General features: G+C 38.4%; 5 protein-coding genes and 2 non-coding genes across 21 annotated transcripts in view; 4 read left to right on the top strand and 3 right to left on the bottom strand.

Moving 5' to 3' along the window:
- Window positions 1–6,346, top strand: part of MECOM (MDS1 and EVI1 complex locus) — a 606,212-nt gene extending 599,866 nt beyond the window's left edge. For 6 of the 12 annotated variants that reach the window (XM_061168278.1, XM_061168277.1, XM_061168279.1 and 3 more), the window contains 3 exons: window positions 236–419; window positions 4,804–4,932; window positions 5,159–6,346. In XM_061168278.1, coding sequence (XP_061024261.1) covers window positions 236–419; window positions 4,804–4,932; window positions 5,159–5,212 — 367 coding nt within the window. In that variant the 3' untranslated portion in view covers window positions 5,213–6,346. Of the gene's footprint in view, window positions 1–235; window positions 420–4,803 lie in introns of all 12 variants that reach the window. The other 6 variants (XM_061168283.1, XM_061168281.1, XM_061168282.1 and 3 more) reach the window with 2 other exon arrangements.
- A 265,789-nt stretch (window positions 6,347–272,135) lies between these two features.
- LOC133074058 (EGF-like and EMI domain-containing protein 1) lies at window positions 272,136–820,890 on the bottom strand. The gene is made up of 15 exons (XM_061168016.1): window positions 820,802–820,890; window positions 746,943–747,077; window positions 743,662–743,771; window positions 742,020–742,124; window positions 414,170–414,292; window positions 351,054–351,176; window positions 297,573–297,692; window positions 295,509–295,631; window positions 291,880–292,017; window positions 286,842–286,964; window positions 284,097–284,282; window positions 282,093–282,224; window positions 278,055–278,183; window positions 276,481–276,609; window positions 272,136–272,284 (listed from the first exon to the last, which is right to left on the bottom strand). Exons 1-15 carry the CDS (start codon window positions 820,888–820,890, stop codon window positions 272,136–272,138), a joined length of 1,914 nt encoding a protein of 637 aa, XP_061023999.1.
- Window positions 389,226–389,298, top strand: TRNAC-ACA (transfer RNA cysteine (anticodon ACA)). The gene has a single exon. It is a non-coding gene; the product is annotated as a tRNA-Cys (tRNA).
- An 89,981-nt stretch (window positions 820,891–910,871) lies between the features above and the next one.
- LOC133074345 (U6 spliceosomal RNA) lies at window positions 910,872–910,978 on the bottom strand. The gene has a single exon (XR_009697179.1). It is a non-coding gene; the product is annotated as a U6 spliceosomal RNA (small nuclear RNA).
- Window positions 910,979–945,979: 35,001 nt separating this feature from the next.
- Window positions 945,980–1,025,641, top strand: GOLIM4 (golgi integral membrane protein 4). 4 transcript variants are annotated; one of them, XM_061168273.1, is made up of 16 exons: window positions 945,981–946,807; window positions 989,588–989,662; window positions 990,878–990,927; window positions 992,733–992,786; window positions 994,612–994,762; window positions 998,929–999,011; window positions 999,540–999,623; window positions 1,002,737–1,002,895; window positions 1,006,726–1,007,055; window positions 1,009,100–1,009,353; window positions 1,009,812–1,009,891; window positions 1,011,940–1,012,049; window positions 1,014,717–1,014,884; window positions 1,016,090–1,016,158; window positions 1,023,533–1,023,613; window positions 1,023,920–1,025,641. In XM_061168273.1, exons 1-16 carry the CDS (start codon window positions 946,621–946,623, stop codon window positions 1,024,067–1,024,069), a joined length of 2,085 nt encoding a protein of 694 aa, XP_061024256.1. In that variant the 5' UTR covers window positions 945,981–946,620; the 3' UTR covers window positions 1,024,070–1,025,641. The 4 variants fall into 4 exon arrangements, with proteins under 4 accessions (XP_061024258.1, XP_061024256.1, XP_061024257.1 ...); XM_061168272.1 differs by having other exon boundaries at window positions 945,982–946,807; window positions 1,009,812–1,009,894; XM_061168275.1 differs by lacking the exon at window positions 999,540–999,623 and having other exon boundaries at window positions 945,980–946,807.
- LOC133074222 (ferritin heavy chain-like) lies at window positions 995,605–996,537 on the top strand. The gene has a single exon (XM_061168271.1). It carries the CDS (start codon window positions 995,835–995,837, stop codon window positions 996,378–996,380), a length of 546 nt encoding a protein of 181 aa, XP_061024254.1. The 5' UTR covers window positions 995,605–995,834; the 3' UTR covers window positions 996,381–996,537.
- Window positions 1,025,642–1,125,509: 99,868 nt separating the features above from the next.
- Window positions 1,125,510–1,152,228, bottom strand: LOC133074057 (uncharacterized). The gene is made up of 7 exons (XM_061168015.1): window positions 1,152,154–1,152,228; window positions 1,144,968–1,145,138; window positions 1,142,031–1,142,124; window positions 1,136,093–1,136,211; window positions 1,133,631–1,133,773; window positions 1,127,891–1,128,088; window positions 1,125,510–1,125,555 (listed from the first exon to the last, which is right to left on the bottom strand). Exons 1-7 carry the CDS (start codon window positions 1,152,226–1,152,228, stop codon window positions 1,125,510–1,125,512), a joined length of 846 nt encoding a protein of 281 aa, XP_061023998.1.
- Window positions 1,152,229–1,153,433: the final 1,205 nt, after the last annotated feature.

Below are 1,153,433 nucleotides of genomic sequence, written 5' to 3'. Positions count from 1 at the left end.
TTCTTTATCTCAAATATTTTCTTGCTTTAGCCATGAAAAATCTTATAAGAAATATAGGTATAAGATAGAATATTTGTAGGTTTTTTGAAGAATCCAAGAATCGATGGAGGCTACTTTCTACTGCAAATATAATATGATGTTTGACAAGTGTATGGAATCAAATGAAAAGTGATTTGGTTGGATATCAAACTGAAAAAAAAAAAACCCTCTGTGCTTTCCCATTGGTTCATTTTAGGTATAAAGAGGAAGAATATAAAACTGGACTTTCTGCTCTAGATCACATAAGGCACTTCACAGATAGCCTCAAAATGAGGAAAATGGAAGATAATCAATATACAGAAGCTGAGGTGTCTTCTTTCAGTGCTTCCCATGTGCCAGAGGAACTTAAACAACCGTTACACAGAAAGTCCAAGTCACAGGTACATACTTTCCTGCAGTATAGCATCCTGGTGACATTGTGCCTTTGACACCAAAGTCAGATACTCTTTGCAATGTTTAAGAATCTGAGCAGGTTCAGATGCTTTACTCAAAAGGTTCCTATCTCTGCCTATGACTGAATCCAAAATAGTCAGCCACTACAGCAAGTAATATGACTGGATTCTGCACAGAAATTTCTGTGACAAACCCTGACCTCCTTTCCTTTGCAATCACCTTACTTTTGTATAGATGGTCCATAAACATTTGATTGCACCTATTTGGAGTAGGAAATGGCAACCCACTCCAGTATTCTTGCCTGGAGAATTCCATGGACAGTACATGAAGTTGCAAAGAGTTGGACACACCTAGCAACTAACACTTTCACTTCATTTGTATATGACTTCAGAATTATTTTCTAATTGCTTTATGTCTATAATTTTTGTCAAACTAATTATATTTCGATATTTTTGGAAAGTGAATTCTATCCCCTGTTTTTGTTTCTTACTGTACATAGTTAGTAGCTTCCCTTGTAGCTCAGTTGGTAAAGAATCTGCCTGTAATGCAGGAGACCCGGGTTTGATTCCTGGGTTGGGAGGATCCCCTGGAGAAGGAAATGGCAACCCACTCCAGTATTCTTGCCTGGAGAAGCCCATAGACAGAGGAGCCTGGCAAGGCTATAGTCCATGGGTTTGCAAGAGTTGGACATGACTTAGTGACTAAACCACCGTACATAATTAATATACAAGTCAACTAATGAAAGAATTTAGAAATAAACTAAATTTAGAAGGGTCAGAGTTGAAATGAATTGCCAAAAGTCTATTGCCAAAATAGTACCTTAATGGCAAACCTGGAAATTAATCCTGTCAATTTTGAATGAATGAATGAATGGTACCCAAGTTTGATGGGGTTTACAGCAATCTATCAGCCCTATGGTAATCAAAATAAATCCATCTAAGGATCTATAAATATCATTGAAAAGAGCCTCAGTTCTTCTTCCACAAAAAAAGGAATCAATTCTTTCTGCTTGACATCTACACTCAACCAGTTTGTTTATTCAGGTCCTTTTTTAAAAAAGAAAAAACAAAAAACTTTCTGCCGTTACCATATTTGTTGGTCACTTTGGTCTAATTGTTTGATCCTGCGTTCATTTTGGAGGTGGCCCTACATACCAAACCGTGTGACTATATTCATTACTACATTTGGAAATTTTCTATTTGGCTGAGATGTTTTGGGCCATCTTAATAACAAATGTGGTCATATCTCAACTAAAGTGGGAAAAACGTTATCCCACTGGGATAGTACCAATTTTAAAATATTAGTAAATTCAATAAAACATCTTAAGATGTCATGTATGGTAACAGACAAAACAAATGTTCTTTCTGAATTGAAGTGAAAGCAGCCAGCCTCATCTCTGACTAGCCTCACTTCCATGGATTTGAGAACATCACTTCACAACTATGGATACCATTTCCTCACTGTAAAGTGGGGTGATTGGAGAAGATGTCTAAGATCCCTTCCTGCTTTATCATTCAATGGTGATAAAAATTAATTTTTCAATTTCTAACATTAAAAGTAAACCAGCCAGTTTAGACATCTCATTTTCACTTGGAGACAGTCATAAGAAGTGGCTAATGTTTTTTGGTTTTTTTAACTCTTAGTTTCCCATTTTTCCTTCCTTATTGATCAGAGAAACTGGGGAACCAACTTTTCTTTCTTTCTTTTTTTTGAAAAAAATTATTTTCATTATTCCAGCCCAAGTTATAAGACATTACAAGGCACAATACTGAAAATTCCTGAAACTGTCACAAGTGATAGGAAGCAAAGGGTTCTGGGAACCTAGAGATATTGGAAGTGATATATTTCAATACCAGCATTTTGATATATAAAGTCCCTGCCCAATTGGACTAACAATTACCCTCACGAGAAATATTAGAATGTTGCAATTATAACTTGTATTTTTTATTAACTTGTATTTTTATTGTTACTTTATAATGTTTTATATATATATATATGTATATATATTTATATCAGTTTGAAAATGGTCAGGCCTTTTTGCAAACTGACTTTGTTTCATGAGACTTTATTCTTTTATTCCATTGTCGCTGTCAGTTTTATGCTCAGCACTGATCCTTGTGCATGAAAATGTTTATTTCCTTTGATTACCAAAAGACAGATATTCCATATTTACCACTTTCTAGAATCTGAATAGATTCAGATGCTTTACTCAAAACTCATACATTTACTCTGTGATTTTTATAGTGATTGAATCCAAAATAGTTGACCAATACAGCAGTGGCTGCCCTTTGCATGGAATTTTCCCTGAAAAACCTATCCTACAAAAGGTAGTTTCAGGAGGCATGTATGCATGCACACCAAGTTGCTTCAGTTGTGTCCAACTCTTTGCGACCCTATGGACAATAGCCCACCAGGCTCTTCTGTCTATGGGATTCTCCAGGCAAGAATACTGGAGAATTGCCATTCCCTTCTCCAGGGGATCTTCCCAACTCAGGGATCGAACCTGTGTCTCTTACGTCTCTTGCAATGGCAGGTGGGTTCTTGACCACTAGTGCCTCCTGTGATACCTGTAGTTTCAGGATGCGTGCATGTGTGCTGTGTCTCTTCAGTCGTGTCCAACTCTGTGTGACCTTGTGGACTGTAGCCCGCCAGGCTCCTCTGTCCATGGAATTATCCAGGCAAGAACACTGGAGTGGGTTGCCATGCCCTCCTCCAGGGGTAGTTTCAGGATAACAGGTATTATTTGTATCAGGCACACTAAGCTAAACACTTTATGTAAGCTAGTGCTTGTGGTTCCTCCATTGCCATTGGAAGTAAGTTGTTATTACCCACATTTTATATGAAGGAAGTAACCTTGAAAGATTAAGCATCTTGCCCAAGGTCACACAGATAGTTGAAAAGAGGCAGGATAGAAGCCAGGATTAACACTCAGGATTTCAAAATTTTCTCTCTGCTCCCTTTTCTTTTTCTGAATACCAGAATGAGTTTTGTTAAAACCATGTCAGACTAATCTTTTATCTTGATCTGTAAATGTGAGTACATAATTGGAATAAAGTTAAGTGCTCACATCACCCATACTTTAAACCTGCAAAGGAGAAGGACTCTGTATTATTTATCCTTAACTCCCTAGGACCTAGCACAGTGCCTGGCATAGAGTAGATGCTTAAGAAATATTTTTTAAACATCTGCTGAGATTTTGTAGAGGTCCGAAAGGCAAATTGCATGCAGAAAAGTCAAATGTGTACATTTAGAGCGGTGACCCAGCAAATCAAAATCAGCCTGAGAGGGCAGATTTTCTAACCGTGTGCCATGATTACGGAAGAAACCACAGACCGGCCACATGTCTCAGCATGACTCCCAGAGGTGAAATTCTGCTTCACAACAGAGGCATTTTGTCTTTGTTTACCGACAGTGGAATGTCTTTGGCAGGACTTTAATGATTCCACTTCAGCAGCATTTTGACAAGCAAGTTAGCAATGGATGAGACCAACAATAGCAAATCAACAGTGAAAAGTTCACTCCCAAGTCAAGACCAAACATTTCATTTGAATATTTTACTTGGCAGCAAATGGGGAGATTCTCTGAACAGTTATTTAGAATTTGACATGATAATAGGTAAGAGAGAGCACTTCCTCACAGAGCACCCCTGTAACATCTTCTGCTTGGCAGACCCTGGAGCCCAGGGGTGAGAACTTTGTTGGGTCTTGTGATTTGTTTGAGTTTTTGGTAGAACCTACTTGATTTACCTCAATTTTCAAGGTCTTTGAGTGTCAGCATTGAATATTTCAAGCTTGGAGAGGAAGTGGAGAGAGGACACTGGATTTGGGCAGATAAACTTTTATTGATGCCTTCTTCAGTGTCTAGTTAAGTGACTTTGGGCAAGTCTTTTCACCTTCAGGGCCCAGTCATCCAGAGAAGTAGTCTGCGGCATGCTTCCTCTAGATGCTTCCACAGTGCTGTCAAGGCAGAGTTGTCTCTTATTTGTATTTTCTGTTTCAGTTATAAGCATTCAGTAATATTTTGGGTGAGTCAAACACGTATATCAACAGTGGAAGAATGGTTATTATATTTATGGCTGGGGAGGGGGATGACTCCTGTTTCTTAATAGAGACATGATTGTCATTCTAGGTAGGATCATTAACTTTTTGTTCTGCAGATTGTGTCACTTTTGTGGCCCTGAGGCACTGAAGGCCAGCAGTAACTCCATGCCACTGTAACCCACGAGACATGTCCCGCACTTTCCCCAACACACCCATGAGGGATGCTCCTTCTCAGGGTCCCGTCTCTTCCTAATGTTCACCCAAGATAGCCTTCAAATGAAAAGCAATATTTTTCAAATGCCACTTACGGATTCTCTCCTTTCTACCCCAGGCATACGCTATGATGTTGTCATTGTCCGACAAGGAGTCCCTGCATTCTTCATCCCACAGTTCTTCCAACGTGTGGCATAGTATGGCCAGGGCTGCAGCGGAATCCAGTGCCATCCAGTCCATAAGCCACGTATGACATTCTCAAGGTTGACCGGAGTGGGACCAAGTCCAACAGTAGCATGGCTCTTTCACGTAGGACTATTTAAAAGACTGCTGAGCAGAATGCCTTAGAAACCTGAAGGGTCACTCATGTAAAGTCTGGGGACCTTAAACGGAATGATTAAAAAAGAAAAGAAAGAAAGAGAAAGAAAGAAAGAAAAGGAAACTATTTATTCTCGATATTTTGTTTTGCACAGCCAAGGCAGCTGCTGACTTCTGGAGGATCAATGCGACTTAAAGTGATTCAGTAAAAATGAAAACCTTGCTGGGCAGAAGGCGTCTTCCCATTTACCTTGCCCTCGGGAGTGGGTGAGTAAGAGGAACAGTTGAGATGGCGGCATGAACACTCCATAGAAACTGAATTCTTTTTTTTTGTACCTGACACATGATTGGGAACAGTTGCTTTTAATTACAGATTTAATTTTCTTGCTTTGTTAAAGTTTTTATGTAATTTAACCCTTTGAAGACAGAAGTAGTTGAATGAAATGCACACTTGATTATTATAGAAACCGACAACAGGGAGTTTCCCGTTAACTTTTGCCTTCTTTAAGTACATTGTTTAAAACTAGGGAACAAGGGTATGTGTATATTGTAAACTATGGATGTTCAAATGCTCAGAGAGGTTAAGTCAGTGAAGTAACCTGTTCATCACCAGTACCGCTGTACCACTACACTAATAGGTTTGCCAAATCCTTGTAATAACATCTTAATTTTAGACAATCATGTCACTGTTTTTTAATGTTTAATTTTTTGTGTGTGTTGCGTGTATCATGTATTTATTTGTTGGCAAACTATTGTTTGTTGATTAAAATAGCACTGTTCCATTCAGCCACTACTTTCTGACGTCCGAGGCACACCCCGTTTTGAATTGCAAGGACCAAGGTGACTCGACCTGTGTGTGGGAGTGCCAAATGGTGTTTGGCTTTTCTTAACATTCCTTTTTTTGTTGTTTTGTTTTCCTTCTTAATGAGCTAAATACGAATAGATGCAACTTAGTTTTTGTAATACTGAAATTGATTCAATTGTATAAACGATTATAATTTCTTTCATGAAAGCATGATTCTTCTGATTAAAAACTGTACCCCATATTTTATGCTGGTTGTCTGCAAGCTTGTGCGATGTTATGTTCATGTTAATCCTATTTGTAAACTGAAGTGTTCCAGACCTTATGTTAAAAGAGAGACGTAAATAACAGACTGTATTCAGTTATTTTGCCCTTTATTGAGGAACCAGATTTGTTTTCTTTTTGTTTGTAATCTCATTTTGAAATAATCGGCAAGTTGAGGTACTTTCTTCCAATGCTTTGTACAATATAAACTGTTATGCCTTTCAGTGCATTACTATGGGAGGAGCAACTAAAAAATAAAGACTTACAAAAATGGTTATTTTTCCCACAGTGTTGTATTTTCCCTTCTCATGCAATTTTCGTTTCCCTTTGGGATCCAGTGATTTAAAGATACGCCGTCTGGGACTTTGACGCCCTAACAGATACGTGGAATGTAGAGCATGTGTGTATAGACATTTGAGATGAAATGAAAGATAGCCCTTGGCCCATGGGGAATTGGACTCTCTTCCACTCATTGCTCTGAACTTTCTCCATGTGGTGCAAAGTCAGGGCTCAGGTGCAACAGTACAGGGTCCTTAGGATCACCCCACGTCTGCAGCACCCATTTTAGTTAGGACAGAGCAACCTAGTTTTTTTCTTCTTCTTTATTTTACGTAGTACCATGCCAAAAGGTGTTCTGTGCTTATTTTTGTTTTTAATTACCCAAATCCTGTTAACTGATTCACAGGAGGATGGGGACCCTTTAAATTTTCGATGATCATTTTAAGTCTTTGTTCACATGCAAAGTATCATTTTTTTCATGATTAGAATCAGAGGGTAGATATGATTTTGAGTTTTCTTTCTTTACTCCCACCAAAAAATTCACTGCATATTGCTACAAATTCTTCAAAATAATCACTTAGCAGTTTCTCCATTTTCCATGGGTTTGACCTCCTACAATTTCTTTAACCATTTCACTTCTGTTGAAAATTTATGTTTTCTGCTTTTCACTAGTGTAAGCAATGGTATTTTAATTTTCATGGGGGTAATTGTTTCTATGTGTTCCTATATGTATGCACAGGTTTGAACCGTGATGAGTGGTAGTTCCATATTATAAATTCTCTAGTGGAGGAGCCATTGTGAATATTTTTTGAACCTTAAATATAACGCCAGTTGTTTGAGAATGTGGCTTTTCAACCAGGCCAGCTGTAGAGGTTTTAACAAGGTCTGCAGATTAAACAAGTATGACATATAGAAGTAGATCCAGACTAATTTCCCTGTTTGTTTATTTATTCATTCTTAGCCAAATTGCCAGATATGGAGAAACTTCCTACATCCTTTCCAAATGTCAGTAGTATAAGAATTAAATACGGGGGGTGGGGGGGATAAATATTGCTTTTTAAATAGAAAGTGGGCACGGGAAGTATTCAGAAAATATACTAAAACTATAAATCTGGGCTACACAGAAAGAGAAGAAGAATCTAGTGTTTGAGACATAAGAACAACACATTCAAGAAAGTGGAGACTGGGAATGTGTTACGCATTTCTCTTTGTTTTAAAGAAAATACCTATAAATTCTGAAGCTGTTTGAATATTCTCAACACTACTGAATTCTTGTTAGATTCTGAGCATGACATTTCAGTTGTTTGCTAATGTTTAGCCCCTCCAAATTCCAAAGAGGTTTCCAAGCCTCACATTTCAGCTTTCTTTTATATTCATCTCGCCAGCAGTCCTGCACCACACGGCCCTGTGGGGAGACCATGAGATGTGGTGGAGACATTGTTGGATTTGGAAGGTGAAGACCTGAGTTTGAGTTCTGGTTCCATTCCTTTAGTGGCTTTGAGGTCTTAGGCAAGTCATATAGCTTTCAAAATCTCATCTGTGAAACCAGAGTAATAATACCTGCTTCTCCTGCTACTGTACTGGGTTTCTGTGGATGTTGAAAATCAAAATATATTTTTAGAAATATTTGGGAAAAGTTGAATACATGCAGGCTCTTCATAATTTTTATGGTGGTAGTTAAGAGAATAGAATGTGCATCTGTGTGTGTGTTTATACACATACACAAACACTATACTAAGAAAAAGTTTTTAGAATATAACAGAAATCTAGAGTATACAAAAGTGGATACGGACCTTCTTTGGAAAAACCGTATTGAAATATAGTTGATTTGCAATGTTGTGTTAGTTTCAAGTGTATAGCAAAGAGATTCAGTTATACATATATATATATGTATATGTGTGTGTGTGTGTGTATAATATTATTTACATTTTAAGTCACGTCCAACTCTTGTGACCCCATGGAGTATAACCTGCCAGACTCCTCTGTCCATGGGATTTCACAGCAAAAATACTGGAATGGGTTGCCATTGCCTTCTCCAAGTCATCTTCCTGATTCAGGGATGGAACCCATATCTCCTGCATTGGCAGGCATATTCTTTAACCACTGAACCACTAAGGAAGCCCATATATATTTCTATAAATAAATAAATAAATAAATATATATATATATATATACATGTTCCTTTCCAGATTCTTTTCCCTTTCAGGTTATTATAAAATATTGAGTATACTTTTCTGTGCTATACAATAGGTCCTTGTTGGTTAGCTACTTTATATATAGTAGTGTGTGTCTGTTAATCCCAAACTCCTTATCATGTTTCTTGAATAATATGTAGCTTTGAAAAATAAAGAAAACTCAGCCCTTTGAGAACATGAGCCATCCAGTCTAATTGCTGTGTGCTCTCCAAAAATTCAAGGACAGTTAAGAAAACACATTCAAAGAATAAGCACGCACATACTTTTATTTTCAGATAATGACCATCAACCAATCATTATTTTTTTATACAGAATAAATAAAATGAGCTATTCATTTTTAAAACTGACTGTTACGCCAGTGTCATGCTATGAATGTGTACATCCATTAGCTCCATTAATCATCACAGTAGGCCTGCCTGCAGGAAGTATTATTCCTGGTTCACAGACGAGGAAACTGGAGCTTAGAGAGTTTTAGAGCCTATTCCACTGCCACCCTGCTGGGAACTGGCTGGCGGAGAATCCATAGGTGCCAGGCTCTTTAGCCCGCACTTAGTCAAGTATCTCAGACCTCCTGGTTCAGGAGCAACTGAAGAAGTCCAAAAAGGTCTGTTCCAAACCAAGGCTATGTGCCAAGAGAGGCACATGTCTAGCAAGGCTATGTCTCCAAACCAAGAGAGTAAGGTTCTTGGAGATTCAAATATGCCCCAGAGACATTTAGGCATCTGAGTCTTGACTGTGAAGAGTTGGCAAGGTAAGTGTCAAACAGTGGTTCCCAGGCTTTTTCTACTCAGGTTATTTCAAGTCAGAACCATAACACTTGACCTCTTAAAAGATCTTAAATGCTTCCTTAATAGGAGGAAGGTCTGAGTCATTTTGTTTGCATATTTTTAACAGGTATCTTGAATGTCTTCCTTATACCTTTTCAAACAAAAATTTACTCCAAACTTAGCATTTGAAATTATTAACATGACACGAGTTAAGCCCTTTCTAAAATAGTTAGCAGACTCATTGTGAGAGAAAGCAAAAGTGAAGGCAAGTAGAGTTGATAGTGTACTTATTTCATGTTCTCCAGGTTCAAAGAATTATTAATGGAAGGATTATAGGGAGAAGTGGGATGACTGAAAAAAAAAAAACAAACAAACTAATAGTCTGGGTCCAGAAGACCCAAACAGAGTTTAGAGAGCCAACCAGCTCTTCCCTCAAAAGACTTTGGTTAGTATCTAATCGTTCATTATGGTCTGCATAACTCATTTATGAGTACAAGAGACTCTTCTTGGTGCAACATTTAGAAAATGATTAAAATATTTATAAAAAGGAATGTAGAATGGAAACCATAAAAAAATCCAGAAAATAAAAAGTGCTGGCAAGAGTGGAGAAACGGGAAACTTTGTGCACTGTTGTTGAGAATGTCAGAGAAGGCAATGGCACCCCACTCCAGTACTCTTGCCTGGAAAATCCCATGGACGGAGGAGCCTGGTGGGCTGCAGTCCATGGGGTCGCGAAGAGTCGGAAACGACTGAGCCACTTCACTTTCACTTTTCACTTTCATGCATTGGAGAAGGAAATGGCAACCCACTCCAGTATTCTTGCCTGGAGAATCTCAGGGATGGGGGAGCCTGGTGGGCTGCCGTCTATGGAATCGCATGAATTGTACACAACTGAAGTGACTTAGCAGCAGCAGCAGCAGTTGAGAATGTGAAATGGTACAGCTACTATGGAAAATGGCATGGTAATTTTTTTTAAATATTAAAAAGAGAACTACCATATGATCTAGCAATTCCATTCCTGGGTATACATCCAAAAGGAAAGCAGAATTTCAAAGAAATTCAGTACATTAATGTTCAGAGCAGCATTATTCACAATAGCCAAGAAGTAGAAGAAACTCAATGTCAATTGATGAATGAGTTAGACAAACAAAACATGTAGTATACAAACCATGGATGTGGAGGAAATGGCAACCCATTCCAATATTCTTGCCTGGAAAATCCCATGGACAGAGGAGCTTAGCAAACTACAGTCCATGGGGATGCAAAGAGTTGGACTGGACTAAGCAACTGACCATGCATGCACAAACAATGGAATAGTAGCCTTAAAATTCAGAAAGAAAATTCTGATACATGCTCCAACATGGTTAAACTTTGAGGACATTATATTAAGTGAACTAAGCTAGTAACAAGAAGACTAATACTGTGATCCCACTCATATGAGGTACCTGGAATTAGTCAAATTCATAGAGCTAAAACTAGAATAGTAGTTGCCAGTGACTGGGAGCTCTGAGGAATGGGGATTGCTTGTTTAATGAGTATAGAATTTCAATTTTGCAAGATGAAAAGAGTTCTGGAGGGGACTTCCCTGCGGTCCAGTGGTTAAGACTCTGTATTTCCAGTTCAGGGGGTGCAGGTTTGATCCCTGATCAGGAAACTAAGATACTAGCCACCTGCCACATGGCCTAAAAAGAGAGGAAAAAAGGGGGGGAGGTCCTGGACATTTGTTGCACAACAGTGTGAATGCACTCACCACTACTGAATTGTACACTTAATATGATTAAGATGATAAATTTTGTGTTATATATGTTTTTACCTAAAGAAACCTGAGCACTGAAGAATTGATGCTTTTGAACTGTGGTGTTGGAGAAGACTCTTGAGAGTCCCTTGGACTGCAAGGAGATCCAACCAGTCCATCCTAAAGGAGATCAGTCCTGGGTGATCATTGGAAGGAGTGATGTTGAAGCTGAAACTCAAATACTTTGGCCACCTGATGCAAAGAGCTGACTCATTTGAAAAGACCCTGATGCCAGGAAAGACTGAGGGCGGGAGGAGAAGGGGACAACAGAGGATGAGATGGTTGGATAGCATCGCCGACTCAATGGACATGGGTTTAGGTAGACTCCGGGAGTCGGTGATGGACAGGGAGGCCTGGCACGCTGCGGTTCATGGGGTCGCAAAGAGTCGGGCATGACTGAGTGACTCAACTGAACTGAACTGAAAGTAAAAGAAAAAAGAAATAATGCAATACCTCTCTATATGGTTCCTTAAGGTGAAAGAACCTAATTCTATTCAACTCAAACAAATGAATTACCAGGGGCATATTAGGGAGCACATAACAATTGAAGGGAAAGCTAGGGACCCAGGCCTAGAACATAACCCAGAACTAGTGGGTAGCCAAGCTGCAAGCCACAGGCAGCCTCTTAGGCTGCTGTCATCAAGATGAATTATCAACTACCATTATGTTCAACTTTTTCTTTTTTTGACCAATTTGGGTCTAGATTAAAATTCTAGAGAGAAAGCATGAAAATGGCTCTACTTAAAATCCTACTTGATTAAGATCACCATTAAACTCATCCAAAAGTATGGGACAGAAAAGGCTAGTCCCCATATAGCCAGAAGAGAACCCTCCCAAACAAGTGAGAATCAATTATGGATGTCGAAACCAACAAGTATCCACACCATCTGAATGACAGGAGAACTAACAAACATGTAAAGGCTAATATTTTCAGTGTAGGACAGAGTTTGGAAATGTCAAGGGTAATCAGAAGTGTAACATGATAGTACATGCAAAACTAGAACGGTTCCAAAAAACAGAGGGCTTACAATCCTCAAAGGGATAACTGCTTCAGTGAATTCTTGAAGTAAGGATTGTTGTAATATTTTTTTAAGTGCTTCAACTGTGACTCCTACTGATGACTGTAGTGCCAAAACTGGCAATAAAACTGTAGCCCAAGTTGTCACGTGTTACCCAGAATAAAATTGAATTATTCCTAAAAGTATTTTTGCTTACTTCTTTAGGGCACATGCAATAATCATGGTGAGTAAGCAACTAAAGCATTTGTCTGAATCAAAAGCATTCAGAAAGCCGATGTCCAGAAAGGAAAGCTGAAACCACTCTAAATATTTAAAGCAGAGAGGGACCGAAGGCAAAGGGTTTCATACAAAAGCACTGGAGGGGCTGAAGGGAAGAATGTAAACCAGAGACCAGGAAGTGGCTGGTGACCCTCACTATGGAGCTGTGAAACCAGGGCTCTGCAGGTAGGATCACTCTTTCTGCTGTCTTCTCATCTCCCACCAGTGCCTTCCATTCATATATCTGGAAACCAACTTGGGAAGAGAGTCTGGGGAGTGAAGTTTTCAAGCACCCTTTCCCAGTGATACAGATAAATACTGGGAAAGGTGCTGAGTATCAACAGACCGTGTCAGGCATAAGGCCAAACTACACGTACTAGTTTAAGTGGGAAAATCCTCCAATATTTCCCACTATTTTTAGAATGCATATCAAGACATCATCATGGCTTCCAGGGCCCTCCACGACCAAGTTTTTACCTACCACTCTAGTCTGTTCCACTTGCCTATCTGTCTCACATGTATTCTCTCCTTTCAGTCACCAAATTCATCTCCACTTCCAAGGACTTCACACATTGTGCTCTGTAAACTGAAGAATTCCTTTTGCCTTCTCAATGCAGAACCCCTCTCCCTCAACTTCCCCCTGCTGCCATGTTCTTGACTGGCTAAATTAATTTACTCTTCAGTTTTTCACTTAGCTCTTGTTTCTTCAGAGAAACTTGCCTGATAACTCCTCACTCTTCTTCACCAGTAAATGTTGTAGTATGTTGTATGTAGAATGCTGTAGTCTCTCATCAAATCACTTACTACATGTTCAGTATGCCCATTACAATTTGTAATTATATATATGTTGGGAGGTCCCTGGTGGTCCAGTGGTTAAGAATATGCCTTCCAATGCAGGGAATATGCAGTTCCAACCCTTGGTCAGGAAACTAAGATCCCACATGCTATGGGTCATCTAAGCCCGTGATCTCTAGAGCCCACAAGACGCAACTAGAGAAACCTGAGAGGAAATCAACTCTGAGTGTTCATTGGAAGGACTGATGCTGAAGCTGAAGTTCCAATACGCTGGCCACCTGATGCGAAGAGCTGACTCATTAGAAAAGACCCTGATGCTGAGAAAGATTGAGGGCAAAAGGAAAGGGGATGACAGAGGATGAGATGGTTGATTGGCATCACTGACTCAGTGGACATGAGTCTGAGCAAACTCAGGGAGATAGTGAGGGACAGGGAAGCCTGTCATGCTGCTCTTCATGGGGTCCAAAGAGCCAGACACAACTTAGTAATTGAACAACAGTGAGCTAATTTGCTTCAGTCGTATCTGACTCTTTGAGACCCTGTGGACTGTAGCCCACCAGGCTCCCCTGTCCATGGCATTTTCCAGGGAAGAATACTGGAGTGAGTTGCCATTTCCTTCTCCAGAGGTTCTTCCCAACCCAGGGATTGAACCGGTGTCTCTTAAGTCTCCCTCATTGGCAAGCGGGTTCTTTACCCCTAGCACCACCTGGGAAGTCCAACTGTATATATATTTGTAGATAATTTAAGATCCTTGTTCCTAGATTCTTAGGCTCCATGAGTGCCCTAACTATGTCTGTCTTGATCAGTGTTTTGTTCCCAGTGACTAGTACAGAGTATGGCACACTGTGGGTTTTCTGTAAGTTTTATTAAACCAATGGATAGACTCCAAACCATTCTCAGTGGTTACCTCCAAGAGAGGAGTGGAGAAAGTAACTTTTTACAATGTGCACTTTTATTTTATTGCTTTCAGTGAGAATGAATTACTCTTGTGTTAAAAAAAGAAAAAAACACATGTATTTCTTTTTATGAGCATACCTCCTGAGCAAGAAACTCCCAATTCTAAGAATTCATCATAAGATATTAATTAACATTACACACTTATATTTGCCTCCATAGACATTCACTAAACATTAATAACAGAAAATCTTATCAATATTGAAGTCAAACAAAAGAGATCCAGTGAAGTAAACTGTGCTATGTCTGCATGACCATGATTAAATACATGGACAGATAATGCCAAAATATTATTAAGTGAAAAGTCTTGTTACAAATGACTGGAGGTTATACACTGTAACGTTTTACTGGTTAGTAGGGTTATGGGTGAATTTGTTTTCTTCTTTGTGCTTATCTACATTTTTACATTATCTAAAAATAAACATGCATTACTTTTTAAATGAGAAAAATATTATAAAAACAAACAAAAAGCTTCTCCCAAATTATTAAACAGGACAAAGGTGACTCAGATCATAAAGAATCTGCTTGCAATGCAAGAGACCTGGGTTTGATCCCTGGGTCAGTAAGTTTCCATGGAGAAGGGAATGGCAACCCACTCCAGTGTTCTCGCCTGGAGAATTCCAAGGACACAGGGGCCTGGCGGGATACAGTCCATAGGGTTGCAAAGAGTCAGACACGACTGAGTGACTAACACAGCAAAGAGAAAAAAAGAAGACATTTTGTCTGAGGGAGTGATGTATGTTCTTTCATAGCATCAACTGTGAGAGTTGGATAAGACTGAACTGTTCACTATGTAAGTGACAAGAGTAACAAAGAACTATGACGGTTTTTGTCCAAGGCCCAAGGTCACAGAGATGATGTGGTGTTGAAACTCAATTTTCCGCTTTCTGGCCACTTTCTTGTGAACCATTCTCAGGATGAGGAGTGGGTAGAGTTTGTGGGTGTGTGTTCAATCGTGCCCAACTCTTTGTGACCCTGCAGACTGTAGCCCACCTTCTCTCTCCATGTGATTTTTCCCCACAAGAACACCAAAGTGGGTTGCCATTTCCTCCTCCAGGGGATCTTCCCAACCCAAAGATCAAACCCATGTCTCTCATGTCTCCTGCATTGGCAGGCAGATTCTTTACCACTGAGCCATGTGGAAAGTCCTGGAATGTGAGGTGAGGGTGGAATCCAGTTCTAGTGTCCCCTAAGGGAGCTGGGGTCAAGGGTTTCTAAGTGAGTTCACGGGTTAGAGTACCTCTGAATGTCCCTAAACCAACACCAATGCCGTAAGTGTTAGACCATATTTGAACTTGTTTTTATGTTCAACACAAAGAAAAGGAAACATGTTTTTAAGGCAACACACTTATTGCACATATTATAAGAATAGTTATGGTAGCCATTTCCCTCATGTAGATTCAGGTTGATTTTACTTCAATTTGGAGTTCTAACTGCTCATCAGAAATGGGGCTCCTTTAATAACTAGCTGAATGGTATTGAGCTCATATAAGCAAGACGTGATGAAAGGTATTTTGTGTAAGCCATCTCAGAAGGAAAAACTGTCTTTTTTCCTTCCTTTCCTTGCAGAAATAATAACTGCATTATTTCTTCAGGATAAAATTGTGGCTTCTTCCAATCATCTCCATAGGCAGCAGCATCTCTAAAACTGGATAAATAAATCAGGAGAACAAAGAATCAGAGATTCCCCCCAAAGAAGCAGAGTTAACAAGTCTAGCAGGAGGCCAGTTAGTGTCGTAACTTTGTCAAAAAGTAACTCCTCACCACCAGCATTGAAGTCATCCCTGTCTGTTACAGTCACATTCCCCTCACTTAAAATAATAATGCATTATTCTAAGAGGAGTGACATGTTATGTGGTTTCAGTCAGCATTACTTTGAATTTGTGAATCTGATCTTTTCTTCTGTGGCCACAAGGGGAGGACGTATTTTTTGAAGAGGTCAGAGTAGGATGACATGTTCAGTAAGGGGACAGATTTGAAGTGCTCTCTGAGTGAGTGATATGAGAGTTGAACCATAAAGAAGGCTGAGTGCCAAAGAATCAATGCTTTCAAATTGTGGTGCTAGCGCAGACTTTTAGAGTCCCTTGGACAGCAAGGAGATCAAAGCAGTCAATCCTAAAGGAAATCAACATTGAAAATTCATTGGAAGGACTGTTGCTGAAGCTCCAATACCTTGGCCAACTGATGTGAAGGACCAACTCATTGGAAAAGACCCTGATGCTGGGAAAGATTGAGGGCTGGAGGAAAGGGAGTGACAGAGGATGAGATGGTTGGATGGCATCATTGACTCAGTGGCCATGAGTTTGAACAAACTCTAGGAGATTGTGAAGGACAGGGAAGCCTGGCATGCTGCAGTCCATGGGGTCACAAAGAGTCAGACATGACTGAGTGACTAAACAACTGAAATGGATAAAACTTGGGCTTATAAAGCAGGAGATGGTAGCCACAATCTGGATCTGGCTCTGTTGACCTGGAACAAGAAAAAGTGTTGTAAGATGGAGAAATAAATGCAAATTTTGCCTGCTGGTTTGTTTTGATTTACTTTGCGTTGTTTCTGTCGAGCACCACTTCTTTCATCAAAATCTATTTGCTGGCAAAAGTAAAGATAAAGGTCTTCAGGTGTAAAAAATAATAGAAGGATAAGTTGGAAATCTAAGTGAAGAATTTTTGATAAGCAAATCTCTGTGACAGTGTAAACTGGAAAATTCAATTAGCTCTGTGGCTTTGTAAACCTCTTTTGAACAAAATACATGGTCTAAAAGAGAAAGATTTAAATTGTTAAGCTCTGAATTTCTTCAGTATGGTCTTTACAGAGAAACATACCCATTTTAGTTCTACCAATTTAGTGTCTATTGTTATTTAAACTAACAAATGGGTGATATTTTCTTTACTGTTCTCTCATGTACTTAAAAATCATTAATTTCCTCTCCACATTCTTCCATTAAGTCCAAAAAATTTGTAAATTGTCAAAAAAGTAGTTGCCATCCATTTCACTTATAAACAAAAACAAAAACAACAAAATAATTAAAGAAAGTGGAGTTTCTCTCTTTAATATGTTCACATTTGAAACAGATTTGGAAGATCTCCTGGAGAAAGGAATGGCTATCCACTCCAGTATTCTTGCCTGGAGAATTCCATGGACAGAGGGCCTGGCAGGCTATAGTCTGTGGGGTTGAAAAGAGTCAGATTGAGTGACTAGTATACTTTTAAGATTATCACGTAAGCTTGGTTGGCTACCACAGTACTTGGAAAAGCAACAACAATATGGGGAGGGCATGAGGATGGAGTCAGAGACCTGGAATTTTATCATTTTTATCAAAAATTAGTTGTGTGACCTCATGCAAAAACAGCTACTCTCAATTTTAACAATTTAGATATCACCAGAATTTTCACTATATCTGTATACCACCTGAATCGTTGGTTGCTTAACATTTCTTTTTCTTGATTTATTTTTTACACATTGATAATTTTACCTGAAAAGAGTGCTTACACAGAAACTTGCTTTCCATTAAGTATCACTTAGTCATAAAAATAAATATAATGAAAAACTACAGCGATATTAGATTTTAGGGAGATGCTTGTGGTCAACGTTTCATCTCTCTGGGTATGTCAAAAAGCAGATGTTCTGGTTATGGAGGTCCACATGATTAGTTTTGTCTAAGAGACTGGAAGGAGAAGTGACATAGCACTCTGATAATTTGTCACCACGCAGTTCTCTTCATTTCCTTCCTTTGATGTGACAAGGAAGAAAGCTTCAGATCCCAGACGATGCGCTTATAAGATGGTCAAGCCACAGCCCTGGTCTCCAAGTGGTGATGGCCTAGATTTGCTTCTGTCCCAAACACTAACCCACTGGGATATGAACTATGAATAAGAAATACACTTTTGTTCAGTTCAGGCACTGAAACTTTGAGTGTGTTTTCACTTGCAGCAAAAGCTGACCTATTCTGGTTAATACAACACTAATTGCCCACTTAAGACTGTGGTCTCTTTGCCTATTTGTGCTTTATGAGAAAAGGGGAATATTTGGAAGTGTTAGAATGGTGTTAGATAAATTTATCATGAATTTGAGACTTTCTTCTTGATTATGATGAAAAAGTTGAGAATCAAAAGAAAACAATGTTTTAAAATATACTGGGAAAAATATGAAAACTCTTTGATCCTTTGTTCCTCTATCAAGAAAATGATAGAAAATAATTAGCTCTATAATGATGAAAGAAAAACATGTGAAGATGGCAGTTGCTTGGCATACAATCAAAACATCATCAGTTCAGTTCAGTCGCTCAGTCATGTCCGACTCTTTGCGACCCCATGAATTGCAGCACGCCAGGCCTCCCTGTCCATCACAAACTCCCAGAGTTTACTCAAACTCATGCCCATCAAGTTGGTGATGCCATCCAGCCATCTCATCCTCTGTCGTCCCCTCCTCCTCCTGCCCCCAATCCCTCCCAGCATCAGGGTCTTTTCCAATGAGTCAACTCTTCACATGAGGTGGCCAAAGTATTGGAGTTTCAGCTTCAACATTAGTCCTTCCAATGAACACCCAGGACTTATCTCCTTCAGGATGGACTGGTTGGATCTCCTTGCAGTCCAAGGGACTCTCAAGAGTCTTCTCCAACACCACAGTTCAAAAGCATCGATTTTAGTAGGTCTTATTTTAAAGCTGTACAATATTATGCAATTAGCACAGGGTATTTTGAAGGGCAATATTCCATTAAACTGTTCTTGGCTTTGGAGGATATATGAAACAAAATGGTACTTGGTTAGGGCAAGCCTATTTGAACTTAAGACATCCCCATGGAGAGCTGACTTTTGGAAAAAAGTGGAGTCAAGGGAGATCAGCTAACTCAATGAACCAGCAGCAGCAGAAGAGGTGAATGAATGCTTCATTTGGGTCAGGTTGTAGAGGGAGAGCCAATAAGGACTTACTGATGGTTTGGCCTGTAGGGTATTCAAATAGTATCCAAACAATAATTATTATTTATTGAATCCTTAGTATGCATCCAGCACTGAGAATGATGCTTTTATTTCTTTTAATTAACAACTCTACGCATGAGTTAACACGATTCCTATTTTATCATCTGGAAAACTGAAGCTAAAGAAATCAAGAAACTTATCCAAGATTGCAAAGCAGGTTAATCCAAGAACTGTGAACAAACGCAGCTGTATCTGTCTCCAAAGGCTATGAACTCAATCACTGTTTTGTCCTGGTGGCAAAGATGCTATTTACCTTCCCACTGATTAATCAACAATTACACTTTTCTACAACCGCTATATCCTGCTTCTTGTCTTTTGAATATTTGGAATCTGATCATGAAGACAACCTGAGGTATACCTATGTGCTTAGAATTTTGCCTGTGTAAACAGAACAGTTTGCAGGGGAATGCTAGTGTTAAGGGTTGCATGAACAGTCCAGCTATGCAGAATAGGGTGGATGCCACTTAACTTTGACCGATTACTCACATATGTCTTGAGCATGAAAACTATTCGTTGGTTTCCTACAATTATCCACGGAACAGTGCAAGGTTCTGGGTCACTTCACGGTAGGTGGTTGCTTTCCAAACAGTCATTTCTGTATGTACATGGGTTCCTGTGAGTGTGAAGGGGTGGAAGGGGAATGCAGAGGGGCAAGTGAAAAGATGGATGGATTAAAAGTTGAAGATGGATGGATTAAAAATTGACCAGTGGGATGTGGCACCATCAAGTTGGCTCTAAAGAGAATCTCAATAAAATATGTTGTAGCAAGAGAAACCACAGTGCAAAAAGTTCATGGGTTGAACCAGATACACCCAGATAAATATTGCAACTTTGCTATTAACTAATGCAGAACCATGGAGGAACAGATAAAACTACCCTATAGTGGGGAAGAAGGTTGCAAATACTGTTGCAAATGAAGCTTTTGGTGTATAATTCATGTGTTATTATAATCCTTCCTGTTTTGTTTTTCATTTTTATTAAGTTATTTCATTCATTTTTTGGAAAGTAATATCTGCTCTTGGTAAAATTTTAAAAATTGTAAAAGGAGACACAGTAAAAATAAATTTTCTTTCTTCCTTGTATCCCAGCAACCTGGTTCCCCTTCACCAATGCAGATCCTGTTATATGATTCTTAAATATCTTTCCAGAAGACACACATATTATTCCTTTATTTCTACCACAGATGGTAGAATGATATATGTATGTTTTTACTTTATTTTTCTTAGAAATAATTGCATCTAAATTCAAATAAAATTGTCTTCTTATTTTTCTCCTTCTCCCCTCTTGCCTCCTCTTCTCCTTTTACAAGTACGAAATATTCCACTGTACCATAATTTGACTGCCCATTCCCCTACCAATGAACATTTAGGAACATTTCCAGTATTTCATTACTGGAAACAACACTTTAATGAATATCCTGGTAAATAATCATAGAATTGCAATTTCAAAAAATATGGGCATTAGATTAATCCCTAAAAATTTGTAACCAATTAATATTCTCATCATCACTGTTGTGTTTATTTCTGCTTATATCAAAGTAACAAATAATCCAATATCTTGATTTTTGCCCATCTAAAATAATTAAAACATAGTGTATTTCTTTCACTATGAGTGAAGTTGTGTGAATTTTTCCATATGTTTAAAGACCATTAGTTTTTTTTATTTCTTATGTAAGATGTTTGTTTAGTTATCTGTTCTTATCCTCTGCCTGCATTTCTCTAGATTTATTGGTTTTGTACTTCAAGGAGCTCTTAAGTAAACAGCCTTTCATTTGTGATATCTAATTATAATTTTTGACTTTTGCAGAGATTGGTTTTGCAGCGAAATTCATCAATCTTTTCTTTTTTGGTTTACTGTTATGTAGAGAGAAATTCCTCACTTTGATTATCTTTAAACTTTATTTTGTTTCAGCTAAAGTTTGTTTTGTTGTATTATATGAGGTAGGGATTATACTTAGTTTCCTAAACATCATTTAAAAGCTGGCTTAAAACTCAAGATTCAGAAAACTAAGATCATGGCTTCCAGTCCCATCACGCATGGCAAATAGATGGGGAAATAATGGAAACAGGGACACACTTTATTTTCATGGGCTCCAAAATCACTAAAGATGGTGACTGCAGCCATGAAATTAAAAGACGCTTAATCCTTTGGAAAAAAAGCTATGACCAACCTAGACAGCCAGGCTTCAATAGTACATGAACTGTGAACTTCCAGATGTTCAAGCTGGGTTTAGAAAAGGCAGAGGAACCAGAGATCAGACTGTCACCATCAGCTGAATCATCAAAAAGCAGGAGAGTTCCAGAAAAACATCTACTTCTGCTTTATTGACTATGCCAAAGCTTTTGACTGTATGGATCACAACAAACTGTGGGAAATTCTTCAAGAGATGGGCATACCAGACCACCTTACATGACTCCTGAGAAATCTGTATGCAGGATAAGAAGCAACAGTTAGAACTGGACATGTAACAACAGACTGGTTTCAAATCGGGATAGTATGTCAAGGCTGTATTGTCGTCCTGCTTATTTAACTTATATGCAGAGTACACCATAAGAAATGCCAGGCTGGATGAAGCACAAGCTGGAATCAAGATTGTTGGGAGAAATATCAATAACCTCAGATATGCAGATGACACCACCCTTATGGCAGAAAGTGAAGAAAAACTAAAGAGCCTCTTGATGAAAGTCAAAGAGAGTGAAACAGTTGGCTTAAAACTCAGCAATCATAAAACTAAGATCATGGCATCTGGTCCCATCACTTCATGGCAAATAGATGGGGAAACAATGGAAATAGTGACAGACTTTATTTTGGGGGGCTCCAAAATCACTGCAGATGGTGATTGCAGGCATGAAATTAAAAGACGCTTGCCCCTTGGAAGAAAAGCTATGACCAACCTAGACAGCATATTAAAAAGCAGAGACATTACTTTGCCAATAAAAGTCCGTATAATAAAGGTCAGATCTATGGTTTTTCCAGTAGTCATGTATGGATGTGAGAACTGGACTATAAAAAAGGCTGAGTGCCAAAAAATTGATGCTTTTGAACTGTGGTGTTGAGAAAGACTCTTGAGACTCCCTTGGACTGCAAGGAGATCCAACCAGTCCATCCTAAAGGAAATCAGTCCTGAATATTCCTTGGAAGGACTGATGTTGAAGTTGAAACTCCAATGGCCACCTGATGCAAAGAACTGACTGACTGGAAAAGATCCTGATGCTAGGAATGATTGAAGGTGGGAAGAGAAGGGGATGACAGAGGATGACATGGTTGGATGGGATCACTGACTCGATGGACATGAGTTTGAGTAAGCTCTGCAAGTTGGTGATGGATAGGGAAGCCTGGCGTGCTGCAGTCCACTGGGTCACAAAGGGACATGCATGAGCGACAGAACTGGTCTGAACTGAACTGAAACATCATTTAATGATAATAGAATTTTTCATAACAGATTTGAAATGTCACCTTTTCATATACTAGATTTCTATATGAATTTGATTTTATTTGAGGAGATTTCACTTTTTCCTCTAATCACCCTACCTATTGAGAAGCTAATAACACACTCTTTTAATCAATATAACTTTTCAGAAGGTGTTATGGTAGGGTCAAGCTGTTCTGTATAATCATGTAGGTTGTAACTTCTTTTCAGGACCATTTTTTCATAAACTATAAATATAATTATGCCTACACTCCTCCCCCCCACCATGTCAGAATTTTTCAGTATACAGCCTACACAGTAATGGGTAAGTGTCATTCAATGGTTTAACTTTTTCAGAATTTTCTGTCCATTACTGGCTAGTTAACTTTTAAAGGAATTTTAGAATTAAAATTAATTTTAGCTTTAAAAAGTCCTACTGACTTGTTTTTTCTTTTCAACTGGGACCCATTGAGTTCACAAATTAATTTAGGGAGAATTAACATTTACTCATGGCTCAGCCAGTAAAGAATCTGCCTGCAATGTGGGAGACCTGGGTTCTATCCCTGGGTTGGGAAGATCTCCTGGAGAAGGGAATGGCTACCCACTCCAGTATTCTGGCCTGGAGAATTCCATGGGGTCACAAAGAGTCAGACACGACAGAGTGGGTTTCACTTTCACTTTCACAGCATACCAAACAATAAAATTAATTCCAGCTAAATTGTGTGTGCTCAGTTGTGTCTGACTCTTTGTGACACCATGGACTGTAGCCCTTCAGGATCCTCTGTCTATGAGATTTCCCAGGCAAGAATACTGGAGTGGGTAGTCATTCCCTTCTCCAGGGAATCTTCCTAACTCAGGGATCAAACCTGGGTCTCCTAGGTTACAGGCAGATTCTTTACCAACTGAGCTAGCAGGGATGTCTGCTGAATTGTGTATCTAAAAGTAAAGCTAAACAAGAAAAAATTGACATAACATACAGTAAGGATATCTTTGTGAATTTGATGTAAAATTTCTTTCTTAAATGGGATGCAAAAATTCTAACCAAGAGGATAATTGGTTAAAACATTTTGTCTTCTGAATATGTAATGAATTCATACTAATCAACACATAATGAACTCCTCCTAATCAATAAGATAAAGGTCATTAATCTCAGTAGAAAAATAGGCTAGAAATCTGACAGTTCACAAAAGATGTTATCTACATATTCAACTTCATTAAAAAGCAAGGAACGCCAATTAAAAAAGCCTTCCTGAGACACTCCTTCCAACACTGTAGACTTATTAAATTTAAAAGACTGACAATACAAAGTGTTGGTAAGAGAGCAACAGTAATTCTCACACATTGCTGGTGGGAGCATAAATGGATAAAACCACTTTGGAAAATTGTTTAAACATTACATATGAAAACTGAATATACGCTATGCCAAAGAACCAGCTACTCAACAGAAATATGTACACATCTGCACCATAATTCATGTACAAATGTGTTCACAGCAACATCATTTGTAATAGCCCCCAAACTGTAAATTATTCAAGTATTCATCAGCAGTAGCATAAATAAATATACCAATGACTCTGGTATTTGTATACCGGAAAATACTTGTTGTTGTTCAGTCACTAAGTCATGTCCGACTCCTTGTGACCTATGGACTGCAGCGCCCCAGGCTTCCCTTTCCTTCACTATCTCCTAGAGTTAGCTCAACTCATGTCCATTGAGTTGATGTTAGCATTAAAAAGGAAAGACTGCAGCTACATGAAGCAACATGGATGAATTTTGCTAAACACAATTTCAAATAAAAGAAGTTAAAAGCAAAAGAATACATACTGTGTTACTTCATTTATATTAAAGTTAAAAAAACCTAGATAGTACTATTCTGTGAATTAAGTAGTCAGGATGAGTTAATGATGTGGTAAGTATAAAAACGAACTTCTGGATGCTAATATATCCTGGCTCTTAACCTGGGTGATGGTTTCACGGGAGTGTTCATTTTATGATAATTCATTCAGGTAACACTTACAATCTTTGCCCCTTTCTAATTGTGCATTAAAATACATACATATATATATATGTGTATATATATACACACACACATACTTATATCTACATGCATCTACATGCAGATGTATGGTTTTACCTTAGTCAGCTTATTATTTATCATCAAACTTTTAAAATCAAATTATTAAATACCTCATAATATTTTTTAAAGTCCTCTGGCCTACTGTCTGATTCCTATTTCCTGCTTTCACAGGCATGTAATTTCAAGCGTTTTAGGTATTTAAATATTCATCTATAAATAACATTTTTATACTGCTGTAAGAATTGATTGGATTCTGTGCTTATACATAAAATGCTTATATTTATAATTTACTATATTTGTATGCAATAAATTTTATTTATCCATTGATTTCAGTTTTAGATACTACCCTCAGATTCCTGCTATGGTTAATAAGAATTTAACTATCTTACATAATCTCTCCATAAAGTGAAAAAAGAAAGTGAAGTCGCTTAGTCGTGTCCAACTCTTTGTGACCCCATGGACTGTAGCCCACCAGGCTCCTCCGTCCCTGGGATTCTTCAGGCAGGAATACTGGAGTGGGTTGCCATTCCCTTTCTCCAGGGGATCTTCCTGACCTAGGGATCGAACCCGGGTCTCCTGCATTGCAGGCAGAGGCTTTTTAACCTCTGAGCCACCAGGGAACCCCCATCTCTCCATACTCCTTCCTCTTATCTTCCCAGCATAGTTATATAAATAGCCCAAAATTGTGTTTACAGATTATGCTAATGAATATATTTTGCATTGATTATATAAATATCATTCATAGCTGACCCATGCATTACATTTTATTTTGTATTAACTCTTATTTTCCTGGAGGTGAGACTTGCCCTAAAATCTCTAAATTATATCTGAACTTTTGAAATCTGTTCTGAGTGTTCTTGCCATTGACATTTCTAATTTAATATATTCATCTTAAACATTTTCTCTAACTTGTTTTCTGTAATTTATTAAACTCTGACTCCTTCAACTATTGTCTGTATGCTGAAGACTCCTCAAATGGTTCTATTTATGGCAACTCATTACTATCCTCTGCAGAACTTCCCTCCAAGATGTTTCCTCTGTGTTCTGGTTCACAGCATCACCTAACAGAAACACCTGCTACCACCTGACTGGTCACATGGGTTCTTTCATCAAGGCCTGTCAGTTCTTCCTCACTAAGTTCTCTTATATCTGTTTCAAGCCTTCTTGCTCTTTTTTTCTCATTGGCTGTAATTATTATATTTTGTTTTATTTTCATCGGAGTATAATTGCTTTACAATGTTGTGTTAGTTTCTACTGTATAACAAAGTCAATCAGCCATGTGTATGCATATACTCCTTCCCTCTTGGACCTCACTCCTACTACCCCTCCATCCCATCTATCTGTTTCATCAAAGAGCACTGACCCTGAGCTTCCAGGGCATTATAGCAGGTTCCCACTAGCTATCTATTTTACACATGGTAGTGTATATATGTCAATCCTAATCTCCCAATTCATCTAACTTTCCCCTTTCCCCACTGTGTCCACATGTATATTCTCTACATCTGTGTCTCTATTCCTCCCCTGGAAATAGGTTCTTCTGTACCATTTTTCTAGATTCCACATATATGTATTAACATGCAATATTTGTTTTTCTCTTTCTGACCTATTTCACTCTGTATGACAAACTCTAGGTCTGTGCACATCTCTACAAATGACTTAGCTTTGTTCCTTTTTGTGACCGAGTAATATTTCATTGGGGCTTCCCAGGTGGTGCTAGTGGTAAAGAACCTGCCTGCCAACGCAGGAGATGTAAGAGACGTGGGTTTGATCCCTGGATTGGGAACATCCCCTGGAGGAGGGCATGGCAATCCACTCCAGTTTTCTTGCCTGGAGAATCTCATGGACAGAAGAGACCGGGGGGCTACAGCCCATAGGGTCACAAAAGAGCCAGACTTGACTGGAGCAATTGAACACAAACACACAATATTCCATTGTATTTTAGCTCACATCATCTCTTGTCTCTGGCCTGGCTGATCAAGTAGACTTCTGCCTGATTTTCTGGTTCCAGTCTGTTCATATTCCTGTCAACCCTTCATACCATCAGAAACTTTATTTTTCAAATCATGAGCCTGATAATATATTTTAAAGATATTTATAATGCGAAGCTAAAAAAGGAATGAGATAACATGGAAAAATTCTTATGATAGCGTGATAAAGGAAAATGCCCAAACCAGAACAGTGTATAATGTAATAAAAATTTTGTAAAAGCATATATACTGAAAGGAAATGCATCAAAATGTTAATTTGTATGGCAGGCATGGTAGGACCTGTGGATCTCCCTGCCCTGAATTGAGGGAAAAAATACAAACTTTTGTTGACTACCATGAAGCCACCCATGGACATGAATACAGAATTCTACCCAAGGAAGTCTCAGGATACTCCATGGACTCCAAGAGCATAAGCATAAATGGTGCATAGTTTAGTGAGGCAGACAAGAGAGGGAAACACATTCTGGATAAAAGAAATAGCAGTGTAAGATCCCAGAGTCATGAGAAAGAATGCTGGATTTCAAGGAACTGCAGAGGACTGTCTGGATTGGGATGCATATGGGGAGGGAGTAGCAGATGAGACTGGAGAATCCAGATGACTCAACCCCTAAAACTATGTTATGACTTTGAATTTACACTACAGGTGACCATGAGGAGCCATGGAAGAGTTCAGCCATAATATGAATAAATTTAGAACATAGAAAGCTCACCCTAGGAGAAAAGACTGCAATGGGCAAGACTAGAAACTGAGAGAATAATTGGTTCAATAGTTCTCAAACTGTGGCAACTGCTATCCTAGTAAAATCATTTTTAATTTGTAATCTAAGTGTGGTATTGTGATTTATAATAAGGAATATATATTTGATCTTCATCTCTAATTCTGGCACAAAACCTTCAAAACTCTTGGAGTTTCCCCAAGTGATGAGAGCCAATAACTGTATGTTATGTTCATGAGGAACCTAAGTTTGGACTGCACCTGAGGATGTAGGCTGGTTGCCAGTGGAGTCAACCATGTGATTAAAGGTTGGAAATTTTAGCCCCACCCCTGTCTTCTGAGGATGGGAGAAGGGCTGGACATTTAAGCAATTAGTACTGGCCAATGATTTAATCATTCATGCCTAAGGAATGTAGTTTCCATAAAACCCTGTAAGGACATGGTTTGGAAACTTCCAAATTGGTGAATACAACACATGGGGATTTGAGAAAAATGGCTAGCTGGAAGAGGGCATAGAAACTCATCATATTTTGTCCTATGCATCTGTTCCATCTGACTCTTCCTGTGTTCTTTCCTTTCATAATAAACCAATGATCCAGCAAGTAAGATGCTTCCCGAAGTCCTGAGAGTGGTTCTAGCAAATTGATGAAACCTGACCAGGTAGTGATTGGAATCTCAAACCTATAATCAGTTGGTGTGAAACCTAAGTAAACAACCTGAACTTGCAATTGGCATCTGAAGTGGGGGTGGGGAGCACTCTTGTGAGGCTAAGTTTTTAAACTGAAACTTGACCTGGAGTGGTCAGAATTAAGTTGAACTGTAGGACACCCAGCTAGTTTGGATTGGTGTTGGCTGCTTGAATTGTAGGGAAACCTCCCCCGACCCCCAAACACACACCTTGGAATTGCTGTCAGAATCCATACTAGGTAATACAGACAATCCATATATCAATACATATTAATGTGTATATGCATAAATATAGATGAATCAAAAGTTTCAATAAATAGTACTTGTTTTTAGCTCCAGTATTTTCTATTCTATTTCATTTTTTAACAAAAAATGTTGGTCATGATCCATCACAAGTATTTCATACCCACTAATGGACCTCATCCTATAAGATGATAAAAGCTGAATCTAGGGAGTATTCTAATTAATTTATGGAAGAAATGGAGGATGTGTATTAAAAACTAAACATGTCTTAAGAACTATCTGGAAGAATGAAGAGGAGGGACTGGCAGTCAATTGAGATTTAAGAAGACGTGTCAATAGCAGTTGGTGAAGGATTAGATATGAGACAGAAAGGAAATCATACTCAAGAACAAGTTCCAGGGAATTCCCTGGCAGTCCAGTGGTTAGGACTCAGTGATTTAATTGCCCAGCCTGCTTTCAATCCATGGTCAGGGAACTAACATCCTGCAAGCCATGTGGTACCACCCAAAAAGAAAAAATGAGTTTAAGATTTTTGTTTGCAGAACTAGATAGAGGTAGGGCCATTTGTAGAAATGAAGAATGCAATAGGAAGGATGCATGTGAAAGGGAGTGGAGAGTAAGTAACTAGTTTAATTTTGGCCATTTTGAACCTTAGGTGCATGTGAAACATTAAGATGGTATTGATTAATGGAAAAAATTATCTGGATATAGGAAAATGGGTCTCAGCTGACACCCGTTGAAGTAAATTACAGATTTGGAAGTAAAAAAAAAAACTGAAAACCTATAAATTATAGGGGAAAATGTAGAAAGAGAAGGAAATAAGCTCAAGGACAGAATTCTAGGAAATATTACCATTTGGATGTTTGATGATGGGCAAATAATAAAGGACAGAGAGGAAGGAGGAGAACTGGGAGTCGGCTCTGGAGGCTGAGGGAGGACAGTCTGGAGAAGGATCGGTCAATAGTGTCACATGAAGAGAAGGGGAAAAAGATCATTGAAAACTTTAACAATAACTGTTGTTGAAGAAGTGAAAGTGTTAGTCGCTTAGTTGTGTCCAACTCTCTGTGAACCAGTGTACTGTAGTCCAGGTGTGTTGATGATCCTGTTCGTGATGCCCATTGTCTTGTTGTTCACACTGTTCACTGAACCCGTGGTAGGCAAGGCACAAGCTAAGAGGTTGGAAGAAAACTTGAGGAACTGTAGGAACTGCAAACACATTTATTCTCTCCTGGCTGGTGCAGCAGCCAGAGCAGCAGACACAACATAACACAACATAACTGCACACAGTCCCCAGGGCTTTTCCAGGAGAAGCTTATATAGACTTAAAGAACAAAAGTAGCCTGTGGCCAAGCGAGTACCTCGAGACGTGCATGTGCGCTGCCATAAGCGAGCTCAGCTGCTACATAACCGTGCAAAGTCATTGTTTACAGAACATGGGGCTAGAGGGCGTGAGAAATGGGGTGAGAGAGCCTGACCGGTACCATGTTGTTAATTTCCCCACACCACAGAATTCTCCAGGCAAGAATACTGGCGTGGGTTGCCATTCCTTTCTCCAGGGGACCTTCCTGACCCAGGGACTGAACCTGGGCCTCCTGCATTACAGCTGGATTCCTTACCATCTGAGCCACCAGGAAAGCCCTACGTGTTGCTAGAGAATGGTAAATATAGGAAACCAGCTTATAGTAGCTCAAGACAGGACACTCTTTATAGTAACAGGGTCCAGGAGAGAGTATCAATGGAGGCAGACATACTGTATGTCTAATATCTAAAAGCTGCGAACCAATAGCACGAACTGCTGAGATGTTCTACCCATTCTAACTTGACAAATGTACCTGATAACCATCTGGAAGGCCAGGCTCGAATGTTGAGCTCTCTGATTCTTTAGAGTTCTGCCCTGGATTGTGGTAGTTTGGGACAGGTCAATGTCAGCCTACAGGAGCGCGTTTTTGCTCCCACCCCATAGCCTCCATACAGTGAGGAACCCTGCACCCATAACATGTGTATGGCCACCCAGCCCACAAGTCCAAATTCCACCCACACTTCTTTCCTTGCCAGCCTTCCCCTTATATCTATCCCTTGACCCTAGGAGTGTGCCCAGCAACAGGGTGGTCTGCCTTCTAGAGAGCTGACCAGAGAAGCACTTCCCCAAAGAATGGGTGAGCAAAGGCATATTTACTTGTCAAGGGGAAGAAACTAACCTTGGGGGAATAGTTGAGAGCCTGAAAAGAGTGAGTGACTGACAGTCAAGTCCTTATAGGAGATGAGAGGGGTCAGGAAGGGCAAGGGCAAGGACAAAGGACAAGGCAAGGACAAAGGAGGGCTCCAGCCTCCGCGGGAAGAGAGGAAAATTATGGATCCAGGGTAATTTGTAGAGGGAGAGGGAGTTTGAACGCACTCATGCTTTATGTTTTCATTTTCTTGGCCAACTGGGAACCCATCTCCATGGAAAGAAAGTGGTTGAGGTTGAGTTGGGGAGAGGAACCCTGATGAATATGGTTGCTTTTCCTAGGGAAAAAAGAAAATCTCCCTGCAGTAGCAGTGAGAGGGGCACAGAGAGGAATGGAAGACTACCAAGTGGCCGTCAAGACCAAGCTAAGTTTGGAAAAAAAAAAAAATCCAGGTTGCTATAATACAAATTGCATGACTGTGGGATTTTTCTTGGCTGTGAAGGAGCCAGAGACATAATGTTCACTATGAGGTAAAGGCAGGATCTAGCTCAGAGGTGGTTTGGTGAACATTTAATGGGTTATTATATGATTATTTCTGAGATTTTTTTTTCTTAATATCAGGTCACAGAAAATGGAAACGGAAAGGATCTCCTTCCTCTCCCCAAAGCAAAATGGCTTGTTATAAGGGACTCCAAGAATGCATGCCTCATTTACAAAGTCCAGCTTTAAGGAAGAGGTCTCCACTTCCCTTAGGAATTATTTCATAGCCTTACAGTTATTGTAGCCAGGAAGCTGACTTTTTTTCTTCCTCTTGATATTTAGTCCAAATTATATTCTTCTTGATTTCAACCTATTATTGTTAGTCATTTCCTCATGGTTAACTTAGGAATCTCTATCCCTTCCTGGTATTTGCACCTTCCAAATATTATGTCGACTTATCACCTGACCTGGTGATAACTGTTTAAAAATATACATTTTTGGTTTATATATAGGATGATGGTTTTACATCCTATAAACACACTGTATCTGGATGTCTAGGGACTCGAGAAAATACACTTTTGTGTGAGTGAAAATATGTAGGCCATATATACCTGATATATGTAATTACAATCTTCATAATCATTCATTTCAGATTTGCCAACTTGCACATGTGGAAATGTTCAATTTGTAATGTGATTATAACACAAAAACAAAGCATGTTTGATACCTGTGGCTTGGTCGTTTCATGGTAAGTGCAGAAAATTCAAAAAACCGTGTTACATTTCATACTCCCAGCCAAGTCAAACTCTGAAAGTAGCTCTATAATTCTTGGGGAATCTCTTTAAGCAGACTTGTGTCAAGGCCAATTAGAATCCAAACAGCCTTTTTCTAATTGGGGTGAGGTATGCAGCTGAATAATTCTGTCATTAAGCAAACCCCCTTTAAAGGTTACAACTCCAAGGCAAACCTCAGCCCCAGGGCTGAATAAACACAGGAGGGCGGGAGTGTAGCATTCCACGACTGGCACCTTCACCCCAGAAGCCCTGAAGAGGGGCGTCTGGGATTTCTTTTTATGCTATTGCCATCCACTTCTCCCTCCACCCCTGGCTTTTCTCATATGGGGCAAAGATAGAACAGAATTAAGTGGGCGAATGTAAGTTTTCCATTAACTTTCACCTTGTCAAGAAGCCATATTGTTTTTTTTTTTGTTATGACCAACCTAGACAGTATATTAAAAAGCAGAGACATTACTTTGTCAACAAAAGTCTGTCTAGTCAAGGCTATGGTTTTTCCAGTGGTCATGTATGGATGTGAGAGTTGGACTATAAAGAAAGTTGAGCACCGAAGAATTGATGCTTTTGAACTGTGGTGTTGGAGAAGACTCTTGAGAGTCCCTTGGACTGCAAGGAGATCCAACCAGTCCATCCTAAAGGAGATCAGTCCTGGGTGTTCATTGGTAGGACTGATGTTGAAGCTGAAACTCCAATCCTTTGGCCACCTGATGTGAAGAGCTGACTCATTGGAAAAGACCCTGATGCTGGGAAAGATTGAGGGCAGGAGGAGAAGGGGATGACAGAGGATGAGATGGTTGGATCGCATCACCAACTCAATGGACATAGATTTGGGTGGACTCCGGGAGTTGGTGATGGACGGGGAGGCCTGGCATGCTGTGGTTCATGGGGTTGCAAAGAGTCGGACATGACTGAGCAACTGAACTGTTTTGTTTTGTTTTTTCCTTTGGGGAGATAAGAGCATTCATTTGAGAATTTTATAAAATTGTTTCAATTATTGGGTAAGACCATATCTGCTCTGGCATTCTTGGCTTATTCAAATTTGAGCTCTTCTTTTTTGAACTTATTTCTTCCTACTGCTCCTCATGTCCCCAGTCACTGGCAATCACCATTCACTACTACCCTTAATAGAATACTCTATATTTCATCTTTATCTAATTTATCATCTATCTATTTATCTCTATCTTCGTTCACATGATTGCCCCTGACAGGATTACTCAACCATTCATAATATTTTGCACAGGCTTGAGAAGTTTGCTTATCAGGTTCAGACCTTGACTCCACCAGTTACAGATGGTGCAATATTGGGTAAGGCATTCAACTTTTCTAAGTCTCACTTTCCTCAACTGTAATGGGTTGACTTTATTATTTTTTAATTAACTATTTAATTTTATTTTTGGCTGCTCTGGGTCTTCGTTGCTGCACTTGGGCTTTCTCTAGTTGCTGTGAGTAGGTGCTACTCTCTAGTTGAGGTGCATAGGCTTCTCACTGCAGTGCAGTGGCTTCTCTAGTAGAAGAGCATGGGCTCTAGGGCACGTGGACTGTAGTTGAGGCTCATTGGCTTAGCTGACTTGCAGTATGTGGAGTCTTCCTGGACCAGGGATCGAACCCACGTCCCCTGGGTTTAATGTAAACTTAAAGTTTAATATAAACTTTGCAGGTTTTGGAGGGGGCAGGAATAAGATTAAAGTATACTAAGCACCTAATAATAATAAGTAATACCTCATCCTGTGGTGTAGATTGGGATCTTTAAGAAAGACTTTAAACTGGAGATTTGTTTGTAGGAAATTTATTAGGGAGTGTTAGTGGAAACAATACCTTTGGTAGTGAAGGAGGTATGACTGGAGAGGGGAGAGAGAGGTGGCACTATGATGCAGTTACAGTGAAGATCTCAACCCACTTTGTGGAATTCTTTGAAGCTGAGATGGCCTTTAGAGTTATCCCAAATTATGTCAAGGTGCTGGTCCTCTCTATTGAGCATCAACCAGTCATTGGAGGAGGGCTTATCCTGGGAAGGGAACATGGTCTTGGATAAGGTGACTCCTTTCACCTGAGGGCAATTTCCAGTAGCTGACAGACTGAATGATTAATATCGAAGCAGGAAAGCATACCACAGCATCCATTGAGATAGGATGGCTTAGCTCCACTCTTGGCATATTTCAGATCCACTTTCTAGGAGAAGTTCCTTCGTTGATTCTGATGGGCATATTTACCTGGAGAAACTTAAAAGAAAAGTGTTAGCAAGACAGCTAACAAGATAGCAGTTAACCATAGCTGCTACTGCTGTAGCTGCTATTGAGGCTGCAACAGATATTCATTGTCTCCCATCTCTATCACAGATTTTAAATTTCCCTTGGTTAGTTCATACGCTGGTCGAGGTGACTGACCTTCTGGGGATAACCCAGACTCTCATCTCTCAGAGGTCTGATCTCAGGGTCACCATGCCTTTCTCAGTCTGTGCTGTTTCGCTTCTCCATTTACCATCAGTATTGGTGGGGAAGTATCAAGAATCACTGAGGTAAATCACATGAGTACCAAACACACTCTTCCTCACCTCCTTTGTGTAATGGCAAATCTCCCTTCCTTGATAATCAAGGCTAACCATCCCTGCTAGCATAGTCATCTCTTTCCTTGCTGTAGGTTTCTTAACAAAGTGACCAGAAAGCAGCCATGGCTTAAAGTTTAATATAATGTTCCCCACTGAAAGCATTTCCTTCTGGGAATCAGCATCTCTAAACAGGCAATTATGGAAAGTACAGATTCCTCAAGTCAATGGGAATTATGGTAGTGGCACCATTCATTTCTACTTCTTGGGTCCTGGACTCAGGTACTCTGTGGATTGAATGTGTAATTTCTTAGCTGGCCCCTTCACTACACTCTTCCATTATTCTGTCAGGCCAGTTAAGTGGTGCAGCATGAGATACGCCCAACGGGTTCAATGGTCCTGTGCCCAGCACCACAATTCCTTTGCTGGAGAGATTCCTTAGTCTTATGCAGTGTTGTATTGTTAGTATTCCTGTGTTAGAAGTGAAGGTCTGCACACCCTCCGCTAATGGTGCTAGCTGAAGCCCTCAAGCAAAAAAGGGCAAATCTATAATAAGAATACATGTGGAATATAGGTAGAAGTGGTCCAATATTATCATCAGCTTCTCCAAAATTGTTCTCCTTGAAGAAGTACCATATAGAGGACTCAGTGTTATTCTTCAGTGATGACTGTTTCGGGCATTTGGCAGTGGTGGGAGCTAGAGCAGCTTCAGTGAAGGAGATCTAGCTTGTGCTTTAGGTCCAGTGCAGAATTTCCACTCCTCCCATGAGGTTATTCTATTCCTGCATTGTGCAAGAATGGGGGCTTCCAATGACAGGAAGGGTGATGTCAACTACTGAGTCATTTTTTCTATTTTGTTATTTAAGGCCTCTTCTCTGGCAACTGCTGTCATGTGAGAGACATTATGTGATACAAAGATCTTCATATTTCATGACCACTCATATTAATCCATCCATATGGATCAGGAAGATCCCCTAGAGAAGGAAATGGTAATCCACTCCAGTATTCTTGCCAGGATAATCCTATGGACAGAGGAGCCTGGTGGGTTACAGTGCATGGGGTCACAATGGCTGAGCAACGGAGCACACGCACATTCCTTTTTCCTAAACTTCACTACCCCTCACCTGCCAATCTTTTCTCTATCAGGATTCAGAATAGCCAATCCAATTAATTACAAGGTTGTATACATTCTAAACCGAACTAATCATTTTATACAATGTGGATGGCCTGGGGAACAGAATAACTGAATTTAAAGCCAAAAGCTCTTCTTGTTAGGAAAATTTCCTATCACTGATTTTTTTTTCAGTACTACCTATGAGTAAGCAGTAGTGTGGCTGTCACTCATTTTTGGCCTGCATAAAGTTGAGTTAATCCATCCAAGAATGTACCTGATAGGAAGCACTGACATATCCAAGACCACTGCATATCAAAGATCTTTAGTGACTGGCTCATCTCTGAATCTCCTTTGGGTTTATTTCTAACCTGGAATGCATGTGTCTCACCAAGATCTCCAATATACTTGCCACTTCTGGATCATTCTGTCTAATTAACATGACATCATCAAGATATTGGACCAACCTGATTTTCTGCAGAATATCTATGTGGTGTAGGTTTTTGGATGATCCTTTGGCAGAGAGTGAAAGAACCCCCAGGACAAGATAAGACATATATGCCATTGTCTGTCTCAAGTGATTGTGAACTGTTCCTTAGAAAAGAATGCACTTAACCCAATCAGTGGTCATATTCGGTCACCTGAGTCTTTATTAACCTGCTCTAATAAAGTTACCATACCAAGCACAGCAGCTACAAGAGGGGCTAGTACTTGGTTGAGATTTCAATAGTCCATTATTAACCTCCAGGATCCATGCTTTGCCCAGTTTACAGACCTGAGCTTCCCCCATTCACTTGCAAAACGTCTAAAGCAAGTATTTCAATAAATATTAGATACTCTCTTACCTGCCTCACCAACATTGGTACTTACTATAATAACTGTTCTTACCTCGCTTCTATTATTATTTTGGCTCCTTTTACCCATGTTGTTATCAGGAAGCACAGGTCCATGGTCACACCAGAGAGCATTTTAATAACTGCAGAAGTACTACAAATTGAGTGTCACTGGTGCTCTCTTTATCATCTTTGATGGAATCTTCAATGTTTACTGGTGATCTAGCACCAAAAATCTATTTGTGAGCCTGAGTAGGTAGATAATATCTCCTCTCTCTCTCTTTCTCCTGAATTTGACTATTTTTACCACCTCCTATTACTCGTCTCCAAGCCACCACTATATCCTATTATGGTCCATAGTGCCCTTTATCTGGCCCAGCTCCCTCTCTACAGTCCTCTTTGGATCTGCCTCTCCTGGTTCACTCCTCTGTAGCATAAATGTCACCTTAACAGACAAGTCATATGTGTCCATCTTATCCTAAAGACCACTTCCAAGTATTCTCTATCACCTTATGCTGTTACATTTCCTTTTATAGCACTATCACTAACATTATATTAGACATGTATCTATTTATTTTCTATATGTTTATCTTCTATACTAGACTGTACTCTGTGTAAGGACACAGTTTGTTTTATTTCATTCTTTATCTTTAGTGCCTAAAATTGTACCAGATATACAGTAGGCATGAATACATATTTATCAAATGAATGAATGACTTCTTAGTGTTATCAGATATTGCATTGATGATCTCTGTTGGACATATATGTGAGTTCTGAGTGAACCAATGACAGAAGCCACAGACCTCTATTAAGTTCAGAATTGTCTTCTCTGAGTTAAATTTGGCTTGGATTTTTAAGATGAAAGGCAACATTTTGTTTTCCAAGTGGACCAATTTCCTTTTGCATTGACATCCATTTTGGAGCCTCTATTGTGCTGTGAACTTTGTTCTTACAGAGCCTATTGTTTGCCTTGCACCAACATAGAATCCCTTGGAATTAAAACAAAAGGGATTAAAAGAGATACCATATCAATTCTTTTTCCAAGGTTTCTTTTCTACTCTTGGAATCTAGATTCTCACGTATCCCCATGACCAATCTGATCCGGGGACTATTAGGAATCTTGTTCTCTCCATAATCTCTCTGCTATCTTGCTGGGTGTTAGAGGAAGCAAAGAGGGGCAAGGTCACTAAAATTAACTTATTCTTTGTAAATCTTTTGGATAGAATTTTTAGTATGTGATGCATAAGAATCTTAACCTTTTGTTACTTTGAAATTTTTTAGTTATCCAAGTTCAAATAATATTTGCATAATTTATTTAGACATAAATCTCCAAAATGGCAAATCTACCAAAGAAGCTACATCTACCTGTGTTTCAATATTTATTTTAAGTCTTTTTCTTACATTTCTATGCAATATCTAGAGGATTCCCTAGGAGATTAATGGATAGGAGAGAAAACACTAATGTTTTATAGGTCAACTTCAGAAATATTTGAGTTTTAAAATATCGACCAAGTCTGGGTGAACACCTCATTATTTTAACTTTTTTTTTTCTATTTTTGTGTATCTTATTAACAATGCTATTCTACTAGAATATAAACTCCCTAAGGGCATGGATTACTTTCTATTTTTTTCACCCTGCTTCTAAAATACCTGGAATAGTTCCTAGCATATGTTAGGTACTTGAAATAAGAATTTCTTGAAAGAATTAAAATCTGGTATTTTTCCTGCTTGTCTGAAATTTCTTTATTCCAATGTTTATTTACACCAAACATAACCCACATAAAATTTTTATTGCTTTCCTTCTGCATGGAGAAATAACAGCACTTTTTAAAGTATACTTTTGATTTCATAAGTTTTCACAAAGTGTCTTGCTTTTTCTAGTTATGTTTATAGGTTTTTAAGATGTGTCAAATTTTCATCATCTCTGGAAATGTAAGGATATAATAATTTCACATCTTCAGAATACCTGGTATTAGACCGAGATCTCTCTAATGATTCATTTTCTCCACAATATTTATTGAGTTATATTTTATGTAAAGCATGGACCTCATTGGACATTAGGAGGTGTCCCCATTGATTTTATACTCTGGTGGGAAAGACACACATTGAACTAAAGAGTTCAACTGGGTTGAAATTTATAAGAAAGATAACTGTGTGCCGTGGGAGCAAACATTTATGGGGGTGACCTCTCTGAAGACATGATACTTAATTTGAGATGAAAAGGCTCAGTTGAAGTTAGCTAACCTAAAGATGATAGAACCAAATGTTCCTGGCACAGGATGTCTCAAGTTCAAAAGTATTGAGGTGATAGGAAACTTGGTAAGTTTTCATTTTTGAAAGTGAAATGTATGGTCTGAGCACTGAGAGCAAGGAGCAAAGTATATGATGAGGCCAGAGAGGTTGGCAAGACCCTGATTATGTGGATTCTTAAAGGATATTTGATTTTGAACTTAAGAGTCTGATAAGTCTTGTTTTAAACATGATGACATGGTTAGAACTGGTTGGAAAAGTTGCTCTAGCTGCAGTGTGGAAATGAGTTTAGAATCATCTTGGAATGCAAATTGGACATTTGAAATATTTCAAATAAGAGACAATGGTGACTTTGACTGTGGTGATGTTAATAGTGGACATAATAGTGGACTAAGGTAAAGAATCTGCCTGCAGTGCAGGAGACCCAAGTTTGATCCTTGGGTCAGGAAGATACCCTGGAGAAGGCAATGGCAACCCACTCCAGTATTCTTACTTGGGAAATCCCATTGACAGGGGAGCCTGGCAGTTTACAGTACAGTCCATGGGGTCCCAAAGAGTCGGACAAGACTGAGCAACTAACACATTCACTTTCAAGGTGATTTTAATGCCAAGGATGATTGTTTAGTCTCTGCTCCCCTTCCAGAAGGAGAGAACTCACTATCGTGTTCTAGATGACTAGAACAGTTCTAGTGACTGTCTCTCCCTTATACTCTTCTAAAAGAATCTGCCCCTTGTCCCAGCACTGAATCATGTGAGGGAAACTGGACTCGAGGAACCAACAAAACCCTGTTGGAAGAATTTGAACCATAAAACCTAGAAATGGCAGAAAGATGCTGTTGGGTTCTAGAATGCTAAGGAACTATGGTGATGATAATAGAGTTGTTGCTATGCCAAATCAGAGCCACATGCAAGTTGAAACTGTGGAGGCAGAGAAACCAGGAATTTCTGAGGATCAATTCATTCTGCAGAGAGAAGAATATAGCAGATTTAAGAGAAAAAACGAGAAAGATGAGTCTGTGTGATTCCCAAGAGAAAGAGTCAGGGAGAGGAGAACTGACACTGTCTTGGTTTCTAGAAAGCTTGACCTCACTGCCTGTAGTTGCATTCTGTAAGTGTATCCTTATTCCTTTTTTTTTTTTTTTTTTTCCTCTCAATAATCTATTTAAAAACTATTCTAGGGTAATATTTTGTTAGAAGTTTCCCAAGTGGCTCTGTAGTAAAGAATCTGCCTGCCAATACATGAGACACAGGAAATGCAGGTTTGATCTCTGGGTCAGGAAGATTGCCCTGGAGGAGGAAATGGCAAACCCACTCTGGCATTCTTGCCTGAAAAATCCCATGGACAGGGGAGCCTTGTGGGTTACAGTCCACAAGGTTGAAAAGAGTCAAACATGATTGAGTGACTGAGAACAAGATTTTTAAATTGCAGTCATTTGATACTTGTCTCAGATATTTTCATAAAGAAGAGTCTCATTTTTAACAGAACCATTGGATACAGTTTTCTTCTATACATAGAGCTTCATCTTTCTTCCTGTAACATGGAGTTCTTGGGAACCAAGCTGAATAAGTCTAATTCCTCCTGCTATACCCCTGTCCATTGAAGATCATGAGGGTGCCTCATCTGAAAGATTTCTCGACATAAAACATCCATAGTTACTTTCATTGTTCTTAACATGATTCGATTTTCAGACCTCTCTCCTATTCTGCTTATTTAACTTATATGCAGAGTACATCATGAGAAATGCTGGGCTGGATAAAGCACAAGCTGGAATCAAGATTGCTGGGAAAAATATCAGTAACCTCAGATATGCAGATGATACCACCCTTATGGCAGAAAGTGAAGAACAACTAAGAGCCTCTTGATGAATGTAAAAGAGAAGAGTGAAAAAGTTGGCTTAAAGCTCAACATTCAGAAAATGAAGATCATGGCATCCGGTCCCATCACTTTCTGGGAAATAGATGGGGAAACAGTGGAAACAGTGTCAGACTTTACTTTTTGGGCTCCAAAATCACTCCAGATGGTGACTGAAGCCATGAAATAAAAAGACGCTTACTCCTTGGAAGGAAAGTTATGACCAACCTAGACAGCATGTTAAATAGCAGAGACATTACTTTGTCAGCAAACATCCATCTAGTCAAGGCTATGGTTTTTCCAATAGTCATGTGTGGATATGAGAGTTGGACTATAAAGAAAGCTGAGCACCGAAGAATTGATGCTTTTGAACTGTGGTGTTGAAGAAGACTCTTGAGAATCTCTTGGGCTGCAAGGAGATCCAACCAGTCCATCCTAAAGGAGATCAGTCCTGTGTGTTCATTGGAAGGACTGATGTTGAAGCTGAAACTCCAATCCTTTGGCCACCTGATGCGAAGAGCTGACTTATTTGAAAAGACCCTGATGTTGGGAAAGATTGAAGGCGGGAGACGAAGGGGACGACAGAGGATGAGGTGGTTGGATGGCATCACCGACTTGATGGACATGAGTTTGAGTAAACTCCGGGAGTTGGTGACGGACAGGGAGGCCTGGCATGCTGCAGTTCATGGGTTGCAAAGAGTCAGACACGACTGAGCGACTGAACTGAACTGAACTATCCTGTCATGCTTATCTGAATACCTTATGATCTGTCAATCATTTTAGAATAAGGAGCCCAGAATTAAACGAAATGCTTTGTGCATCATTTATTTGACAAGCTCAGAGTAGCATTAGACTATCGCAATCCACTGTAACTTTGCAGTTAACTAAAAGCTCCTTTCAGAAAATGTCTGTGTTTGAGATTTTTTAAACATAAATAAACATCTAGAAAAACTACCAAAAAAACCCAATTCCTTTGGATTAAGGCACTGTCAAGTGATCACCTGAAAAAGCTATCTACAATATTAAATTGTCACCAGCTACTCAAACCTTAGCTTATATTCTTTCCAATGGGTCAGTTGATAGCTCCCTATTGAAATGAACTGTAAAACACAGTTTGAGAGAGAAAAGTGGAGTTCTGAGCCAGAATCCAGGCAGCACTTCATGGAAGTTGGGTGGGGACTAAGCTTCTAAGTCAATGAGAACACTAGGTGGATTGGGTGGATATGAAAGAGGGATCAACCTAAGTAAGGACAACAAATGAGAGGTGGAAAGATTTATAAGCATTTCAGTTCTAGGTAGCAGTCCTCTGCTAACAAGGCACTCTCCAAGGCTTTCTTGAGATAGCTGCTTTTTTAAAAGTCTGGAGACAAGTGAGTAAAGGGTATGCGATTTCTGCACTTCGGTCATGGAGGATTGCCCATAACCAGTGAGAATGATAAATGTAACAAAGCTGTTTACAGTGCCAGTGACTGGATGGACCTATATTGGTCTCTATAGCCAGGCATCACAAACTGGTATACGACCCTCAATGTATCAGATTAGGTGACAGGTTAATATCTGAGTCCACAGATCCTTATGGAGGAGAGTCAATGACTGATTGTTAAAATTCATTTTCTTTGTATGTGTGTGTGTGGGGGGGTGGGAAACAGGCAAGTTTTGTGAGAAGGCTTTTTCCATAGTTACAGATGACTCCAGGGGCAAAGCCAGGAATAGACACCGTTTTTCATACATACTTCAATTTCCAGCCATGCTGAGCCCTCCCAACTGCAAACTGATCTGCTGTGTGCTGGCCATCTGTCCGTGTGCACTCAGGGACATGCAAGCATGTCACACTTTCTGCAACAAGGTATTAGAGTGTCCACAGCAATAGTAGGGCTACCAGTCTGTGCCTGAAGCTAAAGAAGGCAGGGTTTCTCACTATCTTTCTGGGTCAGATATGCTTATGTGGAGAAGTGCTTTGTCAGAATAAGCGATGAAAGTAAAACTTCTTATACCTTCTCAGATCTGTCTTGGAGACACTCTCTGTAGCTGAAGGTTTCATTTAGCTTTCATAAGGTTACAATGCTTAATCTCAGTAGGGTTATCAGTTCTGTCATGTATTATAAACCCTCCAATCAAGGCAGTGGGAAACAGTGTCTCTATTTAATACCCGGAGAAATGGTGGAAGTCAGCGATTGATACCAACACAATGATGGGAAAAAGTGTCCAGAGGTGCTACTCACATAATCTCATTTTACAACATCTTGAAAATTCAATAGAAAGGACTCTACTAACAATACCATTACACACCACTGATTATTGTTCTCAAATGTTCCTAAAGCTCTGAAAGCATAACCTAACAATAAAAATGTGCTATAAATACATCCCAACAATGTACTTAACTCTATTTTCCCTTTTAAAAACAAAAGCATGCAGTGTTAGTCACAAGTCATATAATTTCACTTAAGTAATTTCTTGACTAAAAGTGTATTATCATTTCTTAAACATTGTATAAATATAAATAAATAAGCTATTCCTTGGCACTGGAAAGTGTTTCCTAATAATTTAGAAAAAAGTGGGGAATGTTGCACCTTGGGTTAACTACTTAACATGTGATCTTTTCTGCAAGACACATCTTGTTTATCATGAGCTCTATGTTATTTGCAAAGGCATTTGGGAAAAAAAAAATAAAAATTTCCTTGCAAAGAAAACACAAAACTTAAGTTGTCAAATTTCCTGCTATAAATGTGTCAGTGATTCTTGTTTTTATCTTTTGCCATTAAGACTTTTTGAACAAGTGTGTTTGTCAAAAGGGTTAAAATTGTAGGAAGTTACTGGAATATCCTGTCTAAAAAACAAACAAACAGCTGAGAAACATACATCCAAAGTATGCTCCAGTTCTTGAAAAAAGATTTTAAACTAGTTTAGAAAAATATATTTCTTGCTTCCTGTTTGTGCTTATACCATGGAATGAGGGAACACAAATCTACATTATTGAGAAAAAAAGGTCAGTATTATTTCCCTAAGAATATTACATTATTTTATTCTGTAATAGAAGGAACTAATAAATAAACATTTCTTTTACAAATAAGTATTTTTGAATTGATAACTTACTGAAATATGTAACGCTGCTGATTTTTCACTTTAACAAGTTTCAGTTTAAATTATTTTAATACTATTGACAGCACAGAACAGAAAAGTTAAAACTATACTTAAGATGATTTTCAAAACCATTGGAGGAGTCTGTATGCTTTAAAAAATTCATATTCATATCCACACTCATTTTTAAAGTGTCAAGGAATTCCTTAAAATTTGTTGACTTTAAAGTGTAATGCAAAAAAAAATAAAATAAAATAAATAAAGTGCAATGCAAATTAAAATTTATCAGTAATTTTAAAAAGGAACCTACATATATTATTTTAATAAGTCTTGAGATATTTAATAGTATTATATTGTATTAATTTGTCAGGAATTATTAAATATGGTATATTATTAAAATATTACTGGAATATTAAAAATTTAAAGATATACTGGAATATCTTTTTCATAGTTTGACTATCAAGACAATCTTCCAAAACCTGTTTTCTACTAAAAATCTGCAATATTGCTACCTTAAAATTCTTTTGAAAATGATTATTTTAGGCTATATTCTTAAATGGCCATTTTATGTATTCAATCAGATTTGTTTACCATTTTATAAACAACATTTATTGGGGAATACAAGAAGCACCAGAAGAGAAAGTTTTCACTCCCTCAAACATAGTAAAATGATCAAACGTTTGGAATAGAGGCAAATTATAAAAATGTGTCTTTAGAGACGCTTTGCCCTAAGGAACCAAGCATTTGCGTTTGATGATTCTTCCATAAACCTGAGTTTATTTTAAAAAATTGATCCTTTTAATGTAAGAAAGTTGTTGGAGAAAGAATTCCACTTACGAGTTTTTCCACTAGACACTATAAAACGCCATCATAGCACCTTGCATTTTTGAACTTGCAGAGTTGAACTGCGGAGTTCAACTGCAGATGCCAGATCTTATTTTGAAAAATGGTGTTGTTTCTATAGGATGCAAATGATCTGGATGAAAATGCAAATCAAATAGAACCTACTTGGTCCTAGATGTTCTATTTGAGTTGAGCAGTGAGATGCCAAAGCTTCAGTGGAACATAAGGAAAAGAGAAGGAAGAAGGGAAAAGGCAAAAGTAAGAGGAGAAAACAAAGAAAGCTAGGTTTGATTTGAAGACAGATTCCATTACAGACCTCTCAGTGCTTCCAACCAAATGACGTTGCAGTTCCTACAAATACAAGGATGGCTGGTCTTTGTAAGGCAAGGTACCCTGTACATGATCACCCTCATTGCAATAATCTGATAGTTAGTTGATTAATTTAAAATTTTTTCCTTTAGATAGCAAGTGTTTAATCCTTTTTCTTTGCTAAAAAAATTGACTGCCATATATCAAAAAGAATACTTCTCTGAACTAGGTGTTTGGATATTTTTTAAAAGATATTAGAATAAAATGTTTTTAATTTGAAAAATATGGATAGGAAAGCTTTTGAGAGCTCAATCATTCTTGGTGACTCCTAATTTGATAAACACTAGAGACTTTTCTGTTTCCAGATACAATTGTCGTAGTGAAAAATTATTCTTTATTGTTTTCCATTATGTTTGTAGTTTCTGTACCTACATAAACTCTCATTTTACATTGAAGTCGCTCAGTCATGTCCGACTCTTTGTGACCCCATGGACTGTAATCCTACCAGGCTTCTCCGTCCATGGGATTTTCCAGGCAAGAATACTGGAGTGGGGTGCCATTTCCTTCTCCAGGAGATCTTCCCAACCCAGGGATTGAACCCAGGTCTCCCGCATTGTAAGCAGACGCTTTACCATTTGAGCCACCATTTTACACTGGTTTATAGTAAAACTCTAATGAATGATGCGTTCATTTTGTTGAACAACAAAGTCAGTCTGGAAAGTAAAAGCACTTATGGAGAACCTTTTTACATAAATGGGGAGCTCATGTGGAACTCAGTCTTACAGATTCTTCATCTTTCTAAGGACAACGGTTCAAAACCAGAGTTAAAATCAGCAGAAAAAGAGAGTTGCAAAGTAAGAAACTAAATAATTCATGGATAAGCATGGAAATAATGTTTCAAAACTGGAATCAGGAGCAGCTGCTGGGGGAAATTTTTTTTTAAGAATCACAGTCAACAACAGTCATATTATTTCAGGTTAGCTCACACCATTGTGTGCATTTACAATGCAATGTTTGTATGCTTCCATTGGTTTGGGAAAGAAAATTTAGAAGTCTTAAAACACATAAACAGCAAATATAAAGAATCCTTTCTAGTTCTTGCAGACAGTATGACTCAGTAGTAAGAAACACCGTTCTACTTGTGGAATCTACATGAAAGCATGATTCGATACTTTTAAAAATAAATCCAAACTGTGAGCCTTAAGCTGGAGAGTCCCTCATTCATAAAATAGTGCAAGATTAAGACAAGTTATTGTTTTCGGTTATTTCCCTTTGTTTATTTCACAAATGCCCCTCACTACTTACATAGATTTAGGATTAAGTTCAGTGGAGGTACTTGATAAATGAATAATCACTCATTATCCAGGTAGGTTATTTATCATTCTAAAACTGAACAATAGCATAGAAGCAAATTATTTATTTTTCCTAACCTCTAAATTAGAAATGTGAATGCAGTAACAGAAAAAGGAAAGTAATCCAAATTGTTTGAGAATAAATATACAAGTAAAATAGGATATTCTTCAAAATCTCATTTGGAAAAGTGGTAACTGATAATTATTTAAATGGGAACATTCCTCCTCAATTCATTTAAATTGATTTTTACTCCAGCTCCCTTTTCATCGTAAGAACTATTGTTGTAGCTCCCTGGGCTGACATAAAGATAATGCTAACTAATATATTTATGGGATTTGGATATTAGATGAATCTAAATTACCCTGATGTCTCAAATAAAATAATGAACTATATTATTCATTATTTAGGAAATAACTCAATAATATCATAACCATATATTCTGAAAATTAACTTTTATATTAATATTTTAAGTTATTTATCCTAAATATTTTCCTTGAGTAATGGTGATGTTGACCCTGTAATTATTAGGGAAAAAGCATATTGCTCACCTTTAGTATTCAGGAAATAACTGGCTTCTTATTTCATATAACTCAGTGAAAATTTCCAAATTTGTAAGTCAATTTTTCTTCCTGCCAGAGTGTATGTTTAACCTTGTTAAGCCTGAGGCTTTAAACAGTATATTTTGAGTGTTTTTAAGGATACTGAACCGTCTAAAATAATTTATATTATAGAATGCTAAATGAAACCTTTATAAATACTAGTTATCTCTAAGCAAGATTTAGATTTCTTAACTCACATCATTAATTAACAATCAAATATTGGCTTTATTTTGTTCTGGCTCTGTGATCATGCAGAATTTGAGTCAGAAATAACTCTTTAAATGCACACCTAAAGCTGCAGTTTTCTTTCTTTTCCTTTTAATTACTAAAGGTGTTGTTTCCTGCTTTTTCTTGTTATTAGTTCTGATACCCAAAAGGAACCTCTGTGCAGTGCATTCAAGTCAAAAGCTGCACATCTGCTCTGCTCTGTGACTTCCCTTAATCAGGTGTCCCATAACAGTAGCAAAAACCACTACAATATTGTAAAGTAATTAGCCTCCAACTAATAAAAATAAATGACAAAAAAAAAAAAAAACTAACAGAAAAAAATAAAATAAAATAAAACAATGCCAACCCCCTCTGCCCCATGCAAGTTGTAGTCCACATTAAAGCCATCATATACCACGTGGCTTGGCAGTCGGAATGTGGTGAGCTGGGGGATATGGAATTTGATCCTGATTTCATTGAGCGCTTTGCTTTTCCATTTTGCCCATCTTGTTATTGACTGCATCTTAGCCTGTTTGGATAAAATGAGGGTAACACAAATGCACTACCTTTCCATCTATCTCTTCTTTTAAAAAAAAAAAAAAACAGGTCCAGATTGTCTGAAGTCCTAGCAATTTTCCCTCAGCTCTCTCTCTGGCAGTTTATTAAGAAAATGTGAGCTGAGTGGGCTCTAGAGACGCTGGTTCTCATATGTTTACTCCGTGAGAAAACTCACTTCCACTTGCACAGAGGTCAGGAAGAGCAAGGAGGTTTCGTCCCCTTAAGGAGCTTTCAGGTTTCTGCAGCCGCTGTCCAGGGCCCTCCGTGGTGAGGCCTCCGGCAGGCTCAGAGAGAAAGTACGCTGTGATCAAAATGGAGATGTCAACTCTTGGTTTTGCAAAAGTAAAAAGTCCACCATCCAGATAAAGCTGCAAAGATCACAAATGACCAGCCATGCATTGCCAAAAATCAGAAAGTGATTTTGAGTTATTATATGTTAACTTCAACTTAATCTCTGCCTTGTTCTGAGAAAAAGAAATTTGTAAAAATACATATATAAATGTTTTAAATGAATGTTAATTTTTCTATTAGCACTTAAAAAAAAAAAAAAAAAGGTTGTCAACTTGGTGATGACCTTAGCCTGGACTCAGTTCTGCAGTGAGCATGTTTTGAGGCTACAGGTGTCTATAGACAGAAGAGTGAGGGTAGGGTGGCATACTATAAAAATGGTTACTCCATCAAAACTTAGGTTTCAAAAAGGGCATCTATTGGTCTAAAACAAATGTGAAAGCTTTTTAAGAATGCATCTAACTATTCTAAAGCTAATTAGGATCGGCCACTTTATTCTGTGATATTGAAGACTTTCTTGACTTTATTTTTTTTCTAGTTAGGATTCAAATGGGGCAACAATCGACTGTCTTGGTGTCGGAAATAGACTTACTTTTCTTCCCTAAGGTAAGGAAGAAATAATTCAAATATTCTGATTATATTTAATGGTTAGATAGCTTTCCATTCCAGGTCTGATTAGCCTTAAACTGTTGTATTTCTTTTTTCTTAAGGTGTAGCTAATGAATAGTCATTATAAGTTTTAAAAATTATTATATCTGTTTTCCACTTGTGTTCTGAAGCAAAAAAAATAAAGGCTATTCTTTCCCACTAGGGAAGATGTAAGTTTTGAAGTGTATTTTTATAAAATCTCACAAGTCTATGGCCATTATTTCTCATCAATAGCATATGTATAGATACAACAACCCACAAATGTGTCTGATTATTGGGCAATCAATTTCACTCTTACCAACTAAAGTAGTTTGACTTTACTATTTACATGATTCTTAAAATATGCAGGCCACTGACCACACAAATAAACATGTACTTTTGGATCGGTAGAAAGTCTGGTGTTTATGAACAGGGTTCTTTGTATTTTTAACAATATCTGGCACATTTAAGCAAAACTCTGTACTGAAACATGGAGCCTGTATAATTGTGTGCCTCATGATCTGTGCTGGGCAGGGGCCCCAACCTCTGCTCTTTAAGCAGACAGGAGTACAAAAATCTGTTGTTGCAGTTTGACGTTTTCTTTGCATGATTAGGTCAGTTGGTAAATCTCCACTTTGCAGTTCTTAGAAGCCCAGATTTCCTGTTACAAAGCAATGTGGTTCTGATTACAGCCTTATTGAAGTCCAGACATAGTACCTATGCTCCGCGAGCAGCTCTACTTCTCATTTTCCGTGTTAACACCAGCAGCTTATTGACCCTTCCTTCCTCTTCTTTGCTTGCAATGGTTGGGGAGATCAGAAATCCAAAGGGTCATCTTTAGGGAGGTGAATGCAGAGTGAGTATTATTCATATTATCAGTTCTGATAAAAATGCTCTTTTAAGTTGGAAGAGAAAATCAAAATGAATCAAACACAAAGAGAAACTGATTTTCTAGTACAGAGCTCTGGTTTCATCTGCTTTAATTCTGTCACCACCAAGTTCATTTGGTGAGACCATTATTATTATATTTCAAAGGAATATTGTCAAAGACTTCTAGGTGTACCATAAAAAGTCCTAGTCCTACCTAATATTACATGGTGAATCTGGTCCATGGCACCATCTTTTTATTATAAAGATGAATTATACAGCTTCTTATGTAAATCAATGTAAGCTTCTTTATATGCCTATATTAACCTGAAAGCTCACTGATAAAGCTTCCTAACTTGTCTCCTTCTTTTCATTCGTACTCTTCTATAACCCATTTCTCACAGAGGAGTCTGAATTTTGTTTAAAAAATGAATACAGGTAAGATCTTTTCTTTCTCCTGTTAAAATCCTCCAATAACTTTTTGCTACATGTTGATCAACATCCAAACTCCTTTTTGTGACACCAAAACGTCGCCATAATCTAGGCTGTATCATGTTCCTGACCTCGGTTATTACCACTTTCTCTTTGTGCACTGTATTTTATTCACAATGACTTCTTGGTTCTAACTTGAAGACTTTCAATTGGTTGTTCCCTCTTTTTGAAATACTCTTTTTCCATCTCATCACAGTACTGATTTCTCAGCCATCCTTTGGATCTCAACTTACTCATCATGTCACCAACGCAAACAACTCTTCTCAGAGCCACCTTATCTAAAGAACCGCTACAATGGAGAACAGTTTGCAGATTCCTTTAAAAACTAAAAATTAAACTATCAATCCCATTACTGGGCGTATACCCTGAGAAAACCATCATTCAAAGAGACACATATACCCCAATGTTCATTGCAGCACTATTTACAGTAGCTAGAATATGGAAGCAACCTAGATGTCTATTGAGAGATGAATGGATAAAGAAGCTGTGGTGCATTTATACAATGGAATATTATTCAGCCATAAAAAAGAATGAATGTGAGTCAGTTTTAATGAGACGGATGAACCTAGAGCCTGTTCTACAGAATAAAGTGAGTCAGAAAAAGAAGAGAAAATACCATAAATTAATGCATTTGTATGAAATCTAGAGAAATGGCACTAATGAACCTATTTTCAGGGCAAGAATACAGAGGTATATGTAGAGAATGGGCTTGTGGACCCAACAAGGGGAGAAGAAGGGACGAATTGAGAGAGTAGCATTGACATATATAGAAACTACCATGTGTAAAATGGATAGCAAGTGGGAAGCTGCTGAATAACACAGGGAGCCCAGATTGGCATCCTGGGGTGACCTAGAGGGGTGGGATATGGGGTTGGGGTGTGTGGGGTGGGAAGGAGGGTGGGGACAGACATATATATGCACTTACGACTGTTGTACACTAGAAACCAACACAACATGGTAACACAGTCATCCTCCAATTAAAAAAAAATTAACTAAAAAAAAAAGAATCCTCCTAGGGTTTCTCCTTTAACTACCTTATTTCTTTCAGAATACTCATTATTCTCTAGTATTTTCTAGTTATGTCGTTGGCTTGTGTGTTTATTTTTTGTCTCCCTGTACAGTAATATGTGCTTCCTGAAAAGGGGGACTTTATCTTACTTTTGGTGGGTCATTGCCTGGTCTGGAATAGTCACTGGATGTTTTTTTTTGTTGGGTGGATGGTTGAATGACCAAATCATTGACTTTATTAATAGTTAAGCCCACTAGCCAGAAAAAGTGCAGGACTGGTCTTAATCTACTACAGCTACGTGAGGGCCCATTAATTTTCATTCCCTAGATTCTACAGTTACCTTAATTCTTGCCAGAGCCCTACATTCATTTAGTTTCTATTAGTACCTAGAGAGAGAATCCAACACAGGCTAGGTACTTCATGAATGTTAGTGCAATTGGAATCTGATATTTTATTTTAATTAAGTTGAGCAACCTCATACTTGCTGTATAACATATTAACTCTACTAAGAAAGCCAAGTTTCAAAAAACTGAGTGATAACATTCCCCCTTTTTTAATGTCAGTGAAGTACCTTGTCATGATCTCCAACAAATAAAGGCTAAGCAAGCTGAGAGATAAAAAGACTAGTTGGAGTTTTTATGGGAACATTTTTCAAAGAGGTTTTGTATTGCTATATTACTGTGCCTGCTCACATAGAATTTCTTTAAGGAAGTAGCCTTACATCCCCTTTTCCAGAAAAGATTAATGTTAGGTGACTCACCCTCACTTGGTGAGCTGATAGGAAAGGAAGTACCCATGTTTCTAATCCCCAACCCCACCCACAGCCCTTCCCATCTCCTATGTCTCTGCCTTGCTGCCCATTCACTGTTTGAATGTCTTTGCTCTGTTTGGTTCCCTTCAGATTTGTTTTAAAGTTCAAACTTATTTTCTTGTTTTTAACATATTGTTTAAAAGCGTGCATAAACAAAAAGCCTGGGCATGGAAAGAGAACAGTGTCCAGGGAATAGGAAAGAAAAGGGATAGGAAGAGACTGGTAAGAATCAGCAGATCCTCTGAAGTTCAAAAAACCTCTTTACCAAAGAGGGTAATGGTAATGGTCAGGGCATGGTGAAGTAATTCCTTTTCAAAGGTAGCCAGAAGGGAGACTGGAAATGACTAGTGCATTTACTCATCATTGATGGCAAAGCTGTCTGCATTGTGTAGCCCAAACTTCAATGTCCTGCTGTTAAGTCATCCCATGAACCACAAAGTGGAGGGTATTTAAAAGCACTGGCTAGTGACACAGTTTGATTGGCAGCTAGAGACATTTTCAGATGTGATGGATAAAACAGAGGCACTTACTTTCTTTTCTGATTTTACATCGCCATGATACATTCTTTAGATTTTTGTAAGAAGGAGAAAATACATTTTTAAGAGGGGTGGAGTTGTCACTGACCAACGAGGGTGACAACAAAACCTGTTGTGATTTTGTAAATGGAAACCATAAAGTACAACAAGTGGGCAGTTATCTCAGGGTGACTCAGACCACTGGTGGTAAGTTGAGGATGGGGACTCTGACTGGGCCCACTGGGCTTTGCCTTGTACCCACCCTCACAGCCCAACTCTCAATTTCTGCAAGTAAAGGCAGGGAGAAAATTATAAAACTTTGAAAGGCATCTCAGACTTTCTTGTGTTTCTTTATTTTTTTTAATCTGGAAGAGTTCAGGGCAGGGGTAGAAGGAAAATGAGCTTCAAATGGTTGAGGAAATGTGTTGAAGAAAAAAGTGAGCAATTAGGAAAAAAGGCCTCCTTCATGTTAAAAAAAAAAAAAAAGCAAAGTTGTGGTTCCTAAAGAGTGTAGGGGTGACCCTCCTTCTTCCACTACACCATTCAGCCTCACAGGCAATTTACTGAGCCTCTTCGAGCCTGTGTGCTGTCTTAAATTGAGGCTAATACTTATCTTGCAGCTTGTCATGAGGTCTAATCTAGTACTAGGTTCATAACAGATAGTCAGTAGTTGATAATTTTAGAAATCAAAAGATAATTTGAACTGGGAGGAAAATGAAGAATTGCCAGTGGTTTATAGTAGGAAACCTGGTATTCCTTTCCCAATCTGCAGTAAGTGGAAACTTATCCTCTTATCAGAGATCTTCAGCTACATAGAAGCCAAATTCAGTAAAATCCCTTTCAAAAGATATTCCAGTATCTTAATTGTAGGTTGAATATGGGTTTCAAAATAAATGAGAACGTGATCATTTAGAACATCCAGAAAAAAATGAAATAGCTTGCATGTCAGGTCACTGACATGTTCATGGGTGAAAGGGGTAAGGAAGATTGTGTGTTTACAAATTTCATAAGTAACATATAATTGATGAAAAACAAACACAAATGCAGACTCTATAAGAATGTCTATAGAAAAAAGACAGAAATCTGAGCCCATTACCCAAAGATAATTGTTATTTGGTGTATATCATCCAGACATTCTTCTCTGTAGTCATTCACGATTACTTCTTATGTGAAATCATACCCTGCTGTTTTCAATCTTATTTTAATTTAAAGTATACCAATGGTATTCAATATTAATAAATATATATTTGCAATATTTTTGATGATTTTCATAATAGTCTGTTTGTATGGCTATACCTTAATTTATTTAATCAATTCTCCTTCTAAGACAGTTTAAGTTTTTATTTTCCCAATTCTTTTTACTATTACACCCTATGCTTGTATTTGCTTGAATGTTTCTATAGACTCAATTCCTTTCAGCCGAATTTCTAGGTTAGAGAAAATGCAATTTTTTTTTTTTTCCTTTTTAGTTTTTGATATATATTTCCAAAACTGCCCTCAGGAAAGTTGTTCCAACAAATGCCCCAGTGTTCATTAGCAGTTGTTCTCTCTTGCTAACACTGGACATTACAATTCTTTTAAACCTATGCTTATCTAATAATAAAAAGGTACTCCATTTTAATTTACTTCCTTTGTTTACTGTTAAGCATGGATCATTGTTTACTGACTAGCCGAGAGTCTGCTTTTTGTGAATTGCCCATTCCTGTCCTTTGTCTATTCTTCTACTGGCTCTTAATCTTTTTCCAAGACTGATTCTTAACAGCATCTTGTATATTGGGGCTATTGTTGGTCATTTTGCAAATTCTTAATTTTTAAATTTATTTTGTGAATTCACAGTATTCAAAATTCCAAGTAAAAAGTGGCAAAGTTTGTATGTGCAGAAAAAGACAGGGCACATACAGAAAAAAAGACAGACTTTGTGCAAACATCCACCGTCTCCCTAGATATTATTTAAAATAGTAACTAAATTACAACATGAGGAAACAGGATTACACATAAAAATACAGTTCCTCATAGCTAATGTTTTAAAGGGATGGCCATGTTCTAGAACAGGATGCTGGGATCTCCTTCTGAGGGACTTTGTAAATGAGTTACGTACCTTTCTGTCAGGCTTGAATAATCCGAAGGGATGGGCTGGATGACTGCTCAAGAGGTCCCTTTGCCCAGAGTGATTATTGTCTTCTATTTCCACACTTGAACTTGAGGTTCAGAAAAGCCCTAACTCAAGGTTCTTTTCAGTAAGTTTCAGCAAATGCTATTTATATTGTCCTTCCTAAAGGGTTTTAAAAAATTAAGAAATTCTAAACTGCATTTCTAAGCTTAAGAACAAATAGAAATAGGTCTGTCTTTCGATTCTTCCTAAGAGCAGAGCGCATACACAGAAAGTGTGACCGTGAGTCATCTTCGTAAGCTTTAATTTCTTACTGCTCTCTTGTGGCCATTTAAATGAACTGTCCAGATGCCTTTTTTGAAAAACAGATCTTATAATATTAACAGGAAAACTTTTTTCAACCAGAGTCATCACATTTAGTTTGTGTAGAAAATTTAGTGTCTCTGACATTTGAACATCAAGGCTAACAAAATAATTTTTTAATTTTTTTATGAGGTACTTACAGCAATGGGGTTGAATTGGAAAAAGCCTGTTTCTTCTGGTGTTTTTAGTAAAACCAACCACATTGTTATTCATCTATGAAGTCATCAAAAGGCTGAAGTTTGAAATAGTTCTGGCCATTCTGATGGTAAAATAATGCAGTTCCCAGCTTATTCCCTTATTGGGATTTTGGGAATATCAGTAGGGTCTAAGATTAGTCACCATAATATAAAACAGTTTCTTTTTAGGGAAATCCAATTCAAATACTGCGTATGCACTATAGCACAAAAAAGATAAAACTTAGAAATAAAATCATTCTGGTACATTTGTGTCATGTTAAACTGCCCATAAGTAGATGGGACCTAGGAACTGAGGTCTCAGCAGTCTTAGAAGTTAGAATAGATTGAAGTGCTTTATTCTCCCAAGCCTCAGTGTCAGTCATGCAAATTATAATGTTGTCTAACAAATCTCTTATTCATTTGACTTCAATTCCTATAAACACAGCTATTCAAAATGTGAAGTGAAAATGTTAGTTGCTCAGTCATGTCCAATTCTTTGTGACCCCATGGACTATAACCTACCAGGCTCCTAGGTCCATGGATTCTTCAGGCAAGAATACTGGAGTGGATTGCCATTCCCTTCTCCAGAGGATCTTCCCTACCCAGGGATCAAACCGGGGTCTCCTTGATGACAGGCAGATTCTTTGCTGTCTGAGCTACAGGGAAGTCCTTTAATTAGCATATATATGGGTTGGGTTTTTTTTTCTGATCATGGAGCTAATTCTTCCATAAAATGAGGTCAATGCATTCCAGGCATTAAAGTGTAGAGACAGAATTGAGCTCAGATTGTCCGGGGTTAAGTTACTTTATAAGATCTATATTGGGACATCATCTCTATGCAGTCCTGGGGGTACAACAGTAACCACCATTACCCAAGGCATGGCTTCAAGGAGTTTACAGTCTAATCTTTGAGACAGACATAAGTCCTGAAGGAATGTGGAGCTACAACCATGATAAATACTAGGAAGAAAAGGAATATGAGAAGTTTATCTGGCCAGGAAGGTTGGATGAGGCTTTTCTGATGATGTAATATTACTGCCAAGATGTCAAGATGCAAAGGAGCTGATGAGGCAAAGAGGAGAGAAAGACTAGAAGGACCAGTGTGCAAAGATCCTACTGTGAAAGGGAACAATGAAATGAAACAGTGGTCAGTGAGTTGGTAATAATAGAGCAAGAGAAACTGTGAGAAGATTTAAAGCTGTGGAGACGTGGTTTTGCAGGCTCGGTCAGGGAGTCAGTTTATCTTTATTATAAAAGTATAAGAAAGACATAAGGGTTCTTGAAGCAGATAAGGATAAGATCTCCTTGTGTCTGAAAAGATCATTCTTCTTGATATGTGGGGTCAGAGTGATGAGAAGAGGGCACTTTGAGAGCTATTGCACTACTCCAGGTAAAAGATAACAGTAGTGAAAGGATATGGGAGACATACTTTTCAGGGCTTAGTAAATACATTGAATACTGGAATTGAAGGTGACAAAAGTATTCTGGATTATTCCTTGATTTCTAGCTTCCATAACACATTGACTGCTGGTTGTATTTACTAAGAGGAATACCAGAAAGTGACAAGTTTGGGGGAGAAAGATTGGGTTTAAGTTGTATGTGAGATATATAAATGAAGATATTAAAAGGAAAGATTGATATGTCAGATAAGAATTCAAGGGAAGAGTCTGTCATGAAACACTATATTTGCATGAACTTGGTATTCTAATGTGTGACTTATATGAATTTCTGAGGGCTAGAAAAATGATACAAATAATCTACCTTGTAAAAAAAAATAGGAGACTTTAAACAAAAGAGGGAGAGAGAGCGGGAGAGTGAGAGGGAAACAGTCTGCAAAGGAGAGTGAAAAAAATTATTGGAGAGGACGTGAGAACATGGTACCACAGAGGTCAGTGGAAGATTGGGATTAAAGAAGATAAAAATGATTACCACACTGAGCAGCTTAGGTAGGAGTAACAGCTGACAGTTGAAGCATTTACTATGTGTCAGACATTTTCTCAGGGCTTTGCATGTATTAATTCCTTGAATCCTCCTACCTGTACTATGATGCAGATACTATCATCATCCTTGTTTTGTGAGTGAAGAAAGAGAACCATGGAGAGGTTAAGGTTAAGTAACTTGCCTTGAGGTGACACAATGAGTAAATAAAGGTGTTAGGGTTCAAAACAAGGCAGTCTGACTGTAGACTCTATGTTTTGTTCATCACTGCCGTTGTTCTGCCTCTTAAAGAGAGAGAAAAATGTGTTTGACTGGAGTGACATAGAAAGTCCGTCATGATCTTATCACAGACTTTGAATGGAAGGACAGGGCCAGGCCAACAGCCACACTCAGTGAGAGGTCCTGGGGAGAGGAAGAAGTGAATGCTGCATTTAGACACAGCTAGAAGAGCAGCCATCCAGAATCATGGTGCTGAGAAATCTAGTGTTAATCATCTAAAGATAGTGTCATGCAATTGGACTTTTTGAGGTCAGGCAACTATGGAAGAGTCCAAAGATTCAGATCATCTCTAGTTGGATATCAGGAAGGGATTCTGAAATGCATCAAGCTCTTAAGTTCTGTTTTTGAGTGAGGCAAAATCGTTGGGTTGACTCTGATATTAAATCTCTAAGTTTAAAAACTATTTTATTCATCTAATTAGCAGTCCTATTCCCAAATTCACACTATTTCCAGTGCTTTACAGGCAGTGGGGAAGTGATAGGATTCTGGGGAAATTCACTCTGAAGTTAGAGGACATGAGTGTTTACCCTGCTCTCTACTGGCTGTGACTTTGGACAAATCCAAATTTCCTGGTTCTTCTGCTGCAAAAGAGGAAAAAAACAGTCTCCTCTCAATATTTCTGGTAGGATTAAGAATCAAAATACTTTGTTAACTACACTATTCTATACAAACGTTAGGAGCTAATAAGCTGTTGTTGGAAAAAAGGGAAGGAAGGAGAGAAGGAGTGAATGACCTGGTCTGAGAGTTTCATTAGATGAGAAGATATAAAATTCTATTAAAAATGTGGCCACATAGTAGATGTTCAATGACTTTTTTTGGTGGATTAATTGATTTTTCCCTCCTCCATATGAGAAGGGCCAGAAACTGCAGCATACATCTAGTGAGGTCAGATAAGGATCACCCTGACCTTTGCCCCTGACCACGATTTACATGACCATGTTGGCAACAGAGGGGGAGTTTCACATAAGCGGTAGTGATAGAACAGGCATTTCACATAAATATTTGTTGATTGATTGATTGAACTGGGCATATCATCAACACTGCAGTGCAAAACATTTGGACAAGTGATCTTGAGAGATTTGAGAGGAATAGGCTTGCCAGCACTTGGGCAGGCAGACATTTCCTGAATAGTCACACTGCAACGCCCCTGATGAATTGCCCACCAGTGCCAATTAAGTGTAGTTGTAGTTAAACCTTCAGGGTGGTAGAAAATGATCTTTAGGACAGCTTCAGATTCACTGGGGAGTAGCCAGTTCTACAATGCTATAGTTTCACTCATAATTTGAGCAAGAGGTGATGGAAGATGAAAGACAGCTGATTGATATCTGCACGAACTATAGATTCCTCCTCAGGGGCAAGTCTGAGAATGTTTAAATTTTTAGAAAGAATGAGACTCTTGGTTCTTTCAGACGTTACACAATGTCCTCTGAGACTTCTTCTTCAGGTTTTAAAAAATATTACTTTTTTAAAGTATTGACTTTTCCAATGAACAAAACAAATGCACAAGCACAGCAAAAACAGTGAACACAGCAAATGAACCAAAGAGAAGAATAATGCAGTTAAGAAAGACTGCCTTTCTGTGTTAGGATTTGCAGGACCTCAGAGTGTTAATGTGAAATTTATAAAACTATCCAGGATTTTCTTCATCACATCTCCGGAGTAGTCATCATTTCATGGTCTCTTCATTCTAGAACATACCCAGCTTTCTCTGACCTTGCTCCATTATCTCCAAGTGCAAAACCACGGGGATGCTTAGCAGGATCCGGCAGTAGGACAGTCGAGGTAAAATGTGGGTTTTCTATGCAGTTGTTGACAGAAGTAACTTAGAAAATGGCAGTCGCTTTTTTCTTTCTCTTAGATATGCATATGCTGTGTTAGCAAGGGCCCTTGAGAGAGTCACTTTTTGGAGCTTTGTGTCTTACTCCATGAAAATTCCAATTGGCAATTTGGACATAGATTGTCCACTAAATTAATTTAAACCTGGAAGTCTGAAATTAATAGCAGGATGCTGCAATATAGCACCAGGTGAATGTAGGACTAGAAGTTATATTTGAAATAGAACAATGTCATCAGTTTTAGAAATAACATTTTAAAAGATTAGTATCTTACTAGTCTATAGGCAGTCAGGGCCCTAAATGTTCTTGCAAAAAATTCATAATTGCACCTTGTTAGCTCCAAAATGACAGCATCTGCACTTCTTGTAAATAAGTAACGGATGCTTACCGGTCCAGATTCTGGTGGCTCTGACAGTAAAGAATCTGCCTGCAATGCAGGAGACCCAGGTACGATCCCTGGATCGGCAAGATCCCCTAGAGAAGGGAATGGGTACCCACTTCAGTATTCTTGCCTGGAGACCTCTGTGGAGAGAGGAGCCTGGTGGGCTATAGCCCATGGGGTCACAAAGAGTCGGAGACAACTGAAGGACTAACACGTTACTTTCACGTGGAACTTTTATCTGTTTAAACCCACTGGTGAAATTGCTGCTTCTTCCTAGCTGCAGGAGTTAAATGTAGATCCTTCAAACCCACAGGCTTTCAGAAGACAGCCCCATGCTCCTCTTTTAGCAACAACACCCTGCCTTTTCTTAGCCTACAGAATTTTCCTTCTGCCCTCTCCTAGTGTGGCAGTATTTAATTTAGCTTGCTACTGTTTGACTCATACCTGATAATTCTGTATACTTTGTATAAAATTTCCATGAATTTATGTGAAAGAGAAAGCCACACTTCAATTTTTAAAGCCAGACAACTAAATGATGTACCATATGTTTATCCCACTGTCATGGTCAGTTTATATCAGTTCAGTTCACTTCAGTTCAGTCACTCAGTCGGGTCTGACTTTGCGACCCCATGAATTGCAGCACGCCAGGCCTCCCTGTCCTTCACCAACTCCCGGAGTTTACTCAAACTCATGTCCATCGAGTTGGTGATGTCATCCAGCCATCTCATCCTCTGTTGTCCCCTTCTCCTCTTGCCCCCAATCCCTCCCAGCATTGGGGTCTTTTCCAATGAGTCAACTCTTTGCATGAGGTGGCCAAAGGATTGGAGTTTCAGCTTCAGCATCAGTCCTTCCAGTGAATACCCAGGACTGATCTCCTTTAGTATGGACTGGTTGGATCTCCTTGCAGTCCAAGGGACTCTCAAGATCTTCTCCAACACCACAGTTCAAAAGCATCAATTTTTCGGTGCTCAACTTTCTTCACAGTCCAACTCTCACAGCCATACATGACCACTGGAAAAACCATAGCCTTGACTAGACAGACCTTCATTGGCAAAGTAATATCTCTGCTTTTTATTATGCTATCTAGGGTGGTCATAAGTTTCCTTCCAAGGAGTAAGTGTCTTTTAATTTCATGGTTGCAATCACCATCTGCAGTGATTTTGGAGCCCCCCAAAATAAAGTCTGACACTGCTTCCATTGTTTCCCCATCTATTTGCCATGAATTGATGGGACCAGATGCCATGATCATAGTTTTCTGAATGTTGAACTTTAAGCCAACTTTTTCACTCTCCTCTTTCACATTCATCAAGAGGCTTTTTAGTTCCTCTTCAATTTCTGCCATAAAGGTGGTGTCATCTGCATATCTGAGGTTACTGATATTTGTCCCAGCAAGTTTGATTCCAGCTTGTGCTTCTTCCAGCCCAGCGTTTCTCATGATGTACTCTGCCTATAAGTTAAATAAGCAGGGTGACAATATACAGCCTTGACATATTCCTTTTCCTATTTGGAACCAGTCTGTTGTTCCATGTCCAGTTCTAACTGTTGATTCCTGACCTGCATACAGGCTTTTCAAGAGATGGGTCAGGTGGTCTGGTATTCCCATCTCTTGAAAAATTTTCCACAGTTTATTGTGATCCACACAGTCAAAGGCTCTGGCATAGTCAATAAAGCAGAAATAGATGTTTTTCTGGAACTCTCTTGCTTTTTCGATGATCCAGAGGACATTGACAATTTGACCTCTGGTTCTTCTGCCTTTTCTAAAACCAGCTTGAACATCTGGAAGTTAACGGTTCACATATTGCTGAAGCCTGGCTTGGAGAATTTTGAGCATTACTTTACTAGCATGTGAGATGAGTGCAATTGTGTGGTAGTTTGAGCATTCTTTGGGACTGGAATGAAAACTGAGCTTTTCCAGTCCTGTGGCCACTGCTGAGTTTTCCAAATTTGCTGACATATTGAGTGCAGCACTTTCACAGCATCATCTTTCAGGATTTGAAATAGTTCAACTGGAATTCCATCACCACCACTAGCTTTGTTCGTAGTGATGCTTTCTAAGGCCCACCTGACTTCACATTCCTGAATGTCTGGCTCTAGGTGAGTGATCACACCATCGTGATTATCTAGGTCGTGAAGATCTTTTTTGTACAGTTCTTCTGTGTATTCTTGCCACCTCTTCTTGATTTCTTCTGTTTCTGTTAGGTCCATACCGTTTCTGTTTTATTGAGCCCATCTTTGCATGAAATGTTCCCTTGGTATCTCTAATTTTCTTGAAGAGATCTCTAGTCTCTCCCATTCTGCTGTTTTCCTCTATTTCTTTGCATTGATCGCTGAGGAAGGCTTTCTTATCTTTCCAGGCTATTCTTTGTAACTCTGCATTCAAATGGGAATATCTTTACTTTTCTCCTTTGTTTTTCGCTTCTCTTCTTTTCATAGCTATTTGTAAGGTCTCCTCAGACAACCATTTTGCCTTTTTGCATTTCTTTTCCGTGGGGATGGTCTTGATCCCTATCTCCTGTATAATGTCACGAACCTCCATCCATAGTTCATCAGGCACTCTGTCTATCAGATCTAGTCCCTTAAATTGGTTTCTCACTTCCACTGTATAGTCATAAGGGATTTGATTTAGGTCACACCTGAATGGTCTAGTGGTTTTCCCTACTTTCTTCAATTTAAGTCTGAATTTGGCAATAAGGAGTTCATGATCTGAGCCACATTCAGCTCCCGGTCTTGTTTTTGCTGACTGTATAGAGCTTCTCCATCTTTGACTGCAAAAAATATAATCAATCTGATTTTGGTGTTGGCCATCTGGTAATGTCCATGTGTAGAGTCTTCTCTTGTGTGGTTGGAAGAGGGTGTTTGCTATGACCAGTGTGTTCTCTTGGCAAAACTCTATTAGCCTTTGCCTTGCTTCATTCCGTACTCCAAGGCCAAATTTGCCTGTTACTCCAGGTGTTTCTTGACTTCCTTTCCAGTCCCCTGTAATGAAAAGGACGTCTTTTTTGGGTTCTAAAAGGTCTTGTTGGTCTTCATAGAACCGTTCAACTTCAGCCTCTTCAGCATTACTGGTTGGGGCATAGGCTTGGATTACCATGATACTGAATGGTTTGCTTTGGAAACGAATATGAGATCATTCTGTCATTTTTGAGATTGCATCCAAGTACTGCATTTCAGACTCTTTTGTTGACCATGATGGCTACTCCATTTCTTCTAAGGGATTACTGCCCACAGTAGTAGATATAATGGTCATCTGATTTAAATTCACCCATTCCAGTCCATTTTAGATAGCTGATTCCTAGAATGTTGACATTCACTCTTGCCATCTCCTCTTTGACGACTTCTAATTTGCCTTGATTCATGGACCTTGATTCCAGGTTCCTATGCAATACTGCTCTTTACAGCATCGGACCTTGCTTCTATCACCAGTCACATCCACAACTGGGTATTGTTTTTGCTTTGGCTCCATCCCTTCATTCTTTCGGGAGTTATTTCTCCACTGATTTCCAGTAGCATATTGCACACCTGCCGACCTGGGGAGCTCCTCTTTCAGTATCCTAGCAAAAGGTAAGGAGCAGTGGCTGCACTTTGCTGGAGTAGCCGTGAAGAGATACCCCAGTCCAATGTAATAGAAACCCAAGTAAGATGGTAGGTGTTGCAATAGGGCATCAGAGGGCAGACAGACTGACACCATAATCACAGAAGACTAGCCAATCTGATCACAGGACCACAGCCTTGTCTAACTCAGTGAGACTAAGCCATGCCATGTTGGGCCACCCAAGAGCCGGGTCATGGTGGAGAGGTCTGACAGAATGTGGTCCACTGGAGAAGGGAATGGCAAACCACTTCAGTATTCTTGCCTTGAGAACCCCATAAACAATTTTACATAGTCGGTGTCATTTCTTTGTCACTCCTGAAAATATCAGAATGCAAAATGGTAAGAAAGTGGTAAGAATGATGTTATAATAGAGATGACAGTGAATTTGCTTCAACTTAAAAAGAAGACAACTTGTAAGCATTGGTATTTTGATATTAGTAATCACCAGTGACACACTTCATAATTGATTGTCACCATGGTAATCTTGTTTCCTAAGACAAGTGCCCCGAAGAGAGTCCAGACTTCCCTGGTGGTCCAGTGGTTAAGAAATTGCCTGTCAAAGCATGGGGTGTGGGTTTGATCCCTGGTCTTGGAAGAGTCTACATGCCACAGAGCAACTAAGCCCATGAGTCGTAACTACGGAGCCCAAGCTCTAGAGCCTATAAACCTCAACCATTGAAACTGAAGTACCCTAGAGTCCATGATCAGTAACAAGAGAAGCCGCCAAAATGAGAAGCCCACTCACCACAACTGGAGAGTAGCCCCCTCTTGCCACAACTAGAGAAAGTCCGTGCAGCACTTAATTAAAACCCAGCACAGTCAAAAATTAAATAAATAAAGAATTTTAAAAAAAAGAATAAAGAGCCAGACCAGCTAATGGTTTCATGTCTCTGTGCTTACATCCTCCTCATACCGCTCATCTAGAAAGCCTCAAAGAACTGGATTGAGGGGCTAAGGCTAGAGCTCTGAGCATGTGGACTGTACAAGAAGTCAGACAAGGGAAGGAGACCAAAGTCAGGCAGACCTTCACATTTCCGTATCTGTCCTGACATCATTCATTCTACTTTCAACATGCTACTAGATCATTTTTCTAAACAAAAATGTGTTTCAGTAGATAACATTAATCTGTTCATTCTAAGTGTAATTGTGTTAAGAACTTTTACTTTCCACTAATAATTTTTGTGGTACTTTTATTCTCATCCCAAACTATTCATAAATCCAAATATTAAGTGAATATTTAATAAATACTGATTGAGCATTTATTACATTCTAAACTCTAATCTGCAGATACAACAATGAGCCGAATAACTTTTGTTATCACAGAGTTTTTACATTCTTATTGGGGAGATAGGTAATCAATCAAACACAATTATAACAAAGGTTTATAAGTGCTATAGAGGACAAGCACCAGGGGCAAATACCAAAAGGTACATAATCCCACCTGCAAGAGAGAGTCCCCTGACTTCCTGGAAGGCATGAGAACTCAGTTGCTGTTTCAGGAGTGACTAGGACTTAGTCAGGCAAAAGGATCAAGTTTAAGGAAGTGAGTTCCAGTCAAATGGAATGGCATGTGCAAAGGCTTCAAGACAAGGGAGAGACGGTGCATGTAAGGAAGCAATTACCTACATCTGGGGTTAAGGATGAGCAGGGGCAAGAATAGGTAGAAATTAGAAAATGTAAGCTCTCTAAGCCATATTAAGAATTTGGACTTCAAAAGTGAATGGAAGCATTGAAAAGTTGCATATATGGTAAGATTAGATTTGCAGTTTAGAAAGAGCACTTGGATATTAATGTAGAGGATACAGGCATCCCTTGCTACCCACATGATCTTTAATGCAGCTTACTGTGTCTCAGTTCAGGAGAAGACTCACATTAATTTTTACATAAATCCCTCAGCCTCCAAATTTTGTTAATCACTATGCCAAGTAGAGTTAGGACTTAATGTCCTTCTCTTTCCAAATTCTTGCTATCCAAACTGAGGAATCAAATAGATGAAGGAAATGAAGAATATTTGTAAATTTAAGTATGCTAAAATAGAGAATGGAGACTTAATCAAAGTGAAAAATTGACAGTGACCTGAGGATTTAAAAGATGTTTAGAATAGACCGTCAATAGGCCACTGTGATAGATTCGCTATAGAAAGGAGTTCAAGCAGGGTGGAGGCAGAGAGTGGAGAATTATATGAAACTGGGGAAATTGTGTGGTATTTCTACTGCTGTGATAGAAAACAAAGGAAGAGGAGTCATTTTTTGGTAAAATGAAGAATGGGGGATCATGGAATGTAAAAGATTACAATATTATATAGATTTTATTTTGGACACATTGAATTTAAGTTGTCAGTGGGAGATCAAAGTGGAACTGTCCAGTAAGCAGATGTTTGAGTCAGAAGCTAAGGAAAGGGATTAGGGCTGAAGATACAGACTTTCTAGCTTCTGGCTTTTCCATGGTGTGGCAGAGACTGCTAGGTGTTCACTAAAATCCACCTTCCCCTTCTCTCTGAGGATGTGCCCAACCAAAGTCCACATTTCCCAGCTCTCCCTGTGAACTCATGTGGTCATCTGACCACACTCTCACCAGTGCAGTATGAGTAGATGTGATGTGTGTAATCTCCATGTTGTTGGTTTGAAGAGTAGTCCCTACTCCTGAACTTCATCTCTTTCCACCTCCCTCAGGTCCCTGAACTTAACAGAAAACCAGCTTCAAACAGCAGACAGTGATGACGCAGATGATAAAGGGGTGCAGAACATCAAGACAAAAGAAGCTGAGTTGCTGACCGACAGCATGGAGCAAGGCTGCTTCCATCTTGAATCATGTGCACTTTGGTTCTTAGGTGAGAAAGACCTAAACCTCATTCTTTAGGCCACTCTTCTTTTCATAGTACCTTAGTCTCCATCCTAAAGAATAGAGCTTGCATACATTAGATATACCTAGAGTATATTAGATATACTGGGGAAAAGTACATGGAATAAGAACAAAATGATTGGACCTTAAATCAACCCTGAATATTTGTTGGAAGGATTGATGCTGAAGCTGAAGCTCCAGTATTTTGGCCACCTGATGTGAAGAGCCAATTCACTGAAAAAGACCCTGATGCTAGAAAGATTGACAGCAAAAGGAGAAGGAGGTGGCAGAGGATGAAATGGCTAGATAGCATCACTGACTCAGTGGATATGAATTTGAGCAAACTCCAGGACTTAGTGAATGACAGCGAAGCCTGGTGTGCTGCAGCATGAGCAACTGAACGGTAACGTTACAGAATGGCAACATTGAAAAAGTAGGCAAACAAGAATCTTGAAAAAGGAAACGAGAAGGTGTAATCTGAAATATAGGAGGAAATCAAGGGATGTGTTTCTTCATGTAAGTTTGGGGAAAATTGTTTCAAGAAGAAAATAGTCACTAGTGCCAAATGATACTAATATATCAACAAAATAAGAACCAGGGGGGAAAGGATAGGGAATTAAGTCTCAAGGAGGCCATTGATGGCTCCATAAGAACAGGTGTGGAGGAGTGGTGGTGTGAAGAGATCCAGAGAGGTAAGAAAATGGAGTTTACACAGATTGCATTTTAAAGAAATTCGGTGTAGCAGAAAGAAGAGAGATGAAATCAGAATTATGGATGCAAATAGGATCAGCAACTAATTTTCTGAGTACTCATGAGGGGCCAGGTCATGTTTCAAACACTTGATATACGTTTTCTCATTCAGTCCTAACAACAACCCTTAATAGGATTCTACTATGTGCATTTTATGGAAAACCGAGATTTTGTTTGGAAAACAAAGATTCCAAATAACTAAATTTTGAGCTACCCTTAATCACCTTGTGCTATAGTACCTGGTCAGGTAGCTTAGGGAGGTTACATATGCTTGTTTTTTCTATATGCATAATGTGGAAACTTCCTACTTTATTTTTGCTGAATATAAGCTGAAAGTTATGGTGAGACCCAACAAAATATTTAACATCAAGGCAAAGCAAATCTGTTGCTCCACCCCAAGCAAGGCCCAGAACCTTTCCTATTTGCCTCAGTCTCTGAGCCTAATTAGTTAAGGAAGGATGCTTCCAGATGTTCTACTTTGATAATAATCACCACATCTATTATCACAACATGAATGATAGAATTGATTTGTCGGTCCACTTGGAACTGTTTGCCCTGGATTGTAGCATTATTCAGCTTGTTGTTTATTTGAAATAAGTACCTAGGGATCTAGAAATACAGTTAAGAAAACATAGAAGAAAGGATTTCTCAGGAGGGGTGAGGGCCCCGTTGCTGTTGTGGAGACTATAAATTTATTGTGGTATTAGTCTGCACAGTTACATGATTTATTCCAAATGATATTCAGCCACTGAGATAAATATGATGAGAAGGGAGGTGGTTGGAGTTCTCTAGGTTTGGACTTCTGCCAGTAGAAGATGGAAAAATAATGAACCAAGTGGTAAGGATATTAAAAACAGAGTTGCTGAAATGATGGACCATGAGACTTAAGCTGTGTAAAGAAGAAAGTTGTGATAGAGTTGATTGAGAGACTAAAGCAAGATCAATGGTTTTGAAAGGAGGTCCATGAAAGCAGGTATCTCTGACTTCCTGGTTCGCTCTAGGACTTCCAGTGTCTAGAATAACATAAGACATCAAGAGGGCTCTCAATACTATTTGTTAAGTGGCATAAAATTGAGATGAAAGATAGAAGTATTGGAGATAATTAAGCAGCAAAGGATAAGTTTTGACTCAAATCCCTGAAGAGTCTGAATTTGCAATTTAAGAGCTAGACCAGTTTCAGGTAAAGATTAAGGTACCAGTTTTACAACTGGGTGGTGGATGCCTGATGGCCACTGTGTAGAAAAGTCCCTGGAAATGAGGTCAACATCCTGAGAGCTGAGGGTTTATTTGAGTTGAATACATGTCTTTCCAGGCACTCAGAATGATAACAGAGCCTGTGGAAGGGAGGAGAATTGTAAACCCAGGTGCCAAGGTAATCAGTAAGTGAAAGGGAATGATTAGATCTGAAGACAGCACACCGTGAAGGACAGAGGATGGTATACAAGTCAAAGACAAAAATTCCAGCTAGCGTCACTCAGTGATAATAATGGTTAATGTGTTCCATTCACCTGGCTAAAGGGGCTGACAATGGGTACTTTATAGCCCGATTTACTTGTTTTCATGGTCTAAAATGAAATATTGATTGCTTGTCTGGAAAATTATTTCATTCTGTGCCACATGACTTGAATCTTCCTTCTTCTTTTTTTTTTTTTTTTTTGCATGCCAAAATTGGATGAATCTATAATGGTAAGTTTATTTGACAGTAATGATCAATCAATCAAAAAAAATTCAAGCCAGTTTCTGAAAATGTATATTGTCTAGTCTTTGAGTTTCTAATATTTGTCAAATAATGTACTCACAAATTCTTATTATTCACTATTCTTTCTAGATAATTTTCTACTTGTTTTTTATTTTCTTTGTAATGGTATGCATAATTTGGAGCTGTAATGTCAGATATCCTGAGTCAGCCAGTCTTTCATTTCTTACTATTGTGTATTGTTTACTGGTTGATAGAGTTTGAAGTTAACTTTATCCAGATTTGACAATTCAGATATTTCAATGATCAGTTTTAATGTGATGGCATTGTTTATAGTGCTAAATATTTGGTTGCATGTCTTGCAACTGAAACTTAGCTCTTTTATGATGTCTAGAAAAAAAGATCATAGGTTTTTTCATTTGCACACTTGAAAGAGAATGTGGAAAACTGAGATAATCATGCCAATAACTTAAGTATATAAATGACTTGGCTATTTCTTTCAAAAGTGTTTCTTCCTCTGTGTTATCTGGATATTTGTTTGTTGTTTCAGTTGCTTAATGTGTCTGACTCTTTGCAACGCCATGGACTGCAGCAAGTCAAGCTTCCCTGTCCTTTGCTATCTCCCAGAGTTTGCTCAAACTCATGTCTACTGAGTTGATGATGCCATTTCCTCATTCCTCTCTTACCATAGAGGGACAGTGTCTAAATCAGAAACCAAAGAAGTTTCTAATACTTTGGTTAAAGAATGAGTGAGGGACTTCCCTGGTGGTCCAGTGATTAAGAATCTGCCTTCTAATTCAGGAGATGCAAGTTTGATCCCTGGTTGGGGAACTAAGATCCCACATGCCACGGGGCATCAAAGTCCATGTGCTGCAATGAAGAGCTGACACAGCCAATAAATAAATAGATATTTTTAAAATGGGTGGAAATGTTCTGATATCTGTGCTATAATGTGTAGAACCTTTCATAGTCAGAAAATATTAATATCCTTTACCTTGATTCTCATTAGCTAAAATTTAAGGAACAGAATCCCATCAGTGAATAGACCATTTCAGAAAGTGTTTGCATGTTGAATTCTTGATTCCCTTGTCTTTGCGAAGCTAAAAGTCACCCGACACTGATAGCCTGTTCCACTATTCTCTAGTATTCTTTTCTTTTCACTATTTTAACTATGCTAGTCAAGTGAGTTTCCACGGCCCCGTCCTCAAAAAGTTGTGCAGGGCATGATGGCTTGTTTTGCTTGGCAAAATTCTCTAGAATGTGATTCATTGTCTGCAGGTGATTCATGGTTAGGAAATTAATTCTGAACCTGCCAGTGATTGCGGTTGATTAAAGTCCAGAAGTCCCTGCCGTCTATTCACTAGCACTCTTTGTCAACTGAAATATTTCTATAATAAAAAAGAGCCGAAAGTAGATGTGCTTGATGCATGGAATTTACATGCATGTTTGCATCTTTTGAAAGAGCTACTCAAGACTACAGAATTTTAACACTTGGCATGAAAATCACTCTTAAAGTGTCTGACTGAATGAATCACATTTTACAAATAAATATCTGTCAAAGGTGCAATTACTTCAGATCCAGTCATTAAGCAATAAAATAAAGCAGTAAATAGGATACATCTGCTGCAAAGTGCTATAGAAATGTGAGTTTCCTTCTCAAGTTACTTGTCTTTTAATATTTTGGCCTAATTGGTGGAATGATTCACTAGAAACATCATTCAATCTAATCATTGTACCCAAAAATAGAAGGAAAGAAGGTTTCTTATACTAGTCAATAGGACAAGGGGGGGAAAAAAACAATACCCACTTACCCAAGAAAACATGAAAAATAGGAATGGGACATAAAGCATTGGTTTTGTATGCCATTAACAGGAATGTTTTGAGATGAAGGATCACACATCCTTTGAAAAGCAGTAACAGCATCTCAAGTTATTACCTAGTTTCTGACCATTACAAAACACCTAGTTGTGCCGATGCACATAAAAGTAAGTTTAAGGAGATGTAACCTTTGTGAAGCAACTGAAATTCTTTGTGAGTGTTTTTTCTTAAATAAAGTAAATAAACAAAGGTGATATTAGTGTCACAATTTCTCTATCACTTTAAGTTGATCAGTTGTAGAGTTTATATTAATAGGAAGGCCAGGCAACACATTAGGTAATTATCATCCACTGATATATAGGTGAGTTAAGTCAGTTCAGTTGCTCAGTCATGTCTGACTCTTTGTGATCCCATGGACTGCAGCACACCAGGCTTCCCCGTCCATCACCAACTCCCAGAGCTTGCTCAAACTCATGTCCATTGAGTCAGTGATGCCATCCAACCACCTCATCCTCTGTCATTCCCTTCTCCTCCTGCCTTCAATCCTTCCCAGAATCAGGGTCTTTCCAAATAAGTCAGTTCTTTGTATCAGGTGGCCAAAGGATTGGAATTTCAGCTTCAGTATCAATCCTTCCAATGAATATTCAGGACTGATTTCCTTTAGGATGGATTGGCTGGATCTTCTTGCAGTCCAAGGGACTCTCAAAAGTCTTCTCCAACACCACAGTTCAAAAGCATCAATTCTTCGGTGCTCAGCTTTCTTTATAGTCCAACTCTCACATCCATACATGACTACTGGGAAAATCATAGCTTTGACTAGATGGACCTTTGTTGGCAAAGTAATATCTCTGCTTTTTAATATGCTGTCTAGGTTGATCATAACTTTTCTTTCAAGGAGCAAGTGTGTTTTAATTTCGTGGCTGCTGTCACCATCTGCAGTGATTTTGGAGCCGCCTAAAATAAAGTCTCTCACTGTTTCCATTGTTTCCCCATCTGTTTGCCATGAAGTGATATCAGGGACTGGATGCCATGATCTTAGTTTTTTAAATGTTGAGCGTTAAGCCAACTTTTTCACTTTGCTCTTTCACTTTCATCAAGAGGCTCTTTAGTTCTTCACTTTCTGCCATAAGGGTGATGTCATCTGCATATCTGAGGTTGTTGACATTTCTCCCAGCAATCTTGATTCCAGCTTGTGCTTCCTCCAGCCCAGCGTTTCTCATGATGTACTCTGCATAGAAGTTAAATAAGCTGGGTGACAATATATAGCCTTGAAGTACTCCTTTCCCAATTTGGAACCAGTCTGTTGTTCCATGTCCAGTTCTAACTGTTGCTTCTTGACCTGCATACAGATTTCTTAGGAGGCAGGTCAGGTGGTCTGGTATGCCCATCTCTTAATAACCACAATTATCTCAAATATAAATTAATAATTATTTTCATTTCTGTCTTACTGTTAAGAGTATGAGGTCTTTGAAAGCAGATACCCCTGGATGCCAGATACCAGGATCTGGCATCTAGTGATCTGTCAACAGTAAGAACTAAACAAGTATGTACTTAAGTAAAAAATTTCAAGGACTCTGTTTTAATGACTGTAGTTTTTCCACAGTTTTGTTGGCCTCCCTTCTATATGAGTAACTATAAAAAGGACCATAAGAAGTAGGAAATCTGTGAAAATTCAGTTTGGTAAAATATTAAAAATAAATTTTTGTTAGGATTTAATTATAAAGAGTACATTTTGTTGTTGAAACATTAGAAAAAATAAAACAGAAGAAGTTAAATATCACATAATCCTTTCTTTCTGGTAGCTAATGTTGTTGCCAAGACATTTTGTGATTTTTCTACATTTTTCATTGCATATATTCTCAAGCCTGGACTTAAAGAGGCTTCCTTTGCTTCTGTTTTCTCCCTTTACCTCTGTCATACCACAAAGAGAGCATGCTCAGACTAGTACATTGTTCCAAGGAGGATGAAAAACATGGAGCAGAGCTGTTCCAGGCAATCCACACACAAATTGTGATGTTCAAATGCATGAGTGATAATAACTGATGGTTGTTTGGGTGATTTGTTATTCAGCAATAGCTAAGAGATGCAATGTGCATATATATATGTATATGAGTACATACATGTATGTGTATGTATATGATACATAAGAGTGTTAGTCACTCAGTTGTGTCTGACTCTTTGCTACCCCATGGACTGTACCTTGCAGGCTCCTCTGTCCATGGAATTCTCCAGGCAAAGAATACTGGAGTGGGTTGCCATTCCTTTCTCTGGGGGACCTTCCTGACCCAGGAATCAAACCCAGGCCTCCCACATTGCAGGTAGATTCTTTATCATCTGAGCCACCAGGGAAGCCCGTATGTACACATATATACATATATTTAATAAAGTTAAAAGCATAATGTCTTTTATATTTTCATTAAAGTATATTCATTGAGTGAATATAGAATAACCACAATTATCTCAAATATAAATTAATAATTATTTTCATTTCTGTCTTACTGTTAAGAGTATGAGGTCTTTGAAAGCAGATACCCCTGGATGCCAGATACCAGGATCTGGCATCTAGTGATCTGTCAACAGTAAGAACTAAACAAGTATGTACTTAAGTAAAAAATTTCAAGGACTCTGTTTTAATGACTGTAGTTTTTCCATTGTATGTTGTTGCTCTGTCACAGTCATATCTGACTCTTTGCGACTCCATGGAATGCATGGAGGCTTCCCTGTCCTTCGCCATCTCCTGGAGCTTGTTCAAACTCATCGCCATTGAGTTGGTGATGCTATCCAACCAGTTCATCCTCTGTCATCCCCTTCTCCTCCCGTCTTCAATCTTTCCCAGCTTGAGGGTCTTTTCCAATGAGTCGGCTCTTCGCGTCAGATGGCCAAAGTACTGGAGATTCAGCTTCAGCATCAGTCCCTCCAATGAATATTCAGGATTGACTTCCTTTAGCATTGACTGGTTTAATCTCCTTGCAGTCCAAGGGACTCTCAAGAGTCTTCTCCAATACCATAATTCAAAAGCATCAATTCTTTGGTGCTCAGCCTTCTTTATTAGCCTTTCCATTGTATATATGCACATATTGTGATATTTCTAACCAGTCCCGTATTTCTGTTTTTCTTGAAATTCTTTTCTGGGCACATTTGTGATTATTTCTGTAGGAAAAAATCTTAGAGGTAAAGTTTGGCGGCCAAAGTATATAGAAAAGACAGCTATTTAGATAAAATTCTTTTTTTATCTTAACAATTTCAATTTGGCAAAAGGCTTCATTTTGTTTCTTTTTCTTCTAAGTTATTTGATTCATAATGGGCCTTTTCAGATTAAGGTGAAGAAAAATAGTGGTCTCAGATTATGCCTGGTGCAAGGGAAGGTTAGAAGTGGGTATTTTTCCCCCTTAAAAAAGGTAACTTATAACCACTCCCTTTTCTCTTTTCGGCTGCCATATTCTTTTCTTCTTTTTAGGCTTTCTTTCATGTCTGGTCAATAAAGGATTATTGAGGTTCTACTATGTGTGGGGCTCACCTTTCATCAATCTCTTCTCTAAAGGCACTGCTCCTCTTCTTTTATTTCACACCCAAGGAAATGAATGTGTGGAATAACAGAGTTCAGAGATGTTTAAAACCAGGTTGAAAATTTCAAAGGTAGGACTAATGAAAGCAATGAGTAGCAGCCTTAGCTGCTCTGGGCACACTCGGATTGTCTAGCTTGAGGGGATTTTTGTTGCCTTTCAGTTTGGACAGGTTTTAGAACAGAGACCTAGCAGCTGACAGGAGAGGCAGAGACCTTATTGGCAGTAAGTGAGGGTGGGCACAGTACTACAGAGGGATTTACAACTACACCATTATACTGTGTGTAGCCTTTCAAACGAGCTCTAATTGTGTCTGAGCCTTTTCCTTCCTCTTCTCTAGGGATCGTTGTACAATGCAGACTTAATGGTGAATAGACAGTTTCTCATGGTACCTGTTTAGAGTATAATAGACTTGTCAATCCATGGTAACATTATTCCCACATTCTGCTCAGCACTATAGTTATTACAAAACCTAAAAGATGGTAGGCTAACCTTTTTTTTTTTTTTCCCAGTACAGATACTAGATTTTAACCATGTCCAGTCTATTTTAATTGTATGTTTCTATAGGTAAAAAAAAAAAACCTTTTTTTTTTGTTGTTGTTGTATTCTAAACTACATCAATTTCTATTTTATTTTATTTTTTTTAAATAAATATATATGTATTTTTTTAAAATTTATTTATTTTTATTAGTTGGAGGCTAATTACTTCACAACATTTCAGTGGGTTTTGTCATACATTGATATGAATCAGCCATAGAGTTACATGTATTCCCCATCCCGATCCCCCCTCCCACCTCCCATCAATTTCTATTTTAATGCTGATATGTTCACTTCAGGGCTGTAGCTAAGGAAATAAAATCAGAGAATTTAGTTCTACCTTGAAATGGGTATATGGTTAGTAAATGTCAGAAAAAAGAAGAGGGAGTGGGTTTCTTTTGGTTTCAAATAACTGTAATTTTGGCCCACTCCTGATATCAGGATTGTCTTGGACTAATTTGGATATAGCTCCTTTTAATAGAGTTGAAACATTTTCTCCAGGATCAGAATTTGATTGAGTACTTAGAATAAGAGCCAAAAGGATTTTGAACTTTGCTCCACCCCCAATACACACCCACAAAGGCCATGGCTTGTCATTCTTGTATGAAGTTGTGCTTGTAAGCAACCTATTTCAAACCAAAATTACAGTTGGAAGTACCATATTTCAGTAAAGATTTTCCCATTTATCCACAAACTTTAATTTAATAAAAAAAAAAAAAAAAAGCCACTGGATTTTGAAACAAATTAGAAGGGGAAAATGAAAAGTAATACTTTTTATTTATATTGGAGAGATCAGAGACATGATTCAGAGCCTACTCGCCTCCCCTCCCCCACCCAAAAGACCAGATTTATACATATATTCAAAATGATATGAATAATTGGGCAATTATTTAGATATTTGGCCTGAAATATTCAGACATACTACATAAAATTATTTGGGTACTTTTGAGCTTGAATTATTGAGGTAATTGGACCAATTCACTATTTCACTTTGCCTCTGTAAGTATAGTGGTACCTTAATTACAGTCTAATTTACAGAGTTTCTGTTCCTCCACAGACACTTTAAGAATACTGAATTTCAAATAAGGAGACCTGAACTTGATTCCCTTTCATTCTTCTTAGCCCTGTAACCTTGGACAAGCCACTCTTCTTTGGGGGGTCTGTTTCTTGAACTAGAACAAGACTATGATGTGTACCCTACACATTTCATGAAATTGAGTAAAGTTAAATAGCATAACAGGAAGAGTTACCTTTTATTGGTCATACATGAGTTCATTTAATTTTTACAATAATCACAACCATGTAGAAGAATTGATGTTTAGAAAAATTAAGACCATTGCCAAAATCAAATAGCTAGAATTGCCCAGAGAGCCCAGACTCAAACCCCCCAGACTTGGATTCTAATGTACATGTTATATAGTCCCTTTAGGGAGACAAATTCCTGCACATACATAAAAGATTATTTTTCATATGATTCCAGTGAGCGCAGTGAACCAGATAAACTGCAATGAGTTGAGCAAACTTCCATATTGGTGGATATTTAATAAAATGTATGGGTTTTTCACCTTTTTTCAGTCAGAATTCTAGGACACTTGAACAAATGGCTCTTAACAGTGTCACTATTGGGGCTGTAGCCATATGTTCATGAAGGACATGTGAAACCTGTTAGCTTTGGCACCATCATCAATAATAGCTTTGCCATTTCCCTTAGCTTGGGAACCAATCCCTGGGGTTGGATTTGCTAACACCAGCAAGAGGTCCCTTATCTAATCAGAGCTAGACCTATCCATATTTCAGGGCATTTGACAAGGAATGATGTAATGGTCTTAGTTGAAAATGAGATATGCATTTGACATTTGAATATCACACAGCAATATGATTGTCAACTGAATTGCCTTAGTTTAAAATAGGGTAATGGTTTTACTCTAGAGCTTTATTCCCTGGTCCCATATTAGTTACCTATGCACATGTATATATGTGTTGATGCACTTATCTATGAAATAATAATATGCCTGTGAAAACAACCAGGTTGTGTCTGCTTTAAATATGGAGATGTCACTATTTTTCCACCCTCAAAAATTTCCCACATACTGATGAAAAAGTAAGAAATCTTCCTGCTTAGATTCCAGTGGTGAGAATTTCCCCATATGTTCACCATCTCTTTACCCTTTAGATATTTTGAAGGTAACAAAACAGTACATTCCATCCTCAGTAAATTTCCATCAAATTTTCTTATCACAGATAAGGATTTTAGGTTAATTAACCAGAATCTTACACCAAATGTTTGCAGAGTAGGCTAATTACCATTTGCATAGCTTAAAAAGAAGGAGTATTTGAAATGAATAAAGGAAATATTTACCTTTCTAGAAATAATAGATAAGGTAAAATATATAGCATAACTCCATGAGACATAGAAATGCTACATATAGGCTAATTTTACATTAAACTATCGCTAGAAAAACTGCAAACGGAGGTCAGTCTTTGACATATCTAAAAATACAACCATGTGGATCAAATTTTCCAGTCACAGCTTCATCTCTGTTGATTTTCTTTCATTTGCAAAGGTTTAGCTGTTTCTGCAGAGGAACTGATTAGACTGTCCACTTTAGTGCTGAGCAATGTATTTCTGAAAATGAGCTTCAGCCTACAACAATGCAGTCTATTTGCTGTGTGTTTTTTTAATCTGTCCAAGACCAGCTCTTAGCCCTTACATTTCAGATTTGACAATTTGCCTTCGGCATAAACTCTTTCTTCGTGGCAGCTCCTTGAATTTTCACATTAACGGTTTTCCAGTTGAGAACTGTATCTATATAGCCATGTCATTGGAACATACACTTTTAAACCTCTTCTAATGATTAACATACATTTCTATGTATTGCTCTCACCAAGTTTTGACTTCGATCTTAGTATAAGAGAATAATATCCACATTCACCTCAACTTATAAACTAATGCTTCAGAACAATTGAGCTAGAAGAGGAAACAATCCTTGGAATATTTTTACGAAATTGTCATCTTAACAAGGACTCTCTTTTTCCCTAGGACCTCAATCACATCTGAAAGGATTTTGTTTTCTAGGCCACATGATTGGTTTAGCAACTTAATACTGTTATTGCTAAGACATTATTGTCAAAAGGCTTTGAATAAAATATGTTTTGTTCTATATCATTAAACAATGAAATGCCCCAAGTAACTACATTTTCTAGATAATTGAAGTTTATTCCATTAAACTTGTTTGCTAGGGCTATTTTGTGATCTGATGGACTGTAGCCTGCCAGGCTCCTCACTCCATGGGATTTTTCCTGGCAAGAATCCTGAAGTGGGTTACCATTTTCTCCAAGGGTTCTTCCTGACCCAGAGATGGAACTTGTGTCTCCTGCATTGGCAAGTGGATTCTTTACCACTGAGCCACCAGGGAAGCCCCATTTCATTAAGAACCCAGCGTTTTATGTTTAAAATTTGTTCATGATTTAGTAGAGTTTTCCTTAGAAGTATTTAATTAACCTGAAGGTCAAATATAATAGATGCTAACTATGGTGTCTCCCTGGCTTATGATTTCTTTGCCTATAGGACCACTTCTCTGGTAACTCAGCTGGTAAAGAATCCACCTGCAATGCAGGAGACCCCAGTTCAATTCTTGGGTCAGGAAGATCCACTGAAGAAGGGATAGGCTACCCACTCCCTAGTGGCTCAGCTGATAAAGAATCAACCTGCAATGTGGGAGACCTGGGTTTGATCCCTGGGTTGGGAAGATATCCTGGAGGAGGGAACGACTACCCACTCCAGTATTCTGGTCTGGAGAATTCCGGTTCACAGGGTCTCAAAGAATCAGACAGGACTGAGTGCCTTTCACTTTCACTTTCAGGGCTAATGACCCTAATATTGAGGTTAGTCCCACAAGGACCATTTTGATTTACTTCAGCTCTTTCTCATGGACAGAACTGATTGACTCATCGTTAGATACCTGACCTAAACAGAGTAAGAGGGTGTTTATCCATGATTTTCAAATGAAACTAAGTTATATTCCCTGGAATTTAAGTGATGGGAGCTCCAGGAAGTAATGCTGAAATACTACCAGAAGCCATTGTCCACAACATGGAGAGAGGATGACACTGGGGAGGCCAAAGTGAATAGAAAGACAAATGAGGCAAAGAGGGGATCCTGGGGAAGACTGATTGCTTTGTTCACTTATCTCTGAAGCATAGTTGTACCTCTGTTCTTCCTCAGGTGAGAAAATTAGCCTTCCAATAAAGTTTCCTTATTGTGTAACCTGGTTCCATTTGAATTTCTGGCACTTGAAACCAAACAATCCTGATCATGCCATCACATATTTGTGTTGTCTTCAGCTGATTCAGGCAAACTTCTGAACTTGATATAGAATAGATCAGGTGATTTTTATGGAAACCTCAGTCAATGCAGTTTTATGAAGCCAAGGAACATTTTGCAGAAAATGTTTCCTTAAAAGTGGCAATGGCATTGATTTTCGTAAACATAGCATACGGAACACACCCTCATATTTTCTTGATGATATGGAGCTTGTATACGAAAACAAATTTAAATTGTTGCACTCTCATAATTCAGTAAGACACTGAAGAGCTTTCTGAAATAGGAGAAGCTGTTGGTACCCACATTAATGGCCTGAGACAGCTGTGGTTTGTAAGATATTGTGTCTGATTTACAAGAAATCTCTGTCATTCCTTCACTGACAATGCTGACTCTTGTCTCCTGACACTAGAAAGAAATGATTTGAGAAATAACATGGCTGTTAAAAGGAGAGAGATCTGGGTTAGTCAGGATGTGTATGCTTGTTTACTAACTGTTTGACTTTGGGTAGATTATGTCAATGCCTGACCTTATCTCTCTTATGACAAAATTGGCTTAATGGTAGATTTTTTTCTAAAGAATAAATTAGATAATACATGTAAAACACAAATTAGGAGCTTGATAAACGTTAAGTCACTTCTGGTAACCACTTCCTCTCAATTTACTACTTCTAAATTGTCCTAGACTAGTAAAAAGAATCTGGAAATATGATTGCTCAAGTTTTGATAGTAATTAAAGGTGACCCAGTTTTAAAAATAACTTTAAAGATTATTTAAAAGCTTACTCAATTAAAAACTGCTTGACCAAATTAAGTTTCTCAACAAAGGTCCCATCATATGCTTAGACAAATGCTTACCCACCCTCCACTAAAGGAAGGGTATATGTTTATTCCTCCCTTAGGCTTCCCTGGTAGCTCAGCTGGTAAACAATCTGCCTGCAATGCAGGAGACGCTGGTTCAATTCCTGGGTCAGGAAGATCTGCTGGAGAAGGGATAGGCTACCCACTCCAGCATTCTTGGGCTTCCCTGGTGTCTCAGCTGGTTAAGAATCCTCCTGTGATATGGGAGACATGAGTTCAATACGTTGGTCAGGAAGATCCTGGAGAAAGGAATAGTTACCCACTCCAGTATTCTGGCCTGGAGAATTCCATAGACTGTATAGTCCATGGGGTCACAAAGAATCAGACATGACTGAGTGACTTTCACTCACTCACCCTTGGCCAACTATGGTCATTAAAAAGTTCTAGTCACATTGAAGTGCACACTGGAATTAGTTCCACCCATCATTGCCATGTAGGTGGGAGAATGTGTATTTCTGAGTAATGACCATTCAAATATTTGAAAGATACTGTCTTGTCCCTGGGCTTCCTAGTGGCACTAGTGGTAAAGAACCCGCTTGCCAATGCAGGAGATGAAAGAGAGAGATTCAGTTTTTGACCCCTGGGTTGGGAAGTTCCCTAGAGAAGGAAACGGCAACCCACTCCAGTACTCTTGCCTGGGATATTCCACGGACAGAGGAGCCTGACAGGCTACAGTCCATAGGGTCCCAAAGAGTCAGATAAAACTGATGCGGCATAGCAGGCATGCATGTCTTGTCCCTAAATATTTTTCATCCATGTTAAAGATGGCTACCCATTTTACTTCATCTTCCTTAGTCAACTTTTCAGTATTACCCAATTTTTCTCCTTGAATTATTGTGCAGAGGTGTTATCTGAGTCATTTGGAATAGAATCAGATTTCTTTTAGAGTAGCCCTAGACTTCAAACAGAGAGATGTTTGTATTCTGAATTAGATTATTGTCAGTGAACTGAAAGCCTTCCCTTGTAGCTCAGTGGTAAAGAATTCGTCTGCCAGTGCAGGAGACTGGAGTTTTATCTCTGGGTTGGGAAGATCCCCTGGAGAAGGCAATGGCAACCCACTCCAATATTCTTGCCTGGGAAATCTCATAGAAGAGGAGCCTGACAGGCTACAGGCAATTGGGTCACAAAAGAGTCAGACATGACTTGGTGGTTAAACCATAAAGTAAACCTAAACTATAGCCTCGTTCTTCCCAAGAATCAGGAAAATTTGTTTACTATCGATCAAAACTAAATCTGGTCTCTTTTTACTTTATATATATATAGTATATGCATATATATATATATATATGCAGAATTATAAAACTGTTTCTCTTACCCATTTTTGAAACTAGATATTTGCATCTTTCTATAATTTTTCAAGATTACCACGTGGTTCTGTCATTTCAGTCATAAGTGATTTTAATACAATGAACTGGACTTATTTAGGAAATGTAGAATACTATATATTTTTATGATCATGATTGTCATTTCGATCTAACCATAATCAATTCAATTCTTGTCCTATATTTTTCAGCTTGGAAAAATGTCTACCTTCAGAGAATTGCTTTCTCTATGTCCTTTATAAATATTGCTTCAAGTAGAGATCCAATATTTTCCTGATTGCTTTTCTCTCAATATCCCTGAAAACTGGAAAACTCTATTTGATACTTCTGTGTTTGTGTGTGTGTGTGTGTGTGTGTGTGTGTGTGTGTGTGTGAAGGGGTAAAGGGTCAAGTTATTTGGAACTTTAACCCAAATGACCTGTGTGAAAGTTTAAGCCAGCTGCAAAATTTAAAGGAAACAGTCTCCAAAAGAGACTACCCTCAAATTTGATAATTTGCAAGAAGGTCCTCAAAATGCACTTAAAAGTGATTGTATTCATGCTTACAGTTTATTACCGGAAAAGGATACAAATTTAAACCAACCAAAGGAAGGAAAGCATGAGGTAGAGTCCAGGAAAAGTACCAAACGTGGAACTTCCATTGTCTTCTTCTTATGGTGTCATGAATGTGTTACTTCCCAGGCATTGATGTTTGACAATACACAGTGGCTTGATGACATGTGGAGTATTGTCAACCAGGGGAGCTCACTAGATTCCAAAGCTGCTGGTGCCTTATTTTGGACTTTCCTGACTCCATAACTGTGAGAAATATATGCTTATCCAGTGTATAACCATCTAGTGTGTGGTATTGTTATATCAACTCAAGCTGACTAATATACTTATCATTTTTCTCCACAAAAGATGACACTAATGATAATGATAATAATGATAATGTTGTTGTTGTTTAGTTATTAAGCTGACTCTTCTTTGACCTCATTGACTGTAGCCTGCCAGGCTCATCTGCCCATGGGATATCCCAGGCAAGAGTACTGGAGTGGATTGCCATTTCCTTCTCTAGAGGACCTTCCTGATCCGAGGATTGAACTCTCGGTCTCCTGCATTGACACGTGTTTTTCTACCCTGGAGCTACCTGGGAAGCCCATTACACATAATAGGTGTTCAAATAAACCTTTTTGGAGTAAGTAAATACACAACTTCTCATTTTTTGCCAGAACTTTACTTTCTTATGTTTAGCTTTCCTCATGTGTGCTTTTATCATTTTTCATATGTGCTTAGAAACTCTGAACTTATTTTACATAAAACCAAATTTCTGTCTTCTCTTGTGAAATCAGAACCCAAGACAGAGTTCTGAATAATAACATTTGTTGAAGTTCATAAATGTCCATCCCCTCCAGACTGAACAACACCCCAAGTTCATCACATTGTGTTTTCTGCTTTCTATGCCCTTTATGGTAGTCATCTCTTCTGATAAAAATGGGTTAGTGAACCTGCTTATATGACAAGATTTTTGACCTATCTTGAGGTTTCAAATATTGCCTTATTGGGGTCATTACCAATACTAGAATAGTAAAATGAATAATTTAGAATCATAAAATGATAAAATGCCTTGAAAAAAAGGACATAAAATTATACATAAGAATAAACTCAATTATATTGACAGTATCTGAGTGTATTAGGTTTGATCATATTGAGACACGTCACGTTTTTGGATGCAAGTATTATAAAAATGTAACTTTCTCCAAATAAATGTACTAATTTAAAGCAATTCCAATAGAATAGATTCTAAAGTACCTACAGAAGAATAAAGAAGTGAAAATAAGCAAACAAAAAAAAATGAAAGAATAACTAATGAGGAGAGCTTTCAGAATTAGATATCACGTTATCAAAGATATAATAATAGTGTGGTATAGTCTAAGGACAGATAAATTAATGGAAGGGAATAGAAAACTGAGAAAGTGACTCAAGACACATTCATCACTTTACTCAACCAAGTTGTTGGTACTTAGAGAATATCATGTGATGAAAATTTGAAATTCATGCCATATTTGAACACAAATGCATTACTTTGAATATATAAGTCAAGTAAGAGGAATAAATAAATAGGCCTGGATAACAAAACCTAACAAAATCCCATGTGACTACTGTCATAAAGAATTGATTTTAATTAGTGAGAAAGAATGGCTTAATGGGAAAAAGGATGGCATACTTTGTTGATTAACTGGAAAATTTTACCTCACAATTTTTTAAAAACTGCAGATGGATTAAAATGTTAAAGAGTATATAAAGAGCTTTAAAGTTATAAAATAATCATGTATAGATGAAAATAAATATGATTTTGGGACTTCCCTGGTGGTCTAGTGGTTAAGAATTCTCCTGCCAATTCAGGGGACACGGGTTTGACCCTTAGCCTGGGAAGATTTCTCATGCCTCTGGGCAACTAAGCGAGTGCGATGAAGCTTCTGAGCCTGCAGGCTCTAGAGCCTGTGCTCTGCAATAAGAGAAGCCGCTGCAATGAGAAGCCCAAACACTGCAACTAGAGAGTAGCCCCTGCTTGCTGCAACTAGAGAAGGCCCACAGGCAGCAACTAAGACAGGCAAAAATAAGTAATAATAAATAAAATTTTTTAAAAATCTGATTCTTGGTAGATATGCAAAGTAAGTAATAAAAATATAAATGTTAATGTATTCAAGTACATAAAAATTTAAAAATGTGTTCATAAAATATCATAAATACATGGTAAAGTAGTAAAAATTTAAAATAAATAAAAATAAAGAACTGTTCTTATTTATGAAGACATTTATTTAAAGAATTGATCAAAGAAAATAACTGGTTGTTCACCACACAAGTTATGAACACTATAAGGAAACGTCTACATCACAAAAATCAAAGAAATGCATATTAAAATAATAAATAATTTTTCAGACCTAACACTGGCAAAGGTGAAAAAAATGCTCATATTCAGTATTGGCAAGTGAAGTGAAAGTCGCTCAGTTGTGTCTGACTCTGTGACCCCATGGACTATACAGTCAGTCCATGGAATTCTCCAGTCTAGAATACTGGAGTGGGTAGCCCTTCCCTTCTCCAGGGGTCTTCCCAACCCAGGTCTCCCACATTGCAGGCAGATTCTTTACCAGCTGAGCCACAAGGGAAGCAAAAGTGGTGGAAAACAAGGATAGTTACAAATTAATTTTACTAATGTCAGATAACAGCTTTTTAGAGAGCAATATAGGGTTTTCCCAGGTGGTGCTCGTGATAAAAGAATCCTGTTGCAATGCAGGAGACCTAGGTTCGAAACCCAGATCAGGAAGATCCCCTGGAGAAGGAAATGGTGACCTACTCTAGTATTCTTGCCTGAAAAATTCCATGGACAAGAGGAGTCTGGCGTGCTACAGTCCCTGGGGTCATAAACAACCACACACAAATGAATAACTGAGCACATGGATATGCTATAACAAAAACCTTAAAAATATTCACACATTTGAGCCTGCAAGTTCACTTGTAGGAATGTACTCTGAGAAAACAATTTGATATATTAAAAAAGATTTATACTCATTTTTGTTCTTCGTAAAGTTGCTTATGCTGCCATTAAATATTAGGAATAGAAGTATGGTTAAATAAATTATGATCAGGGAAGGAATTCGATATAGCCATTAGAAAGTGAATTGAAATACTATAACTAAAGTTTTATATATATATAGTTACACATTTAGAAAAATAGAAGAGTTGCTAGAAGAAAATACATAAAATATTAACAGCAATATGTAGAATTTATTTTTTCTACTTTACCATATTTTCACATTTTAAATTTCCTTTTTATTCAGATATTTTAATATATTCTATACAAAAAACAGAACAAAATATAACAATTAAATGAAATTACCCTATAGCCTTACCTAATTTCATTCATTTCTCTGGAAGAAATTATGTAGTCCTGTGCATATATCTCTATGAACTTTTTAAATATTAGAAATATATTATTATTGTGATCAGAGGTAAAGACTATTTTAATGAGTGTTGATCCAGACAGAAGAGAGTAATATGTATCTTATATCCATAGGTTTAAGTATTAAAGGCGGTAACTATGACAAACCATATATAGGGAAACCATATAATTGACTGAAACCTTTTAATGGTATTAGAGAAGATATTTTGTACTATAAGCAGATAGATGACTAACCTTGACTATTCCCACCTCACCACTCCTTAACATACACCCTGGTTGTCATTAAACACTCTTTGAACCTAATAAAACCTTCAAGCAGAGGAAGAGAGTACAAACATTTCCAACAATGACAATACACTTTATCAGGAAGAAATATAGTCCCAATCTTAGGGCTTGTGCCTTAAACTCAACAAACTTTTTACATAAATTAGTGCTCATTTTCCTCCCAGTTGTATTGAGATATAATTGACATATAGCACTGTATAAATTTAAGGTATACAGCAAAATGGTTTGATTTACCTACATCATGAAGTGATTATCACAAGTTTAGTGAACATCCATCATCTCATATAGATAGAAAAATAAAGAAATGGGGAAAATAATTTTCTTGTAATGAGAACTCTTAATGGTTTATTCTCTGAACAACTTTCATATATAACAAACACGTCTTAATTGTATTTGTCATGTTGTACATTACATTCTTACTTATCTTACAACTGGAAGTTTGTACCCTTTGACTGCCTCCACTCAATTCATCCCACCCAAACTCTACCTCTACTAACCATAAATTTAATTTCTTTGTGAGTTTGTTTTTGAAGTATAATTGACCTACAGCACTGTTAGTTTCTATTATACAATATAGTGATCAGATAATCTCTCTACATTTCAAAATGATCACCACAATAAGTTTAGTTACAATATGTCACCATACGAAGATATTACTTAATTATCGACTATATTTTGAACACTGTACATTTCATACCCATGACTTATTTATTTTGCAACTGTAAGTTTGTACCTCTTAATCTCCCTCCTCCAAACCCCCTCCCCTCTGATAATTATGTTTGTTCTTTGTATCTATTATTCTGTTTTCTCTTTTGTTATGTTGGTTCATTGGTTTTGATTTTTAGGTCCCCATTTAAATGAAATCATATAGATTGTCTTTCTTTGACTTATTTCACTCAGAATAATACCCTTTAGATGCATCCATGTGGCAGTAAATCATAAGATTTCACTCTTTTTATGGCTGAGTAATATTTCATTGTATATGTATATATCACAGATGTTTATTTTCCTTGAGATTCTTTATACTTATATTGGTAGGCAGATTACTTGGATCAAATTTTTTGAAATAACATTATTTCTTCAAATACTTTTTTTTCTATTCCTTTCTCTCATATCTCCCGAAATCTAATTACACATGTACTAGACTGCTTGATATTGTCTCATAGGTCACTGATGTTTTTTTCTATGTTGAATAGTGAAAGACTATTTCAGTTTGCTTTTCTGGCAATTCCCTTATCTCTTTCATTTCTAGGACTGTTTTTGCTGACTGATTTTCTTCTGGTGAGATTGTATTTTCCTGCTTACTTGCATGTCTGTTCATTTTTTTTTTTTCAATGTATGCTGGATGTTGTAAATTCTCCCTTGTTGGTAGTTTGGCCATATTGTACTCCTTTAAATAGAGTTAAATTTTGTTTTGGTGTACAGTTAGGTTACTTAAAATTTATTAGGTCATGCTGAGACTTGCTTTTAAGCTTTTCTAGAATGGAAGCCAGGACTTCGCTGGTGGTCTAGTGGCTAAGACCCTAGGCAGGGGCCTGGGTTCCATCTCTGGTCAGGGAACTAGAGGATCCTTTGGTATAGGGCTGATTCAGTCCATCACCTGTGCATGACCCTGCCAAGGATTCTAACCTTTTACTCTAATCTAATGTTTGTTCCACTCTGGCTGATAGGAACTCAAAACTACTCTCAGACTGATGTGAGCATCAGGAATTGTTCTACCTGCTCCTTTCTGGTGGCTGTTTCTCTGAACTTGGACCATTTTCTCTCAGCTGGCTCAAATTCGTACTCAGCCAAAAATGGAAGCTTTCCTCTGCAGATCTTTGGACTTTTTTTCTGTGCAGGGAGGAGTCTTTCCCTGAAATACCCTCCTTTCTGGTACTTTACTTTTAAATTGTGGCTTTCCCAGAGGCTCAGATCGTGAAGAATCTGCCTGCAATGCAGGAGATGCAGGAGCTGCGGGTTTGATCCCTAGGTTGGAAAGATCCCCTGGAGAAGGGAATGGCTACCCACTCCAGTGTTCTTGCCTGGAGAATTCCACGGACAGAGGAACCTGGCGGGCTACAGTCCATGGGGTCACAAAGACTAAGACACGACTGAGTGACTGACACTTTCATTTTAGTTTCAGAGGTCTCCCTCAATTGTTTTCTGAACTTAGAGAGACTGTAAGTCATTTTTAAATTTTTTCCCCTGATTTGCAGCCTGAAAACTGCCCCTGGACATTTGGCTGGTATGACTGTATGCTTCACTTTATTTGTTTCTCTTCTCCCAGAGATTATAGTCCTGTGGTTGTGCTGTCTGAAAAGTGTTGAAACTTTATATATGTATAGTTGACTCTTGAACAACATGGGTTTGAACTGCAAGTGTCTACTTACGTGTGTGTGCGCTCCGTAGCTCGGTTATGTCCAACTCTGTGACTCCAGGGACTGTAGCCCACCAGGCTCCTCTGTCCATCGGATTTTCCAGGCAAGAACACTGGAGTGGGTTTCCATTTCCTACTCCAGGGGATCTTCCCGACCCAGGGATCAATCCCTCATCTCTTGCTCCTCCTGCATTGTCAGGCAGATTCTTTACGGCTATAAAGCCCCTTACACATGAATTTTTTTTTTTCCAATAAATACTACTGTACTATACAACCACTGACAGTTGAATCTGCAGATACAGTCATGGATATGGAGTAGTGGTGGTGATTTAGTTGCTAAGTTGTATCTGACTCTATGGATATGGAAGGCTATACATTTATATGTGGATTTTTGACTGGGCGTGGAGTTGAGACCAGTGACTCTTAGGCTATTCAAGCATCAACTGTGTATAGTCCTCCCAACATCCTGGTTTTCTAGTTGTCTAACACAAGAGGGTAAATCTAGGTCTGTTGCTTCATCTTGTATACAAGACTAAGTCAATATATATTTTTATGATGGAAAATTAAGCTTTTGAAAAGAGGTATTCATCTACTAAAATGAACTAAGCTAAGAAAATTACTTAACTTGATCGAAGCCTTAGTTTTCTTGCACATAAAATATTAATGCTTCCCTACTTTATGATTGGATTGCAATTAGGATCCAGTGTGACAGAAGAAATTCTTTGTAAACTGTAAAGCCCTATGCAAATAACAACGTTGAGAATGGTGGTTTGGATGGGGTGATGGAAATGTTGCTGACTGTTTCATTTCCATAACTATGCAAAGACTAAGACTATGTTTTAGAAATATTTACTTACAAAAAAAATCATGTGAATAATAATAACAACATATGTGGGTCTTATACATGCACAAACAGCATTCTTATCCAAATGGATTTTAAACAAAGAGAGAGTGTATTTGCTTTTTACTTGGGAAGGCCAAGTGGGCCAAGTATAGCCAAATTTTGCATTTCAATGTTCTCAGTCTCTCTTTCTGTCTCCAGCTCTCTTACCTCTGCTCTGCTACCGTCTCAGACTTTCTCCAGGTGGCAGCAAGATGGTCGTTGGCAAGTCGATCTCATATTCCAACAGCTTGGCAAAATGAGTAGACAGAACGAATCTTTCAACAATTGTTCTGGCAGAAAATTTCTGAATCTTATTTGGGTAATTTTCCCTTTTTCTGAATCAATCACTGTGACCAGGAGAAAGTGATGTTCTAATTGACTGGGTCTCTTAAATCAGGGACATTTTATTAGAGCCTGAGGATTCAAAACTCAACAGAATACGATCTTTCAGATTTAGTGTTTATAAGGTACAATAAGTCACAAAGGAGAGTACTATGAGTTTTACTCAATTAGTGACCAGGGAGAAGGCCACAATATGTTTTACATGTTTTAATATTTTCTTTAGCATCCTTGCTTGCCACTATAATACCCTGTGCCACTTTTGCAATGTAGATAAATAGGAAAACAGGCAATAAGAAACAAGGAAGCTTTGCCCAAAGAATCTACATAGCAATGGAAAAATGCTAAATCAACACACTACATAAATTACATGAATACAAGAGAAAAACAATACTGGCATTGTTTTCTCTCCTGTTCTTAGATAATATAATTAAGTATTTTTTAAATACTATCTACATTGTTGCTTTTTTCATTTGTGCCTTATCTCCAATACTAGACAGTTAACTACTTGAAGGCATGAAAAATCCTTCATTTTTACCTTTGCAGTTTCACAAGTCCCAGGACAATTGTTGTTGTTGAGTTACTGAGTCATGTCCGACTCTTTTGCGACCCCATGGAAAGTAGCCCACCAGCCTCCTCCACCTGGGGGATTTCCCAGGCAAAAATACTGAAGTAGGTTTCCATTGCCTTCTCCAAGGGATCTTCCTGACCCAGGGATCACACCTGCATCTCCTACCTTAGCAGGTGGATTCTTTACTACTGAGTCACTTGGGAAGTCCCCCAGGACAATACCTTACACATATTAGGATGTCAATGAGTTGTTGAATGAATGAATAGCTAATGATTTATGGTGTGTGAGGTATTATTCTAATTACTTTACATATATATACTCATGATATCTGATAAGATAGGTTGCACTTATTCCTTATTTTATTAATTGAGGAAATTAATGCACGGAGAGATTGTTAGCTGCCCAAGAGCTTGTAATTAAGAACCAGGTTTCGAACCCAGGCAATTTGATTCCAGCCTGCTCTATCTGTTGCCTTAAAAAAAGATACAGAAATAATACTTTAGTAAAGAATAGAAGACAAAAAAGAAAAATCACTGTTGTATGTTGTAATAGTCAACAGCCATTGGCCACATATGAAGGAAAGAGAAAACATATACTTAGCTTAGAAATTGTCAAAGCACAAGGATTTTACCCATTAGTTAGATGAGTCAAATGATGATGAAAGTAAAATCTTCAATGGTGCACTAAGGCAATCACCTGAGTGATTGTTAGTAATATATGAAGGCTGAGAAGTGATTCTTTCTTTGTTCTTAGGTAGCCATGTAGAAATTAAAAAAAAAATCAGTAACAGATTGCTTCAACTCTTAGTGAAGCAAAGGAACCACATTCTGAATTCATTAGACAACAATTACTTGATTCATACGATAAAGCTATTCCTCATCTATTGAAGAGGAAATTGAAGGTTTTAAAAATAGCAAGAATAATAGCAGTAGCAGCTGGTAAGTGCAGGACCACCAATAAAGCAACCTACGACTCTTGCTTGCAACTACCTCTGAAGTTATTTTTATTTATTTATTTATTTTTGGCTGTGTTGAGTCTTTGTTGCTACTTGAGCCTATCTCTAGTTGAGGCAAGTGGGGATTACTCTCTAGCTGCAGTGGGGTGCAGGCTTGTTGTGATGGCTTCTCTTGTTTGGGGGCACCGGCTCTAGGGTGTGCGAGCTTCAGTAGTTGCAGCACGTGGGCTCAATAGTTGTGGCTTCTGGGCTTAGTTGCTTTGCGGCATGTGGGATCTTCCTGGACCAGGGATCAGACTCATGTCTCCTGCATTGATAGGTGGACTGATAGGTGGCTCCCACTGAGCCACCGGAGAGGACCCTGGACTTATTTTTATTGCTTGTCTCTTTGGTCTATGATTATTGTTTTTGTGTTAACTCTTATGTTGGAATAACTTGGGTTAAATCTAGCTGATAACCATGGAAAAATTATAATTTGACTAGTTTCTCTGTGTTACCCTTTTTCTCTCTTTTTCTCTGAGTACTGTCCTAGTTAACACTTGTCTCTAAGTCACTGAAATATAAACTTAAGCTGAAATATTAATAAAATTATTTTACTTGTGTTAAAGAGCTTCCCTGATGGCTGAGTGGTAAAGGATCTGCCTGCCAATGCAGGAAACACAGGTTCGATCCCTGGGTAGGGAAGATCCCCTGGAGAAGCAAGTGGCAAGAATACTGGAGTGGGCTGGCGGGCTACAGTTCACAGAGTTGTAAAAGAGTCAGATATGACTTAGCAACTAAACAACAATAACTTATGTTTAAGGAAGTTTAGAGGTAGGACAATCATCTTTTTGCTCTGGTGCCATAGTATTAGCTTTTCAGACTGATTCTTCTCTTGGTCACAGGATGGCTGCCAGGAGCAAATGCCATCCTTATTCATGGAAAATGGGTAAAAGAGTCTGGCTACCTGTGAGAATATCTTGAGAGATGGAAAGAACATATTACAGAAAAATAAATTACTACAGGCCATGAAGTCTTTGATTCAATAATGAATACAACCACAGTTAAATTCATTAACCATAAATTGCAAAGCTACCTAATTAAAAAATTTAATGAAAAACCTGCTGACACAAGATTTTAGAAATCTGAAGCACTGGATTAAGTATTAGACTTTTGTTGGGGGGTGGGGAGAGATAATCTTAGAGAAAAAAATGTACATATCTATAGTTAATCCTTTTATAGTAATCATAAAAGAGCTTCAGCCTATTTTGAGTGAAAAAGCAGTTTTCCTATGATACTCAAGTTTACTTTAAAACTTACATTTTAACGAGTGGCTTGAATTCTTGAGACATTATTGAGACAAATTGAGTTGTTCAGTTTGTTGTAGAGAATTGTGTTTGTTCCGTCAGCATTGTAAACACTTTGTTCTTCAAGGTTAATTTTGCTTACCATCCTTGTGACGCATACATGATGACCACACTGTTCCTAACGATAAATCAGAAGGTAAGAGTTGAATATTTTCTTATTGAGTCAGAAACATATTTTGAAAGCATTTCTTTTCATGTAATGGAATGCTCAACTAACAATTAAAATAAGTGACTAACAGATTTATTTAAAAACACAACGAAAAGTCTTATTTTCCTGTACCTAGAGCTCTTCAGCATGTCACTTATATTTTATTAGTTGCACACACATACACCACACAATCTTATTAGTATGAGGCTAAAACATTGTTTTTTTATTAATCTGCTGTACTCTGGTTTGTGAAATCTTGCGTAAATGAGATTGCCTTCAACTTTTAGAGTTGGGTTAAATGCTATCAATAATGTAAGGTAGACATTCAGGATCTCATCATCTATTTTAGAAAAAAATATCCATCCATGAGCAATAGATAATTTAAAACTGAGTAGTTAATCCCAAATTCTGTGCTGGAGATTTCAGTGTACAGGATATGTTCAAACAAACCATTAGGCTCAGTATAAGGTAGAGTCTCCTTGTCTCTGAAACTCCCGCCAATCTAGCAGTTTTGATGAAGGCTCTAAATGGAAATAACTAGTTATGTGTATTTGGCATTAGCATGTAGGTTCATAAACAGAAGAAAGGACTTTGAGAGTTGTATGTTTAACCAGAGTTAATATAAAATAGCAAAGATTAGATTAAAATCTAAAAATTCAAGGGAGAGATTCTGTCAACTCAATCTAAAGACACTCACTGAATAAAAGGACTGTGAACTTTATAAAATAAATACTATAAAATATAAACATGAAATAAATAAATAGTTTATTTCTAGATTCCTGATAATTTTGGTCTCATATCAGTTTATGTCTGTGATGTCATTTTTTTAAAGAAAAATAGGGAAATTTCATACTTCCAGGAGGGAAAAATCCTTTAGCTTAAAGTCAAATACTTCAGACAGTCAATCAACAGTGTCAGAAGTTATGGGAAATCAATGATAAATAAAACATATAATCTTTGTTTTCAAAAGTTTGTAATCTAGTGAGGGAGAAAATAATGAGGTATTTAAATTCACAGAAAAGTAGTATTAATAGAAAAGTAAATCACATCTTCTTACAAAAATGTTTACTAATTCCAATGTGGTTTTAAAAATCTAAGGTAATTCTTCTGAGATGTATTTTACTTGCTTAATTTTAGACATGGGCTATACCAGGATATTCTTGAACCTGGGAAGTATTTTACTAGATCAGTCAGTCAGTTCAGTCGCTCAGTCGTGTCTGACTCTGTGACCCCATGGACTGCAGCACGCCAGGCCTCCCCGTCCATGACCAACTCCTGGAGTTTACTCAAACTCATGTCCATTGAGTCAGTGATGCCATCCAACCATCTCATCCTCTGTCGTCCCCGTCTCCTCATTTTACTAGATAGTTATTTTCTAATATTTATTTCCTCTCTTGAGTCTAAGAATCCCACACCCAGGAGTTAGGACAACCTTAGAACATTTTCTGTTGAGATTCTATAGGAAATTCTTCAGAAACTTTTACATATACTTGGCTCTCAAGATCCTATTCACTTAACCCTGTTTCTATTTTAAGTGCCAGTGAAGTTGCTCCGTCCTATCCAACTCCTTGCAACCCCATGGACTATAGCCTACCAGGCTCCTCCGTCCATGGGATTTTCCAGGCAAGAGTACTGGAGTGGGGTGCCATTTCCTTCTCCAAGAGATCTTCCCAACCCAGGGATTGAATCTGGGTCTCCCGCATTGTAGGAAGACATTTTACCATCTGAGCCACCAGGGAAGTCCAATTCTAAGTGAAGGTCAAATATAATTTGAGCTTTTAATTAGGGTTTGCCCTGTCTTTGAATTTTCTTTTAAATGTGAAGTGGTCTTAAAAGAGCTGCAAAGAGTATCTATCCTTGTTATACCCTGTCACAGTCCCCCTAGACATTTGAGTTGGCTTACAAACCAAAGAAATGGAAAAAAAGGAAAATAAGAGAGGTGAGCAAGCACAGATACAGTAAGTGCTTTGAAGAGGATGAAAAAGCCTGTTTTTGCTTTACTTTGTTTTTCTGATGAGAGAAAGAGAAGAAAAATCATTTACTCTTCTGCCCAGATCACATTAAGTCATGCGTTTGCGGTGGAGGAGGTGAAAATAAAATAAAGAATTCCTGAGTCTCCATCCTGTGCTGTAACTGCTAGACTGCCGCTCCCTGCTTAGTTTTCAGAAATGTATTTCATCCATCCTAACCTTGTTTGATACGTAAAATGAGTTTAATAAACTTAAAAGTCGTATAAAAATAAATTATGATTTATCAGTCAAAAGAATTTCCTGGCTAAGGGTGCACTGCCTTACCTTAGGAACATGCCCCAAACCACAGCGTTTCTCTAGCGGTGCCTTTTAAAAATTCCTGACCTCCCACCACCTATGTTCTCACAGATTTTCCCTGTTTTAGCAGTACTCCATTCCATCAAATAGCTTTCAGTGGCATTATTTATTTGGGTAAAAACAACAGGAGCGTCGATGAGGGACTCATCAATTACAACTCAGACAGAAAAATGACTAGAATTATCTGGTTCTGGAGTTACTTTCTTTTTCACTTCATAAAACATCCCCAACATTCATCACACGTCAACTTCCTGATTGCATTTCAACCTGACCATTGTGTTTGTCAGTTCGAATAGCTTTTACAGCCCTGTCTCTGTTTGTCTGAAGCTGCTGATGGTGCCTTGGATTCTACCCCTTGGTCTTCTGGCTTCAGCCTGAGAAGCTGGCTTCATTGGCAGTTCCTCCTGCTCTCCCTGGCTGCCATGACACCCTGTGCCCTAAAGTCAGAGCCCTGGAAGAAGAATGTTCTGAGGGGGAAAAGTTGGGGCCCAAGGGCTAAGTGGTAGGTTTGGGGTGAATTGGGAATGTGCTTCTAGGCTGGTCGGAGCACCTTAATTGGGGGAATCTGACAAAAGCAGACAACAGCACTGATCTGTGAGTGACTTCAGTAATCTGAGTGGCAACTTAGGGCCTCTGACCTCAATCCTCTCCTCTCTTTAAAAACAGCAGCAATAACAGATAAGATAATGTCCACCTCATGTGCCTCACTGAGTTTGCCCCAGTACAGTGGCTTAGGGCTGGTGGCCTTGAGTTCAGTTACATAGCCTTGTTCTCCCTACCCTACCCTAAACCAGCCTCCACAAAGGTAGCTGATATCCATGGACAGCTATGATAGGAAGGCTCTTGTCTACTGCCCCCACACCACATTTCCTGTTTAAAACAAAAACTCGCTTTTTACCATTTCCCTCTTTCTTTGATCTGTGAATGTTTTTGTGATAGTTTGGATCCTGGTGGTGTAGAAAGAGTTATCCCAAGGTGTTTCTCTTGCAGGAAAAGATTTAAGACATCTGTGGATGACGCGCTAAGGCAGTCCTTGGCAACCTCTCTTCCATTTCCGGGTTGGCTCATTGTTTACCTAATTGCCAGTAATAATATTTCATTGTGTAAAGAATGTTGGCACCAGGGGCCCAGGTTCCAGTTTATTGATGGCTCAGAGTTTATGAATTGATGCCCTCAGCAGGTTGCTGCCCTGATGAATGGCAATTACTGTGACTCCCACAGAGGCAATTGGAGCCAGAGCATTTACTCCTTTCAAATAATTGCCCCCAAGAAGCTGAACAGGTAATTGTAACATCTGAAAACCATGCTTTTGGCTCAGAATCAAAGAGTATTAATCTCCATAACAGAGGTGTTTTGGAATGACCCAAAAGAGTTGTTAAAGAATGGTCTCCAGAGTGTTTAATTTTAAGATGAATTGGAGCAACCTTAGCAAGAACCCCAGTGCCCCCACCCATGAAAATTAACATGTTGTAAAGACTCCCAAGTAACAGATATGGGTGCCCACCTTTTTTTAAGTTGTAATACCTTATGGTGATTGGTCGATTTTAGGCTTTACCTAAATTACTTTTCCTTAAAATGCTTTAAGCACTCTGTTCCAGCCAAACTAATCTGCTTATTAACCCCCAAAATGTTACGTGTTCATTCTAGTCACTGAATATTTGTTCAGACCATTCTTTAATACCATTTGATAAATGTTTGCAATGAAAAAATGACAAAAAGAGTAAGTTGTTTGAAATACAATTTAATTTTGCCCCGTGATTTGGGTGCGTTTAGTTAATTACTAAAAGCTCTTTTGTTCAGTTAGTGCTAAAATCTTGGGGCCACCCACATGTCTTCTACGGTGTCAAAAGGCTATCAAAGTTAGACCTTCTACTCTATTCATTTTGGTGCCATAGGAGAAATGGTAAATACTTACATAGTATAGCTTCTTTGCTTCAACTTAACTTTGAGAAAAATACTGCACCCAATGGGAAAGAAATATAAAGAGAATAACCTATGATGGTTTTTGGAGGACAAAAAGTAAAGAGTAACAAAAAAAGAAGGTAAGTACAGAGACACACCTACAACTCTGAGGTCTTTTGTGTGGAGAGAGAGCCAGAAATAATTACAAGATGTCACTGAGAAAAGGAGGGAAATTATAAAAAAGAAGAAAAGGATCTTTCAAAATAAATAAAGATGTAGAAAGATCATAAACTAGTTTTGAAGTCTGGAATACTTGATGTTTAAACATATCTTCTCAAATTGTTGGCACTGTGTCCAGTGGGTTGAAGAGAAAACAGCCAGGTATGCTCTCTTTAAAGGCCATCCGAGCATTATCATTCAAAGTGGCAGGGGGTTAAAAAGTGTGTTCATATCACCATATTCCAGACTGATTAATAATGCCAAGAAGAATGATTAGAAGACTTCAGACTGAATTACAAGTCAGTTCAGAAAAACTCAATGATTAGAATGAAAAATATAAAAAAGTGATTGTGAGAATAAATATAGGGTAAAATTATGAACATGGATAAAATTAAATGTGAAGTAATTCTATAAACACATATGCACGCATGCACAACTGGAAGGACCCAAAGATACCCAAATAAAGTTACAGTCACCCATGGGCCGGGAAGATCCCCTGGAGAAATAAATGGCAACCCACTCCAGTATTCTTGCCTGGTAAATTCCACGGACAGAGGAGCCTGGCAGGCTACAGTCCATGGGGTTGTAAAGGGTCGGCCACAACTGAGCTACTAAAAACACACACACAGGCATGCAATCCTAGACATAAATTAAGGAACTTAATTTACCGTGAGGTTTCAAGACTTCACTTCTTATATAATCATGATCTTGTTCTGCCAATTAGATGATTGGAACTGAGAATTTTGTAGGTTCAGAACTAGACATGAATTTTAGAGAGCATGTGTTCCAGACACCTACCTTAAGGCAGGTAAGTATCTAAACCAAGGATGACAAATGAGTTTTAACTTAGAGGCTAATTCCAGTCCATTTGTAGTTGATTGGCTAGAGCAATGTGTTAAGGTGGATTCTGAGGTCCAACAGGAAGGAGTACTAAGTCTGATGAGTACAATAGGGTCTGATTTGCTCAGGATCAGGAATAAGAATCAGGCATGTATAAGAGTAGAGGCTTGTAGACTTTTGGATAGCAGCCATCCTGACTGGCGTGTAATGGTACCTCATTGTGATTTTGATTTGCATTTCTCTAATAATGAGTGATGTTGAGCATCTTTTCATGTGTTTGTTAGCCATCTGTATGTCTTCTTTGGAGAAATGTCTGTTTAGTTCTTTGGCCCATTTTTTGATTGGGTCATTTATTTTTCTGGAATTGAGCTGCAGGAGTTGCTTGTATATTTTTGAGATTAATCCTTTGTCTGTTTCTTCATTTGCTATTATTTTCTCCCAATCTGAGGGCTGTCTTTTCACCTTACTTATAGTTTCCTTTGTAGTGCAAAAGCTTTTAAGTTTCATTAGGTCCCATTTGTTTAGTTTTGCTTTTATTTCCAATATTCTGGGAGGTGGGTCATAGAGGATCTTGCTTTGATTTATGTCGGAGAGTGTTTTGCCTATGTTCTCCTCTAGGAGTTTTATAGTTTCTGGTCTTACATTTAGATCTTTAATCCATTTTGAGTTTATTTTTGTGTATGGTGTTAGAAATTGTTCTAGTTTCATTCTTTTACAAGTGGTTGACCAGTTTTCCCAGCACCACTTGTTAAAGAGGTTGTCTTTTTTCCATTGTATATCCTTGCCTCCTTTGTCAAAGATAAGGTGTCCATAGGTTCATGGATTTATCTCTGGGCTTTCTATTGATCTATATTGTTCCATTGATCTATATTTCTGTCTTTGTGCCAGTACCATACTGTCTTGATGACTGTGGCTTTGTAGTAGAGTCTGAAGTCAGGCAGGTTGATTCCTCCAGCTCCATTCTTCTTTCTCAAGATTACTTTGGCTATTCGAGGTTTTTTGTATTTCCATACAAATTGTGAACTTCTTTGGTCTAGTTCTGTGAAAAATACCGTTGGTAGCTTGATAGGGATTGCATTGAATCTATAGACTGCTTTGGGTAGAATAGCCATTTTGACCCAGCAATCCCACTTCTGAGCATACACACTGAGGAAACCAGATCTGAAAGAGACACGTGCACCCCAATGTTCATCGCAGCACTGTTTATAATAGCCAGGACATGGAAGCAACCTAGATGCCCATCAGCAGATGAATGGATAAGGAAGCTGTGGTACATATACACCATGGAATATTACTCAGCCATTAAAAAGAATTCATTTGAATCAGTCCTAATGAGATGGATGAAGCTGGAGCCCATTATACAGAGTGAAGTAAGCCAGAAAGATAAAGAACATTACAGCATACTGACACATGTATATGGAATTTAGAAAGGTGATAACGATAACCCTATATGCAGAACAGAAAAAGAGACACAGAAATACAGAACAGACTTTTGAACTCTGTGGGAGAATGTGAGGGTGGGATATTTCAAAAGAACAGCATGTATGCTATCTATGGTGAAACAGATCACCAGCCCAGGTGGGATGCACGAGACAAGTGCTCCGGCCTGGTGCACTGGGAAGACCCAGAGGAATCGGGTGGAGAGGGAGGTGGGAGGGGGGATCGGGATTGGGAATACATGTAAATCCATGGCTGATTCATATCAATGTATGACAAAACCCACTGGAAAAAAAAAATAAAAATAATTAAAAAAAAAAAAAAAAAAGAGTAGAGGCTGACTGGAATGTCATGCATTAGTCCTTCTCAGTCTAAACCGTTTAGGTCTGAGGAAGGTAGCATACAATATGTGTGTGCACGCTAAGTCGCTTCAGTTGTATGCGATCTTTGTGACCCTATGGATGGTAGCCCACTGGGCTTCTCTGTCCATGGGATTCTCCAAGCAAGAATACTGGAGTGGGTTGCCTTGCCCTCCTCCATCTTCCCATCCTCTTCCTCTTCCCATCCCTCCTCTTCCCATCTCAGGGATCAAACCTGCATCTCTCCTGTCTCCTGCATTTGCAGGTGGTTCTTTGCCACTAAGCTACCTGGGAAGCCCCAATATACATTACAGATACTCAGTCAATAGGTATTCTAGGGTATAATTACATGGTGCAGATATATTTAACTTGCATTTTCTTTGACCAAAATTGTCTTTTATGTCCTGAGAAAATCTAAAAGTTTTCTTGCCACAAAATCTTTGCCCTTCATTCCTTTAAGATTAAGGAGTTTTAGAAAAAAAAAAAAAGACGGGGAAGGTACAGAAGCAAGAGACATGTACTTAAAAAATTTTTTTTAAATTTATTTTCTTCAAGTATAGTTTTGGGTTTCCCTGGTGGCTCAGACAGTAAAGAATCTGCCAGTAATGCAGGAGACCTGGGTTTCATCTCTGGGTTAGGATGATCCCCTAGAGGAGAAAATGGCAACCCACTTCAGTATTCTTGCCTGGAAAATCCCATAGACAGAGGACCCTGGCGGGCTACAGTCCATGGGTTTGCAAAGAATCAGACATGACTGAGAGATTAACACTTTCGCATTTTCTTTCATAGTTTATTTACAATGTTTTGCTAATTTCTTCTGTATAGTAAAGATTCAGTTATATATATTCTTTTAACATTCCTTCCCATTATGGTTTATCACTGGCATAGTGGATATAGTTCCTTGTGCTAAACAGTAGGACCTTGTTGTTTATCCATCCCCTGTGTAATAGTTTGCATCTGCTAATCCCCAATTCCCAATCCATCCCTCCTCTACCTGCTCTCTCCCTGGGCAACCACACATCTGTTTTTTAAGAGATACCTGTTCTTTAAGTGAACGACAAGTCATGTCAGTGGCTATTCTTTATCCCATGCTCTTGTTATTCAGATGGCTACATAGCCTAAGACCTCAGTCTGGTTCATCATTTTTTCCATAACTAATTCTACAAAGTGCTCAGGAAAGCCATGCGACCATAAATGGTAATTATAATCAATTATCTTAATTGTACACTATTTATACCTTATACCAACTATTTATACCTAATGAACCAACAAGAATTATTAATACTAAAGACGTGTCTGATTTATTTTGTGGTATTCTTTGTATAATCAAAACAAGGAACTCTGTTGGTTCTAACTCATTTTTCATAAAGGCTTACCTTTTTGACGTAGTCTTCTGCCATCATTCAAAAGAATTAGAGGACATTGAAATCTTCCATAGATCCTCTTGACTCTGAATTATTCTCACTCTCTTCCAATGGCCTGCTCACTCTTTCTGTCCTTTCTTGGCTCTTTCCCTTCTGCCTCCACCCTAATGTATTTGTTTATAAATTCAGAAAACATTCACTGATAATTCCCATTAACCAATTGACTAATATGTGCCCAGACAACTACAGTAGGCACTTTTGTGTGCTTTCTTTACCTCTTCAAGGCAGTCAAAAGAGCTCAACATTACTACCCTCATTGCATGGTTGTGTAACTTTTGGATCAGAGATGTCAAGTTACGTGTTCAACATCATGCAGCTAGGAATCCAGATTAGCATTAGAGTTTAGCCATCCTCTTTCCAGTGATCCCCTTTCACTTGCAAATCAGTGCTTAATTGTGGCATCTAGCATGGCACACAAGACATTTCCAAACTTTTTTGGAACTTAAAAATTAGAAACATACTTAAATCATTATCTACCTATTGTGTGCCCTATATCTACCAAATCAGGTGGTTTTATTCTATCCCCTGAAGCACTGCCAATAGCCTGGTCCTGCGCTTGTGACTTCACAGTTGAGATCAAATCCTTTTTACTAACACCTTAGACTGTGTTGTTTTCTTTCTTGTATGTAATCTGCAAGCAGACCTTTTCTCTGCTCAAAGACCTGTATGCTACTTCACCTGGTTTATCGATATCACATAGGCAAATATGTAATTTATAGTTCATTCCACATTTGTTGGGCTTCCCCAATGACTCAGTAGACAAAGAATCCACCTCCAATGCAGGAGACACAGGAGATGCAGGTTCAGTCCCTGAGTTGAGAAGATCCCCTGGAGGAAGAAATGGCAATCCACTCCAGTATTCTAACCTGGAGAACCCTCATGGACAGAGGAGCCTGGCGGGCTATAGTCCATGGAGTCGAAACAGTCAGACATGTCTGAGCAAGAGCACCCGTGTTTCACAGTCTTTTCCACACTCTTAAAATTTTGCATCTATTTGGTCTGGTCAAGGTTGCTATCATTTCTGTGTGCTGTCTGTCTTCCCAATTGGATTATCATCTCTTCATGGCCAAGGATGCACTTTTTACTTTTCAAATCTCACATAAAAACAGAGACATGAACTGAGCACCCAGCATGCATTCAATAAACACCAGATGATTTATTTGGTTATGAATGAATGAAACTATCCACAGAGAATGCGGTTCAAAACTGTTAAATGAATATTTCAAATTTATCCCAAGTTGTTAGCTATGGAAAAAATTAACCATCAGCTTAAGAAAGACACAACCAAAATATTCTTGGCACACCCTATTTCTGTTAAAGATATTTCTTCAGTCAAAAACACTAATGTTGGATGAGTAGTGTGGTATGCATCTAACTTTGAAGAGCTACTGTAGGAAAATAAGAAAGAAAAAAAAAACCTTTCAATTTTAAAGCAACGTTCTCAAACTTCTGTTGAAATGATTCATACTTCATTACCTACCAAGATTGGGTCATATGTTTTTTTACTACAATTATTTCTACAAATGTGAAGAAATATATTTCATGTTTCCCCACTGAAATTCAACTTCGCTTATTAATGTAGAATTATCACCAGATTAAGACTCAGAATCTAAAACTGTTAGGTAATTTATACAAATTCTGTTATTAAAATCTGCCTATGGAATCACTTTGGCAGAAGTTAACTCAACCAGTTAAGACAATAACTTATGGGAGAGCTGTCAGAAAAGATGAGAACCCAAATTACATACATGCACCATAAATATATAGTATGTAAGCTAACACTGGAACTGGTAAGTTTCATGAGTCTATTATCTAAGAAAATTAAAGGAAGAACACTGCATTCTTTATCTGACTTACACTTGGTCTAACAATGATTGTTGCTGCTGATAGACTAAGAATATGTGCTATTCCCCCAGAGAATGATAACCTCTTCCTTTCCATCCTAGCAATCTGCTAAATCTCTTCTGAGGTTAGAGAAAAATTCATAAACTATATATTTAGCTTTTGGTATTTCCTATCGTTGTTTATAGTTTCATGCATATTTTCTGTCTTCCCAATTCAACTGAAGCTTTTCTTACAGTGAAAACTGGCATTTTTCTTTGTCTTCTCATCCACCCTGTCCCAGTGTTTTGAACAAGGCTTAAGAATTTTTGAAGAAAACTAATGAAGGATGAGACATAGCAAGTGAACTCATCTTTTAAAATGTATTTCTAATGAAAATAATGACTTTTAAAAAAAAACTATTAACTTAGTCAAATATGTCAAACTGTTGTCTATCTAGAAATGTGACTCAGCATAAGATTAAATCATAGTATAATGACACAAATTCTAGATCATACTAGCGGTACATCCCACAGAACATACACTGCTTAGCTGTTCATACACATCCAACTTTTGTATGTGCATGCATACTCAGTTGCTCAGTTGTGTCCAACTCATTGTGACCCCGTGGACTGTAGCCTGCCAGGCTCCTCTGTCCATGAGATCTCCCAGGGAAGAATATTGGAGTGGTTGCTGTTTCCTTCTTCAACTGTTGTTTGTATGTTTGGATTAAAAATGTTCAGTGAGTTAGGATTTTTCTGTCTTTGAAGAATATGTCTTTTGTTGATTAAGTTGGGCTTCAAGACCTGAGAACTCTACATATGTGCTCGAAATTTTTGGTGAAATACTGTTCCCATGCCAATACCACCTCATCGATCAAATCTGAGTTCCTCCCAAAACAGCTACCTTTAGCCAAAGCCATCCTGCTGAACCACGGGCTGGGGTTCCTGGCACTGTCCTTACACTTTCTCCCTTTGACTTTGCAATTTTGGGGCAACTGCCTTTGCCCTCAAACCCTTTGTTCTAGAAGATGCATATTAGTGGGAATATATTCTTTCTCATGTAATACGGTGGCAACACACAGTCAAATTAATTAAATAAGCAAAAGAAATATAGGTAGTTAATGGTGATTTAAGGCATGTTTCAACATTACCACAGCAAACATTTCCTAACACACAAAGAAATAAAATAAACTGTTTCAAGAAGGTATGTGTATGCTAAGTTATTTCAATCGTGTCCAACTCTTTTCGATCCCATGGACTATAGCCTGCCAGGCTTCTCGATCCATGGGATTCTCCAGATAAGAATACTGGAATGGGTTGCCATGCCCTCCTCCAGGGGATCTTCTCGACCCAGGAATTGAACCCATGTCTCTTATGTCTACCTGCATTGGCAGGTGGAATCTTTACCATTAGCGCCACCTGGGAAGACCTGATAATAAGCATATACACACAATTCAACTTCCACATCGCAAGCTTAGTACCAAACAAAGCATTTCTTTGTGAGAAATACTTTTTAGACATTCTAATAAAAGAGTATATCATACATACAAAATTTATGAACATGGCTGTGTATCATGATGGAGGAGAATTCATTAAGGAAATGACACAGTATCAGAGAATAAGTAGATTTTTTTCAAGGGGAAAAGGAATAGGTTTTAGGCATAGGGATCCACATGAGCAAAATGAACATTCAGAGAAAATTCAAAAGTCAAAAGCATTAATTCTATTTTTAATTTGCAATTGATTCTCTTTTTAATAATTAATAATTAATTCTATTAATTACACTGTATAAATCAAGGATGAAGAACTGACAGAAAGCAAGGTAGTCCCCACTATTGACATCTAGCAGAAAAAAATAACTTAAATGACTCAATTATTAAAAATGTAAACAGGATGAGTGAGTCGTCATCTAGGAAATGTGAAGATTATTGTGGGGCTACAGAGACGGGAGTGGTGGTGGTGGTTTAGTCATTAAGTTGTGTCTGACTCTTTCCAAACCCATGGACTATAGCCTGCTGGGCTCCTCTGTTCATGGGATTTTCCAGGCAAGAATGCTGGAGTAGGTTGCCAGTATTTCCATTTCCTTCTCCAGGGGATCATCCCTACCCAGGGATAGAACATGTGTCTCTTGCTTGGCAGGTAGAATCTGAACAGAAAAACTGATACAGAAAATTTTCCAGATCAAATGGATTTTGAGCTAGTCCCTAAAAGATGAGGAAGAATGTGAGAGATGGATGCAGGAGGACAGGGCCTTTCTGGGAGATGAGCAAGAATGAGGGTAAATAGAAGCAGGCAAAGAATGCTTGTAGACTTATTCAGGTGACAAGAAAGTGGGGCTCTTTGGTTACCAGCTGGGGAAAGAAGGCATAGTAACAGCAAAAGCTGAGATGGTCATTTGGAAAGGAGTGGCAGAGTAGTTTGAATCATGGATCGAGGACCTTCAACAATGAGGAGTGTTGTGATTTGATCTGTGTCTTTAATTCAATGGAGAAGCCACGCTTAGCAGTGTCAGGAAGTGATCCATAAAGAAGAGTTAATTGGCATTTGTGCTAAATATAAGACAAGACTGAGGATAGAACTTAGAAAAGTCTTTCATACATGGAGGGGGAAGAAATAGAGAAACTGGAAAAGATTCAAGAAAAGATTGCAAGGAGATGGGAAGTATATCTTTTGCATCAAATGTTCATTCTTTGAAAACACATTCACAGTAAATTTGTGTCACTTGTGGACCTCAGCAAAGACTTGACATGTATCCCAAGCACTTCTTTGAAGGGTGGGGGTAATGTAGGACTCTCAATTCCCTACCTTTATCTCTCCTTCACCATTCATCCAACCCAAAGTTCATGTATTCTATGACTCTGTGCTTTTACCCTCTAAAACATCCCCAGATGTAATTTAATAATTAAAACCACAAGAGGTAATTCTGTACTACAGCTTCTAAATAGAATCTGGGCTTCCCCGGTGGCTCAGTGGTAAAGAATCCAACTGCAATGCAGGAATCATAAGAGACACAGATTTGATCCTTGGGTGGGGAAGATCCTCCTGAAGAGGGCATGGCAACCTACTCCAGTATTCTTGCCTGGAAAATCCCATGGACAGAGAGGAGTCTGATGGGCTACAGCCCACAGGGTTGCAAAGAGTTGGACATGACTGAATCAACTTAGCACACACAGAATATGCTCTGTGATGGTCAAAATGAGGGGCAGAAAATGACTAAAATGGAATAGTCCTAAGAGAGATTATTTTAGACCCACACAGATATTAATCTAAAACATATTCTTCAGGGTAGTTTAATACCAAGCTAATTAGTTTAGCACACTGTCATGCAAAATCATTTCTAGACATGTGCCAATTTATTGGCATAGAATTGTTGATAATACCTTTTTTAAAAAAAATTGCTGTGGGCTTTACCATTTTAAATGGTAGCTGATACTGGTAATTAATGTTTCCTTTTGCTCTCTCAGTGTTTCTTTATTATTAATTATTAATCAATTGTTAATCTTAATTGTTAATCCTATCCTTTTTTGAAAATAATTAAACTGTTTTTTTATTGAATTTTTCTTTGCATGTTTGCTTTCTATTTCATTAATTCTGCTGTCACATTATGATTTCTTTTCTTCTACCTTCTTTGGGTTTCATATTTTGCTGCAATCATTTTGAGATGATATTTAGACAGTTTATTTTTAATCTTTCTTTTTTTTCTAATATATACACTAGAGATTATATATTTCTAAGCATAACTTTAGCTGATGTGTTTCATAAGTATTGATATTATGTGTTTATTAACATTCAGTTGATATTTTTTCTAATTTTCATTGTGATTTCTTTGACTCACAGATTATATAGAAGTGTGTTACTAATTTTCAAACATTTGGGTATTTGAAAATATTTTGAATGATTGGTTTGTAGCTTCAGCCTAAGGTGGTCAGATAACATATTTTTAATAATTTCAGTCTTCACATTGACTAATATTTGCTTTATGGTTCAGCATATGTCCAACGTTTCAAGGGCTTTTGTAAAGAATATACATTCTGCTGATGTTAAGTGTGGTATTTTATGATAGGATTTAAGTTAAATTTTTTAACCAAGTCAGCTTTTTTGTATCCTCACTGATTTCTGTTTGTTTTTATCAGTTTTCAAGTGAAGTATATTAAAGTAATTGTGTACTTTAAAAATATTTCCTTCCATTTCTAACGGCTGAGTAATATTCCATGGTGTATATGTACCACAGCTTCCTTATCCATTCATCTGCTGCTATTACTCAGCCGTTAAAAAGAATTCATTTGAATCAGTCCTAATGAGATGGATGAAACTGGAGCCCATTATACAGAGTGAAGTAAGCCAGAAAGATAAAGAACATTACAGCATACTAACACATATATATGGAATTTAGAAAGATGGTAACGATAACCCTACATGCAAAGCAGAAAAAGAGACACAGAAATACAGAACAGACTTTTGAACTCTGTGGGAGAAGGTGAGGGTGGGATGTTTCAAAAGAACAGCATGTATACTATCTATGGTGAAACAGATCACCAGCCCAGGTGGGATGCATGAGACAAGTGCTCGGGCCTGGTGCACTGGGAAGACCCAGAGGAATCGGGCGGAGAGGGAGGTGGGAGGGGGGATCGGGATGGGGAATACGTGTAAATCTATGGCTGATTCATATCAATGTACGACAAAACCCACTGAAATGTGAAGTAATTAGCCTCCAACTAATAAAAAAAAATTTCCTTCCATTTCTACCAATTTTGCTTTTGCTAAGTAGAAATTTAGAATTTTGAACATTAAGAAAATCTTATTTTAGATCTAGTAATAATTTCTGCATTAAAGTCTACTTTGTCTGATACTAGTATAGCTATAATAGATTTCTTCAGTTTATGGTTTGCAAGATGCAACTTTCCCATAATTTAATTTTTTAAGTATTTTATATTTAAAGTGTGCCTCATAAATAACATATGATTTTGTTGTTGCTTTTCTTAAAAATCCAACTTGATAGTATCTATATTTTACTATAATATTTATCCACTGAACTTTAATGTTATTTCTTATATATTGATTTTAAATCTACCATCTGAGTACTGTTTTCTATTTGCTCCTACATTTTTACTTTCCTTTTCCTCTTTTTTTCTGTCATTAACTCCTATTTTATTAGCTTGTTAATTATGGATTTTTCTATTCTTTTGTTGGTTATCCTAGACATTAAAAATTGTTCTTGATTTTTATAATTTAATTTATATTTTCACATTTCTCAAGCAATGCAAGGACGTGTGAATACTTTTACTTCATTTATCACTATCATGACTTTTGTGTGTTGTTAATGTTGTCAAATATTTTAATTCTACATATGTGTTTAGTTTGATAGGGCATAATCCTTATTGTTTTAACCACTGGATATTTATTTAGATTGAGCCTCAGATTTACTCTTTCCAAGGCTTATTCCTTACTCCTTCCCACATTTCCAAGCTTTCCTCTAGGATCATTTTCCCTTTGCTGAAGTAACTCCCTCTAATATTCCCATAAGTGTGAATCTGTTGAGGATACATTATCTTAGGTTTTGGTTATCATAAAATGTCATTATTTTACATTTTAAAAAAAATATATTCACAAGTTATAAAATTCTCAGTGGTGAGATTGTTTTTATCACTTTTAAAAGATCATTCCTTTGGTTTCTGACCTTCATCATCAGATATCATTCTTATTGTTGCTAATTTGTAGGAACTATGCCTATTTTCTTTGGATCATTTTAAGATATTCTCTTTATTTTGGTTTGAAGTTTCACTGGAATGGCCTAAGTGGTGTTTTCTCTATATGTATCCCATTTGGAGCTCACAATACTTTTGACTCTGCTTAATGACATTTTCCTCAGATTTTTATAATTCTCTCTCTTTTTTTCTTTGTTTCAACTATGGTCTGCTTCCACTAGCACTTACTCAACATCCCTGATCTGATATTTTATATGTTATTTTTGGGTTGTGTACTTTTGCAATTTTGTGTGTGTGTGTCTTTTTTTCTCCTCAAGCTTCAGTGTAGATATAATTTTTTTTTTTTTCTGATGTGTCTTCCAGTTCATCATCTCCTCCTTAGCTATATCTAGGTTGATAATAACCACATCTGTTATGTTTCTAGTTCAGTTATTATATTTTATTTCTATAATTTACATTTTATTATTTTTTGACTTTCAATGCTATGTTAAAATCTTATTCTCTTTTTTCTGAAATATATTAATTATGTTTATTTTATAAATCTGTGTCTATTAACTACTTCATCTGGATTTCTCTGAAGATTTTTCCCTGTTTTTTTGTCGAGTTTTGTTTTGTTTTGTTTGTTTGCTTTGGGGTCGTATAACTTTTTTTTTTTCTCTTCTTTTCTGGCTCTGCTAGATGGCTTGCAGGATCTTAGTTCCCTAACCAGGGACTGAACCCATGCCCTCAGCAGTGAAAGTCTGGAGTCTTAGCCATTGGACCTCCCAAGAACTCCCTGGGGTCATATAATCTTGTAGGTAGTTAAGACAGGGATATCTAATTTTAAACTATCAATTGAACTTCATGCCATGATAAGTTGCTTCCATTGCATCCAACTCCTTGCAACCCTATGGATGTAGCCCACCAGGCTCCTCTGTCTGTGGGATTCTCCAGTCAAGAATGCTGGAGTGGGTTGCCATGCCCTCCTCCAGGGGATCTTCCCAGCCCATGGATTGAACCTGCATCTCTTTTTGTCTCCTGCATTCACAGGTGGGTTCTTTACCACAAGCACCACCTGGGAAGCTCAAGGTAACTTTAGTTTTTGCTAAATTCAGTCTAATTTCAGTTTTGCCCCTATACTTAGAGTGTGACTCTTTGGGGTTTCTCCACTGAAAGCTTGGGGTCTTTGGGAGGACTCCTTGTTGGTGAGATCAAAACTTCATTTTTTTTGCTACCCAGCTCTTTCAAAAGATTTGTTCACCCTCTCGGCCTTTTAGCTTTTGCTTGTGCATCACTATATAGTGGGAAAAAATGGTCCAGGACATCAGGCTCAACTTTCTACCTCTCTGAACATCTTTTATTTTGGAAATTTTGATTTTTGTTATTCTTATTGCCTTAATAGTTCCCAATTTCTAAGCACAAAAATTATCTATCTATCTATCCAAAGAGAAAGAGAGATAGAGATGATTATGTCTATATATGTGTCTATGCATTGTCCATTTCTTCTTATTTTTGATGGGACAGTTTATCTGCAAGAAGCTAGTTCACCATTACCAGAAGATGAAACTGCCTGATATTAACTCTTAAACATATACCATTTGTTTAGTTGAAAAAATTCTCTAAATGTAGTTTATAAGAAATCCTGATATATAACCCTGAACTTGACATTGTGTTCACAGAATTGGCTGCTAAAAACAGAAATCAGAAAAGAAAGCAAAAGGTTGGGGGAGAAGAAAAAGTGTTTTGCCAGAGAAATTGCAGGCAAAGAAAGAGAGGGGGATAAAAAAAAATGAGGAGATACCAAGGCAGAGTTGGGAAAACAGATTATCATGGATCTCCAGATAGGTTTCATTCTGTGACTCCTTTTCTGTGTTTCTGATTTTTTGCATCATGTTTCTTTCTTGTGTCTGTCACCTCTTGTTGCCTCAATCAACCTGTCTGGGAAGTTCATGGCCAAACCAGTCTCTGGATGCAACCCACTGTCCTTTATTCAAACTCTTTGTTGGACTACAGATCTAAGGCATATTCTGCCAGCACTTCTTGTATGTACTCCAGCTGGGAATGGGACTGACTGAGCTCTCCTTTATTCCCTCCTCCACCTCTGACCCTCTTTCAGGCCTTTCTTGGTGTTCCTGGCCATCTGCCTGACATCCAGAGTTGCCTGCATTCTGACAAGACAGAGTGGCTCACCTAGCTTCGGAACAAAATCAGAGGTGCCAGCACAAAGTAGACCAGATACACCATCCAAAATACCCCTCCATCATTATTCCAAACCCTAGACTAAGCCAAGACTTGTTCCAAAAATACATCACTAAATTTTGGCCTGAGTGTCACTTCCCCACTTGGCAAGCGTGGGCTAGAGAAATTGGAACAGAGATTCCTTGTTAGCCTCCCCTATATTTTCTCTTTGGGGATATGCATCTTTTACTTTTTCTATCTCTAATATGACACCGTTGCCCCAGCTTTTGCAATTATTCATAACATATCAGAATGAAGTGAAAACTTTACATTTTGTCTCCCATCTTCTCCAAAAAGAATTTCATCCAAATCTTTCTTTTCCTATAAACAAATACTTTTGAGTGGATAAATTATCAACTAAGTGGATATTTGTTGTATATTTGTAATTTCATATTGTGGTTTTCTGAATTCCCCAACTACATCTGTTTTCGCTTTTAATTGGCCAAGTGCAATTGTACCCATCTATTGAGGTCGTCTCAAATCTTGAAGACTCTACTCACCATCCTAGTCCTCTTGATGTCTTTTGTGGATTTAGTAATTAAAGCAGTAATTTTTTTAACCACTCATTGTGATTAATCAAATACTTCTTTTATAGCTACCAAAACCATTTGTTGTAAAGATAGCTTGCTTCCAGAAATGGGTGGAAAGTGTCTTTGGAACAGGAAAAATTCCTATCATTATAATACTGACATTGGCCTCACATTTACAGTTTATTAAAGATTGTCATCCTTCTAATATTTTCTTCCTTAATATTTAAATGCCAGAGTAGAGCCAAGTAGTGGCCTTATTTCAATTTTTAAAATGATGAAACTGAAATACAAAGAGAATAAGTGATTTCTTCAAGGTCCTGTCCTTGCTAAATGAAAAAGCCAGGATAGAATTAAACATTGCTACTCCAAATTGGTGGCTCTTCTACTGTAGCATACTGTTTTCCACTTTAAAAATTCCTTTCAGCCTCCAACAAAGCCTTTCACAAGAACAAAGGCTCAACAAAGAATGAATGGATAAATGAATAGTCATATACTTTTTTCAACTTAGTATTTATATAGCTATTTAGGCATAGTTAGTTCAGTCACTCAGTCGTGTCTGACTCTTTGCGACCCCATGAATCCAAGCACGCCAGGCCTCCCTGTCCATCACCAACTCCCGGAGTTTACTCAAACTCATGTCCATTGAGTTGGTGATGCCATCCAGCCATCTCATCCTCTGCTGTCCACTTCTCCTCCTGTCCCCAATCCCTCCCAGCATCAGGGTCTTTTCCAGTGAGTCAACTCTTTGCATGAGGTGGCCAAAGTATTGGAGCTTCAGCTTCAGCATCAGTCCTTCCAATGAACACCCAAGACTGATCTCCTTTAGGATGGACTGGTTGGATCTCCTTGCAGTCCAAGGGACTCTCAAGAGTCTTCTCCAACACCACAGTTCAAAAGCATCAATTTTTCAGTGCTCAACTTTCTTCACAGTCCAACACTCACATCCATACATGACCACTGGAAAAACCATAGCCTTGGCCAGATGGACCTCTGTTGGCAAAGTAGTGTCTCTGCTTTTTAATATGCTGTCTAGGTTGGTCATAACTTTCCTTCCAAGGAGTAAGCGTCTTTTAATTTCATGGCTGCAATCACCATCTGCAGTGATTTTGGAGCCCAAGAAAAGAAAGTCTGACACTGCTTCCACTGTTTCTCCATCTATTTCCCATGAAGTGATAGGACCAGATGCCATGGTCTTAGTTTTCTGAATGTTGAGCTTTAAGCCAACTTTTTCACTCTCCTCTTTCACTTTCATCAAGAGGCTTTTTAGTTCTTCTTCACTTTCTGCCATATGGGTGGTGTCATCTGCATATCTGAGGTTATTGATATTTCTCCCGGCAATCTTGATTCCAACTTGTGCTTCTTCCAGCCCAGCGTTTCTCATGATGTACTCTGCCTATAAGTTAAACAAGCAGGGTGACAATATACAGCCTTGATGTACTCCTTTTCCTATTTGGAACCAGTCTGTTGTTCCATGTCCAGTTCTAACTGTTGCTTCCTGACCTGCATACAGTTTGCTCAAGAGGTGGGTCAGGTGGTCTGGTATTCCCATCTCTTGAAGAATTTTCCACAGTTTATTGTGATCCACACAGTCAAAGGCTCTGGCATAGTCAATAAAGCAGAAATAGATGTTTTCTGGAACTCTCTTGCTTTTTCGATGATCCAGTGGATATTGGCAATTTGATCTCTGGTTCCTCTGCCTTTTCTAAACCCAGCTTGAACATCTGGAAGTTCATGGTTCACGTATTGCTAAAGCCTGACTTGGAGAATTTTGAGCATTACTTTACTAGTGTGTGAGATGAGTGCAATTGTGCAGTAGGTAGTTTGAGCATTCTTTGACATTGCCTTTCTTTGGGATTGGAATGAAAACTGACCTTTTCCAGTCCTGTGGCCACTGCTGAGTTTTCCAAATTTTCTGGCATATTGAGTGCAGCACTTTCACAGCATCATCTTTCAGGATTTGAAATAGCTCAACTGGAATTCCATCACTTCCACTAGCTTTGTTCGCAGTGATGCTTTCTAAGGCCCACCTGACTTCACATTCCAGGATGTCTGGCTCTAGGTGAGTGATCACAGCATTGTGATAATCTGGGTCGTGAAGATCTATTTTGTATAGTTCTTCTGTGTATTCTTGCCACCTCTTCTTAATTTCTTCTGCTTCTGTTAGGCATAGATCTAGCTAATATTTGCTTCAAGGAAAAGAATTCTACTAATAGAATAGAAAACATGTGTATTATGAGTATAAATATGAGTATTAATCTATGTAAGAGATGACCAACAACAACTAAAAATCTCAGTGCAAAAGATGGATTCCATGGCATTATATCACTATTTCTGTTATAAATCAAGCTGTTCCTAGACTTGGGTAAATGAGTTCATTTAAAAACATGCCACCTTCTGATCTTGTGCTTCAACTTATTCTTATCTTATACCTTCCACTAACAGCCCTGCCTTATGCCTGAGCATACATGTAGACATTCAGAAAATATGTGGATAACATAGTCAAACTGATAGCCTCATCATCTTTCCTGACCCAGCTCTCTCAGAGAGGCTGTGAGGAATTTTGACTAAATTCATATTGCAGGGGGAAAAAAAAGTTGTTTTTGCAGACTGAGACCAGATCTTCCAGGAACTGGCTTCTCCAGTTCCTGGAAGGTTTTGAAAATGTTAGACTATCTGTATAATGCCTTTCTGACATGTCGGTAGAGACTGCAAAATATTATCACCACCACTAATTTACTTTTCTGACTGAGAAAAGAAAATGTACTTTAAAAAAAGAGAGAGAGAGAAATTGTAATGATAGGTTTTTGAACGTTATCAGTGTTACTATATATCAGCTTTTGTGTTAGAATAGCCTATTTGGAGCCAGGCATGATTCAAAAGCTTTATAATACAAAACGGTGGGGTTTAACACAATGTAGTCTAGACAGAAATTGTGACAATACAGTCAAATCATTGTTGTGAATTTAAAAAACAAAATAATATAAAGGATGCAAGATTACTTTTAATTACTTCTTGGTGCCAGACCCTTCCCCCTCAAACTAAGCTACTTTTAACTGTTATTTCTTCTGTCCCAGATTTTTTTTTTCTCAAGTAACTACCCTGGCCATAGGCAGTGATTAAAATACTAGGATTGAAGCTGCAGTTTCACTTGTGCCCAAATTCAGATTGGCCATCAAGTCTTTAGCTCAGCTCTGCACTGCCAATTTTTCAGTATACCTGTGTTGGGGAATTCAGGGCCACCACTCTGCCAAGACCAGAGCCAATTGTTTCCCAAGTTGGCAGACCCAAGTACTGCTGCGAGTCAGGACAGTGTCCTAGCAACCAAGTGACTCACCTCTTAAATTATCTCTTTATTCTTTTACCCTAAATTGGGAGAAAGCTCATAATTTCCTTCCAATATATTTTCCTGCCACACTTTGGTTTCTCTTTTAATTATATGCAGAGAAAGAGGTTTTCATTGTGGTCATGGCTTTCTTTTCTTACCATCACGAGTCTTTTAAATTAGAATACATTCTTCATGAATATATACATATGCACACACACACGTATAAATTAAAACTTCATCTGTTGCTTCCTTTAATCTCTATATTTTAAAAATATACATTTTTTTTTTCTGTTAGTTTAGGACCAGTTCCAACTTCCAATCCCCAATTTAGATTACATGCTCTGAAACCTACTCCAAACATTTACTGAGTTTGAAGGTCACAGTGCTATTGATTGATTTCTAGTTATAATGTATGTTGTCCTAACATGAGTTGTGCTTTTTTTTTCCCTATAATTTTGGGCTGAATCCAAAAATGCAAGGATCAAAGCATCTGGACTTGCTGCTTTCATGTTTGGCATATAAAGGGGCTGGCAGTCACCAATGTGGTCTTGGCTGGGCCCTACTTGTTTTCATTCTCTGATGTGAAACAGTTGGGAATCACAGACCCTCCAACAGCTAGAGTGGACTCAATAAAAATTGGCTTAATAATCTGCCAAGCATTTGGAAGTGCCAGTCTCCACAGTTTTTCAGCAGTTATTGGCCATGACATGTTGCTTTCTTTTATTTTTTTAAGGAAAGAATTTGCTGTGAAATTAGTTTTGTGATCAAAATTTGCAATAGGTAAACTATTCATCTTAGTAACCGACTTTATCATCTGATTTTATTGAATTCATTATTTTACATATTTTGTTTTTCTTACATGACCGGTTCCTTTTAGCTACTTGTTTGTTTATCTTGAAAATCAAATGTGAAATATAACACATAATGAAGAAAGCTTAAATATATGATAATTCTATCCAAAGTTCACTAATTTTAAAGAGTTATTGAGTCATCTTAAAGTTTTCAGTTACTTAGATGTAAAGCATTCCACATGAAATAATTGCAATTTGATTCCAGTAAAATAATACTGAATACATTTATAAAGCTCTATCATATATATGAACACATCCATTTTGCCAGATATCCTGGAGTGTGGAGTCAAGTGGGCTTTAGGAAGAATTACTACCAACAAAGCTAGTTGCAGTGATGGGATTCCAGCTGAGCTATTTCAAATCCTAAAAGATGATGACGTTAAAGTGCTGCACTCAATATATCTGCAAATTTGGAAAACTCAGCAATGGCCATGGAACTGAGAAATTTGAGTTTTCACTCCAAACTCAAAGAAGGGCAATGCCAAAGAATGTTCTGACTACCATACGATTGCACTCATCTCATGTGCTAGCAGGGTAAGTCTCAAAATCCTTCAAGCCAGGCTCCAAGAACTTCCAGATGTGCAAGATGGATTTAGAAAAGGCAGAGGAACCAGAGACCAAATTGCCAATATTTGTTGGATCATAGAGAAAGCAAGGGAATTCCAGAAAAATATCTACTTCTGCTTCATTGACTATGCAAAAGTCTTTGACTGTGGATAACAGCAAACTGTGGAAAATTCTTAAAGAGATGAGAATATCATACCATCTTATCTCTCTCCTGTGAAACCTGTATGATGTCAAGAAGCAACAGTTAGAACTAGATATGGAACAACAGACTGGTTCCAAATTGGGAAAGAGTACTTCAAGGCTGTATATTGTCAGCCTGCTTATTTAACTTATATGCAGAGTACATCATGTGAAATGCTGGGCTGGATGAATCACAAGCTGGAATCAAGGTTGCCAGGAGAAATATCAACAACCTCAGATATGCAGATGATACCACTCTAATGGTAGAATGTGAAGAGGAACTAAAGAGCCTCTTGATGAGGGTGAAAGAGGATAGTGAAAAAGCTGGGTTAAAACTCAACATTTTAAGTTGAGTGATCTCGAAAAACTAAGATCATGGCATCTGGTTCTATCATTTCATGCCAAATAGAAGGGGAAAATGTGGAAGCAGTACAGATTTTATTTTCTTGGGCTCAGAAATCACTGCAGATGGTGACTGCAGCAATGAAATTAAAAGTTGTTTACTGCTTGGAAGGAAAGTTATGACAAACCTAGACAGATTTTTTAAAAAGTAGAAATATCACTTTGCTGACAAATGTTCATATAGTCAAAGCTACGATTTTTCCAGTAGTCATATATGGATGTGAGAATTGGACCATAATTAAGGTTGACTGCTGAAGAATTGAAGCTTTCAAATTGTAGTGCTAGAGAAGACTCTAGAGAGTCCCTTCAACAGCAAGGAGATGACATCAGTCAATACAAAAGGAAATCAACCCTAAATTCAACCCTAAATATTCATTGGAAGGACTGATGCTGAAGCTCCAATACTCTGGCCACTTGATGTGAAGAGTTGACTCAGTGAAGAGTGTGATGCTGGGAAAGATTGAAGGCAAAAGGAGAAGGGGGTGGCAGAGGATGAGATGGTTAAGATAACATCACCGACTCAATGGATATGAGTTTGAACAAACTCCAGGAGATAATGAAGGACAGGGAAACCGGGTGTGCTGCAATCCATGGTGTCACAAAGAGTTGGACCCAACTCAGCAACTGAACAACAACAACATTTTGATTAAGGTGAGGAATTTTTCAAATGGATTTTTTTTTTTTTTTGCATTAAAATCCAGGGAAACGTTGTTCTTTATATTGAATTTTATTGGTGCAATTATTATTTAAGATGGAATTGTTAGCTAAGGCTTGTAAATATTTTCATTATTTAGAAATTCCATTGGCTTTCAATATAATTTTTAACTAAATCAACATTTTTACATTTCTCTACAGCCTTGTTTTCTACCAAAACATAGTTGTAGCTAACATACATTTTCTATGGATTGTTAAGGTATTCCAAGAGAAGGCTATAACAGAGTAAATTTAATAGCATTGTGGATGGGGTAGGGAGCCAAGTTGGGAGAGTATATTAATTTTTTTGTAGTTAAAATAGAGCTCTAATTTGAATTTGAACTTATATTTAGTATTTGCAATTGGACAAAAGGAAGCAATAATAAGCTTAAAAATTGGAAAGGAAAAAAACACCACTATTTACCTAGAAAATTCAAGGAAATGAATTAAAAACTTCACAAGCAAGAAATGCACTTGATAGGTTTTTAAGGGAAATGTTAAGCTTCTGAAATCAAGTATAAAACAATGGCAAACTAAGAATTAAAATGGACACCACTTTGACAGCAATAATAACAATGAAAAGTGAAAAATAGAAGAATAAATGAACAGAAAATGCATATGATCTATAAGAAGAAAATCATAAGATGTTACTGAGGAAATAAAATAAGATTAAAATAAATGAAAATGTGCGTAACATTTTTGGATAGCAAGATGCAACATCTCAGAGATTTTTGCTTAATTAACCTATATATTTAATGCTCAATTCATAAGAAGAGAATCTTTTTCAGAAGCAGACATGTTGTTTTTAAAGTTTGTGTGGAAAAATAGACAAGCAAGAAGAGAAAGAACAATATTGAAACATGAAAATAATGAGGAGCTAAGCCCCATGTAGAACCATATTAAAAAGGTATAGTAATTAAAGCTGTGTCATACTGACCCATCCCCCATGGAAAAGAAATGCAAAAAGGCAAAATGGTTGTCTGAGGAGGCCTTACAAATAGCTGTGAAATGAAGAGAAGTGAAAAGCAAAGGAGAAACGGAAAGATATTCCCATTTGAATGCAGAGTTCCAAAGAATAGCCAGGAGAGATAAGAAAGCCTTCCTCAGCTATCAATGCAAAGAAATAGAGGAGAACAACAGAATGGGAAAGACTAGAGATCTCTTCAAGAAAATTAGAGATACCAAGGGAACATTTCATGCAAAAATGGGCTCAATAAAGGACAGAAGTGGTTTGGACCTAACAGAAGCAGAAGAAATTAAGAAGTGGCAAGAAAACACAGAAGAACTGTACAAAAAAGATCTTCACGACCCAGATTATCACGATGCTGTGATCACTCACCTAGAGCCAGACATTCAGGAATGTGAAGTCAGGTGGGCCTTAGAAAGCATCACTGCGAACAAAGCTAGTGGAAGTGATGGAATTCCAGTTGAGCTATTTCAAATCCTGAAAGATGATGCTGTGAAAGTGCTGCACTCAATATGCCAGAAAATTTGGAAAACTCAGCAGTGGCCACAGGACTGGAAAAGGTCAGTTTTCATTCCAATCCCAAAGAAAGGCAATGTCAAAGAATGCTCAAACTACCTACTGCACAATTGCACTCATCTCACACACTAGTAAAGTAATGCTCAAAATTCTCCAAGTCAGGCTTTAGCAATACGTGAACCGTGAACTTCCAGATGTTCAAGCTGGATTTAGAAAAGGCAGAGGAACCAGAGATCAAATTGCCAATATCCACTGGATCATCGAAAAAGCAAGAGAGTTCCAGAAAACATCTATTTCTGCTTTATTGACTATGCCAGAGCCTTTGACTGTGTGGATCACAATAAAGTGGAAAATTCTTCAAGAGATGGGAATACCAGACCACCTGACCCACCTCTTGAGCAAACTGTATGCAGGTCAGGAAGCAACAGTTAGAACTGGACATGGAACAACAGACTGGTTCCAAATAGGAAAAGGAGTACATCAAGGCTGTATATTGTCACCCTGCTTGTTTAACTTATAGGCAGAGTACATCATGAGAAATGCTGGGCTGGAAGAAGCACAAGCTGGAATCAAGATTGCCAGGAGAAATATCAATAACCTCAGATATGCAGATGACACCACCCATATGGCAGAAAGTGAAGAGGAACTAAAAAGCCTCTTGATGAAAGTGAAAGAGGAGAGTGAAAAAGTTGGCTTAAAGCTCAACATTCAGAAAACTAAGACCATGGCATCTGGTCCTATCACTTCATGGGAAATAGATGGAGAAACAGTGGAAGCAGTGTCAGACTTTATTTTTTTAAGGCTCCAAAATCACTGCAGATGGTGATTGCAGCCATGAAATTAAAAGACGCTTACTCCTTGGAAGGAAAGTTATGACCAGCCTAGATAGCATATTAAAAAGTAGAGACATTACTTTGCCAACAGAGGTCCATCTGGCCAAAGCTATGGTTTTTCCAGTGGTCATGTATGGATGTGAGAGTTGGACTGTGAAGAAAGTTGAGCACTGAAAAATTGATGCTTTTGAACTGTGGTGTTGGAGAAGACTCTTGAGAGTCCCTTGGACTGCAAGGAGATCCAACCAGTCCATCCTAAAGGAGATCAGTCTTGGGTGTTCATTGGAAGGACTGATGCTGAAGCTGAAGCTCCAATACTTTGGCCACCTCATGCAAAGAGTTGACTCGTTGGAAAAGACCTTGATGCTGGAGGGATTGGGGGCAGGAGGAGAAGGGGACGACAGAGGATGAGATGGCTGGGTGGCATCACCAACTCAATGGGCATGAGTTTGAGCAAACTCAGGGAGTTTGTGATGGACACGTAGGCCTGGCGTGTTGCAATTCATGGGATCACAAAGAGTCAGACACGACTGACCGACTGAACTGAACTGAACTGATACTGACATAGGACTAGACAGATTGATTAATGGAATAGATCAAAATGGCCATAAATAGACTCAGATATGGATAGGCATCTAGTACATGATAAAAGTGGCACTACAAATTAGTAAGGAGAAAGGGTTTATTCAATAGTTACAACTGAGTAATAGAACAACTGAGTAAACATCTGGAAGAAACTGATGCTGAACTCTACTTCATAAGCTAAATCAAAATGAATTATAAACTGGATCAAATTGTGAAATTCATAGAAGGATGTTTCTATAATCTAAATGAAGAAGGCCTTTTCAGTTATGTAAATTAAATTCAATTGCCTTAATAAATTCAATGAGGTGTAAACAAATCTGCATGGATAAAAAACATAAAACATTAAATATAAATTGAAAGCTAGGAATGTATTAATTATATAAGAATAAAGAAATAATTTTTCTAGTATTTAAAATTTCCTTTGAATAGTTCAGTAAAAATGAACACAAACAAATTGGAATGAGGAATCACAAAGTCTGTGGAAAAGGGAAATAAATGAAAATATATGAAGTTTTTCACCTTTGTTTATAACAATATAAATTTAAATTAAAACTACATATGGATTTTTTTTTTACTTTTCAATTTGGAACACAAAACCTAAAATTTTATATTACATTAATAAGAATGTGGAGAAACCTGCTTTTTCATAAACTAATGTCAGTTTACTGCAATGATTTCTATGACAAGCAATTTGACAGCACCTAAACTTCCTAAACATGCACATTTTTGACCAAGCAACTCTGCTTCTAGAAATTTACTGCACAGATATGTGCGCTCATGCACAGAATGGCATGTATTTGGATATTCATTGCAAAATTGTCTTTAACAGGAGCATGAGAACAACCTAATTGGAATTTAATAGCAGATGAGAAATCACATTACATCCACAAAGTAGAATATTATACTGTTGCTAAAAGGATGAAGCATAAATTAGAAATTCAATTTTCTAACGAAGAAAAGCAGTCTGGTGCTACCACAATGACACCATTTTACCAACAAAGATCCAGGCTGCTTCTTTCTTTCTCTCACTAATTCTCACCGTGTGGCTTACCACCTACTTATTACAAGATGGTTGTTCCCTTTCCAACATCTTACTGATATTTCAGGCAGAGAGAAGTGAAACTGTACATTCTGCAGCCTTCCTAAGAAAATTTCTCCAAGCCCCAACTATCGATTTCTGTTTTCCTCTCTTTGGCCAGAACCATATTGAATAACTGTTCAAATGGTAAGGTATCTTGGAAATATGGTATTTTAGCAAGGCACATTTTCCCCCAGAACAGAATGAGCTTCCATTATAAGGAAGGAAGGATTAGGGGTTGGGTAAGGAAGAATGTGTATGTGTGTGTGTGTGTGTGTGTGTGTGTGCGTGTGTGTGTGTGCATGCACATGCTTGCCTACATGCCCATGCTTATATATGTGATGGGTATCTCTATGAGGAAGAATAAGAAACAGGTGGCTTTAGTTTCCTCTTAGGAGGGAAACAGGATTATAAATCAGAGTAAAGATATGCTTTTTTACTGTATAGTCTTTTCTAGCTGGCATTTTACACCTCATGCCTATATTGTTTATTACAAAAATATTAAATAAAAATTATTTTTCTCTTCAAAATGCTTTTTAGTGAAACTCTTAAACTTTTCCAATTTACATAATATTCTTAATCAAATGCTCTAGTTTTAAAAGGGTAATTTCTACCATACATTTGTACCATTAAAAAATTTTTTTAACCCTTTCACAGGGAAAGATTTGGGATAAGTTTCAGTTTTGTCACTTCCGGGTAGTAAAACTTAGAGAAAATTACTTGTAATTTCTTTAAGCTTCTTTTTTTTCTGGTGTACAACATGGGGATAAGATTATTATTGGAGCATTAAACTATATAATATATGTAGTGCATTTAACTTAGTACCAGGCACAGAGGAGATGTTTCGTCAATGGCACCTACTATTTCTATTACCATTAAAATAATTACTATTCCCGAGGACATTCGTATAAGACTCTGTACATTCTCTCTAAATAGCATTAAAATAGATAATAATATAAAGATTAGCCTGTTTAGAAATAATACAGTGACAGGCGATCTCTAACAGGAAACAATAGTGTATATTAGGTCTTACACCACAGTCTGAAAGCATCCTAATTTCTACAAGCTTCATATCATGTGATATAAGCACTTAAAGCACTAAACTTGATTTTGTAAAACAGATATGTATTCTCTAGGTTAAATCCTATTAATGTTAGGTCTGTACACTGTAAGTGAACAATCAGTCTTGAATACATTTCTGCCAAATTTAAAGGAAATTGAAACTTCTGACTCAACTATAAATTTGTAACACTCACTTTAAGATCTTCCCTGGTAGTTCAGTGGTAAAGAACCTGGCTGCCAATGCTGGAGATGTGGGTTTGATCCCAACATTAGGAAGAACCCCTCAAGGAAGAAATGGCAACCCACACCAATATTCTTTCCTAGGAAACACCATGGACAGAGGAGCCTGGTGGGCTACGGTCCAAGGGGTAGCAAAAGAGTTGGACATGACTTAGAGACTAAACAACAAACAACAACAACTTTCTTTGGCTATTGGTTGCTAAAACTGACTTCCCCCAAAAGTCCAAATGAGTCGAAATATAGAAAGGAGGTAGTTAATATAAGTGAGAGACATATTTGAAAAGTGAACTTAAAGGCATAAGAAGGTATTTGCACTTCAACATTCATAATATGCCCAAATTCTAAATAACACTATTGGTATATGTTCCACAGCTCAAGTGCAATATATTATAACTGGAAAAAAAATATCTGTACATGTCTCCTTTGGATGGTTAATGATTTTTTTATAGATAAAAGACTAAAGCCATTTGGAAAGCAGTTGGCTTTCTTCTGTGATCTATTAACACTTCCCACAAAGAAACAAAGATTTTCTATCACCTAAAAAGACATTTTGCCCAGAGGGGTAAGAGAAGAAAATCAGCTGGACAGGTAGATGTTGGCTGGTCTGTGAAGCTCCAACACTTTTCATCATATCAGCTACATGGGACACCCATCAGATTTCTTCCTCAAGAGAAAATAGACAAAATATTCCACGTCCTAGTTCTCAAGGAGTGCCTACAAACAGCTTTTTAAGTAAATCTTTGAAAGCAGAGTTCCATTCTACTGTTATAGCATGCTTAGCACAAATTTAACAACGTGGACTATTTCAAAGTCTTAGTGTTTTTATTTTTTAATCAAATATATATACAATGTGAAGAGTGTCTAATATTAACACTATGTCTGTATGAAGTTTCAGAAATCTTTGTAAATCAACAATATATTCAAAATTCCCACTTTCTTTATAATTTGGATATGACTTTTTCAATATACAAGCAAGGTTACTGAAATAGATTGGATTTACCCCAAGGCTCTTAAAATTCTAGAGTAACAAACCTAAAAAATAACCAAGTTTTAGTTGTTTAGAAAGGTTGTCTTTAACTCTTGACCAAACTATGCAAGTTTTGCAGTTTTCCAAACCATTAACTGTGTCAGTAACACAGATATAGGGCAGAACGCTGAAAGTAAAAAGAGCTGAATATGTTTCTTTGTGCTCCCTTATCCTGTGTCCTTCACCAGAACGGCTGGGTCTTATACATTTCAGTCTTTAAGATGTTCACTTAACTTCCCCCCTTCCTTGATTCCAAAGCTGCCGGGGAGGGTTCTAAAGAGGAAAGGGACTCTGAGAACTCTAGCATGGCACCAGGCCATGAGAAGGAAGCAACTAAAAAATCATTGTAAACTTGCTATATTTGCATACTAATACTGCTGTTTCTATAGTAAACATTTTGGTATTCATTAAATGTTTTTTTTTCCCTTTTTTAGGTAAAAATCTTAGGGCTAGAAGCATTCCTTTCATCGTCTCTTCAAAGCACCAGGAAACTTTTCAGATTTTCACAATTTGCACATATAATCTTTAAAACTATGAGAGGTACCTCTATAAGGGAGCATATGTGAAAAATGCAGAGGGGGCTGGGAGCAAAAAGGAAAGAAAACAATGTTGGGTTATACAACTCTTGTATCCTTAAAGACAGCTTGGAGACATGGAAACCATATGTGAACTTTTCGCTAATAAAATAAAATGCCAAAATGTGGTGGCTAAAGCTATTGCACCCAAAATGTAATTGGACATATGCTCCTTTACTTGCTTATAATCAAAACATTAAAAAAAAAAAAACTGTTTTGAACTCAAGCTAGGTGTAAGTATTGGACTAACTTAATTCATATAATTATCTCACATGGAAAGAATGCATTTGTGCCATGGTGTTATTATTACATTAGGAAAAGTAAACAATGTATAAGCTGGAATAGATAATACTTAAGCAAAACCAAAAAGTTGCTATTGCCTACGCAGAATAAAAGGAAAAAACATATTAATTTTACTCTAAGCTGAAGCTATTTTCCAATGAATGTGCTAGTTGGCTAGTGCGCTTGCTGTAGATTGATCATGTTCTCTCAGATGAATGTCAGTCTGTTTAGGTAATCAATGCAAATTTCTTTCTTCAGTCAAAAATAACAGCTTTTAAGAGTCTGGTGAAATGGCCGGTATGTCAGACTTGGTTGCTAAGCTCAGTTTATGTAGCACATGGATCTAGATTTCTCGTGTGAATTCATTCAAGAATATCAAAGTGGTATTGGACTTTCCCTACCTGAAGGCCCTTTTTAATTTGTTGATCTGGTCTATTTATTTTTATTTACTTATTTGTTGGTTGGTTGGTTTATTAAGCATTTAGAGTAAAGCAAAGTTATTTTAAAAATTAAGAATCCTGAAATGGGTCACATACACAGACATTAGTGAAGAAATATAGAAGAATAAATCAGAATTTTAAAAATTTAAGCAATCATGAGGGGTTTTAAGAAATTTGACTGAATTAGGAGAAAAGAACAATTGACATGCTTTGATTATCTCAGAAAACAGTTGAGTAGGAACTCCACAGGAGACCAAATGACAGAATTAAGTAGGAAAATTTAAAAAAATCAAGTTTTCTTCCTCAAAACAATGTAGTATAAGACACTAAACAGGCACATACAAAATGTGTAGAGTATACTTGTAAAGCAGCTTTTCAACTCATGTAAGATTGTGATACAAGCTGAGTAACAATGATGGGACCTGTCACCAGACAGATGTCTTACCTCATGTGGTATATGGTGTGTATCTACATACATGCTTAGCAAAGAATTCATAAGCCCTCTATCTGTATATAATCAATAATTTACTGAAAATTTGTTTCACACTTAGAATACAAAGAATTATCACAGGGTAAAGTTTGTCAGCAAAAATATTTGTGTATAACATAAATTTGCTGGTAGACTGATGAAGGACCATCAGTGGGGAGGACACATACAAGATGCGTGACTGTGGAAGCAGAATCCACATGGCTGGGAAAATAAGGTAAAAACTGGAAAGAAGGACATCAGTGGAGCTAGAGAAAAGTGTCCATGGTAGGAGATAATGTGGGAAATCAAGAACACTTTAAGGAGCTCAAAAGAAAAAAAAAATTACTTTAACTTGAATGGAAATACGAAGATTAGGCTGGTTGATTCAATACTTTAAATTCTATAAATTTAAAGGTTTTTAGTTTGGATTTTTGGGTTTTCCTTTTTTTTGCATGCTTGGAGTTATGAAGAATAATCTGGATGGGGCTTCTGGAAGCTATGAAGTAGGCCTTGTGGTTAATTCTGTGGTTTTATATTCAAGATGAACTAGAGCTGGGGCTTTCCATAAAGCGTTAAGGCACAGTGTGTTAACAGTAATGGAAGAAGGAACTCTGCCTTCCAGTGTGTAGCCATTGAGTTAGAATGTTGTCTTCATGGCATCTGTGGCTGTTCAGTTGCTAAGTCACGTCTGACTCTTTGCAGTCCTGTGGACTGCAGCATGCCAGGCTTCCCTGTCTTTCACAATCTCTTGGAGTTTGCTCAAACTCATATCCATTGATTCAGTGATGTCATCCAACCAACTCATCTTCTGTCGTTCCTTTCTCCTCTCCCATCCCTTATCTTTCCCAGCATCAGTGTCTTTTCCAATGAGATGGTGTCTACAGCAGAGAAATTCAGCTGATGAAATGACAATCAGTGGATTAGCTAAGAAAATAAGAATTAAAAAAAAATTAGAGAAAAGAATCATAAGATTATATCAATTAATAGAAAGCTAAAAATGATAAAATAAAAATGAAAAAATGGCTTCATTTAATTTTCTCTTTCTAAGGAAATAAATTAATATATTAATAAATTTATTAATTTATAAATAAATTAACAATGAAGGAGAAAGAGGTTCCTCTCCAAAGTTGAAACTGACTCTAGAGAATCTCTAATCACCCCTGAGCTTACCCTCAGTGGTGAGGAGGTCCTAGAACTTCCTAAATCAGTAACCAGTGTAGCTGCCGACTCTAAAGCTCCAGTAGCAATTCTCAACACTTATTTTAAAAATCTTAAGCACAGTTTACTAATTCTTGTTAAAAGTTCCAAAAGCAAATCTTGAATACATATGACATATATTGAAATATCTGGAGAAGGGAACGGCAACCTATTCCAGTGTTTTTGCCTAGGGAATCCCAGGGACAGAGGCACCTGTTGGGATACGGTCCATGGGGTTGCAAAGAGTTGGACACGACTGAGCAACTAAAACACAACACATATTGAAATATAAACATAATCTATAAGTATATGTTGGATTCTCCCATTTATTAAATGTTAATTATATGCCAGGAAGTATGTCAAGTGACTTAGTTATACCATAGTGGTTAAAAATATAGGCTTTGGCGTCCAATTGCATAGATTAAAATTCTAACTTTGTCATTACCAACTTTGTTAGCTTCAGCTAAGAGTGTTTTCTCTTAGTTTTCTTATCCTTACAATTCAAATAGTAATATTTGCTTTACACCTTATAGGATTATTATAAAAATTATTAAATAGAATGCTACAAACAAAATGCTTAGAACAGTGCCCAGCATATAATAAGTACTCAATATGTATTAATACTCACAGTTCCACAAAGGATATAAAATTTGAAGCTAATGAAAAAAAAATTGAAGCTAATGAATTTTAAGAATTTTGTCTAAGGTCATCTATCTAGTTAGTAGTGGAGCTGGGATTTTAACCCAGGTATGTCTGGCTAGTCTGTCTTCATTACTTAGTACTCACAACTTAGCCATCTGTCTTACCTTTCATTTAACTGGCCCACCAGGCCTCAGTTCACAGCAAAGGGCCAGCCCCACAGAGCTCCATTTCCCTCCTGCCCAGACTGTCAAACGTTCCTTAGTCTCCCCTGACCTCTGCAGAATTCAGTGAACCTAATCTGTAGATTCAAAAACTTAACTCATTAAAAACAGAGTTCCAATGTCTCCAGAAGAACCAGAATGGCTCTTCATTTTGTTTGTTTGCTTAGGATCATGTAACCTTCCAAGGAAAACATTTACAGTTTTGGAGAGGGGTTGATTTTCAGTGTTAAAAAAAAAATGACATGATAACTGGACAGAGTTGGCTCCAGAGGGGGCAACAGCACATAAAATCATGAGACACTTCAACCATCCTGTTAAAGTTAGAAAAATCCATTACCAAGTTGTAGAAAGAAAACAACTTGCGGAAATATCATCGCGGGCCGACCGTTTCCAATCACTGGTACTCCATTCATTATATGCTCGAGTGGTTCCAGGAACAACAGAAGACCGTGCACTGTTACAATGCCAAGGACAAGAAAGGCAACTCAGCCTGTCGGGCTGACTTCCCCTCACAGCAATCCCGAACATTTCAGGCTTCGCTTCCCTTGCCCAGATGACTTAGTCACTGGGAGAGAGAAACCCCGGCCAAGTACTCCTTTCTGCAAGAAGACTCACTGCTCTCATGGACCACTGGCGGATCCCCACAGTCCTAGGCTGAGCACACACCAGCTCTATTTGGAAGGGACAGGGATGGCTTTTCATTCATTTATATTCTAGCTTCCTTTATTTCCTTATTTTACCTCTACTCACTACTTTGTAATGACCTATAGGAGAAAAGAATCTAAAAAAATAGTAGATACATGTAAATATATAACTGATTCACTTTGTTGTACACCTGAAACTGACACAGCATTGTAAATCAACTATGTGTCAATAAAAAAAAATTTTTTAAGAGTTTTCAAAAGTTCAACATTGTCATTGCACAGTACCTCTAGTTCTTATACTAACCTACAAAACTGTTTCATTGTCTAGAGGAGGAAAATGATGCTCATAATATTAAGTTTAAAAGGATACACACTAGCAAGAGATAGAAATGGTGCTTGGACCCAGGTCTGCTGAATTCCAAGGTCCATGACTTTTCATATGGCAGAGTTGAGGGTAGTTTGGACGGATGAAAAATCCAGGCAACAGTACAGAACCTGCAGTAGAATATAGGGAAATGGTGTTTTGTTTGAGCAAATCAAAAAAATGATGCTAGTGAAAGAAATGAAAAATTTCTGTGAAGAGAGCATCTGGATAAGACAGGGTGGAAAAAAGCTTATGTAGTAAATATTTTCTCACAAAACAATGGGTAGGTCAAGGGAAGATAGAATTCTAGCTTACCTGGAGGTCCCACATATCAGCTTTACGTAGACATGTCAATGGTGAAAATGAATAAAGTATGCAACCATACTGAGGCATTACTTTTAATTTCCATTTGACACATTATTCTTTATGTTTTACTCAAATTTTTATACTGAAATAATTAAATTTTTGCTGAGCTTAAACACACACATCCCAAACATGCTCTGTGAATTTATTTAGCCATATGTTTATGAGTTAAATCTTCCTAATGAGATCTTAAACTTGGCAAAAAATCTCTAAATATTAAGTCTAGATATTGTTTTGATATGAACACCCTGATATTATTATTAATAAGACTATGTTAAGGCTAAAGGCTATATGTTAAAGACACAATTCTCCAAAAATAAAAGTTTCTCAATTTTGAGAAGGTGTTATTTGATACATGAATTTGAGCAAACTCTGGGAGACTGTAGAGGACAGAGGAACCAAGTGTGCTGCAGTCCATGGGGTCGCAAAGAATTGGACACAACTTGGCGACTGAAAACAACAACCACATTACTTGGTTCACCTATCTGGTAATAATTGCTTAAATATGATAAATACCCTTATGAAAAGAATTAGTAACTACTGTTTATCACGCAGAGATGCCTTGAAGTTTCTCCCACTGTAGTAGAGCTCAGAGCTATTATTAGAAACCTACATACTTATCACATGTTCTGGATTGAACTGTGATTAACTTATCCCTTAGTTTTTCTTTTTTTTCTCTAAAAATTTTGCATTTAGAATAATAAAATTGGTTTCACTGATTCACTCTCCATTTTCCATTCTCTTTAAGGTTTTGTTCTAGTATGTCTAGCCCAAGAAAGAATTTATGCAAGACTTGAGTTAGGAAACAGCTGGTACTGAACGTGTTTCTTCTCTTCTTTAAGCCCTCTCCCTTCCTTATCCAAACAGAGAAAAGACAGATCTGTTTTCTCCTACTCAAAAGGAGGAGAGTGAACTCCAAATCCTCCAAAAAAGAGACAGAATGCTGTTCTACCTCACTGTTCACTCCTACTTCAAACTTTAACTTTTGGACTCACATCATTTTTAGAATGTTAAACCATTTTTCAGCGACATTATCCTCCCAAGAGGTAGGTGAGGATTAGTTCCAGTTGAAGCAACATTCAAACACACAACTTTTGGAAAAACAAAGCAAAACAAACAGGCTGGACATCATTTTTCTCTTTCTTTTTACACAATGAAGATTATAACATTGAAAACCATTAAGTCTGCGGCATCTCAGGCTGTACTCCCTGGACCCTCTTATTGGCCAAAGAGAAGTTTGGGAAGACAAGAGCAGTTGAGAAGTTGCCAGTTAAGAAGTCAGTTTGGAAGCCACTTTAAACCAAAGTTGTGTAATCAGAACTGTTGGTCTTAAGTACTTGTTTGAGTAATATATTAAATAGCATTAATATGGACAGTAAAACTCTTGCATTATTTTCTTCCCTGGGGGCTTATAATGCAAAACTTCATTGACTAGAGCCAGTTTGGTAAATGGAGCAGAAAATGCCTGTAGAACTGATGTAATGTTATGAAGAAAGCGGAGCATAAGATGGCATATAAACTCTTAATGGCATTGTTTCCTAGATTCTCCATGTGCAGCAAAGTGGAGATTGTAGCTGTTTTAAAGGAATGGCTGATTACAATTAAAGCACCAGCGTGTACGTTTCCTGGCACACGCATGACTATGGGGCACCGATTAGACTTCATTTCATCAAGCTTTAATTTCATGTTCAGCCCCTTAAAAGTTCCATATCTCTTAAATATGCTGCCAGCAACCTGTTATCTGGTATAATGAAAAGCAGTGTAACCACTCACCAAATAAAATCCCATATAAAACCTAAACCTCAGCTTCACTTTTCAGGCACGGGTTTCATTGCTGCTTCTACCCACTCTTTCTCTCTGCCAGAGCCTCTAATGAGCAGCAACTCAAGTCAAACCTTGCCAAGTGTGAGCAGGTGGGGTTGATGGGATGTGAAATGTAGTTTGCCTGTAACCAGACTGCCATTCGCTGGCAGGACCACATGGGCATTAAGGAAAGAGCAAAAGAATTTAAGCAGGATGCTTATCAATAAGATTGAAAATAAATAATCCTGCTTAATAATCCTACATTATTCATTTGCACAGTACTCAATGTATTTAAATTAATATTTAAAGATATACTTCCTGAAAGAGTTTCTTTGTACTTTGTTAAATGTAAAATAAGTACATTTCTAGAGGGAGGAGCACATTTCTGGCTCTCTTCACAAAGTCCAGAAAAGCAGAAGCTGTTTGGATGATATGACCATTCATTCATTCTTTCGTTCATGCACTTACTTTAAAACAAAAACCAAGAAATTCCAAACTAATTAATCTTAGCTATTTCTCAAACAAATCAGTAAATATAGCTGTGGTTTATGAAACAAAAGCAAGATTATTTTACTGTTACTTTGATTTGATTATCTAATAAATTTTTTAACAGAAAGATATTATATTTTCATGGCTAATACTACGTTTGGTTTCAATTATGCTCTATGTATTTTATGAGAAGGAAGAAATATGCTAAAGAAACTCAAGGGTGAATGTGAGAATCAAAACAGATGACGTGATGTGGAAGGCATTTTCAAAGTGGTGAAACATTTCACAGACTTACAAGCTTATTATTATCTTTTCAGGTAAAATGGTGTAAGGGAGAGAATAGACAAAAGTGAAGAGTCAAGTATAATCTATGCAACTAGCCAATGTGTGGACCTGTGTAGGTAATTTACCACCTTAAAGACTTAGTTTCTCCTTATTTAAATAGTCCTTCTAATAAGTGCCTTATCCATCTGACACCCAAGCTTTCTGTAAGAGTCAAATGTATTTAAAAGCAATTTTTTGAACTGTAAAGCAGAATAAATAATTTTCAAATTTATGAAATGTGTTCTTCTTGATGATAGTCACTATTTCGGAGGACTAAAACCTCAGCTAAATTTCAAAAATAGGGAAATTTCAGAAACCTCTTTCATATAAATGCAGGAATTCAAGCACTTCTAAAATTTCATTTTTAAGTGTGATTAGTATAAATAAAAACCTCTGTTCAATTAGATGTCTTTGAACTAGAAGTAAATCACAAATGCAATTTACAAATTTTTTATTGACTTACTGTGTTGATAATAAATTATTTTTAAATTTACATTTTTTCCTTTTAATAAGTGTAAAAAAATAGCAAAATATATGCATTATACAATGTAATAACAAATATGTTATGAGACATAACAACACATGTACCCAATAACCATGAGCCTAAAAACTAGAACATAAGAATGTGTATATTAGACAGTCCTGGCAGGAAACAGATGAGATACAATGGTTTAAGTGAAAAGAACTAATCCTGGACCAGCAATGACTAGGAGTTCCCATATCTTCTCCAATTTTTGTGCTGTCAAATTCTAAGTTTCTGCCAACCGAGTGAGTAAAATGGTATCTATCTCATTGCATCTTAATTTTTATTCCCCTTAGTATAAATAAGATTGGACTTTTTCCATAATTTTGCTTGACGAAATGTTTCCTCTTTTGTGAAACTAGTTTTCATATCTTTTGCTCAGTTTTATGTAGAATAATTGTAAATATGATTGACTTATGAGTTTTTAAAAAATATTTGCTACAATAGTCTTTTGGTGGTTGTGTGTATATTGCAAATATCTTCCCAGAACTTGTGGCTTTATTTTCACTTTCCTTTAAGATCCAAAAGTTGTTAATTTAATGTAATCATAGTCATTAAACTTCTGTGGTTAATGCTTTTTCTTTGCATCATTTAGGGAAGTTTTCTTTATTCTAATTTTGGAGGGACCTCTCTTACAGTTTCTTTTTTTTTTTTTTCACTTTTTACTTTATATTGAAGGATCCCTAGTGAACAATGTAGTAGTTGCAAGCGAACAGCAGAAGGACTCAGCCATATTTATACAAGGCAATCATTCTCCCCTAAAATCCCCTCCCATCCAGGCTGCCACATAGTATGAAGAGTTCCTATGCTGTACATAGGATCTTGTTAGATATCCATTTTAAATATAACAGTATGTACATGTCAATCTCACATTTCCTTTAATTTTACCTTCATATAGACATCTTTAATTCCTTTAGCAATTATTTTTAATATGGTGAGAGGAAGGGGCAAATTTAATTTTTTAAATATGACTTTTCTTTATAAAACCACAATTATTGAATAGTCTTTCAGCTCCCCAGCTATCTGAGATGCCATCCCTGTATTTATCAAGGTCTATTCTGTGCATGGGGCTTCGCAGGTAACTCAGGTAAAGAATCCACCTGTCAATGCAGGAGATGCAGGAAATGTGGGTTTGATTGGGTTGGAAATATCCCCTGCAGGAGGAAATGACAATCCATTCCAGTATTCCTGCCTGGAAAATCTCATGGACAGAGGAGCCCGGCATGCCACATGGGGTCACAAATAGTTGGACACGACTGAGCAACAGTACTCTGTGCCTTAGCCTGGATTCTGTCCCTGAACCAGCATTCTGTCCTATGGGTCAACATATCTATCTGTGTGCCAATCCCACACTTTCTTATTTACTCTGACTTTATCTTAATTCTTAATATCTGGTAGAAAAAATCATCCCTCTTTATTTTTCTCCTCCATTAATGTCTTAATAAATCTTGGTTCTTTTCTCTTCTGTAAATATTAGAATCTGATTTTAAAATAAATATAAAACTCTGCTAGAATTTTAATTAGAATGGCATTAAAGCTACAGATTAATTTGGAGACATTTGATATCTCTATAAAAATGACTATATCTACATAGAAAATATCTCTTCATTGATTTAGGTCTCGGTAAAATTATTTGGATAAAGTATTAAAATATTATTAAGTCCTGCACACCTTTTGTTTGATTTCCCCTGATAGATTATATATTTTATTGCGATTACAAATGATATCCATGGAAATATTTATTTTCTAATCTGTGTTACTGTTTCATAATGATGCAAGTGATTATTGCATTTTAATTTAGTATTCTAACTTGCACTATATGCTCATATTATCCTCAACAACTCAGATCCTTTTGGTGTTATTCCTTTTTGATGTCTTTAATTTTTTTAAATTTTCTTACTGAGGACAAATTAGGGTGGTTGAGGATTGCCTAAGAGTCTAATATAAATGCAATCAATTTTGTAACTATTTTAAGTGTGCTTAAGAAGAATGTATATGTTATAATTTAGGAACTATTGTAATAAATATTTCTACTACATCAAACTTTCTAAAACTCCTTTGTGTCTATATTAATTCTTTTCAGCTTTGACCAATCAATAATTAAAGATATATTAAAATTCCCATTATTGAAATAGATTTATCACTTTACTTGGAAGCCTACTCATTTTTTTTTCTATGTATTTTGAAGTCATTTTATTAGGTTCATTCAATCAGTATCTTTCTAATATGAACTGAATAACTAGTATTAGCTAATGATCCTCTCTATAACTGGTAGAGCTATTAAAAATCTTTTATTACATTTACTTGGAAAAACCATTTAAATCACTTTTAAATGTCCAATTCAATGGCTTTAGACATTCACAATGTTTTGCTACCATCACAACTATCCATTTCCAGAATTTTTTTAAATCAATCCAAGCAAGCTGTGTACCCACCAAATAGTAACTCCCAACCCCTCATCCAGAAAAACATCTACTTCTGTTTTGTTGACTACACTAAAGCCTTTGACTGTGTGTATCACAACAAGCTGTGGGAAATTCTTAAAGAGATGGGAAATTCAGGCCACCTTACCTGCCTCCTGAGAAACCTTATGCAGGTCAAGAAGCAACAGTTAGAACCAGAGAAGGAACAATGGACTGATTCAAAATTGGGAAAGGAGCATGTCAAGGCTATATATTGTCACCCTGCTTATTTAACTTCTATGCATGTGTGTGTGTGTGTGTGTGTGTGTGTGTGTGTGTGTGGTCGCTCAGTGCGACCAGACCGCATGGACTGTATCCTGAAAGGCTTCTCTGTCCGTGGGATACTTCAGGTATTCTTATCCCAGAGTGCATCGCCATTCCCTTCTCCAGGGGATCTTCCCAACCCAGGGATCGAACCTGGGTCTTCTGCATTGCAGGCAGATTCTTTACCCTCTGAGCCATCAGGGAAGCCCTTTATACAGAGTACATGAGGCCAAATGCCAGGCTGGATGAAGCACAAGCTGGAATCAAGATTATGGGGAGAAATAGCAATAACCTCAGATATAGATGCCACCACCCTAATGGCAGAAAGTGAAGAGGAACTAAAGAGCCTCTTGATGGAGGTGAAGGAGAAGAGTGAAAAAACTGGCTTAAAACTCAACATTCAAAAAACTAAGATCATGGCATCAAGTCCTATCACTTCATGGCAAAATGATGCGGAAACAATGGAAACAGTGAGAGACTTTGTTTTCTTTGGGGGCTCCAAAAATCACTGCAGATGGTGACTGCAGTCACGAAATTAAAAGATGCTTGCTCTTTGGAAGAAAAGTTATGACCAACCTATTAAAAGCATATTAAAAAGCAGAGACATTACTTTGTCGACAAAGGTCTGTCTACTCAAAGCTATGGTTTTTCCAGTAGTCATGTATGGATGTGAAAGTTGTATCATAAAGAAGGCTGAGGGCTGAAAAATTGATGCTTTCAAAATGTGGTGCTGGAGAAGACTCCTGAGAGTCCCTTGGACAGCAAGATCAAACAAGTCAATCCTAAAGGAGTTCAACCCTAACTATTCATTGGAAGGACTGATGCTGAAGCTTAAGCTCCATTACTTTGGCCACCTGATGCGAAGAGCTGACTCACTGGAAAAGACCCTGATGCTGGGAAAGACTGAAGGAAGGAGGAGATGGGGGCAACAGAGGATGAGATGGTTGAATGACATCAACTCAATGGACATGAGTTTGAGCAAGCTCTGGGAGATAGTGAAGGACAGGGAAGCCTGGGGTGCTGCAGTCCATGGAGTCACAGAGTCAGACACAACTGAGCAACTGAACAACAACAAATCCCTTAATATGCCCAACCCCTGGTAACCTCTATTCTACTTTTTGTTTCTATGAATGTGTCTCTTCTATCAGTTCAGTGCAGTCACTCAGTTGTGGCTGACTCTTTGTGACCCCATGGATTGCAGCACACCAGGCTTCCCTATCCATCATTAACTCCCAGAGCTTGCTCAAACTCACATCCATCGAGTTGGTGATGCCATCCAACCATCTCAGCCTCTGTCATCCCCTTCTCCTCCTGCCTTCAATCTTTCCCAGCATCAGGGTCTTTTCCAAGGAGTCAGTTCTTTGCATCAGGTGGCCGAAGTATTGGAGCTTCAGCTTCAGCATCAGTCCTTCCAATGAATATTCAAGGTTGATTTCCTTTAGGATTGACTGCTTGGATCTCCTTGCAGTCCAAGGGACTCTCAATATATAAAGTCTATTCTGTGATGATATTTTCCCACAAGTAGAATTATACAATATTTGCTCTTTTTGGCTGGCTTATTTTAGTTAGCTTAATTTTTTCAAGGTTTATCCATGTTACACCATGTAATCTAGTACAACTTTTTGTTTTAAAGTCTATTTTTACTGATATCACATTACTTGGCAGCATTCTCTTAGCTAGCATTTGCCTGGTATATAATTTCAAATCTTTTGCTATCACCTTTTCTATCTTTGTGCATTAAGATTATCTCTTATAATCTACATATAGCTTTATTTCCTTAGCCCAATCTAAAGAATCTTCTTCCTGACAAATCAAAATTATGATTATTGACACTGGCTGGTAAAATTTTTATATTCAGATTTTTATCCTTTTTTTCCTTTCTTAAAGGCTTTTAAAAATTGATTGATTGAGGTTGAAATTTCTGTGATTATTTTTATTTTTTTTATTGTGTTTCTGTTTTTCTGCACTACATTGGACCTCACAACCCTTATTTTATCATATTTAACTTAAAATCTAAAGCTGAACGACGTATTAATTCCTACTTTTCAACAAGAAATGTCTTAAAGAATGTATCAAATGGTCTGTGTTGCTTCTTTAGGGACATTAGTCTAAGACTCCACTATAGACCAATAACACACATTATATTATCATTTGTTTTGGAGTGATATGGAATGTATGTTTGTGTACCCCCTTACATTTATATGTTAATATCCTATGCCCCAAAGTGATGGAAATAAGATGTGGGGCCTTTGGAGGTACTTAGTTCAGAAAAGTTGGGCCCTCATGAATGGGATTAGGGCCTTTTAAAAAAGGCCCCAGAGAGCTCTCCTGCCCCCTCTTCTGCCATGTGAGGCATAGTGAGAAGATACTTATCTATCAATTAGGGAGTGGGCCCTCACTGGCACTAAATCTGCTAGCACACTGACCCTGGACTTGCCACCTTCCACTCTGCAAAATAAATGCTTCTGTTTAAACCACCCAGTCTATAGAAGTTTGTTAAGCATCCTGAACAGAATAAGACAAGAAGTATGAACACTGTGAACTAGAAAACGTAATATGTAGTACCATTGATTTGAATTCTTAGAAACATGGCCTCAAGTTCTGGCTCACAATTACTTGACCTTGAGCAAGTTCCTTATAGCCTGTAAGTCAAAATTATTTCTATAAGTAAGACAAATGTAGTAATATCCACCATGAAACACTAATTTATTTATTTGTTCATTTATTTATTGGATAAATTTATGTTTGAGCTAATATGTGACTGTTCTGTACTAAATGTTGGGTGTGAAGTAATAGACAGAATGTATTTATTTCCTGTCCTCTTAAAATTTACAGTCTTGGAAATACAGAATTTTGAAAAACTTTATAAAAATATCTGAGACAAATTCTCAGAAGAAATTGACATGCAATAAGAGGCTATTTTAATGATATTGCATATGAAATGTATGGAATGTAGTAAACACTTAATAAATGATGGGAGTAATATTATGAATGATAATATTCCATAATTTTAGAGTGATTATTTATCATAAATAATAAGTGAACACTATGCTATATAATGAAATAGTTACATTGTTAAAGGCATTACATTTTTCTTAATGATGTCAAAATATTTGATTTGTGATTTTCAAAAGTAGAACTCAGTGCATCATGAAATTGGTTAAAAATACTTTTACCAATATCCAGTATCTTTTTTTATTAGTTTCATCACTATGTAGAATTCCATTCATATGACATTCATCCTGCGTTTTTCAAGGGAGCAGTTCAATATCTCAACTCTATTCACAAATTTCCATAATTTCTTACATTTTTTAAAAAAATTCAGCATTATCATTTGCTCATTCAATCATTCAGTAAACTATTATTACTGAACATTTACTATGCACCACACGTGGCTATACCAGGGGTCATGTCATGACATTTTGCAGTGGAATTTGAGAACTGGGTATTTAGCGGGTGGAGGTAGCCCAGAAATAAGAATGTGAGATATTTGACACAATTTACCAGATTTTGAATCATACCACTTTGTTTTATAAAGACAGAATAGGAATCAATCAATTTTTTATTCACTACACATTTGTCACTGCGACTCATGCTCCCCTGGTGACTCAGACATAAAGAATCCACCTGCAACGAGGGATACCTGGGTTCGATTCCTGGGTTGGGAAGATCCCCTGGAGGAGGTCATAGCAACCCACTCCAGTATTCTTGCCTGAAGAATCCCCATGGACAGAGGAGCCTAGCAGTCTATGTTTTAGCAAAGAGTCGGACACGGCTAAGCGACTAGGCACAGCACAGCAGCACACGTTGATCAATTGTCTGCTGTGTGTTAGGCCACTGTCCAAGATTCTGGGGATGCAACAATTAACCTTATCTCCCTGCTCTGAATTTACTAACAGTTAATTGGGAATTATGGATGAGTATAATCCAAAGTGATACTAGGAAGATCCATATAACAGAAATAGAGCATAGTATTTAGAATAATTTAGTACCAGGATTCTAAAATAATTCTTAGATCAGGAGAAGCAAATCTTATTAGGTTCCACACTGCTTTTTTCTAACTGTTTTTTTTCTGCTTTAAAAAGCAGTTACTATAAAATGTTCTGTTAAAAAAATATCAAGATGAAACTGTTGAAACCATGTCATAGAAATCCGTTTTTGCAAGAGATTTGAGAAATAATCTTTATGCTTATGATCTGAGGAGAGAAACAAAGGATATCTGGAAAATTGACATTTCTTGGTACATTCAATATTTATATCCAATGCAACCAGTGTAATTTTAAACTTATCTATGATTTCAGTTCACCTACTTTTTAAAAAAAGTGATAAATCACCAATGTTGCAGGCCAAGGGAAGGGATTTTTTGTGGATGGCAAATTAAAAAAACAAACAAAAAAAATTTAAAGTATTAAGCACTAAGTCTAGTTTAGCTGTGATTGTATTTTTCAGGAATTAAAATTCTCTAGAATATTTGATACTTGAAATTTATCGAATTCATCCTTAAAATGATAATGATTGGCTGATCAAATAATAACTGGATGAGCCCAGTAGTGCAAAAATTACTGAGAAAACTGAATAACCTAACCCCAAAGGGTATTGTGGATATTTGGGGATATTCTTGTGGATATTTGTCAGTGAAAAAAAAAAAAAGAAAATATTAGTCTATCAATTGTGTCTGACTCTTTGCAACCTCATGGACTGTAGCCCACCAGGCTCCTCTGTCCATTAAATTCTCCAGGTAAGAATATTGCAGTGGGTAGCCAACTGATAATTATTTCTGCATATGTGGCAGAACTTTTTGCTACACTGGATTTGCTTTGGGTGTATTCATATATAAACTGTGTTATTTTTTGACTTATCAGAAAAGATTGACATAATAGCACAAAAAGTTTTTAAATTGGGAAGAAATGGCAAGATTGATGATACATACAATGGCTATAAAATATTTTCACCTTTTTATTTCTGTCTTCACTGAATCTGCTTATATTTTCTTCTTGTTTATTATACTCTTCACTAAAAATGGGGGATTTTATGAAGTCAGAAAAAGCTAAACCTTTTATAGCAGTTTTATTTTTCTCTAAGTGAAGTACTTATCATCGATGGAATTGATAGCTACGTAAATCTTAACCAAAGCAAGGTACATCAGGAAAAATAACTCTAAAAATAGAATGCTTTCTGTTCAATTTTCTTCAAATGTTATTTGAAAACTCCAGTATAGTCAGAATCTCGGGACTGAGAATAATATAATATAGTTTTATTTTAACGGGATAGATGAGATAAGTGGGATAAATAATAAATGATATGACAAATGGGATAAATGATAAATGGGAATAGTAAAATACAGTTCCAACGGTGCTCCAAATAATTTTCGTTTAATGCAAGGAACACCTTTCCTCATAACAAAACAGCAATAACAATAACAAAACATTTAATTGTAAATTTTAATTAAAATGTTCATAGCTGTACAGGAAGAAGTGTAAACATTACAGATTCCTGAGCCTGGAGTGAGGGAAATATAAGAATATAGATGTGAATTTTGGGACTTTCTAGGTGAGTGTGAGTGATAACACCATCATGATTATCTGGGTTGTGAAGATCTTTTTTGTACAGTTCACCTAGAGCCAGACATCTTGGAATGTGAAGTCAAGTGGGCCTTAGGAAGCATCATTACAGACAAAGCTAGTGGAGGTGATGGAATTCCAATTGAGCTATTTCAAATCCTGAAAGATGATGCTGTGAAAGTGCTGCACTCAATATGTCAGCAAATTTGGAAAACTCAGCAGTGGCCACAGGACTATAAAAACTCAGTTTTCCTTTCCATCCTAAAGAAAGGCAATCCCAAAGGATGCTCAAACTACTGCACAATTGCACTCACCTCACACGCTAGTAAAGTAATGCTCAAAATTCTCCAAGCCAGGCTTTAGCAATACGTGAACCGTGAACTTCCAGATGTTCAAGCTGGGTTTAGAAAAGGCAGAGGAACCAGAGATCAAATTGCCAACATCTGTTGGATCATTGAAAAGGAAAGAGAGTTCCAGAAAAACATCTCTTTCTGCTTTATTGACTATGCCAAAGCCTTTGACTGTGTGGATCACAATAAACTGTGGAAAATTCTGAAGGAGATGGAAATATCAGGCCACCTGACTTGCCTCTTCAGAAACATGTATGTAGGTCAGGAAGCAACAGTTAGAACTGGACATGGAACAACAGACTGGTTCCAAATAGGAAAAGGAGTATGTCAAGGCTGTATATTGTCACCCTGCTTTTTTAACTTATATGCAGAGTGAAAAGTGAAAGTGAAAGTGAAGTCACTCAGTTGTGTCCAACTCTTTGCGACCCCATAGACTGTAGCCTACCAGGCTCTGCAGTCCATGGAATTTTCCAGGCAAGAGTACTGGAGTGGGTTGCCATTTCCTTTCCAGGGGATCTTCCCAACCCAGGGATTGAACCTGGGTCTCCCACATTGCAGGCAGACACTTTACCGTCTGAGCCACAAGGGAAGCCTGTATGCAGAGTACATCATGAGAAATGCTGGGCTAGAGGAAACACAAGCTGGAAACAAGATTGCTGGGAGAAATATCAATAACAGATGACACCACCCTTATGGCAGAAAGTGAAGAAGAACTAAAGAGCCTCGATAAAAGTGAAAGAGGAGAGTGAAAAAGTTGGCTTAAAGTTCAACATTCAGAAAACTAAGATAATGGCATCCAGTCCCATCACTTCATGGGAAATAGATGGGGAAACAGTGGAAACAGTGGCTGACTTTATTTTTCTGGGCTCCAATATCACTGCAGATGGTGATTGCAGCCATGAAATTAAAAGACGCTTACTCCTCGGAAGGAAAGTTATGACCAACCTAGACAGCATAATAAAAAGCAGAGACTACTTTGCCAACAAAGGTTCATCTAGTCAAGGCTATGGTTTTTCCAATAGTCATGTATGGGTGTGAGAGTTGGACTATAAAGAAGGCTGAGCACCGAAGAATTGATGCTTTTGAACTGTGGTGTTGGAGAAGACTCTTGAGAGTCCCTTGGACTGCAAGGAGATCCAACCAGTTCATCCTAAAGGAGATCAGTCCTGGGTGTTCATTGGAAGGACTGATGCTGAAGCTGAAACTCCAATACTTTGGCCACCTCGATGAGAAGAACTGACTCACTGGAAAAGACCCTGATGCTGGGAAAGATTGAGGGCAGGAGAAGAAGGGGCCGACAAAGGATGAGATGGTTGGATGCATCACCGACTTGATGGACATGGGTTTGGGTGGACTCTGGCAGTTGGTGACGGACAGGGAGGCCTCGCATGCTGCAGTTCATGGGGTCTCAAAGAGTTGGACATGACTGAGTGACTGAGCTGAACTGAATTGGGACTGTCTAGTTGGTGGATTAATATTTGGACTAATCTTTTACCTTGGAGTGAAAGATGTACAGAGACTACTATTTGTTTATCCAACTATTTATCTTTCTTCTCTGGGCACAGCAAAACTACAGTTCCCAGCCACCCTTGCACCCTCCCAGCCATTTTCAGAATTGGCCTATTTAATCTGACAAAGGAGCCAGTGTTCTCTTTGCATCTGTTCCTTGCCATCTGTAGGCTGAATCTGAAGGACCCTAAGCACCCAGAGAAGGGCAAAGTCATGGGAAAAGGAGTTTCTCCTTGGGAAAAGGACAGCCAGAAGAGTCACTCAACCCAAAACACTACATTAGGTCATTTTAAGCCCAAGAATAAACTTTTATTAATCCTAAGTCACTAAAATTTGGATTTCTCAGCCTATCATGACTAATTCAAAAAGATTCCAAGAATGAGAAGTAGAGAGCTTACTATCAACGTTCTAGAATCTGCATTATTTGTGTGCACATGAAGCATGAGCTGGAGGGGTATCAAAATGTTTACCTGCTCTTGCTGATAATGTCAGAATTCCATCACACTGTAGAAATTCTTCTAGGATTTTTTTTTAATGCAAATATTCAGGGAGTGGAAATGTACTTTCATGAGGCCGTTTTCCTATATAACAGGAAAAATGGGAGCAACCTGAGTGAAAGAAGAATGCTAAGGAAACAGGAAAAGAGCAGGAAAAGCCAGGTAATAGCAAACACTGCCTGCACGTATTCCTTTTCACAGGTAATAGAAAACATAAGATCTTTCCTGTAATCCTTAGTTCCAAGAATAGCAGGAGATGGGCTTAAAGTGATGCGATCATTTCTAATAAAGCAGATTATATCACTTGATTCCTCAAAATCTTCTGTATCTCCCTTGTAGTATTTTTCACATTCTGACTTGTTTTGCATTCAACTTATAGTCAGGTATTGCGTAGGGACATTAAGATATAAAAATGAAAATCAACCACAGTATCTAACTTCATGGAGCTTACATTCTGGTCATGGAGAGAAACATGACACATGTAATAAGATATGTGTGTAAGTCATAACTATAGCTGCATAATTAAAGTGATCTGCGCACTATGTTGGAAGGAGCTGTGTCACATGAGATGGAAATAGAAGACCATGGGATAAAGCAAAATTTTACCTGAAAGGTTAGTGATGTGGGCAGGTAAGAGGAGAGACAAAAAGAGAAGACTCTAGGTGAGTAAAGAAAGGATATGGAAAATATCCAGGATATTTGTAAGTATGCAAAAAACTCTGAGATGGGAAAGAAAGCGGTAAAGAGAAGGCCAAAGAGAGAGTGAATTAGCAAGATGAGGATAAGACAAGAAGATAGAAAGGAGTTGGATCACGCAAAGCATTGTGGGCCATTTCAAGAATTTTGAGTTTTATCCTAAGAGCAATGGGAGATCATTGAAGACGTTTAAGGAGGGGAGTTGTGTGAACTGTCATGTTTTTGAAAGATCACTTATACGCCATGAAGAATGCATTTAAGGGGAAAGAGTATTCAGAAAGATCTGTTTGGAAGTCACATTTGAATTCCAAGCAAGAGATGATGGTGGTTTGTACTAGGATGGTAGCCAGGGAGACTGTGACAGTTGGCCCTAGAACTTAACTACAACATTGGCTTCTTTCTAGGTCTCCAACCTGATGGACTTTGTACTTAATCTGTAGTATTGCTTCCTTTCTGCATCTCCAACCTGCTGGCGCATCATACAGATTTTGCAGTTGCTAGCCTCCATAATGATGTGAATCAATTTCTTAAAATAAATTTTTTGTATGTCTATATCTACATATCTTATTGGTTCTGTTTCGCTGGAGAACTTTGTCTAGTGCAGGAACTAATACTCATTGAATGCTTTCGAAAAAGAGTTTTTGTTGTCTCAAGTATCTGACTGTATTTTAAAATATTATTACCAATTAGCCACAATCTGGCTATACTCTTATAGATTTATTTAGATGAATAGTTCAGTGTCCACCAAGATATTAAACTAGAAATAACTAACAGAAAAAATATATGGATTAAGTACAAATATTTATTTTAAAAAAACCACTTCTACACATCACATGAGTCAAAAATAAATCATAAGTGAAACTGGAAAGCATTTTGAACTAAGTAAAAATGAAAAAACAAATCAAAATTTGTAGGATTCAGCTAAACCTAACATTAGAGGGAAAACTATAGTTTAAAATCTACTATAAAGAGAATAAAAAACTTCAAAATCAATTGTTCAAGTGCCTACTTTGAAAATATAATAAGAAGTAAATTAAATTCAAATTTAACAGAATAAATTATCATTATAGGTAAGAATAAAAATAAATGAAATAGAAAACAAAATACAATAGCAGTTAGATCAAAGTCTGGATTTTTTGAAAACTTGATAAATATTTTATAGAACTGATAAAATTAGAATGATCAAGGGAAAAGGAAAAGGATACCTGAATTACTAACATAATTGAAACTGGTGACATCATTAACAGAATAAAAAAGGATAAATGGGTAATGAATATTATGAACAACTTTGGGGTCATGAATTTGACAACTTCAATGAAATGGACAAAGCCTTTTAAAACACAAATTGCCAAAACTCATTCAAAAAGAAATGAAATATATGGATAGTTCCATATCTATGAAAGAAATGCTGCTGCTAAGTCGCTTCAGTCGTGTCTGATTCTGTGTGACCCCATAGACGGCAGCCCACCAGGCTCCCCCGTCCCTGGGATTCTCCAGGCAAGAACACTGGAGTGAGTTGCTATTTCCTTCTCCAATGCATGAAAATGAAAAGTGAAAGTGAAGTCGCTCAGTCATGTCCCACTCTTAGTGACCCCATGGACTGCAGCCCACCAGGCTCCTCCGTCCATGGGATTTTCCAGGCGAGAGTACTGGAATGGGGTGCCATTGCCTTCTCCGATGAAAGAAATAGAATTTCTTATTAAAAACATATATGCTCAAAAAAAAAAAAAAAAAAAAAAAAAAAATTCCACACCCAGATAGCTTCACTAGTAAATTTATGCCCAAAATAAGACTTTTCAATAAAATTTCTCACCAATAATCTTTATAAACACCAACACAAAGATGTTTAACAAAGTTTTAGGAAATAAAGTTTAATAATTTTAAAATTGCCAATATATCATGATAAGGTTTATTGCAGTAATGCAAGTTTGGTTTACCATTTGAACAGCTATCAGTGCAATTCATTATATCAACAGAAAAAAAGAGAAAAATCATATGATCGACAAAATAGGTGAAGAAAAAAGCATTCAATAAAAATCCCACAGCCATTCATGATTACAATTACCCAAATTAGGAATAGATAAAAATTTATCAACCTGATAAAGAAATCTAAGAAAAATCTACATCAACATCATACATCTTGAAGGAAGGTTTCAACCTATTTTCACCTAAGATTCAGAACAATCTCTATGTAACATTGTACTAAAAGTTCCAGGCAGTTAAGTTAGGCAAAAAAGAGAAAGACAGAAAGACAGAAAATTTGAAAGAAAAATCCAAAATGCTTTTTGGCATATTCATAAACCTAGAAATGCATAAGGAATCCACAAAATTGCTACTTGAGCTAGTAAGAAAGTTTAGCAATGCTTACATCGGATATAAGTTCAGTTCAGTCCCTCAGTCACGTCTGACTCTTTGTGATCCGATGGACTGCAGCACCCCAGGCCTCCCTGTCCATCACCAACTGCCAGAGCCTACTCAAACTCATGTCCATTGCATCAGTGATGCCACCCAACTATCTCATCCTCTGTCATCCCCTTCTCCTCCTGCCCTCAATCTTTCCCAGCATCAGGGTCTTTTCCAAAGAGTCAGTTCTTTGCATCAGGTGGCCAAAGTATTAGAGTTACAGCTTCAGCATCAGTCCTTCTAATGAATATTCAGGACTGATCTCCTTTAGGATGAACTGGTTGGATCTCCTTGCAGTCCAATGGATTCTCAAGAGTCTTCAACACCACAATTCAAAAGCAGCACTTCTTCAGCACCTGGCTTTCTTTATAGTCCAACTCTCACATCCATAATGACTACTAGAAAAACCGTAGCTTTGACTAGACAGACCTTTGTTGGTAAAGTAATGTCTCTGCTTTTTAATATGCGTACCAAACAAAAATCAAATTATATTTCTATATACATTCTAAGAAACAAATAAAAATTGAAATTAAATAATATTTACAATAGCATCTAAGATATTAAGTTCTTAGTAGTAAACAATAACATGTGAGTAAAACATAGTCTGTATTTTAAAAACTATAAAATATTTCTCATACAATGGAGTATTACTGAACCATAAAAAGAACAAAATAATGCCATTTGCAGCAACATGGATGGCCTTGGCAATTGTCATACTGAGTGAAGTCAGACACAGAGAGACAAATAAATATATGATATCACTTATATGTGGAATCTAAAAAAAAGAGTACAAACAAACTTATTTACAAAACCAAAGTAGAGTCACAGATGTAGAAAACACCTAAAACTAACACAACATTGTAAATCAAGTATACTTCAATAAAAATTTAAAAATTCATTTCAGCAATATTCATAATAGCCAAGTTATAAAAACAAATGTCCGTTGATTGATGACTGGATTAAAAAATGTGTCATATACATAGAATAGAATACTATTCAGTCTTGAAAAAGTAGGAAATTCTGCCATTTTCAAAAGCATGGATGAACCTGGAGGATATTATGCTAAGTGCGGTAAGGCAGACACAGAAAAGCAAATACTGTATAATTCCATTTCTGTATAGAATGTAAAATAGTCAAGAACACAGAAGCAGAGAGTTGAATTTTGTCACCAGGGGCTGTGGGAAGGGATATGAGGAAAGAATTGTCAGAGGGTACAAAGTTTCAGCTATATAAGATAAACAAGTTCTGATGATCAATTATACAGTGCCCAAAGCTACTGCAAATACTGATCTTAGTCTGTTTGTACTGTTATAACAAAATACTACAGATTCAGTAACAAAAACATACACTTCTCTGTTTTGGATGCTTTGTCCAACATCGAGTCTTCAGCCTGGTGGCATTCTTTTGAGGACACTCTTCCTGGTTTATAAACAGTGACTTTTGCTATGTCCTCACATAGTAGAAGTGGCTAAGGAGCTCTTTTATAAGAGCACTAATCTTATTAATGAAGGCTATACCCTCAAGACCTAACTATCTTCCAAAGGCCCCACCTCCTAATACTATCTCATTGAGCATTCAGATTTTAACATGAATTTTGGAGAGGAACAAACATTCAGACCATAGCCTTATTTAAAATTGTCCAAGAAGATGGATTTTATGTTGAATTTTTAGCACACCATACAAAATAATAATAATTCAGGGCCAAGATGAAACTTCAGGAGTGATGAATATGCCTATGGCCTAGACGGTGATGGTGATTTATCCTTATTCTTATACTCATTAAGTGATGTGCCTTAAACATGTTCAACTTTTGCATCTCAACTATACTTTGATGAAATGGTTATACATACACACACATGCATGCACATACACACTAGGATCTTTTCCTACTTTGTCAGACATACTGCCCTGTTAAAAATACAGTCATCTTTACTTTAAAGGTGCCTTGCCTTACATTTAGATCTTTAATCCATTTTGAGTTTATTTTTGTGTATGGTGTTAGAAATTGTTCTAGTTTCATTCTTTTACAAGTGGTTGACCAGTTTTCCCAGCACCACTTGTTAAAGAGGTTGTCTTTTTTCCATTGGATATCCTTGCCTCCTTTGTCAAAAATAAGGTGTCCATAGGTTCGTGGATTTATCTCTGGGCTTTCTATTCTGTTCCATTGATCTATATTTCTGTCTTTGTGCCAGTACCATACTGTCTTGATGACTGTGGCTTTGTAGTAGAGTCTGAAGTCAGGCAAGTTGATTCCTCCAGTTCCATTCTTCTTTCTCAAGATTACTTTGGCTATTCGAGGTTTTTTGTATTTCCATACAAATTGTGAAATTCTTTGGTCTAGTTCTGTGAAAAATACCGTTGGTAGCTTGATAGGGATTGCATTGAATCTATAGACTGCTTTAGGTAGAATAGCCATTTTGACAATATTAATTCTTCCAATCCATGAACACGGTATGTTTCTCCATCTGTAAAACTATAAAACTCCTAGAGGAGAACATAGGCAAAGCACTCTCCGACATAAATCACAGCAAGATCCTCTATGACCCACCTCCCAGAATATTGGAAATAAAAGCAAAACTAAACAAATGGGACCTAATGAAACTTAAAAGCTTTTGCACTACAAAGGAAACTATAAGTAAGGTGAAAAGACAGCCCTCAGATTGGGAGAAAATAATAGCAAATGAAGAAACAGACAAAGGATTAATCTCAAAAATATACAAGCAACTCCTGCAGCTCAATTCCAGAAAAATAAATGACCCAATCAAAAAATGGGGCAAAGAACTAAACAGACATTTCTCCAAAGAAGACATACAGATGGCTAACAAACACATGAAAAGATGCTCAACATCACTCATTATTAGAGAAATGCAAATCAAAACCACAATGAGGTACCATTACACACCAGTCAGGATGGCTGCTATCCAAAAGTCTACAAGCAATAAATGCTGGAGAGGGTGTGGAGAAAAGGGAACCCTCTTACACTGTTGGTGGGAATGCAAACTAGTACAGCCACTATGGAAAACAGTGTGGAGATTTCTTAAAAAACTGGAAATAGAACTGCCATATGACCCAGCAATCCCACTTCTGGGCATACACACTGAGGAAACCAGATCTGAAAGAGACACGTGCACCCCAATGTTCATCGCAGCACTGTTTATAATAGCCAGGACATGGAAGCAACCTAGATGCCCATCAGCAGATGAATGGATAAGGAAGCTGTGGTACATATACACCATGGAATATTACTCAGCCATTAAAAAGAATTCATTTGAACCAGTCCTAATGAGATGGATGAAGCTGGAGCCCATTATACAGAGTGAAGTAAGCCAGAAAGATAAAGAACATTACAGCATACTGACACATGTATATGGAATTTAGAAAGGTGATAACGATAACCCTATATGCAGAACAGAAAAAGAGACACAGAAATACAGAACAGACTTTTGAACTCTGTGGGAGAATGTGAGGGTGGGATATTTCAAAAGAACAGCATGTATACTATCTATGGTGAAACAGATCACCAGCCCAGGTGGGATGCATGAGACAAGTGCTCTGGCCTGGTGCACTGGGAAGACCCAGAGGAATCGGGTGGAGAGGGAGGTGGGAGGGGGGATCGGGATTGGGAATACATGTAAATCCATGGCTGATTCATGTCAATGTATGACAAAACCCACTGGAAAAAAAAAAAAACTAAGGAAAAAAAAAAGAAAAATAAAGGTGCCTTGCCTTCTGATCAAAATTTTCACCTCTGAATTAATCAAAATTTTTAAATCATTTTATGTTTAAGTAACAAAAGGAATGGCAAAGCACTTTATGGAAGACATCCTGCTTTCTCTGAAGCTGTGCTCTTTGCATTGGTAGAGAAAATGAGATGATGCTCTTCTTCCACTCAAGTAGGGGCAGCGGTGTTCTCTGTGAAGCAAACCTTTCAACAATTGCCTGTGGTTCAGTTCAGTTCAGTTCAGTCACTCAGTGGTGTCCGAATCGTTGCGACGCCATGGACCACAGCAAGACAGGCCTCCCTGTCCATCACCAACTGCTGGAGTTTACCAAAACTCATGTACATCAAGTCAGTGATGCTATCCAACCATCTCATCCTCTGTCGTCCCCTTTTCCTCCTGCCTTCAATCTTTCACAGCATCAGGGTCTTTTCCAATGAGTCAGCTCTTCATATCAGGTGACCGAAGTATTGGAATTTCAGCTTCAACATAGTCCTTCCAATGAACACTCAGGACTGATCTCCTTTAGGATGAACTGGTTGGATCTCCTTGCAGTCCAAGGGACTCTCAAGAGTCTTTTCCAACATACAGTTCAAAAGCATCAATTCTTCAGCACCTAGCCTTCTTTATAGTCCAACTCTCACATCCATACATGACCACTGGAAAAATCATTGCCTTGAAGAGAAGGACCTTTGTTGGCAAAGTAATGTCTCTGCTTTTTAATATACTGTCTAGGTTGGTCATAACTTTCCATCCAAGGAGTATTCGTCTTTAATTTAATGGCTGCAGTTACCATCTGCAGTGATTTTGGAGCCCCTCAAAATAAAGTCAGCCACTGTTCCCACTTTTCCCCATCTATTTCTCATGAAGTGATGGGACCAGATGCCATGATCTTAGTTTTCTGAATGTTGAGCTTTAAGCCAACTTTTTCACTCTCCTCTTTCACTTTCATCAAGAGGCTTTTTAGTTCCTCTTCACTTTCTGCCATAAGGGTGGTGTCATCTGCATATCTGAGGTTATTGATATTTCTCCCAGCAATCTTGATTCCAACTTGTGCTTCTTCCAGCCTGGCGCTTCTCATGATGTACTCTGCATAGAAGTTAGATAAGAAGGGTGACAATATACAGCCTTGATGTACTCCTTTCCCAATTTGGAACCAGTCGTTGTTCTATGTCCAGTTCTAACTGTTGTTTCCTGACCTGCATATCGGTTTCTCAAGAGGCAGGTCAGGTGGTCTGGTATGCCCATCTCTTGAAGAATTTTCCACAGTTTGTTGTGATCCACACAGTCAAAGGCTCTGGCATAGTCAATAAAGCAGAAATAGATGTTTTTCTGGAACTCTCTTGCTTTTTTGATGATCCAGAGGGCGTTGGCAATTTGATCTCTGGTTCCTCCGCCTTTTCTAAACCCAGCTTGAACATCTGGAAGTTCACGGTTCACGTATTGCTGAAGCCTGGCTTGGAGAATTTTGAACATTACTTTATTAGCGTGTGAGATGAGTGCAATTGCCTGGTAGTTTGAGCATTCTTTGGGATTGCCTGTCTTTGGGATTGGAATGAAAACTGACCTTTTCCAGTCCTGTGGCCACTGCTGAATTTTCCAAATTTGCTGGCATATTGAGTGCAGCACTTTCACAGCATCATCTTTCAGGATTTGAAATAACTCAACTGGAATTCCATCACTTCCACTAGCTTTTTTTTTTTTTTTTTTCATTTATTTTTATTAGTTGGAGGCTGATTACTTTACAATATTGTAGTGGGTTTTGTCATACATTGACATGAATCAGCCATGGATTTACATGTATTCCCCATCCCAATCCCCCCTCCCACCTCCCTCTCTACCCAATCCCTCTGGGTCTTCCCAATGCACCAGGCCCGAGCACTTGTCTCATGCATCCAACCTGGGCTGGTGAATTATCTATAGTGAAACCTCCACTAGCTTTGTTCGTAGTGATGCTTTCTAAGGCCCACCTGACTTCACATTCCAGGATGTCTGGCTCTAGGTGAGTGATCACACCATTGTGACTATCTGGGTTGTGAAGGTCTTTTTTGTATAGTTCTTCTGTGTATTCTTGCCACCTCTTCTTAATATTTTCTGCTTCTGTTAGGTCCATACCATTTCTGTCATTTATCAAACCTATCTTTGCATGAAATGTTCCCTTGGTATCTCTAATTATCTTGAAGAGATCTCTAGTCTTTCCCATTTTGTTGTTTTCCTCAATTTCTTTGCATTGATCACTGAGGAATGCTTTCTTATCTCTCCTTGCTATTCTTTGGAACTCTGCATTCAAATGGGAATATCTTTCCTTTTCTCCTTTGTTTTTCGCTTCCCTTCTTTTCACAGCTATTTGTAAGGTCTCCTCAGACAACCATTTTGCCTTTTTGCATTTCTTTTCCGTGGGGATGGTCTTGATCCCTGTCTCCTGTACAATGTCACGAACCTCCGTCCATAGTTCATCAGGCACTCTGTCTGTCAGATTTAGTCCCTTAAATCTATTTGTCACTTCCACTCTATAGTCATAAGGGATTTGATTTAGGTCATACCTGAATGGTCTAGTGGTTTTCCCTACTTTCTTCAACTTCAGTCTTAATGTGGCAATAAGAAGTTCATGATCTGAGCCACAGTCAGCTACCGGTCTTGTTTTTGCTGACTATATAGAGGTTCTCCATCTTTGACTGCAAAGAATATAATCAATCTGATTTTGGTGTTGATCATCTGGTGATGTCCATGTGTAGAGTTTTCTCTTGTGTTGTTGAAGAGGGTGTTTGCTATGACCAGTGCATTCTCTTGGCAAAACTCTACTAGCCTTTGCCCTGCTTCATTCTGTACTCCAAGGCCAAATTTGCCTGTTACTCCAGGTGTTTCTTGACTTCCTACTTTTGCATTCCAGTACCCTATAATGAAAAGGACATCTTTTTTGGGTATAGTTCTAAAAGGTCTTGTAGGTCTTCATAAAACCATTCAACTTCAGCTTCTTCAGTGTTACTGGTTGGGGCATAGACATGGATTACCATGATATTGAATGGTTTGCCTTGGAAACGAACAGAGATCATTCTGTCATTTTTGAGATTGCATCCAAGTACTGCATTTCAGACTCTTCTTTTGACTGTGATGGCTACTCCATTTCTTCTAAGGGATTCCTGCCCACAGTAGTAGATATAATGGTCATCTGAGTTAAACTCACCCATTCCAGTCCATTTTAGTTCCTTGATTCCTAGAAAGGCGACATTCACTCTTGCCATCTCCTCTTTGACCACTTCCAATTTGCCTTGATTCATGGACCTAACATTCCAGGTTCCTATGCAATATTGACATCTGACAGAATGTGGCCCACTGGAGAAGGGAATGGCAAACCACTTCAGTATTCTTGTCTTGAGAACCCCATGAACAGTATGAAAAGGCAAAAAAGATAGGATACTGAAAGAGGCACTCCCCAGGTCAGTAGGTGTCCAATATGCTACTGGAGATCAGTGGAGAAATAACTCCAGGAGGAATGAAGGGATGGAGCCAAACCAAAAACAATACCCAGTTGTGGATGTGACTGGTGATAGAAGCAAGGGGAACAGAATACAGAACAAAAATCTCTACTTACTGAGGAATCATATGCCAATTGACTCATCCTCCAAACTGGGTCTTGTGTCCTTATTTATCTCTTCTCAATATGTGGGTGGCATTGCCAGACTCTTGTCTTTGTTAGTAAAATGCACTATCAGCTCTTATTTTTCCCATCATGTTTATAAGAATTCAGGGAAATAAAAAATACTATTCATCAGAGAAAGTCAGCAATGTTACTTCTGATGTTACAGTCCATGCATTAGCTAGCAGACCAGAAGTGTGGGGGGACTCCAGGTCACAGTGCCCACTCCAGCATTTTGTGAATTAGGCAGACTTAGGTTTACCCTCTGATCTGAAATCTGCTCCTTCATGCTTCAAATGAGAGTTCTAACATCTTCATTACAGTGTCTTGTTAGGATTCAGAGAGAGAAAGAATGTAAAGCACTGACCGCAATTCCTGGTACTTTGTTCAATATACAGTAACTTTGATTATTATTATGGACTGACTAGGAATGAGGACTATTGACTTCTAATGCCCATGGAATACTCCAGCAAGGGCCAATTCTTAACATTTCTGCCTGTTTCCTTCTCTCTAAATTGAGGAATAATCCCTTCCTTGTCTATTTGATGGGATCATTAAAAGGATCCAACATAAAGGAACTCTGGCAATTGCAACTCTGGGGAACCAAATGCTTGAGTCAGAAGTAGCCAGGTACACATTTCATTTTGATTTCATTGCAATGGGCTGATCAAGTATGTGTTTGTGGTAGGATGAAGAGGGAGAGTCAGGAAAAAAAGGAAAATCTAGAATAAACTTGCTTTTCAATTGGGTGAGAGGAAACGTTTCGGAGAAGAAAAATTTATAGTTCCATAATTGGTTGAAAATTGGGTGGGGTCAATAAGGTGGGAAACATGCTTCTAATAAAATCAGAATTGAAAATCATGGATTATCATGAAAGAGTAAACAAAGAAGGAGAATATTGGACTCCAGGAAATTATTGCTTAAGACTGCTAAGAAGTGAAACTCTGCTTAGTTCCTTTTTTGGCCTTTAAACACACATAACACACACACACACACACACACACACACACACACACACACACACTTGATTCCATGTGATTAAGCAGCTTTGTCCCTGTCATTTTCAACATGCCACTGCTTTCCAGAACTTGGGGAGGTTCTGTGGAATAGGGCTCCCTGGTTCTCAAGTGTCCCTCCTTGCATAACTCTGGTTTTTGAAGAGGTGCACCAGAGGCAAAGTGCATACTGTGTCATTTCCAGGATTTATGGGGAACCAAATGCTTGAGTCAGAAGTTGCCAAGGATACATTTCATTTCGATTTAAAGGACAGTTAGTGCCTAAAATTGAAGAGAATACAAGTGATTATTAATAAAATAGGTACTAGGAATTAGCCATTGAGAAGCACAGCTCTTTTACATTCAGTCAATGATGCTCATTTGTAATTAGATACCAAAGTGAAAGTTGCTCAGTCATGTCCGTTTCTTTGCAACCCCATGGATTATACTGTCCATGGATTTCTCCAGGCCAGAATACTGGGGTGGGTAGCCATTCCCTTCTCCAGGGGATCTTCCCAACCTAGGGATCAAGCCCAGGTCTCCTGCGTTGCAGGCGGATTCTTTACCAACTGAATACCTAGGGAAGCCCTAGGTACCAAAAGCAGGCTCCTAATATCGATAAAATGAGAATTAGTTTTCTGAATGATGGCATTCTGTGACTGAGCCTTGGATCTTCATTTATGATGAAAAGGCAAATGGGGGCATTTTGATATGTTGCTGGAAAGATCATTTTCACTAGCTGTTCTGTAAAGCTCTGTTCATTCCCCTGACTTCAATGCCACAGTAACTTGGCAAGAGGCTACAATAGCTCACAAACGGATGCTTATAGAGGCATTTAAATTATCCAGACTTCGTTGCAGCTTGGAGAAAATGAAGGGGCACATGGTTACTGTAAATGTGGACCTTTCCATTGAATGGTGATATATAAGACTGATGACTAATAAACATACCCTACATGGGAAAGAGTTGAGTGATGACATCTTTCTTCTTTCACCCTTTTAACAAGCCACGATGGCTGGGATTTTACTTAAAGAATATATGGGAAACAGACTAAGCCCCAAGGCAGATCACCCTGGCAGCTGTAGAAAGAGAAGGCTTTACTTTCCCATGTATGTTATCTGCATTTTTCTATCATTTTAACATCTGCCAGTGAGATCAGCATGGTCCCTTGCACGCTGCACACTGCATGCCCAAGTTTGGTGAACAACTGTGGCTTCCGGCCTTAAGAGACAAAAGAGGCTATTAGGCCGCAGCCTTTGAGGCCCTGCCACCAGCCCTATCCATATGCTTAACTTTTTGAACAAATAAATTCACCAAGGTTCCCTGCAATCTTGGGCACAATTTTTTGTTCAGCCACCCTTTTCCCTGTGTCTCCAACAAGGAAGATGCTTGTAGTTCCTTAATCTTCATGGGATTCATCACGATCAAGTGAGAGGTTGATTGCAATTTTGCAAAACAAAGTGAAATGCAAAATATCATATTATTGGCTAATACCACTTTGAAACAAACATATTTACTTTATCTTCTCCATGAGATTTATTATGTCCAGTTACTTACTTTTTGCCTGCAGAAATATATTTCTGAGTGTACAACTAGCTTAGTTTGTCATTAGACTCTATCTATCACTGAGCATGATCCTACACTTCTGTAATATCTACTCTGTTTTCTCCTGTGTTGTTGAAATTTTCCAAAAATATCCTTAGACCTGCCTCATTCTTTAATAAGATATAATTATAAGAAAAGAACCTACTGTAGCACACAGGGAACTCTATTCAATACTCTGCAATGGCCTATAGGGGAGTAGCTGATTCCTTTGTTGCACAATTGATACTAATTCAACATTATAAATCAACTATATGCCCATAAAAATTTTTTTTAAGATATATTAATCCCTCATTGGTTAAATTATTTTCAAATATTTTCTCCCATCCATAGGTTCCCTTTTAATTCTGTTGATGGTTTCTTTTGATATGCAAGAGCTTTTTAGTTTGATGTAGTCCAACATCTTTAATTTTGGTTTTGTTGCCTTTGCTTTTCGTGCCAAATATAAAAAAACATCTTTCTCTTCTAGAAATCTTATGGTTTCAGGTCTCTAATCCACTTTGAGTTGATTTCTGTCTGTGGGGGTAAGATAGGGGTCCAATTTCATTCTTCTGCGTGTCTGGCTAGTGTTCCCAACACCATTTAACGGAGAGTCAATTGTTTCCTTTTTGTATATTCTTAGCTGCTTTGTTATTGACCGTAAATATGTAGGATTATTTTTGGGCTCACTATTCTGTTCCATTGATATATATGTCTAATTCTATGCCAATACCATATTGTTTAATCATTATAGCTTTGTAATACGCTTGAAATCAGGAAGTGTGGTACTTCCAGCTTTGTTTTTCTTTCTCTAGATTGTTTTGACAATTCATTATTTTTTGTGCTTCCATACACATTTTAGAATTGTTTGTTCTCTCTCTTTGAGTGCCACTGGAATTTTAATAGAGATTTAACTGAATCTGGATTATTTTGGGTAGAATGAACATTTGAACAATATTAATTCTTCTAGTCTATGAGCACAGAATATATTTTATTTGTGTCTTCTTCCATTTATTTTATCAATGTCTTGTAGTCTTCACTGTACATATCATTTTATACTCTTAGTTGAATTTATTCTAAGGTGTTTTATTTTCTTTGATGTAATTATAAATGGATCATTTTCTTGATTTTGATTTCTGATAGTTCATTTTTAAGGTATAGAATCACAACTTATTTTTTATATATTGATTTTGTATTTTGCAACATTACAAATTCATTTATTAGTTCTAACAGATTTTGGTGGTCATTTTTCCATAAAAATTAATTAACTTGCTTAGTCCTATTTCTATTCTTGCACCATAGCTAGATGAATTTAAGCACACAGGTCAGTTACTCCAGTTTTTCAGATTCTTACCACATCTTGTTCTTATGCTCCTGGAATTAGTTTTTTGAGAATGAAGAAGAGCATATATGTGCCAAGGATCTGGTCATTCTAAAGCCACATTATTTTTAGGGGAAGGAAGGGGAACATGTCCTTGCTTAGATATATAGTTCTGTTATTTCAACATGAATATAAACTATAAACTTCCTAGATATCTAGATTACCTCAAACTCTATGAGCCTTCTTATTTGACTTTTTATTATGCACTACTTAAAGCAGTTTCCAGGGTCCAGCCTCCTGAGAATTGAATAGAAGATGTTGAGGTCAGCTTGACTTGACATGATTACCAGGTCAATGTGACCATTTTCAGGACTAAGTGCTAATACTGTAGTCCGTTCAAAGAATAATGCTGTCCCATTGGTCCTTCCTTTATTATATTTGTTGCTAAGACAAATGCGCATTTAGAATCAAGATTGCATGCCTAAGATGATGTGGAAGAGGAAGTTATAAAGTTAAAAGTTCTTGCTCCCTACTCTCCACTTCTCACCCCCATCCTGCCCAACTACATAAACATTAAAATACTATCTAGACATACTTCACTGTGAGCCTTAGGAATGTATGTTTCTATTGGCAACCAAGCTCCTAAACATCACTGCACACCAACTAGGAAAGAATCGGGACTGATGAAAACACAAAGGTAAGATTTGTTCTAGATGATTTATTCTTCTGTAATTTCTTCCAAGAACCCCCCCATCCCCAACACACACACCCCTATTTCTCTTAAATAAATAATAAACTTTGGAAGTCCTTTAACCTTTTTTTCTTATAGACATCATTCTAAAGGAAAATAGAGCCCCATGTATTTTGGACGTTTATATAAGTTCCAAAAAAGGAGTCACTCTGGTGCAGTTTCAACCCTCACTACAGCAGGTTTCTTTATGGTGAATATGACAAAGGGCAGGCTGTGCTGCAAAAATGCCAGCCATCTCTGTGTTCGCAAACCTTCTATCACTCTTCTTGATTTGACATGAAATATTAAACACCAGTTACCAGCAAAAGGTTATTGAACACAGATGTCCACTATCACTTTCAAATTGCTAAAGTCATTTTAGGTTTATATATTTTCTTTGCTTAAGCATTCGCATGCAACGCAAATGTTCTGTGACAGTAATGATTTCACAATATACCCTTTCAATTAGGAAAGCACATCGTATATGTGTTTTCATTTTTAAAATGCCTATTTGTTTTATTCAAAAGTTCTGTGTCCCTCGCTAAAAATGGGAACTTGGATTGAGAAATAAATAGAAAGAAAGAGCTCCACCTACTGATTCATTTTAAAAACTTTTTTTTCTCTCTGAATTGAAAATACTCGGCATGACAGGGATCTGGTGAGCAATCAATTCAAACTGTTTGGTTTACAAAAAAAAGAGAAAAAGATACAAGAGTTGCCCCCATGAAGAGAAGCGGATTAGAATGGAGCTCTGTCTCTGAAACTGAAAAAGCTCCCCCCACCCCTGCCTTTGCTGTGCCCCTCAGAAGCCTTAATTAATAAGTCTGCTTCAGGGTTAGCACTCCCCAGAGATATGGGTTAACTGTAGCATTCACTTTTGCTGGATTTAACAGAATCCTCACGAGTCACACATTTTGCTGCTTTACAATAATCACATTCATGCCCCGGGCTGCCTCTTCTTTCTGAAGGACGTGGTGGGCCCTCTTTGAAAGGATTTACAGGGCCATCTCTCCCACCAGTGAAACTGGGATTGTTCAGCACCTACCGTGCTCCTCCCTGGCCCCACTACTGCCCAGACTCTAGTGACTTCATGGGGATGGTGAAGAAAAACATCCCCTGAGAACCTGGGGGTATTTTAAGGAAGCCAAGAGTAATTATTGAGGAAGAACTGCTGTGCCAGCCTCCTGGGAGCAAGGGTTGTGAGCAGCAGCTGGCATGATGACTCTCTGTGACTTCCACCAGCTCCCACCCTGCTACCTCTGTTGTTGAGAAGCTTCCAGGACCATATCTAATTCCTTCCTTAGAGCTTCTTTTGAGAAGGGCGTCTTTCCATGTCTCCCATTCTGTGCCAACCCAGGCAGCTTCCTCGGGATACAGACAGAGGTGACTTACTGGGGAAATTTCCTGGCTGCCTGGGAGTGTGATGATGTTCTTGATTTTAGGTACCCATCGCTTCCAGCTTGGGCCCTGCTTCCTGTATTACAGAATTTCTCTTCAGATGAACAAACACCAGACTGTATTCATCTCATACATTCGAGCAGTGGGTATAGAAAATATTACCAATGGGCGACAAGATGATATCTGGGAACACACAATGGAGTCATTTAGATTAAAGTCTCCTTCCTTTGAATCTGTCTGCTCAGTCATGCATTCCTATAAACATGATTAACTAACCATCAGACCCAGGAATTCAAAGTCTGAGTAGAAAATGTCTATTCTTCCCCAAATGAATCACACATCACCTATCACAGCAGAGTTGCCAAACTCTATGGTTTTCTCGTCAAACATAAATTCAAGAGCTGACCACAGCCAGGGAAAGGAATTTCTTATAAATCAAATAACTACATACATTAGAGGGAGATGCAGAGGACCCACTGCCACATTTCAGTCAATCAAAAATATATGTAATGAGAATCTCCCATGTTCAAGGTGCTGCGCTTGGTGTTATGGGGTGTTGTATTTAATGAAATATGACCCAGTTCTAACTCTTAAGCAAGGAAATGCCTACTTCACGTTGCTGCTGTGAGGTTTATACGCAATTACCAAGCACAATGCCCAGCACATTGTCAGTGACAGGTAATGACCACTATTATCATTACTAGCATTGTAATATAATATTTAGGTAATATTTAAAACCTAACTGGAAGAGATGTCACACGATGGATGAGTTACCAAATGGTTGACCTAGACACTAATGTTCTGAGTTCAGAAGAAGGGGGAATTCCTAGAGTCTGAAGTAGGTGAGATGGTTTTATGCAGATGCTTTTAGCCCTAATTACAATTTACTATTTTGGGAAGCTCATTAAGGTCTAGGCATCAGGTTGAGTAACTAACAATTTCATCTGTTTTTAACTTTCACAATCAAATGATGTAGATACAATCACCCCCATTTTACAGATGAGAAAATGAGGCTCAGAAAGGCTAAGCAAGATACTTTGTGTCACAAAGCCCTTGAGATTAATGCTCACGGTTTTAGCACTTAATCAAGTGGTCTGCATCATAGAACTATAGACTATTAGAGCTGGAAGCAGAGACCATGTTGTATTAACTGCTCACTTGACAGGGTTAAAGAAGCAGAGGTCCAGAGAAGGAAATTAATTTCTTCACACAATTAACTAGTGAAATCACTGAAATTAGAAACCAAGGCACTGGTTTCAAGTTGGTACTACTTCCAGTATTTTTCCCAAGTATTTTCCAATATTTATTTTAAGTCAATAGCACTTTAAAAATACAAATATAATAAAAATAAATGGAAATTAATTAATTAATTAATTTAAAAAATACAAATATAAAAGATTATACTAAGAGAAATCTTTGTGCTTCAAGCTAATTTTATATAAACTCGTCTCTGCTGAGAAGATATTTCATGATTTCCTGTTAGAAGTTATTCTCCACCTCACATCCCACCCAACTCCATTCTTTATGTTTACAAACACACACACAAACTGAAAATACATACAATCTCTTTTTATTTAGATGGTAAAATGCAGGCTAAATTTATATCACAGTATTTGGAACTTCTATTTAATATCAGCTTTAACTGGATCTTTAGCTCCTCAAATTTATCTTTTAGTAGGATTTGGAGCTAATTTGTTTCTTTAGAATTGTATAATTTAGGAAAATATGGCAAAAATATACCATAGTAGATGGTACGGTCCAAAAATTTAGCCAATGTTAAAATCCAAAAGCTCAAAGGAATGGTTTTAGGAGGTGGGGCGTTTGGAAGGTAAACAGGTCATGAGTGTGGAGCCCCCAAGAACAGAAGTAGAGCCCCACTGAGCTCTCTAGCTCCTTTCACCACACGAGGACCTAGAGAGAAGGCGATGGTTATGAATCAGGAAGCGTGTTCTCATCAGAAGGCGATCACGCTGATTCCTTGATTTGGACTTTCAAATTTCCAAAACTCTGAAAAATGAATTTCTGTTGTTATTAGCCACCAGTGTTTTGTTATAGCAGCCTGTATGGACTAAGAGGGTGAATATTAATAATTGATTACAAAACTTTATTATTTGGCTCATGAGTGTTCTAAGATCAGTCAGAGTATCCATCAATCAGATTGTCAAGTGAGAAAAGTTTTGCTCTCCCTGATCACAAACTCTTCTTCTTGGTCTGATATGATCATGCTGCTCTGTGTCCCTCTTTTGTTTTCTTTTACAGTGCCCTACCAATTGCTAGAGCTGACGCAAGCACAAAATTAAAAGAAGCATACAACATAGCACTACAGTAGGCAGGATTTTTTTTTTTTTTTTAACAGAAGAGCTATAACAACAATTTGTAATTGATCTTTTAGTTTCCTAATTCAATCAGGTACCATGAACTTCCAGATGTTCAAGCTGGATTTAGAAAAGGCAGAGGAAACAGAGATCAAATTGCCAACATCCATTGGATCATCAAAAAGCAAGAGAGTTCCAGAAAAACATCTATTTATGCTTTATTGACTATGCCAAACCCCTTGACTGTGTGGATCACAAAAAAACTGGAAAATCCTTACAGAGATGAGAATACCAGACCACCTGTCCTGCCTCCTGAGAAATCTGTATGCAGGTATAGAAGAAACAGTTAGAACCAGACATGGAACAACAGACTGGGTCCAAATTGGGAAAGGAGTACTTCAAGGCTGTATACTGTCACTCTGCTTATTTAACTTATATGCAGAGTACATCATGAGAAATGCTGGGCTGGAAGAAGCACAAGCTGGAATCAAGATTGCCTGGAGAAATATCAATAACCTCAGATATACAGATGACACCACACTTACAGCAGAAAGTGAAGAACTAAAGAGCCTCTTGATGAAAGTGAAAGAGGAGAGTGAAAAAGGTGGCTTAAAACTTAACATTCAGAAAATTAAGATCATGGCATCTGGTCCCATCACTTCATGGCAAATAGATGGGGAAACAGTGGAAACAGTGACAGACTTTATTTTGGGGGGCTCCAAAATCACTGCAGATGGTGACTGCAGCCATGAATTAAAAGATGCTTGCTCCTTGGAAGAAAAGTTATGACCAACCTAGACAGCATATTAAAAAGCAGACACATTACTTTGCCAACAAAGGCCCATCTAGTCAAAGCTATGGTTTTTCCACTAGTCATTTATGGATGTGAGAGTTGGACTATAAAGAAAATTGAGCACCAAAGAATTGATGCTTTTGAACTGTGGTGTTGGAAAAAACTCTTGAGAGTCCCTTGGACTGCAAGGAGATCCAATCAGTCCATCCTAAATGAAATCAGTCCTGATTATTCATTGGAAGGACTGATGCTGAAGCTGAAACTCCAATAGCTTGGCCATCTGATGTGAAGAACTGACTCATTGGAAAAGACCCTGATGCTGGCAAAGATTGAATGCAGGAAGAGAAGAGGACGACAGAGGATGAGATGGTTGGATGGCATCACTGACTCAATGGATATGAGTTTGAGTAAGCTCCAGGAGCTGGTGGTGGACAGGGAAGCTTGGTGCGCTGCAGTCCATGGGGTTGCAAAGAGTGGGACACAACTGAGCAACTGAACTGAATTCAATCCTATTTTTCCTTCTGAGAGTTCAATTATCATCACAAAGCAAATAGCCATGTAATTATCATCATGACCACAAAATAAAATATTGTCAGTTCCCAGGAGGCTTCTTTGTGCCCACTATCTCCCTCCCCCTCAAAATTACCAATGCTTTGAATGCTAGTCTAATGATTTCCTTGCTTTTCTTAATACCATCAAAGTCTGTATTGTTAAGCACTTCAGGTTTTCCTGTTTTTAAAGTTTATTTAAATTGAGTTATATATATATATATATATATACACATATATATATATACTATGTGCATTAATATTTATTTGTTAAAGGACATTTTCCAGATTTGTCTATTTTAAATGATGCTATTATGAATAATTTTGTGCATATTTGGTATTACCTTGAGTGTACATTAAAGAGTAACATTATGGAGTCATGAAATATGGTTGGTCTTCCCTGGTGGTTCAGATAGTAAAGAATCTTCCTGCTTTGTGGGAAACCTGGGTTTGAATCCCTGGGTCAGGAAGATCCCCTGTAGAAGGGAATGGCAACCCACTCCAGTATTCTTGCCTGAAGAATTCCATGGATAGTGGAGCCTGGTAAGCTACAGTCCATGGGGTCACAAAGAGTTCAGACACAACTGAGCAGCTAACACTTTCACTTTCAAAATATGATCAGCTTTAGAAGATGCATTTTTCCAAAGTAGTTGTAGTACTTTATTACAAAGTACCAGTGTGTGAGAATTCCCATTGCCCCCTAATATTTATTATTATCAACACTTTAAAATTTGGACATTCTTTAGGTGCTCTTAATGTGCATTTTCATGGTTTCTATATGACTTTGACTATCTTTTCAGATACTCCATATGTTTACTAGATATTTGCTAACACAGTGTGTTTGTGTATACTGCCTTTTTAGCTCTCTTGGTCTTTTTTTTCTATTGGGTTGTCTGCTTGTCTCTTACTCCTAGGTAGGAGTACTTTATATAATCTGGAAAAAAAGTTTTATATCAGTAATATGTGTTGAAAGCATATTTCTTCTCTTGGTGATTTGTTTTTAACAATCTTGTATATTTTGATGAACAGAAATATTCAGTTTTAATATATAGCCTCATTTATCTATCCTTTCTTAATGGTTAGTGCTTTTGTTTCTCATTTAAGTTTTTACTTAAAACAAGAATATGAATATATTACACAAATTGTCTTTTAGATGCTTTATTGTTTTACCTTTAATATTTAAGCCAATAATACATATGGATTTGATGCTTGTGTATACTATGAAATAAGGTCAAGTTTTTTTAAAATTTTTCTATGCATAGTCAGTTTTCCCAGTATCATTTATTGAAAACACCATACATCTCAACTCTTATAGTACCAATGTAGTTATAAATCACATGTCCATATACACATCTGTCTGTTGATGGGAATCTTGATTCTGTTCATTATACCTTTATAAGCCAATATCATGATCTCTTAATTACTGTAAATTTTTAAGTTTGACACTCAGTAGAGCAATACCAACCACTAATGGTTACTTACAAAAGAGATTAGTCTGCAGAAAATATACAAGAGGAACATCAGAGGAAGAATGAAAATTAAGAGATGCTGGCACATCCAGGGCTGAGTCCTTGGACCACTTCTCTTTTCTTCCCTCACTCATTGCCTAGGTCATCTCATCCATTCTCATGGCTTGAAATACCATCTATATCCTGATGGCTCAAAACACTATGTCCCCAACCTAACCTTCCCCACGAATTTTGGACTCAAGTCTGGAAAAGCCTACATGACATTTCCCCCTAAAAATCTAGTAGCTATCTCAAACTTAACTGACCCCTGATGCTTGCCCCTCCCTAATAAAATTCTAGCTCTTTCTGTTGTCCTTCTCATCTCAAAGAGCAATTTGATTCTTTCATAATTTTTTTCTCCTCTCTTTCTTACACATCCATTCTCCACATCCATTGCATCATCCATTCTGTTTCTCCACATCCATTGCATCAGAAAATTTTCTTTGTTCTGCATGAAATTATATCAAAAATTAGCACCTACCAGCTCTACTCTTGGTTTCCCAGGTGGTACTAGTGGTAAAGAACCTCCTGCCAATGCAGGAGACTTTAAGAGACATGAGTTTAGTCCTTGAGTTGGGAAGATCCTGGAGGAGAATGGCGACTCATTCCAGTATTCTTGCCTGGAGAATCTCATGGAGAGAGGAGCCTGTCAGGCCACAGTCCGTAGGGTCACAAAGAGTCAGACACGACTGAAGCAGTTTAGCATGCCTTCTCCTCTTGACATCCTGGACACCATCTTCTCTTGCCTGGATTAAGGTAATAGCTCCTCACTAGTCTCTCTTCTCTTCTACTCCTAGTTCTCCATAAATTATATCTACCCAGGAAAACATAATTATTTTCCTATTAGTCCTCTTTTCAAAAGCAGTTCAATGGATTTCCAAATCACTCAGAGTAAAAACAAAAATACTATGTTGAACAGACTCCTAAATGATCTGGTTCCTTGATAACTCTGTGATTTTATCTCTTCATATTCTGCCCTTCATTCTCTCTGTTCCAGCTACCTTGTCCTCGAACATGCCAGGCAAGCTGCCTGCTTAGAGTTTTCACATTAGCGATTCCTTCTTCCTGGAACATTATTGGTTGTCTCCCTGCAGATAGCAACATGTCTAAATTTCTCATTTCTTTTAGTTCTTAACTCTGTCATCATCATTTCAATATTTTAAAAAGTTATTTAAAAAAAAAAAAAGATGATCCCTGGACACCTTATCTAGGAATTTCAAAGTTTAACATTTCATGTTGCATTTCCATGTTGTTTTTCTCCTTAACAATTATTACTACCCAACATACTACCTAAAATACATACTTTCCTTGTTTATATTATTTATTTTGTGGCTCTTTGAAGTGATGTGACTTGAGGCTTAAGTGGAGAAATTAGTCTTAAAAGAAGTAAGAGGAGTATATCCACTGTAACAGGTCAGAAGAAGAATGGGATAAATGCCCACATAAGTGGGTTTATAAGTCTGGTTGGTTGAGGAGTCTATATATAATTAACTCCATTGACAGTACACCTGACTACCTACATATTATCTTCAAAAGGTTTGACTGGGCTGAGCAGATTTCTTGAAACTATGTTTTGAAGAAATCTTTCATTGATCAGTTTCTGTGCTTTGTAATCATATTCGAACACTTCAACTATTGAACATGATTGAAAGTTGGGAAGATGGAAGACGGCATGGGGACAAGAAGAGAGAAATACGCACTCCAAGTCCAATGTTTTCACACTCATTTGAGCTTAAAAATGCTTATCAATTTAAGAAGTAGCTAAAAGTTACATCTCTAGATTTAGCTAAGATTGTGTCAACCCAAATGTAGGAAACTCTGAATATGATTGGCCCTATAAAAGAGTCAGCAGATAGATAATTCCAGGATCACTTTCAGTAAGTAGCAGGTTCAGGCTTACAAGAAAATTTTAGTGCCATTCTTACCCTACCACTCTTGTGGTCATCCAGTGAGTAAGGTGACTTCCTGGATGAACAGACACTTAGAGTTCAAAAATTGTGTTTGTTATGGGTTGAACTATATTCCCGGAACTGTATTCCAATGTATTACTGGAGGTACCTGTGAAAGTGATCTAATTTGAGAATGGATCCTGTACAGACATCTATTAACCAGAATGTAGATGGTAAAGAGTCTGCCTGTAGTGCGGTAGACCCAGGTTCGACCCCTGGGTCAGGAAGATTCCCTGGAGAAGGAAATGGCAACCCACTCCAGTATCCTTGCCTGGAAAACTCCATGTATGAAGGAGCCTGACAGGCTACAGTCCATGGGGTCGCAGAGTCAGACATGACTGAGTGACTTCACTTTAATTTGAGATGATTAAGTTAAGATGAAGTCATTAGGGTGGACCCTAATCTAATAAGTGCTACATTGCTTCAGTTGGATCTGGCTCTTTGCACACTATGGACTGTAGCCCACCAAGCTCCTCTGTCCCTGGGGATTCTCCAGGCAAGAATACTGGAGTGGACTGTCATGCCCTACTCCAAGGGATCTTCTTGAACCAGGGCTCTAACTCGTGTCTTTTATGTCTCCTGCATTGGCAGGTGGGTTCTTTACCACTAGCACCACCTGGGAAGCCAATCCAATATGACTAGTGTACTTATAAACCAAAAATTTGGACAGGAGCAGACACGCACAAGGAGAATGCTATGTGGATATGATAACAGAGATCTAGGAGATGCGTCTACAAGGTAAGGATGCTGAAGATGGTCAGTAAATCATCAGAAGCCAAACAGGAGGTTTGGAACAGATTCTTCTTCACAGTCCTCAGAAAGAACCAAACCTGCTGACATCTCGATCTCAGATTTCTATCTACCAGAAGTGAAGTCGCTCAGTCGTGTCCGACTCTTTGCGACCCCATGGACTGTAGCCTACCAGGCTCCTCCATCAATGGGATTTTCCAGGCAACCGTACTGGAGTGGGTTGTCATTTCCTTCTCCAGGGGATCTTCCTGACCCTGGGATTGAACGCAGGTCTCCTGCATTGTGGGTAGATGCTTTACCGTCTGAGCCACCAGGGAAGAAGTATGAAACAATTTTATTGTTTAAGCCACATAGTTTGTAGTACTTTCTTATAGCAGCCCTAGGAAAGTAATGTGGTCCCTATTCTTTTTAGAACAACTTTTATAAATAGAGTTCAACTTGTGACCACATAAATTTTAATCTAGTAAAATTTTTAAGGTTTGAAAAGTCACCACTTAAAAAAAAATAAACTTTCTAGGGGACTCCCTTGGTGGTCCAGTGGTTAAGACTCCCACTTCCAAAAAAAAAAAAAAAAAAAGACTCCCACTTCCAAGGAAGGGGGCATGGATTTGATTCCTGGTCAGGGCTTCCCTTGTGGCTCAGCTGATAAAGAATCTGCCTGCAATGCAGGAGACCTGGGTTTGATCCCTGGGTTGGGAAGATCCCCTGGAGAAGGGAACGGCTACCCACTCCAGTATTCTGGCCTGGAGAATTCCATGGATTGTAAAGTCCATGGGGTCACAAAGAGTCAGACATAACTGAGTTACTTTAACTTTCCTTCCTTTGTCACAAGTAATGAACTGATATACATACACTATTATTAACTAAAGCACACACTTTACTCAGATTTCCTAGTTCTTACCAAGCGTCTTTTCCCATCCAGGATACCATGTGAAATTTTTTTATCATATTTCCTTGTGTTCCTCTTGGTTGTGTCAATTTCTGACTTTCCTTGTTTTTTATGACTTTAATCATTTGAGTATTACTGGTCAGCTATTTTGTGTATACTGACTGATATTTTTCTCCTGGTTAGGCTGTGATGTTGACTTTTAGGGAGGAAGACCACAGAAGTAAGGTGTCATTTTCATCACATAACAAGGGTACAGACTACCAATGTGACATATCCCTGTTGATGTTCACCCTGAGGGAATATTGGTCAGATTTCTTCATTGTTAATTTAACTCCTGCCCCCGGCCTTTTGCATTATATTCTTTGGGAAGAAGTCACTATGAAAAGCCTATACTTAAGTAACAGCAAGTTACATCCCACTTCCTTTGGGGTAGAGTATCTACATAATTTTTTCTAAACTCTTCTGCACAAGAGATTTGCCTCTTCTTCTCAGACTGGATTGTAGTTAACTGTAATACTATTTCAATACCCTGAAAATCAAGAGACTCTTCAAAGAGGATAATTAAAAATTTTTACTATACAATATAACTTCCCTTTAAAACAAAGAAAACAAAACAGTGTTAGCATTTGATGTATAATAAAGCAAAAATTCTGATCCAGATAATTAGAAATAATACACACTTTTTAAAGGTTTCCTTTGATCATACAGTCTCAATTTCTCTCCACTAGAGCATGTATTCTCAATTATCAAGAGTTTGAAAGTTCATTCTCAATTACAAAGAAAATTTACTATTAATAGTAGAATACAAGATGGCTTTGCCTCTTTTATCACCACATCGAGGGTTTCACATCTTTGCTCATGACCCAACACGGCCCTTTCATTTGTTTATCCTCCTCCTAAAGTAGAATAGGGAATAGAGTGAGAGGGGGAAAAAATATACTTCCTCCAAAATGGCAAACTCTGTCACTAACCATGGGCATGCCTCAATTCAGATGTACTAGACATCTGAATTAGTAATGTGGTATTTTGGAAAAGCTCTTGCTTCAAAAATTCTGAGTAGAGTGAAGTAAGTCAGAAAATGAAAAACAAATATCCTACGTTAACACATATATATGAATGCTAGAAATGTGTAGTGGTGAATCTATTTGCAGTGCAGCAAAAAAGACTCAGACATAAAGAACAGACTCGTGGAGACAATGGGGGAAGGAGAGGGTGAAGCAATTGAGAGAGTAGCAATGAAACATATACATTACCATATTTAGAATAGATAGCTGGTGAGAAGCTGCTATATAACACAGGGAGCCCAGCTAGGTGCCCTGTGATGACCTACAGCAGTGGGACAGAGGGAGGGGAGGGAAGCTCAAGAGCAGGGTGATACATGTGTAATTATGACTGATTTGCATTGTTGTACCAACACAGAAACCAATACAACATGGTAAACCAATTTTCCTCCAATTAAAAAATAAATTAAAAAAAACTCTTACAAAACCACTACAATATTGTAATTAGCCTCCAACTAATACAAATAAATGAAAGAAAAAATAAAAGTTAAAAAAAAAAAACAAAACTCTGAGCATATTTAGTGCCTTAATTTTGTTAATTCAACAAATATTGATGAAGGACCAGCCATGTACAAGGCAGTTATGTTCGGTTCTAAGAAGCCAACACTGAGAGAGCATAGATAAGGTCTCTGTTTTGGTGTAGTGTTAAACTTGGTGGAGAAAACAGGTACTGAGTAAGGATTAAAAATGTACTAAGTTACATGCAAAATCACTGCAGATGGTGATTGCAGCCATAAAATTAAAAGATGCTTACTCCTTGAAAGAAAAGTTATGACCAACCTAGATAGCATATTAAAAAGCAGAGACATTGCTTTGCCAACAAAGGTCCATCTGGTTAAGGCTATGGCTTTTCCGGTGGTCATGTATGGATGTGAGAGTTGGACTGTGAAGAAAGCTGAGCGCCAAAAAATTGATGCTTTTGAACTGTGGTGTTGGAGAAGACTCTTGAGAGTCCCTTGGACTGCAAGGAGATCCAACCAGTTCATCCTAAAGGAGATCAGTCCTGGGTGTTCATTGGAAGGACTGATGTTGAAGCTGAAACTCCAAACTTTGGCCACCTCATGTGAAGAGCTGACTCATTGGAAAAGACCCTGATGCTGGGAGGGATTGGGGGCAGGAGGAGAAGGGGACGACAGAGGATGAGATGGCTGGGTGGCATCACCGACTTGATGGACATGGGTTTGAGTAAACTCTGGGAGTTGGTGATAGACAGGGAGACCTGGCGTGCTGTGATTCAAGGGGTCGCAAAAATTCGGACACAACTGAACGACTGAACTGAAGTTACATGAAGAAATTTAGGGTACTATGAGGGTGCAAACTGTGATCAGGGAATGGGGTGGTGGATTGATGAGTTCAGTGCAGTGAAACAGAAGGTTTCTTTGAGAAAACCATGTTAAAGTTAAATTCTGCACAATGCATGCAATTTAGGTAAACAAGGAAAGTCATGTTGGGGAGAATTATCATATTAACTAATACAGTCCTGTTTTGATTGAAAGTTAAGTTTCTCCTTGCTTTATAAGACAGAAATTTTGGAGATCTCAAAGAAGGCTACACTAGTGTTTATAATATTTCTGAGAAGCCAGTTGAAAACTCCTAACCCTGGAAATTTACCATAAATAATTAGAGATGACTCAGATTGGTAATTCTTTGAAAACCCTCATGGAAATAGCAATGCTTCAATACTTCCATAATCAATATAGTGGTTTATAATAGCCAATTTCTCATGCAAATGATAGAACTATGTGGTTTTCAAGATGTGTGCTACAAAAGGGGAAAATAAAATAACTGAAGAAGCAATTTTCCTAAATGTGGTGACAGCCTAGTCATTAAAGAGCATTTTACTTCATTGTTATGAATATGTGACTCATTCCAATGGTTTACTGGAAATATATATATGTACCATTTATAAGAAAACATCTGCTACAACAAGATGATTAGCTGCTAAGTATATAGCAATTTTGTTTTTTTAAAGATTTCTTTCCAAAGTGCCCCCATCTACCTTTCGTTTAATTCAGGTGCATGCCTAATGACATCAGTAGTGACTTCCAGAATTTTCCTGGTTGGCAGGAGCAAATTCTGGAAGGGGCTCATAAGATAAAGCTTTTGCTTCTCTCAGAACTTCAGCATTTCTTTGAGATTACTCCATCCCATTTTCAACGAGTTCTATGCCCCGTCTCTGGCCTTCCCAGGACATATCTTCAAGGTTAATGTTTAAGTGTTAATTAAGCCTAGCCATCCTTTAAGAGATAAGTAAGTAAACAAGTTGGCCATGATAACAAGGTTTCTAAGACTGGACAAAAAGGAATGTTAATGCATCTTTCATGATGGAAACAATACGTTTATAATCTTAGACTGAAAGTAACTATGGTTACAAAGCCTTGCACTGCTTACCTTCACTTGATGCCTTTCACTGGGAATCCACCTCTGTCATCAGGAGAGAGTCTCCTCGGCTAATGGCCCCCGGTGTGTCATCATGAGAATACAGAGATTAAACCTTGTGAATAGGGAGTGTAAATTTCTTTATCAGCGTCAGAAGTATCTTTTCAATAAGGAAGACTTGGTCAACAAAAGAGAGAGAAGTGTTCTCAGTTCAAACCAACTTTCTAAATTAAAAAAAAAAAAGCACTGGTTTTCTATTATACCTGAAGTGTTTTGTTGTCAATGATTACCTGCCAAGTGCTTCAAGTCTTTATAGCCATAGTCTTGATGTTGACTAAGTGCTTCAAAAAGAATTTCTGCAGATACTTAGGGTGAAGGGGTCAAGAAGAAGATATTATCAGGGTAGAATTTAGAATACTAGATTTAAGAGGAATTACTGCAGGCATCTTCACAAAGATTGTTAAGAAGGTAAGAAGTTGTTCAAACATAACATTAGAAATAAAGAAGGGCTCAAAGTTATGTCTATAATGCATTCTACAGAAATGATATAAAATATATCAAGATGAAAAGAAGCATATGATAATGTAAACAGTGATTATCTTAGGGGTGAGATTATAGGTGATTTGACACAATAAACATTATTAATTAAACAGAAATAAACTGTTATGTTTTGTATAATAATCTATAATCTATTTTAAACATCAGCTACAGCTTTGGCAATTATAGAAATGACTCACTGTTAATCTGGAACACATTCAGAAGAGGTTAGTAAAGGATATCAGGAGCAGTTAAAGCACTGATGCTTTTTCCCTTGGAGAAAAAAAAAAAGAATAAAGTAACATTAAAGGTGGCTTCAACTCTTTGAAAAACTGTCAAGTAGAGGAGTAACAAGACATTTTCCAAAGACTAGAAGTTCTATGGAGTTTAGCGCCTGTCTTAATTTAAGAAAGACATTTCTAATAACCAGGGAACAGATTGATATTCAAGAATTACTGAAGGCATTTAAGAAGAGATAGGGTGGATATCAGACATGATTATAAAAATGATTGCTTCACCGAGTGAGAACTCAGACTGTGGGGTTTTTAAGATATTTTCAACTCTTGGATTCTATTATTTTAAACATTGCTAACATGTTTGCCCAATACTCTAGACCTCAGATCTTGATTTTTCTTTCCCTCACTTTTCCCCACCCCAATCCCACTTCCCTCCCATATTGACAGAAAATGCTGACTTGTGCTAGGAGTCACAGGGGCATATTGCCCTTGAGAACAATGATAAGAGAGCAGTAAATTCCTTGTTATAAAGTCTCCATTTTAAAAATAGAAGTGGCAGTATATAGTGACTTGTCTAATTCACTGTAATGTGTTTTGCACCATAATGTTAGGGCAGGGTCCCTTGGCTTGGGGTTTACAGGGACTTAAGACAGATCAGAAAGAATAAGATTGGGCTCAGATTTCTGTCACTCATCTGATCACACATTTGGACATGACCCATTTTATCCATCCCTTTCTCTATGTCATCAACTTCCACACCGTCTTACTCAAAAATGGCACAAGACATTCTCTTGCCAAACTTCCCAGACATCCCAGTCCCTTAGCTCCCAGGATGCCCATTGTGTGATCCCCACTGAGTGTGATATCTTCACTTATTGTTGGCCTCAAATAGGAAGCAAATACAAATACCCTTGCAACACTATACATTTAAGAAAGAGTCAAATAGTATTAGAAATTCCAAACCAGTAACCAACTATCTCCCAGTAACACTATTTATTTAGGAACTAGTCAAATAGTATTAGAAATTCTAAACCAGTAACCATCTATCTTCCAGTAAACATAATAGAACATATATACATGTATATTTACAATTCTGGGAGATTTTGACTTTTACCTTCACTTGATTCCTAAGATTCAAAGTGAAGTTTCTGCAGAGTTCTCCATGCATGAAATATTAAGGAGAAGAATGCACCTCAAGAGTGCATTCTTGAGAGTGACAAACACTAAAAACTCCTGATCATTTACAATGTCTTGCTTTACATAATGTACATTACAAAGAATTTTTATCAATCTTTACTTTTTAAAATTGATTTCATTGAAGTATAGCTGATTTACAATGTTGTATTAATTTCAACAGCACAGCAAAGTGATTCAGTTGTGCATACACATATGGATGTTTGTCTGTTTTTGTTTTTGTTTAGTCACCCCGTCTTGTCTGACTCTGCGAACTCAGGGACTGTATCCTGCCAGGCTCCTCTGTCCTTGGGATTTTTAGGCAAGAATACTGGACCGGGTTGCCAGTTCCTCCTCCAGGGTATCTTCCCGACCCAGGAATCAAACCCATGTCTCCTGCAAGTCTCTTGCATTGCAGGCAGATTCTTTATTGCTGAGTTACTGGGGAAACCACATGTGTATGTATACACATCCTTTTTCATATTCTTTGCCATTATGGTTTATCACAGGAGAGTGAATATAGCTTTCTGTTGCTATACAGTAGTACCTTATTGTTAAAGATTTTTTCTTTGTTAATCATTAAAATCCATGGAATGAGTTATATTTCAAATGGGTCTATTAGTAGGAAAAAAGCATTCATCAAAACAGAAGTCTGAAAATGGAGACAGACAATGTTGGCCAAGAAAGAAGAAAGAACAGGTGTTTTATCTTATCCCACACTCATTCAGAGTGGAATATGGAAGACCAACACTCTTGTTTTTGTGGATATGTGCTAAAGAAAACAAAGAACTCCAGCCAAGTTGCACAGTGAGTTTCGTGAATATGTGGAGAAATGTTTACTTGCCTTGAATTGAGGATGGAATTCTAGTCCCCTTAGACAGTGAGCCAGATTTTAGAAAGCCAACATAAGCCCACTTGTATTGTCTAATCATTCTCTCTTCTGGGAAAATTCTAATTTAGCTAAAACCAGGATTTGGATTTGGCCTAGCTATAAATTAAAAGAATACTACATGGTTATGCAGCTCTGCTCAAGAGTTTATTTGCTCTTACATTAAAAAATAACTCAAGTTACTCTCAAAGGATTCATTAAAAACCTGATTTCTCCACTTTATAGCTATTTTGCCTGGCAGATGGGATCTGGTTTTTTCCTTATGTTGCATTTTTTGAACTAAGTCTTTATGGTGAGATAGCAGTATTCTCTCCCGCCAACAAAAAAGCCACATGAATATTTCAATAAAATTGCATTATTTGGCATCTACTGTCCACATATGTTCATTTGGCTATTGCTTGTCCAAGCCAATTATAGTCACAAGGGGAATGAGTGTTTGAAATTTAAACAAGGAGCTCTAAATTTTGTAAGAGAGAAGAGGCCCCCTGACAGGTAGATCAGTCTCTAATTCATTTTTAATGCAGTTGACAATTCCATAAATCATTGTTTCCCTCCTAGTACATGCCAGCTTCTGTGCTGTAGAAGCCTGAAAAGAAAACTTCTTTATACTTTTGGATGGGTGGGGGGTAGATTAGGACTAAGTTAGAATCTTTGAATGAGACTTTGAGGAATAACTTCACCATGCAGAGAATAAAGAGTATTTCAAGCAGAGAGAAAGGCATAAGGTGTGATGAGTTCAAGGGTAGAGCTAGGATACAGATACATAAGTTGGAAGGGGATGGTAGAGGTGATGGATTTCTTGGTGCAAAAAGCCATCATCAAAAGTTTGAAAATAAGAAATGTTAAGTTCTATCCCTATCAATCTTAAGAAATGGAGGATTACATTCCCACAATTGTGAAAAGAAAACCTGATTCCTCTTTCCAGCAAAGAATGCCTGTAAGGTCTGAAGTTAAGTGGACAGATAAACAGGGCCAAGAGATATTAGGAAATACAGTTGTCACTTAAGAGCCAAAATGAGCGTCCCTGGTGGCTCAGTGGTAAAGAATCTTCCTGCTAAGGCGGGAGACTTGGGTTTGATCCCTGGTTTGGGAAGACCTTCTGGAGAAGGAAATGGCAACCCACTCCAGTATTCTTCCCTGGCAGATCCCATGGACAGAAGAGCCTGGAGGGCTACAGTTTATGGGGTCACAATGAGTCAGACACAACTTAGCAACTAAACAACAAGAAGAAACAAAATATGCAGTGCTTAAGTTAAATCACCCTAGGGATTTTTTTTTCTCCTTCTATTTTTAAGAATCTGGTTGAGAATTGGGAGAGAACAAGGTACAGTTAAATTAGTGTGATTGTTCTTTGTTGAAAGTTAAGGTCACTCAGAGATACCATTTGCTTAATCATTGCCTATACACATGTCAAAAAAAAATCACACACACACATATTTTTACATGCCAAAAATGACAGTGGTTGAAAATGTGACTAAATCGTGTGTCTTGACTGGAATCTGGAGTATGAATCTACTCTCACAGATTTTATTACTTTATCAACATTTTCAGCTATAGATTTCATCCTATTTGGTAGTGCTTTAGAATCACATGCATAATATAGACAAGAGTTTGGCCCCCAGAATCAGGCAAGCCTGAGCTCTTCTACTTATGAGCCCTATGACCTCAACAAGTGGTTAGATTCCTTTAGTTCTCAACTTTCTGAACTGTTATTAATTAAAAGAGAAATCAGATGCAAACTCATATCTACCAAATAACTATTGTGAAGATTAAGTAAAATGTTTGAAAATGCTTACTGTGGTGTCTGGTGTATATTAAGAACTTGATAAATGTCATTAACCAATTATATAATTATTATTATTATCCAAAGAAAAACACCCACAATCAGTTTGAGAAGAAACATCTGTAGAAACCATTTTATCTATACACTGAGCCAGTTGATTCACTGCATTTTTCTTGATTAAATAATAAGTAAAAGGTTAACAATAACATACATATAATACTTCAGTGTTTAAGAATATTCCCTCATGAACAAATAATTTGGCACTAACTCTGTGAGTTGGAAAAGATAAAATATTCTTATTGTTTACAAAGAAGAGAAAAAAAAAAGAAATCAGGATATAATATCCAAGAGAAAAAAAAATCTATAAAAGTCACAACAAAACAAAGAGATTAAGGGGGAAGAAAAGCCTCTTAAAATGATTAATTTGTCATAACAAACACTTTCAGACAATCAGAGTGGAGAAAACACAGTGTCAGTCAATGGATTGACATTGTGAAATTGACTGATAGGGATCTAACAAATGTCAGACTTATTTAACTTTTTTTATTGCTAGTTATTGATTTCTCAAGTTTAAATGACTCTTTCCAAAATTAATATTTCATTTATGTTTATGACTCTTAACACATACATTATTGCAGAGAAAATATATCATAAAAACATTCATTTAAAATAAGCACCATTTTCATAATACATAAGTTTGTTTTTAAAAAGCACATTACTGAGGAAAGTTTTATGTTCTCTATTTTTAAAAATCATATATTTATAGGTTGAAATACAGTCACCATCTTTATCTATTATTTAAATTATTGATCAACAAACCATAAGATAGACTTTGGAACAATGGCGCTCAAATTATACAATGGTGGGCTGAAAATTTGAAAAACAGTTCCACTGGTTAATTGAATATAGTCAATCTTTCTTCCAGTTCACATTTGATTAAATTTTTTAACTTAGATTTTTTATTATATTCACCAATAAAAGTTTTCCTTTAAAAAACTGATAACTGATTCTGACATGGAAATTATCATAAAATATGTATTAATAGAAGTCCTTAGAAAGGTGACTGTGCCTTATTGTATGGTTAATAAATATGGTCATATATATTCATGTCTGTGATTTTTGTATCACACTTCCCAGGTGGTGCTAGTGGTAAAGAACTTGCCTGTCAATGCAGGAGATGTAAGAGACACAGGTTTGATTCCCTGGGTTGGGAAGATACCCTGGAGGAGGGCAAGACAACTCACTCCAGTTTTCTTGCCTGGAGAATCCCATGAACAGAGGAAACTGGAGGGCTACAGTCTGTAGGATCGCAAAGAGTTGGATATGACTGAAGCAACTTAGCACACACATATCTATAATAAAGTTATGATTTCTCCAAGAAATATTGATTCCAAGCCATGTAATATGATCAAATATCTTAATAATTTATATTCTGTCATGATCATCATGATATTCACATGTTTCCTGATCAAATTTGATGACAATTGCTTTAGAAGTATATACATATTCATTTTAATTTAATTACTCTAAATTTACTTGAATATATCTTTGTTGAGTAGGTATAATATAGATGGTACAACTGGCTAGTTAAAAATATGTGGAGTAGATCCATTGTTATCACCAGGGTTTCCATTTCAAGTGCTCTCACACTAATGGAAAGAAGATACTTTTCCTTATGGCTACAAATGGAGGTATTACTAATAGTGGTTCTCAGAGTTTTCTTTGGTACTTACATAAACTTAAAAGAATTACATATTTAAACTTAAATGTCTGTGTGATTTGAATATAGGAATTGGGCTTTTCACTTAATAAATCGATAGCTATGGAAAATTATACTTGTTATTTGTAGGCTAAACTGTTTTTTGCATGAAATGTTCCCTTGGTATCTCTAACTTTTTTTGAAGAGATCTCTAGTCTTTCCCATTCTGTTGTTTTCCCCTATTTCTTTGCATTGATCACTGAGGAAGGCTTTCATTTCTCTCCTTGCTATTCTTTGGAACTCTGCATTCAAATGGGTATATCTTTCCTTCTCTCCTTTGCCTTTTGCTTCTCTTCTTTTTTCAGCTATTTGTAAGGACTCCACAGACAACCATTTTGCCTTTTTGCATTTCTTTTTCTTGGGGATGGTCTTGATCCCTGCCTCCTGTACAATGTCACAAACCTCCATCCATAGTTCTTCAGCACTCTTTCAGATCTAAGCCCTTGATTCTATTTGTCACTTCCACTGTATAATCAAAAGGGATTTGACTTAGGTCATACCCAAATGGTCTACTGATTTTCCCTACATTTTCAATTTATGCCTGAATTTGGCAATAAGGAGTTCATGATCTGAGCCACAGTCAGCTCCCGGTCTTGTTTTTGCTGACTGTGTAGAGCTTCTTCATCTTCAGCCACAAAGAATATAATCGATCTGATATCAGTATTGACCATCTGGTGATGTCCATGTGTAGAGTTATCTCTTGTGTTGTTGGAAGAGGGTGTTTGCTATGACTAGTGCATTCTCTTGGCAAAACTCTGTTAGCTTTGGCCCTGCTTCATTTTGTACTCCAAGGCCAAACTTGCCTGTAACTCCAGGTATCTCTTGACTTCCTATTTTTGCATTCCAGTCCTCTATGATGACAAGGATATCTTTTTGGGGTGTTAGTTCTAGAAGGTCTTGTAGGTCTTCATAGAACTGTTCAACTTCAGCTTCCTTGGCATTAGTGGTTGGGGCATAGGCTTGGATTACTGTCATAACTGAATGGTTTGCCTTGGAAACAAACAGAGATCATTCTATCATTTTTGAGACTGCACCCAAGTACTGCATTTTGGACTCTTTTGCTGACTATGAGGAATACTCCATTTCTTCTAAGGGATTCTTGCCCATAGTAGTAGATATAATGGTCATCTGATTTAAATCCACCCATTCCAGTCCATTTTAGTTCAGTGATTCCTAAAATGTCAATGTTCACTCTTGCCATCATCTCCTGTTTGACCACTTCCAATTTACCTTGATTCATGGACCTAACACTCCTAGTACTGCTCTTTACAGCATCAGACTTCACTTCCATCACTAGTCACATCCACAACTGGGCGTTGTTTTCTCTTTGGCTTTGTCTCTTCATTCTTTCTGGAGTTATTTCTCCACTCTTCTCCAGTAGCATATTGGGCACCTACCATCCTGGGGAGTGCATCTTTCAGTGTCCTATCTTTTTGCCTTTCAGTGTCCTATCTTTTTGCTATGGTTTTTCCAGTAATCATGTATGGATGTGAGAGTTGGACTATAAAGAAAGCTGAGCACCAGAGAATTGATGCTTTTGAACTGTGGTGTTGGAGAAGACTCTTGAGAGTCCCTTGGACTGCAAGGAGATCCAACCAGTCCATCCTAAAGGAGATCAGTCCTGGGTGTTCATTGGAAGGATTGATGCTGAAGCTGAAACTCCAATAGGTTGGCCACCTGATGCGAAGAACTGACTCATTGGAAAAGACCCTGATGCTGTGAAAGATTGAAGGCAAGAGGAGAAGGGGACAACAGAGGATGAGATGGTTGGATGGCCTCATCGACTCAGTGGACATGAGTTTGAGCAAGCTCTGGGAGTTGGTGATGGACAGGGAAGCCTGGCTTGCTGCAGTCCATGGAGTATCAAAGAGTCAGACTTGACTGAGCAACTGAAGTGAACTGAACTGAAACTGTTTTACAACACATAGAATATTTGAATAATATATGCCAAAGAAGATATAAAGATGTTTAAAATTCAGAAGGCAATGAAATCACTATAGGACCCCAAACTTCTCTTAGGCTTCAGTTCTTTATATCTGTATAAAAGTACTCTTCCCAGATAGAGTAAAGCATAACTACTAAGTGGTGCCACTGAAAGTTTGGAAGGTCTATGACACGAAAGCCAGAACTCAAAGGGATTTCTGTAAAGCAAAGGTCAGTGACCCTCCTAAGCCAGAAGAATTTTTCATATGTCTTGGAAAAGGCAGAATCAAAAGGCAAAAGATGAAAGACTGAAGATAAGAGATGAAAAAGTTTTCATTCTGTGATTCTTGGTTTCATTCCTGAAAAAAAATAAAAAAGACTAGAGGAGCCCCTTTAAGGTCTTTTCCAATTCTGTGCTTCTATGATTCCAAGTATATAGAATTCTCTGTTCTGTAAGTGTCCCTCACTTGTTTTGTTTGGTTACCTAACACACAATATAGCTAGGTTACTGTATCTCAAATAACCAATGGAGAATGTAGTTTAGCCTGATACAATATGAATCATTACTCATAGGGGATTGCAATTTATTAATTATTAATTTATATATGTCACACAGAATTGGAAGTGTTTAAAAGTAAGGAAGATGATATTTCTGAATACTACAGCTTATACATTTACTTTTAATAATTTGGAATTTTTAATGGAGTTTTAACAGAAAATGTCTAAAATATATAATCCAAAAGGAAATTCTCCACAAACTTGAACCACTATCAACATAAATAGGGGTGTGTGTGAGTGTGTCTGTGTGTGTGCATGTGTGTAGAACTAGGGATAATTTATGTTAAACATTTAATAAGTGATATAACAATCATTAGTAAATAGTAGATCATAATAAATCTAGTATCACCAGATTCCACATACTCCAATTATGTGACAACAACTTTGCAACCATTTAGCAATTCTCAAAAAGAAATTACATTCATTCCAGTGTGCTATTAAACATTCTTGCTTTGGAATTTTTAATGCGTTTAAATAATCCCCATGGGTTGTTCAAAATATGGTATATAAAACTACTATAAAATGCCCAGATGTTAGCAAAACTTCAGTCTTTCATTTTTCTAACACACATTTCTGTATGCCTTTTATAATATTTCATTTAAAAAGAATATATTTGTATACCTATGGCTGATTCATGTTGAGGTTTGACAGAAAACAGAAAATTCTGTAAAGCAATTATCCTTCAGTTAAAAAAAAAAATTTAAAGAAAACAACAAGAACATAATCTATTTCACAACTTCCTAATTTTCCTTAATGTTTAAAAAAATATTTACTCAATTTCTCATATTAGACAAAAAGAAAAGCAGATCTCTTGAGAGTTTCAACATTTTACTTTGCCTTTCAAAGTTCCATTTTGAGAAAAACTTACTGACTCAGGGCAAATTTGTGGGAAACTATAAATTAATATAGGTCTTGCTTAGAATCCTCTCCGGCAATTACTAGAAGCACCGTAAAAAGGTGTGATCAGGATATCCAGTCCAAGTATGTTTTTGAGGACTCAAGTATATGTTTACTCCCATTTTTCACAAAAAAATGTTTCTTGGGACACTTGTTTTTCAAAATTCTCCTAAAAAAAAACCTATCTAGTTAAATAATTTGGAATTCTTTGCATACTGTGTCTTCCTATTTGAAATTCACAAATCCATATTAGCATCCCAAACAAGTATTTCAGTGAAGTGTATTATTTAATCCATGTTTAACCCAGAGTTTTCAAGTCGTTAGTGTTCTGACTATAACACTCCCATAGTTCTCTTCTTATTAAACACTATTCTTTTCTAATTTCATGGAATACTTATTGCTTGAGACAACAAGGCTTTGAGAGCCTCCGTACTATGGCCTTGATACTGTGACTGACTCAAGGCCAGAGTGGAGTCCTGGGTGGAGATATGGAAGAAAAGAGTACAAACAGGAAATCCATGAGGGTTTTTGTAAACAGAATTACAAGTTGGATCAATAGTTCACAGAGCAATGAGTGTGCTTATTTTTGGATTTTTCTTCAGTACGTTTAGAAACATGAAAAAATGGATAAGCCACAACTGTGATACACCTAGCAAACAATGACTGCTTTTCTTATTGCATGATCTTTAAGAAAAGCATAATTGCTTAAACGAGAAAAATGTCTTTGTTTTCAGAAACATCTAGCAAATAGGAAGAAACTATTATAGAAAGCATATTTTCAAAGAATCAAAGCATTCACAAACATATGAAAAACTTCACAAGTGCAGGCAATATATGATTAAGCATTCAAGTAGACAATTTATACTGAGGACTCTACATATTATTCAACTGGAATCAAGAAGTTCTTCCTATTAAAAAAGAAATAATCCTTGGTGATTGTAGCATAACAATGTGAATGTTCTTAATACCACTGAACTAGATACTTAAAAATTGGTAAGATGGTAAATTTTACGTTATATGTCTTTTACGACAACTGAAAAAAGAAATAATCTAATCTTATTTTCAGACATCATTAAAATGGCAAGATTTTTTTTTAATACTTGAGAGAATTACACCTTATTATAAAATCAGATTCTTAAAAATGTCTGAAAACTCTCCTCTCTCACTGGGAAACACCTATCTTGACCAAAAGAGAAGGCAATAGTGGATGGTGAAAGAACATGTTGGTTTCAGAAAAAGAAAAACTATTTTCTTTTTTCCCTCTCTACTTCCACTACCTAAATCTCCATGCCATTAGAGCTACAAGAATAGAGTTGAAAGTGGACTTCCTTTATACATTAGAAAAAAATAATAGGTTTTTCTATAAATGTAATATGGTATTTCACAAGTTTTTAAAAAATATTTCATTTCTAGTAGTGGCATTAAGAGTAAATCTTGTGTGTGGATTTTTTAAAGTTAGGTAGGATACATTTGATTTATCAAAGTGTGTGTTAATATAGGAGCATTAACAAATTTTTGAGAAATAGACTTAGGAAAGGATTAATGAACTCTAAAACTCACTGCAAAGCTAAGAATGTTTAAAAACATTACTCTCCTTAGCTAATATCTTATACTAGACTGTAAGTTTATGACAGCAGGGAACACATCCATCTTGTTCACCACTATTTTTTCATGCTTTCATGCTTTCCAGTGTTGTAAACAATAAATATTAATATCTCTCAGTGTATTAATAAATTCAGACAAAAGTTAAAAATACAGAAAATTGCTTTTTAGGTAATAGTTAAAAAGCAACACTAATAAAGGCCATTTTTCAATCAATAAATGATTTCAAATTTTACCAATGGCTTATATATCTAATCAGTTACAGGTTCCATTATTCATCAAATGTATGCTAAACTTAGCTACCAAATTCATCCAAGTCTTATGTATGGAATTTTATTTACAAACAAATGTTCTCCATTTCAAGAGACCAATATTGTCAACACTTAAGCACTTACCATCCAATTCTTCACATCAATCTTTTTATCTTCTGGACCACTGTTGAACTTTTCTCATGAGGTCTGAGCAATAAAGTTATATTTCATAGATATTCTTAGTCTTTTCAAGTAGAGGCATTATGAAACTTTACATATTTTTAAGATATCCAGTGGAAGAATATAAATCAAAATGTTAATATTTGACATTTGAATTAATTTTCATCAAAATTTAAGCCATTTGCACATAAATATCAAAATAAGAATTATTAAATAGTGTTTTCTATAATTCTGACAAAACTTTTAGAGATGAAAGAGTGTGTCAGTATTTGTAAAAGTATAGAAAAGATATATCTACTGCTTTTAAACAGATTTCCTAGACCTTAATTATTGTTTTTTGTGTTTTTAATTTAGGAAAACTAAAACATAAGCAGAGAAAGTAGGACATAGTTTCCTCATGATTAGCAAAAGAGTCAAAATTTTGGAATCACTTTGAAATCTATTTTAAAAACTCAGCTACTTTGATTTTTTTTCTGTTATAGAACCATGAAAAGTTATTTCAACTGAACTGAATACATAACTCCTAGAGTGTAGACAGTTGCTATTATTTGTTCACTTCATCAAAATGCTTTGTTAAATTCTTGCTACGTCTGTATTACCAGGTCTTGGAGAAACCAAGGTGAAAGAGGCCCAGGAGAAGCCAAACCCTCTTTGCTATTTCTAACAAAGGAAATGCCATTCTTGCCACTAACTCTTGGAATGATTTCCAAGTTCTCTAAAAATAATTTAACCTGTGTCAAATAGCTGTCTCATCTGGAAAACTCAATAAATGAATGTAGAAGTTAGAAAGAGCAAGGGGAAAGTTAGGTGTTAAACTGAAATGGTATATCCCAGGCTTTTTAGATTAAAACTCCAAATTAGCCAGCACACTTCCATACATCTGCTCACTTTTCTTTAAACTTGAGCTATATTATTGCAGAAAAGCATAGTAATCCCCACTCTGCTCTTGTATTTCAAATGAGAGACTGAAACATAACAACATAGGCACCTTTGAAAAGGGGTATTATGGGTGGATGAATTTCTTTTGGGGTCAGCATTTCCACATTCAAAGAGCAGATTATATAGGGAGGAAAAGTAGAAGGAATAATAAAAAGTATTTCTACCCAATGACAATGATTCTAATTTGACATTGAACTTTAGTTTAAAAAAGACATGTCTATTAAATCATGCTTCACTTTAAACAATAGTTGAATTTAAAACTTTTGTGCAAATTATTTCTTGGTAGCCACATTATACTTCACTATACTTCAGTAGCTGTTGACAAGTAGAAAGCTCAGGTAAACCCTTACAGAAGTAAAAAGTATGCTATATTTATTCAGAAATGTGGGTCATTGTATACTATCTTCTTGATTTAAAGCATTTTAACATGCCAGTGATTTAAAAATGAGTTTTTAAATTCTGTTACATGATTTTACAAGGAAATTCTATCTTATACTTTTCCATCTGTTAAATTAAGATTAACGTTTATTATATGCTGGTCCATGAATGAAATGTCATTGCCTAAATGATTTTTAGACATCTGTTAGTGTCCTCAAAGAGAAAAAACTGGAATATTTTTAGAACAGATGACTTACCACATGACTATTAACTTTTGTAGGGTCCTACTTAAGATTTTTCAAGGTGACTAAAAGTAAAATGGAAACCTTCTGGATTTTAAATATTTTTCGATTTTCTTTTTTGATATGAAAGGGAAATCTATAAAAATTTTGTAAAGAAAAGGGGCTATGGTAACTTGCATTGATTCCTGTTGAATGGTAGAGCTATGAAAGTCAAACTCAGTTTGTCTAAAGGGTCACATGACTGTGTGACTAGTGATTCATGCAATGACTCTGCTTTCCTACTCTTCTAATCAGCTTTAGAGCTTGGGGTGGAAAAGGAGATGAAAAGAGATCGTATATGGACTATCTGCCATTTGCCAAGAATTGTGCTTGCCATTTTGTATATGGCTTCTCATTTATAAAGACTTAAGCAATACAGAGGGCTTCCCTTGTGACTCAGCTGGTAAAGAATCTGTCTGCAATGCGGGAGACCTGAGTTCAGTCCCTGGGTTGGGAAGATCCTCTGGAGAAGGGAAAGGCTACCCATTCCAGTATTCTGGCCTGGAGAATTCCATGGACTGTATAGTCCATGGGGTCACAAAGGGTCAGACTGAGAGACTTTCACTTTATCTTTCAAGTAATACATAAGAAAAAACTCAACCTAAAGAAATCTCTTATTTTTCTTTTTTCCTGCCAAATTGTTTTCTGTCTTACTAAGTGATAAAATCTCTAATAAAGAAGAGAAACCTGGTATCTTGCTTTTCTCCCCTATTTGCAGTCACTGTTTTTTTAAGTCTTGAAATGAAGGGAGTTCAGTGGTAGATGGCAGTGTGAGAAAGAAGGCTGCTTATACTCTTTGCAGGTAAGACGAGGATAGCTGAGAGGAATTTTAAACATAAAAGGTAAGGAAAATGGTCAAATATTCAGAATAAGGCATAGTTTTCAATTGACTGGATAAAAATAGTTAAAATGACTTTAATCATAAACATAAAACTTTAATTTCAAATACTATAGATGGAAACTAAAAAAGGATAAGTTGCTTGTAGCTCTTTTAAGACCAAAGCAAATTTAGAAGCAATCCTTGAGGATGTTATCTAATCATATTTTCATATTATTTAATAACAGTAAATTTGACATGGCTGTCTATTGTAGATATATTTCTGTCAACTGTGCTGAGATATAGGAAGATAAATATTAAGTAAAGATCAGAAACTAGTGAATTGATAACACCATTTTTCATAAATCCCTGTCAAATCTTTCTTAAGATTTTATTTAAAAGTTTTAAATATTTTATTTAAAATTTTATTTAAGAGCTTTAAATACTATTTTGTGTACATATTGTTTTAAGTCAAATATATAGTCATGTAATTTCAGTATTCTCTGTTTATCCTATTAGATAACATGAGTGACAACATTTCTAATCAAGAAAATGATTGTTATTTAAAGTGAATTAAGCACTCATCTGAAATTTTAAACACTTATACACCAGCTGAGAGCAAGAATATAATCATATTTATTGATGTGTCTCTCTGGGGCTCATCACATGGCTCATGCTTACACATGTTATAGAACCAACCTAAATGATGAACAGTTTGGGTCAAGATTACAGTGTGGATTAAAAGCTTACTTCCAATCAGGTCCTGCTCCATGGGAAATCTGTGGAGCAGGCTAAGCACTTGCCTTGATCAGTTGTACTCACTTTTCCTTTCTGTCTGCTGACCAGTGATGAGGAGAACACCACTAAACATTTTGATGATTCATTGTTAAGTCTGCACGTCATACTTTTACCCTGATCTTTATGTGGCTAAAGTCTTAATAGCCTCCCACACCAAAAGTCATGTTTGAAATACAATACATTAACAATCTGAAGCTGACTTAGCTGTGAAGCAGGATACCGAGAATAAATAGATGAAATTCTAGACATTTCTAAAGAGGATCCAGCTACTTAATGGTCACTGAGGTCTTCAGTGAATAGGTGTGAATATTTCAGTGCAGTCCAACCTGAACTGAAAAGCAGTTCTTACTTCCAAATTTAAATACCTCCTGTGCATATAAAAAAAGAGTTTCATTTATTAGTCCAAAATGTTACTATGATTTGGGACCTTGAAAAAACATTCTCTTTTTCTTGGGCATGTTCTTCAGTGAAAGGAAGTTGGGAAGGGTAGGCTAGAGAATGGAACTTGTGCTTGGAGGCCATAAAGTTGAGACGTCCTGTCTTTCACCTCACAACAGGCGAGGCTGGGCCGAAGATGGTTGAGTAAGTACATTTCTCTGCCAAAGTTAAGATGATGAACCATGGGTGAACCTCAGCAAAATTCTATTCATCCACTGAAAAGCTGTTAGCATTTGGTTACTGAGGATCATCCAAACCATTTTCCTCACAGGTTGGACCCATTCTCTTTGGCGGGCAATCGCAGCGCCCATTAAGAGGGTCACAGTGAGCTGTGTGGACACACTGGCACTTCAGAGAGCAGTTGGGTCCGTACTGGCCTGACCTGCATTCTGTGAGGGGAAAAAACAAAAATAAAACCAATTCAAATATGAGTTTCAATCAGTCTTTTTACTACTATTTCTTGGAATTCAATAAGATAATGATAGGCTTGTAAAGAATTCTGGTTAACCATTGATATCTTTTTCCCATGCTAAGAATGTTATATAAGAAAGTAAGGACTTTAATGGGAAACAGGAGGAGGCTGAAGAGTGCTAAGAAAGTCAGTGGCAAAATCAAACAGATGAGAAGACGGGACAGCAACTGATATTTTCAAAATGCCTTCTCAAAATTAGATTATTCGATACAGCTTATAGTAGCGCTTTGTGAGGGACAGGAGGAAAATGGATTCGTTGTCTTGAGGTCAGAAAAAGGCAACACTTACCCAGAGAACACAATATATGAAATTTGCCTTTAGGTTGAAAACACAATTACTTGTGCTTATGTTGCTGAAAATGAAATGACTTTAAATTCAACTCTTTCATCTCTTAACATATGTTGAAAGGATTATAGATCTCACAGAGGATCCTGCTCTATGTACTAAAGGGTTATAACTATCTTTAACTTGAATTGCATTGTGATCACAATCAGTAGAGAAATGAAGAAAAGGAATTAAAAAGTGTTAGCTTTATCAAAATAACAACACATGGACTAAAAAAAAGTCCCCCTTCCAAAATCACACCCCAACCTGTGTATTTTGTCTTAGTCTGATATCCAGCAGAGACTTAGCAGAGAATTAACAGGTTCTGTTTCTGAAGGATTGTGAGCTTGGGAAGAAAGCCAAGCCCAACCCATGGAAACAGAAAATGGTTTCACATTTCTTAGGCAGTCAGGCAAGACTGGGAAATAACTCAATTTACCAACGTTTAAGGACCAGAGAAACTTAACTTTGCAATAATAACATTCATCTAGCTCTATGCCATTTTTCAAAATGGGTTCCTAATATATCTTAATTGGCTGTAACAAACACCTGTGAGGTAGGAAAGGTAGTGAGGTAAGCTCTCTCATTCTGGAAAGAGATGAACTAAGGTTTGAATGTCTTAAGGGAACTTCTCAAATGTTAGACCCCTGGAAAACGACAGAGGTGAATTTCTAAATTCTCAAGTGCTCGTTCCTTATTCTGCACTACCATGTAGAAAGACACCAGGTATTAAGCACATGGAAAAGAAAGCCCAAATCAGAAAGTGGAAAGCTGGAAGGTAGAAAAAATTAGAGATAGCAATATAAATATAAAGATACAGACACCTAGAGTAGATTCTGAGTCTGTGAGCGAAATTTTGTTAAACATGTCTTCCGGGTCTCAAAATTCTTTTTGCTGGGTTAGAGATTCACCCTAAATATTCCACAAGCAGTGCATGTTTATTTTAATTTTCTTTCTTGGATAATGAAGATAGATTTAGGCATGAGAGGCATAGCTCTCATCTTAATTAACTGGTTGCATTTAAAATACGAGATAAAGGAAAACATATGTCAATTTTACAATTAATCTTTTGACAGAGTTTCAACATGAGCAAACAAATTCAATCTCTTCCTAAATCAAGGAACAACAGGTAGGCAGAAGGAACTCGGGAGGTGATGCAAATACTACTCTGAAATTAATCTTTTTTTTTTTTAAATGATCAAACTTTATGAACAAACAAAACTGTGTCATTTTGAATTTAACCTAACACACCCACCGCTGCCCAGTGTGTGGAAGGATTACTTAGTTTGGTCTTAAGACCTAGTTTTCTTAGTTTGAAAAAGAGTTATGAGTCAGGATCTCTCCTGAGCAGTTCAGAATCTGATTTTAATTTACAAAAATACCACATTTTCATGTTAATAATGATGTGTATTTAAGACATCTGTTTGAATGTCTGCAAATGTTAATTTACCAAGGGGGTGGGGAAGTAATCCAATAAAAAGCTGCTACATTCTTTTATGAATTAATATTATGGCTGTTTAATAGGTTCTTTACCAGAGTTCAAATTAAAATGAGGTCTTTTATCTTTATAGTGCCTGCATAGACACAGCTGTTCACAGTTAATATCACAGATGAACTGTGCCTAATTGAAAATAAAAATGCAAATAAAAGAGCCCACAGTACGTCTGTGTAGGCCATAGGTACCCCAAAGAGCTCACAACGAGAGAGGCCTTGAGGTGCCCACCTAGAATTAACAAGTTAATACAAAGCATCCACTGTCACGTGGCAATTTAGTTGTGGATGAAAGAGATTATGTGACAGCAAATTCAGTCCATAGAAACTCCATACAGTAAGGTTTTAATTTTCAGCTTGTCCATCAGCTCTCCTGGTTTAGTGGCTAGTTTTAAGTCATTGCTAAATGTTGTTGGATAGAACTTTCTGAAATGATGAAAATGTTCTATACCAAGTTATTCGATACTGTAGCCACTAGTCATATGGCCACTAAGCACTTAAAATGTCACGTGTGACTGTGGAGGTGAATTTTAAATTAAATTAAATTAAACAGCAATCACTCTGGTTAGTGGACAAGGCAGATAGACAACTGAAAGCAGTTCCTATCCCTTTCTTTTCCTTGAGAGGCAGTATCTAGTGGGGATGTTAAAAGTCTAACTCTAGATCCAGACTGCTTGTTTCAAATCCCTAAGCTCCCATTTACCACCTATTAACCTTGGGCAACTTACTTAACCTTCAGCTCCCAGCTTCCTCACCTAAAAAACAGGCATGGTGATAATAGTAAAGGCATCTAGTATAAATGAAAATGCCTGGCTGATAATATGCATTCAATATACATTAATGATTTTCTTGAGGATTTAGATGAAACCACAAATGCTAAAAGCACTGCCTTTTGTGAGCATTTCATTGGAGACTGTGTCCTGTGGCTTCATCATGATGTCATGTAGGTGTTTATTCTGATGAATTTAGTTTAGATGTGACCAAGTTCAGGTGCTTCTGTCTATCATGACTCCATTCAGAAAATGGAGAAAGGAAGCGAGAATGAATTTTAAAAAAATTTTGCTGAGGCTATCATGTGCTAGACCTAATTCTAAATGTTTTTGATAAAAGATAAGTAAACATGGATTCGACTCTCAAGAAACTTGTAATGCAGTGAAACACAAGGATTAAAGATACAAATGAAGCAGATTTTCAGGGAAGAAATGTCAATATCAGTAAGCTCCTGAGTTTGAAGATCCAAAGGATTCCTAGTGAATACTCAAAACCTCTTGGCCTTTGTAATCCTGCACAGAAGGGAAGAAGGAGGGGTTGAAAGGAATACAAGACTCTTAATGAGCCACTGGAGGTTCCTTACTCTGGACTAGATACAGATGTTTACACATATAGTATCGTCTTCCAATAGCATCACCCAAGGCCTGAAGCCAGAGTACCTGGGTTCAAATCTTGGCTCTGCCACTTTGTACTTTCTGTGCCTCCGCTTCCTCATCTGTCAAATGGGAATAAGAACATCAGTGATTTCATGGGGTTGTGATACGGATGAAATAAATATGAGCAAAGTTTAGGGCAGGGCATGGCATTCAAAGCAAGTCATTTTTATTGCTATTTCTCAGCAGTAAGGTGGGGTGGGGGAGATGGATGTTAGGTGACTAGCACTCTCCTGTAGTGTAGAAGGTTGTTGTATTTATTATGTGTTCAGTCACTAAGTCGTGTCTGACTCTGCGACCCCATGAACTATAGCCCACCAGTCTCCTCTGTCAACGGGGTTTTCCAGGCAAGAACCTTAGAGTAGGTTGCCATTTCCTCATTCGGGGATCTTCCCAACCCAGGGATTAAACCTGTGTCTCCTATATTAGCAGACAAATTCTTTACCGCTGAGCCACCAGAGAAGTCTGACCTGGAAGGTTACTGAGGCTTTTACATCATGATTGAAATTCTAGATTACAGAATCACAGATTAGTGCTGGAAATGATGTTAGAAATACATAGCTTCAAACCTCCTTTTTTTTTTTTTTGTGCATTTCTTTTTCTTGGGGATGGTCTTGATCCCTGCCTCCTATACAATGTCATGAACCTCCATCCATAGTTCTTCAGGCACTCTATCAGATCTAATATCTTGAATCTATTTGTCATTTGCACTGTATAATCATAAGGTATTTGATTTAGGTCATACCTGAATGGTCTAGTGGTTTTCCCTACTTTCTTCCATTTAAGTCTGAAGTTGGCAATAAGGAGTACATGATCTGAGGCACAGTCAGCTCCTGGTCTTATTTTTGCTGACTGTATAGAGCTTCTAAATCCTTGGCTGCAAAGAATATAATCAAGCTGATTTTGGTATTGACCATCTGGTGATGTCCATGTGTAGAGTCTTCTCTTGTGTTGTTGGAAGAAGGTGTTCACTAGGACAAGTGCGTTCTTTTGGCAAAACTCTATTAGCCTTTGCCCTGCTTTATTCTGTACTCCAAGGCCAAATTTGCCTGCTACTGCAGGTATTTCTTGACTTTCTACTTTTGCATTCCAGTCCCCTATGATGAAAAGGACATCTTTTTGGGGTGTTAGTTCTAGTAGGTCTTATACGTCTTCATAGAACCGTTCAGCTTCAGCTACTTCAGCTTTACTGGTTGGGGCATAGACTAGGATTACTGTGATACTGACTGGTTTGCCTTGGAAATGAACAGAAATCATTCTGTCATTTTTGAGATTGCATCAAAATACTGCATTTTGGACTCTTTCATTGACTATGATTGATACTCCATTTCTTCTTGGGGATTCGTGTCCACAGTAGTAGTAATAATGATCATCTGAGTTAAATTCACCCATCCAGTACATTTTAGTTCACTGATTCCTAAAATGCCTTACAAATAGCTGTGTAAAGAGAGAAGCAAAAGGCAAAGGAGAAAAGGAAAGATATACCCATCTGAATGCAGAGTTCCAAAGAATAGCAAGGAGAAATAAGAAAGCCTTCCTCAGTGATCAGTGCAAAGAAATAGAGGAAAACAACAAAATGGGAAAGTCTAGAGATCTCTTCAAGAAAATTAGAGATACCAAGGGAACATTTCATGCAAAGATGGGCACAATAGAGGACAGAAATTGTATGGACTTAACAGAAGCGGAAGACACAAACAGGTGGCAAGAATACACAGAAGAACTATACAAAAAAGATCTTCTCAACCTAGATAATCATGATGGTGTGATCGCTCACCTAGAGCCAGACATCCTGGGATGTGAAGTCAAATTGGCCTTAGGAAGCATCACTATGTACAAAGCTAGGAGGTGATGGAATTCCAGCTGAACTATTTCAAATCCTAAAAGATGATGCTGTTAAAGTGCTGCACTCAATATGCCAGCAAATTTAGAAAAGCCAGCAGTGGCCACAGGACTGGAAAAGGTTAGTTTTCATTCCAATCCCAAAGAAAGGCAATGCCAAAGAATGCTCGAACTACTGCACAATTGCACTCATCTCACACACTAGTAAAGTAATGCTCAAAATTCTCCACGCCAGGCTTCAAGAGTGTGTAAACCGTGAACATCCAAATATTCAAGCTGATTTAGAAAAGTAGAGGAACCAGAGAACAAATTGCCAGCATCCACTGGATCATTGAAACAGCAAGAGAGTTCCAGAAAAACATCTATTTCTGCTTTATTGACTAAGCCAAAGCCTTTGACTGTGTAGATCATGACAAACTGGAAATTTCTTAAAGAGAAGGGAATATCAGATTACCTGACCTGCCTTTTGAGAAACCTATATTCAGGTTAGGAAGCAACAGTTAGAACTGGACATGGAACAACAGACTGGTTCCAAATTGGAAAAGGAGTACATTAAGGCTGTATATTGTCACCCTGCTTATTTAACTTATATGCAGAGTGCATCATGAGAAACAGTGGGCTGCATGAAGCACAAGCTGGAATCAAGATTGTCAGGAGAATATCAGAAACCTCAGTAATGCAGATGACACCACCCTTATGGCAGAAAGTGAAGAAGAACTAAAGAGCCTCTTGATGAAAGTGAAAGAGGAGAGTGAAAAAGTTGGCTTAAAGCTCAACATTCAGAAAACTAAGATCATGGCATCTGGTCCCACCACTTCATGGCAAACAGATGGAGAAACAGTGGAAACAGTGATAGACTTTATTTTCGGGGGCTCCAAAATCACTGCAGATGGTGACTGCAGCCAAGAAATAAAAAGATGTTTGCTCCTTGGAAGAAAAGTTAATACCAACCTAGACAACATATTAAGAAGCAGAGACATTATTTTGCCAACAAAGGTCCGTCTAGTGAAAGCTATGGTTTTTCCAGTTGTCATGTAAGGATCTGAGAGTTGGAGTATAAAGAAAGCTGAGTGCCAAAGAATTGATGCTTTTGAATTGTGATTTTGGAGTAGACTCATGAGAGTCTGTTGGACATCCTAAAGAAAATCAATCCTGAATATTCATTGGAAGGATTGATGCTGAAGTGGAAACTCCAATACTTTGGCCACCTGATGTGAAGAAATGACTCATTTGAAAAGACCCTGATGTTGAGAAAGATTGAAGGCAGGAGGTGAAGGAGTCGACAGAGGATGAGATGGTTGGATGGCATCACTGACTCTATGGACGTGAGTTTGAGTAAGCTCTGGATGTTGATAACAGACAGGGAGGCCTGGTGTGCTGCAGTGTTGGATATGACTGTGTGATTGAACTGAAGTGAACTGAACCCTCCTTTTAGCCAGAAGAAGAAGGTAAATTCTGAGATTAAATGCTCTATTTTGGGTCATATCTGTGGCACAGTCAGTCCTTCAGGACTATTGTGAATTTAATATAAAACCTATTCATCTTGTATGCATCCATTAAGTTTAATAGCAAGTGAGAAGTCAATAGTTCATCGAATCTATTTTCTCTTTTTTTAAGATAGTTCCTGAATATTGCAATTTTATTTAAGGTTATTCTTCCTGTAAGTAAAATAAAACAAAAAGTGTAAGTTTCAATTCCCAAAGAATAGTTGAGAACTTTGTTTTTAAGAATACCATCTAGACCTTACCTTGATTGCCTTAAATCTAGTATTTTCTTGAATCACTTTGTGATCACAATGTTTAACTGTATCACTTTGACGTACTTAAAAGGTATGCTCTGTCTGTTGTGGTGCTGGTTTTGGGTGTCAATATATGTCATAATGTAACAACTACATACCCTGATTAATCATAGTAAGGCAAGTTAACAAGCAGTGGTGAGGCAATGTTCTTTGAGTAATGCTCTTAGTATGAAAATGTCTATATATTTCCACATAACCCATGAGTCAGAGAGACATCCAAAGGTGCTTTGGTTCATACCAGCATCACATCTCCCTCCAGTTTTCCCAGGTGGGCAGAGGCATTTTCCAGTTACTGGGTGGCAGGAGCTTTCTCTCTCACAATCACAAAGTTGATGGCAATTGTCTTCAAACATTCCAGCTGAACATTCTATCCAGGAAAGAGAAATGCTGAAAAATTAACTCCTTGAGCGCTCACTGATGCACCTAAGTTGAGATTTAAGATACAGTTTCTGGCAAAGCATAGTGGGAAGATAGAATGAGATTGGTTGGAAGAAGAGAGGAAAGTTCTGGAATGCAGCTTCATTTTATACATAGGTTCATACTTGCACCTTAAAACTGACTTACTTCAATACTGGTTTGCACCTGTTAGAATGTATGTAAGCTTTTTGAAGACAGAAATTTAAGGAATGAGACTGAGTCAGCCAGCCAAGTACATTATTTTAAGTGTTGCTGTTTTGTTGCTAAGTTGTGTCTGACTCTTTTGTGACCCCATGGACTGTAGCCTGCCAGGCTCCTCTGTCCATGGGATTTCCCATCAAGAATACTGAATGTGTTGCCATTTGCTTCTACAGGGGATCTTCCCGACCCAGGGGTGGAACCTGTGTCTTCTGCATTGGCAGGCAGATTCTTTACCACTGAGCCACCAGGGAACCATTCCTTTAGTATTCCTTATAATGCTATTTATTTATTTACTATTTCTCCAGAAGATGGTAAGCTTCACTATATTCCCAGTCTTTAAATAGCAAGCACATAATATGTGTACATTTTTTCAAATTGTTACATAATAAATGAATAAGTGAATAAAGGATGGACAAGAGATACTATATGTACAGTTCTAGTGACCTATGAGAATAGGATATGGAACTAATATATAGTTCCTTTTTTAAGGCAAGAACTTTGATTCACATAAAGTCAAATGACCACTATCATTATATTATCTTTGTAATTATTGGGGTTGCTGTAACTATATGCACAAGAGCAAACATAACATAAACTAAAATGAAACTTGGGATTATTTATTGAAAACTATGTGGTTCTGTATTGTTTTTAATTGACCAGGGCTTAATTATATTTGACCATGGCTTAATTTGGACCAGGGCTTAAGAATATTTTATTTCAAACTGAGTAGCCCACTTTCTCACCTATATATCTTCATCCACATTCATGGCTGTTATTCTGCTGATGAATGCCTAGTTCACATCTTTAATATTTTCATAAAGCCCTTGAATCTGTTTCAGTACCACTGAACCCAACGCATGTCATCCTTTTCAAAGTATTTAATGAAATATTTCTCATTCAAAGCAGAATCCTTTTCCATTGAAGACTAACTGCTTTAGTGGTGTTTTGAGATCCTAAATAGTTTCATTTAGGGGAGAGTAAAAATTTGGACCAATCAGCAATAAGATCAGGACTCATTTTACTGCTTGTAAGAGTGAATTCTTGTCACTTTAGTGTCCACATCAGAAGCTCAGGTGATTATTCCATGTTTGAGATTCAAGTTTACATGTTTCCCACCAGATGGAAAGATCTCACAGTCACTCAGAATTCCCACATTCAATGCTTAGAAACACCCTGGCTATACCTTGTTCACACTGGTTGCCATGGAAACCTGCGGGGCAAAGGCACTGTCCACTGGCTACATCACAATTGGTTCCATTTTTGCAGTCACAGATGTGAGCACAATCCAAACCATAAAATCCAGGAAGGCATGCTAGAAAATGGAAATGTCAAAACACTGTTTTGGCTTTAAGAATAAATAAGGGAAAAATTAAAGGATATACTCTAGGTAATCTCTTTCCCGGGACAAAAGAAAGAGAAAAGAGGCCCAGAACTGGAAAGCAAGGAAAAATTACATGGAGAAGCACAGTGACAGTACGTTAGTCATGCAGATTTGTGAATATATCAGTGCCATTCTCAACCACTAGTCTAGAAAAGCCCACATGAAAATGTAAGATATCTTCAAGTAGATAAAGTTGATTTGCTGTAATGCGTTATAGTCTGACAAAGACTTCATCAAAACCCTCTAATAGCCTAAACACCTAAAATAGCAATGTTTTCTAACTTCAGATCCAGGCTAACTTTAGCGAGAATTTAAAATTTTTTAAATAAATAAGAGACTATCTGTGGAAGGTGATTCATATAGCTCTTGGTATTTGAAGTCCTGGGGATAGATAATGGAAAGGGATAGAAAGAAAACAGGGGAGAAAAAAGAGGAAGAAAGTAAATAAAAGAGAATATGATGTATATGTATGGAGTAAGTTAACATCTTGTGAAGAAATCATGTTTTAAAGTCAGTGAAATTTAATCTTTAAAAAATTTCTTTAGATAGCCCATAGAAGTACAATGTAGAACTGTTTCTTAGCAAGTCCAATATAATCTGTTTTTCCTCCATGGTTGGAGATATTTTTGTGGCTGAACATCAGAAGTAATTGGTTTAGATACCATGTGGTCCAAACAAATGCATTCCTTGGAATGCTAAAATTGTCCTCTGCCCAGGGAGATGCTCACCCTGAAGGAGGTATGTGAGAGCTAATTTTGACAGCAAGCAAAGATTCTCATTTATTACTTGGGTTTTGTCTATGGCTATAGACAAAATTACTTACCAGTGGGAACAGAAGGGGTATGCAATTTCCTTTCCCTTCAATTATCCCCTCTCTCTTTCTCTCCCTCTCACTCTTGCTCTTTACACTTTCTTCCTCTCTTTGTGTCCCCCAACCCCCCTTCCCAGGCACCTAGAGTTGGATTTGCCTAGTCTTCAAGTGTGTGACACTTCAGCATAAATGGAGTTACTCAGGACATATTCAACATTAGGAAAAAACTCACATCAGAGAGCAGAAAAAGAAGGTAAAACCAAAGAGATGAGGAATGAATTATTTTGTATGATATACAGTCTTCCATCTTCTAATCTCATTTTAACTCTTAAAAAATGAATAATAAAGGAAGATATAGTGCAAGTTTTCTTCTATTCGATCTTATATAATTGTTGTTGACAATACATAAAAAAATCAAATCTCCTCTGTCCATGGGTATTCTCCAGGAGAGAATACTGGAGTGGGTTGCCATACCCTCCTCCAGGGGATCCTCCCAACCCAGAGATCCCCAGGTCTCCCGCAATGCAGGCAGATTCTTTAATTCTTTACCGACTAAGCCACCAGAGACGCCCAGGAATACTGGAGTGGGTAGCCTATCTCCTCTCCAAGGGATATTCCTGACCCAGGAATCAAACTGGAGTTTCCTGCATTGCAGGCAGATTTTTTTTTACTAGTTGAGCTACCAGGGAAGCCTCCTTTATCTCCCCTATTTTAATTATATAAAAAAACTGAGCTCATAAATGTTGGTTTGCTCAACTTTTCCTTTTGTCTAAATAATATCATTCTTTCATGTCCATTGGCTTAGAACTTTAGAGTTATCTTTGATTCCTACATCTTCCTCATCTGTATGTCTAAGTCAATTGCCAAAAAACAGTCAATTGTTCTTCCAACATACTTTTCTGTTCATCCATTTACATTTTGATCCCAGAATAGATTTTTGAAATCCCAGATCATCACGATAGCTTCCTGTGTGGACACAGTCAATGGCTACTTTTCCTAATAGTTAATAATGTATCCACTTTATAGATTTCTTTCACCAGAGGGATGTCCCCTGTCTGCTCAAAATCTTCCTTGGTACCCTACTGTAAGCAGGATGAAATTTGTGGGCCTTGAATAGAAACTTTTTTCCCCTCTTCTGTATCCCTTATTCCAATATTGAAAACAAAACAAACAAAAACTACATGATGTTTACTTTCATACACCCTAACCCAAGAAATATCAGAGTGCTGGCAATAATTCTAAACCTACAAAGGCTTACTAGAATTTGTTTCTGTGAAATATGTTTTCTAGAGCCTAAAGACAGGTTGAAACAAGTGGAAACAATTTTAAATATTGTTAATATCACTGTGCTGTGTTTAGTCGCTCAGCTGTGTCTGAGTCTTTGTGACCCCACAGACTGTAGTCTGCCAGGCTCCTCTGTCTATGGGGATTCTCCAGGCAAGAATATTGGAATGGGTTGCCATTTCCTTCTCCAGGGGATCTTCCCAAGCCAGGGATCCAATCCAGGTCTCCTGCATTGAAGGTGGATTCTTTACCATCTGAGCTACCAACTACAGAGGCTTTAAAAAAGACTTGATTTGTAAGTAATTAATGTTCATCAGCTTTTACAACATGCATGCATGCGTGCATGCTAAGTAGCTTCAGCATGTCCAACTCTTTGCAACCCTATGGACTGTAACCCACTAGTCTCCTCTGTCCGTGGGATTCTCCAGGCAAGAATACTGAAGTGGGTTGCCATGCCCTCCTCCAGGGGATCATCCCGACCCAGGAATCAAACCTACATCTATTATGTCTCCTGCATTGGCAGGTGGGTAATTGCCCACTAGTGCCATCTGTGAAGCCTTTTACAACATGCCTCAGTGCTAAATGCTTCCAAGTATCTTCTTATTTAATCCTAATGATGACCTTTTAAGGCGAGTTTATTATTATCTTCATTTTATATATGCTAAAAAGCTGAAACTTATAAAAATTTTGTTTATACATATTTTATATGGCAGAGGCAGGCCATATACAACTATTCTAGAGACTAAGCTCTCACATCTTAATCTCTTAGCTATATTGTCCATCAGGGTTCTCTGATGTCAAAGACAAATTATGGCAGAACTCTCCCTTTTCCTAGTTTAGTTGAAAATATAGAGTCCAAATGAAGAAATGATATAAAGAAATATCAGTATATTCAAAAAGACCAACAGCTGACTCCACTGCATGTGTCTGCCTGTGTCTACTGTAGATAATCATAGAACCACAGACATTTTTTTTAAACAGCTATTCCAAAATGAATAAAGAAGTTCAATTACTTCATCATCATGATAGTTCTCAACACCTAGAACTTAAATTAGAGCTATGAAATATATTGCAAGAATAAACATTAAAATATTAACAGTTTATCTAGTTTGATATAATGTGAATGCATTATTTTATGATTTAAAAATATTTTTTAAAACTTATCAGCCTCATAACATGCCCACTCATTTTCTCTGCTTACCATGTTCACAGTCTCTTCCGTAGTAACCAGGGAGGCATTCACATCTTCCAGAAAACCTACTGCAAACTCCACTGTTCTGACACGTGCAATTAAAACGGCAGCCTGGACCATAATAACCAGGAAAACATTCTGAAAAAGAAATCACCAAAGAAATGACTCTAGTTAAGACAACTGAACCTGTAATGAATTTGAAGACAGAAATAGACAGTACAATTAATGAAAAAGACAAATCATTAGCCAATGTGATCAAAATAAAAGAGGAAAAGTACAAATACACACACTTTTTAAAAAAATGTGCAATGATCATCAAAAGGAATCAATATAAAAAGTATAAGACAAATAAATACATAAACCTAAGTGAAACAGAAAAGTTACAGAAGACAATTTACCAACATTTTCCTAATTTGAAGCAGAAAACCTTAGGCTAGTTATAACAGAAAAACAATAGAGAAAATAGAAAACAGCTCCAATTAAAACAAACAAAAAAAATCACCACTCCTGAGCTTCACAGGTAAATCCTATAAACCTCTACAGTTCAGATCATCACCTTATTACTTATATATATTCTATAGTATTGAAAAGGAAGGAAAATTCCAAATAGATTTTATTATGTGAGTATAACATCACTTCCAAAACCCCCCAAAAATGCATAAAAAACTATACTTCAATTTTACTTATGATATTGATGCCAAATTCATAAAAAGTACACAGAAGCCAATAGCATTTTATAAAGTAACATATCACAACTAATATTTATTCTAAGAATATAGTTATGCAATATTAAAAATTATTTGATAAATCCATCATACTTATCAGCTTAAAGAAAAAAATCATATTACTAATTTAACAAATGCAGAAGAAACGTTTGAATTACAAAGTCATTTAAAATTCAGTAAAATGATGACTAAATTAAAAAATTAATAGCTGTGTCATAATATGAATATTAAAATCCAGTGTTTTACTTTATTGGGGAACAAAAAGCTTACACAAATGGAAAGATAGACCATGTTTGTTCTTGGATAAGATGAGTTAACATCAGAAATATGCTAATTCTCCCTAAAATAATAATTTTCTCAGAGGACAATAAAACAGTGGAAAAAAAACTGATTTTTTTTTTCCTGCATCTGGATGATTTGGTTATAAATTTCATTTGGAAGACAAATTAACAAGAATAGCACCAGGAAATCCCCAAAAAAGGAAAGTAATGAAGGATGGCTAGCTCTGCCAATATCAAATACATATAATAAAGATTTCCTAATAAAAACACTATTGCATTTTCACATAAACAGATCAACAGAATGGAACATCAAGAACTATATCTAACTGCATATTAATGTTTAGTTGTCAATGAAGCCTGCATCTCAAATCAGTGGGAGAGATAGACTTGTGTGATAACTGAACAGCCACATAAGGGGGAAATGAATCTATTCCTCACATGATACACTAAGAAAAATATTTTTAATTGATCAGAAAATTGAATGTCAAAAATGGTGTCATACAAGTCCTAAAAGAAAACATGGCTGAATTCTTCTAAAACCTGAGAATGGGGAGTCCATCCCTAATTAAGATTCAACATTTTACAAAATAGAGAAAAGATAATTTTATAACAAAAAAAGAAAACAAAATCCTCTTGAATAATGCAGAATCTATAATTCAAAGATGCTCTTAATAAAACACATCACCTGGGATTCATACTCTTGCATTGTCAATCCTCTCGTGGAATGTGGGCTGAATCCATAACTGGCTGTACCCAAGAGAATGTGGTAAAAATGATGATAGATCATTTCTATGTCTTAGGAAGACCTGACAACTTCTGCTTTAAGATGTCAGCTGTTATGTAAGAAGCCCAATAATCTTGTTGGAGAAAAAGCCTTGCAGTGATGAGAGTGGCCAAGACTGTGGAACACATAGACTCTGAGCTCACTTCCTCCCCTGGGCACATTGAAATGACAACTATTTACAGTATAAGTAGACAATTTATAGAAAAAGAAATGCAAAATTCCTTAGCCATTAGAGAGGATGCTAAACATTATTCATAATAATAAAAATGAAAATGCCACTAATATAATAGTTCTCACCAAACTGCATAATATACTCCTTTGATAACCATATATTGTTTATGAGGAAGAAATATGGTATAATCTCACATGAAAGATAATTTGTCCATATGTTGCAAAGTTACATTTGTAATTATCCCATGACTCAGTAATTCTTGTATATGTTTGAAATGTTCCATAATAAAAGGTGTAAATGATAGAATCAGAACTTAAAATATCCCACATCCCCAAATGCTTGAGAGTTATCTAACTTAAAATCAAAAATAAAATCAAGAGCATGTCTATTCTACACAAAATGCTATTATTCTGCTTTTGGAGTCCTGATTATCACAATGTTGATAGGAGCTATCTCCCTTGAATTAAGGGAGGAGATCCATGGTTTTAAAAATTCCATGAAAATTGGTCTTCCTTGAATGTTGGTTTTAGATGGGCTGTCATTTCAGGGTCATCATCCTCACTTTCAGATAGGAAACTATTGGGGAGATGTTGTGCATGTCCTTATGGCCCAGAGCAAGGTATCAGCAGAGCAGGACTTAGCATAAGGGCCCATGCAATCCCACTGCAAGATGGTTTCACTTGTGCTGTGATGCCGAGTTTCATGACAGGCAAATGAGTGGTGAAAGGTGGTGGGTAATTACACCCATCATGAGAGTACGTCAGGGTCCCAGGTCTAAGGAGCCAGAGATCCCATAGTTGGAATCAACTCAGTATAAATTCTCTGTGGATTATTTTTCACACAGGGAGCCCCAGTGTTAGGCCCCAAGAACAGTGTTCTCATCCATGCTGTGTCTCACTACCCTTTCTCAATGTTCTGAAAAACACAACACTATCTTCTCAAAAGAGTGTGCTCTAATTAGGTGCATGCTTTCCAGTGCTGTACAAAATAATCCACTGTGGTTTGAAAAGCAAACATTAGAACAACTATCGGTATTTATTTCTATCCACTCATTATCAATTTTTCTAATGTGGAGCAGCACATGATTATCACTTCTAAATAAAAGTACATTTATGGTGGTACATGATTAAATTTCTCCTGATGATGTGCAGCTTCAAGACCTCTGGTCCCAGAGTACTCCTCTTCACGCTCTGAAGCTGGGCCCACTCCTGATGTGAGCTGGGTCTGCCCAGGGCCCCGCATCCTGTGCCCTGCCCACCTCAGAAATTGGCTGGAGGGGGAGTGGGATTTAGGTCTCACAGGAGCTCTTTCACAGTACTACTATTTCAATTACTTAAGAGTTTTAAGGGTTTTCATGTGGTATTCCGGTAACAAGGTAACAAAATCAATCGGTATTAACATAACACTATTTTTATTAGAAATGCAATCATAAACTATAAACAACTTGCATAAATGTATTGGAAAATAGCCCCTTCACAGGTTTCTACCATATTTTATCAATGAATGGCAGTATGCGGTAGATTTTATTGAATAAAAGAAGGTAGTAATCAACTTACCTTTTTCACAATAATCTCCTGTCCATCCAAGGGGACAGGTACAGCTTCCATCTACAGGATTGCAAAGGCCACCATTTTTACAGGTGCATTTTAGTTCACAATTTGGGCCATATTTTGTTGGAGGACATACTGCAGTAAAAATTCAAAAAATCAAACTAAGTAAAAATGTCATGCAAGTAAATATTTTTCTCTGCTTCAGGTAGACTAATCAAATCCATATAGCAAAATCATTTTTGAAAATACTCAAATTAAAACAAACAACTGCTCAGATATATCCTTCAGGTAGTAAGCACATCAATGTCATTCATTCAAATTTTCATTCACTCCATAAATATTTATTGAGCTCATAACTATATGCCTGGTATACTTTAGGAACTGGAGATGTTCTATGAAAAACAGAGATCAATCTTAGATTAGTGATGGGAGATTTTATGTATTTAATCCCATAGTTGATAAAGATGCATTAGTCATTTGCTGCTTAATGTCTCTGTGCTGAAATGTGAAAAGCACTTCAATACAAAGTGGTAGGTGACACAAAAAAATGTACTGGCAAGAGGAGTTAAGATACACATGAGTGAAGCTAACCAGACGTAAGGAAAATTGAGCCTTCATTGTCAGAGGGAAAATAATTGAATGATGGGAAGCGCCACCAGTGGGAGAGTAACCATTACTCACATTTATTTCGTTTTGCCATGAAGAACATGGGCCCAACATAGCCAATGAATATGCTTTTTTTTAATTTTTTCAGGAAAACTCAAAATCCATATTTTATATGAAATCATCTAATATTTGAAAGTTGGCAACTAATTAAAATTGTTTTATAGCACTGTGGAAGCCAAAACTATGTCAGCCAATTCAAACACATTTGTGGCTAGATTTGGCCAAAGGCCTACCATTTATATCCTCTAGTTTATAGTAGCTTTACATAATGATATTTTCCACATGAATTATCTCATTTAATGCTTTAACATATTTCTCTGATGTGGGTAACAGTATTCTTATTTTACACTTGAGAAAACTGCAGCTGAGAAACTTAAAGTCTTGCTCACGCTTAAGCAGCCAAAAGATAAGACCCAACATTCAAATCTAGAACTTCTGACTCTCTTGCTATTTTAGCTAGCAGAAGAGATGTTAGAGGGCTAAAAAAGTTTTAACTTGCTCTAACTGCATGCGTGCTCAGTTGTGTCTGACTTTTTGTGACCCATGGATGGTAGCCTGCCAGGCTCATCTGTCCATGGAATTTTCCAGGCAAGAATACTGGAGCAAGTTGCCATTTCTTATTCCAGGGGACTGACCTGACCCAGGGATCAAAGCCATGTCTCTGTGTCTCCTGCATTGGCAGGCGGACTTTTTTTAACCACTGTGCCACCTGGGAAAACCAACTTGCTCTTGTGTTTGGCTAATAAACAACAGAGCGCATACTTTGATTTGTATGACATTCTCTTTCTCGCCTTTATTTAAATGAATAGGTGCACTTAACTTCAGTATCAAATGCTGCTGCTGCTGCTAAGTCGCTTCAGTCATGTCCGACTCTGTGCGACCCCATAGACGGCAGCCCACCAGGCTCCACCATCCCTGGGATTCTCCAGGCAAGAACACCGGAGTGGGTTGCCATTTCCTTCTCCAATGCATGAAAGTGAAAAGTGAAAGTGAAGTCGCTCAGTCGTGTCCGACTCTTCGAGACCCCAGGGACTGCAGCCCACCAGGCTCCTCCGTCCATGGGATTTTCCAGGCAAGAGTACTGGATGGGTTGCCATTGCCTTCTCCGCAGTATCAAATGAGAGAAGCATTTTAATTTTATTAAAAAAAAAACAGATATGGTTGTACAATTAATGTTTGAAACATCATCGTATGTATTTTTGGTTTTTGCCTTTAAGGCAATTAAGCAGAATCAAGACACCATGTCTTATACTACTAAGATTAACTTTATTTGTGTCCCTTTCACCCTTCCAAAACAATTTCATCACCCAGGAGGCCTATTCATCTTCCAATCTGAATGCTGAAATGTACTCCTGAAACTGGTGAATCAGTTAAAAGATGGGACTTTAAGATAGGACTTTGGACAAAAAAAACAATCAGAAAAGTGAGGAGTGCTTAGAAATGTTTCTTTCCATTGTTCTAAGTCCTAAACAATATTCACACAGAATTGTGTGAATAACTTTAGAAAAGTTATTGTAATTACACAATGAATATTTCAAGCAGTATATCAAGGTATATTATGGAGAAAAGTGTTCCATCCCTCAGCTCTATCTTTCAGTCTCCCTTCTAAAAAACATCACTGGTACTTGCTTTTTCCCATATAGGCTTCACTTCAAAGAGACTTACCCTGACCACTTGATTCAAAATTTCAATCCACCTAATACTTTCAAGGGGCTTCTCTGGTGGCTCAGTGGTAAAGAATCTGCCTGCAATGATCCCAGGCTTGGGAAGATCCCCTGGAGAAGGGAATGGCAACTCACTCCAGTGTTCTTGCCTGCAGAATCTCGTGGACAGAGGAGCCTGGTGGGCTATACAGTTCATGGGGTTGCAAAAGAGCCAGTCAGATACTACTTAGTGAGTAAACAAAACTCTCAAGCCGTACATCATGTTCTTTTTTCTCTTATCATAGATCTTACTCCCTGTTAACATACATAAAAATCACTTATTAACTATAAAAGTTAACAGTGATATTGATGTCATTGTTAATGCAAGTTCATGTGACCAACACACAGGAAGGTCAAACAAACTGAAGCATCAGAGTTTGGACCAAAGAAAGGTTTATTGCAGGGCCCGCAAGGTGGCCCATGCTCTAAAAAGCCCCAGCTCCTCACAGGGTTGCAGCAAAGTATTTTTAAAAGCCAGGTGAGGAGAGGGGTTCCAGGGTCTGTGATCAGCTGGTGCACAACTCTATGACTGGCTGATTGTGAGGGAGGAGGGTGTTGTCAGAGGGATTAACATGATCAGTTCTTAGACTCCAGCAGGCCTGGAGCTGAGTGCTCAAGGTCAGTAGGTAGTTTGTTGTCTCCATTTGTTGGAGAAAGGGAGTTTTTCTTTTTTTTTTTTTTAACATCTGCAAAACAGCTCAGGAAATGGGCACCAAATACTGTTATCTAGGTATTTCAGAGAGGAGCTAAAGCAGAGAATATAGGGGAAGGCCTTCCCTGGGAAGGCCCCTTGGGGTCCTGCTCAGTTACACCATAACTACCGCTTTACTTTTGCTCAAAAGTGCTTGCTGTCTGTACCTATTTATTTACTTTGATTTTATTCTAGTCTTTTTTTTTTTTTTTTGAAGGTAAGGTAGGTGTTATTTTTCTCTTGCTATTTTCAAAATTTGTGTTTTTTTTCAGTTTTCAGAAGTTTGACGTTGTTATGTCTTTTGTGGATTTCTTTTGGTTTATCCTGTTTGGCATTCACACAGATTTTTTTTATTCTGTAGGTTTAAACTTTTTGTCATGTTTAGGACATGTTCAGTCATTGTTCTTTTGACTCCTCCAGTCCTGCTTACTTTCTCCTCTCCTCTGGGACTCTGATGACATGAAAGTCTGAGTTTTATTTATTTATTTATTTGTTTTTTCCCTTCTACAGATTCCCCAAGGCTCTGTTGCTGTTATTTGGTTGTTGTCATTTCCTTATCTGCTGTCGAAATTGGGTCATTTCTATGATCTATCTCTGAGTTCACTAATGTGTTCCTCTGTCCTTTCCAAACTGAGATTTTTACAGTTTTGGTTTTTGTATTTTCCAGTTCTAAAATTTCCACTTGGTTCTTCTTTATGTCTCTTATTCTTTGTTGAACGTTTCTATCAGAAAAAAAAAAAAAATTTTTTTTTTTTGTTGGTCAGTGAATCATTTTTATGATGGCTTCTTTAAAATTCTTATCAAATAATTTTGATGTCAGTGTCATCCAAGAGTTGGTGCCTTTCGATTATTTTTTCTTATTCAAGTTGAAATTTTCCTGGTTGTTGTTATAATGAATAATTTTTTAATGAACCTGACATTTTGAGACTCTGGATCTCCTTTAAATCTTCTGTTTGAGCAAGTTTCCTATGATACTCCACTGACAAGGAAAGAGGTTCATCTGTTAAGAGGCTGAAGCCCAAGTTCCCCACACAGCCACCAAGGGGAGCAAGGGTAAATGTGCCTCATGCCTGCTGGGCCATGGCAAGAGTTGAGGCCTCCACTAGGCTGACATCCTACCTGAAAGACTCTTTATGGCTTTATGGGTAGAAGTGTCTCTTTATGGCTTCCTACTCACTCTTCCCTGACTTGCCTGGAGTGGCCTCATTGCTGCTTGGTGTTTGTGAAAGTCCTGACTGCCCACTAGACCCCCTCTGACTCCATCTTAGCTTGGAAGGGTGTGGTTTCCTCATCGCCTGATGGGTGCAAGCTGCCGCTTTCCACACGGTTTCCACTGTCACTGCCAAGGTGGCAAAGCATCTGCCCCCCAGGACTTCTCTCACCCCATCCCGGTGCAGTTGAGGGGTGCCTTATATACCCCAGTGGAGCTTAAAGGATAGAGCTTATGCTCTTTATGTTACAATCTCGGCATTTTTTATCATGTAAAATATCTACATATTTATCATATTCCATGTCATCATAATTGCCTCATTTGTTTTAAACTTAGCCTTAATTAAAATAGATTTAACACCCACTAAATGTCTTTTTTGGAGAAGGCAATGGCACCCCACTCCAGTACTCTTCCCTGGGAAATCCCATGGATGGAGGAACCTGGTAGGCTACAGTCCATGGGGTCACGAAGAGTCGGACACGACCGAGCGACTTCATTTTCACTTTTCACTTTCATGCATTGGAGAAGGAAATGGCAACCCACTCCAGTGTTCTTCCCTGGAGAATCCCAGGGACAGGAGCCTGGTGGGCTGCCATCTATGGGGTCGCACAGAGTCGGAGATGACTGAAGTGACTTAGCAGCAGCAGCAAACGTCCTTTTTACCAGAGATTTTCTATGTATTACTTGGTTGCTCAAATTTATCTTCTAGTAGTTTCTTCAAAATATTTTATGGTTACTATATTGCCAGCAATTTTTGATGATTAAAAATTATAGTTTATTTCCCATCATGTTATTCTTGAATTAAAGTTTGTGTATAAAATACTTGAATCACATATTTTCCCTAGAACTTTGTAGGTTTTGATAGCCATAAACTAGCCATAAATATTGCTGTGAGGTATCAGGCCGACTTTTTTTTCCCTATCTCTTCATATTAGATCTCATATTTTTTCTTATATCCTCAATAGAATTTCCTCTCACATATGATCAAGCCTAACTAGTATTTCTAGGGATAGAATGGATTCATTCAATCTGTAGCAACAGATCTTCTTTCATTGCAGAGGGGGAAGAAAATCTTGATTATATTTGAATATTTTCTTTTCTATTTATATATCTATTTTCTTCTATTTCATTGTTTTCACTTTCCTCAGGTATATTCTCCATGGACATGGCTATCACATCAGCAGATTTCATTCTCTCATTACCTGAGTTCAATGTGGTCTACATTTATATGATGTGAGGTTTAATTTTCATTTCTACTTCTTTCTGAGCTCTGCCAGCTTACTTTTTCATTTCCCTTTGTTGTCTTTTCATTTATTCCATGAACCCACGTATCTCTGCATTGTACTCACAATTTATAGGGAACACTTTTTCATTATGTCCTTCGGATGCTTGGAATAAATTCAGTTAATATTTTCATGGGCTCCATAACAAAACTCTTCTGCTCCATGTTCATCTGCATTTTGTTTTCCGATTCTTTTTCTCCTTCTTATAGAAATTTCACTAAAAAAATCTTTGAATGGTTTCATATTTTGATTCTAAGATGAGGGAAGGTTTTCATGTTCATCAGTTTTTTAAAAAAAATCAGATTAGCTTTTGTGCACCTGCAATTTTTATGGGGGGATGGGCATAGTATGGACTGGGGCTTCCCAGGTGGCACTAGTGGAAAAGAAGCCACTTCAAATTTCAGGAGATGTGGGTTGTTTCCCTGAGTTGAGAAAATCCCCTGGAGAATGAAATGGCAAGCCACTCCAGTATTCTTGCCTGGAGAATCCCATGGACAGAGGAGCCTGGTGGGCTACAGTCCATGGAGTGGCAGAGTCGAATACGACCGAAGCAACTTAGCATGCATGCGGTTTGGATTAGAGGCTAGAAAAATGATTTTGGTTATTAGGATGCCTCCTTAGCCCAGAATATGACACAAAGTCATGGGATGTGGGTCATGTACTTGTGCGGTGAGTTTAGCCTCCCTTTAGCTGCAAGATTGCTTACAGTTCCCTCTTCTCTAGTGAAGACTTGAAATGATAATATATCTGTGCACTTCCTCATTTTATTCAATCTTCCTGCACCTTTGTGACATCCACTTGGGTTCAAGAAAGCTCCTGCAGCCTGCCCACACACCCAACTTTTGTATTTCAACAAAGGATCTTTAGATTTGCTCCTCTGTGTCTGTCATTGAGAAACAGCTCTTCTGTTGGCTGCAACTGAGAGCTGTAGGGGCCCGGCATCCTCTATGTATGTATTTTCATGGAACACTTCTGTTATTATGATAATATTATCTAGGACAAAGAAAGTTTGACAGTTTTAAACCAAGATCATGTCTTTTCTCCTTCTCTCATTTTTCGTACAGCTTTCAATGGCCCTCTTGAAAACTGATGAGGACACAAAACTCTTCAGTTGCTGTCATCGGACACCTCCAACACACAATTCGAGGTAGTTTTACAAAAGCTAGTTATTTAAAAATTTGCTCCTCGTTAAGAATATGCATAAATTATTCTGTGTTTGTGTTCATTTTTTTGTTTACTCCCCCAGTAAACTATTTCCTTTATAACCCTACAGGAGTGTGTACTTCCACATGATTAAAGCCATATTTTAAAGCATCGTAAACAATTCCCACTTAATTCTAAGCCCTGGCACTGCATCTGCCTTTAGAATTTAGCTTAATTAGTGCCTGGATGAACAAGGTGACCCTGCAGGCATTGTTACCTTGCTGACACCTGGCTCCCATCTGGCCAGGTGGACACTGGCACCTTCCAGTCACCGGGTCACAATGTCCTGAGACACAAGAACACCGCTGGACACAGTCCTGCCCATAGTAACCTTCGGGACAAGCTGTAGAAAGGAGAAAAACAAAGCAGTGCAAAAGGAAACCAGATTTTCCTTAATAAAGCATTTCGCCAGTCAAGATTTGTAAGAACGTGTAGATACGTAACCTTTTCTTTTAATCAAATAGGTTTCCCCGACTTGCCCTCGGTTTTCAATTTAAAAGGTTACTATGGGGGAAAAAAAAGACTTGTTCAAATTGTTGCTTACTTAGTGCAATTTCGGAGAAGGCAATGGCACCCCACTCCAGTACTCTTGCCTGGAAAATCCCATTGACGGAGGAGCCTGGTAGGCTGCAGTCCATGGGGTCGCGAAGAGTCGGACACGACTGAGCGACTTCACTTTCACTTTCCACTTTCATGCATTGGAGAAGGAAATGGCAACCCACTCCAGTGTTCTTGCCTGGAGAATCCGAGGGACGGGGTCGCACAGAGTCGGACACGACTGAAGTGACTTAGCAGCAGCAGCAGTGCAATTTTAGTTGATATCAGGAATTCCATCCAAATATCTACTGTCAGACATTTATGTATGTATGTGATATGAATGACACCTAACAGGCTCAGTCTTGCTTCGCTGCGTGGCTGTCTTAGGCTGTGTGTGTATGTTCTAATCTTGAGTACAAAAGTGAAAATGAAGTTCACTCAGTTATTTCCAACTCTTTGCAACCCCATGGACTATACAGTCCATGGAATTCTCCAGACCAGAATACTGGAGTGGGTAGATCGTTCCAACCCAGGGGTTGAACCCAGGTCTCCTGCATAGAAGGCAGATTCTTTACCAGCTGAGTCACAAGGGAAGCCCAAGAATACTGGAGTGGGTAGCCTATCCCTTCTCCAGCGGATCTTCCCAACCCAGAAATTGAACTGGGGTCTCCTGCATTGCTGGTGATTCTTTACCAACTGAGCTATGAGGGATGCTTCCTCTTAAAGTGCACTCGGAAAATTTAGCTTACACTTCTGTGCCTTATGCTCACATCCCCAAATATTTATTTATGTATTGATTAATTTCTAAATTTATTGTGCATTTATCAAAACAAATATGTTAAATTACCTTCAATAGATTATATCTATTAAATTAATTGCATTAATTAACAAAATTAAAAATCAATCTATTCATAAATTAACACATTTATTAATTTTCTTGCTTGTTTGTTTTGCTGCAATCTCATTCTACCAGTTCATTGAGATGCTTACCAAAATAGAGATAAAACAAAGATAAAATAAATATCTGTGAGGTTCAATCAAAGGGAAAATACTATAATAGTGAATACATTGTGTGCTGAGTTGCCCATGACTGAGTTGCCCAGTCATGACCGACTCTTTGAGACCCCATGGACTGTATCCTGCCAGGCTCCTCTGTCCATGGGGATTCTACAGGCAAGTAAACTGCAAGTAGGTTGCCATGCCCTCCTCCAGGGCATCTTTCCAACCCAGGGATCAGACCCAGGTCTCTCACATTGCAGGTGGATTCTTTACTATCTTAGTCACCAGGGAAGTGTGTGTACATAAACAAATATCATAATTCTTTGAACTTGTAAGAGGTGACAGAAATCTTGGCTCTGACCTCGATAGCTGTCAAAGCAGAGAAGGAAAATTGCTCAAGTACAAGATCGTGGCTTTCTGCAGACAAAACTCCTCCCAACATTCAAGGAAACCATGACTTTTGAAGATTCTCTGGCCTAAGGAAATTTCTCCAACAATTTTCTTTGAAGAACAAACACAAAGGAGCCAGTTAGAACCTTCACTGGGAGATGTTTATGAGCTGGCTTTCACTCAAAGATAACTTGGCCATTGAGGCCTCGGAGGCAGTATCCATTAGGTTTCAATTTTCTGCCACTTGGAGCCAGGACTTTGTCTTATTCATCTTTTATTCTCAGAACAGCAGGATACTGAAGCAGAGTAATTACGGTTACTCTTATACGAAGAAAACAGAGCAACTACCTGCCTGAGGAAGATAAGCATTCTGGATGTCTTTACCATACAACCATAACTCTGCCTGATCACAAACTTCATTATCATTCTTCCAAATAAAAGAATCTCAAGTTCATAATTACAGTCCTTCAATCTTTAAGATCTTTATTCTTATGTGGCAGCCTGGATAGGAGGGAGTTTGGGGGAGAATGGATGCCTATATATGTATGGCTGAATCCCTTTGCTGTCCAACTGAAATTATCACAACACTGTTAATAGGCGATACTCCAGTATACAATGAAAAGTTGAAAAAAAAAGTCTTTACTCTTTTGTTAAGTAAAAGATAAAGAATGCATGTGAAGTTGTTTCAGTCATATCTGACTCTTTGTGACCCTATGGACTGTAGCCCGTAGGCTACCAGGCTTTTCTGTCCATGGGATTCTCCAGGCAAGAACTGGATTGGGTTGCCATTCCCTCCTCTAGGGGATCTTCCTGACCCAGGGATCAAACCCAGGTCTCCTGCATTGCAGGCAGATTCTTTACCACTGAGCCACTTGGGACATCCACCAGGGAAGATACAGAATAGTGCACAAAAAAATATAATAATAGTGGACAGATCAATAAAAGATCACCAAGCAAACATCCTCCTCAACAGAACTAGGTTAAGGAATACCAGGACATTGCCAGGATCACCTCCCCACCATGCCCCCTCCAACTCATTGCCTCCTCCATCCTCCCTAAAGACCATCATCATCTTGTGAACTGTCTAAATAGTTGGAAACTAACAGATTTGATAAAAGCAAAATGTGTTTGCTAAGGATATTCCCACAATGTCTAAGCCAGTGCTCTGTATGGCGTCTTTAATTCATATCTGGTCCCTTAAATTTTATGTCAGTAGTTACTTGTATGATGTTGCTGTTCATTGCTCAATCATGTCTGACTCTTGGCAGCCTTACAGACTGCAGCATGCCAGGCTTCCCTGTCCTTCACCATCTCCCAGAGTTTGTATGATAGGTAGTTATTTAAGATCTTTGGATTTTCAGGAAATGATTACTTTTAGGTAAGGGGAAACTACTTAATTTTGAGCTAGAAAATTGCTGAGGATAAATGAAATTGTGGAAATTTGGACAATGAATCTGACATTGTGTACATAGGAATCTCCAGTCTGCTCTGATCTTGCCAAACACATTTTCTTATCCTGACTTGAGTCCAGCGTTGCTGGGGCAAGAGAGGTTGTGACCAGAAGGCTTCCTGGCTGCCTTCATTGCCTTCAGCTCTCAATCAAATTCCTGCCAGAAGTACTCTTCAACCTAGAATTTACTCCTGTTACTGCAGTAAATCATTATGTAAAATAAATGCAAAAATATGTACTCTGTGCAGTTCTTTAAAACTCTGCTTTAGCATATCAAATTCATAGTAGATAGAGCGACTTACTTTGACTGCAGTCAGCCCCGATGAAGCCAGGAAGGCAGTCACAGGTGCCAATCATGGTGTCACAGCTGCCACCGTTCAGGCACTTACACTTCCTTCGGCAATAAGGACCATAAGTGCCTTTTGGACATCCTGATGAAAGAGAACAAAACCATATGTGGTATTGTAACTTGAAGCTATCAGTGCTCAACTTCATGCCCATAGTCATGTGGTTAACTCAACATTCCAATTACTGTTCTTTGGTATTCTTATCACCTTCAAGATACTGATTCAAGGGATGGACTTACCTGAGGATACAAATGGATATGGATAGATGCCTTAGAAGTACAGATGGGGACATAGAGTTCCTGAGGCTGTTCATTAATAAGATATAAGAAACTTAACCTTGAACTTCCTTGAAAATCTACCCACATTTAGAGTATGCTCAGAAAAAAAGACAATTCACCAAAGAAGGTTGTTTTATTCCTACCTAGAAAAAGTCATTCTTTCAGTTAATGTCCAAGTATAGTTTGTCTGATCTGGAATGATCTGGGTTTGATACCATAAGAATTCAAAATGGCAGAAATCATGGAGGAAGCATCTTCATTTTCTATTAGTGTCTCAGTTTTCTACTCATATCCATGGATCTTGGCTGACCATGATGATACTTGTGTAAGAGGTAGATAAATGGCCAGACTTCAAGACAGAAGGAAACTGAACAGGGCAAAGAGTGACCTGAAAACCATATTATCTCTGCAATGATTGAAAGACTGGGGGTATTTAGCCAGGAGAAAATAGACCTCAGAGTATAACTATCTTCACATGTGAAAAGGAAGTCTTATGGAAAAAGAAGAAGGGAGATATTATCTCAATAAGGAAATACTCTTTGAAAGAGCTGTCCAGGATTGGAATAAGCTTTTACCATGAGGCAGTGAGTTACCCATCTCTGTAGGAGTTTAAGTAGAAATAGGATAAGTAACTAGCAGAGAAAATGTAGCAGGAATTCAAGCACTTAACTGACTTTGAAGCACTCCCAAATATGTTGCTGTCCTGCTCTATGAAACGTCTGGTACTTTAAAGTCTTAAAATCACAGAAGTCTTAGTTTCAAGAGACCTCAGGTCCATCTGGCTAAATAATTATTTGAAGATCAGGAAGTAGAGTATAGTTACTTAAAAATGTTATTGCACAAAATTATGTTACCTGGTAAAGACAAGTTTCCTTTTTCCTTTCATATTTCTAAAATAGAAAGATGTAGAACATTTTGAAAAGACTGAGATTTGAACCCTGTATCTTCCACTTGCTAATGTTATTGAGAAGTCCTTCCTTTGAGCTCCTAGCTCGTTGCTCCCAACGAGGATGATAACAGAATCACAGGCTTGTTGTGTAAACAAGTAGGGCACCTAGCATATCACCAATCTCAGACAGCTCCCAAGTTAATAGTAGCCATTATTTTCTTTCACAGTGGCAAGATCATTGGTGGGCCTATGGCAAAACCCTTTCCCTATCTGCTTAACCTGAGTGCAAAGGTTTCATATTTGCCAGAGGTCCTTCCTCTTGCACAACGTTTTCACTTGGAAGCACAGTTCTAAAAATGACTAAACTAGAGACTGAATGACACTGGCTTCCTTCCATGTTATCCTGTATTTCTATGTAAGAATCGATGGTAAAGAACATTTTTGAGTGTTGCACATGTAGCAGGTTTTAGACACCAAAGAATGGTTTTTATTGAGACTCAGATTGTTTATAATCCCTATCTATATCCTGTCCTAGAATCCACTGTCTCATCTTCAGCCCTGGCTTCTCCCTCCCTCTTTCAGTTCCCTTCTCCCCTTCTCTTTCAGTTTTAAAACATTAATAAAATCCTTCAAGATGGAGAATGAACGGCAAACAGCTAAGATCATTCTTATTAAAGGTTACTTCTCTGTTGCAGCTGTCGTGTTACTTTTTTCCTTTCTATGAAGAATGACGAAGGCACTTCACAGTCTCTTCTATTGTTTCTTCCTTCCAAGGGATGCCAGTTCTCATAGTTAATGGATACTTCTTTGGTATACAGCATTCTTTAGTCCTCCTAGGAAGTTATTTTTCTCCCTTACTAAAATTCAATAGAGTGTATCTAAAAACAGAACTGGTGGTGTAAAGAGTCTCCATCTCCTCTTATTCACCAAAATATAAAATGCTTTCATGTCTATCTGGGTCAGTCTTACAGAATGTAATTTTTAATAGCTTTTATCATTATTATATGATGCTTAAAACAAATGTTTGGTTGCTTGATAGTGGAGAAAAAACACAAAGAAAGATAAAGGTATAGTTGGAAACAGTGAAGTGTGGTGGGTACTGCTGGCATGATGCTTCTAAAAAGTAGGTTAAATTAAGAATTCACTAATATAAAAAATTCTGCAATCCCATGAGTAGGAAGTGAAAAGTGACAAGGGTTTTTGTTCAAATAGGGAAAAGAAAACACCCCATAAAGTGAAATTTACATATTCATTAATGTAGAAAACTTTGAACTGTATATATAATAATGGGTATAAAAGAATGAGCATCAGTTAAAAGGAAAGAAGAGTTAGATGCTGTTATCTGATGAATTTATATAACTGATATATGTAAAGATCTATATTTTAAGATCACTTTCATTTGAATTGAAGTGACTTGGAAAACAATTTCTCTCTGACATATACTCATTACAAACTGTCTGAATGGTGGTTTTGCGTTTGAAAACATCATCTCTTGCTGTTTCTTCTTGGTATACAGAAAGAAAATAAGCCTTCAACTTAATTATCCTTTCAAAATCAGGACACTGAATATGATGAAATTGACCCTCTAATGAGCATAACATCTGTTGAAAGACAGTATATGCACTAACCTCTTAATCCTGCAACTCATTAAATTTATATTAAGAGTATGATATGTGTTTACAAAAGTACCCGTAACTTTTTTTCCCCAAGAATAAGTTATTTTACTGACAGCTCTACTTTCTCACATAATTCTGTGACTATGTGAAAGTCTAACTTCTAGAATCATGCACACATCTCTTGCTCAGATGTTCACTAAATTTAACAAGGAAACATGTGCCCAGGAGATAATGATTTCATTTGGCTTGTTGGGGTGTTTGGTCTCCCCTCTCTCATTTCCTAAAATTCCACTTTGATCATTTCTTGGCCTTTGTTCTATTCTTCCCAATTATTTTTCCCAGGAAATTTTGTTTCTTGAACAAGGGATATTTGGTTATTTTCCATTGTGTGTGTGTGTGTGTGTGTGTGTGTGCACGTGTGCTCAGGCGTGTCTGACTTTCTGAGACCGCATGGACTGTAGTCCACCAGGCTCCTATGTCCATGGGATTCAGCAGACAAGAACATTGTAGCGAATTGCCATTTCTTCTTCCAGGGGGTCTTCCCAACCCAGGGGTCAAACCCGCGTCTCTTGCATCTCCTGCCCTGGCAGGAGATTTCTATACCACTATGCCACCTGTAAGCCATTATTTTCCATTAGAAGATGATTATTAATATTTTCCCCTATCCTTGCACCACCCCCTCTACACGAAGGAGATTAACTAAGAAGAAGCTTGGAAATGAATTCACTGTTCTGATTTGCTTAAATATTAAAGGTTAGTGTATACCATGATGAAGTGAGTGACATTTGGGAAGTTTAATTAGGAAGTTAGAACAAGCAAGTTTGTGACTGTATCTTGAGACACTTAGCTCCAAAGCAAATGAAAAGCATGAATCTGTTTGTCAGTCTGTTTTCCTAGTAGTATTTGACCAGTTTATTCACATATGCACCAGCCATTTTTACACAGTTTTCTTTTATTCTTAAAAACAGATACTAAGATTTGGCCTCTGAATAGTCATTGCTATGAGCAAGACCATTCAAGACGAGCTTCCACTCATGTCTTGACATCTTCCTCTTGGCACAGGTGAGCTATCCTGTGGCCCATGTTTCTCAAAGCATCCTAGATCAAGTGTTATGGGTCTTCTTATGGATACTGTCAACAGAGTGGTCTATGGTTCTAGAGGATTCCAATGCCTTCAGTTCGCTCAGAGAGACTTCTAATAAATCATACTGCAGGTGGAGAAACAAAAGATTTCCAGGATCTGTAATCACTTAACAATTTCATGTTGGTCATAAAATACAGAGCAAGATGAGCTTACATCTATCAAGAAGTTTGTTTGTTTTCCTCCCTGCTTGCTATCCATAGACTGGGACTAAACCACCCAGTATAAATTAAGGAAAAGTGCTGAGATTCCTACTCCAAGTTTGTCTGCTTCCTCTGACCTCTACTGAGAGAAAAATGTTGATTCTCCACTCCAAACCTGGGAAGATGAAAGCCCAGTTGTTTTTGGCTGCTGGAATGTTTGCTTTTGAGCCAGCTACACCTTTTTCGGATATTTTCTTGAACCCCTCTTTTGTCGTCCTGTAATTACAGCGCATGTTGCCAAGGAACCTTTGCAGCAACTTCCAACCACGTGTTGCCTGGAACTGAGCCCATCGGACCAGTCAGGGAGCGGCTTCTGGCCTCAACCTGGCTTTTTCAGGGCAGAGCTCTCTTCTTTCAACCCAAGATAGCTGGCTTTCTGAAATGGAAGTACGACCAGCTTTATGTAACTTAATTTTGATTTATTCAGATGAAATATCCTTGATATCAAGAAGAAATTCTTCCTGAGAAATGTGACAGCATCAGATGTGAGAAAATCACTCCTTTCTTCCATTGCTTGAGATTTGCCATGACCGAAAAAATAATTAAAATTTTATTAATTTAATGCTTTAGTTTTTCATTGTAAGTTTGAATAATGCAATGGTTATGGGTTCTATGGGTGTATTAAACCATATGTACGTGCGTAATTGTGTTTTTAGTTGGTAATGTTTAAAATTAGGACAAATGTGAGAATTGATATTCAAAATATATATTCTATGGCTTGTGGAAAATGGGAACCAATAGCTTGACCATGAGTCTATGTTTTATGACTGGTGTTTTTTGGGGGAGATCCAAAACTCATCCATATACTTGCAGAATTAGGAAAGGAAAGTAGGGGGGGAACAAAAACCTGTTATAGGAACGACTGGGGAGAAAAGAGAGTAGCAAGGGCCAAGTTGGGGGGAAAATGAAACTAAAGCCAAATCATTTTATCCTTAAACCTATAAAAAGTACATTATAAATAATTACGAGCTTAAAAATTAAGTAGCTGACTGAACATTTTAACATGTTCCTTGGGAGTTTTTATCATGTGTTTTCCTATAACCATTTCTATGTTAAAATGTCCTAACAAATGAATATAAGGTGTTTGGTCAAGGGACTATTCTTTTTTATTATACAACAATGAGCCAACTGGCATTTTGTCATTTAAGCAAGTCATTGTGTTCATTCCAGAATAACAATTTATTTAACTTGATTGTTCCTAAAAGCAGATTGTGGAACTAACTTTCTGAATCACTCTGAATATGTTGCCATTTGCTATTTATCGATTTGTAATAATTGGTTCATATTTTCTTCTTTCTTTCTCTTTAATTCTTATCTTTTTCTTGGGGATATTTTGAATAGGAAAGACAAATGGGAGAATGAGTTACACAGGAAAGTATGTTTTCAACCATTCTAATAAAAACTCCCATAGGATTTACAATGAATTAGAACCTTGAATTAACATTTGCCCTTTAGCAGTCCGAGTGATGACCCACACCAGCAGTGTCTCTTCAATAAATTACAACTAACGCACAGAACACACTTACGGAGATGACAGCGGTTTCCATGGTAGCCAGGCAGACAGGTACATCTCCCTGTGACTGGGTGACACTCCTCATTCTCAGCTGAACACTGACATACCTGTTTACAGTCCTTCCCGTATGTGCCTGGTGGACAAACTAAGGGAAAGAGGAAATGTAAACCCAATGAATTAAATTTGTCTGTGTATATATAGCTCTAAAAGTGAAAGCAGGGAAAAATTTATTAAATAAGACCATTGCCTACAGAAGTGTGCTACCCATTGGGATTTAGGTTTCATTAAATTTACTTGGGGATTACTTCAGTGTTTGATTTTGTTTTGTTCAGTCAATTTGTGACCAACTGTCAAGGGCCGGCTGCAATTTTCTTGTCACTAAAGAAACTCATAGGGTGATGTCAGGTAAAATCAACTAAAATAATAATATAATTCATGAGGGACCACATATCTGGATAAAGATTTTTTTTTTTTTTTGGTGCAGCCAGTTTAAATTCTCAAGGTTGTTTCTCTCTGTGCATTAGTATGTACTGTATTTGTGTCACTTGTCAGCTACTCTGCTGGTTTTGAGTTTTTTTTCTTTTTTTACAGCCCAAGCAGTAAAAGATTTCCTTCCCAACTTCTAAATAATATCATGCCATTTTTTTTAGGAAAAGAGAAAGGTTTTCTAGATATTTCTCAATTTCTCAGCTTACAAGTTGGAGTCAAGCAGACATTTTGAACTTCATGGTTGTATCTGATGACAATTCAAACAAATTCAGTGAAAAACAAAAATCATATAATTTAGATTGGTGCACCTAAAGTTGCATAACAATTTCTGGATCAACCTTTTATCACCTCAGGGGTGGGGCATCATGAAAGAACAAACCTTTTAGAAAACCCTAGCACTGGAGAAGTTATTAGCTGCCTTGTTCATGGTATCCCTCTGTTTCACTGGCTGCTCTGTGTGCCTGTGGAGTTATTTGTTTTCTCTGCATCCACGATCCTTAAGATCATTTCATTTTCCAGTTTTCTTTTTAAGTAGAAATGACAGCAATGGTAGACAAACTAGATACTCTAACTTTAAGGGCCCTTGGTTGCTTGCTTAGTATTTAAAACATAGACTAATGAAATATGGGTGATTAATTGAAAAAAGAGAATTTTTTCCTCTCTTCTTGACTGGGATATGTACAAGTAAGAGAATTAGGTGGAATCTGACTCAGCATGTGAACAACTGTTTATATAGTCTGCTTTGATCTAAACATCCTTTTTCTCTAAGAATCACTGACTAGTCATATATATATGTATCAGTAAGGCACTTATCCTGAACTTGCTAGGTATGCCAAAGAGCACATCTGGTTTTGCTGGTTGAGAAGTTGATTAACTTTACTTCTTAATGAGTGGTGAAGCAAGAACTGGTCATGGCATTTCAGAGGTGACTGGAAGTGGATCTTTGTGATATTCTTACTTTCTTTACATCGCTGTCAGTGAATACATAAAAGCATCAGCCCCATTTCACTGTAATGTGATGAAAGATACTCCCTAATGAAATGCTCAGAATCAGAAAAATCAAATGTGTGTCTTTAAAGCCTTCTGATAAATTCAGAAGCCATGAGCTGCAGTTCTACAAATTCTTCCCATCACTGGGAAGACCTGTTTTTGCCATGGCATTGCTGAGCATAAAGCTTGACAGGGCCACAGCAAATGTGGCCACAAAATTCTGTGCTCTGAAGAGAATAACAACATTAAGGAGTCAAAGTGGCCATGCTGAACACAGAAGTGTTTGTGTAATAAGTTCCAATTTCCCCATCTATTTAGTCATTTCCTGTCTTGAGGTATGGGGCCCACTGGCTTGGGGCTTTGAGAGAAGCAATATTCTGAATGATTTGCTTTGATAGAGAGGGGTCTCATGATTACTGTGCTGGTCTGCAAGATCCATTGAAGGTTGTGTGGTCTAGAGGAAGTGGCATAAACTTTGGGTCAGGGAGGCTCAGCACCACCATGGACGTTATCTCTGGCTTTAAACATTGTTTAAGACCACAGTTCACTTCAGTTCAGTTGCTCAGTTGTGTCCGACTCTGCGACCCCATGGACTGTAGCACACCAGGCTTCCCTGTCTATCACCAATGCCTGGAACTTACTCAAACTCATGTCCTTTGAGTCAGTGATGCCACCCAAACATCTCATCCTTTGTCGTCCCCTTCTCCTCCTGCCTTCCATCTTTCCCAGCATCTAGGTCTTTTCCAATGAGTCAGTTCTTTGCATCAGGTGGCCAAGCTATTAGAGTTTCAGCTTCAGCATCAGCCCTTCCAATGAATATTCAGGACTGATTTCCTTTAGGATGGACTGGTTGGATCTCCTTGCAGTCCAAGGGGCTCTCAAGAGTCTTCTCCAACACCACAGTTCAAAAGCATCAATTCTTTGGTGCTTACCTTTCTTTGTAGTCCAACTCTCACATCCACAAATGACTACTGGAAAAACCACAGCTTTGACTAGATGAACCTTTGTTTGCAAAGTAATGCCTCTGCTTTTTAATTTGCTGTCTAGGTTGGTCATAGCTTTTCTTCCAAGGAGTAAGTGTCTTTTAATTTCATGACTGCAGTCACTATCTGCAGTGATTGTGGAGCTCCAAAAAACAAAGTCTCTCACTGTTTCCATTGTTTCCTCATCTATTTGCCATGGAGTAATGGGACCGGATGCCAGTTTTAAGCCAACTTTTTCACTCTCCTCTTTCATCAAGAGGCTCTTTAGTTTTTCTTCACTTTCTGACATAAGGGTGGTGTCATCTGCATATCTGAGGTTATTGATATTTTCCCTGGCAATCTTGATTCCAGTTTGTGCTTCATCCAGCCTGGCATTTCACATGATGTACTCTGCGCATAAGTTAAATAAGTAGGGTGATAATATGCAGCCTTGACATTCTCCTTTCCTGATTTGGAACCAGTCTGTTGTTCCATGTCCAGTTCTAGCTGTTGCTTCTTGACCTGCATACAGGTTTCTCAGGAGGCAGGTAATATGGTCTGGTATTCTCATCTCTTGAAGAATTTTCCACACTTTGTTGTGATCCACATAGTCAAAGGCTTTGGCATAGTCAATAAGACCCTCAATTTCCTCTTCAGTACAGTGGGGTCAATGAGAGCAATCTCACAGATTGTCATGAGGGATAACCAAGTAGACATTGCAATATAGGGGAATCTCTTTGTATTTCAGTAAAATCTGTTTCCTTTCCATTGAAACCCTTATACTTAAAATCAGGATCAACTATTTAACAGAGATGCTATATATGGGCAAAACCCATAGACACATTCAGAATAATATGGGAAAAGTATCTAATATTTAAAGACCAATGTTTTTCTAAACAAATGTTCTATATTAATGCATATATATGGTATTGATGAACCTATTTTCAGGGATGGAATGGAGATGCAGATATAGAAAACAGACTTGTGGATACAGTTGGAGAAGGAGAGAGTGGGATGAATGAAGGAAGTAGCACCTACATATATACATTGCCACAGGTTAAACAGGTAGCTGGTAAGAAGTTACCGTGTAATGCAGGGAGCCCAGCCTGACGCTCTGCGATAATGACCTAGAGGGGTGGGAGGAAGGGAGGGGAGGGAGGCTCAAGAAGGAGGTGCTATATATCCCCAGGAGGTGATACTGGTTCTCATAAACCAGTATAATCAGGACTGGTTTGTATTGTTGTATGGCAGAAACCAACACAATATTGTAAAGCAATGTTCTTCCAATTAAAAAATCAAAAAGAAAGATTGATATTTTTCTAAAGAATATTGAAATCACATGGCATGAAGTCTCTGAAATACATGTAAATAAAATTTATCCACATCCTCCTTAATTGTTCTGCATTTTGAAGCTTCACAAAAATGTTCACAAATGTTAATCACTTCTCCATCCCAAGAAGAGTTCAAGCAAATACTTAGCTTTGATTCTTGAACTCCAGTGGGATCAAAATTGCAGAAGATATAAATAATTACTCAGGGAAAATTGATCTCTTGAAGTTCTCAAAGTCAGTTCTTAAATGGATGTTTAAGTGTCTTTGAAAGAATTTACATTTTGGGATCAAACTCACGTCTCTTACATCTCCTGCATTGGCAGGCAGGTTCTTTACCACTAGCACCACCTGGGAAACCCCATATTGAAAACCAATAAAGTGCAAATGGAAATAAAAGCAGCAAAAACATTTTGAATGTTATTAAAGAGAACTTTTGAGAAGTACTATAGTATTTCTTAGATTATATATGCATCACGAAAAACATCTATCAATTGTCATCTGGCTGAACGACTTTGACGAGGACTTCTGAGGAAATCAAAGTTAAAGCAAAACCTGCTCCTTGTCCTCTGAAGGAGAAGGTGGTGTATTAGTTTGTTGCCTCATGATCCCTGATAGAATGCATTATGAGGCATGCTTTCACTCCATCTTACGAAACTGAACTCACAGAATTCTGGAACATTCTCATTCAGCCAAGAGATATTTCCTGGATACCAGTAGGCATCCAAGTTGTGCTAGGTTCACAACAGTGAGCAAAATCAAACATGGTACTTGTACCCTTCAAACTTGCAATAGAAGAAAGAGGAAAACAATAAAATAATCACTCAAATAAATGTCTAATTTTAAAATGTTGTAAGGGGGTAGGGTGTTATGAGAAAGAATGACATCAGGGACCCTAATTTAGACTGGCAGAGAGGGGACGGGATGTGTTTTGTTTCAAATGTTCTCTGTGAGGAGATTACCATTTCACAGATCTGAAACACTAGAAAGAGTATATGTAGTGGGAAGGGAAAGGTGAGGGAAAAGAAGAACAGGGAGGAGAAAAAATTTCCAAAGGGAAAGATCCAAGTATGTATGAGTTACTGATGTGTGAATGCCAATCAGTTGTGTCCAACTCTTTGTGACCCCACGTACTATACAGTCCATTAAATCTCCCAGCCAGAATACTGCAGTGGGTAGCCTTTCCCTTCTCCAGGGGATCTTCCCAACACAGGGATCGAACCCAGGTCTCCTGTATTACAGGCAGATTCTTTACCAGCTGAGCCACAAGGGAAGCCCATGAGTTACTGATATAATTCCCAAATAGTGTGTGGGCAATGGTACCTGTGTGTGTATGTTAGACAATGGTAAGCCTTATATTGTTATAAATGTTTCTCTGTTGGTTTCCTATGCCTGTTGTAACAAACTGTCACAAATTTAGTGGCTTTTAAAAACAAACTTATTCTCTCACAGTTCTGCACATTAGAAGTCTAAATCAGGATGTTGGCAGGGCTGTACTTTTTCTGAACACTTAAAGATAGGATCTATTTCTTTGCCTCTTCTAGTTCCTAGAACCCACCTATATTCCTTCGCTTGTGGCCACTTTCTCAAATCTTCTAAGTCAGCAGCTTAGCTGCTTATTTTTATTGTTTCCCTCTTTAATATATATATATATATATATATATATATGTATATATATATGTATGTATGTATGTATGTATTTATTTGGCTCTGCTGGGTCTTAGTTGCAGCATGCCAGATCTTTAGTTGCAGCCTGTGGGATGTAGTTCCCTGACCAGGGATCGAACGCAGTCCCCTGCATTGGGAGCACAGAGAATTAGCTGCTACACCCTCAGGGAAGTCCTGTTTCCCTCTTATAAGAACCTTTTTGATTATATTAGGTCTATCAGGTAATCCAGAAAAATCTCTCCATCTCCAATCCTTAACTTAATCACTTCTGCAAAGTCCCATTTGCCATGTAAGATAACATGTTAACAGATTGTAGAAACTAGGACATCTTTGAGAGCCTATCACAATCTCTATATTCCCAAGTATTTTAAGTAGCTTCTGATTTATCCTTAGAGATCATGTTATTAAATAGTTATGTTACTAATAATAGCTTGATGCACAAGTTGTTATAGAAATCAACACAATACAAATTTTTAAAGAACTATGTAATATAAAAATATGGAAAAACTATCATCAGTTATTTAAAAAAAATTTTTACTTACTGGAACCAAAGGACATGTTGTAATGAATGTCACCTTCAGAATGACTTGGGAGTCTTGAGAGAAGGTCAGCCCAGCAAGAACCTGGGAAGCAGCTTGAGGGCCCAGATACACCTACAGTAAGACTCAAGAAGAGACTTCTCAAGGGCTAAAACTGAGAGAAGTGAAAGACTAAATGCATGTCACAGTGGAGGTCTCCACATCATGAAATGCTTGTGTTCTTAGGGCTTCATGTATAATACTGTTTTTCTGTTTTAAGAAAATAACTTTAGGGGTTCTCGTATCTGTAGAACAGTGTTTGCTTTTATTAATATGTGTAAGATTTCCTTTAAGCAGGTGCTACTGTACACCTCGTAAGATAAGCAGACATTAAACCACTTGCACAAATGGTAAGATTACTAAGTGAAAAAATCGGAACAAAACTAAGATGGCCTTAGGATGAGCTCTGAGCTTTTTTTCCATTCTCTCAGGGATTTTTCTTAGGAAGTGAGAAGGGTGCTAATTTTATATAACATTGAAGAGATTACAAAGTTGGAAAATAGACCAAGTTGTGCTTTAACTTAGTAGGTATGGAAATCAGCCTGGAGAGTTTTATATTGACAATTTCTTATTCACCTTGTTTACTAGTTAGCCATTCAGGCCCCTGGAAGAACTGGTCAGACCAGTTTGAAGTAGTATAATCCATGCTGCTTTCTAGTTTAAATCTTTCTGAACCACAAAACCTCTGTGGGTGGCTTCTCTAGATTTAAGTTGTTTTTCTATATTAAAGCTGAAGTTCCAAAAATTTGTCCACCTGTTGCAAAGGGCCAACTCATTGGAAAAGACCCTGGTGCTAGGAAAGATTGAAGGGAAAAGGAGAAGGGGGGCGACAGAGGATGAGATGGTTGGATGGCATTACTGACTCAATGGACATGAGTTTGAGCAAACTCCGGGTGATAGTGAAGGACAGGGAAGCCTGGAGTGCTGCAGTCCATGGGTCGCAAAGAGGCGGACACAACTTAGTGACTGAACCACATAATTAAAGCGAGATTTCACCTTTCGAATTAATCAGTGAATGTACTCCAAAATAAGACTGAATTGACAGTTACTATCTTTTGATTTATGTAGAATTTATATCACTTTTATCATGGATATATGACTTGAATAGAGATAAATACCCAGTGAAGATTTTGAAAGGGGTAATATTGCATTTTTGATTTATTGCATTCTCAGGCATTTGAATGACTTTTAGTAAAAACTGAGGAGTCATTTTGCTAAATTCAAGTTGAAACAAAGTCAATTAGACAAGTTGATTAACCCTGAAAACCTCATGAACAGTGCTTCTCACCTAATTTTACGATGGGTAAACTTTCTAATAGTGCTTTTTGCTTCTAGGAAATAAGGGTTATCTTCTTCAAAGTGACTCCTGAGAGGTCATTCATATCTTTACTTTTTCCACTAAAATTTAAAGATGAATGAGACCTTAACTAGAGAATGTAATGAATTTGTCTTTATTTAATTTTCTTGTCTACTGCCTTATATATTCACAATTATTTTCCATGAGTGATATATCTGGCTGGCAAATGTTTTCTGAGATGGCACACAGAATTCAAACCATACACAGAAGAAAATGCACTGAATTGACTTTTTGTCTGGAAATTTATGACTGTCTTAGCATTTGTCATGGCACAAAGTAATTTCTCATGGGAAGACCCTGTCCAGCCTAGCAAGGAGATACATTGTGTAGTCCCAAGATCACTGTGACAGTTACAAACTCCAAGGCCATCTACACCAGCACAGAGTTCCTGACAAGCTAAATAAGCATAAGCAGAAAGATGATTTAGACTGTCAAAACAAGTACCTACCCTCTCACTGGTTAAGAAAAAAAAAAAAAGAAGTGTATAGCTTTCATGATGGTCAGAGAGGTATATGCAAATTTCATCTTATACTTCGCTTCTTGCAATTTGGGATTGACCTTAAGTGGTTTATGACAGCATATTTTGCTCAAGTCCTTATCAAAGGCCTGGTGATAGATCAGCTGTCACCCACCCGTTTCTCAGAATGTCTTTGTATTAAACTAATGGTCCAGCAGAACAGCCAGGCTGACAGGCAGGTTATTTATTTGCAATCTGGTAAAAGAACTGACAACTTCATTGTTTTAATTGTTCATTTTTCATGGCTTGATGCATTAGCTCACTCAGATCTTTGTGCCTCAGTCAGAGGGTAAATATATGGGGATGAGGGCATCAGAATGGTTGAGTCCATCTTAAAGTTCAAGAAGCTGCAGAGAGACCCACGGTGCCAGTTGTGATTACTAGCATCCCACAAGTATCTGGGGATTTTTTTTTTTTTTTTTTTTTTTGGTCTTATCTATGTTCTGCATCTCTTTCCTCTCTTTCAGGAAGACCTATGATGTCAGCTACTGATCTGATTGTTTCTTGAAACAATGTTCCTGGTTCTCACAGCCTATTAAGGGAGAAAGACTGGAGTGGCCTAGAGTCTCCATGTCTCAGTCAGGGTGGGGACCCGCCAGACAGAGGCCCAGAGACCTCAGATATCAAGATATTATCGAGAGCAGATATAGCTCAGTCAGAGACTCTCCAAATTACCCGCAAGTTTGTTTTTTTTTTAATTGCTAAATATACACAGCCTGGCCTTGGGAGATTTAATTCTAACTCATGATTCTTTGGTATGGACTGAAGAGATATATTTTTAAAATCCCATGATGAACTCCTGGTTGAGAGCTATTGATCTAGAGTATAGAACAACATGCTCAATTTACAGACAAGACATCCAAATAGAGTGAGTCTTTTGCCCAAGGTCATAGCCAATTAACGGCAGAGCTAAAACTTGAACCCAGGGGTCCTGACCCTTGGATCAATGACCTTGTCATTCTCTGCATCAGATACCATTCTCTGAGCTACTGAGACACTTCAAGAAGGTTCTCCCAAGACCTTCTGCACATCCTAAGGTGTCAGGGCATAAGATGGAGGTGACCATGTGCAACTAAAGGCTTATCTCAAATGCTGGCCCTCAGAGAGAAGAAGACATGTTCGTGGTCCAGTAGTAAACATACAAGGGGTGACTGTTAAGAAATTGGTACCCAAATCATATTACTAATTTATTGCTTTTCCTTCATATTAAAATTGAAAGCGTCTCCAGGGAAGAGGCAATGTTTTATTATTTTTAATATGCTTGATGCCTCTCATATAACCTAGAACACAGAAGTTGCTCAATAAATATTTGTTGAAGGAAACAAAAAAGAAGGAAGGGATACTTCTCTAGTCCTATATGCATGACTGTGTGCAAGGCTGATCCTACACAAAAACAGAACACTGGCTCCCTAGCTGGTATGTGTATACATTCATTTCCTTATTAAATATTTATTCAACATTTACATTATGCACAAGGTCCTGTGCTTGGCACTGATGATATAAAATTGAATAAGCCTAGTATCTGTTTTGGAGAATCCAAGAGAACTGATTCAAGAAGACATGTGAAAAATTGACATAGAACATTCTGACAAGTGCTACATACAGACATGTAAGAAAGGCTAAGGAATCTAAAAGAAATGAATAGTTAATCCTATCAGGTGGGAATCAAGGTGTCCTCAGAAAGACAGCATTAGAACTGGGTCTAGAAGAGTAGAAATTCATCTGTCAGAAGGAAGAGAATGAATGAGTAAAGTCTTTTATTGAAAGTGATAGACACATTACTTCATGGTTACAGGGCAGGGTTTAGGAGCAAGAATGATGTTGAAGAGTTGTGCTGGTCCTTAGAAGTGAGGCATTTTTAATATCACACTGAAGCCTTGATCTGGTGCTTGCAAATTGCCATAGAAACATCATGGTCAGACTGATGACAGTGTGCATATTGGAGTGGAGGATGGGAGCCCATTGTGGTGGCCATTGTAGGCTCTTAGAGAGAGATAAAAACCTGAACTGGAGATCTGGATAAGGATGGAGATAAGGGGTTGTTCCAAGAGACTTTCTTTGAGGTGGAATAAATAGGACCAGATGACAAATTGTATAAGAGATCAGAGGAAATGCACTTGGTTCCTAAGTAGTTCTCTCATTGTTTGTTGTTATACGTTTGCTTGTCTTTGCCATATGGCATCTCTCTTCCAAAATGGCTCAATACACTTATATTTGAGTTGCAAACAGGCTAGAAAATTTTAAGATATTGATTGCAGAAGTTCATGGCAAATAAGCAAATCTGAATCAGTAAGCAGCCATCCTTACATTTTCCGATAACAGGCCTTTTCAGTTTACCTTGCCAATTAAAGCACTAGTTGGAGAGGAAAGGCTGAGAGGGCAAGGTCATTGTAAGAGCTACAGAGTGTGGATAACCCCGTGGCTCAGAACTGGAAAATAGCATGTGGAACAGAAAAGGGAAGTGAGGCTAAGACCTGGGGCTCACATAGGTGATGAAAGCAAGTTCCACCTGGCTCATTTTAAGACTTGTTTTCTGAGTATATGCTCATACACGACATAATCATTAAGGAAATGTTCAGTGTTTTAGTGTTGAAGTCAAAGTGACAATGTTCCTTTTTGCAATGGAACCTTCTATGCCATGGTCAGCATGGTATCTCACTGGGGCCTTCATGACGGTTGTCGCCTTTTTGTGGAACCTGGTGATTGCCATCCTCCACATGTGTGGACAGTACTGATAAATGTCTGTTAATAATATTTCCTCCTTGTCAGTGCTCCAGATTAAAGTCAAACAATACATAAATTTCGAGAACTTTGCCATTTCAATTTAATGTAGATGGATCATATTAATACCCACAGGAGAAATAGACATCTGTATGTGTGTGCTAAGTCACTTCAGTCATGTCTTTGCAACCCTCTGGATTGTAGCCCATCAGGCTCCTCTGTCCATGGGATTGTCTAGACAAGAATACTGGAGTGGGTTGCCATATCCTTCTCTAGAGGATCCTCCCGACTCAGGGATGGAACCAAGTCTCTTACATCTCTTGCATTGGCAGGTGGTTCTTTAGGACCAGCACTATCTGAGAAGGCCCAGGAGAAATATATCCGTTCTGAAAACCAAGGGTTAATTTATGCAAGCCTATTTTTCAATCTTATGTTTTATTCAGCTACTAAAAGGTGAATTAAGTAGCATGGTTAAAATTGTGATTAGGAGACTTTTACCCCCAGCAGATGTTCAGAATATAAGAATTCAAGCAGAGAGAAGGGAACAGTTTATAGAAATAAAAGAAGGTAAGAATGACCAGAGAGTAGGTTATGGGCAATTAATGAATTGGAGAACTGAAGAAAGGCTCCCGACTAAAGAGCTGACATTCTCTGAGTACCTATAGTGCATCAGATCTGTTCTAAACTCTCTCCCTGTATTATTTCATTTTATAACCTGAAAAACTCTGCAAGGGAATGGCTATTATTTTTATTTTACAGCAAAACTAAGGAAACTAATGTGAAGTTATTTGCTCAAAGCATGCACAGTCTGAGTTAGCATTGGTGACTCAGTATCACTTTCTTAGGCATGACTTTATACTTCTTCCCAGGAGTTATTGCACTAATGGCAGGGGGTGGGGGGTGGGGGTAGGAACAGTACCCTATTGGTTTATGGGCCCTTAAGAAAGGACTGGAGGGCTTCCCTTGCAGCTCAGCTGGTAAAGAATCTGCCTGCAGTGCAGGAGACCTGGGTATGATCCCTGGGTTGGGAAGCAAACTTCTCTCCTGGGAAGCAAAATGCTACCCACTCCAGTATTCTGGCCTGGAGAATTCCATGAACTGTATAGTCCATAGTGTCACAAAGAATTGGACACGACTGAGCAAATTTCACTTTCACTTTTCAAGAAAGGACTTGAGATCCATGTTCTCACCTCATTTCACAGAACCAGGGTAATATAGAGAGAGGAGACCTGGATGGAGATTTGTGAGTTATCAATTCTTACCCATGTTACCCTGGGAAAGTCACCTCTCTGAGGATCATGTTGTTTTTTTGTCATTTCCATAACTCTATTTAGTTTTATTTTTCAGAAAACTTTTATTATGAAAATGTTCAGAAAAACATCTACAGTGATGGAAATCTGATACATTCTACTTTAGTATGGGTGTACAATAAGTTAGCTATGCTATATTCACAACCATAGAAACTGATAAATAAGATTAGATTCCATAATTTTCTGCTTCGCTATGAAATAATTACATATTAAGCTTGAGAGGCTATGAAACCAATGACTGCTTTCCCCAAGATCCATAAAACTTAAGGGATAGGAGTAGAATCTAGAAAGAAGGACACCCAGGTCCAATCTTCTGTTTTAGTGGGTAGCAACAATCATACTAGATGCAAGAATTCTACCTTGAAGAGGGAAACATTCAGTATTATCTGCTTAGAATTCACAGATTGGATCATGTGCAGTATGGAGGTTAGACAAAGGGGGCAGACCAGGTATAGGAGATGCTTACATACTTGGCAAGGAACCCTAAAATCCCCAAAAGCCAAGTGTTTCTGCTTCTACTCCAGTGTGTTAATACTCCCTTCAGTACATACTCACGATAAGTTTATAGAACCCAGGAACAGCATAGTTAATAGTAATTATTTTCTTTTTTGCAGATTTGCTACCAGAAGAAGGCAATTGTTTTTTGACTATTATCCTAGAGTGTTAATTTTTGGTATTCATGCAAAATGAATCTTTAATGAAAATTTTCTTTGTATCAGTATTAAGGTCAATGAAAGTCAACAAGTGATAGCCACATATACTAATGAAACTTCTGTATTAGAGATCAGCTCAAATTCTCACCTGGCAAACAGATGTCTATCTTGAATATTATCCCCCCTTTATCAGTACAGAGAAATAAAGCATCAAAGACAGAAACACAAAAGAACCTGTCAGTGTTATTTTGCACAATGCAATAAGATCAAATAACTGTAGCAGCGTTAAGTAGATTCTTGTCAGTTCAAATCATAAAAATCATTGCTTTTAGGCCATGGCTTTTGAAAACAAATGCCTTTTCTTAATGCTGATATTTTAAAGCCATATAAATATTTGCTCATAAATAAGCACTAAAGCTACATTCATTTCACTGGCAAATATTAATTCAATGCCTACTATGTAGCAGGCATTGAATTTATTTACGAAAAACTCAAAATTGACTAGATCTCGGAGTTTTCTTCATAGCAAAGTCATCACCTTGTGCAAATTCCTTAAGAACAAGATACTTGAAAGAAATTGGCCCCTAACTTTTACAAATTATTCCTCTCAACTTCAGCTGCTTTACCTGCCAGCTTTCTAAAACAAACTCCAATTCAGTTAGTAATAAAATATTGCAACTCTTATGAAGCTCTTTCCCTTTCTAAAGGCAGTTTACTTGGCCCAAAGTAAGGGACTGAAATGAACTACTTCATGTAGTTTTGCCTTACACATTGTCCTGAATAAGTCACATTCTTTCTTAATAATTTGAAAGCATTTTCATTTGTGCCCTGGGAATGGCTAGAAGAGCTTTTAATATTATTAAGTCTAGATCAAATCAATCCAGTCCAAATAGGGCATAGAACTAATGCTTCTTTAACCACTCCTACTTCTTACCAATTATTCACAACTATATTGGTGGCCTTGTTAGGAAATCCTTGACATCAATGATCAGAGGTTCCAGATGCAGGCCACTTTCATACATTTTGCTGACAACCTTTGAACCAAGCTGCCAAGTCAAATCTTACCATAGTCTTAAAACCAAATGGTGATTCATTGTTTGCTTACAGAGAGACAGATTACCATTGTTAACTTGACCTCAGCCTTTAACTCCAAGTCAAAAATGCTGGAAGACATGGGCATCTTAACTAGAGCAAGACATAAATCAAATTACCTTCAACACCACAAAGAAATGAATGGCTGGCATCTCATGAACTGTAAAGTGCAGTGGGTTTTCCATGGAAGATGAAGTTGATGACAAAAGATCCCATTACTTAATTGAGTTTAATAAAATATGGAGGAACAAACTTTGCCATGATTTCAAATAGTTTGATGAATAAGTAGGGTCATACTGAGAGCTTGCTAACTGCATAGTTCTTGGGACTGAAGTTTTTCTAAGAGTTGGAGTGAGAAAAAAGACAAACTATCCAGAGATGTGTATAATGCCTTCACTATTATTATCATTATTATTATTTTTTTTTTTTTTTTGCTATAACCAAATCAAATTATATTCTTAATCAGCATACTTGCAGGATTTTTAGATATGGGTAGAGGAGAGGGAATGAAAAGGCTGTTATGAGGAGACAGGGGAAAATATATTTGTTCCAGAGAAGACAAATTTTGGTAAGTGAGAGAGGTGTAGTGAGGTTATGGGAGAGCTAAGGCCAGGCCAAACATGATCATCAAGGAAGAATTTTACGAGCATGTTAAATCTCATCATGTCATGAGTTAAACTGCAATTTTATACAATGTTGGTTGAACTGAATTGAGGCAATGGATCCACAATTGAGGAAAAGAAAGACTTGGAAGTTTAAATAATAACAAATCATTATTGTTTTTGGTATATGACTCCAGTTCTACTTTTTCCAGGGAGTTTTAACTAAGTAAAAACTAAACTGTGTCTATGATTTTAAAAAATACTTATAAAATTCAACCTTCAAGGTTAGCTTGAAACCAAAATAAATGAAAATTGAATGTTGAAAAATACCAAATATTGGCAAGAGATAATATTGATCCTAATATTTTAGAAAGTTATAGTTCTTATTTGTCTTCCCTGGTAGCTCAGATGGTAAAGAATCTGCATGCAGTGCAGGAGACCTGAGTTTGATTCCTGGGTTGGGAAGACCCCCTGGAGAAGGGAAAGGCTACCCAGTCCAGTTTTCTTGCCTGGAGAATTCCATGGACAGAGGAGTCTGGTGGGCTACGGCCGACGGGGTCACAAAGAGTTGGACACAACTGAGTGACTAACACTCACTCATTCATAGTTCTTATTTATTTTCTGCTTCAGATCTGGGAGGAGACAGAACTCTACCTGTCCAGAAATGTGTGACAATCAGTATTATTAGTCTTGATATCTCCATAAAAGCACTGATTTTTTTCCAAACAAAATCTTTTTGAAAATTGCTCTAGAAAAACTGCACTTTTCCACACAAACAGCAAATAAGCTTCAGCAGTTCATCCCAAAATGCTCTGTAAATTTAGCATTTCCAACAAAAGGTGATCTATCCCAGAAACACAAGAGATATTTCTCATTTTGATAGTCTGCCAGTGTGTAAGCTCTTGTGACAGCTGAAGATTTTAAACATTGGCACAAGCCAGTTACTTAGAAACATATGAGCATCTTTGCTTTTTTTTTTTTTTGGTCTCTGGAGAATGCAACTTAATAGAAAGAGACACCCATGTGCACCTAAGGATACCAGCAAGACACATGCATACCTAAGGATACTAATGCCTGCATGTACCTCTTTCTGTGTGACCTCATCAACCTACTGTCCAAATTGCTAGTTGAAGAAGAGTTAAATTATTCTGGTTATTTTGCCTACACTCACTGGTCTTTTTTTTTCTCCTTTTTGAATTAATTGAGCTGATGACCTGTGTTCATACAATGGAGTTGAGCTTATGTCATCATTGATTGGAAATAATACAGTGTCTTTCCCAAAATATTAATAGCAACTTAAGGATAATGTTTTTAACGTAGTTACAAATCAACACTAGAATGGAGTGTAAGAAATGGCCACATTTGGGTATATGCTCATTAACCAGAATTTGAATTATTTTAAACTACGGGAATCTGTTGGACAAAAAATGGTGCACGCACACTCGCCCCAAGTGTAAAGTGTGGGATAGAACTGTTCAGTCCACTTCCATTGTGGCCTTTGGCTCCAAACCAACCAGGGAGAGAGAAGAATATCCCAGAGATGGACTGATAGTATCACACACCTGGGGACAATTCAACCCCCAGAAGTCCATCTGGACACGTTGAAAATGGAAAGATACAAATCAACCTTTTCTCTCTTCCCTCCTTCTTTTCTTCCTTCTTTACTTCCCTTCCTTTCTTTTTAAAAATATAGGTCTGGTTTTCGTGCACTATTCCAGTGCTGGTCAAATGAAGCAACTATGTTTTTAGGCTTCTGGACAAAAACTTTTCAACTACTGGAAAACTTTTTAATATTTTTAAAATAGATTCCCCAATCATACTGAAAAGCATTTGACCCTCTGTCAAATTATTCATTACTTGCCTAACACAGAGCATGGAGAATTTTATGCACATTATCTGTTATAGAGAATATAACAACAATTTAAAAATATTCAGTCCAAAGGTTATTTTACACAGTTGATAAGAAATTACTGCTTAGCTGGAGCTTTATAATCTCAAATCACATTTTCAACATAGAAAGTTACAGCACAAGGCAAAAATAAATTCAAGTTTATCTACACAAATCTCTTTCTTTTCTGGTTTGTATAAATGAATTTTTATTAAATTATTATTTTTTACAATAACATTCATACTCAGGAATTCACTCCATATACATAACTCATTTCTCACAAACAAAAACCATATCTATGTATGTAGCGAGCTCATTTTTCCTTATTCATATGTATTTTTCTTTTCTAGCAAAGCCATATTTTCCAAGCTCATAAATTGGCAGCCAATAATTACAATTCCTCCTCATTTCATCTTCCTTATTTAAAATATATTAATTACTAAAAATGGAACTTACATAGAACAGCCTAAAAATCCAGAGACCTCAAAATGAGAAATTATTGAGATAAGTCACATAGATTCCTATCTGGTTAGAGCAGGGGGCAGGAAGGAGAGGGTTTATTTTCTCAATTAGCACTGACTAGAGTCCAGCAAAATTCCCATACCCAGGAAGGCTAGAATGTGGTTTAAAGCCTTCTATTATAAGGCTGAGGATATGGGTACCCAAAACCAAACTGAACACACACACACACACACACACACACACACACACATACAAAAAAGTGAAATAAATAATGATGCCCCTGTACATCTATTGGTTCTTTGCCATTATATTTTTTTTACATCTGGAATTTCACGTTTACACAGACCTAGAGAAGCTCCATAGAAGCTGGCATAGAAACCACATAGGACATTCTCTATGCTTGAAAACACATCTCCTGCTCTCTATTCCAAACTATCCTCTTAAGAAAAGTTCTCCTTTGAGTCTCTGACTGTTCTTCATTTATATATACTCTCCACACCCTAGAAGACATAGTCAACTAATACCGAAGTTCAGATATCTCCCTTCCAGTGTAGATTACTCAGATAAAGCTAAACACAGCTAGGCGGAGGGTGGAAGGAGGAAACAGGTACCATGTAGGGGCGATATGGCGGGTTTGAAGGAGGAGGAGGGAGGTGAACGAGCCTTGCCTGCTTTGCAATTTTCCCAGGTGGGCTTGTCCCTTCATGAGATATTTTTTGGGTCAGTTAGGACACATATAGCTACCATGAAAGGAACTGGCTTCTGTCAGAGCAAAATGAACAAAACTGGTACAACAAACTTCTGTTGTAATTATTTTTAACCTACTACTTGGGTGTATATTTAACCTAGTAACAAAAATATTTGTTAGGGAAAAACTACTTGGCATTTCAATTCTTGGCATTTTGTTCTTTGCTAAAAACCAAGAGGAAAGGGTGGGTGCTATAATTTAGAATGGAGAGAAAAAGAATGGGTAAATTGTGATAGGCGGTCTCTAAGGAGAAAGGGAGAAACAGGCTTAGCAGGTGAAGTAAGATTCACTTTAAGATTCAAGATTCATTATTAAAGTTCTTTATGCTGGAAATCATAATAGTGATGAAGCAAAAAGAACACTGTTAAAGTTTCATTCTCATTTGAATGTTAAAAATAATAATATCCACCCACTTTCTTTTTTATCATTTAAAAAAATTATAATTTTAAGTTATATAAAGTATGTGGAAAATTTTAAATATTTATTTAGACCTAGCACTGGTTTTAGTACCACTGGTTTATGGAAGTCAGGTCGGTTTGTCCAATGATCTTTTTTTTTTTTTCTGGAACCATTAACAACTGGTCATCCTACTTCCATCTTCTGATCTTTTCTATTTTAAATTTAATTTATTCATTGACGTTAGTTATCATGGACCTAGACCAAGGTGTCATTTTTTCTTTAATAAATTGGCAAAGATTATAAAGTTTGACATACCCAGTGTTTGCTAGGGTTAGGGCTAAAAGGTACTTTCACACATAGTATGAGTTTAAATCACTGAAGAACACCTTGTTGTTGTTTTTTTTCCGGAGCTTGACATGTGCTTGTGCTAAGTTGCTTCAGTCATCTGCGACTCTTTGAGACTCCATGGACTGTAGTCCACCAGGCTCCTCTGATCATGGGATTCTCCAGGCAAGAATACTGGAGTGGGTTGCCATGCCCTCCTCCAGGGGATCTTCCCTACTCAGGGATCGAACTTATGTTTCTTATGTCTCCTGCATTCGCAGGCAGGTTCTCTACCATCTGAGAAGCCTGGAGATTGACACACTTTGCAATAATTATTAAAGTTTTAAATAAATACGATATTGTAAAGTAATTAGCCTCCAACTAATAAAAATAAATGGAAAAAATAAAAATAAATAAATAAATAAGACTTGCTATTATGTAGCTAAGAAATTTAACTCACAGAAAAACTCTCACATCCATGCAAAGACATAAATGAAAGAATGTTCACTGCAGCATTTTTAAATACCAAAATCCTGAAAACAATCTAAATATCCTTCTATAGAGGATTTGTTAAACAAATCATTTCAGGGGCATACAATAGAGTATTCTGAAATCATGCTGAAGAAAAGGTATATCCGTGTGAGCTGACGGAAAAGATGCATACAATACATAGTTTAGCAACTAAAACAGACAAGCAAGAATAAAATTAATATTTGGTGCAACATCATTTATGTTTAAAAATAATTGCACAGTGGGTTGGGAGGGGAGAATTTTAAATTGGCAGGGAGCTTTCACTATACATACTTCTGTGCCATTATTTTTTTTTAAATATTTTTACTTGTCATATATTTAAATATATTCTTATGTTATTATTTTCCCCTCAAGCTCATTATTTTTCCTTCAAGCTTATTGTTTTATATATGTATGTATATAATACACATAAAGCTTGTTGTTTTATGTGCATATAACATATTTGTAATGTATAATATATATATACATATATAAAAAACAATGAGCTTGAGGAGAAAATGATAATGTAAAAATATTTACTTTGGGTTTTTTGAGCCCCATCCCAGATGCACAAGGAAGGAGGGAGCTATGGCCCTCTAGTGGAGAATTTTAGCTAAGAACTTCTGTTCACTTAATTCCACATTCTGAAGAAAAGGCAACACGTGAATTTATTTATGGGTAGACTCAACCAGAATTTTTTATCAGGTAATATCAAAAAATATATATAAAATTCAGTGGACTTGAATTTAATGCTTGCTTTAAAAGTCTTAGAAGCATCCTAATAAAATTTGAATTGATGATGCATTTTCAATGTGCGGCACAGCAGTATCCACACAGTTGCATTTCATGGGAAAGGTCTCAGCACTTCTGTTTATTGTGAAAGCATATTTGCTAGCATAGATGTTTCAATTACAGAAAAAGGTTGACTTCTAATAATTACAAAGAGCTTTATTGCTAATTAAAAACCAGTCATTGCTTATGCCAGTCTCTGAACCAGGATCTATGTGGGTAGCTGTTCCCTCAAAACTGAATCACTGTATGTGAATGATGAAGGTGCTTATTTTCACGGACTAATCTAAAACATTTCTAACAAGAGAAAGTATTTCAAACTCTGTATGGCTACGTCAACCGCCAAGTTCCTTCGGTCCAGTTGAAGGCATGCATAGTTTCCTGTCAACTTGTGCTCTGAAGCAGAACAGTCTCTCCAACCCCACCACTGGGCTTGCTCCATATTAAGTACTGGCTACCTTGGAAAGGTACCGTCTCTCAGTGTAAAACTCCCCAAAGGGCAATTCAAATCACATTTAGAATTTCCTATTTACATTGCAACAGCCATGGCCGAAGCTTGAATGTCACAGTACAAATCGGGCACCAAATGCTGAGTGTGTTCAGCAGCGGATTTGGTTTCAGAACTCAGTTCACATGAGCACGCTTTCATCAAGCGAAAGGGGGAGGGGGTGTCAGGGGATAAGTTCATGGTATGAACTCTGGTCTTAATTCTATCATTTTGAACAAGTAAACTAGTGTTTTTGCCCTTGCAAAGAACGTCTTTATCAGACTACTTTGCATAGGAACCTTGCCTTTTAAATGAAATGCTTATGCAGAAATGTTATCAAGCAAGAACAGGCCACTGATATTTCCAGTTAAATTTCCCATGTGAAAAAGGGAAATTTGGTTAGAACAGCCTAGCAAATAGGCCCAACTTTCCTGAAGAGACATATTTTTCTCCACAAGTAATGAAGGTTGCTAATTGTTTTTTTTTTCTTAAGCTGTGACTATCCTGAGGGGAAATACATTGAGATATTATTTTGAACTTCTAATTTCTTTTTTTTTTTTTTACTATATGAATTTAAAGGGGTAGATTTTCCAACATAGATAATCTGATGCAATTTTAAACGAACTTTGTTTTGTGTGGTCTTTTTTTATGATTATAAAAAATGAGCTGCAAGAAGAAAATGTTATTCCAACTGGACACAGTCACACACATGCATACCATCTCAATCTTCAGATTCCAAGTCCACCCAACTGAGGTGAACTTGAAAGAACGCTTCCAGACAAAGCTGGAAGGTAAACCTGGCGGTGAGCAGTACCGTTTCATGTCACTATTTAATGACTGGCTAGTTGACTTCACATCTATCCAATGTTCCCTACTTCAGACATGAGCATTTATTTGCAGGAAAAGAGGATATGCCTAGCAATTTATTACCATCTAACTTCAAAATTATTAATTCTGACCTGTCTCTTCTGAAGTTTGTTTAAAAATAAAACAAACCTAAAGGCAATATGTATTACCATAGATTTCTAGGCTCAAAAAAAGAGTACTCATACTTGGCCTTTGCATGGTTGTGGAAAAAATAACATAAGCATCCTTGACTAAGGCTGCCTTTGAACAATCCTGAATTGCAGACATAAATGGCTGCCTTCATTTGAAATGGATGCAACCCTTTGGGGGGCTGGGACTATGGATGTTCCATCACATGAAGCACACAAACTCAGAAATACAGACTTACAGAAATACAGAATATACAGAATATATACAGAAATACAGAAAAAGCAGAACAGACTTGCCAGTCTAGGGAGTATTCTTACTCAGGTAGAAGAAAATAAGACATTGTTTGTTGTTCACAATCCACTGGGGCAGAGACTATTTTTCTTTCAAAAATTTAAATCGATTTGGACACTTTGAACTAGTCACTTATGCTGAGTTTTGATAATATATTAGCATATTAGATTGAAACATCTACTTTCCTGAAGCACTAGGATAAACCTTCCCGGAGATCTAAAATTCATCCCATAAATTCATTTCATTTTGCATATCGAAACAAACAGGAAAAGAGAAAACTAGCCCCCTCCCCTTTCTTAAAATATACCAGCTTCAAAGAAGATAGAAGCTGAATACTTCAGAAGTCATATATGTTAAAATGATTATTTCTTTAAAAAGCCTTACTGTCGCCTTATGTATTATTCAATGCCATTTTGTTTCAATACACATTGCCATCTAGCTAACAGAGATCCTATAACTTCCCTGCCACACACCATAGGGCTACAAAAAAATAAGGGACTTGGGATTGAATAGATCTGACCTCTAGTCTAGCTCTGCAGAGATGACAGTGAGGATGACAATACGTTGTCCTGCCAGGTATCAGAGATAATGCTTAACAACAGCCGTCCCAGGGTCTGGCATAGGGTTGTTAACAACAGCAATAAGCAACTTTACCCCTGAGTGACCAATGCATAAGCTATAAAGCATCCAGGTCAAACACAACAGCCCAGAGCTGCCAGAAGGAAAAGTGTAAAGCCACAGTTAGAACTCAGCTGCTGCTTATCCAAATCCTAAACCTTAGTTGTTCATCCAAGCGCAAGGAGTAATCCATTTCAACCTTTGCAAGTCTTAGTTGATCTTTAATCGAATTGTTCCCATAGGAAGAAAGATTTAGCCAAGTTCCTCATTATGTAGAAACTGGTGCATGTAAGCATTTGAAAATTTAATGTGAGTGCTGCTTTTATAACAAGCCAGGTCACGTCACTCGTCTGAGCAAAGCCTTTCAGTGGATCCCTCATTTTATTCAACTAAAAGCCAAAGTCTTTCAATGGTCCACAAGGTCTGATAGAGCAATCCCTTCCCTCTACTTTTCTGATTTCTTCTCTATTGTTTTTTTTTTTTTTTTTCCCATTTGCCTCTCCATTCTTGATACACTAGTTTCTTACTGTTTCTTAACTCTCTCAACGAACTCAAATCTTGCCTTCCCCCTGAGGTCTCTCTTGACCACTCTTTACCACTCTGAACCGTCTTGCTTACCCAGCACTCCTAATCTGCTTTACTTGTTTTATTTTGTCTTTTTCCAGTAGTACTTTCACCTTATCCTGCAACAAAATGCCCTTAAAATAAGTGCATTTGTTTATTGTTTATTGTCTATTTCTCCTTGCTAGGATGTAAGGTCTAAGGGGGCAATGCTCTTTTTATTTTTGTTCACGGGTATATCTCAGGAGGCTAGATCAGTGCTTGGCCCATAGAAACACAGACATAGGACATTACCAACAATTCACAAGACTCTTGACAGGCAGTGTATCAAAAAATGCCAAACCTCACCAGTAATCAGAGAAATGCAAATAAAAATAATATCTCCTTTAAAAGTCTGACACAAGTTAGACATTAAAGTAACACAGCTGCAGCTCTCACATAACTAGTACCCCTACAGTGGAGAGCAGTTTGACATTATTAAACAAAGTTGCATATAGAATATCCTGTGACCCAACAAATCCACACTTAGTACAAACCCTAAAGAAACATCAGTGTATGTCTCAAGGAGACACACACTGAGGTGTTCTTGAAGCACTGATGGTAATGGCAAAAAATCAGAAACAATGTCTATGTCCTCTTTAGGAAAATGAAGAATGCAACTGTAGCATGTTCACCCAACAGTAGCCTTTTCAGTACTTAAAAGAAATGGACTCAGTCAACATACAACAAATACAAACTAACTTCCAAAAGAATGTTCAGTGGCAAAACAAGTTGCAGGGGGAGAAACCCCCTATGATGGTCTTTGTTAATCAAGACATTAGAAACTTACAGAATAATATTACATTTTGTTAACTGAATGCATTATTAACTCCTTAACTCTGTAGAAGGCTCCCCTTTTATAAATCCTTTCTGCATATCCTACCACACTCGCTCCCTCACCTGTCTTTGACTCTGCTCCAAGTTTGGATGAAGTTCAGTGATTCTGCTCCAGGTACATAGAATAGCAAGCTGTGGCTCTGAAATGTTTTGGGGTTGGTTTTACATAAGTCGAATTGTTTTAGTTGACTAGAGGGAGGGCTGCCCTAAATCCCCAAAATTGCACACAATGTTTGCATTAAATAATCTAGGTCATTAGAGTTCAGCCATGACTTTTCTAAAAGGCTGCTTTCATAGACTTTATCTTGTTCCATGTGACATATCTCCAGCAATAGACCATTTTAGTTGGTCTATTGCGGCTATCTGCAGATATCTCTCTCAATTTTGGAGGAAATAGAAACACACTACGGTTCCCAAATGCTAGATTATCAGAAAGAGACCAAGATTTTTAGATACAATCTAAATATGTGAGGCTTTAAATATATAAACAGTTAGCTCATGTACTTTCTAGAATGCCAACAACTTCATTTGCTATTTGAAACAGGGCAAAACAACATATCAGCTTTTAAATGCCCAATAAATGCTTTTTCTTTCTTTTGAAACATTCCAATTTTTCATCAAATGCTTTACTTGGGATGAAAATGACCAAGAAACTTCCTGGCTCCCAGCATAAATTCTTCTCCTTTTAAATGTGAATATGTCTCTTTTAAGACATAGATGTATAGAACAGACTTTTGGACTCTATGGGAGAAGGCGAGGGTGGGATGATCTGAGAGAACAGCATCAAAACATGTATATTATCAAGCGTGAAACAGATCACCAGTCCAGGTTCGATACATGAGACAGGGTGCTCAGGGCTGGTGCACTGGGATGACCCGGAGGGATGGGATGGGGAGGGAGGTGGGAGGGGGGTTCAGGATGGGGAACACATGTGAATCCATGGCTGATTCATGTCAGTGTATGGCGAAAACCACTACAATAGTAAAGTAATTAGCCTCCAACTAATAAAAATAATTGGAAAAAAAATAAATGTGAATATGTCTCTTTCATAGTCAACATGGTCAGAAAGAAATCAGGTTAGTCTTAGACAAAATTTTTGAGAAGTGATTTGTCTGTATTCTTCAACTGCATCTAAAAACCTTTTCTCATTAGTAATAGTGATTCTTATCTGACTTTCTCTAAATTAGCTGTTAGCCAGCCTGGTTTCAGGGGTTATTAACTTGAACCCATGAGTTAATCTCAGGGGTTTCATAATCTCTATAAAATTATTAGTAAAAATGAATGTGCATATATATTTTTTCAGAGAAGAGTTTCTACAGCTTTTGACAGACTGTCTTAGGATGATGAACAACCAAAATAGTTGAAAAATAATGTTTTAAGAATTGTACCTTGCTTCTAGCAGTAGCTTTCAGAGAGTGCAAAAGATTTCTTGCCTCAATCTCCAAGAGATCTGATTCAGTTGATCTAAGAGCCAGGAATCTGCATTATTATAAAAAGTACTTCAACGTATCATGATGAAAATGGATCTTGACGGAAAAAAAATGATACTAAAAACCTACAGAGTAAAATTTAGCTTCCTCAGTGATTCCTTCATGGTCTCTGTCTCTAACCAATCTTTCTAGTCCTACCTTATTTCTCCATTACTCACACTGTCCTACAAACATAATAACCATTCTTCCACTCATTTATTCCTGCATGAAAAAATAAACTGTTGGATTCATTATAGGGACCCTGTGCTGTATTTCAAAGATCTGATGGCTGACAAACACTCCAGTCACAAGAAATGACCAGCATTTCTTCACATTGTATCTCTTCCTCCTTCACTAGGTATGTGCCTATTCATCTTGTGAAACCCAGTGTAAATATTAACTACTTGTGCAACCATTCTAGATCCTTTGGGACAGAGTTGTTTGTTTGTTTGTTTTCTCAGTGAGTCCCGAGCATTTTTTTAACACATATTGTGAGATGTGATTGTTTTGCTTTCTGATCTATGTGCCTCTCCTGGTCAGGAACCATGTAGAACCTCTAACATACTCATATTTCCCTCCAGTTCCAGTGAAACATTCCCAAACATCATGTTTTCCTCCCTCCCAAGATGTGCATTTTAGTGAGGTACCCTTGAAACCCAAAATTCCTTTAAAGAAACAAAGGAGTCCATGCCAGAATCCTAGGCATGATGGTACAGTACTGGGCCAGAGGCTTCAGTGAGGAAATCATTAAATTCAGCAGTACACCTGAAGAACTAGCTCCCCAAGAGAGTCTATTTTTACACAGAACGGTAGGGATATATCCAGGCATTGGCCTCCAGCAACAAGAATGATCTTCAGCTCAGAGTGAATATTGTAACCAACCTACTCCAGAATGATCTCTCCTATCAGACAATCTAAAAGATACTGTCAGTGGTGGAGTCACTGGAATTTTACTATTTTTGGAAAGAAACTAGAGAGAAAAACAGAGTCTATCTAAAGTTGGAACCTACAACAGTAGTGAAATAAATAAGGCAGCATTCTCTGAATCTTGGATCTAGTGACCACAGTGAGGATCAGGCCAGAAGAGAGCATTCCTGGTAAAGCAAATTCACTTGATAATACCGGAACCAATGTCTAAACTTCTATTAATTCAGCAGCTATTCATAAAGGATTTCTTTCAGCGCTAGGAATAACGTATGTGTGTACACACGTGTATATGATGGTAGTTGGTGGTTTAGTAGCTTAGTCATGTCCGAGTCTCTTGTGACTCCATGGACTGAAACCCACCAGGCTCCTCTGTCCATGGGATTCTCCATGCAAGAATACTGGTGTGGGTTGCCATTTCCTTCTCCAGAGGATCTTCCTGACCCAAGGTAAAGCCTGCTCTCCTGCATTGCAGGCAGACTCTTTACTGCTGAACCGTAAGACCTGATTTTTTCTCTCCAAATGAGTACCTAAATTTATTGATGAGCTTTATATACTTGAAGCACTTTATATATTTCTAAGAATAAGTCACCCTCCAAATAATTTGTATATCTTCATTATTTTTATTCTATGTATGCTGTGAAATTTATAACATTTTAAAATGTTGTAAAAGCATACTTCAAATTAGTAGAAATATCATTTATTTATATTTTCTTCCAAAGCATGTAATTTTTAAATTTAGGCATCTTTCAGATTAATCATCTTTTTTCACTTTGAAGCTACTTCCTTGCTGCATAGAATATTTCCCTCATGTGTTGAGACACTGGATTTCTGGATTTCCAGGCTTCATATGTATGCATTTACACTTATAAAGATGAAAAGACATGGACACAGATCACTTAAGTACAAGACATGAGGGTGGTCTCAAATGTGTGTTGAAATTGACATCCACAGTTTTCCTTACCTGTGCATCTCAGAGATCACAATCTGAAAGGTCAGTAGACTGAATAAAAAAGCTAAATATGGTTCCACTTTTTAAACTAGACATGCACTCAAAGTGGAGCATACTTAAAAAATGGAATATTTCACATAAAAATTATGATTTTTGGTCCTTCTTGAAACTGTCAGAAATCCTGGCAGCCCAGGGCCAACCTTCCAAATGGCCACAGTCAGTGGAGTTGAGAAGCTGCTCTGACAGCTCAGGGAATCTTCATGCCATCCTAATATCCCTTAGTATTTCTTAGAGCCTGGGGTACTTTCATGTTTTTAATTCCCCAATCTTAAAACTGTATTTTTAATGTCTGAAAAAGTGGATATTTACAATATTCACTCAGACTGCTGCTCCAGTATCTCCAATAATCCCCAAAGACTGAAAGATTTGTGCCTGATTGACTACAGCATCTTCATCAGATAAAGAGTTGATACACCAGCCGTACAGCATCTTCGTTGGGTAAAGAATTGACATACCAGCTGATGAGAATGAGGACCTCACGGAGATGCTCTGCATCTTCCTTTCCAGGGGAGCCTTGGGGTGCTGGGCAAACACATTCATAGGAAGTCCTGGGACCCTTCTCTTCCATTTTCCTTCAGAATTTTTCAGAGGACCAAGGGCAGGCTGTCCTAAAGTTAGCTCTATCTAGGGAAACGTGTTAATCTACTGCAGGACAGGTACCATTCTCTATGGCAGTGGTTCTCAAACCTTAGCAAGCTTCAGAATCACCTGGAGAGGTTGTTAAAAATGCAGAGTTCTGGGCTCCACCTCTGGAGTTTCTGATTTGGTATAGGATGGAACTGAAGAATCTGAATTTCCACCAAGTTCTCCAGGGACACTGATGCTACTGTTTTGGGGACCTCAGTCTGAGATGCATTTGCCTACAGATATCTACAGAAAATTTTTCAGATGGTTTCTGGATGCTGTAAATGCCAGATTTGTGCAGAAAAGGTCAATAAACAGCATTCTGGGGCATATCTTAACAAACGTCTTGATGGCATTCACTAGGGAGAAGCTGAATCCTTGGCAAATTTTGAAGAATTATTAGAATCATACCCATTCTGCCATCTCTATGTTATTATCCCCCTATTTTCTACTACCCATGGTCATCTATGGACTATATGGTATTATGACAGAACAAACAAACAAGAGACTGTACTTGGATTATTATAATTTCTCTTTTGCAAGTAAGAGACCATTTCTTTGGATGTTTTTTAAAATTGAAAGGAATCGTTGAAACCACACGATGGCAGTGTAATCACATGAGTGACTGTCTCAAGGTGCCTGAATTGAGTTTTTGAACCCAAGTCTACATTAATTAAATAATTCTGAAAGCTAAGCATCTGCGATTTTGGCTTAACAGCTATTGGCCCATAAAGTGTAAGTGACAAGTTGTAGTCGGATACCTCTACAAAAACCCTCAGTCAGAGCTTTCAGTATTTTTACAATGCCTCAGACAGAATACAGCTTTTTCCCCCTCTGCTGTTTCAGTGTGGCAACAGCTTCACAAGAACAAGCAACAGATCATTTTATGCATGAGCTATGTAACAAATTCAATCCAAAATAACTCCTGCTTCAGTTTAGCAAATTACTGTGTGATAGCAAATTCGTTTCTAGACTTTAATCATTTTTGAAAAGTGAATTTATTTTTTCTCTAGCATTGCTTAATTTTAGATATTTGCATGCCTATAAACTTCTTCCAAGCAAGTAAAATGGAACTTTTTCTAGATTTGTTTACTAAAGCATCTACTCAGAGCTTTGCTTTCTATGGTGATATGTTAAGATGGCATTAAGTCTTTGGTGCATTTTAATTTGGCTGGTTGGGTAGTAATCTGTACTTTATAATCTACAACCTAAGTTCCATTGTTTCAATTTCTGTCCTGTCGCAAAATATTCTGTACTGTCAGTAGAAATGGTAGGTCTCTGGTACGGGGAGGTGAGAAGAGGAAAGGCTGATTTAATATTAAATATAAAAATGTTCCTTTATTTGCATCTTGATACAGTGCTCAGGTCAGCTGAGCAATTAAAATATTTAAATAAGGCCATTGCAAATATCAGTAGATATGCGTGTCAGCAGATGGGAAAAAAGACCCTACAAACTTCCCAAGCACACAGGGTTCAGTTCTAGTTTGATGACAGAGGTCTGTCTTTGCCAAAGATGATAGGACTTAAAAAACAGCAGCAACCAGACAGAAATGGGAAAGAAGGAAACAATACCTTTTCACGAACTGTCCTTATCCATCCTCCTGAACACATGCAGACTTTCCCGACCAACCATGGACACCCTGATTCTGGTTTTGGATGCTGCCCTTACAGTGTGGATCAAAGGTTCCCTCAGGGCATTCCAAATTAGATAAAATACTCTCTGGGAAATACACTGTGAAAGAGATTTCCCCAGATGCAAGGATCTGAAGGGGAAGGTGTATTAACCTACAAAAAGAGGAAACCCAAGGTCTAAAATCATCTCCCCAAATGCAGACAGAAGTCATTAAAATATTATTTTGAGGATGGAGCTATTGCTCTGATGTGGGTACCACGTGCCGCACTTTATTGCCACATGTGTCAGGTGGAATGGGAGCTCAGAGAGCCCACCAGGGCTGTTGTGCTTCACAGTATAGCAACGGCATCCACAGTTTCAGAGGTTACAACTCCCCAGGGCCTCACTGCAACTGATGGTCTGCAGTGTTCAGAATTTCTTATTTGCCCTACGTCATCTGGGTTTTTAACCTGCTCTCCTGGTTGAGCTATTCCATATTCAGCTAGCTTGTCTTGCATTGGTGTCCAATTTATTCTCTTCCAGAATCTCAAATCAAGATCATCCACTTAAAGTAGGATAGATATTAAGATTTGAAAAATTACACTCTGCAAAACAATCGGCCTCATGCATACATTCAGCCATACAGAGCCAAGCTTGTATGTGGTAAGTATTATTATCCCCACTCTGGATAGAAATTGAAGCTTAAGAAAAGTAACTTGTCTATGGATTACACAGTTATTAACTGGCAGGGCTGGGATTCTTATGCAGGCTGGTTCAGTAACTCTGAAGTCTGTGTTCTTAATCATTAACAGAGGTGGAAAGATTTATCAGTCATTACACTTCCTACTTTCAAAACAGCTATTTCTTCTCCCCACTTCACTCCTCCACTGTGATGGTTAAAGAGGAACAAATTATCTATTTTTTGGTACAAGCATTTATTATAGGTGGTTTATAAAAAGCAAACTCTTTCTCCATGTGAATGCTACATATTTTTAATTCTGACATATATGTTAACATTTAAAGAACATTCCATGTAATATTTATATGCATAATACATATTGGCAATATGATGTTGGACAGTTATAATTTTATCAAAGTGAAATTATTAGGAGTACTATATGAGCTATCATTCTTTTTGACAATTCAATCAGGCTTCAAAATTTCAAAAGAAGTTTAACTTGCCTCATTGATTGACTTATTCATTATTTATACCCTATTTCAAAAAAAGGATTTAAAATAACTTGCACAAAAAGGAAAGACCCATAAAATAGAATCATTAAAGCAAGGATGAAAGAAAAAGGACCATGCAATAAAAAGGACAAAATTTTTAAAGAAAATTATTGCAATCAGACATACTTTATCCATGAGTTTTTAGATAGTAAAAACAAATAAGCAAATAAAAATATAGTTCTCTGATTAAAAAATACTATTTTAAAAATAAAAGACAGATATCTTTTTAATTTTAAAATTATGTTTTGGCTTATGTGTTTGGTGTGAGGTAGGAGTGAAGAATCTTTTTTTAAAAACTTCCTATATGAATATTCAAAGGGTTTGTCTGGTGGCTCAGACAATAAAGAATCTGCCTGCAATGCAGGAGACTCAGGTTCGATCCCTGGGTCAGAAAGATCCCCTGGAGAAGGGAATGGTTACCTACTCCAGTACAAATATTCAAGGGACCCAATGCTATTTACTGAAAAGGCCAGTACATGCCAACTGCACTGTGGGGTGATTTTTATCATCATCAATTAATTCTGTATGACAGGGTTATTTTTCTGGACTTATTATGTTCCATTGGTCTACCAGTTCAGTTCAGTTCAGTTGCTCAGTCGTGTCCAACTCTTTGCAACCCCATGGACTGCAGCATGCCAGGCTTCTCTGTCCATCACCAATTCCTAGAGTTTACTCAAACTCATGTCCATTGAGATGGTGATGCCATCCAAACATCTCATCTGTCGTCCCCTTCTCCTCCTGCCTTCAATCTTTCCCAGCATCAGGGTCTTTTCCAATGAGTCAGTTCTTCACAGCAGGTGGCCAAAATATTGGAGTTGCAGCTTCAGCATCAGTCCTTTCAATGAATATTCAGGATTGATTTCCTTTAGGATGGACTGGTTGGATCTCCTTGCAGTCCAAGGGACTCTCAAGATAATACCACAGTTCAGAAGAATCAATTCTTTGGCGCTCAGTTTTCTTTAGAGTCCTACTCTCACATCCATACATGACTACTGGAAAAACCATAGCCTTGACTAGATAGATCTTTGTTGGCAAAGTAATGTCTCTGCTTTTTAATATGCTGTCTAGATTGGTTATAACTTTTCTTCCAAGGAGCAAGCATCTTTTAATTTCATGGCTGCAGTCACCATCTGCAGTGACTTTGGAGCCCAGAAAAATAAAGTCTGGCACTGTTTCCACTGTTTCCCCATCTATTTGCCATGAAGTGATGGGACTGGATACCATGATCTTAGTTGTCTGAACGTTGAGTTTTAAGCCAACTTTTTCACTCTTCTATTTCACTTTCATCAAGAGGCTCTTTAGTTCTTTGCTTTCTGCCATAGGGGTGGTATCATCTACATATCTGAGGTTATTGATATTTCTCCTGGCAATCTTGATTCCAGCTTGTGCTTCATTCATTGGTCTATTCATCTATATCTAAACCAATACTATTTTATCTTAATTACTGTACCTATAACTAGTAATGAAAGTTCTCTAGTTCTATTCCTATTCTTCAAGATTGTCTTGGTTCTTCTTAGATCTTTACTTTCCCAAATGAATTTTAGATCCAGCTTCTCAATTCCAAAAATAACTGGAGGGATTTTTATTCTGATTGAGTTAACACTATCAATCACTTTGGGTTGAATCTTCCAGTCCATGGCCAGAGTATATGCATCCATTATTTAGTTCTTTTAAAATTTATTTCAATGATATTTTGTAGTTTTAAGTTAGAGGCATTATATAGCTTGCACATACTTTATTTTTTACATTTGATACTCTCTAATACAATTATAAACTGATTCTTTTAAAATATTCATTTTCTATTTGTTTGTTTTTTGGATACAGAAATACAATTAGTCTCTTCATTGATAAAATATCCAGGTGACCTTCATAAAGTTACTTATTAGTTCCAACAGTATGCAGTTTCTTTCATGAGGTGTCCTAAGCACATAATCATATCATGAAGGAATAATGGCAGTTTTAAGTCTTTCTTTCCAGTACATCTTTTTCTTGCCTTATTACAATGGATGAGACCTCAAGTGCAATACTGTAAAGAAGAGGGGACAGCAGCATCTTTGTCTTGTATTTCTAATCTTAAGAGGATAGTTTTAGCCTTTTACCACAAAGTATGCTTGCTGTATTTATTTTTATAGATTTTTTAAAAAAGTCAGTCTTAAGAAGTTCTTTTTCTCATTTTCTAAGACTGTGTCTGTGAATATATGTATGAATATGTGTATATGTTACATTATAATGAGTGATGAATTTTTACATGCTTTTCTGCATCTATTAACATATATAATTGTGTCCTATTTCTCCCTAATACAATGGTGCACTATAGAGATGATTATCAATTGTAAAACTACCTTTGAATACTTTTTACAAACCCTCTTGAGCAAGAAATATTATTTTTTATATATTGCTAGATGGACTGTAGATTTAAATTTGAAAGATAAGACAGCAAAGCTTTTAGGAGAAATATAAGCAAATATATGCAAGAGCTTGAGTAGGCGAAGTATTATTAAACAAGTCTCCAAAAGTTAAACACAAAGAAAAAAGAAAAAGGTGATGAAAATTTCAACCATGTTAAAATTAAGAACCTCTGCTCATTGAAGTAAATAAGTATTAACAGAGTGAAACTGTATGCAACCACAAAGTGGGAGAAGATATTTGTAATATATGTGATTATGAAGGACTGTACAGAATATAGAAAGAACTTCTACAGACCAATAATAAATGTAGGTAACCAACTTAAAAACCAGCCATAACAGAGAATGCTGCTGCTGCTGCTAAGTCGCTTCAGTCGTGTCCGACTCTGTACGACCCCATAGACGGCAGCCCACCAGTCCCTGGGATTCTCCAGGCAAGAACACTGGAGTGGGTTGCCATTTCCTTATCCAATAACAGCCCACCAGTCCCTGGGATTCTCCAGGCAAGAACACTGGAGTGGGTTGCCATTTCCTTATCCAATAACAGCCCACCAGTCCCTGGGATTCTCCAGGCAAGAACACTGGAGTGGGTTGCCATTTCCTTATCCAATAACAGAGAATAGGGATTCACAAAAGAAAAACTCCAAATCACAATATGTATATTAAAAAAGAATAAATATCATTAATTATCAGGGGGGTTTAAATTAAAATCATAATGAGATACCATTAAACACACCCCTAGAATTGCTAAAATGAAAAATACACACAATATCAAGTGTTATCAAGGGTGGAGCAAGTAGGGTATTGCTTATAAAAGAATAGTTTGGCAAGCACTTTGGAAAACTTTTTCTTGGTATCTGTCTGATGTAGGAATTCCACTCCTAGGTATTTATACTCGATATAGACTGATAAAATATATGAAAGGAATGTTCAAAGCAATACTATTCCTTTTAGCCAAAAATGGAAAACTATTCCGATAACCACTGCAGTAGCCAGCCTCTAAGATGGTCTGCAGTGTTCCTGCCTCCTGGGGTCCACATTCTTTTGTAGTCCACTCTCACACGGAAACCATCTGTGTAACCATAGCGTTTGGCAGAAGTGATGGTTTGTCACTTCTGAGATTCAGTTACCAAAGACCGCAGCTTCTCTCCTGGATTTTCCTGTCCCCTCCTCCTTCCCTATCACTCTCTTGGGAAAGCCAGCCACCGTATCAGAAGAAATGCTATGAAGAGATCTATATGATGAGGAACTGAAGCCTTTTGCCAGTGGACACATAAGTGAACTTGGGAGCAGTTTGCCTTAGTCAATTCTTCAAAGACTGAACTTGGCTGACAGCTTAAACAAAATCTCCTAAGAGACTCTGAGTCAAAATCCCCCAGTGGCATCACTCCCAGGCTCCTGATTCTCAGAAGCAGTGTAAGATAATGTTTGTTCTTTTAAGGTGCAAGTTTGTTGCCAATTAGGAATAATTTATATGCAGAAATAGATAACTAATATATCCATCATCAATAATAAAACCAAAAATTATGGATCACTTATCAAATGAAACACTGAAAAGCAATAAGAATGAGCAAACTACAACTATATCCAACATTACAGATGAATCTCACAAATATGTTTATAAAAGAAACCAGATACTCAAAAGAGTATATACATCATTATTTAATTTGCATAAAGATCAAAAGCCAGCTGGCAAAGTGAATCTATAGTAATAGAAGTCAGTATACTTATTCTTCTATGAGGCATAAGGGGGCTTCTATGAATTTTGACAATATTATATTTCATAATCTGAATATTGGTGACATGGATGTATTCATTTTGAAAAATGTATCACCCTGAAAGCTTATGATTCATTCACTTTTCTATATGTATGTTATAATTACACAGGTTAGTTGGGTTAAAGGAGGATGTATCATGTAAATTTCTGGATGAGGGTCTTTGAACAACATACTGAACAGCTGTCTGATGCTAGTTTCTTAAAAGTACAGAATCACTTTACGTGTTTTCATTTCTTATACTGATTCTTGATAAAAAATCAAGCACAAAATAGTGAATCATTGCAACATGAAGAAAATTCTCTAGGGAATTGAATTAATAAGGTCCCAGTATATAGTTTTCTAATAATTAAATTTAATTCTGGGATAAAGTTAGCAGTGTTTCTCAACCTTTAATATTCATAAGAAATATCTAAGGGATTGACTTAGAAATGGAGATACTTTGTCTCTATTCCCAGAGAGTCTGATTCAGCAGGACTGAGAAAGAGCCGTTAATTTGTATTTTTAACAGATGTTCCAGTGAAACACTTTGTAAAATCCAAAATAAAACTGTACAGGTGTTTTTGCAAACCTTGGTACATACATTTCTAAATTCCAAACAGAAACCATGGTTGGTTTTAACCACACACACAGTATTTGATACTTTTTTCTAACTTCTCTCAAAATGAAGGTAGACAAAATTAAAGCTTGAATGTAAAAGCTTGCATTTTAAATCCCTTTGGAGAATAAAGATGATATGAACTAAAAAGAATCACATATGCTTTGCTGATTCTAACATATAACTTCTTTTGCACAGGGATGACATGTATAAAATACACATATGTGATGTACAATAAAATGTCACTCTCATATGAACACCACCTCTCATATATACACTTAAACTGTAGCCCAAATGACAACTGAATCCTCAGATAAAAACGCCTACAAAAATGTTTATAAAGCAAACAAAGCAATTTCTAGCAAGATCACAGGGTTTCTTAGAAGTTTCTCTCTTCCTAGTTTGTGTCCCTTACTACAGTTCACAAATCTGCACTTCATTGTGGATGTGACTGTAGCTGAGAGAACATGTGATTCTGACTTGGAGGGAAGAAAAACAACAGCTCTCAGAGGACAGATATCCAAATAACCTGTTTTTATGCAAATATAACAAACAAAGCAAGGCAAGAAGTATCCTGAATATATAAGATATGTAGGCAGAATTATTTATAAACTGTATTATTGTGAAACTGCCCAAGAGGCATCAGCAAGTCTTTAAAGGTCCCTTATGATCACTGTTATAAGTACTGCTGGAAATAACATACAGCAGTAATAAACGACGGGTAGCTACAGAAGCAGGCATACCATTTACTTTACCAAACGGGGCTTATTTTTCCTCTGTAGTCTCCTCTTAATAATATGAGCCCCAAAGTGAGGTCTGTGTCTAGATTTACGAAGTAAGTGAAAAGAGGGAGGTCCCGGGTGCTCATGCACACCAGTAACTCTGTAATCAAGCAACAGCTTACTGGGAGGGGGATATGGCTACCTCTGTGCTTTGCACATTAGCTAGGCCTGTTGGTGCTCATTAAATTCTTAATGGGGATGATGATACTGCAGCTGAAAGATTATAAATGCAGCTACCCTAGGTGCAAAATTATGGGCCAGATTTCAAGCCCCCATTTCTGAGCCCTATGGATTTTTGATTAGAACTATCATATGAAGGGATGTATAAACAGGATTATTAACATCTTCCCTCTATACAGAGTTACTATTTGCCCTGTTGAAGCAGGCAACACCTGACCTTCTGGGCAGTGAACTTTAGGGAAATCAGTAGTCAAGGTAGTGTTTCAAAGGGCCAAAGACTAGCAAGGATGCTAGCAAGCTGGCAGAAGTGGAATAGGAGATGCGTGTGTGTGTGTGTGTGTGTGTGTATACTTACAGATACATATAAAAACACATATATGTGCAAATATACATATATATAAGGCCATTAATGCACACACACATATATATATATAAACACACACTTATATACATACATGAAAGAAAGAAGATGAAACACTTTCAGAACAAAATCAAAATTCCATTAGAGAAGTTATATCTGTATTAAACCAAACAGAGCAGAAATGTATTAACCAGTGCGAAACAGCAATATGGAGCTACCTAGTTATTTTTCTCAAATACTAACTTCACTGAAGGCTAGAGAGAATTCAGCACCTCACATCTCACTTTTGACTGATGGAGATTATCATGCATAAAAGAGTGGGTGAGATGCAGTATATGAGGGGTTCTCAACATTGCCCCTCATAATCTGAGAAAGGAATGGTGGCCGACCGATCACAAAAATCATCCCCAATTCTCCTCCCATCCCTGAACCCCTGCCCTTGGCAATGTGACTTTCAGTTTCTCCCTTCGAGAGGTGAAGTTTTCTTCCCCATCCCTTGGACCTTGGCTGGCCTTGTTATTTGCTTTGGCCCGTGGACTACAGCAGAAGTGATGGTGTGCGAGTTGTGAGATGGGACCTAAGAGGCCAGCTTGCACCAGCCAGAAATGGCTGCCCTGCCAGCAACCCACTGACTCATAAAAGAGTCCAGCTGAGTCTGGCGTTGTCTGAGAGCATGACTGCCCAGTCTATCCTTGGACTCTAAAGAAATAATGAATAGTTACTGTTTTCTGTCATTGAATTATAAGGCAATGTATCATACAGCAGTAAGTACATAATCTTGCCTAGCATTATCATGAAGAAATTCCCTCTCTAAAGAAAAACTGTTTTTTGCATCCCTTTTTTGATCCTAGATTATACCCACTATTATCATGTTTGCTATCTCATGTGAGGTACAGTTCAAAGTAACTCATACAATTACTACAATTAATGGCTTAAAAAACCCCGATTTCTGGTAAAGTGCTTTACCTAAATGGGAGGTCTGGCTCTAACCAGAGAGACACTATTCTCTTGTCATTGACCCTTTGCATTAGAAATGGTAGTTTAAAGGAGCTTCAGCCAGTAGAGAAAAGCAGTGGGAAGATTAAAAGTGATCCTGGAATGGGGTAACTGGGGACCCAGATGAAAAGGGAGTTGCATCATGAATAGGCAAACTCTCTAGCAACCTTTTCATCCTCATTTGGCACTTTGAACTGAAATCAACCTCAAAAGCTCAGGATGAAATGAATTCAGAAAATGACTAGTATCTTTAAATCATCGCGAACAGGTACCAAGTGGGATGTTGGTATCAGGGTGCTCCTCTGTAAGTGAACAGAGACAAACATCCTAATATTCTTTCTTCCTAAAAATCAAACTCTAATTACTGAGCAGACTGTTCCCAGGCAAAGACATCTGAAACTAAACCCAGTATCCAATCTATTACATATTTAAATTCAAATGATAAAAGAAACCATAAAAATTTAAACATGGGCTCTCTAAAAACACTGGTGATCACAACATATTGAAAGAGCTACAACTTGGAAGAGATTGTAAAATAACATCAAGGCAAAAAAAAATAAAATAAAATAAACATTTCTATTCCCTTGACTCTTGCAGATTTCCTGCTTTGGCCCAAGGATAGCTGCCACATAAAACCCTCCTCATGAAGACAGAAGCAACAGGGGACAGGTCACAGTTATTACTACTTTTAACCACCATCACATGTGTTTCATGGCCCAGTCTGCAAATACCAGCATCACTAGCTGCAAAGAAACACAAAATTTAAATGAGAGTGAATTTCACACTTGAGGCAACAGGCAGTTTTACATTTGGATATGACATTCAGAGCTATGTAAAAATACTACTTTGCATACAGATTATTGAATGCTTTGCCTTGGAAACCAGTTCATGTCTGTATGCCAAGAATAAGGGAAAACTGGTGGTGCTGACTGGCAGAGTCTCTCATTTAAGTTATAGAAGTCCAAGAAGGAATATAATTTTCCCAAAGTATTTTTTTTATGAAGAAAGGAAACCAGGAAGCTTTGGGGATGGACTTACAGGCATACACAATGAGAGAAATGCAATCTTTGAAAGTCGGAGAAGCTATCATTTCCTCCAAATTGGTGGTGAAAATGACTATAGAAATATATACAATCATGCTAAATAACATAGCACAGTTCATCAGATCATCTTTTTTAAAAAAAATTTAAAGTTCTTGGAAAGCAATATCTGGATACTTCAAAAATTAACTATCATGATACGAGTTACTAATTATTGAAGATCTAAATGTGAAGGCCGTGTAGCTGATTTTTTATAATAACCTTGGTCCACTCAGCATCCCACATCAAAGGTATTATTGTTATTCCAATTTGAAAAATAGGGGAAATGAAAAAAAAAAAAACTGATTCATCAGGAGTCATATTCTAAATATATGAATGATTTAAATAAATATTTTTGATTAGAACAATTTTAATGCTTTTTTTTTTTTTTTGCTGTCTTTCACTTCTTTCATTTTTTGCTGGCTCTATGAAGACATCAAAGTTGTAACAACACAGATTCCTCTAAGAACTTTCTTCTCTTCTCCGTCTCCCTTTTCTATTCATGTCTCAGAATTCCTCCATTCTCCATTTAGATATCTATTTTTCATTGATCATCTTTTTCTCAAACTCTTGCTCTATTAAATTCTATGGTTCCACTCCATGAAAATAAGATGCAGATTTTAGACCGTGAGGAAGCCGTCATCATAACTAGCATATCTGTGATGGTCCTCCAGTTAGCATTCTAAGTCACACAAGCTTCCAGAGGTAACCAGTTTTTGAAGAGGCCCCTCTGTACCAAACTTCTAGACTAGTATGCATATGGCCATCATTTTGTCATTTCAGTTCAGTTCAGTTCAGTCGCTCAGTCGTCTCCGACTCCTTGTGACCCCATGAATTGCAGCACGCCAGGCCTCCCTGTCCATCACCAACTCCCGGAGTTTACTCAAACTCATGCCCATCGAATCGGTGATGCCATCCAGCCATCTCATCCTCCGTTGTCCCCTTCTCCTCCTGCCCCCAATCCCTCCCAGCATCAGGGTCTTTTTCCAATGAGTCAACTCTTCGCATGAGGTGGCCAAAGTATTGGAGTTTCAGTTTCAATATCAGTCCTTCCAATGAACACCCAGGACTGATCTCCTTTAGGATGGACTGGTTGGATCTCCTTGCAGTCCAAGGGACTCTCAAGAGTCTTCTCCAACACCACAGTTCAAAAGCATCAATTTTTCGGCGCTCAGCTTTCCTCACAGTCCAACTCTCATATCCATACATGACCACTGGAAAAAACCATAGCCTTGACTAGATGGACCTTTGTTGGCAAAGTAATGTCTCTGCTTTTTAATTGTAAAAGACCCTTGTTTAACATCTGTGTGTACATGTTTTTAACAAATAATAACTTTAGATTGATGAAGAAAGCAGAGAGTCTTACACTATGTGTCCTTTTCAGAGCAGATGCATTTTAATTCAGATAACTAAAAACCACTCCAACTCTTTGACCTCAAAGCTGACACATAATTAATCTTTAATAAGTTATTAATATTCTTTGCAAAGTTTTAAAAGGCCTTGCTAGAGACTAATAAAATTATTAAAATTTAAAAAATTAGTCCTGAACAGATGAGTAGGATATTTTACTATCTTGTCAGGTGGATAATGTATTTGAATACTAAGTATGTGGAATGTGTTACTTTACACAGGCTGGCCTTTGCAAACATTTGCACTCTTAAAACTATTTGTCCTCTAGTCTTTTCATATATTTTCAACCAGAATAGTCTTATTTTTCATTTTCAAAAAGCTAAAATAGGAGAGAAAAGAGAACATAAGATTTAAGACAGTTGAATTTTAAGACTTCATATTAGATACCACAAAGAACACATATTTCAAGATTGATAGCAATAATAATTTAAGATGCTAAATATAACTAGAATTCACATCTTCACCATTTCAACAGAACTGTAGTATTAAGGTAGACACCATTGTTTCTCCTTAGAAAATTTTCCAATTTTGAACAAGATGATAGAGATGAAAATCTTTTGTAAGGCATAAAGTGCTAAACAACTTTTATGATGATATGATTATTAAAATACATCAGACTGCTGGACCACATAGTTTAAATTATACACATTCTCTGCAAAAATGCACACTTCTATGTATACTATATATGGGTATGGCTAGCACTATCCCTTTGCATTCTCTTAAGTTTAAATGTAAATTTAGCAACACAGAGTTGAAATATACAATGGAGATATTTCACAATTCTATAATATAAGGAAACATAATTTGCTAGTAATAGCCAACACACTTTATCCTTGTGGGAATACAAAGGCAATTTCAGTGATACTACAGAACTTCCTCTTCAAGAACTACAAAGTTTCAGACTGAGCTTGCAAAACAGAAGTTATGTGGAGCCTCTGAGGAAGGTAGGCTTGTCCAGGAAGCCTGAGCTCCTTGCTGCTGTGCTGAAGTAAGACACATTCCGTGGTCTGCAAGCTTCCTTCCCTTTCTTCTCTACACTCAGTTCACTGATTAATGATGGCACAAGAATCCAGTGAGATCAACAGTATCTTAAAATAGAACAATTTTTTTTCCCTAGTTTTTGGGCCTATCATTTTCAATACAGAAAAAAAAAAAAAATCAGACATCTCCCAGCCTGTGCATCACTATTGTTTCTGAAGCCAAAAGGCAGTTTTTTATTCCAACTTGGAAAGAGCTATTATGATCCATCAGGCATTTACAATTGAGTCACTTCAAACTGTGAAAATTAATACACAGATTTCATTTGATTTTTCCCTCTATGTTCTATCTCCTTTTGGGCCCAGAAGATGGAAATTATTCATAATATAGTAACAGACACTTGCCTTCAACGTGTACCTAGACAATAGACTATGTTAGAAAGTTACAATATAATTATATATTGTTGTGCTATCAGTTTATAAGATACTCCCTAATTTTAGAGATGTTAAAATGTGAAAAAATTGTGTCTCAGTATATATAAATATTGTATGTGTTTGTGTGCGTGTGTGTAAGGAAGGTAGAGGGAGAAGTTAAAACTTGACAATAGAAAAATTCAATGAGTTTTAAAAGTTACATATTTTTCCAAATATATGTCAGCACAATCATTTAAATATACTCTTTGCATGCTTCACATGAGAGCAAATTTCTGGGTATTTGATTTCATTTCAACATTAATCATTCTCAGGGATTCTGAATCTTTTCCATCATGACTACAGTGGACCTGACCTTCAGGAGTGAGAGGGACCAAGAATGAATAAGAGCCATCAACAGAAAATGATGTATGCTGATGGTCAGAAGGGATAATGTATCCTTGAAGAGGCAAGACAATTTTAAACATTTTGTTGACAGAGAACAAAATGGGCTAAACATTTTGTTTCCATCATTGTCAAGCTTCCTGTGATGCTATTTTAATTTACTCATTTACCATTCAATTTTAATCCTAAATTAAATTGATATTTCATGGTTTTTTTTTTTTTTTTTCAAAAATTACCAAATCCTAAATCACAAATTCTCAGGTTGCCTTCTATTTTTTTTTTCCTTTTCCTTTTCAAACGTATATGAGTTAGTGATTATCCTTTTCTTCTTGAAAGTCATCTTTCTCTGGAATTATATCTAGGTCATTCTACTTCTTTTCCATCTTTTTCCATCTTTTTAAAACCAGAGTCACAAACACAGGCCCTTTCCCCAGAAAAAAGTGGGTAGAATCCCTGTGGGTTAACTCCCACAGAGCTGTGGGCCCAAGAGCAATAGGAGAGGGCTTGCCCTCCAATAAAGCGGTGTGAACTGATCAAATGTAACTGTTTGTTCCCATACAGGAAGATGTGTCCAGAGTTCCTACATCTGATTTTTTAAAATATTGAATCACATATTTCAAAATGGAATTTGCCTGCCATTCAAAATACATCTGCAAGTCAAATTCAGCTCTAAGGCTTCCAGTTCGCAACATCTGCTCTAAGTAATTCTTTATCTCACTTGTCGGTTTCCTTTTCTCTAGATCCCCTGAATGTAGGGGATTTAGCAAGTTTCTCTCATAGTCTTCTTGGCTTTCTTGTTTAGAGTCTTCTCCTTAGTTATCTCACCTAAATCATCTATGTTGATGGTTCTCACCTCTACCTGCTAGCTCTGATTTCTCCTTTGAGTTTTTAAGATCTGACTTTCCAACAAGTAACTGTTCATGAATGTCTCGTTCAGCATATCTCAAACTATATACACCAAATAATTTTCAAACTTCAAATTTTCATTTTCCATATCTATTCAATAAAACTTGCTACTTGAGTTCCAGTCTTAACACCCTCACTAACTAATCCTGTGGCCTTAGCCAAATGACTTTCTCTGTGCCTTCACTTACCTAGAAAAGGGGTTAGTAAATAGTCCCTGCCTCACAACGTTATCATGAGAATTAAAAAAATATTGACAAGACAGCAGGCTACAAAGTGGACATTTTTTATTGTTTTCTCAGATTTGCAGAAGAGATCTCAAGTCACTGTATGTTCATGCTAAGTCAGTTCAGTTGTGTCCGACTCTTTGTGACTCTGTGGGCTGTAACCAGCCAGATGGCTCTGTCCATGGGATTTTCTGTCTGTGTGCTAGACAACTTATTCAGGTCTTAAAGAAGTGTGAATCTAGTTTTGTTACTTGTACTTGTTTGGTCACTTTGAGGGTATATAACAAGTGCTACAGATTAATTTTTAAAGGTTGGTAGAAATTTCCTTTAAGGAGAGAGGGTTTTAGCTTATAATTTACTGAGTGTAGCTATGTGCTAAATGGCCTTCCAAAGGTATGATATGTATTAACCTATTTAATCCTCATAAGAATCTAGTGAGTTGGGTCTTTTATTAGTCCCACTTTATGGATGGGAAAACTAAGGCAAAATAAGTACATATCTATTGCACGTGGAGAAGATAAAAGGTCAGGACTTACAAGATTTTTGCTTATGAAGGATATAATGGCATCTGGACACAGTCATACTTCAAACCTAATTAGAACATAAAGTATTCTTCATGTCATACTGGCCCTTATATTTAAACACTAAAAAATTATAGCACTAGAGTGAATACACGTTCAACAAGTAAAACTAAATATTCAGTCATAGTAGATAAAAAATTCCAAAACACAGTGGACCATAAACAAAACTAATAACACACAAAGGGTCTGTGTATCTATATATATGAAAGGTGTGTGTACTGGAAAGTAGAACTTTTTGATGACTCACTGTGTAGAAATAAGAATTTATTTTGTGCTCTGCCAGATATTCAGTTTAGGGCTCTGGAAGCAAGCAGAAAGAGTAATCATGGATTACAGTAGGCAACTAGTCAGCTATATTTACCAACACACAAAGAGAATTTTAAACACTGTTTAGAGTGGGCAGATCTACAAAAACACAAAACACTGAGACCACTCAGCAAGTGCAAAATGCAAAGAAAATTCTTTGGGTCATTATTTATGTTAGATGATGAATAGGACTTATAATCTGCTTCTGATTTACAGCTTCTGTCGGCAGGCTCAGTCCAGTTGGACAGGCAGATACACCGGCTGGTATCAAGGTCCTGCTGAGAACTATCATTACTGATGTGGTAGAGCAGGCAGCTTAGGTTGTGGAAATAAGTTGGACAAGCTGCATACAGACAAACAAAAAACATCCTCCCTCCATTGTTAAATTGAGCATAGGCTCCTATGGCACTTGACATTTCAACAATGCTCTTGGCTATGTCTGTCAACCTACATATATGAGGTCAAAAAGAAAAAAATAAAGGACAACCTTAATGAAACTTCCTGACTTCTTAACTTTTTCATCATTTTCCTCTATTTTCTTTAAATTTTTACAAGCAGGCAGCTACACTATTTAACATCAATAACTATAGTCTCAGCTTATATCTAGCATTTGCATGAACGTTATTGTTTATCTAGTCCTCAGTTACTAATTACATAACTCCTGACAAGTGACTTAATTCTTCCTAGAGTTAGCTTCCTCATTCATAAAATGGGGATGTTGCTTCCCAGGTAGATCAGTGGTAAAGAATCTCCCTGCTAATGTAGAAGACACAGGAGACGCAGGTTTGATCCCTGGGTTGGGAAGATTGCCTGGAGTAGGAAATGGCAACTGGCTCCAGTATTCTTGCCTGGAAAATTTCATAGCCAGAGGAGCCTCGCAGGCTACAGTCCATGGGTCACAGGGAGTCAGACATGTCTGAGCATACACATACACACACACACACACACACACATTGACGAAAAATACATATACAGTGAATACACAAATGGCACTCGACTAGCATGAGCTTTTAGCAATTTATTATCACTTGTTTATTTATTATCATTTATTTATTATCACTTATTTATTTATCAATTTATTATACAGCATATACCTATAGCTATTGTATAGTGTTACTTACTACATATTGCATTATATATTATTACATAGATATCACATATTGTATACTATCTAGTTAAACTCCTTTTGTTTATAAAAACTAAAAGCCACAGACATTTATTCACTATTCTAATGTGGCTCTGTTATATTCAGAAGAAATGACTGCATACATTGGAGGTGAGTACAGAAAAGCATAAATCAAGGGTCTTGAGAAGAACCAAAGAACCACAAAAAACTTCATCGGTGTTTGGTGTTGTTATTCATTAAAATCTTTGAAAAAATCTTCTTCTGAAAAGTTCTTTCAGAAATGGAGCACCAACAAAGCTATGGTGCTGGGCAAAAGCTTTCCTTCTCCTTGCACCCCTGCTGTTATCTTTAAAGTTCTAACAATTCAATCTGGTTTATTTAGGCTAGTGAATATTTTTTTCAGTTCCATAAACTTTGTTTCTCATGTCTTTTTTTGACTCGATGGATTATTTCTATGAAACTTTAATTCCAAACTGTTCTACTAAGTTTCAAGAATGTTCTTTAATTGAGTCTAGAAAATTTTTAATGAGCATCCCTTGTAAACCAAGAGCTGGGGAATACAAATAATGAATGATCATTTTAATCATGTATAAACAGACAATTACAATACGCTGTGATGGGCAATGCTATATAGGGCAATGAAGGGATTTAGTGGTTTGTTTGTTTACATATACTGAAAAATAAAAATCCCTGAAATACTTTATCAGGCAACAAAAATGAAGGAAGAAAAAAAATTATTTGGGGGAAGAACAATGAATAACAGCATTATGTTTTAAAAGCACAGGTGCTTGGGGGAATGATAAAGGTATGTGGGATACAGGTGAGAACAGCCACATTAGGATGGGCTTAAAACTCTTTATGGAATTTTGTAAGGCACCAGTAATTTGTTGAAGGTTATAAAGTTACAAGAGGTTGAATGTTTTTAAAAAGATCTAACTGAGACATTATGGAAGTTGATAAAAGCAGGGGAAAGAGCAGCCCTGGGACCCACCACTCTTCACCGTAAAGCTCTTCTCTCACTGCACTGTGACTCTCTTCCGTTCCCATAGACGATGCGGAGATGAACGCATTGGTAATGACATACCCATCAGCCCTCAGCCACATCCCTATTTTAAAACTGAATTTGCACAATAGCTTTTTGAAAGGCCTGTCACTGCTTTAGTGTCGCCTCTGGTCCCACCTCTCTGTGGGAGCTGACATTTTGCTGATACTTCATCAGGCTGGACCGCCTGCCGAGAAGCAGATTGGTAAAGGATATGCATCTCACTGCTGGGAAGGATGGGAGATGTATTATTTAAATACAATTTATTTTATAGCAACTTTAAAAATCAAATTGAGGATTCCTTCGGAGAGGTTGGAAGTATATTATCGCACCTCACCTCTTTGGGCCTGGTGATGCTTAACACTCAAAACTGTTCTAATAGTTTTTTGTTTGTTTTATCTTATTTTACTTTACAAGTGTTCTTTTTTCTACCTTAGATAATCATCTTTTTCTTATATAACAGTATGTCAAAAAGGAGATGCTAGCCCTAGTTTAGGGTAGGTATGTTACAGGAAGTTGGAAACAGCTTAGAGGTTGTTGGAGGGGCCACTTGTTTCCTCATGATCTGAGTTAATACTCCAGTTACATGAACTGAGAGAAAAAGGATAAGGGGTATGAATCTACACATAAAGCAATGCAATGATTTTTGCTCTATTTTTTGAATCTCAAATCCATTAAGCTAAATAATATTTGTTCCAAAAATAAAATAGACTAGCTTGATAGCAAAATTTTTGTTGGTTGAAGCTATTTGTTGGTTAATTTAATTCAACCCAAATGTCAACTTAGTCACCTGCTTAGAAACAGGAAAAATCAACACCTGAAAAGTTACGAATTCTTAATATTAAAACAGAAAGTAAAGATTAAGAAATCATTCAGATTTCTAGGGTTTTCCTGATAGCTCAGTTGGTAAAGAATCCACCTGCAATGCAGGAGACCGCAGCTCGATTCCTGGGTTGGGAAGGTTCACTGGAGAAGGGAGAAGCTATCCACTCCAGTATTCTTGGGCTTCCCTTGTGGTTCAGCTGGTAAAGAATCTGCATGCAATGCAGGAGACCTGGGTTCGATCCCTGGGTTAGGAAGATCCCCTGGAGAAGGGAAAGGTTACCTACCCACCCCAGTATTCTTGCCTGGAGAACTCCATGGACTGTATAGTCCATGGGTCGCAAAGAGTCGGACACGACTGAGCAACTTTCACTTTCATTTTCAGACGTCTAAGAGTTTTCAGACTACAATTATTTGCCAGCCACTGGTACACTGGAGCTGTTAATACCAGCTTGGAAAGCCAATGGTTAATTTGCAACCTGTTAAATTTTGGGGAATTTTCTGAGACAGTTGACATCACATTGGTTGCTTAAAATCACCTTGGTGGGAATATTACACAGGAAATTGTCAAATGAACCAAAACAGGGTTTTTATATTTTAGAGAATCAGTAGTTAAAATATTTATCAATTTGTTTACAGAAGGTTCACACCTGTCTTTATTAGGGTTTTCATGGCACTTAATGATTTTGACCATCATCATCTCATGATGAATCATCATTTCATGATATTTGATCATATTTGATAAAACTTGTTTGATCATATAACATTTAAAAGTTGTATTTGGAATTGGTATCTCCCTGCCTGGGGCTTTCCAGATGGCACAGTGATGCCAATGCAGGAGATGAAAGAGATGCAGGTCGATCCCTGGTTTGGGAAGATCCCTTGGAGTAGGAAATGGCAACCCACAAAAGTATTCTTGCCTAAAAAATTCCACGGACAGAGGAGTTGGGGGGCTACAGTCCATGGAGCTGCAAAGAGTTGGACACAACCAGGACGGCGCACACACACACACGCATACACATCTTCCTTTCAGTATCTTCTCCCTTATCCTCTTCTAATTTTCTCTTCTTCATAGTGAAGGGGTCTGTTTTGTAAACACTCATAAGAAATCATGGCAGAATTTAGAGAAGTAATAACAATGACCGAGGGAAAGAAAATGGGATTTCTGAAAAAAGGGAAGTGAAGTGTTCAGAGGAAACATTTACTAATTTTTTTTAAAGCATTTTAGTGGTATTGTCAAGTTATGCTCAATACCCACCTCATCTGAAACAGGAGAAAACAATCTTAAAGAGCAACAAGATCAATTGGACTGAAGAACACACATCTTCACTATATGGGGACAGGAAATGGCAACCCACTCCAGTGTCCTTGCCTGGAGAATCCCAGGGACCAGGGAGCCTGGTGGGCTGCCATCTATGGGGTCGCACAGAGTCGGACACGACTGAAGTGATTTAGCAGCAGCAGCAGCAGCAGCAAGACCACCAGATGATACTTTAAGAATAGACAACTATCTTACGTGTTTAGTGTGTGACTGGTCTGAAAATGATACATTTTCTCCCTTGTAAAGGAGAAAAATAGTTAAGAAGTACATATGGGAAAGACAGAAATGTAAAAAGGAGAAAAATATTCACTAATAGTCCTTAGAGATGGCCATTATTAACATCTGCTGTCCTTTCTACTACAATTTCCCACACACATACATGTGTACAGGTTTTTACAAATTTGGAGCATTCTCTATATACAACTTTTAATGTATATTTAATGTCAATTCTCCCAACGTTACACATTCATCCAAAGCATGACTCTTAATGGCCTCAGAATAGTCCACTGATGTGTTATAGGATTTGTTTACTCATTCTTGCTCTGCGTGGCTACTTAGGTTACTTTTATTTTGTACTTTAGCTAGTAGAAATAATACTGGGATAAAGAAAAAGCTGGGATCACTTCTGAGATTATTTGGTAACAGGCCTGATATATGAGACTAAACCTTCATAGAGATGGTATGCTCTCATCAAGAGGGTGTGACTGTCTATTCAACCATAACTGTCACTAACCCTGATACTGGCTAGCAAGAAGAAAGAAAATGTATTGTCTACCATAATTCAGATAGTTTTCTCACACAGTGAAAGCAACTCTTTTAAAAAGGAATTATTTTGCCCAAGTATTTGTATTTATAACTTCTAATAATTGGAATTTATAAAAAGTCAATATCTTTAGAAATGCTTTTTGTCTCTCCTACCTTTAAAACATATTACCTTGTATAGCCTACAAGTATTTTTACAGTTCATTATGCAGAATAACTAAGTTTTAAAATTCCGTAAGCACCATTTTCAGAGTATTTATAAAAATGTATATGTGTTTTTTCAAACATAAACCCCTTTTTAAAATGCCACACACATTTCTTGTGGAGTACATGAAGCATTTTTAATGAATCTTATGCTTTGTTTCCATTCATTTTCCTAAATATCCTATTAGGATTATTATATAATTTGTGTTTCTATCTGTGTCTGTAAAATCAGATAATAGCATATAACATTAAAATTGAACTGGTCTAGAAGTTGGGGAATATTTTTGCCTATCCAAATCAATTTATTATCTCATATATCAGATTGCCAATAAAGTTAGAATTGTCACCTAAAAATCTCTTGGGACTTTCATAATATATTCTCCTTGGTTTTGAAATCTTTGACTGGAAGATAGTTGCAACATAACAATTAAAATTAATATTTTAAAGAATGAACAGTTTATCTCTCTCTCTCCTTGTTTCTAAGTAGTCTATTTATATCACCTAACAATTGAAACAGATATATCACTATCTGTTTAATAATTATTTCATTAAAATTGAGTTAGACAAGAGAAAATGTCACTTCACTTTGGAAATAGCAAGCTACTACCTTTTGAATATGTAAATTATTACCTTTAAGCTTTTTTAAAGGAAACAAGTAGGTTAGGGATAGCCAACTGCTGCACTAGCAAAATTTATACCTTTTGAAAGGCTGTCAACAGTGCCAGAATGACAGTCCTAAAGTACAAATGATCTAGCTATATCTAGAAAAATCATCAGGCAACAACCTTGTTCTATCACTCTTGCTTGAGGGTTATCCTTGGGGGCAGTCATGCATTTTCCCAAATGATCAGATGATTAGCTAAGTGCTAAATACTACCCTAATGTTACACTTTATATTTACATTTAAGTTTCCGGTTTTATTTGCTTGTTTGTTTATAGAAAATTCTAAGCACTAGCAGCTAATTCAGATCAATGTTCACATCTCATAACATCATAGACAATCCAAACACTAGACTTTTGTTAACCTTGATCAGAAACATTTGAAATAGTAACATAAAAATACCGTCGTTACCATCCAGCCCACAGCTTTTCTCAAGTTTTCAAGTAACTGTTTCATGGTGGATGAAGTAGAAAAGGCAATACAGGCAGGGTTAACAGAGGTTATGTAAGAATTACAAGCAGAAAAGGAGATAGCAAAGTAGTAGTTCTACACACTCTTTGAAGCAGATTCAGTTTGACTAATCACTTTTTATCAGTCTCTAATCTGTTCCCACTCTGACAAGAATGAGAAATACAGTCTAGCAGATTTTTAAAGTGCCTTTCAGTATAACTTTAAATAGTATGCTATGATAGATGGGTTCCAAATATCTCCTAGCTTGCAGGTCTTTTGCAATGAGATTTTGCTGCTCCTCTCATCAGGAGGCAGAATCTCTTTCTCCTCCCCTTGAATCTGGCTGTCCTTATGACTTACTTTAACTAACAGAAAGGGACAGAAGTAACTATGTGTGGCTTCCAAGGGTAGGCTTTTGAAGACATTGTAGTTTCTGCTTTTCCACTTTTGGATGCTCTTTCTTAGATTGCTGTCTTAAGGCTGTGATGCTTTGAGGAAGCCCAAGCTAATCTCCAGCCGTCATGTACAGATGTGAAAGTTGGACCACAAAGAAGACTGAGGGCTAAAGAATTGATGCCTTTGAACTGTGCTGTTGGAGAAGACTCTTGAGAGTCACTTGGACAGCAAGGAGATCAAACCAGTCAATCTTAAAGGGAATCAACCCTGAATCCTCAATGGAAGGACTTATGCTGAAGCTGAAGCTCCAATACTTGGGCCACCTGATGCAAAGAGGCGACTTTTTGGAAAAGACCCTAATGCTAGGAAAGATTGAGGGCAGGAGAAGGGGGCGACAGAGGATGAGATAGTTGAATGGCATCACTGACTCAATGGACATGAACTTGGGCAAACTCCAAGAGATAGTGAGGGAGAAGAAGGCCTGGCAGGCTGTAGTCCACGGGCTCGCAAAGAGTCAGACATGATTTAGCAACTGAACAACGACAAAGGTAACCTTGTGTAAATGCTATGTATAGGAAAGGCTGGATATCCCTGCTCCCAGCTGATCTACTAGCTAGAAGCAGCCACTAGTGACTGCAGGTGAGACAAGAGGGAGAATCATCCTATCAGTCCAAACAATCAAAGTTGTTGTTGGCAGGATTTGGTACCAAATATTGAGGTTTTTCAATACAATAGATAATTAAAACATACACTCTTACACTGTAGCTCACAGAGCAGTTTTGAAAAAGCATTTATAAAGCTAGCAACTTTAATAACTTTGCTGGTCATCTAGTCTAGGTTAATAACGTACATAGGGTACAGGCTTTTCCCATGTAACCAGGAAGACAGTCACAGTTTCCAGTTTCTTTGTTGCACTGACCTCCATTCTCACAGGGTCCACAGAAGAATTGGCATGCTGGTCCCCAGAGGCCATCAGGGCAGGCTTGTAAAATAAAATGAGAAAGAAAGAAAGGAGCTATTTATTACCACCTTGTAATAAATCTCAAGGTGGTCCCAGATTTCTGCTGTTGCCTAAATGAGTAGGAAAATGTGTGTGTGTGTGTGTGTGTGTGTGTGTGTGTGTGTGTGTGTGACTGAGCTGCAAAGAAAGAAGCATTCAGAGTGGCTCCTAAGGATTTATCACACTTCCAAAATATTCCATGAAGAAATCAACATGAGGCCATATCTTGTCACTTTGGAAACACACATACAGAGGCTGGCTTTTTGCTGAAAACATGGTTTCTCAGACTGTAACAATGGAAGCAATTTTGATGTATATTTTTGGAGGCAGTTGCACAGAACATGATCTGAAATGAGATGTAATTTATAAAGGAAGCTTGGAAGGTGGAGTGCCTGGGATTTGTTCCACCTGAACCCTCTTTTCCCAGTCTTTGCTTATTTTCTAAGCCAGAATAATCATTCCAGAGGTTTGTAATTTCTGTGTTTTATAAGACTGTGCAATGTATAAGGGGGAGACAGAGAGACTTGTGCTGCTTTGTTGAATGTTCTTGAACTAGAAAAGGATGGCTGATACTGCAGGGACCACTGAGGGCTCAGTTAGAGGTTTCAGTCTCCACTGAAACCACTGGAATTTGAAACCTGGTGGAAAGCATGCTTTTAACATAGGGAAAACAGTGAGACTTTCTTAAACATGCGATAATTATAGAAAGTTACATAAAACCAAATTTGGCTATCAAGTATCTTCAAGTCTTGGGCAGAGCTTCTGAATAACAGAATTATTAATTATTTTAGGATGTTCATACCATTCTTGACTATTATCTATTGATCACTTCTTCTGTGCCAAGCATTTTACATAAATTAGCTGACATTTTCATAAAAATCCCTATATGACATAGCAACTTTATCTCCACTTACATAAGAAACTAAAACTTGGAGAGGTTAAGTGACTTATTCTGGGTCATGGTTAATAAGTAGCAATGTCAGTATTGGAATCAGAACTGGCTTTGAAATTGGTGCTCTCAGTCACTACACCCAACTTCTGTGATGATACTACTAGTACTCAGCACTTTCCATGTCAATTAACCGGCTCTTAGGGTTCCATCAGAGTTCAAAATTTCATCAATATGGAACTAGTCTAAGAAAAATCGGTTCTTTTAATGATGACACAAAGGCTTAACAGGCCTCCTTAGAGAAACTCAAGAGACTTGCTGGGCCAGAGTCCTCCATAGTCAAGTCTGTTTGCACCTGGGGTCCAAAATACCCCAGGCTACAAACTAATCAAAGCAAGGCAAAGATGCTGATTTTTTTTTTTTTCCTCTCTCTCTTTTTTGCTATTTCACAGATTAGTGTAGAAACCAGCTCTACTGCTCTTAAAAGTCATCACTGATGGGCTAAATAAGGCCCGGTGCTGATTATGGAGAGCACTGTTCATTAGTGCCATTGAAACAATTTTAGTCTTTAATTAACCATTCATCTGCAATCTAGACACAGGTCTGGAGTCAAGATTTTTAAAGATATGCCTGGCTCTAGGAGCACTTGGGCTACTTCACTCTTTGAAAAAAGAGAAAGAAGAACAACAGGCCTGATTTTCATCATGAACAACACTTGGAGAGGTTTTCTTGCCTTCATTTTAGCTGCCAATCATGGTGATCCTGTTCACCCGCTCCAGTCTGAGTCATAATTTCATTTTGTGGTTAGACAAAAATATCAGAATTGGACAAAGTTATCTGATTAAAAAATAATATGTTTTCCTGAGACTATGGTGACCTCTCTATTTTGCTGATTTACATATACTTTCAACTCATTTTCCTTCACAGTGGGAATCTCAAAAGCATTTTCCAATATAGTATATTCAGCAGTTGCTTTGAGAAAATGTTATCAGGATAAATTAAATTTACCCAGGTGTGTATATATGATATTGTCTCCCATGTGTTGACTTCTAGGGTACAACTTCTCTAGTAGGGAAATGAATGAGGGGCTGACTCATAAAATCAGTTGAAGCAGAAGGAGGTTTAGGTATTGGAATGGGACCCACTCTTATACCATGTTCAATGCATTTGTATAATGTCAGCCTTCTGTTCCCTCAGGTTCTCTTCCTCATTACCTAGAAAGTCACAATCCAGCTGCATAAAAAGCCCTAATCTCTACAAAATCTTGTTTACATACTCTAGTTCCACAACCAGGTCCACAGCCACAGGTCAACCCGGAAGACCCTTATTCCCTTTCAGTCAGCTTGGACAAACCCTGCAGACCCTGTGAAGATGATAATGTAAGAGCAACGTGTAATATACAAGAGTCAAGGACAACCTTCCACCCCAGGCCCAGCCTCTGTAAGTGAACCCAATAGTATGACGGTTTCCATTCAAATCTATCATCGCCTCCTGATTTTAAACAAGATTGTTCTGGATCACTTCACAGGCAAAAAGTACACTTGCCATTAGTTGTGATAACCGTACTTATATGTTCAGACCTGCTATGTGCTAAAAGGAAATAAACACTGTGATAATTTCCCCTAAGTAAAATAGTAAGAACTGCTTAATTCATAATGTATAATATGAGAAAAAGAGAATAAAGAATAAAGAGAAAAAGAATAAAAATTATTGAATCATGTTTATATATTTATTTAAGAAAATATAGTAATTATTGAGCAACCTCTATATGTCCTGATTGTTTTAGTAGTCTGGGGATACTTTGGTAAAAAATAAATAAATAGCTACCCTTCCCTTGTTGGGACTCAGCTTCCAGCAGGAAGTGTGCAGGCAATAAACATTAGACATAATAATAATTAGAAAATATGGTATGTTAGATGATGGTAAGCACTTTGGAAAAATACAAAAGTTCAAGGAGACTTGCAGGTTGCAATTTTGAGTAGCATGGTACTGACAAGATTCACTAAAAAAGTAACACAATCCAATTTGAGAAAATGAGACAGCCATGCAGATGCCTTAGGAGAAGCATTCCTAATAATAATCATGTTTAAAATTTTCAAAATGCTTCTATGGTTTCCACTGCATTTGTTTGAGCTGTCCAGCTTTAGATGTAAAGAAAATGATTCTTTCACTCTGAAAGTTAGCAGCCCTTACTTGATTAACTCAGCTCAAAGAAGTGGTTGGCCAGCTCTCATCTTCTTAGGATAAGATTCTCTGCAATGTGATCTTTCATCCCTTGCTCAAGCCAGCAAAGGGACAGCTAACATCACAGGCTAAGAAGACAAGGTTAAATGGCTTTATTGCCCCCCCGTCTCAGTTTCCTCACCTGCAAATAGGGGATTGATAAAGTTTACTGATTTCCCAAGGACCTGGGTGGGGTGGAATAACTAATTAATGATCGGAGGGTGCTAAACCAAAGCTGAGCATTGTTATTAGAGAAGAAAGAAAATTTATCATCCGATTGTACCTCTCTGGCATCTGTTGCCTTGGTAACCAGATTTGCAGGTGCAACTGCCATTTCTGGCACTGCATTCCAGGGTGTTCTCCTCCACGCACTGACATTCTGAAGAGCAGCCAGCTCCGTAGACCCCCTTGGGACAGTCTGCAAGCAGATTGAGGCAAAGCGGTCACCTGAAATCCATGCTTTGTTCCTTTTACATTGTGAGTGCACAGGCATGTAGTTCTGTGGGGCCTGATTATGGGAAAAACAAGGGGATCATCCTGGCTGCCAAAAAAATAGGGAAACAAATGTCTTTCAAATCAAGCAATTCATGTGCTTTTTGGCAACTGGATGTGAACAGTGAAGCCTGAACTACTTAAAAGGCTTTAGTGCTTCTGGGAGAGAAATTGCTTCTCAACGTGCTCCATTGGTGCCTGTAGTTTATATTCTCCAAAGGCTGCTGACGCCTGCCAGGCCCCATATCCATCCTTTCGCAGCTTGGCAATGATAGACAAGCATTGACGGGAAGGCTCACCATTGTTTTCATTCCCTTTCATTATATGGTAATCTGCAATAATTCTACATCATGTAGATGACCCAAAACCTTCATCCTGACAGCACCATTATCTTGGCCACATCTTTGGCAAATGGTGCCTCCCTTTTCTTCATCATTTTCCCTGTGCTGTTGAGTTTTAGGTATGCTAGTCAGCACAGGAATTCTAATTTGAGAAAGTCCCACCTTTGCATTCAGGGAAACGTACCATTATCTTAGTTATCTTTTTGAGGAGTTATAGTGCTTCAATTTCCTTTCCAAAATATAACTGACAATTTTTTTCTCCCACATTAGAGGAGTCTAAGGGACTCAAATAAAAGATCTTTCAAGTGCCCTCCAGGCTCAAATTGTATTATATACCTGTATAGGCTTTGCTGTGGAAAACTGCTTGGTAAGAACAAAAAAACCACTTGACTTTCTGATAGATGGAAATTATGAGCATCTGCTAATTTGTGCTATTATTAGCAGAGGTAATCTGAAGTGGTGGTTACAATACACAATGGAGGGTGGCCTTTGTCTCAGTTACCAGGGACAGACAGAGTTACCCCTTAAAGCAGAACAGAATTATTAACAGGGCCCGTTTTCACTATTAATAGTATCCTATTTGGATGATACCTCCTCATCCTCCTGCATCTTCTAAGTGTTGAGTTTTTTCCTAGACCCACCAACCCCTAGCAGCTTTCAGAGCTATTGTCTTCCTTGATGTGGACTTTTTGCTCACTCTCCAGTGCTCATTTTCCTAGATTGGTTTCCAGGCCCTACTCTTTCTGGTTCAGCTCGCAGAACAGGGGTTCAGTGGACAACTCATACCATGGAATACTGAAATGTGACAACTGAGTATATTAAGAACATAGTACTGGGGAAGGAAAAAAAGGAAAAAACGGAAGAAGAAATCTTTTGTTGGCAATCTAGCATTTTCTCAGGGTTTGCCATGCATTGAAACATATCCTCCAAAAATGCACACGTTTAAGTACTTCCCTCTAGTACCTCAGAATGTGACCTCATTTGGAAATTATGTCTTTGCTGATATAATTAGTTAAGGTGAGGTCATATTTGAAATTGTGCTGCTGCTGACATAATTCATTAAGATGAGGTCATACTGAAGTGGGCTGGACTTATAGTCTGATATGACTCCTGCCCTTATCAATAGGAGAAATTTGGACAGGGGGCACTCACAGAGGGAGAATGCCATGAGAATACTGGAGTTCGGGACAGGAAGCTAGGGGAGAGAGGCCTGGTGCGGTTCCTCCCCTGGTGCCTGCAGAGGAATGTGGCCCGCCAGCACCTTGATCCCAGACTTCCAGCCTCCAGAACTATGAGGCAATACATTTCTGTCGTTTAAAACACTCAATTCGTGGTACTTCACTGTGACAGGACTAGAAAACTAATGTAGGATTGCAAATTCAAGCCTCTTAGGGCCAGGCAAATGGCATTAATAAATGAAGCCTCAAGTCTGAGCAGTAAGAGTCCTGAAGACCTGGAATGTGTATGTTTTTTCATAAGAGGATCACATTCCAAATGCTAACCACCATTGCCACCACCACCATCTGCTTTTTAAATTTTTGAGCAGATGAGTTATGATTTGAATGTTTTTCACCAAAATATCTGATATTAGCTTATGAAAAATTCAAGAATTATTACTTTAAAATGTGGTGAATCCTCTTACCTTGGAACAATAACGGAATGATGCTATCTTTGTTTCTAGGTGTGTTCTAGGAGGTATCCAATGCTTTGGGATACATGGTCAGCACCTGCACTGTTCTCATTTACCCATGTCTTCTCCTCTTTGGTTCTCTGTTCCTTGTCCATACCTTTTCTCATGCTGTTGCTGTTCACTGCTATCATATCTGACTCTTTGTGACCTCATGGACTGTAGCACACCAGGCTCCTCTGTCCTCCACTATCTCCTGGAGTTTGCTCAAATTCATATCCATTGAGTCAGTGATGCTATTTAACCATCTCATCCTCTGCTGCCCTCTTCTCCTCCTGCCCTCAATCTTTCCCAGCATTAGGGTCTTTTCCAATGAGTCGGCTCTTCCCATTGGGTGGTCGAAATTTTGGAGCTTTGGACCCAGACTTGTTTTTCAATGAAGCCTTCACTGGCTCTCTTATTGGAGAATTCACTGCTTGTTCTGTTTTTAAGGGGTATGCCTTTTCTAAAATAGATAAATTCCATGGACATTCAACTAAAAATACAATGTAGGACTCTAAAAGGTCTCTGATATTTTACATAGGTCATGGTATTACTGAGGTTCACTCAGGAAGGATTTTCAAAGGTGGGACTATGGAATAGGTGGGAGAGTGAGGTGCACACGGTTTCAGGTTCACAAGGACTTGCACAGTTTCAAGGTGGGATGTTAAGGTGGGCACCCAGAGCTGTCCCAGTAGGAGACAGCTTAGAAGTTACTGATGAGCTGAAACACTTCCTGGTGATTGTGTTTTCTTGCATCTTTGGCAGTATGTGATTGCTGGTCACAAATGCAAACTGAACAGCATGATTTAGACATTTTAGGGAATTTTCTTTTGCACTAGAACTCAGTGTATTGGATTTTTGATGTTTAATTTCCATAAAGTGTGGAATGTCCACTTAAACGAACTATTAACATCTTCCTCTCAATAAGTAAGGTAAACACTAACTAGGAAAAAGACTTCAGAATATTTTTTTTTCACTCATCAAAATATAGATTCTATAATGTAAGGAGGCTAAATAAAGACTAAAACAAAAATTGTGATATGTATATAATATGAATGTATAAAATACACTATGCTTTTTACTTTCTTCCTTTGTCTGATGTAAATACAGAACAAAGATGTGCTGCTCACCATTTTGTTCCACAAGAGTTAAGTCCTAACCCATTGAAGCTGCTTATGAACAGTAAACCCTGAGAAATTCAGGATGAAAAACACGATGAGGCACTCTGTGCTTTGGAAAAACATGCCCTTAGATGCATATCTTAGGTTAGATGCATATCTTAGGTTAGATGCATATCTTAGGAAGAATTTCAAAAAGCCAGATTCTTTTATCAACATGTTTATATATACATATATATATATACACACACACACAGTCAGACATGACTTAGCAACTGAGCAACAACATACATTTTTTTTAGTAGAGTCTTATTTTTTTTTAAATTACCTTAAAATATTTACAGAGAGATGGATTTATATAACTTGGTGATAACACTAAAAATATACAGGGTATTTCATATTATTGCACTTCCTCCTTAATGATATATAAGGCATTTTACTTTACATAAATAAATACTAATGTATAATATCACACAACAGGTGTGGTACCAATTAAGTCAACCCTAAAATTAAATGAGATGAGTATGGGCAGCTAGTGTGCACATGTGCACTCAGCACTTGTCATGTCTGATTCTTTGTGACCCAGTGGACTATAGTCCACCAGGTTCCTTTGTCCATGGGATTCTCCAGGCAAGAATATTGGAGTAGATTGCCATGCCCTCCTCCAGAGAATCTCCCCAACTCGGGGATGGAACTCGTGTCTCCTGCATCTTCTGCATTGCAGGTAGATTCTTTACCCACTGAGCCACCTGGCAAGCTCAAGGGAGGATACAAATATAGATAAATAAATTGGCTTCTCCCTTACTTCCTTGGAGCAGTTTCCTCAGAACTGAGTGGCTGTCTCCTGGGCTCTAGTCTTCAGCAAGACCTTGATTAAAACTTAAGTTCACAACTCTGATGCTGAATGTTTCTTTAAGTTGACATTAAATATTTTCAGTAATTTTCTGAGTTTTCTTGCTTCACACACAGAGAAAATTTAGTGCCTCAGACTTACTCAAATGACAAAACCTCCCATAGCGCCCTGGCTCGCACACACAGGCTCCATATACCCTGTGGCAATGGCCATTGTTGGCACAGTTACATTTCCTCTTGCAGTTCTTCCCAAAGAATCCTTTTGGGCATCCTGGAGGGTAGAAGGACAAACAAAGTGAATATTTGCCCACATGCAAACCTCACTAGAGCTACTGTTATGTAAGATAAGGAGACTGCAAAGGTAAGATGTTTCTAATCTGATTAATCAAGAGACTAAAGAGATCTTTTAAAAACTACTGCTATGATTTTATATCATTTGCCCCAAATTCTACAATGACTTGCCATTGCTGTCAGGTTAAAAACTCCAAATGTAACAAGAAATGAGCCCCTGCGCTGGCTGACCTTATGTTGCACTAGTATCTCCCTGACTTCGGCTCTATCAGCAGATCCCTCTCAGGCACCCCTAAATCACCCCATTTTTTCTCCCTTGTGAGTCGGGTCACACGTGGCCCCCTGAGTCTGCAGCACTCTTCCTTCTCTCTTGCCTGGCTCGATGTTTCCTCATTTTGAACGCTTCTGCTTAAGGGTCACTTCTCTACAAGTTGTTCCTGGCTCACACAGTCTGCATGGCCCTCATGGTTCAACCTCCAAGCACACGGCAAGATTTAACCTGAAATACCTACCAACATGTGTAACCTATATCTGCTTTGAACAAGACTATAAGTTCCATGAGGAAGGGCCAGGGTCTGTTTCATTTTTGTTTTCTTAACATATCATAATGCCTGGCACAGTGTCTTGCAACACTTAATACATATATTTGAATAAATGAATAAAAATTGGGGGATAAATAACTAGGGTGTGAGCATGAGCCTTCCTGCACCTCTCAGAGAGCAAACTAAACTTGGTTTTTCTATCTCCCCAGTTCTACAATCTGTGAAATCTAATAAACTCTCCATGATTTCTAGCAATCCCTGAAGACTTACATCTTCATGACTCTCTGCCTTCAGCTCCTGGGACTGTACAAGCAGTTTCTTTTTGTGTGTTTTATCAGCCCATGTAGAAAATGTGGTTTCTTGATTGGTTTCTATGAAAAATTCACACACAGCACTCATTGGATGGGTATTTCGTAAGTTTTTCGTGCATCATTTCTCCTCTCTCTCTCCTCTCCTTTCTTTTTCTGGTTTTTATCTCACATCCTCCCTGATTTGTCCAAAGAGCTTCATTTTCTTCTTTCTTTTAGTATGCAGAGCAAATCAATTCACCCCAGCCCCTGTGTGCAAACCTGCACACACAAACTCAACGTTTTGCTCAGTGGATGAGACAAGGCTTTATCTGTATCAGGATTCATCCTGCTTGGATCACAGCTGGAGATTTAAGTACCACTTATTTTGTTCTGTTATGCATTTATCAGTCAAAGCAATTGTGTGCTCTTGTGTATATATATGTATATATATATACACACACACACAGACACACACAGCCCTTTATGTCTTCAGAAAAGCCCACCTTGAAAAATACAGACTTAGCTTTTATTCTATTTCTTATTAGAAACCTCAAGAACTTAAAGAGTTGTCTCACAGGACCAGACATTCCTACCGTCTCCACAGGTTTTCCCATGAACCCCTGGGGGGCACTTGCATCGCCCAGTCAGAGGGTCACAGGTGCCTCCATTCTGACAATCACAGATGTCATCATACTCTCTCACACTGGTCTCTGGGGAACGAGCTATGAAGAAAACAGTGAAGGTGAATATGCAGTGTAATACCGTCATTGTGACACAAATAGAGAGGGAAAAAAGATTGTCTATTAGAATTGATTCTCAGTAATTAAAATCTCTGTAACTTGCAGACGCAGGAGTCGTCTCTGGCCTGTTCATCATTCCTGGGGGAATTACTGGTACAGGTAGTTAAAATGATGCTGACTAAAGAACTGCTAACAAGGTTTACATGCAAAATTTACCTTGCTCCTTAAACTCTTACCCTCACATTTTTCAGAACTACATAAACATTTTTGTTGTATAGATGTCACTAACCCTAATGAGAAACAAATTGCATCTTCCATTTTGAAAAATAGGAAGAAAATGTAGGAAAGAAGAGCCATGTGTTTTTAACCAGAAATGAATGTAACTAAGACTATCTTGAGGATTCCAAGGTATTCTGCACCATCCAAGACTGACGAAGACAAGCAATTGTTTTCTTTGGTTTGCTGTTTTGGGGGGAAGTGCTTAGTATTCCATTAAAAATAAACACGGTGTGGAAAATGCCTATGATTTTAAGCTTGAGTAAGTACAGCTGTTGAGATCATTTCAGTAGCCATTTAAATTGACATTTTATCATCACTGGCTAAATACTATAAAACTACATTTTTATTACCTCCTCTATCTACGCCCCCTACACCATTCCAGATGCTAATATGGAAACTTGATTTCTAACTCACTTTTTTCTTTGCTTTCAAGCCTCTGGTTACTATGACAAGGAAAGGAACAGGAAAGGGGAAAAAAAGGAGTAATAAAGAAGTAAACTGGCAACAGACATGGTTGAGACCTGCATTACTAATTTACATGTAGTAAGTCTTTGAATTTTTATAGCAACTAAAGACTACACATTTTAAATATATATACATCTGGAAAATGAAGCTAAGGAAGTTTAAGTAGTTTGCACAGTATCTGGGTTACAGCAAGGCATCTACATCAGCATACCAACACTATCACTTGCTTCAGTTCAGTTCAGTCACTCAGTCGTGTCTGACTCTGTGACCCCATGAATTGCAGCACACCAGGCCTCCCTGTCCATCACAAACTCCCAGATTTTACTCAAACACATGTCCATCGAGTCGGTGATGCCATCCAGCCATCTCATCCTGTGTCGTCCCCTTCTCCTTCTACCCCCAATCCCTCCCAGCATCAGGGTCTTCTCTCCCACAAAAAGAATATGGTATCACAGAGTGTGTGCATGTATGTGAGTGCTCAGTCATGTCTGACTCTGCAACCCCAGGGCTAGGCTCCTCTCTCCAAGGAATTTTTCAGGCAAGAATACTGGAGTGGGTTGCCCTTTCCTAATCCAGGGGATCATGGATTTGCTAAACACTTCATTAACATCAAAGACAGCATTTATCTAGAGAAGAAAACTTGAAACCAAACATGTCCCAAACCATAGCTGGATGATTTGGAAAAAGTCATGAATCTTCCCTTCCATGTAATATATAGTCCATTCATTTGTTATGTGAAAATACTTTAGTCTTCTCTTTCTACTGGATAGATCCCTCACAATAAAAAAGAAGACTGTCAATATGAAATCTCTTTAAAAGAAATGGAGTCCTAAAGTGTGCTGTTAAAATTAATATGTAGTAATTTTTCAGTTGTTTCCTTTGTAACTACTTGGAGAAATCCCTAAAACATCCAAGTAGACGTTTTCATTATAGACCACTAAAGATACTGGATTAGAAGATCTAACCAATGGGAAAACTAACTTTCCAGATCCCCGAAGAATTTTTTGTATGTCTCTTGCTGCATAAGAAGAGCTGGTACTCTTAGAAATATTAGTGATGAATGATTGGTCATTTCCATTTTTATAGTTTACAGGGATTTTTAAGAAAATATCGTCACTTTCCCTTTTTGTTAAAGATTTAGTGATCATGATTTTTTTCTTTCCAATTTGGATTGCTCTGTTTTAATTTTTATAGAAAAAAAGTGAAAGAAGATATAAATTTCTGCTTTCAGGGCCAGACTACCCTTTACGGGACCATGTGAACACTTAAAGAATCTCAAGTTTTTCCAAAACCAAAGAAGGGGTTGTGTTATTTTCATTTTATCAGGAAGTTCATTTTCAACATTTGTATATTAATTTTGTCAGACATGTTTTATTCTCATGGATTTGCAATAGATTTCTACTTTTATTTCTCATGCTAACATGTTATGGATCAAGGGTGTGGAAGACACATATTTACCAACAAAATTTACAATAAGGGGTATTAACATTTACTTCCTAATAGTCATGCAACAAGATTGATTTGTGTGTGTGTGCTTAGTCGCTCAGTGGTATCGACTCTTTTCAATCTTATAAACTGTATGTAGCCTGCCAGTCTCTGTCCATGGGATTTCCCAGGCAAGAAAATTGGAGTGGGTTGCCATTCTTTTCTCCAGGGGATCTTCCCAACTCAGGAATCAAATCTGTGTCTCCTGCAGTGGCAGGCAGATTCTTCACCACTGAGCCACCTGGGAAGTCCCAAATTTATTTGATCCATTTTATATAGTTGACTATACCAAGTGGCCGATCAGTACGGCTGGAGTCTCAATACAAAGCTTCATTCATTCATGCACTGGAGCCTCCAATTTGGAAACATGTAAATAAGCTCCCAAGCTAGCAAGGGAAATAGAAGAGGAGCATAGCTACCTTGAATCTGATGGACACAGACAGACAGACAAATAGACAAAGAGGAGAGAGAGAGGCTTTAAACCCACTAGAAATATAAATGGCTGTTAGACTAGGGTCATCAAATAAAGCTTCATGCCATAAATGGCAATGGACAAAGATGGCAGTTTAGCAAAAGGCGCAAAGCTGACAAGTACAAAGCATTAAGTAGTGAGTAGTTTAGTTTGCTGGAAATAATAAGCTGGTCAGATCTGTGGATAAAAAGAGAGAAGGATTTATGAGGGCCTGATAATAGATGGTTGTCAGTGACTAGATTAGAAGCGTAAGCTTTATGTATCAGGAAATGGGACACTTCTGAAGCTGTTTGGGCAGCAGGGAGACAAGATCAGAGTGGTGCTTGAGGAAAGTCCTCAGCAGTCTAACTAGTAATTCTGGGGAAACCACTTCACTATGTTATAATCCAGGTTTTGCTTTTATATTTCATAATAGAAACAATATTTGTGCTCTTTCTTCCCATATTCAGGGGCTTCAAAAGAAAAATCTGCTCATACCATCTTCCAAGTCATTCACAAAGAAAACTCTTTTATTAAAAATTTATAAGAGAAATTTAAAAAGAGAAAAAGGAAATAAAGGTAGTCAATAAATTTGAGTTTTATTACGTGGCAGTTAGCACCTGCAAATATACCTCCCTTTAAAATATAAAGGAAAACATTTATTGGAGGTATTATTGTACAAATCACTGACATTATCTCATGAGAGGCTTATATAAAAATCTTAAAATTGTCATTGCCTATACTTACATAAGTTTTAAAGAAAAAGATAAGAAAACACAAACAAAAAGAGGCAACAGCCAAGCAGTTCCATTAACTATACTTCATAACACAAATCATTTTACTCTTTTTTTTCTTCACGGGGAGTATCTTGCCAGGGCCTAATGATTTATTTAAACGGAGGGATTTTTACAGGCTGAGGATATTAGGCTCCTTTATTAACTTTCATGTTCAACGGATAAACAAGAGATAGCACATCAAGTTTCCCAGGGAACACAAAATTTCCCATTTTAATCACATGTTCAGTTTGAAACCTCAGTGCTTCATAGACATTCTTTGTGCACAACAAATAAATTGGTTTCCCATCCATATCAACCATTAATCTTGTTAAAACATTTTGGGGAGAACACATGTAAAGAACTCATCACCAGTATTTCACCAGCAGTAAAAGGAGAATTCATCGCCCTCCACCAATGCTCCAAAGTATTACTTACTTTCATTACAAAGAATGCCTCCCCAGCCATCGGGACAGGAACACCCACTCTTTCCTTCCTGGCATCGGCCTCCATTCATGCAGTCCTCACAGCTCAAACTGCAGTCCTGTCCAAAGGTGTGATCTAAACAAACTGGAATGAGATGCCATTTTAGTGAACCCTACGTGTACTATCTACATCACTGAAAATGGAGATGAAACCCTTTATTTAGCCCAACAAATAAACATGCTCCTTGAGCACATTTTCTAAAGAGTACAGAAAAAAATAATAAAGCAAAGAGATACCTTTTAAAACAGACCTTGGAATGTAATCCCTAAAAAATATTTAGGATCTTTAAGAAAGTAAAAAAAAAAAAAAAAAATGAAAAGAAATTACCATTGATTTCTGAACACAGAAATAATGTTCCCGGCACTTTAGTGTGTGTGTGTGTGTGTGTGTGTGTGTGTGTGTGTTTTCTTCTAGGCTTTTTTATACAATTTTTTTTTTCTTTTTTTTCCAAGTAAGCGTTTTTACTGAGATTTAATATACAGGTAAAGAAATGCACAAAACTCAAATGTACCCTTCAGACTTTTCCCCCATATTGTCAACAACCCCATGTAAAAGCCTCCCAGATGAAGATAAAGATTATCACCAGCATCACAAAGGTCATCAAAGGTGATTTGATGACTTTTAATCATTAGCCTTACAAATTAAGCACCATTGTGATTTATACTGCCATGGAATATTTCCCCTTATTTTTGAACTTTATATGAATAAATCATAAGTATGTACTCTTTGATATCAAGATTCTTTCATTCAATATAATGTTTATGAAACTCGGCCATATTGTGGGTTCACTAGTTTTTAAGTTTTGCCCATTTCACAATGGGGTCTTTCAGATGTCCCAGTTGAAAGCCTGTCACGTTTAGCGAGGTTTCTCCACCTTGGCAGATTCTGAATTTCAGTCTGCCTCCTAGCACCACAAAACTGCTGGTAACTGTGGTTAGCTCCTCACCCTCTTAGCAGCTATCTGTAGATTTCCTGGCTTCTCTGTCTGCACTGCCCATGCGTTAGCAAATGGCTCAAGGCGTAATGTAGCACAGACTGTCCATCTCACTTGTCTGAATGTCTCTTCTCTCTAGACCTTGGCCCTCAAGTCCTAACTGCCCTGGTAGCCCTGAACTATTTCAGTTGTGACTTTGAGTAGCCCAAGTATCAGAAGCTTGATTAAGAAACATTAAAGCACTTCTATCTTTATGTAGATGCAATTACTGATGTTATGTTTGACCATCACTTATAAACAAATCTTCATTTTACTGGAAGCATTCTAAGGCAATCATTAAGCTTTGATGCTCTTAAAATACGAGGAATACAGGAAGAACAAAAAGAGCAGTTCTGTCTTACAAAGAAAAGAAAAAGCAGCAGCAGGCTGGCTGCAAACTGTTACTTTTGAAAGAAGTTATGCTAATTTATTTTGATCAGAAGTGATTTGATGCTTGAGTTCTGTTGAGTGGATATATAAGAAAAACTGTGCACATTTGTAAAGATATTTTTTCTTGGTCCATTTGAGCATATTGAACCATTGGTTCTCTGCATTTTAAAATTTAAAAAGGATCTAGACTTTCAGGCTATTTGAAGTAAATTTTAACTATACAAAAATGACTTCTAGTTGAGTTTAAACTGTTAGAATTAAAAGGCCCCAATTCTTGTCTCCATGATGCTAATTCAAATATATTTTTCAACTCCATTTCACTGTATCAAATTTCCATCACCCCGCACCACCTTGTCCATTCATATATACATAGCAACACTTTATTGGCAAAAGGAAGAAAGATAACAGATGATGGATTTGATAGGGAGCTGTGAAGAAGTAATTTTGGTCCCATGTATCTTGTCAATATCACATTAAAACACTTTTATTTGGCATTAAATATTGATAACAAAATTGTCTATAAAAGAAATTCTGTGAATTATCTAAAAATAGAGGGAAGAGGTGATTATAATGAAACATGTTCATTTACCCACCAACACTGTGCAAATCAGTCAGTTCTCCTGGAATATCTTGTCCCTCTTCCTCATTGTCTTCATCTTCATGGGAGAGAGGCAGAGAGGTGGCCACATAAGGAAGCAGTTGAGGTGGGCTCTTGAATAGAAGACCCGGAAACCTCACAATGTCTAATTCTTCTTCTTCCTCTAGTTCATCATCTAAAGCTAAGACCACACAGAGAAATGCTTGGATTCCACATGCTGGTTAAAAGAAGGGAGAACTGAGCAAGGGTTGATGAGAGAAATGAGAAGAGTTTGAACTAGATAGCCAAGGCAGGGGGCTGCTGAAAGGTAAAAGTCTTTGAGAAGACCATTTCAAACAGTCTATTGTAAATGAAGGTGAGACACAGCAAGCACAGAGTGGAAACGGCCACAGGGAGAATAAAAGGGGAAAAGAAAAGATCTTAGTCTGTGAAGAGAGAAAGGGGAGGACAGGTTGATTTCAAGATTATATATTCTCTGTGCTCCTGAAGAACAAGACAAGGGCTGAAGTCGTTTAGAAGAGGTTTGAAAGAATCCTTCACAGAGACTTACAGATGCAAGTTTTCCCATCGCTTCCAATTCGGTAGCCTTCCTCACAAGAACACTCATAGGTTCCAACAGAATTGATGCACAGTTGGTCACAGATGATACTGACATCCAGACACTCATCCACATCTAGGAAAATTCAAACAATGTCTGCTCTTCGGTGTGGAGATAAAATAGACATTATGAACTCATGGGCATATTTGTCACCTCCATTAACCAATGACAAAGTACAGCTACGCAGAACGTGTGTGTGTCTGCGTGCGCTGTGTGCTCAGAAGTGTCTGACTCTTTGCGACCCCACAGACTGTAGCCCTCCAGGCTCCTCTGTCCGTGGGATTTCCCAGGCAAGAATACTGGAGTGGGTTGCCATCTCCTACTCCAGGGAATCTCCCTGACCCCAAATTCTTCCTCAAGAATATCCTGCCAATTATTTTCCTTTTATTCATTTCCAAGTTTACCATCGTTTATCTATATGCATAGACAATGTCTTTCTGCGATCTCGTTCATAAGATTTTGATGAAGAATTTCAAACTTACATAGTCTCAGGCTGTGTATCATTTAGCAGAATGTTCATTCACTCTTGAATTATTCAACATCTATGGCAAAGCATTTACTCAATGCATAATTTTGTACATGATTTGTGGAGAATTTTAGAGATGGAAGAATCCTAGGTTTAGATCTCATACAACTTACTGGTGTTAAATTCACCTCCAAGCCCAGGCTTTGGTCAATGGGTTCATGATTCTAAAAGGTCATTTAGGAAACTGAGTTTCTAGGCTGGCCTCAGATTGTAGACACCTTTTCCATTTGGATGTGTGTACCCAAGTATATATATTCTCGCCATATAATCATCTCTTGGCTCACTCTGTTTAACAGCAGATGGTACATGAAATTCAATTTTTTTTTTTGGCCCTGTTAATTGGATGGGAGGTGTAAGTAGTAATATGTTCTACTGTGTTTAGAATATATAGATATCATAGTTGTATGTTCTTTGTTGTTATCGACACTGCAGGGCTGGGGAGTTTGGCATCTACGTGAAGAAACATACATAGCATCCTCAACAGAATTTAAGAATTTGCTTCTTTAATTCAAGAAACACTATTTTCTCTGGGGCATTAGAGTCTTCTTATGGAATTTGACTGTTATTGAAATAGATAACAATATTCTCATCTTTGATTTAAAGAAAAATATGGTTCAAAATAATGGTAATAATGACCACAAATAAAAATTTAAAGATTATATATTTAGGGTAAACTTGGTAAAGTAATTTTTAGCAATGACTTATATGAGCCCTTCACAAAAATGTGAATTTACTAAGTTCAAACTCCTCTATGATAGGGGCCTTCCTGATGGCTCGGATGCTAAAAAATTTGCCTGCAATGCTGGAGACTTGGGTTCAATGCCAGGGTCACGAAGATTCCCTGGAGAAGGGAGTGGCAACCTACCCCAGTATTCCTGCCTGGAGAATTCCATGGACAGAGGAGCCTGGTGGGCTACATACATGGGGTTGCAAAGAGTCAGATACCACTGAGTGACTAACACTTTCACTTCACTTTCACTTTCATGATATTATAAAAATTTATCTGTCAGCTAGAAATCCTCTAAAAGGTAAGCAACAAATCAGTTAGAAAATTATAAAATAACTCATCTTGAAGCGTGCATTAGCTAGATTAACATCAGATATATAAAGGAATCTGATACTATGGCTCAAGAACTGGCAATCCTTTTGCTACTCTTGTCTAATTAAAATGACTTTCAATAATCAACTCAGTTTCCAGTCAAGATTACCAAAAGCAACTCCTATAGCATTATGCTATGGCTTGCTGGAATCTTTCACTTGCCTATGTGTATTAAGTTAGGTAAAAGGGATTATGAACCAATGAATATAATAATAATAATAATAGCTACTTTTAGCTGAGTGATTTCTTGATGTCAATCACAGTAGCAGGCCCTTTACATTGATTAGGTTTCTTAATTTATCCAGTAACCCCATAACTGTCTTCACTTTACTGATGAGGATTTGAGGCTCAGAGCACTTAGTGTCACCAAAGTTCATACAATAGTATGTGGCTGGACCACAGAGATCCAAGTTTCTTTAAGGTGAAAGCCTTTCTCACCCTAACCCTCTGCCTCAGATATTCCTCCACTGATTGCCCCATCACATCACGGATTTCATGTTAGAGCTCAGGAATTTACCATCACATCCACAACCATCAGAACTGATCTGAAAGCCTTCCCGACAACTGCATTCATAGCCTCCTGAATAGTTGATGCAGAACTGGGCACAGCAGGCTTCTCCAGTGTCACACTCATCAAGGTCTAAAGGGGCGAAAGGACATTTTTGTTATTTAAGAGATAGGAATTTAATCCACCTATAGAGATGCTGATAAGCCCCACTTCTAAATTAAAATAATTTTACTAATTATTTTCTATTTCTCAGGCTACAGACACTGAATAAATGATAACACAAAAAGAATGAGGCTTGCATTTGGATCAATGTTTCTGACATGCTTCTCCTATGCCTAGCATTTATTTGAAAAGCATGTAAATAATCTCCAAATGCATTTAAAAGCACAGGGAAAGAGCTCTCTGCTATTTTTCCTGTTTAAACAGCAATCTGGCTGAATACACACAGAACCTGAAGAACAACAATTAAAAAAAAAAAAAACAGCTTGAGAAGCAGAGCTAAAATATTCCATTGAGTGAATAATGGCTACAAAAAGGAAGCAGTCTTAGGCCCCTATGCGTGTGTTCTTCTAAGAGCTTTGGATGAAAGAATGCTCCCAAGGAAAAGAATTCACAGGACTGGGAAGACAAGTGGTTAAAGGCAATTCAAAGAGAGCACAGACAAGCATCTTAAACATTATGTGTTAAATTACAGAATATTTCAGGGCATTTGCTTGAACTTTTCGATGATACATTGATGGGGATGAGTTTTTACTATAATCGGTGACACTATTACCCTGGAGTGTCCTATCAGATAGACAGTTTTCTAAATTATGATCTTTAAGTCTCCTTCGGCACTGTCCTTCTAGAATTCTACAATCTGCCATGTATCTTCCCTTATTTGCCCTAGGGAAAATAAAAATTAATCAGAATAGGTCAAACTGAAACCTTTCAGCAAAGGATAATCTATTTATCCTAAGTTTTGAGATAATCATTTGTAATATATTTGGCTAAGGGGTAGAACAGACTCATCACCCACTGCTAGACATCTGGAAATTGTGTGGTCAGGGTTTGTGGCTATAGGCCTTCAATTCTACCCGCTTTGTTGAGCTGTTAAGTTGGGTGGCCTGTCAGTGCTGAGTTTACAAAAATCCCTTTGCTCCATAACTACATGAACATATATAAAAGATCAGTGTCTCAATTAACCTTGGAAAGGGTATCAATGTAAGAAAAGGCAGACAAGAGAAAGGAAAGAAAATGCAATCAATTAACCATGGTTAGGGGTCACCATAAAATATCTAAATGGAGGTCATTTGGACACAAAACATTCTTTCTCCTACAAAATGTCACAAGCAGTGCTACTCACAAAGTTCTAGCTTATATTTTTTTCCCTTACATTAAAACTTCCATTGTCTTTTGGATTACATAGCATGGATATAGAAGGCAAAAAATTTAAAACTTCAGTTTTTTATCTAAAACATTGCTTTTAAAATCTTTTTTATCTATTTTTTTTAATTAGAGGATAATTACTTTACAATATTGGATGGTTTTTGCCATACATCAACCTGAATTCACATTAGGTACACATATGTCCCCTCCTTCTTGAACCCCTCTCCCACCTCCCTCCCCACCCTATCCCTCTAGTTTATCAAAGACCATGGGCTTTGCATTCCCTGTTTCATAAACTGAATTTCCACTGGCTATCTATTTTACATATGGTAATGTATTAATGTATATGTTTCAATGCTATTCTCTCAAATATTCCCACCCTCTCCTTCCCCGACTGTGTTCAAAAGTCTATTCTTTATCTCTGTGTCTCCTTTGCTGTGCTGCATGTAGGAACATCATACCACCTTTCTAGATTCCATATATATGCATTAATATACAATATTTATCTTTCTCTTTCTAACTTACTTCACTCTGTGTAATAGGCTCTAGTTCATCCACCTCATTAGAACTGACTCAAATACACTCCGTTTTTATAGCTGAGTAATATTCCATTGTGTTATATGTACCACAACTTCCTTATCCATTCATCTGTTGATGGACATCTAGGTTGCTTCTAGGTCCTAGCTATTGTAAATAGTTGCTGCAATGAACACTGGGGTTAAAATATTACTTTTTAAGTTTTGTGGGGAGGAGTGGTTTCTTATTTCAAGATTTTTTAAAAAAGTCTTCTCATATACCACCAGAACCTCTAAATACATACATCTCATGATTCCTTATTCTATCTAGTAAGAAGCACAATCACATCACATTAATTGGAAAAATGACTTCTTCAATCTATCATTTTATGATCCATTTTGGATTCTTCTTCTTTTACCATTCCTCTGGGGCTATTTTTTGTCTCATGTATAGAACTCATTAGAAATCCCATGCATCCTTTCTTAAAATGCCCTGTCCCTTCAAACCTGTATCACTGTTTTCCTAAATTTCTTGATTCCTTCTCAGCTCTTTTTTTGGTAAGATCTTATTTTTAATTCCTCTGCCTCTCTGATGATCATATTTTTCCTACATTGGCCAATATACCAAATATTACAACACTGCAGAGAAATTCCCCTGTAAATTTAAAAATTTTAAATTTAGCCCTGATCAAAAATACAGAATCAATTATAGCAAGTAAAACAATTAAACATTTCAACTATGACTTCAGAAAAGCATCAAAAGTAAACCTTGAAAGAACCTGATCTTCTGTATCTGTCTTCCACACATAGTCACTGGATAAAGCACCAAAGAGTAGAATAATTTTTTTTCTGATAACTACCAATTGTTAAATTTAGTGAACTTATTGCTGGTGAGACACTTGTGTTTTTTGTGTAGCTGTCTTTCAAACTGTGTTAACACATCACAACACATCACTAGGTTTTATCCTTAATAAATGCTTGCATTTGGACAAGACTGACCATTTGCAGACTAGATGACTTATCTTCACATTTATTTATATGTTCTCATGTAAGAAGAAGTTGATTCTAAAATAAGCTAAAAAGAAAATTATTTCTCTCATGCATGAATGTTTTTACAAAGCATTCATGCCCATAATCTGTTCTCAGGCAAGTAGGCAGACTATGTATATGCACACTCCAAACAAATCATTGCCTTTACTCTAGAGAATATTTGGTTTTTAGGAATGAGTGTTATTTATTGAAAATGAAATAAACTTGAGCCATCAACTAAACAACGTCGTCATGTTGACTGCTGAAATCTCATAAATATGCAATTTTCTATATTTTGACCCTGGCAGATGCAATTTTTTCTGGCTGTAAATATGAACTTTACCAAACTGTACTTTTCAAAGAATCAGGAAAGATATCAAATTATAAGCTGCAAACAAAAGACTTAACAAAATTCCAGTTTCCCTTACCGAATAGTCAAAAGGAAAGGATAAGAAGGAAGGGAGGGAGGGAAGAAGGGAGGAGGGAAAAAAGAAAAGAAATTCTTAATTTTTTCCAGACATCCAAATGTTAGCAAGGTAGAAATCTGTAAGCATATTTTTCATTACATAAGAAGGTGCAAGGCAAGCAACTGGCTTCATTAAGCTAACCACTGTAGATTCTGAGAAAAATGCAGAAGGTAATGTTGGATTAAGAAATAACAAGCAAAGATATTGTTTTGGTTTAAAAATTTATGAAACCCAAATACTTTAAAATCCCTTAAAGTTCACTGTCACATTAGTGCCAAACTAAAAAAATCCCAACAACTTAGGTTTTTGAAATTCACCTCTTCACTTATGGTACTTCAGTTTATTTTGAACCACACTGAGTAGCATGAGATGGTCAAAGTTTGTTTGTTTGTTTGTTTGTTTGTTTTTTTTGGGTACTCCTATCATAATTTTTAAGAAAGGTGATATAAAATATCACAAAAGAAAACATGCAAATAGGGTATCCTAATTCTCAAATGATGACAAGTTGTTTTAAAGGCTTGTAGGTGCTCTTAGACCCAGGGCACATAGTAGTTTAGTTTGATGTTCATGTTCAGTAGTTCAGTTGTGTCTGACTCTTTGCGACCCCATGGACTGTAGCCCGTCAGGCTCCTCTATCCATGGAATTTTCTAGGCAAGAATAGCGAAGTGAGTTGACATTTCCTTTTCCAGGGCATCTTCCTAACTCAGGGATCAAACCCGAGTCTCCTGCGCCTCCGGCATTGGCAAGAGGATTCTTTACCACTGTATGACCTGGGAAGCCCCAACGTATTGCTGAGTGACTACTATGTGCGGATACCTGGCCAGGCTGAGGTCTGTAAGATTTGTAGGAAACTTCACCTTGGGAAGTCTGTTATGTAAATAAAGGAAAACATGCTCTTTCATTCAAGAGCTTTTTAAAAAATGCATCAGTATACCAGGAAAGTCTGAGGCCTAATAGCTGCTTCTAACAATAGGGAGGCTGAGAAAGAGGGATAGAGTGATGTTGGGGAAATTTCTTGCAGGAGTAGGAACACTAGAGATGCTCACTCTCCCAATTTTTGGTAGATATTCCTTTTTCTCAGAAGTTCTAGATTAAACATTTCACTATGAAGCAAGCTGGGGTGGAATTTATTCTCATTGTCTCCTGTGATATGATTTAATAATATGTTGAAAAAGTTATCCTTTCCAATGGCTTTGAGCTGGGTTTTCCAAAGAATAATATCTTCTAAAGTTTGCTTTTGGAATGTAGCTACCTGCCATGTCAAAGTTGAACATGTACCCAAATTAACACCAAGTTGAGAACCAGTGAACATGATTAGCTTATGCTTGAGGTGGAAAGAATTAGGATGGCAGCATTTGGTTTTTGAATTACAAATTACATTAGATGGTTAGATAAGCCTTGGAATATTTTCCAGAAATAAAACTGTTAAGTCACATATATCACTAATAAGTTTTAAATCTCCTTTAACTTCAAAGTAAGTTTCTTGAAACACTATGATATCTTAGTAAATAAATATTTCTTTTACATTATCCAGTAGCCAAAGACACTGTTCATTTTACTTGTAGTTTGAGATTTGTGGCTACATTACAGCACCAAGTATTAGAGAAGAAAGGGCTAGATGAATCCAGGGCAACCTCTGAAGGAAGATAGCATCCACCATACATTACCTATGCATGTTTTCTCATCTGAATCGAGCCGGTATCCATGGTTACAGGAGCATCGGGGCCCACCTACTGCATGTTCACAGTGATGGGAACAACCACCATTGTTCTTTTCACAGCTACTGACAATTTCCAATTCAACCCCTTTCCAAAACAAGCAAAGGAAGGATTATTAGCATAACAACAGAGAAATATGAATACATGGCAATAATGGGTACACTCTCTCTCTGTTGGGAAGAGGACAAACTTTATTGGAAATTTGTCAACACTCTGAGCATATAAAAGTTTGAGAACTACTAAGCATTGTACATATCTGACACTGAAGTGAAGTGTGAGTTGTTCAATCATGTTCAACTCTTCGTGACCCCATGGACTGAGCCCTCTAAGGCTCTGCTGTCCACGGAATTCTCCAGGCAAGAATACTGGGTAGCCATTCCCTTCTTCAGGGGATCTTCCCAACCCAGGGGTTGAACCTGGTCTCCTGCATTGCAGGTGGATTATTTACCATCTAAGCCACCAGGGAAGCCCTGTACATATTTATATCATATCAAAATAATAATAAACCTATAAATAATATTAAAATGACAAGGTAATACAGAAAGGTAATGAGTCCACCAGTGGTTATTGAACACATCTTAAAGGATACTTCCCTATGGCAATTTTTGGTATTTTCAGAGTGTAAATATATATGTGTGTGTGTGTGTGTGTGTATTGAATCAATGATCAGAAAGCAAATAGTTTGCCAGTTGACATATCTGTTCTCAAACTAATGGTATGTTAATATGTGCCCCTTTCCTAGGCTGTGAGCACTGTTAAAAATGTATGGAACAAAATAATGGAACAAAAGTATGAACACAAAACCGGTGAGTTAGCTGATTATATGTAACTCGCATCATGTTTATAGCTATGATGTATACACAAGTCATTTTGTATATAAACATCCTATTAATGCAAACACCAATTTTGCTGATTGTGGTACATGCCACTAATTTGGGGCATTAGAGGGGACATCCACCTCAATATACAGATGCCAATTTTCCTGAGCACACAGGTATTATAATCAATCATTTTCTAAGTGAGAAAGTGAAAAATAAAAGCATGCTTTGAATCATTGTGAAAAATACAGAATTAGATACTCTGCTATTTTCACCATTGGTCTCTATTGTTCTTCATTGTGTTGCTTGGACACACCCCTAATGAGAGTGACTACCTTGGTTCATTTCCTTTCATTTTTACCTCCTGAATCCTTTGAAAGAAGAAAGATGAGCAAGAACAGAACAAAGGCACTCAGGATTGTGGCATTCTTTGAGAACCTATACTACCATTCACACTGCTGAGGTATCTGCTATTTTTCTTGTATGGTTACAGTACAGAAATCATACTCCTGGATCCCAGCATCCTGTCTAGGGTAGGCAGCAGCCTTACATATCCCAGAGCAGCCAGGACATATCCCTGCCTTTGTGCTCATCGCTCTGTGCCTTCATCATCTTGTATCACCCAGCTCATAACAGATGTTCAAAAATAGGTTTTGAATGACTGAATAAACAAAAGAAGGATTATTGTTGTTGAAAATAAGAATGCCTTTGGGTTTAGAAACAGCTAGTTTAGGACTGAGCTAAATGAGAAAGCTAAAGGAAAGATTGAAATAATTAAGGGAACTGATATTTTTCACAATATATTAACATATACTCTTTAGGGAGACATATTTCAAATTTTGGCTCTGATTCTTGTTTTTCTCCTGTGATCAATGCGGCTCTAAGATTGCTGGAGATAATTTACTTTAAATATAAATGGCATTATTATAACCTCACAAAAACTATATGAGGCTAAAACAAGTTCATACTCATCTATAACTTACCACCAGAAGTAAATGTTTTTGATATGGATGATACAGTTAAACTATCATACTTAAAAATATGCTTTAAAAAGTTTAAAAACTGATCCCTGTGGTTTCTCATAGCAAACAATCATTATTTGCTCAATATATTAAATATGCATTAAATGTATATGGAATTTAAGTTCATTATATATTTCCTGGTAGTTGTAGAAAGTTTTATTTAACCATGCTGGATCTGGAATTTTTAAATTTCTAACCACAAGATAGTTCATTCACAGAGCACATTGAGGATTCAACATTTATGCTATTCAGTATTTTGAGAACTTCTGAAAAGAAATGACATGGTACAAAATATCATTGTCTTAGGAAAAACTTAAAACAACATTTGCCTAAAATAGGCTGCTATATGAAGAACACATAATTTATTGTTAAATATGACCACGTTCTGAAAACACTTACTCCACCTACAAGTTTTGAAACATTCATTTTCACCAAGAAAGTTTAGTATGTCAGTTAGTAAATATTGAGGTCTGGTGAGAGCCACACAAAGAACTTAGCCAAATATTCACATAAGGGAAATAAATGTAAATATACATTCAACCAAATGAATTCAACTCTAGGGCAAATTGCTTTCCCAAGTAAATTCTACGAAAGCTTGAACCTCACGACTCATTAGCAATAATGGCCCCTTCTTTCATGATAACTGAGAATGCACCAGTCTGATTGCAGGAGTTTTTATTTCAGGCATCTGTAAAATGTCCTCATCTCCTAAACCTCTGACCACATTAAAAAGCCAAAATATTAATAGTATAGAAAAACCCCTCGACATTTCTCTCTGCCTGAAAGAACTCCTTGGGGCACCAAGAGAAAGACTCACTTTGGAAAAAGTTATATCCTAATTAGTTAATTCTTCCCTTCCATTTTATTTAGTTTGCTCTTTAAAAGATAAATATCACTGCAGCAAAACTGCCCTGTCTTTAAGCAGTAGAAACAAACCAACAGAGCTTATGGCCATATTGGCAACCCAGGCATTAAATAAATGTAGAGCTTTATGCAGTGGAGGAGAATGAAGAAGTTAGTGACCTTAAGACTGTCTCTTCATGAGAGAGCTTAGATAAGAACACTAGCTGATTTATTCTGCTTGTCACTATCTTTATTCTTCTTCATGATCAAAGCTGATCAAGAGATGTATGATGTATACAAACACATAACAAAGTTAAAAGTATAATATATTTGGAGCTTAGAGACACTAGTTCAAGTCCTAGTTCAGTCACTGACTAATTTTGTATCATTGAACTTTGGGCTTTGGCCCTGATAGGAGAGAACTGGGAACGGCACCGTTGGAGCTGAGATCAGAAACCACACGTGGTACTACCATCTAGGGCTGCCCCTCACCCTGCTGGTTTTTCGTTCTTGCTGGCTCCTTTCCCCTGAGTTTTGCACTGGAGTTATTAGTGTCCAATAAATACTGCAGGACAGAGGTGGTGATGGATGACAGACTCCTCACAAAGGAGACCATGGGTCCAAGAGAGCCCCAGTCCAGAAGACCTGAGACTTAGTCCTTGTGGTCTACAAAGAGGATCATGATGCTGACCACATTCTGTGGACTCTGGGCTCCTATTTAATTGAATTAAAATGAGGGGGTTGGCCTTCTAAGCTCCCACTCCCACCCTATTTCAGTGGAAAACATTCTAAGGAGCTCTTACTTTGGCAAGTTATTCAGCACAATCCTTTTATTACTTTTGCTTAATACTTGTAAAATGCCACACATTCCTGGGCTGTGATCACTGTCACTTACTGTAACACTGTTTTCCATCAGCTCCCAGCTCAAAACCAGGTTGGCAGGCACAAGTGAAAGATCCCACTGTGTTCACACAACGATGGCTGCAGGGAGCAAGCCTTTCAGCACACTCGTTTATATCTGCAGAAAGAGATACACAGGAGCTGTGTCTTTGAAGGTGGAATTAAGACTTCTTTACAAACTATAAACATGAATGAAAGCATCCCCTCCCCTTCAACCCCTAACAACAATGCCAACAAACATAACAGTAAAATATCATACAGGCTCCATATTTGCAAATAAACCAACGTAAAATGACAAGAACTCTGCGGCAGGTCTCACTCATGTTCTTAAACACTTTTTTCTATTAGAACCTACTTCTTATTGTTGTTTAGTCGCTCAGTTGTGTCCAACTCTTTGTGATCTCATGGACTATAGTCTGCCAGGCTCCTCTGTCCATGGGATTTGCCAGGCAGGAATACTGGAGTAGGTAGCCATTTCCTTCTCTAAGGGATCTTCTCAACCCAGGGAATGAACCCACATTGCCTGCACTGGCAAGTGGATATTCTGTACCGCTGAGCCACCTGGGAAGCCCCATGAGAAACCACTGCTATCTATTAATTTGAAGAAAGAGAAAACAAACAAAAATAGACCTTTTCTATCCCCTAACAATACAGATAGAACACTTTAATTTGTCATTGTGAATATATATCACATTCTTAACCAAAATTGGTATCTCTCTGACTTAAGACAGTACAAGTGGCCCCACACAATGCAGATTTGGAGTCTTCTTAAGTAGCAATCCATAGTACATGTTCCACATATGATTGTCACAGTGCCATTTAAAACCTGGTGCCCTCTCTTTCTCGACACCAATAAACAAGTCTATTCAGTATAACATTATTTTGTGGCCCAGGTAGTTTATGCTCCCCTTACTCCACCCCTGCCTTAAATGGATAGGTTTCATCATCATTTTCCCAAATAGAACTTCCTCCTTATATTGTCCTGCATGTCACTCCCATCAGAACTCTTAATTTAAGAGAAATGCTCATCTTTCTAAGGTATTACAAAACTCTAAGTAGGCAGTAACTTTGGGGACAGTCTTTTTAGGAATAACGCACCAGATATCAAAATAAAAATTTGAAAAAGATATTCTATAAATTATGGCTATATATATTTCTCAATTTTCCACAGGTATTTAATAAGATCCTAGTTTGTGCCACATACAGAGCAAGGTAGGTTCTACGTAAACAGAGGACCAAGGCAGAAATGTTCTCTGTCAGAAAAGTATGTTTAACAATCCACAGAAAGTTTTATCTTATTTTTGGCTTCAAGGAAAAAAAAAAAACAAAACTAACTTAACACTAATCTTTATGTATAATTCTTTTTCAATTTCTCAAAGCATTTATCAGTCACATTAGTCAGGAAACATTTTGTATTTTCTTAATTAACCCCAATAAACTGTTTTTCATTTCATGGAAATGTCGTGATAAAAATGAAGGATTCTGTGATTTCTCAGAAGTTCTTAAAACAAAGACAGTCCCACAGGAATGACTTCATTTATCAGTTCTGGTCATGAAGTAATTTATCACTTTCATCTTTGAATTGAAGTATGTCTGTTTTGCTATGTCTAGGAAATGGAAATATGTAACCTTGTATTTCTAGAGTTTCTTTCTCTTTGGTTTTAATTATTCCAAACTTCTGAGAACACTCATTTGCACATACTTGATTTTCAAAGGTTAGCCCCACCTTCCGTAGCCTATAATAAAAAACTCCCTGTGCAATTATGGAAGGTTTTGAAATATTAATTTTGAAATTCACTTCAGAATGAAAAACAGAAAACAAAAAGAATTAATTCTGAAAGTACACCAGATTATTTTTTGTAACTAAAAATTGCACTGAGCTTTTGTATTGAATAGTATCATAAAAAATACCTTTCAGAATGATCAAATAAGAATATAAGTGTTTCTTTTTAAGCATAAATGAAAACACCTTTCTCCTAGCTGTTCTGACTATTCAAAACTGAATTACCACAAAATTGCAAACAATTACCCAATTAATCCATCAGCTTCAACTTCTTACCTGCACAGGCCTTTTTGTCTTCAGACAGTTGGTACCCTGGGTGACAGGCACACCTGGCCATGCCATTCTCGCTCTGACAGATGTGGGCACATCCATTCCCACCCGTGCAGGGGTCCATCTCTAGAAGCAATTAAGCAGTGATAGTTTGCAATTCATTAACTGTAGAAAAATGTGCAGAGCAGAAGTGTAGAGAAAGATACAAGAGAACTGGACCAGAGGGCTTCTCACGTTAGGGTGATAAGCCCTTTGGAAAGTCTTTCCCACTTTCAGATGACACTCATCCAACAAAAGGTTCCCCATTTTCTGATCTGAACTCCAAAATCTGAACAAATCTAAACGTGAATCAAGGTCAAAGAACTGGCTAATTTTACTCTTTTTAAAAGTTTATCTGCTGTGCTCTTGTTCCCAAAGTTAAGTAGAGTGAGCAGGAAATCCTCCACACACCTTTGCATTTTTTTCTCCTTCTCTCCCCACTTATTTTACTCATTTGCACAGCAGTTATCCTCATATAAACCTTTCACCTCCTCTCTATTTCCTCTGCCTTGGAATAAGCAACCACGGTGTGAAGAAAAGGCCAACTGGAGTAAAATGGAAGAGTCTTAGCTACAGCTACCATGGAGATGGAATAAAGACGTTCACATCCCAGTGAAATTAGTCAGTGACCTCCTTCTGACCTCCTCCTCTTACTTGCTCTTTTCTTAGTCTCAGTCATATTCTTTGGAAGTCCAAAGTAATGTAAAGCCACACATCCTATCCAGATTACCTCCACACAGAGCTTATTTGTTGAATTCACGAGTTAAGTGATCCTGGTCTAAATATGAGAAACAGCCTTGTCTACATTATAAGCTGCTGGGGTGGGAATTTCTACTCTTGCATGCTCCCCTTTCCTTTTTTAAAATAATGCACAGAATATAAAAAAAAAACAATGAATAAAGCTACCTTGTCCCCACATTTACCCAGTTTCATGCAACCACTATCATACAGAAATGCTTACATGCTTTCATTACTTTCTTGCAAACCATTTCAGACTTTATGAAAATATAAGTGATACAAACATCTTCTATCTATCTATCACAGATACAACACACATTATTCTGCTTCTTGCTTTTATGTAGGGGGAGATTGAATTAAATCTGTAGATCAATTTGGGGGAATATTGTCATTTGAACAATATTGGGTTATCTGATCCATGAACACGAGATGGCTTTCCATTTATTTTAGGATCTAACTTATTTTACCAATGTTTTATAGTTTTCATTACATAATTTTTGCACTTCTTTTGTTAAATATGTTCCTATGTATTTTATCATATTCAATGCTATGGTAACTAGAATCATTTGTTAATTTTACTTCCAGATATTTTAGTTGCAAGTGTATAGAAATCCAATTGATATTTTACATTTTGATCTTTTATCATGTAACTTAGCTGGATTTCCTTATTATTCTAATAGCTTTTATTTTTCAAGGTGTGTTCCTTAAAAATTTCTGTTTCAAGATCCTGTCATTGCAAAGAAAGATATTTTACTTCTTTCCTAATCTGGATGCCTTCTATTTTCATGCTTTTTTGCTTTGGCTATAATGTCCAGTACAATGCTGAATAGAAGTGGTATGAACAGATATCCTTGCCTCATTCCTGATTAGAGGGGGGAAGCTTTCAGCATTTCACTATTAAGTAAATATTAGCTGTGTGTTTCTCATAGATTCCATTTATTGGTTGGGGAAGTTCTCTTCTATTTCTAGTTTGGTGAATTCTTTTATCATGAAAGGGAATTAAATTTTGTCAAGTTTTCTTTTTTTTTTTTACCTGCATCTATTGAGATGATAAGGTTGGTTTTAATATGGTATATTTTAAAATACATAATTCTTAGATGTTGAACCCATCTTGATTTCCTGAGATAAATCTGACTTGATCATAGTGTATAGTTCCTTTTATGTGTTGTTGGATTTGGTTTACTAGTATTTTGCCGAGGATTTTTACATCTACAAGCAAACAAGATTTTAGTCTGGTCTTTCTTTGTGAAATTTGTGATTTTGGTATCAGAGTAATACTGGCTTCATGGAATGAGCTTGGGATTATTCTCTCCTCTTATATATTTTGGGACAACACTTTTCAACTGATGAAAACAACTCAGAATCCTATACCGAGCAAAATTACCCTGCAGGAATGAAGGAGAAACCAAGACATTCCCACATGATGGAAAACTAAGAGAATTTATCTCTAGCAGACTATTCTAAAATTATGTCATTTTTTTTCTAAATAGAAAGGAAATGATTTTTAAAGAAAGGAATAGTGGAGCACCAAGAAAAAAAGAAAGAACAACAGCATAAGAAAGAAAGAGTAAGAATAGGAAAAATATGTATATATGCATATATATACAAAATATTATATATGCATTATATATATGATATATAGAGAAACATATATAAATACAATAAACTTTACTTCCCCTCATGAATCTCCTAAATTATACTTAATAACTGAATAAAACATAACATTGTCTAACATGGTTCTAAATGTACATAGAGAGAATAGTTAAACAATTATATAGGAATGGAAAAGAGCAGAGAGAAAGTAGTTAAGGTGTCATACTTCACTTGAACTGGTAAAAATGATACTACTGGTAAATAGTTATACACAATATAATACCTGACAACCAGGAAAAAACTAGTTAAAGATACACATTCAAAACTGTTATGAATATAGGGAAGTGGAATTCTAAAAAAGTGTTATAGTAGTGTATAGGAAGAAATGAAAATACTCGGAAAAATTTAATAAAACAGAAATAATAAACAGAAAAAAAAATGTCAAACAAGTTGTGTCGTTACATGACTACATTCATGTAAATGACTTACTACGCCAATTAAAAGGCCCAGTTTTGACAAATGACTTAGAAAACATGACCTAACTATATGTTGTCTACATGAAACTCACTCTGAAAATAATGACATAGGCTGGTAAAAAGTAAAAGGATGGGAAAATGCATATCATACAAACACTGATCAAAGGAAAGCAGGAATGGCACCATTAATATCAGATAAAGTAGATTTCAGCACAAAGAAAATTACCAGAGACAGACACATTATATCATAATAAAAAAAGAATACTAGAAAGGGCCAATTCACCAAGAAGACATAAAAATCCTAAATGTAGGGATTCCTGGGTGGCACAGTGGTAAAGAATCTGCCTGCCAATGCAGGGGATGCAAGAGACAAAGGTTCGATCCCTGAATTGGGAAGATCCCCTGGAGGAAGAAATGCCAAACCATTCCAGTATTCTTGCCTCAAAGGTTCCATGGACAGGGGGGCCTGGTTGGCTACAGTCCACGGGGTCCCAAAATGTTAGACATGACTGTGCATGCATGTATAGGCACACATATGCACCAAACAATAATACCGCAAAATGTGGAGAGCAAAAGCTGATAGAAATGAAGGAAAAATTGACAAATTCACAATTTTGGTTGTAGTCTTTATCTCTACGCTTTCACGTATTAAGAACAGAACAACCAGAAAGAAAATCATCAAGAAAAGCCACTACCAACCCATAAGACCTAGTTGACACTTATAAAACACTACATTCAACAACAGCAGGATATACATTCTTGTCAAGTGCCTCCAGAACACTAAACAAAAGATATTTTATTTGTGATCCATAGGCTGTAAAAAATCTCAATGGAAAATAAAAATCGTCAAGTTGAATAAAAATAAAAATTCAATACCAAAAATTTGAGGACACAGTTAAAACAATGCTGAGAGGGAGAGAGAGGGAGAGATTTGTGGTACTAAATTCACTGGAAATGATCTCAAATCAATAATCTAAGCTTCCACTTCAAGAACTCAGAATAAGAAGAGCAAAATAAATCCAAATCAAGTAGAATGAAGAAATTGTAAAAATGAGGCCAGAAAGCAAAAAAATTAAAAACAAAAATATAGATAATATTATTGAAACAAAGAGTTGGTTCTTAGATCAACAAAATTGACAATGGTGACTGACAAAGAAAGTAAAAAATACAAATTACCACTGTTCGGAATGAAATAGGATATTACTATAAACCCTGAAGACATCAAAAGTATAGTAAGACACTACTACAAACAACTCTGCTGAATTTGACAACTTGGATGAAATGGGCTAATTCCTTAAAAGAAATGCAAACAATCACAATTCAATCACATGAAACAGAGAATGTATAAAGCTCTATAAATCTGAAAAAAATTAATTCATAATTTAAACATTCCCCAAAGAGAAATTTTCCAGCCTAGATAATTTCACTGAATAATCCTACCAAACTTTTAAGGAAGAATTAACATCAATTCTAAAATTTCTTCTAGAAAATAGAAGAAATACTTTTTAACTTATCTATTTTATGAAGCTAGTATTATTCTGACACCAAAGCCCAGCAAAGACTTTCTATTTATAAAAAAGAAAAAGAAAATACTATAGACCAATATCACTCAACAATACAGATGCAAAAAATCCTTCACAAAATTTTAGCAAATAGAATCCAGCAATATATACACACAAATTACACAGACCAAGGAGGGTTTATTGCAGCATAAACAGCTGGTGCAAATATTTAAAATCAATGTAATTCTTCATATTTACAGAATAAAGAAATTCACATGATCATATTAATTAATGTAAAAAATTTGACATAATTCAATAGGGAAAACCACTAGACCATTCAGGTATGACTAAATCAAATCCCTTATACAGTGGAAGTGAGAAATAGGTTTAAGGGACTAGATCTGATAGACAGAGTGCCTGATGAACTATGGATGGAGGTTCGTGACACTGTACAGGAGATAGGGATTAAGACCATCCCCATGGAAAAGAAATGCAAAAAAGCAAAATGACTGTCTGAAGAGGCCTTACAAATAGCTGTGAAAAGAAGAGAAGCGAAAAGCAAAGGGGGAAAGGAAAGATACTCCCATCTGAAGACAGAGTTGCAAAGAGTAGAAAGGAGAGATTTTAAAAAAGTCTTCCTCAGTGATCAATGCAAAGAAATAGAGGAAAAAAACAGAATGGGAAAGACTAGAGATCTCTTCAAGAAAATTAGAGATACCAAGGGAACATTTCATGCAAAGTTGGGCTCTATAAAGGACAGAAATGGTATGGACCTAACAGAAGCAGAAGATATTAAGAAGAGGTGGCAAAAATACACAGAAGAACTGTACAAAAAAGATCTTCACGACCCAGATAATCACAATGGGGTGATCACTCACCTAGAGCCAGACATCCTGGAATGGGAAGTCAAGTGGGCCTTAGAAAGCATCACTACGAACAAAGCTAGTGGAGGTGATGGAATTCCAGTTGAGCTATTTAAAATCTTGAAAGATGATGCTGTGAAAGTGCTGCTCTCAATATGCCAGCAAATATGGAAAACTCAGCAGTAGCCACAGGACTGGAAAAGGTCAGTTTTCATTCCAATTCCAAAGAAAGGCAATGCCAAAGAATGCTCAAACTACCACACAATTGCACTTATCTCACATGCTAGTAAAGAAATGCTCAAAATTCTCCAAGCCAGGCTTCAGCAATATGTGAACCGTGAACTTTCAGATGTTCAAGGTGGTTTTAGAAATGGCAGAGGAACCAGAGATCAAATTGCCAACATCTGCTCAGTTCAGTTCAGTCTCTCAGTCCTGTCTGACTCTTTTCGACCTCATGAATTGCAGCACACCAGGTCTCCCTGTCCATCACCAACTCCCGGGGTTTACTCAAAACTCATGTCCATTGAGTCGGTGATGCCATCCAGCCTTCTCATCCTCTGTCATCCCCTTCTCCTCCTGCCCCCAGTCCCTCCCAGCATCAGGGTCTTTTCCAATGAGTCAACTCTTCACATCAGGTGGCCAAAGTACTGGAGTTTCAGCTTCAGCATTAGGATGGGCTGGTTGGATCTCCTAGAAGTCCAAGGGACTCTCAAGAGTCTTCTCCAACACCACAGTTCAAAAGCATCAATTCTTCAATGCTCAGTTTTCTTCACAGTTCAACTCTCACATCCATACATGACCACTGGAAAAACCATAGCCTTGGCTAGACGGACCTTTGTTGGCAAAGTAATGTCTCTGCTTTTTAATATGCTATCTAGGTTGGTCATAACTTTCCTTCCAAGGAGTAAGCGTCTTTTAATTTCATGGCTGCAATCACCACATGCAGTGATTTTGGAGTCCCAAAAACAAAGTCTGACACTGTTTCCACTGTTTCCCCATCTATTTCCCATGAAGTGATGGGACTAGATGCCATGATTGTAGTTTTCTGAATGTTGAGCTTTAAGCCAACCTTTTCACTCTCCTCTTTCACTTTCATCAAGAGGCTTTTTTTCTGGAACTCTCTTGCTTTTTCAATGATCCAGCGGATGTTGGCAATTTGATCTCTGGTTCCTCTGCCTTTTCTAAAACCAGCTGAACATCTGGAAGTTCACGGTTCACGTATTGCTGAAGCCTGGCTTGGAGAATTTTAAGCATTGCTTTACTAGCATGTGGGATGAGTGCAATTGTGAGGTAGTTTCCATCCACTGGATCATCGAAAAAGCAAGAGAGTTACAGAAAAAAAAATCTATTTCTGCTTTATTGACTATGTCAAAGCCTTTGACTATGTGGAACACAGTAAATTGTGGAAAATTCTGAAAGAGATCGGAATACCAGACCATCTGACCTGTCTCTTGAGAAACCTGCATGCAGGTTAGGAAGCAACAGTTAGAACTGGACATGGAACAACAGACTGGTTCCAAATAGGAAAAGGAGTACCTCAAGGCTGTATATTGTCACCCTACTTATTTAGCTTATATACAGAGTATAGCATATGAAACGCTGGGCTGGAAGAAGCACAAGTTGGAATCAAGATTGCCGGGAGAAATATCAGTAACCTCAGATATGCAGATGACACCACCCTTATGGCAGAAAGAGAAGAGGAACTAAAAAGCCTCTTGATGAAAGCGAAGGAGGAGAGTGAAAAGGTTGGCTTAAAGCTCAACATTCAGAAAACTTCAATCATGGAATCTGGTCCCATCACTTCATGGGAAATAGATGGGGAAAAAGTGGAAACAGTGTCAGACTTAATTTTTTTGGGCTCCAAAATCACTGCAGATGGTGATTGCAGCCATGAAATTAAAAGACACTTACTCCTTGCAAGAAAAGTTATGACCAACCTAGACAGCATATTTAAAAGCACAGATATTACTTTGTCAACAAAAGTCCGACTAGCCAAGGCTATGGTTTTTCCAGTGGTCATGTATGGATGTGAGAGTTGGACTGTGAAGAAAGCTGAGTGCCGAAGAATTGATGCTTTTGAACTGTGGTGTTGGAGAAGGCTCTTGAGAGTCCCTTGGTCTGCAAGGAGATCCAACCAGTCCATCCCAAATGAGATCAGTCCTGGGTGTTCATTGGAAGGACTGATGTTGAAGCTGAAACTCCAGTACTTTGGCCATCTCATGCGAAGAGTTGACTCATTGGAAAAGACTCTGATTTGGGAAGGATTGGGGACAGGAGGAGAACGGGACGACAGAGGATGAGATAGCTGGATGGCATCACCCACTCGATGGACACAGGTTTGGGTAGACTCTGGGATTTGGTGATGGACAGGGAGGCCTGGCATGCTGCGATTCATGGAGTCGCAAGGAGTCAGACACGACTGAGCAACTGAACTGAACTGAACACAATATTCATGACAAAAAGAAAATGGGAGCAGTGAGAACTTTCTCAACCTAATAAAAAGCATATACAAGAAACCAATAAGCAAATACAAGAAACCTATAACTAACATTATGCTTAATGATACTGAATTATTCCCCCCAGACATTAGGAACAACACAGAAACGCTTACTCTCATTGCCAGATGCAACATAGTGCTACCATAGCTCACGGAATCAGGCAAGAAGAGGAAATAAAAGGATCATAGATCAGATAGAAAGAAATAAACTATTCCTATTTGCATATTACATGATTTTAAAATCATGTTTGAAAATCCTAAGGAATCTACAAACTCTCAGAACTAAAAAGTGAGTTCAGCAAGGTAGCAGCATACAAGGTACACAGATAATGATAAATTGCTTTTAGATATACTATTAATGAACACATGTACAGTGAAATTATAAAGGGAAAACATCTGCAATTACCCAGTCACAGGACACATTCTATATCTTTGAATAGATTATATACAATTCTTTGAAGGCAAGGACCTGACTTATATACCTTGGTATCCTCATACATTGAGAATCTATATAGAAGGCATTGCATAAACTGTGGTTTGTTGGAAAGAGGATACAGTTATCAGAAATTTGGTTTCAAGTATAGGTCTGTCAGTTGCTGGAAAATTGGAGGACACAACAGATACACGATGGTAGACTCTAGATGCATTCAAGGAAATAGGACCATGCTCTTGCCCTCCTGGACTATTCATTCTGCTGGGTGAGGTAGAGAGTGCATGAGTAAATCAGTAAGAAAAATCATCACAGATTATTGCGAGTGCTGTGAAGGAAATAAATAGGATGCTGTGAGAGACAGTAGCTTAAGAGGAGAGCCTTGACTGGAAAAGAGAATTTGGGGCAGAGGTCTCAAACACTGAGGTAGGGAAGGCATAGCATGTTATTGTCATTGTTCAGTCCTTAAGTAGTGTTCAACTCTTCATGACCCCATGGACTGCAGTGCGCCAGGCTTCCCTGTCCTTCACTATGTCTTGGAGTTGGCTCAAACTCATGTCCAATGAGTAGGTGATGCTATTCAACCATTTCATCCTCTGTCACCCCCTTCTCCTCCTAATCTCAGTCTTGCCCAGCGTCAGGATCTTTTCCAATGAGTTGGCTCTTCACATCAGGTGACCAAAGTATTGGAGTTTCAGCTTCTGCATCAGTCCTTCCAATGAATATTCAGGGTGGATTTCCTTTAGGACTGACTGGTTTGATGATCTCCTTGCAGTTCAAGGGACTTTCAAGAGTCTTCTCCAGAACCACAATTCAGAAGCACCAATTCTTCAGTGCTCAGCCATCTTTATAGTCCAGGTCTCACATTCATACATGACTATTGGAAAACCAAAGCTGTGACTATACAGACCTTTGTTGGCAAAGTTATTTCTCTGCTTTTAATACACTGTCTAGGTTTGTCACAGCTGCCATAAGGAAGCCTGTGGCTGCACATGCAGTTCACAGTAAAGATTCAGGAATTAACTAAGGTCAGCAGTAAGGCACTGAAGAGTTTAAGTGGATAAGTGGCAGGGTCAATAGTAAAATTTCCAGGTCTTCTGAATCTTGCTTCAATAATCATTTTCTCTTTATTGAGATAGTTAAAATATGTGTATTTTATTAAGAAAATACATTACAAAATGGTAGCCGTGAAGCCACATAGGATAAAATCTTTCACTGACTTTGCAATTTTAAAATCTCTCAGTATCTTGCATTCTTATGCACAGTTAAGGCATTTCAAATTCCAAAGAAATTGCTGTTTCCTTTTTACTTTCTGTGTAACTTGAAGAACATAAATAAGAAGGTAATTTGGATGTATGAGTTGGCATGGATTTCACTAAATATGTTAGTTTAAGAGCAGTTTAAAATAATACATTGCAATTTATCTTGAACAGCTCAAATTCTGGCTGGAAATCATTTTAAGGGTTTGATTATTAGTCAAAACTTTGGAAGATGCTTAAGTAAAAAAAAAAAAAAAAGCAATTATCTTATTTTATGTATTCCAGTACAGTTTAAAACCTTATTTAGATTTTTAACAAATATGAAATTAAAATATGATTTAAAAATCGGTTATGATTATAATATTGATTTCAAATGAACCTTTGTCATATACCTCTACTTTCCAAAGACTGTATGGGATAAACAGCCACAGAGAAATTCCTGACTTATTTGTAAAAATTAAACTCATAACTATCTTGCAAAATACATGAGCCAATTTACACCTCAAACTTTTTAAGAAAAGCTTCTTACAGAAAATATACAAATGTACACTGAAGAAGCTAAATGTTACTTAATTATAATCAGTGACGCAGATTTCAAGCTCAATACCAGAAATTTTTTTCTCTCTTAAAGATGTTCTATTACACTTCTACAAGTTCTCAGTCACCAGTTTTTCAACAATTAAGGACAGAAGAATTAAAGACGCCAAGGAAAAGCTCTGGCTACTTTTGTTCTTATTTTTAAGACCTCTCAATACTCTCAGGTAACACCTTCTCTAAATGACATCCTCAAAAGCACATGTTAGTAACGTTCATGTTAGTAACCTCCCCATAAGCCACAAAGCATTTGCTACAGGTATTCACTAGTCAGAGTCTTTTGATTTCCTCTCTCTAGAGTCTCATTTCTTGAGTTTCAAAGATGCCTGAAAACCAATGATTCTATTTGTAAGGTGAAGATGTCTGTGTTTAACAAAGTACCCATGTGGTTAAACAATGCACATTTTCATATATGCAGGTATATTGGCATTTTACCAGGGAGTATGTTCTAGTCCAAGAAGTATATTCCTAATGAAAATTAATTGGATATATATGTTAATAAAATCTCCACTCTATAATCCCAATAGCATCCCTAACTGTTGGTGTTTTAAATATGTGATTCTCTATATGTGAAATAATTCTATGTGGAGGATTTCTGTAACCTTGACACTGTTCTCTGGAGTAATTCCTACTCTTCTTTCCAAATTGACGTTAGATATCATTTTCTCTTAAAAACGTTTTTTTTTAGCCCTTCTGTCTGGTTTACTTCTGTTTACTGGAGTTCCTAGAGTATGTTTTGCACAGCTGTGAACTCTTCATGCATTTGCCTCCCCTACCAGACCATGATATTCCCATGATATTCTGGAGGGCAGGGACCTTTGACTTTTGTATCAAAGAACTCTTCAGTTCCAACTCCAGTTCCTGGTCTATAATGGGAAGTTGGAAATGTCCCTTCCAGGAAGGAAACGCCTGGCATAGCAACATGTGAGAGAATGGCGAAGAAGATAAGCAGATTTTTTATCTGGTGAAATACCACATTATTATCCCAAGCCTGAAAGAAAAAAAAAAATCCTCAAAGCAAAAATGAGATAAAACAATCATTTGGTCCATGCCCTGGAAAAAGAGACCGAAAACCCCCCAAACCTTTAGATTTTCTTTTTAAGTCTTGTTCATTACTAATATTATTCAATTCCTACACTCACTCTATCTGTTAAAGTCCCTCAGAGAGTCAAGATTTATTTCTAGCACAGCATTACAGATCCCTTTCATCTAGTCCTAGATAAAATGCAAGAAATCTATTCAGTTCATGGCGAGAAGTGCAGCTGCTATTGGAGCTTCTACATGCTTAATGAACTGCATGTTCACTTGAAAGGCTAATCCCATCCAACTAGAGTTCAGGCCATTATGGGGCTTACAAGGGCGCTCAGACATGAAATGCTGGCTAAGACTCTAACTGAGCTTCATAATAGACAGCATCCTGGTTTATGGGACAGGGATATTGTATTCATCAAAGGGCAATATAAGACTTTGTATTGACTGACCGGAGAAACTAGTCACATCATCCGAGGCTGCTATAGTTTAGTCTAGCTGTCAATTTGGCAGTTCCTGGGTTGCAAATTGCGGATACTATTGCTTAACATTCATGTCTCTTCACATCCCAGCAGTGGCAGCTCACCATTGACGTCCGTGTTTCCTAACTGCAGTCCAGCCCAGCTGGAGAGCCAATTTCTAACGCAATTGCAGCCTGTTCTGACAAGAGGTCTGGTAGTCAAATGCCACATTCTCTGAGGCACTTTGGAGACTATCACTTTATGGAGCACTGGTGGATGCAATGAGAAAACCAATGGGCAGGAAACAACCACTTTTTAAAGTTAATTATATTATTAAAAATTCTGTTCCTCCACAGAATTACTATAATTATTGTCTATAATATTCATGTTGACATTTAACAAGTCAAACTTTCTAAATGGCATATGAAAAAGATCAAAGAGGCATGAATTTGTAACCTGACTCTGCTAGGGCCACTAGTACTGTGACCTTGGGACAGTCATTTGACTTCTAGGAGCTTTAAGCCCTGTATATGTAAAAACAAGCATAATAATGACTATTTCATGATATTGTTGCTAAATATGAAGTGAAATAAGGTATGTAAAACAACTAATACAGTATCTGGAGTAATGCTCAAATGTTAGGCATTATAAGTGATAATAGAGTAAGAAGAGGAAGGAAATGGACAAAGGAATAATAAGCTACCATCAGAAAGAGAGTTTGGAATTTGATATATTTGAAGTAAAACAACTGTGAGTGATATGAAATCCAGAGTGTGCTCAGGCTTGTGAATAGCTACCACTGACTGGAGTAAAGGAAATAAAAAAAAAATCTTAATGTAGGGAGTTAAAAGAATCATGACAAGTAATAAAATCAAGAATGATTTACCAAATTCCTAGTAAGTAAAAGATCTTAGGAGAGAAAGATAAATAAGAACTTCTACTATGTGGGGAGATGAACAAGTATGTTAAAATGGGGAAGGATGTAGAAAGAGAAGATCAATTATTAGCGAAAGAATCAGACCAGGTAAGAACAGGGTCTCAAAATCTAAGGAAAGAGACTTTCAAAAAGGAAGTCAAGTGTAAGCTGGGTCAGCTGCTGAAGGGTAACAGTCAAAAGAAAGTTATGAGTGCTTCACTTGTACTAAGTACTGTTTTAGGCACTTCACTTGTATCCATTCAATACAGCATGAATGTAAGTACAATAACTTGAAAGTCAGATAAGGAAAAGTCTTTACTGAATGGTATCAGAAAACAAGGAGATGACCTGAAGGGATAATAACTCTGAACTATGCTACATTTGGAAATCTTCAACAAATAATAATAATTACTATAATTGTGGATTAATAATTGTTAAAGTTAATATATGCTTAATATATTCCAGGAACTATGATAAGTGCTTTATGTGCACTCATTCCTTTAATCTTCATAAGAACTCAAAGAAGTAAGTACAATTTAAATACCCATTTTATAGACAAAGAAACTGAGGCAGAAATTGTATTCAAGTTCTCAAAGCTAAAAAGTTACAGAAGTGGGATTTGAAGGGGAAAAGGGGGCTTCAAGCTCAGGAGGCTGGATTCAGAAACTTGTTTCTTAACTCCTACACTATACTGGAGGAGAAGAGGTCTGGAGTATCTTGTGATAGCTATACAGATGAGATGCTTACAAAGACAAGGTCATAAAGGGTGGTGTACCCAGAAGATAAGTGATGAGATGACAGATTTAAAGATGGATAATAGTGATAAATATAGAGAACAGCCACAGGGGGAATGGAACTTTTGTTCCTGGGAGATGGGAGAAATGGCATTAAAAAAAATTTTTGAGAATCTACAGAAATTGATTCTTAAAATTCAGTAAGCAAGGACTGGGAACTGGAAAAGTGAGACCCGGGAAGACTACACTGAACAGAGTACATGAGGTTTGAGAGCAAGACTTGGTGTCATCAAAACCTGAATTTCAGTCTTGACTCTATCAAGAAACTGTTATGTCACCCTGCAGCTGAAAATGTACTCCTCTCTGCGTTAGGGCTCTAGCAATAACTTCTGTGAGCCAGGAAACTTACTAAGCCTTACACGCATTCCTTATTTAACCTTTATTCATAACGTTATGACATATATATGATTATTATGCCCAGATCACAGATGAAGAAATACTAATGAGTTTAAATTAACAGCTCATCTTCACAATGAATGAGAGACCTGGGATTTTCAGCCAGATCTAGCTGATCCCATAGTCCTTTAAACCACTAGGTCACACTGATTCTTTCCAGATGTTATCGAAGAGAAAAAATAGGTTTGAGAACCTAATCCACAATGATGGTGTATAAATATAGGAAGGCAGGAAGTTGAGAGCAAAGACAGCTGTGGAAATTGGGGATCAGTTATTTGAACTCGAATATGTGTGTAGCACCCACCCCAAGGACCCAGTTGGAGTGCTGGCTAGAAAGAACTTAACCCCAGAGTTGTGAGCAATTTTTTAAGTGGGGACACTTTTGGGTGGGTGGTTGAGGTATGAGATGTATATGAGTGATTTGAAGAGAATTCAATTACATTGGATCATTTTAAAAGTGAGAAGACAATGAAAATAGATCTTCATTAATTTGCTTTTCCTAAATGTAGACATTATTTCACAAGAATTTTCCTCTTAAAGATGCAGGAAGGATTTGGGAATACTGGTTTACAATTTGGGATACACATTTTTCAAGGAAAGTCAAATGTTCAAATATATATACAGATGCCAGCCTTTTCATTTAATTTTTGGTTTGGAAAATGTTAAAATACAAAAAGTTCAAATCGTTTCCAAAGTGCTGCTGTAACTTAATATCTGCCATCAATAATTTCCATGTATAAAGGCATTTCCAGACATACTAATATTGCAAACAGGCACACTTGGAAATTCTATTAAAGCAATGGTAGATATAATTCCTTGATGTATTTGCAAAACGTAAAATAGGTCAACTAAGACCGTTTAAACTCAATGCTCCAATAATCATTTATTCAGCTTCTAGATGATCTCTGTAATTCAAAGGATTCAGGCAAACATTTCTTTAGAGCAAATATCATAAAAATAGGAAGTACAGGACACTTTCCAGATCTGGACTAATCAATCATCAAGCCCTTACTGAAAGCCTATAATATATGCATGGTACTTGTGTCTTAAAGATTTTGCCAGATTTGAATTCATATGAATTACCTTTTAGACGTAAACATATTTTATAACTCTACGATCAGAACAGAATTATTAGACTTGTTTTCCAACAAGATACACAGAGGTGATGTGATTTGCTAGAAATCAAAAAAAGGATTTGAATTTAGTGCTTTATTGCTTCCAGTTTTCAGTCTATGTGTGTCAGGCTGAGCTACCTTAAAATTTAGGTTTGCATGAAAATGTGATGCCATGAAATGTGCAAATAACATCTGAACCCTACAATTTTAATCAGTGGAACTTAAGGAAATTATCATATTGGGAGCAAAGATTTATCTTTAAGAATATTTTTTGCTTATCTTCTTTAAAATAAAAAGTGCAAATCTATTTATTCCACATCAGGATTATTGGAGTGCAATTATAAAAACAAGGATATGCTATGCATAATACAGTCAGCTGGAAAAATCTTGGGTTCCAGAGTGCCAGTTCCTAGGTTCAAATCCTGTTTCTGCCACTTTCATGCTATGAAATCTTGGGCCAAATACCCAACCTCTACTGTGCTCCATTCTGTTTTTTGTAAAGTGCCTAATTTATACAGTTGTTGTTTAAATTAGATAATCCACATAAATGTTCTTTGCAGTGGTGTCTGACTCAAAAGTAATTCTAAGTAATTATTATAAAGCAATCATTAAATATTATATGTAAAAATTAAACTTTAAACTTTTGTAATTAAATATGTTACATAAAATAATGTATTAAATATTTTAATAAGGCAAAATATATAAAGGAAGACACTGTACAATCTTATGTCATTTATTTATGCAAATAAAATGCTTGAAAAGATATATACCAATACATAAAAACTGTTACTTTTGTATGGTGGTATAGATGGTTTCTACTATTTTTCTTTTGTGTTATTTTATTATCCATTTTTTCCAGATTTCCTTCAATGAACATGTATTGCTTTTATAATAGAAAGTGTAAAGCAATAAAAATAAAATAAATTGCATGGCATATATTGATCCATTACAGTTAAGAGGACTTCAGGAGAAGTTGCTGCTTTCAGTATGTCAATAGATCCTGAGGCAAGAGATGTTAAAGACATCAAAAAGACCACAGGGAGAGGAGAGGTGTGAAGGGGACTTAGTGTATTTAATATAAAGTAATAGAATTCGAGGTTGATGACAGTAGGACCAAAAAGTCAATGTCTGCTGAAAACAAAAAATGTGCAATTTCAACCTCAAGATCACTATCACTGAAGTAGAAAATAATTGTTTCTAATGATCTGGAAATAAACTGGCCTCACCTTGAGTTAAATATGTAAAGCCCTGATTAAATTCATTAACCTCTTTATGTTTTCTTTGGGGTTATTTTCATTTTCAGTCAGTTTTAGGTGTTATTTCAGGGTCTGAGACTATCTACACCCTTTTGTGTAAGACACAAAACTGGAAGGACCTTTGATCATTTCAAATGGTGTTTCTATACCTTCAGTTTTGGTTTCCCTAATGTACCTTCTTTAACTTTGATTTTTTTTTTCTTTGGTACTCCTTTTATGATGCCAAATTGTTTGGTAAAATCACTAAACATATAAGATTTCATTATATATATATATATACACACACATATACATATGCACATATATATTATATATATATATATATATATACATATATAAATATGTATATATACATAATATCTCCCCGGTGGCTCAGCAGTAAAGAATCCACCTGCAAGAGCCATAGGAGATGTGGTTTTGGTCACTGGGTCAGGAAGATCCCCTGGAGGAGGGCATGCAACCCACTCCAGTATTCTTGCCTGAAGAATGCATGAACAGAGGAATCTGGCGGGCTATAATCCATAGGGTCTCAAAGAGTTGGACAGGAATGAAGCGACTTAGCATGCACGCATACATAATATTATATTCTTGTTGCTTTCTCTTTATTGCCTTGGACAGTGACGTGTTATCAGCAAAATCACAGTCCTGTGTCCTTGAGCACTGCAAGTGTCCTTCTGACTGACATATGACTATTTGTGGGTTCTTGATAAAAATTTAGCTGAACTGTGAATCATCCCATAGGCTTTAACATTTTCTAAAGTCAACTCCTTTGGCATAATCACATGATTTTGAGCTTTTATTAAAAATGGTACAATGTGATTAAATCCAAGAATTCCAACCACATTACTTCGTAACTGGAAACAGAAGAATGTTTAAATAATCCCAATAGTTTTTTGTAGGAAAAAAAATATGTGTGACAGCAAAGTCCCAAACATTAACTTGAAATAAAGTAATTAAACTATGCTGAGACAGTCTAAGTCAGTGCTTGGAAAAAGGCCCCACTTCCCTGTCCCCTATTATTGGGTATTCCATGAGTTCAAGGAAAAGAGGTCCTACTACCAAATTTCAGTTTACTGCTGAACTAGCTTTTCAATCAAATTAATAGTCACCTTCCTAGGGACAGAAATATCACTCTCATGCTCACTGCCAAACAACAAAAAAAGAAAAGATTCATAAATGTTTGTTGAACAAATAAAGAAGAGTCTTCCCATCTTTTGCTGGATTAGGATTAGATGACTGTAGGCGGAGAATCTGCTTATGTCAACAAAGAACTTAATTATTCACAGTAATTGCTAATGTCAGCTGCTGGAAGGCAGTATTTTCAGAGGACTAGTGGAATTTCCTACTAAGTGTGTCAGAAGAAAATGACTCTGTATCCTGATTTTATCCCAAGTATAACAAAACAACTGTCCTGGGAAGTTTGTCTACACATATATCAAGTTTTAGTTCACCCACATAATTTTAAAAGCAAGAAACCTTAATATGTTCATTTTCTTCTTCCCACTTCTATCCAAAATCGCCAATTGTTACTTATTCATTGCTGGCAAACTGTTGATTTTATAGATGCTGAACATTAGCAGCATAAGACCATGAACTTGGCACTTGTAAATTCAGACCCATCTCTGTTGGTGCCCAGCAAAATGGCCTCTGCCGCTTTCCTTTGATTACACTGAACTACTCAGCAGAATAATTCACAACTTAAAATGTGCACAGTTGCTGAAATAAAACATGCGCAATTTCAACTACAAAGATCACTTTTTGTCAATGGTGTTAAAATAAGGTAGAAAACTTCACTGGTGGTCCAGTGGCTAAGACTCTGTGCTCCCAATGCAGGGGGCCTGGGTTTCATCTCTAATCAGGGAACTAGATCCCACATATTGCACCTAAGAGTTCACATGCCACAAATAAAGATCCCACATGCCACAACAAAGATCAAAGATCTCACGTCCCACAACTAAGACCTGGCATAGCCAAATAAATAATTAAATATATATATATGTAATTGGTAGGGTCTTTTCTTTCAATGTATAAGGGGTATCTTTGCCTTACCCTACCACCTTGTGGGAAAATTCTGAAAGAGATGGGAATACCAGACCACCTGACCCACCTCTTGAGAAAACTATGCAGGTCAGGAAGCAACAGTTAAAACTGGACATGGACCAACAGACTGGTTCCAAATAGGAAAAGGAGTACGTCAAGGCTGTATATTGTCACCCTGCTTATTTAACTTAAATGCAGAGTACATCATGAGAAACGCAGGGAAGGAAGAAGCACAAGCTGGAATCAAGATTGCTGGGAAAAATATCAATAACCTCAGATATGCAGATGACATCACCCTTATGGCAGAAAGTGGAGAGGAACTAAAAAGCCTCTTGAAAGTGAAGGAAGAGAGTGAAAAAGTTGGCTTAAGGCTCAGCATTCGGAAAACTAAGATCATGGCATCTGGTCCCATCAGTTCATGGCAAATAGATGGGGAAACAGTGGAAGCAGTGTCAGACTTTATTTTTGGGGGCTCCAAAATCACTGCAGATGGTGATTGCAGCCACGAAATTAAAAGATGCTTAATCCTTGGAAGGAAAGTTATGACCAACCTAGACAGCATATTACAAAGCAGAGACATTACTTTGCCAACAAAGGTCCATCTAGTCAAGGCTATGGCTTTTCCAGTGGTCATGTATGGATGTGAGTTGGACTATAAAGAAAGCTGAGCACCGAAAAATTGATGCTTTTGAATTGTGGTGTTGGAGAAGAATCTTGAGAGTCCCTTGGACTGCAAAGAGATCCAACCAGTCCCTCTTGAAGGAGATCAGTCCTGGGTGTTCATTGCAAGGACTGATGCTGAAGCTGAAACTCCAGTACTTTGGCCACCTCATGTGAAGAGTTGACTCACTGGAAAATACCCTGATGCTGGGAGGGATTGGGGGCAGGAGGAGGAGGGGACGACAGAGGATGAGATGGTTGGATGGCGTCACCGACTCGATGGACATGAGTTTGAGTAAACTCTGGGAGTTAGTGATGGACAGGGAGGCCTGGCGTGCTGTGATTCATGGGGTCGCAAAGAGTCGGACACGACTGAGCAACTGAACTGAACTGAAGTGAACTGAACTGACCTGCCTTGTAGTATTATAAAATTGATCCCAATTGCCCTCTAGTCTTAAGAAAATAAAATCTAGAGTTCATTAAACGCTGTCATTCTTTTCTATAATTTAAAGTGGTCTAAGAAATATTTCTAAAGAAGCCCTAGAGTATATAGACTGAAGGGAGCGCATATCTTTGATAGTAAGATGCCTGTGACAGAGACACAGTGATACAGCACTAAATCCCCAGTTAGGTTAACAAGAAAAGCTTGGTCTTCAGGTTGGAGATATGTTGACTAGGAGACTTACTGTCGTTTAGTCAGTCAGTCAGTCACATCCAACTGTTTTTGCAACCCCATGGACTGCAGCCAGACAGGCTCCTCTGTCTATGGCAAGAATACTGGAGTCTGTCGCCATTTCCTTCTCCAGAGGATTTTCCCAACCTAGGGATCAAACCCATGTCCTCTGCTTGGCAGGCAGATTCTTTGCCACTGAGCCACCTGGGAAGCCCACCCACAAATTCATACGTGTGATAAGACTGCATGGAACTAAATACACAAAAAGAAAAAAAAGTTCAAGCAGCTGAGCACAAATATTTTAATTCTGTAAAGTGAAATTTTCTGTAAGAGTTATCTACAGTTCAAAGCTCATTTCAATGAAGTATCAAATCCATCACCCTTTTAAGAGACATAAAATTATTAAAAAAGGTATCACCAGAACCTACCTAAACATTTCAGCTAAGGGTCAAGAGAAAGTTAAGTGTGTTGTCACACAGAAATCCAAAGAGAATAATCAGAAGGAAACAAGTTCAATATAGTCATACAAATGTTGCTAAAAGAACTAGAGTGGAAGCCCAGGATGGTGAGCAAGAGGGAGAAAGAAAGAAAACATGGTTCAAAGAGATCTTAGGAAAAAACCCAGGACAAATACTGGCTTTGGTATTATCTCAGTCAGTTCAGCTGCTCAGGCGTGTCTGACTCTTTGAGACCCTATGAACCGCAGCACGCCAGGCCTCCCTGTCTATCACCAACTCCCGGAGTCCGCCCAAACCCATGTCCATTGAGTCAGTGATGCCATCCAACCATCTCATTCTCTGTCGTCCCCTTCTCCTCCTGCCTGCAATCTTTCCCAGCATTAGGGTCTTTTCAAGTGAGTCAGCTCTTTGCATCAGGTGGCCAAAGTATTGGAGTTTCAGCTTCAACATTAGTTTTTCCAATGAACATTCAGGACTGATCTCCTTTAAGATGGACTGGTTGGATCTCCTTGCAATCCAAGGGACTCTCAAGAGTCTTCTCCAACACCACAGTTCAAAAGCATCAATTCTTCTGCACTCAGCTTTCTTCACAGTCCAACTCTCACATCCATAACAATGACCACTGGAAAAACCAAAGTCTTGACTAGATGGACATATGCTGACGAAGTAATGTCTCTGCTTTGTAATATGCTGTCTAGGTTGGTCATAACTTTCCTTTCAAGGAGTAAGTGTCTTTTAATTTCATGGCTGCAATCACCATCTGCAGTGATTTTGGAGCCCAAAAAAATAAAGTCTGACACTGTTTCCACTGTCTCCCCATCTATTTGCCATGAAGTGATGGGACCTGATGCCATGATCTTAGTTTCTGAAAGTTGAGCTTTAAGCCAACTTTTTCACTCTTCTCTTTCACTTTCTTTTCTTTTTTTTTTTTTCCCTTCATTAGGTTTCTTTTTTTTTTTTTTTTAATTTTTTATTATTATTATTATTATTATTTTTTTCCAGTGGGTTTTGTCATACATTGATATGAATCAGCCATGGATTTACATGTATTCCCAATCCCGATCCCCCCTCCCACCTCCCTCTCCACCCGATTCCTCTGGGTCTTCCCAGTGCACCAGGCCGGAGCACTTGTCTCGTGCATCCCTCCTGGGCTGGTGATCTGTTTCACCATAGATAGTATACATGCTGTTCTTTTGAAATATCCCACCCTCACATTCCCCCACAAAGTTCAAAAGTCTGTTCTGTATTTCTGTGTCTCTTTTTCTGTTCTGCATATAGGGTTATCGTTATCACCTTTCTAAATTCCATATACATGTGTCAGTATGCTGTAATGTTCTTTATCTTTCTGGCTTACTTCACTCTGTATAATGGGCTCCAGCTTCATCCATCTCATTAGGACTGGTTCAAATGAATTCTTTTTAATGGCTGAGTAATATTCCATGGTGTATATGTACCACAGCTTCCTTATCCATTCATCTGCTGATGGGCATCTAGGTTGCTTCCATGTCCTGGCTATTATAAACAGTGCTGCGATGAACATTGGGGTGCACGTGTCTCTTTCAGATCTGGTTTCCTCAGTGTGTATGCCCAGAAGTGGGATTGCTGGGTCATATGGCAGTTCTATGTCCAGTTTTTTAAGAAATCTCCACACTGTTTTCCATAGCGGCTGTACTAGTTTGCATTCCCACCAACAGTGTAAGAGGGTTCCCTTTTCTCCACACCCTCTCCAGCATTTATTGCTTGTAGACTTTTGGATAGCAGCCATCCTGGCTGGCGTGTAATGGTACCTCATTGTGGTTTTGATTTGCATTTCTCTAATAATGAGTGATGTTGAGCATCTTTTCATGTGTTTGTTAGCCATCTGTATGTCTTCTTTGGAGAAGTGTCTGTTTAGTTCTTTGGCCCATTTTTTGATTGGGTCATTTATTTTTCTGGAATTGAGCTGCAGGAGTTGCTTGTATATTTTTGAGATTAATCCTTTGTCTGTTTCTTCATTTGCTATTATTTTCTCCCAATCTGAGGGCTGTCTTTTCACCTTACTTATAGTTTCCTTTGTAGTGCAAAAGCTTTTAAGTTTCATTAGGTCCCATTTGTTTAGTTTTGCTTTTATTTCCAATATTCTGGGAGGTGGGTCATAGAGGATCTTGCTTTGATTAATGTCGGAGAGTGTTTTGCCTATGTTCTCCTCTAGGAGTTTTATAGTTTCTGGTCTTACATTTAGATCTTTAATCCATTTTGAGTTTATTTTTGTGTATGGTGTTAGAAAGTGTTCTAGTTTCATTCTTTTACAAGTGGTTGACCAGTTTTCCCAGCACCACTTGTTAAAGAGGTTGTCTTTTTTCCATTGTATATCCTTGCCTCCTTTGTCAAAGATAAGGTGTCCATAGGTTCGTGGATTTATCTCTGGGCTTTCTATTCTGTTCCATTGATCTATATTTCTGTCTTTGTGCCAGTACCATACTGTCTTGATGACTGTGGCTTTGTAGTAGAGTCTGAAGTCAGGCAGGTTGATTCCTCCAGTTCCATTCTTCTTTCTCAAGATTACTTTGGCTATTCGAGGTTTTTTGTATTTCCATACAAATTGTGAAATTCTTTGGTCTAGTTCTGTGAAAAATACCGTTGGTAGCTTGATAGGGATTGCATTGAATCTATAGACTGCTTTGGGTAAAATAGCCATTTTGACAATATTAATTCTTCCAATCCATGAACACGGTATGTTTCTCCATCTGTTTGTGTCCTCTTTGATTTCTTTCATCAGTGTTTTATAGTTTTCTATGTATAGGTCTTTTGTTTCTTTAGGTAGATATACTCCTAAGTATTTTATTCTTTTTGTTGCAATGGTGAATGGTATTGTTTCCTTAATTTCTCTGTCTGTTTTTTCATTGTTAGTATATAGGAATGCAAGGGATTTCTGTGTGTTAATTTTATATCCTGCAACTTTACTATATTCATTGATTAGCTCTAGTAATTTTCTGGTAGAATCTTTAGGGTTTTCTATGTAGAGGATCATGTCATCTGCAAACAGTGAGAGTTTTACTTCTTCTTTTCCTATCTGGATTCCTTTTACTTCTTTTTCTGCTCTGATTGCTGTGGCCAGCACTTCCAACACTATGTTGAATAGTAGTGGTGAGAGTGGGCACCCTTGTCTTGTTCCTGATTTCAGGGGAAATGCCTTCAATTTTTCACCATTGAGGGTGATGCTTGCTGTGGGTTTGTCATATATAGCTTTTATTATGTTGAGGTATGTTCCTTCTATTCCTGCTTTTTGGAGAGTTTTAATCATAAATGAGTGTTGAATTTTGTCAAAGGCTTTCTCTGCATCTATTGAGATAATCATATGGTTTTTATCTTTCAATTTGTTAATGTGGTGTATTACATTGATTGATTTGCGGATATTAAAGAATCCTTGCATTCCTGGGATAAAGCCCACTTGGTCATGGTGTATGATTTTTTTAATATGTTGTTGGATTCTGTTTGCTAGAATTTTGTTAAGGATTTTTGCATCTATGTTCATCAGTGATATTGGCCTGTAGTTTTCTTTTTTTGTGGCATCTTTGTCTGGTTTTGGAATTAGGGTGATGGTGGCCTCATAGAATGAGTTTGGAAGTTTACCTTCTTCTGCAATTTTCTGGAAGAGTTTGAGTAAGATAGGTGTTAGCTCTTCTCTAAATTTTTGGTAGAATTCAGCTGTGAAGCCATCTGGTCCTGGGCTTTTGTTTGCTGGAAGATTTTTGATGACAGTTTCGATTTCCTTGCTTGTGATGGGTCTGTTAAGATCTTCTATTTCTTCCTGGTTCAGTTTTGGAAAGTTATACTTTTCTAAGAATTTGTCCATTTCATCCAAGTTGTCCATTTTATTGGCATAGAGCTGCTGGTAGTAGTCTCTTATGATCCTTTGTATTTCAGTGTTGTCTGTTGTGATCTCTCCATTTTCATTTCTAATTTTGTTAATTTGGTTTTTCTCTCTTTGTTTCTTAATGAGTCTTGCTAATGGTTTGTCAATTTTGTTTATTTTTTCAAAAAACCAGCTTTTAGCTTTGTTGATTTTTGCTATGGTCTCTTTAGTTTCTTTTGCATTTATTTCTGCCCTGATTTTTAAGATTTCTTTCCTTCTGCTAACTCTGGGGTTCTTCATTTCTTCCTTCTCTAATTGCTTTAGGTGTAGAGTTAGGTTATTTAATTGGTTTTTTTCCTGTTTCTTGATGTAAGCCTGTAATGCTATGAACCTTCCCCTTAGCACTGCTTTTACAGTGTCCCATAGGTTTTGGGTTGTTGTGTTTTCATTTTCATTCATTTCTATACATATTTTGATTTCTTTTTTGATTTCTTCTATGATTTGTTGGTTATTCAGAAGCGTGTTATTTAGCCTCCATATGTTTGAAGTTTTAACAATTTTTTCCCTGTAATTGAGATATAATCTTACTGCACTGTGGTCAGAAAAGATGACTGGAATGATTTCAATTTTTTTGAATTTTCCAAGACCAGATTTATGGCCCAGGATGTGATCTATTCTGGAGAATGTTCCGTGTGCACTTGAGAAAAAGGTGAAGTTGATTGTTTTGGGGTGAAATGTCCTATAGATATCAATTAGGTCTAGCTGGTCCATTGTGTCATTTAAGGTTTGTGTTTCCTTGTTAATTTTCTGTTTCGTTGATCTATCCATAGTTGAGAGTGGGGTATTAAAGTCTCCCACTATTATTGTGTTACTATTAATTTCCTCTTTCATACTTGTTAGCGTTTGCCGTACATATTGTGGTGCTCCTATGTTGGGTGCATATATATTTATAATTGTTATATCTTCTTTTTTGATTGATCCTTTGATCATTATGTAGTGTCCTTCTTTGTCTCTTTTCACTTCCTTTATTTGAAAGTCTATTTTATCTGATATGAGTATTGCGACTCCTGCTTTCTTTTGGTCTCCGTTTGCATGAAATATTTTTTTCCAGCCCTTCACTTTTAGTCTGTATGTGTCTCTTGTTTTGAGGTGGGTCTCTTGTAGACAGCATATATAGGGGTCTTGTTTTTGTATCCATTCAGCCAATCTTTGTCTTTTGGTTGGGGCATTCAACCCATTTACATTTAGGGTAATTATTGATAGGTGTGGTCCCGTTGCCATTTACTTTGTTGTTTTGGGTTCACATTTATAAAACCTTTCTGCATTTCCTGTCTAGAGAAGATCCTTTAGCATTTGTTGAAGAGCTGGTTTGGTGGTGCTGAATTCTCTCAGCTTTTGCTTATCTGTAAAGCTTTTGAATTCTCCTTCATATCTGAATGAGATCCTTGCTGGATACAGTAATCTAGGTTGTAGGTTATTCTCTTTCATTACTTTCAGTACGTCCTGCCATTCCCTTCTGGCCTGGAGGGTTTCTATTGATAGATCAGCTGTTATCCTTATGGGAATCCCTTTGTGTGTTATTTGTTGTTTTTCCCTTGCTGCTTTTAATATTTGTTCTTTGTGTTTGATCTTTGTTAATTTGATTAATATGTGTCTTGGGGTGTTTCGCCTTGGGTTTATCCTGTTTGGGACTCTCTGGGTTTCTTGGATTTGGGTGGCTATTTCCTTCCCCATTTTAGGGAAGTTTTCAGCTATTATCTCCTCGAGTATTTTCTCATGGCCCTTCTTTTTGTCTTCTTCTTCTGGAACTCCTATGATTCGAATGTTGGGGCGTTTCACAGTGTCCCAGAGGTCCCTGAGGTTGTCCTCATTTCTTTTGATCCTTTTTTCTTTTTTCCTCTCTGCTTCATTTATTTCCACCATTTTATCTTCTACCTCACTTATCCTATCTTCTGCCTCCGTTATTCTACTCTTGGTTCCCTCCAAAGTGTTTTTGATCTCATTCATTGCATTATTCATTTGTAATTGACTCTTTTTTATTTCTTCTAGGTCTTTATTAAACAGTTCTTGAATCTTTTCAATCTTTGTTTCCAGGCTATTTATCTGTAACTCCATTTTGTTTTCAAGATTTTGGATCATTTTTATTATCATTATTCTAAATTCTTTTTCAGGTAGATTCCCTATCTCCTCCTCTTTTGTTTGACTTGGTGGGCATTTTTCATGTTCCTTTACCTGTTGGGTATTTCTTTGCCTTTTCATCTTGTTTAGATTGCTGTGTCTGGAGTGGGCTTTCTGTATTCTGGAGGTCTGTGGTTCCTTTTTGTTGTGGAGGATTAACCCAGTGGGTGGGGTTAGACGAATGGCTTGTCAAGATTTCCTGGTTAGGGAAGCTTGCATCAGTGTTCTGGTGCGTGGAACTTGATTTCTACTCTTTGGAGAGCAATGGAGTGCCCAGTAATGAGTTTTGAGATGGGTCTATGTGTTAGGTGTGACCTTGGGCAGCCTGTATGTTGATGTTCAGGGCTATGTTCCTGCGTTGCTGGAGAATTTGCGTGGTCTGTCTTGCTCTGAAACTTATTGGCTCTTGTGTGGTGGTTGGTTTCAGTGTAGGTATGGAGGCTTTTGGACAGTCACTTATTACTTAAAGTTCCTTGTAGTCAGGAGTTTTCTGGTGTTCTCAGGTTTTGGGCTTAAGTCTCCTGCCTCTGGATTTCAGTTTTATTCTTCCTGTAGTCTCAGGACTTCTCCAACTATACAGCCCTGATAAGAAAACTTCTAGGTTAATGGCTAAAAGATTCTCCCCCGTTAGGGACACCCAGAGAGGTTCACAGAGTCACATGAAGAAGAGGAGAGGGAGGAGGGAGATAGAGATGAACAGGAGGAGAAAAAGGGGGACTCAAGAGGAGAGAGACAGATCTACACAGCTGTCTGTTCCCAGAGTGTTCTCCGTAGCCCAGTCACCTACAAAGATTCCCAGAATTGGATTGGGAAGAGAAGGGGAAAGGAGGAAATAGAGGTGTTCTGAGGTAGAAAACAGAGAGTCAAGATTGGGAGAGAATAATCTTCGGTTTAAAAATAGGGCTTCTCTTCTTTTTTTTTTTTTGTAAGGTTATAGTGTATTGAAAATGAAAATTAAGGAGTAGTAGAGGAGTACTAGAGGACTTTAAAAGAAATAAGATAAAAAGAAAAATAGAAAATAGAAGAGAGAAAGGAAAGAAAAAAAAGAAAGAAAAAGAAAAAAAAAAGAAAAAAAAGAAAAAAAAAAAAGGAAAAAAAAATTTTTTTTTTTCCCCCTAATTAAAAAATCGTAAAAGTCTATGGAAATGAAAGTTAAGGAGTAATGGGGGAGTAATAGGGGATTTTAAAGGAAAATAAAAGAGAAAAAATAAAAAAGAAAAAAAGAAAAAAAAAAATAAAAAAAAGAGAAAAAAGTAAAATTATATCTAGGAGTTTCTCTGGAGCTGTTGCGGTCAGTGTGGGTTCGGCTCAGTTTCAGATAGCTCCTCGTTCCAGCTTACGCTTCTCGATATCTACAGGCTCCTCTGGTGTAGACAATGTTTCCTAGAGGGATTTTAATCTGTTGCACCAGTCCCTTCTGAAGCGGTTCCCTTTGTTTATTTGGCTTCTGTTTGCTGGTCTCTTCAGAGCCTCATTTCCGCCCTGACACAGGCGGGCGGAGGTGGACTCTTATTCAGGCAGCTAGTTCCGTCGCTCTGCGGGGAGGGGCTTGCGCCGCGGGGATGGGCTGGGGCTGCCAGGAGGGGCTGATGCTGCTCTCTCCTCTGCGCTGCTCAGGCTCCCGGCTGTTCTATATGGAGCGCGCCCCGCGCTGCGCGAGGTTCCAACCCTCGGGTGTTCCACAAAAGCGCGGAGGGGAAAGCTGCGCCTGCTGTCTGTGCCTTCCCCGTCAGAGCGGTCCAGGCAGCCAGGGGCTCGGTGGGTGCACTCTCCCCAGGTGTGGCGCTCCCCCTCCCTTCCGCGGACCCAGTCTCAGTTTCCGCTGGCGCCAGTCGGGTGCGCGCGCCTTCTGCCCTCCGCGTCCCCAGCCCCAGTCCCCGCCCGCGCCGGTCGGGTGCCTGCGCCCTGTGTCTCGCCGCGACCTTCCCCTCCCCCCTGCCTCCTGCCTCCAGCGGGGCTGGGCCGGTCCGCAGCCTGCGAGCTCCTCTCTGGACCCTCTCGGTCTCTTTGTTCTGCGAACGGCCGGCAGTGTGTTCGGGCCGGCTAATTTACTCTCTCTCCTTTGGTCTCCCACAGTTCAAGTTGGCAACTCACAGAAGCTCCCTCCGATTGTCCTCAGGGCACTCAGGCCCGGACCCTACCCCAAGCAATGCCGCCTAAGAGCTCCCGGGACGGATCTCCGTCCTTAGCTCTTTTGTTTCACTTTTTATCTTTTATATTTTGTCCTACCTCCTTTCGAAGACAATGGGCTGCTTTTCTGGGCGCCTGATGACCTCCGCTAGCGATCAGAAGTTGTTTTGCGAAGTTTGCTCTGCGTTCAGTTATTCTTTTGATGAATTTGTAGGACAAAGTGGTCTCCCCGTCCTACTCCTCCGCCATCTTGGCTCCTCCCCCCTTCTCTTTCACTTTCATCAAGAGGCTCTTTAGTTCTCCTTCACTTTCTACCATAAGAGTGGTGTCATCTGCATATCTGAGGTTACTGATATTTTTCCCGTCAATCTTGATTCTAGCTTGTGCTTCTTCCAGCCCAGCATTTCTCATGATGTACTCTGCATATAAGTTAAATAAGCAGGGTGACAATATACAGCCTTGATGTACTCCTTTCCTGATTTGGAACCAATCTGTTGTTCCATGTCCAGTTCTAACTGTTGCTTCCTGACCTGCATACAGGTTTCTCAATAGGCAGGTCAGGTGGTCTGGTATTCCTATGTTTTTCAGAATTTTCCACAGTTTACTGTGATTATCTAGGTAACCTTTATTTTTTGTTATAGGTGACTCTAATAATAGTCTTGTTGCAAAACCAGTCCTACTAGTGGCAAGTTAAAAAAAAGTCCCTCTTTGACTTATTGGGTTTAGGTGGTAACCCATATCCTCCCACACCAAAGATATCAGTTCTGGCAAGAACCTGATCTAGGAGACCAGAAGGGGAGAAAACATTGAGATAGTTAAGAAAAAAAAAAAAAAACAAAACACCTAATTTGAAAAAAAAGAAAGCTAGAACCATTTAGGGAATAAGCAGTGATTCCAGAACTTCAAGACAGAAGGATCTTCGGAAAAAACACCCAGTCTGGAAGATAAGGGCTTCCCTGGTGGTTCAGCTGGTAAAGAATCTGCCTGCAATGCAGGAGACCTGGATTTCATCCCTGGGTTGGGAAGATCCCCTGGAGAAAGGAAAGGCTACCCATTCCAGCATTCTGGCCTGGAGAATTCCATGGACTGTATAGTCCATGGAGTTGCAGTCAGACAGGACAGAGTAAATTTCACTTCTCACTTTTGGAAGAGTATGCAGTCTTAAAGCTGCATTTTCATAAATGGAAACATGCCATTTATATTTAGATGTTATGCTAGAGGTTAATAAAAATATGAAAAGTTGAAAGGACGGTTTATTTACATTTCCCTTAGGACTGAGAAAACATATATTGCTCATATTAAAAAATATTTATCATTTTTGAGTACAATTGGAAAATGGATAAAAATTTTGGGAGGAGGGCTAAAGCCTCCCCTTGACCCTCCCTGCCTCCTGAACTGAAAAAAATTGAAGCTAGCATCCAGAGTCTCTTCAGGGAATTTTAATTAAATAAATATATTAATAAAAGCAAGAAATGTTTTTTATCAAAAACATTACTGTGGATACATACAGTTTTTTCAATGGAGTCTGCAGACCATTTCTTCTTGATGTATAAGTAACAAAATATGCAGCAGAGAATAAAAGCCCTCACCCATCTTGCTTAGTTTGTACATCTCCACATTTTCTAGATATCTTTGTTTGTGATTCTTCTAAACTCAGTGGGATACTTAACATCACTTTAAATTCTTGAATGCTGTCACATTTCATCACCGTGAACCATATTGCTGTCTCTGGCTGCCCTGCCTTAAACGTGAGTGAATGTGAAGCTAAGGACACAAAGGGTTTCAGAGACAAAAAAAGGCAACAGCTGTTTATGGAAAGCAACGTGTGAAGTCGATTGTAGGGGGAAAATGATTGTTTCAAACACACAATCTTGCAAAATGGTACAGAAGGCTGGAAAAAGTTTTACTGCTCTCAACACGTTGCTCCTTTGCAGCAGGTAATATGTATTCACTGTGACTTCCTCTCATAGTATCTGCCATCTCATTTCAGCTGGTGGTGTGAAAGGCTCCAGGGCCAGTAGTGTTCATCAGTGATCTGAATACACCACAGCTCATAGCCCCCATTGTTAACAGAGCAAGAGCTGACAGCTTGAATGCTGGAAAAGGCAAGAAACAAAGTAAAACAGATGTCAAAATATCCTTTGCTTGTCTGGGCATAACTAGCACGCTGAGGAATCAATTGCTAAAGAAAATCCATTTCTGTCTATTTCCTACCTACTCCTGAGGTTCTTTGGCTAATACATTTTGATATGATCCCCCTCCCCCAAAGAAAACCATCACATATATATTAGTCCCAAACTCATGAGAAACCATACAATCATTATCTACAACATTTTCATTCTAATAAGATGTATTTCTTCCTTAGTGACAGAGTTTCTCGCATTTGGAGGACAATATCTTTTCAGGGAGTCAGAGTAATGAGAAGAAAATTTCCAGCTGCTGCTATAATTCATAGTACATGCATGTCCACTGGAAATATGAAAAAATGCTCTACAAAGGGCTTTTATACTGCCTTACTGGAAATGATTTTTTTTTAATGATGAAAATAAGTTTCTAATTTTATTTTATCTTCACCTAGCTCATAGTAGGGTGTCTTGCACACAGTGGTCATTTAACAGACCCTGCAAAATTATATCCAAGGACCTGGCAGTTGAAAAACTATGTTGGGGACTGGGAAGGAGTGTAAAGTCATCAGTTTTCTAAAACTGATTATGAATTAAAGAAGATACTAGAGAACTACTCAAGGAAATCAATTAACATTCTTCTGCTTTCAACTTCACTGCATCTGTGAGTTCCATGAGGGCAGTAACCACAATGTCAGTTTCTTCCCAACACTAATGCCACTGCTCAGAACAATGTATGGGTTATGTTCAGTCATATCCAGCTCTGTTGAGTGTTAAAAGCCTGGGTGGCTTCAAAAGGGTCCCATACTTGGCTGAATGCTTTGCCATCATCATCTTAAAATTCTTAATACTTTTTGAACAAGGTATCCCACTTTTCAGTTTTGTACTCACCCTTGCCTATTATGTAGGCAGTCCTTCACTCAGTACATGTGTGGAATTAATAAAAATAAATGAACAAAAACAATGACTACATAGCTTTTCCATCCTGTGAGTTCCAAAATTTTCATTTAAGTTTGGAGGCCCTCAAATTTAGTCTCTAGAACTTCCCTGAAAGTAAACCCAGCTTTAAAATTCAAAGTTTCATGAATGGCATCCCTTTAGAAAAATAAAAGGAAAGTATAGCACACATCTATATGTTATTTCAGTGTATTTCAACATAACACTGTTAAAAATACCTGCCTGAAAGAAAAGTGAAAGTGTTAGTCACTCAGTCATGTCTGACTCTGCAATCCCATGGACTGTAGCCTGCCAGGCTCCTCTGTCCATGGAATTCTCCAGGCAAGGATACTGGAGTGGGTTGCAATTCCTTTCTCCAGGGGATCTTCCCAACCCAAGGATCAAACCCTTGTCTCCTGCATTGCAGGCAGATTCTTGACTGTCTGAGCCACCAGGGAAGTTCCAAAATATCTGCTTACCACATTGTAAAGTGTTCTAGATGTGAGGGCCAAGGAGTTGACACAGAAAGGAAATGATGATCTTATCATCCAACACTTGATGAATATTTAAGTTGTATCATGTGTAACAGAAAACAGAAAAATGCAAGAAATTTGAAAAGAAACATGCAGTTAAATGACTGTTCAAAAACTGACTGTAAAGGAAAAGCAGAGGGAAAAAATAGAAGAACACAAGAGTGTGACATTTTCTTAATGCATTTAATATTTGTCAAATGGCAAAATGCATAGACCAAAGGTCAGAAGTGAAGAAATACAGATATGTTAATAGAAGCTAAAAAAAGTAGACATTTCAGCATTTAAGATAATCATAATCATCTACTCTTGTGTCAACAACTTTTTCCCTCTGGTAGTTTGGTTCAACTAAGTAGTAAGCCATACTAAAAAACTATAATAATTTAGGCAATATGTTTCTGATATTGGTATAAATAAGTTGATTGATTCAAAATCATATCTGATAGACAAAACTTGGTACATAAAAGAACTTAATGTATTTAATATTTCACAAAGACAGCCTAAAATCATTAAAGAAAAGAAAGATCATTCAAAAATGATGCTGGGATAATATTGAACTATCTGGAAAACATATATAATTTAAGTCCTTGCTTTACATCATACACCAAAGTAAATTCCAAATGGATTAAACATTCAAATCTAACAAAATGAAACTACAAAATCACTAGATAAAATTATCTATATTTATTTTTAAGCTAGATAGAAGACTCTTAAAACTTAAATGGAAGAAACAAATGCAAAAACAAAACATAAACATTTTGTGCTATATAAAATTTAACCATGACTATACTGAAATACAAAATATTTACAACATATGTGACCAAAAACACCAAATCAATGATATATTACCTCCATAGAAAGATGGAAGAAAGAAATATGCAAGACATTTTAAAAATGTATATTAATACACAGAAAATAATATATTAATAAATTACAATAATAATGGGATGCCATTTTAAATTACTATAATGGATACCATAGTGTGTTGCCCAGATTCCATTTTGGGACTGAAATTCTCATTACTTCAGCTCCTAGGGGTATTGGCAACAGACAGATTTCATCTGTATCCCTTTCGAGAAGGGTCAATAGATGAAGAGAGACACCCTGCCCAAGGTCACACGTCCTGCTCTAGCCGCCTTCCCCTAATGACTAGCCCAGTGTTAGAGTACAAAGTCCTGCTGCCTTGTGCAAAGCTGGGGCCAATCTGAAAAGCTACTCTAGCTCTGACATTTCCAGAAAATTGCCTGAGGCTGGTTGTAATTGCATCTCAATTCATTCCTCCACTTACACAATTCTGCTTCCCTCATCTCTCACATGCGTTGTCCCCAAGCGCTCTCTTCAATAAATGCCCTATATGCACATCTCAAAGTCTTGTTTCCCAGAGTTCTCTACCTATGATACTTGGTAAAAGAAGGAGGGTGAGAAAAATCTAGACCTGCAATGAGAAGGATGTTAAGCATCAATTTCAACCTCAAGACCAGCTTCAGTGGCAGGGACTATAGCTCATTTCCCTAACTTTACTCTTGCCAATTTTCCTGAAAAAGACAGCAACCATAAGCCTAGAGGACTAGTCATTATACAAAGCTAGTAGATCTGAGTGGTACAAGGCGTGGTGTGCAGTAGCAGCTCCGGCAACGTCACTCACTTCAACCACAATCATCCCTCAACTGCTGGACATGGCAGCACACAGCTCACAACCAAGTTCTTCTCCAGAAGAGGAGCCCTCAGCTGAAGGGCAACTCCTCATTTAAGGTCATGCCCCTCCCAGGTCAGGCTGCAGGTTGTTATAGGCTACTGAGTCCCAGTTGCTTTGCCTCAAGACTGGACAATTTTGAAGGGACACCCCAGCTCTCAAATTCTCTTGACAGGTCAGTAGAACCCTTGTTGAAGTTGCATCGTACTTCAATTTCTCCCTCTGTCCTATCCTGCTAACCTTACCCCTCACGTGTTGTTCCTAGTAAATTTTTTGCACAAAAATCTTGGAGTCTGTTTTTAGGGAGCCCAAGCAACGACACCAATCACACCTGGGAAACGATGAAATAAAATATATCGTATAGGTCTTATCTGGGCATAGTGAAAAAGGGCAGGTTTTCCTAAAATATGACTGATAGAAAATTAACTTGGTTTCTGGAGGACAAGTCAACAATAAACATCATTTCTGAGGTCATCATTTTTGGTGTCTTGATTCATACTAAGGAAAATAATTCTGGAGATATTCAAAGATTTGGCATAAATGTGATTAGTAGTTACTGTGTTCACTACAGCAGCAGAGAGAGAAAACACAAAAAAAGTCTACAAACAGGTAAATCATTAAAGAAATTATTTAACAGAAAAAGGAATATCAGTCATTAAAAAGATTTTATCAGATATATAATAAGATGGAAGAGGGTACATATTAAATTTTAAGAGTTGCTGAAAGTTATATAAAGTATGATTGCATTTCTGTTGGGCAAGAAAAAGAAGTGTATGTTAACTCACATTCAAGAATCTTCCACTTTGTCATTTTTCTGCGTTGTAGAAAAAGGTTGAATTTAGCAAACTGAGGACAATTGTCTCTTCAAGGCTTACACGGCTCTCTTAAGAAACTGGTTTCCAAATCTATAGTAAAAAATTGGGAATTCTGTATCATCTTAATAGTCCCTTTTGAAGATTGATGATTACGCTTGTCTAACTGTTCTCTTCAAAATTTCCTCTTTAAGATCAATGCTTTTAGGCTCTTAAAATTGTGCATTTTTGCACAATATCATGGAGGTGATTATCCACTAATGTCCCAAACTTTAAATATATATTGAATTAATGTGGTCACAGACCCTTCCTGAATAAAACGATATGAAAGGTCAGAAGTTTTTCTCCGAACAGTTGCTTGGTTATACCGGCTAGAAAACCTCAGTGTTTAGCATATATCCTCTGCAAAGAATTTCTTCTGCACTAGCTCTGAGGCCCTGAGAAGGTTCTCACAGTCATGTAGCAGATATGTCAGTGCCGATGAAGCATGGTATTGTTAGAATTAGGGAATGCAGAGAGCTGGAACCCTCTGAAGAATCATTCCCTCGGAGTTCTGGCTTTCCCTTATGTTACACTTATTAAGACAGAATCTCACCTGCTGAGAAAGGAGGACGGGCAGTACTAGTTCAAAAGCTCTTAAGACTACCTAGATAATTGATTGATACTAGGGAAGTAGATAGATGATAGATAGGGATGATAGATTATAGGTAGATAGATAGACAGCAAAAGTGCTGAAGTACATGGAATCTCCATTAGATTTGTTTCTAGTCTATTCCAATTAGCTTTCTAGGACTCAATACCCAAATTTCCAGCAGTATAACAAAAATGTTGACAATGGTAAATTCTGAATAATGATATTGATTTTTTACTCTTTTTCATTTTTTTCTTATACATATGTATTCTAAGTTGTGATACACATATATTGCTTTTATGCTCAGAAAAATTATGAAAACATATTTATAACAAGTATAACAGATAATGATTATATTTGCTCTATAAAGCACTATATATACATATATATATATATAGGACAAAATTCACAAAAAATTAAAATTAGAAAAAGTACCATAGAAAAAACTGATAAAAGACACAAATTACACATATACTTTTAGAATCTGAACTAAATGAAGGGAGCAAAAAACACACATGATTTACTTATCAAATTAGTGAACACTAAAAAGGACAATAAAATGTGATGCTAGTAAGAATAAGACAGGAACTATCATAGTGGTAATGGATCAAGAAATCATTAAAATTTTGAAAACATTTTGACAAGAGATTTCAAGAATTTTTTAAAATATGCTTTCTTTTAACTTCTTTTACCTTAATCCTCCTGCTTTAAATCTTGCCTAGAAAACAGTAATAATTAAAAATATCCAGATAATATATGCAAATATACAGTAATGTCAGTACTACTTAGAAAAGAAAAAAATTCCATGATATGTATATTTATGTAAATATCAAAAGGTGTTTGCCTTAAAGTCAGTTACAAATAGTTTCCGCTTATTATACATTAAGGTTGCCTGTGTGTATGTGTGTGTATGTGCGGTCTTATAGGCGTAGATAGCAAAAAGTGACATGGTCTCAATAAAGAAGAGAAAAAACTGAAATGAAAGAAGTCCAAATAACAAGAACTGTTTCCGAGTGAGAGGGTTTCTGATTCCCTTTATTCTCTCCCTATTCATATTTTTTTACTTCCAAAAATTTTTTACCCAAGGTATGTACTGCTGCTGCTGCTGCTAAGTCACGTCAGTCGTGTCCGACTCTGTGCGACCCCATAGACGGCAGCCCACCAGGCTCCCCCGTCCCTGGGATCCTCCAGGCAAGAACACTGGAGTGGGTTGCCATTTCCTTCTCCAGTGCATGAAAGTGGAAAGTGAAGGTGAAGTCGCTCAGTCGTGTCCGACTCCTGGAGACCCCATGGACTGCAGCCCACCAGGCTCCTCCGTCCATGGGATTTTCCAGGCAAGAGTACTGGAGTGGGGTGCCATTGCCTTCTCCGACCCAAGGTATGTAATCCTTAGGAAGTCATAAAAGAAAAATAAAACAATAAAAAAAAAAATCTGAGGTTCCCACAGAGTCTTTCATTAAATGTATATTATTCAACTAAAGATGGTATTATATGGTATTGAGCTCAACAGAATATTATTCAAAATATCTGTATTTAAATCCTTGCTCTAACCGTTTCTAGCAGTGTGAATTAAGTCTTGTCTATTTACTGATTGCTTGATAATAGGAGATTTATTTAATTCCTCCAAGCTTCAGTTTTCACATCTTTAAAATGATTATAATGTGTATTTCACAGCATCATTGGGGGGATTAAATAACTTTAAAAGGGATGCATCAAGCCATGTGCCTGACACCCTTTAGGAGTTCCATTAATGTTTGTTGAAGGTAAAACAGTTGGGTGGTTCCATCACTGAAAATCATATTTTTTAAAGTGTAGAAACAGCCTCACTTCACAGTTCTGGGTCACAATCTCCTACCCAGACAAAAGAATATCCTAAAAATAATCTAAGCCTCTGGATACTAACCAATTTAACAGAGCAATGGCAGTGTGACTATTAGTTCTGGCTTCAAATCATTTTTCTCCTTTTTACTTACTCTTATTCTTTATTTTCTTTTAACCTCTCTGTTTGTTTGCTTGCTTGATTTATGGAGTTGTTCAACTTAAATTATAGTCGCAGGATTTGTCTGATTCTTTATGTTTTAATTAATGGTGAACTTTCATCATTCCACATTTAAAGCAGTATTGCTCTATGCATTAAATTCATAAAAGAAAAATTTTTCCCAAAAAGGAGGAATAAGGAAATAAAAAAGGATGGATATCTGTATTCATTTTGGACATTTTAGACATGGTAGTTCCAAAGGACTGCGAAGCAGAAATTAATCCCACTGCCTGTGGAGTTCTGAGGATGTGCAGGGCAGCAGATCTCATTTAGAATCCTCCTTTGCCATCTATTAAGAAGTGAGCATGGCAGAGTTGGCCATGGGGAGGCTTTTTGATTCTCAATTCCTCTGAACATTGTCAGTGTTTAATCAATAGCTAGTCCAGGCATCATTAAACATGTGCTCTCAGTTCAAGGTCCTCTGATCGGGATGGTTGAGGGAATTGCTCAGTGTTGCTGTAAAGTGCAAAAAAGGGGGCCTACATTCAGGTTAGCCTACTTGAAAGAGACAGTTTTAAACAGTATTGCATTAAATGAGACCTGTTTTAATGGGTCACGTGGAAGATCAATTATTCTTGTTCTCATAATTCTTGCTTCCAAGGTAGGATGTATCCTACTGAATTTGAGATTCAGCACTTATTAATTTATGCTTTCTACAAGGAGAGGGGTTAGCAAATATGCCAGTCATTGGAATGAAGGAAGCCTATTCTTCCACATCTTATATTTTCTATTTCGATGATTCCATACAAATTTAAATTCCTTGTACTGTGTTTAATCAACTGTTTGAAAAACCAAGACAGTCTATTTTGACACTCACAGTGCGGCTTCAAGGACTAATACACAATTTTTTCTTTCTGGTTTTAATCCATTGTTCTGATACTTTTGTGATATGGCACTTAGTAAAACTATCACTAGCCTCATGGAAATACTAAGAGATGAAATAGTGTAGTTCTTATACTACAGGGTCTCTTAAAAGTTATAATGAGAAATACATAATATTGTTGAATTATTTTCTTTTGGAAATAAGGCCAGGTTGAAACTAAACTGTTTTCAAACTTAAGAAATTTTAAAAATGTGAGTTGCAGGAATCAGAGCATTCCCTCTAGACAAAGAGGACTAATTAGTCAGTTTGATAAAGTAATAAAATTTGCATTCTTTTCCCTTGAATTCAGGAGAAACTTGAAATTGTAAATATTTTTCCAACATACAACAGAGAAAATATTAGAGGCAGAAAAATCAATCCAACCATTCTACTGCAATTACTAAAAGTTTGAGCCATATACTATATTCACTTCTCAAATAAATGAATGTGAGCACCGAGATTATGGCAAAGTAACAGGCAAAAGCACTCTTATTGCTATTGGTTCATAATCTGTGAATTTCATTTGGTAGGGATCAACATAGTAAAGGCTTCTAGTACATGTGAAACCATACAATACAAAACCTTCAAATCAAAATTTAAACAATGTCAGACAATAACAAACCTTGGAATCCCTTTCTTTTTACTCTGTTACAAGTCATTGGGTTTGTTATTAAATAATACATCAACACTTTAGAATTTGATGCAAATCTTATGTTCTTAGAATGAATATACAAATGGCTAAACTGATTTTGATAAAACTAATTTTAAAACTCTGAAAAATCAAATTATAAATTTGTATATGGTTTATATGACTTTTTTTGTAAAATAAAATTCATATAGTTAATACCCTGTGTTAACCTATATTATCAGGGAAAAGAATCTGAGAAAGAATAGATATATGTATATGTATAACTAAATCCCTTTGCAGTACACCTGAAATTAATACAACATTGTAAATCAACTGTGTGTGTGTGTGTTAGTTGCTTAGTCATGTCTGACTCTCACAACTCCATGGACTATAGCCCACCAGGGTCCTCTGTCCATGGGATTTTCCAGGCAAGAATACTGGAGTGGGTTGCCATTTCCTCCTCCAGGGGATCTTCCTAGCCCAGGGATTGAACCCAGGTCTCCTGCATTGTAGGCAGATTCTTTACTGTATGAGCCACCATACAGTAAGGAAACCCATCAAATAAAAACTCCAACATAAAATAAAAGTGGAAAAACAAAGGCTTTAAAAAGTCTTTAAAAAAGAGTCATCAGAATAATTTTTTGTCTTGATAGGTTTCTTTTAAAAATTCATATGGCTCAATACACATAGGTAAAAATCCTGTAGCTTCTGAGTTTCTTAAATGTGACAGTCCAAAGGGCCAGGATCGCTCACCAGCCATAAGGCAATAAGCTTGACTTGTTCTCCTTGATTTATATATGGCTAACCCATTTTCCACATAGCATTACATTATGAACCCTCTAAGTTTTAATTGGTGTCTTTTCTTTCCTTAAAATGCTTTAACAATAAGTCCAATCATCCAAACACCTTCCTTTTGAACAGATGTTTGTTTTCAGAACTGGATTCAATTGATCAGCTCTGTCTAAAAGGCATGTCCCATATCTACCCCTTACAAGCTAAGTGTCCTTCCTCAAGTTGATTAAACATTCTAAACCTCATTCTTTACATTGCTAAAAGAGTAATAACAAGAGTACCCTCTTCACAGTGTTTTACAAAGTGTAAATGAAACAGTGAATATAAACATAACACTGTGCCCCAATAGATAACACACACTCTATGAATATTAGCCATTGTTATCATGTAAAAACAGGCCCACGTTCACACCGCTTGTTAGGTGCAAAGCTGGGATTCTAACTTAGAGCTGTTTGGTGCCAAGGCTTATGATCTTCCCACTATGCACTCTGTATATCAGATGTCTTAAGGGAGATTTGGATGAATGTTGGCTCCCATTCAGTTCACAATCAAAATCCTCTAACACAGGCCTGTAGAGCAGCATCCCTACATTTTCAGTTGAAGTGAGAGCCATAAGATTTAGACACCAGACCCTGGGGAGGCAAGGTTGACATTCTGTTGTGAACTCTTAAGAGTTTGACTTGTGTTCTTGCCCAGACAGAAGGCCAGCCCACCACAGCCCAGACCAACCAGTGTGGGAGTCTACAGAAGGAGCCAATTTTTATTTTCATGAGGGAACACAGAGAATCTTCTTAAATTCCCAAACTTGGGATGAAATAGGACTAAATTACCATATCACATAGCCCAGAAGAGAGAAGCTTAGCAAAGGTTACATGGCAGATGTACTCAACTTCTTTTCCCCTTCAAAAAGTATAAAGCATACTGCAGCCTACTTCCTCATGGGGCTTAATGATTTCAGACCAGTCCTCCACAGGGCTGTAAACCAAAGGCTGTGATTCCAAGGCTGTATTAACCTCTGTGAACCTGGGTTTCATTATCTTTAAAATGAGAGTAATAATATCTGCCTCTTAAGGTTGTTGTGAGGTTTAGAGATAAAATTTTAAAAATCATGGTCATTAGTATTACTAATGGACACAGCCCAAATTACTTCCAAATTGTAATTACTTAGATTATAATTTGATGTCTCAATGAATTAATGTGTCTGAAGAAAAACTAGGCTTGCTCAGTCTCTGGATGAATGTCAACCCAGAGGACTAAGCTTGAGGAGACTTGCCTTTCCCTGAGGATGCCCCACATCCCAGTAGCCTTAATCCACTCAACCAGCAAGCCCGCAGGGGCAGAAGTCATGTGATTTTGATTGTTAGTTAGGTCAATGGTTATATTCTTGTCTTATGACTACTAAAGAGATGATCTCTGAAAAGTTTTCTGTGTCAGAGTTCGATTCCTTTCCTGTCTATCTCCTTCTTTGGCTCAAACTTGAACCATACTCTGTGCCTAAGCTTATAGGCACACCTCCACTTGCCTTCAGAACTCAAATTCTCAGAATATGTATGTATTTCCTGAAGATTCCATACATAGTGTGACTTCCAAATAGTGCCCCAGCCCTTTCCCTTAGGTTTTGTGTCTTATTCCTTGTCCTATGAAAAGGATATGATTGGAAATGACACCCTGGATTCTTACCAGAGCTATGCCCCTGACTCCCATGTATAATCATACACATATGCTGCCTTTATGAACTGGCTGCTCTGCATCAAGGTCTAGGTCTACAAAGCCCTAGGTACTCTGCCCACTCTTGTGTGAAGGCCAGTCTTTGATCTCCTCACATGCTCTGTCATTGACAGCAAGACCTGGGATTTCAGAGAACCAATAGGCAGACCATCCCACTGAATGGCAGGTTCATATCCTTGCTAAATCTGGGATTTAAAATTCTGTCCATGATGCTTTTACAAGAAGCCTGGTGATAAATCTAGGCTTGGATTTAGTTAGCTTTAGTCCATTTATATTCAATTTACTTCCACAGATAATTTGTGGCTGTGTATGGTCTAAACATACCTATAATAGAACCACCAAAGCTATGGTTTAAAAGGAAGGGGAAAGGTACAAAAAATAACCACTGCAGCAAACTAAGAACCATGTTATGAAATGGGGTAGAGAAAGCTACATTAGGAATAGGCTGAAAAGTCTCTGCAATTAACCCTTCAGTCACATGCTAGTGGGAGAGATAGACAATAAGCCTTTATAATCCACTGTGAGAGGCTCTATTAGAGAGTTGTCCTTGACTCTGTGAGGTGTATGATGTAATATTTCACAAATGCTGTCTTGAAGTCATGGCTCAAAACCCTCTTCCCCTTCACAGACTAAGCCCCCACCCCAACTACTTCCCTTATCAAACATTCCAGAGTTAAGATATACACACAGTCAATTGCTAGATGTCCCTAGACTCACAGACTTCCTGGGGGTTAGTGGAGTTATTCAAAATACCTAAACCCCAGGAAGACTGTGAGTTTAGCCTGACCACCTGCCCCACTTGCCACATAGAGGGCTTCCCTGGTGGCTCAGATGGTAAAGAAATTGCCAGCAATGCAGGAGATGAAGTGAAGTGATGAAGATGAAGTGAAGTGATGAAGATGAAGTGAAGTGATGAAGATGAAGTGAAGTGATGAAGATGAAGTGAAGTTGCTCAGTCGTGTATGACTCTTTGCAATCCCATTGACTATAGCCTACCAGGCACCTCCATCCATGGAATTTTCCAGGCAACAGTACTGGAGTGAGTTGCCATTTCCTTCTCAAGGGGATCATCCTAACCCAGTGATTGAACCCAGGACCCCCGCATTGCAGGCAGACGATTTACCATCTGCGCCACCAGGGAGTTTCTATTTGGAGCTGTAAATAATAAAGGTTCTTCTTGTCTGAGTGTCTTTATATTGTGTCCCACCATTGAAGGTATCTATAAGTCTTATAAAACAGGTGACAAATGTGGATTCTAAGTATGAGAACAGATCTGGAAGATTCTAACCTTTGCCTTGAAAGACAGAAGTTAGGTGAGGAGAGTTAGAGACAAAGTAAATGAGAAAGGGGAAAGTGTTGACTTGCACTCAAACTCGGCAAAAAGTACGGGCAGAAACAGGGAGTGTCTGACAGATGGAACACTAGACCAAGATGTAGGAATGTGGAAACTTCTGGCACACTTTACATACTACAAATTTTCAGGGTGTCTGAGCCTGGAGTATGAAACGCAGAGTCACAATATGGCAAGTAAGACAGAAGTAACAAAGAGTCAGACCCTGAAGCACGTTGTAAACCATAGTAAAAAATTTGCGTTAATTCTAAAAGCTATAGAGAAACAAAGGTTTTAAGGATGGTAAAATAATTTTTAAGTTATAGTTTCAAAAGATATCTCTGGCATTAGTTTAGATAATTGATTGCAGGGGTCAGTTATGAAGAATGATATCAGGAAAGAAGCAATTACAGTAAACCTTTCTGTAAGAAATAATGAGGACAAGAATGAAAGTAGTCACAGTGAAGCCAGCTCTTTGGGGGGTGTTGAGGAGAAACTACCCATTGGTTTTACTGGAGAGCTTGATGTGAGGAGGAAGAGAGAGGAGGAGTCATGAGTAACTTCAGATACACTAGACTGCCCTGGAAAAAGGGTAACCTGAGCTGTCCGTAGTACTCAGAGAAGAAGAAATTTGGGAGGTGGAGGGTAAAAGAAGATACATTTAATTTTAGGTCCACTAAGTTTCCAATGCTTGAGACTCCCTCAATGAGAGCCTCAGATCCTCAATAAGGGCTTCAAGCAGTAGCTGGATCTCTGGGTTCAGAGAACAAGGAGAGTGATCTGATTTAGTAATATTGATGTGGACCTCATCCATATATAGCTAATTAGAGTTGGTAAAGTTTTGCCAGTGGATATGATCACAGAGGAGGGAGTAAAGAAATGGACAAAATGTTGGAGTTCAACAGAGGGGAAAGACTGTATGAGAAAGATTAGGGAGTCATCACAAAGATGGAAGAGAACCAAGAGAAAGCTGTTTCCTACAATACAAGGAGGAGAGAAAGTCAGGAAGAAAGGAAGGAGCAGTCATTACTTTCAGGATGTTACACAGAATGCTTGAAAAGTATTTCTTGAAATTATCAGTGGACAATGTATAAACAAGCCTGGCAAAAGCAGTTTTAGGGAGGAGATTTGTTTTAGGATAAAGAACCTTGATCTTAATATGCCCTTCTTTCTCTTCTATCATCAACATCTTTCTCTCTATCTTAAAATAAAACTTCTCTCTAAAGCTAGTTTTGCCAGGGTTATCCATACATTATCCACTGAGAGTTTCAAGGAACACTTTTCAGTTGTTTTACTTAAACCTTGAATGTAGCAACCTCTCCTTCCTTCCTGACATTCTCTCCTCTGTGGATTACAAGACACAACTCTCTCCCAGCTCCCTTCCACTTCTGTGATGACTCCATAAGCTCTTTCATATAAAGAAGGCTGAGTGCCCAAGAACTGATGCTCTCAGACTGTGGTGCTGGAGAAGACTCTGACCCGTAGACAGCAAGGAGATCGAACCAGTCAGTCCTAAAGGAAATCAACCCTGAATGGTCATTGGAGGGACTGATAGTAAAAATGAAGCTCCAATATTTTAGCCACCTGATGTGAAGAGCTGACTCATTGGAAAGAACACTGATGATGGGAAAGATTGAGGGTAGGAAGAGAAGGAGGCAACAGAGGATGAGATGATTGGATGGCATCACTGACTCAACAGACAAGTTTGAGCAAACTCCAAGAGACAGTGAGAGGGAAGCCTGGCGTGCTGCTGTTCATGGGGTCACAAAGAGTTGGACACAACTTAGTGACTGAACAACAGTAGTCTTTTCCTCCCATCCACCTCCAAAATTTTGAGCAAGGTTCTAAGGTGAGGCAGGATGGGGTTAGCTTGAAATAACATCAGAGTGCTTTCCTTCTCAGTTGAAGAGCAAAGCAGACAGTGTTGAGAGTTACTAATAATATCAAAAGTTCTAGATGGGAGTAAAAGTTGGGTGGGCTCTTAGCTGAAAATTTCTGTTTTCTCTGCAAAATGAAAGGAATGCATACCTTAAGAGATTTTGAAATTACTGAATTTTTAAAAAAAAAATCCCTCTATGATTATTGTTGTTAAAAATGCAAACCTGGTTTAAACCATGTGGCTCTTGTCAGTCACTAGAACGCTCTACTAGGTTACTAGATTTGGATTTAAGTGTTACACTCATATCTGGTATTTGCAAGCACTTAATCCTTCTGCTTCTTTTAGATGGAGGCAGTCCTATTTTCTGTTTCATATCATTTTGCACTTTGGACCCTGTGAAAATGCATAAGCTGCCTAAAGCTTACTGCCTCCAGTGCTTTTGGAAACAGGGAGATATAAATCTTCAACCTAGTGATAAATGAGAATATTTTACCATACAATGAAAATATAGTTTTGAATATTGCTTTAAAACTCCAAAATGCAAAAAAGAAAGAAAGAAAAGTGCAACAGGGAGTTGTTGAAGGAATGGGGGTGGGGTGGAAGTGTGGTCCAAGAGGTAGAGGATATATGTATGCACATGGTTGACTTACTTCATTGTATAGCAGACACTAACACGACATTGTAAAGCAATCATATTCCAGTAAAAAAAAAGAAGAAAAAAGAATCAATGTATGTTTGCTAAAAGGTTAGCAACCAAGATGCCCAAAGGAAGCCATCTGATCACCAAAGTATGCTTATAATGATAACTATAGTGTCTGACTCTTCATAATTTTATTTAGTCTGGTGGCTCACCCGGTGAAGAATCCACCTGCAAAGTGGGAGACCTGAGTTTGATCCCTGGGTCAGAAAGATCCGCTGGAGAAGGGAACAACTACCCACTCCAGTATCTGGCCTGGAGAGTTCCATGGGCTGTATAGTCCATGGGATTGCAAAAAGTCGGACATGACTGAGTGACTTTCACACAGCCAACTGCAAGTATAGAACTAATAGCAATATCGATAGAATTTTCACTGATTATTTGCTCTGTGTCAGGCACTGCACTAAGGATTTTACCTGTGCTGTAATTTTTCCTCACCAATCCCTACATGTGGAGAAATGGAATAACTGAACAGTTAAGTGAAAGTCCAAAGTCACACATGTCTTATATGGGATAACTAGGTGGTAAAGTTACTATTGCTATCCTGAAACATTGATACCTTTCCCCCCACGAAATGCTGTTTTCAGATTAGCATTATTTTTCTCAAAATCCTAAACTCTGTTCTCTATTTTCATAAACAATTTAGAGAGAAGTTGCTGTACTTTTAGTTGCACACAATACAGAATCTCCCATTTTTCACATCTTTGTGTTTTGAATGGATGCTCTGATTGTGGGAAAATAATAAAAATAGATAAATAATGATTATAAACTGCTGATTCAAGCCATCGTTTACTGAACTTTGACTATGTGCCAGGTGCTGTTTTAATCTCTTCATATTTTCATTCATCCCATACCCTTGCATGTATGGGTATCCTGTAATGCACTATGAAATTATTTAGGGAACATAAGAAAACAAAACTATTTAGTGCTTAAAAGTAGGGTTTTGTTGTTTTATTTGATACAATATATGTTATGAAAATCTTACTGTTAAAAGTATTTTACAAATATAACTATAAAAAATTCCTATAGATGCTTAAGAAGGAAGATCTGTGAATATACTTTCCAAATAGGGAGAAAGAAGAAAAGAAAAGGCAACCGGAAAGCATGAAGACCACTGTGCTAACATTTTATCACATTGTCTTGTTTTAATTTTGGATACAGAAGGTAGATTTTATCATACTGCCCAGTTCAAGGAAAATTCTTATCACTCCCCATTCCTTGGAAGGGCCGCTCTTGTTTCATTTTTAACCCCAGAATACACTATTAGTCTCCCCCATTCCCCATCCTAGTGTATTTAATACATCCCTCTTTATAAGGTTTATGTCCTTGTACAATGTATAATGTTGATTTTTGTGAGTTATTATACTGGTCTTATTAGGTATAGACATAGATAGACGAGGAAAGAGATAAAAATGATATGGACTCTAAAGATAAGAGGTTAAAAAACCAGGCCAAGATCGTGCTAAGCTGCCTCAGTCATGTCTGACTCTTTTTGACAATATGGAGTAGAGCCCACAGATCATGCAAGTGTTATATGATGCAGTAGAATTCAGACCTCAGTCTGTCTCTACCTAAAACTGCCAGTCTTACCTTCCCAAGTCTGAAGACTATAGAAAAACTGTAGAAAAGGAAAGATTTCTAAATGCATTCCTAAAATCCACTGAATTTGGGAAAAGGTTTTGAATTGGGTTAATCATCAACAAAATGGATAAACACTTGGAAAGTTCATGATTTTTTTTTAAGGCCACAGATGGTGACAAGAAGGGCAGAAGAGACATGTTCCCTAAATTCAACTTTGGAGAATTAAATTTATCACCTAGCACACAAAAGTGATTAATATTGTGAGGGCGATGAATTTGATAATGACTGAGAAATGCCATCCACCTGACAAACTAAACAATTTTTTTTTTTAACCTGACATAGCCCTGTTCAAGACATCAGCTGTCATACGAAATGAATTCTGTTTCTAATTTGTCTTCATAAATAATGCAATTAATTGAAAGGTAGTTTCAATGAAAGTCTTTAACTTCTTTCATCTCCAATTTGAGGGAAATCTCTTTGCATTCCCTAGAAAGAATCTTCCACTCCTTTTATCAAATACAACCTAGACATCATGGATCAGAACACTGAGATCAAAAACAAAAGAATCTATTATGTGAAGACCACCACATCTAATTGTGTTTTCAAGCCTTTTCTAAGGTTGCTGCTGCTGCTGCTAAGTCGCTTTAGTCGTGCCCGACTCTGAGACCCCATAGACGGCAGCCCACCAGGCTCTTCTGTCCATGGGATTCTCCAGGCAAGAACACTGGAGTGGGTTGCCATTTCCTTCTCCAAACGCATGCATGCGTGCTAAGTCGCTTTAGTCATGTCCGACTCTGTGCGACCCTATGGACAGTAGCCCACCAGGCCCCTCTGTCAATGGGATTCTCTAGGCAAGAATACTAAAGTTAGTATTATCTTAAAATGTGAAACATAAAAATCCGATGAAAGAAAATTCATTCAAGCTCAAAATTTTACTAAGAATATCTGTTTAATCAAGCTTCCAGGATGTATATCTACCCTCTTCGTGACACCTAACTTCTGTTTATTTAGAATTAAGATATGACCTCTAATTCTACTATGTTTCACATTTCAACACACAGAAATACCTTTGGTTTACAGCCTCCAGGTAACCTTACTTCTTTTCCCCCAACTCATTTTGTGAGAACAAAAAGGAACCATTGAACAAAAACAGTTCCTGACCATTTCCAGCAAGTGGAAATAAAGAATTTTTGTATTAAAGACTAAAATAATTAAAATGTTGTTTATCTGAGGTTTCTCTGTGCAGACACCAGTGATTCCATTTGCTTATGTGTGAGTACACATGTTAATAGACCCATGTGCTGAAGGCATGAAAGAGAGGTAAGAGAACTATGCAAGCATTAAAACTTTCAATCATTTAATTATTTCACCCCTCTGAGAAGGCTAATTTCAACAAATATAGCAGAAGAAGGACATGATTATGAATGGAGATTTGAGCTGAGCATTTTGAACAAGGTTGTTACAGAAAATAGAAAGACAAAGACTTTGTGAGGTACAACAAATTATAGCCAAAATTTTACAAGTTACTTTAAATGCAAATTACACAGCTAAATACAGAAAATTTGGGTAATTAAATTATTTTGGTACCTAGCCCCTGACTGCTAAAAAATATCCACTGGCAATAAAAGGAGTTTAGTCTACATTATCCTTACATATTTTTAGTCATATCTACTAAAGTCTGCCTGTCAACAATGAGAAAATCTGCAAAGCTATCAAATATAATGTATTTTTTGTCCAGGGTCCAAAAGCTAGAAATACTGCAAGTTTGAATTTTTTCCCCAACAAGCAAATCCATCTGAGTAAAGTCCTTATATTTTTTTACATTTTATTATGATAATAGCCTGGAGAAGTTTGAAACGCAACCCACTCCAGTATTCTTGCCTGGAGAATCCCAGGGACTGAGGAGCCTGGTAGGCTGCCATCTATGGGGTCGCACAGAGTCAGACACGACTGAAGTGACTTAGCAGCAGCAGCTTGATAATAGCTAACATTTAACTAATACTTGCCAGATATTTTATAAGTATCGACTTTTGTCTAAAGGTAGAATTAAATGGAGATAGACTAGAGAAGGGGGAATAAAGGAGAAAAGAGAAGTATATTAGTCTGCTTGGGCTTCTGTAACAAATACCCAAGCCTGGGTGGCCTAATTAATTTTCTCACAGTTTTGGAGGCTGGAAAGTTCAAGGTCAAGGTTCTAGTATGGTTTGGTTTCTGGTAAGTGCTCTCTTCCTGGCTTCAGATGGCTGCTATTCAGTCAGATCCTGGTATGGTGGGGAGCCCAATCTCTCTGGTGTGTCTTCTTATTCAAGCACCAATCCCATCATGAGATCTTCCATGTGCATGAGCTCATCTAAACCTAATTTCTTCCCAAAGGCTCTACCTCAAAACACCATCACGCTGAAACTTGGGGCTTTAAAACATGCATTTGAGAAACATAGTTCAGTCCATACTGATGAAAGAAGATAATCAAAAGTCAGACGAGGTAACAAGAATGTAAGTACAGAGAAGCAGCATTCAAAGGTGAAAATTGTGCTGTCAAGAAGTCAAGAGGAAGATTTAGAAAAATGAGTGGTTAACAGTGTCAGAGGCCATTGAAATAGGCATGGAAAAGACTCCTGTGAAAGCTGATGATTAGAAGGTCATGAGTGTCTTTCATTTGGTCTGAAGCCCAACTGCACACATATAAAACTATATGGTATAATGTGTCATTAAGGCAACGCTAAATTATATGGTATTAGAAGAAAAAGAAGGAATGCTTTTGGCTGGGGTCACCTGAGAAGGCTTAACAGGCCAATCGACACTGAACATGGAACTTGGTAAGCAGAGTTCTGACAGGTGAAGACGGGGGCTCGAGTCTAGGTTGAGTAAGGTAAGGTGTGGAAGCAGAAAAGGGCATAACTTACTTGCAGAACTGAGCGTAGTCAGGTTTACTGCAGCATATGATAGAAATATAAGAGAAAAGTGATAAATTTGTACTTACTGGGTGATAATATAAGGTGGATTTCTTTCATCAATAGCTGTCATGAAAATACATTATTTTAACCCTGAGCTCCACTAAAACAGAATGTAAGAATTTCATTTCATAGCACTTTTATATTTTTTCTTAGTCTTTTAAAATATTTATCAGAAATTATTTTAAAGCATTTAATAATAAGTGAAGTTAGCCAGATTTTCCTGAAAGTTAATATCCTTTATTTTCAGAGTAAAATTTACTTCATTTCTTTGGATTGCTGACCTTTTATCTCTAAAGTAGACTAGGCTGGATTAGTCCTTGAATTCCTCCAAAATATGATTCTATGATGTAGAAAATAGTATTTTCAAAAAAAGACCAGAATATAATTAATGTTTTTATTAAGAACATTTAAGTTAAACTGGATATAAAATTCTCATTCTATATTTTTATTAAACTGGGTATAAAATTCTCACACACTGTTCGTATGTGGGACTTCCTAAAGTCTAAGTTCTTTAAATACTTTTCAAATAAAGTATTTATATTTTAAATATAAATATATTTATATTTATAAAATATAAATAAAATATCTATAAAATAATTATTCCACAGAATCCAATGGAATTTAACAAATACAGGTTAACAGATGATTTGTAATAAGTTAGTAGTTTTGGGAACTCCATATTATTAAAATACTTTAGAGAGGCAGTAACTTTGTCATTTTGTCCAATTTCTACATTTATCACATGAGGAATACAGGATGAAGAGCAATTAAGTGACTTGCTAAAGGACACACGACAACTTGGAGTCCACTGTGCCACTGTTTCTAGTCCACAGATGAGAGTCAGTGGTGGACTAATATGAATATTTCTGTTTTTCAGGTGGTTGCTAAATCTAGTTTCTATTTTTTAAGCTGTTGGTTTCCAAGTAAAGGGAAATTTAAAAGTATATGAATTATTTGGTAATATCTGTGTTAATGGAGAATACTGATAGCAAAGCAAATCTGATTGCAAATACTGATAGCAAAGCCAAATTTTATTTTGACTGCTTTCCCATGCTGGGTCTGGACCCTTCATCAACCAGGTGTAACTGTGCTGTGCAAGGTCACGGACCTAGACTTCTGGGCCAGAATTCCATTATAAAGGAAGTTATAAGGAGAAGTGGTCATTGACAAGCTTTGCCTCACATTGACAGAGCTGTGTGACTGTCAATGTTATATCATTATACAACAGTATCATGGAATCCTCCTACATATACACCTTTTAAAGAAGCACCGTCTTAAGGCAAAAGTATACGGGAGATATTCTGAAGTAGTATATATGTCTTTAAAAATCTGATGAAAATAATAAGCCCTTACCACCAGAAAAATGACATGCACTGTAAAAATTTGCAAACAAATTCAGGTACTCAAACTGAGGGTCACTGAGGCCAAGATTCCAGTTTTATTGGGATCATATTTTACCAGCAGTCCAGGCAGTACTACATGGGGAGCCAAGTGGCCTGTACACTGTAGCTGGATATCATGGACCGCCTCTCTTAACACCACTTTGTATAACTTTATCTGGCAGAGGCTGACCAGGAACTGCTGGCCATATGTCACCACAAGTGCACAGCCCTTAGAGACAGCATGCTTTCTTGAAATGAAGTCATCTTAAACTCTGCAAGGGTTTGGAGTACCAAAGAAATTTGCTATAGCTGTGATTAAGAGAAAGTGCAAAAAACACCAGAGGCTCAAAAGCTCACACTAACCTAAGCCTCTGACTGATGGGCAGAACGGGGTAAAGGAAGAGAAAGAAGGTAGGGAGGAGGGGAGAAATGAAGACACCTAATTTCCGGTACTCTAAGTAGCGGAATCATAAAATTCCATAACCTCACCTTCTCCTCTGTGACTCTGCCACAGGTCATGATGAATTTCTGTCTACAACAATATCCTGGTAAGCATCAGCTACCATTCTCAGTTTTCTGCCAGGTAAAAAAAATCCCAAAGGGGATGTGAGCTAATTTGATCTCCTTGTGTTTTAAAATATCTGATCCTTCCTACAATATTACTCAAAATAGGAAACAATGTAAGACTCAGTTCTCTGTAGAACATTCTTTCTTTCAAAACAAATAAGAAAACAAACAGTTCTTATCCTCCAGCTCATGTTATGAGTATTTAACTACAAAGTGCTTAAATTCTTCTTGAGTTCATTTTAACAAGAATGCTGTAGTTGTGTCAACTGAGATTTTTAGGACCATTCTTTGAAACCAAAATTTCAATATATTCATAGGAGAGAGGCATGAAAATTTCCTTAAAGGTCACTTTCTGGGCTCTCAATCCAGTCCTTCTGTAGAATGATACCCAATGGGTGAAAAGCTTTAAAATGATGCAATCATGAAATCCATATTTCTCATTAACTTAGTTTTTAATTTGTACACTGTGTTGAAATTCTGCACAAAAAAGGATCAGTCTGTGGAGCTGCAAATACCCTATTGCTACTGCTCTGTCACTTCCATCACGTCCAACTCTGTGCGACCCCAGGGTCTGTAGCCCACCAGCGCCTCTGTCCATGGGATTTTCCAGGCAAGAATACTGGAGTGGGTTGCCATGCCCTCCTCCAGAGATGAGGACTACCCTCTTGCCATAGTATCCATGTATTTGTACAATAGAAATTGACTTTTAAGCAATAGAAACAGAAAAGATAAACCATAATATTCTTATCCAAGTCTACTTTTGACCTGATTTCACTGAAACAAAAATTGAAAACTCCCAGAGCACTGATGGTAAGGAACAAGAGCTTAATGATTTTACTAAGAAATAATAACTGCTAGAGTTTAGAAAATTAATTACACCTGAAAAGGTACTTTAGTTGGGTACTAGAGTGTTTTTTTTTTGGCTTAGTGCAAAAATCAGATATCACAGATTTACATAATGCATTACTTTGCTAAGTATTTTTATAGCAGACACAAAAATTCACCAAGTCAACCTTTACCTATAAATGCCACATCTGCATGTATTGGCAATCCTGTTCCGAAACATTTTGTGCCTGAGAGAAGTTAGAGCGGCAGTTTAAGGATGCAACAGCTGATGTCCTTACAGGTTGGGGCTGGAGATGGAGATGGGAAAGGGATCCTATTGCAACCAGCAGTCAAGTTGCAAAGAAGAAGGTAGTTCAGGGACTAAGTAAATATACGTGAGCTGCTGTCCCACTAGGGTGCTTGCTGTAGACACAGTTATCACGATACTGAGTTCCCTGGCTTCTATGATATGGCTTCTACCTACATGATCACTCAACTTTGGAAAAGTCCTTTTTTGCTCCCCAAACCTCTATTCTCTCATATCAAAACCAGATCTATGACTAGGATATCTTTACCTGTTTCCTCTGGCTTTCTCTCATTTCCTATAAAATACGTTACAAAAAAGAGAGAGTATATACTATGAAGTTAAGCAAAACTGGCTGTTTTCTCTTTGAAACTTCAAAATTATATGATATTCATGAAATGCTAATAATTTTGAGTAAATGGGCAAGCTAACAAGCCCTATACCAATTAAACCAGCAATTAAATGCTGTTGTATAACATGCTACTCTTTCAATGTAATAGATATTTTTAAAGGGACCTGGAGATGAAATCAAAATGTGCTTGATGCCATCTGAGGATCATCATTCAATAAAAAAACACTTCAGTTAAAAACAATTTATAAATCATACAGGAAGCACGGTGTTTTAAAAGTTATTCCACTTTTTTCCTGTGTACAAAGTCATTTTAGCAAATTTATAAATTTGAGAAACATACCAAGACTTAAAATAATAATTCTACCACCCCAAACTGATATCTAAGAACATTCGGATACATGATAAGTATACAGTAACCTCAGATTTAATGTGTGTAGTTTTAACTATTCTTGAGCAACCATAAGCTCCCTGGTACATAATCTGTTATAATTTTTGCTATTATAACCACAAGTCCAATTCTGAATCTGGTTTGAAATGAGTGGACATTGCAGCTAGTGACTGTTATAGCCTCCTCTCTTCATTGAGAGTCTGTGCTGAACTGGTATAAAAGCAACAACTAACAAATTCATACTTTACTACATGTGGCAGAAAAGATGCACTATGGAAATAGCCATATGTTTGGAAATTCAAGTTTTGCTTGTGAATGTTAATTTCTCTATTTCCTTCCCCATCTTTTTAGTCTTTTAATAGCAAGATATCTTTTCTTTTTATTCTAAGAGAGAGAATTGTACTTGAACACTGTCAGCTTCTATAGGTATTTTTACAACAGAAAAACCTTTTCTTCCTGCCCCTACAAGAGCAGGTCGATTTTCATTGAAAACGACTTCAAGCTGGTTCTAATATTTACTCACTTATGCAGGTGCGTTCATCAGCATGGAGTCTGTATCCCGTATCACATTCACAGTGGAAGGTGCCCAGAGTGTTAATACAGCGCTGCTGGCAGCCTCCATTCAACACCGCACATTCATCGACATCTAGAGGAGGAAGACAGATGGCCAGGATTACAATGTCATTCCAATGTCAGCTTCATAGAAGTGGTACAATATTTGTTTGATACACAGTATGTGTTTTACTGCGCAAAGGCACCATCTCTGTTGCCACAAATCTTTGCCTGTTTGATCCATTTTACTCCACAGTATAAACAAGAAAATGTAGACAGAAACTTTATTGAGCTTTTTAAAGCCTAGCCACGATGAGCATAGGGACTGTTTCACAATTTTCTATTCTTCACATCCTGATTAATTAGACAGATCCGAGATATAGATATGTCCTTAGGGAAGGAAACCTGGAGGGGAGAATTACAATGAGCTACTTACTCTATCTGGAGCAGCACAGGCGAGTAGATAAACACATATTATTGGTCTGATGCTGCTGAAAAAAGTCAGTAATAAAGTTAAGACCCTGACTCTCCTTCTTATGTGCTACGGTGGACATTAGGGCAGAGCTAGATAAATTCAAATAAAGCCATGATTTGTAAGTTCTTAAAACCACATCAATACATTTGCTCCATTGACTCAGCTTCTTCCTTATCACTCAAGGTTTCATTTTTTGAAATACTTAGTATGATTATGCATGAAGTGATATTAATTTAAAATAAATACAAAGAGGTCAAGACTCATGGGCACCGATGTATTTGGATCAGTCAAATTTATGATAAATGAAGATAGTATTTGTCTTCCTTTGGAAAGGAACATCAATTTCTCTCTCAGAACCTATGTCAGTACTTACATATCTAAAATCACAGGAAGACAACCACAAACATAGGTCAAGTTTTTCAGATAATCAGTGACATAAGAGCGTCTGAATTTTCTTGTTTGGAGAATCTTTTTTGTGACATGTCAAAGTAAAAATCAGGCAGTGGTCAAGATTTAATACGTGCGTGTCTCATGCAGATAATGTCCCTGAGTCCCCTGTCTCCAGTTCCATTCCAGCAAAGAATATGGAGTATGAATACTCTTCACTAAAATATGTAATCATAATAGATAATTAGCTTTACATTGAGTGAGACTTAATTCCACAGGGCGAGACCTTTATTCAAGACATCAATATTGGGGAGGAACACTATTGCAGTGTCTTATCATAGGACCTTGAAATCCTAATGGATATTTTGTATTGTGGTAAAAATTAGGGCATTTGTACTGAGGGAAGAAAAAGAATTTCCTCTACTTGGCATTTTTTTATGAAAAAGAAGAAAAATATAAATCACAAAATGAGTCCCACATTTAAACATTACTAGTTTAGTGTATTTTCCTTCTAAAATTAGATATTCTGGGTTTATTTCTGATTTTTTTTTTAAAGGAATCTTATTTTAGCGATAAGAACTTGTCATTTTCATAGTATTAGAATTTTTATTAAATTTTGAGTCTGTGATCATCAAAACACTGTTTTTCCATATAAACCAACATCAAATCAGAATTCTCCATTTGTTACTCATACTTTGTGCAGGGCTTTAATATTTATGCTAGCTAAATCTTTATTCTTTCTAGCTTTAGGGTATTATTCCACAAGGCTGAGATATAATTTTGAATCTTAGTTCTGTCAGCTGCTGAATTAGATCTCCTTCCTCTGATTTTAAACATACAAATAAAACTCTTAATTCTCAAGAGTCATATGTCCTCCCAATGTAACGATCAACACTTCAGCACTTGCAATCATCAAAAATTTTCATAATATATCATATATATCTATATATTTATATATGCATGTGTGTATGTGTGCTCAGTAGTGTCCAGCTGTTTGCAACCTCATGGGCTGTAGCCTGCCAGGCTCCTCTGTCCATGGGATTCTACAGGCAAGAAAACTGAAGCCGGTTGCCATTTCCTTCTCCACATACATAAGTATTATAAATTAAAATGTCTTAAAAAGTGTGCACAGATAAAATGATGACTGCTGAGGGAAGGAAGGCATGTAGATTGGGTGAGGTACAGGATAAGCGTGTTGGACAAGAAAGTTTATCCACATCTATAATGTTCTGTTTTTTTCTTTTTCACAAGAAAGGTTTTCAGGTATTACGTGCATATTAAAAAGGAATTTTAAAGAAAGAAGCATGATAAGGCCACCTCACTTCCTGCTCAAGCTTCAGTAATTTTCTGCCAAAAGGAACCAAGTAAGTGTACAATAAAAAAAAATCACTGGGCTCACCCCAAAGATTAGAGTGGACATTGATTTTAAAAATGACTCATCTTTCTCTATGTTTTAGTGTGTTCATATTCTGAATCTGCCCCCAGAACTATAATTCCATAGTTCCATAATATATTAGAATATACATAGCATTCAAAGAAAAGCAAATCAAACTTCCTCTGGACATTGGGTCAGAGAGCCTTGGGAAAAGTATATTAGTGTCAAAGCTTATTAGCCTGTCAACCTTGCCTCTTTGAGACTCAGGTTTCTCATCTGTAAGATGGAAGAACAATGACTACCACACGTCTGGATAGGAAATAGGAGTCCAGAATGGCGGTGGCTAAAAGACAAGGAAGGGGAAGGCCTGCAAAAACAGAACAAAGGAAGGTCTGAGGACTGGAGTGAGGACCTCAGGTAGAACAAAGAGCATTCCTGGCTAGCCCAATTTACATAGGGCAGGCCCGGGGGTGGGGGCGGGGGGAGGAAAAAACATAAAAAGAGGAGCCAAAGGGCCAGGGGTCTCTCTCTCTCTCCCAAGTGCATGCTCATTCTCTCTCTCTCTCTCCTCTTCGCATCTTTTGGGTCGACATGCCTTCACACCTCAAGGATGTATTTTCCTATATTTTCTAAATAAAACTGATATGTCCGAGAGCTATAACATGGTCTGTCCGAGAGCCGAGAACTATAACACGGACTGTTTGAGAGCTGTGACGCACCAAGGGCTTTAATGTCCGTCACTTCAAATTTTTGTTGTGATAAGACAGACCGAAGAGATTACAAGACAGACCGAAGAGATTACACTCCCCTGACACTATGGTTTATGTTTTTCTTTCTTATTCATATATATGATTTTGGAATAGATTGCTCATACTTGAGATTGTATGTAGGAATCAGTCAATTGTATTCCACTAACTTGAACCAACAAGACAAAACCATAAAGTGAAGGACTTCCCTGATGGTCCAGTGGCTAAGACTCTGTTCTCAATGCAGGGGCCTAGAGAATTAGATCCCACATGCCACAAATAAGAGTTCCCATGCCACAACTAAAGATCCCACATGCGCCAATGAAGATTGAAGGTCCCTTGTGCCACAACTCACTGGCACAGATAAATAAATAAAATATTTTTAAAAATCCATAAAATGAGAGCACATGATAGAGGTCCTGAGCAACATGGGAATTCAGGGAAGGGAAAATGCATTTGGATTGCAGTGATAAGGGGATGGTTGAGATATAAACTGAGAATTGAGTTCATGGAGAAAAGTATCAGTAATACCTGAAGAATTCCATGGACAGAGGAGCCTTGTAGGCGACAGTCCATGGAATTGCAAAGAGTTGGACATGACTGAGAGATTGAGCATGCACACACGATCCAAAGGTGCAGTTGTTTAAACATTCAGGGTCTGAGATTTAGTATTCAGACTTGTCAGGTTGGAGAAGAAGGTTGGCAAAAGAAAGCAAAGTTGAAAAACAAATCTAGACTCTTTTTTTAATTAATTGAGATAGCAACATGTTCCTTTTCTTGATTTGCAATACAATACACTTGTGGGCAGGTGGAGACATAATAGGCTGTGTTCACACAGTAGCTAAGCAGACTTATTAAAAGTTAAAAAAATCAATCATTTATAAAGTGGTACCAAATGCAGAGCAATTGGCTTGACTTTCTTCCTTTTTGTCCTTTCACAATACACTGAATTTACGAATTGCTTGGGCATTGCGTGACCTACAGTTTGCAAATCTGGGCGCATTAGAATAATTTGGTGAGCATTTAGAACTATCCATGCCTTGGTCTTGCCTTTAAGAAATCTAACTTAACTGGTCTGGGGTAAGACTTGAGAGTCAAACATTTTGGATAAAATCAGCTATAAGGATATATTGTACAACACAGGGAATATAACCTATATTTCATAATTACAAATGGAGTGTTATCTTTAAAAATTATGAATATTGAATATCTGTAACTTATGTAATATTGTATATCAAGTAAACTTCAGTATAGAAGATTATAAAAAAAAACCTATAGCAAATGTAATAAGTTACTTATCATTAAAAAAAAAAAAAAAAAAAAACCTTCAGTGATTCTTATGTAGAGCCAGAGTTGAGATCCCCTGATGTTGTTTCTGCTTTAGTTGCCTAGTGATCTTGTTAGAATGCAAAGAGCCAAGGGGCTGGATTTTTGCATTTCTAATAGATTCAAGTCTATTCTGAAGCTGCTGGTCTGGGGGCCATACTCTGAGTAATGAGTCTGCAGACAGTCCTCTGTTCAACTGTAAATGTCATATGGATCATAGATGTCATGATTTGACTCAACTTCTCAGCTGCTTGACTAAAGCATACCAATTCAGTTCAAATAAACAAATCAATACTCTGACCAAAATAGTGTGTATATAAGCGAAGTCGCTCAGTCGTGTCTGACTCTTCGCGACCCTGTGGACTGTAGCCTACCAGGCTCCTCCGTCCATGGGATTCTCCTGGCAAGAATACTGGAGTGGGTTACCATTTCCTTCTCCAGGGGATCTCCCTGACCCAGAGATCGAACCCGGGTCTCCCGCATTGAGGGCAGACGCTTTAACCTCTGAGCCACCAGAGAAGCCCACACAAATGTATACATATATACACTGTTGTTGTTTAGTTGCTAAGTTGTGTCTTACTTTTTATGACCCCATAAACTGTAGCCCACCAGGCTCCTCTGTCCATGGGATTCTCCAGGCAAGAATATGAAGTAGGTTGCCATTTCCTCCTCCAGGGGATCTTTCTGACCCAGGGATTGAACCCATGTCTCTCGCATCTGCTGCATTGCACACAGATTCTTGACCACTGAGCCACCGGGGAAGCCTTATATACATATACACATACATTAAATTATATGCTAAAATCATCTGAAAATAAACCACTAATATTTCCCACAATATTCTCTCAGTAATAGTTAATAGCTTTAAGACAACTTTAGCATTATCTCTTATGAGGAATGACTTTCTTCTGTAAAACACGAGGGATATTTTAGTTCTTTTCTGATGAAGTACCTCTGATATAGGATAAAACTGGGTTAAATTGCCAAGATATTAGACACTCATGCTGAAGCTGTCACAAGTGATTTTCTTTTCTATCAAGATTCTGCCCAACAGAGTTAAAAACTAGAAATGTCAATATTACATTAAAATGTTATTATCAAGTATACTCCATGTGAAGAAACCATTTCTCCAAAATTTCTCTCAGTTATATCTTCATGTTAGATGCTTACAGAAAGCCCTGCCCTTAGAAATGGAGCTCCAGGACACTGCTGGGAATAATGATAAAATGATTAGAATTTTTTCAGCATTATCATTGAGATATGGACCAAGGATGATGATTTTTATACTGTAAAAAATGTCAGAAAGAATCAACTCTGTCTGCTATTTTTCCTTTTTAGTGTCCTTTCTCTTAATACTTCTGCTGTATTTATCCCCCAAATTATTTCCCCAGATGGTCACAGAATATAATAGCTTAAAATAATTCACATCATTATCCAATGTATTTTGCACATAAAAGCTCCCTGAAACAACAATGATCCATTTTTTTTCCTAAACAATTCAGGATTATTTCATATTGTTTTTTTAGAGTGTGCAGCCAGAGTAAGAGAAATTATTCTTCCATTTGCTTTTTAATGTACTGTTCTCAGAAATCTTTTGATTGGAAATAAGTGTTCCTGGGTTGCTTTATATTAAAGATTGCATTATAGAAGTGTTAGGTTTAGAGGGAATATTAAAGGATGTGTTGAAGACTCCACTAGATTTCACATGTGGTTTTATTTTTCACTATGTTTTACTATTCTACTTTTGCTCTGATATGCAATACTGCTGACTTCTCACCTGCATTTTAATTTTGTAGTTCCTGATGGAATGAACTTCTTAAGGTCAAGGATCCTGTTATATTAAGCATATTCTGGCATAGAGTTTATACTACATAAATGATAAGTGAATGAATGAATGTGTGGTTTGAGAGCCCTCCACATCATTTAGTCTTCTTATTCACTCATATTCATTAATGGATTTTCTTAGGAATGGGCTCTGTTCCACTTGCCTTCTCTTCACCCCTGTAATAGACTATTGGTTTGTTTTTGACCCTTCACAAGTTTCTTTAAAAAAAATCCAAGGCACAGAATAATTTTTGTTTGTTAATGAACAAACTTAAACTGTGTCTATAGTGAATATTGACTGCTTGACTGCTTAGGATTCATCCATTTTTCCTCTTCACTAATACTCAATAGCTATGAGGTTTTCCTTTGGGGAGATTTATCCCTGTCATTTTACAGAAACCATGTAGATTACATGGGACTGATGAATACCATTCCTCTCTCAAATTTGAGGTGGATTTTCCTTGGCATAAATTTACCTCCATAGGTCACAGTGATTGGACCAGGTAATGTCTTTATTAGCATATGACTGTCTCAGGAATGAATGAATTCCTTCAGATGTGATCCAGTCACCATGAAGCTCAACATATAGGTCTGGAACCTGAAACATAGAGACCCTGTTGCTCTGGAAATTGTAATGTGTATATATGAGCCATATTACAGTAGCCATTTTACTCCCATGAATGAAGCTACATTAAAGATAAAGCCAACAAACAGGACAGAACTGAAGGACTAATAGGAGTATAGGAGTTGGAATCCTAATTGAACTATGCCTGAAGCCTTCCCACCTCCGGTGTTCTCAGTTAAGTGATTCAATACCCTCCCTTTTATTGTTTAGGCATTTAAAATCACATGATCCTATTGCTTGTAAAATAAGTCATCCTAACTGATGCATGCATATGTAAAGTGGGTTTGCAGGAGGAAGTCACCAAATGCAGCCCAAACTCAGCACACACTTTCCAAAAAGATTTATTGTCCTCCAATCAGTAAAATGTTTTAATCTATGTTTCATCAAAGATTGGAAAAAGTGATGTAGTTCTTCCTCTTAACACTACTGGAGCAATTATACTCTGTTAAGATTCTAATGAATTTGGGGATTTGTCACAATTTTGGTTCAATTTTATTACAAATATTAAGAGTTTATCAAACTGCCTGTGCAAGGCTGTGATATATCTGGTAGTGTCTACAAGGTTGAAGATGCCATCTTGCATGGTTTCCTCACAATTGCTCTGAGAGATTTTTCTGATTTGGTCTGTTGAGAATAAGGATTAACGCAAAAAAAAAAAAAAAAAAAGAGAGAGAGAGAGAGAGATTATGCTAAAGATGTGGCTAGGGCCTGATTATTGAGGATCTTTTCAGCCATACTAAGGAATCAGGGGTCTACTTTAAAGACCATGGGCACCAGCAGGGCAAAGGATAGGCAAGTGGGAGAGTGAAGGCAGGGAGATCAAGTAACAACAATTGCCAAAATCCAGCTAAAAGATGATGAGGACTTGATCTAAGCTAGTAGCAGTGGAAATAGAGAAACATGGGCAGATATAAAAGAGAAGAGAAAATCAAAATGATTTGTTTATTAGTGTAGCAACCCACTCTAGTATTCTTGCCTGGAGGATCCTGTGGACAGAGGAACCTGGCAGGCTACAGTGTATGGTGTTGCAAAGAGTTAAACACAACTGAAGCGACTTAGCATGCATGCATGATGAAGAGCAAAGACTCGAGGTGAAGTGACTTGAACAACTGGATGGATATTTGTGGCATTCATCACATTCATTAAAATAGCATAGAAGGAGGAACATTCGATACTAAAAGAATATAGCTGCTGAGTCATATGTGTGATTATTTGTTTTATATCTGTGTTCCCTGTTCAAGACTAATTTCCATGAGAGTGAAATTCTGCTGGTTTTCCTCACAATGCTTATCCCAGTGTTTGGCACTATAGAAGATGTTATAAAAATACCTGTTAAAAAAGTAAATGAAAAGGTACCGAGTATTGAGCATCTCCATATAGAGAGTAACTCAGAGCACAAGAGTAGGGATAATATCAATAAGCAAAAGTAAGTAGATAAAGAAGATAAAGGAGGTTCATAGAGGACTCTGAGAAGTATCCACATTTAGGACAGAACACACAAATCTGACCAAGATGGCCATCCAGAGAAGTAGGAGGAAAGAAAGTCTGGCTGAGGGAGAGGGGTTTCAAGAAGGAAAATGTGGACAACACAGGGATTTCAAGTAGGAACTGGAAAGTGCCCACTGGATTTAACAACAAGAATTTCACTGATCAAAGTGATGAGGATGAGGATACCAATAAAAATAATCCACCTGACAATTACCGAACACGAACAATGTACCAGGCACTGCTCTAAACTGTCCACATTAACACACTTAATACTTAAGACAGCCCTAAGAAATAAATACTAATATTACTCCTACCTACAGAGGAGGAAGCTGAGACTTAGAAGGCTGTTTTAATAGAGTACTAGATTGATCCCTGGAGAAGGCAATGGCACCCCACTCCAGTACTCTTGTCTGGAAAATCCCATGGAGGGGTGGGCTGCAGTCCATGCGGTTGCTAAGAGTCAGACACGACTGAGCGACTTCACTTTCACTTTTCACTTTCATGCATTGGAGAAGGAAATGGCAAACCACTCCAGTGTTCTTGCCTGGAGAATCCCAGGGAAGGGGAAGCCTGGTGGGCTGCCGTCTATGGGGTTGCACAGAATCGGACAAGACTGAAGCGACTTAGCAGCAGCAGCAGCAGGTTGATCCCAGGTTGCAATGTGCTGGGTTGAAGAAAAAGTGGGAGACAAAGAAAGGGAGACAGAAAGTTAAGACACAGATTGCAATAATTTTGACTATTAAGAAAAGGAGGCTGTATTTGGACTGCAGAGCATAGTAGAGGGAGAGAGCTTTTAAGGTGGACCAGATTTGCAGTAGTTTAAATATTGATGAGGAGGAACTAATAGAGAGGGCTGACTTAAAGATATGACAGGGATTTCTCAAATTATTGAGAATCTCAAATCATATTAGTGCAGTCCATGAGAAAGTATATCCTGGGAGAAGCAATCCACCCTGGGCACTGAACGTCCTTACATATTTTATGTCAGATCATTCTTTACCCGAGCCATTTTTCAGGGCTCTGTTTGCACAGAGAGAAAAGCTAACATCTCCCCTGAGAAAACAAAGCGGCTTGTTTCCACTAACTCTAAAAGTGGTGGATTCCCCAAGCTCAGTGTTCCCCTTGTTTAATGCAGCCAGCTGATGTGTAGGCATCCATAATGAGCCCTTTGTGCCACTGCTCTGGGATCTGGGGGGACACGGGGAATTGACATAGACATATAAAGCTCTGGCTACTGGCTCTGCCAGGAGTAATAAAGCCCTTTGTTTCTGACCCTGGAGCCCCATGTCTTGTGCCACCATCTATGAAACAGTTACAGGCTAACTGGTTAGTGTATAGTAGGGTATTATAGAATCTGAGACCCTGCACACTTCGTAATAGTACACAGAAATGAAATCACACGCACACAATCACCTGTTACTCTGGGTTACAGTGAGCAAGTCCATCTGAGCAGCAGCAGAGATGTTACTGTTTTCTCCTTGTTTCTTCTTATGCCTATTGATTGCTTGTAGTCTTGAAATGATTAGTAAAGCACAGTACAGGATAGATCCCTTATCTTCTGGGCCTGATTTGATAAGCTGATCCTTTGTGTTAGCTCAGGAAGGAAGAAGGAAAAGATATCATGTGTGTGGGCCCTCATGAGATTTTAATGAGCAGTGAGAGCACAAATACCTAATCCAGGGAAACTGTTAACAATTTTACTATATTGTTAGCTCCTTGAGGACAGAAATGGTATATGTTATGCTTGTTGCTATATTTCTAGTATTTAAGGCAGTGTTTGTCATATAGTATGCACAATAAATATTTGCTGAAAAGGAGGGAAAAAACTGGACTTCCCTTGTGGTCCAGTGGTTAAGATTCTATGCTTCCACTGCAGGGGTCACTGGTTCAATCCCTGGTCAGGAAATGAAGATTCCACAGATGAAAGTGAGTAAATGAACAGATAAGTAATGGGTAGATAAAACTGCAGAGGAAGAAGGCTCAGCAAAGAGACTGAGAAAGGAGAATCAAGAAGGTGGAAAGGAGCAGACAGTGTGGAATCCTGGTACCCAAGGAGGAATGTCTTTTTAAAAGGGAATGAACAACAAAATCAATGCTGCTGAAAATCAAATCAAATGAAGACTGAAAACAATCTGGTAGATTTGTAAATTATAAAGTCTTTCTGCCACATAATAAAATGTGGATAGCAAGTTCGCCTTTGGGGATGGATATTTTTTACAAAAGGTTTTCCAGAGTCCAGAATAATCTATTCTTTCTTCTTATTGAAAACAGAGCTTCCAAGGCCAGGATTTCTTGGATATATTATATTGCTGCTTCATCTATAACAAAACCAATATCATCCCTGAAGACCACGGTGTGACAAGCCTCTGGTATATAGTGATACAATATTGTTATCATAGCTTCTCTGTGAGGGGCTGTAAAAAATGAAAATAAAGCACATACACAGAGCCTACTGAAAACATGAACTTGACATACACTTAATGATATGCAAAATCATTTCTGTACTTTATAATGTCAAGCACAAATGGCAAAGAAAGGTGAGTGAGCCAGTAAAACAAAGCTAAACAAAAATTCATCTATCAATAGATCATTTTGCTTAGTTACCTTTCTCTATAACACTTCAACCCACAGTCCAAATACATTGATTCTCTTCCAGTTTTCAAGAAAGAGCCAAACTCACTATAGGCTGAGACCTAAGGATATTATTTCCAGAAATGGATAAGGCATTCATCCTGGGCACTCAGTTAGAAAAAACAGAAACATTTAGCCAAACTCCAGATTCACTCTCTATAATGAAAGGTATGATCCTCTGAGAGATTTTCATCTTTTGGTCAGTGACTGGTTCTGCTTCTCCTTTTTTCCTTGGAGGTCTAACATAACTCTAGCATTTAGATGCTATTTAAGTTTCCTAAATGAATGGTGAAGGGAGACACATCTAGAGAGTTAGAACAGGGGCCGTGGGAGAAAGGAGGGCTAATGCAGGGCTTGGAAATCAAAGGTGGGTAATGAAAAATGGTTGGTTGACTGCCTGCTTGATTGAGATAACTGGGTTGGTCTAGAAATTGTTCAAAGACCTTGGAATATCTAACTCTAAGGGTCACAAATGGAGAGTGGGGGGCACCTGGCTCTGAATACTGTAGAAATCACTGCTTGAGAGGTGCATCTTTTCCTAAGTGTTGGGATACAGGACAGAATACACACTGGGGTTCCATTAATAGAGTATTGACTGATTGATTGATCAACTGATAGATACACAGAGAAATGATAGATTTTCTCTCCCAGTAACTATATGAGTGAATGGGAAAACTTTTCTGGGAAAGTGAATGTGAGGCTGGATTCTCCTCCTAGAGTGGATTTTTATTACCTTTATCCTCACATATCAGACTCAAGGAAAGAGTAAGATCTCTTAATGGTAGTGAGTGAAGGAGACAAAAGTTGAGGCAGCCAGCACAGAAACTAGGAGAGTGCCTGCCGTGGGGCCTTAAATAGCTCTAGATCCCAGGGCAGCTGATAGACTGGAAAGAGGATTCATAAGCTGGGAATTAAGACTCAGAAAAGAGCTCACCTCTCTCCCTTCCATTATCTCTGATTAAACCCTATCCCCTTTTAGTCGACTTCATTTCTACACCCCAAGCCCAAAGGTCAAACTAGCTAAAGGGAACTGGCTATGTTTTAATATACAGAAACCTCACGATCCATGAATGGGAGTCTGATAGAAACTGTGCTGAGCTGACATTATGACTTTGGAGGGTTCTAGTCGTGATTTTAGTCAACAAAGAGTCCAAAATGCAGTACTTGGATGCAATCTCAAAAATGACAGAATGATCTCTGTTCATTTCCAAGGCAAACCATTCAATATCACGGTAATCCAAGTCCATGCCCCAACCAGTAACGCTGAAGAAGCTGAAGTTGAACATTTCTATGAAGACCTTCAAGACCTTCTAGAACTAACACCCAAAAAAGATGTCCTTTTCATTATAGGGGACTGGAATGCAAAAGTAGGAAGTCAAGAAACACCTAGAGTAACAGGCAAATTTGGCCTTGGAGTACAGAACGAAGCAGGGCAAAGGCTAATAGAGTTCTGCCAAGAGAATGCACTAGTCATAGCAAACACCCTCTTCCAACAACACAAGAGAAGACTCTACACATGGACATCACCAGATGGTCGACACCGAAATTGGATTGATTATATTCCTTGCAGCCAAAGATGGAGAAGCTCTATATAGTCAGCAAAAACAAGACTGGGAGCTGACTGTGGATCAGATCATGAACTCCTTATTTCCAAATTCAGACTGAAACTGAAGAAAGCAGAGAAAACCACTAGACCATTCAGGTATGACCTAAATCAAATCCATTATGACTATACAGTGGAAGTGAGAAACAGATTTAAGGGACTAGATCTGACAGACAGAGTGCCTGATGAACTATGGATGGAGGTTGGTGACATTGTACAGGAGACAGGAATCAAGACCATCCCCAAGAAAAAGAAATGCAAAAAAAGAAAAATGGCTGTCTGAGGAGGCCTTACAAATAGCTGTGAAAAGAAGGAAAGTGAAAAGCAAAGGGGAAAAGGAAAGATATACCCATTAGAATGCAGAGTTCCAAAGAGCAGCAAGGAGAGATAAGAAAGCCATCCTCAGCAATCATTGCAAAAAAATAGAGGAAAACAACAGAATGGGAAAGACTAGAGATCTCTTCAAGAAAATTAGAGATACCAAGGGAACATTTCATGCAAAGATGGGCTCAATAAAGGACAGAAATAGTAGGGACCTAACAGAAGCAGAAGATATTAAGAAGAGGTGGCAAGAATACACAGAAGAGCTATACAAAAAAGATCTTCATGATCCAGATAATCACGATGGTGTGATCACTCACCTAGAGCCAGACATCCTGGAATACGAAGTCAAGTGGGCCTTAGAAAGCATCACTATAAACAAAGCTAGTGGATGTGATGGAATTCCAATTGAGCTATTTATATCTTGAAAGATGATGCTGTGAAAGTGCTGCACTCAATATGCCAGCAGATATGGAAAACTCAGCAGTGGCCACAGGACTGGAAAAGGTCCGTTTTCATTCCAATCCTGAAGAAAGGCAATGTCAAAGAATGCTCAAACTACCGCACAATTGCACTCATCTCACACATTAGTAAAATAATACTCAAAATTCTCCAAGCCAAGCTTCAGCAGTACGTGAACCATGAACTTCCAGATGTTCAAGCTGGTTTTAGAAAAGGCAGAGGAACCAGAGATCAAATTGCCAACATCTGCTGGATCATCGAAAAAGCAAGAGAGTTCCAGAAAATCATCTATTTCTGCTTTATTGACTATGACAAAGCCTTTGACTGTGTGGATCACAATAAACTGTGGAAAATTCTGAAAGAGATGGGAATACCAGACTACCTGACCTGCCTCTTGAGAAACCTATATGCAGGTCAAGAAGCAACAGTTAGAACTGGACATGGAACAACAGACTGGTTCCAAATAGGAAAAGGAGTACCTCAAGGCTGTATCTTGTCACCCTGCTTATTTAACTTATATGCAGAGTACATCATGAGAAATGCTGGGTTGGATGGAGCACAAGCTGGAATCAAGATTGCCATGAGAAATATCAATAACCTCAGATATGCAGATGACACCACTCTTATGGCAGAAAGTGAAGGAGAACTACAGAGCCTTTTGATGAAAGTGAAAGAGGAGAGTGAAAAAGTTGGCTTAAAGCTCAACATTCAGAAAAGTAAGATCATGGCATCCGGGCCCATCACTTCATGGCAAATAGATGGGGAAACAGTGGAAACAGTGGCTGACTTTATTTTTCTGAGCTCCAAAATCACTGCGGATGGTGATTGCAGCCATGAGATTAAAAGACGCTTACTCCTTGGAAGTAAAGTTATGACCAACCTAGACAGCATATTAAAATGCAGAGACATTACTTTGCCAACAAAAGTCTGTCTAGTCAAGGCTATGGTTTTTCCAGTAGTCATGTATAAATATGACAGTTGGACTATAAGGAAAGCTGAGGTCAGAAGAATTGATGCTTTTGAACTGTGGTGTTAGAGAAGACTCTTGAGAGTCCCTTGGACTACAAGGAGATCCAACCAGTCCATCCAAAAGGAGATCAATCCTGGATGTTCATTAGAGGGACTGATGCTGAAGCTGAAACTCCGATATTTTGGCCACCTGACGCGAAGAGCAGACTCATTGGAAAAGACCCTGATACTGGGAAAGATTGAGGGCAGGAGGAGAAGGGGACGACAGAGGATGAGATGGTTGAATGGCCTCACTGACTTAATAGACATGGAGTTGGTGATGGACAGGGAGGCCTGGTGTGCTGCAGTTCATGGGGTCGCAAAGAGTTGGACACTACTGAGCAACTGAACTGAGTCATGATTTTATCTCAATGCAACATTTTTCTTTTCTTTCCCCTGAAACAGAGCTTCTTTCTTGTGGACTGGGGTAACATGAAGGCTGTTGGTCCCCATCTGTCCCCATGACCACCATCAAACTACAGGACCGGAACAGGACCCCAGCTGGGACAACCTGAGAATTTCACCTTCTGAGCCACATGGTTGGGCTTCCCAGTGGCTCAGTGGTAAAGAAGCTTCCTCCCAAGCAGGAGATGCAGGTTTTGTCCCTAGGTTGGGAAGATCCCCTAGAGATGGAAATGGTGCCCACTCCAGTATTTTTGCCTGGGAAATCCCGTGGACAGAGGAGCCTGGCAGGCTACAGCGCATGGGTTCACAAAGAGTCACAAGTGACTTAAGGACTAAATAACAGCAGGAGCAACTGCATGGTTAGATTAAGGAAGGGCATGTGACCCAGATGAAATAGTCACCAATGAGTTTTGCACAGGCAACAGAGGAAAGAAGCACTACTTTTTCTGTATGATGCTTGAGTTTCTCTTTATATTACAAAATCTCGAGTTAGCATTATATTTTCATGAATGTAAATTGTGTGCCACTTCTGTTACCTTTATTTCTTTTCTAGGAAAATTTTTGAATTAAAATGCTAGAAATAACTTATTTACCTAATTGTAGAATTAAAAAGAACCTTAAAAGATAAACAAGTCCCAACTCTTACACCATAGGAATCCCTTCAACATTTTTAACAAATGGCCATTCATACTCCGATTACAAAGTTTCAGTTGCAGAGAACACACTGTTTTATCCTTTTTCTTACTTCCTATTCTTTCTTTCTTCTCCTTCCTGTGGTCCTCTTGTATTTATGTAACCTTGTGTGTCTGTGTGTGTTCCTTGCTCAGTAGTGTCTGACTCTTTGCTACCCCATGGACTGTAACTCTCCAGGCTCCTTTGTTTAAGGAATTCTCCAGGCCAGAAACTGGAGTAGGCTGCCATTCCCTTTCCCAGGGGGTTTTCCCAAGCCAAGGATCAAACCCAGGTCTCCTGCATGGCAGGCAGTTTCTTTTTTTTTTTTTTATTTTTTATTAGTTGGAGGCTAATTACTTCACAACATTTCAGTGGGTTTTGTCATACATTGACATGAATCAGCAATAGATTTACACGTATTCCCCATCCCGATCCCCCCCTCCCACCTCCCTCTCTACCCGATTCCTCTGGGTCTTCCCAGTGCACCAGGCCCAAGCACTTGTTATGCATCCCACCTGGGCTGGTGATCTGTTTCACCATAGATAATATACATGCTGTTCTTTTGAAACATCCCACCCTCACCTTCTCCCACAGAGTTCAAAAGTCTGTTCTGTACTTCTGTGTCTCTCTTTCTGTTTTGCATATAGGGTTATCATTACCATCTTTCTAAATTCCATATATATGTGTTAGTATGCTGTAATGTTCTTTATCTTTCTGGCTTACTTCACTCTGTATAATGGGCTCCAGTTTCATCCATCTCATTAGAACTGATTCAAATAAATTCTTTTTAACGGCTGAGTAATATTCCATGGTGTATATGTACCACAGCTTCCTTATCCATTCATCTGGCAGGCAGTTTCTTTACCGTCTAAGCCACCAAGGAAGCCCTTATGTAATATTACCACATACGAAATATTTGGAAGATAAAAATCAATAATTATGTAGCTTTTCATCAAAGTTATTTTAAAACAAAAAATTATAAACACAATTGTACAAATAAAATAATGTGACATTTTGCTACTTTACTTTTAGTAAAATTGGTCCCCTTCTTTAATTTGTACTATATTGAGAGTAAACATTTTATATTTGCTTATAGGTTATTATTCTTTTGGAAAAATATGCATTTACGTTTTACACCCATTATTAAAATTACATTGTCTGGTTCTTTCTCTGTCCCTTTCCTTTTCTGATGTTTACCTAAACAAGTACCATTTATCATAAGGTATTACACACTAAAAATATAATCTTTTTTTTTCAGTGTTTTTCTCCTTTGCAAACAGCTTTCAACCAAACTTCCAAGAAAGATCAATTTAATTTAAAGTGCACCTCTAGACTATCCAGGATTTAAGCATTTAATTAGAAATCCATTAAAATAATTGTATTTCCTTTTAATGTAGTCACTTAACCTGTAGTTAAAAGTGATTTCTATTATTATAAAATAGCTCATATATAATCTGATGTTATATTGCTTAAATTTATCTCAGAAACATTAGCGCTTGTAAATTAAGTAGAAATGTGCTGGATTCAAACCCTGAAGTTCCTAGTCACAAAAATTGGTGATGTTATTTAAAAGTCCCAAATGGAGAAAAACAATATTCCCTTCCCTTATTTCTTTATTTAATCAAAGCCAAGTAAACTGGGACTGGGAAAGCATAATTTAGTGATTTTCCTTTTTAAAATTAAAAATCATCTGAAAAGATTTCTTTCCCGCAGAATTGACTTCTTAGGGAATACTTACTGATAACTTAAAACATATATGTTTATCTGTTTTTGGTTGTTCTGGGTCTTCCTTGCTCTGTGCAGGCTTTCTCTAGCAGCAAGCAGGGCTCCTCTTTGTTACGGTGACCGGGTTTCTCATTGTGGTGGCTTCTCTAGCTGTGCAGCACAGGCTCTGGAGCAAAGACTCAGTAGTGGTGGTGCATGGAATTAGCTGCCCAGCAGCATGTGGAATCTTCCTGGACCAGGGATCAAACCTTGTGTCCCCTACATTGGCAGGTGGATTCTTAACCACTGAACCACCAGGGAAGTCCTACTGATGACTTAATATATTGTGAGCAAATTTAAATGAGTAAAGTCAAACATAAAGATAAACTCAACATTCAGAAAACTAAGATCATGGCCTCTGGTCCCATCACTTCATGGCAAATAGATGGGGAAACAATGGAAACAGTGACAGATTTTATTTTGGGGGGCTCCAAAATCACTGCAGATGGTGACTATGGCCATGAAATTAAATAGCGCTTGCTCCTTGGAAGGGAAGTTATCACCAACCTAGGCAGCATATTATAAAGCAGAGACATTACTTTGCCAACAAAGGTCCGTCTAGTCAAGGCTATGGTTTTTCTGGTACTCACGTATGGTTGTGAGAGACTATGGAGAAAGCTGAGCACCAAAGAATTGATGCTTTTGAACTGTGGTGTTGGAGAAGACTCTTGCAAGTCCCTTAGACTGCAAGGAGATCCAACCAGTCCATTCTAAAGGAAATCAGTCCTAAATATTTATTGGAAGGACTGATGCTGAAGCTGAAACTCCAGTACTTTGGCTACCTAATGCGAAGAACTGACTCATTGGAAAAGACCCTGATGCTGGGGAAGATGGAAGATGGGAGGAGAAGGGGACGACAGAGGATGGGATGGTTGGATGGCATCACCGACTCAATGGACATGAGTTTGAGTAACCTCTGGGAGTTGGTGATGGAAAAGGAAGCCTGTGTTTTGCAGTCCATGGAGTCGCAGAGTCGAACACGATTGCATAACTAAACTGAAACTGAAAATATAAAGATAAAACATTCTGTGGCCCCAACTGGTCTTTATCTAGACCAAAGCTTTGAATCTTTATACTTTTTGAATGTTTCAACACCCTAGGACCTAGATTATTTCCCACTCTGACTCCAAACTTTCATTTACTTTTTGATATATTCCTAGTGACTCTTTTCCTCTCATTTCTCTGTGACTCCAGGCCCTCATCCAGCAATTCTTCATTCTCTAGAGACTTCCCATACTCCTCTCCACCCAGCCAGGATTTCACACTGTCCCCACTGGCTCTCCAGAATCCTTTCCCAGATCTTATCCCACACCTACTATGCCAGTTCTGAACGACAACCACCATCCAGGAGGGACCAACTTATCCATTAGACACAGTGCCTAGAACCCATAATGCTTTCCGATGACCACATAAATTTTTTACTAGTGTAACCTTTTAGGTTGAAAAAGTATTTTAAGGTAGAATATTTATATCACTGTAATCATAAAATATACATTTTTCTAAGAGTGAAAGGGTCCATTAAGGGAAAAATGCCTTAGGTCCACAAAAATCATAATATGGCTATATCATCTATTTACTCTGCTTTTCCTCCAAAGACAACAACGAAGGACAGCATTGATGAAGGAACTCTCATAAACAATTTGGCTTATGCTGATGCTTCATTGAATTCTAAGCTTTTAATATGACCCACACACAGGCACTTGTGCATGCACACACACGGGCGTGTGATAACTGTAATGGCAAAGGGCGTTGGGCTCAGAAGGGTCCAATATTTAGGGTTTAATGTTCCGTGTTCACCATCTGGAAATATCTAATATTATTAATGTTGGTGTTTGTGTTTTGTAAGTGAAGGCATATGAGACAATAAGGCAGAATCCAGCGACCTGGAACCTCAGCTCATGTCTTTTCATCTCTATGAACTCGCTTTCTCTTTGGAATACTTCTACCAGGCTGCCCTTCCCGCCTCCACCCCACTCCCCCATACCTAGTGACCAGTGCTCCTCTCTGCTCCCCTCCCCACTCAGTAAAGGCCTGACCATGGGTTGGGAGAGGGTTAAGGGTTTGGTGAACAGTTTCCATGACCCTTTGGTGCATTTTAGCAGCAGCTGGTCACAGTTCAGGCTGACAGCCGCAGAGCACACCTGTAGGGTGACTTTGCAGGGTTGAGCCTCTCACTCAGCTCTGATCCAATACTAAGCACGTCCAAGCACAGACACGAGGTTTGCCCATCCACATTGGGTAGGGCTGTAAGCAAGCAGGATGGAGAGGTTGGCTTTCTGGCCCCCAGCCAGGCCACTGTGTGAGTTCCCAGGCGCACACATGCTGAGCTACACAGAAGGACAATAGGCTTGTGTGAGTATCTGCATTTCCCCAAGTATCTCGTGCCCAGAAGCACAACAGAAAGTAAAAAACATCCTAATAGGATGAGACATTATTTTTTAAAAAATAAAAGCCTTACATTTCAGTACCTATAATATTTTTTTCTTACTTTTTGAACAAAAAATACACATTCTCATTTTTGCTCTGGACCCTGGGACTTATGTAGGTCGCCCTGCACACATTTCTCAGGTTCCAAGAGCTGCACCTTTTTGATCTTATTGTGAAACCTGAGCTAGTTGATGAGAATCTCTTTGACTTTTGTCTTTCTGTCACAAAATGCCTCCTGTTTCCACTTCTCTTTCTCTTCTTTTTATGGGTTCTAAAATCAGTTTCTCTACATGATGCCTTCAACTGGATTCCATTTCCATCCTTTAGGCTTCATAACATCAACTGTTCTGTTGAGCTTACCTCTTCCTCTCTCCCTTGTCATCAGTTGTTTTCCCCTGTGTTTTCAATTTTCTAACCTCTCTCTTAACCATTCTGCTGCTTCTCCAACTCTAAAAGCTAGTTGAAGTTGGCTCCAATTACTGTCTCTACTTCATTGACATCCTCTGGCAGTTTAGCTATCACTCATCATATTGCTAAAACTGCCTAATCAAAGGTTACCTGAGATGGCTTTACAACCATGGACATAGTAATTTGTTGCCTTTCTTTTGTATTTTATGTAGATTTTAAAACATGATGTAGAGCTATATATTCTGACATGGAAAGATTTCTATTGTATATGAAAAAGCAAGAATTGTACATAAAAGAAAACTCCATTTTTGTTTTTGCTTTTTTAAAAGGAATATGAAGATACCTAGGAGGCTATACATCAAACAAGCAGTGTTAACAATTTATCATTATATGTTAATATTAGTCAATATCAACTTTGTCAAAGGAAAAAAAATCCTTCAAGGAAAAGCACTGTGTTGATGCTAGAATAAGCAGCCTCAGAGTGTCCCAGGCATATCTTGGGGCAACATATAGATGTGACAACCTATGTCAGATGGCTAGTGCCTGGGATGGGACCTCTAGGCACCCCCTTGGAGCCCTCCAGGCCTGGGTGTCAGCTTTGCAAGCTCAAAAGGGCTATTTGGGTTTCCACACCCAGAAGATATTTGTCTGTGGGGAAATGATTAAATTCAGAATGAGCATATGGGTAAATCAGAATTCAAATATTCTGAATTAGAATGATATCACCTGCCTTGCAGTATGCCTGAAAATGAGGACCTAGTACTCTGGACTTTTCTATAGATGTCAATAGTACTGACCACCTCCAGGCTTGGTTCTCACTCCTCCCTTGGATTTGTTGTCCTGGCACTTCAATGCTTCTCTCTCACTTTCCTGAAGACTTCTTCCCAGTTCTGGGTATTTTCTATTCTCCATCCTATTGCTCACCAAAAGGAAGTTTAACAGAATGTCCAGTAAAGATCTGAACACATCTGAAGTTGGAATATTCCATTTTCTGACCTACAAGTAATGCATGCTTTTCAGAGTAGAAACTGTAATTCTCCATTGGGATTAATACTGCTTTTTTCCTAAAAGAGATTTCTTCAGAGTCTGTACTCTTTTATTTAAGAAGTCCTTCAGGAATCTCAAAATCAATAAGGTAATTCAAATGCAGATACTTCTGACTGAGACATGAAATGTTCAGTTTAGCCATGTAAATTAGATGCATTGGCAGAACTGTACTTCTGCTATCACATCAAAAAAATTGTAGGTTAAGTACTTTGGCCAAAATCTGACAGCACTGATATTTAAATATCAAAGCCAGGATTCAAACCCCCCAGTTTCTGATGCTGAATCCATTCTGATGCTCTTTCTCCTTCATACTATGCTGCCTACAACTATTCTCATGTGCTCTAAAATAAACGACCCCTAGCCCTTAGTATAATATCTTGGGCATAATAGATAGCCTGAGAGAGATTTATTAGTAAGTGAATGATAATATACATGAATATAAACAAACATACTCACATTGAAAAAACGATACCTTGTTTAACATAAAAGAGATCTAATAAGACAACTTGTTTATCAAATTGTCTTCAATCCAAAAGAGTCACCAATGCCAATGATACAGTTGATAATGTTAGGAATATTCCAACAAATGTCACAGTATGGACTTAGATTTAAGTCATTCATTTTAGAGAGTGGATCTGATTTTAAAAGGGAGAACTCTATTAGCACCTGGTGTGACAGTACAAGAAAAAACATTTCCAGGTTTATCATTTAAGACTTTCTGACTGTGGGCAAAAGACATAGATGAGATTCTCACTGAGAATTGAACCAGGAAGAGAAACCTGTAGGGGCTGAAGTACATTAGTAAAGAAAACATGCGTTCTGGCCCCCATGCTCTTTCTTCCCCCAGTGTTCTGAACATGATTTCTGTGGATTCACAAAGGCAGCACAAATGAAAGAGATGGAAAAGTACAGGCTAGTTACATTCAAAGGGAAGCAAAAGCTGTCTGGATTCAGGCTGATAAGGCTGAATTTGTCTAGGGATGGATTCTCTTGAAATTCGCACTTGATGCTCAAGAGGCTGTACCAGGAATTATCAGCGGTAAGAAGGCACTCTAATTTAGCTTATGAAGCAGTTATTGCTCTGGTTGAATGGACATTGATTAGAAATTGGAAGAATGTGCTCCAGTAGGTCAGGTTTTTATAATGCATGTCTCAAAACTGGGAAGTTTAACCCCAAATACAAACTTTATTTAAAGCTAGGCTTTAATTTTTAAGATTGCACCTGTTTTTGAAGAACCTGGTATTTATTATTACACATTACACAATGTCAGAGAGGAACTTACAGTCTCAGAAAAAAAAGAAAAGAAAAGTACAGAAGAGGCTGCTTCAGAGAAAAGAAATATATGAAAAAGAAAGATTTAAAAGCATTTCTAAAATAAAATAGGTCTATTTTATAATTAGTATTAAAATCTAAATAACAATGCAATATTTAAAGTTTTGCAAAATTTAACCATCAAAAATGGAAAAAAGTATATTGCGCTGATCTTAGAAGGAAATAAAAATTATCCACCTATTTAATAAAACAAACTCACTGTAATAAAACAGATAAAAATAGCTTCAACAAATGATTATCTCCATGCTTTAAACTGGTTAAAAAACTGCTAAAGCAACCCTATGGAATACTATGCAACAATTTTTAAAAAATCAAAAGTTATATTTAAATGGGAATAGAGATACAGTCACAGAGAACAGATCTGTGGCCACTGCAGGGGTAAGGAGTGGCTGGGGCCAACAGAGAGAATCACTGACTTGTATCAACACCGTGTGGAAAGCAGATCGCTCGTGGGAGGTGCTGGACAACCCCGGGAGCTCAGCTCTGCGCTCTGTGATGACCTAGAGGGGTGGGATGGGCAGGGCGGGAGAGAGGCTCAGGAGAGAGGAGATATATGTATACTTACAGCTGATTCACACTGTTGTACAGAAGAAACCAACAATATATTGTAAAGCAATTATCCTCCAATTAAAAATAAATTAAAAAAATAAATGGGCTGGCATGAAAATATGCTGATGTCATAAAGTTAAGTAAGAGAAAGAAGAGAGAGGTAAAGTTCCTGAACAATATATATGGCATGATATGAAGGTGTTACATATGCATATACATTTATGCAAATGTTTATAATCTATGAATATACATAGATATTTTCATGCAGATGCATATACATGTATGTTTTTGCAATGCTTAGAAGACCACTAAGGATGCACATAGCACTGTTTCCAGTGATAAAGTGGTGTCATCTAAAGAGAAAAGCAAGCACAGAGTTACCAAACAGAACTGCACTTTCTCTTTATTTATACATGTTATAATCAGAATGAATCACTCCCATATTTTAAAAATTACATGCATTTTGTCTCCAAAACTGATAACAGAAATCAGCAATGGCACCTGGCTACTAATCTCTATTTATCAGAGAGTGAATGCATTACATATTCTATATTTAATATCATCACTACCACTAAACCTTGCCTAGGGTTTCTTTAAACTTCCTCGGTAACTTAAGATGGCTCACTTAACAAGCCAAATCACACATTTCAAAATTTCTGAACTTAAAATTTCTGAAAGAGCATCAATATGTATGCTATATTTAAGATTCTTCAAACTTTTGATATAATTCTAGAACAAATGCTCTTCTTTCAAGGTGCTCTTCTTTCACACATAACTGCTACAAATGCATGACAGAAATAAATCACAGCTGACCACTATAAGGGACATGCGATTTTAGCGGATGTCTAGCTATTGTTGTATGAAGGTTTTACCTACAAATTCTATAGAAAATATAAGGACCAGAAAAGAACCATTACATGAAATTCGAAACCGATTACTGTTCTTTCAGTTTGTCTTTTACATCTGAATCACATTTGATAGTTGGTGTGGAACATTCTTTTAGCTATTCCACAGATAATAATTACCCTTCCTTCTATTCTTAATCTTTTATGCAAACCATATGGCACATTTAGAAATTTTGCCAGCTTTAATTAAAAGTGTCCATTCAAATTAAACAAGGTCAAAAGAGACACTATATTAAGATCTACCGAATATGTTGAGGGGAACTACATGTAGGGAACAATAAAACAAACTCATTGTCAGTTAAATCTATCTGCAGTCTTCATGCTGATTTTTAATACACAAAAGCTGAGAAATCAAAGCACATCACTGGTTGGTCTTCTAAATATGCAAAGAAAGCTAAAATGTCAGGGAAGCAAAGAGGTAGGAAAAGAAAGCGGCATCTGCTCAGTGATTTCTTGTGCCAGGGTTGTGAGAGTTCACTTTAGTCACTCAGTTGTGTCTGACTCTTTGCAACCCCATAGACTGCAGCACACCAGGCCTCCCTGTCCATTACCAACTCCCAGAATTTACTTAAACTCATGTCCATTCAGTTGGTGATGCCATCCAACCATCTCATCCTCTGTCATTCCCTTCTCCTCCTGCCCCTAATCCCTCCTAGCATCAGGGTCTTTTCAAATGAGTCAGTTCTTCGCATCAGGTGACCAAATTATTGGAATTTCAGCTTCAACATCAGTCCTCCCAATGAATATTCAGGACTGATTTCCTTTAGAATGGACTGGTTGAATCTCCGTGCAGTCCAAGGGACTTTCAAGAGTCTTCTCCAACACCACAGTTCAAAAACATCAATTCTTCAGCACTCAGCTTTCTTTATAGTCCAACTCTCACAACCATACATGACTACTGGAAAAACTATAGCTTTGACTAGACAGACCTTTGTTGGAAGAGTAATATCTCTGCTTTTTCATATGCTGTCTAGGTTGGTCATAACTTTTCTTCCAAGGAGCAAGCGTCTTTTAATTTCATGGCTGCAGTCACCATCTGCAGTGATTTTGGAGCCCAGAAAAATAAAGTCAGCCACTGTTTCCAGTTTCCACTCTTTCCCCATCTATTTGCCATGAAGTGATGGGACCGGATGCCAAGATCTTAGTTTTCTGAATGTTGAACTTTAAGCCAACTTTTTAATTCTCCTCCTTCACGTTCATCAAAAGGCTCTTTAGTTCTTCACTTTCTGCCATAAGAGTGGTGTCATCTGCATATCTGTGGTTATTGATATTTCTCCAGACAATCTTAATTCCAGCTTGTGCTTCATCCAGTCCAGCATTTTTCATGATGTACTCCGCATATAAGTTAAATAAGCAGGGTGACAATGTACAGCCTTGACGTAGTCCTTTCCTGATTTGGAACCAGTCTGTTGTTCCATGTCCAGTTCTAACTGTTGCTTCCTGACCTGCATACAGATTTCTTAAGAGGCAGGTCAGGTGGTCTGACTTCTTGTGCCAGGGTTGTGAGAGTGCCTCAGCTCAAAACAGCCTGATGGAGATGCAGTGAACATGTCCAGCTCCACTCATGCTGGTGACTAGTGTATTGGATGCTAGGATACGCCACCCAGATCACTCTTTATGAGTGAAGGACTTACACATTAGTGGCCAGGAGTGCTGCAAATATCTAGCCTTCAGCTGCCACCCCTCTTCAGGAACTTCCTCTAATGAAGACAGCCTGTTTATCCAAGAGTACATCTCTTTGTGGGGGCAGCCTAAATCCAATGACTAGTGCTTGCAGAGTAGAAAACCCAGGCCTTGAAGTCAGCACAATTCTGAAGGGTCATCCTAGTTTCAGAACTTCCCATGAGTTCCGCTAAAATTTTTGTGTGACTGCATCACATAACATACCATTTTCTTCTTTCTGCCCCTTCCTGTTACCATTCCATGATTTCCACATTTATTGATCTTTAGGGTAGCTTCTAATAGAATTCATGCACATTAATTTCCATCTCAGAGTCTGTTTCCCGGGGACCTATCTTGTGACAGTTTAGTTAAAAATCAGGCAAGAAATAAAATTTGGAAAAAAAAACAATTCACTAGAAGAAACATTTCAAAAATATGGTAAAATATGAATGTTGGAAATCATTTTTATACTAATTCTGAACATGTAACATTTTATCATTAATTTTTAAGAAGGAATCTTTGGGGAAAAATTATTGAATTTCTTCTGTGAGTATGGCTCTCACAAGGTGAAAGCAAAATATGTTTATAATAAAGAGAGACAAAAGTGCAATTTTATTGCTATTAAATGCAAATAAAATTATTGATACTTGAAAATAAATGCCATTGTCATCACTGGTGGAAGTCTGTGTTTAGGATCCTGGACAACTGTCAGTATTATAACTGAAAATGATAAAACACAGCCAAAGAAGGACAAATTTTCAACAAAGAAATACACAAAACACTATCTAGAAAAAAAGTATTTTTAATACACAGTGTTAAGAAACACTCCAAACTGTAGATTTTACTTTGAAATACCTTTTTGGAAATAATAATGGCAGATAAATTTCTGGTTAAATGAATCAATAGAAAGATACTTGATAGTAATCATACTGTAAGAAATTTTGTGGAAGACACTTATTCCTCACTATCAAGAAACTTAAAAAGTAGTTTATCAAAACTTCCCTAAGAAAAGACTTTTTTGAAGAATAAATCCAAAAAAATTATGAGCTGTAAATTCACTTTTAACTAAAGACATAATTTTAAAAACTGATTTTAAAGCCATATAAGGGAAAGATATATTTCCTCCATTTTTAGTTATTAATTACATTCCAAGGAGAAAGGATTACACTTTCTTCCTTAATGGAATTGCCATTATTTTGACTTACTAAAAAATATCTAAGTGCTTTATGTGAATCATCCACTATAAAAGTTTAACTATAATTGTAATCAACTCTGAACATGATACATTCAAGATCCCCTCAAAAAATGCTTGAAATAAAAGTAATAACTTTGGTAAAAGTATAAAAATTATATAACAAGGATATTAAAGATTTATTTTAAAAATATATTATTTGAAGGTAAATTTTAATACTTAGTGTCATTTTCTTTCCTTTATTAAAAATCTAATAATAGGGCTTGACAAATTTAATTATTCAGCAATATATTTTGAGCCCAGAAAAATACCTTAGATTACTTTTAAATATTCTTACATCAAAATGTATGTCTAATATTCTCATGAATATCTTCACAGAAAGTGAATGCACATCTTTCTAATTTAAATCACATATTATCAGAATGTCATCTCAAAAGTAATATGCTGAATCTTTCTATCATCAATTTTTGAAAGCTTTTCTTTTGATTAGAAGCAACTTGAATATTAAAAAGCTATCGTTTACTCTTTCATACCAAACTTACAATGTTCAATACCTTAAACGTAATTATTTTTTAATTAACATGGGCAAATACAGGAGTAAGGTAGCAACTGGTCTTAAAAACATTTCTAAACACAGGAAGGGAGAAGCAAATTAGTTTGCAATACAGTGAATAGACTTTAGCATGCTCATTAGCATCTTATACAAATCTCTTAGAATACTTTATTAAAAACCCTGACAACATCCCTAAGGGATGGAGATAATGAGTCATTTTCTATACTCATTTTCTGAAATGGTAAGGAACAGCAGAGGGAGTTAATTCACTTTCCTCCTCCTCTGCTATTCTCTCACACATAATATGAAAGACACAGACAACTCCAGTTGACAAATTATTGGATGGTTCTCTTTCAGATGTTTTTGGTAGTATTCAGTCTAAAATTTACTTACCCTTTTAAACTGACAACTTAAAAAAATGCACAGCACAAGAGTTGTGAGTTAATTTTTACTGGGACCAAAATGAGGACTCTAGCCCAAAAGACAACATTTCAGATAGCTCTGACAAACTGCCCCAAAGAGGTAGGGAAGAAGGTCAGTATATATGTAATTTTGGTGAAAGAGGAATACATGCAATCAAGCACATATATATATATATATATTTTTTTTTTTGTAGAAGGTTTCTGCTCGTCTCATGAAGGTTACTACTAGTCACAAGGAACAGTTGTCACCATGAAGGGTTTTAGTGCTTTTCTAGATACAAGGAGATGCAAGAATTGGGCTCATAAAACAGGCTCCTGAAGATACCTAACTTTCTGAAGACCTGTTTTGCCAGTTTTTCCCAGAACACAAAGTGCTTCATTTCTACTCTCAACCCTGAAATCCTTTCAGGGGATGTTGAAAGTCAGCAGCTGCAGCAGCATATAATTTAATCCTTTGTAGAGGTAGATGGCAAGTGTTAATGGCAAGTGCCAATTTGTAGCTGACAAAAACTATGTCAGTTAATGAGAGAATAAGGTGAAGAAAACCAACATTAATGGCTGGATTCCAGGATGAAATCTAAAGAAACTACTCATGAGAAGTTGTCTAGAGGTTATTCACTATCTTGTACCTTTAAGTGGTCTCTATGGAAAGTGAAAGTGTTAGTCACTGGGTCCTGTCCAACTCTTTGCGACCCCATAGGTTGTAGCCAATCAGGCTCCTCTGTCCAAAGCATACTCCAGGCAAAAATACTGGAGTGGGTTGCCATTCCCTTCTCCAGGGGATCCTCCTGATTCAGGGATAGAACCTGGGTCTCCTGGATTGCTGGCAGCTTCTTTACTGCCTGGGCCACCAGGGAAGCCCCATACATATGTGCATTTTGATAATAAAAGGAGACATATGAATAACATAGGCTTTTGGTACAGCACAAAAGTTGTATAACCTGAAATTCATCTAGTACATGTGTCACTGTGTATTAGCCAGCTGTGAGCTTCCCTGGTAGCTCAGTTGGTAAAGAATCCACCTGCAATGCAGGAGACCTTGGTTTAACCCCTGGTCCAGGAAGATCTCCTGGAGGAGGGCATGGCAACCCACTCCAGTATTCTTGCCTGGAGAATCCCATGGACAGAGGAGCCTGGTGGACTACAGTCCATAGGGTCACAAAGAATCAGAAAAGACTGAAGCAACTTAAATCCTAAAAGAATTTAAATAAAGGGCCTGTTATAGGAAAAGTGCCATCACCAGAGATACCTACAAAAAAATACGGGCTTGGGTGGTAGAGATAAGTCAGCAGAGCCTGGAGACCAAAGTCCATTCTGTATCCTATTGTCTCTGCATGGTCCAGCCAACATTTTTTAGCAAACACTTGCTTTTCCATCTTCATGTCTATTGCCTTCATCCTCTCTGAAGTCTCCAACCCCTACCTCCTTTTCCCTTTCTCAGATGGCATAGAGCCTTAATTGCCTAATTTGTCCATGGGCCTCATATTCTTATGGAACTCCTTGTATGTACATAATTAAATTTGATTTTTTCTTTTTGTCTCACATCATTTTAATTCTTAGACCAGCCAGAAGAACCTAAAAAGGTAAAGAAAGAATTTTTTCTCTCCCTACACTTACCTCATGCATAAATTTTTAAAAATACATTTACTAGTAGTAGTGTTAGTCACTCAGTTGTATCCAACTCTTTGTGATTGCATGGACTGTAACCTGCCAAGGTCCTCGGTCCATGGGATTTTCCAGGCAAGAATACTGGAGTGGGTTGCCATTCCTTTCTCCAGAGGATAATCCTGACACAGGGATTGAACCCAGGTCTCCCTGTGTTACAGGCAGATTCTTTACCGTCTGAGTTACAGGGAAGTCCAAAAATATGTTTATGATTCTAAAAGTAACAATGACCGTTGTTGACAAGGTGGGTATTACAGAAAAGAATTTTTGAAAATGTTAGGTGGTTAGAATAGGAAAAAGGAGTCCAAAATGGCAGTGGCTAAAAGACAAAAAGAAAAGCCAGTGAAAATGGAACAAAAGAAAATCCATGGACCCACGAGTGAGAACTTTTGGTGAAACAAACACACCTCCTTCTTGGCCAGGCCAGTTTGCATAGAGCAGGCTCAAGGTGGGGGTGGAGACAAATGCATAAAAGGAGGAAGCCAAGAGGATTGAGGTTGAGGCTTCTACTTTGGGGTTGGCCTGTCCTCGTGCCTTGAGGGTTTACTATCCTTTTTTTTTTTTTGCCAAATAAAACTGAGCTGTAACAAAGCTGTAACACTGGTCCACCATAGCAAATCTTTGCTGCAATGAGACAGAACTGAGGAACTTACACACTCCCCTGACAAAAAGGAAATTAAATATCCTATAAAGCCACTATAAGGATAGTGTATATTAACTTGTTAGTGTATTTATTTCTAGCCTCACATATCTAACTTGTATCTATATTTCTATCTGTATGAATTTCTTTGTCAGCTCCCATATATCTATCTTTTTGTTTTTTCATAATGTTCATAGGGTTCTCAAGGCAAGAATGCTGAAGTAGTTACCATTCCCTTCTCCAGTGGACCATGTTTCGTCAGAAATCTCCACCATGGCCCAACTGTTTTGGATAGCCCTACACAGCGTGGCTCATAGTTACATTGAGTTAGACAAGGTTGTGATCCATGTGATCAGTTTGGTTAGTTTTCTGTAATTGTGGTTTTCATTCTGTCTGCTCTCTGATGTATAAGGATAAGAGGCTTATGCAAACTTCCTGATGGGAGGGACTGGCTTGGGGGAATCTGGGTCTTGCTCTGGGGCAGGGCCATGCTCAGTAAATCTTTAGTTCAATTTTCTACTGATGGGAAGGGCTGTCCCTTCTCTGTAGGGGAAATGGTGGTAATGGTGACCTCCTTCAGAAGGACTTCTGGCAACATGCCATGGTCCCAGGACTGTTGGATTCAGTGCTCCTGACTGTCAACCCATGCCTGCACCAGAGACTCCTGGACACTCACAGGCAAGTCTGGCTCAGTCTCTTGTTGGGTCACTGTTCCTTTCTCCTGGGACCTGGTGCACACAAGGTTTTATTTGTACCCTCCAAGAGTCTGTTTCCCCAGTCTTGTGGAAGTTCTGTAATTAAATCCCTCTGGCCTTCAAAGTCAAACTCTCTGGGGGTTCTCAGTCCTTTTGACAGGTCACCAGGTTGGGAAATCTGTTGTGGGCCCTAGAAGTTTTGCAACAGTGTGAGAACTTCTTTGGTATAATTGTTCTCCAGTCTGAGGGTCTGCTAAGCAGCTCTATGGTGGGGCTAATGGTGACCTCCTCCAAGAGAACTTATGCCACATGCTGCACCTCCCAGGTCTGCTGCAGCCAGAGTTCCTGTCCCCACGGCAGGCCACTGCTGACCCATGCATCTGCAGGAGACAGTCAATCACAGGTACCTGACCTACCTCCTGAGAAATCTGTATGCAGGTCAAGAAGCAACAGTTAGAATCAGAGATGGAACAACTGACTGGTTCAAAACTGGAAAAGGAGTACCTCAAGGCTATATATTGTCACCCTGCTTATTTAACTTATATGCAGAGTATATCATGCAAAATGCCAGGCTGGATGAAGCACAAGCCAGAATCAAGATTTCCAGGAGAAATAACAATAATCTCAGATATTCAGATGACACCACCCTTATGGAAGAAAGCAAAGAGGAACTAAAGAGCCTCTTAATGAAAGTGAAAGAGGAGAGTGAAAAAGCTGGCTTAAAACTCAGCTTTCAAAAATCTAAGATCATGGCGTCTGGTCCCATCATTTCACGACAAAAAATAGATGGGGACACAATGGAAACAGTGACAGACTTTATTTTCTTGGGCTGCAAAATGACTGCAGATGGTGACTACAGCCATGAAATTAAAAGATACTTGCTCCTTGGAAGAAAAGCTATGACCAACCTAAACAGCATATTAAAAAGCAGAGATATTACTTTGCTGACAAAGGTCCATATAGTCATAGCTATGGTTTTTCCAGTAGTCATGTATGGATGTGAGAGTTGGACCATAAAATGGCTGAACACTGAAGAACTGATGCTTTTGAACTGTCGGGATGGAGAAGACTCTTGAGAATTCCTTGGACCACAAGGAGATAAAATCAGTCCATTCTAAAGGAAATCAGTCCTAAATATTCATTGGAAGGACTAAAGCTGAAGCTGAAACTCCAATGCTTTGGCCATCTGATGTGAAGAACTGACTCATTTGAAGAAACCTTGATGCTGGGAAAGATTGAAGGTGGGAGGAGAAGGGGATGACAGAGGATGAGATGGTTGGATGGCATCAGCGACTCAATGGACATGAGTTTGAGCCAGCTCCAGGAGATGGTGAAGGTGTGCTGCAGTCCCTGGGGTCGCAAAGAGTTGGACATGACTGAGTGACTAAACAACAACAACAATATATCTATCTACAAAACAGGAGGGGAGGGGGCAGGGCACAACATTTAAAAGAACTTCATGGCCTTATTATAGCCCATTGTAGTACATTAGCATGTTAAATGACACACCCAGCGGTGCCCTGACAGATTTGAGGCCAACCATAAAAGGTCAAAAAGTGCACTGTGGCCCTATTCCTAGAAATCTCTGCCCCTTCCCTAAAATAATTGGAGTAATCCTCTTACTCATTAGCCTGTGAAATTACCCAGCCCATTAGAACTAACCACACCATATTTCAGAGCTCTTTCACCTTCAGACATGGCCCATGCTCTGTCTGTGGAGTGTGTTTCTCTTTAAATAAATCCACTTCTTACATATCACTTCATTTCCAGATTTTTTCACAATGAGGCAAGAACCTCAAATTCACTGAGAACAGCTACATCTGTGTCTACTGTAATTTCTGCTTTATTTTTCAACCTCTGTGAACATGTACCTATAAGACAGTGAATCTTAGGGTGAACCCCAAGTCATGCTTCCATTTCTTTGCATCTTCAAGGCATTCTTGCAGGAAATTTTCTCTCTACCACCTTCCCCCTCTTTTTCTTCTAAGCAAAGTTCTCCCATCTCACGCCAATCAACTGGACTTCAACCTGGCAAAACCCCATCACTAGCTAATCAGAGTTTCTCAAGTCCATTTCATTCTTGCTTGAGGTTCTAGTTATATCTGCTCTATTTTCTTTCCAAAATAGGTTTCAAATTCTTCTGCATAAATCTGTATTTTGCTTTTTTTGACTGAACAGTCTCATAATCATTTCTCAAACCCGGGTCTCCCGCATTGCAGGCAGACGCTTTACCCTCTGGGCCACCAGAGAAGCCATTCACTGTATATCCACACCACAAAAGATAATGCATGTCAGTTTTACTTTCTTTGCTAAACCAAATATAACGTGTACTAATCTCCAAAAGACAGGAAATTCTTTCTGGGTCCTTTGGTTGGGGAAAAGTCTCCTCTTCCTTAGACTTACACAAGTGCCAGGAAATGGTCCTGCTCTTTAGTCCAGAACGATCACTCCCACACGGGGTTCTCAAAGGCCCCTGCAGGCAGCATTTCTCTGTTACCCCTGTGCCAAGCATGGGAATAGGATGGACCCTTTTGCTTAGTCTCCACACTAAGAGGCCACTTTCTGGTGACACTGTTAAGCGCCTGGCACTCTGCAGCCGTGGGGCATGATGCTGCCTCCCATGGGAGACACCAACGTGCCCATGTCCCCAACGTGCTAAGCCCCAAGTGCTTAGCAATTTCTTCCCTCTTCTTCCTCAGGCTGCCTCTGCCTCTTCTTCCTTTTTATATTGCCCTGTATTCTCTCCACATTCTAGAGTCCAGTAACATTGCCTTCAGGTTTCTAGTCTTTCAAAAGGCAAGCATGGGAACCACTTTATGAGGTGAATGTGTCCAAACTCTGGGACCAGGGTATCTACCTGACCCCCCCTGAAGCCGGGGGAAAGCAGACAAGATAAAGGAATGGATGGAGAAGTCCTTTATTACTTTCTTGACTTCTGAGGCCATGGGAACAAGAAATGCAGTCCTGAAATTACTGTTGCAGTGTATTATTTTCACTTCCCCTCATTTTAGTTTAGAAAAGTTTCCATAAAATTAATAAGATTTTGTGCATAAACATAAAAATACCTCTAGAAAGCTGGGTTATTCAAAATGACTAATTCTTGGAGACATTAAGATTATCTTGGTATCACTGTAGAATTTGTATAAACAGTGGTATAATAGCTGATTTCTTTAATCTAAAGATATATCCCAATCACTCAGAATAGAATTCAAAGATCACAAATAGTTCATTTGACTAATAGTCCTTAAGTCATTCAGCACACTCCCATTTGCATGTTGTCTAAGATTCAATGAAAAATTCATAGAAGAATTGATTGCACTGATGATTTTGGTTATGTTGGGCCCTCATAAACCTAGACATAATAATGCTAATAAAAATAGCCTCCTTGTATTATGTGCTTTACAATACTTTAAAATACAGCCTGTTTAGTTACAAGTATTCTTGGAAGAAGAATTAGCTGATAAGATATTGGCATATAAGGGAACTGGGTCAATTTAACGTGATTGGCTCAGATATTTTATAGCATAGTAGCACTTTGTTCCCCCAAGTTCCAGGAACTAAATATATACTACACAACTGAAATATAGAAAGTGTGGTGGTAGACTGTGGTGCAATAAGCAATGCCCATTCATTTTATATTCTTCCTCTTAAATTCCTCTTAAATCCATGTAGGGTTATCTACCTACTTACTCTTGGAATCGCATACCTATGCATGTGGTATACTTTGATCTGTTCTCATAATTCAAAGGCTCCAGCACCTTCACATTCCTTTTTCATCAAACTACTGTTTCTGTTTTTTAAGGTAACTTCCTATACTTATTACAGGATTTTGTTTTCTGATATTTAATTGGTCTTTAAAACTACAGTAGTATTTTTATGAGCTTGGTTGTTTTAGACAGAGCTCAAGTTATAAAGTTGCATTTGTTTTTAGTACTATGCCCTTCTTATTTTTAAAGTTGAATTATTTTTATGGCTATGAATGCTTTTAGGAATATATGCTACAGTGGAAAGACCTAGGCACTATGCTTTTTGATTCTCTTAATAAAATTATGAGGTAACTAGGACATTTTACACCCACTCCAGTATTCTTGCCTGGAAAATCCCATGGGCAGAGGAGCCTCGTGGGCTCCTCTAGGGTTGCAGTCCATAGGGTTGCAGAGAGTTGGACATGACTGAAATGACTTAACACAGGGCATTTTATGGGCTTTCCAGCTGGTGTTAGTGGTAAAGAACCACCTGCCCATGCAGAAGACCTATAAGAGATGTGGGTTCAATCACTGAATTGGGAAGATCCCCTGAAGAAGGGCATGGCAACCCACTTCAGTATTCTTGCCTAGAGAATCCCATGGACAGAGGAACCTGGCGGGCTGCAGTCCATGGGATCACAAAGAGTCAGACACGACTGAAGTGACTTAGCATACAGGCCATTTTACAGATGAAATGAGGTGTGGGGCGCTTGAATGTCTCATCCATTAGCATGTGGTGAGCACATGGTAAACAGCCACCCTGGTTTGCTGATTCATACTTGAGTGCTCTAGACACAATATCAGAGTATACATTTCCAACGACTATCTGCATAAATTACTGTATTAATTATGGTCTGCTTTATAATATGGCTTCTCTTATTGCTCTAAATTAGTATTTCAAGCTTTAATGATTATTTGTGTGTTCACAACTCATCTGCCTGGCTGCTCTTATTTGTGACTCCTTGGATAGCTAGAGTACAGGAGAAGCCTCTCCCTTACCCTCCTGATCCCCACTCTGTCCAAACACAAACAGTGAATTACGTGCACCGCACAGCTCAGGCTCTGAGGTCTTAAGGAGAATGCCCCAATTCACACGTGAAAACCCCATCATCGCACACTGACCCCGGTGTATCAGTAGTCCTGATGTTTGCGTGAAAGGAATTACAGATTTTTCTACCTGTGAGAAGAGAAAATACATCTGGATAAAGTGGACTTGTGAATTAGTGAATCATCTCGTCCCCCACTTAGAACTACCTAGGATGGATCATTACAGATCGATCGGCAACTATAAAGTATATATTGACTGAACACCTCTCATGACTCAGGCACACTTTTAGGCACTAGAACACAGATACAAACACAGCACAGACAGCCTCTGCTACGTCAGCACAAGCGAAAAACACCCTCCTGAGAAGTTTCACTGGAAAGGCACCATTTAGGGCAGTGGTTCTCCAACTTTAGGATATCTGATGTGCCCAGAGGAATTGCTAAAATAGTTGCTGTTTTAACTCCCCAGTTTCTGTTTTTTTTAGGTCTGGGTGGGGCCTGAGAATATGCATTTCTAGCAAGTTTCCAAGAGATGCTGAGGCTGTTGGTAATTCAAGGCCACGAAGCTTTTATCAGGCTTCCCTGGTGGCTCAGTCAGTAAAGAAATCTCCCTGCCATGCGGGAGACTGGGGTTTGATCCCTGGGTTGGAAAGATCCCATGGAGAACACAATGGCAACCCACTCCAGTATTCTTGCCTGGAGAATCACATGGACAGAGGAGCCTGGTGGGCCACAGTCCATGGGGTTGCAAAGAGTCAGAAACGACGGAGCACTCACACAAGCTTTTATTGTCTGTAAAAACGGATCTTTGTAATAGTGCCTAACCCATGGGTATGTCTTGAGGATAAAAGTTGTCAATAGCACGGTGCCTGACACCTAGTGAGAAGTCAACAAATGTTAGCTTTTATTATTATTTTCATTATTATTAAGGGGTTTCAGGAGGATTTACCCAAATTCTCTCTCTCCTACTTCAGAATGTCTGAAATCCCTTTAGCCAAAGACAAACTGATAAAAATTAAATAAAATTCTCTGGGAGAGTTTACTTCCAGTAATACTAGGAATTAAATCAGAGGAATCATTGCCTTTCCTTATTCTGCCTTTGATAAGGTAGAGATCACTGAGGCTCTAGTGGGTGTTGCTAAAGGTGAAAGTATTATCCTGCAGAAAACCAGAAGCAACAAAAACAAAAAAAGCTTAAAGTAACAAAGGGAACTTAGAAAACTTCCTGAAGTCTGTTCTATTCCCACTTAACACAAATTTCCATCCAATAGAGTTCAATCTACATTCTGTTTGTCTCTGTAACATTCATTATTATTATTATTATTATAGCAAAATCATTAAAGAATAAAATGTTGGACTTCTTTTTTCAGTTGAAGGTCTGTGGCTTCAAAACTCAAGCTGTGTCCAGTTATGTTACATGACAGGCCCCCTGAACTTCCCCTCAGCAGGACATGACACATTGAAAATAAGGTTATTAAATAAGAAATACAAAAAATAATGATTGATCTCCCATGGAAAACAGCTGCTTCTTGTCAACAACTAACCAAGGGCTCTCTCTCTGGGTTTTGCAGAAATCTTAACACCGCTGGAAGTTGAAAAATGCCAACGGAGGCATATACAGTCCAAAAGGAATACATGAAGTGCTTTTTATTAAGGTAATTTCTTTTAAATTTAAAGTATATTAAAATCTCTTAACAGCAATTAAACCCAAGAAAGGTGATGTCTACCCTAGGTTAATGTAAAAATGAGATGTTCTTATAGGTGGGCTCTTTGCTACATATATGACAATATGGGAAATAAATCTAAATCCCAAATTATTTAAACATTAGGTGATACAACCAAACTTATAGAATGTCCATGTGCAAAGTGACTATTTTTTTAGTTTCTTGCTAAGAATGTGATGCCCCGCTCAAGTGTATGAAGAATATACTTGATTCTTTAGATTTTAACTCCTGGGGGAGATTTAATTATATTTCCAAAGGGGAATATTAAGTTAGCTTTCTGCAAGCCTCTGGTCACAACATTTTCACCAACCAATCAATATATAAAACTGTTTTTTATATGTGTTTCTGTTTTAAGACATCATATTTAATATGTATTTTTGGACTATTTTGAACACCAAAACCATCAGCTAAAAGCACCAATACAAGAAAAAAATGTGCCATTAAACAGACGGCAAAAAAAAAAAAAAAAAAACCACACACACATTTTACAAGTTTACAGGTTGAAAGCTAAAGCAAGAAGGCAGAAAGTTATTTTGTTTGACTTCAGGTGGGAACATATGCATTGGGTGACTCAAATTTTTAGCTCCTCTGTGTATGTCCTTGAATGACTGGGAAAGCACTGGGAGTATTGATTTGGGTGTTACAAATAAATTTTAGTTAGTTGGTGAACTCGAAAATAATGAAGATTGACTGTATATTCTCCACTATTTTGAAGATCTTGCTCCATTTTTTTTCTAGATTCTCCTGTGACAAATCATCTGTCATTTTAGGCTATTTGTCATTTCTATCTTGCTGTTTTTTAGAATTTTCTCTTTATTCATGATGTTTTGAAGTTTCACTAAAACATAGAGAGGTATGAATTTAAATTACTTCCACAATACTTAAGTGTTCATCTCCAAACTGGAGATAACTATATATGTGTATATGTCTAGTTCTGGAAAAAAACACCTTTCAACCATTATCTCCTTAAAAATTACTTCTCTGCCATTTTCCCCTTGTTTCTTATTTATGGAACTTCCCTGCTGGCTCAGATGGTAAAGCATCTGCCTACAACATAGGAGGCCCCAGGTTCAATCCCTGGGCTGGGAAGATCTCCTGGAGAAGGAAATGGCAACCCACTCCAGTATTCTTGCCTGGAAAAATCCCACGGACGGAGGAACCTGGTAGGCTATAGTCCATGGGATCACAAAGAGTCAGACACGACTGAATGACTTCATTTCACTTCACTTCTTATTTATGAGACCCCTAATATACATATATTATAACTCCTCAATATAAATCTATATATCTTAACTCTTCTTTCATGTTTTTATCTCTTCGTATCATTTGACTATATGCTAAGTGAAATTTCCAGAACTAATTCAATTCTTAAGACACACAAATACCACACACACAGGCACATCCACAATTTTTATGAATTTTAGTTTATGACCCTTTTTCAGATTCACATCTGCCATTTTTCGTTGCACTGTTCCTTTTAAGTATTCCTTTTTTTTTTTTTTTTCTATTTGATGATCTTGAACATACTTATTTAAAACTCATTTATGACTGGTTTGTTATTTTTTGTTGATTAAAGGGGATCTTCCTGACCCAGGAATTGAACCCAGGTCTCCTGCATTGCAGGCAGATTCTTTACCAACTGAGCTATGAAGGAAGCCCAAAGAAACTAAATTCCTTGACTAACTGTTGAGCTTTCTTAGCTCTTTCCCTTGTTTTTTGTTTTCCCTATGGGATTTAGAATTTTGGTTGATAACTTTAATTTGTGTGAAAGCATTTTACTTCCTTTGCTGGAAGGAAAGGAAAGTGGCAGATGTGAATCTGAAAAAGGGGTCATAAACTAAAATTCTAAAACTTGTAGAGATTCTTCTCTCGGATTTGGGGTTACCTGCACCTAGACTGAAGAAGGCAATGGCAACCCATTCTAGTACTCTCGCCTGGAAAATCCCATGGACAGAGGAGCCTGGTAGGCTGCAGTCCATGGGGTCGCTAAGAGTCGGACACGACTGAGCGACTTCACTTTCATGAAGTGGAGAAAGAAATGGCAACCCACTCCAGTGTTCTTGCCTGGAGAATCCCAGGGACGGGGGAGCCTGGTGGGCTGCCGTCTATGGGGTCGCACAGAGTTGGACACGACTGAAGCGACTTAGCAGCAGCAGCAGCACCTAGACTCTCGAGAACAGGTGTTACATTAGCGCACATGCATCCGTGGGGATCAGTGTGAAAGAACCGGCCTGCTGATGCAGGAGATGCAGGAGACTTGGGTTCAGTCCCTGAGTCAAGAAGATGCCCTGGAGAAGGAAACAGTAACCCACTCCAGTATCCTTGCCTAGGAAACCCTATGGACAGAGGAGCCTGGTGGACTAAAGTCTGTGGGATCTCAAAGAGTCAGGCATGACTTAGCAACTAAACAATAACATTCCTGGAATGGGGCTACCATAGATACAGTTTCTGGACAAGCAGATGGTCTAGTTTTGATTACTCCACATCTGAGGTATGCAAATTAGAACAAGGAGCTAGAGTCAGCCTCCTTCCAAAGGTAGGGAAATCCTTTCCTGGCTCTTGGTTTCCTGCCAGGAGAGTGACCTTGGTATCCTATTTTGTAGGTTGAATTGTATTTCTCCCTAACGCCCCAGTACCCCAGAATGTGATCTTACTTGGCAATAGGGTTGCTGCAGATGTGATTAGTTGAGATCATACTGGAGAAGGACTGGCCTCTAACCCGATACTTGCAAACTTTCCAAAAGGAATGCCATGTGATGATGAAGGCAGAGATGAGTATGATGCTTCTTTTGTACAAGCTGACATACACTGTATATTGCCAACAAGGTATGACAATTAGGAGAGAGGCCTCCTCTAATGCCTGCAGCATGGCTCTGCTGACATTTTAAATCTCAAAGTGCTACCATCAGAACTTAACACAATAAATTTGTTGTTTAAACCACTCAGCTGGTGGTAATTTTGTAAGGTATCCCTAACAAACTAATAACATCACTATTTGTTTTTTTCAGTCTCTAAGTCCAGTTCCTATTATCTTGCCTGTTTCCAGACTTGGAACTTGCAAAGTCTGAAGTTAGCCAACTCCATCCACACCCATTTACACATGTGTGAATTGGTGTCTTTTGTCTTTAATGTGGAAAAGTTTGTCTTATTTTCTTTAAGTTTGTCTATTCTTAATTTTAAAAAATATTGTCTACTTAGCAATACTAAGTCTCTGTATTAGACGTTGACTTTAGAATTAGAAGATTAATTATTAGAAGATGACATTTAATATGAAAATTCACCAAAAAATCTTTTCTGTAAATGTCTATTTTCTAAGTATTCTGTGAGAAACATATATCCTTTGTATAATAGGGAAGGATACTTTAAGAAAAAGAGATATAACAAAGTATATCTTTATCCACAGATTTAAGACTATTTCACAAAGGAAAAGTAAATTTTAGGAAGGAAAGAAATGAGAGGGAGCTTGAAGAAATAAAGAAAAAAAGGTACTATTCCTCTTCAGAGCAAAAGTCAAGAGGCCTCTCTATACAGAGTCAAAGGAGCAGGTAAGGTGAAAAAAGTCAATAATCAAAATCTATTCTTATTTCTGTCTGTCTTTAACTAACAGTAAAATTTTTCTAATCTGCTATTCTAGGTCCATTGGTTCCCTTACCTGCTCTCACTGGCAAGCTTTCACCCACATGTCTGGAGAAAGAAATATACAACATTAAATCTGGCTCCCTAAGAGATGGCATGGGTGGCACCAAATCTCTCAGGTCTTCTGGGACGCTAGGAATTATGACACGCTTTGCAACCCAGAGACAAACATTCATATGCATTTGTGCTATTTTCACTGATCAACAGCTTGAGAAGGATTCATTAATAAAATCTTTCAATGATCCCAGATTCAGAATGTCTGTAAACAGCAGTCGTGACCCAGAAACAAATCAAAGCAGCCTAGAAAATTTTAAATAGACTTGAACTTAGTTTGGAACCTGCATTTAAAAACGTTCATAAACCTGGGATCTAGGTCACACTCATAAAAAATAGACTATAATTACATAAAGTAAAGCAATGGAACATCTTCTCACTAAATTCTTATTATATTTATTAAAGGAAGCATTTGCTGGATATTAGCTTTCACATTTTCAACTTACATTTTTCATTAGAGGGATTATAAATATCTTTGCACATTAAGTGCAGAGATGCAGGTGGCACTGTGGAAAGAGAGGCAGATTTAGAGAAACAAAAAAGACTGACTCTACCATTTACTGATCACAAGCAAATCTTTTAATCTTTCTAAGCCCCATTTTCCTCCCAACTGGTAATGGCAATAATAATGCCTTCTACCTAGATAGCAGATTATATGAATTACAAAGTGTTACTCAACAATGTGTTTATCTACACTACTATAGATATTCAGGGCAAAAAAAAAAATCTGAAAACAAAAATGAAACTTGTCATAGACTAGTGATCCTTTTGAAGAGTAAAAGCACGCCACAGCACTGTTATTTCCACTTGGGAAAGGGTGTACATGTGCCTGGTAGGAATATCCTGGAGACTGGGGTGAGTAGGCTGGGCTCAGAAAGCCTGGCCCTGATCTTTCTGCTTCATGTTCTGACCTGAGCACGGCCCACTCAGAGTCTGAATGTGTTAGTTCACGTGGAGGGGCTGGGAGAGCAAGGACGCAGAGGTTCAAATGAATTCCTATTAATGGCTATACGAGCAGCTGAAAAACCAAGCCTGTTCTTCACAGTGAATTGGGTGCCTGGAGAGTAGATGTACTCAGGAAACCAAATCATAGATGAGAAGCTGCCAGTGTCCATCTGAACAAAGACAGTCAACTGCCTTTAACACTTAGTGCCCTCAAGCTCAAAAACCCAGTGAATTGCCATCCTCTACTATATATTATTTCTCCTTTTTAAAGTGGGATGGCTAGAAAAGTAGGCTCTTCTTCGGGGAGCATCAGAAACATCAATTAGCCAACATTTATTTTCCGTGATCCAACAACGTGCTGGGCCCTGGGTAGATAAAAGGATGTGTGAGAAAAGATCTGTATTCAAGGACCTTTGAGTCTAGAAAGACAAACATGGGAACCACTAGCTATAATAAAGATAAGGTGAAGTGAATTTGTGTAAATGTTGTGTGAGTGTTTGGTGAGTGGTTTAAAAAGAAGGAAAAAGATGCTGACATTTTTTGGGGCACTCAGATTGGAAGGACAATAGGCATTTCCCACATATTATCCCATTCAATTTAATACTTCCAACAATTCCAGGAGTTACAGGTGTAACCTACATATCAACTACGTCACACTGTTCTCTAAAATCTATAGAAGGTTGACTCCAATAGTCTTTTTGCTCTAGCAAGCCCTCAGATGACAGGGTCAGTGGAAAACCTGGGAAATTATAGGCTCGTTCATGGGAGGCTGAAAATTCTTGCCACACAGAGCTTAGAGAGAGTAGTATGAATGTCCTTGCTACTCTTGTGCTACTCTTAATTTATTATATGCTATAAATCACATATATTTATCTTATGGCATGTAATGATTTTTTTTATGTTTGAATACTTATGAATTTTAATTATGTAGGTATACCTCCCTTTATTCTCCAAGTTTTCCTAGTTTTGGCAATAAATGTAATGATTATCTTACTATAACCCCAACTCTCACCTGGCCCACTGTCTATGGTAGCTACTTACAGGGCCCCTCCTGGGATCATTGCAACTGTCCTTGAAGTCCCATCCAGTCATTAGCCATAGGATTCTCTCTATTGGTATTTAAGTGGAGTACACAATTGCCAACCAGTGCACCAAAACTCAGCCAGGATGAGAAGAGATTTTGATCCTCAAGAAACTTCCAGTGGCTCCCTGTGGAATCTTAACCCACCATCTAACTGTGTGTATGTTAGTCACTCAGTCATGTCTGACTCTTTTTCAACCCATGGACTGTAGCCCACCAGGCTCCTCTGTCCATGGAATTCTCCAGGCAAGAATACTGGAATGGGTTGCCATTCTCTCATTAAAAGACAGTAAAAAGGGAGGCCTTTAATGCCATTAAATGTCCAAAATTAATTTATTATAATTATATTTCATATTGCCTGTCTGCCAGAGAGAGGGAAAATATGGATTATATTTCCTGAACCAAGATTTGGTGCACATTAACTAAAAATATATTTTTCATATAAAATTTATTTAAATAATAAATGTTACAAATAAATAAACATTTAGTAATGCCCTTGATGCTGAAGCTGAAGCTTCAGTACTTTGGTCACCTGATACAAAGAGTCAATTCATTGGAAAAGACCCTGATGCTGGGAAAGATTGAGGGCAGGAGGAGAAAGGGGTGACAGAGGATGAAATGGTTGGATGACATCACCAACTCAGCAGACATGAGTTTGAGTAAACTTAGATAGTGAAGGATGGGGAAGCCTGGTGTGCTGCTGTCCATGAGGTCACAAAGAGCTGGTTACAACTAAGCAACTGAACAACAAATGCCCTTAATAAATTGCTTTCATTAAAGTGAATGAGCTCATTAAATCAGGATATTCATAGAAAATTTGGGTAATGTCTTCATTTGTGTAAAAAAAAAAGAATGCTTGAAGTAGTTCCAAATTACAAATCATCTGATGGATATTCCAAAATGATTTTAAATTATTTTCCTCTAGCTTTAGAAAAAGAGTAATGATCTTGATATAAAAATAAATCCCCAAATCATCCTGAAAGGGTGTCATTAACCTGAAAGAGAGTGTTTCTAACTCCCTTCATATTGAAAATAGCAAATTAAAATTAGCACTAACTGAGCAACAAAATTTTAAAAAGGGATATTGCAGATTTGGTCATAGAGAACGCCATGAGCATAAGTGGGAGTGAGTCATATACAGTCTAATTTGAAAAGTCCAGGTGCTGCTTGGCATATAGAGATATTGTATAAGCTAGTGTTTGAAATTTTAAGTTACAATAATAGCCCAGACGCAATATCCAAAAAAGCAAACAGATACATCAAAGTGAAAAAAAAATGTTAGGTAATTGTTACCTTTCATAGTAAGGCAGGGTAGCACTTTCTAAAGTAAGAGAAGTAATACTTCCAAGGAAACTAGATTGTCTCTGCAGGGCAGGTAAAACTGCCATCGACAGAATTGTACCCAAGAGCCCAGGATGTTAATTTATCTCATTTCATCCTCTTGTCTCATCCAGGATAAGGTAGTCATTAGGGATGAAACAATGAGGACAGCCAATGAAAGCCGGAAGAGAAATGATTTCAAATATGATATGTTTGTAACTTTGTCCTACATCTGGTCTAATAATTCTTTGGGAATTTAAAATTATTTTGGATAAATGATCAGAACTCTAAAATAAATAGATTCAAGAGTTAGACATTTGTGATTTAAAAACTAAGATTTATGAACAAAAGTAAATTATTGTTTATTCTAATTCTATAATTCCAAATCTTAATACCTGATCCAAAATGACTTCAATGGCTCAAGCAACATACTAATAGCTGAATATGTGGCTGAGCTTAATGCCAAAAGTACACAAAAATGGTGAATAATGTCTAAGTTGTACAATAAAGAATGAATATTAGCTAAAGTTCCACTAATATGTGTAGCAGAGAAGGATAACTGGTAGTAGGTGTATTAAGTCTCTTTCTGTATTTTTGTTGTTAAATCCTCTATGAGTCCTAATCATCTAGTAATTATGGTTTGGATTTCCTTTCATTGTAGTTAATAATAATAATAAAAATTTGCTTCTGTGTTTTGAATTTAATAATGTATATTTTCTCAGTTTTTCTCTGAATATTTTTACTGGATGTAAAACAGTGAAATTTAAGGAAACTTAATAGTGCCATTTTGAAAAGGCTTTATTTTCATTAAAAATATTATAAGCTCAAGGTAAAAAATAATAAATAGTATAGAGGAGAAACAATTGAAAATAAAACTTCTTCCTTTTCTACTGTCCTCACCTCCTCTCTCAGATCATGAAGCCACATTCCTAATAATTTGCTGCAAATTAATTCACATGTTTCCAATACCTAAACACACACATACACTTGCATACATATACACAAGGATTAATACAAGGCAGAATACATTTCATCGCAACAAAGATAACTGTTATTCTTTTTGATGATTATCTCATGTTTTAATCTGCTAATATCTTTTACTAAGGTAGGAAAGTCTTGCTAAGTGAATATTTGGTAAACAGGTCTGAGACCCAAAGGATAGCCTCCCCAGATAGAGTAGTCAATAAAAAGGCAATTGCATGTGTTGAATTTGCTCATTGTTGGTCCTTTCTGTGAATATTACGTGGGGCAAAAACTCTGGTCTTTTTATTTTATAACATATAGTTAACTGGGTAAACACTGAGTGAGCATGGTGTCATTTGTAATACATTTATGTTTTAACAAGCTATGGGATCTTTTTCCTTTAATCAACTATTTCTTCTCATGCAGAATCACTTAGTTGGCATTTTCAATGAACTACATATTTGAGGAGATGAATACACATCTTTACTTTGAAAATCAGAACAAAATTCAATTTTGTTTGTTAAATTACTCTAAATAGCAATTTAACTGGATTTTTAAAAAATAATTGAGCCTCCTGTCCCTTCAGCTAGTCTTTTAATATTAAACAACCCCACTAACATTTGGCAGATAATCATGCCTAAAGTAGAGCTTCAAATTGGGCTGTTAATGAGAATGCTGGTGGATTCGAGCTTTTTGCAAAATCTATTATGGATTGTTTTAAAACTTTATTAAGGGTCTATCAGATGGGTCCATAAAATACAGGGATGTTTCAATATAGAATGTGACTTTTATTAGTCCTCTCATGATAAATGACATCAGTTTGATTCGAGATGGCAACAAAAAATATATAGCCTGTTCTAGGGAACTCTATTTCCCAGATCTGGAGATTTGTGATTAGTAGGCAAAGAATTTAAATCACATAGCAGACGGTGTAAGACAAAGCAAGATTTACCTTACCAAACATTTCCATAGAAAGTCAAATCTCTCCAGCCTGGCAGATATGATATTCCTCCAAATATTTCTTGCAAGCATATCCAAGGATTACACATACTCTTTCATCATGCTTAAGATTAAGAATGAGATGACCATTTATGGACTTCCCAGGTGGTTCAGTGGGTAAAGAATCCACCTGCAAATGCAGGAGACGCAGGAGACAGGGGTTCAATCCCTGAGTCAGGAAGATCCTCTGGAGGAGGGCATGGCAACCCACTCCAGCATTCTTGCCTGGAGAATCTCATGGACAGAAGATCCTGGAGGGCTTCAGTTCATAGTGTCACAAACAACTGGACATGACTGAAGTGACTGAGCATGTATACAACATCCATTTATAGATAGTTAATAGGCAAGCTTGCTCAAAAATAAAAATACTAGAAAATGTTTTCACATTATCTTTAAGACATCTGAGAAAAATGAAACTTAATGCCCTACTATTTTTAGAATACGTTCAAGCCAATTTTAAAGCTGAAACTCCAATGCTTTGGCCACCTGATGTGAAGAACTGACTCATTTGAAAAGACCCTGATTCTGGGAAAGATTGAAGACGGGAGGAAAAGGGGATGACAGAGGATGAGATGGTTGGATGGCATCACCGACTCAATGGACATGAGTTTGAGTAAATTCCGGGAGTTGGTGATGGACAGGGAGGCCTAGCCTGCTGCAGTCCATGGGATTGCAAAGAGTCGGACATGACTGAGCAACTGAACTGAACTGAACTGAAGAATAAGTTTTACAACATTGTTTGTCAAAAAACCACTTCCTTAACAAAAAGTTGTATGGAAGTCTATAAAGTCTAGTTAAGAACAGCAAGTTATCCAAAGATAAACCACAAGCCAGTATCCCAATTGATTTGCAGACATTTGATTAAGATAAGGCAAAATGAAGTAAATGATAATCTTGACAGCTGATCATCAACACTGGCAAAAAGACAAGTGTGAGAGCAGTGCAGAGGAGCCTTTTTTATTAATGCAACAGTTAACTGTAACCTTTCCACTTCTACTCTTCCTCCAGGGAGTTACACCCAAGAAAGTGTCATCTGGAAAATACCAGCTAGCAAGGCTCTGGAGACTTTTCTCAGGTTGACACTGCTGGGATGGATTTCCTTCAATCCAAGGACAGATCTTATCTCTTCATGCTATTTTCTTAAGGCAGGTAAATATGTAAAATCAGAAAATAACATAATGATTTGAACTATATTTTATGCAGCATGATAATAATTAGCCAAGCCAAAATCAGAGTTGTTTGTCAAGCAAGGAGACTGTATTAGTCACCTTTTGGGGGTAATAAAAAAACAAGCAAAATCTCAGGCATGTATCCAGACCTTTTCTTCTTTTAGTGGTCTATAGGTTGGCCGTGGTTCCACTCAGCTCTGGGACCTTACCCTGGGACCCAGATGAAAGAATAGCCTCTGCTTTGTAAATAAAAATCATCTATACCAGTTTTCTAGATTCTATTTACATGCTGGGAGGAATTGGGAGATTCAGATAGATACATATACACTATGGATACTGTGTACAAAATAAATGGGAAGAGCTGACTCATTGGAAAAGACCCTGACGCTTGGAAAGATGGAGGGCAAGAGGAGAAGTGGGTGGCAGAGGATGAAATGGTTCGATGACATCATGGACTCAATAGAGATGAGTCTGAGCAAACTCCAGGAGATAGTGAAGGACAGGAAAGCCTGGTGTGCTGCCCTTCATGGGGTCACAAAGAGTCAGGCACAACTTAGCGACTGAACAATAGCAACAACAAAATAGACAATGAAGGGGAACATACTGTTTAGCTCAGGAAGCCCTACTTAACACTCCAGTGACCTGGGAAGGAAGTCCAAGAGGGAGGGAATATATGTACATGTATGGCCGACTCATTCTGCCATACAGTAGAAACTAACACAACATTGTAAAGCAACTATATGAAATAAAATTAATTTAAAAAAAAAGAGTATCCTCTGTGTGGGACTCAGTTTCTATAGGGCAGAGGGCAATGATGCAAGAGGCCTTGCTGAACTGCACAGTCACATTAAAACCCTGCTCAGAACCGGCATTGTATCATTTCCACTCAAACACAATTGGCACCAGCAAGTCACATGATCAAGCTGTCAATGAGCAGGGGAAGTATCTTTGCCTTCAGGGGAGTGACATGTATTTATAGCACCTGTATGGTGTAGGATGAGCATAGTTGGGAACTGTGCTGGTTGTTGATTCATTACTCCCCAGCTCCAAATGTACTTTTTGTCCTCTCCGTGAAAATGGATCTGGGCCTTTTAAATGGTTTTCTTTCCTGAGCAGACAGGATGTTAAGCTTGGCCAGTAGAGGGCGCTGGAGAGACACTGTAAAGAAGGGTTTACTCCTTCCTGGGGGCAGCTCCCTCTGGAGATGCAGCCTCTCCACCGCCTGGCGTCCTTAGCACACGTCTTCACCAGCATCTGGCTTTTGCAGGGTGCAGGCTCTCCTATCGCTCGGTTTTGTGCTGAAGGCTGTTTGCCCAGCATCACACTCCCGCAGCGCAGGCAACTCCTCCAGCACCAGGCCGCTGCATTCGTCCACAACTCTGCCAACGCAGGCAGCTTCTTCGGCTCCAGCTCCTGCCCTGACCGGCGGTCAGCGGTCCCCAACACCCAGCACTTCCCCTGACACACACTTTGGGTGACAGTGTAGAGACACCTCTTCACGAACAGTTTCCTCTAGCAGTTTTTTCTTTCTTCAGGCAAGTTCCAAAGGTCATATTTCCAGCAGGTTCTACAGCAGTGGCCTCTCTGCCATCCAGGGAGCCAGGAACGCACCCTCTCCAATGTCTGGATCTCAGTCTTGGGGAGTCTCTTCCACAGGTATTCTACTTTTTAGCTCTGGGGTAGTAGTTGTAATCCTTTATTCTTTAAAGTTCTCTATTATTTCTCAGTGACCAAATTCTTTGTACTCCAACCTTCTGTTAATAATTTTTTGTATTAACCTTCTCATGTTAAATTGCTGTGTGGGGTCTTTCTCTCCTAATTGGACCCTTTCTTACTGACCAGGTCCTCTTCACGCTGATCTCCTGTTATGGTTAACAATTCTTTGTATTAAACTCCTCATGTTCAAATTTCTGTTTTCTGTCTCTTGTAATTGGACCTGGACTGATATAGGAACCATATTATAATCTGTCACAGAAATCTAACAAATGGGATTGAAGTGACGTGAAAGTGTTTTACAGATGAGGAAATGGAAGCCCATAGAAGGGAAGGTATATATTCTGAGTAGGGGGATGTGAAGTGGTCACTAAAGTGGTTTCCTAATGTCCACATCAGCGATCTTCAATTATTCATGTGGGCAACAAGGGAAAATCTCTACTGATACTGGAGAGCACCACTTGTGAAAATGAATGGAAACGTACATAGCTATAGCTAAAGAAAAAAATGCTGACCGGAGGGCTGTCTGCAATGCTGTGTATGTTACACTGACGACGTGTAGCTATCCTAGAGATCCATTTTTCTGCTAATTTAAGAACTATGACCCATATTTGTTATACATTTCCTGTTATAAATAAGATGATAAAATTTACACTCATATTATGCCTGTGTTTTTGTTTCTTAAGAACTTTTTTTTAATTTGAGCTAACATTCTTGTTTGTTTGCTAACTTGTTTGTATATAAAGAGTCTTTAAAAAAAATGTTGTTGCTCACTCTTTGCAAACCATCTGGCAATTCCAACTCCAATGACAAAGGAAAACAGTGACTAAACTAAAAGGAACAAAAGTAAAGGCAGGTCAGCTCTTCAAAGACAGCACTTATTTGCAACCAGATTTGAGCAGTGCTAAATAGTGTGCCCCAACAACATAATTAATAATAACATTCAGAGGTAGTTTTCATCTTTAATCTTATTTCTCATTAATTTGAAATTGGCTTAACTTAGGATTTAATGAAGAAAATTAGGAATCAGCATAAAGAAATACTAGGTCCATAATGAAGATGATAAGCAGGCTCTGCCAGATGGCAATATCAAAACACATGGCAGGTCATACACAGAAATCAAGCACTGATTTTCAAATAAGATATGGGGGGGGGGGAAGGACTGAAAATTTCTTACTATAGTATACATTTTTATACAGATATGCTAATAAATCTGGTTTATATGTGATATCTCTGTTCAATATTTTTTCTATTATATTGCAAGTGGCATTTCTGCTATCAATAATTTATTCTATATTACTTAACACCTTATTTACAAAGAGTTTGGTACTCCATTTCAGTGATCTTCCTACCATTTCCATGTACACTTGTCTTTCCATTTCATCCTATATATTTTGGCCAGAATAACTTTCAGAAATCACAGTTTCATACCCTTATTGTTCTATTCAAATATCTCCCATTGAAAAACATACTTCTTCCCACGTACCTATAGAATAGTTCTTGAACTGAAGCCATTTGCTCTTTAGCTGAAGGAGTCATTCTTGAGTTCCCTGAATATACTCTGCCCCATCCAACAGTTCTATATCTGGAAGAACAATTAATCTATATCATGAAAGTGAAAGTGTTAGTCACTCAGTTGTGACCCACTCTTTGCCACTTATGCACTGAATCCCATGGACTCCTCAGTCCATGGGATTCTCCAGGCAAGAACACTGGAGTGGGTTGCCGTTCCTTTCTTCAGGGCATTTCCCAACCTAGGTATCAATCCTAGGTCTTCTGCATTGCAGGCAGATTCTTTACCATCCGAGCCACCAGGAAAACCCAATCTATATCACGGAATTAAACAATTTCTCAAAATGCATTCTATAAAATACTACATCCTTGAGATATAAGTATTTTACTTTTAAAGACTTCCAAACATGTTTTCCCAACATGTTTGGGAAACCTGGGTTAAACAAAGTTAAATGATTCCTCCTTTGCCTGATTTTCCCTAAGGGAGTATTGGTATCAGTGTTCCTCAAACTTATTTGACCATGGACCTCTTTTCATGAAGCCAATTGTTTGATGTGTATCTATCCATATGCATACCCATAAAAGTACATATATTTCTAAGTCTTATCTAAAAGAAAAATAAATACATTAAAAGCTTCAGAAAAATTACACACAGACTTACCATATAACCTGTAGTCCCATTCCTATGTATATACCCAAGAGAAATGAAAATATGTACATGCAAAAGCTTGCACATCAATATTGATAGTAGTAGTATTCATAATAGCCCAAAGGTGGAGACAACTCATATGTCCATCAAATGACAAATGGATTTTAAAAATGTGGTAAAAATGAACAGAATATTATTCCATAAAATAGAATATCATTTAGCCTCAAAAAGGACATTCTGACACATAATTTGTATGAAAGAAGGCAGTCACAAAAAGCCACATATTATATGATTACATTCACATAAAAGTCCAGAATTAAGAAATCTATAGAGACAGAAAGTAGGTTTGTGGGTGCTTAGGTTTAGAGGGGAATAAAGGAGAGATAGGAACGTGATACTAAATGCTACAGGTTTTCTTTTTAAGGTGATAGGAATGTTCTAATATCAACTGTGGTAATAACTGTATATATTTTTCAATGTATTAGACACTATGAATGGTACATTTCCAAAAGATTAATTAGAAGGTATCTGAATTACATTTCAATAAAATTGGCTTTTAAGAAAAGTTTATTATACTGTATAAAGTGCTATACAAATGTAATATATCACTATTATCACCTTTTATCTTTCTATGTGAAACAAATGTCATCATTGTTAACAATAATAAGAAAAAAGAGAAGTTTTTAAAATATTGAGAAGAGCAGGTATCACACCATTTGGTAACCCTTCCTATGGCCTATTTTAATTAGCAACTGAAGTGACTCAGCAGTTAGCAGCAGCAACAATTATTTAACAAGTGAACTGAAAGAAAAGCTAACAAAAGGCTTTCTTCTCAGGGTGGTCTATGATGACAGAATCACTTGCCCTGAGACCCTGTTAGAAATGCAGATTATTAGGCTGATCTCACAGCTGCTGAAAGAGAATCTGCATTTTAGCAAGATCTAAAGTGATTCCTGGTGGCTCAGATGGTAAAGAATTTGCCAGCAATGAAGGAGACCTGGGTTCAATCCCTGGGTCAGAAAGATCTGCTGGAGAAGGGAACGGCTACCCACTCCAGTATTCTTGCCTGGAGAATCCCATCAACAGAGGAACCTGGCGAGCCATAGTCTGTGAAGTTGCAGAGTTGGACACGACTGAGCAACTAAGCACGCAGAGTGATTCCTATACGCTTTTCAGGTCTTACTGAACTGTAGTATCTTCTCATCCTTGAGAACACTAAACTTTTACATAGCTATTTTGCTTTCTCATGCCTTAAGGCTTTTAATAGGGATTAAATCAGCTCACTTTTAATAAGGACAACGTCTAATGAATTCTAATTAACCTAATTTTCTCATTAAAACATTGGTTTTAATGTTTTCAGTACTCAGTCAAGCCTCCAAAATGTGATGATTATTTAAAACAGTAGAAATCATAAAAAAACAAATAGACGACTTGTTCAGGTCTTTTGGTCCCTTGAATTTTACAGTCATGCCATCTTTTATGATCACTGATTTAAATGCAAAAGATGATAGTTACCTTGTTCAAATATACTTAACAAATTGTTTTTAAACCAGCTTATCTTCTCGTAAGTGAAAAGCAATTTATAATCACCTTTTTTTCCTTGTTTGTCAACATTTTTTGATTAATTAGCAAGGGTCATTTTGGTCATGCTCAAAATATATTAAATATACATGAAGCAGAGAAAAGATTTTTTTTTTTTTAGAACTCTGCTGAAGAGTTTGTGCTATTGCTGGGAAGACTATAAGACTTAAAGCGCCCCATATCTGTAAGCTTGTTAGAGAAATTTATAACTAAGAAGCAGGTACTTAATTACAGCATGATGGTGGTGGATGTCTAGTCACTCAGTCATGTCTGAATCTGTGACTTTTTGGACTGTAGTCCGCCAGACTCTTCGGTCCATGAGATTTCCCAGACAGGAATAGTGGAGTGGGTTGCCATTTCCATCTCCAGGAGATCTTCCTGACCCTGGGATTGACTCTGTATTCATACATTCTCCTGCATTGCAAGTGGGTGCTTCACTGCTGGACCACCAGGGAAGCCCTAATTACAGAATAAATATACATATAAAATGCACTCCTTTCAAGGATTACTCTCATTTCTCCTCCTTCCTGCTCCTGACCTTTTATACCCATACAGACAGGGGAGCCGTAGGAAGCTGGATTCTGTGGTTCTCCATCCCAACCCAGAAATGGGGGTCAGCAGGACCCAGTGACAAATTTGAACCACCCAAGGCTAATTCCTTTCCCCATCACAGGCGTGTGCTAGGGAAGTGAAGGTCTCCTATCACAAGCAGGACCACTCAGCATTGGCAGATTGTCTACTATTGGAGAGTTATCAATAGGTTTTAGAAAAATCTAGCTGCCTTTCTCAGTCCGCAAGACAGACTGCACATAACAATTTATGAAAAATTATCCTGAGTATTCAGAAAAACAATCACAGAACCATAAGCTTTCATATATAATGCCAGAGGTTCACCAAACCCCTTTTAACAAAGGTAATACTGAGAACTAGAAAAATTCTCAGATATGATTCTTTTAAATATATCTACTACCTGTGGGGAATGGTAAAATACATGAATGTTGATGTTTGTAATAGTATGGCACACTGCCTATTTACAGTATTTCCTATTCTTAGGCATGTACTGTTACCAGTGAAACACCTGTATAGAAGATATAAAGTAAAAACGCAAATAAATATGCATCTTTCATGTGCTTGGTTTTTACTGGTGATGCATGTGGAATTACCATCAAGTGTATCCACAATAAATGAAATGAGTGACGTCTTTTTATATTGATATTACCTGTATTCAAGGAAGTGTATACTAGGTCTATGAATAAATGAAGAACTAGATTAATAATAATAACAAGCTTAATTTGAATTTATGAATTAAAGTATACATTTTTTTTCAGAAATGAGTGGTTTCAATTCTCTCTATGAGGTCCTAGAGTGAGGAAATTCTGACCTTTAGAAGGTCACTGAAAATAGACACATGAAAGCCAATAGCAAACTAGCTATCAATTTTAACTGGCTTATTTCCTGATTAAAAATTAAACACACATATATTCAGGGTTCCCCTTAATGATTCCTTCCATTATTTAGAAATTGATGCTTCCATGTTTTAGAAATCAATGAAGAATTTCTTTGAGCAAGAAAATCTTAAGAATTAGTTATCCATTACTATTTATGACAGTAACAGAAAATAATATGGGTCTTGAAAGGTAGGAACCAAACCTCCACATTTCACAGGTCTAAAAAGACCACTGTTTAGAATACAGGATCATATTCATCTTTTGGAGGGTGTGATTCCATATTGCAAAAAATATGTAGAGAGAGGGAAAACAAAAATCTGAATTCAGGCAGGGTGCTTCAGTTGGGGATTTTTTTCTTAGAAAAAAAATGAAAAACGTAACAATATATTTTTTTCAGAAAGATCAGCTCATTTTAAAGAGGATCAAATAGAGAAACTCAAAATAATTGTGAATGAAAGTAAAAGCTTTTATTCTTAAGAATAATACATTTATATTATGTTTCCTGATAAACAGTAAAATTTAAGGAACATGAGCCAAACTCTGGAAGGCCCTTGCTGCCCACCATTCCCAGACACTCCCATACAGACATTTGACCTGATTGGCTGTTCTGTTTCATCATTTTTGCAAGTGTCAGGAGCTATTGAGACAGTAGGTTTGCCATAGGTTTTTTGTCCTGGCATATTACCAACAAGAAGTCCCTGTAAGCAATGTCTTGCTTATCAGCCTCATACTTTGGGGACTTCTTTTCTTCCAGTGTCCCTCCTTTGGCATCACCTATAGGAAAGAAAATGTTAGTTGTTCAGTCATGTCCACCTCTGTGACACCATGGACTGTAGCTCACCAGGCTCTTCCATCCACGTGATTTTCCAGGCAGGAATATTTAGAGTGGGTTGCCATTTCCTTCTCTAGGGGATCTTCCTGACTCAGGGATCAAACCCAGGTATCCCACATTGCAGGCAGACTCTTTACCATCTGAGCCACCAGGGAAGCCCCACCTATTATAAGAACCACGCCATAGATCTGTGCCTCTAATGAAATTTGGGTAGTGGGCCAGCTCATCTTGGAGAATCTATATCAGTTACGGTTTCTTCTAGCTTGTTTCACTTCCAAAGACACTTTTGACTGTAATAGGTATTAGCTGAAAGCTGAGGTGTTGAAATGATTACTCTGAATTACTAGGGGAGAAATGATGGGCTTTAGTTAAAAGATTAACTTCAAAAGAGATAAAGTGGATTTCCATTTTCATAGCAGAGTTTCAGATTTGAATTATATGTGCTTTCTCTCTAGATGAAGAGACGCAGATACTTAAGAAAACATCCAGAGCTTCTACAAAGAATGATCGTGGTGTGGCAGAGGCAGTTTTGCTGTTCAAATCTCAGATGCCTCCCAGTGTCAAACAAGAAGGAAGAGAGACAGCAGGACAAGTAGTACGAAGTAGTACTCTGATAGGATTTTTTTTTAAGGTAATTAAAGAAGTGGAAGGAATGTGGTTCAGTCCCAGGACTGAATGATTCGTGCCTGTCCCTGTTCCCTGATCCACTGGAGAAGGGATAGGCTACCCACTCCAGTATTCTTGGGCTTCCCTTGTAACTCAGCTGGTAAAGAATCAGCCTGCAATGTGGGAGACCTGGGTTCAATCCCAGGGTTGGAAAGATCCCCTGGAGAAGGGAAATGGTATCCACTCCAGTATTCTGGCCTCAGGAATCCCATGGACTAAGTCCATGGGGTCACAAAGAGTTGGACCTGACTGAGCGACTTTCACTTTCACTGTTCCCTGTGGCATTTTGATTCAACAGTGGGTTATCTCATTCTCTGGCTAATTCCCATAGCATTTCCTTGTGCCGGCACATAGTTACTCCTGCTATGATTCAACAGTGGGTTATCTCATTCTCTGGCTAATTCCCATAGCATTTTCCTTGTGCCTGCACATAGCTACTCCTGCTATCTTATACTCATCTCCTTTATTGAGCTGGAAGCTCCTTGGTGAGAGAAAGATAACCGCCTCATACATATTTTTATATTCAGCAACATATAGCATAGGAGGAAATTTTTTTAAAATGAGGGAAGAAAAAATGAAAAAAAAAAATTGAGCACCTATTATGTATTAGGCTAATGCAAGGTGTTAGTATATAAAAAGATACGTTAACAAATGGGTACTCCCTGCTTGACTTTTGAATTAATTGTGATTTAATCCAAAATAGGTAGAGGTAGACAAAATAGCAACTTGATTTTTGTTAAAGTGGAACCTGGAGAAAAGGATTTAGAAGTTTCCTAAAGATGTATGCAGAATTAGGCAAATGCTCAGAGCTGGTTACAAGTGTAACTGGAAAACTTATGTCTTCCTGACCTGGGGGTCCTGACCTACTTAAACATGCATCAGAGAAGACCAGCATGGCCATTTCCTGAAGGTCTTTTGCAGATCCTAAAGAGGAGACAGGAAGGTAGACTGAATTCTATATTCCTTTCTCCAAACTCCCTGGAGAGGGAAGTAACTCCTTCCCTGGGAAGAAGGGAATGAGTGATCTCAGAACTGATAACATCCCTCTTCTTATGGTCATGAAGTAAGGGAAAGGAGCCTTATCACCAACCGAGTTGTTTGCCTACAACATCTCATTTAATCTCTCAGTTCACATCAGGTTAAATATTGTTATTCTGGTTTGATAGATGAAGAAGGGACAGCCTGTGGATATTAAGTAACTTCCCCTAAATCTCATAGTTAGTGAATGTCAGATTAAATATTCAAACCCAAAGTGTGTGTTTTGTTCAACATGGTCCACAGTGTATGGGCCAGACACATAGTTTGTTAGATGGATGAATGGATGAAAAGAAAGATATTTGTATAGTTTTATGTTTCAAATATGATAAATCCCAAGAATTTTAAGTGATTCATAGTTTTTTTCAACATAATGAATTCCATTTTATAAATGTGTTGATAAATTCAAAACAGACAAATTTTTAATATATGAGGATACGCTGTATGGGAATTTTCTCAAATTGTTCTTCATTTTATATTTATATCTCTCCCCATCCCCCCGCCACCAGACTTGTCAGCGCAAGGAGGTCAGGGAGCTAGTATTACTATTTTTGTGCTGTGCTGTGCTTAAGTCGCTCAGTCATGTCTGACTCTTTGCAGTCCCATGGACTGTAGCCCACCAGGCTCCTCTGTCCATGGCGATTCTCCAGGCTAGAATACTGGAGCAGCTTGCCATGCCCTCCTCCATGGGATCTTCCCAACCCAGGGATAGAACCCAGGTCTCCCTCATTGCAGGCGGATTCTTTACCATCTGTGTATCTGTATATGCTCCCTAATACCAGCAGAGGTTCAAGAGGACCTTTATAAATGACTATTAAAAGAAGCAACACAGAAAAGTAAATAAATCCTTAATAATGATTTCTTCAAGTGAATTTTATGAACTCAAAAACTAAGATGTGTGTATTATGTATGTAGATAGATGGATAGATACATACAGGGATGGAAAGATAGATAGGCGGTAATTTTTCTTCAAGTGCCAACAGCTTCCAGTATTTGGTACAATGTTTTTAGTAAATTGAGGAGGGCACAGAAATGCTCTGTAAGTGTGTGAAGAATTAATATGGGGGGGGGGGGACGGTTCTGATTTGTTAAGTCTTTCTGAGCTAAGAAGAAAATAAAATTTAGGCTTAAACTTCAGCAGGAGGAATATAGATTACACATAAGAAAAGCTTTCTTGATAGACAGGCTTATCAAAACTGTGAAAAGGACGTGCAGAACCTCCCTGATTGGAGATGTCTAATATCAGGATAAACAAGCAGATTGTTTAGATTTGGTGCTGCTTGGAGGTAAGGAGCAGACCTGGGTGAGTTCTCAGAGCATATAGCGTAATTACTCATGCGTGCGTCCTTAGTCACTCAGTCGTGTCCGACTCTTTGTGACCCTTTGGACTATAGCCCACCAGGCTCCTCTCCAGGCAAGAATCCTGGAGTGGGTTGCCATTTCCTTCTCCAGGGGATCTTCCCAACCCAGGGATCAAAGCTGCATCTCCTGCATTTCCAGTGTCTCCTCCATTGCAGGCAGATTCTTTACCCACTGAGTCAGCAGGGGCCATATCTCTATGCTTAATGATACTGAAACACTATGGTGAAAGAAACCAAGTTTTGCATTAATTTAGTACTGTTTAGATTATCCCCACACAAGGCTGAACAGTCACTAGTTACCCAGTAAATGCTTATTGACCATAATTGGAAGAATGGCAATTGGAAAAAGGAGAGCTTGATTTTGGTCTTAGCTCTGTAAATAAACCATCTGGGAATTGGAGGAAATCAGTTTCTTCAGGTTTTAATTTCTTTCCTCTGTAGATTGTAGCCTCTATGAGCTGAGGGTTTCTGGGCCTCTGTAGCAATTAGACTCCATGGTTCTGATTAATCTGCTCTGTATGCAGTTCATACTGTCTATCAATCTCACAGAGGGGAAATACGAAAGCTTGGTTTCCAGTATCACTTCGTCTATCAATTAGCATTTTGAGAGTGTTCAAATCATTTAATTTCCTTGGGATTCCACCTATAAAAACTTTTGTTTTAGTCAAAAATTCTATAGTTCCATATATAATAACAGCTTGCTGAGATACATTGTTTATTCATACTATTTCTAATGTTTTTCAGAAAAAAGTTGGCTAAAATATTATCAAATTACTTTAAAATATTTTGACTGTCAATTCATTAAACAATATACCTTTAGGTTCATTTATTTCTTCCAAATGGAAAGCTATATCCAAACAGTCCACTCAGTATTCATTATCTTTGTCAGTTCACTGATTACAATGTACAGCAATGTTAGTTACCATTAATTTAGAAAAAGTCCGCGACTCCATGGTACTACCATGCTGAGTCACACTAGTTATGTTGCCATGCCAATAATTTAGATATTTCACATGGATAAATGTCAGGATTTTCAAGCTAAGATTTTGATTTGCCCTCTAAAAGTAAAAATGTGATTTGCCCTTTCAAATGAAACAGATCTGTTATCAGCAAATATTTACACTGACCTATTAATAACCAAATGGTTTAACTAGTCAGACTCTAAATGACAAACCCAGCATGATTAAAAGTTGTACATAAGGAAACAAATAAGAGGTATACTGACTATGTCTGTATGCATTTCTGACTGGTTCAACATGTACTCTTTCATCTATTCATTCATTCAGTAAGCATTTATGGAATTCTGGTAGGCACTAGACACCTATGATGTGGTTATGAAAAAGTGATAAGACATGGCTCTTACCTAGGAGATAGTCCTGATCTTGTAAGTAATTCTAGATAGTCTAAATGTTTAAACAAACACAGTGCTCTGTGAGAAGTTTTATATGAGAAGCATAGGCAGCATGAAAGAAAAGAGAGTCTAACTTGTAGCCTGGAAATAAGAAGCAATAGTTTTAGATTCCCACACAAGGACCATAGAAATTAGCATCAGACACAGAATATAGAATAGCTATGTGCAAAATATCAAAAGGATACAGGTATAAAAATTGAACATACAACATAAAGGAACTTACTTATTTGAGAAAAATGAGGCTTCTAAAGATATAAAGTTAACTTGTTGATATTTGAAACTCAATAAGACTGAGCATATGTAGTAAAGAGAGAAAAGAAAATAGAACATATGAAAGCAGTATGTGAGATAGAATAAGGTCCAGCATATGTACAATCAGAGTAACAGAAGAAGACATTTAGCAGTATCCTGGCCTCAACCCAATAGATGCCAATAGTACTCCCTCCCCTCAGTTGTGAAAATCAATGTCTTCAGACATTGCCAAATGTCTCTGGGGGACAAAATTCCTCCATTTGAGAACCACTGTCATAAAAGCAAATGAGAAACACAAACTACTGGCCTATTTCACTCATGGTTATAGATGCAAATATGATAAAATTATAGCAAATTGGATTTAATAGCAAATAAATGACAAAATTGATTTTTTCCTGAAATGCAAAGATGGTCACATTTTTGAAAAGCCTTAAATATCTTACCCGACATTAACAAGTTAAAGAAGAAAAATTTATGTCCTTCATATATATAAAAATTATATATATATATTCTCACAGTATTCAGTGGCATGCAGTTATTTGTACATTTAATTTACACATTATAATAATCTACCTGCAGGATGAGTTAGAAACTGTGTTTTAGGTTCACTGCTATGCTTGAAAGAAGGGGATACTCATGTACCTGAGCTAATCAGAAGACTTCTCCACAAGTTTATAGCTCTTTAGAGAAAAGGTTAAGGAATAAGATTAGCCGTTTAAAATGCTTCAATTCCATTGAAAGGGTAGACTCTAGATGTATTTTAATGCTACAATAAATGTCTGCTAAAATTCTGATCTGTATTTTAAAAAGCAATTCAAATAGTTAAATACAATTTATATAAATGCAAACAGTCTCTTTAAATGATTGTTTAACTCTGTATCTTCAGCATTCAACACAATAGCCTTTGAAACCAACCAACCTTTACTGTTAACATCAAGTAAATACATATGAATGACTCATTAGTGCCCTCACATAAATGAAATGCCCATTTGCAATGGTTTTAGGATAGATTTAATTTCAAAACAACCTCTATTATTTTTATTAAATTATGTATATAAACAAATCTGAGATCATTGCATGTTCAAAAATCCACCATAATGAATCATTAACATCACTATATATATCAAATGGTCATTCAAAGAAATGAATAAGAAAAGATGCTAGGAAGTATGGGACTGAGAGAGGCAGTTCTTTATTGGCAAGTTGCTCCATCCCACACCATCAACCCCAGTGCTACACCTCAGTAAATAGGAAGCCAGTGTTAATTCAGTGTCAAACTCTTAATTCTCACAAATAACCCACGTTACTCTTATATACTGTGCAGAAATGAACATCAGTTATATGAAAGCATGGAAATCACTTCTCTAAATGTTATGTATATGAAGAGTGACTAATTTCAATTAAAACATGAGATATAATTGCATATAAATAAATTAGTGGATATAAAGTTTAACATGCCTTACCAGACTAATAGTTGCTATAAAAATAACAACAATAATTGTCAAATGTAACAGCTAATTGCTCTACTGGCATTTCAAATGTATCATAATAATGATCATGTTGATAATAATAATACTCAGCCAAAAAGAAACAAAGAGTTCACTGCTTGTCAGGAAGTGGAGAGGGTTGTGAAAATAATATTCTCATCAGGCAGATCATGCTAACTTCAGTGGGCATTAGCCTACCTATCATTTGGACCATGAGGTGCTTGAACCCTCTGGTTCTCTGATATTGAATCCATACTGACAACATCATATCAGCCTCATCAGAAATAAAGATGATCTCACTTGAATGAAAGAGGACCTGGTTGAATTTAGGACGTGCCTTTATAAATGCACACCCTTACAGGCAGAGGACCATGTCTGGAATGAAACTTGTCTCAGAAAGTTCCAGATGTAGTCACCCTCAAACATATGGTTGTCTACTTGCAGCCCATCCTGTTGCTATGTGCCAGAGATGGTCCAGAAGAGAGTGAGCTGCACTGCTTCCTGAGAATCTGAGAAATTCTCCAACCTACTCACACCCACAACTTGTCTTGTCTTGGCAGTCCCAACAAACCCACAGTCCCAGTCCCAGACACCTTCAGTGGGATGACTTGTTTCTCTTGTTTTCGCCCATTAACTTACTCATACATGTCCCATTAGGAACTGACATTGTCAGGGGAAAAACTGAGTTTGCTTTTGTAAGGTCAATGGGGAAACAAAATAAATGCATTTCTATGTGATCTAAAGAAAAAGGCTGAATACATTAAATGCTCAAGCATTTAAATGGTAAAAATAGATAGGGAAAAAGTCAGAAAGGACAGTTAAAAAGCATGGTACAAGAGATTATTATATTTTGGGTATCTCTTCTTTTTGAGAAGAAGACATGGAAGTGATCTCTGGTCCCAATTACTTTCCCAATCTGGGAAACAATGTGGTCATAAATTAGGGTACAATTCATAGTTATCATTTGAATACCTACTATAGCCACTCACTATGCTAAGTGCTTTAGATGCATTATCTTATTTAATTCCCTCAGCAACTTTTGTGGTTTTAGGAGCTACCATTATCCTAAATTTTACAGATGAGGAAAGAGTCTTAGCAAGATTAAATAACATGCCCAAGGTTACAGAAATTCTAAGTGACAGAGTTGAAACTAAAATCCAGGTCTCTTTGAATCCAACGCACTTAACCTCATTCTATAATGTCTTAAAACACTATTCTGTAAAGTTTTCGGCTTATGTTTCAATCTTTGCCTCTAATCAGTGAGCTCCTTCAGGGCAGAATTTATTTCTCATTAATTTTTATATCCCTAGAGCATGGAATAATGCCTGATACGGAGCAGCAACTCAATGACTGTCAAATGAACAAAATGATGAATTAATAAATAAAGGAAGGAGGGAATTAATTTTAAAAGGAGTCAGAAAATGGAAGTTTGTGGGGAAAAAGCTAATTCTATATCAAAAATACTGGTCCTGTGGTTGCTTTTGCGTCTCTTTATTTCCATTGTAACAACACACGAGTATTTTATGATAAGCACCATTTTCACTTTAGAATTAAACAAAATGCTTTCACAAATATGTACTTTACCCAGGGATTTAAATGAATGATTGAAATTCCATAATCAGAACATGACACAACCAAACCAGCGTATAATCATATGTTTCTTATAATAAGCTACTTGAAGTGTTCTTAGGGTTACAATTTTGTAATCTAGACATGAGAGGAAGATCTGTGCTCTTGACAACATTCAGCACAGGCATTTCAACTGGCTCTGGATCAAAGACATCCCCCTCTTTTGCATTACATAGATGTTCTCTCTTATCAGGAAGCAGACAGTCCCAACTGTTACCTCTACATCCTCTGCCATCTTCCTCCAGCTTCTGGCCAGCTTGACACTTGCAGTAATAACTGCCAATTGTATTACAGCACTGGTCCTGACAGCCACCATTGTCAGCGCTACATTCATTTATATCTGCAATTGAATATGCAAACAGAAATTAGCTTCCTATAGCTAGACACACAAAGAGACTTCAGTGGCTTTCCACTGAATACAACATCACAGCATGACATCACTGTTTGACCTCAGATGAGATAAAATTATAATACCTTATTTTAATTAACACACTCCAGTTTTAGCTAACACACTCCAGTTTTGGTGTAAAGAAAAAGACAGGTCATAATCTTTGGTATTTGATGTACTTTTGAACAGTGTCCTAAGGGCTTGTCCAAGTTTAGGGAATTTGGAGGCTTATGGTGTAGAACAAGGAATTTCACATCCGAGTCATCATTTCAGGATGAGACTGAGAAGAGGAACTAGCAAGTTAGAACACAAGGTCACTTATTTATCCACTAAATGTTTGGTTGCAGTCTTCTCAGATAAATAATTACTGAAGTACAAGCTGGAATCAAGATTGCTGGGAGAAGTATCAATAACCACAGATATGCAGATGACATCACCCTTATGGCAGAAAGTGAAGAAGAACTAAGGAGCCTCTTGATGAAAGTGAAAGAAGAGAGTGAAAAAGTTGGCTTAAAGCTCAACATTCAGAAAACTAAGATCATGGCATCCGGGCCCATCATTTCATGGCAAATAGATGGGGAAAGAGTGGACACAGTGGCTGACTTTATTTTTCTGGGCTCCAGAATCACTGGAGATGGTGATTGCAGCCATGAAATTAAAAGACGCTTACTTCTTGGAAGGAAAGTTATGACCAACCTAGATAGCATATTAAAAAGCAGGGACATTACTTTGCCAACAAAGGTCCGTCTAGTCAAGGCTATGGTTTTTCCAGTGGTCATGTGTGGATGTGAGAGTTGGACTGTAAAGAAAGCTGAGCACCAAAAAATTGATGCTTTTGAACTGTGGTGTTGGAGAAAACTCTTGCGAGTCCCTTGGACTTCTAGGAGATCCAACCATTCCATCCTAAAGGAGATCAGTCCTGGGTGTTCATTGGAAGGACTGATGCTGAAGCTGAAACTCCAATACTTTGGCCACCTGATGTGAAGAGCTGACTCATTTGAAAAGACCCTGATGCTGGGAAAGACTGAGGGCAGGAAAAGAAGGGGATGACAGAGGAAGAGATGGTTGGATGGCATCACTGACTCAATGGACATGAGTTTGGGTAGGCTCCAGGAGTTGGTGATGGACAGGGAGACCTGGCGTGCTCTGGCTCATGGGGTCGCAAAGAGTCAGACACGACTGAGCAACTGACCTGAACTGAACTGAACCACTACATCTTTGGCATGCACTAGACAGTGTAGGGGAAGGTAAAAGGGTAATTTCTTGACTTCCAATGGCTCAAATCCAGCTGGGGTGCAGGACTAAACAGAAGTGTGATGTAGTTGTATCCATGTGCTGGGTATGTCCACAGCCTACTTCTTAACTTGTGGTCAGAAAGCATCCTTACAGATAGGGCTTGATTTTATGTACACCCCAACCAGCTTCCAGTTGATAAGCATTCCAAATTATCTGTAGGTTTGACAGTGAGTGGCCTGTTCTGATCAAAGTAGCCGCTTCTGTACGCTGACTTGCTGACAATGGTATTTGTTTTATGAGGTAATTGTGGCTGCAAGAGAGAGACGGGGGTGGGCAATGAGTTAAGTCAGGACCACCCAAAGTAGCTGACAAAGTAGAAGCACTGCCAAAAGGGAGATGAGTCTCCATAATGGTAGAATCAAGATTGCAGAGCACTGATAACTAAAAAAAAAATGATGCAGAGTGGGGTTTGGTGCACCTTAACTGGATAAAACTGATTTGCCTGAGGCCTGGCTCTGCAGCTGTAGAAATACACTTTATTAGTTTTTAGGTAAATTTTCATTGAAGTGTGCCATACACATACAACAGTAAACATGTCTTAAGTTTTGTTAGGGGAAGCACACTGACTGAAACCGCCCACCCTGGCCAGGTCCCTACTAACCATTTGCATGAGTTGTTTTACAACAGGAGATCCTCGTAAGGAACATGGAACTAATAAGCCACCACCAACCGGAAGAGTTTGGGAAAAGGTCAAAAGGAGACACCACGTGTCCGACCACCTCCCAGAATCCTTCTTGCTGCTATCCATCTTGGCTGAGTGATGTGTGCACCACATCACTCAGGAAGGATTCTGTGTCAGAATGATTGGCTAAAGACAACCGGGAAACTAATCCCATCACCATAAAACCTGTAAGCCAGTGGCAGAGCAGTCCTCCTGGGTTCCCCTACCCTTCTGCTCTCCACCAGGTGCCCCTTCCCAATAAAATCTCTTGCTTTGTCAGCACATGTGTCTCCTCAGACAATTCATTTCTGAGTGTAAGACAAGAGCCCACTTTCGGGCCCTGGAAGGGGTCCCCCTTCCTGCAACAGTTTGATAAGTCTTCAAACATAAAATATAGCAATGCAACCCCAAGAAACAAACCATTGCTAACACCCAGAGAGTTCTGCCTAGCCGAAGGTAACAACCACCCTAATCTTTAACACTATAGGTTAGTTTTGTCTTTCTGAGTTCTACATAACTGATCATACTGTGCATATTTTTGAGTCTGTCTTCTTTTGTCCAGTATTCTGCTTGAGATTATGAAACTGTACTTGTAGTCTGTTCATTTTTATTCCTGTATATCATTCACATATATGAGTATACCATATTTTTTATTTACCCATTTCATAGTTAATGGGAATTTACCTATTTTCTTATTTTGGGTTATTGTAAAGAGTGTTTCTATGAACATCCTCACACATGCCTTTGATAGACCTACATATACATTTCTGTTGGATAATATATCTAGGATTGGAATTGCTGGGTGAAAAGCTGTGTTAGATCCTGCTTTAGTAGTAGAGCCAAATAGTCTTCTAAAGAGGTGATTCTAATTTACACTCCCATCAGTGGTGTGTTGGAGACCAGATGCTACTCATCCTTTCTAGTGCTTGTGATATTCTGTTTTGTTTTGTTTCTCATTTTAGCTCTTCTGGAGAGTATACAATAGCATCACATTGTGATTTTAATTTGCATTTTCCAGATGATTAATTAGGTTAAGCACCTTTTCATGTTATTGGCCATTTGGATAAAATCTTGTTTAAGTGCTTATTCAAATATTTTGTCCATTTGTTCAATTCTTAAAATACTGATTCTTTAACTAGTAGATCACATAGAATGATAAAGAGAAATTGTAGCAGTGTTTATCCTTGTCTGGCTTCTGAAATTATAAAGATACATTTTAACATTTCACTGTAAGGAATACTGTGTACTGTAGGGTGTTTTTTTTTAATAGATTACTTTTATCAGATTAGGAAAGTTCCTTTCTATTCTAGTTCTTGAGTATTTGTATCATAAACAGGCAATTTTCCCACTTTTTTCTATTATCTGAAAAATTTTAAGGTTTTTTTTTTTACTTAAATGTTTGGAAGAATTCAGTTATAATGCTGTCTGGGCCTGGGATTGGGTTTGTGTATGTGTGTATGTGTGTGTAGACTTTTAATTATTGATTCCACTTTTAAAATAAATAAGAATAAGAATATTTTCATTTAAACATGTTAGACAAATTATGTTTGAAGGAATTTGTCCATTTCATATAAATGTTCAAATTTACTACTGTTAATTTATTCATAACATTCTCATACCATCTTTTTAACACCTGTTCAATTTGTAGCAAGGTCATTTTCCTATATTGAAATAAATAATGTGTGTCTTCTCTTTTCATCTTCATCAGATTTTTGTCTATCTATCTATCTAGTTGAAAAGCCTGAACGAATAATTTGGCCAACCCAATATCTTCATATTTTCCAAGGACAAACTTTTGGCTGGATTGATTTCTTTCAGTGCTTTGCTTCTAAGTTCTTGATTATGAAATTAAGTTAACTGAGTTTTGGCATTTTCTTCTTTAAAAATATTTCTGACAACCTATAAGTATAAAACAAACCACCTTTAAACTAAGTGATTTAAAGAGGCAATTTACTATTATTGTTCACACTTTTGGGGATTGAAGAGTCACCTGGCTGGTCCTTATTTGGGTTTTCACATATGCTAGCAGTCAGGTGACAGCTTGGGTTAGATTTGCACACAGGTTTATTCATTCAGATATTGGGATTTGGGCTGAGAGGGCTGGGAACATGGGCTTCCCAGTGGCTCTAGTGGTAAAGAACTCCCTGCAATGCAGGGGATGCTGGTTTGATCCCTGGATCTGGAGGATCCCTTGGAGGAGAGCATGGAAACCCATTCCAGTACTCTTTCCTGGAGAATCCCATGGACAGAGGAGCCTGGCAGGCTACAGTTCACAGAATCGCCAAGAGTTGGACGCATCTGAAGCAACTGAGCATGCACACGATTGGAACATATGAGAGACTGCTCAGGCATCTCTCTTTATTTCCACATGCCTAACTTTGAATTTCTCATTGCCTGGTGGTCTCAGGATAGAGACATTTTACCAATACATGGTGGTTATCATTACCCAGAGAGACAATTCTAAGACATCCAAACAGAGGCTGTAAGGCTTCTAATGACCTAGCTTTGAAAGTCACATAGCGTCCCTTCTTAGACATCTATTGGATAATGCAGGCACAGGTGAGCTGAGATTCCAGGAGATGGAAGACTTTCTTCTCACAATATGGGCTTTGTAGGTGTGTCCAGCGAAAAAAGAAATTGATGGTACCCTTCTTGGAGACAGTGTATCACCCTGATATGTTCATTTAAGGCTATACATTTTCCTAAAAATAAGGATTATCTGCCCACAGGCTTTGTTGTGTTATGACTTAATTATCATTCAACTCAACATACTTCCTAATCTAAATCAACATTTTTGTTTGGGTCATTTTAGGTATATTTGGGGGATTTTCAAACATTTGAGGAACTTCCAATCATCTTGTTATTATGAAATGATAGATTAATTCTCCTGTGTACAGAGAATATGTTCTTCATGACTTCAGTTCTTCAATATTTGTTAAGTCTTGATTTATATTCCAGCATATGGCCAATTTTGGTTTAAAAAAATCTATATTTACTTGAAAATAAAGTATATCGTACAGTTGCCAGGTGCTATGTTTTCTGTACGTATATATGAACATATAATTATGTGTGTGTGTGTTAGTTGCTCAGTCATGTCTGACTCTTTGCGACCCCATAGACTATACCTCACTGGGCTCCTTTGTTTATGAATTTTCCAGGCAAGAATAGTGGAGGGAGTTGCCACTCCCTTCTGCAGGGGGTCTTCCCATACCAGGGATCGAACCCAGGTCTCCCGCACCGCAGGCAGATTCAGATATTTCAAATAAGTATGATACTTATATATTTAGGAAAAATGTATAATCAGATCAAGTTTATTAATCATGCACCTCATACCTTTGTAGCCTTATGAATTTTTAATGTTTGTTAATATATCAGTTAGTGAGAGGCATAGTGAATTCTCCCTGATTTTACCTTTGTCCTTTTCTGACTGCAATTTTTGGTTTATTTATTTTGAAGCCCTATTATGAGTGGCAAACAAGTTTAGAACTGCCACATCTTCCAACAGATTAAAGCTTTGCTATTATAAAATGTTCCTCTTTAGCTCCAGCTACATTTTTTTATTAAAATTGAGGTATTAGAAAATATGGTCCTGTCTAAGGCATGCCTAAGACAATTTGTTCATGCCAAAAAATTCTTTGATATTTGGTCTTGTACAAAAACTCCATTAGACATCTTGTCCATAAGACATCTGATTCACACCAAAAGGTCCCAGATACTTGGTCTTGTCCAAAAACATTTTATTTTCTAAATTTTACTTTTAAATTTTTGTGTATTTGCTAAATTGAGAAATTATATTCATGTATCTTTGCATGTGTTATTCTAAATAACTAATATCTTTAAACTATATCATTGACCTTTAATGTAATTACTTACATATTTGGATTAAATTTACCATTTATTTTCTTATTTTTCTAAATTTCCATATATTGTATAATACTTTTACTCTCTATATTCTTTTAAACTTATTATCAAAAAAATAAACTTATTATTTTTAGTGTTTTACATGCACTCTTTATTAGGTTGTCAGTTAAATATTACTTTATTATCCTTTTAGCCGTTACTGTGGATATTACAATATCTATTATTAAAGTCTAATATAAATTAGTATTTTAATCACTTCCCTGACAATCCTAGAAACTTATACTTTAACATCTTTATGCTTTTCCATCTTTTTATATTATTTTTATTATGTGTTTGAATTTCAGATATTTAGAAGGCATAAGGATTTATTGTTGTTATTTTACATAGTCAATAGTAATTTAGATTTATCCACATATTTGCCTTTTCTGATATTTATCATTACTTCTTTTACTTCTATGCTTCTTTTTGGAATAATGTTCCCTCTGTCTGAAAACTGCTTTCAGTGTTTCTCTTCATATGTATTTGCTGGCAATGCTATTTTTTCAGATTTTGTTAGGAAATGACATTTTTTCACTTAATTTTTAAATAAACTTAAAAAAATTAGAACATTTTCAGATTTACAGGAAAATTGCAAAGATAGTTCCCATATACCCCATTTATTTCATATTCCATTAGTATACATATCTATATTAGTATGGCTCACTTGTTTTAATTAATGAGCCAATATTGGTACATTATTAAATAAAATCCATACTTCATTTAGTCTTTCTTAGTTTTTAACCTAATTTCCTTTTTCAATCTGAGGATCCCTTCCAGGGTAACATATTACATGTAATTGTCATGTTCCCTTAGGTTCTTGTTGGTTTTAACAGTTTCTCAGATTTTCCTTGCCTTTGATGACCTTGACAGTTCTGAGGAGTACTGCCAGGTAGCTTACAGAATGTCTCTCATTTTGGGTTTTTATGATGTTTATCTTATTGTTTGATGGGGATGATGTGTTTTGAGGAGGAAGACCACAGTGGTGAAGTGCCATTTTCATGATCGCATCAAGAGTACACATTATCAATACCTGACGTAGCCCTGTTGATGTCAACCTTGATACCCAAGCTGACTGTGTTTGTCAGATTTTTCCACTGTAAGTTTCCTCTCATCCTTCTTCCTTTCTGTACCGGTATTCGCTGGAATGAGGTCATTAAGCACAGCTGACATTTAAGGAGTGCAGTTATCCTTCCTCCTCCTTCAGGGTGAGGTATATAGGTAAGTTATTTGAAACTCTTCTGTGCAGATTTGCCTATTCCTCCCATTTATCACATTTTAATTTTTGAAAAGTATCTTCAGTGAAATAGAATCATAGATTGACAGTCATTGTCTTTAAGCATTTTGAAAGTGACATTTCATTATCATTTAAATTTCCTTTTGCATGTAATGCGACTGTTTTTCTCTGCCTACTTTTAAGATTTTCTTTTTGTCCTGTTTCTGATGTTTTACTATGATACACTTTAATGTGTGGTGGTTCATTTTTTTATAACTTTCCTCCTTGAAATTTAAGGCACATCACAATTCTATAGTTTGATGTCTTTAAGTTTTACAGAAATTATTCTCACAATTTTGCCCATTTTCTCTCTCTTCTTTTTAGCACTGCATAACACTTCTCTGTGAGACTTTTGATTTTTATGTCACTTTTCTTACGATATTTTGTGTTTTGTTCTACTGTGTTTTTTCTTTATTTGCTTCCATCTAGATATGTTCTACTGACCTGTCATTTAGTCATTAACTCTATAAACAACTGTTCATAATATACCTTTAGTTCCAGCTACTGCATTCTCCATTAAAGTTATTATCTTTTTCATTTCTAAAATATATAGTTAATTATTTTGTAGATTCTACTTCTTAGGTGAAATTTTTCATTTCATCCACAATTTGCTCATTTTTACAAATCCACTCTTTTTTGACTTGCTTTATGATATTGAAGCTGGATCCTGTAAATATTTTTACTTTACTAGATGGTACAATGATAAGCCTTAGTGAAGGGTACTGTAGGAATGCTATAAGAGGGAGAGACACGAGTTTGACTCCAGTGATTTCTGTTTCAAGGCATGTACACTGCAGCTGCCAGAAGGCTACTTCCCTCTCATTGGGAAACTTATCCATCAGCAAGCAGCTATTTTTCCAGTGGTCCATATCCTTCAGCAAGTCTCACCAGTGCTTCATCAGCTTTCCATTGAATCTCACTGCCATTCCAGTGGGGAGGTTTCTGCCTGCCATCCCTGGTCAGCAGCATCTCACCAAACTTTCATACCACCCATTGGGCAACAACTACAACCTCTCAAATTAGATGTAAATTTCAACCTGATGTGAAAACCGGGAGACTGTTTCTACGTTTGTTCCTTTCTTGGGCATTCTCCTTCAGTCCTGGACATAGTGACTTTTCCCTACATCTGCTAGTCCTATATCTTTTAACATTCTTTTAACCATCCTTAATACTTTATCTCCAATTAATAAGTTGTATAGTATGTTTTCTTTTTTCCTGATTACTTCTTTGCTGTAGATTCACAGTCTTACTCAACTCTGGGATACCTTATCTCCAGAATTTTGAGCTCTCAAACTTTGGATTCCATGATAGGTCTGAATTCCAATTTACATCTTCCCAACCTAGTGAGGCTGATGACTCTTCTTTCTGCCTTTCTTCCTATTAGTGGAAATTTTCTTCTCATCTTTTGGAATTTCCTACTATGTCACTAATGAATCAGTCCTTCAAGGGGAAACCTCATCTCACTGACCTTCCTGGCTGCCATGATATTCTCCAATGTCTTCAGATGAGTCATTTTTTTTTTATATTACATACCACTTTTCTACTTGTTCTCAGCTAGAGAATTGACCTGTTACCATATAGACCATTGTAGCCAGTAAAAGAATACCTGTTTACACCATTTCTTGATCCCCCTTGCTTTTCCTTGCATCAAACCAAAGAAAACTCCATTAACTGAGGCATTATGTGCTTGTTTATTTTTCTCACAACATGAATCAGTCAATAAGCCAGGAATTCATGATTAACAAAGAATACAAGACTCTAAAAATAAGTCCAGAGCCTTGCAAAATATCATAGAGAGAAAGAACAGTGAAAGCTGATTTCCTAAAAATTATCTGGGTACAAGTTTACATATTATTCTCTAAACTTAGTTTGCTGGAAAAATAAAAGGAGATATGTTGGGATAGGTCAAGTATCAAGAATCCTGTGATTTCACATTTAAAAATTTGTCCAAAAATATATTCCAATGGAATTCAGTTCTGTAAGCATCTTTCCATACTTAATATCACACAGACCTCATAATGAACTGACGAGATCATTAAAATTGTGCTTATTCAAAAAAGCTATGGTCATTAAAAAGAAAACTGAAAGTCATATATATTTTTAACAAAGCATTTATTACGACTGAAATGTTCATCAATATGGAAATAAGTAAATTACATGTATCACTTCAGTGCAGTCATTACAAGTCATACTTGTGATGGGTATAAATCAACATGGAGAACTATTATATTGAAATAGATTACAAATTGTTTCTGTGTTTTAGTTACAACTATAAAAGCTACATATTCTTATGAAGAAAGCTTGGAAAGATTAAAAATTAAAAATTAAATAATCTGACATAACAATAGTAGAGTTATATCTTTTAAATTTTAGTTTTGGATGTAATATTATTTGTGCCATCATTACTTTAAAAAATAGGTGTGAGATGTCTGATGGGCAATAAAAAAGAATAAAACAATAGATTATATAATTTTTGGTGACCATTCAAAGGGAAATGCTTTCTGTTTTTTTGGAGGGATAGATTTTTGCTGTCATTAAATTCTTATGGAAAATCTGTTTGAACATAAGGACCATTGGATAAGACAATGAACATTTTCAACAGAGGTTTTTCCAAAATGTTAACATTTTGGGGGCTTCCCTGATAGCTCGGTTGGTGAAGAATCCACCTGCAGTGCAGGAGACCCCAATTTGATTCCTGGGTCAGGAAGATCCCCTGGAGAAAGGATAGGGTACCCACTCCAATATTTTTGGGCTTCCCTTGTGGCTCAGCTGGTAAAGAATCCAACTGCATGGCAGGAGATCTGGGTTTGATCCCTGGGTTGGGAAGATCTCCTGGAGAAGGGAAAGACTACCCACTCCAGTATTCTGCCCTGGAGAATTCCATGGACTGTATAGTCCCTGGGGTTGCAAAGAGTCAGACATGACTGAGCAACATTTTCTACAACAATTTTGACTAATATTGACCTGTACTGAAAGATAAGGCCTAACCTGTGAGTGAATGTTAGTCATTCAGTTGCATCCAACTCTTTGCAACCCCATGGACTGTAGCCTACCAGGCTCCTCTGTCTATGGAGTTCTTCAGGCAAAAATACTGGAGTGGGTTGCCATTACCTTCTCTAGGGGATCTTCCCGATCCAAGGATCGAGTCAGGGTCTCCCACATTGCAGGCAGATTCTTTACCAACTGAGTTAGCAGGGAAGCCCAAGACCTAACCTAGAATAGCATATTATGACAAAATTACTTCAATTGAAAGCTGAATCAATATGGTCCAAATCGCCTCTGCCAGATTTTTACCTGAAATAAATCTAGAATTTTTAAAAGAAAAGTAGTGCTGGTTTGCATACCCCAAAGAGGGCTTTGAAAAATAATCTATGCTTTTGGACCACATTTATATTTTCTATGTGTTTTCTAGTCCATCACAGTCTTTCCCACAACCTATCCCTTCTCACTTGTTTATCTCATTCACTTATTTTATTTAACTGGCTTTGAAGGCATCTGACTTGACCCTTCCTGGTCTGAAGATGTGGCTTCAAATCCTTAAAGATTCACAGATCTCTGTCAGGGAAGGCCTGGATAGGAATGGACAGGAGGACAAGGAGAAGGAACGCTGTAGCATAACTTCTCTAATTCATTAAGTGGATTGACTTGCTTGTACTACTTTTATATTGGGTAGCTCTCAACTTAAAATCTGTTTAAATAAATTGGTTGTTTGGCTACTAAAAAATTTGAAAATTCTTTTCCTAGACTGTGACATCTGATCATGGGAGAGTTGAAGACAAGGCTTTTTACTCCTAAAGAACATAAATAAATGTATCTCTAGGAGATAATATGAGAGAAAACTGTCAGTAAAGATACCCAGTCTTGACTGTGATATATTAAAATAATAAATATCATGGAAGAATCCCTTTCCACATATGTCTATTTACAAATGTCAAACTGAATTTACCATTCAGAAAACTCATAATCAGATTGATAAGATAGAGTTTACACATGAGCAAGAGTTAAAGAAATAAAAGACAATTAGAAATTTGGTTGGTAAAAATAATTAGTATGTAAAAATAACATTAAAAGGGCTTAAAATACCTTCTTCTCAGGAAGAATTTTAGTAGCACAAAAAACAGCTAATGATATTTTACAAATATGTTTTATTTTTTGGAACTAAAATAATAGCAGTATTAAAAAAAATAAAAGAAAGAAGCTGATAGCCCTACATAAACTTTAAAGTCTATCATTCTGAGACCAAAATTAAAAGACAAACAAGAAATGAAGACAACATTGACACATAAAAGGCAAAAGGGCAGAAATCATTAATATATTAAAAAGCTAGTATAAATCAAAAGGAAAAGGTGAACTATTCCAAACAGGAATATGGTACAATGAAATAAACTGAAAAAAATCAGAAATACAGACGTCTAATAAATGTCAAATGTTTTTGAACTCTATTTATTAATAATCAAATAAATTAAAATTAAAATAAAATTAATACTGTTCCTTCTCTATTAGATTTACAAAGATTAAAATAAATGCTAATGTGTAAAATTATAAGGGTGTGATAAAGGAATACACCATACATTCTTTGCTAGTAAGAGCACAAACTGAGAAATAGTTTCTGAGATTCAAGGGTCCACAAAAATCTGTGTATGCATGCATATAGTTTTCCACCCAGCAATTCTTTCCAGAATATATCTTAAGGAGACAGTCAAAAGCACCTATAATGATTCCTTATTTTTCAATGCCAGAGTAGGAAAAATAAAAATTAAATATGAACAGTAATAAGTATATTATGACACATATGAATCAAGGACCACTATACAACAATCATGTTCCAGGAGAATATCTATCTCTGTAAATGTTATGACACACAAGGAGTGTGTATATTTACATATACATATATAATGGCCATCCCACATATCTACTTATCTGTCAATACATTTTTTAAAATGCAAGGACATACTCAAGTATGCTAAAGTGCTTATCTTTGATTGAGGTGATTGCAGATGGTTTTTGCTTTGTTTTATTGCTATATACTTTAGTGTTTCCCAACTTTTTTGCAAAGAACATACTTTCAGAAAAACAGCACAATAAATGCTATATATATATACATATATATATATATATATATATAAATTTTTTTTTTTTTAAGTTAAGGCTGAAAGGTTCCTACCACCTTCCTTTCCTTTTTTATATACTCTCTGCCATGGTGCACAATTATATCATTTTTAGTGTTTTCACTTGAGTTTTAGAATATGTAGTGTGCTATTAAAAAGAAGATGAATGAGCCTTACAATTTTGCTTGTTAAGCTGCTTTGTAAAGAGCTCAACGTGCTCAATGATATAGAATGTTGGCATTCTATTTAATCCATTTCCTGTGGCCAAGGCTGTAGCAACCAATGAGTTGGATGGTCCCTACTTGAGAAGGCAACAAAGCATGTGAATGCTTCTGATTTCTGGAGTAATCTTCACATTCAAATGATAAAGATAATGTTTTAGAATATGCTCTGTGGAAGTTATACAAGAGATCACTATCCTCCTGAAAAGTAGATCCATGTTTAGGTACTGAAGAGTTGATAAAAGGAGAGGGTGTCACACTGTTTATACCAAGAACTTCCTACCAGGGCTAAAGTAGAAACCCTTTCAGTTCAGTTCAGTTCAGTCACTCAGTCGTGTCCGACTCTTTGCAACCCCATGGATCGCAGCACACCAGGCCTCCCTGTCCATCATCAACTCCCGGAGTTTACTCAAACCCATGTCCATCAAGTCGGTGATGCCATCCAACCATCTCATCCTCTGTCATCCCCTTCTCCTCCTGCCCCCAATCCCTCCCAGCATCAGGGCCTTTTCCAATGAGTCAGCTCTTCACATGAGGTGGCCAAAGTATTGGAGTTTCAGCTTCAGCATCAGTCCTTCCAATGAACACCCAGGACTGATCTCATTTAGGATGGACTGGTTGGATCTCCTTGCAGTCTAAGGGACTCTCAAGAGTCTTCTCCAACACCACAGGTGAAAAGCATCAATTTTTCGGCGCTCAGCTTTCTTCACAGTCCGACTCTCACATCCATACATGACCACTGGGAAAACCATAGCCTTGACTAGAGATGGACATTTGTTGGCAAAGTAATGTCTCTGCTTTTTAATATGCTGTCTAGGTTGGTCATAACTTTCCTTCCAAGGAGTAAGCGTCTTTTAATTTTATGGCTGCAATCACCTTCTGCAGTGATTTAGGAGCCCAAAAAATTAAAGTCTGACACTGTTTCCACTGTCTTCCCATCTATTTCCCATGAAGTGATGGGACCAGATGCCATGATCTTAGTTTTCTGAATGTTAAGCTTTAAGCCAACTTTTTCACTCTCCTCTTTCACTTTCATCAAGAGGCTTTTTAGTTCCTCTTCACTTTCTGCCACAAGGGTGGCGTCATCTGCATATCTGAGATTACTGATATTTCTCCTGGCAATTTTAATTCCAGCTTGTGCTTCCTCCAGCCCAGCGTTTCTCATGATGTATTCTTCATATAAGTTAAATAAGCAGGGTGACAATACACAGCCTTGACGTACTCCTTTTCCTATTGGGAACCCTTCAAGGACAAGCAAATATAACTAGCAGGTGAGTTCTCTGGGCAGGCCACACTTTAAAAAGCAATGGCTCTTATTATCAAGCTTAAGTCTGGATCTGCCAGGGCACAGGTGAGCACAAAAGTAAACTCCTTTATGAGATATTTGAGGCTAACCTTACAGTTTTTGGGCTCTGATGTCTCAGATGGTAAAGAATCTGCCAGCAATAAGATAGACTTGGGTTCAATCCCCAGGTGAGGAAGATCCCCTGGAGAAGGAAATGACAACCCACTCCAGTGTTCTTGCCTGGAGAATTTCATGGACAGAGGACCCTAGAAGGCTACAGTCCATAGGGTTCAAAGAATCACACATGACTGAGCGATTAACACTTTCACTTTCTATTCATAGTTCTTAATTTTGTTATCTGTACAGTAAGCGGGAAAGGTATTTTATTAAGATAAGACTATTTTGAGGATCGACTGATATGAAACATTTAAAATAACACAGTTTCTAGCTTAAAATAAGCTCTTTAAATAGTAGCTTTTATTATTAACTAAACATTAGCTATTATTATTTATTTATACTTGAAAAGTTAAGTGTGATTTACAGAAAGCACTCGATTATTCTTGGTTAATTTGTATTGAACATGAATTCAGTCTTAATGTGGATGGAATTATAAATTTATAGTAACATATATCATATTTCTTGCTCTACAGACAGAAATCTTAAAAACAATTTTGCTCTTCTTCCTATAACACTACTTTCATAAAATCCTGTTGTATTTATATAAAATTTGAGGGTTTTGCTTTTTTTTAATTGCCTAAATAATCCAACCAAAAGATAAGCTTCATTACTAGTATCTGTTCACTGGTCAGTTACATATTGACATTAGTAAATAAAAAAATATAAACACGCATTTCCAACTGTATTATTTTTTCACCTTTCTTTAAAAAGTAAAAGAAAGCAGGATGCACATTTGGTGACCTCAAATACTCAGAAAAAATATATATGAAAATATAAAATTTTTACCAACTGAAAAACCAGTGTTCATAAGTAAAAACTTGAAAGTCATTGGATTTGAAGATGGTTCTGAAAACCAAGTCAATACTTAAGGACTTAAAATTGCAGTTTTATAAAATACTCACTGCATGATAGATTTCAGACTGTTTCATGTGTCCAATGTCATTCAAGGTTGCAAATAAATTTGGCCTTTCAAAAGCAAGATGAATGACAAAAATTCTCTGACATATAGTATGTCTTCCAGGTTAGGCATGACAAAAGTTCAATGATATCATCAAGGCTATCAATCCATCTGTAATGACATACTGCAGTCTCTTCAAGAATTAAATATGATGTTTGCAAGAGCAGTATTGCATTTCTGGTTGTAGGAAAAAAATAGAATTGCAAACACACAAAAAGATCTGTTAAATTACATATACAAATAAGCTATTAATTTCTATATTTAAACAAATTTGTGAATCTGGCTTTTTTATATTTGGCCATTCTCCTAAAACATGCTTCTGTTTTGAAAACCATGTGATCTATTTAGTCAATAGTTATTGGGTTTTAGTGATTGCTTATATTGCTTTCAAGAACTAGCAAGTGCTGAACAGAGTCGGCCACAGAACAAAGAGGCAGAATCAGAAGTGTTTCAATTTTTACTCACATCTTTCTCTAAACCAAATGTATTTGGTCCAATTTATCATGCACATTTTTGTTCTTACAGGACCCTTTTATGAAAATTACCCAAAAAGTCAGACATATCTTACATATCATAGTCATTTTCAAATCAATAGACCTGCTGGAGTGAAGACCTAAGCTCCTTACTACAATTAGCTTTTCCAGCAAATTAGTCAATTTCTCTTTAGGTCCCAGACTTAATGTAATTCTGTATAGGTTAAGATATGACAGCAATCAACATTTCTGGAAAATTCATACATGCCCAGAAATAATTGGGAAATGCATTTAAACAATGTAGTGGGTCTTTATGATCTCATTTTGAGATTACAGAATTATGAATGAATTATATTAACAATATGTGTGTTCTGAATAATTTTGACATTGCCAATGGAATAACTAGTATGTACGATTTTAATTCTAGGACTTTCCTTAAAATAGTGCATCTGTGGCTCAAGTTCAAGACTTCAGCACCTTGTTCTATTCTTAGTCACTAAGGAGCAAACTGAGAACCTCAAACAAAAGTCTTGACCTTCACGAGTCTCCTAAGGCCCAGCGAAGCTCCTTCTTCTGCTATTCATTATTAGCAGTGGAAAGAAAGGAGGAATGTGGGAATTTGTTAGACTACCACAGAGGAGGATCAGTCCTACAGTCCAGTGACCTCACTCCTTACGTGACCCCTAGACAAAAAGGAAGAAACAATCACAGCTAGAAGGCAACATGCACTGAACTTCATTCAGCCTCTGAGGCTCTAAGTTTGAATCCAGGTTCTAACTCTTCTGTGAGAAACCATGCAATTCACTTCACATTTGTGAGCTGTCTCTTATTCATTTGAAAAAGAATATGATGACAATTCATAAAAATGTTGACAAATATAACTATGATAACATCTACAAAAATGCTTTGTAAATTTTGAAGCCCAATATAAATGCACTCATGTACTATATATAATTGCTTTGTTTTTCTTTCATATTTCTACTAAAAAACTTTTTTAAAAGATTCATCAGAAATTTGTATAGCAAGAGGAATTGTGAAAAAATTAATTTGATTTTTCTATTGAAATATAGTTTATTTATTTTGTTGTTATTTAGTTGTTAAGTCCTGTCCAACTCTATCTGACTCCATGGACTGTAGCCTGCTAGGCTCCTCTGTCCATAGGATTTCCCAGGCAAGAAAACTGGAATGGGTTGCCTGCTCTGAGGACTCTTTGCAACCCCATGGACTATAGCCTGCCAGGCTCCTCTGTCCAGGGGGTTTCCCAGGCAAGAATACTTCAGTGGGTTGCTATTTCTTCTCCAGGTGAGTTTCCTGACCCGGGGATCAAACCCACATCTCTTGCATCTCCTGCATTGGCAGGTAGTGCCACATGGGAAGCCTTTTGATTTACAATATTATGCCATTTTCAGATGTACAACATAGTGATTCTTCTTTTTGCAAAGTATATTCCATTATAGGTTATTATAAGATTTTGGGCATAATCCTCGGTGCTATCTAGTAAATCTCTGTTGCTTATCTAGTCTATGTATAGTAGTTTGTATTTGCTAATCTCAAACTTTTAATTTGTCCCCCTCTCTTCCTCTTCCCCATTTAGTCACCATAAATTTGTATTCTCTGTCTGTGAGTCAGTTTCTATTGTGTATATAAATTTGTTTGTATTACTTTTCAGATTCCACTTATAAGTGATATCATATAGTGTTTGTCTTTCTTTGCCTGACTTATTTCACTAAGCTTAACATTCTCTAGGTCCGTCCATGAGGCTGCAAATGGAAAATTAGATTTTATAGGAAAAACTTACATTAAACAATGGCTACTTTAAATAAATGAAACCAGAGACATTGAAAAAAGGCCATTATATTATAGCACATCTTACATTTCTAGAGATATATTTATTTTTCAAGAATTGTTCAAAATGTGAAAAAATATTAAAATCAGTGTTCTGCTGATGTTAAATAACAATCCTAAAATTCCTACCTTCTTATTGCAGTCCTCGTGTGTGCTTAGTCGCTCAGTCGTGTCCGACTCTTGATAACCCCACGCACTGTAGCCCACCAGACTCCTCTGTCCTTGGAATTTTCCAAGCAAGAACACTGGAGCAGGTTGCCATTTTCTTCTCCAGTGGATCCCCAGGGATTGAACCCAGGTCTCCTATGTCTTCTGCATTACAGGTGGATTCTTTACCTGCTAAGCCATCAGGGAAGCCCAATTATAGTCCTGTCTGTTAATAATTAGGTATGTTTGAAATATTTGGGTGTATTTACAAAGCAGTTTTAACTAAAAATTTTCTATTGAAACAACAATAACATTGCTTCCCTGCAGGCTCAGACAGGTAAGGAGTCTGTCTACAATGTGGGAGACCAAGGTTCAATCCCTGGTTGGGAAGATCCCCGGAGAAGGAAATGGCCACCCACTCCAGTATTCTTGCCTGGAACATCCCATGGACAGAGGAGTCTGGTGGGCTACGGCCCGTGGGGTCATAAAAGAGTTGGACACGACTCAGTGACTAAACCACCACCACCACCAAGGGCAGTTGCCTTTAATCCAAATTCCCTGTGTAATTTATGTATAACTTTTATCAAGTGGCTGCAAAAAAACAGCTTCACAGTGCGATATGTTGGAAAGCTGAAAGTTTGTACAAAACACAGTCTTCCTGAACTGTTAGCTCTTATCCAGGAAGACAAAAAGTTATGACAAGTCTACAACACAGCTAACAAAAATCAGATGAGGAACTAAAACGAATTTGCTCTTTTGGTCTATATTTCCCTTACTCTATCAACAACACAAATTAGTCACAGTTAATCATTATAATTGCCAATTATATATTGTTTCACATAACTAACATTTGTTTATTTACATCATATTCTTATATTCTGGGCTACATCTAAACTTCACAAACCAGGGAAGTAGAGTAGGCCTTATTTTTAATGACGATACTATACAACTTTCTAAATTAAGGTAGCCATCGTTGAGAAACTTCTATCCCAGTAGAGTATTAAGAAATCACATGAGCCTCTGTCACCTAAAATAAAATGAGATAGTCTAAATCTATCTTTTAGCCAAATTCTCAAATCCTCTTTCATTCATGCATCATTATAGGACACAGGAGAAACAGATGTCACATTAGGGCTAATAATGTTTGTTTCTCTATAACACTGATCCATCCTCCAGTGTGTCAAGAAGACAAATTTTAAATGGAACTATTTATTTATTTATGAAGTACACGTCCCTCTATGACCTAGAAAATTTCCCAATCCCAGGTATGACAAATGCTGATAATTTCTGCATTGCAAACAAAACCGCTGACTTATATCCTAGAAATAAGGCAACTGATAGTCTATGAGTTTTAGTTACACCTTTTTCCTAATAATTTATTGAGCTATCTTTGGCAAATACAAATTGTACATATTTAATGTATATAATTTGATGTTTTGATGTATATACATACATTGTGCAAAGATCAATCACCACAGTCAACATAAAAAACATATTCGTTACTTCTATATAACTGCCATTGTGTGTGTGTGTGTGTGTGTGAAGATTTACTATATAAGGAACTCATACAACTCAATGGCAAAAAAACCCCAAATATATCAATTAAAAAAATGGGCAAAGGAACTAAATAGAAATTTCTCAAAAGAAAGCACAGAAATAACAAACAAGTGTTGAAAATGTACTCAACATCACTAATGATCAGGTAAATGAAAACAAAAATCACAATGACATGTCACCTCACACTTGTTAGAACAGCAAATATCAAAAACAAAACAAGTAACAAGTGTTGGTGAGGATGTGGTGAGAAAGTCACCCTGCTGCACTACTAGGGGGAGTGTAAATAGGTCTAACCATCATGAAAAACAACACTGAGGTTCTTCAAAAAATTAAAAAAATAGAATTATCAGATGATCCAGTAACCCTACTTCTGGATGTATATCTGAAGGTTGTGAAATATGAATCCTGAGATATCTGCAGTTCTAAGTTCTTTGCAGCGTTTTTCACAATAGCCAAGACATGAAAGCCACCTAAATAAATGTTCATCAACGGTCCCCTGGCTTTTTTGGCACCAGGGACAGGTTTCCTGAAAGACAGTTTTTCCATGGCTCAGGAGTTGGGGACACCAGTCTAATAGATAAAGAAAATATGGTATATATGCAGAATGGAACACTATTCAGCCTTAAAAATAAGGGAACCCTGCCATTTGCAACACATGGATGAATCCGGAGAACATCATGCTAAGTGAAATTAGCCAGGGAAAGAAAGACAAACACTACATAACCTCACTTTAATGTGAGATTGAAAATAATGAAACCATGGAAGCAGAGTAGAGAGGTGGTCACCTGGAGAAGAGAGGAGTGGGAAATGAGGCGATACTGGTCAAAGTAAAAAGTTTTAGTTATATAAGATGAATGGTTTTTGGAGATCTAACACAGCATGATGATGAAGGCTAACAATACTCTATTGTACAATCATTTCCTCACTCAGTATTTACTCAACAGCTTCTTCATGCTGGGCCTGGAGAATCCAAGGATCAAACCCATTCATTTTTCTTTTTTTTTTTTAAGATAAGCCTCACTTCCATACTAAGTAAGCTTACTGGCTAGTCTGGGAGATGTGATTCAACAAGTTGCTTTAAATAAACTAAAGGCAAGATTGAAATTTAAGCTCACTAAAATCTAAGTTTTCTGGCTCCAAAGCAGTTTCAGTTTTTTCTACTTCAAGCTGCCTATTCAGAAATTATTGCCTCATTTAAAAAAAAAAAAAAATCACTGTTTCCCCCTCTATCTAAATTGCCATGTCATTTTACTATAGTTAGAAATTATCACTTAGATGATATAACATATATCTACCAATCATTGGACAGTCAGCTTTTACAATGATGACAGTTGGTATGTTTATAATCCCATTAAACATTTCTTATTCTTCTATCATTTAATTTTCAGTCATAAAAGGAAAAGTTCACTATGCAAAAACATTTTCTGTTCTCTCAGAAATAATGATTTGTAAAGAGAGATTTTTGCAGCACGTTCATGTAACATGAAGGCTTTACTTAAACCTGAGTGTGACTGCTGCATGCTCAGTCATGTCTGACTCTGCAACCCACAGACTGTGTCCCGCCCGGCTCCTCAGTCCATGGAATTTTCCAGGCAATACTGGAGTGAGCTGCCATGCCCTCCTCCAGGGGATCTTCCTGACCCCAGGGATTGAACCCATGTCTCTTGCATCTTCTGCTCTGGCAGGCAGATTCTTTACCACTGTGCCACCTGGGAATCCCCTTAATCCTGAAGGAATGTGCATAAATCTTCTTGAACTTTACTTTCTGGCTAAGGAGTAAGAGAGGCTCTGCAGTCAGAGGGGTTCCAGATTCTGGCTCTAATACTTGTCCACTGTATGACTGTTCCCGAGAGCATTGCTGCATAACAAAAACGTCAAACTCTGGTAGTTTAAAAACAGCAGTTATTTTATTGTCTCATTTTCAGTGGGTCACAGATTTGGGCCAGGCTTGGCGAGGTCGTTCTGGCTTCACCCATGCAGCTGTAGTCAGATAGCAGCTGGAGGGAGTGGACGAGGGGAATGGAGCTGCTGGGACTAGCCAGGCACACCTCACTCTCTGTAATCTCAACATTGCCCAGGAGGCCTCTCACTCAGGCTACTTTGGACTTCCTCAAAGCATGCTGGTTTCGGACAGCCAGACTGGCAGCATTTCAGCTCAGGGCTCCATGGCAAGTGTTCCAGTGATCAAGGTGGGTGCTGTATCTACAGGACCTAGCCTTGGAAGTCACTCACTGTCACTTCTGTCACATTCTGTTAGTTTCATCAGAGTCCCAAACCCGTCCAGATTCAAGCAGAGGAATTAGACTCCTCTTTTCATATGGAGATGGCAAAGTTCAACAAGAACATGTGGAAAAGGAGGCATTGCTGGAAAATAAAATCTTTGGAAAATATAGCATCTATGGAAAATAAAATCTGCCTCAGTGAGCTTGGGAAAGTTAGCTAACTTTTCTGTGCCTCAGTTTCCTTATCTATAAAATAAGTATAATATATGGCCCTTCACAATATTCTTGAGGTTTAAAGGAGTTAAGTTAGTTTAGGCGCTCACAACAGTGCAAGATGTCATTTTCATATATTTTATTTTTAATTTAAAATTTAGATTTTATCATCATTAGTATCTTCAGGTTTCAATTTAAGTATCACTTCTTCTGTGGAGCTTTCCTACTATTCACAGTGACTTTTCATTCTCTCTTCAAACTTACTATGACTTCAGATTGCTTCTTTTCTAATCTACTTTTTCAGAATGTATTGTAATTCTATGTTCACAGGCCAAGATCCTGCAGTGTACGCTGAACTTCTCGGGAGCAGGAAACAAAATGGTTGCTCAGAAACACAGGTTTGTTTATCAGGGATTGACTTAGACCAAATTATGGGCTCAAACAGCCGCAATGAAAATGTAGATTTTAAAAGATGGTGAAAAGAACGTAGGGTAACACAATATAAAGAAGGTAGGATGTACACAGGTAATGAGTGTCTGACTTCCACTTGGGTTTACCCTCCCATCAAAGCTTTAAAGGTTACAATTGCCTTAATAAGGGGCTTTAGGAGATGGTGCAATTTACAGTTGAGAAAACAGAGGAGTGAGTTGAAAGCTTTGGGCTCCAACATCTAGAAATTAGATGAAATTGGTTGTAATAGACTAGCTAAAATTCAACTAGCTTTCTTATCGCTGTAATTTAAAGTGTCTATAATTAAAAACATTTGCTGAAAGAAAACATTTGAGAATGAACATAAGCCTATAAGCGATATAAATCTGCAGCATTCTATTCATTTTAGAAGAGAAATCAACATTAATGTCAAACAAATACAGCAAAAATGTCTGTCCTGAGGTATCATATAGAAATCTACAAGATCTTGAGTAATGAGGAAGACTGCCAGTGCCTTTACCAACAAGAATGTACTTGTAAGCCATAGAATAGTCATGCAAAATCATGCAGGACTTGGTCTCCTGAACCAAGAGTAATCATTTAAATCCAATAAAATAAAAAACTCATAATACATTAAAATTTCAAAAAGCCATTTGTGAATAATACTGCTCTAGAATTTTCATTTTTTTCCTACAGAGCTCAGAAATGTTTAAAAATGAATCTTGCAGTTGAACCCTAGGAATGTCAGATCTCAGAAACAACAGACAAAGAAACTCTAATTAGCTGTGATGAACGTTGATTATAGAGCACGGATATAACAATGATTACAAAAGAAAAAAAAAGAGGTGATGCATCAGGCCCACATATCAAGTGTGGTTGTGTAATTAGTGAAATTTAATCACAGTAGGCAAATGTGATGTTTTAGTATCTGTACCATTTTGCGGATTTGCAGGCAGAACTGTTCTTGGAAAATACAAAAGGAATAAAAGCATCTCTTTTTTATATACTGTATCTTTAAACCATTTAATACATGAAGGTCCTTTTTTCTTGTTCTTTTTCCACCTCCTCCCCCACAGAAAACCTATTTCTTTTTCAGTAAACACTCAGTGCTATTGCCTTATGAGGCTGTTCTTTACAGAATGTCTCTAGCTCATTAGGGTTAATAGGAGATACACATATGCTCATAGAGAAAAAATAGGCTCTGTTTTATCTGATATATTTGAATTTAAAGATATGGCACCTCATTTGAGTTTCTAAAGAAAACAGAATATAGCATCCATGCCTAAAGATGAAGCCAGGAATATAACTTACACTCTCAGGTTCTGTGACATCAGCCAAAGCTTTGCTGGTTCATGAAGTGAAGGTGTCAGTCACTCAGTTGTGTCTGACTCTTTGCGACCCCATGGTCTATGGCACACCAGATCCACTGTCCACAGAAGAGGACAAGATTCTTGTCCAGGCAAGATTACTGGAGTGGGTTGCCATTTCCTCCTCCAGGGGATCTTCGTGATCCAGGAATCGAACCCAAGTCTCCTATACTGCAGGCAGATTCTTTACTGTCTGAGCCACCAGGAAGCCTGCTGGTTCATGAATGAATCCAAAAAATGTAAGAAGTCCCTTGGCCAGCTGAACTCCCACAGAAGATTCAGTAACCTGTTAAGAGGTCACAGGGTTTATCTTGAATGAGGGTCTGTCTTGCAGCTTGCCGTCTTTTGATTTCCTGAGTAAGTGATGGATGAAAAGAGGTCACCCAGGCAGTACCAAACCAAAAGCAAAAAAAAAAAAAAAAAATTTCAAAACCCTCACAGAAACCTTGGCTGGCCCACATTATTCCCAGCAAGAGATTTCTGCTTTGCACTGATTACTTACAAAACCTTTTCCCCAAGCAAATCTTTTTTTTTTTTTCACTAATGGTGTTCTATAATTAGGTGTTTTTGCTGGAATTAGGAGCAAACATGAAAAAAGCTGTGCTTGAAATACATTTGTATAAGGTATCTGAGTTATCACTGGTGATGTTGGATTAAACTATATAATTTATTATTACAACAATGTATCTGTGCTTTCCCTCGATACTCTACTGAACTACAATAAAATAAGAGAAATAATATGAGTCATTAGAAGGTTACACAGACACACACACATCTTATACATTAGTACTTTGTGTAGTTTCTTTAACATGTACATATTATCATTTTTCTAGACTCAATCTGATACAATGCAAATTTATTCACTGATATGGTAATTCTGCTTAAGATATTCAAGAATCCATCATCCTGCAACTTTAACAGTAGGAAAGTTTCTCTTTGATGACAAAACTGAACCAAGCAAAATAGAACCTATTCCCAACAGCCTCCTGGGGAAACCTGGTTGGAGTGGGAGGCAATTGAAACTAAGTAAGCCAAGTCAGTCACTTGGAGATCACTGGACCAGCATATGGTAGAGGGAGAGTGGGGTGAAAGGAGAGTTATCAAGGAGAAGGTGCCAAGAAAAAGCTGCTGGTTATGGAGGACACTGGTCAGCTCAGGGACTCGGAGAAAACTGGTTCATCAGACAAGCAGCTGCAAGTACTATTCACAGAGGAGGAAACAATAAAGTTCCAGAAATAACATTAAGAATGAATGAACTCTTCATACATCAGTTACAGTTTAAAAAAAAAAAGAATGAATTCTGACAACACTTACACCAAAGTGAAAAATCTTCAAGCCACCTGTTTTGACTTCTTAAAATCATAGGTACCAGGATGGGCCCTAGATAAAGGGCTTAATGGAACACAAACTTCTATGAAGAATTTAACTGTCATAGCAAATGCATGCTTTTGTTGGCTGATAAATCAACACAGGGATAAAGAAGCTTTGCAATTTAAGAGCTGACGTAAATTGCTGTGCTGTGATGGCAACTGAAATGTGTAAGAGTCTTTTCTAATAATCTGCAATTACCCACTTTACTGGTATCCTCTGGATGTTTAAATATGAGGGTGAGAATGAAAGCTCTGTTTTTTCATAATGCCTTCCAGCATTCTCACCTTCAGCTACAGGAATATGGCATCAGATAAAAGAGAAATGGCACAAAACCTTCTACGCCACCTTTAGAACCATTAAATGTGAAGAACAGCTTCTCAGTAATTCGAGAGCTTTTCATGAACCATCGTTTCAGCGCCTTGACAGTGTGAGAGGGCTGAAGAGGACAGCTTGCTGGGGAGGAATGCTCCCAAGCAGGAAGAACATGAGGTCACCAGGAGAATGGATTGGACAGAGTTTCTGTACTCAGCTTAGAAGACAACCAAGGGCAAAAATAACACCATGGCCATTTCTAAGGTAAGAGAAAATGAGACTCTGTTTTCTGAAAGAATCTGCTATTTAGAGAGTGAAGGATAAGCGAGTACTTGGATTGAAAAGCAAGGTCAAGCTAATAAAAGCAGTAAGTGGAAATTGTCACTCAGCTTAAAAAATAGCACCTAGATTTCAAGCCAAATTAAGGGTAAATTCTAAAGCTACCCCTGGCAAAGCCAAACTCTAAAGAAAGAAAGAAAGAAAATCAGATTCCCTATGACCCCTCTCTAGCTAGCTTTAGTTCTCTTCCACAGTTCCAGCATAATAAGGCTTTAAGAATAAATGGTATTCAAAGCACTGTTTGCATAAGGATTCACACTTGCATTATCGTAATCCTGGCAGGCTGCTATGATCCAGATATTCCAAGAGGGAAAGTGAAATCCACTGACGTTAAGTGCCTGTGGTCACCTAGCTGGTAAGCAGAGATGTTAGGATGGAAGCCCAGTAGGTCTTCAAACACTCAGTGTAATGACATTTTAAATGCAGTCAGATTTTTGTGCTCTGTAAGTATATATTCTTTCAATGTTATCCAAATTGATCTTCTTTTTTATCTTTATCAACATCTGTCTGATTTCTCTGACCCTGTGATTCTTGGTTAATTGTCCCCCATTCAGTGTAAGGCAAAATACTTCTCTGATCCTGTTGTTTCAAGCCAAGGTTACAGTGAACTGCTAAGAGATTTTCTGGGTATTTTGGCCAAAAGTAACAGTGCAGAGGCAAAGACAATAGGAACCACAACGATGAAAACAAATCTTCCAAATGAGGAAAATAAAACATTAAACTGCCGCAGTAACAGGACTGCCGAGAAGTCAGGGGATTGGAGTCGGGACAAACAGAGGTTAGAGCCTAGCCCTGAAGACCAGAAAAAAAATATCTGGAATGTTCAAATTTGAAAGAAAACAGTGAATTTCAAAGAAGAAAAGCATGCATATAGTAAGACCTAATTTCCATTTACCATAACCATATGTCCCTAAAGGAGCACCAGGGAGAAGCAGCAATTTGGCAAACATATCTTTTGTGTTTAAGCATCATTTTGATTTGTGATGGATACATGTCTTTCAAATATTACATTTTTCATAAGTAGAAATGATCAGGAAAATAAACTCTCTAAGCTGTTTATGAGCTAAATTCTATTTTGACATCTAAAATAGAGAAGAATTTCAATAAAAGATCTTAGATAAAAGGAAAAAAAAATAGACACTGGGTTTAGTTCATTTTATTTAAGGACCAGAGTCTCTCAAAAACAGAATCAACTACAATTTGGCACATCATAGATCCCAATTTAAATTACTTTTATAAAAAGGAACAAATGACCTAGACTAAACACTTACAAACAGGCACACACACCACTAGTGTAGCAGACCAAGGATGGGAGAACAGACTTGCTTTTTTCTGGAGCCTGGGAAGTAAGAAGTGACTCTCACCTTTCCCCTACAACCCCATCTCCCAAATGACAAACCTGCTATTGATCATGACATACAGTCTGGTGCTAAAATCCCAGTAATTACTGCTGGTGGTTGAAGAGTTCTGTTTGGGTGAAGGGAGGGCGCTAGATTGAGATCATTATCCAACAACTTGCAATTCTTTCAACTGCTGGTCAACCTGTATGTCTTTGAAATGAAGCATCTAAAGCATTTTAATTGCAGAGAAACTCTTGGTATAAAAATCACCTCCTGATAGGTAGGCAAATTAATTCACTTTCTCAGACACACTGTAACTATCCTTCCCTTCCATCTCCTCCCTCCACTCTGCTCCCTTCCGATCCTATGAATCCCCTTCCAGCTGGGGACAGTGATAACCATAAAACTTGACTCATGAAAATATTAATGAACTTTCTATTTTCCCTTCATGCTTTTAGTTTGTTGTTGATAACTGTCTCCCTCCTGCTTTTAGAAAGAGAAACCAAGGAATCTCCCAGTTTACCTCTTTTATGGGCTCTCTTGAAACATCTGTCCCTTGAAAAGTAGACTTATTCACAAAATTTATCATCATGAAATTGAAACATGTGCTGGAACCTCCAATACAAGATATGCCCAAACATATAATAGTCAATTCCCCAGGTTTGGGGACCACTTGGGTGAGGAATTGATTTTTTAGGATCTGTACCCTCTGCCACATGAATTCCTCCCCACCATCACCAATTTCACTATAGACACACTCATGTTCATTGTGCTTCACTCTTGTATTGTAATAAATTGCTCATGTATTTAAAAAATTAGAAATAACGTTGCTTCTTTCTCTGGTTGCTTTTCATTTTTTTCTACTTCCTCTTTCAGCCTTCATTCTCTATACTCATTACATCTCTTTATATCTCCAGAAACTTCATCAAATTCTTTTTAAGCTGACAGCTGTTTCTATAATTTTCTATAAAAATACATTCTTAAGTCACCAAGAGCCTTCTGATTGTGAGCCCAACGGCCTCCTCCACTGTAATTTGCCTTGAGCCTGACCAGGTAAAAAGGATTCTGAGATGATGCCAGGTTTTCCCTATGATACAAACACTGTCCCTTTGTCTCCATCTTTGCAATCTGTCATTTCCATTTTACTCTTGGTTTCCAAACTAATTGCCCTTAAAAGGCATTTGCATACTATCATTCTCTTGCTCTGATACTATCAATTACTCACCCTCTATCACTACATCAGAACTATACTGCTTCGTTGCCTCACATGATCCTCCATCAGTTTGTGGACAGAAGTTGAGGGCCCAATTTAAACAAGATTAACCTGACACCTTGTAGGCTGCAGTCATTCCCTGTGAAGAATGAGAATATATAGGATATGAGAAGGGACGTAATATTCTTTATTTGATTTCAGTTGTATTTATATTTAACGTCAAGTTTCAGGTTATAATGTATTAGAACTTTAATCCTTACAAAAGAAAATAAATTGCTTGAAGGGAAAAAAAACGTTGTGACAGTTGAAGTATTCATAATCTCATTCTGATAAAAAATATTTCTTATAGTTTTCCCCAATCACCTTTTTTTTTTGAAATGCATTGATGGCATTGATCAGATGCAAAGCTCCAAACTACTGGTACCTATGTCTACTGTTATCACATATAACATAGGGAAATGGCTACCATTATGAACTCAATTTATTTGTTAATACTTCATTAGTTTCATGTTAATATTTCTTTCTTGAAGCCTAACCCACAGAGAATTTCATTACCACTACCATTCAGGTGTCAAATCCCTTTCTAAAACACAACAAAGGAAAATCTTTTATAAAAGTGGATCTTTAGTTTTGCAGACAAAAGAGACCATAAAAAAGAAGATTAAATCTTCATCATCTTAACTCACAAAGCAAATGCATAGGGAAATAGCATTACTCACCATTCAAATTGCCTAATTAGTCTTGGGAGTTTTTTTAGTCTGTCCAAAGTAAGGGAATTCTACACTCAGTTATAATGCTAAATGCCCAAAAAGTAGATTTAAGTAAATCTTTCATTGAAAGAAATAAATCACTTCTGTGCTGAGGAAGCTCTATTAAGATACCATCTGAAAGATCTATTGAGCCCTGAAGTGAAATACATACATTTTTAAGAGGATAAACATAGGAAAAATGTCTCTCGTGCTCTATGGTGAATATATCCACCCAAATGTTCAAGAGCTCCCTGATTTATCCTCAAGTAACAACCTTGAGTCTTTAACCATTGTTCATGATAGTCGAATAAGAACATGCACAGGGTTTCAATATAAGATATCTGCTAGTAGAATTTCTTTTGAGAGTCAAACATTGTTAAAGCCTCATTTACTTTCACAAACATCATATGCTCACCACGTGGCACCATTCTTGTTAACACCGAAGTAGTAATTTGAGCTGAACAGCTTGGGACCTCTGCTTATAATAATAATAGTATGTGATGTCAAGTCCTCAGGGTCTCAGATGTCAAAGGTGACCATGAACATAAATGCAAATTCCCAAAATCTGCTCTGCTGGGAAAATTATTCTTAGCAAGCCCAAAGAAGCCAATAGAAATACAAATGCTTGGTTTCCAGCTTCTAATAAGTTCAGGAATTGTCTTTCCAAATTTACTGCATCACCTTCATCTGGTTCTAATGTACACACATGTCTAGTGAATTAGTTCCCCTTGGGGGAAAATTTTGTTGTCTCAAGAGCTTGAGATTTTCAATGAAGTGCCAATGATTTTATACAAATTGTTGAAAGTTTTATATTACAACTGTTCTCTTCCTTTCATATGAGCCGACTGTTTACTTTTTGAGTACCTTCAAACCTTCTAGCATTTCAGAATAATGTTTAAAACATGGCATTATTAAGAAACTTTAAGATTGCAGCTGTGAAAACAGACCTATGTCATTATAATCAGTGAGAAAGTCCCTTAAGTGGGATTTCAGAATATAAAAGGAGCCCGTGCAGAGAATTGGCAGGGTAAAAGCCAAGGAGAGAAAAGAGGGAAAGAAAGGGGGTGGGGGGGGAGGAATCCATCAACCAAAGAGAGGGGGCTGTTTCTATTCCTGACAGCCCATTTTTAAAAAATGTAAGTAATTCAGTATTTGAGTAGAAGACTTCTTTCATGAGGGAGGAGGTATAGTTACTCACTGCATCGGCTTGCATAATCATTTTATATATTACATCTATTCAAGCACTGATTTCTTTCTTTTCTAGATGGCTATTTACTTATCTGTTTTTCTTATAGACTGTGAGCTATTCAAGTGTCTTAACCATATTATATGTATCTTACAAACTAGGACCTAGTACATTGCAGATACTCAAAATCTGTGGTTAAATAAATGATAAAGACTAGAAATAGTACAGAAAACACATTTTTGGTCAGACAGTGATGCAGAAATGGGAAAATATTTAGGGAAGGAAAACTATTCCATATTAGCACTGTATTAATGGAAAGAAATATCCAATATACATTAACATGCTATAAAGTAAGATGACCACAAAAAATAAGTAAATTATGCAACATTCATTTGGGAATCCCTCATCTCTCAGGATAGGCAATAGTCCCAAAGTGAGTGTTTTTCCTCCTGGCCCTGATCTCCCAGCTTTGCAGGTACAGAAAGGTAGACAATCGTATATTATTCATGTGATACGGTTTTGTAGCATGGTGTCCTGGTAAGTGAAGATAAAACACTCGGAAGTCCTCCTATAAGAATAGCTCAGGTAAACCCAAACTGGATAAGAGGGAAGAAATTCCAAAAAGGGGCTCAAAGGGACTGATGGACTGGCGACAGTGGTATCCTATTTCAGCTTGGCCCCAGGCAATGCCTCTCAAGTCTCTTACCCTGTCTTTTCTTGTAAAATTTGCCAGCTCTCTTCCTGTCTGTAAGGAATTTTCATCTCTCTCCTGAAGGTCTATAACCAGTATCTGCAACTCTTAACCTTCTTCCATGCTAAACAAAATACCTTCCCTTTAGTCTCTATTAAAACATTGTCCTTTCTTTCTTATCCTTTTAATGCAAACTCCTTTATCTCCATACCAACACTTCCATACCAACCTCTGGCTTCTCTATCCCCTGGACTCTAGCTTCCAGATTCATCCCTCTACAGAAGCTGCTATCCTGAAGACTTCCAATGACTTCCCAGTTGTCAGTCTATGGACACCTTTAGTCCTCATTGTATTGAAAGTTTGATATTGTTGATCTCTCCTTCAACCACTGTTCAAAAGAGTTGGCAATAATAGGTTAGTTACAGACTAATATAAGTAAAGTACTTAGTACAACTTTTTGCACATAGTATGGACTCCTTAAAAATATTTACTAACGTCTGTTCAGTTCAGTTCAGTCGCTCAGTCGTGTCCGACTCTTTGCGACCCCATGAACCACAGCACACCAGGCCTCCCTGTCCATCACCAGCTCCCAGAGTTTACTCAAACTCATGCCCATCGAGTCGGTGATGCCATCCAACCATCTCATCCTCTGTCGTCCCCTTCTCCTCCTGCCCCCTAACCCTCCCAGCATCAGGGTCTTTTCCAAAGAGTCAACTCTTCGCATGAGGTGGCCAAAGTACTAGAGTTTCAGCTTCAGCATCAGTCCTTCCAATGAACACCCAGGACTGATCTCCTTTAGGATGGACTGGTTGGATCTCCTTGCAGTCCAAGGGACTCTCAAGAGTCTTCTCCAACACCACAGTTCAAAAGCATCAATTTTTCGGCGCTCAGCTTTCTTCACAATCCAACTCTCACATCCACACATGACCACTGGAAAAACCATAGCTTTGACTAGACAGACCTTTGTTGGCAAAGTAATGTCTCTGCTTTTTAATATGCTATCTAGGTTGGTCATAACTTTCCTTCCAAGGAGTAAGCGTCTTTTAATCTCATGGCTGCAATCACCTTCTGCAGTGATTTTGGAGCCCCCAAAAATAAAGTCTGACACTGCTTCCGCTGTTTCCCCATCTATTTCCCATGAGGTGATGGGGCCAGGTGCCATAATCTTAGTTTTCTGAATGTTGAGCTTTAAGCCAACTTTTTCACTCTCCTTCACTTTCATCAAGAGGCTTTTTAGTTCCTCTCCACTTTCTGCCATAAGGGTGATGTCATCTGCATATCTGAGGTTATTGATATTTCTCCCGGCAATCTTGATTCCAGCTTGTGCTTCTTCCAGCCCAGCGTTTCTCATGATGTACTCTGCATATAAGTTAAATAAGCAGGGTGACAATATACAGCCTTGACGTACTCCTTTTCCTATTTGGAACCAGTCTGTTGTTCCATGTCCAGTTCTAACTGTTGCTTCCTGTCCTGCATACAGGTTTCTCAAGAGGCAGGTCAGGTGGTCTGGTATTCCCATCTTTTTCAGGATTTTCCACAGTTTATTGTGATCCACACAGTCAAAGACTTTGACATAGTCAATAAATACTATATTAATATTTTTCTCAGTAGACTTTGTGAGTCCTTCTGTGTCTCCTTTTAAATGCAGGCGTCCCTTATCCAGTATCCTGATCATCCACACACTGTTGCTGGGTAATCTTACCAGCCTTTTGATTTCAACAACTATCACATTATGACTCTCACATCTATATCTCCAGTCCAGTGTTCTTGCTGTTGTTCAGTGGCTGACATGTCTGACTCTTTGTGACCTCATGGACTGTAGCACACCAGGTTTCCCTGTCCTTCACTATCTCCTGGTGTTTGCTCAAACTCATGTCCACTGAGTCAATGATGCCATCCAACCATCTCCTCCTCTGTCCCCCTCTTCTCTTCTGGCTCTCAATCTTTCTCAGCAGCAGGGTGTTTTCCAATGAGTCAGCTCTACACATCAGGTGGTCAAAGTATTGGAGTTTCAGCTTTAGCATCAGTCCTTCCAATGAATATTCAGGATTGATTTATATGTATACATCTAACTCCTAAGGGAGATCCCCATTTAAATTGTCAATACGTCATTGAAGGGTAAAATCACTCCTGAGAAAAGGTTGCTGACTTCTCTATGGTTATTTGTGTCTTTCTTCAGGTGACTGTCAACTTCCTGTAAGCCAGCTCAACGTCTCATTCATTCTTGGGTCCCTCAGAAACAGTAGAGGGCCCCCAGACAAACTGCAGCCACAAATCCAACTCTACAATTCTCAACTTAGAAGGTTCCCTTTAATGGGAAGTCATATTTATCCCCTCCATGGAACAACAGACTGGTTCCAAATCGGGAAAGTAGTACGTCAAGGATGTATATTGTCACCCTGCTTATTTAACTCATATGCAGAGTACATCATGAGAAATGCTGGACTGGATGAAGCACAAGCCAGAATCAAGATTGCTAGGAGAAATATCAATAACCTCAGATATGCAGATGACACCACCCTTATGGCAGAAAGCAAAGATGAACTAAAGAGCCTCTTGATGAAAGTGAAAGAGGAGAGTGAAAAAGCTGGCTTAAAGCTCAACATTCAGAAAACTAAGATCATGGCATCTGGTCCCATCACTTCACAGGAAGTAGATGGGGACACAATGGAAACAGTGACTGACTTTATTTTTCTGGGCTCCAAAATCACTGCAGATGGTGACTCAGCCATGAAATTAAAAGAAGCTTGCTCCTTGGAAGAAAAGTTATAACCAACCTAGACAGCATATTAAAAAGCAGAGATATTACTTTGTCAACAAAGGTCTGTCTGGTCAAAGCTATGGCTTTTCCAGTGGTCATGTATGGATGTGAGAGTTGGACTATAAAGAAAGCTGAGCACCAAAGAACTGATGCTTTTGAACTGTGGCGTTGGAGAAGACTCTTGTGTCCCTTGAACTGCAAGGTGATCCAACCAGTGAATTCTAAAGGAAATCAGTCCTGAATATTCATTGGAAGGACTGATGCTGAAGCTAAAACTCCAATACTTTGGCCACCAGATGAGAAGAACTGACTCATTTGAAAAGACCTGGATGCTGGGAAAGATTGAAGGCGGGAGAAGGGGACAACAGAGGATGAAATGGTTGGATGGTATCACTGACTCAATGGACATGAATTTGAGTAACCTGCAGGAGTCTGTGATGGACAGGGAGGCCTGGCGTGCTGCAGTCCATGGGGTCACAAGGAGTCAGACACGACTGAGCGACTGAACTGAACTGAACTGAACCCCACCTCACAAAAGTCCCTATACAGACTGTTACATTTAGTCCTGATTTCTTTCACAAGGAAGTGTCTGGAATATTTCAATAATGAAAAAAAATACATGTTAAGTGGATAGTGACAAAATTTAGAGATAAGAGCATACTGTTAAATTTAGAAATCAGATGAAACTTTAGCAAAGTTTTGAATAATAATATACTCTATTAAAAGCATGATTTGCTGGTTATTTTTAAAATAACCCAGGGAAACAGGAACTTCTAAAAATTTCACAGCAGCCTAAGTCTAAGACTTGAAAAAAAAACAATAAAGTGCTGGGGTTGCTACATCTGAAGCCATCACATCCACGGCTCCATGTCAATTTATAATGGTAAATGTGCCACAGAAACAAATTTGTCATGGGAATTTTCACAGCAATAAATATCACAGTCTGGTGTCAGTAGATGGAGTTATGGATCACACCCTCACAAGTCTTAGGCCTAGTTTGTGGAATGTGACATGTGTAATGCACATTAGCTGAGACCTAAAATCTTTTCATGCTTCACAAACCAGACCAGATTGGCTGCATTGCAAAGTGTATTTGCTGCAACACAATAAGTTGTCCTCGCAAATCACACCCCAGCTGATTGTGAAAGACAAATTAGCTGAAATCAGATCTTCAAGCCAATGTGATACAGTGGGAATGGGGATCAATATTAAAGTCACTGTCATCCACGAAACACAATGTTCTCCATCACTCAAAGGCATGAAACTACTTAAATAGAATATAATTTACTAAGAAAACATTAATTAAAATATAAAGTATTAGAAATTATAGGTTCCAAAAGTGGTATACTACTGGCCTCTAACGTAAAAGTCTTATAATTGTGGCTATTATCTAACATCTCTCTAGGGCTTCTTTCTCTTCTCTTCCCTCATCCTCCTCCAACAATCTCTTCCCTTTAAAAAAAAATTAACCACTATGCCTTTTCTCTCTTTCATAAACTTTCTTCTCTTTCCTTTGATTTCCTAATTTAGCAAATATCTATATTCTAGATAAAAGGTCATATACCTCAAGGGAGTCCTAAAAGAGTAAATGATAGCCTTGCCTTTAAAAATTAATAATCTATGTTTTAAAAACACAAGTACAAAGTGATCATAAAACCAGGTAGAATTTGAAAGTACTGTAAAAGGGGAAAATTAAGCACCATGGGGATTTCAAAGTAAAGAGATATGATATTTGATAGAAGGAAACCAGGATTCTTTTAGTGAGAGAAATTTTAGATGAGGTGATATATTACAAGTAGAAATTGGGTTGGGATAGGTTCAGGAAAACACCAAGTCAACCATTTGTTAACTTATGTGAATGCATAAATCATGGTGCTTAACTCTTGATAGGCATTCAACAAACATTCATTTTCCTCCCTCCTACCGGGGTGCTATGGCCTGAACTGTGTTCCTTCTGAATTCATATGTTGAAGTCTTAACTCCTAATGCTTCAGAATGTGCCTGTGTTTGGAAACAGGGTCGTTAAGGAGGTAATTAAGGTCAAATAAGTTCATATGGATGAGTCCTAATTCAATATGACAGGTGTCTTTAAAAAATATTAGGACACAGACATGCACAGGGAAAAGACCATGTGAAGACACAGGGATAAATGGCCACCTACAAGCCAAGGAGAGAAGCTCTCAGAGGAAATAGGCCCTGCCAACAGTTTTATCTTAGAATTTCTCTAGAATTCTGAGGAATTAAAATGGCTATTGTTTAAGCCATCATTGACTACGCTAAAGCCTTTGACTGTGTGGACCACCAGAAACTGTGGAAAATTCTTAAAGAGATGGGAATACCAGACCACCTTACCTGCCTCCTGAGAAACCTGTATGCAGATCAAGAAGCAAGTTAGAACTGGACATGGAACAACAGACTGGGCCAAAACTGGGAAAGGAGTGTGTCAAGGCTGTATATTGTCACCCTGCTTATTTAACTTATATGCAGAGTACATCATGCAAAGTGCTGCACTGGATGAAGCACAAGCTGGAATCAAGATTTCCCAGAGAAATATCAGTAACCACAGATATGCAGATGACACCACCCTTATGGCAGAAAGCAGGAGGAACTAAAGAGCCTCTTGATGAAGATGAAAGAGGACAGTGAAAATGTTGACTTAAGACTCAACATTCAAAAATCTAAGATCATGGCATCTGGTCCCATCACTTCATGGCAAATAGATGGGGGACACAATGGAAACAGTGACAGATTTGATTTTCTTGGGCTCCAAAATTGCTGTAGATGGAGACTGCAGCCATGAAATTAAAAGACGCTTGCTCCTTGGAAGAAAAGCTATGACTGACCTCAGTTCAGTTCAGTTCAGTTGCTCAGTGGTGTCCAACTCTTTGTGACTCCATGGACTGTAGCACGCTCAGGCCTCCCTGTCCATCACCAACTCCCAGAGTCTACCCAAACCATGTCTACTGAGTCGCTGATGCCATCCAACCATATCATCCTCTGTCATTCCCTTCTCCTCCTGCCTTCAATCTTTCCTAGCATCAGGGCATCCCAGCACTATCATACCTCATTTTATGCTCATGATTCTGAGAAACTGGTGTCATTGGCATGTCAATATTATGGATTGCAAATGTGAGGCTCAAGGAACCTAAGCAGCACAAATACATTTCAGGAGTAAGCAACAGAGTAAGAAAATGAAGGAGGAGGAGCAGTTAATCATAAATTTAGTCCAGTTCAGTTCAGTTGCTTAGTTGTGTCCAACTCTTTGTGACCCCATGGACTGCAGCATGCCAGTGTTCCCTGTTCATCACCAACTCCTGGAGCTTGCTCAAACTCATGTCCAGTGAGTCAGTGATGCCATCTGCCATCCAGCCATCTCATCTTCTGTTGTCCCCTTCTCCTCCCACCTTCAATCTGTCCCAGCATCAGGGTCTTTTCAAATGAGTCAGTTCTTTGCATCAGGTGGCAACAGTATTGGAGTTTCACCTTCATCATCAGTCCTTCCAATGAATACTCAGGATTTATTTCCTTTAGGATTCACTGGTTGAATCTCCTTGTATTGGAGGGACTTGCGTTGAGGGACTCTCAAGAGTCTTCTTCAACAACACAGCTCAAAAGCATCAGTTCTTCGGTGCTCAGCTTTCTTTATAGTCCAACTTTCACATCCATACATGACTACTGGAAAAACCAAAGCTTTGACTAAATGGACCTTTGTCGGCAAAGTAATGTCTCTGCTTTTTAATATGCTATCTAGGTTGGTCATAACTTCCCTTCCAAGGAGTAAGTGCTGTTTAATTTCATGGCTACAATCACCATCTCCAATGATTTTGGAGCCCAAGAAAATAAAGTCTTTCACTGTTTCCACTGTTTCCCCATCTATTTCCCATGAAGTGATGGAACTGTATGCCATGATCTTCATTTTTTGAATGCTGAGTTTTAAGCCAGCTTTTTCACTCTCCTCTTTCACTTTCATCAAGAGGCTCTTTAGTTCTTCACTTTCTGCCATAAGGGTGGTGTCATCTGCATATCTGAGGTTATTGATATAGACCTAGACAGTATATTAAAAAGCAGAGATAGACATTACTGGCAAAGGTCCATATAGTAAAAGTTATGGTTTTTCCAGTAGTCATGTATAGATGTGAGTGTTGGGCCATAGAGAAGGCTGAGCACTGAAGAATTTGTGCTTTTGAGCTGTGGTGCTGGAGACTCTTGAGGGTCCCTTGAACTGCAAGGAGATCAAACCAGCCAATCCTAAAAGAATTCAATCCTGAATATTCACTGGAAGGACTGATGCTAAAGCTGAAGCTCCATGATTTTGCCCCTCTGATGTAAAGAGCCGACTCATTAGAAAAGACCCTGATGCTGGGAAAGCTTGAAGGCAGGAGGAGAAGGGGGATGACAGAGGATGAGACGGTTGGATGGCATCAGTGACTCAATGGACATTAGTTTGAGCAAGCTCCAGGAGATGGTGAAGGACAGGAAATCCTGGTGTGCTGCAGCCCATGGGGTCACAAAGAGTCAGACGTGACTGAGTGACGGAAAAACAACATGTCATCCGATCTTTGTTGCTTTGTTATGGCAACCCAAGCAGACTGATATAAGGGGCCACTGAATATAGGGCTAAGGTGATACCTTGGATCTCTCTTGTCAAGGAGATGAAGTTTGGGGACATGATTTTATAGTCAACAGCAAGCCAAACAAGCTTTGTAAGCTGAGCCTGTCCCAAAGACCTGAGATAGATGAAAAGATTTGGCTTTTTTTGTGTTTAGATTGTGACGGTGGAGGAGACAAATTTGGATGGTCAATTTGGATCAGCCTAAGCACAAAATAGTTGGGACTTAAAGTGGCTCACTGATAGTGAGAATGCCAATTGAAGTAAAGTATATTTAACTTAGCAAATGATTTTATAAGGGAGAGCCAAGTAATAAGAAAGTTCAATGATACCAAGTGCTCAGCATGGTAGAGATATTAATAATAAGGATATTAGTGAATAAAAAATAATTTTCCATTTTAAGTTTAAAAGTATGACTCTCCTGCACATATATAATATATATGGTAAAGATTTCATCATATTCAACTTGCTTGTTAATGAAAAAAAACAGTGATATACATATACACACATAGCAATGGACAATCAGGCAATAGGCAATGGGCAACTAATTTACTAGTAAGTGACAAACTGGTTAATTTATTATAAAGGATAATAACATCATTTGGGTCATGTTTTTCATAGGGCAGTTATCAAATGTTTATTTATGGGACAAAATACCTTCACTGTGGAGAAAAATCATTTGCATGACTATCAGTTTTCTACAACTTCTACACCTTTAGAGTTATAAAATAATCCAGTCAACAGAAAGACAAGAAAATATGCACATTCCTATACAAATAGATAATACCCATAGGGCCCCTTGGGCATGTCCAATACTCCAGGGAGAGAATGGATACCTGTAATCTCTTTGGCTGATTCCCAAGCACTGTATTGTTTTTTCTGACAATAAATATGAAAGTTATGTTAGGTATATTAGAGACATAGTGTTAAAGAAACAGGGGAGAAAGTCCAAAGTGCATTTTGAAGGGCTGAGGATGCACATCAGTAGAGGAACAGCTTTGAATTCTTTTATCACCTCTGCTTGATCATTGCACAGACCACATCGGCAAGCTCATCAAATTGAGACTCTATCACAGGCTGGAATTAGAGGCAACTATCCAGGACTCAGCCCCTTCCCTCCTCCTTGCTCACCAACAACCTACTTTACTATGATCCCAACTCCCTGGAGTAGGAAATGGCAACCCACCCTGGTATTCTTGCCTGGAAAATCCCATGGACAGAGGAGCCTGGTGGGCTATCCATGGCGTCACAAAGAGTCAGACACAACTGAACACCGCCACCACTACCACCACCTGCATCTAATGGGCTTAAAAGCTTGGTTCTAAATTCTTGACATGGCTTTACTTTCCTGGACTTTGACATATGGTGTTTATGGTTCTCTTCTGGTATCTATATCTCAGTTTCTGCAAGACTGACCCCTTGGACCAAGATTTCAACTGATACATCTGGTAGGAAATGCTTGCTCCAGTCTAGAGCAAGTGATCTTAGGAAGATGGTCCAGACTTCACTTTCCCAAGTGGCACTGGTCATCGTGAGATGAGTGTATTCTTGTCCAGATGAAGTCCTTGGTCTTAAATTGCAGGTTTCTCTTCCTCAGGGCCAGGCCCACCACTGTGGATGCATCTTGGTCATGACCATGGCCGTCACTTCTCTATAGCTTCACATGCAAGATTGATGCTGTCCATCCCAAGTAGTTAGGTCAGTCGTTCAGCCAACCAGTAGAGGTGCAACAGAAAGAATGCTGGGACCTGGGTCAGAAGAACTAGATTCAAAGCCCACCTCTGGCCCTTACAAAGCATGGGATTTTGAGCAATTCTCCTTTCCTCTGTGGGCCTCGGTTTGCTTCTTAAGTGCCAGGAGCTAGACAGGACAGTTGAGGATATGGTGGTAACTCCTCATAGACCACTTGAAATTTCTGAAACTTCCTAAACAAGAACCCAAGTCTCATTTTAATAATTTGGTTGGTGCTCAGGTGAGCTACTCAAAAAGAGAGGGTAGATCTGAGTCACTGCACAGAGATGAAATTTTCCATATAAAAGTCAAGATGTTCAATTTTCTCTTTGACCTTTAGTCTCTTATGTGACTCACTGACAGAGGCTCCTTTTCTTTACTGTCTATGTGCTGGATATTTGTCATGGGATTTGGAAATAGCTCTGGTAACCTCAAGGAAAACAAAGCTTTCATTCACTCATTCATTCACTTGTCAAAAAGTACTAAATGCCTCATATGTAATAAGCACTGTACTAGGAACCAGAAGATATACAGATAAACAAAATATATCCTTACCCTCTAAAAACTCAACCACTGAGGGCTATAAAGCAATGATTTTTTTTTAAGTACATTCCAGTGCTAGAGTAATAGCAAAGTACACTGGTATGTTCTTCTATCACCCCAGTATCCCCTCTGCCAAGAAAGAAACAACTACAAATAAGGTAAAAATAGGGTAATAAATATATAGTAGATGTCAATATGGATACAGATAGATAGCTTCCCTTGTAGCTCAGCTAGTAAAGAATCCGCCTGCAATGCAAGAGACCTGGGTTTGCTCCCTGGGTTGGGAAAATTCCCTGGAGAAGGGAAAGGCTACCCACTCCAGTATTATGGCCTGGAGAATTCCATGGGGTAGCAAAGAGTCAGACATGACTGAGTGACTTTTACTTCACTTTACTCTTACATAAAGGATATATATATAGTGTGTGTGTGTTGCCTTGGGTTGTTGTACATTTTGGGATAAGTCAACAAAAGATTTTAGAAAGAAATGTCTGTTTCAATTCATCATAGTAAGAAAATTAATATGACAAAAAAAATCAACACCAAAATAGACAAACAAAAATATGCTCTGTAACCATGTCTGTGGAAAGTTTTGGAGAATGGACTCTAATATGGAAGAAAACCCCAAAAGGGTCATATTTATCTTGAACAATGCTTTTCTGCCTCTTTTGCCTATAGATAACTTTTAACCCCTACACAATTACTTATTGTTATGTACTTATATAACAACATAAACCCCTATATTTTCAGAATTTCATTTTAAAGTTATCTCCAAGTAATGAAGATGCACTATGCCACTCTGTCCTTTGGTATGCACAAAGAACTGGTAGGTCACTTTGAAAAATATATGTACATATAATATGGAGGTACATTTTCAAAATTTACCAAGGTCATTAATGCACCAAATGTAAATGGTCTTTCATTTATCAAATGCCCTGGAGAAATCAGGAGATAAGTGAAATGATAGATGAAGAGATGAAACCCTACGCTAATGGGCTGTATATAAATGAATCAATGTCACATTTATGAAAGGTTTTAGAAAACGATTCCTATTCTTTGCTTATTTTAAGAGTTTTAAATTTCAGGAAGGTACTTGTAGGAGAACTAAAAACTGAATTTAAAAGACTTGTATCAGAAGCATTTCTCCTATGATTTTTCTTAGGATAATTTGCATTTCCCTATACTAATTTCAGGAGAATTTATCACTGTCTCCTCTTTTGTATTTGTATTTTCTTTTAGTGAAATCATCAGTTCATAAATTATCTCAGCCAGGGATTGTTTCTCTTACTTCTTTCTCCTAGAAAACTTGTAGGGACTTAATATAAGATTAGCACGCTAAAAAAGATTTAAAAACAGAAGAATCTTTCCATTTAATCAAAATAATTTTTTAACTACAAAAAGTCATTAAAATGACATAGGGTGATTCAGATTTAAATTTGACAAAGAGAAAACTTATTTTTTAGACCAAGTTATTTAAGATTAAATCAGACAAAAGTCCATGGGAAACAACTGATGCTCAGAAGCAAATTTTCTCTTCTCCCAAAAGTGACAAAGAATTGAGATGGCAATCCAAATTCTGAAGAGGAGATATGTTAAAACACAAATGTAAAGTCAAACCATTAATGGGTTTCAGGAATGACAAATGTATCTTCCCTGGGCCACTGGGTTTTTTTTCTGTCTACTGGACAAATGTGTGTTTTGACACCTCCAAGCGATCATTTAGAAAGATGCCTATGATGAGTCATGTTTGTTCCAAGTCAGGCTAGATGCTGCGGCTCAGCGTGGCTATCAGTGCAGCTGAGTGAATGAAAGAGAAGCACTGATAGATGACCATGGGTACAAGGGATCAGCCCCAGAGGAGGGATTCAGGGGAAGACATCTCCTCCAATCCTAGAACAAGGTCAGTGCCTTGACAGTTGTTTCCATCAAAAGCCGCACAGGAAATGATCTTGCTGATGGTTTTACCAGACCAGTAGTAATTGACCCTCTTAGGACTTGAGCTGAGAAGCATGACCAACCAAGGTCGGCCAAAAAAAAAAAAAAAAAAAGAAACAAACCAGGATTCTGCGATTCAAAGGGAAGAGATAGCAGAAAATGCTTAGAAGAAATCTCTTAGAATCAAAAATGTTACACTTTTAAGCTCAGAATAATGCTTTGCAATCTGAAATCCTGGACAAACTCCCCAAATAAAACATCATGAAAGAATTCAATCACTGATATGCACACTGATGGTTCAAATACTGATGTATTTCCACACTAGTTAGAAAACAGTCTCTGTCGTGAAACCACTGAGTGACTCCACCCACTGGACGGCCCCCCCAGTCCCCGGGACCTCTCAGACTTCTTTCTCTCAGTCCAGATAATAAATTATTAAAGCAGGGGTCCTTGAGAACCCTGGTAGCTCTGGCATGTGCTCTGAATTTGTAAATTTCCTGTGTTATACAGGTTACTAAATAACTTTTCCTGCCATCTTTACATAAATCCAACACTTAAAATGAATTGTATTGGTTTTCCCATTCCCTCTTCACTGCAACCACCCTTCCTTTCATACTAGCCTTCCATACACTTCACAAGAAACTATGCCTTCCCATCCTTCTACTGGTATCTATAATGTTAACCAAAGGGAATATTAATCTCACTATTTATTACTGACTGCAAAGCTCCAATTACTGTTTCCAACACCAGCAGCTCTTTCTGAGACTGGCACAGCATGGAATAAAGGAAATACAAGATGTGGCTATAACGTGATGAAACTGATTTTCCCATGTGGCTTGTGGGATTTCCCTGACTACTTCTTAGTCATGCCCTGTATTAGCCAGTAGGTAAAAGCAGTCTTCTGAGCAGGAAGATTTCTCACATGCCTAAATAAAATATGCATTCTCCTTCTTATGCTCACAAGGGTCTCTACCTAGGAAAATTTAGTGTTTATAGAGAACTCCAAAGTCTAATTAGTCTTTTCTTGCACTGTTAATCTACTCTTTTAAAATATTTTGCTTTGCAAGCATTACACAGAATTTTGTCTGGCACAAAAGAATACTATCAGTGTCCCTATTGGTTAGCAAACCAATTAAGGACAAAAATAGCAAAATCATTCTCAGAATAAGTTTTTCTGAGGATAGAATTTTCAAAGGATGACAAACCAATTATGTTATGTGGTTTGGTCTTGTCACCACCAGTCATTCATATAACTCCTCAGACAGTGGCCATAATGTATGTAAGAAGGTAAAAGTAGCAACGAAAGAATTTTGCATGGATCCTTCAATTTACCCTGGGGTTTTACTTATTGGGAGGAACCTCTCCATTCTCTTCTGCTGAGTTTAGAAATCAATGGCATGATGTTTTGGGATGTGTTTGAAAGGATGCTGAGGGCTTCCTGAAAAAATTTATTACTGTACTTTGATAATAGTATAGCCAAAGAATGATAAGATAGTAGCATTTGTTTCCAGGGTTTCATTTTCCTATCTGATAAAAAACCTAGTATCCTAAGAAAGTGAAATGTGCCATTTTTATTTTTATGCTGTGGAGGCAACCTCCTTAGAATAATTTCATCTAAAATCAATTGTCTAGTTATAGTAAAAATCAGAGATAATCAAAGAAAGGACCCGTGCAGACAGCTGCTTAATCCTTGTGTGTTTATATAGATATATGACATATCCTCATGGAGATAACTAGGTAATCTTCACTAACATCATGTTGGATATCTTTCTACTATTTCCTCTCTGTAGAGCAAAGAAAATAATATATTGCTGTAATACTATATGCATGTTGTTTTACCAATATGTGATCGCATTGCACTTTCTCTTTTATGAACTACTTAATTTTATTAGTATAATAATTTCCATGAATATCTTCCAGGTTATGACCATTCTATAATGTTTTAATAATTGTAAGGCAGTTTCATGATTTACACAGAAAGCTTCCTATTAATGGAGTTTAGTCTATTTCTAGTTTTCACTATTTAGAATACTCCTATTAACATCTTCCTAGCTAAATATTTCTGCCTATTCATGCTTATGATAAGACTCGGCTTAGTGCTACTGAGAACAATCAGACACAACTGAGACTAACTTGTCGTTTGTATGCTGCTCTGAAAGTTCTGTCTGCAAAGGAAATACTGCAAGCACACTCTGCACTGGATACTATAATAATGATTTCAGTGTTCTCTCATCAGAGAGCTATTTCAAAGTGTCTGCCATGTGCATCTTGCATTAGAAATGAATATCACAATATTTTGCATTTTTTTAAAAAAAGTGTTTGACTTTAAAATTTTAAACTTAAAATAATTCTTTAGACCAGAGATAGTTGTATTCTCACTAAAATGTGAATCATAGATAAAGCATCACAAATCACCAGGGAATGGTAAATTATTCAATCATTTGTGTTTGAATAAATGATAAGCAATCTTGGCAAAAATCCATTTATAGCCTCACCTCACACCATTTACCAAAATAGATTAGGGTGGATTAGAGTTAAATATTTTCTAAAACAAACTATTAAAAAACTGGAATTGGATATTCATTGAATCTCTGAAGAGAGAAAAAGTTTTACAATCAGCAGCTAGAAAAATCACGAAGAAATTAATCAATGACTTTCTACTCAAGAAATTGTGTTTTAAACTTTCGCACGCTATAAAAGCATAGATTGAATAAAAGAAAATAGTGTTTAAAAACAGGACAAAATAACAGATTACCATCCTGACTAGTAAGAACATAATTGTTGATAAGAAAATCACTAAGTAGATGTTTTTAAAATTCTATAGAGGCAACTCATAAAAGCTGGCAATTCCCAACAATAAAAAAAAAATCATCACTAGAAACCAAACAAAGCAAATTAATACAATGGTGAAACATTATGTCTTAACTTACAAAATATGACTATTCGGAAAAGAAGATGAGGTACAATAAGGGAGTGTTTGCTTTTCCAGGTATTAGTACAATGGTTACCCAAACTTCTGTAAAGATATACATTAATATTAATCAGATGCTATTAGAAATGCATATGCCTTCATTTATTGAAAAAATAACATAACTAGCTAACAATATTGTGTAAATTTGAATACATTCATGTTGAAATGAATATCAAATGATGAAGCCACATATATACAAGTATATAAACATAAAACCTCATTAAGTGAAAACAAATAACTGTTCCCATGGTTGGCTAGCACAGTGTACTTGGCTTGAGAATTCATGAATGAATTGCAAATATATTTTAGCAATGCTAAATATAATAGTATTCCATGAATATTTTCCAGGTTATGACCAGTCTATGTTTTAATAATTGCTCTATAATGCTTTAATTAAAAAAAAATTTGGAAAAAAATATACCAAAATGCCAAAGATATGTATTATGTTGTGGTATCATGGGTGATTATTTTTCATGTCCCTATATCACTTTATATTTTTAATTATTAATTTTAAAAGCAAAATTATGATTCAACAAACAATATTTTAGATTTCCTGTGTGTGTGTGCTAAATCACTTCAGTCATGTCTGACTCTTTGTGACCCTATGGACTATAGCTCACCCGGCTTCTCTGTCCATGGGATTCTCCAAGGCAAGAATACTTGAACTTGAATGGGGTGCCATGCCCTCCTCCAGGACATCCTCTTGGCCCATGGATCAAACCCATGTCTTTTATGTCTCCTGCATTGGCGGGTGGGTTCTTAACCACTAATGCCACCTGGGAAGGCCTTTAGACTATCCTATAACAGTTTAAATACTTCCCAATTGTTCTATTTAACAGTGGTTTCTCCTAATCCTGAGAATGTTCCTTGTAGAAGCATAGAAAAAGTTACTATACAATCTATTTTTTTATACTTCTTTAGTAAATGAATCTCCTATCTTTTTTGGGAGGTAGAAAAAAAAATAAGAATGGATTTCTGGAAAGAACACTTGGAAGAGTTAGTGTTTAAGACATGGCTAGCATTTCCAAATTTCTACAATATATATCATTAGTTCTACTTATCTATAAGTACCTGGGCTACTTAAACAGGTAGCCTTAAGAACAGTCACATCAAAGCCCAGAGCAGCAAATAGATCATTGTTCTGGGATTACTGACAGGTTTGCTAGAGTTTATGGTTTAGAGCATTTGTTGGAAATCCAGACTGAATAACAAGCATATGAGAACCCACTGGAAGTGTTTGAGGAAGGGACCTGTGTGACCTCAAACCAACACACTGGACAGTGCCCTCCCCACCTCTCTGAGGTTTCTTCCCACTGCCGTTAAAACATAATTGATTTGTACTTTTACTTCCTTAGTACTCCTCTTTCGGCCATGTAAACGGCAGGTTAAACTGAACCGATGTATCAGCACATCTCCCCTTTCACATAACCAGCCATATTTTAGCAAAGGTCTTCTGAGATAATACCTAACTAAAGAAGGACAAGAGAATTTTTTCTGTCAGCTCCAGTGGGTTGAATATGACTTCCTACATATTGTGATGAGATAGGATCTGGTACCATTTCTGGTCTCAGCAATAAAAATTACCTTGAAGAGTAGGTTTATCATGGGCATAGGCTGGGAACTGGGATGACACACAGACAGTGTTTGCCATTCCAGACTTGTCCTGAAAACCAGACAGTTACTTTAGACAATGGAAGGAGAATAATTTGCCACACACAACAATTCACACCATGCATGTGACTGACAGTGAGCCAGTAAAACACAACAGCCACCAAAAAATTGTGAATTGCATATTTGCACATAGAAGACACAAAAACAAGCAAGGCTCAAGGATGTCAAATCCTTCAAAATGTGTCAGGAGTCCCTAAACACCATCTGTGGACTGGTGCTGGTCTGTAATCAAGTTTTATGCTCATTTGGACCAAAATGAGAGAAAAAATTAAAAGCATGACTGTTTAAAAATAAAGTTTAACTTTTTCTAAATTTAAATATGATTTAATTCTTAGACTGTGTCAATCCTTTCTGAAGTACTATAATGATCTTCTAGATGAAATGATGTTAATCATTAAAATAGATTTTTTTCCCCTAATACCTTTGCTAGGTTAATTTTCTCTCTCTCTATCTTTTTTTTAAGTAGAGACTCACGAAATCTAACTCTTAGAAACCATTTACTAGTTAACAAAGTATTTTAGATAGACTATCGGAGTTTGCTTCTTTACTTAACATTAGATTTTCAACTGTGAACACATAGACGATAAATCTCTCTGGCCTCTCTTCTTTATCAGAAAAGCATACTCAATATAATATCCCTCTTTTTGAGAACTCAGAGGCCATCTTTATGCTCATTATTCACTGTTCTCTACTATATCAAGAAGGAAATTAAGTCTATCTTAAATGAACCCAGACTACCTCATTACTTGAATATTTCTATAGAATTTTAGCAAGACAGTAGGAGGGACGAATTCACGTTTAGAATCAAACTCCATTCCTGCCAGAGATGCTCAGAGGGCTCAAACAAACCTGGTGCGCACCAGGACCCAGAGGCCCCCCGGAGACTCAGACAGAACTGTGTGTGAGTGTCCCCGGTGCAGGTACAGATCAGCAGCGGACTGCCGCAGGCGCAGGGCTCTGGAAGCAGCAGACTTGGGTGTGGCATAAGCCCTCTTGGAAGCGGTCACCATTAACCCCACCACAGTGCTGCCAGAACTTAGATAGGACTGGGCAATAGACTCCTGAAGGGCACAAACACAACCTGTGCACACCAGACCCAGGAGTTAGGAGCACTGACTTCACAAGAGATTGACCCAGACTTGCCCGGGAGTGTCTAGGAGTCTCCAGCAGAGGCATGGGCCTGCTGTAGGACTGGGGGCTCTGAGTGTAGCAGTACATGCATGGGATCTTTTGAAGGAGGTCACCATTAATTCATTACCTCCACCATAGTTTGGCCCCAGGTAAATGAGTTCAGTTCAGTCACTCAGCTGTGTTCGACTCTTTGCAACCCCATGGACTGCAGCACGCCAGGCCTCCTTGTCCATCACCAACTCCCAGAGCCTACCCAAACTCATGTCCATTCAGTCGGTGATGCCATTCAACCATCTCATCCTTTGTCATCCCCTTCTCCTCCCGCCTTCAGTCTTTACCAGCATCAGAGTCTTTTCAAATGAGTCAGCTCTTCACATCAGGTGGCCAACCTATTGGAGTTTCAGCTTCAGCATCAGTCCTTCCAATGAACACCCAGGACTGATCTCCTTTAGGATGGACTGGTTGGATCTCCTTGCAGTCCAAGGGACTCTCAAGATTCTTCTCCAACACCACAGTTCAAAAGCATCAATTCTTCGGTGCTCAGCTTTGTATGTATGGTCACACCCATAAATGACCAGACCACTGGAAAAACCATAGCCTTGACTAGACAGACCTTTGTTGGCAAAGTAATGTCTCTGCTTTTTAATATGCTGTCTAGGTTGATCATAACTTTACTTCCAAGGAGTAAGCATCTTTTAATTTCATGGCTGCAGTCACCTTCTGCAGTGATTTTGGAGCCCAAAAAAATAGTCTTGACACTGTTTCCACTGTTTCCCCATCTATTTCCCATAAAGTGATGGGATCAGATGCCATGATCTTAGTTTTCTGAATGTTGAGCTTTAAGCCAGCTTTTTCAATTTCCTCTTTCACTTTCATCAAGAGGCTTGTTAGTTCTTCACTTTCTGCCATAAGGGTGGTGTCATCTGCATATCTGAGGTTACTGATATTTCTCCTGGCAATCTTGATTCCAGCTTGTGCTTCATCCAGCCCAGCTTTTCTCATGATGCACTTATTCTGCATATAAGTTAAATAAGCAGGGTGACAATATACAGCCTTGACATACTCCTTTTCCTATTTGGAACCGGTCTGTTGTTCCAAGTCCAGTTCTAACTGTTGCTTCTTGACCCGCATACAGGTTTCTCAAGAGACAGGTCAGGTGATCTGATATTCCCATCATTTTCAGAATTTTCCACAGTTTACTGTGATACACACAGTCAAAGGCTTTGGCATAGTCAATAAAGCAGAAATAACAGGGGCCAAATAAATAGGAGAGCCAAAGAATTGATGCTTTTGAATTCTGGTGTTGGAAAAGACTCTTGAGAGTCCCTTGAACTGCAAGGAGATCCAACCAGTCCATTCTAAAGGAAATCACTCCTGAATATTCATTGGAAGGACTGATGTTGAAGCTGAAATTCCAATACTTTGACCACCTGATGTGAAGAACTGACTCATTTGAAAGGACCCTGATGCTGGTAAAGATTGAAGGTGGGAGAAGGAAATGACATAGAATGGGATGGTTGAATGGCATCACCAACTCAATGGACATGAGTTTGAGTTAACTCTGAGAGTTGGTGATGGACAGGGAGTCCTGGCGTGCTGCAGTCCATGGGGTTGCAAAGAGTCGGACATGACTGAAAGACTGAACTGAACTGAATATTTCTTTATCCTTTACTTCTGGTTTACTCAGTATTAGTGCACCCTGTTAGAGCTGGCTGCAGTTCATTTATTCTGATTGCCTCCTCACATGGTAATGATTCCAGTAAGAACTCGGCAATATAATTGATGCATGGAAGCAAAGTTCATAACTTTTAGTGTTTGACCTTTGAAACATCTAATATTGCTTGGGAAAAAAATGTTTGTGATAATTTTTAGTTCTAAGGAATCTTCTAGAGAGATGTGTGGACAATTTAATTTCTGGAGACAAGATGATTCAACATCTATCCCCTGTCATGTTGCTTTTGTCTTCTGTCCACTAAATCATATCCAACTCGTTTGCAGCCCCAAGACTCCTCTGTTCATGGGATTTGTTTTCTACAGATGTCCAAAAGCTTTCATGATTTTGGTGGTGGCCATGTGACACAGTGGCAGCTTATGGGATGTAAATAGAAGTCTGTACAGGATTTCTAGGTGCATTTCCTAATGTAAGCACTGACCCACCCCACTTTATGTACCATCTTTGGGAATAGAATGTAGATGAGATGCCTGGAGATGCAAAAGCCATCTTGAAACCATGAATGAAATGAAATATAAATGAGCATTCTATAGATGCTGAAGTGGGAAAGTTAAAAGAGCCTGGGTACTTGGAGGCATTCTTAAACCATTTTACCAGTGCTGTGTGCCTTCCCCTAAACCACTTGCAATGGGAGACAAACTGCTAACTGTATAAGCATCTCTCAGTTCTTTAAAGTTGAACATATTCTACACCATTCCTGAGTATCTTACAAATGATTTCTCTAGAGGTAGATTCCATTGAACTTATTTTATCCTTGAAGCATTCCCCAAGGAGATTTCAGATTTACAAAATACAGTCAAGGTCACTGAAAAATGAACTCTTTCATCAAGTTTCATGTGAACAAAGTGAAAATGTACATTTAAAGTACCTTAATAAATCATACCTTAATTTTCATTTGAAAAATGAGAGATCTTATAAGCAAGGGGCTTCCCTGAAAACTCAGCTGGTAAAGAATCTGCCTGCAGTGCAGGAGACCTGGGTTCGACCCCTGGGTTGGGAAGATCCCCTGGAGCAGGGAGAGGCTACCCACTCCAGCATTCTGTCCTAGAGAATTCCATGGACTGGACAGTCCATGGGGTTGCAATGAGTCAAACAGGACTGAGCAACACTGTCTACAACAATTTTTGACTAATATTGACCTAAGGATTTTCATATTGTTGTAGTTTTATAATCATTGTTTTCATGATTATATCATTCACATTTAATCCAGTAAAAATTTTTTTTATTTATCTTAGGTATTTAAGTTGTACTCTGCTTTAGATTTCTAATTTTGGATATATTTTCCAATGTGGGTCTTATGACTGGGTCAAGGATATGAACACTTTAATGGTTTTCAGTAGGCACTGTCAAATTCTTTCCAAAATTGTTGTAACAATGACACTCTATCAGAAATAGGTGGGGGACATTTATTAAGAATTTCTGCTGGCAAGGGGAATATGACATTTGGTACCCAAGCAGATGGGAATCTTTCAAATATCACTTTCTACAACTGTATTTCTTTTCCATAGAGCATTCCTAGAAACACTCCTCTCCATTGCTGCTTCCTGAAGAAAGTTTGAGGGTCAAATATAAGGAAAGTACATTCTCACTAACCTCTTAGAGATTTGCTTTACACAATAGCATATTCAAAGTTCTGTAATATCCATCAGAAAGACAATTGTTTAACTTTGTTAAACCACATATTTCTCAAATACACTTCTCACTGAATACCCCTATCTTTTTATAGAACCCGATCTCATTCTGATCTATAAACATGCTCTAAAATCATGTCTTAAGAAAAGATGATGCACACAGCCTATGCAGTTGACTAACAGACACACAAGAATCTCCTTAAGAGCTCAACTTCTTGCTCTGTGATGACCTAGAGGTGTGAGATTGGGGACAGGAGGGAAGCTCAAGAAAAAGTAGATACATGCATACTTATAGCTGACTGACTTTGTTATACTGCAGAAATGAACACAATATTGTAAAGCAATCATCCTTCAATTAAAAATAAAAATGAAACAAAGTAATCTCCCTCAAATCTGAATCTATTTTAGAAAATGATGGCAGGACCAGTTGAAGGCAGCTTTCAAAAACCTGGGCCTTCCTTCTGGCTCAGCTGGTAAAGAACCCGCCTGCAAGGTGGGAGACTCCGGTTCAACTCCTGGGTCAGGAAGATCCCCTGGAGAAGGAAAAGGCTACCCACTCCAGCATTCTGGCCTGGAGAATTCCACGGACAGTCCACGGGGTCGTAAAGAGCTGAACACAGCTGAGCAACTTTCACTCACTCACTTCAGAAACCTAGGCATTAGCAGATATGGCTTAGCCCAAACTCAGTCTGTATGACCTCAAGATTTCAGGTTCCTTTAGGTATTTGGTGGGGGCTAGAAAAAGATTTCTCTAATTGGCTGAGTGTGTGTTCACAAAAGGAATTCTTTTTTTCCTGTTCTTTATCTCTCTGGTTTATTGAAACTACTCCCCACTTCATCTACTGCAGTGAAGCTGCTGCTGTCTCACAAACAAGAACACAACCCTTGGGTAGGGAAGATGACTAGAGAAGGGAACGGCAACCCACTCCAGTATTCTGAACTGGAGAATCCCAAGGACAGAAGACCCTGGAAGGCTACAGTCCAGGGGTTTGCAAAGAGTCAGACATGACTGAGCAACCAAGCATAGCACACACAACCCAGGAAAAAGAGAAGCCCTAGGGTAACAGCAACTTTGATTGAATATTTCACGCGAGCCACTTGGCACATGGTAGGATCATTGTGAATGGTACCACTTATTACCAACAGTAGCATCTACACTTATTCCTGGTTAATAAAAAGTCTAAACAATTTCTCTAAAAGATAAATTGGCATTTTTCTAAGAATTTTCTTTTCATCGTCTATTGCCCCAGGAACAATAGATAAGTACCCTTTTCAGGTAGTAATTTAAAATTGCTTGTTAACAACACTGCCTCAGATACTTCACAAAACTTGGCAACTGAATAAACTACAAGGGATAAACATAAACAGAACGTTAACAGCAGAAAAAGAGAAAATGCCAACAGAATTGAAGCAACAAAACTGAGTAAAAACAGAACGGAACAATGTAATCTGAATAAATTAAACAACATCATCCATGAGGTGGATAACTTGTTCTATGTGAGAATCTGAGTCTTTGCACCATAGATCTGTAACCCCGTCAGTAAAATTTTCAACCTCATCCTGTCCCATCCTGGGGCTTCCCAGGTGGCGCTAGTGGTAAAGAACCCGCTTGCCAATGCAGGAGTCATAAGAGATGAGAGTTTGATCCCTGGGTCAGGAAGATCTCCTGGAGAAGGTCATGATAATCCACTCCAGTATTCTTACCTAGAGAATCCGCATGGACAGAAGAGCCTGGTGGGCTACAGTCCATAGGGTCACAAAGAGTCAGACATGATTGAAGTGACTTAGCATGCATGCATGTCCCATGCTAATAAGTGATTTAATTGATAAAGAAATAAGGAACACAGTCCAAATAATGTTAATAGCAACATTTGTAATCTGTTTAAAAATGTGAACCTTGAAGCCAAAAAAGATCTGGATTCTCACATCATAAACTTTCAGACTTTGGGGAAGATGACTATTTTCTCTAATTTTTCTTCAGTTACAGAATATGATTTACCTCAGAAGGTTGTGAGGATTAACTGAGTTAATGCATATGAAGTACTTAACACAGTGCCTAGCACATAATAAATTCTTAGTAAATAGTAATATTATTAGAGCATTGTAAAAATGATTTGGAAACACAAATGACAAAATACAAGACTAATTTTGAGTTGAGACCTCAACTGAAGTAGTAGCAATGAAAAGAGCTGTTCTTTCTTTATCTCTCTGGTTTATTCAAACTACTCCCAACTTCATTTGGGGCTGAGGTCCAGGAAGACTGAGTGGTTTTCTAAACTGGTAGAAACCAAGAATTTCAATTCTTAATTTGGAGTCTTCTGACATGACTCTGAACTTTTGTGCCTCTGAAAGTTATATTAGGCCTGACTTTTAATGACAGGAGCAGTTTCACAATGTCATCTCTGAGCTATACTTAAGAGGGCAAGGTTGGATCACCAACATGTAATAAGATCTTTAATGAAATTGGTCCTCCTGGATTAAAAGGTTGTTTCTCAATTTTCTTAAACCAGCCTTAAATTGAGAAGGGACTACCATACGATATCAAAGGAAAAGTTGCTATAATGAATTAATACAGGAAGTACCCAGAGAAATGGCAGTGTCTTGTTGAAAAGACTTCTTAAATTTTTCTTTTATTACTGAAACTTGATAGTTAGAATACAAAAGTTGAAGAAGTTTCAGTCTGTATTTGAAACTTTTCTTCATGGGTATTTCCCCTCTTGTTTAAAAAAAATCAAGTTACGAGCTGAGGCTATATTTTTAAAGATCTGAATCATTAAACGTAACTTGCCAAATAAGACTCAGTATCAGCTATCCCTTCCTCCCATGAATTTTGGGATAAAGGAAGTAAACGAAGGATAAAACAAACTTTTTCAAGGGTAATAATAATAGGGGAGAGGGACCAGGGAAAAAGTTGACTTATACAGAACCAAAGAAGTCCTGGGATGAGAATTACACAGAGTCTGTGTCCTGAAGCTGCAGTTGATGACACATTTCTGCCATTAATATAATGATAGCTCCTTACCTACTGCTTGTCCCATCTTTCTCTTAGAGATGCAAAAAATGGGTGAAAAGAGCCAACCAGTGATATAAGTGGATCTATTTGCATCATAATCAACCACACTCATCCAAGGTACTCAGATATGTGAGAGGAGACCTGGGGCCAAGAGTGCAGGAATAGGGAATTAATGAATGGAACCGTCTCCATCTTATCCTTTCTGCATATAAATCTAATAAATAAACATCTTCTTTAAAAAATAAAGCATATTTAATGGACTTAAATCATATACATGTAGGTTGGGAAAACTGTAATAGACTAGTCTTGAAATTATCCACATAAGTCATTCTGCAACACATGTTCTTAATGGGAATTCCCAAGAACTTGTTAAAAATTAGTTTCATACAAGGCTGAAAGGTGAAGAGTGATAAATCAGATATATGGTACCCAAAGAAGGAATGGTGTTCTTGGGCAACAGTAGAAGGGAATGAAATAAAGAGAATTTCTAAAGCTAAAAAGACTATAATCAGTAAACTTGGCTTTTAACTATTGAATCTGTGACAAGTTGACAGATTTTTCCTGATACCCTGGAACTGGTGACTAGCCCCCAAACTAAGACCAAATATCTATTGAACATCTTGTGTTCTGAGAAGAACCACCAACAACTGAGGCTTCTTAAGAGGTTCACACATTCTCTTTGCTACCCATTTGTTCTCAACCTTTATAAGCAGAAGGCTGATGGTGGATGGAGTAGCCTGTCTTCCTGCCACTTGGCTCAGCAATGTTATGATTGCTGAGAGAACTCGAAAAAAACAGCACCCTGGCTGCACAATCAATGCCTTCCCAAGTCTGTGGGCTACCTGCTGAGGGAACCCCAGCTATAGAGTTCACCAGTTAAGAGGAAATAGGGCAAGCAAGAGTGATACAGAGTCAAAGACGTGAACAGAAGCTATAATCTCCATCAAGGAACCAGGCTTTGGGGAATTCCCATTGCAACTTCCCCCAAGAATACTTGCATGCCCCTTGAGAAAGTCAGGTGAAGGGCTCTTGCCATACAGTTCCTGCTTTTCCCACCACTACCTACTATGTCAATCCCCTGTATGTGGTGGGAACCCCAAGTCTGGCTTTCTCATGGGAATTCTTCTTGCCTTCATCCCAAGAACTCTAATGCCTGTCTCACTACCAGAAGAGTTAAAACCTAAAAGGAGAAAGAGATCTTGCCTTATTCTTTAAAGTAGTTTCCTGAAATCTAGAGTCAAACCTAGAAGAGAAGAGATGGGATTCAGTTCAGTTCAGTTCAGTTGCTCAGTTGTGTCTGACTCTTTGCCATCCCATGAATCGCAGCACGCCAGGCCTCCCTGTAGAATTTTTAAAAATCTTAGATGAGCTTTCGATAACCCAACATGACTAGAAAAGATGGGCTTTCACTGAGATAATACTATAGCTAATACTTTCTGAATATTCATTGGAAGGACTTATACTGAAGCTGAAACTCCAATACTTTGGCCACCTGATGTGAAGAACTGACTCATTTGAAAAGACCCTGAAGCTGGGAAAGATTGAAGGCAGGAGGAGAAGGGGATGACAGAGGATGAGATGGTTGGATGGCATCACTGACTCAATGGAAATGAGTTTGAGTAAACTCCGGGCACTGGTGATGGACAGGGAGGCCTGTTGTGCTGCAGTCCATGGGGTCACAAAGAGTCGGACACAACTGAGTGACTGAACTGAACTGAATACTTTTCAAAAGTTTAATGTATTAGGCACTGTGATTTAAATAGGGTAATCCAGTGAACCGTCACAACAATCTCTTATATCATTATTTTAATTGTAAGGAAGCTAAATTTGCCACCTCAAAACATGTCTCTTCTGCATGAGGATTATTTTAGGCTGGTTGCTTTTGAAAAACAAAAATCTCAGTAAGAGCTATTACTGCCTTCCCCTGAATAGCTTTGTAGGATTTAGATATGGGCTTATCCCAGGAAAAGACCCTGGTGCTGGGAAAGATGGAAGGCGACACGAGAAGGGGGCAGCAGAGGATGAGATGGTTAGATAGCATCACCGACTCAACAGACATGAGTTTGAGCAGGCTCTGGGAGATAGTGAAGGGCGGGGAGCCTGGCATGCTGCTGCAGTCCGTCAGGTTATAAAGGGTAAGACGTGACTTAGCGATGAAACAACTTATCGCAGGAAGGGAGCCATCTCCAGAGCCAACCATAACTATAAGGAGTCAGACAGGTACTCAGCAAGGCCTGCTTGATCAGTCATCTCTGCATCCCATTATCTCTGCATCATAATAAACATTTGTTGACCAAACATTTGTTTTTTTCCCATTTTCCTATAAATTGCTTTCTTCCCCTTTGAGGTCTAAAACCCCTACCCCTTCTCCTTTCAGATAGCCTATAAGCCTCAATTGCCAGACTTATCCTGGAGTGTCATTTTTTCTTATGGGACCCCTGTATGCGTATAATTAAAATATTGATTTTCTCCTATTAATATGTCTCATGTCAATTTAATTTTTAAACCAGCCAGAACATAAAAGGTAAGAGGGAAATATTTTCCAATATAAGTATTATTACTCCCATTTTATAGATGTGGAAACAGATGCATTAAAAGTTAAGCAACTTTTCTGTAGTCACACAACTAACATATGTCAGAACCAGGCAGTTCAGGTCTTCCCTATTAATCACCACAGTCTTCTACCTCTACAAAATAAAAGTTACAAAAGGAGACACAGATGGGTGTTTAAAGGAGAAGATTGGAAAAACAAAAACATTTCATATCACTGTCCTACTGAGATCAGCTGTTCAAAAAACTGATTACATGTCAATAGGATAGGCTTAATCAATTTTTAATAAAATAATGTTAATTATGAAGGGACTAGGGACCATCTACTCATATCATTTTTACATATTCTCATATTTCTAGATATAAAACATTGTCATTTACTTTATCCTTTGTATTGTATTAACTGAAAATAATATAAAGTTAAATACAGACACATTTCCTATTTAATGCTCAGTAGATGCTCAGTAATTTTTTAAAAAGATATTTAGTTAGTTCATCTAATTTTCTAATGAAAACCCTAAATTTATTACTAATTAAGACATGAACACTTGACTTGGGAATAAATGGTCCAGTTTCTTTCTAAGAATGGAAAGAAATTTGGTTAAAAGGTACATAATTCCCAGCATCTCCAACATTTAAAGTCAGTTACAATGGTTTTTATCTCTAGCTCGTTGATAATAATGGGTGAGTTTTCCCAAAAGGTCTCTCAAAACTCTGATTTGCAGAATTCTGTCTGAGCTTAAACGACTCAGTTAAAAATGTACTCTTCAGAAAGAATACTCTCATCCATCTCACTGATTATCATAGATAATCTACTGCATTTAGCTAAAATGAGAAAAATTTCAATTGCTTGATCAATCCTGTAATGCCTACCTGTGAGCCTCTAATTCTGGGCTATGTTCAGTCTCTTAGTGTAGATGTTTATTTTCTTGCTCATAATCTAAAAATAAATATATATAAAACCTAAGGCTTCTCATGTGTTGTTTCCTCTCCTTATTAACTGGGGAGTCAGTACTTCCTTCGGCCTTGCCCTTGTTTCAAATGTGTTATGAAAGGCAGGTTCCTTCTCCTCCTCGCTGACCTGCTCTAATTGGAACTCATTTTGTTGTCCCAGCCTCTCTGACCACCCCCCAGGCTTCTGCTGTTTCCTTCCTCTTGTCCTTGCTGATCTGCCCTTGTTCTATCCAGCCGGTAATTGCTTTTTGCATTTCAGATCTTAAAAACAGTCCAATGCTCTACAGGCGAACTCCTACTGTTTTCTTATCTTTCTTCTCATCAGCATGGGTATCTCTATGCTTTGCCTTTAATATTGCCACGTGTTATTTTTTTTTTAAACTTTTAAAGAAATACCCAGAAATAGTTTTCACTACTTTTCCTCTGAGTGTCAGTGTCCAGCGGAGAGTCCCCTCAAACACACTAACCTTAGCCATGACTGTTAATCCCTCTCTGAACTGTGATCCTTGGTATCTCCCCTTCCTTAGTAACTGTCATCAGCTCCATCCCCCACTACAAGTGTCTGAACAGCTAACCCAGATCTGTAATTACTCTACTTGCCATGTACTGAATTACTGATGTGCTTGTAGCCTCTTCCACAGAAAGTCATTTGTATAACTTCAACCAAATATTATTCCCATTGTGATGAGTCCAAGAAAGTACAACTAAAGCTATACAATACAGAACATTTTCTCCCAATGGCTGTATTTTCTACAATCTGGTTATTTTTGCTAATAAATGTCCTTTTATAAAAGTTCCTATTCTTTATCCTAGTTCAGCTAATCATTTTATTTCTATTTACATACTTCTAAGCAGCTTTACACATACACAGCACTGTCAGAGCAGTAAAGAAAACTGAAATCAAAACATGGTGTGGTATTTGCCCCAAGAGCTTACAATCTATTTTTGAATTTCCAGTATTTTTCAAAACTGCCCTAAATGAGCCTTCTAGGAGAAAGCCTGAATATATGATAGTATTATAATGGCAATAACTGCAGAACCCAGACAACTCAGAAATAAATTTATTTTATCCCAGACATAGCTATCAGGGTTGTGAATATGTAAATAGGTTTCGTCCTTTCACACCCGAATGAATGGATTATATCCTGCAGAAAACTGCTTGGTTTGAGAGATTTAACTAAGACAGGAATGCAAGAATTTTCTTAGGACAAACAGGATTACACCATTTCAAAAATGTATGAATACGCCCCAGTCACCGAACTTAACATAAATTGGTTGGATTTTCTTGCTGTATTTCTGGGTGACTTTCGAATACAGCAGTGAATAAATATCATAATCATGATGGAATTCTTTGGTGGAGGGGAATGGTGGTACGTAAACCCAGAAATCTTGGGACAAACAAGCAAGTGGAAACCTAGGATCACATACCCAGTGTTTTTTTTATGAGAAACTTTGCTGAAGTCATTCAGGGCCAAAAATATCTCCAAAGATGACTGCCTATAAGTATATACATTAAAAATTAAGAGAAATAAGAATTTTAAGCTCTCTGAGGGCAGGAAATACTTTCTATTTTGGTGGGGACTATGTTCTGGTCACCGTTAGGTACATAATCATCCTGTCTTCCACGTGGTTCTCACCTCATCTGTGACTTACAGCTCACCACCTGCCTGCCCTAGGTGCTCTCTGCCCCCAAGCCTCCCCACTTGGGTCACTCCCTAGCAGAAATTCTATGCTACCCTCAGGTATTGCAATGACATCTCTGACTTCACCACCAGACTAATAATTCTTGGATGGTGTCTTTGAGTCCTCAATCCCCAGGGCTTTGCACAGAGCCTGACACAAAATAGGTTTTTCAATAAATGCCGGTTGATTGAATAAATGAATTAAGGGATGGATAGATGGATGGAATTAATTGAACTGAACTAATCATAAATGGTAATTTTATGTTCTAAGCTTAATCACTGCTCGCTCTAACTCTCTCAGGAAATCTATTCATGTTCCTCATTTCTTTTCTCCCTAAACACACAGGCATCAATTGAATTATTTTAAAGGGTGCTGTGCTGATTAGAAATCCTTCTTTTGCTCCCAAAATAGAAATTGTAAAAGTTCTGCATGTGCATCGCCAAATATTTACTGCACAGCGTTAGCTGCTGTCATGCCACTTCAGATTTAAAATATATAAATGGACAACGTTGCTATTTGGTTCTATTGTAATCATTCAGATAGCCTTAATGTCTTTTTTTTTCCTCTATGAACATGTCTTCTATCAAAAAAGAATCATCTTTCAAAACACTCTGAAAGAACTTATGGTATCTTAGAGATTAAAAAGAGATTCATTTAATTCCACTTTGCATCTATAGAATGTTACTTCTGCTGGTATTAACAGTGAGCTTATTAATAGAATTTTTCTATGCTCCTATGCCAGGTATCCTGTCAGATTCATGAGCTATATGAGGACAAGAAAAAAGGAAAGGTTAGTATCTAACCTCATGGATCCCACAGATCTAGTGATCCTGGATGGCTAGATAATGTTCTGGAAGCTTCCAGGTCAGAGGCACAGATGGAAAGGCATCCATCCCTCTATCCCTGCGCTTTGCTCTTCACTGACGTTTATTGCACTATTTAACTAGCCCCACGCATAGGCTACCACCTGCAAACTACTGCCGTCCACCACATACCAAGTCTTAGATAAAAGGGGAAATTGAGCTCTTATTCAACAAAATAATTATTGAGTAACTCTTAGGGAAAAATGCAGAGCACCAGAGGCATAAGGCAGTTTTACATCAGTCTTTTACTGTCTTCCTGTCAAGCTACAGGATGGGAAGGGGGGTGGCTGGGGGATCAGGAAATAGGTGCTTGTCAAGAAGAACACAATTGAAGTCAGAAACCAGAATCAACTATTAAAAACAATTAAATCAGAATTTTTTATGTTACAAGGAAAATCATTCATGCTTTACCTTCCCATAAAAGAAAAATCACAATGAATATAAATTTATGGTAACACAGATAGATGGTAAAAGAAAGACATGTTTTCCATTTTTTTCCCTTGAAGCATACATATGAATTTAATTATACAAAGTCAGTGGTATCATGAAAGTAGTAAATGAGTTTTGTTTGTAAAATTTCAATTTGCAAATGGAGCCAGTTATAGGAACATAGAGGGATTTATTGGCTAATCTTCTAGATAACTGAATGATAGTTTAATTTCAAGTATATATATAGTCATTTTCTCACCAAGAATAACTTTCTTTTCCTGGAATATCTGGCACACTGTGCTTTTTGGCCATTAAATAAGTAGAATGTACAAATGTGTTCTTGATGTCTTACAAAAGGCAATTCACCAAAAGTCTTAAAGAAATAAAGCAGTGACCTGTAGTAAAGTGTCATATTTTAACACAAGACTTTGTTGCCATAATGGGGAAATTTATCTTGCTTTAAACCATAGATTATCATGGATTCATTCTCATCAAATGACATGAAACATGATCCAGGACTCTCCTTGGCCCTCCTATGGGAAATTCAGTTGAAATGAAATCAGTTACTGTCTTCTTACTCAGTTTCTAAAACTCAAGAAAAGGTTAGATTTGGGAGTGGTCTGCTCTCACTTGAAACACAGTGTATGTGAAATACGAAGGGAATAAAAAAGACCTTTATTTGAAACTTTCATACTGGAAGATGAGGGCTCTCACATATTTACTAATGGTAGAGTAGCTTTCATTGTAAGGTTCCTGTTTTGAATTCTGCCTAAATCAGCAGTGATCAGAATTGTTACCAAGCAGTGAATCCATGAAAAAAAATCTAAGAAAAATGATTATTTCTCACACTGCTGAATTGTTGGCACAATGGACAACCCATGTGGCAAGGAGAGAGTAAACATAGGCCCAAAGAAGGAATTAAACTTTTAGAGAGTTTTTTTTTTTTTTTCCTTCTACAATACTCAGTGATGGCAAGACAGTAATAGTATCAGGATGATGCCCATCAATAAGGCTTGGTTAAATCCAACATTTCTAAATCTAGACCTAAATTCAACTATTCAAGTGCAATCATTTATCTAATTCTCATGTTGTGAAACACTGGGGGAGAGGTCATTCTATGGGTCAGCTAAGCAGAAACTTAAGACATGCCTGTATCCTAAAGTATGGAAAGTAATCAGGCAATAAAATTAACAACAAAAAAATAAATTAAAATTAAAAACAATGGAAACAGTGACAGACTTTATTTTCTTGGGCTCCAAAACCACTGCAGATGGTGACTGCAGCCATGAGATTAAAAGATGTTAGCTTCTTGGAAGAAAAGCCATGACAAAAAAAGACAGCATGTTCAAAAGCAGAGAAATTACTTTAATGACAAAGGTCCATCTAGTCAAAGCTATGGTTTTTCCAGTAGTGATGTATGGATGTGAGAGTTTGACCATAAAGAAAGCTGACTGTTGAAGAACTGATGCTTTTGAACTGTGGTGTTGGAGAAGACTCTTGAGAGTCCCTTGGACTGCAAGGACATCCAACCAGTCCATCCTAAAGGAGATCAGAAGTGAATATTAATTGGAAGGACTGATGTTGAAGCTGAAGCTCCAATACTTTAGCCACCTGATGCTAAGAACTGGAGTCATTGGAAAAGACCCTGGTTCTGGGAAAGATTGAAGTTAGGGGGAGAAGGGGATGACAGAGGAGGAGATGGTTGGATGGCATCACCGACTTGATGGACATGAATTTGCACAAGCTCCAGGCACTGATGATGGACCGGGAAGCTTGGCAGTCTGCAGTCCATGGGGTCGCGTAGAGTCGGACATCACCGAACGACTGAACTGAACTGAATAACGTTTAAAAAGAAATCTCTAGGAAAGTTTAGAGTAAGAAAAATTACTTCCACCTCTCATGCTTCAGTAAATGCAACAGAGAGAAAAACCTAGGTTGTGTCTTCAGTTCAGTTCAGTTCAGTCGCTGAGTCATTTCTGACTCTTTGTGACTCCATGGACTGCAGCATGCCAGGCCTCCCTGTCCATCACCGACTCCCAGAATTTACTCAAACTCATGTCCATTGAGTTGGTGATTCCATCCAACCATCTCATCCTCTATTGTCCCCTTCTCCTCCCACCTTCAATCTTTCCCAGCTTCAGGGTCTTTTCAAATGAATCAGTTCTTCACATCAGGGAGCCAAAGTATTGGAGTTTCAGCTTCAGCATCAGTCCTTCCAATGAATATTCAGGACCAATTTCCTGTAGGATGGACTGGTTGGATCTCCTTGCAGTCCAAGGGACTCTCAAAGTCTTCTCCAACACCACAGTTCAAAAGCATCAGTTCTTCGGGGCTCAACTTTCTTTACAGTCCAACTCTCACATCCCATCCACACATGATCACTGGAAAAAACATAGCTTTGACTAGATGGACCTTTGTTGGCAAAGTAGTCTCTGCTTTTTAATATGCTATCTAGGTTGGTTAAAACTTTTCTTCCAAGGAGCAAGCACCTTTTAATTTCATGGCTGTGGTCACCATCTACAGTAATTTTGGAGCCCCCAAAAATAAAGTCTGTCACTGTTTCCACTGTTTCCTCATCTATTTGCCATGAAGTGATGGGACTAGATGCCAAGACCTTAGTTTTTGAATGCTGAGTTTTAAGCCAGCTTTTTCAATCTCCTCTTTCATTTTCATCAAGAGGCTCTTTAGTTCCTCTTCACTTTCTGCCATAGGGTGGTGTCATCTGCATATCTGAGGTTATTGATATTTCTCCTGGCAATCCTGCTTCCAGCCTGTGCTTCATCCAGCCCAGGGTTTCTCGTGATGTACTCTGCATATAAGTTAAATAAGCAGGGTAACAATATATAGACTAGACGTACTCCTTTCCCTATTTGGAATCTGATCTTATTGACCACAGCCTTGTCTAACTCAATGAAACTATGAGCCATGCCATGTAGGGCCACCCAAGATGGACGGGTCATGGTGGAGAGTTCTGACTAAATGTGGTCCACTGGAGATGGGAATGGCAAACCACTTAAGTATTCTTGCCTTGAGAACCCTATGAACAGTATGAAAAGGCAAAAAGATAGGACTGAAAGATGGACTCCCCAGGTCAGTAGGTGCCCCATATGCTACTGGAGATTGGTGGAGAAATAACTCCAGAAAGAATGAAGAGACAGAGCCAAAGCAAAAGTAAAGCCACGTTGTGGATATGACTGGTAACAGAAGTAAAATCTTATGCTGAAAAGAGCAATATCACATAGGAACCTGGAATGTGAGGTCCTTGAATCAAGTAAATTGGAAGTGGTCAAACAGGAGATGGCAAGAGTGAACATCAACATTTTAGGAATTAGTGAACTTAAATGGAGTGGAATGGGTGAATTTAACTCAGATGACCATTATATCTACTACGGTGGGCAAGAATACTTAAGAAGAAATGGAGTAGACATCATAGTCAACAAAAGAGTCTGAAATGCAGTACTTGGATGCAATCTCTAAAAAGACAGAATGAACTCTCTTCATTTCCAAGGCAAACCATTCAGTATCACAGTAATCCAAGTCTATGCCATGACCAGTAATGCTGAAGAAGCTGAAGTTGAATGGTTCTATGAAGACCTATAAGACCTTCTAGAACTAACACCCAAAAAAGATTTCCTTTTCATTATAGGGGACTAGAATGCAAAAATAGGAAGTAAACAGATATCTGGAGTAACAGGCAAATTTGGCCTGAGAATATAGAATGAAGCAGGGCAAAGGCTAATGCACTGGTCATAGCAAACACCCTCTTCCAACAACACAAGAGAAGACTCTACACATGGACGTCACCAGATGGTCAATACCAAAATTAGATTGATTATATTCTTTGCAGCCAAAGGTGCAGAAGCTCTATACAGTCAGCACAAACAAGACTGGGAGCTGACTGTGGCTCAAATCATGAACTCCTTATTGCCAAATTCAGACTTAAATTGAAGAAAGTAGGGAAAACCACTAGACCATTCAGGTACAACCTAAATCAAAACCCTCACGATTATACAGTGGAAGTGAGAAATAGATTCAAAGGATTAGATCTGATAGACAGAGGTTCATGACATTGTACAGGAGGCAGGGATCAAGACCATAACCAAGAAAAAGAAATGCAAAAAGGCCTAATGGTTGTCTGAGGAGGCCTTACAAATAGCTGTGAAAAGAAGAGAAGTGAAAGGCAAAGGAGAAAAGGAAAGATATACCCATCTGAGTGAAGAGTTCCAAAGAATAGCAAAGAGAGATAAGAAAGTCTTCCTCAGTGATCAATGCAAAGAAATAGATGAAAACAATAGAATGGGAAAGACTAGAGATCACTTCAAGAAAATTAGAGATATCAAGGGAACATTTCATGCAAAGAAAGGCACAATAAAGGACAGAAATGGTAGGGGCCTAACAGAAGCAGAAGATATTAAGAAGAGGTGGCAAGAACACACAGAACTATACAAAAAAGATTTTCACAACCCAGATAATCACAATGGTATGATCACTTACCTAGAGCCAGAAATCCTGGAACGTGAAGCATCACTACGAACAAAGCTAGTGGAGGTGATGGAATTCTAGTTGAGCTATTTCAAATCCTAAAAGATGATGCTGTGAAAGTGCTGCACTCAATATGCCAGCAAGTTTGGAAAAGTCAGCAGTGGCCACAGGACTGGAAAAGGTCAGTTTTCATTCCAATCCCAAAGAATGCTCAAACTACCGCACAGTTGCACTCATCTCATATGCTAGCAAAGTAATGTTCAAAATTCTCCAAGCCAGGCTTCAACAGTATGTGAACTGTGAACTTCCAGATGTCCCAGCTGGATTTAGAAAAGGCAGAGGAACCAGAGATCAAATTGCCAACACCTGTTGGATCATCGATAAAGGAAGAGACTTCCAGAAAACATCTACTTCTGCTTTATTGACTACGCCAAAGACTTTGATGATGTGGATCACAACAAACTCTGGAAAATTCTTAAAGATATGGGAATATCAGACCACCTGACCTGCCTCCTGAGAAATCTGTATGGAGGTCAGGAAGCAACAGTTAGAACTGGACATGGAACAACAGACTAGGTCTTCAGAAACTCAGAGAAATTCACTGTTTGTGGATATAGGAAATGCAGGGTAAAATGGGGGTATTATAGTCAAGGATATTATGTGGTTTCTATGGGTTTATTATGCAGGACAAAAACAACAAACATTTAAAATTTCTTCATCTCCTGCCACTTGATTTTATCCCTATTCAGCTTCTCTCTGCTCCCTTCAACCTCTAAGTAAGATTGCCCAACTGTATGATGATAAGTTAAGTTAATTGAAAAGAGAAGGAGAGAGAGAAAAAACAAAGGAAACTGAACAGCAAAATCCAGAAACATTAGGAGCAGAGAAGCATTTTCTCAGAAGCTTTAAAATGGGGGCAGTGCCCTATGAAAGCTTTGAGTAAGAGGCATTTATTCCCCAACAATCACAGGAGGTTTCACTCTCTTCTACAGAGTATGATGCTGAGGTTCCAAGAAGTGAATAAGTAACCTTGATAAGGTTGAAGGGAATCAGAATACATCATCCTAAAATACACCAGTTCAGTGGAAGGATTATTTTGAGTTGAAGGCAATTGAGAAGCAACAGACTTAAAAATAGCTCTCCACTCTGCCCTCCCCTTATTCACATACACTGGACTTATCATCAGCCCAGAGATGGGCACCCAGGGTATCATAAAAAACCTTACAGACAGTTCTTCTCTTCCATTAGTGTTCTTGTATATTTACCTTCCCACAGTTTGCTGTCCCCAAAGCCTAAACCTCTTTTCCTTTTTCTTGTCACTTTTCTCAAGTTTATTGTTCTTTGTTATAATGGTATATAAGCCCCAGATTCCAGCCACTTCTTTTGGGTCTTCAGTCTTTTTCTGTGAAGATGCCATATGTGTATTATGTAACAGACCATTTATCCTACTAATGTGCCTTTTGTCAGTTTAATTTGCATTGTCCCAGATGCTGAACATAAAAACCTAGAAGAGAAAGTAAGAGAAAGTATGTTCCCTTCTGTGCAAGGCTGTGTGGCTGGTAAGTGCCCAGATTCAAGCACAGATTAAACTGATTCCAAGCTGATGATCTTCTCTACACTAAATGTCTTCCCTTTGCATGGGCAAGAAAGTATGTGGTGTGTACTGTGGATGAAGCGAAGGGTAAAACAAGAACAGAAGTATGCTTAAGAAGGGGTCAATAACAGAGGGTCAGAATATCTTAGTAGGAATAAAAGGAAGTGTTGTCAGGTATAAATGAAGTAACTAGTATTCCTCCAGCATCCTTAGAAAAAAAGAATATTAGATCCTAAAAGTTAGCAACAGGAAATGGTGTACAAAGTGGTGATTTAAGTCACATAATGGAGAAACCAAAGGAAATTTCTTGCGATTATGATGGCATAGAAACCTGTTGGAGTCAAGCTGCAAAGGTATGAATAAATGTCCCCCATTTTGCCAACCTAGGCTCCACTGGTGCTGTTTCTCAGAATCATTGTCCACATGTCTGGGTACCACTCTGTTGCTTGCAGTGGTCCCAAGATGATCCATCTGGAGCCTGCCTTTTCAATTGTACAACAGGGGGATAGCACCTTCCCAGTGTTGATGCAGCAAGTACAATAGACAAATTCATGCCTAAGTGAAACCTTCTCTTTTCTCTCATGTAATCAGAAGAATCAGGGGAGGAGGTGAAGGAGGGAGAAAGCACTGAAAAAGCAAAAACTCAGGAGACCCATTACTTCAACTGTCTGAAGTATTTTGCAAAAGACATAAATACATCTGAAATACATTTCCTAATATTTATAGGCTATTTTAAGACACATCTCTTAGGAATCAAGAGAGTAGCCTTTTCAGTAAAGCTGTCTCATTTCCATCTCAGCAATTATTGTCTAAGAATGAGAGAGAACACCACATTCAGCATGTTTTGATTGCATTTATTTCTTCTGTCTTCGTGTCATCTTCAAGCTCACCTCTTGTGATTTAATGACGTAACTTTGCTTATGGCAAAGGCTCAATGTACCTTTTATTTAAGCTGAGAATTCAGTGCTTAAAAAGAGACCTAAGCAAAACATTTTACAGACTATTCCTGAGAGAGCTCAGAATTAAACTGCTAAATGTTCTATTATAAAGAAATTTTGTTAAAATCAGCAGGGAAGTAGATGTTCGCCATTTATCAGTTTTTCTAGATGCATTTTTTTTTTATGCATGGGAAGCATAATTAGAAGCCTCTGCAGGTGGAAAGTCTTACAGTACATTTTATCAGAATGTGAGTGCTCAGTTGTGTCCAACTCTTTGTAACACCATGGGCTATAGCCCACTAGGCCCCTCCGTCCATGGAACTTCCCAGGCAAGGATATTAGAGTGGCTTGATGTCCCAACCCAGGGATTGAACCCTTGTCTCCTGCATTAGCAAGAGGATTCTTTACCACTGCACCACCTGGGAAGCTCTCTTTAATCAGAATGGTGCTCTTTAATTTGAAATTTTTAGAGCATTTTACAGAGATGATCTACTAGCAATAATAACTAGCATAACTTTACATATTTTAACATAGAACTGTGTGTAGAAGAGAGAAAGCACTTACAAAATTCACTAGACTTAGGGGACATTGTACCCATTATCTCAATCACTGGAGCGTGCAAGCATGCTAAGTCTCTTCAGTCGTGTCTGCCTCTTTGCGACCCTACGGGCTGCAGCCCTCCAGGCTCCTCCGTCCATGGGATTCTCCAGGCAAGAATACCAGAATAGGTTGCCATGCCTTCCTCCAGGGTCTCTTCCCAACCCAGGGATCAAACTCGAGTCTCATGTCTCCTGCATTGGCAGGTGGGTCTTTTACCACTAGCGCCACCTGGGAAGTGCCTTGATTACTGGTAAATATGTGCAAGTAGGTCAACAACTATATCTTCTATGTCAGAAGGTAAACAAGGATGGAAAAATGTATACTGGGTACAGTGACTGGAATTTACATTTTCAGAGTGCTTCTTAGTTTTACAAAGAAATTTACATGTAGTCCCTCATTTAATTTCATTACAGTTCTCTCCTTACACTAGAGATAAGGCAGTTCAGATTAGGAAGAACAGAGCTTAGCTTGAGACCCTCTATGTGGTGACTGTCACCCACACCCTTCTGGGTCCAGGGACTATCCTCTGTTCCGTGGCTACCTGCTGGGCTTCCCCATGAAACTTCTGTGTGATGGAGCCAGTCACCTCAGTTTTCTGAACTGTCTCTGTGAATTGAGGTAGTTTTTTCCAGATAACTAATTCACCTTCTCCCAAAGCTATATGAACTGTACAAAATTCTACTCTAATCAGGAGCAAAAGAGTCTAAATTGCAACCTAAGCAAAATGTGTGCCTTGTGAGAGAAAAGAATTATGACTTTTATAAACAATCATACCACTTTATAGAATGCTGAGGTCCCTGAAGACAGCTGGCTGAGGCTCTTTCCTCTTCCTTCCTCCTCCCTTTTGATTTTTATTTATAAGACAAAGTAAAAAACTTGCCTCTTTCTGAAAGTGCTTAGGGGTATCCTATTTGTACACTGGTGCAGTAGCATTTAAACCAAGTCATGAACTACTTATGGCAGATGAAAATAATTTAGGGAGATAAAATAAAATTTTTTAAAAATAAAGTAGAACTTAATAAAAATATCAGAGTATATCCTATTAAGAAAAATTAGTCAAATTTAGAAGAAATGAGTAAAATATTTTGGCACTATGCTTTTCAACATTATATGAGGGTATTGTTTGAGAGGTCCAAACAAGTATTACCTAAAGGAATAAACTTTGACGCTGCTACTAATGTAAAGTCCCAGATTCAGTGAAAGTATACATTAACTTGTAGGTTTTATACAGTAGCTACACTAATAATTTCTGTCCAGTAGAAAAGATAACTCCTAAAGTTAGAGTTGATTATACTATAGCACATTGGCTAGTTTTATATCTAACTTAGCCATTTTAATATCTTATTTTCTATAAATACCCAGCTCCTCAAATAATCTTTTAACCAATCTCAACATTGTATTGGTTTCCTCAATAAGTAATAAGCTGAATGAAATATATATATATATATATATATATATATAATTAGGGGTTAGGGTTTCATTTTATTTTTTGTAGGAAAATTATATCTTTAACTTTAAAAATATTATACTTTGACAATCCTATGAAATAAGGATAGGTACTATTTTGTAAAACTTTGGTTTCAATTGTAGTCTAGAGATGAATATAAGAGGTCACACTGTAAATTGTATTTCTTTGTGGATCTTGTTCAAAAGAGTTTGAAAGCTCCTGAATTAGAAATTTTATCCCATGACCTCTTGAATCACCTCTATTTCTCCAATTCAAATGATTCTACGTTATTGCTTCTCCTTATTTTTCATTTAAGCGTCAAGCAACCAATACTTTTTTCATGTTTCTCTAAGAATTACCTGCAAGAAGTCTAAACCTTGGGAGTAATTTTTAAAGTAACCAAAGTGTCAGACAACTGAGAACAAATCTCTTCCTGGGGTGGACAGTGCCCTGCGGTGTGAATTGGTGGTTAGGCCTGCAGCAGCAGCAGACTGCCAATTGCTCAAAGAAAGCGCTGCTCTATGGCCAGCTGATTTGCAGGGAGAAGCTTGGAAAATGTCAGAAAAAGGGTAAAAGCACAGAGATTACAAACCCAAAGTAAATACAGTGGTGGCACAAGTCATTTATTGACTTAGCACAAAATATCATGTGGCATTTTACAATAACAGCAAGATAACTACATGGGAATTCAATTCATAAATAACTGGAACCCCAGTAATAAAGACAGGAAATCAGGACACAAGTAGGCTGTATTAAAGCCACAGCAAGAGGCCTGGCTTGGGATTTCCTCATTCAGACTTGGGTTCCATCTGCCTGTTGGCAACATTTTAACTTTGGCTTCTACAAAAAGCCTTCCTTGTGGCTTTTCTACTGGGAACACAGTTTCTCTTCTTTGAGTTTCAACCAAAACAAATGGGATACAAAAAGTTGGTGAAATTTTGATTGAAAACTCTGTGGCTGTTTCAGTCATTTGAGAATCTGCAATCAGAAATTACATTGTTCTAAGGAAGAAAAAAAATAATGCAGTGAATTGCAATTGGTAATATGGCGGATGCTTGGGAATTTGCTCTGATTTGTCATAAAATAGCATTGTTTTGCATACAGTCATCTTAACATTTCAGTTGAAATTTGTCGTTGTTGCTGTTGTTTAAGAAAAAGTTCTCATTCACATTTTCTTTTTTCATGAGGTAACCCAGAATGCCTGTATCTGCAATAGGGCAGTTTCTAAATCTGAAATTTTGACAGTGGGTAAACTGGACGGATAGTATTATGTAAAGTTCTTCAGCATCATGATTCATTCCTGTTATAAGAAAACAGTAAATAGCCACAATTATTGAGGTAGTAAGCTTGACATGTTACATAAAATACCTTTCTGATAAGAGGAATTATATATTACTTTCAGTATATTAAAGCAGAGATGCTATTTAACTACATCTATGGTCTAGTTTCTTGTGACAAGTTGACTCATTGGAAAAGACCCCGATGCTGGGAGGGATTGGGGGCAGGAAGAGAAGGGGACGACAGAGGATGAGATGGCTGGATGGCATCACCGACTCGATGGATATGAGTTTGAGTAAACTCCGGGAGTTGGTGATGGACAGGGAGGCCTGGCATGCTGGGATTCATGGGGTCGCAAAGAGTCGGACACGACTGAGTGACTGAACTGAACTGAACTGAACTGATGGTGTAGTTGTTTTTCTTTTGCCAATGACTAGTCATATGACCTTTCATTGATCAAATCAACCTCACTGCAATCTGCTCAATTCACAGATGAAACGAATAGTTCAATTTCCATACTTAGACAAATAATAATAAAAAAATAAGTGAAATAATATAACTGAATGTGTTTACAGGTCATAACATGCTGGAAAATATAACATGTTTTAACATATGTCTTAAGAAACGTTTTACATTCATATTTGATGTTTCAATTAATGTGTTTATGGTTTACAATGTTAAACTTCAAGATTATAATGGATGTCCATCAAAAGTTATTAGCTTGGCAATATAAAGTTTAAGCAAAATTTCTGATTTCTTAGAATTCATTAAAATTTTTGAACAGCTATTTAGGAGTTAAAGGTCTCAAGGGCAGATTTAATAAAATGTACATCTAATCAAGTTAACAACCCTACATGGGATTCCCCAAAGTCAAACATTCTTAAAAGGAGAAAACAAACCTAGTGAGTTTTTCCTGAAAACTGAAGAGTTTTTGCAGTTTTCACAGGTTGGAAAAGGTAAGATTATATGAGGTTAAAGAGCATTTGAGGGCACAGAATCTAACATAGTATCTTTCATTATATTAAAAAAAAAAACCTGAAAAATTACATATGATATCCAATTTATTACCTAATGGCTTGCAGAAGAGACAGGGACAGTTAGCCCTCCAACAAGCCACTCCTTAACTATGGAAACAAGCAATAAAATGAAATTAATGCTCTCAGGTGGCAAGCAATGGTTTGGAACTTTATAACCCACAGAAACAACCAATTTTCTACTTCTCTGAAGACAGAGCTTCCATTAGGTCAACAAAGCATGACTTCTACAGCTGCCCCACAACCATATGCTGACCAGATGGCATCTGCCATAGAAGGATTTATGTATACAGAAGGCGTTAATACAGAAACAAAGATACTTCACAGTGCCTGTAAAATACGAAATGTGGCCGAGTAGCTCTGTCTGCTCCCCAGAATTGCCATAGATTTATCAAAGTTTCTGGAATAGTGAATAAACCACATGCTGCCCAGCTTTAAAGCAAGCGCCATTGATCCATTACTGCATTTTGAAAAACAAGAAAACATATATATGAATATCTCTGCAGGTGATGGCCTGATCTAGACTAGGTTGAAGTGTTAAGAAAAAGGTATTTACAACAAGATTTTTAAGAAATTAATGTTGTAAATATAACTGTGAAAATGCTTGTGGTGCTTAAAAGAACCATTTTTGGCTTGGCTGTGACTCTTTGAAAAAAACCAGATTTTATTGGTTTCTTAAGGCAGACAAGACAGACCTTCTCTCAGAATATATATATATACACACACACACACACACACACATGCATTAAGTTTTTTCTCTTTGTACAGAGAAGTGTCAAAACCATATCTCTTTAAAAGTATCTTATAATAATTAATAATATTTACATGACTGTGGATAAGCCTCACAACAAATAACTCTGTAAACTGAGTCAGTATGTCAGTCAGTCAGTTAAGTCTCTCAGTCGTGTCCGACTCTGCGACCCCATGAACCGCAGCACACCAGGCCTCCCTGTCCATCACCAACTCCCGAAGTTTACTCAAACCCATGACCATAGAGTCGGTGATGCCATCCAACCATCTCATCCTCTGTCGTCCCCTTCTCCTCCTGCCCCCAATCCCTCCCAGCATCAGGGTCTTTTCCAATGAGTCAACACCATATGAGGTGGCCAAAGTACTAGAGTTTCAGCTTCAGCATCAGTCCTTCCAATGAACACCCAGGACTGATCTCCTTTAGGATGGACTGACTGGATCTCCTTGCAGTCCAAGGGACTCTCAAGAGTCTTCTCCAACACCACAGTTCAAAAGCATCAATTTTTCGGCTCTCAGCTTTCTTCACAATCCAACTCTCACATCCATACATGACCACTGGAAAAACCATAGCCTTGACCAGACGGATCTTTGTTGGCAAAGTAATGTCTCTGCTTTTTAATATGCTATCTAGGTTGGTCATAAGTTTCCTTCCAAGGAGTAAGCATCTTTTAATTTCATGGCTGCAATCACCATCTGCAGTGATGTTGGAGCCCCCCAAAATAAAGTCTGACACTGTTTCCACTATCTCCCCATCTATTTCCCATGAGGTGATGGGACCACATGCCATGATCTTAGTTTTCTGAATGTTGAGCTTTAAGCCAACTTTTTCACTCTCCTCTTTCACTTTCATCAAGAGGCCTTTTAGTTCCTCTTCACTTTCTGCCATAAGGGTGGTGTCATCTGCATATCTGAGGTTACTAATATTTCTCCCGGCAATCTTGATTCCAGCTTGTGCTTCTTCCAGCCCAGCATTTCATATGATGTACTCTGCATTTAAGTTAAATAAGCAGGGTGACAATATACAGCCTTGACATACTCCTTTTCCTATTGGGAACCAGTCTGTTGTTCCATGTCCAGTTCTAACAGTTGCTTCCTGACCTGCATCCAGGTTTCTCAAGAGGCAGGTCAGGTGGTCAGGTATGCCCATCTCTTTCATAATTTTCCACAGTTTATTGTGATCCACACAGTTGAAGGCTTTGGCACAGTCGATAAAGTATACTACAGCCTATTTTATATGCCTCAAAAGTCAAAATTTCAAAAAGTACAATAGTCTTCCTTATGATTACTTAGCTTATAACTACTAGAACCAATTTCAAATTCCATTCAAAAGCAAATGAGCTTTAATTTAGAAAATATTTTTGTTTATATTAATCTGAATTACTAAAGTTGCACTATATTTATCTGGGATGATATTTCAAGGATATATAGTGAACTATAAACCTGATAATTTTAAAATATCTTTACCCTTCATCAAAGACAGAATATGCATGCTTCCCTAGAAGAAATATTTGAAAACAGCACACCAAGCCTAATTATTAACACCAGTGAGGCAAAGAGTTGCTACAATTTTTCAAGAATGTGTCAGTGGCCAGAGTATCCAAAAGAAAACCTTAATTTAATGACAATCAATTTCTTCCAGTTTCTTCCTCTCAGAAGGTATGAGAAAGGTCTTTCTTGTTTCATTGTTCCCTTCCTACAATAAGCAGAAAGGATATCAATTATTTTTGCCAGACAGGCTGTCACTGCCCCTGGTAAGTAAATACGTTTTTAGAAGGCTTCATCTGAAAGGAAGTAAAATATATGTCACTTTCCTAATCAGCTGTCAGGAATCTTTTATTCTAACATGTTTTCAGAGAGGAAGATAGAATTGCCATTTTAGAAAAGTGATGGAAACTTTGGGTATTTTCTGAAAAAAACATTTCTAAAAAAGATGGTCTTCAAACATGTGGCCACAGAGACAAAGTGCTTTTCCTTTTCCAGAGAAGATCGAAAAAAAATGAAAAGACTTAGAGGGAGTGCCTGATTTTATTCTGAAGTGTGACAAAAATGGTAAGCAGTAAATCATTAAGTATCTGATTTGGTGAATAAATAAGAGAGGACGAAGAGGTCTTGTATACTAACTGCACGGGTAATTATTATACATTTATGGTTCTGGGTCTGGGGTGTTTCATTCACAAAAGGCAGGCTTGAGCCAAATAGTGGAGGGCTCTTTATGCCTGGATAACTTGAAGAACAAACAGACAAATAAAAGCAAACAGTCCACTCCATGTCTCCTCTGCCCCTAAACTGTGCTCTATATTTACATGTTCAAGAATGAAATGTGAATGTGTTCCTAAAAGAATTCATATACTCAGAGACCACCCAAGAAAACAGAATAAACACAGAAGCGCAATGAATTGTTTCTTTTGATCAATCTTATTAATAGCGAGCAAAATGAGAGCTGACAAGAAAAATATTGACAACTGGCATTCTGTATACCTAACACCCTTGGTGCTTCATCACACATTGAACAGGAAAAAAAAAAGAAGGACAATTTGGAGCCCATTCTGGTCAATCTAACACACAAAACAAAAAGTAAGGGCAAAGACAAGAAGGAAAATGGTCAATATGAATTTATAAGCAATGTTGCCATTATCTGGTTCCCCATCATATTTTGTTTGCCTGTAAAACAAAAGTCAGTTTTACTGTGATTCTGTAACTTAAACCACTTTAATAGGAGAGTGAATTTTTGTGCTGCTCTATGACATGATTATGCTGTGAAACTGCAAAATATCTGCTCCCTCTCTGATCTGAATTCTTTCATGGCTTTAAAGTGGCTGACAACTTCTCAGGAAAGTGGGCTAAGGACAAATGAAATTATTTTAGCTTGACATATTTATTTCTAAAACAAGAAATATAACTTTTCTCTTTGCCATGTCAGGTTGGTTTTCCTGCACTTATCCATTTAATCATGGATTCTGTTGTATTCCTAACAGTCACAGCTGTCAAAAATACTCTTGAAATTGTCAATCTTTGGTCAAGATGAAAATCTGAAGATTAATGAAAAGAGCAAAACTATATTTTTAAACGGAAAGAGGAAATGATGAGTGTTCTGGGTCATGCTGTCAATATATTTAAAGGACATTATATTTTTAGTGGAATCCAACAAGAAAAGCACAATGCCTAAATACCTGACATGAGGCTAAACACTTTCTTAGAGAAACGACCTTTTCTATACTCCAGAGAGTTCATACTTCACATATATATGTGCATGCTCAGACACTTCAGTCATGTCCAACTCTTTGCGACTCTATGGACTGTAGCCAAGCAGGCTCTTCTGTCCGTGGGATTCTCCAGGAAAGGATACTGGAGTGGGTTACCATGTCTCATCCAGGGGATCTTCCCCACCCAGGGATCAAATCTGCATCTCCTCCTGCATTGCACTTGGCTTCTTTACTGCTGGGCCACTGGGGACCCACTTCACATACTCATACACATAAACTCCTGATTAAAAAAAAGAACAAAAAACTCCTTAACAGAGCTTAAAAGAAAAAGTAGGGTAACGTACTTTGGTGAATAAAACTTGCAGCAACATTAATGAGAATTCCTTTTAAAAAGAAGCATTTCTGTCTTTATTGACATTTTACCCAGTTTGGTTTATTAACTGACCATTAGAAATCAAATAAAGACTAAAGGGAAACTGAAAATCTGAGAACATATCTGAAAAGCCATATTGCCAGGGTGCCAGTGATCATTTTAATTGTCCAATTTAGCATACTGGCCCACGTTATATCACAACTGGGACATAAATAACCAGCGGTTTATGATGTCACGTCTCCAGTGATGTTAGAATGCTGGATTCCAACTGCATGGCTCTTCTGTGAAGACAACAGTGAACTTAAGCTGATCACAATGCATAGTAAGCACTAAGGGAAAGTCACACCACAAGATTCTGCCACTAAGCTTGTATATTCAGAATGAACAAACAAATACCTTTTTATTTTAATTAGCATGTTCAAAACTAGGAAGCTAGTTTTGAGTTTCATTCCCATTTTCAAAGCTTCTACCAAGCAGTACTAATGGCAAATTGATGATTCTATGTAATGTAGACTGCCTATAATTATTTTTTAATCAGTAAATAACATGTAACAGCAGTTTCTAACCTAATAAAAGAGCTTCAGTTGGTTGAGGAAGTCTTCACAGACAAGTTCACTGCAAGGGAGTACTTAGCAACAGCAAATCAAATGGAACCTTCAATGAAGCTGTTAGACACGCGACATCAGCAGCTGCTGCCATACTGAGGGCTTGTTAAAAATCGATTCATTCTAGTGATCAAAGCTGAAAAATCGTTCCACAGCCTGCTTCATATCAATAGACAATTTTGTGCAGTACATCACACACACAAAAATACAGTCTAGTAGCAGTGGAGAGTATCAGAAATCTGGCTTCCAAACAATATTTAAAATGGATTTTTGTCAGTTGATAAAGGATGAGCTTAAATAGAACACAATGTCAGACAGAAAGGGTGAGGCTTTTAACATAATAAAAGCAATCAATGAAGTTTCTTTTCTAGTTTCAATATGCAATAAAAGGGGAAGGACTTATTTTTCAGACTGGGAATATCCCAGACCTTGATATGGCATTTTAAAAAAATTATTTTTTTATTTTTTTATATTTTTTTAATTTTTTTTAATTATTATTTTTTTAAATCAAGGAATACTTTGCTTCCAACCTCTGGACGTATTTATATATGTTACTGTGTGTATGTATATGTGAGTATGTGCATACATACACATATAATATCAATAAATTAAGCACTGACATGAATAAACATATTCCTGATAGGTTTCATTATTTTTTCTTTAAATACAACAAAATTCAAATTTCTGGAGCTGCTAAGGTACAGCCACAGAATAAACAGACAAATTATTTTCCACAATATGGTAAAGAGAAATAATACATCAGGTGCCCAAGTCTGTTATTTTAATTCTACACATAAAATTAAATATCTTATACAGATATGTGGGAAAGATTCCCTGGTTATTATTGTAAAGACCTCAACTAAAATTAAACTGCACCCTAGCTATTCCAGTAAGAATTGAGCAATCAGTCATAATTACAGCCAAAATAAATGAATTGGAAAATAGCAGATTTAAAGAGGTCATATATAGTCTGAGTTTTAATTTGAAATTAATAACAGCATGACTTGTGCTGGTAACAATTCTTTATTAAAAATGAATAAAAGGCAGTGCCTGGGAGTAAGTGTTTCCCATTTCATAGCCTCATTCTCCTGATCACTGAAAGGGGTTTACAGAGAGCAGGAGACATGGATTTGGCCTTCTGGGGACCCTCTCCTGCTACAAGGTAAGAGGAATGGTTGGAGTAGATAATGGAAGCCATAGAGAAATCCCAAGGATAGTAACAACAGTTTGCTTTATTTGGTTATCTCTCCCTCTCAGGAGATCCCACCTACATTCTATAGTCCTCATTATTTCAAAGCCTGGATAGAAGTTGTTATGATCTCTGGGAACACTTCAGGAGCACCTACCCACTTTGGAGAACCATGGTCTCCTCTACACCAAAAGAAACCTGAGCCAATCACCCATAACCGTGCAAGGCATTATCTTTGCATTAAGGTATATCTCTTTACAGAGCACTGTACATGCCTTGAACTGTTATGCCTGGTGCATAATGATGCAATATTGACTTTTGCTTTTGTATTTTCCAAAATAAGAATGAATCCCAACTGTAATTAACTCTCCCTTCTAACACTCCACATTTCATATGCCTTATGATTAGATACTAAAAACATGACTCTCGGAATTATGTGTCACATATTAATCATAGATTGGATGTATCATAGAAACCACTCTCTAATAACTATTTTTCAACCCCCTGATTAGTTTATATACATATCATAGGAACCACTCTTTGATGAATATTGTTCAAACCCCTGATTAGTTTAAAAGTAATTAGCTTTCACTCTATAAAATATTAACCAGAATATGTGTTATGGAATTTTCCCTTTCAGTTTGGGCAATTAGTTACTTCTAAATTGTTATATCTTCTCATTAATACTAACTGTGTTGCATTTCTATTTTGTTTATCTAAGCCTCTGGCTCTACCTCAATTTCACAAGTAAATAGAAGACAGAAGCTGTACCTACTGGTCCTCATGGAATTAGCACCCAGGGTAGAGTTTACATATAACAGGTCATCAGTAAATATCTGAGTTAATAAATGACTTTACCTTTCATTAAGCTCTTCCAGCAAAAGAAAAAATCTATAATTTTCTTGTGATTCATCACACCTCCCCCTTTCCCTCTTGAGGCCTTTCTAGTCATCTATGGGTCACTTATTCCTTGGAAGGAAAGCTATAATAAACCTAGACAGAGTATTGAAAAGCAGTGATATCACTTTGCCGACAAAGGTCCATATAGTCAAAGCTATGGTTTTTCCAGTAGTCAGGTACAGATGTGAGAGTTGGACCACAGAGAAGGCTTTGCACGAAAGAATTGATGCTTTCAATTTGTGGTGCTGGAGAAGATTTCTGAGAGTCCCTTGGAAGGAAAGGAAATCAAATCTGTCAATCCTAAACAAAATCAACTCTAAATATTCATTGGACGGACTGACACTAAAGCTGAAGCTCCAATACTTGGCCACCTGATATGAAGAGCTGACTCATTGGAAAACACTCTGATGCTGGGAAAGATTTAAGGCTATAGGAGAAGGAGGTGGGAGAGGATGAGATGGTTAAATAGCATCACTGGATGTGAATGGACATGAATCAATTGATGTGAATTTCAGCAAATTCCAGGAGATAGTAGAGGACAGAGGAGCCTGGCATGCTGCAGTCTATGGGGTTGCCAAGAATAAGAAATAACTTAGTGACTGAACAACTTTGGTCCCTCAATTTCCTTTGGAACATTCTAGTAGCATCATTTGCCTTTCACTTCAATTTATAAATAATCTCCACTCTCTACTTACTTTCCCAAGGCTATAATATAGTATATCCCTACATATACTAATTTCCTTTCTGTCTAGAAATGACACTGCAATAACTGAAAAGGTATAATGATAATAAAACTTAACACACACACACACAAAGAGAATGAGGAAGGGGCCATCTCTTGATGAGAGCTCTCATTACAATTCTGGAAATTCTTTTGAGCAAAGAAAAAACAGAAGTGGAAGCAAAAAGTGGTCACTGAAAGGAGTGAGCTGCCAGACAAAAATCTAAAAAGATTTAGGACTTGTAGAATCATGTAAGGGGGCTTTCCAGGTGGTGCTGGCGGTAAAGAACCCACCTGCCAATGCAGGAGACATAAGAGATGTGGGTTCCATCACTAGGTCAGGAAGATCCCCTGGAGGAGGGCATGGCAACCCACTCCAGTATTCTTGTCTGGAAAATTCCATGGACCAGGAGACTGGTGGGCTAGAGTCCATAGGGTCACAAAGAGTAGGGCACAACTGAAGTGACTTAGTATACTTGCAGGCAATCAGATAAGACTGGATGATTGAAGTCACTAAACAGAGGATTCACTGAACGCTTGCCAACAGAAGTGTAGATCCCACACTCCCTTCTCAGACACAAAACAGCAAAGAGATAAATAAAACGGATGCCCAAGGAGAGATAGAAGACAAGTTGAACATCTTGGAGATCATCAGGTATAGATCCCTCACTTTTAGAGATGGCCTCCTGCAAATTAGATAACTCACACACCAAGTCATTAGCAAGAGCAAAAGCACAGAATATTGATCTCAACTCTGGAGTGCCTTCCACTGTAGCACTAGGCTCATAGTTTAAGGAGCTATCTGTCCTCAAGGTTTGACATTTCCTCAAGAATGAGGACAATGCTTTTCATGGTCTCCTTGTTACAGGAACAAATCACATGAGATCAGAAAGAAGTCATTTCCTCCTTCCCTGAAGAGCTTTTTCAACAGCTGTAGTCCACAAAACCATTCTCAAAAGGTACTTCTAGAACGTTAAAGAAGGAGAAATACTGCTACTTACTTTTCAGTGAACACATTCATATTCTTGACACTGGCATGATATACTAGAAAGGATGCTAGATGCTTAATTTCCTTGAGTTTCAGTTAGAAGCATGACACCTACCCGAGAGCATAATTGAAGATAGTGAAAATCCACATGAAATATTTAAAGACATCCTTAATACATGGTGTGTTCCTAAAATGCTAGTTTTTGTGTTTCTGTGTATAATTTTGTAGCACTCTGGCATTCTTCATAAAGTGAGCTTATTTGATAAATTAAGATTAACATTGTTAGATGGATTTTCTTTAAGAAACCGCAGATCGTTATCTCAATTCTGTTAATGTGAGATCCTGGATAGAAGCAAAAATAATGTTAACTCTTAAACATTCCTATTATCTAGTGCAACTCCCTCCCCTAAATATACAGAAAAATTCCCCTAAGAAGTAAAGTGACTTATCTAATGCCACACAGTCAACAAGGGGCAGCAACAGGGGTTGAATCCAATTTTTTAAGCTCAAGTACAGAGCTGGATATTTTGCTTTGGTTAAATTAACAAGGTCTCGGGTTTTTTCCCATTAAAAAAAAAATGTTTCTACACCCAAACTTCTGTCCAGTACAGAAATTCGAGTATTTGAGCAGAAATAAAGGAACATTTTCTGAGCATCCACCAACTAGCAGATACTTTGCTAGATGACTTGGAGGATAAACTTACTCCTTTATATATCGAAATGATAATCAAGAGGGATGTTCCTGATTACGGAACAAAGATTAAGACTTTGCCTTCCAATGCAGGGGGATCTGTGTTCAATAACTGGTCAGGAAGCAAAGATCACATGTGTCTCGCAACCAAAGAAACAAAATATAATACAGAAGCAATATTGTAACAAATTCAATAAAGACTTTAAAAAATGATTCATATTAAAAAATCTTTTAAAATGATAATCAGGAAGACAATATGGTAACATGAAAAAAAATGCTGAAAGTCTAATATGAAGTGAAAAACTAGTCTATAAAATCACACGCTACAACTTTAGGTACTAGTCTCAGAATTTCTTTAGTGCAGAAGCAAGTCTTCCCCCTCATCTCTCTACACCTGTGCCTGGTCCAAAAAGCTTACGGTGAGCTAAATCACATAAGGTTAAAAAGAAAAAAAATCATAAGGCTGTACCAGATAAAAGCTTGAACTAATACACAAAAAATGAGAGCAGTCGCTGCTGGATTATCATAATAGATTATGAATTAATGTTCTCACTGTTTTTAGTTTTTCACTAAATTAGATGTATTTTAGATGTTAGATGTAAATTAGATGTTAGAGAAGACTACCCTTAATTTCTGACTCTTGGTTCAATCCACTAACCTATTAAAAAGACTAGGGTATGATGGCATCAACTCCATATTTCCTTATAGAGAATGTGTCAGCTTTCCGTAACTTCCCAACCAGAGAGGAAATTTAGTCGGAAGAAACATGGGAAATCTCTGCTTGACTAATATCTCTTCTTTCCTATTATTGTGCATCAGCTTTTACTTCCTTTTCAAGAATCCTAAGTGTCAATCAGGAAAAGATACAGTCAGTTGAGAAAAATATCCTGTAGAAAATGGAATGAAGCCTTCATTAAAATGGTCATAGTGACAGATGATGTATGTTTTAACATTTCTTCACCACTTATTTTTAGATTAAAAAATTAAAATGTACAAAAGCAACCACAGAATGAAAGAGAAAGACAATATAAAAAAGGAGACCTCGAGCTTAGCTCACAACGTCTGCTTTCTCTAGGTGTGTTCAGAAAATAGAAATTGTGTCCTTTAAAAACCCTTGTACCGCATGGAAAGTCTCTTTGCACGAGAAAGTTATCCAAAACTTGAGAAAAATTACCCCAAACTTGGAAAGAAGGCAAAAGGATATGACTATGGGTTCTTTCAATGTCATATTGGAACAATAACAGGGCTAACAAAGGTTATTTAATTTCCTAGGGCAGAATTTCTCAACTGGAACACCACTGAGACTCTAGACTGGATGATCCTTCACTGGGGGCATAAGAGGGGGCAGGGAAGACTTTTTGTGTATTGTAGGATATTTAGCAGCATCCCTGGACTCCACTCATGGGATGCCACTAGCACCCTCCAGATTGCCAAGAACAAAAACATCTCCAGACTTTGCCAAATATCCCCTGGGAGCAAAATCACCTCGATTCTCAACAACTACTGCACTTGAGAAAGGCACCTTGATTTGATTCACTATATATTATAGTGTACCAGGTCAGCCAAAGTACTTGTGGACTTTCTGTTTGGTTTTTGTCTGATAGAGATACAAATAATTTCTCTCTGGTAGAAAAGATAGAATCAAAGTTTATGATTTTATTGCCCTGTTGGTCTTTTCTCTAATTTAGCAAACTTAGTTTATCACCTTTCCCAAGTAACTATATAATCTCACTTCTTGAAAGGTTCCTGAAACCACTTCAGCCATCCCAAGGATTCTCTCATGGATGAGTTTAACAAACTATAGCGAACTCTTGGGGCTTTCCAGGTGGCACTAGTGGTAAAGAACCTAACTGCCAATGCAGGAGACACAAGAGACACAGGTTTGATCCCTGGATTGGGAAGATCCACTGGAGGAGGGCATGGCAACCCACTCCAGTATTATTGCTGGGGAAGCCCATGGACAGAGGAGTCTGGTGAGCTATAATCCATAGGGTCGCACAGAGTTGGACAAAACTGCGAACAAACATACATGGGGTATCCTTACTTGATATCTGAATGAGGGTCATGTTTTTAAGATTTTTAAAACTATGTTTTGAAAGCCCTTTCCACCTTTTAAAGAAATCATGCATGTCATCTTTCTACCTAATAAACCATTTCCATAAATCACAGTTACCTGTGACTCCTGACAGCTCCACCATCAACCATAAAAGTTGTTTTCACTTAATGAAAAATAGGATTGTATGATTGTAGATGGAGAGATAACCTATCTAAATTCCATTAGTTAATATTTTTAAAAGATTAGTTAATTATACAATTATTACTTTCCCTGTAAAAAATAGCAACACGAAAACATCATCCGATAGATCAAACAATCTTCATTTCAATAAGGAAAATAATCAGGAAACTTACACAATTATATAATTTGCAACTGCAAGCAAAATTAACCCCATATCACCAACCAACACAGTTACACAAATTTATGTCAACATGTATATTTGTGGTAGAGAACTGAAGATCCATGGCTCATTCCTTTGTAACATAGTCTTAACGAGCCATGAGGCATTAGATTCAGCAATAAGACCTTATAAATTCCAGTTTTAAAACTGAAAGGGAAGAAAAGGATTACTTTTGATAGTAATGGAAGATTACTGCTTCTAAGGTTTTCCAGCACTTACTAATATTCTTAATAAGAAAACCTTCCTGTGGCTTAGGTGAAGCGTCTGCCTAGGAATTATATACCACAGCTCAGCTTTTATTTTTCCTGTATTTATTTCCCAGTTACCATTTATTTCTGATAAATGATACTGGCTTTCCATTTTCCTTGTAATTAATTTTAAATTAAAATAAAAGAAGTATTTATAAATAATAGTACAGGTGGTAAAAGGATATGGCAAAACTTATGAATGTGTTAAAGAGAACAATTGAGTTTGGAAGACACTCTGCTAGAGGAAACTGGGTATTTGAAATGGAATTTGTTTTATAATTGCTTGACTTCAAACTTTCTTTTTAATGAAGTGTTTAAAGAATCTCCTCTAGGAGGCAGTCTTAAAGGCAATGTGGAAAGAGTAATAGACTGAGGGACAAGAGAGCCTTCACCCACGTTCTGGGGACGTGTTTAGCTGGTTGTGATATCTTAAACAAGTAAGCCCACTGGAATACAATTGCATCATGTCTGCAATTGAGAATACATGATTTCTAAGGATCCTTTAGACTTTAAAGTGCAGAGACTGGCTCCTGCGCTTACAGCAATCTCACCCTCTTCTTCACTCCTATTTCACATAATTAAGTTTAGCACTGATTGACTTTTAATTATTTCACGCCTGCCAGTTTTGTCTTTTTAGCAAGACTATAAGATCGTTGAGGAGAGGAATCACATCAAATCATTTTTTGAAACTTATGGAGGTTTTATGCAATACTGGCCAAAGACTAATACTCAATTACTGTGTGGTCACTGTTTGGTAACTGTCCAGCTTTTAGTTTTCAGTAGAAATCTAATGAGTGTTTTTATTAAAATAAAGTAGCATCAACAGAATTAGTTTAAAACTTGGAAAACTGCTTTATATCACTATTTCATGGACAGTTTATTGTATAAGGACATGGTAATGAATTAAAACCATTCTAAGATACAGCATATAAGGCTAAGTTATTAATCAAAACCTATGAAATTCATAAAATAACTGATAAATTATGCATTTGGTGAATTTTTAACCTAGAAGAAATTGTCTAAATGATTAAAGTACTCTAGAACTCTGCTGTCCAATACAGGATCCACTAGCCATACGAAGCTATATAAAGAATTTAGTTCTTCAATAGCACTAGCCATATTTCCTGTATCCTTTGGCTATTGGTTATCATATTAAACTTCTAATATGGTAGGTCACTTCCATCACCGCAGCAAAATCCACTGGATAACACTTCTCTAGACCATCCAAGAGAAGTTCTTTAACTGAAATAACAGTTTAAAAGAAACTGAGTTTCTCTTAATTCATTTCAGAACAAAGGAAAAGTCTAAGCAAAGAATTTGCTTTAAGTATCAGAACTCAACAAAATGGCGATGCGTCCTTTATTAATTTTGCATATTTATAAATTAAACTATCCTAAATGGGATAGAGTAATACCGCTTATAAATAAAAATGTACAAATGTGAAATTCAATTAGGGAAATACAGAATAAGTCTTTATTGAAAACAAGTTTCATATTTCTCTAAGGAAGCCTACCAAAATCCATGGCCAGGAGGTATGTAATATGTACTTGGCAGAACTTGCCTTTCCAGTTTAAATTTTTATGCCAAGGATTCAGGTCTTCAGAATTCTGACTGAGAAAATAAAAAGCAATTTTGAACTGGTTCCTCTGGCCTAGGAGATGATAATGCATATCCATACTACCATGCCCAGTCCAACATTTCAGCAACATTAAAGAGTATAAAACAAACAAATAAAAATTAACAGATACCAGCTCAACAGACACAGTCTACAAATAAATTATCAGTCAAGATACAATGCATGCAACCAAGAATTTAACAATACATATTTTATTTACCTCAGTTTCTTTACTTCTCTTCATCCCACCAGATGGGTTATTTGAAATTACTCCAATCTCCTACATAGAAAAGTAGAATTCTGGCAGATCACTAACTAAAGATTTTTGGCCCTATAGGCAAGCAGCTGTGAGTGGGGCTGGGTGTGTGAAAAATATGCAGTTAGAGAAAGGGTGGGTAGATGCCAAAGTGTAAATGGGACCCCTGCAAAATCCTACTCTGTCCATGCATCTCCATCCATCTCTCCTAGCCCTTAAAGAGCTACCACAAAACCATGGACAACTGACTACCATAGCTGGGTCAGGGAATAGGAGGTATGTACTTAAGGAGTAAGGAGCTTACATATTCACACAATGTTTTAAAAATCATTAGCAGAATTTCTCAAAATTATGTCTCTTTCATGACCAAGGAAGGGAAGTACATGAAGGGGAGGGGAGGAAAGTTGATGTGAGAACACCATTCAGGTGCAGATTCTAAGGGTTATATTGTTTTGTTGTTGTTGTTTAGCCGCTCCTTCAGTAGGAGCTGGAGCAACTCTGAGGAGATATCCCACGTCCAACGGCAAAGAAGAAGCCCCAGCAAGATGGTAAGAGGGGTGAAATTGTGTTTAGAATCAAACCCCATACCCGCCAGAGATGCTCAGACAAACCTTCTGTACACCAGGGCCCAGAGACCCCACAGAGACTGAGACAGAACCGTGTCTGAGTGTCTCCTGCAGAGGTACGGGTGAGCAATGGACTGCCGCAGGGGCAGAGGTTCTGAGTGCAGCAGACCTGGGTGTGGCATAAGCCCTCTTGGAGGAGGTCACTCCTTCGTGTCCAACTCTTTTGTGACCCCCATGGACCATAGTCCTTTGGGCTCCTCTGTCCATAGGATTTCTTAGGCAAGAATACTAGAGTGGTTTGCCATTTCCTTCTCCAGGGGATCTTCCCAACCCATGGATTGAACCTGGGTCTCCTGCATTGGCAGGTGGATTCTTTACCACTGAGCCACCAGGGAAGCCCTGTAATTTCTTTAGATAATGTTTAAAAACAATAAAATAAGCAACTCAAAGTGAGGTACAGTTTTTCTTATTCGTGTGGTCAAGAATGACCACACTCACTCATGAGCAGAGAAGATCTTCATGAGTCAAAGGAGGAAGGGGTCACCAGCCCATAATATGTCCTGCTAACTTCCCAGAAACCCTTGCAGTGGAATCCATCCTGGCTGCAAGATGCATATATATATCGAGGAGTGCCCTGAGTCAGACCAAATATGGGCATGAGCAATATGACTGGCCATAGACAATGCAGATGACTGCCCCCACATAAGTGACCTAAGTCACTTCCATTCCATGCAACTCACTCTGAATTCACCCCTGTGTTCACACACAGTTTGCCTCTAATAAAGGCTTTATCTGCTTTACACATACAAAAATCATTAGCACTGATGTCAAATCATTATCTGTCAACCTGGTTCCTGTCCTTTAGAAAGTTCTGAGAAATTCCATTGGCATGGAATTATAGAAAGGTTATGAATTATATCTGTGTTTTAGTTGTTTCTATCTGTAATAAGGCAAGATTAATTTGGAAGTCTTTGTTCTCTAAAAGACTTGCATTAACATAAAAGTCTTTCTCTCTAGACTGTAGGTATTCTCACAGCCTCTGAAACCAAGTATGGGTCGCCTTCCTGTTCTGCACCAGGTCTCACCCACGCTTGATTTCTTAGGCCAGGAGAGCTTCTCTGGCAGATCTTACAGAGGTCTGATGTCAGAAGAGTCAGCAGAAGGAGGTAGAGTAATAAAGCAAGAGAAGATACCATAAAAATCACTGGATAAATAACATTTTACAGAATAGCTGCTAAAAATGGCCCAGAAAAATTTTCCATTAAGATTATCTGTACTGTCATTTGCAGTGACAGGTAGACATCCAACAACCTTGAAATTTATTTTGTATATATTTCTTTACTACCTATTTTCTATCATTTGGGAAATTCAACTGCATGGTCTTATCCATTGTATTTTACTCCAATCAATTCTAGACTTAAATGTCTAATTTTCTCAATCATCACATTGTGTTTACAAAGTATGTGCTTCTATATAGTTCTTCTAATGTTGAGTGTATTTGTATGTGGTGCCAAAAGAAAAAGATATTAAAAAAAAAACCTAAGATATATTGCCAATACATAAATCCAGTGAATTTTCTTCATAAATCTAGAACTTCATCTAACTAATTTGATTTACAAGATGTAGAGCATATAATTTCAAGAAATTCTAAAGATGAGTAATTTCTGTTAATTTAGAATGCTACAAATATATCACAATCTTTCAATATAAAAAGGAAAATAGAAATGAAGTAACAGAGGAAAAACCAGGCTGATATGACACTTACCTCTAAATTAGCAAAATGCAATTATGGTCCACATAAGATAGTCAAATAAAAATAAATCGAGATTTATAGCTCAGAAAAGACCCTGATACTGGGAAAGATTGAGGGCAGGAGAAGGAGGCAATAGAGGATGAGATGGTTGGCTGGCATCACCAATTCAATGGACATGAACTTGGGCAAACTCTGAGAGATGGTGAGGGACAGGGAGGCCTGGCATGCTGCAGTTCATGGGGTGGCAAAGAGTTGGACGTGACTTGGTGACTGAACGACAACAACAAAGAGCTGAAAAATACCTAAGAAATAAATCTCTAGTCCAAATCCAAGTCCAATCATTTAGAGACCACAAAGCAGGAGCTGTCAGCCTTCATTATGAATTTAGAAATTGGGCAGGAGAGGTTTGCTCAAATCAGTGGCCTGTGTCTGTCCAAGGCACCCAAGAATCAAGGTATGTGCTTCCATGTACCGTCCAAAAACAATGACAGTCAAACAATATCCCATGCCTGATCCTGACAGTGGCCTAGAAACCACCTTGCTCTATATCCTCCCTCAGTTCCATTTTTACCTGACTCCCCATTCAACGTTATCTCATTGTGTCAAGCCTTGTACCAACCTTTAAGCCTGACTGCCATCATTTTGTGTCTTAGCTTTGACCTTTAGTGCTCCCTAAAGACTCTGTCATATACCAGCTCTTTGGCTTTTACCTTTCTGGCTTCCTGAAAAGCAAGGACCCATCCTGTCTGGGTCTTCCCCTTCCCCTTCCACCATGATCACCTCTCCACAACCCCCAACACACACACATGAACTCAGCCCCTGACGTAGACACCATGCCTCGCAAGTAAACCAGGCTCAAGAGAGAGCACATTGCTAACAGTTTCCAGTTCTTTCTAGGGTCACTGGACTGTACTTCTCAAAGTACTATGCTTTAATTTGAAAGTGGCATTTTAACAACATCAACTTCTTTGCAGAAAGTTTCATGTCAAGGTAACACTTGCTCAAAGGGCACAGGTCACATAATAAATTGATGGGACTACCACTAACGCATGATATGAAGTAGAAAAGTGGTGCTACAAAAAATGAAAAGGGGTTTACCAAGACTACGATTAAAATAGAAAGGGCCTTCCAAGAGGAGGAAGAAAGGTGTACAAAGCAAGAGACATGAATGACTCAGGAGCTCCTAGAAATTCATTAAAACCAGAGAACAAATAAGAGAGAGAGAGGCTTGCGGTGAATCGTACAAAATCAATGAAAGATTAGGCTTGCAAGGGCTATTCTATGAATGGCCCTGAAGGCAATGCTAGAGAATCTGGATGTTTTACCAGTAACTGGTTGGATACTAGAGACTACTTAGAGAGTCGTTACAATGTTCAGGTAAAAATGAGGAGGTCCTAAATTTAGACTTGTGGGAGAGAACGGGGGAAAAGAACATTGAACATCAACAGAGCTTGAAGACTGGGTAAAGACAGAATATATGATGACACCTGCAGTTCCAGTCTACCTGAACATGTGGATTGCAATGCTATTTATTGAGAGTAAGCAAGAAAACATTAAGAGATTTAAAGGGGGTAGATAAAGAATTTGATTTTAAATATGATAAATTTGAAATAAAATTTGAGAATCCTAGACTTGAAAACCAAAAGAATGGTCAGAACAGCCCAAGGACAACATGCAGAGACAAAGTAATGACTGGAGGAGAGAAAAATGGGTACTTTCAATTTAAGGAGACAGTAAAGGAAAAAAAAATTGAGAGAAAGAACATGCCCCCTAGAAGAGGGCATGGCAACCTACACCAATATTCTTGCCTGGAGACTCCCCATGGACAAGGGATCCTGGCAGGCTACAGTCCATGGGGTCTCAATGAGTCCAACACGACTGAGCAACTAAACACAAAGGAAAAAAAATTGAGAGAAAGAATATGCCAACTTTTGTGTAGGCCATAGGAAGTTTTATTATCTTATTAGACGTATTTTAACACATAAAATTTTTAATATTATTTTATTAAGTCTCAGTTTTTAACTGCAGTTGACATCACCATAGGAGATATTCATGTTTTTGTTATCTTGAAAGCTTAGTTTATAGCAAGATTGCAATCATTCTCAACCATACACACATAGATTCATAAGTAAAATAAATACTGTAATATAGTTTTATATTGATTTTCATGTTATATAATTACTTTGAGCACCTCTAGTAATCATTTATTTTATACTAGGGCTTGCTGTAAAAATTGCTTTCCCCATATTTACACAATAAGATTCTTCCATGAAATCAATTAGAGAAATAAAGTAAATTTGTAAAGCTCATTTATGCATACACATTACAGAAAAATGAAGGTTCTTCCTTGTTCTACTTTATTCATCATCTTTACTTCGAGAAATCACACTGTCCATAATCAGAATTGGGTTTCAGTATAATCCTTGATAAATATAACAGCTGAGCAGGTATCTTCCTTTGCCTGGGCCTCCATTCTCCCCACTTTTTGCTATTCACGATACTGCATAGCTCACATGCAGACCAGTCTCATCAGCCTGCATTAGGCTTTGGAGTCCAATATTATTTCCAAGAAAGTCTGATACAACCTTTTGTAAGAACAGGTGTCCACTATGCAGAAAAACAGAGCTTTAATATAACCCCCCTAGACACACATAAAAGACACCACAGGGGGCTGTCAGTATGTGAAGAGTAATCAGTCACATAATCTTTATTAAACACAGCACACACCCCACCTCAAAGAACAGGGAATCCTTAAACACAAAAGGTCTTTTGCTGCAGATTACTTTAGATTTAGCTTCAGGATCAAAGGGGTAGTTTTATTGTATTTTATTTTTAATCCTCAGCCTTAACATCGAGTGTTTTCCTTAGATGGAATTTTTCATCTCCATGCTGATTTTTCTATCCTAAAGACTTGTGTTGAAGTAAACAGTCTCAATATACAAAGATGGCTTCATTGAATCATTTTTCTGGATCCTTTGATATAAATCAACTTTTATAACTCTAACTCCAAAGATTTCATGTCACCTTAAATCTTTGAATGCCTGAATGTATTTTTTACTCCACCAGTAATTACTTTTTATGGAAAAAAAATATTACCTACTTGATGGTTTCACCCAGTCTAAGACATTAATCTTTCACTTCAGGTATAGTATTAGATTACAGTCCCCACTCACAATCAAGTCTTGATTTGGGATGACAGGGTTGAGCCATCCAGACACTGTTTTTAATCAGCCACTTTTAAAGGTCGGCAAATGAATAGTCCGATTATTTCAGTTCATTGTGAATAGCTCAGAAACAAGCACTGTGTTCACTATGGAAAATGTTAGTGAGAAAGGAGCTTTGCTAGTAACAAGCAAAACTGCAGTGACATCAATATAGGAGCACATTTCTATTCAAACTAGATTACTCTAGAGCCTTATAAATTCCCCAACTGGCTAACAGTTCTCTCCCATATATTACAGTCCACCTGGACAAATGATTTGCATACTATTTTCAGATCTTTTTTTCCCCATTTCCTGAGGGTAATATATTTAAGAATTATTAAAAGAAGCTATCCCTTGCTCCTCTGAAAAGCCTCAGACTTTTAAACTATTATATACTTTTGATTCTAGTTACAAGTGAGTGAAGAATAATGTCATTGGGGAAAGAAGGTGCAAATTACAAATCTCTAGTTATGAGTTCTGTTCGTTTAAACAGAGAACATAAAAATGCATTAGGTATACAAAAATTATTTGACCATTATTTTATCTCTAGCCATTTCCACTATGAAATTTCAATTACTTACATTAACCCAAAATAATGTACTGTCATTGATGTTATTTTGCCTTGTAAAAATACATTAAAAAATTAGGCTTCCCATCAGAAAATTAGGACACTTTCTCTCCTACACAATGAAACAGGAAGGTTAATAATTTTTGCACCTTGAGGCACTGTCAATTTATCAGCTCTGACTGTAGGCTCCTGTCCAATCCAACCTTTTTATCCTATATCCCCAAACCTCACTGCTTCAAACCACTCTTCCAAATCTCTAACCCTCATAGCCGTGAGTGGTCCTAACTCCTGGCTGCATGTCAGACTCTCCTAGGGAACTTCCACAGAATATGGATACCTGGAAATTCTGATGTAATTGGGTTGGGATAGGACTTGAGCATCGAGGTTTTTATAAGCTACCCAGGTGATCTACGGTGCAGCTGGGTTGAGATCTGCTTCCCTACAGCAGTTTTCTGGTACTCCTATCATCTATTTTCACAGCCCACCTCCCCACCCTGTAGATGTAACCACATTCCCTTCACAAACACACATAACCAGCGACCAGAGGACTGATTTTCAATAAATTTCTAAAGAGTAATTTAAAAAACCTCACAACATTTTCTGTATACAAATATTAATAGAAGATACAGTATTTCTATATTCAAAGAACATATCTGAACAAAAGTGGTGAAAAAAAGCAAGGAAAAAATGCCCATTATATATGCCCTCAAGTATTCAATGAATATGCTCTTCCCAACCAAATTACCACAGTCCTTTCTCCCATACCTACTATTTCTTACTATTATTCATCACTGATTAAAGGGGAAAAGACAAAAATAAGGACCCACCTTATCTGGGTAAAAATTAAAAGTGGCGATTATGTGTTTTAGGATGTGTGGTAAATGATTATAGTAGTATTTCCTAATGAACCATACTATATGATATCCACATTCTTTGCAGAGTCACTTTACACTCTGTCCATTCAGAAGAGAACACTATTTTTCTACCCTTCGTGATTTGTTTTTACCAAGAGAATGTGATGGTACCACTGTGTGACTTCTCAGGTTAAGGCTCAAGAGAACTGCAGCTTCTGTTTTTGTCCTCTTGAAATGTTTCCAATGAAGAAATCTAGTCTAGCTCATCAGCTCATAAGAGGCCACGTAGAGGAGAACCAGAGGGCCACAGCCAATGCGTGCATGCATGCATGCTCAGTCATTTGCAACTCTTTATGAACCATGGACTGTAGTCCGCCAGGTTCCCCTGTCCATGGGATTTACCCAGGCAAGAATACTAGAGTGGGTTGCCATTTCCTTCTCCAGGGGATCTTCCCAACCCAGGGATCAAACCGCATCTCTTGTGTCTCCTGCACTGGCAGGCAGATTCTTTACTACTATACCACTTGGGAAGCCCATGCCACAGCCAATAGCCAGCATCAGCTGCCAGGCCTGTCAATGAGATTCTTTTGGACTCCTCCATCTCAGCTGAGTTATTAAGTTTCTCCAGCTGCAAGGGTGAACACAAGCAGGATTCTCCTCAGGAGCAGTAAAAAACACCCACCAATTGAGTTATACCCAAGCTGCGGAATCATGAGCAAAGAAATGGTTACAGTTTCGGGCTAGTAAGTTTTGGGGTGATTTGTTACATTACAAGAGATAACTGATATGGAAATTTATGTAATATTCAAAAGAACTGATTACTGTGCTTGCTTTCATGTATGTATACTGTATGCAATTTATAAGTAACATTTTCGAAGTTTATTCTTCATAAAGTGTTTTGCAATTCAATCTCTCTCCATTATGTTCCATAAAATCATACATTTGGTTCTCATTTTCTTCCATCATTACTTGTAGGGGTAAAAAAAAGCCCTGCTATAGTCATCTCTTAAAAAATTAGGCAACAAATTAGCCTGAAGTTCCTCTATTATTACTAAATTATATAATTCACTTCATTTCTCCCTAGAGAACAGGTATAAAAAGGAAAATTCCAGGAGGGATTAAAACAAAATTGTTCTGCTGCTGAACCTAAGGATATGTCCAAGATTGGCTACCTTGGATAACTTTAATAAACCATTTCCCTAAATATTCCACCTAATGGAAAACCTCAGAAACCTTTCTACAAAAACAGTGGTAGTGGACCATTTTGCAATTTTTCAATTGGAATCTTTCTTCAATAGAGATCTAGGTTCTGACTGAAGGGAAATGTGACTTTGTGGCTTTTTTTCTATTTTTGGATTTATACTGTTTTGCAGTAATTTGGGGAGTAAGGAGCTGTATTAGTCTCCCAATCACTGCTGCAACAGATTACACTTAAACAATACAAAGTTATTCTTCTGCAGTTCTATAGGGTAGCAGTCTGAAATCAATTTCATGGAGCTAAAGTTAAGGCTTTGGAACTTGAGGAGTGAATCCTTCGCCTGGCCCTCTCCAGCTTCAAGAGTAGCACTCTTTGCTTTCCTTAGCTCATGGCCCTTTCCTCCATCTTCAAAGCCAGCAGCATAGCATCTTCACATCTCTTTGCTTTCACCATCACATCACCTTTTCCTCTTCTGTAGTCTCATCTTCATCATAACAACAACGTTCCCTCTTCTGTAGTCTCATCTTCCTGTCTGCCTCCACTTTGTAAGGACATTTGTGATTGCACCATTGAGCTCATCTCGATAATCCAGAATACATTTCCTATCTCCAGACCTCTAATTTAATAACATCTACAAAGTCCCTTCTATGATAAAAGGTAACATATGCACCGGGTCAAGGGATTAGGATGCAGATTTAGGGAATATTACTTAGTTTATCACACTGCCTTTGATTTTGTACTGTTTGGTCCTGAAGTCAGGATTCTTCAAGTAAGTTTTGTCTTGAATTAGCTCAATGGAGGTATAGCAATGAAAATCTTTAATTTATGCATCCTATATAGTACAGAATAAATATCCTGTTTAACGCAAGCAACAATTAAATCATTGAGTAAACTTAGCTAAAGCCAAAATCTGACTAGTTAAAAAGAATAGCAAAATTGGTCATTTAGATGGAGCTGTTCTTTTTTCTGGCAATTTATTCTACTTAAGAATATGATTGTCATCATTTGTTCGCCAAGTTCAATAAAAACTTCATCTGGAATGGTTGGTTCAGGGAATGCTGGGTAAATACTGTTTTTTGTTTCAATTTGAACACAAACACAATTCAGTGCCATCTTATTTAACTATCATTTTTAATGTATTCTTACCTAACCTAACATATTTTCATTTTATTCACAGTATAAAACCTAACTTGTACCATAATTTTTCCACTGACAATGTGGCCTATTTGAAGGCATCATAAACTTATAAGCACAGATTCATAATTCAGACATTATTTTAAAAAAGCACCCCTTAATACATTTTATCTTCAAAAGAGAGTAATATATTTCAATTGAAAATTATGTTAGCAGAGAAATGATTCAAGCACGTATGCAGAAGTGTTTAGACCATATAACTGTTATAATATTTACATGTATGAAATCTCATTGACTCAGAAAATAAGTAATAATCTCTGTCAAATGGAATATTTCATAAGGTAAATCAAATAAAGAAAACAAAGTATTAAAGGCAAATACTTGTGAGAATGATAGGAAATCATATATGCATTAAAACATCTTATTATAGAATAAGATAAAATAAACTTAAGAATATAATCTAAACTAACGTTCAAAAGAAACACTGTGCAAATTAACTGTTTTCACTTTATGGCAGCTCTTAGACTGCTTATTTTTCAAGTTATAAAAAGTTATAAAAATAAATGATAAATGGTTTTAGGAGTATATAATTTGGGAAAGTTAATAGCCAGAGTTAAAATACTATTAACTGGTGGTCAGAACTGATAAATGAATTAACAGCAGTTACTATCAATATATAATGTATTTAGCATTTTAAAAGCAAATATTGAACAGTTTCCTCTTACTAGTGAGAGAAAAAAAACTCTCAAAATCTTTATCCCATTCTTTCCCTAAATCTCACTAAAATGAAAATAAAGGAATCAAGTATAAATACAGAAGCACACAGACAACAGGAGATGGGACATCATCAGATAAGAGATGGCAGCAAACTTTGGAATAAAGAAAGTGAGTGGAAGTCAGGTTACCCAGTAAGCCAAACAGACTTCACTGCCTGGGAAGGGGAAGTAAATTTACCAACAAAATGAAACCAAGCTCAGATGAACAATCCCTACTAGGTTTAGGAATTAGTTATCAGGAACTTGGAAGTCCAGGGTTCAGGGAAGGACTGAAAGCAAGATTGTTTGCTTAAGTCCATAAAAGCATATGCAGAGTCTCAGATCCCATGGCCTACACAGAAGACTAGTTAATTACTCTTTCTACATCCTCACAGAAAACAGGAAGTGCACTTCAGGCAAGATTCTGAGAGTGGGGGTGAAATAGGATCTTCTCCACACAGGAAATCCACCCTGGTCTCCTGCATTGCAGATTCTTTACCTACTGAGCCACCAGGGAAGCCCATTATACTGAAAACAAAGGTTAAAAATGCTTGTCCATATTGAATGAAATCAAAGAATTTTTTTTTTCCTGGGGAAACCAAGTGGTCCAATCAAAAGATCCTGAGATTCTAAGTGACATTTGAAGGTCCTCAAAAAAAAAAAAAAAAAAAAAAATCTGGTTCTTGGCCATTTACCCAAAGAAAGCTCCATTTACACACACACACACATATTTCTCAACAGCCTTTTCTGTACTGCTGGTACTGAAGCTTGGATTCAAAACAACAAAAAACCTTGTAAACAAACAGTGCAAGAAGAAAAAACTAAATAAATGTGTATTTGTGAGTGTGAATGTATTTGTGTATCTTTAGACATAAGGCAATGGCATCCCACTCCAGTTGTCTTGCCTGGGAAATCCCATGGACGGAGGAGCCTGGTGGGCTGCAGTCCATGGGGTTGTGAAGAGTCAGACACAACTCAGCGACTTCACTTTCTCTTTTCACTTTCATGCATTGGAGAAGGAAATGGCAACCAACTCCAGTGTTCTTGCCTGGAGAATGCCAGGGACGGGGGGAGCCTGGTGGGCTGCCATCTATAGGGTGGCACAGAATCGGACACGACTGAAGTGACTTAGCAGCAGCAGCAGCAGCAGACATAAAAGAAGAAAAGATGTTGCAGATACTGTGTTTATATATTTGATTAGGAAACTATAAACAAGAGCACTTAGAAAACAACAAAGAATGCTTACAAATTAAATGACTATCCAAAAAATCCATTAAAAAGTTGAAGAAATCACTCAGGAATGTAAAAATAAAACAAATGGATGGAATCCAAAACTTTATTCATTAGAGAATCAATCCAGGAGATCAGTATCTGATGACTTAGGGTTCCAGAAAGAGAAAACAGAGGATCAGAAATGACCCCCCTAAAAATAAGACTGCAATTATCCCATACTGAAAGCATATATTTCTGGTTTAAAAGAGTCAGCCGAATGCAGAGCACAACGGAATGAAAAAGACTTGTATCAAGTGAGAGATTGTGAGATTTCAGAACATCAGGTAAAAAGAAAAAAGTTGGAAAAGCTTTTAAAAATAACCAATCAGATACAACAGAGGCTATAATGCTTATCAAACTGGAAGATAAAGAATAGAATGGGGCATTACTTTATAAAATTCTAAGGGGCAATTTTTTTTAAAACCTAGAATCCTATAACTGGTGATATGATCAATTTCTTGTGGGGGGTACGGGAAGACTTTTTGAGACAACGAAAATTTCCTGGAATTCACCCTTCAATCAGTTTTTCTCAAGTAGGTACTGGAAAGTAGTCTCCATAAGAAATAACTAGCTAACCAGATTCAGAAAACAAGGGACCCAATACAAGAGAAAGGCAGAGGAAATTCCCAGAGCAATGACAAATAAAGTGAAAGTAAGAGTGTTAGTGGATCAGTCCTGTTCAGCTCTTGAGACCCCATGGACTGTAGCCTGCCAGGTTCCACTGTTTATGGGATTTCCCAGGCATGAATACTGGAGTGGGTTGCTATTTTTTCCTCCAAATGACAGAGAAGTCCTAAGCAAAAACTGTCCTAAGCTACAACCTTATGGAAAATCAACTCCAATGGAGCCACTGGGTGGGTAAAAGATCTGTTTCTTTAAAAAAAAAAAAGAAGAAGAAGAAATGAAACAGGACTAGTAGATTTCTTTCTATGTTTGACCATGTTATTGAAGGATGCCTATGGCTCAGGTGGTAAGGAATCATCCCGCAATGCAGGAGACCTATGTTTGATCCCTAAGTTGGGAAGATCCCCTGTAGAAGGAAATGGCAACCCACTCCAGTATTCTTGCCTGGAAAATCCCATGGACAGAGGAGCTGGGCAGGTACAGTCCATGAGTCTGTCACAGTACAGTCACAAAGAGTCAGACATGACTGAGCAACATCACTTTCTTTTTAAGTTTTCTTAGAAAGTTTGCATTGAATTACTGTTAGTTACAGAGAAAAACTGTGGTGTTGGAGAAAACAACACAGAAAAAAAGCAACTGTGGTGTTGGAGAAGACTCCTGAGAGTTCCTTGGACACCAAGGAGATCAAACCAGTCAACCCTAAAGGAAATCAGCCCTAAATATTCATTGGAGGGACTGATGCTGAAGCTGAAGCATCAGCTTGGCCATTTGATGCGAAGAACTGACTCATTGGAAAAGACCCTGATGCTGGGAAAGACTGAAGGTAGGAAAAGAAGGGGACGACAAAGGGGATGACAGAGGACTACAGTTGGATGGCATCACTGACTCAATGGACATGAGTTTAAGCAAGCTCCAGGAGTTGGTGATGGAGAGGAGCAAGGCTGGCATGCTGCAGTCCATGGGGCTGCAAAGAGTCCGACACAACTGAGTAAATGAACTAACAGAGAAAAATAAATAAATGAGAAAAATGAAGCAATCTCTGGTTCCACAAAAAAAACTCAGAAAAAAAAATGTAGTCATCATAATACACTAAATAGTACACTACATGGCTTATCTATGATCAATATTTATATAATTATTTATATAACAGAATATTGGTTGAAGAAAACACATGAGGTAAGTTTTGGGATAATGAAACAGAAAAAAAAATGTATATAGCAAGAAGTGGAGAAGTAAGAAAGCTGAAGCCTCATTTTCTATAGTAAGGAGACAGACAATTAGAATAAAATATCAGAAAATAGAAATATTGTCATATTATTTGGAGATACAGAATTACATATGAGAAGAAATAGTTATGAAAGCGCTGAAATTAGGTCCAGTCTAGGCATAGAGATGGAGGAATGAGAGTAGTGGTTTAGTAGTAGCCTAAAAAAAAAAAAAAGAAATTGGTCTTTCATTACTCTTTGACTTTTAAAACTATGAATGTGTACAACTTTCACAAAATACAAACACATTTTTATAGAAAACTAGCATCTAGTAAAATCCTGTAATCCACTAATGACCAGCTCTTTTCAATGACTGTTTTCCAGGGAGAAATCCAAACATGTTTTGACATTGCATACCAAATGTCACTTGATTCATTTGCTTTCTAATATTTCTATGACTGCAATTGCAATTTGCAGTGGCTTCAAGATGGCTCTAAGATAATTCCAAAGCTTTCAGCACAAATTGACCCTCTTAAACAACTGCGCATAAATTTTCTCAGGCTCAAGCTGACCAAATGGCAATCAAAATGAAACACAAACAGGATGTTAATATTGCCTTATTGCTCAGTGAGCGTGAGTTCACTTTGAACAAAACAAAATACAACCACCACTCACACCTGCGGAGGAAATAGCTTTCCATTGGGATGATTGTGTGTTGTCAAAATATATGAACTCAAATGGAGAAACAAATGTGTATGTTTATTATATGCCAGACACTGGGCTGGATAAACAGGAAATAGGAAAATGCATAAGATGCAGACACTTCATTTGAGCAGTTTGTAATCCAAGAAACTAAAACACTAGAAGCTCTCTCAACTGAGCTCCATTTATGTGACTTGTCAGACTAACGCTCACTAGCTGTTTTCTCCTTGAAATATGACTGATCCACATGGCATGCTGTACACTCAAGCTAGCAACTACTCTTTCACCATTAGCTTCTTCAACTACCATTTGAACTGTTTGCCTATGTAGGGAAGGAACAAACCTCCTCTAACTTCTTAATTAAGTAGTTAGGGCTATAAAATAATCTGACAAAAGACAGACTAAAAAGAGAAAAACACACAGAATTTATTAATATGTACATTGCACATACACATGGAAGAATTCAGTGATGAGTAAACCAAAGAGGCGATTAGAACTTGGGCTTATATGGCATCTTCACAAAGAGCAAAACTTTTACAGGAAGTGACAAAAAAAGAAAAAGGGATTTAGACTTTAAAGGTGGCCAATATGTTGTTGTTTTGTTACGAAGTTGTGTCTGATTCTTTTGTAACCCATGGACTGTAGCCCACCAGGCTCCTCTGTCCCGTGGGATTTCCCAGGCAAGAATACTAGAGTGGGTTGCCATTTCCTTCTCTAGGGGATCTTCCCAACCTAAGGATTGAACCCTCATCTCCTGCATTGGCAGACGGATTGTTTACCACTGAGCCACTAGAGAAGTCTGACCAATTGAAGGAAAGTAAATATATGGGGAAACTAGTGGTGGATAAGGGCTGGTTAGTAAGGTTTGTTTGTTTAAATTCTTTCTTGGTGCCATCTTGCCTCCAGTGATAAGGCTGTTTACCCCTTTTCTGGTATGCAAAATGGGGAGGAGACATCTTCACAAGGAGCTTTTATGTTCTTCTTTTAGAATACATTTATAATTACATACATTTGATTAAATACTATAAAAGTCAATTAAATCTGAGTGTTAAATTGGAACTAGCTGAAAGTTTTGAGAGGACTTGCTAAAGTTGAAAAAACTGTTGAATTAGGTATGAAAAAAAAATCATAAAAACCTAGAAGGATTTTTCACAGATAACTTTTACAAATATCTTTACATTCCTACTCCTTTTTCAAGAAAATGAAATTGGATATAGACAGGATACAAAATGAACATGGCTTATACTAAAATATATGACACAAAAGAAACAAAAGAGAGCTCATATTCAAAGAAAAGTCTTAGTTTTTCATGACTAAAAATACATTTCTATGTCTTCTCTTCAGTTCAGTTCAGTTCAGTCGCTCAGTCGTGTCCGACTCTTTGCGACCCCACGAATCACAGCATGCCAGGCCACCCTGTCCATCACCAACTCCCGGAGTTCACCCAAACTCATGTGCATCGAGTCGGTGATGCTATCTAGCCATCTCATCCTCTGCTGTCCCCTTCTCCTCCTGCCCCCAATCCCTCCCAGCATCAGGGTCTTTTCCAATGAGTCAACTCTTTGCATGAGGTGGCCAAAGTATTGGAGTTTCAGCCTCAGCATCAGTCCTTCCAACAAACACCCAGGACTAGTCTCCTTTAGGATGGACTGGTTGTATCTCCTTGCAGTCCAAGGGACTCTTAGGAGCCTTCTCCAACACCACAGTTCAAAAGCATCAATTCTTCGGTGCTCAGCTTTCTTTATAGTCCAACTCTCACATCCATACATGATCACTGGAAAAACCATAGCCAAGACTTTTATGTCTTAGATTAAAATAAATACAATAGGTTGTATATATCACTGACTTTCAATTCCACATTCTAACCAATATGATCATTAACCCAACCAACTACTGGTTCTTATCTTACTGAATGAGAGAGCTTCCTCTGCCTACGGAAGTCACTTGGGCCCCAGGGGATGTGTTTAGAATGGATTCCCTTGGAATGATGATAGATATGCTGTTCTAGTTACATTCTTTCCCCTAAGGGCCCCAGCTATGTTCAGCAAAACTAATTGATAATGTACATTTCCAAGGTGGCTGGTTATTTTTAACAAAATATACAACCAACAAACAAAAAACTGGCCCAATGTTAAAGATTTTACATAAGAGCTCATCCTTTTGATAACTATTTTCTAAATCACTGTTAACATAGAAAAAAGTAAATTCTAATACATTTAAAAAAAAAAAAGATTGATGCAGATCCTCAAGAAAAGAAACATAGAATAGAATATTAGCACATGAGTTTGGAAAGGTCTTTAGATGTCTTCCCTGGTGGCTTAAATGGTAAAGAATCTTCCTGAAATGCCGGAGACCCACCCAGACTGGATTCCTGGGTAGGGATGATCCCCTGGAGAATGGAATGGCTACCCACTCCAGTATTATTGGAGCTTTCCTGGTGTCAGACAGTAAAGAATCTGCCTGCAGTGCAGGCAACCCAGGTTTGAACCCTGGGTCAGGAAGATCCCCTGGAGAAAGAAATGGTTAACCACTCCAGTATTCTTGCCTGGAAAAACCCATGGACAGAGGAGCCTGGCAGGCTACAGTTCATGGGGTCACAAAGAGTCAGACAGGACTGAGTGACTAGCACTTTCTCTTTTTTTTTTTTTTAGATGTCACATGACCTATAGAATTCATTAAGAATAGAGACATACCCAAAGCTGAAGAGTAAAGGGGGACAGTTCTAAGGACCCATGACAATGTGAACTATTTTCTGAAGGCAATGGAAAATGTGTCATTTCAGAACCTTACCTCATGGGTCAAAGGCTTTGATTTCAGCCATTATAAGGAGGGTTTCTCAAACTATAGCATATTCCATTTGACAACTTGCTTTTCCTCAAAAGTATTTGAAAATTAAAATTAAATGATATATTATGGTAGACAGCTTATATTTTACTTTATTTGAATTTTATTTAATTGTATTTAATTAAATTAGACTATGTTGACTCAGGTAACTCATTAATTAGAATTAAGGAATGACAATTAAATCCTGCCACATGAAACAAAGATCCTCCAATTTTATAGACTATATCTCAGAAAACTTGGTTATAATTCAAATATTCTATTAATTTTTTATTATAAAATCAAGAGCATTGTCTCACATGGTTAAATGCATAAATGTTGTTGTTGTTTAGTTGCTAAGTCATGTATGACTCTTTTGTGACCCAACGGATTGTAGCCCAACAGGTTTGTCTGTCCGTGGGATTTCTCATGCAAGAATACTAGAGTGGGTTGCCATTTCCTTTTCCAGAAGATCTTTCTGACCCAGAGATCAAACCTGCATCTCCTACATAAGCAGATTCTTTTTTTCTTTATTACTGAGCTACCGGGGAAGCAAATGCATAATACATTGGCTTAAAAGACTGGAAAAATATGTGTTGAACTTGAACAGTTATGACAATTGACATGTAAGTTTACATATGGTCTAATGAGAGCTGGAATTTTGACCTAACATAGGTTACTTCACTTTTCTGCATATAGTTTTACCAGCATCTGAAAATTCACCTTCCTCCTTTGCCATTTCTCTCATCTGGTAGATGGAGTCCTCTTCTGACTCTACTGCATTGTTCTAGATTTTTCCTCCTTACTTTTGTCCTCCTAATAGAGCTAACTCAAAATATCACAATCCCCTAGTGCACGTCACACGAAACAGTATTCTGAAAATTTTTGTTTGAAATGATGAGTTATATAAAACACAGGTTTCTTTTTTAATTCTGTAAATATTAAATTCTGTGTATTGGAGTATTCTTTTCAAAAGATTGAAATTTATATTTATATCCTGTGACCTAGGTTAACTGGTCAACTGTTTTATTAGACCCTTGTTTTAATACAGAAGAATTAACTAAATAATAAAAGCTCAGATTATAAGAACAGTTAATAATTGTCTAGTTCTATTACATATGTTTGAACCCTCTTTACAGTTCTCTGACTAAAAAGTTGTTCATTGGTTTCAACATTGCCTGGAAATAAGGAATTCTACCTTCTGGTACAGTCCCATTCCATTGTTAGGAAAACTAGTGCACAGTTATTATGAGAGAAGAATTCTGTCTGCCATTCTTTAGATTCCTATTCAGAGGCCACATGTGTCTTAAGCCCAGGCACAGAAATCCAAAGCCAACTACTCATTTCCCAACCTGTCTTCTCTCTTCCTTTGTCCATGCCATTTACTAAAAGAAGCAAAGAGCAAGCCACACTCCCCAAATCTTTAGTCTCCTGCCTACATCTTTAAAAAGAACAATGTTTTCTTTCAGTTTTCATATATTATTATAAGAGGCAGTAGCCCCAATACTTAAATACGTATTTCAGCAAATCCTGCCTCCTAATGTGACCTATTTGACATGCATGTCATTATCATGAACCAGTTTTGTTCTATGTACCACTGCATCTGTGTCTCTCACTCAACAGAGAATCTCAAATTATTGTGATCTGTTTCTACCACTGAGAAAAAGAAACAAAATGTCACAAGGACAAGTTTTTGAGTCTTGAGCATTTCCCTAAGAATTTAGCATTCTGTTTTTAACCAAGACATAAAAGCAACATAAAAAAAAATCTAAAGCTTTCTACCTTGCAGTCAATTCAGATGGTTACCAGAGTAAGTGATAACTAATAAATCTGGATCACTTAAATAGAAAACATTCTAACAAACTGAAATAGTGGTAAAAAGTAAGAATTAGGTTGCTTTTAATAGATAAAATTTCTCTTCATCAACAGCTTTGCATTAAAAATTGTCAAAGTTTCTATATCAAAAATCAAATAATAATTATTATATAATAATCCAAAATTACATAATGGTCCAAAATATTATGATACAATATTATCAAACATGAGTATTTTATTGTAGTGGAATTATTGTCACTTAAATAAGGGAAAACAAAGTTGTTTTCTAAGAAAGAAAAAAAATCTGTCACTTTTCTGGTCTTTACAATAACAATGTTTCAGTAAATGTTCTCTTTTAAACTAAAAAATAACACAGTATTCAATTAATACTATCAATTTCTCTCAAAATGAATCTCTCCTTATATTTGAGAGACTTTATTTTACAACTAGAATCAGTTTGCATTTAAATCTTCCATTCTAGTAAAATTCAAAATGATTTTGTTTATTGAAGGCTCAAGGTACAGCAATTTGTTCTCCAGATTTTATACAGGGTTTGTCATGATTAATTTGCCTCAGGCTTTTGTTTTGCTTTGTTTCGCTGATTTGGCTTCATTTTCCAATCTCTACCCCTCAGAATGCTCTCTTTCCTGTTCTTTGTGGATTGATCTACAGAAACATGCTACCTGGCAACTGCTCAGGTTTTCTACCGACCATTGTACAAGTTGTTGAAGCAAAACATGTATAGGTTGGAAATTTGATAGAAAAAAAAATCTTTTTATTTTTCCATCTCTCATCCATAAAATAAAAGGTATTCAACCAGAAGTACTCCAAAGTATCTGTATCAAGGAGAGGCACAAATGCCTTCATTATAAGGAAAATGGGAAAAAAAAAAAAAAAAAACCCTCTTCAATGGAGTTATCTATCATCTGCTGTGTTGGTGGCCAAGAAAGCAAGAAGCAATGTGTACAATCATGGTCAGGAAGAGGACTTGGAGTTCTATCCAAAACCAAATAAACTCACATTAATTTGTTAATTTATCAGGACAGCCTTTGGTTATTTCTTTGTAACTCTATTTTTCAACTTGAAATTTTCATTCAATAAAATGAAGTATTACACCATGACAACATTTTCAATTGAACTTGAGCTTAAAAAAGCCAAATATCATATGAAATTTCACATTTTTAAGAGTTGCAGGAAGTTGTTATTGCTTAAAAATGTTTCCATCTCTTTGAATTATTTATGAAAATTATCTCCTTACCTGGGTAGATATGACATTTTCGACTTTACTGTGAAGAGCACAATTCAACCACTCCTTGTATGAGGCTTTAAGAAAAAGGAATATGCAGATATAGTTCTGCTCTCACAAACAATGTAAGGAGAGAAATCTACTTCAAATTATATGCATTATATGCTTATTCTGGGTATATGTCTTTCTAGAGAAAAAATAATACATGAGCTTGTTAGCATACAGATCAAGCTAGGAGAAGTAAGAGACAAAATTTGCTCTGTGGAAGCAGACAGTGTAGTTTAGTGTCCAAAGATGGGCTTTGCATCCGTATAGACCTGAATGAGAATTCTATCCCTGCCTCCTACTAGTATGGTATTTACTAGGATGGTAAATTCAGACAAGTCACCGAACCTTAATAAGCCTCAGTTTTCCCATTATAAATTAAGTATAGCAATGTATACTTCAACAAGCTATTATAAAGACTAAATTATATTATTTTATCCATTCAACTTTCATTCATTTCATATAAATTATGATATGCACCAGACAATATTCTAGGCACTAGGGACACTGTAAATAAAAGACACAGACCACTGAGGAGGCAACATCTGTGCAGAGATAAGGAAGGATAAAAAGGTACTATCCAACAGAGAGCTTTCGAGGGTAGGAGACCAGCATCTCAGGAGTCTGACAAGCTGGAGTAACAGAAAGGAGGCCAGAGGGGCTGGCAGGCAGTACAGAGAGGAGGGCAGGTCTGAGGAGATGGGTAGAGCAAACACGACCAGGTCCCTGGCCTACTTACTAGGACCTGTAAGTTTACTGGCATGAAGTAAGTCTAAAACTATCTAATATTTCATTTAGCTCAATCATATTTTCTCTCTCCAGAGCTAAGACTACCTAATCCTTAGCATCAATTTTACCGAAACCTGTAGGATCAATCTTGAAAACAAGAACTGTGAAAAGGCTACAGAACATAGAACATCATGGTGAGTGACGCTTGGCTGGGCTACAGATTCCAACGACGGTGTCAACATTCCACTCAAATGTCCAGATGGGACAAGTCATACCCCATTGGTGCCTGCCTCATGAGCAAACCAGACCAGCCACACTGTTACTAATTAGATATACCCTCACCACAAGCAGCAAAGCCACACACACCCAGTAGGAGAGGAGCAGGATCAGGGTAGGGGGTATCTAAAAATTTAAACATCTTCTTAAAAGGTACTCAGTCATTCAAAAGAGGTCATCAAAATTGAAAGCATCAGTGATGCTCTAAGTGTAAATGCTCTAAATGTAAAGTTTGCTGCATAACTGTGAAGGAGTTCAGAGTATACCACCCCCAAATATATTGCTCTGGCAAAAGGATTATTTTGAGCAGAAGGCAATTGAGAAAAAGCAGACATAAGATAAGGTCTCTGCCCACCCATCCATCTGCCTGAAAGCAGAACATAAATATGTGAACTCCTTTTGTGAAAGTGTCCGGGTCCCCTACTTCCTGGATCAGAGATAACACCCTGATTCCTGCAGAAAAGATGGCACTAAGAGTCTACACAAGTAAGTCTTGCTAACTGCCTCTTATCTACAATTACTTTCCCCATATATTTTCATTTTAACAACTTGCCACCCGTGGAAACTCAAAGAGCTTTTCTGTTGTCTTGTCACTTCTCTACAAATTTGCTGTTCTTTTATTAAGATGCTATATAAGCCCAGGTTCTACCTTCCCTTTTGAGTTACTCACCACTGTGATCTGTGTCTACAAAGGATGCACACATTAATAAACTCTGTGTTTCTTTTGATAATCTGTCTTTTGTCAGTTCAATGTACAGGGCCTAGCTAATGAAGCTAAGATGAATGGAGGAAAAAAAGTCAAGTATTTCCATCCCTGCACCCACCTATCTTATTTTCAGTAGGATGAGTGCTCATTAGTTTTTAAAAATAAAGTTAGAAACAGTTCCATTTAGAAGTCTGTTAATAATTTCTAATACTTCAAGTCATTTCAATCTTTGTGTATATTATATAACAAAATAAATATATCATGTGGTGTTTAAACAGGATTCTGTGCTGAGAATCCAGAAACAAAAAAGGCAGAGCATATTAACTGCAAGCAGGATTTTCAATTAAATTTTTATTTTGGTTGCTTACTTGTAATGAAATGCCTCAGAATCACTTGTGAGTGAGTGAGTAAGTGGAAGTCGCTCAGTCATGCCCTACTCTTACCGTCCAGACCCTATGGACTGTAGTCCACCAGGCTCCTCTGCCCATGGGGATGCTCCAGGCAAGAATCCTGGAGTGGGTTGCCATGCTCTCCTCCAGGGGATCTTCTCTATTGAACCAGGGTCTCCTGCATTGCAGGTGAATTCTTTGCCTTCTGAGCCACCAGATTTAAAAACAACAAAAAGAATTGATGATTCAACTGTTAATGTTTCAGACATGTAAACTTAATATATAAAAATGGGGTAAAAGACTTCTTAAAGAATAAAATATTTATTTTAGTTGATTTCCCTAACCAATCCAATACATCCTTTACTCTCTCATCTATAATGTTGATATTATAATTATTTCAGTTATTATTTTTCATTTTCCTCTGAAGTAACCCTTTTCTGAGAGAGAGAAGATAACCTAATAGATTTTTCTATATTTAATTTCATGCATTCTGTGAATTTTTAATGCTAATGCTTTAAAGAATTCCTCTTATTTAAATAAGATATTTGATAAAAAGTATTTCAGATAATCTTTCTACTAAATCTTTAACAGCAAAGCTTTAAAAAAAAAAAAAAAGAAAGAAAAGTTATTACCATATGCTCTTTAATGCCTAAAGCAAAGATCTAGTATGGAATTGAGCATCATAATGAGGTCAATCTCAATTCCATCAATGTTATGTTCTATTAAAATCAAATCCAATCACATTCCTCATTTCAACCCAGCATGGCTTGGCTTTGAGGTATGTTCAGAAATGCACTTAAATTAGAAGGAAACATTAACATTTTATCATATGAATGCCACTAATGGCTCAGAAGATTAGCAGTAACACTTTCTGGAGACTTCCTCTACTGAAAATGTACTCTTAATAACATTCTTACATATGTAACTGTAACTGTTGGATATGTGTTTCCAACTAACAAAGTTCAGGAGCTCTTGGTTAAAACATAAATAAAAGGGGCTTCCCTGGTGGTCTGTGGTTCCTCTGCAGGGAACGTGAGTTCAATCCCTGGTTTAGGAAGTTCCATCCACATGCTGTGAATGTGCAAGTTGTTCAGTCTTATCCGACTCTGCAACCCCACTATACATAGTCCATAGAATTCTCCAGGCCAGAATACTGGAGTGGATAGCTATTCCCTTCTCCAGGGGATCTTCCCAACCCAGGGATCGAATCCAGGTCTCCCACATTGCAGGTAGATTCCTTACCAGCTGAGCCACCAGGGAAGCCCCTACAAGATGTGAGGTGTGGCCAAAAATAAAACAAAATTTTAAAAAGTAAAAGAAAGAAAAACTACTGCCAGTGAAAATCCCTTAACGAGAAATCTACTCCCATTTGCCATTTTCACCAGAAAATGATGCTTCATTGAGATCATCCCTAATCTAGTGAAATAAGTTACATTTCTCAGGTGAGCAATGGATCATCCTCCATAGATTATCTATGAGTTATAACTAAATTTGTTTAGGAGGATTTTGGGTGGGAGTGTATGGGAGGAGGGGTTTACATTGTCTCTGCTGCTGAATAGGAAACAGTACAAATTCACGGTGATCCACTACTCTCTCTATCCTTGATCAGTATAGACATATAGCTCAAGAGCTCAAAACATCATTACTACAACCTTTCATCTTGAGTCTAAAGAAGGCTTGCCTCAACAAAACAATTTCAGAGTTAACCCAATTCCATATACCAACAAAACATATCACTGAGAACAAGGAAATATGATAGTCCTTAACTTACAATAGGAATGTATTCCTTAATATCTTATGTACTTTGAATGAATTCAATTTCTTGAATACCTAAATTATAACCAGCACGATTCTAGATATGTCAGATATAGAGCCATGACCTAATGGAGATTGTAAGATATACCTGAAGACCAGATGTACAAGGAATTAAAGACCTTTAAGCTGTAAATTCTCTTAAAGGTCATGAAGAAGAAGTCATTTTACATTTGTGGGAACAAAAGCCAGGAGAATTGAAGTGCCTTTGTACAAACCTCAAAGCTAATTAACATTCTGCTGGGACTAGAGTCAAGAAGCCTGACTCTCAGTGTTGCTAATCTTGAATATGAACAAAAAGAAAATCTGCAGGCAGGGTTGGTGGGGGTGGGGGGTTTAGGCGGCATGCTGTGACACAAAGTGTGCAAATATCAATACTGTTAAAAGTCCAGGTGTGGGGAAGACTCAGGGAAGGGTCAACATTTTTCTCCAAATTTAAATTACTGCTGATATCACCTGTTCCTGGAGCCTTAATCCCTAATAGCTTCAAAGAGATCAGGTGTGTATTATTCCAAACCATTGTGAAATAGGGGCTCCATTCATGCACATGAAGGAAACAAAAATATGTCACCCCAAAACATGCCTCTTTGACATAAAAATTATTTTGAGCTGAAGGCAATTAAGAGGCAGCAAAAGTAGGAACAGCTCTCTACCCTCCCCCAGCTCTGCCTAAAGGCAGGATATAAATTCTCCTTTTACTTGACAGACTCCTATCCAATCTAGAGATGACAGCAGAAGAATCGGTAAACAACCCAAATTCGGTAAGTTGCCGCCTATATATTTATGTTCCCACAGTTCACCACCCTTGAGAGCCTAAAGCCACTTTCCTTTGTTCTGTTGTTTCTTCATAGATGTATTATCCTTTGTTGAAAATGGTATATGAACCAGAGTTTTAAATCACCACTTTGAGCTTCTCTGTATAATATTTTTTTTTTTCTCCTGTGTGATATGCGCTGCTTGCCTTAATAAACTCTTTTCTTTTGTTAATCTCTCTTTTTGTTTGAGTTGCAGCTGAAAATCTAAGACGGGGCGGGGGGCGGGGGGGGGGGTGCGGGAATAAAGTTCAGTGCCCCTGTGAATATAAACTCTTTAAAAGCTTGAAAAGACCTTCACCATCCGCGAGCTCTGTAGAACTATGAACCAAAAACCTAAGCACTGAACTGGACCCCTCTGGAATGCAAGATACCACAGTTTTAGATGAAGCTAGGGGCTTCACCAATTCTAGGACCTTTTAGGAATGTCTTCTCAAAGCAGTCATGGCATTTGGTGCACACAAATTGGCCACAAAATTCCATATTGCTTTATGAAAACAAGTGAAAGTGTGGACAGAGAAGGCAGTAAGAAGAAGGGAAGCAAGAGAATCAGAATTAGGGAACTCTAACAATGGGAACAATTTCAGGAAATTTTTAAAATTTCATAATTACTGACCAAATGTTTAAGAGTATATTCACAATACAGTACTTGAACTTAGAATAAAGAACTGGTTGACAACAGGTTTTGGTTTACAGTTCCCTAACAACTCTGTTGTCAACCAGTTCTTTATTCTAAGTTCAAGTACTGTATTGTGAATATACTCTTAAACATTTGGTCAGTAATTATGAAAAAATAGTTCAAATATGCATACATTCCCTGACTAGACAAGTGAGGATGATTAGGATGAGAGCTATGGACACTCATTTTAAAAAAAGAAAATAAGGAAAATTAGAGTAAGAGGTTTTCTTCTCTGACTCTCCACCTCCATGAAGTCTTAGAAATATACATATTTCCCAGAGAGAAAGAGACAGAGATGGAGAGACAGAGAGATAGAGAGGAAGAGAAAGAGGGAGAAGAGAGGAGAGGAGAAGGGAGGGGAAAGGAGGGAAGGGAAGACCCATAGATCCTGGGACAAAGAGTCAGCAACTCCCAGTGATTCAATCAGAACCCATTAAATGTTGAAAGGGTGCCTGGAGGAGCCATAACCTCATAACTGAAAAAGCATAGGATATTTACAAGCAGTTTCTTAAGACATAAGATATTAAAATATTTACTATGTCACACAACAATGAAAGATTACTTAATGTCATGCTCTTCATAATGGAAAAAAATTTGAAAATCCCCTAAATATAAAAATAATAATAAAATAGAATAAAATATTTACTATGGGAAAGGAAGGGCTTCACAGGTGGCTCAGTAGTAAAGAATCTGCCTGCCAATGCAGGAGATGCAAGAGAAGAGGGTTCAGTCCCTGGGTCAGGAAGATCATCTGGAGTAGAAAATGGCAACCCACTACAGTATCTTGCCTGGGTAATCCCATGGACAGAGGAGCCTGGTGGGCTACAGTCCACAGGGTTGCATGGGGTTGGACACAACTGAATAACTGAGCACATGGGAAAGGAAATGGTAGAAGGAAATTCTGAAATACAGTAAAAAAACTTTACTAATTTTAAGGCCTATACATTGCATCGATATGATGCATATTTAGTGTGCTACCATAATATCTCTACCTTAATGTACATAAAATATTTATATAAAAGCATTTGGTAGATTACTCCTAACCATTATCCCACAATCCTATTTTTTCTCATTAGGTCTCAAATAACTCAAACTCTAAGCTGGCTACTTGAGAGACTTTCACAAACCTAATCATTATGATAAATACACCTCCCATATCTTCTGTTTTTTTGTAATTTATCATTATGGCCTTTTAAAAATTGTTTCTGAAATCCAATTGTCCTATTAAATGTTCCCTGATGTATTAGAAAATTATTTTCTTACTCCAATTAAGAAAGTTACATTTCTCTCCCTCCACTTGCCTTTACCTGAAAGACACTCAACTCTTTCACTCTTACCAAGCAAGACCTTTATAACTTGTGTTACTATTTCTGCAATTTCATATCTAGACCATATATATTTTTGAAAGCCACTGTATTTTTGTTTTATTTAGGGTAGCCTTTGTTAACCTAATCATAATGACAATGTTCACGTTAACACTTCAAAGCACATTTTAATACCAGTTACTAGTTCTCTATCCATTAATGTGACAAGGCTACAAATTCAATGCTCTATATTATTTTCCTCCTATTCTGGATGCTCACAAATTTTAATGCTTCCAAAATTTCATACCTTGCCATTATCCAATGACTTCAAACCTAGATTTTTAAAATCTGAGAAAAATGTTTATAGGACAAGATGAAGAATATAACCTTTAATGGTAAATTTTTAACAAACTATACATAAGATGAATCAGATAAGATTAATTTACAAATAAATATGCTTGTTTGCCAAAGAACAAAAATTTACTCAAGGAACTATAAGCAACTTATGGGAATAAAAGTACAAATGAAAGAAAAAGGAAAAGGAAGAGATGATAACAACCATTTGTTTTCTAAAACTCTAAAGACATGTTCCACACACACACACAAAAGACATAGACACTTCTACACACCTATCCACCTAACCTCACATCACACACTTCTATATCCTGTTCATATTAACTTAATGTCCTTTGAATTAATTTTATGACATAGTGTGTTAGGGATGGGAGACAGAATGGAACCCTTCAATACAGTAAGCAGCTCTCTGCTGGAATTGTAAGCAACCCCTAAGCCTTCAGAGAGCCACAAAGCTTTGCAAATTTCATTGATTTCTTTGATTGATGTAAATTGCAAGTGACTCTGTATTGTGTCAGGCAACTCTCAAATAGTTCCAGCTGACTCTGCAATGAGCCTCTACATGGTCCAAAGCACTAGAAGGAACATGTCACATCTTTAACCTCAAGCAATAGAGCTCAATCTGCCTTGTTTTAAATTAAACACCCCGTAAGTAATTGTACTCAAGATTTGAAAAGTTTTTGCTTCCTTAAACAGCAAGAGCATGCACTAATAGCATTGGCTTTTATAATTTTGAGAATAAAACCCATTTGGGAGACCTGAGAAAAAAGGCAGCCTTCAAGGTGGAGGCCTCAAAGCAAGAATGAAAACATGAAAGCTGTTCTGGTCGGCTTTTGACATCTTAGAATACAGAATAATGGTCTCAGCTCCTGTCCTCATTCCTCCTGTGATCAGAGCTCCATTTGCAGTGAATGGCAACTCCTTCTATAGGAGGCCTTTCTGAACAGTGAATTCTGAACAGAATGATAGAACTGAAAAGCATCACTGAATATAGTCTCTGGATTGTTCACCACTTGCATGTTCATGGACAAAGGGGAAAAGAGAAGCAATACAATCAGCAAGTATTCCAAGACGCAAGCAGGCCTGAGAACATATCCAAATGATAGTGAGCAACAAAGATACAACCCTCACGCCATGAGGTTCAAATCCTGGCTACCTCACTTACTAGCTACACAATCTTGGGAGTGTTTCTTAATCTCTCTGAATCTGGCTTCTGATGTTTTTTTTTTTTTTTTCTTTTTTTTTGGCCTGAGTATGATGATAATTCCTACATTGCATGGTCATTATGATTATCATGTGAGATAAAGAAGTCTATAAGACACCTAAGACTGGACCATGAACTCAGAAAGTGTTCAATAAATGGTAACTGTATGATGGCAGTGGCAGTGATGATGATGAAGAGAATGATGACATATGATGAGCACGTCATTAAGACGATTCACAGTCCAGGCTACTATGCTGCTTCTGACCCTGGCACTTTTATACACCCTGTTTGCTTCCTCCTATAAGCTTCAAAAAAATCATACTTCATCATGAGAAAGTGGCCAAAACAATAATGCCTTCAGGGAGACGGCACTAGACACAACTGATCTGGATACCCTGCTTCTATTCTTCACATCAACTAGAGCAAAGGGTAGATGACTTGGTGAAAGCCACCCGGAGAAGCTGAGTTCTAAAATGGGATTTAAAGATGCTTGGGTTTCCACATATTCCAGACACTGTGCAAAGGAATAAGGCTGGATTTAAGACATCGTATGGGCCATAGAAATATTCTCAGTCTAGACTTGAAGCTACACCAAAATTGTGGCAAGAGCTGTAACAGAAATATGTATAAAATTCTGTGAGAACACAGGAGGGAGACACTAATTAAATCACAGGAAAACAGAAGGAGAAGTTTCATGGAACATTTCCATTATAAAATAACATCTGAGGTGGACCACAGAGGGTGAGTAAAAAATGTTCCCTGAGAGGATCTTCCCACAACAGCCTGTCATCATATTAACACAAGCAAACCATCTCTAAGGAGTACTCCCCAATATGCAGACGGCTCCCACTGAAATGGCAATAGATTATTATACTTACAAGCCAATAAAGGACAAAGAAGTAGATGGGAGTAGCTTACATTTAGTGTTTTATTTGTCCCAAGGGTGATTTTTAATCAAAGCTATGCTGGACAAATATCAATATCAATAACCTCAGATATGCAGATGACACCACCCTTATGGCAGAAAGTGAAGAAGAACTAAAGAGCCTCTTGATGAAAGTGAAAGAGGAGAGTGAAAAAGTTGGCCTAAAGCTCAACATTCAGAAAACTAAGATCATGGAATCTGGTCCCACCACTTCATGGGAAATAGATGGAGAAACAGTGGAAACAGTGGCAGATTTTGTTTTGGGGGGCTCCAAAATCACTGAAGATGGTGACTTTGGCCATGAAATTAAAAGAGGCTTACTCCTTAGAAGAAAAGTTATGACCAACCTAGACAGTATATTAAAAAGCAGAGACATTACTTTGCCAACAAATTTCCATCTAGTTCAGGCTATGGTTTTTCCAGTGGTCATGTATGGATGTGAGCTGCTTCTGCTGCTAAGTCACTTCAGTCGTGTCCGGCTCTGTGCGACCCCATAGACGGCAGCCTACCAGGCTCCGCTGTCCCAGGGATTCTCCAGGCAAGAACACTGGAGTGGGTTGCCATTTCCTTCTCCAATGCATGAAAGTGAAAAGTGAAAGTGAAGTTGCTCAGTTGTGTCCGACTCTTTGCAACCCCATGGACTGCACTTTACCAGGCTCCTCCGTCCATGGGATTTTCCAGGCAAGAGTACTGGAGTGGGGTGCCACTGCCTTCTCCAATGGATGTGAGAGTTGGACTATAAAGAAAGTTAAGTGCTGAAGAACTGATGCTTTTGAACTGTGGTGTTGGAGAAGACTCATCTTGAGAGTCCCTTGGACTGCAAGGAGATCCAATCAGTCCATCCTAAAGGAAATCAGTCCTGTGTGTTCATTGGAAGGACTGATGCTGAAGCTGAAACTCCAATACCTTGGCCACCTGATGCGAAGAGCTGACTCATTTGAAAAGATCCTGATGCTGGTAAAGATTGAAGGTGGGAAGAGAAGAGGACGACAGAGGATGACATGGTGGATGGCATCACCGACTTGATGGACATGAGTTTGAGTAAACTCCGGGAGTTGGTGATGGACAGGGAGGCCTGGCGTGCTGTGGTCCATGGGGTCGCAGAGAGTTGGACACAACTGAGCGACTAAAGTGAACTGAGGCTGGATAATGTGAGCACAGAGGCAATTTGGGGTGCTAACACAAGCCCAGGTGGTTGTCAGACTACATTTGTTTCTCAGTGCTGGCATTGCTGGGTGGTTAAATGAATTGATGATTGCAAATTGCTTTGAAAATACACAATACTGAATAAAGGCCATGAATTACTGTTGTTCAATTTACTCAGACAAACTTGTCTCCAGACGGAAGGTCCCTGAATGACGGACTATGTTTAAAGACATTTAGGAGCTTTCTTTTTCACAACAAAGATCATTTTTTTAGCTAGATTTATTCTAAAACCATCCTAAAGCCTAAGGATAATCTTTTTTAAATGCCATTATAACAAAACAAATCTGAAATTGCTCATAAATGCCACTTACAGGGAACTTTAGGGAAAAAATGCATTAAACTAAAACAGTTTTGCCATATCATTTAAAAATAAATTACAAGAAAAAGGAAGCCTCCCATGGGAATGATAGCTGTGAAAGCTGACAGGAAATAAGAGGCAACAAATTACAGGTATATAACCCATGTAAACATAGAGAGAACATTCTCTGCAAAAGATGATGGAAAAACTGCTAAAAGAAACTCACATTTGATAATAATCATTGGCTTTCCTGGTGCTGAAGCTGAAACTCCAATACCTTGGCCACCTGATGCGAAGTAAAGAATCCCCTTGCAATGTAGGAAACCCGAGATCGAACGAACCCTGGGTCAGGAAGCTCCCTTGAAGAAGAAAATGGCAACCTACTCCAGTATTCTTGCCTGGAGAATTCCATGGACAGAAGAGCCTGGCAGGCTACTGTCCACGAGGTCGCCAAGAGTTGGACATGACTGAGTGACTTACACTTTCACTTTTTTCACTGTATTTCACATGGTTTTCAGCAATGTTCCTATGTCTCCACTAACTGTATCCAACATTTACAAAAGGTTAAGCAGAATGTGATTAGCTATATAAAAATGGTAGTTATATTGATATGTCCTACATTGTTATACTTTCTAGTTTACACAGTAAATTTAACTAATTCAATATAAAATGTACTGTGATAGGACAGGTATAACACCTTTTTTAATTTTAAATTTTAAAATTTTAAACAAGCAATTGAGGTGACAAGAGGTTATATGACTAGAAAAGTTGGAATCCCAGAGCAGATAAGTGTCATAATCTAGGCTACAAGTTAATCTGATTTCTAGGCTACTGACCTAATGGCATTATTTTCATACACTGAGAAGATTTTGTAAAAAGCCTTTATTCAAATAGCAGACAAGCTCTAAAAGAAATAACAAAATAGATCACTTTTGATGTTATAATAGACTTAGTATTTTAGTATCTAACTTTTTAAATAACAAAAACTGTTTTAAGAAAAACTATATTTACATAATAAAATGGAGAGGTAACACAAGTCTTTCTCAAGCTGTGTTCCTTGGAACACTCATTCCATAAGATGCCAGTAGGTGTGTATGTGAAAAAGATTTTACAGAAAAAGGTACTTCAGAAATACTGCTTAGTAAGTCTTTTCTTTCTGACTCTCAATCTATATTAATATGCAAAAAACGCTGGGAACATCTACAACCAGAAACCTGTGGCCTCCAAAATTCACATATTCCATCTCAGTGCTTCTTAAAATGCAGTATAAATTTACCTGAGTTAAAGTTGGACTACCATGTGACAGACATATCCTAAATTACAAAATAAGTATGGCACCCACCTCTAGTGTGACAATTTTGATTGTTATTTTGCTAAAGAATAAGAGATGTAAACATAATTTTTAAATTAAAACAAAGAAAACGCTATTACTTCAAAGCACTTTTGCTCAGGAAAAGTGCTCTACCCAATAACTAGAAGCCACTTCCCTCTGCCATGAAGATGACTTCCATGGAAATCTTTGAAAAGGAGTGCAGTCTGCAATCTGGGGAGAACTATCATGTCCAGCATTGAAAACAAGTTATATGCCTTCTTAGGTTTGGATTTATCATTTAAAAATAAAAAGGAACAGAATATGACTAAAATAACACACTGTGTTAAAGAGAGCTTGTTTGCCCACTTATGTCTTCTGCAAGAAACCACATATTTCACTGTCAGCATGAATGCATACTGTAGTCCTAGTTATCCAGATTTAAACAAGTTCAGATGTGAATCTTTCCTATTTGTTTTAGGGTAAGCTTTCAATTCTGTCAACTAGTAATTTGCTTAGAGCAAGTTGGAGGTGAATTAGAGACATTGAAAAGAAGTTTCAACCATTCCTAAGGAAGCTGCTTGGTAATGTAACTATTGAGAGAAATGTATCCCTTTGTTTCTTGAACACATACCTTGGTATAAGAAATTACAGTAAGACTTGTAATGTATGTGAAGTTGTCCTGTATGTCTCCAGTTTGAAAATTTTGAGTCTGGGATTTTTCTGAACCAAAAACATGTAGAAAGAAAAGGAAATACAATTATAATGCTGTACACTGAAGTCCAGAGATCTATAATTTGATTCCTGCTTTGCCTTAAACTAGCTGTCATTTAATTTACTCAGTTCCTTTAGCTAAAATGTGACAATATTTGTTGATATGATCACACAATTCATTGCTGATGCCTGGCAACACACACATACACCAACTCTAACATCAGAATGGAAAGCACAATAAAAAGGCTTACCTAAGACTTGGATTTTTCCAAAATATGGTTCAAAATATTAAGTGGTGTCTCACATACAGTAGGCATTCAACAACTAACCACTAGCGGAACTGATATGGTAATAATAGAACAAATATTTTTAAAAAGAGGAACCAAATCAAAAAGGCTCAAGAAATGGTAGCTAGCAGGCATAAAAGAAGGATGACAAAGAAGCAGTGTAAATAGAGATTAGAAACAAAATGAAGTGGGGCCTGCTAATTACTGATAAGGAGACAGAAAGAATACTGAGAAATTGTGAGTGAGAATGTGGCTTGAAATTTCACACACAATAAAACCTTCAGGACCTCAGATGATCTGAAAGGGATACTTTAACATCAATAAATACATAAATGTAAGAACTAAAAGGGGGAGAACCAATTCTTGTTTGAAGAAATTTTAAAGATTCTATCAGATGAAGAAGGCAGGAGATTAATTTCCCATAGATTGAAATCTTTGTACTGTCTGAGCTTTTACCTTATGTGTGAACTTCTTTTCTTTTTAGTTCTTTCCTTTCCTTCTTTCTCTTTAGCATTTTAAAAAGTTCTTCTGATAAGACAATTTTTAGAAAGAAAATTTTCAGTATCATAGCCTCAGTTGACTAGTTTCTTTAAACAAATACATTTATCTTAATAAATGTGGAAAATAATTAATCTAGGAGTGAAGTCTGGCATAAATATGCCAAATTGAATCCATAATTAGTTTCTTTTATAAAATAACTGCATGATAGGATAGAACAGGAAAATGAGTATCTTTAGGATTTCAGTACTATAGTGATTCAAAAAATCCAACAGATCAGTTCATTATTGTGAGACTTCAGACCAATTTCCTGGGAGTTCAGGCAATTGCAAAATTAGAGGGCACAGTCTCCAAATGTGCCCTCACTTCTGACACTAACTGCACGTTGGGGGTATTACAAAACCACCCACAGGCTCAATAATCCTCTAGAAGGGCTCTCAGAACCTCCTGAAAGAAGCTATCCTCATAGTTACAGCTTATGACAGAGAAGGAAACAGAGGAACGCCAGCCGAGGGGGGGAAGCTGACGGGTGGAGTACAGGCAAGGATCAAACATGGGGCTCCCGTTATTTTCTCTCTGTGTTCCTCTCCTGACAATCGTGGGTGACAATATGCATAGTGTTGTCAACAAAGGAAGTTCACCCAAGTCTCAGTGTTCAGAGATTTTATTGGGGCTCCATTATGTTGTAAAATGAATTGATTATTCACATGGTTGACTTCCATCTCCATGTTGACTGATACATGTGACTCAAAGCCCCCACCCTAAGTCACTTGTCATTCCCATATCACAGATATGACCAAAATATTAGGCAATGCATATAAAAGTACTTCAAAATGCAATTACACTACAAACAAGAGCTAGTATCAGGCTTTTTTTCCTATATACTTTCTTTTAAAAAATCAGACAAGTTCTACCATAAAGGAAAAAAAGAGGCATCATGCTATATTTTAATCATGATTTAAAATACAGAATTTATTTTAATTATTAATGATAAATTGACAATTTTACAATAAAATATTCAATGTTAATTAATAAACTACTAATTGTATTCATCATAATATGATGACACAACTTTTAAAAAGTGATTTTTTTATATATAATGCAATATCTTGATTGTGCAAAGAAAAAAAAATGTTACTATTTAGGACATAGTAATTTCAGAGTCTATGACACCTTCTCTTTAATGTTTACCAAGAGGCTACCTTTGACTATATATATTCTATATATTAGCTCTCTGTAGAAAATTTCTAACTTTTAAGAATGAGGAGGTTAATGTTATCTAGAAGTAATATGAAAAACATAGAAAAATAATTTTTTAACAACTTCACGTATTTTAAGACATTCCATTTTAAAAATTTAGCTGGTAAGTATAATATGACAGCACATTACTTTGAACATATGACTAAAGGGAGTGTATAATAAAATTATTATAACTCAGAGTTTCTAAATCATGCATAAATTCCCCTTGTTAATAGAATTCTATCAAATCTAGCAACTTTGCATTGTCATTTATTCCCTTAACTTGCATAAAAATCCAGTAGATGCCACAGAGATATAAAATCTTACAATGAAACTTCTAAATGGAGAAAGCCATAGGATGATCTATAAGTAAATGCATGAAAGAGTAGTCAAGCTATATGCATGTTTGCTTGGGTAAGAAATGCAAAACAAAAGACAGTGAATGGATCCAAGAACACTCATGGATTGGTGATACTATCTCTGTACCTTTAGATGTGTGGAGTCTGAAGCAGCATAGAGGAAAAAGGAGGGCTTAGAGGTAGGGCTATTTGAAGACTATTCACTCACTGGTCCCAGTCATGAAGGTAACCCTGATCCAGATGCTCACCTTCCCTTGTTCAAAAGTGAATACAAGACCTGAGTTCAGTTCTAGAACTTAAATCTTGAACCAAACAACACAAAGAACAAAGAATTTTCTTATTAATAACAATTATGTGTAATCTCAGGGCTGCTGTAGGTCCAACTGATTCTAAGATTGGGTTTCCTGTTGTTCCTTCAATTTTCTGGGCAACCCTCATAATCTTTCACTCTGTGTGTGTGTGTGTGTGTGTGTGTGCTCAGTCGTGTCTGACTCTTTGCAGACCCATGGACTATAGCACGTCAACATGGAATTTTCTAGGCCAGAACACTGAAGTGAGTTGCCATTTTCTACTCCAGGGGATCTTCCCAACCCAGGGACTGAACCTGCATTTCCTGGATCAGCGGGCAGATTCTTTACCACTGAGCCACCTAGGAAGCCCCCAGCAACATTCTCGCTTTTAGTTAAGTAAGAAGTGGTTTCTGATGCTTCCAATCAAAGAGCCCTGACTGAAACAGTTCCTTTATCAAAAAATGGTACTGATATCTTTGGTCAAGGACCTGTCAAGCTAAATAAACAATGCAATTTTTTACATGCGCTTGATATTCACCTCAGTTCCGTAAGAGGTCTGAAAAGTGCATGAAGACATGGTTTCCACTACCCAGTATGGTTTAAATATGGCCAGGGAGACAGAAATCACACATGGGTAATGATTACAAACTACTACTGAATGAACTACTAAAAATAAAAAATATCTAATTTTCTGTGCAATAACAGTTTTGGAAAGGAAGAGAATGAAATACAATGGAATATTGAGGACTTTCTGGAAGATCGAGTACTGTGAAAGGAAAATCAAAATGGAGTTGCCATTGCTAAGAGCGCTCTCTTAAATGGAGCCAGAAGGCCATTAAGGAAGTGTGACTTATGCACTCTCTCAGTCTACTGATCTGATGAAATCATCCAGAACACCTGTCAGAAATTCAAGACACTTATCTGACCCTTACCCTAAACTAACTCATGATTCCTTAAGGACAAATATTTTCTGACTAGCTTCAGAGTTAATAAAAATTCTCACCAGGCAACTTTTAATAATCTAGTGGCTTTCTGTCTTTACAAGCCTCTGACTCTTTGCTTTCTTCAAAACAAACTTTCAGCTTACCGAAATCTGGGTCTCTCAAGCTTCACTTCTTAAAACCCCAAGTAAACTATTCTCTCTTTTGCAGCCTCCCACATTCTTAATTTGGTTGACAGTACAAACTGGAACCTAAATAAATGGCTCCTGTTATTAGGAGTATTACACAAGTTGTCTCTCAGTATCTGTAGGGGAATTGGTTTCAATTCCCCTACAGATGCCAAAATCTGTGGATGTCAAGTGCCTTATATAAAATGGCATATTTTCACTTTTATTAATGGCTGAGAATTTGTAGCAACATGGATGGACCTAGAGAGTGCCATACTGAGTGAAGTAAGTCAGAGAAGGAGAAATATTGTATTACATCTCTTACATGTGGAATCAAAAAAGAAATTAGAGAAATGAACTTACAAAACAGAGACAGACTCACAGACTTAGAAAACAAACTTATGGTTGCTGAGGGGAAGAATCAGTTAGGGACTCTGGTAAGGTCATGTAAACACTGCCATATTTAAAATGGATAATCAGCAAGGACCTACTATAAAACACATGGAAGTCTGCTCAGTGTTATGTGCCAGCCTGGAGAGGAAGGGGTTTGGGGGAGAACGGATACATATATATGTATGGCTGAGTCCCTTCACTGTTCCCATGAAACTACTACAACATTATTAACTGACTAATCCCCAATACAAAATAAAAAGTTTAAAGTTTGGAAAAAATGGCATAGTATCTGCATGTATTCTCTGTACATCCTTTGGTCTACTTTGAATCATCTAGATTACTTATAATACCTGATACAAATGTAAATATTTGCCAGTGCAGCAAATTCAAGTTTTGCTTTTTGGAAATAAATGTTTTTTTTTTTTTTTTTATGGTTGGTTGAACCCACAGATCCATAGACAATGGATATAGAAGGCTGACTGTAAATTAATCTCAATGAAGAAAAATATATAGTACATACATTTAAAGAAGGTGATAAAATCCATACTGTCAAGAAATGGCTTTGGAGGGGTATATTGAAGAGTTAAGTCTCCATTGATAAAATGCACATTAGGAACACAGTTTTGGAAAGGAAGAGAATGGTTGGCAGGGCTTGGGTTCTCTTGAAAAGGTGCACATAAACAATCTTACCTCTGTTCACCTCCAGACACACTTCGATCAAAAGCCCTGCCCAGTCTTCAGAAAAGAAATGATCCAGAAGCTAGTATGGAAAGACAACAGGGGAGACACCCGGAGATGAGAAGGTGAGAAGAGGACCTACGAGAGAAGAGTGAAAGGAATGGGCCTTTAAAGTGTAAAAGAAAACAGAGGCAGTAATTCAACAGCTTAGAAAGGTAATATATCAAGATGCCAGAAGTGACACATTTGCCATTGATGCAAAATACAAAATAAAAATTAATGACAACTGACAACAATGAATGTTGATGAACACCATTAAGTCTTGGTTTTTGAAAGTACTTAATCCCTTTAATTTGCAGAGGAGAGTTGTTTTTTTTTTTTTAATTTAAGGGTTCCACCAGACATAAATTTTCATGCCCTTTGGATTTTATACAGGGCTTGATTGAGGGATGGGCCACTCCCTGGGGAATCTGTCTACAAAGGTTCAGAGCAGGACAGGACAATCTAGGGAGACTGGGAAAATTTCACTTATAAGATTTACGCTCGGGTTAAAGGTGTTTGTGGTTCAAAACACATACAATAATGAGTGTGGTGACTATATAATCTATTATCTTATTCTAGACTCTTTTCAGAGTACAGGGGGTTGTTAACCCAGGTGGCACAGTGATAAAGAAGCCACCTATCCATGCAGGAGATGCAAGAGATGCAAATCAGGAAGATCCCCTGGAGTAGGAAATACCAACCCACTCCAGTATTCTTGCCTTGGAAATCCCATGGACAGAGGAACCTGGTAGGCTACAGTCCATGGGGTTGCAAGGAGTGGGACACAACTGAATGACTGAGCATGCATACTAATAACTTTGTTAGAACAAGGCACAAACCATAGAGATATATAGTCATGTTGCATGCTTCTGAGGGAGGGAGGAGGAGTAAAGCTCCCAAAAAGGATTCCCCCAAAATTAATAGTAGTTTGGGCAGGTACTTGATTCACCAATATTAATATTATGTAGGCTTGGGGGCAGTCCATTGCTCAGGACAGCTTCCAGAGGGGTAGATCCCTTCTCTGCAGCCCTTGTCCCTCAGCTTAACTTATCGAAATACACTGAACACATAGCTCAAGAGTGTCAACAGGGCATTAAAATTTTTGTTGAATTTACAATATCAAAATAGATTTTGAAAAGTAAGAAGAGATTCTGGAAAGCAAGATATTTTCTCTAAATCTCCCATCTACATAACTAAGCTTCCTCTCTCTTCACAAATATTTCCCCTGGAAACCCCCAACTTTTGTCCTCACCAAGATTTTGTCAGAGTTGCCTTGCCCTGATTTCATTATGGCTCTTAAATCCTGAAGCTACTGAAGAAAGCTTCTTATATATTCATAGCTGTACCAAGTCAGGCAGAGCCTCCTGGAGCCCATATTATATTAACCTAAGAAAGCATCTGAAACACATCTGGCTCTGTCAGTGAGCCTGGGAGATGCAGGGAGTGGGGGCTGAATCACCCAATTTGATTACAGTTAACTGAGGGTACCAGGTCACTTCCAAACCGCGACTGGAGCTGTTCATTCTATATTTAGCCAGAGACAAAGAGATAGTGTGTGGAGACATGTAATTTGCCCCATAGACAGGGACTTGAAAGGTCAACACGACAGCAAAAGAAAACTCTGAGGAGGAATTTTAAAGCCTTGTTTGTCTCTAAGGCAAGGAAGTGATCACCTTGCAGTAAGGAACCAGGAAGTGATGAAATTTAACTTTTCTCATCTCTCCCCTGTGAAGAGGGAGGCAAATGAGTAATCATAGGAGGGCTCCAGATGATGGGGTAGTGATCACCTGAGCGGTAAGCAAACAGACTTGCTCCTGAGCCCAAAGAAAGCTCAGGGCAAGGAGATCTCACAATACCAGGAGCCTGCGATTTCACTACCTAACAGTTCTGTAGAAAATCCAAGGCAGGGATGGCAGAGGTCGGGTGGCTGGCTTGTGCCCTCCCTTGGTGACAGCTCCAGGCAATTTCACCACCCAGCTGTTCTGTTTTTCAAAACTAAAGTAATTGGAATTGAACTACAGAGCTTTGCTAAAACCCTAGCAATTAACAGTGCGATTTCCCAAATTGCACTGTAACGGGAAAGTGTCCATCAATCAACCCAGTGAAATAACACATTTTCTCACCAGATGTGAGATTTAATATCTTCATAACTCTCCGGATTTACCACTTATGAATTGTCAGCCTTGCCTGGAGCTCTGAGAATTAATGGACTACATCTCTGCTATGCAAGGATAGTTTACAGTTGTAAAATATCCCACCTTCTCTTTAGATATATTGACCAAAATGGTCTTCTTTAAGATGCAATCAGAAAACATGCTAGATGGGAAAATTTCCTTTCTATTTGCAGCGTTATATATTATCATTGTCTAGATAAATACAGTTTACAGAGTCTCAGTGCCACATGCTCTTGTAACAGGAATAACCAGTTTATCACTGGCAGCGGACAATAAATTACAGTGCAAAGATGCAACGGCTTCAAGTTCGAAACTTTAGAGCATTTTTATAGTTTTTTTGGGAGAGAGACCCAAAATATTCTAAGTTTCTAACTCTGTATGTATATACAGGTCCTGCTGTTCCTCCTGGACTAAGAAGAGAGATTAAAGCATCCACATATGTTCATCCTGTCACTGTGGTTATCAGGTACTTCAGTTCTCATTTTAGCTTTCACTCCGATCTTGAACATCTGAGCCAGAGCCAGGATGAAGCTGCCTCCTGAAAGCAACTCAGGCAGATTCCTGTGATGCCTGAACCTCCAACTTTTCAGGTCTGGAAAATTAGTCTTGCTTCCACCCACAGGGGAAAATATCATAACAGTGAAGGTCACTCCACAGGCCTTGCATGGACTGAATTCATTTAAGAAATTATTTTTCTTCTACTGTGTTGTTCCAGGGTATGTGCAGGAATACCTGCAGGGTACCAAGGCAGTGTAGAGGGGGAGAGGCTACAGGAGACTTGGGTATGGGGGTTGTGGTAGCAGTTAGGGATGGTTTCCTACAGGAGACAATGTCTCAGCTTGTCTTCCCATCACAAAGCCTATATGTTGTCAGACACTGGAGGTGTTGAAATGATTATAGTATTTTAGAAAAAAAAAGTCATAGGATTTCTAGCATTCTAAAGAACTCAGAGACCACAGATTTCATTTCCTAATTTCATAGATACATAAAATGATTCAGTGAAAACTGTCAATCACACCATTGCATCAGCTGATAAAACTCACTGGCATACTGTGTTATCCTAAATAATCTGTCATTCATTCCCAACTCATAACATTTAATTCTCCTTGACCATTTTAGTTAGTTTTAGAAGTTAATATAACTTCTTTCTTTTTCTTGGAAGAAGGAAACAGGAGATGTGAATGGATCATTTTTTTCCAAGGAATAAAATAATTTAATATATCTCTGCATGTTTTATTCTATTAGAGATTAAAATCACAAAGCAATAATTATATATTAAAAAATAGTTCAAAAAACAGACTGATGGAATAGAACCAAGATGATAAAATTCAAAATTGATATAATTCAAATGATTATAATAATCTTCAACAATAGAGACAGAAATTACTGTTTAGTAAATAGCATTGGGCCAATGTGATATCAGCATAGGAAAAAAAAAATCTTAGAGTCATTTCTCATACTACACAGTGTATTAATTCCAGATGAGTCAGAGTTGAACATTTTATTGAAAACTAGGGGGAAAAAAAACAAACACAGTTCCTCTTCAGCTACCAAGAAGAGATAAATTCTTAATACTGAAAAAATGGAGTCTATTAGAATCTCATCAGAGGCAAGATAGATGAGCACAGATATATAAAACTAAAGTATCTGATCTGCAACACATAAAAGAATAAAGCAACATAATGAGGTCATGTAATAAATACACTGATATCTGATTAAAACATATTATCATACACCCCGACACACTCACACACACACACACACACACACACACACACACACACACACACACTTGTGTCTATATAAAGAATTGACCTGTTATACAAATCAGTACTCAGGGGCTTCCCAGTGGTTGGGACTCCATGCTATCACTGCAGAGAGCCCAGGTTTGGTCCCTTATCAGGGAACTAAGATTCCACATGTCACACTGTGCTCAAAAATAAAACAACAACAAACAATAAATACCAAATCGGTACCCAGGCAGTGCCTCACAAATAAAGGGGCTACACAAAAGTTCACAAGAATAGTGAGGTAGAGAACTATCATAAGGGGGGTTAAAACACAGCCATACAAACAAGTAAAAATGATAAATAACAGTAAGGTATCTTTGCATAATTCTGCTTCCCAGGTAGCTCAGTGGCAAAGAATCCACCTGCCAATGCAGGAGATGGGGCTTCAATCCCTGGGTCAGGAAAAGTCCCTAGAGGAGGAAATGGCAACCCACCCCAGTATTCTAAACAGAGAAATTTCATGGACAGAGGAGTCTGGTGGGCTCCAGTCCAATGTTGCAAAGAGTCAGACACGACTGAGTATGCAGCCACATTTTTTGCATAACTACTGAGATGGCAAATAAAATTAAAAAATACTAAGGTTCAGTGGAGATGAAAGCAAAAAGAGAAAGGGGCAACAGAGGATGAAATAGGTAGCAGCACCAACTCAATGAACATGAATTTGAGCAAACTCCAGGAGACAGTGGAGGACAGAGGTGCCTGGCATGCTATAGTCCGTGGGTCGCACAGAGTCAGACACGATTTAGCAACTGACCAACAACTCTCAAAGTGAATAACAACTCTCAAAGTGGGTCTTTAGGAAATTTGAATGTATACTTCAGGGTCACCGAGACCAGTCTATGGCTGGATCAGACAAGCAACGCATTTTTCCTCACAGTTTTCAAAAAGACTTCCAATGTTTTGTCAATGCTGAAAAGTTGTGAGATCTCCTCTAAAACCTGGATTTCTAGAGTCTCCATAAATTTTTGAAATTCTATACTGATACTAAGAAGACAGAGTGCTGAAGAATTGATACTTATGAACTGTGGTGATGGAGAAGACTCTTGAGAGTCCCATGGACAGCAAGGACATCAAACCTGTCAATGCTAAAGGACATCAGACCTGAATATTCATTGGAAGGACTGATGCTGAAGCTGAAGCTCCAATACTTTGGCCACCTGATGTGAAGAGCCAACTCACTGGAAAAGACCCTGATGCTGGGAAAGATTGAGGGCAGGAGGAGAAGGGTGGGACAGAGGATGAGATGGTTGGATTGCCACCACCAACTCAATGGACATGAGTTTATGCAAACTCCAAGAGATAGAGAAGGACAGGGAATTCTGCTGCAATTCATGAGGTCGCAAAGATTTGGGTACAACTTAGTAACTGAACAACAATAATAATAATTACACTTTATTTCAAAGACATTTACATGTATCTCTTTAAACTCTCCTTCCCCCTCCACTTCAGCCAAAAGAAACAGTACATGCTCACTCAAAAATAGCAAAAAGCATGGAGAAAAACCTACCTCTCCCACAGTATATGAATAGCTAGATAAACGAAAGCAAGAGACTTCCACACCGTTACAACAAATGAAAGAAGATGATGTGCCTAGTTTGATGAGAATGTTAAAAAGTGATTAATGAGAAAAATGATCATATTGGGGCATGCCAACTACTGAAAGTTTTAGGGCTTTATACTGACAGAGGTGAGAAGTGAATGAGGAATGATGCTGATTGAGTTCAATACGTATGAAATGTATTTCACATAAAGGTGTTTACACTCATAATAAAAATCTCTCAAAGGAGATACTTGTGCAGTTCCTTATGTTCTGAAGATTGACCCACATAACTAGGAAAGTGGTTATGACCCTTTGTTTCTTGAATATCTTTCATTCAGATCCACAAGGCCCACTAGCACCACCTGGGAAGCATATTTTCCCTTATAATTTGAAAGGGTGGAACAACTAACTGAACTACACTTAAATAAAAATATTATTTAGGTTTAATGCCAGTAATCAAATTCTACCATTCTATGCTCCTCTAAGCCAGTGGCTTCCCAGGTGGCATAGTGGTAAAGAATTTGCCTGCCAATGCAGGAGACACAAGAGATGTGGGTTCGATCCCTAGGTCAGGAAGATCCCTTGGAAGAGGAAATGGCATCCTACTCCAGTAATTTTGCTAGGAAAATTTCATGGACAGAGGGGCCTGGCAGGGGTCACAAAGAGTCAGACATGACTGAGCACACACTCACACATGTCAGTGAGCCAAGGATGTATATTGATTAGTCTCAGACTTTGGAATAAAAATCTTACATCCAAATCCTTTCTGATTCTCAGCCATCCTTTCTGTTAATTAGCAGGATAACGATTTTTGTCATACTAGGAACACTGGGAGCATGAATGAGCTAGTAACTAGGAAGGGCTTAGTTTAATATTTAGCCCATGTAACAAGTTAGAGGAGTTTTTTTTTTTTACTAAAGTTACTGAAGCTTTAGCTTTGTTTTCCGGTGAACATTCTGATATGCTTTAGTTTCCTCTCTGGAATATTTTTTTCTTCTTAGAACCTTCTCAGGATGTTCATGCCTCCTCTCAAAGTGTGACTTTGGCTATGTGAGGGAAGCATTCTGCAATATCAGCTTCCCAACAGGGTTAGTGCCCTATAAGATGAAGCAAAGACTCCATAATAATAGTTGTTATGATCAAGGCAGGAAAGAACTGACTCTAACCTTCAGCGATCTGTCTTACAGTCACCATAAACAACCCTAAAGTCTACCCTCCAAAAGAAATCTAGACACTCTGAACTCGGTAAGAATAAGGGTTTCTCAGTAGGGGCTCATTATCACCACGTTAAAAATCAAGTAAGCTATCATTTTGCCCACATATAGTCCATGCCTTCTAAATCTTCTGAAAGAAAATCTGATGCCAATGCTAAAGACAGAGGCATGAAATCATCCATTAAATCCGCTTTTGTTTATTTACTTAGCCTCTATCATTTAAAATCTATTTTTAAGGAAACTGATAGCATAACTTTAGTGCTTGAAGAAATAGCATGTATTACTTTGTATTTGATCTTAAAAATTATCTAATGAATCAGTGTTTTTCCTGCTTTAAGGAAAACTGAATGATTGCACAGACTCCAGTGAAGTTAACTTGAAGTGACAAGTTTATAGTGGTAACTTTTCCCATCACTAAAAAGAATAAGGAGACCCAAGGCTCTTTGGTGGTAAATATGCTTCTGACACACGTCCAGATCGAGGTATCAGAGATTTTCTTTCAAATGGAAAGGTGTGTCCACTTAAAATATAAAATGATAATGAAAACAAAACAGGGGGTTAGGTTATTCTGATTCTTTTCAGTCTTCAACTGTATTTTACTTTTTTATCCCAGTTTTATTGAGAGATAACTGACATACAGCACTATATAAGCTTAAGATATACAGCATAATGATTTGACTTACATACATCATGAAATGGTTGTCAAATAAAATGAAATGATTATTACATTTAGTGATTGTTTAGTCCAGTGAACATCCATCTTCTTATATAGGTACAAAACTAAATAAACAGAAAAAAAATTTTCCTTGAGATGAAAACTTTTAGGATTCACTCTCTAAACAACTTTGACATATAACATTCACTAGTATTCATTATATTTATCACATTGTACATTACAACTCTAGTACTTACAACTTGGAAGTTTGTGCCTTTTGGTTTTTCAGATGTATTTTGCATAGTTTATACTCTACAGAGATTTTTAGGAAAAAAACATTAGGAGGTTAATATCAGTTTTGTTACATCTGGAAGTGGGACTGGGGATAAGCACGTATTTCTAAGTGTTAGTAGTGAGTGTATTCACATCCAAATAGAGCCTGGCTGCGCTGTGCTTAGCCACTCAGTCATGTCCAACTCTTCTCAACCCCATGGACCCACCAGGCTCCGCGGTCCATGGGGATTCTCCAGGCAAGAACACTGCAGTGGGTTGCCATGCCCTCCTCCAGGGGATCTTCCCAACCCAGGGATTGAACCTGGGTTGCCCGCACTGCAGGCAGATTCTTTACTGACTGAGCCACCAGGGAAACCCAGAGAGAGCCTTAGAGGAGGTAAAATTATACTTATTACTACTAAGTAAGAAATATGATAGGATGTTTTTAAACCACTTGAAACCAGCTACATTTGATACATAAACCAACAATATGTGTTCTGTGACAGTGGAAATTAAGTGACAAATTTATTTTTGTCAACTGAAAAAAAAATAAAATAAAATAAAGAAGGGAGAATGAGTGCCACCTTGTGGAGAGACCGACAACAACCACATCCAAGTTACCTGTGCCCTGCACCTCTCCTTCTTGTTCTTTCCATACAAAGCTCTCATCCACCCTATTTCCTTAGTAGAGTACACACTTTACCTTTCGAGCAGAAAGGATATTGTAGGTTGAAATGTGCTTGGATAAATCAATACTGTAGTCTGGACAAGATTAAGAGAGAAGTCCTGGCTGGGATGCAGGGACATTCAGAGGAATGTACTGATATTTTACAACCCTGTATGCAATTGCCAAGGGGCTTCCGTGGTGGCTTGGTGGTAGAGAAACTGCCTGCCAATACAGGAGGCTTGGGTTCGATCCCTGCAGCAGGCAAATCTCCTGGAGGAGGAAATGGCCACCCACTCCAGTACTCTTGCCTGGGAAATCCCATGGACAGAGGATCCTGGCAGGCTACAGTCCTTGGGGGGGGCAAAAGAGTCAGATACAACCTAGCAACTAAACAACAAAAATACGATGGGGAGAGCAGCAATATTCACTTTAAAGAGGGCACGTCCTAGAGGCGACCAAACAACTCACGCTGTGAGAATCTGGGTCCCTCTAGAAACTTCGTCCCTTCTGTCTTATTAGAGAAATTGAGACAGCTTACTGGATTCAGCATTTCATAATCATCCATGGATCACAACAATGTATTCAAAGTCCATTTGTTTATTTTGTATTGGATATATTTAACCTGATGCCTTCATTAGAAAGGAGTTTACTTTCGGCAAAAGGCTCAACTGCTAAATAATATAGGAATAATAACCATTTTGTGAATGAGAGTGGTAATAATAGTAGTGATTATAATAATAGAAACTAAGACTTATTGAATATAGAATGACAAGTACTTTAGATACGATATACAACTTCCTAACAACCCTGCAAGTTATACATCACATTATTAAGCAAATCGATTAAGATCAGTGATCCAATAGTAACAAAGCTGGAATTTGAATCAAAGCTCATGTGTTCCTCAACACCAAATTTACTCTCGGGTCTGAAATTTTTGAGACTTCAGAAGTAAAGCACTCATAAACAACAATCTTGAAAAATAGAAACTTTCCAAAATATGGCCTTAAATCCCATTTTAATTATTTTTGCTATGCACCATTTTCCCAACATCCTAGCCAGGACTAGAATTACGAAAATCACTGTATGCTTCACTGAAAAACAGTTTCATTAGCATAGAATGCAATCCAGCTATTCCTCGATGGGGGAAAAAAATTAGTCTTAATTGTAAAAGCTTATTAACTAGAGATCGCTTTCCAGTTAACTATCTCTATTCAACATTAGAAAAATGCTCATTAACTATAAATCATGAAGTGATTCAATATTAACATCTACCTCAAAGCAAAATTTTCCAGGTTTCAAGTTCTATATCTGACCATAAAGTGTTTGTTTTAGAATGAAAATATTTCTTCTTCAAATTAAAAAACAAATTAAAAATTCAATAATATAAATTGAAAATGTACTCTATAATTTTAATTCTTTCATATTTGCTGGAAGTGTATGTGAAAGCTTGGTTTTATTGATATTGTTACTGTCATTGTGTCTTTTTTAGTTTATTTTGGTCCCAGTTATCTGCATCAGCAATTTTTAATAATAAACCACATATTTACGTAATCAGCATAGGAAATTATTAAAATTTCAAACACTATTCATAGCAGCAGGATAGAGAGATTTCATCTGAAAAAATAAAATCTGTATATCCCAAGGAAGTATTTATCTAAAAATAAGCATACAACTTTCTACCCTTTTGGGCTTTCCCTATTTGTATCTAAGGATATCAATAAAGGCAAATTATAAATACATTTTTTATTCATTCTCTTTTTATTTTATTCTTTTGTGTCTGACCATTTAAATGATTAATTCAGGAATTCCTTTGAGCTGCATTTGCCTCACCTGATTGATTGTGATCTTTAAAATTTTACAGCAATGGTTTTCAACATGTGAGTTTCAGACCACGTAGGTAAGTAGAATGATTACAAAGAGTTTGGCAAATCTTATGGGGAAATTCTTTGTAGATTGAATACATGATAGGTTACATATCCTCATACATACACTTAGATATCTACTCTTAATCAAATGTATTGTTGCTTTTAATACAATAGAAGTTCATTTATAGTTTATTGGCATCATCATTGTCATTATTCTGTATATTCTGGTACACCAGATGAAACACGCAATCATCATAGATGGGGTCAGGTTGGGAAACATTTTCTAGAAATGACAGAGTTGCTTTTTCCTTGGTGGTCATCACCTCAATGTCTCTCAGAACAAAGAGATTCATGGAGCTGCCCAGGTGTGGCTTGATAAAGAGCACAGAGAATGAAAAGGAATGCCATGTATCAACAAGTAGCAGTGGCCCTTGCCTGATTCATTACTTTTCTCTTTCCTCTTCTAAGATGATCTGCCGGTCCACCCAGATCAAATGCTACAACTCCAGCTAACTGGATTAGCAGTCATTACAGGGGAAAATGCCCCAATATTTTTCTATACTCCTTTCACAAAATGCCCAAAACCAACCTTTGGAAACTTTTCCTAAGAAAGAAAAGAAAAACTTCTCCATTAGCCTCAACCTCCTCCTCTTTACCTCCCCTCACCACCTTTATTTGAAAGCATAGACTTTTGGTTGGTTTTGCCCTCTAGCCTGGGAATGATCAGGGGGAAAGGGCAAGAGAACCCAGAGAAGGCGCTGCTCTTTGGTTCGGGAACAGGAAGGCAAGTACCCTTCACACAGAGATGCAGAGACGACTGAGCTTCCCTGCCACCATGTGCAAGTTCAAAAAGAATAATTTCAATGTAAAAGTTCAGTTGGTTGTTCTGTAGTGAAATAAATTATTTCAGCTGCTACATTTTTGAAGTTACTCTATCAGAATTTTAAATCCTTTTCCATACATCCCCTAAGGGCGTGTGAGCTGAACCAAGCCTCCTTTCTGTTTTATGATTTCTGGGCTGACGGGAGTTCACAGCAAAAATAACTTCCGAACATCAATCAGGCCCTGTCCGTCTGCTCTTTTATTCGACATGCTTCCTTTTCATTGTGATAATATACTCTGTTTTTACATTTAAAACATGACATTCAATACAAATCTTTTGTTAAGACGAACTTCATATGAAATGCAAACCTTATCAAGTGCAGGAAAATTAATAGAAATCATGAAGGCAAAAATGAAAGAGCATAATATAGATTCAGTGGAATTATCTTTTATTGTACTTAAAGGGAATACAATCCAATTCTACAGTGCATTTGAGTGCTTTTGTTCTCTTATTTTAAATAAAGTACCTTTAACCAATGTGAAAGGAGGCAGGGTCTGTTACCAAAGAGAGTCATCAGGCACAAAATGGAAAATACTTTAAAAGTTCATAAATATTTGTAAGGTTTTTCTAGGTGTTTCGAACAATTCCTTGGTTTGATTCTGGAAGGGATTCAAAAGTGAAGTGGTTACATCTTAAAATGAAATGTTTATCAAACTGCAGGTAGCAAAATTTTAGTGGCTTGTGATGCCAATTTAGTGACATTAGTTAAATAGAATAGATCAGAAAACACAGAACATTGCACATGGTAAAGATGAACCTTTTTTTGTTGTTGTTGATAAGAATGCATATGTGCTAGCTAGCAAAATAAAAAATGTATTAACTCACTGTGTGCCAGACTAGACCAAAATGCTTGAAAATTACACCAGTGTATTTTACGTCACCCTAATGAAAGTGAAAGTTGCTCAGTCGTGTCCGACTCTTTACGACACCATGGACTACACAGCCCATGGAATTCTCTAGGCCAGAATACTGGAATACTGGCATGGGTAGCCTTTCCCTTCTCCAGAGGATCTTCCCATACCAGGGATCGAACCCAGGTCTCCCGCATTGCAGGTGGATTCTTTACCAGCTGAGCCACAAGGGAAGCTCAAGAATACTGGAGCGGGTAGCCTCTCCCTTCTCCAGGGGATCTTCCCGGCCCAGGAATCAAACCAGGTCTCCCGCATTGCAGGTGGATTCTTTTCCAACTGAGCTGTTAGGAAAGCCTACAGCATCCTAACAGGACACAGCAAGTCAGGTTCCAGTGACAAAACAATACCTACAATGTTGCTCAGAGTATCACGGTTTGCAAAGTGTTGTAGAATTCTTCTACAGAAATATAAATTACAGATCCTCTAGTGTATATTACTTAATATAAAGACAGTGTGTACAATTCAGCAGGGTATTTTTGGAAATGGATTAGCCAAGGATCATGACACTTCACTTATATTTTAGCTCATATATCTCTGGTTATTAAGAATATGTTGGTGTTGCCAACAAATATACTTAATATCATGTTGGATAATAAAAGGACAAAATAGCCTTTTTTTTGAGAGTCATAAGCACACTTCTAATAAGTGTCACATACATGACCTCTCATTTACCAAGGTTCTCAGAAGAGAAAACAGGAAAAGGAAAAGAAAAGAGAAAATGGGGAAAGAGGAAGGGGAGAGCCTGCTCAAATACCTATCTCAAGGGTGCTAAGAGATGACTGAGAACCTCACAGGTCATTCCTCGGCCTGACCTCAGGTGCTCACATGGCCTCAATACCGTAAGCAGTGTGATCAGTCATGTGTCCTAGGCGGTGAAAGGAAGCCTGATACAGAGGACACAGCAAAGGCTTAGAGGTAAGAGAGAGACCTGGGTTCACAACCTGGCTTTGCTCTTTCCTGGCCATTTTGATGTCAGGAGAGTTAACTGAGTACAAATTAAAACCAGTAATAATGTGTGAAAGTGAAAGTCCCTCAGTCGTGTCTGACTCTTTGAAACCCCATGGACTGTAGCCTCACCAGGCTCCTCTGTCCATAGCATTCTCCAGGCAAGAATATGGCGTGGGTAGCCATTTACTCCTCCAGGTGGTCTTCCTGACCCAGGGATCAAACCTCGGTCTCCTGCATCGCAGGTTGATTCTTTATTATCTGAGCCACCAGGAAAACCCCAATAACATGTGCAGAAGTGCCTGTATCACTCTTTGTGAGCACTCACTGAGTGCCAAACTTGTGGCTCTTAGTAATTAAAAAGATTTAACAGCTCATTCCCCTCCTGCAATACATTAACTTTTAATATCTAAAGATTAGTCCATTACAACCTATGAGAGAGTATTTTCCATACTTTTCTTAACCCTACCTTACTGTCATTATATTTGTCAACCTAAGTAACTTCCATATGATGGTATTCTTAGCATTTTTCTTTAAATCAATATTACTTTTACTGAGACAATTATGTTTTTACAATAAACTGAAATAATTATGTTTTACAATACACACAAATAATTATGTTTTTACAATAAAGTTAGGCATAAAAATGAAAATTTATTTTTCCTAAAATAACTATGTAACCATTACAATTAAACAACTTAATTATCCACATTACTGTTTTAAATAATGAAGAACCACACTTGGAGAAATGATTTTAGCAGACACAGAGAGAAAAGCCTTGAAGGTACTAGAAAAGCATAGTAGTAGAAAAACTGCATTTCTACATGCAAAAAAAAATGAACCCAGACCCCTACCTCATGCCATATGTAAAAATTAATTCAAAATGAATTAAAGAACTAAATATAAGAGCTAAAACTATAAAACTCTTGGTGGAAACGATAAGTGTAACTCTTCATGACTTCAGACAAGGCAGTGGTTCTTTGGACCTGACACCAAAAGCATAAGCCACCAAATAAATAAATAAATAAACTGGAACTCATCACGGGTAAAACCTTTCATGCATCCACTCAGAAAGAAAGTGGAAAAGACAGCCTACAGAATGGGAGAAAATATTTGCAAATCATATAACCAATGAGGGTACAGTATCTCGAACATATAAAGAACATTTACAGCTCAACAGCAAAAAGACAAACAACTCAGTTTTTAAGATAGACAAATAATTTGGACAGACACTTCTCCAAATGAGAAATACAAATGGCCAATAAGTATATGAAAAGATGCTCAACATCATTAGTTGGTAGAAAATGTAAATCAAAACTACAAGATATCACCTCATACCAACTATGACAGTTATAATTTTTTTTTAAATGGAGAAAACATTTGATGTGAATGTGGCGATATGAGCACTTCATACATTGCTGATGGGAATGAAAAATGATGCAACTGGTGTGGAAAATCAGTTCCTTCGAAACTTAAATGCAGTTATCATATGACCCAGCAATTCCACAACTAGGCATCTTCCCAAGAAAAAGAAAAACATATGTTCTCAAGAAAATTTATACACATTTTTTCATAGCAGCATTATTCATAATAGCCAAAAAGTGGAAAACCCCAAATGACCATCACTGATGAATGGATAAAATGTCCATTAACTGATAAATGAATAAACAAAATGTGGTGTACACTTACAATGGAATTATTCAGCCATAAAAAGGCATGAAATACTGATAAAAGCTAAAATATGGATAAAACTTGAAAACCCTACCCTAAATGAAAGAAGTCGGGGGCAGGGACAGAGGGAAAACACCTACATATTGTATGATTCCGTTTATCTGAAGTGTCCTCAATAGGCAAATCCAAAAACACAGAAACTAGATTAATGGTTGACAGGAGCTAGAGGGAGGGAAGAATGGGGAATGGCTATGAATGGGTAGGGGTTTCTTTTAGGGGAGAAAAAAAATATTCTTGAATTATACAGTGATGATGGTTCCACAACTCTGAATTTACTAAAAATTGCTGAATTGCATACTTTAAAATGGTGAATTTTATGGTATGTAAATTATATCTAAGTGCAGGGGAAAAAGCACAGTTTGGAAGGCTGAGGTGGAAGTAGGGAGAGAATCTTGGAAAAGAAAGTTTGAACAGGTTATGGTTTCAGTCACTTAACGAACGTGCATGAGCACCCACTCTGTGCCCGGTACTTTGATAGTCACTGAAGGCAGTGAGAGGTGCTAAACTGGTGCAACTATCATGTAACTTTAATGTCCTTATAAATACTCTGAAATTTTAACAAGTCACGTTCACTGGACAACAAAAATAATTTAAATAACAGGATAAAAAGTTTCCAAAGGTGAACAGTTCAGTTCAGGTCAGTCACTCAGTCGTGTCTGACTCTTTGCAATCCCATGAACCACTGCACGCCAGGCCTCCCTGTCCATCACCAACCCCCGGAGTTCACCCAAACTCCTGTCCATTGAGTCGGTGATGCCATCCAACCCCCTCATCCTCTGTTGCTTCTCCTCCTGCCTTCAATCTTTCCCAACATCATGGTCTTTTCAATGAGTCAGCTCTTTGCATTAGGTGGCCAAAATATTGGAGTTTCAGCTTCAACATCAGTCCTTCCAATGAATACCCAGGACTGACCTCCTTTAGGATGGACTGGTTGGATCTCCTTGCAGTCCAAGGGACTCTCAAGAGTCTTCTTCAACACCACAGTTCAAAAGCATCAATTGTTCGGTGCTCAGCTTTCTTTACAGTCCAACTCTCATATCCATACATGACCACTGGAAAAACCATAGTCTTGAATAGACAGACCTTTGTTGACAAAGTAATGTCTCTGCTTTTTAATATGCTGTCTAGTTTGGTCATAACTTTCCTTCTAAGGAGTAAGCATCTTTTAGTTTCATGGCTGCAATCACCATCTGCAGTGATTTTGGAGCCCCCCAAAATAAAGTCTGACACTGTTTTCACTGTTTTCCCATGTATTTGCCAAAAGTTGATGGGATCAGACGCCATGATCTTAGTTTTCTAAATGTTGAGCTTTAAGCCAACTTTTTCAATCTCCTCTTTCACTTTCATCAAGAGGGTTTTTAGTTCCTCTTCACTTTCTGCCATAAGTGTGGTGTCATCTTTATATCTGAGATTATTGATATTTATCCCGGCAGTCTTGATTCCAGCTTGTGCTCCATTCAGCCCAGCATTTCTCATAATGTACTCTGCATATAAGTTAAATAAGCAGAGTGACAATATACAGCCTTGATGTACTCCTTTTCCTATTTGGAACCAGCCTGCTGTTCCAAGTCCAGTTCTAACTGTTGCTTCCTGACCTGCATACAGGTTTCTCAAGAGGCAGCTCAGGTGGTCTGGTATGCCCATCTCTTTCAGAATTTTCCACAGTTGATTGTGATCCATACAGTCAAAGGCTTTGGCATAGTCAATAAAGCAGAAATAGATGATTTTCTGGAACTCTCTTGCTTTTTTGATGATCCAGCGAATGTTGGCAATTTGATCTCTGGTTCCTCTGCCTTTTCTAAAACCAGCTTGAACATCTAGAAGTTCATGGTTCACATATTGCTGAAGCCTGGCTTGGAGAATTTTGAGTATTACTTTACTAGCGTGTGAGATGAGTGCTATTGTGTGGTAGTTTGAGCCTTCTTTGGCATTGCCTTTCTCTGGGATTGGAATGAAAACTGACCTTTTCCAGTCCTGTGGCCACTGTTGAGTTTTCCAAATTTGCTGACATATTGAGTGTAGCACTTTCACAGCATCATATTTTAGGATTTGAAATAATTCAACTGGAATTCCATCACCTCCACTAGCTTTGTTTGTAGTGATACTTCCTAAGGCCCACTTGACTTCACATTTCAGGATGTCTGGCTTTAGGTGAGTGATCACAGTATCTCTACACTAAATTTTGCTTATGGCCAGTGAGACCAATTGATACAAATCAGGTAAAAAAAAATAGTAAGGTAGAATTATGTCTTAAATTTTTCTTTTTAAAAATTCATTATCATATTCTTGTACCATTTGTACACTTAAAAGATAAATGAATAAAACAAACCTGTATAATGTCCCTTCCTGACAGTGCATTCACTTCACTGTGACTTGACTGGTTCCATCATTCATGTTGAAAGCCAACGCTCAGAGAAGGAGAGAACCCCAAGGTCTGAATGTCTTTGAGCTTTCGGCTCCATTCCATACATTTTGTAGAATGGCTACTGGCTCTTAGGGCCCTAAATAGGGTAACTTGAAGAAGGTTGCAGCGAATGTGTGTGTGTATGCTAACACTCAACTCATATTTCTCAGCTGTTGACTATGAATTTTTGTTTCTGGATGCCTCACACTGATATTTTTGCTCTCCCTCTTAAAGAATATTTCTTAGAGAGTGAAGAAATGGACCATTTTCTCTGTTGCAAGGAGAGAAGAATACTCTATTAATATCATACTATCAGCATTTAGTTATGCACAATCAATGCAAAAGAATGTTTTAGCAGCTCATCAATTGCTCCTAATAATGAAGCCAAACACTGTTGCCCTACAGATAAAAATGTGCTTCCCTCCAATCCATAAATTCTCCACAATAATGCATCTATAAAATAGCTGATAAAGGATTATTAGGCAAAAAAGGCTTTAATATAGATTGCTTACCAGATGGTTCTTGTTCCCAAAGCCACGTCCAAAGACAATCTAGATTATCATAACCCCTGTCACTTTCTGGAGGAGGCATCCATCCACCTGTAGATACTCACTCAGTGTTAGTAGTGGTAGTGCCATGTACTTAGTCGTGTCCAACTTTTTGCAACCCCACGGGCTGTAGCCCCGCCAGGTTCCTCTGTCCATGGAATTTTCAGTACAGAAAAGGAAAATTCGGTACCATGCATAAATCAATACTGACTGAAGGCATGATACACAGCTACACTAACAAGAAAGGAGAGCCTGAAATATTTCTAATGCTTTCTCTTGATTTACGTATTAGAGTTGACTACGGACCTCAAATCAACAGACAAGGAATGACAAAATTTAGTAACATCTGGAATCTCTAACTCTATACCTCATCCCTCAAAATATGGGCATTGCTTTTTTTTGACAGCTTATTGGAATCACACAAGAGAAGTATAACCAGGGTCACTAAACTTTTTAAAAATTATATCCTAGGAAAGGGGATTTCTGTGAAAAATGTATAATAGCAGATATCTTTCTTGATAAAGGGAAGCGCTTTATTTTAAAATTAGATTTGAAAATACATTAGATAGCCCCATGTATCAATCATATTTCAAAAGAATTTTTTCACATTACCACAGTTAACAATTACATCCGATAGGCATTCTAGTTCCATTTTATACAGGAGATGACAGACCAGCTAACCTGCCCAAGGCTCCATAACTAGAAAGCAGTAGGGCCACACTTAAATCCGAGTCTCTGCTCTAGCTCCCACACTCCCTCCTCTGCTTTCTCCTGCCTATATATACTTGGAGTAAAAGACCCAGAGCAAGTCACCAAGTAACCACCGCTATGGAAATTCTCCCATGCCTGGAAAAGTTAGGAAGCTTGGATGGACATCATGAATTTTATTGGCCAGTGGGGATCCTGGCTGATTGTGGAGCCACCAGCAGCTAGATGGGGAAAATACAGTGCATAAACCTTCTCTCAGAACACAGATTGGTGGTTAGTAGCTACAGGTGATTTTGAGCACAGGCAAGATGCTTTTCAAATTGCCTCTGGTCCGTTATGCACTCATTCAGTTCCTAGGATATGGAATGTCCACATATCAAGGGAAAAGGAGTCATGAAAATAGGAGAAGGTAATTCTAAAATTAAGTGCTATCAGAATTTGAGAGCAGCCATAGGCCCTTCATTTGAGTAGCTGAATAAAAGAGTTCATAGGTTTAAGTCAGGAATTGGAATGGAAGTTAGGTGTGTACCCATGCTTCCCCAATGGTTCAACAGGTAAAGAACCTGCCTGCAATGCAGGCAATGCAGGAGACACGGGTTCAATCCCTGGCTTGGGAAGATCCCCTGGAGGAGGAAATGGCAACCCACCCTAGTATTCTAGCCTGAAAAACGCCATGGATAGAGGAGCCTGTCCAAAGGGTCACAAAGAGTCAGACATGATTGAGTGACTGACACAAACACAATGTATTAGCCTACAGTTGATGCAGAGAGAGGAGAGGAGGGGCATGAAAAGTATTAAGGCAAAAAAATAAAATAAAAATAAAAAAGGAATCCATAGACAGGAGCAATGAAACCTAGCCAGGAAGCAAGGAATCCTCTGTGAGCAACAAAAGGGACACAGTGAATGAAGAGAAAAGGAGTGAGAAAGGCTTGTTGTGCTGTTGTTCCTGTGTTCCTGATGGTGAATTTAACCCTCATTGTTGGAGTTGGGAGACTAAGAAGGGTAAAAATAATACATAACTTCAGCCTCCATATTATTTCTTTGAGATACAGAAACATTAATAGTCACCTCTATCCCATGAATTGATGCTTTTGAACTGTGGTGTTGAAGAAGACTCTTGAGAGTCCCTTGGACTGCAAGGAGATCCAACCAGTCCATCCTAAAGGAGATCAGTACTAGGTGTTCACTGGAAGGACTGATGCTGAAGCTGAAACTCCAATACTTTGGCCACCTAATATGAAGAACTGACTCATTTGAAAAGACCCTGATGCTGGGAATGATTGAGGGCAGGAGGAGAAGGGGACGACAGAGGATGAGATGGTTGGATGGCATCACCGACTCAGTGGACATGAGTTTGGGTAAATTCTGGGAGTTGGTGATGGACAGAGAGGCCTTGCATGCAGTGGTTCATAGGATCACAAAGAGTTGGACACGACTGAGTGACTGAACTGAACTGAACTATCCCATGAACGTGCTGGGAATTTCTAGGCTTCCAAGAACTTCTTTGATAGGTGGGCAGTCCTTATAATTATCCCAACTGGTAGTCAGTTGGCTCCTTGGCTCAGTCTATGAGGTCTTAAGCTTTCTCTGACCCCTTCAAAGATGCTATTGTCTAAAAGGTAGAAATACAGAGCAATAAACAGAGCCAGAAAACTGGCCAGACTAGAGTTTAGACCCTGGATCCTGCATTTAGATCTCACTTTACTGTATGACCCAAGACACGTCCTTGAGTCTCAGAATCTTCCATGTTAGAATGCTGATAACACATATAACTCTGGAGAATCATGGATACTAAGAAGATAATGCCTGCCAGGTGTTTGATACTGTACCTTCTCACACAAAGCAGATGTTCCATTGGTGATAGCAACAAGATCATCTTTACCACCATCATTATGAATTCTCAGTAGATTTCCATCTTGACTGCATTTTAGAACTAAATGGAGATGAGGGGCTAAATAATACCAATGACTGAGCACCAACCCAGACTTTCTGGGTGGAAATCTGGAGCCCAAGCAGGTTTTATTTCAAAATCCCCCAGAGGACGCCAGCATTCAGTCCTGGCTAAGAACAGCTGATTGAACATGAGTTAATTTCTTACCTGAAAGAGCCCTTTCTCTCTCTGGAATGACTTGCCTTTTCTTAAAGCTGAGAGGGACACCATCTCTACACTCAAGAGACAAACTTCATATGCAGTTTCTCAAAGTTAAGCTTCAAGCTTCCTCATTTCCATTAACCCCTTCTAAGGACCTGGGTCTAATTTTGTATTTATGCTCGGTTGCTCAGTCCAAACTTCTGTGATCCCATGTAGCCTGCCAGGCTTCACTGTCCATGGAATTTCCCAGTCAAGAGTACTGGAGCAGATTGCTGTTTTCTACCCAAGAGCATCTTCCCAACCCAGGAATTGAACCCATGTCTCTTGCATCTCCTTCACTGGCAAGTGGATAATTTTACCACTGTGCCACTTGGGAAGCCCTTTGTATTCATAATTTTGTATTATTTTTATTAAATACAGTTTCCATAATTGAATTAGTTTTGTGCTCCAAGAAACCCAAATTCTGAAAACTTTGCTCAACTTCTCTTTGATGTAACTGAGCAGAGAGCCCCAAATGCTTAGCTTGTGCCTGGATTGAATCTGCTGTTCAAACTTGGCATTCTTTGAACTATTTATTGGCTCTTTCTGAATAACTGAAGATTTGACTTTACCTTGAATTCCTATTAACTACCATTGAGTCCTTTGTCCCTTAAAACTGACTTCTCTGGTCTATTTTTAGCCTGATAAACAGCTGACTCAGCTGCACAAATTACCTCAACCACCAGCTGAGACTGACCCTGCTAGTTCATAGTTGTACAATATACACCCCCAGTGGGGCCCTGAGAAAATCTGGAAGACATTTATAGCAAGCTGACTATTATGTCTGGTCTTTTTTCCTGAACTCTGAGTAAAAATTAACATTTCCTAAAAGTAATGCTATTCATTGAACTCCAATCCAGTGTCTTATTTTGTTATCTAATAAAAATAACCATAGTTTAAAAAATGTTCTGAGAAATTACTTTCACTGTTTACCCAGAATCAAAGCAACTCTCTCTCTCTTAATCTTCTGCTCCCCCCCAAAGCTTAATTATCTTGCTGTCCATTAGTGTTCTTGAGAGAAACTTTTACCTCAAATGTATGACAGGAACTATTCACTTTATTTCTAAATGCTGTCTTGAAAGAAGCACTATTCTTACTCATCTATTGGAATTTTAGGTTTGTTTCACTATATAAAGTAGTCTTTTCTTCAGTATGATCCTCCTAGAAGAAAAAAATAAATAAGACCTCATCACCTAAATTATGCTGTTATTTCAAAGTCTGACAGTTCAATTCTCTGCAGAGAGATGTAGGGTCAAGCTGCAGAAGCAAAAGTAGCAGATTTCAACCCAGTGTAATTTGGTGAGGACAGAGGGGAGAAAGACCAGCAAATCATTTCACCAGCTCCTGTAGGGACCAACAAGTCCACTGATACCTTGAACTGCATTTTTCTTTTTTTTGTAAGGAGACAAACCAGAGAAGGGTTTCATTTTGCCACAGAAGCAAAAATTAGTAAGCAGAAAGTAGAGAGTTTAAGAAATGGATCCCAAATTGGAAAGGTTGAATAGGGAGCCAAAGGTCAGGAAAGGTCTGGAAGCGGGACTCAGGTACCCTGGAAGAAGATGGCGTTGGGAAAGCCAGGGAGCAGATCATAGTCGATGGTGGTTTGGTACAGCATGACTGTGACTATTATCCTATTTCTTCTCTTTGGAAGAGATATGAATTTTGAGGGGATTGTAAGAAATAGGCAGTAATTTCAAAAGTATAAAATTTTAAAAGTAGATTTTCTTTAGGTTAAATCCCAAAATGTCACTTTAAGCAAATGGCTAGGGGAGTTTTGTTTATTTGTTTGGGCTTCCCAGGTGGCTCAGTTGGTAAAGAATCTGCCTGCAATGTGGGAGACCCACGTTTGATCCCTGGGTTGGGAAAATCCCCTGGAGAAAAGCATGGCTACCCACCCCAGTAATCTTGCCTGTAAAATTCCATGGACAGAGGAGGCTGTTGGGCTATAGCCCACGGGGTCACAAAGAGTCAGACACAACTAAGTAATAACAAACTTTTGTTTTACTAAATCATCATCCTGGGTTTAAACTATTGACAACATAGTAATTCAGACAACAAATATCCCTGTCACTTCATTGAGAAGCTTTTTTTGTTTAGCAACAAAGAAATCAGAGCTAAACCTTGAAAACTAAAATGAGAAGATTTATCAGTTCTGGACTTCCTCAGTAGTCCAGTGGTTGAGAATCCGCCTGCCAATGCAGAGGACATTGGTTCAATCTGTGGTCCCAGAAGATCCCATAAGTTTTGTGGGTCCATGAGCTGCAACTACTCCAGCCCATGCCCTAAAGCCTGTGCAACAAGAGAACGCACCATAATGAGAAGCCTGTGCACCACAACGAAAGGGCAGCCCGCTCCGTGCAACTGGAGAGAGCCCACATGCAGCAAAGATCCAGCACAGCTAAAAATAATTTACCATTAAAAAGTAGAAAACACTTTAAAAAGATCTACCCATTCCAACTAATCATCTCTCCCACCTTTTTTCTCAGTATATATCTTTCTGAAAAATTATTTCATATTTTTCATTATTTTCATTTCATGTGTTATCTTCTTTGACCATCTCTTAGTTAAGAGTGTTGGTTTTCCTTGACTTAAAAGCTTTTCAATACCTTGGGAGCCACTAAATATCACAGATAGTGTCTGTTCATCCATACCCAATAGAAAGTGGCTGCATCTGTAGGAAGCAGCATTCTGAGTTTTGCTGAGTCTTGATGAAATTTGCTAGGCTGTTTAATTTGCAAACAAATGTTTTCATCTACCTTGAAAGGCCTAACTGACAGAGCTGCAGCATTAGCGCAGTGAAAATAGGACTATTTTTGCAAATTTTCCTTTTGTAGCTCTTCCCGGTTTATCACCAGGTGACAAAATTATGCACTTACGTGGGGAAGTAGCTTAAATATGGTGCCAGTTGTGGCATATGACTGCCTCGGGCAGTTAGAAATGTTTCTACTGATACCTCTGAGAGAGAATATCATCACTCAATCGAACCACAAAAGCTACAAAGAGACAAAAATCAATCATTCTAAAAGAGCAAAGAAAAATATCATGTATCATAAATAAACACTGGAAGCTATACATTAATGATAGGTACATATTTATTTCCGCGACTTACAGTGCAGCATGCCTCCAAAGAGTGTGCATACATATAAACATGTGTATATACATATAAAGAGTATGATGAGCAAGTGTTAACAAACATTCTAATACCCAGGCACAAAATAACTATTAAATAGAATTTTATATTTTAAATCCTTTTGCAGCTGAGAATAACAAACTTGGAGGCATACAAAGTTGGTGCTAAATGCATATCATTACAGCACACTGTGTGTGACTCCGCATTTTAATAAGATCACTGAAGACTCAGAAATGTTTTACAAATTGGCTTCAGCCTACAAATCTTTAAAATTTATAGTCATATTTGCTTTACTCTCTGTACCCAGGTACTGTTTCAACTTTTCAGATGTTTGCCTCTGTTGTTCTCCACAGGTTACATTTCAGAGTTTTGCAAAATTAGACTTAAAACTAAACTTCTATTACTACCACCTGGTAAATCATAACCAAACTTTCAAAAAATAGTTTAGAACTTAAATAAAAAGTACTGAGGTATTCCAAATCTGTACTTCCACAATATCTAATTTCAATGATACCCCATTCTCCATTTTCGTCTTTGCACTGGATAAAATGATATATTAATTCTTCAAGTTATTTTCCTATAATTTAACAAATGCAAAAAAAAACCCAAAAAACAAAAAACCCAGAAACAAAAAAACAAAACCACCACCAATGTCAAGGAACAAGGGAAATACACACAAGCAAACAACATATATACATACATACACAGATTTGTGGATGGTAGAAAGTTTTGGCAAGTTTTTTTTTCCCCTTTATCTCAAAACCCAGGTTTGGTTTCCTGTCTATCAGCTATTAATATTAAATAAACAACCAACATCAGTAAAAACAGAATAGAAGAATATCTTCAGCTAGAATTGACTTTCCTTCCTACTTCTAAGAGTTATCCAGAAATGTGTGTCAACCAAGCTCAAAATAACCGTAACATGGGAATCACCTGTTCTTCCAATGACAGACTAGGTTCTACAATAGGAATGAATATCATACATGATAAAATCTGCTCTCAAAAGTACTTCTATGGGGACTTCCCTGGTAGTCCTGTGGTTAAGAATCTGCCATGCAGTGCAGGAGATGCAGGTTCGATCTCTGTCAGGGAACTAAAATCCCCCAGGCTGTGGGGCAACTACTGAGCACATGCACCACAACAAAAGATCCTGCATGATGCAACAGAGATCCTATGTGCCACAACTAAGACCCGATGAGCCAAACAAATAAACAAATGAAAAAATAATGACAATAATAAAGCATTTCTACCGGCAAGTTGCACTCTCCCTCCCACCCTTGTGAACTTCACATGAAGCTGAAAGAGAAAAAGGACTTGAGGAAGCAAGGAAGATCATACTATGTGAACTTTACTGCTCTAAAATATATACTTTAATAGTGACCTTTCACAGGCTCTGAAAAGAGTGCTCATTCCTTATTTATGGAGAAGTATGTTGTTCACCTAGAGCCAGACATCCTGGAATGTGAAGTCAAGTGGGCCTTAGGAAGCATCACTACGAACAAGCTAGTGGAGGTGATGGAATTCCAGTTGAGCTATTTCAAATCCTGAAAGATGATGCTGTGAAAGTGCTGCACTCAATATGCCAGCAAATTTGGAAAACTCAGCAGTGGCCACAGGACTGGAAAAGGTCAGTTTTCATTCCAATCCCAAAGAAAGGCAATGCCAAAGAAGGCTCAAACTACCACACAATAGCACTCATCTCACGCTAGTAAAGTGATGCTCAAAATTCTCCAAGCCAGGCTTCAGCAATAAGTGAACCGTGAACTTCCAGATGTTCAAGCTGGTTTTAGAAAAGGCAGAGGAACCAGAGATCAAATTGCCAACATCCGCTGGATCATCGAAAATGCAAGAGAGTTCCAGAAAAACACCTACTTCTGCTTTATTGACTATGCCAAAGCCTTTGACTGTGTGGATCACAATAAACTGTGGACAATTCTGAAAGAGATGGGAATAGCAGACTGCCTGACCTGCCTCTTGGGAAACCTATATGCAGGTTAGGAAGCAACAGTTAGAACTGGATATGGAACAACAGACTGGTTCCAAATAGGAAAAGGAGTATGTCAAGGCTGTATATTGTCACCCTGCTTATTTAACTTATATGCAGAGTACATCATGAGAAACGCTGGGCTGGATGAAGCATAAGCTGGAATCAAGACTGCCGGGAGAAATACAATAACCTCAGATATGCAGATGACACCACCCTTATGGCAGAAAGTGAAGAGGAACTAAAAACCCTCTTGATGAAAGTGAAAGAGGAGAGTGAAAATGTTGGCTTAAAGCTCAACATTCAGAAAACTAAGATCATGGTATCTGGTCCCATCACTTCATGGCAAATAGATGGGGAAACAGTGGAAAGTGTGTCAGACTTTATTTTTTGGACATGACTGAGCGACTGAACTGAACTGAACTGTTGTTGTTCTTAGTCGCTAAGTTGGGGAGACTCCATGGACTGTAGACTACCAGGCTCCTCTGTGCATGGGATTTCCCAGGCAAAAATACTGCAGCAGGTGGGCGTTTCCTTCTCCAGGGGATCTTCCCAACCCTGGGATCAAACTGGAATTTCCTGCATGGGCAGGCAGATTCTGTACCATCTGAGTCGCCAGGGAAGCCCATGGAGAAGGCACATTAAATTGAAAACCCTCTTCCCTAAAGAAAAAATATTCTCTTGGTTTCAATAAGGTGAAACTTACTAAACTTAAGTGAATGTGGACTTTCCTAGTGATCAAGTGATTAAAACTTTGCACTGCCAATGCAGGGATCACGGGTTTGATCCCACCCTGTTCAGGGAAGATCCAACATGCCATCTGGCAGGGAAAAAAAAAAAAAAACAAAACTTAAGTGAATGTGTCCCTAATTTTCAATAATTAGAGAAAGTTATGTCTCCTTAGGAGCAATGGAAATGCATCAGCTAAAATTGAGGGAACGTCACTACTATGGTTAGTGTTGCTTACTCTTTATAATTAGTGTTAAGCAGTCTTACAGATTGTTGTCACTCTGCATTTTCTATAAAATATGGTTAATTGGGGCTTCCCTCATAGCTCAGTTGGTAAAGAATCTGCCTGCAGTGCAGGAGAGCCAGGGTGGATCCTTGGGTCAGGAAGGTCCCCTGGAGAAGGAAATGGCTACCCACTCCAGCATTCTTGCCTGGAAAATCCCATGGATAGAGGAGCCTGGTGGGCTGCAGTCCATGGGGTCGCAAATAGTCGGGCACAACTTGAGGGACTAACACTTCACTACATGGTTAATTGGTGACAATCTTTCTTCCAAAAGGCACACAAGATTTATCATCTGGGTATTCCTCTGATCTCCACTTACAACACACCAGCCTCTGCCGTCACTGTTGCCACTCTCAGAACCTCATAGTTCACGGGGAGAAAGCATGGATGCAACAGACCACCAACACATTCATCTTCTCATCACTAAACGCAGCGATCTCTCTGCATCTGTACCTGCACTCTTTCCATTCCTCCTCTGGCAGACACATCCTGGCCCTGCTCAGATGGAGGTCTGCTCTCTTCATTTGAGCCTTAGTTCTCCACCCAACTTCCCTGGTGGCTTAGATAGTAAAGTGTCTGCCTACAATCCCGGAGACCCAGGTTCAATCCCTGGGTGGGGAAGATCCCCTGGAAAAGGAAATGGCAACCCACTCCAGTACTCTTGCCTGGAAAATCCCATGGGTGGAGGAGTCTGGTGGGCTACAGTCCATGGGGTCGCAAAGAGTTGGACACGACTGAGCGACTTCACTTTCTTTCACTTTCTCCACCCGACACACCTCTTGGGAACATCATTCTAGCAATTATCCCCCTCTCTTCTGCATCTTCATTTATTCACTTTCAATTGGAATATTCCATGAGCACACAAATCGCACTGCTTCTTTCTTAGCAAACTCATTTCTGGTCTTCTCATTCCTTCCTTCTTGACCACTACCTTTCCCTGTTCCATTTTTTTCAGTAAAATTTATCAAAACTGTGGTCTACTGGTATTTGCATTTCATTGTCTCCCATTCACTCTTCTGCAATCAGGTTTCAATTCCCTCTCCTCCACTGAACTGCTTGTACCAAGCCGACCAGTGTTGTTTTTTTAGCAGCCCATATCGTTTGGTAGGAGCCTATACCAATACCTTTGACTGTCTTCTCTTGATTGAAATTTTCTTTTTTTTATAGGTTTCTGTGACAGTGCACTCTTCTCGTTTTCCACTGAGCTCCTTATTTAATGAGATGGCACTCTTTGACACACCTACACCAAAGGGTCTTTCCAGGATTCTTTCCTTCTGCCAGACCTCTGGAAGACAGGCAGCCCAGCCTTGGTCTTCAGCCTTGTTCCTTCTTCCTTTATTCTCTCTCTGGAGATGATGCCAGTCAGTCCTGCAGTATTAATTAGTACTTACCCACTGAAGAGCCAGCTGATTGGAAAAGACCTTGATGCTGGCAAAGACTGGAGGCAAAAGGAGAGGAGATGACAGAGGATAAGATGGTTAGATAGCATCTCCAGCTTAAAGGACATCAATCTGAGCAAATTCTGGGAGATAGTGAAGGACAGGGAAGCTTGGCATGCTGCAGTTCATGGGGTCACAAAGAACTGGACATGATTTAGTGACTGAACAACAGAAACAGCCATTGAAGGCTGCTGGATTTATAACTTTTTCTCAAACTTCTTTCCTTCAACTCCAGACAAAGCCCAATAGCATCTCCAACATCACTATATAAGAACATCTGGCTTCTTTGCACACAACGGTTCTTTTCACTGACCCCCATTTCCTATTGTACTCTACAAGCTTCCTCGCTGATCAAGTTAAAAGTTGAGGACTGACCTCTTCCCTTATCTCCAGATTCTAGCTAGGAGCCATATCCACTGGATTTGCTTCCCAAGTATCTTTCAAATTGTTCCTCTCTCCATCTCTACTACCACCACCTTAGTCTAAGTCACACTCATGTTGCTTCCACCAACTGCCAAGTCCTTCTAAAGAGCTTCTTGCCACTCTACCCATTTCCCCTTTAAAATCTATTCTTCCATCACCCTGTGATTTTTGAAAACAACCATCAGATCAGCTCACTGAGCTACTTAAACTTTTCAGTGCCTTTCCAATGCTCTTTGAATGACAACATCCTTTCCATGGCTTCCCAAACACTTCCCAAGTTATTTCTCTCACTTCATGTCCTACTAGTCACCATGTCATTTACTGGGCTTGAGCAAAAACTGTTCTTCCTTCTGCTTCTCAAACACATCCAGCTTGTTACTACATGGGGTAGCTGAATTTTCTCATCCCTTCACCCTAAAATTTCTGCCAGATGTTCACATAATGCCTCCTTCTTCCTGTTCAGTTTTCAACTCTCCTGTCACCTTGTGAAAAAAGCTTTCTGCGTCTCTCTTAAATGCTGCACACCCCCATCACACTGAGCACTCACCACCACACTGCCCTTTTTATTTTTATCTATTAATCACTAACTGAAATGATTTTATTTAGTTTGTTACCCAGTAGTTTTTTTTTTTTTCATTTATTTTATTTATTTATTTTTTTCACTTCAGTGGGTTTTGTCATACATTGATATGAATCAGCCATGGATTTACACGTATTCCCCATCCCGATCCCCGCTCCCACCTCCAGGCTAATTACTTTACAATATTGTAGTGGTTTTTGTCATGCATTGACATGAATCAGCCATGGATTTACATGTATTCCCCATCCCGATCCCCCCTCCCACCTCCCTCTCTACCTGATCCCTATGGATCTTCCCAGTGCACCAGGCCCGAGCACTTGTCTCATGCACCCAACCTGGGCTGGTGGTCTGTTTCACCCTAGATAATATACAGTAGTTTATTATCGTTTTTCCCTTGTTGAGATAGTAAGCTTCCTGAGAAGGCAGGGAGCTTTTCTGCCATGTTCAGAACTATATTCCGGCACATTAAGAGAGTACCTGGCGTATAGTAAGTACAAAAAACCAAATACAATTGAATGAGTGACTGGATGCATAGCAATGTTTTGCAGAATGGATATCTAAAGTGATATGCTCTGTGCCAAGACATCCGTATAGTGTATCCAGAACCAGCTGGAATTTTGCTGTTGTCATCATGTAACAACAACATACAGGCATTTCTGAATTGATACAAACTCGGCTTTGCCACGCTGCTTCTCTGGTAGTTGCCAATAATGACTCTACTGTTTTTTAGGAACTGTTTCAGTGATGAGGAGAGCCATACGGTTGCAGTGTCCCAAAAGAAGTGTGATTTATTTGTATTTTGATTTATATGAACTTAATCAAGTCACTCTTTTATAATAGGCTTCTGAAACCTGTTCCTTTTCCAATATTCTCCATCTTAGTAAATGACAACACCATTCACTTAGCAGCACAAGCAGGAAATGTGGAAAATATTCTTGTTCCTTCCTCTCACTCACTCCACCACCACCCAATCCATCACCCAGTTCTATTCAGTCTACTTTGAAATATAATTTGAAAATATATGCTTTCTTCATATCTATTACCATCATATCTAAGTCATCATTTTATTTTCCTTGAACCATTAACAATGCCTTGACTTTCATTCATATTCCTACAAAATCCATTCTCCATACAGTAATAGCAGTTGTCCCACTGACACTCTTAGTTACTCCAATAACTGGAGCTTTTTCCCAATTGGAGGTCTTTGCCCATGATGCTTTATCTGTCTAGAAAGCACTTCTCCTCCATTTTATTTTGGCTTTCTCCTTCTTCAGGTATTACTTACATTATAGTGGATGCTCTAGTGTGCTGCTTTGATTCCTCTTTAGAACTGAGGTGTTTGCCTGTGTTGGTGGGAGTGAATGAGTTTCTAACCAGGCATTAATCTCATTTGAGAAGAGCAATCTTGCCCAAGATGATTTCTCTTGAGATCATCCCCATACCCAATGCCTGGGAAGGTATTTGGGTGTGGTGGATACGGTAGAAAGGCCAAGCCAGCCCCCCTTGCTTCAAAGCAGGGACAACTCAGAAGAACCTCCTCAGCTCCAGAGCCCTCCACTGGAATCTAAGCCTCCACTGCAACTGCATCACAGTTCAACCTGTGCCCGTGGTTCTGCTCCCCTCATCCTTCATCGTGTCATCTTCAAATCAACCTCTTGACCTCAAATCTCAAGAGTTTATTTCCCAGGACCCCAATCTATGGCAACATCTACTCAAAATGCTCTTCTCTAGGAACTTCCCTAGAGAGCCAGGACTTTTCCTGATGGTCCAGTGGTTAAGAATCTGCCTTCCAAGTCAAGGGCTGCGAGTTCAATCTCTGATTGAGGAACTAAGATATAACATGCCACGTAGCAACTAAGCCAAGGTGAGAAGCCCTTCACAACTGGAGAAGCTCACACACCACGATGGAGAGCCAGTACAGTCAAAAAAAAAAAAAAAAGTTCATTAACACCTGTAACCACACCCCATTCCCTCTAGTAAAATACCCCATTTCCCTCTAGTTCCACCCTGTCATTATTTTCCCTCATAAACCCTAATTCTCAAATTTGAAATTCTGCCCATAGGGGCAAGAACCACCTCTAATACAGTGCTTGCTATATGTGGTGAGAATCCCGTGAACAGAGGAGCCTGGTATATCCATGCTGCTGTCCTTGGGGTCACACAAAGTCGGACACGACTGAAGCGACTTAGCATGCATGCATGAATTCACAAACCACGCCTTTTTTCATGGTAGACATCAGTAAACCACTGTGTGTTGCTTTCATCTCTGATCTCCAGATAATTTGAGAATGCCAAGGGACCACTGACACTCTTGAGCAAGAGGGTGATCACAGCTGTGACATTTCAAAAACAAGTACTGGGTTGGCCAAAAAGTTCATTTGGGTTTGGGAAATGAAAAAATCTTATGGAATAAACCTGGACAAAACTTTTGGCCAACCCAATAGAACATAACAAAGGTGGGCTAGACTGTTACAAAGTAGTCAGCTTAATAAAGATATTTTCTTCCCATTTTCATAAGTTGTGCAAATATTTAAGACAATTAAAGACTAAAAGTTACATATGAAAGTGCCCCCAACAAAAAAAGAATATATTGCATTTTTCAAAATGCTTCATGGCTGTGGGCCATAAACACATAAGTTCTTTGTAATACATTTTAGATCCAGAGGTTCATGCTTCTTTGGATTAGAACATATATAGTACCATCTACAGAGAAAAAAACCCGGAATCCAGTTTTGCCAAAACTCAAGCTCCCAAGGCACAGGTGAATTTTATCTTTTACATTTCTGAATTTAGACCATACAATCCTAAGCAGAGGGGAAAATATTTCCATTTCAGCTTATTAAAAAGATAGGAGAAAAAAAAAAAAACAACACAAAGAATCTCTCACTCACCAGAGAAATGAAATAAAAATACTTAGTATATGTCTTCTCAGATTTCAGTTACCAAGGTAATATTCTTGCTGAGCAGAGTGACTTTATTCCTGACCATGATCTAAGCCTTAAACGTAGCCCACAGCTATTGGCGAATCACATTTAAAAAGTTTTCCAAGGTAATTATTATGAAAAGTCCCTTTTAGGAGTCATCCTAAAGAACAAAAATATCATATTAGTATAATAACTTGATTTTTTTTTCCTTCTTTAGAGAATTTCACAGAGTAAAGGTCTTTGGGTCCACTTTTTTTATAATTATCATGTAATCACTGGAACTATGAATAGCATTGTCTATTTAAGTATCTCAAATGCCTTATCCTCATTAAGTTTAATCAACTGAAATTTTTAGGCCTTGACTCTGAACTTGAAATATGTTTCCAATATCTGTAAGTGAATAAATGTCTGTGTGTGCCCATGTGTAAATGGTTTAAGTAGATTTTCTGTGAGTCACACATATCGTGGAAAATAAAATGGAAACTGGTGATTTCACTTGTGGTAACTTCTAAACAATGATGACAATTTAAGCAAGTAAACTCAAACTCTTAAAAAATTAGAAAACACTAACATTTGAATAGACATAAGCTATTTTCAAATAAAAAGAATGAAATTCAAAATATGAGAATCACAAAGGGCTGATAATTTCTCACCTAACAAAACTCACTAGTAAGAAACCATTATTTTTTTTTTCCAATTTCCCTTTAGAAACAATATAGTTCAAAGAATTCTAGAATTAAACCTAAAATTAGTGCTCTCAGTTTAGTAATGCTTTCCAGTTGCCAAGAAAAAGAAATATTTAACAATTAACTTTCACAAAATCCAACTAATCAATTGCTCATGAAAAAGAAGAAATAAACTTCACACACACCAGGGAAAGATATAGAGTTAAATGAACATCTGAAGTGATCACCCCATTTAACACTAAATTAATTTCTAACATTTTACTGCTGAAAGTATATGTTAAAAAACTATTTATAATGTTGACATACACGCAAAACACAAAAAGGAAGAAGTATATCCCTTGCCCCCAGTTAAGTAAGGCTCATAGATAGGATGAACCACTGGATCAAAAATACTTCATGGCCGTAGGACAGAAACACAGAGGTTCTTTGCAATACATTTTAGATCCAGTGGTTCATGCTCCTTCGGATTAGAACATATGTAGTAGTACCTACAAAGAAAGAAATCTGGAAGATCATATGCTAAAATTTTAATAGTGATTATTACCACAGATCTGAACTTTCTAATGTATCACCAAAGAATTTATATTTTTATAATAAACATTTTTGCAAGCAGGAAAATAATAAAGAAATGTTTTTATTTTTTTACCAAAATGGGTAATCAGAACTGGGCAATCTGGGGAAATGTATCTCTTAGTGTGTGGTGTAAAGTGAAAATTTCTATTCAGGATTTCTTTTTTTTTTTTAATACAAAGAATATGTGTGTGATTTTACAGTATCTGAATTAAGGTTTCATTAAGATCTCATTTTCATCAAAGATACATTCATCTGAAGAAAAACCTGCCAACCAAAAGGAAAATCCTTAAATCACAAGATATCACTGCCAAAGTCAAAGAGCATATGTGTAGTGTGTATTCTCTAGCCAAGCTGAAACTAATCCAAGTTGTGTTCTTTGTCATATCATGGGGAAAAAATCCAAAAAACTTGATATATAAAGATGTTCTCTAATTTTCCTATTTCTTCTGGCATAAAATCAGACGTGCCCTGCCAATCCTCTCCCATATCAGTAGCAGTAGCAATAAACCTAGTTATAAAATTGGTAAATTAGGGGTGACTATTACCATCTTAAGAGTCAACACTTATAAAAAGAATATTCTGTAGGGTTCAAATCTTAGAAAGATGAGCATTTCCCTTAAAGGCATAATTTGTTTGACTAAGACTGTAATTAGTTACAACTATTTAGGGACATATACTTTATATGATGCAAAGAACACTTATAAAACACATATTTAGAGTTGGAAAATATACTTCTACTGTTTTCTTTTGATATTAGATGTTACAAGAAAAGGTGGCTCGGTAGTAAGGAAGCCACCTGCCCATTCAGGAGCCGTAAGAGACGCAAGTTTGACCCCTGGTTTTGGAAGATCTCCTGGAAGAGGAAATGGCAACCCATTCCAGTATTCTTACCTGGGAAATCCCATGGACAGAGGAGCCTGGCAAGCTACAGTCTATGGAGTCACAAAAGAGTCAGACATGATCAAGAGACTGAGCATGCACGCATGTTACAAAGGAAATTATAATAAAAGCCTCCATTATCAGTAGTAATGGTGAAGATAGCTTGAAGACATGTGAAATATTCATTCACTTATTCACTCATTCATTTAACAAATATTAATTTAATATTACCCTATATATTGTAGGCACTGCAGTGGACAACAAGCAGAAAAAACCTACAAGTACCTCGGATGTGCAGATGTAAGTCAAACTTTATAGAAGGATTGGAATTACCATGTGACCCAGCAATCTAATTCCTGGGCATATACCTGGAGAAAAGCATATTCAAAAAGGTTCATACACCCCATGTTCACTGCAGCACTATTTACAATAGCCAGGTCACGGAAGCCATCTAAATGTCTATCAACAGAGGAATGAATAAAGAAGAGGTGGTACATATACACAATGGAAAGGTATGAAATTGGGCCATTTTCAGAGACATGGGTGGATCTAGAGACTGTAATACAGACTGAAGTAAGTCACAAAGAGAAAAACAAATATCATACAGTATATGTGGAGTCTAGAAAAATGGTACAGATGAACTTATTTGCAAAGCAGAAATAGAGACACAGATGTAGAGAACAAACATGGATATGAAGTGGGAGAAGAGAGGGGATGAATTAGGGGTTTGGGATTGACACATATATACTGCTATATATAAAATGGTGGCTCAGGGGTAAAGAATTCACATGTAATGCAGGAGACCTAGGTATAAAACAGGTAACTAATGAGAACCTACTGTAAGCAGAAGGACCTGTACTCAGTACTCTGCGGTGACCTAAATGGGAAGGAAATCCAAAAAAGAGGCAATATGTGTATATATATATAACTGACTCATTTTACTGTACAGCAGAAGTTACAATATTAGAAAGCAGTTATACTCTAATAAAGATTAAAAATTTTAAAAAAAAGAATGAATGATGATTCACCAAGTGGGAAAAGGGGTATTTGCAGCAGTTGTTCAAGATGCCCAAAGGTGAGGAATCATGAAGTATCAACCCTTATACAAGGAACTGTACATAGGTTGAACCTAAATATGCTATGAATAGAATTTGTTATTTTGTAGCTCAAAAATGATAGAATATCCATAACTTTAAAAGGCTCATCTTCCTAGCTGGAAATGATTCAAGTGGAGTGTATACCATGAGGAAAAATGCAGAAGAAGGAGCTGGAGATGTAGGTAGTAACTATTATGTTGAGCCTTGTCTTATGAATTTGGACTGAACTGTCAACATGGGTGCTTCTCAGACTTTAGTGTTAGTTCAGTCATATCCGACTCATTGCAACCCATGGACTGCAGCCCACCAGGCTTTCTGTCCATGGACTTCTCCAGGCAAGAATACTGGAGTGGATTGCCATTCCCTTCTCCAGAGGATCTTCCCTGACCCAGGAATTGAACCCTGGTCTCCTGCATTGCAGGTGGATTCTTGACTGACTGAGGCACCAGGGAAGCCCATGAATGGGACAACTCTACATTCCTAACAAGTTCTTCCTTGTGGAAGTACAAGGAGGCCTTCGATTAGAATTTTAAAAAAAAAAAAGCCTAAAATGACAGTAACAGACTGATGTCTTTGAATGGTACCAGTAACTCTGACTGCCTGCAGTCCAATTTCATGATTCTCTGCTACAGTTAAATCTTGGCCCATAAAATGAATGTAGCAATTTATACTTTAAAACTGGCCTAGTGATCTATTCCAAGGAAGCTGCTACTAATTATAGCTCAATGTTCTTGGAAAGAAAATATGACATAAGCATAAATTTACCTAGGATAAAAACAAATGCACAGATGTTTCTGTAGCCTGCATTTAGTGCGGCTGAGTGTGCTCTCAGCAAAGATGAATGCTCCTTAGAGTCACATAAAGTATCTTTATATTATGTGTACTGTACACTGAGTTTAGGTTGCCTAAATGGGTTTAGGTGACTCAACAGATATTATAAATATGCCAAATGAGGAAACTTTATGTTACTGTTTTCTAACTTTGGTTGAACATTCATAACATTAAAACAATACCATCATGATTCTACAAACTGAATTTAAATGTCTTCTCCCATGAAGTTCCAGAACACGACCATGTTCAGGAAAGACCTAGAGCAAGGCAGGTATGGATGAACACCTATTACCACATAAGTTTGGTGGTTGGGGTCAGTCAAGTTGGACAAAGGATTAATAAGCCTCTTAATCCAAGTGGTAGGTATCGGAGGTAGTGCCAAGGTGAAGGTTGACAATTTTGGCTTTTCAGTATTCTGGATTTTTGAATACACAGGTATAAAATTGGAAATTCAGATTGATTGTCCAAGTCCTAGATTTTATACACTGCCATTTATGAAGTAAAACTGGGAAGAAAAATGTAGTAGTATAGTAGTATAAAGGAATTTTGCTATCTATCATGGGTTTAATTTTTAAAAATTCAACAATGTACTTTCACCATCACAAATATCTTTTAAAACGCATAGAATTTTTACAGACTTGGGAATCACTGGCTGATAACTCTTCAAGGAAGGCCTAGCTCGTGAACTGAAAAAGAAATGGAGAACAAAGGGGCTAGTTCCTTGATGTTGTTAATGTTGCAGTCCTGCCTAAAATGACTTTTAAGGGTGCATGACTTCTGCAGCAGATTGTATGACCAAAGATAGTGAAGTGAAAGTCACTCAGTCATGTCCAACTCTTTGCGACACCATGGACTATACAGCCCATAGAATTCTCCAGGCCAGAATACTGGAGTGTGTAGCCTATCCCTCCTCCAGTGGATGTTCCCGACCCAGGAATTGAATCGGGGTCTCTTGCATTGCAGGCGGATTCTTTACCAACTGAACCATCAGGGAAGCCCAAAGATAACTGCAGTGATAATCTTCATTCCACATGCTTGTCTCAAATGTAATCCTGACACTCCACCAGTAAGAAGCAGAGTCTAATCCCTCTCCTCTAGTATCTGCCTTGGCCTTAGTGACTTGTTTAATGAGTAGAATGTGACAGAAGTGATGCTTTGGGATTTGGGGGACTGGAGTAGAGAAAGTCTTTAAAGTTTCTACCTGGGTCTCCTAACATTTGCTCCTGGGAGACTCTTCCTCTGAACCCAGATGCTAGGCTGGGAGAAGGTCAAGTCCTACTGAGGGCCTGATATAGAGGCTCTGGTTGACAGCCCTAACCCACAACCAGGATTAACCCTGCCCACATTTTCCTTTCATTCTGTGAGCTTTTGAAAAGCTCTAAAGAACAGCTCTCATCTCCTAGTCAATTAAATAAGAATCTTAGAGTGAAGGGCCCATGCATCAGTGTTTATAAAATGATATCCAGGTGATTGTAATCTGCAGCCAGGATGGAAAGCTATGGACTAATAGCATGGTACAACCCTCAAAGGAAAATAAGCAACCTTTTTCTAGTCTCTCTGGGCCCTCAAACCTGAAAAGGGATATAATACTCAAGCAGATATTAGGAAATTGTATACATAATTACCCTATTCCTGAATTAAATAATCTAGAAGATAGGAGGATTTAGGTAGCATTTGGGTCATGCATTTTTTGTTTGCTTCGCTTGTCTAATTAATAAACCTATTATATGCAATATGGCAACTATAAATATAATAGAACTCCAAGAATGATACCATTTCTTCCACCAGACTGCTCATCAGTGAATAATCTAGTGGGGAGAAATGCTTGTGAATAAATATTTATAACATTAAACAAACAATACAGTAATTGAAGTAAGTACTTCACAGCAGAAGCAATTATCTTTCAGGGAAGGTTTCAAGGGTTTGCATCCAGTATAGTTTTGCACATGGCTTAAGTGCTCTGTGGTCACCATCTTGAAATTCTTTCTTCTAAAAACATTTACTGATTTGGCCGTGCCAGGTCTTAATTGCAGCATGTGGGATTCAGTTCCCTGACCAAGGATCGAACCCTGGCCCTGCACATTAAGAGTGTGGAGTCTCAGCCACTGGACCACCAGGGAAGTTTCCTCATCTTAAAATTCTTACTCACTTTATGTTTGAGTTTGTGCTTCATAAGTGAAATTCAATGGGCCAATGGAGCAGCACGAGAGTTTGGAACTTTAATTCACATAGTGTCCTGCATCCCCTGAAAGGGTTCTCAGTCTCTTTCTCCCAGACCAGTCTCTGCTCCACTGTGGGCTGCTATTGCTCTCTCTCTCTCTGGGGTGAGGGGGTAATTGATCAGGTTGGCCCCCGGTAGGGGGCCTGAGTAGTAGTGCAGGGAGGCAGGTCAGGTAGACCCCAGCACTCAGGTAGCCTGCCAGCGCCAGGATGTACTCAATGGTCCTCTTGGCAAGAACCTCTTACCCACCTCGTGACCCACCTCTTATCCACCCCTAATCCAGTATCTAGTGCTAGAGGGGGCAATCCTTTGGAAGTCACCTGGCCACTAGACTGAGGGGAAAAGACTGACTTCCTCACCTCCGGATGGGACCAGGTGCCTTTTTTTTTTTTGGGGGGGGGGGGCACTTACCTCCACAAATTATGTACCTAGACCTAGTTATCTTTGTTTCTGAAGAAGTGGTGCTTATAGCAATACTGTGTGAGAAATTACTGCAGCACAGAACCAGACAAGTCTATCTGCAGCATTTTGTTTCAATTACGTATGTGTGATGTGTTAGATAGTAACATAAAATTGGACTAATCACTCAACCACATTTCTCAACAGAGGTGACAAACAAAACTGATGTGCATTAATTGGATGGCAGACAATGCATGAGAAATTACAAGGCAGGTGGGAGAAAGATGAAAGAGAAATAACTTCTATTTGGAAACTCCCCAACTTATTTCAGGTGGGATTTTGAACTTTAACTTTTTGCAGGCTGAATAAAAAGAAATGATCTCCAGGCAAAGAATAAGTGAACAGGCTGAAATAATGGTTTTAGAAGGTAAAATAACCCACAAGTCATTAAAAAAAAGAATCTTGTGATTTAAAAAGCTGTTATTAGAGTTGGAATTTGTCATCTAATTTCTGGTTTTAAGAACACCCATCTTATCACAAATGACCCAGTTACATAAAGATCCCCAAGATAAGCATTTACCATGATCAAAGCTCAATAAGAAATTTGATATAACAACTAAAGTGAGGTTGATCTTTGATGAGAGAATGTCTTAAATATTTGAAAGTCTTTATATGACTTATTACAGGATAGAATTTTGTATTATAGAACTCCAATCATCTTTGGAAATGTTTCAAGGCTTTCTGTGACTTGAAGATACTCATTACGAGACAGTCTCACTTACCAGGGCAGTGTTAAATTAAGGTTTCAGCATACCAAAATATTTCATTAACATTGTATCACAGAAGTTGGGGATTGGATGATTTTTTTTTTCAAATTCTCTTGACAAGTTCCCACTTTTAAAATGGTTGCCATTTGTGGTCTTATTTTGGAAAGGAAAATACAGTAGGAAAAAAGTTAAGAAACATAAGTTACATGTTTCTCAGTATCACAGCCAATAAGCTGTCTCTAAAACAGACTGGGGGACATTCTGAAGTGCTACTAAAACGGGAGGCAGGGGAACATGAGGAGCCATACAAAGAATGCTGAAACACTTAGAAGGAAGAGAGACCATTTATTGCCTTTCTCACTCACTCCTCAACGTGAACAGCAGTAAAGAAAGATACATGCCTTCTGAGACACATTTCCTAATGTGTAACAGAAAACTATCAGTCCCTAAGCAAAGAGATGTTTGCCCTTGTCTTTGATTAATTGGCTTATGGATCCTGGGAGGATAACCTGTATATTCGGGACCACAGAAGAGAGGATGGAAAGCTTCAGAGAATATATGACTCAAAAAAAAAAATCAAAGAGACTCAAAGGTCTTCCCCTGAATCCTCATAGCAAGTATCAGAACTGGAATTTGGAAAACTGAAAGAAGTTTCCAAGGTTATTTTCTCTATCCAGTGACACTAAGATAGCTTCCTTTAACCTGCCTAATTGCTTTCCCTAAAAACCAGAGCCAGAATAATAAAAGTCTTTACAAATCCTTTATCAGTGTCAACTCTTGCCATGGGAAAAAAATGTCACAACTTCATTAAGAACAGGCCACTTCTAATCAGCTGGCATGCCTCCACCTCATTCCAAGTCTTCCTTTATTGGAAGTGTAACATTTGAGAATATTGCATGGAGTTTCCGGTCTGCCTTAAAATGTATTAACTGGATGGCTTTGGACAAGGTGCCATATTTTGTGAAACTAAAACCACCAGTGAATGTAAGTAAGATATACAAGTAGTTTACATGCCACTCAGTAAAACAAAACAGAACTGCCACTTACCTTCATAAAATACATTAATAGTAAGACAGTCCAATTTGAGAGATGGGAAAATGTATGCTGTGGTCTGAATGTTTGTGTCCCATCAAAATTCATACTCAAAAACCTAATGCACCTGCTGATGGTTTAAGGAGGTGGGACTTTTGGGAGGCTCTGCCATCATAAATGGGGTTAGTGTCCTTATAAAAGGGGGCCTGACAGATCTCCATAACCCCTTCTGCCACAGGAGGACACAGAAGTCAGCAGTCTGCAGGGCAGAAGAGAGCCTTCACCATGACCTGATCATGCTAGACCCTCACATTGGACTTCCAGCCTCCAGAACTATGAGAAATAAATATTTATCATTTACACAAGCCTAGCGACATGAATGGACTAAGACGACATATCTCAAAATTGATGAAATTGGATATTAATGTTTCTAATTCACAGCTTCCTCACCTGTAGTCTGTGGCTAGGAGGTAATTTAAATTATTGAGAATTTAACGAGATGAAGCAGGCTGCTTCATCACAGCAGCTGGCATTTCTTAACATCTCAATCAGGTTTAACTAATACTATTTTTGTTATTTTTATTGCATCTAATTGGACCAAATCATTTAAAGGTAATGCAGAATCAATACAGACTATCTAATTGGTAATGTAGGATCAATACACACTGACCACAACAGATGAGTAACAGTCTTGTGAAAACTTCTACTAGAAATTCAGCGAGCATACATAAGCTTCTTGAGAAAGGCAGAGATGCAAGAGTGCCAGAATGCAGTGTTACAAACAGAACCATGAGAAGTACTTTGAACCACCGCATGGCTCTCCCACAGAGTCCTCTATTTAAAAGATGCAACCAGCTGGGCCCCTCTCAGATAAGAGATCTGAGATGATCACAGCCAAAGGTACTATGACTGCAGGTCATGATTAATTTTGATCCTTTCTTTCCCCCATGGTACAATTGTTCTGTGTGCCTTACATGAAACCCTTCTCTTTTCACTTGCATATCAGGTGAAAAGGGAACATGGGGAGTGGTTGAAAGTGCATTTACTTTTACAAAAGTTCTTGAAATTTTGGACTAGTGCTCAAATGAAATCAGCTAAGTGAATCGACACTGCAGGTACAAAGGAGAGATTCAGTGTTATTTTCCTGTGAGTGAAACACCAGAGGTTCAACGCCTTTGAAATGCACTTGTAAGAAGTGTGATTGGCATCAGCTGTAAGGACAGAGTGACCAATATAGAAATAATGAGAAGGAGAGGCCTGCAGGCAGAAACACCACGAAGAGTATGATGAGTATGTGCATGACTGAAGATCAATATGTTCAGAAGATGATGGAATGGGTTTCAATGAGGGAAAAAAAATTGATTCAGATAGTTCAAGTGTGTACAGGAAGACCCAGATGGACTGACAATCTAATACCTGCCAGCCCTGACATGCAGCAGAGACAAGGAAGGCTTCTGCCTTATACATCAGCTGCTTTCTAGTGCAGGGTAAAGGCAGGCTGTGGAGATGAATGAATAAATGGGTTCTTATTTCTAGAACCAAGGACTCTGCATCTTCAAAACCGTTGTCAAACACACGAGTCAACTCTGCTAAAACTAGTTCTTAGGGGATGGTAAATCTGTCTGTGACCTATGGCAGGAGTCTATAATGATCGAGTCCTGAAAATAACGGTTAAGCTTACCACTTTGTTTATACCTTAAAACGCCAAAATAATCTATGCAAGATTCAAACTATGTACATAGTCATACCACTATTATACTTTCTCCTTAATATTAAAGGTCTCTGGCCTTAATGTGAAAAAGAGCTACATGTCAATTTCTTCTACTTTGAAATCATTTGAGGAGTGAGCAATGAACATGAAGACCTGCTTGAAAAGGAGGGATTCTTGATCCAAAGCTTGCAAAAGCTGGATGCTACTAGTACTGACCAGTGAAGTGCCCAAGTATTTAAAATGAAATAGCTGGTTATTACTTTTTTTGATTTGTGTTTTTATTCACATTCCCTCTTACTACACATTCTATACCTTAACAGATTTTCTGCTAAAACAAATCATCAGGGACCTTCTGTCTTTTCCTTTCCCTCTATATTAGTATTTAGAAGATCTAGACCCCTAAAAATCATCAAGTAATAACATCTTGAGATTTATTTATTACCATTAATTACTTTCAAAACAAATCAGCAACTTTAAAAAAAAACTCTAAGTAAATTAGTTTAAATACTTCATAATTGTAATAACAAATTAACATATTTACCATCTTCAAGCATGTTCTCATGATACTGCATGATTCAACTCTAAATTTCTATTCTAAACATTTTAGGGAAGAGCTGTTTCAATAGTGCAAAATGGAAAAGTATTGGTCTCTACTGGGATGATATGAAATATTCTTAACAAATGTACATGGCCCCTGACTTCATGGAGCTTAAAGTCTGGAGGTTGGTATAGACAAGTGCACCCACAACTATTGTTGTTCAGTGACCAGGTCGTGTCTAACTCTTCATGACCCCATGGACTGCAGCACACCAGACTTCCCTGTCCCTCACCATCTCCCAGAGTTTGCCTAAGTTAATCTCCATTGAATTGGTGATGCCATTCAACCATCTCATCCTCTGTCACCCTCTTCTTCTGTCTTCAAACTTTCCCAGCATCAGTCTGTTTTCCAATGAGTTGGGTCTTTTCCAATGAATCAGCTCTTTGCATCAGGTGGTTGAAGGATTGGAGCTTCAGCATCAGTCCTTCCAAAGAGTATTCAGGGTTGATTTCCTTTAAGACTGACTACTTTGATCTTTTTTCTGTCCAAGGGACTCTCAAGAATCTTCTCCAGCACCACAGTTCAAAAGCATCAATTCTTTGGCACTTTGCTATATTGTCCAGCTCGCACATCCATACATGACTACTGGAGAGACCATTGCCTTGACTATACAGATCTTTGTCAGCAAAGTGGCATCTTTCCCTTTTAACACACAGTCTAGGTTTGTCATAGCTTTCCTGCCAATAAGCAATTGTCTTCTAATTTCATGGCTGCAGTCATTACCATCCACAGTGATTTAAGAGCCCAAGAAGAGGAAAAATGTCACTGCTTCCATATTTCCCCTTCTACTTGCCATGAAGGGATGGGACCAGATGCAACTTAAATACAGTATAAGAAATGCTGTAATGGGGACATTCTTGTGGGCGATAATATATGGAAAGGGCACCTTAACTAGGATAGTGACTTAGAGAAGACTTCTCGGAAGTATTTTTGAAGTCAGGCTTGAACTAATTGTAGGGTAAAGAATGCAAGCTTTCAAAGTACCTTTTGTGGTTTTTTGGTTTCCCAGATCTTTCATTGTACCAACTCTCCACTTCCCTATTACTTGAGGAAGAACTGTTCTCAAAATGTCAATGTTCTAGATTTAACCTTTCCAAGTGTCTTATTCTTCGCCATCTAAGCCAGTGTCTTATTCATGGCTCTTTTGGTTAAAAGTATCAGAATTCCCTCATCTATTCTAAACCTATTCTAAGACTTGGGGCATCCAAGTTTATGCCCCAAATAGTAATGCTGAAGAAGCTGAAGTTGAATGGTTCTATAAAGACCTACAAGAACTTCCAGAGCTAACACCCAAAAAAGATGTTCTTTTCATTACAGGGGACTGGGAGGCAAAAGTAGGAGGTCAAGAAATACCTGGAGTAACAGGCAGATTTGGCCTTGGAGTACAGAGTGAAGCGGGGCAAAGGCTAATAGAGTTTGCCAAGAGAATGCACTGGTCATAGCAAACACCCTCTTCCAACAACACAAGAGAAGACTCTACACATGGACATAACCAGATGGTCAGTACCGAAATCAGACTGATTATATTCTTTGCAGCCAAAGATGGAGAAGCTCTATACAATCAGCAAAAACAAGACTGGGAGCTGACTGTGGCTCAGATCATGAACTTCTTATTGCCAAATTCAGACTTAAATTGAAGAAAGTAGGGAAAACCACTAGACCATTCAGGTGTGACCTAAATCAAATCCCTTACGAGTATACAGTGGAAATGAGAAATAGATTCAAGGGATTAGATCTGATAGAGTGCCTGAAGACTATGGATAGAGGTTCGTGACATTGTATAGGAGGCAAGGATCAAGACCATCCCCAAGGAAAAGAAATGCAAAAAGGCAAAATGGCTGTCTGAGGAGGCCTTACAAAGAGCTAAGGAAAGAAGAGAAGTGAAAGATAAAGGAGAAAAGGAAAGATATACCCATTTGAATGCAGAGTTCCAAAAAATAGCAAGGAGAGATAAGAAAGCCTTCCTCAGTGACCAGTGCAAAGAAATAGAGGAAAACAATAGCATGAAAAAGACTAGAGATCTCTTCAAGAAAATTAGAGATACCAAGGGAACATTTCATGCAAAGATGGGCACAATAAAGGACAGAAAGGTATGGACCTAACAGGAGCAGAAGATATTAAGTAGTGGTGGCAAGAATACACAGAAGAACTATACAGAAAAGATCTTCATGACCCAGATAATCATGATGGTGTGATCACTCACCTAGAGCCAGACATTCTGGAATGTGAAGTCAAGTGGGCCTTAGGAAGCATCACTATGAACAAAGCTCATGGAGGTGACGGAATTCCAGTGGAGCTATGGCAAATCCTGAAAGATGATGCTATGAAAGTGCTGCACTCAATATGCCAGCAAATTTGAAAAACTCAGCAGTGGCCACAGGACTGGAAGAGGTCAGTTTTCATTCCAATCACAAAGAAAGGCAATGCCAAAGAAGGTTCAAACTACCGCACAATTGCACTAATCTCACACACTAGTAAACTAATGCTCAAAATTCTCCAACCCAGGCTTCAACAGTATGTGAACCATGAACTTCCAGATGTTCAAGCTGGATTTAGAAAAGGCAGAGGAACCAGAGATCAAATTGCCAACATCTGCTGGATCATCAAAAAAGCAAGACAGTACAAGGAAAACACCTATTCTGCTTTATTGACTATGCCAAAGCCTTTGACTGTGTGGATCACAACAAACTGTGGAAAAGTCTTCAAGAGATGGGGATACCAGACCACCTGACCTACCTCTCGAGAAATCTGTATGCAGGTCAGTAGGCAACAGTTAGAACTGGACTTGGAACAACAGACTGGTTCCAAATAGGGAAAGGAGTATGTCAAGGCTGCATATTGTTACTCTGCTTATTTAATGTATGTGCAGAGTACATCATAAGAAATGCTGAGCTGGATGAAGCACACGCTGGAATCAAGATTGCTGGGAGAAATATCAATAACCTCAGATATGCAGATGATACCACCCTTACGGCACAAAGTGAAGAAGAACTAAAGAGTCTCTTGATGAAAGTGAAAGAGGAGAGTATAAAAGTTGGCTTAAAGCTCAACATTCAGAAAACTAAGATCATGGCATCTGGTCCCATCACTTCACGGCAAATAGTTGGGAAAACAGTGAGAGACTTTATTTTGGGGGGACTTTAAAATCACTACAAATGGTGACTGCAGCCATGAATTTAAAAGACGTTTGCTCCTTAGAAGAAAAGTTATGACCAACCTAGACAGCATATTAAAAAGGAGAGACATTACTTTGCCAAGAAAGGTCCGCCTTGTCAAAGCTATGGTTTTTCCAGTAGTTGTGTGTGGATTTGAGAGTTGGACTATAGAGACAGTTGAGCACCGAAGATTTGATGCTTTTGAACTGTGGTGTTGGAGAAGACTCTTGAGAGTCCCTTGGACTCCAAGGAGATCCAATCAATCTATCCTAAAGGAAATCAGTCCTGAATATTCATTGGAAGACTGATACTGAAGCTGAAACTCCAATACTTTGGCCACCTGATTCGAAGAACTGACTAATTAGAAGAGACCCAGATTCTGTGAAAGATTGAAGGCAGGAGGAGAAGAGGATGACAGAGGATGAGATGGTTGGATGGCACCATGGACTCAATGGACATGAGCTAGAGTAAACGCTGGAGTTGGTGATGGACAGGGAGGCCTGGCGTGTTGCAGTTCATGGGGTGGCAAAGAGTTGGACACGACTGAGCAACTGAACTGAACTGATTCTAAGCCAAGAAGAGAATGTGTGGGAAAGATAACAATTAAACACAGAAAGGCAGAGGTAGGGGGAAAACTTCGGATTTTCAAAGTAGAGAAAAGAAAACCAGCAGGAACATAGTGTTAGCATTTTCCTCCCTGACTGCCTGCTCCCCCCTCTCTTTCTCTCTCTCATCACTGGACTGATTCTCACTGCTTGATGTACATATACATAGTTAAATAAATAATACATTCAGAACCTATGTTTACATGTCCACATTTCCGATCATCCATAGAAATAAATGACACGCTTCTCAGGCTCCCTGAGAAATTTTGAGAAAAAGAGATTATGATTGACCTAGGTTGAGTCAGGTGCCCATTCCTTCTCTCTGAAAATATATTTCAGCCAATAGGGTGAGGTCACAGACTAGACAGGATGTCCCAGGCTCACCCTAAAGGCAGGAGAGCACGTCTGAAAGATGCTGTCAAGTGGCACATACTTCAAAGGTGTCTATCACATCTACCTCGTCAGGAACATCACTCTCTGTTCTTCCATGACCTTTTTCTATCTTGTAAGCATTTCAAGATGAACAAATCTAGGAACGTCTCTTTTCACTCTTAATGAGCAATCCATCTCTACCTCAAATTCCATTGCCAACTCTTGAATAAGTTTTCTTTATCTTGCCCTCACCTTCTCTAACAGTTCTCAAGTTGGAAAAACAAAACAAAACACAGCAAAACTGTATTTGTTATCACAGAATACTTTTTTTTTTCTTATCCTAAAACTCCCCCCTCCCTGATTGTCCAGGCACTGTATTATGATGGTTCTCCTTTCCCTCCTTCCTCTATTCCCCCATCTTTTCTCTACTGCTCTAATATAGGCAGGACTTAAAGCCTGGTCCTTGGCCCCATGTTCTTTTCCCATGAGGAAAAAAAAGCCATCTAATCCAATGTTTTTAATTACCTAAATCTATGTATCTCAGCCCATGATTCCATCATCCTCCTGGTCCTGGAATTTAAATCTTATCATTACCTTTATCTCATTAGTTCCTCCAAGCCAGTCATTCACTAACCCTGCTGATCCTTTCTCTGAAATGGCTTTTAGATGTTTTTCAATCCACATCAAGCACCTCAGTATAGATTTCTCATTATTGCACACCTGGATAACTGAAAGAGTCATCTTTTTGGTCTTTATGCTTTCATTTCTGTTATTTTAACTCTTAAAATAATGCTCTTAGCCAGGGTTATATCTACCTGTTTCTTTGGCCCAAGAATCCAAAACAACTTAATGTATATCAAAATAAAGCCAAACTCCAAAGAAAGCCTTGAAGCTGTGTATTACCTGTGTCACCACATCATTTGATCTGCCCCAAACTGATCCCTCCTACCCCAGCAAGATCAGATTCTAAATGTGTCTATCAATATACACCCTGTTCTTTCCTATGCCTGCTGCTTAGAGGCTAACTCTGTCTAACCGTAACATCTTTTAAATTTCCTTCATCAATACAGATCATTATTTTTTTTTCCAAGAACTAGCTTATTTTACCCTACACTGATCATCCCCTAAGCACCCCCTACATAATGTTCCTCATGCCGTGTTGTTCATATCCTGTTGTATAGAACGCTTAAATGTTTTTGTGCTTACTTGCTAAGTTGTATTCGACTCTTGCAACCCCATGAACTGTAGCCTGCCAGATTCCTCTGTTCATGGGATGTTCCAGCCAACAGTGCTGTAGTGGTTTAAATTTCCTTCTCCATGGGATCTTCCTGACCCAGGGATCAAACCTGCATCTCCCATGTCCCCTGCATTGCAGGTGGATTCTTTAGCTGCTGAACCATCTTCTTCCTCAATTAACTGAAAAACCATAAGTAAAAAAGGCATGATGCTTTGCATAGAGTCAGACATGCGATAGACAAGTGGTTGTAAACAGACAGCCTGTAGACTTAAATGGTCCTACGGAGATCCCATATATGGTATAGTTTTAAAAAGCTATAATTAGTTTTAAACATTTAAATATCCAGATCACTTTGATTTGAAACATCACTTTGAAGCTTATTTTAAAATGGAAATACATTCCATGTTGGACAGAATAATTGCCACCTTACCAATTTGCTATTGTTTAGTCACTCAGTAATGTCTGACTCTTTTGTGACCCCATGGACTATAGCCCACCAGGCTTCCCTGTCTGTGGGATTTTCCAGGCAAGAATACTGGAATGGGTTACCATTATCTCCTCCAGGGGATCTTCCAAGCCCAGTCTTCTGCAATGACAGATTCTTCACCACTAGCCACCAGGGAAGCCCCGACCCCACAAATATCAATGCCCTGATCTCCAGTACCTGTGAATATATTCTATAGAAAGCAGGAATCAAGGTTCCATATGGAATTAAGGTTGTTAATAAACAGATGTTAAAGTAAATTATCTTGGATTATCCAGGTGGACCCAACATAAGCATATGTATTCTTTAAATTTGGGAAAGAAAAGAAAAATAATCAGGGTCAGAGTGGTACAGGGTGACAACGGCTTGACTGGCCACTGGTGACTCTGAGGATAGAAGGCAGCCAGGACCCAAGAAATGCAGGCAGCATACATAAGATAGGAAAGGCAAGGAAAAAACTCTCCCCCAGAGCCTCCATATCACTGCCAACACCTTGACTTTAGCTCAGGGAGACCCAATTCAGACTTCTCATATCTAGAACTGTAAGAAAATAAATTCGTGTTCAAGTCACCAAGTTTGTGGCAATCTGTTACAGCAGCAATAGGGAACTGATACTTATGCACACACGATACCCCTGCTGCTACACCAGAATAGTTCCAATTCCCCACAAATATTTCTTCTTCCTACTGTTGATATCATAAGCCTTTGATTTCGTGACACCTAAAACAGCCATTCAATGACTAGATGACCAAAAATGATATTAATATTATTAGATCTAATATTAAAGGCAAAGGTTGTAATTTTAAAAAATAAAGGTAATGGGAAAATGTGTTCACAATTGAATAAAATTTGTGGAATATTATATCTTCAAAACATAGCCCATAAAATTGTAAGTTTAAGGTATGGTTGTAGCTTTATGTAATAATATTATTGCTGAGTAGAAATATTTTGATGGACTACAACAGGATTTCATTAGGGCTGGATAATTTTATTAAAGCACAATGTACAAGCATTATATGCTAGAGCAAATTTCAGACAGAATTTCCAAAGCATCATAAACTTGAAACTGAAAAGAAAGTTGAGCATCACCACGGTTATCCACAGACAATTGAGCTAATTAAGCATGTGTTCCTCATCCTGTTATTTAAGAACATCTGATAGCAAGTGTTCTGCAAAATGAACAACTCCATATGTCAAATACTATCCATTTCTCTGTGCTTTACAAGTCTGAAAAGATATTATGCAGTACTCTTTCCCAAACCCAATTCAGATGTTTAAAGCTTTTTATGATCATAGAATTGCTTTGTTTTATAGAGTAGGGTGAAAGTCTTAGAGAATATTTTGTGTTGTGATTGGTGAAATGATTATTTCAGAATTATTGCGACTTGAAAACAGGTAAAATAAATCTAGGCTGCAATGATTTTAAAACAAAACAGACTCAAAGATGTAAGATAGAAAACCAATAAGTCTCTGCTTTTACAAGCTGAATTTAACTGTGGTATCACTGTGACCCCAGAAAAAGCTTTCACCTCCAAGTCTTAGCTGAAGAGATGTTCCACCAGAGACTTCACCAGGTACAGATACTGCCCTACCACTGAATTTTTTAGATAAAGACTCGGGTAACAAACCATTCAGACTCTTCTGAATTGTTTAAAGGCAAATTACATGTCATACACAGTACTGTTTTATACAACACTTCAGAGGATGTAATTTCATAAAGTTGTTTTAGCATTTCCTTTCCCCTACAAAAATTATTCTTTTGAAAAGTTAGACATGACTTCTTTTCTCGACGTAAGAATTTTTGTTGTCGTTGTTCAGTCAGTAAGTCATGTCCAACACTTTGCGACCCCATGGACTGCAGCACTTCAGGCTTCCCTGTCCTTCACTATCTCCCGGAGTTGGCTCAAATTCATGTCCACTGAGTATATCTAAACATTTCATCCTCTGCTGCCCACTCTTCCTTTTGCCTCCAATCTTTCCCAGCATCAGGGTCTTTTCCAATGAGTCAACTCTTCACATCAGATGGCCAAAGGGACTCTCAGAGTCTTCTTCAGCACCACAATTTGAAAGTATCAATTCTTTGAAGTTCAGTCTTCTTTATGGTCCAACACTCACATCCATACACAACTACTGGAAAAACCATAGCTTTGATTGTATGGACCTTGGTCAGCAAAGTGATGTCTCTGCTTTTTAACACACTGTCTAGGTTTAATACGCTGTAAGGATGATGGAAGTCAAATAGATTTCACAATGATGAAATTCCAACCTAACTTCCTTACTCAACAGTTCAGTCTTTAATTGTCACCGACTTGTTATTCTGCTTTGATCTCTCCCTTAGAATGGCTGCCAATCAACCTGCCGGATATGAAGTTTCTAGGATGAAAATTCAACTTGTTCTCAAGCTGAAAGTATCTCTGCACTTGTGAACTTATCAAAGTCAAATATGAACCCAAACAAATGATAGAAATTTTAAAAATTGCTCTTCCATGGCCATTTGGTACTAAATTGAATAAATTAGTCCAAGACCTGTTCTTGGAGTTCTATGAAAGAAGAGCTGCTTGAGTTTTTTCTCCCTGCTGTGAATTCACTCTCTAAAATGGCTACTTTTGAAGCCATTAGCCTTTTCAATAATTAAATTTGAATCACCAAGGGAGACTCCAAATTCAAGTATAGAGCTAATATTCATTGAATCACTGCTTTCTGGCAAGCATTTCCCTAGGCACCTTAAAAATGCTTTTTATTTAACAACTTTAATAGTTATTTATTATTATTTTCTCCAATTTTCAGATTAGAAGCTCAAAGTGCAAAGAAGTCACACAATCCAACGAAGTGAACAGAAAGCCATCCTGACTCCTTGTTCTTTCCATCACCTCCAGCCCAACTCCCAGACTACCCATTTTTAAACTGCGGTGCTGTGAGCACCTCAGCCAATTCCCCTGCAAGCTGAAGTTGTCTTTGCTTGCATGATATTGTTGGTTCATGAAATAATTTTTATTATAAATATTTTGTATTACAAATCTTTTAAAACAGTTTTACACACAATAACATACTCTATCACCTCTAAAGAACTGCCACCTGATTTTGTTTCCAGGATGTGAAGCAACTGTGGATTCAATTATTTTTGACTTTAGACATTGATACTGTTTCTACATTTCTTTCACAATTACATGTTCTTGGTCAATATATGTTTCTCCTTTAAAATCATTTTATTTGCAAAGGGGCTTCTGGAAGGCTCAATTCTTAGGAAAAACGTAATAGTACAGTTGGGTAATTAATTAGAAATATACTGTAATCAGCCTTTCCTGCTTTCTAATTTCTTCTTGCTTACAAGCATGATTTCTTTGACATATACATACCCTTTTTTAAAGTTATTTGTTTATAATTTTCTCATAACTTTATTATAATTTCTTATAATTCATACTTGTTGAAGGTAATGAGGAAAGCAAGGAAGGAAATGTCAAATCTCATCACCAAAAACTTACTGTTACTATTATCTGCATATTGTAGTTGTCTCTTTTCTTTCACATAAATATTTTTTTAAAGGATCAAAAAATATTGTATGGTCTTTTACTCTTTGTTTTCATGTAACTTATCAGGGATAGTATTCCATGTAATTAAATATTACCCGCAATGACCATTTTAATGCTCTCTTGGTATCCCAGTGTTTGAATATAGCCATAGGTCAATTAACCTGCTATGGTTGAAGATAAAAGTTGTTACCAAGTTTTAGCCATTCATTATAAAATGAAATCGCTGGGGAAAAGTGTAACGCTTCCTACGAAGGCTTCGCCCCCTAGCAGCACTCAGGAGAAAACAATATCCCACAGCCCAACAAAGACTGGGAATTGTATTTACTTAAAATACCTGTCAATGTGATCATCCAAACAATAGTTTATTTAATTCACTGGTCCCCACACATTCCCCTCCTCCTAATTTATCTTGTCCACTCTGATCTACACCTCAGAGCAACAAAAGTGATTTGCAGTGAATCGCTACCAAAATACATTTTAGCAGCCCTTCCTGGACTTCAAAGTAGAGTGATAATGGGGCTAGCAGGCCTGCTGACTCAATGAGGTGGACGGATTAAAAGAAAAACAGCACTTAGAAAAACAGATACTTTCGGGGAGAAGGAGGCACATATGACTAAGTGCACACCACGCAGTCAGCTCACTCTCCTTTCTTTCCGGGAGCAGAGCTTTTACCGAATTGACAAAGAGGGCATGAGGTTCATAAACAGACTCTCTAACAGCACTTTCCCAGCACTTCAGTTCAATTATCATGAATTAACTTTAAAAACAGCATTAACTTTTCAGCATATACAATGTGCCCAAGAAAAACAACATACTTAGAAGTCTAATCTCTATTATTAAACTTTTTCCCCTTTTGTTAAAACCAGTAAGTAGTCTTCGAGAAAAGGACTTCTCACTCCACTGATGGGATGTCACTTGTTTTTAAAACTATGACTAAGACTGTCTCTGGTTTGAGATGGCTGGTCGAGTGGACAGCACAGATTTCAAGGGAAAAGTATAGTCCATTTCTGGGCAAAAAAGTAGATTAAAATAAGTGAAAGAAAAAATCAGTTCCCTGGCCACACCACTTTGATGCTCTGATCCTCAAGTCTACTGGCTTGAATCTTACTAGCTCACCTGAAGATGATGAGCAATTAATTTATAATCCACAATAATAATGTGACAATTACACTCTGTATATTTATAGAGTCAGACAAACTGTGCAATTCATTCACAGGTCCTCTTCTTGTCATTGATGTACTTCAGAAAAAAATGTGTAATTATGCCAACTCTCCAATTAGAAAGAATCATAGCAGAATCAATTGAGAGGCTTTTTTCAAATTACACATCTTTGTAGCTTTCACTATTTCACCCAGATATATTAGCATCATCCAGGAATGCTAGCATATGCCTCTGTTAGTAATATGATAGGAAGTGGTACCTCTATGCTATGGTGAAACAGACATGAATGGCTCTCACAGTATCAGAGCAAACAAACTGAATTGTTTCATGGGTCATTCCAGCCAGATTTTAGAAAGAGGTAATGCCAATAAATACTTACTGGATGCTTCTTATATGCTAGAAATGAAGTCAGGTTGTATTTAATTTATCCGCAACTATCCTATGGTGGTACCACTGACTTCACTTCAAATATGAGGATGGAGGATAGCGTTTCACAATATTCCTAAGGATAAATGGTTATCAAGTAGCAAGACAGCATCCACCAACTCCAAATCGAGTATCAAATCACTTTTATGCTACAGAGACTTTTCTATTTGCCACATATATTCACTAGAGAGGATTCTCTTCCCAAATTGAAAGTAAATTATTTCATTTTCTATATTATCAATCAACCAGAACACTTATTTTAACATTATCTCAAGAGGAAAGAAGAATCTCATATTGGTGATATTTTAGTTAAAAACTGAGGATATCATCATCTCTTTTCCTGAGGTGTAGAAAATATCTCTATTTCCTATAATTCCTTAAAGTCCATCAGCAACATATGTGCAAAGTTCTCTTTTTTAGGTTACAATACATCTGCAGATTCAAACCTCATACATATTTAATCGATTCTTATTAACTATCTTTTTCAGTTCAGTTCAGTCACTCAGTCGTGTCTGACTCTTTGCGACCCCATGAATCGCAGCACACCAGGCCTCCAGGTCCATCACCAACTCCTGGAGTTTACTCAAACTCATGCCCATCGAGTCGGTGATGCCATCCAGCCATCTCATCCTCTGTTGTCCCCTTCTCCTCCTGCCCCCAATCCCTCCCAGCCTCAGGGTCTTTTCCAATGAGTCAACTGTTCGCATGAGGTGGCCAAAGTATTGGAGTTTCAGCATCAGTCCTTCCAATGAACACCCAGGACTAATCTCCTAACAGGTGACAATTTTTAACTCAGTCTATTAATTTTATAGCCATATCTTCAGTGCTCAAACATACTGAAATTTCCAGGAAATCTGTTTGCAAAAATGTTTATCTTTAATCTGGTGTTCTCTTTTGCATTAGAAAATGCAAAGTTTATTTAAAACAAAAACAAAAACCTTTATCTAGAACTTGGATCCTGTCCAGTCAAGAAGAACATTGCAAAGTTAGGAAATGACAGTCTGAGAAATAGAAATCAATCTCCATGCTGGACCAAACTGCCTCCACAATACTTAGCCAACAACTTAGGGACGACAGCAGCAGAGTTTTATAAAGAGGAAGAGTATAATAATCAGTATGTACAATTTTATTTTACATAAATAAAAATTTATTGATGTCATTAGTTTAGAAGGAGTCAAAATTTATTTCTTAACTACCTCTATTTTATTCATTTTAGTAATTTACTGCATGCCAGTTAGGGAAAGAGATCCCAAGTATTTGTGTTTAGGATACTCTAGCAGCATGCATTAGATAATTTAGATTCTGGTGAATAGGACATGCTAGAAGCTCTTTATCTTTTAAAATGAAAGACTTTCCCTCAGAAGCACATCTTAGTATAGCAGTGATTTTTTTATTGTAATTATTATTACTAAGAACATCTCTCAGTAGTCCTGGGGAATCATCCGTCCTACTAATGAGTAGGACAGGACTCAACTATTATATTTACTATTTTGTAAGTCCCTGAGCTCAGTACAGTGACTATAGGAAGCTTTCAAACTTTGTTACAAAAAAAGAGCATGGTTAAAGTTTGCTATAATAAATTTTGATATGAATGTGCCAGCAAAAGCAAGATGAATATGCATATATCCTCATGAACCCAATGACTACAGTAGCATGCTAAAAACTACTTTATGTAATTATTGAATTTTACTAAACTCTCTCAGGATGCACTCAAATTTCCCTCTCTTGTGAGAAGATACAAGGCTTATGATCTTTAATTCCCCTCAATTCTTGCTCTATTATATTCATCAGGTTCACTGACAGCCTCATCCACTGGTTTTCAGACATGCCCATACTTGTAAGATCCCAGTTTGGGCACAATATTCTTCAAACTGAGTTTCCCGCTTTCCATTTTTGACCTTTAAAACATTTTTTTTTTTTTCATTCACTACATTTTTTTCCTACATCTTCAGAGTAAGGATAGTATCTTGGATCTAGAAATTCTCCACTTGGAGACTCTTTGCATTAAATTTGTGTGTATATTTGAGGTACAGCACAACACACTCGACTACCTTCACAAAGGAAAAGTCTCTCCTCAATTGCAGTAGTTACACATGAGGAAAATCAGATATGGATGATAAAAGATCATTTGTTACCCGAAGATCCCTTTCGAGTGCAGTGAAGTCAAAAGTTTAATATCATTAAAGGCTACCCTCTCTGATCCACCCAAGTTAACACTTCCACCAACATTCACCTGCACTTTATAATTTACACAGAGTACATAACGTGTCAGACCTTGCTGATCTCAGTAGGTTAAATGGCCTCTGGTTGCAGCAAGAGTACTCTACTCATTTTAAGAATCATAGTTCTTAATAGCTGCCCCAAAATTATTGGTTTGAATCTACTTGAACTACTTTTGCCAGATATTTTCTCATAAAAATTAACAGAAAAAAATGTATGACTTTCACCTAATGAGCGAGCTCATGGGAAGATGACATGTCAACAGCTTTATTACTTTCAGGAAAAGTTGAGAAAGGCTTTAAAAAGGCAAAAAGACTGCTGAATGCCCTGTTTGGTGCATCTTTCTTGGTAACTTCTGCCTTTCATTGTTCTGGAGATATCTGATAACCCTGTAAATTACTGAAAATATTGCAGTTCATTCCTCTCTATAGAAATGCAAATGAAAAATGAGACCTGTGAAATGCAATTCATTATTGCCTCATGGACAGAGCACTTGTGCATCTACTTGTACATTCAGTTTTGCTTTCTTTATTGCTCAGATATATGTTTCTGTAAATTCTCCTTTGAACTAGTTGTAGCTTCTTATTGGTTTACTCACTGAGTCAAATAAAATCTCTGACATATGTTCAGAACATATGTTCTTTGTATAAGAACTGTGATTTTATCTTTTTAAAAAGTTATACTTTAACAACAATACACTTCGAGTTTTTCTCTAGCCAGATCATTCAAGTATCTTCATAAACTTAAGAGGTTATCTTTTTTTTTTTTTTTATTTTAGACTTTGTGTGATAATCCAATTGTTACTTTATTCCATTAGTCAACTTGTTCCCATGACTTAAGAGGTCATCTTGAGGCTTCCTCAGTGGCTCAGGGGTAAAGAATCTACCTGCAATGCAGGAGACATGGGTTAGATTCTTGAGTCAGGAAGATTCGCTGGAGAAGGGAATGGCAACCCACTATAGTATTTCTGCCGGGGACATCCCATGAGCAAGGAAGCCTGGTGGGCAGCAGTCCATGGAGTCACAAAAAAAGAGTCAGACATGTCTTAGCAACTAAGCAACAACAGGTTATCGTAGAGACTTACTCACTTTTTCAGAGACATATTTTCTGACACTTAGCTCTTAACAGGACCAGGGTATGATAATATATATTAAGAAAATAAATTTAGAAAATAATGAATAATGAAATAAAGTATCTTTAAAATGCATCCTTTAAGCTACAAAAGAGAGCTTGGAAATCAGTATTTTAAAAATCAAAATCACAAACATGAGAGGAAAAGCATGCTACTCATGCTTGCTGGAGGGACATTTGCCAGCTTCACCTCTCCTATAACACCAAACAGATTTGGATATTATTTTCTCCTTATTTCCTTTCTCTAAATCAAAAAGTATATTTCTAAGTTTTTCCTTTAGACATTGACCTTAGTGAGGAAAATCAGAATTCTTCAGCATCCAACACCAACGGTCTAGCTGTGAAAATTGCATACTGAGAAAATCTGCATAATAGGGAATGGATCTGTTTTTTAGAAACCTTCTGTATACGAAAATGCTAATCATGAAACTCTTAACCCATTCCCCAAACAAATATGCTGACGATGATTCTGGCAAATTTCCAAAAGAGGAAATTAATACTTTGTTCATCGCTGCTTGAAGTAGTCTCTCCTTGGAGCAGTTAACGTGATCTGACAGAGGTGATGGAGCTGGTGTGTGTGTGTTTAAGGCACTTATGCAACTGTTCCCTCAGGTCCAGTTTCACCCATGCTAGAAATAAATCCATCATTGAAAATTTATTTAAAATTGGAACATACTTTGCAACTTTATAAAGCACACACAGCACAGCAAAGGTGCTGCAAAAAACTTCTTCCAACTTGCTTCATTAAGCCAGTAAATCACAGTGGTCCTTCAGGAGACATAGAACTTTATTGGACACAGCCAGTAAGACTGAAGACAAGAGGGACTTATAAGGGTGCCGAAAGTGTTGGCATATTTTCACTCTGAAAATATCTATTAAAAGTTTTCAAATTCATGTAAAAACTTTAGCACAGACACATAAATATTAAACCACAGAGCTGTTTCTATATTTTATTACTTATTTCATCAAAAGGAGTTTTTGAAGGTCTCTATCTAATCTCCAGACAATGAAATTACCACAATTAATCTTTACAATAAGAAATGGTTTTAACGTATACTTGTGAATGGCCTTGGGAACCATAATTTAAAAATAAATTTGATGAATGATGAGGCTTTTCAGAAACCACTCATTAGAGCCAAACACTAGGGTTACCCGCTTCACTGTTGAACACGAGATATTAGACTAGAAATAGGAAAAACAGTAACTCTGAAGGAGAAATGGTGAGTCATAAAAATGTTAGATATATAATTTCATTTCTACATATCATTTCTAAGCAGGAGAAGAGAATGTTGTCTTTCACCAGGAGGTGGAAAAGGTGTCTCTATGCTTCACGCTATTTTAGATGGACACTAAGAAGCATTTCAGAGGCAGTCAACGTCATTAGGCAAAACTTAGAGAAGGCAGTAATGACTCAAGCCATGAATGCACCAGGCTTCATTTTCTGGGATTATAAACTTTAATTAACAGAAACTATCCAGCAGAAATGATAGCTACCTAACACATAAGAATGTACCTAGGGAAAAAAAAAAATCCAAGACAACAAACTTACTCCTTTTGCTAACTCTCTATGCAGAGATAATCATAAATTGCAGACAAGGATTATAGTTTTTGGACTCATCTATTTATTCTGTAAGAAGTGGAGTTGTCCTTGGCTAATTAGCATAGGCAAATTCAATACTGAAATACAAAGATTATGTGAATTTCAATGGAAACAATTTCAATTTGACCTGTTTGCTATTTGCTTGATAGAAAAAAAAAAATGCAGTTAACCTCTTTAAGTATAATTAAAGGGAAACTCAAATCGTATTCTAAAAGATGGCCTTTGTCTGAGTTCAGGAACTATGTTTACTGACCTGTACCCCCACACTTAAGGTAGTCTTTCTTTTCTGGCCCATAAGGAGTGACATCAAAGAGCACAGAAGATTTAGAGAAAGAAGAAGACATGAAATTAGCTATTCCTTCTTTGATCTCCTTTCCTGATAATTATCAAGTTACAGGGCACAGTTACTTTGTTCTTATTACAAAGAGAACCATTTATCAAGGTCAGTAAAAAGAATGAGTAAGTTACATACTGAAAAAGAAAGTGAGAAAGTGAAATTAAGAAATGATTATAAAGCTGACATTTCAACTGATGGAAGGAGGTAAGAATCCAAGAGCAACAGTGCTATGTACATTGTTTTAAAATACCTCAAATGAATTGGAGGATCACACTGTCCCAGATGTTATTCTAACCACTGTATTTATAGCATTTATGAAAAAGCTATTTCACTGTAGCTAAAAGATACCCATTTGAATTTAATCTCAACATCCAAAACTCTGTGGATTATATACATTCCATAACGTTTAGCAAAGAAACATCACATTAGTAAAAGAAATGAAAATTGAAATTAAGTATCTCCAAAGAGTTTTATATGAGTCCAGAAAAAGGGATGATATTTTTTCATCAAATCTATATTAAGAAATTGTGCTTTCAAAAATGTATAGTGGTTTTCATAAAATCTAAGAAATCATATAATTCAGACTAATTTAAAGGATAGACAGTTAATTCAACAATGTTTTTAGTCCTAGATAGTGAAAATTTATTACATTACTTGGAGATATGTTTTAACTCACAGAAATCCTCTAAAACTACTTGACTGACCTCCTGGCATTTTCAATCACAAGATTCCATTAATAAGCTCAATTTATTTAAGTATTTTTGCACTTAAAATTGAATTAAAGTTTCTTGCCACCTTTCACCACCATCAAAGGGAACTGGGTTTGAAATAAACTCAATTTGAATTCTGTTAGCGTATATGATTAATTGGCTGAAGAATTTGAGCTTAGATGGTTACTTAAACTCAGTACATAAAATGTTATCACAAACAAAAACATAATATAATAATCTCATTAATACTGGAAACTTGTGATGACCTCAGAGCCCATGCCATAGAATTATCCATGCTGCTGCTGCTGCTAAGTCGCTTCAGTCGTGTCCACCTCTGTGCAACCCCATAGACGGCAGCCCACCAGGCTTCCCCGTCCCTGGGATTCTCCAGGCAAGAACATTGGAGTGGGTTGCCATTTCCTTCTCCAATGTATGAAAGTGAAAAGTGGAAGTGAAGTCGCTCAGTCATGTCCAACTCCTAGCGACCCTGTGGACTGCAGCCTACTAGGCTCCTCCATCCATGGGATTTTCCAGGCAAGAGTACTGGAGTGGGGTGCCATTGCCTTCTCCGGAATTATCCATGAGTTCGTACTTTAAAATAGTACATTTGACAGTTCAAGTAATTAACTTCATTTGGATAAAGCTCTTCTCCATCATCAAAACAGAAATACACACCAAAATTAACAGAGAGTTAATCATCTTCTAAGCTAATAGGGGGAGAGATCTTATCATGCTTGCTACTTTCTAGAATTTTTCAACTCTTTTCTTAACTGCTACAAATTCTGACAGATATAATTCTTACAGATATAATCATAACTTTACAAATAGAAGCATGCAGTTTTCTTCAGAATTAGAAATTTTTATTAAAATTAAAACTATCAAATCATTGGTGTTCAAGTCATTAATAAGTTAATCAGGCAAATAACTATTAAATATTTACAGCAGTGAAAAGTACATTCCAACATAGACTTCTTAAAATTATTTTTTCATAATACTTGTTCAACACAGGACATTTTAAAAAGTATAATCACATTGTTGTTCAGTCACTAAGTCACGTCCAACTCTTTGTGACCCCATGGACAGCAGCACACCAGGCTCCCCTCTCCTTCACTATCTTCCAGAGTTTTTTCTAATTCACGTCCATTGAGTCAGTGATGCTATTTGATCTCCTTTCCTGATAATTATCAAGTTACAGGGCACAGTAACTCATTCTCTGCTGCTCCCTTCTACTTTTCCCTTCAATCTTTCCCAGCATCAGGCTCTTTTCCAATGAGTGAGTTCTTAGCATCAGGTGGCCAAAGTATTGGAGCTTCAGCTTCAGCATCAGTCCTTCTAATGAATATTCAGGGTTGATCTCCTTTAGGATGGACTGATTTGATCTCCTTGCTGTCCAAGAGACTCTCAAGAGTCTTCTCCAGCACTACAATGCAAAAGCATCAGTTCCTTAGCACTCAGTCTTCTTTACGGTCCTACTCTCACATCCATACATGACTACTGGAAAAACCATAGTTTTGACTATACACACCTTCACTGGCAAAGTGATGTTTCCACTTTCTAATATGCTGTCTAGTGTCTCAGACTGTAAAGAATCTGCCTGCAATGCAGGAGACCTGGGTTTGATCCCTGAGCCGGGAAGATCCTCTGGACATGGGAATGGCTACCAACTCCAGCATTCATGCCTGGAGAATCCCCATGGACAGAGGAGTCTGGTGGGTCACAATCCATGGGGTCACAAGAGTCAGACATGACTGAGAGACTAACACTTTCTACTTTCACTGGTTTGTCATCACTTTCCTTCCTAGATATAATCACAGTACACAACTGACCAGACTGTAACTTATTTTATTTTGAATAATAAATCAGAAATTGTAGGCAATTCATGAATTCTAGGGTAGAAAAGAGACATTTCCTGTAAGGGAAAACTTAAGGGAATTTTCATTTTGAAAGGGTCTGTTTTGCAAGCCTTTTAGTTAATCAGGGATTTGGTTGGTGCCTTTCCATTGCCGTTAGGAAACCTACATCAGATTGAGGGGATGAGGGTTCTTGGTAGAGTTAAAAGTTAGTTCTACTGGCAGGATTGTACCTTTGCAAAGTTAGAAAATATCTTGTCTCCTAAATCCACATTAGGTTTACCCTATGATCAAATTTATCTTTAGGACATAGTGTATTCTCAGGCAAACATGCAGTCACAAAGAAATTGGGAGAGTCAATTCTGGCAGGTAGGATGTGTCTTCCTGATTGGCCCTCCATCACTTCATAGGTGTGGCACTGGAGAAGACTCTTGAGAGTCTGATGCCTTCACCTACATCTGGAGGCACTGTCCTGTGGGGTGTTAGGAAGAGAAGAGCCCCACTTCAAGACTGGAGCCCCAGTGCTGGCCACAGTAGTCATGAGATGGCAGCAAGCCCCTGCAGAGATCTCACAACATCCATTAAGCAGCAAGGTCAAGCCACAAAGATGTGAACAAAGGCCAGAGAAGGACCTGTTAAAGAGCATGAATAGATCTGATCACAAGAAGCTCTCAGAGATAGTGTAAGGGCTTGCTTGCTGACCAGTTGGTTGATATATACAAATAATATACAATCACATTTTAGGCTGGTGAGACTGATGCCATATGTAAATGTGTCACACATCTACTTCTAGTTTTGTATTCTGCTTTTGCTTATAACATATGAGCATCTGTATACATCACTAAACTCTCATTGTTCTACTGGTTGTATAATATTCCTCTGTGTGAATACTACAAACTAACCATTTCTATGTATTGAGGATTTAAGTTCTTTTTTATTTGCTATTAAATAATGGAGCTATGCACATCTTTGTATATGAATATTTTTCTGCAGCTGTGAGTTTTCTTACCTGAATCAGAATTATTGATTCTGCCTAAAGAGAGGAGGGATGTTATCCCAAGTCTATATCCAGGACAGGAAATATTGATATCCAAGGAGATGAAACAGAAATTTGGCTGTCTATAACACTGTCTGCCCCTTCAAGGATAACTGCCTTGTTGTGGTAAAGGAGCTGTCATAATTCAATGAAATTATTAGCCATGCCATGCAGGGCCACCCAAGATGGATGTGTCATAGCAGAGAGTTCTGACAAAATGTGGTCCACTGGAGGAGGGAATGGCAAACCATCCCAATATACTTGCCAGATGTTCAAGCTGGGTTTAGAAAAGGAAGAGGAACTAGGGATCAGACTGCCAACAATGGCTGGATTATAGAAAAAGCAAGGGAATTTCAGAAAAACAACCATCTCCATTTCATCGACTACTAAAACCTTTGACTGTGTAGATCATGACAAACTGTGGAAGGCTCTTCAACAGATGTGAATACCAAACCATCTTACCTGTCTCCTGAGAAACCTGTGTGTGGATGAAAAAACAACAGTTGGAACCCTGTATGGAACAAATGATTGGCTCAAGATCAAGAAAGGAGTACGACAAGGATGTCTGCTGTCACCCTGCTTGTTTAACTTATACACTGAGCACATCATGAGAAATGTCATGCTGGATGAGTTACAAGCTAGAATCAAGATACGCGGGAGAAATATCAACAACCTCAGATATGGGGATGATAACACTCTAATAGCAGAAAGTGAGAAGGGACTAAAGAGCCTCTTATGAGGGTGAAGGAGGAGAGTTAAAAGAGCCAGTTAAGACTATATATTAAAAAAAAAAAAGCTAAGATCATGGCATCTGGCCCCCATGTACTGCATGGCAAATAGAAGGGGAAAAGGCAGAAGTGGTGACAGACTTCCTCTTGTGCTCCAAAATCAGTGCAGACGGTGACTGCAGACATGAAATCAGAAGATGACTGCTTCTTGGAAGGAAAGCGATGCAAACCTAGACAGGATGTTGAAAAGCAGAGACACTACTCTGCCAACAAAGGTCCCTACAGTCAAGACTATGGTCTTCCCTGTGGTCATGAACAGTTGTACGAGTTGGACCATAAAGAAGGCAGAGCGCCAAAGAACTGATGCCTTCAAACTGTGGTGCTGGAGAAGATGCCTGAAAGTCCCTTGGACAGCAAGGAGATCAAACCAGTCAACCTTAAGGGAGATCAACCCTGAATATGCACTGAAAAGACTGATGTTGAAGTTGAAGCTCCAGTATTTTGGTCATCTGAGGTGAACAGACGAGTCATTGGAAAAGTCCCTGATGCTAGGAAAGACTGAAGGCTGAAGGAGAAGAGGGTGTCTGACAATGAGACAGCTGGACGGAATCACCAATGCAATGAGCATGAACTTGGACAAACCCTGGGAGATGGTGAGGGACAGGAAGGCCTGGCGTGCTGCAGTCCATGGGGTCACAAAGAGTCAGACACACTGGGTGACTGAACAACAACACTGTCTGAAAGGGGAACTCGGCATTGAAGCAACTTCTTATCCCCTGAGAGCATGGAGCACACCTTATTTCTGTTTCTGCTGCATTGTCCTGAGTTTCCCCTCAGAGCCATTTATTGGATTTCTTGTGACTTCTCCCCTCAGATTGGTTTTCCAACGATTCCAGCCTTCTTGCATGAACCCAAGCTCCATATTAAGACCAACTTTCTTCTCCTTCCATGTAACTGGAATAGTTTCTATATTACTTAGTCAAAATCACACACTAAAAGTAGTAAAGAATCTGCTTGCAATGCAGGAGATCCAGGTTCGATCCCTGGGTCAGGAAGATATCCCAGAGAAGGGAATGGCTTCTTGCCAAGTATCCTTGCCTGGAGAAGTCCAAGGACAAAAGAGCCTGATGGGCTACATTCCATGGGGTTGTAAAGGACTGAATAACTAACACTTTAAGAGGAGGTACATTATTGATTTTATATGGGTCCATGACAAGTCCAATCATTTATGGGCAGAGAGGAGTGAGGTCTTATATTTGATAAAGTTGTTCCCACCAATTGTTCTGCCTCATTCTGAGTTTGCTAAAAGGCAAAATTGAGTATCAATTTAAATTGGAAAGAATGCTTATTGCATTCTGTCTTTGGATATAAAGACATAGTATTTCTCCATTTGTTTGAATCAATGAAAAAGAAATCTACAAATATTTATTGAAAGACATGTGCCACATATTACATATAAGGGCAGTAACTGGATTTTTCATACAATTTAGAATAAACACTTTATCATGATTATTGATTATTAGTAGTATATTTAAAAATATAATTATTTTTATTTTACCATAGTCTTAAATTCCCTTATTCCACTTCTGTGAATTTTCATGATGATTCTGTTAGATTTTATAGGTAAAGAATTATGCTATCCTCATATGATGTTAATCACATAACTCCTTTTTAATAATTGTATCTCCATTCTTGGTCTCTTATTTGAGCTCCAGAACTGGATAACCAACTGATCACTTGAACCTCCACCAGAATATTTATTAAGCATACATCTAGTGCTGTTCCCATTCATGCTCCTCACAGTGCTTTCTTTCTCATTAATGATATCATCATCTATCTAATTGTTTAGGCCCAGCATACAGGTGTTACCCTGTAACTCTTTGATTCCTCATATCTTACTACTAAGCCATCATTCTGACCTCTTAGTTATCCTCCAAAATACATCCCAGTTGAACCACTCTTGTCATTTCTAACTATCTTATCTCAAGTCACCATTATTTCTCACCAGAATTACAGTAATAAAACTTCCTATCTGGCTTCCTTCTTTTCCCATCCTCTTTCCTCCACCCATCAAACAGAGCAGCCAGGGTGATTCTTCTCAGATGTAAACAGATCAAGATACACTCCTGCTTAACATCACCAAATATCATTTGTTAAAAATCAGAATTTTCTACACTCTAGCTAAGGAAAGACTTCTAAGATGACACAAGGAGTGGCAAAACTATGAATTGTGAAGCACTAGACCTGCCCCTTGTAGGAAATGTGTCTGGAGGAAAGAGATTGCTCAGCAAAAAAAAGAAAAAAAGGGAGATGGAGCAAATTCTGGCGTCACTTGGTTTCTCTGATCTTGATATTCCTGGTGCCAGGTGTGTGTGTGTTCTCTATCCTATCACTTGATTATGTAGGCTGATACAATCTACACCTCTGCCTGAGTGATTCTGAATTGGGTTTTTCTCACTTGATGGAACCTCAACCATTCCAATCAATGTGTAATACTATAGGATGAACTTTAAAATCAAACACATAAAGCCTTTTCCTTCTCGAGTAAATTCTAACAAGTGATAGTTTTTCTTTAAAACAATAGAATCTATTTTGGATAATACATATAAGCAAAACATCTAGATAGTGTATTCATTTCTGGTTCTGCTTCTTGTCGCAGGATCAGGTCCAGCGCTATTCAGGTTTCTGGCACCTACTGACCAGGTGGCATAAGTGTAGCAGCAGCAATGAAAGTAGCCAAGGATTGAGGTCATTAACTACAGGTTCTCCAGGACTGGCAGCAGAGACCAACAGCAATATGCAACAGTGAGACAGAAGCTGGAGGACCAAGGCCTATAACTGATGGGCTTGGAGTTGCAGAATTGGGATGGAATAAAAGTAGACAAGAACGAACCTGTATCAAAGGGCTCAGAAAGTTGATCAGAGGAAACAGATCTAGACTGGGGACTCACAATTTCACCCATAGTAAACAGCAAGGGAAACAATATGTACATCATTAATAAATAGCATTCTGAATAGGGCTTTAACCAAGTTAACAGGTATTCAGAGACACAGCCAACATATTTTGTTCTTATAAGTATTAGGAGTATTAAACCCTAAAACTTAATCACTATTAATAAGAGTCCCAGCTCTGGACTTTTAGAATTAGGATGGCATGGCTGATGCAAAACATCTTGGATTACGATTATGGTGTCCTTTGATGTTGTACTTGTAGATTAATTCTAGAAGGCTGTTCATCTGATTCTTGGGCTTAAATGACAATAAAAAGAATTTAGGCTAATGATGAAAAAATCTTTTTTGACAGTTCCAGTTATTAAACACTGAAATAAGTTATAAAAGAGATTACTGAATCATTTTCTCTCAAAGCCTAAAAGAAAGCACAGATTCCCATCTCACTGGGATGACTTAATAATAGCAGCTTTTATTGGAGGCAGATGGAGGACTGAGTAACTGCCAAATTCCTTCAAATTTGATGATTCAAGGCCTATACAATTCAAATGAGACTGAATTATACGACAAAGTTCTTCACAGGTACCAGAAGTTTACATCTGAAAGGCACCCTAGAGTACTCAATCACTTCTGTATTTTCATTTCTTCTTTTTTATTTTTAAAATTTTTATTAAAAAAAAAAATTTATTGGAGTATAATTGGCTGAAGAAGACTCTTCAGAGTCCCTTGGAGTAGAAGGAGATCAAACCAGTCAATCCTAAAGAGATCAGCCCTGAATACTCACTGGAAGGACTGATGCTGTAGCTGAAGCTCCAATACTTTGACCACCTGATGTGAAGAGCTGACTCACTGGAAAAGACCCTGATGCTGGGAAAGGTTGAGGGCAGGAGGAGAAGGGGTTGACAGAGGATGAGATGACTGGATGGCATTATTGACTCAATGGAAATAGGTTTGAGCAAACTCCAGGAGATAGCGAAGGACAGGAAAGCCTGTTATGCTGCAATTCATTGGGTCGCAAAGAGTCAGACACGACTGAGCGACTGACTGAACAAAAATAGGTGATTTACGACGTTGTGTTAGTTTCAGGTGCACAATAAAATGTTTCGGTTAAACTTATACACACATTCATTCTTTTTCAGATTTTTTTTCTTATATAGGTTATCACAGATTATTGAGTCACATTCCATGTGCTATACAGTAAGTCCTTGTTGGTTATCTACTTTATATATAGTAGTGTGTTTGTTAATCCCAAATTCCTGACTTACCCCTTCCCTCCATGTTCCCCATTACGTAAGCATAGTTTGTTTTTGATATCTGTATGTATTTTCATTTCTAACTCAAAACTATATTTAGGATAGGAAGAAAGAAGGAAGCAGAAATAAACAAAGAAGAAGAAATACAAGGATATGAATTACATTCTCTGTATTTACCTACCTGGAACTATCAGAATTAGAAGTTATATGTCATGAGCACAAATTACAAATACTGTATAGGCTTCTACAATTCTGCCTGTGGTTATCATTCCCTGTATTGTTCTACATAAAGCACTATCATAGTGGCACAATGCTTACTTTGAATTTAGTAATAAGCAATAGATTTCTCATTTGGGAAGACAGAGAAAAAACTCTCTAAGTAAACACACACAAAAAAATAGAAAAACTAAAATGTTGCAACTTACCTACAATCACCTAAGACTACTAAAAAAACATGTTTAAGTATCATTTTAATAAGTGGTTGCTTTAATGTTTATCTAAAACATGTGTGAGAATTCCATGTGGTTTTTTAATGGAAATTAAGATAATTTTTTATTAGTTTGTGAAGAGTATTAGGTTTTTTTAGCAACATTTTTTCCACAGACCCTGGCTTCATTTTTTCTTTTTTATATACACTTAGTGTTTAAAAGTTTATTCTTAAAGGTATATCACATCTATAACTGAGATTTTGATCTTATTGATTTAGTGATTGAATGGAGAAAGATAAAATCTAAGTTTAATAATACCAGTGAAGAAAATGCTGGAAACATGTGAATTGCTTTGAGACTTAAATATTAGGTTGGGCCACAGAGATAATATGAATGCAAAGGCAAAAAACTGGAAGAAAGGGGATTTCTAAGAAAAATAATTTCAACTTCTCCATGAAGCTACCCAACAAATTATAAAAGATACATTGCTTTCTGGAAAGGAGGGGGGGGGGGAAAGCAAGAAAGAAATAAAGGGAAGAAAGAAGGAAGGAAGAAAAGAAGAGAGGAAGGAAGAAAAGGAAGATGCTGATACAGCTTGAATCACTGAAGTTTTAGGAACAAAAACATAATTTGTTTAGCAACTTTAATATTCAGTATCATCACTGATGACTACTTGGAAGCAGACAAATGACTAGTAAATCTTAAGTACACAAGCTGCCTGAGAGCATGCCATTGTAGTGACAATACATAAAACACCACACTGTAAATGGCATATCACTCTGATTCAGTGCTTGCTGTCGTTTTCACAAAGATACATATACAACCAAAGGCGATATATGAGTGATTCTAGAATGATACTGAAGAGACGCTGAGCAAATATACACAGCTATATAAATCCACTCTCATCCGTAGATAATTTAGAGACAGAAATAAACCATGTTATTATAACGCAATGTAGCTACTCTCGGTACCGTAAAGACAATAAACATCAAAAAGACACTTTGAATGGCTCTATGAAGTCATAATGGAAATAACTTTCATATGGAAAATGCTCAAGCACTGTTTTCAAAGATTAATTCACTTGAAATTGATTTATTTAAAACCATTTCCAACTCCTGCATCCTGACATGCTTGGTTCCTGGTCATTAAGCAGTGAACCCTTTTGATGTTAGACCACATAATCACATTAGTAAAACTGAAATGTACAGCAAAGAATTTTATTTTAAAAAGTATAACTGCCAAGAGAAGATGGAAATTAAAAGCATTTCTACCCAATCACTGAGAATTGTACTCTCAGTAATTTCCTGGATTAAAGTACCCACAACTACAATATCTCTGTACCAGTATTTTAAATAAAGCAAGCATCATTCTATTACCACTAGCAGCTAATAAACACAGAAGTTTGTTGTTAAGTAAAATAAATCAGTTATTATAAATAAGTTGATTCAGGTCTATGAAATGTTATCATAGAATTATAGCCAAGAGGTGGACTTCAGGTCAGACTAGTGCAGTTACCTTGTTTTGTCACTTCCTCATTGTATAACTTCTTGGAAACATTACATAAAGTTTTGTAAGCCTCAGTTTTCTCATCATCAAAATGGGAGACAATTGTGTTTACGTTATAGGTTTCTTTGTGGGAACTGAATACAGTAACAAGTATGGAGTACTGATGGCAAAGACTTATGTAGAGATAGCCCCAAAGAAAAACCTTTAATATGACAATTATTATTATGAACCCAATTTTTCTATCATATAGGAAAAGTGACAGAATGTCATTGGTCTGCTTGTGAGTGAAATGCATAATAACTAAAATGCAAAGTTCCACAGTAAACTTTATAGTTTCTTTCTTTAGAAGTTCTTTATTAACTGCGGAGTAAAGCTACTTTAGAGAACGTGGGGAGACAAGAGGAGGGGGAAAAGAAAAAGCGTAAAGTGAGGAAGGAAATATTTACCAAGAATCTGTGCAGCCCCTGTGTCAGGCACTCATATATGATTTCGCTTAATCCTTGGATCAATCTGGTGAGATACTCATTTCAAGCATGAAGGGTCTCAAAGAATACCTTGGATTTTAACACATGCCCCTTTCTCTATCCAATGGTGCTTCCAGAAAATAAGCTATAAGTATGGAATACTAATAGTAGCAAGAAGACTATGTCAGAGGTAGTTTTGAAGCTCACAAGTCTTACATTTAATGCCAGGGATCAATTCATCTCCTGATACAGTCATAATTCTAATAACATTAAGCTACTGCAGATTTGATGCTACTGTGCTCAGTCATATCTAGCTATTTGTGACCCCATAGACTGCAGCCCACCAGACTCCTCTGTCCATGGGATTCTCCAGGCAAGAATCATGCAGTGGGTAGCCATCTCTTCCTCCAGGGGAATCTTCCCAACCCAGGGATCAAACCAGCGTCCCCTGCATTGCAGGCAGATTCTTAATAACATGAAGGCCTCTGCTAAATAATTAACTTTAGGATAAGATTGCAAAGGGAAGTTCCATTTGTAAAAGCACTGTATTTCCACAAGAGATGATGTTTAACAACAACAAGAAAAGATAGGTAGGAGGAGTATTCTTAAACAGTGTTCTACAAAGTGTGCTCCATAGATGATATACTAGATTCTTGTGGTATCTGCTGGGGCAAATTTCCCAAAAAGCTGCTGGTCAAGCTTAACTTTCTGCCACAAAAGCAGAAAAGCCATTATGGTGTATTAGGAAAATGTTTTAAAATATATATTTAAAAAATTTTAAAATCTAAATTAGCTTTGTAAGGATGAATAAAATAGGTTGATGCTACTGAGGATATTTTATTATGCATAAGATATTGGAAAACATGTCAGCTCTCTATTATTCTATGTGTTGATGATAGCATTTCTGGCAGTTTCATTTCTAGCTTATTTATTCATCCAGAAAATATTTACTGATTGACTTTCGAAATGTGTTAAGAATCACAGTAGGCCTGTGGGTTTCAAAGCCTTTTAGCAGTGAAACCACTACCACAGATTAAATTGTACAACAAATAAAATTGGAGCTACTGTAGTTAAATCCAGGACACCTAAATTCCAGAAGAATGTTGGTAGAAACCCTTAAGTGTGGTGAAGGAACACAGTTTACGAACCAATGAACTTGGTGTATGAAGTCAAAAAGGATCTGATTCTCTACCATTCATGAACCTGCAATAAATAGTAGTAATATTAATACCATCCACTGATTTACTCGTTTGTTCATTCAAGTAATGTATTTAAGAACCTACTGTAGGTCAAACACTATTCTAAATCTGAAGATACAGCAATAAACAAAAAGTCCTGACAAAGTCATGACATTGATATTGTAGTGAGTGAGAGAGGCTGAAAATAAGCAGAATAATTAGTATGTCAAGCAATGAGTGTGATGAAGAAAATGAAAGGTCAAAGGGGAAAGAAATAGTCCTTGCAGGTTATTATTATAAGTAAGAAATGAAATGAACTTGACCACAGCCAGCCAGAAATGGGGAAAAGCAGTGGATGAAAAGATCTTGCTGACTAACTGGCTGTTGCTAGAAAAATGCAGAAAGTAAAAGTGACCCTAGGCAGGCCACCAAGTGCCTTAATTTCGCATAGCTAAAATGGCAATAGTAGTCACGTCACAGCATTGTGTGAGGATTAAATTCATAATAACTACAGTTTATTTAGTGACTGCCATGTGTAGAACACACCTGGTACACGTGTTATCCTGGGTAACCGCTTCAGTGGAGATGTCAACACCAAGATAAGAATGACCAGGAGAGAAATAAATGTGCAAAAGGAGGAGGAGAAGTCTAACGTCAGAGAAGATGCATCTGGGGAGCCTGGAGACCCCTGTGGAGATGGTCAGTGAGGAGCAGGATATTGCTACATGGATTGGGAGCTCATCAGTGTTACCTGGCTGGAGATTTTAAGAGATGGGACACAAGGCGAGCAGTGAGAGATGGAGCAATGTGAGGAGAGAAGATGGTTAAGGCTAAGTCCTACGGACCACCATCCCTTCCGTATACACACAAACGGCTGGCAAGGAATGGTCAGAAAAGTAGGAGAAATACCAAGAGAGAAGCATGTCCCAGGAACTGAGAGAGCAGGGAGCTTCACGGAAAAGACAGTGTCCACAGTGTCAATCCCAGAAACAGGTCAAGTCCAGTGAGATCTGGCGATTAGGAGTGGAAGCGTAAATTGGGGATGTTGAAGAGCAAAGAGAGGCAAAGGAAGTAAAAACAGACCTTGCAAAGAGGATGCCTGGAAAAGGGGGGAGCAGAACAAGGTGGCATTTTCAGTGGGTTATGGGTTTGATTGAAGAAGGGTTTAAGATTCAAAAGATGTGAGCAAGTTACAGGCAGTAGAAATTGAGCCAGTAAAGTGACAGAGTGAAAAATGCAGGCAACAGACAGAGAGAGAAAAAAAAATGCTGGTAGTTGTTCTAGGTCCCAGCGGAAAAGGGAAATGCTGAATCAAGAAGTGAGATGGAAGGTAAACCTCAAAAAGAATCAGGGACATGTTTCCTGAAGCTGGGTAAAATTTTTAAAAGCCACGAGTATTAACCATAATGTTTACTTCCCTAGAGAAAATCCGAGACATATGCTTATTTTATTACTTGCAACATTGCAATTACACCTGCTATAGAGTGAGTAAGAGAGAGGCGTCGAAGTCAGATACAAAATCATATGTTGTCCTCTCTATTTGCTTGGTTTGGATCCTTCAATATGGCTCGGTTTCTTCATCTCTACAGAGATAGCAATATTTCTCTCTCTTGTTGTGTCAGCCTAGACACTCTCCTTATATATTTTTGGTATAGATTTTTTTGTTTGTTTTGAACTTTTTATTTTGTATTGGGGTATAGTCAATTAACAGTGTTGTGGCAGTTTCAGGAGAACAGAGGAGGGACTTGGCTATACATATATACATGTATCCATTCTCCTTTAAACCCTCCTCCCATCCAGGCTGCCATATAACCTTCAGCAGAGTTCCACGTGCTATTCAATAGGTGCTTGTTGGTTTTTAAATACAGCATTTAAAATACAGCAGTGTGCACATGCCCATCCCAAACTCCGCAACTATTCCTTCCCCCAATCCTTCCCCCTAGCAACCATAAGCTTATTTTCGAAGTCTGTGAGTCTATTCCTGTTTTGAAGTTCATTTGTTATCATTTCTTTTTAGATTCCACATATAAGGGATGTCATACAATATTTCTCCTTCTCTGTGTGACTTACTTTACTCAGTATGACACTCTCTCAGAGAAGGCAATGGCACCCCACTCCAGTACTCTCGCCTGGAAAATCCCATGGATGGAGGAGCCTGGTAGGCTGCAGTCCATGGGGTCGCAAAGAGTCGGACACGACTGAGCGACTTCACTTTCACTTTTCACTTTCACGCATTGGAGAAGGAAATGGCAACCCACTCCTGTGTTCTTGCCTGGAGAATTCCAGGGACGGGGGAGCCTGGTGGGCTGCCGTCTATGGGGTCGCACAGAGTCGGACACGACTGAAGTGACTTAGCAGCAGCAGCAGCAGCAGCATAGACCCTCTCCTTATGTTGGCAATAATTAACACATGATGGGTACTCAATAAATAAATGATGCTTAATGTTGCTTTAACCATCAAAACAACCCTATGAGCTAAGTGCACATGGGGAACTAAGGCACAAAGAACTGAAATGACCTGTCCAGGGTCATTTGTTCGAGCACTCTTGTCAACCTTTTTTCAATACCACCCTCTAACGAGCCTGGGCTTCCCAAATGGCACTGATGGTAAAGAACCTATCTGACAATTCGGGAGACATAAGAGACGTGTGTTCAATCCCTGGGTCAGGGAGATCCACTGGAGGAGGGCATGGCAACCCACTCTAGTATTCTTGCTTGGGAAATCCCATAGACAGAGAATCCTGGCAGGTTAGAGTCCATGGGGTTGCAAAGAGTTGGACACAAATGAAGAGACTTAGCAACCACGCACAAGGAGCCTATTTAGACTTTTTTTTTCCTGACACAGACCATCCACATACCTATGAAATTTTAACATCACAGATATACTGTATATATGTATATATATGTGTGTGTGTGTGTGTGTGTGTGTGTGTGTGTGTGTGTGTGTATACATATTTTTATTTTATTGAGTAGGATTGACTTTTGGAGGGCCTAATCCACGGTAATATCTAAACATTTTTTTTTTGCACACCAAGGACCAGTTTTTGGTCCCTTGAAAACCATGAGGCCCCCACTGAGAAAGCATGGTTTGACCCACAGATTTTGAACATTGTACCATTTACTTTAATCAATCCATAGACTAAAACAGGGTTTCAATTGCAGCATTACTGACCTTTTGAGTCAATAATTCTTTACTGTGGGGAGCCTGCCCTGCACACAGTACAGTGTTGAAAGAATCTCAGGCCTCGGCCCATTAGAGGCCAACAGCAGCCCCCACCAGTCACAGCAGCAAAAAATGTCTCCAGACATTGCCAGATGTCTCTTTTGGGAGTCAAGGGAGCAAACTCTTCCCTAGCTGAGAATTTCTGACTTAAAAAAAAAAAATGGACATAAGGGAATTATGTTTCTAAGGACACAAGAAAAATAAGAAAATTCTCCACTACAAACAAGTGGTATTCCATTTCCGAAAAATGTCCTCGAAAAGAAAGACAGTATACAGTTTATGGCAAATGTTACAGAGAGATGATTTATCCTAGCAAATTATCAGCTTCTAAAAAGCTAATGACCTTCAATTTTTAAATTCAGTACAAATTAATCACCTTGTTCCTCTCATAAACTGTATTCTGAATATCTGACCTGGCTTTTATTTAAGAGGTCCTATAATAATATGTAATTTTGAATGCCTTTACCACAGTCCTTCACCTATATTTATGTCTTTTAAGTCATCTGTGTAAAATTTCTAGGACTTAGGTAGCCTAAATAGATTAAAATTATATGTTTGACTCAGAGAAAATATGTGAAAATAATGAGAATTTATAGTAGCAATAATATGTATAAAAACAAATCTAGGAAGAAAGATAATGATTGCTCTTTATTATGAATTATGTTACAGATATTTTTATTACTTTTTCTAATTATATATAGTTCTACTGCTGCTGCTAAGTCGCTTCAGTCGTGTCTGACTCTGTGTGACCCCAGAGACGGCAACCCACCAGGCTCCCCCATCCCTGGGATTTTCCAGGCAAGAACACTGGAGTGGGTTGCCATTTCCTTCTCCAATGCATGAAAGTGAAAAGTGAAAGTGAAGTTGCTTAGTCATGTCCAACTCTTAGCGACCCCATGGACTGCAGCCTACCAGGCTCCTTCATCCATGGGATAGATATTATTATGTCCATTTCACAGATGGAAAAATCAGTTCAGAGATGCTAAAATATAGTTGTCTAGGGCATAAATTCATCTATGTTCAGCTCTAAAATTTCTGCTCAGTTCATACCAGGCTTTTATATTCAGTTTTCCTATCAAATAAAAGTCTTTTATTTTTCTTCACTCTAATAAATTTCACAGGAGATAATGGAAAAGAATTTTATCTTGCTTGCAAAGGATGTTTTGAAAAGCCAAGGCTTCCTTTCAATATGAGAAATGCCACTTTATTGATGCTTTAGATGGATGACTCTTACGTTAAAGTCACTAAAGCAAGAAAAAGGCAAAGACTAACCTTATATCCATCAACAATGAATCCAGGACAATTATTTTTTTAAATTTTGATGTTTTAATGCCAAAGCAAAACTAGGACCTTTTTATATAAGAGATAGAAGCCAAAAAAAAGAAAAAAAGTTCAAAATCAGCACTCTGATGCAGATTTAATTTAAGCAATAAACAGCATTGTATGACCACTGCTGCTGCTACTGCTGCTAAGTCACTTCAGTCGTGTCTGACTCTGTGCGACCCCATAGATGGCAGCCCACCAGGCTCCCCCGTCCCTGGGATTCTCCAGGCAAGAACACTGGAGTGGGTTGCCATTTCCTCCTCCATGCATGGAAGTGAAAAGTGAAAGTGAAGTTGCTCAGTCATGTCCAACTCTTTGTGACCCCATGGACTGCAGCCTACCAGGCTCCTCCATCCATGGGATTTTCCAGGCAAGAGTACTGGAGTGGGTTGCCATTTTCTTCTCCATGTATGGCCACTATGTTCCCTCTAAAAGGAACTGAAGGTCTGGAGAGTCCCTTGGACTTGCAAGGAGATGAAACCAGTCAATCCTAAAGGAAATCAGTCCTGCATATTCTTTGGAAGGACTGATGCTGAAGCTGAAGCTCCAATACTTTGGCCACCTGATGCGAAGACTTCTTAGAAAAGACCTGATGCTGGGAAAGATTGAAAGCAAGAGGAGAAGGGGATGACAGAGGATGAGATGGTTGGATGGCATCACAGACTCAGTGGACATGAGGCTGAGTAAATTCCAGGAGTTAGGGATGGACACAGAAGCCTGGTGTGCCGTGGTCCATGGGGTTGCAGAGTCAGACATGACTGAGCTGAACTGAACTGAATGTCTGGATTGGGCAAAAGATCTCTAGTTCAGTTCTCTACAAGTTCTCTTCTAAGTTTGGTATTCTATGATTTGAGAATTTTTTCCCTTAAGAAGTTCATGTTTCAACCATACACCTAAGATTTTAAACATACATTATATGACATTAAAGGTGGTGTATACATATATATGTGAATAGTATAGTATGAACTATATGATCTAAAACCTTATTAGTCAAAATATTGTGACTCCTAGGACCTGAAGTCTTTTTAAAAATATCCCACCCCCAAACTGCTAAACCAGAATTGTATGGTTGTAACAAGAACCCCAGGTGATTTGAATACACATTAAAGCTTGAGAAATCAGGTCAAGAATACTATTTCTCAAAGGCTGGGTCTCAAAAATCATCCTAGTGGTCACTTAATAAAGACATAAATACCTGGGCCTACTTCAGATCTACCAAACAAGAATCTTTGAAAATGGAACAAGAAATCATGATTATTAATCAGCAGTACAAATTTTTTGGTGGATGGTGATACCTATCCAAAATACAATTGGAGAACCACCATTCAATCTAACTTAGAGGGAACAAGAGAGACAGAAAAGGCTATGAATTTTATAACAGAACATTGAATATTGGAACATTGCTTTCCAAGTTCAAGAGAGTAGGGGTAAATTAGCATTAATTATCAACAACAAGCAATTAAGGAGAGGTTAGCTGCAGGGGAAGAAGGTTGCCTGGTTCACTTGGATGCAGTTTTTCCAAGAAGTTAACAAAAAGGAGTCCCAGGGGAGCCATAAAAGGCAGTTTTTTTTTCAGTGCTAGACCTGGAAGATAGGGCCACTGAAGGAAACCTTTCAGTGACCAGAGTTATATTTATCTTCCTGCCTAAGGCATTCACCAATTATGTGCACTATAAATGCAAGTTGGCCGCCCTACTAGAAAAAAAAAAAAGCACAAGGTTTGAGAAATGCCTCTCAGTGCCCTGGTTTATTAAAAAAGAACACATTCTTAGAAAAACTCATGCGTAACCCACAAAGTAGGGAAGAAAAAAATTCTAGGAAAGTGGTATAAGGTTAAACTGGCATCAAACTTCTGAATGGTGGGAAAATATTACACAGAAGGAAAAGAAAGAGAAATTCTAAGGCCTAAAACTCACAGTATGGTCCATGAACCAGCAGCATCCACTTCCTCTGTCAGCTTGTTAGGAATGCAGACTCTTAGGCTCCCACGGAAAGACCTCTTGAGAGGGAGTCTGCAAGCTTAACAAGATCCCCAGGTGGTTTTGTCGCCACCAACCAAGTCATATCCAACTCTCACGAGCCCATGGACTGTAGCCCACCAGGCTCCTCTGTCCATGGGATTTCTCAGGCGAGAATAATGGAGTGGGTTGCCACCAGATCTAACCTGGGTCTCCTTCATTGCAGGTGGATTCTTCACCAACTTGAGCCACCGGTTCAGTTCAGTCGCTCAGTCGTGTCCGACTCTGCAACCCCATGAATCGCAGCATGCCACCAGGGATGCCCCAAATTTTCACTCGAGAATATCTGGAAATAGATTCAGGCACCAGCATATTCTTAGAGCTCTCCATGTACGTCCAGGTCTTTCCTGGTGGCTCAGGGGTAAAGAATCTGCATGTAATGCAGGAGACCCAGGCTCGATCCTTGTTTGGAAGGATCCCCTGGAGAAGGAAATGGCAACCCCTTCTACTATTCTTGCCTGGGAAATCCCAAGGACAGAGGAGCCTGGTGGGCTGCAGTCCCTGGGGTTGCAAAAGGGTCAGACACGACTTAGCTACAAATGTATGGCCAAGGTTGAAAGCCACAACTTTATATCCCTGGAGTTCTAAAGTTACATTACAGGTATAAGACAGGCCTTTTTCTAAGGTGGCCACTGACCTTTTCAGTCCCAATATTCTGTATGCCACAAAACTTTAAGGTGCCAGTGGATGAAAAGAACTGTGGGTGATGATTTAGTGAATGGCTGCTAATTCAGGGACAGCACCACGTATTATCACAGATTTGACTAATAGAGAGGTTTGTTCTCTTCCTTCCCCAAGTGCATGAAACCCATCAGATGCTCATCAATTCAGGTAATCCTCTGAGAATAAGTGGAAAAGCCTACAGAAATCTAAAATGCTCCTTTAATGGCTTAAGTATTTTTGAGAACAAGTGGTATTTGCATCTCTTCTTCCAGTTAAAGGTCATGACATTATAAGAGAACTGAGGATTTGAGAAGTGAGTGTGTTTTAATAATCAGATAATCTGAGTCTGAGGTGAAAGGTCTTTGCTCAAATCTGCAACACACATGTTTTAACTTCTTGTCCAATGAACATACACTGTCACTTTTACATGCTGGAAAGCATCTTTTAAATATGTGAACCCCTATGGTAATTCTACTGTGCTTCTTATTGTAAAAGCTACATAAAATTCAAAGACATGAGATCATAAAGAAGGCATTCCGTAGAATCTCTTACACTGCAATGAGGCAGAGGAGTAATAAAATGCTCAAATAAACCATACAACTGGATGTTAAGAAGGTAGCACACACAGTCTGAAAAGAATACCTTGGAACTCATCCATTCTCAGTTACAAATAACTGGAAAGATGGTCAAATACAATCCTTAAAACTAAAGAAATGGAAAATGAAAGTTTAGCTAATATGAATAATCAATAAATTAAGTTGAAGATGCAAGACGTTAGTGAACAAACTCATTGATTGCCCTAATGCACTGGCTAGAACTCACAACTCAACAGGAAGTGGCATCCTGAATGGACTATTGCATGACATGCAGAAGATAGGCACTGAAATCTACATACCTGAGGGAGAAAACATGCGGGTAAAGATAAGGAAAGATACAGAAGAGGTCTCAATACACTGAAGCCTGGGCTTGAGTCAGTGATTCATTACACTATCCAAGAAGAGTTTATTGAGCAACAATGTATCAGACATGGCACTGTTACAGGCAGTTGGATAACCTGGAATTCGTGTCCACAGTGCTTCCCTAATCGTGATGCAATGAACTCAGATGTGGCTCCAAGTAAAAAAAAAAGCTTTCCACCTAGCTTGATGTTCTCAACCAGCTAACAGTAGAGCATTTTACTTGTCTAGCTGACAATATCTCAGGGAGTTGATAAAGCAATGAGAGGTACCTCTCACTACACTATTTTGACTCAGTGGTTGATTGAGGAAATAATTGAATATTATTATTAAATAATAATTTGGGAGAAAATGAACACCATTGTATAGGATATTAAAATAGTCATGTATAACACTTAGGAAATTTACAAAAGTTTCAAAATTCAGGAAAATATTCAGAGGAATATTTCATAGGAAAAGTAACAGAAAAGGGAAAAAAAGGAAAGATACAGTATTTTTCAGATCATGTTTTAAGTAAGTAATCTCTCTCCTACCAAGAGATTATGTGAACTTCACAAAACTGGTAAGAATATATATAACAAGAAATTCTACAGATTGAAATCCTGAAATTAAAATTCAATGAAGAAGAAGACAAGTACCTGGCCAAAAAAAAAAAAAAAAATGAAGATAACGTATAATGGATCCTAATAAACATGTGGGGAAAAACAACGGGAAACAAACAGTTGCTTAGGGATTTCTCCATATTGTGATAAAACTATCCTTAATATGCAAAGATGGTAAGTATTAAAAACTGTGGTGTTGTGATGAAATGAAAAGTATGTATTTGGTCTTTATCCCCAGTTCCTGGTACAGAGTTCATAAATTCCTTGTATAATAATTCCTTGACTGATGTGCTTAGTCGCTCAGTCATGTCCGACTCTTTGCAACCCCATGGACTGTAGCCTGCCAGGCTCCTCTTTCCAGAATAATATGGGTGAGCAATTGCTCTTTTTTATTCATAATAACCCACTTTCTTTTTGGTTTTATGCCATACTTCATTATTTTTTTAATTGAAGTATAGTTGATTTACAATAGTATATTAGTTTCAGGTATAAAGCATAGTGATTCATTTTTTGTACAGATTGTTCTTCATTAAAAGTTATTATAAGATAATGGCTCTAATTCCTTATGCTATGTAATATGTTCTATTTTATACACAGTAATTTGTATCTATGAATCCAATACCCCTATCTTGTCCTTCTTCCTCCCTTTTCCCTCTGGTAACCACTAGTTTGTTTTCTATGTCCTTAGGCTGTTTCAGTTTTTCTATACACATTAGCTTGTGTTATTTTTCAGATCCAACATATAAGTGATAAGGCACAGTATTTGTCTTTGATTTATTTCACTAAGCATAATATTTTCTAGATCCATCTATTTGAATTTCATTCTTTTTTATGTACTGAGTAATATTCCATTGTGTGTGTGTGTGTGTGTGTGTGTGTGTGTGTGTGTGTTCTTTTTTTAAATTTTGAGGAACCTCCACACTGTTTTCTATAGTGGCTGCCCTAGTTTACATTACCACCAACAGTATAAAGGGATTCTGTTTTCTTTATATCCTTGTCAACACTTACTATTTGTATAGTTTTTGATAATAGCCATTCTGACACATGCGATGTGATATCTCTTGCATCCTTTCACGAGCCTGTTGGCCATCTGTATGTCATTAGGAAAAGGTCTATTCGGATCTTCTGCCCATTTTTTTGTTGGGGTTTTGTGTTTTTTTTAATACTGAGTTGTATGAGCTGTTTATATATTCTGGATATAACTCCTTGTCAATCTTATCATCTGCAAATATATTCTCCCATTCCACAGGTTGTCTTTTCATTTTGTTAATGGTTTCCTTTGCTGTGTAAAATAGTCCCTATTTCTTTATTTTGGTTTTTATTTCTTTTGCCTTATGCTGTACTTAGTGCCTCAGCTGTGTCTGACTCTTTGTGACCCCATGGACTGTAGCCCGCCACACTCCTCAGCCCATGAGGATTCTCCAGGCAAGAGTACTGGGGTGGGTTGCCATGCCCTCCTCCAGGGATCTTCCCAACCCAGGGATTGAACCCAGATCTCCCACATTGCAGGCAGATTCTTTATCATCTGAGCCACCAGGGAAACCACAGGAGAAAAATTTCAAAGTTCCCTTTCTTCCAGAAACTGTGGATCCCTGTTTTTCCCTGAATATGCTGTAACTTCAACGCTACCCTTTAGAAAAAGCAAAATGAACCCTACCACACTTTACTATGAGATGTAGCTTCACTCAAAATGTTAATAACCTTCTTTTAAAGAGAGTCATTTCAACTACCCATACTTTGATTAACCTGAACAAGAGCCCATATACCATAATTTTTTTTTTCCAGTAGGCTTTCATATGTGCTTTAGAAAATATTTTGGGAAATGGTTAGACATGAGAGTTACCATAAGAGATGGATGAAACCTGGCATTTTAAATTCAGGTACAATTGAAATATGAAAATAGATTGAACTTATATTAACTTCTAAAAGTAGACCAGGCAGAGTGAGTTTTTACAGCTTTCATTTGAAAAGAATAACACATTGAGTTGTCATTCCTCAAAATTATTCACTGAGATGCCCATAGCCATTCATATGATTTGGCAATATGTATTGAGTCAACGAAATTTTAATATGTTTTAAAGTGTGATACTTCATATACAGAGTAAAATAGCATATTTCATCCCAATTTAATAGTGAAAAATTAAAAAAAAGCAGTTTTTCTCTGCAATATGTAGAGGTCCTCTCACCTCTAGTGGTAAGTGACATACCAATTTTTTAGTCTCTTTGAACCAATTCCTGAAATGCAGATCATTTAGAATTATCACCTTCTGATATGAAATGGTAAACAAAGTTTATGGTTTGACTTCAGTGCCCCTTGGAAAATCTCTTAACCTTCCTTTCAACTATGCATTCAAAAATCCCAAAAATGATTCAGCTAAACTTCAAACACATTAGGTCGACCAATGTTTTTAACAAAATTTCACATTCTGCCTGTGTACATTAATAACTGTTTTATCTAGAAAGTAAACATCAACTAACTTCAACTCTTTCCCTATTACCATAAAGCTGAAAATGTATATGAATGTAAATTAACTTCCCTGGAGAACTTTTTTAAAGAAAATAAGCTCTTCTAAAACATTTAAGACAATAGGAGGGAAAAAACATGACATCACACACATACTTTATTTTGGATTCCACCTGAGCTATTGTTCTTTTCAAAGATGAACTACTGTTACTTTATATCTGCAAAAGACATATATAGTGAATAATGTCCTAGATGGGTCAGTGGGTAAAGAATTTGCCTGCAATGCAGGAGACATAAGAGACACAAGTTTGATCCCTGTGTCAGGAAGATCCTCTAGAGCAAGGAATGGCAATCCACTCCAGTTTCTTGCCTGGGAAATCCCATGGACAGAGGAGCCCGGCGGGCTACAGTCCATGGTGTCACAAGAGTTGCACATGATTTAGCGATTAACACACACATGCACGCACAAACAGGCACCTAATCAGGAAGGTTAGGGTGATTTGGTAAACAGGAGATTTGCCATAAAATATACCAAGGGAATATCTGCTACTTCAGCTCTGACCAGCTACTTCCTAGCAGGGATTGGGGAGCTATGTTGTCAAATTCTGATTCTTAAAATTTCCAATCATTATGTGAACCCTCTGAATTTTAAATGTCCATAACTGTAGGAGTCATGAGATTCTAAGCAAACAGTAGAACTGGACTGCCTAGCTTCTGGATGGCACCATGTGAGTAGTTCTGTTTGGTTACTTGTAAACCAGATTTTAATTGTGGATGTAAGACCTTCCAAAGCTCTTTTCTTCCTACTCTGGCAACTATTAGTATTTCAGATAATGACTCCTTCATCAAAGTAGGTCCAGAGTGAAGATAATTCAGTACAATTGTCATGATATACATGTCACATGAGTGAGAGAGAAAATTGTTATTTTAAACTGCTGAGATGTGTGTGTATGTGTGTGCTCCTGTGTTTGCCATAAATAGCTTCTCCTGACTGATAAAGCCACTAACTCAATTAAAAACACAAATACAACACGATGTCAATGAACAGGGATCCACACACCAACGCGGGTCAGAATTTACCTACTGGCCACAGATCATACTGAGCACACTCATACAAGAGCACGAGTCGTTTGGGTTCTGTGAACAAAAAATCGTCCAGGCTAATAGAATGTATGGTCCCAGTGTTAATTAGTGCAGAAGAATGGGGAAGGCCACGAGAGGAGAGGGAGGAGGAGAAGAGAAAAGGAGAGGATGAGGGAGAGAAGAACAACAAAAATAATCAGAAGGAAACAAAGTAGGAAAAAACAACAGGTTGATTAGAGTGGTTGGACCTGGTTCATATCTGTTCAGTAGCCCATGTGGGCACCCATCTTACTTTCCACAATTCTCTTTCCTAGAGAGTTCTAGAAACTTTCTGAAGTCTGCTCACTCCACTCCCATCCTGGGGTTTTAAACCTTTCTTCCCCTTCTTCCCTGCTTCCTTCCTCCCTCTAATAAATGTCTAGGTCTCAATTCCCCTCTGGGAAAGCCAGTCAGCTCTCTACAAGACCTCTGCATTGTTCAGAGTTGTATGTTTATGGTTATCAATATATTCTCCCTCTTCACTATGGCATTTTCATCATTAAAAATCACATGTATAAACACTTAGTTTGGTTTCCAAGGTGGCACAGTGGTAAAGAATTCACCTGTCAATGCAGGTGATGCCAGAGACGCAGGTTCGATCCCTGAGTTGGGAAAATCCCCTGGAGTAGGAAATGGCAATCTACTCCAGCATTCTTGCCAGGAAAATTTGATGGACATAGGAGCCTGCTGGGCTACAATCCAAGGGGCTGCAAAGAGTTGGACACTAGTGAGCGACTGAGCACAAACACACACAAACACTCAGCTTAGAGAAACTGAAGCTTAGAAACTGGAGGTACAGGTTCTGGAGTCAGACTTCCTGAATCTGGATACTTACAGTGTGTGGTCTTGGAAGAAAAATGTTTCCCTACTTTGTCTCCATTTTCTCATCTGCAAATTAAGAATAATAAGAGTATCTATCCCATCGGGTTCTCTTAAGACTAGATAAACAGTAAGAGCATATAAATGTTTGTTAAATAAATAAGCAAACAAGTAAGTATACACATATTGGGAATACCAAGATTCAGACTTCTGTGAAATATTGGCCATGTAAGAAGGGAGTGAGGTAACTTTCAATTTCCTTTAAATTTCATGGTATACTGCTTACAAGGCCCAATATGCACCTTTATCATCATTTTCAAAAGTAAGAGTCAGAATTGATGTTGTTGTTTCATCTAAGTCAATATTCCAACATCAGGCTTACACCACTGGTAGTAGGAACTGAGTTACTGACAGCCATTTACTTTTTGATAAAACGGATAGGAAATACTACTTAACACTAACACATCAAAAGAAAGAAAATCTACTCAGAAGCTAAACAAAACATCTCTATTGTCAGTATACTTGAAAAGTTCTAACCAACACTCCAAAAGCCTTGTCTTATGGTGTGAACTCCAGTGCAAAGGAAAAAAAAAAAATGTGTCATTTCAATAAATCTTTGCTCTTAACTTGGAAAATGACTTGGTCTTTCAGTTTATCTCTTTCTACACAGTGAAGCATAAAGTTTAAGGGATGCCTTCCATCAAAAAGCTCCTTCCTCATAAAACATCCTTCCCAGTGCGTTCTGTATTCATATGTTATACTATAAAAGACAAGTCTGTGTTGACTCTTTCTACACCCCGAGTTGTATTTACAGATTTTGACTTGACAGTCATCAACAAAAGTAACAGCAGAAGATGCTTCTTTGCCCCTCACCCTTCCTCAATCCTGCCGGTTTGGGGAATGCTTGCTGCTGTTGTTTCCACATTGTGATAACCAATAAAGAATGGGTCTCAACAATAAACCCGGGCTTCTCAACTGTATCTTCTACCAGATGTCGCTTTTTTCAGGATGAGGATGTACATAAACAGAACTTAGAGGAATGTTGGATTTTTTCCAACAGATTTTAAAAAACTGACTCTGTTTGATTTTTGTAAATTTAAGACGATCTGGGTGATAATCTCAATAAACATATTTACAAGACAGAGGGAGACAATTCTGAAACAGCCTGTGGGAATTTTCAGAGTTGAGAATTACCTTGAAGATTCAGAAAAGAAATATCTAAAGGAAATTACAAACTAGTCATTCAGCATATTGCACTTAATGCAGATGTCTTCTGTATCCATTTGTGAATCCCATCTATCTCCTGAATGAACAAAGTCTCATTATGAAAGTTACTACCTTGTCTTTTGCTTTCATGCCTACCAGACTGGACATTATCGGCAATGTCTTGGAGAATTGGTAGGCTTGAAAACCTATTCATCTTTCTTCAAAAATACTGTATTTAAAACTGAAAACAATTCTGTGGAGTAACTACTTCCAATCCTTACAATAACATAGTTATCTCTCTTTGCTTTATGAAATAGATTTTCTATTTGTTGTATGAAATCTTTACAAATGTCTTTAAACCATAAACTTTTCAGAGGTAAAAAGCATGGAGATAAAGCTTTTTGATGATAAACACTGAATTACACAGGCATCAATGTAATTGCTTATTTTTTCCATTTGGAACACTGTGTGAAATATAAAAAAGCTAAAATATTTCTTGTGTTATTCTAATACTTCATGCTAATCAATATCCAAATACAAGAAACTGTAAAGCTACCGATCAAAACTCAAATGACCAAAAAACCATTGAGATATTTTGTTAGATTAAAAGCCTAGTAATATATTTTTGAAACTAAATGTTTGCTCTATTTTTATACAGTATTTCACATTTTATGTATATACAGCAAGAGCTTCTTCTGCCTTTCACTCTTCCATTCCACATTCAAAAGGATGGCCCTATTAATTCTTCTTCCAACCTGCAAATACATTCATTTTAATGAGAGGAATCGTAAATCCAATGGGAGGTACTGAAATAAAAGCTATTTTTCTTCAGTGAAGCAAATATTTAAAGAAGTAATTCTACAACTATGTGTGGGGGTAAGAGGTACACAGAGCTTAAATTTCTGCATCATTTCACTCCCCTTCTTTTTTAAAAGTCTAACTAATAAATTCAGCTGTTTAAAGGAAGAATCAAAAGAAATTTACAGAAAGCTTATAAAACTGTCTGGGCTTTTCTTTGGCTGTCAAGCAAGAGTCATTGCACAGGTAAATGTTTGGTTTTTCTTTATGTTCATTTGCAAAGAGCATCACCTGAAGGGTGACACAGAATAATAAGATCACAACATGAAGACTAGGCACACACAGAGCCCATACCAGTCAGAGAGTGAGTTCAAGTCCCACGGCCTTTGGAGATCAGTCTAAACAGCCATCCTTGCTAAAAGGAGGCGAAAGAGCAAGAATAACTATGAAAACCAGAAAGAAAAGCAAGTTAAGCCAACGGCAGAAAAGCAGGTATAAGAAAAGGCCATCGGGGACCACCAGTACCGCCTAGCAGGTACTTAATACTGTCACTACTCTGGGCATGGAAGCAGTTGGGTCAAATGAAACACAGGCAGGGAATTTGAAACATGTAAGATCTGGGGGTTCTTGGAATATTTGGACCACATAGAATTCATGAATTCATTCAACATATTATTCAGTACCTATTATTGTACTGAGTATTGAGATGACAAAGATAACACACATGTGGCTTTATATCTCAAAGAACTATCAGTGAATTAAGAAAGTCAGCTTAGTGAAGGGATATATTTATAATACAGCCCAATAATACCTATGATGAAAGAAGGTACAAGATGCTCTGAGAACCAAACCAAAGCAAACTGAGATTATGGAAACTTCTTGTTAAAGGCTCAAGATGTCCTAACGCACAAAAAAACTATTATTTTTATGATACATGATTACTTGTTTCCTCTACAAAAAATTGTGGTGGAATTTTGTCAGACCATAAAGAGGCTTATGGCCAGGACAGTCTAGGTAGAGGAAACCGATGTGAAGACATAAAGGTGAAAATACGTGCAGATCATGTGGGGTCCCGGAGAGATTTTGCTGAGTCTGGACACAGGATGGGCCTAATCAAAGAAGCTGAAGAGATTATTAGGACCAGGTTATGAAAGGTTTGGCTTCCCTGTGGCTTAGTTGGTAAAGAGTCTGCCTGTAATGTGGGGATACCCAGGTTCAATCCCTGAGCTGGGAAGATCCCCTGGAGAAGGAAATGGCAACCCACTCCATTATTCTTGCCTGGAGAATTCCATGGAAAGAGAAGCCTGGTAGGCTACACTCCATGGGGTCACAAACAATCAGACACGACTGAGTGACTATCACTTCATGGAAGGTTGGGTGCACCAGGCCCCATAGCTTGTATTTTATTCTGTAGACTATGGGGGAACATTGAGAGATGTTAGCAGAGGAGTGATATGATTAGATTTGGTTTCAGAACAACTGTTCTGGAAGCCTCAGGAAGAACAAAGAGAGGAGGAAGGGGATGAACCACAGAGTGATATGTTAAGAGGCTGCTTCATGGAAAAGACTTGAGAGCTTAAACCAAAGCAAAGACAGAGAGGGTAAGAGAGGATAGACTCACAATGTTCAGAAGACTGAATTAATAGGGCTTGGTGATGGATAGTGTAAGGGAAAGACTGAGGCTAGCATGACTATTGGACTTCTTATTAGGATATGTCATTCCCTACTTAGAATATACGTGAGGAGGAGCATCCTGGAAGGGAGGATAACAAAAGATTGATTAGAAGTCCCTATAGAGTATTCAGAAAGGTCTGGTATTGAACATATGGATATGGAGATTCAGAGTCCAGAGAAGCAATCTGGGTTAGAGATGAAAAATTGGGTGGTATTTTAAGCACTGGATTTATGAGGAGACATAAAGGAGAACATGAATGCAAGAAGAGCAGAGAGCCTACCATGAAGTCAAGCAAAACAACAGCATTTGAGGGCAGGTACCTGTGTCTAGTGTGCCTGGATACAGGTATGTTGTGAGGCCATCTTGACTCAAAAAGGCATGAAAGGGCTGATCACAGAGTTACCATAAGATTCAGCCATTCCCATTCCTAGAAATATATTCAAGAAACATAAAAACATAGCCTCACACACACACAAAATTGCACATCAATGTTCATAGCAGCATTATTCACAACAGCCAAGAAGTTGAACCAACTCAACTGAACTGACAAAAGGATAAGTAAAATGTGGTGTTTCCAAACAATGAAATAGTAAAGATATGAAGTAATGATACAGGTTATAACTCTGGATGAACTTAAAACCATCATGCCAAGTGAAAGAAGCCAGCTACTTACTACATGATTCCAGTTCTATGACATGCCCAGAATGTGCAAGCCTATAGAAAACAGTTTCTTCATAGCCCAGGGCTGGGGGAATGATAGCTGAAAAGTGCAGGGTTTCTTTCCAACATGATGAAAATATTCTAAAATTGATTGTGATAATGGTTTCACAATTCTATGATGATACTAAAACTCACTGAATTGTTCACTTTAAATGAGTGAATCGGATGGTATATGAATTATATCTCAATAATGCTGTTAAAAGATAATATGAAAGTACAGTTGAAACCATAGATAAGATGAATGTAAGCACAAAGGCTTAAAAGTTATTAAAAATCTCTCCAGAAGTTTATCTAAAGAAAAGTAATCTTCCATCCATTGCAATAGGCATTATAAGACACAAGTGATAGGTAATATGAGTGACAGGTAAGTATTGGAGTCAAGGAACAAAGGGGTCAAATCAATTTAATTCCCCACCTGTTTGGTGAAAGCAAAGGTCAAAGGGTAGGTGGGCTACTTAAAAATGCATATAAATAATCGAGTAACATTTTCAAACAATTTATTTCACATGTAAATATAAAATGTTTCAGAATAGCACAGTCTTTGCATTTTTGTATGTGTTAATTTCTGTGGAGAAAATCCACAGTAGGAGTCTATTCATTGTTTAGGCTCCCACAGGCTCCCCATTTCCTTCACTGCAGTAAGGCTTGCCGAATGGAAGGCAGAAAAACAGATATTTCCAGTTAGGCCTAGTTTACAAATTTAGTTCTCAAGATTTCTGTAAGGAAAATGACAAAACACTCAACAGAATAGCCACTTGGGGAGGGTGGGAACCTTCTTTCCTCTTTTTTTTTCCTTCTTTCCTCTTTTCTTCCAATAAGGCGAAGTCATTGGCTCAGTCTGGCTGCTCCTCCCCAAAGGGCCTTGCTCTTCACATCTCCCTAACTGCCCCCCACCCCACCATCCCACCCCCAACTCTCTCTCCTTCTCCATAGTCTACACTTCTTAAGGAACCAACTAACCACATCAACCCCATCTGAGTTTAGGGTCTACAGTTTCTCTCTCCACCAAACTCCTGATGTTCTTCCAGGTAGAATCTCACAACTCCATGTTCTCTATCTTGTGTGTATATTTTATCTTCATAACCAGGACTTAAGAGGCTCACAGGCAGACGGGATGCTCCCGTACATTCTCTGTGATAGCTAGCATATTGCTGCAAAAGTAATGGATTGTTGTTAAATCCTTAACCATGACATAATTTTAGAAGAATGACTAATGTCCCTAAATGATTTCCTATATATATTAAAAATAATTCACAGGTGTATCAAATGCATTCTTGCTCTGCTCTTAAAAAAAAAGGCTGAACACTTGCTGTGTACAGACATTGTTAAGATCTGTAAGTTCATTTACTACAAATACACACTCTCTTAACAATCCTATAAGGTAGTTACTCTTGCTATCTTCAATCTGCAGATAAAAAAATGAAAGATATAGAGGCTTGGTGAAGCAATATGTCTGAGAATTTCCACAAGGATTTCTCCACATTAAATGCAATAAATATGTTACATTATTTGTTCTTTTCCTTTCTAATGTTGGCTGAAAGATTCCCAATGAAATGCTGAAAGATGCAAAGGCTCAGAGTCAAGGAGACCTGTATTTAAATCCTAAATTCTCAAGAATCACAGTTTACTCAAACATACAATGAGGCTACTAATACCTGACTCACAGATATTATAATATGATTGAAAAGAATACAATCAAAAGCTTCCATATAGAGCAGAAAAGTAATATTATTTCATTTTCAATCTACTTGAACCATAAATGATTCCAGAAGTTTACCATTATTTTGGAAGGAAATATATCAATAATTCAAGAGGTGTTAAGGCATTTTTCAGGGTATTATTACAGATATGTATTTGCTATAATCTTAGGATGTTAAACTTTTCCTCAAAGAGATGATAAGGGCATCCCAATTATGGCATCTAGTTCTTATTAAAGGCCATGTTGAAGATTTTACCAGTCATATTACATATCATTCCTGATTTGTTCTTAAATGAAGAGCTCTTCAATTTCTTCAGCAAGTAACTCCAAAATAGGAGCTTGAAAATGAGAAAGTAAAGTGTAAAAGATTTGAAAGTGTTATGGATGAGTGAGCCAGTACATGCCAAGCAACGATGAATGACAGAGTAAAGATGAGGGCACAAGTTTATTAATCTAGAAAAATTATTTAAGGCACATCTCTTTGGCGCTGTACTATTATATAAGAAATATCCTTCACAATCTAAATTCTAGACTCATTGATTTCCCTTAGGGAAAAACACATGGACTGACCTACCTATAATGAACAAAAGTATGAATAGTGATTATCTTTTCAAAATATAATTAGGCTTGTAAAGCAATGGCAGTGAAATGCATTTAGTTGTGGATATAACCAGTTTACTCTCTTCACTGAACCTGGGCAAGGTGATCTGGCTGAAACGTAGCTAGAAAACCCCAGTATCCTCTAGAAAGGACTTCTAAACTGCACTGTCACTTGGAGCATGAAACTCCTTGTACACATGCTTGCCTCATTTTCTTAGCATTAGTCACTCAGTCGTGTCTGACTCTGCGACCCCATGGACTGTAGCCCATCAGGCTCCCCTGTTGATGGGATTCTCCAGGCAAGAATACTGGAATGGGTAGCCATTCCCTTCTCCAGGTGATATTCCCACAGGGATCAAACCCACAGCTCCCGCATTGCAGGCAGATTCTTTACTGTCTGAGCCACCAGTGATGCAGTTTCTTAAGGACCAGGCCAATCCTGCTGATGGAGTACATAACATAATTGAGCTTTATTTTCACTGTAGGTTTGACAATGGATCAGATGATCCCCCACCCACATCGGGGAAATGAAACTACTTTGAGTAAACAGATTCAAATGCTAATTTTACCCAGAAATGTCCTCACAGACACACTCCAAAGTTTAATCTGGGCATCCCTTGACTCAGTCAAGTTGACACATAAAATCAGCCACAATGACAGTACCATAGGGATCCATCAGCATACAACAAAGAATTAGCTTCCCTCTTGATGCCTTTAGTGTAGTTGAGAAAATAATATATGACCATGTCATTTTCATCCAAAATGGGACACTTGTGAGAATGAAAGGAGGTTATGTTAATAATTAAGCTAGGACAAAACTATCTGGGGCAGATTAGAATATATATTCATATATTTACTCTTTATATAAGGAAATAAGTATAACAATTTTATGCAAAAGATGACAACAAGAGGAGTGGGACAATCCTTACAAAAACTCTTTTTTGCACGGATCTTTTCAAACTTTGCTTCCCTACCATCATGTGAAGTTTTGGCAGATCCTATAACTTTTCCTGTCTTCTTTAGTTACCAGGAGAGTTCACTTCGGTAATCTATAGTGCAGTCATTGATTCTCCAAATTTCATTTCTCCTGGTAGCAGTTCTGAGCTAGGAGATAAGTATGAAAGGGGAAGGGTATTCTGCCCTCAGGGAATATTTGGCACTGTCTGGAGACATTTTCAGCTGTCACAACTGGGTAATGTGGGTACTACTAGCATCAACTGAGAAGATGCCAGTGCTGATGTTATGGGATCAATGCACACGATAGCCCCCACAATAAAGAATTCTCTGTCCTAAAATTTCAATAATGCTGAAGTTGAGAAATTCTACCTTAAGAAAACTGCTGTTTTCTTGTTGGAGTTTGAGACCTGGAAATATGCAAAGGCAATGAGTGGGGAGGGGATTAAGATTCTTCCTTCTATCTGAGATTCATTTCCCTACCACTCCTATCAGTAGTTTCTGATCCTCATATTTGGGCTCAGGGGAATAAGGGATTGGGGATCAAAAACATATTCTTAAGAGTTGTTACAGTGATAATTTGGAATTTCTCTCTTTTGGATGTGGTGGACACACAATTGCTGTGGGTGTTTGTGTGAGTGGTGGTGTTTTAGATAGGTGGGAAGGTTTAGCAGTGGGCAATATTGCTCAAGGTCTAAACATTAGGACACGTTAAGTTAAAAGAAAAAGACACGTTTAATGACCTCAGTTGGAGCTGTGTAAAGGGTGAGAGTGTAAACAGAGGGCAGATTAACAAATGAGTGAGAAAACATAGGCACAGTGATTGTATAGCCTCATTTTTCTTAACAATTTGCTCAAAAGCACAGAGGAGAGGGAAGGGTCTTAGGTCTTATGTGGGGAAAGATAGGAATAAGTTTAAGTGGAAATAGGCAAAGAAAGCAGACTAAAGGGATAGAGAGAGAGACAAAGGCTGAATTTTGGTAAAGCATGATCCTTGAATAAATAGGAACAGGAAGGAACATTATCCAGGTGCAAGTGTGTTGGACCAGGGGATAGTGGGTCTCTTTCATTACTTTTTATGACTTTGACCAGAATTAGTTTGGTTCTGTTTCATTTATAACTTCAGATTGGTTGTTTCTGGATTTAAGTCAACAAGACAGCTCCCTACATGATAATGTGAGAAGGAAAGGGCCTGAAATTTTTGTCAGTAGTTGGTGTTTTGAGACATGTTGTTTTGAGGCTTTGCCTTCTAAAGGCTCTCTATCAAAATATAAATAAGTTACCTGAAAAGTCATGATATGCAAATCCATTAATGTATTTGCAAGGATGACTTTATCAATTCCCTAACTCAGGGCTGGGCCAAGACAAGTTCACTACAAGTGTGAGTGTGTGCACATAGGCACAAGCCCAGAGTTCTGTGAAAGAGGATGATAACATAGATAGTAGTGGAAACAAAGCCTGGAAAACGAAACACTGTCTGAGAGGACTGCATCAGGGACAACATAAAAGTGCTATGGGAGACTTTCCTGGTGGTCCAGTGGTTAAGACTCTGCACTTCAAATGCAAGGGGTGTGGATTAGATCCCAGGTCAGGGAACTAAGATCCCACATGCCACGCGGTGAGACCAAAAAAATAAATAAATAAAGTATAAAAAATGCCAAGAACCTAGAGAGAGGATAAAAAATCACCTTCGGAGACAACTGCAATATGAAATCCAGTCTCTTACCCCTTAGCAAGTTCAGATGGCTCTCACAGATCCTATGGCTCTGCAGGGGAGAAGTCAAAGTCCTGAGATCCATCAGATTCTGTGGTGGCATATCTCATCTCTTACTTCCTAGAAAGTAAGGTTGGCTCAGGGTGTGGCTGGCTTCTTCTAGAGGTCATCAACATCGTCCATATGCCATCTAAACACTTGACTGGCTGTCTAAACAGAGACCATAGCTGACCTTCAGGTCCCTGACTGTGCTTGAGGTCTTGGACACTGAGACACTTAAACCTGGAGACCAAATACTTCCACGGTACCTACTCTCCAACCCCTGCCATCCCATTGCTATAACACCATCTGTCCTCTCCTATATGCTCACTATGTATTGCTGTCTCCATGTGTCCAGTGTGAGGGCTTCTCATTCCTTGTGTTTTGAATCCAGTAAAAGTGGGGTAGAACCAAGTGTCATAGTCAGCTCAGGCTGCTATAACAAAATACCATAGACTGGATGGCTTAAACAACATAAGTTTATTGTCTTACAGTTCCGGAGGTAGCAAGTGCAAAATCAAGATGCCCACTGATTTGGTTTCTGGTGAGAGTTCTCTTTCTGACTTCCAGATGGCCCCCTTTTGGCTAGTCCTTACTTGGCCTTTCCTTGGTGCATGTGGAACAAGAGATCTCTCTCTTTCTCTTCATATAAGGCCACTAATTCTACCAGATTAGGACTGCACCCTATGGCTTCAGGTAACATTATCTTCTAAAGGCCCTACTGTCAAATACAGTCACAATGAGGAGAAGAGCTTTAATGTATGAATGGGGTAGGGGGACAGGAACACAATTTGGTCCATAACACCAAGGAAATCTGCATTTTCAGCCAGCATCCTAGGCGAGTCTGAGGCAAGTAGTCTAAGCACCTGGCTTTGAGAGGTCCTGCTTTAGAACCTATTCCCACACATTATTCCTAAAAGGAAAACAAACTTGTCACCAATTGCAACTCTAAGACATATTCTATAACACCATCTGTGAAAGTGAAAGTACTAGTCACTCAGTCATGTCTGACTCTTTTTGACCCCATGGATTGTAGCCTGCCAGGCTCCTCTGGCCATGGGATTCTCTAGGCAAGAATTCTGGAGGGGGTTGCCATTCCCTTCTCCAGGAGATCTTCCTGACCCAGGGATTGAACCCGGGTCTCCTGCATTGCAGGCAGATTCTTTACCGTCTGAGCCAGGGAAGCCCCATGACACCACATACATAACTGCAATTGCATGACTCTTCTGGTAAGACTACTACACATTACCCAGGGCAGATGAGGAAACTGAAGCCTACGATGCTGAGTAATTGAAAAATGCTTTCCTTGAGTAGAACATTTAGATAAACTTTGACAAGCACTGAGGTATGGCAACATATTTTAAAAGTTACTAAATAAGACAAACACATTTCCAAACATTTACTTAAAAGAAAAATTACAGTAGCAGAAACTGTTGCTAATTAAATGCAAATAGTTGGTTAATATGCAATGCAATTATCTCTTACTCAAGGAATTACATATGGAATACTGCATGCACCATTTCCTTCTTGAAGAAAAACAAATTCTCTTAAATCCACCATAAAATTACCCAACACAAATGGGTCCAAACCTTTCACCAGTAGGCTGGAAGCCAGCTGACATGCTTTCATCCACACCACACAACCATCCACCTTAGATACTCTGCACAATGTGCTCATTATCACAAACATTTGTATCACCCAATTAACAATGTCATTGTATGTTTTCTTCCCTCTGAATGTATTACCAAGCAAATTTAACACATGAATGTATCTTCTGTTATTTTTTCAGAAAAGACTGAATGCGCTTTGGTAGCCTTCAAAGCTAAGGAGCATTGCATATTAGAATGATGTTTGCAATTGGGCAGCCCAGCAGTGCCTGGATGCAGTGAATAATGAGAAGTATTTTGAGGTACTGAGCTTGCCTCTACAATGTGAAATCTAAAAATGTCTAGCAAGAAATATATTTCTATGCAAAAAAATGTTTGTTAATAGCTTTTTTCCCAATTGCCCACCTAGTTTAAAAGCACACAAAAGGTTTATTCAAAGGGGAATGGAGGGCATGAGAGGAATATACATTATCATCTTTTTCTATCATATCATCCATGATTCTAAAGCCCAGGAAAATCTGAGATAAAGCTATAAAGTACACAAATTCCAACAAAAGCACAAATAATAATAATTCCTTTAACTTAGGTCCTTCATCTGCCACACCACTCAGATCCTATGTCTCTTTTCTCAATAGCTGCAGGTGGCTCTTAGGCACAGCAGTGGTCTTTTAAACCACCAAATGATTTTCAAAGTCAGATCCTTGACCACTACTCTTTTCTCTTTGTAAGCTGTTAGTTGCTCACTCATGTCTGACTCTGCGACCCCATGGGCTACAGCCTACCAGGTTCTTCTGTCCATGGAATTCACCAGGCAGAAATAATGGAGTGAGTTGCCATTTCCTTCTCCAGGGTATCTTCCTGACCCAGGGTTCAAACCTGGGTGTTCTGCACTGCACCCTATGATTCTTAACATTTGAGCCACCAGGAAGACCCAGTATTAGGCTCCATAAATGTTTGAACATCAGTCCAGGAAGCTTGTCCTCAATGGAGAAAATAATCAGTCCTTATCTTTGGTGTCCTTTTCTCTTCCCTCTTTCATTTACAGAGAGGAATGAGCCATTCTATCAATTTTCACTTTTCTCTGGGGTCTAGCTGCCTTTTAGTCTTCTACTTGGTGACATTGCATAGCTCCAACTTACTGCACCACACACACATATATCCTATTTTCTCTATTCAAAAATGCAGTTTTCTAAACATTTTAATATCTCTGAAATCAAGGTAGCCTTTGGGGACAACTGCAAATTGCTCTAATACTACTTTCCTCCTATTTCCCCCTGTGAGATTAGAGCTGTTCCTTTTTCTATCCTTCCCTTTCTGAACCACTGGACTATAAACTTGGGAGTTGTGTGCCAAGCAAACACACTGCAGGAATGGGCAGATTTCTCCACACCATTGCTGGGTTTTGAATCTGCCAGCTAATGTGTGTGAACGCTTGTAGTGTTAGAGTCTTTGGGACCCCCGGACTGAACCCACCCGGCTCTTTCGTCCAGGAGTGGATTGCCATTTCCTTCTCCAGGGGATCTTCCTGACCCAAGTATCAAAACCCAGTGTCTACTGCATTGCAGGCAGATTCTTTACCTGCTGAACCACTGGGGAAGCCAGAGACTCTTCTTTAAGTTCAGTAAAGCTGGCACATGCCTTCTAAAGAGCTCTTTCAGTACATAGAAAATAAAGTGATAACCAAACCTTAGTTTACTTGGCATAGTTTGCTTTTTTGGTGATACCTAAAATAATGACATATCCTACATTTAATGACATTTATTTCTGATTAAAAAATAGGCAGTAGTGGTAAATTTTATACATGGTAGGCAAGTTGAATCCTTGGGAAGGACGGAGCAAAGGATGTTTTGGCCCTCTTAAATGGGCTGTGACACACATTAAAATCTTTAAGATCACTAAATTTAAATTTTTTGTTTTATCTCAGCTGGTATAGTACCCGAGGGCTCCCACAGAAGCTTCACTGGCCTTGATCTCATTTGTGGGGTGTTGTCTTCATAGCTAGTAATCCCATCATGCCACTTCTGTATTCATTAATGCTGCCCTCACAGAAAAGGAAACTCTCCCTTTCCACCAGTGCAGCAGCTCTTCCACTGCTGACGCTTTTTTTTTTTTTTTCCCAGTTCTCTCTCTCTCTCTTTTGATAAACTGAGCTTATCTCTTCAGAGCTAGGTTAGAGGACATTTTGAGGGGCAGCATCCAGAGTCACACACCAAAATATCTGCCAATTCTAAAAACTGACATGCTTTTTAAGATAAAGAGCAGGCATCTATTTTATCCCAGGATGAGCTCCTTGCCTTTTTTTGAAAACTCCTATCAAGAAGAATCCTACAGCCAGAGGGTCAGACCCTAAGTCTTTTCATCTGTCTTCCCCAAAGATGTGTGAGGTCCACAGGCTAAGAAACCTCCTTAAATACTTATCTCAGAAGTAGACAAGCAGATAGGTCTTACCAGTATCTGCCACACACTGTTTGTCTGTCTTCTCCTCTAGGCTATAAGCTTCTGAAAGGGAGAGTATATTGCTATTTATTTATAACCTTCTTAATCAGCACTAGTAGATAGTACTACAGACTTCCCTAGTGGCTCAGTCAGTAAAGAATCCTCCTGCAATGCGGGAGACCCAAGTTCGATCCACGGGTCAGGAAGATCCCCTGGAGAAGAAAATGGCAACCCACGACAGTATTCTTGCCTGGGAAATCCCATGGACAGGAGCCTGGCGGGCTACAGTCCATGGGGTCACAAGAGTTGGACACGACTTAGTGACTAAACACCACCACAGATAGTACTACGTAGTAAAGTTCTCATACCCAGGTGACTCTAAATATTGTCTACTGAACATATTAACAAATGATTACAGTTAATGGTCACTAAAACATAGAATATTAGAGTTAGAAGTGATAGTAAAGATTATTTAACACAAAAATGTTATGGAATACATCAGGAGACTCTATTCCACAAGTTAGACAACTCTCTCATGATCACATAGCTAGTAAGTGACAGGACCACAAAGACTCAGACTCGGTCTACTGATGACAGTTAATCAGTTCTTTCCCCTTTAAAACACTAAGGGCTGCTACATTGAAACTCACAATTTTAATAAGCTTTTCCTATAAATAAGGATATTAAATCAATGCATGTATTACTCCCTCATCCTGCAGTAATATGGACCAGGAACTGAAAGACCCCCAAATTTTCTTTCTCCAACTATTAGAAGCAAATAATGAGTTTAAGTCTTTATAGACCTCTTATTTTTGCATCACTGCTATAACAAAGAACATATGTATATTTTAAAATTAGACTTTGGTCCAAGCAGCAAACAGGACACACAAAACAAGAGGGAGATTAAAATTTATCTCATTAGTCCCACATCTCTTATAGAGTTACAATTACTAGCTCCAATATTTACAGCCAGAAGAGAAAAAGAATGAGATGACAATACCCAGACACCATCCATTGTTAGAGATCCTTAACAGTTTTTCAATGGGATTCACTGGCAGTAATTCTAGAATGTGGATGCTAAATACTAGCTTTTATAATAGACATTTATAGATCCTCAGCATCAACTTCTAAATAGCATCGCCATCACTTTATTATAAGTGCAAATAGTAAAACTACAAGTAATGGTAGCCACAATTTTCAATCATTTTACCATTTAGAAAAAAAAAAGAACTTTTCACCTCTACACAAGAACATTTCCTCCCTGAGGTTCCATATAGCAAAGAATTAAAATAAAATTGCTGATGGTTACCTATTCTATAGATGACTGCTATTCACATAGTGGGAAACCGTCGAAATGTAACTCTGCATCTTTGCCCCATATTCACTTGATTTCTCCTTAAGGCACTAGTTGAATTTATCTGACAGTAAGTCTTGATTTGGGGAGGAGAGGGTAGGAAGGCTGAACACTACATTGCTAATATAAAGTCGGAGCCATCTCCCAAGCTGCATAAGATACTGATTTCCTTGCAAAATAAAATGCACAAAGGCATATCAGGATCATTCATTTCAGCTTCATTACTGGTAATTGATCACACTGCCCAGAGGAAATCAGTCCATTTGTTTTTCATGAGCCAGACTGGACAGAGGTCACCATTCACATCTCTCCTCTATAATGAACTAATTATCAAAACAATAGGCACTTAATGAAAGGCGGTCAAGGAAACATGTCTGTCCTCACTCTTTTGAACTTTCAAACTGTACAGATATATGGAACTCAGATCATTTTCTCTACTAAATCCTCTACTAAATCTCTACTAAATCTACTAAAACAAACTTGGTTCTTCCCTTCATCCTAATTTTCCTCCTGAAATTGATCGTACAGTTCTTGATCTCACTCTCCCCAATACAACAGATGCCCACGCCAAACATGAAAAGAAGTATCCACCTCCTCAGAAATGTTCTAAGAGAGCCACACTCTAATTGGTTTGTATGCCTTGCAAAGAAAACACCAGCACACGTATAAACAGACTGACAGGCTGCCTGATTCCACTGTGAGGAGGCTCACAAGTCTCTGTGTTCAGTGAGCTTCCAGAACATCCTCCGGCAATGCTCATTAGCAAAACACAGCTGATACCTCTCCAAAGGTAATTGGTTGGGGGTAGGGTGAGAGGAAAAGGGTATATCCTTTCTCTCCCTGGATCCAAAAGGCCAAAGACTAAAATCAACTCTTCAACTCTAAAATACTCAGAATCATTAAACAACAACAAAAAACAAGCAAACAAAAAAACCCAGAAACTTCTCTCCACTAAGAAGTTTGGCAATCTGGCTCACACCCCTTCAGCTAAAGTTTCAGATCTCATTTCCTGACTTGAACCCTGGGAAAGATAAGGGCCAACACATATTGGCACTATTCAAGGTACTGGCTGCAGATATTAACCCATAGTCAATGATGACCTTTTCTGACAGATTTTAATATACTGACTAGTCATAGACTATACACAGTCTTAATATATTATTAACCTATCCCCAAAAGGTTGTGATTTGTTTAGGTACAACCACTTTAAAATGAATCCAGTATATATTGCAATATGTTCAGAAGTGGCTTTTGGCACCAGGGAGTGTAGAATTATTCCCTCCCAGCTATTCAGTTTTGCTGAGAGCAGATAATAATTGTGTAGACCTCCACCTTACATAACCCTGGTAGGGGCCAGGGGGAACACTTTTCCAAGTGACAAATTTTGAAAAAAGTATTTAGTGAAAAGTTTTCTGAAAATGGCAGCAGCCACAACCAAGCAGAGAATACTTAAAAATACAAATCTGAGTTTCGTCAGGAAGGATGTGAGGATGGAGAAAAAGAAAAACGTACATCTCTCCATATACATGCATATATATGAGATTTAAAAGCTAACATTGCATATGGTGATTCTCTGAACTTCTATGTGAATTGCTAAAAATTTTATTTCCTTTTGTAGAAATACATTAAAGATCATAAAATGTCCTCTAGGAAGAGAAAGGGAGTATGTATTAGATGGTTCTTTACTTAGCTCGCCTCTTCCCTCCCCCTCCCACACTGTGACTACCAAGGTTACAAATCAGTCCACAGAAACGTCAAGAAACAGGCCAGAAGCCTGTACCACTTGTCCCCAGAGGTAAGCGGCAGGCTCATCGCTCACAGCTGTGACTTCTCACTCTGCTCTCCTTGCTAGGAAGCTCTGATACACACTTAACTCTTATGCACCCTGGTTTTTATATTTTATAAATAAATTTCCCCCAGAATGGATACATGTGTATGTATGGCTGAGGCCCTTTGCTGCTAACCTGAAACTACCTCAATCTTGTTAATCTGCTATACCCCAATACAAAAGGAAAAGTTTAATGTTCGAAAAAAAAAAAATTCCCCCCATTTTACTTCACAGAAAATAACAATCAACTTCTAAAAAAATCATATAAACTGTGGCATAAAGATCACAGGACAAATTACCTAAGAGCTGTGGCCTCAGATAAAGTCCCTGGGCCTTGTAAGATGTGGTGGAAGAGGAAAAGAGAAAAAGGAGTAGTTTCTTCTACAACTGTAAAGCGATTCATACAGGTGAATTAAAATATGGCAGAGAGAAAATAGGTGCAGTCTATAAACTCCCTACGCAATAAGACAGTTAGTACTGACAAGATCTAATCCCCTCCACTAACCATCATATACAGTTTTTTTTGAGATGCTTTTAGAAAGAGATTTAAATAATGTATGAAAATATTCTCATACTGATGCTGGTGACTGTATATACATCTTTATACACTCCAGGAGTTGGTGATGGACAGGGAGGCCTGGTGTGTGCAGTCCATGGGGTCGCTAAGAGTCAGACACGACTGAGCGACTGAACTGAACTGATACACTCTAATGCCTCAGCAATCTCCACTAGGCCTGTGACTTTGCAAGAGCTGTTTCCTACCACTTCTTCCTTCTGTGACATTCCCTCTAATGGCCAAGCAGTTTAGGGCAGAAGGAAAAGACTTCAAGGGAAAGCCACCATCTTAGCGTACTCCTCAAGAGTCCAGACAAGAGGCCTGTAGTGACACTGAGGGGGAAGTCAGGCTGGTGGAAACACTTCATGTGTTGCCGACAAGATGATTTGCAGTCATACTGATTATTACTGGCCCAGATAAAATTAGCTTATTTTAGTATCTCTAATTTCCTTTAATTTCTCTGAACCCTGTAGGGTCTCTATAACTATATTCTCTTTTCGTTGCATAGCTCCTGTTCTGATTTTTTTTTTAATATTTCTGTGCTTTTAGGTGACTTTAGGAATGAGGCAAAGCATAAAATCATAAGAGTAAGTCATCAGCTTGAATTAAGGAATCTCAGAAACATAAAACATAAAGGTGAGTATCAATAAACCTAAGCTAAATACACGTACAGAAAAATGATACTAACATACAGCTCTATGCTTCTTAGAAGACAATGCAAAACATGGTATATGACAGATTAGTTGCCATTAATTATGTAATAATTTGCAAGTACCATTTCATTATGGAAGACATACCTCACCCAGCAAAATATGTTAAGATTAAATTATCATGTGGATGTTTATAGAAAGATGACCAAAAAAATAATAATAATTACAGTGGGTCAGGTGTTCTCACAGTAGTGGGAGTGGTAGTCACTCAGTCGTGTCCGACTCTTTGCGATCCCATGGAATGTAGCCCACCAGGCTCATGGAATTCTCCAGGCAAGAATACTGGAGTGGATTGCCATTCTCTTCTCCAGAGGATCTTCCCGACCCAGGTATCAAACTGTGTTGCAGGCAGATTCTTTACCATTTGAGCTATAGGGAAGACCCCACATGATATCAATAAAAGCTCTAAGAATCTTCTTCATGTGAACATATCTTAATCTAACTCTCAGTGAAGTCAAAAGCATTATGTTAAAGCAGAGTAAAACCATTTACATGAGGTCCAAATATATGGCTACTTGGAAGTCTGACTTTACCCAGGCTTGAGAATCCAGAAGAATAGAGATTTGGCACCTCTACATTCACATATAGGAGCTATCCTGATAGCAGGCTGCCTACCAGGAAGTATTTCTGAGGGAAAGACATCAGACCTTCTGCATGAGGGTAAGGTTGCCAACAGAAATCTCCACATAAATTTGCCAGGTGGAGAAATCCAAGATCAGGAGGCCAGAAGCATAGAAGAAACTGTCAGGATCGGCATAACCAATTGGGAAGGGTCTGAGCAAGCAACGGCTGACACTGAGAAACAAGCAATACATCAGCAGAGAAACAGGACAGAGAGGACACAAATGATGGTTAACCCCCGAGGACATTCATTCCATTTAAGCTCCACAGTATCTATAAACTGACAAAATGATATCTAGACTTTTTTGTAACATTCTGGAAAGCAGGCAATTTGAGACTCAAGTCAAAGGGATTGAATGCTTAAAATACACAGTTATTCTGTACTGAAGTATCACATCTTTTTCTACAGAGACCAGAGATGCATTTTCTTTGGAAAATTAGAGTATGGTTTGTGTTCTTGCATAGAAAGTGGGAGACCACCCATAAGGCTTTTGAAATGATGATGTTCAAAAATCAGTGTCAGTGTCATTAAACTTCACCGATTTCCCAGTATGACCTCCCAGAGGGGTTCAGACTCAAGGAGTGTGGTTGCCACAGTGACCTGGCAGATGGCATGAGGGGTTCATGGGTCTCTGTTTCAGGATCATATGTGCCTGGAGGAAGGGGTGCCATTTTCTTATTATTACAAATGCTCTAAAAAGCTGGCAGAGTTCTGGGGGCCACAAAGAGAGAACTGAGTCAGAGTCCAGGCAGAGAGAAGGGTTTGGCAGGAAGAAAGCAAGCGATCCACCTGGGATGGAGAAGCTACAGACAATAAATTCCCAGAAGAGCCAGCAGTAGCTGCAGAGCTGAATAATTCATGGCTTGGGAAGGAGGCCATATTGGTGGGTACTATAATTTGGCATATTCTTAAATGAAAACTGAAACTATGCGTAAGGGAGAGCTATTACACTGGAGACTGAACTGTCAAATGAATGCTGTATAGGAATATTGAAATTTCAATCCCAATTGTTAATATTGCATGAGATATATTATAACAGTGATTGGAAGCAAATTATAGAAGCCACTTAACAATATCTGTTTTACTTGTAACCTACAATAGCAGTCATTAACAACAACTGTGATAACAATATGCTAAGAACTCAGAGCATTCAAACCTGGAAGAGACAAAGAAATGAAAAAAAAGAAAAGTTTGTAGAGAGTCTGAAAGCTTGAATAGGCACAGGTGTGATAACCGAAAGTCAGCCCTATCCAAAGAAAAAATGGTTGACAACTGCTGGGGATGTCAAGGATATTTCAGAAATGTATACAAGATTCTTCAAAAGTTCTATTCATAAACACATTCCATCACTTCTCAGAACCTGCTGGTTGCCAGACTGATGAAAGTGACAATCAAGCAAGCAATTATTCAGGATGAGATATTGACAGACATCTGAAAAAAAAAACATTAGTTCTCAAACTGAATGCAGAAATATTTAAGAAGAAGAACTTTGGAGCAATCAGATATTAGTTCAAGGCCTGTCTCTGCCCTTTAGTAGCATGCTGTTTTGGGAAAGTCACATAATATTATACAATGTTACAAGTCAAAAGAAGCTGTGGATATATTGAATACTTCTTTACATTTTAAATATTAAAGAACCCAAAGAGTTTCATTCTATGGATATATGTGTGCTCAGTTGCTCAGACTGACTCTTTGAGACCCCATGAACCGTAGCCCACCAGGTTCCTCGGTTCATGGAATTTTCCAGGCAAGAATACTGGAGCAAGTCACCAGCTTCTACTCCAGGGGATCGTTCTGATCCAGGAATTGAACCCACGTCTCCTGCATCTCTTGCACCGTCAGGCAGATTCATTAACACTCTGCCACCTGGGAAGTCCAATATTCACCATTCTAGAAATTTAACTTGAGGTTTAAAAAACACTATTTAGTCTTTATTTAAATATAAAAATAATAAGCCCATTACATATTATGACACATGTAAAAAAAAAAAAAACAAATATATTGTCCAAAAATGTAAGAATAATATCATGTTTATATTGATATTTTGTCAATATCTTGACCGTTCTGACTTAATAGAAGACAGTTGTTTTCTTATATCTGCTTCTTCATTCAATAGGTTGTTTTTGAAAATGGAAGAAAGGGGTGTCAATTTACTCCATATATTTGAGAAATTCCTGAAACATAAAAATCAGGTACAATCTGATTATAGGATGTACAGAGAAGAGAAAACCACAGCATAAAACACTTCTGTTAGCAGGATTCTCCTCAAGGGAGCTCTGTCGAGTTCAAAGTCAGTGAGTACAAAAACAGAAAGGAGCTAGGATACATGATAGGAGTAGATTAATTAAAGCATTTCTTGTATTTATTTAAGAGAAGGGACCAGAAAGCCCTTTCTGTTCCTTTGCAGACAGAGGCTAGTGTCCTTTCCCTCAGGACTACACCCAGAGAACCTTTCTCCGAAGAAAATGGGTCATCTCCCAGAGGACGGTTCTGCATGTGGGTGTCAACATCTGAGAGAAAGAACCTGGCTTAAGGTCATGTCAGAGCTCTATAACATACAGCAAGAAAGAATATACTGACTCAGAAATAAGATTCACTAAGATTGCTTCTCCCAAAGTAACTCTCTTGACAATGGAGAATGTCACAGGACAGTACACACTGCCCAACAACACTTGTGTGGTAGCTCCTGTCACACAGTGCTTTCATTTTTATGTTATATTATTTTATTATTTTGGCACACCACATGGCTTGCAGGACCTTAGTTTCCTGAACAGGGGCTGAACCTGGGGCCCTGGCAGTGAAAGCATCGAGTCCTAACCACTGGACCATAAGGGTATCACCCAGACTGTGCTTTGAGAGTTTTAAATGAGAATCTCACACTCGAGGGCTGTTGGGAACAAAGACCTATAAAACTGCATAATAATCCCATGCAAGCTAACTCTACTAATTAAATTAGTTCTTTATTCCGAAATCCAAACAGTCAAACAAGGGTCATCAAATATTAGAGGAATATTAAAAGCATGGAAATAAGGAAGCAAAACAAAGAAATAAACTAGTAAATCTGGGATAAAACTGAATCAAATTGGAGAAAAAATACTTCTTCAAAAATATTAATGTCTTCAGAGAGATACAAGAGGATATTATATACATCCATAATTTAAGAAGAATTTTGGGCAACCCACTCCAGTATTCTTGCCTGGAAAAGTCCATGGACAGAAGAGCCTGGCGGGCTGCAGTCCATGGATTACATGACTGAGCATGTGTGCACGAGGGTGGAGGGAGATGGGTTGGTAGCAATAAACTGGTAGAACTAAAAAAAAGAAAAAAAAGAAGAATTTTGCATGACTAGGAAGCTATTCAAGGGCAAACAAGGTAAGATTTGAAAATTCTTTAGCACAACTAATTAATTGCATGCTAAATCAGTGGTTTTAAAGCTTTCTTGACCAATAAATACATTTACCATTATGACACATTGTTTATATGTATGTATATATTACATCCAGCCATTATTTCATGTATGATAATTCTATATATTTTGTCAGAAAGACTTGTGATTTATTGGTGTGTTGTGATCAGGGTTTTAAAACAGTTGGTATAATTATAGAATACAAAAAAAACAACTTAAAATAAGGGATTAGTCTATAGGATAAAAGTCAAGTAAGAACATGTCAAAGAATAAAAAGCAAAGAAATGGATAAAAAGAGTAATAAGTAAGAGTCACAGATAACAAAAATCCAAGAGGCACGACATCCATCTTTTTCTTTAAAAAAAGAAAAAAAAAATATATATATATATACACACACATACATACATATACTTGAGGCTTCCCAGGTGGCACTAATGGTAAAGACCCCCACCTGCCGATGCAGGAGACATAAGAGATGTAGGTTTGATTCCTGGGTCAGGAAGATTCCCTGCAGAAGGACATGCAATCCACTCCAGTATTCTTGCCTGGAGCATCCCATGGACAGAGGAGCCTGGTGGGCTACAGTCCATGGGGTCACAAAGAGTTGGACATGACTGGGCACAGCGCAGCACATACATACACTTACATACGGTTAAAAAACCCAAATAGTATAGAAGAAAAAAAATGAAAGATTTTTTTTTTCTCTATTTTCTTTTTTTTTTTTTTCCCAAGTCCTACTTACTAGAGATAATCACTATTATCAGTATTTATAGTTTTTAGGCGACTACTATTAAAATCTTAATGCCCTCAAACCCTTAATTTTAGACAGTATTTATCACCACCCATATGAAAAATGAGAGGTTCAAAACACCCAAACTTCCTGCCAATCTTTGTAAACTCTTATTATTTTCCATTCTTCTAGGTCTCTTGATTTATTTTATACATATATATAATTTATTATAATCTAAAAATATGATTTATCTTCATTACTTTCCCCTTTCATCCTTCATTTTCTAAAATTTACTACATTATTATTATTACTATATTGTCAAGTTTTATAATATTTGCATTATATTATCCTCTGTATTTATTTTGTGTTTTGCCTATAGATTGATTCTAAAAACTAAAAAGCAGCAGATATAATTGAAATACCATAACACTTTCAATCATGTTTGCTGATTTTTAGTCTAAAGTGGATAAAGATATGGACAATTTTCAGACACCCTACACTTTCATAATTACATGTTGATACTGTTAAAATGGACTTCCCAGGTTGTGGTAGTGATAAAGAAGCTGCCTGCCATTGCAGGAGATACCTGAAACACGGGTTCAATCCCTAGGTCAGGATAATCCCCTGGAGGAGGGCATGGCAATCCATTCTAGTATTCTTCCCTGCAGAATCCCATAAACAGAGAAGCCTGGTGGGCTATGGTCCATAGGATCGCAAAGAGTCGGATGAGAATGAAACAATTTAGCATGCAGGCGTGTACCGTTAAAATGCCTTTCCTATACCTGAATCTGCATTTTACACATTAAGTGCTGAAGGATGCTTCTGAACCATTCAATAGATCTGCAATACCAGTTCTAGGTACCCAACATGGCATCTGGAATGCCAGAGCAGGACAGGGAAGGCTTGCTTTTGTGACATTAAATATGGACAGAATTTCATCCAGACTGTCTCTCAGGCTAAGCTTAGATGACAGGGCAGTGGTCTTTCACAAAGCCTCTGGATATCTGGGTCTTCCAGCTAGCTTACTCAGGCAGGATCACCAGTCATACCCAGGAGATTCAACTTTCTTACCCCTTCTCCTCCTGTTATTCTTTTCTGACTGTGAAGAGATGTGGGGACAGTCATGGACAGGAAAAGGGGATGTTTGTCTGACTTAAATTCTAGATTTAAAAAAAATTGATTACAGAACTTAAAAGCAGCAGCCAAAGAATCCCACTGCTTGTAAAAAGTTCTTATAAGTCCTTGGAAGATCTCAGAAATCCTCCAGATTTCCTGGCTCCAAGAGGGCCAGGCAGTGCAGAAACCATCCTGGGAATTTTATCATTTTTTTTGGCTTCACAAGAGGAGACATTCCTCCCTCAAATAAGTGGGCCTACTGGACTACTTTAGGGTATTTCAATTTCAAATATATTTCTGGTGAATATTATCTGTTGAATACTAATCTAGGAAAGGTCTCATCACACTTGACATCATTTCCCAATTGGAAGATTCTTCCTAAACCTGGGATATAAGTTAAATCTTCATGTATATACTCTTTATAGATTTAAAAAAATTCTTTTTATTTATCTATTTCTCTTAAAATTTTCCACTTAATTCATATAGAATTCATGTTGACATGTATACATACAAAGGTGAATAGACTATCTTGACTTTTCTCCAGAGAACCAATTTTCAAGATGCCATTTATTGAACAAATTATATCTTTCCTGTTCTATTGGGGTTAACTAGAATTCCAATTTTTTAGTGTATTTTCGGAACTAAACCTTTATCAGTAATGAAAATACTCAAAGACTTTATTCACAGGACACACACATTCATACCTTTCCAGGACCAAGATATATGAGAAGTCAAATAATTCATCAGAATGTTGCTAGGTGCAAATGAAATCAGGATGAAGGATGATAAATGTTCTTAAGGATATTTCATCTGACTCTTGATGGAAGATGATAAAATAGCCTTACAACATAGCTCAACAGACCTTCATAGTGACTGAATCACTCCCCCAGAGAGAAATAGATGCTCATTACAGCTTTTGTCTCTGGATTAACTTCAATGTTAGATGTTTCAGTGTTATCATCACTATGTTCTATGGGATCTGTGTATACTCTATTAATCCCCTCAGATGAGACAATATCTATTTCTCCTGGGACACTTCCATGAGCATCCTTATCAATTCAGTGCATTTTCTTGGGATTTATAGGAACATGATCATGTTCAAATAACATGGTCATTTGAAACATGATCATGTTTCAAATAACTGTACTATTTTCCTTTTCAAAATTTATAATTGTATTTCTATTTCAGCACATACCATTGACTAGAAACTACAGAACAGTATTTAAATTATCATAATGATACTGAGCACCCTGAACTTGCCCCAATTACATCTAATGGATGTAGAATCTTACTCTTGAAACTTATCACATTTATTTCAAATTTATTTACATTTTTAAAAATTGGTAATGGGTGTTAGTTTCTGTAGCATCATCAGATTTAGTGATGTGCTATAACCTTAATAGAGTTCCTAATATTGGACCATAATTGTATCTTAAAATAACTTTTCAGTTTTCAATCATTTTATTAAAGTATAATGAATGATTCTTTGCAAGAATTATTGTTTTATTTTTCTTTGTCAGTATTTTAGCTTGGATTTTGGCCTTTATTTCAGATGAACACTTCCAGCTGTAAGAACAAAAATACTTATCACATTGACAAGTGGCATGTGGTGTGTGTCTGTGTGTGTGTGTGAGCATGTGCCTGTGTATATATATGCTAACTCAGTTAATAGGAAAAACAGAGGTGACTTCAAGTTGCTTCAGTAGGTCAATTATGTCATCAGTGATCTAAGTTTTATATCCTTCTCTCCTCTACCATCTTTAACAACAGTCAAAGGTATTTGTTTTCACACTAGACACCTCATGTTTGCAAAATGTCTGCTGCCATTCCAGACAACACTAGCAAGCCTTCCCCTTCCATTTGATCCTACTATTAGGACATTAATCTAGATATTCCAGATGCTCACCAGCAAAAGTCCTCTTAAGTTCCATTAGCTAGAACTGAATCAGTCAGCCATACTCATGCTCTAAGGAGGGCTGGGAAAGTGAACTGCTGGCAAAGAGGAACATAATTGTCATCTTTAGTTTAGAGTTAGACCAATCATAATTAATCACCTTGGGTTGGAAAAATCACAGCACACAGAAAATACGGATTCTATTCGCAAGGAAAGAGATGGAATGAAGATGGTTCAACATAAAATTAATAATATGTCTGCCACTCTCCCTATTCAATTTTTGTGAGTCAAATCCATACTTTTTTTGTACTGAATTTATCATTTTCAATAATCAAAATTAATGCTGATTTCCTAAAATGCAATGTTCAGTATTCTAAATATTCCATGTTCTGCAGTGATACGCACAAGGATGTTGCCAGAACTAAGGTAAAATCATCTGATTCTAGAAACTTTTGTGGAGGAATAACCTGTTATTTGTACAATTTGTTAAGATTATTGGTCTATTTAATCTTTGATTTCTGCTAGAGTAAACTTTGATAATTGGTATGTTTTCAGAAATGCTTCATTTATGTTTTCAAGTATTAAGCTTGGAGTTTAATATGCTATTACCAAAAAAATTTTATATTTACAATATATGTATGCTCCCGCTAATAGAAATAGGTATGCTACTTCCTGATTTTTAATCAAATAAGTTTCTGAATGTATTGTTATTTTCTAAAGAACAAGTTTTTGAATGTTTTATTTTCCTTTTCAATAATTCATTGGTATCTGCCTTGAGTTTCATTATTTTGTACTTAATTTCTTTCGGCTTACTTTGTTTTACTGTTTCTAAATTTGTGATTTTAATCCTTAATTAATTATATTATTAATTCCTATTTAATAATGAAAAGATCTAAAGCTAAGATAGTTCCCTTACATTCAGTTTTGGCTACATAGTTTAAATTAAAATACTTCTAGTTCCCATTTTCCTTACCTAGGGTATAGCTTTCTAGTACTGAAGAATTGCTGTTTTCTCAAAAAAACATCAAAAGAAAGAAACAACCCAAATATTAGGCAGAAGATCTAAAGAGACATCTTTTGCAAAGATGACATGCAGATGGCCAAAAGGCACATGAAAAGATGTACAACACTGCTAATCATCAGGGAAATGCAAATCAAGATCACAATGAGATATTATCTCACACCTATCAGAATGGCTATCATCCAAAAAACACAAATAACAAATGCTGGCAATGATGTAAAGAAAAGGGAATACTATTGGTAGGAATGTAAACTGATGTAGCTACTGTGGAAAACAGTATGGAATTTTCTCAAAAACCTAAAAATAGAACTACCATATGACCCAGTAATTCCACTCCTGAGAAGACACAAAAACACTAATTTGAAAAGATACATGCACCCCAATGTCCATAGCAGCATTATTTACAATTGTGAAGATACAGAAGCAATCTAAATGTCCATCAATGGCTAAAGATGATGTGAGATATATAGATAGGTAGATATGGGCAGATATATAGATCTATATAGAAATCCATATAGATCTATAGATCGATACATGTATATATCTACACACACACACAATATACATATATCTACACACACACACAATATACATAGAATATCAATCATAAAAAAGAATGAAATTCTGCCATTTGCAGCAAAATTAATGGACCCGGAAGGTATTACACTAAGTGAAATAAGTCAGATAGAAGAATACAAACAGTATGATAAAACTTACATGTAAAAACTAAAAAATAAAACACTAGTAAATATAGCTTCACAGAGATTGCAATTTTTCTCTAAACCAAAAAGAAATAAAGTCTTCTTGGAAAATAAATTTGTCAGAAATTAATTTAGCCACCTCCATTCTCTTTCTGTTTGTATTTATTAGGATATTACGCTAACTATTGTTTCTCTTTAAAATTCTCTTTCCTTGGGCAAGTAGGAAAGCATCACAGTTTAGTTTTCAACCAAATGTGCAAGTCTTATATTTTAACTATTATATTGAAACTTCCATTTTTTCGTCATATGCTGTTTCTAAATGCTTACTTTTATTTACAACTCGTAATACTTTTTATATTCTCCAGTAACCTGTGAATTGGACTAAATATTTATGTAACTCCACTAATGATTATCTTTATTTATACTTATACGATAGTGTTTATACTTAAACTATGAAGAATTGATGCTTTTGAACTGTGGTGTTGGAGAAGACTCTTGGGAGTCCCTTCGACTGCAAGGAGATCCAACCAGTCCATCCTAAAGGGGATCAGTCCTGAATATTCACTGGAAGGACTGATGCTGAAGCTGAAACTCCAGTACTTTGGCCACCTGATGCGAAGAACTGACTCATCTGAAAAGACCCTGATGCTGGGAAAGACTGAAGGCAGGAGGGGAAGGGGACGACAGAGAATGAGATGGTTGGATGGCATCACCGACTCAATGAACCTGAGTTTGAGCAAACTCTGGGAGTTGGTGATGGACAGGGAGGCCTGGTATGCTGCAGTCCCTGGGGTTGCAAAGAGTTGGACACAACTGACCAACTGAACTGAAAAATCCCAAATTTCCAGTAATCTAAAGATGTGTAGTTTTACACACTTCACCACACAAGATAAGGAATTGAAAACATGTTTACCTCTCTTTATTCCTCTACTCTCTCCATTCAGGTCTTAGTTAATATAATCTCTTGGTTTAATCTAGTTTCAATTAAATTGCTATGTTTACATTGTCCACAGCACTTCTAAGATACTTCAGCTTTTCCACTGAACTTTGTTATCAAATTTTTAAAAATCATTATTTTTTTTAGATTTAAGCTTTTAATGAAACCCTAACTCAAATTTAAGTCCTAAAAAAAAAAACCAGATTTCCTCATTTTTAACATCTTGATTTTAGGTCATTTCAACTGGCAGAAGTATTCCTTAAAGTGATTAAATTTTTCAAAACAGTAATTTCTATTTATCTTTCCAAAATTTTTACTAGTGAATAGCTAGATTTACATATCTCAACAATTTTGTGAATTGCAAAGAGCCCTATCCAAGTGAAATCTGTTTATTTTTTCACTTTAGTAATTATCACAAATTGTTCCCATATTCTGGCAATAGACTGACTATAAATCTTGGCTTTCACTGTTCCAAATTGGCTTTTTTTCCCCACTATGTCCTAATGGGAATTTTAATGGAAATTCAGGAACTGCTCACATTTTCCCTCAATAACTTGAATATTTTCTTCTTACTTGACAATTGATCACATTGCTGAACATTCAGTTTTTTCTTTTGAAAATAATCTTCAGAAAAAGAAATAACATAGAAAATAAGAAATACCAAGCAAAGGAAATAAAACCTCAGAATCTGAAGGCACTTCAACTATGAAAAATAGGAGCAGAAGTAGATTTATGAATGGGATGAACATGGGAGGGAAAGACATTGGTAAAATTACCAGTTTGTTGCCCTGGAAAATGTTTAATTTCTACTAGAACAAATTGACATTTCTTAACAAAACTGCCCACTTCCAAATCTTACCCACCCAGTCCAAATTCCAACCCCCATTATTTCAAAGCTCTGGTTAGTGAGTGTAATCATAAAAACATGTGCAACTTTCTCTAATTTCATTTCAAAAGTTAACGAAAACCCACTTGGTCACTAGTAGAAAAGCAATGTCCTTTTAAGGTCTAAAAGAGCTTAAGTTTCCAGGTTGCCAGAGCCTATTTTAATATATTTTCCTAAGCAGTGTGGATAATGAGATAAGATATTCGGGGGAATTAAAATGTCAATTATGTGTACAGCTTCGTAAATATGCTCAGTGATTTGAACTGATTCATTATATGGGCTTAAATTATTATTGCAACAGTGAATGTCAACCATTCATGATACATTCCTTCATCACAAAATATTGACAACCAAATTCAACCATGTATTTCCCCCAAACCAATAGCTACTATAAAATTATTCTCAATTTGCTCCTAAATAATTTCATTAGAGTTCTGACACTGTAAGCATTCTCCAAAATATGTGTGCCCAATTTCTCTGTTATCTAAAGAACTCAAGTGAAACCTCAAGTAATATAATATTTGAGCACAGTGACTAAGTATTTGCCCAAGGTCATATAGCTAGTAAGGCAAAAATAAAACTTCCAAATGAATTTAACTAATACCAAAACCTATATTCTTTCTGTTATTATTTTGATTACTTTGGTATAAATAACAAGAGCTAAGAATACTGAGTATTCACTATACTTTAACCATATGATCATAGTTGATTTTCACAACTGCTAGTTGATTTTCTATCTGCTAGATAGATTTAGTTTTCCCATTGTGCAGAAAGGAAATTGAGGCTCAGAAAATTTTAGGTGTATTAACAATTCATGAAAGTACAAAAAAAATGTACATTGCTTCAAATCACTATGTCTGTGACTTGGCCAGATAGTTAAGTGTGAAATCTGCCTTGAAATACCTTTGAAGAACAACATTATTATGGAGAATTGGAGATATGAAAAATCAAGTCAGAATTCTTATTTTAGAAAGCAAAAAAAGCAAAGAGCGCTCACCTCACAGCAGGGGCCAAGCAAGGATGGGCTCAAGGAGATGCTTATGTGAACTTGTATTGTGATGTAGCTTTTTCATGTGAGAGTCAAGGTAGGACCCAACTGCACACCAGCACTTCTCATCAATAAGTACTGTAAATCATTCTTCTCTATATGGTTATCTTCTCAGCTGCCCTCAGCATTTTGAGAAGTGAAAGGTCCCAATGAGCCAGTTACCTTTTTGCTCAGGGCTAAATGTACACTCTTTATAGCCCTACCTGCTTGTCCATAGCCCATGACATGTGCCAACTTTCTTTGTGTGAAACACAAATAACTCCCATGATTCAATTAAAGAGCACCAGTAAAAATTAAAGAGCACCAGATGACAGGATGAAATCCATACCATTATGGGGAAATAGCACCAGTATACCTTTTACTGAACATTAGGGAAAATAACAATGCTAGCCTAACAAGGGGTAAAATATGTTTGATTTTTCTAAAAGATATATGCTCTGAGTTATAATTTTGTAGTTTAATGTGAAATGCTTATGTGGAATATAAACTGTTAAATCTGTACATTTATCAATTCTTGAGTCATATATTTTCTATGCTTCTGGTTAATCATGTATGAGGTTAGCTTTGCCCACACATCTGTTCACTTCTTAATTACCAGATTTCATCTGACCTGGGTGGATTAAACAGAACCTCCTTTTATTTTCCCTGGTGGTACAGAGACATCATTATTCTGTCAAAGATTCTATTCTATATATTTATTAATTTTATGATACATGACATCTCATCCTTCAACAGGTCACAATCTCCATCAACACTGAGACCTCATCTAAACAATGCTACATAATTCATGACATGGCCACCAATCCTATGCAGAAGCAGCAGCTACACAGCTGTTATAGATGTTTTATGGGCACCACCTCTATTTTAAACCCTTTCAAAGAGAAGGCATTTTAAGAGAACAAGCAATTATTTAAAACATTAAACATCTGGGTTTATCAACTTGCACCTAAAGTTTCTATTTGTGAGATATTCAGTGAGTCTGAATTTTGACCTCTCAATTCCCTGGCAGCAATGGTAAAAATCTTATAGACCAGTCCTTGCCTACCCCACAGAGTTGTTGTGATGATCAAAAGAGGCCACGTGACGCATACCTAAAGATGTGAGCAGAACATTATTTATAGTGCTTAAAAATTGAAACGAACCTAAATATTCAATAAAAGGTGTATGGTTTTCTAAATGTTAATATATTTGGATGATGGATGATATTTATTAAGAGACTTTCATCACACTGAAGAAATATATAATATTATTTTTAAAGGATAAAATATTATCTTTTAAGGTAAAAAAATTTTTTTCTTAATCCCGAAAGAAAACACACCATAATGTTAACAGTAGCTATCAGTGGACACTAATAGTTATTACGTAATCATCTTCTAATAAAACTGGGAAAATACATAAATGTCACATTCAACATAAAATAATAATTTTGTTTTATACTTTTCCAAAATAAATACATTTTTCTATAACTGGAAAAGTATTTAAAATATATGGAGAATACTTTGTACATCAGAATATGCTACCAAAATATATGCTAATTAAATACTTGAATAAAGATTAAGGTAAATAAGAAAGTCTATTTTCTTCAGTTCGTTTCATTTCCAAATATAAATTCAAGTTTCTTAACAATCTAGAAGGAATCAGTTCCATTATTCCAATATTTCAATTTGAGACAGTAAACCATTACTACCTATCTAGCATAAGGTAAATATAATATGACTCTAGTCATTTAACTAACTCAGATGTTAGCATACAATTCTGGTGATAAAATCAGAGAGTTCAAAATAACAGCTATCTAAACATGGGATGCTTATAAAGTGTGATGGTAAAGATTATTTAGATAGCTTTATTTTCTTATGGAAAATTTGTTAGTATTATATTCTTTTGGAGAAAATACTGCACACTCCTAAGAAATCTTCATTAGCTAACAGTTAGCGTTGAAATTTTTAAAATAAGACTCTAACTAAAAAAAAATAAGAAATTGGGATCATACAATTATTTTTAAAAATGTAAAATATAGAGTTACAAAATATTATTTATGTAGAAGATGTATTTCAAGCTTTTTGGTTCAACTCATGAATAAATTTAAAATTAGCTAAGATTAAGAGAATAATCAAACAATTTATTTACAATATTTATTCAGTGAGCTATCACTTATAATGGGAGTCAAAAGAATCAAAACTGAGAGAGGTAATTCTTGACTTCATTTTTAAAACTTGACCACAGTATTCATATAGTCTAATTTTTTGTATAATAAATATTTAAAATATAGCTACATTTTGAAACTTAATTTATATTCAAAATTATTTATGTGTACACATATTTTTAAAATTATAAATGAAAGAAAATATGTTTGACCACCCTCTTCCATGAGTGAAGTTGAGATAAGAAAACAATCTGAACAACCTTGAGATGTATTTCTTATTCCTCTTAATCAGTAAGGAATGTGAACCTTGTCCAGGGTCATAAATTCAGGAAATGCAGTCAAAGGGAACTCACTTTCTACTACATCATAAAACCACTGAATTACTGCAAAAAATACGAATAATCACCATTAGGATATATCCCCAAAAGGAAATTCCCTATGGAGAAATGAAGGCATAAATTAATAATGGAAAGCTACCACATCAACAATTCCAAGATAACAGTTTCCTCACATTTTAACATCTCTAAAGTTGACATACATCTTAAAATTGGTGGAGCATTTACCAATCAAGGACAACTTACATTAGTACTTGGCAAACTACCTGGAGGAGGAAATGGCAACCCACTCCAGTTTTCTTGCCTGGAGAATCCCATGCACAGAGGAGCCTGGCAGGCTACAGTCCATAGGGTCGCTAAGAGTCAGACAGGACTAAGCAGGCATGCACAATCCTTATATGGCTCTACGCTGTTCGATATGAGTCCACTTGCTTTTGAACTGTGGTGCTGGAGAAGACCCTTAAGAGTCCCTTGGACAAAAAGGAGATCAAACGAGTCAATCCTAAAGAAAATCAACCCTGACTATTCATTGGAGGGACTGATGCTGAAGCTGAAGCTCTGATACTTTGGCCACCTAATGTGAATAACTGACTCACTGGAAAAGACCCTGATGTTGGGAAACAAGGAAGGCAGGAGAAGAAGGCAACAGAGGAAGAAATGGTTGGATGGCATCACTGACTCAATGAACATGAGTTTGAGCAAAGTCCAGGAAATACTGAAGGACAAGGAAGCCTGGTGTGCTGCAGTCCATGGGGTCACAAAGATTTGGACACAACTGAGTGACTGAACAACAACATGCATGCGAGTATTTGAAAAAGGCAAATTGCTATTAACACTTCTAAATGCTTCTCTCAAATTCTTCTAATGCATGTTTAACAGTGTGTGAACCACATTTTTAAGTAGCACTGTGTTAGGAGTCAATGAAATATTGACATAACTAAAGTTTATTGCATATAATTTTGAATCTTTTGTAATCAGTATTTTATTACACACAATTTTTAATCAAGATTATCAACATATTTTCTTAAATTGGGACAAGTAGTATAACCAACTATTTCACTTTCTTTGCCAAATGAATTAAATGGCTGAGGGCAGGGGTCAAGAAGAAAGAAAGAGTATTGGTTAATCCACCAATTTGAAACATGGTTCATGAATAATCAAGAATTAGCTGTATCAGTTAAATTAAGTATTTCTGACTTGCAAGTGCAGTCATTTAGTAACTCCTGCTATTTTTGGTTATTTTGGTCCTTGAGTTATCTTATCACTGGTGGATGGATCACTTGCTTCTATTCTGCAGTAAAACTTACATGTGAAAAATGATTCGGTCACTCATTAAAAATAAACTGTAACTGATGTTTAGTTCCTAACAGTAAAGCTGAATAACTTATGCCATAAAAAGAACAAAATATGCCTTATCTCACTCTGTGCTAAACCACATAAAAAATGAAAGATCCTGCAAGTAAAAAAGTAAAATATGACAAACTAGTCAGGAAATGTATTTAGGAAATGAGGGGAGTAATGCCATAAACATAGACAAAACCCAAGCCTGTCATTAGTTGTAAGATCTTACAGTTTAAATTATTCTTCCCCTATTATGCATTTTTACTATGACAACTTCTTATGAATATGGTGTTTTTCAAATTCCTTTGTATGCAGAGACTCTCAAAATACTGTACACCTTTTCCCATTGAAAAGGTTCAGAATTTGGAACTGATGTAAATGGAGATGTAACTGTTTTCTCAAAGGAACAGCCTAATTCACTGCTGTATCCACCCACCCCCCAGGGTACTACTTGTTTGCACAATTCATATTTGTTGACTCCTGAATGAATTACAAAAGTGGTGTCTTCAAAGAAAGAAAAGAGCACACATACCCTAATTGCTCTGTCTCTAGAATAGTGTGACTTGCCCCAATCACAAGGAAAGAAAAGAATTCACCACTTCCAGTATGAGTGGCCTCAACAGGAAAGAGCAAATGAAAACCCAATCCTGGCAACCTGTTCAAAACAAAGGTGGATTTTGCCATAATATGTCTCTCCCCACATCAGGCACTGAAGCTGAAAAATAAACTCTTCTACCTGTTAGAAAAGACATACTAGCCTGACTGGCTAGTGGGAATTCCAGCTATATCCACAACATAGTGTAACTCACAGCTAGGAATGTGCTCTGGAGGCTCATTATTTAATTAAGAGTAGGAATTACAAGAGCACTAAATGCAATGAAGCAGCACAATTTGCAAAGGCTCTGAATTTATGGTTTTCATTAATTAACATAAAGTAGTGTAGGCAAGCAAAATCAAGTGATCTGCTCAGCTATTAGAATTTTGAGAGTTAATTAATATAACAGCACAGATCATTGAGCTTAGAAATTATGAGTAACATATAGAATTTTAAAGAGTATCATGATGTTTTGTAATTACAAGATACTCCTCTGCTTCCTCAAATTGTATTCTTTTGAAGCTTGGTCCCTTAACTCAATTCAAGATCAGATACAGCTAAACCTATATGAAGGGAAAACAATTAGAAAATCTGTGACTTCAACTATGCAAACTCTTCTCATAAATGATTTATTTACATAGTCAGCTGTGATGATTACAGACCATTAGTGGCCATTAATAAATAAAACTATTTGCCTTTCGCAAATGTATTTGAATTTCCAACTTCTTAAATTTCTCACTAGGGAAAGAAACAAAAATAACTGTTCCTATGACCCCAGCTTAAAATGCAGTTGAGCAAATTCTCATTTCTCCTCTGGAATGGAGGTAAACATGAATGAAACTGAAGGCTGTGCCAGTTGCCACCCACCCACTCTATGCATTCTGCACACCCCGTGCTCCTCATTGGGCATCGTAATTGGAGTGCTCTAGAGCACTGTGTGCTATTGTTCCTCTTCAGTTGAGCAAAGAGCTGTGTTAAAAGTTGAGTCGTGCCATTGTCATTGAATTCAGCCTGCTAAAAATAACAATAAACATGCACTGTAACCTGAATAACATTTTCCATGATGTCTTTATAGATTCCTTTTACCTCTCAGTACATTTTACGATCAGGATATCAATGGTCTAAATAATATTTTCTCTATATAAGCCCAAATTTGAACATTTATTTCACAATTACAATCATCACCATCATCTACTAAGTAGCTAAAATGTGCCCAATGCTTTACTATTGCTTTATATGGATTAGCTTATCATTGTTGAAAAGAATCTTGAAAAGCAAGTCTTCATTTTATAAGAAATTAAATTGCTATGGAATAAATTGTGTTGCCTCCCCAAATTTATATGTTGAAGTCCGAATCCCCAATACCTTAAAATGTGACTGTATTTGAAGACAGGAACTTTAAAGGGATAATTAAGGTAAAACGAGGATACTGGTGGTCCTGAAGCCAGCACAGCCAGTCTCCTTACAAGAAGAGGAAATTAGGACACAGACAATATGCAAACTGTGGAATAACTACATGCAGATACATGAAAGGATGGCCATCTGCAAGCCAAGAAGAGAAATTTCAGAAGAAACCAAACTTGTTGACACCTGATCTTGAATTTCTCACATCCAGAAATAGGAGTCAATAATTTTCTGTTGTTGAAGCCATCCAACTGCGGTGTTTTGTCATGGCAGCCAAAGTAAGCTCAGTTCAATCACTCAGTCGTGTCCAACTCCTTGCAGTCCCATGAACTGCAGCACACCAGTCCTTCCTGTCTATCACCAACTCCCAGAGTGCCATCCAACCACCTCATCCTCTGTTGTCCCCTTCTCCTCCTGCCCTCAATCTTTCCCAGCATCAGGGTCTTTTCCAATGAGTCACCTCTTCAGATCAGGTGGCCAAAGTATTGGAGTTTCAGCCTCAACATCAGTCCTTCCAATGAACACCCAGGACTGATCTCCTTTAGGATGGACTGGTTGGATCTCCCTGCAGTCCAAGGGACTCTCAAGAGCTTCTCCAACACCACAGTTCAAAAGCATTTATTCTTCAGCACTCAGCTTTCTTTATAGTCCAACTCTCACATCCATACATGACCACTGGAAAAACCATAGCCTTGACTAGATGGAACTTTGTTGGCAAAGTAATGTCTCTGCTCTTTTTTTTTTTTTTTGGTCTCTGATTTTTAATATTCTATCCTGGTTGGTCATAACTTTCCTTCCAAGGAGTAAGTGTCTTTTAATTTCATGGCTGTAATCACCATCTGCAGTGATTTTGGAGCCCAGAAAATTAGTCAGCCACCATTTCCACTGTTTCCCCATCTATTTGCCATGAAGTGATGGGACCAGATGCCATGATCTTTGTTTTCTGAATGTTGAGTTTTAAGCCAGATTTTTCACTCTCCTCTTTCATCAAGAGGCTCTTTAGTTCTTCATCACTTCCTGCCATAAGAGTGGTATCATCTGCATATCTGAGGTTATTGATATTTCTCCCAGCAATCTTGATTCCAGCTTGTGCTTCCTCCAGCCCAGCGTTTCTCATGATGTACTCTGCATATAAGTTAAATAAGCAGAGTGACAATATACAGCCTTGACATACTCCTTTTCCTATTTGGAACCAGTCTGTTGTTCCATGTCCAGTTCTAACTGTTGCTTTCTGACCTGCATACAAGTTTCTCAAGAGGCAGGTCAGGTGGTCTGGTATTCCCATCTTTTTCAGAATTTTCCACAGTTTATTGTGATCCACATAGTCAAAGGCTTTGGCATAGTCAATAAGGCAGAAATAGATGTTTCAAGCCAAAGTAAACTAATATAGAAACAATGTTGATGTAATAACTCTCAATTCTAACAGCTGATTATTTCACCTAACCTGGCTTACTGATATGACTAATGTGTAAAATATCCAGGTAATGTGTGAGAAAGACATAAATTCATTTTTCTCTGCTCAAAGAACAAGGTCTTTTCACCACTCCAGTTACTTAAAAAGAGAGAAAAAAAAAAAAACTTGCACAAAAGCAGGGTATTAAAACAGATCAAAACAAGTCTGCTTTGAATTAAGCAAGTGTGAGAGTCGGGAACCCATCACCAGATTGGCTGGGCCATTCCCCTGACACTCCCCACACCAAACCTCTCTATTTGTTGTCAGTTAAAGAGGGACACCATTAGCCGATCATTGCAGCATATTGCACTGATGGTTTTAAGAAGATTTATCTCATTCTCAGATTTGGGCTTTCACATATCAAAGATTTTCTTTGACAATTTGTATTTTCCTCCCAATCTATCAAAATATAAGTAGAAACTTGTCAAAATACCCAAGAAGTTTCTAAGAGCAAGAACTGTCCAAAGCTATTATATACTCTTGTTAAGGAGTGAGTTCCCTGTTCAAGCATAGCTGGAATGACAAAGAACCTAGCAAAGTGGTTGGTGAGGACATTAAGGTCTCGTGCACGGGGATTAGAAACTGAAATTTGGAGAGTTTTTATTACAAAAACTGTATTACAGAGTCACATCTAAAAATGAAAAATAATTCAACAGAGTAGGGCTGCTTGGTACTAAGCAACACCAATTATGCATCTTTATTCATTTTATTCAAAGCTAAAATTGTCTGCTTGGAAAGATATTCCCTAAGAGAGCTGGCAAAAGATAGCGGAAAGCCCTTACAATTAGCATTTTAACCAGTGTTACTGACGTATAACAGATATGCAACAAACTGCATGTAAAGTATGCAATTTGATAAGTTTTGACATATGTATATGCCTCTGAAATCACCATCAATATCAGCAAAATGAACACAGTCATTACCCTCAACAGTTTTATACTGCTTCTTTGTAATTTATCCATTTAGCTTTGCTCTCCCACCCTATTAGCCCTACCAGGCAAAAACTGATCTACTTCCTGTGATTAAATATCAATTTGCATTCTACATAATGAAATCATGCAGTATGTTCTCTTTTTTCCTGGCTTCTTTCATTCAGCATAATTATTTTGTGATTCATCTGTGTTGTGTATCAATAGTTCATTCCTTTATACTTCTGAGTCCTGTTGCATTGTATGAATATATTCCAGTTTGTCCACTCATCTATTGATAAGCTTAAAGGTTTTCTCCAGTTGTGCCTAATATAAATAAAGCTGCCATTAACATTAATGTATAAATCTTTGTATGAACATATGCTTTCGTTTCTCTTGGGTAACTGTCCAGGAGAATGGCTGGGTGACAGAACAGATGTGTGCTTAAATTTTTAAGAAACTGCCAAATTCTTTGCAAAATGGTTATATGATTTTACATTTCCATTCACAGCATATGAAAGTTCCAGTTCCTCCACACTCTTGCCAACATTGTCAGCTTTTTTAATTGTAGACATTCTAGTAGGTGTGTAGTGATATTTCCTTGTGGTTTTAATTTGAAATTCTTGAATGACTTATAATGTTGGACATCTTTTCATGTGCTTATTTGCCATCTGTATATCATCTTTCATGATGTCTCTATTTAAATCTTTTGCCAAATTTTAAAATTAGGTTTTCTTATTGTTGTTTGAGAGTCCTTTACGTGCTCAGGATTTTATTGTTCAATCACTAAGTCATGTTCAACTCTTTGCAACCCCATGAACTGCAGCACGCTAGGCTTCCCTGTCCTTCACTATCTCCTGGAGTTTGCTCAAATTCATGTCCATGGAGTCAGTGATGCTATCTAAACCACCTCATACTCTGTTGCCACCTTCTCCTTCTGCCTTCAATCTTTCCCAGTATCAGGGTCTTTTCCAATGAGTAGGCTCTTCACATCAGGTGGCCAATGTATGGAGTTTCAGCTTCAGTATCAATCCTTCCAGTGAATATTGAGGGTTGGTTTCCTTTAGGATGGACTGTTTTGATCTCGCTGCTGTCCAATGGGCTCTCAAAAGTCTTCTTGATCCCTTCATGAATCACAATTTTGTCAGGCCAAAGGGGCTTGAGTAACTCAATGAACCTATGAGTAGGGACACCCAAGACAGAAGGGTCATAGGGGACATCTCTGACAACACATGGTCCAGGGGAGGAAGGGATGGCAAACCATTCCAGCATTCCTGCCATGAAAACCCCATGAACAGATTCCAGGATACATAGCCTTTAATTCGGTATATGCTTTGTAAAAATATTCTCCCATTTTGTGACTTTTCTTATCTTCATAGTGTCTTTCCAATAGCTAAAGTTTCTCATTGTGGTGAAGTCTAATTTATCAATTCTTTTTAACAATTGTGCTTTTGGTATCATATCTGGAAATCTCCGCCTAACCCAAGATCACAAAGATTTTCTCCTATGATTCTTTCAAGAAGTGTTATAGGTTTTGCTTTACATAGAGGTCTATAATCCTTTTTCAATTAATTACTTTTCCTTTCTGTTCTTTTTGGACTGCCTATGCATATCCAATACTTCCAGCACCTTTTTGGGAGAAGGAAAAGATTTATCCCTTATCCACTGGATTGGTTTTGCAGCTTTGTCTTTGTGTAGGCCATTTTTGAGTTCTTTCTTCTGTTTCATTGATGTATTAGGCAATCTTTGTGCCAACACAATCCTGTCTCTATTATTACAGATAATCAGATAAGCAAAGGTTTCAAGACACTGAGGTAGAAAAAGCATAGCACTTCACTGTTGTTGTTCCATTCCTAAGTCATATTTGATGATTTGTGACCCCATGGACTGCAGCACATCAGGCTTCCATGTGCTTCTCTATCTCCCAAAGTTTGCTCAAACTCATGTCCATTGAGATGGTGATGCTATCTAACTATGTCATCCTCTGTCACCCCTTTCTCCTCCTGCCTTCAATCTTTCCCAGCATCAGGGTCTTTTCCAATGATTTGGCTCTTCACATCAGGTGGCCAAAGTATTGGAGCCTCAGCTTCAGCATCAGTCCTTCCAGTGAATATTCAGGGTTAATTTCCTGCAAGCTTATGAAGCTCATATTTTACTTTTAGTATTGTTTTCCCCTGATTTTTATCAAATGTTCTACTTATATAATAAAACCATCTGCAAATAAAGTTTTACTTCTTTTCCAATCAAGACACTTTTTCTTGCCTGATTTTGCTAGCTACAACCTCTATAATATTGAACAAAAGTGGTGAGGTGAACAGTCCTCTCTTGTTACTCACTTTCCAGGAAAACATTCAGTTTTTGGTTTTGTTTTTGTTTTTTACCATTAATTATAACATTAGCTGTAGGAGGCTTTTTGTAGACGTCATTTACAAAGTTAAGGTATTTTTTTTTTCTATTCTTACTTTGCTCAGAGTTTTATTAAAAGGAATCTTGGATTTGTCGAATGCTTTCAGTATATCTTTATAAATGATGACTTTTAAAAAACTTATCCATGTGGTGAGCTGCATTATATTACAATCCTATTTGGCATTTTAGATTACCTTTTTAATTTACTGTTAGATTCAGTTCAGTTCAGTTCAGCTACTTAGTCGTGTCCAGCTCTTTGTGACCTCATGAACTGCAGCACACCAGGCCTCCCTGTCCATCACCAACTCCCAGAGTCCACCCAAACTCATGTCCATTGTGCCGGTGATGCCATCCAACCATCTCATCCTCTGTTGTCCCCTTCTCCTCCTGCCCCCAATCCCTCCCAGCATCAGGGTCTTTTCCAATGAGTCAACTCTTCGCATGAGGTGGCCAAAGGACTGGAGTTTCAGCTTCAGCATCAGTCCTTCCAATGAACACCCAGACCTGATCTCCTTTAGGATGGACTGGTTGGATCTCCCTGCAGTCCAAGGGACTCTCAAGAGTCTTCTCCAACACCACAGTTCAAAAGCATCAATTCTTCTGTGCTCAGCTTTCTTTATAGTCCAACTCTCACATCCAAACATGACCATTGGAAAAACCATAGCCTTGACCAGATGGACCTTTGTTGGCAAAGTAATGTCTCTGCTTTTTAATATGCTGTCTAGTTTAGTCATAACTTTCCTTCTAAGGAGCAAGCATCTAGATTTTCTAAAATTTTTATTTAGAATTTTTGTATCAATGTTTATGAAGATATTACTCTTTCAAGTATTTTTTTCTTTGAATGTCCTTGTCTGGTTTTGATATTTGGGCAATGCCAGCCACAAAGAATGAGCCAGGAAGTAGTCTTTCAAGTTTTATGAAATGATTTGTGAAGAATTGGCATCACTTCCTCTTTAAATCTTTGGCAGAATTTACCAGAGAAGCTCTATGGAGCTAGAGTTTTCTTTGCTGGAAGCTATGAACTACAAATACAATTTCTTTATACATAAAGAGCTCTGTAGCTTATTTGTTTCTTCCTGATTGAGCTTTGGTCTTTCAATGAAGATCAAATGTAACATGCCCATTATATTTAAGTTGTTGAATATACTAACATAAAATTATTCAGAATATGCCATTCCTGTTTTTTTAATATGTGTAACTTTTGTAGTTATGTTACCTCTCTCATTTTTGCTATTGGTAATTACATCTTCACTCTTTTTCCCTTTTTGGTTTCACTGACTTCCCTTATTATTTTTCTATTTCATTGATTCCTTCTCTGACCATTAGTGTTTCTTTTCCCCTGCTCACTTGGAGTTTAATTTGTGATTTTTTTTTTTTTTTTTTTTTAGCTTCTTAAGTTGAATGCTGAGGTCATTGATTGGAGACCTTTTTTCATGTCAATGTAGGCACTGAGGGCTAACCCTCTACCCCTAAGTACTGCCATAACAGCATCCCTCAAATTCTACTCATGTTGTATACTCATGTGTGTGCGCTGCTAAGTCGTTTCAGTCCTGTCTGACTCTTTGCGACCCCATGGATTGTAGCCTGTCAGGCTCCTCCGTCCATGGGATTCTCCAGGCAAGAATACTGGAGTGGGTTGCCATGCCCTCCTCCAAGGGATCTTCCCAACACAGGGATCAAACTAGCATCTCTTCTGTACCCCACACTGGCATGCGAATGTTTTACCACCAACGCCACCTGCGAAGCCCGTGTTGTATCCTTATTTACATTCAGTTCAAATTACTTCTTATTTCCCCTTTTGATTTCTCCTTTGACCTTTAGATTACCTAAAAATGTGTTACAATTGCTTTTCAAGTGTTTGGGGGGGGTGGATTTCTCCAATATCTTTCTGTTACTGATTTTACATTAAACTTCATTGTTCTCAGAGATCTCATTTGTTACCGCCACTCTATCTTAACCAGAAGTGGAAGTCTCTCCAATTAACATTTTTAAGTACTTTAAAAGTCACTTACCCATTAGGAGAGTTATTTATAATATTGTATTACTTACTGTGTGGACAGCACTGATGGGTTTTTAATTTTGATTAAAGAAAATCAAATAAGATGTTAGTTGGAGCTTGAGGCATTGCAATATTAGAGAAAACTCTAAAGAGAATCAATATTAGGTTTTATTAGTAAGAGGTAATACTTTAAACAATTATCAACTTAAAGTCAGTCCTGTCAACTTAATAACTAGGTTAGAGATGATCTTTAATGTCTCCTATTAAATTCAATAATTTAATCCTTTGGGAAGGCCAGGAATGGAAGAACTGGGTAGAAAACACTGGACTTGGAACAAAGTAACAGAAATGGGTAAGTGGAAGAAGGAAAGAGGGGGAGGGAAGTGGGAAAGGTGCCTAGAGAAGAAAGCGGAAAGACACTCAGGGTATACAATTATATCTACTGCCTCTGTGCATTGTTAAAAATCACCTCCATGCTGCTTCTGCCATTGTCACAGGTTGTCAAAACCAATGTTAGGACATCGGATACAGCTGGAAGTTTGTAACAGGGCTGTCTCATCTCCCAGACGTGTCCAATCCATTCCTCATTACTGAACTCCTTCCTCTTCAGTGCAATGGCATGTCATTTGTTGGCCACAGAGGAAAAGGGAAAAGATTTTTTTTAGAGATATAAACCTATAACTTTATATAGAGAGAAGACAGGGTCCAACAGATTGATCGTTTAACCTTTCAGAAAATGATCGTAGCCTTCCTTGCTGCTTTTTATAAGTACAGTACAATATTTGCAGATATTCTCATAAAAAATAAGACAAGCTTCTTTTTTCTGACATGCTCTTGGATTATCAAGAGTTGATATATTTGTAAAAGGCATATACCTGTACACCTACTGGAAAAAAAATCATTACATCATTGTTAGGATACCTTTCATACTTTTCAATAGCCTTTCCATCTAGAAAAACAAAATTATTTTAGAATTAAGAACAAGGAAAAGGTCCTTTCTCTTAATGAATATGAACATTTCTTTTTCATTAAATAATGAATATAACCCACTATGTAGAATGCTTTTCCGTTGCTGCTGGAAACTCAGAACCAGTATAAGAGTTGATGGAGGAAAATACATGGCATGCCTGCCATCCCACCTGCTCCTCTTCCAGACATCATTAATCACCCATGACAGGCTTTCACAGCTGAACCCACTTGGGCTGAAAATCTTTCTCAATATTTTTTCTGGGTGTACTTGACCAATTGAGCAGAATTTATACATGATGTGAAAAGTCTTCAACTAGCCTAGATGATAACTATATTTGCTACTCCTCCTGCATGTGATTTCTTAAATTTTTCCTGTGTTTATTTGATAGGTTTATTGACATATGTCTTTCATTGTAAGTGTAACCAAATTCTTTTTCAAAATTAACTTCCTTAACTCTCATGACTGACAAAGCTTATGAGTCAATTTGTGAATGCACATGAAAAGGTCTCAGGATAATTACAAATAAAATGAGTTTCTAAAGCTTTATACTTCTTTACAGTAAGAAACATAAATATATATGTATATACATACATACATACATATACATAGATATATACATATATGGAATTGCAACTGTGCACTATTATTGAAAGCAAATAATGACCAGATCAAATGTGTCAAGGGTGAGAGAACACTGTTACTTTCTCCAGTTACATTGATCGTTAAACTATAGAACCTAATTTAAGGCTACACAAATTGAGGACTGGTGCCAATTCATCACCTTTTACTTTTCCTGGTCTACAGCAAGATATATACAGGATTGAGAGTAGAAATTCACAATCTTTTACAGTGATTGGTGGTATTTTTCTTGCATTTTACAAAAGTGTTATTTAAAGAAAAAGAAAAAGGTGGTCCTTTGAGAACCACTAACATTTCTTTTGATGTTCACAGCAAAATCATAACAAGGGTCATATTTTCAAAAACACTTAATTCCCTGACTTGAGAAACTGTCAAGCCTTTCCATGCCAAAGTAACCTCATCTATAATACAGTAATGGTAATGGCACCTGTGTGTGTGTGCGCTCACTCGGTCTAGTCTGACTCTTTGAGACCCCATGGGCTGCCAGACTCCTCTGTCCATTGCACCTACTTCATAGAATTATTGCAAGGATGGAATAAAATAACCCTAGAGGGGCAGAGCCTTCCAGTGGTCACCTGGGCATCTGGCCAGCAAACATAAATATTACACTTTGCCTCCATCCTTGTATCCAGAGGTGGCCAAGGGATTAAGTACTCAACAGTGTATAAAAGCAAAGGTGATACATGAACTTCTAGTGTGGACACTTGAAAGTGAAAGTGACAGTCACTCAGTTGTGTGGGACTCTTTGCGACTCCATGGACTATAGAGTCCATGGAATTCCCCAGGCCAGAATACTGGACTGGGTAGCCTTTCCCTTCTCCATGGGATCTTCCCAACCCAGGGGTCGAACCCAGGTCTCCCACACTGCAGGTGGATTCTTTACCAGCTGAGCCACAAGGGAAAGGGAAGAAAACTGTGACTAGGAGAAATGTACAGAGTGAGATTTCTAGGATTACACCCATGGCATTAAAAACTCTAAGGAAATAGAGAAACGGCATGGAAGGAACCAGGTCTCCAGAATTTTGCTGAGCAGAACCACTATGCCAGTTCAGGCTAAGAAAAATTTCTAGCTTATCTAAAAAGGGTTAGTGTGACCCTGTGCCACACTTAGCCAAACTAATAGCCTAACTAAGACTATATGTTAAGCACTTGGAATAGGTCTCAGTATATAGTATACATTAATAGTGGATAAGTATTATTATTTTTATTAATTTTTGTCATTTCAACACTTTGACTTTAAGAGCACCACCTATGATCATCCACAGTGATTTTTTCCTCCTTCAAATGATAACCAGTATAACTCTGCCAGACCCTTGTTTGTTAATAATTTTGAGGGTGGTTTAAGGAGTTCTGCAGAACTGTTTTTGTGGACTTCATGAAATCTCATATCTTTTTGAATGATGACTATTTTCACCTAGAAATGATTTACCTTTTACAGCTCAGTACAGCCACATCTACCAATATGAGATATACTGACTAGAAAAGAGGGTGATAGAATGGTATGGAAGAAGAAGACATCTGCAGGAAGGGATATCTGAGTGGGGGTACATTTTATGAGGGGTTGGCTCATCAATAGATGGTTCATATTTTGACTCTTGTTCTTCTTTATTAACTGACATAGTTCTATATCAAGATCATCATTCTTGTCAACCATTTGGTTATCCAAAGATATAACTGGTTTACTAATCAGTTTTCTTTATGTTTTACTGCTTTATATTTAAATTTAATTCAATTTAATTTGAGTATAATTTATTTCCAACATTGTACTAGTTTCAGGTGTATAGCAAAGTGATTTGGTTGTACATATACAAATAGCCATCAATTTTCAGATTATTTTTCTGAATAGGTTATTACAGAATATTGAGTAGAGTTCCCTGTGTTAAATAGTAGGTCCTTGCTGATTATCTACTTTATATATAGTAGTGTGTATACGTTAATCTGAAAATCCTATTTATCCCTCCCATCCCACTTTTCCCCTCTGGAAGCCATAAGTTTGTTTTCTATGTCTGTGAGTCTGTTTTGTAAATAAGCTCATTTAGATCATTTTTTTAGATTCCACTTAAATGACATCATGTGAATGTAAATTAGTATAACCACGATGGAGAATAGTATGGATGTTCTTTAAAAAACTAAATACAGAACCACCATATAACCCAGCAAACCCACTCTTGAGCATATATTCAGAGAAAATCATAATTCAAAAATACACATGCTCCCTCCCCAGTGTTCAGTGTAGCACTATATCCAATAGCCAAGAAGTAGAAGCAACCTAAATGTCCACTGACAGAGGAATAGATAAAGGAGATACAGTGCACATATACAATGGAATACTACTCAGCCATAAAGAAGAATGAAATAATGCCATTTGCAGCAACATGAATGGACCTAGAGATTATCACACTAAGTGAAGTCAGAGAAAAAGACAAATACTATATGCTAACCAGTTTTCAAAATTCTATTTAACAATGGCATACTCAAACACACTGAAGGTTGAGAAGCTTATATCTTGGGTTTTAACTTCCACCTAGAATCTCCATAACTGAAGGCTTTTTATGACAAGATTTTCTTTATTCTTGTGGTATTAAATGCAACAAAACAAATGATGAATTCAGAACTCATAAAAACACATATTAGCCTGATCAGTCCTTGCCGGAGAGCTAAAGAAAATATACAAACTTTCAAGTCAGATTTTCTAAAAACATTTTCCTACTAGTGTGACTACTTTGATATCCCTAAGAAAATGAAACATTTTAATTTATTCCTATAGTTCTATGACATCTGCCTCCTATGTCATAGAGGAGGTGGATCAACATCCGTTCTATGACATACTCAAAGTATGAGTTCCCCTCTGTAAGAAACTACCTCAGTCTATTTCAAAATGTCTTTATGAGAGCTGATATATGAGCCTAGGTGCCAACATCCCTACAGTCACCATGCTCCTAAAAGCATGATGTAAAATATAGGCTAGATCAGAATGCATCTATCAGTTGTTTTTGTTCTTATACCTAGTAGTAGAACTGCTAGGTTATACAGAAATTTGATTTTTAGTTTTTTCAGAAATCTCCACACTCTTTTACACAATGGCTGCACCAGTTCACATTCCCAACAACAGTATGAGGGTTCCCTTTTCTCTACATTCTTGCCAACATATCTTATTTGTACTTTTTTAATGATAGTCATTCTGACAGGTGTGCACTCCAATGTTCATAGTAATATTATTTAGGCTTGCCAAGGTAGGGAAGCAATCTAAGTTCCATCAACAGATTAATGGATAAAGAAGATGTGGTGTGTGTGTGTGTGTGTGTGTGTGTGTGTGTGTACACAATAGAATATTACTAAGCCATATAAAAGAATGAAATTTTGCCATTTGAAGCAACATGGATAAGTTTGGACGGCATTATGCTAAGTGAAATAAACCAGACAGAGAAAGATAAATACTGTATGCTATTACTTATATGTGGAATCTGAAAATACAATAATCTAGAGAATATAACAAAAAAAATAAGCAAGTTCAGATATAGAGAACAAACTAGTTGTTAGCAATGGTAGAGGGGAGATGCAATCTAGGAGTGGGCAAGTGAGAAGTACAAACTATTGGGTTTAAGATAGGCTCAAGGATGTATTGTAAAACATCAGGAATATAGTCCATAAACAGAATGTAACATTTAAAATTGTATACAAAATAAAAATAAACTCTTATATAACCTAAAAAATGTAAGCTAGATCATGTTATTTCTCTGCTCAAATTTCTCCAATGACTTCCCATCCCACTAAACAGAGAAGCTGAATATTTTATAATGATCTAGAAGACCTCCATGCAATGCCTACCACCACCCTTCTCCGATCTCACACCCTCCTACTTATGTCCTGTCCCCTCTGCTCTCACACACTGGCCCCCGCTGGTGCTGACCTCAGACATCTTCTTGGCTCTGGGCCTTGCTCTGGTTATTTCTTTAGCCTAGTATGCTCTCCTGACCTTCTTGGATGTTTGTATCAAATTCCACCCTCTCTGTGATACCATTTCTGACCACCATCATCCCAAATGCACACTTTCACCTGCGCTAACCCATATTCCTACTCTCTGGCTTATTTGAGTTTTCTCCATCACACTTATTGCCAACTAACCGACTGGAAATATTACCCAGGTACAGTTCATTGTTGGTCTCTCTTCAATAGGATGTGTGCTTCTATAGGATCCTGGACCACTATCATCTAGAACAATACCTGGCACATGAGGATATTTCATTAGACTGATTGACCGAACACATACATGGCATGTTATTGATTCCTCACAAGGCTGGCAACAACATTCCTTCAGCAACCCTGTTAAGTTACTGAATTTAAATAATTAGATATAGATAGGATGCCACATAGGTTTTCCCCGGTAGCTCAGCTGGTAAAGAATCTGCCGGCAATGCAGTTGACCTGGGTTCGATCCCTGGTTTGGGAAGATCCCCTGGAGAAGGAAATGGCAACCCATTCCAGTATTCTTGCCTGGAAAATCCCATGGACAGAGGAGCCTGGCAGGGTACAGTCCATGGGGTCGCAAGAGTCAAACACGACTTAGCGACTAAACCACCACTAACTCAAAGGCAGCCTCAGAGTTAGAACAACATGGAAGATGTGAGAGACTGAATATACAGACATGGGAAAAAAAAAAAAAAAAACTAGTTCAACTGCAGTGTTGTTTGCCTGTCTTCAATTTCAACTTTATGCAGAATTTTCCAAGTAGAGATTCACTTAATCTTTCTTAGCACATAGATTATGACAGGAAAATAAATGCCCCCACAAACCAAACAAACAAAAAATCAACTCCTATCTAAATAACTGGTACTTTAGGAAGATTGATTATTGCTAAGAAAAAATGAGAACAACTCCTCATGTCTGTTGACATTCCAGTTTTCAGTAACCTCAAATATTCAAAATAAAGTCACAGAGCTGAAGGCCCACAAAGAACACGTCAGCTCTAGGCTTAAGTGAAACTGTTTATGAAGGAACAGAAATTTTTCCCTTTAAGACAGTGTTCCTCAAAGTGATTTCTGTAGAAACTTGAGATCGTCTGTGCTCAGTCGCTTCAGTTGTATCCAACTCTTTGCAACCCTACGGACTGATTCCACCATGCTTTTCTGTCCCTGGGATCTTCCTGGTAAGAATACTGAAGTGGGTTGCCAGAGGATCTTCCCAACCCAGGGATCCAATGCAGGTCCTCCTGCATCTCCTGCATTGCATGCAGACTCTTTACCACAAACCACCAGGGTTTCTCCAGAGTGTATTTATGACCAAATACAATTTGGGAAATTATGAACTCTTAGAATTGAGCTTATAAACTTAGAATTGTATGTACAGATGGGTTGGATTTTCTCCTGGAAATCTTAAATCCTTCTTAAAGTATGACAGTTATATAGACACAGAGAGGAAGAGGAAAAGGCAAGTTATATATATAAATATAATAGCCAACGACCACAAGTCACAAAGACCAGCAAGAATATCAAAATTGCCTACCTACATTCTTTGAGGGGCAAGGTAAATCCAGGACACTTCAAAGGTCCCTTGGAACACTCATGTCATTAAAACAAACTCACACTGTTTATCCCATAGATAAAAGTTGCATTATGCTCAGTAAAATATGCTATGTAAAAAGATGTATTAGTTTCCTAGGGTTTCTAGAACAAAAGTGCCATAAACTGGGTGGCTTAAAACAATAGTTTACACTCCCACATTTTTGAAGACAGAAGTTCAAAATCAAGATATTAGGAGGGTTAATTCCTTCTAGAGGTGTGAGGGAAAACCTATTCCATACCTCTCCTCTCCTAGCTTCCAGTGACTGCTGGCAATTCTTGGCATTTCTAAGCTTATAGATAGATCACTCCAACTTCTGTCTGTCTTTACATGTTGTTCTTCTTTCTGGGTGTGGGTGCCCAGATTTCTCTCTACTCATAAGGACATCATATTCTCCCATTATCGTAGCCCACCATAATACAATATGAACTCACCTTAACTTAATTACATCTACAAAGATCCATTTCCAAATAAAGTCTCATTCACAGGTTCTAGCGGAACATGAGTTTTGGAAAGAACACTGGCACTTCTGTGCCCAGTACAGAAGGTAACATTTACATCATGCATTTTAGAACAATTCTACCAAAATGATTATCTTCTGTAAAGTAAAATATTTTTTTTGTTTAAAGAAAGAATTATTTAAAAACAAGTAAATGCACTGGGGAAGCTTAATTTTAAGTATTTTAATAAAGGAAAGGCTTCTATAATAATGTGGAAAATTATCCCTGAAATTGTTTTCAATGTTTTGATTCCCTATAAAAATATTCTTATGTGTGATTGTAAATACTTAGCAAAAGAAGGATGAAAGAAAACCTAATCTTAAAAGTAAAACATTGTTCCATCTCCATGAGTGGAAAAATATTGCACTTTATATTCTATCAGCTTCAGAGATCTGGCACCTGAAGGCTCACCAAAGCTGAATGAAAGAGTCTGATTTTCATCTCACTCACAGTAACACAGAAAATGAATGTACAATAGCATAACCTCTTCACTTGGCTGCTACTGACATTTTATTAAGTGATTTTACTCTAGATGTTCACATGCCTTTTCATTTATTTTTTTACTTAAGTTATCATTAATTCTACTATTGAATGAAGGGTAAAAAGAAAAACGAATATGGGCAGACTGAAAAGCTTAGTTAACCCACACTCATCACCTGTAATAAAGGAGAAGGCTGAGTGGAAAGTACATTTAATGATTCTGACTCGGCTGCTCAGATGGCCTTTTGGAGTCAATAAGTTGCCCTGCCCCACACCAAAAAAAAAAAAAAAAAACCTTCTTCTTTATCAGAGAATCTTTTTAAAAATCAAATGAAAACCACTGGGAAGGAACTAAATCAAAATGAAATCTTTGTAATTTGTAATAAAAGAAGGATCACCATATGATGAGTCAGAAGTTTAATCTCATTTAAATTAAAGTCTCTGACTTTTTATTAAGACAAAATAGTGAGTTCAGGTATAAACACTCACTACCTCTGCTTTGAACCCATAGTAATTAAAGAAACACACACAAGTTGATAATTTTATGTTATATACTATATATTTAGTATTGAGAAACACAAAACTGGAGTGAGGAACAAGGTAAACATCTTGGAATAGAAACACAAAGAGTAAAAGTAACCTAATAGGTTCCTGGGTAAAATTAAGATATTGCAAAATGGGGAGGGGTACTAACAGGAGCCCAAAGCACTCCTCTTCTGTCAGCAGACCAGGGCCAGACTCTGGCTACGAAACCTGAAGTTGGGTTTAATTTCCCTGACCTGTGAGAAAGGAGTTTCAAATAAATGGTGAACATGGCCAGGAGCTGAGACTCCATTCAGGAAAATGAGTGGGAGCCAAGACTCCTTCCCACTTCGACCCCGGTTCAAGCCTTTTCAGACTCAGAAACAAGACTTGTAACACCAATAACTCTGCAGAACTGGAGACCAGACATGCCAATATGTGACCTAGTTACGGACAGAGAGCTCCAGGGAGCTAGAAACAGGTAATGGCAAAAACCAGGAGGGAAGGTATATAAGCCCAGAGAGAAGGGCATTAAAAATAAACCAACAGCAACATCAATAAAATTTCTACTCCAAATGAGCCAGCAAACAAAAATTTCATACCATATGAGGCAAATGCCACAAAAGACAGCTGACATTCTAGACATCTTGAAATAATTCATTTTGGAAGAATGCCAAACACAAAACTATTATCTGAAAATGATTTGTAAACAAGTATGTTCAAAATACTTATGGAAATAAAAAGAAATAGTATATGTAAAAATCATAAAATAAAACAAAATGTGGTCTGGTTACTGTAACAATTTCCTTTGTATTTAATCAATAAGATGTGTCTGAGGACTGGTTGACTAAGTGAAAAAGTGTTTAATGCTAGGTAATAACAAATAATAAGTGAAGTAAGGCTCTACTTTACATGACAATATTCACAAAATTAATATTACAAGGTGGTCTATAGAATAATGATAATAGTATACTGTGAGTTCAAAGGAAGGAGACATATTAATAGCATTTACTTGCGGGAATCAGTTAATGGAGGTGGTGTCTGACTGAGATGGAAAGGGCAATGAGGTGTATGGCAGGAGGCAGGATGAGCAGGAAAGCAGTCATTTCCGAAGGAGAAAAATACCAGTCAAAGCAGCAGCATACAAGGGTGAGGGATGGGAAGCAGCTTACCCTGGGCACAGATAATTAGCGGGTACACTAACTGTAGTTACTGTAAAAATTTTAACAAGTTCAGTTTTTTTTTCTTGTTACCCCCATGCATCTACAATTTAAAAACTCTCAGTGACAAAAATACACTGAAAAAATTATTTCATTAGTCTAATTTCTAAACAATGCATGTTTATGGTTGATTTTGAATGACACATGCAAGTTTCAAAGTCACATACTTTTGTTATGGATTCTTTCATAAACATTGGATTCCACACAGAAATTTGGAAAACTTACAAGCATACAACTAACCCCTAATAGATAAGGGCTAAACTATATATATATGTGTGCATGCTAAGTCACTTCAGTCGTGGCAGACTCCGAGATCCTTAGGACTGTAGCCTGCTAGGCTCCTCTGTCCATGGGATTCTTCAGGCAAGAATACTGGAGTGGGTTGCCATTTCCTTTTCCAGGGGATCTTCCCAACCCAGGGATCAAACCCACATCTCTTATGTCTCCTGCATTGGCAGATGGAATCTTTACCATTAGCACCACATGGGAAGCCCAAGCTATACACAGTCAAGTGTAATTTTATAAAAGTTCAGAACCATTTGAGCCTCCTTCAGATGCAATTCATTTTTCCAGTATATGTGGTATTATATATTTCTATATATAATTGGTAATCAAAATATCAGTCTTTGCAATTAGAAAAAAAGAAAAACTTTAATTCTGTCCTTCTAGGCAATGACTTGGAATTTTTGTGCTTAAAACAGGGAAACAGTATAAACAATAAGGTTTAATATTTTCATTTGTGAACTACTTGATAATATTTGCATTAAAGTTAAAATATATTATAATTTAAATATTTAAAGTTAAAGTACAAATAGGAAAATAACTATATTACTGATTAACCCACAATTCTTACTGAAAATAATCTTGTTATATATCAAAGAGAGTGTTAAAAAATACTAGTGTACTCTAGTATTGACTAGTGTCAAATGTGCTAGGTATGCAAGTTATGAAGACAGAAAGTCACAGGAGTACATATTTATCTCAGATAGTTGTAAAGTCAAGGCTTTGAATTATTGTTTCATAATTTATCTAGTTAAGATAAAAATAATTTAATAAAATGCAAAGTGCCACATTTACTTTTTCTATAATCTTCATAAATTTATAAAGAACTATAGTTTCTCAAAACACTGAGTAAACAGAGCTACGATGAAAATTCTCTGACAAGATCCCTAAGAAGCCTTTGTGACGGAAGCCAAAGAAAAAGTGAGGTAAAGCAAGGAGAATCTGGGCCTCAATGGGAAGCAGTCACAGTTGGAATCCTCTCCAGTCCCCCTCTTTGCTGATTCTATTTCATCCTGGCTCAAGACCCCTTTGAACTAGTATAATAATTCACTATCTGGTCTCTTATCTTCCTCCTCTTCACTTCTGGTACCCATCCATAATAGCAGTGCTTCCAAACACAAAGGAGGGTTATTTCTTCGCCTCAACCTACAGAGCCAGGACCTAATCACATGATCATAAAAGAACTTCAGATTCTGGTGAACAGTATATGCTAGAAGTTCTTTATCTTTTAAAATGAAAGACTTTCCCTTAGAAGCACATCTTAATAAAGCAGAAATGTTTAATTGTAATTATTATTACTAAGAACATCTCTCAGTAGTCCTGGGGAACCATCTGCCCTACTAATAAGTAGGAGAGGACTTATCAATTACATCTGCTACCTTGTAGGTCCCTGAGTTCAGTAAAGTGACTACAGGAAGCTTTCAAACTTCATTATAAAAAAAGGTCATGGGTAAACTTTGCTATAATAAATTTTGATGTAAAAGTGCCAGGCAAAAACTCTCCAAAGCAAAACAAATATGCATCAGTTCAGTTCAGTTCAGTCGCTCAATCATGTTGGCTCTTTGCGGCCCGATGAACCACAGCACGCCAGGCCTCCCTGCCCATCACCAACTCCCAGAGTTCATCCAAACCCATGTCCATTGAGTCGGTGATGCCAACCAACCATCTCATCTTCTGTCGTCCCCTTCTCCTCCTGCCCTCAATCTTTCCCAGCATAAGGGTCATTTCAAATGAGTCAGCTCTTCGCATCAGGTGGCCAAAGTATTGGAGTTTCAGCTTCAACATCAGTCCTTCCAATGAATATTCAGGACTGATTACCTTTAGGATGGTTGGATCTCCTTGCAGTCCAAGGGACTCTCAAGAGTCTTCTCCACCACCACAGTTCAAAAGCATCAATTCCTCGGCCCTCAGCTTTCTTTATAGTCCAATGCTCACATCCATACATGACCACTGGAAAAACCATAGCCTTGACTAGACAGACCTTTGTTGACAACGTAATGTCTCTTCTTTTCAATATGCTGTCTAGGTTGGTCATAACTTTCCTTTCAAGGAGTAAGCATCTTTTAATTTCATGGCTGCAGTCACCATCTGCAGTGATTTTGGAGCCCAGAAAAATAAAGTCAGCCACTGTTTCCACTGTTTCCCTATCTATCTGCCGTGAAGTGATGGGACCAGATGCCATGATCTTAGTTTTCTGAATGTTGAGCTTTAAGCCAACTTTTTCACTCTCCTCTTTCACTTTCATCAAGAGGCTCTTTAGTTCTTCTTCACTTTCTGCCATAAGGTGGTGTCATCTGCATATCTGAGGTTATTGATATTTCTCCAGGCAATCGCATATATCTTAATAAACTCAATGACTCCAGTAGCGTCCTGAATACTACTTTAAGTAATTCTTGATTTTACTAAACTTTCTTGGGATGCACTCGAAGTTTCCTCTACAAAATAATTTTAAAGGTGGCTAAACTAAAATGACTCTACAATCCAATCTCCACCCACTGGGGATGGCTGACCACAAGACCGAAAGAGCCTTGTTTCTCTACATTTGAGATTCTGGTTTCCACAGCTCATCAAACCAACAATGTCCTCCCGTTACTATCTTGGGCTTAAACCTCACTTTACTCCTCAAATGCTAATTCATAAATTTCCTTCATGAAAGCTTTCCCAATTTATCTAGACTCTCAAAATTCTTAAAGAGATGGGAATACCAGACCACCTGACCTGCCTTTTGAGAAATCTGTATGCAGGTCAGGAAGCAACAGTTAGAACTGGACATGGAACAACAGATTGTTTCCAAATTGGGGAAGGAGTATGTCAAGGCTGTATATTGTCACCCTGCTTATTTAACTTATATGCAGAGTACATCATGTGAAATGCTGGGCTGGAGGAAGCACAAGCTGGAATCAAGATTGCTGGGAGAAATATAAATAACCTCAGATATGCAGATGACACCACCCTTATGGCAGAAAGTGAAGAACTAACGAGCCTCAATGAAAGTGAAAGAGGAGAGTGAAAAAGCTGACTTAAAACTCAACATTCAAAAAATGAAGATCATGGTATCCGGTTCCATCACTTCATGGCAAATAGATGGGGAAACAATGGAAACAGTGACAGACTTTATTTTCTTGGGTTCCAGAATCACCGCAGATGGTGACTACAGCCATGAAATTAAAAGACACTCCTTGGAAGAAAAGCTATGACCTACTAGACAGCATGTTAAAAAGCAGAGACATTACTTTGCTGACAAAGGTCCATCTAGTCAAAGCTATGGTTTTTCCAGTAATCATGTATGGATGTGAGAGTTTGACTATAAAGAAAGCTAAGCACTGAATAACTGATGCTTTTTGCAGTGTTGGAGAAGACTCTTGAGAGTCCCTTGGCCTGCAAGATCAACCTAGTCAATCCTAAATGAAATCAGTACTGAATATTCATTGGAAGGACTGATGTTGAAGCTGAAACTCCAATACTGTGGCCACCTGATGCGAAGAACTGACTCCTTTGAAAAGACCCTGATGCTGGGAAAGATTGAAGGTAGGAGGAGAAGGGGACGACAGATGAGATGTTTGGATGGCAGATGGCATCACCAACTTGATGGACATGAGTATGAGCACACTCTAGGAGTTGGTGATGGACAGGAAAGACTGGGATGCTGCAGTCCATGGGGTTGCAAAGAGTTGGACACAACTGAGCAGCTGAACTGATATGGACTGAATTTATCTAGTCATGATTAAGTGCTCCTCCTCCTCCATTTTCTCACTCTGTTGCTTACCCCTGAAATGTGTTTGTGCCACTTAGGTTCCTTGAGCCTTACATTTGTAACCATAATACTGACATACCAATGATCCCAATCTCTCAGAATCATGAGGGTAAAATTAGATGTGATAGTGCTTTTATAACTATATAATATTAATGTTCTACTTCTATGTGTGTGCCAGAACTTTGATTTTAGACTTCCCAGCCTACAGAACTGGATAATAAATGCTTGTTATTTAAGTCAATGACATTTCTGTTACAGCAGCTTAGAAGAACTAAAACATCTACCTAATTCTGACTTGTAGGAAAGTTAATGCCTTCCTCTCTCAAGGCATTGGTCTACCTTCCTAATACCCGTTTTCCCCTCACTCTTTCCCTACACCAGTACCATTTGTGGCCCAAGGGATGAAATCAACTTTCTAATGAGAAATAAACATGATTCCTTAGACTACCCAGTTTTCCAAAATCCCATCATCCAATATTGCCCTAGTAAATAAAAACTCCTGTTCTTAAATTCAGAGCTTTTTATGTGACCATCTCTCGCTTTTTCTTTCTCTCAACCATAAGCTTAGAAGCACAAAGGCCAACACTAAGAAGCAAGTTCCTAAAATAAAAAATAAATATGTCCAAGTTTACCTGTTTGATTTGCCTGTGAAATAGTACTAACTCTTTAGCTTTTCTAAACTTTTGGGTTAAAGCAATTTGCTGCTTTTATTTGATGCTGTCTGAGTTCTATAAACTCCGAGTACAGATTGAGTGCAAAATATGCTAGTAATGACAACCATTCATTACCATGGGAAATGAAAGTTAAATCCATAAAGAAAACTACCTGTCCCCAACATGGAAATTAAGTCCAGAGTTTGAAATCAACAACTTGTCTCCATGCGCAAGTGTGATGGTGAGTTGGAAGCTCCTCCCACTTTGACAGAGCGGAATTCAAATTCACACATGACCAACCTGCTATAAGACCTTGAGCAAGCTGCTTGATTTCTCCAAGTCTCAATTCCTCCTTAGCACACCAAATAACTGGGATAATAAGCACCTCAAAAACTGGTGAAGTCATTAAAATAGCAACCTACTTCAAACACTTAGAGCTACTCTAGCATAGGAGATATACTCCATAAGTGACTTTTATCATCACTGACAATAAAGTGAAATGATGTTGAAAAATAATTCTCTTGCTATATGGTTTTGTGAACTTTTTAAAAATAATAACTTATATTACTTTAGAAGGTAATTCCTTTTTCACTTTTCAAATTGAAGAATGATATTCAAACATAAAAGTATATAAAGTACTGTTAATATATAACTTGATAAATTCTAAACATGAAACATGTAACTATAACTGAGATCAAGAAAAGGGAACATCACTGGCATCTCCAAAGACCCATTCTGCCCTACTTTCAGATACTACCCCAAGAGTCACCACTAACCTGATTTCTTAGATCATACAATAGTTTTGCCTGTACATGAACTTTCTGTAAATGGAATCATACTGCAACTACTTACATTTATATGGTTCTTTTATCCAACAATGTTTCTAAGATTCATCCATATTGTTGTATGTAAATGTATATGTTTTAACATGACATTGTCAATTATATACTCATAAAAGTTAAATGTTTCAAACCATAGTTTATCTGGAAATATAGTTATAGCCCTATATTACTTATCGTTACCTAACTTGGTTAATAAGCAACAAATATAGTCCAATCAAATGTTAGGTACTAGCATTCTTTGGCTTTCACACAACATAATATCCTAAAAAAGCATCTGTGGTACCATCTCTTGCTGATTCTACTAATCAGTGCCATGTACACTGGGACCCATGTAAGGGGAGATGGGAGCATGAAACAGGAGAACACCACAGGAAGGCCATACGAATGGTAATTACTGTTCCAGTATATCCAAACTGTCATAACAATAAGACCCCTGGGTCTTGTTTTGACAGGCATAACAAGTACCTCCAATGTCACCAGTTCCAAAGCTGACTCTGACATGGGACAGCAGAGACTGGTGACAGATGGGGAAAATTTAACATGCAGCTTGGACAGTCTTTGGGATGGAAGTCGTTATCTCTAACTTGCTGCCAACTCCTGTATGTTGCTTTATAACAGACACCACTGGGAAACTCTGGAGCCTCAGCCAAAATCACGGACTTGAAAGAACCAGATTTCCTCACCGTTGGTATTTTGCAACGTTTCACCCACACCAGGTTCTGCTGAAATAATGAAACAGTCACTTGGACATCTCTGAATGTGAAATTCACTTTGACACACCAGGCTGAATTTTTTTAGACATTAGGACATGGCTTATTAGATATAAAATTTGACATTCTTAAATGAATTCTTCCATAGTCTACTGAGGTATTTCAAATTCATTAAGACTTCATGTCAAGTCTTCCTCAAAATATAGGATTGGCTTTAAATAGACACTTAAATACCTCAAATATATTCTCTGTTTGTTAGGCATTTATCAATGTATCTGCTGTCCATTATGGTAACCACCATCCACCTTGCTGCCACTTGGCCTCCATCTCCTTGGGATCCAATTAACTCTCATTGCATTTTGCTTTCGAATTGAATGGCTGTAGTTCTCACTGTAAGGTCTAACCTACAGAGAAGAGTAAACACAGGGTTCTTCAAGGATGCTGGGGCACTCCTCTCAAATTTGAACATGTTTTCACTTGTTCCCAGTGGGCCATTTTTTGGTCCAACCAACCAAACTGTTAAAGCCTTTCCTGAAACTGCTCAGGGAGCCCTATACAAATTCATGTACCTTCCTCCCATAACCTACATCTTTAGCATTCACTCCCACATACCTGCCTTGGGTTTCTGATTGTATAAATTAGAAAACAAGTGGTTCTTTTGGAGTGTGGCACACCTTTTTATAGGTCACCCTTTGTTCCTTACTTTTCAAGTCTAAATATAGGTCTAGAAGCATGGAAGAGTGGATCCTGAGTAAAATTAGCATTGCTTTACAAGGCAACTGCTTTAGAGGAGGTGAGTACAGTGTCCTTAGACTAGGCAGGACTGATCCCTTCATTCAGATCTCAGCAAAGAGATCTCTTCTCCTGGGAGTAGGAAAGCAGCACAGTGATGAAAGAGGCAACTTCTAAAACAAAAAAGACTCATCAGAATTTAAGGGGTCAATGTGTGTGTGTGTGTGTGTGTGTGTGTATCAGTCACTCAATCATGTCCGATTCTTTGAGACACCATGGATTATAGCCCACCAGCCCCCTTTGTCCATGAAGCTTCTCCAGGCAAGAATACTAGGGTGGGTTGCCATGCCCTCCTCCAGAGGATCTTCCCAACTCAGGGATCAAACCCAGGTCTCCCACACTGTAGCAGATTCTTTACAGTCTGAGCCAGCTTAATCAGAATCTTCCCATACATACTCTTCTCAACCTACAGAATACCATTCTTTCCAATCAATACCCTCACTTTAACAGTGACACCCTTTGAGGCTGAAAGTTAAACTTGTGTTATCATTTAGTCATCCACAGGATAAGGTTCAGCCCTACAGCTATAGGAGATAAGGTTCTCCCTTCAAGGCACACCTAGAAGCTCTTAGGTCACATCTATGCCACTAGTGCTTGAGCTGGGAATTTGAATTTCTGAGCTCATTCTTTTCTTTCACCACTTTGTCCAGAGACATTAGAAGCAATCAACAATTTCATGATATTTCTAAGTTTTTCAATAATGTTCAAAAGTATCAATATAAAAATCACTTGTCTCTTCTTATAAGTGGTTGGTTAGGAGTAACCAATGTAGATATTTTATCTATCTCTGTGAGCAGTTCACATCATGGACTATCCACACTCTCTTTACTAAATAGAAAAAGAGCCATTAGTGTCTTTCAAGTCTAATTCAGTCCAACAACAGCGAACCCAAGAACCAGATGATCCAATGGCGTAAATCCCATTCCAAATTCAAAGGCCCAAGAACCAGGAATGTCTATGTCCTCTGAAGGCAGGGAAAGATGGATGTACCAGCTCAAGCAAAAAGAGAAAATTCACTGGTCCTCAGTTTTGTTTTTTTTTTCCTATTCAGGCAGGCCCTCAATGCATCGGATGATGCCTGCCTACACAGGTGAGGGAGATATTCTCTACTCAGTTAGGTGATTCAAATGTTAATCTCTTTCAAACCCAATATCAATAACACACTTAGAAGTAACGTTTCACCAACTATCTGGAACATCCGTAAGTCCAAACTGACACATAAAATTAACCATGAGACACACTATCAACCATGTTTCAATGCCAATATTTTATGTGTATTTTACTACATATCAGCCCATATTTTAGGCTTATTTTATGAATAATATATAAAAGTATTATAGAAACATCTTACTATATGTCATATCAGTTTTTTATAGATGGCTCTCATTTCAGGGGACCCTAGAATTATCTCCACTATCCCAGGTTCTCTCTGAATCCTTAGGGCCAACTCAGATGAAGAGTGAATCTTTAAAAAGTCTCTTGAGCCTACTGCATTCCTACCCCATCCCCTAAGCTCAGTTCAAAGGTCCCTGAAGGTGACTCACTTCAGTGCAACCAGCCAGTAAAAGCTGTCATGTGGTGCTGGTAGCCCCCACCATCCTCTGGAGATGGCTAGATTGACATGAATCCACTACCTGCTAGAATAATCTAATTATGCCTAAAGGTTTCCACTGAAAAGCCTCTATCTACTCCAGGTCCCTGTCACTTTCCCTGTGGGTGAAGTCAGCTATCCAGTGACTTTCAAACACTCTCTGCAGGTGGCTCTGTAACACATGAAGAAGCTCCTGAAATGTTAATCCTAAGGGACAAGTGTTCCTGTCACTGAAGTGATACATTATAACCTCTGCACTTTCTGGATCTTTCAGACAAAAGCCAAAAGCGAGGAAGGCCATAATGAAATTATTCTTGCTACCCAAGAGCTGATATTTCCAAAGAGAAATTTATGTGCATTAGGAGAGTTTTGGGGATGAATTTGCACTATAGTAGTTCCTGCAAAGCCTGTCCTATGAATAAAAAGCCTTCAGTTTCTAAAGCCTGAAAATCTGATAACATTCAGAGCATATGGATATTCATTTAAATAAGAAAAAAAAAAAAAACCTTAGTGTGACATTTCTTTTAACCCACAATTTTGCAGCTGGAAGAAATCTTTTCCTCTTTTAGATAGCAAAATGTGACAATCCAAGCAACCGAGCTTAAGGTCTGTAAATTCATCACTTTTCTTCTACTACCAAATTCCAAGAGTTATTAAACATCTCTCATCCTACTCGGGGCTTTATGAGCAAACCAAATTTGTTCTTTAAAAATGGTAGAAGCCTCTGAATTATTTCAACTGATTTTCCTACTGGCAGATTCTTTAGTTCCTTCTTATATTTTTGCCTTCTATCTAACTCCACACATAAAATATGCAGGAAAAGTGTGAAGGATGCATGAATTTCAAATTTTTAATACCTTAAGATATGTTTAATTAAAAACACCTGGCCCACAAGTACTGGTGTATTGCCACACTAGATTTCAAAATGCTCCTTTATACAAGGCTGCTGAATGCCTTTACTAGTCCTGATTTCAATTCATATTCCTCAATCTCCATCTCTCTCAAAAATGCTCTTTCATACTCCAGCAGCTGTTCTAAGAGCATAACTCCATTCTGGCCCAAACTCAGATCATTAAGATCAAAGATAGATAAAAGGAAGCATGACTCTGGCCCAATATTACACTCTTAATGATACACATTCAGGGTCTTTATCTCAAGATCTCAAAGGGAATCTTCTTAATGGGGTTCCATAATCATAACAGGCCCAGGGGAATGCCAAAGAGCCACAGGGCACTGTTGAAGAAGAGTCCAACTCAAAGTCACCAGTCCGTCACTGACTTTCAATAGATGAAATAACATTAAAACTCTGGGTGAGAGTCAGCTCCTCTGGAACAGAGTCACATTTTCTGGATACTAAAAATTGGTTTGTAACCCCAGGTCATCTATTTTTTTCCTAGTCTCACATTTTCTGAAAATAAAACAGAAAAACTGATGCTAACTGCCCCACTCAGCACTTTGGATTCTTGCTATAGATAAGTCAAAAATGTGATTTTTATCTCATGATTTATGAAGTCACCATAATGCAACATGTCCATGAATTTGGGTCACTGTGAGAAACAGAAGCTAAAGGAATTATGGAAAATGTCAACAAGTGGGCAAATTTGGATTCTAGTTCCTACTCAACTATTCACTGATGTTGTCACAAATAAGATATTTGTTTTTTTTTTTTCCCAGTGTATAAAGGACAGCTGATCTTATGGAATACTTTTCATTCACTCCTCCAGCCAATTATTCATTCCTTCATTCAGCGAACACATGGCAGAGCTGCTGAGTTCAGTACTGTGCTGAGCAATGAGGAAGCCAGATTATGAGATATTTCTACTGAACCATTTTCCTCTGTCAACAGAGCCAACAAAGCATCTCAAAGCTCGGCTGAAACAGACAGAAAATACATTTAGTTTGTCATTATCACCAAGTTCTTGCAAAACAAAGACAAGTACATTTTATTTAATTTGGGACTATTTACAAATATTTTTCCAAATAAGTAAATTATCTATATTTATATGGCCTGAATAATAAAGATGAATATTTATTTGAGCATATTAAGCTCTGAACACATCTGTTTCAGTGCCTTACATGCATTATATCATTTTATCTTCATAACACATTATAGGGTAAATAGCATTTGTATCCCTATTTTAGGGATTACACCACAGAGATAAATTCAAGGAGATTCAGTAGCTTACTCAAGTGGTAAAGATTTTTATCTAGGCCTGTCTGACTCCAAAGCCTAGTTTCTTTAGTTTGGATATAAAATAATTTCAAGTTTTCTGCACTTCTCAACAAAGTTTGCTTCAATATTTGTGAAGATCCATGTTGGTATTCAGAGAGTAAATTTAAAAGACATAGAAATAAAGAAATGGAAGAGATTTTAGAAACCACCTAGTCTGACCCTATTCATTTACAGTTAAAATGTAGGCCTTTACATTAGGGGTAAAAATACAGATTGAATGAAAAGCTAAAGGAAGCACAGGAAAAAAAAAAACTGAATAGAGAAAAGGAAGTGAGGAATCTTGAATGATCCATCTTTGTATTCTTAGTACTTAATACAGCCCTTGGGAACAAGTGAAAACTCAATATATGTTTGGTCAATTGGATTATATTACATGTTATAGATTTTTTAAACTAGAGTTTCCCAAATGTCAAGAGGCTTGAGGTACTTTCATTTGTTTAAAGCTTATAATATATGAAAGATGGAAAAGTAACAAAACTGTGCCATATTTTAAATGTTCAGCTCTATTAATTCATTTTAGTAATTATCCCTATACCTTTATTTGGACATAAGGCCTAAAATGTATGAGTTCTAGTGTGTGTGACAATGAAATACTGAGGTAATATCTCAAATAAGCCTTACAACACCCCTATTGTCTTAATACATCATGACCTTCAATTACAGAGCAAAAAAGAATTTAGGCAACTTCTAGCCTGTTCATAGAAAAGCTATGACCAAACTAGACAGCATATTAAAAAGCAGAGACATTACTTTGCCAACAAAAGTCCATCTAGTCAAAGCTATGGTATTTTCCAGTAGTCATGCATGGATGTGAGAGCTGGACTATAAAGAAAGCTGAGGGCCAAAGAATTGATGCTTTTGAACTGTGGTGTTGGAGAAGACTCTTGAGAGTCCCTTGGACTGCAAGGAGATCCAACCAATCTATCCTAAAGGAAATCAGTCCTGAATATTCATTGGAAGGACTGATGCTGAAGCTGAAACTCCAATACTTTGGCCACCTGATGCGAAGAACTGACTCATTTGAAAAGGCCCTGACGCTGTAAAGATTGAAGGTGGGAGAAGAAGGGGACAACAGAAGATGAGATGGTTGGATGACATCACCGACTCAATGAACATGAGTTTGAGTAAACTCCAGGAGTTGGTGATGGACAGGGAGACCTGGCGTGCTGCAGTCCATGGGGTCGCAAAGAGTCAGACATGACTAAGCAACTGAACTGAACTGAACTAATCCTGTTCACGGCTTCCCAGTGGCTCAGTGGTATAGAATCTGCCTGCAATGAAGAAGCCAGAGGAGACATGGGTTGGAGCCCTAGGTGAGAAAAATCCCCAGGCATGGCAACCCACTCCATTATTCTCGCCTGGAGAATCCCATGGACAGAGGAGCCTGGCAGGCTACAGTCCTCAGGGTTGCAGAGTCAAATAAGACTGAAGCGACGGAGCACGTATGCACACATCCTGTTCACGCATTTGAAAGTGATGCAACATTTTAGATTCTATACCCCTTTAACTTTCAAAAATCAGAAAAAGCACTCATGTAAGATTTTTTTAATTAGTAAACACCAAAACACACTAATTTCAGAGACATTAAAATCATTAAATTGCCATTACAGTAAACCAATGAAATTTGAAGTAATAATTAAAAAATTTCTCCCCTGGAGAGTTCTGAGTTCAGTGATTCTAATAAACACATTTAGAGACATTGTAAGACCATCCTTTTAAAATACTCTTAATAGATATAATACAAAACAACGTGGATCCTTAGAGTTTCCTGTGTTGATTACCCAGATTCATGTTAGAGTTTACAGGAATTAGATTTGATATTATCTCTGTTATGCAAAACCATGGAAAACATTTAATTAAAACTTAATTAAGTTTTCCATGATGCTTCAACCCCATGGAGTCCATTTTTCAATAGCAAGCAACAAAGAAAGCCATCAGGACAAATGATTTTTTTGAAAATGGTGTATAGGTACTCACTTTTCTTAGTACCTATACCTTTCTAGGTGGCTCGGTGTTAAAAAATCCGCGGGCCAATGCAGAAGACACAGTTCAATCCCTGGATGAGGAAGATCCCCTAAAGAAGGAAATGGCAACCCACTCTAGTATTCTTGCCTGGGCACTCCCATGGACAGAAGAGCCAGTCCACAGAGTTGCAAAAGAGTCAGACACACAACTTAGCCACTAAACAACAACATACCTTTCTAATAAATCTTGGATCTTCTCAAGCAATTTTTTTTTCATTTTCATCAGCTAACAAAGGAACAGACTTGTACTAAAGTTGATGATCATCGGTTATAAACAAGTATATAGGCTTAGATCACTTACTGATGCTTCATTTCTTCTAGCGGTTTTACATACAATTTCAAAACACGTGAGAAAATTCATATAGTATTATGTCTGGCACACAGTGTGGTCCTGACAGGAATTCATTTAATTAAATTAGTAAGTATTAGATAGGTATCACTTAAAAACACTAAGGCTATATACAAGACAGCAAAAGAGACACAGCTATAAAGAACAGACTTTCGGACTCTGTGCGAGAAGGCGAGGGTGGGATGATTTGAGAGAATAGCATTGAAACATGTATATTACCATATATGAAATAGATGACCAGTCCAAGTTTGATGCATGAAACAGGGCACTCAAAGCCGGTGTACTGGGATGACCCTGAGGGATGGGATGGGGGGGGAGGTGGGAGAGGGGTTCGGGACCAGGGGCCACATGTACACCCATGGCTGATTCATGTCAAGGTATGGCAAAAACCACCACAATATTTTAAAGTAATTAGCCTCCAATTAAAATTAATTAATTAATTAATAAAAACACTAAGGCTCCGGTACAATTTTTCCTAAAATATTTATAGCAAAACATGTGACCTATTAGTTGTCCTTGCAATTGACATTATTAAACTATTAAATCACAATTCATTATTAAATTCATTATTCATTACTAAATTATTCCTTCATTATTCAACTATTTAGAGAGAAATACTTTGTATAACAGATATACTATACTAGAACTGGTCTACATGAAGAAGAAAATACTTAAATGTGACCACCTTGTTCTCTAAATTCTAAGAAGATAGTCTAGTCTTCCCATATAGTTTTAACTTATATCATAAAACAAGCAGTCATAACAAAAGCATTCTTAATCAGCAATTAAGAGGAACAAACTGTCAAGACATGCAGCATCATGGATGAACCTTGAAAGTAAGGGAAAGAACCAGGAGCCTTAGAGGGAGGATTTAATGATGCCATCTAGGTAAAATTCTGGGACAGCATAACAAGACTATGATAAAAGATATCAAAACAGTCATTGCCTGTGTTGTGGTGAGGTTCAATTCAGAGACTGAAGGAAAGGCGCAGGAAAGACCTCTGGTGATGGGACTGTTCCACACTTTGATAGGGGTGTGGATTACACAGGGGCGTGCCATTTTTAAAACTCATTCAACTTCATATTTACTATCTGTGCATTTTACTGTGTGTAAATTACATCTCAAGTTTTGAAAAGTAAATATTTACCAGACAGAATTCATCTTAAGGAGATGAGTCCCCTCCCACTCGGATGTTATTGTAGAACAGACTTTCTGGAACTCCTCTTTTGGAATTGCATTCAGTGGCTACAACACATTTCTTTGACATCAATGGCCACAAACTTCATAAAAGTGGAATTAACTTTCAGAAACAGCCAGCATCATTCAGGGTCAAGTCGGTTCACTCCAAGTGACTAAACTAGAGAAGAAAACTTCTGTTTGTCACACTGGGATACTGACTAATATAATGAGGCTGATTTTTCTCACACACTGATGATTTCTCTCACAAAAACATAAACAGTTGTAACCAACTGATATAGTAAATTCAATTAAAGCATTCTCAAAACTTTTTGACTAAATGTGGAATACTGAATGTAAGTGTCAAAACCTCTCTGATGCACTACTTTAAAGAGGGCAACTTTAAACACACACAGAAGCAATGATAGCACATAACTGCCATGATAAGTTAATTATACCTATTTTGTGATGTACTCTACTAAAAAAAGAAATACCTCACATCTTTTTTCATTATATAATATCTGAAAGACACAGATTCTCAAATAAAATTTCAATTTGCAATTATGCTCAATTTAATCCCTACTGACAGGGAAGCAGTCTTCTCTACTAAATTTTATTTACTGTCTACTATCTATAACACATTGATCACATCTGCCATGGATTATTCCTCCTCCTCAATAAGACTGTAGCAGGATAGAATGAATCTTTAACTCATCACATGGGATAGTAGTTTCTCCTATCAGACCTTATTTTATTCTATTATTGGGATGGATAGCATAGACTCTCATAATGCAAAACATCCATTAAAAAAATAAAAGAAGAACTTGCCAGAATGACCACAGCACAGTCCTGTTAGAGAACTGGGCATTTAAACTTAAACAGGTTGTATACAATGATATATTTCTTTTGCTAAGTAGATCTGTGAAACTTGACATTACTGTCTTATGATTAAAAAACATTTTGGCCCAAAAAAATGCCAAATTGAATTAGCTTTTGGGAATAAGCAATATATTTGAAATTTTAGTTCTCTCTCAGGTGCAGAGAAACCCAAGACAGGCTTATAGTTTCCCTGTTTTAAATATGAACAGTTTGAACTAGACATCCTCCAAAGTCCGTGCCAACACTGTCATCATATTTTCCTATGAATCTATTTGACATAAGTGAGATAGTAACCTGAAACCAATTAAATTTATTGCAATTACTGTCTTAAGTTAGTGACACATAATGTGACCAAATAAGAAATGAAATATAGGTGCATACCTTTGATTTCCCCCTTCACAAAATCACAAGTTTCTGCACAGGTAACTTAATAGAATAGGTAAATGTACTCTAGAGATTTCAAAAGAATTTAAGAATAAATCTGTTACATAGATATTATATCTGATATTTAAAACTTATGTAGCACTTTACAATCATTAGACACACTGGTAATAGTTTTATAGATGTTAATCAACCGTGTTCCCCGGAAACTTATGTTTTTCTAATTCCTTGCCTAAGAATACAAATGCATCAAGTACTGATATATATAACAGAATTCTGAATTGTTGGTCTGCTTCTGTCCAATCCTGTTCCAACTTTATTTGCAAAGAAAGTTCTACATTCCAAGTTGTTCATCTCCCAATGACTACAGATTATCCTTGTCCATATTTCTATAGAAAGCCATCTCAGAAAGATGAAAATGTACACTATTTTCACAATCTTTCAGGGAGAGTCCACAAACTGCCTTAATAATTCACTCTCAAATGTAACCACTCTCATTTACTTTTGTCAAACATAAATTATGTCATCCAGCTGCCTCCTCTCGGTGAAGTTAAGCAATCCCAGATCACTTTTCCTGTGGGTCTTCTTTTCTAATACACCCTGTATTAGCATTCTGTCTTAATCTTTGTGATTACTTTCCAAGATTTTTAAACCCCTCTGAAGACTAGACTCCATATCCTAGTAAGCACCTAGGCCAGGGGCTGGCAAACTACCACTGGGCCAAATCTGCCTATTTCTGTAAATAAAGTTTTATTAGAACACAGCCGTGATCATTCATTTATATATGTATGTATTATCTAAAGTGGTTTATGTGCTTACAACAGAGACTGTATGGCCTACAAATCCAGAAGTGTTTACTCTCTGGCCCTTTACAGAAGTGTGTGGGTCCCTGATCTGGTCAATGAGGCTTGTTTTTTTTCAAAATTTAAACTTTCCATTTTGTATTGAGATCTATCTGATTGCGGCTTCCCTTGTGGCTCAGTGGTAAAGAATCTGCCTGCAATGCAGGAGATGCAAGAGACACAGGTTCAATCCCTTGAGTTGGGAAAATCCCCTGGAGAAGGAAATGGCAACCCACTTCGGTGTTCTTGCCTGGAAAATCCCATGGACAGAAGAGCCTGGCAATCTACAGTCCATACGGTCACAAAGAGCCGGACATGACTGAAGTGATTTTGCATGCACACACAAATAGCTGATTAACAGGTAAAAGGGACTCAGTCATACATACACATGTATCCATTCTCCCCCAAACCTCCCTCCCATCTAGGCTGCCACATAACATTGAATAGAGTTCCATATGCTATAAAATAGGTCCTTGTTGGTTATCCATTCTGAATAAAGCAATGTGTACATGACCTTCCCAAATGAAGTTATTTAAAATGCACAATTACTTCAGGTTTCATCTTATGTGGGAACAATCAGGGCATAAGTAAATTTATCATATCCTTTCCAACTTTTTCAGACTCTCTCTCTGGCCTAATCTGGGATCTATTAAAACTGACCAAGAATAATATCTTAAAATGTTTGTGTATGTGTGCTCAGTCATGTCCAACTCTTTGCAGCCCCGTGGACTGTAGCCCACCGGCTCCTCTGTCTATGGAATTCTCCAGGCAAGAATACTGGAGAGGGTTGCCATTCCCTTCTTCAGGGGATCTTCCTGACCCAGGGATTGAGCCTGCATCTGTTGTGTCTTCTGCATTGGCAGGTGGATTTTTTATGACTAGCATCACCTGGGAAGCCCATCTTCAAATGCTGGTGGATGGCAAATGCTTGACAGTGTCATACAATATGAGCAGTAAAGTTCATGAGCAGTCTCTAGCATCTTCCCCAAGCAGGTTAAAAAGTAGTAAGTCTTCCTCCATAATCAGGACATACCTTGGAACACAGAGAACTTCAGAATTCTCTCAGTAAAGGCACAAGGAGGTATGCTGGCCTAACACTGGCCACCTCTCTATAATCTGTTCTCCTTCACCAGCTAAAGAGTATATTGTGAGGACACCATATAAAATGCTTCCAAGGGCAGGAAATCAATATAAATGAGTGGAGCAGGCTGGTGTGAGACTGCAGAGCAGGATGAATACCGTGGCAGACCTGAGTTCATGCATCTGTCCAAATATGTTAGCACTGATCTCCAACTAACTGCTGGGCCACAGTGTGAGCGTTAATCCAACAGATCTTTGAATTTTTCAAGGAAACCTGAAAATCAAGATTCAAATTTCTAAATACTAGGTTGGTGCAAAAGTAGTACTAATTGTGATTTTGCATTGTTGAACTCTATAAATGTGGTTATGCATGCTAAGTCACTTCAGTTGTATCCTACTCTTTGTGACCCTATTGACTGTAGCCTGCAAAGCTCTTCTGTCCGTGAGGTTCTCCAGGCAAGAATATTGGAGTGGGTTGCCATGCCCTTCTCCAGGGGATCTTCCCAACCAAGGGATCAAACTTGTGCCTCCTGTGTCTCCTGAATTGGCAGACAGGTTCTTTACAACTAGTACCACCTGGTAAGCCCAAATGGATTTATTTTATACATCATTTTAATGTGCACTTCTTGCTTTATGTTTTTTGCTAATAACTTATTACTTGCTGTTTATTTTACATTTATTTTAGACTAGGGAAATGATGTTAGACAAAAAACAAATTTAAGTGATTTTCTTATTTGAGTTCAAAATGGGTCATAAAGCAGTGAAGACAACTTGCAACATCAACAATGCATTTGGCCCAGGAGCTCCTAATGAACGAACAGTGCAGTGGTGGTGAAAGGAGTTTTGCAAAGCAGACAAGAGCCTTGAAGATGAGGAGTGTAGTTGCTAGCGCCATCGTAAATTGACAACGACCAGTTGAAAAGATCATTGAAATTGATTCTCTCACAGCTACATGAGAAGTTGCTGAAGAACTCAACATTGACCATACTATGGTCATTCAGCATTTGAAGCAAATTGGAAAGGTGAAAAAGCTTGATAAGTGGGTGCCTCTTGAACTGACCAAAAATAAAAAAAATCATCATTTTGAAGTGTCATCTTCTCTTATTCTACACAACAACGAACCATTTCTCAATCAGATTGTGATATGCGATGAAAAGTGGACTGTATAAAACAACCAGCAATGACTAGCTCAGTGGTTGGACCAGGAAGAAGCTCCAAAGCACTTCCCAAAGTCAAACTTGCACCCAAAAAAAGGTCATGGTCAATGTTTGGTGGTCTGCTGCCCATCTAATCCACTACAGCTTTCTGAATCCCAGCAAAACCATTACATTTGAGAAGTAATGCTCAGCAAATCGATGAGATGCACTGAAAACTCCAATGTCTGCAACCAGCAACAGAAAGAGCCCAATTTGTTCCATGACAATGCCTGACTGCATGTTACATAACCAATGCTTCAGAAGTTGAATGAATTGGGCTATGGAGTTTTGCCTCATCTGCTATTATTCACTTGACCTCTCGCCAACCGATTAGCACTTCTTCAAGCATTTTGACAACTTTTTGCAGGGAAAATGCTTCCACAACCAGTAGGAGGCAGAAAATGCTTTCCAAGAGTTTGTTGAATCCTGAAGTATGGATTTTGATGCTACAGAAATGAACATACGTATTTCTTGTTGGCAAAAATATGCTGATTGTAATGGTTCCTATTTTGATCCATAAAAATGTGTTGGAACCCAGCTATAATGATTTAAAATTCATGGTCTGAAACCACAATTACCTTTGCATCAACCTATATTATATACTGTGAGGGCCAATACTGCAATGGCTAAAAACCCTCACCTGCATCTACCTAGACTGCAAAATTTTTTAAGAACCTTGTTGATTGAGATATGTCTATTGAGGAGGCTTGACATTAATTAAAACTCTTATTTTAGAAAAGAAGAAACTGAAGATTAGAAACGTTAAATTATTGGTCTAAGATTGCATGGAGAACAGCTAATCTAGGGCTATAATTGTGGTCTAATTCTACACTCAACATACCACTTCACAAATGCTTCTTAATTTAGAGGGATTCAAGTAAGTCACTGAGAATCTAATAAAAGCTATAGACTCTATGAGAGAAAAATATACATAAATGTGAATTCACAAAAAAAGCAGCTTATAATTTAAAAGATTTCATACACTCATGAAGTTTATCCTAGCCCATCTGAAGGGAGCCATAGCCACCAGGCTCAGTATTTTTCAAGTCTTCAATATGAAAAATTCATAATCTTCCAATTATAGCATATAAAAGTATTCAAAGGTCTTTATAATCTTTTGGATAGCTTTCCGTTACTACTTCCATTCACTTACATGACTGTTATGTCACCTTATTATACAAGAACAAATATTTCAGACTGAACAAGTTCACATACTCAGAACACTGGTTATATAACAGTCTCTGTTATGATTTAAAATATCAGAACATTTGTTCAAATAAACTATAGCCTCTTTTAACATAAATTATCAAATCTTCAACCACTCAAAAAGGTATGGAGAAAAATCTCTCCTTTCTTGGACACATTGATTTGCACTTATTTTTAAAAGCATCAAGGTAGGGAGGAGCCAAGATGGCGGAGGAGTAGGACGGGCAGACCACTTTCTCTCCTACAAATTCATCAAAAGAATAACTGAACGCAGAGCAAACTTCGCAAAACAACTTCTGATCGCTAGCTGAGGTCATCAGGCGCCCAGAAAAGCAGCCCATTGTCTTCGAAAGGAGGTAGGACAAAATATAAAAGATTAAAAGTGAGACAAAAGAGCTAAGGACGGAGATCTGTCCCGGGAAGGGAATCTTAGGCGGCATTGCTTGGGGTAGGGTCCGGGCCTGGGTGCCCTGAGGACAATCGGAGGGAGCTTCTAGGAGTTGCCAACTTGAACTGTGGGAACCAAAGGAGAGAGAGTAAATTAACCGGCCGAACACACTGCCGGCCGTTCGCAGAACAAAGAGACCGAGAGGGTCCAGAGAGGAGCTCGCAGGCTGCGGACTGGCCCAGCCCCGCCGGAGGCAGGAGGCAGGGGGGAGGGGAAGGTCGCGGCGAGACACAGGGCGCAGGCACCCGACCGGCGCGGGCGGGGACTGGGGCTGGGGACGCGGAGGGCAGAAGGCGCGCGCACCCGACTGGCACCAGCGGAAACTGAGACTGGGTCCGCGGAAGGGAGGGGGCGCGCCACACCTGGGGAGAGTGCGCCCACCAAGCCCCTGGCTGCCTGGACCGCTCTGACGGGGAAGGCACAGGGAGCAGGCGCAGTTTCGTTCCGCGCTTTTGTGGAACACCCGAGGGCTGGAACCTCGCGCAGCGCAGGGCACGCTTCATATAGAACAGCCGGGAGCCTGTGCAGCGCAGACGGAGAGAGGAGCGTCAGCCCTGCCCGGCAGCGCAAGCCCCTCCCCGCGGCGCAAGCCCGTCCCCACAGCGCCAGCCCCTCCCCGCGGCGCCAGCCCCTCCCTGCAGCGCAGAGCGACGGAACTAGCTACCTGAATAAGAGTCCACCTCTGCCCGCCTGTGTCAGGGCGGAAATGAGGCTCTGAAGAGACCGGCAAACAGAAGCCAAATAAACAAAGGGAACCACCTCAGAAGGGACTGGTGCAACAGATTAAAATCCCTCTAGAAAACACCAACTACACCGGAAGGGGCCTGTAGATATCGAGAAGCGTAAGCTGGAACGAGGAGCTATCTGAAACTGAGCCAAACCCACACTGACCACAACAGCTCCAGAGAAACTCCTAGATATAATTTTACTTTTTTCTCTTTTTTTTTTTATTTTTTCTTTTTTATTATTTTTTGTTTTTTATTTTTTCTCTTTTATTTTCCTTTAAAATCCCCTATTACTCCCCCATTACTCCTTAACTTTCATTTCCATAGATTTTTATAATTTTTTTAATTAGGGGGAAAAATTTTTTTTTTCTTTCTTTTTTTTTTTTCTTTTCTTTTTCTTTTTTTTCTTTCCTTTTTCTCTTCTATTTTCTATTTTTCTTTTTCTCTTATTTCTTTTAAAGTCCTCTAGTACTCCTCTACTACTCCTTAATTTTCATTTTCAATACACTATAACCTTACAAAAAAAAAAAAAAGAAGAGAAGCCCTATTTTTAAACCGAAGATTATTCTCTCCCAATCTTGACTCTCTGTTTTCTACCTCAGAACACCTCTATTTCCACCTTTCCCCTTCTCTTCCCAATCCAATTCTGTGAATCTTTGTAGGTGACTGGGCTACGGAGAACACTCTGGGAACAGACAGCTGCGTAGATCTGTCTCTCTCCTCTTGAGTCCCCCTTTTTCTCCTCCTGTTCATGTCTATCTCCCTCCTCCCTCTCCTCTTCTTCATGTGACTCTGTGAACCTCTCTGGGTGTCCCTAATGGGGGAGAATCTTTTAGCCATTAACCTAGAAGATTTCTTATCAGGGCTGTATAGTTGGAGAAGTCCTGAGACTACAGGAAGAATAAAACTGAAATCCAGAGGCAGGAGACTTAAGCCCAAAACCTGAGAACACCAGAAAACTCCTGACTACAAGGAACTTTAAGTAATAAGTGACTGTCCAAAAGCCTCCATACCTACACTGAAACCAACCACCACCCAAGAGCCAATAAGTTTTAGAGCAAGACATACCACGCAAATTCTCCAGCAACGCAGGAACATAGCCGTGAACGTCAACATACAGGCTGCCCAAGGACACACCTAACACATAGACCCATCTCAAAACTCATTACTGGGCACTCCATTGCTCTCCAAAGAGAAGAAATCAAATTCCACGCACCAGAACACTGACGCAAGCTTCCCTAACCAGGAAACCTTGACAAGCCAATCGTCTAACCCCACCCACGGGGTAAATCCTCCACAATAAAAAGGAACCACAGACCTCCAGAATACAGAAAGCCCACCCCAGACACAGCAATCTAAACAAGATGAAGAGGCAAAGAAATACCCAACAGGTAAAGGAACATGAAAAATGCCCACCAAGTCAAACAAAAGAGGAGGAGCTAGGGAATCTACCTGAAAAAGAATTTAGAATAATGATAATAAAAATGATCCAAAATCTTGAAAACAAAATGGAGTTACAGATAAATAGCCTAGAGACAAAGATTGAAAAGATACAAGAAATGTTTAATAAAGACCTAGAAGAAATAAAAAAGAGTCAATTAAAAATGAATAATGCAATAAATGAGATCAAAAACACTTTGGAGGGAACCAAGAGTAGACTAACGGAAGCAGAAGATAGGATAAGTGAGATAGAAGAGAAAATGGTGGAAATAAATGAAGCAGAGAGGAAAAAAGAAAAAAGGATCAAAAGAAATGAGGACAACCTCAGGGACCTCTGGGACAATGTGAAACGCCCCAACATTCGAATCATAGGAATTCCAGAAGAAGAAGACAAAAAGAAAGGCCATGAGAAAATACTCGAGGAGATAATAGCTGAAAACTTCCCTAAAATGGGGAAGGAAATAGCCACCCAAGTCCAAGAAGCCCAGAGAGTCCCAAACAGGATAAACCCAAGGCGAAACACCCCAAGACACATATTAATCAAATTAACAAAGATCAAACACAAAGAACAAATATTAAAAGCAACAAGGGAGAAACAACAAATAACACACAAAGGGATCCCCATAAGGATAACAGCTGATCTATCAATAGAAACCCTCCAGGCCAGAAGGGAATGGCAGGACGTACTGAAAGTAATGAAAGAGAATAACCTACAACCTAGATTACTGTATCCAGCAAGGATCTCATTCAGATATGAAGGAGAATTCAAAAGCTTTACAGACAAGCAAAAGCTGAGAGAATTCAGCACCACCAAACCAGCTCTTCAACAAATGCTAAAGGATCTTCTCTAGACAGGAAATGCAGAAAGGTTGTATAAATGTGAACTCAAAACAACAAAGTAAATGGCAACGGGACCACACCTATCAATAATTTCCCTAAATGTAAATGGGTTGAATGCCCCAACCAAAAGACAAAGATTGGCTGAATGGATACAAAAACAAGACCCCTATATATGCTGTCTACAAGAGACCCACCTCAAAGCAAGAGACACATACAGACTAAAAGTGAAGGGCTGGAAAAAAATATTTCATGCAAACGGAGACCAAAAGAAAGCAGGAGTCGCAATACTCATATCAGATAAAATAGACTTTCAAATAAAGAATGTGAAAAGAGACAAAGAAGGACACTATGTAATGATCAAAGGATCAATCCAAGAAGAAGATATAACAATTATAAATATATATGCACCCAACATAGGAGCACCGCAATATGTGCGGCAAACACTAACGAGTATGAAAGAGGAAATTAATAGTAACACAATAGTAGTGGGAGACTTTAATACCCCACTCACAACTATGGATAGATCAACTAAACAGAAAATTAACAAGGAAACACAAACCTTAAATGACACAATGGACCAGCTAGACCTAATTGATATCTATAGGACATTTCACCCCAAAACAATCAACTTGACCTTTTTCTCAAGTGCACACGGAACCTTCTCCAGAATAGATCACATCCTGGGCCATAAATCTGGTCTTGGAAAATTCAAAAAAATAGAAATCATTCCAGTCATCTTTTCTGACCACAGTGCAGTAAGATTAGATCTCAATTACAAGAAAAAAAATTGTTAAAAATTCAAACATATGGAGGCTAAATAACACGCTTCTGAATAACCAACAAATCATAGAAGAAGTCAAAAAAGAAATCAAAATATGTATAGAAATGAATGAAAATGAAAACACAACAACCCAAAACCTATGGGACACTGTAAAAGCAGTGCTAAGGGGAAGGTTCTTAGCATTACAGGCTTACATCAAGAAACAAGAAAAAAACCAAATAAATAACCTAACTCTACACCTAAAGCAACTAGAGAAGGAAGAAATGAAGAACCCCAGGGTTAGCAGAAGGAAAGATATCTTAAAAATCAGGGCAGAAATAAATGCAAAAGAAACTAAAGAGACCATAGCAAAAATCAACAAAGCTAAAAGCTGGTTTTTTGAAAAAATAAACAAAATTGACAAGCCATTAGCAAGACTCATTAAGAAACAAAGAGAGAAGAACCAAATTAACAAAATTAGAAATGAAAATGGAGAGATCACAACAGACAACACTGAAATACAAAGGATCATAAGAGACTACTACCAGCAGCTCTATGCCAATAAAATGGACAACTTGGAAGAAATGGACAAATTCTTAGAAAAGTATAACTTTCCAAAACTGAACCAGGAAGAAATAGAAGATCTTAACAGATCCATCACAAGCAAGGAAATCGAAACTGTAATCAAAAATCTTCCAGCAAACAAAAGCCCAGGACCAGATGGCTTCACAGCTGAATTCTACCAAAAATTTAGAGAAGAGCTAACACCTACCTTACTCAAACTCTTCCAGAAAATTGCAGAGGAAGGTAAGCTTCCAAACTCATTCTATGAGGCCACCATCACCCTAATTCCAAAACCAGACAAAGATGTCACAAAAAAAGAAAACTACAGGCCAATATCACTGATGAACATAGATGCAAAAATCCTTAACAAAATTCTAGCAAACAGAATCCAACAACATATTAAAAAAATCATACACCATGACCAAGTGGGCTTTATCCCAGGAATGCAAGGATTCTTTAATATCCACAAATCAATCAATGTAATACACCACATTAACAAATTGAAAGATAAAAACCATATGATTCTCTCAATAGATGCAGAGAAAGCCTTTGACAAAATTCAACACTCATTTATGATTAAAACTCTCCAAAAAGCAGGAATAGAAGGAACATACCTCAACATAATAAAAGCTATATATGACAAACCCACAGCAAGCATCACCCTCAATGGTGAAAAATTGAAAGCATTTCCCCTGAAATCAGGAACAAGACAAGGGTGCCCACTCTCACCACTACTATTCAACATAGTGTTGGAAGTTCTGGCCACAGCAATCAGAGCAGAAAAAGAAGTAAAAGGAATCCAGATAGGAAAAGAAGTAAAACTCTCACTGTTTGCAGATGACATGATCCTCTACATAGAAAACCCTAAAGACTCTACCAGAAAATTACTAGAGCTAATCAATGAATATAGTAAAGTTGCAGGATATAAAATTAACACACAGAAATCCCTTGCATTCCTATATACTAACAATGAAAAAACAGAAAGAGAAATTAAGGAAACAATACCATTCACCATTGCAACAAAAAGAATAAAATACTTAGGAGTATACCTACCTAAAGAAACAAAAGACCTATACATAGAAAACTATAAAACACTGATGAAAGAAATCAAAGAGGACACAAACAGATGGAGAAACATACCGTGTTCATGGATTGGAAGAATCAATATTGTCAAAATGGCTATTCTACCCAAAGCAATCTATAGATTCAATGCAATCCCTATCAAGTTACCAACGGTATTTGTCACAGAACTAGACCAAAGAATTTCACAATTTGTATGGAAATACAAAAAACCTCGAATAGCCAAAGTAATCTTGAGAAAGAAGAATGGAACTGGAGGAATCAACCTGCCTGACTTCAGACTCTACTACAAAGCCACAGTCATCAAGACAGTATGGTACTGGCACAAAGACAGAAATATAGATCAATGGAACAGAATAGAAAGCCCAGAGATAAATCCACGGACCTATGGACACCTTATCTTTGACAAAGGAGGCAAGGATATACAATGGAAAAAAGACAACCTCTTTAACAAGTGGTGCTGGGATAACTGGTCAACCATTTGTAAAAGAATGAAACTAGAACACTTTCTAACACCATACACAAAAATAAACACAAAATGGATTAAAGATCTAAATGTAAGACCAGAAACTATAAAACTCTTAGAGGAAAACATAGGCAAAACACTCTCCGACATAAATCAAAGCAAGATCCTCTATGACCCACCTCCCAGAATATTGGAAATAAAAGCAAAACTAAACAAATGGGACCTAATGAAACTTAAAAGCTTTTGCACTACAAAGGAAACTATAAGTAAGGTGAAAAGACAGCCCTCAGATTGGGAGAAAATAATAGCAAATGAAGAAACAGACAAAGGATTAATCTCAAAAATATACAAGCAACTCCTGCAGCTCAATTCCAGAAAAATAAATGACCCAATCAAAAAATGGGCCAAAGAACTAAACAGACATTTCTCCAAAGAAGACATACAGATGGCTAACAAACACATGAAAAGATGCTCAACATCACTCATTATCAGAGAAATGCAAATCAAAACCACAATGAGGTACCATTACACGCCAGTCAGGATGGCTGCTATCCAAAAGTCTACAAGCAATAAATGCTGGAGAGGGTGTGGAGAAAAGGGAACCCTCTTACACTGTTGGTGGGAATGCAAACTAGTGCAGCTGCTATGGAGAGAAGTGTGGAGATTTCTTAAAAAACTGGAAATAGAACTGCCATATGACCCAGCAATCCCACTTCTGGGCATACACACTGAGGAAACCAGATCTGAAAGAGACACGTGCACCCCAATGTTCATTGCAGCACTGTTTATAATAGCCAGGACATGGAAGCAACCTAGATGCCCATCAGCAGATGAATGGATAAGGAAGCTGTGGTACATATACACCATGGAATATTACTCAGCCATGAAAAAGAATTCATTTGAACCAGTCCTAATGAGATGGATGAAGCTGGAACCCATTATACAGAGTGAAGTAAGCCAGAAAGATAAAGAACATTACAGCATACTGACACATGTATATGGAATTTAGAAAGGTGATAACGATAACCCTATATGCAGAACAGAAAAAGAGTCACAGAAATACAGAACAGACTTTTGAACTTTGTGGGAGAATGTGAGGGTGGGATATTTCAAAAGAACAGCATGTGTACTGTCTGTGGTGAAGCAGATCACCGGCCCAGGTGGGATGCACGAGGCAGGTGCTCCGGCCTGGTGCACTGGGAAGACCCAGAGGAGTCAGGTGGGGGGGGAGGTGGGAGGGGGGATCGGGATTGGGAGTACGTGTAGATCCATGGCTGATTCGTATCAATGTATGACAAAACCCACTGGAAAAAAAAAATAAGAAAAAAAAAATAAAAAAAAAGAGTGACTATAAACATCTTTTATAATAAGCATGGGTTTTGGTGGTATACAATGGCAAAATACTTTTTATTTATTTACTTTTTTACTTTTTATTTAAAAAAATTTTTTTTCCATTTATTTTTATTAGTTGGAGGCTAATTACTTTACAATATTGTAGCAGTTTTTGCCGTGCATTGACATGAATCAGCCATGGATTTGCATGTGTTCCCCGTCCCGGTCCCCCCTCCCGCCTCTCTCCCCATCCCATCCCTCTGGGTCTTCCCAGTGCACCGGCCCCGAGCGCTTGTCTCGTGCATCCAACCTGGGCTGGTGATCTGTTTCACCCTTGATAGTATACATGTTTTGATGCTGTTCTCTCAAAGGCAAAATACTTTTTAAAAGACTGTTTAATTTAAAGATGTTAGGAATTTTTAAAATAATTTTTGAAAAAGTGTTTTAAATTTTCTGATCTTTTTGAAATGAAAAATGGCTTTCAGGAATATGTTGATAGTTTCAAAAAAGTAAATCAGGACTCAATATGTCCTTTCAAACTAAAGGTTCATTTATTTGAACAAGGAACATGAAATCAAATACCTTTAAAAGTGCATGCTGTGGAGAGGGCATTTTGAATACAGGTAGTAGGAAATATTTACCTTATTATGTGATTTTTGTTGCAGGAAATCTCATAAATATATCACCTATAATTAATGTCACATATAATACTCGAGAAAATTTGAAAATGGAATTTTTACTTAATTTAAATATTTCAAATGAAATTTCAATAAATTTGAAACTATTTAAATGCAAAAAATCTGATGCACAGAAAGATGTAAGCTTGCTAAAATTTTTTCAATAAAAACCTTTACGAAGTTGAAAAAAAAAAAAAAAGAATAAAATACTTAGGAGTATATCTACCTAAAGAAACAAAAGACCTATACATAGAAAACTATAAAACACTGATGAAAGAATTCAAGAGAACACAAACAGATGGAGAAATATACTGTGTTCATGGATTGGAAGAATCAATATTGTCAAAATGACTATACTACCCAAAGCAATCTATAGATTCAATGCAATCCCTATCAAGCTACCAACGGTATTTTTCACAGAATTAGAATTTCACAATTTGTATGGAAATACGAAAATCCTCGAATAGCCAAAGTAATCTTGAGAAAGAAGAATGGAACTGGAGGAATCAACCTGCCTGACTTCAGGCTCTACTACAAAGCCACAGTCATCAAGACAGTATGGTATTGGCACAAAGACAGAAATGTAGATCAATGGAACAGAATAGAAAGCCCAGAGATAAATCCACAAACCTACGGACACCTTATCTTTGACAAAGGAGGCAAGGATATACAATGGAAAAAAGACAACCTCTTTAACAAGTGGTGCTGGGAAAACTGGTCAACCACTTGTAAAAGAATTAAACTAGAACACTTTCTAACACCATACACAAAAATAAACTCAAAATGGATTAAAGATCTAAATGTAAGACCAGAAACTATAAAACTCCTAGAGGAGAACATAGGCAAAACACTCTCTGACATAAATCACAGCAGGATCCTCTATAACCCACCTCCCAGGATATTGGAAATAAAAGCAAAAATAAACAAATGGGACCTAATTAAACTTAAAAGCTTTTGCACAACAAGGAAACAATAAGCAAGGTGAAAAGACGGCCCTCAGATTGGGAGAAAATAATAGCAAACGAAGAAACAGACAAAGGATCAATCTCAAAAATATACAAGCAACTCCTGCAGCTCAATTCCAGAAAAATAAATGACCCAATCAAAAAATGGGCCAAAGAACCAAACAGACATTTCTCCATAGAAGACATACAGATGGCTAACAAACACATGAAAAGATGCTCAACATCACTCATTATCAGAGAAATGCAAATCAAAACCACAATGAGGTACCATTACACGCCAGTCAGGATGGCTGCTATCCAAAAGTCTACAAGCAATAAATGCTGGAGAGGGTGTGGAGAAAAGGGAACCCTCTTACACTTGGTGAGAATGCAAACTAGTGCAGCTGCTATGGAGAGAAGTGTGGAGATTTCTTAAAAAACTGGAAATAGAACTGCCATATGACCCAGCAATCCCACTTCTGGGCATACACACCAAGGAAACCAGATCTGAAAGAGACACGTGCACCCCAATGTTCATCGCAGCACTGTTTATAATAGCCAGGACATGGAAGCAACCTAGATGCCCATCAGCAGACGAATGGATAAGGAAGCTGTGGTACATATACACCATGGAATATTATTCAGCCATTAAAACGAATTCATTTGAATCAGTTCTAATGAGATGGATGAAACTGGAGCCCATTATACAGAGTGAAGTAAGCCAGAAAGATAAAGTCCAATACAGTACACTAACGCATATATATGGAATTTGGAAAGATGGTAACGATAACCCTATATGCAAAACAGAAAAAAAGACAGAGATGTACAGAACAGACTTTTGGACTCTGGGAGAAGGTGAGGGTGGGATGTTTTGAGAGAACAGCATCGAAACATGTATATTATCAAGGGTGAAACAGATCACCAGCCCAGGTTGGAGGCATGAGACAAGTGCTCGGGGCTGGTGCACTGGGAAGACCCAGAGGGATCGGGTGGAGAGGGAGGTGGGAGGGGGGATCGGGATGGGGAATACATGTAAATCCATGACTGATTCATGTCAATGTATGGCAAAAACCACTACAATATTGTAAAGTAATTAGCCTCCAACTAATAAAAATAAATGAAAAAAAAAAGAGCTGTGTGAGTGTGTGTGTCAGTCGCTCAGTTGTATCCAACTCTGTGACCCCATGGACTGTAGCCCACCAGGCTCCTCTATCCAAGGGATTCTCCAGGCAAGAATACTGGAGTATGTTGCCATTTCCTTCTCCAGAGGATCTTCCCAACCCAGGAATCGAACCCACGTTTCCTGCATTGCAGGTGGATTCTTTACTCTGGGAGATTTTGAGCATCAAAATAAATAAATGAGAGTAAAGGATTATATAACACAATAAATATCAGTTAGTCCACCTTACTTATGCAAACCCCCCAAAAAAGTTCTTCCTTACAATAAAAGTACAACTAATAAATGTAGAAGAAGAGAATCCACTCAGTCATGTCCCACTCTTTGCGACCTCATGGACTGTAGCCCACCAGGCTCCTTGGTCCATGGGATTTTCGAGGCATGAATACTGGAGAGGGTTGCTATTTCCTTCTGCAGGGGATCTTCCCAACCCAGGGATCGAACCCGGGTCTCCCACATTGTAGGCAGATGCCGTACCATCTTAGCTACCAGGGAAGCCCAATAAGGAACAATCAAATTAAAAAAATCAGTATTTGGCAAGAATTATCCATAGAAGGTAAAAACAGACAAAAGTTTGAGAAGCAACGGATTATTTCCATTGTTTCAAAATACTTCCAAACCAAATACTTACTAATCACAAAGGAACAATATAGTGGCTTTATAGTGGTGACACTTGACAGACACCACCTGAAGCAACTGGTCAAAGTTAACATTCAGAAGTGGGCAGTGACCTCATGAACCTTCTGAGATGATGTACTGAGAACAGATCACTTTGCAAATCTCCTGCCCAAAGTAACCTAAATTCATTAATAAAGAAATCTACAAGAGAAAGCCAAAATGAGGGGTATTCTACAATGTGATGGCCTATATTGTTCAAAAATATCAATCTTAAAATATAAAGAAACATTTTCTTTTCAAATTAATGAAGGAGCATTCCATATTACAAAGACCAAAGAGATATGATAACAGAGCATAGAATCAGAGGCTCCCTTATGCTATAAAGGACATCTGGCCAGTTGGACATCTAGCCATTGGAAAAATGAATGAGATCTACAGATTGTAATACCATATACATGTTAATTTCCTGATTTTGATAATCATTCTTGGTTATATAAAATAATTTATTTGTTCTTAATTAATACACACTCAGTGTTTAAAGACATCAGGCCTGTATCTCATTAAAGAAGTTAAACAAAATATATAAATATCTACATATGTTTGTATACATATGTATACACCTGCCTATATTTTAATCAATGTTTCCCTTTGATCCCAATCTGATTTGACTAAGAAAAACAAAGACTTTTTTGTGTTCCCAGTTTCCTTTTCATTAGTAATTTAGGAGCAGTGGGCAAAGAAAAAGTAGAGCCATTCAGGAATAATTCAAAACAACAATTTTGTGTGTAGTGCTACAGATAATCCTGAGTTACTACAGGCAGACAGTTAATTTGGTCTGTATCTTCATTTTTCATTCTAACCCACAACTCTTTTTCCACAAGAAAAAAAAAAAAAAAACTAAATGCTATATGGACAGGTATATGGATATTTTAAACCAACTGACAAAGGGAAGAACCCTTACCCCTCACCGTGTGCTGTGCTGTGCTTAGATGTTCAGTGGTTTCCAACTCTTTGTGACCCCATGGACTGTAGCCCACCAGGCACCTCTGTCCATGGGGATTCTCTATGCAGGAATATTGGAGTAGGTTGCCATGCCCTCCTCACCCCTCACCATATCAATCACTTAAAAAAAAAAGCAGAAAAACAAAAGCAAAAATAAATAAATACATAAATAAAAAGCAACAAACAATAAAAAGCCAAAAGTAGCATATATAGGAGGTCATTTTGATAGATTTCAACCTCTCCATCCCAGTCCCCAATATCTAATGGACACTGTGGTCTCTTTTTAAGATAAACTATCCATTTGTCATGGGCTTCCTTGGTAGCTCAGTGGGAAAGAATCCACCTGCCAGTGCAGGAAATGCAGGTTTGTTCTCTGGGTCAGGAATATCTGCTGGAGAAGGAAATGGCAACCCATTGCAGTATTCTTGTTTGGGAAATCCCGGGGACAGAGGAGCTTGGTGGACTACCGTCCACGGGGTCACAAAGAGTTGGACACCACTCAGCAACCAAGCAACAAGAACAATCCATTTGTCATAGTCTCAGCAGTAGAACCTACTTTGTACTGTGGCCTTTCTCTAAGAAGGTAGAGTTTTCCATCGCCCATTCCCTGGTAGCCTATCAGGCACTTGCTTCTAGCAGTTGAATCATGCACAAAACAGACCTTCCACTCACTGACTGTATTTCCTGCTTTCCCCGGAACTCCTTGGCTTCTGCAAATTTTCCCTCCGAGACTCTGCTCCTCCCCCATCAATTTGTGTGCCTTCTCCTCTCAGACCAGCCATCCAGGGAAATCCTGTTGGGTTTAAAATACCAGCCAGTTTCTCTTGCTTGGAACCAAGAATCCTAACTGACAAAAAGTTATTAGAATTTCTAAAATTCTCAACTTGAAATAAGTTACTGTTAGCACTACTAATAGGAACCCAACGGGGGTCTGTTTACATGTGAGCAAATCTCTTTGGGGCACTTGCGAGTGTGGAGAGAAGATTGGCTTCACATTTGGGCATGGCCTTTCTGGCTATTTAGAGATAGGCTGCCATACAGATTAATTCCTATAAGAGGCAATTAAAGCTAAATTCTTTTGATGTGCTGGAAGTTGAGATAAAGATGAAAAACTACTCGACTCTCACTAAATTTGTTAAAACATTTTAATTGAACATGTGGCCGTTTCCAGAGACTGTCCACCGGGTAGAGGCTCTCTTTACCTGGAAAAAAATGCAATCATGGTTGGCAACCAACATATTATCTCTAAAATACCATCCTCCAACACTTCCTCCAAAAATAAAATTTCTTCCTCCAGGGGCTATTTTTCTGCCACTAAGAAAAGTCTTTGTTTTCACAAAGCAAGAGGATTTCATACCGAAAACTTTTAGCCAGTTTTTCTTTACAGATGTAGAATGAAAAGTAATTGAAAACACTGCTAATTAAAAAGAAAGTTATCATTTGCCCTTTAGCTGCAAATAATATCAAAGCATGTTCAACGATAATGAAGTGCAGTAATAACCAGCCTGTTGTGATGGTAACACAGGCACATCACATCAGTTCTTAAAATTCCTAAAACTGTGATAAGGTCCAAAGGCATTCATTTCACATAGGTCACACAAGCCCTTGTTCATGCTCAGATGTGCAAATGTAGTTGTGTCTGTGACTTTGATCCAAATTTATTTAAGTTATAAACCTTCCCAGGGTACTGTTTCATGATAATTATGTTGTGAGGAAAATTGTTCTCTGTTTTCATCTATACATTTGAAGATTTAGCAGGTTTTCAAAGGAATGTATACTGCAGTGATTTTTCTTTCCCAAAATGCTAACCTGAGCAAGTCAATCCCTGTGTAATCTTTTAATGAGTCACTGCTGCCTCTGGGATAAACTTGGGTACGTTGGCCCAACATACATGTGCTTTACAATCTGTCTGCTGTCACCCTCCCATTGCTGCCCTACATTGTAACAGTCCTTCGTGCCCAAATCTTCACACTCCGCTCTCTCGCTTCTTGTCTTGCAAACTCTCTTCCTACTGTCTGAATGTCTCCTCTTTTACTCTATCTGTTCAAAGCAAGTCAAGATCGAACTCTTCTTGTTCAAATGGTGCTAGGTACACAGAGCAGACTTAAGTTAAAGGATGAAAATGAAAATTTATCCACAGTGAGCAGTGAGTAAATAGAGTGATGATTATTTTTATATGCAATGCATACTATGAATACATGCTATGTGCCAAGTACTGTTCAGGCTGGGAGTGTGACTCTTTGTGACACCATGGACTATAGCCCTCTAGGCGCCATCATCCAAGGGATTCTCCAGGCAAGAATACTGGAGGGGGTTGCCATTCACTTCTCCAGGGGATCTTCCTAACCTAGGGATCGAACTTGGGTCTCCTGCATTGCAGACAATTCTTTACCATCTGAGACACCAGGGAAGCCCCCATGACATTGAAAAAAGCCAACAAAAACCCCTGCCTTCATCTAGTCTGCATTCTAGCTAAGTGATGACAGAAACTCTAAAATCAGCAAACTGTATATATATAGCCTGCTAGTCAGTGGCAAGTGACAGAGAGAAAACAATTGAGCCGAATAAGGAGGACAGAGAGTGCCAGGAAGCAGGTGTGATTTTTAAGATTGTCAAGATAACCTAACGGCAAGGAGACATTATATGGGGGAGCCCATCATGCAGCATCTAAGAATGTAGGAGCCATGGAGGTGGAAGCAAGAACCACTGCTCAGCCTGAGGCAGGAACATGCCTGGCTTCTGTGAAGCACAGCAATGAGGCCGGTGTGGTCGGAAAGGGGCGAGGGAAGGGAAGTCAGAGGAGAGGAGAGTTCAGAGAGAGAATAGGGTGGTGGGGGCAGATCACGGAGAGCCTCACATGTAGCAGAGCAGTGGCGGGGGGATGGGGGGAGGCAGTGCAGAGCTTGATCAAAGGAGTCGAAGGCTCTGGCTACGCTTTCACCAGGAACAGTCCAGTTTCTTTGTAAGAAGAGAAAGGAGAGCAAAGGTGGAAGCAGGGAGCCAGGGAGGAAGCCACTACAGTAATCAAAGCACAAGATGACTGCAGTTTAGAGGAGGGTAGTAGCAATGCAGGTGGAGAAAAGTGATGGGTTCTGGACATAAGTTGAGCATAGAATCAAAAGGATATTTTTCAAAGATTGGCCAGGAGATATGAAAGAGATAAGTCAAGGCTGCCATCCATATGTTTGGCTGGAGCCACTGAAAGTTGTCACCATCAAGGAAAAGAGGAAGCCCCTGGGAGTAGTCAAATTCAGGAGGAAGATGGGGAGCTTACTTTGGGTCATGACCAGCCCTTTCTATAAAACCAAGTGTAGGGGAAATGGTCAGTGAAGACTATTGCAGTTTTGAAAATTTTGATGCCCAAGAAAATTCTAAATACCATACGTTCCCTATCTTTAAAGAAATTATTACAGGCATACTATCATTCCCATGATATTAAGAGGAAGTAAACTTCAGTTAAAATGACTTAAGAATAAAATTAAGGGCTAGTGCTCAATAAATAAAGTGCTGCACTGACTATCAAAACACATGGCACAGATAAGTTTTAGGATGTCTGAGAAGGGAAGATACCACTAACTTCAATGATACAAGCATTTTTAGTTAACTCCTCCAGTTATAGACATGAAAAGTAACACTTTAGATTTTTTAAAAAAAGATCATTAACATTGCAGTAGAAAATATGACTCAAATCTGCTCACAAAAACCCTTTTGGACAATTCTAACATGTTATCATCCAGTAATGTGATACCTTGGGGCAAAGAAGCAAGCACAGATACCCTTTTCCAGAACACATTGTAGCCTGGGAGAGGAATAAATACTAGAATTCAGATGTAAATACTTGTACCACATATTCTGGGCTTGAGTTCTGCTCTACCAAGTAATTTACACCTGAATTCAAGATGGCCTCCTTGGAGGATCTCAGTCTGTCGGGCTGTTAATCAACAAAGCAGTTCTCACCTAAAGAGCCAGGCCTTACAATTACTTATTTGAAAAGCCCAGCCATTTCAAAGGGCAAGTTGTTACACATATGTTATGTTCTACTTTTCCCAAACATCTATGTTTTTAGAGGTTTTTTTTTTTTCAAAACTCTAGATATATTTTTAGTCTTAAGCACTTAAATGTAAAAATTGTTGCACATAAAGATTTTAGGGAGTTAAAAACTAAGACTCTATGCCTATGCATGCACAGTAGCCTACCTTCCAAATGCTATCAGTCCAGGCCATCAGATAAATGGTGGAAACCAGCTGACTACATAAGGAACCATAAATTTTTACTAAAGTTTGACCTTATAAATTTTAGAACTTCAGTGGATTACCATATTGATTAAATCATGGATAAGCTGACTTCTTTATTATTTTCATCTTCCTAATCTATTTGCTATCAAATTTTAAAGGCTGAGGTCCACTAGGAGGAAAAAAATGACTAAGCGCATAAAAAATTCTGATTCGTATCCATTTTAAATAGGGACACAAAGGTGCTCCTGCAGGTGAAATCAAGTTTTACCACTTCCTTCTTTCTCATCAAACACATACACAAGCACACAAACACACACGCATACACGGAAGCATTTACATCTTTCCGCAGCTTGAATGGGTCAGGAAGCATATGGGAAGGCCTTCCTATGAATCTGCTGAAAATGTACCACAACCAATAAAAAATTAAAATATGTGTCCCCCAGGACTGAGAAGCAGAATTAAAGCTGGAAAGACATCATTATTAATGCAAGGAGTAAAGCACAAAGCCAGGTATGAGGTGGGCCCTTTTTTAATATAAAGTGACGTTTCCTATAACCTCTGGACCATGAGTCTACATGTCTGATATAGATAATTTCTTCAGAAATGGAGAACATAAAATCTGTGTGGGACAGCAGTAAACTGGGGTCGGAAATGAAGGTTCCTGTTTGTCTCTGAATCATCTCTGCAATGTTTCAATCAGATTTTCATGCACTGGCCCACACTTGGGTATTGATAGGATTTTTTGACAATTATGTATAAAGGGTGCAACAGTAGCACCCCTAGTCTGACTGATGCATATTGTCTTTTCAAACTCTGTCAGTTTTCCTAAACTTGGAAACAGCACAAGATTACTGAGAAGGAAAAGAGATTCAGGTCAGCAACCCTGAATATAAAAGCTCCACTTGCAATATATCTGTAATAGTGAGAAAAGCAATTGCCCATGAATTCCTGGTGAACCAAAAGCAATTAGATTTACAAAAAAAAAAAAAAAAAAAAACCAAAAAAAGGAAACTGTTAGAAATAAGTTTTCCACACAAAAAATAGCACAGATTCTATTCCCATCACTGAAGTACATCGGAACTGATAGTGTTTGTAAGAGAATATTCCAAACTTGTTAAAGAATAAATGGCATCATTTTTATTCAAGGTGACTAAAAAATAAAGTTGGTATTTTCAACTTTGTTGATCCTCTGACTGGGGCCTGTAGGAATGCATTTAAGAGGTGAATTCAAAGTCTGTCAGACAAGGTAGGGTTTAAATCTCTCAACAAAATGAATCTAATACTGTTCCTTGAACGCAAGTTGGGAAAGAGTGTGAGTAACAGTTTCATCAACCCCCAGCAGCAAAAAGGATGGATGGAAATAGACAGGGAAGCAGAGCCACCTGGAAGAGAGTGGAAGAGGGAGAAAAAACCCAAGGAATGTCTGGTGTTAGAGAGAGTACCTTTCTTCCAGGCTTTCAAAACACTTCATATGAATTTTCTAATTAATTCTAACAAGATTTATGGACCAGCTGGCTGAGGCAAGAGGAGTTATCTTCCTTTAGACCTAAGAAAACAGGAAGAGCAAACCCCAGAATGCTAAAGATCAGACAGGTAAGAAAAGCAAGATCACTGCTCAGATTTCTGGGTTCTCTCTCCTGCATTCAAACTGCCCCGGACCTATGTTCCTTAGGTAAAGACTTTGAAATAAATAGGGATTACACATCTGACCAAAAGCAAACAAAAAACATCCATGTGGGGCTTATGAGGGCCTTTCCTTTAAATCATACTTTTAAAAAACAAGCAATCATTTTATTGCAATCATTCTTTTGATTTATTCATCCACACAATGCAGGACAAACTCCCTCAATATTTTTGAACCTCAATCTGGTAACTAAGCTACATGCAAAGGGAACTGTGATTCAGTCAGCTAATGTTATCACACTTTAAAAAAAATGTATTTATTGAATCACAGAAAGAAATTAAGAAAATGATTACCAATTATCTTGGCAAGGATTCCTTAATTAATTGCCAGCACTAATAACATGTTATCATCCCTATTATTAAAACAATGTGACTTCTATTAAAAACTATTCATTAAAGATTCATTCATTCCTTATTGCATCCTGCTGTTTCATATCTTATGTAGCTAAAGGGCTGCTTCTGAGAGAATGAAGGACTGCTGTGCAGAGAAGCAACACCAGCTATAGAATTTATGTTGATAGACATTATGCTTCTGAAAGCTCTGTCGAGAATATTCTAAGGATATTACTTATAAAAGCAAACAGAGCTAATGTATAGAGGTCTGGGATGTGGGTATATTTGTGTGTGTAAAAACTTGTAATACCGTCCAAAAGTAATTTACCCGTATCCCTCTCATAGATGTATGGTAGTGATTCATAATGGGGGTGGTTTTGTTCTCCAGGACACTTTTGGCAATATTTGGAGACATTTTGGTCTCGACAATTGGGGGAGGCTGCTGATGGCATTCTTTGCATAGGAACCAGGGATGCTGCGAAACATCTACAAGGCAAGGGATAGTCCCCCACAACAAAGAATTATCTGGCCCCAAAATGTCAATACTGCTGCTGTTGAAAAACCCTGATTTAGAGGGAAAATATTGGATTTCTGCTGCCACTAGCCACCGTTGCTCTTAGCCAGCTCTGTCACATTTGTGACAGAATTTAAGTTGGTACTTAGACAGTGCTACTAAGATAATTAGAACCTAAGGATTCTTTTCTACCTTTCTCCCATAAATGAGCCGAATAAGAGATGGAATCATTAGCTAACTAAGAATTTTTGTAATTGCCACAATGCCCCCACCCTCTACCTCTCCCCCAATTCACCTCTTGTGCTAAAGAATGGCTAACATTTTAAGTTAGAAAGAATAAGATCCTGTGTCTCTGACGTATTTGAATCGAAGCCAAGGAGACAAAACCAAACCTTGGTCTGCAACCTCCCTTGGGAAATCTGTGTTCATTTTAATACTTGTTCAGTCAGCTGTCTGCCTGAATGACAAGGTTTTTATCTCTAATGTAAGTGGCTTTGAAGGCTACTTGCATTATCCATTCCTCAGCAATTGCTGCTGAAACCACAACACTGCAAGCTGATAATTAAATCCAGCTGCCTCTACTATGAATTCAATCATATCAACATTAGCAGCAATCTTAGTGGTTGTTGGTGGGTTTCTTTTTCCATTTCTAGACAACATAATTAACTTCACTAGCCTTCTCAGATTAAACAAAACTCAGAGCTAAAGAATACTATGAATTAAAACTATTATGAACACTACTCATGCAAAGGAATGCAGATGGATCATGAAGATACAGAACTGGCGCTAATACATTACTTACTTGCGTCTAACCATTTGATCTAACACACATTACGTTCAATCCATAGGTGTAGTTTCAGATTTCACTTGCAAGCTCTCATGTTAACCAACCATTTACCACTCATGAAAAATCAACTCTGGAATATGCAAACAAGACAGTTCACAACGCAAAAAGTCAACTTGTCAAACATTGAAACGTACCCACTAAAATGATATCGAAATGCTTTCACATCATCTGAACGAACCATGCAAAAGAAAGAGGTTTCAACTGACTTAATAATCTGCCACAGTTCAGATATTTCAAATTCATCTGATTTTTAATTTGTGATGGCACCATAAGAGTACCCCAAATGCACTTAATATAATCCTTTTAATTAGTATTTGACATTATTAGTGAGGAAGTAAAATTTTTCTGTACTAAGGAATATGTTTAAAGCATAAGTGCAACAACTGCTGCTTTATTTATACGGACTCTAAGACAGACTGGTCCCTTTCACATAAAGGCAAACAAAGAATGTGGCTGGCTGCCAGATGCTGCAGTCCAGTTACCTTTCTGCCAAATCAGTGATGATGGCAATGAGATGATGATAATAACGATGATGATAGTAGCATTTACTGGGTGCTTGCTATAGTCAGGAACTATATCAAGCAATTTATATAGATCCTTTCATTTAATTATTCAATAATCTTATCAGGTATGAACTCTTTTTCCATTTTATAGATGAAGAAATTAAGGTCAAGAGTATAAATAACTCTTCCCAAGTCACTAAAAGAAAATCTCAGAACACACTAAAAATTCATACCGTCTAATTTAAGGACACCATTCTAACCACTTCACTCTAGGCCCCAAATTAAAAGATGAAGCAGTCTTTATATGGATGTTCACCTTCCAGATAGTAATTCACTTATTCACTGTTGTCTTCTGTTCACCACACTGAGAGGCGCAGAGAACATTAGCTGATGTCGATTAGCTAATGAAACCAATCGAAGACAAGCCCTCAGAGGCTTGTACTCACCTGGAGAGACTATGTCATTGAGGAGCCTGGACTCTGGGGACAGGCGGCCTGTGAATCCAGGCTCTTTTCTACTTACTAGCTGTGTGACCTTACTAATCGCTGACTTTTACTTCAACTATTAATAAGTTACATAACCACTCTGTGTTTCAGGCTTAAGAACTGATAGAGTATTTACTTTCTACAGACATTGCAAAGACTAAATACACAGTTTATATGCAAAACATTTTAAACAATGCCTGGAAAATATTATGTGTCCAGTGAATGAGTTATTAATGTCTCTTCTGCACTAATAAGGAAAACACTCTGTCATTTAAAAAACGCATGCCACAATATTGTGGGGACAGTTTTCTCCATCAAATTCAGCAACTGGAAAATTTCAGCAGCAGAGAAGGAAATCGAAGCACATCTTTATTTGGGATTTCAACAATATGAGATCAAGTCTCATCTGTCACTAACTGCCAGCACTCAAATGTACTCCTTCTGAAAACTAGTAAATGACTGAACATTTCACAAATTAGCATGTGTCTTTGTTGATTAGCCTGTTCTTAGCATTCTGTAGTGATGTGTCTGTTGTTCAGAACAGTCAATGAAATACACATTGTAGATCATTTCATTTTGGTGCTAAAACTTTTACTTCAACTATTTACACAGACTTTACCAAAATTAGTTACATCACTTTCAGCAAAGATACAGTCACAAATAAACCATGAACTTTCAAGTGTCAAGTATATACTGTGAGGAGAGAAAAGACGAGGAAGACATGATCTCAGGCTTAAAGAGTTTATATCCAGTTGGAAGGACAAGACTCAGACCACAAATAGATTACAGACCACAGAAGGCGGTAAGTGCCAAATAACAGGCAGACAGGAAGTGCTATAGGATTTGAGAGAACAGAAAAATAACCATGAGTTGGTGAAACTGGAGTGAATGTCATAGAAAAACTGGACTAATGCCTAAAAAACTGACAACTTAGAAACTTGAACTCATTCCCTGATCCCAAAAGGCAATTTCTTCATAATGTGCTCATCCTGTTGACAGTGACTTTGTGGAACTGTGTGTTCAGAAGGATCCTGAAGCCAAATGTGGACTCAGTGGGAAAGAATCCTGTAAGTGGTAATAACATCTGCTATTGGGAGAGAAAGGGGCTTCCCTGGTGGCTCAAAGAGTCTGACTGCAATGCGGGAGACCTGGATTTGATCTTTGGGTCAGGAAGATCCCCTGGAGAAGGGAATGGCAACCACTTCAGTGTTCTTGCCTGGAAAATCCCATGCATGGAGAAGCCTGGCAGGCTACAGCCCATGGATTTGCAGAGTCAGACACGACTTGAGAGACTAACACACTGGGAGAAGAAGGAGGAAGTGAAGGGAGCCCAGCTCTGCCCTTTCCCGACCAGCTCTGCTTCCTCCACACACTTGGCTCCCTACTCCTACTCCTCTTTTGGGGCCACTATCCACTAGTCTCCTTCCCTCGCTTCCTCCTCTTTCCTCAGTTTCTGTCATTCCTAGTGCTTTCCAGCAAGTCAACAAAGCTACCTTTTCTCCCCTTAGGGAACCAACTAAACACCATATCTTATCCAACTGAAGCTCCAGATTTTCTCAGTACTGTTAAGCACCTAGTTTCTCAGCCCTGGTTTTGCAATTTGGAAACTCAACCGCTTATCATGATCATCACCACAATGACACCACCACTTAGGCTTACTCAGGGTAGAGACTCAACAACACGAGAAGGGCATGAAGGTTGCTGATTCGGACACAGCAAATTGCCAGTACTACTGCCTGCCTCTCTCAGATCCATAGACTCCACAGAACGTGAGAACAGAAAGAAACCTCAGAAGTCAAGCTTAATTTCTTCTTTGTACGAAGGAGGATAAATCATGCCCAGGAAATCGAGTCACTTTCTCAAGGAAAACACAAAGATTTTATAACAGAAATGGAGCTAAGGCTTAGAAGTTCTAAACATATGCTCTTTTGGACTGCTCTAATCACCCATCACCTCTCCAAGCACAAACAAAACCAAGTGATAAAGAAAATGTATCACCTTTCTGGTCTATCCAACCTGCACTGGTTGCCCTCTCCTTCACTCAGTCTGCCCAAGAGCTCCTGCAATGCACTTGAATATTTACTGGTGTTTATCTCAGAATGTTTTCTAACTTACTAACATATTTTCATATAAGCGTTCCATGTTTTATGTGCCTACTTCTTTGCTCCGCAACATTCAGAATGAAACAGATTATACTAAGAGTCAAAGAATTCTTTACTAAAGCCTTGTTACCTGCTACCATACAAATTGTTGCTGTCGCTATTTGGTCATAAGTTGTGTCCAACTTTTTTGTGACCCCGTGGCCTGTAATCCGCCAGGATTCTCTGTCAACGGAATTTCTCAGGCAAGAATACTAGAGTGGGTTGCCATTTCCTTCTCCAGAGGATCTTCCCAATCCTGGGGCCGAATTCCCATCTCCTGCATTGCCACGCGTGTTCTTTACCACTGAACCACCAAGGAAGGACATGTTAAATTCCTGAGACCCATAAAATCCAGGTATTGATGTTCTGTAAATAAATAGCGATTCTTGTTTTCATTAATCCATATCAATGCTTCAAAGTGGTGTTTGTGGTATCTAGTTAACACTGACATTTGTTGGAGATTTCTGAAACTAATAATAGGCACCATTTATTGGGTACTTACTACCTGCCACTGAAGTGGGTGCTGTCACATATTATCTTATTTAATCCTTCAACAACCCTGAAACTAGGTATTAGTAGCTCTATTTTACAGCTGAGGACAAGGCAGAAGCAATTCAAGAAGTGTGCAATACTTGGGAGTGATTTTGTGAGCAGATTTCCTAAACTAATTCAAACGAAACCACATTATAAAGATGCCCAGCATTGTTTATGCCATGTGCATTCCACTGTGTTCAGCTTCTAAGCACAGCTTCCTCTCTTCCTGAACATATATTTTATTCAGTTCTACCTATTAGGATACAAAGGATGCAACTATCATGCAGTTTGGGGGTGAAGGGTGGGATAGGTTTCCTGGAAAAGGAGTTTGATTTTAATAAGTCCTCAGTTCCAAGAGATCGCAGGGCAGCCTCAGAGATGCTTTCTGGGCTGTACTAAAGGCTCTCTCCACTTGATGCATACTGGCCCAGACCACAGTTAAACCCATGACCCATCATTTCATTAGTACTGGTTTCTAACTGCTGTAACTGTCCCAGGAAAATTTACATAATTACACAGTTGCTGAATACATACTTGAAAAGCCTTCAAAGAAACAGTTTACTCTCTATAAACATCAGTTTTCACACCTCAAAACCATTTCCTAGACCTTTTATTCCAAAGAAAAATTGCTTGAAAAATGTATACAGGACATTTAAGTGGTTCTTGTTGAGGCTTGCAATGGGATGTTTATGCCTATTTATAAACTTCTGCCATCAGAAATCTTGGTGCCACTATGGGATCTCACTCAGCCTCTCTCTTCCATTTTGATTAGGAGAAAAATGCAAACTACTCTCTTCTCTGCTCCACTTTCACAAGGTTAGCTAGCACTTTGAGCCAGTAGCAATTGAAAGCTAGTAGCTAGAAAGTAATTTACCTCTTTGAGTCTCACTCTTCAGAGCCAGTACAATCTGAGCACATTTTTGCACCAAAGACATTAAGGGAGAATTCCTTTTCAAGTGGTTATTCTTGAATTCATTTACTTTTGACACACACAATGAAATCCCAATTCTCCGGCAGGCTGCAGGGCCTTTGTTTGCTATTTTGTACACAGTCTATCTCCCTGCATCTTTGAATGAACAGCTGCACAAGTTTCAGAAACTTGTGAGTGCATCTTCAAGATGGACTATTACAACCGGAACTTAGCCAGCTGATGATTTTTCAATCACCATTTTGCTGTCTTCTTTTAAGAAATAGTGAAAAGGGACAGAAGATCCTCAATTTTAAATAGGCTCCATAAAACATGTAAATCTGTGACAAGTGCACTCTTGAATAATAAAATGACTTCTGATAAATGGCACTAACTATGATTTATAATGTGATAAAAACTCTCGAACATCTTTTCAAATCTATAGAAGATATTCCTTTTGCCCAGGAGTCATGTTAAAAGCCAGAGGCAAGAGAATTTGCATTGCCCAGTTAAACTATGGGATCTCTAACAGGATAGATGACAAGAGCTTTGTGAGACCAGAAACAGGGTGGGTATCAACCACAAACATGAATTCACAGGAGCATTCAGTCTAAGACTAAGAAGCAGAATAATGTTAAGATCATGGGCTCTTTGTTTGAGCCCCATCACCTACACATACACTGATCTCAAGCAATTTATTTCATTTCTCTTTGCCTCCATCTTCTCAGCTCTGAAATAGATAATAAAATGTTTCTTGCATAGAGCTGCTATGGGGAGTAAGTAGCCTGTCTCTTCTTCCCTTTTGATTAGGAGAAAAATGCAAACTACTCTATTCTAAAATACTTATACTATTGTATGGCACACAGTAAACACCAAGTATATTTTAATTTTTATTTGTGAAATTGGAGGTCACCTAGAGTTTCAGATTAAAATGAACTCTAAGCTAAGACATGGAAGCAACTTCGATGTCCATTGACATGAATGGATAAGGAAGTTGTGGTGCATATACACAGTGGGATACGACTCAGCTATAAAAAGAAACACATTTGAGATATTTCTAATGACATGGATGAACCTAGAGCCTATTATACAGAGTGAAGTCAGAAAGAGAAAGGCAAATACTGTATATTAATGCATATATATGGAATCTAGAAAGATAGTATCAATGATCCTACATGTAGGGCAACAAAGGAGACAAAGAACAGACTTTTGGACACAGTGGGGGAAGAAAGGGAGGGATGATTTGAGAGAATAGCGTTGAAACATATACATTAACATATCATAAAACAGATAGACAGTGGGAGTTTGATGTATGACACAGTGAACCCAAAGCTGGTGCTCCGTGACAACCTAGAGGGATGGGATGAGAAGGATGGTGGGAGAGGGGTTCTCTTCAAGAAACGCATGTACACCTATGGCTGATTCATGTTGATGTATGGCAAAAGTCATCACAATACTACACAGTAACTATTTTCCAATTAAAAAATAAATAAAATGAACTCCAGTAGTGGACTGGCCTTTTTATATCTGATCATGTGCTTATGCCTCAACCCATCCATTTCAATACAGAAAATATAAAGCCACTCAGCGTGATTAATCAATCCTCTTGCAACTGCAACCAGCCTGAAGAAATACCTTTGAAGACCTACAAATAAAACTGGCAGAATCTCCCCCCTCACATCTTTGACTTTTTCAACTAAATCTCTCTCAGTTTCATTCTTTTCATTTCAAATGTTTTGCCTTCAAAATATGCCTGTTTCTTTCTTATTCTGAAATAGAAAAGTATATTTGCAATATTGGAAAAGTCACGTTTTATGATAAAGCATGTAGCAAGGCTTGAAGTTTTCAGCTATTTTAAACTGGTGTCTTAGCAGAATCTAAATAATTATCATCTGTCTTCAGCATTCACATTTTAACCTGAAAACTGTCAGCAAATATAACAATAAATAGAAATTTTGAAAAATAATTACAGAAATGTGGGATGAATTTAAATTGCCAACAGTAACTAGTGAATGTATTGTACTTATGCCTCTTTGAAGAGAAGCCCCTAAAGGGGCAGAACTGAAGATAAAGAATGCCACTAGGGTGGCATGGGCAGAGATGCTTTCCAAAGGCTTATGCCTACGGATATAGACATGCACATTTAATGCGTGCAGGCATTTGTGAACAACAATCAGGCAGGGGCATCTGGTAGACCAGTCCCTTCTCCCCCTCCCTCCACTCACCCCTAATCAAGCTAGCACAAGAAATGAAAATGTCTCCCCAAATACCAGTGTGCCAGAAGACATAAGGAGAAAGAGGCAGAGCTAGACTATGAAACCACAACATCAAAGGCAAATTTATACTAAGAAGATTAGATAGGCAGATTTGCATCCAACTAGTTTCAGTTTGAAATAAGCCAATTTGGAAAAAGATTTCATTTTCAAATGTCCATTACAATTTCATCTAAGTACCAAGATCACCTCTAGAGAAATATAAAAAGAAACATAAACCATAAATGCATATTCTCTTCCTTTAACCCAACAGTCTCACTCTAAAATCAGTAAAGAGAAATACTGAAAGTACCTAAGATTCTCACTCTCACTGATTCAAGAACAAATATATACTGAGTTTCTACAGAGGGAGAGGAATCATCCAGAATTTTCGTTTAGTAATCCACTCAATCTACATATTAAAAGTTAGTCTTATTCTACTTAAATGTTTACAGATAAAAGGAAGATCTGATTTTTTTTTAAGACTTGAGCTTAAAATTATCCATGGCAACTACAGTAATCCTGCAAGAGTTGTTAAAATGGAATATTAATTCAATGCATAGTAACTTCACAACTGCTGGCTACAGGATTAGGAATAAGGCAAGAGAAACTGGTCAAATGGACTGAGAATGCTAATACAGAGAATCATAGGAATGCCTCTGTAATCCTCCTCCATGTTAGGTAAGCCAAGCACATAGTGTCAAAAAAGACTATTTCTCCTTATGAGGAGAAAAAAAAAAAAGTTGCAGAGTAGACAAAGAAACAAGAGAATGAAATTGGAAGTCTTCCGATGGCAAATTATTAATGCCTTCTCTTTGAGAAATTGCAAGCAGGCAGAAAAAGGTCTAACCTGAAGAGAAGGATCAAAGACTGAAATAAAAGCTTTGATGCCCAAGTTGCTCTGTAGCCCCAAAGCGCTGTGGAGCCATGAATGCAGCTGGAAAGATTGTTAACTCCAAAATAATTGTGGAATGAATTGGCTACTTAATCCCTGGGAGGACAGAGGAATGAGATTAGGTAGTGTTTAGTTGCTTCTAAAATTAAATAACAGCATTTAATTTCAAGCTAAATATTTATATTTACCTCAGTTTTGTTCCAGAGTTTTTACATCTTTAAAAACATACGCCAGTGTTAGTGATTGGTGGATAGGAATGTTTTATTTGAATAAAATGTTTATTTCTCAAATGATAACATTATTGATTGGGTCATGAAAGTGAGACTAAGCTAAGACAAGCCCAGTGGGGCTGATGAGACAGCCACAGCCTGGCAGCACTGTTCATCCTGACACAAGGACCCAAAGGCTGACATAGTGACTCAAAGGAAAAGAAACCGTCTCTAAGCCTCACTTTGCAGCCTTAAAGTTAAAGCTACACAACAAGCTAAATAAAATTCTTACTAATCTATTAATTCAATCATTCAAAAAGCACATTTAAAGCTCAGTTCGTTTCAGGCTCCTTGCTGGGGACCAGACATAAAGTGGCAAAGACTCAATCCTGGTGTCAAAATCACCATGTAAAGATCATAGAATCTTGGACTTTGAAGTGAACTGAAAGGTCATTTTTTTTTCTCTAACTTTGCAGTCTTCTCTATGCCAGTCATACCACATGATCATTCATAATCTAGGTGTACAGCTTCAACGAGAGGAAACTTACTACCTCCCTAGGAAGAAAGTTCTTCCATTTTACTAAAAAATTAAGTAGGACTCAATGACACACCCAAAAATAAATAAACTGAAGTAGCCACTTCAATTAAGCCTCTGCAATTGGATTTCATGCATTTTCTTTTTGCTTAGCAAAAATGTTGTGTACTTCAATAAATAGCACACACACATTCTCTCAATAACCACGTTAAAAAAACTGTCTTTAACATAAAAAGCTGTTTAGAATCACAATATTTAATCTCACCTACGGATCCCAAGCTGGTTCTCAAGGGCAACATTTCACAACAGAGATAAATTGAAGCCAGAAGGATCATAACATAGCTTAAAGTTACAAAGAAATCTCCTGAAAGTCTATTTTCTGTCTACTGTGATTACTTCTTCCAGGACTCAGGGCCAGGATGAAAGTGCAGTGTTATTAGCTCTGCTGTATCCTACTCTTTGCAAACCCATGGACTCTAGTCTGCCAGGCTCCTCTGTCCATAGAATAGTATGTACTATATTTTTACACAACAGAGTAAGGAAATCAGACAATACCTTTTTAAACAAAGGGGGAAATTTTTTAGCGTAGTCACAGTATACCTTTGGGTATGATGGGGACCAACTTTCCTGATTTTTGAAAGTCTGTTTGGTTGTTGTGCATGTGAGCTAAGTCACTTCAGTCATGTCCAACTCTTTGCCACGCTATGGACTGTAGCCCACCAGGCTCCTATGTCCATGGGATTCTCCAGGCAAGAATACTAAAGTGGGTTGCCATGCCCTCCTCCAGAGGATCTTTCTGACCCAGGGATCAAACCCATATCTCTTATGTCTCCTGAACTTGCAGGAGGGTTCTTAATGCTAGCGCCACCTCCTGGGAAACTCGTCAAGTTGCTACTGTGACATTATTTTTCTTGAATATAATCTTTACCATTTTATCACAGTAAAATACAATTGATCCAGAATAGTTGAAGACTGTTCTTATTCTCTGACAAATATTATTACCTTAAGGTTGCATATGATTATAGTTTGCTTCTTGGGTTGGGAAGATTCCCCTGGAGGAAGAAATGGCAACCCACTCCACCATACTTGCCAGGAGAATCCCAGGGACAGAGAAGACTTGGCAGGCTACAGTCCAGGGATTCACAAAGAGCCAGACATGACTGAGCGTCTGAGCACAGAGCACAAGGTTACATACATTTCAGAGGGATTTCAAAATGTTTAAGAAGGCAATATAATATTGACTACTAGTTTATGCTTAAAGTTTCCAAAGGCAATGAACCATTTCTCTTAACCACTAAGAAAATTTCTCAACTCTAAGAGTATTTAACTCTTGTGGACAAAAGATTTAGCTACATATCTAGCATAATGATTTGCTGAATGAATAAATATGTAAATATTCAACACAGTAGCAGAACACCTGTTAGGTACTATGTCAGTGATTCATGAGACTTCTTCATTCCTTTTCAGTACAAAAAAATGACTTTGAATCATGCAAAATATCAGCTATCACTTCCTGTTTATTAAACTATTATATTTGATCAGCTTTAATTTTCTTATTACCTAACTTTTCCTACTTGTAAGTTGGTTATGAAAAAACCTCTCAAGGACAGTATTTGCCCTGCTGTAATTATACATTTTTAATCACTGCCTGTCATGAAAAAATAGTTTTCAACGGACACTCATAGAAAACACATTTTCTCCCTCTTTAATTGTGCCGTTGCCATAATGTAGGGCTATCTAAATGAGGAAAAAAACTTGAAAAAGAAGAAACTTTGAACACATTTTTCAAGATATGCTATTAACTTTTATATTCCTTCAGTTCAGTTCAGTCGCTTAGTCATGTCCGAACTTTGCGACCCATGGACTGCACCATGCCAGGCTTCCCTGTCCATCAGCAAATCTCAGAGCCTACTCAAACTCATGTACATTGAATTGGTGATGCCATCCAACCATCTCATCCTCTGTCGACCCCTCTTCCTCCCACATCCAATCTTTCCCAGCATCAGGGTCTTTTCCAATGAGTCAGTTCTTCACATCACGTGGCCAAAGTATTAGAGTTTCAGCTTCAGCATCAATCCTTCCAGTGAATATTCAGGACTGATTACCTTTAGGATGGACGGTTGGATCTCCTTGCAGTCCAAGGGACTCTCAAGAGTCTTCTCCAACACCAGAGTTCAAAAGCATCAATTCTTTGGCCTTCAGCTTTCTTTATAGTCCAGCTCTCACATCCATGCATGACTACTGGAAAAACCATAGCTTTGACTAGATGGACCTTTACTGGCAAAGTAATGTCTGTTTTTTAATACACAGTCTAGATTGGTCATAACTTTTCTTCCAAGGAGTATGCACCTTTTAATTTCATGGCTGCAGTCACCATCTGCAGTGATTTTGGAGCTCAAAAAAATAAAGTCAGCCACTGTTTCCATTGTTTCCCCATCTATTTGCCATGAAGTGACAGAACTGGATGCCATGATCTTTGTTTTGTGAATGTTGAGTTTTAAGCCAACTTTTTCACTCTCCTCTTTCATCAAGAGGCTCTTTAGTTCTTTGCTTTCTGGCATAAGTGTGGTGTCATCTTTATATCTGAGATTATTGATATTTATCCCGGCAATCTTGAACCCAGCTTTTGTTCCATCCAGTCCAATGTTTCTCATGATGTACTCTGCATATAAGTTAAATAAGAAGGGTGACAATACACACCCTTGACGTACTCCTTCCCCGATTTGGAACCAGTCTGTTGTTCCATGTTCACTACTAACTATTGCTTCCTGATCTGCATACAGATTTCTCAGGAGGCAGGTCAGGTGATCTGATATTCCCATCTCTAACAGAATTTTCCACAGTTTGTTGTGATACACACAGTCAAAGGTTTTGGCACAGTCATAAAAGCAGAAGTAGATGTTTTTCTGGAACTGTCTTGCTTTTTCAATGATCCAGCAGATGTTGGCAATTTGATCTCTGGTTCCTCTGCCTTTTCTAAATCCAGCTTGAACATCTGGAAGTACATGGTTCACATACTGCTGAAGGCTGGCTTGGAGAATTTTGAGCATTACTTTGTTAGCATGTGAGATAAGGGCAATTGTGCAGTAGTTTGAGCATTCTTTGGCATTGCCTTTCTTAGCAATGGGAATGAAAACTGACCTTTTCCAGTCCTGTGGCCACTGCTGGGTTTTCCAAATTTGCTGGCATATTGACTGCAGCACTTTCACAGCATCATCTTTTAGGATTTGAAATAGCTCAGCTGGAAATCCATTACCTCCACAAGTTTTGTTCATAGTGATGCTTCTTAAGGCCCACTTGACTTTGCATTCCAGGAATTCTGGTTCTAGGTGAGTGATTACACCATCGTGGTTATCTGGGTCATGAAGATATTTTTTTGTAGTTCTTCTGTGTATTTTTGCCACCTCTTCTTAACACTGTCTGTTTCTGTTAGGTCCATATAGTTTCTGTCCTTTATTGTGCCCATCTTGCATGAAATATTCCCTTAGTATCTCTAATTTTCTTGAAGAGATCTCTAATCTTTCCCATTCTATTATTTTCCTCTATTTCTTTGTATCAACCACTGAGGAAAGCTCTCTTATCTCTCCTTGCTATTCTTTGGAACTCTGCATTCAGTTGGGTATCTCTTTCCTTTTCTCCTTTGCCTTTCACTTCTTTTCACAGCTATTTATAAGGCCTCCTCAGACAACCATTTGGCCTTTTTGCATTTCTTTTTCTTGGGGATGGTCTTGATCCCTGCCTCCTGTACAATGTCACAAACGTCTGTCCATAGTTCATCAGGCACTCTGTCTATCAAATCTAAACCCTTGAATCTATTTGTCACTTCTACTGTATAATCATGAGGGATTTGATTTAGGTCATACCTGAATGGTCTAGTGGTTTTCCCTACTTTCTTCAACTTAACTCTGAATTTGGCAATAAGGAGTTCATGATCTGAATCACAGTCAGCTTCCAGTCTTGTTTTTGCTGACTGTATAGAGCTTCTCCATCTTTGGCTGCAAAGAATATAATCAATCTTAATTTGGTATTGACCATCTCATCAATTATATATTCCCTAAATTAGTATATATTAGTATAATAGTATATATTATACTAATGCTAATATATATTAGTACATTAGTATATTAGTCAATTCCCATATCCTCCTATATAAGTCCCTTGATTTGCTTCTTTTCAAGTCTAATTTCCATCTTGCTCACTCTTCCAGTATTCTTCTATAACATGGCTTCCTCTATAGCTGCCATCAGTATTTATTGATAATGCTCTAAGTTAACAATGAGGTTACCATTGAGGTTATCTGATATTCAGACCTCCTCCAACTCACTGCCAACTATACATTTATGTAGTCAAGGCATTTGAGCTTCTCATTGTGTATTTTTATTTCTGGGTTAGTGAGGATGCTCTGAGAATCGCCTCCTCCATATACGTGAGTAAGCCAAGGGCAGCAACCATGTGCCTTCCCTATTCTAGGACAGTGCTCTGTCCGTGATGGACACTTACTCACATTAGGGCTGAAATGAAGAAGAGGATTTCTCTATTAAACTCTGAGTAGACAGAAAAAGAGTCACATCAAATCGTACACAGGCTGTAGGGAAAAAATAGTTTCTATTTTCTCTTCAGGTATTCCTGACACGCTCTTCAGCCAGCTATAATGTATTCTTACTTAATTCACAGATTTATTTTGACCCTTTACCAAGGTTAGATGTAATATAAGCAACTCAACAATGCAGCAATTGCAGTATCCTGGAGAAGATTATTTGTGATAAATGAAAGCTAAGCAGGGGTCACTGGAACTCACAACAGAACAAAACATATCATCTCTTGCCAGAATGAAAAAAAAAAAATAGTTTTTTTTTAAGTTACATAACTAAACTCCAGTTGTTAAATATTCTTCAGCAGATAGTTTTAAAGCCATTTTAAACCATTACAATGACTTAAACAAATGTTCATTAAAAATGCTGGCAGGTTCTTAAAACTTCAGGTCTCTTGTACTGTATTCTCCTACTCCTCCGCATCCCTCAGTTTCCTGCGTTGTTCAGAACTAACAGATTATAAAAATGTTATTTTTGCACTTGCCTTCTGTGGTTTACCATCTGATTCAATAAACGGATGGATTAAATCATTACTTCCAACCCACATAAGCAGTCCAGACACTATTGTTCTTCACCAGTGATGAGGAAAACCCTCATCCAATACCATGCTGCACAAGTGAGCAGCCACCAAGTGCTATATAATCTTCCCTGTACACCCCACACGCTAGGAAGAAGAGAGACTCAACGCATTTCATTCTTGAAGAAGAAGAAAAGGGAGAAGAGACTCCACTTCTGAGAAAGTTTAGTCCAACTGAGAAGTTAGAGGGAGCAATCCCCACAAGAATCATCCCCATTCCTGACACCAACTTCAAGTTCAGAGGGTTCACGAAATCACTCTCAACATTCAGTTATTTGTTAGAAGGACTCACAGAAATCACTAAAAGCTACTGTATTAAAATCAGCCAAGGAAAGAAGTACATAGGGTGAAGGCAGGAAGTATCAAAAGTGGACCTTCCATCATCCCCTCCATGGAGAGTTAGAAGGCATTAACTTTCTAACATCAGTGGGTAACAATACCCATGGACGGCTGCCAGTCAAGGAAGTCCAGTTGAGCTCTATGTCCAGAGTTTTTATTAAGAGTCCATCACATAGGCCTGTTGATTTACTTACTAATTGCCCACTTGTTAGATTTCAGTCTCCAGCCTCTCTAAAAGTGACCCGGAGCCCTTACCCTAGATCACGTGGGTGGTCTTTCTCCAGTGGCAACCTAAGACTATCTACATGTGTCCAGCCCTCCAGTGATATTCAGGGATAGTTCTATTGTCAGACAATCCAGCGACCTAAGGCACCCAGGGAAATAAAATTCTCCTATAAGAAAATGATATTACAAGAGGTTAGAGATGACCTTTCAGAAGCTAAGGTCAAAGGGCAGAAGTCTTTCTGCATAAGGTTAAACCATTTACTACTCATCTTCCTTTTCTCATAAGCCTTTGATTTGGGTCATTTATTTCAATGGTAAATATACTCATTATGATTATAACTATGCCCTTGGGCTTTCTGAGGTTCAAGGTAGACGTATGTAATACAACAGAGATTCAGTTCAGTCAGTTCAGTTCAGTTGCTCAGTCGTGTCCGACTCTTTGCCATCCCATGGACTGCAGCACGCCAGGCTTCCCTGTCCATCACCAACTCCCAGAGTTTACTCAAACCCATGTCCATCGAGTTGGTGATGCCATCCAGCCATCTCATCCTCTGTCATCCCCTTCTCCTCCTGCCCCCAATCCCTCCCAGCATTAGGGTCTTTTCCAATGTATCAACTCTTCGCATGAAGTGGCCAAAGTATTGGAGTTTCAACTTCAGCATCATTTCTTCCAATGAACACCTAGGACTGATCTCCTTTAGGATGGACTGGTTGGATCTCCTTACAGTCCAAGGGACTCTCAAGAGTCTTCTCCAACACCACAGTTCAAAAGCATCAACTCTACAGTGCTCAGCTTTCTTTAGTGTCCAACTCTCATATCCATATATAACTACTGGAAAAACCATAGTCTTGAATAGACAGACCCTTGTTGGCAAAGTAATGTCTCTGCATTTTAATATGCTGTCTAGGTTGGTCATAATTTTCTTTCCAATGAGTAAGCGTCCTTTAATTTCATGGCTGCAATCACCATCCGCAGTGATTTTGGAGCCCAGAAAAATAGTCAGCCACTGTTTCCACTGTTTCCCCATCTATTTGCCATGAAGTGATGGAACCGGATGCCATGATCTTTGTTTTCTGAATGTTGAGCTTTAAGCCAACTTTTCACTCTCCTCTTTCACTTTCATCAAGAGGCTCTTTAGTTCTTCTTTACTTTCTGCCATAAGGGTGGTGTCATCTGGATATCTGAGGTTATTGATATTTCTCCCGGCAATCTTGATTCCAGCTTGTGCTTCCTCCAGCCCAGCGTTTCTCATGATGTACTCTGCATATAAGTTAAATAAGCAGGGTGACAATATACAGCCTTGACGTACTCCTTTTCCTATTTGGAACCAGTCTGTTGTTCCATATCCAGTTCTAACTGTTGCTTCCTGACCTGCATACAGGTTTCTCAAGAGGCAGGTCAGGTGGTCTGGTATTCCCATCTCTTTTAGAATTTTCCACAGTTTATTGTGACCCACACAGTCAAAGGCTTTGGCATAGTCAATAAAGGAGAAGTAGATGTTTTTCTGGAACTCTCTTGCTTTTTCAATGACCCAGTGGATACTGGCAATTTGATCTCTGGTTCCTCTGCCTTTTCTAAAATCAGCTTGAACATCTGGAAGTTTATAACAGTTCATGTATTGCTGAAGCCTGGCTTGGAGAATTTTAGGCATTACTTTACTAGCGTGTGAGATGAGAGCGATTTTGTGTTAGTCTGAGCATTCTTTGGCATTGCCTTTCTTTGGGATTGAAATGAAAACTGACCTTTAGATGCTTGTCAAAAACCCAGGCCTTGGCATTATGGCTTAGAACAAACATTGCAGGAGTTCTTTCACTTGATGGCAATATTGAAGGAGTAGATTGCCACCAAGATCTACTATTGGCCTAAGAGGGTAAGTTAGTTCTGCACCTCAGAATGAAAAGAGCATGAACAGTAGCCTACACAATACATACAAATGTATTCTTCAAAGCTCTCCTAACTAACAAGATCACCTTACCTTCTGACTTCCAGAATTCTGTTACCACTTATGTTAAGCCACTCTAGTCATATCTCTACTGGGCATTGGTTCCAGGACTCCACCAAAGTTACCAAAATCCATGGGTACTTAAGTTACTTATAAAATGGCTTGGTCCAATTGGCCCTCTGTACCTGTGGATGCAAAACCCACAGATATGGAGGGCTGATTGCATGTTAGACAGGAGTCTGAAGTTGTTTTTAGGAGAAACAATGGAACTAAATTCTGACAGATGAAGGGAAGAAAAGAGAAATATTAATATATAAATCATGAAAACTCCATGAGGGCCTGATGGAAAAAGATGAGAAAGAATTCCCAACCCCACTTTGCCTCCTCTATTTGTTAATCCAGCAGAGCTCATAGTATGGTTCAAAAAACAAAAAAAGACTCATGGCAAGTCTTGCTTACTTGCTTATCCTCAGGCAACTATAAAGAACAGAGAATACCATAAACACTGGAGTTAAAGATCTGGGTAAAAACCTGGCTCAGATACTAACACTCTGTGATTAGGGCACCTCAACAAAGCTTCCTGAGTTCCTGTTACCTCAATTCTAATTTGGGAATAATATGAACCCCCTCAAAGGGTAGTTTGAGGCTTAAATGAGATAACATATGGGAAAGCTTGTGTTAAATGTACATTTTCTTAACTATTATATAAATACGTTATTATCAGTTGAGTAGATTGGAAAACATAGCTTTTAACTTTTTATTTCCAATTTTTGATAATGTGTGAGTGCATGCATGCTCAGTAGCTACCATCATGTCCCACTCTTTGCGACCTCAGGGACTGTAGCCAGCCATGCTCCTTTGTCCACGGAATTTTCTAGGCAAGGATACTGCAGTGGGTTGCCATACCCTTTTCCAGGGGATCTTCCCGACCCAGGTATGGAACCCACGTCTCCTATGTCTCCTGCATTGGCAAATGAATTCTTTACCCCTCCATCACGTGTGCTGTGATCCATCCTGCATTTCCTGTGTCTCCTGTATTGCAGGCAGATTCTTTACTGCTAAGTCAGGGGGGAAGCCCATCTATATAAATGTATATATAAATTATTCTATTAAAATAAGACATAGGATGACTCCAAATTTTAAATAGTTGTTCCAGTTGCTTTTTCAGGATAAAAAGATGGCAGCTCATTAAAATCCTGATGTATATTCACAAAAGCAATAGAAATTATTAGGTGACATGGATGAAATAAAGATATCTTCAAAGATATTCAAGGAAAACATACACAAACTTTTCCTGAAAGGTTATAAAAGTAGTGTACATCCGTGTTTACTAAATAATTAGACTCTATTTTGTAAACCATAGAAATTGCAATTGGCAGATCATTATATCAGAAAATCAAGAATGCTTCTATGTCAATGTATGACAAAAACCACTACAATATTGTAATGTAATTGGCCTCCAACTAATAAAAATAAATGGAAAAAAAAAAGAATGCTTCTAAATTCTTGTAATCTGTACTTTGATCTAGGGTCATACAGTATATTATGAAAGGGTTTATTTAGACTATTTGTGAACTTAATATATGTTAATTAATAAAACTGAATGGTTTTGAACATGAAATATATATATTACATGTTATATACATATGTTTTATATATATCTATATGTAATATCTCCTTCAAAGCAACTGAATACTTGAAGAATACAATAACAATACAAAGAATACAAAAACAATACTTGAAGAATATTATCAAAAACAAATACTTCAAGATACCTCAATAAAAGGGCTATATGGTCATATGCATTTGGAAAACACAGGAATCTAGATACTCCTCTGAGAGAGTTACAGTACACTAATGAACACATTAAGGGCTTCCCAGTCCTGGAGGAGGGCATGGCAACCCACTCCAGTATTCTTGCCTGAAAAACTCCACAGACAGAGGAGACTGGGTGGGGGCAGAATGCTACAGTCCCTGGGGTTGCAGAGTCAGACATGGCTGAGTGACCAAGCACAGCACAGCGCAGTGATGCAGTGGTAAAGAATTCACTTGCCAACGCAGGAGACACAGGAGACGTGGGTTCCATCCCTGGGTCGGGAAGATCCCCTGAAAGAGGAAATGGCAACCCACTCCGGTATTCTTGCCTGAAAATTTCCATGGACAGAAAAGCCTGGTGGGCTACAGTTTATGGGGTCAAGAGTCAAACACAACTGAGCGCACACGTACGTGCACGCGCACACACACACACACACACGCTCTAAAAATCCTACAAGAATGAACACAATATGAGGTTATTTGACATAGAATTTCCTAAACTTATTAAACACAAAAACTTCATTTCCTACAACACTTCTTAAAATCCAGTGGAAACAGTGATCCAGAGAATAAATTTTAAGAAATATTCATTTAAGAAATATTCATTTAAGAAATTCATATTATTCAGGTTTAAAAAATACATGTGCATGTGTGCTTAGTCACTCAGTCATGTCTGATTCTTTGTGACCCCATGGACTGTAGCCCATCAGGCTCCTCTGTCCACAGAATTTTTCAAGCAAGACTACTAGAGTAGGTTGCCATTTCCTACTCCAAAGGATCTTCCCGCCCCACACCAGGGATCGAACTCAAGCCTCCTGTGTCTCCCGCACTGGCAGGCAGATTTTGAAAAACATAAGGCATTACATCCCGCACACCCAGCTTTATACTAGCTTGGCCAAGAAGGAAGAGGAACCTGCACGAGGTGCTCCAGGTTGAGAAAAGAGCCAAATCTGTGCAGCTAAATTTGCAGCTTCAGGGTCATCTAGTCTCTCAATTCTCTTGATTATCACTACTCTTTACCTTTTATCTTACATAGAATTTGACTTCTGACTATATTTCCTCCGGTCTTCTACTTTGCCTCTTTCAGGAAATGTATCTTTAAATAAGTCCCGAAAACGCCCACAACCAGGTTAACTGGGTCCCCAGGACCATTCTGTCTGGTGAACATCACCGAGGTAACAGACCCACCAGATGCTTCCTTCCATCTCTCACTCCTACTATCCAGGCAGTGTTACTGGACTAGCCTGAGAGCAGAGAATCTTGTAAAGAAATTTCATTTTTTCTTTTCTCAACATAAAACACCCTAATCACTATAGGGTATTTTTGTGGTTGACTATCATACTGGTAGTTTCTAACACTGACCATCGTAAATTCTAAAAGAGAAGTGTGAAAAGTTCCATTCCATTCCATTCATTTTACAGTAGATTAAGGAACTTATGGTTTCAAAAATGACTAAGAAATGAAGCTGCACTGTCTAGACCAACTGACCTGTCCCAATGGCCATCACTGGTGGTGATGCCATTGGTGTATGCCCAGCTCACTTTGCCCAGATATAAATAACTTTGAGTAAAAATTTACCCTTCACACACACAGGCATATACTTAAAATTCAAATAGCAAGCAAAAATTCCAGTTATACTATTTCAAGAAATACCGAACGGTATTGTTTTTTGTCATGTATTTTTTAATCCAGGATTTCCTCTTTCAAATTACTCTTATCAAAATTGTTAAGAGAAAAATGGGACTTTATATAAACAAAAAACTAAAAGGGACATTTTAAATTATGTACCTGATAAAATAAGAGAAGTCTGGTATTTTAAAAACAATAACAGCAACAAAACCTTTTGGCAGCAAGCAACGAAAGTGAGTGAAAGTGAAAGTCGCTCAGTTGTGTCCAACTCTTTGCAACCCCATGGACTGTATAGCCCATGGAATTCTCCAGGCCAGAATACTGGAGTGGGTAGCCTTTACATTCTCCAGGGGATCTTCCCAACCCAGGGATCGTACCCAGGCCTCCCGCATTGCAGGCGGATTCTTTACTAGCTGAGCCACAAGGGAAGCCCAAGAACACTGGAGGAGGTAGCTTATTCCTTCTCCAGGGGATCTTCCAGAAACAGAAATCAAACCAGGGTTTCCTGCACTGCAGGTGGATTCTTTACCAACTGAGCTATGAGGAAAGCCCCGGCAAGCAACAAAAAAGAATGACAAATGAGTGCATGCAAGATTTGGCCATTTGAATGACATAACATTTCTTTTCATTTGGATTTTCAGCCTCTTTCCATTGTATTATGGCTATATCTTTGAAACACACATATACACATAAAATGCCCATCTTAAAATCTTCAATGGCATTACATATCCAAGGAGTTGAAACCCAAACTATTCACTGGGCAATAATGAGTGACATGGAGTTAATACACATCTTACTTGCCATAACCCCCCAAGTCCTGCTCCCCACTATGACTTAGTCCCTGGATTTCTTTTAGTGTATTTCTGAGAACACCCTTCATCACATTATAATGATTTGTCTTCCTATCTCTGTAATGAGAATGCAGCCTTTTCAATAGCAAAGCTATGTATTTCTTACACAGGTTCTAAAAATCCCTCAATACATGTAAAGCAAGCAAAACTTTAAGTGAAAAAAAGTCATTTAGCTCAAACTTCTTGCAGGAATATTGTTTTCTCGGCATACTGAACAGGTTTAAACACTAAAAATAAAGTATAAATCCTTTATGCCCCTTTCAGGGAAATGATATAAATATTATTTCTCATAAACGAGAGATCTATTAAATTTTAAAGAAACAACATCACATAGTGACTCAAAACAGACTCAGGAGCCAGACTGCTTGAGTTCACACCCTAGCTCTAGCATTTATTACACACATGACCTCAAGTAAGTTAATTTCTCCTCACTTTCAGTGTGCTATTGCAAAATGGGAACTACCTTAGAAAACTGTTGTGAGTAATTAATGAACTGACATGCATAAAGCATTGAGGACAGCACCTACCATGTAGAAAGCATGATTTCTGTGTTAGTTCTTATAGTCATTACTACCCATCTTCAAACTTTTCTAGCCCATCACTAAGGATATCCTGTAGAATCAAATAACCCTGGATAGTGCTAGGTCATCCCCTTCTAAGGCTGCCATTCTTGCAATATTAGGCAATTCTGATGGAGTCTTTTTTTTAAATGCATCTACCTTCTGGTTGCTAACACTCGGCGATGCAAAGCATACCTGGAAGGCTATTTTAGTAAAAGGACTGTCAAAGCTTCTATTTTTAAATCAATGTCAGGGTAGTAAACCTTCTGTGTGGATTCCTAATAAGATGTCCCTTTATTATGCTCACAGGAAGTTGTCAAACATTATTGCTTTACTTTCCTCATAACACGGTCTAGCTGTCCCTTTCCTGTACTTGCCTCAATCCTTGTCAATACTGCCATATCCTTCTGTCAAGTTATGTAAAGCAGAATGCAATCGCCTTGACATGGACTTGCTAGAACCCTGCCGAGGGTTTAAGGCTCTAACTCAGTGCATCTTTATGCAGTGAACAAAATAATACTGAATTTTACACTGTCAGCTCATGTTAAGAATGCCTATTAATTTATCTCCATAATATAACCTGTGTTTCATCTCAGACTATCTCCTAATAATGCTCATTTAGGACTGCAGATTAATAGGCATGTTCAATTAATGATTTTGCATTTTTTCCCAATTAAATCTTCTTCCCCCACTAATTTTATAATTCAATTAAAATAAGCCATCAAGTTTTCTTAGCATGATTTGCTCTTTATAAACCCCCTGCCACTTTTTCCCCATTTTCATTGTTTCAGTAGGCCTACCGCTGAAATGAAGCTGTGGAGATGGAAAATGTTTTCTAAACTTTCTAGATTAGATCACCAGGGCTGCTGTAACAAAGTACCACAAACTGAGCAGTTTAAACAACAGAAATGTATTGTCTCTCAGTTCTAGAGGCTGGAAGCCTGAGATCAAAGTGTCAGCAGGGTTGCTTCTATTTGAGTGCTGGGTGGAAAAATCCTTTCCATGACTCTCTTCTAGCTTCTTGTGGTTGGCTAGCAATCCTTGGCATTCTTTGGATTATTAATGCCTCACCCTGATTTCTGCCCTCATCTTTCCATGGTATTCTCTCTGTGTGCATACCTGTATGTCCAAATTTCCCCTTTTAATCAGTATATATTGGATTAGGGGTCCACCTTACTTTCATACAATCACATCTTAACTAATTAAACCTACAACAATCATATTTTTAAATAAGGTCACATTATGAGCTACTGGGGATGAGAATTTCAACATACAAATTTACATACAAACCTGCACCACTTGTCAAATTAAAAATGCTCTTGGGCACAAGCCACTTTAAGGAGACTCTTTGTTCTGATCTCCTATCTGCATAGAAGAGATATATCCAGCATAGAGTTCACTGGGCTCCATGATTGGAACCCACTGGTTGGCTGAAAATCATACCTGTGACCCAACACCCAAAGTTTGCTCAGATTTCCCACAGAATGGGAAGGAAAGCAACCACAGGTGCCTTTCCCCCTTCACTTAGTGCATTTCCTCTACAGATTTTCAGGGAATCTACAATCAATATAAAGAAGTAATGCATTAATTACCATATATTAACACATATATGTGGAATCTAGAAAAATAATACAGATGAACCTATTAACAAGACAGGAACAGAGATGCAGACATAGGGAGAAGACATGTGGATGCAGCGGGGGAAGGAAAGAACAGGACAAATTGGGAGATTATGATAAACATATATACATTACCGTCTGTAAAACAGATAGCCCTTTGGAAACCTGCTATAAACCACAGGAAGCTCAGCTTGGTGCTCTGTGATGACCTAGAGGGATAGGGATGGGGGGATGGGGGGGTGGGTGGGAGGGATGACCAAGAAGGAGGGGATATACATATGCATATGGCTGAGTCACTTCACTATACACCAAAAACTAAGACAACATTGTAAAGCAATTATATTCCAATAAAATAAGAAGCATTGCCTGGATAATGCCTGCCAACTTACAGATCACACGCATTATCTCATGTGAACCACAAATAACAACCTGGCAGAGACATGATTATGCCAAGTATCACAAAGGGACCATGACTTAAAGGTAACAGGACTAGAACATGGATTCCAGGTGCCCTCCTTCCCAGCTGTTTGACCTCGGACAGGTTTGTATGCTTCAGTTGGGTACAAATATGGACAAACAAGAGTGTTCACCTCATAGACTTGTTATAAGGATTAATAATTTGATCTATACAAATTGTTTAGAACTGTGCTTGGCACACGGAAGGTGCACAGGAAAATTAGAGCTCATTATTTTACAAATGATAACAATGAGCTGTAGGGCTATAAAATATCTTCTCCAAGATATTGCAAATGGTCATTGGTAAGACCCAACCTCCAGCCCAGAACTCCTCGGTTTTCCATGTCAACAGACAGCATTCCAGCAACATTCTATTTTTAAAGTGCCTAAACATCACACTTCGAAGAAAATGAGAGGCCTGGGGACTCTGGTATAGGAATAAAGTACCAACAGTAGAGTTGTATGTTCAAGAAACTCTGCCTAAAGGACTGCCTGCTCAGGGATTGGTTTTAGGGAAGGCAAAGTCCTTGAAGAATCAGTAACCACCTCTGTATGAGGTTCTGGAAAAGCTAGTTTGACTGGACAGAGAAAAGCTAAGGAACTGCTGCCCTGGACATAAGAAAAGCTGTTTTTGCCATGTCCCATGTGCAGCTCTTCTTGAAGCCAAGAGAACTACTTGTATTATTATTATTATCCCTTGAGCTTGCTCTTTTTTTAATATATCTGGGAAATATTCTATCTCCTATGCCAAATTTCATATTATTGTTCTATTCCTCTTTAAGAATAAGTTGTACTTTGTGTTTTCAAATCTTTTCATAAAACTTCCTTTATTTCTGAGCATCACCTTGAGCAACCCTCTCTTGTTTTCTTTAGGACAGAACTATCCTCTGTCATAGCATTCACAAGCTATATTAGAATCACTGATTTCCTGGTCTCTACTTCCCATCACACTAAGGATACCACATTTGTTTTGGAATCTGCAGCACTTAGCACGCAGACTAGGCGTGAGACATTAATATCTACTAACTCAAAGACTGGCTAGAAGAATGAATGAATGAATATATAAATGAAAGAAATAAGAAGATCTCTGAGCATCTCACTATTAGGCACATTATAATTTAACTTGACCTCTGACCAGGGAAAGGGAAGATGGAATAAGTGATGAGGAATAAAAGGAGTGACTCTGTGTGTGATATTAATCAGTTAATGAAGCTCCAAGTTGTTTTGCCTGGATCCATAGAATTAAAAAAGAGAAAATTTAACCACTAGCTATCTAGCTTGATTTGCATGTGTTCAAATCTTCAAAGTATTCCCTTTGATTCCTTTAATCAATAGCTATTTTAGAAAGCTCTTCATTACTTCCTAATTGTCCAAATTCATTTTCTTCATTTTTCCTTATTAAAGGCAGATTTTTCAAATGAGTTAAGTAGATCAGCAATTTTAGAATCATTATCAACTTCAAGCATTTCTCTCAGTTATTAGCATGTCCCTTCTCTCTCTGGACTAGATTCTTTTCTCCATTTTTAAAAGGCCCATCTGGCTCATTTTATTGACTTATTTTTCCCATACATATCAAGTAAAGTCAACTTTACTTTATCCTATACTGAGAGCAATCCATGTTTACAATAACTCTGATCCTAGATATTTTATCAGACATCTTGTTTTAGATGAAGATGCAAATGATTGTCCATTTTGTTACCATGTCAAAAAATAAGTAAATAATTATCATTCATCTAGGTTTTAATCCATCCCAACCAAATAAGCTTATAAAGTCATTGCCATGGCCCACAAAGCATTTCACAGAATAATTTAAATGAATATTTTGATCCTTAAGTACATTATAATTTTAAAAAACACATATTCATGGAATCCAACAATCCCACTGCTGGGAATCTGTTTCACAGAATTAAAAGCATCATACTATTGCAGCACTGATGTTGTGTCAAAAAGCTGGAAACAAAATGAATGCCCATCAATATACATGGGTGGTTGAAATTTTACGGCATATCAATACCATGGAATGTTATGCAGCTGTTTGTATATGTTTCCATATGTGCAGAGAAATATAGAAAAGAGTATTGAGAAGATTGTTACTAGGGAGGAGAGAGAATACTGGATGAGAAGAGCAAAGAAGAAAAAGTAATTAAGAAAAAAAGGGGGGCATTTGTGATAAAACCATTATATGAGAGACGATCTCATCTGTGTAAAATTCCTTATGTTATATGAATATGATTAAATACACATAAAAGGATAACCACATGATTTTCTGAGGGCAACAGGACTATAGATTTTTACTTTCTTATATTGTATAAACTTCTAATTTTTAATAATTAAAACATTTTAAATTTGAATTATTTTTATCATTTGAATCACTATTTATATAATTTGAAAGACATCAAATTAACTTTCATTTTGATATATATATCTAGAGGGAGAGAGAGTAATGCCTATCAGACCAAGGTTTATATACTCATAATTCAGAACTCAAATCCAGCCACTGGATAAAGAGACTGGCTTCAAGCAGTACTTCCAAACTAAAATCCACCTGATTGAGAGAATATATATATATATATATATATATATATCTTATCAATTATACTCTTCTTAAAACAATCTTTTCTAATTTTCATTTTTAATCTACTCTCAAGATTCATCTAATGTACTAACTGTATTCTTAACTGTATTCTTAACTTTATTCTCCACTTGTCTCACCAAATATTTGATTTCCTAGAAAGTCTTCAAAATTCCTCCATCAAACCCCTAAATTTCTATACTTCATGATATCTCATTTTGCTGGATGAAATGTGAAATCATGTAGGGGATTCCTGAACTTCTACTTCAGGATATACATCCCTTGGGGTTCATCAGTTTTTCTTTTTGCATTCAACAGGAGTTCTACAGTGAGAGATGAAACACTGTCAAAATCCATAGGTAAACACACTTGGACAACAGTACTTAAAAGAGCAATGCAGAGTCCTAAATGGAATTTTGTGTGGTCCACCTTTCCTCATGACTTCTGAAACTTTCTGTATAAAAACAAACTTGTGAAAATATATACTTATTCTGCATGTGTTTAAAATTATCCAGTATTTTCACCAACTCCAAACAAAAGAATACAAAATCTAGCTATCTGAATTTCAAAAAGCATTTTAATTACTTTGGTAAATAAAAGTTGTTAAGAAATTGGAATAATCAAAATATTCAAGTACTAATGTAGAAAAATAAAGAATAAATTAATCCAGGTGTAATTTTGAGGCTATTATCATTGCCATATGTCCCTTTGATTACCTTTCTCCTCAGGGACTTGATGTTTTGCAAAATTTAGTCTACCAAAACAAATGAATTAATAAAGTAATAATTGATTTTTAAATTTTTTAATGAATCAATGACATGTGTAATTGCCCATCACAGATAATGATCAAGATGAGGAAACCAGTGTGGCACAGACAGTTCAAGCAATGTGTTTAGGGGCAAATAATTTGGTCTCATGGAACAATGTATAGTTTCTGTTACCATCTTGAAATTAATGGAAATGACTGAAGACACTCTCCAGAGCTCAGACCTCTGTTTTGAAATCAGTGTTCCATAGTCAAAGAATAAATTGGGATAGAAAATCAGCTTTATTTAATTTGCAATTTTAAAGAATAAGGAAACAACCTAGAGAAGAATATCAAGATTAATTTAAAAGCAGAATAGCTTTGAGGTGCCCAGGAAAAAATGTGAGCCTGAACCTTATGCCAAGGGCAGAGGAGACAAATGAATATGAGTGACGAGCTCTCAGCAACCTTCCAACTTCAATGACAAAGATTCAAGTAATGGATAAGAGAAGGCAAACGTATCAGCAGAAGATAATGAAGACAACATTTTTGTTCACTTTTTATACCTATTTCTTTAACTTCTATATGATAGGTTTGGTTTTGTTTTCCCTGCCTTGAAAAGATAAATGCAGATGCATTCACATCCTCCAGAGACTAGAATCAGATGATCAAGTCAAAACAAATCCTTCTGAAAGCATCCAATCTCATAGCAGATGCAGTAAAAGACACATCATTGGCCATTTTGAGAATTTCCTGCCCAAGAAACATCTTAAACACACATGTCCAAAATTGACAGTTGATTATGCTCCAACCTTGAAAACTAGGTTACCAAGTTTTGACACACTGAGAATCATGCAAGTGTCAGGTTTTTTGTGCTTTTTTTTTTTTTTTTTTACAAAACAAAGGATTTAAAAATAGTAAATATCACATCATGCTGAATTTGTCTTAATCCTCACTTTTTTCATTCACAAATCACATAAATCTCACAGAATACTGTACCAGTACTTTCAAACCATGACTCCATTAAAGATTTAACATCTGAAGTCAGAAAGAGGTTTTCTTATTAAGCTGCCATTTCCTTTACAAAATAGACTATTTTGTACTTACTGCTACCCTTTGAACTCTTATAGTGAATAATTAAAACTAAACTGCAGAGCATAATTTTCAATGCTGAGTACACTGTAGGTTGTAGGTTTTTGCTTAGTGGCTGATTTCAAATGCTCACCAATCCCCAGAGGGATAACCCTGCCATTAGTTTGAATCGACAAAATTGGCTGGCCCCTAAAAGCAAGGCAGACAGCTCCAAATCATAATAAAATGGTCTTGTTGGCAACTCACCATATTGACAGTGGGGTCCCTGAAAACCCTCCGAACACTGGCACCGCTGGACTTCACCCTCTGAGCATCTCTTCCCATGGACACAAGTCCCCACTGCAGAGACAGCTAAAAGAAAGGTAGACAAGAAGGCCGGAGAGAACAGAGTATAGGGAAGGAAAGAAAATCTTCAGTGTAAGCATCAAGTTGCTAATATAGACACCATCTAGATATTTCTACCAGCCCCTCCATAGCCTCTCCATCGAAAACAGTTTTTTCATTACCAATTAAGGCCATTGCCTTCTGAGGCCTTGTAGAACTCTATACATGGTAACATCTGTATCACTTTGAAGCTCCTAGAAATGCCCCACCCCAGACCTACTGAAACAGAATCCATACCTTAACAAGGTACTAGCTGATTTGTATTCAGATTCAAGTTTGAGTAGTAATGGCCTTTATGGGAAACAAATTTTTTAAAGAGTGGATATATGTATATGTATAACTAATTCAGTTTGCTGTATACCTAAAACTAACACAGCATTGTAAATCAACTCCACTCCAATAAAAACTAAATAAAAAAAAAAAAAGAGTAGCACTAGTCTAAAGGAACTCCATGAAGATGGCTGTGTAACCCAAGCAAATCTAAAACACAAACAAGAAATACAAATACTTACCAGAGGCAAAGGACTGTGCTAGGTGCCACACAAGATAAAGAATTCATCTCACAGTCATTAATTTCCAGGAGTCTCTAATATAGTTGAGATGACATGTGGGCAGATATATTTACTGAGCTTAAGCTACTCATCTTCAGTGTCCTAGCACTGCATGCAAATACAATGACCCCCAGTGGACCCCTCAACCCTAAGCCTGCTTAATATGGGAAGCCTGAGGCAACTTCACCAAAATCGTTCAAGAGCAGAAAGCATGCTGGGGAAGGGAGCAGGATGCCGACAAACTCCCAAAAGTGCAGGATAACAGAAGAGATGAATGGTTGTGCTGTGGTCTGCATTGATTGCAACACACTGAAGCATTTTAAGTGACTTGGCAATAACCATAAACACATAGGTAACGGAGTTGCTAAACAGATTCATTTCTCTAGTGTGAATGAACTATATAACGCTGCTAGTTTCACTGCCCAAGGGCTGTCAGATAGATACCAAAGGTCCTGGAATACCCTCACCAGAGGTTTGTGAAAGGACTGCATACCTCATCTTAAAAAGTAAACTGCCTCCCTAGTTCTGCAATTAATCATGACAAGTACAAGTCAAGAAATCCCATTTAGATTTCCCTCTGGACTTTCGAATCAGCCATGGATTACAAATTTGATGATATGGGAAAGGGGCAAACAGCAAAGGGAGATGGAAGCTTACTAGGTGTAACCTGTCTGGCTTTAAATAAACTGCCTTTTACATAAACAGACAGAATATAAAGAAGCAGTTCTATGGGTCCTGAGTTCTGACCTATCGTTAGCAACACTTAACAGAAAGGCTTTCCGCACATTTCTGTACATGCCATGTCTGCATCTTCAGTCCAAAGAGATGCTCTGAATCTGTGGTGAGTCTAAAGATGCCTAAAGCTTGACAGCCATGATATGATTGAAGCCCAAAACAGAGTGAGACCATTACTTCTAGTGACAGAGAGTTAGACAGGAAGAATTATAACTTACAGCATAGGCAGCCAGGCTCATTGTCCCACCGGCTCCAACCAGGGCAGCACTTGTAGACGGTTTGCTGCTCCAGGCTGTATGCCTGTCTGTAGATGGTGTAGTATCGGGTCCTAAAGAATAAGAACGAGATTGATCCTATTTTCCTCTTAAGGTAATGCTTCGTCTTAAGGCCAGAGCTGTCACCTTAAACCCACTACCAAATTCTCCCTGCAATCCAAATCCTGACATTTATACATACACACACACACAGACACACACACACACATATACACACATATATAATTTGTATGCATTATACATGCACACACACACACACCTCACTAAATACATACCCAAGATTCAATGTAGATACAGGTTATTGAAAATTAAGAGGGGCTGCAAGTCCTGTGGTATAAACTACCCTAAGGGTTACTGAAGCTATCAAAAATGGAACCCATGACTATGAAGAGAATAATGAAATCCAGAAGGATAATAAGTCACACGCTTTCAATTTGACAGTGAAGTCCCCACATCATGGGTCCCATGATAGTGTGCATTCTGACCAGTGGTGACATCACCCACAAGCAGGGGATAATTGGTTCTTGGGTAGGAGGGGTGAGAAAAATCTTAGTAATGCAATGGTCTGTGGTCCTCCACGTGAGCATAGAACAGAAACAAGCATATCTGTGATATTGAACCTTCACTGGGAAGGGGGACAATTACTAAAATAAAAAGAAAAAGTTTACAAAGTCTCCTGGTCGGGGGGAGGGCAATAATGAACAAAAGATTGAACAATGAACAAAATAATGAACAAAACACTACACTATTTCTGCTGACCTCTTAATAGACCATTATACCACAATTGGTGATGGACAGGGAGGCCTGGCATGCTACAGTCCTTGGGGTCGCAAAGAGTCGATCATGATTGGGCCACTGAACCGAACTAACTGAACCATAATATCACTAACCCAGATAACTTCCTTCCTATCAAATTGATGTCTTATTTATTCTTTATCCCCAAAGTATTATCTTGTCTTCCTCTCACTTACCTATCCTCATATCCCCAGCCCAAATCACCTTCATGCACCTGTGTGCTCATTTGCTTCACTCACGTCTGACTCTTTGCAGCCCCATGGGCTGTAGCCCGCCAGGCTCCTCTGTCCATGGGATTTTCCTGGCAAGAATACTAGAGTGGGTTGCCACACTCTCCTTAAGGGGATCTTCCCAACCCAAGGATCGAACCCATGTCTCCTGCATTTTAGATGGATTCTTTGCCACTGAGCCACTAAGGAAGCCCAATCCCCTTCATATTTAAAGCCAATTTCAAGTTTCACTTCCTCCAATTTCTCTTTTTGCATCATGTCAATGTACAGTGTTCTTTCTCCTCTCTTGAAAATAGGATTTAATGTCATTTTTATAATACTTGACTATTCACCATCTTGAAGAAAGAATAGAAAGAAAGAAAGTAAAGTCGCTTAGTCGTATCCGACTCTTTGTGACCCCATGGACTGTAACCTATCAGGCTCCTCTGACCATGGGATTTTCCAGGCAAGAATACTAGAGTGGGTTGTCATTCCCTTCTTCAGGGGATCTTCCCGACCCAGGGATCGAACCCAGGTCTCCTGCACTGCAGGCAGACACTTTACTTTACTTTCTTTCTTTCTTTCTTTCTTTTTATGACACTTGATTAGTCACCATCTTAAAGTGTCCCCTAATATTTTTGGAGGTGCATCTCTCTTATAGGGATATAAGTATACATTTGTTTACTTACATACAAACAAAAGGGATGTTAGTTTGGCATGCCACAACTCCAAACTCAGTTTCATAAATACTTGCTGAATAAAGGAATGCATAAAACTATTAAGCTCTTGAAAATAAACATAAAACATGTTTTATTTATTCATGTTTGCTTTCCCAAATCTGAATGTCTATGTGGTAGCAGATTTTCTTCAGTTTGGACTAATATCAACAAGAGTTAAACCTCATGGAAGTGAAAAAAAAGTGAAAGTTTTAGTCACTCAGCCCTGTCTGACTCCTTTTGACCTGATGAACTGTAGCCTGCCAGGCTCCTCTGTCCATGGAATACTATAGGCAAGAATATTGGCGTTGGTAGCCATTCCCTTCTTCAGAGGATCTTCCCACCCCAGGGATCAAACCCAGGTCTCTTGCATTGCAGGCAGATTCTTTACCGTCTGAGCCCCCAGGGAAGATAAACTTCATGGAAGGGATGCCACATATCTAACCGAAAAGCCATTTTCAAAAGCGGGTACTCAAATATCTACTGTGTACCAAGCATCGTGACACATGTGTTAAATACGTTTTTAGTTAACCCTTGTAATATCCATGTACAGTATTATTTTTCTAACTTTACAGACTACAGAACAGAAAAAGTAGAAACTTTTTCAGTGTCATACAGCTAGTAAAAGCCAGAAGCTTTTTCTGATTTAAATTAATTTAAAGGTCCTGAGTATAGACCAAAAAAATAAAAACCACTATTCACACACAATGTATATGTAAATATCCACAATTATAAATGATTTAGTCTTATTAAATCTAGTCTTATGCTACCAGTGTTCTGCCATTTCTGTACAGTGGCAAATGCCCTTATTTACATATGCCATCAATTTTCTTTAAGCAACACTAGTGATATTAGTAATAATAAATTCATTAATCTAAAGTTATATTTTTTAACTTTGTTTCCTGAATTCAGACAAAATTGATTCATTTACGTAAAACTTGAACCCCTTAGCAACTACCTGAGAAATGCTTAAATATTTTATAAATCTACTTTAAAAAGTCCCTATGAAGTCTTCACGCATAGAAAAAACACATACCGGCTTTTTCTCTCCTCTCCCCAGGCAGCCGAGTTAATCTTAATTCAAAGACCAAGTTAAAGAAGTTCTAGGTTTCAAAGTGTTACAAGAGAACCAGGGGCAGGTCAGATGGTAGTTCAAAATCGTACCTGCCTTGGATCCAAGTTACACTGAATTTAGCAAACTAACACAATATTTCTTGTTTCTTTCAGCCTTCTGGTCCACGGCTTTCAGTGTCTATCCTGTCAAAAAGTAAAATTAATGGCATCTAACCTAAATACCTCACACATAAATGAGGCTTGAACTAAAGTAATAATATATTCTGTTTCTGAAGGAAAATATATAACCTTAAAGTTCCTCATGGGCATATCTTATGCTGGTTTATTTATATAATTATTTTCTAAAATTTATTGGATGCAATCTTTAGATGCAGTTGAGGCTTTGGCTTTGACTTTTAGAAACAAAGACAAAATAGCGGAACCCCTTTACCTTCTTTCATAACCCACACACCACCGTGGGCTGGTGCAACGCTGTTTCCAGATCTTGATGGTGCGTGTGAATGCTTGGACACACGGCTGTCGTAGTCCCACCACAGTCAGCTGCTCTTCTTCGCAAACATTTGGCCTTGAGAAAAAAAAAAGAATAGTAATGCAATAAAAATAGATTACATCTTTATGTTTTATTCATGAATCATTTGTTCCTTCATTTTCCACAAAAAGCTTGTGGTGACTTACATAAAGTGAGAAAGAAAAATACAGGCGAAGTAGAAAAAAAAAAAAAAACAGACTCAAGAAAAAGAAAAATCAGAATAGATTTTAAAAAACAAGGAGAAATTTAGAAGACAAATGTGAAAGTCCTAAGTTCCCATGTACTTGAGAAAACTGAGCTGAAAATTAAGTTCTAAGCTCTTTGGCAGCCAAAATGTATAAAGAAACACAAAGTCCAGGATTCTCAATATCCATGAAGAAAAAGACAGGCTGATTCAACAAAAGGAGTTAAATTTTTCCTGGAAATTATTCTTGAGCACTATTTTCCATCGGCATACTTAGTTAATTAAGTTTCACCCATAATATTGGGTTGGCCAAAAAGTCAGGTTTTACTATAAGATGGTATGGGAAAAACCCAAGCGACACTTTTGGCCAACCCAATACTTCTTTAAAGCAAATACTTTTCAACCAGCACAATTATATCAGCATTTCCTTATAGAAAGCTTATACAAACATATAAGATTTCAGACATATTATCTTTAATTTTTAAATGTCTGGGGATAGATAAAACTCAGGGCTTCCTAAGTGGCACTAGTGGTAAAGAACCCGCCTGCCAATGCAGGAGACATAAGAGACGCGGGTTCAATCCCTGAGTCAGGAAGATCCCCTGGAGGAGGGCATGGCAGCCCACTCCAGTATTCTTGCCTGGAGAATCCCATGGACAGAGGAGCCTGGAGGACAGCAGTCCATGGGGTCACAGAGTCCGACATGACAGAGGTGACTGAGCACAACACATAGATAACACTCATCACCTAGAGGGCCAGAATCAAATTCTTTTGTAATTTGAGGCATGCTTCACTTAGTGACGAATGATTTACTAGTACATAACAATTGCTTGGCTTTTGAAAACAATACTAATTATAACAGCCATCTGACCAAACACTCATACTTCTCCTGCACTCAAATCACCGGTACACCATACATGAACCTCCCGAGGGTCAGGCTTTGATGTTCTTTTTTATGAGTCATGAAACTCATAGTCTAGCCAACTCTCCATACTCATAATCTGCTAAAAATAGAAATGGTTCCCAATTCGGGACTCCAGTCTGCGTCTCTAAACAGCTCTGTGAAGCTGTCTAGTGATAATGCTGATAACAACACCTAATATACTGCCTGCACTAAAATCAGTTACCTCTCCCTCCACAGCTGCAGCCCCTTTTTGTGAATACTTCATTCCAGGGCTCTGACTAAATCTCACCTTCTGGTTTCACTTACAGTCCAATTCTCACTTCCAGATATACTTTTGAAAGGTGATTTTGGGGACTGTTAACATTACTTAAATGAAATAAAATTTGTGTTGAACATTATTTATGAGTTTGTATAGCACATCTTAGTGCTTTAGGTAAATCTGTAATAAAACAATAAATGTAAAAACTACACATAAATGAGGCATCCATAAAATCCTCAAGAATTGGGCAGTGGGACTAAAGAAAACCTTAGCTTTTAAAAATGCCATGTTAGGCCTTCCCTGGTGGCTCAGTGGTAAAGAATCTGTCTGCCAATGCAGTAGACACGCGTCGGATCCCTTGTCCGGGAAGATCCCATATACCGTGGAGCAACTAAGCCCAAGCACCACAACTATTGAGCCCACGCTCAAGCCTGGGAACTACAACTATTGAGGCCATGTGCTGCAATTGCTGAAGCCCAAGTGCCTTAGAGCACGTGCTCCAAAACAAGAGGAGTCACCGCAATAAGTCCACCCACCACAACTAAAGTGTAGCCCTCGTTCGCCACACCTACAGAAAAAAAGCCTGCACACCAAGGAATACCCAGAACAATCAGAAATAAGTAAATAAAGAAATCATTTTGAATGTCATATTAGATTGTCCTATATCTTTACCTTTATGTGGACTTATGTGTTTGAGGGGAGCAGACTAGCCCCGTTAGAATGAGTTCACCAAACATTTACTTAATCTGTCCATAATTTGAAATTTTACACCTCATACAGTCTTGAACTCTATTTTATAACCTATTTTTTAAATCTATTATTCCATTCATCCAGCCCCCGACCCAGCTAGTCACTCATCCATTCAACAAATACTGCAGCCTCCATGTGCCAGAAGCATTGCCCCACCCCAACCTCCCCCCTTCCACCACCCAACCCCCACCGCCCACCACCAAGGATTTCAGTATAAGTAGTTTCTTTGGAAAGTGAAGAAAACACCAGTGAAGAAGTGATGAAATGAGACAAGGAAGGAGAGTTAGCCAAGAAAGAAAGATATATTGTCAAGCCAGGCAACACTAGCTGCTGAGCTCCCCAAGGCAGGAAGGAGCCTGGGTATTCATACACTAAATTCCTATCAGCGCTTGGTTGAGAGCTACATCTTCTCCAGCATTTCAGGCAGAAGCCCAGGTAGGCAGGGTCTGCTTCCAGAAGCCAAATTCTTCAGACACAGAAATGCAAATACTGGCATTGGAGGCATGGCAGGTATGCAATGATAAAGGAGAGGGACAAGGGTGCTGCACGGACACTTTCAGCTGCAGGCGGTACAAATGAAAGAAAGTCCACGGTCCCTCTGCACTGACCATCTAAGTAGAAAGGAGAGTAAATAAAAACCCTTAAAAAATACAAACGGTGTAAGAGGGTTCCCTTTTCTCCACACCCTCTCCAGCATTTATTGCTTGTAGACTTTTGGATAGTAGCCATCCTGACTGGCGTGTAATGGTACCTCATTGTGGTTTTTTTTTTTTTTTAATTTTTATTATTATTATTTTTTTTTCCAGTGGGTTTTGTCATACATTGATATGAATTTCTCTAATAATGAGTGATGTTGAGCATCTTTTCATGTGTTTGTTAGCCATCTGTATGTCTTCTTTGGAGAAATGTCTGTTTAGTTCTTTGGCCCATTTTTTGATTGGGTCATTTATTTTTCTGGAATTGAGCTGCAGGAGTTGCTTGTATATTTTTGAGATTAATCCTTTGTCTGTTTCTTCATTTGCTATTATTTTCTCCCAATCTGAGGGCTGTCTTTTCACCTTACTTATAGTTTCCTTTGTAGTGCAAAAGCTTTTAAGTTTCATTAGGTCCCATTTGTTTAGTTTTGCTTTTATTTCCAATATTCTGGGAGGTGGGTCATAGAGGATCTTGCTGTGATTTATGTCGGAGAGTGTTTTGCCTATGTTCTCCTCTAGGAGTTTTATAGTTTCTGGTCTTACATTTAGATCTTTAATCCATTTTGAGTTTATTTTTGTGTATGGTGTTAGAAAGTGTTCTAGTTTCATTCTTTTACAAGTGGTTGACCAGTTTTCCCAGAACCACTTGTTAAAGAGGTTGTCTTTTTTCCATTGTATATCCTTGCCTCCTTTGTCAAAGATAAGGTGTCCATAGGTTCGTGGATTTATCTCTGGGCTTTCTATTCTGTTCCATTGATCTATATTTCTGTCTTTGTGCCAGTACCATACTGTCTTGATGATTGTGGCTTTGTAGTAGAGTCTGAAGTCAGGCAGGTTGATTCCTCCAGTTCCATTCTTCTTTCTCAAGATTACTTTGGCTATTCGAGGTTTTTTCTAGTTCCATAATGCAAACTAGTACAGCCGCTATGGAAAACAGTGTGGAGATTTCTTAAAAAACTGGAAATAGAACTGCCATATGACCCAGCAATCCCACTTCTGAGCATACACACTGAGGAAACCAGATCTGAAAGAGACACGTGCACCCCAATGTTCATCGCAGCACTGTTTATAATAGCCAGGACATGGAAGCAACCTAGATGCCCATCAGCAGATGAATGGATAAGGAAGCTGTGGTACATATACACCATGGAATATTACTCAGCCATTAAAAAGAATTCATTTGAACCAGTCCTAATGAGATGGATGAAGCTGGAGCCCATTATACAGAGTGAAGTAAGCCAGAAAGATAAAGAACATTACAGCATACTAACACATATATATGGAATTTAGAAAGGTGATAACGATAACCCTATATGCAAAACAGAAAAAGAGACACAGAAATACAGAACAGACTTTTGAACTTTGTGGGAGAATATGAGGGTGGGATATTTCAAAAGAACAGCATGTATACTATCTATGGTGAAACAGATCACCAGCCCAGGTGGGATGCATGAGACAAGTGCTCCGGCCTGGTGCACTGGGAAGACTCAGAGGAATCGGGTGGAGAGGGAGGTGGGAGGGGGGATTGGGATTGGGAATACATGTAAATCCATGCCTGATTCATATCAATGTATGACAAAACCCACTGGAAAAAAATAATAATAATAATAATAAAAAAATTAAAAAAAAAAAATACAAACGGTGGACTGCTAAGATGGAAACAATCAGGGGACTGAAAAAGAGAAGGGAATTCTTACTAAGACTCATTGATTAGGAAAGGCCTACTAAAGAGGTGACACCGTGGCCTGAAAGGGTGAAGAGACACCAGGACAACCAGGGGATGCCATTCAGGCAGAAAGAAGGAGAATGAACTGTGACTCTCAAAGGGGGAAATGCTTGGCCTCCAGAGATCTGAAAAGAGGCCAAATTGACTCAATTGATGAGATGTTCAGTAGAGCAAATGGGGCCTTTCAGGCTGAGGGGTTCTGATTTTATTCTCAGGGCACTGGAAGCCACAGAGAGTTTTTAGAATTTTGATTTTTGGTCTCTTTTTTACTACAGATAGGATCTGGAGATGGATCTGTGATTCTCTCTGACACCCAGGTCCCCTCTTTGATAACTCAGGTTATATCTGCTCTTGGGCACTACAAGTAACAAGTCAGGCCAATCCAGCAAATGACCCACAAGTCCCAGTAATCTACCAAACCTTCCTTGAGGTTTTCCTGATTCCCACAAAGAAGCCCCCAAGGAAACTCTGTACCTTCAGAAGACCCAAACCTAGCAGCACCAGTGAACAAGAAAAGGCATAGCACAAACTTTATGCATCACAAAGAAAATGTATTAGTCTAAAGTTTCTAGAAAATTATTCAGGTTGTCACCAAATAACCTCTCTAACATCATAAGAGACATCAGTGTGACTTCAGAACTTCACGTTATATATAGTTTCACATGTCACAGCTAGAGAGCAACATACCTTTGGTTGAGATGAAATTTTATTTTAGGTTAACTCATAGTAGAGAATGTTTGGTAAAGCAACATCATTTCCTGATGCCCCTAGAGATGTGATTAAATAAAATCAGTCACTTGGGACTTTCCTGGTGGAGCAGTGGGTAAGAATTCTCCTGCCAGTGCAAGGGACACAGGTTTGATCCCTGGTCTAGGAAGATTCCACATGCCATTGAGCAACTAAGCCCAAAAGTCACAACTTTTAAGCCTGTGTGCTGCAACTACTGAAGCCCAAGAGTATAGAGCCTGTGGTCTGCAGCAAAAGAAGCCACCTCCACGAGAAGCCCTTGCACAGCAACGATAAAGTGCCCTCACTTGCTGCAATTAGAGAAAGTCCTCACAGCAACAAAGACCTCCTAGTGCAACAAAATAAATAAACAAATAATTTTTCTAAGAAAATCAGTCACTTGGTTATCCTGCAGGTGTTCTGAGTATATTTCAATTTGAAAAAATTATGCTCCTTTCTTAAGGACAAAAGTCATAAACGCTAACTGTATAGAAGCCTGAACAATGAACAAATACAGAAAGTTAAGTTTGTCCCTGAACATGCTACCAGATGTAACCACTGCTAGTAAAATGACAGATTCATATCCAATTCTTTCTGGGAGAATACAAACATATTTTCGTATAAATGGAATCATAATCTACTATTTTTTTAATTATGTAAAAAATAGTTTTAACTTAGCAAATAACATGGTATGAATATTTTTCCTTTTTGAAGTTTGTAGCATTACTTTAATCCTTTTTTTGTAGAGTATGAACTTAGAATAATATAGGAGAAATAATTCAGCCAACATCCTATTAATAGATATACAGTTGTTTCTAATAGTTTGTGACTATAAACAACTCTGATGTCAGCTGCCCTATAGAAACAACTGAATTAAAGATTAATCTTTTTCTTATATCTCCCTATGAAATATTTGTTTTTCTCTGAGTTGTTTCAGTTCAGGATTTTTTTAGTCTCTCCTGTGTTTTCAGTTCAGTTCAGTCACTCAGTTATGTCCGACTCTCTGCAACCCCATGGACTGCAGAACATCAGGCTTCCCTGTCCATCACCAACTCCTAGAGCTTACTCAAACTCATATTCATTGCATCGGTGATGCCATACAACCATCTCATCCTCTATCATCCCCTTTTCCTCCCAACTTCAATCTTTCCCAGCATCAGGGTTTTCTCCAATGAGTCAATTCTTTGTATCAGATGGCCAAATTACTGGAATTTCAGTTTCAGCATCAGTCCTTCCAATGAATATTCAGGACTGATTTCCTTTAAGATTGACTAGTTGGATCTCCTTGCAGTCCAAGGGACTCTCAAGAGTCTTCTCCAACACCACAGTTCAAAAGCATCAATTCTTTGGTGCTCAGTTTTCCTTATAGTCCACCTCTCTTCCTCAAATAGCAGTTATCAGTGCTTGACTACATTTTAAGCATGAAGCACTAGAAGCTGATTGGGAGTTCTGTGTGATAGAAAGGGCTTACAATTGGTGAGCTCACTGTTAGATGATTAGGGGTAAACCTAATGGATGTCCCTATATGGAAATCTGATTTTTTAGGGCCATTCCATTTTTCAGAAAAGTAGCTCCAATTTCCTGCCATGGAAGCAGACAGCCTATGGCTCTGCTTCAGGACCAGAGAGCAGAAGGGAACCCTGCTGTTCTTACCCCATCTCCACCCTTAGGCAGTATGAGTCTGCACCCCTAGTGAAGCTTCTCTGCTTTGTCTTCTTCACTGGAGAGATTCCAGTCTCTCCCTTTCTCTCTCTTTCCCTCGTGAGTGGGAGTAGGGCATGGTATTTATACAGCTCTACAGTTTGGAGAAAGGAACCTGGGAATTCCATCAGGTCCGCCAGACTGAATTTACATTCAGTCTTTCAAACAACTCTCTGCCCCCATCCCCACACATCGTCCCCTGTGCACCGCTTACCTCCACTCTAAATGCTTAATGCTGAACCTCTCCGGGATTCCCTGTGAAAGGACCAACAACCTGTCAGAATGGCATAAAGACTACATCAAAGTAAAAATACCTGACCTACAGGTTCAGAAAGAAATCTTTCCTGAACTTCTAACTGACTAAAGCTGAGATATGCCAGAATCGCCTGCCCCAAGTACCCCTCCCAACCTCCTCACCACCACTCCGGGGAAGTCTCCAGTCAGGAGGTCAACTGATCTTGGGCAGGGGGACATTTCAAAGCCAATCTGTATAAACAAACTTCATCAGAACCTTCCATCCTTTGAAGCCCTGCTGCTGCTGCTGCTAAGTCGCGTCAGTCATGTCCGACTCTGTGCGACCCCATAGACAGCAGCCCAGCAGGCTCCTCTGTCCCTGGGATTCTCCAGGCAAGAACACTGGAGTGGGCTGCCATTTCCTTCTCCATCTGAAGCCCTAAACTGCCTTAATAAGCTACTATGTAAATCCTTACTAGTATGCATCCCAAGTTGTTCAAGGAGCTACTCCCTATAGTATACTCTTGCATACAGGAATAATGAATTTTTCTCCTGCTAATCTTCTAGGATATTAATGTTCAAAGCTCAGATGATAAAGGAAAAGATTTTCCTCCCAACAGTTTTGCAACAAGGATTGAATGGTTAGAAATCCTTGGTCACTCTGGATTCTGCAGTTGAACTCTTGGGAGCAAAAGTGACAAGAGTTTCTCATCTTTTTAGAAAGGAATTTTCCAAATTTAGATTCACAAGAGAAAATGTTTTGGTTAGGATTACTCTTGTTCTTTTGCTTCCCTGGTGGCTCAGCTAGTAAAGAATCCACCTGCAATGCAGAAGATGCAAAAGATGCAGGTACAACCCCTGGGTTGGGAAGATCCCCTGGAGAAGGAAATGGAATACTGGAAACCCACTCCAGTATTTTTGCCTGGGAAATCCCATGGACAGAGAAGCCTAGAGGGCCACAGTCCATGGGGTCACAACAGAGTTAGACACAACCGAGAGTGCATGCACATGGGCGCATGCACACAGACACACACACAGATTTGTTCTCTGGGTATTGTGACTCTTGGTTTGGATCTTCCAAGGGTCTTTTGTCACTGCCTTTTGTGTTGTTGTCTTAAAGTGTGGGACTTCCCAGGTGACGCTAGTGGTAAAGAATCTGCCTGCCAATGCAGGAGACATAAGAGAAGCTGGTTCGATCCCTGGGTTGGGAAGATCCCTTGGAGAAGGACATGGCAATCCACTCCAGTATTCTTGCCTGGAGAATCCCATGGACAGAGGAGACTGGCAGGCTACAGTCCAAAACATGACAAAGAGTCGGACACAACTGAAGTGATTTAGCATGCACACATGCACATCTTTTTTTTTTTTTTTAATTTTTTTTTTTACACATGCACATTTTAAAGTGTTGCTTGTCCTAAGAAGGACAGTCACAGCAAAGAACACAGATAAAGGTTCCATAAGCCTGTTTGAGCCAACCTCATAGACTGGTGAGTTTGCAGTTCTCACTGGAGCAGTATCTGCTTGGACAAATTTGCTGTGAGTCACCCAATAAAACCAGATAAGTCTTTCCTTCTATCTCAATTTTGTGTCCTAAGAGGTTGACTTGGAACCAAAGAGAGAACTGAGACATGAGGTACACTAGCAAAACTTCCTGCCAATCACTGCTGACTCTCAGGGAGGTTGTCTAAGCCTAAATCCTTAAGGGTCTCAACTCATAAGGACCCTTGTCACCTCCTTCCCAATGCCTTCATAGCACTGAGACTTCCCATCTCTGTATCACCATCTGGCATCACAGAGTTGAAGGTCTGTGATTAGATGTGCCTCACTTTTGTGGGAGGACTGGGACTAAACATTCTTAGCACCAGTGGCAACTTGGTTTCCTTCATTTCCTCTGGTTGAGAGTTATCTTGAATTATAGAGGATGCATCTCTTGTGCCCTCTTCAAAGACACCTATTGTGTTCACATATGAATGTGCCTAAGCCACAAAAGAGCTTCTTGCTTGGGGTCACATTTGGGATAGGTATACCTATGTGGATCTTAATTGTCAATAGCCAGATGATGGACTTTTTCTGAAAACCTTTTATATTTAAAAAAAATTTTGGAGGGTTTTCTTTTTAAGCAAATGTCCTATTACTACCTATAGAAGATGAAATGGAAAGAACACAAAAAGCATCAGAGCTAGTCTAAAATACCTGCTAAACAAAATTAAAGGGCAGAAGTCATTCAAACTAATTTTGGTCCCTTTTCCCCCCGTCTTCCCTGGTGGCTCAGATGGTAAAGTGTCTGTCTGCAATGCTGGAGACCCGGGTTCGATCCCTGGGTCGGGAAGATCCCCTGGAGAAGGAAATGGCAACCCACTCCAGTACTCTTGCCTGGAAAATCCCATGGACAGAGGAGCCTGGTAGGCTACAGTCCCTGGGGTCCCAAAGTGTCAGACACAACTGAGTGACTTTACTTTACTTACTTCCCCCGCACAGGGATTCTTAAGGAACTCAAGGAATCTCAAAAGCAACAGTCTGAAGCTGAAAGTGGGAGGAAAGGGGGCCAACTGGAAACAGACTGGTTATTTTATCCAGTTAGAAGAATCTGGAAACACCCACACAGCTTCTTGATATCTCCTCCATCCTTTGTCCAAATTCTAGTCTACAACCTCCATGAGATTATATTGTAGATCGATCAAGGCAAAAAAAAAAAAAACTTAAAAATCTCCTCTCTAAATATCAGTAGAAAGATTCTGCTCTCATATTGAGCAGTTAACAATTGGTCCCATCTGCCAGAAATGTAATTAGAATAAAACATAAAGTGGGTCAAAGACAAGAACCCAACTCTTGTCTAAATTAGTGCATTTTGCATGACTGTACCATGCCTGACTCACAGCTAAAATTTTAGAATGAAAGCCGTAAGATCTCGATTTGCATCTGTTTCTATAGTTATGCTTGTTTTATGTTATGTACAGGTGATATCCTACCTCTGGATGATATTATCAATCTGTAAAATCCCTTAAAAGAGTTCTATTATAACTGACTTAGAGAAAAATAAGCTCTCTTATAAGTAAAATATTTCTAAAACTCCCAGAAGTATAAAGATTATCCCAAATATTTGTCAAATTCATGTGATTTGGATAAATCTTTGGTAAATAAGATTGGTATAATATTATTATCAGTTTAATAAGAATGAGTTTGTCTTCTGAGTTATCAGCATTAACTATAATATAAGCATGAATTTTATCTTACCACATTTACTAGTCAAGTAAGCTAATATTATACCTACTAGGAGAGGCTTCCCAGATGGCACTACTGGTAAAGAACCTGCCTGTCAATGCAGGAGATGTAAGAAACATCCGGAAGATCCCCCAAAGGAAGGCATGGCAACCCACTCCAGTATTCTTGCCTGGAGAATCCCATGGACAAAGAAGACCAGTTGGCTATGGTCCATAGGGTCTCAAAGAGTTGGACACGACTGAAGTGGCTTTAGCTTTAAGTATCTACTAGATATTTAAAATTATAAGTATAATGAATTTCACTTTAATCAAACTGAATCAATATTTTGAAATTTTATTATAATAATGATTTATAACATGCATACCTAAAAATAATTTCTAAAATATTTTTGCTTTATAGCCTTAAAGTTATAAGTAACAGATATTTATTAAATAGACAAATCAATTCTAAATAAGATAAAATGCTGACACATTCATTATTAACATCAGATAAATTCTACGTAATTTTGCCTTTTTATTTTCACAGGCCTCTTAAAGAAGCTTAAGATATGAATCTATAAACATAATCTTTTACCATACTGAGAAATTACACTATAAAGAAGCAGACAGATTTAAAATTGTGAGATGGTATATTCATAAATTTTACTAATCTGCTACAAAATGCTGGTATATGACAGACAATTCACAACTGTCTACTTCCTAGATGTCTTCATAAAACAAAGTCTTCTATGTTAGTTAGTTCAGGCTGTCATAACAAAAGTCCACAAAGTGGGTATCTTAAAAGGCAGACATCTATTTTGTTGCAGTTTTGGAGGCTAGAAGTCCAAGATCAAGGTCCCAGCAAGGTTAGTTTCTCGTAAAAACCCTCATCCTTGCTTAGACAGCTGCCTTATTCCAATGTCCTCACACAGACTTTACCCTGTATACACAGAGAGAAGACTTTGGTGTCTCTTTCTCTTCTTGTAAGGACACTAGTTCTATCAGATTAGGGCCCCACCCTTATATCCTAGGGGCTTCCCTCATGGCTCAGATGTAAAGAACCCGCCTGCAATGCGGGAAACCCCTGGATCGAGAAGATCCCCTGGAGAAGGGAATGGCAATCTACTCCAGCATTCTTGTCTAGAGAATTCCATGGACTAGAGAATTCCATGGAATTCCTGGCCGGCCACAGGCCATGGGGTCACAAAAAGTCAGACACGACTGAGCAACTAACACACTACACTTATAACCTCATTTAACCTTCGTAACTTCTCTAAAAATCCTATCTTCAGATACACTCACGTTGGGAGTTAGAACTTCAACACGTGAATCTGAGGGAGGGAAGGTGCATAACAGTTACTAATTCAATCTACAACAGTTGCTAGTAATGAAAATAAAGTTTAATAAAAATATGAATAGAAATAATAGAGAAACAGAAAACAACTTTCTATGAAAAGTATGCAAGGAATGTAAGACACATTATTGTTAAAAGAAAAAGGAGAGTAATATTATCCTAAAAGTAAGATGATCAGTTGTTCCACAACCATAAAGAAGAAAAGAATAGAACAAAATCTGAACAGAACAGAAAGTTGTACAAGGTTTGTAGAAAAGGAATTTTATGTTGAATGGTCAAATCTGCCTACAGTTGAATGGGTTTACTTATACATTTCTAATATGAGATTTATTATTAACAGTACCTGAATACAAAACAAGAGCTTGGTTTTTTTCTCTCTAATAAAGCCAGACTCTAGTTTTTGCATTGGGCTACTGGTTTGCTCTTAATAAGGAATTGTACAAAGTTTTTCTTGATTATTTAAGTACCCTTTTTTGCCTAGAAAACAAAGATTCTGTGTCTTTTCAGAATAATTTCCTATGTTGTCTTCATTGTATTCCTGACTGCTTAAAAGAACCAAGTCTTTTCACTATTGAAAGGGCTAAGCTTTATCTTATAATCATGTAACTTCCTATCATTATTTTTACAATCTTTCTTTGTCACTTTGTTGAATAGGTTAAGTATTGCTAAACAGTGCCCTATGATCCTATTATTAATCAAGTGTTCAAACCTTTTGACATTTTTTAATTTGGATATTTTACTTTCTTAAAATCAACTCCTAAATAAAATCTTGATCTTGAACTGACTTTGAAATGTCCCAGAGGGACCCAGATAATATCAAAGGGTTTGCTCTTCCACCTTGTAAAACGAGAGATGTTAAAAATTAATTAGGTATGTTGAATTGCATGAAAAGTATTGTCAAATAAGAGACACTTAACCTTCCTTAGGTTATATTTATATAAGCAAATAGTATTAATATAAGTATTCAGAAACTGTATGAATTTCCTAGAGATTTATCAGTGCCCTCACTGCCCATGATATGTCCTAGTAATATTTAGCCAGATATTAGAAAACAACAGTAAATGTTATCAATTTCCAGTTTTTATTTTAAAATATTGTGTGTCGAGGAAACAACCAAGTTTCTCTGCCAACTGCATTAATTTTATAATGAATTCTCAACAGATCTTTTTAACCTCAGCTATTTTAAATCATTTTCAGACATAGTTATTGTTTTACTTTGATGCTTTCCTGAAAGCTCTTGCAATCAGCTATAGGCTAGAGTGTTTAACAAAAGGAATTTTCTTAAATACTCATGAAAAGGACTATGCCAGGTATCCTGGGATTCAGGCTTTAATAGTTTTGCTTAAATAACTATGAGATCATATCACTGAACTAAGTCACAATTTCTAGAACTCTAGTGGAAAAGTTGATAAGTTCATAAAACTGCTAATCCAAGATCAAGCACAAGAATTACATAGGACTAAATGAACTCAGCAATATGTGAACAGTGAACTTCCAGATATTCAAGCTGGTTTTAAAAAAGGCAGAGGAATCAGAGATCAAATTGCCAACATCTGCTGGATCATCAAAACAGCAAAAGAGTTCCAGAAAAACATCTATTTCTGCTTTATTGACTATGCCAAAACCTTTGACTGTGTGGATCACAATAAACTGTGGAAAATTCTTCAAGAGATGGGAATACCAGACCACCTGACCTGCTTCTTGAGAAACCTGTATGCAGGTCAAGAAGCAACAGTTAGAACTGGATATGAAACAGACTGGTTCCAAATAGGAAAAGGAGTACGTTAAGGCTGTATACTGTCACCCTGCTTATTTAACTTATATGCAGAGTACATTATGAGAAACACTGGACTGGAGGAAGCACAAGCTGGAATCAAGATTGCTAGGAGAAATATCAATAACCTCAGATATGCAGATGACACCACCCTTATGGCAGAAAGTGAAGAAGAACTAAAGAACCTCTCGATGAAAGTGAAAGAGGAGAATGAAAAAGTTGGCTTAAAGCTCAACATTCAGAAAACAAAGATCATGGTATCCGGTCCCATCACTTCATGGCAAATAGATGGCGAAACAGTGGAAACAGTGGCTGACTTTATTGTTCTGGGCTCCAAAATCACTGCAGATGGTGATTGCAGCCATGAAATTAAAAGACACTTACTTCTTGGAAGGAAAGTTATGACCAACCTAGACAGCATATTAAAAAGCAGAGCATTACTTTGCCAACAAAGGTCCATCTCGTCAAGGCTATGGTTTTTCCAGTGGTCGTGTATGGATGTGAGAGTTGGACTATAAAGAAAGCTGAGTGCCGAGGAATTGATGCTTTTGAACTGTGGTGTTGGAGAAGACTCTTGAGAGTCCCTTGGACTGCAAGGAGATCCAACCAGTCCATCCTAAAGGAGATCAGTCCTGGGTGTTCACTGATCAACATCAGACTGATGGTGAAGCTGAAACTCCAATACTTTGGCCACTTGATGCAAAGAGCTGACTCATTGGTAAAGACCCTGATGCTGGGAAAGACTGAGGGCAGGAGGAGAAGGGGACGACAGAAGATGAGATGGTTGGATGGCATCACTGACGCAATGGGTGGACTCTGGGAGTTGGTGATGGACAGGGAGGCCTGGTGTGCTGCAGTTCATGGGGTTGCAAAGAGTCGGACACAACTGAGCGACTGAACTGAACTGAACTGAAATGAACTCAGAAAGGATGATTACAGCTTTTGTTTGGAATATTTCTTCTGGATTTAAAGAACATCCTTCTCTTTTCTCTTAAGCCAGCTATACCTTACATATTTTTAAATTATACTTTTGTAAACAAAAATGAAACATTTATCTTTTTCTCTCTGTCTGATCCTTCCAGACTTTAGAAACTGTCATTAGGTATTCTTAGTTTCATGGCAATATAGTTACTTGCACAAATTTGATAAGAATCTGTCCTCCTTGTAACAAAACATAATTGGAAATACAGGTTATAAAATCAAGGCTTTGACTAGAATTTCACATTTTAAAAAGATTCATAGAGTCACATATGTCCAGACAGTCTGTATTAATAAGTCTGACTTTATGGAACCAAAGTTTGAAAGCCCTGTTGGAAAAACTGGCCTGTCACCTGGCTTAGAGTATTCCCAGCCATACAGGTAAATCAGGAAGTTCACTTCCTCACAGGCCTTGGAATTACGGGGACCTTGAGAACAGATGAATTTACTCACATATATAATGCAAATCAAGTCTAGTGACAAGTTTCTGTCTTGGTTTCCTAGCCTTGAGAGACTTTTAAAGCCCAATGTGAGATTCCTTATAAAAGTTCCAGCAAAGTAAATTCTAAAAAGGCCTATGTGGTCAATTACCATTCTTGGAGCACTTATGTAATTAATCTGGCCAAATGTAATAAGATCAGACTCATTTTGTAACCAAGACTAATCTTACTTTTATCATTTCTGATTGAGATTATTATAGAAAAAAATTTTATGTTTCAATGGAAAGCTATAACCCACCCTTGTGTGTTATATTATAGTTATATATTATAGTTGTATGATATTATAGTCCTGTTGTCTTTGAAGTTTTACTATCGGTCAACTGGACTGGATCCTGCTAACTTGGACATTCTTTCGATCCTTTCCAAATTCTGGATTCTTCTAGTTCCCTTTAATGTCTAGCTATACCTCTCCTAGTTAACGTTTCCAGTTTTTCTCCCATCCTCCTGACTGGAAACTGAGAAATAAGGACCTCCCCTAGTGGCTTTGCAGGTAAAGAATCCGCCTGCAATGCAGGAGACCAGCTGCGATATAGGAGACTGCCTGCAATACAGGAGATTGTCTGCAATGCAGGAGACCCAGGTTTGATCCCTGGGTTGGGAAGATTCCCTGGAGAAGGAAATGGAAACCCACTTCACTATTCTTGCCTGGGTAATCCCATGGACAGAGGAGCCTGGCAGGCTACAGTTCATGGGGTCACAAAAGAATTGGACTTGATTTAGTGACTACACCACCAACCACCACCAAAGCCTGACTAACCCAGACAATTCTAGAAAGCTGTGCTCTTCCCACAGGATCCAAAGAATCCCTGTAAGCCAAAGCTGAATGACGTGACATAAACTTCAAAGGACCCATCACTACAACAGATCATGTATTGGCAACCTTTGCGGCTGGAGCTCTGCTGTAGGGACTGCTCAGGAAGTTCACCAAAACACTTTCATTCTCTCATGCTCTGCTTCAAGAAATAACAATGACTGTCACACTGCCACCTATGCCATCACCAAAGACATTCAAGCTTCAAGCCAGGAAATCCGTCGGATTGCCATTGATATCCTCCCTCCACTACCTAAAAGTACTTCAAACCTAATATTTATAATCTTATTGACTAGCTGCCTCATAGACTCAGAAACTGGATTTATAGTTTGTTTTAGATATCATCTTTGATTTTCTTTCATTTTCTCATTGTAATCTATGCATTTCTCTCCTTCTACAAACCAGTAAATCCTGAAAGAAATCAACCCTGAATATTCATTGGGAAGGACTGATGCTGAAACTGAAGCTCCAATACTTTGTCCACCTGATATGAAAAGCCAGCTCTTTGGAAAAGCCCCTGACGCTGGGAAGTATTGAAGGCAAGAGGAGAAAGGGGCGACAGAGGATGAGTTGGTTGGATGGCATCACTGACTCAATGGATATGAGTTTGAGCAAACTCAGATAGTGAAGGACAGGGAAGGCTAGTGTGCTGCAGCCCATGGGGTCACAAAGAGCTGGACATGACTTAGTGACTGAACAACAACAACAGATCTCTCACTTCATAACTTCTAACCTGAGTCTTCTCTCCTGAGCCATCAACCCAGCTTCTCTCCAAGAAGTGTCACAAGGGAGAAATGAAGCAATCAGCAACCCACTAAAATGATGATACAAAGATTACTTCAAAGTGAATGCATCTGAGCTACAGATGCAAAAAGTAATCTTATATGAGCTTTCCCTATCTGTCTAAAGCAAAGATTTAAAGAGACATCTGCCACAAACCCCACAGCCTTTACTCCTGAGTGATCAGGAATGCAACTAACCTTGGGCATCAGGACATTCCAAAAAAACTTGTGTAAACCAATGTCATCAGAGCCTTACATCTTTGAAGCCTTAAGCCCCTCCTCCCCACTTATTAACCTGGTATATAAACCTTTACCCCTAGCTGTTCTGTGCTCTACTCCCTACAGAGGACTACTGCATGCATGAATAATGAACTCTTCTCCTGTTAATCTGTCTGCTGTCAATTAATTTGCAGGTCCCCAAACCTCCAAACCTAAGTTGATAGAGAATAGATTTTTTCCCGCCTGATACATGGAAGAACTGACTCCTGTTGATATCTAATTAAATCATAGAGATGTCAAAGATTATCATCCAGCTGATGGTGATCCTTCAAAATCTATGAATATGAAAATATCTACCATTCTTCTGTAGTTGTGTTTAAAAGTTTTCTGTACATGTATTACATGTATACTCAATAATATGCATTCTTTGTTAATAAGGACATGGATATGTACATATGTACACACACTACACACATTCAAGCTTGTGCATTTTATTGATGAAATCTCTATACTTAGTAAATACTTTTCTCTGCCTGGTTTTGGATCATGAAAGATGCATATTGAAATCTTTCATTAGTTACCTTGAACATTATTCTTTGTAATTTTGACAGTTTGGTTCTTAAAATATTTTGAGGCTATGTTGTTAAGGGTTCATAAGTTGATGATGACAATTGACCCTGAACAATATGCATGTTAGGAGCACCAACCCTACATGCAGTCAAAAATCCAAACAGCCCTCAACTCAGTATAGCCAGTTCCTCTGCATCCCTGGATTCAACCAACCATATATTCTGCAACACCATAGTAGTTATTCTTGAAAAAAATCTACATATAAATGGACCTGTGCAGTTCAAATCTGTGTTGTTCGGGTGTCAACTGTATTGGATATACTTAGTGTATTATTCCTTTTCATTATACACTGTGGCTTCCCTCGTGGCTTAGATGGTAAAGAATCTGCTTACAATGAAGGAGACCTGGGTTTAATCCCTGGGTGGGGAAGATCCCCTGGAGAAGGGCATGGCAACCCACTCCAGTATTCTTGCCTGGAGAATGCCCATGGTCAGACAAGCCTAGTGGGCTATAGTCCATGGGGTTGCAGAGTCAGACACGACTGAGCGACCAAGCATTGTGACTTCTAACCCATGATAATGTGTTTTTCATTGTTTCGTTTTACCTTAAAATCTGATTGCCTGATGTTAACATTTGCATACTAAATTTCATTTGGTTTGCATTTTTTAGGCATAACTTATTCTGTTACTTTATTTTAAAACATGCTGTGCATTCTTTTACAACTTTAGCTGCCTTTAAAAAAACAATTTGTTAGTTTCTGTCTTTTAATAGGTACGGTAAATATAGTTAATATATTTTTATTACAAAGGTACTTATTTTTTACTATTTCATTCTGTGACTTCTATATACCAGCAATTTGTATTTACTCTTTTCCTCTCTTGCTTTATGGTTGTTGGATGGAAAATATTTTCTGTATTCTCTGTTCTCCACAATCTATGTGACCTAGTTCTAAATTATATTTCTACTATTTTAATAGTTTTCTTTACATTGGTAAGTGCATTTTTGGAAGTAATCGGTGCTAAGGAGTCTTATGTAAATAACAGCCTGACTCTGGTCCATAGATGTGAGATCCAAAGCTGGGAGACTCTGCAAAGTATTTCAAAAAGTAGGGCTTGCAAGTACCAAGCTGCAGATATCCCACCCCATCACAATCCTTCACAAACCTGGAAGGTCACTTTGATTTCATGCAAAGAGACTGAAATGAGAGGAGGGGAAGAAGTCATCAGGCTTCATGTGGCTACTGAGTCAAGCGATCACACACCCAGCAAAGAAGCTGTTGGACATGTGGACCATTGGAAGGACCCAAAGGGAAATTATGTAGCCCCTCTCTGCAACGATTCTTGAAGACAGTCTGGGTTGAAGATGATTACTTTCTCCAAGAATACAGGGCACCTAAAATAGAGCGCTCCAACTTCAGACAGAACCACACTAAATCCAAGTGTAACACCAGGCATCACCTTCATGACTAGCAGGAAATCAGCCCCCTTGACTCTTTCTCCCTAGCCTTCCCAAACCAGGAGACAGAGCTGTTGGGGGACAAGGGAAAAAAACAGCATGACTTGGAGCCAGACCATAAGCAGCCTCTGCTTTTGTTGATTACTTCAAGTTCCCAGAGCTACAGTTCTAGTTTGTAATGGCAGAAAGAGGAAGGCAGATTTTGAAGATTTGAGTTTTACACTGAGCTGGATTAAATTAATAGTAATACATGAAAGTAACTGGAAAACTTTGGAGTCTGCTAGTTACTTGTAAGGATGGGAAAGGAGGAAACAACATAATTGAAAGTAATAATTGGAAAAAAAATAAAAACAGTCCCATATACCCCATATACCCCAGCACACTGCTGCTACTGCTAAGTCACTTCAGTCGTGTCCGACTCTATGCGACCCCATAGACAGCAGCCCACCAGGCTCCCCCGTCCCTGGGATTCTCCAGGCAAGAACACTGGAGTGGGTTGCCATTTCCTCTCCAATGCATGAAAGTGAAAAGTGAAAGGGAAGTCACTCAGTCGTGTCCGACTCTTAGCGACCCCATGGACTGCAGCCTACCAGGATCCTCCGTCCATGGGATTTTCCAGGCGAGAGTACTGGAGTGGGGTGCCCTTGCCTTCTCCGCCCAGCACACTGAGATGTCTTCAATACCAGTCGCCCTGGTTGGACTGTAGCTCCCCACCTGTCGTCCTGGGCACTCAGTCCAGTCAGGTGTCTTATCCTGTTAGTTCAGAGTGATTGCCCCATGAGATGGTTGGGCCTTCTAGAGACCCATAAACCAAGGCAGCAGGTGGCCTGGCTCAAATCCTGGTCACAGGCTGATTTTGTCCTCCGAGGGCTAGACACACAGCCTCCAGGAAGCCAGTGTCCCCAGCAGCAGTTGGGAGGAGGGGACAGTCAGGAAGGGATGGCTCCTAATTTCATGTTGCTTTCTGATTCTGGCCTTGTAGCTCTCTTATTCTCCTTCCCTTGTGGCTCAGCTGGCAAATAATCTGTCTGCAACGCAGGAGACCTGAGTTCAATCCCTGTGTTGGGAAGATCCCCTGAAGAAGGAAAAGGCTACCCACTCCAGTATTCGGGCCTGGAGAATTCCATGGACCATATAGTCCATGGGGCTGCAAAGAAGTCGGATATGACTGAGCAACTTTCACTTTCACTTTCCTTTCCTTCAACCCCTCCAGTCCCTAAGCTCTCTCTATCTGCTTTTAGCCCAAGATATTAGAAAGCCCACACTGGACTTCAATTCACCACTGCTTGGCATTTCTGTCCCCTCTCTGGTCCACCTAGAGATCAAATATTAAATTTTCACATTACATTTTTTATTATTATGTTTTTAAAATATTTTATCTAGCTTTGGTATATACTTTAAGCAGAGGGTGCTCAAAATATGAACTTACAACATCATATCAATCAGATTTGACCTATTTTTTATAAACTTAAATATGATCTCTGTTCTCCACATTCCACTAAAATATTATGCTTCCAATCTAGTTCCAAGGTGGACACAGACACAGAATTTAGTAAGCAGAACCTGAAAGAGTAAATGCATCACATTGCCTAAAAAGGGTTCCAGTACTCAAGATAATATAAATGAGTGAACACATATAAAGCATTTAAACAACTGTCTTTACTCTTTCGTATTCTTACATTTTTGTATTGACTCTTTTTCTCTTTCACTCACTCAAGTTTTTTGGATGGAAAATGCTTTCTATATTCTCTCTTCTCCATAATCTATTTATATTCATATAATGCATTTATATGTGGTTTCTCAGGTGGTGTTAGTAGTAAAGAACCTGCCTGCCAATGTAGGAGACATTAAAGATGCAGGTTCAATCCTAAGGTCAGGAAGATCCCCTGGAGGAGGGCATGGCAACCCACTCCAGTATTCTCACCTGGAGAATCTCATGGGCATAGGTGCCTAGCTGGCTACAGTCCAAAGGGTCTCAAAGAGTTGGACAGGACTGAAGCCACTTACCACAGTACATATGTAATTTTTAAGCTCATAAAATCTGAGGCTAGATTTAGAAAAAAAAAAAAACAAACTTATAGACTTGATCTTCAACGGCATTGTCAATATGTAGTTCTGTGAAACAAATGAAAGTAGATAATGTGTAATTTAAAAAAAAAAAAATCAGAATCTAATATAACACTTTCTAATGAAAACACTAATTAAAATTAATAAAGGGCACCATGCTGCTACTGCTGCCTTCTGACCCTCTATTCCCTCTGGGTATGGTTAAGCCTGTGCTCTCCAATATTATGACATAATTTGAGAACTAGTATCAACTTTCCTGTTCCTTAAGCTATTCATACAATGTTCTGGTCTCAACAAACAAAAGTGTGGTGACCTGAAGGGCATCATAAGGTATTAAGAAGTTACTGAGAAATCAAAAGGAGGAGTTAAAAATGAATCTATCCTTATGTTCCAAAAGTGTATTACTATATGGCACTTTCCTCTTTGTTTTAATGTGCTATATCCCACCACAGCCACAAATTAATTTTCTCTGCTCCCTAAATGAATTACATGTAACTGTTTCTAAAAATGACTACAGACATGAAAGTCATTTTCACTTAATAACTATTAATCTCATATTTCTTGGTGTCACTTTAGTATGAAATGCAAAAGAAAATTATGCTAAACATTGCAAATTTATGGCAAACACCAGTCCTTGATTTATATTATTATAGATGGTTTATCACCAGAAGCAATCTAAACAAAACTCCATCAGATAGATGTTACAATTTGTATTTATTTCCCCCAGCACTAAATGGTTCTTCAATTTCAGAACTATCATTAATTTCTTATAAATGCAAATCTTTATTTCTTATTTTAATCTACAATGATTTCTTCGAGTCTTCAGAAGATTAACTTTTACATAAAATATTCAAATAGCAATTATAAACAATACTTTGCTTTCCCTGGGCAATCTATGAGCTATTATGCATAAACTATTTAAAAGGAATGGGTGGTCAATATGGATCAGGAATATAATGGACCAGTAATTCCATCCTCCTTCCTTTTAAATGATCTCCTTACAACTCCAAATCCAGTCATTAAGGAAAACCTTGTCAATGGGTGCGACTATCTTTAAATTGTTTTGCTAATTCCTTAATCTTCTACTTTTACTATATTTCCTTTCAAAACCTCTGCAAAGACCTAAGCCACCCTATTGACCTTAATGAAGAAAAAGCTGCAACTATATACTCCACTTATTTTTTTACTTCCATCTCAAAGCAGAAACACTTATAAATCTTCACCTGATGAGACGTCCTCGAGAGCAAAGAAGACAAGCAGTCCTGGCCACACTCCAGGACCACTTGTCCTCCTGCCAGTCCAGCCTCACCTGTACCTGGCCTGCCAAGCCCACTGCAGTAGCCAAATCTCCACTAAAATCAACCAGAAATTATGGACTTCACTACAGCAAACTCTCCACCATTTAAAACTTCACTCTGTCTCCTCTAAAAATCAGAAGACAAAGCAATAGCATCTTGAGAATTCCAAGCTGACCAGCCTTAAGTTCTATTTATCAGGTCTATCCAGCCGACATCCTCCCTGGCCTAAGCCATTCATCACCACTGTTTTGTCTTCACTGCTAATCTCTTCAGCTTAAGATGGGACGTCCCTTATGAATATGCTATTGATTCTACATAGAAAAACACTGATTGATTTAGATTCTCTGTTTTCTTTATCTCTTAAAAAAAAAAAAAATCTAGTGCAAACAGCAACCCACTCCAATATTCTTACCTGGACAAGAGAAGCCTACAGTCCATGGGGTCCAAAAGAGTTGGACACAGTGACTAAACAACAACAAAGTGCTAATATATCTTCAACATCAAGTCATAGATAGTGACATCAATACCTCAAAAATAATGGCAATCACACTGCTTTGAAGATACTGTGATGAAGAATTCATGAATTCACTCCACAAAATTTCCTTAAGCATCCACAATGTATTATCAATTGTGTCAGGGCCCTGTAATACAGTCTGAAGTGAACTGTCCTTGAAACTAATGAAATTTAAACTTCAGGGTCCCTCATTAGCCTTAAACGTTACCAGCTCTGGAAGAAGTTAAACCAGTATTTTCATTTTGGCATAAGTTTTTGTAAAATTTGAAAATATAAGATATATGTGTACTCTTTAAGAAGGCCTCCTGGATTTTATAAGTCTCAGGCTACATAAAAATTGAAATGTACCCCTGATATCCAAGGAAAAGTTACACAACTATTCCACAGGCTAGGTGTTACATCGGATATTCATTCGCTAACTAGAAAACACAAATAGCACTGAAGTGCATCCAAATAAATCTCTGCTATAAAGCCTTACTTGAAAGAGGCAAGCTAAATTGAAATCACTTCTGCCTGTCATGTCTGAGTCAGATAAACTTCCTTTCAGGAACTTGGATGTCTTCCGTACAATCCTTCTTGAACAGGTTGAAAGAGTTCAGCCTTCTCCAATCAAAGATAATTGGTCTTACTATTCAACATCCTTTTGTTTATAACAATTAAATTAAGGTCAGTATTAGGGTACTAGAGCAATATATTACTTAGACTGAAGATGTGGGAGGGGAGGAAAAAGAAAAGACTGGTAATGACCTTTAATTATAAATGATGCCACCTTTCTAAGGTCAAAAAGTCTAAGACAAAGATGAGCAAAGTTTCAGGTAAAGGTTTTATAATAGATTTTTTCCACTAAAACACTATTTCAATAAGTTATGAGGGAAGATATTGCCTCCCTTCCCAAAAATGCTTGAACACAGCAGATTTTCTGATCTTCCACAGAATCATGACTATTCCAAAAAAGAACCTGATCTGCTATAGTTTTTTTTTCCCCCCATTTATATTTTTAAAAAGTAATCATAGTTTCACACAGTAAGGGAATCTCCTAGATTAGAGGTTCTCAACACGTGGTCTCTGGACCAGCAGCAGCAATACCTGGGACTTGCACAGTTCAGTTCTGTTCAGTTCAGTTGCTCAGTTAAGTCCAATTCTTTGTGACCCCATGGACTGCAGCACGTCAGGCTTCACTGTCCATCACCATTTCCCGGAGCTTGTGCAAACTCATGTCCATCGAGTCAGTGATGCCATCTAACCATCTTATCTTCTGTCATCCCTTTCTCGTCCTGCCTTCAATTTTCCCAGCATTAGGTCTTTTCCAATGAATCAGCTCTTTGCATACGGTGGCCAAAGTATTGGAGCTTCAGCATCAGTCCTTCCAATGAGTATTTAGAACTGATTTCCTTAAAGATTGGCTAGTTTGATCTCCCTGCAGTCCAAGGGAATCTCAAAAGGCTTCTCCAACACCGCAGTTCAAAAGCATCAACTCTTCGGCACTCAGCTTTCTTCATAGTCCAACTATCACATCCATACATGACTACTGGAAAAACCATAGCTTTGACTAGATGGACCTTTGTTGGCAAAGTAATGTCTCTGCTTTTTAATATGCTGTCCAGGTTGGGCATAGCTTTCCTTCCAAGGAGCAAGCATTTTGTTAATTTCATGGGTGCAGTCACCATCTGCAGTGATTTTGGAGCCCCCCAAAATAAAGTCTGTCACTGTTTCCACTGTTTCCCCATCTATTTGCCATGAAGTGATGGGACTGGATGCCATGATCTTAGTTTTCTGAATGTTGAGTTTTAAGCCAACTTTTCACTATCTTCTTTCACTTTCATCAAGAGGCTCTTTAGTTCTTCTCCACTTTCTGCCATAAGGGTGGTGTCATCTGCATATCTGAGGTTATTGATATTTCTCCCAGCAATCTTGATTCCAGCCTGTGCTTCATCCAGCCTGGCATTTTGCATGATGCACTCTGCATCCATGGCCCTCTTCTCCACATAATGAGTTAGAAAGTTTCAAGGTGGAGCCCTGCACTCTATGTCTTAACCAGCCCTCCATGTGATTTGTATGAGGCTACAGCTTAAGAATTGCAACCCTACAGACCTACCAAAGATCAACCCCATCAGTAGCACACATACTTTCCCTATGGTCATAAGAAAACTAGCTAACTTCCATCAACTAAACATTTTTATTTTACTCTAAAAAGGTCAAAAGCCAGATCCAATTGTCTAGAGTGACCGATTCACAGTGTCATGCAATTTGCAGTCATGAAATATATGTTTTATTGACACACACTCAGCAACAATCTCAGTTGTAGCTCCACATCCCCAAAGATTCTCCAGCTGTGACACAGATCTGACCATCTCAGGAGTCTGACAAATACCAAAAGTGGAAAATCATGGCTCAGAGCATCTATCCCACCTCAGAGTCTCTGGAATTGCCACTGTAATACTGAAACCTGCCTCTAAAGATCGTTAGAGAAATAATAAAACTGACAACATCCCACGTTCCTGGTTTACTGTTTATAAATGAAATAAAATGTAGAATTGAGGAGAAAGCAGTATATGAAGAGGACCAGGCCAAAGAAATCACACTGTAGAAACAGTAGGGGAAAAAATGACAGTCATGCATTTGCTCAGGTTTCAAAACACAAGTAATAGCATGAGAAGCTCTGCATAACTGAAGTTATGTGCAAAACTCTGCTTCTGATGAAAGGTGACAGTCAGTAGGTAAATGCCATATGTATATGCAATGCCATCCAACCATCTCATCCTCTGTTCCCCCCTTCTCCTTCTGCCTTCAGTCTTTCCCAGCATCAGGGTCTTTTCCAATGAGTCAGTTCCTAACTCCAGGTGGCCAAAGTATTGGAGCTTCAGCATCAGTTCTTCCAGTGAATATTCAGGGTTGATTCCCTTTAGGACTGACTGGTTTGATCTCCTTGATGTCCAAAGGACTCTCAAGAATCTTCTCCAATAACACAGTTTGAAGGTATCAATTCTTCAGCACTCAAGTCTTCTTTATGGTCCAGCTCTCACATCTGTACATGACTACTGGAACAAACATAGCTTTTATTATGTAGACCTTTGCTAGCAAAGTGATGATGTCTCTGCTTTTTAACACACTGTCTAGGTTTGTCGTAGCCTTTCTCCCAAAAAGCAAGCGTCTTTTAATTTCATGGCTGTAGTCACTGTTTGCAGTGATTTTGGAACCCAAGTAAATGAAATCCAACAGTTTCCACTTTTTCCCCATCTATTTCCCATGAAGAAATGAGGCCGGATGCCATGATCTTCATTTTTTGAATGCTGAGTTTTAAGCCAGCTTTTATTGCATATTTGGATGGCATCACTGACTCAATGGACATAAGTTTGAGCAAACTCAGAGAGACAGGGAAGGACAGGGAAGCCTGGTGTGCTGCAGTTCATGGAGTCGCAGAGTCAGACACAAATTAGCAACTGAACAGCGACAACAAACACAATATGTAACCATTCAATAATCATTCATTAGGATTCACTACTGAACTCCCAGGACTGGACAAAAAGCATACACCCACCTCTAAGTAAGTCCAAGGCTTATATCAATCTCCTTACAAATCTACCTCTCTGTATATTGTCTCCTGGGTATAAGGACCACTTATATTAGCTTTTATATCCACAGTGTTCTGAATAGCTTCTGATATATTGTTGTTGCTTAATAAATATTTATTAAATCTAGGAATATCTGCTATCAGTCACCCAACATAGATGGATATGATTTTCTAGACCACCATGGACCTAGGGACTTTGCAAGAAATCCCTAGTCTGTTCAGATGAAAAACATCTTTTTCAAACAAGGATTCAAGAGTTCTCCTGAGCTAAAGGTAGTTCTTGAGCTCCAAAGAAATAATCAGTAAGGGTACTAAATGGTATCTGAGGAAGGGAGATTAACATTCCCTTCCCCCACAATGTCCACAAGATGCTTCAAAACTCTCCTAAATAAACATATATATAAGTGAAAGATATTGGTAAATACCTTGTCTCTTTTTCAAACATGTTGACACCCTAACTATTCATACCCCTGAGTTCTGAGCCATCATAGTCTGGCAACAATGTACTCAGTCACTTTAATACTCAGAGAGGACCCAGAAAAGACTGCTGAATATAGAAGTCTTCTGTCTGTCCAAAGATGATGCTCTTGGAATGTCTCCTCTGCTTCCATCTCTGTGCCAACCACACAAATTCACCAACTTCAGGTCCTATAGCTCCTAACTTGTCATTCTACTTGAACACCAATCCCAGGACATGTGCTAATCAGCTCATGTTTCCTGTTTCTGACCTTGTCCAGTCAGCCCAAGTACCTGTGTGCGTGCCAGGTGCCACGTTCCATCCCCAGACTGAGCAACTGCCCTCACAGTCTGCCTACCCTCCCCAGGCACAGAGCAGAAGGCCCTCCGAGGCCACTCCCTGGCCGTCCACACTCTAAGGCATGACATTAGAGCAAAGAGTAGGCTTGGCATGGAGCCCAATCAGTTTCAATGACAGGCCTCTTCTCTATGCCCTGCTCAGGACTATTGTGAAAATGAGAAATGATCTTAAACTGAATCACACTAAAAAATTCTGCAGCCAAATTTTAAAAGTATAATAGCAACCAAATACATGCAATACCTATATTATTATTTGTTGTTTTATTTGTTGTTGTTGCCTAGTTGCTAAATCATGTTTACCTCTTTTGAGACCCACAGACTGTAGCCTGCCAGCTTCTTCTGTCCATGGGATTTCCCAGGCAAGAACACTGGAGTGGGCTGTCATTGCCTTCTCCACGGAATGTTCCCAACTCAGGGATTGAAGCTGCGTCTCCTGCCTGGCGGGCAGATTCTTTACCACTGAGCCACGAGGTAAGCCTTACCTATATTATAAACAAGCATCAAAAAGACTAGAAGAACTTGGAACCAATAATAGTTTTCTCCAGCTTGTAGGAATATGTCTTTTTGTTTGTTTGTTTTTTATACTTTATTTATTTTACAGATTCTCTTTGGGGAGAGTGCATACTTATATAATTTGAAAAACTATCATTTAAAAAAATGCTTGGATGGGTTGAGTCTTAAGTTCAATCTTTAATTAAAGAAGTATGAATCATACTGACTGTGAAAGATTTTTATCTGTTTCGGAAAGATTAAAAACAAAAAAATAGAAAAAAGTTAATATGATAGAAATATCTTTCAAAAATAACCAACCCAATTACTTAACAGCATCTGTGGCTTGCTCTAGATGCATATGCATTTTTAACACACTTACATTGTTATCTTCACTCTAAGAAGTCCGTACGTGTGTGCTCAGCCACCCAGTCATGTCTCTTTGAGACCCCACAGGCCCTCTGTCCGTGGGGTTTTCTAGGCAAGAATAATGAAGTAGGTTGCCATTTCCTCCTCTAGGGGATCTTCCTGACCCAGGTATTGAACCTGCATCTCCTGCTTTGGCAGGCAGATTCTTTGCTGCTGAGCTACCAGGGAAGGCCCTGAGAAGTCCAGAGCTGCTCAGTAATAATTGACCCAATCACTCTAATATTGAGACAATGGCAGGAACTGACTATTGACATCTTCTTAATATGCAACTCCCGGTCTTATTTTTTACAGCCCCTCCCACCTGGGTTTTCCTCTCTTCTCCCCAGACTGAATTTGGGGAGAAAGGCTTGTAGAAGGGTGGGAGAAGTGGGCTGAGAAGAGAGCTAATGCTTACTAAGCATCTAGAATGTGCTAGTGCTGTACTAGGAACTTTATATACATGATCACAGTGCTACCGGAAGGATCCAGAACAAAGGTTTAATGTCTGTTGAAACTCCCTAAACAACCAGCTCCTCTACACTTCCAGTCTCCTGTTTTCTAGGGCAGATATATCTCTCCCTTCTTTTAACCAAGTGTGCCTGATTCTATGCCGAATATGTTAGAAATACTAGCAGAAGAAAAAGGAAAAAAGGGAGGGAAGGAGAAGGAAGAAGGGTGGAGAGAGCAAAGGAATGAGGGAAGGAGGGAAAAGAGAGAAAGGGAAACATCTGTGATCCTGAATTATATGAAACAGCACATAAATGCAGGCGTGTATGTGTGTATGCGTGTGCTCAGTCGCTCACTCATGTCCAACTCTTTGCGATCCCATGGACAGTATCCACCAGGGTCCTCTATCCATGGGGATTCTCCAGGCACAAATATGAAGCAGGTTGTCATTTCCTACCCCAGCATGTGTGCATGTATATATATATATATATGTATGTATATGTATGTGTGTGTGTATATATATATATAAATTAAATTCATGGGCTGTGAATGGATTGAATTGTTATTCAGTCCTTTTTTAAACAAGGGTTAGAGAATGAAGAGAGACTCCACTCAAAGGCCAATTTCAGCATGCAGACTAGTATCCCTGGCCACTACTCTTTCATCAAGCAATTGCTAAAATACTGGTACTTGCAGAAAAAAATACTGGTGCTATACTTTATTTCCTCATAAAACCCTCTTCTACAGTTGTTACTTAGAGTGATCACCCGCTTTCCTGAATTCTTACTTCATTTAGGGCCTAACTTACATTACAAAGTAGTCAATTACATACTATTCCTGGCTTTTCTTAAAGAGCCTCTTGATGAAAGCTAAAGAGCAGAGTGAAAAAGTTGGCTTAAAACTCAACATTCAGAAAACTAAGATCATGACATCCGGTCCCATCACTTCATGGCAAATAGATGGGGAAACAGTGGAAACAGTGACAGACTTTATTTTGGGGGGCTCCAAAATCACTGCAGATGGTGACTGCACCCATGAAATTAAAAGAGGCTTGCTCCTTGGAAAAAGAGGTTATGACCAACCTAGACAGCATATTATAAAGCAGATACATTAGTTTTCAAACAATGGTCTGTCTAGTCAAGGCTATGGTTTTTCCAGTAGTCATGTATGAATGTGAGAGTTGGACTATGAAGAAAGCTGAGTGCCAAAGAAATGATGCTTTTGAACTGTGGTGTTGAAGAAGACTTTTGAGAGCGCCTTGGACTGGTGGGAGATCCAACCAGCTCATCCTAAAGGAAATCAGTCCTGAATATTCATTGGAAGGACTGTTGCTGAAGCTGAAACTCCAATACTTTGACTACCTGATGCAAAGAACTGACTCACTGGAAAAGACCCTAATGCTGGGAAAGATTAAAGGCAGGAGAAGAAGCGGATGACACAAGATGAGATGGTTGGATGGCATCACCAACTTTATGGACATGAGTTTCAGTAACCTCTAGGAGTTGGTGATGGACAGGGAAGCCTGGTGTACTGCGGTCCATGGGGTCGCAAAGAGTTGAACATAACTGAGCAACTGAACTGATTATTTTCTCATGTTAAAATATTCTTTCCTACAACATTACATAGTCTTTGAGGACAGAGGCCATCTATTAGCATCTTCCATCACACCCAGCTCCAAGACGCTTTGTTGTTATTCAATCACTAAGTTGTGCCCAACTCTTTGCGACCTCCTGGACTGTATAGCATGCCAGGCTTCCCTGATCTTCAGTATTTCCTGGAGTTTATTCAAATTCATGTCCACTGAGTAGGTGATTCTATCTAACTATCTCATTCTCGATCACCCCCTTCTCCTTTTGCCTTCAGTCTTTCCCAGCTTCAGGGTCTTTTCCAATGACATCCATCCAGGTACCTAATAAATTATCACATGAGACTTAGCCTTATAATTGTCCCCTCCTAAATGCCCCGAGACACATTGTTTCTCTCACTGTCACCACACCATATGACACGAAGCTTTTGGATATGAGTGTGTCAGTTCATGATGCTTCAAACACCTTAAGGACAGAGTCAGTGACTTACTCATCTCTGTAGCCTCCTCTGGGTTTTACGGTGCAACTGATGCATCAGAGGGACTCAATATATATTCCTTGGCTAAAATAGATTAAGGATGGAATTCTGATGTATCCTTAAATCAGGTGTGGATAAGCAGGGCTTTCTGAGGACCAAAGGGAGGTCAGGAGACCCACTATACCCTTTCATGGGATTCCCACCCCACCCCCAACATTAGTCAATTTGTAAAAGTCATGTTAGTTTAGAAGAAACACAAATGTTGGGGTTAGATAGCACTGGTTGAAATCAGACCTGTGACCATTTTCTTAACATTCTCATTTTCAAATGTTCACTTTGGCAGCAGAAATCCTTTCTAGATCTTTAAGTTTGAATTACCCAAGTGATATATGAATTAAAGATTATAACAATGCAAGAAACTAATGAAAAAACTTGAAAAAAAAATTGTTCTATTTGTTCCTCCCCCTTCTCAGCCACTTCAAATAACCACTGTCAGCCATCTAGTGTGTTCAATTCTGATACTTCTTATCTGCATTAATATACACATCTCTGTGTGCGTGTGCATACATCTACACATAGTTTCTTCCGTATTTTTTACATAAAGAGGTCATATTTTTTTAATAATTTTTTAAATTTATTTTTGGCTATGCTAGATTTTCAATGCTGCTCAGGCTTTTCTCTAGTGGCAGAGAGTGGGAGCTACTCTGTAACTGCAGAGTACGGGCTTCTCACTGACGCTGCTTCTCTTGTTGCTGAGCACCGGCTCTAGGGTGCACCCGCTTCAGTAGTTGTGGGTCCCAGGCTCTAGAGCACAGTTTCAATAGTTATGGTGCACGGGCTTAGCTGCTCTGCCGCATGTGGGATCTTTCTGGATCAGGGATTGAACCCATGTCTCCTGCATTGGCAGGCAGATTTTTTTACCACTGAGCCACCAGGGAGGCTCCTAAATAGGTTCATATTAAATATAATTGCTGTGTTACATTTTTCACATAACTCTTATCTATTTCAATATTCAGTGACCAGATATGTATACTTTAATCTTGCCTTTTAATAGCACTAACACTTTGCAGTTATGTGCCTTTACAAGGATGACACATGCCCTGGGTCTCAGTTTCTGCATCAGTAAATTGGAAAGAGTATCTTCAAAGAAATGGGTAAAGGTTAAATCACCTAATGTTTGCAAGACTTGTGGCTGTCAAGGGGGAGAGGGGTGGGGGAAGGAAGAATTGGAAGTTTGGGATGAGTAGATGTAAATTACTGTACATAGGATGGATAAATAATAAGGTCCTACTATACAGCACAGGGAACTATATTCAATATCCCATGATAAACCATAATGGAAACAAATATGAAAGAACATGCATATATATGTATAACTGAATCACTTTGCTGTGCAAAGTGTAAATCAACCATACTTCAATAAAATTTTAAAAATAAAAATAATGTTTGCCAATCAGTTGCTACACAACTGGTGCTGAATAAAATATGACCATTGTTACTGTGATTACCTTGAACCACATGGAAATTCCTAGTTTCTTAGCGGGATCCTTAGTGGGATTTTAGAGAATCAACAGGAGAACAAAAACTGCATTATCCTCAATGTTCTAATTCACTGTTTGCAGGAAGGCATCTTTCCCTCACTTACAAAATAGGAAGTCCCTTGGCTCCCTGGGAACTTGGATTTGCTCCTGGTTCCTCTGTTCCCTCAGGGCTACAGAAGCATAAAAGCGAGGAGAACCATCTCCCTCCTAATCGCCCTCCAGGGAATCAGCCCTTCAAGTTCACCTTTTCATTAACCAGAGCCTAATATACAAAGACCTACTCACAGCCTTAGTGGCCTGACATTAAATTGTGACAAAAACAATACCCGCTGGCGGCACCAGTCCGCAGCTGTTCTGCCTTCCACATCTGCCTTCCTGCCACAAGAAGTGGAGCCCTGCACGTCTATCAAGTCTGTATTTAAAACAGCGTCTCGATACGTACATTTTAAATCAGATCTGAATTGCTGATCAAAACTGTTTGAAGTTTTCCAGATGCAAGACCATTTATTCTCCAACACTTCTAAAAATAAGGGGGAGAAAAGCCCAGAGCCTGTCAAAGTTAATTAGATTCACACAAAAAGCTTAACAGTCCCTTGCAATGTTTTTACTCTATTACACATAAATGTACAATAATTCCGTGAACACTGGGTTTAATTGCTCATAATATTTTAATTAAGGTTATGCTTTGTATAAATATCAACTCATCATTTACTGTGACTACAGTCCTATTTAAATGATGAAGTCAATTTGACAGTACATTCATGAAAAAGAGAGCCTTTTAAGAGTTTTGCTCTTATGTGGTCTAGAATACTAATGGAGGTTAATTGTCAAAACAAACTGGGCACAGACGTCAGAATGGTCTTCACATTTTAGTGAGAGAACAACGTAACCACATTTTTATGTGACCCGCTGACCTAATACCGCGAATAACATAATGGCTATTATAAATCTCTATGTCTGCTTCCTGAAAACCAGACAGCTCTCCTTTTTAATATTTACATTTTGTGGCTGCCCTTTAAGCAGACACCCTTTAACTACTGTATTTGCGATTCAGATGATCAGATAATTAGATGTAAGATTAGATGCGCCAGAAGAGATGGCTGCCTCAATTAATCTTACAGTCTGTGCCTCTGCAAATCACTACTTGGTGTGTAACAGAAAATATCAAATTAAGTTTTCAGAGGCAGGAAAATTTCAAGTCTGCAGTCATTTTAATTCCATCCGAGGCAAGGATATAATTTATTACTGTATTCAGAATTCATGTTCTCTTTTTCCAAAACACCAATTTTAATTAGAGAACAGAGACCCGAAAGAGGAGAAAAGAGTGGGGGAAAAAGGCCTTCCAGTGCTCCACAGGGATCACTATCTGCTCCTCCTAGAGACAGTACCTGTTCTGAAGTCTGCAGTTTCCCCAAGTGAATATCAAAGCTTAGATTCAGGGAGCCTTTTCCTAACAAGTGGCTCTCCTGGCCTTCGAAAGAGCAGTGAGGCATCTCCCATCTGGCAAATACCCCCAATGCTTTTCTTCTCTTTGCTACTGGTTTTTCACATTCAAATTTCACAAATCACTACGTCTTCCAAAATGATCTAGTAGTTTGTCTCATCAAATACACAAAGATGCAAAAGAAACCTCATATTGCCAACTACATGTACTTTTTTATAAATAGAAAAGAATTTTTAACAGAATAGACAAGGGACACAAAAATAGACTGAGAAACTAGAAAACAGATGGCAACAAAAGACACCGGTATTTATCCCTGGGTGCTATTAAGAGGGAAGTGCAAAATAACTAGCCCATTTTGAATTCTTTTAAAATTTGGGGATAAAATTAATTCTCAGAGTTTCTAGTGAAGTCACAGGTCCTTTAAAGATAGGGGATGGATGTGTGGTATTTAAGAATTCTAGTTCACAGCTGTCAGATGTGAAATCCAAAGCTGGAATCCTACGTGAGGATTTGAGCATGATAAATCCAACCCTGAAATGATTTGAAGGCCTTACTTCATCTAGGAATGCTATTATTTGAAAGTTGGGGTTAAATTAATTTAAAAAGTCATTCTGTTCATTCAGTCAACAAATATTTTTGAAATACAGAAAAGCTTTCAAAACGAAGCATCTGCAAAGTAATTCCTGTGGGAGAGAAATCTCCATAAATAACAAGAGGGTAGGAATAGCTTGTCATAAACTTATTTAATATTCCTCTGATCTCTGAATATAAAGGTGACAACACATGGAGACATACAAGCATCTTCAAGGGTACCTGAAAGAGAAACCTGTTCACAGTAAACTGGAACTGGAACCGATGAGCTTGACCCCATTTATTACCTGATGAGCAACTGAAATAGAGCATACTTTGCATATTTGTGTCTAAGCTTAGCTTCCCCAGAACAGAGACCTCAACCCACCATTTTCCTCTTTTGCACTCACACAGTAGTTATATTATCTTTAACTGGGTGCTAATTATTTCCTAAGTATGCATAGATCCTATTCCCCAAACTAGACTGCAAGCAATGAAAAGGCAAAGGGATGTATTTAGCATCTTTTTATCTCCCTTCATTACAGTGAGCAGGGCCAGACACAAAGCAGAAGCTTCATGCAAAGGTATGGAATGAAGGATGGAAAGGAAGAAAAGAAAGCAGCCAGAAGAGAAGCAAGTTTTGATTTCAAGGACTTGCTTGTCAATATCCTTTCCTTCTCTCCAGTTATCAGTGGCCTCAATATCCCACCAAGCCTCCTCCCACCTTTGGTTCTCTTTGCACTCCTTAGGTCTTTCTCACAGATTCTCCCACAGGATTCTCATTTTCATTTCCTTACCTAGCACAAGCAATTATTCCTTTGCCTAAACTAACTCAGTAGTTGGCTAACTGGGCTTCTTGTCTTATCTCTCCTTCAAGGTTATGGTACTCTTTCCTCCTCAAAAGCCTTGTTGGCTTTCAGAAAACACAACACATTAGGCATACAACTTCTCTGTACTACTACCCACTGCTCTCTGCTCCTAGAATGCCTGCCTCCCTCTGCCCACACGTCTCCATCAGTCAAAAACTCCATCTCGTCTCAAAGGCTCAGCCCAAGTGCCACCCCCCCAGAAAAGCCTTGTATGTTCTCCTGGAGCCTAAACTCACTGCTGCTGGCTCTCGGCTCTTATGAAAATGCCTTGCACCTCCTGGGGGCCCTTATGGCATCTGTTGTGGTTAAATCTACCTGAGGATCTTGCAAGCTCCTTTTGAAAGATGCATCACATTTTTGTATCCCATGCTGTTCTCCTCGGTAGTTTGCTTAGTAAATATTTGTTTAATGATAGCCACAAGCACTTGGAACCTCATAGCACACTCAGCACCAAAAATCATAATAATGATGAAGAAATCATAATTTAAAAATTGATTCTAGGAGACCATTAATTTTATCCTTCTCTTTGAAGACACATAAATATCCCAGTCCATTCAGAATCTATCACTAATTAATATTCTTCAAAGAAAGTAAGTCAAACAAATAAAGAGATATTTACATTTTATACATATTTTCCAGACACCAAACCAAAACATTTCTACAAGCACATAACTGTTTCCTATAAATACAGCAAGCTAGCTTTTTAATTCCTCTCCCTTTTTCTTGATCCTTTTTCCACAGTGTGTTTTGCTTGTCTAGACAGTTCTTTCTGTGCCTCCTTTATATTCTGATGGGCAAGAGCACCCTCACTATTCACCGCCCCTGAGATGATGCTCTTTTAGCCTAGGAGTGATTCTTTGCTCTTCCTCTTACTTTCTAACAAGTTCCAAAAATTCTTTGTAACCATAACATATGTACTTCTTTCACATAACTTTGCTGACTGCTCTCAAACACTCTTTACCATGATGCATTCAGGGGTCAGGTGTGCCAGCAACTCCTCTGCCCCACTGTTAGGCCTTCAATGTCTCGTGTGTAACTCTTTCCAATGTTTAACTATCCTACCAGAATATCATCCCTTGCATCCAATCTAAATCTCTTACACTGTATTCTGCAGTTTAAAGACACTTTCTCTTCCTTTTCTAATCTTGGTAGGCGCAAAATGCAGTAATCCTCTGTATAATAGGCAGAGGGGGAGCTCAAAGTATGTCCCAAGAAATATTTTGATATTATTTTGGTTTTCTCCTGGACAATATTGTCTTTTATATCATTTATTTGTTAGAAAGAGTGAATATGTCATATTTTGTCCTCTTTAATCCTGATCTGCACAGTTAACCCTATCTAAGGTGATGGCTCTTATTTCAAAAGTCTATGAAAGATTTAAACTTGGTGGATTGTGGTCGCTAATCCAACAACCACACAACAAGGCACACAACATAGCCAACTCTCCTTAGGATATATGTCATCTTAATGAAGAAATGGAAAAATCCTGAAGAGTTTATTAGCTAAGAGGATTTACATGTATTAGTAGCACATTTAAAGATTAACACTGTGTTCTCATGAGATATACCAACCACACTCTACTAAGTCTCACTCACCTGAGACTAGAGATTCTGTCCCAGACAACCCTGGACATTGTATCAGCCTCATGAAGTGTCCTCATAAGATGGGGAGAAAGTCAGAGGATGCGCCCTGATAAGTTTCTAAAGAGCACCATGGAAGACCTACAACCAGGTTTAGAAGGTTTCTCATCTTATTCCCTCGAACATGACATGGTTACATAAAGATCCTTTTGGAACAGTGGCTCATTCAACTCTCTTCCCTCAAATTGAGAAACAAGGAAAAGTTAGCCAGAGCTGGAATTGTTCCCAATAGATCATTTGGAATGGAGTAAGAAGAGACTTTGCTAATGACACCCATAAACTTAGAAAACAAACAAACCAATAAAAACTCTCACAGGCAGTCAAGATCGGCGTCCAGCTCCTGAGGTCTGTTACAGAATGGACTACATGTTCTATTCAGGTATGTGCCTAGATCACAATAGCAGTCAAGGACGAGCCCTGTCATTGTTTATCCATCTTCCCAGTAAAGAACAAGGCCAGTCTGATAGACTTAAGCTTCTGAAAAAATAACCTAGCTTCTGCAACTAAGCAAAGAGGGCACACTCCAGGTTAATGTTGCTCTCATGCACCAAAATGTCCACTAGCTCATCGGGAATGTCCATTCAAGTTAGAAGCCCTGATGTCCACACCACCACTCACTTACTGCACCACATCACTCAGAGGCTAAAGTATCAACTGAACACTTATTTAGCAGCCTAATCCCCCTTCATTTTTCAAGCTACTCAGACATGTAAGAAATGTCTACACATTTTTATATTTTCATAACCAACTGCAGACAAACTGCTTGTCATGTCATAAAAACATTAAGAGATTAAAAATAAAGGATCTCATGATTTCTCCAAAGCTAATAAAGCAAAGGGCGTCTCAATGAAGTAATTATTTCCTACTTACTCGCTGCATAGCAATTTATGAGATGTCTAGGGAAACATACAGACACACACATTTTTTTTTTCCATTTTAGTTACTGATAATTTTTTTTTCCATTTTAAGCACTGGTTTTACAGATGTTTTATAAGAAAAAAGTCAACCATTTGGGGCAACCTAATATATTACTGGGGTCACAAAGAGTCGGACACGACTGAGCGACTGAACTGAACTGAACTGAACTGAATATATTACTGCTAGCATTTTAAGGTTTGCAGGACAACAATATGAACTAGACAGATTGATAGGCTGACTAAAAGATAATTTAATTTATATATACACATATATCAAGAGTTCCAAAAAATTTGACTCAAGAATTCCACTTTCAGAAATATATTCTCATGAAATTATGAGACTTCCACTCAAATGATGAAGTATAAAGATATTCATCATATTTTATAATCGTAAAAAAATCAGAAATATCTCAAAATACCCAATGATAGGGAGAGATTAATATGCTATAGGTACAACTACAAGATAAAATAGCTAGCAACCCTAAAACATATATTTTAAATAATATTTGACTTGGGGAAATGCTGGTGGTTGAAGTTACGGTAAAGTAACAGATACAAAGCACTGATTAAATAGGATCCTGATTTTTTAAAAAAGAAACAAAGATATGTGTTTTTCACTCTGTATGAAGATTCTAGGTAGAAAGTCATTCACTTAAATATTAACAGTTGCAATCTCTGTGGAGTATGTTTACAGGTGATTTATTTATGTTTTTATATATTCCCTCTAGTAAGTAGTGAATGTTTTGTTCATTTTAATCAAACTTATTTCTATACCTTCTTAAGCCTTCACGCACTAGGATTCTGACACCTCTTTATACCTAGACTTTGGGACGCTATATGGAACTTGTTCAGAAAAGGTCCTTCCATTTTTGCTTGTCATTAACACTTCCATATTCAAAGGGGTTCTGGTTTACATCATATATTAATGATGACCCTATCTTAACAGAATTTGCAGGATTAGGGATATAAAGGCTTGAGGAGGGGTAAAAAAATCTAATATATACAACGACTCTTCTGTCTAAAGATGTGCTAAAGCTCTATGCCAAGTACAGAGGAGAGGGTGGGAGAGAGAGGACTCATCTCTGTTTATCTACATCTGTCTATCTCATAGCCTTTATTCACCTTGAACTGTCCTGTAAGCTGAATGACATCAGTAAGGACACCCAGTTATTGACACTCAGTCAAAACCTGCATCTTTTTATATTCAAGAATAAGAGTTTCCAAAGTAGAATGAATAATCTCTATTGGTGTGTGGAGCACTGGTGATGTGTTTTAGTGTCTTAAGTTTGTGGTAAATTTTGGGTTGTTGTTCAGTAGCTCAGTTGTGTCTGACCCTTTCCAACCCTATGGACTGCAGCATGCCGGGCTTCCCTGTCCTTCACCATCTCCCGGAGCTTGCTGAAACTCATGTCCATTGAGTCGGTGATATCATCCAACCATCTCATCCTCTGTCATCCCCTTCTCCTCCTGCCTTCAATCCTTCCCAGAATCAGGGTCTTTTCCAATGAGTTGGCTCTTCACACCAGGGGGTCAAAGTACTGGAGTTTCAGTTTCTACATCAGTCCTTCCATGAATATTCAGCATTGATTTCCTTTAGGATTGACTGCTTTGATCTCCTTGCAGTCCAAGGGACTCTCAAGAGTCTTCTCCAACACTACAGTTTAAGGGCATCAGTTCTTTGGCACTCAGCCTTCTTTATGGTCCAATTCTCACATTCATACATGACTAATGGAAAAAAACCATAGCTTTGACTACATGGACCATTGTAGGCAAAGTAATGGCTCTGCTTTTTAATACACTGTCTAGGTTTGTCATTGTATTTCTTCCAAGGAGCAAGCATCTTTTAATTTGAGGGCTGCAGTCACCATCAGCAGTGATTTTGGAGCCCAAGGGAATGAAGTCTGTCACTGTTTTCATTATTTTCCCCATCTATTTGCCATGAAGTGATGGGACTGAATGCCATGATCTTTGTCTTTAGAATGTTGAGTTTTAAGCCAGCTTTTTCGCTCTCCTCTTTTGCCTTCATCAAGAGACTCTTTATTTTCTCTTCACCTTCTGCCATTACAGTGGTAACATCTGCATATCTGAGGTTATTGATATTTCTCCCAGCAACCTTGATTCCAGTTTGTTTCATCTAGCCCAGCATTTCACATGATGTATTCTGCATATAAGTTAAATAAGCAGGGTGACAATATACAGCCTTGACACACTCCTTTCCCAATTTTGAACCAGTCCATTGTTTCATGTCCGGTTCTAACTGCTACTTCTGGACCTACATACAGATTTCTGAGGAGGCAGGTAAGGTGGTCTGGTATTACCATCTCTTTAAGGACTTTCCACAGTTTGTTGTGATCCACATAGTCAAAGGCTTTAGTGTATTCAATGAAGCAGAAGTAGGTGTTTTCTGGAATTCTTTTGCTTTATCTATGATCCAAAAGAAGTCGGCAATTTAATCTCTGGTTATTCTGCCTTTTCTAAACCCAGCTTGTACATCTGTCAAAGCCTAGCTTGAAGGATTTTGAGTATTAATTTGCTAGAATGTGAAATGAGTGCAATTTTGGGGTAGTTTGATCATTCTCTGGCACTGCCTTTCTTTGGGATTGGATGAAAACTGACCTTTTCCAGTCCTGTGGCCACTGCTAAGTTTTCCAAATTTGCTGGCATATCGAATGCAGCACTTTCATAGCATCATCTTTTAGGATTTGAAATAACTCAGCCAGAATCCCATCATCTCCACTAGCTTTGTTTCTGGTGATGTTTCCTGAGGCCTACTTGACTTTACACTCCAGGATGTCCGGCTCTAGGTGAGGGATCCACCACTGTGGTTATACAGGTCATGCAGATCTTTTTTGTATAGTTGTTCTATGTATTCTTACCACCTCTTCTTAATATCATCTGCTTCTGTTAGGTTCATATAATTTCTGTCTTTATTGTGCCCGTCTTTGCAAGAAATGTTCTCTTGGTATCTCTAATTTTCTTGAAGAGATCTTTAGTCTTTCCCATTCTATTGTTTTCCTCTATTTCTTTGCACTGATCACTGAGGAAGTCTTTCTTATCTCTCCTTGCTATTCTTCAGAACTCTGTATTCAGATATGTTTAGCTTTCCTTTTCTCCTTTGCCTTTCGCACCTCTTCTTTTCTCGGCTATTTGGAAGGCCTCCTTAGACAACCATTTTGCCTTTTTGCATTTTCTTCCCCTTGGGAATGGTTTTGATTACCACTTCCTGTACAGTGTTATGAACCTCTGTCCATAGGCACTCTGTTCTTCAGGCACTCTGTCTAACCTCTTGAATCTAATCCCTTGAATCTATATGTCACTTCCACTGCATAATTATAACTTTCACTGTATAATTGTGAGAGATTTGATTTAGATCATACCTGAATCATCTAGTGGTTTTCCCTAATTTCTTCAATTTAAGTCTGAATTTTGCAAAAAGCAGCTCATGATCTTAGCCATATTCAGCTCCTGGTTTGTTTCTGCTGACTGTATAGAACTTCTCCATCTTTGGCTGTGAGGAATATAATCAATCTGACTTTGGTATTGACTATCTGGTGATGTCCTTGTATAGAGTCGTCTCTTACATTGTCGAAAGAGCATGTTTGCTATGACCAGTGTGTTCTCTTGGCAAAACTCTGTTAGCCTTTGCCCTGCTTCATTTTGTACTCCAACGCCAAATTTGCCTGTTACTCCAGGTATCTCTTGACTTGCTACTTTAGTGTTCCAGTCCCCTATGATGAAATGGACATCTCTTTTTTATCTTAGTTCTAGAAGTTCTTGTAAATCTTCATAGAACCATTCAACTTCAGCTTCTTCAGCATTAGTGGTTGGGGCATAGACTTGGATTACTGTGATACTGAATGGTTTGCCTTGGAAATGAACCCAGATCATCCTGTTGCACCCGAGTGCTGCATTTCAGACTCTTTTGTTGACAATGAGGGCAACTTCATTTCTTCTAAGGGATTCTTGCCTAAGTAGCAGGTATATTGGTCATCTGAATTAAATTAGCCCATTCCCATCCATTTTAGTTAACTGATTTTTAAAACATCAATGTTCACTCTTGCCATTTCCTGTAAACCACTGCCAATTTATGTTGATTCATGGACCTAACATTTCAGGTTCCCACAAAATACTGTTCTTTACAGTATCACACTTTGCTTTCACCATCAGACACACACTGTTGTAAATAATCAGGTACGTGGCACACAGTCTCTATTTCCATAGAAATTAGAAAAATAATTATGATCCTGTATATTGATACATGGTTTTATTTTCATTATCCTTTATCTAGGAATCTAGAATCCTAGGTTGGTCTAGAAATATATACTTTGTTCTGTCTTCTAGCCAAAGTTAAAATTAATAGATCATAGATTATTATTAATTACTCTGACTAAAATCAGTATCTGCAGAAAAATATATTCAAAAGGCTATTGGAATTTATTTGTTTGTTCCCCCTTTCTCCACTCCTTCCAGGAGGTACTCTATGCAACTAGTCATTTGGCTAGATCTTCAGAAAAGTTCTTCTTAAAGTAAACGAATCCAAGGGAATTTATTTTGGATTTTTTTTATTGCCAACTTGCAGTGCTAGTGGTAAAGAACCTACCTGCTAATGCAGGAGACTCGAGAGACATGGGTTAAATCCCTGGATTGGGCAGATCCCCTACAGTAGGAAATGGCAACTCACTCCAGAATTCTTGCCTGGAAAATTCCATGGACAGAGGAACCTGGCAGTTGGGGTCACAAAAAATCAAACACAACCAGTGACTGAGCACTGATAGACCAATACCACTATGGCCATGCAATATGATAGTAGCTTTCCAAATTTTTAAACAAAATCATTTCTTTTATGATTAGTCACATACTCTTTTGCAGACACAATGTAAAAAATATTTTTATACATAAACAGTGTATGAAGTGAAGTGAACTGAAAGTTGCTCAGTCATGTCCGACTCTTTGTGATCCCATGGGCTATCGAGTCCATGGAGTTCTCCAGGCCAGTATACTGGAGTGGGTAGCCTTGCCCTTCTCCAGGGGATCTTCCCAACCCAGGGATCAAACCCAGGTCTCCTGCACTGCAGGTGGATTCTTTACCAGCTGAGCCACAAGGGAAGCATTTTAAACAATGTAAAAAAATAAGTAAAGCTGTATTGTTTTATCTTTCCTCTCAAGTCTTTCTCTTCCTTCACTCCCTCGTCTAACCCAGTGCCCCAGCAGCTCTATAATGAGCTCAGAGATTCATGTTGGTGGAGAAATAAATTATGGTTTTCCTTCTAGGAGACTTATTTTACCAGCTTCCTAGCTTATTTCTAAAGCATACTGATCTTGCTAAAACTCCCAACTGAAAATATTCCTATCCCTGTTCCTTTCTGAATTAGAACCTATTATCCAGCTCCTCTCAAAGTTTGGCTGAGAGAAGAGCCCTGAGAAACACTGTCAAGGATTTACAGTCAAACTTGAAACCAAACTTTGGATCATCTCAGACCATGTGACGTTCACATATGTAGACAAAATTAGTTTAGCCTTTCAAAATACTGCCTTTGTTGAAATGACACTTAATAACAACTTTTAGACTTTTTTCCTAAAGTTGCTTTAAAAAGCCCAGTTGCTTCAAAAAATATTATTGAGGGAATTGCCTATTAAATCAGTGCTTATTATTTATGCTCATTATTTATGTGATAAATCTCTTCTAAAAATCACTATTAGGAAAACTCCCCGGAGGAACCTATTTACTTTCTAGTTTGGGATAATGACAGTGAAACAACTGATCATGTCTCCTTGTCATCTTGGCTGCCGAGAACCTCAAAGCTGAGTGTGAACTTCAGGGGTAACATACAAAGTTAGATCTCAGGTCCCACGCTTGGGCTCTGCTGTGCTATTGCGTCAATTTTCTACTTTTATTTACATTTTACTTCTTCCGTTATTTGTATTTTAATCAAAACTCCTTCAAATTCTTGAAGGGATAAAAAATGTTCATGAGCCATTCATTAACACTGTAATTGTATGAGTACAAATCTGCAAATTCAACTAACAGATTATAATCAAGTCCATCATGGCCACAACATTATCATTAGGTTTTGTTGGATGGCTTCTGAAAATATAATTTATTTCCTATCTGTCTTCAAATATATCTCCAAGCTTCCAAGATAATTACCAAAAATGGTCCTATTATAACCTACACACATTATCTTAAGAATCTCGAGTATAATTAGTCTAGGATTGAAAACCTCAAACTAGGACTTTCTTACTATCTCCTGACATCTTGAGACTCAATTCCCTTTCAACTATTGTTCTACCCTTTCTAGTTTGAAGACCACTGCCCTCTTTCAATGGTAAGCCTAATCTAATAATGATCATTTAGTGCCTATTGTATACCAGGCACTGTTCTAAGTATCTTGTATATAATACTTCACGAAATTGTCATACCCAGTTTTAAGTGAAATAAACTATATTACCCAACATCACACAGCTCTAAGTGGCCAAGCCACGATTTGAACCCAGGTGGTCTAATTCTAGAATTCATGCTCTTGACCACTATTTCATGTTGCATCTCTTGAATAGGATATAAAATAACAAATCTGATTTCTGCTGTAAGAGATTAAGTAAAGTATTAATAAGAAAGTTCCAATAGCTTGACTTATTATATTTTAGAAGAAGATACCAGGAAGAAGTTCTGAAAATAATTTTAATAGCTTCCAAAACAGGACAGCACTTCATTTTCTTGAGCTGTCTTAAGGGTGAGGTTGCCTAAAGATAAGAATGGGGAAGACATTCTAAAGGTTCCTTCTTACTCAGTCACTGTAACTTTTTTTTTTTTAACTTTTGGATGAAAAGAGTTTTATGCAAAGCATGGGCAATTTCCAAGCTTCTGTTTCTTCAGCTCTAGTCTTGTGTAATTTTTTAAAATAAGTAAGTATGGTTAATATAGGGCTTCCCAGATGGTGTAGTGGAAAGAATCTGCTGGTCAATGCAGATATTTAAGGGATTCAGATTTGATCCCTGAGTTAGGAAGATCCCACGGAGGAAGAAATGGCAACCCACTTCAGTATTCTTGCTTGGAAAATTCAATGGGCAGTCCATGGCGTCACAAACAATCAGACACTACTGAGCAACTGACCATGCATGCACGCACACGTGGTTACAGTTGCTGTTCCGTTGCTTAGTCGTGTCTGACTCTTTGCAACCCCTTGGACTGCAGCATGCCAGGTTTCCCTGCCCTTCGCTCTCTCTCAGTTTGCTCAAATCCATGTCCATTGAGTCAGTTATACTATCTAACCATCTCATCCTCTGCTGCCTTCTTCTCCTCTTGCCTTCAATCTTGCCCAGCATCAGGAACTTTCCAATGAGTCGGCTCTTGGCATCAATGGCCAAAGTATTGGAGCTTCAACTTTAGCATCATTCCTTTCAAGGAACACTCAGGGTTTATTTCCTTAATGATTAATTGGTTTGATCTCCTTGCTGTCCAAGGGGCTCTCAAGAGTCTTTTTCAGACTTTTCAGTCTTTTTCAGACAATTCAAAAGTACCGATTCTTCAGTGCTCAGCATTCTTTATGATCCAACTCTCACACTCATGTATGGGACAGTATGTCAATCATTCAGTCATGTCCAATTCTGCAGCCCCAGGGACTGTAGCCCAACAGACTCCTCTGTTCATGGGATTTTCTAGGCAAGAATACTGGAGTGGGTTGCCATTTCCTTCTCCAGGGAATCTTCCTGACCCAGGGATAGCCCAGGTCTTTTGCATTGCAGGCAGATTCTTTACCATCTGAGCCACCAGGGAAACCCCATTCATACATGACTACTGAAAAAACCATAACTTTGACTATATGGACCTTTGTCAGCAAAGTTATGTCTCTGTTTTTTAATATGCCGTCTAGTTTTGTAGCAGATGATAAAATATTAATACTGCTACAATTCAGATGATATTTTTATGCAAGGGTAGGGGTGACAATAAAAGGCAATAAAATGGGGGAAGGCCATTCTCAAGAGAGAAAACTCTTCCTGAAAATATTTTCTGCAACCAGGGAAAATACACCAACACCCAAAGGAATATGGGAAACTTTACACTACATTTAAGCACAAGCACATTTTCCACTTCTTAATTTAAAAAAGGAAAGGACAGCATTAAAATGCGCATACAAATAAACAAGCCACTTATTTACTCCTACTAATTAACATCTCTTGAGATCTCCAGGGTCTCTTAACTTCTCTAGGGCCTCTCTCAGAGGATGTTCTCATGGCAGGAGAACCAACGATTCAAAAACTTGCTGAGTCCAGAGGGAGAAATGTCAGAGAAGAAAAGACACCCGAAAAACAAACATGTTAATTAAAAACACGAGATAACCACCGGCATCTTCCACCTCTACCCACTACCCTTGGGAGGCCAGGGAAAATAGTCTTCCTGCTTAAAACATTTAAAGGGCCAAATTATCAATTGTATGAATTCTCTAGAAGCAGTTAACATTTGCTCCACAAAATAATTACCTCCAAGAAAGGGAGCTCCTAAAATGAGAATTAAAGAGCAGGAATAGACATTTCTAGTTGCTCAGATTTAAAATATACGATGCTAAATGAGTGTCACCCTCTACCCCCAAAAAGAGGGTCTGGAAACTTACTTGGCTACTTCCAGTGGAAGAGAAGGAATAAACTAAGATAGGTGGGAGGCATCCAAGAGGAAATGGCCAACGTATGGAGAAGACGAGTCAGGAACAGAGGAGGAGGGGAAGGGAGACTGGGTGAGGCAGAGATTCAGTTATTCACCAAACCATGGTCTTACCAGAAATATGGCTCTTGCTGGTTGAGAAGTGAAAGTTCAGGACACATTGTCCCAAAATATAGCATCTTGGCATATTGAATATTTTAAACTGAAGTGTGAGAAAACAGTAGAAGCAAGAACGTTCTCTGACCTTAGCCTCCCATTTGCCCTTCTTCCCTAAAGCAAGTCTTAAGACTCTCCTGTGAGAGTATCCTCCCTATATCTGGAGGGAAAAGGAACATCTAAGATACCAACATGCCAAGTTGGAGAGACCTTGAGAAAAACCTGAAGGAAGCAACCTAAGTTTCCACATTTTTTTTACACTTATCTCCTCTTCTGACTTATACCTTTCCACAACTATCCATTCTTCATCAAACTTTCCATAAAAACACCTGGGTTTACCATTTTGGAGGTTCTTTATTTCCCTATGAAGGCTCCTATATCATGGAAAACTGATATTAAATAAATGTGTATGCTTTAGTCCTATTAACCATTGTTCATCTTATCTTCAGACCCAGTCAAGGAACCTAAGAAAGTCAAGGGAGACCTTTTCCTCTTCTACAAAAATATGGAGAAGGAGAAAAGAATAGGAAATGAAAGATAAAAATGAATGAGTACAGGAAAAAAAAATGAAGGTAGAAATAAAATTAAAGTTGAACAAGTTAAGTCAAAGAAAAACATGTATATGGGACCATTCTGGATTTCTCATTAATTTTCCTTAAAACTGGTATGTATATTTTACATGTCAAAGAAGCAGTGTTACAAGTTGACTATAATGTTAAAGCGTGGTCTTGGGAGGCAGGCAACGCTGGGTTCAGGTCCAGCCTCTCTCACCGTGTGACCCTGACAAGTTACTTAGCAGCACTAATTTACAGAGTGCTGATAATAATAATCATCAAGTGACTACTATTTTCTAGAAGTCTGTTTTCATGTATGTGTGTGTGTGTAAAAATATACAATAGTTAGTTATCTACAATGTGTGTAAAATAAATTTTCACCTAGCATTATATGAGAGCAGTCTCCATGTTGCTAAGACCTCATAAACATAACTTTCAGTGCCTCCCAAATACTGTCAAGTGGATGCATCATGTCCTATAGGCTTCTTTCAGCTTCTCCTTTCTATTAATATAAACAAAGTAGTTAGACTATCTTCATGCCGACACAGTTTCCCCATAGTTTGGGTTACTCATTTAGAGAAGAAATTGTTGTTCAGTCACTCAGTCGTGTCCGACTCTCTGCAACCCCACAGACTGCAGCATGCCAGGCTTCCGTGTCCTTCACCATTTCCCGGAGCTTTCTCAAACTCATGCCCATTGAGTTGGTGATATCATCGAACCACCTCATCCTCTGTCGTCCTCTTCTCATCCTGCCTTCAATCTTTCCCAGCATCAGGGTCTTTTCCAAAGAGTCAGCTCTTCACATCAGGTGGCCCAAATATTGGAGTTTCAGCTTCAGCATCAGTCCTTCCAATGAATAGTCAGAGTTGATTTCCTTTAGGATTGACTGGTTTGATCTCCTCACAATCCAGGGGACTTGCAAGAGTCTTCTCCAACACCACAATTCAAAAGTATCAATTCTTCGGCACTCAACCTTCTTTATGGTCCAACTCTCACATCCATACATGACTACTGGAAAAACTATAGCTTTGACTAGATGGACCTTTGTCGGCAAAGTAATGTCTCTGCTTGTTAATATGCTGTCTAGGTTTGTCATAGCTTTTCTTCCAAGGAACAAGCGTCTTTTAACTTCATGACTTCAGTCACCACCTGCAGTGATTTTGGAGCCCAAGAAAATAAAGTCTCTCACTGTTTCCATTGTTTCCCCACCCATTTGCCATGAAGTGATGGACCGTCAAGATGAAGAGACTCTCTATAAAGAGCACTAATTCAACAAAGGGTATAAACATTGTTCTTTACCAAGAAAAAGAAGTGGAAACCTTGTTCTGCTCTTACTAGAGGGTCTGATTACACTAATATTGCCAATTATTATGATTTGTAACCAGCTTCAACTTATGTCATTTTGTTATCCTTACAGAGGCTCCTATGTTCCTCAAAACTCTCTTGAGTGAATTCCAGATTCCAGATCAATAGTTAATTCATGAACTTTCCCAGCATTCTCACCCTAGCTTCACAGATAAACATACTTGTACATACACAGTATGGGTTGACTTTCTCTAGAGAGCTATTTACAGCCCCTATCTGCAAAATCACAAGGCTACCCAATCAATATAAAGTAAAAAACTGCAGTTCAGTGTATTCTGCCAAAATTCAACTATGAGATGTTTGTCCATGGCAGCTTGTATATTATTTACTTGAGATCTTTATGGCAACTTTTTCCATTGTGGTTTGTAATAAATGCAATTAATCAGCACATATACACAGATCAATCATCTGAATACTTTGGATTGTCTGGAAACTCAAATTGAAGTGCAAAGAAAAATAAAAACTATAATCAGTGTAATTGGTAATGCTGGAGGGAAATCAAACTTGGATGTTTAAGTATGCGGGTGTGAAACACGACCTCCCATCTATTCTGTGTGGTCCCTGCTGGATTAACTTTAAGTCAAAAGTTCACTTGGTATTTTTAAGGAAGCTGTCACTCTCATATTAACATCTGCTCCTTCATATTACTAGTAGTTAAACGCAAGGATTACATCTACCTCCTGTCACATATATAAATCTCATACTAACAGCTTCTCAGGCAAATAACATTGGGAGTGTGCTACTCTGGGCTTAACCACAAACCTTTGAAAGCTCATGACATACAAGAGAGAAATCATAAAAGGAACATAAAATCAATTTCTGAATTTATAAAACTGTATGCCCATCTGGATTTTGCCTAAGATTATCTACTTTAAAGCACTTCAAGTTACTCAGTGAGATGGAGAGGTATAATTCCATTTAACAGATGAAAGAAGGATAAAATATAAAATGTGATTTAACATGCATTTGAGTCTTATTAAACCATATATGAAAGCATTTTGGAAGAAGAAAATATGAAAAAACAATATATAACTCCTTTTGCAATAAGATGAATGGAGTACTTAAGTCAGAGTCCTACATACTTACTGACACAAAAATCTCCTGTTCTGGAAAGAACATGGTATGGTGGGAGATGTCCAGGATTTGGAATCGGGAGTTTCTATGTGGACTCCATAATTTATCTGTAGACTTGGTCAAGCTCACAGTTATCTAACTCTTTGAAGATTCCTTGTCTGTAAAACAGGATTATATCTCTCTATCTCACTGAATTTTGTGATGACAAATAACATTTGTGAAAGCATTAGGTCAATTATAAAGCAACGCATTTATTTATTCTAATTATGAACCTTGTTTCTTTGATTTTCTCCTAATGTCAACAGCATTTCCACTTTAGAAATCAATTGTTCCTACATCTTGTCACTGTCCAGCCCAGTGTGGATGGTTCACAAACATAACACAATTTTCTTTTGTCCCCAACTCCTGCTTTATTAGACAGAGATTAAGAAACACCAGTTTCAGCCCATGGTGGATGCTTTATAAGGATTTATAGGTTGAACTGTGGATTCTTTCTATGGATTTGTTTTCCTTAAACATTTCAAAAGCACCAGGCACAGAGACATAAGATAAAAACTCCACCTTCAGGACATTTTCCCATCTGATGGAGATATCTACATAAAAGTATATTTACCCCCAAATCTGATAATGAATATGTATGCAAGCAAGTACTACAGGTGCCTGGAGAACAAAGCACTTGAACTTCACCTAGAGGTCTCAGAGGCTGCACAAAGAAAACCCTTAAAGAATGAGTCTTTAATGTTCCCATTCATAAAGGCCTTGTCACACTATTTCAGAATATTTAATGATTAGAAATAATTAGGGGAATATAAACAATCTCTACCCCATAAACGCAAAAGGTCTTCGTGCTTAAGTCTCCTAAAAACACACATTGCCACCTGCCCTGGCACTACCAGAAAAGACACAACAGACATTTGTATAAAGTTAAACACTCCTCTGGGCACTCTCTGGTGGCTCAGTGATGAGTCCTCCTGCAATCCAGGGGACATGGATTTGATCCCTGGGTCAGGAAGATCCCCCAGAGGAGGAAATGGCAACCCACTCCAGTATTCTTGCCTGGAGAATCCCATGGACAGGCGGCCCCATACAGTTCATGGGGTCACAAAGAGCCCAACACAAGTTAGTGACTAAACAGCAATATCAAACACTCCTCCACCAAAGGAGGCAAAGTGACATCTGTAGCTTGGGCTTTCAGACTAAACACAGCCACTTTTTTCCCCTTTCTCTCTCTTCACAGGTTTTAAATTTTGACCTCAGATTTTTAAGCACCACCTTTTCTCACACAATCAAACCTCACACAATCAAACCTCACACCTACATCCCTCCCTCATTTCATTTCTTCTCAAAGGCAAAGGGATAAAATACACAGTGATATGTTATTTTGTGATAAACAATTATGCACAGAGAGACAAGTGAGGGCAAAGTACCTACAGAGCCTAATGAACCATTCTAAACCAAGCCTGTGTACTCACCACCCAGGTCACTGATATCACCCTAGAACCACCCCCGACCCCTCATTCCATTTCATAAGCCCTTCCCCTCTCTCTAGAGTAACAGTTTTCCTGACTTTATGCTAATTACTTCCTTGTATATCTTTCTAGTTTTACCAGCTTATTATATATCCCTATGCTCTGTAGTTCGGTTTCGTTTTTGAACTGTCTGTAATTATACACCAGGAGAAAAATGAACAGACCAGAACAGGCAAGTTCCATATTGAGATGCTTCTGCAATGCTATAAAGTGACACTTCCATCTCACCCTATAATGTTCTCTGAGCAGACCGACGTCAGAACTCACTCTCTGGGGAACAGCACAGAAACAGCTTGGAGAGTTTTAAAACACTAAAAGAAGATGGTTTTAGGAGAAAAAGAAAAAGACTAGACAGAACTAATCTTACTTCTAACCTTCAGGTTGTACGGCCTTGGGAAATCTATGTTACCATACTGAAGTTGAGCTTTGTCATCCAAAAAACAGGAGGTCTATTTGGAAGGTAAAATTCATGGCTTTGGATATGGGGTGCAAGACAGGAGTCAAAAACTAACGTCTAAATACTAACGTCTAAATAATTTAATGAAACATGAGTTATTCAAGGTTCTAAAAATTAAACTGTAGGAGCCAACTTCTGAAGAATCAAGGATGAGTACTGGCCAAGACCTAAGGCAAAATACAGCAATCACTACAAAGAAATAACCCTATGACAGTCCCACAGTCTAAAAGCATAAAAGATACTGTAAAATGGAGTGTGTGTTCAGTAGAGTTTGGTGATCTCACATCCCTAGGAGAGGATGTAAGAAGGTACTCCTACTCAAATGAAAACCAAGATCAAGGGTGACAGAAGAAGCGATGCAGAATGAAGGGAAAACTGGAAGGAGGAATACTCCCAATCAAAGAAATGGAAGGCAGAGTTCCCTGAGGCTGCTGGACACAATGTCCCTTGGTAGTAAGGGCAGGAAGAGCAGTAAAGAAATGCAAAATGTCCTCATCCTAGGAAAGGTGACCACTGACTGAATTCTGGAAGCAAAGGGGGTCTTGAACTGCTTTTAAGAGAACCTCAGGGAAGTTGGTATTCCCCCCAACCCTCAAATATCATATACCAGCATATAATATTCCAGAGGGGAGGAAAGTAAAATCAGATCTAATCAAATCATCAAAAGTCCCCATAAAATGTTGTATGTTATGTACATACACATATATATATTTCATTTTTCACTAAAAGAGGTGAAAAAGTAAACTCTGAATAGAGTTATAATCCCATCAAAGTAATTTCCCCCTGACTCTGCATTTTAGTTTCTTTGTCCCTATGGGAATGATATAGTGGAGACATACAGTAAATGTGAATGAATGAGTGAATGAAATGTTACACGACACACTTCACAATTCACATCAACAAAGGTGCACATCACTTAATAATAACAGATGAAAAAGATTCTATTCCTTCCTTCTCCAAATGGAAGAGGCCCGCGCTTGCTTGTGCGTGCGGACACGCGCGCACACACACACACGCATACACACACACATACACACACACACACAGTGTTACAGTGTCCAGGGACCTAAAATATATTAATTTTCAAATTTTGATTATCCAGTTCCTATAGAAACCATAAATCAGTCTTCTGAAAGACACATAGGAAGGCTTTCCTGGCTGGAAACAACATTTTTTGACCAGTGAGAAAAATGAAACCAGAGCCAAATCATAGCAACCCAAGATGGCATTGTTTTAAAGGTCTCACGTTTCTTCCCTCTTCAGTGTTAATGCTAAAGCAGGCAGACGTCTATCCGCACGCTAAGCAGATCTGTGAATTCCAAGGAGCGCGCGTCGCGGAGCGGTGCCGCCTGGCTGGCCGCCAGGGAGCCTCCCCGCGGCTCGGTGATTGCCTATCGACCCGCGTGCGCCCGCCTCCTGTCAGCGCCCGCTGGATCCCCGGTGAACTTGGACCAGACTTGCCCATGCTGCTCCTGGCAATCCTGTTCCCTAACAAACGCAGCGCAGTGCATTTTCACAGTATCCTTCATCTCTTTCAGAATGCAGACACACATCAACACAGCTCTATTTCCACACACTTCACTGCAAATAATTGCTAGAAAACCTTCATACAAAATTCCAGAGTCTCTGGATTTGCTCCGAAACAACTCTACTAAGGAATGTGAATATCTCCTGCTATGTTACTCCCTAAACAAGACTATTGAAAATTTTAACTAGTAGTCACCAACTGGCAATAAAAATGAAACAGACAAAACCAGGTCTAAAAAACAACAACAACAAAAAAAAAAAAAACCCAGGTCTAAAGTTGCTAGAGCAGCGTCTAGGACTTGCCTGTCCCGTTTGCTTCTGCTGGCTGCAAACACCACTTGGGAGTTCTTTATTGTTAAGCTTAAAATTTCCTCCAATTTACCAGGTTTAAAAGAGCATTCATCAAAGGAATGTTGAAATTCAATCTAATTCTTTTAAAACACTCCCTTCTAAAATTCCTTGACACAAATTGAGTTAATTCCAATCCCTTTTGTGTCTCTTCACTGATTTCCCAGATTCCGTCCTCTGCTCGGTTCTCTAAAATTTATTCCTTTGAAAATGCAATTCATTTCCACTGCAACACCATGATCCTTCTCAAATGAGCCTCCCTCCAGAAATTTCCAAGGAATTGCTCATCCCAGCACCTCCTGTTCTTTAGCAAACTGATTTCTTCTTCCAGTCCACTCCTTTCTCCACTTACATATCCAGCCCAGTAGTCTCATCAACAGGTATCTTCCCAACAGACCACCCTAATTCTGGTTTCCTCCTTGCCTTCCCTGGGCTCTAGTCCATCCTACACATGGTCCTCTGGGACCTTTCCCACAAATCTTGTTTTATCTCTGAAAGTGAAAGTGTTAGTCTCTCAGTCCTGTCCCTCTTTTGGCAACCCCATGGACTGTAGCCCAACAGACTCCTCTGTCCATGGAATTTTCCAAGAATATTGGAGTGGGTTGTCATGCCCTCCTCCAGGGAATCTTCCAGACCCACGTCTCCCACATTGCAAGCAGATTCTTTACCATCTGAGCCACTAGGGAATCTCAGTACTTTCTGACAACAGCAGCCTCCCGGAGCATCCTTCTCCCATTTACGTCTTTAGAAAGCAGGAGATAGAAGATCGGTGTCATTGTTGCCAATATCACTTAACTTGTTGGAGGGAGAGCATATTCTAGCCTAAGCAAACTTCTCTCCCATTTTAGAAAGTACCAGACTCTTTCATAAATCCACCATCTCCATGCATGCTGGTTCCTCTACTTAGAAAGCTCTCCCCTTGTTCCCTTCACCTGGCTAATCCCAACCTATCTTCCAGCTCCGTCGAGCCAGCACTTCCTGGGGAAGATGCCCTGACCTCTCTGCAGAGAACTATGGGCCTCTGCTCTCCCTGGAGGAGCCTGATCACTTGTTTCATTGCTGGTCTCCTTCACTGGAATGAAAGCTTTTGTGGGGCAAGCACTCCAGCTCTCCTGACCGCATTGTAATTCTAGCCCATCAATTATCATCTGACACACAGGAGGTGCTCGATAGAGTTTTGAATGAATGAATGAAACTAATACCTTTTCTGTTATCTAGATTCATGTTCTTTCCAGTACCCTGCTGTGCCTTTGAAAAAGGAAGTATTCCAATGAACAGTGTAGTGCAAAGTAGCCAAGCTTGGAGGCGATTTCCCCCATCTCAGGAGGCTCCTGCCTGGTGGTCTGACCTGCTGAAGAAACTACTGAGATGATCTCATATACTTTAAGCCAACACCATGCCTTACCATTCACCCAGTGATTCCAGCACCTCTAACCCAGACAAATACTCTCAGGAGAGGGCCTCAGCCATGCAGAAGCGAAGTCCCTCTCAATGCCGTACTTCATCATCAGCCCGAACACAGGATGTTAGAGTCCTGGCCTCTCTCCTCATCCACACCTTCAGACCATACCTCCTTGAGAGAATACTCAGCTTATGGCCCATGCCAGACACAGAAAATGCTGAGGGAAATCTGATGAATTAATGAGGGGTTACTTTAATCCAACCCTCCATCCTCTCCCCTGTCCTAGTTCTTTCTTAACAAATATTAAAATGCTTCAGATTCACCCATGCTTCCCTGGTGGTTCAGATGGCAAAGAATCTGCCTGCAATGCAGGAGACCCTGGTTCTATCCCTGGGTTGGGAAGATCCCCTGCAGAAGGGAATGGCTATCCAATCCAGTATTCTTACCTGGAGAATTCCATGGATAGAAGAGCCTGTTGGGCTACGGTCTATTGGGTCGAAAAGAGTCAGACATTACTGAGCAACTACCATTTTCACCCATACTTTAAAGCAACCACAACTATTCACTCAACTCTCCATCTCCCCACTGACCACCATCCTAACTCCTTGGCTTCAATCAAGCCCCTTGGAAAAATGGTCTCCACTTGCTCACTCCACTCTTACCCTCTGTTCATTCCTCAAACCAGGATCAGGATCTTGGCCCCAACCCACCAAAGCTACCAGTAAACTCTTGGAACAAAACACAAAGGACACTTCCTAGCTCTTATGTGGCTTGTCTTTCTTGCAACATTAATACAACTCATCTTCTTTCTGCGTGCATGCTAAGTCATTTCAGTCATGTCCGTGTTCAGTTTGTGATCCCAAGGGCTGTAGCCCTCCAGCCTCCTCCAGGCAAAAATACTGGAGTGGGTTGCTGTGCCCTCCTCCAAGGAATCTTCCCAACCCAGATATCGAACCACATCTCTTATGTCTCCTGCATTTGTAGGCAGTTCTTTACCACCAGCACCACCTGGGAAGCTCATCTTCCTTCTCACCTCATCTTCTTTCTGGCTCACCTTCATTTTTATGATTCCCCTACCCATGGATGTCCTTCTTTACCCTTTTGACAGTACCTATTCTGTATTCTTCACTCATTGTTTTTTTTTTTTTTTTTTGACTAAATTTCTCTTAATCATTATAGAGTAAAGCTACATCTATCGTTTTCTTAAACTACAAGCCAGTCCTACTACATGTACTTTAATATATAAACTCACTTTATGGTTCACAACTACCCATAACCGAAATATGTGTCATCTCCACATTATGGATGAGGAAACTAAAGGACATAGATTAGGTAACTTTCCCTGGTAACTGGCAGAACTAGGATTGGGACCCAGACAGCAGAGAATACACCCTTACTCTCTGCTGTTTCTTTCAATGATGGTGGTCCTCAACGACCCCTCTGAATCCACAGATACTTCCTGAGTGATTCTGCTCTGTTCCCTGGTTTCATGCTGGTATTCCCAGCGTTCTAGTCCACAGTTTCCTCTCATCTCAAGACGGTACACATCCAGCTGCCCGCTGAGCACATTCTAAACAGACTCATCACCTTCAACCCGTCCTCTCAATCTGCTTCATTCTGCACACTCCTCCCCTTGCAGAAGTGTACCCAATGACGTAGCCTGGAAATGATGACATCATCCTATTTCCCACCCACTCCCTTGCCTCCCACCTCCAACAATCAGCAAATTCATCAATTCAACTACTTTTCCACCTTAGTTCAGATTCTGATCTTTTCCTATCACCACCACGGAGAGCTTCTTCATACAACTGCCAGAGTGATTTCTCAGAACCACAGCTGTTCTTCTCAAGGCTCCACTGACAATATCTTCAAAGACTCTTTCCTTCAGGATAAAATTCCAACTGCTCAGCACAGCATACAATGCCTCTTTGATAGATAATGATCATGTCTCAAGCTTTGTTCCACCTTAGAGTCTAATCTCCATGACCCTAAACACAGCCTGTTTGTTCTCTAGTCCCTAAAACCTTTTATACATGGCAGTCCCTCTATCTGAAACATACTTCATCACACTCCTTCCCCTCACCACTCACCTATCTTCTTACTCTCAAACCACTTCTCTCCACAGGCATCTCTATGGCCAAAGAACCTTGCCCATGTCTTACTACAGCCCTCTAAGCTCACTTCTCTCTCTGCACCTATTATACTAAACACTAATAATCTTTTGGGGTTTTTTTCATCATCAGATTGGGCTTCTCTGAGTACAGAGGACATATCCTATACCTCTTTGCATTAAATAAGCATCTAACATAGGACCCAAACAAAGCAGATGCTCAATAAATCTTTGTCAAAGGAAATAGCAAATGAAAACACAGCTTTTGAAAGTTGGCCCTGCCCCTCCCCCTGAATTAAGTAGGCTGATGAATACAAAGCTGAATGCATTTCAAGTGAAAGAAGCAGATGGCTTTAAATCACATCAGCTCCAGCCAGGGAATATATACTCTTCCTTTCAAAACACTCTTAAATTATCACTCTCATTATTGACCCTTTTTTCTCTACTGAAAAAAAAAAAAGATTACTTTAAAAGGTTTAATCTAAATAGAGGAGAACAATGAGGGCTCTGTAGCCTGAAGATAACTCAAGTACATCAGTGCTTCATTGATATAGCATAATTAAGAAATGAACTGATTCACATGAAATAGTTTTCTGGATTAATATTCATTTTTCCTTAAAGCATTAAATAAATGTTTTGTGGGTTTTTTTTTAATCCTTTCTGGAAGAAAATCATTCTCAAATATATTAGACACCTCTCTACTTTCATAATCAAAGAACATTTTAAAAAATGCTCACAAGATAATAAGTGAAGGCAATATTAAAAAGTATTTTGTTAAAACATAAACATACATATTTACATCAATATTTATATTTGTATTTATATTGTGTAACTCTTTCAAAATGTTAACAATGGAAGTCTCTGGTTGTGCGTTTATTTTGTTACCACATCTAGATATTCTAATCTTTCCACAATAAAATGTATATATTATATAATAAAACTAGAGATTTGTAAATAAAATTAGGACTATATTGAACTTAACATGCTATTGACAAAATAAATCTACCATGATCAAGTTCCATATTTACTCAATGCTACACAATAAAGTCGGAGAAGGCAATGGCACCCCACTCCAGTATTCTTGCCTGGAAAATCCCATGGATGGAGGAGCCTGGCGGGCTGCAGTCCATGGGGTCCCGAAGAGTCAGACATGACTGAGCGACTTCACTTTCACTTTTCACTTTTATGCATTGGAGAAGGAAATGGCAACCCACTCCAGTGTTCTTGCCTGGAAAATCCCAGGGACGGGGTCGCACAGAGTCGGACACGAATGAAGTGACTTAGCAGTACACAATAAAGTAAGCACGACACCTTATCTGACCAATCCAGAATATAATGCTTTCAGAGATTTTGAGAATATAGTTTTTTCAGGTCCTCTTACTATCAGTCTAAAACTGTATGTTCTTTTCTTGCTATAGATTCTGACTTCTAGAAGTCCCCTTTTCTTTCTTTTCAAATATGTTGAAAAATAGAGTGCTCATTTCTTGGGAACTTGAAGTTTTAAAATCCAGCATTTTCTTAATAGAGATTCTGTGACATCCATTTGCACTTTCTATTTACTGTAACAGTTAAGTGTATGTTGGGCTTTGGAATATAGTTCAGCTTCCAGCTCCAGAACAACTAGCTATGTGACCTTGGATGAGCTACTCAACTTTTTTGAGCCTCAGTTTTCTATACTGTAACTTGGGAGAGCCATACAGTTGCACCATTTTTGTAAAGATTAAATGAGATGATGAGGTAAAGAACCCACATGTTTAAAACATAGCAGGTATACAATATAGGTTAGCTATTATTAATCAGCTATTATTAATAGCTAATCTATATTGGGTTCCTGGTGGTTCAGACTGTAAAGAATCTGCCTGCAATGCTGGAGACCCCACTTCGATCCCTGGGTTGGGAAGATCCCCTGGAGAAGGGAATGGCTACCCACTCCAGTGTTCTTGCCTGGGACATCCCATGGACAGAGGAGCCTGGCGGGCTACAGTCCACGGGACCACAAGAGTCAGACACGACTGAGCAACTAACACTTAACATTGTAATTCATGTTACTATTATTATTTACCTCTGATTCTCAGTGATTTTACAGGTAGAACGGCTGACAGAAAATTGAGTTCTAGGTAAGCAAAATATTTCTACCTGTTTCAACTGGTTACAGAGATAAGAGTCACCTAAAAGCCAAGGCAGGTTAATCTCACCCTTTGGAGTAGGAACAAAGGTCATACATTTGTTACCGTAATTTAGCAATTTAGAGTCAGTAAATTAAATGTAAGACTCTAACTCTGAGTCACTAACTGTAGATCTGAAGAAGCCATGTTTATGGCCTACTTGTTTCTAAATATGCTTATGTCTGTTAACTATAAACCAGATTACAAGATTGGAGCCCATGTGGTAAAGCTACCTATTCCCCCCTGCTCTGGGATGCTTCCAAAACCTTTAAGCAGAGGACATTTGCCTGTATCTTTTTTAGTCTTTTTTTGGACCATCACTGGAATAAATCATAGCAACCCAAACAGAGAGCACACAATGCCATGTTTTTAATGAAAAATACAAATGAACCATAAAAGTTCTTACCAGAAATAATTCAATGGTACAATAGTCTTACGAAGTTGTCTTCAAGTGGCTCTGGCCAGTGATATATGCCAGATCAGAAAACTATTTCCAAAGCAAGTTGAATTTTTTTTAAAGCATCTATCCAAATAAAAAAGTAATAGATGTTCATTATAGAAAAGTTGGCAAAAACTGAGAACTACAGTTGAGGGGATTAAAAATTATCCATAATTCACCACCAAGAGATAAACACTATTAAAACATTTTGATGCATTTCCCTCCTTTTGTGCTTATTGCCTTTATATTTATTCATTTCTACATAAAACCATGCTATTACAGACATTTGTATCCTGCTTCCTTTTCAACTTATTATAAGCATTTTACAGAGCATTAAAATTCTTTGTAAACATCATTTTTAATAGCAGCATAAATGTTCCATCGTAAGGATATACCATAATTTACGTACTGTTTCCTCACTGTTGGACACTGAGGCCATTTCCAATTTTTTTGCAAACACACAGAAATTTTAAAGATGGTTTTCAAGAGAAAACAAGTTTTATTTCATGGGCAAATGAAGTACCCAATGAAACAGACAGTGATGATATGTTCATGTAATAGATTCACTGCTAGCCTCAGGTTCGATCAGAATAGTCATTTATCTTTCCTTCAAGCAATAATTCATTTTAATTCAGACTTTCCCTTAGTAGCTGCTTCCTCACAAATGTTTTCCATCTCTCAAAACTGCAAAGACTCAGCCATAAAGCTCACTTTTTTGACAGGTGGCATTTAATTTGTCTGTAGGTCAAAAGCCATACTATCTCTTGTTGCCACACTGAACAGAGGCAGGAAGCGTCACCTGCAGTCCTACCCATGTGTAACCCTCCTCCTTTGTGAGACAATTTACTTCTTCATGTTCAATTCTTGCCCAGGCTATCAGATGTTAAAGTGCCTTGCTTGGGCTTCTGAGGTCCGTTAAAATTAACTTATGCTTCTGGGTCATTCGGCTCTCTTGAAGTGTCTGTCTCCATGGGGACCAGAATGCCGTACCAAGGGACTCCACCCCACCTTAAGAGGATTCTTCTTTTCTTTAGAACAGGCCTCTTTCCTGCTATGCTAGAGAGTCATGTCAGAAACATAAATGCCCCACCTATGCTACCTGATGAAGAGCTTAAACCCTGAGATAATTGAAGTAGTCACAGCAAGAAGCAAAGCCTTGGGGAGGCCATTAATAATGCAACATGTGGTCATGAGGATGCCACATACGAAAAAGAATATCATAAGCATGTTTAACATGAAATGCAAGGACTACAGCAAAGTGAGTTAGGAATTTTGACTGATTCTTTTTGGAAACTAATAGCTTACCAGACTCTAAACAGATATGGAGCTATCATAGATGCAATCTGAAAACTGTAACAGCTTGTTGGAGTCAAAATAAGGACTTCACAAAACAAAATAAAATATATGAAAACAGTGAGACAGGAAAGTTTATGAAGCAGGGGGGAGCAAAAGACTTGAAAGTCCACTTCTATTAATATTAATCTGGTAGTAGGGGTCCCTCAGACTGAACCTAACCAGACTGCCTTACCCTTCAAAAGACCAGTTTACCCTCTGGAATTAGACATCAGAAAAAGTAACCAAGAGTAGGACCAAAGAAGTTTTATCCTTTCTGCACAGAGAATGAAATTGAAATGAATAAAATATCTAAATTTTAGAAATGAGAGGGTTTTTGGCCTTATCGCAATCCCTAAATAATGATTTTTCAACATTAGAGGCCTAGTGTAACTGCACAGTGTTTGTTGATCAGATGAAATAAAATGAAACAATAAAGGAAACCCTTACCACGTTGCCTGGCATGAAGATCCTGCTCAATGGAGAGCACTGATTCTGCTCCTTTCATACAGAAGCAATGGGCTTAAAAGAAGGACAACAGAACTCATTTTCACCCATTACCCTTAAGGGACTATCTAATCTCTATTCCCCGATTATTAAAATGCTGCTGCTAAGTCGCTCAGTAGTGTCCGACTCTGTGTGACCCCATGGACGCCAGCCCACCAGGCTCCTCTGTCCCTGGGATTCTCCAGGCAAGAACTCCGGAGTGGGTTGCCATTTTCCTCTCCAATGCATGCATGAAAGCTAAGTCGCTTCAGTCATGTCCAACTCTGTGCGACCCCATGGACAGCAGCCCACCAGGCTCCTCTGTCCATGGGATTCTCGAGGCAAGAATACTGGAGTGGGTGATTATTAAAATGAGAATGTTTTTAAATGATAAAATCTGCTATTTTTTTTTTACTTTTGACAAGGTTTATTATAAAATGTTGGGATTTTATATAAAAACATCCATTAATATTGATAATGGTCTTATTTTATTTTGATGGACACAAGAAGCTGAAATTTCCTTCTTTACACAAACCAACATCCAGAATTTAAACAAACAAAAATAGGTGGGTATTTCTTTGCTAAAAGGCAATTCCTCATTTTATAAAAGAATGTTCTAAAAATTCTAAAAAACAAATGTCTAAAAATTTAAATTACTCTGTGAAAATCAACATGTTCTTAAAATATCTTATTTACCCATACAGGTTAGAATTCTTTGGGGCCCAACTGCTTTGGAGTTCAGAATTTTTCAGATTTTACAAAGACAATATGGCACATATGTGCCCAGAAGTGTCTAGAGTCACACCCTAACCAAACCCATTAACATTTACTTAAAGAAACTTAAGGATTTTCATATTGAATAAAATAAAGTCTATAATTAGACTCACATCAGCTCAGTGTAGATTTTCCCACCAAATTAATTTGTGACAAATAGCAACAATGAAAAGTACCTGCCAGTATTTTAGAGCTTTTGGGATTTCAAAATTAAGAATAAGGGATTATAAAACTATTTTTGATTTGAACACACACAGTCAGATCAGTCCAATGTGTAAATTTAAGATGGGTAATTTAAGAAATAAAAAGGGCAGCTTATGTGCTGATATCATGGAGACAAAATGCTACTTGAAATAGAAATGCTTTTTATGAAAACTATAAGACACAGAAGAATTGGTGACTCTGAAGCATGTACCTTCCAAAGCAAAAGAATTTCAAGAGTTACTAGTGCAGACCAGGCCTGCAAAAGCACCACATTGACATAAGATTTCTTAAAATCTACTCTGGTCATTATTTACTACCACTAACCCCAATCTTCTGGCAATAAGCCTGAAACTGTTTTTCGAAGGCAAAAAAGAGTGCTTGGAAACTGAACAAACAGTGTGGGCAAAGCCCGCAGGAGACACATCCAGAAACTGACAATCACACAAACATAGGTCTATAAACACACAAAAATTACACGGTAAAAAGAATACAAGAACCATGCTCCCTCTCACTGCTGCTTTTGTATAATCTGTACCCTAATATCACTGCCAAATCCCAGGATTAAGAATAGATCCTGAGCACCCCAAATAATAATTTATAGTGAGATGATCTTGGATCTTCCTTGTTTTTAATGCACTTTGATGGTATAAAGCTGCTGGATCATTTTGATATAAGACTTTATATCTCTCCATCTCAGTTTTCCCTTAGAAAATAAAATTATTTTATCTCTGTAAGAAATGAGCGTGTTTCATTATTATAGCCAGAAACAGTCTTTAGAGAAAAACGATCTTTTAAACTACCAAGTGGAGAAGGAAATGGCTACCCACTCCAGTATTCTTACCTGGACAATTCCAGAAGAGCCTGGAGAGTTACAGTCCATGGGGTCACAAGGAGTGGGACACGACTGAGTAACTAAATAACAACAACAAAAACTACCAACACATCTTGTCAAGGAGGGCTTAACACAGAACAAAGCCAAAGAGCAAAAATAATGTCTTAAGCAGACATTTCCCTACATTTAAGTGACCAATGTTAAATAACTGTATATAACAAATCAGATGAGGGATATATTTTAAGGCTGATTAATCCTTGAAGAACGTGTATCTCTTGGAACATTTGTTGTCACAGATACATGAGAAACTAGAGACCAGAGAGGTTACCAGTCTTACTGAGCTAATTTGTAGCACAGCCAGGACAAGAACTCCCAATGCTTACAAATAATATAAGTTTGGGGTACATTTTTATCAAGGGAGCAATAGAGGGGACACAGAAACATGGGTTGAAGGTTGATTATCTGTGACTAGTTTAAATTCAACAAACAATTATTGGGCTCACACTTTGCCCACAACGCAGTTAAAATCTAGCTACAGAATTAACATGAGCAACTATAAAAATGGACAGAAGGTGTTCAACGGGACTTTAGAAGAGAGACCCTGGGTTTCAGATGAGGGAGAAGCGGAGAGAGTTTTCTGGTGGGATTGAAATGGGGAGATACAACAACTTACTGAGAGCATATGTGACCACTACAAAGAATCCCTCAGTTGTACAGTGAGCCAAAAAATATATTTAGAACTTTTACAACCATTGCTAGGTCATTAGAGTAAACTATGAACTCTCTGGTCCTTTAAATTTTAATGAAACTGAGCCCTTTTAAAGGTGGCACTTTGAGCAAGTTTAGCTGTGAAACAATTAAAATGTTACTGGGGTTTCTACTGTAAATAGATTTATGAAAGGGAATGCTGACTGAGTCGTTTCCTGGCCCTAACTTATTACTGTCAGTTGAATTTAAGCAAGATGTGCTTAACAAGAGATGTAAGGCATACCTTTTAATAGCTGCTGCCTGTTGTGTTTCCTGTTTCAAAATCCATTTCATATTGCATATAACATGCCTAAAGCTCAGTACAAATACTATTCTGTTATCACATAATTGGCCAGTGTGTATCACTGTGTCTTGAGTTTCTACTTGTTTTATTTTACATGTGGTATTTTAGTACATTGAAAGGAAACCTGTGCTCATTTTTGCTCATCCCAATACAGAAAGAGTTCAAAAGTTCAAAAGATAAGAAGTGGTTCTCAGCATGAACAAACTGTGAAAGGCATTAGAAAATAAATTTTTGATGTCAAGATACATTCCCAGTTTATTCACGCTGAGAAGAGTTTTCTTATCTTTGGGACTTTGTAAGCTGGGATAGACAAAATTTGTTTAAACTCCACAATAAATAAAAAAGTAATACAATTTGACTGTTATTCTATTATCACACACTTGTCTATAAATCAAACCCTTTATAGTGTAACAAAAATTTGGAAGTATTGCAAATGAAGATAAGTGCCTTGAGCTCCAGGAAAAAAAAAAAAATCAAAATTAGGTTGCCTTTCTCCTGATACTGATCAGAATCTACTATGCTAAACCAGAAAAATGGTTTTCTTAATAATTCAGAGAAACCAAACCTCAAGTCTCCTGGGACTGCCTCTTCTCTCAAAGAGCCAAAGTCGCTAAAGCTCAGAATTACTGTCAATTCTTAATTAACCATATCAGTGAGGAGAACACTTACCACCACTGAAAACTGTCTACTGAAGAGTGACAAAAAACATTTCCCTCATCACCAGTTGACAAGCCACATAATTTATATACCAGGAGCTGACTTTACAAACAGTTGGCTGGGAAAGCCTTTACTAATTCCAAACATGTTCTCATCATTATCACATGGTTTTCAAATAGATTTCTTTAAAATAAAAATTAAAAAAAAAAACTAGAGATCTTTGCATACCTATGAAAATTCAAATGTCAGTTCAGATTGCTGGGACAGACAGTCAACTAATCCTGTGTGAGGGACCCAGAACTTATCTGTGAAACAGATGACTTTTGTGCTGGGTCTTAAGAGATTGACCTGGCAGAGACAAGGAGGCAGGAAGTTCACGGAGAGTCAAGTGTAGAGAGCAAGGGGGGACCCTGCAAGGGCATGTGGGGCGGGGGCAGTGATGATGAACTGAGTCCAATAGGAACTCAGACACCTCCAGCTGCTCTCCAGGAGTCTACACTTATCGTCACCATGACCAAGAGTGATGGCTACCAGAGTTTTCTCAACTAAAACAAGGTTCTTCCATTGGGTTTGTTGGGGGTAACTCTAAGTCAATTACTTTTCAGTAGCAACACCCTCCACTTTCCATACTCCTCTTTTATTTAAAGTCCCTGATGCCTTTCATGGCATTTACACTCCCTCCCTCTTTCCTTCTTCTCAGGCAGATTCTTAATCTCTTCCTTGGGTCCTTTTCATCTGTCCTCCTCGTGTGTACCTGCTAAGTCGCTTCAGTCGTGTCCAACTCTGTGTGACCCTAAGGACTGCAGCCCGCCAGGCTCCTCCATCGATGGGATTCTCCAGGCAAGAATACTGGAGTGGGTTGCCATGCCCTCCCCCAGGGGATCTTCCCAACCCAGGACTGAACCCGGGTCTCTTACATCTACCGGCATTGGCAGGCAAGTTCTTCACCACCAGTGCCACCTGGGAAGCCCTCCTCTCATATACTAAAGTACCCCAGGTTTCCTTCTTCAGTAATCTTTTCTCACTTTTTATACATACTTGTCTCCTGACACTTCAATACCCCAATATAGAGCTAGCCCAGACCAATCTCCTGGCCTCAGACACTCCTATGGTGCTTCCCCAGAAGGTCCCCATCTGAGAGCCCAGAGATGCGTTAAGCGCCGACAGGGTCCCAGCGGAGCTCCCCTTCTTCTCCCCTTTCCTGTGTTGCTGATTTTCTCTATTACCCAGCTGTCACCTTCTCTCTCTGTCACTCCCTTTCCACCACATATGCACCAATTCCTTTGAAGCCTACCCTTCCTTTCATCGCCATCACTACGTCCATTGTTTTTAAGACTCACTCCACTTCTCCTACTACTGAAGGAATCTCCTCCTTGGGCTCCCCACCTCTGGCCTCTTCCCTCTGCAGCCCATTCTTCATTCAATAGACACAAATCTGACTAGGTTCCTCCTCTGCTTTCAGTCACTCTCTTCTGGGTTCCTCACTGGTGTCGTGAAGTTCAAAGCTCTCACCTCCAGATTGTAAGACCCACACTGGGTCAGTACCTCTTAACTGCCCTAAACTCCTCTTCTACTGTGGCTCCTTTCATATTCTCCCCTCCAGACATACCATTAAGAAAATGATTTATGGTTTTTGCTAAATGAGAAAAGACCTCCTTCTTCTTGCACATGCTCTTCTCATCAACTAGAACCCCACCTCCACTTTTATCATCCATCTAACCTTTACTCAGTGAATTAGCTTAAGAAAAATACACTCTTTAAAACCTACAACTGAAGCCCTGGATTCTTTCTTCCCTCCAGCTAGGTTATATGTTCCATCTCTGACAACTTTTTTTTTTTTGATAGGTTCTGATCTGTTCATTGATCTCCCTCCAGGTCTATGAGCTGCTCAATGACAGAGAATCAACTTATCCTCTTTGTATCCCCAAAGCCAAGCAAAACATTGGACAATGAATAAACATTTGTTAAATGGAAATAACAAGATATCAGCTACATATTAAGCAGCTGGGTTAGTGATTTTTTTTTTCTATTTATTTTTATTAGTTGGAGGCTAATTACTTTACAATATTGTGGTGGTTTTTGCCATACATTGACATGAATCAGCCATGGATTTACATGAATCAGCCATGGATTTACATGTATTCCCCATCCCGATCCCCCCTCCCACCTCCGTCTCCACCTGATCCCTCTGGGTCTTCCCAGTGCACCAGGCCCGAGCACTTGTCTCACGCATCCAACCTGGGCTGGTGATCTGTTTCTGTGTTAGTGATTTAATTTCAGCTTCAGTGGAGAGAAGACAGATACTTGGGATTTGAACATAGCCCCTTGAGTCCGTTCATTAAACCTCTGTGTTCATCTAGTTCCAGAGTCTTCCCACCCATTGAAAAAGAAATGGAAACATAAGTACCGGATTTAACAAGAGAACAAAACTAGATTTAAGCTTTAGCAAAGCCCATGCTGGTGAAATGGGGAAAGAGAATGTTAGAGGTGTTGAGATTCATTTCTACATACCTTGTGAAGAAGCTTTCAGGGCTTTTGTCCTAGAAGGATTTTTGTATAGCAACAGCCTTGGAAGATTTAGAGGATATGTCCTGCCAGGGCTGAGGGCAGAGTTGTTTCCTGAGCAGGATAAGAAAGATGGTATCTCCCTCTGAGGCCAAATGTTGAGCAAGGCTGCTAACATCCCCCTTACAGTATGGGAGATTTTTATAAGGCCTGGGTTCCTCATCTGTGATATAAACCCACTGTGTACACAGTATCCATTTGGGCCACTCCTCGTTGCCTCAAGGAACTGGTGGGGGGTGACTGAGGCAAACATGAAGCTGGCATTACCTGCTGTGGCCTGACTGATCAGTAAAGTCCTTTGTCTATCATCCAGGAGTCTCATGTCTTCTGTCAGCATCTGTCAACTCTGGCAGACTAACCTGTTACCCTGCAAGCAGAGTAAAATCTGACACAAGAACACCTCATCAGAGTTCTTGATGAGGAGAAAAGAACTAAAGGAAATTTTTTAAATTGTCCTATAAAAGTTTAAGAAATTGAATAATACCAGAAAGATAAAATCTTGAATAGAGTGCAATAATTAAAAGCACAGATTCTACAGTCAAACAGTCCGGGTTCATAGCCTAGCTTTCAAAATTGTTAACTACATAAATTCTCCTGAGCTCCATAGCCTTATATGCAATTTCTCAGAAAATCATAACTTCTCTAGATCTCAATTGCCTCATTGTAAAATGTGGATACTAATATTCTGATAGGGTTTTTGTGAGGATGAAATGAGTTAAAATATGGAAAGTACTTATACTGTTCACGGCATTTAATAAGTGCTATTTAAGAATAATATTCTGATGCTTGAACTTTACTCCATGGACAATCTTAGTTTTTAACAAAAGGAAATGATGTTAATAGGTCTTTGATGAAACTGTATATATAATAAAAACAAACTTTGATGAAATTGAATATATAATAAAAATAAAGAGGATCCAGAGAATATGAAGCGGAAGACCAACCAAGAGACTACCATAACAATCTAGGAGTAAAAATAGCATGGCTGGGCTTGAGTGTTGGCAATGGGAAAGAGAACTAATTCAAGAGATTTCATTGCTCATGTTTCTAAAATTTGACACCTGAGAGAAATATAAATATTTATTTCTAGTTATCCAATCATCATATACAAAGGTTTGTTCATGATCATCTTACCTAAAGCTCATAATGTAACTACAAGATAAACTAGGAGAAAAGTGACAGATCTGAGTTCAAATATGAAGGGAAAAAAGATGAGGCAAGTACTTTGGAGGGAGAAAATGTTAGGGACACAAAGATAACTAGAGATGATCTAAGGACATTTTGAGTCTTGACCCCACAGTGATAATAAATCTATTATTTGAAATGCAACCCTGTAGCTCTGAAGAGAATGGGGCTAAATGTACAGATCTAGGTTTCACCAGAATAGAACACATGCTAGAAGCCAAGGAAAGAAATAGATAAAGCAGGGGAAATATATAGAGTGGAAAGGGGATTAAAGATAGAAGGGGAGAGAAAGCAGCAGCTAGTGCGGGAGAACTCCAGATGAAACTCAGTGTACAAAGGAAATGCACAAGTGAAGAAGTGAAGTGGGAAACAGGAGTAGCCAGTAGAAAAATGGGAGTAGGGTGAGTTCTGGAAAGAAGGCAGCATCTTGAGAAGGAATTTTAGCAGAGGAGGCCAGATTGCAGTGGGTTGGTTAAATGATCAATGATAAAATCATTGATATGCATCAAAGAACTGTTCTTGAGAAATTAAAGGTGAAGGAGAGAAGAAGCAAGGTCAAAACAGATCCACATTAGACACAAACATATCAGAAACACAGAACAGGGGGAGATGTAGGCAGGAAGACATGAACACATAGGGGAGGAGAGGCGAAAATAGCAGAAAGGAAAGAGTTGGCAATAAAAGAAAGAAAAGAGATGACTAATAAAGAACACTGCATGGTAGGATGTGGAACATGTAGGGAAGGAATTACCTTGAAAAAGCTGGAAAGTTACTCCTACAAGATACCCAAGAAAGAAGTAAAGAAACAGAAAAAATACTGAGGACAAGAAGTTGAGGATTCCCTGCTGAGGACAGAGAGTCTGTCAAAACATTACATATTAAATAATGCAATGTCAATGTCATCAACAAAGTGTGGGTTGAAGTTGGCTCCTAAAATTACCCGGCAGAGGTGAGGTTCAGGTCCACTTGGGCAATAGGAGAAAGAGTAAGCTACTGCTGAAAATAAGCAGGAGGGCCTGGGAGGATGGTAATTTGAAAGCCAAGGAAGCCTAGGAAGGAAAGGTCAAGGGGAGACGGACCATCATAGGTAACAGTGAACAGGAAGAAGGCTCCTGAGTTACAGTGGGTTCAAAGCCCATCCCACCGCTTCTCAGCTATGAAACCACAGCAAGTTACTTAATCTCTCCCTCTGTCTCAGTGTCCTCATCTGAAAAATAGAGATGACAGTATTCCCAACCTCAGAGGATTATTCTTAAAACAATAAACACAAAATGCTAGAAATAATGCCTTGCCCACGGAGGGTGCACATAGTCTTCTCCACTTTATAGTATGCTCAGTGTGACTGATCTCAACAAAAAAGAAAAGTATTTTTTAATTAATTTACACTGAGTAAATGACAGACCACAGGCCGTGCTTAAATTATTTGTGAATTTAAAAGTGGCCTGCTCTGTTCTTAGCCTCAGACATCTCTAATTGGCTCAATTTCAGGCTTTATCAAAAGTGGAAAAAAAAAAAACAGAACTAGAGCAAATAATACAAATACCAACATGGTGTGTGTTTCACAAGACACCGCTGTCAATTCCCCTTCACAATTCTGGATTATTATATCTTCTTCCCTTTTTCTACTTCTAAATGTATTGATTGTTCAAAAAGCTAAATCTCTGCCACGATGACCACAAGTTTCTATACCATCTACAGCAGGCTGAGGGGAAACAGTTCTACACATATGTGTTGGGGGTGGCATTTGGGTGGGTAAGCTGTATTGTTATCAGGCACATTTCGGATTTCTACATCAACCTGCATTGGAGACCTACATTAGGGAATGAATGTGAGCTGTCCTGATCCTCTGGAGGAGGAACTGGCTATCCACTCCAGTATTTCCACCTGCAAAACTCCATGGACAGAGGAACCTGGCAGGCTACAGTCCATGGGATCGCATGATGAAATAGTTTAGGAGACTACTGAGTCACAAAGTGGCCATACCTTTCTAAAATCCCCACTACGTGTCAGAGAATGCCCAGTACCTCAAGTCCCTGGAGCTTCAGCTACTGGATCTGCCTTTATAGACAGATCTGCCTTTATAGGCACATCTGGCTTTATACACACTCTGCCTGAATGGTATCTATCTGCAACACACCCATGTTCACTACTTCTGTCATGTTGTATACAATAGTTATGCAAGTGTTTACAAGACAGTATTACAAAGGATAAATTTTAATAGAGTGTATTACAGCCAGTCATTTTCCTTTGATGTCTCAAAGATCTGGAGTAGAGTTTATTTCCGTCTATTTAATCCTTGAGAAAACATTTGCAGAGTACCATTAACATAAGTAAACGCTTCAATATCCCTTTATCAAAATGCCATCATCAGTTACAACTCTCCAATTCATAATGTACTTGCCAAGGCTAGCTTTCCCTATTCCACAATTCCCAGTTTAAGCCGAGCCCATTGTTTTAATACTTGAGTGTCTACAGCTGTAACAGAGCAGGAGAATTTCTTATGAAGAGTCTCGGTGAGGAAGAGAGAGATCAGATCTTCCTTGTGAGGAACAATCTTACCACTGCGGGATAAAGCACACCAACCCACCTCCATACCAAGCCCAAATGCCAATAGAACCCTGCAGCTTTTACAACAGTCAAAAAAGCCCCACAGGTTCCCACTAGGCAGAAAATACCAGCTGCATTCCCATTGAGAACCCCAGGCAGTGATTACAAAAAACTTCTTAGAAACACAGGCTGGGCTTGGGTGTTCTAAAAGGGATCATATTTGTTAAGAACTCCAGCACTGGAATTCAAACTACCTGTATCCAAATCTCATGAATTCTTGGAGTGTGAATTTAACCTTACTATGTCTCTTTCTTCATCATAAATGGAGACGATAACACTGCCTTACTTGTAGGGCTATTTCCAGGCTAAAATGAAATAATATACGTAGTTAGAAATTTGCCTGACATCTAACTAAGAATTCAAAAAAGATTCAGTATTCATTACCTGTGATTTCCAAAGTCAAGTCACATAGTAGGTATACAGCCACTCTTTGTGGAATAATGATTTTATAAATCTGTCTAACCTTAGGAAACCAAAGGTTTCCTAAAAGTGATGACAAGGTCATCGGCAAGATCGATTATCATTAGAGTTGGAGGACCCATATGTCATCTTTTGTTTCATTGATAGAATTTCCTTTGAAAATGAGCTTACCCGTGGAAGAATATACCATAAATACAATTCATTACACTTAGGCTGACCATTATTTAGCTGCACAGTCATTTCTTCTTTTCAGTTGTCATTCCAGCTCCAAAATCTGCTCAAGGACAAGATCAGCTATACAAAACTTTTACCTGTGTTAATGACCTATAAGTGCCAGTCGGTAGGATGATGCCTTCTCATTAGTGGCCCTCATCTCATTAGAAGCCTGCTCTCACTGATAATGGACCTCAGAGGTCAATAAAAATCTCAGGAAGAATTCTCTTTAATTTAATAGATGGACAGGTGTGTGGAAGCCAAGTGCTTTGCGTGGCTGTATTCCACATGCCTACAACAATTGCAAAGGCATCTGCAGAAAACTAGCACTAAATCCCAACATGGTTCCTGCTGAAGAAACCATTAACTCTAATACCAGGGAGGACTAAATACAAATTTGATTGGATTTTTCCCATCCAGATTTCAGAAAGTACTAAGAGTCATCAGAGTGATCTCAATAACTCCCAGACAGAGCATCTCTATTAAACACCCAAGAATTTATATTGGTTTTAATATCTGATCTCATCTCACCTGATAAATGAATGAGCTGCAGTAGCAGTGTCCTTTTAAAAAAAAATGCAATGTCATCCTTCCAGCCTTTTCAACAAAAGTACCAATACTGAAACATGAGGTAAAATATCTAAGCAATATAAAAAGTGATGTGGTATCTCTGTTTTTCAGTGCCCCCCAAAAGGGGTTATTCTGCCTCATGTGCACCAGTAGCTACCTAATAAGTCAGCCAGGGTCCACTTTAATAACAGCACTTGTAAAAGTAAGAGAACGGCTAGCCAGCCAGCTAGCTAAAAAATCAGTATCAAAAAAGTGGAGGCTTATGTATGCACAAGCTACCCAAAGTAAGATGTGTTTTCTGAAATAAACTGGAGAGGAAACGCCTATTCAAATAAACAAGACCCATCTTCTCAATGTAAGAGAAATCACCTACCCAGAAATTTCTTGCATTTCTGCCAAAATGTATTTACAAACTATGTAGACAAGGAGTTGTTCTGCGACGCCACTGCACACTGGTCATGTCTCAAGATTTATAGTTAGTGACATTCGCAGTAACCAGGTAGCAAATCGAATCTCACAGGAAAAGGATGAAATATGGAAATGTAAAGTGAATCCAAAAATAGTACCTTTCTGAGAAGAAAAAGTCGAGACCCAGAAAGGTACAGATGGCCTTGTGTACTCATCATTTTTCCACTATAAAGCATTCACATTTCAGAAAATCAAAGATGAAGCAAAGAAGTAGCAAAGACATTAAAGGTGTATTCATAACCGCTTAAGAGTAGAAGGGAAACGCAGAGTTAGATTTGGCTTCTCTCTCAGACAGTTGATGATGGTCCACCCCCCGGAGAAAACAGAATTCGGGGCAAACTTCTCCAGCCAGTCTTGGCGATAGGGCAATTCACACCTGCGCTGAGCTTCGGGCAACACTTGCCACAGTGACCAAGAATGAGCATCTCCTGCCTCCTTCACTTTTGTTCTGGAAATGAAACCATGCCCCACCCGCAGAGGAGGATGAGTTATAATCACGTTCCTACTCTTTCGTTCTCTCCTAACCCCGCAAGCATCTAAGTTGGCCGCTCACTCAGCCCTTAACACACTGGCCTCCCCAGCTCCTCACTTTGGCGAAAGTCATTCGCCATCAAAGGGCTCGCCTCTCAGCAAACCTGTGGAATAATCCACTCCTTCGGACTCGGAGATACTTCTTAAAAAAAAAAAAAAAAGAAAAAAAGACTAGATATTACATAAACTCTGGTCTGTAGGAAGGACATGTCAAGTAACGCGCTGTTCAACAGGATTTCGTTCAAAACCCATTCAAAAAGTGGAACTTGTTATTAGCCAATTATTCTTCCAAAAAGGAAATTCTCTCTCTCTCACACACACACACACCCCTAGGGAGAAATCCTGTCTGGCGCTGAGAAAGTAAGTCAGGTGGGAAGCGCCCGGGTCCGGGTCTCTGCCCCGAGGACGCGCAGGGGACAGCGTTCCCGGCGCGCTCGGCCTGGGACAGCTCTCCGACCTCGGCCGGTGCCTGCCCGCCACTCGCGCCCTCCACCCCTAACCGGAGGGAACTGCTCTAGCCACAGGGGCCGCAGCAGGTTAGGAGTGGGCGGAGGCACGCGGGGCCGACTCTCCCCACACATCCCGGAGCGCGCGGGCTACACTTACATGCCTGGCCGGAGCTGAAGGGCGCTGCCTGGCGGCCAGCCGGCGGCCACCCAAGCGCAGAAGCACCAGAGCCACAGTCGCCAGGTCATCTCCGCGGGGCGGAGCGGCTCCAGCCGCCACCCCGGCTGCGCGCCGCGCGCCACTCCGGCTCCGCAAGTCCGAGCCCCGTGCAGAAGTTGAGCTCGCGGGGCAGAAGTTGGTGTGCGGGGCTCGCGGGGCCGGCGAGATGCGTCTCCCTGTGGAGGGCGCGGCAGCAGCTCGGCCCCACTAGGCATCGCCGACGACGAGGAGCGCGCGGGCGGAACGCCTGGGTGGCGCTCGGGCCGCAGAGATAGGCGCCCTTGCTCGGACGGGAGCGACTGGCAACCTGCGAGCCCAGCGGCCCCGCAGCCCCCGCAGCCTCGGTGCCATGGAAACGCGCTCGCCGCTCTCGGGGCCCGGCCCCTCCGGAGCGCTTAAAGAGACAGTCCCGCTGCCACCTAGGCTAGACTGCTGCTGGGCGGCCCTGCGCCCCGCGCCCTCCTCCTCGTCTCCACCCGGTGCCGCCCGGAGGAGGCGCGGGGCGCGGCAGGACGCTGGGGGCGCAGTTGAAACGAGATTTAGGGGGGTCTGCTTAATCATCTCGCCTAACCCCGCTCCCTACCTCTTCCTACCTACACACCCAAGACACACACCCAGACCTCGCCAAAGACGCGAAGCGGTTCGAACCCCTCCCAAACCAACCTGCTCAGAACCAAGCCAGATGTAATCTGCCACCAGCAGAGACTAAAGGAAAGCTGACTTTTGACTCTTTCTCGCTCCGCTCGGAACCCGAGTCTCCCGAGTCTGTCAGAACACAGGCTAGGGGCGGGGGTCGGGGGGAGGGGGGAGATGTGTTTGAAGTGGGAACCGAACAGCGGTTGATTGAGTCAGATCTCCTGCCAAATTGACAGTTGCAGGACACCGTCGGCTCATCCAAAAATCCTCGTCACTCCAAATGGGATCATCTCCCTTCCTTTTATTTGGTCCCCATCTATCTCACCCCTTCAGGCACCAGAGTTATAAGGAGAAGCCAACCCTTTTCCAAACCTACCCCCACCTTTCCCTCAAACCAGCTCCTCTTCCCCGAGATGTGCTGAGGAGCAGTCCATTGCGAGCCCCCAGAGCCCTTCCAGAACGGAACAGCGTCTGCTCGGTACCGGACGCCCCGGCTGCGGTGCTGGCCCGCCTGCCTGGGACGCACAGCCAAGCGCCGCGCGGTCGCCAGCAGCTCCGGCCCGAAGCGATGCCTCTGCCCGGCGCCAGCTGCTGTCTGGAAGGCCACAAACCTCTGGAGTCTGTTTCTAGAAAATAAAAATCTATGGTGCAATGTGCCCTCCAACAAGGGCAGCCCGGCTCCGAAGCCACAATCTGCAGTTAGCACTGCAGGAATCGGATCAATCTGCAGCGAGAGAACTTATTTCTCTGATTCCTAAACTTAACCAAAAGTGGCTCTCCGGTGACTCATTCATAGTCAAACATTTAAAGTGGTACCACCTGATTTTCTCGGTCCTGTGAGTCCGAAAAAGATCCTCCCACAAATGGTGTTTGGGGTTTCCCTTTGCCCTTCATAGTTGAGTTAACCATCTGGCTCTTCAATTCAGTTTTCTGAGCCTTTGTTCTCCCTTCTTTCCTTCTGCTTTTTCCGCAACTAAAGAAGCAATTGGGCATACACAGGAGAGACCGAGGAGCAAGCTTCTGGGGTTTCTATGAAAAGAAAGAAAAAAAATGAGGGTGGGATAGAACCATTCCACTCCTGAGTTATTTCACATTCTATGACTTTGCCCTCCTTGACTTGTGGCATTGGAATTAACACTACCCTGCAGACTTTTCTGTTTCTCTTAGATATATTCATTTTTTTTTACTTCTTTTATTGAAGTTTAACTTAAAGTGAAAAATCATAAATATGCAATTAGATGATTTCTGTATCTTTGACAGGTGCCTTTAACAAACAGAATTTTGGGACAATTTGCACAATAGAAGTCTTTATTGGAACCCCTTTACTTTATAAAACAGGGATTCATGCTTTCTTTTTTGTTCCTAAATACTAGTTACGTATGAATCAAACCTTTTCCAATCACAGAGCAGACTTAGGGAAAGTGCTGACATCTGTTGTACAAATGCATTGTCACTTGGCTAACTCTTAATTAGTTCTGATAATGGCTGCCCAGCATGGGTCGCTGAAACACACTGGTAATTTTAACATCTATTTTTAACTCTAAGTCTTAACTTCTCCTAAACCTCTTTGTCATCTTTGTTACCAACTAACAAAGCTGAATGTGTAATTTCACCTCTTCTTCTTCCTGTCCCTCTTCTAGTGAGGTGCTAATGATCAGTGAAATGACCCAAGGCTAGCAGGTCAGGGTGAGAGCAGAAAGAAAGAAAAGGAAACGCAATTCACAGTAATGGTGACTCCTGAACTGTGTGTACTAACTACAGAAGGTGAGACTGTCTTCTTCCCTTCTCGATGTAAGTGGAGGTGAAAAGATTAATTCTTTCAATCGATTCAATTTCTAGTCTGTCTTTAGATGAAACCCAAAGAGTTCAGGTTATTTCAATACAGTGTGATCTTAATTGTTTTAATGAAAATGGATAGCACACCTACAGATGACAGTATAGATTAACTGTGCCCTGAAATGTCTGTGATTTGCAAAGCCTTTCTTTGCTTCTGGACCAGTTTTTACACTGCAGGGCTCTATCTTCAACTAATCTCATTCCCTCCTGGAGTGAAAAAAGTTTCTAATCATTTTCTTTCTTTATGTTACAGAAGGCCTTGCATAAATAATAGACCTCTTTTATTACAAGGCTAAATTTTATGTAAGCCACAGCTGAAACCCAGAACTATTTTAAGAGCTAAAGAATAATGGGGAAATACAGAGATATATGTAAATTATCTGATTGTGTGGATGTTTAGTAAAGGTCATGTTTAGTTTGGGTAAGGGGGAAGTGAATCAGTAAATTGAAAATCCCAAATTAGGAAAGTTTCCTTTTATGCACCTTAATTTAAAGCCATGTTTATTATAGATGAACATTTAAAGCACTTTGGATGGGATGCTAAATGTGATTAGTGCATATTTCATAAAGTGAAATTGATTTCAAATTATTTTAGCATGGATAACAATATAGCATGATGCCATGTAAGCAATTATCATTAAATGAAATATACTCTTCCAGCAAAAGGATTTAAAACTTTCCATGAACTAGGAAGCCCTAAATTGAACCCAGCTCTCCTTTTGCAATCTATTCATACAAGTTAAAAATAATTCGTGATTCAGTTTGATTAGTTGGTTATTTTATTCTGTAAAAAGAGGGTGAATTATGAAACCTGTTGTTACAGTCATACATAGTAAAAGAGCAAAGCAGTTTGGTGGTTTGGGATGCCATGAATAAACAAAATGAAGCCAGATACAAACAATTCATTCAGCATTTATTGTCCAAGTGAAAGAAATTTTAAAATAAACAAAGCAAGAGAATGAGGTACACACACAGCATCATTTTTTTTAATTAAGAGAGAGAAGTTTTGTGTTGATGTCACCCCTTATTCAGACATAAATTTCATGGAGGAAAAAACAGAAACATCATGAACTGGGTTTTATTTTTGTGAATGGTCTTTAACATTGTCATCCTGAATAGGTTCCTAAAAATGGATTTATCAAGCAGACAAATGTTCTCTGAGAAGAGTCCAAAGGATTTGAGGGGACCTCCAGTGGGAATGCCACATGCTACCCCACTCTCTCCAGAGCTGCATCAAAGGAGTAATAAATATAACTAGCTTCTCCCTTGTTAGGAGGAGGCGGAGTAAGCCAATTTCATGCTTTATGTATGCTGGTTGTAAAAAGGAATGCTTACCTAAAAAGAAATAGATTCCAACCAGATGTTCCAAAATCTTCCTCAGCTGCTGCTTGAAGCCTTACAGTCACTGCATACTTTATCTTCTCGTCTATCTTCTTCTAATTGAGAAATTGTTGATCCATGCAATTCGACAGGCAGGCTGCTGCAAAAACCTTCCTGCCAAAGCTCTTCAGCCCTGCTCTCCTGCACACAGAAACTTCCAATGTCTGTATGGGGACAGGAAAAGAGAGCAGGCCACTTCATCTGGCAGGTGTTGTGGGCTGAAAGAAGAGGAAGTCAGAAAGCAATTCTTCGAAGGACAGATTCTGTCACCTAAAAGTGTAATAAATTGCCATTACAGAAATGCCTACAAGCACTAATGAGCCATGTACAATGAAATGTTGACGTCAGGCAAAATAGAATGAAACTCACCCAGGAACCAACTGGGATTGTCACACCAAGATGTAAATGATCATTCTTGCTTTGGTTTCATCTGCCACTAATTTTGTCGCTACATACCAATAGCTCCCTTTTTTAGGAAAGTGATAAATTTAGCATAAAAATGCTAAGATCTCTGTCTAGTGATTAATACATAATTTCTTAGTACTGTGCTACACATTGGCCATTAAGATTTGACCAGTTTGATGTAAGTTAGAATAGAATTACCAACTCCAGAATTATGTATATTTATGAGAAAGGACACAATTAGAAGACATATTTAAGTTGTACTTTTTTGGAAACCATGCTTTGCACAGCTAATTCATGTGTGTGTGTGTTTTTTAAAGTATGTAACATTAAATTTACTGTCAATCATTTTTAAATATAAAGTTCAGTAGTGTTAAGTATATTCACATTTTTATGCAATATCACTAAAACTTTTTCATCTTGCAAAACTGAAACTCTATTCCCATTAAACATTATTTCCCCCTTCCTCTCTCTGCTTAGAAGTTGCCAAACAACTTTATACTTGTCTCTATGATGTTGACTACTATAAACACTTCATGAGTAGAATCATATCTTTTATGACTGGCTTATTTCATTTAGTATAATGTCTTCAGGGTTCATCCATGCTGTAGCATGTGACAAATTTCCTTCTTTATAAGGCTGCATAATATTCCATTGTATGTATATACAACATTTTGTTTATATGTTGATGGACGTTTGGGTTGCTTCTACCTCTTGGTTATTATAAATAATGTTGCAATGAACATAGTTGTATAAATATCTCTACAAGCACCTGCTTTAAATCTTTCCAGCTACATACTCAGAAGTGGGATTGCTGAATTATATGATAATTTTGTTTTTTATTTTGAGGGAAACTATACTGTTATACATAATTTCTATACATTTTATACTTTCACCAACAGTGCACAAGAGTTCCAATTTCTCTACATCCATCTAAATACTTGTTATTTCCTATTCTTTTGATAGTCACTACGCTAATGGGTGTGAGATGACACCTCATTAGAAGTTTTATTCCATTTCTCTTACAATTAGTGATGCTCAGCATTTTTTCATGTGTTTTTTGGCCATTTGTATACCTTCTTTAAGGAATTGTCTATTAACTCCTTTGTCCATTTTTTGATCTAGCAATTTGGCTTTTGCTGTTGAATTGTAGACGTTCCTTATTTATTTCAGCTAGTAACCTCTTCTTAGTTACATGACTTGCAAAGATGTCCTCGCATCCCATAGGTTGCCTTTCACTCTGTAGATTGTTTCCTTTGATGCACAGATGTTCTTAATCTTGATGTAGTCCCATTTATCTATTTCTACTTTTGTTGCCTGTGCTGTTGGTATCATGCCCAAGAAATCATTGCCAAATCTAATGTCCTAAAGCTTTTCTCCTTTGTTTTCTTCATGGACTTTTATAGTTTTAGGTCTTATGTTTAGATCTTTAATCCATTTTGAATGAATTTTTGTATATGATGTAAGGTTAAATGTTCAGCTTCAGTCTTTTGCATATGGATGTTCAGTTTTCCCAGCAGCATTTGTTGAAGAGACTGCCCTTTCCCCATTATGCAGCTTTGACATCCTTGTCAAAATTGTTTGGCTATTTATGCAAAAGTTTATATCTAGGTTCTCTCTATCTTATTCTATTTGTCTGTGTATCTGTTTTTTTTTTTTTTTTTTTTTTTGCCAGAACCATATCATCTTCATCATTGTTGCTATGCAATATGTTTTAAAATCAGGAAATGTGAAGCCTCCATCTTTATTCTTTTTTAAGATGGCTTTGACTATCTGGGGGTGAATTAAAGCTAATTTTTGTACATAGAGAGGTTCCTTGCTATTATTTGCATAAGGCCCACTTTTCCACTTTTTTTTTTTTTTCTCTAAAGAAGAAAAAGTGAACACCAAAATTCCTTCCCTGGTAACTTTTATTCTGAATTCTTATTTTTTATGTCTGAATGTCTTGGGCAACTGATCAAATCCTAACAAAGCCACTATCAATGCTTCTTCAACAGTTACTTGTAAGCACAGCTAGTGCTAAGAATGTTGAACATATCTGATCCTAAAGATACACAGATGGAGCAACACAGCCTGATGTGTGCTTCATAGTGAACCCAATTATTTTGGCTCCAACTGCAATAAGCTACTCATACTGTGCCACTAGCTTACATTTTATAAATGAAGCATTCTTACCCAGGAAAGATCAAAATCAAGTATTGATAGTATAGAATTTACCATCCCTTTCCAATTCAATATGGATAAAAGAGGGGGATTTCACAAGAGTGAATAAGTGAGAAAAGTAATAACTAATGAACCTCAGTGTAAATAAGGAAAAATATCCACTTAAGGAAAAATTATCATACCTAATATGGTCTTCTTGCTGCTGCTGCTGCTAAGTCGTTTCAGTCGTGTCCGACTCTGTGCAACCCCATAGACAGCATCCCACCAGGCTCCCCTGTCCCCGGGATCCTCCAGGCAGGAACACTGGAGTGGGTTGCCATTTCCTTCTCCAATGCATGAAAGTGCAAAGTGAAAATGAAGTCACTCAGTCATGTCCAACTCTTAGCGACCCCATGGACCGCAGCCTACCAGGCTCCTCTGTCCATGGGATTTTCCAGGCAAGAGTACTAAAGTGGGATGCCATTGCCTTCTCCAAATATGGTCTTAGTCCTATCCATTTAAAACCCACCTGAAGAAGATATAAAGCATCAGCTGTTTGGAAGAATAAGCCCTAGTTGTAGCTGAGAGTCCAAATCACCAGCCCCAAGCTAGTGTATTTAAAAGTTCGTTATCCTCCATTTTCATACAGACAAGTACACACTTGCACGTGGAATCTTTTCTGTAGCTTTCAGTGTGTGTGTGTGTCTTGTGTTTGTTTGTTTTTGGTTGTATGACCTTTCTTTGCAGCACTTGTGATCTAGATCCCTGATTAGGGATCAAACTGAGGCTCCCTGCATTGGGAGCGCAGAGTTTAGGCCCTAAAGCACCAGGGACGTCCCTTGACTATGTGTTTTCTGTAGCTTAAGAGTCAGGCAGATTCAGTTATGTCACTATGATATCCAAAGTGCAGTCAGCACACTATCAATAAAGTGAAAAGACAACTCACAGAATGAGAAAAAAATATTTGCAAATCAAATATCTGATAAGGACTAGTGTCCAATATTTATAAGTAATACCACTCAACAATAAAAATGGAAAAATGATTTGTACAGACATTTGTCAAAGAAGATACATAAATATCTAATAAGCACAGTGAAAAAGATGCTCGGCATCATGAGCCACTAGGGAAATGCAATTCAAAACCACAATGAGGTACAACATCACTCCTATTAAGATGGTTACAATCAAAGAAGGGTTGACAATGATGTGAAGAAACTAAAACCCACACCACAAACTAAAACCCCGTTATTGGTAGGAATGTAAAATCATGAAGCCACTTTGGAAATAGTTTGATAGTTCCTCCAAACATTCAACATAGAGTAACCACATGACCCTGGCTTCCTAGCTGACACTAATGGTAAAGAACTCGCCTGCCAATGCAGGAGACATAGGAGATGCAAGTCTGATCCCTGGGTCAGGAAGATCCCATGGGGGAGGGCCTGACAACCCACTCCAGTAATCTTGCCTGGAGAATTCCATGGACAGAGGAGCCTGGTGGGCTATAGTCCATGGGGTCACAAAGAGTTGGACCCAGCAATGACACTGTACAAGGATGAAAAACACATGTCCACACAAAAACTTGTACAAGAATATTTGTAACGGTGTTATTTATAAAAAGCCCCAAAAGGGAAAGAATCCAAATGACCATTAATTGATGAACAGATAAACAAAATATGCCATGTCAGTACATTATAATATTATTCAGTCATAAAAAGGAATGAAGTATTGATACATGCTAAAATATGGATGAACCTTAAAAACCTTATACTAAGTGAAAGAAGCCAGATACAAAAGCCCACATATTTATTTATGATTCCATTTCTATGGAATCATAGAAGATTCCATAAAAGTACAGAACAAACAAATCCATAGAAACAGAAAGTAAATTAGTGGTTAAGAGGAGCTGGGAGAAAGTGGGAAATGGGGAGTTGAGGGGTATAGGGTTTCTTTGTGAGATAATTAAAACACTCTGAAATGAGGTCGTGGTGATGGTTGCGTAACTTTGTGAAAATCCAAAAAAGCACTGAGTTGTACACTTATTAAAAGTAAAAATTTTATGACATGTGAATTATATCCCAGATTTTTCCAATGTAGTTTGCTGACCAGTGCCAAGCTGCAGCGTGTTTCATACTGGTCACTGACTAGACGAGAAGTTTTTTCCAGAATGAAAGCAGACAACATCACGGAGCACACCACTTAGTTCAGCTGACATTTTTTAATGGCAAGACTTTACCAATGAAGTAACCAGTCCATTGATTTCCTTCTGAGGTAAGCTCCTTATCATCCTTGGGACCAGGTAAAGAAGAGTTCATAGATCAGCTACTTTGAGTAAAGCTGCTGTAATCTACATGTCTGACTTCAAGAGCGTGCCTGCCATCAGTTACATGACACGCTGATGAATGAATGAAGACATTCCCAATTTCTGAGACCAATTATTTTGAACTTATGTCCTATGTATTGACTACATATGGTGACATAACTCCAGTTCATCGTGTCTCTATATGTGAGGCAATAAGTCCAGGAATAAAATTGAAGAAGAAGAAGGAGCAGGGGAAAGAGTAAGAGGATGAGGCTGGGAAGTAGGTGAGAGGAGAAAGTGGAGGAGGAGGAAGAAGAATGTAAATAAATAATAAGACAGGAGCTACATGCACAAAGACTTTACTCTTTTCTATGGAAGTCAGACATATGACTTGTCCAATGTGATTAGTATAACACGTAGAAATAAAATATAGAGGATGAAGGCAGGGTATGTTCTCTGCTGCTGCTAAGTCGCTTCAGTCATGTCCAACTCTGTGCAACCCCATAGACTGCAGCCCACCAGGCTCCCACATCCCTGGGATTCTCTAGGCAAGAACACTGGAGTGGGTTGCCATTTCCTTCTCCAATGTATGAAAGTGAAAAGTGAAAGGGAAGTCGCTCAGTCGTGTCCGACTCTTAGCGACCCCATGGACCGCAGCCTACCAGGCTCCTCCATCCATGGGATTTTCCAGGCAAGAGTACTGGAGTGGGGTGCCATTGCCTTCTCTGGTATGTTTTCTATGTGGTCTGAAAAACCTTCCAGAGGGTGTATATGAAGTAGGTGATAAAGGATGAATAGGAGTTCGGCATGCACATACCTCTGCATATGAAAGACTAGAACCAGAGTTAATTAAAGTGAAAGTCCATGCATGTAAATTGGTATTTGTCAAAGTGTGGTTCCCAAGTCAGCAGCATCAGCATTGTTTGGGACCCTGTCGAAAACAGTTCTCAGACTATCCCCTAACAACTGAAACAACCAGTCTGGACGTCGGGCACAGCAATTTAACAAGCCCTTCAAATGACTCTGATGCACAGTAAAGTCTGAGAACCTATGTTTCAGATAAATATAGCAACCAGTTTAAAAAAGAGATGCTGTGTCCTGAAAAAAAGCATTTCAGTTTAATACAGTAAATTGATCATGCTGTTTTATACTTTTTCTTCCCCACACTTTACTAAATGAAGAGTAAAGAATGTTTTAAGATGTTATCCTCCAATATGAATGAGAGAGGAAACAAATGATCAACTCTTTCAAGTAGAGTTTGGAAGACAGAAGCCTGATGCAGGGTTATTAACCACATTGGTACATAGAAGTCACAAATAGGCTCTAGATGCGTGGGCTTCAGTAGTTGTGGCACATGGACTCTAGAGCACAGGCTCAATAGTTGTGACACGCAGGCTTCCTTGCTTTGTGGCATGTGGGATCTTCCCTGAGCAGGGATTGAACCCGTGTCCCCTGCTTTGACAGGTAGATTCTTAACCACTAAACCACCAGAGAAGCCCAACTTCAAAGTTTTCAATGTAGAATTCCATACTCAACTAAACTGTCAATCAAGTTTAAGAGAAAGAACTTTCAAACGTACAAAATATCAAAAAAACTAACCACTCACATATACTTTCATAGGAAGCTAGTGGAGGATATAGTCCGGGAAAATGACATGAACTGAGAGAGGAAAATATAGAAACCAGAAAGTATGGTAAAGAGTATTTCCATGAAAGTGACAAAGGGAAGTTTTACAACTCAAACTGTGAACCAGAATTAAGAAACATCCTATAGTCTGGAAGTAGAGAGTCTAGGAAAAAAATCTGTGGGAGATAAAAGGAAAGGAAGGTCATTTAATGTGTTTGGGAGTTATAGAAATTATTTCTAGGCATTAGAGCCCTTGAGGAAAAAAAAAAAGATCTACTAATAAGTGAGAAAAAACATGAGAAAATTATTAAATGGGAAAAAAAAAGTTTATTGAGAAAAGTAAATAGCTTAAGACATAATTTGGTGTCTTGTTGTTGTTTAGTTGCTCAGTCATGTCCAACTCTTTGCAACTCCATGGACTGCAGCACCAGGCTTCCCTGTCCTTCACCATCCCCTGGATTTTCCTCAAACTCATGTTCATTGAATTGGTCATGCCATCCAGCCATCTCATCCTCTGTTGTCCCCTTCTCCCCCTGCCTTCAATCTTTCCCAGCACCAGGGTCTTTTCCAATGAGTCGGCTCTTCGCATTAGATGTCCAAAGTTTTGGAACTTCAGCTTTAGCAGCAGTCCTTCCAATGAATATACAGGGTTGATTTTTTTAGGATTAACCAGCTTGATCTCCTTGCAGTCCAAGGGACTCTCAAGAGTCTTCTCCAACACCGCAGTTTGAAGGCATCAATTCTTCAGCACTCAGCTCTTTTTGCTGTCCAGCTCTCACATCCATACATGACTACTGGAAAAACCAAAGCTTTGACTATATGGATCTTTGTAATTTGGTGTCGTTGCAAGCAATATGCCATATGTAAAATAATGCAAATACTGATGCAGATTTGTGAAACAGCTACCGAAGGTATAGTGGAAAGGAAGCTTTGGGGGAATCGGGGGTATAACAGATCCAAAACAGGAAGGAAGTCAATAAATACAGCCTAATGTGATAAATTATGAAATAATAGGGGCTTCTCTGGTGGTCCAGTGGTTAAGAATTGCCTTGCAATGCAAGGGATGCTAGTTCAATCCCTGGTCCAGGAAGAGCCCACATTTCTCGGAGCAACTAAGCTTGTTAGCCACAACTATTGAGGCTGTGCTCCAGAGCCTGGGACCCACTAATACTGGGCCCGCATGCTGGGAAACCCTCACACCGACAGCCTGTGCTCTGCAACAAGAGAAGCCACCACAATGAAAAGCCCAAGCAAAAGCCCACGTGCAGCAACAAAGACTCACCACAGTCAAAAATAAATAAATAAATAAATCTTAAAAAAAAATAATAATTGGCTACTCTATCAGATTGAGATGTGTGTAAGGAAAAATAGGAGAATGTTACAGAACAAAAAGAGAAAGAAGAAACAGGCTATTGTGTATTGTGATCAGACCTTTTCTAAGTATATATGTGAATTCTTAGAAGGAGATAGTCATATCAAATTCGAGGGACCGATATTCCAGACAAAAGTGATAGCAAGTTTTAAGATTTTGAGACAAGAATAAATGTAGTGTGTTCTAGAAAGGAAAGAAGAGTAGTAAGCATTGAGCAAGGTCAGTAATAAGGGGGAACAGTAGATGAAACATATCCAAATGGGAGAAAAAGCATTGGAGCTTCATGACCTGCTGTGTCTAAGAAAAATTCATGATTCAAAGAAAAACAAAGCAATGCCACATCTGTCTACTCTCGTTCATGGATTTCTCCTGCCCTGCATTATTTTATCTTACCTTCTTTACCCCTGGAGGAGGACACAGCAACCCACTCCAATATTCTTGCCTGAAGAATCCTGTGGACAGAGGAGCCTGGTAGGCTACAGTCCATGGAGTCTCAAAGAGTCAGACATGACTGAGGACTTTGACCCTGATGCTGGAAAAGATTGAGGACAGGAGGAGAAGGGGACAACAGAGGATGCGATGGTTGGATGGCATCACTGACTCAATGGACATGAGTGTGAGCAAACTCGAGGAGATAATGAAGGACAGGGAAGCCTGATATGCTATTGTTCATGGGGTCACAAAGAGTCAGACACAACTGAGCGATGGAACAACCACCACCACCATCAACCATTACTACCAGCGGGCCCTGTAACTGTAGTAAATACTCAGAGGGGAGTTCTTTTGGCTAATATATCTGAGTCATTTGCCTGTCTTGAAATTAGCTTGTCACCACATAAATCACGCACCCTCCATTTCTATCTATTCTGCGTTTCTCAATGTCATCTTCATCACCCCAATTTCCTATTTGCATTTTAAATAGTAGTAACCTACAAGATTTTATATTTTCTGAAGATACAAGACTCTTGTGTAGAGATTCTAATTAGGCTGGCTGGGCAATGTTCTATTATTAGTAAGAATTGTGATTTTTAGAGTTGTGGGTTAATTGCTAATAACTGTATGCAGTGTTTTCCCTCAAGATGTTTTCTATTACAGTAATTAACTGAGCAGCTGGGAGAGCAGACATTAACCATTTGTCTTCACAGTAGCCCTCACTGGGGACTCTCCCCAAACCTTTGCACATGACCTTATCTGCTGTTTGATAGGTAATGTAAGCTGCTGCTGCTGCTAAGTCGCTTCAGTCGTGTCCGACTCTTTGTGACCCCATAGACGGCAGCCCACCAGGCTCCCCTGTCCCTGGGATTCTCCAGGCAAGAACACTGGAGTGGGTTTCCATTTCCTTCTCCAATGCATGAAAGTGAAAAGTGAAAGTGAAGTCGTGTCCGACTCTTAGGGACCCCATGGACTGCAGCCCACCAGGCTCCTCTGTCCATGGGATTTTCCAGGCAAGAGCACTGGAGTGGGGTGCCATTGCCTTCTCCGGTAATGTAAGAGGGAAGCACAAAAGATATAGGATCGTCATCCTTTGGAATGAATATCCAGTTTTAAACAATTTGTTTTTCTTGTTGAAGGGAGGTTTTCTCACACATGTGAAGCATAGATTACCACCAACACAGAATGTCTTTTAGATGTATGGACTTATTTGACTAGTTTTTATGTGCATATTTCTCTTCGTATACTCGCATGATGAAATTTTGTCAGAGATTGTGTCCGAAGCCTCAGCTACCCTGAAGACACAACTGGTTTATCTGTTTACACATTAGATTGGACCAGTGAAAGCTGGCTGTTAGTGAGAAATCTGTTAAGAGCCACCTTGCCTGAAAGCCCTGTTCTTTTTCATGACACCTGAATTCCCACTTGATTATTAATTTGGCTGAAGCCCTTGACTTTAGTATCCCGAATCTCCCTCTGGGACTGTTGGTGCTTCCTTGTGTGAATTCCTATTTATTGTCCTGCTCTCAGGACTATATGCCAGTCGGATGCTTGACCCCAGGTTTTCCCAACCAACTCTGCTGTTGGCCGGACTCCATCTCTTGTCAAGTTATTTTCCACAGCATACCTTTTGTTAATGCAAAGACATTCTTTTTTTAATAGGAAACATTTTATTTAACATTTTGTAATGAAAGGTTCCAAACCACAAGCAGAGACTAAGTACAAAAATAAATAAATAAAACTCCACTTATAGGAAGTCATTAAGTACATAAGAATTTTTTTGTCTTCTCTCTCATTGAATAAAATAACTTACTACTGTTCAGATCTCATTGCTTATTTTTTTCACTTTGTTTTTCCAGAGGCAAGAATTTTCCTTCTTCTTAAAATGACCCCATTTCTTTAAATCCAGAAAAGCTCTGGTTTTATATTGTCTTAAGTATTTGGTTGTAAGAGCCTTAGCAGAAAGAATGCCATCTGATTTATATTAATTCTGCAGAAGCCACACAAATAAGAACATGCCAGGCCCTCTGGCAAATGAGGAGGAGCCACAACTTTCCTTCCCTTCCAAAAGGATCCAGGACCCTGACCTCTATACAGTGGTTGGTGGCAGCTCAGCCAACCCCTCAATGTGTGTGCACGCATGTGTGTGTGCGTGTGTGTGTGTGTGCACGCGTGTGTGTGCATGTGTGCACGCGTGTGTGTGCGTGTGTGTGTGTGTGCGTGTGTGTGTGTGCATGTGTGTGTACACTCAGTTGTATCTGACTCTTTAAGACACTATGGACTATAGCCCACCAGGCTCCTCTGTCCTTGGGATTTTCCAGGCAAGAACACTGGAGTGGGTTGCATTTCCTCCTCCAGGAGATCTACCCCTCCCAGGGATAGAGCCCGCATCTCTTGGGTCTCCTGCACTGCAGGCAGATTATTTTACTGGTGAGCCACGGGGGACGCCCAACCTCTCCGCATCAGTGCTCAAAAGAGAGATTCACCTCTTAATTAGCAACCATGCTCCTGGGTCTGATGTCTGCAAGTCTCAAAAGTCAGAGTAACAAGGAAACTTACATTGCCATACGTAAAATAGATAGCCAAAGGGAATTTGCTGTAAGGCTCTGGAAACTCAAACAGGGGCTCTGTATCAACCTACGGGGTGGGATGGGGAGGGAGATGGGAGGGAGGTTCAAAGGGGAGGGGACATATGTATACCTGTGGCTGATTCATGTTGAGGTTTGACAGAAAACAGCAAAATTCTGTAAAGCAATTAATTATCCTTCAATAAAAAATAATTAAAAAAAAAAAGTCCACCTGGTACTAGGAAGAGTGTCAAACATGGAGGGTTTGAACCAAACATGTCTGGAGTACAATGTGAGGGAAACTCCCTCACAGACTAAAAACTGGAAATCCCACAAAAGCCTGGGAATAACCCTGAAAACAGGTTGACAAAACAGAGTTGGGTAGAACCTGGAGTCTGGTTATAGAGACAGTCAAGAGGGTGAATTGCAAACTGGAGGCAAGAGATCAGATACAGAAATTTAAGATTGTGGTCTCTTGGTCAGCGAGAGCTTCAAAAACAGTAAAGCAGTCACCTGAGTGTCCTCATGGAAGTGGAGTTGCTCTGACCTCTTGGTTGTAGAAGAGGAAGCTCTGAGTCACTCTGCCTCTTCTTCTAGAAAACCTTGGGTGGGCTGGCTCTCTCCGCAGGGCATTCAGACCTAAATGATGCTATCTACTTACTTCTTTATAAACAGTGCCTTGCAGTGAAAAGTTTTAATGAATCTTTTTTGATTTACTGGTTGGTTGAACCAATTTTGGAAAAGCCCTGAAAAGCATGAATTAAAATACAAATTGAATTTAGAAAATATCAGCTTGCATAGTCCAAAGAAGCTAAGCCCTTCTTAACCTCAGAATTTTTCCTCCTTGCAAACCCCTTTCCAATATATTCTGAGCAATAGCTAATATTGGAAGGTCACACAGAAAAAAAAAAAAAAAGCTGCAGCATTTTCTGTCCACTTAAAATGAATTTCATATGATAAAATCTGAGTTTTTTTTTTATATTAATATCCAAGTGTTTCAGTTTTACTGTCCACTTCCTCCATCTAAGTTTATTTTGAGCTCCTTAAGAGGAGAAATGTCTTATTCATACCTTTCAAAATACCAGACCATATCAGGTGAGGTCATGTTGAATGACTGAAATGTTTTATTTAAAACCAACATTTTCTTAAGGCCAACCTAGAGAACTATTTAACAAATGAGCTGATTTATACTGTCGTTATTATGTTGGTTAACTGATTAAAAAAAGGGGGGGGGGGGACAGTCAGCTAATAGCAGTGCCTCTTTAGGTTAAAATATAAACATAGTCCCACTTAAGAAATGAGAACCAAGGACAAGTCTTGGCATTTGTTGAGTCCTTCATAGAACAAGAAAACACAAGAGATTTTGCTATAATTCAAGAGCCATTCTTGTCAGTGCTTTCAAGGGTAGAAATTAAGCTATATTAAAGCTTGTCTTGGCCCAATTATAGAATGAAAGTCAGGCGTCTATGGAATGGTTCCAGGATAGGTTTCAAATCAGTTTGGATTCAGCTATTTGGTCCTTGTTAGGACTTCAGGGGACAGCCAAGAATTACATTTAACTCATTATCTTGTTCTGAAAGCGCTACAGTGGCTGCTACACAAATTGAAAGCAGCATTTACGCAGGCTAATACCTATGGTATCTTTCCAATTTATCTTTGGGCATTATCACCTCCCAGTGTCCCTCCTTGAAAGTTTGACATGTGCCCTGAATTCTCATTTTGTAGGATGATAACTAATCACCCTGAAGAAAACACAGAAGAAAATGGCCCCATGTTAAAATGCTAGGAATGCTACCTGAAACACATTTTCTTAAAACTTGAAAATAGCTCCAGTCTTTTGGCAGAAATCATGTTATATATAAACCTGCCTTCTAAGAAGTCCGATCTTTCTGGATATGAGGCTGTGGCATTATTGACTTAATTCATTTGACTTGTGTCCAGCAGTCTGGTACAGCTTCACAAGGGAATAAATAATTGGCACCTTTTGTGAAATATTCAAAGCCACTGATTTTTGTTTTCCATTGTTCTTAAAAAGAGAAAAAAGTATTAAACACTACAATTGTCTCTGTGATGTGAATGTAAATATAACCTGTTGAAATTCAAGGTAGGAAAATACTTCTTTAGAAAACCAGGAAGGATGATACAGGAAGAAATGTTGCCCACATGCAGAGTGATTTCTAATAGTTCATTGATCTCATTGTTTAGCATCCCCTTTTAGAGTGTGCATTAACAAAAACGCTGCATGTATATTAAATTGACAGTGTAATCCTAGAGTGTTTTATATAACTAGACACTAGCAATAGAGAGAATACTGTATTGACACCCAGATTTCAGGCAACGGCACTTCAAGTGACTTGTATTAATGCTTTATATTGATATAAAACCTTTCTTCCAAAAAGTACAAAGCACTTTCTTAAAATTGTCTTATTGGGTTTTGTAACAACTCAGCAATGCACAGTATCTGACACCACAGTGTGTAGAATTGAGATAATACCTTACATTTCCTGATTTCTAATTTTGTATTTCAAACATTTAATCATTAGACATCCTTTCAGTTTCCAAAAATGCCAAAAATTATCCAGTCTATACAAGACTAGAGAAAGGTTTTATTTCCAAGATGATCCTTTTAGAGTCCATAAACTATTAAGTAAAAGTTTAAAAATCAATTGTATGAGAATTCAAGTGACTTTTTCTTTGAGCCAGGGATTTAAGTCTATTATAGTCTATCCCAAAGAAGAATACTACAAATGTTAAGGAAAGATGAACAGAATAGATATTTTCCAATAACTACGCAAAATATTTCAATATTCTCTACTAATTCAAAATGCTTGACTAATCTTTTAACAGCAGGAAATTTCCACCAGACTTTAAAAAAAGCTAAGGATTAGCCATGTCAGGAAATATTCAGGATCATTTGATGTAGATAGCAATTGAGAAAGTAGCTCTTTCTTTTGGAAGGTAATCATGTCCTTTCTTAAAACAATATTTTTAGCCTTTGACTTAACAACATGCAGTGTCTAAATTATAAAATCTGCCATCAGATGTAATATATGCATCCAGAAATGAACACTAAAAGAGGTATCTTGATACACGTGCAAGGTAAAGGGAGCCTTGAAGGTTTAAAAGCAAGGTATACAAGATAAGGCCTCAACCATTAATCTGCCTTCTTATTTTGTTGAGTTTAATATGAAGAGCTAAAATCTAATCCAGTGCAGTGCACTTCTCTGCTCTTTTAGAATACATTTTTCCTTATTGCCCTGTTATTCACACGTTCTTTTAAAGATATTTACATCAATAGGGAGGAAAAACTCTTTCCTAAAGCTAGCAGTTGACAGTTAGCATCTCACTGAAATTTCATATGGAGAAGCATTAAGCAAGTTCTTTTACCTTCGAATTTAATAAAATGCATGAGAGCCTCGCCAACATCTGCCATTACAATTTTGTCTATTCTTTGGACTAAAACACATCAAAGAAGAAAACTGTATACATTTCATTTAGGTTCAAATGGCCTCATACTAGCTTAATCTTGTGCCATCTTTGCCTTTTCCAGATTCTATACACTTTCTCTTTCATTTGGAACAACAGTGTGTTTGGTTAATAACCTCACTGTTTTCTGCTGTTAAGGGAACTGAAGTACCATTAACACATATTAAAGTACCATTGATTCCATTAGTGCCGACAAGCACTAAATCCCAATTTCTTTTTAAATAAGCATTAAAACAAAAGTAGATGTCCTTTATTAACAAGTAACATGCTGAGCAACCCTTAATGCAAGAGTCTAATATATGAAGGATGTCTTAAAGAACAAGTGAACATCTTAAGGAACTGAAATGCTAGAATTTGGGTACCGTGAAGGAATTATTATGAAATTTTACACATACAGGAACCTATCCAAAGCCCCATTTTTTATCTCTCAGGGTCATAATCACTTTTCACCTTCATATGTCTCTGCATTTGTATATTATAACATATATAAGAGCACAAGAGTGAAGACACACAAGCTACAGAGTACAATAGATCAATTTAAGAATCCACCTGCAATGCAGGAGACCCCAGTTCAATTCCTGGGTTGGGAAGATCCCCTGGAGGAGGGCATGGCAACCCACTCCAGTATTCTTGCCTGGAGAATCCCTTGGACAGAGGAGCCTGGTGGGCTACAGTCCATGGGGTTGCAAAGAGTCGGACAGGACTGAGCGACTAAGCAGAACACAGCACGTGAATGAAGGGCCTAAGTCCAGGAAATGAGCATGGCTCAAATGAGCTCTTACTCTCTGATTTCTACCCATGGTCCCCGTGATTAAATGGTCCCACAGAATAGCAGAACATTTTTCAACTCTGAGGCCATCTCAGAGGGAAGATAACTATGGGCCTGACCATTGGGCCTTCTTGAAAGATGTAACTGTTCCTGGAAACGTTCCCATAGCCAGAGAACTTAGAAAATTTCAGCATAAACCTCACAGCCAAATTTAGAGCAAAAACAAGTATGTTTAGTCTTTTGTATTAATCTCACCCCTCAGCACTGTTTTAGTCTTTACCCTCTTTCTCTTTCATTTTCATCTCTTCTTTACCTGTATCTATTAAGGATTGTGCTATTTGTATGTATTCCTTGAAATCTATTTTTAATATTTTTTTTAAATAAAGATGAAGATAAAGATTCAATGATGAGAGACTTTAGCTTGTTGTATTTGCGGCTGAATTTACAGAAGGTGCAACAGTGCCTGAAACAAAGGAGGCACTCGGTAAATATTTGTGGAATAAATGAAAAAAATGGTATATAACATATAATTAGGTAGGGATGGATACTGATAGATAGATAGATAGATATAACTGGTAGGAAGCCGGGGGGAGGAAAGGGTGGAAGAGAATGCCTGTATATTTGGGTAGATGTATGGGCTCACAACTCTGGAGATTTTACACCACTTAAATAAGTTTGACAGAGTGGAGGGAGGCTGAAAGCAGTTGGACACTGAATGAAGTAACTAAACAAGTCGCTAGGTAGCATTCTGCAGTCCTGTTGTTGCTGGACTCAAGACTCTTCGTCAAAGACCTTTATTACTCACAGCAAAAGCAATAGCAGACATATCAGTATGTATGTGCTGGTTCCCTAAGCTCCCAATTCCACAGAGCCGCACAGAGAATCAGATAGACTCTGAACACAGGGTGGACTATGCCACAGGAGATGAACCAAAAGCTTAGGCAGTCCATCACTTTTATAGCAAGCACTTTTATATGGTCTGGAAGGAGAGCAGATGTGTTTTAGGACCCTGTGATTCGTTACCATGCTTACCAAGACTGCCACTTTTAGGATTCCCAGTCCAGGAAGATGAGTAAAAAGGGCAAAGGCATAATGGAAGATACATCTGCTACAGTATGTAGTCCCAGAGATAAAATTGTGTTGAGCTACAATGTGTGATTAAGAGATAAGCTGTGATTGTGTGTGCCTCGGGAGCTAGAAGACGTGCTAAGAGGTGACTGGACAAGCAGATGTATAATAGCAGAAAGTTACCAGCACATTCACCACAGGGAATAGCCTCAGACAACTTGGAATATAGAGTAATATCCCCACTCAACAAATATTGCGTATAGTGCATTACTTGCATATATATCTAGATATAGGCATATATAGAAGACATGGGAATGTTATGTGGAGTGTGACAAGAGGTGTTGGTCTGGTGTGGCAGGGGAGTGAAGGGGTATCCGTGGGTGTCATTGGTATGTTACTTCATTGGAAAGCACTGAAGATAGAGTCAAGGTTATTTCCTGGCAGTTCAAAGGAATGTTTCCATTGCAAAAGCATGAGGGAGTGGGGGTAAATTTTGGGTGTCTACGTCCACAGTGAAATATCCTCTTACCAGATCTCTCTGGTGACTCACATGGCCTTCCTGCAGGAGGTTTTCCCTCTCTGGATTCTCACTTTAAGGCCTTCAAGGTGTTCACTATCTACCTCCCTTCTTAAAGAAGTTTTGAAAACATTTTGAATATATTCTCTTTCGGAAAAAATTGTGGCTCATTACATTTGATGCTTACATGCAACTATCAATACTTTCTGAAGGATCCTGTTGCCAGACCACGGGGAGGTTGAAAACAGAGGGACAGTAATAAACTTAATCGGGTGGAGAGGGAGGTGGGAGGGGGGATCGGGATGGGGAATACGTGTAACTCTATGGCTGATTCGTGTCAATGTATGACAAAACCCACTGAAAAAATAAATAAATGAATAAATAAATAAATAAAAGAACACTTTTTTCTCTCTCAGGATTTTAGTAGTTCTGGTTTATGTCCTGAAATTCTAATTTCTTTTTGATATTCAGATCTTAATTTCAATTCATTGGCATGTGAAAAACAAAACAGAGACCATGCTCTTTCACCTGAGGGATAAACAGCAGGCTAAAAGAACTTCTCTGCATACTTCCTTGATGTTTTCATGATCTATAGTTAATACCTTGTTATTCATTTAGTTTTTAAAAAATCCTCAAAACTACTATAGCTTCACACAGAAATTCAGGTGGAGCACAAAAAAAACAATTTGCTACAAATCTTCCAGATTTGTATTTCTACACACGTATTTCTAGGTCCAGGATGCATCTGTCAGTGTATTTTTTTTTTTACTTCCACGGGGCTGCATGTGTCATTTCTATCACTGTAGGTATGGGGGGGGACCTCCTAACTGAGTTATCAGGGTCTCCCAGACTGTACCTTCTGTTCATTGCTGCTACCAGCTTATTAGAACTGTGTGAACTGAGCAGTTGTCTGGGTTTGAATTTTAAGATAAAATAATTACAAATCTCCAAGACATTTCACAGATACAATTTGATAAATATGTCCATATTTGTTTACAATATGCTACATGACTTCATTCATTTAGCTGTAAATAAGTATATCTAATAGCAAAAATTCTAGAAAGAAGCAAACAAGAAGCTAATGTTCAGAAGCACAAATTAGGCTTCTTACTTCACTCATAAGTTTGCTTTTATTTTGAATCTCCCTTAAAAGAACCTTGAATGTCTACATGGCCGCAGTCCTGATGATCATTCTACTTAGGCAAGGGCACAAACTCTTGAGTTACTTTAAGTTTCAGAGCACCTTCTTTTAAGTTATCCTCCAACTGAAACACCCTGAAGTGGAATGTCTCAGACAGTAGAGTCTGTGGTTATCATTGTTTAATCGCTGTCATGCCTGACTCTTTGCGACTCCATGGACTGTAGCCTGCCAGGTTTCTCTGTCCATGGGATATCCCAGGCAAGAATACTGGAATGAGTTGCCATTTCCTTCTCCAAGGGATCTTTCTTTCTCACCCAGGGATCAAACCTGAGTCTCCTGCATTGCAGCAGATTCTTTACCGCTGAGTCACCTGGGAAGCCCCAGAAAACAGAGTGAACACCTTCAAAAATGCCAGAAGTAAGAAAGGAATGAACATCCATATTTTCCATTTTTACTTTTTCTAACTAATTATTGATAAATAACAAGCTCAGGTAATAACTAAACTACACAAAATTTGCTCCATACTTACTTAAAGGGAAAAAAGCCTGTATAATAAGAAAAAAAAAAAACCCACATCTAATTATCAAACATACCAATCAGAGGCCAAAGTGGCAAAAATCAGTGAAGGATAAATCTTTCATTTATTTACATAGGACAGTCTCAAATGACTGTTTTCTTAATGAAATGAAAGTATTTTATTAATCCCTATATAAAACTAAAGAAAAGTCATATGATGATGATATACTACATTCTGTCTTTATCATTGGATGGACTTTCAAAGGCCACCAAAACTAGTTAAACAATCACTGTACTACAAAAATGAGACTGCTAAGCGGGGTCCATGGGGTCACAAAGAGTCTGATATGACTCAGCAACTGAATAACAACTCAGTGGGAGCCCCTGGAATATGGGCCAGTGGGAGGCAGGGAGGGTATCTCTTGCCCCATCTTGCTCCCTGTCTCTGGTTGCTTGGAGTTACATGCAAAGGCCAGACTTGCAGCAGCCCTCTGTTTTCACAGCGCTTTCTCTGGTATAGGGTTTCTCAGTCTTGACACTATTGACATTTTGGGCAGGATAATACTTCATTGTATGGATCTGTTTAACAGCATCCCTGGCCTTTACCTGCTAGATGTCAATAACATCTCACAAGTCAAGACTATCTAAAATGTTTCCAGACATTGCCAAATGTCCCCCAATGGGAAAAATCCCCTCCCATCTCCCACTCTGACCCCTTCTATTGAGACCAACTGACGGCTACTCTGTTCTGGTTTAGTAACCGTTTCCTCCACTGCCCCTGCAGTCCTAGGGGTACTTACACACCCCTCCTTGTTACACTGCAGTGCCTTTCTATCCCTGGTGGGTTCCCTTTGCTTTTTTGTAAGTAGCCCTTTTATAAAATTCTCTCCAGTTGCCTCATCTGAGTGTATTATGTATTTGTTCCTGGAATTCTAATAGATATACCCTACATCCTCTTGCAATCCCTACTTACTGTCCACCACTAAATACTTGTTCATGTTCTTTGGGTCCTTGTACTTTCTTTAAGTCCTGCATATAAGAGAAATGGAAGCAGCCTTAATTGAGAGCCCACAACATGTCAAATATGGTGGCTGGTGCTTACATATTGTGGTTAATATTAGTGGTTGATTGTCTTATGAGCATCCATTTTCTCCTTCCAAAAAGTACCTTAATTTGGGTTTCAAGTACCCACCCTTCCCAAGCATAATCCAGGTGCCCCTCTGCTAGCTTCAGAGGTTGATTATTCTAAGGATAATCCCTTTGCTCCTGAAGTGAAGGGCATAGGAACCTAGACTGTGAACAGTTGGTGTATCTCACTAATTGAGAATTTGGCTCAAAAATAAGCATGTGTTACAATTTGGTCAAATGAGACAAGAAGAGAATTTTTATGGGAGTTCTGGGAAAGACATTTCCTCACTCCAAAGTCAGTACCAAAAATGTCCTCATTTTCTCTTAAATTTCTTTGCCTAGGACTCTTGCAGCCATCTTAGTACAGTTATAAAGAAGTCAGCGTGGCAGGAACTCAGAGACTTATACAAAAAAATTTTTTTTAATTAAAAAACCGAGGGCTATCAATTCAACCATTAACTAATCATTGCCAAGTTTCTCAGTTATGTTATTCTATATGTTTATTCATTTTGAAGAGCATTTGAGTTGGGTTTTCTACCACTTGTAGCTAAAAGTCTCCTAGCTGAGCCAGAGACCAAATTGCCAACATCTGCTGGATCATTGAAAAAGCAAGAGAGTTCCAGAAAAACATCCATTTCTGCTTTATTGACTATGCCAAAGCCTTTGACTGTGTGGATCACAATAAACTGTGGAAAATTCTGAAAGAGATGGGAATACCAGACCACCTGACCTGCCTCTTGAGAAACCTGTATGCAGGTCAGGAAGCAACAGTTAGAACTGGACATGGAACAACAGACTGGTTCCAAATAGGAAAAGGAGTACATCAAGGCTGTATATTGTCACCCTGCTTATTTAACTTATATGCAGAGTACATCATGAGAAATGCTGGGCTGGAAAGCACAAGCTGGAATCAAGATTGCCAGGAGAAATATCAACAACCTCAGATATGCAGATGACACCACCCTTATGGCAGAAAGTGAAGAAGAACTAAAGAGCCTCTTGATGAAAGTGAAAGAGGAGAGTGAAAAAGTTGGCTTAAAGCTCAACATTCAGAAAACTAAGATCATGGCTTCTGGTCCCATCACTTCATGGCAAATAGATGGGGAAACAGTGGAAACAGAGGCAGACTTTATATTTTAGGGCTCCAAAATCACTTTAGATGGTGACTGCAGCCATGAAATTAAAAGACCCTTACTCCTTGGAAGGAAAGTTATGACCAACCTAGATAGCATATTAAAAAGCAAGACATTACTTTGTCAACAAAGGTCCATCTAGTCAAGGCTATGGTTTTTCCAGTAGTCATGTATGGATGTGAGAGTTGGACTATAAGGAAAGCTGAGCGCCAAAGAATTGATGCTTTTGAACTGTGGTGTTGGAAAAGACTCTTGAGAGTCCCTTGGACTGCAAGCAGATCCAACCAGACCATCCTAAAGGAGTTCAGTCCTGGGTGTTCATTGGAAGGACTGATATTGAAGCTGAAACTCCAATACTTTGGCCACCTGATGTGAAGAGCTGACTCACTGGAAAAGACCCTGATGCTGGGAAAGATTGTGGGCAGGAGGAGAAGGGGACGACAGAAGATGGGATGGTTGGATGGCATCACCAACTCGATGGATGTGAGTTTGAGTAAACTCTGGGATTTGGTGATGGACAGGGAGGCCTGCGTGCTGCAGTTCATGGGGTTGCAAGAGTCGGACACGACTGAGCGACTGAACTGAACTGAACTGAGCCATTCATTCAATTCATTAGACAGTTGCTTTTTTGTGCTCACTATAGACCAGGCCATGTTCTACAATGGCCCAAAGAGGTCAAAATTAATGAGTAGAGTTATGTAGTTAATTTTCATATCACTGTAAGAGCTAGATATGTCTGACGGTGAGAGAAGAAGTCTCAGCTGAGAAGTGGTAAGTGGCTTGTTTAAGAAGAAGAAACTAGAAAGTGTTGGAACTGAATGAGGTTTGTCTGACCACACGGTCTTTCTAATCTACCCCTCTCGATGTGAATCATCCACTTAAATCATTTAGCTACCACTTACTCTAGACCAGTGCCCATACAGAAGAGATGCTGGCAGGTAACGTTGACAAATTAGAAGCAGTTAGATAACCCAGACAGATGCGTGCTAAGTCGCTCAGTCATGTCCGACTCTTTGTGACCCTATACACAGTAGCCCCCCAGGCTCCTCTGCTCATGGGATTCTCCAGACAAGAATACTGGAGTGGATTTCCATGCCCTCCTCCAGGGAATCTTCCCACCTAGGGACAAAACCCACACTTCTTACATCTCCTGCATTGGCAGGTGGGTTCTTTACTCCTAGTGCCATCTGGGAAGCCCCAGATAACCAAGTCTGGAGCAATGTCCGTGAATTTAAGGGAGAACTAGAGTAGCTATGGAGTTGCCTCCCCTGAGGACTTGGCCTGCTCTCATCATCACTGATTCAGAGCTCCCCGAGTCTTGTCTACATTCTCCATGTCTTGGTATCAGAGCAAGTCAGTGGCTCTCAACTTTCCACTTTCCTGTACGGGCCAAGAGAACATCTGTACCTTTGCATGTCATGTGGCGCTCAGAACAACATACCTGCTTCTAATTTCTCTCTATCCCTGAGTTTCAGGGGGAGAACAGAGTGCAGCTCTGCTTTCAGATTTCCTCTTGAAATGGAGGCCACACTCCCAGATGCCCCGCTGGGTTTTCAATCCAGAGAAAGGAAGACATTTCAACCCAGTCTGACCAATCGCTTCCCCTCATTTCTTGTCCTTTCCCTCTTCCCTTTCCCACATGGGCTGAAAAAGGCAGGCTTTACGTATCTTCTGGCTTGTCAAGTGCTTTTCTATTTCACATTCCCGACTTTGACCTTTTGCTGGGACCATAGTATGGACTGGGGGAAAAGAGAAAAGCTCCTTTTCTGATAATATTCCTCCTGAAGCATTCCCGAAATATCTCTCATCTCATTATGAATGCCAAAACACTGACCTAGTGAAACTGTTTCCATAATAAAATGAGGTTGTATCAATATAAAAGCTCTTGATAAGATGTAAAGGACTATAAAGTGTAAGCGCTCACAGTGTTACTGTTAAGTCACAAAGAAAACAATCCACTTAGCCCTATATTCCAGTTCCAATATATTTCTCTACAGAAAACAAATTATCGAATTTAAAAATGCCAACTCTATACTATTATAATCTGGAGCAAGAAAACACTCAGATTATATCAGTAAGTTATTAGTAAATCTTTGACTCATCAAATTACATTTTACAGTGAGACTCTCTCATGGATTCCCCATCAGTGATTCTCAGCCTTGGCTATACAACAGAATCATGTAGGGAGCACTGAAATCATACTAATGTCAGGTCCTTCAAGCTACCTAAATTAGAATTAAGTGCTCCTTCTTGAAAAAATGATATTATATGAAAGAAATAAAAGTATCTAGGAGTTGTTCATATAAAATTTTAAAGTTAGAGCTTCTCTGGAAAATCAGGACCTCCACATAGATGAGTAAACTAGAGTAAAAAACCTGAGGTCTCTTGGCCAGGCGATAATCCTATTTTCAGGGCTGGAGAAATAAAAAGTGATTTCATCTAGACATAGCTTCACGTTTAGCAAAAGAAATATGAAGACTTTGCCAGATTAGTCCAAAGTTTTCCTCCATAACCTACGTTTTCTGGATTCCACCGGGACTCTCACAGAAGCAACGGTTTCCCCGCCCGAATCTCTGACCTCTGACTCTCATATCTCCAGCATCAGCACCCGCTTTTCTGTCCCACGCCCAAACGAAAGGACTACTTCAGACAAATGGGAAGTAGTTTCAGTTTCTCCTCTCGCTTAGATTGGCCGAACGCACGAGCTGATCAGAAACACAGATGCCTGAGATAGAAATAGCCCAGCCTGCCTGGCTCTCAGGGCCAGAGATAAATGGGGTGGAGGCCAGAGCAGTGAGGGAGGTGTTGTTGGCACCAGTGTCCCAGCAGCGAAGTGAATCATCTCTGCCATTCAAAGCGGGTCCAAAAGACACCAGAGCTTTGGGGGAGAGGAAGCGGGTTTTTTTATCCCGTGACTCTGTAGAGATAGTGGTGACAACAGCTGTGCTTCCGCCCCTTAGAAAGTCATTTTAGCATTAGATTTTCCCTAAAGAGGAAACAGATGGAGAGAAGCTTGACTTGCACATATGTGGCTGCTGCTGGCTTTCTTATTGCTGCGACTGACCCTGGATTAGATGGAGAAACACAGCCTTGGATGAAGGAGGGGATGATCACTCAAGAGGTTCTTTTCAGACCTGCGGACCTAATGCTCCAAGGGTGCATGGATAATTAGGGGTTAACCGTTCATTCTTTGACATTCCTCTAAAGATGGTAGCAACAGGCTATCATTTTGTGTAAAATGATGATACTCCCTGATTGCCTAGTAAACACAACAGGCATGACAGGTCTAATAGGCAAGGTAGCTACAAAGATGAATAGCACAGAGTTCCTGGCCACAGGATGGCTATAGTCAAGTTTCTGGCAGCCCTATGAACTCAATTATAGGCTATGGTTTGACATTATAACCAGCATATTTTCTTTTTGCAATAGAGTACTTCTCACCCTCACATCATCCTAAAGAGAAGCACCCGCTCTGTGCTGGGCATATTACCCAGGAGAGTGACATAATTGGGTGAAAAAAGCAAAGACGGGGGGAAAAAAGTCTTCCTTCTTTCTGACTTTGCTTCCCAAGATTTAAGCCTTGAGGACACAGTGAGCTCTTATAATGGATAAAACATTTGCTTAAAAGATAAAGATTCTCCTTTTCTTTCAGGGAGGAGAGATGAAAGAGGAGAGTATGAGGGCAGGGAGTTTAATGAGGAAGGGGAGAGAGAGGGCCAAATCCACTAAAGCCAGGCAAACTGAAATCTATTTTCAGCAAAGGGCAACTGTGGCACTGTTCAGGCATCGGGGAGATGAATGGGGGCTGAATTTTCATCCTCAGACTCCCAGGCCTGCATGCTCCCAAGATAATGCTGGCAGTCCCTGCCACTGGCCACCGCATCTGGGAAGGATTTCCCTTCCTGGGCAGCCAAACCTTTGTCAAGGGAAAACACAGCAGTTGACACTGTCCCAATCCAGAGACTTAGCTTTCACCCTTCCTACGTGCTTCCCATACCTTTGCTCCATCCCAGAGAATGCGAATGAGCTCTAGTACCTACAGGATTACCAGGAATCAGAGCAAGTCTTTACACCTACTGTATAGCAGTACTTAGTACAAAACCTGGTCAAAATTTTTCCAGGAGATTAATAAATACATATCATTACAGGCATCACAAAAAGAATGATACAAACATAAGGAGAATGGAAGGGGAAGGGCTTCCCAGGTGGCGCTAGTGATAAAGAACCTGCCTGCCAATGCAGGAGACCTAAGAGACACGGGTTTGATCCCTAGGTTGGGAAGATCCCTTGGAGGAGGGTGTGGTAACCCACTCTAGTATTCTTGCCTAGAGAATACCATGGACAGAGGGGCCATGAGGTTTATGGTCCATGGGACTCAAACTGAAGCGACTTAGCACACAGCACACAGAGTGGAATGAGAAAGAAAAAGGAAGGGTTATCCATGTTTCTGGAACAAGAAAAGGAACCACTTCTTTGAGGAAGTGTCACTGGGCCCCAGTCTAGAAAGAATAGTATGTAGAGGCCTTCCAGGTGGAGAGCAAAACAAGAAAACACAGCCTTCAGACATGTAAAAGGACCAGAAAGTTGTATGAAATAAAACTCAAAAGAAGGAATGTGGAAGCAGGGGTAAATCACATTGGATGCATCAGAAATTTCCTAAGAACCTATTGGACATGAGGAGTGTCCTTTAGGGACTTCCCTGGTGGTACACTGGTTAAGACTCCAAGCTTTCCATACAGGGCATGTGGCTTCAAACTCTGGTCATGGAACTGAGATTCTATATGGCACTTGACCAAAAAGAAAGAGAGAAAGAGAGAAAGGAAGAAAGAAAGAAAGAAAGAAAAATGTCTGTTAGACTTTACCATTAGCCATTGGATTTAGCCCTAGGAGAACACTGGTCAGAGCAACTTCATTAGATGGCGAGGTTGGAAGATGGATTGTGCTGTACTGAAGAGTGAATGAGAGGAGAGGAAATGAGCAGCACGCATGGAAAGCAGTGGTTTCCAACGTGTATCCCCTGGACCAGTAGCAGCAGTACCACCTGGAAACTTGTTACAAATGCAAATTCTCATACGTATATACATACTTCCCTAGCCTACAATCTGGGGTTCACAAGCCCTCCAGATGACTCATATTTCCTTGGGTTTGAGAACCACTGATTCTTGTGAGGAATTTGAAGTGGTTATTTAATAATAATGTGGAGGAATTTATACTAAGTCTTAATAATTTGGGGGGCATAAATTAGGAGTTTAGGATTAGCAGATACAAGCTATGATGTATAAATTAGATAAACAGCAGGTTCCTACTGTATAGCACAGGGAACTATTTTCAATATCCTGCAATATATCATAATGGGAGAGACTACAAAAAATAGTATATACAAGTATAATTGCATCACTTTGCTATTGACCACCAACTAACACAACATTGCAAACCAACTATACTTTATTAAAAAAAATTTTTTTAAAGAATGTGGGGATGCTGCTAGGCATACACACTGAGGAAACCAGAACTGAAAGAGACACATGTACCCCAATGTTCATTGCAGAGCTGTTTGCAATAGTTAGGACATGGAAGCAACCTAGATGTCCATCAGCAGACGAATGGATAAGAAAGTTGTGGTACATATACACAATGGAATTTTATTCAGCTCTTAAAAAGAACACATTTAAGTCACTTCTAAGGAGGTGGATGAAACTGGAGCCTATTATACAGAATGAAGTAGGTCAGAAAGAAAAATACCAATACAGTATATTAATGCATATATATGGAATTTAGAAAGATGGTAACAATGACCCTATATACAAGACAGCAAAAGAGACACAGATGTAAAGAATAGACTTTTTGATTCTGTGGGAGAAGATGAGGGTGGAATGATTTGAGAGAATAGCATTGAAACATGTATATTACCATATGTGAAATAGATGACAAGTCCAAATTTGATGCATGAACAGGGCACTCAAAACTGGTGCACTGGGACAACCCAGAGGGATGGGATGGGGAGGGAAGTGGGAGCAGGGTTTGGGACAGGGGCACACATGTACACCTGTGGCTGATCACATCAATATATGGCAAAAACCATCACAATGTTGTAAAGTAATTAGCCTCCAATTAAATTAATTTTTTAAAAAAGAAAGGAACTTCATAAAAAAAAGAATGTGGGAATGAAATTTATATTAAGAGCATCTTTATATACAGTGAAATATTTCTTGATGATTTTTCATAACGCTTAAGGAAGTTCATCCAATAGATGAGATCCATGATAGGTATATAAACCCAGGAAATGCCTAAGAATGGATGACTGAGTTAAGAGATCCATCCCAAATGCAGGCAAAGTAACTCAAGGGAACATCAAGATTGCAGCCCTGGACTTCCTTGGTGGCTCAGTGGTAAAGAATCTGCCTGCCAATGCAGGAGATACGGGTTTGATCTCTGATCTGGGAAGATCCCACATGCTGCGAAGCAACTAAGTCCATTCACCACAATTATTAAGCCTGTGCTCTGGAGCCTCGGAGCCACAACTACTGAGCCCACGCTACCACTGAAGACTGCACACTCTGGAGTTTGTGGTCCACAACAAGAGAAGCCACCACAATGAAAAGCTCGAGCACAGTAATTAGAGAGTAGCCCCTGCTCTTTTGCAGCTGGAGGAAAGTGAGCAGCAGCGAAGACTCAGCACAGCCAAAAAATAAATTAAAATTATAAAAAAAGATATTGTAGAGCTGAAATTTACTTGATTAAATGTAATCAGTGTTTGCCCTTTCTGGAAACAAGGATCTGACAGTGTATCTAAAGCTTTCTGGGGGTGGGGAAGGGGGCAAGGAGAGTGTGGGATTTACTGATAAGGAGGTGGAGGAAAGCAGTCGTCAAGACGGTGGGGGTATTGGAGAAGTGAGTGGTGATGAAACCAAGCTAGCAGGAACGGAAGCAAGAACAGAGCAGATGAACATCACTAATCAGCATCAGGAGGGACCCCACGTTGTGGTCTGGGTCAAGGTCACCAGCCTAGACCACCTGAGATGGCTTAAGTCTACTCGGGGCAGCTAGGCTGGCCGTTGCATCATGTTCTGAGTGCCCAGGACTGTAGGGGTTCTGCCCAACTGGCTCCAGGTTTGCCTCAAGAGTCTATCCTGGCTTTCTCCTTCCAAAGGCAGGCAGGTGAATGGCCAGTGGGTGACTGGCTGCTTGTGGGATGGATTGAACTTGTGCTTGTATAGACTGAGGTACTCACAACATGGATGTGAGATGCTTGGCAGGACATGCAAAGAACTAGGGCTGAAAAGAGATGAGTGAGAAGCACAGGTGAAGCTGAGATGAGCTAAAGGGCACAGGTACGGAGGCTGGGAGCCATGACGCTATCTCCTCCCCACAAGGAAAGTGGAGAATTCTAATCCTAACCTGGCCTTCTAGATTATAATGAAGGTTTATTCGTCAAGGTAGGAAGACAATACACATTTTAATTAATCATATGTTAATGTAATTTGTAAATATTTAGATGGTATGAGTCATGATTTATACTCTTTTCTCAGGCCCTATGAGTTAGGGGTGAACCTGCTAATACCAGTGATGGTTAGTCATAAATATTCTGGTGGTAAGAAGTATTTTATATTATAAATTAGTGTATTGGATTTCTTATTTGTAAAAAGAAAAAAATCCCTGGTTGGTTTCTTGATTGTAAACCCCTTCCTCAGCATCCTATCAATTGAGTCCCCTAGTCCTGTGTCCTTGAGAATGAGATCCAAACCATAGTCACAAGACTTCATGCTTCCAGTGCAGGGGGTGAAGGTTTGACCCTGGTCTGGGAACTAAGATCCCACATGCTGCTAGGTGCATCCAAAAAATAAAAGAATGCAAAGGTCAAACCATAGGCTCCACATAAGACAATAGCACCCACATGCTTTTCCTAATTGCTGGCTGGCATCTTGAAGGACACTGATCTTGTCTATATGTAGAATAAGAAAAAAGATCTGAAAACAGGGATAAACTAAAAGAGAGCTAAAGCCAGATGTAAAGAACCTTTCTTTCTAACACATAAAAAAAGAAAAATGCCAGCCATTACTCACCCTCTCTTTTAAAGTTTCAGAATTAATGGTGAAAAACAAAAGTTCTGATGCATGAATTTGGAAAAAGCTGCTATCAAGTACTAAGTGTCCCTTAAGTAAAATTATGGAAAATTGGAATAGAAATTCAATATATTGCACAAATAGAAAATTATGTAGGAGGCATAAAAGGCATGTGTTGGAATCTACCTAAGCTCTAAAATTAGGAATATCCAACTGAAACCATTTCTTTACTATTTACCAAGACCACTTAAAGTGACTAAAGCTGACAACGTCTGTGGGAGCTGTGGTGCTGTTAAGGCCAAGTGCATATGGAATTGCCCCCAGGGCTGAGGCAGGGGATTGAGGATGTCAGTGACAATTCCCACCACCAGAGGCAGATCATCTGCAGCCATCATCTCTGGGGACTTGGCAAGCCAAGACCATTTTAGATGGGAATTGTTTATCGTAACAGTAGGCAATTTTAATACTTTTCAATGAGGAAAGGAAGCAGTTAGAACTTGTAACAAGTCAGAGTAGTACATTAGTCTCTGGCACACACAGCTTGAAAAGTCTTTCCATCTGAGCTAAAAATCACAAGGAATATTTTAGACCACGGTTCAGTTTCTTATAGATAAGTATTTGAGCACTTGTGGCTATAGATTGATGGAGTGGACATATTTGTCAACTCTAATTTTTAGAAATAGCTCAAATATATATTATCTGCTCTACCCTGTATCAATTTCATCTAAGAAAGTAAGTTGTTGCTGTTGTTGTTTAGTACTTAAATCATGTCTGACTCTTTGCGAAGACCCCATGGACTGTAGCCCACAAGGCTCCTCTGTCCATGGGATTCTCCAGGCAAGAATACTGGAGTAGGTTGCCATGCCCTCCTCCAGGGGATCTTCCCAACCCAGGGATTGAACCCTGAGTCTCTTGTGTCTCCTTCATTGGCAGGCAGGTTCTTTATCACTAGCACCACCTGGGAAGTCCCCCTGCATTGCAGGCAGTTTCTTTACCACTGAGCCAAGAGGAAAGCCTAACAAATAGGAAAGGGGGAAAAGGTACAGACAATATATTAACACTAATAATATTTCACATTTGGATATAAAGATTCTCTATTTAAAGAATTTTTAGATAAGTCTGTTATTTGCTTGAAACAACCAGTGCATGAGGTTGATATTACTACATTCATTTTACTGAAATATAAAAACCTGGGCCCAGAGTTAAATGATTTGTCCAAGATCACACAGAACAGCTATGTGAAGACTGAACCAGAATTAGTGAAATAATTTCCAGGTCTATCATCATAAGATGAATGATGACTATATTTAACATATTTTGATGGATTGTTACGGGTTGAACATTATAACAAGTAATCTTGCACATCAATGGGATAGGAAGAGTCAATGTCTCAGTTGCACAGACATTCGGGATTAGAGGCTAAGTAACTGAGTCACCCAAACAGCAAAGAGTCAGGAAGCCAGAACTGGTCTGTTCTGCCTGCCTTTATTTGTCATTATAGCCCCGTGTGAGATGTAGACAGGTGAAATTCACCTGCCTATCTTTGGTTTTCAAACATTATGAAGGAACAAGTCATGGTTACGTTTTTCTTTTCCTTCCTGCTAGTGTTCTTTCCTGCTCCTCTTCCCGTATTCTGCACAAGTCAACCTCAAACCCTTTTAAAATAAAAAATAGCTTTCTTGGTGCACCTGGGCCAAACATCAACCTCTTCAACATTCCTAGTTAGAATTTTCAACTATCAATCCACTGCTCTATATTTCCCTCCAAGTTGCTTTCTTTATACTTTAAGTGGTTAAGTATAGGATCTTTTTAGAAATGCATTTTCCTATTCCACTGTACACATACTACAAATTCTGTGGAGAAGTCAATATACAGTAGAGTCTGCTGATCACAGCCCAATATCTAGTCTTTCCTTCTTCCATACAAATAGAGCACTGGTTTCCTGCTGCTGCTGCTAAATCGCTTCAGTCATGTTCGACTCTGTGCGACCCCATATAGACGGCAGCCCACCAAGCTCTGCCGTCCCTGGGATTCTCCAGGCAAGAACACTGGAGTGGGTTGCCATTTTCTTCTCCAATGCATGAAAGTGAAAAGTGAAAGTGAAGTCGCTCAGTTGTGTCCGACTCATCGTGACCCCATGGACTGCAGCCCACCAGGCTCCTCTGCCCATGGGATTTTCCAGGCAAGAGTACTGGAGTGGGTTGCCATTGCCTTCTCTGACTGGTTTCCTACCCAGCTTTAAAAGCTGTATTTCCAAGCATTCTCAAGATAGGGATGGTCATCAGGCAAAGTGCAGGTGAACAAAATATAAGCAGATGCCTGGGAATACCTGGAAGAATTTTGCTTTCCTGATAAAGACATCACCGTTTCTCCATGTGGCTTTATTCTCCTTCCACTTGTACTGCTCAGAGAAGGCTAGAGATCAAATATCTGGGATTCATGAGGTGACCCTGGTGGCTCAAAGTCAACAGCCAAAAGTGGAGGAGCAGAGAGAGAGAAAGCATCTAGACTCTGATGTCAACAAGAGCCACTGTGACAGTCCTAGATGGCTGATCCTGCTCTATTTTCTATGAGAGAAAAACAAACCCTTACTCGGATAATTGACTATGATCCATTTTATGTAGTTGAAAATTATTTTATCTGACACAGTGTGTTAATGCTGAGATAATAGTGTAGCCACACTGGTACAACAACAAGAACAACTCTAATAGCAACAAAATCAACAGCAGTTATGAAAAAGAGGACACACTGTGACTTCAGGGGTGTGAGTTTAGACTTCAAAAATGAGAAATCAAAGCTGATCCCTGTGGGTTTGTAGAAAAAAAAGAGACATTTATTGACAAGAGATAGAATCAATAGAGAAAACAAAGGGACATTACATGAAGACACATGTTTAAAAATATTGCAAAATGTACAACAAATATGTCTATTTTTGTTGTTCAGTCGCTAAGTCATGTCCAACTCTCTGCAACCCCATGAACTGCAGCACACCAGGCTTCCCTGTCCATCATCAACTCCCAGAGCTTGCTCAAACTCATGTCCATTGAGTGGGTGATGCCATCCTACCATCTTATCCTCTGTTGTCCCATTCTCCTCCTGTCTTCAATCTTTTCCAGCATCAGGGTCTTTTCCAATGAGAGCTCTTCGCTTCGGGTGGCCAAAGTATTGGAGCCTTTTTTCTCCCTATGTAATTTTCCTACACAGGTTTAACCTTATAGTACTAAAGCAAATATCAGTAAGCTAAGTTCCCTGGGAAGAACTCCACTTAAAAGCAAGACTATGAATTTTGGAAATGCTTCCACTGATGTCCCTAATTTATTTCCCACTTCTCTACTGATTCCTAATAACCTCAGCCCCCTCCAAAGCCTCATGACATCTGATGTAGTATCATTTTTTAATGCATTTATTTTTAATTGAAGGGTAATTGCTTTACAATATTGTGTTGATGTCTGCCATATATCAACATGAATCAGCCATAGGCACACATATGCCCCTCCCTCTTGATGTAACATTTTATATATGTGTCCTGTGGCTCAGCCCAGGACAATACCCAAAACTCATCTGCTCCATTTTTCAAACCTTCAGGACCCTGAATTTTTCTGGGAAGGACATGGATATTCTAAAGCTCTCTAATATATTAATTAGAAAATACTACTCCATCCTCAATTTGTGTAAAATATCCACGAACACTTAACACATGACTAATCACAGGTGTTTCAGGGCATCCTGATGAGCCTTCCAGGCCCCATTTTGGGTGACCCTCTGTGGGCAGCTTCCTATTACTATTTGCAGAGCCAGCCCTGTTCCACACAAGTGATGATTTTGACAAAATATCACTCATCACTGATCCCCCACCCATAGGCAAACTACTTCAGGATGTCCCAGCATTGTCCTTTCCTGAACTTTTCCTTCTGAGCTCTACACTGGTCTCTGGTGGGCACTATGTGACTATAAAACTATCTTTGTTTTTTTAGCATCTAATCCCAAACTTAGAAAATCAGCAGTTTCTATAATTCAATACATCATTTTCCTTCACTGACTTTTGCATCGTGTTATTACACTTGTTTGTTGAGTCCCTTAGGATGTATGGATTAAAATGGTTATGAGAGGAACTTTTACTTTTATTTAATTGAAAGTTACTGGTCAGACAAGTGTTCTGTGTAGTTGTGTGCATTAAGTGTTTGAAAAAAAAAATCCATACTGTATTTTCCCAGACCTAAACAGATCTGTATGGTTTTCTTTAACTTTGATATGCACTTCTTTTCCAAACAAACCCTGAACTAAATGACCTCACTAGGCTAGTTTAAAGCTCTAACTAGGAAAAGAGTTTTTTGCTCTTGAGGCTCTTTTGTGACTTCAGCCTTTATTTTTTCAATTGATTAGTGGATGAGGATTTTGAACATTCATTTAAAGTCTCTAAGATGGATGATTTTAAAAAATCAAATAATTCTAATTCCATATGGTTCTTCTTAATGACTCTACCACTGCAGCTATTTTTTCCATTGTTCCCACTTCTTCCTCCCTTCTGAGAATGAAATTCAGCATTTGCTAAAGCAAAGAACCCGATGAACAATTACCCTTAATGCGTATTTTCTTTTTTCTGTCTCATAGTGTATTGAAGTTATAGATTCAGACAGACTCTCTTTGCAAATGTGGACAGCAGACTGCACTCTGTCTTTTCCCGCTGTCATATTCCTTTGTTGATATCTCTGTTTTAAGATGAGCTTGCCCCATGCATCACCAATTGTCTTTTGTTTTCACGCTGCGGGGAAGACTGGGCTAATCCATATGTCACTGTGAAACTTCAGGCCTCTCTGTTTGACAGGTAGCGAGGCTGACAGCAGTCCATTGAAAATGCATTTCAGACTATCATTTTTCCCGTCTAATTTACTCTTAATAAAATGACTTTGAAGACAAGGGGTCTACCCTGTGTTGGTTTGCTTCTTTTAGATAATTGCATTTTGAGAAAGATGCATTGACAGTTTTCACAAATACAAAAATGATGAAATTCCCTTGGGAATAAAATAAGATAGCTTCAAAATAAATTGCATCTTTTAGCCTAAGTGATCCCAAAGCACTTTGGGAACTGTGGACATTGAGATGACCCCTAGGGTAGGGAAGTGGCCAGACATTCATCCAAGCTCTAGAGCAAGACACGTCTGTTCTGTACAGTGTAAAAAAACAGCACCACACCCATGCATGCACGCCTTTGAGAAACAAGGAACACGGATATACTCTAGGTGTGTGTATGTGCATGTTGCTGGCCAAATTTTACAAAAGAGCATACATGCAAAATAGTATAAAAATATATGCACAAAACTGCTGCTGCTGCTAAGTCACTTCAGTCGTGTCCGACTCTGTGTGACCCCATAGACGGCAGCTCACCAGGCTCCCCCGTCCCTGAGATTCTCCAAGCAAGAATACTGGAGTGGGTTGCCATTTCCTTCTCCATGCACAAAACTGAGCTAACATCAAGTTATTTTTTAACCTGCTTTCATTTTAAAATCCATTTCATGCTGTGCATTTACACACAGATCATTTCTTCCTCCTCCAAAGAAGAGTCAAATATCTTTGTTCCTTTATCCATTTCCCATCACCCTGGCAAAGTCATTAATCACTTAGTACCCAGATCTCCAAATTTGAAAGAACAAATCCTTACAGAACTTTCCTCACATGAACATTTGACTAAATTTCACACAATAGACAATTGATTACCCAGTACAAAATACTAATTTATAAAGGCATGGTATTTTTTAAGCCATTGAAATATTACTAAAAATAAGAAAGAATCCTCAAAGTTTCCTAAGTTGTGTCATCTGCAATGTAACTATTATGTTGATTAAAGATAAAACTATCCCACAGTTAGAAGATCATACCAAGATTTATCAGCATATTAATTTCATTAACTGTTTTAATAATTTAAATGGTCACTCATACTATTTTTTCTGTCATCAATGATAATTAAATTTTGAAACTGAAAAAAAATTACACTAAAATTAGAGAAAATGGTTATTTTTAATCATCTGTTTAACTAGGATGATGGATGCATACATTTGTCTTCAATTAATCTTATTACTTAGATAAGAGGGAATGATTGTATTTCTATTACTGACATGCGGTTCTGTAACAAGCAGAGCTTTTAACATTGAGAAAAGGACAGTGAAGCAAACACAAGTGAAAATGACAGGGTCCCTGAAAATATTCATGAACCTCATTTTGTAATGTCCATCATAGCCTTTACTCCAGAGTCTAAAGAGGGGAAAATAAAAATAAAGAATGTGAGAAAGATTCTATCTCTCTCTCTCTCTCTGATAAAGCCCCCAAATTAAATACTCTGGGAAGTTGGAGAGTGAATATTAACCTCTGTTGAACTGGCTCCTGAGACTGTACCTTCTCATCTCACGGAAAACCTCTGGGTTTTCTCAAAGGTGCAGCGAGGCCTGAACTCTTGGAATACAGTGTTCTGGTGCCATCTGCTGGATACTTCTCAGGTTGGCAGCCTCTGTTAAGAACCTGGTAAATTTCTGAGGAATGACAGAAGGAAGGACCAGAAGAAGGGGGGAATTAATCTCTACTAGTGACATACCATGGAGTTCTCCATAGGACATGCTGAGAACTACTGGCAAGGAGGTGGGGAGGAGGCGGCAGTCTGTGTGGAAGCAGAGGGGAGCCAGTGATGATGAACCCAAGCCAGCAAGAGCTGAAGCGAGGTTGGAGCGCCTGGACAACCCTAACCAGCATCGGGAAGGGTCGCACATTGTGGCCGGAGTTGAGGCCTCAAGCCTGGAGCACCCGAGCCATCTGAGGTCTACTCTTGGCAGCTGGGCTGACTCTGGGATCTGCAGGAGGGGGAGGTCGAATCTGAGGGGCTGTAGGGCATATCCCTAGTGGTTCAGAGAGTAAAGAATATGCCTATAATGAGGGAGACCCAGATTCAATCCCTGGGTCGGGAAGACCCCCTGGGGGAGGGCATGGCTACCTGTTGCAGTATTCTTGCTTGAAGAATTCCATGGACAGAGGAGGCTGGCAGGTTACAGCTTGTGGGCTCACAAAGAGTCGGACACAACCAAAGGACGAACACTTTCACTTTCAGGGCATGTGCAGTGCAGGCCGGGCAGCAGCCCTTGACTGTCAGTCTGTGATGACCCCTTTTTCCCACAGGAAAGGAACTGAGCCAGGATTTAGAAATAGGGTGCTGGCAGGATAAGTTGCAAGTCAAAGCTAAAACTCCATTACCAAAAATCTTCACGATCCTAAAGGTGCTTTAACTTAAAATTCCTGATCTTCTCTGCCACTTTCAACCCAATCCTTAACAAAGCAAAACAAAATTATTCGTCTTCTTTTTTCAATAATGGCAAACTATCCATTTTCCAAGTCAGAAACACAGTTTCCTTGATGCTATCCCTGTTTCTCACCCCTCACATGCAGACAGTTCAAAAGTCCTGTTGACTTCATGCCTTGAACGTCTCTCAAATCCACCCACTTCCCTCCATCTCTGGTTTAAGCCTGGTTGGCTGAACTACTTTCAACTACATCTACTTCTACCTCCTTCCACTTCTCTCATTTCTGACCCACTCTCTACAGGGCAGTTGGGGCTGTATTTTTATTTTATTTTTTTCTTTTCGTAGACTTTTTTTCAAATGTATTTATTTTAATTGGAGGCTAATTACTTTACAATATTGTAGTGGTTTTCATTGACGTGAATAAGCCATGGGTGTGCATGTGTTCCCTATCCTGAGCCCTCCCCAAACCTCCCTCCCCACCCCATCCCTCTGGGTCATCCCAGTGCACCAGCCCTGAGCACTTGTCCCATGCATTGAACCTGGGCTGGCGATCTCTTTCACATATGATAATATACACGTTTCAATGCTATTCTCTCAAATCATCCCACCCTCTCCTTCTCCCGCAGAGTCCAAAAGACTGTTCTAGACATCTGTGTTTATTTTGCTGTCTCGCATATAGGGTTATCATTACCATCTTTCTAATTCCATATATATGCGTTAGTATACCATATGGGTGTTTTTCTTTCTGGCTTACTTCCCTCTATATAATAGGCTCCAGTTTCATCCACCTCATTAGAACTGATTCAAATGTATTCTTTTTAATGACTGAGTAATATTCCTGTATTTTTTAAAATGAAATCTGATCATGGTGCATCCTCTGATTAAAATGCTTCATTTTCAAAGTCAGAAGCCCTTGCCTTTGGGATAAAGATCACGCTCTAACTGGCACAGTGACTCTGCACGACTAGGCCCCCACCTTCCCAATCTCCTTCTTCACTGTGCTCAGCTCTGGCCACTCAGATCTTCTTTTCGGCCTATTTTTCTTGCTACAACAGGACTTCTGTATATGCTGCGCCTGCTGCTTGGGCACGTCTCTCTTCCTGATTCCTCTAGTTAACTCTCATTTATCTTTCAGAACTCCATTCAAAGTTACTAATTCTCTCCTGGCCTTTCCAATCAAAGCCCCCACCTTAAGCTCTAACGGCTCTAATTTCCATTCATTGGTGACTCAGATGATAAAAAATCTGCCTGCAATTCAAAAGACACAAGTTCTATCCCTGGGTCAGGAAGATCCCTGGAGAAGGAAATGACTACCCACTCCAATACTCTTGCCTGGAGAATCCATGGACAGAAGAGACTGGTGGACTACAGTCCATGGGGTCACAAGGAGTCAGACACAACTTAATGACCAAATAACAACAGCAAAAGTAAAAGTCAAACTTGCAATTTTTATCTAGAAACTAATTGAATATCTAGCTCCCTGCCTCCCCGCAACAAAGAATATAACTCCCATGAGGGAGAGACTGCACATATTTTGGTTCACCTTTATATATCCTGGGGCCAACACAGTCCTTGGATGAATAACTTAATTTAAAAAAAAAAAGAAGAAAAAAAGAAGAGAGGGAGGGAGGAAGGGAACAAGAAGAAAAGAATGTCAGGAAATTATTAAAAAGTTATTATACAGTGAAAAGCTTTAAGTTTATCAAAGATTGATATATAAAACTAATGTTTTTCTTAAGCAGACCATCCTGAAACTTCTTTATGATCCAGTGTGTATTGTGAATGCCATTCCAAACCCCTAACAACTAAGGGTCCTGCTTAATGCATTAATGCTTAATGCCCCAGTGAGGGGCAGCCCTGCCCAGGTCAGAGAGCAGAACCAATCCCATCTCCTGCCCTCCCCAGCTAGGAGACCTCAGGCCACTTCCTTCACCTCTCTAAAGTTTAACTTCCTTAAGCATTAGAAGGGGATACTCCCAGCATCTGCTCACAGACTTGAGAAGAATAAGTGAAGCAGTCCAAATGAAGCACTCAGGAAATCCTCAGCTGACAGCAGCTTCGATCTTCACCCATAATCAACCTCCAGACAATTTCTTTTGCCTCTGCTTTCCCACTCCTCCTCTCTGCCATCTGGGCCTATCACAGCAAAACCCTCCTCACCTTCCAAGGCCTTATTCAAATGCCACCTCCTTCAGGAAGCCTTCCATGCTCCTTTCAGAAAAATCCTCGTAGATTTAGTTAATGAACCCAATGTTGGCCCACTCAGACTTTGTAAACTCATGTATGGTACTTACAAAAGGTATGGGGGAAGCATCCAATTGCTAAATTTTCATTTAAAGAAAAACACATAAAATGTATCTGCAGTACGAGCTGCCTCATCTGAACTAGGTAAATAGGCCTTTTTATACAATCCTCTCAAATCTGTTATTTCCAACTGTAGTGATAATAAAGACATTTTTAAAAACACGTACCATGTGCCAGCATGGAGCCTGTTTTAAAAGCTATCCCAGAGGATGGTCTGGGGAAATAGCACAGAAGGCAATAGAGGCTGTTCTGTGGACCTTCAGAGGAAGAAAGACAAAGAAAATGGGGGCTGAGGGAGTGAGGAAGGAAGTGGCCAGCTGGAGGACAAGGCACTGTTGTGTTGGTAGGTTCTCAGTGGAGGCCCCGAAGGACATATACAACAGCCAAGGAGTCATCCATATGTAACTGACGGGCCCCATGTGCACAATGCCATCTTACAGCCCACCAAATACACGAGGGCTTTCCAGCCTTCCCTTCCCATCTTTCAGGTGAAAGAGAGAAGATTGAACTTTAACTCAAATTTAGAGTTATTGGTGTGTGGAACTGAACCATTTTCAGAACGAAGGTCATGTTTACAACTCTGAAATCTGAAAAATGTCTTAATGTCTATAACAAAGTAAAAAATTCATCCAACAGGCGGTGTTTTCAACCAGCAGCAGCAAATGGACTTCCCATCTGAATAAATTTTAAAAGGCCAATGGGAAGTTCAAATAAAAATGATTTCTAAGTGTATTTCATGAGTCCTGGTTGCTTATCAGACCAGATACACATATATTATTTACTTTAATTCTCACCATTTTATATCCTGGGACCAACACAGCCTGAATTAATGACTTGATAAAAGAAAAAGAAAGCAGGCTTAGTATTATTAAGTATCATTCCCATTTTAAAAAATGAAGAAACTGACGCACTGAGAGTTTATGTGTTTCTTCACGATGCACAGCAAGTAAATTTGAGATTCATGGTGTGAATTCAGTAACTGAAACCAGATTACGGTCAAGAACTCTGCTGGAAGTGCCTCGATATAGTACTATCTTATGCAAGCAATTAAACATTCTATATTTTTATATCCATAGTTTCTTGACTTTGCTTAAAACAGGATTCTACACTGAAGCTCATTTTATTGGCTGACTGAAATCTGGTGGTGGGGGAGCTTCCCTGGAAATCTCAGTGTCTGGGATCCCACTTCCCTAGGGCACCAGGAAGTCACCTTTCACCCATCAACCCACACAGGCGCTACCATAAGGCCATGGGCAAAGATCTCTATTTCTTTGGAGCCCACAAAATTACCTTCTTTTCTGAAGCCAGGAAAATCCCTTTTTAGTCTTGGAGAACTTATCTCTTCATCTAATTCTCTCCTCCCAAGGAGGCTGTGGCCAGAAGTCCTTCATATCAAAAGTTGGATTTCCTTTAAAAAATTGGACGTCTGGTTTCTCTAGGCTCACATCCCACAGAACAAAAGCTGGGGCTGTGTAGTAGCCACTTTACCCAAACCACATGCCCTCTAGCTCATCTCAGACCCGTCCAGCTCACACCTCCCATCGATTTATTTGTCAGATCCATCCAAGTGTTTGGACTCGTTTAACCTTGGCTTAAGCGTTTGGAAACAAAATCCAGGAAGGTTTGCTGTGACTTCTTTGGAATGTGTCATAATTCTCCCAGGAAGAGATGAAGCAGCACATACTCCCTGCCTTTCTGGATGATACAGCGAAAAGACTCAGGGCAAGAGGGGGGGGAAATTCTCAAAATTTGATCTATCTGCTATATCTCTGTAGTAAAGAAAGTTGACTTGCCTTCTTGTACACTTGACTTTGTTGTATGAAATGCCCACCTGCTCCCAGAGAAATATAATGGCTATACTTAGCATTTGGCAGTATACAAAGTAGATCCTCAGAAAATATTTACTGAATCAAGTGTCCAAGTAGATTAGTACAAACATATTGAAGGTTGGCATCCATGCCTAAAGGGCTTCCCTGGCAGCTTAGCTGGTAAAGAACCTGCAATGAAGGAGACCCCAGTTATGTCCCTGGATTGGGAAGATCCCCTGGAAAAGGGAATGGCTACCCACTCCAGGATTCTTGCCTGGAGAATTCCATGGACAGAGGAGGCTGACGAGTCCATAGGGTCACAAAGAATAGAACACAACTGAGTGACTGTGTGTCATTTCCATGCCTAAAGGGCTTACCTGACGGCTCAGCAGTAAAAGAATCCTCCTGCGATGTAGGAGAGCCTGCGTCTATCTCTGGGTTGGGAGGAGCCCTTGGAGAAGAGAATGGCTGCCCACTCCAGTGTTCTTGCTTGGAAAATCCCATGGACAAGAGGAGCCTGGAGGGTTACAGTCCATGGGTTCGCAAAGAGTCAGACAGGGCTGAGCGACTCAGCAATCATCCCCAATCATCCATGCCTAAACGCAGGCAAGAATGTGTTCTAGAAACATTTACTGTATCTAGACTCACATGAGTTAGTAAGTTTGCCAACTCCCACCCTTTGGAAATACAAAGTATACAAGTGAGAAAGACACATTTGATTGATAGCTAAATAATTAGTTCTCTGGGCCCTAAAACATTATTTCAAAGGGAGTCTTTAGAAAGCTGTCACTTTATCCCAGATGCTCCATCTATACAGCTCAAACCCAGACAAAGTAACAAAGGATTCTGAAGCATTATCTGGGTAAATTCCATAACCCCACATTTCCTCTGGGTAAGGATGCTCCTGACTTGTCAATAAAAGAAGGGCTTACCCTCTTTGGTTACATTTCTCAAGTAATTCAGTGTGTGCACACAGGAACCCAAAAAGAGAAAAGCAAGGAAATGTGGAAAACAAGGACAGCTCTATGACTGGAGGCTATTTCAGAGCATCCATTGCCCTCACAGTTAATTACAGGCTGCCTCTCCAAGAATTCTCTCTAATGCTGGCTTTTGCTACCAGTCTAGCTCAGCCGAGCAGCACATTGCCAGCTCTCCAAACCACCTTCCTTCTTCCTTTTTTGCTTTTTCCACAGGACAAACATACTTCAAGGATTAAATCATATGAGGCCTTAAAGAACAAATACTAGACTGGTTACATTTTCAGATCTCACTTGCTGTTTTAAAACCCAGATCTTTTACCTACCACAGTAGTTGTGCTGGCTGACCAGCTGGGTTTGGCATCTACAGGGGTAGGTAATAATAATAGCTGGCATGCATTGATTGTCTAGCAAGTGCTAAACATTTTGCCTATGTTTTAAATATTATCTCATCAAGCCTCACAAGGACTCCTGGGATCAAAGCTCAAAAAGGTGAAGTGACTTGTTCCTAGTCCCAGAGTAACTGAAATGTGAGTTAAAAACATCATCGTTGTTTTTAACTTATGATTCAATTCACAATGGATCCCTGAACCAAGGCCTCCATTGGTGTCTTTAAAGCACTCTGGGGAGACCCAGGGAAGACTCACAGCATTATGGCTTTTGATTAAGGGATAGGAAGATGCTTTGTTCTTATACTAGCCTGAGGGAAGAAATGAAATCTGGAATGCAAGATTCAGAGGATTGATGTCAAAAAAAGCACTTTGGAAAAAAAAAAAAAAGCACTTTGGGTCAGGGAAGACAACTCCATCACTCCCAAAGTTAGCCTGAAGCTATACTCCTGGCTGAGGCCGGAAGTATGCATAAAGTGCTTTCTTGTAATCATTTTAAAGTATCGATACTTAATTAGACTTTTGGATAGCAGCCATCCTGACTGGCGTGTAATGGTACCTCATTGTGGTTTTGATTTGCATTTCTCTAATAATGAGTGATGTTGAGCATCTTTTCATGTGTTTGTTAGCCATCTGTATGTCTTCTTTGGAGAAATGTCTATCCAAAAGTCTACAAGCAATAAATGCTGGAGAGGGTGTGGAGAAAAGGGAACCCTCTTACACTGTTGGTGGGAATGCAAACTAGTACAGCCGCTATGGAAAACAGTGTGGAGATTTCTTAAAAAACTGGAAATAGAACTGCCATATGACCCAGCAATCCCACTTCTGGGCATACACACTGAGGAAACCAGATCTGAAAGAGACACGTGCACCCCAATGTTCATTGCAGCACTGTTTATAATAGCCAGGACATGGAAGCAACCTAGATGCCCATCAGCAGATGAATGGATAAGGAAGCTGTGGTACATATACACCATGGAATATTACTCAGCCATTAAAAAGAATTCATTTGAACCAGTCCTAATGAGATGGATGAAGCTGGAGCCCATTATACAGAGTGAAGTAAGCCAGAAAGATAAAGAACATTACAGCATACTAACACATATATATGGAATTTAGAAAGGTGATAATGATAACCCTATATGCAAAACAGAAAAAGAGACACAGAAATACAGAACAGACTTTTGAACTCTGTGGGAGAAGGTGAGGGTGGGATATTTCAAAAGAACAGCATGTATACTATCTATGGTGAAACAGATCACCAGCCCAGGTGGGATGCATGAGACAAGTGCTCCGGCCTGGTGCACTGGGAAGACCCAGAGGAATTGGGTGGAGAGGGAGGTGGGAGGGGGGATCGGGATTGGGAATACATGTAAATCCATGGCTGATTCATATCAATGTATGACAAAACCCACTGGAAAATAATAATAATAATAATAAAAATTAAAAAATAAATAAATAAAGTATTGATACTTAATTAGCATCATCTAATTATGTACTTTAGCATACATGGCCCGTCTTTCATTTTGTCTTAACTCAAGAACAAGAATTATGAAGGATTTCAGAGAAAAAAAAGAAAGAAAGGAAAATGAAGTTCAAATTTTTGAAAATAACAGTTACAAAATGTCTTACTGAGAGAAGAGTGATTTATAATTATGTATGTGTAAGGATACTTTAAGCTTCAGAATGGGGAGAAAAGTGTCTCTGTTGAGATTCAAATGCAGGTTCTCTAAGTATTTCAAAGTTTGGACTGTGGTCTCAGGAGATTCCTGGCAAGTAGGCTGTTCTTTAAAATCAAAATCTCATGCAAATCTAAGCTGGGCCATCAAATTCATAAACTGAGAGTAAAAGAATGAGGCTGGGGAAAAATGGGAAACTCGGGGTCAGATAAACAGTTGTTTCTCTCCAGACTTGAAAAAAAGTAATAGAAAACAACTTCTTGAAACAGGCCTCTCTTACCACTTGCACCAGGTCACCTGGGAGTGCTTATTAAAAGTACAGCTGCCGAAGCTCCATCCTCAATGTTCTGCATCCGGTCCTTTGGGGGAGAGGCCCGTGAAACAGAATTCTTAACCTGAACCTTTCTAGTTATTCTAAGGCACAGTAAATTTTGAGAATCTCTGGCATAGAGAATATGTAGAACACTTATTGACTAGAATCTCTCATCTCAAACCATAGCCTGATCGATGGTAAAAATCAGTGTTGGTGATAACTCTTGTGTTAAAATCAACGTTTGAAATACACATGCCAGAAAGACATGGAACAGTTACTTATCATCATTACATGATGGTCGTCACATGGCAACCTCCCTCCCCCCACACACACGAGGATCACTGTGCCACATAAGACAGCACCAGGAAAGCTTATGAACAAAATCATCTGCAGGTAGATGTGAGGAATTGGACATGCCTAGTTTTGGTTAGACACCATTTGCTAACTAACCATTGCAAGCTATCTGTCTCTTTATATTTGGCTCTGTTTACTAACGCACTTGAACCAGCCCTAGTTCTAGCTCCAAATCCCAAAACATAATCATTATCTATAGAGCAATTCTCATATAACCAACACTGTGCTCTACACACAAGAAATTACATGGTTTCCATAGCCACAATTTCATTGTTAGCTCCATTTTACTGATTAAAGAAGCTAGGAATTAGAGAAGTTAAATAATCTGAACACAATCACACAGTCTAAGGACTTCCCAGGTGGCACAGTGGTAAAGAACCTGCCTGTCAGTTCAGGAGACGTGAGGTACAGGTTCTGTCCCTCGATGAGAAAGATCTCCTGGAGGAGGGCATGGCCACCCACTCCAGCATTCTTGCCTGGAGAATCCCATGGACAGAGGAAGCCTCACGGGCTGCAATCTACAGGGTTGCAAAGAGTCAGACACTACTAAGTGACTTAACACACACATGCACACAGTCTAAAGAACTTCCCTCGTGGCTCAGTGGTAAAGAATCCATCTGCCAATGTAGGAGAGGTGGGTTCAATCCCTGGGTCAGGTAGATTACCTGGAAGAGGAAATGGCAAACCCACTCCAATGTTCTTGCCTGGGAAACCCCATGGACAGAGGAGCCTGGCAGGCTATAGTCCACGGGGACGCAAAAGAATCCAACATGACTAAGCAATTGAACAAGAATAAAAACACAGTCTACGGACACCATACAGCTTGGACTCAAACTCAGTTCTGACAACTCTAGGCTGGACTTCCTCCTGAAAATAATTTCTCCCTCCTCTCTACTCCATTTCTCACTCTCAGCCATATATCACTGCTGAAATTCCACCATCCAGAAGTCTTTCCTGTGGGGAGGTTATCACTAATGAAACACCAGAATTCTTCCTTTGCATTAAAACACTGTTGGGCCAGAGACACCAGCTGTCCGTCCTTCATACCTCCCATGCATGAGTTGTCAATGGTCCTGTACCACTTGCTGAACTAGATGAAGGGGAAGTTCTTTGAAGGGCAGAGGATGGAGGTGTGGTTGGGGACACTGCCTCGCTCAGGAAGGGGTAGGAATAAAAGCCCCTTACTCACCAAGGAAGTTTGCAGGTAATGAGTGCTTGGGGTCCAGGGAAGTGAGGCTGCCAAGAGGTGACAATCTGTAAGTGTGCCTCTTGTGATTTGCCTGGGGTTGGTCCTTTCTCCATGAAAGTGCCAATAATGTTCTACTTTCAAATGTATGTTTAAAGGACTTGGGCTTGACACCTACCTCTGCTATATTTCAAACTGGGTAAAGTTGACCAGAACTCTCCCTGTTGTTGGAAGCCTCACTCAGGAGTCATGTTTTTTAAGGTGTGGGGCCACTGTTAAAATCTTAAGGGAACATGTGGCCCCATAATATTAAGATACCATGGTAGTAGGCTAACCTTATCTTAAACCTGACTCTCTCTCTCTCTCTTTTTTGAATTTGGCTGCACTGGGTCTTAGTTGCAGCATGTGAGATCTTTGATTTTCATTGTGGCACGTGGGCTCTGGGCTTCCCAGGTGGTGCTAGTGGTAAAGAACCCACCTGTCAATGCAGGAGACATAAGAGATACAGGTTTGATCCCTGAGTTGGGAAGATCCCCTGGAGGAAGTTACGGCAACCCATTCCAGTATCTTGCCTGGAGAATCCCATGAACAGAGGAGCCTGGTGGGCTACAATCCATAGGGTTGTAAAGAGTTGGACATGACTGAAGCGACTCAGCATTCATGCATGCATGTATGCAGGATCTAGTTCCCTGACCAGGGATCGAACCCAAGCCCCCTGCATTCGGAGCCACTGGACCAGCAGGGAAGTCCTAAGCCTGCCCTTTATTTATGAAAACTTTCACTAAGATTTTATTGATGAGAACCCACCCGCTTTTTCAAGATTATCTCTCATAGCTACCTAAGTTTTTCTCTAGTGTGTCTCTGAAGTTCCCTCCTACATTCCAAAATAAATGCTAGAAAGCAGACACCTCTGATAGTTGCCTTTTCATAGCTTTAGCTTTCTAACCTCCACAACATACAATATTATTAAAAAAATTTTTTTTGAAATAGCCAAAAGTCAAACTAAGATTTTTTCAAATTATTCAGTTTTTATATAAGATATAGGAAACTTGGCTCCCTACAAGGGCCATAAAAAGGTATAGTTAAGGAAAATACAGAATATAGCATTAGTATTCTAAAGAATTAGTGGAGAATATAAAAAAGCTCAAGTTTTAGGATCAGATAGCCTCATTGAATCCCGTTTAACAAGTTACAATTAGTCCCCTACATATGAACCTTAAAGTTGCAAACTTTAGAGATGAGCGTGTGAGTTCTCATCACCATAAGGCATGCCTGAAATTGCAGCATTGCCTTCTGTCTTTATTGCTGACGATCTTTCAGCCTTACAATCTCTCTCCTCCTCTTCCCTCCTCTAGTCACTATCTCTTCTTGCCTGTTTAGGTAATGCCAGCCCTTGTATTCCAGCTCTTGTACTGTACTACTGTACTTCTCAAGGTGAAAATGAAACTCTTAGTAGTTCAGTTGTGTCCAGCTCTTTGCAACTCCTTGGACTGTAGCCCTCCAGGGTCTTCTGCCCATGGAATTTCCCAGGCAAGAATACTGGAATGGGTAGCCATTCCCTTCTCCAGGGGATCTATAACATTAAAAAATTTGTGTGTGTGTGTGTGTGTGTGTGTTTGTTTTTCACATATTATTTGTGTGAAAGTATTATAAACCTATTATAGGACAATACTATATAGCACTGGTGTTAGTTTGGTATCTAGGCTAACTTTGTTGGACGTAAAAACAAATTGGATTTATAAATGCCCTCTCAGAACAGAACTCGTTTGTATGTAGGGGACTTCTTGTACTAGACGCAGTATCTGGGATAAATTAATACCTCTACCCTTCAGTTTCCACATCTGTATTATATACCCACCACTGAGGGTATTGTGATGATTAAGTGTGCTAATTAAACGTTTTTTTAGAAAGCCTACCCTAGAGTAAGAACTCAATAGGCTAATATTATTAAGAGAGAGAAGCCAGAGGACAAACATCAATATTTCTTTCTCCTATCCCTCCCAGAGTTAAATATTTTTACCCATTTACCAGGAAGAATTATGGAATACTCATAATAGTTTCATTTCTCTACAATGTCCTCTTATAAGACTGTGGGTAATAAAATGATCCATTTCTTAAAAATGAGAGAATAGGAATAAAATTATCCTAGCAAGCTCACCTAATCTTTCTCAAATCCCTTATCCATACAAAGGAGCAAAAACATGCATCAGTGTTTTCTGTATAAACTTAGTTCAAATATGTAAAAATGCTTCATAAATTACATGATACAGTATAAGTTCGAGATATTTATTATTTGGCATAGAAGCAACTGAGGATATAGGATGTAATTTTAAATATAAGAAGAGAGCACACTCGATAGCTGCCTCATCAAAAAGAGGCATTTTCTAATTTTATCCTTACTACTCAAGGCTAATCTACATCACCTTTTTAAAAACTTATCAATGGCAGTGATAAATGATGAGATTATAATAACCACTGGAAAAGAAGAAACCACAGGGTCTCATTTCTTTAGGATATAGTTTCTAGCTATGTTTGATGGAGAGAAAATCACTAAAATTACCAAAGGAGCTTACCTGCCAGCCCCTCTATCAGCATTCTGGAATAGATCTTTGACCACCATCCTTCTTCATGAGATAACAGCTTCTGCATTATATTCTACAATTAGTACTTAAAAATAACATGGACATTTGCTTTTTATATTTAGATTCAAACATTTCCATCAGAGATATTTTACTAGCACTAATTTGAAATTTTATATATGTTCTATAATATAATGGAAACTGGCAAAGTGAGTAGTTCTATGGAAGAATGAATTTTTATCCTACATTAAAAAAAAAAAATCCTAACCCTCCATCTAAAAATGCTATCTTGGGTCTGTGTGTAGAACCCAGGTGGTTACTCTGCATAGACCTTTGTTAGGACTCATTTTCCCAGGCTGATGAGAATATGATAGACTGTACTTAAAACCTGAAAGTTTATGTATCACAGTTTGTTTACTGAAGGAGGTGAAATATTTTTAAACTCTCACTCTGTTTTTATAGAGGGAACAATTTCCCCTGGAGATAAAGACTATTATTAGCATGAAAATTTAAAGGTGTGATGATTTAAAAAATAGCAAAGTGGTGAAATGAGCAAGGTCAAGGGTCACCTGCCAGGGTCTGACTCAGGTTCTGCATGTGGTGGCTGTGTGACTTTACGAAACTTTCTTAACCAACCTGTGCCTTGGCTCTCCCATCTTTACACTCTTGTGGCATATGCATAGAAACTCTCATAGAATTTGTAGATTTACTCCTTAAGCTGGGTGGTTAAACATAAAGAACAAAAACGGCAACAATGAGAATTTATATATGTGCACAAACTCTTTGTTCAACCAATTTGACATGATATTTTTCCTTTCCACAAAGGTGCAATAGCTTATTCAACTTTGCCCAAGATAGGCTTCACAGCTAGTATCTAATACTAAAGCTAGAATAATTTCTTTTAGGGATGAAGTTAAAGACATTACCTTGCAGTAGCCTGTTTCAGTGCTGCTTGCTCAGTAACTCAACTGGGTCCAACTCTCTGCGACCCCATGGACTGTACCCCACCAGGCTCCTCAGTCCATGGAATTTTCCAGGCAGGAACACTGGAGTGGGTTGCCATTTCCTCCTCTCGGGATATTATAGTGTACCTGTGTGTTTATAAAAATAGTGGTCATGGCTGTGAGTTAATAAAATTGTTTTCTTCCTGTTGGTTTCAAGAATATCTGGTCTGAAAGAAATGTGAGCATTGATACATTGTATTCTGTGCACCCTGGACTATCTGAGAATTATGTTTTATATTTCACAGGTAATCCTTCCCTCAAAGAGGTGGGTAAGCTCCTGCCCATGAGACAAATTGAGCTCACTGCCTATTTTTATAGCTTACAAGCTAAGAACAGTATGAAAAGGCAAAAAGATAGAACACTGAAAGATAAACTCCCCAGGTTGGTGGGTGCCCAATATGCTACTGGAGATCACTGGAGAAATAATTCCAGAAAGAATGAAGAGACGGAGCCAAAGCAAAAACAACACCCACTTGTGGAGGTGACTGGTGAGGGAAGCAAAGTCTGATGCTATAAACAGCAATATTACATAGGAGCCTGGAATGTTAGGTCCATGAATCAAGGCAAATTGGAAGTGGTCAAACAGAAGATGGCAAGAGTGGACATTGACATTTTAGGAATCAGTGAACTAAAATGGACTGAAATGGTGAATTTAACTAAGATGACCATTATATCTACTACTGTGGGCAAGATCCCTTAGAAGAAATGGAGTAGCCCTCAGAGTCATCAAGAGTCCAAAATGCAGTACTTGGATGCAGTCTCAAAAATGACATAATGATCTCTGTTCGTTTCCAAAGCAAACCATTCAATATCACAGTAATCCAAGTCTATGTCCCAATCAGTAATGCTGAAAAGTTGAAATTGGATGGTTCTATGAAGAACTACAAGATCTTTAGAAATAACACCCCCAAAAATGTCCTTTTCATTATAGGAGACTGGAATGCAAAAGTAGGAAGTCAAGAGATACCTGGAGTAACAGGCAAATTTGGCCTTGGAGTACAAAATGAAGCAGGTCAAAGGCTAACAGAGTTTTGGCAAGAGAACACACTGGCCATAGCAGACATCCTCTTCCAACAACACAAGAGAAGACTCTACACATGGACATCACCAGATGGTCAATACCGAAATCAAATGGATTATATACTTTGCAGGCAAAGATGGAGAAGCACTATACAGTCAGCAAAAACAAGACCAGGAGCTGACTGTGGCTCAGATCATGAACTCCTTATTGCCAAATTCAGATTTAAATTGGAGAAAGGAGCAAAAACCACTAGACCATTCAGTTATGACCTAAATCAAATCCCTTACATTTATATATTGGAAGTGACAAATAGATTCAAGGGATTAGATCTGACAAAGACTGCCTGAAGAACTATGGACAGGAGTTTGTGACATTGTACAGGAGGCAGGGATCAAGACCATCCCCAAGAATAAGAAATGCAAGAAGGCAAAACAGTTGTCTGAGGAGGCGTTACAAATAGTTGAGAAAAGAAGAGAAGCTAAAGGCAAAGGAGAAAATGAAAGATATAAGCATCTGAAAGCAGAGTTCCAAAGAATAGCAAGGAGAGATAAGAAAGCCTTCCTCAGTGATCAATGCAAAGAAATAGAGGAAAACAATAGAATGGGAAAGACTAGAGATCTCTTCGAGAAAATTAGAGATACCAAGGGAACATTTCATGCAAAGATGGGCTCAATAAAGGACAGAAATGGTATGGACCTAACAGAAGCAGAAGATGTTAAGAAGAGGTGGTGAGAATACACAGAAGAACTGTACAAAAAAGATCTTCACGACCCAGATTATCATGATGGTGTGATCACTCACCTAGAGCCAGACATCCTGGAATACGAAGTCAAGTGGGCCTTAGGAAGCATCCCTATGAACAAAGCTAGTGGAGGTGATGGAATTCCAGCTGAGCTATTTCAAATCCTGAAAGATGATGCTGTGAAAGTGCTGCACTCAATATGCCAGCAAATTTGAAAAACTCAGCAGTGGTCACAGGACTGGAAAAGGTCAGTTTTCATTCCAATCCCAAAGAAAGGCAATGCCGAAGAATCTTCAAACTACCACACAATTGCACTCATCTCACAGGCTAACAAAGTAATGCTCAAAATTCTCCAAGCCAGGCTTCAGCAGTACATGAACCGTGAACTTCCAGATATTCAAGCTGGATTTAGAAAAGGCAGAGGAACCAGAGATCAAATTTCCAATATCCATTGGATCATTGAAAAAGCAAGAGAGTTTCGGAAAAACATCTACTTCTGCTTTATTGACTATGCCAAAGCCTTTGACTGTGTGGATCACAACAAACTGTGGAAAATTCTTCAAGAGATGTGAATACCAGACCACCTGACCTGCCTCCTGAGAAATCTGTATGCAGACCAAGAAGCAACAGTTACAACTGGAAATGGAACAACAGACTGGTTCCAAATCAGGAAAGGAGTACTTTAAGGCTGCATATTGTCACCCTGCTTATTTAACTTATATGCAGAATACATCATGCGAAATGCTGGGCTGAATGAAGCACAAGCTGGAATCAAGATTGCTGGAAGAAATATCAATAACCTCAGATACGCAGATGACACCACCCTTACGACAGAAAGCAAAGAAGAACAAAAGAGCCTCTTAATGAAAGTGAAAGAGGAGAATGAAAAGGTTGGCTTAAAATTCAACATTCAGAAAACTAAGATCATGGCATTCGGTTCCATCACTTCATGGCAAATAGATGGAGAAACAGTGGAAACAGTGAGAGACTTTTGGGCTCCAAAATGACTGCAGATGGTGACTGCAGCCATGAAATTAAAAGACACTTCCTCCTTGGAAGAAAAGCTATGACAAACCTAGACAGCATGTTAAAAAGCAGAGACATTACTTTGCCAACAAAGGTCCATCTAGTCAAAGACTGGTTTTTCCAGTAGTCATGTATGGATATGAGAGTTGAACTATAAAGAAAGCTGAGCACCAAAGAATTGATGCTTTTGAGCTGTGGTGCTGGAGAAGACTCTTGAGAGTCCCTTGGACTGCAAGGAGATCCAACCAGTCCATCCTAAAGGAGATCAGTCCTGAATATTCATTGGAAGGCCTGAGGATGATGCTGAAACTCCAATACTTTGACCACCTGATGTGAAGAACTGACTCATTGGAAACGACCCTGATGCTGGGAAACATTGAAGGCAGGAGAAGGGGACAACAGACGATGAGATGTTGAATGGCATCACCGACTCAATGGACATGAGTTTGAGTAAGGTCCAGTTGTTGGTGATGGGCAGGGAAGCCTGCAGTGCTGTAGTCCATGGGGTCACAAAGAGCCGGACATGACTGAATGACTAAACTGAACTGACAAGCTAAGAATGATTTTGATTAAATGGCTAGAAAAAATCTAAAGCGAATAATGTTTCATGGCACATGAAAATTAAAATTGCAGCAATCCGTAAAAAAGTGTTATTGGAACACAGTCATGCTCATTCCTTTACATATTATCTATTGTCTTGGGTGATTCTGCACTGTAACAGCTGTGTTGAGTAGTTAGGACAGAAGTCATATGGACACAAAGCCTAAACTATTTAGTATCTGGTTCTTTAAGAAAATATTGCTGATCGTCCTGTCTGGCCTAATCTATCCCAGAAAGAAAGGGAGACTGGCACTCTAACAAGATCATAGCCAAGATTCTACTAAGCAGAGGGTAAGCTGGTACTTATCTGATGGCTGTAGAACAATCTGCTCCAAGACAAGAGAGAAGATAAAGAGGACCAGTTCTTTGCCAGCTAAGAAATTCCACTTGACTCTGCAGCATAAGAGTTTTCCCCGAACTGTCTTATAGTGGTCATTTTTCCTAATTATACAAAATGGGGACTTGTTTTGGTAACTTCATCATCACAGCACAAAAGTCAGAAATTCATTCATTACAGAGCAAATCCAAGCCCACCCCACATCCAAGGCAGCTGATGATATGGTAAATGTTTGCCAGGTTCAAACCTCTTCCGGCAAAGTGGTATAGAGAATCCCTCCCCCAGGAAGACTGCCCATTGATGGACCACTTACATTGATCAACTCACCTGCTACTGTGTTCTAGGCATTGCTCTCAACTTTGAGGACACAGGGATGAATTAGAGAAGTAACGACCCTTCTTTCACGGAACCTAAAACACGATAGAGGTGACAATAAACAATAAACAAATAATAACTAGGAAAAGGCTGAAAAGTGCTATAAAAACACAAGGTATAACACACTTGTAAAATATAGATAGAATATATAGAATAATATATATTTTTATATTTATATGTAATATAAATTATATATAATTATAAGAAAATATATTATTCTATATACCTCATGTACAAATTCATAGAGACTGAAAGGGAATGGTGGTTGCCAGGGACTGGGGGGAGGTGGGAATGGGGAGTTCATATTTAGTGGACAGAGTTTCAGCTTTACAAAATAGTTAAAAATCAGAATATATAAAAAGGTACATGGTGAATCTCCCCTTCCAATCTCCTCCTTCATATCCTTAGATGTTCTCACTGCTCCTTCTCAGAACCACTGTTGGATCCTCACACAGCTTCTATAATATCACTATACATGCATAGGCACATCTACATATAGATTCTTTCTCTTCCCTTCCTTTAAATGGTTGACTTAAAAGGGGTAATTAGGTAAGGTCTGAGTAGCAGAAAGATTGAGCCAGGTGACCAGGAGAACATTCCAGGCAGAGAAAAGAGACCAAAGGCTCCAGCACAGAAATCAGTGTCTTAGGTTTAAGAATCAGAAGGAAGGCAAATAATGGATGCACAGTGGATGAGGAAGGTGGCACAGAAGGAAAAACGGAAGAAAGGAAGAAAGAATGCATGATTCTACCTGGAATAATAGTGCACAGCTGCCCAACCCTGTCTTCATCGAGAAACTTTCCCCATGATATCTAGCCTTATGGTAGTTTGACTTCAAAAAGAGGATCCCATGGAGCCTCACTTCTTCCAGGAAATAGTCAGCTACAGATCCCCCTTCGACCTCTAACACTAAGCACATCTTCCTCTTTAGAAATGTCCCTGGATGGCTCACTTGCCCTCTGAAGCCAACAAAAGGATTATGAGTATGCCTGGAATCCAAGCAGCAAGTGCCCCTCACTTCCAAAAATCCCACCATAAGAGGATGCTTGCCAATCAGAGACTGTGTTTCCTCTCTTTACTCTAGAAATGTATTCTCCTCTCTACCACCTTATAACTCCTGCTGACAGTGATGACAGATGGATTCCCTTGCCCAGTTTATGAATCAACAGCCTTTGCACATCTTGTCTCTGACACAGTTTTGTCTTTGACCTCATGAAACAGTTCCAACTTGAGCCTAAGTGCAGGGCCCTGTTTTACTCCACCTCCCAAGATGAAGGGGCAGCGGGGAGAGATAAATCACCAGATGCTTAGTTTACTGCATTTTATTTTATTTTAGTATGTTCTGTGCTTCTTAAACTCTACTATCTCCCAATCCTATTTCTAAATACTTATTTTATTTTAGTCCCAACTTTGGCATTTAGAGAGAAGTTTTTTTTTTTTTTTCAGACTGAAAATCTCTATTTTGTCCAATATATACATAGACATACTCATAAAACTTTCCAAGCTTTATTTAAATGGTTTTCTGATGTGGTTTCCATAAAGCAATATTATGACTCATTGTGCATATTTAGAGAAATTATGATGATTTCTCTTAAAATTCTAATTATAGTTTAAATGACCTAATTGCTATTCAGAATCAGACACATTATATGCCCAATTCAACATACTGCTTTAAAATATTGCCAAGGATTAAAATAAATTATAATGTATAGTGCATAATTTCACCTTAATTACGTATTTCTGTGATTGGTTTCCAGCTTCACTATTTCTGTTATCTTTATAAACCATTTTCCTTCTCCACCATATTTGCTGCTTGATAAAGGAGTAATGCTGAAATGATGAGACTGTTAAACATTTTTAATGTTTTTTTATTGTAAATAATGCATACTTATGAAAATTTAAAACACTACAGAGGTAGATAAAACCTGTCCCTATCCCCATGAATTCTACTATTTAAGTAATCAAGGTATGATACGCCTGTGTATTAGAATCAAGAGTAGAACTGGGAAGAGCTTAGACAACTGTAAAATTAGAAGGCACTCAGAATATACGACACTAACATTTCTGACACTAACGTTTGTAGGGATCCCAGAGCCACTCTCAATTTTGACAATGTCTAGATGGATTCTCAGAACTCACTGGAAACTGTTATACTCACAGTTATAGTTTTTACAGGGAAAGAAAACAGATGAAAATCAGTCCACAGAAGAAGCACATGGGGTGTAGTCCAGGATAATACCAAACATGGGGCTCTCACTGTCCTCTCCCCACAGAGTCAGGACACAGTGCTTTCCCAGCATTGATATCTGACAAAAACACATGGAATGATGCCAACAAGCGAAATTCAGCCAGGCCTCAGCGTCCAGAGATTTTACTGGGGATCCATTGCATAGGCGCGATTGATGGCTTCACTGCTCATGTGTTTGTCTGACCCAGAATAATCCTAGATAACATTGCTGGGTTTTCTAGTGTGGCCAGTCCCATCCTAAGCCTCTCTGGGTTTAGCCAATCCCCATTATGTATCATAGTGTTAGACTATCTGGTAGAAATAAGGACACTTTTTTCAGCCCTGTAGTTCCAAAGGCTTAGTGATTACCTCCCAGAAGCTAAGGTCAAAGACTAGAACTCTTTTTGAGCAAGGTTAAATTATTTACTACACAGGCTTCCTAGTGGGGGAAAAAAAAAAAACTTTAGAGGAGTAAAAGTATCCAAACTGATTATTTTCAATTAATTTCAGACATTATTTCATGATGTTCCTTAAAGGAGAGAACCAGTAACTGTCTTATTGCCACCATCAGGGTATCAGGGGTACTAGGGGAGAATGGATTCTGTTTGTTTTATGCTTTTCCTCTTTGTCATTATAGGTCTCTATTTCATTTGATTCCTTTTCTCTCCTGCTCCACCTCCATTGCTGTGCCTTGATTACTGAACTGGTCCCTCAGAGGCAGTAATCACCTGTACCAATGCCCACAGAAGTGACTAAAGGAGTGAAGTTCCCATTTGACCTTGGTTCAGTATTGATATACAAAAGAATATCCTTTTCCACAAAGGAAATCTATTTCCTCACTTTGCCACTAACCCCTCCTTTATTCTTGAATGGTGCAGATCTCTCAGCAAATATTTCATTATCTGGCTTTTGATGGAGTGTGCAGAGAAACAGCTGTCTGCTACAGTATAGTCAACAGCTAGGGCATGTAGAATTTTGGTCCTGATTCTTTAGTCTCAGACTCAAGTCAACAATTCAGGGTCTGGCAATGTGATCCCCAAAGCACCTCTTCTCACCTAAAGGACTAGAGTTCGCTCAGCACTGACAGCTACATACTGAGAATGGGAGGACAGGTTCCCAACAAAGGTAGAAAATCTGAAATCACTCCACTCACTCATATATGTGAAATTCACATAGTAGAAAAGTAACTTATGTTAAGACTTTTAGTACTTTCCTAGTGTTGTGCAACCACTACCTCTATCTAGTTCTGAAACACTTTCATCATTCTGAAATAAAACACCATACCCATTAGGCAATCACTCCCCACTCTCCTCCTTCCAGCCACTAAACACCACCAATTTGCTTTCAATTTCTACGGATTTATCTATGCTGGATATTTCATATAAATGAAAGCATACAGCATGTGACCTTTTGTGTCTGGCTCCTGAAATCACTGCATTTTAAATGTGGTCGCAATATCAAAAAACAATGACCAACAACACCAGATGAGATAAACCAAACACATGTGAGGGGAAGTGTGGTCTGCTTGCCACTAGTTAATCGCCTCTGCCCTGATGCAAAGAGTAACAGGAGCGACCAGGACTGGACACTGATTAAGAGGAAGGAGCCTGGAAAAGATGTCCTGAAGGGCAAGGAATTAAGCTAAGTCGCCATCTATTCACAAATCCAGTTAAGAACAGTCAAGGACACAGAATTTAGTAGAGAGAGAGCTTGTTAGAATCATGGTTTATATAGGCAAGCCAAGTCCCATGTTCTAGAAAGCCCTGGAAAGTAGAGAATGCAGAAACTTTATTTGCAACAGCTTTGTGTATGGATTGGTGGGTAGAGATGGGGGGATACAGCTCAAGGCCAATGAATCCCCTCAATCAGAATGGATAGGTTAAACAAAGTTTTTTTAAAGTTGTTTTTAATCACATTATATGATTTCAAAGTTGTTGACCTGATCATCTCATGCCAATCAGTACCTCTGATTAGTAGCTTTAGCGTTCTTGATTCAAAACCTAAATAAAGATTAAATTTCAGGCATTCTAAAGTTGGTAATCATGTAGACTCCAGACTTAGAAAGCATGCAGAATAAAAAGGGAAGATTATGGGGTAAAATAGAAATGTTAGGGATGATGCCAATTGGAACTCAATGTGAAGCACAGCTTTGCTTTGATACTTCTTAGCCTCAGTTTTTCCATCAGAAACATGAGTATAATTACTCAATGTGCTAGACTGTTTTTAGAATGATACATAATTGTCTGTGTGATATCTGACACAGATGAAAAGCAGTAGGTATGAATTATTACAATAATGAGGCTGACATTGACAAACAATTTAAACTACTAATTTTAGGACAGACATTTGCTCTCTGACTGCATTTCTGCTCCCTGCTGGGTGTAGGGGAAACATCATACCCAGATAAGGCAGTTCCTCAAAGGCTTTAGTAGGTCTTCAGTAAAAGGACAGAAATGTACCTTACAAAAGTACATGAAGCAAGCTTACCACTAGTTTAGGGGAACAGTGATGGGTTTTTAAATTAAATCTAAAATAATTTTACTCATTGGAAAGGATGACAGATGGACAGTGTGACCCGCTGCAATCTTTCTTAGTTGTAGAAATGGCAGCTAGTTGGAGGGATTAAGCCTGTCAATGTCACACTGCCAACTGGACAGCTCTCAAATTTAGAAGGACAACTTCTGTGTCAGACTAAGGAGGTCAAATTTTTGTGCTTTTCCATAAAGCCCTCCCTGCCAAGCAGAAGGTGAAGAGCTGGGGGCACTTGTTGGTTTGATGAAATTGAGATTTAACTTTTTCAAACATTTTTAGTAATTATCACAAATGCTAAATGTAATAGAGAATTAAATCAATGCATCCATAGTACAAACAATATTTTGGTCTATTTAAAATTCATTTCACATCATAAAGAAAGACATGATACTAAGTGTCAACTATGATATAATCTTATGTAACATATTTTTGTGAAAAATGCAGTGTGTCCTTTTTAATGTGGAAATGAAGAGCAGGACCATCTTTTACTCCAAATTCTATTTTCGGATTAGTTCTGAATACATTAAAGCTAAAAGTCCAACATCCTTTCCAGAAATTGCATGAAGTGAGTTAAGGGGGAAAAAGTCTGATTTCTAGAAATCACTGTACCAAAGAAAAGATAATCAGGTCTAAAACTGTCATTTCTCTCTTTAAGAAGGAAATCCATGGGTTTGTCATGTGCAGTCCGTGGCTTTGGGTTTTCTACAGTCTTTGGGTGGATGCTGACAAGAAGGATGTAGGACGTGCAGGACAGATTTAACAAGTACAGACTTTAAGGGGAGCCAGTTTTTATTAGATCTTGGGCCCCAAGAAATTAACAAGGCTAGTGACTGGGCAGGGGTAGGAGATAAATTGTGGGGAGTGAATTCCAAGTTTCTGATTGATAAACTGATTGATTGCTGGATTAGGCTAGGATCAGCAGAGGAGCAGGGGGCAAAAATTATTTAAAACTAGTGTTTCCAAAAATATAGCACTTACTACTGATGTGAAACATAAAATTAGATCACATAAAATATGATATATTAATAATTTTAATTACCCTATCTATGACCAAAGATAATGATTTTCCTTTTATCTTAGTAATACAGAATTTTGTTTTACATTTATTAGGTTAAGTGAAAAAAGTTTTATAAAACATGACAAAAATTATGAAAATTGAGTATGAATGATTGGTTTGTGAGACATTTATTTCAATTTAAATAGAAGACATCTTTTTCAAATTGAAGCACATCTAAACGTTGGCATGTGAAATGACATTCCAAGACTCTGGGGTAAAGACCTGTCAGAACAACTAAATTTTGGGGGGAGTCTGGATTGTGATTTTTATCTTTGTGTGTTTTTAATTCTAAGTCCTATGAATATAGCACAAAAGAAAATAAAGAGAAAAAGATATCATTTCCCCAATATTCAAGATGAAGATGAATCAGAAAACATCAGTACAACTTAAGAACTTTGAATATTACCTGAAAAGAGATATAATAAAAGTCAGCTACGGTAGCACATGGTAGATACAGATGTCTGAATCTACCAAACTTCCACTTTGGTATTTGCTTGACAAACTTACACCTTATGAATTGAGAATTATATCTACAGTAATACAAAATCAATTTCCAATTAAATGCTATGGTAAATCTAGCTCAATTAGATGAATCTTATTTAAAAAATGAAATTCATGTGGTGGTTTGAGATGTAAACAATAAACAGAATATTTAAAAGGTGGCCAAGGACACTGGCATAAAGGAAAGATGACATGAATGGGTTGATGTACAGCCTGCAGGCAGTGTGGTCCATGCTGGAAGCAGACTGCAAAGTTGGGTCTGGGCTTCCTAACAGCCAAAACAAATACGACTGTATAATTAGTTGCAACAGGGGTGGCAAACTGTAGTCCTTCCGCCAAATCCCATCTGCCACTTGGTTTTGTAAATAAAGTTTCACTGGAGCACAGCTGTGCTGACTGGTGTCTCTATTGTCTACAGCTGTCTGTGGGTTACAATAGCAGGACCGAGTCGTTGCAACAGAGACAGTGTGGCCTGCAAAGACGAAAATGCTGTCTGATCTTTAAGAAAAATTTCGCCAACCCCTGAGTCACAATATTACAGTATCTAAGAGATTTTAAAAAAATTCCCTGGCTCAGTGAATTTTTTTAAAAAAGCCAACTGCTTTAGGTTATTAAAAGCCACTGATATCGATTAAAATGCTTATACAAATTGATATTTTTGCCATGAAATTTATATTTGTTTTTTTTCCATACCAATGGATTAACAGTTATGTTACACTGTAAATCTCAGTTACCCCAAGCTCATCTCTTGTACAAATAAAACACTATATATTCAATATCTTCCTAAAGTATTAGTCTAAAACAGGACTGCCTCTACAGGCCCAGTTCTTGTTGTTTAGTCGCAAAGTTGTGTCTGACTCTTTGTGACCCCATGGACTGTAGCCCACCAGGTTCCTCTGTCCATGGGCTTCTCCAGGCAAGAATACTGGAGTGGGTTGCCATTTCCTTCTACAAGGGATCTTTTCGACTCAGGGATTGAACCCACGTCTCCTGCATTGGCAGGCAGATTCTTTACTGCTGAGCCAGTAGGGAAGCCCCTATAGGCCCAGACCTAAAAATATCCACTTCCTAACACTTATCCCTTACACAGGATTTTTAAATACAGTCTTCTACCTTTTAAGGTGCATCACATTAATCATTAATTTCAGAGGGAAGACAATCTCTCAATAAAGTACACTTCCTCCTTCTCAGTCTTAAGGACAGATTAACAGCAACTGTCAGATAATGGATTTAGGGCATTATACTGAAAGAAAAAACCGGAATGTCAATAAGCCTTCTTTAAAAATGTTTCTATCTACTTGGACTTCAGAGAAAGCAAAAAGAGAAAGTAAAGGAGGCAGTTCTAGCCGTGAATATGACACTTCATTCTGATTTCTAGGAACCCAAATCTAAAGCCCATTTTACTAACTGACCAAACATTGCTGTTCCAAGAGTGGACCTGATACAATTGGATGGTCAGATTCTCTCTCTAGAGAATTTAGCAGAGACTGGAATGCTGGCGCTGAGACACATCAGTGGTGGCACCCAGAGAAAGGAGTCTCAAGCTTAAACACCAAAGCTTCCCTGATGCCCACCTCATAGAAGCCTATTGTTCAGATCATCCTTAGATCTTGTGAAATCCTCTATCCTCTCCTAATGTCTATTACCTGTATCCAAATGAACATCTTGTCCAGATGGTACATATTCAAATACTTAAGGGGCTATTTAGCACATCCCTCTAAACTTCTCTGGGCTTCCCTGATAGCTCAGTTGGTAAACAATCCACCTGCAATGCAGGAGACCCTGGTTGGATGCCAGGGTCAGGAAGATCCGCTGGAGGAGGGATGGGCCATCCACTCCAATATTCTTGGGCTTCCCTTGTGGCTCAGCTGGCAAAGAATCTGTCTGCAGTGCAGGGAACCTGGGTTTGATCCCTGGGTTGGGAAGATCCCCTGGAGAAGGGAAAGGCTACCCACCCTGGTACACTGGCCTAGAGAATTCCATGGACTGTATAGTCCATGGGGTCACAAAGAGTCGGACACAACTGAGCAACTTTCACCTCACTAAACTTCCCTTCCCCACATAAAATATTCTTAATTTACCCTGACTTTAAAATTATTTTACTGGGGTAGAAAAGTCTCAACAGTTTAAAGAAATATATTTTTAAAAATAGACTTTAATCCCAAACCTAGACCCCAGCCCCTCTAAAATCTTATATGGAGAACTGAACACAAGGCTTAAGGCATGGTGTGATTAGCACAGAGTAGGACAAGAATGTCATCTCTCTTATTCTAAACACTTTACTCATGTAGCTATAGGTCATGTTTAGTTTTTCTGATAGACACATCATACTATTGACCTTCAGTTCAGCTGCTCAGTCGTGTCTGACTCTTTGTGACCCCATGAACCGCAGCACGCCAGGCCTCCCCGTCCATCACCACCTCCCGGAGTTTACTCAAACTCACGCCCATCGAGTCGGTGATGCCATCCAGCCATCTCATCCTCTGTCATCCCCTTCTCCTCCTGCCCCCAATCCCTCCCAGCATCAGGGTCTTTTCCAATGAATCAACTCTTCACATGAGGTGGCCAAAAAATTGATGGTTTTGAACTATGGTGTTGGAGAAGACTCTTAAGAGTCCCCTGGACTGCAAAAAGATCCAACCAGTCCATCCTCAAGGAAATCAGTCCTAAGTATTCATTGGAAGGACTGATGCTGAAGCTGAAACTCCAGCTCTTTGGCCACCTGATGAGAATAACTGACATTGGAAAAGACCCTGATGCAGGGAAAGATTGAAGGCAGGAGGAGAAGGGGACAACAGAGGATGAGATGGTTGGATGGTGTCACTCATGTCTACCATCAATGGACATGAGTTTGAGTAAGCTCTGGTTGTTGGTGATGGACAGGGAAGCCTGGCATGCTGCAGTCCATGGGGTCGCAAAGAGTCGGACATGACTGAGCAACTGAACTGAACTGAGTGTTAAAAAATGTATCCTAGATTCTTAAGAAATCTGATTTTGAATGAAGTTGCTGTTGTTGTTGCTTAGTCGGGAGTTGTGTCTTACTCTTTTGAAACCCAATGGGCTGCAGCTCATCAGGCTCTTCTGTCTGTAGAATTCCCCAGGCAAGAATACTGGTTGTTCTCTTCAGTCACTAAGTCATGTCTGACTCCTTGTGGTTGCCGTGTCCTTCTCCAGGGCATCTTCCTGACCCAGGGATCGATCTGCATCTCCTGCACTGACAGGTGGGTTCTTTACTACAGAGCCACCAAGGAAGCCCGTTGCATGAAGACAGATTATTATTCCAAATGTAATTTCTCATGGAAAAAATTGCTACATTAGAGGTTAATTTCCTAAGTCAGCCTACAGTACTTATTTAGTCCATAATAAAGTGCAGAGACTGCAGATTTATGATTCAAGCTGGAGGAGAGAAATGTTGCAACACTTGTAATAAAACAAAACCAGAATGATATATCTTAATAATATATTGCTTTTATGAGTCTTGAATGCTGGTAGCTGAAGAAGATAGAATTAATTAAAGAAGTATGACTTGGTGGGTGGATATTTTAATGTAAGGATTCTGATATGAACTTCCGAAAATGTTAAGGTCTTAATTTTTTTTCATTATGTTTAATTTCACTTCTAAACAAATGATCATGGCTTACTTTAATTTTCTGTCTTTGGCATTAGGTCCATCATTTCCAACTTTACCTGGAGTTGTTTCAGTTCAGTTCAGTTGCTCAGTCATGTCCGACTCTTTGTGACCTCATGGACCACAGCACACTAGGCCTCCCTGTCCATCACCAACTCCCAGGGTTTACCCAAACTCATGTCCATCAAGTTGGTGATGCCATCCAGCCATCTCATCCTTGTCATGCCCATCTCCTCTGCCCTCAATCTTTCCCAGCATCAGGGTCTTTTCAAATGAGTTAGCTCTTCGCATCAGGTTGCCTAAGTATTGGAGTTTCAGCTTCAACATCAGTCCTTCCAATGAACACTCCTTCAGGATGGACTGGTTGGACCTCCTTGCAGTCCAAGAGTCTCAAGAGTCTTCTCCAACACCACAGTTTAAAAGCATCAAGTCTTTGGTGCTCAGCTTTCTTTATAGTCCAACTCTCGCATCCATACATGACTATTGGAAAAACCATAGCCTTGACTAGACGGACCTTTGTTTAGGTATTTACAAATATGAGTGGGGAAGGTGAGAAGGAGATGGTAATGGAAAAGTATACTTAAAAAGCCAGTCTCAAGATTACGGTGGAAAACAGAAGTCTCAGTGATTCAAAGGCATTTATTCTTTAAGTAGCTTCTTTTTTTTTTTTTTTTTTTCTCTTTATTTATTTATTTATTTTTTATTAGTTGGAGGCCAATCACTTCACAACATTTCAGTGGGTTTTGTCATACACTGATATGAATCAGCCATGGATTTACACGTATTCCCCATCCCGATCCCCCCTCCCACCTCCCTCTCCACCCGATTCCCCCGGGTCCTCCCAGTGCACCAGGCTGGAGCACTTGTCTCATGCATCCCACCTGGGCTGGTGATCTGTTTCACCATAGATAGTATACATGCTGTTCTTTTGAAATATCCCACCCTCACATTCTCCCACAGAGTTCAAAAGTCTGTTCTGTATTTCTGTGTCTCTTTTTCTGTTTTGCATATAGGGTTATCGTTACCATCTTTCTAAATTCCATATATATGTGTTAGTATGCTGTAATGTTCTTTATCTTTCTGGCTTACTTCACTCTGTATAAGGGGCTCCAGCTTCATCCATCTCATTAGGACTGGTTCAAATGAATTCTTTTTAATGGCTGAGTAATATTCCATGGTGTATATGTACCACAGCTTCCTTATCCATTCATCTGCTGATGGGCATCTAGGTTGCTTCCATGTCCTGGCATTTATTCTTTAAGTAGCTTCTTATCCAAGGCGACTAAATCTTGAAACAGCCTAGATTCCAAGTTTTACTTAAAAAAGGGCAGAAAAAGCAAAACAGTGAAAGACGGGGTCAAAATTAGCAAGGGGTCAACAGTGAAAGAAGAGTGAGCAGAAAAGGTGCAGCATTCAACTTACCAAGAAATTAAATTAATTTTCCGTAACTGATAAGTCTCATACGCTCTTATCATGCTGCTGCAATAAGATACTTCAAATGCCCACTGGGTAAAATGAAAAGTGATGAATCCTAACTATCAATACCATCATGGAAAGAAAAGTCAACTGGCAAGGGAAACTTCTTCTTAGACCTTAATGGTTTCTCAATTACAGGAAAAATGAACTCATCTGAAGGCAAAACTGAGTGTGGTAGCATTTGGAAGGCTATAAATATGAGACATTAGAAAAAAAAAAGTGGACCAAAGTAAATTACTTAAAATCTGAAATTACTATACTACTGTTAAGGAACTCAATCTGAAAAAATTTAATGGGCCTGATGATGTTAATCAACATTTTCTACACAATAGATAATGAATATTAAAGTAATAATTTAAAAGTCTGTCTTCCTTCTCCTATCCTTCTCCCCACCCCTATCTCACCCCACAACAAACCCTCCAGTCTCAGATTCCTTCACAGATGAATTCTACCTAATATTTAAGAAATAGATAATACCAGTTCTACACAAACTCCCAGAAAACAAAAGAGGTGGAAACACTTCTCAACTCATTTCATAAGGTCTGCATTATCCCAATCTTAAAACTTAATAAACATACAATTAAAAACATTATACACCCATATCCTTCATGAAGATAGATGCAAAAATCTGCACCAAAATATTAACAAATGGAATTTAGCAATTTATGAAGACATGAAAGTGTCAGTCTTTCAGTCACGTCCAACTCTTTGCAACCCCATAGACTGTAGCCCACCAGTTCCTCTGTCTGAATGGATTCTTTACTGTCTGAGCCACATGGGAAGCCCATATATATAAATAGAAAAAAATAGCTTGACATCTGGCATCTTTCCCAGGGGTGTACAATATCAAGAAACCAAAAATAAAAATCTTATGATCATTGTAATAGAAACAGGAAAAGCATTTATAAAGTATAAGCCTATTTCTGATTTAAAATTCTCACCAAACTAAGAACCAAAGGGAACTTTCTTAATCTAACATAATATTCAATGGTGAAAGATTGAATATTTTTTCCCCTAAGATAGGGAACAAGGCAAGGATATTCACTCTACCCATACATTCAACATTATACTCAAAAGTCTGAGGCTGTATTATAAAGTAAGAAAAAGAACTAGATGGTCTATAAAGTAGAAAGGAAGAAGTAAAACTGTCATTATTCATGGGCACCGTGATTGTCTATGTAGCAACTCTTAAGCCATCTAGAAAAAACTGCTAGAATACATGAATTTGACAAGGTTACAGGACACAAGGTCAATAAATAAATCAATTATAATCTATATACTAACAAGAAAAATTTGACATTGAAATTTTTAAAAGTTTCAATCACATCAAAAATATAAAATGCTTAAATAAATTTAGTAATAATGTGCAAAACATACACGCTGAAAATTACAAAACATTGCTAGTAGAAATTAAAGAATCTGTAAGTAAATGAGGAGATACCAATTTTGTTAAGTATCAGTTCGCCCTAACTGGTCTAAAGCCTACACACAGAAACAAGAGCAGATTTTTCAGCAGTGACTTACTTATAAGGGTCAATGTCCAAACAACATACAGAAGTAAAACCATCTCAGAAGAAGACTGGATAGACAGCAGTGCAGAGGCCCCACTGCAACTAGACCTCAGAGCTCAGACCCAACCAGGGCAGAAGGTGTTGGGATACTAAAGTGACTGACGCTGAAGTTTTCATCACCGATGAAGTGGAGGTTTAATATAGATAGTAATTATGTTCCAGAAAAATAAAGTTGGAACTCTTGGACCTCTGGGTTTGTGGATGCAACTGCAAATCATTACTATATAATGCCTAGAACTTATTTATGTGCCTGGTACAGAGCAGATCCTCAATGAATTTTTATTGAAAGGGTGAATAAATCTTATATTGGTCACTTTAAATCACCTTCAAGTTCTGAAATCCTCTGGTAGTTCATTTTCTCCAAATTCTTGTCTCCCACTAGGTGGCGGCCATCAGCTGGCATTCTTTACTTCCTGGATTGCTACAGGAATGGTTTCTAGTTTGCAGCTGGCAGAGGTCTTTTACTTCACTAGACTCCTATACATTTTCTTCTCATGCAAAATGACTGGGGTTTCCCCCTCTAATTCTTCCCAGACTGCTTCTCTAACTGCTGAGGGAAAAGACTGAAGAATTTACCTTAAGCTCGTTTAAATACAAGGGCAGCTGCAGTAAACACATCCATTTCACTTTCTTAAAAATGTTCTTGGACTTAGATTTTATAGTATTTTTCTCTCTTCTGCATATATTTCTCAGAGCTGTGTCACTTTTAGTCTCCTCATCCCCATTTCTTCATCAGAAGTAACATCATATTTTAACTTAGTTTTTCTTAAGTTTTCTATTTAGAATTATTTGAATTTTGGACAGGAACATAAGAAAACAGCTTACGAAATTCCAAAGAAACTAGACAGTCTTAACTAGAAAACAAAATGCAATTTAAAAATTTAGAACATAATCATATTTTTACCCTCGGGGGGTGGGGGGAATGACAGAAAAATCTCAGTTACTTGAAGGGGAATAAAGGAAGGACTAGACGGATCACCTGGGTTTGGGTGGACTCTGGGAGTTGGTGATGGACAGGGAGGCCTGGCGTGCTGCGGTTCATGCAAAGAGTCGGACACGACTGAGCGACTGAACTGAACTGAACTGAACTGAGACAGATCAGCAAGAAATCTTGGAAAGAGGAGAGAGAAAAAATATAGAGCTTAAACATGTTTAAATCTTCTAGCTTGGACCCTGGTAGAACATACAGGTTATGTCGCTGAATCATCCACGAGCTTTGTGGAATCTGGTAGTCTCTGAGGCTCCTCGCCCTCTTTCTAATAATCTACACACTTTGCTGAGACATCATCCCAGGCAATTTTTGTCACCCACAGATACCAGTGCCTGAAGGCCATTCCCTGCTGACTCCCCAGCCATCTCTCCAGCCAAGAATGTACTCCCCAGACACGGACAATCTAACCCATCTCCCGCCGGAGGTCTTCCGTGGAACTAAAATTCAATAGGTTCAAAGCTTGACTCTACCACCACCAGCAGCGCCCCCTGTAGTCTGGACAATGACATCACCATTCAGCAAGACAGAAACAGGAATTTCCCTCAAATCTTCCGTTTCCCCACCTGATGCCTAATCAATCACTCAGTCCTGTCATTTGTATCTACCCTAACTTTCTTGTTTGCATCCTTCCACTCTATTCCTAATATCTTTCTCTTGTTTTAACATTTATCAATTCTCACTAGCAGTAATGTTGCAAACTCTGAAATTTCCCTGTCTCACCATCCTCCAATTCCTCATCCACTGTCCCTAGATTGATTTTTCTAAAACACAAGGGTAATCATGCGATTAACTCCTTTGTTTAAAACACTGTTCCATGTGTAGAAGAGAAGCCCAAAGCCCTGAATCAGCCCTTTCCTCCTATATATCATCTACCACTGCTCGTGACCAGAACGCTGCATTTCTATTTATTTGGCTGCACAGGGTCTTAGTTGCAACATTCAAGATGTTTAGTTGTGGCATGTGGGATCTAGTTCCTTGACCAGGGATTGAACCTGGGCCTCCTGCTTTGCGAGTATGCATTTCAGCATGAATGCTGCATTTCAACTTTCAAAATCACTTACATTCACAAAGGGGCTCTACCCTTTCATGTTTTCTGCTTTTATTAATGCTCATGCTATATCCTTTATCTGGAATTCCTCTCTCCTCCTTTTCCCATATTCATCCAGAACTCTTGATCATTCTTCAAGACCCAGGTCATCCTCTAAACTGAGCATTCCTTCCTCTGTTTTCCTCCTGATATCCAGTATGTAAATCTACTACAGTAGATTTATTATAATGCCAATACTGGGAATTCCCTGCTAGCAGAAACTGATCCTCATTTTTGTGATCTTTAGTGACAAGTTCTGTGCCTGGCCTTACTTAGTCCTCAGAATATCTCAAATAATGAAAGAATGAGGAGGCAGGATATTAATTATCAAAATTTACTGACTACTTGAGACAAGCACTGTCCTCAAACTTTATAAACATTATCTCATTTAATTCAACAGCCCAGTGAGGTAAGTTCTATACTTATTTTATTTTGCAGATAGTAAGCTTCAAGAAGTTAAGAAATATATGCAAAATCAATATATGCAAATGAAAGGCTTAGATTCTCTGCTTCTTTTCCTGACCAGAGCTCAATCTCTTATGTATGCTGCTTAACTTCAAATGTATGCCACTTCCGTAGGAACTAAATACAAGGAAATACTATTCTATCAAAAAAAATATTTTTTAAGTCATGGATTCTGCAAGCTGGCTACTTGAGAGTTTTATACTCATTCCAAGAAAAAAGCAAGAGTGCCTCTCAAGCATGGTTTGTGAACACTTACTGAAGGGAGTCTTATTAATGCCCTTGGGTATTACCAGGAAGAAGCATGATTTCATTAAGAACAAGGAATTCCAAAGCACCTTCCTTCACTTCTAGAAGACAGGATTACTTGACAGAAAAACCAGGGAGCTAGAGGAGGTGCATGGGGGGCTGTGACTCCCCAACATCCTCCCCAGCCCTGGCCATTGTATAGCAGCCTTGCCATTTTGGGTGTTGACCCAAGCCTCAGGGGTGAGTACTATCAAGTCTAAACCAGTGCTTCTCTAAGCACTGCTGTGTAGGGCATTGTCTGCAGTGCTTGATAAAAATTTATTTCCCATTTCCATGCTGAGAGATTCTGAATCAGTGAGTTTGGTGCCAGGGAATCTGCACCAAGTGGAATCCGATAGACCAGAGTCACACTTCAGAAACATGTGTGCAAACCAACCATGTGTTCCCATCCCTTTGCCAATTCCAGTGGTGGTTTGGCCACTAAGTGGCATCTGACTGCTGGCAACCCCGTGGAGTGTAGCTCAGCGGGTTCCACTATCCATGGGATTCTCCAGGCAAGAATACTGGACTGGGTTCCCATTTCCTTCTCCAGGGGATCTTCCCTACCCAGGGATTGAACTCGGGTCTCCAGCATTGTAGGTGAATTCTTTACCAAGTGAGCCACGAGGAAAGCCCTTTGCTAAGGGCTTTGACTGGGTTAAGCCAGTCAAAGTCAGGTTTCATCCTGGTAGAGGTCACTGGTCTAGGTGTAGGTGCCCGGGTGACCAATGGTCCCCGCTTGCCCAGGACTTTCCTGGTGTTAGCACTGAAAGTTCACATCCTGGACTCCCCTCACTTCCAAGCACATCAGGATTGCTGGTCACTGTAAAGGTGATATAGGAGGCTGTCCTAGTCAAACTGAAAGAATAGTCTTCTATTCACACTTTCTTCCCTTCCCACCCTCCTTCTTGGACACAAACAAGGAAGCATGCTATCCCCACTGCTGTTGGCAGCCAGCTTATATCCACAAAGGAAATTGGCCTGGGGACAAGACACAGAGAAGGTAAACTCCAAACAGCAGAACAGTCTGAGCTCTGGTTGTGCCATGCCTGGAGCCCTCCCTACCTCTGTGCACAAATAAATGTCCTTATTGTTTATTCCAGGCTAATTCAGAGTTCCACTCTTGCAGGCACAAACACCCTAACCGGCATACTTTGGCGAATTATGATGTTAGAAAGAAATATGACCAAGTTCCTTTTAGACAAAACAAAGAAGTGAACTAAAAAACAAGACATAGGGTAAATCTGTCACTTTTGAATGTGCGTAAGGAATTCCTCTGGATTCTGTCTCATTGCAAGTTATGGGGGAAATGTGTGAAAACTTGAGTCAAGATATCCAATACTCTCTGAGAGTTGGCACAATGGCCTAAACCTAACAAGATGAAATTTAATAACCATAAATGTAAAGCCCTACATTTAGGCCCCAAACAGTAATTAATTTCACAAGTACAACATGGCGGAAACAGGATTTAAGAGCAGCACGTGTGAAAGATTTAGGGATTTTGGTTGACAGTGAGTTCAACATAAGCCCAAGGTATGATGTGGTTGCCAAAAATGCTAATATGATTGTAGGCTGCCTTACAAATGTGTAACAAAGATTTCCCCCAGGCCACACCAGCCTCAATAACCTTTAACAGAACAGGGGCTTTCTGCTTCTCCAACCACCTGAGTTCTCCTGTTCAGCCTGTGGGAATTCTAGATGCCCTTCCTCTACCAGTCTTTCTGGAAATCTTTAAACTTGTACCTTTCCTTTCTTTTTGGACATTATTTTAACCCTGGATTAAACTGGCTGTCTGCTTTTTACATTCTCCTGTGTAAGCTACTAAGTGAAAAGTGAAAGCGTTAGTCGCTCAGTCATATCCAACTCTTCGGGATCCCATGGACTGTAGTCTGCCAGGCTTCTCTGTCCATGGAATTCTCCAGGCAAGAATACAGGAGTGGGTAGCCATTCCCTTCTCCAGGGGATCTTCCCTACCCAGTGATTGAACCTGGGTCTCTTGCATTGCAGGCAGATTCTTTACCGTCTGAGCCACCAGGGAAGCCCCATTAAGTTACTAAACATTGAAGAAAATCAGATAAACAACAGCACTAAGAACTCTTCTCATTAGCCCCAGCCAGGTCCTCCACACTTTTCAGCAGTCTTTCATTAGCCCTAGACATAGCTGTGCCTTCTTCCCCATTAACTTCCTTCCTTTCCTCAAGGCCCACACCTCACTTCTCCCTGGGGATGGCCTAGCCTCTTTCTTCATGAAAACAGTAACCTGAATTAAAATAGCCCTTGCTTAATGAACTTATTTGCCAAACAGAAATAGAGTTATGGATATAGAAAATAAACATGTTTACTTGGAGATAAAAGTGGGGGGGGGGGGATAAATCAGGAGATTGGGACTGAGATAAACACACTACTATAAATAAAATGGGCTTCCCCGGTGGCTCAGCAGTATAAAATCAGTCTGCAGTGCAGAAGACGGGTGCTTGATCTCTGGGTTGGGAAAATCCCCTGGAGGAGGGCATGGCAACCCACTCCAGTATTCTCGCCTAAAGAATCCCATGGACAGAGGAGCCTGGAGGACTACAGTCCACTGGGTCATACAGAGTTGGATACGACCAAAGCGACTAAGCATGCACACACACACATAAAATAGATAACTAATAAGAACCCACTCGACTCAATGTTCTGTAATGGCCTATGAGGGAAAAGAATCTAAAAAAAAGTGGATATATGCATATGTATAGCTGATTCACTTTGCTGTACACCTAGACCTACACAACACTGTAAATCAACTATGTGTGTGTACGTGTTAGTCGTTCAGTCATGTCCAGTCTCTGCGGCTCCATGGACTGTAATCCACCAGGCTCCTCTGTCCATGGGATTTTCCCCAATAAAAATTTTTAAAAAGCTAACCCTGGCTTTCATCTGCCCTCTCAGGACCTCAGCCTCTTAAGGCTAATAAAGTTTCTTCTTCAACATTTCACCAAACAAAAAATCTCTTCTGAAAACTGACTCACATAACTGACTGCTCCAGAATCCGCTTTCTGAATTTAGCCATCGTGCCTCAGCTCAGCCATGAACCCAGGCCCCAGACGAGTCTGGGTAACGGGATAACCCGAGGCCAGTAGACAGGAAGTCAAATGCCTGACTTTGCCCCTCGGCGTCTCTCTTGCCTGACCTCCTACCTGGCAGAAAGGGCTCTCCCTGTCTTCACTAGTGATCTGTGTCCACCTCTCACCTCTCCAGAGCTTGTTTCTCTCCAGAATTTTCATCTTCTCTCTTTGGGCTTTTTTCTTTTTCTGTAGATAGACAGACTCAATCTTTCCAACCCCTCCAAAAATAATAAAATAAGACATTAAAAAAATTTTTAACCCAGTAACACAAACTAATAAAAAGGCACCCCAGAGGAGAATTCAATATGAATCCTCCTCCACAAGTGAGCTTTCTTCTTTGAGTATTGTTAGTGGGATTGGCTAGGTGGGTGGTTGAGGGGAGGACAGGGGGTTCGATGTGAGGAGTACAGTGACATGAACAGAAAGAGAGGACCAGGTTGTATTTCCCTGCTTTTCCTCTTTCTCCAGTGTTGGAGTTGGGTCGCAGAAGAAGAGGCCATGAGGTCAGTCTCCAGAGCCTGTGCTCCCAGACTGCAGCCCACATGAGCGCACAGCCAGCCCCTTCTGTCTGTTCCTGGGGCTCAGCACCAACACAGCTTTGCTCCCTTCAGTTCCTGGGACTCCACTGAAGGCTACCCTCATCCCATCAGGGACCCTGGTTCAGTCTTTCTGCCCTCAGCTTAGGTTTTCCAGTGTCACCAGGCTGTTGCCCTCATTAGCTTTGGCCCAGCTTTCCAAGGTCCCCACCCCTTCTCTCCTCCACAAACTTCGTGTTCCACCCCTTACCCTAATCTACGGAAACCTTTTGCACTGAGGTCCCCGATGAAAACCTTGTTGCTTAATTCAATGAATGTTCTCTGGGCCCTTTATTCTTGAATTCTCTACAATATTCAATGCTAGCATCATCTTTTCTTGAAAGTTTTCTTCCTTGGCTCCTGTTGAGATCACTTACTAAATTTCTCTTTCTACTTCCCAGGTCATTTAATCTCAATCTCCCCAACATCCATCTCTTATTTCCTTAAGCATTGGTGTTCCCAAGGTTCTGGACTTTTCCCTCTTCCCTATTCTCTCCCCTACACTGCCCAATTCTTGAATGATTGTACCCACCCCATGGTCTCAACCACCACCTATAGACCACCAACTTCCAAAGTTACATTTTTTATCCACCTCTCTTCTGAGTTTCCAAGCCATTTACCCCCTAAATATATGTCATATATCCAGTAAGATGCTTCAAATTCAACATGTTCAAAATTGAACCCCAAATCATGCTCCCTCAACCCCAGCATTAGGTCTTTTCCTCCTGTGACTTGAACCTGTGTTAATGACACTGTGTTTAAGACCTGGGTGACTTCCAGAACTCCTCTCTTTCTGCCACTCACCCACATTTCTTCTGTGAGTTAAAACCTCATATCTTCTTTAAAGGTTCAACTTGGTAATGACTTTATCACTCTCTAGATGACAGCAACCAGAGAAGGCACTGGCACCCCACTCCAGTACTCTTGCCTGGAAAACCCCATGGACGGAGGAGCCTGGTAGGCTGTGGTCCATGGGGTCGCTAAGAGTCAGATATCACCGAGCGACTTCACTTTCATTTTTCACTTTCATGCATTGGAGAAGGAAAGGGAAACCCACTCCAGTGTTCTTGCCTGGAGAATCCCAGGGGTGGGGGAGCCTGGTGGGCTGCCGTCTATAGGGTCGCACAGAGTCAGACACGACTGAAGTGACTTAGCAGCAGCAGAAGATGACAGCAACACCCTCCTTAAAGATCTCCTTACCTCCACCTAATGCCCTACCCTCTCCACACTACTATTAGTATACTATTAGCTATTCTCCTCACTATCACCAGATAACTTTTTTTCCCTAAATGCTATGATTATCTCATTTCTTTGAAGTCCTTTAGTAGCAGCTTCTCACAGACTTCAGGACAAATGCCAAATCCTTTATTATGAACTATAATACTATTATCTGCTCTTGCTTCCCTTTCAAACCTATTTATGACCACTCTTCAACTCGGTCCTTATGCTATAGCAACAAGAAGTTACAGTTCTAAGTACCACGAAAATAATCTAGTACAATGAATGAATAAGTATGTCATTCAATTGGAGGAAAAGCCTTCCTTCCTTTAAAAGAAGTCAGCAACCCCAAACATCCTTGTTAATTGCATACCTATATGTTTCTCCCAACACTAGGTTGTGTGGTCAATAAAGGCAGTAGTGGGTTTTTTTTTTAATATCTCTATCTCTCATACAATCTGGCCTATTGTACTGTCCAATAAATGAATGGAAGGAAAAACAAAAGAGAGAGAAAGAGAAAGGGAAAAAAATGAAAAGGCAGAAGCGCAGGAGAAAAAGGAAGTAAACGAGAGAAAAAAGAAAGGAAGGGAAAAGAGGAAGGGAAGGAATGAGGAAGAAAAGACAGGCTGTTCTTGGAAGCACTATTTTACAATTGTTTTCAAATCATATTCTGCTCTTGGCCTGTCTCTCTGTGTCTTAGAAACACACCAAACTCCTAAAGATTACCATATAATTTTTTAAGTTAAGGAACCTTATGAGAGAATTTTTATTTGAAACATAGAAAGAATATTTGCCCTGAAGCATCTAAGAGTCTTTTTGGAAAGCAAGCATCTAAGCATTTGCAGACATCTGGGGATTTTTTTGAAGAAAAGGAATTGAGCAGAATTATTAGTCTTGTGTCTCATTAATATTTAAACTAGGTATATCTTTAGCAAACAGGACTGAGAATGGTATAGTTCCTCTGTCTTCTAATTGACTATTCCAAGTATGCTAAACTCCCAATCTAGGCAGAATCAGGAGCCTGGAGTAAGAACTGCTGCAAGACTGAACAAGGTTACATTCCACTCTTCTAGGTTCCTTTTTATAACTCACACCATGTAAGAGTCCTTTTCCTTTGTCTCAAGAGCTTCATCTTTCCCTCAGCTGATATGTGGGACATAGAACATCCTGGATAATGGGAAAGGGATCTGAGTGCCAAGGTGTCCCAGAAAATTCCCTGTCGCCAAAAGGCCTGTCATTAAGATGCCAGCAGCTCATATAAAGATAAGAGGATTTCCCAGGAGAAACTGCATGGATGGAGGTGAAAATCCTTGGGATTGAGATAATGTGTTCTCTCCCCCAAGAGTAGTCATGTAATTTGGGGTATTGGAAGTGAAAATATTACATTTCTGGCCTATAAGGCCTTGGCCAGAAATGTGTATTTTCAAGAGGTTTGATTTGTTACACTGCTTTATCTCTTGTTTATGAGGAAGAAATAGAGAGAAAAGTCCACAAATGGCTCTGTGAACTACAATCAATGTGGGAAAATATGGCTGTAAATGGCATAAAAAGAGTGACTCAGGTCAAGGAGGGGAATGGTTGGCAGGAGCCAAGGTGTCTTAGCTGGGGTGGGAGGGACTTTGGACTTGACTCTGTAGGCAGTGAGAAATTATTCATTGCAAGATTTTAAGCTCGAAAGTGAAACAGATCTAATTGAGGAAGGGGATTCTGGCAGCAAAGAGAAGAAAGAGAATGAATACCAAGAGATCAGTTAGAAGGTTTTGGCAATAATCCAGAGTAGGTATTGAGCTGTGTGGCTGTGCTGTCAGTCAGGCATGCTTTACTCTTTGAGACCCCATGGAGTGTAGCCCACCAGGCTCCTCTGTCCATGGGATTTTCCAGGCAAGAATACTGGAGTGGGTTGCCATTTTCCTACTTCGGGGATCTTCCTGACCCAGGGATCGAACACTGTCTCCTGTGTCTCCTGCATTACAGGCAGATTCTTTACCTGCAGAGCCATCACGGAACCCCACCAGAGTAGGTATAACAGAGTCCAAGTTTAAACAGCAAAAAATGAAGAGAGAATGGCAGAAACCAAGCAAGAGAAAAACTATTGGTAGCAGGAGAACTTTTCCTCAATTCCCTTGACTCCAACCAAGTTGTCTAATTTCACGAACTGCTCCCCAACCTTACAAGAGTGCAGGGTAGGACATTTTTTAACACACTCTACGTATCTCTGCATTTAAAGCAGAACTTCTCACCAGTACTGTCCATTAGCAACACCTTTGGAGCCTTTAACATTAATGATTCCTGGGCACTGTGCCACTTTCTCTCCCTATTGCCAATTCCATTGGGCACTCTTAGCAAAATCACTGCTTTAAAATGAAATCACATCAACAAATATGTGCTCCAGACATTAAAAAGATGAATACTCCTTAACTCTTCAGCAGCTTCACCATACCATGCCTCTTTAAATTGTCCCAATACAAAACTAAGCAACATATTTGTCTGTTCAAATATTTGAAATGTACTTCCTATTCTATGATTATGTATAGTGTTCTCTTGACTGCTTATGACACATTTTTTTGGGATACAATTGAAAGAAAAGTCAGTGAAGATAATGAAAAACATAAACTTTCCAGATTACTAAAATGATTTCATATCAAATAACAGACTTATTCAGTCATTCTCTCAGCTGATGCCCATCAGAATTACATCTGGTGAGTGTTAAACATTTGCCTTCTGGGACCTATCTCCAGAGTTTCTTATCCAATAGGATTAGGGAAGGAGCCAGAAACCGAATCGTGGTTAGCTTCCCCAAGTACTTGTGATATTGGTGGCCCATTTGGGTCATGCTTTGGGAAAATGCACTCTGTTTTGTACTTGGTTCATAGTGTATCATTAAAATGTATCCAACTTTTGTCTCATCTACAAAGATTTTTGACTCCTCCCTCCTTCACTGAATCTGAGCTTCCTCAAAGGCTCATCGGGTAGAGAATCTGCCTACAATTCAGGAGACACAGGAAATGTGGGTTCAGTCCCTCGGTTGGAAAGATCCCCTGGAGAAAGGAATGTCTATCCACTCCAGTATTATTGCCCAGAGAATCCCATAGACAGAGGAGAGTGGTGGGGTACAGTCCATGGGGTCTCTCAAAGAGTCAGACATAACTGAGTAACTAACACACAATGTATTCACTGAAACCAAGTGTCATTAGTCTGGAAATCAGACTGATCCAATCCATCCAGAGACTGATGGCAGTCAGCATCATGGGGGCATGAACACCTCTTTCTGTCTCTCCTTTTCAATCTACAACCCTAAAAGATCTGCAATTCACCAGAGGTTCCTTGCCCCATCCACCAGGACAGCAGAGAGAGCCGCACATCTGTGTGTCTGAAGGCGGGTGGACTGGAATGCACGGAGGAGGCAGAACTGGGGGGCAGTGCAGGCAAAGCCAGTCCACAGTCCTGGACTCTCGCTGCAGTGGCTGAGCCTACAGCCGCAGAGAGCCCCAGGGCAGCAGGGGACGCAGTACCCGCCAACCAGGCCTCTGGGTCACATCAGAATCTGTGAGCACAGGGAGCTGGGCATGGAAGCAGGACCCATGGCCCCGGTTCCTCCAGCTGTGGCAGCACTCTTGACTCCAGCCCCCCATCCCTGCCACCACTGGCGGTACCCTCAAACCCCACAACTCCAAGGTGTGCTAGAGGGGCTAGTAACCCTGGCTCTTCGCCCACCCCGCCCTTCCCCTTGCCATGGCACCAGTGCCCGCCATCTAGATGACCCTGGGTGCAGCGGGAGCATCTGCCCTCCTGGTGTACTGAAGGGCAACTCCACATTGGCAGCATTGAGGCACCAGTGACCCCCCTTCAGAGGCACAGGCAGTGGCAAGGAGGGCCCCAGTGACACCTCTGAAAGAGGCAGTGGAGGGTGGCAAAGTGTCTATTCTCTAATGTAGCCAGAGGCTGCTCTGATAAGAGAGAAACCAAAATCTTGTGCTATAATGCCACCTACTGAAAAACCAAAGAAAGGCTTTAATTACCAACCAGTTGAGTTGTTAAAATCAAAATGTAAAAAGCTTTATCTAAATAAGAAAGGTGCTTGCTGCTTCAAATGTAGCACTGGAAAAACGAATCAAGCCCTATGAAAAACCATGGTAACTAGGTATCACAAAAGGAAACTGACAGTTCTTCAGAAGTCAAACTTAAAATCATGGAATACTACAATCTGACTGGAAGAAAATTCAAAATAACAATAATGAAGAAACTCAGTGAGTCACAAGAAACTAAGAAAGGCAGGTCAGCTCAGTGAGCTCGGGAATAAAGTTAATGAACAGAAGGAACACTTTACCAGAGTGAACTCTAAAAATGAAACAAAGTTTCTAGAGCTGAAGAACCCAATGAATGAGATGAATAATGCATAAAAAAGCATTGGGAATAGAATAAACCATAGAGAAGACAATTGGTGAGCTCAAAGATATAAATATGGAAATGATTCAGGTAAAAGAGGAGAGAAAACTGATTCTCAAAACTGAAGAAATTCTTTGAGAACTTTCCCACTCCATTATGAAAGGCAAGAGAAGGATAATTGGGAATCCCAGAGGGAGAAAAGAGGGAGAAGGGAGCAGAGTTTATTTTAAAAAATTACATTTAAAGACTCCCCAAATCTGGGAAAGGAATTAGATATCAAAGTCCATGAAGCTAAGAGACTATCTAGTTTTCTGAATGCAAAACAAAACCTCCTCCAAGACATACTCTATTAATGCTATTAAAAGTCATCAATACAGACCTTTCGGCTATGGGGCAGGAGATGCAGAAAAGAGAAGGAACCTATAAAGGAATCCCATAAGCCATTAGCAGATTTCTCAGCAGAGACTCTACCTGCCAGGAGAGAGTGCAATGACATATCTAAATATTGAAAGATAAAAACTGTCAGCTAAGAATACTCTATCCAGCAGTTAATCTTCAGATACGAAGGAGAAATAAATGCTCTCTCAGACAAACAAAACCTAGGTAATTTCAACACTAAACCTGCTTTACAAGAAATGTTGAAAGGAGCTCTTGTACCTGAAATGAAAAGGTAAAAGTACACAAAACTATGAGTAAGGTGTTAACTAGACAGAATAAGGAAATTGCAACTCTGTATCAGAATAAATTGTTAACACATAATTACAGTATAAAAGATAAAGGAAGAGAAGCAGTAAAAATAACTACTTTAATTTGGTAACGAACTCACGATAGTAAAAATAAGGATAATTTGAGACAATAGAAACTTAAGTGGGGAAGAGTTAGAAAAAGAGAAGTCAGCTACCAAATGAAGATGTGATGCTATCTTCAGGAAAAGGACTATTTTATCTGTGAGATGTTTTGTACAAAACTCATGGTAACCATAAAACGTGAATCTAGAGCAGAGATACAAATGTGAAAAGAGGAAACTGAGAAAAATATCAGAGAAAACCACCAAACTAGAAAAAGCATATGGAAACACAAGGAACAAGAAAAAATGGAGTTATAGAGCAACCAGAAAACAAAGGCCAAAATGACAGAACTAAGTTCTCATTTACTGACAATCACTCTAAATATAAATTGATTGAATTTACCAATATGCTGCCTCTAGGAGACTCATCTCAGCTCTACAGACAAACGTGAGAGCACCAAAATACATAAAGCAATTATTAATAGACCTAAAGGGAGAAATTGAGAGCAACACAATAATCAAGAGGAATTTAACACCCCAGTTCTACCAATGGATAGATCATCCAGACAGAAAGTCAACAAGGAAACAGTGGCTTTAAATGAGATATATTCTCAGTATACCAGATGAACTTAATAGATTTATAGAGAATATTTCATGGAGCAAAAGGACAGTCTGTTCAATAAATAGTGTTGGAAAAATTGGGCATCCACATGCAAAAGAACAAAACAAGACCCCAATCATGTAATACACAAAAATTAACTCAACATGGATTAAAAACTTCAAAGTAAAACATGAAACCACAAAATTCCTAGAGTAAAACATAGCATATGCTCACACTGGTTTTAGCAATATCTTCCTGGATATGTCTCCTCAGGCAAGGGAAATAAAATAAAAAATAAACAAAAGGAACTCCATTAAAATAAAAAGCTTCTGCACAGCGAAGGAAGACATCAACAAAACAAAAAGACAACCTACCAAATGGAAGATTTTTGCAAATCACATATCTGATAAGGTGTTGATATCCAAAATATACAAAGAACTCAACTCAGTAGCAAACAACAAAAAATGTACAGAGGATCTGATTAGCCATTTTTCCAAACAAGAAAACAGGCACATGGAAAGATGTTCATCATCACTAATTATTGGGGAAATAAAAATCAAAATCTTCACACCCATTAGAATGGCTATTATGAAAAAAATCAAGAAATAACAAGTGTCAGCAAAGATCTGGAAAGAAGCATGCCTGAATACACTGTTGGTGGGAATGTAAATTGGTGAAGCCACTATGGAAAACACTATGGAGATGTCTCAAAAAATTAAGACTACAATTACCATATGACCCAGGTAGTCCACTTTTGGGGATGCATTCAAATAATACGAAAACACTAACTTGAAAAGATATATGCATTCTCATGTTCATTGCAGCATTGTTTACAATAAACAAAATATGGAAACAAGTGTCGATCAGTTGAATGGATAAAGAAGATGTTATAGATAGACAGATGTACACTCACACACACACACACACACACACAAATGGAATGCTCAGTTCAGTTGCCCAGTCATTTCTGACTCTTTGCGACTCCATAGACTGCAGCATGCCAGGCTTCCCTGTCCATCACCAACTCCTGAAGCTTGCTCCAACTCATGTCCATTGAGTTGCCGATGCCATCCAACCATCTCATCCTCTGCCGTTCCTTTCTCCTCCTGCCTTCAATCTTTCCCAGCATCAGGGTCTTTTCCAATGAGTCATTTCTTTGCATCAGGTGGCCAAAGCTGAAGCGTCAGCATCAGTCCTTTCAATGAATATTCAGGACTGATTTCCTTTAGGATTGACTTGTTTGATCTCCTTGCTACTTAGCCATAAAAAAGATAAAATCCTGCCTTTTCTAGCAATGTGGATGAACCTTGAGGGTATTGTGATAAAGTCAGACGGAGAAAGACAAACACAGTATAATTCATTTATATGTGGAATATAAAAATAAATAAAAGAACAAAGAAAACAAAAATAAGTACATAGACACAGAGAAAATATAGTGGTTACCAGAGAGGAAGAGGTATGATGCTGCTGCTGCTGCTAAGTCACTTCAGTCATGTCCAACTCTGTGCGACCCCATAGACGGCAGCCCACCAGGCTCCCCTGTCCCTGGGATTCTCCAGGCAAGAGCACTGGAGTGGGTTGCCATTTCCTTCTCCAATGCATGAAAGTGAAAAGTGAAAGTGAAGTCACTCAGTCATGTCCGACGCTTGGCGACCCCATGGACTGCAGCCTACCAGGCTCCTCTGTCCATGGGATTTTCCAGGCAAGAGTACTGGAGTGGGGTGCCATTGCCTTCTCCGGGGTATGATGAGGTAGAGTGAAAAGGGTAAAGAGAATCAACTATATTGTGATAGAAACTAAGCTTCTGGTGGTGAGCACACTGTAGTGTATACAGAAGTCTAATTATCATATTGTACATTTGAAAGTTATATAACACTTAAACCAATGCTACCTCAATTTTGAAAACTGTAAAAGAAAAACTTTTGAAGCTTTGTTTGCTTCAGGGGAGAGAATTATGAACTTCTATACTGTGCATAGGGCTACAGACTGGCTAGAGATCAGGTGGGGCTGTTCTTGGGCAGCTCTAATGCTAACTTCTCTGAGTGTGAGCTGGCTTTAGCCTCAACATGTAGGGATTTACAGAAGGAGAACTCCATGTTCACGAGGGTTACACAAATATGGCATTTACTGTCATACTTAGTTCAGGACCCAAGAGGTAACAAGTCATAATTCATGACAAGAGTGGGTCTCAAGTGCAGGGCAGAAAGCTGGGTCAGGAACCAGATGAAATGGTCAGAAGATCCAGATAGTAAATAAAGATGGAAACCAGGCACAAAAGAACTATAATCTTCTTTGTGGAAATTCACATGCAGAACATAAACAAACAAATGTCCAGATCTTCTCCCAGACTAACTAAATCAGTAACTTTGGAGGTAGACCCAAGAATAGGCATTCTGGAAGTTCTCCAGCTGATTCTATATGAAGCCAAGTTTGACATCCACTCCTCTGAATATCTCCTTTCTCTGACTATGATGTTCATTGGCCCAGGTGCAAATTAAAAGGCTCAAATTCCAATGCCTTTGGTGAATACCCATTGATCTTTCAAGACTCGGCTCCAACACTACGTCTGCAATGATGTCTTTCTTGGACTTCCTTGGTGGTCCAGTGGTTAAGAATCCCCCTGCCAATGCAGGGGACATGGATTTGATCCCTGGTTCAGGAAGATCCCACATGCCATGGGGCAACTAAACCCATGTACCACAACTGCTAAGCCCATGCTCTAGAGCCTGTGTTGTGCAACAAGAGAAGCCACTGCAATGAGAACCCATGCACCACAACTAGAGAAAGCCCACGCACTGCAACAAAGATCCAGTGCAGCCAAAAACTAATTAAATTTATAAAATTAAATATATTGACTGTCAGAGCTTTAAAAAAAAAATGTCTATCTCTATCCTTATCTCAACTCAACCTCTTTGTTCCTCAGTGCTTCATTATACACACTCTATATCATAGCACCTATAAATTCCATGCTCTTTGCCCTTCCACTGGTCTCCTGGGATATGTAATTTATGTGTCTTTGTATCCCCATCCCACTTGGCATATAGTCTGGCAGGTGACAGACCCTCAATAAATTTTTATTGAATTCTTAAACATTTATTTATTTTTAAATACATATTTAACCACCATGTAACATTTTCAATGTTTATGAAATGAAGAGGTTGAACTGCATTGTCTCTAAATCTTAATCCCTTTGAGATCTAAAATCCTGATTTTTTTCTTCTTGCATCACACAAAAAATATTTACATGATCCTAGAAATAATGCATTAGTCATGTGTAGCCAAAACTTTAGTATGTATGCTACTTACCTGGGGATCTTCTTAAAATGCAAATTAAAATTTGGTAGGTCTGAGGTGAGGTTAAGATTTTTCATAAGCTCCCAGGTCATGTTGGCAGATCTGGTGAATAGCACAATTTTAGGACATGGACACTGATTGTAGCCCTCGGTGATGAGTCCACATCATAATTAGAAGGCAGATTAGGTTCTTCTCAGCACCAGACTGTCTGGGTTCAGATCCTGGCCCAGACACTTCCATGAGAGGAGTTATCTTAACCCATTTAGACTTCAACTTCCTCGTCTGTAACAGAGAGAGTCTGTAATGAGAGAGTTTTTGTGAAATTAATGAGATAATTCATGCCATCCATATCATGGTGTTTCCCACATAGTAAACACAACTTATGTGAACTCTACAGTTTCACTCCTTGTCAGTTTGCTTGTTTTAGCAGTGACCAGTTTACAGGCTCAGGAGCCTTGATTTTATCTTGAAAATGGTTGAGGGAAAATATTCTCCTTTCCTTCCATTGAGAAAGTAAATATATCAACACGCCAAGACAGGACAAGAAGAGAGAAGAAAATTTAACTTGTCATTTTCCAGTATCATTCCCTGCCCTTTTACTCCATTACTGCCCCACTGCAACATTTTACCATTTCAGAAAAGATAAAATGCAGGGATTAAGATCCATGATATAAAGAAATTCTGGCCAGAATATATGAACTGACACTGTATAGCATAAATATCAGCGCACATGCTTACACACACACACACAGACATTTTTTCTGTTAATAATAAGATGCAAAGCTCATTTCCTAATGCTAAAATATAATTTAATAAAAAGCATAGGGCTCAGTCTTAGAGAAGGAGGAAAAGAAGAATCAGAGGGACAAAAGTAAAGAGCTACAGAAAAGCAGAAAATCTGACATTACTGGTAGCCTTGTGTCATCTTAAAAGGGAAATGAGAAAAGGAAGAAAGAGGTTCAGAACAATCAATTATTGAGTCCTTCCTATGTGCCCAGGGCTCCAGGTATATCTGAGTTTTAAACATCCAGTAACATTCTCCATGGAAGGTGGTATGAGCCTCATTTTAGAAATGAGGGACTTGGGTTTAAGAGGGTTAACCCTGCCAGACCTACATTTGGCAGAGCTGGAATGGGAATCTGCTAGTGGACGCTCTACAACTCTAGCCAGTCTTATCTCCTGAAACAAACTTTGCAATAATCTTCAGATCTGAGCTTCTTAAATTTAAATCCAGTTTAAGGTCTTATAGTAAATCACAGGGCTTCCCTGATGGCTCAGTGGTAAAGAATCCACCTGGCTAAACAGGATACACGGGTTCAATCCCTGGTCCAGGAGAATCCCCTGGAGAAGGAAGTGGCAACCCACTCCAGTATTCTTGCCTGGGAGATCCCGTGGACAGAGGAGCCTGGTGGGCTACAGTCCGTGGAGTCGCATGCAAAAGAGTTAGACACGATTTAGCAACTAAACAACAACAACAACAATAAATTACAAGCCAGGACAACATGAAGTAGGAATTAACACGTAAAATAGCTGAAATTGTGGCAAAGATCCAAAGAATCCTTTAGGAAAGCAAAGATCCTTTAGTAGTTTTACTGAAAGAGTATATCCTGGGTCCCAAACAAGTTATTCAGGCTTGTTACCAGTCCTATCAGCTCAATTTACATTTTCCCTGGATTACAGACAGGTGCAAGAGGGTAAGCACCGTCCTTTCTTTTGCTTCAAGGTGTAACTGGAGAAGACTGTCTACCCTGCTGAGTGGTGCAAAGTACGAGACTCACCAGTAACTTGGGTTCTGCTCCTGGCTTCTCCTTGTATTGAAACTGAGCTGTTTGGTTGACAGCACTGTTTGATTAGTGTAAATTCCACTAGGCCTCTGAGTGCTTGTTAAGTGAAGGAGGCCAACCCAGTTGGGAAGATGAATGCAGGGTCTTGATACTGAAGGACGGTTGGTTTAAAACTCTCAAGAATTTAAACATGTAACTCCATGGCTGATTCATGTCAATGTATGACAAAACCCACTACAATATTGTAAAGTAATTAGCCTCCAACTAATAAAAATAAATGAAAAAAAAAATCTCAAGAATTTAGTGTTAACCTAAAGTTCTGCCTATTTACTGATTTTTAAGTGCAACAGAATAGAGAACCTGGCCAAGTAGTTTAATTTCTATCTTACTATGGGACAAGGTCCTTTAAATATCCTGATTTATATCCATTTGCTGATTATATTACCCACTTTTAATGCTGAAACTAACATGTTCCTTTTGGTTTTAACTACACTGAAAAAAAACGTAGCCTTAGTTAAGGTTTTCAGAGTTTATTTCTCATACTTAGAAAAGTCCAATGATCTCTTATGCAATTATGAGCTCCTGGGTTAGAAGAAAGGTACTAATAATGATACTGTTAAGGGGATCTAATAACTTGACAACACCTCATCATTTGGAGTTCTCCTAAATAGAAAACTATTCAAATCTTTTCACTTTAACTTTGTTTTCCACAGAATATATGGATAATAGGAAAATAAGTTAGTCATATTTTATAATAATTAGTATGTCAAGAAATGCAACATGCTGTTAAGAAGTACTTGATATGGAAAATGACAGCTAATTCAAGGGTTTCTTTTAATAATATATACTAGGGATAGAGTATTCTAATAAATAGAGGATTATTGCCTATTATTATATAGAAAATAAATATATTTAAAGAATGACAATTTTCTGGAAACTGGAGTGACTTGGAAATATAGTTTAATCTTTCTTTGATAAGTCAGAGGGTATTTAAAAATCTTACACATTTTCAGGGTCACAATAATAAACACAAATTAGCGCAATTTAACCAGCTATTGCCAAAACACAAATGTCTTCATTAAGAGAAATGCCAGGTTGATAGAATGGCAAATAAACCATAATTTACTGCAACACATAATATTTTGGAAGATGTATCCACTCTTTTGAGTTTTCGTTTGAAATATATTATTAAGAAATAATTATTTTAGTGCTCACAAACCTGCACACTCCAGAGTGATACAAGAGCAATTTGCATATGATTTCTTGCCCCATGCATGTTGTCATTACAAAAGGGGGATTTGGCATGACAAATATATTCCTTAATAAAATCCCATGTCACATCAAGAGCCAAATAAGTGAAGAGCCAAGTTTCAAGTACACAGATGCAAATATAAGAGATTTAATACTTTCCCATAAATCAATTCTCAGCCTTAGTAAAGGAAACTTCCCATTCAACTTACAATTTGTAAGAAATCAACCAATTTTTCTGTATAAACTGGAAACAAAAAAAAGGTATATTTTAAAAATTATTTGAAGTTATGATTCTTGAGTGAAATGTGTTCTTGCAATATTGTAAAAGAAATCTCAGCTTTCTCATTTGGAGGATTTGGAGGACTTGTCTGGTAACTAATATTGATATATTGACTATAAAATGCAGCTATTTTGTAAATGGACTGCATTAATGCAATCAGTAGCATTCATTGAATGCATTAAAAATTCACCAAACTTTAAAGTGAAATATTGACTGGAACCTGCACATCCATTATGTTCATTAAAAAAAAACAGGCATAGTTCATTAAAAAAACAGGCATTTCAGTCATGGAGAGATTTCTAAAATGTTAAATTCTTTTATAATGAAAAATACATTTTTTTTGTGGCAAAATATTTTATTGCTGCCATCCCCATGGTGGACCACTGGGGGTTATGAGGGTTGGAGTTGGGTTTTCACAGCAAAAATATGGAACACTTCACGAATTTGCGTGTCATCCTTGTGCAGGGGCCATGCTAATCTTCTCTGTATCATTCCAATTTTAGTATATGTGCTGCCGAAGCGAGCACTATAATGAAAAATACTTGGGTCGGAAGTTGTTTTGAGGGTAAAGAATAATAAAAACATTCTGCACATCGGATGTATCAGGGAAAAACTCTTGAAAAACCACAATGTCTTAATTATGGAACAATGATGACAAAAATCAGAATTGCTGCATAATCATGGAAGGACTTCAAGAAACCAGTTACCTGGGAAGTGGTTCTATAACTGTTCTCTCAGCAAAATCTTCACAATTACCACAAATGTGTAGTAATCTCCATCATCATATATGCTACTTATTTCTATCATTGCTTCCTAAAGCCAACCTTCACAATATATATTTTAAAAAGTATGTTTATAATCTCAAAAATCATCTTCTAAGAATATATAATGTTTACATAACAACTTAAAAAGATGTATTAGTAAATCAAAAGTTAAAAATAAAACATATTAATATTACCATTTTTCTTTTCTTCCCTAGTCTTAGTTTTATTTTTGAACAAGCAATTAATTTACATAGTACAAGATTTAGAAGTTAATAATATTTTACAAACTTCTAACTATTGTTGAGACGTGACTATGCCCCAAGCAAGTCCTAAAAATAGTAACCTTTCACTAATACCATATCTTACTTTTCTTCCACATCCTGTTATAAAATTTTAGCCCACTAGTTTTAATTCTGCATCTGTGTCTAGCATTTTTGAGGCATTGCTTTAGCCAATATGCAGAATTTCATTATGACATGCTTTATAAACTATGCAGCATTTAAATTTCTATTTACAAACTTTATGCTATGTCATTATTCTAATGTGGTGCCCTTTCCAGGAACTAAAATGATTATCAAAATAAATTGCTCCTCCATCCGTCTCATTTGTGGCTAGAAGCCACCAGAATGGACAATGCAGGTCTATTGTGTCTGCTGATTTGTTTGGTATTTGGCTTATGACGGCTTGAAAAATTAATTACTTCCCATGAGTAGCTGACTAGACCCTAGATTGTCAGCTCCTGTGGTATGGGAATAGCCAACGCCAGTAAATGTCTGCCTGGGAGAACAAGCATTCTGGACTGGGGCACAAACAGTCCAATGGGGAAAAAAAAAACAAAAAGCATGTACAGAGGTTATTATAATACATTGTTATAAAGGTTAAAATAGTAATAGAAATGGGACACCAGTGCTGGGTCAGATCCATAGTTCTCTATTTCTCTCCTATATCTCTCAGACCTGCTTCTATTACATTGCACTCGGGGAATAAAACAGTTCAGTTCAGTCGCTCAGACATGTCCAACTCTTTGCGACCCCATGGACTGCAGTACGCCAGCCCTCTCTGTCCATCACCTACTCCCAGAGTTTACTCAAACTCATGTCCATTGAGTCTGTGATGCCATCCAACCATCTCATCCTCTGTCGCCCCCTCCTCCTCCGGCCTTCCATCTTTCCCAGCATCAGGGTCTTTTCAAATGAGTCAGTTCTTCGCATCAGATGGCCAAAGGATTGGAGTTCAGCTTCAACATCAGTCCCTCCAAAGAACACCCAGGACTGATCTCCTTTAGGATGGACTGGTTGGATCTCCTTGCAGTCCAAGGGACTCTCAAGTCTTCTCCAACACCACAGTTCAAGAGCATCAATTCTTCGGCGCTTGGCTTTCTTTATAGTCCAACTCTCACATCCATACATGGCTACTGAAAAAACCATAACCTTGACTTAGATGGACTTTTGTTGGCAAAGTAATGTGTCTGCTTTTTAATATGCTGTCTAGGTCGGCCATAACTTTTCTTCCAAGAAATAAGTGTCTTCTAATTTCATGGCTGCAGTCACCATTTGCAGTGATTTTGGAGCCCAAAAAAATAAAGTCTGACACTGTTTCCACTGTTTCCCCATCTATTTGCCATGAAGTGATGGGACCGGATGCCATGATCTTAGTTTTATGAATATGAGCTGTAAGCCAACTTTTTCACTCTTCTCTTTCACTTTCATCGAAAGGCCCTTTAGTTCTTCTTCACTTTTAGTTCTTCTTCACTTCACAAGAAATAAAATAAAGTGGTAGCTAGGTAACTTTTTAATAATTATTATTAATAACATAGCACAATTAATAATATGTGATAATATAATTATTAATAATTCTACATGTGATATGTAAGGTAGAAGTGTACTCAGGAGCTCATAACTGAGGAAAACTCACTTAGTATGCCAATGACATTTAGAAGAAGACCTGAAAGGAATGTAGGACAAAAGGAACTCTGGGAAAAGAGAAGAATATTCTAGGCAAACATACACTACCATGTGTAAAATAGATAGCTTAGTGGGAAGCTGCCATATAGCCCAGGGAGCTAAATTCAGTGCTCTGTGATGACTTAGGGTGGGATGGCAGAGGCAGCGTAGGGGAGGGAGATTGAAGAAGGAGAGGACACGCGTATACTTGTAGTTGATTCACCCTGTTGTAAGCAGAAAGCAGCACAACATCGTAAAGCAATTATATACTCCAATTTTAAAAAAAAAGAACAAGATGGAATAAAAAGAACAGCCTATGCAAAGGCCCTCAGACAAAAATAAATGAAGAAAGGACCCGAAGAAGCTATCTGGGAGCCTAAGGCCCAGCATGTCCTCCGCCCGATACATAAGGCTTCATTTAGAACCTGAAGGAAGTGAAATGCAGTGAAAATGTACCACGTGCCTATCAGAAAATTTGGCCACAGAGTTTGGGGCTGAGGTTTGACTAAGTCTCTAGATCTGGTCTTAATGAGTTGGGGGAGGGGCGGGTAATATTTTTGCAATCCCATAATCTTTGGGGGATGTGGTCTAAAAGCTTCTGCATTCTCTCCCTAAAAATAGGATTTTATGAGCTGTCATCTGAGGGAGAGTTAGGTCAGTCCCACTTGACTCATGTTTTAGATGTCAGAGGTACTAGAGCAACTTGTTTAATCATGAGTGGTTCCTTGATTAATTGTGTTGATGTTAAAATTGTAAAAACCTGAAGGAGAGCTACCTTCTAAATAGGAACAGGAAGCCCAAGAATAGAAAGACAAATAATGCAGCTATAGCAAAGTCCTAAGTTGTCCCAAACTTCCAATTAATTAAATGTGACAGAAAAAGTCACGGCAATGCTGCTACAGTTATTTATTTTTAATTTGTGTCTCCTGCACTCCCCAGATCAATTGGAGAATCTCTAACAGCTGCACTGGTGTGATCACAGCAGAAAGCAGTTTCTATTTCTGAGTTCCTGCTTCCTATTATTCAGACACGCTTCGGAATTTTTCTCCACAATTTCAGTCTTGGTTGCTGCCCTATTACTTAGCTAACATTGCATGATTTTGGTTGAGTATGGCTGTATCTAAGAAGGAAAGGACACCAATTTTGTAAAGCAAACTTCATACCACCATGGCTCAAGATTGGGAGGGAGGCTCACGAGGGAGGGAATACATATATCCTTACAGCTGATTCATGCTGAGGTACTGCAGAAACCAACACGACACAGTAAAGCAATTATCTCCCAATTAAAACTTTTAAAAATTTAAAAAAGATTGGTAGTTGTTTGGCTGGCTGATCTAAAATTTCTACAGATGTTGGAAACTAAATCATTATGGAATCCAAGTCCCCATTAAAATGCTCTATTTATCATGCTGGATCAATAAGATGAAGTAAGTTAACACTGGTTTCCCAATGCAATGAATCAATGAAATATTTTGAGGTTATATATTTAATTTCTTGTTCACTTGTATTGTGAATTTATCCAGTGATTGCATAAGCACTCAATTAGCCTACTATTCTGGGTCCAGAATTCCTGGGACACTCTCCAACACATTTTTCTCCCCCATCAAGATAGTTTATTACTAGGAGGTTACATAACCTAGCAGTTTCAGTGATTACTGAAACACACTTCTTCTTCATGGAATTTAAAATACAAAAATATTTAAATATTTTAAAAACTTTTTTTTCTATAAATAGGTCAGCACCAGTCACAACTCCAATACCGTTAACAACAACAGTGACAAACAAACCTCTATGGCATGGGATTCGAGAGCCTGCTGCTGAAAAGCCTTTTTCTCACTCTTCTTTGCCAATGGGATCCCATTTTGGGGAGCCAGGTGGGCCTTGATAATGAACCTATCAGTACACCTACTTAGACTCACTTGAATCTAGGGGGAGACTGTGTGGCAGGCTTCTGGACAATAAAATATAGGCTGAAATTCTTGGTGTGGTTTCTGGGAAAGCTACTGTTTTCTTAAATGTTAAAGGGGAAAAAAAGGGAAAGAAAGGGGTGTGGGAGGGAAGGAGGGAGAGGGAACAAGAATGATACAAAAGGAAGGAAGGAAGGAAGGAAAGAGAGAGAGAGAGATAAAGAGTGAGAAAGAATGGACTTTCTCTTCCTGCCTGAAGCCCAGAAGTAGAGGCTGGCTATGAAGCAGCCATTCTGTAACCTTGAGAAAAGACCTCCTGTTACTGAAGATTGAAACAAGGCAGATCTGTGTCCTTGATGATTTCTTTTGAGCAGAGCTGTGCATCAATTCTCAACTGCCTCCTCCCAAATTTCCTATTATCTGAGAAAAAAGTAACCCTTTTAATTGTCAGGGAAGAATGGCCAGGACTTGTGACATGGCTGAAAGAAATCCTAACTGATGAACACCACTTTACATGTCTGGTGTGGTTGGGTCATATCAGTCTGAGAAGCATCGTTTATTTGTATCCTGTACAACCACATGGCCCTATAGCTGTCAGATGCTAAGCATGTTCCGAGGATTCAAAGATTAGTGAAATATGGATTCTGCCTTTCAGAAGCTTATAACCTACTGAGAAAAATTTGTAAACAGATAGTTACAACATAATGTTATCTGTGAAGTCAAGGTCTCAGAAAGGGTGTTCCCTAGGACAGCACTCAAGTTAAAAAATGGTCTGTCATTATATGAGTATAGGAAGCATATACTATGTCTTTATGATACACTCTGGCATATTAAAGTTTCCGAGGAGTCCTGCAAATAGCCTGTAAGGCGATTTAACTTTATTTGACCTACAGTTTCTTAAAACTATTCAATAATAAAAGCCCCCTTTTCCCCTAAGCAGTACTTCCTAATATTCTGCAGACTAGTGTTAGAAAACACACCCGAGGAAATTTGTGCCAAGGGATTTAATAAAGTTATAACCTTAGTCTTATGGTAAGTTTACTTGTGGAAATAATTCAACCCTATTTAAATTATTCACATATTACTCCCTTTTAAAAAAAAAATTATCAGTTGTGGTTTGAATTGTGTTCTCGCGTAAGACAGGCTGAAGTCCTAAGCCCTCGTACCTAGGTGCGTGCAAGTTTAGTTGCTCAGTCGTGTCCTACTCTTTGCAACTCTATGGACTGTAGGGTGCCAGGGTCCTCTGTCCATGGGATTCTCCAGGCAAGAATACTGGAATGGGTTGCCACTCCATTCTCCAAGGGATCTTCATGATCCAGGGATCTAACCCTGGTCTCCTGCATTGCAGGTGGATTCCTTACCATCTGAGACACCAGTGAAGTCTGGTACCTGGATATGTGAGCTAAATTGGAAACGGGGTCTTTGTAGATGGATTACAGTGGGCTCAAAACCCAATCCTTATAAGAAGAACATAGGATACTAGATGCAGATAAAGCCACATAAAGACAGAGGCAGCGACAGGAGGGATAGAGCTGCAAACCAAGGGACCACTAGAAGTGAGGAGAGAGCCTGAGAAAAGATCCTCCCTGGGCCCCCAAAAAAACCCAAACCTGCTGACACATTGATTTTGACTTATGGCCTCGAGCTCTGTGAAAAAATAAATTTATATTGTTTCAAGCCACCCAGTTTGCGGTCCTTTGTTTCCTCAGCCCTAGGAGACTAATACACAATCATCCTTCCTATTTGGCTTCTATTGATTCTATTTGTTTGAAAAATTTGTCTTGGCATTTTCTCCATAGTCTAGCAGCTGGGTTGGGAAAGGGAAGGGCTTGAAGTCCAGAAGAGTTTGAGCCCTGACTCAGCCCATTGTGAACTCTGAATTTAGGCAAGTTACTCAGCTGTTAGGATTCTCGATTTTCTCAACAATAAAATAAGGACAGAAACTTTCATTCATTCAAGTCATCCCTTCCTTTGGCAACTATTGATGGAACAGAGACTGCTAAGCACTGTGCAAGGCACACAGATAGATATTAAATAGCAAATTACTGAATCCTGCAAAGATAAGGCAGGTGCCAAGGGAGGGCATAGTCTGACCACATAAACTAATCTTGGAGGTGGTTATGAGGATTCGGTGAGAAGTATGTGATTGTGCTTTATAATCTATAATTTAAATATAAACAAAGGTATTATTACAAATAGAATCAAATGGATTAAGGAGAATGGAATGGGTATCTCTGGTCAAGCTGGTTCCTCCAGTCAAACTGGTAAATATTAGGAAAAGGAAAAAAAATGTGTTGGTGGGCTGTCAGAGGACTGGCGGGAGAAACTGCTGGAGATCATAAGGGGGAGTCGAAGAATATGAGAAATGTGTGAATTCACTCATCAGTCATTCAACAAAACAGACCTAGTCATGCTCCTCATGGAATTCAGCTAAAGCCCACCTATCGCGTATTGTAATTAAGTGAAATGTTGATAATTGTTCCCTTTTCTTCCAAAAAATGAGATAAAACGGGTGTTTGAGGTTACTCACTAGGTGGTATACATATGGGAAATAACATTAGTATATCAATGACAGGAAGGTAAAGTAGTTATTGGTGTTATGTTGGGAAAAGGTAGAACAGAAGAAGATAAACTGTCTTACATCAACCATTTCTGAAGACATGCCGGTGAATATTTGAAAGTTCAAGTCACTGGTACCTGCATGATGAAGGTGCAAAGCGTCTCTTCAGTAAACCTGTCAGGGATCATCGTCTGATTTCTGTCGGAACCAGCCAGCTACTGGAAAGAGCCCTCCCTTGGCATCCAGAACACTTGACTCTCGCACTGTCATAAAGAGAGCAGCCAAGAGTTTTCCATCCAAACACAAGTACTGTCTTATTAAAACTTTATGAAGTGACATAGAGTCATATTTTAGAAACCAGTCATGGAGCTACTCTATATTAAAATTCCCAACACAAAGGTTCATCCTCTCTATAAAGATGATATTGGCATGCAGAAAGAGTCACAGAGCTGGGGGTCTGGATATATACACTGACCAGCTCAATCTGGCCCAACTCTTGGGCTTTCCGGTTCAAAGATCAATAATTCACCCATCACTTTTCCCTCTACAAAGTTAAAAAAAAATGACACAAGAAGAAATGCTGAAATACCAATAATATGTTTCAGTAAATACACAAAACTTATATTCCTACCTATTTCAAGATGGGTTTGGAGCTGCTTTTTAAAAATATTTTTGATGATAAAAGAGTTAATTCTGCTATTACAAGGCTTCGATTAAGTCAGATTAAGTTCTATAATACATTATAGGTTTCATTAAGAGTATTAAGTATTTAATATCAGATAGAAAGGTTTTTAATATTACAACAAACAGTTTTTCATGTTAACTCATGGTATAAATTTCCTTTAAAAAGTGCACATTGGATTTCTTTCATCCATTCAAGATTCAAAGAAAAGTGACCATAGCTCCAAGCCTTGCCAGCAGTAAGTCCAAACAAACTACCTAATCAGCAAGAGGAAAGTTGTTTCAAGGACTCTAAGGGAATTCTAGCTAACAAGGCTCGTGTGTCTAATGAGTATCAAAAAATTATGAGGAAAATACAGCAGTATGAATAACATTTCAGTTATATTTATCTGAAACTATCTCAGTATTTATTAATTACCCAGGGGCTTCCCTGGCGGCTCAGAGGGTAAAGAATCTGCCTGCAATGCAGAAGACCTGGGTTCAATCCATGGGCAGGGAAGATCCCCTGGAGAAGGGAATGGCTACCCATGCCAGTATTCTTGCCTGGAGAATTCCAGGGACTCAGAAATCTGGCAGGCTATAGTGCACAGGTGCACAAGAGTCACACACGGCTGAGCAACTAACACTTTTTTTCAGTTCATATATATGCATGCATGCTTAGCTGGACTGTAGCCCACTAAACTCCTCTGTCCATGGGATTTTGCAGGCAAGAATACTGGAGTGGGTTGCCATTTCCTTCCCCAGGGGGGTCTTCTCAACCCAGAGATCGAACCCAAGTCTCCTCCATTGCAGGCGTATTCTTTTACAGTCTGAGCCACCAGGGAAGCCCATTTGTGTGTATATATATATATATATATATATATATATATATATATATATTCATATATATATACATATGTGTGTGTGTATTCAGCTAGAAGCAAAATACGACCTTGCATTATTGTTTCAAACTCCTAACTTCAGTTATATAATGTTGGCATTGAAAATGTGTATCTACCTCATTTTTCTTATGTTACAGTTATCTTAGTCATTTCAGGCTGCTGTAACAAACTACCATGAACTAGTGGCTTAAACAACAAACATTTCTCATGGTCCTGGAAACTGGGAAGTCCAAGACCAAGGTGCTGGCAGTTCATTTCTGGTGAAAGCCCACATCTGGTTAAAAGAGGCTGCCTTGTCACTCTGTCCTTGCAGGGCAGAGAGAGAAGACTCTGGTGTGCCTTCCCCTCTTATAAGGGCACCAACACTATCGGATCAGGACCTCAGCCTGATGACCTCAGCGAGCGTCCTCACGGCCCCTGTCTCCAGATACAGTCATGAGGTGGGTCAGAGCAATGACATGTGAATTTAAGGGGATGCAAATTTTCAGTTCATAACAGCAGGTATGTATCCAAGAGCAGGAAAGGTGAAATTGGTTATTCAAGGTCACAGAAAGTGCAGATGGTTGGAGGTGGGCAAGCCAAAACCTGAAGAGCCCATGGTTAGGCTCCTCTAAGTTTCACTCCACAGTGTACTTACTGAGAGCCCAAGGGTTTCTGTTTGTTTTTGCTGGGATCTTAGTTCCCTGACCAGGGATTAAATCCATGCCCTCTGCAGTGGAATCACAGACTCTTAACCACTCCACCACCAGGGAAGTCCTCATGCTTGTTTTTTAACTGAAAATTAGCACATCAACTAACAGTAAATCTCAGCAATTCTTTACTCATCTGTGTATGTCCAATAACTATAAAGATATGCTCTTTATTCACTTGATTACATGATAAGGATCTAGAGGATTTTCATCTGCTTTTTTTCCTCATCTGCACTAAAATTCTGCACTCTTCAAGGGTAAATACAACAGAAAATGTATATGAACAAACTAAAGTTTGATTTACCTGCTACCATTGACTTTTTTTTTTCTATCCACTACCCATATCTGTTTTTGAAAAAGTAAGTAATTTTTGAACTCAGTATCATCAATATAATAAATAAAGGCCCAGAGCCGACCTGTTTTGAGGCCCCTCAGCCTGAAACGTGTCTTGTCTTTTTACTTTTTCTCCTGAGGCTCAGGCTTTGAAGAGAACAAAGTAGTTCTGGAGTTTCTCTTCCTTCCCCAGAGTCATTATCTGAAGAGCAAAGAAAATAAAGCAGAATGTTGCTTCACCAAGGCACTCCTCAATCTTTCATGCCTGTTTAATCTTGTGGTAGTGGTGGCATTGTTCCAGGCTATGGGGAAAATAGGCTCTTACATCAAGTGTTTAAGCAAAGAGTAATTTATTAATACTAACACAGATGATTTCATGGGAGCTAAAAGAAATAAACAAAAAGAAGAAGCCCTTTAGGCAAGCTTGCAACAATAAAGCACCATTCCCTTAAGGGCCACCCTGAGAAATAGCATTCTCTCTCAGGTCCTTGTCTGTAAAATGTCACACTTTCTACTGCTTCGTCTCAGTACCCCAATTTATTCCTAGGTAAACTGGCCAATGGACGTTCCAGGTGGCTGGGTGATAAAGAACCCATCTGCCAATGCAGGAGATGTGGGTTCCATCCCTAAGTCGAGAATATACCCTGGAGAAGGAAATGGCAACCCACTCCAGTATCCTTGCCTGGAGAATCCCATGGGCAGTTGAGCCTGATGGGCTAGAGTCTATGGTGTTGCAAGGAGTCAGACTCGATTTAGCAACTAAACAACAACAAATGAGCCAGTCTCTGGTCAGTCACAACAGAATATCAGAATCAGAAGTATGTAAAATGGATTATTTATTGCCTCACCTTAAAATGACATAATTTTTCCCTGACAGATTATCTTGAAATTGGTTTAGCTTTTCAGTTTACAAGACAAATTCAGTATAGAAATGCCTATCTGGTGATTTGTATCTGGTCAGTCACCAAAAAGAGAAAATAAGTCCAGCTGTTTTTTCTCAGATAACAGACAACCATCATTTCTATACAAAATTTTCCTATTTCAGCATATTTTAAGTGGAAATCTTTCTAAAATGCATAAGAAGCCTTTATGATTCTACCAGTAGAGTAAATACAACATATTTTAATTTGTTGCTATAATCTCAGGGTTATCCAAGTGGGTCCTGGTCTTCCTTCCAGATTAAGACACTGCTTTGTCAAAGAGTAGGGCTTCCCTGGTGGCTCAGATGGTAAAGAGTCTGTCTGCAATGTAGGAGGCCGGGTTCGATCCCTGGGTCAGGAAGATCCCCCGGAGAAGGTAATGGCAACCCACTCCAGTACTCTTGCCTGGAAAATTCTGTGGACAGAGGAGCCTGGTGGGCTACAGCCCATGGGGTCACAAAGAGTCGGACATGACTAAGTGACTGATACACTTGTCAAAGAGCAACATGGCCTCTCCTAAGTGAACTGGGCAAGGTAGGAAGGAGTTCTGTGAGTCCAGGCCAGTGGTTATCATATCCTTGGCACCAAGGCCTTCAACTGACATGACTATTCTCAGAAGTTCTGGGAAAGAGTCCTATTTAACTCCTCCAGAGCAAAGACTTGGCATGAGACCACAGCTACAACCAGAGTTACAGATGGGGCTGTCTCATGATTCTGTGGGAAATTTGCTTCCTTACTTGGCTTGTACTGCACAGTATGTCATTTTCTGCCCACAATTTGGTGAAAAGAGAACTTCTCTAAGCTCCTCTTTGAGCATTTGCATGCAATGCAAAAACTAGTCTTCTGAGTGCCAAGTATAAGTGAATAAAGGACAAAGGAATAAGATCATCCATTCTAAAAACACCTTGTGTAATACAACCCAAAGAATGCACTCTACCCTCAAGTCTATGGCTAGTTCAGATAGACATAATCATCACCATCCTTGAATTAAATGGATAATTAAAGGTTATAAACATGCTATCAAATACCAAAAAATAATTCAAATTCAGTCATAGTGATGATTTTTCTACGATTTGGGCAAAGGGAAAATGTCTGAAGAATACAGATAGTCTAAGTGATTTAAATATCTATAAGAAAGATACTAATTCAAACCCCTTCACCTACTTGGATATAGTTTGCTAGAAATAAGTTTTGTTGACAGATGTTGATAAACATTTTAAAGAAAACATTATTTTAAAAAAAGAGATTTATAAATGTTATGGGTCAAATATAATTCATACACTTCCTTTCCCAAGTTTCTGCATTATATACTAGCTTATATTTTCTTTGATTTAATAGTAGCTGTATTTTGCAATACTTTGATCCTCTTCAAAATCTTGGCATAGTTCCCTTTTTCCTAATGGAGCCCATATTTTAGCATTATTAAGTTTATCCACTCTTTGGCCTCAATTTGTCTTTCCAATTCAGTTTCTAATCCTCACTGTTCAAAGTCTATCCACCCATATTATTAGACATTTTATAATTCTTTGAGAAAGCCTTGTACCATTTTTGGACTATTCCTAAGTTTACCCGCTCCGTGAATCTTCTGCGATTCTTTCTAACAAAAAGTTTTAGTCCTTTATCTGATTCTGTAGTCTTTTGTGTTTCCCATGTGTCATCCATCATGTATTGTGCTGTATTATTAGCTGTATACATCTTACTTTTCTTACTAGATTGTAAAGTTACTTAAGGGCAGAATAGGAGTTCTCTGCCCAAATGATTATCACTCACAATACCTAACAGAGTGCCATTCATATACAAAATCCAAGATGATAGAATGATATTACAAATATATGAGTCATGTCTCTCAGTTACAAAATACCAGAAACCCACCCAATTTAAAAAGGCTTAGTTCCTAAAAGAGGAATTTATTGATTCACATAAATGGCCAACCCAGGGATTCAGTTGACTTCAACTATAAAGGGATTTATGGTCTCAAATAATATTGTTATAGTTCCCTCTATGAATCTCTTCACTCTTTCTATATTTCTTTGTCTTCATTATTTAAGGATATATTTTCCCCATGGAGGTAAAGAAAGGCACCAGCAGCCTTGTGTCACAAACTCCAGAAAAGAAAACCATTGACTCTTCTTGGGTTTCATAAAGTCACAGCAGATAGAGAAATGAAAGCCTAATTTCCTAATGGAACTCAAGGACAAAAGAAATGTATTGGACAATAAAAAATACCTACAAAATCACACTACATATTATAGATTAACTTTTTAAGAATTTTACAGACTAACATAAGGGTTAGCTTTGTAATTTTTAAATTTTAGTGAAAATATCAAATCAAGAAATATTACATGATTGTATTCTATGCTCAAGGCATATAAATGTTACAAAAGCCAAAATTAAGACCACTAAAGAATCATAGTCTAGTTGGTGACTGACAAAATTTGATGCATGACAAATGAAAATAAGCTGTGATATTAACCAAGTGTTAAATACTGCAGCACGTATTATAACCTTAGCACTAACTCAGAAAAGAAAGGATTGTGGAGTAGAATAATCATTGAAGGTTTACAGAGATGGTGCAAGTTGTTTTGTTTAATGAAAGGTAGATTGTGTTTGAATTGTTGGAAGATGGTGGGAAGAATGAGGGTGGAAGGAAAGAGAATGAAATCGCTCAGAGGTGGGCATTTTATTTGTAGAGACCTGATCATAGACAGCAGCCCATTTATAATGGAGAGTTCATTTTGAGGATAAAGTAAGATGGTTACAGAGAAGTTAACTGATAGAAAATTTGAATTTGATCAGTTGTAATTTCTCTCCATGTAGGGTTGAAGAAGAAGAAAGAGGGACATCCAGTGGCAGGTCATGATATAATTGAAGTTCAGAAGTTGGGTTAATATTTCTCCTGTGAAATAGAGGCCATCAATTCCATTTACGCACATTGTAAGCTATACGTGCTTGTAACGCTAGTGGGCACCAATCACATTGCAGTGTGAACGGTGCTTCTGAAAGCTGGGAAATACATGATCCTTATAAAGATATATGGTCCATCTAGATGACTTCAAGAAACAAAGCACATCAATTTGAAAGGGGTAGAAGGTATGTAGGTACTAGGAAGAAATTAGAAGGTTGAAGAGAAAAGTGGAGAGCAGACTATGGAGTGCTTAAGGCTAAGGGATACAGACTTTATTCTGTGATTAATTCAGGGAAGCAGGTTCAGAAGCCACTGAATGATTTTGACTAGAATAGTGAAGTTGCAACCAGTGTTTGAGGAAAATTAAACTTAGGCTACAGGTCAAGGATCGATTCAAGGGGGCAGAAACTAGCAAAAGAGAGAACTATGAAAAGATCATTAGAACAGTTCAGAAAAAAAACTGGACCATAGGATAGAAAGTAATGGAGGTATTTGGGAGGTACTTTGAAAGGAAAAAAACAAAAAACAAAACGGGTAACAAGAAAGAAAGGCAAGAAAGTGGGATTTTTGCGAATCTTTTACAAAGGAAACATATGCCCTGGGACATATTGTTATTATTTAGGTGGAGAATAAAGGACAGAAATTATATTTCTTTTAAATTGTTCCCAATGACTTCACTGCTGGAAGTTACACAGTTCTATAGAGTTTACAGAGTAATGTCAAATATATTACTCCCTTTGAGTATAGATGCTTTCTGAAATCATGAAATTAAGCAGTCTTAAGCTTATATAGAAAGGTAACATCTAAAATACAGAAATGTTTATTCATAACCTATGATAGAATGCAATGTAATATTATAATGACAAACTTCCATGTGTTTATTTGGACCAGAAATACCAGAATCTCTAATATCAAACTTTTTTTAATATCTAACTTTTCATATATTTTGGATCTTATTTCTTTCTGGATCTCATTTTTCTTCAGAGACCATGTTTCCTGTCTTTCCTCTTCCCATCCCTGATCTTCTTTTCAGCATTTTAGAAAAACATTCTTTAACCTACTTCCATCCTGGGTCATCTCTTCACTTTCCATCAATCTAAGCTGCTGGCAGCATTAAGTTTGTTTTATGTCTCTTGTCTCCTTTGCATTCGCACTTCTCAATCCATCCCACCTCTGCAAGTTTTTCTCCCTGGAGTTAACACAAATCTATTATTTCTGCTGGTCATTTTTTCAGTATTTTCCATATTTGACTTCTTGGCAGCAGATGATAGTTTCCCTCTTCATTATTCTTGAAACTCCTGCCTTAGGTTCCTGATCTCATTCTCTTATCTCACCTCTGTGTCTTTGACTTCTCCTGTCCCTTCATGTCTATAGTCCTTCAGGATTCCATCCTTCATCCTCAACACACTTTCTCTGGGGAATTTCATTCTCTCCTTCTAAAACTTATACAGACAGCTGTCAATTCAATATCTCCAATCTAAACCCAAAGTGGTATATTTGCAATCGAATGCCCCACAGATTGGGACTTCCCTGATGGCTCAGCAGGTAAAGAATCCACCTGCCATGTAGAAGCTGTGGGTTTGATCCTTGGGTCGGGAAGATCTCCTGGAGGAGGAAATGGCAACCCACTCCAGTATTCTTGCCTGGAGAATTCCAAGGACAGAGAAGGCTGGCAGGCTATAGTCCACAAGTTCACAAGAGTCAAACACGACTGATCACACACACACATGCCCCACAAATGCTCCAAAGACATTTCCAATACTGAACTTCCCTTGGTTACCTCGAGTCTGTTCTTTCCTTACTCACTTCAGAAATCATGGATCCATTATCCACACAAAGATCTAAGGTAGAACACAGATAATTGTCTTTGATTCTTTTTTTCTTCATACTCCATGTGATGATTAATTTTATGTGTCAACACAATTGGACCACAGGATTCACAGATATTCAATTAAATACTATTTCTGGGTGTGTCAGTGAGGATGTTTCTGGATGAGATTAACATTTGGTAGTCTGAATAAAGCAGATCAAGCAAAAGTAACTTCCTATGGGGCTACAGGTTAGACATCATTCCTGCAATTATACTGATTTTTCACAGGAATTCTTCTAAACAATGCTTTCACACAAGTCCTTTTATCAAGGTTCCTTTCTGAGGATTCCAAGTTAGACAACCAGTTTTAGTGGCTGGTTAATATTTTTATATAGCATTTATACCATAATTTGAAATGCTGGGCTGGAAGAAGCACAAGCTGGAATCAAGATTGCCAGGAGAAATACCAATAACCTCAGATATGCAGATGACACCACCCTTATGGCAGAAAGTGAAGAACTAAAAAGCTTCTTGATGAATGTGAAAGAGGAGAGTGAAAAGGTTGGCTTAAAGCTCAAAATTCAGAAAACTAAGATCATGGCATTTGGTCCCATCACTTCATGGCAAATAGATGGGGAAACAGTGGAAACTGTGGCTGACTTTATTTTTTGGGGCTCCAAAATCACTGCAGATGGTGATTGCAGCCATGAAATTAAAAGATGCTTACTCCTTGGAAGGAAAGTTATGACCAACCTAGACAGCATATTAAAAAGCAGAGCATTACTTTGCCAACAAAGTTCCATCTAGTCAAGGCTATGGTTTTTCCAGTGGTCATGTATAAATATGAGAGTTGGACTATAAAGAAAGCTGAGCACAGAAGAATTGATGCTTTTGAACTGTGGTGTTGGAGAAGACTCTTGAGAGTCCCTTGGACTGCAAGGAGATCCAACCAGTCCATCCTAAAGAAGATCAGTCCTGGGTGTTCATTGGAAGGACTGATGCTGAAGCTGAAACTCCAATACTTTGGCCACCTGATGTGAAGAGTTGACTCATTGGAAAAGATCCTGATGCTGGGAGGGATTGGGGGCAGGAGGAGAAGGGGACGACAGAGGATGAGATGGTTGTATGGCATCACCGACTCGATGGGCATGAGTTTGAGTAAACTCCGGGAGTTGGTGACGGACAGGGAGGCCTGGTGTGCTGCAGTTCATGGGGTCGCAAAGAGTTGGACAAGACTGAGTGACTGAACTGAACTGATACCATAATTTAACCATTTCCCAATAGTGCAGTGTTTATGTTGTTTCTATTTGTCTCTACCATAATTAGCTTTGCAATGATTATCTTTGCATTCAAAAATGTTCTCATGAGTTCTAAACTGCTTTCTACAGATAGATTCCGAGAAAGGAAATTACTAAATCAAAAGGCATGAAGACACATTTTAGAGTGCTTGATCTGCATTGCTGTTAAAAATATTTTTACCACACTAAGCCAATCTTACTGTAAATATTTTTTAAAACCTGCTTATCTTATTTGTTATGAGATTACTATAATTATTTTCTTTGATTAAAAATTTTCTTACACATTTACTGGCTGTTTATCTTCTGCTTATAAATTTTGAAATTTTAAATTATCCTAAAATTTTTCAAACAATATACATACAATTATACAACTTAAAACTATTAAATCTGTGTTACTAATGCACTCTACTTAATCTAATAATTTAATCTATTAAATAATTAATCTAATCTAATGCAAATATTCTGTGCTTGACTTTAAGTTTTTTAATATTGTTAAAAATGCTTTGGTCTAGTTCTGTGAAAAATACCGTTGGTAGCTTGATAGGGATTGCATTGAATCTATAGACTGCTTTGGGTAGAATAGCCATTTTGATAATATTAATTCTTCCAATCCATGAACACGGTATGTTTTTCCATCTGTTTGTGTCCTCTTTGATTTCTTTCATCAGTGTTTTATAGTTTTCTATGTATAGGTCCTTTGTTTCTTTAGGTAGGTATACTCCTAAGTATTTTATTCTTTTTGTTGCAATGGTGAATAGTATTGTTTCCTTAATTTCTCTGTCTGTTTTTTCATTGTTAGTATATAGGAATGCAAGGGATTTCTGTGTGTTAATTTTATATCCTGCAACTTTACTATATTCATTGATTAGCTCTAGTAATTTTCTGGTAGAGTCTTTAGGGTTTTCTATGTAGAGGATCATGTCATCTGCAAACAGTGAGAGTTTTACTTCTTCTTTTCCTATCTGGATTCCTTTTACTTCTTTTTCTGCTCTGATTGCTGTGGCCAGAACTTCCAACACTATGTTGAATAGTAGTGGTGAGAGTGGGCACCCTTGTCTTGTTCCTGATTTCAGGGGAAATGCCTTCAATTTTTCACCATTGAGGGTGATGCTTGCTGTGGGTTTGTCATATATAGCTTTTATTATGTTGAGGTATGTTCATTCTATTCCTGCTTTTTGGAGAGTTTTAATCATAAATGAGTGTTGAATTTTGTCAAAGGCTTTCTCTGCATCTATTGAGAGAATCATATGGTTTTTATCTTTCAATTTGTTAATGTGGTGTATTACATTGATTGATTTGCAGATATTAAAGAATCCTTGCATTCCTGGGATAAAGCCCACTTGGTCATGGTGTATGATTTTTTTAATATGTTGTTGGATTCTGTTTGCTAGAATTTTGTTAAGGATTTTTGCATCTATGTTCATCAGTGATATTGGCCTGTAGTTTTCTTTTTTTGTGGCATCTTTGTCTGGTTTTGGAATTAGGGTGATGGTGGCCTCATAGAATGAGTTTGGAAGCTTACCTTCTTCTGCAATTTTCTGGAAGAGTTTGAGTAAGATAGGTGTTAGCTCTTCTCTAAATTTTTGGTAGAATTCAGCTGTGAAGCCATCTGGTCCTGGGCTTTTGTTTGCTGGAAGATTTTTGATGACAGTTTCGATTTCCTTGCTTGTGATGGGTCTGTTAAGATCTTCTATTTCTTCCTGGTTCAGTTTTGGAAAGTTATACTTTTCTAAGAATTTGTCCATTTCATCCAAGTTGTCCATTTTATTGGCATAGAGCTGCTGGTAGTAGTCTCTTATGATCCTTTGTATTTCAGTGTTGTCTGTTGTGATCTCTCCATTTTCATTTCTAATTTTGTTAATTTGGTTTTTCTCTCTTTGTTTCTTAATGAGTCTTGCTAATGGTTTGTCAATTTTGTTTATTTTTTCAAAAAACCAGCTTTTAGCTTTGTTGATTTTTGCTATGGTCTCTTTAGTTTGTTTTGCATTTATTTCTGCCCTGATTTTTAAGATTTCTTTCCTTCTGCTAACTCTGGGGTTCTTCATTTCTTCCTTCTCTAATTGCTTTAGGTGTAGAGTTAGGTTATTTAATTGGTTTTTTTCCTGTTTCTTGATGTAAGCCTGTAATGCTATGAACCTTCCCCTTAGCACTGCTTTTACAGTGTCCCATAGATTTTGGGTTGTTGTGTTTTCATTTTCATTCATTTCTATACATATTTTGATTTCTTTTTTGATTTCTTCTATGATTTGTTGGTTATTCAGAAGCGTGTTATTTAGCCTCCATATGTTTGAAGTTTTAACAATTTTTTCCCTGTAATTGAGATCTAATCTTACTGCACTGTGGTCAGAAAAGATGACTGGAATGATTTCAATTTTTTTGAATTTTCCAAGACCAGATTTATGGCCCAGGATGTGATCTATTCTGGAGAATGTTCCGTGTGCACTTGAGAAAAAGGTGAAGTTGATTGTTTTGGGGTGAAATGTCCTATAGATATCAATTAGGTCTAGCTGGTCCATTGTGTCATTTAAGGTTTGTGTTTCCTTGTTAATTTTCTGTTTAGTTGATCTATCCATAGTTGTGAGTGGGGTATTAAAGTCTCCCACTATTACTGTGTTACTATTAATTTCCTCTTTCATACTCGTTAGCATTTGCCGTACATATTGCGGTGCTCCTATGTTGGGTGCATATATATTTATAATTGTTATATCTTCTTTTTTGATTGATCCTTTGATCATTATGTAGTGTCCTTCTTTGTCTCTTTTCACTTCCTTTATTTGAAAGTCTATTTTATCTGATATGAGTATTGCGACTCCTGCTTTCTTTTGGTCTCCATTTGCATGAAATATTTTTCACAGAACTAGACCAAAAAATTTCACAATTTGTATGGAAATACAAAAAACCTCGAATAGCCAAAGTAATCTTGAGAAAGAAGAATGGAACTGGAGGAATCAACCTGCCTGACTTCAGACTCTACTACAAAGCCACAGTCATCAAGACAGTATGGTACTGGCACAAAGACAGAAATATGGATCAATGGAACAGAATAGAAAGCCCAGAGATAAATCCACGAACCTATGGACACCTTATCTTTGACAAAGGAGGCAAGGATATACAATGGAAAAAAGACAACCTCTTTAACAAGTGGTGCTGGGAAAACTGGTCAACCACTTGTAAAAGAATGAAACTAGAACACTTTCTAACACCATACACAAAAATAAACTCAAAATGGATTAAAGATCTAAATGTAAGACCAGAAACTATAAAACTCCTAGAGGAGAACATAGGCAAAACACTCTCCGACATAAATCAAAGCAAGATCCTCTATGACCCACCTCCCAGAATATTGGAAATAAAAGCAAAACTAAACAAATGGGACCTAATGAAACTTAAAAGCTTTTGCACTACAAAGGAAATTATAAGTAAGGTGAAAAGACAGCCCTCAGATTGGGAGAAAATAATAGCAAATGAAGAAACAGACAAAGGATTAATCTCAAAAATATACAAGCAACTCCTGAAGCTCAATTCCAGAAAAATAAATGACCCAAGCAAAAAATGGGCCAAAGAACTAAACAGACATTTCTCCAAAGAAGACATACAGATGGCTAACAAACACATGAAAAGATGCTCAACATCACTCATTATTAGAGAAATGCAAATCAAAACCACAATGAGGTACCATTACACACCAGTCAGGATGGCTGCTATCCAAAAGTCTACAAGCAATAAATGCTGGAGAGGGTGTGGAGAAAAGGGAACCCTCTTACACTGTTGCTGGGAATGCAAACTAGTACAGCCGCTATGGAAAACAGTGTGGAGATTTCTTAAAAAACTGGAAATAGAACTGCCATATGACCCAGCAATCCCACTTCTGGGCATACACACTGAGGAAACCAGATCTGAAAGAGACACGTGCACCCCAATGTTCATCGCAGCACTGTTTATAATAGCCAGGACATGGAAGCAACCTAGATGCCCATCAGCAGATGAATGGATAAGGAAGCTGTTGTACATATACACCATGGAATATTACTCAGCCGTTAAAAAGAATTCATTTGAACCAGTCCTAATGAGATGGATGAAGCTGGAGCCCATTATACAGAGTGAAGTAAGCCAGAAAGATAAAGAACATTACAGCATACTGACACATGTATATGGAATTTAGAAAGGTGATAACGATAACCCTATATGCAGAACAGAAAAAGAGACACAGAAATACAGAACAGACTTTTGAACTCTGTGGGAGAATGTGAGGGTGGGATATTTCAAAAGAACAGCATGTATACTATCTATGGTGAAACAGATCACCAGCCCAGGTGGGATGCACGAGACAAGTGCTCCGGCGTGGTGCACTGGGAAGACCCAGAGGAATCGGGTGGAGAGGGAGGTGGGAGGGGGGATCGGGATGGGGAATACATGTAAATCCATGGCTGATTCATATCAATGTATGACAAAACCCACTGGAAAAAAAAATAATAATAAAAAATAAAATAAAATAAAAAAATAAATAAATAAAGTAAAAAAAAAAAAAAAGAAAATGCATTTGATTTTCAAGTAATGCAATCTATTTGTTTTCCTTTGTGATTTCTTCTAATGTCTCCCTACTTAGAAAGTTGTCCTACATTTAAAATCAGATAAATTTCTCTTACTTTTTTTCTCCAATTTTTTCTCTTTCCAATGTCTCTCTTTAACATTTATCTTATGACTCCCTCTGTTATTTACTTTGACATATGGCAGAGATTGAAAATAGATTCCACCTCATATGCCAAGTTGATTCACTCACTCAATAAAAATGTATGCAGTGTTTACTATGTACCAGGCAGAGTGCTAGACATGATTGCAGAGGCAAATGTTGAGATGGATACTCAAGTCCCATTGGAAGTCCTTCAGTGAGAAAGTGCACTTCACTGATTGTCAGTGTCAGGAGGAGGGGAAACGAGTGGACTGGCAGCCTAGTGCTGGGGGTTTGCCCTCTTTTTGCATGTTGTGATATCAACTTACTCCTTATAGAAAAGCAGACCTGATGGTCACGGGATGTGCTTCATAACATTAAAGAGTACAAATGAGTAGAAAGCGTCATTATCCTGAAGAGAATAAACAGGTTCTCAGGAGTAAGTAAAAATATATGCCTTCCCTCCCATCACCCCTAATTTCACTTAATCACTTAAAAGTAGCAAGATATAATAAATTATCTTTTCTATAAGTATTTTAACATGGTTTCAATCATACTGTTTATGTGATTTTAGCTTTTACCTTTTCCATTTAACATTATGAGATATCTGCATATGTCATAAGCTTCTTAGTAAACACTGTATCTAATCATGATACATAAGTGGTTTTAAGTGGACCAATTACTCTTTTCAAAGTAGAGTTAGTTTCTTTTCTTAAATAGATATTTCTAACACTTTCTCTACTTGAGATATTATCAGATAGTCATGCCCGCTTTTTAGGGTATACACATTGAATCTAAGTGAATTAACACAAGCACACATTATCTTAGGTCCTCAAGCAAATTTCTTTTTCTATTAGCCAGACAATGTTTTAAATTTTCGTCTTTCATAACTCTTAAGACCATTCATTCAATAATTTATTGAGTCTCTAAATGGAATATAATCAATAATAGGGCACTTCCTTATGAAATAATGTTCCATATATTCCAATATACTTAAATGCAGTACTTTACATCCTTAACTTACCCCTCTCTACTAGCTCCTTTCCAAAACTGTTTAAGTGTATGCTAATCTAAAACAAAATCCCAAACTCTAAAACCAAACTTTTTCTCAACCTAGTTTCTCAGACCTCAAACTCCACCCAATCTTCTTTCTCAGCCTAACATAAACAAACGCAGGGTTCACTCTTACCAAACCTCTTCCCTTAATTATCTATTACCAATCTATTCATTGGAAGGACTGATGCTGAAGCTGAAGCTCCAATAATTCGGCCATGTGATGTGTAGAGCCAATTCACTGGAAAAGAACCTGATGCTGGGAAGAATTGAAGGCAGGAGGAGAAGGGGAGGACAGAGGATGAGACAGTTGGATGGCATCCCTAATTCACTGGACATGAGTTTGAGCAAATTCCGGGAGATTGTGAAGGACAGGGAAGCCTGCATTCCGCAGTCCATGAGGGTATCAAAGAGTCGGACCATGACTTAACGACTGAATAACAGCAACCAGCTTATTCCCTAAATCCTGCAATCTTCCACCTTACCCCTAATCAGTTAACTTTATGGTCTTATTTAGGCTTTATCTTAACTTGTCCTCTCTGTAACACTTCCATCTCTCTTCAAAGCACTCTCTTCCCCAACACCTTTGTTTCCATTGTTTTTTCTCTCACAAACCTTGTTCTTAAATCACCAATTCCTCCATTTATCGCAGGAGCATTTGAATGTACAGTAGAAACCCTCAACTCCAGATAAGGAATTCACAGGATCAGGGAAGGCTCTTCCCCTCTCTGTAAATGGGTTCCTTCCCCACCACACATCAGGGCTGAAAGCTTTTGGCACAAGAAAAATAATTTCCAAGTCATCTGTGTATATCTAACAACCTCTACCCTCAGTAGAGGCAAATTGTTTGTTCTAAAAACTGTTTATGCAATTGCATTTGTTATTTTTATTATGTAATTTAATCAAATGTTATATAAACTAACAAGATATGAGAGTAAAAAAAGAGTTTTTTCTATGAAAGTTAATATGAGTGGTTTGGAAAAGCTTCATAATGGTTGGTAACTTAAAGAAAAATTATGGTCAAGTGGAAAACAAGGCCAAGAAAAATATCTTTTTAAATCTAGATATGTTTTACATCTAGTGACCTTATCATGTAGGTGTCTTTAAGTTCTTACACCACTCAATAAAGATAAAACTGGAATCTGAATGATGCTCTATGGCTTAAATGACAAAGCTGAGCTCCAACCAACAACAGATCCACACACAAAGCAAAGACCTTGGCTCCACATTCAGAGATGATTAAAGGAAAGTATATTTATATGTTTTAAGATGTTTATGTATCACTTATTTTTCCCAGTTAGAACTGACTGATTAACCTGTTCCAACCGCATTGTCTAAGAAGCATTCATCAGAAGGATCTTGACTACATTACGAGACCTCTTCTTTCCTTGCTCTGCTGTCTCCCTGAGAAAATTAAATTTCTAACCAGAGCTTCAGTTTAGACTTTAAACAAATAAGCACCACACTGGTAAGTTCTTCACAGAGGGTCCAAGGTTCATTCATCATCAAATCCCCACTTTCTGCTGCCCTCACTGCATTGTACCTTATATGCAGTAACTACTTCAAAAATTGTTGTGATTTAAAGCATAATGAAAATATTAGTCCACAAATTACAACCCAAGAATTAGAAATCTGGTTGATAGTGGTGTATTACAAGAAAACTCCTCTGCTTTGAGGTCATAATTTGCCCCTTCCCAGCAATCAAAAGCAGCTCAATTGATAATTATAACTGCAAAATTATCAGTTTTAGTTGGGTGGTGGTTCAGTTGCTAAGTCATACCCGCATCTTTTGCAATTTCATGGACTGTAGTCCACCAGGCTCCTTTGTCCATGGGATTTTCTGGGCAAGAATAATGGAGTTGGTTGCCATTTCCTACTCCAGGGGATCTTCCTGACTCAGGGATCGAACCCACATCTCCTGCATTGCAGGCAGTCTTCTGCCTGAATGCTGATTCTTTACTGACTAAGCCATCAAAGAAGACCTTAAAGTTAATTTTTAAAAATCAACTGTAGTTTTCCAGAAATGTACACAAATTTGGGTGAATAATGACAAGGACCACTGTAGCTTTCAATTTTATCTAAATTAAGTCTGAAGTTTTGCTAGTCTCTTGAATCCTGGGGGTTTCATCTCTCAGAAGCAATTTCTTCTGAGATAGGCAGGACAGATATGATAACTTCTTCCATTTGACAAATGAGAGAATGAATGGCTACAGACTCACCCTTGACCTTATAGATAATTTGTGACTTACAGATATATTGTACCAGGCACTAGGTATTCTGAGTCACTTTTAAAAGTTCCAACACTCCTTTCCAATTGGGCAGGAAAATCAGAAACTGAATAGTGAAAAGTCAGACTCTTCAATCCACAAAGACCACTCCTCTTTTCATTAGGCTGGTGAGAACTATGCCTTCAGAGTTCAGCACTTTAACACATTTCCCCACAAAATCTTTGGGAGGAATAATGAGTTAATATTTTGGGGGGGCTCCAAAATCACTGTGGATGGTGACTGTGGCCATGAAATTAAAAGACGCTTACTCCTTGGAAGAAAAGCTATGACCAACCTAGACAGCATATTAAAAAGCAGAGATATTACTTTGCCAACAAAGGTCCATCCAGTCAAAGCTATGGTTTTTAAAGTAGTCATGTATGGATGTGAGAGTTGTACCATAAAGAAAGCTGAGTGCAGAAGAATTGACGCTTTTGAACTGTGGTGTTGGAGAAGACGCTTGAGAGTCCCTTGGACTGCAAGGAGATCAAACCAGTCCATCTTAAAGGACATCAATCCTGAATATTCATTGGAAGAACTGATGCTGAAACCGAAAATCCAATACTTTGGCCACCTGATGTGAAGAACTGACAGATTGGAAAAGACCCTGAAGCTGGGAAAGACTGAAGGCAAGAAAAGAGGATGACAGAGGATGAGATGGTTGGATGGCATCACCAACTCCATGGACATGAATTTGAGTAAGCTCCAGGAGTTGGTAATGGACGGGGAAGCCTGGCGTGCTGCAGTACATGGGGTCGCGAAGAGTCAGACATGACTGAGTAACTGAACTGAACTGAACTGGATGAGTTAATATTCATTCTCTAACATCTTTCTATTAATAAATATATCCAATTTGTTTTCCTTTAAGTAATTACCCGAGGAAAAGGAAAGGAAAGTAACAGGCATTTTGAGAAAGAATTTGTTACCTTTTTTTGCATTTTAAAAAATTGAGTTTCCTTGTCTGTGGGAAAAAACCTTTCCTTTTGAAACCATAATACTCTTGCTGAAGAAGGAGTCATCTTTGGCTTCCAGGAATCATTCTCCATCTAAGATTGACACTGTGTTTACCAAAATGAAAACTGATATTAATTGAAACTGGCTTTATTGTTTTGTTTTGGTCTTTTTGCTATTTACATTTTAGCTATACTTGTTTGTGACTATCATTCTGTCCTTAGTCCATGAATGTTTTTCTTATGCCTTCAACAGGGAATTCTCATCATCATAATAAAATTTCTAGGCAAATACTGATTTTTTATGGCATTCCTTTAATCCAACTCTTCCTTATCTTGTAAGTCTAAATTTACTTACCATTTGCACTACAATAACAAATAAATCACACAAACAGAAACTTAACCAGCATATTTTCTCAAGTTATGTGATGCTGAATGAAAGCTTCTGCTAGTGCACATCCAAACTGGTAGAACTACTCAGACCCACGAATCTACTTGCACAGTTTCAGAAATGGCATTCCTGGGAATGTATCCTTAAAAAATATAATTTGGTAGATATGAAAACAAACAAAAACCAAATAAAAATATTCACTATTAATTATTTAAAAACCATACAAATGGCTAAATATAGGAGACCGGCTAAGTAGGTATTGTGTGCGTGTGTGCTAAGTCGCTTCAGTTGTGTCTGACTCTTTGAGACCTTGTGGACTGTAGCTCACAAGGCTCCTCTGTCCATGGAATTCTCCAGGCAAAAATACTGGAGTAGGTTGCCATGCCTTCCTCCAGGGGATCTTCCTCACCCAGAGATTGAATCCGTGTTTCTTATGTCTCCTGCACCGGCAGGCAAGTGTTTACCACTAGAGTCACCTCAGTGAAAAGGAAGACATTTGAAAATATGATTTAAGACAATATAAAAAAACAAGATATTATAAAGGTAGTGGTAATTAAAAAGCATTATACAAAATAATATGCTATTTTATAGTTTTAATTAAATATAACTGCAGATGAGAAATAGATAGTAATACACAAAAATGGAAATAGTTGTTGTGCTAAATGAAAGAGTTGTTAATGAAACTTTTTTTCAGCAGTTATTATTATTGCTACTTCATTTTTGTTTGACTTTTAATTTTATTGATTTTTTAATTAATAAAGATGCTAATTTTCATGTAAAAATTGAGGTTTAACTGACATATAATATATTAGGTTAAAGAGTACAACATAACGATTTTATATTTATGTGGACTGTGAAATGCTCACTACAATAAGTCTAGTTATCATCCATCACCATACAAAGTTAGTTTCTTTTCTTGTGATGAGAATGTTTAAGATTAGATCCTTAAGTGAAAGTAAAGTCGCTCAGTCGTGTCTGACTCTTTTCGACCCCATGGACTGTAGCCTACCAGGCTCCTCAGTCCGTGGGATTTTTCTAGGCAAGAGTACTGGAATGGGTTGCCATTTCCTTCTCCAGGGGATCTTCCCGACCCAGGGATCAAACCTGGGTCTCCCGCATTGTAGGCAGACGCTTTACTGTCTGTAGCCACTAGGGAAGCCCAATTAGATTATATCCTTAGCAACTTTCAAATAAATATTACAATATTGAATACAGTCATTATGCTTGACATTACATCCTCATGACTTACTTTATAACTGGTCATTTGTACCTCTTTACCCTTTTCACTCATTTGTCCCACCCACCACCGACTTCCTCTCTTAGCAACTACCAACCTGTTCTCTACGAGATTGGTTTTCTTTTCTTTTGTTTGTTCATTTGTTATATTTTTTAGAGTCCACATGTAAGTGAAATGATTGATACTTTGGTTTATGTAGCATAATATCCTTAAGGTCCATCAATGTTGTCACAAATGGCAAGGTTTCTTTCTTTTTTTTAGCTGAGTAGTATTACATTATATATGACCCATTATATATACTATCTCCTTGACCCAGGGATCAAACCTAGTTCTCCTGCATTGCAACAGATTCTTTACCATCTGAACCACAAGGGAAGCCTCATTATATATGATACCACATCTTTATCCATTCATCTATCAGCAGAAACTTATATTATTATAAATAATACTGTAATGACAGGGAGGTTGCAGATATCTTTTTGAGTTAATGTTTTTATTTCCTTAGGACAAATACCCATGAATAGAATTGCTAGATTACATGGTAGTTCTATTTTTAATTTTTTGAGAAACCTCCATACTGTTTTACATACTGGCTACACCAATTTACATTCCCACCAAAAGTGCACAAGGGTCCCTTTCCTCCACATCCTCACCAGTGTTTGTTATTTTTTGTCTTTTTGATAAAGCCGTTCTAACAAGTATGAGGTAGTATCTTATTGTGGTTTTGACGTGCATCTCCCTGATGATTAGTGATGTTGAGCATCTTTTCATGTGCCTGTTGGCCATCCGTATGTCTTTGGAAAAGTGTCTGTTCTGGTCTTTTGCCCACTTTTAATTGGATTTTATTTTGCTATTGGTCTGTATGAGTTCCTTATATATTTTCAGTATTAACCTTTAATCATATATATGACTGGCAAACATCTTCTCCCATTCAATTGGCTGCCTTTTCATTTTGTTGATGGTCTCCTTTACTGGGAGGAAACTTAGTTGGATGTAGTTCCACTTATTTGTTTTGCTTATGCTCTCCTTGCTTCTCATTGCTGTTGTTCAGTCATTCACTCATGTCCAACTCTCTGCGACCCCTTGGACTACAGCACGCCAGACTCTCCTATTCTTTACTGTCTCAGGAGTTTGCTCAAACTCATGTCCATTGACTCAATGGTGCCATCTAACCAGCTCATCCTCTGTCACCCTCTTCTCCTCCTGCCCTCAGTATCTCCCAGCATCGGGGTCTTTTCCAATTAGCTGGTTCGTTGCATCAAGTTGCCAAAGTATTGCAGCTTCAATATCAGTCCTTTCAGTGAATATTCAGGGTTGATCTCCTTTAGGATTGACTGGGTTAGAGCTCCTTGCTGTCCAAGGGACTCTCAAGAGTCTTCTCCAACACCACAGTTTGAAAGTATTAATTCTTTGGTGCTCAGCCTTCTTTACAGTCCAACTATCACATCCGTACATGACTACTGGAAAAACCATAGCTGTGACTAGACGGACCTTTGTCAGCAAAGTGATGTCTCTGCTTTTTAATACGGTGTCTAGGTTTGTCACAGCTTTTCTTCCAAGAGCAAGCGTCTTTTCATTTCATGGCTGCAGTTACCATCTGCAGTGATTTTGGAGCCCACGAAAATAAAGTCTGTCACTGTTTCCATTTTTTCCCATCTGCCATGAAGTGATGGGACCGGATGCCATGATCTTAGTTTTCTGAATGTTGAGTTTTAAGCCAGCTTTTTCACCTTCATCAAGAGGCTTTTTAGTTCTTCTTCATTTTCTGCCATAAGGGTGGTGTTATCTGCATGTCTGAGGTTATTTATATTTCTCCTGGCAATCTTGATTCCAGCTTGCACTTCATCCAGTCTGGCATTTTGCATTATCTACTCTGCATCATGTTAAATAAGCAGGGTGACAATATACAGCCGTGACATACTCCTTTCTCAGTTTTGAACAAGTTCATTGTTCCATGTCCATCTATAACTGTCGCTTCTTGACCTGCATACAGGTTTCTCAGGAGGTAAGGTGGTCTGGTATTCCCATGTCTTTAAGAATTTTCCACAGTGTGTTGTGATCCATGCAGCCAAGGCTTTGGCTGAGTCAATTAAGCAGAAGTAGATGTTTTCCTGGAATTTCCTTGCTTTTTCTATGATCCAGTGGATGTTGGCAATTTTATCCCTGGTTCCTCTGCCTTTTCTAAATCCTGGTCTTATGGTTTCAGGCGTTACATTCAAATATTTAACCCATTTTGACCTAATTTTTGTATGTGGTGTAAGACAGTGATCTAGCTTCATACTTTTGCATGTGGTTGTCCAGTTTTCCCAGCACCATTTATTTAAGAGCATGTTCTTTTCCCATTGTATATTCTTTGCTCCTTTGTCACAAATTAATTGATCATATATGCATGGGTTTATGTCTGAGGTGTCTATTCTGTTCATTGATCTATGTATCTGTTTCTATGCCAATACCATACTGTTTTGATTCCTATGGCTTTGTAATAAAGTTTGAAAACAGGGAGTATGATGTCTCCAGCTTTGTTCTTTCTCGAAATTGCTTTGGATATCTTGGAGCTTTTGTAGTCTACACAGATTTTAGAATTGTTCTATATCTGTGAAAATGCCATGGAGTTTTGATAGGGATTGCAATGAATCTGTAGATTGCTTTGAGTAATAAGGATATTTTAACACATTAATTTTTTCAAATCCATGAGTACAGGATATCTTTCAATTTAAGTGTCTCATTCAATTTCTTTCATCCAAGTCTTATAGATTTCACTTACAGGCCTTTTATCTTTTTGGTTGAATTTATTTGTAGGTATTCAATGCAATTGCAAATGATATTGTTTTCTTAACTTCCCTCTCTGATCACTCATTCTAGTGTATGCATATAGCCAATATTTGTATTCTGATTTTGTATCCCATAACTTAGCTGGATTTGTTTATTATTTCTAAAAGCTATCTTTTTTTTTTTTGGTGTAATCTTCAGAGTTTTCTACATAGAAAACAGTATCATCTGCAAATAGTGTCAGTTTTACATCTTCCTTTCCAATATAAATGCCTTTTATTTCCTTTTTCTACCTGATGACTATGACTAGGACTTCCAATATTGTGTTGAGTAAAAGTGGCAAGAGTAGGCACCCTTTTCTTGTTTCTGGTTTTAGAGCTGAAAGCTTTTCACTTGTCAGTATGATGCTAACTATGGGCATGTCGTATGTGAACTTTATTCAGTTCAGTTCAGTCGTTCAGTCGTGTCCAACTCTTTGCGACCCCATGAATTGCAGCACGCCAGGCCTCCCTGTCCATCACCAACTCTCGGAGTCAACCCAAACCCATGTCCATTGAGTCGGTGATGCCATCCAGCCATCTCATCCTCTGTCGTCCCCTTCTCCTCCTGCCCTCAATCCCTCCCAGCATTGGGGTCTTTTCCAATGAGTCAACTCTTCACATCAGGTGGCCAAAGTATTGGAGTTTCAGGTTCAACATCAGTCCTTCCAATGGACACCCAGGACTGATCTTCTTTAGGATGGACTGGTTGGATCTCCTTGCAGTCCAAGGGACTCTCAAGAGTCTTCTCCAACACCACTGTTCAAAAGGATCAATTCTTCGGCACTCAGCTTTCTTTACAGTCCAACTCTCATATCCATACATGACCACTGGAAAAACCATAGCCTTGACTAGATGGAACTTTGTTGGCAAAGTAATGCTCTGCTTTTTAATATGCTGTCTAGGTTGGTCATAACTTTCCTTCCAAGGAGTAAGCGTCTTTTAATTTCATGGCTGCAATCACCATATGCAGTGATTTTGGAGCCCCAAAAAATAAAGTCAGCCACAGTTTCCACTGTTTCCCCATCTATTTGCCATGAAGTGATGGGACCAGATGCCATGATCTTAGTTTTCTGAATGTTGAGCTTTAAGCCAACCTTTTCACTCTCCTCTTTCACTTTCATCAAGAGCTTCTTTAGTTCTTCTTCACTTTCTGCCATAAGGGTGGTGTCATCTGCACATCTGAGGTTATTGGTATTTCTCCTGGCAATCTTGATTCCAGCTTGTGCTTCATCCAGCCCAGCGCTTCTCATGATGTACTCTGCATATAAGTTAAATAAGCAGGGTGACAATATACAGCCTTGATGTACTCCTTTTCCTATTTGGAACCAGTCTGTTGTTCCATGTCCAGTTCTAACTGTTGCTTCTTGACCTGCATACAGATTTCTCAAGAGGCAGGTCAGGTGGTCTGGTATTCCCATCTCTTGAAGAATTTTCCACAGTTTATTGTGATCCACAGTCAAAGGCTTTGGCATAGTCAATAAAGCAGAAATACATGTCTTTCTGGAACTCTCTTTCTTTTTTGATGATTCAGCAGATGTTGGCAATTTGATCTCTCGTTCCTCTGCCTTTTCTAAAACCAGCTTGAACATCTGGAAGTTCACGGTTCACGTATTGCTGAAGCCTGGCTTGGAGAATTTTAAGCATCTCTTTACTAGCGTGTGAGATGAATGCAATTGTGCGGTAGTTTGAGCATTCTTTGGCATTGCTTTTCTTTGGGAATTTGTGTCTATAGCCACTTTATTGAGATTGAGGTGAGGATTTCTCAATTTGTAAAGAGGTTTAAATAAAAAATTTACTCTAGGATCCTGACCATTATTAATTTAAAGTCAGCAATTTTTAAAACTTGGGCTTCCCTAGCGGCTCAGTGGTATAGAATTTGTCTGCCACTGCAGGAGATGCAGGTTCAATCCCTGGGTGGGGAAGATCTCCTGGAGAAGGACATGGCAACCAACTCCAGTATTCTTATCTGGGAAATCCCATGTACAGAGGAACCTGGCAGGCTATAGTCCATGGGGTCAAAAAACAGTCTTGTTTTGTCTAGCAACTAAACAACAACAATTTTTATAAATTAGCTATATGCCTCAACTATAATTTTCTTACCTTTCCCTATTTTGAAAAGTAACAAGCTTTATAAAAATGATAAATTTACTGGAGAGAATACTAAGGTTCCCAAATGTTGCTTCCATCTGTCTGTCCTAAGTCGCATCCAACTCTCTATGACCCTATGGACTGCAGTCTGCCAGGCTCCCATGTCAGTGTCGGGATTCTCCAGGCAAGGATACTGGAGTGAGCTGCCATGCCCTCCTCCAGGGGGTCTTCCCAACCCAGGGATCGAACCCAGGTCTCCCACATTTCAGGTGGATTCTTTACCAGCTGAGCTACCAGGGAAGCCCGAATGTTGCCTCAGACCTTCTCAAATATAACATCTTGAATCTCTTGAATTTCTTCCACTTTTAGGAATAAGACATTAACTTGGTGAAATTCCTCTAGATTTACAATTTTGAAATTATTCAAAATGTTAAATATAATGGCATATAGAAATATAATTATATAATACCATTTTTAAATGCTAAAGAAACAGAAACAAAATAGAACTTACAACACATCTAGCAAGACCAATATGAATAGCTCTACCTAAAGGCAGAGTTATGTAAATTCAATTTATAGGCCTTGAATAGCTTCCCCAATATTGGCCTTTGAAAAGCTCTACACTGATGTTTTCTAGAAACTAGCAGCACACTTCACCTTGGAAAAGTAATACTGTAAAGACACTGCCATTAGTGATTTTATGTACTTCTACATAACCTTCTTGAATTTGAAATAATGGATAAGTTCAGGTAATAATTTTTGCTCTCTTTCAAATTTTATGACTAAAATATTGAGTTGTGTTTTATGACTTACATTTATTATATTCTGTAGAGTCAGCCAGCAGCTTTAGGCAAAGAATACCTTTGCAGTCAGAAATAAGACTCTGGGAAGAAATCAGAGGTTTAAAATGAGTAATCATATATTCTGGAAGCAGAGGAATTTTCCAAAGATTTTGAAAACCAACCAAATATTGCATACTGTGTAATATATGAGTAATAATTTTCCAACTGTCTATACAGTTTCTTTTTCTTTTGTGGCTAGGATAATTATCTATTCATGTATGGGCCAGGATTGTTGCTATAAAACTTAATTTCTTCCAGAGCAGTTTAGGTAGTTTTTTTGGAGGAAGAGTTTGTTTAACAAATTGCACACTGACAATGGTAAGATATTTTTAGTTAAGAGGAATTCTGACAAGGTCGCAGCAATTATCCAGTCTCAGTTTTCAATCTCAAGAGTCACACTGAAAGAATGAAATTTAAACACTGTAGATTTAAACATGGTAGATTCAAAAACAAGTAAGCCTACTTAATATTTGCATGACAGGACAAAACATGGAAACTTTAGATCTTTTTCTCTTTAAATTAGGTTCTCACTCTAATGGACCAGATATAATCTGCTAATATAACTTGTTTAAAAAGAATGAGAACATGGCTTCTATAGGAGAAAGAGATGGAAAGGACAGGGTTCTGACCTGGATTATGATCCTGTTGTGCTCCTAGCTTTCTAGAAGGTTCTAGAGCTGTCACAGTACTTTGATAAGCTTTGCTTTATTTACCAATATGTGAAGCGAATATTTAACCTGGCTGTGATGGGTAAGATAGTATATTTATAACTAAAAGCATTTAAAGAAATAATATAAGTTATCATTTATTAGGGAAAAGCACAAGTCAGGCTCACTGAGTTTTACCATAGTATGAACATCACACGCTGCTGCTGCTTAGCCGCTTCAGTGGTGTCTGACTCTGTGCGACCCTATGGACTGCAGCCCACCAGGCTCCTCTGTCTATGGGATTCTCCAGGCAAGAGTCCTGGAGTGGGTTGCCATGCCCTCCTGCAGGGGATCTTTCTGACCCAGGGATCAAAGCCGGTTCTCCTGCATTGCAGGCAGATTATTTACCATCTGAGCCACCAGGGAAGCCCTCAGACTAGCTAGATTGTAAATTCGGTTTATTTTATGGCTTTTAACATCAGAGCCCACCTAAAAAAGTTCTGCACGGAGGCTGTCCTTAAGCAGTAGTTGTGGCTAAACAGATCTACTCTCATTTCGAGGACTCACTGGCTATTATTGACCGTGGTGACTAAAATCTGGTTAAAGTATCTCAAAAATTATGCAGTATGTGATAAATCACACTACTAAGGCATTTGAGAAATAATTTACTTTTTTAGAATTTAGGTCAAGAGCAAAAGCAAAATTATCAGTTACGCATAAACTCAATTTTCTTTCCCTTCAAGAACTTAGAACAAATGTGCTATGGATTTTCTCTGAAGAGGTTTGTAGTTATTATGTTTGTTTTACTTGGTTTTTTACATAGGGAATCTTACTGGTCTTTAAAATGCAACTTAGCAGTGTAACTGATGTATTTTTTGCCACTAATAAAACCAATACATATGACAACATGAATGTATACTCATTTCAGCCTCTAAGATTTGTTTTTAAATTATTCTGTTCGCAGCCAGGAGAAAAACATGAGATCATTTCTTTCCCTTCTGCCAAAGACAAGCTGATTTCCCCAACCCACGTGGGCAGTGAAGCGGTAAGTCTACCACCGTAGCGTGCTCATAAGTCTCCAGACCAGTGATCTGTGGGGACCAGTGACCAGTGGGGACCAGTGACCAGACCAGTGACCTGTGGGGACGCGCTAGGACACGGGATGGGGCAAGACTCAGTAGGCAAGGCATCTCTGGTTCACAAGAAAACTGTGGTCATTTAGCGGCGTGTGTCTGCCGCATCTGCCCACTGGACAGGGAAAGAAGGAAAGGTGCTCTGGGCAGAGTACACGGTTGTTCCCATTCACTCTCGCCCACTTCATACACCGTATTCCTCCCCCACGTGCTTTCCAAGCGCAGGATCACAGATACGCTTCCACGCGCGCGCGCGCACACACACACACACACACCCCGTCTCACGGTTGTTCCCATTCACTCTCGCCCACTTCATACACCGTATTCCTCCCCCACGTGCTTTCCAAGCGCAGGATCACAGATACGCTTCCACGCGCACGCACACACACACACACACACACACACACACACACACACACACCCCGTCTCTCTCCCAGGCGCCAGCCGGGACTCGCCTCTCGCGCACCCCAACCTCCCTGCGGCTGGATCCACGGCCTCTTCCCATCACCCGCACTCCACGTGGGCGTAACCCGGCGCCAGGCGGCCCGGCTGCCCAAGGAGCCCTTCGCCTCAACCAGGAGCTCGAGGGAGGGCGCGGCTCAGGGGCCGGACGGACAAAGCGGGCGTCCAATCGAGCCCGGGACTGCCTCCCCGAAGGGAGGGAGCGGCGGCTCGGACCGGCCCAATGAGCGGGGAGCCCGAGTGGGACTTCCTCCCGGAATCCCGTCGGCCAAAATAGCGGGGCCGCGGGTGACACGTAAGTTGGGTGGGAGGCGGCGGCCGCTGAGGTTCGGCAGCCCCGTCAGTGACCCCGGCCCGCGGTCCCCCCAAACTCGGCCGGGGCAGCCGGTCGCCCACCCAGCTCCTCAGCCCCGCGGGCCGCGCGCCGAGAGGCTGCCTGCAGTCCGGCTCCCTTTGTTGGGCGCGCACCCCCTCCTTTTGGTGGCCACAAAGTCGCGCAGTGGGAGCCACCGCGAGGGGGCGGGGAGCGGCCGGGGCGGGACTCCGAGCGCCGCCGGGGGCAGCCGGGCCACAAAGTGGGGAGGAAGGAGAGAGGCAGGCGGCGTCGGGGGACCGGCGCGAGGACAGCCCGCCGGAAAGTATGCGGAGGGCCCCCTCCCGGGCCCGGGCACTCGCGGAGAGTCAGCCTAGCAAAAGTTTGGCGGCGGCGGCGGCTGCCTCGGCGGCGTCGATGGCTGCGCGCCCCGCGGCGCGCGGGGGCTGAGCGGGCGCCACTTCCCCTCCGGCCCGGCTTTTGTGTCTCGCGTCTCCTCCTCATGCTGCGTCCGGCCACCTCCTTCGGCGGCCGCTGTTGAGGCGCTTGCTCGGGCCGAGAGGAGGAAGGCACGGCGGCGGCGCGGACGGCCGCGGCGCGGGGCCCCGGCGGGACTATGGGAAACGGGATGTGCTCCCGAAAGCAGAAGCGGATCTTCCAGACGCTGCTGCTGCTAACCGTGGTGTTCGGCTTTCTCTATGGCGCGATGCTCTACTACGAGCTGCAGACGCAGCTGCGGAAAGCCGAGGCGGTGGCGCTCAAGTACCAGCAGCACCAGGAGTCCCTTTCCGCCCAGTTACAAGGTACGGTTAACGGGATGCGCGCGGCCAGTGGCCAAGTTTGCCCCGCGCCTCCAGCCCTGGCTGGAAAAGTGGCTTTGGCGAGCCGTTGGCCCTGCGGGCGCCGCCACCTCTGACCTTCAGGGACAGCAGAGGCGAGCCCCTGCGGACCCCGGAGTGTCAGAGGAGATGACACCTCCCCATCCTCCGGCCTCCTCCGGCGGTTACATTTGAAATTGGCAGTACAACCCGGGTCCCACTGGGCGATAGGATGGGCGGGTGCACTCTGAGTCTATTACCCCAGCACTTGTCAATTGTCGGAAGGCCCAGCTGCCATCTAGGCAGACAAACCAGGATCCCTGCCTCCGCTCTGCCAGCGCATCCGGAGGAGCTTGGTTTTCTGGTTTCTAGGTATTTGCTTTTCAGATGACTTTGTCAGTAGCCTAAGAAATGGGCAGATTGGCCGAGGCTTCTCAAACTCCGCTGTTTTTCCCCCAAGGAAGTTAAGCCTGAGTCAGTGGTCCGAACTAATGCCCTATTTGAAAGATACTTGCTTAGTATCTTATTTCTGCTAACTCGGTAGTGTGACTTCAGAGATGTTCAGTGTGTTGGGGGAAGTCCACACTACTGTTCGCCATCCTGCAGGTATGTTTTTGGAAAAAAATTTTAAAAAGGTTGAATTGTTTTCCTAATTAACTTTTAGTTTGTCCCAGAGTGGGGTGGGTGGGTGCAGGTGTGTGTGTGTCTCTATGTTACAGTTAGCCTTGAGAAGCGCAAGAGGAGAAACCTGGTTTTTCACTTTGCCAAATACACAGCACGCCCAATGTGAGCAAGACCTGCAGAATGACTTAAGCTCCTAATTCTTCTATTTTAGAATCCCATTTAATGTAAATTTCAGGCACATAAATGATGCGTGACTGCAAATTCAGAACCAGGTGGCCTTGTTAAGAGCAGCGTCATCCTGTAAATATTTTTTGAAAGCTTTTTCTTGTACTCCCGGTTAGTTTTCAACACTCATGCAGCCCTCTCCCTAACCAGAACAAGTAATAATGGTAAAGGCTGTGAGTAGTGAAATGTTGACAGTCTTTGCTGATAATGCAAATAGAGCTTATTTCACATTACGAGGAAGATACAGGCTGTATGGCTGGTTTCTGTCAGTGTGTATTTATACAAATGTAAAACAGATGCCTTAGCTATTTTGAATGTTCTCTCTAGTGAAAAAAAAAATAATAATAAAAAAAGATCCACAGCTTCTTCTTGGTCTTATTTGTTTTTCCCAGTTTAGAAGTAAAGGAAGTATTTTTAGCTTACTAAAGCTATGTCACCACAGGCAATGAAAATATGTGAGCTGGGTTTGTTTCAAAAGGAAAATCTGTTTTGATTCAGCCTTAGGTTAAAAAGTTTTTTTTTTCTGTAAAATGTGTTGAAATTTACCCATGAATTACTGTTGGTTTGCAAAGCATGGGTATTTATTTATTTACTCAGAAGACACTAGTGTTTCCTGGTGAAGTTCAGTGCAGTTAGATCCAGGGCAATATTTGCCATTTAGGAGTACAATGGCAGGACTGCGTTTTCACATTCATGATAGGAAGGGTGTATATGGTGGGTGGTACAAGGTTGGTGCCTTGTTCTTCTAGTTCAGGAGACTCAAGCGAGCAGGTGCTGTCATGTTCACCAAAACACCCTCAGCAGTGCACGATATCTGACCCTGAGGGAGGGTCAGTGTATTCATTTATTCACTCAACAAACAATTAACTGTGGTAAGAAAACTAGTTCCAAGCATTTTTGTTTGCTTTCTCAGATTTCATTTCCCTGTCCGCTTTTTTGAAACAGCCCACGTAACAACAGTGAAATATTTAACCCAAGCACCACATATGCCTCAATTCCCAGCACTGGAACTCATTGACTGAGGAGGTCCCGATTTTGAGTCGTGGCCTTTATTTGCAGTATTCTATTTAGAAGATCAGGCTCAGTGTCTTTTCTCCTTTTATTTGCCTTCTTTTGGTGGTGGTAGTGGGGGAGAGGGGTAGTACTTGGTATCCAAGACCATTATAGTGCATAGCATTTGCTTTGCTGCAGGAGAAGAAAAAAAAAAATGTTGTAGCCAGTTTGAATGAGTGACCTTACAGTCCATTTCTTAATTTACTCTTGTGCTATTTCCTTTTGAATTGTGGTGCTGTAGCCATTGCAATATGATTGTGTGTGAAGAATTATTTCCCACTCAGATTAGTTTCTTTAAAGTTTTTTTTTTTTTTTCCACACTTGACTTCTGTGGCATTTTATTTTGAATTTCACATCTGCAGGCCATTTAATGAAGATTTCCTGATGTCAGGCAGCTTTTCTTCCCTTTTCCAATGACAAATGACATTTTACTCGGCAGTGCTATGTACGACCAGCAGAGATTTGTTTTTAGGACATTAGACTTGTTTAGCTATGTAAGATCTTCAGACTTGTTTAGCTGTGTGAGATCTCTTGACCTGGCTTGGATTAAAATCAGTTAATTATGAGTGGCCAAAAAAAGGAAAAAAAAAATGCTGGTTGAAAAACTTTTAGATTGGTCATGTAATCTGAAGGTGTCATTTGCTAAATGAACATATTTGGGTCATCTTCAGTTTAATAATGGGTTGTACACTAGACATTATTCTAAAAGTAGATTAAACCTAACTCCAAGTGCATTTTGGAGTCAAAACGGTCTCATAAATAGGAAATGGTGGGGGTGATGTGGTGAAAGTTCAAGACTTGCAATGCCCCCTCCACTAAAAACAAATGTCTGTGTCTGCCAGCCTAGCCTCACTGTCTTCCACCCATAATATTCCTTAATTATATTGAGGAGTAGGGCAGAGGTTACCTCTGGTGGCAGAGGCAGTAGTAACAACCTTTGATTAGCTCAGTGTTAGGCTAGCTTAAAAATTAAGGAAAAAACACTTTTGGGCCACCCACCATTTTCTGTGTCTATAAAGAGTATCTTAACTTTGACTGCCCATTAAAATCACCCGGGCAGCTCCCAGGCCTATTAAGTCACAATCTGTGGGGATGGAACCCTTCTGGCAATCTCCCCAGGTGATTGCAGTGTGCAGCCAAGGTTGAAAACCACACCTCTGTAGTCTTAAGACTAAGCTGATCCACACATTGACTTCACTGGCTTGGCTGAAAAGACATTTGACTTTTTTTTTTTCTTTTAACCCAAGCATGTGATTCAAATTCTAGCCCTGCAACTTTTTGTGTGATCTTGGGCCTCATTTTTCTTATTAGAATGGCCTATTTCATAAAATACTATGAGGATAAAATAATTAATACCTATGAAGCTTCTGGGCTTTCCTGGTGGCTCAGCGGTAAAGAATCCACCTGCCAATGCAGTTTAGATCCCTGGGTCGGGAAGATCCCTTGGAGGAACAAATGGCAACCCACTCCAGTATCCTTGCCTGGGAAATTCCATGGACCGAGGAGCCTGGTGGGCTACAGTCCATAGAGTTACAAAAGAGTCAGACACAACTTAGTGACTAAACAACAGCAAATGAAGCTCCTAGCACATACCTAGCACATAGTAGGTACCGCTCATTCACGATTAGCTTTTGTTATCATTACGGTTTCTGTTTGAGAGATTTGACCTCTTTTTCTTTCCATGGTTGCCATGGGTAAAATTTTGAAATTCACAGAATTTGTTTTTATAATTAGCTCCTTTTTTGTTGTACCTAAATGCACATCAAAGAAAATAGTAAATCCAAGTACTTTACTCTGGAGAAGGGACCCTCCCTGACAATTTAAAGTTAGACTTCAAGTAGTAACTTCTGGTTACTAATTAACTGTATATTATGGAGGGGGAGGAGCTAAGATGGCGGAGGAATAGGGCGGGGAGACCACTTTCTCCAATACAAATTCATCGAAAGAACATTTGAACGCTGAGCAAACTTCACAAAACAACTTCTGACCGCTAGCAGAAGACATCAGGTGCCCAGAAAAGCAGCCCAGCGTCTTCGAAAGGAGCGAGACTGAACAAGAGAACCTAAACAAGAGACTGCCTCTACCCGCCTGTGTCAGGGCGGAAATTAGACACTGAAGAGACCGGCAAACAGAAGCCAAATAACTGTATATTATGTCAGATTAGGAGAGGGCGTGCTAGCCAGAGATAGGAGTAACCTTGTGCAGTAAGATCTGGGAGAGGGATGTAACTAAAAAAAAAAAAATTTTAAGTAACAGTCCCTAGTTCTTAAAACACTGTTACATTATTGCAGTGCTCTTGGTCTTCCCAGTGATGACCAGAAACCATCAAGAAAAGGTTCATATGTTGTCTTCTATTCTCCTATTCCAGATCAGTGTATGACAGTTATTTAAAATAAACTGGCTTGGTGCTTAAGGCTGACATGGTTATTTAAGTTAGTTCTCCTTTGCATGGTGTTCCCCTGAGACGTGGGATGACCCATTTACCTGAGCATGAAAGCATACTGTTTCTGGTTACTTATTTCCAACCTCCCCTGAATCTGCTTTAAAGAATAAAAAGTGTCCTTCAGCTGAGGGCCAGATTTTTTTGTTATGGTGGTGGTTCTTTCATCTCCAATGCCAGGTGCTTGGCATGATAGGTGCTCAGTAAATAGTAGGTCTATGCCTATGTGATAATGGCTCTCTGCTGATGAATATGCTTATGTAAGGTGGGCAGTGGAGTGTAGTGGATGTGGGCTGAGGAGTCAGAGTGCTTGGATTTGATGTCTTGCTATATTTTTCTTTTTTAAAGCAGCTGGTGATCTTGGATTCCCCTTCCCAGGTGGCGGTGCAGTGGTAAAGAATCTGCCTGCTGATGCAGGAGATGCAGGAGATGTGGGTTCCATCCCTCAGTCAGGAAGATCCCCTGGAGTAGGAAATGGCAACCCACTCCAGTATTCTTGCCTGGGAAATCCCATGGACAGAGGAGCCTAGTGGGCTACAGTCTATGGGGTCGCAAGAGTGTCAGACACAATTTGGCGACTAAACAACAAACAGATATTGTCTATGAAATGGACTTTTTCACTGAAGTACATACATCTTGCAGTTAAAAGGTGAAATTTATCAGCCTGATTTTTGTTTAATTCTGTTCTGTTTAAAAAATGGAACAGAAATGACAACTTTTTAAGTTCAGTTTTATTTGTATATAAAATCCTGCTTTAAAATTCATTCCCTGAATAAAAGATAAAACTTTAGAAAATATGACTCAGTTAAGACCTCTGTTAAATATATGTGACATGCACAAATATGTTTGGTTATGCATATTATACCTGCCTTAGTCATCCCTGTAATGGAACTCGCCAATAATGGTTGACCAGGGAAGAGAATCGCCCATTATCTATGAGCCTTTTGTTTTGCCGTAACTTTTTATTTTATATTGGGGTAAAGCTAATGCCTAGCGTGCTGCAGTCCGTGGGGTGGCAGAGTCAGACAGGACTGAGCGACTGAACAACATCAGCAAAGCATCCAATTAACAGTGTTTTGACAGCTTCGGGTGAACAACAAAGGGCCTCAGCCACACACACACATGTATCGTTCTCCCCTTAATTCCCCTCCCGTCCAGGCGTCCAGGTAACATTGAGCAGAGTTCCATGTGCTCTACCGTAGGTCCTTGCTGATTATCCATTTTAAATACAGCACTGCGTACATGACCTTTGGAAACTCCCTAACTATCTCTTCCCCCCATTCCTTCCCCACGCAACCCCATGCACCACCGGCAGCAGTTAAGTTTGTTCTCTGTGAGTCTCTTTCTGTTTTATAAGTAAGTTCATTTGTATCGTTTCTTTTTAGATTCCATGTATAAGGGGTGAGTGAGTCTTTTAAGTCTCAAGTACCTTGTACAGTTGACTACATCCACGTAGATTGGAAACCTTACCTTGAGCTTTTAAAATTCCCTCTTGCCTCACCAAGAGCGAGGACATGTGACTAGGTTTTAGAGACTTTAAGGAATGAGTGAATTGGAGTTTGAGAATGAAGACTGAAGCTGAGAGTACCAAAGTGCAGAGGATTTGAGAGGAACCAGAAGATGGAAGAGAGAAAGAGAGGGAAGGGGACTCACATCAGTTTATGACATTTCAGAACATCGGAGAAGATTCCTGCCCACACCTTCATGTCCTAAAAAGAAAAAAATAGGGAATCGTGAAGGGGGTTTGAGTTTGGCATCAGATATTGTTTGAATGCAACTCCGGTGTTTACCAGTGGAGTGACCTTGAGCACACAGGTAACCTCTGTGAACTTTGGTTCCTTCATAGTGGAACCTTCCTAGAAATAATACATTGAATGTGACTGGCACGAATCCCAGAGTGTGTCACTATGACATTTACTAGGAAACCAGGACTTGCTGTGGTAGTGTTAGCATTGGCAGCTTTTCATTTCATTTGCCCACCGTATTACATCTAGAAGGTAGCAGTTATTAGCTGTGGTCTAAATGTGGCTCTTTTTGGAGCCATATGCTCGACCTGGCTGAAACTTTTATTTGATTTAAGAGGCTCTCACTGTCTTTTCTACCGAATTGACCCTTTTTTGGTAAGAAAGGACCTGAGCATGCTGTACATGGTAGCAACTAAGTGTTGCTGTTTTTCATTTTGACAACTAAGTGTTCTTATTTTATCACTGAGGACAAAATGTTTTTGCTACTCTTGCCCGTCAGTGGTTTGTGGGTTTTGTAGCTTTGTTTGGAAGTGAAAGTTACGCATACTATAACTGTACTTTAAAATAAAAATGGCCAACTGTATTTTGTCTTTCAAGCCACTAAAGCGAATTTATTTTGACAGAAATTTGGAAATTTCCTCGAAAGAATTAAATTATGTGAAGTACATACCATTTCTTGTCTCCCACATTCAGGGGCTGTGCTAGGCACGATACTTGCATTTTCTCACTTTAACACTGAACCCAGCACTGTGGTGTGAAGGAGCAATCTGAGGCTCAGAGGGGTTAATTAACTTTCCAGTGCCAAGGTCGAATCTAATGAATCTGAATTTGGAACCCTAATGTGACTTTGTAGCCTGGGTTCTTTCCACAGTACTACATTGCCCTCAAAATTATTTTAGTGTCTCATGATGATATTAATGGTTTGGAGAAAGTGGGTTAGGTGGGTCATGTGAGGATTTAAGATAAAATTTAGAATCAGAAGTAACGAGTCTCATTATTTGATGCAGCATTTCCAGAGTATAGGGCATTTGGTGCAGTTACAGAACATGATTTCAGTTGATTCTTGAGTTGATTTTAGGTGGTCTGCGCATGCTGCTTGAAATAACATAGAATCACATGAGAAACGGCTGTTTTTTTTTGAATTCCCTTTCAGTGTTTTCTTGACAAGTCAAGGAGGAACTCTCAGTTTGATTCTAGAATCTCTCTTGTGGATATAACTGCTCATTTGTTTTTCTTAAAGAGAACAGACTCCAGGCAACCAACAGCCTGATAGCTAGACTTTAATAATTGTTTTGTTGTTTTATTGCATTTAAATTTTACAATTACCGCCCATTGATGCCATGGAAGTCAGATTTTTCATTTACAAGGTAGTAATGTAAAGTTTCCCTTTTAGAAGTTTATTATAGGGGGAAAAGTGAACATTTGGCATCTCATAGTACGTGTACAGGTTTTGCATGCATGAAAAAAGCACTCAGGAGTACCTGCATCTCCAAAGTTTAGGAACAGATCAAATCACTCCATGATACTGACACTGAATTTTACAGTTAAGAAAACAGTTTGGAAGAGGATGAGTCACTAAGTATGTGTCTCAAGCTGAGCCCCGAGTCCACATCCACTGACTTCCAGAACCACATAGCATTCCTCACTGCACCCAGCAGCCCCTGGAGACCAGCAGTACCCTCATCGCAGTTTGAGCTGAAATGGGTGTTGCTATTTTTAAACAATGCTCTGTAGTTCTGAATGGCACACTTGTGTTCTTTGTTTTTATTGGCTTATGGGTGCTTTTCCAGAGGACATGCCAGCCATTGCCCTACGCTAATAAGCCTCACTAAATAGGCTCAGAGCCTGGAGGGATGCAGGCATGAAATAAACTGCTCGTTATAATAGTGTGACATTTTAAAAAATACTGCTTTAGCTATTTCTCATATATAAAATGTCATAATATGATAGGTAATGAATAGAGAGATGTGCTGTCACTCTGAAGGATGAGGCATTTTAGAACATTTGAATGACACCATTTCCTTTCTTTTGAGAATAAGTGAATTTAAGAAAAATATATTATCATTTTAGGAGAGCCAAACATTTCATTTCCTATTTCACATTGCATTTAAAGCCTCTTTTTAAGTGGAATTTTTCAAAAAACAAAAAGAATTTACAATTCAAACTATGTAAGAGAACTTTGACATTGCTTATATGCTCTAAACAATAGCTATGATACTATAAAATATTCTAAATATAGATTAAAAATGGGAAGTTGATAAATTGGTTATTTAGTTTGATTAGTGTAGAACAGTTTATTAAGCTTTACATTAGTGAGATTTAGTATTATAAATCTATACTTCCTACTGCTTTGATCTCTCAATGTAATAACAAATATTTAGAGGGAATTTAAAAAGGATTTTATACCCTTTATAAAGATTTGTTTCTGAAAAACAAATTGTACCGATGTCAAACATCACTTTTATTAGAAAATGAAAAAAAAAAAAAATCCTCCTTATAGGTAAGTGTCAGCTCAAAATCCAGAAGTCATCTAAGTTTTATCTGGGTGTGGGTACGACTCCTTGGAAGTAGTTCCTCAAGTATAACTTCTCAAGTTCAATTCCTCTTCATTGATGGATCTGTGAAACTAAACCTCAACTCAAGCAACATACAACAGTGGATCAGGCCTAAAATACCAACATATTCTTATTCAAAAAACACAAAGTACAAGGTATGTAGGAGTTGCTGGTCCATGAAAATTCTGAAGTCCAGTTAGGCAAATGTTCCTCAGCTAGGTTCAGGCCTGGGAATAATCCTTCATGGTTCTTGATTCTACCCTATGGACTATTTTCATGAAGGGTGGTATGTGTTTACAGCTGAGTTTTCTCAGCCTATTTCTTGCCTGTAGAAAGTTGGGGATTTATGGTGTTTTTTCATTTAGGACCCTCTCCATTCCTTCCAACCAAAACTGGCAATGTTTCTCCTGATAAAATCCTCTCAAAACTTTTGTGGGTCTCCTGTGAAGTTTATTGAGGTTTACTCTTGTTAGTCAAAAAGCACACCCATCTTAGAGATGATTCCTTCTTTTCCTTGGGTTTCTGCAGAAATAAGGGAGAGACAATGCCCTTTAACTTAACAAAACCCTGTTGAGAGAACCTGTGTTAGGTGAACTTGATTAAGGAAACTCACTTAAGAGGACCTGTGAGTCACACCCTTAAAAGTTGTGGGAGATCTTATAGCCTGATTGAATAATACTCTGACATGCCATATTTCCTAGGGCTTACCAAAAAGATTTCAGAAGCTACAACCTTGACCTCACTTCACACTTTTTTTTTTCAGACAGCTCCCTAGAAATGATCTTTGGTTGGAAACTATTTCTTGATTTTAGCCTTACTGAGAATCTTCAAAACCTTCAAGTCTAATCTTTTTTGTTTAGTGATCCCTCCCCCAATTTATCTTCTCACAGGTTTCCCTAAACAGCAAGAAGAAACCAGATAGCCTCTTCAGTAACTTTGCTGGGAAATCTCCTCAGCTAAATCACACAGTTCATTTGGCACTTTTTAAACATCTCATCTAACTGCACAACTCTGCAGGTCACGTAACTACATGTTCAGTGTCAGTATTGTTAAACCTTCTGCCACTACGTAATTTCTAGTTTCCGATAAGATTTTCTTCACTTTCTTTCATGCCCTTATTAGAAATGTCTTCAAAGTCCAAAGTTCTGTGAACAATGTGTTCAAGATAGTTTTTACACCTTGACTCATGCTCTCCTTAGGCCCACTACACAGTTCCATAGCCACCACCACCATTTAGATTTTTCTCATGGCAGCACTCTGCTTCCAAAGTCTGGATTAGTTATCCTGCTGAATAGCAAATTACCCCCAGACTGAATTGATTTTGAACAACAAATACTCTCACAGTTTTTACTGGAAAGAAATTGACTTAGCTGAGTGATTCAAGCTCCCTCAGGATGTTGGAGTCAAACTTCTGATCAGGGTTGCGTGTACTGTGCTGTGCTTAGACACTCAGTCATGTCCGCCTCTTTACCATCGCTTGGACCGTAGCTCACCAGGCTTCTCTGTCCATGGAATTTTCCAGACAAGCATACTGCAGTGGTTTGCCATGCCCTCATCCAGGGGATCTTCCCCACCCCGGGATCAAACCCACGTCTTGCGCATTGCAGATGGATTCTTTACCGTCTGAGCCACCAGAGAATCAGGGTTGTAGTTATCTCAAAATTTGACCAGGACTGGAGAATCTGCCTCAGAATTCACTAATGTGGTTGCTGGCAGGCCTCAGAAGATCCAATTTTAGTCTCACTCTTCGAGGGCTTTCCATAGGAATTTCCATAGTTCCAACCTGGAACTTTGAGCAGAATAGCTGGCTTCCCTCAGGGCAAGAGATTGAAGAGCAACAGCCAGGGAGAGAGTTTGTATGAACCCAAGATGAACATGAAAGTATTTTAATAACCTAATCTTGAAGGTATAACTCACGACTTACTGCCCTATTCTATTTATTACTGTTGAATCACCAAGTTTAGCCTGTGCTCAAGGGTAAGAATAACAGAATGCAAGAATCGTCTGGGGCCGTCTTAGTAGCTGCCTCCCACAATGTAAGAATGTCATTGTCATTGTTGGAAATATCCTTACCTAAGTCATTTTTGAGTACTTGCTATGTACCAGGTACTGTTCTAAATTATATTCTTGGATTATCCAGTGTAATTGTAATTTTGTAAAAAAATGTTTTACTGTCTATTAAAATGTGATTTACCATTTAATTTGACATAGTAAAAAATGACGTTTGAAATCATGGCACCTCAGAGGGAAATTATCTGGTCTTTAAACTATCTGACCAGGAAGAATTCAAATTAAAAGAGACTTCCAGGTAACTCTCTGAAGTGTAAACCTAACTAGGAGGCTGTTAGGGGAAATCCCAAAGTTGCTATCCTTCAGTTCAGTTCAGTTCAGTCACTCAGTCGTGTCTGACTCTGCGACCCCATGAATTGCAGCACGCCAGGCCTCCCTGTCCATCACCAACTCCCAGAGATTACTGAAACTCATGTCCATCGAGTCAGTGATGCCATCCAGCCATCTCATCCTCTGTCATTCCCTTCTCCTCCTGCCCCCAATCCCTCCCAGCATCAGGGTCTTTTCCAATAAGTCAACTCTTCGCATGAGGTGGCCAAAGTATTGGAGTTTCAGCTTCAGCGTCAGTCGTTCCAATGAACACTCAGGACTGATCTCCTTTAGGATGGACTGGTTGGATCTCCTTGTAGTCCAAGGGGGAGTTTCAAAATCCACTGACAATTTGTGAAAATTTCACATTCCTGCAAATGATTGTATTTCATTGGTTAGTAGCTAGGAATGCAGTAGAATGTGTTTGTCCGCATAGTATTTTCACTTGCTTCTGAATGTTCCTTCTGACTTTATATAGCCTGCAGCCCTTGTGAAGACCTTATTATTTGATAGTCGGAAGATACATATTTTTAATGGAGTTCAGCTGGTTTTAGAAAGATAGGTATCTTTGATTTAAAGAAAGAGCTTTAGTTGCATGAATAGTAATTTCAACTTGTTCATTCATTCCTATTTTGGAAGTCAAGTTTTAAATATTGTAATACATGAGGTATTCTTTTGTGCTATTGATAAAATTAAAAAATAGAGTATATAGGCATATTATGAAAACATCATTAAATGTTCTGAACAATTGCAATTTCAAATTCATACTCTGGCCTCACTCTTCCAAACATACTTTAGTAATTAGAGGTACTTGAGTTGCATATTTCTATTTTCTATTTTACTTCCATTGTACTTTCCTAAACAGATTTCTTTAAGAGGTGGGATCATCAGGAAGTGGATAGAGAATACTCTGTCCAAATGTTTGAAGCCAAACTTCACTTAAAAATCAAGGGGAGTTTCCATTCTTGTAAGTGAGAAGTTGCTGTTGAATATCTAGTGATCAATGATCATCTTTCTGCCCCCACTGCTATCTATCTGGGTGCCAGATTGCTGCCATGATCCTCACTGTTAGGCTAGGTTGCTGTGGGCCTCATGTCTTAGTGATACCCTCATAGATTGAAGTCCCTTGAGGCATATGGTCTCCATTCTCTGTCTGAACACGTAGAAAATTCCCTATGTGTTCTATAGGGTACAGTGTAGTTCTTAGGGAGACTTATGGTCTGCATGTTGTGCTTTTCTTATTTACCTTTTGCTACTCAGGTTGGTTAGGGTCCATATGGATTAAGCCAGAGGATGCTCTTTTCTGTTGATACCACCCCAGGAAGCAGTAGCTACTAACCCAGTTAGCTAGAATGATGGTATTTATGAATACATGTGAGACCCTGTTTTAGCTTCTAAAAAGTCTTCATATGAGGGTCCCACAGTAGCAATACTTTGAGCAGAGGCTGAGCTTTTAAAGAAAGACTGCTTTGTTTTTATGGTAGGCCTCCAGCTGATCTCAAAACTGCCTCCTACCAGGTGACAACTCAGTTCTAAGACCATGCTGTGTGTCTTGTCTGTGACCCTCTCTTCCTCAAGGATGGCATTTTCAATTTGGGATCAGTGAGAGGTCCATGAACTTTCTGAAAATTTATGTCAATTTTGTATATGTGCCTTTTTCCAAGACAGAAGTCATAACTTTTATCAGATCCTCAAAGCATCAGTGACCTGAAAAAGGTTAAGAACCACAGCTTTAGGGCAAATTCCTCCTTCTGAGGTTTTTTTAAGTCCATCTTGGAATTTGACCTCCTCTGGTTCTACCTCATGAAAAGTGGCCTCTGGAAAGTGGCCCTGTTTGTAATGGGGTTGTCAGTGCTCAATGCTGTTCCTCTAAAGCCCAAATCCCCACCATCCCCCTTAAGTGTAAGAATCCTGATTAGAGATTTAAATGACATTTCATAAATTGCATTCCTAGAATCTGCTAGTAATTGCTTGTTGTTGTTAGGTCTTTATGTTGTGTCCAACTCTTTTCATGACCCCAGGAACTGTAGCCTATCAGGCTCCTCTGTCCATGGGATTTCCCAAGCAAGAATATTGGAGTGGGTTGCCATTTCCTTCTCCAGGGGATCTTCCTGACTCAGGGATCGAACCTGCATCTTCTGAATTGGCAAGAAGATTCTTTACCACTGAGCCACCTGCAAAACCTGTTAGTAATTGCTTAGTAAATAACAAAAGAATGTCTTGTTATCACGTGAGAAACTTAGGCTTTTCAGATGGCTTTATATTCATGATATTTAAAGCAATATGCAACAATTATTTTCATTTCAAATTTGGGGAAACAGAAACCACACAGCAAGACAGTGACACACTTGGGAGTAATGCTAAAATTACTTGAATCCTAATTCAGGGCTTTTCCTAATCCTCAATTTCCGAAGCTACATCACCCCAGAACTCTTGATAGAAGGAGGTTTGACAGTATCTATTCACAGAAGAGAGTTTCTGACTTTTCCTCCTAAGAATTAAGAATATCCCCAGATGGTGACTCAGCTCGGCTTGAGAACTTGTCTCCTTGGGGCCCACCTGCCATCCGCCATCACTTCCCATCTCTGGGTCCACGGAAGGTACTGCTGGCTGCTTATGCCCCCACGTCCTGCTCCACTCTGCAGCTTTCCACTCACCGTCAGGGGCATGTTTCCCTTTCTCCTTTTTGCATTACAAGTGCCCTGGAGGATGGAGGCAGGCTCCACAGGATTGGATCCCAGGGTAATAAGAGTGATAGTCCCTGCGGTGAACTGGGCTGCACCACACTTCTCGTCTCTCTCTGGCACATTGTCCTTGGTCCAAAATTAGGGGCTTGAGCAGTCCCTTACCTTTGGATGGTTCTTTCTCAGACTCCTCCGCAACCTGGGGTATAGACATGGGTAAGCCCACACCCAGATCCTGCTATTGGAACTTTCATCACAGGCTCTGTACCTTCACCTTGACTTCACAGGGGGGCTTTGAAGTTCTCCGCTCAACTGGTTCTCCAGCTGTGTGTTTTAGCTTCCAGATGTAGAAGCCAAATCACTCCTAAATACGTCACAGATTGGAAAAGAAGGAAAAAATGTTTGTAGAAACTAGGTTGCAAAGAGAAACATATGGATATGTTTTGGTTTGGCCCACACAGTGCCCGGAAAAATTTCAAGGTAGTTGTCTGCATGGAAAAAGAGAGATCCTTTATGTAAACATCTAGATTTCAGACTGTTTGAAAATTCCTAGGATCTCTTGACCCTGGGCTGCATTCTTGTGTGGCTTGCGCTTTGAGTGGGGCACGCGGGCTTTGGTTGGCAAAAATTTCCACTGGAATTCTTCCTCTCAAATAACTTATTTAGTTTATCAATGAAAAAGGCAAGCCTCAGAGAGATCAAATGACTTGACAACTGTGCCATCCTGTGTGGTAGCCACTGGTGCTGTGTGGAAAAAGCACTGAAAGTGCAGCTAGTGTGTGACTGAGTGGAATTTCATATTTTAATTTATTTAAACTTAAAATTTAAAGCTGAAGCACTGTGAAATATTTTTCAGTTAAGCACAGCTTTATGATTTTGGTGGTACCATATTTCGGTTAACTCTTGGGTCATGTTAGATATTATTGGGTTATTAGATATTAATAATTATTAGATATTATTGCAATGCACATATACTTTGTACTTTGTAAAATGTGGCTGCAGAAATCTAAAAATTGCAAATGTGGTTCATGGTGTATTTCTGTTGGATGGTGTTGACCTGACAGAGGTCACACAGCTTGTTGGTGGAAAATCTGGAATATGTCTGCTGATATCCCCAGTTCTAACCATATTTTTTCTTTATTATCAATACTTTATAAAGTGTTGCCCAAATTTTCTTCTAAGTCTCAAAACCTTTTCATTGTACCAGACAATCTCACAAACTCCTCTAGGAGTTTATTTTTCCTCATTCTTGCATGGCACATGATACAGAGGTGACTTTATGCAAATAAAAATTTAGCTTTGTGTGTTATAGTGGTCATATAATAAAGGTAATTTTAAAGATAATACAGTTAATGTTCATAATATATAAAGGCTAAAATTATTTTCTAATTTTAAGTGATACTGACCGTTAGTTGTCTCTGAATTATTTAAGAAAATAATTTTAACACTTCAAAATAACACTGTATTTGATTTTGTCACAAATGTATATTAGTCTAAAATTAGTTGCATGTTGTATCTCATTGTATAACCAGCAACCTGATCAAAAAACAACATCAGATCCCAGAAGCTTCCTTGAGCCCCTTGCAGTCATGAACTATTCCTCACTCCCTAAGGATAATTGCTCTGAATTGATTTTGCCTGTTTTTATACTGTACATCAGTGAAATCAAACAAATGAATCAAACAGTTCTTTTTCTTAACATTGTGAGATTGTTCTAAGCTAATACATGTAGTTATAGATTGTCCGCTTCTTTTAGTATGCCATCTTGTAAGTGTCACCCTTTATCCATTCTGTGATTGATAAGCTTTGAGTGATAGGTCTGCTGCTCTGTATATGCTCTAGTTCCTTTTGACTTTTTTTTTAAGAGCTAGCAACTGCTTGATGTCCTCAGTGACTATAGCTTAAGGTCTGTTTTGAGTGCATTTGCCAAGTTGTTATTTTATTATTTCCCCTCTACTAGTGCTAATTTAATATCCTTATGCATCCTGTCTGTATGCACTGGACTATTACCACTACAAATTAAAAAATATGACCAAAAATAAAAGCAACTAAAACAACATTCAAAATGCAAGTGTTGGTGTCATTGTTCCACCAGGGATAAAGTTAAGCTGCCTAGGGATCTGTCCAGATGTGAGCTGGCTTATTTTTTCTCTGTTCACCATCATTTGTGCTCTTCTGATACATTCTTTTTCCATTTGTACTATGTAAAAGGGTCATTTTAAAGTAATTAATTTATTTAAAAACTTAAAATTACATCAGGCCCGATTCCTCCTTTTTGCTAATGTCCTGAAACATGTTCAAAATCCCCTGATTTGGGAACATTGCCTCTCACTGAAGTGTCCAGAGGATAGCTAAGCATTTGAGAGGAGTGTTACAAAGTTAACTCAGATATCTGGTGGGTGGTTGAACTAGCCTTAAGAATATTTCTAAACTAGAATAATGTCATTTTTTAAATGCTGAGATGCTAGCTTAAGTGAACAAAAATGAAAATAAGAATTACTTGTAGTGACATGCTCAGCAATTTATTAGTACACAGTTTTCACACTAGAGTTTGCTTTATTATATATAAATGGCTAAAAAGGCAATGATATTCTTGGAATTGATTCATGAACTTTCATTAATGTTACTTTTATAATTTGCCTTTAATAGAACATGTGCTGTGCTCCAGTTTGTCTTTGTGCAAATTATGATAGAAAAAAATTAATAAGATATTTATGCTAACCAAAATCTACCCTAGTTTTTTAAAAGAATAGATTTCTAAATCAGTGTGGAGTATATCCTCCTAGCCACAGAATTAACAGATATTTCCTATCTTGTGATTCAGGCAGGCCCTAGAAGTATTAGTATTCAAAAGTAATAAGCTTGTATGTACTAAACTCTTCTTTAATTCCAGATTTTTAGTGATTTATACTGTCTCCCGTCCCCAACACTACTTAGTTCACACCTGTGAAGTTTCGAACGGAAGCTATTCAGTAACTGCTCAAAAAACCATATGGTTAGTTCTGGAATCTTATCAGGTGCTGAGGGAGATACTTTCAGTTCACTTAGAGAATTGCTTAGTAGAGACATCTGAGGTTAAAAAATTATAACTTGGGTTTCTTAAAATATAGCCCATTCAATATATTATAGTTTATTACTAAAAATTGGACTACATAGAACAAATGTCTTTCCATGACATATTCTTTCTTTTTTTTTTTAATTAAAAGGATTTCTGATTCTGTTTTCTGAAACAGAAGATAGTCAAGGAAAATTACTGTTATTAATTTAGGATAGGTAATCCAAAGAGGTGTGATTTGATGCAACTAGTTACATGAGTAGCCATATAAATATACTGAACATTAGTATTTTTTTGTTTTGTAACAGTTTAAAAGTCTGTTACTTAAAAGAACAGACATATTCATGCTTACTGCTTGTCTGTGATTTGAACATTTTGGCCTGGACTTGACCTGGCCTGATTTATCTGGACCTAAGGGGTAGACAAACTTGGAATTGGCTCACTGTCTTTTTGTCACCTCATTGGTCAAGCAAGATGCATGGTCAGTCCCAACACTGATGGATTGTGGGGTGGAAGGACACTCTGCCCACAACAGTAAGTACTACTATGCGGTTGGCAGGGTGTGGGTATATAATTACAGTAATGAAGGTTAAAAAATTTGGAATGATGACCCCATCTATCAGAGTCAATTTCAAAATTGGTACAGTGTGAGATAAAAGAAGAAAGCTTCTTTCATTTGAAGAAAGATTTTATGGTGATTTGACATAGACTTTTTCAAAAACTAACATTGATTAACATAAAAAGTCAGACATAACTTAGCAGCCAAGCAACAACAAAGAACATAGTTTTAATCATATCTGGTTTTCTAGGCAAAAGGTATGAGTTCATAATGAAAAGACATATAGCAGAAATTATAAACAAAAGGCAATAGGTAAATATGTTCCTTTTTTCTTCAGTTAACAAACTTTTCTGAAGCACCTGCTGTCCACAGGCTTTCTTAGAGGATATACTTTTATAGGTGCTGCCATTAAGAGATGGAATGTAAATGAAGTATCTTTAAAGCTGAAGGTTTATCTGTTAGGTTTCTATGACTGCTCTTTCAGTGAGCAGAACTTCTCTGCTGAATATTTCAATGTTTAATATGGTGATTTTAGCAGCAAAAGCAGATGTGATAAGATATAGGATTCAGTCTTACATACTAGTTTATAAAGGTTTTTAAAAAAGCCAGAACAATTTAGAACATGGACCCATGGATAAGTTTGGGCATTTAAAATTTTTTTGTAGACTTCTCGTAGATATTCAAATAATGCTTGGCTTTAAAAAAAAAATTCCTTCCATATTCACGGGGATTCTTTTCTTTAAAAAAATTAAATGAAAAATTATGCCACTAGTATTTATTTGAAGGTTCTAGCACCTACTGTGGCAACTGTGTCTTTTTATACCCAAGGCTTTGGGGGAAAACTATGGAAAATGGAGAGAAATAGATGGCCTTTTTGTGAGTCTTTCTGTTTTTCTTTCTATATTTTAATAGAAGTATGTAATTTTAAGCATTTCTTCAAAATACCCTCCTTTTCAAGTTGCCTATTTCTTTTTAATTTTTAAATGATCTTCTATTGAGTTAGTTATTTTTGGCTGCGCTGGGTCTTCCTTGCTGTGCAGGCTTCTCTCCAGTGAGTCGGGACTCCTCCAGCATGTGGACTTCGCACTGCCCCGGCTCCTCTTGCTGCGGTAGTTGCGGCACATGGGCACAGTAGTTGTGGCTTTGGGGCTCTGGAGCGCGGGCCCTGCAATTGTAGCGCATGGGCTTAGTTGCTCCACAGCACGTGGGATCTTCAGACCAGGGATTGAACTAATGTCCTCTGTTCTGCCAGGCGGACTCTTAATCACTGGACCACCAGGGAAGCCCTCCATATTTACTAATTCCTTCCATTTAATGTGAGATTGTGTATGATTGTATGTATGTGTGTGTGTATGTCTAATCACTTAAGAATGATACTGGTCTTTAGTTACATAATCCTAGTAGCAATTTATTTATATTTTTACTTTTTAAAGCTTGATTCCTCATGTTTCAGCTTGAGAATATCAGAATGTTTTGCTAAAAAAGGGAAGTTGAAGGCTGGTCCCTCAGTACACAATAATGGCCTTAATTTGGAAATAGTTAATTTCCTGTGAGTCGTCCTGACATGCTTTTTGTGCTTACACTAGAAGAAGCAGTAAGAAGAGGCAGGGTTTTTTTCCAACAAGTTTATTTCTGTACTTTTTGTGAACAATGCCTGCTCAGAAAGTTTTCAGAGTAGGAACATGTAGATTCTTGTTAAGCACCAGTTAGTGAAACTAATACTCTATGAAACCAGTGAATAATTGGCCAGTTACCTTGTATTTATTCTTTAACTTACTTAAAGAAATACTTCTTGTTATTAACTTTGTTCCTTTGGAAATATGTTGATGTGGAAAGAAAATCTGGCTTTAGTTTTCCTTCATCTCTTTTTGAATTTTTTTTTTTTTAGCTCTGCTAATTGATTGCTTAAGTACTTAAAAAAAAAATCTGATTGGCATCAATTGGAACAGACACCAAAAAGAACATTTCTGAGTAATTATTTTGTAAAGAGAAGAGTCTTACCAGGCCCCATCACATTTTAACTGCAAGAAATTACAGTTTTTAACTATCATACCCAGAATTATGTCTTGAACTTTGAATTGTGTCTCATTCGATTATATCTAATTTCCCCTCTTTCTAGGTCTGTTCTGGCGTTATCCAGGTCACTCAAAAAACCTACTGGCATGGTGTAGACTACATGGATTATTTTTTTTTTAGTTGTGTTGACCCTACTTTCAAAATACATATCCTGTCTCTTACTAATCGGTAATAGTTTCTAACAATCATAGTCTGATTCACTGTCCTCTCTTGATTGGGCTGATTGCAGTAGGCTTCTACCTGGTTTTCTTGCTTCCACCCTTACCTCCCACAGTAGAGGAATTTTTCTCTTACCACTTAGTTGCGCCAACAAGTTTCTGACCACATGGGCCTTTTAGCTGTTGCAGTGACCCACCAAGCTCACAGCCTTCTCAGAGTCTTCAAACCTGCTATTCCCTCTATCTGGTTGCTTCTTCCCTGAGAATCTCTTCATCATTGACTGGCTTTTTTTATTCAGGCCTCAGCTTTGATGCCAGCTCCTACAAAGGCAGCTGTATTAACTGTGTATTGCTCCATAACAAATTATCCCCAAACTTACCACTTTCAAGTAAGAAACACATGTAACCATTAACTGTTCCACACTTTTCCTGAGGGTCATGAATTGCTGGACCCAGAGAGTTGGCTGGGCTGCAGTTGACTCAGGAGGAAGCATATTGTTAAAGATCACCTTGCTGAATTGACTAAAAATACAGGAATTTTATTTCATAATACATGGTTGTCATCACATATAGACAGTTGCCCATACTTCAGCCTTTAATCAGTGTACCTTGGGAATTAGTTCTCTGAGTAAAAATTATGTTCATAGTATTCTTCAGTGTTACCAGTTTATTAGGGTAGTCCTTCTGGCTCCATCTCCTTAAAGTTGCTTCATCTAGTTTTGCTGTGGCTTGAATGCCTAATTACCGCACTAGATGGAATTATGTATGTGAAAGTGAAAGTTGCTCAGTCATGTCCGACTCTGAGACCCCATGGACTGTACAATCCGTGGAATTCTCCAGGCCAGAATACTGAAGTGGGTAGCCGTTCCCTTCTCCAGGGTATCTTCCCGACCCAGGAATTGAACCAGGGTCTCCTGCTTTGCAGGTGGATTATGTACCAGCTGAGCTGCCAAGGAAGCCCAAGAGTACTGGAGTGGGTAGCCTGTCTTTTCTCCACTGGATCTTCCCAGTCCAGGAATCGAACTGGGATCTCCTGCATTGCAGGTGGATTCTTTACCAGCTGAGCTACCAGGGAAGCCCCAGAATTGTGTATAATAAGAATAAATGAGACTCCAAAAAGAGTTTTCGAGTAATTATGTTTTTTATTTTTTCCGAGTAATTACGTTTTAAGGGAGGATTTATTTTTAGTTTAGCTCTCTCTGGCTCATGATTTTCATCTTCCTCATACTCACCTGTGTTTTAACAACTTCTCTTATTTACTAGGTGTTGTTTCACTTAGGTCTGCTGTTGAACTTTGTGTTTCCGATCAATGTATCATAGTTGGCTTTGAAGTCAGACTGACTCATGAGTCTGCCAAATTTTAGTTTTATATCCTTAAACAAGTTGTTGAATCTTTCTGAGCTGTATTTAAAAATACATCTGACAGTATTGATGTAAAGAGTAAATATGGTGAAGGCCTAGAATGTTACCTGGCATGAATTTCCTTCTGCCCTCTCTTCCTTCCCCAGTTATCCCCACCAGGTGGACTGGGCTTCACACTGTATCACCTGTGCCTGGAGACAGATGCTTCAGTGAGCAGCATCCATACATGTGACACTTGGACAAGGATATCCTAGTTTATCCCCAGTGGTGTCAGGCTGGACTTGGAAGACCAATCCTGCAGATTCCTTTCCTTCCTAAGATTGTCAGCACAGTTTGGGGAGCAATCCAAGATTGAGTTTCATGGCAGACTGATACCAGTAACTTGGCCCGATGGAAAATTCACAGTCCAAGATTGACTGTAATATTAAACTTACTTTCTAGGTATCCTTTAGAGATTTGATCCTCTGAAGCAGGTATTAACTGCTACATGGTATTTCACTCCTTGCCTGGGATTTATAACAGTGGAATTCAGGGGGAGCTTAGCCCTTGAGAAGAAGAAGGCCGTGGGGGTTTCTTGGGGGAGATGTATCAATCCCTGTGCATACTCAGAGTTAACAAAACATTCAGAGCGAGGAATTTTTTAATTAAAGTAAGTTTTACAACATCCATATAATTACTTACATATTTTCCACTCCCTCACATATTTTCTTGGGTTACCCACCCTTGTGACTCATTCAGTAGCAAAATCAATGAAATCAGCATTCCCTTCTAGTCATCAAGCAAAACAGGTCATCTCCATGCCTGCTGGATTGTCTGATGTCCCCCTGGAGAATCTCATTTCAGTTTAGGTCTCTTCCTGCTGCTGTATTTCCTTGTTTTCCTCATGGGTGATTTCCACTGACCCGTTGGGAACTTCTCACCATGCCAGCTTCTTCACTCCTGTTGCTCTCTTCCGACTGTTGCATTTTTTGTGTTTATTCATCATTCATGCCTTGAGAGTCATGCCAAGATTCTGCCCTTGTTTTAAATTCAACTAAAATTCATTGAGTATCGATTTTGTACCCTACATGGAAATAGGCTGTATTACTTACTTTATGGAATAAAAGGATAAGGTTCAGAAAGGTTTTGTGTTCAGAATGACAGAAATAGTATATGAGAGAAGGAATCTGAATGAAGATCTGCCCACTTTAAATTCAGTTTTCTTTCCACTTTAGCACAACTCCCATCTCCTCTAGGTGTGCCAGGGTGTTGGGAACCTCTGATGACATGAACTAGAAGGCTTCGTTAGGTCATGCTTAAGTCTGTGCCACTGGGCATCATCCTTCTGCTGATGCAGGAGGCTGCTGGAAGCAGTGTGTGGCAGATGTGCCCCGGGTACCAATCTCTGGGTCCACCTGGAGTCCATACTGCCAGCTCCTGGCCTATAGGATGGAGAAAATGCTGTTATTTCACTGTTGACTTTTTTATTTTAAAGGACTGGTCTTAAAAGTAGATTTAATAATTTAGGGAAAGAAACCTCCACTCATTAAGAGGAGCGAACTTATTAAAAGCAAAGAAGTCAGGGGAACTCCCTAACTTCTATTTTTTTCAGAATATTTTAGTCTTTCATCAGAAAGATGTTACATTGAATAAATAGGCTTTCCCTTTTAAGTTATAAAGCTGTATGCCTCTGTCTAGGCAGGCCATAGAAATTGTTTTTCTTTTAAAATTACTTCTTTAATAACCCTAATGAAAATGAAGGTGGTTTCCATGAGTTGAAAATTAGGCCATTATTTGATTAATTATATCGTTGGATGATGAGAGTATTAAAAATAATTCATTTGGGAGGATTTCCTGGCAGTCCAATGTGCCTCCACTGTAGGAGGCACAAGTTCAATCCCTGGTCAGGTAACTAAGATCCTGCATCTTACAAGCCTTGCAGAGTGCCCCCCAAAAAATTCTTTTGGGGTTTTATAACAGTCTTTAGAGATTCTGTGAATCTGTATTTAATGAGATACATGATTAGGTCAGAGATACAGTGTGAACAGCAAACTTAAGAAGATGAGGAAACTATTCACTTAGCCTGGGGTTCAAATTTGAACTCCATAATTAAACACTTGGATAAGCTTTGAATGGTTTACCTAGCCACTCAGCCTGTTTCATTGCCTATTCAAGTAGAGATTATACTTGCTTTCTGAAGTTAATGAGTCTAATGAAAACATCAGTTCTATGTCTAATACATAGTAGACATTTTGAAAAAGATAGTCAACTCTACCTCCGTTTTAATTAGTTGAGCATTTACAACTTAACTAGAAAAACAAATTCCCAGATGGTGCAATGGTAAAGAATCTACCAGCAGTGCAAGATGCAAGAGACAGGAGTTCAATCCCTGGGCCTAGAAGATCCCCTGGAGGAGGGCATGGCAACCCGCTCCAGTATTCTTGTCTGGAATATTCCTTTGAAGGCTAACAAAGGAGCCTGGCAACCTATAGTCCATGGGGTCTCAAAGAGTTAGAGATGACTGAGCACATACACAAAATACACACAAGGAAAAACAAATTAAAATATTTGCCTTATTAATGGTGAGTTAGTAGCTATGGTTTTTCCAGTAGTCATGTATGGATATGAGAATTGGACCATAAAGAAAGCTGAGAGCCGAAGAAGTGATGCTTTTGAACTGTGGTGTTGGAAAAGACTCTTGAGAGTCCCTTGGACAGCAAGGAGATCCAACCAGTCCATCCTGAAAGAGATCAGTCCTGGATGTTCATTGGAAGGACTGATGTTGAAGCTGAAACTCCAATACTTTGGCCACCTGATGCGAAGAGCTGACTCGTTTGAGAAGACCCTGATTCTGGGAAAGATTGAGGGCAGGAGGAGAAGGGGACGACAGGGGATGAGCTCGTTGGATGGCATCACCGACTCAGTGGACATGAGTTTGGGTGGACTCTGGGAGTTGGTGATGGACAGGGAGGCCTGGCGTGCTGCAATTCATGGGGTCACAAAGAGTCAGACACGACTGAGCGACTGAACTGAACTGAAGTAACTTCATCTTTCCATACAAAGGCTTCGTATTTGAAAACTAGCTACATTACATCAAAGTTTTTATATAACACCAACTTAGAAAATAAAAATAGCATATAAAGCTCTAATGACACCCTTTTAAAATCTCCGTTAGGGAGAGTAAGTTTAGCATATTAAAAGACATGATTTTTTTTAACAGGCATTTTTATTTATCTCACAAAGCGTATTTTGGAATGATCTTTGAAAGGCTCCTGCTTCAATCATTAATTCATTTTACTCAGCGATTATAAACATTAAAGCAGTAAAACTCAGTTAAGTGAAGTAGTCGGGAAATGGCATATTCTGGTACATTTAGTTGTCAGTGTTAAATAGGAAAAGTATCACTTTCTCCACCCATATGTTTTCTGGTCTGTATATTTAAACCATTCTGTTGAATTTGAGATGATAATGAAAACTGTATGCCAAGTGTTTTTCTGGTAAAAGAAATCAGTTAAATTACTTTTTGTTTCCTGTTATATTATTGAAAGACATTCCAAACTGTACTAATTGCTTTACTTAAGTGCTAAGAATGGTCATCATTAGAAACAATAGTCTCCTCTAGTGCTGGAAATGTAGATCAGATATGAAGAAGATTTGGCTAACTGTATACTGTCCGTTGGGCATGGCAATGATCTTGTCAATAGATTTTGATCTCTCCCTTTATTTTAGAAGATAAGTAAAAAAAAAAAAAACTCCAGTTATGGTAAAATAAGCATCAACATAATTATTATGATATAAATTTAAGAGTAGTTTATGTTCGTGTAGAAATTTGAAAAGTGCAGAAAAATCTGAGAGACAAAAAGTCGCTCATAATAACAACCAGGGCTAGCTCTAAAATTTTAGCATCTAGTCTTTTTACAGAATTAAAGGCAAGTGGATGTATAGGTTTTTTTTTTTTTTTTTGACTAGTTTAAATTTTTTAAGACCTGTTTAAGCTGATGTTTTACTTTATTTGTATTTCCATTTTAAGTTTTAGAGAAATCATTTTAAAATGGATGAGAAGAATAGAAATGAAGCTTCCCTTATGGCTTAAAAAAATCTGCCATTCACTTAATCAACATTGCAGTATCTTATTGGGGAAACAGAAAAAAAATAACATTATTTTTAAAAGTTTTTTTTTTATCCTTCAAGAAACTGATATATAAATATATAAAATAGTAAATAATATACCTGCTTTCAGAATTTAGGGGAAAAGTTTCTCTGAAAAATAGAACCATTTAGATGTCAAATTGAAAGAGATTTTTATTTTCACTTTATTTTCTGACTTGGAGTATTGAAAGAAAAATTTTAATCACAGTAATTTTTGTTGATTTGCTTTCAGGGTTTTCCACTGCAATAAGGAATGTAAGCCTAACTGATAAATGCATTCATGAATTATCAATATTTGCTTTATCTTACATAGGTTAATGTCTTTTCTCTCTCTCTCTTTTTTTTTTAACTGAAGGATAATTGCTTTACAGAATTTTGTTGTTTTCTGTCAAACCTCAACATGAATCAGCCACAAGTATACATATATCCCCTTCCTTTTGAACCTCTCTCCCACTTCCCTCCCCACCCCACTCCTCTAGGTTGATAAATTCTTTTAACTCAGAATGATAAATAAAGCTTATAACAACTTTTATTTCTTAGCTATGAAGTTAAGAAATTATAAAATTACTTCTGTATATTCCTAGTGAAACACCAGGCCGGAAAATATTAATATGTTCTTGTCAGATTTCATCTATGTTGTTTTCAAATTCGTGAAATTCCGAAAGACAAGGTAATGGAAATACTTCCTTTGTACACCTCAGATAGATATCATGTATGTTTTGTAAATTGATAGTGTAGAATTTTCCTTTCTGCTTTATAGGAATGTTTTAAAATGAGTCCTGGCCTTTTTTTTCCCCCTCAAATGCCTGTGTTGTTTTCTCTCTTGCATTTAGTACAAGGATGGTTTACTAAGTTGACATTACATTGGCAGCTCTGTTTAGATCAGAGGGTTTTATTTTTTTGTTTTTCAGGCTTTTTTTTTGGTTCTTTTTATGTCGTGTGTGTGTGCATGTGTGTGTCAACCTCAGAAGAAAAACTATAATAACTAGTGCTGTTTTTTATTTGCTTACATATACTACTATTTATTTAAGTAACCATCTAATGTATATTTCTAGGTTTATTGTTTTGAATCAGAGACTGCAGTTCCTAATTCATAAATTTGTAGTGTTGAAGGGATGGGATACTTGTAAGTACTGTAGTTTTTATTTTATCATGGAGTAAGTAACAAAGTAGCACAAAATTATCTTCGTTAAAAGTAGAACTCAAAAGTGAGTTCCTTAAAATGCTAAAAAATTTACTTACTGAGTTCCCAGGATTCTAAAGCAAAGATGAAAGAACCAAGCATGAATATTAACTAAAATTTGTCTCAGTTCTCCTGTGATGATTCATATTCAGCAATAATTAATAAAACCATTTCTTTTATCTACATATTTAGATTCATACAGCTTTATGGCAGGGTGGCAGGTATGTTGTATCAACAACTTAAAGGTAAATTTAAAGACAATAATTTCCTTTCTCACAGTCTCTTGAATGACAATCACAAAGTTACCATAATAAATGAATTTCTTTTCTTATGAAGTATCTCTACAGAAATTTAGAGTAGTGGAACATAGACCACACTAATTGACTAAAAAGTTTAAAGCTTCTTAAGTAAATACCTTTTTCAGTACTATACGTGTAAGATGAGCTAGTGGCTCAAGAAAGGTCACTGGATCCTCTAATGAATAAATAGGAGTAGTTTCTAATTAGCACCTTGTTCCACCACAAACTACTTGTGAATTGGGAGTAAAAACCTCTTTGTATATAAATTATAAAGGGATATAAAAGCATAGTCTATGATGATTGCTACCAAAGTGGGTTTTAAAGGATGGGGGGGAGGTGGGAGGGGGGATCAGGATGGGGAACACATGTAAATCCATGGCTGATTCATGTCAATGTATGGCAAAAACCTCTACAATATTATAATTAGCTTCCAACTAATAAATGAAAAAAATAAAAAAATAAAAAATAAACAGAGAAGTAAAAAAATAAATAAATAAATAAAGGACACTTTTTCCCCCTGAACAGATGAACACTCATCTGCAAATGTATTTAACCTCTTAGTGACAGGTTTTTCTACAAGGTAATGAAGAGTGGAACTGAGATCTTTAGTGGAATAACTGTTTACTCTTTCAGAGAAATTCTGATTTACACTTTGTCAATAGGGAAATAGCATCACATCAGAGGGAGGTGTCTAGTATGCTAACGAATCTTGTTTTAAGCTATGGTTATAATTAGTTTTATTCTACATTTGAAAATCAAGCTGTGTTCAAGCTGTAGTATAATAATAAATGTCAACTACTCATGTCCAAATTACTATAAATATTGAATTGTTAGAATCTGGAACTATTGAGGTTATTCTTTGCCCGAACTTCCTGTTTTCACCCACCTCCCAATTACTTGCAGCTGTCAAAATAATTTTAATCATTTTCAGATACTTTGCAGAAGAAAAGGGACTTAAGCCCTTCAGCCAAAAAAGATGTTGCCCCTCCTCTCGTCTTTTATAGCCCCGTTGGGCCCCCCTATTCTAGTCAGGCCAACATTCTTTCTAAGCATCACTTTTCTGCTGTAAGATCTTAAACATTTATTCAGGTCATCCCACGGTACTGATTCTGTGTCCTTGCCTGTTAAGTCACATCAGAGAAGCAGAGAATTTTAGAGCTGGAGGAAGCCTGAGAAATCAGTTTCTAAGCCAGGTTTATTTTATCAGTGATGAAATGTATGACATTAGATAAATACTTTTCAGATTAAAAATTAAACCCAAATCTCTGGACTTGTAGCCTTTGACCTGCTCCACTATGGAATGTTGCATGCAGATATGCTCAAGTAGACAGACGCAGACATCTGCCTACTCTGAAAAAACTTGACATGTGCATTTTCCCACCTCTGTGTCCAGGATTTTCACCAACTATGCTTGGGTATTAGTCCCTGATATGGGGAAAAGTCATGAAGACGGCAAACTGAAACATTTATCAGGCAGAGAAAAAAAAGAGGCAAGCATGCCCCTTAGACCTGTTTACAGTGGAAGTTGTAACTCGTAAAGTGTATGCACTTTACTGCTTTTATTATTCTTTCAGTGTCAAAATTCATTCAGTATCAGAGAAGGATAATGTGCTCGTAGTTTTTTAGAGTCGTACCTATAGAAAAGGAGAGCCCCACTATAGGACACTTTAAGTGTGACACAGGGTCTTCGTTTATACATATAGTTTCCAGCTAACTGAAAATCGTAAGTGACAGATAAATCCAAAATAGTGTTATTTTTGTCAAAAACCATTCCCTGAAAAATCAGAGCCATTCCCAGCATTCTGCTAAATTGAATCTTTCCTCTCATATTCACATTTATTTTACTGAGAATATTCAAGTTCAATTTGAAATGATTAATGTACTGTTGATGCCTCCTTTGCTTTAAATATGTGTATTGAGAATTTTAGCATTGGAAGGACCTTGGTGACTCAAATGTCCGACTACTTCATTTTATTGCTCAGGAAACAGAATTCAAAATGTGAAGATTCTTAAATGTGACAACAGAACTGATTAGTGTATGGTAGCATGGGGCTCAGGAATCTTGGCTCAGGCCAGTGTTGTTTTCCCTAGATTACTTGAAATATTTCTCATTAAATTGTCTCTTCGCTCTACCTGTTTCTCTTTCTCTGTCCATTTGTCCCTTTTTTCCTTCTTTCTCTTTTTTAATTCTTCCAGGTGAATTCATATTAGGCCTACTTAAGTAATTTTCAGTGGATTTAATATGCCTACTAACTATGAAATGGGTTGAAAAGAGAAACTGGAAGTCTCACTTTAATTAGAATGCTGATATCATCAGTTTTTTTCTTTTTCTTTTAGCCTCCACTTTTACTTTTTCTACTGACAGATCTGGACTGTCAGTTGATTTTACTGTGCTTTCAAAAATCTCCTTGTATTTTGTTAATTTAAACAATATAGATATTAGATATATTGTCTCTACCTCTCACAGAAAAATTTTAGAGGTTGCCGATGAATTTCTATGTTTATATTGGTATAAGTCAACTGTATCAAATTTAGCTGGACTCTCAGAAATCTATCTTGGTATGTAACCAATTACATGTGTTGTAGGTAAATTTTATGAAATAATTGATATGAAGGGTACATTGTAAGCATCACCTGCTAATTCTCTTTATTCAGTCATTTCATAAACCATCAGCAGGTACCCAGACTCAAGGCTGGGTAACACTGCACAGATTCGATTCTCTCATGAGTAATTCTACAAAGTAGGAGGAATGACAAATCCATACATAAAGTATTACAATAAGCCCATGGATAGAGATTTGCTTAGGCCCCTGTGGGAGAATAGGCATGGGGCATCCAGATGGCCTGCAGAAGCCTCTGGGGACCACAGTGAAGGTGGACAGTGATCTCACCTGCCAGGCGTCATGAAGGTGACTACGCTTACGTGATGGAGTCCAGTATAATGGAAGTATTTCAAGGCCTGCTCACCAGAATTTCATAAAACCCTCTGTGTCCTCCTCATGTTGCATCACGATCAAAAGTCTCCTGCTATCATGCTGAAATCCAGATGTCCTGATATGTCCTATACCCTTTCTTAAAGGCCGAAAAGAGGATGTTTTTATTTGACCTTTGGGGGTCTCAACCAGTGAACTTATCCTTCTACTGAAGGGCTCTTACGTGCTGTGCAGTGAGCAGAGATTAAACTCTTACCCTCACGGCACATCAGACAGTGCCCAGGATCTTAGCACCGTGTTTGTGTGTGTATGTTAGTCGCTCAGTCGTGTCCAACCCTTTGCAGCCCCGCCAGGCTCCTCTGTCCATGGGGTCCTCCAGACAAGAATATTGGAGTGGGTTGCCCTCAGTACAGTAGATATTCTTATTTAGAGTTGCATATGATCTTCCTAGCAAACCATCAGGAAAATACTCATTGCTCTATAGCAAATATGAGAAAAGAAAAGAAATTATACCTAATTATATTCGTATCTCAGAGGACAGCTTAAAATGTCAAAAAATGGAAAAAGAATGCAGGTTATCTCTAAGAATTCCAGTCAAACTGGTGAAGCAGGTTTTCGACATTTGGTGTTGATCTTGTCCCCACAGTGTCTTATCTTCTTTAGTTCCCTCAGTGGTAATTGGGATGAGCAGCTTGTTGTGGAACAAAAACTGTCAGGAAAAGTAAGAGGTGACTGTGGAGGGTTGCTGGGGGTTTCCCTTATAGGGGTCCTTTTGCTGTGTCTTCTTAGACTTGTGATAGTGATGTAAGTGTTCCCACCATTGACCTTCTGGCTATCAGCCACTTGAGTGTTTCCTTGGTTATTAAAACTTTTTGGTACTATTCTGGTGTCCACATCAGGCATTAAACATGTCCACCATGAGATGCATTATACCCTGCCCGCCTCCTACAACCCCTGCTGTCTTCCTTGGTCTTGGACCCTCCTTTTGCACAGGAGCATAAGGCAGACATCTTTGCATCATCCTTGGATCCACTCTCATAATGCAGTTTGAGTCAGTCACTCAGGCATTTTGCATTTATTTCTTAAATATATTTTGCTTCTGTGCATTCATTCCCTGTCAGTGATTACTGCATATGCTTGAATATTATAAAGTGAAATTCCCTTTACCCTGCAAGATTACTCCTCAGAAAAGAGGGGATCTTCTTGTACTGGTGTGAGTACAAAGCCTCTGCTAATTTTGGGTGCTTTCCCAATTGCTTTATTTTAAACAGCAGAGCACTGTGTGAGGAAGATGCATTGGCCCAAAATGACCTTGTTTAATGCGGCCAGATATTTTCGGAGGGCGCCTGACAAAATCTTTTTTTTTTTTTAAGGATGTGGCAGCATTAAAGATAGTGTGGGTATTTATTCCCAGGAATGTGATCTCACAATTATAAATGTAAAATGTCTTTATATGTAAGCCTTTTTACTACCCCCAACCAGCAAAAACAAAACAGAAAACCCTCACCCCTAACATGTTCAGGGAACTAGGGCTACTGGAAGCATAAATCTGCACCTACAAGACAAATGGAGATGTCAGCTATCTTAATTTTTACCAGATATCTGTGACTTAGGACTTTTCTGGTGACAGCATCAGATGGAAAATTTCACAAATGCTGTACTTCTAGTGAAGATGAGTATGCTCTAGAAAACTGTCAGAGGACTGAAATGCTGACCTGAGGTACTGCAGACACAGATGCCAGACATGTCTGTGAAGAATTTAAATCAAACTGCTGGGGTGACACAGATAGAGGGGGGGAAAGTGGTCTGTCTGTATGTTTTCTATTTCACTATTAATTTCACTTATAACATGTAACTCAAAATAGGACTTCCCTGGTGGCTCAGTGGTAAAGAACCTGCCTGCCAATGCAGGAGACATAAGAACCACGGATTTGATTCCTGAGTCAGGAAGATCCCCTGGAGAAGGAAATAACAACCCACTCCAGTACTCTTGCCTGGAGAATCCCATGGATAGAGGAGTCTGATGGGCTACAGTACATGGGGTTGCAAAAGAGTTGGACACAACTGAGCGACTAAACAACAACAATTGAAATAATAAGTCCATGATCTTATATAAGTATACATTCAGAAAAGTACATGAATTATAAATATATAGCTCAGTGAATTTTCCCAAAGCAGACAGTGTGGAATCAGACCAGGAATCAGAATGTTACCAGCACCCAAAAATGTGCTCTCTTGCCCTCTTCCAGGAACCACCTGCTCATCTCCCGCTGCCACACGCAAGGGAGAACTGCTCCTGCCTTCTCTCACCATAGACTGCACATGCGTGCTCAGTTGCTTTAGTCATGTCCGACTCTTTGCGAGCCTGTGGACGGTAGCCCACAAGGCTCCTCTCTCCATGGAATTCTCCAGGCAAGAATATTGGAGTGGGCTGCCATTTCCTTTCCCAGGGGATCTTCCTGACCTAGTGATGGAACCTACGTCTCCTGCAACTCCTGTATTGGCAGGCTCGTTCTTTATCTTCCAAGCCACCTGGGATTATCAAGACTCTTCCCAGGAAATTCTGACTCAGTAGACTTTAGTTGGGCCCCAGGAATTTGTGTGATGAACAAGCACTGCAGGTTCTTCTTACTTTCAGGGAAGTCTGAGGAATACTACAAACAGATTGTTTCTGTGTTTGCCCCAGTGCTTTCACATGTTCTCTGTCTTCTGTCTCTCTCTGCTGCTCTCCTTTAGAAAAGAAACATCCTTCCTCCTTGGAAGGAAACATCCACACAAATGTTGCCTCTGGGAATCTAGATTGACCCCTGCAGGCCAAGTACATCACTCTGTAGTCAATAAAGTCTTACTCCTGGTCTTCCTCATAACCCTAGTCCATGGTGACCTTCCCCATCTCAGCTGATTAGAGGCAATGGTGTTACCTTCAGTTTAAGTGCAGACTTGTCTGAGGCTTCTTTATCATCCTGTTCTACCATTACACTTGGGCCTGGATGACTGCAGAAGCTTGCTACTAACTAGCTTTCCCACTTGCATCTTGCATGCATGTGGTCAGAGTGATCATTATTTTAAAAACTAAGTAAACATCACACGTTACTGCCCAAAATTCTCCACTGGCTCCCCATTTCTCTCAGAGTAAAAAGCCAAGTCTTGACAAGGTTCTGTAAGACCCATTGCCATGTGCCCCCTCCCCCACCTTCACCCTTTAACCTTCTAGGCGCACTCTGTCTCAGCTATTCTAGCCTCCCGGATTTTCTTAGCTACGCTTTCTTTGTAGGACTTTTGCACTTCCAGTTCCTTATATCTGAAACACTTGCCCTGAGGAGTCTAGAGTAGCAAATCCACTTTTTTTCAAGTCTTGGTTTCTTTTCTATGAAGCCTATCTTGACCACCCTATTTGAAAGTGAAACTTGGAGAAAAAAAAAAAAATGAACCTTGATCTATTCTTCCCACAGCTCCAGCCTCTTTTACCCTTTCTATTTCTTCACGTGGCATTCACTAACTTCTTACATACCATTAACTATGTCATCATTTTTATCTCTCTGCAGAATATGAGCAGAGAGAATGGTAGGAAAAAAATGGTAGAAAATAAAATTTCTACCACTGTGCTCAGGATATATTCCCAAAGTAGTAAATGCTCAGTGAATATTTGTTTGATTTGTTGAATGAAATAGTCAGGATGCAATAGATAAGAGGTTTTATATAGTATCTCTTAATAAGCCAGATTTTCATGAAGACTTTTCCAAGAAATGTTGCAGACTTTCACATTTTGAAGTGAAGACTTGACACTGGGAGTTTGGATGATTTTGGGGGTGCTTATGTACTGCTGCATTAATCTGAAGAAGCCAGTTGCAGCCCAGCTCACCCTTTCCGAGTTGTGGGTGTGCTACTAGATACAGGTTTATGCAAGGGGGTTGATACTTGAGTACTGGATTTTCTCTCTGTTGGCATTACTTGAAGTGTCCATAGCAGCAGGTTTCCATGAAGAAGCTAGATAACTTAAGAAAATCAAATAATGTCTTTCATGTTTGGTCCAAGCACATAGATTTTGAAAGTTTATGCATAAATTCTTAGGTTCATTATAAAACCAGTGTGCTTTTGCATATTTTAGCCCATCCGAAGAGCATTCTTATATGCCTTTACATCAATTTTGGGATACCAGAAACCTAATCATCTCTGTCAAGCATTATTTCCTGAAGTGTTGTGATGCAGTCCATCTGAAATCCGATTTCTAGATAGGAATATTTCTTTAGAGGGTCTATTTTTATTCATCTGATTTTAGAATAACTTGTTACTGTGAGTTCATAAGTTTTTAATATATATGCATGTGAAGTGTTATTTGCTCAGTCATATCTGACTGTTTTGCAACCCCATGTAGCCCACCAGGTTCCTCTGTCCATGGAATTCTCCAGGCAAGAACACTGGAGTGGGTTGCCATTTCCTTCTCCAGGGGATATTCCAGACCCAGGGATCAAACCTGGGTCTCCTGCATTGCCGGTGGATTCTTTACTTTCTGAGTCACTAGAGAAGCCAGTATATACTCATATGTACTTATTTAGGCCTTCAAGAATGTAACTTTTAAATTTTTCATGGGACAGGAGGATAATTTTTCTTTTAGCTTACAAAGAGATTAGGTGTAAAAATCTGCTGGCTCAGCAGGTTATTCTGTCATGCTGGCTCACCTAGCCTTTAGAAAGAAAGTGAAGCCTCTCAGTCATGTCTGACTCTTTGTGATCCCATAGACTGTAGCCTGCCAGGCTTCTCCATCCATGGAATTTTCCAGGCAAGAATACTGGAGTGGGTTACCATTTCCTTCTCCAGGGGATCTTTCCAACATAGGGACTGAACCCGGGTATCCTGCATTGCGGTCAGGCTCCTTACCCTCTGAGCCACAAGGGACGTCTAGCCTTTGGTTGTCTCTAATTGTCTTCTTACTGTTTTAACTGTCTTAACCTCCTCTCCTAATCCAAATTTATTGATTAGAGGCTTTTTATAAGAGTAAATCTTATACTTTAGTGTCTCCCAAGGAATACTTCTGGGCTATGATAGCTCTGAGCATCTAAGAGAATTATTATTTCAGGAGGAGTGAGTAGGTTTCCTCTAATAATAAGAATGATTATTAGTAGCTCACCACTTGAAAGAATGCCATGGAGAAGACTTGTGTGAAGACATGTATCTTAAATCAGCTAATACAATACATGTTTGAAAAAAGGCAAATCTCAATTAGATAGTGTCATGAGGGAAAGCCTGGGTATAGTTTTATCCAAAATAGGAAAGACAGTAAAACACCAATTCAAATCATGGTTAAAATTTCCATTTAAACAACCTCACAAACTGTATGCATTAGCAAACTTAAAAATAGACACTTTTGTGGACTATTATAGGAAGTTTATTGTGCAGTTAAAAAAAAAGTACAGCAATTGCCATGCAGTAGAAAAATCCCTAATCAGACTGTCCTTTTTTCCTCTTGGCTTTCTGAAAGCATCTGTATTTCAGGGCTGTGATTTAACTAATGCTAATCTTATGAGCCTATACATCAACAGATAAATGTATATTTAATCTATTCTGTTATCTGTCTGTTCTCTGGGATGTGTGAGTACCAGTGAGCCTAAAAATACGGAAATTCAGTTAAAAATACTGGGATAGCAGGCAAATGAGGAAGAGAATGACCTATCTTCTAAATGCATTCAATCATTTCACAAGTATTATTGAATCCTGCTAGATATTAGGAGATGGGGGCTTGGAACTGAAATGGTAGTAAGGGTTGGGGATATAGAAGAGAAGGAAAGGGAATCAGCCAATCCCAGCCTTTATGACATATATAGTTCATTCATTTAGTCATTCATTTGTTCATTCATTACCTATTCAGTGCCTGTAATTCACTGTAACAGGGATAAATCAAACCAGGCATTTTTGTCCTGTCTGAACTTGTATTCTGGTGAGATGGCAAGGCAATAAATAAAGCAAAAAATAACGTAGAAAGAGTTAAAGAGTAAGGAGAAAAATGAAGTGGGGGAGGAGCCTGGAAGCCTTGAGGGTGAGAAGCAGGTTGCACACTTAGATAGGTTGTCCAGGAACGTTGTTGGTGAGAAGCTATCTTTTCAGTGAAGATCTGAGGGAGGTGAGGGAGATAGTCACGCAGAGAAGGAGCAGTGGGGTCACCGGAAAGAGGCGGTGTGAGGTGCGGAGGTGAAAGCTCGCTGGTGTGTTCAGGGAATAATGAGGAGGCCGCTGTGGCTGGAGCAGAGGATGGACGATGGGGTGAAGCCTCGTGAGGCTTTGGGCTTCATTCAAGGCATGACCGGAAGCCACTGGAAAGTGCTGCCCCCAGGCCTGCAACACAAAGATGTCATTTGGCAAAGGGAGCTAACCGTAGGACAGGGTTCTTTAATAATTCAGTTCACACGTGCACTTTCGAGCAGACTGGTAATGTGGACTTGTATTGGAAGAAGTAAGACCAGAATGGGGTGGGAAGCCAAAGCCTGGACTTAACTGTTGAGGGGTTAGAGGTCCCAGTGGAGTCATGAGGAGGGGCCAGAGCTTGAGGATCCTTGAGGAAAGATCGGGGTGGAGATGCTGAAGAAGAGCCTTGTGGGTGCTGGAGGGGATATCCCACGTGATCCTCAAAACGGTGATAACTGTCCCCCTACTTCTGTCTTTTTACTTGCTTTATGTGGATGGTTTTCTAGGGAGATATTTGGTATTCTTTCTCAGACTTCGTATGAAATGAAATTATGAAAGAGGGAAGGAAAGAAGGAAAAAAGATGATGTTTACTTTGTGTTAGTTACTAACTTGTTCAGCAGAGGAGGTGAGTGGGCAAGTTGGGGGATTCTACCCCACTTCTGACTAATTAGAACCACAATCAAAACTGTTTTTAAAGATATATAACAATGATTTTAGGCCTAAAAATCCAAAATAAAATAAAACCTCAAAAGTATTGTGTTCTGAGAACTATGATGATTTCAGTTGATTTTCCTTTTATGTCATTTGTCTTGCTGTTCTAAAGATCTTCAGCCACAATTATCAAAGCACAGACTTGTTCATTTTAACTTTTATCACCTGTAAAATGATAAAGACGCTCACAAATCAGTGTTTTCACAAGTTGAATGATGTGCCTGTCCTACCAAGACTCAGTTGTTTGTGTTTGTTTTTTTTTTTAAATAAAGATAAAATTTTGTGTTATCATCAGGACTGAACAAGATTTCACAGAAATTCCAAAGAAACATTGCCCTCTCTTGTCTTAAGGTATTAAAACGCTTAGCAGTGTTTTCTGTTTAATTTTGAAGTGTTGCTTTCTAACTCTGAATGGAAGCAGTTTACCCTGAAATGTTATAGATGTTATGTTTCACCCTTAAGTGGATACACACGGGTTTCCTGGGTGGCTCATAGGTAACGAATCCACCTCCAATGCAGGAGACACAGGAGCTGTGGGTTCGATCCTGGGGTCAGGAAAATCCCCTGGAGAAGGAAATGGCAACCCACTCCAGTATTCTTGCCTGGGAAATCCCATAGACAGAGGACAGCTAATTTCTCTGCCTTTCAAATGGAAGTCAGTTAAAATGGAAAATTGCTGTAGGAAGCTGGCATGTTTTTAAACTCTTGAGTGTGTTGAGAGAGGTAGAAAAACTCTTTCCATTCTTGACTGCATGGAAAATATTAAACTCCTTGTCAGTAAGCAGGGGAGATGATGAGTATTGTGGGTTTTCATCTTTTTCTTAGGAGTTCTTATGATTCACATCCTGTCCCAGTTGCAGTGTTGGTCTGCATTAACGATCCTGAATGCCAAGATTGAACCATTATTTTTAAACTTATTTTTCCTGGAACCTGTTTGGTGCTTTGAGCATATTCATTGTATATATGTTTTTTGCTGCAGAAGTTCTAACAGTATGATTTCATCTTGACTGATGCCTTTGACTTCAGAGTATAAATAGAAAAATAGAGATAAGTGACAAGGATTGATTAGCAATCCTCCTTCTAAGCAAAACAGTATCTACCTAGATAAATCACCAGCTCCAAAAGCCTTAAGAATATGTGTTAAAGAATTAAAGGTAGTGTGGCATATGTATGTGTTTAATTGATAGGGACATTTTCTAGAAGAACTGTAAGAACACAAAGATTCCATCTGGTCTGTTTTGCTGTCCTTCAAGTTTTATTAAAAATAGGCTTATAGGTTTTACTAAACTATTACAAAGTTTATTCACAACCCTCTCCCCCTTTTTAAGGGAATTTTTTTTTAAGTAACAAGAAACTGAGACCAATATTTTATTGCTGTTTCAAGTCTCTCTCTCAATACATATGTGTATGTGTGTGTATGTATAATTGCTTTGTTATTATTAGACTTTAATTGTAGGGTTGAAAGAGCTCTGGGATTCACCTGACTCATTTTCTGGCACTTTTAAGCCATCACAGACAGATGAAAAAATATTTTAGTGTTTTCTAGCACTTGCTCTGTGCCCTGCAGTGTTTGAAGCGGTTGATGTAAATTAACTCATTTAGCCCTGACATCCACCCAAAGGGATGGGCACAGTTATTATTCCCGTGTGCCGTATAAGGAAACGGAAATGCAGAGCAGTTCAGCATCTTGCCCTGTAAGGACTGGATCATGAACTTGAACCCAGACACCAGAGCGTGTGCTTTTGATCATTACCTTACCACCTGCCTCTTTTCTCTCTTACTAGATTTTCCGATTTTAAGGGTTAATTTTTACTCTCACTTTCCTTTACCTGACATGGTTTTCTCAGCCTGTAATGCTCCTTTTCAGTTTGTTTTCCTTTTCCTGAGCACTTCTCCAACCTTCTGTCAGTCACTGCTGTTCCATTCTCTCATCTTCCTCCTCAGTGATATTCTGTAACCCTCAAACCATTTCTGAATTCTTAGGTTATATATCAGGACTAGAAGCTGGCACTTTAATAATGGCTTGACCAGTTCTGAGTAAGTTAATATTAATAGTACAATTACATCATGGTTTCTATTCCTGTTTACCACATCTTTTTTTCTGCTGCAATTTGCAAAAACACATTTTTCTTGCCTTAGGTTGTGCTATGAACGATGCCATTTTATGCGTTCATGATCATACCTCAGATTTCCCAAGACCTTTGATTGTGGACTGTAATCCACAGATATATTCACCTCTTTGTGGACATTGTATAGCATCTCTTCAGGTTATTTATGAGTTTCTAACTTTCATGTATCCTAGAATCTTCTAGCTGTTGAGACAAGCTGCTATTAATATGTCAAATGTATAAATTCCCATTCTGCACATAATTGTCCGACAGCTGTGTGATTAAGTTTGGTCGATGGATACTTTGTACCAGCTGTTTGCATGTTATCCTTCTGACTGAATTGGAGGGAGGAGAGTAAAGCGCAGAACCATCTCTTCCCCATCCCCCAGCTCTCCTCACCCCATCCACCAACTCCCTCTCCACTAGGTGTGACCTAGTGGACCCTCTACCCCAATGAAGATGCGTTTCTGCAGATGCAGATGTGTTTTCTGCTTCCTAAACCAAAGAAAAGCATTACATGATGACTAAGTACCACATCCTGTTGAGTGATTGCTGCTGTATTTTATTGCCAAGAAGAATTTCACAGGATTATAATTTGTAAATGCAGCGTTTCGCCCCATCCTTACCTTCCCATGGTAATAGTTAATATTTAGAGTCTGAGGTGTCTGGGGATGGTGATTAACAGTTCCCTCACATATGTTTTCTTGACTCTGCTGCTGCTGCTGGGTTTTTTGTTTCTATCTTGGGTGTTGCTCGCCTGGATTGTCTCCCCCTAGAGGTCCTGACCTCCATTCAGGAGCCCCTAGACTCAGGACCCCTGCTGCCACTGCACTTCCTTTAGAGCAAGATCTTGACTACATTGTCTGTTCACCCTTCTTTGAAAGTGATGCACATGCTTGCTGAAATTGTCCATGATATGTCCAGTTAGTGCACCCATTTAGCATAATAAAGGTGTATTTAAGCCCTGTTACCTGGCATGTTTATGTTCCTGTGAGCAACTGCCCAGACCATGGGGACTTTGGCCAGTGGATTGGAGATGAGGGAGTGCTTTTCCTACCAGCTGGGAGCTTAGATGTTCTCATGGCATCCTGTTCTCACCTGTGTACATCATGACAACATTGTAATTTATGTTTCCCTGTAGGCTCCCCCAACCTGACTGAAAATTTCAAAGACTGTGAGCACAGAGTTCTGGGCTTGGCTTGGTGAGGTTCTGCAGCACTAATCTTTGTTTTCCCTGCCTTGTTCCAAATGTCATTCAAGATGGTAGCATTAGTACCAATCCAGGGAAACTCTTGGTTTTAATAGACTTTTAGAAATTGGCCAAGACACGTATGTACTATACACCTATATGTTTGAAAAACAAGGTAATTTCTCAGCAGTGGACTTGGAACCAGCTTTTTCGAAAACAACTACCTTTGGTCCAATTTCATCACCTCTGCACCTTTGCCCCTGTGATGTCCTCCAGGAATGCCTTTCTCCTGTGGTGCTCCCACCTACCAAATTGTTCTTCACTCTCAAAGCCAGCCAAGAGTCTTCCCTCACCCCTCTTCCTTCCAGAGCTCACCCCTCTCTTTCACTGGGCTTAAATATACTTTTATTATGCCAAATGCAGTTAGCTCTGATTATTTAAAATTACTGAATCTATCCTCCTGTGTTAGACTAGAGCTTCTTGAGGCCAAGGCCCATATCTATTCACTTAGAGTTCCTACTCATATTACGGTGCTGAGTAAAGTGGAGTTGGATGAGATCCCTTTATAATCACAGCACTGGAGGAGGGGGAAGGATCATCTGGTGAAGAGAACAGGGACCCAAGTGGAGAAAGGGAACAGGGCAGGTCATTGTTTGGATGACTGTTGGGAGGCTGAGACGAGACGGAAGATGAGTTTGGGGCAGGCCAAAGGAGACAATGCTAGGCCAGCCTGGGTGGTGGCAGGCATCTTAGTAGTCGTGGACTGAGGTGTAAGCAGAGGAGTAGGGGCTGTGGGAGTCGTAGATGGAGCCCTGGCAATAGCAGCTTTACATGGGAGGCAAGATGAGAGGTGCAGTGTTGAGAGAAGGGGACGGACCTTGGAGATGATGGCCATATTGGAAGAAGGAGAGCCATAGCTGGTGCCTGGCAGGGGGTGGGGGCGGGCAGTGGGGAAAGGTGGGGAGGAGGGTCAGGGAGGGGATTGCTGTGACTGTGGCAACTTTGGGTGGCCAGCAGTTTGGGGCAGTTGTACATACTTTGCCGACAAAGGTCCATCTAGTCAACGCTGTGGTTTTCCCCGTAGTCATGTATGGATATGAGAGGTGGACTATAAAGAAAACTGAGCACCAAAGAATTGATGCTTTTGGACTGTGGTGTTGGAGAAGACTCTTGAGAGTCCCTTGGACTGCAAGGAGGTCAAACCAGTTAGTCCTAAAGGAAATCAGTCCTGAGTGTTCATTGAAAGGACTGATGCTGAAGCTGAAGCTCCAATACTTTGGCCACATGATGCGAAGAACTGACTCATTGGAAAAGACCCTGATGCTGGGAAAGATTGAAGGCGGGAGAAGGAGACAACAGAGGATGAGATGGCTGGGTGGCATCACTGACTCGATGGACATGAGTTTGAGTAAACTCCGGGAGTTGGTGATGGACAAGGAAGCCTGGTGTGCTGTGGTTCATGGGGTCACAAAGAGTCGGACATGACTGAGTGACTGAACTGAACTGACACCCTGAAGGGTCAGTCAGTGATTGACGATTGAATTGTGTCTTAGGTAGCTGTGAGGAGCTGGAGGTGGTAAAAAGAACCCAGTGGCAAGCTTGGCTGAGCTTGCCAGGGAGTGAGGTCATCTGTGACCATAATGCTGAGCAAACAGGATTAAAGGGCACATCAGAAACTTGCTTTATCCTCTCCTCCTCTCCCCTGTTCCCACTACTATTCTGTGGGCTTGAGTCTTCTGTCCCTGCATGAAATCCAAGACAGACTTCACTACTTCTCAGCTTCTCTCAGATTAAAAAATTTTTTTTCTCAATAACTTTTATCCATAAATACAGCCTTGGTTTAGTAATATATGTTCTAGTCCAGTGTAATAATACTTTTTTTTTTTCATTAAAGGTAAAGCTTCTCTCGCTCTTGCAGCTCCTTTTTCCTGGAGATGTGAACCCTGTAGTGAGGGAGGGAGCACCCAGGCGCTTCTCCCTGTTTTCCCTCTAAGTCATCGGCACTCCCTCCTCCCGTCACCAGGCAACTGCCACTTCTTCAGAATAGACGGGGGAGGTGGGCTTGGTCAAGTGCAGGAAGGTCCCGACATCAGCTTGCCTTGGGTTTCCCGCCACGGCAGATGTCCATCCTGTGGCTTCCCAGGTGCCTCAATGGTAAAGAATCCGCCTGCCCAACCAGACATGCACGTTCAAGCCTGGGTCGGGACGATCTCCTGGAGTAGCAAATGGCAACCCACTCCAGTTTTCTTGCCTGGAAAATTCCACTGACAGAAGAGCCTGGCAGACTCCAGTCCACGGAGTCGCAAAGAGTCAGACACAACTGATCATGCAGGCATGGCGCAGGTCACAGGCTCTCCAGTGGGGACAGTCTCTCTCCTCCGTCTCTGTGGCTCTCTCGCCTGTATTTTCTCTGACATGGGGAATACAGCTCCTTTTCAGCAAACCTTAATGCCGCTGAGGTTCCCACACCCACCCTCTGCTCGACTCGCTCAGCTGCTGGGCTGTGCTGTCCTGTCCAATGCAGTGACGCAGTGGTCTGTGGCCCACCAGGCTCCTCCGTCCCTGGAATTTTCCAGACAAGAATCCTGGAGCGGGTGCCATCTCCTCCTCCACGGGATTTTCCCAGCCCAGGGATGGAACCCGTGTCAGGCAGCTCTCATTCACTGTCAGCTCATGTTGACTTGGCAGCACTTACGGGATCTCTGGGTGTAAATATTCTCCTAGTGCCTGAGAGTGAGGTGGGAGCTGGACACGCACGGGGGTGAATGCCGTGCAGATGGTGGCTGAAGTGTGGAGAGTGGACATGCTAGTTCAGCAGGAGACAGGGAACCCCACAGAGACCCACATTCCAGAAGCAGGAGAACAAGGAACTGGCCAAGAGGGTGGAAGTCTCTTCCACAGTGTTGTTTCTACAGAGGGGCAGACCATACAGGAGTCAGCTGAATATTACGTCTATTATTGTTTCCATCTTTTACCCAGGTTAAAGGCGTGCATTTTAATTTTGATTGTGAAAGGACTCTAAACTATCTTCTTCCTGTTTTGAAAATTGATGTTGATTTTACTTTAGAATTTCTAATTTATTGAAGATAAGTTTTAACCTTTTTTTTTTTTTTTCCAGTTGTGTATGAACACAGATCAAGATTGGAGAAATCCTTGCAAAAGGAAAGACTTGAACATAAGAAAGCAAAGGAAGGTAAATAAGTAATGTAATTTGTGTTTGACATTTCTTATGCTCTTCTTTGAAGTATCATGTACTTGCTTTACTGTTTTTTGGCTTAGAAATTTTTCAAATCACCCGAAGTCAGTCAAGCAATCTGCTGTACATTGTGCAACAAAATAATTCCTGCTCAAGATTGGATTTAGAATTTTTCATTTAGTTTGTGCCTCTTTGAGGTCATTCATATATTAGTTCTATGTATTACTTCAGAAATAGCACACAGTTTTTCATTTGAATATTGTATATGTTATTAACATCTGTCAACAGACATCTGGGAAAGTAATACCATGCAGTCCAGAATATGACAGACTTCATGTATACATATATATATGTATATATGCATTTATAGCATAATCAATTTCAATCTCATTGCATGACATCTTTTAAGTTATAGACCTGTCTTTCCTCTTGTGCTAAAGACTATTGGCATAGCCGATTGGTTTGTTTTGAAAAATTAACATTTAGCACAGGTGTTAAATAAAAATCAATGCTGTTGATTTTTATCATAATTTTTCTATAAAGCATGGACTTGGTATAGCTTGTGGTTTGGAGTTACCTGCATTCTTATTTTCATTTATTCATCTTTTTGGTTAAACATTAGATTGAAGCGGTGTTTTGTTATTACTTTGGTACAGGGTAGAAGGAGGGAGAACAGAGGAGGACAGTGTGAACTGGAAAGTTTTACTGAGAAGTGTTAAGATTATTAAAATGCTTTGATGGGATTGGGATTTTCCTGGTCTTCAGACGCAGAGTGATTTTGTAGAGCCACCTAGTGGATAATAAAGCCTTAAGCGCATTAACGATGGTTTCCTTGGCTTGAGGTCCTGCATGACTTTACTGTGCCATCTAGTGGCTGGCAGTAAATCATCTCTGTCCTCAGGTGCACTGCATGGTTCTGTTTTTTTCCTCCTTCACTTCAAGGAGAGTTCATCACCAAGTCCACACTCTAAATGCACTTTTAGTCAGTTGGCTATAGTGTGTATTTTGTTGATACAAGATTCACGACTTTAAGGTATGGAGGAAAACTTTTAAAGCATTAAAAGACAAAATAAAGTATGTCATCAAATAGATTTTTTAGGTCTGAGTAAAATGTGCCCTTGTGTTTCTAGATGTCTAAAAGTGCCACAATGAATTAACTTATACTAATAGAGTTAATTAATGTAATTATATTCTCCATTTTATATTTTCTAGATTTTCTAGTTTATAAATTAGAAGCACAAGAGACACTGAATAAGGGAAGGGTAAGTTGTTTTTTTTCTCCCTTAATTTATTTCACAAAACTTGATCGAGGGGGAAATAAAGTCTCCAAACATTTTACTCTGTTGATCATTAGGACTGAAATACATCTCCCTCTATCCTTTCCCTCCTTCCTTCCCAAAAAAATTCTGAGCGGAAGACTTTAAAAATTGTTCCTTTAAAACCTACCTTCCAAAAAAAAAAAAAAACCTACCTTCCTTTGCCTATCACATTATTGGTGATAGTGATAAATTGAAAATATCCTTAATATTCCACAATAAAGAGATTCATTTGTATATTCATCCATAGTCTCTCTTTTCTATAGAATGTAATATTTAGTTTGATTTGCCTTTGTACCATGTTACTGTCACTTGCAGACATTACTGTATAATGTCTAACACAATACCTGGCCTAGAGTTCACATGTTCAAATGTTCAAAAACGTCTGTAAAATGAATGGATAAATAAATGATATTGACATTTTTAAAAAGTTTTTCAGTCCAAATTAACTAGGGGAAAACACTTTTTTCTCTTACTCTAAGAAAAACGTGTAAGTATTGGTTGAAGAAAGCATTGGTGTTGTGGGGTATTAAAACTGAGAAGAGTCGATTCCTTGAATAGCTAGGAGGTTACTGGCTTTTCACTCTTACTTGCATTTTTAAGACCTAGTCAAGATTGTGTGTGTTCTGTTGTGCATTTTGTGATGTAATATATTACAAATTAAAATAAAGTGGTCAAGTGATAAAAATGAAGTGTTAAAGCAAAAATGCGGTCCATTTTAGAAGTTGCAAGAACATGAAAGAAAGAAATAGATGAAGCTATGCTTATCCTGCTGATGGTGGAAAGTAAGAGGCAGGCGCGTAAGAGAGAAAACACAGCAGCCTGGGGAGAGGAAACTGGCAGTGCGCTTTGTACACTGACCCCGCTGGGGCTGCCCCAGACTGGACCTGGGTGAGCTCCAAAAGTGAAGATGCTCCACCGGCACATGAGAGCACCCTGCTGGGGCACGGAGTTCAGCTGGACGCTACGGCTCAGGGTTCTGTGCTGGCTCTGCCCCTAAAGGAGACATTTGCCCTAGGCCTGTTCCCTCAGCCTTTCTCCTTCTCTCTGTGAGCTGGTGCTGTAGTAAAGAATCCGCCTGCAATACAGGAGATGCAAGAGACCTGGATTCAATCCCTGGGTCGGGAAGATCTCCTGGAGGAAGAAATGGCAACCCACTCCAGTGTTGTTGCCCGAAAAATTCCACGGACCGAGGAGCCTGGAGGGCTGTAGTCACTGGGATCACAGAGTCAGACGTGACTGAGGATACACACACACACACAATGTGTGTAGAATTTCTTACCGGTGGAAACTCAAGGAAGAAAAGTGCCTTTTCTCTCCCTTTCTGGAACCCATTCTAAGCTTGTGAGGCTGGCCTCTCTGCTGGTCTCTCTCCTGTTCTCCTTGGAGCGCAAGGTACCAGCCATATGCGATGCTGTGTCTCAGGACAAGCTCTCTGTGCATCTGGCCTCAGTTCTTCTTCTTAATGTGAGAGTGGAAGTAAATCACCTCCAAGGGCCCTTTCAAACTGCTGTTTTATAATTCCATGCCCTGCTTTTTCATCATTAAAGTCTAGCAAACTTGGAGGAATGTAAAACTTCATTTCTGCTATGAAGTAAAGACAGGACCTCAGAAGCATCCTGGATCCAGCTTAGAATTCACTTTTATTTACGTGAACAAGTGAAAACCTCTCATTAAGAGCTTTAAGTTCTGTTTAACAAAAGAGCCAAATATGTTATCTTTTTGTTAATTATTTGCTTTTCACTTTACAGCAAGATTCTAATAGCAGGTACAGCGCTTTGAATGTCCAACATCAGATGCTGAAGGTGAGTAATTTAGAGGTGTTCTTCATGAATGAATGAAGGGGTTAACTAAGTAACTTATGTGATTAAGGAAAGTTTACAGAAAATTGATTTGTACTGTGATATGGTATTATAAGGTCATTTTTGGCTAAAGGTGATATATAATTGTAATGCTCCATTATGTTTATCACCTGATTACAAAGGACATATTTAATTCATTATTCATTTTCTTGTAAATCAGGGTCTCTGGTCACTTAATTTTTGAGTTTGTTCTTTATCCTTTAAGGATTTTCGTTTGTTTTTTATCTAATTTCTCAAGAGTGGTTTTTCTTGAATTTTTTTTTTTTTATCTCAGACACAGTAGAGGCAGTAGAAGTATTAGAATGCTGTCTTCCTGTTACTAATGTGTCATAAGTGGCCCACCTACCACAGGAACACAATTTACATTTAAAGATATTCCTCCCTTGGTTCTTGGATAAAACTCATTGTTGTGTGTCAGGAAGACTGAAGAAAAGAGAGAGGTGCACTGTTTGTGTCAGGCCAGAAGAGATGAGCAGCGGCTATAATGCCAACCACACAGCAGGAAATCCGTGCCGTTGTCTCCAACACCCAGTGCCCAGCTCTTTGTTTGGTGTTGTCTTTCCTCCTGTATCAGTAGGGTATATGCCTTTTATTGAAACCAGAATCTTTACTATTATCAGGAAAGCAATACATGAGTTTAAAGCAGACCACCCATTCACGTTAAGCATTTGGAGACTATAGAATTTATCTAGATTGTGATTACAGTGTTGTAATCTAGAATAGTGTAAGTAATAATCGTTTCTAGAAATAATCGATTTTTTTTTTACTTCCCCCAAAAGGAAAAAAGTCTTTTTTTGCCCTCTTCTTTAAACTGGGTTATCAGAAAGGCTGAGGCTGATAATCAAAGAAGGGAAATAAAAAACGTTGCTGGGGAAACATCAGATTGAAAGACAGTCTAGAGGCTCCATGGAGGGGTAATTTTTCCATTAGCTTTACCTCGTTTCCACAGTAACTTGAGTCCCTGGGAGTTTCCCCAGAGCCCTTCCTTTTCCATCACTCTTACAAACTTCCAACTTCTTGTTGTTCACATTAATGTTAAAAATTAAGGAGAAAATTATTTTTGGCCACGATCCCAAACTATTCATTTGAAATGGAAAGGAAATGGAAGAGAGCTGCACAAATTTAAAGCAGTCAGGAAAACAAAGCCTACTTCATCTGTGCTTACTTCCTCGCAAGAGAAAGGCTGTGCAATCGAGAGAGAGACTGATTTAGAGAATGTGTCAGTGCAAATTCTCTGTGCCCAATGCACAGTGAGGCCAAACAAACCAAACCATCAGAGTTTGGACCAGAGCAAGGCTTATTGCAGAGCCACGCAAGAGATTGGTAGCTCATGCCCAAAAAAGCCTCCAAGCTCCCCCAAGGGTTTGGCAAAGCATTTTTAAAAGCCAAGTGAGGGACGTGGGTTGCAGGGTCTGTGATCAGCTTGTGCACAAGTCTGATTGGTTGACGGTGAGGTAGCAGGGTAGTGTCACGGGAGTTAGCATTATCAGTCCTTAGGCTCCAGGAGGCCTGAGGCTGTATGCTCATGGCCATCAAGCAGTTGGCATCTTCCATTGGGAAGGCAGGGGCCGGGTCGGCGGGGGGCGGGGGGCGGGGGGATGGTTTCACATCTACAAAACACCTCAGGAAATGGGCATCAAATACTGTATCTAGGTACTTCAGAGAGGAGCTAAATCAAAGGATACAGGGTAGGCCTGTCCCAGAAAAGCCCCATAGGGTCCTGCTCAGGTACAAATGTATATCCCTGCTCAAGTTTTCATCTTTGCAGAGTCAACACGAGGAGCTAAAGAAGCAACACAGCGACTTGGAAGAGGAACACCGCCGACAAGGAGAAGACTTCAGTAGGACATTTAATGACCACAAGCAGAGATACCTGCAGCTGCAGCAGGAGAAAGAACAAGAGCTTTCTAAGCTAAAAGGTATTTGGAAACCTAATGAGCCAGTGTGCATGGAAATGAATGCTCACTTTAATGTTTGAATGGAACAATAGACTTTTGTTTGCTTGGTGATTGATTTATATTACATGTGGTATTTTATCAGCTACTTCTTTATGATACTTCACACTGATCTCTGGGTGTGTTTAGGGAAACAGTAAAGAATACTTAGTGTTTCTCAATGGGACATACTGGCCTTGTTGGGCAAGAGTGTTCTTTTTGTGCATTGTCAGACATTTAGTATCTCTGACCCCACCCACAGAATGCCCCTAGTGCTCCCCAGTCACAGGGATAGGTTTCCAGATCTCCACTGGGTCACAAAGACTCTGCTGATCACTAATAGTCACCTTAAAAAGCTCAGGCTCTGAAGTCTGACTGCCCTGGTGAATCAATGACTAGTTTTATGACCATTGGCAAGTTGTATAAATCACCGCAGATTTAATTGTCCTTATCTGTAAAAGTCGGATATTCATAAAAACCTTATAGAGTTGGTATGAGGATTAAATTATGCAAAGCACCTAATACAGTTACTGGTATATGGTAAACCTTCAATATATGCTAACCACCATAAATATCAGCATCAAGTATTTTCATAGTAATATGAAATGAAATACATCACTTCTGAGTACATATGCATTCTGAAAAAGGGCAACAGCATAGCCTACAATCACCTATTCAGGTCCTGAATAAGTTTGAAGTATGAGATTTGGTTTAAAAAGGTACACGGTGCTTACATAAACAAAGATGAAATCACAGTAAGATCTTCTGTAATCTAGTTAATTGTACTGTGCCAAACAATTTCCTGGTTCTATGTAAAACGTAGTCATAGAAATCTGCTGTGTGACAGTCTTCGCGGAGAGTCGCCGCGGTTTCCTGCTTCAACAGTGCTTGAACGGAACCCGGCTGCTCGTCCACCCCCCCAGCCCCGGCAGGCTACTCAGAGCCAGCCCTCGTCACCACTTGACAACACCCTCCGACCGGCCCAAGGTCCCCGCCGCCGCTCCAGCGCAGCGCAGCCGTCGCCGTCGCCGCCACCGCCCCTTCTCATCCGCCCGCCATGACGAGCGCATCCCCCTCGCAGGAGCGCCAGAACCACCACCAGGACTCGGAGGCCGCCATCAACCGCCAGATCAGCCTGGAGCTCTACGCCTCCTATGTGTACCTGTCCATGTCCTACTATTTTGACCGCGATGATGTGGCTTTGAAGAACTTTGCCAAGTACTTTCTTCACCAATCTCATGAGGAGAGGGAACATGCTGAGAGACTAATGAAGCTGCAGAACCAGCGAGGTGGCCGAATCTTCCTTCAGGATATCAAGAAACCAGACCGTGATGACTGGGAGAATGGGCTGAATGCAATGGAACGTGCGCTGTGCTTGGAAAGAAGTGTGAATCAATCACTACTGGAACTGCACAAACTGGCCACTGAAAAAAATGATCCCCATCTGTGTGATTTCATTGAGACTCATTACCTGAATGAGCAGGTGGAAGCCATCAAAGAATTGGGTGACCATGTAACCAACCTGCGCAAGATGGGGGCCCCTGGATCTGGCATGGCAGAGTACCTCTTTGACAAGCACACCCTGGGACACAGTGAGAGCTAAGCCTCCGGCTGGCTTCCCACAGCCACAGGGGTGACTCCTGGTCACCAAGGCAGTGCATGCATATTTGGGTTACCTTCACCTTTTCTATAAGTTGTAACAAAACATCTACTTAAGTTCTTTCTTTAGTACCATTCCTTCAAATAAAGTAATTTGGTACCCAAAAAAAAAAAAAAAAAAAAGAAATCTGCTGTGTGATAGGTCCTTTGGACTTTTTGCACTTTTCTTTTGCTATGCTTTGTCTCTCAGTATTCCAAAATAATAGGTTAATAATGGTATTCCAAAATAATAGGAATTCATTGTAAGTATTTTCTAGGTGCCTGACTTTGGCATACTTCACATAATTTAGTTCATTTAATTTTAGTGAGAGGCTTAAAAGGCATGTTATCTTATGTCTACTCTATATTTACACCTTTCTTTGAAACTCAGTCTATGTGTAGTAAAATTTTATCAAGAAATCAGAACCATGGAAAATAGGAGGACACTTGTATGTGAGTTCTGCATACTTGGACAATTCAAGCCTGATGGCTGGTCTGAGCATCCTGGGATCCAGAACAAAAGGAGAAGTACAGTCAGTTCTGGGCCTCTTGTCATCAGAAGAGAGAATCTCCCAATATCTTGGAGGGTGAGAGACAGACAGAGACAGAAACACGGAGAGTGAGAGCGAGCAGCATTTTTGGTACCAGTTAGTATTTGGAAGACGTCTCTCACAGAAATTTTAAACAACTTAATATGACAGTGCCTTTGATGACACTTGATAAGTGATTTTCACATCAGCAGTTTTGTTTGATCATGGTCCCTGACAGTAAATTGTGATAGATGAGGGTCTGTCATGGCAAACCATGACGTGTGTAGTCAGAGTGATCCTTGGTAGATGAATGTGACACGAGGAGGGAGTTTAGAATTTAGAATATGGATAACGATGAGTGGACACCATGTAAGCTTAGATGATTCCTCTCGTCATCATGGTTATAATAAGAGCTGACACTCAGCAAGCGTTTACCATGTGTCAGTACTGGGTGAAACTCTTCCTGCAGGTATCTTCTTTAAGCCTCATAACAACCTGGCAGGTAGGCATTATATTTAACCCAGTTCAAGAAATGAAGAAATTGAGGCCTGCAAAAGTTAAGTAACTTAGGGTCACACCGCAGAGGCACAGGGGCCACTGTCCTTAAGGTTATAAACTGAATTCCTTTAGAAGGCAGCCCTGTACTTCAGCTGCATGTGTGCGTGTGTAGACTGAAGGCCTATCCAGCCTGGGACACACATGGGGCTCTCTTGGATTGCCGCTGGTGTCCCGTTTTGATGTTTGAGAAAATCTGCTGATACAGATAGGTGGACAGCCTAACCACTAGCAACATTCTCACCTTCTTCTTGATCTCTTCCCAAACGTAGTCATAAAGCCAGTGCCCAGGGATCAAGCAGGGACTCTTAACAGAGTGAAAGCCGGCAAAGAATATGAGGTGGCGTGGTGACCGGCAGCTTCCTGCAGTGCTGAGGGCCACGCTGGAGACAGTAAAGTTCTGCCTGCAGGGAGTGGCTGCCGCTCTGGGGACAGTTTGCCCAGCACCATGCAGGTCCACATCTGCTGCTGTCCCAGCATCATTCTAAAGCAGCACCCCTTTCACTGTCGACCATATCTCCCATTGGAAAATGAATCATATGATCACCCAGCTGCCATTTAACTTCTCCTGAGAATTGGCCTGATGTTGCCAGAATCTTATGAGACCCAGCTTCTTGATTTTTACTTCTTGACAACTCTTCGAATGTGGAAGACACTGAATGTCGGCTAACACTTGCAGGGGCCAAAAAAAAAAGTCTGTGTGTTGGCCCAGGGGCTACCAGTTCATAACAAATAATGCCCAGAAAATGTGGGGAAATTAGCAAGAGGCTGTTCCCTGAATTGTAGGGCTTGTGGCTGGGGAGGTTTTAAGACTTCACAATGATCACTGCAGTCTCACATTGTAACTGTGGAAAGAATTGTCCAGTAGCTATTGGAGGAAGAATTTAGACCAGTCAAGAACCCAACTGTGGGAGACAGAAAATACATTTAGAATTTTTGAGCAGATGGAGTGTCTGTCTCTTATTTGTTTCTTGAGTTGCTTTTGTAACTGAAATCCCTTTGGAGAACTGTGGAAAGTACTCATGGCTATGAGAGATGCAGTTTGTGCTTTTTGATAGCTTTGTTTTTAATTTCTGGTGAGACTAAAATCTCAGATGACCCCTACCCATTACATTTCATTCCTAAGGGTTTGCTTATTAACAGAAATATTTCATTTTAAGCTCGGGAGTAATTAAAAACCCTTAACTTCTGTGCCAGATAGCTTGTTTAAGCGTATTTAAACCACTGAGTCATATTGTGTTGGGTTGTCCAACTGAATCTGTGCCACATCCCAAAATGGTGCTAAGTTTTGTTGATTTGGAGTACTGTACTGTCAAAGTTCAAAACGATCTTTGAAAAAGTTATGTGAGGCTTTAGATAGGAAAATAATAGAATCAAGAGCCTGCAAGGCCCAGGGCTTTATGCATGATTTTCCTTTTTCTAAAATAGAAACCGTGTACAATCTGAGAGAAGAGAACAGACAGCTGAGGAGAGCACATCAGGACATGCACACACAGCTGCAAGATGTCAAGGTAAAAAAAAAAAAGCAACAACAACCTAAAAACCCAGCATTTGATTGTTTTGTGTTTGCCTGCTTCACTTTGTAGCTACTTTAAAAGTCGTTAACTACTTGACCCGCTTTACAATCCACACTGTTATTTTGGGCTTGTGCAGAAAGTGAACCTGCCCATTACTTCTTGTGCATTGTACGCTAAAGAATGATCTGGAAATCTCAGCATTTGCATTAGCACTGGAATGATTCTTTTGCTACGTGGTTGAATCTTAAGCTTTTTATTTGTAAAGGTTTATTAATAACTAAAGGTATCTTTCTTCCTGTTTTGATTTGCTTGTAAGTGCTGACGATTTTTGGGTAGCACATTTTCGACTGTGGATTACCACCTTAACCATGGTCTTCCCTCTGCAAAGATTTTTGAACTTAGCAAATGCTACAACAACAAGCCAGCAAGTGAGCAACGTTTGGGTGGCCATACCACTATCTGCCCAAGAGGAGTTTGTCCCAGAATGTCAAAACTCAACCTGTAAAATTCTTTTTTGTGTAGCAACAGCATAAGAATTTACTCTCCGCGCATGAGCAACTTGTAGTGACCCTGGAAGACCACAAGAGTGCGCTAGCTGCCGCACAGGTTAGGAGGGTGGCGGCCGCCCTGGGTTCCTACGTCTGCCTAACGTTTCTGATTCCTCTGTGCATGCAGTCTCTTAAAGGCCAGTCTTCACTGAGCTCCTTAGGACAGAGCTTTCCTGATCCTGAAGATCATGCATGCTTTCAAAGCTCGATCAAGAGAATATTAAGTAAAGCTTTGATCTTTTCTTTTTTTCTCCCTGCACTGGCAGTGTGGTTCATAGAACTTTTCCTACCCTCCACCAACTCCTACACGCAGCAGTCTAATACTTGTCTAAGTCAGAGAATTCATCCCACATTTATGGTTTTTTTGCCACCATATAGATCTATGTAGACTTGCTATACTATCTACAGGATTTTATATGCTAATTACCTAAATAAATTATTATGAACTATATTTTACTCCTCCTTCCGTTGCTCCCAGCTTTACGCCTGCGTACACTCCTTTTTGGGCCTAGGCTTATGTGTTGTTAGGGCAAATTACAGGAAATAAGAAATCTCAGGTAAATAGAGAAGGAATACAGAGTTTTAAGTTTCATTTGTTCAAAGCCTACAACAGTCCTGGCACAAGGCAGGCCCTCCATAGATAATGTATTAAATGAACAAATGCAGGTGTTAGAGAGCTTGGTGAAGTAATGTCACACTGACTGTTTTACAGCTTTATCATTGAAGCAGATAGGAGTGGCTAGTTTAGTCACTGTATATTCTGAATCACTGGTCTTCACTTCTCTTCTCTTGGAAGAATAAAATGAAAAGAGCAAAGGAAAACCAACTATTTGTTCTTACCAGGAGACTGTGCATTATTTTTTGTCTTTATAAAATTTTTAAAAGAATTATATGCCAGGCCCAGATCTGTTTCAGAGACTGTAACATCTGGGTCTGTGGGACCCCTTTTCAAGGCAGTCATTGATTATCCCCCTATAAAACTGTAGCCGTATGGTAATTTTTTACATGTTTATCAATTAAATTGGCTTTAGAGGGTATTATTACATTCAAAATCTTCTTTATAAAATTTCTGCCAAGCTTTGTTACATGAGGCTACTTTTCATACTAAAAAGTATGACAGACCAATTTGAATACTCTAGGTACTATAATAACCATAAATATTAAATTAAGCAGTGACTTGAAAATTCAGAAAGATGTGAGTAAAGTAGTTCACTTAATGACCAAAACCAAATTCTGTTGTAAGCTCACTGGGGAATATTACTTGCAAGATTTTGTAATAGAAAACAAATTTTTAAATTTAATATACATGTATTTTTTTATTTCTTTGAATATTTTTTTGGTTCTTTTGGATGAGGTCGTCAAGTTTCTCCTGTTCTTTTACTCCCCAGTTGAAACTTTCCCCAGATCTGCTTAGAAAACAACTGCTATTTCAGGCATATATGTTTTTCATGTAAATCATCTTATGAGATTCTGTCTTGCCAATCTGATTTTTAAATGTAATTAAGGGGGGAGACAGCAGGAACTGAGTGGAATTTGAGAGCTTAGAATTTGTCAGGGATTATCATAATAACTTTATATACAGAATTTTATTTAATATTCACAACCTACTGAGTTATATAATAACTGTATATTTTTTATAACTAAATAAAATAAGGTCAAAAGGAGTAGAGTAGCTGGCCCAATATCAGTGCCCAGAACCACCTTGAAGCTGGGATTTGTGGAGATTCCCCCTATTACAGTTATGTGGGCCTTGCCCCACACCTACTGAATACTGATTTCTAGGGTGGGCATCCAGGAGCCTGCATTTTTAACATGGTCATTCCATAATTTAACATGATTATTCATGCATGCTCATATTTGAGGACCATAGTATTTCTCCCTTCGAAGGTTATATACGTAGGAGGAGGAGAAAGAAGAAAGGGTAGAATATTTGTTTTATTAAAGGCATCACTGTGTGGATGTCATTTTTTTTCTCTTTGACCTCTAAAGTTGGTTTGCAAATGTTTCGATAGGTTTCTGGGTAAGGGCCACTGTTAGCCGTATGGCACACATTTGTACAAATGATAAAGAAGCACGCCCCTGAGACAGATTCAGCAGGCAGACTTCTCTGTGTGAATTAGAAAAAGGCAGGAAGTGGGTGGGAGAATATTGTGCAGGTGCACAACTGGGACCAAGGGAGCAAGACGCACCAGCCTCCTCTCTCTGCTCTGCTGGGCACAGTGAGGGGGGCGCCCTGCCTGGGAAGCTTGTTCAGAAGAGATTTCTGGGTTCTTTGTATGTGCTTATGTAAATGTGTGTTTACACATATAGCACTTCTGTTTTAGGATAACAGTGCTGGTGCATATGATAAGCTAAGTGTAAGCAGTCTAGTGGTTTTCTTAACATTTATTTTTTCCATCTTTATAGGTTCTGGTATTTAAAGTATCACACACACACACCCACACACACACACCCTACCACATATACACACAGATAACACACAAATGACTATATTCTCGTCCTATACCTGCAATAGTGCCTTTGTCATTTTAGAAGAAAAGAATATTCAGAATCGAAGAATAAGAATAAAAACTCAGCCTCCTTTCATGCCTATGCTACTGTTTTCCAAAACTGCAGAGCACAATGCAGGGAGCTTTTTGGAGAGGAAGGGACCTTATGTGACCACAGATTGACTGGGAAAGAGGGTGGCCTGAGTGATTTTACATATATGATCAGTTACTTATTTGAAGCATATGGTTCTTTCTGCTGAAAAGTGTTACTCAGACCATACTAGTAAAAGATATCTGCACTTAATTTATTTAAATGTGGAATTTTAAAATAGATTTTAATGTCATAAAACTGATTGCATAGCTGTCTTTTAATAATGATATTTATACTAGAGAGTTATTTATAAAAATTCTGACTTAGTTTAATGTAGCATGGGAAACTAACATCTGTCTTAGATATTTTTTTCTCTGTTCCCTTTAACTCTAATTCTAATTTGCATGTGATTAAAAATGGTTGAGCATGTCCAAGTAAGTATAGCTAATGCATGGAAACAGTCCGCATATTTTTCCTCTCTCGCATTTAGGTATATTTTTGTCTAGTCCTCCACTGAACCATCTATGAATGATATCCCTTTCCCTCCTCAAATTGTGCAATTTGCATCCAATTGTGCAATTTGCAATGCAGACTCAAGTTGCGGAATATAAACAACTGAAAGATACACTGAACAGGATTCCAAGCTTTCGAAAACCGGAACAAACAGAACAGCAAAATATGACCCAGGCGGCACGTCCTCCACAGGGTGACCTCACAGCAAGGGGCAAGTCACCTGGAGAGCCTCGGGAGGTAAGAGTTGGGAACTGGTCTGTGGTCGAGTCATTGTCCCTGTCAAGCTGTTCTCGGGTGACCTGCTCTAAATAGGGTCAGCTCTTCCTGCAGAACACTGATTCTCAAATTTTAGCACTTATCGAGAGTTCCCCATTAGGGCTGTTAAAACAGGAAGAGCTGTTTTCAGCCCACCGGTTGGGCTTCCCAGGTGGCTCAGCAGTAATGAATCCACCTGCGAAAGCAGGAGACTCGGTTCCCATCCCTGGGTCGAGAAGATCTCCTGGAAGAGGAAACGGCAACCCACTACAGTATTCTGGCCTGGAGAATCCCGTGGACAGAGGAGCCTGGTGGGCTACAGTCCATGGGGTCACAGAGTCAGACCTGACTGAGCAACAACAAGCCTACAGGTTACAGTTCAGCTAACTTGGGATGAAGCCTGAGGACCTGCATTTCAGTTTCAGCTGGTCTGGTGAGGTACACTCTGAGAACTGCTGTCTTGTTTTCCGACAAACTCTAAACTAGTTTTATCTTTCTTCATATGGGTCTATTTGGTTGAAAAGAGCTCTCATGTCTGAGTATTTTAAGGTTTCTTTTGGGGGGGGGGGGTTGGGGTAGAGTAAGAAGGTTAAATGATTGTGAGGATACTATATGATAATCAGCCCACTCAAGTACTAAAGCTGATAATATGTTTGAACTTGATACTGTACTAGGCCATACAGCATACGTCAAAGTTCGTATTTTAAGACCTTCATGAAACTGCAAGAGAGTAAGTGCTAGTCACAGAATCCACTCTTTTGTATTCCCGTTCTTTATAAAATTAAGTCTTGTTGTTTAAGAATATCTCCCAAGTGGAGCATCCCAAATGATGTCACCCATATGATTAATTCTTACTGTGTTGTTTTTGTAATCAGATCTTTCCCCTGACAAAGACACTTTAAACAATGAATGTTTGAGAAGACTTTCTCCAACTCATCTTCTTATCATCTTGTGGGAATAATTAAGTTGGTATAAGTGAACTTCACTTGAATCTTCAATCTGAGCAAAGCATTCCTTCACAGACAGGTTCTGTGTCCTGGATACTTGTTCTTTGTCTGGGTCTTATGTTGCTCTGAACTTCAGAAAACACAGTCAGCGCCCTGGTGTGGGAACTGGTTCTACTCTCTATCCAAGTTCAACTGGATTAATCTTTTAATGACTCTGACTTTTTAGTTTTTCTATCTATGAAACAGAGGTAATAATTATTTGCCCTAACCTTTCTCACAGGGATGTTGTGGAGGTAAATGACAGGTGTTGGAAAGTACTTAGAGTCCTTCAGAGAAATATTTCCTATAAAGCCACCAGCGTGCTTCCTAAGTTGCCTAAGTCATGTCTGACCCTTTGCAAGCCCATGGACTGTACCCTGCCAGGCTCCTCTGCCCATGGGATTCTCCGGGCAAGAATACTGGAGTGGGTTGCCATTTCCTTCTCCGGGAGATCTTCCCAACCCAGGGATCGAACCTGTATCTCTTGATTCTCCTGCATTGGCAGGCAGGTTCTTTACCACTATAAAGCCAGTTCAGTTCAGTCGCTCAGTCGTGTCCAACCCTTTGCGGCCCCATGGAGTGCAGCATGCCAGTCTTCCCTGTCCATCACCAACTCCCAGAGCTTACTCAAACTCTTGTCCATTGAGTTGGTGATGCCCTCCAACCATCTCATCCTCTGTTGTCCCCTTCTTCTCCCACCTTCCGTCTTTTCCAGCATCAGGGTCTTTTCCAGTCAGTTAGTTCTTCACATCAGGTGGCCAAAATATTGGAGTTTCAGCTTCAGCATCATCCTTCCAATGAATATTAAGGACTGATTTCCTTTAGGATGGACTGGTTGGATCTCCTTGCTGTCCAAGGAACTCTCAAGAGTCTTCTCCAACACCATAGTTCAAAAGCATCAATTCTTTGGCGCTCAGCTTTCTTTGTAGTCCAACTCTCACATCCATACATGACTACTGGAAAAATCATAGCTTTGACTAGATGGACCTTTATTGGCAAAGTAATACCTCTGCTTTTTAATATGCTGTCTAGGTTGGTCATAACTTTTCTTCCAAGGAGCAAGCGTCTTTTAATTTCATGGCTTCAGTCACCATCTGCAATGATTTTTTGAAACCCCCCAAAATCAACTCTGTCACTGTTCCCATTGTTTTCCCGTCTATTTGCCATGAAGTGATGGGACCGGATGCCATGGTCTTAGTTTTCTGAATGTTGAGTTTTAAGCCAACTTTTTCACTTTCCTCTTTCACTTTCATCAAGAGGCTCTTTAGTTCTTCGCTTGCTGCCATAAGTGTGGTATCATCTGCACACTTGAGGTTATTGATATTTCTCCCAGCAGTCTTGATTCCAGCTTGTGCTTCATCCAGTCCAGCATTTCTCATGATGTATTCTGCATATAGGTTAAATAAGCAGGGTGACAGTATACAGCCTTGGCGTACTCCTTTCCCGATTTGGAACCAGTCTGTTGTTTCATGTCCAGTTCTAACTGTTGCATCTTGACCTTCTGACAGATTTCTCAGGAGGCAGGTCAGGTGGTCTGGTATACCCATCTCTTTAAGAATTTTCCACACTTTGTTGTGATCCACACAGTCAAAGGCTTTGGCATAGTCAATAAAACAGAAGTAGATGTTTTTCTGGAACTCACTCACTTTTTTGATGATCCAATGGATGTTGGCAGTTTGATCTCTGGTTCTTCTGCCTTTTCTAAAACCAGCTTGAACATCTGGAACTTCACAGTTCATGTACTGTTGAAGCCTGGCTTGGAGAGTTTTGAGCATTACTTGGCTAGCCTGACTATAGAGCCAGGGCAGTATCAGTTCACACTTGCCAGGTATGCGAGGACTTGGTAAAATGTGTACCTCCAAAAGCTGTCCTCAAGTGTCTGAGAAAATGCTTTTTCCCTTGGTTTATTTATTTATACAGTCCAGTTTCTCAGTTATGTTTCTGCTAATCTAAGACGAGAGCTTCACATTTCAAGTACGGGACAGTCTGACCAAACAAAGTATTTTTTCTGATAAAGAAGGTTGGCAGGAGAAAGAGCAGTGACACATTTTCCCATTGATATTGTATTTACTTTCTTTTGCCCCTTTTTTCTAAGTAATGAAGACCATATAGAAATCTCTGACACTTTCAGAGAAAACTGATTTAAGTACACCAATTTTAGAAGAGGAGTTCTCTGTAAAAAAGACATATCTTTTTTTTTTTCTTCAGAGTTTTCTGTATTAATAATATAAAATATTCACAGAAATTCTCTGGTGTACAAAGAAGTATTACTTTTAATACATTAAAAATGTTTTATTGTACCCGACTTAATGGACACTATTTTAGCTAACATGGATGTCCATTAGTAATGGCATTCTTTTTTATAGTAGGTAACAAAAAACAAACCTAACTCATCCTCAATTTGATCTTATCCTTTTCTTTTCAAATAGTTATTGAAGACAAAATTTACATAGAAGAAAATTACAGAAGTATTCAATCACTTGAAGTATGAGGGTTTTCCCTTTTTATTCTGAGAGAACAGGAGTTAGACTGCTTTTGAGGGCAGAGTCTGTTCAGATGTGATCATGTACAGGCTTTACTTTTAGGTTACTTACGGTATGCTTCCCGTGATGAAATTTTGCTTATGTTATCTCTATTTTGTAGGTGAGATTACACAGTGAGAAGAGTTAAGTGACTCCATTGCAGCCATACTTTTCAGGCAGGACTCTATATTTCTAGACTCCAGGATTTTGCTTATGTTGTAACCCTGTAGACGTGGTAATAAAGAAATTCTGTCACTACTTTCGAACTAGAAGAGTGTCATTTCCAGTGATGTGCTTGACCTAGGTGTCTCGAAATAGTGAAGTGTGGCAGAACCATGAAGCAGCCCCTGGAAGAACAGAGGAAACAAAGCCTTACCCTTCCACCCAGAAGGAGGCAGAATTTCAGGCTCCCGCGGAGCTGACACAGCAAGAAGCGGGACCCAGGGAGCCGGAGGAGCGACAGGCGGAGGAGGAGCACAGGCGGGCCCTGGAGGAGGAGGCCATGGAGCAGGTCGGGCGGCCTGAGCACCTCGAGGAGGAGCACGACCCCTCACCCGAGGAGCAGGATCGGGAGTGGACGGAGCAGCGCGAACGAAAGGAAGCCAGACTTGCCGCAGGGGAGGTTCACGCTGAGGTATGAGGTTAGGCAACCAGCCGGCTGGGGCAGGGGCTGTGGCTTTGTCTCTACATAGCGTTGATCCATGAACCTCGCAGGACCACTCCTGTAAGGATTTTTCTAGTAAACACTGGAAAATCCGTGATTGGTTGAATCTGCACGTGGGAAACTGAGACAGAAGGGCCCCCACAAGGGAGGCTGTGGAGGATCCCCACATACTGAGAGCTGACTAAAAGTTATGTGAAAATTCTCACTGTGCTGAGGGGCCATGCCCCTAACCCCTGCATTGTTCAAGGGTCAGCTGTATCAAGGAAAAAGCCCATGTGTAACAACCTCTAAAATAAAATGGGGGTGATTTCACTAAATCTTCCATGTACTTATTTAAATGTTCGGTTGTGACGTTAGTAGCATAGCTACCTTACCCCAGAAAGATGACTGGGGAAAAGAGAAGGTGCTGTAGGTGTTTATTTGTCAAGAGTGCACAGTAGGGCGGGGTAGGAGGGAGGCTCAACAGGGGTGGGTATTATATACTTATAACTGATTCATGTTGTTGTGCAGCAGAAATCAAAACATCGTAAAGCAGTTTTCCACCAATTAAAAATTTTAAAGAAAGGAAGAGAAAAGAGCGCACAGTAAGGGAGACTTGGGCACATCCCTTTAACAGACGAGGAAACTAGATGGTCACCTCATCCTGCACTTTCTCAGCCTGTGCTCAAGGCCTGTGGGCATCTTGATGCCAAGAGTGACTCATTTTCTGTGATCAAGGGTACTTGTCTCCCTGTTCACTTACTGTTAAATCCTATCTTGGCTTTCATACATTCAAATTCCGGGTGGTTAGTAAGTCATCAAAAGCTGACCTTATTACTTAAGGATGTGCCACTGGGTGAGTGTGCTTAACCAGTGTCTGCTCAAGCTGAGCATTCCCCTCTCCATATGAGCATGGCCCTCTCACTCCACACCCCCTCACTCCACACCCCTCTCACTCCACTGAGCACACCCCTCTCACATAAGTAAGACTCATGAAAACAGCCATTGTTATTATAAAAGATAGTTTAAGAGAACTGAGAGCAGCACTGAAGCAACCAGGTATTTTTCTTACACAGCCTCTGAAGTGATACCCAACAACAGGCTGCCTGGCTCCCGCATGGATGCTGGTCATCTCTTATTTACAGCTCTGAAGCTCCGTTTGCTCTCAGACTTGTTTCAAGACTTCGAGCTGCTAGAGGCTTGGCTGAGCAGGTGTGAAGGTGCCTGTAGGTTTACTCTTAGACTGCTGCACACTTATGGTGGAGGAGCCTCTTCCAGTCTTGCGTCCATAAGCTTTCCTCCAAGATAATTCCCCACTAGGTTTAATTTCCTCAACCACGCACCCTCTTTCCTTTGGTGAGAATTGTACGTGCTTGTAGTAGTTGGGGGATGGAGGAGAGAGTGGTAGATTGCTTAATGGAAGCAGAGTTTAAGAATTCCTGGATCAGATTTTCCTTTAATCTGAAAATCCTCTCTTCTCGTCCATTTTTTATTTCTTTGAAGAAAACTGATTCTGCCTCTCCACCCTAACCTGAAATTTTACCTTTTTTGGCTTCGCTTAGCCTGAGATTGGTGTATGCATTGCTAGAGTTAATTAGCTTCCCAAACTCCTCAGCCCTTCATGGAAAAGCCTTAGCCTCAACTTCAGCTCACACATTGCCCCAATTAGTCTGAGGTTATTAAGTGCCCACTTAAACCAGAGTCTTTTGAGCATACATTTAATTAAAGCTGAAACATTTCTTCTGTTGTGTCCTTTTCCATTTGAGAGGAAGCACATTAAAAATGTGCATTAATGCCAACAACAGGGGAAGGTCAAAAGAAGCCATGCTTCTTGCTAAAAGAAGCCAAGGGTGATTCAGAGAGGGTAGGGAAATAGCAGTGGAGTCCGGCAGCGGGTGGTGTTGGACCTAACGTACAAGACAGTTGACCTGACAGAGAGGTATTAATGAACCGGCCCTGCCTTCTGCCCGTGTCATGAGAAACGGGTGAAGGGCAGACCCGGGGGACCCGACTGCTCTTGCTCACTGTTCCCCAGGTGCATCCTTCAGCCAAGCCGGTTACCAGACTCCAGTCGCCATACGAGGAGCAGCTGGAACAGCAGAGGCTGGCGGCGCAGCGGGCGGAGGAGGCCCAGCGGCTGAGGGAGGAGCAGGCGGCCCTGCACCAGCAGCGGCTGCAGGGACACCTGCTGCGGCAGCACCAGCAGCAGCAGCTCCTCGCCAGGGAGACGGCCCGACAGCGGCAGGCTGGGCCCCAGGAGGGCCGGCTGCAGCGCCCCGAGCAGCCACGGTAGCCTTCTGACCGACCTGGGCGGCTCGGCTTCCAGTGTCCACAGGCAGATTAAAGACAGCTCCACACATCCCTTCCCTGTGAACTTGAGGGGCTCCTGTTGCTCATGGGAGCTAAGGCAGAACTGAAAATCAAATTCCAAATATTTAACTTCCAAAATAATCAAGATTTTTTTTTTTCTGCCTAAAAGTAACAGTTTAATCTCAAAGTAACCTATCAGGTTTTGTGTTAACTTCATTTTAGTTTTTGAAAAGCATTTTATCGTTTATAAGGTATCTTTTGAAAGTGTACCTGGAATCTTTACTAAACCTAATTGGATAAGTTTAAGAAATATATTTATGGCTTTTAAAAGAATGTTGAAAAGTTCATGGAGAGCTCTCTTTAAAGATAAATGACTTATGTCAAACTGTGCTACTTAAGTTGTGTCCCAGAGTTGATGACTGTTTGTTTCCTTGCAGGCAGCAAGCTCCTTACGATGCTGTGGATAATGATATCGTTCAGGGAGCAGAGGACCAGGGCATTCAGGAAGAGGAAGGAGGTGGTGAGCTTCTTAGATGATGAATGTTTTAATAAAACTGCTTGGTAATACATAATGTCAACTCAGAGACATATGCATACCCGTGTACAGGTTTCTCCTGCTCTCTGAAAGAAGAGTGCTCCTTTGAAACCATTTGTAAGCTGAAATGGTATAGACTGAAGAAACAATTACCATAGGAAACACAAAATAAATTGAGATAAAGCACAAAATAACATGGCCAATAGATAGACAAAATGAATTGAGACAAAGCACAGATGCTCACCGGCACATTCAGAGCCCTGGGGGTGTGATGTTGAGATGCTGAATGTAGGTCCCGGGGAAGGAGGTGGGTGCTGCCATTCTTGCTTCTCTGCCCAGGTGTGTGCCGCCTCCATACCTGCTTTCCCTCTCTACAAATGAAACACTAAATGGCCATTTTCGCTTTCACCTATTTTCATAAAATTGAAAATCCTCTTCCAATTTCTTTCAGTTAGCCAAAACAGGTACTAATGTAGATCTTTCATAAAAGTGAAGTGGCCTAAAACAAGCTTTCAGAAAGTGGAGGGTCCCTATACGTACAGAGATCTGTGCACCGTGTGTCTTTTGTTCTCATTGATAGGTTTTCCTTTATCCTCCCCAAAAGTTCACGTTGATAGCCTAAATCACCCAAGCTAGTCTGTTTGCTCTCTAACATTCTAAAGTAGAGAGGAAATAGTGGTTTACTCTTCTTATACGGAAGGCGTGCTTGCATGTTCAGTCGTGTCTGACTCTTTGCAACTCCATGAAGTGTAGCCTGCCAGGCTTCTCTGTCCATGGGATTCTCCAGGCAAGAATACTGGAGTGGGTTGTCATTTCCTACTCCAGGGGATCTTCCCAACACAGGGATCAAACTCGCATCTTCTGTGTCTCCTGCATTGGCAAGCAGATTGTTTACCTGTGTCACCTGGGAAGCCCCTAAACTTCTTGTATGTTAATACTTATACGTTGTCATAGGAATATTAGGCTTTGGGAAACCTCTACATTTTCTTCTTACCTTGGAGACATATAGATTATTGCCTTGAAAGTTTTTCAAATTAAGTCATTAGTAGCTTTCATTTGTGGTACACATCTCCATGTCACTGAACAAATACTACTTACTGTGATAACAGAACTAGAGAATAACCATCTCTCTGGCAACGCTAGCACTTAGCTGTGTATCCTTTCCTAAAGAATCTAATGGAAGGTGATTACTGAACTCCCTCTATAGCCTATTCTGGTATTTCATAGCTCTGATAGTCAAGAAATTATTTTCCTTATGTGCCCCCATGCAACACTTGAAGCTTTTCTGTTCCATTATCAGTAAGACTAGAGAACCATTTGTTCTCCCTTTTATTTAATGGATCCCTTGGTGCACTTGAAACAGGATGTTAAGTTACCTGTATCTTTATTTTCTGCAGGCTAAATACTCTCCATATATTTAACCTTTCCTCTGATATCTGTGTGTGTGTTCTTGTCTAAATTCTGTATATTGAAATATTTTTTATGAAAAGTAACAAGTAACTGTGTGAGTATAAATATGTGATGTTTGTGGTATCATCATCACTACCACCTCAGAGAACACAGGACGGCTGAATTTGTTTTTGAGCTTCACAAGTGGGGTTACCATTTCTTTCATTTCCTGAAGTAGCATCCATTTGTTTTTTTGGTACCTTGCTGTTTTCTCTGACATTACCGAGATTTTGTCAATAATTTTAGTGATTTTCAATTGATTGGGCTTTATTTTATGGAGAAAGTTTCTATCGTTGTTCTTTGGCATAATAGGGAAAAATGCAGCTTCTGTTGTAAACATTTTGTTTTAGAGAGTTAGAATATATCAGTTATCCACATTGTCTCTGTAGATACAAGGACTGGGAAAAAGATATAACTTCCAGAAAAGCTGAGACATGTACCTTATGTTGAGCTAACCTAGAGGGAGGGGAGAGTGAGTGATGTGGTCTGTAGGAAAGCCCACCAGTGGCTTGGCTTTGCTTTGAAAGGGAAGACTCCTGTCTGGTTCATCGGAGCTGATATGGGTTCCTTTGATTTGCTAGCCTATGAGAGAGACAACCAGCACCAAGACGAGGCGGAAGAAGACCCAGAGAATGGGCACGAGCTGCAAGAACAAGCGCCCCACGAGGCTGACCCGGAGTCCGAGGGAGATGTAAGTGGCCTCTCGTCCGGTCGTGCCTCTTGGGAACGCACAAGGCAGGAAGGAAGAAACACAAAGGTTTACCTGACACTGTGACTCCAGCTCCAGGTGGCTTCCATAATTACAGGGTAACTGGTGACTGTCAACCAGGGGTGTTTGTGTGATGAGAATGGGTTAAAGGTTGCTCAGGGAAGACATCCAGGGAGTCGCCCTCTGGGGACTTTAGTAAAATTAAAATAGAAGAGCGAAAAAGAGGCACTGCAGTATGTAGTAGTTCTGAAAAATGAAAAAGAAAACACAACGAAGCAAATGTGGCGGTTAGAGCGCCAGAGAAAGGAGGTCAGCCGCCACGGAGCACGTTGAGCAGTCTGCTCGGGTGAGAGTGTGTGTCCTGAGACGGTGTAATCTCTCAGCAGTCCAGTGACTGTCTTGGTAAACACACAGCTAAGAATGTGAGGTTTGAGAGATGAAAAACGTTTCCCAGATACCATAATGCCATAGAAAAATTAGAGTATTAACAGGTAGAGATATAATAACCAAAACTGTTCTTTTTATTTACCCAAGAAAGGACCAAGACTCCCAGTTCAGTTAGAGGGTCTGGGACCTGGCCTTGCCTTTAAGTGTGTCCTTGCACTTATGCATAGATGATTTTGACAACTTACTGTAGCTCTCCTGTCATCTTTTGCTAGCAAATCAACCACCACATTTGTAGAATGCAGTCTGCTGTCCTCTGGGCCCTGTTTATGTTGGTCCAGTGGACTGAGAGGAGGAGGATTGATATTCTTCCTTGATAAACGCTGCCAAAGTCTTCCTGAGCTGCTTGAAGCAACCTCGACGGAAACAGCTTTCCCCTGTAACTTGCATGGAGAGGTGGCAGGATATATCTACCCACCAGCTCCTCAATCAGCAGTTTTCAGAGTATGCTCCAGGGAACCCTAGCCTGAAATATTGTCAGGAAAGAACAAGAGCTGTAGATAATAGGAGAATATGAGAAAGCCAGAGGGTGTGTAGGAGTAGGAAAGTGTCCATGAGAGAGCAGGAAAGCGAGTATGCGAGAGCCTGAGAGCGATGGACGGCACAGGGCAAGGGTGGGTATTCCAGTTCCTGACCTTTGGGAAATGCTCTCTGTCTCGATGGTTACCTGACTGCATAATCCTTCACTCTCCTTTTGTCAGTTGATTTGCTCTAGATAACATATAGGGAAATGTTGGCCTTTCTACCATGCCTTCCCTTAATTAGAAATTATTAGCCTGCTTGTCTCTCTGTCTCACCTATTTTATTTTTTTTTTAAATTAGAAATATTTTTGTCCAGCTTCACTGAGGTTTAATGAATCTTCCTTTTTTTTTTTTAATACCTAACTTCTGTGCCTATTAAACCTTTTTTATTACTTGGTTAGAGTTAGAGCTAATCTGTATATTTTTATAAACTTTTGCAGAGGACATTCAGTACTTTTTTCCCTGAAGAAAACACGTTACATTTCCCCTTTATTTCTACACAGTTTGTTGATAACACACAAAAGGAAATCCATATGACAAGATTGTGGAGTAACTGGAGTTTAGTGTGAAGGTTATGATTTGTCACTCTCTATATCCCCAAGAAAAGTGTCATTTTGTTCTTGAATGAAGTGTATAGCCAGGGAGGTGGAGATAATACATCAGCTGAGACTGCAGTGAATTCTTGAACGTGTTCAAGGCTCTGAAGTGAATTGAAGTAGAATTTTGTGGTCTGGAGACTAAATCTCACTCAGATTTCCCTGTCTCTGGGAAGCATTTGCTGCTTCAGTGAAGTGTCCTGTTGATGCCCCCAGTGTGATCAGGGAAGCTCCTCCAAGCATCACCATTTCTGCCCAGCTCACACTCTAAAAATCTGAATCTTTATGAGGGTGTGTATTATTTTGAAAGGTGCTTTGCAATCATGAGTGGGACATCCAGATAACTCTAACGTTGATAATGTGAAGGGCATTCGTTGAACACAGTAACCGAGAACTACTTGAGAGGTAGGATGGGTTCGGGGAGGTATTTTTCAAAATATTTATATCGCTAGAAGTTGGGTTAAGCCCAGTCCCTCTTATTTTGTCTCTTAACAGTGCAGCATCTCTCGGCTTCACATTAGTGTTCCTTATAAAGAAATGTGATCCACACTAGCATGTGATGGCCTGCTCTTGAATTAGCCTCCTCTTGTCTCCTCACAGGCCCTCTTCTTGGGTCCCTGCTAGTGTGGTCTTCCTCTCTCTTCAGTTGCTTTTCACTCACTTACATCAGCTGGTTTGCAAAGAATAACTATAAAAATCAATGTACTGGTGAAAGCAGTTACCATTTGCCTATCTAAATCTCTCATTTTAATTATTTCTCCTGCGTGGTCCTTTGGCTTTCATCAACTGTTTTTCTTGTCATCTAGTTATGCTCATATGACTTATGGCATTGGAGCTTTGAGAACTTTTTTGGAATCACTTGCAGGAAAGAAGTGCTCTTTGAACTTCTTTCTGATGCATCCGTCTCTGACAAAGCAGAGGCTTTATCTTTTGACAGCAGATGGGTACCTGTGAGTCTTGGCAAGGATAGACCTGAGCAGTCTGGTAAAGGACAATTTAATTTTCTATCAGCCTGTGGCCTTTCAAATGAAATTAAACTTGATCCTGGATTTTGAAGTGGTGCTTGCTTTTCATTAAAATTTTACAGAGGGCAGCTGTAGAGGATATAAACCCAGCAGATGACCCTAATAATCAAGGCGAGGATGAATTTGAAGAAGCCGGGCAAGTGAGGGAAGAAAACTTGCCAGATGAAAATGAAGAGCAAAAACAAAGTCACCAAAAGCAACAGAATGCAGAAATGGAGGAACATTTGGTGGTAAGTGGGTGCCATGATGGACGGTGGTTTTAACCTGGGGATTTTATTATTTTTTTTAATTAATTTATTTTAATTGGAGGCTAATTATTTTACAGTATTGTGGTGGTTTTTGCCAAACATCAACACAAACCAGCCATGGGTATACATGTGTCCCCCCCACCCTGAACCCCCCCCCGCCGCCCATGTCCCTCCCCACCCCATCCCTCTGGGTTGTCCCAGAGCACTGGCTTTGAGTGCCCTGCTTCATGCATCAAACTTGCACTGATCATCTGTTTTACATATGGTAATATACATGTTTCAATGCTATTTCCTCAAATCATCCCACCCTTGCCTTTTCCCACAGAGTCCAAAAGTCTGTTCTTTACATCTGTGTCTCTTTTGCTGTCTTTACATATAGGGTCATTGTTACCATCTTTCTAAATTCCATACATATGCGTTAATACACTTTATTGGTATTTTTCTTTCTGACTTCACTCTGTATAATAGGCTCCAGTTTCATCCACCTCATTAGAATGACTCAAATGTGTTCTTTTTAACAGCTGAGTAATATTCCATTGTGTATACGTAGCACAACTTCCTTATCCATTCGTCTGCCCATGGACATCTAGATTGCTTCATGTCCTAGCTATTGCAAACAGTGCTGCAGTGAACATTGGGGTACATGTGTCTCTTTCAGTTCTGGTTTCCTCGGTGTGTATGCCCAGCAGTGGGATTGCTGGGTTGTATTAACCTGGGGATTTTCACTAAAGTGAAAGTGTTAGCCTCTCAGTCATGTCTGAACCTTTGCGACCCCATGGACTATAGCCCACCAGGCTCCTCTGTCCATGGGATTCTTCAGGCAAGAATTCTGGAGTGGGTAGCCAATCCCTTCTCCAGGGGATCTTCTCAACCCAGGGATCAAACCGAGTCTCCTGCATTGTAGGCCATCTGAGCCACCAGGGAAGCCCTGCAAATGCCAGGTTTTATGCAAAAGGTTTTAGTCGTGACCTGTATGGACAGGAGGTTTACCTCATATGCAATGCTCGCACTCAGAAGGAGTGGGTCATGGACATCCTGGGCTTGTTGGGAGTGACTAGTCATCATTTCCTGCCCACTGAGGCACTGAAATGCACTGTTCATGGTGGCCTGCCTGTTCTTTGGCCCAGAGGACTGGAAAATGCATCTCCAGTGTTCAGTAACCTGAACCTCTCCTTTTGTTTCAACAGATGGCAGGAAACCCAGACCAGCAGGAGGACAATGTGGATGAGCAGTACCAGGAGGAAGGGGAAGAGGAGGTAGGAAGGGGGAGGGCAGGAGGCCAGACTGCTTGGGGTCTCTCTCACCTGAAAAAACCTCTCCGAATGGGCTTTCATAGAAAGGTTCAGAGAGCCCTAGGCTGGGTAAGGAAGGATGGTTTCGAGGAGAAATGGACCATAGCCATGGAGACATTTGGTTGGAAGATAACAAAAACAGGGTGATAGAATTCTCTTCTCTGGTTTTCCCTAGAAATTTTGAATTAAGAAGACCCTTGACCTTCCAGGAATGGCATACTTAGGTTTATGTGATCTTTGTAAAAATATTTTCTCCTGTCTCTTTCCCTCGCAAGAAAGAAGAACAAAGCTCTGCCCCTTGAGGAGCTGGACAAACCCCAGAGACTTTCTCTGTAGACATGGCCACTGCCCCTGCCTCATAGCGACACCCCATGGTATCCGGCAGAACACACTTAACACCCTCCAGACATGTAAAACATTTTCACTTTTAGCCTCTTCCCTTCTAAGAATTTAGTATCTTAACTTTAACAAGGAAGAAAAGGAAAAATAGGTAAGGAGCTCAGCTGAGTAAAATGCATTTGGGTAGAATTTCTTAGCATTTCGTTTTAGTCTGCTTTTTATTGCAAACCTCTAACACATTACTGTTAACTAGCTTCATGGAACATCTCCCGCGTGTAGTTGCGTGTAGTGCGTAGTGCCACAGTTGTGTAGTTGACTGATTAATGCTGTTGGTACTGTATGGACCACTGGAGCTCAGAACACAGGAATATGATACGGATGAGGCCCAGGCCCCGGGCTCGGTGTCTCTCTAGACCAGAACCTGGTCCAGCAAATTAAAGCCCTGGTTCAGAAGTGCTTCTCAACCAGGCCTTTGCATATGTGTGAGTCTGGCCCTACGGGGAGCAGCAGGAGCGGATGGACAAGGGGCTGCCTGAACCTACGTGAGAGCCTGCTGAGAGGCCGGTGCTGCGGCCTCCCGGGCAGGGCTCCCTCCGCTGGGGCTGCTGCCTCGCCTGGCTGCATTTGTCAGCTTTTCAGAGCTGATGCTGAAGTTTGTGTTTATACCAGGAAAACAGAGAAGAACGTTGTTCTTTGCAGCCATTGGCAACGTATACCTGTAGTTTTACATGCAGTCTACCTGCCTTGATCCTCTTAGTCTCTCCCCTTTTTCTCATCCTGCTGTTCATCCTGATCAAACCCCTGAGCCGTGTCATCAGAAGAGAGTGTTAGAGAACCCAGCAACCTTTCAATATGAAGACATCTGGCAAGAGAAAGATATTCCTCTGGACCTCTCTTGTAACAGGATGTCTAGACTAATATTACTTGTTTCATTATGTCTGCTGCCAGGGATCTTTGAGGGATTAAAAGAGAAGAGGCTCACCTTGGCTTCTTTTTAAAAATTCAGAAGGGTAAACATAAAATTTTAATCAGTATTTACTGATTAATTTTTTTTTTTTTAACTTCTGTATTCTATCAGTTAATGTGGGATCCAAGAGGGATCAAAGATAGAAAAGAAAGGCAGAGAGGTGGGAGGGAAGGAGAATGGTTACAGGCAGAGGCCCCCCAGGGCCCAGCGCAGAACTCCCAGCTCTGCACCTCTGTCCCCATTCTCTGACCCTGACAGACTCAGGTCATCACACCTTCTCCTTTAGGGTGGCTACCACGTGAGGTCTCAGCAGAAGCCCAGCTAGCCTCTCTTCTTCCCTGGGTACCTTTCCCCTCTGCCCGCTAAGCGTCCCTTGTTCAGGCTGCATTTTATTTTTTTGGCAGTTCTTAGGTGCTTAGTTATTGGATTTTCCCACCTCTTTCCATTGTTCTCAGTTCTTCCCTTGAGGAGGGAGAATTTCCGTATACCAGTCAAGGCCTAGTAGTAGAGACGAAGTTCTCAGCAGAGTGCAGCAAAATGAGAAAAACAAAGAGGGATGCTGTGTGTGAGAATACATAGCCTGTTGTCTATGAGTGCCGTGTATGTGATCACTCAAAACTGTAAAATGCAGAGTAATGTGCATCGTTCTTCTCTTCCTTAAGCCTCAGAGTCTTCCAGCTGACCCCTGAGATGTAAGGCCCACTGCCGCCGTGGGCTCCCCTCCCTTCCAGCCCACCATCAGCCTGCCTTCTGCACATTTACCTCTAGGGAGGAATCGCATCTTGCCAGGGTTGTACGTGTTTGGAGGCACAGCCCATCAGACTTGTGACTTGAACCTTGAGAGTAGAGAACCCGAAACAAGTGTGATGTTAGGAAATCTGCGCTTTCCTGCCTTTTCTTATCTTAGTGCAACAGTGTTTTCCTTCTAGGATCTAAAAATGACTGTTAACAAGCATTGATTGTTTTTGCTTTGGGATCCTTAGAAAGACATTCCTATGATAAGACAGTCCTATGAAAAGCCATCCGCGTGTTGCATACTTTACAGATTTTTTTAATCTCCTTATGAGCAAATGAGACAAACTGTGAATTGCCAAAAAGTGCTGTGTGTACTTTAAAATGATTTAAATGTTTAAAAATATGGAGAGCTTAAATGACTACTGTGAAAAACCCAAGTGCTCTGTTTCCCCAATCTGACTAAAACCAGATTGATCTGAACACTCACGTAAGAACAGGTACAGGGTTTCCTGGCTGCCTTTAGTGGCATGTCGGCCTGGGAATCACCACATCAAGAAGCTGTCCAGATGGCAGAAACTCTGCTATTAAACATTAGCCGGCAAGCAGGGGTGTCCATCACAGACTGAAGGTCTTTCCATGATCATGTCCCATCCATCTCTTTGGATTTTAGGCTTCTTGGTTACTTAAGGGCATTCTTCCAGTTCCTGGCTCACCCCCTAAGATCTTTGATGCATCAGAGAAAGGCATGAATACATATGGAGACTGGGTAGCTAGCCAAGTCCATTCAGATTCAGGAGATCTGTTTTGTTTTGTTTTGTTTTGGCTATTTATTAAACTTTGCCACATCACATAGGGACTTCTTCTAAAATGCCCAAATCATTTGATTTTAGTAATGAGTAATTTGAGTTACTTTGCCAACAAAGGTCCGTCTAGTCAAGGCTATGATTTTTCCAGTGGTCATATATGGATGTGAGAGTTGGACTATAAAGAAAGCTGAGTGACGAAGAATTGATGCTTTTGAACTGTGGTGTTGGAAAAGACCCTTGAGAGTCTGTTGGACTGCAAGGAGATCCAACCAGTCCATCCTAAAGGAGATCAGTCCTGGGTGTTCACTGGAAGGACTGATGTTGGAGTTGAAACTCCAATACTTTGGCCACCTGATGTGAAGCGCCGACTCATTGGAAAAGACCCTGATGCTGGGAAAGATTGAGGGCAGGAAGAGAAGGGGACGACAGAGGATGAGATGGTTGGATGGCATCACCGACTCAATGGACATGGGTTTGGGTGGACTCCGGGAGTTGGTGATGGACAGGGAGGCCTGGCGTGCTGCGGTTCATGGGGTCGCAAAGAGTCGGACACAACTGAGCAACTGAACTGAACTAAACTGGATGAGTAATAAGGAATGGTGCAGGAAGATATTTAACAAAATGTTTCCATTTGGTTTAGCAGGATAATAAAGAGGGTCAAGTGTAGAAGACATAACTGGCGTGTCCACATTGTAAAAAAGTAACATTTGGCAGTTATTAGTCTAAGCATATTTTAAAATGACGAACTCCGTATCATTTTGTCCCATTTCAGTAATGCCTTTAAGATGAGTTTGAATTACTCTTGCCCCCGAATGTAAAGAATATATTACTAGAATATTAGAAAAGGTATATTCATAAATTTGAAAAATTATAAAATTTTCAATTGTGTGATACCTAAATTAAAAAGTAATTTAAATCAATGGTTTCCACCTCAGTTTATATTGTCAGTTGATCCACAACCTAAATTTTCTACAGTAGGTTCCAAGAGAGGAAAGAACTCATGAAACAGTATTTCTCTCACTAGCCAGAGACATTCATTGTCACTCAAGTGGCTCTCAGGCTTTGCTGTGGGTGAGAATCCCCTTGGAAAGTATGTAAAACATACAGATCCCTGGATCAGACCTTACCTTTGGAGTTTTGGTTCCTATCTGTGTGGGACCTAGGAACTGGAGTTTTTCACAAGCTCGCATCTAATGCTGATGTTTCAGGAATCCACTGTTTACAGAAGTCTGAACCTCTTAAGACTTCTTTGCAAAATGATGTACATCTATGTGCCTGCTTACTGAAGACTTTCTCATCAAAGTCTTTTTTTTTTCCCTCATCAAAGTCTTAAAGTGGTCCTTGACCCCCACCACACCACACACACAGAAAATTAAAAATCACTGATTTTTATCTAACCCTTTCTTTGACAGATAAGAAATTTGAGCTTCAGAGAGGTTACATAAGTTTTCAAAGGTCACGCAGCTTGTTATTGTTAGAACCATGCTTAGATCCTACCTAGGTCTGCTTTTAAAAGCTATCATCATTAAGTATACCACGCATAGTAACTGGGCTTCCCAGGTAGCTCGGTGGTAAAGAATCTGCCCTCCAGTGCAGGAGACGCAAGAGACATGCGTTTGATTCCTGGGTTGGGAAGATCTGTAGAAGGAAATGGCAACCCACTCCAGTATTGTTGCCTGGAAAATTCCATGGACAGTGGAGCCTGATGGGCTCCAGTCGGTGGGGTCACAAAGAGTAGGACATGACTGAGCATGCACACACATGCACATTACATTAAAGCATAGTAACTAAATAGTTGATACAGGCAAGTTTCTCTTTTTAGAAATTAGTGAATACGGAAGGAATGATGGAATTAGAAAGTCACCATTTTTGTAACCCCTAATTAAAACAGTTGATTTAGGAGCAGTCATCAATGGATGGCATCACCAGATTAATGGAGGTCAGGGGATATTACCATGGAGGGATCAGGCTGTAGCTGTCTGTGCTCACTGACCAACTTTAGCTTCACTAAAAGAAGAGCAGACAGTATGTGCCTCCTGATGTGATAGACATATATGCCTCCAGATATGAAGTCTGCGGCATCATCTCTGAAAAATCTTTACTTTACAAATTGAATCTGAATTCATTCAAGCCTTTAAGCTAACTTCCTTTTGTAAGAAATGTGGAGGCTAAAGAAATAAGTGACACCTCAAAGAAGCAAATAAATTCAGAATCTGGGTCATTTTACTGGACAATAATTTAATATAGCATTAAAGAAAAAAGAAGGAAGTGGAATGGTGTTGGATGTGACTTTTGTTTAGATTAGAGCAAACCAGCTGTAAATAGACATATTTAAGACAATTGGGAAAATGTAAGTAAGGACTAGACATTAGATGATGTCATGGAATTATTTATTAGATGTGATAATGGCATTATGATTATATAAGAAAAGTACAATGTGTTTAGAGATGGGTAAGGCTGAAATTACATGATATCTAGAATATTTAAGAATAATTCATCAGAAAATAAAGTGATAGGTGATGCAGGCATGGCAACATTGAGATAACCTTTGAGCCTTGGTGATGGCTATCAAGGAGTTTATTGAATTATTGTCTTTGTGTGTGCTTGAAATTTTTCATAGTAAAAACAAATGACCTTATTGTTTATACAGCTTGGAGAATTGCAGAGCCAAGGATTTAATCTAGCTCTGTCTGACTCCATGGTCTGTGTTAGGGGGTTGGCAGGCTACAGGCCTGGGTATATTTTATGAGTGAAGCCTTACTGGAACAAAAGCCTTGCCTTTTTGTGTACATGTTGTCTAAGGCCACTGCTGCGCTAGAGTTGGGTAATTGCTACAGAGACTTGATGGCCAAGAAAGCCTGGATATTTACTGTCTGGCCCTTTATAGCAAACATTTGCTAACCCTGATTTATTCTTTTCACTGTACCACAGTCTCAAGGCAGTTCCCTCCCAAACCCAACCACAGAACTTACTGTTCACTAGTATATTTTCATTATAAAGGCTATATAAGACATGTCTTTTCACTGAAATCAACCGGGACACTTTAACAATTTTCAATTAGTGAGACCTTAGTACAGTCTGAAATAAGTGCTTGACTGTTTTCACTATAATGTCCTGGAGAGTGTTGTTATTCTGTGGCTAAGGGCCGAAGAGATGTCACTGGCCAGTGCTACAGCCTACAGGTGAGGCAGAAGTGTCTTCTTTATAGCTCGCTCTACCAGGACACGTAAATACAAAATATACTCTATATCTGTCCCCACAACATATTTATTTGGTGCCAGTGTGGTGTAGGGGCTGTGAGTCCAGCCAGCAATGGACTGGTTAGACAAGACTCCTGAAGGCCAGCATCTTAGGCTGGCATCTTTGAAGGTTCATCTTTGTAGACTCCTCACAGGCCAGGGTCCCTCCAGAGTGAGTCTGGGGGGTTGCAGTTCACTCTGCTGAACCTGGGCTGTGGACATCTTGATGCAGCCCTTAATTTGTTGTTCCTTAATTATAACACCAGTATACTTTCCTTTTCTTGCCCATTTCTGGGATATTTAACACATATATACTGCCCCCCCTCCCAAATTAGGTAATTTTGTGTTACTCAAGAAGACTTATGCCATTGTCATAGTTAAGTTATAAAATATATTACCCTCTGTTTTCATGGATGTGGTCATTAATTAGAGATTTAATGATAATATTTGGATTCTTTCTCTGATTTGCATTTTGAGATAATCAGAATCAATGACACATAATAGTGATAGCATACATGAAAGAGAACTACTTAAAACAGAAATGTGTTAGAATACAAAGAGATGCAGGGATTTGAGGTAGCTTAATAACTATTCTGTGAAGAAACTGAAATGATTATGTTCTGTGTTCTAGATATTTTAGCCAAAAAAGTTTATTCTTAATTATAGAAATGTATATATACAGGTTTTCCTCTGTTCACTGTTACACTTTAGGTAGGTGGTGGTGCCTGATTTCTGTGACTTGTAAATATCTGTAAGAGCAGATATTTTTTTGCATTGATTCATTCATTGATTCATTTATTCAACAGTATTTATTAAGCAGTTGCAGCATGCCAAGCATGCATCTAGGTATTGAAGGCAGTTAGTTGAGTAAGACATGGTTCCTGTCTTCGCAAGAACTTAACATTCTGTCAGAACTTTCAGACTTTCCCAGTTCTCTCTTTTGGAAAAGGGGAGTTTTTTAACTTTATGAGGTGAATTTCTTCAGGTGTTATACTTGGAGTGTTAACCTTATTCGAACGAATCAGAAACTCAACACACTAAAGTCCCAGATCCTGAATAACACTAATTTTTTTAGTAAGTTGTTACACATTTATTCACGGCTAATAGACAAGTCACATCTTTGTCTTTTCAGATTTATTTTTAGTTTAATTTTGTCTTTACTGATTTGAATGAACTTTTTGGAAATCAGAATATGTTGCTTCAAGTCTTGAAATGATCCAAGTGTCCACTTGATGTCTCTGGTTTGTTTTAGGTTCAGGAAGATTTGACTGAGGAGAAAAAAAGGGAACTGGAGCATAATGCTGAAGAGACCTATGGTGAAAATGATGAAAATGTATGTGTAGGATATGCATATTTCTATTGCACATGTGTGCCTTTGTGCACATGAGTAGGAGACATCTATGTATAGTTGGAAAGATCGCAGTGGGTACATCTAAGGTGCCATGGAGTATAACATTAGGAATTAGGAAATTGTGTGACAGTGTGAAGATTAGAAAAGACAGTAGCACTCTTGCCTATTGGAATATTTTCTTCACTTGTTTTCTTTCTGTTTTGTTCTTTTTTTCAAAGAGGAAATTATTTATACCACTAACTCTGTGTCCTGTTTCTTAGTTATCCTCTTTTTTCTTTTAACTTTAAGGCCGATGAGAAAAATAATGAAGGAGAAGAGCAAGAAGTTCGAGATGACAACCACCCCAAAGGCCGAGAGGAGCATTATGAGGAAGAGGAGGAGGAGGAGGAGGATGGGGCTGCTGCTGCTGAGAAGTCACGGCGAAGAGCTGAAATGTAGCCATGCCCGATTTCACAGGCAGAGCTCAGCTGTCGGATTCTTTTCAAGCTGCTCAAAAATAAATCTGCCTACTGAACTCTAGGATATTTAATTACAAAAATTAAAAATTTAGACTTTTTTTAACTTTTGTATTAGAAGTGCTCATACATTTATATGAATATATTTTGATAACCTAGGTTAGAGCTTCTTTTTATATTCAAGCAAGACCTGAATGAGAAGAAAAATGATATAGCAGATGTTAGGCTGTGAATCTCATTTTTCGCAGATTATGTGATACTGGAAAACACCTTGATTCTGTATATGTTTCAACTTGTCCCTTCTCTGTCTTCCAATTTCCAAGTGTTCTGCTGTCTGCCTTTGATGAAATGCAGAATTTTAAGACATGGAATACTGAAAAATGCTGTACACATTTTAAGGAGAATGGCCAATTTACTAATTGGTGCCTTTCCAAGGTTCTTATGTATAGTTCTCATAGAATTTCCACCTGTCTGTGTATCTCTGGGATAAGATTCATAGACAGTGACATATAGTTAGAAAGACATTTTTGTTATAAAGACACTGTTTTTCAGGATTGTTGGATCAGTTAGAGAACTGTTTTATTTTACTTAAGATCACAGGTCTTCCTCTTGAATTAAATTTAAAAGTGAGATAGTATTAAAACTTAACGTGGCAGTATTCTGGACTTAGCTATTTCAGGATTCAAACAAGGTATGACACGTCAGCATATTAACCTTTTGAAAGGGCTGACACTTTGTTTAATAACGAATTTGGTGTGTATGGGTGGCATTTTCCACATGAGCACCCCTTCTTTTTTTCGTGGTCACCCAGTGATAGCCTTGTTTTAGTATCTAATTCTTGACAGTAATACATATTTCCCTGCAAACTCTGTGCCTCAACACTTAATCACTGATGACAAGCATGAATATGAAGAAGTACCAAACTGTACAACTGATCAGGATATTGTTGAAAAACTCTGTGGTGAAGTACATAAGGTGTTATGATTGACTCTCATGACTTTTCTGTTTGCTGGGATTAGGTCTGCGTTATACCCGTGGATACAAGTTTAATGATGATGAATTATACAAATCCCTTAAAATTAAAAATCAAAAGTTTCCCATGGGATAGAGACATATTTCAGTCTCAAGTATAAAAATTTTTAACTAAATAGAATTAGGTTATATCATTCATTCATATGTGTGTGGTTTTATAATAGTACTTTCAAATTAAAACTGATTTCAATTTGTACTATTATTGTATGAATGTAATTTTATTTTTAATAACCACACTCATGTATGGTTTTTGATTATCCCAGGTGAGTGGTTATGTTTGTATGCACAGGAATGCTTTGTTCAAATATATTTTGGATTTTCAGTAATCATGAATCAAAGCTTACCTTTATGTATAAAAACCCTTTGTGTAATGTAAAATGTATAATATTGTACATAATATTCAGAATACAATTATTTTGGTAAATTAGTTTGTATTTTTAATGTCCCAGTTGCAGTATTTAATTATTTGAAACACATTGAAACTTGGTAATAGTCAATAAAATGAAAAGGAGCAAGCGGTAAACCTTCTAAAAGTATGTGATTTTTTTTATTAGTTTCTGATCTTACAACATTTTTCAGTTCTTTTTCATAAAAGGGAAAATTTTAAGAGTTACAGTGTATAGTAATGAATTATAAAGTGCTTTTCCCAATCTGTTCCTATTTTGCTGTCTCTTTCTCTGCTTGGATTAGCACATGAGTTTTTCTCCCCTTTTTTATAAAGAAAGAGCTAAGAATGTTTATCTTATTTGAGCTAGTCCCAGAGGGGAGAAAAAAAGAATGTAAGTCGGTGTCATGTGCACACACACAAAATAAACAAAAAACTATTATATCTTCCCTGGAAAAGCAAACAAAGCTTTTAAATCACAAACCATTCCACTCTTATAGCACCAAGTTACAGAGCTGTTATAGCCAATGTTTGGAAGAGAACTGATCAGCCAGAGCTGATCTACATTAATGAGATGAGCAGAAATAAAATGTCACTTATATTTACCTTGCCAATTCATCTGTGACTTGGTACAACCCATTTGTCAAAGGATTTTGTACCAGTGACATAATAAGAAGCGGGGGGAAAGGCACGTTTTTAAAGGACAGGTACAATGGAGCACAAAAAAAGCTATATTAATATTAATACAAATGGAATAACTGGATATTTAAGAGTGATTGAGTTAGATCTAGGAATAAGAGTGACAGGGAGGTCACAGTGAGTCACTGTGAAAAAGGAAAACGATGGACAGACTGTCTACTTAGTGTGAGGAATGGGAGAACAGGGTCCCCCTTATCCCCACAGTGCTCTTTTAAGGCTCCTGGAATTCCCTTCTTACAACTGATGAATTTTGGTTTCCTGAATCATGTGAGGTTGTTTAAACTGCTTTGAGTTCTTTATTTTGCTTTTAGTTCTCATTACATCACTTTGGTACATTGTCCTGTGGCAGGTGGCATAGCATTTAAAAAAAAAAAAAAAAAGTCAATTTCTGCTCTTGAACTTTCTTTTGGCTTCCCTTGTACTGTCTGTTCCTAGTTTGCTTCTAACCATCCTGGCTACTCTTTCCCAACCTCTTTTTTTTTCCCTCTCAGATTTCTCTTATTCTGTCTGCCCCTAGCATATCAGTGTTCTTAAGCTTTTGTCCTGGACTCTTCTCTACCCAGTCCACTTCTCTCTCATGTCTTGAACATGTCTCTAAATTTATCTCCTCCTTTATGGCTTTCTGTGACCCACCCTACCTTATGATTTTCAAGGCTGACTTTGTCTTCTTGCCTTCCTAAAACGTACTTCTCTTCCTAGGCTCTGAATCTCAATTCATAAAGTTTCCCAAAGCAGAAGCAATGTTTGTCCTTGATTCTGTCTTCTCTCCCTATGGATGTTACCAATATATCATTTGCCGATTTCTTTTCATCCCTACTGTCCTGGTTCAGGCCCTTGTTATCTTTTACGTGGACCACTGTAATAGTCCCCTAACTTTTCTCCTTGTTTACCCTCTCCTGTCCCTAAAGTCTGTGTCATTGTGATCTTTCCAAAGATAACACACTATGCCATTATAAAATTATTTAATAAATTGCTATTGCACATAGAAAAAGTTCCAAACTCCTTAACATGACTGACATAGTTCATAACCCATCTTAACCACTTCAGCCTTGTAATTTATACTCTGATTCTGAATCATAATAAGAATGACTCATCTTTGTCAAGCACTAATGTCTTAGTAACCAACTTTGACTCCTGCCTTTGGGTGGGAAGTTGATTTGACAAGAGCTGATAATACTACCCCACGTCTTGGAACAAAGTGCATGATCCAAAATGGGCACATGATTCATGACACCCCAATTCAGTTCCTTCCCTGGGATTTTTTTGTTGGAGGGCAATTCTCTACGGTGTTTCTATACATCTTGTGAGTTTTTACCTTGAATAATCTTTTCAAGGGTATTTGCCTATCAAACAGCCAGCTGCTAGAGACAGTATCTCCCGCTGGGTCAGAGGGCATGTTTGTTCCTGGCTGGAATAAACAAGATAATGTCTCCCCACAGGGTGAAATTTGGGCAGATTTACTAGCAGTCCTTCTATAAGATGGAGAATTTCTTAAGATCAGAGATCCTTAGGAGCAACACAAGCAGTGTGGCTGCATCCTCTGACCTGGGATGTTCCACATCAACCTCACGACACTCGGGGACCAAGGAGGAACTGATGTGAACAGGAAGCTCATGTTGCCTCCTGTGCCATGAGAAATATTTGTTTTTAAGCGAGCAGACTAGAGTCTTCTACCAGCATCCATGGAACTGTGGCAGGCTAACTTGTTAGCTCGTAAGGCGAATCTCAGACTCTGCACAATTACTGACATTTTTGCAGGCTGGAGCAAATGGAAAAAAGCATCTCTCTTTCCTTCCAATAGCAAAGCTACCATTTGTAAATATACATCAGCTGATGTCTATTTTCTCACTTGTGTGGAGAAAATAGTCTACAGAGGTAGAGAACAAACCGAACCTGCAAAGACAAGCAAAAGGCAGAGGGAGGGAAGAAAAGAGCTGTGACAATTTTTTAGTCCCTGTATCCTGCCATCCCTGACGCTGGGCAGGTCCACCCACAGATTGATTAATGAGCCAATAAATTATACTTTTTCAGCTGAGCTAGTTGGAAATGGATTTCTGTCACTTGCCACCTGAAGATTCCTGACTAATACTTGACTAACGCTCAGTTCCTTTAAATCATTGTGCTCTCTTGTAGCATGATAAATTTGCTCCCCCCCCAAACACTGTTCATTCAGTTTGCTTTCCTCTCCCTTACCTGGCTCATTGCTTAAGTCTCATCTTAATACCAATTCTGAGAAGTGTCTACCTCTCATCCCACCCCTGTCTAGGTTGAATATATTTTCTCTGTCCCCCTATAGCATCCTGTGTTTCATATCACCGTACCTCCCACAGAACATGGAAATAGACTATCAACAAGTCTGTGCATTCCTTGACATAAATGTTCTGTGAAGGTGGAGACCTTATTTCCCTTGTTCACTGTTGCAACCCAAGCACTAAGAACTTCAATATATATTTACTAAATGAAATCTCAAAATCCTTACCTGTAAAATGAGAATATTGATTATTTCAAGATCATACAAGTAAATGGCAGAGCTAGGAAGGCTTTCCAGGTGAATCTGACTCTAATGTTAATTCCACATACAGCCAGGGTTGTATGGATCTTTATCCAATGTCTCATTCTGAGTTTCATATATTAAGAAGGTATGTTTTAAATTTTGCAAAAAACAAATGTAACAGGAGTGAAAAGCAAGAAGTCTCAGCCATAGAGTCTTGAGGAAGAACCAAAAAATTGCAATTACTTGACCTGAGAAAGATATGGTCAAAGGAAGATGTAACACTGTATGTCTGTCTTCTATGAAGCATCAATTGTAACATGAAGAATAAAGAATGTCTTGAAAGAAGTGAATGAAGTTGTGAAACCTAGAGAATGAAGTTTTGAAACCTAGAGTCATTTTGAAATCAGAATATATTAAATAATTTCAATCTATAACAGCCATGCCTAAGCCATAAAACAGATGCAATATCCTCTTCGAATTTCCTTGGGTCTTGTCACTAACTATTGTAGGAGGCCCAGCTGGTACTGTAGAGTAGGCTTTCTATCTATCCACTGGTTGCCCTTTTGTCTTCACACCATTTCTTTTGTTCTTCATCTGTAGAAAGGCTTAACCCGGTAACTGCTAGAGTAGGTTCCAAACCAATCATTGGACTTCATCTTCTGTCTCCATACTGATTCTCTACTTCTGCTTTCTATATTGAGGCAAGATGGGAGAAATGTTCTCTTGGCTGCTCTAGTGATGACAGAAATCATTCATTTGGAGCTTCCAGAAGTCATGCTCCTTTATGAGATGGAGAAAACCCAGTTGAAGCAGAAGAAATGAAGTCAAAACAGAAAGAAGGACAGGATTGGGGCAGAAGTGGAGGAGAAGAGGGAAGATGAAAAAAGGAGAGAGACGGAGTCACAAACAAAGAGAATAATGCTCAGATTCCCAGGTTCTGACTTTAATTTTATTTTCCAAGTTTTCTCTCCCTTTTGTCCCATTGAAATAGTTTAAGATTCTTTTCTATCAATTATATACTGGAGAATGTTGACTGACTTCCACATTATATATTTTTTTTATGTAACTAGAGGAAATACTCCCATTCACTTTTAGTCACATTGCCCTAAATGTAGCAAGTTTTTTTTTTAATTTAAAAAAACCCTCTCTACTGTATTGCTTGTGCCTTCTTGTGAATTAGAGTGAAAAGGCTCTTACCAAAGGGATGGGAGAATTGTGACATTTGGAACCACACAAATTCAAGTTTGAAAGCTGCTTCTTTCCCTTGCTTAGCTGTGGGATTTGGAGCAAACTGCCAGCTTCAATTCCCATATGGGATGATGGTAATGACTACTGTATCTGTTAAGACATGCACTTGACTTCCAGCAACTGAAATAAGTAACTTTAGCCATGTAGAAGTTTATGTCTTGAAAATAGGGAGCTCAGAGCTTGAATAGTGGTTCCTTAGTATTTTTAATAAATAATGGCCATGCTTTTTGCCAGTCTCTTGATCATCATGTTTTTCTCTTGGGTCTGTCTTTAAGCCCAGAGAATTCATCACAAAAACTTTGGGATTATTGTAATGAATTTAAGAATACTTATATATTCTCTTCTTTAGTCTCTATCAAGGACTGGCAAACTTTATCTGTAAAGGGCCAAATAGTAAATCTTTTGACCCTGTGGGCCATAGAATCTCTTTTGAAACTACTTAACTCTGCCACTGTGCTGTGAAAACAGCCAGGGGCAATGTGTAAAGGAATGAACATGGCTGTGTTCCAATAAAACTTTATATAAACAGACAGCAAGGCAGATTCAGCCCACAGACGATAGCTATCTCATTTAAATGATCCAAATGTTTGCTGTAAAAATAATTGTTTCAACAGAAAATAGAGCATTTTAAGATCTTCAGGTATCAAGGTTTTCCAGTTCTTTCCTACAATCCTTTCTTCTATTTGGAGTTGGCAAGCACTCAACATTATCCTAGCTGCTGCATTTGTACACTGTTTAAGTAACTGGAAATGAAATACTTTTGTCCTTTGCCATCTCGGCTGACCTTGTTCTCACTATTCCCTGTATGTTACTAATGGAGCTTGAAATTAAACGTCATTTCTGTTTATCTGTTAACACATACACAGCTTTCCCCGTAAAGTACATGTCTTTTAAAGACATTGGAAAACAGGGGTTTGAATATGAAGAGATGACTTCTTTGGTCTGGTGTTTTCTTTCTCCTTTTAAAGACTGAAGGTAGGGAAACCAGTTTCCATGGCTGCCCATTAAAGTATTAAAAATCACGCAATTTGTGATCTCAGCTCAGAGTTTTTTAAGTGCTATAGGTGTCTGATTGCTGTTAAGCTGATGAATCCTAATGGAAATAGACATTTTCTTCCATAAAAGTAATGCAAGTACCTTTTATGTTTCCTTAAACCTATACAGTGTGTTGTAAAGCAGAGACATTGCCAACAAAGGTCAGTATAGTCAAGGGCATGGTCTTCCTAGGGGTCATGTACCGTTGTGAGAGCTGGACCGTTAAGAATGCAGAACATCAAAGAATCGATACCTTCAAACTGTGGTGCTGGAGGAGACTCCTGAAAGTCCCTGGAAAGCAAGGAGATCACCCCAGTCAATCTTAAGAGAAATCAACCCTGATACTTGTTGGAACGACTGATGCTGAAGCTGAAGTTTCAGCATTTTGGTCGTCTGATGTGAACAGGTGACTGAGTCCCTGATGCTGGGAAAGGCTGAGGGCAGAGGAGAGGAGGGCATCAGAGGGTCCAATGGCTGGATGGCGTCACCAATGCAATGGAAGTGAACTTGGGCAAACTTCGGGAGATGGTGAGGGACAGGGAGGCCTGGCATGCTGTGGTCTATGGGGTTGCATAGAATAGGACACGACTGGGCAACTGTAACAACAACAGCCCTATCTAATTATCTTCTGCGGTGGTTTTAAGATTTGGCCACCAAAGATTATCTCTGATAATCTTCCTTCAAGAGGTGGAGTCTAATTTCCCTTCCTTTGTGCATGAGCTGGACTTAGTTACTGGCTTCTAACAAAATTAAAAGGGGTGATGGTGTGACTCAGAAATTAGGTCAAAAAGACAATGTAGCTTCTTCCTCTTGTGCTGTCTCTTGGAGGCCAGCTACATGTCATGATGATATTCAAACAGCCTTATGTTGAGACCTACATCTTTGTGGCAAGAAATTGAGGCTTCTGGGCAACAACCAGTGAGGAACTGAGGCCTCCCACCAACAGACACATGAGTGAGTTTAGAGCAGACCATTTGGCCCCATTGAGCCTTCAGACTACAACTTGACTGTAACCTTCATTAGAAACCCTGACCCAGAACTGCCTATATAAGTCATTCCTAGATGCCTAGCCCACACCAACTATGAGATAATAAATGTTTATTGTTTAGGTTTTAGAGTAACTGGTTACACAACTGAAGATAACTAATACATCTTCCAAGAGTGCTTATGGCTCTAAGTGGAGAGGCCAGTGGTGGAGGTGATGGGTAGCAGCACGGTGTAGCAGCATCCAGCCAGTTGCCAGGGTCAGATGTGCAGGTGAGGGAAAATGAAGTTCAGCTTAATTAGCTGAAAAATTTAAGCCAATTTATTTGTCCAAAATTATTAGATTATTTGTGCCAGATATCAGTAGCCTCTTTACAGTGGTTCTCAGCCTCGGCTACACATCTGAGGAATTTCAAAAGTAGTGATAACCTGGGTCCGACTCCCAGAGACTCTGAATTACTTGTACCAGGCTATAGTCTGGGCATCAGGATTTAAAATTTTCCCCAGATATTTCTAACGTATAGCTAAGACTGAGAACTGCTGCTTTATAAGTTAGAAGCTGGAAAGAGTTATGTTTTCCCCCAATATCTCTCTGTATATGCCTGCTAAGTCGCTTTAGTCATGTCTGACCCTTTGTGACACTATGGACTATAGCTCATCAGGTTCCTCTGTCCATGGGATTCTCCAGGCAAGAATACTGAAGTGGGTTGCCATTCCCTTCTCCAGGAAATCCTCCTCACCCAGGGATCAAACCCATGTCTCTTATGTATCCTGCACTGGCAGGCAGCTTCTTTACCACTAGCGCCATCTGGGAAGCCCAAAATATGTCTTCCCAACCCAGGGATGGAACCCAGGTATTCTACATTGCAGGTGGATTCTTTATTGTCTGAGCCACCAGGGAAAGCCAAGACTACTGGAGCGGATAGCCATTCCCTTCTCCAGGAGATCTTCCCAATCCAGGGATTGAACTGGGGTTTCCAGCAATGTAAGTGGATTCTTTACCATCTGAGCTACCCTCTATTAGTTGGTAAATTACAATGAAAGCAAGTCTCAGACTGAATTTGCAAAACAAACATTTTCAGGTAAGCAGAAACAGACTACAAACTTGTAGGAAGTCTCAGATATCTATCCTTTTAGGCACTCTAGACAGGCATGAGGCTTAAAGGATTTGCTCATAATCCTATAATACTCTGCAGACAGAATTCGGCTAAATGTCTGGTCAGATCCTGCCTGGCAATCTTCCCTTATGCAGCCCATGGCCTTCTGCAATGGATGCTGGGCTCCCCCAGTGTCCAGACTATTTTGTGGGCAAGGAAGGTGCCTATGCAAGACTGCCTCCAGCTCACACACGTTTTGAGCATCATTCATTTCTACAATGAAAAAGAAAAGTCTTTAATATCCATGGTCCTATCTAACTAAACACATTGAGCTGAAGCGAGTAGAAGATCTTGTAACAGCAGCCTCTGGACTTGGGCCCAGGTGAGAGCACCAGCTTTTCAGCCTGGAAGCACATTTGAGCCACCAAAGAAACTTAAAAAAAATAAAATTTCCAATAACAACCCGTCTAATTTAATCAGAAACTCAGAGGGCAGAGCCTAGGCATTGGTACTTTTCAAAAATCTCTCACCAAACCAAGATTGGCAGGGAGGTGCAACTCCTAAGGGGTGTAATACATACAAGGGAGTGTTTTGGGTGGTGAAAATCTCCTGTGTTCTGATTGTGAGAGCTTTATATGAATCTGTACATGTATAACACATAAAACTGTCCAATAGCAGCAAAGGAAAATGTCAACCTTATTGTATGATAATTGTAAAAACAAAATATTATACCTATTAAATTCTTTATAAAAGTCTCAGAGTCTAACGTATAGGCAGGATTGGAAGTCACTGATTAGATTCTTTCAAGGGCGGATCTACCATTTCTGAGATGTACATTCATAGTTAGGGTACTACCAGCATATATCCATATACATAAGCTCACCACATAGTCTATGCAGAAGTATTTTAAAGTGAATTATAAATATTGTAATAGTAAGACTTAGCTATCTTTTGCAGATTCACACTGAGGAATTTTAGAATATTACAGTGGGGCATTGCACAAGTGAACAGCTCGATTAATCTCTTGCTCGTGGAGAAAAACACTTGCAATGCAATTGCTTTGCCTCAAAACAATGTTTCTCAAACCTATAAACTGGGATTTTTATAGAATAACAAAAAATCCCCAAAGGAGAGGAGTTTGGCAGTTTAATTAGTTTCATTTCTGAGTAGGATCGCAGGAAGAAATAAACACAGTTTATATCACAGAACAGTGTGCATGAATATGTGTGCTTATATTAGATAAATGAAACAAAAGTTTCAAGAAACAGCTCATGTCTGTCCAAATGCTAAGTTGCTTCAGTCGTGTCTGATTCTTTCTGACCCTATGGGCCTCAGGCTGCCAGGCTTCTCTGTCCAAGGGATTCTTCGGGCAAGAATACTGGAGTGGGTTGCCATATCCTCCTCCAGGGGATCTTCCCAACCCAGGGATCAAACCCATGTCTCTGGCATCTCCTGTATTGGTAGACAGGTTCTTTACCACTAGCACCACCTGTGAAGCCCATGTCTCTTCTACTTAACTTTATCAATATTTCATGACAGTGTTGGTCATGACTCAGTATCTTGCTATCATGGTGAGAGAATCATAGTTAAAACACTTGGGGAGAATATAATCAGGTACTTAATGCTTGTAAATACCATGCAGCAAGAAGACAGATGGGAATTTGACAGTAGCATGCACCACTCTCAAGCTTTCTGGAGTTGGGACAAGGTTCTTGATTTCTGTGTGCTTCCACTTCCCACTCATAAAATGGGAATGATCACAGAAAACTTCATGCTGTGGTTGGGATCACTGAGTCCTCATCTGAGGAACCCAACGCCTAAGTTTCTCTCCCTCTACCTGTAAGACTCACTAAGACAGAGACAGGACATGGAAGCCCTAAACTATTTCTGAGTTTAGAGGCCAGAAGACTATACCTGAATTTATCACCTTTTTTCTTGAATGATGTAATGTGGTAGCTAAGTCTTATCAGAGCTTTCAATATATGAACCATCCAAGGATCTAAAAAATGGTATGAATCCTTTAATCTTCAGTAATTTGAGATACTCTGTCTGGAGGAAGAAGAATAAATAAAGCAATTGTTCTGGCCAAAGAGAACTGAATGGTGATCCAGGTTGATCTGTCCCATCTACATCCTTACTTTAAAATGAACAATAAATCACTTTTATGAATTTGCCTTATGGAAAACTGACAGTATATGAGGAAAGATGAGATGATTATCCTAGGTAAAAGAAAAGGCGTGCAAGCAGTCTCAATGGGAGGGCATGGCCACACAAACAGTTTGAGTTGAATTCCTCAACATTCAGTCACTTCCAAGGCATCCCAGAGCATCCAGGGACATGGCCGGCTAAGCAGAGTTTATTCACATGTTCACTAGGGCACTTCCTAAAGCTTCAGAGACATGGAAAAATATGCTATATGTATAGAAACATAAATCACGCAAAATGTAAGTGAATACTAAGAAATAAATCACAAGGCAATACATCTACTTGTTCAGCTTCTCACTTCTGTTATTTTGGGCACAGGCTGCCAGGGTGGAGGGAGTAGATGGTGGTTGTCTCAGCCAACCAGCCCTGCTCTTAAGCCACACCTTGGGCAACAGAACCTAATGTACTAACATGTGCTGTTCAACCTAATGTGTGTTCAAGTCAAGACCAGAAATTTCTCCAAGACAAGGAGGAAAACATCCACCATCGTGATAAAAATTTCACAACTAAATTAGGGTATGGGTTCTTTACACACAATACATTGAAATCTCCAGGTCAGTGTTTAGATTGCAAAAGTTATCAAACATATTGCTAATCTTGAGAGAAAAGCAGGTGTTGGTTCACAATTCTGGGAATCACCCCCGACCCGCAAGGTAAAATCTGAAACTAGCCCCTGTACACAGAAGGGCAGGGAGCAACGCAAGAAAGATGCCGACCACTCCAGATTGACAGGTGGCAGCTTTGATGAGCCAGGAAAGTTACATAGGAGGCTTGTCTTCCATGACTACACGACAAGTATATCTCCGTACCCGCCTGCCAGAAACTTAACGGTTTATACAGAGGCCTTAACAGGGTTCAGTCATGTTTTCAGTCCAGATGGTCTCAACACCACATTGCTTTCTCAAAGCCGCCTCCTGGAAACCAGCTTCTCCTGTGGGAACAATGTGTAGAAGGTACACTCCGAGGACCCTGAAAGGGTGAGGAGCCACCCATTTCCGTCCAGCTTCCGGGTCAAACATGACCACATCCTTCCCACCACTTCTTCCAGCAGCTGGAGAAATAGGTTATTTGAAGTGCCACAAAATTACTAAGGTGGCTAAAGAGCACTGTTCAGTCCAGTTCAGTCACTCAGTCGTGCCGAACCGCAGCACACCAGGCCTCCCTGTCCATCACCAACTCCTGGAGTTTACCCAAACTCATGTCCATGAGATGGTGATGCTATACAATCATCTCATCCTCTGTCGCCCCCTCTCCTTCTGTCCTCAATCTTTCCCAGCATCAGGGTCTTTTCCAATGAGTCAGCTCTTCACATCAGGTGGCCAAAGTATTGGAGTTTCAGCTTCAACATCAGTCCTTCCAGTGAACACCCAGGACACATCTCCTTCAGGATGGACTGGTTGGATCTCCTTGCAGTCCAAGAGACTCTCAAGAGCCTTCTCCAACACCACAGTTCAAAAGCATCAGTTCTTCGGTGATCATCTTTCTTTATAGTCCAACTCTTACATCCATACATGACTGCTGGAAAAACCACAAACCATGCTTAATAAGAATGTAACTGAATTGGGAGGAAAATTAGCATTTTATAGCCTACATGTTAGAAAGGGAAGAAACTTCAGTGTGGACCCTGAAGATGATGAATTGTATCTGCCAGGGAACAGGCAGGAAAGGACTGCAAAATGATATCATCTTGGCTCCTTATTTGGAAAGCTTCTCATTTTGAAGGGCTTCCCTGATGGCCCAGTGGTTGGGGGCGGTCTGCCTGCCAGTGCGGGGGACACCTGTTCAATTCCTGGTCAGGGAGGATCCCACATGCCTCCAGGTAACTAGGCTCTTGTGCCACAGCTATTGAGCCCACACCTGGCAACTACTGAAGCCTTTGTGCCCAGACCTGGTTCTTTGCAACAAGTGAAGCCACTTCAATGAGAAGCCCCATGCACCAGAAGAAAGAGGAATCCCTGATCTCCATAACTAGTGAAAAGCCTGTGGGTAGCAGCAAAGATCCACCCCAGCCAAAACTAAATAGAAAGAAAATGCACTTGAATTTAACATGAATGTACACGCCTGATTACTGTATTCGGTCAGTCGATTACACCACAGGACAGTCCATGACAGAGGCATCTGTGTCCAAATCTCAGGCTTTCTGGAGCTTGAATGAACTATATCAAGTACTCTTCATTTGTTCTTTTTCCTTCTTATTTTCTTCTTCTTCTTTTTTTTGCTAACTAAATTACTAATATTTGAAATGTCCTTAACTGAACAGGAGGACTTGAAGGCTTCATGTCCTCAATGAGGCATGAGTGGTTTAGTACAGGGTTCTGTCTGGATGAGTAGACTATCCACCTCCTAAATTTCAGGTAACCATATGTGTGTCACTGAATATTGGTGATCTGGAGCTGAGATGCTGCTGGGTGAAGAGCCAGAGAATGCTGGTGCCTCAAGGCTAGAGAAGGAGAAAGAGAGGGCTGACTGGTTTGCCTAAAGCCTACTCTCCTTGTTTGCCTTTAGCTGTGAGTAGAACTTTTTTTAAAAAACTGACATTAAAGTTCAAAGATTCTGACCCTTTGCAAAGTCTAGGAGTCGTACTTTTATCCCAATAGATTGCTGAACCTGATTTCTTAAGTGGGTTAATAATTTTGTCCTGCATCCCTGCTTTGGAGTGGGTTTTAACAACCCTTGGGAGCCCTTTCTATTCTGCTTCATCATAGTGTCTTGGCTTCCGTTATCTCAGACCTGTAGGAAGACACACCGGCAATGCCAAAGCTAGTAGAACAGAGACCATGATTCCAATTCTTTCCTTCTGCTTTTACGCTTTCTGCTCCACATCTTTAAATATTCCTGGTTTTGAGGACAGACATCTGAACTAATAAATACCTGTGCATATGCACGTACCACAGTGGGGGCATATATGGGTTTTAATCCTTTTGACATTTCCCATTCTCAGCTCTTGAATTGTTCTCAGCTCCTGAATTAACCCATGCTTCCTCTTCATAGGCAAGCTTGGCTGTGGGCTCCTTCCTCTCTGCCGCGGTCCAGCCCCGGTGGAGTCCAGGGGTTCCCTTCGGATGAATGGCGTCGGCGAAGAAATGAAAGCAAGTGGAGTCTTGGTTGAATGCAGGATCAAGACTACTTTATTCTTTTACATCAGTGCTTATATACCCTAAAACCAATAATCCTTTAAAGAGGTTTAAAGAGGGGGGAATGATAAGATTGTACCAGGTGCATAATCATGGGTTACATCATAAATAACTTTCCAGAACAGTCAATACCTACACATAACTTTTAAACAATTCAATGGCAGCAGCTAGTCAACTGTGAAAAGCCATCTACAAACCTTATCTTGGGAAGCTCAGCCCCGGGCAGATTTAGCTCTGGTATGTAATCCTAAGGGTCAGAGGTCTCATGAATTCCCTCCTGATCACACCCTAAGGAATCTTCTCAATCTCGTAATGGACTCTATCTACTTTTGCTTATGGGATAGATAGGCCTGTTTATTGGGACCCATGTGCCCCCAGGGACTGTGTTGCTGCCATGCAAAGGTTTCAAGGAGGGATTTTAGGTAAGAGTCAGACTATTTTTTAGGGAACATAGAAGAACGCCAAGCATCAGAAGATGAAAGGAAGAAAGCCTGGGAGTGGATGGTGGGGCGGTCCCGAGAAACCCCCGGAGGTCCGGACGCCCGGACGCCTTTGCGTGCCAGCTCCTTGAACCCAGACCTTGTCACAGGTGGGGTTTCTCTCGCCGGCTCCCGACACCTCTCCACCCTTCCACCTATTCTCCTTACCTGGTAGCCTGGTAGAACCAAGATTCTGTGAGCCAGCTTTCAGTGTGGAGGATCACCTGGCCACTGACTACTGGTCTGCTTTCTTGGCCTTTTTATTATTATTATTTTTTAATGTGATATCATAAGAGTAACAAATAAGACAAAATTTTAATTAATCCAGGAAGTGACTTCTGAAAGGATTCTTAATGTCATAATTTCTTGTTTTTATGTAGTTAAGGGAAACAAACATCCTACGGTCAGAGATCAGTACTAATTTTTCTACAAATTTTTATATAATGTCTATGTTCTAGAGAGTTTCCTTATTTAATATAGAATTCTCAATGGCCATTTAAGACGGCCATAGACATTAGTAAATATATATGATAAAGCTTCACAGTGTAGCATTAATTTTGTGTATATCTGAGAGTCTGCTCTGAGTATACAGTCTTTTTTGCGTGCGTGGTAAGTTGCTTCAGTCATGTCCGACTCTTTGCAACCATATGGACTGTAAACTGCCAGGCTCCTCTGTTCGTGGAATTCTTCTGGAGGTTTTTTAGCAGCCCCATTCATATACAGAATTGATGAATTAAGAGGGACTGCAGTTACTTTTGTATATTCTCCAGTCCACAGTTTTTTTGAACATGTATCACTATTTTGCCTTTTAAAAAATCTTATTGTTGTGAATTACCAATCTGTAAATGGTTACTGTTTCGTTCTACTTATTTTGAGGTTTATTAGTATGGTTGCACATCCTAATTTTTTGAGATGCTTTTTTGGTTCAATGTTATACACCTAACTTTCATCCATATTGATTTAGACAATTGTTCTTCATTTAGTTTTGTTTTTGTATTGCTCACTTTTAAAATTTATTCATTCATGCCTTTGTCCAGATATTTGGAAATAAAGGTGTGGAGAGGGAAAAAATTAATATTTTGAGAAAAAATTTTCAGAAAGCAAAACTTTTGCACATAGGGATGTCAGTTTAGTTCAGTCTCTCAGTCATGTCCAACTCTTTGCTACCCCTTGGCCTGCAACACACCAGTCTTCCCTGTCCTTCACCAACTCCCAGAGCTTGCTCAAACTCATGTCCACTGAGTCGGTGATGCCATCCAACCTTCTCATCCTCTGTCATTTCCTTCTCCTGCCTTCAATCTTTCCCAGTATAAGGGTCTTTTCCAATGAGTCAGTTCTTTGCACCAGGTAGACAAAGTATTGGAGCTTCAACTTCAGCATCAGTCCTTCCAATTAATATTCAGGACTGATTTCCTTTAGGATTGTCACCAGCTCACAATTTGATGACAAATAGGGATGTCAGTTCAGTTCTGTTCAGTCGCTCAGTTATGTCCGACTCTTTGTGACCCCATGAATCGCAGCACGCCAGGCCTCCCTGTCCATCACCAACTCCCGGAGTTTACTCAAACTCATGCCCATCGAGTCGGTGGTGTCATCCAGCCATCTCATCCTCTGTCGCCCCCTTCTCCTCCTGCCCCCAATCCCTCCCAGCATCAGGGTCTTTTCCAATGAGTCAACTCTTGGCATGAGGTGGCCAAAGTATTGGAGTTTCAGCTTCAGCATCAGGATGTCACCACCTCACAATTTAAGGGCAAATCATTCAGTTATTATACTACCACTTCAATACTTCCTTTACTTTACATGCTTCCCTGACAGCTCAGTTGGTAAAGAATCCACCGGCAATGTGGGAGTCCTGGGTTTGATCCTTGGGTTGGGAAGACCCCCTGGAGAAGGGAAAGGCTTCCCACTCCAGTATTCTGGCCTGGAGAATTCCACGGACAGTTCATGGGGTTGCAAAGAGTCAGACATGACTGAGCAACTTTCACTTTCACTTTACTTTACATATGAAAAATTAATGAACTGTAGTTTATATTTACAATAAAGAACTAGTCATACTTTCATCTCACACTCTTCGCTCATGAATTTCTCTGTATTATTTCCCCAAGAATACAGTACCTGTATGTCTTTAAATCTATAGGTGATGCCAGCAGCAAGTAAGGTTTTCTAGTGATTCAAGCATACAAATCTCAAATGAAAAATTTAAAAAAATTCTAACTGTAAATATTACTTTTCTACCAGTTGAAAAATCATTTATTTCTCCCTGTTGCTTGGAAATGCAGTCAGCCTCTTAAGTGGTATTTCTGAGAAAGCCAAGAAATTGCTAAAATAAGAAAAAAGTCAGTAGTTCTAGGTTACAATTAGCATTATCATTATTTTTAAGAACATTTAACTTATATTTTCAGAATTTAATGCAGTTGCTAAGTGGTATCAGAAGCAAAACCTAAATATCAATACTTTTTCTTTTCCTTATTACAAGCTGAAAATATTTCTGAGACTTGTGTGAGTAAATAAAACAAATAATTTTGTATAATTACCAAAGGCTTCATATAGTTAGAACTGACTTGAGCAATTTTTTTGTCAATTCAGTAAAATAATCAGCAAATTTATTATTTAATAATTTAACATTTAATGAATAAATGTATTAAACATAGCTTTTGAAATTATTGCAAAAGCTCTTGTATTACCTTTATAAAAAACCAGGAAGGAAAGGTCATCATTTTGAAAACTCAGGTAGGTTTGACTGGCTTTTGACTGTAGGTTCTATTGAATGAATTGTACAGTATGAGAAACCCAAAACTTTTTCTGTTAGGCAGGAATGAAGCAATCTATTGTTAGTATTAATAGTGAAAATATAGTACTTGATCAAATCACTGTGTAGCAACAAATAATTAACTGGTAGAAATTAAACTTATTCACAAACTTAAGATATTTAAATACTGCTTTGAAAAGTGATCATTTTAGATAAAGACCATGTATGTTTACAACATCACTTTCACTTTGAAAAGTGATCATTTAAGATAAAGACCATGTATGTTTATAACAGAAATAAAAATAGTGACATTTATGAAATAGTTTTTCTTGCTCATGTCTCAACAATTTAGCCAACAACAAATTTCTATCCAATCACGAGCAAATACTAAAATGTAATGTAGTGTCTACATGGAGAAGGCAATGGCAACCCACTCCAGTCCTCTTGCCTGGAAAATCCCATGGACGGAGGAGCCTCTAGGTTGCAGTAGTCCATGGGGTCGCTAAGAGTCGGACACAGCTGAGCAACTTCACTTTCACTTTTCCCTTTCATGCACTGGAGAAGGAAATGTCAACCCACTCCAGTGTTCTTGCCTGGAGAGTCCCAGGGACGGGGGAGCCTGGTGGGCTGCCGTCTATGGGGTCGCGCAGAGTCAGACAGGACTGAAGCGACTTAGCAGCAGCAGCAGCAGTGTCTACATTGTTCTGCCCGTAGTCCGAGTCCCCGGTCGGGAAAGAAGACTCCTCGAAACAATGCCACTCGCAATAGGGGAATTTATTACTGACCCGAGCCAGGGCCTCCCACCCTCACCAAGTGTGTGAGGACGAAAGGCCCCGAGCCCCAGTTCTCTCGGGTATTTATTAGGTCAAAATAAGCAGCAGGTAGTTGGCGCAATCGGATTGGTTACACAGTGGGTAGTTGGCGTAAGCGGATTGGTTACACAGTTGCAAGGTAATTTTTGTTGGCCCCACGTGGGGCTTTCAGCTTTCCCCTGATAGGTTCCCTTTTCTCCGGCTAGGCATATGTTGATTGGCTGGCTCCAGGAGGCCTGATAATTGGGGAAACCAGGCCTACTCTTAATCTAGGCTGCCTGCCATGGCGTTAGCCGTGACAGCCTCACATACATTAGTTACTTCGGGCTGTCATAACCAATTACCACAAACTGAGTAGCTTAAAACAACAGAAAATTTGGAAGCTAAAAGTTGGAAATCAAGGTGTCGGCAAGGTTGGTTCCTTCTGTAGGGTCTGAGGGAGAATCTGTTCTGTTCTTCCCTCCTGGCTTCTCCCTCTGTCAATCCTCGGCCTTCCTTAGCTTATAGATGCATCGGTACACAATCTACCTCTGTCATGACATGCTATTTTCCCTGTATTCTCTCTGCCTCCTTCTTATCGGGACAAATCTAATCTATTAATATAGTATGACTTCATCTTATCTATTTACATCTGCAAAGACTATTTGCAAATGACCAAATAAGATCATATTCTGAGAGTCTAGGTAAATATGAATTTGGTGGGGGAGGCATGTGATTCAATTATTCAGCCCAGTACAATGTTTCCGCTATTGTAAAGGATAAATCAGAAGTTTAAAAAAAGTGATTCAGAATATATTTTTGGTACTCATGTATTAAATACTTGAAGTGGCAATTAAATAATTTTACTTGGGAAAGATGTTGCTTAGTTTTTATTGAATTTTATCAAACTAAAGAATTAGGAAGTAACTTAATAATACTGTTTTTAGGAAATATTGGCATAGTCTTTATTAGAAAGAGTCAACAAATGTTTACTATGCTCAAAGCATGTCTTTGTGGCATATTGGTTTTTTCATTTATCTGAAACATGATTACTATTGATTGACATATTTATTGTATCTCTTCTTGATTGCTTGCAGTGTATAAAGAAGGACATGCTGCTGCTGCTGCTAAGTTGCTTTAGTCATGTCTGATTCTGTGCGATGCCATAGACGGCAGCCCACCAGGCTCCTCTGTCCCTGGGATTCTCCAGGCAAGAACACTGTAGTGGGTTGCCATTTCCTTCTCCGATGCATTCATGCATGCTAAGTCGCTTCAGTCATGTCCAACTGTGTGACCTCATGGACAGCAGCCCACCAGGCTCCTCTGTCCACATGATTCTCTAGGCAAGAATGCTGGAGTGGGTCACCATATTCTTCTCCCAAAGAAGGACATGAGATATTGGCAAAAAGAAAGCAAAACAGATATACTACTTTTCTTCAAAAGCTTTTAAAATAAAGATATACTATATTATTGGAAAAAGAAATGGCAACCCACTCTAGTATTCTTGCCTGGGAAATCCCATGGACAGAGGAGCCTGGCGGGCTGCAGTCCATTGGGTCACAAAAGAGTCAGACACAATTGAATGACTAAACATATACGGTATTATAAAGAGAGCAGGGCAGTGTGGTGAGGACATCACAGGCTGCTACTGACTAACCATGTGAGTAAATTTCTCTGCGCCTCAGTTTCCTGCTTTGTAAAGGCAGTAATATGTGTTATATGCCACCCAAGATTATTAGGAAGATTAAATGAGTAGATGCGTGAAGAGTGTTTAGAACCATGAATGGACCCAGGAAGTCTTATATGTGTTAGCTATTGTTACAAGAAAAGCTAGTACCTATAAATATATTTTAAAATTTTTTATTTATTATTTCGTCTTTGTGCTGGGTCTTCAGTGCTGCACAAGGGCTTTCTCTAGCTGTGGTGAACAGGCTTCTCAGTGCAGTGGCTTTTCTTGTTGCAGAGCATGAGCTCTAGGGCATGGGGGCTTCAGTATTTTCAGCACACAGGCTCAGTAGTTGTAGCTCGCAGGCTCTAAAGAGCAGGCTAAGTTGTTGTGGCACAAGGGCTTAGTTGCCCTGCAACATGTGGAATCTTCCCAGACTAGGAATCGAACTCGTGTCCCCTGCATTGGCAGGCAGATTCTTTACCACTTAGCCACCAGGGAAATCCTAGTATATATAAATATTTAAGGATAATATGGGACCTTTTTTTTTTTTTTTTTGTCTTTTGGGGCCCAGATAGTCTCCAAAAAAATGATTCCCAAAGAACCCTGAATAACTTGGTAGTAATAAGCAAATTATTTGTGACAGTAGTTTATTTTCTTGTTGGTAATAATTGTTTGTCTATTTCAATGTAATGTATGGTTTTTGCTTGAACAGTATAATAATTCATTCTGGACTTGAGTTTGCCGTTAAAAGTAAATCAGAAAAGTCAGTAAATGAAAAAACTTAAAATATTTGATGAATTGGTTTTTTTTTTTTTTTTTTTTTTAGTATCATGTGAATTTATTGCATTCTGTGAGGTTTTCTGAAGATGGTCATGATAAAAGTCTAGACTTTATTTTTTTCACCCCACTTAAAAAAAAAAAAACACTGGTTCAAGTGAAATAGGCAGGTTACTTTGAGCATACTCTGGTCATGTGTTCTTGTCTCTAGAAAAGAATCTTCTGTTGTGTCAATTTCTCAGACCAACTATACATCCTGGGACATCTACTGCCACAGACAAAAATGTAGAGACTAGAGAAGTTGCATTATCCTGATTTAATGTTTTCTTCCCCCAACTTGGCCAAGGCTAAGTAGGTGAACTGAAATGAAATCTGAGTGACCACAAATCTTCTACGAGTGTAACTCCACCACTGGCTACTAAGCAGTGCATGTTTTGTTGTTGATGCATTGACCAGCAATATTTAAGGGGAGAATAAGTTGTAAGCAGTGGGAGGAAATGAGTGGAGGTGGTTAAGGCATGTGAAACCTGATGCTAGAGCTGTCATCCACTCAGTGTGTTTATTAAGGTTTAGGGAAACCTGTGTGATAAGCCTGGTTCTGCCACTCACTGGATCATGAAGGACCAGATATTCCGTAGTTACGATTTAACAATGTCTTCAAACCGAAAAAGATAGGATGCATGCTGCATCCTGCTTAAATGTGTCATTTCCTTCTACTACACCTACCTCCTGCAAGTGCTTTTTAGAGCTGCTATGAAGAAAAGGACAGGACTAAATTGTCCAATACTGTCCCAGGCAGACATGGTCACCCAACTATGTCATCTTAGATCCTATTTAGGGTGATAAGAAATATTTGTTTAGGAAGGAGATAGTATATAGCATTTCCAAAAATTATGTTGGAACACATTAAGGGTCTAAGTGGGCCACTGTCTGAAATATTTTATGAAACAAAACATGTTTGTGAAGTGGTTTTAAATGTGTACTTAGAAATAATGAATTTTCCATTCCAATCCTCATTCAGATTTGAAAAGAAACTACATGAAAGCCAAAGAAGGAAAGTATAACTTCTATATCAATTTAAATGTCTATGGATAATGTTAAATTCTTTAATGAGGACATTAATTGGGTAATACAAATCTTTGGGATTAAAGGTTTCTAAGGATGGCTGATATCCCATTAACTTTTTAATAATGTTATAATACCTCAGGAGGAAATTAAGTCTGTTCCTAAAGATCATTAAAACAGTCTGCCTATTTTGTCTACATTTTCATCATGGTGACTTTTGATTCTAAGAGTCTTTTACGGTTGATTCAGAAAAATGGTTTATTGTTAAGTCCCATTCATTTATGGGCATGAGATCATTTAAGTGCAGATTTCCCTGTTGCTGGAAGAATCCCTCTTATAACTCAAGCAAATGTTCCCAATTTTATAAAATGATGATGAAAGTTTAATGACTCTCTTCCCCCTAGAGGAAAAATGGTTTCTAACACATTAGAGATACAAGAACTTTGCTTTCTCTGGAAAGACAAAAACCAAAATTGACCCCATTCTCAAACTTTAATCCTCAAGTGGTTAGTTGGATATTATTCTTTGCATGTTTCAGTCTGTTTTCAAGGGTCCCCAAGCTCACTGAATAAAAACTAACAGGAGGAAAGAAAGAGAAGAGAATCATGATTTAAAGCATGAAGAAGTAGGACACAGTAGTTCAAAAGAAAATTACTGTTTTTGAAACAATAGAATCATATGAATATACATACTTGTGTTGTTTGCCATACATAGAGCATGGGTTTGAAACAGGGTAGACAAGGGAAGGTGGTGAGGTGGTGAGAGGCAGAGCTTGGGGAAAGGTACAGATTGCTTGAGCAGAGTAAATGTTCCAGGAGAAGCTCAGCTGCCTTAAAATAACAGCTGGAGTGCAATAGACACCCAACAAATAGCTCAATATTCAGTGAGTATTTGTTGAATGAATTGATGACTCACAGTAGTAATCAGATCTTCTCTTAGCATTTTGCAAGTGCTAACACACTGATTAAGAAATGCTATTTGGATATAGACATATAAATAATCATTTAGAACAATTTTTCTGTCTTTCTTAAATCATAAAACAGAAAAGAAGAAAAAATGTGCACATTCTTCCTTTTCTTTTGAGTAAATCATCAAGATTCAGATTCTAATATTAGAAATGATCGTATTTGCTCTACCTTCCTCACCTGTCTGTTTGAGGATCAAATGAGAGCAGTGATAAGGATATATTATACAAACATATTGGATTATTACTCTGACAGAGTATCAGTGATTTCCTTTAGAAGGTTTTCTATCACTCCCAAGTGACCAAATCTCTACGTATGGAGAAGAAGGTGCAATGCAGATGCATGGCAGCCACATGTGTACATGTTAGTAAAGTAGCGTGGATCAGTGGGTCTGAGCGTCTCAGCGTGCATTAGATTCACCTGGACAACTTTCGGGCTTCCCTGATAGCTCAGTCAGACAACTTTTACAACATGCCTGTGTCTGTATCTTGCTCCAAGAAACTCTGATTTAATTAGTCTGAATAGGTCCCAGGCACTGGAATGTTTTTAAAGTTCCCTAGATAATTTTCTATGTAGGTAGAGTTGAGAATTACTACTGTAGACCAGAGTTAGGGGGCGGGGAGAGACATAAGGGGGAGGGATGCAGAGCCTACAGTTTTTCCCTATATTAATTCAGCAAATATTTCCTGAATATCTACCATGTGCCAGACCCTGTTTTAGGCACTTGGCACATATTGATGATTAACATAGACAAAATCTCTTCCTTCCTTTTGTGTCTATTCTAGTTTGGAAAAGCAGACAATACATCTCATTTATTTGAAGACACATATATTTTCCCTAATTTAATGTCTCTAAAAGTATCAAGCAGTTTACAGCATATGATAGTTTTGCAATGTATAGTTATTAGACTTTATTTCCCTCAGTGGTAAATGGAATAATAATATATCTTATAATCCTTCAGCTGTCAAAGTCAGTAGAATATAGTACTATAATATAATTTCAGGTAAAGTCAAGAAAAAAAATCTTCTTCATAATCAACAAAACATTATCACGTAATTCAAAAGTTTAAAATCTCAGCTAACAAAGTAATTATAGTTGAGTTACTCATCTAGATAAATTTATTTCTTCATTGATGTTTTACTTCCCTGGGCCAGCAATGTAATCCCTCAAGAGATTGTATGTATTTTCCTGAGCAAATATTACACACTTTTTCAATATGTATTATCAGTTTGAGGACACAGTTCTCCGTGAATCTCTCATGTTTCTTGACATCTTGATAAGTGAAGCACAAACTGTCCTTTGTTTCAATTATCTTTTCAAAGATTTTTGCATAGTAAACACCTTTGAAAGATAGGGGTAATGTTTCCCTCCAGAACAAAGGGCAGGCATGCTTACTTCCCAGTCTAATAGAGTTAACATCTTCCTCTAAAATGAAGGACAGGCATTTTATTGCCCATTATAAAAGATCCAGATTCCCCAAAGTCAGAGCTCCTCTCCTGTATCACATCCAGCTGCATGTTCAGATATCATCTCACCCCCCTTGCATGGCCCTTTGGGGTTAGGGAACCAGCACGAAAGATGTTGGTACTCTGACCACTACTACTATTGCTGTGAGTGATAAACTGTCCTATGTCTCTGACCCAGAAGTCTTGAGCCTTCTACAGTCTTTCATGAACTTGGGATTGGCCAACTTGTTGGCATGTGAGTAAGGTAAAATCTCAGACATTTCATAGTTCTCATAAATCAGTATCCTTTTCAAATAGCCTTTTGGAGTTTTCTATTTAGCAATAAACAGAGCTATGGAGATGATTAATGGAATATAGTATCTTAAGGGGCAAAGTAGGTTGCAACCAACACAGCTATTTTGAAACGTATGCAAAGAAATCAAAGATACTTGGTCAGCAGATGGAAGGGAGTTTCACCAACAAAACAATCATGATCCTTTGCCTAGTTTTCAGAAGTGAGTCGATTTTCAAACTTAGAGACCACTTAATGATGAAACAGAGGTCAAGCTCCTCGGAGAAAGGTTAAGTGAAAGATACATCATGAGGATTCCCTAGTTGTTTCATAGAAGGACCTACAAAGTAGTAATGTAGAATTCCCCTGTTGCAGTGAGAGTGGTTGAGGTCAGATAATAAATGGAATCTTGGCCGGGTCCTACTCATAGTGGTCCACAGAACCACCAGTGGCCATTTTCTCTTTCCTAAATGAATAGTTGTCAGAGACAAACTCAGCGGTTGGAAGATCCTCCATATTGATTCCTCAGTCTGTGGAGTAAGAATTATCATAAAAGAAAAGGGCAGGTCAAAGCCTTTAAAACTGCTCCCCGATCCCCTGTCAAAACAGTCACAACAATTTTAAGCTCCAAAGGAAATGGTGGAGTAATTGCAGCTTTTAAACTAAAGGATACAGAATTAGTGATCCCCATCATATTCTAATGAAACCAGATAAATTCTGCAGGATGAGAGTAAACTGCGCCAGGTATTATCCTTGCCAGAGCAGAATATCTGACCCAAGATATACAGAATGCAGTCATTGATCTGGTGAATTCATTCTTTTCCAATTGTATGAGGAAGAGAGTCAGAAATAGTTTTCACTCATGATAAACTAGAATATTCACTTAGGCTCTTGTTCCAGGGTTATGTTAACTTTGCTCTTCTGTCATAATTGAATAAAAAACCTGGACTATTGAAGTGAAGTGTGGAACATCATGTTGGTCCATCACAGCAACTGATATGTTAATTGGACTAGAGAAACAAGAATTGGCAAATAAAGGCCAGAAAGGGAGAAAATAAACCCTCCCTTTGATGAAGGTTCAGGATCTTGTCCTCACCAGTGTAGATTATAGGACTCTAGGGGTCTGAGGCAAGAATGTCCTCTCAGAAATAAAGAACAGATTGTCACATGTACCTCCCACCACCTAGAAGAGAGGGTGATGCTTGGTAGGCAGTTTCAGCTTCCGCAGTATATTTCAGCGGTATATTCCAGGGTTGGAAAGTGAATCTAACTAATTTACCAAGTGACAGAAAGGCTTCGAGGGCTGAGTGAAACATGGCATGGGAAAGGGGTCTGCAGCAGACCCAGGCAGGGGGCTGCTGCTGGAGCTGCTCAACTCAGAGCTTCTTTAGTACAAAGGGACGGTCTGCGGGAAAAGATAGTGGGTTTCGAGGAATCTTTGCTAAGGAAACCCTACTTTAAAAACAAAAATGAATAGGAAGAAAAAAGAAAATGAATAGGTGGAGGAAGAAAGGGAGAAGGAAGAACAATAAAAGGGAGAGGATCCCATACTTAGGATCTCTCTCTAATATATATATGCATATATTGTATATATGTATGTATGTGGGGCATTTCACAATATCCTCTCAGAAATAAAGAACAAATTGTCACATGTTGCATCTCCCACCACTTAGGAGAAATTGCAATGCTTGGTAGGCAGCTTTAGCTGCCTATATATATGTGTGTGTGTGTGTGTGTGTGTGCAAGCATGTGACTCCTCATCATGGCTTTGCCAGAGCTACCCTTTTACAAAGTAAAATCTGCAGTATCACTCTAATATTGAACACACAACAAAATTTTCAGAAATGTGAGCTGCTTCTTAGCCCTCATAAATTGTTATTGTTGTTTAGTCACTAAGCCATGTCCAGCTCTTTGCAACCCCATGGACTGCAGTATGCCAGACTTCTCTGTTCTTCACTATTTCCTGAAGTTTGCTAAAATTCATGTCCATTGAGTCAGTGATGTTTGTAACCATCTCATCATCTGCTGCCCCCTTCTTAGCATGTCAATTTAAATATAGTTGAGAGAAGGAAGGAAAGAGTTGTAGTAGTTTTACTATGTAAGTTTTCATAGGATGTCTCACAAAAGTAAATTAACCTATTGTGTTTTTCACAATAGTAGTTTTATTATAAAAAATTAAAAATAGTTCCTATGCCAAGGATGGGAGAATGGTTAAGCAAATTGCTGCACCTTCAGACTTTGGTATACTATGTAATAATTAATAATAGTGTTTAGAAACAATGCTTATGTTATAATAAATATATATATATATTTGCTATATACATATTTATATATGTATCTATATATACACATACTATATATAGTAGGTGTATAATAAATTATTAATATCATCAACATATACATGATAGCAACAAAAATAAAGATATCAATCATTTATTCATTCTACAGAAAGTTGTTGAGAATACAAATGTCTAGGGACTAATTGTCAATATAAATATCCATGACAGTGGAATTTTTCTTCTTTATTTCCATCTTCTCAAGGCTAAGAATAGTGCCTGGCTCATTTTGAACAGCTCAGTAATATTTATTAAATGATTGCATTCAGTCTTTCTGACAGTATAAGAGATAGTTTTAATTGTCCATAATTTTCTTTAAAATACTGATCCTATAGAGTGGACTGCAGTTGTGTATTTTAATTTTTATTTCTAATCCAAAGTCATTTGGTCAACAATTCAATATTCAGATCGGAAAAACATTCCAGAGGTGATTGGTAGTATTTGAAAGATGCTGATCAGGAATCTATCCTGCAGGGGAATCTATACCAGGTTTCATATAACACTGTTATTTTTTTATTAGAGAGTTCATTAATTAGCATAAGGAATGCTAGTGGTTATTTCTCACGGGTGAAATGAGTGGTGTTTCAACTATGTTGATCAGTTAGAAATACTTTATATTCACCTGTAAATTTGCCTGAGTAGTGTATTAAACCTGGGAATCTCTGCAGGTTTTTTACATCTCTGCAATGGTGTTTTAGATATCATCTGTTCCCACAAGAAGGACTGTTGATCCTCATCTTGGAATAATGTTAACATCTTTGGCTTGGAGTGTAACTTCCAAGAAAACTGATGGGAGGTTACCTAAAGAGATGGAGAACTGGTGTTACCTGGTTGTCATGAAATGTTCATATTTGACAAAAATCAGTCTGAGCTTTGCTTTCATTGCTACAGATCCCCCGACAGCCAGAATGTTGGAGAGGAATTCTAGTTATGGTAGATCACCAATATTCACCAAAAAGAGCCTGACAGTTGTAAGGACATACATTCAGTGAGGTCAGATCACAGCAGACAAATGTCAGTATTATCCCCATTTTATAGATGATGGGGCTTCTCTGGTAGCTCAGCTGGTAGAGAAGTCACCTGCAGTGCAGGAGACCCCAGTTTGATCGCTGGGTCAGGAAGATTCCCCTGGAGAAGGGATAGGCTACTCACTCCAGGATTCTTGGACTTCACTGGTGACTCAGTTGGTAAAGAATCTGCCTGCAGTGCAGGAGACTTGGGTTCTATCCCTGGGTTGGGAAGATCCCCTGGGGGAGGAAAAGGCTACCCACTCCAGTATTCTGGCCTGGAGAACTACATGGACTTGACTGTATAGTCCACAGGGTCACAAAGAGTGGGACGTGACTGAGTGACTTTTACTTTCACTTATAGATGAGAATCAAAGACAGAGAAATACATGATTCGTCAAGGTAACAGAAATAAGTGAGAGGCAGAACTCATTGAGATGGAGGTCTAAATAGCATTCTACTCCCCTCCCAGAATATTGGAAATAAAAGCAAAAATAAACAAATGGGACCTAATTAAACTTAAAAGCTTTTGCACTACAAAGGAAACTATAAACAAGGTGAAAAGACAGCCTTCAGAATGGGAGAAAATAATAGCAAATGAAGAAACAGACAAAGGATTAATCTCAAAAATATATAAGCAACTCCTGCAGCTCAATTCCAGAAAAATAAATGACCTAATCAAAAAATGGACCAAAGAACTAGACAGACATTTCTCCAAAGAAGACATACAGATGGCTAACAAACACATGAAAAGATGCTCAACATCACTCATTATCAGAGGAATGCAAATCAAAACCCCAATGAGGTACCATTACATGCCAGTCAGGATGGCTGCTATCCAAAAGTCTACAAGCAATAAATGCTGAAGAGGGTGTGGAGAAAAGGGAACACTCTTAAACTGTTGGTGGGAATGCAAACTAGTACAGCAACTATGGAGAACAGTGTGGAGATGCCTTAAAAAACTGGAAATAGAACTGCCATATGACCCAGCAATCCCACTCTTGGGCAATCACACTGAGGAAACCAGATCTGAAAGAGACACATGCACACCAATGTTCATCACAGCACTGTTTATAATTGCCAGGACATAGAAGCAACCTAGATTCCCATCAGCAGAAGAATGGATAAGGAAGCTATGGTACATATACACAATGAAATATTACTCAGCCATTAAAAAGAATACATTTGAATCAGTTCTAATGAGATGGATGAAACTGGAGCCTATTATACAGGGTGAAGTAAGCCAGAAAGATAAAGACCAATACAGTATACTAACGCATATATATGGAATTTAAAAAGATGGTAATGATAACCCTATATGCAAGACAGAAAAAGAGACACAGACGTATAGAACAGACTTTTGGACTCTATGGGAGAAGGCGAGGGTGGGATGTTCTGAGAGAATAGCATTGAAACAAGTATACTATCAAGGGTGAAACAGATCGCCAGCCCATGTTGGATGAATGAGACAAGTGCTCAGGGCTGGTGCACTGGGAAGACCCAGAGGGATGGGATGGGGAGGGACGTGGGAGGGGGGTCGGGATGGGGAACACATGTAAATCCATGGCTGATTCATGTCAATGTATGGCAAAAACCACTACAATATTGTAAAGTAACTAGCCTCCAACTAATAAAAATAAATGAAAAATAAATAAATAAATAGCATTCTAATCTCACTCTCCTTGTACTTAAATCTATGGGGGGCAGGGGCAGGGAATAATACCAAACCAAAATTATGCATTAAAAAAAAAAAGGAATTATACCAAAAATATTACTAATAATGATCTTACAGGCAATTGTTTTTCTTTATACTTTTATATATTATACAAAATTTCTGCAGCTAGTATTTTTACATTTATACAGAGAAAAAACCTCTAAACTTAATTTGATTTCTTAAAAAAAAAAAAAAAACCACGTCTGGCTGAAGCAAACTCTCCTATCAATGTTTCTCAAAATAGGACTCGTAGAGAAAAAAAAATTCATAGGCCAAATAAAATTTTTCTTGTTTCTTAGCCCTAAAATATACTTATGCAGTTGACAGAATTTTTGAAATTCACAGAACATCCCAAGCAATGTATTATTTTTTCTACTGTGAAGAGTATTTTTTAATTTTCTAAAATTCATTTCTTAAAAACAGAATATTGACCTTATTGACTAAAATATGATGTTACTCATTATTTCAAACCATATCAGAAGACAATGTTGAAAAAGAATAGAAATAAATCAAACCTCTACATTCTACTTTAAATTTCCCTGTGCATAGCTTATGTGAATATAATAATAAAATGCATTGCAAATCTTTCTAAGGACACCCTGGATGAAAGAGAGGGTTATATTTATGCTTTCTGTTGTTGTTAATGATGTGAGAGCTCTAGTATGTTTCACTTAAATGCTGTTTGAGTTTTCTAAGCTGATGAATGGGAGCATTATAAATATGCATGTGACTGACAAGGCAAGTGAATAACGCCAGTATAGTGACAATCATTTTCCAAAATTGTTTTCAGTAGAGCAATTGCTCACTGAGTTTTGAATTAAGTATCTTTCCAATGTGTGAGATATTTTAAAACGTAGGCTTCTGGTTATGCAAAGAAAAAAATGCAGCAGTGCCTGCATGGGACATTTTGAAGGAGGTCACCATGATCTTCATTACCTCCACCATAGTTTGGCCTCAGGTCAAATAACAGGGAGGGAACACAGGCCCGCCCATCAACAGAAAATTGGATTAAAGACTTACTGAGCATACTCCTTGAAAGAAAAGTCCTGACCAACCTAGACAGCATATTAAAAAGCAGAGACATTACTTTGCCAACAAAGGTTCGTCGAGTCAAGGCTATGGTTTTTCCAGTAGTCATGTATGGATGTGAGAGTTGGACTATAAAGAAAGCTGAGCGCTGAAGAATTGATGCTTTTGAACTGTGGGGTGGGAGAAGACTCTTGAGTGTCCCTTGGACTGCAAGGAAATCAAACCAATCCATCCTAAAGGGAATCAGTCCTGAATATTCATTTGAAGGACTGAAGTTGAAGCTGAAACTCCAATACTTTGGCCACCTGATGCGAAGAGCTGACTCATTTGAAAAGACCATGATACTGGGAAAGATTGAAGGTGGGAGGAGAAGGGGAAAACAGAGGAGAGATGGTTGGATGGCATCACTGACTCAATGGACATGAGTTTGAGTAAGCTCAGGAGTTGGTGATGGACAGGGAGGCCTGGAGTGCTGCAGTCCATGGGGTCGCAAAGAGTCGGACACGACTGAGCGACTGAATTGAAATGAACTGAACTGAGCACGGCCCCGCCCATTAGAACAAGATGCAGTTTCCCCCTCAGTCAGCCTCTCCCATCAGGAAGCTTCCATAAGCCTTATCCATCAGAAGGCAGACAGAATGAAAACCACAATAACAGAAAATTAACCAATCTGATCACACGGACCACAGCCTTGTCTAACTCAATGAAACTATGAGCCATGCCATGTAAGGCACCAAAGATGGATGGGTCGTGGTGCAGAGTTCCAACAAAATGAAGTCCTCTAGAGAAGGGAATGGCAACCACTTAAGTATTTTTGCCTTGAGAACCCATGAACAGTATGAAAAGGCAAAAAGAGAGGACACTGAAAGATGACCTCCCCGGGATGGTAGGTGCCCAATACGCTACTGGAAATTGGTGGAAAAGTAACGCCACAAAGAATAAAGACACAGAACCAAAACAAAAACAACACCCACTTGTGGATGTGACTGGTGATGCAAGTAAAGTCTGATGCTGCAAAGAGCAAGGAACCTGGAATGTTAGGTCCATGAATCAAGGCAAATTGGAAGTGCTCAAACAGGAGATGGCAAGAGTGAACATCGATATTTTAGGAATCTGCAAACTAAAATGGACTGAAATGGTGAATTTAACTCAGATGACCCTTGTATCCACTACTGTGGGCAAGAATCCCTTAGAAGAAATGGAGTAGCCATATCATAGTCAACAAAAGTCTGAAATGCAGTACTTGGATGCAATCTCAAAAATGACAGAGTCATCTCTGTTCATTTCCAAGGCGAACCATTCAATATCACAGTAATCCAAGTCTTTGCCCTGTCCAGTAATGCTAAAGAAGCTGACGTTGAACTGTTCTATGAAAATCTACAAGGCTTTCTAGAACTAACACCCCAAAAAGATGTCCTTTTCATTATAGGGGACTGGAATGCAAAAGTAGGAAGTCAAGAAATACCTGGAGTAACAGGCAAATTTGGCCTTGAAGTACAGAATGAAGCAGGGCAAAGGCTAGTAGTTTTGCCAAGAGAATGCACTGGTCATAGCAAACACCCTCTTCCAACAACACAAGAGAAGACTCTACACAAGGACATCACCAGATGGTCAACACTGAAATCAGATTGATTATATTCTTTGCAGCCAAAGATGGAGAACTCTATACAGTCGGCAAAAATAAAACAAGGAGCTGACTGTGGCTCAGATCATGTACTCTTTATTGCCAACTTCAGACTTAAATTGAAGAAAGTGGGGAAAACCACTAGACCATTCAGGTATGACCTAGATAAAATCCCTTACAATTATACAGTAGAAGTGACAAATAGATTCAAGGGATTAGATCTGACAGACAGAATGCCTGATGAACTATGGACAGAGGTTTGTGATATTGTATAGGAGGCAGGGATCAAGACCATCCCCAAGAAAAAGAAATGTAAAAAGGCAAAATGGTTGTCTGAGGAGGCCTTACAAATAGCTGTGAAGACAAGAGAAGCGAAAGGCAAAGGAGAAAAAGCAAGATATACCCATTTGAATGCAGAGCTCCAAAGAATAGCAAGGAGAGATAAGAAAGCCTTCCTCAGGGATCAGTGCAAAGAAGAGGGAAACAATAGAATGGGAAAGACTAGAGATCTCTTCAAGAAACTTAGAGATACCAAGGGAACATTTCATGCAAAGATGGGCACAATAAAGGACAGATATGGTATGGACCTAACAGAAGCAGAAGATATTAAGAAGAGGTGGCAAGAATACACAGAAGAACTATACAAAAAACATCTTCATGACCCAGATAACCATAATGGTGTAATCACTCGCCTAGATCCAGACATCCTGGAATATGAAGTCAAGTGGGCCTTAGGAAGCATCACTATAAACAAAGCTAGTGGAGGTGATGGAATTCCAGGTGAGCTATGTCAAATCCTAAAAGATGATGCTATGAAAGTGCTGCACTCAATATGTCAGCAAATATGGAAAACTCAGCAGTGGCCACAGGACTGAAAGAGGTCATTTTTCATTCCAGTCCCAAAGAATGGCAAAGCCAAAGAATGCTCAAACTATCACACAACTGCACTCATCTCATATGCTAGCAAAGTAATGTCAAAATCTTCAAGCCCTGCTTCAACAGTACGTGAACCATCAACTTCCAAATGTTCAAGCTGGGTTTAGAAAAGGCATTGGAACCAGGATCAAATTTTCAACATCCTTTGGATCATCAAAAAGAGAGTTTCAGGAAAGCATCTACTTCTGCTTTTTGACCATGCCAAAGCCTTTGACTGTGTGGATCACAACAAACTGTGGAAAATTCTTAAAGAGATGGATATATCAGACCACCTGACCTGCCTCCTGAGAAATCTGTATGCAGGTCAGGAAGCAACCGTTAGAACTATACATGGAACAACAGACTGGTTCCAAACTGGGAAAGGAGTATGTCAAGGCTGTGTATTGTCACCCTGCTTATTTAACTTATATGCAGAGTACATCATGAGAAATGCTGGACTGGATGAAGCACAAGCTGGAATCAAGACTGCCGGGAGAAATATCAATAACCTCAGATATGCAGATGACACCACCCTTACGGCAGAAAGCTAAGAACTACAAAGCCTCTTGATGAATGTGAAAGAGGAGAGTGAAAATGTTGGCCTAAAGCTCAACATTCAGAAAACTAAGATCATGGCATCTGGTCCCATCACTTCAAGGCAAATAGATGGGGAAACAATGGAAACTGTGACAGATTTTATTTTGGGGGGCTCCAAATTCACTACAGAATGTGACTGCAGCCATGAAATTAAAAGACGCTTGCTTCTTGGAAGAAAAGTTATGACCAACCTAGACAGCATATTAAAAAGCAGAGACATTACTTTGCCAACAAAGGTCCATCTAGTCAAAGCTATTGTTTTTCCAGTGGTCATGTATGGATGTGAGAGCCGTAGTATAAAGAAAGCTGAGCAGCAAAGAACTGATGCTTATGAACTTTGGTGTTGGAGAAGACTCTTGAGAGTCCCTTGTATAGCAAGGAGATCCAAGCAGTTTCCATCCTAAAGGAAATCAGTCCTGAGTATTCATTGGAAGGACTGATGCTGAAGCTGAAACTCCAATACTTTGGCTAACTGATGCGAAGAACTGACTCATTTGGAAAGACCCTGATGCTGGGAAAGATTGAAGGCAGGAGGAGAAAGTGACGACAGAGGATTAGATGGTTGGATGGCATCACCAACTCAAAGGACATGAGTTTGAGCAAGCTCTGGGAGTTGGTGATGGACAGGGAAGCCTGGCCTGCTGCAGTCCATGTGGTCTCAAAGGGTTGGACACAACTGAGCAACTGTATTGAACTGAACTGAAGAAAAAAATGTAAGCCAATACAATAGTAGAGTTTTGTTCATAAAGTAAAGGATGGCTGGAATAACCACCTCTCTTTTCCTGATCCTTCTTTCTCTGCTTATATGGTTGGTTAGTGTGTGCTCTGTTGTATCTGATTCTTCGTGACCCTATGGACACTAGCCCACCAGGCTCCTCTGTTCATGGAATTTTCAGGCAAGAATTCTGGAGCGGGTTGCCATTTCCTTCTCCAGGGTATATCCCAACCCAGAGATCGAACACACGTCTATTGTTTTTCCTGCACTGACAGGTGGATTCTTTTCCACTGCGCCACATGGGAAGCCCTCCTCTACTTATATATGTGTATAATTATTAATGTTTACATACGTGTGCTTGAACCATACTTTTCTATTACTTTGATTTATTTTAGTAAGAATACTGTCTAATGTTTGAGACACTCCTGTCTTCGTAACAAAAAACAACAACAAAAATGTTACAATAGCAACTGCTAGAAGTGCACTATGTTGCCTCGACAATGTCATTTAGACTATTTCTATTTCTTCAATAGAGAAGAAAAAAATCAATAATTATGTTATTAACCTAATATATTAACAGGTGCATGAAGAACTATTTTTGTGTGTGTGTGTGGTGGTGGTGTTGTTATACAATATGGAAGAACTCATTTGAAACAAGAGGTGAATATAATTGCCTTTGGAGAAGGGAAAAGCTACCTACTCCAGCATTCTGGCCTGGAGAATTCCAAGGACTGTATAATCCATGGGGTCGCAAAGCATCAGACACGACTGAGCAACTTTCACTTTCACTTTAACACTATCAGGGAAGGAGACTATATAGCCTCAGTGGGGGTTCAGCTGGCTGATGGGAGCATACCTCTGAACAAGATGGGTCACTGAAGTCTCTGCCATTACTTAGATTCCTAAGATTTTAAAGCTGCCTGTTCTAGAATATAAGAATATAAGCTTGGGGACATAATAAGCCATTCTTTGGCCTGTTAGAGTAAAGACTATCTACAGAACTGTCTGGGATGCTAATACATTCTCACTGTTTCACTGCACCCTTGGAACCCTTCCATATGAAGCAAACATTTTACTATGAATATAGTCATAGAGCACTTGGGGTTCATTCAAATTCTGCTTAATTTCTAGTCAACCTAAAAAATAAAAATAAATTTTATACCATAAATGAAAGTTACACTAAATTTTGCTTAAATGCTATAGAATAAAGTCACTTCATATTTTAGATATAAATTTATCTGGTTAGATTTTAAACTAACAATAGCAAAACTGTTTTCTGTCTTATTAAAGTTGGAAGAACTTTCAAATTATAACTAATTTTTATCTTGGGTCCTCTTTTAGTAGAACTAAGAACTACTTTTCAATGTTTTGTAAATTTCTTTAGCTTGTTTTTAAGATAGATTTTGTGTGCATATTGCATTGTTTTGAAAGATTAATCTCCAGTTCCTCAAACATATCTTAGACTATATTGTGTCATAATTAGTTTTTACATATTTCTTTCCAAGTATATTGTAAAATTGCTTGAGGGGAGAGATGACTTCTGAATTTTTAAATCTTTCATAGTACCAATAATAGAGTCCTGTACCTAGCTGGACTTCAACAAATTCTTTCTAAATTTTAGTGAATTTATAGATTCAAAAAGAAAGAAAAGAAGACGGAGAGAGAGAGGGAGAGAGATTTTGAAAGGGAGGAGAGGAAGGAAAGTGGAAGGAAGGGAGGGAGGGAGATTGAGAGAGAAGATTTGAGAAAAATGCGGAGAGAGAAAGGTTGGAGACAGGCACAGAAAGGCAACCAAGATATTAATTGGGGGGAAATGCCCTTTTAGAAAAGGTCAAAAGAACTTGGATTATTTTCTTGTTAAAGAAATAACCTCATTGTAGGTTTCACATGTAAAAAATCAAGATGGGTAGCAGGCAAAATTGATCTGAAATGATGAAGAATTTTTTGACCAGAAAAATTGTTAGAATGATAGCACAAAATAATTAAATGGCAGCAATCTCTGTGCTTTTGACTTTTATTAGCCTGTAGAGAAAAATTCAACCAGATGCAAGAAACATTGCTTCCGGTATGGAGAGAGAACAGGGAGGATTCACAGAGGAGACAATTAAAATGATCTTCAAGAATTTTATTGATTAGGGCCCTCAAAGCAGAAAGGAAAGAAGAAAGCCTGAAGCAGAAAGTTCAGCATGAACTAAGGCCCAGGACTGTGCTAGTATGAGGGGTGTTGAGTAGGATACACGTTGAGTCAGGATTAGAACCCATGTCCAAATGTTAATTCTCTTCTATAATTTCAAACCTTGCTCTTGCACTCATTCTTGCTCAGCACTCATTTTTCCTGAGTCTAGTAGTGTCAGAGTATGAAGTTAATGGAGATTTTTGTACAGATTTTCTAACCTGAGAGAAGGGATGGAGTGGGAAAGTCAAGTGACAGAACCGCCCAGGGTTGTCAATATTTGTAGAGAACTTCTGGGTCTCCCCTCTCCTTTCAAAATTGTGCCCATTAAAGCTCAGCGAGGTTAGGCAACTTGGACAAAACAAACAGCTGTTTAGTGCCAAACCCCCATTAGTCTGCCCTGGGCTCCAGGGAGGAAGAGTCCAGATTGTAGAGGCAGACAGCTGAGTTCAGACTGTCTCCATTACTCATTACTGTGCAAACTAGGAATTTCACTACAAGATGGAGATAAACATATTTGCCTCATGGGTTTGTTCGTGATGAAACACTGTAGTGGTTATCATAGTGGCTAAGAATAGGATGAACTTCTGTGCCTTGGTACCTGCTATGGACTGAATGTTTAGGCCCCAGGTCCCCTACAGTGTAAGGACACAAGGAAAAGATCCCCATCTGTGAACCGAGAAGCCGGCTCTTACTAGACACCAAATCTGCCTCCACCTTGATCTTGGACTTACCAGCCTCTCCAACTCTGAGAAATAAATGTTTGCAGTTTAAGCTACTCAGTCTCTGTTGTTATTATAGAAGCTGGAACTGACTAAGACAATACCCTCATATCTAATGAGAGGATAACAGTACCTACCCACAGAACTGGTATAAGGATTAAATTGGTTAATTCCTTAAAAAACCATTAATCCATGGAAAAATTTTAGGACAGTACCTGATACATAGTTATTGCTCAATAGATGCTAGTTGTCATAATCATCTTTATTGGAGCCAGATCGAAGGGTTTGAATCCGCCTCCCATCACTTCTTATTTGTGTGACCTTGGAGAACATCTCTGTGACTGAGTTTACTCATCTGAGAAAAGTTAATAAGAGTACTTGCTTAATAGGGTTATAGTGATGATTAAACAAACAAGTATAGGAAAGAACCTTCTGGAGTATGCTTGGTACATGCTAACCACACTATAAAACAGAGCTGGTATTAATTGTCTGAGAACCCCAAAAAGATTGCCCTGTGGTTGTTATTTAATATCTAAGTGATATAATTTCTTTGAATCTACAAAAACTGTAGAATGAAAGGTTTAGGATGGGTTTTGATGTAAACATTGAGATGAACTAAGGAGAAATACTTAACACAGAAAGATGTGAGTAAAGAGTGATGCAAATCCCAACTGTTGACCATATATAAAGAGATGGCATTTTTTGAAACATTAAACTGAAGCAAGTTAGTGCTTATTCTGAGGAATTAATCATTGCTTCTCTTTGCCCTGAGGATCCTCTCTCATTAAAACTGAAGTAATAGTAGCTTCAGGGGAAGGTAGCTATCCCAAAATAATTGCTCAGCCTGAAGCAATTTTTTTATATACTTATATATATATATAATTATCATACATACTTGTTTAGGAAAAAGGTTGATTTTTAAAATTAAACAAATGCTTTTGAAGATTAAAAAATACTTTGAAGATTAAAAAATGTATTTATAGATTTTACAGTCATATGGTTCAAAGCCAACAAGTATAAAAGACTATCTGCTGAAAATTTCCCCTCCGTCTAATGAAGATTGTTCTCCTACTTCCTCTCTGCACTGTCAATCAATACTAACGGTTTTGGTGTAACCTTCTAGAGATATCTTGGAGATTTTACAAATTAGTATCTGAAAATCCACTTTGTTATTTTTCATGCTTTCATTATATTCTGTTGCATGATTTACCATAATTTTTACTTAGCTAGTCTCATATTGATAGTCATTTACTATCTTTCATGATTACAGTCACACAGTGAGTAACTTCATTAAAAAGTCATTTTCTGATAGCATGATTGTATCTATAGTATAAATTCCTAAAGGTAGAATTGGCATTCAAGGCCATGTGTTTTAAAAATTTGTAAAATATTGCCAAATTATTTTCTATAGAGGTGGTACTGATTGATATGCCAACTGGAAATGTATGGAAAATCTTCAAACTAGATTTTCTGAAGTCTACATGAAACATCTGTTTTTGGCTTCACCAACTTGGTTTGAAATTCAGGAAAGGGGACAATGAGATTATCATTCAAACAGGATGTTCAGTCTTGTGCTCACTGTCTGGCCATTGCTGGGGGAGGTGGCGAGCTTCAGAGAGTTCCCAGTTCCCACAGCTCTGGATTGTACATGGCATGCAGGCAGTAAACAGACAGTTTCCAGGGGATCTGAGTCTGAGAGCAGCTTTGAAGGGTCTCTGTCTTACCAACAAGGCATGGAAAAAGCTCCTGAGAGCTTCTGGGACTCACACCATGCTCAAAAGCAGAGGATGAGAAGAGGAGTGGATCTGGGCCCAGGGAGCCACAGAGAGCAGAGATTCTGAAATCAGCAGTGGTGGCCAGTCTGCTGTTACCAACTGCAAAAGATGAAGGGCACCTGAAGATGACCTTGTAGACTGTCTTCTCCTGGGCCAAGCAATGGGAACAGAGGACACGGAGGACTTCTCTCTAATGACAGAAGAGTATATAAACTTGATGCTCACCTGGGGATAGGTCCAGCACTCTGAATTTTCCTGCTTCATCTCTTCTTCTCAGATACTGAATTAGCAATTGCAAATGTCTTTACCTTGGATCTGTTATTTCACTGAATCCTTAGGTAATTCCGCAGTGGCTCAGTGGTAAAGAATCTGCCTGCCAATGCAGGAAACTTAGATTTGATCTCTGGTTTGGGAAGATTCCCTGGAGGAGGAAATGGCAACCCACTCTATCATTCTTGCTGGAGAATTCCATGGGCAGAGGAGCCTGGCTACAGTCCATGGGGTCACCCAGAGTCAGACACAACTGAGCAACTGAGCTCACATGCAGGCTAGAATTTACTCCAACTAATCTAAACATTAGGAGACTCTTCTATAAAACACTCTTGGGAAACTTACAGGAACTCCAGGATTCCTGGGAACTAGTGAAAGTGTTAGTCACTCAGTTGTGTCTGACTCTTTGCAACTTCATGGGCCTGCCAGGCTCCTCTGTCCATGGAATTTTGGTCCATTCTCCAAGGGATCGTCTTGACCCAGGGATCAAACTTGGGTTTCCTGCACTGCAGGCAGATTCTTTGCCGTCTGAGCCACCAGAGAAGTCCTGGGAAGTAGGCTGCAATGTAAAACCAGCAATAATAAAGGCAGCAGAAAAGTCCAGTAAAAACCAGTTACCATTCTCAGACTAGAGGAAGCTGGGGAAGAGTTGCCAGATACTTGACGACAGCTACTCTAGGAGACCAGGAACCTCTCCAGTATGCCTGTGTATAGGAAAATGACTTCTTCCTGTCACTGGCAGCTGCCACTCGTTGCTATTGGAACCAGGCTACATATGGAACACTAGCCAGAGAGTGCCTGGTCTGCAGAACAAGACAAGTGAGATAGGTAACAGGATGGGTGTTGCATAAACAAGAAGTTCTGCCTCACTGTGACCTTTGTGTTGAAGCGTTCCAGATCTATGTGTATCTATGCATCAGATCTCAATTTCCAACATCCTGCTAGACAGAGAAAATGACTGTTCACAGTGTGGAGGCAGCAGCTCTTTTGAAGTGACACTATTTTTTAGTGATTTTTTTTCTCTGAAAGCTAGCCTTGTCTTCTTATTTTTAGCATTTTTGGATGAGGTCTCTGAAGACATGTTCTCACCACCCCGTTTCTGAGTTTTCATTTTGAACAGGTTCCCCTGAGGTGTGATCTTTCCCCTGAATGCCAACATCTTGGTTACTGTGCTTTAACTGGAAATAAATGAAAGGATGAACATTAAAAAACAAATCTGAATTCTGAACCAACACATGAAAGACAGAATGATTAACCATTTAATGTTCTCCTCCCCCACGAAACTCACACTTATTTATTTCTTGTGGATTTTCTGTGAAGTTGGATTTACAGACTGGAGTTTCCTTGAGAGTATAAAGAACAGTGGTTCCCACTGGGTCTGACCACTTTTCTAGAATATTCTGTTCATAGTCTCTGGTCTTTCCAGGTGGCAATACTGGTAAAGAACCTACCTGTCAATGAAGGAGCCATAAAGATGCAGGTTCAGTCTCTGGGTTAGGAAGAGCCCCTGGAGAAGGGCATGGCAGCCCACTCCGGTATTCTTGCGTGGAGAATTCCATGGACAGAGGAGCCTGGTGGGCTACAGTCCATAGGGTTGCAAAGAGTGGGACACAACTGAAGCGACTTAGCACACACACATGTAGTCTTTCTCTACTAGTCCTTTCCTCATTTAATGTGTAACAGCTTCTTCAGTTTTCTTTTCACTATTTTCTCTTCATTCACATATGTTCAAACATTTCTTATATCCATTGTTTACTGTTCTGCTGTCATGTCAGATAAGAGTGTATGCCTATATGTGAAAATGAAAGTTGCTCAGTCATGTCCGACTCGTTGAGACCCCATGGACTGTACAGTACATGGAATTCTCCAAGCCAGAACATTGGAGTGGGTAGCCTTTCCCTTCTTCAGGGGATCTTCACAAGCCAGGGACTGAACCCAAGTCTCTTGCATTACAGGCAGATTCCTTACCAACGGAGCACCAGGGAAGCCCCTCTCTGCCTACACACACACACACACACACACACACACACACACATACATAGAGGCATACCTCTGAAATGTAGTGGGTTTGGTTCCAGGCACTAAAATAAAGCAGATATCTCAATAAAGCAAGTCACACAAATATTTTGATTTCTCAATGCATATAAAAATTATCTTTATATCATACTGTATTCTATTAAGCATGCAGTAGTATTATGTCTAAAAATCAATGCACATGCCTTAATTAAAAAATACTGCAGGAAAATATTAGCCATTATATGAGCCTTCATTGAATTATAGTAGTAACATCAGTGATCATTCATCACATACCAGCATAATGTTAACAAAATATTCAAAATATTCCAAGAATTAGCAAAATACGATGCAGACACTAACTATGCAAATGATGCTGACAAATAGCTCAGTGCAGGGTTGCTACAACCTTCCCTTCATAAAAACCACAATAAAGTGTAGCTGAATAAAGTGAGGTATGTCTGATATATATGTAACAACCACAGCAGAGTCTATCCTCATTCATGTTACATGTCCCATGTCAGTCGGTAGAGACCTCTGTCTCGACTTCATCATTCGGCGATCCAGGCTGTGGCGTTGGTTGTGGGAAGGAGACAACTGGAGGGCCATTCCTGGCTCTTATGCCTCAGCCTGTACATGACACAGTAGCTGATCACAGCTCAGTGGTCAGATCTAGGCCGTGGCTTCACTGTTAGCACAAGAGGGCTGGGACATGGGATGAATGCTTGTGGAGCAGCGGCGTTTATGTCTCAGCTCATGTCAGAGGGGAAGGAGGAAATCAGTGTCCTCGGCATGCCTTTCAGCTCCATCCTCCCTGTCACACAGAGACCATAGGGTATCAGAGCTGGACAGCACCGCCCTCAACTTTCAGATGGGGGAAGTGAAGTGGAGAGAGGGTTGAGGACTGGATCCGGCTCTGCTGACGGCCCCCTGCTAGGCTGCCTCTGCCAGCTGCTTTCCAATGTAGCAGATTCCCCTTGGTCTCTCCTCCTTTGTTCACTGGCTCCCTCTCTCTTGTAATTTTTATTTCATTACGCTCCTCCCCTCATTCTGCCTCACTGCGCATTTCAACTGTGACCTGTATGAAGAGTACCATGAACTTGTATCTGAGCCCCATATGCGCATTTTCAGCCTCCTGTTTCTGAACTTCTTTTGGCTCAGTCATTCCAGATTAACTTTTATAAGTACATTTTTTTTCCATTTATTTTTATTAGTTGGATATAAGTACATTTTTACACAGAGAAGGCAAGAAATGAATACAGGCAGTAGTAAAAGGAATCCTGTGAGAGACATGTGTAAAGGGGACCTTTGTCCTCAAGGCTGGACCATAGGTTTTCAGAGTCAATGCAACAAAAAGAGGTTTCATTTAAGCCTATATATGCAAGTGCCTCTAGATTCAAGAAATGCAGTAGCTTGTACTAGCTGATGCTATGAATCTCGTCATCTCCTTTTTCAATTTTAAAAGATACTGTAGATTTCCAAAGTATCTAATATGGCAGAATCAGAGGCTTAGGGGACACAACCTAAACGCTGCTGGTTGTTGTGAAATATTGACTCCTCCCTCTTTGCATTTCACCTTATTTCATTTAAAGAGAATATTGTGTATCTTTTCTTTGGTTGCCTGTCTAGCTTTTGAAAAGCTTATTCTAACTCCACTGACATTTTGCCTGCCTGAGGTCTTCAAGTTAAATAATACTTTATGAAGTGCAGTCTCTCTCTCTCTCTCTCTCTATTTTTCTTCATTAACATGCATGTACTCCAGTCTTGACTGTTTAGCAAACTTTGTAAAGAATTATTTAAGTTTTGGGATATTAGGAATGGTGCATTAATTATTACATTTTCAAGAAACAAGCCTTTTAAGAGAATTGAACATGATTAATTTCCACTTCTCATTATTTTTTAAAGCTTCTCTCGAAAACGTCCTTTTCTTCCTAGGCATAGAAACTTGTTGTTTAAAGCTACAAGGGTGAGTGATTTTATTTTCACTATGGGACTGTTCCTGCAAAAGCCAGATATTGATTCTTTTGTTGGATGTACAGTGAAATCATTTAAAGAAACTTGTTCCTTCTTTTTTATAAAGATGAGCATTTTAAATATGTGCTCCTGCTCTTTCTGATAAATCTCTGCCTAACTTAGATTCTCTACATTATTTTGTACCTTTTTGTGTGTATGTGGCAATAACAAGATAGAAAAGGCACATGGAAAAGTGAATACAAAAAAGATTTCTCTCGTGTCGAATCCTATAAATGCTTTTCCTAAGGGTTTGAGTGAAACCATTTTGCACAAAGCCCTACCAGTGAGAATAAAGAAGTTGCAAAAGAGATTTTTAGTCGGAGAAAGCTTTTCACTTAGTGAAACAGTAGCATCTTGTATCTATCCTGTAATTATCAAGAAATAATAGAAAACAGTATTTCTCTCCAACACAGAAGAGCACCTTTATATGATTATATGATAGGATGACTCTATATTTTAATTATAAATGTTTACTTCAGACTCCACAGAAGGGAGCACAAATTGGAACATTTATGGAAGATGATTTGGCTTTTCCATCAAAATCTAAAATATAAATGCCTATAGATGCAATGTGTTGGGTTAAATAAAAATCATGGTAAACCCATAGAGAGGATGACTTGGTGGCATAAAAAGAGTGGAATCACGGTACACAGCCCCCAGTATGATTCCAATGTGTTTTGTTGAGTGAAAAATCAAGGGGCAGAACAGCATGTAGGAAATGTTACTGTTTGTGTTACAAAAGGAGAAATAATTCAGTTTATAAATTCATCACACGTACATATTGTTATGTCCAAAATATGTTTGGAAAGATATCCCAATAATTCCAAATAATATTAGTTGTAAGTGGGGAGCAAAATTGAAGAGATAGATTGCTATGATTTGAAATCCTTTGGTTATTGGGGAGGAGAAATAAGGAGGAAAAGATAACCAAGATTTTGAGCCTGAGTTGGGTGTAAAGGAAGGTGGAAGGAAGCAAAGTAAAAGAGGAAAGGTGGTGAGTACATTTAGGGCCCAGGATGATTGTGGGAAGTGGCATATCTAGGCAATTTGGAATGTGTGGCCAAGACTCAGAAGAGAGGATAAAGGAGGGGATGGACATTTGAGAGCCATCCATGTAGATATTACCCTGAGGTAATAATTACATCAGAGGAGTTCTCCCAGAGAGAATGTATTTGGAAAAAGAGTGAAAAACTTCAGATCCTGGGATCTTTAATATGCAAGTATAACTTGGAGTTTCTCTGCCTTATTTCTAATATGAATGACTAATAAAGTCTGAATATTTATTCTCCAGCTTTCCAATTTAAGCGGAAAGAGAAATAATTATTTTAGAGTGCTTGTAGCTTGCAACATGATTAGAAATTTCATAGCACATTTATGAGATGTGGATGTTTTGTTTTGAGAAATGCAGGAAGCAAGTCAGACAGAATAAATATTGCTATAAATAAACGCATACAATAGGCAACCCCAAAGCATTCTGATTTGGGGAATCAACCCATCAAGCATCTAATGCTTTTGGCAGGAAGAGAGGAGGCGAAGGCCAAACGAGAATTGGAAAGAACAGATGGCTGTCCTCAGGTGATAAATATTTAACACGAGCTATAGCAGGCATTTCTCAGTAGGTTGACAAGATCTTAATGACCTAAAATTTATTTTAGCATTCTCTGCTTCAATGAAAGTGAATACCCACCTCCTCAGGCAGTGTATTGTGATAGATAAGCCTTTGAGTATAAAATATCGACCTGAGCCGTATTGACAAGACGGAAAAGGGCTGCAGGGCAGAGGCTACCAAACTTTATCTGTTCATGGAGCCCTTAATGTCTCAGTATTTTTCCCCCCACAGCATCCTTAGGCCAAAATAAGAACCTGATAATTCGGTGCTTTAAGTACCTAGATCCAAACAACTTCATTAAGTGTTTATGCCTTAGCAATTTAGCAGCCATTTAAAAAAGTATTACATGTAAATTAAAAGAAAAATTATTTTAAATCATTCTTGAATAATCACAGTTACCTCCTAATATGATTTGTGCCTCTGTTGGGCACTGAACAACTTCTCGAACCTTGGAATCAGACTGCATCCCTCATTATCCTCACTTCCTGTCCCTGATTAATTTTTGTGCGCTGCTCACTACAGAAAACCCAGTTTCTGAAAGAGGTCATCCAAAGGAACGTCACGTGGTCTGAAAATTACCTCTAGCTTGTCATTCATGGGCTCTCTGACAGATGCTCAGTATCAATGTGTTTCCATTAAAAATGTAAAAAGTCCACAACTCCCCTATAAATTCTCTGCCATCTGGAGATAGCATACAGTTAAGGAACTGCAGCTTTAGGGGATGAGGAGGTAGTCAAAAATCAGTGTGGGATCAGGGAACAGAACATTTAGCTCATCTCTTTGGATAATTAAGTGGTTTCCTCACTGTGAGAAACCAAGATTCATTGAGTTCATAAGAGGTATCATAATTTGTTTCCAATTATGCATCAATATGAGTTTGCACAGCTCCCTTTCAACAGAATACAATGAGTTTTCAAGATAAAGCAGTAACCTCTTATCCTAAGATCCCATGAGAAAATAAGATCAGATTATGGTCAGTGCTTCCGTGGGCAGAATTCAGGGCTCCTGTAGGTTGGACAATGTGTGATTTGTTCCTGAGTATTTTGAGCTGTGCCTCTGGGGCTTTGTTAAAGGACACAGTGTCAGATGTATCATCTCCTAGAGAGGCCAGGAAATGACTCTGCATCTAATCACTCCTGAACCTGGAGATATTTTATTAGGTGAATGAAATACTAGGCTCCTACATCACCTTAATTGTGTTCCAAATTGGATCCCCAAATTAAATCCTTGTTTCCTGTCTATTATTGCTTAACTTGCTTTTTTTAAATTGCTATGACAACAGGTTCATTGTAAGCTGTAATTTATCAACTGTCTAACATAATCTTTAGGTAGAACAACAGGATTACCTCTAGCTTGTAGGACAACTATGAAGAAAACTCACGTTCCTTTCCCCATTTTCCCTGGAATCAACCTGATTCTAGAATGTATCATCTTTGAAAGGAAGAAGAAGAGGAAGCAATTGCTTATTTTTTCAAGTCTCTGCCTATTCTATACTATGCACCTTTGCTACCTTGGTGAATTCAGAATCCATTAGAACAGTCTCTCTTTACTGATTAGGAAAAACTTCCTTAGAATTAGTAAGTGCTTGAGTGGGAATTCAAACACCAACATCCATGTTCTTGTTACTCTGTGCCTTCTTTCTTTTTCTAGGACACTTGGACAATGCCACCAAACAGTGCAAAGCTGTGTCTAATCTGTGACCATCCAATCTGCTGTCACACGCCCAGGATTGAGCCAATTAGGCCCAGGCAGGTTCACAGGTTGGTAAAGTCCCAACCGCCAATGTACGGAAGTTGCTCTTTTTGTGTTCCCTATGATCCCCACGTTGAAATCACAAGGGTACTAACACTTAGAAAATTTACCAAAGAATCCAAAGAAATATGGGCCCAGAGAAGACTGAATGTGGTACTTGGAGAGGCCTTAGAGATCTCTTAATTCAGTTTTATGATATTATAAATGAGAAAATGAGGACCACGGTAGTTAAGCTACTGTCTCAAGTTAGTGAGGGTCTGGGTTTTTGAATCCAGGTCACCTGACATCAAATCTAGACTTCTTTATACCATGTCTTTGTTCATCATGGGATTCTTTTCAAGCACAATAATATGGGCTTATTATAGAAAAGAAGAAAATATAAGTATGTAGTAGGTAATAAAAATAGAATTTACCTACATTCCTCCCACTCAAGATAACTACTTTGCACTTCTTTCTACACATATATGTTCATTTAGGTGGCCAGAATGGTCTCCAGGCCAGAATACTGGAGTGGGTAGCCTTTTCCTTTTCCAGGGGATCTTCCCAAACCAGGGATCAAACCCAGGTCTCCCGCATTGCAGGCAGATTCTTTACCAGCTGAGCCACAAGGGAAGCCCAAGAATACTGGAGTGGGTAGTTTATCCCTTCTCCAGCAGATCTTCCTGACCCAGGAACCAAACCAGGGTCTCCTGCATTGCAGGCAAATTCTTTACCAACTGAGCTATTAGGGAAGTCCCCATTATAGAAAAAAAGAAAATATAAATATGTAGTGGGTAATAAAAATAGAATTTACCCAAATTCCCTCCCATTCAAGATAACCACTTCTGTTAAGACTTCTTTGTATGCATATATGCTCATTTAGGTGACTAAGATGGTAAAGAACCCACCTGCAATGTGGGAGACCTGGGTTTAATCCCTGCCTTGGGAAGATCCCCTGGAGGAGGGCATGGCAATCCACTCCAGTATCCTTGCCTGGAAAATCCCTATGGACAGAGGACCTGGCAGGCTATAGTCCTTGGTGTCACAAAGAGTCAGATATGACTGAGCAACTAAACACACACACATATTTTAAAAATGTAATTGTATTATGTATAATAGCTTGTAATCATTTTAACTTAATATTTTATAAATACCTATGTATGAATGCAAAATATATACCAATATCATAATCTTTTATATCAGCATAGTACAATATACAAAAACCTTTTTTTGTGGAAGTTTAGGTTCTTTCTAATTCATTGCCATTATAATAATACTTCTAGAAAACTTACAATGTAAGAGGTACATATACATCTCTGTCAATCTATCAGTCTATCTCTATATCTATCTATCTACTGAATGATTACTTTCTCGAGATATATTCCTAGAAGTTCAACTCCAAGAACAAAGCATATGTGTTAGATTTCTCCAGAGAAACAGAACCAATAGGATTTATTATGTAGAAAGAAGTAGATTATAAAAAATTGCCTGATAAGATTATGAAGGCTCAGAATTCTCAAAATTTGCAGGTTGATTCTGCAAACGGAAAACCCAACAGAGCCACATTTGTGTTTCCAATCAGAATGCCAGCAGGCTCACAACCTAAGAAGAGGCAATGTTTCAAGTCTGAAGGCAGGAAAAAACTGTCCCCCAAGTTCACAGGCCGTCAGATAGGAGGAATTCTCTCTTACTCAGGGAAGGTTCAGCCTTTTTGTTTTATCCAAGCTCCACATAAAATTATCAGAGTAGGTGAACAGTTTTTAAATTTCTGACTTGTATTTCCAAGTTGGCCTCAGAAAATTCTGTCTTATTTCAGAAGGCAAACTCTAGCAGTGGAGAATGTCCACTGTTCCCCATCCTTGCCAACACTAGTCTTATCGATCTTTTGAAATCCTTGTCAATCCTGGTTATTCATGAATTCTGTATTTGTGAATTTGCTAACTCATTAGTCTATTTGCAATTCCAAAGTCAGTACTCAGGGCACTTTCCTGGTTTTTGTGGACATGTGCAGAGTGGTGAAAAATTTTAATCACATATGGGCAAACAAGGCCATTTCCTACTTTCTTGCTTCAACTTTCATACTGTGAACAAAGGTCTTCTTCACAGTCAATTTAGTGCCACAATTTTCACATTTTGTGTTTTGTTCGTAATTTTGTTGTTTAAGTGGTCCCCTAGTATATGCTGAAGTGCTGTTTACTGTTCCCATGTGTAAGAAGCTGGGATGTGCCTTCTGGAAAAAATACACATGTTAGACAAGCTTCATTCAGGCATGAGTTATAGTGCTGTTGGCTGGGAGTTCAGTATTAATGAATCAAGGTATGATGTATCCAGAGAAGGGGAGAGGAAATTCACTGATCTGTATGTGAGGCTTCTCTGGAAAAATGCAGAAATAAGATCCACAGTTCGAGATGAAGCTATAGGACAGTTAAATTTGTGGATTAGTGATATGATGACTGATTAAAAAATCATAGTAGATAGAGTTGTTGCGAGTTGAAAGCCAAAGAAATTTATGGTCACGTTACCCAGCATCAGGATAATGTTCTCAGTTAATGTTTTATTATAAAGAAACACTGCTTATGATTAAACAAAATTATATGCTTATCAGTTGAAGAAAATGTTGTGACCGAAAGCTTGCAAGAACCTGTTCTATTTCTCCTAGGAGCAATGGCTCCGTATACATTTATTCAGTGTTCACAGACTTTATAACCACAAACTGTAATTTCCTCTTATTTTAATATGTATCTTTTATTGTAGCTGAAATTGGCCTTTTTATGTTTAATAGTTGTTGCTGTTGTTTAGTTGCTAAGTCATGTCTGACTCTTTTGTGTCCCCATGAACTGTAGTCCGCCAGTCTCCTCTGTCCTTGGGATTTTCCAGACAAGAATACTAGAGTGGATTGCCGTTTCCTTCTCCCCTGGATCTTCCTGACCCAGGGACTGAACTCCAATTTCCTGCATTGTAGGCAGATTCTTTACCCTTGAGCCATCAGGGAAGCCTTTTTTTTTTTTTTCTTTTTTGTTTTTCAGGGAAGCCTTTTAATGTTTAATGAGCATATATATTTCTTCTTTGTCAAGAGGCAGTACAACGTAGTAGTTAAGAATGAGTATAATGTCTGAAATAATATCGTGGCTCCACACAAAATTGATATCAAGAAACCTGGGTTCTACAGTGTTTTCTTCCAACTTATATGATTGCTATACTTTCTGAGCTTTTCTTTTCACTTACATAAAATGAAGATATGAATTTCTCCAATTCTAAGGTTTTGGGTTTTATAATGTAAAGATGTCATTTTCTAGATCCACTCTAAGTTACTTCCACAATGTGCATTTGGGAATCAATGACTACTGTAATGTTTCTAGAAGCAGAGCATAACTGCTGGGATAGTATCTACATTGTCTAATTCTATTTTGAAGATCTGATGGGTTGAAGAATTTTAGAGTGACACTACTTCCAAGGAGTTGTTTTATATATGTGTGTGTGTGTGTGATTTATAGATTGTTGGACTAGCGTAATTTCTCAGCATTTGTTGACTCAAATTAGTAAACAAAATCTGGATTATCATTTTATCAAATAAAAATTATAGTATAATTATATTATCTGCATTGCTATTTATGTTGTCCCTGTCTCTGTGCATAATTACACTGCAGACAAATACGTTTACTTCTTAATATGGTTCACTATCACAAATTGCTGCTAATAAGTGAAGTAATTTATAATAATTTTAGCTAAAGAAAAATACAGTCACCAAAGTTATACTTAAGATGCTCAATCTGCAACTAAAGTAAAAGTAATCTTCAGTGTGTAGTATGTAGAAGAGAAAACAGTAGAAATCCATTCTTGTGACAGAATTTGTAACTATTCTTCAAGATACCAAGGGTTTCATCTGATCTACAACTTTCCATAAGTAATCAGCTTCTTACTCCTACTCAGCAGCCTGTTTTAACTTGCTTTCTTACAATCAGGCCCAGAATCTATACTCAGAATCTTTGCATATGTTGTCATTGGATTTATCTTATTTATGCCAAAGACTTTGACTTTGTGGATCACAATGAACTGTGGAAGACTCTGAAAGAGGTGGGAATACCAGACCATCTGACCTGCCTCTTCAGAAATCTGTATGCAGGTCAGGAAGCAACAGTCAGAACTGAACATGGAACAACAGACTGGATCCAAATAGGAAAAGGAGTATGTCAACACTGGATATTGTCACCCTGCTTATTTAACTTATATGCAGAGTACATCATGAGAAATGCTGGGCTAGAGGAAGCATAAGCTGGAATCAAGACTTGCGGGGAGCCGGCCTGACTGCTCAGGCCCCTTCTCGGCCCTGAGAGAGATCAAAAGGTCCCTCTCTGTCCCGCCACCCCTGATTTGTTAAAGTGCAAATTGGCCTTTCTCACCTCCCTCAAGGAAATCGCTGCAGCCACCATTTGCCCATTTTCCTGACTCTGATAAGATTATCGGGCTCCTGTGAATGGCTTATGTCTAGGTAGTCTTTACCTGATTGTAAGACCCTGGTGCCATGCTCTGCTGGAGTTAAGATAAAACTCCTGAGCTAAAACTAGTGTCTGCAGTTCTGCACGTATGCAAGTCTTTGATCTAAAATTTGGTGAATCCTGTTAGTATATATATGTATGTTACCCCTCAATAAAGTCGTCGGAATCAGTCACAAGCTGACTCCGTCCCTCTCAACCCCATCTTTCCTAGTCTTTTATTTCTCAGGTGCTGTGGTGATTGCGTCCTTGACCTGTTCATCTAGCCGGCAGGCCCGGCAAAGACTGCAGGGAGAAATGCCAATAACATCAGATATGCGGATGACACCACCTTTATGACAGAAAGTAAAGAAGAACTAAAGAGCCTCTTGATGAAAGTGAAAGAGGAGAGTTAAAAAGTTGGCTTAAAGCTCAAGATTCAGAAAACTAAGATCATGGCATCCAGTCCCATCGATTCATGGCAAATATATGGGGAAACAGTGGAAACAGTGGCTGACTTTATTTTTTCTGGGCTCCAAAATCACTGCAGATGGTGATTGCAGCCATGAAATTAAAAGACACTTACTCCTTGGAAGGAAAGTGATGACCAACCTAGACAGCATACTGAAAAGCAGAGACATTACTTTGTCAACAAAGGTCCGTCTAGTCAAGGCTATGGTTTTTCCAGTGGTCATGTATGGATGTGAGAGTTGGACTATAAAGAAAGCTGAGCACTGAAGAATTGATGCTTTGAACTGTGGTGTTGGAGAAGACTCTTGAGAGTCCCTTGGACTGCCAGGAGATCCAACCAGTCCATCCTAAAGGAGATCAGCCCTGGGTGTTCATTGGAAGGACTGATGTTGAAGCTGAAACTCCAATCCTTTGGCCACCTGATGCGAAGAGCTGACTATTGGAAAAGACCCTGATGCTGGGAAAGATTGAGGGCAGGAGGAGAAGGGTGGGACAGAGGATGAGATGGTTGGATGGCATCACCAACTCAATGGACGTGAGATTGAGTAAATTCTGGGAGTTGGTGATGGACGGGGAGGCCTGGCGTGCTTCGGTTCATGGGGTTGCAAAGAGTCAGACACAACTGAGCGACTGAACTGAACTAAACTAGGGTACATAAGCAGTTCCCAGAAGTTGCCAATTCAGAATTATAAGATTTTCTTAATGCTTTTCTTTCAGAATTTTCAGTGATGCTTATAGTCAAATGGTCAGATATTAATAATGAAGAAAATGATACATTCTAGGAAATTCAGTCCACTCAAACCCATGTCCATTGAGTCAGTGATGCCATCCAACCATCTCATCCTCTATTGTCCCCTTCTCCTCCAGCCCTCAATCTTTCCCAGGATCAGGGTCTTTTCCAATGAATCAGCCCTTCAGATCAGGTGGCCAAAGGATTGGAGTTTCAGCTTCAACATCAGTCCTTCCAATGAACACCCAGGGCTGATCTCCTTTAGGATGGACTGGTTGGATCTCCTGGCAGTCCAAGGGACTCTCAAGAGTCTTCTCCAACACCACAGTTCAAAGCATCAATTCTTCAGTGCTCAGCTTTCTTTATAGTCCAACTCTCACATCCATACATGACCACTGGAAAAACCATAGCCTTGACTAGACGGACCTTTGTTGACAAAGTAATGTCTCTGCTTTTCAATATGCTGTCTAGGTTGGTCATCACTTTCCTTCCAAGGAGTGTCTTTTAATTTCATGGCTGCAATCACCATCTGCAGTGATTTTGGAGCCCAGAAAAAATAAAGTCAGCCACTGTTTCCACTGTTTCCCCATCTATTTGCCATGAATCAATGGGACTGGATGCCACGATCTTAGTTTTCTGAATGTTGAGCTTTAAGCCAACTTTTTAACTCTCCTCTTTCACTTTCATCAAGAGGCTCTTTAGTTCTTCTTTACTTTCTGTCATAAGGGTGGTGTCATCTGCATATCTGATGTTATTGGTATTTCTCCCTGCAGTCTTGATTCCAGCTTATGCTTCCTCTAGCCCAGCATTTCTCATGATGTACTCTGCATATAAGTTAAATAAGCAGGGTGACAATATCCAGCGTTGACATACTCCTTTTCCTATTTGGAACCAGTCTGTTGTTCCATGTTCAGTTCTGACTGTTGCTTCCTGACCTGCATACAGATTTCTGAAGAGGCAGGTCAGATGGTCTGGTATTCCCACCTCTTTCAGAGTTTTCCACAGTTCATTGTGATCCACAAAGTCAAAGTCTTTGGCATACCCAATAAAGCAGAAAGAGATGTTTTTCTGGAACTCTCTTGCTTTTTCAATATTCCAATGGATGTTAGCAATTTTATCTCTGGTTCCATTGCCTTTTCTAAATCCAGTTTGAATATCTTAAAGTTCATGATTCATATACTTTTGAAGCCTAACTTGGAGAATTTTGAGCATTACTTTACTAGCGTGTTAGATGAGTACAATTGTGCAGTAGTTTGAACATTCTTTGGCATTGCCTTTCTTTGGGATTGGAATGAAAACTGACCTCTTCCAGTCCTGTGGCCACTGCTGAGTTTTCCATGTTTGCTGTCATATTGAGTACAGCACTTTCACAGCATCATCTTTTAGGATTTGAAAAAGCTTAACTAGAATTCCATCACCTCCACTACCTTTGTTTGTAGTGATGCTTCCTGAGGTCCACTTGACTTCACATTTCAGGAGGTCTGACTCCAGGTGAGTGATCAAACCATCGTGATTATCTGGGTCATGAGGATCTTTTTTGTACAGTTCTTTTGTGTATTCTTGCCACCTCTTCTTAAAATCTGCTTCTGTTAGGTCTCTACCATTTCTGTCCTTTATTGAGCCCATCTTTGCATGAAATGTTCCCTTGGTATCTCTAATTTTCTTGAAGAGATCTCTAGTCTTTCCCATTCTGTTGTTTTCCTCTATTTCTTTGCATTTATCGCTGAGGAAGGCTTTCTTATCTCTCCTTGCTATTCTTTGGAACTCTGCATTCAAATGGGAATATCTTTCCTTTTCTCCTTTGCTTTTCGCTTCCCTTCTTTTCACAGCTATTTGTAAGGCCTCCTCAGACAGCCATTTTGCTTTTTTGCATTTCTTTTTCTTAAAGAAATTTTTTTTATCCAGGTGTAGCAAAATTTCGTCATTTGTGCGTGTCTGATATCTTTTGAATACCTTCTCTGTATTTTGATAATTTCCCACAGTTTGAGTTCTGGTTCACTATTGGAGAATCTATTTTTAGATATGTTTGCCCCAGGCTAAGGGCCTAGAATCTATACTCTGTGATTCCAGAATCTATACTCTGGAAGATAAGCAAAAATAAGCAACCTGAGAATGTAAAATTCATTTTTTTTTTTTTTTTCTGGAATAGTAGCTTGGATATGTGGCTCTTGGCAATAGGAGTCTCTTTATTGGCCAAATCTCTGTGTGTGCCTGAATGCTTAACCTCTACCCTGTTTCATGAACCCTGTTTAATGAACCTATGCATTCCTTAATATCTTTTAACAAATGATTTCTCTACTTAGATTAAGCAGAATGTATTGTGTTATTTGCAAGTTAATTAAAATATGTAAAGATTTTATAAAAACACTATGCACATAGTTTTTAAAAATAAAAGGATTATAATCAACATGAGCCATCTCTCCATCTCTTTTCCAGTCCTATTGCCTAGAAATATTCACTTTCAACAACTGAGTAGATTGGTCTGTTATTTTCCCTTTCTCCACATATAAATTATATGTGTATATAGCTATTTATCATAGCTAGATATTCTTGGGTTGGTCAAAATGTTCATTCAGGTTTTCCATAAAGTGTAATGGAGAAGCCTGAAAGAACTTTTTGGCCAAAATTGATTATGGATTTCTCTTTTTATGTTCACTTCTCTTGCTTTTCTGTATCTTCTCCATATCATTATAAAATAATGATTTTATAAAATATTTATAAATATTTTATAATAAAATTATATAATTTTTATATAATTGTTTTTAAAATAATGATTTTAAATATTTTTATTATAATATAATCTTTTTATAATATTTTATAAAATAATGACTTGCTTAAATCACTGGTTGGTGTTCACTATGTAGATATGTTTATTAATAAGCCAAATAATATACTGTCATTTTATTTTTTTATACCCTTTGATTTTTTCTGGAGTCTATAATTGCCCTGCCCACCCCCCTTGTTTTGTTTGATTTGTTTGTTCGACATATCTTTTCGAATTCTCTGTCATCTCACTCAAATACTCATTACCACAGTTTTTTCAAATGTTCAAATAAATCTGATATTTTGGAGATCTTAACCTCACTGTTTTAGCCTGTGCTGGTTGCTTTCTAGCCTTTGGGATGGCTGTCCTAGTGAGACTCCATTTTGCATCTTTCTTGTGTTGGATCCTCTCTTTTCTAGGAACCAGTCTGCCTCTTTCTTGTTTTACTGCCCCATTTTGCTAGAGTACATTTTATAGTATCTTCCTGAAAATGAATCTATGGGATTTTGAGTCCCTGCACAGTTTTGCAAATTCTGTATCACTGCTCACACTTAATCATTTGGCTATAAAATTGAATATTTTTCCCACAGCATTTTTCTATGAGCAGCACTTCTCTTTTTAAGAAGAAGGAATCAATTTTCTCAATTGTTTTTTTAACTGTGCTTTAGTGCAAATTAATTGTTAACTCATGGTTATTACTGAAGTGAGTATAACTGTCATTTGCAATTTTAGGTGGAAACTTTCATATCTGAATGTATTTTGCCACCTTTGAAAGGACCTAAGTAGTTTACAGTGTCAATATTGTTAAATATTTTGCAAATCGTCAAAATAATGTGAACAATGTTAATTTATAGCCCTTTGGCTATCTTCTTCCAGACCTAGGAAAATTTCGTGAAGTATTAATATAAGGGGAATTGGACTTGTAACTTGATATCTGTTGCCAGTTAGGAGGATTAGAGCTCTGTTTTGGATATTGTCATATCTAGCAAAATCTGCTGGATAAATACTGAGATTCATGGGTGTTAGAATGACTTTTTGTACCTCTCCTTACAGGAAAACTAACTTCTCTCATTAATCCAAAGTCTTTTCTAAATGAAAAGTCTAAGAACATTAACTTCAAGATTTAAAAATTAAAATAATGTTCAATAAAATATAACAGGTAGTTTCTATGAAAGTAAGCTTTGATCTTGAAGAAAATTCAGGATAAGCATCTCTATGAAAATAACAATCCTTAACTCTGTTTTATCTTTATATACTACTATATTACTCAGTATTCTGATATATCCTTATGTAGCATTGTACACAGAGGAGACACTCACTAAAAAATGGCATACAGAACAAATGAAAGGATAAGAAACAAAGTAAATATTTAAATAGAAAGTTCAGGTTTTTTTTTTTTTTTGCAATGAAACTCATGTAATGATGTAAATTCTATGCTGATAGTAAATTAGGAAATTTCAGCATCTAAAGATTGCACTGTCTCCTCTTTTTTTTCCTCAACATCTTACCCAGGCACTGAATTATATATCTTGTCACAATCTCTGCCACTTGGTTGTGAACTTTAGGAAAATTAAGTCTGTGATTAATTCATCTTAGTATTTACCTCAGCAGCTACCATTTTAATCTGCACACAGATGGTGTTCAATCAATGTCTATAGAGTTGAGTCATTAGTGAGCCTTTGGCTGACTATCTACCAGGTTCAACAATGTGATAGTACCTTTCCAATAAAGAAATGAAAAATAGAAGTTGCATAGTAAAACATATGAAGGTAAATGATGGGACAATATCATACAGAGAGCACAGACAAATATAAGCACACATCTAAGAATTCATGTAAAAATTTCACCGTAGCTTAATGCCTTTGAGATCTTTGGCAGGTGCTTTTAAATAACACAAAGAGGATATTGATTTTAACCAGTGAGGGAGTTGATTAGTGCCCTGCCTTTATTGGGACTGAAACAATACCATTCAAAAAATGTTCTTTCACAAAACTATTTTTTAAAAACTTATAGGCATTTTGAAGCCTATCCATGCAAATATTTGATGTTAAGAGGCATTAGAAAGTTGAAAATTAACTTTTTCTTCATGAAAAAATGAAAAAAATGAATGATAGAATCTGAGTAAATGTAAATATGTTAATTTGAGAAGAAAGTTAGAAACCAGAATGCTAAATCATGACCTGTGTCTTAGACCACTATATCTGGGAATTTAATTCATCTGGGTAACTTCCTTGAACTCTGCCAGCTCTCTCATCATCTCATTGTGTTTGCTCTAATAAGAGTATTGCTCATTATAATTTCTTATAATAGCACTGCTATGAAGCATCATTAAATTCACCTCTAGAAGTAGTAGTTTTTGTTCAGTTGCTAAGTCTTGTCTAACTCTTTGCAGCCCCCTGGACTGACTGTGGCATGCCAGGCTTCCCTGTCTTTCACCATCTTGCAGAGTTTGCTTAAACTCATGTCCATAGAATCAGTGGTGCCATCCAGCTTCTCATCCTCTGTCACCCTCTTCTCCTCCTGCCCTCAATCTTTCCCAGCATCACGGTCTTTTCCAGTAAGTGGGCTCTTTGCGTCAGGTGGCCAAAGTATCAGAACTTCAGCTTCAGCAACAGTCTTTCCAATGAAGTCCTTCCAATATCCAGGATTGATTTCCTTTAGAATTGACTGGTTTGATCTCCTTGCTGTCCAAGGGACTCTCAAGAGTCTCTCCAGCACCACACCTACTCAAATTGCCATCTTTTCTTGTTTACCTCTTCTATCAGTCTCCTTGGATGCTAAGCAAAAATGCAGACTCCTTGAGGGCAGGGCTTGCTTACATTGGTGTTAGTCGCTCAGTCATGTCCGATTCTTTGCAACCCCATGGACTATAGCCCTCCAGGCTCCTCTGTCCAAGGAATTTCCTAGGCAAGAATACTGGAGTGGGTTGCCATTTCCTTCTCCAGGGGATCTTCCCAACCCAGAGATCAAACCTAGGTCTCCGGCACTGCAGGCAGATTCTTAACCAGCTGTGCTGCCTGGGAAGCCCTACGTAAGCCTAAAATCATGCCAAGTACACAGGGCATTAATAAGTATTATTGAATATTGATTAAAATGGGACCTTTTTCTATTCCTATTCTGTTTGATTCTTATAAGTTGCTGTTGTATAAATCAGAAGTTCAGGAATTATGAATTTTGTTAGCTTCTGAACTGTTTAGGAGACTGGATTTTGTTCCCAGATCAGTGACTTCAGCTAGAGGACAGAAGCAATGACAAAGTGTCATGTCCCATTCGTTATTGGTTTGTTTTCCCTTCGCACAGGGCATGTTTCTACCCTGACATAAACTGCATCCTGTTTCCAAGCAGATGAGATCCAAATGTATGTGAATGGTTCAGAACAATCTGTCTGCAAGTCTGAATAAGCAGCTCCAGTTTCAGACTGTAAGTTAATAGTGTAATTTTTGTAGAAAGACAAGATTTTACCAAAGCTGTGGTCACTGTTACTGAGTAACAGGTTCAAGTTCAAAGTGGGCTGCCATTTCCTTCCAGAGGAGACCTTTCTGACCTAGGGAGGGATTGAATCTGGGTATCCTGCATTGCAGGCAGATTCTTTACGATCTGAGCCACCAGAGAGATACATGTTGTGGTAAGATAATTTAATATTTAATACTATTTAACAATAAAAATATGCACATCAAATTTATATTTTCCCTGTATTTGGAGAATATATTCTCAAATATCTACCCATGCCTATCAAGTTTATTAAATCTTGACTAAATTTATTAAAATAGTGCTTAAGCTATTTTGAGTCTTTTAATGTGGAAAATCAACTTCCGCAGCTATTTTGGCATATGGAAACATTCCCTATGTCATCATTCAGATACCAGGATTTAGTCTGGATTTGATTTATTGATGCACAATTCTGTTTAACTAGTATGTTGAATGTGATGTGCATATAAATAATCAAGTTACAAATTATACATAAGTAAAAAAGCTTTGTAAGTTAACATCCCTTTGATGAAAAACAAAGGTGTTCAATAAAAATCATGAAAAAACTTTCTTCCAAAAATTAGTAATGCTTCAAGAATGATTAAAGTAAGAATGTTGTTAGTATTCAGAATATAAAAGGCAATGTGAAATAATTCTAATGAATCAGAGTGGATTTATTTCTAAGATGAGGAGAATTGAATGACTTTAAATGAAAAATTTTAAATTAATTTTTAGCTAGAAATGTCAGTTATCAAAAGTTGTTTATCAAAGGCAGGTATTTAATACCTCTTGAATGATTTTCTCAAAATTAGTCAATCTCAGAAACAGTCATGCAAGTTAATGACAGCTTCACTTTGCTGAGAAGGTATGTTCCAATTTCATTTCTCTAGTGTTTTTAATTTTGCAGAACTTTATTGCAGATTCATGGATCTGCTTGTGACCTGTGGCATCCTCTATTGATCTGATTATTCAGTGGTGCATTTCTGTTAATTCTAGAGATCTTAAAATACTGATATAGTTTTAAATTTGATAAAAATTGAGATCAAAGAGTGTATGCAGCCTCTGGTCAGTGATAAGGAGGATAATTCCATAGCAAACTTGATAATAAATATTATGAAACATAAATGGAATTATGAGTGTTTTAGGTAAGTTCAGCCTAGCCTAATATTATATGAGTTAGCAATAGCTCTGCTTCGTTGTTGAAGACAAATACCCACTGGGAATAAGTGCTATTTTGCTTTGCAAATGCACAAGTGCACATTCACAGTCCCTTGATTTTAGAATATGAATGTTAGCCACACTGAACATTAGCCCACAACTGGGATTAGATGACACAAAACTCTTCAGTCCATTTTACAAATGTGACTCTATTCAGGTAGGTGGGCTTGTGTGTGTCATGAATGCACATTGGGGCTGTTAGTGACAGAAGTATTTCAGTTTTACAGTTAACGTATAAAGTTTTAAATGCCTTATTCAGGGGACTTTTATTTATAAGAGCGCTCTTTGCTGTCTGCATCATTTCCCACCCATCATCAGAACTTGACAGGTAACCTTGTGATGAATACTTTGAAGGACTGAGAAAGTTATCTTTCACTAGGAAATGTCATCATTGAGATGAATCAGATTTTGAATAAAAGCCAAAGCTTTAATATGAATGATGTTAGAAATACTATTCATATCCTGGGTATGCCAAAATACCTTGGTTGGCACATTAATGAATAAATTAAGTTTGTTATGGGTTTACTAGAGAAGATTCTGATTTCTTTTTTGAGAGTTTGCTTTACCTGATTTCAATAATGATAGCAGTAGTAATGAAAACGAGAGCTGAGTTAAATTAAGTAGATACTATTTGAAAGGCTGCTGTGGTCATATGATTATTTATTTGACAAAAACACATGTTATGAGGTAGATAGTGCTAGAAATGGTTACTCTGTGTATTAGTCTTCTATTGCTTCATAACACATCACCACAAATCTAGCAGCTTACAACAACACCCGTGTATTAGCTCACGGTCTGTAGAAAAAAATTTCAGGCATGGCATGATTTGACTCTCTGCTCAGGATCTCACGATGCTAAAATCAAGGTGTTATCTGGACTGCTTTCTCATCCAAAGCCTCTGGGGGAAAATCCACTTCCATTCTCATTGAGGCTATTGGCAGAATCTAGCTCCTTGAGAAAGTAGAACTAACTGAGGCACCAGTTTCCTTGCTGGCTGTCAGCTGGGGTCACGCTCAACTCCTGCAGGCGCCCACGTGCCTTGCCATCCTTAAAGACGGCCCCTCCATCTTTAAAGCAGGCAATGGGAATGTCTTGTGTCAAATCTTAGACTTCTTTCTCTCTGACTTCCAGACCCATATCTGGAAGGCTCGGGTGATCAGGTCAGGTCCATCCTTTCTTAAAATTAACTAATCTTCTTAAAGCTAACGATGACATATGACATACCCTAATCATGGGAGTGTCTCTCCTGTCTTCATAGCTCATACCCACACTCTAGGTAGGGGGTGCATTATACAAGGATTGAGTCATTGCAGTATTGTAGGTTGTACCTACTACACCCTGAAAGCATAAATAACTTTCCAAGGTAGCCAGCTAAAAACTGGTGGCATCAAGATCTGAACTCATGGAGGTCTAACTCTAGAACTTTGCCGATTTTTCCCCGTAGGGCCTGATAATGGAGTTTAAAGCTACCGATCAGTGGGAAATGTCTGGCCATTATACTGCTATTGAAGGGTGCCCGTTGGAGTTCTGGGGTTAGTGGTCCTGACTAGATGATATTATCTCTTGCCTCATTCTAAACCCACGGTGGTGGTTTAGTCACTAAGTCGTCTGACTCTTGCGACCCCATGGACTGGAGCCCACCAGGCTCCTCTGTCTGTGGGATTTCACAAGCAAGAATACTAGAGTGAGTCACCATTTCCTTTTCCAGAGTATCTTCCCAACTCAGAGATCAAACTCAGGTCTAGTGCATTGCAGGTAGTCTCCTGTATTGCAAGCAGTTTCTTTACCAACTGAGCCGCAAGGGACGCCCCTTCTAAACCCATATCTATTTTATAATTAAAAAAATTTATCATCATTCATTTAGTTTAAAAAGTGGGAGGGTACCATAAAGTTTATTTTTATTCTATTATTTAAAAATAAATCTAACTTTCAGAAAATCCTCAAAACTTAGAAATTCCATATACCTGTCACCAAAGGTCCTTAATTGTTAACGTTTTGCCACATTTACCTTATTAGTCTGGCTCTACACATGTGTATTTTTTATTAACAGCTCTAATGAGATACAATTCACATGCCATAAAGTTCATCTGTTAAAAGTCAGCAATTCAATGATTTTTCGTGTATTTACAGAATGGTGTAATTGTAGAACACTTCTATTGTCAATAAAAGAAACCTTATATCCATTATCAGTCATTCTCCTCTACGCATGCAGCCCCATCCAAACTCTAATCTTTTTGTCTCTAAAAATCTGCTGATTCTGGCCATTTCATATAGATGGAATGCGCTGCTGCTGACTAATTTATCATGGCATTGGTTCAGGGGCAAAACTAAAGCAAAAGTGGTCCAATTCCCAGTTTAACAACAAATATAATTTTAAAATCTTTTAGAAGATTTGTTTCTAAATCCTTTGATATATAATTCTTAAGACTTCAGACTTTTTAGAGTTGACATATTAAGAATTTACCTGTTTACCCTGACTTCAATAAATTGTTAAATATTTTTGAAGTTTTAATATATTGTATGTATATATGTTTTAATTTAGTTGGTTTTTCTCAGGATTCAATAGGCTTTATTGTTCTTAGATGTAATTTGAATTGATGAAAGTTTTCTTTCTTATTTTCTCATTAACTATATACACCATGTAACAATTATTTATTTTAAATATATAATCAAAATACAGGCTCAGAAATGTAGTCTTTAAAGGCTTCTTTCATTGAGTGTAACATTTTTGAGGGTCATCCATGTTTTAGTACTTACTCATATTTAATTCCTTTTAATGGCCAAATAGTATTCTTTTTTACATTTTGCTTATCCATTCCTTAGCTGGGTTGTCTCTACTCTTTGTCATTATGAATAATGCTGCTGTGAACATTTGTATACAAGTTTTATATGGACATATATTTTCATTTGGGGGGTTAGATATCTAGAGATGGAATTTCTGAGTCATATGGCAATTCTGTTTAACCTTTTGAGGAGTTGACAATCTGTTTTCTGAAGCAGCTGTACCATTTTACATTTCAACCAAGCAATGTATGAGGATACCAATTTCTCCAGATCCTGGTCAACACTAGTATTGTCTGTCTCTTTATTTATAGTTTTTCTAGAGTGTGTGAAGTGGTATTTCAGTGTGGTTTGATTTGCATTTCCCTAATGACTAATAATACTGAGAATCTTTTCATGTTCTTATTGATCGTTTGTATATCTTTCTAGAATTCTCTATTCAAATACTTTGCCTATTTTTAAACCAAGTTGTATTTGAACTGTAAGTTCTTTGTGTATCCAAGAACTTTTTATGTATCAATAGTATTTTTCAAAGTACAACATTTAAAAATTTTTTTGAAGTCCAATTTATCTATTTTTTTCCTTGGTGCCTTGTGCTTTAGGTTTAGAGAAACATTACCTAATTCAAGGTTATAAAGATTTACACCTTCAAGGAGTATTACAGTTTAGTTCTTACATTTAGGCTTTTGATATATTTTGAGTTAATTTTCATCATGTGAGGTAGAAGTCCAACTTCATTCTTTTGCATATTGATATTTGTTGTACAGCAATATATGTTGAAAAAGATTGTTTTTCCCAATTAATTGCTTGGCATTGTTGATGAAAATCAATTTCCATAAGTGTTAGGATTTATTTCTAGACTCTAAATACTATTCCATTGATTTGTATGTCTCTTTTTGTATGTCCTTACCACATATTCTTGATTATTGTAATTTTGTAGTAGGTTTTCAAATTGGAAAGTGTGAATCCTCCAACTTTATTCTTGTTTTCCAAGATTATGTTGGCTATTCTGAGTCCCTTGTGTTTCCATGTGAATTTTAAGATCAGTTTGTCAACTTCTACAATAAAAGCTGCCAGGTGGGATTTTGTAAGGGACTGCATTTAACCTGTAGATCAATATAGAGTTTTGTCATCTTAACATTATGTCTTTCAATTCTTGAACAAGGGTGTCTTCCCTATTCAAGAGTGTTTTGTAGCCTTCAATGTATGTCTTACATTTCTTTTGTTGTATCTCTTCCTAAATATTTTATTCTCTTTTATATACTAGTATAAATGAAATTGTTTTCTTAAACTCATCTTCGGATTATCCATTGTTAGTATATAGAAATGCAATTGATTTTTGTACATTGACCTTGCAAACTGTAATTTTGTTGAATTCATATAGTAGCTGTAATAGGTTTTAGTGAATTTCTTAGGATTTTCTACATAAAGTTTATTTCATATGCAAATAGTTTTACTTCTTAGTTTCTATCTGGGAAAGCCTAATTTTCCTGACTAGAAATTCCAGTAATGCTTTTATACCTAACATTTTTTTTTCCTTCTGATCCAAGATTCAATCCAGGATTATGTGCTGTATTTACCTATAACAGTTCATTAGTTTACCCCCGATCTGATAATTTTCTTCAATGTTTTCTTTTGTTTTGTTGCCTTGATATTTTTGAGGAGTCCAGGTTAGCAATTTGATAGAATGTTCCTCAATATGGACTTATATACTGGTTCTAATGATCAGATTTAGGTAATGATTTTAGGTAGGAAATCCACAGAAATGCTTCTGTGTTCTCAGTGAGGCGCATGATGTTGCTTTGCCCAATGGGCAAAATTATTTTAACTTCTAATATTTTGAATAGAGTGATATCCACTTTAAAGTTAATAAATAAGTTTATACCTCCTGTCATTCAATAAACTTTCATCCACTTAGCTACAATCCATTAATGATTCATTCCTGAATCTAGTACTGCTATGATAGTTGCTAAATGATGCTCAATGCAGATCTCAGGGCTTCTCAGCCTCCATAATCACATGAGCCAATTCCTTATAGTACACATATATAGAATTATTTATACTTATATATGCCCTATTGGTTCTATTTTTCTGAAGAACCTTGACTTATACAAATTTGTTCAATGTCTTCCTGACCCAGATATCAAACTCCTGTCTCTTGCCTTGGCAGGTGCATTACTTAACGCTGAGCTATGAGCCGCCAGGGAAGCCCTGGATAAGGTCTACTGCCAATATTCTGAGCAACTTAACCATGAAAAGGGCTAGAGGGTGGTATAGACTAAGCATCTGTGTCCTCCAAAATTCATGTTGAAACACTAATCCTCAGTGTGACTATACTTAGAGATAAGGTTAATGGAGGTAATTAAGGTTAAATGGGGCCATGGGCTTCCCAGGTGTCTCAAGTGACAAAGAATCTGCCTGCCAATGCAGGATCCACAGGAGACACGGGTTCGATCTCTGGGTTGGGAAGACACCCTGGAGGAGGAAATGGCAACACACTCCAATATTCTTGCTGGGGTAATCCCATGGACAGAGGAGCCTGGTGGGCTCCATGGGGTCACAATGAGTCAAACACAGCTGAGCATGCACACAGATGCACAGGGCTGTAAATGTGGGGCCCTGATTCAGCAGGATTAGTGTCTTTGTTAAAACAGACACTGGGAGCTTCACAGGTGGCTCAGTGGTGAAGAACTCACCTCCCAAGCAGGAGACATGGGTTCGATCCCTGGGTTGGGAAGATCCCCTGGAGAAGGAAATGGCAACCCACTCTAGTACCCTTGCCTGGGAAATCTCACGGACAGAGGAACCTGGTGGGCTACAGTCCATGGGGTTGCAGAGTTAGACACGACTTAGTGACTGAACAGCGGTAGCAAGAAGAGACACCAGAGAGCTCTCTCTCTCTCCCTCTGCCATGTAAGGATATAGTGAGAAAGTGATTGTAAGCCAGCAAAGAACTCTCACCAGAAACCAGTCCTACCAGAACTTGATCTTGAACTTCTGCTCTACAGGACTGCAAGATAATAAATTTCTGTTGTCTCAGCTACCCAGTCTATAGTATTGTGTTGTGGCAACCCAAGCAGACTAATACAGAATATCTCTCTTTCTCTTAATACCTATTTGTTTTTTTAATTTGGCCACTTGATACATGGGATTTTTGTTCCCTTACCAGGGATTGAACCCATGCCCCCTGCATTGGAAGCTTGGAATCTTAACCACTGGATCACCAGGGAAGTACCAATACCTGTTTTTAACATGATGCTTGTATGCCTCTTATGTATCCTTAGCTATATCTGATGCTCTTGAAATTACTTTCTTGTCTCTGCAAGACTGAACCTTGAGTTTTCTGCCAAGGGAAGGAAGGTGTACATGCCTGGATATGCTGGGTGTGGGAATGGATGCAAAGGGTTAACAAATTCAAAAAATCCTCCTGTTTTAAGCCCCACTCTGCACCGTTCCCTTCAGAATAACAGCATCAATTTGTGCTTGTCTCATGTTTTGCAGTTTGAATTATCTTGTTGCTAGGGGGAAAAAATTGCTACCTTTTCTACTGCTGTTTCCTGGCTTGCTCCCCTTTTCTTGGAAATATGTCTCCTTTTAAAAATTTTCTAATTGTGGTTTTCTAACTGTCATTTTCTAACAGTCATGTTAATGGAGTCTGTTGTAGGGACTGGACACCAAAAGATCATGGGCTTGATCAGTTCCACCAGTTCCCCCAGTCCTACAGAGCCATTTACTGAGACCCAGCAGCCAGAGGTTGCAGCATGAGCAGTTTGCAGGAACTCAGGAAGTGGTCAAACCCACATTAGAACTTCTATTCCAGGGAAGGGAAGGAGGAAACCTGTGTCCCATGATAAAGCCCATATTTAGACACCAGCATCTTATGGAACTAGTTGGCCAGACAATGTTAAGCAACAGTGATAAAGAACAAAAGAGGACTCCCTTCTGACTCTGAGATATCATATGTGCACCCCTCCAACTCTCCTCCGCCCCAGTGATAGAGGAAACAACTCAGAGAAGGTGAAGGGGGACATGTGGGAAGAGTAGATTATACCTCTTATTTAAGCCCCAAGAGAGGAGCCACAAAGGGGACAGCCTACAAAGGGGAAAAGGAAAGAGGTATGAAATTAGATAAAGAGGTATGAAATTAGATAATGAATTTTACAAATCATTGGTATTGACTTTTTAAATGCCAATATGAGACTATTTAAATATTAAAAAGGGACTAAAAGATTATGGAATCCGGACAAAATATATTCCAGAGAGCCACCATCCAGCAGGAAATGGGTGCCCACATGATTCCATTGAAGGCAATTATTTTTAAATATCATGTTTATACACAAATAACTTGAGACTAATAAGCATGTACTAATAAGCAGTATATATTTATACTCTGGAGTTTACATGTATTCAGATCAAGAAAAGAGAACAAAGTACTCTAAATTCCAGTTTTGAATACTTGGGACAGAAGAGTTGGGCCAGATGTCTACCCATAACCCAATTAGATGGGGTGGGACGATGGGGAGAGAGGGCAGGGGCATGTAGTAGAAATATTACTTTGTCACCATTTTTATTTTTTAATTTTACTTTTCACCAGTTCTTAGTTGTGGCATGTGAACTCTTAGATGTGGCATGTGGGATCTAGTTCCCTGGCCAAGGATTGAACCTGGGGTCTTTGCACTGGGAGCATGGACTCTTGTCACTGACCAGTAGAGAAGTCCCATCTAGTACCGTTTTTAAACATAGTTCTCAGAGTAGGTGAAACAGGAGCTGGGAAGACATCCTCATGTTTTTGAGGATGTTACAGCTAAGTGTCCATCTACTTTCTGGCAATGATTGCATCAGAGTTAAAGAATCAAGTTCACCAGAAACCAACCTACTTTCTTTCTCTGTGCAAAGTGATTGTGCAATTAAGCAAAAATAACAGCCATTTGCTCCAGGAAATTACTGTAAGCTAAGATGGTGAACCAACTAAAATAACTTACTCATAAAGACTAATATTTTACTCATCAGTACTTTGAAGTCCTCACATTATTGTGCCTTCCAATCCAAAGCTATCATTCATGAACTTTGCCCAAACCCAATCCGTCCTGCTCCTTGACAAAATCTACCTAAACTCTCCCAGACAAAACCCTTCAGATACTTTCCACTGGCTTCCCTCTTCTAAGGACACTATTAAGTTTCTATCATGGTGATGTGTTTGTGTATGTATGCTCAGTCACTAAGTCGTGTCTGACTCTTTTGCGACCCCATGGACTGTAGCCCACCAGACTCCTCTGTCCATGAGATTTCCCAGGCAAGAATACTGGAGTAGGTTGCTTCTCCAGGGGATCTTTCCCATCCAGGGATCAAACCCACATCTCCTGCATGGTAGATGGATTCTTTACCACTGAGCCACTTGTGAAGGTGATACTCTGTCTCATTGCAGTAAATCTGATAAAATAAACTTTGCTGTAGCAATTGGTTCTTCTGGGGAACTTTTCAAATGTCAGCAACTGACACTGAGAGCTGTGATTTCTGCTATTTCTCCTGTTTCGAATTAACTTCCACATTTTATTACCATCTTATTCCCTGAGGAGTTATATGTGATTTATATTTGCAAAGCAAAAAATAATTTTTTGCAGAAAAGCTTATTGAAAAGATTAATTGGTGACAAATTAATTTCTAAAGGGAAATAAGACACTGTGAAATACATTAGTCTGAACCTAAACATCAGACAATAGTCAAGTCTACTCAAAATGTTAACCATCTTTTCAGTTGAAATATAGGTTCAATAGTCAGAAAAATAACAACTAGACAGTTGATGATTAAAGATTAACCCATGATAATTTTTACAGCATTAATATCCATAGTTAAAAAAAGTAGTAGTTGAGAGTAGTGCTAATACAGCCAGTTTTGTGTAACTTCCCATTTAAATAATTTCTGAGTACATTTTTCCTGGTGTATTTTTCTATTCCTCCCAATCATTGACTTCCCTCCTGGTAAATATTAGTAAAGGGTAAAGTCTCTGCGACTTAAAAATTTTGACCTTGGCCCTTTTTGGTTTTTTCATATTCTAAAGCTCCTATAGAAAATAAAAATAAAAAAGATAAAATAAAGCTCCTATAGCAATATTGAATACAACATTCAGTAATGTGCCACTATTATAACATCATCTTATTTTTACTAAACATAAAAGCATAGTCATGACCATATATTAAAATCTGATGCCAAATGAGAACAAATAGGGTTGGCTTCAGCTGGAGTTCATATTGGGAAAAATCTCATGTGCAAATTGTCCTTGTGCATATCCATCAGAGAGAGCTAATAGTATTGTATCTCCTTCATGTAGGCCATTATCAATAAGAAGAATGGGAAACTGTGTGGAGGTTGGTTTTCAAAACATCTTTCCAAAGCATTAACTAAACCACAAAATTTCATTCTTTCTTTCCAACCATAGCTGTGTTGTAATAGAATCATACGTTATTACACTAAGTATCACTGATACACCGGGACCAGAAGATGTTTAGCAAAAACTTTTTTAAACCTCAATTTACAGTGTTTGGTTGGGTGACCTTGGGCAAATTAGTGAAGTTATTTTTTCAGCCACAGTTACCTCAATTGCTATGTGTGAAGAATAATACGTGGTTGTTATAAGGATTAGAGAAAATGTTTTACAGCCATGCCTGTGTGTTAGTTGGTCAGTCGTGTCCGACTCTTTGCAGCCCCATGGACTGTAGCTCGCCGCCAAGTTCCTCTGTCCATGAAATTTTCCAGGTAACAATACTAGAGTGGGTGCATTCCCTTCCAGGAAACTTCCCAACCCAGGGATTGAACCCAGGTCTGCATTGCAGGCAGATTCTTTACCATCTGAATCACCAGTGAAGCCCATAACCATGACTAGCTTTCAATAAATGGTAGTTGTTGGTAATCTATTCAATACAGAAATGAAGCAAAATAAAATTCAATATACAGGCGCACAAAGACTAGACTGGGTTAACACATTTGGAAGTGGAGAATTTGAGAAATGTGTTATAAACCTGGAATAGTTGAGCTAACTTATCACAGAAGGAACATCTGTAATGAAGAGGCAAAAAGCAAGATTTTAGCAGCTTGTGCAAGCCAGAGCGGAGGCTGACCTGTCTCACACGTCTTCTGCATCATTCAGTAAGAGATTCTTTGCTGGCAACTTTGAGAGTCAGATTTTTTATCGTGTAACAGAAAGGAGACATCAAGTTTGAAATTCTTATTTTGATGTTTATATATTACCCTATATTTTTTGAATGGCTCATGGGAACGAGATAAAGCAAATTCTAGAAATGTAATTTTTAGATTTTAGTCACATAGAATGCATAGCAGAAACTTTGCAGAAAAGTCTTTTCAATTTAAGAACTTTGTAGAATTAATGGCTTCGAAAGGAGTCAACTTGTCAGATACATCATGACTCACAAAATTGAATTTTTTACTGAGATGGCAAGACCTCGACCACATTTGTCTTCAAACCCCAGGGAGGCCAAACAAGTCTGTTATTGATTTGTTCAAGGAAGTGGTAGTTCAGATTCAAACATTATGTGTGGAGTTGGGCTGCCAGTTTGATTTGCAACTATGTACACTGCTGGAGCTAAAACATGACTAGGCATGTCTGGAGGATAAGCAGCACAACTTCACCTGGAGTCTATTTTTATTAGGAATGAAGTGTCTTTAAGGAGTGAAATCACCCTCTTCCCCTGGAATAACTGGACTCTGTAGGGTGGGACAACTTTGCTAGAGCCTGGAGGTTCTTTCATAGACAGTGGAAAACCAACACCTCCAAACTAGGGAATATACTTCTTAATGTCTCCAGAACTCAAGGAGTTGTCTGCTTTAATTAGTGCTGTATCCTTAGACCCTACATGGGGAACAGACATATGATAGGAACTCATAAATATTTGTCAAATTTGTTGAATGACTGTGATCATATTTATTATCTCAGGCAGATTGCTTGATAAGACAGGGTGTAATCCTTAATTTTATCTGTTAACTTGACTGAGCCACTAGAGTGCCCAGATAACTGATTAAACATTTTTCTAGGTGTGTCCCTGTATCTCAATGAGATTAACATTTGAATCAATAGACTGAGTAAAGCAGATTGCCACCCTCAATGTGATGGGCCTTGTCCTGTTTGTTCCAGGCCTGAATATAATTAAAAGGCCTGAACGGGAGAGAATTTACTGTCTGCCTGATGGGCTGCAAGCTGGAACATTGGCGTTCACCCTCCTTTTGGACACGCAGTCTCAAAAATGACAGAATGATCTCTGTTTCAAAGGCAAACCATTCAATATCACAGTAATCCAAGTCTATGCCCCAACCAGTAACGCTGAAGAAGCTGAAGTTGAATGGTTCTATGAAGACCTACAAGACCTTTTAGAATTAACACCCAAAAAAGATGTCCTTTTCATTATAGGGGACTGGAATGCAAAAGTAGGCAGTCAAGAAACACCTGGAGTAACAGGCAAATTTGGCCTTGGAGTACGGAATGAAGCAGGGCAAAGGCTAATAGAGGCTAATAGAGTTTTGCCAAGAGAATGCACTGGTCATAGCAAACACCCTCTTCCAAAAACACAAGAGAAGACTCTACACATGGACATCACCAGATGGTCAACACCGAAATCAGATTGACTATATTCTGTGCAGCCAAAGATGGAGAAGCTCTATACAGTTAGCAAAAACAAGACCAGGAGCTGACTGTGGCTCAGATCATGAACTCCTTATTGCCAAATTTAGACTTAAACTGAAGAAAGTAGGGAAAACCACTAGACCATTCAGGTGTGACCTAAATCAAATCCCTTATGACTATACAGTGGAAGTAGGAAATAGATTTAAGGGACTAGATCTGATAGACAAAGAGCCTGATGAACTATGGACGGAGATTTGTGACACTGTACAGGAGACAGGGATCAAGACCACCCCCAAGGAAAAGAAATGCAAAAAGGCAAAATGGTTGCCTGAGGAGGCCTTACAAATAGCTGTGAAAAGAAGAGAAGCGGAAAAACAAAGGAGAAAAGGAAAGATATTCCCATTTGAATGCAGAGTTCCAAAGAATAGCCAGGAGAGATAAGAAAGCCTTCCTCAGGGATCAATGCAAAGAAATAGAGGAAAACAACAGAATGGGAAAGACTAGAGATCTCTTCAAGAAAATTAGAGATATCAAGGGAACATTTCAGGTAAAGATGGGTTCGATAAAGGAATGAAATGGTATGGACCTAACAGAAGCAGAAGATATTAAGAAGAGGTAGCAAGAATACACAGAAGAACTGTACAAAAAAGATCTTCATGACACAGATAATCACAATGGTGTGATCACTCACCTAGAGCCAGACATCCTAGAATGTGAAGTTGAGTGGGCCTTAGAAAGCATCGCCACGAACAAAGCTAGTGGATGTGATGGAATTCCAGTTGAGCTGTTTCAAATCCTGAAATATGATGATGTGAAAGTGCTGCACTCAATATGCCAGCAAATTTGGAAAACTCAGCAGTGGCCACAGGACTGGGAAAGGTCAGTTTTCATTCCAATCCCTAAGAAAGGCAATGCCAAAGAATGCTCAAACTACCACACAATTGTACTCATCTAACACGCTAGTAAAGTGATGCTCAAAATTCTTCAAGCCAGGCTTCAGCAATACATGAACCGAGAACTTCCAGATGTTCAAGCTGGTTTTAGAAAAGGCCGAGTAACCAGAGATCAAATTGCCAATATCTGCTGGATCATCAAAAAAGCAAGAGAGTTCCAGAAAAACATCTATTTCTGCTTTATTGACTATGCCAAAGCCTTTGACTGTGTGGATCACAATAACCTGTGGAAAATTCTGGAAGAGATGGGAATACCAGACCATCTGACCTGCCTCTTGAGAAACCTGTATGCAGGTCAGGAAGCAACAGTTAGAACTGAACATGGAACAACAGACAGGTTCCAAATAGGAAAAGGAGTGCGTCAAGGCTGTGTATTGTCACCCTGCTTATTTAACTTATATGCAGAGTACATCATGAGAAACGCTGGGCTGGAAGAAGCACAAGCTGGAATCAAGATTGCCTGGAGAAATATTAATAACCTCAGATATGCAGATGACACCACCCTTATGGCAGAGAGTGAAGAGGAACTAAAAAGCCTCTTGATGAAAGTGAAAGAGGAGAGTGAAAATGTTGGCTTAAAGCTTAACATTCAGAAAACTAAGATCATGGCATCTGGTCCCATCACTCCATGGCAAGCAGATGGGGAGACAGTGGAAACAGTGTCAGACTTCATTTTTTTGGGCTCCAAAATCACTGTGGTCGGTGACTGCAGCCATGAAATTAAAAGATGCTTACTCCTCAGAAGGAAAGTTATGACCAACCTAGACAACATATTAAAAAGCAGAGACATTGCTTTGCCAACAAAGGTCCGTCTGGTCAAGGCTGTGATTTTTCCAGTAGTCATGTATGGATGTGAGAGTTGGACTATAAAGAAAGCTGAGTGCCAAGGAATTGATGCTTTTGAACTGTGGTATTGGAGAAGACTCTTGAGAGTCCCTTGGACTGCAAGGAGATCCAACCAGTCCATCCTAAAGGAGATCAGCCTTGGGTGTTCATTGGAAGGACTGATGCTGAAGCTGAAGCTCCAATACTTGGGCCACCTGATGCGAAGAGTTGACTCATTGGAAAAGACCCTGATGCTGGGAGGGATTGGGGGCAGGAGGAGAAGGGGGCGACAGAGGATGAGATGGCTGGATGACACCACCGACTCGATGGGCATGAGTTTGAGTAAACTCCGGGAGTTGGTGATGGACAGGGAGGCTTGGCGTGCTGTGATTCATGGGGTCGCAAAGAGTCGGACACGACTGAGCGACTGAACTGAACTGAACTGAACTGAGAGCTATACCACTAGTTCTCCTGGCACTTCAGTTTGCCAATTGCAGATTATGGAGTTTTTGCCTCCAAAATTACAACATGAGCCAATTTCTTACAATAAATACTGTAAATATATACATATTTACATGGGATTTCCATATGTATATGGGTTTCCCTTGGTGTCTCAAACGCTAAAGAATACACCTCCAGTGCAGGAGACCTGGGTTCAATGCCTAGGTTGGGAAGAGCCCTTGGAGAAGGGAATGGCTACCCACTCCAGTATTCTTGCCTGGAGAACCCTATGGACAGAGGAGCCTAGCGGGCTACAGTCCGTGAGGTCACAAAGAGTTGGATGCAACTGAGCAACTCTTTCACTTTAATATATATATATATATATTTATAAAGATTAGTTCAGTTCAGTTTCTCTGGAAAACACACTCATAGGCATGGATCATATGTAGATTACACAAATAGCTACTGTAGGGAAACCCTGTTTTGGTTCTAGGTATTTTCACAATAAGAATCTAGGCATTTTCACAATAAGAATCTTTGCTCAAGTAGTTTCCTACAGTTTCTCCACACAACCAATTGATCAGAAGGCAACTTTGACATACAATGTACATTAACAAAAATCAAATAAAAGAGGGACATTAAAAAGAACATAATGAAACATAAAAGAATTAAAAGTTTTCAACATCTTGTGAAAAATGAAAATGCAAACAATATTTCAATATATGTAAAATGTGTGTAGATTCATGGTTACATTTCTATTAAAGAATATTGTAGAGAAAACAATGATACTTTCTCAAAGTCAGTCATTAATGATTTAGTCTCTAAAGTCAGGATACTTTTTAATAATAACAAAAATATTAAAAATCTTATTTTTATATTATTAAGAAAATCTACTGTAAGATTCTTTAGATTTACCCATAAATCTGAAGTAAAACAAATAGAGAAAAGTGAAAATGAAAGTCGCTTAGTTGTGTCTGACTCTTTGCGACCCCATGGGTTATACAATCCATGGAATTCTCCAGGCCAGAATACTGGAGTGGGTAGCCTTTCCCTTTTCCAGGGGATCTTCCCAACCCAGGGATCAAACCTAGGTCTCCCGCATTGTAGGCAGATTCTTTACCAGCTGAGCCACAAGGGAAGAGAAAGATGCTGTTATTTCTTATCAATATATGTAATGTCTGTAACTGGAAGTACATATCTGAACTACATTTAAATGTTCTATCACAAGCCTAGTCCTTATATTTCACCAAATTCTCCAAGCCTGAATCCATGCCAAATACTAAAATTCTGTCTGCATCAGAATCATGTTAGAGCTTGAGTCTTCACTTGCCTCCAACTTATAATATTGCATGATGAATTTGGTAAAAATGACATTAGAAGACAAGCTGTTGTTGAATTATTGTAGCTAAAACAGTGGATAATTAATGCTCTTGAATACTGTTGTGAATTACCACCGACATCTTTTATATTTGCTCTAGCTTGGCAAACTTTGGTTTTCGAGGGTGGGAAGGATTACTGTGGTCACCAAAGGATCTGAAAACTAATGTGTTATCATGTTTTAGTATAATATGCAATCTGGCTTTATACTCTGTTATTTCACACTTCCAGTAAGTTTATTTATCTCTGTATTTTTTTCCAAGTCCATAAACATAGCTCTTATCATCTACTATTTTAAGTCTGCCATATTTCCTTTCCATTATGAGGCTTACGATTTATATAACATAAAAATAAGAGTGCCCTGTCAATGGAAAAATTAAATGAAAATGTCAGCCATTTGAAATCAAACTGTCAACTGTTATTTTGTCTTTAATGATAAAATTGCTTTTCAGCCAATTAGTTGTGCAGCAAAACTGCCTCTGGCAAAAATCTGTACTGCAAAAATACTGAATATGTCTCCTTTCCTATTGTAGAATTCCTTGAAGTCGAAGGAAACAGAATTAAAAAAATTATGTGCAATTTCCTGGAAATAAACAGTTTTAGAAGATATTCTCAGATTTTGTTGACTATGAACTATGTTTTGAGATACTGTAGCTGTTCTAATATACAAATTATATTGAACATCACTCTGTTTTAAGAAGTAACTATTGAGTGAACAGAAAGTATACCCACCCAGATGATACATTATTATCACTGATATTTGAGAGCCACTTCCCTCTGTGGAACTGTATTATCTTTAGGACGCTGAAGATGTTGATGCTCTTTGGAGAAGCATTTATATATTAAGTGGTGATGTAGTCCCTTGGTCAACATTGAGATGTATCCTTACTGGGCTTCCCTAGTAGCTCAGCTGGTAAAGAATCTACCTGCAATTCAGAAGACCCCGGTTCGATTCCTGGGTTGGGAAGATCCCACGGGCAAAGGCATGGCAACCCACTCCAGTATTCTTGCCTGGAGAATCCCCATGGACAGAGGAGCCTGGTGGGCTACAGTCCATGGGGTCACAAAGAGTTGGACACGACTGGGCGACTAAGCATAGCACTGACTGAGAAGTCCCTGCATTGAGTAAAGTGTTTTTTTTTTTCCTCTTCTGTTTTCAGAAAGAATTGGTGCAGGATTGGCATAATTCTTCCTTAAATATTTAATAGAGTGCACCTGTAAAGCCATCTAGACCTGGGACTTTCTTTGTGAGAAAAATTGTAAGTTACTGTTTTAATTTTTTGTTAAGGCCTGCTCTGATACACTATTTATTCTTGACTATATTTTGATAATTTGTGTCTCTCTAATGAATTTACCCATTTCATCTAAATTGTCTAATTTAGTGCATACAGTTGCTCGTTTCCTTACATTATTTTTTATATATATTTTAATTGACGGATAATTGCTTTACAGAATTTTGTTGTTTTCTGTCAAACCTCAACGTGAATCAGTCATAGGTTCCAAATAGGAAAAGGAGTACATCAAGGCTGTATATAGTCTCCCTGCTTATTTAACTTATATGCAGAGTACATCATGAGAAACGCTGGGCTAGAGGAAGCACAAGCTGGAATCAAGATTGCTGGGAGAAATATTAATAACCTCAGATATGCAGATGACACCACCCTTATGGCAGAGAGTGAAGAGGAACTAAAAAGCCTCTTGATGAAAGTGAAAGAGGAGAGTGAAAAAGTTGGCTTAAAGCTCAACATTCAGAAAACTAAGATCATGGCATCTGGTCCCATCACTTCATGGCAAATAGATGGGGAAACAGTGGAAACAGTGGCTGACTTTATTTTTTGGCGCTCCAAAATCACTGCAGATGGTGATTGCAACCATGAAATTAAAAGACGCTTACTCCTCAGAAGGAAAGTTATGACCAACCTAGACAGCATATTAAAAAGCAGAGACATTACGTTGCCAACAAAAATCCATCTAGTCAAGGCTATGGTTTTTCCAGTAGTCATGTATGGATGTGAGAATTGGACTATAAAGAAAGCTGAGTGCCAAGGAATTGATGCTTTTGAGCTGTGGTGTTGGAGAAGACTCTTGAGAGTCCCTTGGACTGCAAGGAGATCCAATCAGTCCCTCCTAAAGGAGATCCGTCCTGGGTGTTCATTGAAAGGACTAATGTTGAAGCTGAAACTCCAATACTTGGGCCACCTGATGCGAAGGGCTGACTCATTGGAAAAGACCCTGATGCTGGAAAAGATTGAAGGCAGGAGGAGAAGGGGACGACAGAGGATGGATGGCATCACCGACTTGATGGATGTGGGTTTAGGTAAACTCCGGGAGCTGGTGATGGACAGGGAGGCCTGGCGTGCTGCGGTTCATGGGGTCGCAAAGAGTCAGACACGACTGACTGAAATGAGCTGATACATATACCCCCTCCCTTTTGAACTTCCCTCCCATCTCCCTCCCCATCCCACCCGTCTAGGTTGATACATAGCCCATGTTTGAGTTTCCTGAGACATACAGCAAATTCCTGTTGGCTATCTATTTTACACATGTCAATGTAAGCTTCCATGTTACTCTTTCCATACATCTCACCCTCTCCTCCTCTCTCCCCATGTCCATAAGTTTATTCTCTATGTCTGTTTCTCCATTGCTGCCCTGTAAATAAATTCTTCAGTACCATTTTTCTAGGTTCCATATATATGTGTTAGAATACGGTATTTATCTCTTTCTAACTTACTTCACTCTGTATAATAGGTTCTAGGTTCATCCACCTCATTAGAACTGACTCAAATGTGTTTCTTTTTATGGCTGAGTAATAGTCCATTGTGTACATGTACCACAACTTCTTTATCCATTTAACTGTCAATGGGCATCTAGGTTGCTTCCATGTTCTAGCTATTGTAAATAGTGCTGCAATGGATAATGGGATACATGTGTCTTTTTCAACTTTGGTTTCCTCAGGGTATATGCCTGGGAGTGGGATTTCTGGGTCATATGGTAGCTTTATTCCTAGTTTTCTAAAGAAATCTCCATACTGTCTTCCATAGTGGCTGTATCAATTTACATCCGCACCAACAGTGCAAAAGCATTCTCTTTTCTCCACACCCTCTCTAGCATTTATTGTTTGTGAACTTTTTGATGATGGCCATTTTGACTGGTGTGAGGCGATATCTCATTGTAGTTTTGGTTTGCATTTCCCTAATAATCAGCAATGTTGAGCATCTTTTCATGTGTTTGTTAGCCATCTGTATGTCTTCTTTGGAGAAATGTCTGTTTAGGTCTTTCTCCCATTTTTTAATTGGGTTGTTTGTTTTTCTGGTATTGAGTTGTATGAGCTTTTTGTATATTTAGGAAATTAATCCTTTGTCAGTTGTTTCATTTGTTATTATTCTCTCCCATTCTGAGGGCTGTCTTTTCAACTTGCTTGTAATTTCCTTTGCTGTGAAAAGCTTTTAAATTTATTTAGGTCCCACTTGTCTACTTTTGTTTTTATTTCCATTACTCTAGGAGGTGGGTCATAGAGGATCTTGCTTTGATTTATGTCATCGAGTGTTCTGCCTGTGTTTTCCTCTATGAGTTTTATAGTTTCTGGTCTTACATTCAGATCTTTAATCTGTTTTGAGTTTATCTCTGTGTATGGTGTTAGGAAGTGTTCTAATTTCATTTGTTTACATGTAGCTGTCCAGTTTCCACATCACCATTTATTGAAGAGGCTGTCTTTGCCCCATTGTATATTCTTGCCTCCTTTGTCAAAACTAAGGTGCCCATAGGTGTATGGGTTTATTCCTGGGCTTTCTATCTTGTTCCATAGGTCTATATTTCTGTTTTTGTGCCAGTACCATACTGTCTTGATGACTGTAGCTTTGTAGTATAATCTGAAGTCAGGAAGGCTGATTCCTCCAGCTCCATTTTTTTCCCCTCAAGATTTCTTTGGCTCTTCAGGGTCTTTTGTGTTTCCATATGAACTGTGAAATTTTTTGTTCTAGTTCTGTGTAAAATGCCATCGGTTATTTGATAGGGATCACATTGAATCTGTAGATTGCATTTGGTATTATAGTCATTTTCACAATATTGATTCTTCCAACCCAGGAACATGGAATATCTCTTTATCTGTCTATGTTGCCTTTGATTTCTCTCATTAGTGTTTTATAATTTTCTGTGTACAGCTATTTTGTCTCCTTAGGTAAGTTTATTCCTAGATATTTTATTCTTTTTGTTGCAATGATGAATAGGATTGATTCCTTAATTTCTCTTTCTGATTTTTCATTGTTAATATATAGAAATGCAAGTGATTTCTGTGTATTTATTCTGTATCCTGCAACGTTGCTAAATTCACTGATTAGCTCTAGTAATTTTCTGATAGTATCTTGAGGGTTTTATATGTACAGTACAATGTCATCTGCAAACAGTGAGAGCTTTACTTCTTTGTTTCCGATCTGGATTCCTTTTATTTCTTTTTCTTTTCTGATTGCTGTAATGAGGACTTCCAGAACTATGTTGAATAATACTGGTGAAAGTAGACATGCTTGTCTTCTTCCTGACCTTCAGCTGAAAGCATTCCCCCAAAGATCAGGAACAAGACAAGAGTGTCTACTGTGTTGAGGTATGGAGAAGGAAATGGCAACCCACTCCAGTATTCTTGCCTTGAGAATCCCAGGGACAGAGGAGCCTGGTGGGCTGCCGTCTATGGGGTCTCACAGAATCAGACACGACTGAAGCGACTTAATAGCAACAGCAGCATGTTGAGGTAGGTTCCTTCTATGCCCATTTTTTTGAAGAGTTTTAATCATAAATGGGTGCTGAATTTTGTCAAAAGCTTTTTCTGCATCTATTAAGATTATCATATAGTTTTTTCTTTCAGTTTGTTAATATGGTGTATCACATTGTTTGATTTGTCCTTACATTATTTTTAATTTGTGTAGGTATCCTGTGATATCCTTTCATTCATTCCTGATTTTGGTAATTTATGTCTTCTCACTTTTATTCTTGGAAAATCTGGCTAAAGCTTTATCAATTTTGTTAAACCTTTCGAAGAACCAACTTTCTGATTTCTTTGTTACTCTTTATTGTTTTCTATTTTGCATATCATTGATTTCTGCTCTGATCTTGATTGTTTCTTTTGTTCTATCTGCTTTGCGTTTAACTTACCCTCATTTTACTAGCTTCTTGAGATGCTTAAGTTACTGATTTTAGATCTTTCTTCTTTTTTAATAAATGAACTTATTGCAATAAATTTTCCTTTAGCACTCCTTTAGCTGCTTCCCACAAAAAATTTGAGACATATCATTGAGAAATACAATTAATGAAATTAAATACCTACATTTGTGACTACTTAACCAAAAGAAAGAGAAAAGGGGGATAAAAATACCGGATTTATTTGAATAATTTGTTCCTTTGTGTTAGTAACTTTACTGTTCAATAAGAGAGGAGAAATTAGTGAGCTGTACTCTCATTCATCAGCAGATACCAATAACACTGCGACCTAGAGAACATTTCCTTCCAGGGCGTTGGCGGGAGCTGTCGTTGTCCCAGAGTAGCCGTTCTGTCAGAGCCAAGTCCTTGAAAAATCAATTAAAGAGTGTAAATGTAGTTGGTTTTTAGGAAGCCTTCCATCATTCACTCCTGTCAACAAAGCAGATTTTTGGTTTTGTGTCTGCTAATAATGACAGTATTGGTTGACCAGACTGGAAGAAGAATGAATTTAATACAACACCAAGAAAGAACAGGAATTAAACAGTGAAGCTTCCTTTCATCATGTGATTACTTCACCTTGAATCCATGCAGCTGGATTTTGCTGGGAAAACAAAAAACCTGTTTGCAGTCACCAGGATGACCTTTTACAATATATGTCAAATCATGTCACTCCTCTATGCACATGCCTGCAATCATCCCCATCTCACTTGGAATGAAAGCCAGAAACTACATTGGCTTACAAGGCCCTGCATGATTTGACCTTCACTGCCTCTTGGGTTTCATTTTTGGTTTCTCTTGCCTTATTCATTCTGCTTCAGTCACAGTGGCCTTTTCCCATTTCCTCCAACATGGCAAACGTCTCCTCAAATACAGAATTTCTACATGTTACTCCTTGTGTCTGGAATACTTTCCCTCCACATATCCGTGCTGCTCACCTCCTTCAAGGCTTTGTTCAGATGTCTCCTTTTAAGTGACTCCTTTCCTGATTATCCCTCTAAAATTGAAGCCTATACTCAACAATTGAGGTTTCCCTTTAGAGCTTTGTTTTTCTTCTTGGGACTTACGACTCTAGAAGACACCACAGGGCTTCCCAGGTAGCACTAGGGGTAAAGAATCTGCCTGCCAATGCAAGAGACAAAAGAAACACACGTTCAGTCCCTGGTATGGGAAGATCCCCTGGAGAAGGGCACAGCAATGCACTCCAGTATTCTTGCTTGGAGAATCCCAGGGACAGAGGAGCCTGGCAGGCTACAGTCCATGGGGTTGCAAAGAATCAGACATGACTGAAGCAACTTAGCACGCAAGATACTGCAGGTTGTGCCTACGTAGTTTATTGTCTAAATGGCTAAAAGTTCCATAGGGCACAGCAGCTATTGTCTCTTTTGTTCCCAGCCGTATCCAAGGCACCTAAAACAGTTCCTAAACATAGAAGAAATTTGATTTATTTTGGTGAATGAGCAAATAATTGAATGAATACCATGAAGATCTGTCTAGGAGTTGAATGTGTTGAGATCACTTGTCACATAGCCAATAGCATTAAAAAGGTTTTCTAAACCTCTTGAATGTGAAATTTGTTTGCTAGCTGTTATTATATAGATATTGTGGTGGATATTAATTTGCAGATTCTATAGCTCTTCGTTTCTCTAAGTCACATTTCTGCTCTGAGCCCCTATCTGGCCCAAATAGTAGGAAATATTATTCCTCACTGACCTTTTCTCTCCTTTGCCAGGATGTGTAAGGGTCCTGGGAATCTAATGAGATCTGGAAAATTTGGCAAACAGTCTCTGGTTTCTTCTCCTGATAGACTTGCATGCTGCCTTGGAGGCAATCTGCTGGGCTGTCTCTCTGCCAAGCTCTGACAGCACAGACTTGGCCAAGTTTAGAGCCTTGATGTCTTGGATCTTGTCTCCCTGGGTTCATTGTTAAATCATGCATCCTGCAGTTTCGCTACCTTCCATGGTAGCTGTGAGGAAGTGAGGCATGTGCTAATTCTCACAAAACCCTTAAATACCTTCCTCTTTGAAATCCAGGGCTGCTGGCAGCTTTCCCTCTCCTCTCTGAAGGAGTCTTGTGTGATCTTTCTTTAAAACCCTTTAAGAAGGTAATGTTGTTTTTCTCATCAAGATGAGAAAAGGAGATACTGATGTGTGTTCTGGGAAGTCGCTTAGTCATGTCCAACTCTTTGTGACCCCATGAACTGTAGCCTGGCAGGCTACTCCATGGAATTCTCTAGGCAAGAATACCAGAGTGGGTTGCCATTTTCTCCTCCAGGCAATCTTCCAGACCCAGGGATTGAACCTACCTCTCCCACGTCTTCCTACATTGACAGGCAGATTCTTTACTACTAAGCCACTGGGGACCTAACCTCATCTCAGAACTTTTCTTTAGTAAAACAAAGGATATCATATATTACAAAAGGGTTTTTTAACCAGAACCAGAAACCAGAAGAGGAGGTTGCACAGAAGAAAAAGATATCCCAGAAGAAACTGAAGAAACAAAAACTTATGGCCTGGGAATAAATGCCGCAGAAAATAAATGCAAATAAAAGTAAAAAAAGGGGGGGGGGGCATTAAATAGAGAATCTGGAGATACTGAAACAGTCAGATTTTCTATTAAAAAACCCCTTTGCAATAAATGATATCCTTAGCTTTACTAAAGAAAAGTTCTGAGGTGAAGTTAGGGGCATTGCTAAGGATTAACTGAAAATCACACCAGGATACATTTCTGGAAATAGAAGAGGACACTAGGGTTTCAATGGCTAAATAAATCTGATTCATACAGAGATTTATAATAAAACATATAATGAAAGGTAATAATACAAACAACAGATTAAAAATAAGTCTTCCACTCTCTCTTTCCTTACAGATAGGTAGGTAGATAGTTAGATAATTATGTTAAGTGACAAAGTGGGTTCTGCATTCAGTACCAGGGTGCAAGCTGTTGATTATTGGCTTGTAACAACATAATACAAAGAAAATACAGAAAATGGGAGTAAGAATATAGAAACCATTATGGCAGTTGGCATACAATGGTAACCAAGTTCATGATAGCAAACGCATCTTGTTTAATAGCATATAGATCAGTAGAGATGCTGCTGAAGCTGGGTGGTAATTTGCTTTTGGTTCAGCTGCATACAGTCATGGGTAATATCTTAAAGATAGTTAAGTCAGTCATAACCCAAAAATGTATAGAAATCTAAGAACAAGTAAGTATTAGAAACTTCAGACATTGTTTTTAGTTATTTTACATTTTGATTCAGAATTTTAAGTTTATAGTTAAACATTGTTAGTAAAATTTGATGTCAGATTTATATTGTTTATACTTAACCCTGATTTACATATGGCCTTTTTCTGAGCCTAGTTCACTGAATTTTCTCTCTTTTTTTGTCAAGAGAAAAGACTTTTTTTTCTGAATGTTGCAGTAAAATATGTGATTACTGAGAAAGGAAGACCAAGAAAACTAACACTTGCTTTAATTGGAAAAATGATAACTTATATATGGTGTTTAACTTTGTGGCCATTATTGATGGAGAAGTACTAAAACTTCAGTGAAAAGGTACTGGTTAAAGAAATAATGAGCATAAACATTTAAGCAAGATTTGCATTCATGGTGTAAAGAAATATATTTAAATCTAAAGGAATTCTTTGTAAGAAAAATAATGAAATGAAAGGATGAGAGAAGTATTGATATATATTTGATATGTTCAGTCTTTCACACATAAACATTATATTTCACATATGAATATTAGTGCTGTATGGATTATCTACAATGTAGATTGCATATATTTGCTGAGGCTTAGGTAGAAAACTGTAGTAAAGATTTTTGCTTGGAAGTTTTGTATGACTCTGCCACAAAGAAGGTAGCTGAAGCACTTTCCAGTGACACCACAGCTTATCCAGGAATGAGTGAAAGATAAAGGAAGGAAGTTATAACAGATAAAGCTAGCCAAGTTCTTTTCGCTACAAGTTGGTAAATGAATAGATATTGCCAACATGGCAATTCTTTTATGTATATATAATTTATATGTAAATGTATATTATGTAATAAATATATGGATATATTTATCACATATAAATATATTATTATATGTGTATGCATATAAATGTACATGTATATATAATATATATAAATATATACATATGATGTGAACATCATGGTGATTATTCTGTCAGCAAATATGGGTCAGAGTTTAATTTTAGTTTAAGAATAAATTCTGATAATGTAGTTGCAATGACATGAGAATAATCTGGAGTAGTTGTCCAGATTAAGGAGTTTGTGGTAGAATGTAAATCAATTCCGTTTCATACATCATTAAAGTCTTACCTCAAGGAGAAAAAAGTCAGCTAAACTAAACAGCAAGCTAATTAGTAGAAACTGTGAATAATACAAAGGCAAATATGTTAAATTCTAGAAGACTCCTTGTATTTTATGATAGTAAGGAAGCTTACTGTAAACAACTATATATGCTCCATGGCTACCCATGGGCAAAGTTCTACCAAGAAAGTTTGAGTAATGGAATAAACTCAATGCTTTTCAATGTAGGGAACCAGATTTGGTCTCAGCTTTTTATAGATCATCAACAAGATACCAACAAGATATTGTTTCTTTGTCTAATATCTGAGATATTTTATATGATATTAGATTTTCCATGCAAGGAACAAACGCAACATGTTTTCCAATGGAAGATGAGACCCAAACCCAAAATGGAAGCTAGAAGCTGAGAACAACAAAGTTTCTATAGATTGTTATGGCATGTCTCGTAATTGAACAATTTTCTATGAAGTATGTGATGACCTTGATGAACCACATCATCTAAATGAAATTTCCATAGGTTATAGAGATGAAAAATGAGGAATGGAGTGTTTGTTTTCAGATATGGATATATATCTACCACATAAGAAATTGTTGTTGCTTAGTTGCTAAGTCATGTCCAACTCTTCTGCAACCCCATGGACTGTAGCCTGCTATGCTCTTCTGTCCATGGTCTTTCCCAGGCAACAGTATTGGAGTGGGTTGCCATTTCCTTCTCCAGGGATCAAATCTGCATCTCCTGCCTTGGCAGGCAGATTCTTTACCACCAAGCCACCAGGAAAGTCTCATAAGAAATTATTCTTGTTCTATTCACCTTGGCCTTTGTTCTTTCTTGCTTGGTTCCCCTCTGTTTAATTTCTAGAAATATTAAAATAGCATAAAGAATATGTCATTTAATATTGATTACATTTCTTTGCCAAAAAAGAAAAGAAACCTAAACTTTTTTTTTTGGTATATTAAATTATTTTTCTTCTCTATCATATGTGCCTCAATGGTCCCTAATGATGATGATGGTAGTGGTGATTGGGGTATTGATGGTACTGCTGTAGATGACTATACTTTAAAAATCTAAAATATGTGTCTCTTTTGTTCTCTTCCTGGAATAGCTAATTTTACATTTGAGTGCACCACTTGACTCTGTCACCAAAAAAGTGACTCATTTAGTCTTTTGAGATATCTCAGTATAATTCAACAGCAGCTTTAAAAATGGCATTTTAGTGGAGAATAGTGCAGGTATAAGGTGTCAGATCCCACCTTAATGATCCATATTAGAGTACAAATACTGGTGTTTAAAGATTTTGAAGCAAATCTTAGTTCTATTTTTTGTTCAGTCCAAGAGATTAGAGAATAAGAAGATCTATTCCCCCACATTTAATCTTGAGTCCCTGGATCGGGAAGATCCCCTGGAGAAGGAAGTAGCAACCATGCCAGTGTTCTTGCCTGGGAAATCCCATGGACGAGAGGCCTGGTGGGCTACAGTCCATGGGGTCACAAAAGAGTCAGACACAACTGAGCAATTGAACACACACACATATGCAACACCAACCACACACATGCACCTCTCTCTCTGCTTCCCTCGTCACCCTAATGTGAAATATATCTCTCCAGATACTGTACTTTTATAAGATTGAAAGGCTTCTGCTATTGAGATTATGTGTCAGTAGGGAATGGCAATGTCCGGGCTTTACATGTATTGGGATGAGGAGGATGAATTTTAGGTCTAGGCCCCAGGTGAAAGTAATCTTGCCTTCCAGGCAGCATGTGATCAGTTTTTTACTAGGTCTGTTGTGAAATCCATTGTGAGCGATGAAAATGTATCTTGGGCTCCTGAAGAATGTCTATAAAATTGGGTCCTGGTAGATTTATACTGAAAGCTATGAAGACTAGAGTTGATGCAGCAAAACCATTGGCTTGGGGGTTGTAAGACCTGGGATTGAACCAGCAATCGCACTTACTAGCTGGGTTATATCAAAGAAGTCACTTGAACCTCTCAGTCTCAGTTTCCTGAGCCATGTAATGAAAATAATATTACCTCATGGACAAATTGTGAAGATTACATATGATCTTATATGAAGAAATGTTTTACACCATGTACACAGACTAGGTACTCTCAATTTCTCTCATGAGTTCATTTTGCAGTTTATGCGTAAGGCTGCTGGACCAATCAGTAGCTATCAATGAGACATGGCCTTCCTTGAACCTTGTATAATTTTCTAGACTTTTTTGGCATTTCTAGTCCTTTTGAATCTCTCTTGGGTTCCCCCGGAAGACTCTTCTAGCTCACTTTGAAGGCCTTCAGATGAATCTGCCTTTCCTCTGCTCAAGCATCGCTCTTGCTGTGGGCTAGCTGCTTATGTACACGGCTCCAGGCTGCCTGGCTCGGGCTTTCCTCTGGCTTCTCATCTTGGTCCTGATCCGTACTTGACCTCTGGTATCTCTGGATAATCTAGTCTCTCGTCCATTTTCCCACCCAGTATCAGAGTCTAATTTACCTTTCTTTCCAGTTGATTAGATTACACTCTTCACTTTCTTCTCTTGGAGAAGACGAATAAAGTTGCCCGGTGAGGAAGTTTCTAGGTCTCTACTGAGAACATTCCTACGGACTTTCCACACAGACCCACCTCCTGGCTACTTCACCCTCACTTCCAGTCTGCTGCAGTTTTCCCTGGGACAGACTACACAGTTGGATCTGGTCTATCAGGCCAGGGTCTTTCCTTATTTACAGGGATTATTCTTTCAGGAGTTCCACTGGGGTTGTCTCTAGTCTAGACTCTCCTGTTCCTCAATAGAAACTAGGTTCAGGTTGTATTCTTTAAGTCTTCTGGGCTACATGCAAATCAGATGATGTGGTTAGATACTGGTGGGTATACCAATAAGCTCCTTAGGCCAAAGTACCAGAACTTCATGTAAGACCCTCATTCACTAAAAATAATTTGAGTGAGAAGAATGGACTTGTTTGGCAAGTAAAAAGAATGTCCTCGTTCATGCTCACTCAGTCGTGTCCAACTCTTTGTGACCCTATGGATGGTAGCCTACCAGGCTCCTCTGTCCATGGATTTCCCAGGCAAGAACACTGGAGTAGGTTGCCATTCCCTTCTCCAGGGGGTCTTCCTGACCCAGGAAGTGAACCCGAATCTCCTGTATTGCAGGCAGATTCTTTACCACTGCGCCACTAGGGAAGTCCAAACATTACATACAACTAGCTAGACAGTATCAGAATATATAACCCCTCAAACAAAAAATTCCTGTAATATTAATACAGGTCCTGATAGATTGACTCTGTCATTAAAAAATGTCATTCTATTCTTCGTCACCATTAGCAATTTTGTCTTTCAAGTCTATTTTGTCTGATACTAGTGTCGTCATTCCAGTTGTCTTTTGGTTACTGCTTTCATATTACATCTTTTTCTATACTTTTACTTTCCACCTACTTGTCTTTGAATCTAAAGTGTGTATCATATAGACACATATAGTTGGACCCTTTAAAAATTAATTTATTTATAATTAATGATAAGGTAGAATAGTAAGACATAGCCAATCAAAATTTATTATTCATCCCATTGAAAAAAGGTACCGTCATCTCCAATTTCCAATGCAGATCCAGCCAATAACAAAATATTTCAATTCCCAACTAGCGTAACTTCAGTGATTTCCTTATTTTCCCATTTAAACACTTGCAATTTTTATTTGATCAGCCAGTCCAATTGAGGTCTGACTCTCATGCATCTTTTCACAAGTAAATGTTTTGTCAGTAATTTCAACTGAATCTTTGCATGACAGGGAGGTGAATTCTTCTTTAGTGGTATAGAAGAACTTTAAAAGGAAGCTTTATATCTATTTGGATAGAAATCTACCTACATATATATAACATATCTTAGAGTGAAAATACATTTATTGCATATTAACTAAATACTGTTCCCTACATGAAACTTTGAGTCTGAAATGAAACATCTCTTTCTGAAAATATGTTGGGAAATATTAGCTGTGTAACAAAGATATCCCAACAGGGACAGCTGTTGGGAGATGGAAAGGGCAGGAAAGGTAAAGACAAGAGAAATTATGTTCATCTTTCAAATTGGAGAAGTAAAAGGCAATGATTGAACAATAAACAGAAGTTTGAATTTAGATAAACTATTTTTTTTTCTTGACTAATCAAGAGAAAGAAAACAGAATTAAAAAGAAAGAATCTACCATGCAATTCAGTGTTATTTAACTCACCATTTGAAATTCCTTGTACACAATCCACATTTTCAAAATACTTAACTATTGACAGCAGGACAATTTCTCTACTTTTTTTGAGACACAGGCTTTCAAGATAAAAAGTACTTGAGGCTTATGTCATTGAATTTAGCTGAGGAACAGAGGGTGTGGCCCTGCATAGAGCAGTGCTTCTAAATTGATGTTGGTCCCCAAATAATCCCACAGTCTACAGCAGGGAAAGACCACTGTACTGGAAAGAGCACTGAGTTCTTTTAGCTGTTATATGTTGTATGCATGTTAGTCGCCCACTCAGTCATGTCCAACTCTTTGGGACCCCATGGGCTGTAGCCTGCCAGGCTCCTCTGTCCATGGGATTCTCCAGGCAAGAATACTGGAGTAGGTTGCCATTCCCTTCTCCAGGGTATCTTCCTGACCCAGGGATCAAACCTGAGTCTCCCTCATTGCAGGCAGATTCTTTACCATCTGAATCACCAGGGAAGCCCTGTTGTATGTTACTTCAGAGCAAAGTAGAAACCGTGTTTGTGTGACTACACTAACTCTTTTTGTGATACTCCAACCAGTCACTGAAGGAGGTCACCCTTTTAGTCATCACAGTGATGGATTTATAGAATGTTAGTGTTGGACAGTTCACTGAAGACCTTGAAACTCGGTTCCACATTTTGCACATGAGTAAACTGGACCCAGATAAGTGAAGTGCATCCCTCCAGGTCTCAGAGCTGGTTCTTGGCAAAACAGGCATTGGAACCCAGTCCTTAAGCCTTGGCTTAACATCAGCAGTTCCTACCTCTGGTTGTACATTAGAATCACCTAAAAGGCTTAGTAAAAATCGTGACAGCTGAACTTCATAGACCTGATCAAAATCTCTGGGGAATGAAGCTAGGGCATTCATAGTTTTGAAGGTCCCCAGATGATTCCAGTATAAAGCCAAGTCTGAGAGTCACATTTATGCAACTCTTGCAGAGTGAGAATATTTACAAATATTAGCTCATGGATCAAAAATTTTTTTCATAAATTATTGTGCTTTGCCTCTGTTAGCATAAATGATGAAGCAGCCATTGCTTTAGGGTGGGCAGATGAAAACCAAGGATAAAAAGCAGTGTTCCACCTTGATTTTCAAGATGAACTTCAGAAAGTATATAACAAAAAGAATAGTTTTGAAAACTTGCCTTTCAATGGTAAGAACTAGACACTTGAGCAAGAAAATGGTTTTTTGAATTTCAAAATAACCTTAAGTATCAAAAGTTAAATGCTGATGGATTCAGGCATGGCATGTAAGGAAACCACAGGAGAGAAAGGGTTAGGGATATGTTGAAGTCATTTCCAACCACACAGAAATTAAAACAAAAACAGAAATGATGATCACTTATCTGGTGGCAGGTAGAAGGCTCAGAGAGAATAGGAAGCATGCAAGAGATACACATCATAGTCTGGTTATCTACTGTATTAGGATTCTTCAGAGAAACAGAACCAATAGGACATGGGTGTGTGTTTATTTATTATAACATATTTATGTACTTATTATTAAGGAATTGGATCACACAATTATAGAGGCTGGCAAGTTCAAAATCTGCAGGGTAAACTGGCAGGCTGGAGACCCAGGGAACAGCCAATGTTGCAGCTCCAGTCAGACGCCCACCCACTGGCAGAATTTTGGGAGGTGGGGGGTGGGCTGGGTACAGTGGGAGTGAGAGAAGGGAGTGGAGGAAGTGGTCTTTTGTTACATTCAAGCCTTCAACTGATTGGATGAGGTCACCCACAGTATAGCCAGCAATCTGCTTTACTCAAAATACATTGATTTAAATATTAATTTCATAAAAAAAAAAAAAAAGCTTCACAGAAACATCTAAAATATGTTTGGCCAAATATCTAGGCACCATGACCCAGTCAAGGTGACGCTGGGTACCATGATCTCATCAAGTTGACACATAAAATTAACTATCACAGCTGATACATGTCCAATTATGCTTAGACCGCATCTACCTCCCTCTCCTTTCCACTGTGCCCAGTCAAGACTCAGGGGGGAAGGATATCTGCTCCCAGGTGGATTTGAAGGCCCAAATGCAAAAAAACAATCCTGAGAGTTTGTAGACTGAACAGCCAATATGAGGATCCTCAAATCCCTAAATCTTATCTACTGCTAGAATTACATTTAAAAAATAGGATAGGGTAGAGCTCTCCTGCTGGCTCAGTTGTGAAGAATCTACCTGCCAACGCAGGGGCCATAGGTTCGATCCCTGGTCTGGGAGGATCCCACAGGCTGTGGGGCAACTGCATCCGCCTGCCGCAACAACTGAGCCTGCCCTGCAGCTGGTGAAGCCAAGTGCCCAGAGTCTGTACTCGGTAACAAGAGGAGCCCACACACCGCAACTAGAGAGCGGCCCCCGCGGCACTGAAGACCCAGTGCCGCCAAAAATAAATAAATGATTAAAACAGGATGGCGTAGAAGTTACACGGGTGATTTGAAAAATCTTAGCATAGAGTCTTGCATATCGTGGCTGCTAAGTAAATATTAGTTGCCCTAAAAATATTATAAAATATCAGATTTTTATCGAGTGAAACACACACTGTTACAACTTTTAAATCTAGGCTAGATTATGTGTGCTTTTTTGTGTAGGTTACAGAACTGTGGAGAGTTAAGTGTGGGAGGAGCCAGGCCAGAGATGTGCATAAACCCTCACCTAAAATTTAGAGTATTAGAACAACAATGCACGATAAAATTCATTTGCTTTTCATAAATTTATTTCCTCTCACCAATGAGCCATTTTCTATGTTTATCCATGATAATTTACTGAGAGAAAAGACACACAGCTTTTTTAAAATGTGTTTTAGACAGATAATGGTGTTAAAAGCAGGGGAAATATATCCAGTCATTGAACAGGTGTGTGCTTGCAAAAGGGAAATAAATGAACCTTTTAAAACACAATTTTTCACCAAAATGAGTTTTACTTCTAAAAAATGATGGCAATATACCCTGCAGATACTTAATATAAATTCATTTGAAAGGCATCCTAGATCTTTTTACCCAGTGATCAATTGCTTTGTCTTGATTTTTAGTTTAGAAAGCCAAAGAGAGAAGCCATAATTCTTCTGAATAATACAGACCAGTATTCAGCTATTTGCTTGAATTTTATAGCTTGGTGTGAGATAAATGTACATTCATTTTGGTTCCTTATTTTAATCCTTAATTTGCACAACAAAGCTTTGCCATCTTATTAGCTCTCTGTGTTATACAATAGGCAGAGAGAATAGCATTAGCTCTCTCTGACCAGACTGGCAATAAGTTGAGACTCTGTAAGAGCTGGATCTATAAAATTTAATCAAGGTATTGTTTTCTTTGTTTATAACTTTTACTTAGGTAAAATTCTATTCAATGTTTAATACAAAATCTATCAGCATATTTGTATGTATATATGCAAACACATGGGGTTTCCCAGGTGGCTCAGTGGTAACGCATCCGCCTGCAATGCAAGAGACACAGGAGATGTGGGTTTGATCCCTGAATTGGGAAGATCCCCTGGAGGAGGAAATGGCAACCCACTCCAGTATTCTCGCCTGGAGAATTCCACGGACAGAGGAGTCTCACAGGCTACCGTCCATGGGGTCTCAAAGAGTCTAACACAATGCAGTGACAGCACATGCATGCACACACACGCAGGGAAATGCATACTCTAATCTTCAGAGTAGAGTAAGATTTATTAAAATTGTGTTTTGGCCATGGGACTCAGGAATTCTAGAATCCTACCTCCCACAATTTTCAGGAAGCTGATAAATGAAAAGAGCAATAACTAGTTGAACAAAAAGACATCTTGTTATAAATTAAGTCTCTGCCCCAAAGACCATTGGCAAAGTCTAGTAAATTCCACACAGTGTGATTTAGCAGAATTTACACACTAGCTCGATATGTGAGGGGGTGCCATCCTGCTGAGCCCAGATTTGACTTTAGGAAATGACTCTTCCTATAGAACGAAAGCAAACAAGAGAATATTGGCTCTATTTGCCCAGCAATGACCAGACCTGGACCACCAGACTGGCATACGTATCTCCCAGACCAAGGCAAAGTCCCCTGCAAGCAGGAGAGTGACAAACAAAGTATGTGTATGTGTGTTCATTTGTGAGAGAGAGAGAGAGAAGGGGGAGAGACGGGGAGGGAGGGTAGGGAGAAGAAAGATGGCGCCCTTGCCACTTTCCAAATACATAAAAAGGAGAATCAGGAAAAGGAAAATCAAAGCCACCTCAAAAGCTCCACCCATAAAAAATTCAATGGAGTCAGTAATCAGTGTTTAGGCAGTTCAGCCCTCTTTCCTTGGGCTGGAGGAAGAAGCAGGGCAGAACTGCTGGCTTGGGGTCTGATTTGGGTAGGGGGAGGAGTGAGAAAATGGGCAGAAAAGAAGCTGGAGCAATGCCAAGGCTCTCTTTTGTCCCACAAGAGTCCTTGTCTCAGTGAGATTTTTGGTGTTCATAAAATATTTTGTCAGCCCTATAACGTATTTCTTTAGATATAACTTTTCTTCAGCCCTAGAGATTTAACCTCAAGGAGAATATACTCAGATTTCACATTCATCCACTTAATACTCATTAAGAACAAAATTTTGTTTTGGAGTGGTATAAAGAAGAATTCGGAGAAGGCAATGGCACCCCACTCCAGTACTCTTGCCTGGAAAATCCCATGGACGGAGGAGCCTGGTGGGCTGCAGTCCATGGGGTCGCTAAGAGTTGGACATGACTGAGCGACTTCACTTTCACTTTTCACTTTCATGCATTGGAGAAGGAAATGGCAACCCACTCCAGTGTTCTTGCCTGGAGAATCCCAGGGACGGGGGAGCCTGATGGGCTGCCGTCTGTGGGGTTGCACAGAGTCAGACACGACTGAAACGACTTAGCTGCAGCAGCAAAGAAGGATTAAGATGAATCCAGCTCTTGAAGCAACTTGCATTTTAGACATTATCAAAATAGCTAGACTATAAAATGTAAAATGAAAAGTATTCTAAAATATTTATAGCTCAAGGACACTGAGAATTTAGAGAAACATTTTTTTAAAAAATTAGCAATAATATATTTTATTATGATAATTATAATGTAATATGTTTTGGCGGCCTCTCAGATGATAAAGAATCCTCCTGCAGTGTGGGAGACCTGGGTTTGATTCCAAGGGTTGGGAAGATCTCACTCCAGTATTCCTGCCTGGAGAATCCCCACAGACAGAGGAGCCTGCCTGGCTACAGTCCATAGGGTCGCAAAGGGTCGGACACAACCGAGCGATGAAGCACAGCACAACACAGCACAGAATTTTAGAAATTCTGCACAGAAATGATAGAATACTTCTATTAAAGAGAAAAAAGCAGCTAAGCAAATATACACCTGCACAACTCAAATATTGATGCATCTGCTCCAAAGCTCTAAAACCAATTAGAAATTTTGTTTCATGACTGCAATTAGCCTTTAAGAAGATGGGCATCTATTAACACAGTTTGGTAGTATAATGACAAGCAATTAGTTATAATTGTTCTATTCTGGAAAGAAATAATAATTGGAAGCAGATGACTTCTAAAGGAATTGAAGAATGAGCTTGCTAACTTAATTTTTTAAAGTTGACACAGGGAATTCATTTTAGGAATTTTCCTCTTTAGATGTATATAATACTTGAAAAAGGTAAAATTCTTTTCTAACTTTGGGGATTTCTAGTTAGCTTTTCTGCTCTTCCTTCATCATCCTCACCCCATAAATTAGTTTAACCATTTACATTTTGCTCATAATATAAGAGAAAATATCAGGATACTTTTAAGAACCTGGAAGCTGAAGAAAATTCCCTACAAGATGAAATTAATTACACTTATTTGAAAGATTTGAACAGTTAGTTGGAAATTGCAAAAAGCAGACATCAGTTCAATACAGGATGAACTTCCCAGAGATTCAGATGGATCAAAAATAGTTTTCCTCAATGTTTCTAATCCTTCAATTTGTTTAAATTAAGCTAGGAAGCCTTTTACTGGATAATATAGAGTTGATCCAAGCATTCACTGGATGCTGTTGAGAAGCTGGACTAGTTGATACATGAGATTTCTTCGTACACGAATGAGCTTCTCTCCCTGAAATTATTTTCTAACGAGTTATTTGCGTTGTGCCATCTCTCAGGAAGTGGTAGTTGTGAATAATATCTACACAATTAATTCCTGCCACTATTTTGAACTAAAGCTGTTAAGATAATCATGAACTGACACGTGTTTCATTCAGGGAAAGAATGAAACTGGGACACAATAGTGAATGGTCTGAAATAGTGAATGGTCTTAGGAAATCCTTTTATGCCAATCACCCTGTGTTTGAAGAAGAACTGAGTATTAGAACTGTTAGAAGGATGAATGTACCTAAAATTTTATAATAGAAACTTTATATGGTTCTGTTGAGTTAAATAGACTATGGCCAGAAAATTTTTGGCACCTATGTACAAAATTCCTACAAAAATAGCTCTGTTGCTGATTTTTTAAAAATCCCTGCATATTTCCTAACAAAGTATGCCTGCTAGTATGTTTAGGCTATGGGAGTGAGTGGTTCAGATATCTGGGGATTATAGAATATACAAGGAAGTATTTTAGACAGGTCAAGTGAATAGATTTATTTGAAATAATAGCAATACCACCCTTGGACATATAATATCATTGCTGATAGCTATCAGAACTGCTGGCACCACAATGTATAGATAGCCTCAATTTGGGATTTAGCTTTTATTTAGTCCATTGTCCTTGGTCCATTTGGTTCCCTCTGGTGTAGGTAAGCATCACCAACACGAGTCAACCTGCTCTGGCCACACTGACCGTAGGACCTGTACCTCTTAAGATCAGAAAATCAGATTTCAATTCAATACAAGCTTTCTCTTAGAAAGAGTGTAACACATATTTTGAGACCCTAATTACATTGCATTTAGCCATTTTTCTTCATAGCTTTCTAGAACCCAGCACCTCTTATGAAACCCATGATTTTCCTTGCAATTAGACTGTTTTTGCCTGCAGATAATAACTTAATTCAAAATAATTTAAATAATAAAACAATTTACTGGCTGTCATAACTCCCCAGCTTTTCATGTCTTCATAACTTATATCTCTTTCCAGTACTATTGCCCTAATTAAATCTTTTTTAATACATTTCACCCAAAGTATTATAACTGTATCCTACCTGGTAGTTATACCACCCTATTTATGGTTTCTGATGGTAGGCAATTTTCCCTTTATTCAACATTTTACATGCCAACTCTGCTGTTTTGGCTGGCAATACCAAGTATCAAACACATTATTGTATTGAATAAGTAAAGTTTCAGTCCCTAAATTTGAGAAGGTGATGGAATTCTAGTTGAGCTATTTCAAATCCTAAAAGATGATACTGTTAAAGTGCTGCACTCATTATGCCAGGACATCTGGAAAACTCAGCAGTGGGCACAGGACTGGAAAAGGTCAGCGTTCATTCCAATCCCAAAGAAAGGCAGTGCTAAAGAATGCTCAATTGCACTCATCTCACACGCTAATAAAGTAATGCTCAAAATTCTCCAAGCCAGGCTTCAGCAATACGTGAACCGTGAACTTCCAGATGTTCAAGCTGGTTTTAGAAAAGGCAGAAGAACCAGAGATCAAATTGCCAACATCCACTGAATCATCAAAAAAGCAAGACAGTTCCAGAAAAAACATCTATTTCTGCTTTATTGACTATGCCAAAGCCTTTGACTGTGTGGATCACAATAAACTGTGGAAAATTCTGAAAGAGAGATGGGAATACCAGACCACCTGACATGCCTCCTGAGAAATCTGTATGCAGGTCAAGAAACAACAGTTAGAACTGGACATGGAACAACAGACTGGTTCCAAATTGGGAAAGGAGTGCGTCAAGGCTGTATATTGTCACCCTGCTTATTTAACTTATAAGCAGAGTACATCATGTGAAATGCTGGACTTGATGAAATCCAAGCTGGAATCAAGATTGCTGGGAGAAATATCAATAGCTTTAGATACATAGATGACACCACCCTTATGGCAGAAAGTGAAGATGAACTAAAGAGCCTCTTGATGAAAATGAAAGAGGAGAGTGAAAAAGTTGGTCTAAAACTCAGCATTCAGAAAACTAAGATCATGGCATCCGGTCCCATCACTTCATGCAAATAGATGGGGAAACAATGGAAACAGTGACAGACTTTATTTTGGGGGGATCCAAAATCACTGCAGATGGTGACTGCAGTCATGAAATTAAAAGACACTTGCTCTTTGGAAGAAAAGCTATGACCGACCTAGACAGCATATTAAAAAGCAGAGACATTACTTCGCCAACAAAAGTCCATCTAGTGAAATCTTTGGTTTTTCCAGTAGTCATGTATGGATGTGAGAGTTGGAGTATAAAGAAAGCTGAGCACTGAAGAATTGATGCTTTTGAACTGTGGTGTTGGAGAAGACTCTTGAGAGTCCCTTGAAATGCAAGGAGTCCAACCAGTCCATCCTAAAGGAAGTCAGTCCTGAATATTCATTGGAAGGACTGATGCTGAAGCTGAAACTCCAGTATCTGGGCCATCTGATGGGAAGAACAGACTCATTGGAAAAGACACTGATACTGGGAAAAATTGAAGGCGGGAAGAGAAGGGGACGACAGAGGATGAGATGATTGGATGACATCATCGAGTCGATGGACATGAGTTTGAGCAAGTTCTGGGAGTTGGTGATGGACAAGGAAGCCTGGAGTGCTGCAGTCCATGGGGTTGTAAAAAGTTGGACATAACTGAGCAACTGAATTGAACTGAAATTTGAGAAGGTATGTTAGTTGGGAAAGGCTAGGTTATGGTGCATCATCAAATGGAATCTTATAGGTTGATGACATGGGTCCACCCTCTCTTGCTGTATATCCTTTGTAGGTGGACTGTAGCTCTGCCTCACATCGTATTCACCTAAGGACCTAGACTGATGGAGAAGCCATTATCTGGAAATTTGCCTGCTAATGTAGTGCAAGAAAAGAAAGTGTGACAAAGCACAAACTTGTTTTCAAAGCTTCTGCCTTTAAGTGACTTGCGTCAGACTCATTTGCATTTCACTGGTCAAATCAATTTGCTTGACACATCTGACTTCAAAGAGTAGGGGGAAGTATACACCTCTTCTGGGGAGGGCAGTGAATGCTGATAAAGAGTAAAGCAATAAACCACATGAGCGAATTCCCTGGCGGTCCACTGGTTAAGACTTCACCTTTTAAAGCAGGGAGTGTGAGCTTGATTCCTGGTCAGGGAGTTAAGATCCCACAAGCCTAGCAGCCAAAAACCAAAACATAAAACAGAAACATGTTATTAAAAAAAAAAAATCTTAAAAAAACCCACCATATGAACTTAAAATTTAGAGCAGAGGTCAGTAAATGATGACCTATCATATACTTTTTTAAACAAAAGTTTTATTGGGACACAGTCACACCCACTCATCTACATGTGGTCTATGGTTGCTTTTGCACTAAAAATGGCAGAGTTGAGTGGTTAGTACAGAGATCATATGGCCAATAAAACCTACAATATTTACTCTCTGGGTCTTTACTGAAAACATTTTCTCACACTGAGTTAGAGAGGCAGAAGGTTACATGTGTAAACACCTAAAATGAAATGTGTCCCACTTTCTTATTTGCTTCATGAGTAAAGTCCCTGTTTTTTTGAAAGCAGGCAAAGTCTAATTCTTTTTAAATCAAATTGAAGCAGTAATGAGAAAACATGCCATAAGACCAATACTTCTTTTAAAGTACTTTTTACAGAGAAAACAGATCTGATTGAAATGATGAGGGAAGATTTTTCGGAGGAAATACTATTCAAAGTGAGTGTTGAAAGGAGAAAGGTGTTCTCAGGGGTGTTTTCAAGGGAAAAGTATTGCAGTAATGGAAAAACTTGAACAAGAAAAGTTTAGGATACATTCAAGGAATAGTGAATTCTTGACTCTGATTAAATACTAGGATTTGTGATGCTAGAATTTGGGAAGATGAAGCTGTTCCTAGAAATATAAAAGTACCATCTTGAATTTTAAAATTAGAACCAAATTATTAGAAGAGGCAGCAAAAGTGTTGAAAGGTGTTCAGGGTTTGAATCTTGGGTTTGCCATGTGGTAGTGACCTACCTTTATCACCAATCTTAAGCAAATTACTTAACCCCTCTGAGCTTCAGATACTCCTGCCTATAAAATAAGAATAATCACAACCTCACAGTTTTTTTGAGGACTTAAAGATGAATGTATAATATCTGTCCTATGTCTGATGCATAATGGATATTCAAAAGTTATGGCTATTTTTATCAATATTTTACTCTTTTTTAAACCACTGTCAATATACTTCTCTGACTTTTCTAGCCAGGCCCATTCCTAACTTAGATACAATTTCTAGGTTTTGTACCCCTTTTCATGTTGTGTTACCTGACTGGAAGAACCTGCTACTACCTGGGAAGGTCTACTATTCTTTAATAGTAGACTCCATCTCAGATGGCTTCCTGTAATTTAAATGAAATCTCTTCCTTTCACTCACTCATATAATAGCTATTCATAACACAGTTCTTTGAATTTAAGGTCCTCTTTGTGTGCAATCTTCAATCATTCATAAGATCCTTGAGGGAAGGACCTGTTTCTTGGTCTTGTTAGAATCTTTGTTATATAATTTTACAAGCAGAATTTACTTGGCAGAATGATTCAGAAAGCATGTTATTTATTTCATGCTAGGTCTCTAGATAATCAATAAACCATCTTAGGAAAACCTTAATTCTGCAACTCCATTGATCTTTATAAATAAAAAAATATAGTCATAAGATGTTCTGGGTATTGACCTTTCTCTAAATTTTGAAAGCAATTAAAGTGAATTGTGTTCTTTCCTATTAGCACGTAGGGAAAGCAGTCTTAAAATGATATTTGTGAAATTCTCTGATCAAAAAGAAGCTTTACCATTATTGTTTATTTTCTAAGCACTTCATGAATAGCATATGGTTTAGGACCTCCCTAAATTTCTGCTGTGTGAAAATCACTAATAAATGACAGAATATTTAAAATGAAGAATCCAGTGCATGTGGTTTAAAATTGTACAAGGTACTTCTAATTGTCCCTTTTCCTTTTGATAGGTTCAGATAGTTAAAGCAGTACATTCTAAGTAAGAAGCTTATAGTCCTATGGATGGACCAGATGAGTAGTCCCTGGAGCATGGGAAAACCTTAGAGCCCTTATTTATGTTAAATTTTTATCACCATCATTTAAAAATCTTTAATTGCATGTTTTTAAATATATGTTATATATTTATTTTGTGATTTTATGTATACAATTTCTAAAAATAATACATAATAAATTAATACAATTATTAAAATTATTTAAAATTCAGTGCTCAAATTTATTTACTGATAAGGCATAGAATTTAGAAAACTGGAGAGGACTGGATAAAAGGAAAGCAATAGATATATAAGTATATAATATATATATATATACATAATAAGTCATAATATTTAGTCATACATTTCTTGTTTATTCATTGTTTTTAAAAACAGTGGTGATGGCTTTCTTTCTATACAGATTTCATTAGGATACAGTACATGTTTTTGAAAAAATATTGGTTTCTGGTGGTGAAGTATCTTCTGGTAGCTTCAGGATTCCATCCAGCATTTTTAAGTTTGGCAAACAGGAGAACACTCTAAAGCAAAAATTAAAGAAAAAAAAGTAACTGTACAGAACAAATGAATTGTATTTCACTTACTCTATATAAATGAGTGGACTTTGCCTATTGTTAAAAGAAAGATGAGTGGCTATCACTTTATTCTGTTTTCCTTATCTTTGCAATGACATTAAGTTAAAATACAATTCGTGTTCATTGAGCTGATGACCCTGTCATAGCTTGCCTCTCTGGAAGCTACTAGATCGTTCAGCAGATTCTAAGTATTGAGCAGAGGAGTGAAACTGCATACACTCTGTTTTCATAAGAGAACGTCATTCTGGTTTTTACAATGTCCTATAAAGAAAAAAAAATCAATGAGTGGATTTAGCTAACTAACCATGAGAGAAAGAATGAGATCATGAGATATGTACACATTATAAAGTTGGAAGCTGTTTTTTAAAGTAAAGCAAGTCCGAGTTGTCTAGTGATAGTTAAGGAAGAATTCTGGCTGAGAGTTATAAGAGGGGGTGGGAAATAATTTTGGGCTGAGTTATTTTCTCTTGACAGAGAAGCTCACATTTCAAATTTAGACAGTCACTTCCAGCTTCAGGAGGTGGTCTTTCATGTCAACCCAGTTAAACAGTGGCCATATGCCTAGCAGCTTTATAAAGCAGCGTTTTCTTTCAAGCGGACAGCTTTCCTGATTGGGGAGTTCTGGCGGCTCAGGCCAGAGGAAATGGATGGCAGTGACATTGGCCCAGGATGAAAGATGCTGAACCTCTCAGGAGACAAGCCATGTCAACTAATGATGGTGCCAACCTTCTGGAATGCTCCCATTGGCTGCGTGATTTTCTTAGCTCTAAATGCTTTGTGCACATTATCTCATCCTCACAACAATCCCGTCAAGTTAGTTTTTACCCCCTATTTTAAGTAACTTATCCAAGATCATAAAGCCTGTAGGTGATGGAGTAAAGATTAAAATCTGTCTTCTGGCTCCAGTTTTCAGACTTGGCAGGAACTCCTAGTCCCCCCCTTTTCTTTTTTTACAGTCAAACTATTGGTGAACTAAGATAACCCTGGCTTCTGAAGAAGGGTAAAAGAATTTGCCTGTGGGTGTCCCGAGAAGTGGGCTGCCCTCTATCTCCTGGGACTTACACCATTAGCTCTATCATTAAGTCCTTTCTCTTTTGAACTGTGCTGTCTTCTTATTGGAGGATCTGAAACAAAGGAGGAAGGGAAGACAGTCACAATTCTAGGTGTCAGTGATCAAGAAAAGCTTATACTTAAATATTCTGATCGTGATGTAAAGGGTCACGGAAAGTCTGGCCTAAATCCTCAACACAAAGGTATTCAGTGACAAAATGAATGCTGCTGTAATCCTCATGTGGATTTCTGGCTAGATAATTAAACCTAAATTTGGATGAACCTGAGACTTCGGCTTAGTGCTTCAGTAGGAGTGAATACTTAAATCCTTCTTTCATCCTTTAAAATGACCACATCTTTCTATTTAAAGCAACCCTTCACTACCTAGGTCAATACAACCTGGCTTTTTGTAGTCTGATTGTCAGTATGTATGCACCTTGGACTCAATCCAAAAGAATTAATACTAAAAAAATAGAAGAACCTCATTATATCCTTCATTTCCACATAATTCTATACCACCTCATGAATTTTGAAGACAGATTTATAGTGAGACCTCAGGGCATTTCAGATTTCAGACAGTTAATCTAACACTATTGTTATAAGGCATTCTTTGAAAAGATGCAAGTGATTGAGTTGGGACCAAAGTGTTTTCTAAAATCCCATATATTAATTAACCAAACTGAAATGTAATACTAATAAATTATCTTTAAGACAGACATGTGCTATTTTATGAATGATGTTAAAATGTCTAACTAAAACTCCTCTGACTGTAGGAAATAGAATTAATTTTAAGCTTCAAAACATTATTTTGGTTAAATATTAGTTCAATATTAAAGCAACTGTGCTGCTAGATTTTGCTTATATAGTATCAATTTGAGAATTTATTGTCACAGAATATGAAATTTTGCTTTCAGACTATAGTCAGAGGGAAAACAATTGCAGTAATGAGATTTATGTAGTAACAACAGAGATTAAAATTTTTATTTTGACAATTTTCATTGCACATCATGGACTGAAGAGTCTGATGTTATGCAGGCCTCTAGAATATAGTTGCTATTATGGGAAAATGCTAGTATGAGAAAGGAAAGTGGTAAGAGAACTGTCTTTTGTAGAAATTGGATGTGGAGGAAGGACTATAATCACAGAACAGAATGGAGCCTAGAAATGATCTAACCCTTCGTGTGACAGATTCAGAGTGAGAGATGAGATGACTTGTGGTCATCTGGGGGCAAATGTAGGTCTAGAAATCAGTTCCTTGTTTCTACCATTTTAATTTCCATAAGTATACTAATAGTGTGGGCTTCCAAGGTGGCTCAGTGGTAAAGAATCTGCTTGCATTGCAGGAAATGCAGGAGACACGGTTTCAGTCCCTGGGTCAGGAAAATCCCCTGGAGGAGGGTATGGCAACCCACTTCAGTTTTCTTGCCTCAAGAATCCCATGGACAAAGGAGTCTGACAGACTACAGTCCATAGGGTCGCAAAGACTCAGGCACAACTGTAGCAGCTGAGCACGCACATATACTAATAGTGGCGCTGGAAATTAGCTGCAGATAAATAGGGGGGCATATTACTTGGTTCCCTCATACTTGGGCTTCCCTCATGGCTCATAGCTCAGTTGGTAAAAGATTCTGCCTGCAATGCAGGAGACTCAGGTTCGATACCTGGGTCAGGAAGACCCCCTGGAGAAGGAAACGGCAACCCACTTCAGCATTCTTGCCTGGAGAATCCCATGGACAGAGGAGCCTAGCGGGCTACAGTCCACGTGGTTGCAAGAGTCAGACACGACTGAGTGACTTTCACTATTACTACTACTATATTACTTGGTGCACGCTCAAGGTTGTTTAGATCCCATTATTATCATCATTAAGAATGTTCTTAATGCTGACAAAGAAATAAAAATGGTTTATTCTTGGCAGGTTTCCAGCTCTTTCAACCACTAGAGCAGATTGAATCAATTACTTTTTTGTATTCGTTTAATTAATGGTGCCCTTGTGGCCCAAAGATATGAGAACAAAACCAGAGAATAAACAATTTATAAGATGGTCACTTGGGTCTTGATGGGAACCTACATTTAGAAATTTTATAAAAGACATCTGTTGAACATCATGAGAGAAAATGCATGGGATTTGAAAGTCTAAAATGAAATATCTGTTTAGGTATAGTCCCATTACAGGAGGAGCCTAAAATTTGCACAGCATCGTAAATTAACTGACAGAAGAGTATATTAAAAATTAAACATACACACACACACAAAATCAGTTCAAAGTTCTTTGGGTGCGATTAGAAGCATGAATTGTCCAACACACAGTAGATAAGCTGCTGAGCAAATTTAAGCAAGATGGGAACAATGGTTAAAAGTAAAATATTCAATGAAGTACAAAAGAGGACTTAAAGCATTTGGGACCTCACCGTTTCCGGTAGTTTTGGTGAAATTCACAAGGGTTCCTCTTGAGCATAAGGGATTCCAGTGGCGTGTGCTGTAAACTGGACAGCCCATTCAGAGTCTCAATATGGTTGTCAGCCAAGGATAAATGCTGAATCTGAGGCATCTTTGGCAATTGTTTGAAAGATGTGAGATGGTTTTTGTTCATATTTAAAACTCTGCAACTGTATATAAAATATAAACATCTTGTCATTTGTCTCTTAAAGAGGATGGTAAACTACCAAATATTGCAAAGCACTAGCATGCCTCACCTAGACTACGACCCCTCAAAGGTGTGAAAGTGACATTTTCTACAAATATGGTTGGGAAGAAAAAAGGATATGTATATTAAAATAGTAAGAGAAAATAAACAGGGCGGATAAGCCCGAAAGCTTGTCTAAGGCAAGAATCTGTTTTCTTTTCCAATGTATATACTAGGTACCTGACACTGTGTTTGGTCTCTGGTGACTTCTCAATAAGTCCTGGTTGAAAGAGTAAGGGGCTGCTGAAATCTCAGCAATGTGAAAAGTTCACTCAAAGACACATGAAAGTTTCTGAAGAGTATATTGCCCCTAAGTAGTGAGATTATAATTGTTTTCTTTTCTTTCTACTTTTCTGTACTTAAATTCGATATTGAGAAAATAGCATTAAAATTTTTTTAAAGCCTTTTTTTTATGCAAAAGAAAACTAAAAGTTATCTTTGGGAACAGAAATATGTGCTAAGCATTGAGGTTGAATACATTTTCCAGACAGAATATAATGCTTCTTAATATTTTTGCCTTAAAACCATAATTGTATAAAACCATGCCATTAAAGAAAATAATTCCAAATCTATCACTGACACCTTGCCTTACAGAAAAATTCCTTTATGTATAACCTGGGATTTAATACTCTGAAGGAAACACAGGGTATTTATTTATAAACCTCATAGCCCACAAAGACACTTGGTAACTGATTATTGCTAATAGTAAACATGGTGCTAAACAGAGAGATGACAGTCACACAGCAGCATGAAAAATACAGATTCAGTGTGAACTCCCCCCGCCCCCTGCAGATTTCATTGTAATTTTTCACATCCATTATTTTCATTTCCCTTGCTTCCTTCTGTTCTCCATAGGGATATTTTGCACTCTTAACCATATCTCTGATAACTTCAGGTTTCCACTCTTTCCTAGGTTGCATGTAATCTTTGTGTGCTGTATCCTCAGTTGTATCTGACTCTTTGCCATCCCATGGACTGTGGCCTGTCAGGCTGCTTTGTCCATGGAATTTTCTAGGCGAGAATACTGGAGTAGATTGCCATTTCCTTTTCCACGGGATCTTCCCAACCCAGGAATCAAACCAGTGTCTATTGTGTCTCCTTTTTGCAGGTGGATTCTTTACCTGCTGAGCCATCAGAGAGCCCCACACATAATCATTTGATGCAGTTAGTCCTACTGCAATTTCTAACTGAAAACCTATCTCAAACAGATTCTGTCTCTCTGCCTCTCTCTCTGTCCTCATCTGAAATCTGTTCTTTCCTTATCTGCTAGTCATTTTCTCTCATTTTCAGTGTATACTCTGCTACTCTCTCAGCCTCTCAGTTCAGTTCAGTTCAGTTGCTCAGTCGTGTCCGACTCTTTGTGACCCCATGGACTGCAGCATGCTAGGCCTCCCTGTCCATCACCACCTCCTGGAGTTTACTCAAACTCATGTCCATTGAGTAGCTGATGCCATCCAACAATCTCATCCTCTATTGTCCCCTTCTCCTCCCACCTTCAACCTTTCCCAGCATCAGGGTCTTTTCTTCCAGTGAGTCAGTAGTTCTTAACGTCAGGTGCCCGAAATATTGGAGTTTCAGCTTCACCATCAGTCCTTCCAATGAATATTCAGACTGATTTCCTTTAGGATGGACTGGTTGGACTCCTTGCTATCCAAGGGACTCTCAAGAGTCTTCTCCAGCACTGCAGTTCAAAAACATCAATTCTTCAGTGCTCAGCTTTCTTTATACTCCACCTCTCACATCCATACATGACTACTGGAAAAACCATAGCTTTGACTAGACAGACTTTGTTGGCAAAGTAATGTCTCTGCTTTTTAATATGCTGTCTATATTGGTCATAACTTTTCTTCCAAGGGGCAGCGTCTTTTAATTTCATGGTTGCAGTCACCATCTGCAGTGATTTTGGAGCCCCCCAAAATAAAGTCTGTCACTGTTTCCATTGTTTCCCCATCTATTTGCCTTGAAGTGATGGGACCAGCTGCCATGATCTTAGTTTTCTGAACGTTGAGTTTTAAGCCAACTTTTTCACTCTCCTCTTTCACTTTCATCAAGAGGTTCTTTAGTTCTTCGCTTTCTGCCATAGGTGTGGTGTCATCTGCATATCTGAGGTTATTGATATTTCTCCCAGCAATCCTGATTCCAGCTTGTGCTTCATCCAGCCCAGCGTTTCTCATGGTGTACTCTGCATAGGAGTTGAATAAGCAGGGTGACAATATACTCCTTTCCCAATTTGGAACCAGTCTGTTGTTCCATGTCCAGTTCTAACCATTGCTTCCTGATATGCATACAGATTTCTCAAGAGGCAGTTCAGGAGGTCCTATTTCTTGAAGAATTTTCAGTTTGTTGTGATGCATACAGTCAAAGGCTTTGGCATAATCGATAAAGCAGAAAGAGGTGTTTTTCTGGAACTCTCTTGCTTTTTCAATGATCCAATGGATGTTAGCAATTTTATCTCTGGTTCCACTGCCTTTCCTAAATCCAGTCTGAATATCTGGAAGTTCACAGTTCATATACTTTTGAAGCCTAACTTGGAGAATTTTGAGCATTACTTCACCAGCATGTGAGATGAGTGCAATTGTGCCATAGTTTGAACTTTATTTGGCATTGCCTTACTTTGGGATTGCAATGAAAACTGACCTCTTCCAGTCCTGTGGCCACTGCTGAGTTTTCCAGATTTGCTGGCATATTGGGTGCAGCACTTTCATAGCATCATCTTTTAGGATTTGAAATAGCTCAACTGGAATTCCATCACCTCCACTCGCTTTGTATGTAGTAATGCCTCCTAAGGCCCACCTGACTTCACATTCCAGGATGTCTGGCTCTGGGTGAGCGATCACACCATCGTGATTATCTGGGTCATGAAGATCTTTTTTGTATTAGTTCTTCTATGTATTCTTGCCACCTCTTCTTAATATCTTCTTCTGTTAGGTCCATACCATTTCTGTCCTTTATTGTGCCCATCTTTGAATGAAATGTTCCCTTGGTATCTCTAATTTTCTTGAAGAGATCTCTAGTCTTTTCCATTCTGTTGTTTTCCTCTATTTCTTTGCATTGATCACTAAGGAAGGCTTTCTTATCTCTCCTGGCTACTCTTTGGAACTCTGCATTCAAATGAGTGTATCTTTCCTTTTCTCCTTTGCTCTTTGCTTCTCTTCTTTCACAGCTATTTGTAAGGCCTCCTCAGGCAACCATTTTGCCTTTTTGCATTTCTTTTTCTTGGGGATGGTCTTGATCCCTGCCTTCTGTACAATGTCATGAACCTCCATCCATAGTTCTTTAGGCACTCTATCAGATCTAATCCCTTGAATCTGTTTCTCACTTCCACTGTATAATCGTACGAGATTTGATTTAGGTCATACCTGAACAGTCAAGTGGTTTTCCCTACTTTCTTCAGTTTAAGAGTGAATTTTGCAATAAGGAGTTCATGATCTGAGCCATAGTCAGCTCCCAGTCTTGTTTTTGCTGACAGTATAGAGCTTCTCCATCTTTGGCAGCAAAGAATATAATCAATCTGATTTCAGTGTTGACCATCTGGTGATGTTCATGTGTAGAGTCTTCTCTTGTGTTTTTGGAAGAGGGTGTTTGCTATGACCAGTGCGTTCTCTTGTCGAAACTCTACTAGCCTTTACCCTGCTTCATTCTGTACTCCAAGGCCAAATCAGCCTCTCATATTCACTGTATCACAGATCCTCAGTCAGTCGGATAATGTTAGGGGACATGACTGACAAACCAAGTGTGATTTTTCTCCTGGGGCAGAAGAGAAGGAGGCTATGAATTACATGCATCAATTTTCTGCTCTCCTGATACATTGACTTGACAGTTGTAGAGTCTGAATTGCAATTATACAACTTTATATTATACATTGTATTTCTGAAGAAAGAAAGGCCAAACGAATACATCTAAAGAATACTAAAACTGCATCAAGTCTTTTCTTTAATGATAAGAATTTTTCTTTTTCTCTCTTCTTTTTTATATAAGATAGGAAAAATTTGGAGGTTTACTGATTTGGATCAAGTCAAATTCACATACACCAAATTAATGGTCTTCTTGTGTAGTGTTTCTAAAGTATGTTATGTGACTATTAATATTTGTTCTTGTACATTTATTTAAATGAATATTAGAAAATACAACTAATACATCCTTATTTTATCCCTAGAAGAGAGTGTAGGGCAAAAAATTGAACAAATTAACATCGAGTAACTGATGCTGGGAAAGATTGAGGGCAAGAGGAGAGTGGGGTGACAGAGGATGAGATGGTTGGATGGTATTACTGTCCCAGTGGACAGGAATTTGAGCAAACTCAGAGAGATAGTGAAAGACAGAAAAACCTGGCAAGTTGTAATTCATGTGGTCACAGAGTCGGACATGACTTAGTGACTGAACAGCAACAAACTGAATAAACTAAAATGGCAGTGATAATTAAGAGTCCTCTGAAAATTTTTATTTTGGTATTTTTACATTTGTCATTTGAAAAGAACATAAGTAAAATCAAATGTTATATAAGTCTGTCTAACGTTGGGAAGTGACTTTGAAAATGACTGAAGATCCTCAGGGACCATTGCATTTTCTGCCACTTCCTCTGTCTGCTGGGCCATTTCGCTCCCCTGGTAACTGTGATGAGCTCTTTTCGATGCCCTGCCTCAGCCCAGGCTCAGAGATGCAGCTTAACCCGCTCAAGGATTTACCTTTTCTTCTTCTGGCTGCTTGATTTTCTCTGATTCTTTTCTGGGAACTTGTCTGCCCCTATGATGGCTACCTCAGCTTGCTCTAGCTACACACCTGCTTGGTGAAGCAAAGGGCAACTCTCCACAGAATTCTCAAGCAATCCTGAGCAAGGAGGCAGATTATCTTTAACATTATCTTTGGTGTCCTTGGGACATCAAAGAGTCCACATCAATTTAAAAAAAATGTTATTTCTGTCACTGTTTTGATTGACAACTTCTACTCCTCTATTAGAATGTAAAGAATTTTATCTTTAGTCAAATAAGAGATTAAATTGAAAATAAATGTTCTTGGTTAAAAAAATTTTTTTAAAAGCTCGTGAACCTGAAGTCAAGACGCTTGTCAACTACCTATAGAGTCTTTCCCTGTAAATGGTCAATAAACATGACTAAAAATCATTATCTTACAACGATAATGTGTATATAATGTAATTGTGTTTCCAGTTCACTACACAAGGAACCTAGCAAGCTTTTCTGCCAATATGTCTTATGATTATTAATTATTCCCCTAAGAACTGGTAATAGCAGTATTAATTTGAAGAGGAATGGATTTTTCCTGTTAAAGTGTGACAGTTTGATTTATAAATTTCCCTTTTTGCCTTGCTCAGACATCGCTTAGCACTCTCACTTTCAAGGCCTGACCACATGAGGGGAGCCACAATAGATAAAGACATTGATCACATGAACCCATATAATAAAGACTTGACTTTAACTTAGTAATTGGACATGCTAGGGAGCAGGTACCTTGGCAATCTTATGGCACTTAAATCCACCAGTGAATTGTCCACTAACCAGAGGGTTTCAACTCGAATTAGTCTTCTAAGAATCCTGTTAAAATTTTCAACTTGATAAGGGTCCCCCAAATCCTGAAATGAAAGGTTCAAATTCTGAAGGGAAAAACAAATAAAAAGAAAAAGCAAGTTCTTTGTCAACTTTTAAAAATAGTTATTAATTTGAACTGTTATATATTTAAGTCAGCAGTTTTTACTGTTTTGTTTTTTGGTCTTGTAAAATATTCACACATCCAAACACTCACAATTATTGCAGAGATTTTCAAGATAGGGGAGGAGGGTGAAGATATTGATGGGATTGTTTAGAATTAAACACCAGGTGGGAGGTGGCAGGTAGAGATGGAAAGACCCTTAGATTTTGAAATTTTTCTAGGTATGAAAAGTAGAGGGGGTAAAGCATTGTTTGGGTTTATACGATTAGTTATCTTTGAAAGTGAAAGTCACTCAGTTGTGTCCAACTCTGCAATCCCATGGACTATACAGTCCATGGAATTCTCCAGGCCAGAATACTGACGTGGGTAGCCATTCCCTTTTCCAGGGGATCTTCCCAACCCAGGGATCGAACTCAGGTCTTTAGCTTCCTTGGAAATACTCAGATATCTCATTTACAAAAATTTCAGAGTAAGATGCCATCATTTGGAAAATATGATTTTATTTTAAAATAACCAGGGATATATATACATATACATAATGTGGCATATTTCTGAGATAGTGGATATTTTATTTTTACTTTTAACATCAGTCAACTTTTATGTCAAGGAGATTAAAACCACTCTCAGTGGTAGCATTGCTCTTGTAAACTCTATTTCTAAAAGTCAACTTTACTTTTTTTGTTTCCAAAATTTTGCCATCAATTTCTGTGACTAGAAATTACTGCATAAGATGACATTCCTTTTTTTAATGTGAAGCAAAATAATTTACTATTTTTAAAGAAATACAGATATCTCTATCTAAAAAAGGTCTTGATATATTCAGACACTAAACATTATGAAATTTGATACCATAAGTTCTATTTTCCCAAAGTATAAAAGGTCTTCATTCTAAACAAAACTAAAGAAATATTGAGATTATATCTATCATTTCCACATTAAACATCACCTTCTCAAATAGGCTGCTTTTCCCAATAAGTTTTTCTGTGATAGATTAGGGTTCATTCAGCCATTCGCTTGCAGTATAGTTATCTAAAGGCCAATTAAACTTTCTATGAGAAATTTTTAGCAAGGTACCACTGGCCTTTGCAATATATCCACAGTTTAAGTGACAGCTATAAAGAACAAATGCATGTATACACTGGAATGATTACTTTTAAAAAGAATCCTGGGAGTGGAGGTTAAAGTTTTGATGTGCTGTTTAAATTTTTCAAATAAATAAGTAGGTGCACTATATAAATTTTTAGAGTAGAATGTATCCATTATATGTGACTAATTAAAATTAATTTTAGAAAGAAAAAAAACCACTGAACTAGGAAATAATATTCTACTTTCCTTGCTTCCCTTAATAAGTTGTGTGACCTTGGGCAAATTGTTTCTCTTTCTAAGCTTTCCTTTCCTTTTTCAAAGAAAAGTGTTTGGACCAGACCCAATCTGAAGCTCCTTCCCAACCCCCTAATTCTAGAATTCTATGACATACAAGATTCATCTGTGAAACAGAAGAGGCATTGGGAGATCCCAATAAGTCTCATTTCTGGAAGATTTCCTAAAATCCTCACATGCAATTTGATCACTTTGAAAAACAAAAATATTGGCATCTTACTCTGTTATAAAGAAATTCATTTATTCTTTTATTCATTTATTCTTTTATTGCTACCAATGCTTATTTTTCACAGTTAAGTCTTCAGTCCTCTGCTTAACCATGACTTGAAAGCTTGAGTGATGGCAACCCCAGAGGTGGGTAGTGGTTGAGAGCTAACCATGGGAACTGTTTCAATGCTAGTGGCTCAGCCAGCTGAGTCATTTTCAGCACCAAGAAACCACACCTCAAATCCTTCACTGCTGAAAGTTTGATTTGTTCCAGGATAGCTCTGTTCAGACCCCAATGACTGCCCTAGATCATCAAAATTTTAGCTTTTACCACATCATTCAAAGGAGTCCAGATTACATCATATACTCATTGGTAAGGATTATCGTTCAACAAGACTTTTTTATTATAAAAAATCTAATTTCATTCTCTGTTCTTTTAAACTTTTTCCAAAGTTCAGCAATATCAATATAAAATGAAGATCAGAAAATAAGTAGCATGCCTTGATGAAGAGAAAGGGTGGAAAAAAGAGATGGAATGCCAGTCACAACTATTTTCAGAGACATTTCTAGAGATGCACTTAAAGGTTTGATGTTTATTCTGGCAATTGACCTTTTAAAAAAATGCCATAATTTAGTCAATGAAGGAAATATACTATTTTTTTTTTTAAGCTCTCACCGTGCAGTCCTCCCAGTTTTCTTGCAGCCACGTTTCCCATTTGTTTTTTTCAAGGACTCTTTTCTGTGAAGGCAAAGTACATTCCTCCTGTCTGAGGAGCAGCTCTTCGGCAGAGGGTCCTGGGCAGAAATCACAGGGTGAGATCTTGGAAGTAGGTTCAGGAAGACAGGACCAACCCCATCACTGGATGCCTGACTGGTTGTTTTAAATTTCTACTTGATATCAGGACTGAGGGAGACAGGATTGAACTCTCATGCCCCAGTAGTGTGAACAGTAACAAAATGTGATGTATGTGACTACATACACTTCTGCTTGCCTAATCAGGCTGGGGAGAGATGGGGACAGAAGAGGAGCCAGGACTTGATCACTATGAGCACTTTCTAATTGTTTAAAATTATTTTTCCTGAAATTTTCTGAATAACTCTCATGTCTTCCAAACAAAATACAGTGACATGTGTAACACTAAACCAATGTGAAAACACTAAATCAAATGTGCAGGTATATCAATAATAGATTAATCAAGAAATGATTATTAAATATTTAAACCCCCCCAGTTCCTGTGTTTCTCTTCCTGCTGCCAGAAGCCTTGTGGCCATCTCTGATGGGCTTACTTTCTAGGCCCTCCCATCACCAGATGAGTTACACAAGAGAGGATATAGCAAACAATCAGCAATTTTATTTCTTTTTCATCTGTTTTACTTACTTTTTTTCAGTTTGCAATAAAGTAAATACAGTTATCAGAAAAAATAGGGCTGTAGGTTATTTTAATTTAAATTGTTCACAAGTCTGCTACCTATGGTCTAGGTTTCTGCAGAGAATCAAAAGTCAGCTTTAACTTAAATTCTCACATATAGATTTCTTTTTAAATGCAATTTTGCACATTACTATGACAAATAATTTGAGGTTCAGAGATAATCTGATGACTTTCTAGAGTAATTAAAAGGGAAGAATGACCTCTATTAACTGTAGGGAAAAGTCAACATGTAGAGTTAACTTTTAATCTTACATCAATTACTTCTAGCTCAAGCAAGTGAGAAAAATCACCAGTATAGTGACTTTAATCTTCATATAAATTTCTCTTTAGGGATCATGAAGTCACTCTTGACTTTCTTTCTCTTTTGTCTCTTGATTCAATAAACCACCTAATCTTACCAGTTTCCCCCTTGAGAATATGTCCTTTCCTTTTCAATGTTCAGACACTCACATCTTCCTACCAGAACTGTAGCTACTTTCTCTTAGATCTCCTGCTTTGTAATCTTCTCTTCTTCAGCATAAATGACACAAATTGCTATCCAGCTCTCCTAAAAACAGTGTTTACCATGGGACTGATATTTTCAAAACCTTTCAGAGGTTTCTTATTGCTTACCAAATAAAGATGGAAAAGTCTAGTTCATCAGGCAATGTTTTCTACAATCTTATCCCAGTCTCCATTTCCAAACTCATTTCCTACTATTTTCCAGCCTTATTGTCTTCTAAATCAGGTTTGCACATAACTTCCAGGGTTGGGGAAAGGATATTTTCTTTCTAGTCTGGAGTTAAGTAGCAGGTAATTGTCTGACTCCAGATGATTAATTTTAATTTTCTGAGCTGTTTAGTTTTCCACATCTGCAAAAAATATGGGGAAGTCTAGGGCCCATCAAGGGCTGAATTTGGTGAGAAATTATGTTTGAAATTCACAACATTTTATAAAGATTTTATAAATTTCTAATTTATAAAATTATTTCTAATACTTTTAGACCAACATAGGTTTTCTTATTGTCATAGACCCCAACACCCTTATCATGCTGCCACAGGCAAACTTCACTCTTTCCTGATGCCAACCAAGCCCCTGAAAGCCACCCTAAACTTTGTTGTTTAGTCGCTGAGTCGTGTCTGACTATTTTGAGATCCCATGGACTGTAGCCCGCTAGGGTCCTCTGTCCATGGGATTTCCCAGGCAAGAATGTTAGAGTGGGTTGTCATTTCCTTCTCCAGGGGATCTTCACCCAGGGATTGATCCCATATCTCCTGCATTGGTGGCAGATTCTTTACCACCGAGCCACCAGGTTTGATTTCAATTCCCTTTCAACTATAACATCTTGTATTTCTGAATCAGACCTGCACCATTTGTACCCACTTCTCCTCAATCCATTTTTCTGGAGTGCATGATTTCAAAGGTGAAAAGAACACAGAAACAATATTGAAGGTATCGAGAGCAAACTTTGCTTTTTGTGGCAAATTCATCTGGACTCTGATGGGCGATAATGAGTCCATTTATGAAGGATTTATGGAAGGCAATAAGAGCAAGAGGCCAATACTTCATTATTTTGACAAAAACATGAGTTCTTTCATCAGACACAGGTGGAAGTCAAGAATCTAACCTGCAGTTCCAGGCATTTCTCTCATAACAAGCTGTAATGTTGCCACTCAGGAAATTATATACCCTGAAAGTGGTAGTATCCCAACTACTTTACAAATAAAATATCCTTGTGCTAGGAAATCACCTTCTTCATTGATTAGGATGATTGGAATGAAAAGTTATAGAACTGGAAAAACTGGACCAGTCAACTCATTGACTGGGGAGACCTCAAGTTTATTGTCTTTATTTACACCCTCTCCCCCACACCAAATTTGGTAGCTTTCTTTGTGTAATAGCTATACCAGTTATTAAACTCTGCCCTGTATTGTTTGTTTGATATCTATTGATCTTCTGCTGTTTCAATTATTTCTCTTCAAAGCAGCTTGCAAAGATTTCTTTGAAGTAAGAAGCCAAAGGTCACTTCCACTGTGAGGAGATGTATTAAATTGGATTCTTTAAAAAAAAAAAAAAAATCCCAGACCTGCTTGGTAATTGAAGACATATCTCAGCAGCTGAGAACTGAAGTCTGGAATATCTGACAGCCCAGGGATGTTGGCTTACACCTGCCATGTCTGAGCTTATTCTTTGTCCCTTCACTGGATTTGTAACTCTTAACAGCAGTGACTGAATTAACTTGCTGGGGGATTTTCAAACAGGAAGAATCTATTCTTTAAAAGAATTCTGCCAACAATATGCTCTTTGGCTTCATTTAATTGGGAGGAGTTAAGTCAGTTTCTATCTGGCAATCAAAGCCCTGGGAAATTGCTGTTTATCACACACCAGCTAACCTTTCTTTTCTTGGGAACTCTTCTGAATGTACAACTGGGGCAACTGAGATCAACTGCAGTAATTTTGATGGATGTTTCAGGATCTAATCTAGAAAGAGGGGCATTCTTATCAGAATGCTTTTGAAATACACTTGTTCTCCATCTCACACAAAAAAAACACTTATACAAAATTTAGGGCAACGAACAAGGACATCTGTTTTCCTCATGGCTTGAGTTGATGGGATTTTTCACTGTTTCCTCTCCCCTAGAACATGCTCCAATCCTTTTACGACAGGTCACTTGCAAGAGATTGGGTGTTGTTAATGGCCTAATGGAAGCAAATTGTGCCTTATCTCTGGAGAGCGATGATATCCTCTGCATGAATGACCACTGGGATCTTCATGAGGGCCGATTTTGCTGAGTGATGACCTCAGCACATGACTTGGCTTCTTAGATCAGAGAAGAAGGGAGACCACTGGACTCTTTCTACACATGCTCCTTTTCAGTTTACTCCTAGATTTTTATTCTCCTGTCATCTCCTCCAGTTTCTTCAGTTCTGCAGTTCTCTCTAAATCTCAACTCTCCACCTGTCACTCCAAATACAATTTATTTTGCCTCATGGTGGCTGCCACAATTATCAACGACATCACGTGGATAAATGCCAGTACTCTTACATTCTGTTCCCATGTTTCACTTCCTATTCAAATGTCTTCATTTCCTGCCTCTCTCCAAGCCCCCTCAACCAGTTTTTCCCATAGTAGGGACCTCAGATCACCTGCAGCAGAATCACCTATAATAATTTTAATAAATGCAGATTCCAGGGCCCCACTGCATACTAACTACATCAGATGCTTCAGGCATAAGGCCTGGGAATGCATATTTTCTGCACACTTCCAGGTAACTTGTGCACACACAGAAGTTTAAGAGCCTACTAAACCCTGCCTTCTTTAGCCCCTGATGTAACCCTTTCTCTTTCTTTTGTTGATGAACTCTATACCTGTGACATACATGGCCTCCATGGCCTCCGATCTCCTTCCTTCCTAATTCCCCATAATTTATTTTTTATTGTTTATTGATTTTTTTCATTAAAATTTCTTTATAGTAGGTCTTTATTGGTTATTAACTTTAAATATAGAAGTGTGTACATGTCACTAATTTCCCATAATTTGTTGCTCTTAGAAAAATATTCTAAGGTCTCCAAAGGGAAGTGTAATTTACCTCTAACAGTACTATCTAATAACATTTTATTAATATAAAATAAATTAATATAATATATAATCTAAATTATTACATAAAATATGTTTTATTATGTAAGCCAATGAATGCTTAGCTGCAAAATAGATATGGTAGAGTTAAACCATAAGAACATATTTAACTCACAGTTTCATAAAAAGATGTTATTTTAATCACTTTATCATTTGAGTTTGAGTGAAAGAAGGAAAGCATTAGTGGGTAAAGTAATGCAATTGAGAAGTGGAAATGGGCAGATGAATATACCTATAGCAACTTTTCTTATATCAATATTACAATTGTGTGATAAACAATGTATCTGCAAGTCTACAAATAGAGATGTAAATTAGCCAAGATACTTGATATTTTATAAAGACCAAATACTCATACTCACTGCAGCAGGAATTATGTCTAATATTATTTCATCCACTTATGAAGGATGCAAAAAGATAACAGTCTCTGTTCCTACAGAGCTTATAATCTATTGCAGCTACTTCTAGAAATCAAACATTATGTATATCAGGGCTTCAGATTAAAAATCCTTCATACTGTCACACCAGCACATTTATAAAATCTGAAAGTATGAAAGAGGAATAATAAAGCATTGGTTATTTTACCAAGTTTAAAATGTTTAGTGAAAATGCACAATGAGACTACTGGTTTATTTAGACTCTCTTTTAATGCTTTTTTAATCAATGTAGGATTAACCAGTTTAAAGTCATCCACTGAATTAACAGTGTTATTCATGATCATAAAATTCCAACAAATATCATTGGTTAAAAATTTAATAATATCCTTACGATGGAAAGATATGCAACTTCTAAACAATTTGTTTGGAGTAATGTTTATAACAGGGAGGAAAGAAAGGCTCACAATATCAGATGAAAAAACTCAAGAAATACAGGTATCCACATTATTTTATAAGGAAATATATACATGTTTTTCAAAAAAAGACTAAATGGAAATAAAACTCACAGTGATTATTTCTGGATAATTGAATTACAGGTTCTTCTGTTTCTGTTTTCCAATATTTAATATTGAACGTTATTATTTATGTGATCAGCTATAATATGATGCTTTTAGGGCTTCTCTGGTGGTCAGTGGTTGAGTCTGCCTCGCAATGCAGGGGACACTGAGTTGATCCCAGGTCTGGGAAGATCCCACGTGCCCCTGAGCCGCTGAGCCCATGAGCTACAACAGCTGAGCCCGTGTTCTAGAGCCTGAGAGCAGCAACTCCGGAGCCCACGGACTGAAGCTCCTGAAGCCCTTGCAGCCTAGAGCCCAAGCAGAAGCCCGATGAGAGGCACGTCCACTGCAATGAAGAGTAGTCCCCGCTCATGGCAAGTAGAGAAAGCCCACACACAGGAACAAAGACCCACCACAGCCCAGAAGTAAAAGAAATAAACAAATGAATAAATTTTAAAAGAAAAAGAGTATGCTTTTAAAGGTCATTTCACTATATTAACAACTATGTGGTCTTGAAAAAGGGAATTTTTCTACCTCTAGGTCATACAGGTTTGTATCCCCCAGTAATGTCTTGTTATCCTCAAAAAACATCTACTAAGAGCATGTACGAAAAGATCACACACTTCAGTTCCTTTACCTTCTCTTACTCGCGGGCAACGCAGTTGACTTCCTTGGATGTCATTTTGTTCTACTTTGTGCCAAGTGAGGTACTTGAAAGAATCTGATGGAAGCTTTAAAGTAAGAGAGAAGAGAAATATCATCTGGTGATAAACGGTTCACTTACTTTATGTGTACAAGTAATGTGAACCCATCCAAACATTGAGCTAAATCGAACTCTAGGTACCTAATGACATACTTATTGATGTTATGTTAGTCCAATCTAAATTATTTGTTTTTATTCAATTTTGCATCTTCCAACATCTATAGCCGATTTATGTTTGATGACAAATGATAACACAAATAAATATACGTACCCATTCATGAATCCACTTTACACCACCTCTAATAATCTGTCCTCTGATATTTATTGAATAGCTCATAAGGAATCTCATTCTATTTTAGAATAGTTGTAATTTTTAAAGGTTTTTCATTATATGGGTCTGAAGTAATCTTTCTAAGTTAGTCCAGTTGTACAAGCTCTGCCTTTTGAGGCTACACAGAAGAATCCCTTCACATTTTAAGTGTCTGATAATAGTTGTCATCCTCTTTGTCATTTAGTTATTACTTACAGATCATGGTTTACAAATTATTGCCCACTCAGGAAAAGCGTGGTTCTCCTTGAGAAGAGTTCCATTTTATTGACATTGTTCCTAAAATGTGTGGCCAATATTGAATGAAATATTTCAGGTCTCTGGTCATCTTCCTTGTTCTGGACAGTGTATTGCTGACCAGAATATGTGTCAAGATCACATCTGGGGCAATTGTATGCTGTTTATTACTATTGAAGCTGTAGTCAATCAAAATTCCTAGTATCTTACATGACTTATGATAGTTTCAAGGTTAGCACAAAGAAAAAGGCATATTACTCAACAAAGAATATAATGTTAAATACATACACCATACATTCATTCTTCTGTTAGCCATGTTATACCTATACAGACAAACCAAGGATATTTGATTTGAAGAAATGCCATTACAGTATTTGGGACAACTACATTCATCTCACAGAACAGTATTTTGTATAGTTTTTCTTTGCTTGAGGCTGTGTGACTAACATAAAAAACGTTTTCGTCATTAAATAAGCTTATGAGGCACTGGATTAAACCAAGCTAAGCATTTATCTTTACTACAGGACTTCTCTGAACCTTTAGTATCCTAAAATATATTGTGAGTCTGTACTACAAAGTATTTTCCTGGACTTTTAAACCACAGAACCTTTGATTCTTAGTGTATCACATGGAACTAGCTCATCCTATAAAGCAAAATTTGGGGCAAGCTGCCTCAAAATAAATTGGGAAGAAGTGGGCTTTTAATAATCATTTAGCTTTGATCTTTTACCTTCATTACTTACTTACTGAATGACCTTAGTTGTTCCATAAATATTTAAATATATTCATTTAAAAAATAGCAAAATTCTCTAACTTGATTAACAGCAACATTAAAAAGTTAATTAATGCTCGAGCAATTCTTTGGGACAATCTGAGGATTTGCTGACAGACTTTCAAGTAATTCACTTATTCTTCAGAACTATTTTTTAAAAACTAAGAAGCACAAACACATTTTAGATTATTGAAAAATGTAGTCTATCTTGGGCTGTTTGGTTTACATGGTTGTGGACGCGTCTTTCCCAATCTGTTACATGCTTTTGGAATTTGTTTTGCTTGTTACTGTCATAGAATAAAAATTTTTTAGAAGTTAAATTTCCTGTAGTTGCCACATCCAATTGCCTTTTTGTGCTATTTCATGAGACTCTAGCTGGGAAAAAATGAATCTAAGCTAAAGTTATATTGAAAATAAAGTTTCTGTTTTTCAACTGATATCTAATTTTGTGCAAAAAAAACTGTCAGTTTTTTAAAGGAGTTATGTGGTTGATTTGGGGGTTTCTAACATCACAGGAAAATGAGCCATTGCATTTCTTTGTTTATATCTGTGAAAGGCTGTCAACATATTGCAGTTGTGTGACCATGCTTTCTTCTTAAAGGACTGGTGAATATTCCTGTGTCTTACCCTGTTTTTTGATTTTGATGGACCAAGTGATTAATCCACTGGTTCAATAAATATTTTTGAAACTAGAATGCTTCAGCTCACTAATTTATTGAAAAATAAATATGGTGCCCCTGCTATGCGGCAGGCACTATCTCAAACACTAAAGATACAGAGTTAAATAAAATATGGTATTTGTGCTTGAAAAACTCATTTTCTATAATTTGAGAGGCAAACAGAAATAACTCATTTTCATCCAAGGAAAAGTGGAAAAGTTTTGAATGAAGGAAAGGAGGGACAAAACTTTGTGATTCCACTTAGATAGGTTAAAGAACAGTCTCGGAAATGGTACGTTTAGGAGGAAAATTTTTTATCTTATGGACAAAGGATATTCCATAAAGAAAGGAGATAATTCTTAGACTAGAGACAGAATTTGAACTCAATTTGAACTCAGTGGGGAAAGGAAGGGACACCATTGTTATGTCTCTGGTCATTATCTTTTCTATTCATCTCTATCTCTTTTGTCTTCCTTCCTCCCCCCCAGATTCTTTCCTCTCTGAGGTGGGACTCAGAGTAACAACTTTCATTTTCTCCCCAGTTACAAGGATAGATTTAAGACATGTTTGCGTGTGTGCTAAGTTGCTTTGGTCATGTCCAACTGTTTGTGGCCTTATGGACTGTAGCCTGCCAGACTCCTCTATCCATGGGATTTCCCAAGCAAGAATACTGAAGTGGGTTGCCAGGCCTTCCTCAAGGGGTCTTCCCTACCCAGGGATCAAACCCTCATCTCTTATGATCCTGCCTTGCCTAGCAGGTTCTTTACTACTAGCGCCACCTTGGAAGACTTTACACTTATTAAAAAGTGTCAAGTGTTAAGTAAAATGCATGTTAAACTTAAGACTAAGTAAAGAACAAATTAAAAAATACTTACCAGGGATGATATTCCAGAATCTGAACGAGAATACAGTGTTCTGTTCCTGGAGAGAGCCCACGGGGTGTGTGTCTCACTCAGATAGGAGCCGTAGGATGAATTAGATGGACAAGTCTCCTGATCACTTGTGTTTTGAACTGAGGAGCTGAGTGAAAGAAAATGCTTAAGAGGCTCAGGAGGGAGGGGATATATGGATACTTATGCCTGATTCACATTTTTTCAGGGCAGAAACCAATACAACATTGTAAAGCAATTATCTTCCAATTAAACATTTTAAAAAATGCTTAAAGTTTTTAAATGCAAATATCTTTGTATAAAACAACAATAGCCACAAATGATAAGCACCAGCTTTTCCATTTATAGGAGAGATAAGTGATACCCTAGGAATTCTGTCATAGTCCTAAACACATTTTTTATGGCTGACAGTCACTTAAGGCAAATTCTCCTCCAGGTAAGAAAAAGTGTCTATGGAGACTGCACATGTTTGAAAATAGTACACACAAATACATACTCGTAGGATATGAATAAGGAAATCAGCCCTAATTTTATAATACCATTCCGAGTAGAACTAGTGCTACAGATTTGGCTTGTGCCAAATAAGCTTTCAACTTTCTACTGGTTTTCCCATTGATCTGGGTCTTCCATTTTCCCTGAAATTTCCCCCAAACCTATTATATTTCCTCAAATTGGTGGCAAACATATTAAAAATTTGGGTTCTTTAGTCAATTTTACTCACTTTAAAATACTGCTCAAATATTTTACTTAAAAACAGTCTTATTCCCTCTGTATTCCCATTGTTATGCCACTGAGAAATAAAATGTCTTTTTGCTTTCCTGTATTTATTATTTACTGTTATTCTTGCACTTTTCCCCTTCTCCTCAAGAGTGGTTATGTTTCTCTTTCTGTAATTGGTACTGTATATTACTTTAAGTCAATTTAAAAATAATATCTGAGTATGCTTTTTCATGTTAAGTAAAACTAGAAATTGTATCTATCTTTGGCCTCCTTTTACCCTTGATGGATTATTTCTCAGGCTCCAAGAATCTTAAGAGACAGCATTCTATATTTTATGGCACAGTTATTATGAAACTCTGTAGCAATTTTGCTTACAAGAAACTGACACATCTCTTGTATATTGAAGTTGCCTTCATGAAGTATAATGTAGAAATGTCTTTCATTTTTCATGTATTAACTGATGCGTTAGAGTAGAAGAGCATAGCCATTACGTCATATTCTTAAAATAGTGCTATTGTGCCATTAAGAAAATAAAACAACTGTCTCCTTGTGTTATCAAGGAGAAAATTATCCCTCCATCTACCACTAAATAGCAAAAGATTTGGTCTTAATCATGTGAAAAACTCAGAAAATATATACCTCTCCAATATTCCCCAATTGAGCAATTCTTTAATAAACTGGATATGGTTTTTTTGACATACCAAAGAATATTTTACCATGGCAACAAATTAACAAACATTAGAAAAACATTACAGTGTGCAAAATTTATTATTCCTGAAGCAGGTAAATCCTGCTGTCTCTAACCAGAGTTTTGGACAACAATCAGGGAGAATAAAATAAGGCAAAATGGAATAGTATTTCAGGGAATGAAGAGAGGATAAATGTTTAACTGACTTTTGGTTCTCTTGTCTTTATGAAAATATGCTAGCCATTTTCTGCCAAAATGAAATCAGGAAAATAAGGATAATGACATGACTGACTCTTCTGTGCTTCTGAACTTTAGTGACGGTTACACAGTGATGAGGGCCTGACAAAACATGGTCCACTGGAGAGGGGAATGGCAAATCACTTCAGTATTGTTGCCTTGAGAACCCTATAAACAGTATGAAAAATCTGGCTTAAAACTCAACATTCAAAAAACTAAGATCATGGCATCCAGTTGTATCACTTCATGGCAAATAGATGGGAAAAACGTGGAAACTGTCATATTTCATTTTCTTGGGCTTCAAAATCAATGCTAACACTGACTGCAGTCACGCAATTAAAAGACACTTGCTCCTTGGAAGAATAGCTATGGCAAACCTAGACAGTGTATTAAAAAGCAGAGACATTACTTTGCCAACAAAGGTCCCTATAGTCAAAGCTTTGGTTATTCCAGTAGTCACGTATGGATGTGAGAGTTGGACCATAAAAAGGCTGAACACCAAAGAACTGATGCTTCCAAACTGTGGTGTTGGAGAAGACTCTTGAGAGTCCCTTGGACTATAGGGAGATCCAACCAGTCCATCCTAAATAAAATCAACCCTGAATATTCATTGGAAGGACTGATGCTGATGCTGATGATCCAATACTTTGGCCACCTGATGCAAAGAGGTGACTCATTGGAAAAGACCCTGATGCTGGGAAAGACTGAAGGCAGAAGAAGAAGGGGACCACAGAGGATGAGATGGCTGGATGGCATCACTTACTCAATGAACATGAGTGTGAGCAAACTCAGGGATATAGTGAAGGACAGGGAAGCCTGGTGTGCTGCAGTCCATGGGGTTGCCAAGAGCCAGACACGACTTCACAACTGAATAATAACACAGTGATGAGAAACAGGCCCAATAGGAAAATCTGGAAGTGTCTCTCTCTCTCTTGTTTTGAAACCTAAAGTGTGAGAAATGGTCTTATTTTGTTTAAAGGAGAGCACAGGGAACCATAAGTTCACAAAGCCAAAACGTCTGATAAGAAGGATCCAGTTGATCGGGTTTTCACTGTACTTTGGTTGTGTAGTGCTGCAAGACCAGGCACAACAGCTTCAAGGTAAAATCACGTTTACAAAGAACTGAAAATTATCTCATTATCTTAGTTTATATTAGATTGTTTGAACGTTGAAACTAGAAGAACTATTTGTGCCATTATCTTGACTGCTACTAGACATTTATGAATAACAGAAAGTACTTAAAACTTTGGTTAACAGAAATAAATAGGCAAATAACAACCTTTCTCTTTCACCGGCTGTTTTCCTGCCAGAATGGAATGAAATAAATTTGGTCTAGAGTTTCAGCTAAGGACAGAGTATCTGAGAAGATTCTAATCAGTAGATAACTAGTGTGACTCTCTTCCAGTGTGATGACTTTCTGTGGGTCCCAAAGGCTGGATTCTTTCTCTCATATTCATATATTCCTCCTGGACGCCACACCAGAGGGCAGTGGTGAAGAGCAGTGGGCTCACATTGTGAAGTAAAACCTTTGGGGAATTCTGAAGCTCTTCTTTGTTCCATTACTTCTATCATGAATTCCATATAGAAGTTTATTTTGGTCTGGTTTGGGGGGGGAAATATCAGCCAAGAAAGATAATTTGTGATCCTTTAGTTTAAAAAAAGAAAAGGTAGAGCATCTTCCAGGTTATCTGACTAATCCAAACTTCTACCCCTTCTGCCTTCATGCACACGTCACTGATGGCCAGAGTGCAAAACAGTGAGTCCCGAGAATCTAAAACTCTTACTGCTGTGACCTTGGGTCACTTAGCACCTCTGGTGGGTCCTTACATTTAATATTCAGAAGATGATGTGGACTCTGCCTGAGTGAAAAGCTTTTCTGGTTTGGTTTTGTGTTTTTTTGGCAACAATATTAATAGGATGACAACTATTACTTATATAATGATTTTATAATTAACATTTATTAATCATATGCTATGTGCTAGGCATTATTCTAAGAACTTTACAGAGATTAACTCATTTAATCATTGTTGTTGTTCATTCACCAAGTTGTGTCCAACTCTTTGCAACTTCATGGACTGCAGCACGTCAGGCTTCCCTGTCCTTTACTATCTCCCAGAGTTTGCTCAAATTCATGTCTATTGAGTCAGTGATGCCATCCAACCATCTCATCCTTTGCCACCCCCTTCTCCTTTTGATTTTAATCTTTCCCAGCAGTAAGGTCTTTCCCAACAAGTTGGCTCTTCACATCAGGTGGCCAAAGTATTTAATCATTAAAATCACCAAAGTGCATAACATCGTTATTTTGATTTTAGAGATGAGGAAGCAGAGACCCAAAGAGGTGGCATAACTTGTCCAAGTCAAACAAGTAGATGATCAAGTGTTTTTAATTACTACAATTCAAATAAGATTCAGATAAGTTATAAGTTACTGTGATTCTTTAAATAACTGTAAATCTGTATCATTTATTTGGATGCAGTTGTTATTAAGGAAAATCATTAATATTGATTTTTCCTATTCTGATTGCTTCACTTAACTACAGATAAATAATTCACTAGTTAATAGAACATGTAAATCTGAAGAGTGACTCTTTACTGAAAATAAATGGTAAGCCTTTAGTAGTAGAACCTATGAGAACATCATTCCAGGTAACATCAAGCTGTTTTAAAAACCCTCTCATGTCTCCCCTCCCCGAAGAAAATAAAACCAGGCTTGTAGTTTAGTTGGTATTTTGGTTTACTCATTTTTAATCTTTCTGCCTGCATTGAACAAATAAGTATCATAAATTGCAACTCTAAACCTTATGAGAGAGAAATTAATTTTATTAATGCTGTAATATAAAGTTGCCATGACTAAAACAGTACAGCATTTGTCAGGAGTGATTTATGATGTCTTTAAAATAGGTGGTATTATCTGAATTGGCCATCTGTTCTTGGTTTCAAAAAGTGTAGAATGGCCAACAAGAGTGAATCTGGTGAGGTGAGACTGCAGGACGAAAAACAATAATAATATAAGTTATCAATTCATGAGCCCCTTTCATTGGAAGATTGCATTGTTGTTTACAATCAGGAATTTATAAGCCTCATAAATTGTCGGCTGCAAAGGGATGCTATCTATTTAATTAAAATGTCAAGTTGGTGATTATGTAGCTTTGCAAGGGCAGGAAAGGAGGAAGTGGCAGATGGCCTAGTTTCTAAGGTGAAGCCGAGCTTCTGAGATGAAGGAGGCTGTATTGAACACACACCATCCAGAAGGCCAGGGGGCTCCTTCAGACAGTCCGTGTGGTCAAGATGGCACTGCTTAAAACTCCATTTCTAAATGTTCCATTTATATTCAGTGCTGCATCATGAGAGCTTTGTATTTAGAAGAAAAAGAAACAGCTCAATCATATTTTTCAGTTAGCAAAGGACGCTCCCCAAGTCCTCAGATGCTTTCTTATTCCCCCCACATTATTGAGCTAGGCTCTCAGATCTAGTGGGATCTTGCTAAACCCATGCATTTGGGCTATCAACTAGAAGAAACTTACCATGAACTCCAGAGCATTAAATTTGGCTGAAAGAAGATATCAATCCAATCTCTGATTACTTTGACCATTCTTCTTATCTTTTAAAATCCAGAGACCTTGTCCTCTCTATACTTACATATAAGTTTATTCATTTGTAAAACAGGTGATGATTGTGCTATCTACATGTTAGGGATGGTGAGGAGATATAGTAAAACACTGAAAAAGGAGGTTTCATGAAATCAAGAAGTCTTTTGCAATTATAACATGTTAATGTCTGAAATAGCAAATTTGGCATACCATGTTATTGCATTCAAATTTCTGATGGCTCTAAATTAAGTTCCTAGAACTAAATCCATAAATTAAGTAAATAATCACATAGCAATGAATGGTCTAAAAAACTCATGTGTTTTACAAATATCCCTAAAATTTTAGTACCTAAGGCCCAGAATTTTAACAGATATATCTGAAACTATTTAGATTGTTGATTCTAAAAACACAGAGGTACAAATTATAATTTTGAAAAATACACAACTAAAATTGTCATTTCTTTATTTCTCTCTTAATGGTCCGATTTTAATTTTATGTAACCTTGTATTCTAATGAATTTTTCCTGTCCCTGTTGCTCTAGCCCCATGTACATTCCTATAAACACAAATAGGCCCCCATTTAAGATACAACAAAAGTAAAAGGACAAACATTATCAAAATTCTTTAGAGGAAAAGCTTGTAAACTTCAGTACCTATTAATGGGTTCATTGACATTTTTAGAAACACAAAGTTATATTAAAATTCTAGGAACAATGAAGATAAACTGAGATGCCTCTATGTGCAGAAATGTGATCGAACAAATACTGGCACTAAGAAAACACTTTTTTTTCTTCCTTCCCTCCCTCCCACTCTTTCCCCACTCCTTCAAAATTTGAAGATTAAAGTTTAAATTGCAGCCTGGGCATCACTTTTTACCCTGTCTCTGAAATAATTTTATAAAATGTACTAGCTTAAAAATAATAATATTGATCATAAGTATCATTTTTTTTTACAGAATTCATGAGTAAACTTCCTCTTGGTACAGTGTATTCAAGGGTGTCAGCAAGTAGGAAAAATTAGTTTATAACTGGTCACAAAACTTCTACACATTTAAAAACCATTGATTCACATGCCCATTTCTAATTATTTCACAGTTTTTGACATTAAAATCAACACAACATCTACATACTGCTGAGATGAGATGTTCAGAGTTTGCTAACTAAAATAAAACTTCTGTAATATAACTGCTTCAGCCTTTAAATCCCTACTTAAGCATGAGTCCTATCTTAACTACAGGCAGTAAATTTAGGGAGCTATAAATAAATTTCACACAGTCATGAAAGCACAAAGTATTTCATCCTGAAAACTGAAGGGGCAAATCTCACTTTTTTAAGGATGAGAGCCAATTGAAACTCATATAAGGACAAAACATTCAAGTCCTTAAGAGACCTAATCATATGTTGTCTAATTATCAGCATGCTTTGAGAAACATTTATGAAACAGCTATAAAATTTAGGAATGAAGAAACAAGGATTGGATTTTGGCCTCTAATTTAATCTGGTTTATGACTTTATTGATCTAGCAAAAGTCTTGTTTTCTGGTAGTTATTTCATTTAAATGTAGCTAATAGATAAAACTAATATTAACTATAATTAGTGGGTATTAATTAATAGATATTTCCTTCTGGCTGTCCTATCTGATCTTCCCCCTGAAGTTCACACACGCTCTCTTAAAGTGCCGTGTGTAGCTATTAATGTACCACTACTAGACAGTAAGTCCAGCTCTCTGTTATAGCAATGATTACCTGAATTGCGTTTGTAGCCAGTTGCCTGCATATAGGAGAGGTGGTGGCTCATTTCTCTAAGCAACAGTCATCAGTAACCCAGATTTCATGATTTTACATTTTTAAATGAAATTTAATCCAGGAACACACAAAGGTGTGGTTGTGTTTTCTCTTAAGGAATGAATAAGACTACTTCTAACATTTTGTTTGCTTACCTTTTGGACATGTCTTGCTGGTGCATAAAGTTCCTCTGGCCTTCCTAAACTTATTTTTCTGAAGACATTTTTCATCTCATTCCCAGAAGAGCTGTCCAGCAAGAATCAGCAGCCTTCTTTTGGGGTCTTCCATGTATTCACTGTGACCAAGGAAACAAGCTGTTACCTAGCAACCTGGCCCTTTAGGAGGTATTGTTACCAATCTGTTAGTGCTCATCAAAGGAATTCCTGGGCTCCTGGAGCAGCTAATGGTGGATGCTGTTTCCAGGGAGTTTTCTAAACTGTGGTATAACTGCACCTTGACTACAGAAACATAAATTATAGCAGAGGGAGCAAATGGCCCTGGCACCCCTGAAAAGTGTGCTGTCTTCAGCTCTATTATTTCTTGAATTGTCTGCATCTGGCTTGGGTTTAGTTGAAGTGGTACTGATGCTATGTATCTCTCAGTATTTGGTTTCGCGCTCTTCTTCTGAAGTTTCAGAACAAGCAGAAGGAGCAAAAGGGAAGTTATGTAATTCCAGCTTGAAACTTGGTCAGATAAAACACCTTGGAATTGAAGGTAGGGAATTCTGCCTTGTTCAGCACAAGAAAGCAAAAAAGTATTTCCAAGCAAATGTTTACAGCCTGTCACAGAAAAAGGAGATAATATCATACTGTATTCTCATTTACTGATTCAAGAAGTCTGCTTAGAGTGCCTGCTATGTAGGTAGACAGCACTGTGAATTTTTAACTTCAGGAGCTGATAAAACAAAAGTTCAGCCTGCTACTTGCATGCCTTCTTTCCTCCAAATAGAAAATGTTAGCTGTGCTTTTGAGGACTGAGAATTTGTTGTTTGCCAGAAGCACAGTAAACACTTTCATAGTCTCTACTGATTTAGAGAACAAGACATTTGGGAAACCATTTTATTTAAGAGCTCATTTCAAAACAAGATATTTGGCATGTCTTGGAAAAGAGCATTATGTTTCCATTTCATTTCTCTTTCCAAGCAGTGGTAATCCATCCATAGGCTAAAAATTTTCAGTAACCTTTGAAATGTGTTTCATATCAAAAGAGTGTAAACACATTCTCTACATTACATTTCTGTTAGAACTTATATTACACACAAAATGTTTCAGGCTGAAACTTAGCATAAAAACTTTCTGTGCTAAAAAATATCATTTGATATATTTGGTAAAGACCCACAATTGACTTGTTTCTGTTCAAGTTAGTATAATTAAGAAAAGTTATCAAATATCTATAAAAGTTACATCTCAAATTTTCTGAATATTTTTTCCATGAT

The sequence above is a fragment of the Dama dama genome, chromosome 19, assembly GCF_033118175.1.
Source record: "Dama dama isolate Ldn47 chromosome 19, ASM3311817v1, whole genome shotgun sequence".
In the NCBI taxonomy this organism is placed as follows: domain Eukaryota; kingdom Metazoa; phylum Chordata; class Mammalia; order Artiodactyla; family Cervidae; genus Dama; species Dama dama.
This window is presented reverse-complemented; position numbering and strand designations above follow the sequence as displayed.

What these genes read in the sequence shown, in the direction of transcription:
- GOLIM4 (XM_061168272.1), top strand. Translation starts at nt 946,621, where the DNA reads ATGGGAAACGGGATGTGCTCCCGAAAGCAGAAGCGGATCTTCCAGACG. An exon ending in ACCCGGAGTCCGAGGGAGAT is followed by an intron (nt 1,012,050 to 1,014,716) that starts GTAAGTGGCCTC and finishes AAAATTTTACAG; the next exon opens with AGGGCAGCTGTAGAGGATAT. An exon ending in ATGGTGAAAATGATGAAAAT is followed by an intron (nt 1,023,614 to 1,023,919) that starts GTATGTGTAGGA and finishes TTTAACTTTAAG; the next exon opens with GCCGATGAGAAAAATAATGA.
- LOC133074222 (XM_061168271.1), top strand. Translation starts at nt 995,835, where the DNA reads ATGACGAGCGCATCCCCCTCGCAGGAGCGCCAGAACCACCACCAGGAC.
- LOC133074057 (XM_061168015.1), bottom strand. Translation starts at nt 1,152,228, where the DNA reads ATGAAAAATGTCTTCAGAAAAATAAGTTTAGGAAGGCCAGAGGAACTT. An exon ending in TTGCCCGCGAGTAAGAGAAG is followed by an intron (nt 1,136,212 to 1,142,030) that starts GTAAAGGAACTG and finishes ATTTCTGCCCAG; the next exon opens with GACCCTCTGCCGAAGAGCTG. An exon ending in AAAACTGGGAGGACTGCACG is followed by an intron (nt 1,133,774 to 1,136,092) that starts GTGAGAGCTTAA and finishes TTTTCCCTTCAG; the next exon opens with AATTTGAACCTTTCATTTCA.
- LOC133074058 (XM_061168016.1), bottom strand. Translation starts at nt 820,890, where the DNA reads ATGACCTGGCGACTGTGGCTCTGGTGCTTCTGCGCTTGGGTGGCCGCC. An exon ending in AGGCATTCTTTGTAATGAAA is followed by an intron (nt 278,184 to 282,092) that starts GTAAGTAATACT and finishes TTTTCTTCATAG; the next exon opens with CTCGTTCCCCAGAGACCAGT. An exon ending in TGGGAAAACCTGTGGAGACG is followed by an intron (nt 276,610 to 278,054) that starts GTAGGAATGTCT and finishes TCTACCCTCCAG; the next exon opens with GATGCCCAAAAGGATTCTTT.